The sequence below is a fragment of the Orcinus orca genome, chromosome 2 (assembly GCF_937001465.1).
Source record: "Orcinus orca chromosome 2, mOrcOrc1.1, whole genome shotgun sequence".
Taxonomy (NCBI): domain Eukaryota; kingdom Metazoa; phylum Chordata; class Mammalia; order Artiodactyla; family Delphinidae; genus Orcinus; species Orcinus orca.
This window is the reverse complement of record NC_064560.1, coordinates 166,010,079-167,029,131: the sequence shown is the minus strand read 5'-3', so window position 1 is coordinate 167,029,131 and position 1,019,053 is coordinate 166,010,079. Positions and strand designations below refer to the sequence as shown.

Below are 1,019,053 nucleotides of genomic sequence, written 5' to 3'. Positions count from 1 at the left end.
TCAGTCGCTGGGGAACAGCTTTCGGCTTGAGTCTGCGGGCCAGGTTGTGGGAGGACGTGAGGTTTCCTTAAGACGCAATGGGCGGGTTAACGCTCTTGCAGACCTTTCTTCTCTCCCTGAATGTCTGTCAGCTCCTGAAGAAAATCTGATTCCTCTTGAGGCGACTCCTCGTGTCCTGTGAAACATATCACACAATATAACATTTGTGTAAAAAAGAACCACGACATACCTGAACACCTGGATGTGTGTAGTGTCCCACAAAAGAATTCTCTGCTACCACGGAAGACGCCACAAAGCTAGTACGTAGGACCGAGTTCTGAAAACCAGACAGGAAGGTGCCAAGGGCCACAGCTGTTTCACAAAACTCAAGTCCCTGGCTCAACCCACATCCAACGCAAGGAAATCCAGATAAACAGTCTTCAGGATTCCCTAGAAACAGCCATATCCAAAAAGGAAAAAAAAAAAAAAAAGGTTTGCGTGTGTGTGAAGAGAGACCTAGTTCATTTTCTAAGTTCTTAAATGCATAAAATAAGTAATAATTCAAGAAATTTCCTTTGGTTCCTCAATGAATTTTTTTCCCCTTTAGCTCGGGGTTTCTCAACCTCAGCGCTATTGGCATTTGGACCAAATAATTCTTTCTTTGGGGACTGTCCTGTGCAATTTAGGATGTGTAGCAGCACCCCTGCTCTCTTACCCACTAGATACCAACAGCACCACTACCCCCATTTGTGACCCTCAAAAATGCCTCTAAACGTTGCCAAAGATCTTCTGGGGGACAAACTCACTTCCATTTGAGAACCACTGATCTAGCTGTTCAAAGAAACGGCCTCCTTATAAAGTAGTCTCTCTACCCAACCCTTCCAATTGCCTGGCCTCAAGCAGTTTTGCAAAAGACCCCACCCAAATGAACCCTCCAGCTACCTAGCCTTGCTTCCCCAGCTGCTTGGACTCCTCTGTCACAGAGCCCCATCCAATAAAATGCTGACAACTCTCTGAGATAGCAGCTACTGACATCAAAATATGTGGAAATTCCTTTGTGAAATGCTATACAAATGTTAATTATTATTTTTACTTTCTAAAGGTATTTTCATCTTAAAAAAGGGTAGAACCTATGGCAAATAAAAAATTTATTCTCTGGTAAATAGAGCCATTCCCGGAATCCCAAAATCACTCAAATTACTGGTCTCGTGTGCAAAAAATGAAGGATAGCTGGAAGAATGGAAGGTATAGAAACTGGAGGCAAGGTGATTGGATTTGAGTTTCAGCTTTGAAATTAACTAGTTCTGTGATATGGGTGCCTGACAAGTTTCCTGGGCCTAAATTTTCTCATGTGTAAATTAACAAGTTAACTACTTTTTCTTTTTTCTAGTTTTAAGATTCTGGAAGCCTCTGCTTGTGTAATTTAACATGGATAGCATAGGGAGTTAAGAAAATATAATATTCATCCCAAAATAGAATGAAATGGGCAATCTGTGGTTTAAACCCTCCTGTCAGAAGGCACTTTACCCACTGAATCACCCTGGCAAATTTATAACTAAGTACTTTGGATGAATAATGAAAGTCAAACTGTAAAATCAAGTGAACGGTGCAGAGTAACCACAGTAAATACCCTTCCTCCTTCCTCATCTTGGCATCTGTTCAGTCTATCATCTGACAACAGCTTCTATTACATGTTGATGTAATAAAATGTTGTGCTGTTTATTTCATTAAAAGCTTGGGGGAAATATATTAATATTGCATTTCAGATATTTTCAGCAGGTCTGAAATCTCAGTTTTCAAGATTCATTAACGGTTATATGTGAAATTCTTAACTAAGGCTATTATATCCCTTTGGTCTTATCACCTCTGTGTACTAGTGAAATCTGAGTTTTCGTAACTGAATTAATAGCCTAATCACCTTATAATTGTATGAACCAGATGATCAGAAATAATGTAAATTAAAAGAAGAATACTCACTGATTCAGATATGAGAAGTTATGAAACAACAAATTAGTAGGTACATTAATTATTAAACAAATATCTAAAATTTTTATCAATGCAAAAAAAAAAAACCAGAAAGCAAACCAACAAACCATGAACTTTTCTAATTTAATTGGGTTTAGTTATTATTATTTTGATATTTTATAGTACTTCTTAACCTTTCATAAACCTACCTAAAAATATTATGTCCCTAAGCTAAGAACACTATGCAGTTGTTGCCATGTGGAATGGGAGGTCCCACTGTCTACAGTTAGCATCAGTGTCATTCAGTATAGGTCAGTATCATTCAACTCAATTGACTTTAATAAATATTCACTCATTAATTTAAAAAATGTATACTGAGTACTTCCTGTGTGCTTAGAACTGGGCTATAGGGAATCAAAACATGTGAGAGCTCCTGTCCTGGACTATAAAAAGGTGAGGAAAGGGAAAAGTAAGGCAAGTTCATATAGGTAAGATACAAGGGAAAATATGGTAAATGAAAATAAGGTGCTCTATGGACTTAGAGAAAGGTAGTCTTATACTAAGAGAAACTTTACTAACTTCTAACGACAGGGGGGTAGAGAGAGGGACAGAGAGTAAACTACAATGAAAATACCCACAGTAACAGGAAAACCGAGATCTTACACATGGCTTTAGAAAGATAGATATACAATTTTTAATCAATTTGAATGACTGAGTACAGTCCACAGAGACAAACATGGGCTCATATGGGAACAGCAAGTAGTCTACAATAACTTCAGGGTAGGATATTCAATATATAGGATATTAGTCATTTATCACACTTTTATTTGTACCCTTCTTAGCTGGTCCTTTGCTAGGCTGAAGATGTATATATAAATAAAACATGACCCAGGAAAATTTTTATTTTGGAGAGAGGTAGTAGGCAAATTTGGAGCTTGGAAATTTTTCTAATGAAGGGAAGTCCAAGACTGAATGCCAAGAGAAAGGAAATCAAATTTGTTCTCCTTGAAAAAGGGCTATAAAGTGACCCACATCTTTTTCCTCACCAAGCTCCAATCAAATCTCTATTTTGTTAGTGTGTTAATCTCACCTGTCACTTTGATTCATATCCATATGTGAATACCTGTCTGAGACTGAGTCTGGAGTGGTACCTGTGCTGAACTCCAAAGAGCTGAACTCTAATGCCTCTTCTAGCCTCTCTTGCACTCACTCTGATTGAGATTTAACTCCACCACTGAGTCAAAACAGCCTTTCTCAAGAGCAACTTTCCTAAATGCAAAGGGCAATGCTCCGTCCTCATCTTCCTTGACCTGCCAGCAGCGTTTGACACTGTTGAGTATTTTCTCCATTTTATCCTCTGGGCTCCCGAAGTACCACTCTAGCTTCTTGTCCTACCCACTGCATCCTCCTGTTCAGTCTCCTTCGCTGGTTCTTTTTTATATCCCCCTGAATGCTAAAAGTTGGGGTGTCCCAGGGCTCTCACATGGAATATTTTACTTCTCTGTCTGCCTGGGTTTGAACAAACAGCCCTAACATTTACTAGCTGTTTAATCAGAAGAAAGTTACTTAATTTCTCTAAGACTCAATTTCCTCATCTATAAATTGAGAATAATAAAATTAGCTACCTCCAGTGGTTATAGGGACTAAATGAAATGTATATGTAAAGTGCTTAGAACAGTGCCCGACACTGTATGCATTAACTACTTGTCCTTATTCTTTTTTTTTTCATTCAGTCACCAAAATCATTTATTATAATGATATATTTAATCATTTGGCTTAGTTTTGTTAAATTTTTTCTTAATTTAATTTATTTTTTATACAACAAGTTCTTATTAGTTACCTATTTTATACATATTAGTGTATATATGTCAATCCCAATCTCCCAATTCATCCCACAACCACCAGTATCCCTGTCACATTCCCCCCTTGGTGTCCATACGTTTGTTCTCTATATCTCTGTCTCTATTTCTGCCTTGCAAACTGGTTCATCTGTACCATTTATCTAGGTTCCACATATATGCGTTAATATACGATATTTGTTTTTCTCTTTCTGACTGACTTCACTCTTTAGGACAGTCTCTAGATCCATCCACGTCTCTAAAAATGACCAAATTTCATTCATTTTTATGGCTGAGTAATATTCCATTGTATATATATATATCACAACTGCTTTAACCATTCATCTGTCGATGGGCATTTAGGTTGCATCCATGACCTGGCTATTGTAAATAGTGCTGCAATGAACACTGGGGTGCATGTGTCTTTTTGAATTATGGTTTTCTCTGGATATATGCCCAGTAGTGGGATTTTTGGGTCATACATTAACTCTATTTTTAGTTTTTTAAGGAACCTCCATACTGTTCTCCATAGTGGCTGTATCAACTTACATTCCCACCAACAGTGCAAGAGTGTACCTTTTCTCCACACCCTCTCCAACATTTGTTGTTAGTAGATTTTCTGATGATGCCCATTCTAACTGGTGTGAGGTGATACCTCATTGTAGTTTTGATTTGCATTTCTCTAATAATTAGTGATGTTGAGCAGCTTTTCATGTACTTCTTGGCCATCTGTATGTCTTCTTTGGAGAAATGTCTATTTAGGTCTTCTGCCCATTTTTGGATTGGGTTGTTTGTTTTTTTAATACCGAGCTGCATGAGCTGTTTATATATTTTGGAGATTAATCCTTTGTCTGTTGATTGGTTTGCAAATATTTTCTCCCATTCTGAGGGTTGTCTTTTTGTTTTGTTTATGGTATCCTTTCCTGTGCAAAAGCTTTTAAGTTTCATTAGGTCCCATTTGTTTATTTTTGCTTTTATTCCCATTACTCTAGGAGATGGATCAAAAAAGATCTTGCTGTGATTTATGTCAAAGAGTGTTCTGCCTATGTTTTCCTCTAAGAGTTTTATACTGTCTGGTCTTACATTTAGGTCTCTAATCCATTTTGAGCTTATTTTTGTGTATGGTGTTAGGGAGTGTTCTAATTTCATTCTTTTACCTGTAGCTGTCCAGTTTTCCCAGCACCACTTATTGAAGACACTGTCTTTTCTCCATTGTATATCCTTGCCTCCTTTGTCATAGATTAGTTGACCATAGGTGTGTGAGTTTATCTCTGGGCTTTCTATCCTGTTCCATTGATCTATATTTCTGTTTTTGCACCAGTACCATATTGTCTTGATTACTGTAGCTTTGTAGTATAGTCTGAAGTCAGAGAGTCTGATTCCTCCAGCTCGATTTTTTTCCCTCAAGATTGCTTTGGCTATTTGGGGTCTTTTGTGTATCCATACAAATTTTAAGATTTTTTTGTTCTAGTTTTGTAAAAAATGCCACTGATTATTTGATAGGGATTGCATTGAATCTGTAGATTGCTTTGGGTAGTATAGTCATTTTCACAATATTGATTCTTCCAATCCAAGAACATGGTATATCTCTCCATCTGTTTGTGTCATCTTTGATTTCTTTCATCAGTGTCTTATAGTTTTCTGAGTAGAGGTCTTTTACCTCCTTATGTAGGTTTATTCCTAGGTATTTTATTCTTTTTGTTGAAATGGTGAATGGGATTGTTTCCTTAATTTCTCTTTCTGAAGTTTCGTTGTTAGTGTATAGGAATGCAAGAGATTTCTGTGCATTAATTTTGTATCCTGCAACTTTACCAAATTCATTGATTAGCTCTAGTAGTTTTCTGGTGGCATCTTTAGGATTTGCTATGTATAGTATCACATCATCTGCAAAGACTGACAGTTTTACTTCTTCTTTTCCAATATGTATTCCTTTTATTTCCTTTTCTTCTCTGATTGCTGTGGCTAGGACTTCCAAAATTGTGTTGAATGATAGTGGCAAGAGTGGACATCCTTGTTCCTGATCTTAGAGGAAATGTTTTCAGTTTTTCACCATTGAGAATGATGTTTGTTGTGGGTTTGTCATATATGGCCTTTATTATGTTGGGGTAGGTTCCCTCTATGCCCACTTTCTGGAGAGTTTCTATCATATATGGGTGCTGAATTTTGTCAAAAGCTTTTTCTGCATCTATTGAGATGATCATATGGTTTTTATTCTTCAATTCGTTGATGTGGTGTATCACATTGATTGATTTGCATATATTGAAGAATCCTTGCATCCCTGGGATAAATCCCACTTGATCGTGGTGTATGATCCTTTTAATGTGCTGTTGGATCCTGTTTGCTAGTATTTTGTTGAGGATTTTTGCATCTATATTCATCAGTGATATTGGTCTGTAATTTTCTTTTTTTATAGTATCTTTATTTGGTTTTGGTATCAGGGTGATGGTGGCCTTGTAGAATGAGTTTGGAAGTATTCCTTCCTCTGCTGTATTTTGGAAGAGTTTGAAAAGGATGGGTGTTAGCTCTTCTCTAAATGTTTGATAGAATTCACCTGTGAAGCCATCTGGTCCTGGACTTTTGTTTGTTAGAAGATTTTTAATCACAGTTTCAATTTCATTACTTGTGATTGGTCTGTTCATATTTTCTAATTCTTCTTGGTTCAGTCTTGGAAGGTTATACCTTTCTATGAATTTGTCCATTTCTTTCAGGTTGTCCATTTTATTGGCATAGAGTTGCTTTCAGGTTGTCCATTTTATTGGCATAGAGTTGTTTTATAAGAATTTGTCCATTTCTTTCAGGTTGTCCATTTTATTGGCATAGAGTAGTAGTCTCTTATGGTCCTTTGTATTACTGTGGTGTATGTTGTAACTTCTCCTTTTTCATTTCTAATTTTATTGATTTGAGTCCTCTCCCTCTTTTTCTTGATGAGTCTGGCCAAAGATTTATCAATTTTGTTTATCTTCTCAAAGAACCACTTTTAGTTTTATTGATCTTTGCTATTGTTTTGTTTCTATTTCATTTATTTCTGCTCTGATCTTTATGATTTCCTTCTACTAACTTAGGATTTTGTTTGTTCTTCTTTCTCTAGTTCCTGCAGGTGTAAGGTTAGATTGTTTTAGATTTTTCTTGTTTCTTGAGGTAGGATTCTATCGCTATAAACTTCCCTCTTAGTACTGCTTCTGCTTCATCCCATAGGTTTTGGATCATCGTGTTTTCATTGTCATTTGTCTCTAGGTATTTTTTTATTTCCTCTTTCATTTCTTCAGTGATCTCTTGGTTATTTAGTAACGTATTGTTTAGCCTCCATGTTTTTGTGTTTTTTACGGGTTTTTTTCCCTGTGATTGATTTCTAATCTCATAGCGTTGTAGTCAGAAAAGATGCTTGATGTGATTTCAATTTTCTTAAAGTTACCAAGGCTTGATTTGATCTATCTAGGAGAATATTCTGTGTGCACTTGAGAAGAAAGTGTAATCTGCTGTTTTTGGATGCAATGTCCTATAAATATCCATGAACTATATCTGGTCTATTGTGTCATTTAAAGCTTGTGTTTCTTTATTAATTTTCTGTCTGGATGATCTGTCCATTGGTGTAAGTAAAGTGTTAAAGTCGCCCACTATTATTGTGTTACTGTCGATTTCCTCTTTTATAGCTGTTAGCAGTTGCCTTATGTATTGAAGTGCTCCTATGTAGTGTGCATTTATATTTGTAATTGTTATATCTTCTTCTTGGATTGATCCCTTGATCATTATGTAGTGTCCTTCCTTGTCTCTTGTAACATTCTTTATTTCAAAGTCTATTTTATCGATATGAGTATTGCTACTCCTCTTTCCTTTGATTTCCATTTGCATGGAATATCATTTTCCATCCTCTCACTTTCAGTCTGTATGTGTCCATAGGTCTGAAGTGGGTCTCTTGTAGACAGCATATACACGGCTCTTGTTTTTGTATCCATTTAGGGAGCCTGTGTCTTTTGGTTGGAGCATTTAATCCATTCACATTTAAGGTAATTATCGATATATATGTTTCTGTTACCATTTTCTTAATTGTTATGGGTTTGTTTTTGTGGGTCTTTTTCTTCTCTTGTGTTTCCTGCTTAGAGAAGTTCCTTTAGCATTTGTTGTTGATCTGGTTTGGTGGTGCTGAATTCTCTTGGCTTTTGCTTGTCTGTAAAGCTTTTGATTTCTCCATTGAATCTGAATGAGATCCTTGCCGGGTAGAGTAATCTTGGTTGTAGGTTCTTTCCTTTCATCACTTTAAATATATCGTGCCACTCCCTTTTGGCTTGTAGAGTTTCTGGTTAGAAATCAGCTGTTAACCTTATGGGAGTTCCCTTGTATGTTATTTTTCATTTTTCCCCTGTAGCTTTCAATAATTTTTCTTTGTTTTTAATTTTTGTCAGTTTAATTACTATGTGTCTTGGCACGTTTCTCCTTGGATTTATCCTGCCTGGGACTCTTTGTGCTTCCTGGACTTGGATGGCTATTTCTTTTCCCGTGCTAGGGAAATTTTCGACTATAACCTCTTCCAATATTTTCTCAGGTCCTTTCTCTCTCTCTTCTCCTTCTGGGACATCTATAATGTGAATGTTGTTTCATTTAATGTTGTCCCAGAGGTCTCTTAGGCTGTCTTCTTTCCTTTCATTCCTTTTTCTTTATTCTGTTACATGGCAGTGAATTCCACCATTCTGTCTTCCAGTTCACTTATCCGTTCTTTTGCCTCAGTTATTCTGTTATTGATTCCTTTTAGTGTATTTTTCATTTATTCAGTTATTTCATTTCAGTTATTTCATTCAGTTATTTTTCATTCAGTTATTCATATTCAGTTCATCTCTGTTTGTTTGTTCTTTAATTCTTCTAGGTGTTTGTTCTTTAATTCTACTCGGCCTTTGTTAAACGTTTCTTGCATCTTCCCTTTCTTTACCTCCATTCTTTTTCTGAGGTCCTGGATCATATTCACTGTCATTATTCTGAATTCTTTTTTGGAAGGTTTCCTATCTCCACTTCATTTAGTTGTTTTTCTGGGGTTTTATCTTATTCCTTCATCTGGTACATAGTCCTCTGCCTTTTCATTTCATCTCTTTCTGTAAATGTGGTTTTTGTTCCACAGGCTGCAGGATTGTAGTTCTTCTTGCTTCTGCTGTCTGCCCTCTGCTGGATGAGGCTATCTAAGAGGCTTGTGCAAGCTTCCTGATGGGAGGGACTGATGGTGGATAGAGCTGAGTGTTGCTCTGGTGTGCAGAGCTCAGTAAAACTTTAATCCGCTTGTATGCTGTTGGGTGGAGCTCATTCCCTCCCTGTTGGTTATTTGGCCTGATGTGACCCAGCACTGAAGTCTACCTGGCTCTTTGGTCAGGCTAATGGTGGACTCTCGGAGGGCTCACGCCAAGTACTACTTCCCAGAACTTCTGCTGCCGGTGTCCTTGACCCCACGCTGAGCCACAGTCACTCCCCACCTCTGCAGGAGACCCTCCAACACTAGCAGGTAGGTCTGGTTCAGTCTGCCATGGGGTCACTGTGCCTTCCCCTGGGTCCTCATGTGCACACTACTTTGTGTGTGCCCTCGAAGAGTGGAGTGTCTGTTTCCCCCATTCCTTTCAAAGTCCTGCAATCAAATTCCACTAGCCTTCTAAGTCTGATTCTCTAGGAATGCCTCCTCCCATTGTCGATCCCCAGGTTGGGAAGCCTGATGTGGGTTCAGAACCTTCACTCCCATGGGTGGACTTCTATGGTATAAGTGTTCTCCAGTTTGTGAGTCACCCACCCAGCAATTATGGGATTTGATTATATTGTGATTGCGCCCCTCCTACTGTCTGATTGTGGCTTCTCCTTTGTCTTTGGATGTGGGCTATCTTTTTTTGGTGAGTCCCAGTGCCTTCCTGTCAATGATTGTTCAGCAGTTATTTGTGATGCGGGTGCTCTCACAAGAGGGAGTGAGCACACATCCTTCTACTCTGCCATCTCTACTCTGCCAGATTTTCCTAAATCTCACAGTGAAGAAAGTCCAGCCCAGCCATGCTGTTGTCCAGACTGCCTTTGGACCCTGTCTGTAACATCAGCCCTTCCCTCAGTCTCCAGCCTGCCCACCTGCCCACCCACCCTGTGTCTCTGGACTCACCAGACCCCCAGGCTCATGAGCCAAGGTTTAAAATAAATCTCTCTCTCTCTCTCACATACACACACACACACACACACACACACACACACACCCTCCTGGTTCTGTTTCTCTGAAGCACCCTGTCTAACACAGGACTCTTAGAGGCACGAAGAGAGATCTACAAAGAAAAAAACTACTTGTCCTTATTCATATTATCATGTTCTTTATCACTCATTTCCTACATGATTTTGTCTAGTCTCAGTGGCTTTAAATTCCATCTTTACACCATAAACTCTAAGTTTATCTCTAGCCTGAACTTCTGCCCTAAACTCCAGAATCACCTATTCAACTGTTGGCTCAACATCTCCATTTGAATTTCTAATGAGCATTACAAATTTAACACGTCAAACTTTCATTTTCATCCAGTTTTCTTCATTTCAGTATATGGTAATGCCACTATTCCAGTTGTTCAGGCTTTCTTTACCATTGAACTTCTGATCCATCAGGAAATCCTTTTATTTCTACCTTCCAAATGTTTCCAGACTCTAACCACTTTTTTTTTTAAATTAATTATTTATTTTGGCTGTGTTGGGCTTCGTTGCTGTGCACAGGCTTTCTCTAATTGCAGTGAGCGGGGGCTACTCTTCATTGCGGTGCACGGGCTTCTCATTGTGGTGGCTTCTCTTGTTGCAGAGCATGGGCTCTAGGCCCATGGGCTTCAGTAGTTGTGGCACGTGGGCTCAGTAGTTGTGGCTCGCAGGCTCTAGAGCGCAGGCTCTAGAGCGCAGGCTCAGTAGTGTAGCACACGGGCTTTGTTGCTCCGAGACATGTGGGATCTTCCCGGACCAGGGCTCGAACACATGTCCCCTGCATTGACAGGCGGATTCTTAACCACTGCACCACCAGGGAAGTCCCCAGACTCTAACCACTTCTCACCAACCCCACTGCTACCACTGTACTCCAAGACATCATCATCTTTTGCCTAGATTACTGAGATATGCTCTTCCCACCCGTATTTTCTCTTCTCGATACTACAGCCACAGTGAACCTGCTAAAATAAAAGTGAGATCAAGTCACTGCTCTGCTTAGTCGCCTATAGCCTGGCCTGATCTCCCTGACCTCAACTCTTACTACACTTTTCCTTCTCGTTTCATACCAGCCACACTGGCATCTTTGCTGCTCCTCACATATTCCAACAGCTTCTGCCTCAGAGCCTTTGCATTTGCTATTTCTTATGCCTGAAACATCCAAGCTCCATATGCTTACTCTCTCTCACTTCCTTTAGGTCTCATTTCAAATGTTATCGTATCAGTGAGACCTATCTTATTATAGATAAAATCTAGAATATCTCTCATGCCCCAGCACTCCTTATCCCTTCTACCCAACTTTATTTTTCATTGTATTTATTCACCATGTGACATATTGCATATTTGTTATCTGTCTCCCCAAAGTAGAATGTAATGGCAAGGACTTTGTCTATTTTACTCACCACTACTTATTTTTAGATTCCCCAGTATCTAAAATAGTTCCTAACATAGTTAGGAGATAGTTCTAACTAATACTCAATAAATATTTGATGAATGAACGAGTGAAATAGATCTGAGTATGTGGAATAAGGATGATGATGAAAGGGTCAAAGAAAAACTTCAGCTTTGTCAAATGCTTGGCCTATGACTAGCCTTAGAAATAAATTCTGCCTAAAGATTATTGTTTTTGCTCTTAGGTAGTACTCTGTGTTGAGGGAGGGAGACAGTATAACAAATAAAAAAAGGAAGAGAAAACTATTTGTTCTTCACAACCTCCTTCCTGTGCTTCATGGGTCATTCCATTTGCTATAAAATAAATCCTCATCTATCTGATAAAGTTGAGAATTAGAAAGCAAAAATCTCCTTCAAAAGTAGTAATAGATATAAGGAATTCGTTGCACTTAACTTTTACTTCTGAACTTACACAAGTCTCTGACAAGCTTAGATATCTTGTTTCTAACATCCGACAGATTATAAGGGCTTATTATGTGTGTGACCTTTAATGGACGTGTCAGTTCAGAGAGTACATACCCCTGCCATGAGACAGGGTAGGGGAAGGGAGTTTCTGATGGAAATTACAGATCACATAGAGGAGATAGTCCTAACCAGGAATTTGCAAAAACTCAGTGGAAACATATATCTGGGACTTTACAAACTTCTTTCTCACGGACAGGTCCTAACTTTGATATGTGATAGACTCCAAGAGAAACAGAATACGCATTTGCCCTCAACTAAGTTTTAAAAAATGTGTTGGGTTGAATGAGAGATCTGGAGTACCACAGTGGACACTTTAGGGCCACTGAGAAAAAAAAAGGTGTCTTTTCCCCCCTTTTTCCGGAGTATTTTTTAGAAGAATTTTTCAAACCATATTTGAGAATATAAACTGTTTTAAATCAAGTAAAAGTAAATAGTGTGAAGCTGGTGCCAGGGCCTGACTAACCAAGTACTTAGACTGAAAGCTTTCAGGCCTCACAGCACCTGGATAACACTTGAATCAAATGCTAGAGGGTGGAGTAGCAAACAGGTGTACCCCAAGCCTTGTGATCTCGGTTCAGGGCACAGAAGAGCTGAGAACAGTTTGGCAACAAGAATAAAAATGCACTCACTTTTTTTCTTTGAAGTCTAGAATAGGAAATGAATATACCTAGGATCATGGTTAAATGTATGAACTAACTGTTGGGTTTTTATTTTCTAACTTAAAAAAAATATAATTTGTAAACATCTATTACATCAACCACATGTTTAAAGGCTCTTGAAAGTATGCAGAAACTCTGAGAGTTTCCTGTTTCTTCTCATCTGGTAACCTAGAAGTCAAAGACATTATTCAGAATCACAGTTTAACAATTATTCCTTGAAAACTATCTTTTAGCAAATTATGTTTAGCAGTGAAAAGAGCTGACCCCTTGTAAAGCATTAGAAGATTAATAGTTACCTTTGCTTTATGCTATGTTATTTTTTCTCTTACATTTGAATTATTAGTTTTAATGAGAAAATTGAGCTCTTTCAAAGGGTGTCCAAAACATGTTAACATATTTCACAAAACATCTAGAAGTTCTCATATAAAATATACCCAGAAAGACAAGCTCTTCTAATAGTAGAATTAAGGCTGAGATTTTGTGATGCAAAATTACATGCAAATATAATCTGTTTCTGAGGGTTAGGAGACCGGGAGCTTAGTTCAGCTGGGTGGCTCTGGCTCAAGGTCTCTCCTAAGGTTACAGTTAAGATGTCAGCTGGGTCTGCAGTCATCTGAAGGCATGACTAGGACGGGAGGAAGTGCTTGCAGGAATTTTCTTCACATAGCTGTTAGCTAGGGGCCTTAGTTTCTTGCCATGTGGACCTTTCCTTAGGATATGACAGCTGACTTCTCCCAGAATAAGCAATCCAAGGAAGAAACAACCAAGATGGAAACTGCAGGGCCTTTTTATGACCTAGCCTCCAAAACCACACTCCATCACTGCCACTTTATCCTCCTGAAGCAAGCCTCTAAATCCAGCCCACACCCAAGGTAAAGGCAACAGATTCCAACTCTTGAAGGGAGGAGTACCAAGCATCTGTGGACATATTTTTAAAACCACCAGGTAATCTAACATTTTATAAGTACTTTAGGCATCAATAAATTACATGTGAACATATTTAGGGCTGAGGAATATTTTATCTGTGAGCCTTGAGCTTTTTACTCTCCTCTGAGCAATGACCATGAGGATCAGGTAGATAAAATCAAATAATGTTCAAAGCATTATCACAGTCTATTGTCTGTGTCCACATTCCCTCTAACAATAGCTGTATTACTTGCCTCTCTCCCAAACCCACCCAGGATGTACTCCAGTTCTTGCAGAAAATCCTTTTTTCCTTCCTTTTTTTTTTTTTGCGGTACACGGGCCTCTCACTGCTGTGGCCTCTCCCGTTGCAGAGCACAGGCTCTGGACGCACAGGCTCAGCGGCCATGGCTCACGGGCCCAGCCGCTCCGTGGCACGTGGGATCCTCCCGGACCGGGGCACGAACCCATGTCCCCTGCATCGGCAGGCAGACTCTCAACCACTGTGCCACCAGGGAAGCCCCTTATTTCCTTTCTTGTGAGCATAGGAAATGTCATACTCCCACAGCAGGGCTGCTTTCCACACATAGCAGAACACTTCTGATATGGCACGTTGTCAAAAGGTGTGAACAGTTCAAATAAATTCATACTCTAAAATTTTATAAAGTGCCCTTGTTTTCACACAGACTTAGCTCTAGTGAACTTTGATAGATTCCTGTGGCATGAGTCTCCCTTTCAGAAGTCATGCTGCTTTTCCCCTAGTAAGAAGGCTTTATTTACGTGTTCAGTGAGCCACAGAGACGTTCTGCCCTGCAAAATCTAGATCTGCTTGATATATTTAAAGATATAAGGATCTCTCAAATAACAGACAAGTTATGATGGTGAGGTTTTTATATCAGTTCCAAAACCAAAACACCTTATTTGATCCATAATATTGCTCCTACAGAACTTCACCAATGCATCAGAAAATGTGTTCCAAGTTAAAACTTATTACTGTGGGAATTGATTGCTTCCTGTAGTATTCACACTAGTTCTCTAGCCAGAAAATCTGGGACACCCCTACTTTGTCCTGGTCCCATGCAGTGGTGCCAGTAGCAGGGAAGGTAAGAGCTGTCTCTGTGGCTCGGAGTCCTGTAGCAGTAGCAGTGACAAAGGACAAATGTGCACTTCTGATGGCTCAGCCTGTTTATATCTAAAGGCTCTTCTAACAAATATTATACATTCAAGGACTGACTTTATGTCTAAATCATGGAGATCATCTGCTTCCTAGAAAGATAACACTGCACTCACTTGCATCAGCCATGTATTAATAATTAGCTTATTGGTCGTTAGTTGAATTTTCCTTAAATATTGACATTAACAGACCATTGACAGTTGATAGCCAGTTATGCTCAAGATTAATATCTGGTATTTATAGGTAACACTTATTTATCCATCCACAGGGAATATCACGCTCATTTTATTGAAAGATTTCCAAAGTATAGTTTAAAATATTTTTGTTTTAAAGTAGAATGAATCATGAACATATTTTTGCTTATAATAGGCATTGTCTTAAGAATTGTGTTCTAAGGCTATGCTGATCATATTAGATAGCACAGATATTGAGCTTCTCATAATCACAGAAATTCTACTGGACAGTGCTGTACTAGGGAATCAATGTGCTATCCCATGAACTATTTTTACAGCAGGACGATATGGAAAATAATATAAAGGAGTACTGGCACGAAATTCTAAAAGCTTAGGTAAATATTATAAACCTGTCTTACGTGTTATATAACAAAGAATAATGAATATTGCAGAAAGTTGAAACAACCCATTTATGGAATATTTATGAACTTTCTTTGACCAAAAACCTATTTTTAAGAAAAAAATTCAGTACATTATTAAGAGCAAGCAAGTTTGTGTGTATGTGTGTGTGTGTGTGTGTGTGTGTATGTTTAAACCTAATAAAAATTTGCAACTTCAGGCTGAACTACCTTGAGTTTCTTTTCTTCTATAAATATATGGTATTGGGCTTCCCTGGTGGCGCAGTGGTTGAGAGTCCATCTGCCGATGCAGGGGACACGGGTTCATGCCCCAGTCTGGGAAGATCCCACATGCCGCGGAGCGGCTGTGCCCATGAGCCATGGCCGCTGAGCCTGTGTGTCCGGAGCCTGTTGCTCCACAACGGGAGAGGCCACAACAGTGAGAAGCCAGCGTACCGCAAAAAAAAAAAAAAAAAAAAAAATATGGTACTGCCTTAAAAAAATCGTTTTATTGAGGTATAATTTATATTCAATAAAATGTACCCACTTTAAAGTGTTAAGTTAGATAAATGCATACACCAGTGTACTACCACTGTACTACCAATTGGTATACACCAATGTACTATCACTACCAGTCAAGATATAGAAATTTCCTTCACCTCAAAGAGTGTCCTTTACCACCTTGCAGTCAATACCTTCCAGCCCACCCTGATCCCATGCAACCACTGATCTAATTTGTCTTTATAAATTGGTTTTACCTTCTCAATGTTCATATAAATGGAATCATATAGTATGTATTCTTTTTGTATCTGACTTCATTGTTGTTGTTGCATCTCTTTTTGTTGTTGTTATTTAGTATCACTGTATGAATACACAGTACCACAGTTTGTTGAACTGTTTCTCTGTTGGCGGGTATTTGGGTTGTTTTCAGATTTTGGTTATTATAAACAAAACTCCTATGGGAGTTTGTGTATAAGTCTTGTTTTGAACATATGTCTTGTGGTGAACATGTTTTTATTTTTCTTGAGTAAATATCTGGAGTAGGATTGTTTGCTTATATGATACGAATGTCTTGGAAAAGTGTAGAGAGTTTAAAACAACCTGTTTGAAAATGGCATTCATTGATTCCCTAAGTATTGCCTCTTAGGCCAGCTGCTCACTGGAACACAAAGACGGAAAGAACATGGTCCCACCTTCAAGGACCCCAGAGTGCCCAGTGTTAGAAACAACACACTGGTGGGCTAATGTCCAAATAAGAAAAAGTAAAACCAAAGAGAATAACATATTTATCCAACAACCCCAAAGAAAAGAAGCTCTACAGATAAAAGTGAGTTTATGAATTGAAAATCTTATAGTTTGTATAGTTCTCTACTTATTTTAAAATCAGTACTCACGGGCTTCCCTGGTGGCGCAGTGGTTGAGAGTCCGCCTGCCGATGCACGGGACATGGGTTCGTGCCCCGGTCGGGGAAGATCCCACATACCGCGGAGCGGCTGGGCCCGTGAGCCATGGCCGCTGAGCCTGCGCGTCCGGAGCCTGTGCTCCGCAATGGGAGAGGCCACAACAGTGAGAGGCCCGCATACCGCAAAAAAAAAAAAAAAAAAAAAAAAAATCAGTACGCACAATTACAATAATTAAGATTTAAGAAATTAGATTGACATGGATTAAATGCTTAATGATCAGTAGTAGCCTTTATTTCTGCCACATGGAAGACACTGCTTTGTTTTCCCTTCCTTCGATTGTTATTTCCTGAGCTGTGCTTGTTTTTTAGTTTAGTAGTTTGTATTTATCTGGCAAAGAAAAAAAGATGGAGTCAGTTCAATTAATTCAAAAGTCTGAAATACAGAATCTATTAAAGTTATTACTGTTAAGTATAAAACTTAAAGTAACTAAACATGAGTAAAATAAGTGATTGAAATAAGTAAAATTACATTTATAATACAATACAGCATTTCTTCTTAATATAACAATAAATATCCTTTGGACAGGTAAGATCTCATTTTTTAAATCTAGAAGTTGATGCAATATTAAAGGAACTTCTTTATTTCTTAAAATTTTTGTTTTTAAAAGTTATTTCTACCATGTAATAATCTAATAAATCAAAAAGTCAAGATTAAAATTATGGGCTTTTATTCTTTAAGACTTATAGATATTGTCATTGAATTATTTGCAAGTTCTTGATCTATGCTAAACTGAGTCCTGAAATAAGTCATATATATGTGAGATTTACATACACATAATTTATGCTTATTGTAAATAAGGGGCCAAGTAACTTTCACATTATTTCAGTTGTAATAATACGAAGTCTTTATTAGTAGCAAACTTTTTTCACCATATAAAAAAATCATCTACCTTTTCCCATATATTAGCGATTCACAATTTAAATATTTGGGAGCCACTTTTTGAATTTCTGAAGTCAAGATTTAAATACGTTATGTATATCATCATTTTTGCCCTTCTTTGCATTTGTAGATCTCTCTTAATGAGACCACAATATTTGAAATTTCATGTTATAGAATGTATCAATGAAAGGATGAAATCACTGTGGAATATTGGGTTAGCTTTTTAAAGGAACTTCTCTCTCTAAATGCTATAATATATTGAGAAATAGCTGGGCTTGGGACTCTCCCTAGGTGGGTATAGGAATCAGCATATCACCCTGAGTGCCATCCCTTCACTGTCCACCACCATAGAACACTGTTAAGAGCATACTTAATAGTGTATGCTCTTAATAACACTATTAAGAAGTGACAAAAGAACAGCACAGACTAAGGAGAGTATGTGAAGGCCAGGGGATTATGGTGTGTGAACATTTGTTATTTTTTGGCCACATTGTTTTTCTCTGGTGCATTATCTCTGGCCCATGGTGTGCATCTGGGTGGGGCCCTGTTAATAAACTCAGTGCTCAAATGCTAAACTGACTTTGGTGGCAGAGTGACAGAAAGGCGGAAAAGAGGGTAGGCACCTCAATTCCATCATCAGAGCCCTGATAAGATGGGCATGTGCTTCCTGCTGAAGCCACCCCTGTTTCACCAAACTTCCCTTCAATTGTGTGAATTCAGCCTTAAACGCATGTGTGTGCATATGCACACACACACACATGCAGTCTCTCTCTCTCCCTCACACACACACACACAGCATTAGCTATATTGGGAGAGGCAACTGAGAGAAGTTTCATTCATAAGTAACTCACTGTAAAGCTAGTGTCTCAAAGAAATTTAGAATACTGTATGCCACCACATACAGCTGTGCAAGTTATTCATTGCACAGAGGCTACAACGTGAATGGGACCCCCAACTCTGTGCAGTGTCCAATCTGCACAATTGTACATGGCAGCCCTGCAGGGACTCTGTGAATATTTGTATAATTTTGGTATGAAAGTAAGAGGCTTTGGCTGTGTTGGCTAATCTGAGAAAGCAGGTTGGGAAAGAGTATGATAAGGGAGCAAAGAGGAAGGTAGCAATGAGAAAGGAATCACTATAAAAGCAGTAGCAAGTAATTCCCTGCCAGTGCCTCACCTGAAGCGCCTTCTTGCCCTGTGCTGATGTTACATTTTGACCCCTGGTGGATTCTAGAGCAGAAGCCACAACAATATCTCAATATTCCATTCCACCTCTATTGTTACTACAGTAGAAGTAATAAGATTCAATGTTAAAAGATTCAGTTTATTGACAGCTTTTTGTGAAAAAGTCATGTCTGTCATTTGTATCTATAGACTTATAATTGTAAAAATTACCTTTAGGTTGTCTTACTTGTTTTTTTCCATTGGCCTTTTCTTGTTTTACTTTCCTTTCTTCACATGTATTCCCCTGAGAAAGGGAGGACAGATGAGGCACAAGACTGAGGAAATTAGAAGAGGATTTGACAGGAGAGGAGAGAGCCAGAAAATACTGGGACAAGGTGGAAGAGAGATCACTAGAGAGAGAGAGGAAGTGAGGAGAGAAAAAAGCCAAAAACAGGAGAGAAAAATGTCACAGAAGTAGAGAGAACTTAAATTTGAGTCTTAAATTCAAATGATGTTCCAAAATGTCTCATCAAAAATGTCTTTATTCTTTCCGATGGAGCCCATTGTTAAATTTCACAGTTTCTCCCACTCTTTTTCTTTTTAGCCCTGGTTTCATAAACAGAGAATGAACCTGGCTGCTTAGGATTCCAAGGGTTTGATTTGCGGTAGTTAAGAGGAAAGTGGAAAAGAAAGATGGGTGGGGGAGGGGAGGACTCTCAGTATTTCTTAAATGAGTTCCCTCTTTCTTTTTTGCCGGGGCGGGGGGTGGCGGGGGGGTGGTGGTTCGCGGGCCTCTCACTGTTCTGGCCTCTCCCGTTGCGGAGCACAGGCTCCGGACGCGCAGGCTCAGCGGCCACGGCTCACGGGCCCAGCCTCTCCGCGGCATGTGGGATTGTCCTGGACCGGGTTTGGGGGCACAAACCCGTGTCCCCTGCATCGGCAGGCGGACTCTCAACCACTGCGCCACCAGGGAAGCCCTCTTTTTCTTATTTCTTGAATCTCTATCCTTTGTCTCATTTCTTTCCATCTTGGAAAAATAACACGGGATTATAGATAAACCTATTGTTTGGGCTCACTGTAAAGAAATCAGCAAAGTTAAGGAGAATAAAGCTTAGAAAGGTAAGAAATTGAAAGTCAATAAAGGAGAAAGATGGACCCAGATCCAGAGAAGATGGGTTTAGCCTGGGCCCTGCCTTGTAGCCTTTTCATAAAAACAGTACATTTGCAGTGCCACTTTACCCAAAACCTTACTCAAAAAGGAGAAGAAATGTCATTCTTTCAAACTGCTGAGAGGTTGGAGAGATGAATTGGAGACCATGGTCCCCAACTAGCCCTGCCCAGGAGTTGTGTGAATGTGAATCTGATGGGGTTAATAGAAACAGTGATTTGTTTTACTGCCGTGGGAGCAGTTATTATTCTGGCTCCTGCCTAGAATAGAAATCAGATTTACAAACTCACTTTCCGTCTACATTCAGTCTAAATTCAATGGGACAAGGGATTAAAATTCTACTAATCTTTGCTTTTCTTGGGGTGAAGAGTGTTGAGTGTGAAAGGGGAAAAAAGAAGTGATTCAGAAGAGTGTGATAAGGGGGAAAGAAATGCTAATCAGAGGGAACATTGAAAAACTGTACAATCCTAAGTAAGGAAAAGTGAGAGGATATAGGAAAGGAAAGCGGGAAGAGTGAGAAAGTACATGAAAGAAAACAAACAGGGAAAATAATTAATACTTCGTGAAAACCTCATGCCAAACGTGTATATTGTACCATCTTCGTGATTTAACAAGCACAAGAGGGGAATTTCACTGCACGTTTGCCGTATCTTTCCTCAGCTCCTGATTTCCAGAGCCCCATTTCAAGCTGCCTGGTAAATTTACATAGATGCGCCACCAGGACCACAAACGGGAGCTAAGAAAATCACAGCAGCAGAAAGGGCCTTGAGACAGCCAGTCGCGCCCTCCTCGTTCCCCCACCCATACGCACACACATTTGATAGCTGAGGAAACTGAGGCCCAGAGAGATTAAATGATGCGTTCATGAAACAGAGGAAGTGCAGTTAGGACTCAAACCTAGGGCTTTTGATTCTCAGTTCAGTGTTTCATAGCTGATTTCTTCACCTTTTCCTTCCAGATTTTCTTCCTTTTCCCAGCTTGCTTCATGGACTCACTACCTCCTAGTCATGTGGCCTCCCAAACTCTGTCCTCCTCAGTCCTTTTTTTCTCGTGTCCACACAGGTAGTTTAGTCATTAAAGCTTGTTGACTGTGTGTTCATGTCCTTGTTCTCATCTCATTGCTTCTTGCCTGGCCAAGACTTTGGTACCCTTCACCTAGACTATTATAATGACATTCTGCCTCTAGCCTCTTCCAGCTTCTCTTAGAGACTGCAGTCAGAGTATTCATCCTAAAATGTAATACTAATTTTGTCATTTCCTTGGCTTTCAGTGACTCCTCCTTACCTACCAAGTAGTACTTTCCAAACTCCTTAGTGTGGATTAAAACCTCCATGACCTGACTCCTGCCTTGCTTTCCAGCTGCCTCTCTCACTACTCCTAAATTCAACATGCCCAGCCCTGTCTCATTCCTTTGATTTTGCCCACACTGTTCCTTATATCCAGGATGTCCTTGTTTCCCCTTTCCTAACTCAAAGACTGCTTCCTTCGTAGAATCTTTCATGATTTTCTCTCTTGAGCTAAAATTAGTTCTCCACTTTTCTCATATAGGGCCTATAACATTCCTATTTATGTTATTTGTGCACATGTCTTGAGGCCAGGTAATAGGTCCTGTTATTTATTTTTAATCTCTCCCAGAGCCTGTCACAGTGCCTCATATATAATAGATAGGCAATGAACGCTTGTTCAGTTGAACAAAATTGAGTTTGTGCCAGAAGACAGGTAAAAGAATCAGTCACATATAAGATGAAAATAAAAGCATCAATGTCCTACATTAATTTCAAATTTCCATGGCTAAAATAGGAGTGCTTCAGAATGTACAAAGAATGTACTAATTATATGCTCCTGCACTAATTATGTATTAGTGGTAAGGCTGTTGCTAGATTTATCCTTGTCTTTAGAAAATAAGAGGAAAATGTTTGCCGGTGTAGGATATCTCTGGAATTTTTACAGATTTGATTTCTTTTTGAAATAAAATTTGGGATAGAAATTGATAGATGAAAATTCTATATATTGCAAATAAAATTTTGTATTTTTCTTATAAACTATGATAGCATTTTCCTACATTGTTTTCAGGTTTATTACACATTTATTTTATTTATTTATTTACTTTTGGCTGCGTTGGGTCTCGCAGGCTCTAGGGCACAGGCTCAGTAGTTGTGGCACACGGGCTTAGGTGCTCCACGGCATGTGGGATCTTCCCAGACCAGGGCTTGAACCTGTGTCCCCTGCCTTGGCAGGCGGATTCTTAACCACTAACCCACTAGGGAAGCCCCTGTTTTCTGGTTTAATACTGTAGATTGGAATATAGGTAAAACCACATTACAGTGAAGTTCACCTGGTTTTTTGGACACTAAATTCCAGTGGGAAGGCCCAAAGACAAATCCCACTTGTATAAATAGCTTTCCTATAATCATTTGCTTTTTAAAAATTTTATTGAGCTAACATTTATTTATAACATTATATGAATTTCATGTGTACAACTTTATATTTCTATTTCTGTATATCTTACAATGTGCTCCCCACCAAAAATTTATTTTCCTTCTGTCACCATACACTTGATCCCCTTCACCCATTTAGCCCTCCCCACCAATCATTTGCTTCTTTTTTTTTTTTGGTAGGACTCTTGCAAAAGTGACTAAAAATGTCTTCAAGTGTTTTTGGTATTTTTTTCCTCTCCATTTACATTTAGTTAAGTGTGCTTCTGTGTTCCTTCCATGATGTTCTTTTATGTGCATGACTGGAGCTGAGGCCCATTCTACCCCCCCCCCCCAGAAGTTAGACAGTAACTTAGAAGTGGGTCAGCAGCAAGTAAGGGGAGAAATCTCCACCGGTGCCTACAAGACAGCCTCTACTTCAAATACTTGTTACAGGTTAAAGATCCCGAGCCATGGAAATATGTAAGGAAAATGGTAATTAAATGGTATCACCTGACAGCGAAGCAGAAGCCAAAGACGTAAGCAGGAAGAAAAGAGGGGCTAGGTGGTTTTAGATTTACCAAGAAATTGCGCTGTGGATCAATTCCCTTCCAAATCAGTAGGAATAAGAGGCCGTATCATGTTCAGGTTCTGCCCGCAGAGCTACCTCGGGAGTGGTTCACGCCCAGTGAGTTAGACATTCAGGGAACTAGGGAACTCTATCAGCACAGAAAAAAGCAAAGTGATGCCTACCACTTGAAAGATAGCATGAATATAGTCTTTGAGGCAGTTTCTGCAGGATAGGACTCTCACAATGGAGCAAAGGCAGGAAAGGGAACGCATCAAAACATCTAGCTGGATTCCTTTGTTCTTAACTACTCTGTTCTAGGACCCAGAGGTGACTGCTCGATACCAGGGATCACAAAGAAATGTAGTGGAATTTGTTTCATACCTGAAGTGTCTGAATCAGTTCTCCTGCTCCTGTAAAAATAAATAGCACATTTCAAAGTTTTGGCAGTATAACCACAAATACTTAGAAAAGAACTACTAAGTATGAGATAATCATTCTCTAAGTACTTTGTAGGTAGTAATGAAACATATTTAGCAAGCCAAGGGTATTATTCATTATAATACATCTTAGAGTAAAATTACCTAAATTTTCATAACATGTAAGCTATCCAACATGTAAAAGCTGTAAAAGTGAGTTGTATGTAATTACATATAACCTATTTTTTTTTTTTTTTTTTTTTTGTGGTACGCGGGCCTCTCACTGCTGTGGCCTCTCCCGTTGCGGAGCACAGGCTCTGGACGCGCAGGCCCAGCCGCTCCGCTGCACGCAGGATCCTCCTGGACCAGGGCACGAACCCGCGTCCCCCACATTGGCGGGCGGACTCTCAACCACTGCGCCACCAGGGAAGCCCTAACCTATTTTTATTGTAACTATCACCTGTCACTCAGTGAGGCTGTGACCATCCCTAACTTGCTACCTCTCGAGCCCCTGAAAATTCATTTGAGGTTGAGACTCCAAGAAGCTAACTGCTGCTGCTCTGGGGCTTCCATAAACAGAGTCAGCTGTTTGATCACTCTCTCTTTCTTTCTCTACAGTAGGGTCAGCAGATAGATCACACAGGAAGCTCTCATACACACGTGGGGTACATTCTGGAATGGAGGGGTGACTGGGGTTACAGTGCCTACTACTCTGCTAGCTCTTCATCACAATCTCTATGGCCCTGATGGGAATCTCGTAGGTGAATAACATACCCAAGTATTTGTCCAAGTTAATACACTTCTTATGGTTTAATGGATAAAATAGGAGACTAGTTGTCAGTTTTTCAGGCTATTTCACTTTCAGAGATGTCTTTGGATAAAGAAGTTTGTTTTCTGCATGCCTGATTTTTAAAATTAATATCAAAAAATACTTATTTTTGTAACCTCATTGACATGCTAAAATATAAACTTGTCAGTTAATTTTCACCAAATCTTTGTTCCTTGGCTACATTTCAGTAACTCTTTTGGAAGTATTGCTGTTTGAGTAAAAGGGTTTGGGAAGAATAATTATCCTTAGATAATATCTTCCCAGATAAATGTGCAAAGACATAATTCTGATCCATTTAAGAGGTCTGGCAAATCCATGCAGTTCGGGTTCTACAATGGATCTTAAGGTTAAATTAGTAATTTTCTGAGGAGTTTGCAAACAACTACTCATGTACCAAGTAGGTCTGGTGATTTAAATAAGGTTGAGTTTAATGATAAAAGTTTTCAAGAGACTGAGAAATATCAAGAAAGTGTACTTAAAAAAAAATAGGTGCAAATTAAAATAAAGCCTGCCATTATCCTCTTTAAAACAAAGGGAAGAGTCACAGTAGCACTATTGCCAAGGTATGCGAAGGAATATAAATGCTTTATAAAGTAAATCCTTCACTTCTAAAGCACCTAAAATGACATTATACAAGTCTCCAGCGTCTTTCACTCATCTAGATTTAAGTTGCTCAATTTACATTTTAAAGACCAATGAATCTGAGGGCAAAATATTCAATGACGTCATTGTTTAATGTTTTTTTCCATTGTTCCAAAGTATATGGTTAGAAAGTGTCACTGAAATCCATGGTCTTGGAGAAGAAAAATGAATATATACTAGAATTTATTTATCACTCTCATGGTGTCCTGACTTAATCCTGCAATTGTCCCAGGATTAAGCATCAGTGAATCCCATTCTGTTCTTTGATCTTATCACATCTTTCATTTATAATGAACATTCTCAAATTAGGCTCTAGCTAGTAATTAAGTTCCTGATGTAAATAGGCAATAAAATATAACTTATGCTTGATTAAATTGGACTTAAGAGGATTAGTTAGAACCAAAATTTGTTTTTTGCTTTGTTTTTATCTAGTTCTTTCTTTCTCTACAGTAGGGTCAGCAGATAGATCACACAGGAAGCTGAGAGACTGAAGGGCAGGGCCTGGAAGAGTTTGGGATTTGCCAACCAAGATCCTTTTCAATCTTTAAAATTCTAAGATTTTTGCTATTTATATAGGCATTCATTTTCTCATCATTTCTAATAGTGATCATAATAGTGAGACTAACAAAATTTTGCACCTGCAGATCATTTTTCAACCTAAAAACTTAAGTTCTCTCTACAATTTTTAATATTTAAAAAAACTGCTAAGAGCTTATCTAATGCTCAGAGGATTTTTAAGGTAGTGAGACTGTTCTTTATGTGGATACATTGTCAGTATGCATGTGTCAAAACCCACAAAACTGTGCAACACAGAGAGTGAACCTTAAACTAGGGACTATAGTTAATAATAATATATCAATATTGTTCATTAGTTGTAACAAATGTACCACACCAATGCAGGTGTTAATAATAGGGGAAACTGGGGATGAGAGGAGGGTGAGGAGGTGGCAGTGGGGTGGGTATATGGGGCTGTATGTACTACCTCCTCAATTATTCTGTAAATCTAAAACTGTACTTAAAAAAAGTTTACTAATTTTTTTTTTAAGTTTTTTTTTTAAAGGCATTAAAAGTTAATCCAGTGCTTCAGGGCATCTATTATTTGCAAAAGGGCAAGGAAAGAAGTTGAAATGATTTAAACAGTTAACCTTGTTAGATTTTGAACTGTGTGTTTCTGAAGCCTTAGACAAGGGCGGGACAGAGTTTGAGACATAATGAATGAAATAAAGCAGAAGGAAGATGTCAGAATGATCAGACCTGATTAATTATTATTTAGGACAAATTGCTAGATTGGATGGATTCAATTTTATCTCATTTGTTTTTTAGAAATCTTATGCTTTTCTATGAAAGTCATACTCATACACAGCAAAAGATATATTTTCTATTGAGCGGCACCTGCTTCTATACCTTTGCCTCTTACATTCTTTGTTTTTCTCTCACTACTTCTGACAGATGATTGATGACTTTTTTTTTTTTTTTTTTTTTTGCGGTACACGGGCCTCTCACTGTTGTGGCCCCTCCCGTTGCAGAGCACAGGCTCCGGACGCGCAGGCTCAGCGGCCACGGCTCACTGGCCCAGCCGCTCCGCGGCATGTGGGATCTTTCCAGACCGGGGCACGAACCCGTGTCACCTGCATCGGCAGACGGACTCTCAACCACTGCGCCACCAGGAAAGCACCGATTGGTTAGTTTTTAAATCTCCCTTCCTTCTTTCTCCTCTAACACATCAGACTTCCAGTAGTCCTCCTGGGCATTATTTAGTTCCACTGAAAGAACTCAGTGGTTACCATCAAGAAATAATAGATCAGTGTCTTGAGGGAAACTTCTCTATTTCAGCTACTTCTCCACCCTCAGTCTGAAGCAGGAAAGTTTCTTCCATCTGGAAAATAAATAAAAGCATTCCAACCGAAAGCAGCAGAATACACATTCTTTTTAAGTGCATATGGAACATTCTCCAGGATAGATCACATGATGGGCCACAAAACAAGCCTCAGTGAACTTAAGAAAATTGAAATCATATCAAGCATCTTTTCCTACTACAATGCTATGAACTTAAGAAATCAACTACAAGAAAAAAACTGCAAAAGCCCACAAATACATGGAGGCTAAACAATATGCTACTAAACAACCAATGGATCACTGAAGAAATCTAACAGGAAATTGAAAAAAAATACCTAGAAAAAAATGAAAATGAAAATACGACGATCCAAACCCTATGGGACGCAGCAAATGCAGTTCTAAGAGGGAAGTTTATATAAATACAATCTCACTTCAGGAAACAAGAAAAATCTCAAACAACCTAACTTTACACCTAAAGCAACTAGAGAAAGAAAAAACAAAATCCAAATCTAGTAGAAGGAAAGAAATCATGAAGATCAGAGCAGAAACAAACGAAACAGAGATGAAGAAAACAATAGAAAAGATCAATGAACTAAAATCTGGTTCTTTGAAAGGATAAACAAAATTGATAAACCTTTAGCCGGGCTCATCCAGAAAAAAAGGGAGAGGGCTCAAATAAATAAAATTAGAAATGAAAAAGGAGAAGTTACAGCTGACACCACAGAAATAAGAGACTACTACAAGCAACTATATGCCCCAAAAATGGACAACCTAGAAGAAATGGACAAATTCTTAGAGAGGTACAATCTCCCAAGACTGAACCAGGAAGAAATAGAAAATATGAACAGACCAAACATAAGTACTGAAATTGAATCTGTGATTTAAAAACTCCCAACAAGCAAAAGTCCAGGACCAGATGGCTTCACAGCTGAATTCTATCAAACATTTAGAGAAGCGTTAACACCTATCCTCTGAAGCTATTCCAAAAAATTGCAGAGGAAGGAACACCTGCAAACCCAGTCTATGAGGCCGCCACCACCCTGATACAAAAACCAGACAAAGATACCACAAAAAAAGAAAATTACAGGCCAATATCACTGATGAACTTAGATGAAAATATCCTCAACAAAATTCCAGCTAATCAAATCCAGCAATACGTTAAAAGGATCATACACCATGATCAAGTGGGATTTATCCCAGGGATGCAAGGATTTTTCAATATTTGCAAATCAATCAGTATGACACACCACATCAACAAATTGAAGAATAAAAACCATGATCATCTCAATAGATGCAGAAAAAGCTTTTGACAAAATTCAACACCCATTTATGATAAAAACTCTCCAGAAAGTGGGCATAGAGGGAACCTACCTCAAGATAATAAAGCCCATGTATGACAAACCCACAGCTAATATCATGTCAATGGTGAAAAACTGAAAGCATTTCCTCTAAGATTAGGAATAAGACAAGAATGTCCACTCTCACCACTTCTATTCAACATAGTTTTGGAAGTCCTAGCTATGGCAATCAGAGAAGAAAAACACATGAATTGATTTTTTTTTAATTGGGGTATAGTTGATTTACAATGTTGTGTTAGTTTCTGCTGTACAGTGAAGTGAATCAGCTATATGTATACATATATCCCCTCTTTTTTGGATTTCCTTCCCATTTGGGTCCACCACAGAGCATTGAGTAGAGTTCCTGAGAACAACAGGTTCTCATTAGTTATCTATATGAATTGATTTTTAATATATTTTTAAATCCAAACTTCAAAGCTCTTGGTCATATAGGAAAAATTTCTGAAGAAGCCTCCCTTGAATTTGACCTGATTGTTCTTCCTATGGCTATGAAGGGGAATCCCCATTTTGGCTCCGGGGCCTCAGGAGAAGCCCTCACAAGCCTTGCTCAGCCCTGCTTTGTACCTAGGACTGGCTTCTCATAAGGCAACAGTTCTCAAACCTGATTGTACATTTGAACCACTGGGAGGCCTATTACAACACAAAATGCTGAGACTATCCCAGAGTTTGATTCAGCAGGGTGGGGGTGGGCCTGAGAATTTACATCATTAACTGGCTCCCAGGTGATGCTGCTGACCAGCCACACATTAAGAACCACTGGTAGGGCTTCCCTGGTGGCGCAGTGGTTGAGAGTCCGCCTGCCGATGCAGGGGACACGGGTTCGTGCCCCGGGTCCGGGAAGATCCCACATGCCGCGGAGCGGCTGGGCCCGCCCGTGAGCCATGGCCACTGAGCCTGCGCGTCCAGAGCCTGTGCTCCGCAACGGGAGAGGCTACAACAGTGAGAGGCCCGTGTACCACCAAAAAAAAAAAAAAAAAGAACCAATGGTATAGAAACCCTAGATAAGACACGATGCTTTGCTGAAGCATACAACCAAAAGTATTGAAATTATAATCAGGATCCACCAACACCTTGAATGTATTGGCTCTTGGATCTAGAGGCCCTAGAATTGCGAGAAATGTGACTGCCCAGGGGCAAAAGCAAATGTTACTCTGACTTCAAGGCTTAAGAATCCTCTAAGGATCATCCATATTCCTTTCCTTCCCTGGACCCCTTCTTAGCTGGGAAAGAAGGTTAAGAAGAAAGCCGGTTTTGAACACTTAACCCTGAGTCAATTAAGATATTTTGTTTTCTGTTTTTGTTTTGACAGAATAGCCAACTTTCTTTTATCTACACTGTTGGAAATGAAGTAATAGTGAAATAATGATCATTTGCTGACCACCTAACATGTCCCATTTATAATTGTTATGCAGTCAGTCAGCTTGGAACTCTATTCCCTCAGAGCTCCACCCTTCCTTCAGATCTCTGCCATTCCTCAGAGAAGCAGTTCCTGACCACTTATATAAAATATCCCTACTCCCTCCTCAAATCTTTCTGTTACTTTTTGTTTTCTCGCAGCACATTCCAGCGGCATAATATACTTTATTTGATTATTATCTATACCCTCCACTAGAATGAAACACTCCATGACTCGTTTTCACTGCTGTATTTCCAGTCTCTAGCACATAGAAGGTGCTCAGTAAATATTATTGAATGAGTGAGTCAAACTTTTAAAAAGTTTGTTTCCCTGTTTTCCCCTGTTCCTTTTTATATTTAAAAAGAGCTTGGACATAATTCATGACATTCCTCATTTTCATTCTTGCTAATGTAGCATTTAGATCTCTATATTTTTCTCTGGTTTCTTATTAGCTGTTATTCCAGAATGATCATATTAATTTTTATCTTTATAATACCACAGTGTCTCTCACATTCATCTTGCAATTGGGTATTACAATTATAAAAATAGTTTTTCAGATTATTAAGTTATTCATTGGAAATGTAGAAAAGGGAAAGGGGGGGCTTCCCTGGTGGCGCAGTGGTTGAGAGTCTGCCTGCCGATGCAGGGGACACGGGTTCGTGCCCCGGTCCAGGAAGATCCCACATGCCGCGGAGCGGCTGGGCCCATGAGCCATGGCCGCTGAGCCTGCGCGCCCAGAGCCTGTGCTCCGCAACGGGAGAGGTCACAACAGTGAGAGGCCCATGTACCGCAAAAAAAAAAAAAAGGGTAAGGGATATGTAGAGAAGAAAATACAGAGAAGTGTAAAGATAAAAATACCTGTAAATACTCTAGCCTCTAACTCCAAAATGTGGACATCGTGATACTGTTGTTTTCTTCAGCACACACCACTGACACCAGGCAGATGGCCCAGAATGCCAACTGAATGGTGTGAGAAGTTGGTGTGAAAATAAAAATTAGACAAGGTTGAACCAAATGTGGATAATTGAGTTGATTATGTTATCATTCAATTACATTGTATGTATGTCTGAGGATCTTCAGCAAACAATGCCCTAGTTGCAGGGACTTGAAAGCATGCACTTATTTACATACTTCACATCTTAGCATCACTTGGCATTTCCCTGCCTCACATACCTGGATTCTTCAGCCTTGAGAGCCGTGCTTTTAGAGTCTGTTGGCCTTATTTCAGAGGGCCTATCGCTCATCTCTTTGGATTTATTTGTCTCACCTTCTTCTGGAGTCAAGGTAGTTTGAAAATATCTTTCACCTTCGAAAGTTAGCATTAGGTTTGAGATGGTGACATGTTTTGAGGATTCTCTAAACTCATTCTTAATTTTTGTATATTGTAGACAACCAGCCTTCAGAATATTTTCCATTTTTTCCTTTGAAAATAACAGGCGGCAGCAAATCAGGGAGCAGAAGAGCATCATACAGAAGCAGATTATTTAAGGAGCAGTAATTATTTCATCTATATTTACTGAGTGGCCTCAAGTGCATAGGCACAATGATGAGGGGGGTGAGGCTTGGTATTGCACAGCCATTGAGAAGAGCCCAGGTGGGCGCTGGAGGCTGGCAGCATGGGGACCTGACACAGCACATGCTAAAACTCATGTGGTCAGGTATACCAATGTCACCTCACACAAGAAAATTAGGACTCAATTGCAGGACTTCCTCTCCCAGAATTGGCAGGAAAGGAAGGTTTTCTAGAAATGTCTTGACACCTGCTCCCCAATCCAAGGTTGCTCTTGCTTTAAGAGCATCTAATAGGTGACAGAAGTTGGAGGTTCCTAGTAATACTAAAGAGTTTGTTTTTCAAAAGACTTAGAATCTAAAACTTAGTACCCTAAAATATCTCCCGTTCTAATGTCCTGGTTTCTGTTAATACACCACTTCTGTCGCTCCCTGCCTTCCTTAGAATCTCTCTCAGGCTTCAGAGCAATAGGTCAGCCGGTCTTAAGGACTCTGTCTCTCTTGGACTTCTCTGGTGGTCCAGTGGTAAAGAATCTGCCTTCCAATGCAGGGGACGTGGTTTCGATCCCTGGTCAGGGAACTGAGATCCCACGTGTCGCGGGGCAACTAAGCCTGCGCACCTCAACAAAAGATCCCGCGTGCCGCAAACTACAGAGCCCATGAGCTCTGAAGCCCGCACACCACAACCAGAGAGAAGCCCATGCTCCGCAATGAAAGATCCCGCGTACTGCAACTAAGACCCTATGCAGCCAAAAATTAAAATAAATAAATAATAAATCTTTAAAAAAAGACTCCGTCTCTCTGATGTCCTTCACATCTGCACCTTCTTCCTCCCTTTGTCATTACATAGTCCATCACCTCTATGGCTGTTCCTTGAAAATAATGCAATAATCTTCTCTAAAGCTAAAACATTTTTTTCTGACAATGAAAGTAATGTATATTTATCATAGAATATTTAGAAAATCCTAAGAGATATAAAGTTAGAGGGAGAAAATTATTGCTTGCTTGATGCCACAGGCCAGAAATAACTACCATGACACATTTCATTGCGATCTTTCTGTCCATTTATTTATTTTGAATGTGTCTGCTTTGTGGTCATATCCCACATTTTTCACTTAATGATTTATTATAAAAATTTCCCCATGTTATTAAAAACTGTGTAAAGCTACTTGAATTTTTCTAATTAAAAATTATTTTTATTGTAGGAAACAGAAAATTCAGAAATATATAAAGAAGAAAACATCAATTGCTTATAAACTTGCAATCTAGAAATAAACTACTATTAAAAATATGACTTTTCCCCCTCCTATTGTCTGTGTGTTTACATGCATTTTTATGTAATAAGGATCATATTCTTTACTTCATTTTTCACTCAGGTTTACATCATAAACATTTTTCCAAGTAAAGAAAAATTCTCCAACAATTTTAACAGCTACAGAGTAGTCATTCGTTTAACAAATATTTCCTGAGTGACTATGATCTTGCCAGTCACTGTGGTTGCTCCTGAATGAGATAAACATGGTACCTGACCTTTGTGGATTTAAATTCATTTAGCCATTTCTCTGTGGTGGATGTTTAGTTTACTTCCGTATTTTCATTATTTCATTTTTATAAACATGGTATAGATGTGGTATGATTAACATCTTTATAGCTAAATCCTCATTCCTATTGATGATTAACTCCTTAAGAAAGATTCTTAAAAGTTGAATCACTTAGTCAAAGGGTGTCAACATTTCTAGGTTCTTGACTCATAATGATTTCAAGAAAGTTTGTTCCAATTCTCACCCTACCATGAATCTTTACAAATTCCAAGGTGACCCCACCTTTACTAACACTGACTATTTTTATTCTTTTAATTAGCAGTTTTATAGATGAAATTTTTTTCAAGTTTGCATTTCTTTGATTACTAGTGAGGTAAAACTTTCCCACTAAATTCATTAGCTAGCGTTTTCTTCTTCTGGAAATGTCCATCTTTGCCCTCTGCCATTTTTCTGTTGTGGGCCCCACGGAGGTTTCTCAGCAGCAGTCTACACACTGATCTCTTTACCTGCCATCCATCCTTCCATCAGACTAATCTTTTAAAAACACAGCTTTCACTCCCTTACACAGAGATTTTGTGGCTAAGGTTTGCCCAAGGACTGAGTCTACACTTCTTATTTTGGCATTCAAGGTTTGCAAGCAACTTTCCATCCTAAATCCTAATATTTTCCACATATGTTATGCTACAGCCAAACTGATTTATTCTCAGATGTGTTTCTGTGTTTTTCCACTTTCTGGCCCTTTCTAAAGATGCTCACTTTGGGTATTTTATTTTCTTATTTCCACCTTCACTTCTTATTGAAATTTCACCCTATCCTTCAGTATACTTCATACTTTTGTGTACATTTAAACCTTAATATAGCCCTTGCATGATATTAATATCCTCATTTGAGAGGTGAGGAAACAGACTCATGCAGGTTCAGTGACTTGGCCAAACTAACATGCAGCAGGGCACGATTCCAACCCAGGGCTTCTGACTCTGATACCAAAGTTCCTTTTATCCCACCATAGCTTTCTACAGGGTTAAGTTGTATGGTATGGATGTGCACTGCCTGTTTCAGGGAACATCTTACAACTCTTTTACACCAGGGTTCAGGTAGCGGAACTCATTGTTAATATTAGGTTACTAAGAGTAAGTTCCATAGCATTTTGATAATCGATGTCAGGTAGCTTTTACCAAAGAAGGTGAAAGAGAGTGATTATTAGAGAATGAAAGTCTTCCATGTCACATACCTCTTCCTCCCGCTTGGCCCTGAGTATGTCATCATTTTCAAACACCACTGTGACATTGCAGATGTCTGTGACTTCTGTGACTTCTGTGACAATCCTTATATCTGGGGCCTCGGTGACCTCATTTTCTGGAGTATCTGTGACATCGGTGACATCGGTGATGTCCGTGAATTCTGAGAAATCAATGCTTTCTATGCCATTGACGAGGTCTGAACATGTGTACAGGTGTGGGGTCTGTACAGCTGTGAAGGCTGCAGTATCCGTGATGTCCACTGCCCCTGTGATGTCTGTGCTGTTTTTGATTTCTGAGAGGCTGAAGACTTCTGACACTTTGGAAGCTTTGGCTTTCTCCTCATTCAAAAGGGAGATGAGTTCCACCCACTGACGGAATAGGGTGTCTTGTTTGCATGCAGGGGCACAGAGCTGTAGGTAGTAGGCTCGGCCACTCACCAGCTTTACTTTGATGCGCATATTCTCAGCATCATGCACAGAAAGAGTCACAAACTGCAGAGGGAGAAACCTGCAGACAAATGCAAACATCATCTGGAGGCCTGATTGGAAACTATCATGAGGACTTTCCTTTTATAGCAGTTTGTGGCGTGAGACTCAGGACAACAGGCGTGTCTCTCTGACAGGCCTGGGGAGGGGCAGGCATGGGATGGGGCAGGACCTTCTTGTGGTCATATGTTCCCAGGTCTGGTTCTTAGCTTTTGAGGGTCAAAACTTTGATTTTTAGTACATGTAATCAGGCTCCTGAGGGCCAGCTGGCCTGAATCATACTAAGACTCTAATGAACTAAAATATCAACTATTTACTATTTATTTAGGAGAAGTTGTCCCATTTAGTTAATCCTGCAAGGTTGAGACTGAGAGAAGTTAGTGATTTGCTGTGGGTCCTACAGCAAGTTGGTGGCTTGAGACAAGACCAGAGCTAATTCTGATGGAAGTTGGGATAGGGTGGGGGGAATGTTCTAGAGAGGCATTTTATTATGAGCCTTCAGTTCCTGTTACTTAGGTTTAAGTTTTGAAAAGTGGATGGCCTGTTTGACTTCCAGGTTGTCAAACTATCTCCCCAGACTTTAAGGATGTGACTCTCTCATCTGCAGCAGGGAGCACAAGTGAGATGCTCCCTTGGACCACTTGTCATCTGTGTTTCTATTCTCAGCTCCTCAGGGGTAAAGCATGTTTTCTGAGAGGTCTGTAACCTCTTCTCTTTGTAACTCACCTGGTGAGCACCAGATTCTCCGGAGAAGGAGATGTCAGAAGACTTTTAAAAAGGGGCTCTGAATCTTTCTGGGCGGCAGGTGTCAGATGTGCCAACAGCATCACGTTGGGGGTCTTGAGGGTGGGACTGGAAGAGCAGATGCCTACAGTCACCCAGTTGGCTCGGTTATGAAGGTAAATGGATTCACCTCTCCTGTTGACCTGAGGCAGAGAACAGGAAGAGGAGTTTTCTGTTAAAGTGTGTGGCCCTGACAACCTCGTTTACCCAAGCAGTGTAGGAATAAAGGAGAAATGAACCATGATGCCTTTGTTCAAGTGAATTCTTAGAGATATCACAGAGAACAGACAGACACAGTCTCTGACCTGTGGGGTCCGCTGGGGAAGACGAACATTAAACAAGTATGTCACTAAGTGTTGTTGTAAGTGTTACTAAGTTCAGGGTGCTGTGCTGTGGAGCACATCACAGAAAACTTGACTTGGGAGGAGGAAGGGAATGGTGTGCTGATAAGTGTGTAACCACTGTCTCTCGGGAGATACTCATAAGTTTATTATCAATTTCACTGGTATAAAAGATGAGTAGCACACAATTTACAGACAATGATATACCATACTCTTTATGTTAAATCCATACAACCAATTGATTCTCCCAGAAGTCAAACTTGTATCCATAACCTCAAGATAATAGTAAAATGTAGTAATATAATAGGAATGATGAGTTTTGAGTATTTGTTCCCTTTGGGTTTTTTTGGGGGGGGTACTTTAAAAAAAACATTTACTTATTTATTTATTTCCGCTGTACCAGGTCTTAGTTGCGGCATGTGGGCTCTTAGTCACAGCATGTGGACTTCTTAGTTTCAGCATGCAGACTCTTAGTTGTGGCATGCATGCGGGATCTAGTTCCCCGACGAGGGTTCAAACCCAGGCCCCCTGCATTGGGAGTGCAGAGTCTTACCCACTGGACCACCAGGGAAATCCCTTGTTGCCTTTGTTTTGAATAGTTTTATTTTTATTTTTATTTTTTTTTTGCGGTACGCAGGCCTCTCACTCTTGTGGCCTCTCCCGTTGCGGAGCACAGGCTCCGGATGCGCAGGCTCAGCAGCCATGGCTTACGGGCCTAGCTGCTCTGTGGCATGTGGGATCTTCCCGGACTGGGACACGAACCTGCGTCCCCTGCATCAGCAGGCGGACTCTCAACCACTGCGCCACCAGGGAAGCCCCTGAATAGTTTTATTTATAAGTTTATATAATTTAATTCTTAACGATGGCTGTGTTTAACAACTGACTTGTAAACTTCCTGAACACTTACCAATCGGACAGCTGTAGCACACCCTCACCATAGGGTCAGAAAATCCTCCCCTGAGGAAGGGACCTCTAGCTGAGACCTGAACAATGTGGGACATAGACTGGCTGAGAATCTCTGCCAGTTGGAAGAGGAGGAGACTGGAAAGTGGGTAGACAGGGATGTGAAGGAAGCCAGAGAGGGGAAACACTTGGTTTCTCAGCTGTACATTAACTGCTTCAAAAACATAAATGACTTAAAAGCAAATATATTTAGAAAGAGATTGTAGCCTACACTATTGATTACCTACCCAAAGCCATGCTCCTATTCATCGGATTAATGGAATTCTGGTTTTGTCCAGTATCCACCCCTCAGGGATGCTGCCCCAGCTGAGGAGCTAAATCCTGATCCACCTAAACTGGTCATGGTGATCCATTCCATCCCCTGGCCAGTGATTGCTCTCAGCAGGCCCTGGTCAATGAGACACTGCTGGGGGCCTCCTGGAGGCTCTGGGAAAGGGTTCTCAGCCCTCACAGACAGTTCAAGGATGAGACACATCCCTTCCGCTGCTGGCAGCTGTCATGTCCTGTTTGCATGTGATATCACGAAGGGAGTGAATTTGAGGGTGACAACAAAAAGAGACAACCCGGGTCCCTGATGACTCCCAAGAGTGAGTTGGTGTCCTGTGGTTCTTTCACTCTACTTGAGATAATTGTTCTTTTTCGCTCACAGTTGAGTCAGGAACCTTGATAACTTGCTGCCAAAGACATACCGACCACAAGAGGTTGTGTGTGTTAAAGGGAATAACATACCCAGTTAAGACATGGGGCCATGTCTGATTTATAGAATGCTGACTGCCTCTCCCAGTGTTCATTAGAACTTGCAAATGGTTATTTGAAAAAGGTGCAGAAGTGTGAAAAATAAAATAAAAAGATTATTAGTAGGAAAGAAGCGCACAGAAGGTAAAGAACATCAAATCACGGCATCACATGCTTTCTGGGGCATGACTTAAACATTAGTGTTCTTTGAGGCATCACCTCCCTCCTATGGTGTCTGGAAGTGAGGAGGTCTCCCGTCAGTGCAGAGAATGTGTTATGTTGTCGTTCCTGTCACTCCTTTGTAGAATCAGCCAAGGAGCTGCTTAAATGGGCATGTTTCACGTTAGACTTGGTTGTGACATTTTCAGGAAGTTTAAGGGTATGGCCCACACCATTGAACTCATTTCCCTGTTTCTTTGTCTGAGTTTTTTTTTTTTCCCTTTGGCCATACCTCACAGCATGCGGAACTTCCCCAACCAGTGATCGAACCTGCACCCCACTGCAGCGGAAGCACAGAGTCTTAACCACTGGACCGTCAGGGAAGCCCCTGTCTGAATAATTTAATGTTGAATGTTTAGCAGAAAGTTAGAACTGCTCTCAAATGCATTGAAGTGTAGTTTCATTCATCATGTAGGTACATTTTTAGGAGAAGGAAACTTTTCTCCCTGGCACAATTTGACAATTATATTTTACCTTCAGAACTAAGAACCAAAATGCATTTTAATCCCTAGTTGTGTCATAGATGTTATTCTTTAAAATGTCTCCTAAGTTAAGGAGGTATCTGAGTGCTTTCCTGTGGCAGAATATTCTAAAAATGACTATAATCTCTTTGTGTAGTTTTGGGGAGATGATGATAGAATGAAAATTTCAGTAGACTTGGGACAGAATTTCTAGGTAAGAGTTTGTTGGGAAAATTTGAAATGAATTTTCCTTTTACATCATAATTATTTTAGGTTGTTTGAAGTTCCCACACTGTTCCTTTAATTGTATCACACATTCCCTTGCCACATTAAAACAATTTTTCCAACCTTTTCTGTTGTCTTTGAGAAAATTAATTACCAAAGTTATTAGAACTTAATTCAGGGCTCAATTATTATTTACCTGGATAAAACTGCTCTCTAATATGGGAGGAGATACAAAAGGGGCATACTCTCCTTCATCCAACATATTTTGAAGCTCTCCTGGATCCTTGGAGCCTGGGACACAGATGTCATCTTGCTCGTCAATACTCGTAGTAGACTTGCTGTCATTCTTCTTCATTGTGCTTATGTATAAACCTCAGAAAGTTGAAGAAATGGAAATACAGTGAACAGAGACAGAGAAAATCTAATATAATAATTAAGTCGCCTCACTTTTCCACTAATTCAACAAATTTTATCAACATCTACGACATTCCAGGGACTGTGATGGGCACTGGAGATCCATGTGAATAAGACCAATAAGATGCCTGCCCTCACGCAGGTTACAGTCTCTGGGGAAACAGCGAGTAAGCAAGAAGATGTTGGATGATAAGGGCTACAAAGACTCTGGATCAGATCCATGTGATAAAAAGTGTCTGGGGTGTGGGACTGGCAACAGAAATTAGTTAGGGTGGTTAGGGGAGGCCTCTCAGCACCCCCCCTCCCCAAACCATTATTTTCCACCTTCCTAATTAATGGTACCTCTATCCTTCCCAGCATGCATGGGCCTAAAGTCCTTTTCTGTAAGTAGGGTATACCATACTAACCTGAGACCATCTCTTCCTGACCATTAACCCACTACCGAGGCTTAGTGAACAGTGGGTATCTATCTAGTCACTGACAGCTGTACATCTTCTGCTGTCGCTCTGGCTCTCTCTCCAGAAACTGCTTCAGTAGACACCAATGGCTCTACATCATTGGATTTCACCTTTCATCTACCAGAAATCACAGAGTTCCAAGAAAGGAACAGGTCCTAGAATGCAATTCTGTTCAAACCTTCAAAAGGTCACTCTTCCTTCTTCACAAACTCCATGCCGGTTAGAGGAAAGCAGTAAGTTCTGAATGTTTATTTCCACCTCAGTCCTTTCTCAGAGATCCTTCTTTTCCTTTCCCTGGCCAAGCTAGAGAGTAGCAGTGAACATGCCCCATCTCTGTCCCAGCCAGGGCCTGGGACACAGAGGCCACCGCTGCCTGCTATCCCATGAGCGTGTGACCCTGGGAATTCTCATCAGACCTTCTGCTGGTGACAACACAATGCTCCCCTCCAGCGCATCTTACACATGAACATAGGGAAAGTGAAATAACTCAAGAGAAAGTGAAATAGTCCAGAGGAGCCAAAATGTAAAAAGAATGAGACAAAAGAGATCATTCAGGAAAAAAGAGAAAGAGATAAAACAACAACAGTCAGCTGAAACAGAGAGGATGGAAAATAATAACCAACAAAATATATTTAGTTCTTGCTTTGTGGCAGGCAATAATAGCTTTACATGCACTGTCTCATTTGATTCTAAAAGCACTATGAACTAGCATTTTTAAGATGCTTATTTTATACACCATGAAGCTTGGAGAGGGAAAGTAACTTACCCGAGGTCACACCTTATAAGTCCCCACACCAGGAATCAGAACCTCATAGTCTGACTAGAGGAGCTTATGCCATGGCCTAAGGTTCAGTCCTGCCCTGAGTGCTTGGAAAGATGGATGTGAGAATCGGCAAGGGTGCGAGGGGTCAGGATAGGTCAGGACGTATGGGAAAAAGGAAAAGGAGGGTGAACCCGAGACAACAGAAGGTGCCTTCCCCTTCTTCCTATTCTCTTCCCTTCCTGAATAATTTAGTCCTAAATCCATTAGCTGGGACAAAGGGAGGCAGGACTCTGTAATGAGGGGAGTGAGGAGCCACAGCTCAGGACACAAGGGAGGCAAGAGGGCATCTATTACCAGGAGAAGGGGTGCAGCCCATTGTAAGAAACCAGGGCCGAGCAGCCTGAGGAGGGGGTCCGAGAGGGAGAGAGGACGGTGGCAGAGATGGGTAATATGTTCATGCAGGGGAATTGATCTAATAAAATAGGAGACCATGAGACTCTATGTAAATTAAAATTTTGATGAGGAACAGAATATTTAGTTCAAAGTACCTCTCACCAACATATTTATCAGTGTCAAGGGGAAGAAATAACTGTACAGTGAAGAAGCCGGGCAGACACCGTCTCAGTGAAGTGATGAGTGAACACTATCAGTAATGGGAAAAACCAAAATGATGTACCACCTTACAGGATGCAACGAGATGCACACATCATTCTGTGATATTCCTCCCAAAGATGCATGACCTGAATCCAATTATTAGGAAACATCAGACAGATCCAAAGTGAGGGACATTCTACAGAATAACTGGCCTGTGATCTTAAAAAATGTCAAACTAACGAAAGTCAAAGAAAGAGTATAGAGATGTTCCAGACTGAAGGGGGCTAAAGAGACATGACAGTGATTCTGAACTGGATCCATTGGCCGTGCAGGCCATTACTGGGACAACTGGCAAACGCTGAGTGGGGTCTCGGGATTAGGTGGTGGTAATAGGCAATGCTCCTGTCCTGGTTTTTGTTAGTTTCTTTTTGTTTTTTTGAGGTACACAGGCCTCTCACTGTTGTGGCCTCTCCCGTTGCGAAGCACAGGCTCCGGACGCGCAGGCCCAGAGGCCATGGCTCACGGGCCCAGCCGCTCCGCGGCATGTGGGATCTTCCCAGACCGGGGCACGAACCCGCGTCTCCTGCATCGGCAGGCGGACTCCCAACCACTGTGCCACCAGAGAAACCCCTGTCCTGGTTTTGATGGTTGTATTTTGGCTGTGTAGGAGAATGCCCTTGATTGTATTTAGGGATAATAGGGCAACAACTTGGCAAATTACTCTCAAAAGCTTCAGGAAAAAAAAAGTCTTTGTATTGTACTTGCAATATTTCTGTTTGTGATTGTTTAAAAATTTTAATGGGAATAATAATACAAGGAAAGAGGAAGGAAAAGAAGGTATAAACCAGGGGTCCCCAACTCCCGGGCCATGGACTGGTACCAGTCTGTGGCCTGTTAGGAACCAGGCCGCGCAGCAGGAGGTGAGTGGCTGGCGAGCAAGCGAAGCTTCATCTGTATTTGCAGACGTTCCCCATTACTCGCATTACTGCCTGAGCTCCGCCTCCTGTCAGATCAGTGGCAGTGGTGAGTTGTATAATTATTTCATTATATATTACAATGTAAGAATAATAGAAATAAAGTGCACAATAAATGTAATATGCTTGAATCATCCTGAAAACGTCCCCCACCCCCGGTCCATGGAAAAATTGTCTTCCATGAAACCGGTCCCTGGTGCCAAAAAGGTTGGGGACTGCTGGTATAGACGAGAGGATGGAGGAGGGGAGATGGATGAGTTCTGAGTGTTTGGCCATCAGTGCAAAAGGCTGTATTTAGCCACTTCAGGATTCCAAGGAGAGAGCTTTGCAATAGCAATGAGAGAATCCTCACAGTGACAGGATGGTAGGAAAAAGGCACATAATGGCCCATTGCCATCTAGGTTTTCTCTCCTCCGTGACATCCAGCAGGACAAGGCATTTATTTTATCATCGCTGAGTGGCTGAGAAACAATGAAGCTGCCTTAGAGAATCAGAGGACACAGCAAGTGCTGAAAACATCAACTGGATTCTTTGGGGCCTAAATATACGGGGATCTCCTAGAATCTGACAAGAAATCACAAGAAAGGTGCATTTTTAGATGAGAGCAAGGTATGACGGAGGAAGGAAAGCAAAGGTCGGCCGCCTTTTGGTTCAGGGTTACCAGCAATATCACAGCAACTATTCACCCTTCACTTCCCAGAACAGCTGTGATTGTTACGCTTTTGTCCCTATCAGCCCAGACTCTCTACTATCAGTTCACGTGTACCTGCTTGAGGTCTAGAAAAGCTGATCCCTGTAAGCAGGGTCTTTGGTACAGCGTCATTACCAGAAGAGGAAAGGAGAAAGAGAAAGCCTGGAAAGTGGAGTAAGTAGAAAGCGAAGGGAGAGAGAGAGCAAGGGTGAGGGCGCATGTGACAGTGTAGCTCTACGTGGTCCCCCCACACCCCGCCAGCCATACGCACCATCACCTCTTACCTCAACTCAGGGTCAAGCCACAGTCCTCTCAGAGACAAAGTTTTTAACTCACTTCATTTTGGGCTTCCTCCTTTTAATGATGAAGTCTTCTGTGAAGGAGACAAGAAATGGAAAATAAAGTGTACAAAGGAAGAAAATACTAATCCTTACTTTCATTTACTACATGAGGACCATGCCTTAAAAGGAGCTCCTCTAGGGACTTCCCTGGCAGTCCAGTGGCTATGACTCCGTGCTTCTGCTGCAGGGGGCACGGGTTCGATCCCTGGTCAGGGAACTGAGCGGCCAAAAAAAAAAAAAAAAAATTAAAATAAATAAATAAAGGCTTTTACCCATGCTGAAATTAAAAAAAGAAAAAAAAGAGTTCCTCTAATTACACTAGTAGTCAGAAGGTTGCTGTCTGTATTTGAGCTGAGCTGTTGGCGATGGTGCCAATCACGGTTTTTGGTGGGTGGAATCAGACAGTCATGAGTCTGTAGCCCATAGCTGGCCTGAAACTGTCAAATAAGTGAAATCCTGGGCTCCTATAGTCATGAGGATATTCTATAATGTGACAAAGCTAGTAATATGGACTCAAATAACCGTTGTGCCATGGAGGGTCATAAGGAGCCTGGGTTATTGTCTTCCTATAAAGAGCCACAGCACTCTATTCAACTCTCTACCATCCCAACTGCTAGTTGTGTACATGTGTACACTTACATATGCTCATACTATTTTGTCACGAGTATGTAGTTCTCACACTGTATTGTGATTGCAGACACCATAGACACTCCTTTTTCCTCTCCATAAAATTCTGAAATAACCCCTTCAGGAATACCTGGGACCAGGTGAACTACAACTATTATTGCTCTCAGAACTCAAGTTCTGTAAGGCCAGTATGGAAACTGGTGTGGTGGGGATATAAGGAATCTGGAGTCAGACACATCCAGGTTCATATTTGGGCTCTGTCACCTGCTACTTGGTGACCTTGGCATGTTATTTAATAGCCCTGAGCTCAATTTCCTCATCTATAAAATGAGGATAAAACCACCCAACTCGGGACTTCCCTGGTGACACAGGGGTTAAGAATCTGCCTGCCAATGCAGGGGACACGGGTACGATCCCTGGTCCGGGAAGATCCCACATGCCGCGGAGCAACTAAGCCCGTGCACCACAACTATTGAAGCCCGCGCGCCTAGAGCCCTTGCTCCGCAACAAGAGAAGCCACCGCAATGAGAAGCCCACACACCTCAATGAAGAGTAGCCCCCGCTTGCCGCAACTAGAGAAAGCCTGCGCTCAGCAATGAAGACACAACGCAGCCATAAATAAATAAATAAATATTAAAAAATGAAATTAAAAAAAAAAACAACACCCGACTCAACTCAGTGTTGGGACCACTGGATGCACCAATGTATAAAAAACACTGAATAGCATGGCTATTGCACAGTGAGCACCTGTAGCTGCTTGTGCTGGTCCACCACACTTGACCCTGTGTCCAAAAGTATAATCTCCTCAGTGTTTGCCGGGCTGGGTTCCTTCTTGATCACTGTTAGTTTCATATTTCCCAAGTTTCCTTCATTCTAAGGAATGAAGGAATTTCCTCAGCTTAAAAACTGTGAAATGGAGTGTGCCTTGTGATCACTCTCCACTGGCAGGGACAATTGCATGGTGGTTGTCATTTGGCTGTACCTGCATGGACTTAGTCATGGTTGTTCACATTAAATTATGTACATTGGTTGTACTGCATGCGTTGCATTTAATTGCCATTTAAAATGTGTTCCCAATGGGTACCTGAAAATCTTTTGTTGACACCTTCTTGTAAGATTGAGAAAGTTTCTGTATAAAACTTGCAGAATGCACATCAGAGGCTTGGAAGAAGGTCCAAGAGACCAGAGTGGAGCACTCCTCTAAGAAATGCACAGAGGATGAGGGCACAGAGAGTGACAGATAAATATTGTGTGGAAGAATCCCAAGTAGTAAGAAAGCATTGAGTCACATAATTAGCTGCATTTTTTTTCTTTCTCAGTGGTCCATAGTATAATGATGTATCTTATAATTGATGGATCTCAGATTTGATAAAACACAGTAGTTGACTCTTGCTCATCCACAAGTGGATGATAGAGTACACATTTTTGGGGAAAAAAATCACTTAACAAAGTGACAACATCCACATATTGGAGGGTATGTCTACTGTTCACAAACACATGCTACTCTGTATGTGCCCTGTGGCCCTTTCGCAGCACAGTCATTTATGTGGCTTCCAGAATCCCTGGATCTGAGAACAGTTCCTCCAGAGAGAGGATGATCTCCCAGGGGAGCAGGTGTAGCTGTGGATCCAAGGCCACAGAGAGGGAGGAGAGAATGAGGAGAAGGAAGGGCTCCAGGGGATTGGTAGCCAAGACCAGGCCTGGCCCCTCTTGTCCCCTTTGAACCCCGGAACAAAGGTAGGCGTCAGCTAAGGAACAAAGAATGTAACCATATATTTTATCTTCTCTGGTTTGATGCTTTTTATTGTTTGTTGCTAAATATTTGTTCTGGAAATACTTCAGTACTTTTGAATTATGTGTATGGATGGTAAATGTGTGCTGAATTTTAACTAGTTTTGTTGTAACTGTGATTTGAGATTATCTCTCTGTATACCAAAGCCTCCACCCCTAACCTCTTCAGTTATGCTGGTTAATTAATCAAGATAGCACTGCTCTTACGGCATATGAATCGTTCTGTGAAACCAACTGTGTGGCAGTGCACACGTGTTTTGTCAGTGGTCCAAAAGCAGGGTCAGCTGTTAACTATTTACTAGGACCACTCTTAAAAACTGGAGATAGTATTAAAGTTTTGGTATATATATATATATATATCCATATATATCTCATATCTTTCCAGTTTTACAAATTGCTTTAGCTATATAATATATACTAATATTTTCCCATGACATTAGATATTTTAAAAAACAGCAGTTACCAATCATGGTGTGGACCTATTTGGAACATCACAGTCTCTTGTAAGATGTGCCAAAACGAACTGCACGCAATGGTTCAACCGATGTTTGGGAAATAGTTTTCTGTTAAAGGGCAGTGGATGATTCAAGGTTCTCCCTCTGATGAGTCTCCTGTGCTCTGCTGTACTTTCTTGTGGGGAGATCACAGAAGGGCAGCCTGACATTTTGCTTAACTTACTGTGTTTGGGGCCTCCTTTTCTCAGGCTGCAGGTTTGTAGTTCCCATTGTTTCTGGTGTCTGCCCCCAGTAGCTAAGGTTGGTTCAGTCGGTTGTATAGGCTTCCTGGTGGAGGGGACTAGTGCCTGTCTTCTGTTGGATAAGGCTGGATCTCGTCTTTCTGGTGGGCAGGACCGCATCCAGTGGTGTGTTTTGGGGTGTCTGTGACCTTATTATGATTTTAGGCAGCCTCTCTGCTAATGGGTGGGGTTGTGTTCCTGTCTTGCTAGTTGATTGGCATGGGGTGTCCAGCACTGTAGCTTGCTGGTCGTTGAGTGGAGCTGGGTCCTAGCATTGAGATGGAGATCTCTGGGAGAGCTTTCGCCATTTGATACTATGTGGAGCCGGGAGGTCTCTGGTGGTTCAATGTCCTGAACTTGGCTCTCCCACCTCAGCGGCACAGGCCTGACACCGGGCCAGAGCACCAAGACCCTGTCTGCCACATGGCTTTTGGGAAGTCTGAGGTCTTCTGCCAGCGTTCAGTGGGTGTTCTGTAGGAGTTGTTCCACATGTAGATGTATTTCTGATGCGTTTGTGGGGAGGAAGGTGATCTCCACATCTCACTCCTCCGCCATCTTGAAGGTCCTCCTCAACAGCTTGAGTTTTAATGGAAATTGGGAAGGGGAGAGAGTGAAAGTCTGGGAGCTAGCGTGCAAGTGTTTTCATTGGCTTTTCTGACCACTGAAATCAGAGAGGGTGTCTATAAATGCCCTGAAAATAATACCACTTCCATGTAGTCTTTCCCCACACTGATATTTTATGATAAAACATTTTCAAAGCTATAACAAAGCTGAAAAAATTCTATAGTGAACACCCATATACCTACCACATAGTTTCTCTTTTTTTCTTTTGTTGTGTTATTTCCATAATGACGTGAAAGCTCTTGAATGATGGGGTTTACCTGCCACTCATTAGAACTGGTCTCTGTGATACTTGGAGCTTGGAGGTTAGTTCTTTGTAGCACTTTGAAGCATAGCATTTACTTAGTTTTTTTCTAAGATTCTTAACACAGCAGTAAACACATTTTTAGTATTGGTCCATCACAGTCATAGGTTGCAATTCTGGTTGAACCTTAGAGAAGATATAACTGTTGTGGCCTCCCTCTCTTCTGACAATGGGGCCCCAGCTAACCTTTTAGCTTTGAACAGAAAAGCCCTGTGTTCTAGATCTTCTCTCTCATTTGAATAATTTAAAATGACCATATTTCCATAAATTCATTCAATTCAGTCACTTATGGAAGAAAGTTTGAAAAATCAAAATGTAAAAATCATCAGAAAACTTGTTTTCAAAGAAACTCTCAATGAAACTATTTTTAAGAAAAAGAAATTCAGTAACCAGGTGTTAAGTCTCTGAGATTTCTTGCTTGCTCTGGTTGAAACTAGAAGGAAATGAAACTTTAAGGAAAAGGGGAAGGTGGAAAAAGAATAGACATTTTGCCCTCGAATTATGAGAATTCACTGAACTATCCTTTCCTTCTCTCTCAGGTTCACACCAAAGTTGCAGTAGGCAGACAGTCACTTACATAGAGGTGAGGATGAAACAGATCTCTGGAGATCTCCTGGATGTCTACTAGAATAGTCTCCAAATAGCACGTTTCCAACTCTTTTCACATTTCTTTGGCAGGTATTTTCAGTCTACTGGACAGGCAACTTACCACTTAGTAAAAGAAGCACAGGAGGCCAGACTTCCCTGGGCATTGTTCTAAGGCTCCTGCATCATAATGTGCTGACATAATCTCTGAAGTAAGAGAAGAACGCTGGGAAGCAGCAGCCCTGAAGGTCAGCCCCTAACCCTGGGGTTAGGTGTTGCTAGCATTCCTGTGGAGCTGCACAGCTCAGGAGCAGTAGTTCTGGTTGCCACGTGAAGTTTTCAGAGGCTTCCCTGGAGAGAAAAGCCAATTTAGTCATAGGATCACCATGGAAAAGATATCATACTGAGATAGTTGAAAACACTATCATTTATCATTCAAGTGATAATTTATCATTCAATCTACCAACATCCCAATTTTCAGAGACTTAAACATATTTAAGCCGCTTTGTGCTTCTATGAAGAAAAACTTCTAAAGAAGGTAGGATTCTTAGAGGGCAGAGGCCTCTTTATCTTCATACCTCCAGCTTCTAGTATATTCTGACACGTGCTGTAGTAGGCACTCAGTAATTGTTGGGTGAATGAATGAATGTAAAGAACTGCATGGTATTCTCTCTCTGAAGTTCTCCTCTCTCTTGAAGATACATGATTAGGTTATTTGTCTTTGCTTTTCTCTGTGGCTTCCCTGTCAGATTGTCCTTCTTCACCTTTGTGTTGTGGTCCAGTGCTGCAGATGCCCACCTGTCTAGCCACTCCCTCCCCTGCTCTTGAGGATGGAAGGGCACCAGGGGATGCTAACTCACCACTTAGGCCTGGGGGGCATGACCTTAGTGAATTAACTTCATTTGGGTCACCATATTCTAGATTCAAACACTTGCTTTGGACAGGGCCCAGAGGATATTCAGTCTCTCAGAATAAATACCCTCTGAGTTTTTGAGTGGATGATAGGGTTCCTATTTCCTTAAGAACGGTAACTTCCATGTGGGACCATGTGTTGGGATCAGGGAGACCACAGCATCCACTCCCATAGGATGTGTATCAGGCAGTTTTCCCAGAAGCAGTGTTGAGGGCTGGATGCATAAATGGAGTGTTTACTGGCATCAGGCTCTGGTGATAACTCTCCACGTATAACTGGCTCAGCCTGCAGGCAAGGGCAGTCTGTACATGTGCAGGATCAAAGGGTTTCCTTTTATTTTTGCCTCAGACACTCCCTTTCCCGTCTTTTATCCTGAATGCCCTCTTTCGGATGGACAAATTCTTCCTCTAGTTGTATGAGTACCATTGGCTCTTTCTTCATTCAGCATATTTGTTGTGTGATCACTTGCCATTTTCTGTGCTTCCTGACTCAGGACCAGGGTACATTTCTGCATAAATCTGATTCATCTCTTCCATGTTGGTGTTACTAATTCTGATGTCTTGATGAAACTCTTCGTTTCTCACTTCTATTTTTTTCGAGGCTACTGGTATCTTAAAAAGTGAAGAAATACCAAAAGAGGGAAATAAAAATCATGGTATATTTTAAATATTTACCTTTAAAATATTAATGCGTTTTAACGTGCACAGAGTATTAAACCATACTTATAACTTTACGTGGAGATGATGTCATAGTTCTGAGTCTGAGGCACTTTGTTGAAATGAGGTCCATGACCAATTAACCTTCTGTCCTTGTTCCTCATGAGATGTGCCAACTTGCTCATGCCTGCATGGGGTCCTCTCTACTGCATATCTTAAGCATGATATGAAGTTTTTATGCCAGGTTCTGTCTCTGGTTCCCTGGTGAGTGCTATACAAGGTCAATTCTGTTGGTCAGTTTAGCAATGAGTACCTACTATTTCCTGGTGCTACAGAGGTGAACAGTCTCTGCCATTAAGTGGAGGAGGAGTGATGTAAGCAGATAATTTCAGTGGGATGCAGAGATAAGTGGAAGCACAGATAAGAGGCACTAAGTCCAGTTTGGGGATTTAGGGAAGGGTTCCTGGAGGAGTTAATGTCCAAGGTTAATCTTGGAAGATTAGCCAGCCTGAGCAAAGGCATTGAGGCATAAAATGACATGCTTTGAAGGGGTAACTGCAAATGGTCTGCTGTTAAGTGAGGGGGGAAAGTGAAGGTGGACGAGGGAGGGGCTAGATCACAGAGGACTTTAAAGAACCTAACTGAGGGCTTGGACTTAATTTGTTGCAGCAGTTTTCTGATGAGGAGTTTTAGCACAGAGAGATTTATGCTCTGCATTGATCACTTTGGTAGCAGTGTGAAGGACAGACTCAGGGAGGGCAATTCTGGAGGCATACAGATTAAGATGGTAGCAGTGGGACTAGAAAAGAGAGGGTTAATTTAGGAACTATTAGTAGAGTTGACAGAACTTGGTGACTAACTGGATGTGGGAAGTGAGAAGAAAGAGTGACTCAGAGGTTTCTGGTTTGGGAAACTGGGTAAATGGTGGTGCCATTAACCAAGAAACAAAACACAGGCAGAGGAACAGGTGTAGGAGGTAGGAAGGATGAGTTCCTTGTTTGCAGGAGCCCTTGTCTAGCATGGTGCCTTGTATTCAATAGGTGTTTAGTAAATAAGAGGCTTTTTTCTTAAACCTTCAGTGGCTTCCCATGCTCTTAGGCTATTTGACATATATCATAGGGATGTGTGTGTGTGTGTGTGTATGTGTGTGTGTTCAGTATACACCCAAGAGCCTATACATGTGTGAGCGTGATCTGGCTGCATCCCGGCTTCAGTTCTCTCCAGCTGTATCTCAGAACCCTCCCCTCTCCCTCATCATGCTTCTGTCTCCTTTCTGGTGTTGTATTCTTTAAGCCCTTTCCTCTGTCTGAAATGCTCTTCTCTCAGTTCTTAACATGCGGGGCTTATTTTCATTCTTCTGATCTGACTTCAAATGTCACCTGTTTAGAGAACCCTTTCCTCAATCCCTGGACAAGTGACTGTCTCTCAGCTCTAAATCCACCATTGCATTCTACATTGTGGTGCTGGGGCTGGAACTCAGCTAATGACATTTTTTTTTTTTTTTTGCCAGGTGGCTTCCTGTTAGGTTGAACAATAGGCTGCATTAGACTACAGGGAACTCGGCAAGCAGAGGGAGCGAAGAAGGGACTTGTGTTCGTTCCTGATTGCTTCTTGATTCTCTCTGTCACCCTGGTAATGGCAACTTGTTCTAGCCTTTTTTTCCCCTCACTCTCAGAATTAGCATCTGGGCAGTGCCCTTTCCTTGGAGGGTTGAGTCCTAGCTCCAAGAGGTCTAACCTCTGAGCTTCCAGATTCTGATAATTCTAACATCTTCCTCCCATCTCCCAGCCCTAGTTTTTTGTGGTATCCGCTTCCTATAGTTATTATCTCTGACATTTCCATGTTTCTTTTGTGCTTTTCCAGATCTCCAACACAGATTTAACTTATTGTTACGCTAAAGTCTCTTAGTGTAATTTCTGCCTTTCTTAATGGCTGGATCTTACACAACTGAATATGATTTAGGGCTCCATCCAGTTACTCTCTAACTATAATAGGATTTTCTTCATAGACTTTTCATAATCTGTATTTCAAAAAAATTTTTTTTTTTGCTTTCTCATAATCTGTCTCCTCTTGGATATGAGTCTTGGTCTCATTCATCACTGTATCCTCAGAGCCTAGCATGGAGCCTTGCATACTGTAGGAACTTAATATATGCTTGTTAAATAAATTATTGAATTATTACAAAAGACTACAGGAGACATACTGCTAACTGACCATACAAAATGGCCAGAATTGAGCAACTTTTTAACCTCTTGGTTCTAGGCCAAGTTATAAATGAACTCTATAATGATGTAACTCTTTTATAGACAGTTGAGCTCAACACTTCTTATAAGCCTGTTAGAATACAATGTATTATTTAACATAGATCCACCCATCATCATTGGGATAATAAGATACATAATTTATTTGCTTTGAATTCTGTATGTATATAAATCCCTACTTTCTATAATTAGGAATGATAATGACTTACCTATTAGGGTTTCATGAAGATCAAGAGTTGGTTATGGGTTAGACCCACAAAGTGTTTTTGGTTAGCAAATAATTGAAAAAACAAAAGCCATCCAAAGAATCCACTTGCTGTAACATGCAACATCACTTAATAGCATTTACTTGGTATATGTAATCTGCTTATATTCTTTTTTTCATTGTGTGTTACATGATTTGAAACAACCAAAGCACAGAACCAAGAAAGCAGGTTAAAAAGGAACTGCTTACAAGGAATTACCATAGCACAGGGAATTATATTCAATATCTTGTAATAATCTATAATGAAATATAATCTGCAAAAACCCACACCTGATTCACTATGCTGTACACCTGAAACTAATGCAATATTGTAAATCAACTATACTTCAATAAAATAAAAACTACAATGTCTAAGATGAGAATTGCACTCGATAGGATTAATGGTAGATTAGACATTGCAGAAGAAAAGAGTAGTGAACTTAAAGCATAGCAATAGAGCCCATCCAAAATGAAACACACAATGAGAAAAAGAGTCCCCCCAAATTAAGAGCATCTGTGAACTGTGGGACAATTTCAAGTGCCCTCATGTGCAGATAATTGGAGTATCTGAAAGAGAGAAGAGAGTGGGGCAAACAGAAAAAGTATTTAAAGAAATAACTGAAAACTTTACAAACTTGATGAAAATGATAAATCCATAGATCCAAGAAGCTCAATAAACCTCAACCTCAATAAACTGCACCAATACACATCATAATCAAACTGATCAAAAACAACGACAAAGAAAAAAGTCTTAAGAGCAGCCAGAGAAAACATATATGCTATGTACAGAGGAACAAAGATAAGGATGACAGCAGTTTTCTCACTGGAAACAATGCAAGCGAGAAGAGGGGCATCTTTAAAGTAATGAAAGGAAAACACTATAAACCTGGAGTTCTATACCCAGCAAAAATCTCTCTCAAAAACAAAAGCAAAACAAATACTTTTTCAGACATGCAAAAGCTGAAAGAATATTTCACCAGCAGACCCACACAACAATTTTAAAGGAACTCCTTCAGGCAACAGAAAAATGATACCAGATGGAAATGTGGATCCACACCAAAGAATGAAGAACCCCAGAAATGGAAACTACATAGATAAATATACACAATTCTTTCTGAAAGTCAAGCTCTGAAGGGAACAAGAAAGACTGGGTAATTGCTATGGGTAGGCAGGGGGCTAAGGGAGGTTTTCATTTTTGTTTTTAGGACATAGGAGAATTTTAAGGATGTATAAAGCTGATGGGAAAGCATGTAAGCAGAGAGACGTGACACTATAGGTTAGATAGAGCAGAGTATAGGGCTTGGGCAGAAAGATGGGTCCTTGACAGAAGAGGGTCAAGCACTTCTTTGTGACCTAGAGAAGGGGCTGGGTGTCTGGGCAGGGAGCCTGTCAATTTAGTGGGGGTGGCAGTCTTGCTGTAGACTTTGGTGGATAGGTATGTACTGCTTGTATAATCATAAGAAAAAACAAACAAACATGAAAAAAAGGAACTGCTTAACTTCCACACAGCTATAAGCAAGAATCTAAAAACACCTTATAATCTTTTATTTAAATATCAACTACTAAGACAAAGAATTGTAATACATCATACATACATAATTTTAAAATAATTCTGGTCAAATAATGCAAATAGATTATATGACGTTGACTTTCACTGTACCAAGTAGAACCATTTTATTGACCCTTAAGTTTTAAATTAAATTTCCCTTGAATCTACCTCAAATGTGTTCATATATATTTTTTTCCTTTTCTAATTCAGAAAGAAAAATGTTCCTTTTCTTCTCCAGCCTAACTGGGCCATCAGTGTCCTTTAATCCATCCCTTCCTTCCTCTTCTCCTTTCCCCATCTGGAACCTTACTCTCAAATTTTTAATATGCCCACTACTATTGTTTTTCAAACAAATATCTTTTCTTCATCTTGTAATTGGTTCAAGCTACCATCCTGTGTCTATCTTTCTTTCCTCATGCCCAAGTTCCAAATATTTCATAGTCACGGTTTCTATTTTGCTATCTGGCTTTTGCCTTCAACCCATTATTGAAATTGCACTCTTGCAGCTCACAAATGATTGCCTGATCAATACATTCTTTTGAGCCCTCATTCTTCTTGACATTTATTTTTGACAGTTGATTATCTTTCCTTCTTGAAACTCCCCTCCCTTGTTCTGGGACACTGCAGTTCCCTGTTTTTCCTCTTCTACAAACTGCTCTTCCTTTCATTACATCCATGGCTTTTTCCTCCAACACTCCAAAATAAGGTGCTTCCCAAGGCTCTGTCCTCTTTTCTTGGCAAGTCCTTCCTTAATAATCTTTCCTATCTACCTTTACGTTTCAAATACTACCTTCATGTGAAGGATCCCCAAGGTTATATTCAGCCAGTATCTCTTCTGTGAACTCCTAACCTATACTTTCAAATGTCAACAGGACATGGCTACCTTAGGGCCCCTCTGACATCTCAAACACATGTCCAAACTTGCCAGCTCCTCCACAAAATCCATGTTTCTGACTTTCTTTTTTTTGTTTCTTGTTGAACATGTTCTCAGTCAGCCAAGACTAAAGACTTTGAATCATCTCTTATTCGTCTAACTTCCTTTCCAACACTTGTAATCAGTCATAAAATTCTTTCTATTTTTTAGGTCCAGAGGCACACTCAGTTGTCATGACCTTCCTATCACCATTACCCCTCTAACATTATGGTTAAGGCTATCATCACCCCTCACCTGCACAATAATGATCACTTCTTAATTGGTGTCTCTCTTCAGTTTTTCCTCAATACAGTCTATCCTATTCAATGCTGCCAGAGCATTTTTTTCCCCAAAAAATGATCCTAATACTTCCCTCATCAAGAATCTCTAATGGTTTAATTGTCTCTAGAATAAATCTAGACTCCTTACCCTGGTATTCAAGAAGTTCATAGTTTGGGCCTCAAACATGTACTTTTTTGGTCTTACAAATATATCAATTTTCTGTTTCTATGGCTTAGTGTTTGGGAATATGGACTCTGAAGCCAGATTGTTAAGTTTGCATCCTGGCTCCTCCTTTTATTAGCTGTGTCACCCTGGACAAGTTTCTTAACCTCTCTGTGCCTCAGTTTCCTCATCTATAATAGGAATAATAACACTTACAGGGTTGTTGTGAAAATTAAACATATGAAAAGTGCTTAGAAAAGTGCCTGGTAAGCTCTGTATAATGTTTCATGAAACAAATATTTACTTTTGCCTATCCATATGCACATATGCTAGGAACTCTAAGGATTTGGGGATAATATCAGTAAACAAAACAAACAAAAATCATTGCCCTTGTGGATCTTAAATTCTATAATAAAAATAACAATTATTATTAATTGTACATTGTTTCTAGAATACCCTTCTTCCTGCATTATCACCTTTAAAATTCTACCTTGACTTCAAGACCCACTAAATTTCTTACGCCTTGAAATCTTACCTTGTAGAAGGTTCTCACTGGAACTCCTCCAACTCTTTAAATCTGAATTACAGCATTTATCACATTTTACACATTCTACCATATTATCAAATATCAAACATATCAAATATTATGCTTACTTGCACATGTTTTTTTAATCTTCCTTGATGGACTGTAATGTTAGCAATTATCCCTATTCATTCTTGTAAATAGTATAGCATGATGGACCTTGTACTCAAGCACACAGTATATGCTTAATAAATATTTCTTGGATGAATGTAGGTAAAGAACTCCTTGCATGAGCTTTCATTTGACCTCTATTAATTAACCTTATCTTCTTTAATTGAACATATAAACTAAATTTAAAATGTAGAACATTTTATTTTCAACTTTGGAAATATCAAGTATAAGTATCAAATATTTATTGTTTACAAATTGGCTTTTTTCATTACCATCATTTGGCACCTTGTCTACTAGTGGGCTAATTTTTGTTGTTTGCTTTACTAAGTACTCTATAGCATATTTAATGTGCCCCGTTACCACTGTTTGGAAAGTGCCCCTAAGTTTTTATTAAAGAAGCCATTGTGGATAGCATATATTTCAACTGTATTTTCTATAGTCAGTACAGATTTTTCCCATTTTTCACTTCCAAACATGATAAAAAAATGTCCAGGTGCTCATCTGCAATTTTATGGTTCATTACTTATTTTCCCCCTCTATTCCAAGGAACTGTAGATGTTTGAAATTTGTTTTTATGACATCTGAAATAAAAATGTAGTTTTTTTCTAAATTATCAACTATCTTTCCTCTAAATTTCCTTGCTATTCTCCAGCTATGACTGGAAAAACCAGACCAACTACAGGTTCTCTCCTACTTTCTAATCTGTATTTGCACAATGCTACAGTAAAATATAGATTACTCTATATTTTTAAAAATCTCCTTTATACCACTTAACCTTGCTAAGCCATCTGAACTATTCCTTTTATCCAGGCAGAACCCCATCAGAATGGCATAACAATCTTCTCTTTTTTTATTAACAAGGCCAACACACACTGGATTTTAAATAATGATCGAGGATTTTTTTTATTCATTAAGTTTCAGTATCATTACAGAAAATGTTATGGTACAGAGTTGTTTAACATTGTTTTTTCTTTGCTCTTGATTTCCACATGAATGCTGGTAACACTAATATCTGTACAAGATCAGTCTTTGATTTTATTTTTTATTCTGTACAATTTTAAATGTATTGGTTAAAAAGGCTGTCAGCACTTAAGGAAGCATTTTTTCCCCCCAGTTTGTTTGTTCAAATAAAAGGTATCCAGTTACTGCCCAAGAGTACTGTGCCATGAGGCTACTGGGATGCGAGGCCCCCCCACCCCCGAACGCTCTGCGGGGATGGTTCTCCTTGAGGCAGGGCAGGGCCACCACCCAGTCACTCTTTGTTTGGCACTGTGCACATAAACACGAGATACATGATAAAGAACAAGCAAAAGCTCTCTGTAAAGCGGTTATGAAGCATACTAAGAAGGGAAATCCAAGTGTTGCCTACGCTAGTATAAATAAGCAGACAGCCTTGATTTAAGAGCATAAGTAGTTGTATTTTAAAGATGAGAAAAACACAAGTTCTGCAGGCACCTACTGCTGTCTACTAAAAGCTATCGCTATCAGACCTAGCATTGAACACACAAAGCAATTTGCAAGAAAGGAAAAATTTGCTTTGATATAATCAGAATAGAGTTGTCTGTTAAGATTTATTTTTAGGTGTTTTTTTCTTTAAAAGGTATTTAAATTCTTTTGAAATATAGTTCAAGATGTTGACCATACAGATCAACTTTTATCCAAATCAGAAAAACTAGCTGTGCCGTTGCATATTACAGGATACAGTCAATGGTATGTAGACATGCATCAAAGCTTTCTCCCGCTGGTGACCATCATAGCCGTCCAATGACCATGACGTCCACCACCTCGCCCTTGTGGAGCTCCACGTACTGCTCTGTCTTTGGAGGAAGCATCAATAATCCGTTGGCGCTGCGCATGCTCATCAGACGGCTGCTCATCTGATTACCTAGGAGGAAATACTCTCATTACAGCAGCATCAGCGTCATGGTGTATGCATGCGCAGCCCTTGCAGTCCTTTTCAGAATAAAAACTGATGAACAGAAACACAGGTCTTCAAGAGGAAGAGAGATGATCAGACTTCCCAGTACCTTTTTCAGGTGGCCTTGCTACTGTATCCTACTACCTTCTCACTGAACTTTAAAAATAAACATTACAAATTATTGCTTAAAAGAACAAAACCAAAATTTTACAGCATTGTGGAAAATACCATAGAATTTCTCAATTCAGGCTAAAATGTGACGTGTGTCTGAAAAGACAGGCTTTTAAACCCTATTAAAACAATAATGATAATAACAGCAGTGGCTACCATTTCTTTAGTATTTACTAAGTACCAGACAAGGTGGTAGACCTTTTACTCAACTACCTTATTTAATTCTCAACGACTCAAAAGAGGTTAGATAACTTGCCTAGGGTCCTACTAATTAGTTGGTGGCCAATTTGAATGCAAGTCTGATGGCAAAGCCCATCAGAGACCTACTCACTGTGCTAGCTGATGTTTGCACTTGATAGGACCTTTGTTTAATTTTTTCTGGAATCCCATCAAAAGTCGGGTAAAATATGACTAGAGAAGTTGGGGATAAAAGTTTAAAGTCTACAGCAGGTAACTTCAGAACTCTGAATTATCAACGTTGATTTCTCAGTCCTTAAATCTTACCAATATCTAGTGTATAGTAAAGGCTACAGAGAATCACACTCTAATTGGGCTTTAATCTCACACTGATGGGTGGCATAGCCCAGTCCCCTCCTTTTCCTACCATCAAAGTTATGCTCAGAACTTACTGGTTGAACAAACAGATAAAAATCTTCTGTAATTTTAGATTTGTATTTCAAATGTTTATCTAGAAAATATGGCTCCATGGAATAACAAAATCTTTATTTTTTTTTTACTCTTGTCCTGTTATGCTACACTGTTTTAGGAATAAGTTAACATCTAATCTTTCAAAAGGGAAAATGTACAATAATTACAAAATTAGGTATACTCAAGGAAGGAGGTTATACATAAATTTGTGTTTTAACAGGATGGGTGTATAGAGATACCTGCAGGTGTGAATGACTAACCTGTACTCTGTGCCCAAGGTAGTGGTTCTTGGTGATGCCAAGTCAGTATACACCGATGGTATTCTGGGCGAGGATCCAGTTTTACATCACATGATAACTACAGAAAAATGAGGAAAAGAAAACAAACTTGATCACCTGATCATCTCTTAAAACTACAGGGTGGTGGCAGTTGTGCAAAGAGTTCAATGGACATGGAAATATCTTGGCATTCTGCTGTCTCCACCACTGCCACCTTATGTTCTTAATACAGGAAGTCCAGAGGTTGCGTTGCTCTGGTGAAAAGAGAAAAGAAGGCTAAGAAGTTGGTACCCGCAGTAGGAAAAAGGGCAGATGAAAAATATAAAGTCTATTTTTGAATTCTAATTTTACCTCTTACCTATGAATTAAGAAATCAAAGCAGATGTTTTAACATTGAAAATAAAGGAGGTAGACCTACACAAACATACAAGCTCAACATCCATTTATCGGTGTGTCATCCAACTGTCCGTCCATCCATCCATCCATCCATCCATCCATCCATCCAGTAAAGATTTACTGAGGTGCTAATTCAGCTACTCATTCATACACTTATCTTTAATATGAAAGGGATATTTTCTTTTTAAAATTTTTATTGGAGTATAGTTGATTGACAATGTTGTATTGGTTTTAGGTGTACAGTAAAGTGAATCAGGTATACATATACATATATCCACTCTTTTTTAGATTCTTTTCCCATATAGGCCATTACAGAGTACTGAGTAGAGTTCCCTGTGCTATAGAGTAGGTCCTTATTAGTTATCTATTTTACAATAGTGTGTATAGGTCAATCCCAATCTTCCAATTTATCCTTCCTCACCTCCCCCCTTACCCCCAGGTAACCCTAAGTTTGTTTTCTATATCTGTAACTCTATTTCTGTTTTGTAGATAAGTTCATTTGTACCCTTTTTTTTTTTTTTTTTTTTTTTTTTTTTGCGGTACGCGGGCCTCTCACTGTTGTGGCCTCTCCCGCTGCGGAGCACAGGTTCCGGACGCGCAGGCTCAGCGGCCATGTCTCACGGGCCCAGCCGCTCTGCGGCATGTGGGATCTTCCCGGACCGGGGCACGAACCCGCGTCCCCTGCAACGGCAGGCGGACTCTCAACCACTGCGCCACCAGGGAAGCCCCCATTTGTACCCTTTTTTAAGATTCCACATATAAGTGATATCCTATGATATTTGTCTTTGTCTGACTTACTTCACTCAGTATGACGATCTCTAGGTCCATCCATGTTGCTGCAAATGGCATGATTTCATTCTTTTTTATGGCTGAGTAATATTCCATTGTATATATGTACCACATCTTCTTTATCCATTCTTCTGTTGATGGACATTTAGGTTGCTTCCATGTCCTGGCTATTGTAAATAGTGCTGAAATGAACACTGTGGTGCATGTATCTTTTCAAATTATGGTTTTCTCTGGATATATGCCCAGGAGTGGGATTGCTGGATCATATGGTAGCTCTATTTTCAGTTTTTTAGGGAATCTCCATACAGTTCTCCGTAGTAGCTGTACCAGTTTACATTCCCACCAACAGTGTAGGAGGGTTCCCTTTTCTCCACACCCTCTCCAGCAGTTATTGTTGGTAGATTTTTTGATGATGGCCATTCTGACTATCTCATTATAGTTTTGATTTGCGCTTCTCTAATAATGAGTGATATTGAGCATCTTTTCATGTGCCCCCTGGCCATCTATATGTCTTCATTGGAGAAATGTCTATTTAACTCCTCTGCCTATTTTTTGATTGAGTTGTTTGTTTTTTTGATATTGAGTTGCATGAGGTATTTGTATATTTTAGAGATTAATCAAAAGGGATAGTTACTTTCTTTTCTCTTGATTATCAGATTATCCTGTAATCAGGACTGATTATATCAGTCCCAATACTGATAAACAATCTCATTAAAGCAAATAAAAGTAGTCTCATAAAAGTTATACCACTTTGGTTTGGTCACATCACTGGCACTAAAAGAATTCCTCTGAATGAGTCTTTGCTATGGAATGGCATCTTTCATATCTTTGTAACATAGCCAATTTCTGTTCACACACATTATACAGAATAACCAATCAACATTCAACCTGGAGCCACTGTTTTTTTTTTTTTTATCTATGTCATTAAATTCATCCTGAAATCTGATCAAGGTGATAATGTGTTGGTAGCAGGTGCCTAAAAGGTATAACTTGAACAAGTTTATACAGTACATAATTATGATCTATAGCCCATCAAAGATTAGTTCAATGAAAACAAGACTCATTCCAATGCATGAGAATTAACATTTTCCATTAGCATAATAATCGTTTAAGTTACTCTATCTTAAAATGGTCTAGAAATCCTTTACTCAACTAAAACAGATATTGCTTAAATTAAATGATATAGTTAAAACTTGACCTGGAAATTTTTATTGAAGTGAGTTCATCTCTAATCCATTCTGGTTACTTTGTTTTAAAATATTCTAATAATCTAATTAGAATATTAAAACATTCTAATTATGCTTTTTATCTGGAATCCAGAATAAAATTCAATTCTAGGGTGTTTCTCCTTGATTAAGTCACACTCTACTCTTTCACATGATATTACTTATGTTTATACCCTATTTCATATCTACTGGGGGGTAACTTGCCATTGTTCCTAAATTATTCTGTGCTTACCTGAGGACAAAAATCTGTCTTTCAACCTGAGTGTGTGGGTGTGTGTGTTCTCCAGCACTAAACCACAAGAGCTATTCATGTGGCTGTGTCATTTGCTAAGTGTTTGAGGTTTTTCCCCAGCAATGGCACTGAATGGCTCATGGAAGTACAGTGGAGCAAATAATATACTGGGAAGATACAGGCACCTAGGTTCTACTCCCAGTTTTACTGCTAACCGATGTGTTGTATTGGCAACTTATTTTGCTTTCCCATACCTGTTTGTTCATCTACAAAATGGGGTTGTTTGTTTTAAAGGAAGATATTTGTTAATTTAATAAACAAGAATCAATTGCATCAAATTAAAGTGAATGAAATTTTTTCACAGCCTCACAAACAGCTGTTCCTTTTGTAGCAAGAGATGAAGCTAATTAGATTTTTATGGTATTTTACTGAAATGCAGAATACTTTATTCACCAATATATTTAGTTACACTGACATTATAGTTCTGGTATATTACATCAGTTAGCTTAAGAAAGCACCTATTTACTATAAGCTTCAGTGCTTATAAGAATGATGTACCATGAGTAAACATACACATATATCAATATTTTGGTGGAAAAACACTGCAAATGGTGGATGTTTCACTTCTGCTGATTTCTTCTACTCTTTCAAAACTGGGCAGTGAGCTGTGGACTAGGAGTCCTCTGTTTCCTTTGAATATTTTGCTGGCACACAGTAGTCACTCAAGAGATAAAATTGTATTATTTGGTATAGTATTATATGGTATGCTCTACATGTGAATGTCTAAGAGAGAGAATGAGAAAAAAAAAAAAGAAAGGTCAATGAAATGAGCTGATAAGCCACAGACGGGGAGAAAATAATTGTAAAAAACACACCTGATAAAGGTCTGTTATCCAAAATATACAAACAATTCTTAAAACTCAATAATAAGAAGATGAACAACCCAGGTAAAAACTGGGCAAAAGAATCGAGCACCTTACCAAAGAAGATATACACATGAGAAGTAAGCATATGAAAAAATGTTCAACATCGTAAGTCATTAGGAAATTGCAAATTAAAACAACAACGAGATATCACTAGATACTTACTAGAAAGGCCAAAAATCCAAAACACTGGCCACAGCAAATCCTACTGAGAATGTGGAAGAACAGGGACTCTTATTCACTACGGTGGGAATGCAAAATGGTAGAGCTACTTTGGAAGACATTTTGGCAGTTTCTTACAAAACGAAATATATTCTTACCATACAGTCCAGAAATCTCAGTCCTTGGTATTTACCCAAGTGAACTGAAAGTTTATGTTCATACAAAAACCTGCACACAAATGTTTATAGCAGATTTATTCATAATTGCCAAAATTTGGAAGCAACCAAGATACCCTTCAGTAGGTGAATGGATAAACGGTGGTATATCCAGAGAATGGAATATTATTCCTTGCTAAAAAGAAATGAACTATCTAGCCGTGAAAAGACACGGAGGAACAAATGCATATTAATAAGTGAAAGAAGACAATCTGAAAAGGTAACATACTGTATGACTCCAACAATATGACATTCTGGAAAAGGCAAAACAGTAGAAAGATCAAGGGTGAGCAGGGAGGGAGGAACGAATAGGCAGAGCACAGAGAATTTTTAGGGTTGTGAAACTGTACGATATACAATGGTAGATACATGTAACTGTACATTTGTCAAGACCCCTAGAATACACAACACTGAAAGTAAACCCTAATGTAAACTATGGACTTTGGGTGATAATGATGTGTCACTGTAGGTTCATTGACTGTAACAAATGTACCACTGTGGTGCAGGACGTCAACAGCTGGGAAGGTTGTGTGTGTAAGGATGGGGTGGGGAGGAGGAGTAATACAGGAACTCTCTGTAGTTTCCAGTTAATTTTGTTATGAACCTAAATGTGCTCTAAAAACAAAACCTGTTACTTAAAAAAAGGGGAGAATATTTTTTTCCTTCCTCTTTGTCCTGTCCATCTTTTAGAGAAGTGACCTCAAAGAATTATCTAATACAGTAAATAATTAATTGCAAACACAGTGTAATAGGGCACAAAGAAGTAAATAATCAACCCTTCTTAGGGACACTGAGAAAGGCTTCACAGAGGGCATGATGCCTGAGTCTTATGACTAAGGAATTTTCCAAGCTGAGAAAAGAGATGGGGGTGATTAGGAGAGAACCTCCTAGGAAGGAGATCTCACGTCCGTTCTGGAGGCAGTAAAAAGCTTGGTATGGTCAGAGTGCAGGATGGGAAGCAGATGAAGCTGGAAGGGAAAACAGGCCTTGGGATGGAGGGCCTCCTGTGCTCACTTGAGCAGTCTGGATTTAACCCTGCGGTCATGGGAAGCATTGAAGAATTTTAATTGGAGATGCTGACATGATTAGAGTTAGAAAAGGGATTTAAAAGGAGGCAGGATTAGAAGAGAAACCATTAAACATTGGAGCCATCATTCAAACCAGCTTATTTGGCTACAAAACACAGGGGATGTGGATGGTGGAGGGCGCTTTAGGAGAATGGTGAAGATTTGGAAGACTGCAGTAAGGAATGGAAAAAGCTGATCCACAGGATATAAAAGGATCATCAAGGGGAATATTGGCCCCTGCTGAGGTTTGTAAATTGGAAGGGATAACTTGAACAGCTGTACTCTCTTCTCTAGTTGTACTCAGTGCCCTGGAAATAAAACTGAAGGACAAAAAAGGGAGGATTGATCTAAGTTTGTGGATTCTTAGAGTTACTACAGTTCATGGAAGAAGAGGCAAAAAACATTTGAGGGTGTTAGAAAAACACTGAAGTGATACACCACAGGATTTAGGTTGGATGAGGAAAGGGGTAAAGCCAGAAGGGACTTATGGAAAGGGAAAAGGGAAGGTGTTATAGGAGTGTTTAAATTCTTTTATATCTACGGGTAGGTAACTTGCCATTGTTCCTAAACTGTATACCAGAGTTGGTGATTTTTGAGATGGAGCACTTCATGGTATTAAAAAGGATATGTGTATTGAGTTGCTGAAGCAGAAATAAAGTTATTTAGAATTATGAAAATAAAGCAACTGATGATAAGAGGTGAGGGAGAGAAGACTTTTAGACGATTGCCAAAGACCTGAAAGTCTTGGGAAGGTTTGATGGTGGTAACGAGGGGAAGGTGAAAGCTCCAGGAGACTCAGGGAAGAGGCTGGACTAAGCTGCACAGATTGGAGAAGAGAGTTTGTGAGAAAACAGATGACCAGAGGGGATTCTATTAGAGTGGAGGTCCCACGTGACATGCTCCAGGCCCTGGTTGGTACCTAGGGCCCGGACTCTGCTCAAATCTGGTCAAAACTTCCAAAGAGTGGTTAAAGGAGCTTTACACTAACTTTTAAAAGTACTAGAGAAGTTATGAGGCACTGATTTCATTAGTCCAACAGAGAGGCGCTCGAGCTCATCTGCCTTATAAATCATCTAAAATTTATCAAGTAACTTTAAAAATTCTTACACCTGTTGGTGCAGATCAGTTTTAAGTTAATTTTTCCAAAGTTTCTATAACCTAGTTATATTTTTCATCTCTGAATAATAAAAAAACTGGTTTATATTTCTTATAAATCATAGACAGTTCTATCATTTTCAATATGTTTTTTAATCAATCCATAGGCCATTATATTCTCATATAACAGGTATCCAATTATACCTTTTGATGTTCAATGACTGACCTTTTTTAAAGCTGAATAATGCTCCATTGTACACATACACTTCATTTTCCCTATCCATTCATCTGTTGTTGGAAATTTGGGTTGTTTTCTTATCTTTGTATAGTGAATTATGCTATAATGAACACCGGGGTGCAAATATCTGTTTGAGATCCTGATTTCAATTCTTTTGGACATATACCCAGAAGTGAGATTGCTGGATCATACAGTAGTTCTACTTTTAATTTCTGAGTAACCTCCATACTGTTTTCCATGAGGCAACATGGATAAACCTAGAGGACACGATGCTAAGTGAAATAAGCCAGTTACAAAAATACTGCATGATTCCACTTATAGGAAGTATCTAAAATAGTCACTCACAGAGGCAGAGAATAGCATGGTGGTTGTCAGGGGCTGAGGGGAGGAGGGAAGGGAAATTGTTGCTCAATGGATATAAAGTTTCTGTTATGCAAGGTGAATACATTTTAAAGAATCTGCTGTACAACATATTACCTATAGTTACCAATGTGGTATTGTGCACTTTAAGATACTTTAAGAGGATAGTTCTCACATTAAATGTTCTTAGCATGAAATAAACAAACAAATCAAATAACACAAAGAAATGTTTGGAGGTGATGGATATGTTTAGTACCTTGATTGTGATGACGGTATCACAGGTGTTTGCATATGTCCAAATTCATCAAAATGTCTACATTAAATATGTGCAATTTGTGTATATCAATTATACCTTAGTAAAGCTTAAAAGAAAGAAAAGTACTGATTTAGTATTATAGTTTAAATTGCCAGGAAAATTGTTCATTAGTTATTACATAGAAACTGTGTTACATAATTAGTTTACTAGTAGTAGTAAAGCAAACTGAAGTTAGTGTTGGTGGAGAAGGGGACTCTAATTTCGGAGTGATTTTTACTGCAGGTATAATTCCTCAGCCTTAGTGGTCCTTTTTCCAAACAATATGGTCTCCCTTTTCTTCTGCTTCACTAGAGTCTCTTTCTTGTCCTTTAATTGTCTTTTTCTGAACTGTTAAAAATTTATCAGCGGGGTCACAGAAAAAGTGATCAGCTAAATTGCTGTTCTCTCTAAGTTTACATAGGGGAAATTCTTGTCCCTCCTTCCATATAGGTTTAGTATTAGTTTAGTATTCTATTGACCATTTTGTCATTACATATCCACTCCTAAATGGACTTCTAGCTGGAGAAAATTATTCACTTTAGGAGTCATGGAATAATGTGGGAAGGGAATAAAAGGGACTCCTTTCCCTCTGTTTTCTATCATGAAGAGGGGACTATAACCACATTTTTCCTCAAAACTAATATAAAATTCTAGACGTTTGTTTTGGGCAGTTAAAAAATCATATCCTAATTTGTTATTAGGCTTCAATTTTGGTTTCCGGTCATTAGAAAACATTACCCTGGCTTTGATGATGGTTGGCCGAGGATCCAAGATGCCTTGCATCTTTCTCAGTGCAGGCACAACAAAGAGATTGCAGGTGACCACGGCTGACACAGGATTCCCTGAAAGTCAACCAAGCAGTTATTTATAGTACACACATAAAAATTTGCCATATAATTATGACTGTCTATACCTTCAGGTATCATAGAGAGTGAAAGGACTAACCACTAGCATTCCTCTTCTGAATCACCTTGAATCCAAAAGGATGCCAGAATAGAGCTGTAGTTGACCAAATGCCACAGAGGGTGTAAATATTTGGATCTAGCAGTGAAACGCAGAGACTTCTGATGCACAGAAGCTGTTTGGCACCATTTATATCTGTTTTCCTGAGAGCCGTACATTGAAAGCCTTTAGTAATGAGTTTGCACTTGCTATTTTTAAAATGTTCTAAAATTACCATAGTAGTACATGCTCAGTGCAAAAGAAAATTAGCAAGTAGGATAAGAATAAAGAAATTTATCCATAATCCCCTCTAACCAAAAATTTCTTTAAACTAAAAAAAAAAACAACAATGATTTAAGACGTGAAGGACTTGAAGGCGAATACTCTTAGGAACTGAATTATGTTCCCCTCAAATTCATATGTTGAAGTCTTAACCCCCAATGTGGCTGTATTTGGAGAAAGGATCTCTAAAGAGGTAAACAAAATTAAATGAGGTTGTAAGGGTGAGGCCCTAATCCAATAGGACTGGTGTCCTTATAAAAAGAGGAAGAAACACGAGTGTGTATACACAGAAGAAAGGCCACGTGAAGACACTGAGAGAAGGTGGCCATCTGCAAGCAAGGAAGAAAGATCGTAACAGAAACCGACCTTGCTGGCACCTTGATCTTAGACTTTCAGTCTTCAGAACTGTGAGAAAATAAATTTCTGTTGTTTAAGCCACCCAGTCTGTGATATTCTGTTATGGCAGCCTGAGCAGATTAATACAAACACCAAGTTTTTTTGCAGTTATAAGAAAAATTTGAGGAATTCAACTGTACCTTTCCAAGAAGAAATCTGGGTGTGTCATGCACTTCAAAGAGAGGTATGGTGGGCTATGAAAAAAATGACTGAGCTGAGAACAACAGATTTCGCTTCTTGTGTGGTATTGTTAACTAACCAAGCCATGCGACCCAGGCAAGAGTTCCAAACCTTTCTGGGTCTAACGTTACTCATCCACAAAATGAAAGGTTTGGATTATATGATTCTTAATATTCCTTTTGGTTCTAAAATTCAAATTTTACTAATACTTTTATACAGTGGTATGTGAGTATGTATATATATATAGAGAGAGAGGGGGTGGGGAATGCTTATTATATTTTAGGTTACCTTGGCCTGGCTTTGTGTTGCTAATTTCATCATCAAAATAAAAGCAATGGTCAGTTTAGCCTATTACTAGCTAAAAGCATACCTTTAATTTTCTTCTACCCACAAAAGCAGTTAAGAATAGATTTTTTTTAAGTTGTTAAAAAAAGTTGTGATGAATGACATTGATTATTTCAATAGAAAAAGTGAACTGTCCCACAGGACAGCAGACTCTTAATGAGAATCAATTGCTTTCCTCTTGCCTCAAAATATGAGCAGATGGAAATTTTTCTGGAAAAGCAAATAAAGGAAAAATAAAAGAAAAATAAGTAAGAAAGCTATTACTCAACAATGATTACAGTATTCCTGTAATGCTACTGTTTTATAAAATTACTCTATAAAATACGAATTGCTCTATATAAGAAAAGGGACTGGAAAAATCAACACCAAGAAAATTGCAAATAGTGGTTATTTCAGGGGGAGGGAGATTATGGATAACATTTCTTAATGCTTATCCGTGTTTTCTAATGTTTTTACAGTGAACACATGTTACTATAGTAATTTTAAAAAGTTAAAAAAAAGAAAAAGTAGATAACACATAACTTTTCAACTGCATTAGAACTTATCAAGATTAGTAATGGCTTTAATTGCAAGGACCTTAAGAAACCAAAAATCCAATTCTGAGTTTTCAAATCCTTATAAAAAGAACCACTTTGCTGGTTCTACAATCTGAACATGTGAATTGTTGCTGCCCTCTTTTGGTACTTTCAGGCTGAGCAGTGAAAATCTCAAAATAAAGCAATTTGAAAATAGGCTATTTAGTTATAACTTCTTTGGCAGATCAACAACACTTAGTAATGGCAAAATAGGCTCCCACTATAACATACTTTGTAGGTCAAGTCATATCTTCTGTAGACAACAAAAACAGTCTCTTCTAGTCAAAATGAAGCTAGGAAGATGATTTCATTTCTCTATATAATGGTCTTCAGAGTATCTAGGGATGTATTAAAGGCGCTAAGGAGTTTTGTACCACAGAAATCGTTTGAAGACTAAAACTTTATTTACATGACCTCGCTCTTAACATTTCCTATATGAGAGAAACATACTCTCTTTTATGCTTACAGATAGGGGCTTTAAACATGTTTTTAAAGTTCTAAAATTTTCTGCCTGCCTTCTTTTCTTTCTATCTCTACTTGAGCTTTATTTAATATAAAAAAGCAGGTAAATATCCCAAAGCCACCAGACTTGTACATCTGAAAGGAATAAGTAGGTTATTTTCTAAAGGAATCTATGCCAAAAAATAGAGAATGGGACACTGCTACAGATCAGAGGATAATTTTTAAAATTGAAAAAAATAAGTAGATACACAAAACTTCTAAACTGCTTTAGAATTTATCAAGATTAGTAATGGCTTTAAAACCTGGCTTTAAATGCACAGCCAAAGTCCAAAAATTGTAAACTGAACCACTTTGCTTTTTCTATAATCTGAACACGTGAGTTTCTGCTCACGTGGGAGAGGGTGGGGATAATGATGTGGTCAGACTGATGATGCCTGGGATTTGGCTGAGAAGCATCAGTATTTGCAGCCCCTCCTGTGTTGCTGCTCTCCCCAACCAGTCCAAATCTGGTGAGAACCAAAGGCAGCTTTGTACTTTTTTGTTCTAGTATTTCCATGGGCAATTTAAGGCCCTTTGGCCCCTTGAGCATAATACTCTAGTTGTGAGAGGTAATCATACTGCTAACTTTGACCAATTTCCTGTAAGGAAAAGCAGGTGCCCTAGAAAGACGTAGTGACACTTAACTCCTGATTATCATCTTAGGGTCTGAAATGTGCTTTGAAAGATACTAATTTGACTTTCACACCAACCCTAATTAGCCCCATTTTATAGATGAAGAAACAGCTTCAGAGACGTTATGTGATTTGTCCAAGGTCATACAGTATGAAAAGCTGGGATTTGAACCCAGGTGTTTCAGATTCCAAATCATGCGCTCTAATAGGGGACTGGTCACCTGGGAAACAAAAAGATTTTGGTCATTTTTCCAGAAAAAGCAAAAGAAACTATTTCAATTATTCTTACCTGGTAGTGCAAAGATTATTTTTCTTACACCATCAATATCCAAAGTTGCAAATGTCGTTGGCAGGCTAGAGGAAAAGTAGAGGTTGTTTGTTAGTGACTGCTAAGCAACCTGAGTAGTAAGTTAAATACTGCAGTTTTCTTGTTACATGGTTCTTCTTACAGGTCACCTATCGTGTGAAAGTTCTTTTCTGTTGACTCTCCTTTAAATCTTTATAACCTGAAGTGTTTCGAGAGCATTTAAATTAATTCTTTTTTAGCATCTTCTGTTTTCAAGTAACCAAACTTCCTGGTTTTCTGTAGTTTACATTTTTTTCCTTCTTGTCAGTGCCGTAAAAGCATATGCCAAATCCTGGAGTTTCTCCACCCCTCTAGTTAACAATGTCTATACGTTTTTTTTTCTGCTGGAGAATAACAATCATTCTTTTTATCTGAAGACTACCTGGTAATACATGTCTATCAGATAACTACCTATTGTTCAAGATGAGTATTTCTCAGCCCTTTAAGACTATACTCAGCAATAAACAGAAAAGCTTCCCTCCTATGAAGGGAATGTTTTGAAATGTCAAAATAAATAAAATACCATGACTAGAACAAAATTAAAGCAATAGTAATTTAAGAATATTATCAAATTATACTTCCTCAAAAGTCTGACATGAACCCTCATCATGGGGGTATGCAGAGGGGTGTGAGTGTGAAGAGGGCAGGTGGTTAATAATAGTGATTTTTTTCTATTGACTACCCTTAATATAGAATTTCAGCTAAAATTTTTATTATATTAATGAATCTTGAGTGATGCAAAATTCTTAGGGAATGCTGAAATTTAAAAGTAGCTGAAAAATTACCCTTCTAAGCACCCAAATTATTTTTCTTTTTACTATTTTTGCTCATTGGTTGAAAGAAGAAAGGATCACTCACTCATTACCTTTTGCAATAATATGATGAACATTAATATTTTTGATGAATTACAGCCATCATTATGAATTGATTCTACTCTGCTATGATACAGAGATTTTGGGTCACAGGGGTATTAAACCATAACATAACAGTACACGTGGCGGTGTTTCTATAGTTCTTGTTTCTGTTTTTTTCCCCTAGTTTTTTTTTCTGTAGGTCCCCTTAATGCTAGACTGCCATCATCTTGACCCTTAAAGCTGGCCTTTGGTTTGGGAACCAGAGAGCAGTAGTAATAGTTATATTGTTGGAATGATAATAATAATAGTAATAATAGAAGTTACTATTTTTAAAGAAACATCTAAGCATTATATCCATTATTTCATTTAATTCTTACAATAATCCCATGAGGTGACAATTGTCATCCCATTTTACAGATGAGGAAAATGAGACTTAGAGAGATTAAGCAATTTGGCCAAAATTACTCAGATACTAAGATTTGAACCAAGGTTCTTCTAACTTTATGGCTCATAATTAGATAAGGCTCTCATAGGGTACACTGTGAAGTGTTATTACATGGACTTCGTAACATCTATTCTTGGCTACTCTGAGGCCTTTTTTTGCTTACTTCCTGATTCTTTGCTGTGTTTTAGAAAACTGAGATTAGAATGTCATATCCATTTATAGATAGGTTATTTGGCAATGACTGTTACTGTGTGATGAAAATAATTTCCAAGATACATTTTCGACAACAGCCATGCTCACTGTAGATGATCCATAAAAACTGTGATTGGTAGATCTGGTTGATAATATTCCAAATGCTTTTTGAGTATCTCCGTGTCTAAAAGGAAAGAGGTTAATTGCATTCTGAACGTACTGTATGTGGGAAGAGCAAAGCTAAATTGTTCTTGAGCTTTTTATATTTCTTCTTATTCTACTATTAAGTAGCAATTACCTTTAAATTCTTCTTATCTTCAGACAAGTATAAAATTCTGGACAATTAAAGGAAGCCCATTTAAACTTCTACACCATTTTTTTTAAATAGCAAACTAACACACATAATAAGATTGAGGAGGGAATGCATAACACATTCCTTCTACTGTATTTAAAACCAATTTAAATCATCTTTTGAACCTTGCAGACAGCTACTGTGATTTCTCTGAAGGTACTCATTTTAAAAAGGTTCCATTACAATAAAACATTTTGTTATGTGCGCTGCTATCATGAGTGTTTTATTGCTAGACTGTGAAGTTTTTGTTTAGGATCTGGAAAGTCATTTCCTTGAAACTCAACACCTATTGTTCGTTTTTCCTCTTGAGATCAGAATGTAACAGCTTTTATACAATAACCGAAGTCACAGAAGTCCTACAGCTGAAGTAAGTGGTAAATAATAGACTAAAAATAAAATGAGTACCAAAATTATACATCATGGGTGCTGAGATTAATTTAAATAATAGATAATTTAAATAATAGATATTGTACAAATATTTCTCCTCTAGAGGTGAGGGTAAGTAATGTCAGCTTCTTTCTCACTGCAAAGGAATAATCAATTCAATTTTTGAGATTAGTGAGAAGTACACTGACATACTTTTGGGATTTCCTCTGTATTCTAATCAAATTAGTACTGCCCATGGGGACAGAGTAAAAAAAAGCCTGTGTACTCATAGCATAATAATATTTGCTTAAGACAAGATATTCTTAATAAGAATGATCCCAATCCAACACCTTCAATAGTAAAAGCGCCTTGTCAGTGGCAGCATATCAGAGCAACTACAGAAATATAATGCCAAGAATTCTAAATTCTATTACATTGTGGAGAAGGCTTTAGGGACAATCTTAACTTCATACTTAAATGTAAAGCCTGATCTCTGCCTTAGAACTGACACAAGGTATCCAATAAATCAGGGAGCTTAGGAGGGCTGGCTTGACACTTAAAAAAGGTTTCTGGAAATTGCTGCTAGTTCCCATAGCTCACTTGTAACAACTGGTAAGTCCCACCTCTACTTTCTCTTAGGGTTCATATGAGCACCCATCAGAGTATGACCCTGAACTAAAGCATCATTACTGTTGTCCCTGACAGCATGGAGGTGTGCTGGAATGCTCACCCCCACACTGAGGGCTTTCAACAGTGTTTTTATAATGTTTACATACCACAGGTTTATAGAGGAGCAGGGGTCTCAACAGGCATAAAGACATGGCCACACATATTTTATCAACACCAATGTTTGCATTCTTTGAGGATTTACAATGGATTACAGAACCTCCATTAGCCCTTCCTGAGGGAGCTATTAGTTTTCAGGAGATACGCAAGATCTATGTATGTGGTTACTTTTCTTTCCTCTTGGGAGGTAGTAAGAAGCAGTATGAAACACTATTCATGAAGTATTCTTACAAAAAAAAAAATTGAATCTGAATCTACTCAAACCTTTAGATCTAACTTCCGATGTACAGAATATACTGGAGAGAGACAGGAACAAATTAAATGCCACCACAAGGAAGCAATCAGCCAAATCCATTCACTAGGACAAAACTAGGAGAAAAGATTCAGCTGCTTCAACAAGTCAGTGGCATGCCAAAAAAGGGGGGCTGGTAAATGTTCCTGTTTAATAGAAACTTAACCAAATACAGTGAGTAGACCTGACTTGAATCCTAATTCAAACAAAACATATGTAAGAAGGCATACTTTTCCTTGACATTTGGGAGAATTTTCAAATACGATCACGGTATTAGATGATACTGAGGTATTCTTATTTATTCTGTTACCTGAGATAATACCATTGTGATTATGTAAGAAAGTACTGCTGTTGTTATTAATATTTGAGATGTATACTAAAATGACATGTCTAGAACTTGCTTTAAAACAATCCAGCCCTCTGCCCCCCCAAAAAGGTGAAGAAGAGGATTGATGAAACAATTACAGAAAAATAGTTACTGAAGTTGGGCGATGGGTATATGGGGGTTTCATTGTACTCCCTGCATTTGTGTATGTTTGAGAATTTTCATACTGAAATGTTATAAGTGAGAGAAAGAAGCAGAAAAAGAGAAGGAAGGAACTAGACATGGAAATTAAAGGGAGAAAAGGTTTGGAAAGTTGCTTTGCTTTGTTTAAACCAGACCCAGTGATTTATAAAGAAGATGAATTCCCATTTCAGATAGGATATACACTTGTTCAGAGAACTCTAATACTATAATATTTTTTATTAGAATAAATAATCCATAATAGAAAATGTAAAAAGAAAGCATTTAAAAACTTTGTTAGTCAAAGCAAGCCAAACCAACCCCATATATTAGATAACAAGATAATTTTCATACCCTGGTTTCATAAAAACCCTGCCAAAATGGATCTGGGCATGAAGATCAATGTCCAGCACCTGCTTGAGATAGTCCTGCAAATATGAAAAATAATCACTTTACTTTCGAACATTCTAATATCAGACTTTCAAACTTTAAATGAAAAAAAATAAATTTGTAAGATTGAAATGAAAAGAAACACCTTATTTTAGTGAAGTTGATTTAAGACAAATATCCCTTCATTCCTCATTCATTTATTCATTCAGTAAATATTTACTGAGCACCTGTATATGTTGAGTATCAATCCATGTACAGGGAGATACAGCCTGGAGCAAAAGAAACAATGTCCCTTCCCTCATAAAAGGTACATTCTAATAGAAGTAGTTAGATAGTAAACCAAGCAACCACATTAACATATAAATCATTACTTGATAGGTTGTTGTCTCTCTTTTAAGACAGATTTTTATGTCTGAGAAAGGATGTTAATAAATATGACTTAAGTAGCTGTGCCTGGGCAGGGAAGCCACATGTATGCATCACACACTATTCTGTCTAATAACTTAAAATGATGCACATTCCTTGAGGAGACACTTGGACATTTGCCCACAGATTACCAAATCTAAATAAGTCAACTAAAAATGTAGGGAGGGAGCTCTAAAACAGAAAGTCAAGGGTGTTTAATTGCTCCAACTTTATATTCTGCTATTACCAACACAACCAACCTAAGGTTATGACCAACCCAGAGCCATCTGACAAAACACGATCTTTGGAAAGGAAAGGCAATACTGCCTTGTAGTTGGTTTTGTAAACATAAAGAAAAAAATTGCAGTTTAAAAAGTTTCTCTTAAGTAATACAACCTCTTGGTCTATTACTGAGTTTCCTGCTCACTAATCCAAGATTCTAGTAACCCACTAAAATTTTAAATATTTCACAAGTTATGGGACACTTTAATTTTTTTATTATTTTTTTTGCGGTACGCGGACCACTGTTGTGGTCTCTCCTGTTGCGGAGCACAGGCTCCAGACGCGCAGGCTCAGCGGCCATGGCTCACGGGCCTAGCCGCTCCGCGGCACGTGGGATCTTCCCGGAACGGGGCACGAAGCCGTATCTGCTGCATCGGCAGGCGGACTCTCAACCACTGCGCCACCAGGGAAGCCCGGGACACTTTATTTTTAAAAGCTGTTTCCTTCTATCTCCACAGCCTCAGCCAACATAATCTCACCTGAATTACTGAAATAGGTCTCTCTGCCAACACTCCTGCCCTCCTCCAATTAATTCCCGCCACAGTAGTGAGAGAGGCCTCCTGGAAACAAATCTGATCAAATCAATATATAATACTTCAATAACTTCCTGGTTTCCAGAAACAAGTCTCAGCTTTTAAATATCATAGCTAAGATTCTTGTATTTTCTAGTCCCCTTTTGCCAATCATTGCTCTTATCAGGCAATCCTTTTCCCACCAGCCCGATTCCTCTTCCTTAATCTCTCTCTCTCTACATTCCAGCAGGACTATATTGCTGTCAGTTTTTACACTTTCTTGCCTCAAATCTTTGAAAATGTTTTTCCTTCTGTTTAGAAAACTCTTTCTTTCCACCCTCCTCTCTCTCAATCTCTGAGATGACTCTCAATCTCAGTCATCTTCTCAGCCTCCCCTGAATTCCCAGGGCTGGATAGTAGATTGATTAGTATTTATTTTTAGGTTATATTATTAGATGCAATAATTTAGAATTTACTTGATGAACTGATCCATGTACATATATGAATAGGAAATGTCCCTCCACCTAATATCTAGTAATCCTTTTTATCTTAATTTTCTCTGATATCAAGAGAGTCATACCAGCTATCTTTCCTTGTAACATTTTTCTCATCTTTTACTTGCAATGAGCTGTGTCCTTATATTTAAGGTGGGTCTCTGATAAGCATCATGCAATTGGTTGTTTTTTAAAATCCAGAATGACAATTTTTAATTGGAGGACTCAGTCCATTTACACCTAATATAATTATTGCTATATTTGGGGTTTAAAACTATTGCCCTCCTATTCATTACCTATTTGTCACTTTTGTTTTTATTTCTTTTTCTTCTTTCATGTCTTCTTCCAATTCACCAAAATTTTTTGTTATTTAATTTTCTTTTTCTTCTATTTGTTAGTTACACATTCTCTTATTATTTTAGTGGTTATTTTAGAGATTACAACATGCATTCTTAACTTACTACAATCTATCATAATTTGGTATTTTTATCACTTCCCAATGTAAGAACTTTAAAACATGTTAACTCCATCCATTCCTCTTTCCTTTTTGTGCTATCATGTATCATATACTCTATATACATTATAAATATGTGTGTGTGTATATATATAACTATTATATATATACATTCTACATATACTATACAAACAATATATACTCTATATATTCAATATATATTTATATACATTTAAACCTCAAGATAACAATTCATTTACATTTACCCACATATTAACCCTTTCCTTTGCTCTTTAGTCCTTTCTACATTTTCATGCTTCCATAATCTTTCCACCTGAAAAACTCCCTTTAGGATAGGTCTGTTCAGTTTTTATCTAGTTCAGTTCCACACTAGCTTTTATTTTCTTTCAGCATTTTACAAATGCCATTCCATTGTTCTCTCTCTTTTATGTTTTAGAAGTTCTGTTTTGAACACATTGATTTTGTTTTTATTTTTTTAATATTTTATTTTATTTTGGCTGTGTCGCGTCTTCATTGTGGCATGTGGGATTCTCTCTAGTTGTGGCGTGCAGGTTTTCTCTCTCTAGTTGTGGTGTGCGGGCTCCAGGGTGCATGGGGTATGTAGTTTGCGGCACATGGGCTCTCTTGTTGAGGCGTGCAAGCTCAGTAGTTGTGGTGCGTGGGCTTAGTTGCCCTGCAGCATGTGAGATCTCAGTTCCCCGACCAGGGATTGAACCTGTGTCCCCTGCATTGGAAGGCAGATTCTCTACCACTGGACCACCAGGGAAGTCCCTCCATTGTTTTCTGAGTTCCATAATTTCTGTTTAAATCATTTCTGTTAGTTCCATTTTTGGTCCTTTGAAGGTAACATGTCCTTCTGGTAAGATGTTTCTCTTTGTCCTTGGTTTTCAGTAGTTTTGCTATGACTACCTACATATGGTTTCTTTGTATTTATCCTGCTTGAGATTAGCAGAACTCCTTGAATATCTGGCTTTATGTCTTTTATTAGTTTTGGAAAACTCTCTGCCAGTATCTCTTAAATATTGCTTTTGTTCACTCTCTCCTTTCCTTTTGGGACTCCAATTACACATATGTTACACCTTTCACCAAATCCCATATGTCTTTTATGCTCTTTTCCATATTTTTTCCAAATTTTCATTTAGTTTTTATAAATAGATTCTAATTTTCTAGTGAAATTCTTTGTCATTTCTTTTTCTTAAACACATTAATTACAGTTTTTAAAAGTCCATATGAGGCAATATAAATGTCAGGACCATTTTTAGGGTTGTACTATCTTGTTTTCCCTTCTAAATTTTTAGTTATTTTGTGCTATTTCTGGTAAAGTCCAAACATTATATATGAAAAAAATTCAGAGGTTTTGAATGATGATCTATTCCTCCAGAAAGAATTTAATTTCTTCTAGCAGCTTAACTAAGATTACCTTGATATAATCAGAGACTGAGATAATTTGAGGCTCAATTGCAGTCTTTGTGAAGACTGCTTTTTTTCCAGTTTGTCCTTATTCTTAGATCACGGCACTTCAAGGGTTTAAACTGAAAGCCTGAGATATTTGCCAGGGTCCCTCCTCCACAGCAGGTCTTGAACTCTTAAGACTTTTGAAAACTCTGCTTATTTTCTTAGCCTTTTAGCTATTCTGTTATGCTTAGATTCTTGACCTCTTGACCATTACATCATCCCCTGTCCCTCCTGGCTTAGGAGTTAGTAAATGCCTTGAGGAAATATATGGTGAAGAATTCCAGTTCAGCTTCTCTGTGGTTCACTTTTCTCTGAGATCTTGGTGCCTTGAATCCTATCTGTCTTGGTTGTTCTTTTTGGACACCTTTTTCTTATTCTTTAAAAGAATTTACATAGCTTTTATCTATTTATTTTTAATAAATTTATTTATTTATTTATTTTTGGCTGTGTTGGGTCTTTGTTGCTGTGCACAGGCTTTCTCTAGTTGCAGCGAGTGGGGGCTACTCTTTGTTGCGGTGGGCTGACTTATTGCGATGGCTTCTCTTGTTGCGGAGCATGGGCTTGAGGCGCGTGGGCTTCTGTAGTTGTGGCACGGGGGCTCAGTAGTTGTGGTGCACGGTCTTAGTTGCTCCGCGGCATGTGGGATCTTCCTGGACCAGGGCTCGAACCCGTGTCCCCTGCATTGGCAGGCAGATTATTAACCACTGTGCCACCATAGCTTTTATAGTTGTCCTTGGTGGGAGAGTTGGTCCAAATAAGCCACTCCATCATAGTAGAAGCAGAAATCTCCAGGCCTTTCTTATGTGTTCTTATAGTACTATGTCCTCCTGACATCATACACTTAAGTAATACTGCAGTTGCCTGATAACAGATATGTATCCTTTATTCTACTATAAAGTTTGTGAGATCAGAAACCCTCTGTATATATATAATGAGTCCATGGTGATTAGCACATGACTTTCATTCATTCATTTGCTAGTTCAACAAATATTTTTGAGTGCCTACTATGTATGAGGAATTCTATTTGTGCTAGAGATTTAATAGTGAACAAGATACATATGGTCCCTGGCACAAGGATGTCCTGTTATAGTTTACTGGAGGAGGAGACAGCCTAAAATAAAACAACAAATAAAATAACTATAAAGTGTGGTACATGCTATGAAGGAAAAAAGCAGGTGCTGGGATAGAGAATAACGGTATGAGGTAGAGAATAAGGAAAGGCCATTTTAAAAGAGGTGGTGAGGACGAGAAGGACTCAGCCATGAGAAGTGTGGAGGGATGAGAATTCCAGACAGAGGAAAGTATATATACAAAACCTTCAAGAGCAGTAAAGAGTGTGTCTAGAACTGAAAAGACAATGGAAGGTAGTGAATGAATAGGAAAGAGGCATAAGGGGAGGTTGGAGAGACAGGCAGAGGCCACACATGCAGGGCCTTATGGGTAATGATACAGAATTTGGAAAGCATATATGCTTACTACCTACTTGTTAAATGAATGAAAGTATTTTATTTTTCTTGAAAAAAAAGCATTTCTGTTGTAAAAATGCCCCTTTTCATTCTTTCTGAACATGAAGAAATGCTTCATGTTTCTTGTGATGGAAAGTTTGTACCAGACATAGCAATAAAAGCTGAGAATCATCACTGTTCTTAAGTTTTTGTCTACCTATAGAAGCAGGAAGGACCTCTGTCTGATGTTCTGAAAGCTAGATCCAGATAGGAAGAAGAAACACGAATGGATGAAGGAGACAGGTCTTTCCCTCAACTCAAGTAAGAACAAACAATGTCAGATAAATTATGAAAGACTTTGAAATGGGCAAAAAAGATTATTGGATATCCAAACAACCTTCTGGGTTATTTGTGCCTTTCATTGTCTTTGTGCTATTTTATAAAAATTAAGCTGTAGAAAACTGATGGTGAACATGATTAGTATCCAAAGAAATGCAAATTAATTCTGTTGGTGGCGGTGTAATTGATTATTCTCCTGTGGATATAGAACAGTTCTGCATCCATTAGCAGACTGATTTCAGCATTTCTGATTACCTATAGGTGTCTCTGTTCTTTGAATTCTTAGAATTCTTAGAATTCTTGCAACATCTTACTGGTTCCCTCATTAATTAATGAGTTAAATAAAATCATTGACACATGTTCATTTTATAAAATAAAAAAATATATGAGATTCATGATTTTATCTTTAAAAAACTATACCTTAACAATTCTGAAGGCTCCACTGAGATGCCGTATTGATTTATCTGACAAAACCAAGTAAACTCAATTGCCAGAAAAGTGCATTTTATGGCTGGCTTAAACCTGCATACATCATTCTTTGGTTTCTGGAGTGTATGCCAAGGAGTAATAAAACCTGAAATCTGCTAACTTTGGGTTTCTCTATTTTTGCCTCCTCTATTAATTTTGGTTCTATGCATGGCCAATAAGGTATTCCCCTTTGTAGCATCAATGATTGAGAATTCGGTTTTATGGTCTGACCATTTGGTGATTCCTATAAATGGGTGATTGAAATCTATTCTGTTAGGTAAGAGAAGATAGAGAATCTGGTTTGTTAGTCTTTCTTGTTTGTTTGTCTGTCATTTTGAGCCTAAACCAATTAAGAATTTTGTGACCTCTAGGAAGGAAAATAGCTCTTTATTTGTAGACTAATTTTGTTTGTTTGTTTGTTTCTGTGTTTACTCTTAATCTGTGGTTGAAGTTGTAGAGCTGAAGCTGTATTTTGAAAAAAAAATTTATTTATTTATTTATTTGGCTGCGTCGGGTCTTAGTTGTAGCGCTCGGGATTTTCATTGCGGCAAGTGGGCTCTTCAATGCGGTGCGTGGGCTTCTCTCTAGTTGTGGCATGCAGGCTCTAGAGCACGCGGGCTCAGTGGTTGCAGCATGTGGGCTCTCTTGTTGTGGCACACAGGCTCTCTAGTTGCGGCGCACAGGCTTAGTTGCCCTGCGGCATATGGGATCTTAGTTCCCCGACCAGGGATCAAACCCACGTCCCCTGCATTGGAAGGCGGATTCTTAACCATTGGACCACGAGGGAAGTCCCTGAAGCTGTATATTCTTTATGTGGTTGTGTGTCTATGTGTCTGTGATCCAGGGAAGGCATTTATCTTGTTTTGTGAGTGTAAAATGTTTTCCTATTTCTGGAGGGTATTCATAAATTATATGCCTGTGAGACCACCATGCACAGTGGGCCTTCCTCGGAGTATGCTGCAGATTCAGGGTGTCCCCTACCCTGGCTCTCTCCATTTGAATTTGAATGTGATGGAGGTGTTGCAGGGGAAACACAAGAGCCTCTCATCCCCAACTCTCTGGTTTAGCAGAACATGAAGAGAAGAGCCCTGATCTTAGGCCCACAATAAAGTTTGCTTTGCCAACGGGGAGAAAAACAAACACACCGAAACACTTCTAATGTCTCTTAAACTAAAGATACTCTATTCTGATTCATTTAGAGAGATAAGTACTTACATAAATAGAATATTCCTAAAGTTCCCAGATAATAAGAAAATTTATCTTATACTATTTTAAATATGCTGCACTAAAAAAAATTCTTCTTATAATTTTAAGAATAAAGTTCACATAGTTAAGGTAAATCTCTGGCAAATGAGACTAGCTTAATTATTTTGGTTAATAAGCAAACCCAGCCATGTTCTTTCTCTTATCAGTGTTAAGTAGGAAAATACATTTTATTTTGCTTGGGTTTGTTTTTTCCTAAAATTATATAGGTTACTCATCAAAGAGTCTAACGCTATTCTTATATAATACTTAAGATTGTGAAAAATCTAAAATTTGGTTCAATGAAATAGAATCATTATTCTGACAAACTTTTAATTTCAATAGTAATTATGTTTGTAGAATGTCAGCTTGAAAATAATTTTCAAGATTTTTAAGTAATTTAAAATCTTGAACAGTTATTAAATTGATTAATTAATGAATAATCATGAGATACCTTGATTTCTAAGTACAATAGGATACTCGATCACTGCTTACTAAGCATGACTTTTAGTTAATACATTATACTTTGCTTCTTATTTTAATATGCCATAGAGAGGATATATCTTTGGGTCGTGTTAATGAGTATGTTTTCATTTTTGCTACATTAAGAAGGTACAAAGGGGATGTGTGTGGCTGTACAAAGTTGTATTCTGTGTTTATGAACTTTGCTAGTCCGCTAAAATGCTTACATATGATTTGTCAATGATTGATGCCCCCTAATTTTTGCTGTGAAATAGAAATTAGTGATTTTCTTAAACATTATAATAAATATGGGTGGTTGCAATTATGTTAGAAGTAATCATGACAGACAAGTAAACTATGCATATTCTTTCACTTTTCAGGAAAAAAAAATATTTAAAAAAAAGTCCAATACTCAAAATACTTGGTCTCAGGACCCTTTACATGCTCTTAAATTAAAATCCATTAAGGATCCCTAGAGCTTTTGTTATGTGGGTTATGTCTATCGATATTTACTGTATTAGAAATTAAAACTAAGAATTTAAGAATATTTATTTGTTGGTTCATTTGTAAACAGCAGTGATGAAGCTATTTCATGTTAACATAAGTAACTTATTGTTTATACATTGTTTTATAATTTAAAAATCTCTTTAATGTTCAGCTTAATAGAAGTCAGGTGGATTCTCTTATTTGCTTCCATATTCAGTCTGATGAGATATTATAGATCATACAGTCACTGGAAAAACTCACTATACAGTCATGAGAGAAGGAAAATAAAAAAGTCAAATAAAGTCTTAGTTTTATTATGAGAATAGATTTAACCTTGCAGACCCACTTAAAGAGTCTCCAGGACCCTCTTTGGTCTGGAGACCACTCTTAGTTCTAAAGTAAAGTGTCAGTTTGTTCCAACATATAAAAAAAAGCATAATAAAGGACAAAACTCTGAAAATGACTTTGATTTGCCTTGGTTTAATTACCTGTGTTTGAAATGAAGCTGAGAAATATATTAAAATTTTAGTAAGTTCACTCAGTTTTGACGAGCTTACTTCTTTGCTTTACTGATTAATGCTTTCCCTATGATATGTAAGGTTATTCTTTTTGTGTAATATGCCTTTTTGTTTATTTTGTCTTTGATTATTTAAGGAAATAAAGAAGTATAGAACAAAGGTTCCTAATTTATGAATGAGCCAATATTATTTATGATCATGTTACCTTCTATGCTTGTTTTCAAATATTTTATTGTTGCTTTGAAAAATTAGGTAACCAAGTATGTTTCTTAGTTAGCTATGATCCTATCTTAATCAGGTGCCCAATTTTTTTTTTTTTTTGACAACTCTTTTTTGCCTTCTAAAGATCAGATCTAAATTTAGGAAAAAAAAATTTTTTCAGAATATCTTCAACGCCTAAGACTATGTTTGAAATTTCCTAGAGGGCCCCTAGAAAGTCACGAAGATTTGTTCTTTCATCTTATAAAAAGAGAAATTAGAAATAGGTTTGTTTGATATGTTACCGTTACAGGAGTTTCAGAGGAAGGGAGTTACTGTTACATCTGAGAAGAAAGGCTCACTGTGCTCTAGGTTAGGTTTATGCAGGTAAAATGTCATTAATATAATGTTTCAGAAATTGTATGCTTTATGGGAAGTGTCTGGAGATTTGACAATGCCCTTGCTGTTCATAATATGTTTTCACCCTCAGGGGAAACACTGACCAAAACTTTTATGAAATAGTTACCTACTGTGTACCAATAGAGAATCTCACTTATCTTCTAATATTATTGGTTACAGTAATAAATTAAGCACAGGTATTAAATATCTACTAGCTAAGGAAAGCCTCTGTTTTACTTTGATGCTGGCCTGAAGGCTCTGCTATATAAGCTACAGTAAATAGTTTGTGTCTGCAACAAAGAGACTCAGAGCACTAGGGAAAAGGACAATCATAGGTATTTTGAACTATTGATGCTTCAAAGAATAGTCTCTAGGGTACAGGCTGCTGAGGTGATATAGCTTAGATAACTTTTGTACAGTACCAGTGGACTGAGTCAGGAATCCCAGGACTCTTTAGAATGAAAACAGATGGTTTCAAGAAAGCAGACTGCTAACCCAAGATCCAGCAGAACAAGAAAACCATGGGACTAAATGAAATGTTAAGGGAAATAAAAAATATTTTAACAAATTATTTATTTGTTTGGAATATTGTTCATTAGTTTTAATATTCTATTGCTATATGGCTGTAGATGTGTAAAACAAACTCAAGGAGACCTATATGGTTAATTAATACTTTTGTTGCTAAATAATCAGGGCAAACCTATGAGACCAGTCCTTTTCTGTGATCAGTAATGATCTTTGTGATTATTTTGATCATATGGGGTGGGGGAGACACTATTAGGAAAAATTAAGAGACCTTGAAATAGGAAGAAACAATTATTTGATGTCCAGTCTAGCGTATCCTTATCGATTATCTACACGTTTCATTGTCTTTGAGCTATTTTACAATTCTGTACGTGCTGGAAAATTTATAGTAATGCACACAATTCTTTAGTTTTTAGGGCAGAAAGCAGATACTGTTTACCTGAAACTTTTGGTGTTTTATAAAAATGAAAACTCTTCGCAAAGGCTATGTGAAACAGGAGGAGGTGGGGGTGGGGAGAGATTTTGAGGGAAGCAACTATGGAAGAGTCATTTCTCCTTGGCTGAGAAGAGGATAGAGGTCTGTGGGTCCCACAAGCAGCAGGGGCCCCTTTCCTCTGCCCTAAGACTCCCAGTCTCCCCATAATCCCAGTGCTATTAGCATGGCCCAAAAGAACAAAGATCTGAGATCTAATGGCATGACAAGGACACTCTAGATGTGTCCAGCGAAGACTGGTGACCAGATGTGTCTCCTTGATGCTCTGTTGCCTCTTAAGCCCCTCCCAGTTCTTTGGCATAATTTTTGGAGGCAATTAGTCCTATAGTGGCTTAAATAAAATTTCCTGCCAGTTCTGTAGCATAGGTACTCACAGTAGAATTTAAGTTGAATCACATAAATAAATTTCTTGTGTACCTGAGTTTCTGCTCTTAAAATTCATGCGTGCTACATAATGCTTCTGGATCTTTCCTTGACTAACTTCCCTGTCTTTTCAGTGACTGGTTTTCAGGCTCTGCCCTTGGGCTGAAGCAGATGTTCTCTCTCTTACACTTTTCTTTCTTTCTGCTACTGAGGTACACTGGAATTCTTTTGGGGACTAGAATTTGCAGGCTGGCAGGAGTTTGCTGCATTGATGCTTTCTCTCTTTCTTCCTGGTTCTTCTTTCATATGATTCCCCCTCAAGGAGTTAGGAAGGACAATTATTAGCTCTATGGAATACTCTGGGATGCCCAGTTCCTAAAAATCTCCTTCCTAGTAAATTAAAGGTTCAGTGTATCTTACTACACAGAGTAAAAAAAGAAAACCAATATGCTTTACTATATTGGCTGTTGACCTGTGAGCAAATCCCTGGGATAAATGACATCTTTGTTAGCACTAATAAAGAACGTTAAGGTCCAGAAGTGTTCTGTTCTTACCATAATTGAGCCATAATTGCCAAGCCTATGTAAGCTATAAGCTTGTTGCCTCTTCAGAAGTACTGGAAAAGCAAACTTCTGGTCTGCCAAATAGGTACTGTCCCATAATTAAGTTCATTAGCAACCAAGATAAGTTTTATATGAAATACTCCCTGGAAATAAGAAATTTAAAATTTAAGTACTCTTAACTTCAGGGTTTGCCCTCGTGATGCTCAGAGCACATCAGGCAGTTTGATGGTAATGATAACAGACATGTTGCAAATTATTTCTTATAGCTTTGCTACAATGCAGACCTCAGCCTAGCCTTTGTGATCTTGGGAGAGGACTGCAGCAATCTGCTCTACCCAGGGCTCAAGACCTCTAGGAGACTTTGAGGGAAGACTGACCCGGCAATCTGTCTGCTATGAAGAGAATACCTATCTACATTGTAACACCTTCACTCCTGGATTTAATTTGAGATGGTAAGCTCTCTGACTTATCTGCACTGCATACCTTTTAGAATGCCCAGAAATTTCTGAAGCCCTGTGGACTTTCAGCTTTGTGGGAGTCTGGTTATGGATACCAGATGACTACCACACCACTGTTAATCAACTGCAGACTTCATGAACCTCATTTTTTCATACCTTTTCCCCCATGGACACACCCCCTGATGTGATGATGACATCAGCACGACTGATACCCTCATTCAAGGCATTGAGTAAGTCATCTGGGCTGGAAAAAAAATAAAGACAAATAAATTAACACACAAGGAAAAGATTTTAAATATAGTGCCAACTAAAAACTAGACCACCTATTCAACGAGTAGGCATTAACATGAGTACAGCACAAAAGTCTGTATGAAGTGGGAATCAAAAAGGTCTCTGCACAGTAAAAGCATAACTCATTGTGGAGAAAGAAACTTGTAAGTGTGGAAATAGTAGTTACTGGTACTTTCACAGGCTTTTTACCCAAAAAGGCAGTATAATGAGGGAAGACAGTGAGGTGTGGATAGGCTGCCTAACCATCCCAGTTTGCCTAGGAATATCCCAGATGTAGTGCTGAAAGTTACATTTCCTAGGAAATTTCAGGCACACCAGGACAGTTGATCGCCCTAGGTGTTGGAGACTTAGGACTCTTTAGAGGGAATATGACTTAATTTAGTTAGGCCTTGAGAAATGGGCTGAATTTTTACAGGTGGGAAGGAATGGGAAAGGGCCTTGTAAGCAAGAGGATCGGACTGTGATGAAGCCTGTGGTGTTCTCGATGAATGGGGAAAATGAACCGCTTGAGTGAGGGACCTGACTTGGAACGGCTGGGATAGGTAGTGTAGGGCATGATTTTGGAGGGCTCTCAAGGTCAAGAATTTGAACTTCATCTAATGGGAAAAGGGTGGGGGGGGGTCCCTAAAAATATAAAGAGCCAGTAGGTGTTTATTGGGAAAAAGGTAGAGAAAAAAAGAACAAGGAAGGCAGAGACAGTATGAGATATTTTGAGAGGATAAAGGGACAGGGTGAATGTTAGGGATTGAAACTAGTGAGATTCCTGACAGTCAACTGAAAAGACAAGTGCACCAGGCCCTCTGATTGTACAGATGGAAGGCCTGGGAGGAAGGATGGCGTGAAATCAACAGTCTTATCCTATTGATGTTAGAAGGGTTGCAAAGGCCTAACTTGAGATTAATCAAGTGAGAAAAAAACAAAATGCCAACCATCAGGGTTTCTGGAGGGACAGGAAATCAGGCAATAGCTGAAAGGGACTGTTTAGTCACAATTTTAAATGCATACAAAGCTACTGGGCAATGTGCACTGCACTTGCATTTACCTTCAAATGATGGAGTACAGAAAAGGTGCCTTTTGAGAAATATTTGTTCAGCCTAAACCCTTGTTTTCTAAGAACTTTTTACCCTGTGGAGAAGGGAGGTATTTCCCTTTCTCCTCCATAGACATCTAACATGTACATTTAAAAAGGGAACCATCCTGGCTTCTAATGCTCTAGTTCTTGTTTTTAGTCCTTCCTGAGGCATATTCTTGGTCTTGTGCTCCAGGAGACAACTCTTCCCATAAATCCCCCCCTTTGCTTAAACTAGAATCAGCAGGTTTTTGTTAACTTGAAATCAAATGATGTCTCAATGGGATTGCATATGTTCTCCCAAATCTCTCATGGTAGTGAAGTTTGTTCATATCCTTTTCCCTTGATGCACTATTTCATGGGAGGATGAGGAGGAGGGAGAGGAGATGAAGGAGGAGGAGGAAGAGAGGAAAAGGAGGAGGAGGAGGAGATTTGTAACTAGCACAAATTTTATCCAGGGGTGACAGAGGTAAGGAGAGGAACTTGAGATCTACCCAAGAGGCTCTTCAGGAGACAAAGTTGGGAGGTGGCACATTACAGAGATTAAGAGTGTGAACTCTGGAGTCAGACTGCCTGAGTTTAAATCCTGGTGCTACTACCTGCTAGATGTAGAACCTTGGACAAGTTGCTAAACCTTTCTTTGCCTTAGTTTTCCATCTGTAAGGTAGGGATAGTATAGGGTTGTTATGTGGGTTAAGTAACATAATATATATAAGTTTGTGGGATAGTACCTGGTACAAACTGAGTTTATAAGAAAGGTTGGTTGTTGTTGTTATTACTGTGGTACTGACAAAAGTTATCATACAAACCTAACAACCTGGCAGAGTTCAACTTTAGCATATTTGACTGTTTTTATTTAGGAGAATATCTATGACTAACACAGAAGAAAATCATAGATTGGACCTCAAATACATTCATAGAACTGTATGTGAAAAGCCCAAAGGGCTCAATAAATAAGCTAGGCCTGGTTCCAGCCTGAATAGTTCCATTTACTATTAGGTTCTCTTACTGACTCTAGATAAAATTCTCCTGCTCCTCAAGCACTGGCCTGTCCATGAGTGTACCAGAGGTTGTTTGGCTTTGGTGAGCAAGTTCCCAAGGAGACAACAATAAAAGTTTGAAAAATGGCTCACATGAGGTTCAATCTATAACACAGGGATCCTTTGAAATCATCCAGTTAATTGCTTATGCAGCCAAAAAGATACCCAGGTATTCAATGAAGGTAGGATCTATGTGTAAAACATTTAAAAAACAAACAAACTTAAAAAAAAATCCCTGACATGAATTTTGAAGCTAATTTGGTTGGGCAAACATCTTGGAAGAATTATATTAAAAAATGGGTGTATTTTTGAACTATGTATTTTGAACAGATTTTTCATCAATCTTTTTCATTTAGCTTTAGGGAAAAAGATAACAAATTATTCTTTTGTACTGCAATACTATAAGATAGGTATGTGATGGATTCCTGATCACTGCATGCCCAGCACTCTGGTCCCCTTGCCTTGCTGAATCATTAAGCTGAGCCAATGGTTGGCCTATGGAGTAAATGGGAAAAACATCACAAACACAGGGTGATGCAGGATGTGATTCAGGTGAAGGGACAATGACTATTATCAACACAACATATAATTTTGTGTTAGTATAAGAGACATTTGCTAATTCTACCAATCTTACAATATTTAATTTATAGCTTGTCAACTCTACAGGATTATGGCAAAGTCATTGGAAACAAAGCAGCAGTGATATACACATCAACATCTTTGTAGGTGGGTAAAGTTCCTGGGACAGGCTAGCTGATGGCTGCAAATAAACATACTTTTCAGTGATGTTTTTTCCCCCTTATTCCTTGTTTTCATATTATCTGGGAAAGACTTTTTCCTATTTTGTACAACTGCAGAGTCATCAACTCTTCACATGATATTTTCTAACTTGCAGAAATAAACTAAAAGGAATTTTATATCAAGCAAGTCCTTACTGTAATTTATTATGTTTCAAAGAATACATTCAATGCTGCTTTCTTCTCTGTGGCTGATGGATTCACAAAATCATCAAATCTTAAAATTGGAAAGGTCTTTGGGGGTCATTGTGTTCAGTAGCAGAGCTGGGAGCATTCTTTGGGGCTTGCCCTTCTCTATCTCCCTCTGCCCATCTCTTTAACTCTACTTTCAGTTGCATACTTCCGGTGTGTGGGACCTAGTAAGAGATCATAGCTTACAGGGACAGGGACCAATGTATGGCAACTGTCAGAGGATTTGTAACTTCACTTATACTGCATGATATAACTCCATTTATTATTTCACAATAAATCTCTGAGGTAGATTGAACAGTATGATATGCCTATTTTACAGAAAAGGAAAGTGGTATTCAGAGAGGCAAAGTAGCATATTAAAGGCTAGGCGGAGCAGTAAGTGGCAGAGCTAGGACTAGAACCTCTGTTTCCTTGTCGAGTGCCTAAGCAGAGTGACTGTCTAGTTTTTTCAGGCATATGATATGTCATACAAGGAAAACTCTCATGAGAATGGACCGTTATGCAAAAGCATAAAACAGAGGATGCTAAGGCAGCAGGAGAAGATCTGTCTGGGATGACAAGAAAAGTGCATCTGTGAACATGTTAGTTCTGCGGAATGAAACAAACATAGTTCTGAATCCTGTATTCAGATGAAAACTAAATAAGATTTTGATTAAACATAACTTAGGGCTTGCTCACAAGTCATAAATTTGCTCTCTTTTTTTTGTGATTCATATTTTAAATGATGAAATATTTCTCACATAACAGTATAACACCCATGTATCCATCTCTCAGATTTGACAAATGCTAATATTTTCCCATATTTATTTCATATTCCATCCCCCCAACCTTTTTATTTTTAAGAACTAAAAACTGAGTTTGCTTCTAAGACTAAGAGATTACTCTGAATAATGATAAAAAATAGGTAGCAAGGATTATAATCATGGATATTATAGTAGGATAAAAATAATTATGATTTTCTCAGTTTTGTTAAATAGAGAGCATAGCATATTAATTTTTGCAACGATAGGAGAGTAAAATGAAAACATAATATGACCTTATATGTCTTACATATGACATTACTTCCTATATCAGTTGATATTTAAGAAATATCAGTTGATATTTTAGATATTTAAATATCAGTTGATATTTAAGAAATATCAGTTGATATTTAAGAAATAAAATTAATGACAATAATTCTCTTGTTTTAAAAGAACAATACACTGTCACACTTATGTGTTAATTTTACAACTCTATGATGTAGGCAGGGCAAGAGAGGTCAATGAAATTCACAGAGGTAGTGACAGGTTCAAGGTCACCTATGTTCACTCTACTATTCTTTTAAACTACAGTAGTATTCACACTGTGAAAGACACTTTGTTATATACATCGTCAGAAAAGTTATTTATCATTTTTATCTAAGTATATAAATACCATTTGTGTATGCCAAATAGTGACGATCAAAAACCAATAACTTGTATTTTTTACATTTGAAATATCTTCTCACCATCGCCACTCGAAGGGATGTTCAATTAAGCAGATTAGTAAGTTTTCTAGGTATATACCAGTAGCTTCCCTTTTCTCAAAGAACAGCAGATCTTAAAGGGATATTGTGATATCATTTAATTCTTTCTTCATTAAAAACTGCAGTTTTAATTAGATTTGAAAGGTGATTAACCATTTCTTTAAAGATAAATCTAATACTAGCATTAATCTTGATTTACTAACACTTTCTATCCATTTTCACTTGAAATAAGTACCTACCCATGGTTCTCTGAGAGTACCAATATTATATGAAAACATTCTATAAGAGCATTGATTTAGTGCTAAATGCTAGAAATTTAAGTACTCGGTGACAGAAAACAGAACTGTCAACTGAAGCCTGAGTGTGTCAGGGCCTAGAATCCAGTTTTGTCTCTACCGCTGAGATGACTGAAAATGAACATCATTTCTTGGGGTCTCATTATCCTTATCTGTAAAATGAGAACATTTGGACTAGGTCCTTTCCATGTCTAACATTCACTGATTTAAAGCACTAGAAGCTGATTGGGATGCAGTTTAAGCACAAAGGTATTATTTTTAAGTTGACCCAGAAGTCTACTTAAAAAATACTAAGACTGCCCTATCCCTAACAACTGGGAAAGCCCAAACCTGCATAACTAAATGTCCAGGAAGCACAGAGGCTTCAATAGAAGACTGGCAGCTTGCTATTGCTGCTTTGCCAATTCAGGAGTTGTGACTTCCGTGCCTTTTACCACTCTGATGCTCTTTTCCACTATAACTACATTCCTGTCAGGTCTATGGCACCCTAGCAGCTTCTTGAGGGCTGAGGGTGAATACAACTCTCAGTAGGTACAGGAAAATACCAGCAATTTAAGCTGCCAGCAACTGGAGGGTGGAAGAATAAGAACGATAGTTAGGATGGCTCTTAGTGAAATCAACATGTTGGGGGAAATAGATAATTTTAACAACAACAAAAACAACACACAATTAAAGCACTAATGGAGATTCATTTACAACCTTAAAAGGATGTTCTGGAACAAAAAATATAATTTTCAAAATTTAAAATTTAGTAGATGAAGGTGAATACAGTCTCTGTTGAAACTCAATTAGTGGCATGGAAAACCAAGTAGTAGAAATGTCTCAAAGAGATGTACAAAAATATAAAATGACACAAGTCATGCAGGAGATGATAAGAAATTTGGAAGACACAGCAAGACACTGACATATTATTAATAGGAATCCCATACGGGAAAAAAGGAACTGATAGAGGGGGAAAATAGAGGAAAATTTCATTTATTTGTAATGACTTGGGCTTGGAGATTGAAAAGATTTACTAAGTTCCAGGTAAGACTGACAAAAAATTATAAACCTAAAAATGTCCTGGTTAAATTTTATAATTTCAAGGATAAAGAGAATATCTTACAAGCTGTCAGACAGAAAGATTAAATTTACTAACAAAGAAAATAAGAATACTGGTTTTGGACTTCTTACCTACAATACTAAAAACTATAAAACAGTAGATTAATATCAACATACTCTGAGAAAAAAGGCTTGCAACCCCCAAATCCTATATCCAGTCAGACACCACTCACCTGTCAGGACAGAAGAATAATATTTGTGAAAATGTAAAAATTTAGACAATAAATCAACAAGTAATGTTCTGGAAAAATGACTCTAAATGAAAAAAATTAACCAGATCGGAGACCTCAAGATAGGGGAAGATGAAGAGTAGAGAAAACACTAGTAAAATACACACACATTTATAAACTATATAACTAAATTTAAATGAATAACAATCAAATAAACTGGGGGATTATAATATATGTACTAAACACGGATTTCCCAGAAGTTGTAGAGACATACTGCAAGAGAAAACTTAGTAATAGTCTAGGTTTAAAAGCATTACCTCAGCAATGCCTAAAAGTTGAGGGAGTGGGAGGAGATGGGAGAAGTAAAAGTGTTCTCAAAGTCTCATTGGTGTAGGATGTGCATGGAGGAAACGGGAAGGCCTTGTAGGAGGGATATAGTGAGCACCTTTTAAAAATATAATAGTGGAGAAATGAATATTTGATTATTAGTATCAGAAATTAGAAGGAAAGCATGAGGGGGATGGTAGAGTACAGCACACCTTCCAAAATAATGAGTGAAAGGGAACAAATAGCACCTGGATCAAACCAATAATAGGGAAAAGGACAAAGAAGAAATAACAAAGTTCTATTAATAGTAAAAATAAAGTAAGATGGAAGGAAAAAATATCAAGAGAATAATACATAGAAAACTTCATGGTAAAGCAAAATGAACGTCAAGCTAGGATCAGGGTTACAGTAAGGCAAATGCAAGATTGAGTTTTTAAAACTCAATTCCCATTTGGATGTTATTTATGAGGGATACACTTAAAAAGAGATGAAAGAATAAAAATAAAAGGTATGCCCAAAAGACACCAGGCTAATATAAATATTCAAAAAAGCAGGAATGGCATTTTAATGTCAAAGTGGAATTTAAAGTCAAAAGAACTAAAAAGGATAAAGAGAGGAAACTAATTGTGATAAAAGGCAAATTTATAAAACTGATACAATAATATATGACTGTCTCACAAGTCACGTTCTCATTTTATCTAGGCTTCTTGACTGACCTACCAAATCCCTGCACATTGTAGGCACTCAATAAATGAATGAACACTGGCCTCAAATTAATCTCTCCACAGTAGCTTTGGGAATAAATAATGTACAATATTTACAACTATAATGATATTATGGGCAAATAATATTATCTGTGGGTGGAAGAGAAGATACTACTAACATTTACGTAATCATAAATAGTACTTTCTTTGAGAGGATGTCATGTAGAAGAGGGAGTCAATTTACTTGGTGTTGCTCCAGGCAGAATTAGAACTAATGGATAAGAGAAACAGGGATAAAGACTTTGGCTCAGGGTAATAGAAAAACATCCTTGCCATAACAGCCATCCAACAATAAATGTTCTCCTCATGAGGCAAATAATATCTTTCTCACTAAAAGCATCAAACAAAAACCTGATGGCCAGCTGTTAGAAATTTTCTCTAACACCTCCACTGAGTAAAATATTGGAGAAGCTAACATCAGAAATTCCTTTCAATTCTAAGATATTGTATTCTATGGAAATACCAAAATTTATATAATTAACACAATGACTATTTTCTCTTCACGTATAGACTGAACCAGAGATGGAGAAACTGATGCAGGCATTGCAATATAATACTCAGCTTGTAGATCACACGTGTCTCCTTCTCACTTTTTGGACACCAGGAACATTTGACTATTTGACTTGAGTGAAAAAAATAGAAGCATTTCTCCTCCCCCAAGCTATGACATTCACCTTCATCTTGGAAGATGGTCACCAATAATAATAACAACCCTTCCTAGAGTTGTAACTTAATTAGATGTCAAAAAAGCTTAAAGTTAATAGAAAGGTAGATAAAAGAGAAAGAAGTATATCTCAAAATAAATCAGAAAATGAATGTGGCTTTCTCAAGACTTTACATACTAATCAGTTTCTGTGAAGGAGGAATATGTCTAGAGGGTATGATATCTTTTGACTATTATATCTTCTCAGATTTCAGTGGGTATTGGGGGTCCACTTTCAGTTCAGACTCTGCTTTTTAAAATTTCTATCTGGAATAGGGCCAAGATGGCAGAGTAGGAAGACCCTGAGCTCACCTCCTCCCATGGGCACACCAAAATCACAACTATTTACAGAGAAACTATTGATGAGAATGACCTGAAGACTAGCAGAAAATCTCATTGGCAAAGGCAAATATACAGTAAACATAGTAAACCAACCACTCATAAAGCTAGTAGGAAGCTTAAATGAAAAATGTAGTAAAATCATCTATATTCACAGTAAGTAGTTAAGGATATGCAAACAAAAAGATATAAAATATGTTGTCAAAAATATTAAACATGTAGGGGAAAGTAAAAATGCAGGGTTGTTAGAATGCATTTGAACTTAAGAACGCATCAACTTAAAATAATCATGTATATGTGTATGCAAACCTCATGGTAAGCATAAACCAAAAATCTATAAAAGATACATATACAAAAAGAGAAAGGAATCCAAACATAACAATAAAGATAGTTATCAAATCACAAGGGAAGAGAGCAAAAGAGGAAGAGAGGAACAAAAAAGACCTACAAAAACAAGTAACAAAATGGCAATCAGTACACACCTATCAATAATAACTTTAAATGTAAATGGATTAAATGCCCCAATCAAAAGATAGAGAGTGGCTGAATAAATTAAAAAAAAAACAACCATATATATGCTGCCTGCAAGAGACTGACTTCAGATCTAAAGACACACATAGACCAAAAGAGAGGGGATGGAAAAAGATACTCCTTGCAAATAGAAAAGAAAAGAAAGTTGAAGTAGCAATACTAATGCAAGACAAAATGGACTTTAAAACAGAGAATGTTACAAGTGACAAAGAAGGACATTACATAATGATAAAGAGATCAATCCAACAAGAAGATATAACAATGTAAAATATATATGTACCCAACATAGGAGAACCTAAGTACATAAAACAAATATTAACAAACATAAAGAAAGAAATTGATAGTAACACAATAGCAGTAGGGGACTTCAACACCCCACTCACATCAATGGACAGATCACCCAGACAGAAAATTAATAAGGAAACATTGGCCTTAAATGACACATTAAACCTGATGAACTTAGTTGATACATACAGACCATTTCATCCAAAGCAGCAGAATACACATACTTTTCAAGTGCATGTGGAACATTCTCTAGGATAGAACACATACTAGGTCACAAAACAAGGCTCATTAAATTTAAGAACACTGAAATCATATCAAACATCTTTTCTGACCACAACACTATGAGATTAGAAATTAACTATAAGGAAAAAAACTGCAAAAAAAATCCCAAACGTGGAGGCTAAATAATGTGCTACTAAATAACCAATGAATCACTGAAGAAACCAAAGAGGAAGTAAAAAAGTACCTAAACACAAATGAAAATGGAAGCACAACAACCAAAAACTATGGGACAGAGTAAAAGCATTTCAAAGAGGGTAGTTTATAGTGATATAAGCCTATCTCAGGAAACAAGAAAAATCTAAAATAAACAACCTAACCTACACCTAAAGGGAAACTAGAAAAAGAACAAACAAAACCCAATGTTAATAGAAGGAAAGAAATATAAAGATCAGAGGAGAAATAAATGAAATAGAGACTAAAAAAGCAATAGAAAAGATCAATGAAACTAACAGCTGGTTCCTTGAAAAGATAAACAAAATTGGCAAACCTTTAGCCAGACTCATCAGGAAAAAAAGAGAGAGGACACAAATAAATAAAATCATAAATGAAAAAGAAGTTACAACTGACATCATAGAAATACAATAGTTCATAAATGATTATTACAAACAATTATATGCCAATAAAATGGACAACCTTGGAGAAATGGATAAATTTCTACAAACGTACAATCTCCTAAGACTGACTCAGGAAGAATTAGAAAATATGAACAGACCAATTACCAGTAACGAGATTTATTCAGTAATTTAAAAAACTCCCACCAAACAAAAGTCCATTAACAGATGGCTTCACAGGTGAATTTTATCAAACTTTTAAAGAACCATTAATGCATATACTTCTCACATTATTCCAAAAAAACTGAGATGGAAGGAATGCTTCTGAACTCATATATGAGGTCAGCATCATCTGATATCAAAACAAAGATATCACACAAAAAAGAAAACTATAGGCCAAAATCACTGATGAACATAGATGCAGAAATCCTCAATGAAATATTAGCAAACAGAATTCAACAATATGTTAAAAGGGTCATATATCATGATCAAGTAGGATTTATTCCAGGGAGGCAATGATGGTCCAATATCCACAAATCAATTAATGTGATACACCACATTAACAAACTGAAGAATAAAAATCATATGATCATCTCAATAGATGTAGAAAAAGCTTTTGACAAAATTCAACATCCATGTATAATAAAAACTCTCAATAAAGTGGTTACAGAGGGTACATACCTCAACATAATAAAGATCATATATGACAAACCTACAGCCAACATCATACTCAATGGTGAAAAGCTGAAAGCATTTCCTCTAAGATCAGGAACAGGACAAGGATACCCACTTTTATTCAACATAGCATTGAAAGTCCTAGCCACAGCAATCAGACAAGAGAAAGAAATAAAAGGGATCCAAATTGGAAAGGAAAAAGTAAAACTGTCATTGTTTGCAGACGACATGATACTATATATAGAAAATCCTAAAGACACCAGCAAAAAAACTGTTAGAACTAATAAATGAATTCACTAAAGGTGCAGGATACAAAATTAATATACATAAATCTGTTGTGTTTCTATACACTAACAACAAACTATCAGAAAGAGAAATCAGGAAAATAATCTCATTTACAATTGTGTCAAAAAGAAAAAAAATACCTAGGAATAAAACTACCTAAGGAGGTAAAAGACCTGTACTTGGAAAACTATAAAAACATCGATGAAAGAAATTAAAGATGACACAAGTAGCAAGATACACTGACTGTGTCCATGAATTGGAAGAATTAATATTGTTAAAATTACCATACTACCCAAGGCAATCTACAGATTTCATGTAATCCCTATCAAAATACCAATGGCATTTTTTCACAGAACTAGAATAAATAATTTAAAAATTTGTACGGAAACACAAAAGACTTTGAATAGCCAAAACAATCTTGAGAAGAAAAACAAAGTTGGAGGTATTAAGCTCCCTGATTTCAAATTACACTACAAAGCTACAACAATCAAAACAGTATGGCACTGGCACAAAAACAGACCCATAGATCAATGAAACAGGATAGAGAACCCAGAAATAAACCCAGACTTATGGTCAATTAATATACGACAGAGGCAAGAATACACAATGAGAAAAGACAGTCTCTTCAAAGAATGTTGTTGGGAAAACTCGACAGTTACTTGCAGAAGACTCAAACTTGCCTAATTTCTTACACCATATACAAAAATAAACTAAAGATGGATTAAAAACCTAAGTGTAAGACCAGAAACCATAAAACTCCTAGAAGAAAACATGGGCGGTATGCTGTTTTACATTGGTTGTAGCAATATTTTTTTGGGATATGTTTCCCCAGGTAAAGGAAACAAAAGCAAAAATTAACAAATGGGACTATATTTGTTAATTAAAAACCTTTTGCACAGAGAAGGAAACTATCAACAGAATGAAAAGGCAGACTATTGAATGGGAGAAAATATTTGCAAATGATATGACCAATAAGGGGTTAATATACAGCATATATAAATAGCTCATACAACTCAATATCAAAAAAACAAACAACCTGATTTTAAAATGGGCAGAATTGGGAGACTGGGGTTCACATATATACAGTATTGATATCATGTATAAAATAGGCAACTTAACGACAATACACTGTATAGCACAGGGAACTCAATGCATTGTGGTGACCTAAAAGGGAAGGAAATCCAAAAAGAGAGAGGATATATGTATATGTATAACTGATTCATTTTGCTGTACAGTAGAAATGAACACAATATTATAAAGCAACTATACTCCAATAAAAATTAATTTAAAAAAAAGATGGGCAGAAGACCTGAATAGATATTTTCCCAAATAAGATATTTAGATGGCCAGCAGGCACATGACAAGATGCTCAGCATAATTAATCATCACAGAATTGCAAATCAAAACCATAACGAGATATCAACTCATACCTGTCAGAATGGCTATTATAAAAAAGACAACAAATAACAAGTGTTGGCAAGGATATGGAGAAAAGGGCACCCTTGTGCAGTGCTGGTGGGATGTAAATTGGTGTGGCCACTATGGAGGTTCTTAAAAAGTTAAAAACAGAACTACCATATGATCCAGCAATTCCACTTCTGGGTAGTTTTCCAAAGAAAACAAAATCACTAATTTGAAAAGATATATGCGCCGCTACGTTCACTGTAGCATTATTCACAATAGTGAAGATACGTAAGCAATTAAGTGTCCATTGATAGATGAATGGATAAAGAAGAGATGGTGTGTGTATATACTGTATATGGAATACTACTTAGCCATAAAAATGAATGGAATCTTGCCATTTGTGACAACATGGATAGACCTAGAGGGTATTATGCTAAGTGAAATAAGTCAGACAGAGAAAGACAAATACTCTATGATTCACTTACATGTGGAATCTAAAAAACAAGACAAATGTACATACATATCAAAACAGAAACAGAGGCGTGGGGCGGAGGTGGTGGCCAAAGGGTCCTCTGAATCCTCGCTGGATTCCGGAGGGAGAGGGGCACGCGGAGACGGGCACCAGCTGTTCCAAAGACAGCGCAGCTGTACCTGCGAGCGGGTGATTCGATTCCCTTAGCCCAGTCAGAGGCATTCCTCACAGACCTCTTGGATAAAGTGTGCGAGCGAATGAATGACTATAAGCTTGAAGAAGACCCCGTGACTAAGGAGAAGACTTTCAAGAGATTTGCTCCAAGGAAAGGAGACAAAATATACAAAGAATTTTTAAAATTCTATTTTTATTCTGATGCTTACAGACATTTGAAATTCACGTGTGAAACTATAATGGAAGAGTACGAAGATGAAATATTCTCACTTATGGCCCAGGAGGCACACTACCTCGCTGACAAGCTGTGCAGCGAGAAATCAGGTCTGTGTGAAACTTCTACTAATCACACTGAACTCTAGGAATGATGGTGCTGCTAGCTAGAGGAGAGACAAGTCACAGCCCCCAAGGTCAATGTCTGCATTTCTGTCTTCATGTTTCTTCATGAGAAGAAACTTTACGTCTCTTGTTCATAGTGCATTGTCTCATGTTTGATATTTTATTGAAAATCTCTTGTTTGGCATCATGACAAGCCCCAATTCTTTCTATAGGTGAAGCTGAGGAGTGCATGAAACGAATTACCTTTGTAGATTTTGATACAAACAGGCTTGGCAGGAAAGCATTTAACTCAGTAATAGGAAAAAAGTGAAGACATTTCATAAATGAAATAAGGATTTAATAACGTGTACTGTATATTTCATGCACATATACAAGTATAGTGTTCTGTTTGATAAAAACTTGATTTGATTTCATAAATACTTGATTAGTCATGAAATTAAGAAAACATATTGCTGCAAATTCCAGGTTAATTTTTCTGGGTTGTATGGCTATCACTGAAAGAAGTGAACTCACTTTATATCAGGAATGAAATTTAAATTTCTAGAAACCTTAAGTTTAAAAACTTTTTAATTTCTAAAATTTAATTAAATGCATAAAAAGCAGTGAGCACTTTTACAGGGAACAATAACTATATTGGCCTTTCTGATGCATACATCCTGAATTCAAATGATTTAGAAAGTTGATTTATTATTCATGTATTTATTATCATATAGTCTTAAAGGATGATACCAATGGCCATGTTTTGTTTTGCTGCAAAATCTCCTGTCGTGCCTTTGTTTCTTAAAGACTTTCACCTAACATTTAGCGGGTAGATTTTACTACTAACCAACCTATCATTCTTTCTATGGATGTTTTTGTAGGTGTGGAGATGGAAGGAGAGGTGGGAACTTATGGAAAATAGCCTTTTGACCACGTTAATAACAGAGTGTAGTAATAAACTAACTCTTGGAGATTTCATTGTCTCTGTTAAGTTTACATTCATTGGAATATAACTTTAATCATTTAAAAGGTCAGGACCTATTTTACACTTGTTTTAAAGAAGAAGTTCTCAGTGTTGTCTCTGAGAATTTACTAGGTAGGATGCTAGGTAGGATCCACTTTGTCATGCGGATTTCTATTTGCTAAGAATAAGCCAAGACCAATGAATCCACTTCACTGAGGAGTGGAGAGTAGAATAGAGCAAAGTCCCCAAAACAAAAACTATTTGCCATATGTTACCTGATGGCCTAGAAAACACATTACTTAAGCCACTCAACTGACTCATCAGGAGGAAATAATTCTCACATTTATAAAAATTTGCCAAAATGAAGAGAAAGAGGTTTCCATTCTTCTCCTTTACCCACCTCAACTCTTATTAAAAGTTACATTTTTAAAGTTAATTCCTTTTATTTGGGAAAACTGAGAAGGTCTGTGATTTTTTGGTATGTCTGTAGCTGGCTAAGTAGTATAGATCCTACATATTATAACCCAATGTGGCTGCACTGCATGCGACTGATAAAAAATGGAAATAGGATTAAAGAATAATTAGCATCATTTTTCAGTAGGGTAGTAAAATTGTGACTTAAAACATAGTCCCTATAACTTTAGTAAACTTAACTATTTAAGTTTAATTTAGCATTTCAAAAAATGAGTCATAAACATTTTCCTAACTTAGGCTTCCTTGGTAAATGCACTAAACTGTTTCTTCATGGGAACATGTAGAGACACTGGCACGAAGTTCCCTCAAAAACCATAACATTTGTGATTGAAGAAGTGTTGGCTGTGGTCCTTCCATACCCTCAATGGTAAACCTGACACATTCTCACATCTAGACAGTACTAATGCTAATCATAGAATTTAAGAGATTTTGGGCTTTTGTTTCCCATCTAAAGGACCGTGGGGAGGTATGCCTTCCCTCCACTGATGGTTGTTTCTCATGGATATTGAGGCTTCTGCTTTGACTGGAGAGAACCAAATATCTTGCCTCTGATGGGGAATATCTTAAGGTTTTGATAAATAGGGCTTTTCAGTTTTTTCTTACTTCCCAGTAAAAATAATCTTGTCTCTTGCAAGATTTTCAATATCTCATGACTTAGATAATTTTTTAATTTCCAGATCAAACTTGTTAAACACATGTAAATGTTTGTAGTTACTGATTAACACTACATTTGAGTGAGCCACTGCATTTCTTATGGCTGCGATGACTCTTAAGTTTCCCTCTGGGTGTGGTGAGGCTGTGCTGCTTTTGCTAATGAACAATAATGAGAGAGTAGCTAACTGCTGGCTTTGCCATGCCTCCAAACACATTCCTGCATTTTAATGACTTTTACTGACCAAGAACAAAGCAAAAGCAAAAAGCCAGAAAAAGAAAAAAAGAAGAAAAAGAAACAAAACAACACCTAGGGTGTGACAGAAAAGTTTCTTTGAGTCCATGAAAAGCACCTAATTCTGGGTCAGAAGAAAATCTTGGAGAAAAGGTGGGGAGAGGTTTATAATGCTTATTAAAATAATGTGGAGAGAAGACGTGTTTCAGGTGGATGATTTCAAATCGTACTTTTAGGTGATGGTTTCTTTGGGTCTCCATGGAAGACTTCTGTGAGCCTCTTCTCATAAAGAAAAGACCAAATTGGCTGAGATGAACAGCTTATATTTTGTTATGTGGATTACGATTTGCTAAGAAGAAGCCAAGACCAATGAATCCATTTCACTGAGGAGTGGAGAGTGGAATAGAGCAAAGTTCCAAATGGGAGAGATCAATACTTGATTTACTAAAGCAAGCCCTAAAAAAAAAGTCAATAACTGGTTATATTTTTTTATACCTATTTCTCTGTTTGGTTGATATTTATTAATATATGTAATAGCATTATATAAATATTTTAAAATATAAAAAAACAAACAAAAAAAACCAAAACAGAAAACAGAGTCATAGATACAGAGAACAAACAGGTGGTTGCTAGAGGGGAGGGGATGGGGGAGATGACTGTAATAGGTGAGGGCAATTAAGAGGTACAAACATAAAATAAATGAGTCAAAGAGATAAAATGTACAGTGTGGGAATACAGTCAATAATAATATATCTTTGTATGGTAACAGATGGTAACTAATCTTATTATGGTGGTCATCTTGTAATGTATAGAAATATTGAGTCACTATGTTGTATACCAGGAACTAACATAGTGTTGTAGGTCAATTACACTTAACAAACAAACAAACAAACAAACCCATAGAAAAAGAGATTGAACTTTTGATTACCAGAGGCAGGTGGTGAGGGGAGGGGGAATTGGATGAAGGTGGTAGAAAGGTACCAACTTCCAGTTACAAGATAAATAAATACTAGGGATGTAATGTACAACATGATTAATATAACTAACACTGCTGTGTATTATACATGGAAGTTGTTAAGAGAGTAAATCCTAAGAGTTCTCATCACAAGGAAAAAATGTTTTTTTCTTTTCTTTTATATCTATACGAGATGATGGATGTTCACTAAATTTATTGTGGTAATCATTTCATGATGTGGTCAGATGATTTTTAAAAGATTTTTATTGGAGTATAGCTGATTTACAATGTTGTGTTAGTTTCAGGTGTACAGTAAAGTGAATCAGTTATACATATATCCACTCTTTTTTAGATTCTTTTCCCATATAGGTCATTAGAGAGTATTGAGTAGAGTTCCCTGTGCTATATAGTAGGTCTGTATTAGTTATCTACTTTATATATAGTAGTATGTATATGTCAATCCCAATCTCCCAATTTATTCCTCCCCCATGTTTCCCACCTTGTAACCATGAGTTTGTTTTCTGTATCTGTGACTCTATTTCTGTTTTGTAAATAAGTTCATGTGTACCATTTTTTTGGATTCCATATATAAGCGATATCATATAGATATTTTTCTTTCTCTGTCTGACTTATTTCACTCAGTATGACAATCTCTAGGTCCATCCACGTTGCTGCAAATGGCATTATTTTGTTCTTTTTATGGCTGAGTAATATTCCATTGTATATATGTACCACATCTTCTTTATCCACTCCTCTGTTGAAGGACATTTAGGTTGCTTCCATGTCTTGGCTATTGTAAATAGTGCTGCAGTGAACATTGTGGTGCATGTATCTTTTCAAATTATGATTTTCTCTGGATATACGCCCAGTGCAGAAGACCTAAATAGACATTTCTCCAAAGAAGACATACAGATGGCCAAGAGGCACATGAAAAGATGCTCAACATCACTAAATATTAGAGAAATGCAAATCAAAACTACAATGAGGTATCACCTCACACTGGTCAGAATGGCCATCATCAAAAAATCTATAAACAATAAATGCTGGAGAGGGTGTGGAGAAAAGGGAACCCTCCTACACTGTTGATGGGAACGTAAATTGGTACAATCCTATGGAGAACAGTATGGAGGGTCCTTAGAAAACTAAATATAGAACTACTATAAGTCAAATGATTATACTGTACATCTTAAACTTATATAGTGCTGGATGTCAATTATATCTCAATAAAAGTGGAAAAAATTGTATCTGCCTTAAGTTACTGTAATACTGATTCTGGGATAAACTTTTTTTTGCTTTATCACATAGTCTACTATAGAAGTCAAAACAAAGACAGATCCTTTACCCAAGATTAGATTTTATGGACTTAGAGTATTCAGAATGCAAATGCAGTTTTATTTTAACATATTTAATATAAACACACAGATGGACAACAGCTGCTAATTAGTTTCCTGTTTCATCTGTTACACCAACTGTGAGCTGTATTATTTTAGGATGAGTGAAGATGACAGCAGGAGACTGAGAAAAAAATTCTAGGATTTGGAGATTAAAACAATAATGGCAGTTGATCATACCAAGATAACCAAAAAAAAATAGTTAAGGATAAACTAATCATATACTAATTTCTTCAGAGGTCAAGGATAAATTCCTGAACTATAAATATTTTCTGGGTGTCTACTTCACGTATAGGATCAAACTATATACTACATATAGTCATCATTTAGTCCTCCTTCAGTCTCACTGGGTTTTCAGGTACTATGGAGTCATAATAAAACAGAACAAAGTATGGTCACTGCCTGTAAATGTACAAACCAGTGCAGAAAACATGTGACAAAATTTAGAAAACTGAATAAAATGAGCAAATAAATTAACACTGATTGAACTTAAAATACATTAATTAAAGTGAAAATACATATAAAAAGAAATGTTATAAATGTTGAGTGGAATAGAATGATCAGAATTGGTTTGGGATAATTAGGAAAGGCTTTCTGGACATATTACTCTTTATGGGAGTCAGGTCATATGAGAAAAACATTTCGAAAATTACAGTAATACCTAGAGGTAATTCTTGGAAGAAACAGTAACATCAACTGTAATAGCAGCTCTTAAGGATTAAAAAAGGCAAATGTAGTAGCCACTAAAAAGTCTGTCATTAAGAATGGGAAGAATCTCTTGTCAATAAACACATGTTTTTTATGGTAAAAAAAATATTTTTGGTTAACCAATAGAAAATGAGAGACCTCTGTTGATAAATGATCAGAAAATAAATCCATTATGTTGACTTAAAAATTAAAACTTTATTCCATAAGGGAAGCTGGCAGTTTATAAAGAGGATAAGAACCATTTAAATTCAGATCTAAATTCTGATAATATGAAATTTCTAGTTTTATAAAATAAGCACTAGGAAGCTAGGATATGTTTGGTTCACAAATTGGAGGATGTAAGGCACTGGGCTCTGTTAAGTCTATCTTGATAATTCCTGCTAAATGTGTCAGTTTTATAAGAATCCAATTTGCTATCTCCGTGCCTGTTCCCCTTCTGTTTTACGCTTCGCTGTGAAGAGGCAGCTTCACAAATTGGCAGCAGCAGGAGCAGGCAATTTAAATCCAAAACATCAATTTATGACAGAACCAAGCAAGCCCAGCATGATTTGAGTGGGGCAGGCTTCTGTGATGGCAGTTTTCCAGAAGGGGGAATTCTTTTCTTAATTAAGGGAATTTCCCAGCCTTTCAGGCCTTGAAAGGTAGAAAGTCCAAGTCAGCAGTTTGTTAGCTACCTTACACCAAGCTGTTTCAAAACTTATGTAGAAATATAAACAGCTCAATAGTTAAAACTCAGTTTTAGGAATGATATAAATTTAATCAATGCTGAACATTATTTAAAAAGATTTCCTCGAGTGGATTTTGTGTATTTGAATCATAATTACTGCTTGGTATATTTAAGAAGTTAATGTGTAATGTTTGTATGTTAATATCTATTGAATGATTAAATCCCCCAAATCTACCCTGTTTTCACTCTGTTACTCTACTTCTTCTGGCCTGATAGAAATGCATGACATGTTTTATTATAGTAGTTTTTTTTTTTTCTTTTAATACCTGCTGTGACCATCTAGTACTTTTTGGAGCATGAAGAGATGTACCCACTGAGAACTGAGTCCCTCACTCTGTTCCCTTTGCTACTGCACATGACAACACCTCTCAGAGATGTAGTTTTAAGCATTGAACTTGATATGTTAATTGGTTTATATTCATGAACTGGACAGATTCTTTAAAATCATCACCATCCTGCTCCTCACAATATAATGAGTCATTTTGTACTTAAATTTTCGGGTGCCAGAATGTATATATGTTACTCTGGAAAAACATTTTACCTTTTGTGAAAGATGGCTTGGAAGAATTAACTGTGTGTGAAGTGAATGAGAGTGACAATAAAAATTATTTTTTGGGAAAAAAAAAAAAGATGTTATTGTGTAAGATCATGTAAGCCAGTGGGAGCAGCTCCCCAACTTTTAAAGTTAGAAGCTTCCTAAATTCATTTGGAATTCTGTTCCCCCGTCCTGCCCCACATTCTTCAGAAATATAAAATGAATCATCCTAGGTGCAAAGCTTTATATCATGCATTTTTTTCTGAGGTACCTCAGTTACCAATATAATTTTTTTGTCAGTGCCATATTTTCTGGTCTGCTCCTATGGCTAAGGTTTTTGTACTCACTTTGAAGGGACCCTGTAGGATTTTTCTGGACAGTTGCACAGTTGGAAGTTTCTAGGTTCCATGGAAAAGGAGGATGGTATAGGAAAAGATAGCAGAGTTGTCTAATCTAGAAGAGGTACTCCTACTAAGTGCTATAGACATAGGGTTACCAAGACATACCTTGTCCTGGATTTCATGGAGCTTACATGTTGGGAAAGAAAACAACACTGGCTCAATATGAACAAATCCTTTTCCCACCCTGTTTAGGCCACATCAGGACACTGAGGGAAAAGAGAAAAAATGTAAAAACAGAGAAGCACATATGTGCTAAATGACCAATATCTTAACCAAGTCTGGCCACAATTGTCATGGCACATATAATACTCTGTACTTATGTACGTATGCAAACATCCTCATTTGTCTTAGACTTCCTCCACAGTAGGGAAACAGTATTTCATGCTGCCTAGGAGAACAAAAGGAAGCTAACAGGTTATTGAACCAGCCATGGGGAAAAGAAAACTAGGATATCTACTGTTCCATATTCAAAGTAGAAATAGGATGTAGCTTAGAAGTATTATAGTTTACCCCTGTAAACACAAACTAATTTGTGCCAGTTTGAAATCACTAGGTTTGACTAGTTTCATATTCAGACCATATTCAGTGCCCCCCTCTTTCCTTTCCTGTTACTTCCTGGCATTTATTGAGTAGCTACTATGTGCTGGCAACGTTCTAAATGCTAAGGATAAAGCCATGAACAACTTGTTTCACATGCCTACCAGCAAGCAGTTGAGGATAGCAGTTGTTTTATTTATCATTTTACCCCTGGTATCAATATAGCTTTGCATACGGCAGACACTCAACAAATGGTCGTAAAGCTAATAAAATAAAAAATTTAAAAACACTCTCAAATAATTGTGGGTGTATGCCAAGATTTAGTTATAAAGGTCTTCATCAATTACTCACAATTGAGAAAGATTAGGAACAATCTAATGTCTGACAACAAGCGATTGTATAAATCAGTCAAATTATACTTTTTACTAGAGAATAATATGTAGGCATTAAAATGACATAGCGGAGTACTATGTAATGATATGGACAGATGTTTATGGTATACTGAGTATAAAAATGGAGGGAAGGAAAATGGAAGGTAAAAATAAGTATAATTTCTTTGTTTTTTAATACACATTCACATACACATAAACTGTATACGTGCATAGAATTAAAGAATAGAAGAAGAGTAATGTTGGGTAACAGGATTATGTGTTAATTTCCTTTGCTTTAAAAAAAATCTATATTTTCTAAATTTTCTTCAATGAATGTTTACTTGTTCTAAGATTAAAAAGTCACATTAGGGACTTCCCTCACAGTCCAGTGGTTAAGACTCCACGCTTCCACTCTAGTGGGTGCGGGTTTGATCCCTGGTCAGGGAACTAAGATCCCGCATGCCATGAGGCTAGGTCAAAAAAAAAAAAGTTACATTAAAAATGTATAGCTGGGCGGGGGGCGTTCCCAAGATGGCACAGTAGAAGGATCCAGGACTCACCTCCTCTCAGGCACAAAAATTTTAGAATTATTTACAGAACAACTATCAATGAAAAAGACCAGAACCTACCAGAAAAGATACTATAACTAAAGATATAAAGAAGGAAGCACAACAAGATGGGTAGGAGGGGTGAAGTCATAGTATAGTCAAGACCCAAACCCCCAGGTGGGTGACATACAAATGGGAGAATAATTAAAATTGCAGAGGTGCTCCCTAAGAAGCAACGGGTCTGAGCCCCACATCAAGCTCCCTAGCCTGGGGGTCCTGTACCAGGAAGATGAGCCCCCAAAACATTTGGCTCTGTTGGTCAGCGGGGCTTGCTTTCAGGAGTCCCAGAGGATTGTGGGAAATAGAGACTAAACTCTTAAAGGGCACACAAAATCTCACATGCTCTGGGACCCAGGGAAGAAGCAGTAATTTGAAAGGAGCCTGGGTCGGACCTACCTGCTGATCTTGGAGAGTCTCCTGGAGAGGCAGGAGACAACTGGAGATCACCGTGGGGAAACAGACATTGGCGACAGCCATTTTTGAGAGCTTGTTCTGCTACGTGGACACTGGTGTTGGCAAATGCCATTTTGGAATCCTCCCTCTAGCTTATTAGTCTCAATACCCAGCCCCACCTCTGCCCATCAAGCTTGTAGGCACTGGTACTGCGATGCCTTGGGTCAAGCAACTAACTGAGCCAGGACACAGCTCCACTCACCAGCATACAGGCTGCCTTAAGATCCCCTGAGCCCACAGCCACCCCTGGACACGGCCCTGCCCAACTGAGGGCACAGGACCTGTCCCCACACACCACTGCATAGGCACTAGATCTGAGACCCCCAAGACTCTGCAGTCAGAGATACTGGGACACAGTTCCACCTAGTAGTGGGCAGGCACCAGCCTCAGAATCCCCTGGGTCCTGATCCCACCTACCAGTGTGCCTGTTTTAGCCTTGGGAGCAGGAACCTTGGACGAGAATGCTAGGCCTGGGACAACTGCAGCTCCACAGCCCACTGTGGCAGGACCCAGACCACCCACCAGCAGGCCACTACCTGCCCTGGGACTGGCTGGGCCCCTACACTGCCCAACAGCAAGCCAACACAAGCTTTGGGACATCCTGGACTCCATAGCCAGCTGTGTCAGGAATGCCCCAATGACCAGTGGTCTGACACCAGCTCTGGGACCACCGGGCCCTGCAGCCAAACCCTGCCAATGGGCCAGCACTAGCTCCAAGACTTGGCTTCACCCACTGGTAGGTGGATACCAGCCCCAGGATGTCCTGGACTCCGACTTCACCCACCAGTGAGCCAGCAATAGCCCTGGACACCCTGGGATTCTGCAGCTAGCTGTCTTGTGACCCAGCCCCACCAACCAGTAGCTGGCAGCTCTGTACAAGGCAGCGCCTGGTAACCAACAAAACTGGGGGCCAGTCACACCTACCAGATTGCCCAGAGTAGTCAGCCTGCTGAAACAGAAGGACCTACATAGCCCACATAGGGGACACCCCTATAGCACATAGCTCTGGTGACCAGAGGAGGGTGCACTGCTGGGATACATAGGAAGTCTTCTACAAAAGGCTACTTCTTCAAGATCAGAAAATGTAACCAACCTACCAGATACATAGAAATAAAAAACAGCAAGTTAGGCAAAATGAGGTGATAGAGAAACATGTTCCAAATGAAGGAACAAGATAAAACCCCAGAAGGAGAACTCAGTGACATGGAGATAGGCAATGCACCCCAGAAAGCGTTCAAGGTAATGATCGTAAAGATAATCAAAGAACTAGGGAGAAGAATGGATGAACAGAGTGAGAAGTTAGAATTTTTTGACAATGACTTAGAAAATATAAAGAAGAACCAGAGATGAAGAACATGATAACTGAAATGAAAAATACACTAGAAGGAATCAACAGTAGACTAGGTGATACAGAGGAACAGATCAGTGAGCTGGAAGACAGACTAGTGGAAGTCACTAAAGCTGAAGAAAAAAGAATTTAAAAAATGAGGACAATTTAAGAGACCTCTGGGATAACATCAAATGTATTAACATTTTCATTATAGGGGTCCCAGAGGAGAAGAGGAGAGAGAAAGTGGCAAAGAACATATTTGAAGACGTAACAGCTGAAAATTTCCCTAACCTGGGAAAGGACACAGACAGCCAGGCCCAGGAAGCATGGAGAGTCCCAAACAGGATCAACCCAAAGAGGACCACACCAAGACACACTAGTAATTAAAATAGCAAAATTAAAGATAAAGAGAGAATATTAAAAGCAGCAAGGGAAAAGCAATGAATAACATACACAGGAACTCCCCTAAGGCTATCAGCTGACTTTTCAGCAGAAACTCTGCAGGCCAGAGGGAGTGGCACAATATATTTAAAATGATGAAAGGGGAAAACCTACAACAAAGAATACTCTACCTGGCAGGACTCTCATTCAAATTTGATGAAGAGATCAAAAGTTTCACAGACAAGGAAAACATAAAGAGTTCAGCACCACCAAAGCAGCTTCACAATGAATGTTAAAGGGAATTCTCTAAGTGAAAAAGAAAAGGCCACAATTAGAAACATGAAAATTATGAAAGGAAAAAGATCATCATAAAGGCAAATATACAGTAAAAGTCAACCACATACAAAGCAAGTAAGGAGGTTAAAAGACGAAAGTAGCAAAATCATTTATATCCATGATAAGCAGTTAAGGGATTCACAAAACAAACAGACATAAAATATGATGTTAAAAATAGTAATTTTGAGGGAAGGTGAGTAAAAATGCAGGGTTGTTAAAATGTTTTTGAACTTAAGAGATCAGTAACTTAAAATAATCACGTATACATATATATATGTAAATTGCTATATATATAAACCTCATGGTAACCACAAACCAAAAATCTATAATAGATACACACACAGAAAAAGGAAAGGAATCCAAACATAACAATAAAGATAGCCATCACACCACAAGGGAAGAGAACAAAAGAAGAATGGAACAAAAAAGAACTACAAAAACAACCCCCAAGCAAATAACAAAATGGCAATAAATACATACCTATCCATAATGACTTTAAGTGTAAATGGACCAAATGCTCCAATCAAAAGACATGGAATGGCTTAATGAATACAAAAACAAGACTTATATATATGCTGCCTACAAGAGACTTGTTTCAGATCTAAAGACACACACAGACTGAACATGAGGGGATGAAAAAAAGGTACTCCATGCAAATGGAAATCAAAAGAAAAGCTGGGGTAGCAATACGTATACCAGACAAAACAGATGTTGAAACGAAGATTGTACAAGAGAAAAAGAAGGATGTTACATAATGATCAAGGGATCAATACAGGAAGATATAGCAATTGTAAATATATATGCACCCAACATAGGAGCACCAAAATACATACAGCAAATATTAACAAACATAAAGGAAGAAACTTACAGTAACACAGTAACAGTAGGGGACATTAACAAACCACTCACATTAATGGAAATATCATCCAGATAGAAAATCAATAAGAAAACATTGGACTTAAATGATATATTAGATCAAATGGAGTTAATGGATATATATAGAACATTTCATCCAAAAGTAGGAGAATACAAATTCTTTTCAAGTGCACATGGGACATTCTCCAGGACAGATGACATGCTAGGCCACAAAACAAGCCTCGGTAAACTTAAGAAAATTGAAATAATATCAAACATCTTTTCTGACCATAATGCTATGAGACTAGAAATCAAATACAAGAAAAAATAAAACTGCAAAAGACACAAACACATGGAGGCTAAGCAATATGCTATTAAACAACCAATGGATTACTGAAAAAATGAAAGAAATAAAAATACCCGGAGACAAATGAAAACAAAAACACAATGATCCAAAATCTATGGAACTCAGTAAAAGCAATTCTAAGAGGGAAGTTTATAGCAATACAAGCTTACCCCAGGAAACAAGAAAAATCTAAGATAAACAACCTAATCTTACACCTGAAAGAAGTAGAAAAAGAACAAACAAAAACCTAAGTTAGTTGAAGGAAAGAAATCATAAACATCAGAGCAGAAATAAAAGATATAGAGACTGAAAAAACAATAGGAAAGATCAATGAAACTAAGAGCTGGTTCTTTGAAAAGATAAGCAAATTGGGTAAAACTTTAGCCAACTCATCAGGAAAAAAGAGAGAGGACCCAAATCAATAAAATCAGAAATGAAAAGGCAAAGTTATGACCGATACCACAGAAATACAAAGGATCATAAGAGATTATAAAAACTACTATGTACCAATAAAATGGACAACCTGCAAGAAATGGACAAATTCCTAGAAATGTACAATCTCCCAAGACTGAACCAGGAAGAATTAGAAAACATGAACAGACCAATTGCCAGTAATGAAACTGAATTAGTAACCAAATAACTTCCAACAAACGAAAGTCCAGGACCGGATGGCTTCACAGGTGAATTCTACCAAACATTTAGAGAAAAATTAACATCTATCCTCCTCAAACTATTCCAAAAAATTGCAGAGGAAGGATGCCTCTAAACTCATTCTATGAGGTCAGCATCACCCCGATACCAATACAGACAAAGATATCACACACACAAAAAAATTACAGACCAATATCACTGATGAATGTAGATGCAAAAATCCTGGACAAAATATTAGCAAACCAAATCCAACAATACATTAAAAGGATCACACACCATGATCAAGTGAGATTTATCCCAGGATGCAAGGCTGGCTTGATATCTGCAAATCAATCAGTGTGATACACCACATTAGCAAATTGAAGAATAAAAACTATATGATCATCTCAACAGATGCAGAAAAAGCTTTTGACAAAATTCAACATTTATGTATGATAAAAACTCTCAATAAAGTGGGTATAGAGGGTACATACCCCAACATAATAAGGCCATATATGATAAGCCCACAGCTAACATTATATTCAATGGTGAAAAGCTGAAAGCATTTCTTCTAAGATCAGGGACAAGACAAAGATGCGCACTCTCACCACTTTTCTTCACCATAGTATTGGAAGTTGTAGACACAGCAATCAGACAAGAAAAATAATAAAAGGAATCCGAATTGGAAGGGAAGAAGTAAAACCGTCACTGTTGCAGATGACATAATACTATACATTAGAACACCCTAAAGACGCCACCGGAAAACTACTAGAGCTCATCACTGAATTCAGTAAAGGTGCAGGATACAAAATTAATACACAGAAATCTGTTGCATTTCTATACACTACCAACAAAAGATCAGAAAAAGAAATTAAGGAAACAACCCCATTTATAATCACAATAAAAGGAATAAAATACCCAGGAATAAACCCACATAAGGAGGTAAAACATCTGTACTTAGAAAACTATAAGACACTGATGAAAGAAATTGAAGACCACACAAACAGATGGAAAGATACACCATGTTCATGGATTGGAAGAATTAAAACAACCACACAACACAAGGCAATCTACAGACTCAATGTAATCCTTAAAAAATACCAATGGCATTTTTCACAGAACTCGAACAAAAATTTTTAAAATTTGTATGGAAACACAAAAGACCTTGAATAGCCAAAGCAATCTTGAGAAAGAAAAACAGAGCTGGGGGAATCAGACTCCCTGACTTCAGCCTATACTACAAAGCTACAGTAATCAAAACAGTATGGTACTGGCACAAAAACAGAAATATAGATTAATGGAATATAACAGAAAGCCCAGAAATAAACCCATGCCCCTGTGGTAGTCAATTAATCTATGACAAAGAAGGCAAGAATGTACAGTGGAGAAAAGACAGTCTCTTCAATAAGTGGTGCTGGGAAACCTGGACAGCCATATGTAAAAGAATTAAAGTAGAACACTTTCTCATACTATATACAAAAATAAACTAAAAATGGATTAAAGACCTAAATGTCAGACCAGAAACCATAAAACTTCTAGAAGAAAACCCAGAACACTCTTTGACATAAATTGTAGCAATAATTTTTTGGAGCTGTCTCCTAAGGCAAAGGAAACAAAAGCAAAAATAAATAAATGGGACCTAATTAAACTCAAAAGTTTTTGCACAGCAAAGGAAACCATTGGCAAAATGAAAAAAGAACCTACGGAATGAGAAAAAATATTTGCAAATGATATGACCAATAAGGGATCAATATCCAAAATATATAAACAGCTCATACAACTCAATATTAAAAAAAACCCAAACACCCTGATTAAAAGATGGGCATAAGAACTTAATAGACATTTTTCCAATGAGGATATATGATGGCCAAGAGGCAGAAGAAAAGATGCTCAACATCGCTAATCATCAGAGAAATGCAAATTGAAACCACAATGAGATATCATTTTGCACTTGTCACAATGGCTATCATCAAAAAGACCACAGGTAACAAATGTTGGCATGGATGTGGAGAAAAGGGAACCCTTGTACACTGTTGGTGGGAATGTAAATTGGTGCAGCCACTGTGGAAAACAGTACAGAGATGCCTCAAAAAAAATAAAAATAGAGCTACCATATGACCCAGCATTCCACTCCTGGGTATATATCCAAAGAAAATGAAAACATTAATTTGAAAAGATACATGCACTCCAATGTTCATAACAGCGTTCTTTACAATGGCCAAGTTTGGAAGCAACCTAAATGTCCATCAACAGGTGAATGGATAAAGAAGATGTAGTGTATATAGACTATGGAATACTACTCAGCCATAAAGAAGAATGGAAGTTTGCCATTTGCAACAATATGGCTGGACCTGGAGGGTATTATGCTTAATAATATAAGTCAGACAGAGAGAGACAAATACTGAATGTTATTGCTTATATGTGGAATCTAAAAAATACAACAAACTAGTGAATATAACAAAACAGAAACAGACTCACAGATACAGAGAACAAACTAGTGTTTACCAGTGTGGAGAGGGAAAGGAGGAGGGACAAGATAGGGGTAGAGGATTAAGAGGTACAAACTACTATGTACAAAATAGACAAGCTACAAGTATGTATTGTATAGCATAGGGAATATAGCCAACATTTTATAATAACTATCTATGGAATATAATCTATAAAAATTTTGAATCACTATGTTGTACACCTAAAACTTGTATAATATTGTAAATCAACTATGCTTCAATAAAAAAATAGTAAATAAACAAGAAAATAAATAAAAAAGAAGAAAAAAGAAAACGTATACCTAGAATATCTAGAACAATGGCCTAAGAAGTTCATAATAGAACTGGACCAGGAAGAGAAGGTGATCATGTTACACCCATTTTAAAATGTTTCACCGTCCTACTACTAATTATTGGGTTGGCCAAAAGGTTCGATCGTTTTTTTCTGTATGATGGCTCTAGCAGCACTTAGTTGCCTTTACCTTCATTCTAAACAATTTTGTTTGATTGTATGTGACAGCTGTCATATCAGTGTGCATTTAAAAAAAGACTTATCAAAATTTGTGAATTTTTGTGTAGTCATTTTTTTTTTTTTTTTTTTTTTGCGGTACGCGGGCCTCTCACCGCTGTGGCCTCTCCCGCTGCGGAGCACAGGCTCCGGACGCGCAGGCTCAGCGGCCATGGCTCACGGGCCCAGCCGCTCCGCGGCTCGTGGGATCCTCCCAGACTGGGGCACGAACCCGCGTCCCCTGCATCGGCAGGCGGACTCCCAACCACTGCGCCACCAGGGAAGCCCTGTAGCCATTTTAATATTGAAGATGGAGGAGAAAAAGCAACATTTTCGGCATATTATGCTTTATTATTTCACGAAAGGTAAAAACGCAACTGAAACGCAAAAAAAGATTTGTGCAGTACTGTGACTGATCCAACATGTCAAAAGTGGTTTGCGAAGGTTCGTGCTGGAGATTTCTCGCTGGACGATGCTTCACGGTTGGGTAGATCAGTTGAAGTTGATAGTGATCAAATCGAGAATGGAGACATGAATTGAGAACAATTAACATCATATCACATGGGAGATAGCTGACATACTCAAAATATCCAAATCAAGCGCTGAAAATCATTTGCACCAGCTTAGTTATGTTAATCGCTTTGATGTTTGGGTTCCATATAAATTAAGTGAAGAAAACCTTCTTGACCGTACTTCTGCATGCGATTCTCTACTTAAACGTAATGAAAACGGTCTGTTTTTAAAACAAATTGTGACAGACGATGAAAAGTGGATACTGTACGACAATGTGGAATGGAAGAGATCGTGGGGCAAGCGAAATGAACCACCACCAACCACACCAGAAGCCGGTCTTCACCCAAAGAAGGTGATGCTTTATATATGGTGGGACTGGAAGGGAGTCCTCTATTATGAGCTCCTTCTGGAAAACCAAATGATTAATTCCAACAAGTACTGCTCCCAGTTAGACCAACTGGAAGCAGCACTCAACGAAAAGCGTCTGGAATTAGTCAACAGAAAATGCATAATCTTCCATCAGTATAACTCAAGATTGCATGCTTCTTTGATGACCAGGATAAAACTGTTAGAGCTTGGCTGGGAAGTTCTGATTCATCCGCCGTATTCACCAGGCATTGCACCTTTGGATTTCCATTTATTCAAAAATTCTCTTAATGGAAAAAATTTCAATTCCCTGGAAGACTGTAAAAGGCACCTGGAACAGTTCTTTGCTCAAAAGGATAAGTTTTGGGAAGATGGAATTACAAAGTTGCCTGAAAAATGGCAAAGGTAGTCGAACAAAAGGGTGAATATGTTGCTTGATAAAATTCTTGGTGAAAATGAAAAATGTGTCTTTTATTTTTACTTAAAAACTGAAGGCACTTTTTTGCCAACCCAATACAACTCCTTAAACAGCACTGAAAGACAGTATACAGTCAGTAGTAAGCTGACTGCTTCAGGAGAGTCTTTTTTCGCACAGGTAGTTCCTAACTCACAGATTATGTTCCCAGAGTCTATATGAGAAATTGGCTGTTTGGAACCTGGAACACATTCCTTTAAAAATAATATTACAGATGGTGGGCAAGACTCCAGGGTAGTTAAAAACAAAAAAACAAATCTTCATTTAGCTCATAATGTTACTAATATGTTGCTGAATTATGCTTTAGTATTAACCTGAATTTTGGAAACAAGGTGGAAGACTGAAGAAAGAATGTTGAAATGGAAAGCATTTGTTTAAGTTATCTTCCTATCTACCTTTCTAGAGTCCTTTCCTGCTGTCAGAGGTACTTCTTGCCATGCCTACAGTATCTTGCTATGCTAAGGTTCTGATGTGGTCCTGTTCAGGATTTGCCCTATGAGTCAAAGAACTCTAAGTTCTAAGTGATTAGTTCCTGTTTATTTAGGACAGCAGATTTACCCAGATGTTGCATGTCTGATTTGAACTATTAAATATTAACATGTGAACAACTCACTCTCAGGTAGAATACTTTTAAACACAAATGCACCTCTAAATATTAGATTATCAAGAAGTACAGCAAAGTGAACAGAACAAACACATTTAGCCAATGTGGAGGATATTTGGGCTTAATAAAACACCTCTCCTAAACAGACTGGGTCTTGAGAGTCAGGGAATAAGGAGATTAACTGTTCTTTTAAAGTTTCTTGCTGTTCATGGCTTTTCCCCTTTCACTTCTCAAAAAGCTTCCCTTCTCTTAAAAGTACTGAGAGAAGAGCTTAGATGGTGAGTAGGGGAAAGGTTAGAATAGGGTAGCCACTTGTGAATCTCAGTCATTTATAAATTGAATTAATGTAGATCTGAATACCAAATTACCATTATTTACATTGCATGCACGCTCTCTTCTCCTCTTTCCCATTCTCCTCTCTCCACTCCTTCCCACCCCCTGGAAGATACTATGAACTTGTTATAACAAATTACCCAGAGGTAATAAATGCTGCAAAAGTGGCTCTAGTAGTTGTGGGAGGAAAGATAAAATAAGAAATTATAAAAGGAAGGGGATTTTCTCTTTATGGAAGGGAGAGGTGTCTATTTTACAGTGAATAAGAAGCTTTATTTAGGGGTCCAGAAAGTAAACTTGAGCTACTGTAATAAATCCTCTTGCCTTTTTCTCCCACTTCTATATCACCTAAAGATCTAGAATTTTGCAACTCAAGTCCTTATAATTCATTCATACCTACAGTCAATATTTAATTCAAAATTTAAACTAAATTTTCCTCTCTGGCTTTTGAAATATTGATAGTTACTATTTACTTAGGGGTTTTATCTATTAAAATGGATATAGAATATTTAGTTTATTAACCTTAATATTAATAAATTGTGGGTGCTAAGCCCAGTTAAGAGGGCAGCATGGTACAGCAAAAGGAGAAAGACCCTGGAGTTTGACAGGCCTAGGTTGGACTCCTCATTCTGTCTTTTACTAGTTGTATGACTCTGAACAGCTTATTTAATTTTTTTTAGCTTCAGTATTATTATCTACAAAATGGGGATAAAAGACACTTATCTGGATCGGTTGTTTCATGAGGCCTAAATAAGATAAGTAAGTGAAAGAATGTAGTATAGTACTATATATATAGTAGGTAGTAAGTAAAGATTAGTATCTCTTTCCAGGAAAAGACTGGCATGTTTGGAGTGAGGAGGCTGGAGAAAATGGATGTGGATTGGGTGGGGAGGAAAGACGGGAGTGAAATAGAATTGAAAACTTTTTTGTAGTTCTTACTAATAACTATCTTACTCATTTCTGTAGTACCAAAGACTGAGACAACATCTGATATAGCATAACTTCATAAAAGTTTGTTGGATTATTAGAGTATACTTACCCACATATAATAAAACCCCAATTCTGCCACAAGTATATAATTGGCACCTTGGAAAGATCATATTTGTAGCAGAATAGAGGGTGAGTTAGAGGAAAACAAGGCTTGAGGCAGGGAGACCAGTTAAGAGGATAGCCTCATGTGCCTAGACAAAAAGTAAACAGAGCCCCAAACTAAGCCAGGATGGTAGAAATGAAGAGATAGGAATGTACAGAAGTACTGATGAGGGAAACTGTATGGGATTTAAATATAGGGCTGAGTGAGAGACAGAAGCTTTCCATTCAGGTTTCTTATGGCTCGGGTGACTGGGTGGCTGGTGGGCACAGTCACTGAGCTAGAAGAACTCAAAGAAATGGAGTAAGATGGAAGTGGGAGGCACAGTGAGAAAGGAAAGGAAGGAAAATGAATTTATTTATTTTCATTATTATTATTTTTTTCGGTACGCAGGCCTTTCACTGTTGTGGCCTCTCCCGTTGCGGAGCACAGGCTCTGGACGCGCAGGCTCAGCAGCCATGGCTCACGTGCCCAGCCGCTCCGCGGCATGTGGGATCTTCTTGGACCGGGGCACGAACCCGTGTCCCCTGTATCGGCAGGCAGACTCTCAACCACTGTGCCACCAGGGAAGCCCAATGAATTTAATTTTACATGTTGAATTTGCTCTGCCTATTGAACTTAAAGAAAATATACCTAGTAAGCAGGTGGATCTAGGCATGGAGCTCAAGACAGAGATAAGATCTGGGAGACAATAGCATACAGAATTAGAAGGAAAAAAGGTCAAGGGTGAGCCATGGTGACACTTCCATTTGGGAATGAGCATAGGAAGAGAAGCTGCCAAAACAAGAAAGAATAAACTACAAATGGAGAATGAAGAAGTTGAAATGGTGTATTGCTGGAGAGGAATGTAAAATTGTGGTAGAGAGACCTAATAGCTGGGTTATGCAGGCATTTTATTTGTGTTTACAGACACATACCATTTTGATGAGGCTTTGCAATCCAGATGAAGATGAATCAACACTGACGCCCTTCTGTTCTATGTAATAGCCTTCAAAATGTCTTTCGATTTAATCTCTTTTTTTAAAAATTCTACTTCCAAATTTGAGCATAAGCTCTGGAACTTTCTAAAACATCTTTATTACTAGGCTGTAGTTTATAGTGCATTTACAGTACATGTAATTTTAAGGACAAGATCTATATCTATTTCAGTTTTGAATCTTCAAGAGCCTTTGGTTAAAAGTTCATAGTAGAATCATGATTAAGTTTACCACACCCTTGTTACTTCCTGTGATCCATGAACCAGTGGCTTGGTATTCTTGGGAACTTGTTAGAAATGCAAAATCTTGGCCCACTCCAGATTTGCTGAATCACAATCAGCATTTTTAATAAGATCTCCAGGTGATTCAAATAGGTACACAATTAATACTTCCTGACTAACTGAACAATGAATAAACAAACTGTATTGTTGTTCTTATTTCTAGTAGGTCTCCAACTTTAGCTCATGTGATACAACTTGGGCAAATTATCTTTCCAAAATATGGTTTACTATGTTAATTCTGCTTTTTAAAAAAGCTGCAAATTTAACCAAATTGGGTAGTGCTGCCTGGATTACAAAACCTTTCAAAATCTGGCTTCAAATTTCTACCAAATTTACACATATTATCCTTTTACCTGAACCTCCTACTCTAAACAGTCTGGCCTGACCTGAGTAAACTATTCTTTCTACTTCTCTATTTTTGTTCATTCCGTTTCCTACTTGGTTAACATACTCTCTTTTTCTAAATACACAAATCCTATTTATCCTTCCTGTTCTAGCTAAAATGAAATATCTTCATAATGATACTATCTTGTCTTCATAATGAGAATTGTGGATTGTTACTTTCAAGAAACTTAGATTCCATTTCCACCTCTGCCACTAACTTGTATATTGCTGGGCAAGTTCAATGAACATCTCTGGGTTTAAAAGCTAGTCTTTTTCATACACAAGGCCAATAGGCACATGAATAGATGCTCAACACTGCTAATCATTGATAAATGCAAATCAAACCCACAATGAGATATCACTTCACACTTGCCACAATGGCTTTTATCAAAAGGACCACAAGTAACAAATGTTGGTGAGAATGTGGAGAAAAGGGAACCGTTCTATGCTGTTGGTGGGAATGTGAATTGGTACAGCCACTGTGGAAAACAGTATGGAGGCTTCGCAAAAAACTAAAAACTGAACTACCATATGACCCAGCCACTCCATTCCTGGGTATATATCCCAAAATACTAATTTGAAAAGATACATGTACCCCAGTGTTCATAGCAGCATTATTTATAACAGCCAAGATATGGAAGTAACCTAAAAGTCTATCAACAGATGAATGAATAAAGAAGATGGGGTATATACAATGGAATACTACTCAGCCATGAAAAAGAAAAAAACTTTTGCCATTTGCAACAACATGAATGGACCTGGAGTGTATCATGCTTAGTGAAATAAGTCAGACAGAGAAAGACAAATACTGTATGATACCACTTATATGTGTAATCTAAAAAATAAAACAAACTAGTGAGTATAACAAAACAGAAACAGACCCACATATATAGAAAAAAAACCTAGTGTTTACCGGTGGGGAGAGGGAAGAGAAGAGGGATTAAGGAGTAGAGGATTAAGAGGTACAAACTACTATGTATAAAATAAATAAGCTACAAGAATGTACTGTATAGCACAGGAATACAGCCAATATTTTATAACTTTAAATGGTGTATAATCTATAAAAATTCTGAATCACTATGTTGTACACCTGAAACTAATATAACATTGTAAATTATACCTCAATAAAATTTTTTTTACATTGTAAAAAATTTGTCTTTTTAAAGAAAAACGCTAGGAACCACAATGGTATTGTGTTCCACACAATGAGAGAAAATATGTCTAAGGAATGTGTTTTAATATTCACATAATAGTTAAAAATGAATCTTTTAAAAATATAGTTAATGCTCATGTATTTGAAGCACCCCTCCCATAAGCTCCACTGTACCCTCTTTTTAAATGAAATGTACAAGAAACAAAGGCAAAATTCATCCAGGTCAATCCAAATAAGTTATAGAGTCTTACCCTTCAATTTTAACATTTATTGTTAAAGTCATGGTAGGTGATAAGAATAAGAGCTAAGAAGTAGAATCATACAGAATTTAAACCCAGACTGAAACCTTTTAAAAATAACAAGAATAGCACTCTTACTCCCTACTCTTATCTGGCATAGCTGAGTAAGGGTTCTGTGCTTGCTGACATTCTTGAGCTATTTCTCTCCCTGCTTTAAACATAGGGTAGTTTCTCCCGTGACCCTGCTTGTTTCCCTGGAGAGCTTCACATAGAGCCTTCTGTATAACAACATTAGCTTTCACTAGCAAACGGCTATATAGGAAAGAGAAGGATGAAGAGGGAGACAACCTTCACAGAATATCAACAGGCTGCGGATTAAATGTGCGTTGTTTCCTTAGCTAAATTCCCAGCACAGATTTCCATCTGAACAGTTATAAATTCTTTCCTCCCACATTCCACCTCTGCATTTTAAACCATTTACTCTGGGCCTCTTCAATACAGCACTCTAAGGCTGAGAAAGTTTAGATTTGCATCAATTGTATTTAAAAAAAAATTGTTCTCAGTTTTATGTAAGGTATTAAATCCAAGAAAAGAATATACTAAAGATGTGCATATTCTCAAAATTGCCTATATCTTGCTTATAAGTTTTGTTGTTCTTTATATGCTGTTGTTTCAAGGGACATTTTGAAGTTACATGTAATAGCAACATTAATTATTAGGAAATGTCTACAACGAATCAACAGCTGGTCCTAGAAAATCAAATATTAGCATATCAACATAGGAACCTTTCAATGGTGTTTTGGCCTTTGTAGTAAGGTAATGGCAGCATATATAGTATATATCAAGTTAGCTTTTTATTTTAATACAAAAGTACAACATTAGGAGGAGAGAATGAACAGAATTATAGTCAAGATAGCATAAGGTAAAAATGATACACACAAACAAAAAGCACCTTTTACCTTATAATAGTTCTTAGAGCTCATTAATGCACTTGGAGGCAGGGCCAAAGTCAGCGGTGGCTGGGAAACAAATTCTAAATCTGGTGCGTTTGTTCCCTAGAGTTTCAGGTCTGTTCTGTGCTGTTGGAACTCTTGGATTCATCCTACCTCCTCTCAGAAATTACTTTTTGCCTTCTTTAAAGGTGTATCTGCATCAGGATAATTTTTAGATGCTTGGAAGTTTATATATATGAAAGGATGGGTTACCAGTCAGGTCCAAATTCAACCCTCCATGCTTTTTTTCACTGGGTTCTTTCTATCCCTTCCCAGGGCTACGGAGACTGGGTCAGGGTGATACTAGGTAACCTGCAGCACTGGCTTCACCAGCATGGGTTCTAAGTTGGCTGGTTACTTACCTATGGACTTCTCTAGAACTAAACTTTCAGGTAAATACAAATGGTGAATTAAAAAAATAAAATGATGTTTGAAAATATGTGTCACAGACTCTACTCCAGTGTCCACAGAGAAAGAAAAAAATCAGGAGGAAAGAAGAGAAGTTTAAAAGGTGAGATTAACATAAAAACTACTGCCTTTCAGGTTACTAGCAAGACGCTGTGCTCCAGGTTTGGACTACATTGTGTCCAGTTTGAGCCTAAACTGGGGTTTATAGGAGTCCCAGCATACCTTGTGAAATGGTAGGACAGAGCCTTTTCAAGAGTATATTTGAGCCCTGGGAAAGCACTCATCTTAAGGGAAGAAGGATCCAGGCATAATGAGCTTTGCTCAGTGACAAGGTGGTGATAAGACAGAAAGGGGCAATTATGGGTGACAGATACATCAGGGCATCCATCACTCAGATATGTCTCCTAGCTTTGTCTCCAGCGGGCTGTTGTTTGAGTGTTACTAAGAGCAGGCACACCTCTGGTGAACTGGAAATAGTGCCTGGTGAAAGATGGCTGAACAGCAGTGTTGCATGGAAGTGGGATGCTCAGAAAGAGCAGACTTGTTTTTGATTGCATGTGCAGCTGGAGCTGGAGACGCAGTTGGAAATTTATAGAAATACTTGGAGAATTTAGCAGAGGGCTGAGTTAATTTAGTAAATGGGGTAATATGCTCTCAGAGATGGGCAATTATAGTCAATGTGCCTCCCTTTGTATTTACAAGTGGGTGAAGCCTGGAGAAACTCAGGTTTTATAAGAACACAAAAATCAATATAAAAGTTCTAGAAAATAATTGTACTTAAACTTCAAAGAATCAGTTAGTACTAATTTTGACATTTCCTTCTTACTCTTCTCACCCATGTCTTCCCTATCTTTCTTGACATAAGTAAAAGTATGAATAGGAATAACACCCAAAGCAGAGCAACATATTTCTCCTATTGTAAAAGGCATTCCAGGAAAATGTCTATCGCTAAAGGACATAGACATCTCCATAATTCTTTGACTTCTGAAGAATGAAATAAGTGAAAATTATGGTATTAAATTTCTTTCTCTTTAGCAACAATCCCGCCTAGTTAGTATTCCCAAAATTCATATTTGTACAATAACTTCAAAATAAAATCCAATACTTACTTGTCTCCCACAATTCCCAAGTTGATTGTGGGGTAACCATGTTCCTGAATTGTTGCTAAGAGGGTTGAACGATTGCTGTCTCGAATCTTTCCTGGTAAGAGGTCATCTTCAGGATTTAGCAGCTACAAAGCCAAAAAAAACCACTACAAATTATTTTCTTAGGATAATATTGCCTATTGTTAATGGGGAAAAAATAGATCTAGTAAACAGAGTTTAGCACATCTAGCACCTATAACAGTATCTGGCCCATAGAAGATATATGCTTAAAGGATCTTTGATAAATAATGAAAGCATAGGAGGATCAGAAAACAGTCCTCCAGAATTAAAAAACATGCAGAAATTTAAGTGGTGACTAAACAGCAGGCCAAATTCACACCAGCTTTGGCTACAATTTGACAGAATAGTGCTCTGGAGATAGCTGCCTTTCTACTGGTTGGTTGTTTACTGGGTCAAATTAAAAAAAAAAAAACTTTCTTTTTTCCTCCCACTATTATTTTCTAATCTGTCCTTCACTGAGAATATTTGAGGAAGAGACTGTGTGACATGATATTCTCAAGTCTGAAGAGAATGATCATTTATCTTTTCTTTCAAGCTTTTGATCTCTTTTGTGAAGTGGGATCAGTAGTAACGAAGAAGTCAAACTTATTTGAAGGAGAGGGAGCCAGATATCTTGCCTCTATTAGCAAACTTAAACAAGTAATACTTAACTGCACACACCCATGATTCCATGACTTTGAACTGAATCACCCTTTAGAGATTTAATATCTACTATTATATGTCAATGAAGAAAATTATAAGAAGCTTATTTTATGTTAGGATGTTCCAATGAAGCAGTGTAGCGTAGTAGCAAACAAGAGTCTACCTTATTCAGATAAGGTTCAAATTCAAGTTGCCCAAACACATTATGCCATAATTTTCTCATTTATAATATATAGTAATAAAACTACCTTGAAAGGCAGTTGTTAGGACTGAGATAATGAACACTCAGTTAACATAGATAAATATACAATACAATACAATAAAATAAAATAAAACAATACAATACAATACAATACAATAAAAACAATTCTCTGTCCTTTCTTTATGATACATGATATTAAAAGAGCACCTAATTCCCCCCAATTGTTCTCATATTGTTACTCCTAGGTGCTAGTATGGATGGAATCAGTTTATAACGTGAACACAGATTTACATTTATTAGATTATAAAATACTTAAGAGTAGGAGGTCCCTAACACACACAGACACATACAACATGCAAGTTTAATTTACACAATTTTAAGATATACTTTGATTTCAGAAAATTACAAAATGAAAAAAAAGTACATCTTTGAAGTGAGAAAATCTGGAATATTATCTTAGGAGGTTGAAGCCAAGCCTGCACATTTCAGATGCTTAGGCTGTTAATATGGCCAATACCCAGGGTTTTGTATCTCAGTTCTGCCAAACAATGACCTAAAGCCCCTTTAGTCTTCCTTCTGACTCATTAGTGATGTGATTAGCCACCATGTGGCTGGACCTTTGGCTTTATGTTGGAAAAGTAGTAGCTTTGCAAACAACTGTCCCCTTAAAATATCTGCAGAAAAACTTTGATCATCTTATTCACTGTCACCTGGGAGACTTCCCTTCAAATACTGCACTAATCTAACTTAATCAGATCCCATGTGACACTAACCCACTTTCATCCTTTGTCACTGGCAGAGCTTGGAAAATTGCTATTGCAGTACTAATACAGATAAATTTTCTGATCTTAATTAACACACAGTTATTGAACTTATAATTTTATAAGGCCAAGGCTTGCAGCTTTTAAACTCCATTAATCAGACAAGTTGCTGCAGAAAGAAAACTGAATGGTTATATAATAGTTTTTTCACAAAGGGTACTGACCACCAACTGAGTAATAAGATTTCCCCGTTATTAGGGTGGTTTCTTTGCCATTCATGTTCCTCTCTGTTATTTTGCTGCACACAGTTCCACAAATAATAGAACAATTAGCGATCACTGGAGAACCAGTTGTTTGTCTGTAAAATTGACATAATGAAATAATAGCTAGTTAAGTGAGGGTATGGGATTTCCAGTGCATTTTAAGTATCTTCAAAGAAAACATACAGAATCGAATGGAAGATTATAAGGTTGCATACACTAGAATAAATTCACAATATTCCTCTTTAAAAATGTAATCTTATTTTCCAGCTTCTTATACTTCTAGTCATCTCTGGAATGATGCCTGAAACTTATTGTAGTTAAAATATAAAAGAAAAAATACAATATAAAGTAAAATAAAACATAACCCAAAACAAACAAACAAGAAAACAAAAACATAACCCATTATCTTGATACCTTGTTACTTTCTTATCTACCCCATACTAAATTTCAATTTCCTGTTTCTGTTATTGTCAATGGTGCCACTGTATTTCCAGCTTTCAAACATTTAGCCTTTGATTTTTTTCCTTTTGTAGTCCACTATCTTCCCAAAGGTTTCAATCCTTAATCCTTACTCCATCTTTTTTTTTTTTTAATGTTTTGCTGCTTTATACACAGGAATCCATCTCCTCCTTGACACTACATTTTTATTCACTCTCTTATCAACCCTCCCCATCCCCCAATTTCAGGCATTCAATATATCTGAATTTCTGCAAAAGCCTTATAATTGGCTATCTTGCCGACAGACTCTTTCCTTCTGAGAAATAAAATAGACACATCTACTTGCAAAACTGTACGATTACTTGCATAACAGGTAAACTGTACCAAACTGTGATATGTAACTATCTTAAGTCAAATTGTTATAACATAAGCTTGTTCAGACCTGTATGGTCCTATAAGATTATGGACAATTAGAGACCATGGTAACTCCATATGGACTCGTGCTCCAAAGATAAAATGAAATTGTTTCAGCAACTCACCTATTTCACAAAATGTGATCAGTCTGCCTAGACCATACTTACTAACTACCTTAAAACCACCTCATGACCAATCCCAGTCCTCAAAATCCTGTAAGTATCCTTCTGTAACTTCCTCCTCTTGAGACACTACTGAGACTTTCAAGGTGATGCTCTTCCTTGCTCAGAAACTTTAATATATCCAGCTTTGTATGATCAACAGGTTTCCTTGGTGGCCTTTGTATTAGGACAATGATGGTCATGAAGGTCCCTACCAACACTTAGGCAAGACCTCATGCCACCACTATTCTCATATTGGTTACATTGCACTTCACTGAGGTCTTTTGAGCCTCTTTGCTCAGGGGAGTCTTTATGATGGTAAGTCCAGCACTTACATTAAACTCTGATGCTTTTTTGTTGAGCTCCCAAAGTTAGCTGAAATTTATTTTGTTTTTGAAGGGGAGCAGAACATGCCACCTCCAAATGTGCCCATTTGGCACATGCATTACTTTCAGCTGAAGGCAATCAAGACCCAGCAGACTCAATAAAAACATTTACTACTCCCTTAACTGCCTAAAAGAATTTAGATAGGGGGCCTGGCCCAGAAAGAGAGCCATTACCAGAGATAACTTTTTATCTGACTTACCTGCATGGTAGGGCAAACATCTGATTACTAAACATCTGTTCTTCTCATCTTCCTGAACTGCCCTTCTCCCCTTTGAAGCCCCAGGCCCTATCCCATTCCCTAGCTCAGACTGACATACAAGCCTCAATTGCCTGACTGCCTTTGGGTCTCATATTTTTATGGGATTCCTGTATGTACAAAATTAAACTTTTCTCCTGTTGATCTGCCTTATGTCAATTTAATTATTAGATTAGCCAAAGAACCTAGAAGGGTAGATGGAAAATTTTTCTGCTCTAAGAGTAAGATTCCCAGGACTTTTTGGTTATCTGACTGAATTTGTAAGGATTTTTGTTTTCCTTAGTGTTGGTTTGTTAAAGTGTTGATTTGCTACTAACCATTTTGTTTGTCAACTGGCTACATTGTTGTGTGTCTGTAAGAACTTTTCTTTGTTTATGTATGAGAAACTGGCTTTCAGAGAGATCTACCTCCCCATTCTGGCCTGCTGACTTTTAGGGTTAGCTCTCAAGGGTTCAACTTCAGTTTTTTTTTTTTTTTTTTAAATTTTTAAATTTATTTTTTTATACAGCAGGTTCTTATTAGTCATCAATTTTATACACATCAGTGCATACATGTCAATCCCAATCACCCAATTCATCCCACCCCCACCCCCCACCGCTTTCCCCCCTTGGTGTCCATACGTTTGTTCTCTACATCTATGTCTCAACTTCTGCCCTGCAAACTGGTTCATCTGTACCGTTCTTCCAGGTTCCACACACATGCGTCAATATACGATATTTGTTTTTCTCTTTCTGACTTACTTCACTCTGTATGACAGTCTCTAGATCCATCCACGTCTCAACAAATGACCCAATTTTGTTCTTTTTTATGGCTGAGTAACATTCCATTGTATATATGGACCACACCTTCTTTATCCATTCGTCTGTCGATGGGCATTTAGGTTGCTTCCATGACCTGGCTATTGTAAATAGTGCTGCAATGAACATTGGGGTGCATGTGTCTTTTTGAATTATGGTTTTCTCTGGGTACATGCCCAGTAGTGGGATTGCTGGGTCATATGGTAATTCTATTTTTAGTTTTTTAAGGAACCTCCATACTGTTCTCCATAGTGGCTGCATCAATTTACATTCCCACCAACAGTGCAAGAGGGTTCCCTTTTCTCCACACCCTCTCCAGCATTTGTTGTTAGTAGATTTTCTGATGATGCCCAGTCTAACTGGTGTGAGGTGATACCTCATTGTAGTTTTGATTTGCATTTCTCTAATAATTAATGATGTTGAGCAGCTTTTCATGTGCTTCTTGGCCATCTTATGTCTTCTTTGGAGAAATGTCTATTTAGCTCTTCTGCCCATTTTTGGATGGGATTGTTTGTTTTTTAATATTGAGGTGCATGAGTTCTTTATATATTTTAGAGATTAATCATTTGCCTGTTGATTCATTTGCAAATATTTTCTCCCATTCTGAGGGTTGTCTTTTCGTCTTGTTTATGGTTTCCTTTGTTGTGCAAAAACTTTTAAGTTTCATTAGGTCCCATTTGTTTATTTTTGTTTTTATTTCCATTACTCTAGGAGGTGGATCAAAAAAGATCTTGCTGTGATTTATGTCAAAGAGTGTTCTGCCTATGTTTTCCTCTAAGAGTTTTATAGTGTCCGGTCTTACATTTACGTCTCTAATCCATTTTAAGTTTCTTTTTGTGTATGGTGTTAGGGAGTGTTCTAATTTCATTCTTTTACCTGTAGCTGTCCAGTTTTCCCAGCACCACTTATTGAAGAGACTGTCTTTTCTCCATTGTATATCCTTGCCTCCTTTGTCATAGATTGACCATAGGTGCATGGGTTTATCTCTGGGCTTTCTATCCTGTTCCATTGATCTGTATTTCTGTTTTTGCACCAGTACCATATTGTCTTGATTACTGTAGCTTTGTAGTATAGTCTGAAGTCAGGGAGTCTGATTCCTCCAGTTCCATTCTCAGCCTTAGTTTTAAGGACTTTAGATATATATAAGTGATATTTTCCCTGTTGACTGGCTTTTAGCTAATGAATTCATGGATTCATCTAATAATAAACTTGTACTTCTCCTGGCATAAGTTGGCTTCTGTTTTATCTTTCTTGCATTTATTTTTCTAGAAAGCATAGTTTCATCAAGGAAAATTTGGAATTGCAGTGGTCATTTTGGAGTACTTTTGACATGACAATTATTCACTTGAAAGCACTTTTAGAATAAAGGGTGAATACAATTCAGAATATTCAATGATTATCACTTTTATTGTTATGCACTGCTTCAAAATGAAATTTTAATAAAAATACAAAATATTTACAAGTTTGTTAAACCCTGTATTGAGGAAATTCTCTGTCTTATTTGTCTAAAAGAGAAATCACTTAGTTTATTTTAAGAGACCTCTCTCTTTGTTTCTGTTCTTCAGAGATTTAATCCTACCTGGATGGAATAATCCTATTTAATTCTATCTTGATGGTCTTGATGGAATTGTCAAAGGGCCTAAGACTGGTTGTAATAACTTACTTTCTCTCTTTTTAATGTATTGAAATGGGTTTGTCTGCATCTAAGACTTCTCCTCTTTGCAAAGAGAAGGTATTAGAACTTTATAGGTCAGTAACTATTACCATATCCATTGCAAACAGCTTCCTTATACATCCTTACTTTCTCCTTCTTTTGGAAAATGTAATTAACTAATTATGGACATTAATTAATTATGGACATTAATTAATTATGGCCACACCTTAGAAATACCTAGATAGTCCAGACAAACAGACCTAACACAAAAAAAGGTGAGAAAAGTCAGATTATAAACTCTAATGGAGAATGGTCTTATTCTAAATGGCTTTTAATTAAACTCTGAAAAAAAAGTTTTAATTGAGAGTTAAATTAATTGCCTTGGTTGCTTGGATGTAAGAAAGAAAAAGGAACATACAGAGCTTTTAAACATAATCTAAGGAGTCCTTAAGAATTTGGTTTATAAATACAGAGGTTTACAAATTGTATTAGAAAAAATTCATATTCTATTTCTATTATCATGATTCTGGACATGTTAGACTGATTTAATAATTTTAGTTTAAAAACTGTCCTATGTCTTTTTCCTAACTTTACTACCACGTAAGAAAGTTATACTAGTATAACATTCTAGTTATGTAAGCCTTGGGTCTCTCTGCTTTTTTTTTTTCCTATTCTTAAAAACTCTTATTTAAAAAAAATTTTTTTAATTAATTTTTATTGGAGTATAGTTGATTTACAACCTTGTGTTAGTTTCTGCTGTACAGCAAAGTAAATCAGCTATACATACACATATATAAAAAATCTTAATAGGTTTTTTTTTTTGGCCATGCCACACGACTTGTGGGATCCTAGTTCCCTGACCAGGGTTCAAACCTGAGCCCCCGGAAGTGGAAGTGTGGAGTCCTAACCACTGGATTGCCAGGGAATTCCCTATTTTCTTATTAAAAAAATCCTAATTTGAACCTTCTAAATTGTGTTCATCTAAATATGGGGATGACGATATGGAATGTCTCTGTGAAAAGAGACTGATGAGGTTCAAGACATGCTACCCCAAAATATGGCATTTGGCATAGTGAATATTTTAAGCTGAAGGAATTTGAGAAATAGTACATGCAGGAAGGACTTTCTGACTTTCCCCTGAAAAACGTCAAAAAACCCTTATGTTAGAGGTGCCCTCCCTATGCCCAGAGGAAAGGAGCATCCTTATCTCTGAAAATGAAGGGACAGAGAGAGGAATCTGAAGGAACAGGCCTTGCTAAGTTTCCCCCAGTTTACTACACTTTCCTCATGACTTCTGTCCTTTCATATTTCTCCACAACTTTCCATTTTTCATCAAAATTAATTAAAAAAATGCTCAGGTTTAACTGATTCTTCAGGTCTTCATTTTTTTTAAATGAAGGCTCTCGTGTTACATAAAACTTACATTAAATTAATGCTGTGCTTTTCTCTTATTAATCTGTCTTTTGTTACAGAGGTAATAAAATTCAGAGCTTGAGAAATTAGAAAGGTAGAGGAAAAAATATTTTTCCTCCCTTACAAGATGAATTCTTATAACGCTTCTATTAAATCATGACTTTATAAGAAATTAAATTTTAATTGCCAGATCCTTAGTTAACTCTAAGATCTTAAACTAATATTAATTTGATTGACTGGTAAATAATCTTGGATATGTGGACACTGTAATGTTTAATATACCAGTGCCTGACGTAGAGAATGGACTTGAGGACATGGGGAGGGGGAGGGGTAAGCTAGGAAGAAGGGAGGGAGTGGCATGGACATATATACACTATCAAATGTAAAATAGATAGCTAGTGGGAAGCAGCCGCATAGCACAGGGAGATCAGTTCAGTGCTTTGTGTCCACCTAGAGGGGTGGGATAGGGAGGGTGGGAGGGAGTCGTAAGAGGGAGGAGATATGGGGATATATGTATATGTATAGATGATTCACTTTGTTATAAAGTAGAAACTAACACACCAGTATAAAGTATAAAGCAATTATACTCCAATAAAGATGTTAAAAAAATATATACTAGTGTTTATATTAAGTACATCATTAACAGGTTAAAGTAACCATCATTAACAGGGTAGAAAGGATATATGAAGATAGAGGAATGCTTGTGCAAGGTAATGATTATGTTTTATTTATTAGGAAAAAACAGAACAATATTTTTCTTAAAGTAAAAATTACTGATTGTGCCAAAATATAAAGGAAGACAGTAAAAAATAAATTTAGGAGTATTATTCAGTAAAGTATAGAAGGTCTGAAGGGCAATGACTTATTGCTTGGCAGTAATAACTACAAATAATGAATATACAGGAAGAATAATATATATTAAAAACATTGACAAAGTTGGCTACATGACGTGGGCTTATTCATAAGGAAAAACGGCCTATGGATCTTTTATTGTAAATTGTTACCAGAATTTGGGGTTTCTTTTTGTTAAAAATGGCTAAGTTAATTTGTGTCCAGATAACAAAGGTCCCTTTTTATAACCAAAATATTCTGTTAACTCTCTGGTTTATGGCACATTCTTAAATCATTTTAATCAAAAGCTTCTAAAAATAATGGTTACTTATTGTTGATTAAAAATATTGTCTGTAAATATTTATTGTCTTTATTTATGACATATTAATATCTTGTTTCTTCTGACAACTCTTCTTGGTTTTGCCTTTCCCAAATTTGGAATAAATCTGTTGTCTCTTACACATTTTAAGCAATTTTTGAGTTTACTGGATGGCTACTACATAATACAAAGATTTACTCCTTTCTTCTTATAAAGAGAACCATGCTAAAATATTTGACATATTTTCACGTACAGGTTTGGAAGTCTAGAATCATGGCTTTGAAGTACCTTGCAAACTTTGGTAATATATTTGTCCTAATGTTTGTCTGTATGGCAGTGGCCGAATATATAAACTCTAGAGCCTTAAATGTTGCTGCATATTTGCTGTAAGCTATATGGTTCAACAAATTATCATGAAATAAAGAGTACACAAAGGCATGGTGCATGTAGAGATCAAAAAAACTACCTCAGAAAACCTAATACACAATCATAGCCCATCAAAAAGTGGTACCAATCTGGATTGATCACATCTCAAAGATAATGAGCTAATTTAGGCTGAAAGTGACCAGAAGTGGGGGCACTGAGAAATGAAATTGAAATCAGAATTTGCAAAAGTGTACTATGACTTTTAATACAGATAAATTGTGCCAAACCATAATACAGAGCACAAACTGTCTTAGCTGAAATTGTTTTTTAACACCAGCTCATTCAGAACCACATGTTCTAAGATCATGAACAAAATGATTTAATAGTAACTCCACATAGATTCATATGTTCCAAAGATAAGGCTACTGACTGTCCAGTTCCAGCAACCTGCCTAGATTACAAATTCTAATGAGTCATACCCAGGGCTCTGGTGGTCTTTGTACGGGGGTTTTGACATTTCTGTTGCTCAGGAGCCCACATCTACTGAAAATGATCTTTCTCAAACACCAATCTTATGACTTTCTCCTCCTCAACTATACTCAGCACTGTCTCCCTGTCTGCCAATCCATGGTCATTTTTTACATTGTTAAAAACTATACTGAAGGATCAAGACTCACCTCCTTTAAGAAACCGTATAAAGGAAGAAAATTCTGACGCATGCTACAACATGGTTGAAACTTGAGGATATTTTGCTAAGTGAAACAAGGCAGACACAAAAAGACAAATTCTATATGATGACACTCAGATGAGGTACTGAGAGTAACCAAATTCATATAGATAGAAAGTAGAATGGTGGTTGCCACAGGCTGTGGGAGGGAGGAAATGGGGAGCTGTGTTTAATGAGTATAGAATTTCAGTTTTGCAAGATAAAAACTGTTCTGGAGATTGGTTGCACAACAATGTGAGTGTACTTAAAACTACTGAAGTATACACTTAGAAACAGTTAAGATGATAAATTTTTTGTTATGTGTATTCTACTGTAATTAAAAATGAAAAAAATTAAATGTCACTGATGACCTTGGCAATAACAGTTTCAGGGAATAGTGATGCCTTTAAAAAAGAGGCAAGTCAGGAAGGAAGTATTCCACTCTTCCTGGTAGGAAGGGAAAGATGGTGAGTGAGATTAGGTAATGGTGGAACATCAGGTGGAAATATCCAGAGGAAGTTGTAAATGAAGGCTTGAATTTACAAAAGAGGTTAAGTTTAGGGCTACAGATATGGGAAGTTACCTGCATATATTTGACATGAGAGGAAAACTCTAAGGAAGAATTTAGAGAGAGTGGAAGACACAGCAGAGAACAGCATCCTAGGGGAATATTCCAATTAGGGAATGGGATCAAGAAAAGGAACGATGAGGAAAAAAAGTAGTAATTGGCAGGGCATCAAGAGAGAACAATCATGGAACACCAGGAAAGAGACAGTTTCAAGGTGGTGGGTGAGGAATGCCACTGATGTCAAATGATATAGACAGGTTAAGGAAGATAAATATCAGAGCAGGTTTTAGAGGTTAGGAGGTGAATAGTATACTCAGGAAAGCAGTTTCTGTACTAATGGGGGGCAATAATGAAATTCGGGAGTTTGAGGAGAAAGTGCAGAGTGAGGAAGGAAAGCCAGCATGTGCAGACCTCTCTTTCAACAAAGCTGGTAGTGGATAGGAGGTGAATATGCAGTAGCTCAAGGAGGCAAGAAGGTGTTTAAATATAGGTTCTCTTCTGATAGCGGTAATCTTTGTCTTTTTGGATGTGAAAGGAGGATGAGCCACTAGAGAGAAAATAATCAGAGAACATAGAAGACACAGGAAGTAATTTAGAAATCAAAGTTCTGAGGAAGGTGAGAAAAAGTGGGTCTAAAGGTAGAAGTAGAGGAATTGTTCTTAGAAAGAAGTACCTTTTCCTTTTAGATTGGAAGAAAGGAGGATAGCTAAAGGAATGGGGAAATTTTCGAGGTAATGAGATGGGAAGAAGAGGGAGATCTCATCTAGTTCAGTTTGACAAATATATTTATTTTTTACCTTTACTTTTTTCCCATAAAGGTGGTTAGGTCATCTGTCAAGAGTACAAAGTAGGGCTGCTACTGAGGTTTAAAGAGGGTATAGAGTGTATGAATGAACTATCATACTGGAACTGGAAGAATGTACTAGAAAATCAACAAGACAGTTACATCAGAATTACTGAACAACTTTAAGTGCCAGGTTGCCATTAAATGGCAGTAATTTGTAGTTGTTCAGGTAATCATAGTTCTATGAATTTTTTCAGTAATGTTTTTCTGCTTGGGAGCAAAAATGGAGAAAGTGGAGAATGGAGTCATTCACTTTGGGTATTACCACAGTAAGCAAAGGAATAGGTTAAAGGAGTGAAGCTATCTGAAGTGTTATGAAGGCAACTTTAAAGTGGTGAGTCATAGTCCTTAATCTGGACAAGAAGTATAGTGTGGCTAGAAGAAAGTAATGGACTATCTAACCTGATAGGTTTCAGAGATTGCCATTAAAAAGCTGGGGAAATGAAATTTAAGGAAGTGGGAAGCATTGTGGAATAGTGGAAAAAAGTCATTACAGCCAAAAGATTTAGGTGTGAAACCAGGCTTCATCACTTACACAACATATATAATGTTGGGTAAGTTGCTTTGTTTTTGAGCTTCAATTTTCTCTTATGTAAAAAGAAGGATAATTATATTAACCTCATAGTGTTGCTTTAATCATAAAGCACATAGCGGTACTGGTCATAGTAGACACTCAACTTCTTATTCCTTCTCTTATTAGTGGGGACAAAGATTTTAAAGATTCTACTTTTATAATAACAGCTGCTTGTGGCAGCTCCCAAAGAACAGTATATGGAAATTTTAGACAGACTTTATATATCTAAAGTTTAAACTTGTTTGTACAGACATCTGTTATTGAGAGTGGCCAAGAGATTTACAAAAGACAGAATAAAATAAGGAGAGGCATAGTGGAGATAAATACACTTAGTTCTGTGTATGTGTATGTGTGTGTGCGTGAGAGACAGAGAGAGACAGAGAGAGAGAGAGGAAGGGAGAGAGGAAGAGACAGGGAAGGAGGGGGTAGGAAGAATGAGAATGAATAGAAATGAATGAATGAGTTATGGAATATGGCAGAAGGTGACTGAAACTAGAAGAAAACTCACCATCTGTGGAAGGAATATTTATTGCTAGTACTTTGGGTAACTAGATAACAAGCATACAATCTTGACTTCCTGAAGCTAATGGCAGCTGGCTGACTGATGTCCAGTTTAAAGACCTAAAATTCACCATCTGCAGTTTCAAGGGAAACAAAATATTTTATGGAATGGAGCTCATCTTGATTTTTCACTTTCTCTTATCTTCTACCTTGAATTCACTGGCAAATCCTGTTTGTTGATTTTACCTTCAAAATGTATCCTGGATCTGATTACTTCTCACCATCTCCACTACCATTCTGGTCCAAATCTCTTGCTGGAGTATTGCATATCCTTTTTTAAATTTATTTTAATTTTTAATTTTAATTTAATTTTGTGTGTGTGTATGTGTGTGTGTGTGTGTGTGTGTCAGGCAATTTTATCAGCATTGGTAATACAGTAGTGAACAAACAATACAAGCTTCAAAGAGGTACAGACAGTAACCACTGCATATCCTTTTAACTGGCCTCCTGGCTTTTCACTTTTTCTCTCCCATATGCCAAGCCATACATATAGAAGCCAGAGTGATCATTTAAAAATTTAAGACATTTTATGTTCCATGATGTTTCGCTTCCTCAAAACTGTCCATTTAGAATAAAATGATCTTGTTTCTGTTACCTCTCCAACCTCATCTCCTTTGACTTTTCTCCTTTCCCTCTATACTTCAGCCACATTGGCCTCCTTGCTGTTCCTCAAACTTGATAAGCATGTACTCCAGGGCTTTAGTGTTTGTTGTCCCCTCTGCTTGAAACACAGTTCTGCTCACGAGGCATATACCCTCAATGGCTTCAGATTTCCACTCTAATTTCCCCTCATCAGTGTGGCCTGATTAGCCTTTGTAAAACAGAGGACTCTACCTGTCTACCAGTCAGGTCCGGGACAAGAAAACCAAAACTCCTCTAGGTATTTCAAATGGAGGGGGTAGGAGAAGAGAGGATTTAATGCATGGGATTGGTTACAAATGTGTTGGCAGAGTTGGAGAAACAAAAGAAGAAACGTGTATTACTAAAGATCAGTAACTGCAGTCACCATCGTCCCCAGGGCTGTTGGAGGAAAGTGATGTTACTGAGTTGAGGAGATATACTCCTGCTACCTTCTTTCCACCTTCTAATACCATGTTAATGCATCTCAATGGCAAAACCTAACTGGACCACAGCTGGAAAGAGAGTCTGGGAAACTGCTTTCAGGCTTCCAGCTTTATTGTATAGGGGAGAGAACAAAAGAGCTGATGTGGAATAAGTTTCAATAGATAATACCTGGCATATACCTCTTCTGCTAGCATTCTGTATTATCTCACTCGGCTTTTTAAAAATTCGTATCATTTACCACTATATGTTTGTTTATTGACTACCTGCCCCCCCCCATCAGAATATAAATTCTGTAAGAGCAGGGGCTTTGTCTGTCCTGCTTGCTGCTGTATCTCCAGGAGTCAGAACACTGCCTGACATCAGTATGGTAGCATACTAAAAGGGGAGGGGTTGTGAGAGAAGACTGCCTCAGTGGAAAGGAGTATTTTATCACTGACATTGTTTAGGATTGCCAGTGTATGGTAATAATAAAGAACAGAATGACTTGTAGTTAGTTTTATTACTGTTTTTGAATTTTCTGCAGACAGTGCATTCTTTTATGTGAGGGTAAAGCCTTAATAAAACCCTTTTGCCATGTCTAAGGACAAATTTGAACTTGGGTTAACTTTCTAGCTCAGTTCCTCTGGAAATCTGATAAAGAAAAATGTCAGCTTGTTAGTAGGCAACACTTCTTCTGGTAAAATGGTCTCTGATTAGTAACTTGCATATGGAATGGAAGAAATTACAGATGACCTATAAATCCCTAGTGGAAAGCCAAGCTTTGGGCTTCCACGAATGTGGTGACACTTGAAGCTGGGCATATCCCTTGTAGGGACTCTGGAAGTTGCCTAAGATTGTTATAAGAAATATTGATTCCTATGTAGGAGATGGTGCTTCTAAGTTGCTGGCTCCCATACTCCCCTAGTAGAATTCTTGTTCCCTTGCACTTAAATGTCACTTGAAGAACAAAGAGAACAGCTGTTGGATGGCTGTATGAACTGCTAAGATGACTGGTCCCACTGAAGAAAGCATGATGCTCCCCTGCTGGATGCTGAGTTTCCTGTTCAATATCTTTCTAAGTAAGCTGGTTCAAGGTACAGTATATTCATATATTGTTAAGTCTGATGTTTAGTTAAGAGAACCTCTGGTGAGCATTCCAGCGTGTAACAGATGCTTAATAAATATATATTGAACAAATACATGAGGTTGGAAATGTACGACCACAATTAAGTAATTATTGAATGGTATTCTATTACCTAAATTTTAACCTGCATAGTTTGTCGAAATCAACAAATGTCTACAACAGCTGGTCTGTGTTAGTTATTGTTTACAACTCTACCTTCCCAATTCTAAAAGAATTCCTTCATCCTGAATAAGATCATGTAGTCACAAAATACAGAGCAGGCTTTAAATATAGTATACATAGACATCTTGTATGGCATTCTTTGGGTTGGCTAAGGCTACTGTTCTGCTTAGCAATATACCACACTGGATTCAAGAGGTGGCGTATGTGAAGCCATACATATCAGGGGAAATCAGAACTAATACTTAAGGGGAGCTTGTGCTGTGACTGAATAAATTATAGACTTGTCACATTCATAGACAAATGTAATTTCTTTTGGCCTTTCTGAAATAAATGAATACTTTTTTTTCCTTATTATTTTCTGGCTATCTGAGGATCTCAAGCCTCAGGAGAGATACTATGCATTATTTATTACTTTTATCTCTAGTTTCCAGTATAGTGTCTGGCATAGAGGTATTCAACAAACATTTGTTGAACTAAACTATATGGTGATAGAGAGTCATAATAATAGCTAACTTTGGATGGGAGTAAGGAGGAATGTCAAACTACATGGAGCCAGAGATCATGGAACTTAGAAGCATTATTCCCTTGGAAAACCATGTTAAGTACAGCAGGCCAGAAAACGTAGGGGAATCTGTCAAAGCTTCTCTAAGGACAATCAAATCTATGGGGGCAGGGAACTAGGACTACAAAATCTTCTTTAGATTCTACCATGTATGTACCATCTCTATTCTCACCCTGTCACTTTTCCCTACTACTAGTAAAGAGTTTTAATAAAGGTTATAAAAGATAGCTTAGGGGCTTCCCTGGTGGTGCAGTGGTTGAGAGTCCACCTGCCGATGCAGGGGACACAGGTTCGTGCCCCAGTCCGGGAAGATCCCATATGCCGCGGAGCAGCTGGGCCCGTGAGCCATGGCCACTGAGCCTGCACGTCCAGAGCCTGTGCTCCGCAACGGGAGAGGCCACAACAGTGAGAGGCCCGCATACCGCAAAAAAAAAAAAAAGATAGCTTAAAAAATACTACCAATGTACTCTGGGGGATAACTGATAATATTAATCCAGGCCTACAAAGTCATTAGGAAGAACACAATACATGTAGCTTAAACAAAGTTGCCTAATAACTAGTTGTCTATTAGTTTGCTCATTGTACTTAGCTTTCCTAAACCCCATGAAGTCACTTAGATGCACAAAGCATATAAATAAATCTCAAATAAGAATAGATCATTAAGTCAACCAGTTTAACAGAAATTTCTTTCTGATGCTAAACATAGTGTCAGTTCGTCCTAGGGATATTAGAATCATCACTTTGTAGATCAATTAAAAAGAATGTTTATTTTGGGTCAGTCAATAGTTTTTGGGAATGACTAGTACACCTATACTGGGAAGTAAGCAAATCTAGAATTCTGATTTACCTCTCCATTAGCAAAACAAAACATTCTTTTCTTTTGCCCTTTCCAAAAGAACTATAACGGTAATAGACCCTTGAAAACATCCATCTCCAAGACCCTAGGAAATTAAAAATAATGGTAGCAACCTCTTTTTAGAGGTTAAAAGAGAAAAAAAAAAAAAAAACAAAATCCTGTTAATCTGTTTAAAAATAGTATAAGATCTAAAGGAATTACTTAAAAAAATCTCAATAGTTTGATTCTGCTTTTAGGCTTTGAATTTCCAGCAGATTCACTTTTCAATATTCCCAGTTTGACCTTACAGCTTCCAACTGAAGTTTTGTATAACTTAAGCAAACAGGGAACAGGAAGTTTTTCAAGAGTTCTCATAAAAAGACTGACTAAATTCCCCTTCCTAAATCAGGGCTGAAATGACATTTTGACACATTCTGAATAGCATGCTACTAGAGATGCTATCTTTAGAGAAAAAAAAAACCCTCTGATTTTCAAATCCTTCCTGGTGATTAAAGATCACATGGAATGTTTAGCAAGAAAAGGGGCTAGCCATGGTGTCCTAGTTCGTTGAATTATTTCCCACACAGAGGTGGCCCATCATCTCAGCAGCAGGGTATGCACAATTGATTGTCCCAACAGACTAAGTACTGGGTTTGCACAGTTGAATACCTACAGCTAGCAGTCAGCATTCTTTGTTTATATGTACTGAGTGTGTGGAAGGTCATTGGTTGTAATATTTCATTTTAGTAAATGGAAGGGAACATTTCTTAATATGTAATTTCTAGTTCTTCCTTTTCATTTTCTGTACTTGAACTATCCTGAGGCCAATTTATTATTTCCTTGTTATAGAAATGTGGTAAGATCTATAATCCTTAATGTTCTATTTATAACACAGAACACAGAATGTCAGAAATACTTTCATCTGAAAGCCCCACTACCCACCATCTTGCCCCTGCTGTCACCCCCCCCAACCTCCGCTTTTTTTCCTTACCTCATTCCCTGTTGACATGACTGCAACCACTGGAAACTTATTAACTTCAACCTCTGTGACACCTACAGTTGCCAGAAGACCAATCTCTGAGGGGCCCATGTGGGTTCCTTTGGCCAAAACACATTCCCCTCTTTTAATGTCATGGCCAATGGGTCTGAAAGTCAAAGCAGAACCATAAACAGTATGACTAAGAACAGTATTTTCTCAACTCAGGGGAAACTTTAGTGTTAAAGAAGGAGGACACTCAAGGGGGAAAAAGTGAAGAGATGAGGCAGGACCAGAATACTAAAACGAAGAGATTCTAAAAACTCTATGCTTTTTTAATTAAAAAAATTAAATCACATAACAGAAGACAGAAATAGATTTGTATCTATTGCTGTTAAACAGGAATATGTTACTTCATGTTTGAAAGTTATTTTATAAATTGTTTTGTATCACATTACAGTCCAAAACACCAATTGCAATCTTTCTTTGATGTAAGGCAAGCATTTATATGAAAATATCTAATGCCATGTCCATAGCTTGTTAGCTTTGTGGTGAGGAGAATAATGCTAATGAGGTTACAGTCATGGAGATAATTTCCATTTAGACCACTTAGGCTGGTCCAGTTCTGTGGCTGTATAGGTCCATTCACTCTTGGCCTGCTGCCACAGGAACTGGAGAAGTATAGCTTTGTTACAAAATGTTGAGCAAATTAGCATTAATAGAATCAGGGCAAACATATTCAATTGTAAGAAAAATCATTTGACAAATATACACTACTTATGGTAAGACAGTAGTCTCATCTTTGTATATAAACAGTAGTACATTATTCCATTATTATTGGCAGTCAATAGGGGAGGGGCTTTCAGCTAATTATATAAATACTCAACTCTGAAAGTATCTGTGTTAATATCAAATTCTGGATTACCAAGGGGGTAGGGATGGGTAATTCTGGATTATCTAGGAGGAGGATTAACTGTGGATTATGTAGGTTCATGACTTTGCCTCCTTCTCATGTTGCTTCTGAATATTTCATTTGCCTTTACCAACTTTACAAAAAAGTAGGGAGGGCAGACATGGGATACAGAATTCAGAAAATTAATTTTGCTACTTGTTAAAAGCCCTGAAAGCTAATGGTTAACTGATTGAGCTGTGAATTTATAATAGCCATGCTCTCCTGAGTTCATGATCATGGCAGAAACAAAAGTTGGCTATACATTCTATATGTTCTTACCTGATATCTTGGCCTGGCCGAGCTTGCACCAGAATTCGTACTTCAAGCTCCTCAGTGCCCTATAATAAGAGCAAATCACGTAATTTCAAACAGAACAATCTAACTGAATTTTGATCAATAGAATTTAGCTACTCAGATGCTTTCATCATCAGATAGGCCCAGAATATATAAAAATATAGAGGAACAGAAAAGCCTTTGCTAAACCCTTTGAACATGATGAATTTCTACCACAGGTTCCTGAAAAATCAGGTTTGATGCCAAGGAATGAATGAATGAATAAATAAACAAACAAACATTTTCACTGATTCTCATGCTTTTAAAAAATGTACCAATTCAAATACTGACTCTTACTTTGTAAGCAGCATTCTTTAGGAAAAAAAAAAAAGATGGCTACCCTAATAGATACAGTGAATGTGCATGGAGATAACCTGTCTCTTCTAAATCATGGGTTCAATACTATGCCAAGGTTCCTTGCATATATATCTGCAGGTATTTCTGAAATACTTGCAGAAATTTCAGTGAAGGACTTATAGTTTATCTGGTAGTAGATTTCTATAAATTAATGGTGATCATCATTTTTACATTTATGGACTGTGAATAACATTGTGACACTGGAACTGTGTCTTGTCATCTGGCAGAGTCTGTGGAGGCATGTGTTCTGGATTTCAATGCTCTGCTGGCTTCACTGATGCCAATAAATCTGTTGGACAGTTTTAACAGCAGGGCAATGTGATCTGTGTGCCAAGAGTTGAATTTTATAAGACTTACTTGTGGGAAGGTGATTAAAGAGGAAATCCCCAAATCAAGAAAAGAGGGTGTGTCTCAGCATGGCCAAATTTTACTATATACCCAGCCAAGGAGAATATATATTTGTTATTAATTCTAACTTTAAAAATACAAGATATCTTAAACTTCTCAAAACAAGTAAGATAGCCAGTCATTAAAGCATCAGTTGAAGTTATTCTTTTATTAGTGACTGATCCTCTGGTTTCAATAACTGCCACTAGTTTCAGTGAGATAAAGGCCTACTTAGAACAGAGTCCTGTATTTTAGGCAATAGAGGGGGAACTGACATAAATTTAATGTTTCCAGACTGTAATTTGGCGGCACAGATTTTCCTGAATTATAGAAAACCAGAGCTGAAAGGATCATTTGGTTTAAATGCTTGGCTTAGTGTAATATTCAAGAACTTGCCCAAGTGTTCTTTGTTAAATTCTTCTCTATTAAAATCTCCTTCACATTTTATCAGAAGCTAGTCTTGATGAACAAGTTTCTCAGCTAGATGATAAGTCAACAGTTAATATCTCTGCTCTTCTATCTTGAGGTAGTTTCTTTCCTTGCTTGCGTATGAAATTTCTTGGCTCAAATGTGGCTCAAATTCTGCTGTAATCACAGTAATGGTCATAAAAACATCTACTATAACAAAAGGTTTTCAAGCCTAAGGCAGTTCCTTATTTACTGTACACTACAATGTAAGGTTCTAACATAACCAAAAAAATTGGGCTAATCTCATAAACATTGCAGAAAATAGGCATGACTTATAATACCGCCATAGGAATGGAGCCATGAGACCTGGTAATGACATACATCATCAGATTCCCTGATCAGTTCAGTATCTTCCACTTGTACTACTGCATCAGCACCACAGGGGATTGGAGCACCTGTTGTAACCCGCATGACTTGTCCTGGCATTACTGTCTGAGTCGGCTGGAAATACAAACATGCAAGAAAGAGTCGATTTACTTTACTGCTGCAAAGGAAAAGTCTGCAGGAGATGTGACAGTTTTTGAAACAAACCATAAAAGGAAAATCTTACAGTCTTATTCATTTTGGGAAAATGTAATAAAAGTCACAAACAAATATACTTACACCAAAGAGGCTTTCATTTGACTTAAGTAATGACTTATTTAGATGTCTTTCTTGGTGCCCTGCTTTCCTTTTGAAGAACTACCACTTATATTTGCCACTACTGTCTCTCACCCATTGTGAATTTTCTTAATATATGTAAAGTGATTTTACAGTCTTTAAAAAAATACCATGTAATATGATTTTATGAATGACAATTATGAAAAACCATCATGTTGATCATTTACTGAAGTTCTGATGTTTGAGAAATGTAGTATTTTATTAACCAAGGTTTTAGTTAAATAAAGGCAAGCCAGAAAAATTATTTTAATTATTACTCTTGAAAATCTTTATAAAATACACTAGTTCACCTTGCAACTAATAATAAAAGTCTAACAAATGTAAATAAATCATTTAAAAATGATTCCAGTGTCTGTAATGATTTGGGTTAAATATTATATCCAAGATTTTTATTGTTTGAGCTCTCATATGAATGGTATGGGAGACTGACTACAGGACCTACCTTGCACACTTCCTCCCAGCACAGGAAAAATCATATTTCTGTCAGCTCCATCTAATAGGTTTGATCTGGCCTCAGAAGAGTCACTTGTCATGGGCCATGATTTAGGTCAGATTTGGGAAAAGGAATGCTTTAAATTTCCCCAAAAAGAAAATTCTGAGATAACATTAATTCCCCAATAAAAATGATATCTTTCCAAAGACATCTGCTTCTTAGGTATTTAAAATTTTAGGTTACAACACGTAAATATTCTTAACACTACTGAACTGTACACTTAAAAATGGTTAAGATGGTACTTTTTATGTTATACATTTTTTACCACATTAAAAAATATTAGGGAATGATTAAGGAAAAATACCCTTCCACTAGATGTACAATCAAAGTAAAACTGGAAATTTATTTGTTAGAAAAGCCTTAAAAAGCTTATTTCCATAATGTTATTACTATAAACAATACCATCAATAGCTAATATTTACTGAATACTCAATCTATGCTAGGCAGTGTTAGGTGCATTATTATATTCCAGAATATAAGCCTTATAAAGACAGAAATTTTCATTTTCTGTTTGCCTCTCTAGATCACATCGTCATTTTCCTGTGCTGTGGCCCATAAGGCCAACCTCTATGGACTGTTTCAACCAGGTTCCCATCACTCTGGCTTCTGGTTAGGTTCAGCCAATGGGAGGGGCCAACAAGAGATCAGAAGGTAGGAGAGAGAGAGAGAAGTACAATTTTTATTCCCCTTGCCCTTTCCCTGCTGGGCTGCAGTTTGGTGATGGGTATGCCATTTCTACTACTGATGCCACAGCTCCTATTAGGTGGACCTCTCCCATAGCTATCAATCTCCCAGGTCTAGGTACTACTCTCTCCCTTTGCCCCTTCAAACCTAGAGGAGGTAATGAAATCTCACTGTTGCTAGTACCTGAGTGCTTCACATTCCTTTGTTAGTTTCCCTTAATCCTGTCTATATCTTGCGTAGAGTCATTTCATTAATCTTTAATCACCCTCTTTCCAGACATATTTATTGCTCTATCATCCCAAAGCCTAGAAAGTATCTGGCACAAAGTTGGTAGTCAATAAATATTTCCAGAATGAATGAATAAGTATGCATGGTCTCATTACCACAACAACTACATGAACCATGTAATCCTTTTGGCTTACAACTCTGGTGTTCTCACTGATTTTCTCCCACAAGTCACTGGAGAAAGGTTCTTGGGATCAAATCTGGCATTGAACTACATACTTTATATCCCCTTATTATGTTATTTGACAAAAAGACATTTCAGGGCTTCCCTGGTGGTGCAGTGGTTGAGAGTCCGCCTGCCGATGCAGGGGGCACAGGTTCGTGCCCGGTCCGGGAAGGTCCCACATGCCGCAGAGTGGCTGGGCCCGTGAGCCATGGCCACTGAGCCTGCGCGTCCGGAGCCTGTGCTCCGCAATGGGAGAAGCCGCGACAGTGAGAGGCCCGCGTACCGCAAGAAAAACTAAACAAAACACATTTCAGGCTTATTTGGAATTGTTACATTCTAATGTAATTTTCTACCAAGATAATGCATAGAATTAAAAAAAAAGCTTAGGGCTCAATGCATTAATTTTTTTTAATTTTTAGTTTTGGCTGCATTGCGTCTTTGTTGCGGTGCGTGGGCTTCTCATTGCAGTGGCTTCTCTTGTTGTGGAGCACGGGCTCTAGGCACGTAGGCTTCAGTAGTTGCAGCACGCGGGCTCAGTAGTTGTGGCTAGCAGGCTCTAGAGTGCAGGCCCAGTAGTTGTGGGGCGCGGGCTTAGTTGCTCTGCGGCATGTGGGATCTCCCTGGACCAGGGCTCGAACCCGTGTCCCCTGAATTGGCAGGTGGATTCTTAAGCACTGCGCTACTGGGCAAGTCCTCAATGCATTAATTTTTTTTCAACCCCAGATACTACTTATTATCTGGTGCATCTCTTAATTCACTAAACATGACCATTTTGCAGTGCAGTGATTTTTGATGAAAAGCATTAATGTTTTGATATATGTGTTTTTTAGTAGAGGTGCTAATGTCAAAACTATCTTCTGAGACTGTGCAATAAAAATATTTAATGTAGGTCTAAAGAAGCCCTTTTATTCCCCTGAAAGTGCCTTTTTGGCTAAGGCAGAAAGTGATTCCCAAAGTGAGTTTCAGGGTAGTTGCTTCTTAAGCTGATGTGTGTTAGCCTGGAGCCCTCCCTCAATTTAGTCTGATTCAATGTACCATATTATGTAAATTTACTTTAAGCTTTGCTGTGGCTATACCTGTAATTTTCTCTGCTTCTTGGCTTAAACCAACTTTAAAGAAGTGTTTCTGTGTGGCTGCTAAATAAAAAATTTGGCTTCTCTCCAAAACCAGTAATTCTAAATGGTAGGTGAAGGATTCCCACCAGCTCACTTATATTAAATCTAATGTAAAAGATATTACTGGATATATAAAGACATTTATATATCTACTTAGAGTAGACATATAAACTGCAATTGAATTGAATCAACTGTTAAAACTCTAGCAATAAATGAAGTACTTCCTTTAGATTGTTAAGACTACCAACTCTTTTATTTTTATTGATATAGGTGCCTTATATACTTTATATAAAGTAAAAACTATAAAAATCTTGATTTTTCCTTAATAGAGATATTGAGTTGGATTTTTTGAACTTTGTCCAATGATAGCACTTTATAATTACACAACTGAAACTGGAAGTGTCCAATGCTAACCAATAGGACCAAACTATAAGTGATTTAAGGTTAAGTATTTTGGTACACCAATAAACCATGTTGTAAATAACTGTCTCAGTGTATGCAATGGTCCCCTAGTGCTCAAGTGTATTTACTTTCAATAAGTGAGCAATTCGGCTCTTGCAAGATCCCTGAGATTGCTGTAAAGAGGGTATGTATATGATACATCAGTTATAGATAAAGTACATCACAGGTAACTTGAGGAAAAATCCTGTTTTCTTATATAGTTTTAATCTTTTTTCCCATCAAAATTTTATGAGAACTTACAAGAAGTTGGCAATTTTTTAATTTCACAACTCTTCTTGTGCTCCTTTTTATCAGTTGGAAGTCTTAACTAGTAAATAAAGTTTAAGGGTCCATAAGGCTCTTAACAATCTGCTACCTATGCCTAAGTATTCTAGGCTGTAACTACCACAAACTATTTGCAATTTCCTAATACCATGCAATTTTTCAAACACCACTGGGTCTTGACTTATACTGTTCTTTCTGCTTGGAATGTTCCTTTTTCATTTCTGTTTCTATTTTTGTAAAACTCTCTTAGGCCCAGCTCCAATGTCATCTGCCTGGCCCTTCTAGGACAAAATGCTCAACCTCTCTATTGTGCTCCATAGCACATGACTGACAGCATTAGTTTAACACTTAATATATTGTATTATATTTAGTTGTTTATACTCTGTCTCCTCCACTATATGTAAACTGTTAAGAGTAGTAATCATGTATTAATCTATTTTATATTCCTAGAACCTAGCACAGTGCTTCTTGGTACAAACAGTAGGTATGTTTGATAAATATTGGATAGACTCAGTTGAAGATCAGAGAAGTACTCCTTGAATAATTGATATTTTGGGGCTTTGTTTAAAAAAATGGATGCTTTGTATGTCCATTGCTGATGGATACACATACTAAGAGGTCAAGTAAGTTATGAGGTCATAATGAAAGTTATTTATAAAAAAGCGACCTAGGTCTAGTTGTTCTTTTTGTCAGGAAAACAGTCATGAAGAGCAAAACCAGCCTGTGCACAGCATGGACAATGATCTAATTACTACAGTGCCAGGCTTAGCTTCAGAGACCTGTGCACAGTACTCCTCAATGCCTGGATGTAGAGGTGAGGCAGCTAGGGTTACCACCATTGGCACCATCCTTCTCCTATATACTTCCTCAACCCCTCTCTATTTTTAGCACATATGGGAGTACATGCTGAGGCGTGGGATATAGTTTTTGCTCAAACTGCCCTATTTATTTATTAATTTCCTCCTTTATTTTATTTATTTATTTATTTTTTGCAGTACACGGGCCTCTCACTGTTGTGGCCTCTCCCGTTGCAGAGCACAGGCTCCGGACGCGCAGGCTCAGCGGCCATGGCTCACGGGCCCAGTCGCTCCGCGGCATGTGGGATCTTCCCGGACCAGGTCAAGAACCCGTGTCCCCTGCATCGGCAGGCGGACTCTCAACCACTGCGCCACAGGGAAGCCCCCCTCCTTTTTTTTTTATATAATCCTTATGAGTGTTTGGTGGTAGCAGAAGAGAAAAGTGTGTTGGTTTTCCCTTTGCCTCTAGTCAATAAGGAAGGTGCTCTTTTAACCAACTTTCAAAACTCACTGGATTAACATATGCTCTCTATTTCCTATTGAACGTAATGATGCCTACAGACACTTTGTTTGAAACTGTTAGACTCTTCTCTTGTACACCTAAGATTCAACCGAGTTTGCTCCCAAACTTGTTTGTACAAGTTTGTGGCAATAGTTGCTACTGAATTAAGTTATTTAAATAAATATTACATAAACCAATGATATATGAGTGTAAAAGGAGTTATTTTTTTCCTATAAAAATTAAGTTAAACCTTTGGAAAAACTCATTTAAAAAAGGCTGCTAAAAAGAACTGATGTCAAATTAGGTATGGGTGAAGCAACTGTAAAAAACATTATAAAAATATAATAAAAATCTAGAAGGATTCTATACTTAGATACTTTGCAAAGGTCTTAAATTTTTTTTTACTTTAAAGAAACTTATACTTAGATACTTTGCAAAGGTCTTAAATTTTTTTTTACTTTAAAGAAACTAAAACTTGAAATCACATATAATGCCTTTTGGGTATAAGAGAAGTTCAAATAGCAGATACTTATTAAAAGAAAAGCCTTAGGGCTTCCCTGGTGGCGCAGTGGTTGAGAGGCCACCTGCCAATGCAGAGGACGCGGGTTTGTGCCCCGGTCCGGGAAGATCCCACATGCCGCGGTGTGACTAGGCCCGTGAGCCATGGCTGCTGAGCCTGTGCGTCCGGAGCCTGTGCTCCGCAACGGGAGAGGCCAAAACAGTGAGAGGCCTGCGTACTGCAAAAAAAAAAAAAAAAAAAAAAAAAGCCTAGCTCTCCATCAAATTACTGACAAATAAATGTTCATTTATTTAAGTTACATTTATATTTAATGGGAACCATCCTTTCATCTCTTTGATAACCTGTCTAATCCTTCTCTTAAATTTCCATTACAACAATGGCAGAAGTCTAGAGTTAGAAGCCCAAAGTCCATGAAACTCAGATCTTTAGGGCCTTTCAGGCTTATGAATCTCACCTGTTCACCAGCTTGGGATTCCCCAATGATGAAACGATCTCCTGGGCCATCGGCAGCTGTGAGATGAACAGAACCAAGAACAATCATCAGAATGGACCTATAGCAAAGAATAAGAACCTAGTGTTGGAATTCTAAAACTTGACTCAAATGATCAGATAAGGCTTCAGGAAAGTGGAATACTTTTCTGATCTCCTAGTTTAGAAAAGGGCTTTGTTATTACTAGTTTGATCTTTGGTATCCACAACTCACAAGAACCAACAGAAGTGGTCCAGATTGTGCCTTTTCTTGGTGTCTCCGGAGATAGTTTTCTTGTTGTTCCATAATTTCCACTCTTGCACTTTTTAATAGGAAGTTCTTTTAGCCTATTGTCCTAAATAAATGGGCATGTATGCGTTATATGTGTGTACACACTCATGGAGACATATGTATGAAGTAGCAAGTGAAGTAGGAAGAACATATATTCTTTTCTTCATTTGACACTTGAAGGAAATGAGTTACAGAATGAAGAAACTCAGGTAGAAAAGGTTCAGTACCTTTAACAAGTTCTGGCTAGTGGTAGAGCTAGGACTAAAACCCCAGTCCCTGAATTTCCAATACAGTATTTTTTTTTTTATGATGGATCAAAGTTCTGTTTCTAAATCAAAATACACAGGCAGTGCTGCATCACAATTCCCATTGACTGTTTATTTTTAAATTGGAAGAAACACTTTCAGACTTGAGACGGAAAAAACTTCTCATCCAATTTTTTTCTATATACAGTATAGTAATGGCTGGATGAAAAAATATTCCTGGAGATAAATGTATTCAAAAGGGTTTTCTTCACATACAATTGGATTTCAGACCAATACTATTGGCAAGGCAATGCATACCTAATGAGTTTCATGATCATGACCATTATCTCCTTGTAATCAGCATACAGCAAGGGTTTGGGGGCACATACACAGCAATGATAACACTATTTATATGAATATTTTAATCATATTTGCAGTCATGTTGATAAATAATAAAAAGTATTTTCCCTCTTTTAGAGAGGATATATAAAATTTATTGTTTCTTGGACTTCCCTGGTGGCGCAAGTTAAGAATCCACCTGCCAATGTAGGGGATGCAGGTTCGAGCTCTCGTCCAGGAAGAGCCCACATACTGTGGAGCGGCTAAGCCCAGTGCGCCATAACTACTGAGTCTGTGCTCTGGAGCCCGTGAGCCACAACTACTGAAGCCCGTGAGTCACAACTACTGAAGCCCGTGCGCCTAGAGCCTGTGCTCGGCAACAAGAGAAGCCACTGCAATGAGGAGCCTATGCACCGCAAGGAAGAGTAGCCCCCGCTCATTGCAACTAGAGAAAAGCCCGCACACAGCAACAAAGACCCAAAGCAGCCAAAAATAAATAAATAAATAAATAAATTTAAAAAAGAAAGAAAGAAAGCCAGATATAAGAGAATCCATGTAGCCTGATTACATTTATTTTTTAAAAAAATTATTGTTTCTTTATGTGACTACAAAGTAGTATTTTTTCTGAAGCCTTATATATACAATACCGTTTATAATAAGTCACTATTTTGCACAGCTGGCTTTGGTTAACCTGATGTGAAGAGGAACAAAAATTAACATTGGGTGTCTTCTACTTACTAGATGTTGTATCTTGTGCTTTTTAGACATTGTCTCAATTAATAAACTCTTGGCTTTCTGGTGTTTTTTTGGAATGCTATTGTATTTTCAGTGTTCACTTGTAAGAAAGAGAATACTGTAGTTTTCCTGCAATGGTATTCTTATGCTGCTTTCATGGGTTCTTTTTTCTTTCCTCTTTTTTTTTTTAATGAAACAATTTAGAACAGACATAGAAATCACTGCTTCAACAATTATCAACATTTTACCAATTTTGTTTCATCTGCCCCCACACTTATTTTTGCAGTATTTTAATCATAATTTTCTTACTGTAGAAAATTAAAAAGTCAATTATCTTTCAGAGTTCTGTACTAACTGCATCTCAAAACTGAATAAACTTAGTTTTGATTATTTCTCTGCTAGAGATATTACCAGCTTTCCACCTCCCATAAGCAACCTAGATGTTTTCTCTTTTTACTTCTTGCTCAAGGGAAAATTAGCATGGTTTTAGAGTAAAAGCTGAATCTGAATCCTGGTTCTGCCTATTATTAGCCTCAGGACTTTCAGCAAATTACTAAAACTTTCTCTAACCTTCAGTTTGCTTGTTGATAAAAATGGGAATAACCATACTTTAAAAATAATATCTTTTAAGGCTTTTTATTCCTTTCATTCATTCACTAAATTTCTACTGAGGTCTTCTGTGCTCTTAGTGTTATATTAGATGCTGGGACAGAGTAGAGAGTAAAACTAGATATTGTTTCTATTCTAATGCAGTGTCAGTCTGTTGCAATGTTTTTCAAACTCTAGATCACAAATACAGGTGGGCTGTAAAATCATCTTGTAAAGAAAAAGAACAGAAAATATATCTCATCACGCATGGTAAAGGTGAAAATTGTGTCAAGAAACTTATTTTTGTTTATATATATGCATGCATATATATTTATATGCATTGTATATGTTATATATGTATGTGTATATCATTGGTTTGTGATGTCTAATGTATTAATGTGTGTCTTTCTATGGGTGTGGTGAAAACAAAACTCTTAAAGCCACCGATGTGAGGGAGATAGATATTAATCAAATAGTCACATTAACAAACATATAAATTTGTATATAAATACAAATTAAGAAAACCATTCTAAAGGAAAGGAACACGGTTTTATGAGAGCATACACTGAAAGTACCTGAACTACACTGGAGGGTCAGGGAAAGACACCCTGATAAAAGAATTTATGATTTGAATATGAAGGATGAGGAAGAGCTAAGTAGGCAAAAATATGTGGGGATGGGGGAGAGGGAGAGGGAAAAGGAGAAGGAGAGATAGGGTGGGGGGAAGAGGGAGAGATGGGGAGAGAGGGAGAGATGGAGGGAGAGGGAGAGAGACAGAGAGGAAATGAAAATGCTTCATCTATAGATATTCACCTAAAGAAAACAGTATGTGTAAAGGCTCTGGTTCACGTCCTCCCTCTATCCTATAGTCTAGCTACTCTCAGGAGTACCTGAGAATACCAAGATGACTCATATTTCAGCTCCATAATATATGCTACTCTCACTGCTTGGAGTGTCCTTGTCTTCTCCCTGCCTTCTGGTTAAAGACTTCTTAGCTTTTAAGACTCAGCTCAAGTGTCACCTTCTCTAGGAAGTCATATCTGACTTCCTTTCCCTCAAGAGTCACCTACTTCTTCTTTTGTTTCCACAGTGTATTCCTGAAATAACTCTAATTATGGCTTCCTAATGTATTTGTAACCATTTGCTTATTTGTCTCAGGGAAATTCCTAGTACCTGCTGAATAATAGGTATTCAATAAATGTTCAATATATGAAGTATTCGAAAGTTCAAGAAACGAATGAGTGTGGCTCCTAAGAATCTTTGTAGAAAGATGCATGCATGAATGAACAATAAATAATATTTTCCACTGCAAAATGCTGTATTTTGAATGCATTCCATTTTCTGCTGGTTCATGTATATTGTTTTCTTCAAAATACGAGTCAAAATTCACCATCTTTAGAAAGTTCAGAAAGACTGCTCTGCTTAATTCTATATAACTTAGATTATGTCTAGCATAGTGCCTAGTTCATCACTGATGCTCAGTAAATATTTGATAAAACAAAGAAATCAATTTGGCACTTCCATAATACTTAGGTGGGAAGTTTGTAAACTGTCTTATACACATTAGTATTGTGCTTTGTAAATTTTCTTAAATAATTTTATAAATGTGTGGTAGGTAGGGATCACTTCCTTTATTTCTTTTTTGAAACCCTCTGCTCTTCAGTCTTCCTCTTGTCTCCTGTTCCCCACACATGCAAATATACATATACTCAAAATGCTCATATCAGTGTTCTGCACAAATGCTCCAAACAAATGTCAGTATATAATGAGTGGCTAGAGATAATCTGGGGCAAGGTTGATATAGAGTGTCAGGGAGGCCAACAACTGAAAGAGCCTTTAAATGATTCTAAGAAGCAAGATGCTTTGTTGCCAAGGAAGGTACACTGACTGGGGAGAGAATATATCTCACTTTAACTATGTTCTCCACTTTGCTCTGAAAATTTCCACCTGGGAAACATGCTAGATAAGGAAGGCTCAGTCAACCAACATTATAGAAAGTCCCTGGTACCAACGGAGGAGTCATTTTTACCATTTCCCTTATAACAGTGCTTCTCAACCCTTAATGTGCATAGAAATCACCTGGAGATCTTAAAATATAGATTCTGATTCAGTAGGTCTGGGACAGGCCCTGAGGTTCTACATTTCTAACAAGCTGATGCTTATGCAGCTGGTTCATGGACTACCGCTTCTGAGGAGCAGAGCACTGTAAGATTGAACGGAATACAGACAAATTCAGACTAAGAGAAAACTTAAGAAATAAAAAATCAGTGAGCTACAACAGAAGTCCTGATTTTACATCAACACCAAGGCTAACTATTTATTATAAAGACAGAAAAGTAACGATCAATCTACCTAGCTTACTGATATTTATTTTAAAATATCTATTAAAGAGACAGGTAAAAGAAAAGTTGCCATTTTCAAGATGAATTCTACCAGCTTGGGTGCGAGGGGGCAGAAGTGGAGGTACAGTGGCAGATGAAGCTAAAGCTTGGAAAGAAATTAAGTAAGCCACAGTACGCCATTAGAAAAGATGGATGGATTCCAAGGATTTCTGTAAAGGCTTAGACTCTTTCCCCCCACTAATTCTGGCATTTCTATTAATAAGTTTTCTTTTCTGTTTTGTAACTGTAGAATTTAATTTGAAGGAAGAGATAAAAGCAATATAAACCAAATCCTAACAGCAAATGCACTGTATAATGCTTCATGCTAGACCCTGAAACTGCTCCCACTTCCACCTTTTTAATGTCCAGAAAACACTTTTAGTCTTTATTTGAAGATTTCTGATTATATCATTTGATATAAAATTGATACCATTAGATAACTATTCATTGTGGCAATGTATAGAAAATCCTCAAGCCATTTGCCCTAGAATTATCCCTCATTTTCATTTTCCAGCCATGTGGGAGCTCTCTTTAAATCTCTTGAAATCCTTTATAGCTATTCACTTATTTTCAATAACAAAAGCCTCATCGTTTCCATGTTAGGACTGAATAAACAGAGGCCATAGATAGCATAACTTTCAGAGGTCCTAGGCACCTCTATTCTTCAATAGAGGGATAAGGCAGAAAGACTAATATTCTGTTTATCTCTAATTATAGAACCAAACTGTCTAAGACTGGATGATAGGCAACAGGGTAATAGTATTGATATTTATGTGTATACTAAAATTAACATTGTAGAATGAGTTTGGAGTGGTGGCAAGGGTAGGTGACAAGACTAGCACAACAGGATTAATACTTGCTGCAGTTATACTGAGGGATTAAATCAGGTGAGTTGTTTGGAATTTTAAATCTGCTGCCTGGAAAGCAGGGAGCAAGGAGTAGAACAGATGAATGAGAAGGCATTCTGTATTCTTTACCATCATCTTCCAGGAGAAAAATGCCCATATATTGTTAGTATTGAGAAAAGATATATTATTTCCTTAAATACATTATTTTAAGCTTTTGGGGATTAAGTTAAATTAATTATTCAAAATTATCTCTCTGCTCACATGAGTAATACTCCTATATCATAAGGCTTTCTTTTTCATACAAAGTATCCTACAGTGGAAGGCCACTGGCTGTCAAATGAGTTGGAAAACCAGCTATGGCCAAACAGGATTTAAATGGACAAAACAGAAACTCTAAAACATTACTTTTGTGACAGAATAAGAAATAGCTCAAAATCAAAAAGGTTATACCGAATTTTAGTATGCATTTTAATACACTGGAAGGAAGTACAACAAAATGTTAATAGTAGCTAGACAGTGAGATGATGGGTTAAAATGTTCTTTTTGATTTTCTGTATTTTCCATAAGCATGTATTTAAGCAGAATGTATAAAAGAAAAAGCTTTAATATTTACTTAACCTAAATGGCAAGGATTTCTCTTAATACAATTTTCCAGAATTGTTTGTTGCACATGGTTCTCAAAATAATTACTGGCTTGTTTATAATTTTCCCTTTTCTTAAATAATCCCAAAACTAATTCTGAAGTGATAAGCCTTTCAAATTGAACATTTTCAAGAGAGTGAATTTGGTATTCTGAGATATTTTTACCTTTATTAACATCTAAGAAGCAATTGTGAGACAATGGGCACCCACATCTCTATAGGAGCGTGTGAATGCATCAAGAAGGTGGTTGGCTTAATCAGTGTGAAGGGAGAAATAACTCCTCAAAAATACGAATAAAACTATTGTATTGCTTCTAACTGGTAAATGCTACTTTCATTTTCTTTTCTCTTCTTTCATCATTCAAATTCATTCCCTCCTGAATGTAGTTTTAGGTTTATTAGTTTATGTCATCATCACTTGATTCCTATCTTCTTTATACTCTATTCTTTCTTATTTTTTAAAAGCTGTTCCTATTTCTTTAGCTATTTGTTACTGTCTTGATTTTTCAACCCACATACCTTAAAGCAAGTGATCCTCCAACTGGTTTGGAGTTTTATCCCACATGTTTCTGAAGGATACTGGCTAATGCTTAGTGATCCAGAGCAAGTTAGCAACCTCTTTACACCTAGAGGGTTAGCAATGCTCACAGGTGCCACTGGTTATTACTGGAAGGCCTAAGGCAAAGGCAGAGGAGAAGAAAAACAAGGAGAATAAAGGGAGTGGGGAGAAAGGAGTGGGAGTAAAGGAAGAAGGGGTGGAGAGAAGAAGGTATACAAAGTAGAGAGGTAGAGAGCCACAACAATAGCCTCAAGGATATTCTTTACCAAAACACTGCCTGGGGTTGGTATTATAACACAGAAAAGACTAAGACCATGCCTTTTTGTTCACTGATGACTTCTGCTGCCTTAATTATGTTGATCATAATTAACCAGTCATTCCTACTTTGAAATTTAACCATATCCATGATGGTTATCTGTTATGTCTCTGTTATACATTCCACATCTTAGAGAACTAGCAATGTTTCACAGGAAAGAAATAATGTGAATTAGTTGCATGGTGGATTATCTGTTGAACATTTTATACCGTGAGATGTCATTTTAAATGTTTGTGTGTGTGTGTGTGTGCTTGCGTATGTGTGTGAAATAACTAAAAACACCACCACTCTAAAACAAAATAAATGATATACTAAATGGTAATTTTATATATAAATTTCTTTGATAGAATCTACAGTTGCAGAAAGGCTCTTTCCTGGCTCACATGGGCTAACTAGAAAAGCTAAGAGCAATAGTTTCTTTTTATTGAGATGCTGCTATCTCATCTAAAAATCACAGAACAACTTTCTGTTTCAGAATAATTCTGCCTAATATAATTTATTTTCTCACTTTCTCTTACTTTACATTACTGAGAATATAAAAAATAGACTTTCTTGTCCTTTTGGTGTTTCATCTGCTGTAGTTGTTTGTTCTACTCTGGAAGTAAGAATTCATCATTTCATAGCAATCCAATATGGCTACCAATTATAAGTTCAAACAGAATTTACATTTTAGAGGGAATAAGAAACAAGAGCCAGTGAGGCTATCAGAAGACTAAAATAAATTTCTTTCTGGATAATATTCATTATAATAAACACTATAGAATAAATGAATTTGGAAGAGAAAACATAGGAGGCATTGGGGATTTGTTATTTATATTTTCAGAAATACTCTAATTTGTGAGATAGAGCTGAATGAGGTGCATTTAAGACAGTTTCCTGAGAAAGAATACACTAGTAGGAATTAATCTCTCCACCATTTTATGAGAATAACAGTTTAGATAAATGTTATCCTTTTTTCAGAGATGGTTTAAGAAAATGTGATAATTATAATAAAAAAATAAAAAATAATAGTAATAATAGGTACTATTATTATACATTAAAAAAATGATTGAGTGCTTTTTTGGTGTGTGTATGTTTGCCATATACTTTAAGGCCTTCTACAGTCTCACTTAATTCTCACAATAACCTGTTGGGATAAATACTGTTATAATTATCACCATTTTATAGATGAGGAAACCAGGCCTCAAAAAGTTTAAGTGATTTGCTCAAACTTACATAGATGGAACTGGTGCTAGAACCCAGATCACTCTTACTTTGTTATCACTCACTTTTTTATCACTCAAAGTCCATAATCTTAACCATTTGTTCTACTGTCTCCAACAGAGAAAGATACTGCTAAGATATGGCAATGGAACACGGAGGAGGTCAATGAATGTATTTAATTACAAGAAAGAAGAAATTATTTTAATAGCTAGATAGAGTAAAAAAAAATCCAAAACCAAAAAATCAAGTAAGGGACTCCATAAATGACCATCAAAAAGGAATTGGCCTTCTTAACAGCTCTGATAAACTGGGAAATGTTTTTAGGCATTTCTTCAATGATACCAGCCTTGAGTTAATAACCAATAATAGTTTCTAAGCAATTCAGCTGCATTTTCATTTTGGGTTCTTTCGTAGATTGGACTTTAGGCAGGCAAATGCTATTTAGTATTTGCTTTTGAGCTTCATGCAATCCCAGGCAACTCTAAAGGCATGAGCTGCTGGTACCATCTGGGGCTTCAGAGCCTTGAAATATGGAATCTTCTAGGGAATTAGAGGTTTCCCTCATGCTTGCTTTCTATGAAGCCCTTATTGATGTTTGAGTTTAAAGCAGGAGAAAAAAAATTCCCCACTTTATCCCTGTGTTGGGAGTTTGCTCTTCTTTCTTGGACCATACAGATGTTTTCAACTAGAAAACATTTCGACTTCCAGACCAAGACTGTCTGCCATCTGGTATGTGTAGAGGCCGAAAGAATAAATCATGATACAGTGTCTTTATCAACCTCTACATATTTATCTGTAAGTAAGAATTTTCAAGTAACTATAGTACTGTCACTGAAAAGTTTTAATCAAGATTGTGCTGGAAAATATATAGGTGTAGGTTAACATTGTTATCTGTGAATAAAATTATTTTGACAGCCAAGGGGAAAATAGATGTAATAGTCATTAGGTACCTGGGCTTAGCCAAAAATCTGAAAAAAAAAACCAAATTACAATGTGAGTATGTTGATACTCAAGAAAACCAAAATATTTACCTCGGACAGCATAGCCATCTTTTACTGATGCTGGGAACGGGGGTAGGTTGTCTTTTGCATATACATCTTGAGCAAGGACTCGCCCCATTCCATCTGTAAGAGAAAAGAAGGAAAATATGGATGTTAAGTGCAGTGGGTTAAACAGGTAGTCCTAAACAAGATGGACATAGGTACTTGTCTGACAAGGCTTGTATAAGGGCTCAGTCAGATCTCCTGATTTCTATCCCAAGGAATAGGCGACAGAAGGAAGAGATGCATCCTAGTGTCTGAAATGAAAGATTAAGATTCAGTCAATTAATAGCAATGCTTCCAGGGATTATTTGAATATGAGTAGCTACACAGTCATCAAAGATGTGTTCAAGTTGATGTGTCATTAATCCTTTAACAATCCAAAGATGATTTTCTTTAAAAAGTAAATTCTTAAACAGTCATAGACATTGACCCAGTAATTTCACTTCTAGAAATCTATCTTAAGAAAATGGATAAATCTTTCTGTACATGTTTATTTCAGAGTTGCTTACATTAGTGAGAAATGGAAAGAAATCAAAAGTTTAACAATACATAAATTTAAACAATGATGTATCCTTATGATAAAATATTATACAGGCTAAAGTAATATTTATGAAAAATATTCACTGACACAGGAAAATTCTTATGATATACATTTTAAAAACATGCAGAACTGTATATACAATGTATAATCCTAACTATGTTAAGATATATGTATATAGAGCAATAGAAAAAGATGGGAAAGGCATACATGAAAATATAAAGTATTTGTTTACTGCAGTATGTTAGAATTATGTATAATTTTATACCCTTTGCTATAATTTTCTGAAAATTTCCAAGTTTTCTACAATGATCACATGTAATTTTTCGAGCTTTTTTTCCTTTAGAAGAGAAAAGTAAAGAAAAGAAAGGAGCTTCCTTATTATTCTATTTAACTTTAGCCAAAATTCTGGCTTTATTAACCTAAAAAAAATTAGTGACTATAAGAAGAGCACCATTGATCTATTGTGTGAAGTGACTATTCAAACCACTATTCATCCACTCTGGATGACAATCACATTTGGTTACAGCTCAGAAGTTTGATTTAGTGCCAAAAAGAATAAAAGTTTCAAGAGTCATGACCAATTCCTTAAATCCTCTAGTCAGAATCTGTCCTTATTATTATTATTACTATTGTTATTATTCTAAAGAAGTAACAGAATAATTAATAGGAGATAGAGAAGGAAGAAGAGGAGAAGGAAAAAAAATCAAGCTTCTCTCCAAAGACTGTAAGTAATATAGAACTTGATTTACATAAGATGTTTGTATAGATTTAGAAAATTCCATTGTTTCCAGAGCTGGATGAGTCTTTTTTTGTTTGTTTCTTTTTTGTTTTTAGCTTTGTCCTTCTTAGCCACCTAGAGCCTCTGGTTTCTAGATTCCAGGACAAAGAAGTAAGGACAGACAGATTATAAATTTTGTACTCTGATCCACAGTGATAGTGATAGTGACTCTTTCTTTTTAAGGCAAGTGACACCTGAATTGGAAGGGAGAACTTCTTAGCAGATTCTAGCTGTAGGTACTCCCAGGAGGTTGAAACTATTCTGTAGCTATGGACCATACTTTGTAAGACCAGGGAAGTGGTAGGACCAGAGGGTCTGGTTTGTATTCACATATACAACGTTAACTCCCAAATGAACCTGAAGCTATAAGGCAGTCTCTGGTACTGAGCCCCATGACATCTGTCCAGGGTCACAATAAACTACCTGGGGTAGCTCCTTATCTGAAACTATTCTGGTCAGGTGTGCCGAATGAAAATATAAGTGTTATGCCAGTTCAGATCCTAAGAGAATAATTTTCTGGGATTTGGAATAGCTCAGTAACAGTGGTTAATAATCAAATATAGCACCAGAGCTGAGTTTTTCTGGCAGCTGGTGCGGTTAATCTAGTAAATGTTTATATAGCATTTTATAAGTTACTAAGTAATATCATATACATATATAATCTCATTTAATCCTTAAAAAATCTAGTAAAGCATTATTATATTCATTTTACAGATGAAAAAAGAGAAATTTAAACAGGGTAAGTAACTTATCCAAGGTCATGTATTTCACAGGTGGCTAAGGTAGGACTGAAATTTAGATCTTAGAGCATCAATCATTATTACAATGGCAATAGCTACATACTCTCCATGTACAGCTCTTCCTCTGTTTCTCTGACGTTTAAAAAAGCTACAAGGTGATTCCTCAAAAAATTAAACATAGAATTACCATATAATCCAGCAATTCCACTTCTAGGTGTATATTCAAAAGAATTAACAGCAGAGACTTGAACAGATATTTGTGCACTATTTTTATAGCAGCATTATTCACAATACAGTAGTCAAAAAGTGGAAGTAACCCAAGTGTCTACTGACAGATGAATGGATAAACAAAATGTAGTATGTACATTTAAGAATATTATTCAGCCTTAAAAAGGAAGGAAATTCTGACATATGCCATAATATGGATGAAACTTGAAGACATTATAAAATAAGTGAAAATAAGTGAAATAAGCCAGTCACAAAAGGAGAAATATTGTATGATTCCACTTATATGAGGTAATCAGAATATTCAAAATCAAAATCATAGTATCAAAAAGTAGAATGGTGGTTGCCATGGGTTGGGGAGAGGGAGGAATAGGAAGTTATTTTTTAATGAGTATGGAGTTTCAGTGTGGGGAGATGAAAAACTTTTGGAGATGGATGGTAATGATAGCTGCAGAATAATGTAAATGTATTTAATGTCACTGAACTGTACGGTTAAACACAATTAAAATGGTAAATCTTATTTTATGTATGTGTTACCACCATCACAAAAACTACAAAGAACTGATGGCATCAACAGCTAGCACATGTTATTTTTCCTTCCTAAGTCCTTGCCAGTAGCCCAAGAGAAGTGATACATGCTCATGATGGCTCTTTTTATTCCTGTATTCCAGAAAGAAAGAGGTTGAATGCTTAGTATGCTAAGTATGAAAGACTATTGATACTGACAGTTGTAGATATCGTAGTGGCTTAACATAAGTTAACTAAGTTCTCATTGACAGCCAATTTAGAGAAAAGAGTATCAGCTGACTTGATTTCTCCCTTTAATGCCTGAGTTACTCATATATCTTACTGTGCAATTCCACTCTGGAGGGTTCCTAAGGTATAGAGTCTACTCAATCATAATTTGACAAAATTAGATTCTGGAAACTAAAGTAAAAACTCTGTTCCGTAAGTTTCCAATAATAATTGACCCCCTACCCCCAACCTACCATACACATAAACACTAAGAAATAGCCCTCAAATCTGAGGAGGCTCAAATAATAACTCTGGATTGAGAAGATGTACATATGACAAGAATAAGTGAGTTTATTTATTTATTGAAGTATAGTTGCTTTAAATGTTCTATAAGTTACAGGTGTACAATATAGTGGTTTGCAATTTTTAAAGGTTATACTCTCTTTATAGTTATTACAAAATATTGGCTATATTCTCCGTGTTGTATAATATATGATTGTAGCTTATTTTATACCTAATAATTTGTACCTCTTACTCCCCTACCCCTAACTTGCCCCTTCCTTCTTTCCTCCCCACCCTGGTAACCTCTAGCTTGTTCTCTACATCTGTGAGTCTGCTTCTTTTTTATTATATTCACTAATTTGTTGTATTTCTTAGATGCTGCATATAAGTGATATCATACAGTATTTGTCTTTCCTAACTTACTTCACTTAGCATAATGCCCTCCAAGTCTATTCATGTTGCTGCAAATGGCAAAATTTCATTCTTTTTTTATGGCTGAGTAGTGGTCCAGTGTGTGTGTGTCTGTGTGTGTGTGTGTGTGTGTGTCTGTGTGTGTGTGTGTGTGTAACATCTTCTTTATCTGTTCATCTCCTGATGGACAGTTAGGCTGCTTCCATATCTTGGCAATCATATATAATGCTGTCATGAACACTGGGGTGCATGTATCTTTTCGAATTTGTGTTTTTGCTTTTTTGGATATATACCCAGGAGTGAAATTGCTGGGTCATATGGTAGTTCTGTTTTTAGTTTTTTCAGAAACTTCCATTCTATTTTCCACAGAGGCTGTACCAATTTACATTCCCACCAACAGTGGACGAGGAGGTTCCCTTTTCTTTACATCCTATAAGCGAGTTATTTAAATGCTACAATCTATCCAAGCTTCATTAGGCTACAAAATAATACACAGATCCTATTTTAAGAATTCTGTAGTGCTAGCATAAGACTTGCCTAGCGTAATTTGAAAATGTTTATACTGAGATTGAACTTTATTTTTGACAAGTGTCCAGTTTCTGACACAAAGAATGATTTGCCACATCTTAAACATGGTGGGCTTTTTCTTATTTCTATGCCATTGCAAATAATGTTGCCTTGGACAGCAATACCTTTTTTCCTTCTTCTTTTCTCCCCCTAGTGAATCTTAGGCAACATTTACGTTTCAGCTCAGATGTCATGTCTTTGTCCTTCTGTCTCTAAACAGAAAAAGTTAGTTCATTGACCAATTTATTTATCCATTCATCAAACACTGGGAACCTACTATATGCTAGACACTGGGGACAAAAATATTAGTAAGACCTGGCTGATTTCCTCAAGGAATTCACATGTAACAGTGCATGTGAGAGAGGGGGATATGGAAAAATAAAAATATGATTACAAGATAGTATGATATGGACAGTGACAGATATATGATCAGGGCAATATCGGAAGCATACAGAAAAAAACACCTAACCAACAATTTGTGGAACATCAAGAAAATCTTCCTAGATGAGGTATCTATGCTGAGTTTCACAGTTTGAAGTAAGAACCAAGTAGGAGAAAGGAGGGGACATTTTAGACAACAGAAGCAGGATCGAGGGAGTTTAAACTTAATCTTATGAAAATGGGAATCCAATGTAGGATTTTTAAGCAGAGTAATGACTTCAAGTTAACCTCCCAGCAGTGTTTAAGTCTCTTCAGAGATAATGGAACGTTTTATGAACTTGCCTAGTGACAAGATACAGAATAGTTTGGAGGGATTGTACTTAGTCTTCATATTCTTAAAACATTTGTATCCATCTGTTATGGTACACTTTCCACATTACATTACGGTTGTTTGTGAAACTATCTTGACTTCTCCATCAGGTTGCGAATTCCTTGTTGTCACAGCATATCTCACCCATCATTGTATCCCCAGTACCAAGCACAGTGCTTGATACTTAAAAGGCACCCAGTAAATGTTTGTTGAATGACTGAGTCAATGATTGAGTACATTAATGATTAGAACTAAGGAGGGAAAGAAATGTCAGGTAAATAGAGAAAAAGGTCATATCAATCAAATACAACCAACTTCAACCAGAGAGTACATAAAATGGAGAAGGACATCTTGCTAACTTCTACTCTCATTATTTCCCACTTAGACTCCTCTAAGCAAGTCATTTTTTGTGTGTGTAATGGATGCTCACCTCCATGCTTACAGTCATGACTTTCCTAAACCTGGACTATCATCTTTCTTTTTGTTATCAATAAATGTCTATCACCTATTTCAAGACCCCATTTAAGACAGTAGGTTCTCCTTGATTATTGCCCCTCTGATTACTACTCTTGTATATTCAGTTAGTAATATATCAGCAAGTATTTGCAAAATTGTGTGTAAGAGTTCTCAAGGTGGTGAGTGTGAGAAAAGTGTGTGTTTGGTTTCTTAAGATTCTGAAGAAAGAGAACTGTATTTTTCATTTATGGTTAATCAAAGCAACAAACACAGGTTATATTTAAAATGACTTATAGCAGCCTAGGCTTCCAGAGGAGTCTCTGCTATTACTTAAATTCAGTTCTTCTTAAAAGGCAAGGACAAATCCAAGAGAAATGAAAACATATGTCCATGCAAACACCTGTACACAAATACTAATTGCAGCAGTATTCATTAACAGTCAAAAGATGGAAACAATCCAACAGTCCATCAATTGATGAATGGATAAATAAAACATGGTATATACATAAAATGAAATATTACTTGGCCATAAAAAGGAGTGAGGTATTAATGGGAACTATAAAACATTGCTGAAAAGAAATTATAAAGAAGATACAAATAAATGGAAAGACATCCTTTGTTCATGGATTGAAAGACATAATATTCTTAGTGCCCATGCCATCTAAAACCACCTATGGATTCAATGTAATCTCAATAAAAATGCAAATGGCATTTTTTGCAGAAATAGAAAAATTCATCCTAAAATTCATATGGAATCTCAAGAGACCCCGAGCAGCCAAAACGATTATAAAGAAAGCAAAGTTGTAAGACTCACACTTCCTGATTTTATAACATATTACAAAGCTACAGTAAGAAAAACAGAGTGGCACTAGCATAAAGACAGACAAATAGACTAATGGTTTGATAGTTAACTTTATGTGTCATCTTCACTGGCCATGAGATACCTAGATTAAACATTATTTCTGGGTGTGTCTGTGAGAGTTTTTCCAGATGAGATTAGTATTTGAATTGGTGGAATCAATAAAGTATATTGCCCTCCCCATTGTGGGTGGCATCATTCTATCCACTGGGCATCTGAATAGAACAAAAAGGTGGAGGAAAAAAATTGTCCCTTTTGCTTTCTGCCTGCCTGTTTGACCTGGGACGTTGGTCTTCTCTTGCCCTTGGATGGGCTTTATATCAACTCCCTTGGTTTGCAGCCTTTTGGACTTGGACTGGAATTATAACACCAGCTTTCCTGGGTCGCCAGCTTGCAGATGGCAAATCATGGGACTTCTCAGCCTCCATAATCATGTGAGTCAATTCCTCATAATAAATCTCTTCCTATATATATTCTGTTGGTTCTGTTTCTCTGGAGAACTCTGTCTAATACAAACGGAATAGAATAGAGAGCACAGAAATAAACACTCATGTATATGGTCAAATGACCTTTGACAAGGATATCAAGACCACTCAACAGGGAAAAGATAACCTTTTCAAAAAATGATGTTGGGAAAACTGGATAGCCACATTTGAAAGAATGAAGCTGGACTCTTTTATCTTCCACCATATACAAAACTTAACTCAAAAAAGATTAAAGACCTAAATGTAAAACCAACGACTATAAAACTCTTAGAAGAAAACACTGAGGAAAGGTTTCATGACATTGGATTTGGCAATGATTTCTTGAATATGACAACAAAAGCACAGGCAACTAAAGCAAAACTAGACACAGGGGACAACATCAAACTTAAAAACTCTTGTGCATCAAAGGATACTATCAACAGAGTGAAAAGGCAAACTTCAAAATGGGAGAAATATCTGCAAATCATATATCTGATAAGGGGTTAATCTCCTGAATACATAAAGAAATCCTACAACTCAAAAACAAACAGATCTAATAACCCAATTAAAAATGGGAAAGGCACCAGGAATAGGAGCCCCCAGAGCACTTGGCTTTGAAGGCCAGTGGGGCTTGATTGCAGGAGCTCCACAGGATTGGGAGAAATAGAGACTTCACTCTTTTTTTTTTAATACATCTTTATTGGAGTATAATTGCTTTACAGTGTTGTGTTAGAGAGACTTCACTCTTAAAGGGCACACACAAAATCTCACACACACCAGGACTAAAGGCAAAAGCAGTAATTTGACAGGAACCTGAGCCAGACGTACCTGCTGGTCTTGGAAGGTATCCTGGGGAGGCAAGGGGTGACTATAGCCCACCTTGGGGACAGAGACACTGGTGGAGGACATATCGGGGAGGATTCATCTGTGTGAGCTCTCCTGGAGGCTGACATTTTGCCACCAAAACCTGGCCCCACCAACAGCGTGTAGGCTCCAGTGCTGGGATGCCTCAGGCCAAACAACAAACTAGATAGGGACACAGCTGCACCCATCAGCAGACAGGCTGCCTAAAGACTTCCTGAGCCCACAGCCACCTCTAGACACGTCCCTAAGCATGGCTCTGCCCCCTAGAAGACCAAGACCCAGCTCCACCCATCAGGGGGCAGGCACCAACTCTTCCTGCCAGGAAGCCTGCACAAGCCTCTAGACAATCCTCATCTACCAGGGGACAGACACCAGAGGCAAGAAAACTACAGTCCTGCAGCCTGCATATCGAGTCCACGGACAAAGGCCAGATACAGACCAGCTGGCCCCTGGCCCTTGGGTGACAAGAAGGGAGTGCACTGCTGGGACACATAGGACATCTCCCACAGAGGGCCACTTCTCAAAGGTCAAGAAACGTAACCAATCTACCACATATATAAAAATACAAATAGCAATTTAGACAAAATGAAGCAACAGAGGAAGATGTTTCAGACAAAGGAACAAGATAAAACCCTGGAAGAAGCACTAAGTGATGTGGAGAGAGTCAATCTACCCGAGAAAGTGTTCATGGTAATCATCGTAAAGATGACCAAAGAAGAGTTAACACCCATCCTTCTGAAGCTATTCCAAAAATTGCAGAGGAAGGAACACTTCCGAACTCATTCTATGAGGCCACCATAACCTTGATACCAAAACCACACAAAGATATCACAAAAAAGGAAAATTACAGGCCGATATCATTGATGCACATAGATGCAGAAATCCTCAAGAAAATACTAGCAAACTGACTCCAACAATACATTAAAAGGATCGTACACCATGATCAAGTGGGATTTATCCCAGGGATGCAAGGATTTTTCAATATCTGCAAATCAATCAATGTGATATACCACATTAACAAAGTGAAGAATAAAAACCATATGATTATCTCAACAGATGCAGAAAAAAGCTTTTGATAAAATTCACCATCCATTTATGATAAAAACTCCAGAAGTGGGCACAGAGGGAACATACCTCAACATAATAAAGGCCATCTATGAGAAACCCACAGCTAACATCACACTCAGTGGTGAAAAGCTGAAAGCATTTCCTCTAAGATCAGGAACAAGACAAGGATGACCACTCTGGCCACTTTTATTCAACATAGTTTTGGAAGTCCTAGTCACAGCAAACAGAGAAAAAAAAAGAGATAAAAGGAATCCAAACTGGGAAATAAGTAAAACTGTCATTGTTTGCAGATGACATGATGCTATACATAGAAAATCCTAAAGATGCTACCAGAAAACTACTAGAGCTCATCAATGAATTCAGTATAGTTGCTAGGTACAAAATTAATATACAGAAATCTGTTGCATGTCTATACACTTAACAATGAAAGATCAGAAAGAGAAATTAAGGAAGCCATCACATCAAAAAGAATAAAATACCTAGGAATAACCTACCTAAGGAGGCAAGAGACTGTACTCTGAAAGCTATAAGACGCTGATGAAAGAAACTGAAGATGACACAAACAGATGGAAAGATATATCGTATTCTTGGATTGGAAGAATCAGTATTGTTAAAATTATCATACTACCCAAGGCAATCTATGGATTTAATGCAATCCCTATCAAATTACCAATGGCATTTTTCACATAACTAGAACAAAAAATTGAAAAATTTGTATGGAAACACAAAAGACCCCAAATAGCCAAAACCACCTTCAGAAAGAAGAACGGAGCTGAAGGAATCAAGATCCCTGACATCAGACTATACTACAAAGCTACAGTAATCAAAACAGTATGGTACTGGCACAAAAAAACAGACTTATAGATAAATGGAACAGGATAGAAAGCCCAGAAATAAACACATACACTTATGGTCTATTACTCTACCACAAAGGAGGTAAGAATATACAATGGAGAAAAGATGGTCTCTTTAATAAGTGGTGCTGGGAAACCACTTGTAACAGAATGGAATTAGAACATTCTCTAACACTGTATACAAAAATAAACTCAAAATGGATTAAAGACCTAAATATAAGATCAGATACTATAAAACTCCTAGAGGAAAACACAGGCAGAACATTCTTTGACACAAATCACAACAATATTTTTTTGGATCCGTCTTCTAGAGTGATGGAAATAAAAAGAAAAATAAACAAATGGGACCTAATTAAACTTAAAAGCTTTTGCACAGCAAAGGAAACCATAAACAAAACAAAAAGACAAGCCATGGACTGGGAGAAAATATTTGCAAATGATGCTACTGACAAGGGATTAATTTCCAAAATATACAAACAGCTCATACAGCTTAATAAAAAAAAAAAAAAAAAACTGAACAACTTGATCAAAAAATAGGAAGAAGACCTAAACAGACATTGCTTTACAAAAGACATACAGATGGTCAACGGGCACATGAAAAGATTCTCAATATCACTAACTATTAGAGAAATGCAAATCAAAACTAAAATGACGCATCATCTCATACCAGTCAGAATGGCCATCATTAAAAAGTCTACAAATAATAAATGCTGGAGAGGGTGTGGAGAAAAAGGAACCCAATTACACTGTTGGTTGGAATGTAAATTGGTGCAGCCACTGTGGAGAACAGTATGGAGGTTCCTTAAAAAACTAAAAATAAGAGTTACCATATGATCCTGCAATCCCATTCCTGGGCATATATCCAGAGAAAACTCTGATTCAAAAAGATACATGCACCCCAATATCCATAGAAGCACTATTTATAATAGCCAAGACATGGAAGAAACCTAAACGTCCATCAACAGATGAGTGGATAAAGAAGTGGTGTATATACACAATGGAATATTCCTCAGCCTTAAAAAAGAATGAAATGGGGCTTCTCTGGTGGCGCAGTAGTTGAGAGTCCGCCTGCCGATGCAGGGGACATGGGTTCGTGCCCCGGTCCGGGAAGATCCCACATGCCGCGGAGCAGCTGGGCCCGTGAGCCATGGCCGCTGAGCCTGCACGTCCAGAGCCTGTGCTCTGCAACGGGAGAGGCCACAACAGTGAGAGGCCCGCGTACCACAAAAAAAAAAAAAAAAAAAAAAAGAATGAAATGATGCCATTCGCAGCAACATGGATGGACCTAGAGATTATCACATTAAGTGAAGTAAGTCATTCAGAGAAAGACAAATATCACTTATATGTGGACTCTAAAAAAAATGATACAAATAAACTTATTTACAAAACTAAAATAGACTCACATAGAAAACAAAGTTATGGTTACCAAAGGGGATAGCAGGTGGGGGGAGAGATAAATAAGGAGTTTGGAATTAACGTATACACACTCCTACACATAAAACAGGTAAACAACAAGGACCTACTATATAGCAAAGGGAGCTATACTCAATATCTTTTAATTACCTATAATGGAAAAGAATCTGAAAAAGAATATACACATATCTGAATATATATATATATATATATACACACACATATATATATATCTGAATCACTTCGCTGTGCACTTGAAACTAACAGAACATTACAAATTAACTAAAATTAAAAAATTTTTAAAAATGGGAAAGGACTTGAATAGACATTTCTCTAAAGATGTATGAATAGCTAATAAACTTATGAAAAGATGCTCAACATCACTAATTATCAGGAAAATGCAAATCAAAATCACAATGAGATATCACCCCACATCCATAATTTGGCTACTATCAAAAAATCAGAAAATAAAAAGTGTTGATGAGAATGTAGAAAAATTGGAATCCTTATGTAATGTTGGTAGGATTGTAGAATAGTGCAACCAGCATGGAAAACAGAAGAAGTTTCCTCAGAAAATTAAAAATAGACCTACCATATGATCCATCAATCTCACTTCTGAGTATATATCCCAAAGAATTGAAAGCAGGGTCTTGAAGAGATATTTGTACACCCATGTTCATATAGTATGGCTATTCCTAATAGTCAACAGTTGGAAGCATCCCAAATGTCCATCAACAGATGAATGGATTAACAAATGTGGTGTATATATCTAAATACTGTCACATGGCACAACATGAACAGACCTTGAGGACATTATACTAAGTGATATAAGCTAGCCACAAAAAGACAAATACTGTATGACTGCACTTATATAACATATCTAAAATAGTCAAATTATTAGAAATAATAAGTAGAGTGGTGGTTACCAGGGGCTGGGATGAGGAGGAAAAAGGGAGTTGTTGTTTAATGGGTAAAGAGTTTCAGGTATCCAGTATGAAAAACTTTTGGAGATATGTTTCACAACAATGTGAATGTACTTAATGCCACTGAACTGTAATGGCTAAGATGATAAACTTTATTTTATATGTTTTTTTTACTACAGTAATATTTTAAAAAGGAATGAGATACTGATACATGCTACAACATGGATGAACTTTGAAAATATTATTCTAGGTAGAAAAAGCCAGTAACAAAAGACCACATATTATATGATCCCATTATGTGAAATGTCCAGAATAGGTAAATCCATAGAGATAAAAAGTAGGCTAATGGTTGCTTAAGGCTGAATGGTGGGCTGCGGGGACAGGAGGAGGCTGATAGCTAAAGGGGATGGGGATTCTTTTTGAGGTGAATATATTCTAAAACTGACTGTGGTGATGGCTGTACATATCTGTGAATATACTAAAAACTTCTGAACGGTATAATTTATGTGGGTGAATTATACTGTATATGAATTGTATTTCAGTAAACTTATTTTTTAAAGGGCAAGAATAAGAGATTTTTTTAAAAAGAATATTTCTCTCATTTTAACATATAGCTATATATAGAAGAGTCAAGAAAAGTCATATTTGAAGCACACATATACCATCTGGTCTTTATAGATCTTTAAAATATCTTGGAAAGAAAAATAAAACATTTCATTTGGAAAGAAAGAACAGCTTCATGCTTAAGGTTATCAATATAAATCTAGTAATAGAAAATTGCCCAGATTTTTATTTTGTACTCATGCTAAATATAGGGATTTCTATCTTTAAGGTAAATTAGATCCCTACTGGATTAGTTCTGCTTTTGGAGTTGGTATCAAGTTAACCTACCAGCAGAACTTACGTCTCTTCAAAGAGAAAAACATGCATTACTTCAAGTTTTTTTCTAAAAGCCTGAGTAAGGCAAGGGAAAGGATTTGAAGAGAAAAACGCAATTGATTAGAAAATGCTAAGGACTCCCAGCTGGCAGCAAATACTTGAGAACTGAAGGAATAAACGTCAGGTACACCCCTCTGCTACAGCAGCAACTATATCCATATATCTCAGTAGGATTCAAGGATTAGACAATGGATAGCTCTTCCAAGCAGTCAATATTACATTTCATTCAATGATCGACTTTGGAACTTAAAGAGTATATAGTAGTGCTGCAAATTACTTTATCACATGGGGCAGTTTCTCTTGCATACATATAAATACTTAGATAGATGTTAAACCATCTCTTCTCTTTGCCCATAGGTGGAGCCCAAGTATTAGTGTTGAATAAACTTTGGGCACATGGTTTTAGAAAAGGAGCCAGGCAGCAGTAACTTCTCAACTAGATATTATGACTGTTTAGGCACTCATAAAGCCCCCTTGTGTGGGGGAGTTCTTTTTATAGTTACACAATTGAGTAAAATTAACTCACAGAAGAATCAGACCTATAATGCGGGCTGAATTATTCCTATGTCACAACCAGGTTGACTAATCTTCCTCTTTCATACCTCCTTCTATGCATATCATTATATATTTTCATATATATTTTTTTCTTTTAAAATATATTATAAATATATCTTGCTTTAGGTCAGAGACAGGGAGAACTACCTCTGTTGTGGTTAATATTCTAAAAAGGATACTTCACTGCTTTAAACTGAGTTCAGTAAACTTAAAGCTTCCTTGTCTAGAATTGCTTAAGTCTTTTGTGGAAATACAAAGAACTGAGGTCAGCGATGCTAAAGTCTTTGGTCATGAAATCTTAAAAAAAAGCCTAGCGCTTATAAAATAATGCTCCTAAGAAAGCAGAATCCTTTCTATTCAAAGATTATAGTTTTTCCATTGTTAACTGAACAATATTGGGGATTACAGGGAATTCTAGAATATTTTAATCTGCCTTTCAGTAGCTAGTACTGTACCAAGTGTGAATTTGTAATGTGTTCATGTCACGCATTTTATAAGCAAAGATGAATCATAAATGGTAGTCTTGCGAATGTTATCTTCTATTGGTATTCCTCTCCCAAGAAACCAAAGTAAGGTATTTATAATCAGTGGAGCACTTGCTCCTTAAAGGCCTTGCTTGCAGATAGGAGCTGAAAATAGTAGATATGCTAAAGGGCAGACCAGAGACAACAGAAAATTCACCTGTAGTCAAAATAGGTTAAAACAAACAAACTATACACTTTACACATCTAGGCACTTACTTCAGAAGAATAATTTTCATACTGATTTGAGACGTGCTTTGCTATAATGGAATGAACAGTAGACTAGGAGTCAAGAATCCTAGGTTCTAGTTGTTTTTAATCATAACAATTTGTCTAACTCTAAGAACATTATTATACCTCTTTGGTCCTAAATTCCTTTGTCTTTAAAGTAAGAGAGACTACCTGATCTCCAAGTTACCTTCTTATTGTAATATTGTAAGTATTTAATATATTATATGGTAACATTCCTTCACAGAGTTACCCTATATGTATGACCTTGAGAGCATCACTACCAGCACTTCTGTATACATGATTTATTCTTAGTTTTCTGGATTATTGTTGAAACTTCACAGACATATAAAAAGTAATTTTAGAGATCCTACAGTAGCAAACTGCCTCATAGATTTCAGTGGTTCTGGATCTCTCTTAGGAAACATGGGCTTTCCTCTACAGGCTTCTATAATTGTAGGTGTCAGAGTATTTGCAGAGGCAAAATATTTGGGATTTCAGAGAACTGTGAAGGCCTTTCAGTCCTCCTCACCCCTATGAAATTCAATAGTTAGAGGTGCATCTAGTTGAAATCAAAATGAACTATGAAGGTTTGCTCATTAAAATGCAAACATCCTCGGAAAAGATAACATTTAAAGTATAGTGAGAATGAGTTTCTAATCTTTTTTCTGGGGAGAAATTGCTTATCTTGAGTAAGAGAATTACAGGCCACATTTGACTCAAAACTCAATTTATAGTGATTCACATTTAGATCACTCAGCTTTTTACACCCGTGTTGTTTATTAGGGCACTTATGAGAGAGAGTAATCAAATATGTCAGTCATTGTTATTACAAAACGAATGAACAAAGTGCTATGGGGACATGGAGGAAGGATACTTAACCCAGCTAGGGAAAGGGAGAAGTGGACACCAGAAATGACTTCATGGAGGAGAGCTTCTTAAGCTTAATCTTAAAAAACATGTACTGGCAAAATGGGGAGATGTTGCTCAAAGGGTACAAACTTTCATTTATAAGATGAATAAATTCTGGGTATCTAAAGTACAGCATGGTGACTGTAGTTAACAATGCTGTATTGTATACTTGAAATTTGCTAAAAGAGTAAATCTTAAGTATTTTCACCATACATACACATACACAGAGTAACTATAAAGTGATAGATGTATTAATTAGCTTGATTATGGTAATTATTTCACAATGTATAGATATATTAAATCATCATGTTGTATACCCTAAATATACATAATTTTAATTTATTAATTATGCCTCAATAAAGTCAGAAAAAAAAGAATACATAGTGGCCAATTATAAAGGGCCTTATATGACATATCAAGGAGTTTGAATTTTATCTGGAGGTTATGAGGAATACTACTGAAGAGTTGTATGCAGGAATGTTAATATCAAATTTTGAACAGATAACTTTGGTATGCAATTGGAAAATGGATGTAAAGATGCTAATTGGGGGAGGGAAGCCTTTACAATAATCCAGAAAGTTAATAATAAAGACCTAAATTAAAATCATAGCAGTGGGGATGGCAAACAAGGGACAGATTCAACAGGACGTAGAAGAAATGAGTATTGTAGAAGTAAAGAAAATAAGTTTAATATTGGTCATGTTAAATTTACTCACAGCAGGTATACATTTGTTGTAAGAGTTTGGAGCTCAGGCAAGGTCTGGGCAAAGATACAGATTTAGAAATCACTTAATAGTTGGTACTTGAAACAATTGGCATGTATGAGGTTATCTGAAGTGAATGTGTAAGATCTGAAAAGGGTCAGAGACAAACACTCTAAAGGAAGTTAATATTCAAGGAATTGACAAAGGAAGGAAAGCTTACAAAAGAGCCAGTAAAGGAGAAAATGTACCACATTGTTTATCTGTCCCTCTCCTGCACTACACAGTGAGATGCATGGGGTGGGGTTTTATTTTATTCATCTTTGCATTATCTGGACTTAACATAGTACCTGGAATTTAGATTTTTAATAGATAATTGTTAAACAAATTGAATTATGTTTCTATATATGGTGTTGTTTTCTAAACAACTAATTAAAGTGCCTAGGAGGTTTAATTATAATGCTCTTTTGCATTACAAATCGAGTTTGATCCAACTCAAAGGTTGAATGCAAACCTAACTATTATTTTTCATCATCATGCATGGAAACACTTGACAAGAAGTTAACCATCCATGAAGAGTTTGCTTACTTATGAGTGACAACTGATTTGATGAACAAATGAAGGGGAAACAAGCACATGAAAGGAAAAGAGAATCCATCTGACAGTATTATTTTTTTCTAGAGGAGAAATAGAAATGGCCATTTCCAGTTCTGTTTTTTCCTTAAAAGGACTGGAATTTCTGTCTAAATGTGACTTGGCATCACAGTGAGATTTTTCTAAGGACTGATGTTAAGAGAAACTACCCTGATATTACAAGAGGCCAGGGATGGTTAACTTATTTTTATAACATGTAAATTTTTTCAACTTAATTTTACATTCATATTTTCTGAAGATGTCTTAGTGTTGCTTGACATAAAAATATCTAAATATCTGTACTTAATAATAGAAAGAAACCTATTTCATTAAAATTGATTTCTGAAATTATATAGTTAATTCCTAACTCCCCACTCTAGTCAGTTTTATTATCTTTATTTCCTTTAATGAGGAATAAAACAAAAACAAAAGAAAAGGTTTAAACCTAATGATAACATATCTAAAAGAATATAAGTCAAAGATGTAGGATAGGTGTAAGTTATGTAAAAATAATTTTTGTCTAAGTCGGGTCAGGGATCAAATAGCTAGAATTTGGCATTTAATATTTCACTAATTTTAGGCCTTTTAATTTTCACATAATTTGTTACTTTATCTACTATTGTTTTTTATATTTTAACACTGGAAGAAGAGCACTATTATGTAGTAAAAATAAGAATGTTAAGTCTTGTTTTTTTTTCTTTTTTGGCCGTGCCACGCATCTTGCGGGATATTAGCTCCCGGAGCAGGGATTGAAGCCGGGCCACCGCCATGAAAACGCCAAGCCCTAACACTGGACTGCAAAGGAATTCCCAAGAATGTTAAGTCTTGAGCCTTAATCCTATTCCTTTTCTGCTGTTCTGAGTTTGAGTTTTCTTGTAGAAAAATTATGGTGTCTGTATAGATGCTCTCTAATGTTCATTGAAATTTGAATATTTTATGATCTGTGAATAAAGTCCTTTATTTGTAAAAGCAATCCTTTTGTATTGTTTTTATCTGTATAACAAAAACAATTAAGAAACTACAATTTATTCAGATTGCACCTGAACTGAATTTTTAGAAAGGGAAGTAGTTGATTAAAAACTGAAAACACTGGGGAAAACTACCCTTCCATTATCTTTCCACAAGCTGGTCTCAATGTACTACTAAACTAAGAGCAGAAAATGAGAAGATATATGAAGCAGAAAAACTGAGATCAGACTGGTTGCTCAGTGATCCATAGATAAATTAACGTAGTATTTACATTTTACATTTAAAAACATGATTTCCACAAATGAAAATAATTACGAGACACATTAGTTATCTCCCATTTCTGTCAGAAAGGACATAAGGCAGACTCACAGTCAACTGTTTTTCTCAATCAGGGCTGACAGCCCTTTCTTTAGAGTACTGGTATTTTGATGAACAGGAGAAACACTGTTGACTTTTTCCTTTTTTTTTTTTCTTTATGTAAAGGAAGCTTTATGGGTATTTTACTCTGTATACCATTAAGATTGATCTTAGAGTTGAGTAGAAATAAGAAGCAAAAAGCAAGATGATGATAATTGCAGTAATGATTAATAACATTTCTCTTTCAGGAAAACTGTGTATTAGTGTTAGATGAATCTTATTTGGAAAAAAATGAAAATAAAAGGCAATGGGCAAATATAACAGTACCTCGGTAGTTGATGATTTCTGTCCCAAGCACCGGAGTCATCTCCAGGACTGTGATAAAGGCTTTGTCCATAGATGTTAGAGGAAAAGGAGACATGCGGTGTCTTCTAGCCACCTTGGTGATATCAACAGCACTGTGACCTAAACAGGAAGATAATTAACTAAGAATATGATGCTGAAACACTGATTAAAAAGTGGGAAAGGCTTATAAATATCAACAATTCTCAATTTCATGTGTCCAGAAATGAAGATTACAAGGTGAGAAACTTTTTCCTGCTTCCAAGATATAGCCTGCTTTGGTGGAACATTAAATCAAGTTAGTAATGTTACATCATGTATCAAAAGTTGGTGAAATTTAATGATGATATTGGCTAATCCTTTTTGTTGTTGTTGTTGTTGTTTTTTTGCGGTATGCGGGCCTCTCACTGCTGTGGCCCCTCCCGCCGCGGAGCACAGGCTCCGGACGCGCCGGCCCAGCGGCCATGGCTCACGGGCCCAGCCGCTCCGCGGCACGTGGGATCTTCCCGGACCAGGGCACGAACCCGTGTCCGTGCATCGGCAGGCGGACCCCCAACCACTGCGCCACCAGAGAAGCCCTGGCTAATCCTTTTTGAGTGCTTAACTATGTGCCATGGCACTATTCTAATTAATCTTCACAACAACCTAAAGGGAGCCATCATTATTATCCTTTATTACAGATGAGGAAAAAGAGGTTTACATATCTTGGCCTAAATCGCAAAGCTAGAAACTGAAGAGCCAGGATTCAAACGTAGGTAGCCAGGCTTTAGAGTCCATGTCCTTAACTACTATACTGAAGTTTTAATACTTAATGAGCTAGTTAGTGAAGTAAAATATACAAACTTGAATTTATTCAGAATTTCATAGGAAATTTTCTTTCTTCTAAAAGCATAGAAAAATATTATTATTTACTCACTCCCCATGTAACCTTATCTAGTCCCCTGGCATTAATACCACCCATACACTAAACTCCCTAATTTTATATCTCCAACCTCAACCCCTACCTTCACCTCTATACTTATATGTCATCCAAATAGTTGGTGGATAACAGCGTATATCTACAAGCTTATAAATCATCAAATATGCACTTGAATGTGCAACAGGCAATTCAAACTTAACATGCTCAAAATCAAACTCTTGATTCCCCACCCTCCTAACCTACCTGCACGATGTCTTATTCTCTTGCAATTCCCATCTCAGGAAATAGAAACCCTACTCACTCAGTTATTAATCCAAAACCTTGGTGACATCTTTGATTCTTCTAGTTTTGTCAGAACCATATCTAAACTACCATTAAAATGTCTCTAGAATCTGATCATTACTCACCATCTCTACAATTATTACAATAATTGGAACCATCATTTATTTCCTGGAAAATTGAATAGTGTCCTAACTTGTCTCCTTCCTTCTATCCTTGTCCCATTACAGTTTATTCTCCACACAGTAGTTGTAACGCTCCTTTTAAACTGTAAGTTGAATTGTGCTAATCTCTGCTCACAACTCTCCATGACTTTCCATTTCATTGAGTAAAATCTTTGCTATGGCCCTCAAAGCCCAACATATTATAGCCTACACTGTTCTCTTCTATCATTTCACCCTTATTCAATGTGCTCTAGCCAAACTGGTTCGTTCCTTGCCTGAGAATGCCAAATACATCTTTCTTTAGGGTCTTCATACTTGCCATTTCCTCTACTTGGACCATTCTTCCCTAGATATTATGGTTCCATTCATCCCTCATTTCTTTCAGGTCTTTGCTAAAGGATCACCTAATCAGAGGCCTTTGCTAAACATCCTACATAGAATATTACCTACCATCACTCTCTATTCTCCTTACCCTACTTTACTTTTCTTCATGGGAAAAAAAAAAAAAAAATATATATATATATATACACATATATATACACACATATACACATATATATTGATATTTATATACCTATAATATATATTTATACTTATTTGTTTATAACCTTCTTAGTAGAATGTAAGCTCCATGACAGCAGCAACTTTGTCTTTTTTATTCACTGTTGTCATCCCCAAAACCTAGAACAGTATCTGGCACATATTAGGCAATAAAAAATAAATAGTTGTTGACTTAATAAATGAATCATTTAATGACAAAAAGGAAATTCTTAGAGCACAATAAACAACTTGGCTCATGCATAAACAACTTGGCCCAAAGGGTAAACATAAAAGGAGTAACTGCAAACACTGTTGCTTGGCTATTGTAACTGATATCCACAATTCCCTTCTTCCGTAGCCACCTTTCAGGTAAGACTGGCCATATGATATAGTTCTGGCCAGTAAGATGTAGGAAGAAGTCCCTGGGGCAGGCTTCCTACTACAAATAAAAAGGTAAAGAGATAAAGCTTTAAGAGGAGAGCATGGTTAGATACTGGGAGGTGCCATAGCCATTTTTCAACCATGAGGATAGAAACCCACACATAAGTATTGGAAACACGAGAATAAAAAGAGGCAGAGTCTCTGATGACAATACTGAGCTGCTGTACAAGCCCTGGACTGCCTGCCTCCAGACTTTTTATATGTGAGACAACTAAGCTCCTATTTCTTTAATCCACTTTATAATGATTGTATATATTCCCCTGCAGTCTGTAAGTTCCTGGTCACTGCAATTTATTAAATTTAGTCCTCCTACCCAAACCCCAGCAGCTGCTTCAGACATATTCACTGAACTGACTTACAGGAACTGTCCCAAAGAGTTTTCATTCTAAGACACATGACATTGTCATAAGTAGTCAAAGAAAAAGACATACAATATGCTTATACTTATTTCTCACCCATGGGTAATCACAAAATTACAAAATTTTCAAAGCTTGAAGGACCTTAGAAATTATTTAGTGCTAAATATGAAAAATTTTTTCTACTTTAAGGTGAACACTTAAAGAAGGATTATGTATGATTTATCATTTACCTATAATTGAAACATAAATTTATTCATAACTCACTTTCACTACAGTCCCTGCCACGTCATTAAATATCAATAAATACATATTGTCACAACCAGTGTAACTGAAGAGAATGATAGATAGGTGTTTCTATAGACACTTTTATTCAGGTTTATAGATCTCAGATCTGATCTTTTCTAAGATATTCTTTACTTTCTTTATGGTGAAAATTGTGTACAATCTTATAAAAGCTGTGCTTTTAAAATGTTTGGTTTCTGAGGAGAAAATTGTACTTTATTAGAAAGCAAGTTTGATTATCAGTGACACACACATCCATTCAACAAATATTTATTGAGTGCATTGTATGAGCCAGGCACAGTTACACCCTTGGTATACAAAGAGTAAGATACACCCTGCCATGAAGAATGTTTCAGCTCAGCAGAAAGGAAAGACATGTAAGTGAATAAAAAAATAAGGGCAGGAGGACAGTAAACAAATGGATGGTTCTCTAACTATAGAGATTGATTTTTTTTTTTGAGATTGATATTTTTTTAAATTGGAAATTGCATACCAATTTCCCCCAGCCTGGAAAAATCTTTCCTGTCTTTAAGATAATTTTGTACCTTGTTTATATCTTTCTTATGGCAACTACCACTTTCTAATGTTATAGACATTTAAATATTTGCCTTACCTATGCTAGTCTATCATAAACTCCTTGAAGGCAGAACCTGTATCTTATTAATCTGTGTATCCTTTGCTACTTTTAGAGCAATGCTTTCCTTATACTAACAGTAGGTACTGAATAAACGAGGTATGAATGAATAGCAAATCCTTCAAACAAAGCTAAAAGTTGGGAAGGAAGATTCAAAGTTGCATCTCCTGTTCTGCCCTTTGCGTCTCTAGGTCCTTTCATATTTATAAACTCTCAGTCCAGATTGCTAGAAAAATAATCCAAACTTTGATGCTAATGGGTTAATATTGGTCCCTCACTAAACTATTTGCATGTTATCACAGGGGCTTTCTGGATATAAAATAAATTAACTGAAAGAAATGTCTCAAAGGAGGAGTATTTTAATTCTCTGGCACATTAGCAGATACGTGTGTGTGTGTGTGTGTGTGTATGTGTATGTGTGTGTTCTCAACAAGTGTTCACTGAGCACCTTCTATGTGCCAAGTAGCTTCTTCCCACTCAAGACCCACCCACGGTCACAAAGTAGAAATAGTCAGCTACTTCATCAATAAAGAAGGGCTGATTTATTTGTGTAAATATGAGAAAAACAGTATTGTTACCTTCTACACACAAGAATAAAATGATATAGATAACAGCTGCTCTTTTTAAAAATTGAAGTATAATTTACAATGTTGTGTTAGTTTCAAGTATACAGCTAAGAATATATATATACATATATATATATATATATATATATATATTCTGTTTCAGATTCTTTTCCATTATAGGTTATTACAAGATACTGAGTATAGTTCCCTGTGCTATACAGTAGGTCCTTGTTGTTTACCTATTTTATATACAGTACTGTGTATATGTTAACCCCAAACTCCCAATGTATTCCCCCCCTGCCATTATCCCTTTTGCTAACTATAAGTTTGTTTTCTATGTCTGTGAGTCTATTTCTGTTCTGTAAATAAGTTTATTTGTATAATATTTTTAGATTCCACAAATAAGTGATAACATATGATATTTGTTTTTGTCTGGCTTACTTCACTTAGTATAATCATCTCTTGGTCCATCCATGTTGCTGCAAATGGCATTATTTCATTCTTTTTTATGGCTGAATAGTATTCCATTACACACACACACACACACACACACACACACACACACACTCACACACACACACACACAACATCTTCTTTATCCATTCATCTGTTGATGAACATTTAGGTTGCTTCCATGTCTTTGCTATTGTAAACAGTGCTGCGATGAACACTGGAGCACATGTATCTTTTTGAATTAAGAGTTTTCTCTAGATATACGCCCAGAAGTGGGATTGCAGGATTATATGGTAAATCTTATTTTTAGTTTTTTAAGGAACTTCCATACTGCTCTCCACAGTGGCTGCACCAATTTACATTCCTACCAACAGTGTAGCTGGGTCCCTTTTTCTCCACACCCTCTCCAGCATTTATTATTTGTAGGCTTTTTAATCATGGCCATTCTGACTGGTGTGAGGCAATACCTCATTGTAGTTCTGATTTGCATTTCTCTAATAATTAATAGCTGCTCCTTTTACGTAAATAGAATTAATATATAACATTAACATACCTAGTTCTGTTGTATCCCTCACCACATGTAGGATGACTATGTGACCACATAAGATTCCATTTAACAAAAGACTGTAGCTAATGTAAGTTTGAAAACCATTGATCTAGGTGATGCAGTACTCTCACGTTCAGATCAAAAGTGGATAAGCCATGCTTGAGGGACAGCACCAGGGACACACACACAGAGCCACTGGCAGCTGGAGGCACAGGCTGAGGATGCACAGCACTCACATGTATAGCTCAGGGGCTCTTATGCAGGCCTCCCATGCGTTGGCATGGTGAGGCCCATTTTTAGAAGGCATACATTTCCAAAATAAATCTGCTAAGCAAATAGTTATGTTTCCTTCTTTTGTTTCCATAAAAAAAAAAATTTCAACTATTTTTTCATGTTGACACCAGTGACTGACAAGAAGCTTTAAAATGAAAGCTTCATGAAATTTAAGAATAGTTGCCTCTGACTTCTCCTATTTTGCAAGTTAAAACCCCAAAGCACTTCTAACAGTCCTGGGCCACTGAAGAACTGACTCAGACAGGAAAAAGCACCATGAAATGTTCTCCCCCACACCCCAGCCCTCTTCTTGATTCTGAGCTCAGCATAGAAATCTGATAGAAGAGAAAAAAACTGGGGAAAAAAAGTATGCACTCTTGTCTCTGAAGGCCAGATGGGTTATAGCCTAGCAGCCAGTTTTCACTGAGTGGTCCATAACTCCATTTACAAAGAAGTAGGAAAGGAAGGAAAGAATAATTTTTAAAAAGAAAGAAGGTTATAACAAAAGGAAGTTGGGGTTTTGGACAGAGAAAATATCCAAAATTTGGATACAGTTTTTCCTATAAAGCAAAAGCTATTTCCCGGCCACAAACATATCCTGATGACTACCTTACAAATGAATACCAACAGTCACAAAGATAATCTGTGACTGTACTAGCTCCATTCAATTTAGGTAAACTACTGGGTTGGCCAAAAAGTTCCTTTGGTTTTTAAGTAGAAATAAAAGACATACTTTTCATTTTCACCAAGAACTTTATTGAACTACATATTCACTGTTTTGTTCCACAACCTTCTGCCATTATTCAGGCAACTTCATAATTCCTTCGTCCCAAAACTTTTTATCTTTTTGAGCAAAGAACTGTTCCAGGTGCCTTTTACAGTCTTCCAGAGAATTGAAATATTTTTCATTAAGAGAATTTTGTAAAGACCGAAATAAATGGAAATCTGAAGGTGCAATGTCTGGTGAATACGGCAGATGAATCAGAACCTCCCAGTCAAGCCGTAACAGTTTTTGCCTGGTCATCAAAGAAACTTGTGGTCTTGCGTTATCCTGATGGAAGATTATGCATTTTCTGTTGACTAATTCTGGACGCTTTTCGTCGAGTGCTGCTTTCAGTGGGTCTAACTGGGAGCAGTACTTGTTGGAATTAATCATTAGGTTTTCTGGGAAAAGCTCATAATAGAGGACTCCCACCATATACACAACATCACCTTCTTCGGATGAAGACCGGCCTTTGGTGTGGTTGGTGGTGGTTCATTTAGCTTGCCCCACCATCTCTTCCATTACACATTATTGAACAATATCCACTTTTCATAGCCCGTCACAATTTGTTTTAAAAATGAAATGTTTTTGCTACGTTTAAGTAGAGAATTGCGTGAGGAAATACGGTCAAGAAGGTTTTATTTGCTTAATTTACGTGGAACCCAAACACCAAAGTGATTAACATAACCAAGCTTGTGCAAATGATTTTCAATGCTTGATTTGGATATTTTGAGTATGTCGGCTATCTCCCACATGGTATGATGTTGATTGTTCTCAATGAAAGTCTCAATTTGATCGCTATCAAGTTCAAGTGATCTACCCAACCTTGGAGCATCGTCCAGTGAGAAATCTCCAGCGCAAAAGTTCTCAAACCACTTTTGACATGTTCCATCAGTCACAGCACCTTCTCCATACACTGCACAAATCTGTTTTTGGGTCTCAGTTGCGTTTTTACCTTTCTTGAAATAAAAAAGCCTAATATGCCAAAAATGTTGTTTTCTTCCATCTTCAATATTAAAATGGCTACACAAAAATTCATTAATTTTGATAAGTCTTTTTTAAAATGCATGCTGATAATGACAGCTGTCACAATACAATCTAACAAAATTGTTTCAAATGAAGTTAAAGACAACTAAGCCCTCCTAGAGCCATCTTACGGAAAAAAACGAACTAACATTTTGGTCAACCCAATATAAAACAAAACAAAACAAACAAACATATGGAAATATGGGTCCTACTGAGATTATTGTGTTCAAAGTAATATTTACTTAAACTTACAATAGTTTATACAAATATATCTTTATTGAAGTATAACTGCTTCACAATACTGTGTTAGTTTCTACTGTACAACAAAGCGAATCAGCCATATGCGTACACATGGCCCCGTATCCCCTCCCTCTTGAGCCTCCCTCCCATCCTCCCTATCCCACCCCTCTAGGTCATCACAAAGCATCGAGCCGATCTCCCTGTGCTACGCTGCTGCTCCCCACCAGCCAACTATTTTACATTTGGTAGTGTATATATGTCGATGCTACTCTCACTTTGCCTCAGCTTCGCCCTCCCACCCCATGTTCTCAAGTCCATTTTCTATGTCTACCTCTATTGCTGCCCTGAAACTAGGTTTGTTGGTACCATTTTTTTTTTTTTTTTAGATTCCATATATATGTGTTAACATACGGTATTTGTTTTTCTCTTTCTGACTTACTAAACTCCGTATGACAGACCCTAGGTCCATCCACCTCACTATAAATAACTCAATTTCGTTTCCTTTTATGGCTGAGTAATATTCCATTGTATATACGCACCACATCTTCTTTATCCATTCATCTGTCAATGGAAATTTAGATTGGTTCCATGTCCTGGCTATTGTAAATAGTGCTGCAGTGAATATTGTGGTACATGTCTCTTCTTGAATTATGGTTTTCTCAGGGTATATGCCCAGTAGTGGGATCGCTGGGTCATACGGTAGTTCTATTTTTAGTTTTTTAAGGAACCTCCATACTGTTTTCCATAGTGGTTGTATCAATTTACATTCTCACCAACAGTGCAGGGGGGTTCCCTTTTCACCACACCCTTTCCAGCATTTACTGTTCCTAGATTTTTTGATAATGGCCATTCTGACTGGCATGAGGTGATACCTCATTGTAGTTTTGATTTGCATTTCTCTAATAATTAGTGATGTTGAGCATCTTTTCATGTGTCTCTTCACCACCTGTATGTCTTCCTTGGTGAAAAGTCTATTTAGTTCTTCTGCCCATTTTTTTTTTTTTTTGTGGTACGCGGGCCTCTCACTGCTGTGGCGTCTGCCGTTGCGGAGCACAGGCTCCAGACGCGCAGGCTCAGTGGCCACGGCTCACGGGTCTAGCCGCTCCGCGGCATGTGGGATCTTCCCAGACCGGGGCACAAACCCGTGTCCCCTGCATCGGCAGGCGGACTCTCAACCACTGCGCCACCAGGGAAGCCCTTTCTGCCCATTTTTTAACTGGATTGTTTGTTTTTTTGATATTGAGCTCCATGAGCTGTTTGAATATTTTGGAGATTAATCCTTTGTCTGTTGTTTCATTTGCAAATATTTTCTCCCATTCTGAGGGTTGCCTTTTTCTCTTGTTTATGGTTTCCTTTGCTATGCAAAAGCTTTTAAGTTTAATTAAGTCCCATTTGTTTATTTTTGTGTTTATTTCTGTTACTCTAGGAGGTGGGTCTAAAAAGATCTTGCTGTGGTTTATGTCAAAGAGTGTTTTTCCTACGTTTTCCACTAAGAGTTTTATAGTGTCTGGTCTTACATTTAAGTCTTTAATCCATTTGGAGTTTATTTTTGTGTATGGTGTTAGATAGTGTTCTAATTTCATTCTTTTACATGTAGTTGTCCATTTTTCCCACTTATTGAGGAGGCTGTCTTTTCTCCACTGTATGTTCTTGTCTCTTTTGTCATAAATTAGGTGTCCATATGTGCATGGGTTTCTTTCTGAGCATTCTATTCTGTACCATTGATCTATATTTCTGTTTTTGTGCCAGTACCATAGTGTCTTGATTACTGTAGCTTTGTGGTATAGTTTGAAGTCAGGGAGCCTGATTCCTCCAACTGCATTTTTCTTTCTCAAGATTCCTTTGGCTATTCGGGGTCTTTTGTGTTTCCATACGAATTGTAAAATTTTTTGTTCTAAAACTGTGAAGAATGCCATTGGTAGTTTGATAGGGATTGCATTGAACCTGTAGATTGTTTTCGGTAGTATAGTCATTTTCACAGCATTGATTCTTCCAATCCAAGAACATAGTATATTTCTCCACCTGTTTATGTCATCTTTGATTTCTTTCATCAGTGTTTATAGTTTTGAGTACAAGTCTTTCGCCTCCTTAGGCAGGTTTATTCCTAGGTATTTTATTCTTTTTGTTGCAATGGTAAATGGGAGTGTTTCCTTAATTTCTTTCTGATTTTTCGTTGTTGGTGTATAGAAATGCCAGAGATTTCTGTGCATTTTGTATCCTGCAACCTTACCAAATTCACTCATTAGTTCTTGTAGTTTTCTGGTGGCATCTTTTGGAATGTCTATCATTGGCAAACACTGACAATTTTACTTCTTTTTTTCCAATTTGTATTCCTTTTACTGCTTTTTCTTCTCTGACTGCTGTGGCTATGACTTCCAAAACTGTTGAATAAGAGTGGTGAGAGTGGATATCCTTGTCTTGTTGCTGATATTAATGGAAACGCTTTCAGTTTTTCACAATTGAGTATGTTGCTTGCTGTGGGTTTGTCACATATGGTCTTTATTATGTTGAGGTAGGTTTCCTCTATGCCAATTTTCTGGAGTGCTTTTATCATAAATGGGTGTTGAATTTTGTCAAACGTTTTTTCTGCATCTATTGAGATGATTGTATGGTTTTTATTCCTTAATTTGTTAATGTGGTGTATCACATTGATTGATTTGTGTATATTGAAGAATCCTTACATCCCTGGGATAAAGCCCACTTGATCATGGTGTATGATTCTTTTAATGTGCTGTTGGATTCTGTTTGCTAGTATTTTGTTCATGATTTTTGCATCTATGTTCATCAGTGATATTGTTCTATAATTTTCTTTTTTTGTGATATCTTTTTCTGGTTTTGGTATCAGGGTAATATGGTGGCTTCATAGAATGAATTTGGGAGTGTTTCTCCCTCTGCAATTTTTTGGAAGACTTTGAGAAGGATTGGTGTTAGCTCTTCTATAAATGTTTGATAGAATTCGCCTGTGAAGCCATCTGGTCCTGGACTTTTGTTTGTTGGATGATTTTTAATTATGGTTTCAATTTCAGTGCTTGTGATAGGTCTGTTTATATTTTCTAATTCTTCCTGGTTCGGTCTTGGAAAATTGTACCTTTCCAAGAATTTGTCCATTTTTTCATGGTTGTCAATTTTATTGGCATATAGTTGTTTGTAGTAGTTTCTTATAATCCTCTGTATTTCTGCAGTGTCAGTTGTGATTGTTCCTTTTTCATTTCTAATTTTATTGATTTGCGTCCTCTCCTTTTTTTTTTTTTTTAACATCTTTATTGGAGTACAACTGCTTTACAATGGTGTGCTAGTTTCTCTCCCTTTTTTCTTGATGAATCTGGCTAAGGGTTTATCAATTTTGTTTATCTTCTCAAAGGACCAGCTTTTAGTTTTATTGACCTTGCTATTGTTTTCTTCATTTCTATTTCATTTATTTCTGCTCTGATCTTTATGATTTCTTTCCTTCTACTGACTTTGGGTTTTCTTTGTTCTTTTTTCTCTAGTTGTTTTAAGTGTAGGGTTAGATTGTTTATTTGAGATTTTTCTTGTTTCTTGAGGTGAGATTGTATTGCTATAAACTTCCCCCTTAGAACTGCTTTTGCTGTGACTCATAGGTTTTGTGTTTCCATTGTCATTTGTTTCTATGTATTTTTAAATTTCTTCTTTGATTTCTTCAGTGATCTCTTGGTTATTTAGTAGTGCACTGTTTAGCCTCCATGTATTTGTGTTTTTTACAGTTTTTTTTGCTGTAATTGATTTCCAATCTCATAGCACTGTGGTCAGAAAAGATGCTTGATACAATTTCAATTTTCTTAAATTTTCTGAGGCTTGATTTGTGACCCAAGATGTGATCTATCCTGGAGAATGTTCCATGTGCACTTGAGAAGAAAGTGTATTCTGTCACTTTTGGGTGGAATGTTCTATAAATATCAATTAGATTTGGTCTATTGTGTCATTTAAAGCTTGTGTTTCCTCATTTATTTTCTGTTTGGATGATCTGTCCATTGGTGTAGTGGGGTGTTAAAAGTCCCCTACTATAATTGTGTTACTATCAATTTCTCCTTTCATGGTTGTTAGCATTTGCCTTATGTATTGAAGTGCTCCTATGTTGGGTGCATAAACATTTATAATTGCCATATCTTCTTCTTGGATTGATCCTTTGATCATTATGTAGTGTCCTTCCTTATCTCTTGTAACAGTCTTTATTTTAAATTCTATTTTATTTGATACTAGTATTGCTACTCCAGCTTTTTTTTTGTTTTTGTTTGTTTTTGTTTTTGCGGTACGCGGGCCTCTCACTGTTGTGGCCTCTCCCATTGCGGAGCACAGGCTCCGGATGCGCAGGCTCAGCGGCCATGGCTCACGGGCCCAGCCGCTCCGCGGCATGTGGGATCTTCCTGGACCGGGGCACGGACCCGTGTCCCCTGCATAGGCAGGTGGACTCTCAACCACTGTGCAACCAGGGAAGCCCCCAGCTTTTTTTTTTGATTTCCATTTGCATGGAATACTTTTTCCATACACTCACTTCCAGTCTGTATATGTCCGTAGGTCTGAAGTGGGTCTCCTGTAGACAGCACATATATGGGTCTTGTTTTTTTGCATTCAGCCAGTCTGTGTCTTTTGGTTGGGGCACTTTATCCATTTACATTCAAGGTTATTATCGATATGTATGTTCCTATTACCATTTTCTTAATTGCTTTGGGTTTGTTTTTGTGGGTCTTTTTCTTCTCTTGTGTTTCCTGCTTAGAGAAGTTTCTTTAGCATTTGTTGTAAAGCTGGTTTGGTAGTGCTGGATTCTCTTAGCTTTTCCTTGTCTGAAAAGCTTTTGACTTCTCCATTGAATCTGAATGAGACCGTTGCTGGGTAAAGTCATCTTGGTTGTAGGTTTTTCTCTTTCATCACTTTAAGCATATCCTGCCACTCCCTTCTGGCCTGCAGAGTTTCTGCTGTAAAATCAGCTGATAACTTTACGGGGATTCCTTTGTATGTTATTTTTTGTTCTTCCCTTGCTGCTTTTAATAATTTTTCTTTGAATTTGTTAATTTGATTAATATGTGTCTTGGTGTGTTTTTTTCTAGGTTTTATCCTGTATGGGACTCTCTGTGCTTCCTGGACTTGGGTGACTACTTCCTTTCCCATGTTAGGAAGTTTTCCACTATAATCTCTGCAAATATTTTCTCAGACTCTTTCTTTTCCTCTTTATCTTCTGGGACCCCTATAATGTGAATGTTGGTGCGTTTAGAGTTGTCCCAGAGGTCTCTGAGATTGTCTTCAATTATTTTCATTCTTTGTTCTTTATTCTGCCCCTTGGCAGTTATTTCCACTATTTTGTCTTCCAGCTCACTTATTCGTTCTTCTGCCTTATTGTTATTGATTCCTTCTAGTGCATTTTTCATTTCAGTTATTGTGTTGTTCATCTCTGTTTGTTTGTTCTTTAGTTCTTCTAGATCTTTGTTAAATATTTCTTGTATTTTCTCAATCTGGGCCTCCATTCTACTTCCAAGATTCTGGATCATCTTTACCATCATTACTCTGAATTATTTTTCAGGTAGATTGCCTATTTCCTCTTCATTTATTTGGTCTTGGTGGTTTTTACCTTGCTCCTTCATCTGTGACATATTTTTTGCCGTCTCTCTCTCTCTCTCTTTTTTTTTTAATGAGTGGTATTGTGTTCCTGTCTTTCTGGTTGTTTGGCCTGAGGCTTCCAACACTGCAGTTTGTAGGTTATTGGGTAGAGCTGGGTCTTGGTGCTGAGATGAGGAACTCCATGAGACCTCACTCCAATGAATATTCCTGGAGGTCTGAGGCTCTCTGTTAGTCCAGTGGTTTGGACTCAGAGCTCCCACTGCAGGAGCTTCTGCCTGACCCCAGGCTTGTGAACCAAGATCCCGCAAGCCACTGGTTCGCTTTGGGGTTCCTCCCATCTCCTTGGGCATCAGAGTCCCCCATCAGCGGTGAGCAGGTGCCCTAGTGGTGGGGGGACGCTCTAGATAATTTTTTGATGTGTTCATGGGGGGAGGTGAGCTCCATGTCCTCCTACTCCACCATCTTGAGCTGATCAAATCTAAACTTATAACAGTTTAGCTGGTGATGTATGGTAATGATAATTTGTAGGTAGACTGGCTACTTTGAGAAAAATAAACTACAAAGTACTTTAGGATATGGGATCTTTATATGGGAGTAGGGATGGTGATGGGGAGTGGAAGTCTAGACATCTTCCCTACTCATAGATGTCCGACCTAAGCAAAGATTAACAGGCTGAATTATTATAATATCTAAATTGACAACATTCTTATATGATGGGTTTAATTTTCTGAAGTAGATTTTCAGCATTAAAGCAATTCTAAATTAGCCACAGATTGATGATCTAGAGGTTTCTCTAATAAGCCTAGGTTTCCATTAGTAAAACTTAACTTGTCTCTTTTATATTTTCCCGTGTTTAGGTCCAGACATGGGGTTGATTATATGTGAGTTCAGAATCTTTGCAGGTAAAGTACTCAAAATATTATTGAGATATCCTATTTCCATGCAGCATTTATAATCACTAAGAAGACTATATATGATGTTCACTCAAGATTGCCATCATCAAAGACATATTTAAATACTAATGGCAATGTCTATGATATACAAGGCCTTCAAAGGGACAAAAAAGTACAAATGGATTCCTTTCTACTGAGTAAACCAGGGATCTTTGTTATACAGCAGTAATCTTTTTCTTATGGCATGGCCATCTTAAATGAAGCTGTTCATACCAATGGAATGACTTTTTCCCACTTCAAATGCATCCTTTTTAACCTGCCAATTCTTAATATACAGTGTTTCATCTTGGCTTGAAAATCCATTTTTTAAATTAGAAGTAAATGAAGATTGAGAGAATCAAAAAAAAAAAAGAAGTAAAGGAAGAAAAGATGCTTTCAGGTGACAGAGTATAATAGAAACAAGATGTTCATGCAGGTTCTTCTTGATTGAATTCAAAACCTCAAGAGAAAAGTTTATTCTTCAAAACAATCGATAAAAGAGTTCTCCAAACTACTTAAAGTATAAATCATTATTCATTCCTTAGATACAGAAAATCTCATGGGAGAGACCTGGTCTGCCTTATTAATATTACTGCCTCTATTTGCCGTTGTATTTGAAGCTTGAATTTCTTATATTTCTACTTCCTGGATCTTTCTGAACACAAACCATCAAAGACAATGATTAACTTTCCTAGGAAGCTTAAAAAGCAAAGGTGATAGTAATTTATTCAGGTTTAATAGCTAGGGCCTTTGGTAATTCAAAAATGTGTGGTTCAGATATACAAAGCATTTAGTCTTTCATATAAACCTCAAATTAAGAGAAATCAGGTCCAAAGCTCTAGGGACACTGTGGCAATAGTAGCATTTGTAGGCTCAGGTCTACAGGGCACTTTGTATATCTGAAAATAATTTCTTATATTGTTTTCAATTTAATAGCCTTTTTCTACTTGATTATTCAATGTTTTTCTACTTGTTTTTTCAAGATAATGAATAATATATCTGACAAAACCTAAAAACCATGGCTGAGGGGATTGTGTTATTAGGATACTAACAGATAATACACTCAACTTAATAAAATAAAAATTAAAATCCATGAGCATATACTAATAAAGTAATGATTAAATAGAATTCTTCATTATAGCAGAATATCAACTGATAAATGAAAAGAAGGAATTAGAAAGTCACTACTTGGCAACTATCATAGTAATAATTGGTTCATGCAAAAATCATCAATGGATACTAAAACTAGAAGCTGAAAAACCTCAAGAAAAACAACATATTTATATAGTCTCAACATATATCCCCACAAGATTCTTATTAACCACAATAGTAATTTTACAGTGGAGAAATCTGACAGACACCACTTTAACCAAATGATCAAAGTTAATACCACTAGTAATGGGACAAAATGACATTATGAAATTCCTAACATAATGTACTAAGAAGGACACAAAATCACATATGAGGTATTACTGTCAAAAATCCATAACCTGAACCAAGTCATCAGGAAACATCAGAAAAGTCTAAATTTGAGGGACAGCCTACAAAATAACTCTCCTATACTCTTTGAAAATGTCAAGGTCATGAAAGACAAAGAAAAATTGAAGAATTGTTCCAGATAAAAGAGCCTAAAGACACATGATATCTAAAAGTTATGCATGATTCTGGATTGGATCCCAGATCAGAAGAAGAGAATGTTTTTTCCTTTTGGCTATAAAGAACATTATTAGAAAAATTGGCAAAATGTAATTTGAATAAGATTACATAATAGCATTATGGCAAGGTTCATTTCCTGATTTTGATAATTGTATTGTGGTTAGGTAAGAATATATATATTTTTTCTTTTGTTCCTTTTTTTTTTTTTTTAAAAAAAAGGACGTATACATTTGAAGTGTTAAGGGGTAAAAGGCATCATGTCTGCAATTTACTCATAAGCAGTTCAGGAAAAGACGTATATTAATATGTAGAGAGAAATGATAAAGCAAATGTGGCAAAATGCTAACACTTGGGGGAATTTGGGTGAAAGATATACAGGAACTGTTTGTACCATTCTTGTAGCTTTTCTGAAGTTTGAAATCACTTCAAAATAAAAAAAATTAAAGAAGTTTTTTTCAACAGTCCCTTCTTTATGAAGCAATGCATGACCATTCTATTTTTTTGTGCACTGAGGCACTAGGAAATACTTTATCACAGGATTCTCATTGCATATTGTATTTACTACATATCTTACAGTAATTATACTTTTTTATATACATGTCTGTTTTCTTAACTAGATTAACAGCTCTTTGAGGAAGGAAAACATGTTTTAAGTCAAGGCCCAACAATACTGTGCACATAGCGGTCACATAGAAAATTTTTGATGAATGAGTTTCTAAATGCTTGATTTTAATCAGTCTAGAATACACAGATTGCCAAAGAAGATGGGCTGTAGAGATATATACATATTCTATTCTATATATATAGAACATATATGGTATTCTAGAGTTTGAAATACAGTTTCAAACCTTATACTGGTCATTAATTTCAATGTTCTTTTTATTAGAACTGCCCCCGTTTTAAAGACAACTGCAGACATTTGTTAACAATGAAGTGAAAACTAGGTATTCCTCTCTTTTCTCTACCTTTTTGTTAAAAAGTAGTGAGTCACTGTAGTAGGGAAAAGAAAAAGGAGAGTAAAAAATATGATAATTATCACTTTTAGCTAAGGTCAAATAATCAGGGAAATGGAAAATTAGCTTTGTTCAATGCATGTACTACTTAGCTTGAAGATTAAATGATAACACTGTAAGCAACACTGTAAATAAATCCTTATAGGTTCTTTTTGAGATCAAGAAGTTTATCTACAGAAAAATTATAAGTCCAAAAGGAGGAAAAAGTAATTCATTTCCCATGGTCAGGTATGAACTGTCTTGGCAGCTGTCTTCCTTTGGCTTTTATTTTAAATTTGTCACATCATGTAAGTTAAATATAGAAAAATAAAAGTAAATAGGTAAAACAACTGACAGAACAGTGTAAAAAGAGATGAAGTGAAAAGAATGGTATTAGAAGATATAATGATTAAAGAGAACAGTTAAAGTAACACTAAAAAAGGATAAAATTATTTAAAAAAACTTTAAGTGTAGGAATCAAGTGCCAATATTCCTAACAAAGGAAGCAAAGCCTTTTGAGTTGAGGTGGCTTCAGATGATCAACAGTAGTTTTTCATGACTGTTTATAGGGCTGGATTTCACAACGAGGTATTCTTAAGGATGAGGGCTCTTGAGGAAGCTCTCAAATCGGGATCCCTGGGTTCTTGCCCTTACTAGCAGTGCTAGTGCTTTATATACATTAAGAATTGTGGGTACTGGTTATAGCCATTATGGCAAAAGACCAGCTTTCAGACACAATCTTCCCCTTTTCTGCCCCCATCTTTCTTCAGATCTTTCTCTTTGCTTACACTATTGGTAATTACCTTTTGCTTCGCTGTTATGCTGGTTCAGGAATACAAACCTCAGAGCTTGGTTTATATTTCCTTGGTTCATTCCTGTCCTATTTATATTTCCTTGGTTCATTCCTGTCCTGTCCTTGGTTCATTCCTGTCCATTCCTGATTTCTGGTTTGGTGCACTTTGGGTCTCTGAACTCTAGCTGCCTTTGTTAGGCTGCTAGGACCCCCCTTTTAATCTTCAGTAGTCAAAAAAGCTGACTGAGAATTCTCTTATTCCCTAAAGAGGCTGTCAAGATGCAGTTTCAGACATACATATATATCACGGTCTTTAGGCAAGTAGTAGACGTTAATTTGTATGGCTGAGAAAGGAAATCTTAGAACAGGTGATCATAGAGAATGAAGCAAATGTGAAGACTGAGTTAGTGTCATTGGTGAAAACAAATCTAGTTTTTAAGGTATTTTGCACAATATGTAGATAAAAACTATGTGGTTTACTCTATATTTATTGGGCACTTGATATGATCTAGGTCTTTCCATAGGCCTAAAAAGTAGGGTTAATTCACTACTAATTCTGCTGATATAAATGCCGTACATTAAAAAAAAGTATGAATCATAGTATGATTGTAACTGTAGAAATAAAGTACAATCCAAGGTATATACTGGAAGAAAATAATTATATGTGTTAGTAGTTGTTATGTTTAAGTAGTAGGATGAAAGTGATTTTTTTCCCCTACTTTTATTATTCAGATTCTTTTTTTAAAAAATTTTATTTATTTATTTATGTTTGGCTGTGTTGGGTCTTCGTTTCTGTGCGTGGGCTTTCTCTAGTTGCGGCGAATGGGGGCCACTCTTCATCACGGTGCGCGGGCCTCTCAGTGTCGCGGCCTCTCCTGTTGTGGAGCACAAGCTCTAGACGCGCAGGCTCAGTAGTTGTGGCTCACGGGCCTAGTTGCTCCGCTGCATGTGGGATCTTCCCAGACCAGGGCTCGAACCTGTGTTCCCTGCATTGGCAGGCAGACTCTCAACCACTGCGCCACCAGGGAAGCCCTTATTATTCAGATTGTTGACTGATTCTACAATACTCAAAAATATTTAATAAATGCTTTTTAATTTGAAATTATTATTTTCTTAGTCAAACCTATTCAATATCTTCCAAACTCATGGTCCAAATTCTAGGGTTATAGGGAAATTTTTCAACAGCATCTGATTTAATTGCACTTTTAACTATTAAAAGTTTCCTACTGTTCTAAGGATAAAGTTCAGGCTGCCTAGAGTAATGTGTTAGGCCTTTCATGATCTGTTCTTTCTCTTCAATTTCATCTCTCTTTGCTCTTACACATACCCTTCTTCTAGCTATAGCAAACAATAATTTCTAGTACACAGCATGATTTTGTCACACATCTGTATCAACTCTCCTTCTTGCAGTCCAACTAGCAAATACTTGCTTATATTTTAAGACTATGAAGATAAGGTATGGATTATATCAATATATGGTATTCTAATTCTTATGTTGCTCAAGTTAGAAATTGGGGGTCATTCTTGACTTCCTTAACTTCCACATCCAGTTTCTAATCCTGTCAATTGTGATTCCTTAATATTTCAAAAATCCTGCTTTATTTTTCTATTACTATTGCTTCAGCTTTCATTCAAGCTCTCATCAGATTCCTGGTTCTGATCTCACCCTGACTCAATTCATTCTCCACATAGTAGTAGACATTATTTCAAAAGCTCAAACTTGATCTTGTCATTTCCACGTTTAAATTCCTTTATTGGTCTTTACAATAAGGTCCAAACCCATTAGGATGGCAATTAGGATGTCTGTCTGCAAAAATTATATGGCCAATTGGAGGTCATCATCTGGTAACTTCTTCAGCCTCTTTTTTCCCTCATTCCCTTCTTTCTCCTCCTCAAACCATACCTCCTCCTCTATCTGCATGTCAAACTGCCTGGACCATGGTAACCTCTCCATAAATGTTAAACACTTGCGTTAATATTATTTTTTATAGAGCCATCGACTGAGATAAATAGCCTTAAATTCAGATAGTGAGAACAGTTTGAATAAGGCCGCTCCATCTGTTCCTTCTCATCACTGTCACTCTTCTCTACCCTGCTCTGTGCCTTCAAGGAGCTAGTGTTTATGAATAGGACCAATGGTCTCCCTGTCCCTGTGGCTTCTGCTTGAGTTCAGCCAATGGGAAGTATTGGCAGGAGAGTGGTGAGCAGGAGAAGAGTACAGAACTAAGGTATTTCTTCCCCTTGGCCTCCTGTTAGTGGGAGCTGAGACCAGAACAGTAACTAAAACCAGACTGTGGAGGCCTCTGAATGCTAGGCTTTGAACTTTATCATGTAAGCCGATGGAAAACCATTTACATAACTTTATCATGTTAGCCAATATTTTAACGTTTTTAAGCATGGGTGTGATGCCCATAAAGATTTCTTGTAGAAAACAAATTCTACCACAGAGAGGTTAAAAGATTAGCTCAAAGTCAAATGTCTTAATAGACAGTAGGTCAAGATGAAAAGACCAAATCTCCAGCTTTTGTCTGGTGTGCTTCCTCCTATCTTACATTAGGGGAACTTTCTTTGTCAACTTCATTTACTAAATATAAATTGAATACTCTCTCTATATAAGGCTGTTTATTAAGCATTAGGGAGTGATGTTAAGGTAAATTAGATGGGACTCCAGTTTCCATAATCTCATGGAACACACAAATCAGGCTGTGTTTTAAGTAAAAACAAAACAAAACAAAACAAAAACCTGTAAATATTTATGTTTTAATGTAAAAGCAAAATACTATGTATGATAACACAGAAAAGGGAATAACTAATTCTGATGGAACAATCTGCAAAACTTCATAGAGGTGGTAACAATTGCTTTGATCTTTAAACAATAAGAAAAAGGAAGGAACATTTGAAACAGAATGAGCAAAAAAAGAGAGAGAATTCTCATTTTGGAGAATGAGAAACTGCATAATGAGGTTAGAGGTTGGATGGAGAGGATGAAATATAAGACGTAAACTGGTCAATTCAGTTAGGACAAATTTTGAAGATGCTTATAGTACTGTGGAAAATAGAGAACTATTCAAGACTTTTTATAGTGAAGTGATACATAAAAATGTAATTCTTGACTAATGGTAGATTGTAAGGAAGAGAGACTATAGACAGGCAGAGCAGTTAGTATGCTACTGCAATCCTAAAGCTAAAAGACAATGAAGGCCAGAATACAACAGAAATTGGATAAAGGATATTTAGAAGAGCCATAACAAAGGGGTCTACGAGTGATTGTGCTTTGGGAAGGAGAAGGTAAATATTATAGTGAAATTTCAAGTTTGGTTATTAGGGTGGGTGAGAGTATCATTAACTAAGAGAGCAATATAGAAACAATTTGGATGGAAGGGTACTAAATTTGGTTACTGATGAGGGAAATGTGAGATGTCAGCAGGACATCAAGGGGTGATTCCAGTATGCAACAGCAAGGAGTGTCTAGAGTTTGTGAGAGAAGGTAGGCCTATATTTAAGCATCAGTAGTATACACCTAGTAAATCCAATAATATACATTTCTTTTTTTTTTACACTCAACAATTTATAAGTGTACAGTACAGTCTTGTTAGCTGTATGCACATTGTGTACAACAGACCTCTAGAACATTTTCATCTTGTGTGACTGGAACTCTGTACTTATGGAACAATGATGCCTCATATTTCCTCCTTCCTCCAGCCCCTGGCAACCACCACTCTACTTTGTTTATATGAGTTGATTACTTTAGATATCTCAGATAAGTCTAATCATGCAGTATTTGCCTTTTTGTGACTGGCTTATTTCATTTAGCATAATGACTCAAGGTTCATTCGTGTGGTAGCATATGACAGATTTCCTTGTCTTTAAATGCTAAATAATATTCCATTGTATGTATATATTCATTCCTCTGCTGATGAAAATTTAGGTTGCTTCCACATCCTGTCTATTGTGAATAATGCTGCAATGAACACAGATGTGCAAATATCTCTTTGAGATCTTGTTTTTTAAAAAAAATTTATTTATTTATTTTGGGCTGCACTGGGTCTTCATTGCTGCATGTGGTTTTTCTCTATTTGAGGTGAGCGGGGGCTACTCTTTGTTGAGGTGCGCAGGCTTCTTACTGCTGTGGCTTCTCTTGTTGCAGAGCACGGGCTCCAGGCATGTGGGCTTTAGTAGTTGTGGCATGCGGGCTCAGTAGTTGTGGCTTGCTGGCTCTAGAGCACAGGCTCAGTAGTTGTGGTGCATTGGCTTCATTGCTTTGTGGCATGTGGGCTCTTCCCGGACCAGGGCTTGAACCCATGTCCCCTGATTAGCAGGCGGATTCATAACCACTGTGCCACCAGGGAAGCCCCAAGATCTTGTTTTTAATTCTTTTTGATTATTTATTTGGAAGTGAGACCGCTAGATCATATGGTAGTTTTAATGTTAACTTTTTGAGGAACTTCTTTACAGTTTTCCATAGTAGCTGCACCATTTTACAATCTCACCAGCAGTACACAAGGGTTCTGATTTCTCCACATCCTCACCAACACTTGTATTTCTGTTGTTTTGATAGTGGTCATCCTAATAGGTGTGGTTTTGATTTGCATTTTCCTTATAATTAGTGATGTTGAGCATCTTTTCATATGCTTGTATATCTTCCTTGGAGAAAGGTCTCTTCAAGTCCTTTGCCCATTTTTTTTTAACAATTTTTATTGTTGTTGTTACTGAGTTGCAGGAATTCTTTCTGTATTCTGGAAATTAACTGCTTATCTGATATATGGTGTGCAAATATTTTGTTCCATACTATAGGTTGCCTTTTCATTCTACTGATTGTGTCCTTTGCTGTGTAGAAGTTTTAAAGTTTGATGTAGTGCCATTTGTCTATTTTTGCTTTTGTTGCCAGTGCTTTTGTGTTATATCCAGGAAATCATTACCCATTCCAGTCTTGAGGCTTTCCCCTTATGTTTTCTTCTAGGAGTTTTATAGTTTCAGGTCTTACCTTCAGGTCTTTGAGACATTTTGTGTTAATTTTTGTATATGGTATAAGATAAGGGTCAATCTTCATTCTTTTGCATCAAGTTTTCCCAACATCATTTGTTGAAGAGATTGTCCTTTTCCCTTTGTGTAGTTTTGGCACCTTTGTCAAAAATCATTTGACCATATATGCAAGGGTTTGGTTTGTTCTTTTTTTCTAGTCCCTTAATTTGTCCAGTTAGGTTACTGACTTGAGACTTTTCTTCTTCTTTAATGTAGGTTTTACTGCTATAAACTTTCCTGTTATTACTGCTTTTCCTGCATCCCATAAGTTTTGGTGTTTTGTTTTCATTTTCATTACTCTCAAGATATTTTCTGATTTCCTTGTGATTTCTTCTTTGACTCATTGGTTGCTCAAGAGTTTAACTTTCACAAATTTGTGAATTTTCAAACTTTCCTATTCTTAGTTGGAAGATTTTGAGCTTCTTGAATTTCAAATTCCATTTCTTTCCTCAGCTTTGGGAAGTTTTCAGCCATTATTTTGTCATATAAGCGCTACGTCCCTTTCTCTCTCTTCTCTCCTTCTGAGACTCCCATGATACATATATTAATCTGCTTGATGTAGTCCTATAAATCCCTTAGGCTTTCTTCACTGGTCTTCATTTTTTCCTTTTTGCCCTTCTGGCTTGATAATTTCAAATGATCTTTCTTCAACTTCTTTCTTCTGCCTGATTAAGTATGCTATTGAATGCCTCTAGTGAATGTTTCAATCTAGTTATTGTATCCTTCAGTTCCAGCATTTCTATTTGGTTCTTTATTTAATTTCTATGTCTTTGTTGATACTTTCATTTTGTTCATGAATTGTTTTCCTGATTTTGCACAGTTTTCTATCTGTGTTCTCCTGTAGATCATTTAGCGTCAAGAAAATTACCTTGAATTCCTTGTCAGGAAATTTATAGATCTCTGTGCCTTTGAGGTTGTTTTCTGGAGATTTAGTTTGTTCATTGATTGGGTCATGTTTCCCTGTTTCTTCACATGCTTTGTGAATTTTTTTTTTTTTTTGGGGCTGAGTTTTATGCATTTGAAAAACTAGCCACACCTCCTAGTCTTTATGGACTGGCTTTGTACAGGTGAAGACTTTCACCAGTCAGCCTGTCTAGAGATTCTGCAGGCCTCTGAAACCTTTTTCTGGGTGATGTGACTTCTCTTGGCTGTGTATGTAACTTTCTAATCAGAGGTTTGCCAGTTTCTTTTCAGAAGTCCATAATCTCTTATTCCTTCTGGTGTCTGCCTGCAGTGTTGCAGGTTCTCTGGTGCTGCATTAGCAAACCAATCTACTCTTTTATTCTTAGGCATTGAAAGTATGCTGGCTCAAATGTCCTGAGTCAGGTAGACAGAAACCTCCCCACCCACAAAAAAAAAAAAAAAAAAAAAAGCCGGACACATGTTCTACTCTTCTCCCTTCTGCCCAATGGAGAAACTGTGAGTTGGGTGCTTTCTCCCCATCAAACTGAGCCATGCTGGCCTCTGCATCATTTCAGACTCTGTGGTGTCAGTGCAAGCTGCTTCTGCTCTCCCTTGCTTTCAGTGGCCCCCATGTACCCAAACTATGTCGATTCCATTAGCATTGCATCAAGCAAGACAGAAATGAGTTCCTTGGGCAGACTTGTGAAAAGCTGGAATGTTGGGTGCACATTCTATTCTTTTCTCTCCTTGTCCCTCCAGTGACAGACTACAAGCCAGGTGCTCTCCGCTGATCATGGTGAGCTGTGTTGGCTTGGGGGAGGAGAGATCACAGGTAAAGTGAAAAGACTCTTCTTACCCATTTTAATGCAGCTGTTCTTGGCTTGTTCTTGGCTTTGCCCACACCTGGGTACTGCAACATCTTAAGTGGTTTCTGAAGTTCTCATAAGATATTTTGGTCCATATATTGTTAAGTTGGTGTCTGTAGGGGAAAGAAGGGTAGGACTTCCTATTCTGCAATCTATTAACTTAATGTTTTTAGCTATACCAGATACAATACTGACAATGAGGAGGCTAAAAAGATTGACTAAAAGTAATAAATGAGTCACAATTTTTCATATAAATTAAAAATGTGATAAGCTAGGAAAACAAGACAAGTGAGATCAAATTTAAATTGAAGGTAAATACTCCTTATGGAATTATTAAGTTTTACCAATAAAAAAAATTTGAAAACTTGGTAAATAAACTATATGAGGATATATGAAAGAAACAGTTGATTTATTCTGCTAAGCAGTTGTTGTTTGATCCAGTAAGTGCCAATTAAGGGAGTAAGGAATTAGTTTGCCGAAGGAGAGAACTAGGAAATTTCTTCTAAAAATAAGAACTATAAGAAATGAGCATACTTCTTCAAGAACTATTTCATAATTCTCTTTTCTGAGGAATATGAAGAAAAAGAAAACTTCATGTTTTTTATGGCAAGGTGCAAGAAAATTAACTAGAAGATTTATCCATAAAGAATAGATTGAATGGCATAAGACTAAAACCAAAAAGTAATGATACACTCCAGGTAAGAGGTAGTAATAGGTCCTAAATCTGGGTGATAGTAGTGAGAATGAGTGAAGGAATAAGGGCCAGAATAAAAACACAAAATAATTTAAGGAGAAGGAGCAGTTAAGAAAAATAGTGTCGGTAACAAAGAGGTTAGCATTTCTGCTAATGTCTACTGTTTTCCTTCTCTGTTCCCATTCTGAATTCTTACTCTGGATGTTCTGCTGTCCCTTGCCTGCTCTGCTTGCCCAAGGTCTTCCTCTAATTTATTTACTCACTTACCCATTCAACCCATTTATTGAGAAACAGTAATTGTGCTAGATCCTGAGAATAGTACTGGTGAACAAGATAGATAAGGTAAGGGACTATAGGGCACAAGAGAAAAACATAGGAGGGGCACTTTGCTCAGATTTGAGAGGTACCCCTTGAGGAAATATAAAATAAGTAGAAGTTTTCCAGGGAAAGAGAAGGGACATTTTGGAAAAGAGGGAACCTTTTGCAAATTGAAAGTGTCGTATGGCTGGAGCACTGAATTCAAGGGAGTGGTAAAGGTAAAACTAGAGGTAAGCAGAAGCTAGATTATAAGCAATTTCAAGGATTTGGGACTTTAAGAACAAGAATAAACTATTAAAGAATGAAAGTCATTAAAAGAGTATGACAGGTTTAGATTTGCATTTTAGAAAGATAATAATGGTTGCAGGAAGAGGAACAAAAGATAAACACTGGAAAGATTTTTGGTTTGTACAACTAGGTAGATAGTGATGTCATTCCTTGAGATGTGAGGAAGAACAGGTTAGGATTATAAATTTAGTTTTGGTCATGCTGAGTATGAGATAACTGTGGAATATCCAAGAAGAGATCTACAATAGATAATTGGAAATAAGTCTGAAGTTTAGGGAAATATATAGGTTTACTGAAGCTTTGTGAGTAGATGACCTTGCACATGCAGAATACAGAGTGTGAATGCAAGGTCTAAGAGAGAAACTCTGAATAACACTGATATTTAATGACTGGGTCTAAAGTAGGAGCCTTCAGAGAAGTTGGAAAAAAAGGAAACAGATATTTTAAAAGGAGAGGACAGAGCCGCATAGCACAGGGAGATCAGCTTGGTGCTTTGTGACCACCTAGAGGGGTGGGATAGGGAGGGTAGGAGGGAGATGCAAGAGGGAGGAGATAATGGGGATATATGCATATGTATAGCTGATTCATTTTGTTATAAAGCAGACACTAACACACCATTGTAAAGCAGTTATACTCCAATAAACATGTTAAAAAAACATGTTAAAAAAATAAATAAAAGGAGAGGACAATGCCAAGGAAGATAATTGTTTCAAGGAGGGGGTGATTAGAAGAGTTGCCCAACCTTGACCTACCTACCTTTAGGCTTTCCCTTTCTCTTATACCCTAATAATAGTACTGTATGCACCCATTTTCTTAAAACTCAACACTTAGAGGTCACAGCCAGATTATCTGATAAATTTACCTGAAATTAATGGATTCTAAAGGCTTGATTTGTTACCCCATTCAATTAACAGATTATCACTGAAGTAGTAGTTTTTTTTTGAAACAATGTCTTCACTCTAAAGAATAATTATTAAAATAATAACAGTAATATCAGCAGTACTACTAGTAATAATAACAATAGTAGCAGCTAACATTTATTGAGTGACTACTGTTTACCAAACATTTCACAGTTCAACCCTTATAATAACCTTTAAGGTAGATACTCTTAATATCATTTTACAGATGAAAAAATGAAGGCTAGTAAGTAGAGAAACCAAGATTCAGGTAGTTGAATACTAGAGTGTGTTTTCCTGTATAAAATGAGCCAGTGAGGACAGGTGTTTGAGATCCACAGATTTTTCATTGTATCTCAAAATATATAAAAAAGGCACCCACTTGCTCTGCTTATGTATGTGCCTGAATTTGAGCAGCACATCAATTTAGAGAGTTCAGGCTTGTTAAATCATAAATCTTGCTTATTGAAAGTGTTTCATTACTTTCTTAAGTTAGAATTAACATTTGGGACTTATAATACTTTAAATACTAAGGGGTTTTAATGGACTAGATCTATCATTACAGGAAATGTTTATCAAACCTGATGGTAATAGGATGATGGACAGGTTTCATACAAATATTTAAGATCACTATCATTAGGTGATGATGGCATCATTAAAAAGATGATCCATTATGTGTGAATATTATGTATGTAATATCCATACATAAAGGCAGTATCACATTTATGTATGGATATTAAAAGTATGTGAACAGAAGGAGATATAAGTAAGGTTATAGATAGAAAATAATTAATTATAAAATAAAACAGAAGTAAATCTAACTCCTGAAACCTTTGCCTGAAGTATTAAGGTCCTGAGAGGAACTCTAAAAAATCATAAAATTCAGTTGATTAGAATAAGACTAGCAACTTTTTATGCATAAAGTAGAAAAAGCAAAGCCTCACAGAAAGTTAGGAGCTGCAGATAAACTAACATATCTTAAAATTTTCATTTAATAGTTATGGTAAGAATTCTAATGAATGACATTTATCTCATCTGCATCCCACTGAACCCTGTTTTATCATACAATGAGTGTTTCCAAAAAAACAGTAATGTCTTCAAGTAAATGTGTCTGTAAGATAAAATTACTTTGAAATTAAAAGCCAATTTGAAACCTGAGATGAATGTGCTAGTCTTTGAGAACTGGCAAAACAATTTGGAAGAAACGAGTTGCTTGAAAAGAAGGACAATGCTGAGTCAGTTTCAAAATAGAGCTATGGGAAATCCTTTACTCCAGTAGTGACTCGACTGAATCATTATTCCAGTTTCTTGCTGCTGAAGTAATAAAATGTCTTAATTCATTTAAAGAAGAAAGTCAGAGGAGACCTTCAAGATGGTGGAGGAGTGAGACATGGAGATCACCTTCCTCTCCACAAATATATCAGAAATACATCTACATGTGGAACAACTCCTACAGAACACCTACTGAATGCTGGCAGAAGACCTCAGACTTCCCAAAGGCAAGAAACTCCCCACGTACTTCGGTAGGGCAAAAGAAAAAAAAAAAAACAGAGAAAAAGAATAGGGATGGGACCTGCACCACTGGGAGGGAGCTGTGAAGGAGGAAAAGTTCCCACAAACTAGGAAGCCCCTTCACTGGCGGAGATGGGATGTGGGCGGGGGTGGGGTGGGGAAGCTTCGGAGCCACGGAGGAGAGCGCAGCAACAGGGTGGCACAGGGCAAAGCGGAGAGATTCCCGCATGGAGGATCGGTGCCGAACAGCACTCACCAGCCTGAGAGGCTTGTCTGCTCACCCGCCAGGGAGGGTGGGGGCTGGGAGCTGAGGCTCAGGCTTCGGAGATCAGATCCCAGGGAGAGGACCGGGGTTGGCTGCATGAACACGGCCCAAAGCGGGCTACTGTGCCACAGCTAGCCGGGAGGGAATCCAGGAGAAAGCCTGGATCTGCCTAAGAGGCAAAAGACCATTGTTTCGGGGTGTGCGAGGGGAGGTGATTCAGAGCACTGCCTAAACGAGCTCCAGAGACAGCAGCGAGCCGCGGCTATCAGCGCAGACACCAAAAACTGGGCATGAGATGCTAGGGTTGCTACTGCAGCCACCAAGAAGCCTGTGTGCAAGCACAGGTCACTATCCACACCTCCCTTCCGGGGAGCCTGTGCAGCCCGCCACTGCCAGGGTCCCGTGATCCAGGGACAACTTCCCCGGGAGAACACACGGCACGCCTCATGCTGGCCTCTGCCGTCGCAGGCTCGCCCTGCATTCCGTACCCCTCCCTCTCCCCAGCCTGAGCGAGCCAGAGACCCCTAATCAGCTGCTCCTTCAACCCCATCCTGTCTGGCCAGGAACAGATGCCCTCAGGCAACCTACAAGCAGAGGCAGGGCCAATCCAAAGCTGAACCCCAGGAGCTGTGTGAACAAAGAAGAGAAAGGGAAATCTCTCCCAGCGCCCTCAGGAGCAGTGGAGTAAATCTCCACAGTCAAGTTGATGTACCCTGCATCTGTGGAAAACATGAATGGACAAGAAATCATCCCAAAATTGAGGTGGTGGACTTTGGGAGCAACTGAAGACTTGGGGTTTGCTGAATGTGACTGACTGGTTTCTGGTTTTATTTTTATCTTAGTTTAGTATTTAGAGTTTATTATCGTTGGTAGATTTGTTTATTGATTTGATTGTTCTTTGTTTTTACATATATATATATATTTTTCCTTTTTCTCTTTTTGTGAGTGTGTATGTGTATGCTTCCTTGTGTGATTTTGTCTGTATAGTTTTGCTTTTACCATTTGTCCTAGGGTTCTGTCTGTCCATTATTTTATTTTTTTAATATAATTTTAGCACTTGTTATCATTGGTGGATTTGTTTTTTGGTTTGGTTGCTTTCTTCTTTCTTTTTTTTTATTACCTAATTTTTTTTTAATAATTTAAATTTTTTTTATTTTAATAACTTTATTTCTTTTTATTTTCCTTTTTGCTTTCTTTCTTTCTTTTTTTCTCCCTTTTCTTCTGAGCCGTGTGGCTGACAGGGTCTTGGGGCTCCGGTCAGGTGTCAGGCCTGTGCCTCTGAGGTGGGAGAGCCGAGTTCAGGACACTGAACCACCAGAGACCTCCCAGCTCCATGTAATATCAAAAGGTGAAAGCTCTCCCAGAGATCTCCATCTCAATGCTAAGACCCAGCTCCACTCAACAACAAGCAAACTACAGTGCTGGACACCCTATGCCAAACAACTAGCAAGACAGGAACACAACCCCACCCATTAGCAGAGAGGCTGCCTAAGATCATAGTAAGGTCACAGACACCCCAAAACACACCACCGGATGTGGTCCTGCCCACCAGAAAGACAAGATCCAGCCTCATCCAACAGAACACAGGCACTAGTCCCCTCCACCAGGAAGCCTACACAACACACTGAACCAACCTTAGCTACTGGGGCAGACACCAAAAACAGTGGGAACTATGAACCTCCTGCCTGCAAAAAGAAGACCCCAAACACAGTAAGTCAAGCAAAATGAGAAGACAGAGAAACGTAGCAGATACAGGAGCAAGGTAAAAACCCACCAGACCAAACAAACGAAGAGGAAATAGGCAGTCTACCTGAAAAAAAATTCAGAGTAATGATAGTAAAGATGATCCAAAATCTTGGAAATCGAATGGAGAAAATACAAGGACCTAGAAGAACTAAAGAACAAACAAACAATGATGAACAACAAAATAACTGAAATTAAAAAATCTCTAGAAGGAATCAGTAGCAGAATAACTGAGACAGACGAACGGATAAGTGACCTGGAAGATAAAATAGTGGAAAAAACTACTTCAGTGCAGAATAATGAAAAAGAATGAAAAGAATTGAGGACAGTCTTAGAGAACTCTGGGACAATATTAAATGCACCAACATTTGAATTATAGGGGTCCCAGAAGAAGAAGAGAAAAAGAAAGGGACTGAGAAAATATTTGAAGAGATTATAGTTGAAAACTTCTCTAATATGGTAAAGGAAATAGTCAATCAAGTCCAGGAAGCACAGAAAGTCCCACACAAGATAAATCCAAGGAGAAACATGCCAAGACACATATTAATCAAACTATGGAAAATTAAATACAAAGGAAAAATATTAAAAGCAGCAAGGGAAAAACAACAAATAACATACAAGGGAATCCCCATAAGGTTAACAGGTGATCTTTCTGCAGAAACTGTGCAAGCCAGAAGGGAGTGGCAGGACATATTTAAAGTGATGAAAGGGATAAACCTACAACCAAGATTACTCTACCAGGAAGGATCTCATTCAGATTTGACGGAGAAATTAAAACCTTTACAGACACGCAAAAGCTAAGAGAATTCAGCACCACCAAACCAGCTTTACAAAAAATGCTAAAGGAACTTCTCTAGGCAGGAAACACAAGAGAAGGAAAAGACCTACAGTAACAAAACTAAAACAATTAAGAAAATGGTAATAGGAACATACATTATCGATAATTACCCTAAATGTAAATGGATTAAACGCTCCCACCAAAAGACACAGACTGGCGGAATGGATACAAAAACAAGAGGCATATATATGCTGTCTACAAGAGACCCACTTCAGACCGAGGGACACATACAGACTGAAAGTGAGAGTATGGAAAAAGATATTCCATGCAAAGGGAAATCAAAAGAAAGCTGGAGTAGCAATTCTCAGATCAGAGTTAACAGACTTCAAAATAAAGACTGTTAAAAGAGCCAAAGAAGAACACTACATAATGATCAAGGGATCGATCCAAGAAGAAGATATAACAACTGTAAATATGCACCCAACATAGGAGCACCTCAATACGTAAGGCAAATGCCAACAGCCATAAAAGGGGAAATCGACAGTAACACAATCATAGTATGGGACTTTAACACCCCACTATCACCACTGGACAGACCATCCAAAATGAAAATAAATAAGGAAACACAAGCTTTAAATGATACATTAAACAAGATGAACTTAATTGATACTTATAGGACATTCCGATCCAAAAACAACAGAATACACTATCTTCTCAAGTGCTCATGGAACATTCTCCAGGATAGATCATATCTTGGGTCACAAATCAAGCCTTGGTAAATTTAAGAAAATTGAAATTGTATCAAGTATCTTTTCTGACCACAGTGCTATGAGACTAGATATCAATTACAGGAAAAAAATCTGTAAAAAATACAAACACATGGAGGCTAAACAATACACTACTTAATAACCAAGAGATCACTGAAGAAATCAAACAGGAAAACAAAAAATACCTAGAAACAAATGACAATGAAAACATGATGACCCCAAAACCTATGGGATGTAGCAAAAGCAGTTCTAAGAGGGAAGTTTACAGCAATACAATCCTACTGCAAGAAACAACAAACCTCTCAAATAAATAACCTAACCTTACACCTAAAGCAATTGGAGAAAAAAGAACAAAAAAATCCCAAAGTTAGCAGAAGGAAAGAAATCATAAAAATCAGATCAGAAATAAATGAAAAAGAAATGAAGGAAATGAGAGCAAAGATCAATAAAACTAAAAGCTGGTTCTTTGAGAAGATAAACAAAATTGAAAAAGTATTAGCCAGACTCATCAAGAAAAAAAGGGAGAAGACTCAAATCAATAGAATTAGAAATGAAAAAGGATAAGTAACGACTGACACTGTAGAAATACAAAAGATCATGAAAGATTACTACAAGCAACTATATGCCAATAAAATGGACAACCTGGAAGAAATGGACAGATTCTTAGAAAAGCACAAACTTCTGAGACTGAAACAGGAAGAAATAGAAAATATAAACAGACCAATCACAAGCACTGAAATTGAGACTGTGATTAAAAATCTTCCAGCAAACAAAAGCCCAGGACCAGATAGCTTCACAGGCGAATTCTATCAAACATTTAGAGAAGAGTTAACACCTATCCTTCTCAAACTCTTCCAAAATATAGCAGAGGGAGGAACACTCCCAAACTCATTCTATGAGGCCACCATCACCCTGATACCAAAACCAGGCAAAGATGTCACAAAAAAAGAAAACTACCGGCCAGTATCACTGATGAACATAGATGCAAAAATCCTCAACAAAATACTAGCAAACAGAATCCAACAGCACATTAAAAGGATCATATAGCATGATCAAGTGGGATTTATCCCAGGAACGCAGGCATTCTTCAATATACACAAATCAATCAATCTGATACACCGTATTAACAAATTGAAGGAGAAAAACCATATGATCACATATGATCATCTCAACAGATACAGAAAAATCTTTCAACAAAATTCAACTCCCATTTATGATAAAAACCGCCCAGAAAGTAGGCATAGAGGGAACTTACCTCAACATAATAAAGGCCGTGTATGACAAACCCACAGCCAACATCGTTCTCAATGGTGAAAAACTGAAACCATTTCCTCTATGACCAGGAACAAGACAAGGTTGTCCCCTATCACCAATATTATTCAATATAGTTTTGGAAGTTTTAGCCGCAGTAATCAGAGAAGAAAAAGAAATAAAAGGATTCCAAATCAGAAAAGAAGAAGTAAAGCTGTCACTGTTTGAAGATGACATGATACTATACATAGAGAATCCTAAAAATGCTACTAGAAAACTACCAGAGCTAATCAATGAACTTGGTAGAGTAGCAGGATACAAAACTAATGCACAGAAATCTCTTGCATTCCTATACACTAATGATGAAAAATCTGAAAGAGAAATTAAGGAAACACTCACATTTACCATTGCAACAAAAAGAAAAAAATACCTAGGAATAAACCTACCAAAGGAGACAAAAGACCTGTCTCTAAAAAACGATAAGACACTGATGAAAGAAATTACAGATGATACAAACAGATGGAGAGATATACCATGTTCTTGGATTGGAAGAAACAACACTGTGAAAATGACTATACTACCCAATGTAATCTACAGATTCAATGCAATTCGTATCAAACTACCAATGGCATTTTTCAGAGACTAGAACAAAAAATTTCACAATTTGTACAGAAACACAAAAGACCCCAAATAGCCAAAGCAATCTCGAGAAAGAAAAACAGAGCTGGAGGAATTAGGCTCCCTGACTTCACACTATACTACAAAGCCACAGTAATCAAGACAGTATGGTACTGGCACAAAAACAGAAATACAGATCAATGGAACAGGATGGAAAGCCCAGAGATAAACCCATGCACATATGGTCACCTTATTTTTGATAAAGGAGGTAAGAATATACAATGAAGAAAAGACAGCCTCTTCAGTAAGTGGTGCTGGGAAAACTGGACAGCTACATGTAAAAGAATGAAGTTAGAACACTCCCTAACACCATACACAAAAATAAACTCAAAATGGATTAAAGACCTAAATGTAAGGCCAGACACTATAAAACTCTTAGAGGAAAACACAGGCAGAACACTCTATGACATAAACCACAGCAAGATCCTTTTTGACCCACCTCCTAGAGAAATGGAAATAAAATAAAAAATAAACAAATTGGACCTAATGAAGCTTAAAAGCTTTTGCACAGCAAAAGAAACCATAAACAAGACAAAAAGACAACCCTGAGAATGGGAGAAAATATTTGTAAATGAAGCAACTGACAAAGGATTAATCTCCAAAATTTAGAAGCAGCTCATGCAGCTCAATATCAAAAAAACAGACAACCCAATCCAAAAACGGGCAGAAGACCTGAACGGACATTTCTCCAAAGAACATATACAGATCGCCAACAAACACATGAGAGGATGCTGAACATCACTGATCATTAGAGAAATGCAAATCAAAACTACAATGAAATATCACCTCACACCAGTCAGAATGGCCATCATCAAAAAATCTACGAACAATAAATGCTGGAGAGGGTGTGGAGAAAAGGGAATCCTCTTGTACTGTTGCTGGGAATGTAAATTGATACAGCCACTATGGAGAACAGTACGGCAGTTCCTTAAAAAACTGAAAATAGAACTACCATATGACCCAGCAATCCCACTTCTGGGCATATACCCTGAGAAAATCATAATTAAAATAGAGTCAGGTACCACAGAGTTCATTGCAGCTCTATTTACAATAGCCAGGACATGGAAGCAACCTTAGTGTCCATTGACAGCTCAATGGATAAAGAAGATGTGGCACATATATACAATGGAATATTACTCAACCAGAAAAAGAAACGAAATTTAGTTATTTGTAGTGAGGTGGATGGACGTAGAGTCTCTCACACAGAGTGAAGTAGTCAGAAAAACAAATACTGTATGCTAACACATATATATGGAATCTAAAAAAAAAAAAAAGTGGTCATGAAGAACCTAGGGGCAAGATGGGAATAAAGATGCAGACCTACTAGAGAATGGACTTGAGGACATGGAGAGGGGGAAGGGTAAGCTGGGAGAAAGTGAGAGAGTGGTAGTGTATGTATGGACATATATACACTACCAAATGTAAAATAGATAGCTAGTGGGAAGCAGTTGCATAGCACAGGAAGATCAGCTCGATGCTTTGTGACCAGCTACAAGGGTAGGATAGGGAGGGTGGGAGGGAGGGAGACACAAGAGGGAAGAGATATGGGGATATATGTATATGCATAACTGATTCACTTTGTTATAAAGCAGAAACTAACACACCATTGTAAAGCAATTATACTCCAATAAAAATGTTAAAAAAAAAAGAAAAAAAAGATGTGGGGCTTCCCTGGTGGCGCAGTGGTTGAGAGTCCACCTGCCAATGCAGAGGACACGGGTTCGTGCCCCGGTCCGGGAGGATCCCACATGCCGCGGAGTGGCTGGGCCCGTGAGCCATGGCCGTTGAGCCTGCGCATCCGGAGCCTGTGCTCCGCAGCGGGAGAGGCCACAACAGTGAGAGGCCCACGTACCGCAAAAAAAAAAAAAAGATGTGGCACATATATACAATGGAATATTACTCAGCCATAAAAAGAAATGAAACTGAGTTATTTGTAGTGAGGTGGATGGACCTAGAGACTGTCATATGGAGTGAAGTCAGTCAGAAATAGAAAAATAAATACTGTATGCTAACACATATATATGTAATCTAAAAAAAAAAAGGTTATGAAGAACCTAGGGACAGGACAGGAATAAAGATGCAGACATAGAGAATGGACTTGAGGACGTGGAGAGGGGGAAGGGTAAGCTGGGATGAAGTGAGAGAGTGGCAATGGACTTACATATACTACCAAATGTAAAATAGATAGCCTTATATATACTACCAAATGTAAAACAGCTAGCTAGTGGGAAGCAGCTGCATAGCACAGGGAGATCAGCTGAGTGCTTTGTGACCACCTAGAGGGGTGGGATAGGGAGGGTGTGAGGGAGATGCAAGAGGGAGGAGATATGGGGATATATATATATGTATAGCTGATTCACTTTGTTATAAAGGAGAAACTAACACACCATTGTAAAGCAATTATACTCCAATAAAGATGTTTAAAAAAAAAAAAAAAGAAGAAAGTCAGTTCTGTCGTTGTTTAACCCAAATCCCAAAGCCTCTATTTTACTTCTTTTACAGTTTGTTCAAATACTCTCCAGAAATTAGCACAGAATTTTACACATAGTTAAATGAAGAAGAATGCCTTTTCACCAAATTAGGTGCAGATAAATTACTTTGCACTCTAGGGATATTTCTGCCTAGATAAATACCGTTGACTACTATGTTAGAATGAGAGTTGAAACCTGACCTTACTATACTATTGTTTTCATAATCATAACTTTATTAATCCAGAAACTTCTTGCCCAGGAAGATAAAACTTCAAATAACTTTATTACTCAGTCTAGGAATTTTCTGAAAGAGCTATTAGCTCTTGTGTGTGTGTGTGTGTGTGTGTGTTTCTTCTTTTATGTATGTATGTATGTATGTATGTATGGCTGTGTTGGGTCTTCATTGCTGCATGTGGGCTTTCACTAGTTGTGGTGAGGGGGGGCTACTCTTTGTTGTGGTGCCCAGGCTTCCCATTGCGGTGGCTTCTCTTGTTGCAGAGCATGGGCTCTAGGCACAGGGGCTTCAGTAGTTGTGGCATGCGGGCTCAGTAGTTGTGGCTTGCGGGCTCTAGAGCACAGGCTCAGTAGTTGTGGCGCATGGGCTTAGTTGCTACGCGGCATGTGGGATCTTCCCAGACCAGGGCTCGAACCCGTGTCTCCTGCATTGGCAGACGGATTCTTAACCACTTCACTGCCAGGTAAATCCCGACCCATTAGCTCTTAAATAGACAGTATCAAAGACAGTTTAAACACCAAGACTATTTTAAGCCCTCATCCACAAATCTTTGTGTGCTGGGGGTGGGGTGGGGGTGGGGGCCCTGGGCACTGCTGTGGTACACAACCTCTTTCCAGGGAGTGAGGCATGCTGTGGGCACATGGCCCTGGTCTCCACTGCTGGCCATGAGGTGGCCTACTGCAGAACTAGCAATTGGCCTGGGCTGCCTGGCCCTAAGCCCTGCCTGGAAAAGCAGGTGGGAGGAAAAGTGGGGAGGGGTGCCTGGAGTCTGGCACAGCAGATCATATTAATCCCAAATTTGGCATTGATATGCTGGTTTCACTTTGGGGCAAGAAAATGAAAGAGATATTTGTGTGATAAAAGTTCCTCCAGAGGTGAAATATACAGATTGTGTATATTGTGTATACAGATTGTGTACATACACATTGTGATTGGGAATGGAATCTCCATCAGATACTTACATGTCATGGCCTACCTAGTTCACTGTGAAATGTACAAATGCCTGAGATGTAAAAGTGAGCCTCACATTAAGATCCAAAGGAAGACAGATTGAAAGATTTAATATTGTTAAGATGGTAATAGTACCCAAAGCAATCTATGGATTCACTGTAATACCCATCAAAGTCCCAAAGACCTTTTTCTTTTCCCCAGAAATGGAAAAGCCAATCCTCAAATTCATATGAAATGGCAAGGGACCCCAAAGAGACAAAACAATATTGAAAAATAAGAATAAGGCTGAAGGATTCTCACTGCCCGATTTTAAAACTTACTACAAATCTACAGTAATCAAAACAATGTAATATTGGCATAATGATAGACATATAGATTATGGAATAGAGAGTTCAGAAATAAACCAATTCACCTATAGTAAGTTGATTTTTGACCAGGATGCCAAGACCATTCAATGGGGGAAAGAATAGTCTCTTTAACAAATGGCACTGGGACAACTGGATATCCATATGCAAAAGAATGACTGGATCACTACCTCACACTATATACAAAAATTAACTCAAAATGGATCAATGACCTAAATATATAAGAGCTAAAACCATACAAGTCTTAGAAGAAAACATAGGAGTAAAGTTTCATCACTTTGGACTTGGCAATGAAATCTTAGATAGGATATCAAAAGCACACACAACAAAAGAAAACATATATATATAAAACTTCATCAAAATTAAAAACTTTTGTGCATCAAAGAACATTATCAAGAAAGTGAAGAGATAACCTAGACAGTGGGAGAAAGTATTTGCAAATGATATATCTGATAAGGTCTAGTACCCAGAATATATAAAGAATTCCTACAATCAACAACAAAAAGACAAGCCACCTGAATAAAAACTGGACAAAAGACTTCAAAAGATAGTTCTCCAAAGAAGATACACAAATGGCCAAGAAGTACATGAAAAGATGCTCCACATCATTTCTCATTAGGGAAATGCAAATGAAAACCAAAATGAGATACCACTTCATTTCTACTAGAATGGTTATAATGAAAAAAACAAAAAACATAAAACAAAAAATGAAAAACAAGTTTCAGCAAGGATGTGGAGAAATTGGAATCCTTGTACACTGCTGTTGAGAATGTACAATGGTTCAGCCACTGTGAAAAATAGTTTGGCAGCTCCTCAGAAAGTTAAACATAGAATTAATATATGATCCAGCAATTCTACCTCCTAGGTATATACCCCAAAGAACTGAAAATAGGTACTCAAACAAATGTAGGTACAGGCATGTTCAAATCAGCACTATTCACAATAGCCAAAAGGTGGAAACACAAATGTTCATAAACTGACCAATGCATAAACAAAATATGGTATAAATATACAGTGGAATATTATGCAGCCATAACAAGGAATGAAATACTAACACATGCTACAACATGGATGAACCTTGAAAACATTAAGCTAAGTAAAAGAAGCTAGATAAAAATCGTCTCATATTACATTAATCTGAAATTGTATGATTCCATTTATATGAAATATTCAGAATAGGCAAATCCTTAGAGGCAGAAAGCAGATTGGTGGTTGTCAGGGGCTGGGGAATGGAGAGTAACTGCTTAAAGGGTATGGTGTTTCCCTTTGGGGTGATGAAAATATTTTGGAACTAGACAGAGGTGGTGGTTGCACGACATTATAAATTTACTAAATACTACCGAATTATTGACTTTAAATGATTAATAATTTTACATTATGTGAATTTTACCTCAATTAAAAAAAATTAAAAGGAAAGACACTGATGATTGGTTTTATGTGGACTTTGGCAGCCATGGTAATTCATTTGATGTTCTAGAAACCAGAGAAACCTACCAACTAGAGAAATTATGGATCATGTGCTCATATGACATTTAGTTTAGATAGCATCTAACATTACCTAAAGATTTCATTTTTGGAATTGACGATGACACTTCATCTCTGAGTCCAGTGGAATTTGAGTATGAATGAAGTGAAATGAACTATTTTAGTCATTTCAGATTGGGAATGACTCATTTCTCTGAAAAATATAACTCCTTATCACTATATAGTTTGGTTAGGTTGTTATTAACATAAGCCTTACCTGTGTCCTGGGTACTCATGCTGACTGACAACGTGAAGACTGTAGCTAAATGACTGAATACACCAAAAAAATCCATATGTTCAAGTCACAACTTTAACATGTTGTCTTTATTTTTGGGGATCCCTGCAGGATTTCCTGGAGTTAGCATTGGCCCTTTTGTTCAACTTGAGCTTTGCTCAGGTTGTAATTAATTTTACTTACATGCAAATCTATTCTGTAGAGTAGAAAGGCCAAAATTAAAGTAAAACCAAACAAAGCCACACACCATACACACAAAATCCTTGTCTTGCTGTATCCACCCATCTTAAACTGTTACATCATGATCTTTACCCAATTCTAATCAAACTGTCACAAGGAAAAACTCAACTTAAACCTCGCTTCAAAATATCATAAATACCTCAATGTTGAGCGCACACTGAGATGCTACTAATACTCTGTTAAGGTGGTATTCTCCCTGGCTACACTAACCTCATATTTGTGGGGAGTCAACATTCAACAGTCTTAGAGGCCATTAGGAGACCCAGTCAAGACTGACCCCTTCCCGCCAAAGCGCAAGATTCTTGATTTGACAACAGCAAGCTCCTCTGAGACCCCTTGACCCTCCTGCTTTGGGGAATGGGAGTGTCTCTAATCACCACAGTGAGATAAGTCTCACATTAGACTGAGCACTCATTTATTTTCTTTGAGCTCCCCAAGAGCTAAATTTATTTTGTCTTGTAGGAATAAGGAACCCATCTTCTTACTAACATTACTGTTTGTCTCTGTCTATCCTTGTCATTTTCTGTTATACCTCTATAAGGGGAAAATTCATACGGAAAAATATGGGCGTAGGCCCCAATAAGTCTATTTTGCAAACTGGCTCTGGGAATTGAGAGGTTCAGGTTTCTTCTCAAAGTGGTGTCCTTTCATTAAGCTTTGCCCTGGGTTACCCATCAACCTCTGAGAACTTCCCTTGTTCTTATTTTGTTAGTGAGAGTCTGACTGTGGAAGAGAGCTCCCTTCAAAGCTTTTGATGCTCTGGAACTACAAATACGTCAGTTTGTAGTTGGACAGTCCACTCATTAGGTTGGGGAGTCTGATGTATGAGGTGTCCAAGCAACACCTTGGATGGACTATTCACAGGTTCTCGTTTGCGTTAGTCTAAACTTAAATCTATGCCTCTATCCAGGCCAGAATCCTACTTTTTACATGCATTTATGTTATACCCCAAATCTATGTATTTATCTTTAATTTCACCAAGGATAATTTAGAATTATAGTGGTCACTTTGGGGAACTTCTGTTATAAACAAAATTGTTTGAGAGGTGCTGTAGGACAAAAAAGGAACAAAATTCCAAACATCTAATGGGCTGGATATTTTTGATTGGTGTGAGGAAATAACCAAAAGAAATTCAGATTCCAAAATTACTTAAAGAAATTCCTTGGTCAAGGCAAAATAAAAATGTGAAAAACTTAAAATAATGTTTGTTTAGATCCTCCAAAATCATACCTTGAACCTAGTGGATTTTATCTTATTTCTCTTTCCCCATCCTATACTCCTCCATTTCCCTCCATCCGTCTCTCCCTCTGTTCCACTCCCCTTTCCTTGTGGCTGGCCAGAAACTTCCAAAGCTCAGTTACCTCTTAAAGTTTAACTTCCTTCAGAACAGAAAAAAATCCCCTTATGGTTGATTTTAAGCTCCGTTCTTCCTCTGAGCTGAGAGTCATCAATGACTTTCCAAAGCCTAGAAAGGGCAGAGTGAAATTTGCAGAGAAATTTGGAATAATTTTAAGAACATACCCAGGGCTTCCAGTTCTATAACAATTAGTTCTTATGTTTGTGGAAGCTTGAGACACAAAAAATTCCATGAGAAAGCAGAATTGAAGAACCTGAGGGTAACTCAGAAGAACCTAAACTGCACAGGAAACCAGAGGGGTTTAGAAAAGCTAGAGAAGTTGGTCATAGTCTTTTGGAGGCGATTCCAGAAGTCCTTCCTGAGAAAGTAGACTGGGCTCTGACTTTCCCCTTTAGCTAAAGGGGAAAAAAAATAAATTAATGAGGGGTATTTTTTGTTTTACCCTTAAATTCCCAGGGAGAAATTTCTCTAAATATTAAAGGAGAACCTTGCCAAAAAAAAGTTTTTTTTTTTTTTATTGATATAGAGGCAAACACTATCAATCTTAAACTCGACCACTGTTACACAATCTCCCCCATGGGGTAAAAAAACCTACTCAGTGGGTATCTCTAATAATCCTTTTGTTGGTTCCATGTCATTCATAACTGTTATCCTTGGACATTTAACAAAATAACATTCTTCCTTCTTCTGTGATATCATACCTGCTAACTTGCTAGGCAGGGTGTACTATAATGGAATTGTTAAATATTTTCCTGATGGTTTCTTTCTTGAAATCTCTGAGGACTCCCTTATTTGCAAAGAGAATATAGCTAATTTGGAAATTGATTTACTAGTATCTTTGTGTTTAAATCAACCCTAAATTGAAGATCTGAAGGAGATGCCAGACTTTTTCATTCTGTGAGCAAAAATTCTATGAATATAGGGAGGATTACAGGGGCTGAACCTATTAGTACCCAAATCAAGCCGTTGAAACCTATACCCCAAAGTGTAAAATGCTCTCTTGAACCAGAAGCTAAAGAAGCACTAAAACTAACAGGTAAAAGTAAATAGAGAAAAGATGCAACATATGTTGTACTAGTTTTTGTAACACTTCTATCCCTCAGTCAAAATGCTGCATGGGTAGGGATAGGGATTTGTTCAGCACAACAGGCCCATAATAGAATAGTCATTTCCCACTTCCATGTAGTACCAATCCCCAAACGTATTTTATCTTCAGTACCTCCTGAGGCTGCATATTTGACTGTGGAGATTTATGTTCTGCTTTCTTTAATGACTCTTTAGGTCAAAATAGTCAATATTTGTTTGCCTTCTCCTGAGAAAATACAAAATATACTTTGACTGTTATGTTGCAAAGATTTACTGAAACACTCTCCTACTTTTCACAAGTCCTCAACCAGGACCTTAAGACTTTATATTTCCCTGTGATCCTACTCTAATTCAACATGTGGGTAATGTTGTGTTCTAAAGATGGAGTGAGCTCTAAGATTGATTCCATCTATCCACTTACTTTTTTAACTCACAAAGAGGATAAAGTTTCCAAAGAGAAGTTACAACCTTGTCTAAGTAAAGTTCATTACCTAGAACATGATTTCTCTCAAGGAAGTAAATCTCTTACTCCTGACAGAATATGGACTTTAACTAAGAGATAATAAAAAGGATTCTTGAGTCTCACTGACTGTCGTGGGCCATGCGTTCCCAACTTTTCTGCAATTGCCATGCCAATAAAAGACTTAACCAAGTCCTTTGAAAGTGAACCTCTTCCCTAGGCACCAAACATGAACAGGCCTTTTGTGAGTTAAAATTAGCTCTTTACTAACTTCCTACCTAATTTTTATAAAATTTCATCCCTAGGATATGATCCTTTGTCAGAGGCAAATCTTCCCAGATGGCAGAACTCTGTGAGCACACCAGAAGTTTTAGTTAGCTACAGATATTAGGGTTAATATATGCATTGACTGTAGATTTGCTTTTGGGTTATTCCATGATTTTGAAATGCTTTGGAAACAAGGAAGGGTCTTGACCTCAGAAGAAATCTCAGTTAAGAATGGTTAGCAATTTAGGAACTTCTGTGGTGGTCCAATGGTTAAGACTCCACACTCCCAATGCTGCGGGCCCAGGTTCGTTCCCTGGTCGGGGAACTAGATCCCGCATGCTGTAACTAAAGATCCCACATGCTGCAATGAAGATCCCGCATGTGGCAACTAAGACCCAGCGCAGCCAAATAAATTAAAAAAAAAAAAAAGTTAGCAATTTATAGAAATTTTAAGTGCTCTAATGCTTCCTGAGGAAGTGGCTATTATAAAAATAGGAGCTCAAACAAAAGGAGATAATATGGAAGCTAGAGGAAATGTCTTGACTAATCATCATGCCAGACAGACAGCCTTCACTAAAATTATAGCCCTTATAATACCCCAAGGGACCAAGTGTTTGCTTCAAAAGCGAATTGAGTTCAAAGCCCCTATTATAGAATGCTAGCAATCAGCTCCAGTCAGAAAAGAGGTACCACGAGAAAGCTGGGTGTAAATTGCACTATTAGCTATTTAGCAGCACTGAAGGACTTCAAACAGAATCTTATAAAAATTTTACATGAAATTACCCACAAGTTAAAGAAGAAATTTGCCACTGTACATAATTAATACTGATGGGAAAGCTTTACTCTATCTCATCTGTCACCACTATAATCCTGGTAAGAATATAAAGGTGGGACATGGATAAGAGTCCAAAACTCAGGGCCCCCTCCTGAGGTTTAAACACCTCCAAATGTGTTTCATGAAACTACTCTCTGGGTTTTGAATATGTTCATGGTGATTGTTTACTTATTCTTAGGATGGTTTGAAGCCTTCCCTTGATAAAGAGCTATAACTCTAATAGTAGGAAAATTTTCTTGATCTCATGTTCCCAATCCAGGGAATTCTGACCTTTCTCTCTAGTGATGGAGGCATCCATTTTCCTGGGCCTATTACTAAAGAGTTTTGGAAAGATATGCCACTTACTAATTTCACCCCCAATCTTCAGGAAAGGTAGAGAGAACAAACATAGAAACTCTTGAACTTCCATGACCTAAGGCATTGTCTTTAATGGCAACGAGATCAAATCTTTCTGTGGTTCATCAACTCTCCCACATACATCTAGGAATATCTCCTTAAATTCCACACTATTGCAAGCAGATATGGCTAAATATTGCAAGGAATTATTCATGCCATACACCAAGTCTTATAAACAGGTACAAGCAGCCTTTCATCAACACCCTTTTAAATAAGCTTGTATGACCTAAAACCCAGAGAAGTGGTCTTTTGGAAGAGACATCAGAGAAAGACAGCTCTGGAACCCCGTTGGACCTTATCAAGTACTGTTAGTAATCAGCACAGCTATACAACTCTAAAGGTTTGATCCTTGGATTCATGTCTCCCAAAGAGGCATAATCCATTCCTGAATTTGTAGATTTTAAGCCGAGGAGTTTTTAGAAATCCTCTAGAAACAGACAATTCTCTGAAAGAGACATCCTCCATCCAAGACCTTTGACCATATGAGTGTAGGGAGCTTCTACCCAAGATCCATAGAATAAGAAGGTGGACTGCCACAGTTTTATCTGCATTCTATTGTTCTTTATTTTCATTGTTATTTTCTTCCCTTTCTTCCCCTGGTTTAATGTTTCTTTAACTGTTATCTATATTGCCCTATTCTTAATATTGCACTTCGTTTGCATCCTTAATCATTCATTGGTATGTATCTAATACTTGGCTGTTATTTACTTGTGAACTAGCTAAAGTATACAACCAAACTGGTTTTGCACTACATTATTATTATTATTTTTGGTAGCCAACCAGATTCCTTTGGTTCCACTTCCTCAAATTGAATCTGTTGGTTTCCTGGGGAACTATACTCAACTATTAGGTGACTTTTCCAATGACAAACTATGTAACAGGCCAAAGAGATGGAAATCTAAAACCCTTTCTTAGGTCATACCTAGAAGACAAGGTTCTTGACTCCACCAAAATAATTCTCTAATTTTTTTGGGTGGGAAGCAAACTTTAAAAGAAATAGAACTTGTAAGGGAACTAAGAAACAACAATATATTATTTGGAGGCTGTCTCACTTTTATACACCTTACAAGTTACTATTTTTCTTTTGTTTCAGATCCTCTAAATGGACTCAACACTTTAAATTTTATTGTATGGTGCAGAATTATTTTTGATGAGTGGCTCCAAATGTTATAACATATTTGATAACCACTTATGGGTATTTTGATCCCAAATAGGTCATTGGGTGTTCCCCAATTACTGGTATTGGATTTGTGGTACAAAGCCTACAGACTGGATAGGATCTTACTATCTTTGTAAACTGACGCCTGCCTTCAGTAGAGTCCCTAGCATCATCCAAGATCCATTTTTAAGCCATCAGTTTCTTTTTGAAGAAAAAAAAGATTGTTAGATAATTTTTTAAAAAGTAGGAAAAGTGGACCTTGATTTAAGAATAAATATCATGATCACTCCAGAGAAATTCTGGATTTCTTTCTTCCTTTCTCAAGCCTCTTTACTTCAAGCTTTACAAGAGGCGCAGAAAGTAGGGAGTGTGCTACATGCTCTGATTCAGACACTAGTAGGTGAGTTAGATAATGCCACCAAGACTAAAGAACTCCTCACTTGAAAGTTTCATGAAATTACAGTGGCAGTGGCTCAGCTGCTTTAGATATAATATTGGCCTTTGAAGGAAAAACATGTGCTGCTTTTAGATAAGAATGTTGTTCTTACATGCCTGTATACTCCTCTGGAATCATTTATATTACTAAAAGGGTCCAGTAAGCAAACAAAGAAGTCAGAAAATTGGGTAGTTTGGCTAATAACCCTATATCTTCTTCTAAAAACTCCTCAGATTGGCTTAATTTTGTTTTTGTTTCTCTCCCCAGTTTTACTGAGATATAACTGACATGCAGCATTGTTAAGTTTACGGTGTACAGAATAATTTGACTTTCATATATTGTGAAATGGTTAATAGAGTAAGTTTATTTAACATCCATCACCTCATATAGATACAAAAGAAAAAGAAATTTTTTTCTTGTGATGAGAACTCTAGGGACCTATACTCTAACAACTATCAAATATACCATACAATAATGTTAACTATAGTCACCGTGTTGTATATTATATCCTCAGTACTTGTGTGCCTTATATCTGGGAGTTTGTACCTTTTGACCACCTTCATCCAGTTCTCCTAACACACACTCCCTGCTTCTGGTAACCACAAATCTGATCTCCTTTTCTAGGAGTTTTTTTTGATTGTTATGATAAGTGAGATCATATAGGGTTTATCTTTCTTTGATTTATTTCACTTAACATAATGCCCTCAAGGTCCATCCTTGTTGTTGCAAATAGCAAGAATTCTTTCCTTTTTAAGGCTGAATAATATTCCAGTGTGTGTGTGTGTGTGTGTGTGTGTGTGTCTATGTGTGTGTGTATACATGACACAACTACTTTATCCATTCATCCATTGGCGGACATAAGTTCTTTCCATGTCTCAGCTATTGTAAATAATGCTGCTATGAATAAGGGATGTAGATATCTTTTCAACATAGTGTTTTTGTTTCCTTTGGATATATTCACAGAAGTAGCATTGCTGAGTAGTATGGAAGTTCTATTTTTAATTTTTTCAGAAATCTCCATATTGTTTTCCCTGTTGCCTGCATCAAATTGCAGTCCCACCAACAATGAATGAGGGTTCCCTTTTCTTCCCATCCTTGCCACTATTTGTTATCCCTTGTCTTTTTGATGAAAGCCATTTTGACAGGCATGAGGTGATCTTATTATGATTTTGATTTGTATTTCCCTTATGATTAGTGATGTTGAGTGCCTTTTTCATGTACCTGTTGGTCATTCGTATATCTTCTTTGGAAAAATATCTATTCAGGTCTTTTTATACTGGATTTTTAATTTATTTATTTTTGCTATTGAGTTGTATGAGCTTTTTATATACTTTTAATATACCCTTATCAGGTATTCAGTTTGCAAATATTTTTTTCCCATTCTATAGGTTGTCTTTTCATTTTGTTAATAGTTTCTTTTGCTATGCAGAAGCTTTTAGTTTGATGTAGTCCCACTTGCTTACTTTTTATTTTGTTGCCTGTCCCGTAGGTGTAATATCCAAAATATCATCGACAAAATCCATGTAAAGCAGCAGTCCCCAATCTTTTTGGCACCAGGGACTGGTTTTGTTGAAGACAATATTTCCATGGACTGGGGTGGCGGGGGAGGATGGTTCAGGCGGTAATGCAAGTGATGGGAAGCATGGTTCAGGTGGTAATGTGAGTGGTGGGGAGCGGCAGAAGAAGCTTCGCTCACTCATCCGCTGCTCATGTCCTGCTGTGCGGCCCAGGTCCTAACAGGCTGCAGATTGGCATCGGGCTATGGCCCAGGGGTTGGGGACAACTGATGTAAAGGAACTTTTTTCCTGTGTTTTCTTCTAGGAGTTTTATGGTTTCTGGTCTTACATTTAAGTCTTTTAAGTCATTTCCAGTTAATTTTTGTAAGTGGTGTAAGACAGGTGTCTACTTTCCTTCTTTTATTTTATTTTAAATAGTTATTTATTTGGTTGTGCTGGGTCTTAGTTGTGGCAGGCAGTCTCCTTAGTTGCAGCTCATTGATTCCTTAGTTGTGGCAGGTGGGTTCCTTAGCTGCAGCTTGAGGTCTCCTTAGTTGCAGCTTGCTGGTTCCTTAGTTGCGGCATGTGGACTCCTTAGTTACAGCAGGCAGCCTCCTTAGTTGTGGCATGCGAACTCTTAGGTGCAGCACGCATGTGGGATCTAGTTCCCTGACCAGGGATCAAACCTGGACACCCTGCATTGGGAGCTCAGAGTCTTAAACACTGTGCCACCAGAGAAGTCCTTAGTTTCCTTCTTTTAAATGTGAATATCCAATTTCCCCAGCACCATTTATGGAATAGTCTTTTCTCCATTGAATATCCTTTGCTTCCTTGTCAAATATCAGTTGGCTGTATATGCATGGATTTATTTCTGGGCTCTTGATTCTGTTCCATTGGTCTATGTGTCTATTTTTATGCCAGAACCATACTATTTGATTATTATAGTTTTATAATATAGCTTAAAATCAGGAAGTGTGATGGCTCCCATTTTGTTCTCGTTTCTCAGGATAGCTTTGGCTATTCTGGGTCTTTCATGATTCCATACAAATTTTAGGATTTTTGTTTTCCACTTCTGCAAAAAATGCCATTGGAATGTTTTTTTTTAACATAAATTTATTTATTTATTTATTTTACTTTTGGCTACACTGAGTCTTTGTTGCCTCACGCGGGCTTTCTCTAGTTGCGGCGAGCAGGGGCTACTCTTGGCTGCAGTGCGCGGGCTTCTCATTGCGGTGGCTTCTCTTGTTGTGGAGCATGGACTCTAGGCACATGGGCTTTAGTAGTTGCGGCATGCGTGCTCAGTAGTTGTGGCTCACAGGCTCTAGAATGCAGGCTCAGTAGTTATGGTGCACGGGCTTAGTTACTTAGTTGTTCCACAGCATGTGGAATCTTCCTGGACCAGGGCTTGAACCCGTGTCCCCTGCACTGGCAGGTGGATTCTCAACCACTACACCACCAGGGAAGCCCACCATTGGAACCTTGATAGGAATAGTCTACTGTCTACAGATGGCTTTGGGTAGTATGAACATTTTTAACAATATTAATTTTTCCAATCTATGAACAAAGGATACTTGTCCATTTATGTGTGTCTTCTTTGACTTCTTTCATCAATGTCTTGTAGTTTTCAGTGTAGAGATCTTTCACCTCCTTGGTTAAAGTTATTCTTAAGTATTTTATTCTTTTTGAAGCTACTATAAATGGGATCATTTTCTTTATTTCTTTTTCAGATAATTGTTAGTTCAGATAAGCTACTGAATTTTTGTGTGTCAATTTTGTATTCTGCAACTTTACTGAATTCATTGATCAGTTCTGTTTTTTGGTGGAGTCTTTAGGATTTTCTCTCTATATAATCATGTCATCTGCAAATACAGACTACTTTGTTTCTTCTTTTCCAATTCTGATGCTTTTAATTTCTTTTTCTTGCTTGATTGCTCTGTCTAGAACTTCTAGTAATATGTTAAGTAGGGATGACGAAAGTGAGCACCCTTATCTTATACCTGATCTTAGAGGAAAAGCTTTCAACTTTTCACCATTGAATATGATGTTAGCTGTGAGCTTACCATATACGGCCTTTATTATGCTGAGGTACGTTCCTTCTATACCTATAAATTTGTTAAGAGTTTTTTTTTTATCATGAACAAATGTTGAGTTTTGTCAAATGCTTTTTCTGTGTCTACTGAGATGATCATATGATTTTTTTCTTTCACTCTATTAATGTGATGCATCCCATTTATTTATTTGCATATATTGAGCTGTCCTTGTATCCCAGGGGTAAATCTTACTTGATCACAGGGAATGATCTTTTTAATGTACTGATAAATTCAGTTTGCTAGTATTTTATTGAGAATTTTTGTATCTATATTCATTAGGGATATTGGCCTGTAGTTTTCTTTTCTTGTGGTATCTTTTTCTGGCTTTGATATCAGGGTAATGCTGGTCTTATGAGTTTGGGAGTGTTTCCTTCTCTTCAATTTTTGGGAAGAGTTTGAGAAAGATCAGTGTTAATTCTTCTTTAAATATTTGGTAAAATTAACCAGTGATGCCATCTGTTCTTGGCTTTTTTTTTGTTGTTGGGAGATTTTTGATTATTGATTCAATCTCCTTACTAGTATTTGGTCTCTTCAGATCTTCTATTTCTTCCTGATTCAGTCTTGATAGATTATATGTTTCTAAGAGTTCTTCCATTTCTTCTATGTTGTCCAGTTTGTTGACATATAGTTGTTCTTGGCTTAATTTTGGACACTTTTGGCTCCTGGCTGAAAAAAGGACTACAAACTCTGATCATAATCCTTCTCACATTTGTGTAGCAGGGTTCAGATGTGAGACCTCCACAGTTCTAAATGTTGCTATATAGCTGCTGTCTCATTCAATAGTTCAATAAATGACCATCCAACAACAACAAATGCAGGCAAACTGACACTTATGAAGGTTGAAAAAACTTTCCTAGATAGTTGATGTAATACTGTGATTCCTTAAGTAAGGGTGAAGGTCTAGATTGATTGATTGATCACATCCTTAGATGTTAATGGTCTATCTTTCAGCTTAGGCTGATCACAAGGGGAATTCTGATACCTGAAACCATCTGTAAGTGCACAGCTTACTGTCTTCATTAGCATAACTTTACTATTCCATTGTCTTTATCAGCATAACTTTACTATTCCAGAAGATTCTTCCTTGGAAGATAAAAGTTATAAATAACTTTATTGCTCATTCCAGAAGCTTCTTAAACAGAAAGCACCAACAAACAGTTTATACACCAAGACTCAGAAGTCCTTGCCTTGCCATGCCCGTGATTTCTAAATGATTATATCATGATCCTTATTTAATTCTAATCAAGCCCACGTTAAAAGAACTGCTTTAAATCAAATTTCAAAACCTCATAAATATCCTGACTTTGCCGTTCCCTTTCTGAGACTCTGAGACTAAGACTTTGTTGAAGTGGCACTCTCTCTCACCAGAGTAAGAATAAACTCAGCCTTTTATCAACAGGTTGTTTTAATATTGGTCAAAAAGTTCATTTGGTTTTTTTCTGTAAGAGGGCTCTAGTAGTGCTTACTTGTCTTTAACTTCATTCGAAGCAATTTTGTTAGATTGTATTGTGACAGCTACAATATCAGTGTGCATTAAAAAAATACCGTATCAAAATTGGTGAATTTTTGTGTAGCCATTTTAATATTGAAGATGGAAGAAAAAAAGCAACATTTTCGGCATGCTTTATTATTTCAAGAAAGGTAAAAATGCAACTGAAACCCAAAAAAAGATTTGTGCAGTGTATGGAGAAGGTGCTGTGACAGATCGAATGTGTCAAAAGTGGTTTGCGAAGTTTTGTGCTGGAGATTTCTCACTGGACGACGCTCCACGGTCGGGTAGGCCAGTTGAAGTTGATAGCGATCAAATCGAGACATTCACTGAGAACAATCATCGTTATACTCCACGTGGGAGATAGCCGACATACTCAAAATATCCAAATCAAGCACTGAAAATCATTTGCACAAGCTTGGTTATGTTAATCGCTTTGATGTTTGGGTTCCACATAAGTTCAGTGAAAAAAACCTTCTTGACCATATTTCCGCATGCGATTCTCTACTTAAACATAACAAAAATGGACTGTTTTTTAAAACAAATTGTGACGGGCTATGAAAAGTGGATATTGTACAATAATGTGTAATGGAAGAGATCATGGGGCAAGCAAAATGAACCACCACCAACCACACCAAAGACCAGTTTTCATCCAAAGAAGGTGATGTTGTGTATATGGTGAAATTGGAAGGGAGTCCTCTATTATGAGCTCCTTCCGGAAAACCAAATGATTAATTCCAACAATTACTGCTCCCAATTAGACCCACTGAAAGCAGCACTCGACGAAAAGCGTCCAGAATTAGTCAACAGAAAATGCATAATCTTCCACCAGGGTAATGCAGGACCACATGTTTCTTTGATGACCAGGCAAAAACTGTTACAGCTTGGCTGGGAAGTTCTGATTCATCTGCCATATTCACCAGATATTGCACCTTCAGATTTCCATTTATTTCGGTCTTTACAAAATTCTCTTAATGAAAAAAATTTCAATTCCCTAGAAGATTGTAAAAGGCACCTGGAACAGTTCTTTGCTCAAAAAGATAAAAAGTTTTGGGAAGACGGAATTATGAAGTTGCCTGAAAAATGGCAGAAGGTAGTGGAACAAAACGGTGAATACATTGTTCAATAAAGTTCTTGGTGAAAATGAAAAATGTGTCTCTTATTTTTACTTTAAAACCGAAGGAACTTTTTGGCCAATTCAATAGTTTTGAGGTGCTAAAGGAAAGTTACCTCTTGCTTGAACAAAGTTACCAAAGTTAACTCTTCCTTGGACAATTCTGAACAAGCTCTATTAAGTTCTAACTTTTTTCCTTTCTCTAGTATCTGCTGATTTTTGCTTTGATACATTTTTATATGTGCTAAAAAAGCAGTTGATCATAGTTTTCTTTTTATTAGCTACATTTTGGAAATGTTTTCCTTGAGGATAGTTAATTCAGTAAGTAAATGAAAAAATGATTAAAGTAGAAGAAACTGTATGGGGTATACAAGAAGGATTAGTCACCTTGCCTTGGGGGAACTCAGAGAAGCCATCACAGAGGAGATCACACTTGAACTGAGTATGGAAGGATAAGTAAGAGTTTTCTAGGAAAATAAGGGGAATGGATATTTTATGCTCTGAGGGAAAGGGTCCCAAGGAATAGAGGCAGGACATAGCACTGAGAGAATGGGAGAACTGCTAATAGGGTCTCTATGACTGCAATATAGTATTACATGGCAAAGGAAGGAAAAAAAAAAGATAGAAATAGACTAAATAAGCAATGAGATTAAGAAGTTCAGAGGTAGAACAGCTCATGAAAAGTCCTGGGTGTGGCTATGGGCATGAGTATGAGTTACTAAAGCAGTATTGAGAGGAACGACCTTAAACTTATAGAACTCACAGAACTAAGAGGCTACAATGTTGGATGGGCTCTCTACATGGATCTAAATGGCTATATGGACCATCTACATGATTATTTTATCCTAAGAAAAGGTGAACAGAAAAACCTGGACCATCATAAGGTCCATCCAAAGTGATTAACAACCAACAAGCCAGTTAGAGCATAAGTGAAATGAAAGCAGTTCTAACAGCACAAAGATCCATGATAGAGGTGAAAAAGGTTTCAAAGAAATCTGTTCTCAGTAAGAAATTTTTTTAATTCCTAATCACCACAATCACTATCAGTGATCCATCATCATCTCAGGATCAACAATAAATGGAAATCATCAAAAATGTCATTTTAAAATTTCATTTATTTCTGTTGTTTTATTTTAGTAAATATTCAATCATCACTTCCTTGACTCTTAGTTTTCTCAACCTTAGGTCTTAAGGGATTATAGGACTTTACATCTCCTATTATTGAAGCACCTCCCTCAGATTCACATGCCTGTCAGATGTTATGAAAACTCACAAAAGTATACAAGTTAAACATGCCTGTTTGCATTTATTTTTATATAACTCTAATATGAAGGTCCTGGACAAACAACTGAAGTGTGCTTGGCTAATAACTCAAGGTCTTCAAGCTAAGGTAGCAGATTTACAACACAGAAATGGGAAAATCTTACATTAAAAAAAATAAATGAAACAAAATTTTACCTATTTGAAGTTCTCCAGGTACTTTTTAAATTGTTAAATAATACAGACATTCTACTGTAAATAGAAATCATTCCATTTACTAAAACTCCCAGTGGTATAAGTAAGGACCCATTTCAGTATTGTCCTCCTGCACTTCTTCTCTTGATAATGATCAGGAAGAAGATAGGGTGATACCATTAATATTAAGTGACAGAGAACAATATCTACAAAATTAGCATGTATACAGCACTTTTCTCTTAGAATCCCAAAGCTTTCAAGGCACAACCTTTGATGTCACATCATTTCAAGGATACAGGTAAGGAAAAGCTATTTATATTTCCTTTTTATAAGATAGGAAAATGAATAATACACAAAGTCAGAAAATGAATAATACGCAAAGTCAAATGACTTCCATGCAAATGTTATTGGTGATAAAACAGAAAAATAAGGTTTCTTCATCTTTGGTTTAGGGCACTATGTTCTGAAATATGCTGCCTGTGAAGATAACATCTTTTAGGAATTCATATTAATGAAATGATTATGATGTACCTGCTTAGGGGTCCTTTTTTTCTTTTTTAGATTCATTTAGTGGATTTATATTACATTATTTTCAGTTAGTCTGTTTTCAAATAACTTTTTGGCAGTGGGGCAATTAAAGAGGGTTCTCATCTTGGAGTCACAGAGGAGCTCATTACTACCCTAACCAGTAGTCCTGTCAAAGTTCTGATGTCAGGACTTGCAAAAACAATTGTGATAAGGGAAATATTCATTAATATATTGATACTGTTATTTTTAGAAGGCAAAAGCTCTAAAATTCATATTCTTGACATAAACTTTCCCCAGTGCTCTTCTTTATTCTTTCACCAAAATGTCATTTTTAGCTTTCCTTCTTGTTGAACCACAAGTTCTAATCCAGTAGTCCATCTGAAATAATGATATACTCACTGGCTCTGAGAATGTTCTCCTTGCTGCTGCACCTGGACTGGACCTGCAGAGAGAGCATAAACTCAGTAATTTAGGGCTCATAACAGAGATAGCCAGATATGTATATTTAATGGGCAAACTCCTGAGGTCTAGGAGCAAAGGCTTTATGTATCTCACATATAAAAACATGTTAATAAAAATATGTTACACTTATTCCATATATTTTTAATTTTTCCTTTTCTTAAAGAAAGGACTGATTTCTAGAAAAAAAATTGGGGGCACAATATTGTACATGGGACAAGGGTAAAACTAATGGCATTTTTTAATTGATGTGTATTGGAAATTAGTATATGGGAAAAAATTCAAGTTACCACATATTCAGTTGTGAATTCAGATGCTTAATATTAAAGATACTGTGCTTATCTCTTGACTAAAACAATAATGCAATTCAAGTAATAAATCTGTAATCAAATGTTCACTGGTAGTCATTTTTAGTTACATATGTTAATGAGGGGAAAAGAGAAATCTTCATATACAATATTTACATGTGAGTCTAATAACCTTTGTTATTTACTGATTATAATAATTGATTATAATTATAATATTAGTTATGAAAGATGTTTCAATTGGAAATCAATGAAATTGAAGTCATTTATTTGCCAGTTCTTAAGTGTGTATATAGTTATCAATCAGAAACTCATGCTGATTCAAATATTTCAGGTCAAAGTGGAACATTCTTTTACATGTTGCAAAACTGATGAATTCAAGGGCCATGCTGGATGGCATTGACACTTGTTGATTTCAGAGGCAACTGTATTGAAACTCCACACCTCTTCTTCCCACTCCCCAGCAGCTTGCCCCAAATGGTATACACAGCAAATTAATTTCTATCGCTTAACACAGTCTACTATTGTAATGAAACAAATTATGAAAGTAATGTTGCAACTTAGGGTGGGTAATGGTTGTCCTTCCCTGAAAAAAACAATTGTTAATGTTTAAAGAAACAACAACAATAAAAAAAATCACATACACACAAGACACACCAAAAAAAAAAAAAAAAAAAGAGAGAGGAAATATAATTCCAGATGTTAAAGTTATTCTCTTTTGGCCCAGATTGTTTAATTAGTTTTAAATACACTAGAATGAAGAAGCTAATCTGTAAGATAATATTCTTATATTCTTTTCTCGAAGTTTTATTGGAGAACAATGCTGGACCAAATGGGAAAGAAATTAATGACTACTTAAAGAAATTAATACAGTAAGGAAGACACGAGAGCAAGGAAAAGAAAAAAAAGAGAGAGAGGTTTGAGGGTAAATCTAGTAGATAGAAAAGAAAGTATGGTCTTATAGAAGGGGACAATATGTAAATGCAGAATGTTCTGCCATTTCTTATTGAAAATTCATACCAAGAGGGTAAGAATGACTAATGAACTTGCTGCAAAATAAACAAGCAAGTTGGCATACCATGGAATGAAAATAGGTGTTAACTATATCAGTACAGCCTTAAAGGAGAAAAGAAACAAACACTAATAGACAAATTAATAGACAAGCTTAATAAAGAGATAAACTACTTTTAAAAACGATTCAAAGAACACAGGAGATAGCCAAAAGAGTGAGAGAAAAATCTGGAGAGAGAAGGAAAAGAAAGGGGAAAATGTTGAAGGACAAAAACAGAATTCAAAGAAGTCAAATGGAAGTCAAGAAAGTCTTCAACAAGATGTAGAAACAGAAGGAGCCAAACCCATAGCGCAAAGCAACGTTTGCGAATGGAAAGCAGCTCCTTTGATCAGTAATAGTTACTCTTAAGTCGTATCCTCTATTCCTCCAGAGTTCATCTTTAAGCCCTTCCAATCTAGAGTGGAGCTAGTGTATGGATAGAAACAAGAGATTTACAATGAACAGAGCAGTTCAGATGAGTAGTTCAAATTGTCTCATCAAATGTTTCAACAGACTTATATAATGTCTAAATGGAAATGGAGGTGAAGTACTAGCTGGCTTTACCAAAAAAAGCGAACCAAATCAAAACCACAATAAAAAAAACACTCTCTCCCTTTCTTAGGTGGCCTAAAACTTAACAAAAAATTCATTCATAGCATTAATTTTTTTTAAGTAGTTTTTTTTTTTAATTTACTTTTTAATTTATTTTTGGCTGCGTTGGGTCTTTGTTGCTGTGTGAGGGTTTTTCTCTAGTTGCAGCAAGCAGGGGCTATTGTTCGTTGCGGTGTGCGGGCTTCTCATTGCAGTGGCTTCTCTTGTTGCAGAGCAGGGGCTCTAGGCACGCAGGCTTCAGTAGTTCTGGCACATGGGCTCAGTAGCTGTGGCTCACAGGCTCTAGAGCACAGACTCAGTAGTTGTGGCACATGGGCTTAGCCACTCTGCGGCATGTGGGATCTTGCCGGACCAGGGCTTGAACCCACATCCCCTGGATTGGCAGGCGGATTCTTAACCACTGAGCCACCAGGAAGTCCCTCATAGCATGAATTTAATAAAGAAACCCAAGTCTTGCTTTGTGGCACATCAGTTTAGAACGATATATTTCAAACAGTTTTGAAGAGAAATTTGGATGATGAGAAAAATTCAATATTCTGAATCTGGGTTCAAAAATTGCCAACATCAGTATAACCAATGTCTTCTCATTCACATTACATTGGCTATTTGATCCAGATTTGAGGGAAATCACTTTTAAAAATCAATGATTAAATGAACTTCTTTACTGTAGTGATTTTGAGTATACATTAAAAAATTGAGAAAATTAATTTAAAACATTTTAATACTTATGTGTGCAGTGGATGCCCTTTTCTGTACCATGAAACTTGTCATCATTATAATACTGACTTAATTTAATAAAATCCCAATATGAAGACTTTGCCTAGCTCACAATGTAATGGGATTTACTTGAAAGAATAAAGTTGAGAAACAACTATTGTTCTCACAGTATGGACTATAAAAAAGGTAACACAGGTCTGTTTCAAGTTTTATGATTTGCTGTTGTTTTTCTTTATCTTACCCAATTTGTCAGGGATTAAAAATGAAAAGTATGGTGTTGGATGATCTGTTACTTTATTCTACTGGATTATGTTATTTTACTAAGATAAATTTATAGTATTGACAATTAATTCCCCTTTCAACTGAAATCAAAGCTAAAATCATGTGTAGAAACAGTATATTAAAGTCAATGGAGGAAATAAAAAACACAAGAGACTTACTGAAAATGAAGGTATTCATTTACTAATCAAGACTGCTTTCAGACATCAAATAATTCATTTAATTCATTTCAACATGTGTTTACATGTATAATTTTTGCTGAAGATCACATTGTCCATTAAGACATCTTAAGCAATGAAACAGAAAACAAAAGGAGGGAGAGCACGTAATAAACGGTAAGGAAAAAAAGTGAAAATGTTTTAAACAAAGCTGAGAAAACTTTAACAAACAACCACAATCTTTAGATACAGTTAGAGAAGTGACTTACCTTATGCTTAGGTCTTAACAAGAATAGCACAGTGTTTAAAGTCAGCTCTTCATTATGGGAGGTACAATTGAAAGCCATAGGTTATAATAACACGAATTGCTACACAGAAATGAAGACTTTTTCAGCCCAACATGAAAAGCTAACTCTTATGGGAAAACATTTCAACTTATGTTTAATGCAACATGAAGAACATTTGAGGGTGTAAACATCAAAACACATGAATCTCACACCAATAAGAGAGAGACAGCCCAATCTCTCAGGAACACAGAAGATTTAATCTGTGACCGTAATCTGTGACACATAAGGGAAGGCACATCACTCTAACATTGAAAGATGCATGCATAATGTGTAAGCATCCACTGAAAGCCCCCACACCCAACCCCCATCCCACTTGTACACACAAAAGCCCACTAAGATACAGAGAAAGAATGTAGTGCCAAGCTGTTATGAAGAAAGCAGGACACACGGAAGCACAGCAGTGGTCATGTGATTTGAGAGGTGTTCTTCCCTTAAACCATCCCATCACCATGCTTATTTTAAAGAAGCCAGGAAAATACCCCCTTCAATGCTGCAATAGCTACGAGCCCCCAGCTTGAAGCTAGTGTGTGGAATTTTGATTACCGTTCCCTGCGATGTCAGGGGCTCTCCAGTGGAAGCCAGATGTGTAACACCAGTTAGTGGGGTACAAATATGTGAATAACAAACATCTTTTCCCTTCTGCATTTCACAGAAGTGAGGGAGGAGAGAAACAAAATAAAACCCATGTCAAGAATAGGTTCATAACAATATAAAGATGTGTAAATATTAAAATGGAGATTACATTTGATTGCAGGTTAACACAACTCAGATTTCATAGAAACTGCCTCTATTTTGCTGCTCACTGGGTTAATTTGTATTCTTTTTCCTTGTAAAAATTTGGAATAAATCTATACAATATGGCTCATATTTAAAATTTCTGAGCAGTTGGTCAGATGGTGTCAAAGTCAAGAACAAAAGTCATCTTCTTTGATGGACATTATGAAAGCCCTCTCTATTTTTAACATGATTTTACTGGTTGGCAGTTACATTTTAAATTAAAAATTAAGCTTCTGTATATATGCTTACTTATATAATCCGAGAAACTCTATGTCAGTGGTTTGCTTTAAATTTTAATCTGTTTAAATTTTAAAAAGCAAATAACAAAAATGACTACCTATTTAGAAATTGTTAGTAAGCTCCCTATGTACTTTTCTTTACTGTTGATAAATCTTATTTTAACATGGGCTGTTCCAGTCAATAAGAGGGTTTTATCAGCTTATTAGGAAAAATGTCAACTTTGGATTCCTATTATTGATGACAGTAGTTAACTTTATCTGTTTTATTTTTTGTATGAGATGGGTTTTGATTCATGTGTGGCATGCAATTTAGTTAGCAGATTTTTAATTGTTTAAAGATCATTTACTTATATTACCATTTTCTCTCCCTCATCCTATTCTTAGCAGGCCAGAATATCTTGATCTTTACTTTAGCATGTCTTTATTATTTTAGGCTCTGGACCCTGCTTTAATCTTACTTTCTTCATCGGTAAAATAAAGACTGTTACGGGCTCAAAGGAAATAATGTATGTATCAGTGATTTTAAGCTATAAAGACGGAAACAAATGTCAGTGGTTGTTATGATCAGTGGAGCCACTGACAGCTGTGAAACATTCTGAATTATACACACTCCTCATTATAACTTTCTCATCAGCTCAAAATGGAGGCAAGTTCTTATTTTTGATGGAAAGAAAAAATAGCCATGTACAGTTATATGTTTTTCTCAATAGGGATTGACCAAAACTTTTTGGAAACGTCATAGCCATATGGCCACATGTACTGGTAGGAATGAAAGCCATATAATCTAAGTCATGGAGCAAAGTCTGAACTAGCTCCTCTAGCATATTTCTTGTACCCCTGAGCTTTTAGACCTTAGACAAGCTATTTCCTCTTTCTAGAATACTCTGTTGCTTATTTTCTGATCCAAATACTACTTGTCCTTTAAGATACAGCTTAAATTGTATTTGGGGCAAAAAATATTCCCCAAGTTCCTCAACCAGAAATAATCTCTTCTTTCCCTGAACTCTTTTAACAGCCTTACTGAGAAACAATTTACATACTATAAAATTCACATATTTTAAGTACACATTTGATAGCTTTCAATAGATTTATATGGCTGTCCAACCATCACCACAATCTAGTTTTAGGGTATACCTAAATTCTTAAAGCCTCTTAACTGAACTTCTACTTTAAGAGTTCTCATAGTTACTCACATTTCAATTATTGATGTAGGTTCCCAAATATACTGTTTATTTTTGGAGGGAGAGGACCATGACTTTAATTCTCTTTATATTTCTAGCTAAGTCAAATATAGTGCTTTGTATAAACATTTGCCAAATCTCAATGTGTTTATTTTTGTAGTAATTATAGTTTTTTTTCAATCTCAGCAGATTCAAATTTATTATTTATAGTATAAGTATGATCATAGCTATTCCTGTACTATCTTAAAATGTTTTTAATTTATTTGGATCAGGTAATATTAAGAGATATAATATGAAAAGTATGTGGATTATAGCAAAGAAATATCTGAATACCCTATAGAATGATTATAAGAATTTGGAAAACAAATTACTATTAATACTGCTTAAGGTTAATCAAATAGTGACATTTGGAGTCCAATAAAGGTTATTCTATACCATAGGTTTTAGGTCAGGTTAAGAAGATTTCTTTGAGAGAACAGAATGTCCTGTATCTCATAGGTCAGGTCACTTGAATGACAGAGATATTTGATGTATCATGGCCCTTTTGACTTTAATTTCTCTACCTTATTAAACTTATTTAAGAGTAATCTGTCTCTGAAAGAACAAACTTCACTGAATACCATTAACTCATAAAAGTAAAACTTAAGAGAATAGAGAAAAATGACCTCATTGGCATTTACTCAGATTACTTGCCTCTTTAGCCTACCTTGAAAGAGAAGGAAAGAAAGGATTGATTTAAACAACATTAAGCCAACAACTCTACAATCTTAGACTCTTAAATTCTATTTCTTTCTCTTCTCACTTCTTATTGCAAAAATGGAGACTTGGTCTAGAAAAGCTCCGTTCCATAGTTCTATTCATTCATCACTTTATCTGGATAAATTAGGATATAAGTATTTGGCTCATCTGAGCCCAATGACCACTTATTTGTGTTTAATTTGTGTTTATGATATCACAATACATATGTGACTGAACTCAGAGTTTTATTTATAACGTGAAAGGCAGCATGATAAAGGAATGTTCTTTGGAGTCCAGTGGTATGGTTTCTGATACTGGTTTTTCCTTTTCTGATCTTTAGAACCTTAGACGACATTCAACATCCTGGAGTTTTAATTTCCTTATCCATAAAATGAGGAAAATTAAGCAGGATAATATATGTAAAAACTATTGTAAATGAAAAAGAGCAATACAAATCTAAGTCATTATTATTATCCTTACGTACATTTTAAGTCACCTACATTTTATATAGGTAGAATCTGAGGCACAATGAGAATAAAGAATTTGCTCCAGATCATGCCATAAATCAGGGACAAACAGAAGACTATAATTGCCAATTTCTAGACTAAAGCTTCAAAAAAGGCTGAGTTAAGGTGTGAGGTTACCACTGCAAGGGTTAATCTAATTCTGTGTTGTATGATTTTAGTCAAGTTATCTCACTTCCATGGGACTTAGTTTCTTTATCTGCAAAATGAGGATGTTTTCGGGGGTTTCAACTGATGTTGATGGACCCCTTGAGAGAACCTGTGGATAAAAATGAGGGGTCCATTTACTGTGATGGAGAAAAAAATTATCATTTTTATATTCACCAACCTAATTAAATTTTACTATTTTCTTTCATTATGAGCTTAGGTGACAAATTATAGTAATAATAGCAGAATCTATTGCTTCAAATTATTATGGATATTTAAAAATATTGTGTATGTTCATCAGGATTTCAAATTACAGTAGTCTAATGACTTGCTGCTAAATTTTGTTATTTGATGTGTTTTTAAAAAGGCAGTATTATTATATCATAATTTGTAATAGATATTTTGCTAATGATTTCAATTTAGTTTTTTTTGTAATCCTATGTATTTTATTTTATATATATTTAAAACATTTTTCTGAAAAAGAGTCTGTAGGCTTTGCCAGATTCCCAAATGGGTCTATGGGAGCAAATGTTAAAAAAAACTCTGAACTAGATAACTTTTAAGCTTCCTTTTATCTCTAGGATTTTGTTGCTGTAAGAAATCTTTAACACCTCCGTCTGCTGCCCTTTATGAAACCACATATAAAAGAAGCCCTTCTCTTTTTGAGAAAATTATATATTGGTCACTGAATTAAGCAACTGCCCATTTAATAGACAGACCATCTCAGAAACAAAAAAGATACATGGCTTTTAAAAAGTTATAAAGACCTCAGACTTAAAAAAAAAAATTCTGCTTTACTTGTTCTTTTCCAATTGGTTTAGATAATTAATTAAATGGAATAATCATTTAACTGTCATCACATTTCAAACTCTCTAACCAAAGGTGAACTTACATACACACACACACACACACACACACACACACACACGTGTGTGTGGATAAATGTGTATCATTAATTAATATTCTTTGAACTCAGTCATACCTTGACCACAGGCAGAGAGCGACAATGCTGTTATCTAAGTATAACATAAATCTTTGCAGGCACACAGACAATATTTATAAGCAACATAATTTTACACATCTTTTCCAGAGGACCATTCTTAAATGTTTTCCCACCACCATCTGAATTACTACTGTCTTAAATTCCACTTAGCTTTCCTAAGTCCTAGGTAAATGTGAAGAATTTCTCTTTTTTCAGTATTAACCTCTTCTAAAAGAAGCTGAACTATGGCAGGTTACACAGCTGGTGAAGTGAATAATTACCATTAAAAATGAAAAGCCTATTTATGCTGCTTTATAGGTAACATGGTGAGTTCCTTATTTTCAAAGAGAATACTATAATATGTAGAACATATCTAAGAATAGAACTGATCACACTATGACTCAAGGGAATATAATTTGAACATCAATCGTGAATATTCTTAATGTATTTCCTATTTAAAGCTTTAATTCTAAATTGAGTCACTCTCAATGACCTCCAAAAAACTTGAAAGTCCTAGGTTGGTCTTCCCTTGGTACCAACAATATTTGTGAGTTGATTTTTGTTCTGAGAATTTTAATGTTGATCATGATAAACATGAGGAAAATACAACTACCTAATTATATATATATGTATATATATATATAAATTATATATATAACAAACCTAAATAAAATTTTTTGACTAGTAGGGATTTTCAATTATTGATGACACAATTTCTCAATTTTCAGATGAATAACCGATTATTTTAAAGAGAAATTTATATCCATTCTAGAGATGAGAAAGCAAGGATTGTTACTGGCTTTAGATCACACAGTAAAGTTGTAACGGAACTCAGCCCTCTTGACTTCTAAATCCATTTCTCTGTACACTAGTAGATGACCTTATCTCTCTAACCTACCAATGGCAAGCACTGCATTCCTAATTAGACCTTGAACTTTCATTGACTTTTTGCTCCTGACTATTTCTCTTAGCAATGAAAACCATTAAGAATAGGTATGTGAATGCAGGAATGAAGAAAAAATGATATAATGGAAGGCAGTTTGGGGAGTAGCACTCTGAAGCCAAACTGGATTTCAATCTTGATTCTATCATTATTAGTTGTTGAAACTGGATAAGTCATAATCTCTCTGTGTCTTTGTTTTCTTATGTATAAAATGAGAAGAATACCAATAATTAACTTATAGGGTTGCTGTGAAGAAAATGAGATAATATACATAAAGTGTTTGCTTAGATGAATATCTGGCCCAGAGTGAACAGTGTATGAGTATTAACTAATACTGTGTTTGCTGTTGTTATCAATACTATTACCATTCTCTGTTTGGATGATACTCTAGATCTGTAATAAAGAATGATGTCTAATTTCTTTCATGATTTTGACAGCTCTCATAAATAAGATCAAGTAAGATTAGTTTAGATAAGTATTTGAATAGAAAGTTTAAAAAAAACGAGTATATCTTATGAAATAAAGCCTAATAGATACAGTCAATAATATAAAAACCTGAATTATTGAGCACTTGTAATTATCATTTTCTGACATTCTTAGAAGAAAATCACCTTCATTTTCATTAAATATGAGTTTTGAAATGCTGAGTTTTTAACTAGATTTAATATTCTCCTTGGTTTTCCTTGAGTGGTAGCAGAAATGTGCCTCTTTGGCATAAAGATTATTTTGAGAAAGAGCAGACATAAAAGAGGCTCTGAAAACAGAGTAGAAGTTACCCTTTTGTAAGGGAAATTTACACTTATGAAATAAATTTTCATTTATACTGGGGTCTCAGTCCTCTGGACTTGGAAGAAGAACGATGACTCTTAAATCACAAGATAAATCTTGTCAATGGAGAAGGCACCAATTTAATCTATGTAACAAACCTTATTCTTGCTTGCTGTGCTTTTCCTGGGAACCTCTCTGTAACTGGACTTACTGCCCCCACCTTTCATTTGTCTTTAGTTGAGGATGATATTTAAACTGGTAGTTTAGGCTATCTTAGGGAGTTACTCATCTTTTCCTGGTAGCTCCCAAGTAAACATGAGGTATACATGTTAACAAACTTTTGTTTTCCTCTCATTAATCTTTTATCACAGGTGTCTCAGCCAAGAACTCAGAAAGGTACATGAAAAATTATTTGCCTCCTCTACACATTCTTAAATGTCATGTCATACCACTTACTCATTAAAACAAAACAAAAAACCTACTATTTCTACTGAGTGTAATATACCATGTAAGAGTATGGCTGCATTGTTCTCCTTTCTAAATCAAAGGCTGTTGTATTGCAGTTGTTAAAAAACAAAATTCAAGTGAGAAAATTTGACGATCTACTTGACTTTTTTCAACATTCCATGAATCAAGCATCATCCCACCTAGTAATTAGTTAGGAGCTCTGAGAAGCTGTACAAAATGGAAGGTTTTTGAAGGCAGAAAGGCAGTAAGACAAGGAAGTCATAAACAAAAGAAAGAAATATTTTAGGCTAGGCTAACTTCCTTGAGGGTGGTGGAGGCGGGTGGGGGAAGGCAGGTGTCTATCAGGTGGATTGCCTCACCAGTGCTGGCCAGGAAACCCTAGATTGACTAGTTAAAGGTTACATTCCTGGGAGAGGCTGAAACTGCAATTAGGTTAAGTGTTAAGTCTTGGTTTGCTGATGTAGGGTTTAGCACAAGTGACTCCATTTTGGGCCTCTTGTTTCTTTTTAAACACAGTATTGGTTTAAAAAGTTGTGACTTTTATTTCTCTAAATGCTTAATTAGCATTCGTAAGGCACATGGAAGATGTATGAAGGCAAAGACATTTCTAAAACATATTAGTACGTAGCAATGATTTAGAAAATGTTTAGGCAGTTCCTGTGAGGCCTGGAGATATGAGCTAAGTTTTCTGAAGCCTTGTATTGCAGCCATGTGTGGTGTATATTATATTGTCAATCAAGTCTCTCATGACCTAACCACGTAAACAGTTAACAGATACAGTTTGATATTATTGTTAGACTCCTGTTTATATTATACATATCCTTTCCATTTTCTCTGAATTCTCAAGTTTTGGATGTCTAGGCTTAATCAAAGGAAAGGCAGAAAAATCCACTGTCATTAAAACAGAACTTTTGGCTTACAGAGAAGGCATAACTATTAAAAGTTATTATTTTTTTTAAAAGACAAACTCATGACTCTCATACAAATATAAAATGAACATGTGTTAAAGATTTTGTCTAAAGTGTTAATTAATGAGAGAACCAGGAAGATGTTTTAATTGGTTCAAAAGAGAATCAAAAAAACACACATATATGGGCCATCAGGAATGTTGAAATGAATTTTCAGATTAATTGAGCAAAAATCAATTGTATTTCCAACTGGACACAATGTGCATTTCTATGGATTAGGATCATTTACATTACTATTCATATACTACAATTTAATCTTGTACAATAGCTCAGATGGTAAAAGAAGGAGATGACTCAGAAGGATGCCCTAGATAAGACAGCCAATAATCATTTTCATTTATTTCAAAGTCTTTCACAATTTTACCTGATAACTTTTTGACCTGGGAGTACCTATTAATAGAATTTATGTCTATTAATTGAGTTCTAGTTTTGTTTAGTTTAGTTTTAGATACTTCTTCCCCTAGTGTATAACTTTGCCTTATAAGATTATATGAAATACCTACTGTAGTCCCTTTTAAATGGACTTCAGTTTTTGTGTTGATTGTAATATTAAAATAAGTTTACTACATTGAAAAAATGGAATTTATATGAAATTTGCATTCTTTTTAAAATCTGACTTGAAAAATATAACTTCCAAGTCTTAATACACACACATTTTTGTAGTTTTCTTTTTCATCCAAGTTCAGTGAAAACTCAGTTTGAATATAAACCTTATCTTGTCAAGATTCAGTCATGAAAAATTCCAAAGGGAAAGAGAACCTTAATATTTATTAAATCGAGGTAGTCAGTGTATGGGTGTCTGTCAGCTATATTCTTTACTATATATTTGAAATATTTCATTAAAAAATGAGAACTGTAAAAAAAAAAGAAAAGAGGGGACTGATTTACCAAAGGACATTGACATGATGCTGTCCATACTCAAATCCTTTGGCTTAGGTTTCTTACATTTAGAATCTGGGATCATCTGGATACCCTTTTGCCCTCTTTATTCTAAAAATATCCAATGCCAATGATTTCAACCCAAATATTTTTCATCATTTTTTTTCTCTTTACTAAGTATACACTGTACTGAGAATGCTGTTAAATTGCAACCACTGTCCTTGATAGTTTCACCATTAGCCAGTTTACTCCCTCAACCCTTCTCAGGATTGCTTCAGGTAGCTTTGCTGTGCCTTGCATTGCTCAGTTGTTACATGAGGAATACAATCACAATCAACTCAAAACTCCACAGAAATGCATCCATCAGAGCTTTCCAACTCTTAAATCTCTTATTTACTAGCTGTTCTTAAAATTTTTCCACATAGGGAATTCTTAAATAATAATTCTTCCTTGTATACATGCTCCTTTATTGCTTATTTACTCTACTGTCTCTGTAGAACTCCCTACTTTCTCCTCTCTTTTCTTCAGCTCACCATCCATGTTATTTCTTTCTGTTAAATGTTAATAGCAATTAACATGGGAGAGTTCATGGGTGATTTTTCCTCCCTCTTTGCTTATCTATATTCTTTACTGAACATGTGAAAAACAAGACAAAATTCATTGAAAATGAAAGGAAAATAGAAACTGTCATAGAAAATGATAGACATTTGATTTTTTAAAAAATTCTAAAATTCAAACCTTTTAGTATAATATAGATTGACCATTATAATATTTGTTCAAGTCAGTCTCAGTCAATTCCTGATAGGTTTATTTTGAGCCATCAACACATACTTCCTCAGTCCTTCCTCTGCATACATATCTGCAATAAGATACTTAGGATTAGTTTAGAGTCTATAATCATAGAACAGCTGTGAAGCTAACTGGTTTTATAAATTGTAAACCTGGACTCATTAGCATTATGTTTTCACTCATCTAAGCTGAAAAAGGCACATAAATACTTTACAGTCTTTTCACAGGATCACTGTATTTTAGACTTAGAAATTTTACCTGTAGAGATGTTATATCTAATTCATTTATGCTAGTTTCATCCAGATTACCTCTCCTAGATTGCTGTGAACTAGTTGGCCTAGAATTGAGGCACAGTATATGGTTGGGTCACCATATTTAAACACTAGAGCAGGTATGTTCATCTCATTTTGTCCCTTTATAGCAAAATGAGATACACATATTCATTTTAACAACAATCATTAAGGTTCATACTCTAATTCTCAGTGGCTGAGATGGGTTTTCACTGAAAATGGAAAGGAAAACAAGAAACAGCTAGATAAAGGCAGGTAATTTCTATTCTAAAACACACACAAGGAAAGGGGAAAGCAGCACAGAAAAGAGTGAAGTGTAGGGAACTGCGTTAGGAAGGTGGATGAATGTAAATGAGGTAATAAATAAGGGAATGAGGATTCGTATAGATTATTCTCCTCTTCACACTTCTTACGTCAACCTTCAAAACACACAGCAGACCTTAACAACACCAATATCATCCCAGCAGTTTCATCATGCTCTGAAACTGTCTTTTAAAATCAAAAGTCATAGCTTATAAAATTTAAAAAAGTGTGTGTGTAAGAAAAAAAATAGGTATTTTGAAACACATCATGACTAATCTTTTTTTTTTTTTTTTTTTGCTGCATGCGGGCCTCTCACTGTTGTGGCCTCTCCCGTTAAAGAGCACAGGCTCCGAACGCGCAGGATCAGCGGCCATGGCTCACGGGCCTAGCCGCTCCGCGGCATGTGGGATCTTCCTGGACCGGGGCACGAACCCGTGTCCCCTGCATCGGCAGGCGGACTCTCAACCACTGCGCCACCAGGGAAGCCCCATCATGACTAATCTTAAGAGCAGTAGCAAAATTTCTCTTTGTGGATGGGATATTTAAAAGGAAACCAAAGTGATTTCAAACACAACTTAAAACAATGACACAGTATGACTACATCCACCAGGATAAGTGACTCAGTAAAGCAAAGTCCAAGTAGGTAACTCTAGCTGGAGAATATTTCAGACCAAAGCCTTGAAACAGAGGTCAGTTATGCTGAAAGACAGATAACTGCAAGTGAAAGGATAGTGATATAGGTGGACTGAAAGAGTGGTACCTAAATGAATGCTTCAGAAATGCTACTATCACTGACCTGTAATAGTGAGAATGGCTACAGAGATCCTTGCTATATGGTGGCAGTTAAGGTTGAACAAATAACCCAATATTATTTTGACTTGTCCTTTGAACTCCTGAACTGTGCTACATGGCTCTAAAACAGATGAACTGGGGAGATTACAGATAAACTTGTTATGTATAAAGGGAAATGAGCTAAAGGAGGCGATTTAGATGATTCTGAACTTCTGGTCATACAACATTTTTTGTTTGTTCAAACTTCATTAACCTACATATCAAGGTTGGAGTAATTGACAGTTGCATGGTTCAATTTCTGTACTTACATTTATTTGAGAACATCCTGATATAAATTAGGTAAAACTTAATAATTCATGCCCAGAAAAATTGTTTAGGAATATAAAGATTAAATGCCCAATTTCAGGACCATTCACTTGCTTCCCATCTTTTCAAGATCAAATTGTAATATGAAAGGAAAAAAGGAAGGTTTATTTCACTTGGAAAAATAGTGTCTAGTTTATTTTCTAGTAAAGAAAAAATGTATACATGAAACAAGACAAATGCTTAACGGAACTAATAAAGGGTGCAGATCACTTGATCATTAAACCAATGCTCCTAATTAAAATACTGAAGGCAATTATAAGGTTGCTTACAAAAACAGCTTGAAACTGTCATGGTATGAAGGAGTTAAGTCATGTTCAGTATATTTAATGCTGGATGATTAGGCTGTGAAATCTCGTGGCAAGATAATTAAAACCAGTCTCGTTTTCACCCAAACTACTTCAGACTCTTGAGCCAAATACTTGAGATTAAGAATTGACCCAACATTTCCTTATACAACCTCTTTCAGGTCTCAATGGCATCCTTTTATCTCTTTCCTACTCTCTCACTCATATGCATGCTCTGAAAGGATGCCTACCTCCTCAGATGAGAAGTACCAACGACTAATTTAGCAGCATCTGACTGCAAAAGATCATTTTTTCCTTCAGTTTCCACTTTTATTCCTGGGGAATTCCCTTCTCTGTCAAGCACTGTACAGGAGCTCATCGTTAATTACTGCAGCTTTAATACTAAATTCAAAGGGCTAGATTGCTACAGAAGTTTTCTTTCAGTGCAGATATACACAGCAGTGTTCTCAAAGAGCCATGCATTAGTTCATGCCATGCTTCTCAACAAGAACAGTCAGGCATGGCAGCCCAAACAGAATTGGATTTAATTGCTGTGTGCTGGGATAGCAGCAAGTTGCCAGAGAGGGAAAAAAAAAAGCAGCAAGCCTGATTTTTATGACTGTAGGCAATACTGACTGCAGAATGGCAAGGACAAAATTTCAAAAATAGACCCTTCTTTTCTTATCCTAAGGCAGACTCAGAAATAGAACAAGGAAAATTGCTAATATAATTGAAAACTATGGCTATAAAAGTCCATATGAATCTGAATTCCATTCAGGGTTTCATAGAACATGAATCTAAAAATATCTTTAAGGTCTTTCTGAAATCACCTTGTTCTATAAGTTGTTCCTTATGCTCTGCAACTATTTAATATGGGAAAGTTAGAATAAGTGACCAATTTTTAAAATACTGAGGCAGAAAAGGGAATGAAAAACTAGGGCTTGTTTCCTTTTTCCATCTCTCCCTTTCTTCCCTTCCCCTTGCCCCCCACTTCTCTGTTTCTTTTTTTTTTTTAATTTCTTATAATGCAAAACATTTGAGTACCAACATACCTACTTTTTCTCCCCACTCAATTCCAAGGGATATATGCCATTCTAGTTTTCCTATTCATAATACACATCGAGATGTGTTATATTAAAAATAATGTTATTTTATATAATAACATTACTATGTTTCATAACATAAGTCACATGGAAACTAAGTCAAAAGCACTTTAAAAGGTAGATTCATAAATGTTAATAAGCACATATATTTAAAAAGCTGTATGTGATTACAATTTATCATCCAATGCATTGATACTTATTCATGGATAAAAAAATATCCCTCACTGAAAAACCAAACATGAATCTGGGTTCCTGAAATACTTACGCTGAAGAGAAGTGAATATGATAAATGTGCATACCTATGAAATACTCTGACATTATATACATGTAATTACACAAGCTGAACTTTTAAAAGCTAATGGAAAGAGTATTACCATACATTATCCATTTTTATTTCTAGCTTAGCCTACTGATGATGATAGGGTGCCTTGTGGAAAAACCCTCAACAGTTCTTTATAATTCCAAATTATGTAATTCTTGTTAAAAATGAGAATAAAATGAAAACTCTATCTTAATGAGAGATGCTGTGAAAAGACAAAAGAATACCATTAAAAAACTCTTGAATAATAGACATAGTACACATAGGATTAACAAGACTGTGAATATTATAGATTAATCTACTTTGGAGAATGATAGCTGCAATTGTAAAATAGGGTGTTACTAGATAACACAGGTAAGTGCCTAAAATACACGCGAAAGACTATCAGTATGATCACAACGGATTCCACAGGATTCAAAACATGCCCTTAAATTCAATTGAGTAGACTTAAAAAAACACATCAAATTCCTTTTCATAAATGATATCTCCTTTGCATATGCTATTCATCCTGACTTATAATGTTTACTGGAGTCCTCTGTCTTCCTATACCACTCAAATGTGTCAGATAGCTTAGCAGAGCACAGGAGAGCATTTAAGGGGTGAAAATTTGCCATAAGCAATGGAAATAAAATGTAATATCATGCTTTGCTTTTATTTCTCTTTTCCAAAGAGGTGCGTACTTGGCAAATAAATTAAATAATACCTACCACCAATTTAGAATAAGTGACACCATCTCTGTGTGGCCTAAAGAAATATGGCATTCTTAAAGTTATAAAATAAGATCCCAAGAACTCAAAACTATTCTAGGAAAATCTACCCTATGCAAGTTCCTTTTTGGGACTTACTGATAACTTCATAAATTTCTGAGTAATTCCCCCATGACTATTTTGTAAACATAGGACCTCAAAATGATAATTTCCCTATGGATTTTTTTTGATGCTAACACTGAAGAGCTTTAATTTTCAAGCCAAAGGCATTTTTTTCTAGTAATATTTTCAAACACCATAGCCTGAATACATAGAATACGATTTAAAAAAAGACAATATTCCAATTTGTAAAATCCTTAAGTGAGGCCCCATATTTAATTTTTGCTATGTTCTCTATATACTTAATATGGTAATATCTACTCTGCAGTGTAGATGTTCAACAGACACTAGATGACTAATTGTGACCTACTGGTAGGGTCTGCAATAATCCTGGAAGCATAAACAATCAAGTAAAAATAACTATCGTATCAAATCCAATTTTTACATTAATTCAGGGCATCAAGATGCATTATAGACTTTCAAGCTCTAAGTATGTTTTTTATCTGCATTTGGCACTCTGACTGAACTTTCATGTAGAAAGCAAAATGGATACAGGATACTCAAAGTCCAGTTCCTTTAAAATTATACCATTAATATTTTAACAGGATTAAAAATCCTGTTTGCTACATTCATGATATATTAGTTTTCTCATGAACAGACCACGCAGTAGAAATCACCTCTTTTAATTCACAGTCATATGTTTGTTTTACTTTGCTCAGCTGGCTCAAAGACCTATATCTTGTTTACAAGATACTAAGGACACAGAAGGCATTTAATAAGTCAGAAAAATCAGCATTCACTAGAAAGAGGAATTAGAAAATAATAATACCATACTATAGAAAGCTTATTGAAACTTAACTATATAGGCATAACCCCTTCATATAAACATTCAATTTATAAATTCATTCAACAAACACCGACTGATGGCGCTGTGGAGAAGTCCTTGCCCCAAACTGCCAGTTTCCCTCCCGCTTTACCTTCCACTACAATGAGTATTTTAAAGAAGATGTTCTATCTGAGCTGTTGGAAGAAGAAAACAGAATGTAAGATCCTGTTGCCATTCAGAATTTGCCAGGGTAAAAATACTTTGGAGTAAGCTGGATTCTGTTAGAGGTTAAAAAGCATTTTCCCAAGAGATAATGTTACATATAGTACATAGATTCCTACATTAATCCATATATGTCTATTTGACCCTCAATTCAGTTAAACTGTAGCACCATTTCAGCTTATTAAGGGTTATATAAACTTTTGAGAACTAGCCTAGGAATCTGGTAACCAGTTATAAAGTTGTTTTCTTTGGAAACTGCTTTGCCCCACTTATAAGTTGGTGACTGTCTGTAGAGTATGGCATATAATGGAATTTAAGGATAATATAATGATGGGGTTCAGGATGTGCTACCCCAAAACATGGCATCTTGCATACTGAATAAAACTGAAGAAGTATGAGAAGATGGCGAAAGCAAGAAGGTCTCTTGTCCTTCCTCTGCCCTTCTCCCCTGAAAAAGGTCAAAACACCCTCAAACAAGAGGTGTCCTCCTTATACCCTGAGGAAAGGAGCATCGTTTTCTCCAAGACAAAAGGGCACCAAGAAGAATAAGAATGAACAGGCCTTACTAAGTTTCTTCTAGTTTACTACTCTAAGTTCATACTTTATGCCCCATCATATTTCTCTGTGACTGTCCCCTTTTCATCAAACCTAGCATAACAACACTCAGATTTAACTATTTCTTTGGGTCTTCATTTCCTTATGAAGACTCCCGTGTCATGTAAAACTTATATTAAATAAATTTGTATGCTTCCTCCTGTTAATCTTTGTCAGTTTAATTTTCAGACCCAACCAGGGACCCTAAGGGGGTCAAGAAAAACTTTTTCCTACCCTAAAATAATAATTATAATAAAAAGTGCTATTCTTTTTAGCCATAATCTTCAGTGAGGTGAGGTGTGTGCGCGTAAATAATCCAGCCACTAAATAGGAAAGTGATTTTGAAGAAATAGATAAGATAAAACCTGGAGAAGACAGTCAACTCATTGAATGAAAAAAGATATATCTCGTAGATATATGTTCATATATATCATCTTCAATACACTGGACAATGATTAGGAAAAAGAAGCAAGGCAGGAATGGCACAAGTGCTGACATTAACTTGTGTCAAGTTGACAGTGAAGCTAATAATATTTGATATTTTAGTCAGATTGTGGCTAACAACCATATGCAAAACACATTCTACTGTGTGACAAATGTAGCATATAATATGTCTGACAGAGTTAGTTCAAACTAAAAATAACTTTACCTTTAGGCCTTTAGTATAACAACCAGTATTGATGATAATAATAATTATTATTTATTGAGTACTTATTCATATCAGGCACTGCACCAAGCAGTCTTTAGCAATTCAATCCTTAAAGTGGTATCATTTCCATTTTATAGAAATATGAAGTGCAGACAAGTTAACTTAATCAAGTTTACAATCAAGTGCTTAATATTACAAAGCTAGTAAGAGGTAGGGCTGGGTTTCAAATCTAGGGCTGGGATTGAAATCTAGCCCAATCTCAGATTTTTAAGCACTGTGAGACAACCAATAAAACATTCATTACCGCCAAAGCATGAACATCTTTGGAATATGTTAAGAGGCTGGTTAAAGTTCTTGATTCTTTCAGAAAATTAAAAAGCTTATTTAAAAAAACTCTCAAATAAAAACACGGCCTCATACTCTCAACTCTTAAATTCACACACTAAGCATGAAGCTATTTAGAGATTTTAGTATCCAAAGAATAAGGCAACAGGGAGAATTCCCAAAGAAGAAATATTAAGTATGGTTTTAAATAACAAATGGCTTCAGGAAGCACTGAACTACTTAAAAAGCAAAGAAAGAATTACTATATTTTTTTCAATTCTGGGAGAGAATTAAGCCCTGATGCATTATACATCCATTGTATATAATGAATTAACTTCTCTTTTATGAATCTAGAATGGCACCATCTTCACAGGAGCTTTAGAAAATAGCCACACAAGTCACTTCTTGTACTGTGGTTTAGATGAGGAACTCTGGCTAAGAGAGGAAGTGCTTTTCAAAGGGGAAAAATAAGGTGACTAGAGAAAACTGATAATTCTATTTGCTGAAGTCCAAGCTATATATTCCATTGTATCCAAATGCATATTTCTGTAAACAAGTAAAAGAAAATTTACATTGCTAGTAGTCAAGAAGATATTTATCAAAATCTTTAAGAATTAGAACAGGATTGGTGGTAAACCAAACCTGTCTGTAAATCTATGGGTATGAACCACATCAGGGTATGGTCATGAACTGCTCAGAATTCATTAAACCTCTGTAATTTACAGGAAGCTGTGCAAGCATGCATTGGTATTACCTCCTATACAGAAGTGACAATTGGGTTAAGAAAGAAAAAGAAAAATGGAGACACAATGCTGGCCTGTGGTGCATAAGGGCACATGAAGGAAAAGAATGATGGGCATGAGCCCAATGGGGAGTAAAAATCACTTTGGTGTAAATTTCCCTCACTATTGGTTACAGAGTACAAAAGCCACTGGAAATTTATATTTTGAGCCTTCTTTTGACTTAAATTGCCTGTCAGTACTCCCTTTGTGTCTTAGTAATAGATGAAGAAGCTTTAATCAGAGGCCTATATACAACTTACTTATCAATCAATAACATTAGATTCTGACTACAATTTTGTTGAAAGCTAACTAAGAAATACTTACTGACTTAACAATAAACCTCAGCTTTCTATTATTATTTTTTTGCTTGTGTACCAATTCTGATTCCCATATGAATTCCCATCTGAATTTACGAGAGTATGATTTTTCATAGACTTTTAGTTCCCAGTGGTTTTCAAACAGGATGTCAAGGAGACTGACTGCGGTCACAGAGAACAAAGCTGCATTGCTCTATGTAAACTTCAAGTTTCAATAATAGGGCAAGAAAGTCAATTCTACTGTTTGAGACTCTTCCCTCCTGTTACATCCAAGGTCAACAAGGAATTAAAGTTGTAGAGACTGGGATGACTGTTTGATACTGTTTGAGCCACAATGAAGAAAAATTGGGCCAGCTACCCCTGTTATTTATTTAAAAGTGGAATATTAGAGTAGACTGTAGGAACAGTCAGGCAGTGTAGAATTAAAATGTTTTAGAAGCATTGACCTAGATTAATATATGCTTCAGGGAATTAGAAAAATGCATACAAATCTTAGGGACATTTGATACATATATAATGGGATATTTGAGACTGGGTTGTAACTCATGATTTGGGTAATGTGTGTTTATTAAATGGTTACTGTGTGCTAGATGGGGTAAAGAAGGTAAATCAATGCCTTTACCCAACCAAGTTTCATAGTCTAATAACAAAGTGAATATTATTATAGATATAGCAATTAAGGCATAATTAATGTCATTCATTCAACTTACACTTGCTATCTGTTGTCTGCCCCACACTAATCTGGCCTGTGAATTACAGGTTAAAAAGAAAGCAGCCTCTGGTCTCCAGAAGTTCACAATTCATTACAGAAAGACAAGTAAAACATACAATTACAATACACCATGATAAGTAGTATAATAGAATTTAGTACAAACTGCTATGGGGATATGTAAGAGATGCTCCTAACTCAGATGGGGGGGGGGATGGGGGAAGGTTATCAGGAAAGGTTTCCTGGAGCTGGGATATATGAGCACAGTTTTAAGGGACAATTATAATTTGGGTGAAGAAAAGATGGGAAAGTCAGAGAAAAAGGCTAGCGCAATTCACAGATTTGAGAGATCATGGCAACTGGGAAATGGCAAAAAGCATGGCTGAAGCTAGTTTTAACCATGATAGGGAGTGGTAAGAGGAGTAGTTGATGATGTAGGTAGGGACCAATTCCTACGGGTTGTGGAGAGCCACTGAAAATATTTTAAATAGTGGAATGACAATGATTACATTAACATTTTAAAAAGTTCATTCCGGTAAGCATGTGAAGATGGATTAGAGATATTTATGGAATAAATTATGAGGGTAGAGGAACTAGTCTGGATATTAATCTAGTAATCCAGATGAAAAATCCAACTAAATAATTGAACGAGGTTCTGGAGAGAAGGGCATAGATTCTAGAGATACAAAAGAGGCAGAATCTTTAAGGCTCAGGTCTGATTGGTTAGAAGGGATATAACTCCCAGGTTTCTAGTCTGCGTGATTGGGCAGTGTCATATACTGAAATAGTGGATGAAGGTACAAATTTGGGGGTTGAGTTATGTACAAGGTGCTTATAACTCTGGAGAGAGATCTGGGCTGTAAATAGGAGTTGATGCCAAGGTAGTTACTATATAGTGATGTAATATTAATATATGTGAAGCTCCTAGAATGATCCCTGACCAAAGTAAGTGCTATACCGTAAGTAGAATAATAATGATGATGGATGGTGATGATCATAATAATAAAAATGGTTGATTATGAGATAACTCAGAAGTATACAGAGCATCATAGAACTTTTTGTGATAATGAAAATGTTTTATGTCTATACTTTAAAATATGGTAGCAAATAGCCACATGTGACTACTGAGCACTTCAAATGTGGCTGTTGCAATTGAGAAAATTTTAAATTTTATTTAATTTTAATGAATTTAAATTTAAAAGTCATATGGAGCTGCTGGTTATTGTTTTGGACAGTGTAGATATATAGTGAGAAATGAAATCAAGAGAATTTGGGAATTAATCAAGTTGATCATCAACATGTAAGGAATAGCAGAAAAACAGTCAAATAGGCAAAAGGAAAAACAATATAGGGTAATATGGTTTAGAGGCACAATTGAAATTCCCTTGATAGGATTATTAGGATGAATGGGAGTTGGTAGAGGAAGCTTTCTGGAGGAGTATGGACTGGAGCTATGAAGTGGAGGAGGGCATTTCAGGGAGACAGGCTAGCACACATAACGGCCAACAAGAAAGAAGGAACATAATATGACAAGAAGGTTCACCCTGACTGGAGTGGTAGGCATATGATAGGGAGTAAGTGGTCAACGGTCCTTGTTTGCCAGGGACTAAGGGGGTTCCTGGGATGCAGAACTTTCAGTTTTAAAACTGGGACAGTCCCAGGACATGGTACTTCAGTGCTAAAGTGAGGGAAGTCCTAGGCAAACTGGGAGGAGTTGGTCACTAGAGAATACTACTAGATAAACAGTGGCTGGCCAAAGTATGAAGGACTTTGAAAGAGAGGCAGAGAGGCATCTACTCTTGATACAACAACTCAGAGGTAGGCTATTACAGCTTTTTCAATCAGGGAACTAAAAGGAATTAAAGTAGTGCTTAGGAAGATTAGTCTGCCATTAGAGGGAAGAAGGACTATACAAAGGGAATCCAATTATTTAGCTACTATTGTAATCTAAGTCTGAGGTGATTAGGGCTTAAAATAGAAACTTATGTTTATTTAATCCTTACTATATCCCAGGTACTCTACTAGATTTTACATAAATTATCAATTCTTCCTGACACTCAGATGCTGAAACTTGTATAAACCTTTGAAAAGTTGATTGATTTATTTGTTTAAACAGTTACTCATCGTTCCCAAATATTTTTTGAGTGACTTCTATATGACACACCAAGTTCATTACTTGTCTTACTAAAGCCAGAATTTGAAAGTAGATCTGGCTACAAAGTTCACTGTATGTATTAGAAGTAAGAATAATTCAAAGGAAGAAATAACAAAAATGACAAAATTTAATGGCACACTGTTAAAGACGAAAAATAAGGAAGGGTAAAAAATAACTAGAAGATTTCTATGATGGGAAACTTTAAGAACATGATCTAAGAAACTTTAAGAACATGATAGAAGGGATTTAGATAGAAGTTGGATATACTAAGTTTGAAATCATAAAAAAACATTCAAACAACAGCTGGAAATATAAGTATGAATGCAAGTGAGCTATGTCACTTTAGTGTATATTCTAACAAGCTAACATTTATTTGGGCTTTAACTATCGATAACTCTAATTAACCTATTGTATTTGTAAATTCTCTATGGCATAGGAAAAATGATAACATCATGACAATAAGCTAATCTATTTGTATAAAGCTAGATTTCCACATAAGGAGATTTTTACCAATCTACCTACCTACCTACCTACCTACCTATCTATCTATCTATGTATGTATCTATCTAGATATATGTGGTGCTCCAAGAACAATGATGCTTCAAGGACAAAGGACGACCCTGCCTGAAAACGTTTAAGCGTTACACCCCTTACTGGACTCTTAATCACCCTCCCCACCATGTTGTGATGGTTACGAAATTCCTGAGCCCACCTGTAAATGGGACCTGTCCCAAATAAGGAAAGGAGTCTGGCCTGTCCCACTCCCACCCTATAGAAGGAAGGTATATGTGCTTCGAACAATCAGTAAATGAAATTTTCACCTCGGACCATTCTTTTGTTTTCTGGCTATAAAACCTGATCAATAGTGCATGTTCGGGCTCGACTCTCCCAAACTACTAGGAAGTCGGCCCCACTGTTCTGGCAGCAACCCTTCCCTCTAATGAATTCTACCTTCTTTACATTCTGCTTTGTGTCTGGAAATTCTTTTCCAACCTGTGTTTGGACCAAGACAATATATCTCTATCTCCTCTCTCTCTCAAAGAGAGATATATATAGTTTATATTTTAGTTTTAAGACACTTACCTCAAAAACTTCCTAAACTTGTTATCTATGCATTAATATTTCTTGATCTTTGGAATTGGCTTCACGTTTAGAATGTGTAAAATATTATGAATGTAATGAGATCAATGGCTCATGTTGTACACTATTGTTCATTCCTTCAAGCCAAGTTAAGAAAAGCTGGGGGGGGATGGTGAGCAGGGGAACTCACCTGCTTATATTAACAGCATTAATATTTCCTCATCTTAAACTTTAGAATTCTCATTTCTTATTTCCATTGATGACCCTCTTTTGTATTTCAAACGACCTGAGTATATGAGGCAATATATGAGGATAAGCAGAAATTCATTAGTGTCAACTACAATAATGTGTTTCAAAAATCTTTTTTATAATGGAAATTTAAGAATGTATGGCCAAGTAGAAAGAAGTACCCATTGTCTTTCGTCAAAAATTATCAACCAATTCGTTTCAATTCTTTTCCAAGAATGTTTTGATTATATGTATCAAATATCCCTGTCAAAGAGAAAGTCATGTGCTTTCCCACTATCTTTATGGCTGGTCACTTATTTGGATGTCAGAGAGAAATATGTACTTAATTTTCTTATTTTGACCCAAACAATTTATATATTCCAATTGTTTTTTTTATTTCAAATTTCCTTTTTAATTTTAAGTCATAGCTTTGTGTTGTAACACTACTTGTTCCAAAATTAGATCATGAAGGTACCTTCCTATGACTTCCAAATAATTAATCAAAATGTTCTTCAATGGGCTATATAAAAAGCAAGTAGAATATTCCTAATTATCAATCTTTATCTTGAGTCATATAGTTCTTGTAATTTCAAGGAAGAGAAACTCAAATGTAAAGTGTTACAATAGCCAAGCATACCAGCACTGTTATCTAACCATTCAGCAATTTTCTCTGCCAAGTCGCTCTGAACCTTAGACTACTGAGAATGTGTTTTTAATTAATTTTTAAGGTTCTCCTCTTTTGAGTTAAAAAATGGTTACAATTTTATAAGTAAAATTAAAGAAAAAACACAAAATAGACCATCTGAGATATTTCCATTAGGCATTATATATATATATATATATATATAATTTTAATATATATACACATATAAATGCACTGGGATAAATCTCCATCTTCTGTGTCAGTCGGACATAGGTCCATTTTCTTAGGAACAGGGAACTCCCTTCACAATGGTAGTGAGGAAATTGGCTGGACCATCCTTCTTGAATATAATTCCATGAAGATGCCATTTAAGGTCGTCTGGATCTTGGTTCCTTCTAGCAATCTACTACTCCAACAGTGTGTAGTTCATCAAATTCAGGTCTTTCTGAAGCCAGGCTAGAAATACAAAGTGAGGTGGACGACTAAGGTAACTGACCAAAAAGGAGGAAAGGACGAGGAGCAAAACAATTTCCCAATTTCATTTTTTCCCATATTCTCTGTGCTTGACAAGGGAAAAAATATTCAGGTCTGAGTTCCTTTCATTCTTAGCCATTGTTGGTGCAAAGTTTTTTTTTTTTTTTTTTTTGCGGTACGCGGGCCTCTCACTGTTGTGGCCTCTCCCGTTGCGGAGCACAGGCTCCGGACGCGCAGGCTCAGCGGCCATGGCTCACGGGCCCAGCCGCTCTGCGGCATGTGGGATCTTCCTGGACCGGGGCACGAACCTGTGTCCCCTGCATCGGCAGGCGGACTCTCAACCACTGCGCCACCAGGGAAGCTCGTCACTCACTTTTTAACTTGAGTTTTAATTTCTAAAAGTCAAATTTCAGGCATCCTTCTTCAGTATGTTTTATAGGCATGTTCAGGAAACAGAGCAGTGATTAACACAGATGAATATAGCCTCTCTCGAGCTATGCCCTTTCAGGGAGATCATACTGAGTTCAAGAGCTTTGTCGAGAAATCTTTCTTCTAAAGCATCATCTCCTTTGGTGTTGCCAATGTGGAATGGAATATTCATCTTGCTTCTATTCTGGGGCTCCACAATTCTAATAGTAGCTTTTCCTTTTTGACCACTTCTCAAAATTACAGTTCTCTTTTTCTGTCTAGCAGCTTTGGATGGTTCCTTCACCGATGGAGAAGCTACCCACTAGTACTCCAAGCCACAAATCCTAAGAGATTCTGCAAAAGCACTTGCACCCAGGTCACCAATGAGCAAATTGCAGTTCAGAGTGATGCGCCTCAAACCAGCCATACAGTCAAGATCAGGTCTCCTGGAACGAAGACTCTCAGCCCAGGTTTCTTCATGCCTTCTGGTAGTCTGATACTTTAAGATCTTGGCCATGTGATCTGCTCCCTGCCATGTCAGATTACACCCCGTGAAGTTTACTGTCTGAAGAGTGATAGAGCTCTTTACACCTTGACAAATAACTGTCTTGCCCAGCCATGGCTGGAAGAAGCTCTGGATACAGATCAAGGGCAGAGGGTGCTCAGGAGCGGCGCCCAGTCCACCCCGCGGAGGCGGTCGGTGTTAAGTCCAGCAGGGCCTCCCGCAGGGAAGCGTGCAAGGCGGGCAGAGGCACCGAGCCCTGCAGCGCGCACAGTTCCTCACAGCGCGGGAAGAAGTCGGCCGCGGTGTCGCAGCGCAGCTTCACCGAGTGATCATGGCCCGAGCGTGGCTTCGGGGACGCTGGCTGTGGACACGATGCCCACACCCGCCTGGGGTCCCCGGCTCGCTTCCCGGCCCCTCGGGCCCTCACCGCCCGGTGGCTGCGGCCCCACAGCGTGCACAGGACCCACGTCGCAACCAGACGACGCAGGGCCACGAGCCCCAGCTAGGCCAGCCCCTCCAGGCCGCGCTCCCGCTGCGAATCGCTGGCCATTGGCGCCAGCCTCATCGCCCTCTGCGCTCGGGGCTGCGGTTCCCCAATTCATTTTTAAAGATTCCAGAAAGAGGTATGAGTTAAGAAACTTGGTAGAGTAGTTGCAGTGTTTTCAAAAGATACATTTCTAACACATCTCTTTACACTATCTCCAAATTTCCAACTATTATATAGAAACAGCATGAAAATAATTCAGATAAGAGTGAAAGGAACGTGGAACATCCCAGACAACTATATTGAAATAAATAAGAAATAAAGATTTTCTAAGTGAGATTTTGTAAAGTAGAAAATCTTATGTGATTATCTCGCAGTATATTCATTTTATGAATATTTTATTACAGTTTCCTCCAGCTTAAACATTTTGTGGCCCTGTTGGTTCTAAAAATCGGTCCCATTTTTCCTTTTGAAACAGGAAATGCTACAGTGCTTAAAGTCAAGTTTTATTCCTTTCCTTCCTTTCTTGAATCTCCTATCTGCAATTCAACTAAAACTTCCATTTGTATAAGCTCAAAATTGTCAGTCAATCAAGGTTTGTTTAGATTAGAATTGGTGTGCTAATAGTGGGTTAAGAGTTCAAATGGCAACTGTTTTGCATGTTACAATTTAAAAATGCCTCCTTTTCTTTAAAAGTTAAAGGTAAAAGTTCTTTTTTTTTTTTTGGCCACACTGTGTTTGGGATCTTAGTTCCCCAACCAGGGATCGAACTGGTGCCCCCTGCAGTGGAAGTACAGACCTCCAGGGAAGTCCCCTAAACGTCCTTAAGCATTAAGTAAAAATATAATTAAGTTTCAGTCTCTGTCCACTGAACAGGAAAAATGAATTTAGCTTCAAAATCTCAAATTATCTAAATCAATCTTGCTACTGGGAAATCTAAGACATTAAAAACAAGATTTCAAAAGGTTCAATGTTTATTAATTTTGTTGTTGTTGTTTAGATACTGTTACAAATCATAAAAGACATATCTAGTATACACTCCAGCTTTTCAAATAAGTCAGAAAGAACACTATTTCTACCAAGAGATAGTACTATTTCTGGCTTTGGTTTAAGCTAAGGGAATTCTGAAGCAATTTTTTCAAAGGATTTTAAAAAATGAACACTGTTGGAACAAAGTTGAAGATTAGTTAGAGATATGGAAGGTGAGTTCCCCTGTTCCCCCAACCCCCAGCTTTTTTTTAACTTGGCTTGAAGGGATGATTAGTGTACAACCTGAGCCATTGATCTCATTACATTCATGATATTTTATACACTCTAAATGTGAAGCCAATTCCAAAGATCAAGAAATAGCTAGAAGATTATATTTAAGAAAGGCATAGTAGGTGATCAATAAATATTTATTAAATGACTAAATATGAGAATAAGAATAATAAATTACACAAAGGAATTTCTAATATTTCCTTGAATTAAAGTTTCATATCTTATAGAAACACCTGTATCCTTTCATAAGATAAAATCCAAAACTATATAATCAACCTGAACCAGGTACTGTGAAAACACAAGACTACCACATGCCATTCAGAGAGCTGACGACTTTTAATAACTCCTGAAAAGTGAAAAGCATGGTTTTTAAGACAAAACAATTTTCTGCTACTCACTTGGCAGATTTTACAACTTTGGGCAAGGTATCTAACCTCTTTTTTTTTTTTTTTTTTTTTTTGGCGGTAGGCGGGCCTCTCACTGTTGTGGCCTCTCCCGCTGCGGAGCACAGTCTCCGGACGCGCAGGCTCAGCGGCCATGGCTCACGGGCCCAGCCGCTCCGCGGCATGTGCGATATTCCTGGACCGCGGCACGAACCCATGTCCCCTGCATCGGCAGGCAGACTCTCAACCACTGCGCCACCAGGGAAGCCCTCTAACCTCTTTGAGCTTCAGTTTCCTCATCTGCAAAATGAGGATGACAATAATATCTTCTCCAAACAGAGCTGTAGTGAAGACTGAGATAAGATAAATAAGATGTCAAACATAGAGCTTGTCACATAGTAGAGAATTGTATTTTTTACAAAGGGGCTGTCAACTACATGGAGTAACATTTGCTGAGCCAGGTAAGGTTAGAAATGATCTTGTTTTTGTACATCTCATGGAGAGATTAATTTTTGAACAAGGCTTATTATTTTGGTCTCATGAACGTCACAGAAGATAGTGACATGAAATTGGTAAAATCAGTGTGCTACATCAGGGAGTGGAGAATTTATTTCTTCAGCAGTGGAGATAAATGAAAATGATGTAAATGTGAGGGAAAGAAGAGAAGCCAAACATGGAAGGTTTGGCTACTTCCATAGTGATGCTATAAAATAAATAAGAAGAGGCTTCCATATGAAAAATAGAAACATGAGAACATTCCTTGAAATTCTAACTGTTAAGGCTTATAGTCTAAATTTTGTGAAACAATCATTTACCAATTTAAAATGAAACAGGAAACAATTATGCAAGGTTATTTCTGTAAAGAGGACATCATGAATGTTAGATTCCCTAAGGAGTTCTTCACTGTATCGGTCATTACAGCTTCATAAATTAAACATAAACACCACCTATGGAGTCCACAGAAATGTGGCACTGAGTATAAAATATAGAAACCCTACCACAGATGACAAAAGGAGAAACACACTTCATGACAAGTAAATAAAGCTCATGTGTCACAATGAAAGAAACACACCCAGGTGAAGCCAGAGTTCATTTAAGAGCTGAGTGCTATGGAGAAAAGGCCACAATCCCGACTCCCCAGAAACCAGTTCCGCATTCCAACCTGAGAGCCCTCCTGCAAACATGCTGTCACAGAGAAAGTAATACCCTGATGGATGCTGTAGGCTGTGATTGGAGATGATGCCAATGGTAAACTTCTTAAACACTCTCATGGGAAATGGAGAATTGCCTGGATGAAGTGGCAGAAAGAAATGGGTTATATATTTTTTACATTGGGAATCATAATCCTGGGGTATTAAGAAAAGACCTGTGGAAAATGCGGTGATGAGATGATACCAATCTTCTCTTTCAAAAGTCTTTGCTAATATCACAAGTTAATTCATTTCCCTTTCATTACTTCGTTTCTCCCTACAAACACACATTTCAAGAAGAAATCAATTCTCCACAAAATCAGTTTTAAGAGGAAAAAAAAATTTGTAACAGCTGCAACTTGCAAAGGAAAAAATTAAAGAAGATGGCTTTAATTCTATTGACTCAATAAGTTCAACTTTGTGAAGCTACAGGTTTAGCAATGCTATTCCTTTCAAGGCTTTTTATAATGTTTTAAAGTCAGAAGATGATATTCTGCCTGTGGTTCTACATACATTTACCTGGTATTTTAGACAGTGCCATCTTTCTGTTTTTTGCATGAAATTCAGAGATAATATTTCTGTGATCAGAATTACGCTGACAATACCGGACTACGCATAGTAGCTAAAGTTGCCTGCACAAAGTAAATATGTGTAGAAATATGTCTGTAAAGTAAAAAATTAAGATCTTAAAATTCACAGGCTATTAAAGTCCTGTTATTTACTAGTCATATTTTGAGGTACATACACTCTTTTCTCTTAGCTATTCAATAGTGCCCCTGCTTTGAATAGTAGACTTAAAGGATATTCAGAGCCTGTTAGTGATATTTCAGGGACCCCTGGTTTACACAACCAGAAAACCCACTTATGCTATGGTTTAACACCATAAGAATAAGAAATTAAACCTCTGAAAAGGCAAATAACATAGGTCAAAGTTGATGTAAAGTATTCTGTTAAAAGAACATGAATCTCATGAGTGGTAAGCTTTTCTAGATTTTAAGAACCTTATACAAGTATCAAGGAGACTATTTTCCTGAGTAACCTAATCAGTTATTTAAAAGGGAGTGAATCTTCTATTTTACATAAAAATAGGGGAATCATATTAAATTTTCATTTAATAATCAATTTGGAGGCTTTCCTCTGTCTATGGTTAATGGGACAGGATTGTTACTAATTTAATGTAAATCTTCAGCTACCAGAGACAGACCTATACAGCTCTGCAAACTGGAATCTTTGCCGTTAGCCAACATGAGTTTAACAACAAATTACCCAGTTCAAAGGAATCTTTATGGAATTAAGGTGGTGGCAACAATTAAGTTGGCTGTTTGGGCTTTAACCATTTCAGTTTGATACAGTGACTGCCAAAAAAAAGTTACTCAGAAAAAAGTGCTGTATGAAAATATAGAAATTTCCCCATAAAACAGCTAACTTTTCCCCTTTGGTCCCTTCATCTCTTTCAGCCAAGTGCAAAGTGCAAGGCAAAATAAATTAAGGCAAAAGGAAAATAAAATAAGAAAAATGGTGAGGGCGAGCATGTTGTTGACCATGTAAATAAACTATGTGCAAAGTATACCTCAGATACACTATAGGTAGATAAGCACGAGGGAAGCTGAGCCTGGTTTTGCAGTGGGGAAAAGAAAACACTGTTAAAGAGGAAATGATAGCACAGTAAGGGTCTCAGAAGTTTAGAAGGTTCCATCACCAACACATTTGCCAGATAATAAAACAGCCTTATAAAGAGACACTTGAGCTTGAAATCTCAAGGTTCATACTATTTGAGGAGAACTTTGTGATAAAAAAAATACCTGGCTTAAAAAAAAGATCCATGATGGAGATGGCTCTCCAGATCAGAATCTGGTATGATCTTGCTCAGAAGACGCTCATTTAAGGTTAACAGGAAAGTGGAACACTGGTCACTTTTTCCTATGGTACCACACTGATCTCAGTCTTAACACTAGCAAACTACATGTGAGATTATTTATAGAATGACTCTATTGTACATTTTCATATTACTCTTTAAAGAGGGCACCAAAGCCAGATCAATATTCTGATTCTAATTTCCTATTCCTACTATTTCATTCTCATTACTGAATCCATTCAGTATTACTGAATCTAAATAAACAAATAAGCCAGTAGCAACACCAAAAAGATATTTAAAAAACTTAACCACAAAACTCTTCTCCAGACCTGTCTTTTATCAGAATGTTTCATTGATTTTTTTGCGATAACTATTTTATACTTAAAACCATGTTTAATCTTCATGACTTTCACTTGATAATTTCCTGGCCTGTTCTTACTTTCTAGGTTGTCACACTGCCACATTCAATTTTGTGGCCTCTTCTTTCATTATGTTGTCAGAATGCCATGTGAGCTAAATATTCAAGTATGCATTTTCTAGTTAGAAATTCTTCAGGAAGTTCCAAAATACAAAGTTAGGGTAGGGAAATAAGGTAAAAAAGAAGATGGCACAGTGGAGAAATCAGAAATGTCCTTATTATCTGATCTGTTCTTTAAGTGTATTTCCAGCACCCAGCAGAGCGGAATATAGTAGGCACTCAATAATGACTTACTGAATAAGTGAATATACAAAATCTTTTTCTTCTATCCTCAAAAACTGAATTGTGTGAAATAATATTCAGAAGGTTTTACACTTACCATCACAAAGATTTGTGATAAAATGTATCACTGCCACTTAATGAGTTACTATGAGGTAGTTTCTAAAATATGATCAATTCTATACATATTAAGAAATTAAATCTTTCAACCACATACATATCTGATTTTCTTTAGCGGGATACTAGTTCTAAGAAAGCCTTCCTCTGCATGTTTGTTCTGTTCCTATAACTATACCCATAAAAGTGAAAAACTTTATCTTTCAAAATAGTTTGAGTCTTGTCTTTTTTTTCCCCTCACTTTTCCATTTTTAATTACTAGGGAAATTTACTTGTCAAGGAGATCTTTTACTAGTACCCTATTGTCTTAATGTCAATTCTGAGAAGGCAATTCCACAGTAAGCATTAAACACCTCACAGATGTGTCACTTCCACTCCAAATGATGTCTTAGGCTACTGCAGGCGATTTTATAAGTAATAGATGGTTCAAAGCAGAAGACACATATTATTAATATGAGTAAATGCCAAAATGTCAAACAAGGAAGACTCAGGAGGCTCAATGTTCTACATACAAGAACCAAAAAACACTGAAATTTGCTTAAAGAAAGTAGAGTACATAAACAAATTGATCTTTACTCATTTAAAAGCTACCAAAAGATTATTCATCTAAGGACTAATGTTCCAGTAGTTCTTCCTCACCTCAGTCAAAGTAGGCTGATTCAATGTAGACACTTTCAGATTTTTAAGTGCTATATTAAGATATGATGTATTACTTGATCACTTCAGGGTGTCTTTCTTAGTTGTACGAAATTTCCTATAGAAGGTATGATTTTAGGTGAGGTCAAGTAGGAAATTTAGCAGAAATCAAAAGTTGATTGTGGTTTTCAGGGGAAATATCTTTATTAAGATGCAAGGAAGTAATAAACAGAAAAATACAATGTGTACAGCAAAAATACTCTAAAAACACATTTTTATTTTTAAATAAAAATACTCTAAAAACACATTTAAATATTTAAATAAGTTTAAAGAGCAACAGTGGAATTTATCTTTAAATCTCTGTAAGGGGCTCCCCAAAGAAGAGGAATTTATAATCAATACTTTATCCATATGATAGTTCTATATTTGAAGGGTTTAATGTAATTCCATAGTGAGTTTACCTTGTGTGCTTGGCATGCGAAGAGCACAGAACAAACAGTGCAAAAAGGAAGAATAAAAACATAAAGGTAGAAAATTTCAGGGGATCAACTCTTTTAAGTGCATGCTTCCATGCAGAATGATCCGAAACCATCCTCAGAAAAAATAAGCAGCTCTCCTTTTCTCAGTTTGTAAAACGATGATAATTTCACACAATCTCTATTATAATAATTTCTTTGTCAATGTTGCCTTGACACACTAACCAGTTTTAGCAGGTGTCAGCAAACTTTTTTGTAAACAGTCAGATAGTAAGTATTTTAGGCTTTATGTGCCATACGGTCTTTGTTATAACTATTCAACTGCTGTTGTACTGCAAAAGCAACCACAGATTATATGCAAATGAAAGAGTATGGCTGTGTTTCAATAAAACTTTATTTTTGGGACACTGAAATTTGAATTTCATATAATTTTCCACATGTCACAAAATGATATTCTTTTGATTTCCCCCACAGCATTTAAAACTGCAAAAATCATTCCCAGCTCACGGGCCCACAAAAGAGAAACAGGATTTAGCCCAAGGGCTGTAGTTTGCTGACCCCTGAGTTATAGCATTAATTTAATTAATAAAAAAGTGCAAAAAACCCACAGACAATTCATCAACAATATAAGATGAGTTAGTTTAGAACTAAAGCTGGAATGAAGACACTGATCTTGAAAGACATAAAATCACAACCATCTAATTCATTATTTGTATTACCCCATTTCACACCAGTCTTATTTTGGCACTCAGGAAATTATTAAACATTTAAAAACTACACTTCAAAAGATATTACTTTCTGGCTTGATTCAAACATTTTTCTTAAACTTAATAAAAATATAGTCAAGTGATAACTCCTCCCTTAACTTTTTCCACTTTAGATAACACCATCCCTTTTTTGTGTTAGCATAGCAGGTACTTATAATTATCATATTCCTTCTACTTCATCACCTTTCTTCTTAGTTCACTTATGTGTCAATAATCTGTCTTCATAAGTCACCTTCCCTTTTACTGTTTGCTAAAGCCTTTAAAAAATTAACATATTTGATTACCCCAAACCTACCTGTATATATTTGTAGCTGAATGGAAATGTATCATCATATTACATAGACTGAGTGAAAATAAAAAATTTGTGGCTTTGAGGTATTTTTATTCATCTCCTTTCTTTTCTTTTTGTCTTTATTTCATGAGTACTTATCTACTTTTTTTCTGAATGTTTTAACATTCAAGCTTCCCAGGGCCCTATTGCTCTTTAATGAATTAACTTCAATTTTATAAATTTACCTTGATGTACATTACTTAAAGGAATTCATTTGCATTATCTTATGTTTTCCAATTATCATCTGTCTGCATTACTTTTTAATTAATTGTTTATTGAAGTATAGTTGATGTACAATACCATGTAAATACAGGTGTACAGTATAGTGAGCCATAATTTTAAAGGTTACACTCCATTTACAGTTATTATAAACTATTGACTATATTCTCTGTGTTGTACAATATATCCTTGTAGCTTTATATGTAATAGTTTGTACCTTTTAATCCCTAAACCCTAGGCTGCCCCTTCCCCTTCCCTTTCCCCACTTGTAACCATTAGTTTGTTCTCTATATCTGTGAGTTGGCTTCTTTTTTTGTACTCACTAGTTTGTTGTATTTTTCAGATTCCACATATAAGTGATATCATACAGTATTTGTCTTTCTCTGTCTGATTTATATACTTCCTACTAGATTCATACATTAGATTACATGGAAAATTAATTTTTTCCTTTATGTGGTTTTATTCTTCAATCATTGTTCTCAGCACAGTATCAATCTAAGGATTTGTAGTTACTTTTGCAGTAGTTAAATTAGGCAAACTGTGTTTAGGTACAAGATGAAAATTACCAAAAACTCATTTAGGGTTCAGAATACTTCAGTTTTGTATAAAGTACAGAAAAAGATGATACATTCTTAACTGAGAATTCAAGAATCGAATGCATCCTACTTTTTGCTATAGAAGAGTCCATGTAAAATTAAAAAGTATGTTTTCATATGAGAAATAAATAAAATTTAATACTGTTCTAAAAATTACCTCTTAATAAAAGTCTACTTTATATCATTGATTATAAGTAATAAATAAAAATGCAGGTCCTCTAAAAAATAATACATCATATAGATGATACCAATTGAAACATGAATAATTTAATTAAATTCTCATCCCAAACTTCTGAATGATGTCTCACCTTCTTCAACTATAAGATATTTAAGTGGCAACATGGTTCTGTCATCTTATTGAAATATTTAGCGATGTTCAATGAATTAAAAGGCATTCATATACTTGCTCTTCTGTGTGGACACCTACAATAAATTTTCACAAAATGGAATGGTCACTATATGCCAATTTATCTCATTTTAGAAACGAAATCTATTTATATAGCGTATGGTACTTAGAATAACTTTATTCTGCTTCTAAGCAACAATTTTTAATATACAAGGCATATTTTAAGGCATTCTGGGGCAATAAGAATTAAAGGGAAGGAGAGACACTGAACATTCAGCTAAGATTTTTTTTTTTTTTTTTTGCGGTACGCGGGCCTCTCACTGCTGTGGCCTCTCCCGTTGCGGAGCACAGGCTCTGGATGCGCAGGCCCAGCGGCCATGGCTCACAGGCCTAGCCGCTCCGCGGCATGTGGGATCTTCCCGAACTGCGGCACGAACCCATGTCCCCTGCATCGGCAGGTGGACTCTCAACCACTGCGCCACCAGGGAAGCCCTCAGCTAAGATTTTGATTTGTGTCTTTTGCTAGCTGAACTCTGTAGAGAAAATACTATTATTTGCCTTTTGACAATATATTTTTTGTTCTTCTGTACTTTTCTAGTTAACAGGAATCTTAGAAGGATACACCTTATATTCAATCTTTTTAGAAGAAGGGTAATCAGAACAAAGTGTGACCCAGTGAAGTGAAACAAAAGATGAAGACACTGAGACTAGTTATTATGTACTCCACCACGCAGTACAGGTATTGAAAAAAAGAAATTGAAGAGTGGCATGAGAAAACCAATTTCCAAAGCACAGAGATTTCAATTTAACCCTAATCTAACACAAACTCCCTATCATATAGATCTTAGCAAGTTTCAACTTTCTGGTCTTGGTTTCACTGAAAGAAAAATAATATCATTTTTTATGACTGGTTAGGGAAGAGTGTGGCACTAAAAACACACATTATCAGAATCTTTTTAGGAGTTTCTAGAATGATATCCAGATATATCTAGACTGATTTAATCATAAAATTCATACTAATCTTTTTTATTTTTTTTAAAACAGTGGGATAGATTCTGGGGATGATTGTGGGTAATTTTTCAAATTCTCTAAGAATATGACTGAAAAGAAGGACTGGCTCAAAAGAAAGAAGTAGAAAAATGAGACGTGTATTAATTTCCTTTTCTGTTTAGTTATCAGAATTTAAAGACTGATATTAATAAAAAACTTTGAACTTTAGTCAACAGAAATTTAATGACGAGATATACAAAATACACATAGTATATAATTAAAAACAAAGCTGAGAAACCAGAGAATTATCATAACACTATTATTTTTTATTCTATCCTTCATAACAAAATTATTATAGCAATATGAATTAAATGTATGACAATAATCTCGGGAGAAGTAAACCAGGGCTAAGTTTCATAGGAACTTTTTTTTAAAGCCTCAGAAATAGGAGGTCAAGGTTAAATAGAGCCAGTAATTATTTACTGTAATATTTTAGCTTTTCTTCTACCATATTTATACCATGTACCATTTTAGAGATTTTAATTCCATTTATCTTGAAAAGATATATTCAGGAGAAGGACCAAGCATTCTGAGTCTGAACTATCAGTCACAAAAAATACAATTGTTAGTATGCCTATATGACGTATGTACAGTATTGAGTGGCTATAAGGTATTGTTCTCCTTCAGTGTTGTCCTGGGTATATTAGCCATTATCTCAAGTATTTGTAAGATGTTACATAATAGTGTTCATAGTGAAGATTCTTACTGCCTAATTTTCTTATTTTTAGACAAAAAATGATATCTTATAGTTATTCCCAAAGAGTCTGAGTTAAGAGACGTCTATTAACTCAGAATAGATGTATCTACTTGCCAGATTACCTATAATGAGACTCTAACACTGAATATCTTCCTTGACAACTGAAACTGAAACATCAAGGCTCTATCACTTGGATCCAGCCCATAATTTATAATCCTGCTGACACATCCAACAAGGGACAGAAGACACAGTAAATGGAAAAGCTCCAAATGAAGTCTCATAAAACGATCGTCAGAAAATTATACAATTGTATAAGAAACACAGATTTTGAAAAAAAAAAAAGGTTTTAATTTGCACTGGAGCCAGAATGCTATTAAATCAAATGCAATGTTAGTGTGGCTTAAAGGTATTCTATGCCGATTTAATCTTTCTTTCATAAATGTGAGCATGAAGCTGCAGTTAGAAAAAAAAGAAAGAGATAGGGAGAAAAGAGACAGAAAGTAAAAAAGATGGAGATGAGAGGACAAACCAATCAGATTTGGAATTACCAGTCAGCAGAAGTTTAGGTAAAAAAAAAAAAAAAAAAATCACCGGGTGAAATCGTACATTTACTCTGAGAGAGTATCCTTTCACATTGCCTTCTAGGTGATCTCTGAGCTCCTCCAGCTTTCGATGGAGCTACATGTAAACATCAGAAAATGAATTGAAAAAGCAACTTGGTCTCTTTTCAGTTTTCCTTTTTCCTTTTAAAAATAAATCATAGCATTATACATTTCTCACTGCCTTTGGCAAACATTTCAAAACATCAAAGATCTTTGTATAGCGCAAGAATACATGCTCAATAAACCATGACTAGGAAGAGAATATTTTATTTTAATTAAAGGCTCTTTTCTCCCCAAAGTGTTAGAGAAAATAAATACCTTAACTATCCTTATAAACCCCTAGAGACTCACTTTAAAATTTTCTATTTTGTAGAAATATGGAATAAAGACATTTAAAAATTATGAAATTTGCCTTTCCCAAACACACTTTTTGATTTAAGGCTGCATCCATATTCAAATAAACTGATTGAACCCTAAAATGTATATTTTGTTCTTATACATATTTATGTGTATACACATAATCATATTGTATATACACTTAAAAACAATAAACATACAATCACAACTTGAAGTTCTACACATCCAAAAGCTGAACTTCGAGATAAACACACGTGTACTCGCACACACAATCCAGTTTATAACAGATGGTGCTGCAGTATGGATGCCATTTTATCTCTATTTCACTATCAGTCATTTCCAAAAAGTTATGTCCATCTGCACCTTTTCACTTGAATCTGAGTCATAATCCATAGTCTCAACAATAATGGATTTATCTTCTCTTAAAAAAATTAAAATATGATACCTCACAGGTAGACAGTGAGGAATGCTACTATCATCAAGATACATAAAGTCATATTTTTCTGACTAAATAATTTTAGCTTGCCTCGCTTCTGAATTAGGTATATAATAGACACTTCCCATCCCCTCTGATTATTCTTAGTGAAATAACAACAACAACAAAAATGCTACCCAGTATATAGCAGTGTTAGAGAACAGAGAAGATGGCTTGTTTGGAATAAAGGACACAAACATACAGACACACCCTCATCCATGTGCACTCATGTGTGTGCACACACAGATAAATAAACAACAACAAAAAAGTAAAATTAAGAAGGCAGAAGAGGCAAGGAGAGGAAAGAGTGCAGAAATCAGTGCTTCATAAATTGTTAAATGGAAATAAATTGGAGGTGTGTAAAATTTTAAAATGACTTAATATTAGCCTCAAAGTAGTTATTGAATTTTGGGACATCCCAGTACAGTGAATTATGTCATTTTGATTAATTTAGCAGTTACTATTGCTGTAAGGACAAATGGGACTGAGATAGAAGAAGTGGTTAATATTGAGGGAGATTTCTCTGCATATTTTTAAAATTCAGCAAATTTTCTAACTTGCATTTATAGTGGCAGCATTAAAAGTGATTAATTGGCTATGTCTATGTCTCTTAAGGGTGATAATTTAGTTACCTTTCATTGTGATTAAATGTTAGAGTATCGAATGCCCAAGATAAATTGACCAAATGGATATTTAACAACTACCAAATGGGACCATTAGATCAGAAATCTTTAAGTGGTGTATTTGTAGGTCATATACACAAATGGGCAAACATTTATATATATATATATATATATATATATATATATATATATATCAGTTTCTGTTGATTGTTATATAAATTTTTTAACTTTTAACAAATAAAACAAAGGGGATTAAGAGTGCTTACTATTAGCTATATGTGAGCCCCTATACTAGCTAGCATCATATGAAATTCCTTTTCTAATTCTTAAGATTATATATATATATATATATATATATATACACATATATATAAAATATACATGTTATTAACTCATAATAATTATTTTCTGGAATGAACTACAAATGGTAATGACACTAAAATAACATTTAACAAAAAAAAGTAAAAAGGGCATATAACATTCTGAAAATAAATATTAGTTCTCTGTGTAACAGGAACTTAACACATAGTCAGTGACATCAATCAGAGGAACGGTTTACTCTAGAACCCCAAATTACAGGCACCCGTAATGAGGCAGTGCCCTTTTTATTGTTTGTGGTGCCACTCAAAGCTAGTTATTTGGCAGCTTGCCTTCAGCTGGTTGCTCTATGTGTAGCTGAAACAAAAAAATATGACCCAACAGCCAATAAAAATATTAAAATAAAACAAAATGGGATGGTGAAAAATGGAAAAAGCCCCCTTCCTCCCACCACCCTCCAAAAAGGAAGAAGTGTAGGCTATAGACGAAATCTTGCCAAAAAATGTTAGAAACATATTTACTTTGAGGGATCCAACTCTACTAGCAACTCCTTTGCTTTCATCCGGCCGTCTAATTTGCTACAATGAGGGAAGATGGGTAAAAAAGACAGAATAAAGAAAAAGTGAACTTAAAAATTTTTCTAAACATTACTAAATAATACATGCAAAAACAACAATTGACTCTTTGAGATACATCTTAGGAGGCCAAGCCAAGGAGTTAACTAACCCAGAGGCTATATGACATGCTCTGCAGATAGGTTGGTCACTAGAATTCAGTCTTTGTTATGACACTATTCCTAAGATGAGGAAATGGGCACTTACTTTTGGTTATCTTGGGGACTTCTCATGAAGCAGTATCTGGAGTAGTGTTACATTTGCATTTGGCTTATGAAAAACAAAGAATTACAAATATACCTATGCAGAAAACTTTGTCTCCTTTAGTGTCTATTCCATTGTAATATCAGAAAACATCAGTGCTATGACTAGAAACATGAGTGTTCCTTAAGTGGAAAGATCAGTCCTGACAAGCATCATTCTTGACAGGTGACAGAACGAAGCTCCTCTGCTTGTTAACCCAAGCATTGAGGTTGTTCAGCTGTCACTGAGATTCCAATTAAACAACTGTGCTGCCCAACCAGAAAATTTTAATGCCAGACCAAAGTTAGATACATTTACTCCCTCAAAGTTTTCAGTTATTTTTTCCTTTTGGGTAGGATAGGAAAAAAAGAAAAGTAAAGCTGCTATTTTAAAAATTTGTTTCACCTCACTGTGTAAATGAGAAAAGGAAGATTCTAAACCCAATCTAATATACCTATTAGATTAGGTATAAATTAGAAATCCCTTTGCTTTTTAATAGAGCTGTAACAATAATAGTTTGGTTAAAGAGGAAGTCAAACTAAAAAAGAGTAGGGGGGAGATTGGAAGGAAGCTTCAGACCAAGTGCTTTTACATTATGGATTCCTACATGTGCAGAATAACGGTCTCCATTCAGAGCAGCATAGCTCAAGTTAGTTGTGATTCTCTTGCTTGTATTAGGAGACAACTGATGAAGTATCATTGTGATGCCAAATTCCCAGTGTTAAAGTCCTCAGGAAAAATAAGAAATCTGACCGTGCTACAAAATTATAGTTTCTGGAGACAGGCTATAGATTGTCTTATCCCTTTTAGGACATCTCTGATAGCATAAGTAGATTGCTTAGGAATAATACTGAGAAAATTGGATTTTCACTTTGAAAAAAAGCATCTTGATCCATAAGAATTCTGTCAACTTTTGGTTTTATTTGATATAAATAGTTTTTACTAATTCTTCAACATTAATTAAATTTTGTACCCTAAAGATAATCACTGATTCTTACCCTTCTTGGTTGAACAGAGTTCTTAAATTTAGAAACAGTGGATACTAATTAGAATGGAAACAGTCTATAAGAAAGGGCCTCTGGATGGACAGTGAGTTCATATTATTTAGTCATTTTCTTATGCTATTTTCTTTGATTTCAGAGAACATCTTTATATCAAAAGCTATTTTCCATTTTAAATTGACACAATATCTTGATTATAAACAACGTAGTTTTCTATAAAAAAATATAAAGTCTAATGTTTCATGCTGCTTTCTGAAAACTTTTAGAAACTGCATTGTTATATAGTAACAAGTGAACACCATTTTCTACATTATCTTTTATTTCTGGAAAGCTTAAAATTACATCAAGTCCAGCAACATGAGGTAGTTTCTTCAAGGTTACACAGGACATTAATGACAAATCTAAGACCACCACCATTCCTGGTTTCTACTTTAAAGCTGTATTCCCTTAATAGGCCTGGAAATAAATGGGTTGGAAAAAATCTGATGCTTATAATAGGATGTATATGTATACATGTCCCTGTGTGTCTGTTTGTCTATCTCATTTATGGAGGAAATTTTATGTTACCACATTAATGTATGAATGAAAGTTTTCCTAAATCATTTCAATTCCAAATGCAAGTGCAAGTACAAAAGCTTAAAGAATGAAATATAAGAAGAGAAAAGACAATCACCATTGAACTCTGAACATGAAAAACAGACTATATACCAATTTACACAAAGACTTTTAGGAGCAGACAGCTCATCTGTCAATGCTTGACACCAATTTTCTGTATTTAAATCTGATTTTGTGAATCCTTAACTATCGTAAAAGGAAGACTTTAGAAAACCAATGTGGTTATCAAAGCCACAAGTGGTTGTAAATCAGGTGTCATGTGATTTTTTGTGGCTCCTGATATAGGTAATTATCCCTAATATTGAAAAACTTCAGAAAGAACATGAAAAAGATTTGTCACATATACTAAAATTTGAGTTGTAGAGAAAAGTCAAATCGATAGATTTTAAGACATAATGCTCTCATTTATGCTAGTCAACCCTTAATCACCAATTATGGAGTAGTATAAATAAAAGTAATTCACAGCTAATCCAGATACCTGATTACTATTTTTCTTTGATTGGAATTTAAAAGAAATCACAAAAGATTAGCATTTGAATAAAATGAACTTTACTCTTCATGATAATTATAAAAGCCTCACATTGTTAGCTAATTTTATACATATTTTTCTATGAGGCTATAAACATTCTGTATCAATAGCTAAGAGAGGCTAAACTGCAAATGTTTATACTACATATAAGATCACTGCAATATAAATGAAGTTTGAGAATTGGATGTAAAGAATTGTAGGGATAACAGGTTGGTTGAGATTATTAGTTTATAATAATGATATATGAAAACTAAAATGTTACCTGCAAAACAAAAAATATTATCACTAATGATTTTTGTACCCTGAAGAAATCCTTTTATAAATATTTTTACTGAGATTGTAAAGACATAAATCAGAGGATCAAAATCATTTCAATCTTCTATTCAGCCTCTCAGCCTAAATATATTTAACAAGATATCCATTAAAAATTGTCTGAAAAGGGCTTCCCTGGTGGTGCAGTGGTTGAGGGTCCGCCTGCTGATGCAGGGGATGCAGGTTCGTGCCCCGGTCTGGGAGGATCCCACATGCCGCGGAGCGGCTGGGCCCGTGAGCCATGGCTGCTGAGCCTGCGCGTCCGGAGCCTATGCTCTGCAACAGGAGAGGCCGCAACAGTGAAAGGCCCGCGTACCGCAAAAAAAAAAAAGTAAAAAAAAAAAAAAAAAAAAAAAAATTGTCTGAAAAGATTGCACTATATCACCTGTTTTGCAACATTCTGGGAATATTTCTTCAGGAATTAATTACTGGGTAATCTATCCTCAGGAATTAATTACCAGGATGTGGTTACTAAAGTAGTGAAATGACTGCTATTTGTATTCACTTTTTTAAATAAGAGCTTGAATTTTAGATATATCATGCAACAAAAGAAATGGCCTGGGTGCTAACACAATACGGACTGTTGATTCCCTTTGATTTAGCTCAGTTCTCCAAAACTGAGCTCACTGTAAAATTATTTCCATTATTAACAAAGTAGAAAATTACTCCATCTCACCCTCATCTCTCTTGCCAATAATAAGTAGTTGTAAGTGTAATATTTTTTAAAGGCAAAAACAAGATTTTGGAGTAGAAATCCAACTTTGTATTGATTTTTGAAATAAAATATGAAACTTCAAGGAATTTTGGGGGTGTAGAAGCCACTTAAGGTAGGCACCCATATCGCTGGATGTATGCATTAACACATCTCTTTAGCTGCAAGATGTCTGGTGAAGAACTGTGAGAAAAGTTTAATATTTTGTGTGTTTGTTTTATTGGTGAGAGAACGCAGGTCTTAGAGAGGTCCATTAGCTTTTTGGAGACATATCAATAAAAAAAGCATAGCTTATATTAGATTCTCTGGCTCTCAGGTCTCTTCATTAAATTTGGGCTCTCATTATAGAATGACTAATGTAGATTTCCCCCTTTTCTCCCCTCATATATTTTGTATTGATTTAGATTAAGATTGTACAGATTAAAAAAAATTCTGTTTGTTTGTCCTAGGGATTGAATTGTTTTATTTTTAGAATTATCTAACTTACATTCAGAACTACCCTGAGAGACAGACATTTTTAATCCTATTTTATTATGCCAGTTTCTTTTTTAAAGTATGGGTATCAGTGACAGGAAAGAAAACTTTTTTTTTTAGAAATTGTTTCTCTTCCAACCAATATCACTCAGTACATATTGGTACAGCTATAGATTGCTTCTGGTAGTTGTGACTGGAGAAGGAGGTTTTTAAAAAAGTTTTACTTGAGAACTCAAAATTTAAACAAACTCTTGTAAATAAAGAAATTCTTGTGGGGATCCGGTTAATATTTCAATTCACTATATTTCAGCCCTTTCAGTAAAACTGGTGCTTCATTGTAAAACAATTCTGTTTCATTTGTGATTTATTAAGGCAAAGTAAAAAAGAGGAAAGAAAGAAATGAAAGTAAGAGAAGCAATAATTCTATAAGTGTGTCAGGAAAAAATAAACACTCTAATGCATTTCTGGAGAAAGGCAAACCAATAAAAGAATAGAGAAGTTCAAGGAAATATTGCAAAGAATAATGAAGAATTAAGTCAAAAATTAGAATCTTGGTAGCAAGTCACAGCTCTACCAACTGCCCCACCCACTTATGAAAAATTTTTATACTTAGGAGATCCTTTATTTTAAAGGCTCCTATTTCTAATGGTTTATTAACATTTCAAATATTTATTTATATTTTATTGTACATTTATAATTTTGATCCCTAAGTTTCTATAATAGCTTTGATTCCAAAATAATACAGTCTATACAAAATTAGACTTTTAAGCAAGTTATTTCCTGCCCACTAGCCAGAGAATAATTCAATCCATGCTCTTTTTCCCCAAGTTTCGTATCTGTCTAAAAAGAAATAATGAAGCCCATCACAGGTATGGTATAAAAAATTTATTAGGCATTTTGAAATAGATAAGTTTTAATTAGTATGTTTTTAAGAATTATTTATTATTTGTGTAGGAGATAGAAAAAAGTTTATTTTCAAACTTCCACTGAAATACAATTTTCTATCCAGCAAGATTTAGAATGGCTTAGCCTGCATATAAAAATGCTCTGGTATAAACAGAGTTACAAACACAAACAAATAGTTAGCTTTATGAAGATTTGCCATAAATCTGAAAAGCAGGCAAAAGACATCCATCCTCGTCATTACCAGAACCTGTCTACATAACAAAACAAACCAAAAAAAACTTACACTTCTCTGGTTTAAAAAATAATATAGATTATAAAATAACCTGTAATTTAATCCCTATGCAATTTTGTTTACTACTTTTTTAAACTACATATTTTATTTTGAGCATTTTCCTTTGTCATTAAATATTCTTAAAGATATGATTTTTTAGGTTATATAAATAACTCATATATATACATATTATTATATAAGTTATTCAACCATAGACATTAAGGTTGGTTCTAATTTTTCATGAATATGAATAATGCTGTGATAAATAATCTTGTACATAAGTCTTTCATGTCCTCTTTGATAACTTCCATTGAAAAATTTCTGCAAATAATATGATTGGTTAAAACACAAAAAATGTTTTATATATATAGTTTGCTTGCAAGGTTATACAAATTTATATTCCTACTAGTGTGACTAGGAATATTCATGTCACTGCTCATTATAGCATGGATGATTATAATTTAAAAAGTTACCAATTTGACTACAAAATTTTTAACAGATTTCTGTGAGGGTACATTTTTTTCCCCTATAAGATTAGAAGAGCTCTTTTAGGCTATCAAAGCTTTGATAGATTTGTTGTAATTTTTTTTTTTTCTTTTTCACATCTGCTCCGCTATAAGATCCTTGAGGTCATGGTTAGTAAGTCTTTGCATTGCTATATTCCCAAAACCTACTTGACCCAAAACCTATTCCCAAAAGTACTTGACATAATATGCACTAAAAATATTCATTGAATGAATTTCTGAATTAATGTGTGTTTTGTCTTTAATGAAAGTAGGATGGAAAGGGAGAGCAGATAATCCTGAAGTTTTGGGCAAGAAAATACATGGCCAATTTTAGAATATGTATCATTTAAAAATATAAAGATCTAGAAAATAATTTAGTTTGGTATATGTTGTCTATTAAAGTCATGAATGAGACATGGCCCGTTAACTATATAGATTTGAATAATGGCTATATCTAATCAATTCTGCTGGTGAAATAATGTTGGCACAGATTACTTTTGTTGAGCTGCTTTTACACAAAACATACCCCAAATCTTTAAAAAGAAGTTTATAGGAATCAAAGATATTAAATTAACTGAAAGCTAGTATTCTTAATTTCACTATTCCTTGTATTTCTACAGTTCTCACTTCCCTGTCATCCTATAACTTAAACAAAATGCTAGTGAATACCAAGAGAAATCAATATTCCACTTAACAGAGACAAAGCTTGACCTAAATGAGAAAGATCTTAAATGAAGTCAGAACGTTTTCACTTCATAATCTTTAACTTTATGTAGTAGCATGAAATGCAAAAGCTGAAATAAATGTAAATTATTTTACATTAATTGGATATTAACATAATATCAGAGAGAAGGGCTAAAGAGAATGATAATATTTATTCAGTCAGTGTAGAGACTTATTGCAAAGGAACAGAATTATAGGTCTAGAAGGGACTTTAGAGGCTACCTAATTTAGTATCATGATGTTACAGATATAGAAACTGAAGTTTACTAGTTCTAACAAAGGTATAAAGTGGAAGACTAGTACTCAATATTTGGTGCCTGATAGTGCAATACTTTTATATACTCAATACTGTTGACTTTTCAAACAACTTTGGATCCATAATTTTTTTAAATATCTGTCAGTAAATCTGTCAAAGGCAAATGCTAAAGACTGTTCCTTCCAGAATATCATTAAATTGAATTCATGAAGATGCAAAAATGATCTCTTCCTGATATCCATATGAATTATGGGAACCATGGGCCTAAAAGTTTGGCATATACTTTCAACAAAGGTAGAATTAATACAAGTTGCTAAGTTTAATTAAGAGAAGATTCTAAAACACTTCACTTCCAGAAGACTATCACAGAATTATATTTAAAACTAGGAAATAGGTAACAACTAAAATATGCAAAATAGGGACTGGTGAAAAAAACTATGCTATACCCACAAATTTGAATACTGAACAATAATTGATATTAATGTTGAAGAAGATAATTTAAAAACATGTAAATAAAGATGTACATGACATAGAAAGAATGTTACTAAATGAATGAGATAGGTTAAAATATAGTTTCATAACAATAGCTAACATTTAGTGATCGTTTCTTATATTTCAAACACTGTGGTAAGTGATGTATATGCATTTTAAAATTTAAACTTTACAACAACCCTATGAGGCAAATAGTATTATTATTTTTCATTTTATAGATGATTAAGGTTATAGAAGTGAAGTAACGTTCTGAAAGCCACACATTTAGTAAGTGATAAAGCTGAGATTCATTGCCAAGCCTGGAGACTCTGGAACCAGAGCTCTTAATCACTGCCTTGCTATCATGATTCATTTATATAAAATATTTGAATGCATAGGAAAAAAACCCAGAATGATATAAGCAAAGTTTTAACAGTTGTTATTTATTAAAGGCAGTCTTACAGGAACTCTTTTTTTTTTTTTGCTTGTATTAATTTTCTAAAATGAGCATGTATATTACTGTTTTTAAATTAAAAAAAAAAAGACCATGCCACTTATAGACTGTCTAATCTATAAAACTGTTAACTCTATAGCTAATAATTTCTGGTTAGCTATATCTTCTCAGGCTAGCTAATCAAATTTCATTTGTAACTCAGATTCCAAAGTGGTGACTGTACACTTCACAGTTAAGTTATTCTTAGTTTCAATGATAAATATAATTCTGTGAGCATTAAATAATAAGAAAAGGATGGGGCGAATTCCATTTTCAATTTTCATTGTACATAAAGGTAGAGGGGACACTTAATCAGATGAATGAAAAACAGAAATCAATGTAAAGTCCTGTATATTTAGCAGAATGTCAAAGAACAACCATTTAAAATAATTTGTAAACTCAAAATTCATAGCTAAAATATATTATTACTATTTGATTTTAATTTTCTTCAAAGTGTCAACAACTAATTTACCATACTGGATAGTGTCTCTCCTGATAGAAATGATATGAAAACAATCCTTTTTTTGAAGTCTCAAAAATCTGTTTGCTATCAAACTAGAATAAATAGCAAAATAAATATGCTGTTATAAATGAGGAGAAACTAGACAATAATGAATGAGAGTGGAAATCAGTTACTCAAAAGTGTATAGGAGCCAGGCATTTAATGCAAATAAGTAAAGTCGGCTGGAGGGTATAAAGAATGTCAGCTGAGTACTGATATATGTCGTGCTGGCCCAGTAATGTCAATCTGATTTTATTTTTTTGGGGTACGTGGGCCTCTCACTGTTGTGGCCTCTCCCGCTGCGGAGCACAGGCTCCGGACGCGCAGGCTCAGCGGCCATGGCTCACGGGCCCAGCCACTCCGCGGCATGTGGGATCTTCCTGGACCGGGGCACGAACCCGTGTCCCCTGCATCGGCAGGAGGACTCTCAACCACTGCGCCACCAGGGAAGCCCTGTCAATCTGATTTTTTTAGATTAGCTGAAAACTGTATTTTTATTTAAAATCTCACCAAATTTAAATGTTCCAAACTAGTTATAAAAAAGGAAGTCATCCCCAAAGATATCCCTAATAAAATTATCTTCCATCAACTAGGTTATGACTTAAAAGAGGGCTCTCTGTGCACCTATAAGTAGAAAGGAGACCCTAGGGAAACATCAGTTACTATACAAACATAGAAGTAGTATCACGTTGGAAATGAGTAAAGTTAGCTGGGAATTACATTTTCTGGTTGTATCTTCAAGACTTTGTGAAGTCTTCTATTATTTTGAATCAGGGAGGAGAAACTCTGTTCCCTGTCCTAGAATGAATCTAGGGTGAATCATTTATATTAAGCATGGTACCAGTGGTCATTTTCCTAAAGAATAAGATCTCTGAAACGAGAATACCACTGTAACATGGTCTAAATGAAAAAGAGAACACACGTAATTTTGACCCAGGATGTCTCCAAGAAACATAAACCACTCTGCTCATTTGATTATACTAACAGTTCTTTAAGTGTGGTCCACAGACCTGTGAGGGTCCCTGAGATCCTTTCAGGGGTCCACAAGGGCAAATTATTTTAATAATAATACTAAGACATTATTTGTCTCTTACACTATGTTGACATTTGCACCGATAGTACAAAAGCAATGGTGGGTTGGTACTATAGTAAAAAATTAAGGCAGTGGATCCAAATAGTGTGAATAGTTATTGTATTATTCACCACTATGTACTAACAGTTTAACACTTTCCTCAATGAAACAGTAAATAGTAACTCAATTTAATTAAAGCTTGTCCCTTGAGTGTGATAAAATGGAAAGTATGAAATAAAATACTTCTGCTGCATAAGAAAGAATGACAGTTGTCTCAGGTTAAAGTACTTAGGCAATAGTTTGAGTTGCAAGCTGAACTAGCCAGGTTTTGCACAGAACAATTTTTCCTTGAAACAATGTCTGACAAACTATGACTATTCAGACTTAGATGTCTGGTAGGCATTTTCTTGAAAATGAATGAAGTGAGACTGTCAATTCATGGAAAACAGACAGGATTTGTTGGGTTTTTTTTTGTTTTTTTTTGCCAAAGAAGAAACTCTACGTTTTAAGCAAAAATTAGAACTGTGGAAAATGTATATCACCATGAGCTTGAGAGCTTCCAATGCTTCCAAGGCATTTTTAATGAGCTTGGTGGTTATATTAATTAAAATGATTTTGGATATAGTCAACACTTGGAAGAACTTATATTTTCCATGTGATCAAAAAATATGTTACAAAATCATACCTGTTTATAAGATCCAATAAACGTTCAGGACAGACCAATGGATTTTTTTTCCCCAGAACAAACAACTTTTTATTGAAGTATAGTTGATTTACGATGTTGTATTAGTTTCAGGTGCATAGCAAAGTGATTCAGTGATATATATATATATATATATATATATATATATATATATTCTTTCTCAGATTCTTTTCCATTATAGATTATTATAAGGTATTGAACAGTTCCCTGTGCTATAGAGTAGATCCTTGTTTATTTTATATACAGTAGTGTGTCCAACAGATTTTAATACATAGGAGTATGAAATTGTCCTTGACAGGGTTTTAGATTCTACGCTTCAACTAACTTTTTTTTTTTTTTTTTTGTACGCGGGCCTCTCACTGTTGTGGCCTCTCCCATTGCAGAGCACAGGCTCCGGACACGCAGGCTCAGCGGCCATGATTCACGGGCCCAGCCGCTCCGCGGCATGTGGGATCTTCCCGGACTGGGGCACGAACCCGCGTCCCCTGCATCGGCAGGTGGACTCTCAACCACTGTGCCACCAGGGAAGCCCTACGCTTCAACTAACTTTTAATAGACTACTAATTGAAAAATTTTGATGTAGTGTCAAAGAATATCCACAATTATAAGAAAATGTTATTAAGATAGTCCTTTCTTTTCTAACTACGGATCTGTGAGGTTGGATTTGTTTCTTCATATGCTTCAACCAAAATAACATATCACAACAGATTGAGTACAGAAGCAGATGTGAGAATCTACCTGCCTTCCATTAAACCAGACATCAAAATGAATGTGAAGAAAAAGTAAAACAGTGCCATCCTTTTTAGTAGATTTTAAAATTTTTGGAAAATATTTTTCCCATAGCAGTATTATTTATATTAACATAGAAAGGCCTTATTATTCTCATTTTGAAGCAAATAAATAAACATTTAAAAAATTTCTAAGTTTTAATTTTCAGTGCAGTAAACATCACCAACTATAATTCACATAAACAAACTATTTGAGGTCCTTAATAATTTTTAAGTTTGTAAAGGGGTCCCGAGACCATTAAGTTTGAGAGCTGCTGGATCTGACCAATAACGTTGAGAATATTATTGCTCAATAACCAACGCCCCCATGGGACAGTTAACTTTGAACACAAAAAAAATATATTTTTATGTCCAGAGGATGTATTTTATTAAATTAATTAATGTTATTAATTCAGTTTTTCCCAACCTTTTTGGTGTTTGTTGACTCCACATGTAGAACCCATACATTTCTACAATGTCATTAACTGCTGAACAGTTGTTGATATACCATTGTTGACATGACTTCAGACAAAGGCAAAGAAACCTGATGTTTAGTGTAGTCTTACTGATTTTATTTAGGCTCTCAAAAATAGTGGAAAATCATTTGTAGTCCTCAGTTATTGCCTTGATCTAGGCTAGAATTTTAGAAATTTCATGACATTCTCCAGAGACCTGGGAACCAATGAACTAGCCATAGTACACAATCACTCTGATGTTCACAAAGGAAAGTGGTGATAATATGGAATAGTTTGTAAAAACTAACATCCTAGGAAAAAAATCTCAGAGAAAATATTACCCTGGATCAAATATTACTGGATCAAATAATGCCATTTTATATGTAAAGGAAATCACACTGCCTTTCAAACATACACATTAAAAACTTTGAGTTAAGAAAATATTCTTTAACCAGAGTAATATAAATTCTTTTGCTCAAAGGACAATAACAGAAGCCTAGAGAGAAGTCATAATTCTGCATTTTGTTTGAATATAAGATTAGACATTATTACTAATTATTAAACGAACACATACTACCTAAAGATATTTCAATATATACATTTAAATTATTTTATAAACTTCAGTTTAATTAGGGAGAATTTATATTTTCTTCTTAAGGGGAAAAAAAAAGAACTTGCTGGTTAGTCTGGGCACAAAATTCTATTCTAACCTTTGAGGTACAAGGGAATATGTGACAAGAGATTACATTTATTCATTTATTTATTTTAGTCAAACTTCAGATGCTTAGGGAATAAAAGGAAAATTGAATTGGTCTTTGTAAAAAATTCTCTATTTTAATAACATCTATAGGGAATGGTGAATTGATTGGAAGTTTGGAATTTTTTTCTTTTTTGTTCTGGTTATTATGCTCTACAACAAGCCTCTTGATTCTAATAGAGGTGCTGCTGCCTTTCATAATTGAAAATCAGAACTCATTTAAGTTGTGGACCATGCTCACTTTAAAACGCAGTTTGTTACAGAATTATTCTTTTAGCAAACCATTTTTGGGAGACTATCACCATTTTAGAACTTGAGTCCTCTAGATATTGCCCATTCATAGAATCTACATACTATTTGACTTTTTTGACTTAGGCACTAATTTACTTAGGGCAATGAAAGACTAAAATCCCAAGTTTGTTTTTAAAATATACTTCACTGTGTTCTCAAGCAAGAGAAGTGAAAATCAATTGTCATTTCAGTCAGATTTCATTAAAAGAAAATATCTGATATGAAAGAGAAACGACTTTCTCCATATACAGAAAAATATGTCATTTCAGCAAATAAATTTTTGCTGGAGACAATGTCATTCTATGAAGAACTGTTTAGAAAAGATAACACCTTGTTGTCCTTGTTAGATTGTGATGAGTGTACTGAAAAGGAAATCCAAACTTTGTATGTTTTACAGATCGTGTTCTCACTATAGCTGGAGAATCTTAAAGGATCAAAGCACAATCAAAGAACAATTATATTGCAGTGAGCATAAAAAACGTGAATTTAAAATAATGTTTAATATTACATTGTTGACCTCACAGGAATAGATGCATACATACAAATGGACAGAAAGTTTTCATCTTAAATCCTCCCCCATGATAAAAAGCTACAGAGGGAAAGGTTGGAACTGTTAGTTTTTAATCATAATTTGGTTATTTAACTCTTCTGTGTTTTCACAAAGACTAGGGTAAGTGTTTCTGATGGTTATTCCCAGAGTATTCTGTACTCCTGCTGATAAATCATAGCACTTATTATACTTTATTATAATTTATAGTTGCCTGTTTTATCTGTTTGTAAAGCCAAGAACAATGTTATTTGCTCACCACTGCTTTCCCAGAACCAGGCAAAGACTTATTTAATAGATTAATAACCCTGTTGGGGAGGCAAGGATTACCAGCTTCATCACAGACAAAAAGCTCAGAGAAGTTGAGCAAGTTGCTTATTGCAGTGTAGTAATTAAGTAGAGAAGTCAGCATTTGAATCCAGGTTGTCTATTATCAAGTCAAGTGCTCTTTCTAGTGCTCATCTTTTAAGACTGTATTGTATTTCCGATGTAAAGAAAACATATTCGCACATATATTTCTACACATGACAGACTGCATGCCTAATCTGAAACATGGAAGGGGTATTTCTATGGGGTTTGGCAAACAGTAATATGTACTAAATTATAAATATCCCATCTAAGATGCAGTAACGATAACAATGTCAAACTCAACTTGTGTTCTAATCTTGTGCTAAGATATCATTCCTGGGATGTCTCATACATATATTAGATTGAAAACATTCAAAACCAAAATGTATTAACCACTCTCCTTTGCTTTTTCTCTTTTATTCCTTAGTATAGTTAATAACATCATTTACCCATATCTCAAATTAGAAACCTGACTTTCTTTTTGATTTCTTCTCTGCCCTAAATTTTTATGCTATAAAATTAAAATAAAGAATTCATCTAGAACAGATTAATGTCCTAAAACCTACATCCTTGAAATTTGACTCAGCAGGCAAAGGCAAAAAAAAAAAAAGTCATTATTTAAAATAAAAAAGAATTGATACCTGAAGTTGAATTTTGAAGTCACTGAATTAGGTTATTTATGTACTAATGAAGTTTTAGTCTGAGAGTTCTTGATTGGTGAATACTACCTGTAAGGTGGTCATTTCTGCTGAATATAATTCTCAAAACCTCCACCTGGCAAAAAAGCTTTTATTTTATTTTATTCATCTTTCATGTCCCTGGTGAAATGTTACTCCTTAGAGCGGGCTTCTCTGATCATCTCATCTAAGTGAGGTTTCCCTCCTTTTATTTTCTATCACTACACTTTTTTACTTCTCCTTAGCGTGAATTTCAATGTATCATTATTAAGTTACTGTAAAAGTATATTTATTATAATTTAAACAGTTATTTTAAATAAATTTATTTTAAAAATACCTATTTACTTCAATATACCATTGACTAAACTGTAAACTCCATGAGGGCAGAGATTATATGTCACTGATATAAAAGTACATATAAAAGCATCTAGTTTACATTCAATTAAGCAGTCTTATAATTTGAGACTTTTAATAGGAGGATTAATTTGATTATCTTCAGTTCTTTTTAAAATATACAAACTAATTTTTCTATTATATTACTATTCCGATTTAACTGTAAAAGTTTAATTTTAAAATTACAACAAAGCAATAATTTTATCTTTGAGATTACATTCTGGTGTTGGTAAAAATTATTTAAAAGAAACAGAATCTTATTCCTAGACAAAAATACAGAAAAAAATTCCTGAAAAAAAAGATATTCAAATATTGTTTTATTTGAATTTACTGTCAATGTGAACAGCTAAGTGTTAACTATGGAAAAAATATCAAGACAAGCCACTTCCTCCCCTAAAATTTTGCAATAAGCAAATTAACTTAATGTAGAAATTTGGAGTGATTTTTAAAACTGTATTTAATATTCTCTTTGCAATTAAGATGTAATTGCAGAGTTTTAAAAAGGCTCAAGAACTACTATGTATAATTAAACTTAGCTTAAAATATTTATGTACACAGTATATCACTAAGAAAAAAATACTGTGTCTTAGATAATTCTGTATTCCCATCATTAAGGTCTTAATATTTGGTGAATGAGTAAATTTTATACTGGACTTAACATCTAGCTTTAATTATTCCCAGACTTTATAAATGAGTACAACTTACACTGTTGGAATTTAATGAAGTCAAATAAATTATTTTGTTTTAAAAATTTATAAGATATGGATGAGATTCTTCTACCCAAATTATGTCTTGAGAACTCCATGTTTTCATTCAGTTGAAGATGTAGCTGACTGGCACCCCATGTATAAATGTATAACATACATTTTATATCTAGAATGTTTTTATAGTTTTTCTTTATTGAAGATTTAGGACGTCAATTTTTTTAAACTATAAAATTAATATCAGCTATTTTTGACACAAGTCTAAAAACAATGATATACAACAGTTAACACTCTGAAGACTTTGCTGAAAAGGTTGTACCATGGAATGTAAAAACAACTGCACTACACATATCAAGAATTGCTTGAGATTACTTCTAGTTAAATTCAATGATAATATTCATAAAACTCATAGAAAAGCTGGAATTGAGGAAGATAGCTATATAAGTCCTTAAATCTGATGACAGTGAAAAAGCCACAGTTTGAAAAATTACCTAGAGAGCCCTGAAATAAATTTACTGTATAGCCTGATATCTAACGTCATATCCTATTAAATAAGAAGGAATGTTACTGTTAAGCTTTTGATGCCAATAGTGGATCTATCCCATAGAAAACTTGAAAGCACAAATGACTAACTTTGCCAGGAAAGAGATATTCCAGGAAAAAGCATCACAGTCATAATTAGGTTTGCTACTCAATTTTTCACATACATGAAGATGTCAGGTAGCAAATAAATGTCTAATCCTCCCCCCACCCCCTTACATGATTCAGTACTTGGGAAAAATTATAAAAAATAAATACTAAGACACTTCCTCCCTCCCCCAAAGGTTGGCATTAAAACTTTCTTTCTAATCAATTTAGATTTGTTTCCAAATATTAGGCAGCAACATTCCAAGTTGAATATGTTTGAAAAAATTTGGAATGATACTAGAGCAGGGAGCTACCCCTGCCTGGACAAGTTAAAAAAAATCCCTTTGGTGATATTATTTTATTTTGTTAATCTTACTGTTTATTGCCCAGAAACACATTCATCCCCTGCATAAATAACTTCACTTCTATACTAATAAGTATGCTAAAAAGTAATAAGTCTACAACAAAGAAACAGGAGCTACACAAAGTAATACCTATCGCTGTGAGGTGGTAGGCATTTTGAATGAAATTTCTATTGCTCTATTGTTGGCCTAATACGACAATCTGTGAAACATTAGGTGGTAACTATGCTATAGCCCATTAATTTTTCATCGTGTTATCTTGCATGCAATCCAATCTTGACAAGCGGAGGGAAGTATTGGTTGGTTAGTTTTCCCAGATTCACATAGCAGAGCAGGTGTAAGGTGCCAAGGAACTGTACTTACTTTTGGTGTTGGGCAGGAAGCTGTAGATAGGCGAGATGTAGCCTGAGCACGAGGAGATTCTGAAGGAGTAGTGCTGAGGGAGGCTGTGTCTCGTGGGAGCACCTGAACGCCACGAGAAATGATGGAGTCTGGAATCTGGACAAGAGGAACAAGTATGGTTTAATATGCTGAAAATACCAACAACATGTAAAATCAATACCCACATCAAACATTTTTTGAGGGGGGCATTCTTTGCTGCTGAGCTCTCAGATATTTGGTCTCACTCACTGTTACGTATGAATGCATCCAACAATTTGGGATAGGGTAGAAACCTTCAGATTTAAAATATTTTCCTTGGCCAAATAATATTTCATCAAAGCTTTTTTTATGAGGCAGTACAGAATTGTAGTGAGAAGTAAAGTGTTTGGCATTCATATACTGGCTCTGCCACTTAATAGTTATTTAATTCCTAGATATTTTCCATTTCCCTTTCAGATTCATTCTCCACCCTTCTTCACTCTCTCTGTTTGAAGCTAACCTGTATAGATAGAATCAATAAGCTATTTTGTGCTCTCTGGTTTCTAGCTGGGCTCAGCTAATAGGAGCCACTGTCAGGAAACTGAAGAGTTGTAGGAGAGTAAGGTCTGACATTTATTCCCCTGGCTCCTTCTCTACCAGGTCACCGTAGGTTGGCTAAGATCACAGCCCCTATCAGATGACCCTTGCCTTCGGCTCTTTTCTGGATTCCAATAGCAGCTCCCTCCCTTGCCCCATTAGGACTAGGAGTATTAATGATCCCCACTATTACTAGTCCCAGGGTGCTGCATCATGTTTTGTTGCTTTCCCTAAAATCTGCCCAAGCTTTTGTAAATATCATAGTCCTTTATTAAACTCTTTTCAATTATCCATTTAAGTATGCTGTGACTTTGCTGGGATACTGATGGATATATTTTTTTAACTTGCCATTTCCTTTACCTAAAAAATGTAGATAATGATAGCATTTACCTCACCAGATTATTGCTGAGGGTTAAATAAGATAATGTATATAAATTATGTAACACTTACAAGTAGTTAATACTTAATAAATGTTGGCGATTGCTAGTTATTATACCTATCAATAGGGTAAAGACTGATGTAACTGAATATTACTACTGTAAAAACATATAAATGTAAGGACAAATAATGTGGATTATTAAAAAAATATTAATATTTACGTTGATTATAAAATTTATTATTTGGGGCTATGCATAATTTAGTTCATGTTCTGGGCTAGTACTAGTGAGTGTAGGTCTTCTAATCTCAAAATGACAACTTGACTACTTTCAAGCAATTATCATTCAATCAACAAATATTACTTACTATGTGAAAAGAAGAAAACAGCAGCCAGATTTTGTGACTAGAAAGGTGCTCTCTATCTAACACACCATCTCTTTCTCACAAAGGACATATTATTTTCATAAATGCTCTTTTATTTAGTTTCCATACCTACATCCTCAGTACCAAAGGTACTGCCACCATTTCAGGGCTTAACAATTTATGTGATTTATGAACAATAACCCCATAACTAGGACAAAAAGCAATGGGAATTCTGAGAAGAAAAATAGCTCCATTTGCTACTATATTTGAATAGTGAATTGCAATAAATATTTTAAAGAAATGGAAGCAGTCTAATTTAGAAGAGCTATATGTTGTCACTTATGTCTAATATAAAAGGCCATGTATTGGAAAGAAAAAGGTCAAATGCCCCTATTATATTTCACATAATACCACGTTTCTCTCTTTCACAGAAATTACCCATACTTATACTACATTTATATGTATGCTAGTTTGATCAATGTCTATCTCCCACACCAGAATGCATTGTCATGATGATGGAACTGTGTTTTTGCTACTACTGTACATCCAGTACCTAATGAAGCATCTGCACAAAGTAGTATACATGTATGATGTATATTTCCAGACTTACACACACACACACACACACACACACACACACAATCTTCATCCCCCCAATAAACAAAAGAGTAGGATATTTGAGGAAGAAGGTAACTTTAAATTGTGAGGTACATACTTTTGGGTTACTAGCCTGGAAATACAGAATTAACTATTGGAAATATGAGACTGGAGCTCAGGAAAAAGTTAGGGATTGGATATATACTTTGGGAATTATCACTGAAGGTGGTAGTTTCAGTCATGCAAATATTTCAGGTCACCCAAGGAGGGCATGTAAAAGAACAAAAGATGACGGTTCAAAATTCTAGGTGATATCCATAAGGGGTTAACAGAAGAAAAGGAATTAGGGAAAAAAAAGCCCTGTAAATGGTATGATGATACAATCTTGTTTTCCTTGAATAATCTGGGTTTATATCTATTATCCTGACTTTATTAAATAACACATCTTCTCACTTTCAGAAGTGTTTCAGTTTGGAAGATAAATTATTTGGTCTTCCTATCTTTAAGAAACAGAGACAAAAGAGGAAAATTAAGACAGAGTGAACATAAGGGAAGAGAAAAGAGAAGAAAGATGTTACAAAAGATGTTACAAAATATCAACTATTGGGGAGAACAGGAGTAAGGTGAGAGTTGAAAAGATGCCATTAGATCTAGCAATTAAAGAAGATACAAGTAAAGTAAAAAGAATAGAAACGAGTTGAGGAAGCAAGTGGGGATGACAAACCAGGGTAACTGGTGGAAAAAAAAGAGAGACATTCACTAATATTCTTTTCTTTGGTGCTTGGAATGAAGATCTATCTAATGAGAAAAATGGGAAGTAAAAGTGGGAAAGATAACTCTAGGAGCATCATAAAAATCTGGAAAAATGCATTGATGACTGAAGCATGGAGGATAACTAAGGCATTGGCAAAGGAAATATCAACCACCATTGAGAATCCAGTTAATCCTGGCAACCATAAATTTCCAATTTCATTATGTAATATAGTGTGGAAATAAAACTTCACCCATCTCAAAAAAGAAAGTTATGCTACAGACAGAGACTTAGAAATTATTTGCAGAGATAAGATTGTGGAAGCTACAGAAATAGATGAGATCTGAAAGACAAAGACCTTATGGAAAGAATACAGCAAAACAGAAAAAGGAGAAAGAAACAGACATTAAAGAACAAGATAGAGGTGGTCATTAGTAACCTAAAAGAAAGCGATTATTTGATGAAGATAGATACCTCAATAGAGGTGGTAAAGAAAAAAGTTGGAGGAAAAGGATGCAGTGAATATGGATAACTCTGTTGTACAGTGTTTGTAATGTTTCCTTTTTGGAGATATTATGAACAATTCTTGTTCATGTACCATAATTCCCACATGCATTAATTCTAGGATATATATACTCAGAAACAGAATTGCTGGTTGTAGGGTGTGAATACTTTCTTTTACAAATTCCCAAATTGGTTAAGTCAATTTATATGTCTATCAAAAGAAAATGGTGACAATTCCTCTTACTCCACTACTTAGCTCTACCTAGTATTGTCAGTATTATTAATTCTTCTTCAAATGGGTTACTAAAAATGTCTTAATGTGTGTGTTTTTTAAAAGTCTTTATTGAATTTGTTACAAGATTGCTTCTGTTTTATGTTTTGATATTTTGGATGCGAGGCACGTGGGATCTTAGCTCCCTGACCAGGGATCAAACCCACATCTCCTGCATTGGAAGGTGAAGTCTTAACCACTGGACTGCCAGGGAAGTCCCCTTAATGTGGTTTTAATTTCTTTTCCCATCATTGTTAATGAGAGTAAATACCTTTTCATGTTTATCAGCTATTTAGATGTTCTCTTCTGTAAAGTCCCTATTCAATTTGCCCTATTTTTCCCTTATTAAGTCATTCATTTTTTATTGAATTGTTACATTTCTATATCTATTCTGGATAACAAGTCCTTTATCAGTTTTATATGGTGTAAATATCTATTCCTACTATGTAGCTTGCCTTCTTTATCATGTATTGTGATGAACAGAATATTTTAATTTAAATTTAGTTAGCTCTATCAATATTTTCCTTTATAGTTAAGTGGTTTTTGTGTCTTAAAAGGAATCCTTTCTGAGTGACATCAGTAGAAAGGTAGAGTAGGTAATGTCAATAGTCCACACCTCTACTAAAGAAGTGAATAAACTAACAAAATCTGTCAGAATCAACTTTATCAGAAATCTAGAAACTAATCAAGTTTACAGCAGCCAGGTGAATGCTTAATCAAAACCCCCCACAAAACCCCCCAATTGATCCCCTACTATATAGCTCAGTGATGGCCTTGAAGACACAGCCTACATGTCTGGTAAAGGTTCTGAATACTGAAGGGAAACAAACCTTATTCTCAAGGGTTGTGGTTGTTTCAACATGTCTGGTACCTCACTGAAGGATACTCTCAAAGGGCTTTCCTTTATTTTCCCTATCTTGGAACACTCCCATGGCTCAGGCAACTAACTGGAGGGGAGGTTATCCAAATATTTAAAGTCAAACATATTAGCCACTGCTGTCTGGGCAGTGGATAACAGGTGGAATGAATAACAGATTAACTTAAAAACCTGGGAGGAAAGGCCATGTAATGAGATGCTTTCAGGCATAAGAGCTTTGAAAAGCTCCCAGATATTCCTGAGTTCCAGGAGGTCATGATTATGCCCAAGGCAATGCACATGCTTAGAAGACTTCACCTAATGTTTCACCTCTTGCTGAACTAAAGATTTTGCACAAGTAGGAAGTGAAGATTAGGCAGAGTAGTAAACTGCCTGGCTGAGCATTGAAGGCATGCTCCAATATACAAAAAGAGCTCATCTGCAAAGAATGGGAGATTTTCCTTTTCTGTATATTTATATTTTCCAGGCATTTAAGGAAATTATGTCAAATCACTAGCTGACTACGAAGCTAATGGAACAGAGACTTCAGTGGCCACACACAACAAAGAAGAACAGACTTGACAAAAGTAGTTCAGATATTTGTAGTGAGGTGGATGGACCTAGAGACTTTCATACAGAGTGAAGTAAGTCAGAAAGAGAAAAACCAATACCGTATGCTAACACATATATATGGAATAGAAAAAAAAAGAAAATGGTCAGAAGAACCTAGGGGCAAGACAGGAATAAAGATGCAGACCTCCTAGAGAATGGACTTGAGGATACAGGGAGAGGGAAGGGTAAGCTAGGACAAAGTGAGAGAGTGGCATGGACATATATACACTAGCAAATGTAAAACAGATAGCTAGTGGGAAGCAGATGCACAGCACAGGGAGATCAACTCGGTCCTTTGTGACCACCTAGAGGGGTGGGATAGGAAGGTTGGGAGGGAGGGAGATGCAAGAGGGAAGAGATATGGGGACATATGTATATGTATAATTGATTCACTTTGTTATAAAGCAGAAAATGACACACCATTGTAAAGCAATTATACTCCAAGAAAAATGTTAAAAAAAAAAAGCAGTTCAGAAAAGTTAATCAACAAACAAACAACAACAATTATAACAAGCAGTAATAACATACCCTGGGGACGGGAGAGAATTTGATTTCCAGAGTTGCTACTAGAAATGTTCAAAGGGCCCAGTTTTCAACAAAAAAATTATATGGTATGCAAAGAAACAAGAAAGTATGACCCATGTATAGGAAAAAAAAAAAAAAAAAAAGAAGAAATAGAAATTGTTCTTGAGAAAGTCCTGACACTGGGCTGACTAGAAAAAGCTTTTAAATTAACTAACTGAAATATATTCAAAAAGCTAAAAGCAACCATGGAAAAGCACTAAAGAAAGCATGATAATGATGTATCATTAATAGGGAATATCAATAAAGAGGTAGAAATCATAAAAAGAAACCAAATAGGAATTCTAAAGTTGAAAAGTATAACTAAAATAAAAAATTCACTACAAGGGTTCAGTACAAGATTTGAGCAAGCAGAAGAAAGAATCAATGAACTGAGGAGCAGAAATAAATAAAGAATAAAGAAAAATGAACAGGGTTTAAGAAACATGTGGGAAAACAATAAATGTACCAAGATATGCATAATGGGAATCCCACGTAGAAGAGAGAAAGAGGCAGAGAAAATATTTGAAGAAATAATGCCTGAAAACTTTCAAATTAGATGAAATACATGAATCTACACATCCAAGAAACTCAACAACCCCAAGATGGATAAACTCAAAGAGATCTACAACTAGATATATAATCAAATTACTGAAAGTGAAAGGAGAGAATCCTGAAAGCAGCAAGAGAAAAGCAACTCAAGGGATCCTCAATAAGAATTGTAGCTGATTTTTCAACAGAAAGCAAAGGGGTTGGTTGGCAGTGGGAAGACATACTCAAAAATGCTGAAAGAAAAATAATCTGTCAATGATAATTTTTCTGTCTGGTAAAACTACACTTCAAGAATGAAGGAGAAATCAATACATTCTCAGATAAACGAAAACTGAGAGAGTTCAGTGCTAGAAGACCTGCCTGACAAGAAATGCTAAAGGGATTCCTTCAGGCTGAAATGAAAGGACACTAGACAGTAATTTGGAATTCATATAAAGAAACAAACAACACTGGTACTCTACATAGGTAAACATAAAAATCACTATTAATGTATATTTTGGGTCATGAATCTGTATTTTTCCTATATAATTTAAAAAAAAACTACATAAATCTGTGTTGATGGGCACACAATGTATACATATATAATTTGTTAAAATAACAATATAAGTGAGGGAGATAGTGAAAAGTTTTTGCATAATATTTAAACTAACTTGCTATTAATTAAGACTAGATTGTGACAAATTAAGATGTTAACTGTAATCTTCACAGCAATCTCTAAGGAAATAATGAAAAAATATTTGGTAAAAGAAATGAGAGGAAAAACAAAATGGTACACTAGAAAATATCTATTAATCAAAAAAGAAGGAAGTAATGGAGGAAATGAGGAACAAGAACAACAACAAAAGACACTGAAAAAAAAACAGTGAACTGGAAGAAATCTTACCTTATCTGTAATTACATTAAATATAAGTGGATTAAACTACTCAATTAAAAGGCAAAGACTGGCAGAATAGATTAAACCCCCCTCAAAAAAACAAAACAAAACAGAACAAACCCATGATCCAAGTATATAGTTTAGATCCAAAGACCCATATTGGTTGAAGGTGAAAAACTGGAAAAAATATTCCAGACAAACAGTAATCGAAAGAGAGCTGGAGAGGACGAGGGGAAGGTGGTGGAAGAGTAAGACGCGGAGATCACCTTCCTCCCCACAGATACACCAGAAATACATCTACACGTGGAACAACTCCTACAGAACACCTACTGAACGCTGGCAGAAGACCTCGGACCTCCCAAAAGGCAAGAAACTCCCCACGTACCTGGGTAGGGCAAAAGAAAAAAGAATAAACAGAGACAAAAGGATAGGGACAGGACCTGCACCAGTGGAAGGGAACTGTGAAAGAGGAAAGGTTTCCACACACTAGGAAGCCCCTTCGCCGGCGGAGACTGCAGATGGTGGAGGGAGAAATATTTGGAGCCGAGGACGAGAGCACAACAACAGGGGTGCGGAGGGCAAAGCGGAGAGATTCCTGCACAGAGGATCGGTGCCGACCGGCACTCACCAGCCCGAGAGGCTTGTCTGCTCACCTGCCAGGGAAGACGGGGCTGGGAGCTGAAGCTTGGGCTTCGGTCGGAGTGCAGGGAGAGGACTGGGGCTGTCGGCCTGAACACAGCCTGCAGGGTGTTAGTGCACCACGGCTAGCCGGGAGGGAGTAGAGGGGAAAGTCTGGATCTGCCGAAGAGGCAAGAGACTTTTTCTTCCCTCTTTGTTTCCTGGTGCGTGAGGAGAGGGGATTAAGAGCGCTGCTTAAAGGAGCTCCAGAGACGGGCGTGAGCCACGGCCAAAAGCATGGACCCCAGAGATGGGCATCAGACACTAAGGGTGCTGCTGCCCCCAGCAAGAAGCCTGTGTGAGAGCACAGGTCACTATCCACTATCCTTCCGGGAAGTCTGTGCAGCCCGCCACTGCCAGTGTCCCGGGATCCAGGGACAACATCCCCGGCAGAATGCACGGCGCCTCAGGCTGGTGCAACGTCATGCTGGCCTCTGCCGCCACAGGCTCGCCCTGCACTCTGTGCCCCTCCCAACCCCAGGCCTGAGTGAGCCAGAGCCCCCGAATCAGCGGCTACTTTAACCCCGTCCTGTCTGAGGGAAAAACAGACGCGCTTTGGCGACCTACACGCAGAGGCAGGGCCAAATCCAAAGCTGAGCCGCTGGGAGCTGTGAGAACAAAGCAGAGAAAGGGAAATCTCTTCTAGCAGCCTCAGAAGCAGCGGATTAAAGCTCCACAATCAACTTGATGTACCCTGCATCTGTGGGATACATGAATAGACAACAAATCATCCCAAATTGAGGAGGTTGACGTTGAGAGCAAGATTTATGATTTTTTCCCCTTTTCCTCTTTTTGTGAGTGTGTATGTGTATGCTTCTGTGTGAGATTTTGTCTGTATAGCTTTGCTTCCACCATTTGTCCTAGGGTTCTACCCGTCCTTTTTTTCTTAATAATTTTTTTTTATTTTAATAACTTTATTTTACTTTATCTTTCTTTCTTTCTTTCTTTCCTTCCTTCCTTTCCGCCTTTAGACAACGAATCATCCCAAATTGACGACGTGGACTTTGAGAGCAAGATTCATGATTTTTTCCTCTTTTCCACTTTTTCTGAGTGTGTATGTGTGTGCTTCTGTGTGAGATTTTCTCTGTACAGCTTTGCTTCCACCATTTGTCCTAGGGTTCTATCTGTCCATTTTTTTTCTTAATAATTTTTATTTTAATAACTTTATTATATTTTATGTTACTTTATTTTCTTTCTGTTTTTACCTTCTTTCCCTCTTTCCTTCCTTGCTCCCTCCCTCCTTTCTTTCTACTTCTACTACTTCTTTCCTTGTACTTTTTCTAGCTTTTATTCTGAGCCGTGTGGATGAAAAGCTCTTGGTGCTGCAGCCAGGAGTCAGTGCTGTGCCTCTGAGGTGGGAGAGCCAACTTCAGGACACTGGTCCACAAGAGACCGCCCAGCTCCACATAATAACAAATGGCAAAAATCTCCCAGAGATCTCCATCTCAACACCAGCACCCAACTTCACTCAATGACCAGCAAGCTACAGTGCTGGACATCCTATGCCAAACAACTAGCAAGACAGGAACACAACCCCATCCATTAGCAGAGAAGCTGCCTAAAATCATAATAAGTCCACAGACAACCCAAAACACCACCAGAGGTGGACCTGCGAGCCAGAAAGACAAGATCCAGCCTCATCCACGAGAACACAGGCACTAGTCCCCTCCATCAGGTAGCCTACACAACCCACTGAACCAACCTTAGCTACTGGGGACAGACACCAAAAACAACGGGAACTATGAACTGCAGCCTGCAAAAAGGAGACCTCAAACACAGTAAGATAAGCAAAATGAGTAGACAGAAAAACACACAGCAGATGAAGGAGCAAGATAAAAACCCACCAGATCTAACAAATGAAGAGGAAATAGGCAGTCTACCTTGAAAGAATTCAGAATAATGATAGTAAAGATCATCCAAAATCTTGGAAACAGAATAGACAAAATGCAAGAAACATTTAACAAGGACCTAGAAGATCTAAAGATGAAACAAACAACAATGAACAACCCAATAAATGAAATTAAAAATACTCTAGATGGGATCAATAGCAGAATACCTGAGGAAGAAGAACGGATAAGTGACCTGGAAGACAAAATAGTGAAAATAACTACTGCAGAGCAGAATAAGGAAGAAAGAATGAAAACAACTCAGGACAGTCTCAGAGACCTCTGGGACAACACTAAACTCACCAACATTCAAATTACAGGGATTCCAGAAGAAGAAGAGAAAAAGAAAGGGACTGAGAAAATATTTGAAGAGATTATAGTTGCAAACTTCCCTAATATGGGAAAGGAAACAGTTAATCAAGTCCAGGAAGCACAAAGAGTCCCGTACAGGATAAATCCAAGGAGAAATACACCAAGACACATATTAATCAAACTGTCAAAAATTAAATACAAAGAAAACATATTAAAAGTAGCAAGGGAAAAACAACAAATAACACACAAGGGAATCCCCATAAGGTTAACAGCTGATCTTTCAGCAGAAACTCTGCAAGCCAGAAGGGACTGGCAGGACATATTTAAAGTGATGAAGGAGAAAAACCCACAACCACGATTACTCTACCCAGCAAGGATCTCATTCAGATTTGATGGAGAAATTAAAACCTTTACAAACAAAAGTTGAGAGAGTTCAGCACCACCAAACCAGCTTTACAACAACTGCTAAATGAACTTCTCTAGCAAAGAAACACAAGAGAAGGAAAAGACCTACAATAATGAACCCAAAACAATTAAGAAAATGGGAATAGGAACACACATATCGATAATTACCTTAAATATAAATGGACTAAATGCTCCTACCATACCAAAAGACACAGATTGGCTGAATGGATACAAAAACAAGACCCATATATATGCTGTCTACAAGAGACCCACTTCAGACCTAGAGACACATATAGACTGAAAGTAAGGGAATGGAAAAAGATATTCTATGCAAATGGTAACCAAAAGAAAGCTGGAGTAGCAATTCTCATATCAGACAAAATAGACTTTAAAATAAAGACTATTAGAAGAGACAAAGAAGGACACTACATAATGATCAAGGGATCGATCCAAGAAGATATAACAATTGTAAATATTTATGCACCCAACATAGGAGCACCTCAATACATAAGGCAAATACTAACAGCCATAAAAGGAGAAATCGACAGTAACATTCATAGTAGGGGACTTTAACACCCCACTTTCACCAATAGACAGATCATCCAAAATGAAAATAAATAAGGAAACACAAGCTTTAAATGATACATTAAACAAGATGGACTTAATTGATATTTATAGGACATTCCATCCAAAAACAACAGAATACACATTTTTCTCAAGTGCTCATGGAACATTCTCCAGGATAGATCATATCTTGGGTCACAAAACAAGCCTTGGTAAATTTAAGAAAATTGAAATTGTATCCAGTATCTTTTCCGACAACAACGTTATGAGACTAGATATCCATTACAGGAAAAGATCTGTAAAACATACAAACTCATGGAAGCTAAACAATACTCTACTTAATAACAAAGTGATCACTGAAGAAATCAAAGAGGAAATCAAAAAATACCTAGAAACAAATGACAGTGGAGACACGACAATCCAAAACCTATGGGATGCAGTAAAAGCAATTCTAAGAGGGAAGTTTATAGCAATACAATCCTACCTTAAGAAACAGGAAACATCTCGAATAAACAACCTAACCTTGCACCTAAAGCAATTAGAGAAAGAACAAAATACCCCCAAAGTTAGCAGAAGGAAAGAAATCACAAAAATCAGATCAGAAATAAATGAAAAACAAATGAAGGAAACGATAGCAAAGATCAATAAAACTAAAAGCTGGTTCTTTGAGAAGATAAACAAAATTGAAAAACCATTAGCCAGACTCATCAAGAAAAAGAAGGAGAAGACTCAAATCAATAGAATTAGAAATGAAAAAGGAGAAGTAACAACTGGCACTGCAGAAATACAAAAGATCATGAGAGATTACTACAAGCAACTCTATGCCAATAAAATGGACAATCTGGAAGAAATGGACAAATTCTTAGAAATGCACAACCTACCAAGACTGAATCAGGAAGAAATAGAAAATATGAACAGACCAATCACAAGCACTGAAACTGAAACTGTGATTAAAAATCTTCCAACAAACAAAAGCCCAGGACCAGATAGCTTCACAGGTGAGTTCTATCAAATATTTAGAGAAGAGCTAACACCTATCCTTCTCAAACTCTTCCAGAATATAGCAGAGGGAGGAACACTCCCAAACTCATTCTACGAGGCCATCATCACCTTGATACCAAAACCAGACAGGGATGTTACAAAGAAAGAAAACTACAGGCCAATATCACTGATGAACATAGATGCAAAAATCATCAACAAAATGCTAGCAAACAGAATCCAACAGCACATTAAAAGGATCATACACCATGATCAAGTGGGGTATATTCCAAGAATGCAAGGATTCTTCAATATACGGAAATCAATCAATGTGATAAACCATATTAACAAATTAAAGGAGAAAAACCATATGATCATCTCAATAGATGCAGAGAAAGCTTTTGACAAAATTCAACATCCATTTATGATAAAAACCCTGCAGAAAGTAGGCATAGAGGGAACTTTCCTCAACATAATAAAGGCCATATATGACAAACCCACAGCCAACATCATCCTCAATGGTGAAAAAGTGAAAGCATTTCCACTAAGATCAGGAAGAAGAAAAGGTTGCCTACTCTCACCCCTCTTATTCAACATACTTTTAGAAGTTTTAGCCACAGCAATCAGAGAAGAAAAGGAAATAAAAGGAATCCAAATCAGAAAAGAAGAAATAAGCTGTCACTGTTTGCAGATGACATAATACTATACATAGAGAATCCTAAAGATGCTACCAGAAAACTACTAGAGCTAATCAATGAATTTGGTAAAGTGGCAGGATACAAAATTAATGCACAGAAATCTCTTGCATTCCTATACACTAATGATGAAAAATCTGAAAGTGAAATCAAGAAAACACTCCCATTTACCATTGCAACAAAAAGAATAAAATATCCAGGAATAAACCTACCTACGGAGACAAAAGGCCTGTATGCAGAAAATTATAAGACACTGATGAAAGAAATTAAAGATGATACAAATAGATGGAGAGATATACCATGTTCTTGGATTGGAAGAAGCAACATTGTGAAAATGACTCTACTGCCCAAAGCAATCTACAGATTCAATGCAATCCCTATCACACTACGAATGGTATTTTTCACAGAACTAGAACAAAAAATTTCACAATTTGTATGGAAATACAAAAGATCCCGAATAGCCAAAGCAATCTTGAGAACGAAAAACGGAGCTGGAGGAATCAGGCTCCCTGACTTCAGACTATACTACAAAGCTACAGTAATCAAGACAGTATGGAACTGGCACAAAAACAGAAAGATAGACCAATGGAACAGGATAGAAAGCCCAGAGTTAAACCCACGCACATATGGTCACCTTATCTTTGATAAAGGAGGCAGGAATGTACAGTGGAGAAAGGAGAGCCTCTTCAATAAGTGGTGCTGGGAAAACTGGACAGGTACATGTAAAAGTATGAGATTAGATCACTCCCTAACACCATACACAAAAATAAGCTCAAAATGGATTAAAGACCTAAATGTAAGGCCAGACACTATAAAATTCTTAGAGGAAAACATAGGCAGAACACTCTATGACATAAATCACAGCAAGATCCTTTTTGACCCACCTCCTAGAGAAATGGAAATAAAAACAAAAATAAACAAATGGGACCTAATGAACCTTCAAAGCTTTTGCACAGCAAAGGAAACCATAAAGAAGACCAAAAGACATCCCTGAGAATGGGAGAAAATATGTGCAAATGAAGCAACTGACAAAGGATTAATCTCCAAAATTTATAAGCAGCTCATGCAGGTCAATAACAAAAAGAAAAAAGAACCCAATCCAAAAATGAGGAGAAGAACTAAATAGACATTTCTCCAAAGAAGATATACAGACTGCCAACAAACACATGAAAGAATGCTCAACATCATCAAACATTAGAGAAATGCAAATGAAAACTACAGTGAGATATCAGTTCACACCAGTCAGAATGGCCATCATCAAAAAATCTAGAAACAATAAATGCTGGAGAGGGTATGGAGAAAAGGGAACACTCTTGCACTGCTAGTTGGAATGTGAATTGGTACAGCCACTATGGAGAACAGTATGGAGGTTCCTTAAAAAACTACAAATAGAACTACCATATGACCCAGCAATCCCACTACCGGGCATATACCCTGAGAAAACCATAATTCAAAAAGAGTCATGTACCAAAATGTTCATTGCAGCTCTATTTACAATAGCCCGGAGATGGAAACAACCTAAGTGTCCATCATCGGATGAATGGATAAAGAAGATGTGGCACATATATACAATGGAGTATTACTCAGCCATAAAAAGAAACGAAATTGAGCTATTTGTAATGAGGTGGATAGACCTAGAGTGTGTCATACAGAGTGATGTACGTCAGAAAGAGAAAAACAAATACCATATGCTAACACATATATATGGATTTTTTTTTTTTTTTGCGGTACAGGGGCCTCTCACTGCTGTGGCCTGTTCTGCTGTGGAGCACAGGCTCTGGACGCGCAGGCCCAGCAGCCATGGCTCATGGGCCCAGCCGCTCCGCAGCATGTGGGATCCTCCCGGAGCGGGGCACGAACCCGTGTCCCCTGCATCGGCAGGCGGACTCCCAAACACTGCGCCACCAGGGAAGCCCTATATATGGAATTTAAGAAAAAAAAAATGTCACGAAGAACCTAGGCGTAAGACAGGAATAAAGACACTGACCTACTAGAGAATGGACTTGAGGATATGCGGAGGGGGAACGGTAAGCTGTGACAAAGCGAGAGAGAGGCATGGATATATATACACTACCAAACGTAAGGCAGATAGCTAGTGGGAAGCAGCCACATAGCACAGGGAGATCAGCTCGGTGCTTTGTGACTGCCTGGAGGGGTGGGATAGGGAGGGTGGGAGGGAGGGAGATGCAAGAGGGAAGAGATATGGGAACATATGTATAACTGATTCACTTTGTTATAAAGCAGAAAGTAACACACTATTGTAAAGTAATTATACGCCAATAAAAATGTAATAAATAAAAAAAGAACGAGAGCTGGAATAGCTATAATAATATTAGACAAAATGGACTGTAAGGCAAAAACTGTTCAAAGAGACAAAGACCTCAGATAATGACAAAAAGGTCAATTCATCAGAAGACAAAACAGTTATAAACACTTATCCAGAGTCCCAAAATATATAAAACAAAACCCAACAGTATTAAAGAGAGAAAAAACTTTTTTAACAATAAAACTGGCAGACTTCAATGCTCTCAACACTTTCAATAATGGCTAGAATAGCCAGTAAGAAGATCAACAAGTAAAACAGAAGATTTGAACAAGAGTATAAACCAATTAGACCTAGTAACCATATAGAAAACAATCTACCTATCAGGTAGATTGTTCCATGTTCTCAAGTGAACATGGAACATTCTACAGGATAGACCAAATGTCAGGCCACAAAATAAGTCTCACTAAAATACTGAAGTCATACAATGTTTCTTCTCCGACCATAATGGAAGAAAAGTAGAAATCAATATAGAAATAAACTGACAAATTTACAAATATGTGGAAATTAGACACATTCTTAAACAACCAATGAGTCAAGGAAAAAAATCACAATAGAAATTAGAAAATACTTTGATATGAATGAAAATGAAAACACAACATACCAAAACTTATGGGATATAGCAACAGGAATGCTCAGAGGAAAATGTATAAGAAAAGCAAACTAACCTCCCAAAAAAGAGGAGGAAGGAGTAATACAGATTCCAGTGGAGATAAATTAAATAGAGAACAGAAAAACACTGAAAGGATCAACAAAACCCAAATTGGTTCTTTGAAAATATCAACAGCATTGGCCAACTTTTAGCTAGATTAACCAAGAGAAAAAAAGATAAAACTCAAATTACTAAAATCACTAATGAAGTGGGAACATTATTATTGATCTCACAGAAATAAAAAAGATTGTAAGGGGAATGCTATGAACAATTATATGCCAACAAATGAGGTAACCTAGAGGAAACAGACAAGTTCTTAGAAACACAAAAACTATCAAAACTGATTCAAGAAGAAACAGAAAATCTGGAATAGACAAATAACAAGTAAAAAGACTGAATCAGTAATTAGAAAAAAGCTTCCAACAAGAAAAAGCTCAGAACCCGATGGCTACATCAAAGAATTCTTTCAAATGTTTAAAGAATTAAATAATTCTAAATAATAAATCCTTCACAAACTCTTCCAGAAAATGGAAGAGAAGGCTTCCTAAACTTATTTTACGGGGCCAGTATTACCCTGATACCAAAGACAAATTAAGATGACACAGGAAAAGAATATTACAAACCAATATCCTTTATGAATATAGATGTTTGGCAAACATCCTAAATAAAGTACTATAAAACGTAATCCAACAGCATATTAAAAGGATTATATACTATGACCATATGGGATTTATTCCACTAATGTAAGGGTGTAATGTAATGTAATAATTACATTATTCCATTAATGTAATGTAATGTAATGGAATTATTCCATTAATTCCATTAATGTAAGGTAATGTAATACATTCCATTAATGTATTAAAATGTAATATAATCAAAGTGTAATACAATGCATTAATAGAATGAAGAAAAAATCCACATGATCCCAGAATCCAAATGATGTAGAAAAAGCATCTGACAAAATAGAACACCTTTTCATGAGAAAAACATTCAGAAAACTAGGAATAGAAGACAACTTTAAACCTGATAAAGGACATCTATGAAAACCCCACAGCTAACATTCTCCTTAATGAAAGACTGAAAGTTTACTTTAAGATCAGGATCAAGGATGTCTGCACTCACCACTTCTTTTCAACACTGTACTAGAAGTTCTAGCTAGGGAAATTAGGCAGGAAAAAGAAAGAAAAGGCATCCGAATTGGAAAGGAAGAAGTAAAACAATCTCTATTCACAGATGACACAATTTTTTTTTCCACAGAAAGAAATATTTGAACTAATAAATTGAGCAAAGTTGCAGGACATATGAGGAACACACCAAAATCAGTTGTATTTGTATACACTAACACTGAAAATTTAAAAAAAGAAAATTAAGAAAGCATTTCCATTTACAACAGAATCAAAAAGAATAAAATATTAAGGAACTGGGGTTCCCTGGTGGCACAGTGGTTGAGAATCTGCCTGCTAATGAAGGGGACACAGGTTCGAGCCCTGGTCTGGGAGGATCCCATATGCCGCGGAGTGACTAGGCCCGTGAGCCACAACTACTGAGACTGCACGTCTGGAGCCTGTGCTCCACAACAGGAGAGGCCGCGATAGTGAGAGGCCCACACACCGCGATGAAGAGTGGCCCCCGCTCGCCACAACTGGAGAAAGCCCTTGCACAGAAAAGAAGACCCAACACAGCAAAAAAAAAAAAAAAAAAAAAATAATAAATAAATTACGAAACTCCTACCGCCAACATCTTCTTAAAAAAAATATTAAGGAATAAATTTCCTTAATTATTCCTTAAATATTAAGGAATAAATTTCCTCCATAAAAAGACATAAATAGGGCTTCCCCGGTGGTGCAGTGGTTAAGAATCCGCCTGCCAGTGCAGGGGACATGGATTCGAGCCCTGGTCCGGGAAGATCCCACATGCCACGGAGCAACTAAGCCCATGTGCCAAAACTACTGAGCCTGTGCTCTAGATCCTGCAAGCCACAACTACTGAGCCTATGTGCCACAACTACTGAAGCCCGCTCGTCTAGAGCCCATGCTCCGCAACAAGAGAAGCCACTGCAATGAGAAGCCCATGCACTGCAACGAAGAGTAGTCCCCGCTCACCACAACTAGAGAAAGCCCACACACAGCAATGAAGACCAAACGTAGACAAAAATAAATAAATAAAATAAATAACTTTATTAAAATAAGACATAAATAAATGGAAAGACATATATTGTTAAGGTAGCAATACTACACAGAGGGAATTACAGATTCAATACAATCTCTATCAAATTCCAACAAACTAACACATTGTAAAGCAACTATACCCCAATAAAAAAATAAATTTAAAAATATCACGGAAACTGGAAAAAAATTCTAATAGAATTTTTTGCAGAAATAGAAAAGCCCATCCTAAAATTCATATGGAATCTCAGTGGACTCCACATAGACAAAACAATCTTGAAAAACAAAGTTGGAAAACTCACACTTGTCTATTTCAAAACTTACTTCAAAGGTGCAGTAATCAAAACAGTGTAATACTGCCGTAAGGATAGACATATAGATCAATGGGATAGAACTGAAAGTCCAGAAATAAACCCTCTTATTCTTTTATGGTTAAGTGATTTCTGACAAAGGTGCCAAGACAATAGGAAAGAATAATCTTTTCAACAAATTGTGCCAGAACAACTGGATATCCACATTTAAAAAATGAAGTTCTCGGGCTTCCCTGGTGGCGCAGTGGTTGAGAGTCTGCCTGCCGATGCAGGGGACACAGGTTCGAGCCCTGGTCTGGGAAGATCCCACATGCCGCAGAGCAACTGTGCCCGTGAGCCACAACTACTGAGCCTGCGCGTCTGGAGCCTGTGCTCCGCAGCAAGAGAGGCCGCGACAGTGAGAGGCCCGCGCACCGTAATGAAGAGTGGTCCCCGCTTGCCACAAGTAGAGAAAGCCCGCGCACAGAAACAAAGACCCAACACAGCCAAAAAAAAAAAAAAAAAAAAAAATGAAGTTCTACCCTTTCCTCACATGATATACAAAAATTATCTCAAAATGGATCAACGACCTAAATGTAAGAGCTAAAAATTATAAAATTCTCAGAAGAAAACAGAGGGATACATATTCTTTACCTTGGATTTGGTAATTGATACTTAGATATGATACCAAAAGCATAAGGAACAAAATAAAATTTAGACAAACTGGACTTCATCAAATTTAAAAACTTTTGTACATCACAGGATTATCAAGAAAGGTTGAAAAGGCAACCAATAGAATGGAAGAAAACATTTGCAAATCATATATCTGATAATGGTTTAGTATCCAGAATATATAAAGAATACTTACAACAGAACAACAAAAGATGAATCCATTTAAAAAAAAAACACCTGATTTTAAGAAATGAGGTAAAAGACTTGAATAGACATTTCTCTGAAGATATACAAATGGTCAACAAGCAACATGAAAAGATGTTCATTATCATCAGTCATTAAGGGAAATGCAAATCAAAACCATAATGAGATACTTCACACTCACTCAATGGCTGTAATTTTTTTAAAAAAGGAAAATAAATGTTGTTGAGAATGTAGAGAAACTGGAAAGCTCATACATTTCTGTTAGGTATGTAAAATGGTGCAGTTCTGTGGAAACAATCTGGCGGTTCCTCACAAAGTTAAACACAGGATTATTATATTACTCAACGGTTCTATCCTAGGTGTATATCCAAGAGAATCAAAAACTGGTGTTCAAACAAACGCTTGTACACAGATGTTGATAGCAGCATTATTTTAATAACGAAAACGTGGAAACAACCTAAATGTCTATCAACTGATCAGTGGCTAAACAAAAGGCATTACATCTATACAACGGAATATTTTACAGCCATAAAATGGAGTACTGATGTCTGCTACAACACAGATGAACCTTGAAAACATGATGTGAAGTGAAAGAAACTAGACAAAAAAAGCCACATATTGTATGATTCCACTCATATGTAATGTCCAGAGTAGGCAAATACATAACCAGTAAGTTGATAGGGGATGGGAGGTGGGGGTATGGGGAATGACTACTTACTGGGTGTGGTATTTTTTGAGGGGTGATGAAATATTCTGGAATTAGAGGTGATGCTTGCACAATATTGTAAAAGTACTAAAAGTCACTGAACTGTACACCTAAACATGTTGAATTTTATGTGACTTTTACTTCAATTATATATTTAAAAAGAAATCTTTCCCTAATCCAGCACAATGAAAATTTTGTCCTATATAAATCTGTGAAAGCTTTATAGTTTTGTCTTTCATACTTAGGTCTCTAAAAAATTTAGAACTTTTTTTTGGATACTGTATGGGATACGAGAATCAATTTCATTTTTTATAAGGACTGCCTGTTGTCCCAGCATCATTTATTGAAAAAAGAACTTCACTAATCTGTAGTACAAACTCTGTCATATACCAAGTGTCCATATGTGTTGGCATTTTTTTTAGGCTTCTATTCTGTTCCATTGATCTAAGTGTTAATTCTTGCACCAATAATGCACTTTATATCATTTTAAGTCTTGGTATTTATAGAGCAGATCTTCTCACTCTGTTCTTTTTCTTATTCATGAGTATCTTGGTTATTTTTGGTCCTTTGCATTTCCATTCTGTATAAATTTTAGAAGCAGCTTGTCAAATTTCTCTCTCCCTCTCTTAATTAAATACATACACAAACACACACACACCACATACAAACTGTTAGGATTTCATTTACTACGCTTGTACAGAAAAGGATAATAGTTTTAAAGGATACCCCTCTAATTTACTGAAAAGTGTTTACTTCAGGGGTGTGTGTGAAAGCAAATGAGAATGAGATGAGAGGGTGGTTCAAGCGGATGTTAATCTTATCCATGTTTATTTTTATTTTTTAATAAAAAGAATGTACTCATGTATTATTATACAATAAAAAAAATTTTAGTGATAAAAACTATGGGAGGGATTGTTACAAAAATTAAGGAGTGATCAATATACTCAAGAGTCTGAGAGAAGTAAAAAAAATGAGCATAATGTCTTGTATACAGTTGATAATTAATAATTTATTCTTTGATAATAAAGAAGCAGAAGCAGCCACCAACTCTGAGAATTACAAGCTCTCTTTGAGACAGAAGGAATGGAACTAAGTATTAACTCAGAAAAATAGTTTAATCAGAAAGGATAGTTGTTTAGCCTTGGTGATCTTTATTTTAATATAATAAGCAAGAGGAGAGAATAGGGGAAATGAGGAGATGAAAAAAGGTAAAAGTCTGAAAACTGCAATTCATTAACGTATATAAAGGAGTCAATAAGAGATGAATGAAAGGCTTGCTAAGTAGTGAGGTTCTAGAGCAAGCAGAATTTGTAGTGGGTAAGTCAGCACAAATAAGGAGAAATGCCAAATAACTTCCAAAAGAAATAGCATTCCTACTTTTAGAGCACTAATCTGTATTCCTATTATATTATGCAACTGAGAAGGTAGGGAAGACAATTTATTTCAGTTGATCTCAAACCCTCTGACGATATGCACTGTAATTTCAACTGTGAATTATTAAACAATAGAATTTTCCTCGTAAGGGAAATTATAACTGGAATACATATTTTCTTAGGAACTGTGCTGATTCTTTCTAGGTATGTAGCTATTCTGTCCGAAAGCTACTTAGACTGATTAGGCAAACACTTCTAAAAGAAGAAATGGAGAATTATCAAAATTAGAATACATAGCCAAAGTATCATTTCCCTTTATAAACTCTGTCTTTTGAAACACCAGTAAGAATACCAATGAAGTCAACATACAACTTTGTATTTTGATGCTAGAGAAATTCTTTACTGGCATACATTTCCTCTTTGAAGCACTATTTTTACCACTTAATATTTTTTTGTTTTGAAAAAATATCTAACTTACAGAAAAGTTGCAAGGCTAATACAACAGAAGATCTGTTATTTGGATTTAATTTTGGGTAGCTAGTGAGCAGATTGATAATAATTGAAGTGAGTCTCCCAAAACAGCCATGCATGAAGGAGTATGGCTTCCATGGCAACAATTTGCCAGTCCCCATTGTAAGGCTTTTGCAGTCCTTGTCAGCCTGATGGTTAGCTCTATCAAATGAACCCTTTCCTGGTAACGTCTCTATTTAGAGACCTTTAAGGTAGGTTGCACTCTCTTAAAAATCCTACTATACATCCAATTGTGCAACATAGGATCTGAACTAATAATAAAAATAGATTACATATGAATGCCTAAATGGGTTCTTCCAGAAAAAAAAAAAAAAATCATGTGTCTTCCCAGAGCTTCTAATACTGATCAGAACACCAATTAAAGTGTTATGATTAAGTGTTATAAAAATTTTACTAAAGAACAAAAGTATCAAACCAGAGTATCCTGAGTTCACTAAGGTATTTGACAAGTCATATATTTGACGAGTATTTAAAAAGTTCTTGGAACAAGATAGACAAAGTGCATTTTGATGGGCTACAAGAGAAACATATATTAGGTAGTTAAGCACTTAACCAGTAGAGTTTCTGGTAGTATGTGAAATAGCCTATCCTAAAAAAATGTTCCATCAGTGACTTGAATGATTTGATTAACATATTTGCAGGTGACAGCACTAGAAAAGACAGGTAAAATAACAAATGTCTGATATAGATTTAAAAAAAGGTCTCCTTGGGGTAGACTGATCAGTTAAATACAACAAAATGAAATTAAACAAGAAAATGTGAAGACCTGGATTTAGATTAAAATCAATGGTAAAAAAATCCACAAGAATTTATGATTTATATTTATAAAGAAAAGCCACACTTTATGATTTTGCCTAGACAGAGAACTTATGAGGCTTGACTATAACAGATCTTTTAAAATAAACATAAAAATTTAAATATTCATATGAGTTTGTTTCTTAACAACTGTTTATACTTACTAAAATCATTTGGGATTTTTGTTGTTCTCAATGGTAGTAATCAGAGTTCTTATTATTCCATATAAATTTGCCTTCCAGGAAAATAAAAAGGTATAACCTTGCTGATACCTGCATTCCAGTATCAATTTCTGATGGTGTATCTGTCTAAAACACTTAGAATAGTGTCTGCTACATAATTATTTAAAGCTATCTATCAATATTATCATTATTACTGAAGTTGCTACTATAGGGAGAGAATATGCTGATTATTTGTCTATCTCATGGAAAAGTCCTTGTACATAATGGGAATTGCTAAATATATTTTGGTTTTTTATATCTGTCTTGTGAACTTAGTTGGATGATGCATTGTAGTTTTTCATAAAACATATTAAACAAATATTCACACAGTGTTACTATGTGCCAAACTGTGTTGGATGTTGGATAAATCATATAAACTAACAGATGTGATCCTTGTCTCATGGACGTTATAGTCTACATATATAGAACTCAAACATATGAATAAGTATATAATTGTAAATTGTGGTAAGTGCTATAAAGGAAAAGAACAAGGTGTTATGAGAGAGAATAGCTCTGAGAAAAATTTAGATTGGAGGAGAAGATTAGTGAAGTCTTTCTGTGATAAAGAGACACTGAAACTGGAACAGAAAAAATAAACAGAAGTTAGCCAGGTAAAGAGTGGGGTTAAGAGCTTTTAGGTAGTGGAAACAGCATGTGCTCAGAGCCAAGAAAAAGCTGGATGTAAACTTAGTGAGCAAAGGGGAGAGGGAGAGAGATGGTAAGGGAAGGGCCTAGAACCAGATCATGTAGAATCTAGTAGAACAGAAACTATCTGATGCCAAAGCTCATGTTGTTAAAGCACAATGCATACTATTTCCCAGATTTGAAAAAGGTCTATGTAGTTTAATACAGCTTCCTACTTATTTTATTGATAATAATAGCAATCTTTGTGAAAAACTTATAAGAACATATACTTATTGGCCCAAATAGTGATTACTACAGGTTTACTACACATGCATACAAAATCAGTCCACAGTACTAAAAGGTTAATGCTAGGAAAAAACAACTGGCATCCTAATAACTCAATCCCTACATTAACAACTATAGTAGTGATATAAAAACTTCTGTTTTTTCAATTAAAATTTTGAGAAAGTCAAACATTTATTACTAAAGATAACATAACCTTCTAAAAAATCCTGCTACATGGCATCCATATGAGTAGGAACAAATAAACAAGAATAAAAAAGCACATTAAGCACATGGACATATTGAACAGAAATTTTATTCTGTAAACATCCATGCATTATTGTATTCCTTTCATATGCCAGGAAAAATTGTGAAAGACTTTGAAATGGACAAAATTATTATTAGGTGTCTTGTGTAGTGGACCATTTTGAATTATCTACACTGTTTAGTCTTTTAGCTATTTTACAAATATAAGTTGTAAAAAACTGAGAGTAATGTAAGTAGTGTTTGTCCAAATGATCCTTTTGTACCATGGAAGTACAATGGACTGCCTTGCAGGTAATCACCAAGTGTTGCATTTGTTTGTAAATTCATTTCAGCACTCCCAATGCCTATATATTTGTGTTCTTTGAATTCTCCTGTTAACCAGTTGTAACATCTTTCTGGTTCCCTCATTAATTAACGAATGAAATAAGATCTTTGACATGTATTAATTTGGTATTTGTAACAAAGACATGATTTTAACTTAAAAAATAATTCTTTAACAGTTTTAGAGATCATCCACTGAGATGCCCAATGGATTCACCTAATAGAACCAGTAAACAGCATTGCTAGAGGAGTGCACTTTTTTTTTTAACATCTTTATTGGAGTATAATTGCTTTACAATGGTGTGTTAGTTTCTGCTTTATAACAAAGCAAATCAGCTATACATATACATATATCCCCATTATCTCTTCCCTCTTGCATCTCCCTCCCATCCTCCCTATCCCACCCCTCTAGGTGGTCAAAAAGCACCGAGCTGATCTCCCTGTGCTATGCGGCTGCTTCCCACTAGCTATGGATTTTACGTTTCGTAGTGTATATATGTCCATGCCACTCTCTCACTTTGTCCCAGCTTACCCTTCCCCCTCCGCGTGTCCGCAAATCCATTCTATGGTAGGTCTGCGTCTTTATTCCTGTCCTGCCCCTAGGTTCTTCATAACCATTTTTTTCTTTTTAGATTTCATATATATGTGTTAGCATACAGTATTTTTCTCTTTCTGACTTCACTCTGTATGACAGACTCTAGGTCCATCCACCTCAATACAAATAACAATTTAATTTTTTTTATGGCTGAGTAATATTCCATTGTATATATGTGTCACATCTTCTTTATTCATCTGTTGATGGACACTTAGGTTGCTTCCATGTCCTGGCTATTGTAAATAGAGCTGCAATGAACATTGTGGTACATGATTCTTTTTGAATTATGGTTTTCTCGGGTAAAGGTCCAGTAGTGGGATTGCTGGGTTGTATGGTGGTTCTAGTTGTAGTTTTTTAAGGAACCTCCATACTGTTCTCCATAGTGGCTGTATCAATTTACATTCCCACCAACAGTGCAAGAGGGTTCCCTTTTCTCCACACCCTCTCCAGCATTTATTGTTTCTAGATTTTTTGATGATGGCCAATCTGACTAGTGTGAGGTGATACCTCATTGTAGTTTTGATTTGCATTTCTCTAATGATCAGTAATGTTGAGCATTCTTTCATGTGTTTGTTGGCAATCTGTATAACTTCTTTGGAGAAATGTCTATTTAGGTCTTCTGCCCATTTTTGTATTGGGTTGTCTGTTTTTTTGATATTGAGCTCCATGAGCTGCTTCTAAATTTAGGAGATTAATCCTTTGTCAGCTGCTTCATTTGCAAATATTTTCTTCCATTCTGAGGGCTGTCATTTGGTCTTCTTTATGGTTTCCTTCATTGTGCAAAAGATTTTAAGTTTCATTAGGTCCCATTTGTTTATTTTTGTTTTGATTTCCATTTCTCTAGAAGGTGGGTCAAAAAGGATCTTGCTGTGATTCATGTCAGAGTGTTCTGCCTATGTTTTCCTCTAAGAGTTTGATAGTGTCTGACCTACCTTTAGGTCTTTAATCCATTTTGAGTTTATTTTTGTGTATGGTGTTAGGGAGTGTTCTAATTTCATTCTTTTACATGTACCTGTCCAGTTTTCCCAGCACCACTTTTTGGAGAAGTTGTCTTTTCTCCATTGTAGATTCTTGCCTCCTTTATCAAAAATAAGGTGACCATATGTGCGTGGGTTTATCTCTGGGCTTTCTATCCTTTTCCATTGATCTATATTTCTGTTTTTGTGCCAGTACCATACTGTCTTGATTATTGTAGCTTTGTAGTATAGTAAAGAGTACACTTTTAAGCACTTGCTTAAGCCCACAAGTATCTTTTCTTGGCAATTGGAGGTGAATCCCAAATACCAACAGAACTTTACTTAGATGACTGTTTCTTTAGGTTTAAAAAAACAAACAAAACAAAAAAAACAGAAAACAAAACCCCATTTTTTAAAAAAAAAAATAAATAAATATATTTATTTAATTTATTTTTGGCTGTGTTGGGTCTTCGTCGCTGCGTGCGGGCTTTCTCTAGTTGCGGTGAGCAGGGGCTACTCTTTGTTGCAGTGTGCGGGCTTCTCATTGTGGTGGCTTCTCTGTTGCAGAGCACGAGCTGTAGGTGCATGGGCTTCAGTAGTTGTGGCACGCGGGCTCAGCAGTGGTGGCTTGGGGCTCTTGAGCACAGACTCCGTAGTTGTGGCCCACGGGCTTAGTTGCTACGTGGCATGTGGGATCTTCCTGGAACAGGGATCGAAGCCGTGTCCACTGCATTGGCAGGTGGATTTTTTTTTTTTAAATATCATCTCTTTTATTTTATTTTATTATCATCATTATTATTTATTTATTTTTGGCTGCATTGGGTCTTCGTTGCTGCACGCAGGCTTTCTGTAGTTTTGGCGAGGGGGGCTACTCTTCGTTGCAGTGCATGGGCTTCTCATTGTGGTGGCTTCTCTTGTTGTAGAGCATGGGTTCTAGGTGCATGGGCTTAAGTAGCTGTGACACGTGGCTCACTAGTTGTGGCTCTCAGGCTCTAGAATGCAGGCTCAGTGGTTGTGGCGCATGGGCTTAGTTGATCTGTGGCATGTAGGATCTTCCTGGACCAGGGGTTGAACTTGTGTCCCCTGTATTGGCAGGTGGATTCCTAAACACTGCACCACGAGGGAAGCCCCAACCCCATTATTTTTTGATTTGTGTTTTGTCTTTGTTTCTAGTTTGTGCACTGCCAGGAAATTATTGCTTCCTGGTGGCAGCAATGCTTGAGACTTTGCTTTTATGGTCTGACCATTTGGTGATCTCTGTAAATGTATTATAGATGTCCATTCTTTGTTGGGTAAAAGATGACACAGAATCCTATTTGTAGTCCTACTTGTAGTTTTATTTGTCTATTTCTCCATTTTGAGCTCAAAACAATTAAGAAACTGGTGCCCTCTGGGAAGGAGAACAGGTCTTTGATTTTTTTTTGGGGGGGGCGTGTATTGGGGATGAGTTTTTGTGTTTCTGTATTTACTCTAGACCTGTGGCTGAAGCTGCAGAATTGAAATTATGAGCCCTCTCTGTGTTTATCTGTAATTCAGAAAGACCTTTACCCTTTACCATTGTGAAATGTTTCCCAATCTCTGGGAAGTATAAAGCTATATTGTCTCTGAAGTTAAAGGAGTTCTGTTCTGACTGGCTTACAGAGATAAATGCCTAAATAAGTTAATTATTCCTAATATTTCCCAAAATAAACTGAATTTCTAATACTTTAAATATGCTAGACTTAAAAAAGAATCTTCTACTAGAAACTAACTCATAAATATTTTAAGAATCCAAGTTCATAAAATTAGGGTAAATCTTTGGCAAATAAGACTAGCTTAATAATTTTGGTTTAAAAATTGTCTTAAATAATTTTTAATGTTAAATATAATACAAGTACACATTTTGTTTTTCTTGGGTTGCTTTCCCTAAACATATACAGGTTTATTGACTGAAGAAGCTTACATTATTCCTACATAATCCATGTCAGCTTGAACATAATTTCCATGATCTTTAGGTAACTTAAACTTTGGAGTGCATTACATTAAATTAATGGATGATCATTAGAAGCCTAGATAATTTTTAAATAAGATAAAATAGGAAACATCAAGTACTAATCGTAAATAAACTTTTTTTTACTGTGGTGAAACATAACATAAAATTTACTACTTTAACCAGTTTTAAGTGTACAACGAAATGGCATTAAGCAAATTCACAATGTAATGCAAACATCACCACTATCCATTTCCAGAACTTTTTCATCATCCCAAAGAGAAATTCCATACCCTTTAAACAGTAACTTCCCACTCTCCACTTTCATCTATTCTATTTTCTGCCTCTATGAATTTGACTATTCTGAGTACCTCATGTAAGTGAACTCATACAATATTTGTCCTTTTATTTCTGGCTTATTAAATTCAGCATAATGTTTTCAAGGTTCATTCATGTTGTAGCATGCATCAGAACTTCATTTCTTCTTTCGGCTTAATAATATTCAGTTATATCTGTATAACACATTTTGTTTATCCATGTATCTTTGGGCTGTTCCCACCTTTTGGCCATTGTGAATATAGCTGCTATAAACACTGCTGTAGTAGTTGCTTGCTTTCAATTCTTTTGGGTATATAAGTAGAAGTAGAATTGCTGGATCACATGGCTAACTTTTAGAAGAACCACAAAAGTGTTTTTCACCGTGGTGGCACCATTTTATACTCCCTCCAGCAATGCCCAAGGGTTCCAATTTCTCCACATCCTTTGCCAACACTAATTTTCTGGGTTATTTGTTTTTTTTTTTTGGGGGGGGAGGTTTTGTTTTGTTTTTTTTTTGATAAAACACCAGAATGGATATAAAGTGGTATCTCATTGTGGTTTTGATTTGCAGTTCTCTAATGACTAGTGATGTTGAGTATCTTTTTGTGTGCACATTGCTATTTGTATACCTTCCTTGGAGAAATGTCTCTTCAAATCCTTCACCCATGTTTCAATTGGGTTCCCTTTTTTTTCTTTTCTCAGTTGCAGCAGTTCTTTTTATATTCTAGATATTAATCATTTCTCATACATGTGATTTGCAAATATTTTCTTTCATTCTGTCAGTTGTCTCTTTCTCTCTTGACAGTATCCTTTGTTGCACAAAAGTTTTTAATTTGATGGAGTCTTATCTATTTTTTCTTTTGTTGCACTGATTACTAATCATAATTTTAAGTTTATATACTTTTGCTTACTTTTATTTGCTATATAGATGCTAGAAATTTGTGTCATATTTATGAACATGTTCCTTTTTGCTACTTTAACAAGTAGTCAAAGGATTGCATGTTGCTGTAGAAAATTATATTATGCATGTTTATGAGCTTTGCTGTCTGCTAATATATGCGTATGTCAGATAGTTCTTAATTATCTACCCCAAGTTTTCTCTGTGAAATAGAAATGACTTTCATTAAAAGTTATACTTAATATGAGTCGCTGAGATATACAACTGAGCATGTGCTTTTATTTTTTTAAGGGGAAAAAAAAAATTGCCCTAAAGCAGCAGTCCTCGAACGTTTTGGTCTCTGGACCCCTTTACACATTTATAATTTATTTAGAACTCATAGAGCTTTTGTACATGTGGGTTATAACTATCAATATTTACTGAATTTGAAATCAAAACAAAAAATTTATGAACTTATTAATTCATTTGAAAAAAGCAATGATTAACATGTTGCATGTTAAATAAACTATACCATTATATTATTATGAAGATAGTTTTCAACTTGTGGGTCATTTGAGAAAGAACTGTAATCCTAAAGCAAGGTATCAGTTTGTTCCAGAATATTTGAAAGAACATAATGAAAGATAAAACTTGGAAAGTGAAGATTATTTCCTTTGATTTATAATGCCCGAGCCTGAAAATAAGTTATAAAATGTGTTAAAATACACATTCACTTAAAACAAGGTTCACTTAATTTTGATGGGCTTCTTTCCTTGGCTTACTGATTAGTGCTTTTACCCACTATCTACCTAATCTGCCTAGATAGAAGAGATCCTGTGTCTTACCAGAATAATTTTCTCTGCTATAGGTTAACTTTATTATATGCTTGAGTATTTAAGGGGAAAAAGAACAAAAAGTTCCTCAGTTATGAAAGAGTTACTTCTTAACAACTGTGTTACCTTTTGTGCTTTTAAAAATGTTTTATTGTCATTTTAATAAAAAAAGGCAACCAAAAAATTATTTCTCAGGCATCCATGATCCTATCTTAAATCAAGTGTCCAAATTTCCTCTGACAACTCTAAATCAAATCAAATTATTAAAAAATTTCAGGGTATCTTTCACTGAAAACTATCTTTGAGATTTCCTGGCAGTCTCCTAGAAATCACAGAAATTTGTTCTTTCAGAATAGATAAGAGTGATGAAAGATATAATTAGATTTGTTTGATGAGTTACGACTATAAATTTCATGAGAAGTCGTCATATCAAAAGAGAAGCCCAGTCTTCTCTAGGTTAAGTTTATATAAGCAAAATGTTATTAATATAACTATTTCATTAATTGTGTGCTTTGTGTAAAGTCCCTGGAGAATTGTCAATTACCCCCAGTCCCTAATGGTTTTACTCTAAGGGGACATACTGCTTAAAAACTCGTGAAATAGTTATATTCCATCCCTCAATAGAGAATTTTACTCCCTGCCATTCTGCTATTACTGGTTACAGTTAATAACTACAGCTATTAAGTTCCTGTCATCTACAGATGGATTTTGATGCTTACCTAAAAGTTATGCTGTAAGCTATAGACCAGAGCTTGTGCATTTAACAAGAAGGACAGTTTCACAAGCCTCATAGAAAGAACTGTACCAGATACTTCCAACTACTGACACTTCAAAGAATATATTCTTGGGTACAGACTGCTGAAGTGATATTGCTTAGATAACTTTTAGACTATAATAGTGGACTGGGTTAGTATTTCCAAAACTCTCATTAGTCTGGAAGCTGAAAGCTTCATGAAAGCAAACTGCTAAGATCTAGTAGAATGAGAATTAACTACATAGGACTGAGTAAACAGAAGAATTTTTTCCTGGCTATTTGTTTGGAATATTATTGATGTTTTAAATGTTCTATTTTCAGAGTATGTGAAGAAATTTCTTCTTTCTTCTCAATCTATATATAACCCACACAATTTCGTACATCCTGATTTCTTAAAACTAAAAGTTTTGATTCTCACTGAGTCCCTCAGAATTCAGAAACTCTTACTAGGTCTGCTAACTTTTCTTGACAATATAGTGATTTCCATAGATTTATTAAGAATATCTTCCTTTTTAACAGGATATAATTGGACAAACTGATGGTGGAACCAAGGACTTACCTGTGTCATGTTTGAGAATGGTGCCCATTTAATCAGATATGCCTACCACTTCTGAAGAACAAAGACTGGCTGTACTCACGAAGCTAATACCTATAAAGCCCTCCCAGGAAAAATGACCTGGTACCTGAAGTAGAGGGTCTCAGCCTTGCATGTGGTTAAGGAAGGTCACTTATATATGGTAATGAACTTTTGGTGACCTGGAGAAGAGAGGAATTCACCCAGTAACAGGTACCTGCAGGTAAAATAGGGTGAAGAGATTGTCTGGGGCTTGGTTTCCTAAACTTGGAATGGCAAAAATAGAAACTTTTAAAAGTAAAATCTGAGATTCCCTATGAAAACTTCCAGAGAGAAGTTAATTTTGCAGCCTCAGTATTTGCAAAGCAAACTCAGAGAAGCTACCTGGTTAATTAATACCTTGCTGCAGCTAAATAAATAATCAATCCCAAACTAATGAGATCTGCCATTTTTTTGCAACAAAAATCATTATGAGATTATTATGATTGGGGGTGTAGAGAGTTGTCAAGAAAATGGGCAAGAAAGATTATTAAATGTCCTGATTTGTATACTCTTCTGGGTTATCTGCACTTTTTACTTTCACTATTTTACAACTCTGCAAGTTATAGAAAACTAATGCTAATGCAAATTATTGTCTACAGAAATGCAAATAAATTTTGCCTTGAGAAGGAACAATTGATTATTGCCCTGTGTATACTGACCAATTTTGTATCTATTTATAAATTCATCCCAGTCTTTGTGACTGTTGATATATGTATGTGTCCTTTGATTTTTTTTCTTTGAACTGGTTTAACAGCTTACTGTTCTCTCATTAATTAATTAAATAGAATAATTGACACATTTATATTTCTATGAATATTATGATTCAACCTTTAAAAATATTATCCTTTAACGCATACATACTGTGTTCTCCGAAGTATTTGTTTTCATGGATTTATCTAAATATATTTCTGACTCCAATTGTGCTTATAGCTTAAAGCTTTGCTGCTTGGACCAGCAAACTTCCAGAGTAAATATAGTCTACTGTTCACAGTTCTTAGGTTGTGCAATACATTTTGTCATTCAAGTATTCCAAACCAAGGTCTAAAAATCCTAATTCTCATTCTTTAGAAGAATTTGTAACTAGTTAGTCATCTCCCATAACATCATTCTTTTTCTTTCTCTTTTGCACTGAGAGTTGCTATAGCAGAGAGGTGAAGAGTGATGATTCTGGAGCCAGACTGCCTGGACTTGAATACCAGTTTAGTCTCTAGCTGGTTATATGTCCTTAACCTCTTTGTGTGTCAATTTTCTCATAAGTAAAATGACAATGTATGTAAAGTGTTGGTATATATAAAATGTTTAGAAGAATGACTGACAATTAATATTATTTTAATATACTAAAATCATCATGGATAGGAAGAAACAATAAAACCATATATATACAAATATGTATATTCTTCAATTTTCTGACCAAAACTTTTTAAGTGCTTCTGGTCTTTTGTAATGGTATCATTTATCTCCAGGCAAATCTGTAAGTGTGGCAGGTTGCTAACTTTTAGCATTTTCTCTCTTAAGTTCCAAATAAATGCCCTAGGAAGATAGACACTTCCTGACTGACCATATCAATCTAACATATTTGTTTTCTCCATATTCTTTCCCAAAAGGAAATCAGCAACTCTTTCTTCCCAGGGCAAGCAGCAGATTTTCTTGCATCCAGTGGAGCTTGGGGACCATCATTATTATGTGGGACTTCTCCAGAAGATTTAATTTCTGTCAGTAAGACAAGATTTCTTACTATGTATCTCCATGGCTATTTTTGTCTTAAATTCCTCCTTGCCTCTCATTATGCTTGGAGTTTTGCAAGCATAATACAAGCATTATGCAAAGTATAGTTGTAGTTTCTTCAGGTTTGGATCCAGTCTCCTTGAAAAGACCTTTACACTTATTTAGTAATCACAGAGGGGCAAGATTTATCTTTCCTTTTTTCCTTCCATGTGTCACACACCCCTACTCTCTGTTCTCTTGAATCAGGTTTCTCACTCAAATATGAAACTTCAGGGATTCCTATTTATGTTTCAGTTATTATAAGGAAGTCTTTTCAGCTCTTTGATGAGACACTACATACTGAGAATTATTAGTCAAGATGCTTTTTGGTTGCAGACAACAGTTTACCCATCTCTATCTCTAATTAGCTTTTTCAAAGTAACGTATTGGCTCAGGTAACTGAAAAGTCAAGAGGCGGGTATAGTTCAACAGGGGCTGGAGTAAGTGGTCGAAAAATGTGACAGGACCGAGTACCTCTCTTTCTCTCCCATTTCTTAGGAATGCTTCTTTCCAGTTGGCTCCATTATTGGCAGGCATTACTTTCATGGTTCCAAGATAGGAATTCTTTGAGTTGTATATTTCCTCATTCATATTCAATAGGAAACAGAGAGTCTATGTTCCTAGTCATTCAAATAAAATCTAAGAGATGAGACCCACTTGCTCCTATTGACCTGAATTATGTGTTCCTTGAACTAAAAACTGTGGTTATGTGAAATAGATATGCTGATTATACTAAGCCACCTACCCTGGAGGATTAGTCAATCTCACCCAAACTATATGACTGGGAAATGCAGTGTAGTGTTAGAAAGACGGATGGGAAATGGCTGCTGGAGAGGCAACTAACAAATATCCATTATGAGAAGCACTTCTCAAGCCTCCTTGTTTCCTGAAAAAGCAAGTTGATCAGTTTGGCAATAACCGGTATTCAGATCACTAGGAGCTAACTATTGAAGAGTTATTCAAATCATTTTCTGTGTAATAATACGAAACTCAGAATATGATAACTTAAAAGCTTGGTTATGAATACAAAACTTCCAAATATTTTAGTTTGAAAACCAGGATAATTATTGTAGTTGCTGTGGCTGCTTTATAATATGAGAATACAAAAGACAGTTTGGTATACTTTGGAATGTTTATAAGTTACAGCAAAGCTATAGCTGGAGAATTCAGTTGTCAACTGGAATTCATTAATAATTTTATTAATCAATATTTACATTTTCTACTTGGCCTTTGACTCAGCTAAGTTTGTTTCCAACCAGGCATGGCTTGTTGAATATAAGCGTTAAAGTCATCATTTGGTAGTTTAGCTCCTAAGGGTCGACTGATACTAGTTTTCCTCCCTGCATCCCCCTGAAATCCTGGGTGTTTTTTCTTCCTAAGGATTAAAAACAAAATTACACTTATTACTTATTTTTCTTTTTCCTTCTCATTTTATATTCATATCAGGGACTGAGGTTTCTTTTGCAGCCATGGTCTAAATTGTCACTGCTTATTCAGCTATACTTATCAGTTTAATCTTTCCTAGCCTGACACTTTTTACAAAGTATCATTCAGCCAATGACTGAAAGAAGTGATAAACACCCTTAAAAGTTTCTATATGAAGATCAGTAATATCAGAATTTGTACAAAGACTCAACTTTCTAAATGGTTGTAATGAGAACATAGTGAAAGAAAAGAAAAAAAGATGCAAAATCATAAGGAAAAAAAGCAAGATTAATACAAATTAAATATTATCTTGACCAATCTGTTTGGATATTAAAACTTAATGTGATCCTCTTAAGGGATTATCTTAATTAAGCTAGGCAATTTATTTTAAGGTATGTGATGAAATTACTAAAGAAAAAGATAACTTCTGAGCAATGAATTTCTTGAAAGTCATGTGATGAAAGTTCATTGCCACATACTACAAAATCTTAATGATGTTAGAGTACTTTAGGTACAGGAGAAACTCTATTAAATTCCTTGATGGAAGATAGTCAGTGGCACTTACACTTTCCCAAAAAAGCACTAGTGAAGGTCTTTCAGAGTAAAACACATCTTCCGTCATATGCTATAGCCTACCTCCAAGGATAGGAGGTAGGCTGTATGCTTGCAAAATCATTAATGCAAAAGCCTCTTGTCTTACCGGTTCCTCTGCACTGCCTGTTGCATCATGGGAATAACTGATGAGACCAGGGATGGGCTGCTCACCGTGTGCCATGATAACAGCAGGACTGGTGTAGAATGGATGCTTCTAATGCACAACACATAACAACTATGAATATAGTGACAGGAAAACATGAAACTATACAAGCAAAATGACTGGAAAGGAAAAAGGGTGAAAACAAATGGAACAATGGAATGTCAAAAATTTTCAAATGAAGAATGACAAAATTAGCTTAGATTTCAAATGGTACAAGCTTTTTTTAAGATTGAAACTGATGGTACTTTTAACTCTTTTAATTAAGAGTAAAAGAAAGAGAACATACGATGATTTAATAATGTATTTCATCAATCATTTCCATAAAAACAGAACAAACCTCACACACAACAATTACTTACTAGCCTTAAGTGAGGACTTAATGGATCACTGAATGGATCTGGAGACAGAATAATCCCATCTTCAGTGAAAGAACCACCTACTTGTTGTCTGAATGGACACTTCCAAAGGATCTCTATGATCCTTTCCAATATATACATTGTCAAAAAAATCCTCTCATGCTATGCTCATACCCAAAGTATCTGGATGAGCCATAAAGTTTAAAAATCACTTCATATAGTGATTAGATTTTCAATCTTTACACTCTCAATGAACAATCATTACTCCCAGAAGTGATATTCTACTGTCTGAAGATTTTAAAGTGTACAAGGTGGGTTATACTAGATATGGATAATAATATAAATCATGTTCTGTGACTTTAAGATGATAACTAAATTTACTGAAGTACTTCATGGTACTATATTTACTCCCAGAATTGTTCAAAGAGAACTTGTAACACTTTGATGCTGTTTTAATAATATTTATTACTTTATTAAATTAAAAACATGAATATCTTACATCCATTTCTTCTCTTTATGACTGGAGTAATTTGTGTCCAATAGTTAAATAAGTGCTACTTAACTGCTGAAAAGTCTTGTCTTTAAAAAAAATATTTATTAATCTTCCTCAGCTAATTTCTTGAACCACCTTAGGTATCTTACCTTCAGTTTGGTGCTCCTCTAAGAATTTGTGAATATTTGATGTTCTGAATACATGAACATTGTATATTTACTATGATCACAAAAATGACATCTTCAAAGAGTTCTTAAATGTCACATTGTTTATCATTGGAGCTATTACTTCAGTAGATAACAGCAGAATTTTTAATGCCTCAGAACTCAGAATAAAACTTCAATGCTTTCAAGAACTCTACATAATGGAGGGAATATAGCTGTGGAGTGTCATGAATATCCCCGTTCTTTTTAAAGGATGCCCTGAAGTGGTACTTAACTTATGGAAGAATGGGATGGAAAGAGAGATGAAATCAATACATTTACCTGTGGGTCCTTTAGATCTCTGGGTCTCTCTCAGCAGACTTACCTTGGCCGCAATGGCTGCTGCAGTTATATGTGATGAAGAACTATCTTCTGTTGAAGCAACACCACTGTCTTTCTTCTCTTCTTCCTCTTCTTCACATTGAACCCCTTTGTCTTCTGTCTGTTTATGGGGGCTAGTTGTGGGAGGAGGGGAAAGAGGTGGTGGTGGGGAAGGTAAATCTTCAAGTTCATCATGCACTTCTTTTACTTTTACAATGGCATCACGTAAAAGGTCAATGGCATGAGGTAGGGCTGGCAGTATGAACTGAAAGCATTCCTGTATGCAAGAGGAAGAAAAAAAATGAAGATAAAGCATTTTTATAGGCAAACAAAATGGCAGCAATCAAATGTGTTTGTGATTTTGGATTTGTGATTTTCTCTCCATCTGTCTTAAGAAAGAATCATATTTAATGTATTGTCTTAGCAATGCAAAATATGAAGTAAGAATGGTATATATTACGGTATTCTCCATAAGCTGAAGAACTACACTATATAAGCACACATCACATTTTTTTTTTTTTAAGTAAAATTTCTATACAACTTTGGGGTTTAAAGATACATTATGAGAGAGCAGGTAAGAATTTTTACCTTTCTGGTTAGAGAAGGATACTAGAACTAACAAACCAATTGAGTACTGAACTATTTTATTCAGAGAGATAAGTTCTGACTACAGTCATAATGTACAGCTAGACAACGTTGTACAATATGTAAAAATAGGTATAAGTTTGTACAGCATAAAAGTCAATATAGTCTCTTGGTTTCTTTTTTTTAGGGGGCAGTGAAGGAAAGTACAGCATTTATTGCAGGGTGCCAAGCAAGGAGAACAGGCAGCTAATGCTCAAAATATATCCATTATTACCTATATTGTATCACCAAAAGAAAATAGGTGAGAATTTTAAAATCAGAACATAAGGCCAGATATGTTTGGGGAATATGTTTGAGCAGAGGTCTTTCTCTTTTACATTTACAGTAACTTACCTTAAATTCTAATATGTAAAGAAATATCTTACAATTTATGGACTACCTGGAAGGTATCTAATCTTTTAACCTACTGGAAAAAACTGTATAGTGAAGAATTTAACTTTAATCAAAGAGAGGTCTGGTCTTTACTCTTAGTTTTTGGGAGGTGATCTCTAGTTCCTTGTTATGTCATGCCTGATAAGAGTGTCTCTGTTTGCCTGGGGGCTTTGGCCACTGCACAGTCTAACAATGTGGTTTACTATGAGGGCTTTGGGAAACACTGTATCAGTTTTGCCTCTGGAAAGAACTGGGAATGGCTGACTTAAGGTCAACCATGTGGGCAATACGTGATCAAATCCTAATAAAAACTCTGAACACCAAAGGCAAAGGAGAATGTACATAGTTACCAATACTCTGTGTATACTGTCTTATATTGTGGCTAAGAGGAGGTGATGCTTCCATGATTCCATGGAAGAGGATGACCAGAAGTTCCCTGTTTGGTACCTCTCTTAGACTCTGCCATATGTGCTTCTTTCCTTGGCTGATTTCAACCTGTATTCTTTCCCTGTAATACAACATACCCATAAGTATAACAGCTTTCAGTGAGTTCTGTGAGTCCTTCTTGTGAATTATTAAAAGTGAGGGTGATTTTAGAAATCCCCTCAATTGCAATTGGTGTCAGAAATGAGGGCAGTCTTATGGAGTGCTCCAACTTTGTAGCTGGCTAACTTCTGCAGTTGGTCAAAACTCCTTACAGTTGGTGTTAAGAAGTGGGATTTGATAGAAAGACCCTGACTCACTGAAACTTGTGATCTGGGAAGAGGAAGGAAGAGAGGGTGGTGGATAACGAATCTTTAGAGCCTAGATGAACACAGGGTCACCCACAGTATGGAACTGCAGCTGTACTGTAGTTAGTTACTGGAGATAAAATTAGCAATGAAGTTTTAAAATGAAAGATCTAACTCCTAAGGAGTTATGTCAAAGCACAAGAAATGCAAAATGATAAAAAACAAAGTAAACACACAATTTCTTGGTTAATGGTATCTGTACTAGCTAAAACAAAAGTAATGGAGAATGTTGGGGTGGATCCTGAGGCTGGGCCAAGTTTGGATTCTGAATGGTCTGACATATAGCTGCTAGCCTCAGAGCTGCTTCCCAAGGAAAAATTTATGTTGAAGCAATAAACAGTAAATAAAGTTGGACTGATTCATAAGAAAATGGGGAAAAAGAAACAAGAGATTCAAGGGACTTGTCCTAGCAGGGTGGAAATATTTAAATGGTTATTAAGAAATGTATGAAAAAAGTAAGCATTGATGGGGACAAAACAGAGGTCTTAAAGAAGCACTGCTGTGGGCTGAATAGACAGACTGGAGACCCTGCTGGTCTCCTAACATTAAGGGGTCCTAAACAAATCTCTATTTACCCTGGTTTGGAGCAATTAAAAAAGCTAGGAAGCAAAGAAACCTTACCTTTAATCACCTTAAGTGATGGACCCATAATCTAATCAATATAAGGTCTGACAAAAGGGTATGGATCCCTTGACCCAACCCAGGCCTTAAACTCCAAGGCCATATGCACACAAATGGCTAAAATCATCAGGAGACAGAGAAGAGACTTTTCTGGAACTCCTTGACATGGGAGCTTCATGTACTGTGATTCTACAACCTGTTGAGATCCTAATGGGGGAGGGGGTACAGTTAGAATGGGAAGATATAGGAATGCAATAGTTGATGGGATTAAGGTGAATGTTTGGATAAGAATCAGAATGTTTGGAAAGTGAACTTCATGTGAAGTGGTGAATCTCCTTTACCTGAATGTATTATGGGCATGGATGTTGTGTCTGACTGGAGAATTCGTCCTCTACCTCATATTGTAAAACAGCAGGCATGTAAATCCACTCTTCCACCAATATAATTGGACATACTAAATGGGCCCACACAGTTCATTAATTTGCTGTACAAAAGCCCTGTGTGGAGTGCAGACTGGGCTTATAGCAAAAACTTCTGAGTGCCACCCAACAACAACTGCTGGGATTTTGGACCAGAAAATTTCCATTTGAGAGACAATTACTACTTGCTATTTGACTTTAACTGAGACTGCCTTTATAACTAAAGGACACAAAATAATCCTAAAACCTGAAATATCCAAAAGGTCTTGGGTAATTTCAGAGAAAAGCTCTAATGGGGATGGCAATGCCCAGGAGAGTTCCATAATAAAATGGAAATGTTGCATATAGAATCATGCTACCAGGAGAATGCAAGGAGGTACTCACGAGCAGGCAGCCTCTTTTCACCTAGGGCTGACTTCGGAACCACCTGAGGAGCTGCTGGATCCTATGGCCACTTGGGCCACTTGGGCGGTGCCCTATAAACAGCTTTCTATTGATCAACAAAGAGCTGCTTGGTTTATGGATGGCAATTCCAAGGTGAAGGGACAGCATCCTGTTTGGAAGGCCGCCACTCTGATTGAAGAAGGTAAAAACAAATCAGCTCGATGGGCTGAACTACATGTTTGCACCTATGTTTGGGTTTTTACTGAGTCACGGGAAGTGTCCAAATGGCCTGGCCGTATGGTCAGGCAGATGGGCAATGGAAAACTGGTCTATTAAAGGAATACCTGTATGGGACATGGCCCTGTGGAAATCACTCTGGGAACGTAAGGGGTATATTAAAGTAGATTATGTTAATGCCCACAAGAAGAATTCCCTTCCAGAACTGGAAGTTGATTGGTACTGGCGAGCAGATATCCTGGTGTACTTGCTTGAGATGGCCACCTGGGTCCATAAAATGAGTGGACACTGGAGGTCTGTAGCAATGCAGAGATGGGCTGAATCTAGATATATTCCTCTTACACTCTGAGACACAAAATGCCAATAAGAACTGTTTTGTCTGCTAAAAAGAGAGACACAGAGGCAGAGGGCTATGCAGCAAATTCCACAGGGGAAAAGTCCTACACATAGCTGTCATGTTGGACTGATGCTTTTAGTCCCTGGAGGCTACAAATGGGTCCTAACAGGTATAGACACTTACTCTGGTATGAGCTTTGCTTATCCCAGAGTAGATGCAAATGTTCAATGTACTATAAAAGGACCAGAAAAGAAGATATTGTATCAATGACCATGGAGGCACATTTCTTCAGACCAAGGAACACTTTCATCCTCAGAGCAAAAATATGATAGAAAATTGAAATGGGCAATTGAAATATTTGTTGTCTAAAATGTGAGGAGATAAAGTCATGAAGCCTTCATTAGTGTGTGATCACACTCAACAATAGGGAGGCTAAGTGAGAGTTCCTTCTAGACAGATTCCTCTACTTTTCTGGGAAGAGGGGATGGCAAAGGATGCTTGTACAACTATACTTTTCTCTTTACGGTTAACCTTTTTCGTTTTTCCCCACGTCACCTCAACTTTCTTCTTTTCTACCTGATGCAATGGTCCTAGGACCAGGGCTGCAACTGTGGGTGCCAGAAGCAGGGATGATTCTTAAGCCCAAACCGTAACTATACTTTTAAATCTTTATGTCAGAATTCCTAAGGGCCTGATGGTGTAGACTATGTCTTACTCCATCTGGTCAAATTGGGCTTGACAGTAAATGCAGTTATATTGCCTGGTGTTTCAGACTGCCTACTAGCTCGGTACCTATGTAACCTTAACCTTATCTTATATGAATGAAATGGACTGAGTGGGAAGTACTTGCTAAACTAGTATTACTAATGGCAATCTGGGCCAGCCCAGTGGCCAAACCAACGGTCTCATTCAAAGATGTTCAAAGGAAATGTCTGAGTATAAATGGAGAGAAGGAGGAATGGCAGTTAAAGGTAAAGGAATGAGTAAATGCGTTATGCAACAAGGGAAATCCAGTATTACCTTGGTGTCTCAAAAGAAGCTTAGAACAAAGACGATATTGTTTCTTGGCTCAGCTGTAGCAGATGCCAGAAAGGGAAAAGCCATATGTTGCTGAGACTACTCCTGCTTTTGGAACCTGACAAGTCTGTAAACCTGAGGAACATTGCTCTGGGACATGTTTTGATCATATGATATCATGACGACTAGGATAACTGTTAATGTCTGTGTAGGACTCCAGTAATGTGCCAGTATCTTTTGACTCTTATTTTTCAGGTTATATTTACTAATATACTATGATATGTTATAATACAGGCATTGTTAATAAGATTATAATGCTGATATTGATAGTGATATATACTGGGAATGTGAATTAAAGCCTCCTCAATACGCAATACCAATGGGAAATGATTGGCCTGAGCAAGAGAGCTAATTTCTATGGTAAATAGCTGTGAGAATGTATCATAGGGCACAAATAATAGTAGATCAAGATGGAAAATTAGTAAATGAGTACAAAAATATGAAAATTTGTATAATGGCTTTAGAGGATGAATTACATGTTTCTCTAAATTTATTCCTATCCCACTCTGGCTCCTCCAAATCTTAGGCATATTCACACTGCTACTGATGTTGTGTCTATAATATACATGCTATACTAAATACAGATGGCCAGCCATACAAATATGATTGTTTTGTTGTAAGAAAGCCTTGGCCAGAGGCCAGGGGGTAGCTTGTGTAATACAGAATTAACCTTACCCAAAGAGAGTCTGGCCTTTGCCCTCAGTTACTGGGAAATGAAAGGAGTGTCTTTGTTTGTCTGGAAACTCTGGCCACCAGACAGTCTAACTGTGATTTATGATGGGGGCTTTGGGAAATGTGGTATCAATTTTGCCTTTGGAAAGTGTTGGAGACTACAGGTATATGGGCAGTATATGATGTGCCTCAATAAAAACTCCAGATGCTAAGGGCTTAGAGCTTCCCTGATAAGCAATAATCCCTGTGCTGTTACACACTGATGCCCGGAGAGCAATGTGTTCATGATTCCACAGGAAGAAGATATTAGAAGCTCTCCATTTGGTACCTCTCCTTTATTCTGTCTTATGTACTCCTTCCCTTGGTTGATTTTAATCTGTATCCTTTCCCTGTAATAAACCATAACCATGAGTATCCCACCTTTCAATGAGTTCTCTGAATCCATCTTGTGAATTACTGAAACTGAGGGTGGTTTGGGGAAGGCATTGAACTGTAATTGGTGTCAGAAGTGAGGGTAGTCTTGTGGAGTGCTCCAACTTTTTGTTTGGCTCTCACAGTGGCCAAAATTTCTTACACTAAACCATATAAATCTCAAGATAGCTTACCTGAGATCCTTTCTTGCTACCTGGCAAGTTAATTATCAGAGTTTTCCCTCTGATTCCACATACAGGCCTGGAAGGAAAGAGAAACCTGATGAATACTAAATTAGAATGATAGTTGGTTTAAATACATTCAACAACAAAGATCAATCATTGTACTTTATATGTGAACAACTGTTTTAGGAATAAAGTTGTTATAGCTAAAGATTCACCAATTGTTATACAAATTGGGCACTCACTCTGGCTGAGATTTTCATAATAATGGTTAGTGCAGGGGATTTGAAAAATGCACTGAACATGAAATCAGAATAAATTAGCCACTTTAAAGAAATACTGGCCAAATTATCTTCTTCCTCTAACTTCAACTTTTTCATATCTCTTACAGTTCTAAGAATTCAATGAGATAGCATATTAAAAATGACTAGTAGAGTAATATCTATGTTCAAAAGTCTAACACATAAGGCACTCATGAGTTGAGTGAGATGTTTAAACTCTTGCTTCTCAGGAAGTCTATAAGTTTTAAAGTAAGACAGGTCTCTCATAAATCAACAGCATTGGGGAGAGTTTAGAGAGCTCAGCTGTTAACTGATTCATTGATAATGTGTCAATTTAAAGTAGAAAGGTCTTTCAGAGATCATTGTAAATTTTCAGGCCACTTTTAAACCAAGTGCTTAGATAAGAAACATAAATAGTGGAAAAGCATGGGAAACTGGAATAAAGAGTTGAAGGCCTATGGGCTTCCCTGGTGGCGCAGTGGTTGAGAATTTGCCTGCTAATGCAGGGGACACAGGTTCGAGCCCTGGTCTGGGAGGATCCCACATGCTGCGGAGCAACTGGGCCCGTGAGCCACAACTACTGAGCCTGCACGTCTGGAGTCTGTGCTCTGCAACACAAGAGGCCGCGATAATGAGAGGCCCACGCACCGCAATGAAGAGTGGCCCCCGCTTGCCACAACTAGAGAAAGCCCTCGCACAGAGACGAAGACCCAACACAGCAAAAATAAATAAATTAATTAATAAACTCCTACCCCCAACATCTTTAAAAAAAAAAAAAAGAGTTGAAGGCCTAGATTTCATGAGAGTTCAAATCATGCTCTTCCAATAATTGGCTGTGTTACTTTGACCTGGTAATGATATCATTTCCATCATTTGAAAACAAAAGGACTAGATTAGATTAGTCTATTTCTAAAATTTCACAACTTAGATTGTAAGCCACATAAGAATCTTTTCCTAAAACTTCTGATTGAGTTTCTTCTTTAATTACTTTAACTCTTTGAAATAACCTAAAATTGTCTTTTATTTTATTGTTTTTTTCTTGTCCTATTCACAAAGTGTTCATAGCTATTTAAAACTTTCCATACGCTTTTCTTTTTAATTGAGATATAGTTGACAAATAACATTGTATTAGTTTTAGGTATACAACATAATTATTTGATATGTGTATACTTTGTGAAATGATTATCACGATAAGTTAATATCCATCACCACACACAGTACAATTTTTTTCTTGTGATGAGAACTCTTACAATCTACTCTCTCAGAAACTTTCAACTATACGATACAATATTATTAACTATAATCAACATGCTGTACATTACATCCCCAGGATTTATATGTGGAAATTTGTGCCTTTCAACCACCTTCACGCATTTTACCCACGCAGCAACCCCTGCTTCTGGCAACCACCAATCTGTTCTCTGTATCTATGAGTTGATTATTTTTAGATTGCATATGTAAGTGAGATCACATAGTATTTGTCTTTCTCTGACCTATTTTACTTAGCACAATGGACTCAAAGTCCATTCATGTTGTCACAAGTAGCAAGATTTTCTTATTTTTTATGACTGAATAATGTTCTATAGCATATATATACCTCATTTCCTTTATCCATTTACCCATCAATGGATACTTAGTTGGTTTCCATGTCCTGGCTATTGTAAATAATGCTGCAGTAAAGATGGAGGTGCAGATATCTTTTTGAGATAGGGATTCTGTTTGCTTTGGATAAATACCCAAAGGTCGAATTGCTGGATCATATGACAGTTCTATTTTTAATGTATTTAGGAACCTCCATACTTTTTTCCACAGTGGCTGCACTAATGTACACTGCCACCAACAGTGTATGAGGGTTCCCTTTTCTGCATCTCCTCTCCAACACTTGTTATTGTTTTCAATAACAGCCATTCTAATGGGTGTGAGATGATATCTCATTGTGGTTTTGAGTTGCTTTTCCTGAATTAGTGATGTTGAACATCTTCTGATGTGCCTGTTGGCCATCTGTATGTCTTCTTTGGAAAAATGTCTATTCAGATCCTCTGCCCATTTTTTAATTAAAAAAAATTGTTGTTTATAGTTTTGAATATTAACCACTTATGGATACATGATTTGCATATATCTTCTGCCATTTGGTAGGGTTTCTTTTCATTTTGTTGATGGTTTCTTTTGCTGTGTAGAATTTTTTAGTTTGATGTAGTCCCATTTGTTTAATTTTGTTTTTGTTTCCTTTGCCTGAGGATACATATCCAGAAAGAGACTGCTAAGACTGATGTGAAAAGTATACTGCCTACGTTTTCTTCTAGGTGTTTTATGGTTTCTGGTTTTACATTCAAGTCTTTAATCCATTTTGAGTTAATTTTTGTGTATGGTGTAAGATAGGGTCTAGTTTCATTCTTTTGCATGTGCTATCCAGTTTTCCCAACACAATTTATTGAAGAAACTGTCCTTTCTCCATTGTATGTTCTTTGCTCCTTTGTTGTAAATTAATTGTCCATATATGTATGGGTTTATTTCTGGGCTCTCAATTGTGTTCCATTGATTTATGTCTGTTTTTCTGCCAGTACCATGCTGTTTTGATTATTATTGTTTTGTAGTATAATTTGAAATCAGGGAGTGTAATACCTCCACTTTGATCATTTTTCTCAAGATTGCTTTGGCTATCCAGGGTCTTCTGCAGTTCTATATAAATTGTAGGATTTTTGTTCTATTTCTATCAAAAATGTCATTGGTATTTTGATGGGGACTTCACTGAATCCATAGGTTGCTTTAGGTAATGTGGATATTTTAACAATGTTAATTTTTGTAACATGAGCATGGACTATCTTTCCATTTCTTTGTGTCTTATTCAATTTCTTTCAACAATGTCTTATAGTTTTCACTTCTTTGGATTAATTTACTACTAGGTATTTTATTTTTTTTGTTTTGATTGTAAAAGGAAATGTTTCCTTAATTTCTCTTTATGCTAGTTCATTCTTAGTGTACAGAAATGCAACAGATTTTTGCATGCTGATTTTGTATCCTACAACTTTACTGCATTCATTTATTATTTCTAATAGTTTTTCTGTAGAATCTTTAGGGTTTTCTATATATAAAATCATGTTATCCACAAATAGTGACAGTTTTACTTCTTCCTTTCCAATCTGGATTTTTCTTACCTAATTGCTCTAGCTAGGACTTCAGTACTATGTTGAGTAAGAGTGGCAAGGTGGCAAGAGTAGGTATCCTTCTCTTGTTCTAAATGTTAGAGAAAAAATTTTCAGTTTTTCACCATTCAGTATGATGTTAGCTGTGGGTTTGTCACATATGGCTTTTATTATGTTGATGTATGCTCCTTCATTTTATTGAGTTTTCTTTTTAAATCATAAATGGGTGTTGACTCTTGTCATATGCTGTTTTTTGGGCATCTGTTGATATATCATGATTTTTGTCCTTCATGTTTGTTAATGTGTTGTATCATGTTGATTGATTTGTGGATACTGAACCATCCTTACATCCCTGGAATAAAGCCCATTTGATCATGGTGTATGATCCTTTTAATGTATTGCTGTATTCAGTTTGCTAATGTCTTGTTGAGAATTTTTACATCTATGTCTGTCAGACATACTGGCCTGTAATTTTCTTTTCTGTGTGTTGTTCTTGTCTGGTTTTGGTATTAGGGTAATGTTGGCCTCATAAAAAGAGTTATGAAGTGTTCCCTTCTCTTCTAGTTTTTGGAAGTGTTTGAGAAGAATTGGTATTAAGTCTTTAAATGTTTGGTAGAATTCAGCAATTAAGTTGTCTGGTCCTGGATGTGTTCCTTAGGAGGTTTTTGATTACTGTTTCCATCTCCCTACTAGTGATTGATATATTCAGATTTTCTATTTCACATGATTCAGTCTTGGAAGAATGTGTGATTCTAAGAATTGATCCAGTTCTTCTAGGTTGTCCAATTTGTTGATACATAGCTTTTCACAGTATTCTCTTATGATCCTTTGTATTTCTGTGATATTGGCTGTAATTTTTCCTTGTTTCTGATTTTATTTATCTACACCTTCTCTTTTTTCTTAGTGAGTCTAGCTAAAGGTTTGTCAATTTTGTTTATCTCTTTAAAGAAACAGTTTCATTGACTTTTTTTCCATTGCCTTTTTTAGTCTCTATTTCATTTATTTCTGCTCTGATTTTTATTTTCTTCCTTATATTGATTTTAGACTTTGTTCTTTCCCCCCACCCTAGTTTCTTTAGGTGTAATGTTAGACTGTTTATTTGAGATATTTCTTGTTTCTTAAGGTAGGCCTTATTGCTATAAACATTCCTGTAAGTACTGCTTTTGCTACATCCTACAGATTTTGATATGTTGCATTTTCATTTTATTTGTGTTCAGGTATTTTTTGATTTCTCCTTTTGATTTCATTGACCCAATAGTTGTTCAGTAGCATGTTGTTTAGTCTCCACATATTTGTGATTTTTCCAGCTTTCTTCTTGTATTGATAGTTGATCATGCCATGGCGGTGGAAAAGATGCGTGATATGATTTCAATATTTAAATTCATTATGACTTCTTTTGTGTTCCAACATATGGTATATTCTTGAAAATGTTCCATGTGCATTTAAGAAGAATATGTAGTCTGCTGCATTTGGATGAAATGATCTGTATAAATATCTTAAGTCCACTGTTTCATTTAAGGACTATGTTTCCTTTTTGACTTCATGTTTGAATGATATATACATTTCTCTGAGAATTCTTCAATTTCTTTCATCAATGTTTTATAGTTTTCAGTGTACAAGTCTTTCAATTTCTTAAATTTATTCCTAGGTATTTTATTCTTTTTGATGCAATTGTAAATGGGATTGTTTTCTTAATTTCTCTTCCTGATAATTTATTAGTGCATAGAAATGTAACTGATTTTTATATATTGATTTTGTACTCTGAAACTTTACTAAATTTATTAGTTTTAACTTTTTTTTTTCTTGGTGAAGTCCGTAGAGTATACTATATATAATATCATGTCATCTGCAAAGAAAGACATTTTACTTCTTCCTTTCTGATTTGGGTGACTTATTTCTTTTCCTTCTCTAATTGCTCTGGCTAGGACTTCCATTACTATCTTGGATAAAAGTGGCAAGAGTGGCTGTCCGTGTCTTGTTCCTAATCTTAGAGGAAAAGTTTTCAGTTTTTTCACCATTGAGTATGTTAGTTGTGGGCTTGTCACATATGGCCTTTATTACATTGGGGTATGTTCCCTCTATACCCACTTTGCTGAGAATTCTCATCACGAATGGATGTTCAATTTTCTCAAATTTTTTTCTGCATCTATGGAGATGATCGTATGATTTTTACCCATCATTCTGTTACTGTGGTCTATCATACTCACTGATTTGTGGATGTTGGGAATTTTTCCGTATCTCTAGGCTGTCCAGTTTGTTGGTGTATAATTGTACATAGCAGTCTCTTTGTACACAGTAGATTCTTTGTATTTTTGTGGTATCAGTTGTAACGTCTCCTCTTTCATTTCTAATTTTATTTATCTGAGTCCTCTTTTTTCTTGATGAGTCTAAGCTAAAGCCTTGTCTATCTTGTTTATCTTTTCAAAGAACCAGGTCTTCATTTCATTGATCATTTCTATTGTCTTTTTAGTCTCTATGTCATTTAAGAAAAATAATACATTTATTTATTTTTGGCTGCATTGGGTCTTCGTTGCTGTGCGTGGGCTTTCTGTAGTTGCGGTGAGCGGGGGCTACGCTTCATTGCAGTGTGCAGGCTTCTCATTGCAGTGGCTTCTCTTGTTGCAGAGCATGGGCCCTAGGCACACAGACTCAGTAGTTGCGGTGAGTGGGCTCAGCAGTTGTGGCTCACGGGCTCTAGGGTACAGGCTCAGTAGTTGTGGCACACGGGCTTACTTGCTCCACGGGGTGTGGGATCCTCCTGGATCAGGGATCAAACCTGTGTCCCCTGCATTGGCAGGCAGATTCTTAACCACTGGTGCCACCAGGGAAGTCCCTATTATTATTATTTTTTTTACTCTGGTCTTTGTTATTTCCTTCCTTCAACTACAGGCTTAGTTCTGTTTTATTTTTTAAAAATTCTTTGGAGTGTAACGTTAGGCTGTTTCTTTAAGCTCTTTCTTCTTTCTTAATGTAGGAAATGATTGCTCTGAACTTCCCTCTTAGAACTGCTTTTGCTGCATAAGTTTTGGTATGTTGTATTTCCATTTTCATGTGTCTCAAGATATTTTTTGATTTCTCTTTTGATTTCTCCTTTGACCCACTGGTTGTTTAGTAGCATTTTGTTGAATCTCCATATATTTGTGGATTTTCCAATTTTCTTCTTGTAATTGACTTCTAGTTTCATACTATTGTAGTCAGAAAAGATGATTGATATGATTTTAATCTTCTTAAATTTCAAGATTTGTATTGTGGCTTAACATGTGATCTATTCTGGAGAATGTTCTATGTGCATTTGAGAAGAATGAGTATTCTCTTGCTTTCCATTTGATCTAAAGTGTCATTTAAGTCCAGTGTTTCCTTACTGATTTTCTGTCTGGATGATCTATCCACTGATGAAAGCGGAGTATTGAAATCTCCAATTATTGTATTTACTGTCTATTTCTCACTTAAGGTATGTTAATACTTGCTTTATATACTTTATATTCATAGGTGCTCCTATGTTGGGTGCATAAATATTTACAAACGTTATATCCTCTGGTTGGATTGATCCCTTTATTATTATACAGTGACCTTCTTTGTCTCTTATATAGTCTTTTGCTTAAGTTTATTTTGTCTCATACAATTATAGCTATCCCAGCTTTCTTTTGTTTTTTATTTGCATGGAATATCTTTTTCCATCCTTTTACTTTCAATGTGTATGTATCCTTATGTGAGAAGTTAGGCAGCATATAGTGGGGTGCTTTTTTTAAAAAAAAATTCATTCAGCTACTGTACATTTTGATTGGAAAATTTATTCATTTACATTTAAAGTAATTATTGATAAGTATGCACTTATTGCCATTTTGTTAACTATTTTCTTGCTGTTTCATAATTCCTTTGTTTCTTTCTCTTGCTCCCTTCCTTTGTGATTTTTTTGGTAGTAGTATGCTTAGATTCCTTTTTGTTTATCTTTTGTGTATCTACCATAGGTTTTTGCTATGTGGTTACCATTAAGCTTATGTAAAACATCTTTTATTTATAAGTCTATTTTAAGCTGATAACAACTTTTATTTATGTCTATTTTAAGCTTATAACAACTTAAGTTCAAACACATTCTAAAGCTCTACAGTTTTACTCTTACTGTGTTTAATGCTTTTGATGTTGCAATCTGCATCTTTTTGAGTATTACTAAACAAATTATTGTAGTTACAGTTACTTTTACTACTTTAACCCTTCACACTAGATAAGTCATCAATCCACCGCCATTACAAGAGTAGATTATTCTAAATTGAACTATGTATTTACCTTTACCAGTGAGGTTTACATTTTCATATGCTTTCCTGTTAGCACTCTTTCATTTCAGCTTAAAGAAGTCCCTTTAACTTTTCTTGTAAGGCCAATCTAGTGGTGCTGAACTCTTTTAGCTTTTGCGTGACTGGAAATTCTTCACCTTTCCTTTAATACTGAAGGACAACTTTCTTGGGTAAAGTATTCTTGATAGACAATTTTTTCACTTCACCACTTTAAATACATCATGTCACTCCCTTCTAGCCTGAAAAGTTTCTGCTAAAGAAGCTACTGAAGGTATTATGGAAGTTTCCTTATATATAAAACATTGTTTTTCTTTCTTGCTTTTAAGATTCTCTCCTTGTCTTTACAATTTTTGACAATGTAATTGCAATATGTCTTTGTGTGGGTGGGTCTCTTTGGATTCATGTTTACTGAAACTCTCTGGGCTTCCTGGATCTGGATGTCTGTTTCCCAGGTTAGGGACATTTTCAGCCATTAATTATTCCTTTAAATAGGTTTCTGTCCCTTCCTCTTTTCTCTCTGGAATTCATAGAAATGTTAATATTATTCTGCTTGATGTTGTCCTGTAAGCCCTGTAAGCTATCTTCACTCTTTTTCTTTCTGTTCCTCTTTCTGGATGAGTTCCATTGCCCTGTCTTCAAGTTCCTCAATCCCTGCTTCTGCATTATCTAGTGCTGTTGAACCCTTGTACTGAAATTTTCAGTTCAGTTATTGTATTCTTCAGGTTTGTGACTTCTGTTTGGCACTTTCTTATATTCTCTCTTTGTTGAAATTCTTACTTTGTACATGCATTGTTCTCCTGACCTTGGTGTGCACGTTTATGACCATTATTTTGAACTTTTTTTCAGGTAAACCATTTATCTCTGTTTCATTAAGGTCTTTTTTTGAGGTTTTGTCTTTTAGGTACAGATTGATGCATGCCTCTGGGATCTTTGTAATTTTATGAAGCAAGTTCATTCTAACTGTGCTTATGTCATTTCTTTTTCTAAGTATAGTGGTCATAAATTTATCCTTACTTAGAATGATGTTGGGTCTATCTACATTTTTAATTTATCAAGTATTACAAAACATGGAATATATTTTCCAAGAATATAACTATTTTCCAAGGATGTTTCCAAGAATGTTCCAAGTTTTATTAACTCCCTCCACCACAAGGTTAGTGACAAATTAAAATTCAGTCAATACTTTTAATTCCAACTTTTTGGTCATCAAGCCCAGTCCTGTTATGTCTCCAATAATACTTCATCTGCTCTAGGCTGATACCCAAATAGCAGTGTTAATAAAGCTATGGGTATAAACTTCTACCAGTACTGTATGTACATAATAATTATAATACCCAGACCACTATTTCTGTATGTGTTATGTGTGATATAATTAAAAGCCTTAGTATATAGCCATGAGAAATTATATCTGTTTTTTCCCCCCTCAATCTCTTTGGCCTTTTATTTTGCCAAAAATATGAGACAAGACTTAACAAAAATTCTTTGTTAGTTCCCTGTTCTCTTTGAGTGTTTAAAAATTAATTTTGAGGGCTTCCCTGGTGGTGCAGTGGTTGAGAGTCCACCTGCCGATGCAGGGGACAGAGGTTCGTGCCCTGGTCCAGGAAGATCCCACATGCCACGGAGCGGCTGGGCCCGTGAGCCATGGCCGCTGAGCCTGCGCATCCGGAGCCTGTGGCCTGTGCTCCGCAACGGGAGAGGCCACAACAGTGAGAGGCCCGCATACCACACACACACAAAAAAATTAATTTTGAGATGTGTTTTTTCATTTCTAGAACGTCCAGAGTTATTGTAAGAAGAAAGTACTTTTCATTTATATAAACCTTTTTGGTTAATGAAGTATTTTTACAAACACTATTTTACTTAATAGTTTTCAAAAACATAAGCACCATATTCTTAGCATATTCCAAAACTTATTAAATGACCTGCAGTAAGTATTATGGGATAAATGCAACCCAATTCCTTAAGGAGTTTACAAATATTAATACAGATTCACAAAAGCATATAAACAACTACAAGATAGTAGGTGATGACACAAGTTATCCTAAAATACAATGAGTTCAAAATAAAAGAAATTTCTATGGGAGGGTATGAAGTATGTCTTTATGCAAGAGATAGCTCTTGAGTGATTTTATAAAGGAAAATATTTCAACAGGTAGGAAAGTGGGGGAAGGGCAAGAAAAAGAGGATAGTTTTAAGTGGAGGGGAAAAACAAGATAAAAGCACAGAGCCAAAAAAAATAGCACCAGGTACTTTCTGGGTATATTAAGTCCTTCATCTAGTGAGAGCACATTGTACTCAGAGGATAATGTGAGATAAGAAGTACCAGTGGGAAGATGTTGCAGTCTGAAAGATTAATAGTTTGCAATGTGTGGTCTCTGTGCCAGCAATATATGCATCATTTGGTAAATTGTTAGAAATGTAAAACGTTCCACACTGCCCTGCTCCTTTCCTCACTGCGACTGACCTACTGAATCAAAAACTATGGGGTGAGATCTACCACTTAGTATCTTACTAAGCTCTCTAGTTGATTTTGTTCCATGGCAAAGCTTGAGAACTACTGTGATAAACTATGAATTTTGGTACTACTATTTATTATCAGTGTAAACTTGCATTAGTTACTGAGTCTCTTTAATGTAGTTTTCAAAATCTGAGTTGTTGTAGGAATTAATATAATCCTTGACATATAATGTATAGTACAGTGGATACATAATGTACAGTATGGTACTTAATGGATACTTAATAAGTACCTGGCCCTTTTTCTCTTAGAAAGTATATTGTGATTAGACACTGAAAGTCATAAATTCACGATAAAGAGCTAGAATGTATTCCTAAGGTATCAGGGACCACTGATGGATTCTGTTCAATATAATCAAGCACTACTTGAGGAATAACAGTCTAAAATAAATGGGAAGGGCATAATACAAGATACAAAGAAAAGAAAGTCTGATAATAGAAACACTAAATACAAGTTGAATGATTCCTGGTATATGTTCTATGATGTATCTGTTTCAGTACCTCATACAGTACTTTGTTTTTTCTAGAGAAATCCTACTTCCTTTTCTACTGTTTTTTCACTTTTCTTTTTTTGCAGGGAGAAAGGGGGCAACACCTGATTTTTTTTTCTTTTGCTATTAATGATATGGCAATGAGATTGAGAAGACTTGTGAAAAACTTAACATCTAACATTTAACTAGTGCTTGTTATATGTCATGTGTTTTACTGGCATTTTTACATTACACACAAAACACCCCCTCGAGGTATGTATATAATAGTATATTACCTTCTAGTTTTTTATATGTAAATATAAATTACGGCCAACTTTGACAGATATTACTTGCCTTTTAGCTCTCATTTTTAGATATTTCTATGTCTGATACATAAGATAAATTATTTTTGTAAGCACTATAGTTAGAATAGCAACATTTTATTCAATGAAAGTTTGAGATATATTTGCCTGAATTTATACTTACAAAATAAATCTCAGAAATTAAAAAGGAAATTAGAAATAGAATAATAGGATTTTTGTTTATTTCCTTTGAAAGAATGTTCTAGTTTTTGTCTTCTTTAAAGATATCAAATGAGGGCTTCCTGGTGGCGCAGTGGTTGAGAGTCTGCCTGCCGATGCAGGGGACGTGGGTTCGTGCCCCGGTCCAGGAAGATCCCACATGCTGCGGAGCGGCTAGGCCCGTGAGCCATGGCCGCTGGGCCTGCGCATCTGGAGTCTGTGCTCCGCAGCGGGAGAGGCCACAGCGGTGAGAGGTCCGCGTACCGCAAAAAAAAAAAAAAAAAAAAAAAAGGATATCAAATGAGAAGATGCATTAACAGCCAGAAATATTCAATATTAAATGGTAATGTAACAGTCGTTTTTTAAAAAATAAAGAATATATTTAAAAATCAGGTGAACTTAGTTAGTGCATAAACTTAAATGATAGACTGAACTGTCATTAATTTCAATATAACTCATCTAATGGAGAGCTATCAGGGGAAAAAAACAAAAAAACAAGTACTAAAGACCATGAACCTATTTGCTAATTAATTGTGGGATAATTTAACATGAATTTCTTATTTAAAAACACCTTCTAAAATATATAAAGTATGGTTATCAGAGTGAATTCATTCATTCAGTAAATATTTACTGAGTACTTAACCTGGGCAATAAGCAAACAGTGTTGCCCTAGGGGAGTTTACAGATTTATAGGAAAATATCAGTAAGTATTAAGATAGTTAACTAAGTTATAGGCACATTAATAGCTATAGGAACAACAAGAAGGGCACTTTAGTCTTAGTTGGGGGAGGGCAAGGGATGGTTAGGGAAGGCTTCTGGAAGGAAGGAAAACCTAAGCTGCTACCTGAAAAACAGGTGTTATCAGTTAGAGTGGGAAGAACATTCTAGGCAGGGGAAATGGCATGAACAAAGGACTCAGAAGCTAGAGACAGAACCTGCTGTGTGTAGTAACAATAATGAGGGTAGGTGGGTGGAATGGAGTGAATGTTTGTATCCTCCCCAAATTCATATATTGAAATCCTAACCCTCAATATGATGGTATTAGGAGTTGGGGGCTTGGGGAGGCAATTAGGTCATGAGGGTAGAGCCCTCATGAATGTGATTTAGTGCCCTTAAAGAAGAGACTCCAAAGAGCACTATAGAGCACCACACCTGTCACTATGTGAGTTCTTTTCTGTATCCTCAGTAGTGTACAACCTGGAAGAGGGTTCTCATCAGAATCTGACCCTGCTGGGCCCCCTATTCTGACTTCTAGCCTCCAGGACTGTGAGAAATAAATTTCTGGTGTTTATAAGCCACCCAGTCTCTGGTTCTTTGTTACAGCAGCCCAAATTAAGACAGTGGGAGATGCTGCTAAATTGACAGCAGAGACAGCTTACATAGGTCCTGGAAAATAATCTTAAAGAATTCAGTCTTTATCCATAGAAAAATGAGATACCACTGAAGTTTTAAGCAGAGAAATAACATACTAATATTTGTGTTTTCAAAAGATGTCTCTGGGCTGCAATGTGGAAAACTGATTGAAGAGGTGCAAAGAAAACAGAATGTTGGAATATGAGAGGTGAGGTAGGATGGTTGCAATGGTGATGAAAATAGACAGGTTATAGTTTTTAAATGACTTACGGAGACTTAGAGTCTTAATTTTTCATGACTTACAGAAACTATAATGAGACAGTAACCTTTCAATCCTAAAATATATATATTTTTGTAAATTACATAGAGAATAATTCTTTAAAATGGGACATACTTGGATGAAAACTAAGTCCTAGTCTAGATTAATACCAGAAATTTGATATTCTGTGTTAACTTGATCACAATAGGCATGGATATAAAATAATACAAAAAATACCATTTTGTTTCCCTTAAAAAGAAATTTTTATTAAGTATTAAATACATACAGTTTGTAATGTATGTATAAAATGCAGACAATAATGAAAAAAACCTACCTATGTACCTACAGTCTAGGTTAAGAAACAGACTATTATATCTTCAAAGACTCTGGGTGCTTTATCCTGATCTCAAGTCCTATTTTTCCTCAGATAACTATTTTCCTGAATTTAAAAATCATTCCCTTACTTATTTCTGTAACACCTTTATTGAGATGTGATTCACATACTATACAACTCACCCATTAAAGTGAAAAACATTATTTTTAGTGTATTTCAGAGTTGTACAACCATCACCACAATCAATTTTAGAATATTATATTAACCCCCACCCCACCCCCACAAAAAAAATCCCATACCTAACAGCAGTCCACATTTTCTCCCAACCCTCAGACCTGAGCAACCACTAATCTACTTTCTGTCTCTATAGATCTGTATATTCTGGACATTTCACATAAATGGAATCATATAACATGTGGCCTTTTGAGATTAGCTTCTTTTGTTTTCAAGGTTCATCCATGTTGGAATATATGTCAGTCATAGTTAACTTAAAAAAATACTTTTGCACATAGGTTTATAGAAATATATTGTTCAGTTTAGCATGTTTTTGATATTTATACAAATGGAATCATGTGGCATATATTCTTATATAACTTGGTTTTTCTCACTCAATGATGTATTTGTGAGATTCCTCCATGTTGACATTCATTTTCACTGCTGTACAATATTCTATTGGATAAATAAAATGTGGTATAGTTATGCATTCTTCTGCTGATGGACATTTTTTGCTTCCATTTGTTGCTATTACAAAAAATCCAGCTATTAACTTTCCTTTACATTTCTCTTCGTATATATGTGCAAGTCTTTCTCTAAGGCAGTGTTCTTCAACTTGCAGGTCAAAACCAATTAGTAGAGCAGTACACCAACTTAAATATTTGTCTTAAGTAGCATACACACACACACACAAATACAAAAAACAGAAAAGAAAATATCAGAATGCCTTCCTTGTAGTTAGGATAACTATTGTTTCCAAAAACTTGTACCTTTTAAACACATGTGTCCATATATATGCATATATACATACCCACATACACAGAGCCATACACATACATTATGTGTGAGGGTACTGGATTACAATGTGAAGTATATTTTTTAGTATGGCTCATGGTCAAAAAAGTGAAAGCTACTGTTCTAGGGAATATCACCAGATGTGGAGTTTATAAGTCATAATAATAAGCAGATGTACAGCATTACTACATAAAAACAAATCATATTCCATAGTGTACCAATTTATACTCCTATCAGCAGCAGTATTGCTGTCTATCCTGACAAAACTTGATACTGACATAGTTTTTTCTTTTTGTCTTCTTTTTAGTTTAGCATTTGTTTTATTTTTAAAGATTTACTTTTTAAAAAAATGAGGTAAAATGGTATATAACATTATATAAATTTCAGGTGTGCAACATTATAATTCAATATTTGTGTAAACTTCAAAATGATTACCACCATAAATCTAGTTATCATCCATCAACATATAATTGACACCCTTCACCCATTTTTTCCCACCCTCAAGTCCCCTTCCCCTCCGGTAATCACCAATCTGTTCTCTTTATCTATGAGTTTGGTTTTGTTTTATTTATTTGCCCGCCCCCATTCATGGGAAATGGAGCCCTCCCCTCTTTTTTTAATTGAAGTATAGTTGACTTACAATGTTGTTAATTTCTCCCGTACAGCAAAGTGATTCAGTTTTATACACACACACACACACACACACACACACACACATATGCATTCTTTTTCATATTCTTTTCCACTGTGGTTTATCACAACATATTGAATACAGTTCCCTGTGCTATACAGTAGGACCTTGTTGTTTATCTGTTCTCTATATTATAGTTTGCATCTGCTAATCCCCAACTCCCAACTGATCCCGCCCCCAACCCCCTCCCTCTTGGCAACCACAAGTCTGTTCTCTATGTCCATGAGTCTGTTTCTGTTTCATAGATAAGTTCATTTGTGTCATATTTTAGATTCCACATATAAGTAAAATCATACAGTATTTGTCTTTTTCCATCTGACTTATTTCACTTAGCATAATACCCTCAAGGTCCATCCATGTTGTCCCAAATGGCATGATTTCCTTCTTTTTTATGGCTGTGTTGTATTCATACATATATACACAAATAAAACATTTTCCTTATCCATTCATTCATTGATGAGCATTTAGGTTGTTTCCATATCTTGGCTATTATAAATAACTGCTTCAGTGAACATAAGGATGCATGTATCTTTTCATACTGTAATTTCATATTCTTCAGATAAACACCCAGAAGTGGATTTTTTTAAACATCGGGATGAACAGATGATAGATAAGTGATAAAGCAACTATAGTAAAGGTTAACCGTAGAATTTAGTTAGAATACATAAAGGTATTCATTGTAAAATTCTTTCTATTTGGTATATGTTTGTTATTTTTCATAATAAAAGCTTGGAGTAAAATTACTTTAACTTAAATTTTCTAAGAGTTTTTTCAAAGCAATGTCATACTGGAAGATTCTTTCATTCTAACCACCATTCATTGATCTCATCCTGTAAACAGCTCTGAAAATACCACCTGCCCTAAGAGGTGTCCACAGAGTTAAGAAAAAGAATTTCATATTTCACCTTGACCAGTTTGGACAAGGATATCCTACCGATTTTCTCTAAATTCCCTGTCTACTATATTTATCCTTATTTCCCACCCTTAGAAAGGTACTGGGACTCTATATAAGTATATCATTGTTTATTTATGTTTTAGCTTATTATTTTTCTCCTGTAATTTATGTACCTCCATCTGTTTGTGCAGGGTGCCTAAGAATTGTAAACTTCTGGAGGGCAGGTATGGACTTTTTCGTATACCATCTAATACAATGTCATGATCATTTATTTATGCACTTAATTCAATTTTTATGAAACAAGGTAAGTTCAGAAAATTGTGCCATTATAATCTCCACATTATGAAGTAAACAAGAAATAAACCTTACAAATGACTCCATTTTGAAAAAAACATTTTCGGTTTATAGGATAACAACTGGTGTATCTATCTTCATTTTTTTTTTTTTTTGCGGTACGCAGGCCTCTCACTGTTGTGGCCTCTCCCGTTGCGGAGCACAGGCTCCGGACACGCAGGCTCAGCGGTCATGGCTCACGGGCCCAGCCGTTCCGCGGCATGTGGGATCTTCCCGGACCGGGGCACGAACCCGTGTCCCCTGCATCGGCAGGCGGACTCTCAATCACTGCGCCACCAGGGAAGCCCTATCTTCATTTTTTATCTAACAAACTTGATAAACTCTTTCACTGGTTCTAAAAGACTAGTGATTTCTTATAAGTTTCTACACAGATAATCATGAAGCTATGTTTTGGCCTTTTCAATGCTTATACAAGTTCTTTTACTTTGCACAATACTGAATAAAAGTAGTTATAGTAGGACTCTGTCTTATTCCTAACTTTAAAGAGAAGACTATTAGTCTAACATCTAATTATTAACTATATTTGCTTGATTAGATTAAGGGAGTTCTCTGTTCGAATCCCAGATTGCTAAGAGCTGTTATTCATAAGTGGGTGTTGAATTTAATAAATGCTTTTTTATGAACCCATTGAGAAGACCACATGGCTTTTCTTCTTTACTCTGTTAATAGGTGACTCATGTTAATCAGTTATCTAATGTTGAACTATCTTTGTATTCTTGAAATAAATCTATCTTGGTCTTGATGTATCATTTTTTATACATTGCTGGATTTGTTGTGTTAATATTTTATTTTTGAAGTTTTTTATCTACGTTCACCATGACATTAGACTATAGTTTTCCTTTTTCTACTATCCTTTTCTGGATTTGATAACAGGATTATCCTAGTTTCATAACATGAATTAGGAAACGTTTACATTTCTACTATTCTCGAGAACAGTTTATGTAAGATTGGATCTGTTCCTTGAAAGTTGTATAGAATATGCCTATAAAATGAACTAAACTTATTAAAAAAATAAAGTTCATTCTTTAGAAGAGTTTTAGATTTACAGAAAAATTAAAATAGTATAGAGAGTCCATATATACCCTGCACCCAGCTTCCCCTATACATTATTCATATTTCCTAATGTCCTTTTTCTGTTCGAGGTTCCCATCCAGATTATCATATTACATTTAGTTTTCATGTCTCCTCTTGGCTGTGACAATTTCTCAGGCTTTCTTTGGCTATAATGCTTTTGACAGTTTTAGAAGGCACCTGTGCTCACCACTATACCACTAACACTCTCTTGAAGTTTTTGAGTGTTGGTCAGGTATTTTGTAGAGTGCCCCATTACTGAGTTTGCCTGATATGCTTCTCATAATGGGATTTAGGGTGGAAGACCATAGAAGTAAGGTGTTATTTTCATCACATCACAGCAAAGGTCCATGCAATCAACATGATTTATGCATGTTATTAATCTTGATTACCTAGCTGAGGTAGTTGGGAGATTTCTCCACAGTAAAGTTACTCTTCTTCTCTCCTTTCCATACTGTACACTTTGGAAGGAAGTTATTGTGTGCAGCCCATGCCAAGGAGTGGGGAGTTACGTGTCCCCTCCTCGAGGGTAGAATGTCTACATAAATTATTTGGAAATCTTCTGTAAGAGATATCTGTCTCTTTTCCCTCACTATTAATTTATTCAATTATTTATTGATATCAGTAAGGACTCTTGAATATTTATTTTATACTTTAGGTTATAATCAAATACTACTTTATTTTGTTGCTCAAACTGTTCTGTCTTTGGCCATTAGAAGCTTTGTCAGTTGGCTCCTATGTTCCTGTGACATTCATCCATAATATGGTTTTTTATTTTTTATTTTTTGAGCACTTCCTTACTTTCAAGCACTAAAAGATACTCCAGGGTCATTTTGTATATTTCTTGCTCCAGTCCTAGAATCAACCATTTCTCTGAGGTGAAATTCCGTTTATTGGAAAATGGTATTCAAAACCAAGAACTGAGCCATTAGATATGGTTGTTGTTACTGGGGTGTTGTTTCTTTTAGGTCCTCTCTGTTGACAGAGCAAAGGAATATATATGTGCATGCTAACCTGCATATATATACATATCTACAAATATTTCTATATATCTCATTTGTATCTATATTAAACCTAACATGAATCCATACTGATTACTCCAACTCTGATCCATTACACCACATGGATCATTCTAGCCTCCTCCTCTTGCTTGTAACTATGTGATTTCCTACTGTATCAGTGAGAAATATGGTTCCCACCACTCATCACCCATTTACATTGTTCAATCCCAGTAAGGGCTCTGACTTACAATGATTTCTGACTTATGATTTTTTGACTTCATGATGGTGTGATAGTGATATACTAGAAACCATACTAGTATGTATATAGTAGAAACCATATAGTAGAAACCATACTTCAAATTTTGAATTTTGATCTTTTCCGGCAATATATGTGGTATGATATTTCTGGCAATATATGTGGTATGATATTCTCTCCTAATGCTGGGCAGCAGTAGTGAGGTGCAGCTCCCAGTCAGCCATGCAATCATGAGAGTAAAAAATGATACACTTACAACAATTCTTTACCCATATAACCATTCTGTTTTTCACTTTCAGTATAGTAGTCAATAAATTACTTGAGATAGTCAACACTTTATTATAAAACAAGCTTTGTGTTAGATAATTTTTCCCAACTGTAGGCTAATATAAGTGTTCTGAGCACATTTAAGATAGGCTAGGCTAAGCTATGGTATTTGGTAGGTTAGAGGTATTAAATGCATTTTTGACTTATAATAGAATGGGTTTTTTTGGATGCAACCCCATGTCAAACTGAGGAAGATCTGTACAAATACAGTAAAGTATCAGAATTGTTAATGCACACCAACATGGACTACAACATTATCAACAAAAATGCTTATGTATAGTTCCTTTCACCTTCAGTCTTATAAACACCACTCATATCCTAAGTTATTTAGATCAGTGTCTTTTCCCTCAGTGTCAGTTTCCCTTTAGTGAAACTGTTTCCTGTATTTGTAAGACATTTAGATTCTCTTGTCAGAGTCTGCATTATTTTATGTCTAGATAATGTTTTATAAAAATTTTGCATATAGTAAGCATTCTTTGTGATATAAAGTTCTGTGAGTTTTGACAGATGCATAATGTCATGTTTCCATATTTCACCACTACAGTATCATACAGCATAGTGTTTCAGCCCTAAAAATCTGCTGTGACTCATCCATGCATCTATCCTCCTCTCCCCACAGACCCCTGGCAGTCACTGTCACTGACCATTTTACTGTCTCTATAATTTTACTTTTTTCAAAATGTCATAAAATTGGAATCATACAGGATTCATCCTTTTCTGACTGGCTTCTTTTACTTAGCAATATGCGCTTAAGGATCCTCCATGGTTTTTTTTTTTGGTGTGTGTGTGTGTGTGGCTTGATAGCTCATTTCTTTTTAAACACTGAATAATATTCCATTGTAAGTAGCACAGTTTGCTTATCTACTTATCTATTAAAGTATATCTTGGTTGATTCCAGCTTTTGGCAATTGTGAATAAAGTTCTTATAAACATTCACATGCAGATTTTTTCATGAATATAAAATTTCAAATCAATTGGGTTAATATCTAGGAGCTCCTTTATTCTTTTTTTTTTTTTTTAACATCTTTATTGGGGTATAATTGCTTTACAATGGTGTGTTAGTTTCTGCTTAATAACAAAGCGAATCAGTCATACATAAACATATGTTCCCATATGTCTTCCCTCTTGCGTCTCCCTCCCTCCCACCCTCCCTATCCCTCCCCTCCAGGCTGTCACAAAGCACCGAGCCAATATCCCTGTGCCATGCGGCTGCTTCCCACTAGCTATCTACCTTACTACGTTGCTCCTTTATTCTTGATGTAAATTCTTTTTCAGTTATTATGATAGAATAACTAGACAGAAGATCAACAAGAATATAGAAGAACTAAAAACATCACCAATCAACAGTATCTAACTGACATTATAGAACATTTCACCTGACAAAATAATCTACAGTCTTCTCCAAAGCCCATGGAACATTCACAAAGAGAGATCATATCCTGGACCACAAAAACAAAGCTCAGCAAGTTTAAAAGAAATGAAATCATACAGAGTGTGTTTTCTAACCATAACAGGATAAAATTAGAAATCAATAATAGAAAGTTAACAGAAAAATTCCCATACACTTCAAACCTAAACCAAGTTTATAAACTTTTGAATAACCAATGGATGAAAAAAGTCTCAAAAGAAATGAAAAAAAATATATTGAAGTGGGTGAAAATGAAAGGACAACATATCAAAATCTGTGAGATTCACCTAAAAGAGTGTTTCTAAAAATACATTTAAAAAGAGGTAAAGTCTCAAATCAATAATATAAGCTCCCACCTTAAGAACCTTATAGAGCAAAATATGCTCCCCCCTCCAACCTCATGACCAAGTTAATAAAGGGCGGTTACAGCAATTCCTTTTACCCAGTTCATTATGTCTAGCTATTAAGAAAACAATTACAAGGTATACTAAAAGGCAAAAAACATAATTTGAAGATGAGCAAACATCAGAACCAGACATGGCAGGGGTGCTTAAACTATAACACCAGGAACTTAACACAACTATCTGAGGGCCCAATGGTTAAAGTAGACAGCATGCAAGACCAAATGGGCAATGTAAGCAGAGAGATGGAAATCCTGAGAAGAACCAAGAAGAAATGGTAGACATAAAAAACAATGTAAAGGAAATAAAGAATGCCTTTGATGGGCTCCTTAGTAGACTGGACACAGCTGAGGAAAGACACTCTGAGCTAGAGGATATATCAATAGAAACTCTGAAAACTGAAAAACAAAGAGAAAAACAACAGAAAAAAACAAAACAGAATATGCAATGACTGTGGAACAACTATCGATACAAAAGGTGTAATACATGCATAATGGGAATACTAGCAGGAGAAGAAAGAAAGGAACAGAAGAAATATTTGTAGCAATAATGAATGAGAATTTCCCCAAACTAATGTCAGACACCAAATTACAGATCCAGAAAGTTCAGAGAACATCAAGTAGAATAAGTGCCAAGAAAACTACACATAGGAGTATCATTTCAAACTACAGAAAATCAGTGATTAAAAAAAAGATCTTGAAAGAAGCCAAAGGGGAAAAACTCTTACCTAAAGAGAAACAAAGGAAAGGATTACATCTGATTTCTCCTTAGAAACCATGCAAACAAGAAGAAAGTGGAGTGAAATATTTAAAGTGTTGCGAGAAAAGAAAAACCAACTTAGATACTATACCCTGTGAAATTATGCTTCAAAAGTGCAGGACAAACAAAAATTGGGGGTATCTGCTGCCAACAGATCTGCCGTACAAGAAACGTTAAGAGAAGTTCTTTAGAAATGTCCATATCTGTAGAACTGAGTCAGTTTGCTGTACAGCAGAGATTGGCACAGCACTACACTTCAATAAAAAAAATTAAAAAGAAAGTTCTTTAGAAAGAAGGGATCAGAAACTCAGATCTATGTAAAGTAAGGAAGAGCATCAAAGAAGGAGTAAGTTAAGGTAAAATAAAAACTTCTATTTTTCTCATTCTTAATTGATCTAACAGGTAACAGTCTGTTCAAAATTGTAGTAATAATGTATTTAATTATGTATATTTATGTATATATATGTTTATGTATACTTATATATAAATGAAATGAATGACAGCAATGATATAAGAGATGCAAACAAGGAATTAGGATAACTTTATTATTATAAGGATAACTTCATTATTATAAGGTGTTCACAGTACCTGTGAAGTAGTATGATGTTACTTGAAAGTGGACCTGGATTAGCTATAAATGTATATTGCAAACTCTTAAGGCAACCACTAAAAAAAAGTAAAAAAAGAAGTTTAACCTATACGCTAAGAAAAGAGAAAAAAATAGAATCACATAAAAGCCTCAATTACAACCACAAGTGGCAGAAAAAAAGAGTGGAAGATAAAAACAGGAACAAAAAAGGGCAAGAAATAGAAAACAGTAACAAATATGGTAGACATTACTCCAATTATAATCACTTTGAGTACCAATGGTCTAAATGCACGAATTAAAAGACAGAAATTGTCAGAGTGGATTAAAAACACGACCCAATTATATGTGTGCACAAGAAATCCATTTTAAATATAAAATACACATATAGATTAAAAGTAAATAGATGTATAAAAATATACCATGCTAACAATCAAAAAAGCAGGAGTAGCTATATTAATTTCAGACAAAGCAGACTTCGAAGTCAGGAAAGTTATCAGGAATAAAGGACATTACATAATGATAAGGGGATCAATTCTCCAAAAAGATATAATGATCTTTAACGTGTATGCCCCTAACAAAAGTGTCAAACTATGTGAGGCAAAACCACAAAACTGCAAAGAGAAATATATGAGTCCACTAATATAGCTGGAGACTCAACACCCTTCTGTCAGAAATGGACAGATATAACTCAGGGAAAATCAGTAAGGACACAGTTGAACTCAACAACACCATCAATCAACTGGGTATAATTGACACCTACAGAAACTTCACCCAACAACAGCAGAAAACACATTCTTCTTAAGCTCACACGGAATATTCACCATGATAGACCACAATCTGGGCCATAAAATAAACATCTTGACAAATTTAAAAGAATAGAAATTATACAATGTCTACTTTCAGACCACAATGGAATTAAACTAGAAATTAAACTTGTTCAATAACAAGAAGATAACTGAAAAATCCCCCAATTCTTGCAGATTAAATAACACTCCTGGAACTAATAAGTGATTATAGCAAGGCTGCAGGATACAAAGTAAATACACAAAAGCCAATTGCTTTCCTGAATGCCAGCAACAAACAATAGAAATTTGAAATTAAAAACATAATACCATTTACATTAGCACTCCCCATAATGAAATACTTAGGGATATATCTAATAAAATAGGTACAAGTTCTACATGAGGAAAACTACAAAACCCTGAATGAAATAAATAAATAAACCAAAGAAGAACTATATAAATGGACAGATATTCCATGTTCATGGACAGGAAAACTGAATATTGTCAGGATCTCAGTTCTTCCTGACTTGATCTACAGATTTCATGCAAACCAAATCAAAATTCACGCAAGTCGTTCTATGGATATCAGCAAACTGATTCTAAAGTTTATATGAAGGGGACTTCCCTGGTGGCGCAGCGGTTAAGAATCTGCCTGCCAGTGTAGGGGACACAGGTTCAAGTCCTGGTCTGGGAAGATCCCACATGCCACGGAGCAACTAAGCCCGTGTACCACAACTACTGAGCCTGCGCTCTAGAGCCCGTGAGCCACAACTACTGAAGCCCACATGCCTAGAGCCCGTGCTCCACAACAAGAGAAGCCACCACAATGAGAAGCCTGCACACTGCAACAAAGAGTAGCCCCTGCTTGCTGCAACTAGAGAAAGCCTGCATGCAGCAACGAAGACCCAACGCAGCCAAAAATAAATAAATACATAAATTAAGTAATTAATTTAAAAAAATAAAGTTTTTACGGAGAGACAAAAGACTCCAAGCAGCCAACACAATCCTGAAGGAGAACAAAGTTGGAGAACTGATACTAACCGACTTGGAGACTTATTATAAAGCCACAGTAATCAAGACTGTGGTATTGACAAAAGAACAGATAAACAGATGAATGGAACAGAATAGAGAGCCCGGAAAGAAACCAACATAAATATAGTCAACTGATCTTTGACAACGGAGCAAAGGCAACACAATGGAGCAAAAAATTAGGCTTTTCAACATATGGTACTAGAACAACTGGACATCCATCCACACGCAAAATATGAATCTAGACAGAAACTTTACTTCTTTGTAATAATTAACTCAATATGGGTCACAGCACAAAATGTTAAACACAAAAACTATAAAACTCCTAGAAGATGACATAGGAGTAGGTGCATTGACTTTTTAGATGTAACACCAAGGGTATAATCCACACAAGAAATAATTTATAAGCTGGACCTCATTAAAACTAAAAACTTCTGCTCTATGAAAGACAATGTTCACAAAATGAGAAGAGAAGCCATAGACTGGGAGGAAATATTAGAAGAAACACAACCATTAGGGGAATATTTATCAAAATAAACAAATAATTCTTAAAATGCAACAATAAGAAAACAACCCAATTAAAAAATGGGTCGAAGACCTTAACAGACACCTCACCAAAGAAGATATATAGATGGCAAGTAAGCACATGAAAGGAAGCTCAACATCACGTTATCTGGGAAATGAAAATTAAAACAATAATGAGATACCACTACACACCTATTAGACAGCCAAAACTCATAACACTGCAACACCAAATGCTGGCAAGAATGTAGTGCAACAGGAATTTTCATTTGTTGCTGGTAGGAATGCAAAATGGTATAGTCACTTTGGGAGACAGTTTGACAGCTCCTTAGAAAATGAAACATATTCTTACCATACAATTTAGTAATTTTGCTCCTTAATATTTACCCAAAGGAGCTGAAAGCTTATGTCCACACAAAAACCTGCACGCAGATGTTTATAGCAACTTTATGCATAACTGTTAAAACTTGGAAGCAACCAAGATGTCCTTCAGTAGGTGAATGGATAAATAAATGGTGGTACATCAAGGCAATGGAATATTTTCCGTGCTAAAAAGAAAAGAGCTATCAAGCAATGAAAAAACATGGAGGAACTTTAAATTCTTACTACTAAGTGAAAAAAAGCCAATCTGGAAAGGCTACATACTACATGATTCCAACTATATGACATTTCAGAAAAGGCAAAACTATGGACATAGTGAAAAGATCAGTGGTTGCCAGGGGTTGACAAGGGGGGAGGGATGAATAGGCAGAGCATAAAGTATTTTTAAGACAGTGAAAATACTCTGTATGATACCATAAAGATGGCTACATGTCATTATACATTTGCCCCAATGCACAGAATGTACACCACAAAGAGTAAACCTTAATGTAAACTGTAGACTTTTGGTGACTCTGATACGTCAATGTAGCTTCATCAATTGTTAACAAAGGTACCACTCTGGAGGGGGATGCTGATAATGAGGAATAATTCTATACATGTTCATGAAAACCTGTACATAAACGTTCATAGCAACTTTCTTCATAACAGCCCTAAATTGGTAAAGACGCAGATGTCTTTCAATGGTGGAACAAACTGGTACAACCATTCCAGGGAACACTATTCAGCAATAAAAAAGAACAAAGTATTGAACCATGTAACAATTGGGTTGAATCTCTAGGGAATTATGCTGAGTGTAAAAAGCCAACCCCAAAAGTTACATACTGTATGATTCTAAGTATATAAATTCTTGAAATGGCAAAATACAGAAACGGAAAACAGATTAGTGGTTGCCAAAGCTTAGAAAAAGAAGGCTGAGTGGGAGATAGTTGGCTGTGGAAATAAAAGGCAACAGGAGGGATCTTTGTGGGGATAAAATCATTCTGTATCTTGACTATATCAATGTCAATATCCTGATTATAATTTTATGCTATAGTTTTACAAGGTGTTACCACTAGGAGAAACTTGATAAAGGGTACATGGGATTTCCATGTACTGTTTCCTACATTTGCATGTCAGTCTACAATTATCTTTAAAAAGTTTTAATTAATAACCAATTTTTAAAAAATGTACTGAATTTTGTAGATGTAAATATTTTTATATGTAAATATCAGCCAAAGGTATACTAAGAGGTACACATTTATAAAATTTGAATATAAAAAACCAAGTGGTGTTCTACTAAGAAATTATTATCTGGGGAGATGTTTTGATGGTCTGCCTGTATTTTAATGCTTTAGTGAAAAAAAAAAACATATGCTTTCTACTTGTCTTGCCTTTTTGTTTCTTTTTATTTTCTCCCTCCTTTCAGTGCCTTATTTTGATTGTTTTCCTCATTTCATTTCTTCCCTTTGTTTTTGAAAGTTATAGCCATTCTTTTAGTGATTACCCTAACAATTTTAGTATGTACATTAACTTTAAAAAATTAATCAGTATCTTTAATCTACTAGAAAAACCACAGGACTTTTAGAATATTTAACTGTAAACATATCAACCCAATTTACACGTTATTCTTTTCTTTTTTTTAATGATTTTAATCTTTCATTTATTAATGTGGCATATTACATTTATTGATTTAAATATGTTGAACCATCCTTGCAACCCAGGGATAATTCCCGCTTGGTCGTGATATATAATTCTTTCAATGTCCTGTTGAGTTTGGCTTGCTATTTAGTTGAGAATTTTTGCATCTATAATCATCAGTGGCATTCTTTTCTTTACTTTGAATCCCTCCCTCCCTCCCTCCTTCCTTCCTTCCTTCCTTCCTTTCATTTTTGGCTGTGTCGGGTCTCAGTTGTGGCACACAGGATCTTTGTTGAGGCATGCGGGATCTTTTGTCGCAATGTGTGGGCTCTTTGTTGTGGTATGCGGGCTTCTCTCTAGTTGTGGCGTGCGGGTTTTCTCTTCTCTAGTTGTGGCACGCAGGCTCCAGGGTGCATGGGCTCTGTAGTTTGCAGCATGTGGGCTCTAGTTGAGGTGCACGAGCTCAGTAGTTGTTGCACATGGGCTTTGTTGCCCCGGGGCATGTGGGATCCTAGTTCCTCCACCAGGGATCTTACCCATGTTCCCTAAACTGCAAGGTGGATTCTTTACCACTGGACAACCAGGGAAGTCCCAATGTTGTTGTTTTCAAGTATTAGTTCCAGTGTCTTTTTTTCATCCATAAAGCAGACATTAACCATTGTTCCCTTTTCCTTCTTGAATCCTCACTCTTCAGCTGAGATAATTTTTCTTCTGCCAGAATATCCGTCAAATCTTTGAAGTGAAATTCTTTTGGTGATAAAATCTGCCCATTTGCCTTAGTAGAAAAATGAAATTTTTTTTCCTCCCTCATAATTGAATGTCAGCTTTTCTGGTTGTGAAATTCATGGTTAACAGATATTTTCTTTCAGCACATTGAAGGTACTATTCCAGTATCTTCTTTTTAATTATTGTTATTGAGAGGTTAGCAATTAGTCAAATTGCTGTCTAAATTTAGGTACTCTGTATTTTCTGTCTCCCCAATTTTATTTTTAAAGATTTATCTTCATAAAACTGAAATTTATGTTTGACAAAATACTATAAATAAAATGTCTGCATGACTAATTAGAAAAAAATTACAAGTGAAGTTTAAAATCTTAACATATTAAAAAAACTCATAAAATCAATAAGGAAACATACCAAACTAAAAATTGATAAAGGATATGAATATTCAACTAACAAATGAGGAACTATAATAGTCAAAAAAACACATGTAAAATGTTTAATATTGCTATTAAGCAATGAAATGTACAGGTAAATAATGACATATCATTTACTGCTTATCACAATGAGAAAGAATCAAATTTATAATGTCAAGATATAGAAAATTCCACTTTTTAAAACTTTATTGAATTTACATACCATAAAATTCATTTTCCTGGAAATTTTTAATATCTATTTTTCTGTGATAGTTTACAGGGTTACTACCATGTGCATAGATAAAGATTCCTTTTTTTTTTTGCAGTACACGGGCCTCTCACTGTTGTGGCCTCTCCCGTTGCGGAGCACAGGCTCCGGACACGCAGGCTCAGCGGCCATGGCTCACGGGCCCAGCCGCTCCGTGGCACGTGGGATCTTCCCGGACTGGGGCACGAACCCGCGTCCCCTGCATCGGCAGGCGGACTCTCAACCACTGCGCCACCAGGGAAGCCCAAAGATTCCTTTTTATTCATCCTGCTAAATATATGTTTGGATTCCCAAATCTGCAGACTGATGTCTTTCAAGATTTTGAGATTACTTTTGGTATTATATTTCAACCATTTCCTTTCCTTCATTCTCTATTATCTCCTTCTGAACTCTATGTATATTTTATATTTTCTAACTCTATCTTCCATGCTTAACTTTTCATCCATTTTTATGTTTCTGTCAATCTGAGCTGCATTCTGGATAATTTCTTCAAATAGTTTTATTTGGTTCCCCAATTCTCTCTTCAATTCTATATAATCTGCAATCTAATACATCTATTAAGTTCTTAAACACTCATTATTATATTTTACATAACTAAATGCATATTTAGTTCTTTTTCAAACTATTTGTTCCTCATATATAATTTTCAAGCTTCTTTTTTAGTTCTCTAAATACATTACATTTATTTATTTTTATTCTTTTGATAATACCAGGATTTTAAGTCTTTCAGGATCCAACTGTAGTCTCTCATTCCTTAGTATGCCTTGATTCTTATGTTTTTTGGTCAACTTTTATTCTGTATGTGTGATCTGCTAATTTTGTTAGAACTTTATCTGTGAGAAATCTTTGAGATCTAGGTTGAAGTAGAATTCTTCCAGAGAAAATTTACTTCTGTCCATTGCTTAGATAAACATGCCCATTTTAAAATTGGGTTGCTTTTGCTTCTGGGTTGAAGTTCTTCATATATTCTGGATATTAAACATTTACCAGGTATATGATTTGCAAATATTTTCTCCCATTTGGTGGTTGCCATTTTACTTTGTTGATAGTGTCCTTTGAGGCACAAAGATTTCAATGTTGATGAAATCCAGTTTATCGAGTTCTCCTTTTGTTGCCTGTACGCTTAGTGTCATATTCAATAAAATGCTACCAAATCTAATGTCATGAAGCTTTTCCCCAAAGTTTTCTTCCATGAATTTTATAATTTTAGCTCTCATATTTAGGTCTTGATCTATTTTGAGTTAATTTTAGCATATGGTATAAGTGTCCAATTTCATTCTTTTGCATGTGGATATCCAATTTTTCCATTACCATTTCTTTCTGAAGACTGTTTTTTCCTCTTGGCACCCTTCTTAAAAATCATTTGACCCTATATGCAAAGGCTTATTTCTGTTTTTTCTGTTTTATTTCATTGGACTAGAAGTCAGACTTAATGCCACTACCACTGTTTTTTGTTTTTTTCCCACTACTACTATTTAGATTATTGTAGCTTTGTAGTAAGTTTGATATCAGGGAGTGTGAGTCCTCCTATTTTGCTGAGGTTTTTTCAAGATTGTTTTGGCTATTTAGGGTCCCTTTAGAATAGATTTTTTTATTTCTGCAAAACAATATTGCTGTGCTTTGATAGGGATTGAATTAAATCTGCAGACTGCCTTGGGCAATATTAATATCTTAACAATATTAAGTCTTCCAATCCATAAACTTGAGTGTATTTCCATTTATCTATGCCTTCTTTAATTTCTTTCAGCAAAGTTTTATAGTTTTTAGTGTACAAGTGTTTCACTTCCTTGATCAAGTTAATTACACAGTATTTTATTTTTTTGATGCTATTGTAAATGGAATTGTTTTCATAATTTCTTTTGCATTGTTCACTGTTAGTGTATAGAAACACAACTGATTTTTGCATGTTAATTATATATCTTCAACTGTGCTGAATACATTTATTAGTCCTATTAGATTTTTTTTTGGGGGGGGTGGAATCTTTAGGGTTTTCTACTTATAAGATCATGTCAAACAGAAACAAATTTCCTTATCCTTTCCCAGTTTGGATATCTTTTATTTCATTTTCTTGCCTAATGCTTTGGTTACAACTTCCAGTGGTATGTTTAATGACAGTGGCAAAAGGAAGCATCCTGGACTTGTTCCTGCTTTAGAGGAAAAGCTTCCTCTTTCAACACTGAGCATGACATTAGCTCTGTGTTTGTTTGTTTATTTATTTATTTAAAGATAGTTTCCTTCTATTCCCAGCTTGTTGAGGGTCATTTACATGAAAACATGCTGAATTCTGTCAAATGATTTTTCTGCATCAATTGAGAAGATTTTTTTTTCCTTTATTCGGCTACTGTAGTTTACCACATTGACTGCTTTTGTATGTTCAGCTACCCTCGCATTCTATGAATAAATCCCTCTTGATCATGGTGTATAATCTTTTTGATATGAATTTGGTTGTATTTTGTTGAAGATTTTTTTGCATCAATGTTCCTAAAGGATATTGGTCTGTAGTTCTCTTTTCTTGCAGCTCTTTGTCTTTGATCTGCAGGCAATGTTGGCTTCACAGAATTAGTTAGGAAGTGTTCCCTTCTCTTCAGTTTTTGGGAAGAGTTTAAGAAGGCCTGGTGTCTGTTTTTCTTTAAATGTTTGGGAGAATTCTCCAGGGAAGTCATCTGGTAAAGGCGTTTGATTTGTAGGTAGATTTTTGATTACTGAATAAATCTTATTAGTTACAGATCTACTTGAATTTTCTACTTTTATGTGATTCATCTGGGTAGGTTTTGTGTTTGTAGGAATTGGTCCATTTTATCTAGGTTAGACATACACATACAATTGTTTATAGTACTCTCTTATAGTCCTTTTTGTTTCTGTAGAATTGGTAGTAATCCCTTCTTTTGTTTCTAAGTTTATTAACTTGAGTCATACCTCTTTTTTTTCTTAGTCAATATAGCTAAAAGCTTTCAATTCTGTTGATCTTTCTGAAGCACCAATGTTTGGTTTAGTTGATTTTCTCTATTGTTTTTCCACTTTCTCTTTTATTTAACACTGCTTTAATCTTTATTATTTTCTTCCTTCTGCTAGTCTTGGCTTTGGTTTATTACTCTTTTTCTAGTTCCTTAAGCTGTAATGTTAGCTGGTTGTTTTTGAGATCTTTCCTTTTTAATGTAAGCATTTACAGCTATAACTTTCCCTCTTAGCACTGTTTTCTCTGATGAATCACTGAAATTTTGGTAGTCTGTGTTTTCATTTAAATTTGTTCATATATTCTAATTCCCCTCATGATTTCTTCTTTGACCAGTTGGTTGTTTAAGAGTGTACTGGTTTAATTTCCACATATTTGTGGATTTTCCTGATGTTATTGTTTTGTTTTGTTTTTTTTTGGCCACATTGCATGGCATGTGGGATCTTAGTTCCCTGATCAGGGATTGAACCTACAGTGGAAGTGTGGAGTCTTAATCACTGGACTGCCAGGGAAGTCCCTGATGTTACTGATTTCTAACTTCATCATTTTGTTGTCAGAGAATATACTTCAGATGACATTTACCTGTTTAAATCTATTGAGACTTATTTTGCAGCATAACATATGGTTTATTATAGGAAATGTCACATGGGAACTTCAGAAGAATGTATATTCTACTGTTGTTGGGTGGTATGTTCTTTATATGCCTGTTGGAGATAGCTGATTTATTGTGTTTCTCAACTCACATCTCCTTACTTATCTTCTGTTTGGCTTTTCTATCCATTACTGAAAGTAGGATATTGAAGTCTCCAACTACTATTGAAGAACCATCTATTTCTTTTCTTTATTTTAATAAATTCATTTATTTATTTTTGGCTGCATTGGGTCTTCATTGCTGTGTGCGGGCTTTCTCTAGTTGCGGTGAGCAGCAGAAACTCTTCATTGCGGTGCACAGGCTTCTCTTGTTGCGGACCATGGGCTCTAAGGTGTGAGGGCTTCAGCAGTTGTGGCTTATGGGCTCTAGAGCGCAGGTTCAGTAGCTGTGGCACACGGGCTTGGCTGCTCTGTGGCATGTGGGATCTTCCCAGACCAGGGCTCCAACCCATGTCCCCTGCATTGGCAGGCAGATTCTTAACAACTGCACCTCCACGGAAGCCCAGAACCATCTATTTCTTCCTTCAATTCCATCATCATCTATTTTTGTTATTTGTCTGTTATTAAGTATATAAATGCTTATCATTGTTATATCTTCCTATTCAATTGAAACTTTTATTACTATATAAATATCTTTGTCTCTTGTAACCTGTTTTGACTTAGGATATTTAACCTTTTAAAATTTAAAGTCTATTTAGTCTGATAGTCCTATAGTCAACCAGCTCTTTTGGTTAATATTTGCATGAATATCTTTTCCATCCTTTAACTTTCAATATATTTGTCTTTGGATCTAAACCAAGAGTCTTGTTCACAGTATGTCATCAGATTATGCTTTTCTAACCATTGTGCCAGTCTGTATTATTTCACGGGAGAGCTTAATCCATTTACATTTAAAGTAATTACTGATAAGGTGGAACTTACTTTTGCCATTTTGTTAACTGTTTTCTATATGCCTTATAGCTTTTTTTGTTCCTCATATCCCATATTAGTGTCTCTTTTTGAGTTTAGTTGTTTTTTTTAGTGAAATATCTTAATTCCCTTCTCATTTCTTTTCGTGTATATTTTATAGCTATTTTCTTTGTAGTCACCATAGAAATTGCACTTAACATTCTAAAATTTAACAGTATAATTTGCATGTATACCAGCTTAACTTCAATAGCATATAAAAACCCTCCTCCTAAACTGCTCCATCTCATTCCCTTTCAGTTATTGTTGTCACAAATTACATCTTTATACATTGTGTGCTCCAAAACACTGACTAATAATTTTCTTATGCATTTCAATTGCAAAAATTTAAATAAAGAAAATAAAAAGTGGAATTACAAACCAAAATTTCAATAATACTAGTTTTTATACTTGTCCATATTTATACCTTTATTGGAGATCTTTTATTTCCTCTCAAGGCTTTCAGTTATTGTACAGTGTCCTTTTATTTCAACCTGAAGAACTCCTGTTAGCCTATTTTGTAGGTTGAGTGTAATAGTAATGAACTTGCTCAACTTTTGTTTAACTAGGGATGTCTTAATTTTTCCTTCATTAAAAAAAAATTATTTATTTATTTATAGTTTTGGCTGCATTGGGTCTTCATTGCTGCACGTGGGCCTTCTCCAGTTGCAGCGAGCAGCAGCTATTCTTCGTTGCGGTGCATGGGCTTCTCACTGTGGCGGCTTCTCTTGTTGCAGAGCACAGGCTCTAGGTTTGCGGGCTTCAGTAGTTGTGGCATGCAGGCTCAGTAGTTGTGGCTTGTGAGCTATAGAGTGCAGGTTCAGTAGTTGTGGCACACAGACCCAGTTGCTCGTGGGCATGTGGGATCTTCCCAGACCAGGGCTTGAACCTGTGTCCCCTGCATTGGCAGGTGGATTCTTAACTGCAGTGCCACCAGGGAAGCCCTCTCCTTCATTTTTGAGGGACAGGCTTGCCAGCTATAGAATTCTTGGTTAACAGTATTCTCCTTTCATTACTTTGAATGTTTCACTTCCATACCTGCTTCTGGCCTCCAATGTTTCTGATGAGAAATCAACTTATAATCTTTTGAGAATCTCTTGTATATGATGAGTGTCTTTGCTCTTGCTGCTTTCAATATTCTCTGATTTTGGCTTCTGACAGATTGATTATTATATGGGCTTCTTTCAGCTTATCCTATTTGGAGTTTGATTTTTTTTTTTTTTTTTTTTTTTTTGCGGTATGCAGGCCTCTCACTGTTGTGGCCTCTCCTGTTGCGGAGCACAGGCTCTGGACGCACAGGCTCAGCAGTCATGGCCCACAGGCCCAGCCGCTCCGCTGCATGTAGGATCTTCCCAGACAAGGGCACGAACCCGTGTCCCCTGCATCGGCAGGCGGACTCTCAACCACTGCGCCACCAGGGAAGCCCCTGGAATTTGTTTTTTATCTTGGATTTGCAGATTTATATCTTCCATGAAATTTGGGAAGTTTTCAGCCATTATTTCTTCAAATAATCCTCTGCCGCTTTCTCTCTTTCTTCTCCTTCTGGGATTTTCACAAAGCATGGTCTAATGGTGTTAGACCAAGAACTTAACGGTGTTCCACAGGTCTCTTAGGCTCTGTTCACTTGTATTCAATTTTTTTCCTTTCTGCTCCTCAGACTTGATAATTTCAATAGCCCTATCTTGAAGTTCACTGATTCCTTTTACTGAAACTGGTTCTGAATCCCTTTAGTGACATTTTTATTTCAGTTGTATTTTTCAACTCCAGAATTTCTTTTTGCCTTTTTATTTTTTATCTTGTTACTTATGTTTACATTTTACTCATATCATTTTCCTGATTTTGTTCACATCTTTAGTAATTTGAGCATCTTTAAGACAATTGTTTTAAAAATCTCTGTCTAGTAAGTTTACCATCTGGTCATCCTAGTCAGTCTTTTCTGTCAATTTTTTTTTTTCTTTTAATGGGCCACACTTCTCTGTTTCTTTCTATATCTTGTGTTGTGTTGTTATTGTTGAAAACTGGGTATCTAAATCTTGTAATGTGGTAATTCTGGAAATCACATTCTCCCCCTCCCTGCAGGGTTTGCTATATTTTTGATTGTTGTAGAGTGTCTCTGTGTTGGGATCAGTCTGAGGTGTAAACCTAAGGCCAACTCAGGTCTTTTCTGAGCCTGCATTCCTCTTTGGGCATGTGCAATGGCTTTTTAAATTCCCTTATGTATGTGGTTGCTCTTGAGTGTCCTAATCCTTAAATGTCTGGCTCCCAAAAAGGGTAAAAGAGAAAGGGAAAAAAAAAGGCACTGTCCCTTTAATTCCCCTTGAAGTCACTTCAGTTGGTGGGGGTTACAACAGCAGCCACCTGCCTTTGTCCATACCCCTATAATCAAACCAGTAATCCACAAATAGAACCTAGATTCCTGATATTTGAACGACAAGGTCCTAATTGCCCACTCTGGCTCCCACAAGCATGTTAGTGTGGCTGCCTGCCATGGGGTTGAGGGACTGGGGAGTGTATAGTTACAATTATTTTGGGCTGAAATTGACTAAAATTAACCATAGTTTACCAACTAAACCTACCCCTGGAAGCTGAAAGCCTTCAAATACACTCTAGATATCCAAAATTGTTATATCAGATTCTGTTAGTCAACTATTGTCTAGGTCAAGAAGTGGATTACTGGTACTTCCTCTCCATCGTCTTCTGCCCAGCTCCCTTCTACAGCCTTTTATAAGCTAAGTATATTTGGTTTTAGGTTAAAAAATAGAAGCACTTCAAGATGGCAATACTGTTATTGTCAATTATTATTTTAAATGATCCATGTTGTTTTAACATGTATTAAATAATACTAGGGATAATTTAATTCACTGATATAAAAATTTAAATCCAGTATTTTTTTCGTTAAAAAACTTTTAAACAATATTAGCATGAAACCATTTTTGGCACTGAATGGAAAAAGTTTACTCCTCCCCAATAACAGTGCATGTGTTTGAGTGTTTATGTTCAGTTACTGACTAGATGAAGCTGAGATCAAATTGGTAATAATGGTAGATAGTAGGGCAAACTGTAAGAAAAAAAGATTAGTCCTACTTCATATATTAAAAACTAACTAGAGACTTCATCTTCTATTTCATAAGACAGATATTATGAAAAATTCTATGTAACAAAAAAATAACCTGAATATTTAAAACACAATTGAAAGATACGTTATGGAGTATTACGATGGTAAATCTCTTTATAAAATTAAAAACTCCTTATCACTTTTTCTTTTTATGAATTTAGATATTCATATGATAGTTATTCTTAGTGAGTTAATCTATATAGGACCTCATAACATTACCATGAGCTATGTGAAGGCACTAAAAAACTACGTAGAGATCACAAATCAAGTTAATGACTGAACTGAGAATAAAACCAGGATAAATTATGTCTCAATGTGTAACCACAGTGGTTGCTCTATTACTGTCAATGATGCTTAGAAAAAAAAGTATTTGATCTCTTTAAAAAGTGAGTGGGGCATAAATTACAGATTTAGGGAGCTTATATGCTGAATTTCTGTGGGCAGTTCAATTAGCTCCTGGGACTGGAAGTGCTAAACCTAGCTGAGTAAATTTCCCAAGGTCACATAGATAGTAAATGCTAGTAAATGCTAGGATATAAACTCAGGGATCTGATTTTTAAAATAGAGCTCTTTTTCTGTTGGTGTTGACCAACATTGTAGAACCTTAACTATGGCTCTGTCTCCTACTTATTGAGAACAGAAAATCAAAGAATGACTACCTGAGAACTCTGAACATAAACAATAGCAGGCAAACTGGGGACTGAAGTCAGAACTTGAGTCAATAACCCTTAAGGGGGCTAATTCCAGTTATAGAGCTGTACTACTGCGATTGTGATGGTGCAAGCACTAGAACCCGGTGAGAAGACCTATCTCTCTGGCTAAAGTGTAAAAGTTTGGGTGAGAGGAAGTTCTGTTATTTTTTTTTTTTTTCCTTTTCTTTTGCCTTTGCCCTGAAGGTGTTCCAATTGTGCGGAATTGCATAATAGCACAGGGGATTAATACTCTACAAGAAATATCATCTATTTCCAGTTCCTTTAGCCAGAAGCTATTTCTTATAGAGTATTAACTGGGAAGTGAAGAGTGTAGGGAAATTCTTGGAGAGGAGAGAGTTGGAGAAGGCGGATTCCTTAATTCTGCGAATGAACTGACACAAGTTCCAGGCTCACTCCTGAGCTAAGCACATGTAACAAACTCAAAGAATTATAAGAAAGGCTTTTAAAAACATAAGTAAAATATACTCCACTGCCCACATCTCAGGCTAACTCCTGAATAGTTCATGTGCTGGGCAGACCCAGACAGTATAGCAAAGGCTGAATCACTATCCACATAAGGTGAGACAGAATTTTCAATCTGAATCCAATCAGCTTGATTCCTGAAACAAATTAACTAACTAACTAACTAACTCTCTCCAGAGGATTTTAACAGAGTCCAGAGTCTTAAAAGATAATACTCAAAATGTCCAGGGTACAATCCAAAATTACTCAACACAGAAAAGAATCAGGAAAATCTGAGCACTTCTCACAGAAAAAATCAACAGATGTTAACTCCAAGGTGATTCAGACACTGGAATTGTTAGAAAAATAATATTAAGCAGCTATTATAACCATTCTCCTTTTGAAATAAATGGAAAGATAAAAATTCTTAGCAAAGAAATAGAACCATAAAAAAGCAGCGGAATAGAAATTTTAGAACTGAAAAAATACTGTATCTGTAATTTTAAAATGCACTGGAGGGACCTCCCTGGTGGTCCAGTGGTAAAGAATCTGCCTTCCAATGCAGGGGACGCGGGTTTGATCCCTGGTCGGGGAATTAAGATCCCACATGCCGCTGGGCAACTAAGCCCATGTGCCACAACTACTGAGCTCGCGCGCCTCAGTGAGAGAGCCGGCGTGCCGCAAACTACAGAGCCCACGTGCTCTGGAGCCCACATCACAACTAGAGAAGAGAAAACCCACACACCACAGCTAGAGAGAAGCCCGTGAGCCACCATGAAGAACCCATGTGTAGCAATGAAAGATCCTGTATGCCTCAGTGAAGATCCGGCATGCTGCAACTAAGACCCAACAGAGTCAAATAAATAAATAAGTAAACAAATATTTTTAAAAATTCACTAGATAGGCTCAAAGGCAAAATAAAGATGAAAGAGGAAAAATGTCAGTGAACTTGAAGATAGATTAATAAAAACAATCTGAAGAATAGAGTAAAAATGAATAAAAAAAGTGAACATCAGAAACCTGTGACATGTTATCAAAAGATGTATAATCCATATCACAAAAGTACCAGAAGAAAATGAGAAAGAGATTGGTGCAGAAAAAGAAAAGTCTGAAAAATAGCTAAAGATTTCCCAAATTTGGTTAAAGACATAAGTTTACAGATTCAAGAAGCTCCTTTAACCCAAAGGGATAAACTCAAAGAAAACCACACCCAGATACATAATAATCAAATTGTTGAAATCAAAAATAAAGAAAAAATATCTTCAAAGCATCCAGAGAAAAAAATCATACATATAAGGGAATATCAATTCAAAAGACTGTGGATTTCTCCACAGGAACCATGGAGCCAGAAGAGAATAGAATAACATTTTTTTAAATGCTGAAAGGAAAGAATTGTCAATCCATAATTCTATATCTAGTGAAAATATCCTTCAGAAATAAAGGTAAGATAAAGACATTTCCAGATGAAGGAAAGCATTAAAAGGTTCTGCCAGCAGACTTGCTCTAAGAACTAGAATTCTGAACAAATAACAACACAACAGTGATCAACACTTAAACTTACTATGAATCAACTGTTCTGGGCACTTAAGCGGGCTAGTTTACTTAATGCAAGAAGGCTGGTACTACTAACATCCTCATTATAGAGATGAGAAAAAAACGATGTTTTAACTAGTAACAGAACAAGAATAGAACCCAAGCAGTCCGAGTTCAGAGATGACACTCTTAACCTTTACTTGATGCAATCTTCCAACTTACTTGTACAAAAAAAACTGGAAAACTGGAAGATATTAAGTTAACCAAGCAGATGAAAACCATTTAAACAGATGTAGTAATTAAAAAAATTATTTTTATTTAATGCTGCTCTCTAGAGATAAAAATAGGAAGGCAAGGCACCAACTTGATGCATTACTTAACCTTGAAAAAAAATTCTATTACAGCTAGGATGAAACACTGAGTTATCAATAGGAACCATAACAAGAAACATTTTTTTGAGTACCTACTATGTGTCAGAAATTGTTTTGGGGCTGAGGATATAAAATGAATAAGATAAAGCTGCTGTTCTTAATACAAATTTGGATTTTATACAAATTAGGTAAAACAGACAAGAAAGTAAATAATTACAATATAGCACGTGTTATAATATAAGCATGTACAAAGCCCCAAGTAGATACAAGGTAAAAATGCTAAACAAAGGAAGCATCAATCTAATCATGGCTGTTTAACATTTTTTTTAAACGATTTGAAAAGCACCAAAAAATAAACATTAAGGGAAATAGTCCACAATTCCCTTTTCCATAGCTCATGCCAACTACTATCTCTGTTTCAAATTTGTAAATAAACTCTCAGTTCAATAGGTAATGAACATAAAGAAAAGCCAGAAGAATCTGTGTATACCATGTGTATATAGAATCTGCTTGTGTATACTACGCTGTGTACACTTTAGTTTTCAAAGCCTTCAGCCTAAAGATGATGGACTTATTTCAAAATACTTAAAATCAGCTCTTGCTAACTTATTTCCCATTCACTCAGCAGTCTACTGCTCAGTAATTATGTGGATTCAGAAGGGAGAGGAGAAATTAATCCAGAAAAATCTTTCAATAAGGCAAAAGTGTTATTTCTATATTAGATCAAGAAAGCTATATTCAATTTAAAGAGTTACCTTAGCAGTTGTAAGGAACAAGTTCTCCAGATAAACTGGGATCCTGAAGGTAAGGACCATTTCTTACTTTTCTTTCCATACTTACATCCCTAATGGTTAATGCAAGGCCTGGCAAATAGAGTATTATTATGTCTGTTGAATTAGATTTTTATTATAAAATAATTAACAAGAGGTAACGTTTAATTCTTTCTTGACTATATTCCTTGAATGCCAAGAAAGAGTTCTTTTATGTTCAAAGACTACTACTTAATTCCATAGAGAAAAGAGACCAAATGTGACCTTTGATCTCCTACAGTCAGGTAATATAAGTAAGGGTTAAAAAAAGAACAGCATAGGGCTTCCCTGGTGCCGCAGTGGTTGACAGTCTGCCTGCCGATACAGGGGACACGGGTTCGTGCCCCGGTCCGGGAAGATACCACATGCCACGGAGCGGCTGGCCCTGTGAGCCATGGCCGCTGAGCCTGCGCGTCCGGACCCTGTGCTCCTTAACAGGAGAGGCCACAACAGTGAGAGGCCCGCGTACCGCGCAAAAAAAAAAAAAAAAAGAACAGCATAAAAGAATCAATGTGAGTTCATTAAAGACCAGCATGGACTTTTAAATTCAAAATCTCTATCAAGCTACTTTAGTTCTTTTTTTGCTCTTATTAAAATGAAATGTTATAATATAGTATTTGTAACAGGAAAGAAAATACAGTTAACTAATGACCCATTCACATTTCCCTGTAGCTGTGCTTCAAGTGGCTGACATTTATGGCATACAAACTTAGTCTAAGTAACAGAAAGAGCATTATAACTCATATTCTATGCATTCAATAGATATATTTACTTTTATATTCATATTGCACACAGGATCAATAAATGGCTATAAATAATGATTGTGAAACCCTGCAATTATAAAGTTGCTGTATATTTTCTAGATTGCTCTGAAATCAACTGTATTAATCAATGGTCATTAAATCAACAGATTCTCACTAAGTTGATATTTCTGTCTTTAACGTAAGTGATGTATGTTGTTCTCATTAAAGGGGATTTTAATCTAAGAATTGCTAAAATAATAACAAATAAGTAACTAAACCATCAAATTGAGGATGGATGTCACCATCTAGGTCAACAAAGGCATAGTTTTAAATACACTAATTTAATATACTAGTAATATATTATTGATTGAGCTTCTTTTCATGACCACACATCAACATGCCTATTTATAAACTGACTTGTAAAAACTTATTAAAAAAGACTCTACTTCTTAGTTTTACTAAATTAGTATTTAATGACAACTAAGGGAAATTAATTGATGATTATAATCACACAAAAAAAGAATATTTTACATCAATAAACTGGACTCTTCTTGGGGTTATAATTGATAACTTTTAGCAGTAATACAATATTTTCTAAAAGTTTCAACACAATATGCAAAAACAAACAAACAAAAAAAGAACTTGAAAGAAACTGTGGCCAATATTTAACTAGACAGGATACTGAGACTCATAACTCTGGGAAATAAGGGGGGCAAAATTAAGTGGTATGACTGGAGTTTCTTAGGTTTATCAGTCTATTGTAGTGATTAGTGGTATGGAATTAATTTTCTTTGCAACATGTTGGTGACTTTCTTACCTAGAGAGCATGCCCAGAGGTGTAACATTAAGTGATCCCATCAGCATTGCCAGGGCCATCCCTGGCGCTTCCCGTTCTATTACTTCTTTTGTGGCCTGTAATTAAAGATTAAATAGCAGACTGAGTGAAATTAACCAAAAATAAGGAAGGCAGAGTAGTAAAATTAACTTAATTATAAATCATGCTATCTATAAACCATACTTAGTAGTTCTCCAAATATTTTTTTAAGGCACCAAGACTCAATTCTTTGGGACCACTGAATAAAAGCTGAGGACCAGAACATCAAGGGAGCTTTTACATTAGCAGACCTTTCTTATCCCTTACAATTCAGAAGTATTTAATAGAAATTTCATCTTGCCTAATAACCTGTATTTTAAAATTAAGCCTCAGATTGCTATAAGAGCTCAATAGATTTTCACAGAATAAAAAATCTGGGTAGTTTTCTTTGTCTATTACTCTTGAAATAATTAGTCCGTAAAAACCCAAGATCACCTTGTATCTCTCCTAGCTCTATGATTTTATGATATAATAAATGGAACTCAAGAAATCATCAAGTCAACTTTCCCCATAAATTGGGTAGAAGAAAAACTCTAGATTTACCATTTCCATATCTTCGATATAAATGAACTGATTGTTTTTAAAAAAGAATTAATGAAGTGATAGGCTTTAACTATATAATAGAACTTTTAAGATAGGGCATTCTTAAGACAAGTGTGGTTAAACCTCGAATAAGGTACTGAAGGAGGCAAGAAAATTTCATTTTCTAAAGGTCAATGAAAATAGGCATATATTTATCATAATGTGATGGTAAAGATATGTTTTAGGCTAAAGTTGGGAGTGAAACACATGATTTAATCCATTTCTAATCCTCTTTCTACATATGTAGCAGGTTACAATAACTGGGAGCAACACAGGAAGAAAGCTTGCAAAATAAAGTATTACAGTAAGTAAGAAGCAAGACAAAATAAAAAGTAAGTTATGGAAAAATATAGTGAAAGATTGATAGTTCAATATTTCATTAGAAGTCGAGTGATCGTCCTAAGTAAAAATCACTGTTCTAGGCAAAATTTAGGTTGGTAAATATCTCATCTAGCCTAATAACCTAAACTTTAAAATGAAGCCTCAGATTGTTATAATAGCTCAATAGATTTTCATAGAGTAAGAAATCTGGGCAGAGCAGTTAAAATGCACCAAGTATGTGTTACATGCCAGTTGATGTTATAAATAAACTTTTAAGATGCATATAAATTAGTTAATCCCTTATAATTATATAGAATAAAGGATTACTGGAATTGATGTAATCTACTGGTTCACTGAATCCCAGCATAATGCAATATTGAACAATGTCAGAAATTTTAAAGGAAAATTAACACTACCATAAAGCTTTTCAATAAAACCTGCTTTAAAAATAAGGGGCCAACAGGAAGGAGAAAAGGACATACTTAAATTTCTAAGTTTGGGAGCTAACTACTTTCATTAAAATATCAATATATAGCTGAAAATTGTTGAGCTAGTGTTATATATAATCTATCCCATGTTTTCCAAATTTAATAAATCCGGTATGATTTTGAGGTCTCCTGAGAAGAAACACTATTTCCATGTTAAAATTGCTTCACTGAAGTTTACAACTTCTTCTTAGGGACCTTAAAATCTTAGAGCCCTAAAAATCAACAAAGGGATGTTACTGAGAACAATCTTAAAACAGCTCTTTGTATAGGGTTAATATTTATTTCATTATCTGTTTGAAAAAGTCACCTAAGCAATGCATGACATTTAATGAATTTGAGGGTCCACATAAAGATGATATACTCCAAAGTATAGTAGCACACGTTATTTAAAGACAAAGGAAGAAAATATCAACAGAGAAGTGACAGAGGAAGTCTTTCACTTACATACTTCAAAGCACAGCATTTATCCATCCATACAACAAATACTTATTAAGCACCTACTATGTACTAGGTGGTATTCTATGCAATGATGTTGCAGTAGTGAGTAAAACTTGTAAGAGTGTGCAAACTCACTGTTATCTAGTACATGAAAAACTCAATTGACAAATTACATATGAGAATTACCTAAAAGAAATGTAATTCATTCATTTTTCGAGATCCTCTAAAATATACCATCGGATTTAGCCAGACCACAGTGATCTACCTGAAAAGGCTCATCCACTTTTAAAAGAACTGTTTTACTGGACTTTGCTTTTATGGTATGCAGGTGGATACAATTAAATGGCTCAGTGAAACTCATATTTATTTTAGCGAGTATTTGAGAACATTGCTCACCACACTGTACTGAGGTCCTCTTTAGGAGGACCTGTAGGAGAAATTTCCTCTTACGTATTACAACTAGGAATGGGGTACACTTCTGTGATACCAGTTTGTCTTTAAAATTATGATGACTGTGAATCAAGTTACCATTGAGAAGAGAGACTAATTTATGAATATTTTTTAGTAGGCTTACTGAATACAACCCAATTTCATCTTATTTTTCCTTGCCCTATTTTCCATATTTATCTTATTAAAAGTTCTGTTATATTTTATGTATTTGGCTAAACCATCTTAAATACTTTTTAGGGTATTAGTAAATATATGGATAATAGATGGATGAATGAATGTATGTATTCTTACACAGGGGTCTTCATCTTTTTCCAAACATAATTTAGGGAGGACAGTTAATTCTTTCTGAAGACTTTCTAGACAATGTTGGCCTATAGACATAAATCTTGTACAGCATAGAACATAAGAGGAAAATATATATTGTGGTGATGCCACTACAAGGCATTGGTGTTGACAGGGGTGAGTGAGGAGGGAGACCCTCTCCAGGACTAGACACAAAGCAACCCTTTTGCTATATATTCCTAAATAATGCACAAATATAGTCTTTCTTACATCTATAACAAATACATCTTTTCCATAAAACATCAGAACCATTCTATTTACTTTCTATTTTCTCTTCTTCTGTTTGGTGTAGCAAAAAGATCACCATCTGTGAAGTCAGACAATACCACCATACAATTAAGGTCTGGAGAGTAAGGACCGGATCTGTTGAAGCACCTACCATAGTGTCCAACATACAGAACGTGCACTCAATAAATATTTGTTGAATAAAGGAGTGAATAAATGAACCCATATAGGCTTGAAACCCGGCTTTGTCACTTAGTAGCTCTGTGAATTAGAACAAAATATTTAATCTCTCTGAGCTTCAGTGTATTTATGAATAAAATGGAGCTAATAATAAAGCATACCTACATTTTGTGAGAATTAAATGATGTAAGTAAATCACCTAGCATAGAGTAGGTATTCAATACATGTCAATTTTCTCTATGCCTCTGCTTTCCAATTGTTACATCCTTGCAGTTTTGATTATACCAGTTAAAGAAGAGAAATAATACAAAAATCCAGAAACCAAACCTAGAAACAGTGGTTGAGAACCAAAGATGAGGGGAAAGAGAACAGAGAGCAAGAACCTAAATGTAAGAACATTGACAAGTTGGGGGCAGGAAGAAGAATACTGAAATAATGGTATCTAAAGGGAAGAAACAGCCAAACGAGATGGAAATTGGAAGATGGACAGGAGGGCAAGAGCTGGGTGAAAACATCTGTAAACTGTAAATGGAGAGGCTCAACTAGAAGGCAAAGAGCAAGAGAATAAAAGTTAGTTTAGAATAAAATGAGAAAAAACTATCTGTCGAACTTACTAGAAAATCCAAACAGAAGAGTAGTTTTAACAAATGTAGCTTTATTCCTTCAATCATATACATTAGGATGACAAGCACAGATAAATGAAGGTTATCAGTACTTGTTAACAAGTAGGTAACAAGCAATCATTATCAATGGACTATTCATAATCAATGGCAAAAAAAGATGCCATTAAAAGTTTGAAATCCTTTTTTCTTAGTTTCATTCCGTTTCCCACATTTTTTAAATAAATTATTAAATTTGATTACCAACTTCTGTTTTTCCTTGAGCAATAGTAGAAATTTATATTCTTACTTCAGATATAACCTTTTTTGGACTAGTAGTTTCCAAAATAATGAGGTTTAATTGGATTTAGCTATACTCTTTAAATAAGACATTTTATTTTTAACTTCTAAATACTTTCTAAACTTTGAAGGTTGCAATCTCCTACGCAAAATCACTTATTGTGATTTTTTCTTTTACCCTTGACACTTTGAAGATAACATGAAAGTCAGAAAGATGCTTCAAAGACTACTCAAGTTGCAAAAAAGGGTGTCATAAACAATGATTCTATAGTCCAGGGAAATTGTCAATGAAGTTCAAGTCCATTTTTAACCTTCATAGGAAAAATTACCTTAAAAAACATTATTGCTAAAAGTCAATGATATTTAAGTATGCACAGGACACACAATAGTTAAATGTAAATGTGCAGAAATTTCTTGTATGCATGGTGGTGGTGAAAAATCACTTAGTATAGTGCTTTTACTTATGTTTATAGACATATTTTTATTAACAGGTATAATGTATGCATTAATATTTACATGCTTGTTACTTGACCATGTAGATTTAATACAATTTCCTCCTAACAACTACTACAGTGCCCTCTGCTGATTAAATAATCTTAAATAACAAAGACTATCTTTGAAACAGTATCTAATGGGTACTAATAACCTTGTTAAGCTATCAAGGTGGGATATGATTACAGCAGTGGTTCTCAAACTTTAGTGTGCATCAGGATCTCCTAGAAACCTTGTTAAATGCTGATTGCTGGGCATACCCAGAGATTTTGATCCAGAATGTCTGGCTAGGGTCTCAAATTTTGCATATCTAACAAGTTTCCAGGTTATGCTTGTGATGCTGGTCAGAGGACTACACTTTGAAAAACAGACTGCAGATAGAAGGAATGAGGTAGATTCATGATAATGTACACAACTTGTTCTAATATTCATAATCACCTTATAATCAACTTTGTAAAATAGATTGAAATAAATGTGAGGATCCTTCATCAGAGCAAAATATAGACCTAGTGAGGAGATAAATTAGGTAAAAATAGGCAGTTTAATGCCAGCCAATCAAACTTTCCTGACTCTATCCATTAACGTCAGCCAAATACATTTTCTTGACTCAAACACATAAATTTTATTTTACACTTTAATAAAAGGTTATAATAAACAATTCAGATCTTGTCTCTATATGTATCCTATGGTACAGAGAAGCTATCTTTAATATATTTTTTTCTCAGGACTATACATGATGAATAAAATTTACATAGATGACTAACTCATAGGGATGTTCAAGGAACACCAGCTATAAATTTACTCTTTTCTCTCCTCATTTAAGAAGCAGAGCAGAGTGGAAGTAAGAGTCGCAGTATTATAAGGGCAGTCTTTAATTTATTCCACTTGATTAAAAACATTCATATACAGATTTTGTTAATTTTATATTACTAATTACAAACACCTTTCAACTAATCATGTCATTGTATCGTAACAGTGTGACTAAGTGGTTAAAAACTACTGCTACAAAGAAGAAGCTGCAACTAAGTAATGAAAATAGTTATTCCAGTTTAATTTGAGAGTTATGAATGCACTGGTAATGTATTTCTCTTCCTTGGAGCTTTAGCCTTCTTAAATATTTACATCTTTTTCCACTCTTGGAAGAAGCAGAAAGCTTTTCAAAATGGAGATACTCCATTTTGTTTTTCAGTTAAAGTGGTACAATATTTAAGTAAGATCTGGTTATAATGAAAGATCAAAGGAGACAGTATAATTATAGAGAAAGAAACAAAAAAATAAAAATAAAAATTTAAGTACTCCAGGCAATTTCATCGTCCATTCCATTCAACGAACATGTACTCTGCAGTGAGCATGAGATGTTGAATGAAGAGCCTACTGTTTCCATTGTTCATCTCAACCCTTATTAAATAACCAAGTTGAGTATATGTATAGCAGTGAGTACTCCAAAGTTTTATAATTTCTTTACCCAGTGAGTACTTTTTCATATTATTTTCCTCATTTATCTAAATATTGGTAGTCAAATTATCAAACAAAAAATCAGGGAACTCAAATGAGTGAATTATTTTTTATAAGAGATTCTCACAAGAATAGCACTTATCTTTATAGTCTACTTATAAATTGTACTATTTTATATCTCATTCCAGGAAAAGGGAGAAAATAGTGGTATTTCTATGGATTATTAGCATTTTTATATATGCATTACACTTTTATTCATTTTTGGCACTATGTGAAAAATAATAAAGTTCTCCTTTATTGTAGATTGTTGGTTACATGTCCTTTAAGCTATAGAGAAGAAAATGTTATTCATTCATGTTCTTCAAAAGTTGATATACAGATATGGAAATATATCCTGTTCTCAAATCTGAAGAAAGATGAAGTAGAAAGATGATCCAATTTGAAATTGTACTGAAAGGCTGTTGTCTGCTCAGTTAACTGGTGAATGTATAACCCAGCTTCTTTACTCCAGCTACTTTGGAATTTTGTTTTTTTAATGTAGTTAGTGGTGTATAATATAAGTAGAAACATAAGAGCTACCTAAAAAAATCTATACATTGGATTTCCACTCTATTGATGGTCACACATAATTACTTGGTTTACTAAAAGCAGTGTAAGTTTTTAATGTTCATATAACAACATAATTTAAGCCATTCTTAAACATCTTAATTGAGAATAAAGGAAATAAGCTCCTACTTTAGACTTATAAATACTATTTGCAAATGACTCACTGCCAATTGATTTTAGAAAATCTAAAACTTTGCTCTTTTGCCTTAAGATACAATAATTCTCACTGGTGGCCTCTTTAGGAAGTATCCACATTAGAAACACGTAATTATCACATCTGCAGTTCTCTTGCGACAAAACTAGATTCTCACCAAAACAGACACATGTGAAAAAGTGAGAGGAAGAAATAGGTGAGGTAAAGGAAACAGAGTGAGTGGAAGAACTGCTAAGAAAAGAGAAAAACCAAAAACAGCTCATTCCTATTTTAAATATTATTATAAGGTGTTGCATTTTGTCTTCTCATACCACCCTCAGTTTTAAAATTACAGGCCAACTGGGAAAGATGGAAATGAGTACAGTACTTCCTAAAAGCAAAGAAATGCAATATTGCTGTTGTCTTGCGATAAGCTTAACTTAGTAGAAGTTTCAATAGTAAAGATGAGAGAAAAATCCATACACATTAAGTATTTGGAGGCTATGACATGCTGTAGCTTGAATTAAATAACTTGTTCTCTTACGGTTTTGCTCATCTAAAGATGGATTTTAAAGCTACTAACCTCTCACTTTATGATCAGGCTTTTTATTTGTCATCTATAACCTAATAGTCCTTCATTATTCACATATTAAATAAATATAAGCTTTTGTTCTTATGCCTCCAGAAATTTATCCATCTCTCAGTTTCCCATTTGTAAAAAGGGGTAATAATATTTGTTATCCATCTTATAAAACTAAATTGTTAACACTATAAAGCAATTTTAGTTAACTAAAAGGATGTCATATTTATAATGCTAGTATGATAACATTATATATAACATAAATTTATAATGTGAAAAAGCTCTTATTTCTCTTATTGCACTGGAGAGCTAAACATGAATACTATTATTTAGCAACATAATTTAATAATAGGAGAAATATTCACATCAGAATGTTTTATTTATGGAGCCTTTCTTACAAAACATCTATAGATATTCTGTGTTTAAACACAACATATTCCTATATTACATAATACAGAGGAGACATATTTTATTATCTTTTTGTAAGTGAAGAAATAGACACACTAATAAATTCTATGAATAATGCAAAGCCACACAGTAAATCAATAAAACTTAGGCCTGTAGACTCCAATTCTGAAATTAATCCATTAAATCTATTATATGTTTTCAGTTTACAAGGTATTACACCCTATTCAGACACAGGAAGGATCTTTGTACTTTGCTTAAATGCGACAGAACATAAAAATGCTCAGTATCATTCCTAACACGTAGTAAGTGCTTAACAAATGTTGAATACTATGATTTGTACTAAAACAAAAGTCTAAAGTCACTTATGTCATACAAGTTGCTGTAATGGACTACAGTCAAAGCAATTGTGAAAACTGAATAGTTCTACCAGAAGCAGTACAGAATAGAAGTTATGGGTACGTTTGTTTTTGAATGTGTGTGAATTACCAGATGTCTGAAGATTGCAATATGCTAGCAATAATCTTGAAAACTTAATGAAGATTTATCAAGAAACAGCAGTTTTGGAGATACCAATGACCAGGAATATAGCCTTGGACATTACCATAAAACCTCCAAAGTAAACTGGGAAAAGAAAATGAGACGATTATAAATATATTTTGAAGAAAAATAACTAACAGCACCTCCTGCATTTATGCTTTCACCTAAGTCCAATAGAAAACAGCTACATAATTACATACGTAAGCAAAGATGAAAAAATATAAGCAAGTATCCATAACTACTTATGGTAAATAAATTGTTCAAATTGGTAAGCCAAATAAGTTTATATAATTTTTAAAATTTCCATAACAACCATACATTACAAATTAAGGCTGTGAAAACAACATCAGCCTGACAAGTCAGAATGGACTTGGACCCAGGATGTTGTAAAATAGGGGAACGCAAAGAGGCAACGTTTGACTCAAGTTAATGCTCTGCTGCTCATGCTAAACAGAGGAGTCTTATCATAATCACTTAAAATCAACAACATTATACTTTATAGTAGAAAAATCTACTTTGCAAGAGTCTCTCAAAAAAAAGAATGAAAAATAACTCAGTGAGTTACAATCTGGAAGACATATAAAAGCAAGAACACATTATTTATTAAATAAAATTCATATAAGTCAGATGAAAGAAAATCTTTACCTTTATTATAATGGAAGAAAAATCTCTTAACAAGGACTTAAAATAATGAGAGGCCCAATTTTTAAAAACTATTCTAAAGAGTTGCAGCTATCCTTCGCCAATGAAAAAGGTAAAACTGTAGGAATGCAAAAAAGATAAAAAAACTTCTTAAAAAGTTAAATAACAGCTCTTATATACACTCTAATTTGAAAGATAAAAGAAATATTTTTATTCTATAATTATGAGATTCTTCCATGGAATCGTAACTTACATATTTGTGTGTGTGTGTGTGTATACCCTTGTGTATACACACACCAAATATATTTTTTTGGTATGGAACTTAGAGCTGATATCTTAGAATCAGGATCTATAATTTAAGCTCTGAAGATCACAAACTCTTTTCAGAACATCCAGACTATGATGCTTAGAATAAGGCAGTTCACTATCCAAATAAAGCCTATGTTGCCTTCAAGTCTGAGATTTAGAAGTCAGAATAGAGTCCATCCTTGAACAAAACAATTACACTTCATAAAACTGAGGATAATGTATATGTGTGTGTACACACAAGTACATGTCTTAGAACTGGAGTTGAGTTCTTTAGGTTAGGGCTATAAGCAACTGAATAGTTGACTTTATTACGGCAGCTGGTGGGAATGGGGAAGAAGAAATTGGTTCTATCTACCACCACTAAACAAATCCCATCACCTAGTCAGAATGAGTAGAAATGACCATTTCTACTAACATGCAAACAACATACACAAGAATATACACACACACTCCTGAGGCTGCTCATTTACAACACTGCCTCTTTCAATGCTACCTTGATGTTCATTTTAGCCCAATTATATGCTTTACCCCTAACTGTACCCTTAATTGTACCCCTAAGTGAAGCTCAGCATATGGTAGGCCCAAACCAAATACACAAGAATCAACAAACAAAGGATATAAAAAATTCAGGTTTATAAAACAAACCTGAAAGATTTGGTAACCAGATAGGTAATTATGAAAAGAGTTAACTCAGATCTTCTCTTCACATAATAAAAATTAAGTATCCAAGAGTAGAAGGTGCCCAAAGTAGGAACATTAACTGGGGCAGATGGAAGTTGACATTTTGCTCAATCAATACTGTAATAGGAAGGGCAGACGTCTATACCTAACCAAGTTTGTCTCTAGAGAAAGGAAAGAAAACAAAGAAATAGGTGGGGATGTGGAGAGTGGCAACATTAGATTCTGTCGTGTCCTGGTTTCCCAGAGGAGTCTTTGTTTTTTCCTTCTTTTTCTTTTTTGAACACAAGTTTCCCAGAAGTTATCAGACTTTTTAGAATTTTCTGTGAATAATTTTCAGATACCACCACTTCTGCAAATTCTCTATTTTTTAAAAGCTTTTTATGTTACAACATGATGGGTGCACTTAAGGAATATTCTTAATCTTTCTGACCTGTCTCTGATCTCCAGGAGCAATGACAAGAAAACATCAAAGAGAAACAGCAGTTGTTTAAACTTGGAAGGAATCATTAAAAAAGAATGAAATTATAGTATTAATTTCCAGCATCTCAAAATAAATGTGGCCTAAATCAATCAGGGAAAATGTAGATTTACTCTTAAAATTATTTATTAAAATGGAGGGTAGGTCTGAGTTGTTCTTGTGTCATTGGCAGAGGTAGGTTAGGAAGCTAAATAAATAGTAATTAATAGAAATCCAAAACATTAAAGACTATTTAAAGCAAGGGACACACTCCTGGGCATATTTAAAGCAATAAAGACTAGTTAAATCAAGGGACACACTGCTGGGCATATATCCGGAAAAGACAAAAACTCTAATTTGAAGAAATACATGCACCCCAATGTTCATGGCAGCACTATTTACAATAGCCAAGACATGGAAGCAACCTAAATGTCCATCTACAGAGGAATGGATAAAGATGTGGTATGTGTGTGTGTGCATAATGAAATATTAATCTGCCATAAAAAAGAATGAAACATGATAGACCTAGAGATTAGCATACTAAGTAAATCAGATAAATACAAATATCACGATATCACACACGTTGGAATCTAAAAAAAATGATACAAATGAACTTATTTACAAAACAGAAATAGATTCACAGACATATTGATAGAAAACAAACTTATGGTTACCAAAGGAGAAAGGGCGAGGAATAAATTAGGAATCTGGGATTAACAGATACACACTACTATATATAAAATAAATAAACAACAAGGACCTATTGTATGGCACAGGGAGCTATATTCAGTATCTTGTAATAACCTATAAAGGAAAGGAATTTGAAAAAGAATAGATATATATATCTGTAAGTATAACTGAATCACTTTGCTGTACACCCGAAACATTGTAAATCAAGTATACTTCAATAAAAAATACAAAAAAAATAAAGCAAGAGACAAATGATATGACACAATCATTATCATAATTGAAAAGTAACCTCAAAATTACTTACATGCTACTTCATAGAAATATGAGACACTATATTGTTTTCAATCTAATATGATATATTCTGGGCATAAATCTTTACAGATAAAGGGAAACTGCTTTTGGTTAACTATGGATAACTTTGACATGAGTCTCAAAAATCAGTGAGTTTTCAATGCTGGCATATTAAGATCATTCTATGGATTGCTCTCAAGATTTTTCAAAGTTTACCAATTAAATAAAACAGTAAAATTATTATAAGTGAGAAGCAAAATTACAATGTGGGAGAAGCATAGCTTTTAATATATTATTTTTACTATTTAAAATATACTATTTTTATTACATGATGGAAGAGTTTTATTTATTTTTTTAGGGATATCAAATAAAACACAGGATATCCATTTAAATTTGAATTTCATATAAATAGTGAATAATTTTTAGCTTAAGTACTCCCTAAATATTGAATGGGCATATGTATGCTAAAAACATACCTATTTATCTGAAATTCAGATTTAACTGGGAGTCCTGTATTTCTTTCCTTCCTTTCTTCCTTTCTTTTTTCCTCCCTCTCTTCCTTCATTTCTTCCTTCCTTCTTCCCTCCCTCCCTCCCTTCCTGTTTTATTAAAGTACAGTTGATGTACAATATTATATAAGTTACAGGTGTATAATAGAGCAATTCACAATTTTTAAAAGTTATACTCCATTTATAGTTATTATAAAAAGTTGGTTATATTCCCTGTATGGTACAATACGTCCTTGTAGCTTATTTTTTATACATAATAGTTTGTACCTCTTAGTCCCCTACTCCTATTTTGCCCCTTCCTCCTCCGCCCTCCCCATTGGTAACCACTAGTTTGTTCTCTATATCTCTGAGTCTGCTTCTTTTTTGTTATATTCACTAGTGTGCTGTATTTTTTACATTCCCCATATAAGTAATAACATGATGGAAGATTTTTAAAAATTGTTCCTCAAAACATCAAAGTGAGAAGGCAGGTAGCAGTAGAAAAATAGAAAGTATTAAATATTATATTAGGAAGAGAAAATAATATAATATTTAGATATTTAATTCAGTTGTGAAATATAACTGTTTCATTTTAATATTAGTAAAGAAAGTCAAACATGATTACTAAGTTTGAAGCACCTAAGATATCTTCATTCAGGAAAACATTTTGTAACTTTTAATACAAACCACAAATGTAACAGGTACATGGTATCCTATGTAATAGGTACATGGTATCCTATGATAATATTGTTGTCCTGACCTAATGAATATGGTCTAACTGCTCTCTATCCAAAATTTCAGAACAAGTTTTTGTAGTATATTGTGAACCTCAAAATAAACACTTCACACATGTATGTCAAAAAATGAAACCCTGTACAAAATAATTTCCAGTATAACTTCTTTAATACTTTTAAGATATTATTCTATTATCTATTTTATTCCAATGTTGTTTAAAAGCCTGCTGTCATTCCTATATAAGTGATCTGTCCTTTCTCTCTGACAACTTTTAAAATCTTCTCAGTTATTTTGGTTCTAAAGTTTTACTTTTATGTGTTTAGGCATCAATTTATTTTATTTATCCTTCTTGAGATACACTATTCCTTTAGGATCAGTGGATTCATGTTTTTCCATCAGTTCTATAAAATTTACAGCCATCATCTCTTTAATCATTGCCTTTCCTCCATTCCCTTCTTTTGGGGCTTTGATATAATAATATATCTTGGACCTACTCATTTCATTCTCCATAACCTATGTCTCTCTTTTTTCCATTACATCATCACTCTATGTAATTGTTTCCAAATGAGGTAATTTCCTCAGGTACATAATTCAGTATGCTAATTCTCTCTTCTACTGGTCCAATCTGCTGTTTTCTCTGTTCTTATACTTAAAGTTTTTAACTTATGTTTTCTTATTGCTAAGAGTCCCATTTTCTCCCCATTTGCTCATTCATAAATGATGGTCTCTTGTTATGTTTTCACCTTTTAAGTATTGGGTTGGCCAAAAAGTTCCTTCGGCTTTAAAGTAAAACTAAAAAGACACATTTTCATTTTCACCAAGAACTTTATTGAACAATGTTCTCACTGTTTTGTTCCACTACCTTCTGCCATTTTTCAGGCAACTTCATAATTCCATATTCCTCAAACTTTTTATCTTTTTTGAGCAAAGAACTTTTCCAGGCACCTCTTACAGTCTTCCAGGGAATTGAAACTTTTTTCATTAACAGAATTTTCTAAAGACCGAAATAAATGGAAATCTGAAGGTGCAATGTCTGGTGAATATGGCAGATGAATCAGAACTTCCCAGCCAAGCTGTAACAGTTTTTGCCTGGTCATCAAAGAACATGTGGTCTTGTGTTATCCTGATGGAAGATTATGTGTTTTCTGTTGACTAATTCTGGAAGCTTTTCATCCAGTGCTACTTTCAGTTGGTCTAATTGGGAGCAGTACCTGTTGGAATTAATCATTTGGTTTTCCAGAAGGAGCTCATAATAGAGGACTCCCTTCCAATCCCACCATACACACAACATCACCTTCTTTGGATGAAGATTGGTCTTTGGTGTGGTTGGTAGTGGTTCAGTTCGCTTGCCCCATGATCTCTTCTATTCCACATTATTGTGCAGTATTCACTTTCATCGCCCATCACAATTTGTTTTAAACAGAATGTTTTTGTTACGTTTAAGCAGAGAATCGCATGTGGAAATACGGTCAAGAAGGTTTATTTTTCCCTTAACTTATGTGGAACCCAAACATCAAAGCGATTAACACAACCAAGTTGGTGGAAATGATTTTCAGCGCTTGATCTGGATATTTTGAGTATGTTGGCTATCTCCCAAGTGGGGTATAATGATTGTTCTCAATTAATGTCTCGATTTGATTGCTATCAACTTCAACTGGTCTACCCGACTGTGGAGCATCGTCCAGTGAGAAATCTCCAGCAGTAAACTTTGCAAACCTCTTCTGACAACTTCAATCAGTCACAGCATCTTCTCCATACACTGCACAGATCTTTTTTGCGTTTCAGTTGCGTTTTTACCTTTCTTGAAATAATAAAACATAATATGCCAAAAATGTTGTTTTTCTTCCATCTTCAATATTAAAATGGCTACACAAAAATTTACCAATTTTGATTTTTTTTTATTTTATGCACGCTGATATGACAGCTGTCACAATACAATCTAACAAAACTGTTTCGAATGAATTTAAAGACAACTAAGCACTACTAGAGCCATCTTATGGAAAAAATTGAACTAACCTTTTGGCCAACCCAATATGTCTTTGTTCTTCTGGATATTTCATCATACACTACTTAACCTTGGATTGTCAGGGACAGTTTGATATACTTCTGTTGTGTCTGCATCCTTTGTGGTTTAGTATTTGTCCTAAACAAAATTTTCCAAATATGGATAATAAATGATAATGCTCACCTAATTCTTCTCTGTATTTTGTATTTGACAGTTCTAGCAGTCATCTTTTCAGTCCATCTATTGATTAATGGTTTTGCTGCCTTACTTGTGCTTGGTGAGTTTTGGTAGTACATTCATTACTTGATTTTAATCTGTTGGAGTATGGCTGACCGAAAGTGGGGAGAACTTCCTACAAGTGGGGAGAACTTCCTACAGAGAAAATTTATTTCTGCTTCTACCTTTAATCAGAGGACACCACTGACCAGTTCCACTTCAGCCTCCCACAAGTGTCTCATAGTCTCAGGGATCCCAGGCTGAGCTTTACACATTGCTGCTTGTCTAAGTTTAAGTGTCTTACCAGCAGTGCTGCGATGGTCATCTGTCCTCAGAGCATCTCCTTCTCCCTCTCCCAAGTCCTGGCTTCCTACATTTCTGGCTCTTGCTCCCTGCTCCTTGGTCTCATGGTATTTTGGGGCAAGAGTGAATGTAAAGACTGACAGTATATGTCCTTTAACAGGGTATGCCTCATAGGGTATGTCCTTTTACTGGGTCAAATTTTTCTACAGAGGGAAGGTTTTTCAAAGTTCCAAATCAACAATTATTCCAGGCCATATAATTTTCGTAAAATGCTTTATTCTCCTATAAAATGAATGTCTTTTATATCATCATTACATTGAGGTTTTTGATGCACTGCACACTGCCCTACAAGAAGATGCTAACAATTTATATGCCAAACAACAATGCTCTTTTCATCTAAACCCTGCCAATTCCAGGCAATCTCAGTTTTAAATAGTTATTTAACTGATGTGTACAAAGAAACAGAATATTTTAAAAATTTACATTTCTTACCAGTTATGAGTACATATTTAAAAGCAACGTGCTTCTTTCCCCTTGCAAATGGCCTGTATATATCCTTTGCCTGCTATTCTACTCATTGCCATGTTATTCCTATTTAATATTTAGAAAACTTAATATATTGAAAATATTAAACCTTTGGCAGTTAAATCTATTGCAAATATTAATTTTAAGTTGACATTTGTTACAATTTTTGTTGCTTAGTTGCTTAGTAAAATTTGTTACTTAGTTGACATTTCCATTAAGAGGTTTTAAATGCTTATACAGGGGTTCTATCATTATTTTTATTATATTTTCTGGGTTTCATGTCTCACCTAGAAAGGTTTCTTTTACCTAGAGATAAAAATAACATCTTAATTTTTAAATCATAAGTTTGCAGTTTTTAATATTTAATGTCTGTAGTTTAATTCTGTGTTGCATGATCAGTCTTCTCACCAAAATGGATAGCCAATTTTCTCAACACCTTTTATTGAATGACCAACCCTTCTTTCCTCCAATGTCTTGATGTATCATATATATATAATACTAAATTCCAATTTTATACATAGGTATGTTAATGAAATATCATTTGGTTGCATTTCTTTCTGAGTTTATTTTCCTGTCATTGCTGTGCCTTTATATTTTATTGTTTTACTTGAAAAAAATCACTAGTTATTTTCATACCTTTGCTATTTTAAAATGAAATTTAGAATCAACTTTGTTGATTTAGAATCAATTTCTCCTCCAAAATTCCAGTGGGAATTATATCACATGTATTAATCAAGTTAAGGTAAATTGATAAGTTACACAAAAAATATTTTCACAAAAATATTTGCATCTAAGAATATCGCATGACTTCCTAATCATTCAAGCTATATTTTACGTCCTTTAATAAAGTTTTCTTTTTTCAGGTCTGTCAAATGGCTTAAGTTTATTCTTAGGTATTATGAAGTTTCCTTTTTTCTGCTATTGCAAATGAAATCTTTCCAAACTTTTTTCTAGTGGGTTGTTTCTAATTTAAGTAATATTAGCATATAGATGTTTATAAAATAAAATACTCATATTCAGCTGCCACCCTGAACTCTTCTTGCTTCTAATACCTTTTCAGCTGATTCTTTTGGGTCTTCTAGGTGAACAATCACATCCATAAATAAAGGGCTTACAGCTTTAAAAAAATTCATGTTAGAGTTCTTCATTTTAAAAACATTAATAAGCAGTGTGCTCTGTTATCAAAAGCTAATTGCACTCATTCTCTAGGTCACAAAGAGACAACTGACTTTACTATCTCAGATAGCAGTCAATGCATCTTTGAAGTGATGCTATTAGGGGTGACTACGGGGAACTTTCTGACTCACTGCCTTTATTCTCTTTAGGGATGCACACACAAACAAAATTAAAACACAGTAATCTTCCTACCTAGAGATAACTGGGAACTCTATTAATTCCACTTCAGACAATTTCCTTCTTATTCACAGAGATGCAATATTTTAACCCCTTTCTTCCTTTCCTTTCTCAACTTGTGCTTTTAGTACACACACACACACACACAAACACACACACACTTATCTCTTATTTTTTCTTCCTGAACTGCAAACCACCTTATTCATGACTAAATGTACAAATTTAGTAAATAAAAATAAAAATAGCAAAATTCTGAAACAACAAAAAGGAAGACATAAGTTTTAGATTAAAATTAAAACAAATAAAGGGCCAATGCCATTAACCTTCATCTAAACTGTTAACAATTTTCCTACATATTCTCCATAAAGATTCCCATCAATTTATTCATTTTCAATTAATGACATCTGTTTTTCTACAAGTTTGAACACTATAGATACATTTGAATGTTATTTTGAATTCAATTTTAATTACTAACATTTAATTCTATTATTTTTCTTCATTGCACACATTTTGTACGTCAGGAACACACAAAGTCTTTTGAAAGGTGGCTCAGAAAACTACTCTCTGCAACCTCCATACCTCGTTCGTCAAAAAGTGTTATAAATTCTATCTTGAGAGTAATCTACCCTTTCTACCCGCATCTGCATTTAGGTTCTCAGCATCTTTTATTTGAATATTCCAATAACATCGTAATTGGTGTTGTAGCTAAGTTCACTCCCATTCAACCCATTCTCTATTCTGCTGCCAAAGTAGTCTCTCTAAAATGCAAATCTCATTAAATTCATTGCTGTTTAACATCTTTAAAAATATATATATATCTTCATTTCCTACTAGAAAGAATCCAAATGCCTTTTTTTTTTTATGACACAGAGAGCCTTCATCATTTGACTCTACCCCTCTCCAGGCTCTTTCTTGCCACTGCCTCCTCAAAACCCATTCTGCAGGCCGACTGACCTACTGGCAGACTTATGATTTCAGCCATTGTGCCTTTATTGTAGAATTAATCAATTCTTTATACAATGGTATATTTATACAATGGCATATTTATACAATGGTAATGAGAATCAACAAACAGCTACATGTAACAGTATAAATCAATTTTACAAATATAATGTTGAGCAAAAGAATCCAGACACAAAAGATTACATACTACTATACACTTTCAATTATATAATGGTTAGTACAAACCCAAAAAATCTATGATGCTAAAAGTCAGAACTGTAGTTACTCTCACGGGTTGGGCTGTGAGGAAAAGGGGGCACAAGAGGGTCTTCTGGGACACTGATAATATTCTCGTTTCTTACACATTGTAAATCAACTATATTTCAATTTAAAAAAGAAGAGATTAAGAAACAAAAAAAATTATTCTGGTTTCTTGATCTGGATGCTGGTTACATGGGTATGTTCATTTTCTGAAAATCCATTAAATTGTAACTATACTATTTGTACACTTTATGTAAATTTAAGTAAAAGGTAAAATAAGAACAACAGTTCTAGTATCACTTTTTTGAAAATTTCCCTATGTCCCTCAGATAAACTTTATCTTACATATATACCAATATTATATTGATGATCATGTTACCTTTTATATATCCAACTCTTTCCTGAGTACTAAGATAATAAATATCTCTAAGGAACTTCCCTGAGTACTAAGATCATAACTTTCTATCCATGTATCCCCATGCCCCAGCACAGTGCCTGGCAGTGAGTAATCACTAATATTATGTAAATGAGGGTTTCTCAATTTATGCACATTTAACATTTTGAGCCAGAGAATTCTTTGTTGTGGGAACTGTCCAGTTCATTGGAAGATATTTAGCAGCATTCCTGGCCTCTAATCACCCAATGTCAGTAGCATCCCCCCAGTTGGAACAACCAAAAATGTCACAAAGCATTAAATGTACCCTGGGGACCAAAATGCCCTACTTGACAATCACTTACATAAAAAAATGTTTCTGTCAAAAAATACAAGCCACATGTTTTTCCGCGTGGCTTGCAGTATCTTAGTTCCCCACTAGGGATCGAACCTGGGCCACTGCAGTGAAAGCGGTGGACACCAGGGAATTCCCAAGCCAAGCGTTAAACAATTCACTTACCAAAAAACTTTGGGCATTACATGGTTTGCTTCTCAGGGGCGACTAAAAAACGTAAGCTGTCTTGAACACTAGAGGGGAAGTTAAGCTCTGTCAGGAAAAGTTTATAAAATGCTTTAAATGTCTAGATAATCAAACGTAATTCATATTAATTGCATGCTAGAATATTGTTTCCTTTGGAATTCTATGCAGAAAAGTAAGTTTGCCAAGCAAAATAATTGTGTAAATAGGACTGTACATTGTGGTATTTTAAAAAATGACTGTTAATAGTAGCTATATGTATTCAATGTCCTAACTATAAATTATTTTGCAAGGTTTGTATCTATGAATTGACCATTAATTCTAAAATATTAAGGTTCATAATATTCTATCCATAAAACATTTAGTGTGAATATTCCATAAGAAAAGAATAGCTAGAAAATAAAGTACTGTGCATCAGCTATGAGAAGAAAGCTTGACCAAGGGCATAACTAGCTTGTTAGAAAATAATGTGTTTGCACTTTATAAACTGCATGTTTTTGATTCAGGATGTGTTTTGAACTTGACCTCTGTTGCAAGATGGTGAGTAGTGAAATAATTGAGTACTATTATGTTAATGGAGTTCGAAAAAAGAGAAAATGAATTGGTTTATATTTATGTGTCAAACTGAGATAGTTAAAGTATAAATCTGACTCTGCCAAAATTATTTCCTGACAAGCAATTAGAATCAGTCTTTAAGAACAGGCTGCTGAGCCAAAACTGAATATAGAACACAGGCAGTTAATAAAAGAAACAAAACTGGAAAAATACAAGAAAAATGTTTAATCTCATTATTAGTCTGCAATATGCCAATAAATGCATATAATTTTCACCTATCAAATTAGTAAGATTAAAAATGATAATGGATGTGTACTTTCATAAACTGATAGTATGAATATATAAATTTGTACATATTCTGGAGGGCAAACTGGCAGACTTAGCAATCTTGACTGTCATTCTATTTTAAGGAAATATTTCTAAACTGGTAATCAGAGAAGTATATGACAATTTATATAAAGAGAGTGTTGATGACAGGAAATAATAAAGGACCTAAATGATTAATGACAGGGAAATTAAATTACTCATAGCTTGTTTATACTCTGTAGTGACTGACACATCCCTCCTCCCCGTTTTTGTTCTTTTATAAGAACACTTACAAAACAGAGAAAATCTTACTTTATATGAAAAGGAGAGTGATTAAGAACAAGGGCTCTAGAGTCAAGACTACCTTGTTCAAATTCTAATTCTATTATCTTCTACTCTGTGATCTGGATTAACTTATTAATGATTTAATTTTTCTAAATCTAATTTTCCTGTTTGTAAAGTGGTACCTCTTGTGTAGGTTTGTTGTGAGGATTAAATAAGACATTACATAAATGTTTATCACAATGCCTGGCACACAGTAAGTGCACAATAAATTTTCATAGCTATGGTATCACTTGGGATGATGTTATTAAGAAACCCAAGATAAAAACCTTAATATATGTTGGGTTTGCTACTGGGCAAATTAATCAATTAGTCCTAGCTAATAACTATACGTTGAGATTACTGGTGGTTTGTATTTACTTCATTTTGCTTTTCTGTATTTCCCAAATTATTTTTTGGCAAAAACAGTAAAATCAAAATATATTTAGAAATCTACATTCAGAAAAAAAATTTAAAGCTATTCATAAAAGGCATTTTATTATGCCTTTTGTAAGTCATAAAAACATCTGTCTTTTCCTTATCCTAAATGACCGTATGTTTTTCAGTTAAAATCTCACCTTTAATACTGTGTCTTAATAAAAAGGTCACCATTTTTATGCTCTTATTAAACACCTATAATACGCAAAATGCTGGGGTCCTAATATTCTCATTCTGATTCTAACAAACCAGGAATTATGGAAATTTGAAGACAGATTTTCTGGTTAATAAAATAGGAGCTTTCTGCAGACAGCCTTAAGTTTTATTTTTAGTTACTAACCATCATGAGAAACAGGACATCTACAAAGGCTTTTGCCTTTTATCCTTCTCTCAAGATTGATCTTAGTTTTGACCAGAGGACAGCCAGTTGGAGGATGAGAAAAGAATTTAACTAATAAGAGATATTTTCTTTCAGAACATTTGCTCAAGATTTCTATAATGAGATTACCTATGACTGCACAGTAAGTACACATCTACTACTGTAATATGGTTATGAACAAACCAAATAAAAATTGATTCCTGAACATCTAAGATGTTTTTATGCTGCTTATATGAATAGAAAATAATCTCTATTTCTTCATAAGTACTAAATATTACAAGAAATCTAAAAGCATTCAGAGATAAATACAAAAAGTTTAGAGTGGTTTGTATTTTATAAACATCGAAATATCTAACTAGTGAACTTTTCAGGTATTGATTTTGATGTTCACGGAATTAAATACTGGTAAATATACATGAAGAAGTTTGTATTGAACAGTTTCTTTATCCAAGGCAATTGACTTTTCCCTCAATGGTCTCTCTCACTCCACTGGATCTCTTGTGCCACACATGTAATGTGTTAGTTTTTGCCAGCAACACTGAAATATTTGATGTAGGAGACAAAGGGTAGAAAAAGAGACTGGGGTTTCAGAGACTGGTTATTAGTACCTGCTACTGTCATTGCCTATATTCAGAACTGAAGGAGTGAAACTTCCTAACAAAATGCTCATATAAGGAAGCTACATCTTCCTTTGCGAAGTATTGAAAATGATCTACTGTTCTTCAGGAGAGAAAGGAAAAAAAGAAAGAAAAGAAAATGAAAAATTACACGACAACTTGTTTGTTAGGAGTAGCTGCCTACAAAGAATCTCCTGATTGCAAAGAAATTTAGAGGATCTTCTTATTAAATATAAAAAGGACTTGAAGACTAATAAAGGTATGACAGAAATACTGCCTTTCAGGTTAACCTTTACAAAAAAATACATTACAAAACTCTATTTCCAATTGAGCTTCCCTCAAAATAAAAACAGAATTTCAGATGTCACGAGAAAATAAAAAGTATATTTATTACAAATAAAACAAGTTGAATAAAATGATGTTACTGATATTTTCCTTTAGCCCAGGTCTTATACTTTAAAATACATAAATCGGGCTTCCCTGGTGGCACAGTGGTTGAGAGTCCGCCTGCCGATGCAGGGGACGCGGGTTCGTGCCCCGATCCAGGAGGATCCCACAGGCTGCGGAGCGGCTGGGCCCGTGAGCCATGGCCACTGAGCCTGCGCGTCCGGAGCCTGTGCTCCGCAACGGGAGAGGCCACAACAGTGTGAGGCCTGCGTACCGCTAAGAAAAAAAAAAAAAAAAACCTAAATCATTTATTTTCATTAAATATGTTCTTCAGAATGAATACAAGTGAAGAAAAATCTTTTAAAATTATTCACCATTGTTAAAAAAAAAAAAAGTTAAATCTGGATGTAATTTCTATTTTAATGCTTTTTTCCTGACATGAGAACTTTGATCTTCCCAGCTGTGCTGTCAAAATAAATAACTTTAGTAGGATATCAGGGGATGGGAGGAAAAATAGGTTACTAAAACTTATCTTAAGTGCAGCACTTTTAAAGAGATTACTTTAAAGGAATCACTGTGAAGTACTGACCAATAGAAATGAAGCTAATTGCTCTCAAATTTGAAGGCACACATCAAGATAGGGAGGACAAACAAACTCCTAGTTCAAATGATAAATTAATCAAAACCATAATAAAAACCAATAAATGTAACCAGGAATTCAAGTGAGCTTTAGTTGACAGTAAGAATAAATTAAATTACCAAACATTTTCAGTATTAGTATATAGTTGTACCTCAGGGGGTAAAATCCCTCACTGTGCTTGCAATTACATTCAAGAACAACCTCCTGAACATTAATTATCTATTTATCTCTAACCATTCTCTATTCTTCCACTATAAAACCAATAAACTTGGTTTTAGGTAATGCTGTTTATTAACAGCTAACCAGTGAAATCAGTAATCTGTCACTGAATGCCCTAGGTTTTAAAATTAAAGAGATTCTTATTGGCATTTAAACTATTACCAGAATCCTTCAGCTGTGAAAAGGTATTAACATAGAAGACATTCTTTTTCCTGAATCAGTGATGCTTAGAAGAGGTGAAACGATTCCCTCATATACAATCACTCTGACTTTGAACATTTTCCCTGAAGAATTAGAAGAAAATAACAAAATTTTGTGGATGATATTAGAAATGTATTTTTTTGCTAAATGTCTTTTTCCCTCTTTTGGAATGTAAGTTCCTTGAGAACAAGGCCTTATCTTTGTGTTACAGACACCTAACAGAGTATATGGCACAGAGTAAGCCTTTTTGAATAGATTCTGAGAGAATTATTGGATGTATTGAATTAACTTCTCTCCTATGCATACAGAATAGTACTAGTTTATACACCACCCTTGGGAGAACTGAGAAGATAGTCACTCAAATCATTTTCTGTGTTTGATACTTTAGATGAGGAACCTTGGCTCAGAAAGGCTGGATAGAGTATGTAAAATCACCAAAAAATTGTTGAGTTGTGAAAACATTATCACCTAAAGGATTGAAAATCTTCTTTCCTAAACACATTATTATTGCATATTTAACTACTCTAGTTTCAAACCCCTGAAGACAAGGAACAATTTTTTCCAATCTTTGTAACTCCTGTAAGGTCTAGGACACTATGGTGCAGAGTTCAATTCAGGTAGAAAGCTGGGTATCCAGAATTGAAGACCACTGAATTGAAATGAACTCCTGTTCCCATTACTGGTTCCTATAAACACAACCTGGTTGCCTCATCTCAGTTCCATTAACTTCATTTAAACCTTGCCTTTCAAAGGCTTACCTCCGCTTCTTTTAAAGTCTGCATTATTCCACTTCGACTATTTTTTAAATTCAACCTTCTCCAGAATCACTTTTGCTGTCCTTCAAACATCCAATATCTGTGTTATTTCAACTTTATTCTCCCTTTTATTCTTAGAATATAGTGTCTTCTAAATCTCACTTGGCCTTCTGTGGCCTTTCTAAAGGTTTATAATTTCTTCGACTCCTGATACAGTATCTTGGACTTATCCATCTTTCGTGTTAATTATGTAGTTTCCCTGATGTCTTTGCTACTAATTTAATTTCTTCTTAGACAAAAGTATTAAAAGCTACTGAATTCACTTCTAGGTAAATACCCAAAAGAATGGTAAGAAAAACAGGTACTTGCATACTAATGTTCATAGCAGCATTAATGTAAGAGCCAAAAGATGGAAACAACTCAAGTACCCATCAACAGATGAATGGATAAACAAATTGTATATACACACAATGAGGGATGAAATTGTGATATATGCTACAACATGAATGAACCTTGAAAATATTGTTAAGTCAGACATAGAAAGACAAAAATTGTATGATTCCACTTATATGAGGTACCTAGAATAGGCAAATTCAGAGACAGAAAGTAAAATAGAGGTTACCAGGGGCTAGGGGAGGGAGGAATGGGGAGTTATTGTTTACTGTACAGAGTTTCTATTTGGGATTGTGAAAAAGTTCCGGAAACAGATAGTGGTGATGGCTATACAAAATAGTGAATGTACTGTACTTAATGCCACTGAATTGTACACTTAAAATAGTAAATTTTATGTTATGTGTATTTTATCACAATAAAAAAATTAAAACCTACAGAAGTAATTTTCTTGACTTTCCTAGAGCAGTCTTTTGCTTCATATCAATTTTAGCTCTATCACTAAAGGAAAAGGAGAGGGAGAAACAGAAGCAAAACCTATCCATACCTTTTCCTGTACTCCCTGTTTATCACTCTCTTTTTAGCTTTTCCCTTCTCCTTTTCCCTCTCATTTTTAGTAAAAATAAAATAAAATTTAATATGGATACTCAGCATTTTCCACACTTCAAGCACAATGATGTTGTGGATATATACACACATAGAACACTTCAAGTCTACATACACACACTTTCATGCATGCATACACACCCCACTTTAAATCTCCTCAGACTCTTGAAATTGTGTGAAAATTTCACCAAGATTCTTCTCTACTTTTTGTTTGATCTTGTCTTTTGTTTAAATACAAGTGAATAAGACAATAAGCTTTATAGTCCAGATAATTAAAGCTTTTTAGTCTAGTTGCCAAATACTTAGTAAATAAAGGAAAATTTCAATTTTAAAAGTTTACCCACACAAAAGAAAACACAGTCTAAAATGTGGGAGGGAAAGATAAATACATCAAAAGGATCTCTAAATGATATTACATAAATTATGGAGTAGCAGAGAAATGATATTCTCAAAGGAAAAAATGGAGCAGAGTGGAAAGTTACCTTAATCTTAACTACAAAGAGCTATAAGACAACTAAATTTATTATTTTTAGAGATGATACTTTAAAGTTTCAAAAAATTCTTCTGGTCTTAACTAAAAAGGATAAAATTAATAGGAGTAATTTATCCTCATGAAGCCCTGGAAAAATCAGGGAAAATAAATTAGGAAACAAATTTATTATATGGAAAATTACTGAAAGATCCCATACACAAGGAACAAAAGTACATAATATATGATATGAAAAGGCAACTGAAGCAAAGATGATAAATGATTTAGAAAAAAATCTATTCCTAAATAGAGGGAAGAATGTGGAGTTGTATAAAAAAGCAGAAAGATGGTAGTAGTGAATTTAAGTCAGTTTAGGAGTAAACTGGACTGGACTTAAATAGTGAGGCATTTTCCTATTGCTAAGATATGTTTGGACAATATGTAGGCAACACTTCTTGGAAATAAAATCTGATCAGGGTTACAAGACAACAGAGGAGCAACGCCAGTGATTTACCAGATGCAGAGAAGTATAAGGGAGGCAATATGGACCAATCAGCAAGTTGCAAGGCTGAGTACACAGGCGATGAATGTGATGTCTCATGTCAACTAATGGGGCAGCCATGTGCAGCAAATAGGTAGAGAAGAACAGTAGTCAAGCAAATTCAGTCAGCAGTCCAACTTAGTGGCACAAGGCAAGTAGAGATAGGTAACAAAAGTGCTAAACAATCTGAACCTACTTATAATATTACTGGTATAGACTGGGTAGGGCAAGATCAGGCAGACAGATAGCATAGCACTTGGAAGGCCACGGTATAGGAGAATGGTAGGAGAGCCGACAGACAATGCTGGGCAGTCTAAAATGCTAAAATAGCAGATGAATATGTAGTACCAGGCCATTTGCTGATGGACAAAGCACCAGTGAGTGAAGAATGCAAATCATTCAGCAGATACGTAATGGGGGGAAAAAGGAGAGACAAAAATCAAAGGCAGTTAAACAGGAAGACAGAACAGCAGAGAAGTGATGACAGATCATCAGAAGCAGTTGGGTAGGGTAGTGAAAAGCTGTCAGCAGGAGAACAAAACAACACTCAGGAAAAGAAGAGATTAAGACTGAAGCAGTCTCCTGAATGGGGTGTCTTCCATCTAGGAAATAGTCATCAATAAACTGCGTATGAGAATCTACAAGAGAAACAGCACACAAATGGAGATAGCATATGGATCTGAACTCTACTGCCCAGGGATACGGAATGACCCTAGAACATAGATACATAACAATCCACAAGGAAATTAAACAAATGGGAAAAATGGGTCCAAGCGTTTTTTTATGATGATAAAAGAAACCAAAACACTAAAAATTATTAATCTGGAAATGATTGGCTGGGATTGAAGTCTTCGCTTACCCCTTTCTGGAGCCCACAAAATGGGAATGTTGGGAATTTCTGCAGCAGAAAAACAGAAGAGAAAAGGGATTTCTGACTCCCAGTTTGAGGAAAGCAGGTCAAATTTAGGGCTGTATAAACTGGTTCAGGGAAACAAGAACCAGCCTGAACCTTCTCCCTTCCTCAGAATCAGGCCATTCCTGAGGTTTGGGAAAGGTTTAGGAAGCCCTCACCCCATCATTCCCCACAACCTCCCCTTTCACACTTACCTCCAGTGCAAACAGTTTCCAGCAAGGAGGTACTTGGGAAAATTCACTCCCATGTTTACACCATGGCAAAATTTCAGGATAGCCAACTAATAGTACTTCCTGTGTAGGCCAGGTTCCTGTTCAGTGGGATCCCTTCCACCCTTCGTGAGTGAGCAGAGGGGACAGGTTACTAGAAATTACATACCTCTTTGAAAGTGGATGGGAAATGAAGCAGGGGTAGTAATACAATAAATAAATAGTAATACTAGTAAATACCTTGATGATCTCATCGGTTGTCATGGATTTTAATTCCATTAAGATACTGATGACTCTAAAAAAAATAGTATCTCTAGCCCAGACTTTTCCTTTGAACTCCAGATGCATATACCTAACTGCCAACTTAACACCTCCATTTGGATATCTAAAGGCAATTCAAATTTCCATGACCAAAGTAAAACTCCTGATCTTCCTCCTCAAACCCCTTCTTCCCCCAGTCTTCTCCATTTCACTGAATGGCAACTCCATTCTTCCAATTGCCCAAGTCAAAGTCCTGGATCTTATACTCGACTCTTCTCTTTCTCTTACTCCATCTGTTACCTCTACCTTCAATATATAACAATAATGTATTTCTCACTACCTCTATCTCTATCATTGGTCTGAGCCACTATCATTTTTCACCTGGATTATTTCAATAGCCTCCTAAATGCTTTCTCTGTTTAAATATAAGTCAGATCATGTTACACCTCTGCTCAAAACTCTCCATTATACTAAGGGTGACACACAGGTTCTACATGATCCATGGTTTGCTCCTTCTCCTCCTTTAGGTCTTTGCTCAAATGTCGCCTTATCAATGAAGCCTTGCTTGATAGCCTTTTTAAAATTACAACCCTCTTTCCGGCCTGTACTACCTATCCACCTTCCCTGGTTTATTTTTATCCATAGTACTTATCACCATCTCTAATACTATGCATTTTACTAATTTACTTATATTTGTGACACACCACTAAAATGTAAATTCCATAAAGGCAGAATCTTTGGACTTCTTTGTTCATTGCTGTATCCCCGATATCTTGAACAGTGCCTGGTATATACACAGTAGGCACTCAGGGCATATTTGAGTCTATGAAGTGTTAATTTTCACAGGGCAACTCCTTTCTGTCTTAAATTCTCAGAGCATTTTTCTGAAAACCTTACACCCTATGAGCTTTTGATTAACAGAGCAGATGCTAATACACTATAGGTTAGGAATGTCCTAAAGTAGGGGGTGGCAAACCACAGCCAATGGGACAACTCTTGCCTGCTGTCTGTTTTTTTGCATGGCCTGAAATCACGGTAATCTTCGCATTTTTAAATAATTGAAAAAAACTCAAAAGAAGAGTAATACTTCATGACATGAATATTATGAGAAAGCCAATTTTAGTGTCCATAAATAAAGTTTTTTTGCAGCATGGCCCATTCATTTATATCATCATATGGCAGACTTTGTGCTACAGGGCTGGCAGAGCTGAGTAGTTATGACAGAGACTATATAGCCCACAAAGCCTGAAATATTTATTATCTCTAAATATTTACTACCTCTAAAGAATAAGTTTGCTGATCCCTCTTTTAAGGTATTTTATATTTAAAAGGCAAACAGTAATAACTAAAGTTTGAACAAAGATAAACTAGAGCATTATTATTAATACTGTTGCACAAGATACACCTATGAGGGAAGGTGCATTTATATTAGGATAGGCTTTCAATATTATATAAAAGCAGACCTCTCATTCCTCTAAATATTTAATACTGATGGTGATATTCATTCATCTATCCACCCCACAGAGCAATCTCATCTTAAGGGACAGGATACAGTACAGGCAAGTCTTAAAAAATGCCAAAAAGCGAGTAAACGAGAAAGGGAAGTAAATAGGACCCACAAATAGAACTCATATCAAAGTATCACGTAATTACCCAAAACCTCTAAATACTGTGTTTAACAATAGTGGGAAATTGGCATGACGTGAATCTCTTTTGAATCTTATCAATGGGGTTATAATGCGGGTCTCCTATATAAAATATAGTCTTGAATCACTGCAAGCATGAGAAACATTATAATAAGACCCCATTTTACTTTACTTACTTACTTATTTACTGCCATGCCGCATGGCATGTGAGATCTTAGTTCCCTGACCAGGGATCAAACCCATGCCCCCCTGCACTGGAAGCACGGAGTCAACCACTGGACCGCCAGGGAAATCCCGTATTTATACAATATTCAAAACTAATTTTGTCATTGCTTCCAATGCCTACATTTTGTAGAAAAGTATTCTTAAAATTTGCAGAACTCTATTCAAAATCATCTTTAATCAAAACTGACCTATCTTCTCCTCACATAAAATTTTATGCTGAGGATTATTACATGCAAGGGCCATATATCATATGCTGTAATCAAACTTATGGGAAGGAGTGAAGAAGGTGAGGGGAAAACACTTAAATTATTCAATGACATCCAACAATATAATGCTATCTTCAGTCTTCATAGAGGATTATAATATATTGCCTCTTGTCAATTGGTCCTTTTAGCACAATCAATTGCTTCTTCTGCATTGTGCCTTTGATATTTGATGTCCTTCTCTCTCTCTGTGCAACTGGTAACAGTTCATTTTCAAACTCCATACTTCCAACAGCTTTACTTCTTTCTTCTCAGCATCTTTTGAAGGAACTTGGATTCTTCCTGTAAATTCTCAGTTGTGTCTGTTATTATGATTATCTGAAATGGTTACTCCCTCTGTTGGATATTTGTCTGCCATTCTTTAATAGCAGCCATGGTTTTCCCAAGTTCCAATATGAGGAAATAATACTAGTAAAATTATTAGCATAATTCCAAACAGTTTATTTTGTTATCTGAGTCCATTTTCTTACCCTCTATCAGTTTCCTTTTATGCCTGGCAATACAAATATTCTGCTCTAATTCAGTGATATTATTCTAAGAAGCTCAGAGGACTTGATAGATATAAATCCATTTGTCATCATATTACATTTTGTGTGAAAAGTGATATTAAGTCCATTTTATAGATGGAGATCTAATAAAAGGAAGATGAATTCACATTCTTGGTTTCAGACAATAATGAAGAAAGGAATATTCTGAAATCTTCATTCCTGAAACTATATCTCTAAATAAACATGCTTTTAGCATTTTATATTTGCAAAATATTTAATGATGCTTTATTGTCAATATCTTAGCATATATTTTGCAAAACTATTCTAGTTTGCCAGTCTCTGTTCATTTTATGAGAGTAGGTTCTAAGGGTGAGTTGGAACACTGATTTCAAGATTTTATTACTCTGATAAATTCAAGGTAAAAACAAACATTTAGCATGTCATCTCTGTTTCTTTTTCCTTTTCTGTAACCTATCCTGCTTGATTTTTTCCCTAGAGAAAAATTCTTTCAATATTTACTCAACCATTATCTACTTACTTTTTAAGCTAAAGTTCTATTTAGATTGTAGGTACTAATACGAAATATTTATGTAGCAAATAAATATTGCTTTTACTTACATTAACTCACATAATATAACTACCCTCTGAGGTAGGTACTCTTATTCTCTCCATTTTACACATAAGAAAACTGAGTAAAGTAAGTTGTGTAAGGTCACATGCTAGTAAGAGGTGAATCTAGGATTCGAATCCAAGTAGTCTGTGCTCTTAAGCACTATGTTATGCTGCGTCACAAATGGTTATATGGGCAACACTACTTTTCTAGTAAGAGCTCTAATTAGACGTAGAATTTACGATAATAAGTATATTTGTACTCACTTGTATGTTAACTGATATGATTCATCTCTCTTCCCCATCAGAACTCCCCAAAAGTTGAAAACTTGTTCTGATGCAGAGTAGGCATGCAATAAAGAAACGTACTTAAGGGAAAATGAAGATAGCGTTTTATTTATGGGTTCTTCATATATGAAATTTTTCTTTTTGCCTTATGCTAAAAATTCCAAAATCTCCACCTCAAGGAACAATGTACACTTCCCTCTGCAGTATTGCTATGTGGAACAGGAGGCTTTCAACATGATTTTTAAATGCAATGTCACATATTGCTCTAATTATCTAAATGTTCTAATGTTATACCTGTTACTTTTCAACTGGGATAGTAATACTAAGGAGCTTTTCCTTTTAATGCATAAATAAAACAAAGGGTAAATGTCTTGGGTAAGGTGGCAGGGTTGGACTTTCAAATAACTAGAACTACACAAGCAATAAACTCTCAGATGAAAGAAGCTGTGACTGAGATGTTCACACAAAGGCTGGGAATGATGAAAAGGTCATGCTAGGACTTTGAACACGACAGATTTTGAATTCTCATCAAACGGTGAGTTCTCTATTATTACCTAGTAATTTTATATAAAACATTAAGCCAACTCGAGGTACAGCACTGACAAAAAATCTATGATAAAAAATATCCCTTGTTTTGATGGTAAGATAAGTATTGACTGAAAAGGTTTCCAAACAACAAATCAACAAAATTAGAACCTGGTACTTCACAGCAGTTTAAATTTTATATACAAATAATGGTATGGATAGTCACTAGGTTTGCACATTACATCAGAACTTCAAAAACAAAATAAAACAAAACAAAAACCAGGGCAAAAAAACCAATCTTCAAAAATAATGATGTTAGTCTTACTGGGGAATGTACACTTATTGAATAAGTGCCAATTCTCAAAAGCGTTTACTTTTAGAAAGGATTGATAGCACGGTTTTACTGTGTGTATTGCTTGATAGTCATCTTATGAATTCTGGCTTCAGAGGAATCTCTGAATAATGATAGTTGCTGTTTTGCATCTCCACAGATGGTACTACTCTAGCTGTTCTAAGAAAGAGATTAAAATAACATAGTTCTAGTTTATCCATCCTTCTATGTAAAGTGAATCTTCTGCTCTAGCCAGGAAGATTTTCTGAATTTTATCTTTCTCTGTAGCTTGATCATACATTTCCCTTTCTTTCTTACTCCCATCAGTAATGTCTTCTTCTCTCCTAATCTAAATCCTATTTCTCTCCTTCAATTTAGCTTAATTCTACTTGTATAAAAATTTCATTGATAGCTCAGCTTTATATTAATCTTTCCCTTTAAAGAATTTTTTTGACCTGAATTGTCTGGTTTTTTTTTTTTTTTTTTTTTGCAGTACGCGGGCCTCTCACTATTGTGGCCTCTCCCGTTGCGGAGCACAGGCTCCGGATGCGCAGGCTCAGCGGCCATGGCTCATGGGCCCAGCCGCTCCGCGGCATGTGGGATCTTCCCGGACCGGGGCATGAACCCATGTCCCCTGCATCGGCAGGCGGACTCTCAACCACTGCGTCACCAGGGAAGCCCATTTGTCTGAACATTTTTGATACTAAGTTTGTATTGTTTTGATTTGTCAGGTGACAATTTTAGGAGTACATGTACTTTAGCATTCACTCAATAAAGCCCAAGGTGCTTGGTAAATACTTGTTAAATTGAACAAAGACTATAAATGTTGTTTTTAGCAAACTGGTAGGTCATAAATGTGCCCATGCTCTGAGGCATATACTACTTTACAATGGATAATGCAAAATAAATATAAACCCGAGATAAAAGGGACTATTACTAAAAAGCTATCCTGAATGTCACATATTTGGGCCATTTCAAGCCATATTCCAAAAATTTTAAACTACAGAGGTACAAAGTAAATAGGTTCAGACAGGATATCAGGAGGTACTTAATGCAACTGCACTAATAATCCACATATCATATAGACTATAGAAATTCTTATTCTTGTTCCTTTGCCCATGCCTTGAAGTAGTAGTGGGAAAATGTTGACTAACATTCTTATTTTTTAGACATATCCACCAGGTATGCTAATAGCTAACAATAGGTATCAGAGTACAATGGTTAGTAGCAGAAACATTTGGGGCTGTCATATCTAATTAGAGGTAATAGGTAATATTATTAATTAAATGAGAAAAAAATGGTAAAGGACATTTACTGAGCATCTACAAACAAGCCAGGTTTTATACTAGATGCTTTTACATGCATTATAGTCACTTCCTAGCTTGGATAACCTTGGGCAAATCAATTAATTGATCTGTCTCAGTTTCTCCACCTTTAAAATAGATACAACAATAGTACCTGCCTCACATGGTTGTTTTGAAGGCTAAATGAATTAACATATGCTTGAAATAGCTCCTGACACATAGTAAGTGCTATATATGTTTGTTAATTAGTATTATTGACTACTTTTATTATCTCAATTATCATAAAAAACAACCTTGAGAGGTAGGCATTAGTTAATTGAGTAGATGAGAAAACTGAAGTTTGAACAGGTTAATTTGCTTTAATTTCATAGCTAGTTAATGGTAGAGTTTTAGATTCAAATTTAGGTCTGTCTGACTCACTAAGTGTTAGTATCAGGATATAGACATATTGCATCCCAACATATTTAGACAAAGGTAAAAAGATGAAAACGTATTTCCCATGTCCAGGACTATTTCATAAAAATTACAAAAAGAGCTCCTTCAAATGGCATAAAATATAACCTTATTTGACCATAAAGGGATAGTATATTTTACTGAATCTAGTTTTAAATATTTCCAGTACAAGAGTTTCTAGTATTCTGCTTTCTTACCAATTTCACACTGTTTAGTTATCCTATTTATATAGAACAATTTAAAAATACTCAAAATTTTATTTCAATATGGTTATTTTTACCTTTACCATGTATAATAGTATTTTACTTTAGTCATAACAATGTTAGAATTACAAAACAAATATTCGTAGAGTTCTACAGTATCAGTATATGATATTTTGCTAGGGAAATTAACAATGTTTTCTAGAGAATATTGATATGTAATTGAAAGCAACTATATAATTTAAATGACCTACAGTAGTGATCAAATTTTCTTTCAAAAACACAAATTATTAAACATGGTGTTCTGCTATGCTTCTGCTATAATGCAGGAGAGTTCTTCTGGTTTTTAAAATGTCCAATGTTAACTTTTAGATGGTGCTGTTAAATGTAAATTCTCACTGATTTTCACAAGAGTCACAAATTAAGAATCATTAACATATAGTCAGTAACTCAGCTCAATTATGTCTCCTTCCTTTTACTTACACAGTATTCTCGTTTTTGAAGCATTATAATGTAAGAAAAATGGTTAATGACCACATAAAATTATAGTTGACTTACAGTACATTCATACCTGAAGTTATGAAATATATAAATTTCAATATACTGATTATGAAATAAATTTTATAAAATAAATAGTTTTTCTTTGATTTGATATTTCTGTAAAAAAATTCCTAATAACCCAAGTGGAAAATATTTGTAGAAAGTTTAGGTAGTAATCTGTTCCAAAGAAATGTAAATATTTTAGGCTATAAACAAAATATGTGATCTGGAATTCATAATCTTTTCCTAGAAATTCATCCTTTGTACCAGATTTTACCTCTTTCAGAATTAGTCATTTTGTCAGATGCCTCTTCACTTCCAAAATGAACCATAAAAACCCTTTTAAGTGAACATCCTTTACATCAAATTTATAGTTTCCTGAAATTTTTGTGATTCCTCCTTTAGTTTATTTCATAATGACAACTTTTATCAGGACACTTTTTAGGAGATACTACTACGAACAAATGCTTGAAAATTTTTTTGGAGTGAGACTTTATTTAATGTATAACAAATCCAATAATTTGATCAATTTTGAAGGTTCAAAATTTTATATATTATTTATCATGAGGGATCTTTTGTTTTTATTATTCTATATTGTCTACTGAGACAATGGTGCAATACATTTTACTATGGAAGAAAAGTGTTCTTTCTTTGCTCCTTCTAAAAGTAAAAATTTAAGAAATGAAACCCAACATCATTTCAAATTACTAAAGAACAAAAGGTAAAAGTAAATTTAAAAGTCAGTTAAAAATGTGAGTAAAGATGACTTATGTTCATCTAACAGACAGAGGTTGGCAAACTTTTTCTGCAAAGGATCAGATAGTAAAGATTTTAGGCTTTGCAGGCCTATACGGTTTTCATTCAACTATTCAGTTCTGCTGTTGTAGCCATAAGCAATAGGTCAATGAATGAGTGTGGCTATGTTCCAATAAAACTTCATTTATGGACATTGAAATTTACATTTCAAATAGCTCTCGTGTCACAAAGCATTATTTTCCTTTTGACTTCTTTCAGCCATTTAAAAATGAAAAATCCATTCTTAGTTCACAAGTCATACAAAGAAATACGACAGGCTGAATTTGGCCTACAGGCCATAGTTTGCTGACCCCTGCAATAGATTGAGTTTCTTGAGGACAGGGACCATGTCTTATTCATTTTTTAACTCCAGCACCCAACATGGCATCAGATACATATCAAGGATTAAAAATAAAAAGCTTGATAAATGAATAAATAAATGAGACCTAAGATGCATGCTAGGCTTTTATTTAACTCTTTAATTCATAATCAAAATAATATATTACTATACAACCTTTTATTCTGGTGTAGCTTAGTAGTCTAAAAGTGCTGAAAATTATTTTTACCTTACAAATATTAAATAGTTCAGTATTTTCTAATTTACCATAATATATTATCAAACATTTCTTTGTAATTGCAAAGATGTTCTTTTCAAAATAAATGTTTCTTCATCTTTTATTCTCTTCTAGACTTTATGTCTAAAGGGCTTTCACTTTACCTCACTTATACCTCCTTAATTATACTTTTACCTTTTAAGAATAATAAAAGATTCTTTACGTAATAATACCTATTTTGGATATAATTGCTTTTAAGTGATAATGGGACATGAAGAGATAATATACTTGGTATAGCAATGAGTTACGTTCTATAGCATTTTATTACTAGCATTTCACCAATGTCAACGATTATCCAACCTTTATCAGATCCGAGAAAATGCAATCTATTATTAAAAATAAAGCTTTTCAAAAGTTGTAGAGTATGGATTATTATGCTACTATATGTAAGCTTTGATAGTATCTCATGTTGAGAGGCAGGGAACAGACCAGCAGGTACGTGACTATCAGATAAACCTCATTCTAAGATACAGGGCCTAAAAGTAGAAACAAATTCGTAATTTAGGAAAATCAATTCTGATTGCCTTATTCGTATAAAATATGTAAATAAGATACATTTTACTAAACTTGCTATTTCCATTTTTCTGTTAATAGACCTGGAAGAACTCTAAAGCTATTAAACTTTTCATTTTCTCTAAGGTTCAAACACAGTGCCAATAACTTTAGATTGCTTTATTTCACTCATTCAACTTATCATTTTCCCCCTTCCTTTTTTTTTTTTTTTGTGGTACGCGGGCCTCTCACTGCTGTGGCCTCTCCCGTTGCGGAGCACAGGCTCCGGATGCGCAGGCTCAGCGGCCATGGCTCACGGGCCCAGCTGCTCCATGGCATGTGGGATCCTCCCGGACCGGGGCACGAACCCGTGTCCACTGCATCAGCAGGCGGACTCTCAACCACTGCGCCACCAGGGAAGCCCTCCCCCTTCCTTTTTTTAAACAACCCACACAACTCACAAACATTGTCCATTGTGTTTGTAGATCAAACTTATTACTGACAATTACTGACTATAAAATATTAGCACCTTAAGGGAGAAGTTTTATATTATTTTACCTTTATCACTAATATTTGTGCTTTCTGTCAATAACTTCTGACTCTATTTAAAAATATTTGCAACCTTAAGTTCTATATAGGTACATATGCTCTACAAATAGGTTTCTCTTTTTAGCCACAATTATCTAAGACAATTAACTATATTATTACAGGTCCAAAATTATATTTCTGGATTCCTAGCTGACATCCCAGTGTTAAATTTTAGATATTATAAGAATTGCAACTATTTAAAGATAAGAAGAAATTAGAATTATTTTTGGGTGGTCTTATATTGCTTTTATGTTTATTTTTCAAAGGCTTAACAGCCCTATGGACTTTTGCTGTAGATAATCATACCTTATGTGTGTGTGTGTGTGTGTGTGTGTGTGTGTGTGTATATATATATATAATTTGAAATAAAGTAAATCTATTAAAGATCAAGATATTCACAATCAAGTAACTTACTTGTTTTCAAAAATAGATATTAGAGAAGACATAATTATATGTATTTACCCTAATACAATTTTAGCCAGGTAGTTGCTATAGGCATATACAAATATAAGAGCACTTCTAAGGTTTTCTGGTAACTGAAGAACTGCATTGAAGAATAAAGAAAGGACTTCTCAATTTTCTGATATAATGAAATACACAAAGTCATGGAAAGACATAGACTCTTGTCAACAGTAGCAAAAAAAATGTTGGGCGATAAACAGATACTAGAATGGTAGAATTTCAAGACCTCTGAATTATATGGAGATGGAAAAGATAAAATATGAAGCTTACTATGTTAAAATTTTAAAAAATTTAACAAGATTGTGACGATTTCATGGATATACTTTAAATCTAGTATACGACTATTTTTGCCCATTTGATAGTTATATATAAAAAATACTACAAATTTGTCTACTTTGGTAGTTATGTAATAACTAATAAAAAAAATTAACCCTTATAAGTTAACCCTTACATAGTGCTTACTAAAATGCCAGGAATAGTTCTCATTGAAACCTCACAGCCACCCTGGTAGATAAGCACTTTCATTTCCCTCATTTTATAGGAAATTAAGGCACAGAATGATTTAATAATTAGTCTACACTCACCGTGTTGCAAGTAGCAGAGCCAGAATTTAAAAGTTTGGATTTGCAACCTAGTGTTTTGGTATTAACTTGAAACTCCACGGAATACAAAATATTTAATTTTGTGATGCAAATTATTTTCCCACAATTAAAAATAATTTTGTTAACTGGTTATGAATGAATTCTATGGTAACTTTTTTTTACTTTTCTGATATAAAAGTAATATTATGAAAATATCAAACCAGTACACAAACAACAAGGATATATAAAACCAGGGTCATTTACTTCAAACACTTAACCCAACACTCAAACTCCAAAAATCAATGTCTTCACATATGTGGGAGATTTTCTTACAAACAAAACAAAACATAAACACACCTTTACAGGAGATGGCTCCCCTCCAATTGTACTTTTTAAGTTAGTCTCACAGTTTAAAAGAAATATAAAAATTGGCCAAAGGACCATTTCCCCTTAGGACCCAGAAGCTATATAAGAATTACTTCTTTTTTAAGTAGTTGAAGCTAACAATCTCCCAGAATTCTATTCTAATTGCTTAACAAAATGACTTTATTTATAAGCTTAATTATAATAATATTCCAAAAATTTCTGTGCCATGATTTTTACATAGAAGAATAGAAAACATTTTAAAACTTGTTAAAACAATGTGCATTGTCACATACTAGAGCCAATGGTTCCCAAAGTTTGGAAGCACGGTCTATGGGCCAGCAACATGTGTGTTACCTGGGGCCTTACTAGAAACACAAATTCTTGGGACCCACTGCAGATTGACTGAATCAGAAACACTGTGGGTGAGACACAGCAATCTGTTTTACCTCTAATTGTGGTACAAGCTAAAGTTTGAAAACTGCTATATTAGAGTAAGGACAATAATTAATAGGTACTGAGCAAAAGTATCTTGCTATGAATAAGATAGGAGACACAATGGTGCACTGATTTGGAAATAAAAAACCAGTTAACAGTAGCTTGAAATTCAGCCAAGAAACACTTTTCTGGGAGGTAAAGGAAACAATGTCACAAGTATTAATATAAGTTTGCATATGACTCTGAAGTGACACATGAAGCTTATGGCTTCTTTAAAAAGAAAGAAGGACTTTCCCCCTGTATCACTGAGCACTATTCTTCATTCTTTCCCTAATTTTTTTTCCTGTGCAAGGTTGAAGGTAATTCTTGTGGCATGAAGCCTAGAGATTAATTCTGCCTTTTGGCTTATTAAATTCGGCATTTAAATTCACATTTAAAATTATGGAATATATAACTTTCTCATCAAATACTATAAAATTGGTATAAATATGCTATTGCAGTCATCCTACTTGAGACCAATGACAAGGGTATTTCAAGACAAATCAGAAACATTTTGAATTATATTAACAAAGCACATCAGACCAGATGCCATGCTGAGTCAGAGTTCTGCTATTACCTACTTTGGCAATATGCCTGAAATTCAGCCGATACCACAGACCACTGAGCAAATGCAGGATTACCTTCTGGACCAGTTCAATCTTCCTCAGTTTAGATAATTTCTAGTTTAAGTCCAAAGAAAAGAAGTCAAGAAAGTTTTTTTTTAATATAATGATTCTCCCACAGCAAAATGTTCACATTCTTAGAACCACAGGTCTCTTGTTCTGTCTAGCAAAATTACATAAATCATATAAAAAGAATAAAAAGGATTAAAAATAACATAATAGTCTACTCATTGAATATCAGAAAAACATATACTATCTCACCTCTGGAGTGACATCTCGTGGCGCAAACCCTGTTCCTCCAGTTGTTAATATCAAATTAAGTTCCTTTTCATCACACCAATCTATCAGGGTTTCCTGAAAGAAAACAATAATATTTTCACATGCAGAAGGACTTGCCTGCCTACTCAAAACATTCACATACTGAAATACTTCGTATACAGTGAAGAAACAGATTATTTTCAACACTCATTAAGAAAAATGTGAAGCACAATTCATGGAACAGTTTCCACTGTTAATCAAAAGACACTGCAGTTTTGGGTATGCATTTTATTCATTATAGAAAATGAAGATGCAACCATCATATTCTTGAAAGTAAATGTTACACAGGAAATAGCATAAATAGTTTATAATTAATGTTCATTATGTATTTAAATGGCATGTCTGACATCTTGTCAGCCACTCAAAATATATTCAGGTTAAAAAACTTGAGCACTATTTCTAATTATGTGATCTCATTATTTAATAAGTATAGCAATCCTGTCAGGTAAATATTCACACTTCAATTTTATATTTAAGGAAGCAGACTCATTGTTTTTTTGCATTAATAGACTCAGAGAGATGAAGAAATATACTTGCTCATGGGCTCACGAACTAGAAGGGGAAAAAGCTAGAATTTAAACTTAGAGCTGTTGGACGATGTTCCTCTATATTTTGCCTATGATTGAGTCAATATTTTTTTTTCCTAAGTTTCAAGTGGTTTAGGAAAGTTTTACGTTTTTCAGGATGTTATTTTACATAGTTGCCTTAAAGGAAAGGTGTAGGAATAAATGATTGGTTAAAGTTTCTCTTTTTCCACACCAATATTATGACACTTAGTTGAGATTAGAATTACATACCATAAAATTTTGGAGTTGGTAGAGACCTTGGTAGATTTGTCTATTCATTTTACAGATAAGACAACTGAAGTACAATGTGGTTAAATAATTTACTCAAAGTTACCCAGCTAGTTTGTAAAGAAGTGGGACAAGGATCTCTGCTTACTCTATTGCTAGTTCTATTCATCCATCCTACATTTTGGCTATTTATTAAAAAGCACTATTAAGTGCTCATTTAAATTATAATTAAATATTTGCTTTGGTATTTTATTGTTTCATTACCTTTATACAATTCAGGTCCAAAACTTAATAATACAATTATATCATTTATGTACTGATAATTAGATGTGAAATACCAGTAGCAGGCTGATATATATATGTAAAATACAATGTCCTCAGTTCTCTAATTCATCAGTGAGACAAAATGCATGATAATTATTCAGAAGGACAATTCAGGATTTTTAAATGATTTTTTTCCCTTTTCTCACTCATTTTTATTTCATCCTGGTATCACAGGAATGGAGAGCACAAAACTCCAAATGAAGGAGATTTTTTCCCCTGCTGTGATTAATTAATGTCAACAAACTATTTTTAAAAAGACATAAAATATAGACTACTAGAGCCTAACTGAAGAACTCCCACCACTGATATAGTTATAATTTTGTTCTGAGGAAAGCTCACACACAAAAAAAATCAATGGTTAATCTACAAACAATAAATGCTGGAGAGGGTGTGGAGAAAAGGGAACCCTCTTGCACTGTTGATGCGAATGTAAATTGATACAGCCACTATGGAGAAGAGTATGGAGGTTCCTTAAAAAACTAAAAACAGAACTACCATATGACCCAGGAATCCCACTCCTGGGCATATACCCTGAGAAAACCATAATTCAAAAAGAGTCATGTACCACAATGTTCACTGCAACACTATTTACAACAGTCAAGACACAGAAGCAACCTAAGTGTCCATTGACAGATGAATGGATAAAGAAGATGTGGCACATATATAGAATGGAATATTACTCAGCCATAAAAAGGAACAAAATTGAATTACTTGTAGTGAGGTGGATGGACCTAGAGTCTGTCATACACAGTGAAGTAAGTCAGAAAGAGAAAAACATACACCATATGCTAACACATATATATGGAATCTAAAAAAAAAAATGATTCTGAAGAACCTAGGGGCAGGACAGGAATAGACACAGACACAGAGAATGGACTTGAGGACACAGGGAGGGGGAAGGGTAAGCTGGGATGAAGTGAGAGAGTGGCATGGACATATATACACTACCAAATGTAAAACAGGTAGCTAGTGAGAAGCAGCCGCATAGCACAGGGAGATCAGCTCCATGCTTTGTGACCACCTAGAGGGGTAGGATAGGGAGAGTGGGACGGAGACGCAAGAGGGAGGGGATATGGGGATATATGTATACGTATAGCTGATTCACTTTGTTATACAGCAGCAACAAACACAACAATGTAAAGCAATTATACTCCAATAAAGATGTTAAAAAAACAAAAACAAACAAAATCAATGATTATTATAATAAAGGTGATTATGTGGTGGTTTCACAAATCAAACTTAAAATTTCCAGTGTTTTGCTCTTCTATTTATTTAGAAATTAGAAAAGCAAAAATACTCATCATTCTAAGTAGTTATTATTTCTGGTCTATAAAAAAATACATAGTTGACTCCATAACTCAGCAATGAGATGAACTGATCTTGTCTTCCCACTAATAGACCTTAGAAACTTTAGATTTCTTTGTAATATTCCATATTACTGAAGGGTTTGTGCCACAGCATTCCAGTCTTTGACCACACCTCCATTTGTATCAGATCTTGATAAAAAGTGATGTGAAATCTAACTTGTATCAACAAAAAAACAGCTCAAGCGCTAAAAAAAAAAAAATTATATCAAATACTAATTTTCAGTATTGTCAATACCAAGAGGGCAATTCAAACTTTTCAAATTTCAAGATGCCAACAAAAATAGGCAAAATAGTCCCTTTAGAGTGAAGAATGCTATTGTTTGGCAACAGGCAATAATTCTTATAACATATTTCATCCATTGATTAAATAAACATTTACTGAGGACCTATACCATGTCTTAGGTGTTAAGAGTTAAAAAATAAGTGAAAGACTGACCCTGGTTTTAAAGAGGTCATAGTCCAGTAATGGTTCTCAACTTTGGTTATACACTGCAATTATCTGTGGAGCTTGTAAAAATACTGATGCTTGGGTCTCATTTCTGGGGTACAGCTTGGAAATTGGGATTCTAAAAAGCTTCCCAGGTAATTTTAAAATGCTGCCAACCAGTTGAGAACTACTAGCTTAAAGAGACAATAAGTTCAGTTATCTGAAGGTGAACTTCACAGCTAACCCAACTGGGTGGGCCCACAAAGATGTCATAGCTTAAGATTAGTTGCACCACAGGAATATTACTTAAATTTTTCTATTCCCAGGATGGATAACTGATAACACATACTCTATAGATTTTCTTTCATTTAAATAAAATTTGATATCTTGAGCTCAGTTAAGGATATGTTCTAGTATTTGAAAAGTAATATTTTGTGGTCCAAAGTAGCTGTGTGATGTACCACAGGTTTTCAACTGAGCAAAAATCTTAGTTAGGATTTTGGACTTTTAAAAGAAAATAGCAATCTTATCATTCACTCAGCTGGTCTCCAAAACATAAGGATTCTTTCTCAACCATTAATATAAAATATGAGTATTCCAGACACCTAGTGGTCATATACTTATTTAACACATCAGTTCGTTTATTTAACAATAAAGTGCCTTTTATTCAGGCACTTCATTAGATAACAGGGATCTAAAGACAAATAAGGCCCTGGCCTCAAGGATTTAGTCAAGTATAGGTGCTGTGAGTCTAGTCAAGAACCTTGCTACTAAAAGTATGATCTGAAGACCAGCAACATTTGTTTTACCAGGGAGCTTGTTAGAAATATAGAATCTCAGGTCCCATCCAAGACTTACTGATTCAGGATCTGCAATTTTAGAAAGACTCCTCAAGGTGCTATATATGCACGTTAAACTGGACTAAGCCATGCTTTCTAACCATGTACCACTCAGGATATTGTGAGTCTTACTTTTCTATCATGTTAGATCACCAGAAAGCAATTTATCTCATCATATATGTTTCTGCACCTATAAGATACCTTTCATTTTGAGATATACCTGGCTGCTACCAGGTAGTATGTCATTGAGGATTTCTACATAAACCATCATTATGAAAAATTCCTCTGCATCTGTTGCAAAACTGAGGCTGAAGACATTGTCTATTTTAATGGTTATTTTCCCTTACATAAAAGGTATTTCTTTAAAAATTTACTGCCTTGAGCTTACAGGTTAGCACAGTAGGATCAAGCTGTAACAAAGAATTTCTGCCTCTCCATATCTAACAGAAATCAACAACAACAAAAAAGAGTACAAACTAGAGGAAAAAACTTCCACCAGCAATGATCAAATGGGGAAAAATATACAGCTTTATGTCATAAATCTCAAAAGTTGGGTGGTCAACGACAGAAATAAATGGTCTTTGAGAAGCATACTGCAGCAGGGTTGAGGCTCATAATGCTGTTCTGGCTCCCAAAGAAGTCATAATGGTGAATTATCTGAATCATAAAAATTCTCACTAATACCTTCAAATCTAGAGAGATGTAAACTGAAAGAAACTGTCTTTTCATCTTGAAAGCAGCTGCTGTGAGAAACAAATGAAACAAGGGGTTGAATCTCTGTGATCAAGTTGAAGGTTCCAGGAACAAATGCACACTGAATTGGGGAACTAATCTGAAACCCAATGATATCCCCACATAAACGGTGAGTTAAACCCTTATCTAGGTAGAAAAACTCTAGTACTGGACATTTAATAAAATCTCACAGAGAAAAACAGAGCATTCCATAAAAGACGATATGTTGTCTCTATTCCCTCGCTTCCTCTATTTTCCTTTGTGCAAGTCTGTCAAGATCTGATATACTCTGGGCTGACTTCATCTTTCTTCCTACGTCTCTGCAATGGTTTATAAAATAAGCTCAGATTGAAGACTGGATATTGTTCAAGCAGGTTTTCTTTTTTTTTTTTTTTGATAACCATACAATAAACAGAAATTTGAAGGCAAGGAGAGGGTAGTTAGAAGGAAATGTAACAGTGCTAGCTTCCTTATCTTTCAACCAACCCTAAGGTTTAAAAAGTTAAAATTATGACTGTAACCTATTAATGATTTTCCTGATTTTTTTTAACTTTAGAGAGATCTCTGTTTAGCAAATAATATCTCTTGTAATATGCTCTTTTCATTCATTTTCTTTTCCCTCTGTTTAAATGAAATAAAATGCTATTCTGTATTAACTTTAGAGAATTATCCTAATTTCATATAGCTGTATCTTTTACTCAATTAAACATTCATTCATCCATTCTTCTACCTGTAATATAGACATAGAAAGATGTTAGAATGTTTTACAATTAATCTTAATAATAATTATTTCTGGGTAATTAGATTTGAAGGGCATTTTATTTTTTACTCTTTTTATTTTAGTTTTTTTGTATTTTTGGAATTCTTTATAATTCCCATGTATTATTAAAAACTAAAGGGATTTTAAAAATTTAATTTTCTGTCCTGTTTCAGGAACTAACATAGTGTTGTAAGTCAATTATACTTCAAAAATAAACAAACTTAAAGGGAGATCAGATTTGTGGTTATCAGAGGCAAGGGGTGGTGGGAGGGGGAATTGGATAAAGGTGGTCAATCTAGTTATAAGATAAATAAGTACTAGGGATATAATGTACAACGTGATAACTATAACTAACACTGCCATACATTATATATGAAAGATGTTAAGAGAGTAGGTCATAAGAGTTTTTATCACAAGGAAAAATTTGTTTCTATTTCTTTCTATTCACTAAACTTATTGTGGTAATCATTTCATGATGTATGTAAGTCAAGTCATTATACTGTACACCTTAAACTTATATAGTGTGGCATGTCAATTGTACCTCAATAAAACTGGAAGAAAAAAATGGATTCTTCTGGTATTAGTTCTTCATTCTGGTAGCTAGTACTTTAATGTCTCATTTCCCCCTCATTATGAGCCAGCTGAGAAACAAATTTTATACTTAGCAACAACTCATGTATTATTGTGGAAGATTAAATATGGTCACATATTCTTTATAAGTCCTCCTATCAAGAGGTGGAATGTATTTCTACAACCTTTGCATCTGGACTGGACTTATGACTTTGGCCAACAGAATGGGGCAGAAGTCATGGTGTGTGAGTTCTGAAGCCTATGTCTCAAAAGGCCTCACAGTTTCTGCCTTCACTCTTTTGGTATACTTCTATTAACATGATAGGAAGCCCAGGCTAAATCATGGAATGGTGAGAGATGATATGGAGAGAAAGGCCTAGCAAAACAGATAGCAGCAAGGCCCTAGACATCTGACTGAGGCCATGTTAGATTCTCTAGCCATAGCTGAGCTAACGAATTATTTCAGCCACATGAGTGATTCCAGGTAAGACCAGATGATACACCTACCTGAGACCAGCAAATCTACAGATTTGTGAGAAATACTAAGTCATTGTTGTTTTAAGTCACTAAGTTTTGTGGTGGGTTTTGTTTTGTGTTTTTTTGCGGTACCCGGGCCTCTCACTGCTATGGCCTCTCCTGTTGCGGAGCACAGGCTCCGGACGCGCAGGCTCAGCGGCCATGGCTCATAGGCCCAGCCGCTCCGCGGCATGTGGGATCTTCCCACACCGGGGCACGAACCTGTGTCCCCTGCATCGGCAGGCGGACTCTCAACCACTGCGCCACCAGGGAAGCCCTTGTGGTGGTTTTTAATGCAACAAATACAGTACAGATAACTATTTTAATAATTAGCATTTTTGCATCCTTCTCTTTCTCTGCCTATTTCCAATTTATATCTTATTAGTCATAAGTTCATACAAACTTTATAATAAATTTCCAAATAGCTTTGAAAGTGAACTTGACGTGAGTTACATTTAAAAAAACTGGCATAAAGTCTCACGAAAGTGATTGTAGCATTTAATTATTCAGTTTAAGAAACATACCAATGCCTAGTATGTGCAGGAAAATGTAGGAATGGGGGGGGGGAAAAAACCATGACAAATGTCCTTGATATCAAAGAGCTCAGAGGTATGGACAAATTAATATAGTATGGTACATCAATATATCACGGTTAGTGCTATGAAAGAGGGATGCCCATGTTAAGAAAAGTTTTTTACAGATATTACATATTTATGAATATATAACAGTTTCTCTACCATAACTAGGATGAAAAGTATCACTACAGAGGTTTTTAGCAATACTTTTCTCTTGCCCAAGAGTGAAAAACCCAATAAAGAGAAAAATGGGACAGTAAGAGATATGAGGAAGTAAGTTTAGACAAGCCATCTTTCTCTACGTCCGCCCGAAGTCACATACTCATCTAGATCTAAATCTAAAATAATACATTTTCTTCTTTTCTCTACATTTATTGACAGAAACATGAATCATTGAATTAAGCAGACCTCACCAAAATAAAATCATTTGAGAAATGTTACATTTTTCTTTGGTCTACTAAAGAGCTGTGAAATAACCACCTGAAAAATTCCTATGTGTACATAATGAAACAGGGTCTTAGGGTCATCTCAGTAAAGTCTCCTCTAATGCCTCCAGGCAATTTGTTCCCGGAGTGTGTTCCTCTGGAAAGCACTTTTCACAGTTTAAAGAAATTTACATGTTTACATGTCTCATCTCTGAGAGTAACCTCCAAAAGGTTGATCATGTATCTCTATCAGTAAACAATTTCTGAATGTTATTTTCACAAACCACTGGAAAAGCATGTAGTATATCACACTTAAATAGAAATTTTAAAAAGATGAGATAAAGATGACATAATATTTTAAATAGCTTTTCATTTTATTTTACTAAATAATGCGCAAAAAGTTCTCAACAATGTTTTTGTGAGAGCAATGTGATTAATACGCGTTATTTTAGAAAATCTTGGTTTGGTATTTTGTGATATGGTAATTAAAAAGTAAAAAATAGTTTTAAAAGATAACTAGACTGAAATGGAAGAAGTACTTTACCTATATTTACTACATCATTACACAACATTTATTTTTCAATCTCATCCACCAAACCCGCAAGTGCCTTTTTGAAATGGGGTTAATAAATTTCCATCTTTTATAATATTAATTAGTTGTTTCTACAAAATAATTGGAAGATGTTACTTTGAAAATATTAACAAATAGGTTCAAAATCCACTAAAATTCTTCAAATGGAAAATTTTTAAATCAGTTAGAATTTTGTTTCCTAGATTCTTTTAAACTCTGCAGTTACTAGTTTTTATAAATAACGCAGTATCATTTCCACTAACGAAATAACTTAATGTGAACAATTTTAAATATCCAAGTATCTTAAGCATGTTTTAATACTTTAGGAAAATTTTCTTAAGTTCTTCTTTCACGTCATTCTTTCCAAGTTGTCTCCTGAATTGTTTTAACTTCTCATTTATTAAGCAGATCCTCCCATTCCTTGTCCATTAGTATCACCTTATCTGTATTCATGTATTATCTGGGCTTAAAATCTCTCTCTCTGGTCCTTTTTGGCTTTGTCAATCTACTCCAAGCCACTTTAAAATTAATATTCTAAAATATATTTCCTTAAAACTTTTTAAAAATAACATTTCTTCATTGGAGAAAACAGCAACACATTTTCTAAATATTTGTTAACATAGCTGAAGCTTTCACTAAGCTCTTAAAAAAGTAAATGCAAACAATAGGTATCATCTATTAGACTAAAGAGCATAGCAAGTGATTAAAATGAGAAGTATAAGGGTTTCTGAGATATTTCGGGGGTTGTAGAGATAAAAAGCAGGTGGCTTTATCCAAGGAGTATTCATCCATAATTTTTCATACATTTATATTTTCCATTTCCATGTATATGAACATTATATGCGTTCAAAACATCATTTTTAAAAATATATATATGTGTTGGACTTCCCTGGTGGCACAGTGGTTAAAAATCCGCCTGCCAATGCAGTCATGGGACATGGGTTCAACACCTGGTCCGGGAGGATCCCACATGCCACAGAGCAACTAAGCCCGTGCGCCACAACTACTGAGCCCGCGTGCCACAACTACTGAAGTCCACGTACCTAGCACCTAGAGCACATACTCAGCAACAAAAAGTAGCCATGGCAATGAGAAGCCTGCACGCTGTGTTGAAGAGTAGCCCCCGATCGCCGCAACTAGAGAAAGCCTGCGTGCAGCAACAAAGACCCAACGGAGACAAAATTAAATAAATTAATTAATTTAAAAAAATATATGTATGCATGTTTACATAATCCTTAGAACATCTCTTATGTAGAGAATATCTCAAAACTAAGATTTATTTCATTTCAAATCATCATTCGTTATTCTCTTACACCCACAAAAAATGTCAACCCAGGTGCTATTTCAGGCTAATTGTACCTTCTCCCTTGTAAGAAAGTGAGGGCTGTTCTTTTATTCAAGTTGTCTGATTCTTAACCCCTGGACCAATTTCAGTTTACTTCTATACATTTAGACACCAAACACTATATAGTTTTCCAATACTGTATGTACTACTTATATCTTTATTTTAAAGAATGTGAGTGATTAGAGTTCTAACCATTGTTGATCTTCATTAACATAATGTAAGACCTTGCCTGATTGTGTCAAATGGTTGTGGACAGCAGATAAATATTACTTATGATAATCCTTTTCTTGTGCTACTAAATGTCTTTTATCAATATTATTTTCTCAACCTTAACTAGGTAACAGTATATTAATCCTCTCACTGTTGAAAGAAATAGAAATGAGTAGATACAACTATATCACATGCCTAATTATTCAAGTATAAATAATTTGTGCTTGGGCATCTCCAGTGTATTGTTCTGAAAGAAGGTAACCCGGGTCCACATTCTTCAATTATCACAATAGTGTGGGAACACTGTTACGATGAGGAATTAGTAACTTGAATTGTTTCACAGAATACCAAGGACTTGCTCCTAAAGATGGAATATCACAGATGGAAGTTAAGCACTTGGCAGAATACTTCAGACATAGCAAGGGCTGAATAAATGATTACTTTTGTTACTTTTCAACATTATTTCTGTCAGAGTTACACTGTCTAAGTATGGAATTTCTCCACAAGTTAATTACCTTAGAAGATATCAGTAGAGTTCAGGGTTCATGGTAATCTTCTTAGCATGAATTATGATAGGTCAAAATCGAAATGACATTTTTTAAAAGATAAACTGCAAAAGAGAATAATCAAATGATTTATAGACCTAAATGGATTTAAGAGATATGTCTTTTGACCTTTTTATCCTATTTTCCCTAAGGCCTTCACTAAGCTTAAGAGCCATATCTTGTGCATATCTGTACTCTTGAGTGATCTTATATAATAGGTTACGTGAATAAATTGTGATGATGCTACCGACATAAAGCTTTTCCTAAGATTGACTAGAACTCTGAAAGGACATTGAAATAAATAATAGGAAATCAAACATATTATCTCAAGATGACTCCAACAGGAAAACTTAGGAATCTACCTAATATAAGAAATGCAATTTCAGGCTTTCTCCAATCAGTCAAGTATTTGCTACCTAGGAAAACAGAATGGTTAAAATATGGAAAACAAACTAATAAAAAAGCTTCCCTACAAAATTTCCCTTAGGATTCTAAGACTAGTTTCCTCTCTCTAACACAATAAACAAAAATAAACTCAAAATGGATAAAAGACCTAGATGTAAGACTGGACACTATAAAACTCTTGGAGGAAAAGATAGGAAGAACACTCTTTGACATAAATCACAGCAAGATTTTTTTGACCCACCTCCTACAGTAATGAAAATAAAAACAAAAATAAACAAATGACACCTAATGAAACTTAAAAGCTTTTTTTTCCCAACATCTTTATTGGAGCATAATTGATTTACAATGGTGTGTAAGTTTCTGCTTTATAACAAAGTGAGTCAGCTATACACATACATATATCCCCATATCTCCTCCCTCTTGCGTCTCCCTTCCATTTTCCCTATCCCACCCCTCTAAGTGGTCACAGAACACCGAGCTGATCTCCCTGTGCTATGCGGCGGCTTCCCACGAGTTATCTATTTTATATTTGGTAGTGTATATATGTCCATGCCACTCTCTCGCTTCCTCCCAACTTACTCTTCCCCAACCCCGTGTCCTCAAGTCCATTCTCTACGTCTGCGTATTTATTCCTGTCCTGTCCCAGGTTCTTCAGAACCAGATATATATATATATATATATATTTTTTTTCAGATTCCATATATATCTGTTAGCATATGGTATATGTTTTTCTCTTTCTGACTTCACTCTGTATAACATACTCTAAGTCCATCCAGCTCACTACAAATAACTCAATTTCGTTTCTTTTTATGGCTTAGTAATATTCCATTGCATATATGTGCCACATCTTCTTTATCCATTCATCTGTCAAAGGAGACTTAGCTTGCTTCCGTGTCCTGGCTATTTTAAACAGAGCTGCAATGAACATTGTGGTACATGACTCTTTTTGATTTATGATTTTCTCAGGGTATATGCCCAGCAGTGGGATTGCTGGGTCGTATGGTAGTTCTACTTTTAGTTTTTAAAGGAACCTCCACAATGTTCTCCACAGTGGCTGTATCAATTTACATTCCCACCAACAGTGCAAGAGGGTTCCCTTTTCTCCACATCCTCTCAAGAAGTTACTGATTGTACATTTTTGATGGTGGCCATTCTGACCTGTATGAGGTGATACCTCACTGTAGTTTTGATTTGCATTTCTCCAATGATTAGAGATGTTGAGAATACTTTCATGTTTGTTGGCAATCTGTATAACTTCTCTGGGTAAATGCCTATTTAGCCTTCTGCCCATTTTTGGATTGGATTTTTTGTTTTTTTGATACTGTGCTGCATGAGCTGCTTGTATATTTTGGAGATTACTGCTTTGTCAGTTGCTTCATTTACAAATATTTTCTCCCATTCTGAGGGTTGTCTTTTCATCTTATTTATGGTTTCCTTTGCTGTGCAAAAGGTTTTAAGTTTCATTACGTCCCATTTGTTTATTTTTGTTTTTATTTCCATTTCTCTAGAAGGTGGGTCAAAAAGGATCTTGCTGTGATTTATGTCATAGACTGTCCTGCCTATGTTTTCCTGTAAGAGTTTGATAGTGTCTGGCCTTACGTTTAGGTCTTTAATCCATTTTGAATTTATTTTTGTGTATGGTGTTAGGGAGTGTTCTAATTTCATTCTTTTACATGTAGCTGCCCAGTTTTCCCAGCACCACTTATTGAAGAGGCTGTCTTTTCTCCACTGTATATTCTTGCCTCCTTTATCAAAAATAAGGTGACCATATGTGCGTGGGTTTATCTCTGGTCTTTCTATCCTGATCCATTGATCTATATTTCTGTTTTGTGCCAGTACCATACTGTCTTGATTACTGTAGCTTTGTAGTAGAGTCTGAAGTCAGGGAGCCTGATTCTTCTAGCTTCATTTTTCTTTCTTAAGATTGCATTGGCTATTTGCGGTCTTTTGTGTTTCCACACAAATTGTGAAATATTTTATTCTAGTCTGTGAAAAATGCCATTGGTAGATTGATAGGAATTGCACTGAATCTGTAGATTGCTTTGGACAGTATAGTCATTTTCACAGTGTTGATTCTTCCAATCCAAGAAAATGGTATATCTCTCCATCTGTTTGTACCATCCTTAATTTCTTTAATCAGTGTCTTACAGTTTTCTGCATACAGGTCTTTTGTCTCCTGAGGTAGGTTTATTCCTAGGTATTTTATTCTTTTTGTTACAATGATAAATGGGAGTGTTCCCTTAATTTCCCTTTCAGATTTTTCATCACTAGTGTACAGGAATGCAAGAGATTTCTGTGCATTAATTTTGTATCCTGCTACTTTACCAAATTCATTGATTAGCTCTAGTAGTTTTCTGGTAGCATCTTTAGGATTCTCTATGTATAGTATCATGTCATCTGCAAACAGTGACAGCTTTACTTCTACTTTTCCGATTTGGATTCCTTTTATTTCTTTTCCTTCTCTGATTGCTGTGTCTAAAACTTCCAAAACAATGTTGAATAATAGTGGTGAGAGTGGACAACCTTCTCTTGTTTCTGATCTTAGAGGAAACAGTTTCAGTTTTTCACCATTGAGAACAATGTTGGCTGTGGGTTTGCCACATATGGCCTTTATTATGTTGAGGTAAGTTCCCTCTATGCCTAATTTCTGGAGGGTTTTTATCATAAATTGGTGTTAAATTCTGTCGAAAGCTTTTTCTGCATCTGTTGAGATGATTATATGTTTTTTCTCCTTCAATTTGTTAACACAGTGTATCACATCGATTGATTTGCATATATTGAAGAATCCTTGCATTCCTGGGATAAACCGCACTTGATCATGGTGCATGATCATTTTAATGTGCTGTTGGACTGTTTGTTAGTATTTTGTTGAGGATTTTCGCATCTGTGTTCATCAGTGATACTGGCCTGCAGTTTTCTTTTTTTTGTGAAATCTTTGCCTGGTTTTGGTATCAGGGTGATGGTGGCCTCGTAGAATGAGTTTGGGACTGTTCCTCCCTCTGTTATATTTTTGAAGAGTTTGAGAAGGATAGGTGTTAGGTCTTCTCTAAATGTTTGATAGAATCTGCCTGTGAAGCCATCTGGTCCTGGGTTTCTGTTTGTTGGAAGATTTTTAATCACAGTTTCAATTTCAGTGCTTGTGATTGGTCTGTTTATAGTTTCTATTTCTTCCTGGTTCAGTCTCGGAAGGTTGTGCTTTTCTAAGAATTTGTCCATTTCTTCCATGTTGTCCATTTAATTGGCATATAGTTGTTATAGTAATCTCTCATGATCCTTTGTATTTCTGCAGTGTCAGTTGTTACTTCTCCTTTTTCATTTCTAATTGTGTTGAGTCTTCTCCCTTTTTTTCTTGATGAGTCTGGCTAATGGTTTATCATTTTGTTTATCTTCTCAAGGAACCAGCTTTTAGTTTTCTTGATCTTTGCTATTGTTTCCTTCATTTCTGTTTCATTTATTTCTGATCTGATCTTTATGACCTCTTTCCTTCTGCTAACTTTGGGGTTTTTTGGTTCTTCTTTCTCTAATTGTTTTAGGTGTAAGGTTAGATTGTTTATTTAAGATGTTTCTTGGTTCCTAAGGTAGGATTGTATTGCCACATACTTCCCTCTTAGAATTGCTTTGCTGCATCCCATAGGTTTTGGGTTGTGGTGTTTTCATTGTCATTTGTTTCTAGGTATTTTTTGATTTCCTGTTTGATTTCTTCAGTGATCTCTTGGTTATTTAGTAGTATATTGTTTAGTCTCCATGGTTTGTACTTTTTATAGGTTTTTTCCTGTAACTGATATCTAGACTCAAAGTGCTGTGGTCGGAAAAGATACTTGATATGATTTCAATTTTCTTAAATTTACCTAGGCTTGATTTTTGTCCCAAGGTATTATCTATCCTGGAGAATGTTCCATGAGCACTTGAGAAGAAAGTGTATTCTGTTGTTTTTGGATGGAATGTCCTATAAATATCAATTAAGTCCATCTTGTTTAATGTATCATTTAATGCTTGTGTTTCCTTATTTATTTTCATTTTGGATGATCTGTCCATTGGTGAAAGTGGGGTATTAAAGTCCCCTACTATGATTGTGTTACTGTCGATTTTCCCTTTTATGGCTGTTAACAATTTGCCTTATGTATTGAGGTGCTCCTATGTTGGGTGCATAAATATTTACAATTGTTATATCTTCTTCTTGGATTGATCCCTTGATCATTATGTAGTGTCCTTCTTTGTCTCATGTAATCATCTTTATTTTAAACTCTATTTTGTCTGATATGAGAATTGCTACCCCAGCTTTCTTTGATTTCCATTTTCATGGAATATCTTTTTCCATCCCCTCACTTTCAGTCTGTATATGTCCCTTGGTCTGAAATGGGTCTCTTGTAGACAGCGTATGTATGGGTCTTGTTTTTGTATCCATTCAGCCAGTCTACGTCTTTTGGTTGGAGCATTTAATCCGTTTACATTTAAGGTAGTTATCGATATGTATGTTCCTATTACCATTTTCTTAACTGTTTTGGGTTTGTTATTGTAGGTTTTTTCCTTCTTTTGTGTTTCCAGCCTAGAGAAGTTCCTTTACCATTTGTATTAAAGTTGGTTTGGTGGTGCTGAATTCTCTTAGCTTTTCCTTGTCTGTAAAGGTTTTAATTTCTCCGTCGAATCTGAATGAGATCTTTGCTGGGTAGAGTAATCTTGGTTGTAGGTTTCTCCCGTTCATCACTTTAAATATGTCCTGCCAGTCCCTTCTGGCTTGCACAGTTTCTGCAGAAAGATCAACTGTTACCCTTATGGGGATTCCCTTGTATGTTATTTGTTGTTTTTCCCTTGCTGCTTTTAATATTTTTCCTTTGTATTTAATTTTCCATAGTTTGATTAATATGTGTCTTGGTGCTTTTCTCCTTGCATTTATCCTGTATGGGACTCTCTGTGCTTCCTGGACTTGATTATTTCCTTTCCCATATTAGGGAAGTTTTCAACTATAATCTCTTCAAATATTTTCTCAGACGCTTTCTTTTTCTCTTCTTCTTCTGGGACCCCTATAATTCCAATGTTGGTACATTTAATGTTGTGCCAGAGGTCTCTGAGACTATCCTCACTTCTTTTCATTCTTTTTCTTTATTCTGTTCTGTGGTAGTTATTTCCATTATTTTATCTTCCAGGTCACTTATCTGTTTTTCTGTCTCAGTTATTCTGCTACTGATTCCTTCTAGAGAATTTTTAATTTCATTTATTGTGTTAGTCACCATGGTTTGTTTGCTCTTTAGTTCTTCTAGACCTCCTGGTGGAGGGGACTGGTGCCTGTGTTCTGGTGGATGAGGCTGGATCTTGTCTTTCTTGTGGGCAGGGCTGCATCCAGGTGTGTGTCTTGAGGTGCCTGTGACCTTAATATGAGTTTAGGCAGTCTCTCTGCTAATGGGTGGGGGTTGTGTTCCTGTCTTGTTAGTTATTTGGCATAGAGTGTCCAGCACTGTAGCTTGCTAGTCGTTAAGTGGAGCTGGGTGTTTGCATTGAGATGGAGATCTCTGGGAGAACTTTCGCCATTTGATATTATGTGGAGCCGGGAGGTCTCTGGTGGACCAATGTCCTGAACTCGGATCTCCTACCTCAGAGGCACAGGCCTGACACCCGCCCAGAGCGCCAAGACCCTGTCAGTCACACAGCTCAGAAGAAAAGGGAGAAAAATGGAAAGAAAAAAGAAATGAAAATAAAATAAAGTTATTAATATTAAAAAATGATTAAAAATAAAATAATTAAAGTTATTAAAAAATCAAAAAAAAGAATGAAAGAAAGAAGAGAGGAACCAAACCAAAAAATAAATCCACCAATGATAACAAGCACTGAAAACTATAGCAAAAAAACGAACAAACAAAAAAAATGGACAGATAGACCTTAGGACAAATGGTAAAAGCAAAGCTATACAGATAAAATCACACAAAGAAGCATACATATATATACACACTCACAAAAAGAGAAAGAAAACCATATATATTTTTTTAAAAAAAGGAAGAGAGCAACCATAGGAGTAAACAAATCTACTGATGATAAGAAACTCTAAGTACTAAACTAAGATAAACATAAAACCAGAAACACATTAGACGCAAAAAGCAAACCCCAAGACTACAGCTGTTCCCAAAGTCCACTGCGTCAATTTTGGAATGATTCCTCATCTATTCAGGTATTCCAGAGATGCCAGGTACATCAATTTGATTGTGGAGATTTAATCCACTGCTCCTGAGGCTGCTGAGAGAAATCTCCCTTTCTCTTATTTGTTCGCACAGGCCCTGGGGTTCAGTTTTGGATTTAGCCCTGCCTCTGCATGTAGGTCGCCTGAGCGTGTCTGTTCTTCACTCAGAGAGGATGGGGTTAAAGTAGCAGCTGATTAGGGGGCTCTGGCTCACTCAGGTCGGGGAGAGGGAGGGGTATGGAATGAGGGGTGAGCCTGCGGCGGCAGAGGGCGGCGTGACGTTGCACCAGCCTGAGGCACGCCGTGCATTCTCCCAGGGAAGTTGTCCCTGGATCCCGGGACCCTGGCAGTGGCGGGCTGCACAGGCTCCCAGGAAGGGAGGTATGGATAGTGACCTGTGCTTGCACACAGGCTTACTGGTGGCGGCAGCAGCAGCCTTAGCATTTCATGCCCGTCTCTGGTGTCCGAGCTGATAGCCAGGGCTCACGCCTGTCTCTGGAGCTCATTTAGGTGGTGCTCTGAATACCCTCTCCTTGCGCTCTCCGAAACAATGGTCTCTTGCCTCTTAGGCAGTTCCAGACTTTTTCCCGGACTCCCTCCCATCTAGCTGTGGTGCACTAGCCCCATTCAGGCTGTGTTCACACAGCCAACCACAGTCCTCTCCCTGGGATCTGACCGCTGAAGCCTGAGCCTCAGCTCCCAGCCCCCACCCACCGCAGCGGGTGAGCAGACAAGCCTCTCAGGCTGGTGGGTGCTTGTCGGCACCGATCCTCTGTGTGGGAATCTCTCTGCTTTCCCCTCTGCACCACTGTTGCTGTGCTCTCCTCCGTGGCTCTAAAGCTTCCCCCCGCCCATCAGCCGTGTTCACCAGTGAAGGGCTTTCCTAGTGTGTGGAAACTTTTCCTCCTTCACAGCTCCCTCCCAGAGGTGCACGTCCCATCCCTATTCTTTTGTCTCTGTTTTTTCTTTTTTCATTTGCCCTATCCAGGTATGTGGGGAGTTTCTTGCCTTTGCGGAAGTCTGAGGTCTTCTGCCAACGTTCAGTAGGTGTTCTGTAGTTGTTCCACATGTAGATGTATTTCTCATGTATCTGTGGGGAGGAAGGTGATCTCCACGTCTTACTCCTCCACCATTTTGAAGGTCTCCCCCACTTAAAAGCTTTTGCATAGCAAAGGAAACCATAAACAAAATAAAAAGACGGCCCTCAGAATGGGAGACAATATTTGCAAATGAAGCAACTGACAAGGGAATAATCTCTCAAATATACAAACAGCTCATTGACCTCAATATCAGAAAAACAATCAAACAATGGGCGGGAGACCCAAATAGACATGTCTCTAAGGAAGACACACAGATGGCCAAGAGGCACATAAAAAGATACTCAACATCACTAATTATTAGAGAAATGCAAATCAAAACTACAGTGAGGTATCACCTCACACCGGTTAGAACAGGCATCATCAGAAAATCTACAAACAACAAATGCTGGAGAGGGTGTGGAGAAAAGGGAATGCTCTTGCACTGTTGGTGGGAATGTAAACTGATACAGCCACTATGGAGAACAGTATGGAGGTTCCTTAAAAAGCTAAAACTAGGACTACCATATGACCCAGCAATCCCACTACTGGGCATATACCTGAGAAAACCATAATTAAAAAAGACACATGAAGCCCAATGTTCACTACAGCACTATTTACAATAGCAAGGACATGGAAGCAACTTAAATAGCCATCGACAGATGAATGGATAAAGAAGATGTGGTACATATACACAATGGAATATTACTCAGCTATTAAAAGGAACGAAATTGGGTCATTTGTAGAGACGCGGATGGACCTAGAGACTATCATACAGACTGGAGTAAGTCAAAGAGAAAAACAAATATTGTATATTAACACATATATGTTGAATCTAGAAAAATGGTACAGATGAACTTATTTGCAAAACAGAAATAGACACACAGACATAGAGAACAAACGTATGGACACCAAAAGGGGGAAGCAGGGGGGAGGGGGTGTGAGATGAACTGGGAGATTGTGATTGACATGTATACACTGCTATGTATGGAACAGAGTAACTACTGAGAGCCTGCTGTATAGTGCAAGGAACTCTACTCAATGCTCTTTGGTGACCTAGATGGGAGGGAAATCCAGAAGGGAGGGGATATGTGTATACATATGGCTGATTCACTTCTCTGTACAGCAGAAACTAGCACAACATGATGAAGCAACTATACCTCAACAGAGTAAAAAACAGAACAAGACAAAACAGACATATGACCAATAGTTTGAGAGCAATTCAACATTAGGTATTCAATATATTTCAATCAGAACTAACAGGGCTTTGGAAAGAGGAGAGAGAACCATTTATCACATTAGTATACTAGGTCCCCAAAGTTGTTAAAAACAACTGAGAAACATTCACACATAGAACACACTGCTACAGTATTTACACTTTGCTCAATTTGTGTGTGTGTGTTACTTGTACCATCATTCCTTTTCTACTATAGATACATTTAGATTTCTAGGTCTAGGGTGGTATATTGTGGCCCACTGCTAAAGAACTCCGCAAGGTAAGGACAAATCTGCTCATCCCATGAGATAATTGCAAGAATATTTATCCCATTTTATAGAGATATCACACTAAATTTATGAGATATTTATATGACTAGCCTGATAACAATCAAAGTTCAGTAAGATTCCAGAATACAGAATCAATGTAGCCAATAGAAATATAGAAAAATGCTGCTTCCAAGGTTGAACATTTGGAATAACAATATATGTGTGGATTTGTTTACATACTAAAGATATAACAAGATCTAAGAGAAAAGGGGATGATGGCATCTTCTTCTTCGACCTTTAGCCTTAAGAGTCTTGAATCTCAATGGAAAACAGTCAATATAAACTCTTGCTTCAGGGAAGCTAATTTTTTTAATGATTAAAATCTTTATAGAACAAAAAAGATTGTTCTATTGTTTGTTTATAGAACAAACATATTTGTTTTATTTTTCTAATTTTTTTTTCCTGAAGAGTATACTTTCCATACTTCAATGAGGTAATGGAAAATAATATTAGAATGAACAGCTGGGATGCTAAGAAAGCAAACATAGATGTTTACTAGAATATGGTTTTATTTTTGTTATCACTACTGGTACTCTTTCCGTTCATTATCCCCTATTCATATGCTTTACCAATGTATTTTGTTCTTCTATAGTAAGAGATTTGTTTAATTAGTACTGGTAGATGGTAGTAATAAAACTCTGGTCTCTATAGATTCCCAGCTCTTTACCCATTTTTACCATGGTTTCAGAGGGCTCTTTTCTTGTCTTACATTCTTTCTCTCTCTGTGTCTAATTCTTTATATCAACTTTCTCGCTCAAGAACTCCTAAATCTTTTATCCAACTCAGGCTATTTCATTAGAGTAATAAGGCTCTATGTTCTTACCATGGTCCATGATTTACATTTCTTGTAAAATCACATCCAAAAGTATATACCTATGAGGATCTTCTGGAGAGACAAGGGTCAAGGTATCCATAACCTCCAAAAAATTAAATATAACAGCTCTAGCAGGTCACACAATATTCACACACATTCAGGCAGTAATGATATATCACTTAGTAAACAGTGTAAAGGTGAATATGCATCCAGATTACATAATTTAGTATTTCTTGGCTGTCTTCTTATTTCCTAATCCCAGTTCATCCTGATCTGCTTCAAATACACTAAGACCAGGAATGGTAAAACTAATTATACACACTTAAGGTCTATATTAGGGTCTATTATATTTAAGGTCTATTATTACTTACCAATCCTTTTACATTTTCTCACTATTTAGCCCATCCCATGGATTAGGCTTACTTAAGAAACTTTATTTGTGTGAGCTCATAATCTTTTTTTTTTAAAGAGCTTTATTGAGATACAGTTCACATATCATAAAGCTGTATATTTAAAGTATACAGTTCATGGGTTGTTAATAAATTCAAAAGGTTGTGCAACCATTACCATAATATAATTTTAGAATTTACCAACACTCCAAAAAGAAACCTGGCAAACATTAGCAGTCACTACTTCTCAGACTGGGAGGGCCCAAGCAACCACAAATTTACTTTCTGTCTCTACGGATTTGCCTATTCTAGACATTCACACAATTGGAGTCATACAACATGTGGTCTTTTGTGACTGGCTTCTTTTACTTACCATAGTGTTTTTAAGACTCACACATGTTGTAGCAAATTACCAACACATAACTCTACTTTTCTTTTCAAAAAGTTTTTTATTGTGATGAAATATTTATATAATAAACCCTGCCATCTTAACCATTTTTAAGTGCACAATTCAGTGACACAGTGGCATTAATTTCATTTACAATGCAGTGCAACTATCATGACTATCTCTTTTCAAAACTTTTTCATCACCCCAAACAAATCAAAATTATTGATTCAGTGTTTGCTTGGCTGCTATAAACCTTTGACTATTTTCTGAAATAGAGCTCTGAAAAAGTTGATGCTAACAGTTGTTGCTTGTTTCTTTGTTATTTTAAAGATTTTTTTTGATGTGGACCATTTTTAAAGTCTTTATTGAATTTGTTACAATATTGCTTCTGTTTTATGTTTTGTTTTTTGGCAGTGAGGCACATGGGATCTTCGCTCCCCGACCAGGCATAGAACCTGCACTCCCTGCAGTGGAAGGTGAAGTCTTAACCACTGGACCGCCAGAGAATGCCCTGTTTTTGTTTTTTAAGAGGAATAATTCTATTCTTTTAATTGAAGTATAGATGATTTATAATATTCTGTTAGTTTCAGGTATATAGCAAAGTGACTCAGTTATATACACTTTTTTCAGATTATTTTCCATTATACTTTATTACAAGATATTGAATACAGTTCCCTGTGCAGTAAATCTTTGTTGCTTACCTATCTTATGTTTAGTAGTTTGTATCTATTAATACCATACTCCTAATTTATCCCTCTTCCCCCTCCCTTTCCCCTTTGGTAACCATAAGTTTGTTTTCTATGTCTGTGAATATGTTCCTGTTTTCTATATTTATTCATTTGTATTATTTTTAAAATTCCACATGTAAGTGAAATCATGTAATATTTGTTTATCTCTGTCTTACTTGTCCGAGTATGATATTCTCTAGGTCCATCTATTTTGCTGCAAATGGCAATATTTCATTCACTTTTATAGCTAATTAATATTCCACTGTGTATATATATATATATACCACATCACCTTAAACCAATTGTCTGTTGATGGACACCTGGGTGGTTTCCATGTCTTGGCTATTGTAAATAGTGCTGCTATAAACATTGGAGTGCATACAGATTTTTGAATTAGAGTTTCCAACTTTTCTGGATATATGCCCAGGAGTGGAATTGGTGGATTATATATGGAAGCTCTATTTTTAGTTTTTAAGGAAACTTCATACTTTTTTCCATAGTGGCTGCACCAATTTACTTTCATACCAACAGTGTATGAGGGTTCCCTTGTCTCCACACCCTCTCCAGCATATATTATTTGATGATAGCCATTCTGACTAGAGTGAAGTGGTATCTCATGGTTTTCACTTGCATTTCTCTAATAAGCAATGCTAAGCATCTCTTCATGTGTCTCTTGGCCATGTGTATGTCTTCTTTGGAGAAAGGTCTATTTAGCTCTTCTGTTCATTTTTCGATTAGCTTTTTTATTGTTGTTGCTCTGTACTAGCTTATTTAAGTGATCGTCAATTCTTTTTATAAATTTGCCTTTCCTATTGTGATATTCCCTTTCCTAGAGATTCATGCTTCTCTATTTAGAGAAGACCTTTCAATATTTCTTTTAGGGTACATTTACTATTGCTGTCTTCTTTTAGTTTTTGTTTGTCTGAGAAATTCTTTTTTTTTAAACTTTTTATTTTATATTGGAGTATAGCCAATTAACAATGTTGTAATAGTTTCAGGTGCATAGCAAAGGGACTCAGCAATACATATACATGTATCCATTCTCCCCCCAAACTCCCCTTCCACCCAGGCTGCCACATAACATTAAACAGAGCTCCCTGTGCTACACAGTAAGTCCTTGTTGGTTATCCATTTTAAATATAGCAGTGTGTACATGTCAATCCCAAGCTCCCTAATTATCCCTTCCCCTCATCCTCCCCCCCCCATAACCATAAGCTCCTTCTCTAAGTCTGTGAGTCTGTTTCTGTTCTGTAAATAGGTTCATTTGTACCATTTCTTTTTAGATTCCTTATATAAGGGGTATCATAGGATATTTCTCTTTCTCTGTATGACTTACTTCACTCAGTATGACAATCTCTAGGTCCATCCATGTTGCTGCAAATGGCATTATTTCATTCTTTTTAATGGCTGAGTAATATTCCATTGTATATATGTACCACATCTTCTTTATCCATTCCTCTGTCGATATATTTAGGTTGCTTCCATGTCCTGGCTATTGTGAATAGTGCTGCAATGAACATTGGGGTGCATGTATCCTTTCAGATCATGTTTTTCTCTGGATAAATGCCCAGGAGTGGGATTACAAAGTCATATGGTACCTCTATTTTTATTTTTTAAAGGAACCTCCATACTGTTCTCCATAGTAGCTGTACCAATTTACATTCCCAGCAACAGTGTAGGAGGGTTCCCTTCTCTCCACACCTTCTCCAGAATTTATTGTTTGTAGACTTTTTGATGATAGCCATTTTGACTGGTGTGAGGTGATATCTCATTGTAATTTTGATTTGCATTTCTCTATTAATTAGTGATGCTGAACATCTTTTCATGTGCCTCTTGGCCAGCTGTATGTCTTTGGAGAAATGTCTATTTATGTCTTCTGCCCATTTTTTGATTGGGTTGTTTGATGATATTAAGTCTCATAAGCTGTTTGTAAACTTTGGAGACCAATCTCTTATTGGCCACATCATTTGTAAATATTTTCTCTTAATCTGTCGTTTGTCTTTTCGTTTTGTTTATGGTTTTCTTTGCTGTGCAAAAGCTTTTGAGTTTAATTAGGTCCTACTTGTTTCCTTTTGTTTTTATTTCCGTTATTATGGGAGAAGGATCGAAAAAGATATTCCTGTGATTTATGTCAAAGAGTGCTTTGCCTATGCTTTCCTCTAGGAGTTTTACAGTGTCTGGTCTCACATTTAGGTCTTTAATCCATTTTGAGCTTATTTTTGAGAATGGTGTTAAAGAATGATCTTGTCTGAGAAATTCTTTACCTCTCCTTCTATTGTAAATGATAATCTGTTGGGCAGATTATCTTAGGCTGCAGGCTTTTCCCTTTCAGGACTTTGAATATATCATGTCATTCCCTTCTGCCCTGCAAAGTTTCTGCAGAAAAATCAACTGATAGCCTTATGGGAGTTCCTTTGTAATTGATTCTTTGTTTTTTTCTTGCTGCCTTTAGAATCCTCTCTTTAACTTTTGCCATTTTAATTATGATGTCTTGGTGGGGTTTGTCTGGATTCATCTTGTTTGGTATCCTCTGTGCTTCCTGTACCTGGACATCTGTTTCCTTCTTTAGGTTTGGGAAGTTTTCAGCCATAATTTCTTCAAATACTTTTTTTTTTTTTTGCGGTACGCGGGCCTCTCACTGTTGCGGCCTCTCCCGTTGTGGAGCACAGGCTCCGGACGCGCAGGCTCAGTGGCCATGGCTCACGGGCCCAGTCACTCTGCAGCGTGTGTGATCTTCCCGGACCGGGGCACGAACCCATGTCCCCTGCATCGGCTGGCAGACTCTCAACCACTGCGCCACCAGGGAAGCCCTCAAATACGTTTTTAATCCCCCCTTCACCTTTTGGAACCCCTATCATGGGTAGGGTGTCACACTTTATATTATCCCATAGATCTCACATGTTAATTTTTTTTTCATGTTTCTATCTGCTGTTCTGATTGGGTGATTTCCATTATTCTATCTTCCAGATCACTTATTTGTTCTTCTGTGTTATTTATTCTGTTATTCAGTGCTTCTAGATTGGTTTTTATTTTGGCAATTGAGTTTTCTAATTTTGATTGGTTCCTCTTTATAGTTTCTAGTTCCTTGTTATAATAACCTGCATTTCTATTGATAATCTTTCTTAATTTCTTTAGTATTTTTATTACCTCCTTTTTGAACTCGGGGTCTTGTAGACTGGTGAGACATTTCATTATTTGTTCTTTCAGGGGATTTCTCTTGTTTTAATTGGGATTAATTCCTCTGCTTTTTCATTTTACTTAACTTTCTCTGTCTCTATGAATTTAGGAAAAACAGTTATCTACTGTGATCTTGAAGGGGTGTTTTTATGTGGGAGCGTCCCTGTGTAGACTGTGTGAGTCCAATATTTTTGATGCAAGGGGTGTTTTTGGTATGGATGCCAGCCACGTTTTTCCTCAGAGTGTGCTTGCCATTATTCCCTTGATAGGGGGTGTGATTGGTGTTATGGTTTTCAGAGCCTGCACTGGATGTTAGGTGGGGCCTCCTCTCTGCTCACAGCCCTGTGGAGGGCAGGGTCTGCTTCCCAGTTGGAGCAGAACTCCTGAGGGTTGGGTTTTATAAGGTTCCACTGCCTTTAAGTGCATGATTTGTCCCAAAGGAGGTGAGTGCTGAAGCAAGTGAGGCCCATGTGGTCACAGCAAACCTATCTGCTGCCCGTGCAGGCATCTGTGGTTTTGCCTAGAAGCAGCCCAAGGTTGCATCCCTTTCTCTGTTGTGTTCATCCCAGACCTGGTGCTAGGCTGGTGCTGGGGGCCAGGGTGCTGTCACTGCAGGAATTGAGTTGGTTATGCTGTGGCCTGGGACCTGGGTTGCTTCTGTGGCAGGCCTCTCCCAAGACCTGTCACCCCAGATCTGGCTCCAAGTACTGGTGTAGGATGAGCAGAACTGGTGTGCTCCTGCTGGAAAATTAACCACTTGTGTACTCCTCCCCAGAGGCTGTCAACCCGAGACGTGAATTTCTGTGGTGCCACCTGGTGTGTGCACCAACAAACTCTGTGGTTGCTTAACCCGTACCCACCCACCTGAGTGTTAACCGTGGCTCTGATTCAGGACCTGTGGCCTGTCCCTGTGCACACACTGACAATAGGCTCTGAGATTTGGTCTGGACTATGCCCCCAAGGCCTCCAGGCTGTCTCCATGCACCTAGACTGAGTCCTCTCCCAGGGCCCTTCCCTCTGAGATTCAGTACCTAGCCTCTGTGCATACTAGTAACCCTGGCTGGTGCAGGTTTTGGGCTAGGAAGCGTAGCAAGATGGCAGCTGTCAGCGTAGATCTCTCTCTATCCTGATTGCTATCAAGCCAGCATGAGCTCACTCCTTGCAAGCAGAGTCCTGGCCCCATCAGCTCCTCTGTGTATCCTGGCAGTCATCCCAGCAGGCAATGGGGCTCCCCAGGGCAAGGGGCTGCCCACGTGGGCCTTCCCTCCATCACAGATCCCTCCCAGTGGCGATGATCCCATCCTGATCCCTTTTTTCCCGCATCCTACCCATTTACATGGCTATCTTTCTTGAAGCTTTCATTGTATAAGAGATCTGCTAGTTTCCAGTTGGTTTTCTGTGAGAATTCTTCCACATGTAGGTGTACTTTTGATGTGTCTGTGGGTGGAGGTGGGCTCCACATCCTCCTACTCCACCATCTTGATCCTCTCCAATAAGTTTCTGCTTGCTTTATAGTGTTTCTGTGGAGGGGTGGGAGCTTGAAGCTCTAACACTAGCTGTTCTACTATCCACTATTAATTCTAAATAGATATGCTATATTACATAAGAAATTTGCCAAGGTAAAACAGTGTGTTACCTTTAGCATGATCTCTGTCTCATACCCAAAGATGATTTTTCAGAGTAAAAACTGTGAATATTTTCCAGTTTTCCTTTTATTCTACATTTCCACAGTACAGTTCCACTAACAAACAATACCAAAACCTTCCAAACACAAATAACTAGGCATGAATTCTGTTGGTTTGAAAGTGAATCCAACATGCTGTAAAGTTTTATTTAATAACTCTATGCATTTATTACATGGTCTGATTGCCATCATTCTTAAATTAGCTCATGTGAGACCCTGAATTAAAGATAAAAAGATACTCTCAAAACACTTTTTAGCTATTGTATTTTTCAGTTCTAAAATTTTCATTTGGTTCTTTTTAATAGTCTCTATTTTAGGGCTAAGATTTCATGTCTCTTCATTAATTACAAGCATGTTTTCTTTAATCACTGAGCCTAGATATAGTAACTGCTTTAACAATCTTTGTCTGTTAATGCCAATAGCTGGGTCATCTTGGGGTTAATATCAGTTGATTGCCCTCTTGAAAATGGGTCACATTTTTTTATTTCTTTGTATGTTAAATAATTTTGGATTGCATCCTGTACATGATTGAATGATATGTTGAAGAGATACTAAGTTTTGTTATATTATTCTGAAGAACGTGGATTTCTTTCTATTTCAAGAAGCAGATGACTTGGGTAGACCTAACTGAAAACTGTCTGTTCTGCAGTGGACGGCAATCCAAAATTTAATTCAATTCCTTTAGCCTTAGCTGTGCTGACAATAGTTTACTCATGGTTCAGATGTCAGCCAGAGATCTAGGGAGCTTTTTTACAGAATTTGAGGCGCCTCTCTTTGGCTCTATCTTTTCCAGGATTTCCCCACTCACTTTTCTTTTTATATTCTTTTCCATTATGGTTTATTACATGATATTAAATATAGTTCCCTGTGCTATACAGTAGGACCTTGTGGTTTATTTTATATACAGTAGTTTGTATCTGCTAATCCCAAACTCCGAATTTATCCCTCCCCCACCCTCTTTCCCTTTTAGTAATCATAAGTTTGTTTTCTATATCAGTGAGTCTGTTTCTGTTTTGTAAATAAGTTCATTTGTATCATATTTTAGGTTCCACATATAATTGATGTCATATGGTATTTGTTTTTCTCTTTCTGACTGACGTTACTTAGTATGATAATCTCTAGGTCCATCCATGTAATGCTGCAAATAGCGTTATCTCATTCTTTTTATGGTTGAGTAGTATTCCACTGTGTATATGTACATCATCTTCTTTATCCATTCATCTGTCAAAGGACATTTAGGTTGTTTCCATGTCTTGGCTTGTGAATAGTGCTGCTATGAACATAAGGGTGCACGTATCTCTTTGAAGTGTAGTTTTGTCTGGATATACGCTCAGGAGTGGGATTACTGGATCATACGGCAACTCTATTTTTAGTTTTTGAGGATCTGCCATGCTGTTTTCCACAGTGGCTACACCAATTTACATTCCGACCAACAGTGTAGCTGGGTTCCCTTTTCTCCACACCCTCTCCAGCATTTGTTATTTGTAGATTTTAAGGATGGCCATTCTGACCAGTGTGATGTAGTACCCCCATCACTTTAAAGCAGCTGTGGCTGCCCAAACTCTGTTTTTCCAGCCAGTAAGCCTACAGATTTCAGCTGCCAGCTAGGCCAAACTGGGGCCTATTCTGGGGTTAAGTGTTATAAAAATGGAATACTCAACTAGTGCCTTCTTCCAAATGTCAGAATCTACTTGCTCTTGGTCACTCTCCAGTGCTTTCAGGTAGTTATGGGGTTTTTTTGGTCCAGACTTTATAATTGTTATTTATGAAAACAACAGGGGCTTCTAATAGGGGGCTTCTAATAGGAACTACTATGCTATACTGGAATAGAGCTTCCTCTCAAAGCAGTTTAAATGCTTATTATTTTATTTATCAATAAAATTTAATGCCACCTCTATGGGTCTGGCATTTAAAGTCATTCTACTCACTGCTGTAGAATAGGCAATATGAAAAAAAAAGAAATGGCTATGTGAGAGAAGTTTGATTACACGTATCATCTGTTATACAATTACAAACTAGGTTCTAGAAATGACCGTTGGTGAAAAAAATAAATGTTTTGTATTTTAACCTGTTCCTATTTTTGTACCACTTTTAATTTTTGGGTGCCAAATGAGAACAGTCTTAGTGATTTTCATGATTCTAAACATACATGCTTACTGAAAAAAAGACAAAAATAATTCAATCAAAATAAAGACGTATAAAGAATTGAAAATCACCAACATTTTACCAGAGATAACCCATTTAAAACTTGCTAATCATCCTTCTATACAAATTTCCATATATAAACACACACACCTGTGCTATTAACTTGATTTTTCAGTTTGACAATATATCATTAGTAAGTTCACTAAAATGATTTTTAAATCTACATAAAATAGTCTATATATTTTAATTTAAAAACCCTATGGATAAATATTTTTGCTGCTTTTAGTTTTTCACATCTATAAACAACACTATTTACCTTTATAAGTTTTCTAACTGTGAGCCATTGGGGTAGAAGAAAAGGTAATAGAAAGGGAACAGGCTTGGAGGCAAGACAGACCTGGGTGCCTGTTTCAGTTCTAGTCGATTTGCTAGCTTTATATCCATAGGCAAGTTAGTGAAATTCTTTGAAAGCTGGACCACTGTTAAGAGGAGTAAGGTAAGCAAGGACATGAAAAACATCTACTATAATTCTGAGTACACAACAGGAACTTAAAAAATAAGTGCCTGTTTGTATGTGCATGGATGCACATACACACACAATATAAAACTATTAAGAAAGCAAAGATACTTGGTCAAAGCACATTTTTTTTAAGTATTTGAAATTTTGGTTTAATTTGCAACCTAAATGCAGAAGAGATTTATTTTGTTTCATTTTCATTTTAATACATCTCTACTGGAGTATAATTGCTTTACAATGTTGTGTTAGTTTCTGCTGTACAACAAAGTGAATCAGCTATATGCATACATATATCCCCATATCCCCTCCCTCTTGAGCCTCCCTCTCACCCTCCCTATTCCAGCCCTCTAGGAGGTCACAAAGCATGGAGGTGATCTCCCTGTGCTATGCAGCAGCTTCCTACTAGCTATCTATTTTACATTTAGTAGTGTATATATGTCAATGCTACTCTCTCACTACACCCCAGCCTCCCCTTCCCCCCCATGTCCTCAAGTCTGTTCTCAACGTCTGCATCTTTATTCCTGCCCTACCACTAGGTTCATCAGTACCATTTTTCCAGGCTCCATATATATGTGTTAGCATACGGTATTTGTTTTTCTCTTTCTGACTTACTTCACTCTGTATGACAGACTCTAGGCCCATCCACCTCATTACAAATAACTCAATTTCATTCCTTTTATGGCTGAGTAATATTGCATTGTATACATGTGCCACATCTTTATCCATTCATCTGTCGATGGACATTTAGGTTGTTTCCATGGATTAAACCACATTATTTATTACTGACTTATGCATATACCAAAATTTTGTGTGAGAATCCATCTTCATATTCAAATTTTATAATGAGTAGGACATAAAAGAATTTTTTAAATTACATCACCTTCTTTCAAACGTCAATGATATGCCTCTGACAAAGTTTTGTATATGATGTGGTTCTCCTTTGAACATTTTATTCCAGGCTGAATATAGCTAGGTAAATAATTGGGCATAGATAACACCTATTATTTAATTAATTTAATGCTATTTAAAAATCTCCTTAACAAAAGTTATCTCAAAACAATTTTATTCACTGATATTTAGCCATATGTGGAATATAAAAGGTCTGATTTTCAGTAACTTTAATAGTAATAACCATCACTATGGTTTAGTTTTCAATAAGAATATCAGTGGCAAAAAATATTTTTAAGATGTTACAATATAATTTATATGTTTATTAGTAAAGAAGAGCAGAGGAAATTCATTTTAGTAAGGTTATATATAGTATTTGGATGGAATTTTTGCCAAGACCTCTGTGTAAAGATATTAATAATAATTAGTAAGAGGAACAATAAAACACTGATCTATCTATAGGCAGCGAAAATAGAAGAGAGGTAGGCTTAAACTATCTTTTCAAAGAGAGCCAAGAACAACTCATTTTACCAGATCAGATTGTTCTGATATTGAGAGGAAAATTACATTGCACAATGGTAATGCAAGGTCTGTTTTTTTTTTTCCCCCTTAAGGGACTAAATGATCAGAAATATGGTAGAGAGAAAACTTACAGCAATATAATATTTCTAATATTTTAAATAAATACTTTTTTTCATCATTCCTCTGGGATGCCCTTATCCTGAGGAGAATATAACATAGAAAAAGGTGCTCTCAATTAAGTGAATAGTACCAGAAAAGAAGAGAGATGAAAATCATCAACACTGAACAAACCAGACAAAAACACTAAATTAATTGCATTCGGAAGTGAATAAATTCCCAGTTTTAGATTCTTACCTATATGCCTTAAAGACCCCCAACATTCATTAGTCCTCCCAAATATGATTTTTTCCTTTTAATTCCTGACCTCAGGGATTGGCACTATCTTCCATGACATTGTCTAAGCTAAAAACCTGAATCAGTCTATTTCTACTCCTCACTTCTCAAGTCTACTTGGATCATATCACATAGGTGCCATTTACTGTGTGCTCACTATGTACCAGGCACTGTGCTAAGTACTTTATAAACATTTCATCCTCAAAATAACAACAGCAGGTTTTGTAATCCAACAAAGGCTGGTTTGTTCTATCCATATTTTTAGGAAAACACAGAATGGTTAAGATACAGGCATGGTCACAATCCAATTAAGATACAGAGTCTGTTTTATTAACCACTGTGATGTACCTCCCATATTTTCCATTACTGTTGGAAAGACATGAGCCTTGCCTTTATCATCATTCATCTAGATTGGTATAGAGCATCCTAAGTATTCTGCCCCTATACCTCCTTCCAATCCATTTGCTAAGGATAGCAAATCCTCTGAAATATACCTGAAAAAATGTCTCTTTTCAAAATCTTCAAGTTTCCCTCCCTAAGACATACAAATCATTTACAATGTGACTCCAGCAACTTAACATTCCATTGTCATCTCCTAAAGTTATTCTTAATAATCCCTTGACTTTAGACAAACTTGCATTTCTCAAAAACACTGTTTAGGGCTTCCCTGATGGCACATTGGTTAAGAATCCCCCTGCCAATGCAGGGGATATGGGTTCGATCCCTGGTCTGGGAAGATCCCACATACTGTGGAGCAACTAAGCCCGTGCGCCACAACTACTGAGCCTGCGCTCTACAGCTCGTGAGCCACAACTACTGAAGCCCATGCGCCTAGAGCCTGTGCTCCACAAAGAAGAGAAACCGCCGTGATGAGAAGCCCGCGCACCGCAATGAAGTGTAGCCCCCACTCGCCACAACTAGAGAAAGCCCACGTGCAGCAACGAAGACCCAACGCTGCCAAAATAAATAAATAAATTTATTTTAAAAACCAACTGTTTATTCATATATAGTGTCTTTGCTCACTTTTTTTTTTTTGCTTTAGAAGCCCTTCTCATCATATTCTTCATGAAGAATTCCTTTACCCTCTAAGCCAAAATTAGTCACTGTCCCCTCTGTGCTCTAAAAGTTTTAGTATACATATTTAACATAAAAATTACATTTTATAATGAATAAGACTGTCTCTTGCACAAGACATTGAAATCTTCAGGATCATTCATTTAATCAACAAATATTTCTTCACTAATTATAACTGAAAAGGTTGACAAGCTGACTTACATAAAAATTTGGAATTTCTATTTGTCAGAGACACTTTTAAGAGAGTAAAAAGGGAAGCAACAGACTGCGAGAATAAATGTGTAATACACATATCAAAGGACTCATCCAGAACACATAGGTAATGCCTACTATAAAGAAGAAAAAGACAGCTAACCTAACTTTTAAAACACAAAACACACGAACAGTCATTTCACAAAAGAGGATATCCAAATTATATGAAAATATGCTCAATATCATTAGTTATTTACTAGAGAAATACATATATTGGAAACATTTTTGGTCACAATTCTCTGAAATAATTAAATGAAAAAAGACTGACAATACAAAATGTTAGTGAGAATGTGAAGTTAAGTGGAGTTCTCCTAAAATGCTAAAGAGAATATAAATGCATACATGTACTTGGGAAAACTGCAGAATCTAGTGAAATTATTCATTTATATACCTTACGATCCAGTATCTCTAGGTCACATCTAGCTTGTCTATTAGGTGGATATCTAATGAGATTATGTGTATATATGTGCACCAAAAGACATGTTCAAGACTGTTTATTGCAGCATTATTCATATCAGCCCCTAACTGGAAACAACCCAAATATCCTTCATCAAAAGAATGGATAACTAAATTGTACATTTAATAAAACAAAAAGCACAGCAATTATCCATTGCTATAAAGTTTGATACAGGTAAAGATAATTTATGGTGACAGAAATCAGATAGTAATTACCTTTGAGGAAGAGGGAAGGTGTAGTGATTGGAAGGGGGCATAGGGAGATTTCTGGGATGCTGGTGATACTGTATTTCTTTAGCTGTGGGTTACTCAGATGTGTTCTCTTTGTGATAATTTAACAAGTTTTACACTTACGATTTGTGACTTTTATGTACAACTCATATAGAATATTATACTTCATTAAAAAGTTTATTTTAGGAAACAGAACTGAAACAAGAGCTATGAAACTGGATGAGATAACCAAGTGAGTTTAAGTACAGAAGAAACAAATGCTAAATAAATTATTATTGAATAAATAAAAGGGCAAATGAGAGATTTAAGAATAACAATCCAATTAAGAGAAGGGGTATCAAAAAGTAACAAATATTGAGCTTCCCTGGTGGCGCAGTGGTTGAGAATCTGCCTGCTAATGCAGGGGACACGGGTTCAAGCCCTGGTCTGGGAGGATCCCACATGCCGCGGAGCAACTAGGCCCGTGAGCCACAACTACTGAGCCTGCGCGTCTGGAGCCTATGCTCCGCAACAAGAGAGGCCGCGATAGTGAGAGGCCCGCGCACCGCGATTAAGAGTGGCCCCCACTTGCCACAACTAGAGAAAGCCCTCGCACAGAAACGAAGACCCAACGCAGCAAAAATAAATAAATTAATAAACTCCTATTTCCAACATCTTCTAAAATAAAACAAAGTAACAAATATTGAAGTAAACATTTCCTCAATGGGTCTGCTGTATTCACGTAGAAAGATTGGGTGAATGATGTCTTGTATCTAAGCTACTACTAATTCTCATTACCATAAAAGAATCCAGAATCTGGGCTTGAACCTGGCTCCACCACTACTTGCTGTGTGACCTTGGACAAATCACTTAATGATCTTTGCTTCATTTTCCTCACTTATGAATAGTAACAATAATAGTACCCACCTCATATGTTTGTTATGAGGATTAAAATGAGTTAGTAGTTTTTAAGCAATTACCACAGTGCCTGATACGCTGAACATTAAACAAACAAACAAAACACAATCCTGGCAAAAGGATGTGACTTTGTGATTTCACTTTACTGAAGTTTATTTAAGTCAATCAACCGAAAAACTACTAGATATAATAACAATGTTTCCTAGCAATAATCAGTTAAAAATATAATGCCAGAGTTCTGCTTTTGGGCAGAGTGCAGTAGATCATAGCACGTCAATACTTACATACCATAATGAGTAGACAATCAAATAATTACAAAAATCCTACTTTTTAAAAGACACTGAAAAGCTACAGAACCAATAAATTAGACAAAATAAGATTTTAGAAATGGGGAAACTTTTCTAAGTTAAACTGATAATCTGTAGCTTTTCTTACCCACCGCACCCATCTACACTGGGGATATTTGCTGATTTTGGTCACAGGGCTGACCATCAGCTTTTCCAGGCAGAGATCCTCTGCTGGGAGGAAAAGAAACCAGAAAGCTTTTAGACATTTAGAAACTGGAAACTTGAATAGACTTAAACACATGGCTGTTTTTTCCTTTGGAACAATTGTGGATTGCAGTGTTGTACATAAGCCTGCAAAGCTAGACAAAAAGCTTATGAAAGGCAGAGTGAAATCCTTTGCATTCTTCATGGTGCTTAAGAAAGAAAGATCTGCTGGGGAAGGCTGACCAAAGAACAATGAAAGTTTCCACTTCAAGATATCTGCCAGTTTTTGAGGCTTATATTGGTTAGGCTGGAGGCAAGAGAGCTAGGCTGGAACCTAAGACTATCAAAGCTAAATCTCCTATTGTAACAGGAAGGAAGGATGAAAACCCACTATATTCTCAACTCAGCTCTAACCCAGCAAAATTCTTGACTGAATTGGAGTGATCACTTTCTCATATTTTCTACCTATCAGTAGAAAGGGAGACAGTATGATGGATGATAAATCAGCTATAACCAATATGACTGTTTTACACAGGAAATATATTTATAAAAATTACTTGGTACGTAAGAAAATACGGCACAATATTAAAAAGAAAACACAGATGAAAAACCCCACAAGAGATGCATGGGGAGTTTGCAGACAAGAATTTTAAAGTAAACTATGATTAATATATTCAAGAAAATAGAAGAGAGATAAATAAAACAGAAAAAATGATGGAAAATTACACCAGGAAATGGAATCTATAAAAAATTAAATGGACATACTAGGACATAAAACTTACAATATCTGAAATTTAGATCTAAATGAGTAGGTTTATTAGGATTGAAGAATGTAAACACAGGTCAAAAGGAAAAATGCAGCAGAACACAGAATATTAAATTCAAAGACAAATAAACAAAAAAGTAAAAACTGATGTAGAGAAAGTAAAAAGAATGAACAAACAGGACAAAACAAATATGTGAGACATTCTCAAAAGGATAGATATATATATATAAACTAAATACTATATATGTTTTAGAGCTATTTCCTTAGTGATTGCTCTAGGGTTTACTATATGTATCTTATCAAAATCTACTTTAGAGTTTATTAACTTAATTTCATGAGATATAGAACCATTACTCCTACATAGTTCTAGTCTCTCATCTTTCCTTTTTGTGCTATTGTTATCCACGTTACATATATATATATATGTTTTTGTACATACAAATACATCATGCATCAAATTCAACAATTTGCTATAATTAAGATTTTATATAATTTATGTTTATTGAAGAAGCCAAGAAAAGTAAGAGGGCAAGTAAATATTTATAGAGTTTTTGATATTAACTTTCTTATTTACTATTTCTGGTTCTATTTGTTCCTGTGGTTCAAGATTTCATCTGGTGTTATATACTTACTCTAATGCAGCTTTGCTCTCCAACCTACCTTTTTTGTTTTGTTATTTTCAAATATATTACATTTCTATATATTATTGGCTCAGCAAAAAAGTTGTATATGTATTGTCTTATACAATTGCTTTTCAAATCAGTAATGAGAGGAAAGGACAAAGAACATTCATCTATAATGTCTTTTATAACTACATAATTACCTTTACCAGTGCTCTTTCTGTGTGTGCATTTACTTTATGTAGCCACTTGTCTTCGGCCTGAAGAATTTTCGTCAGTATTTATTGCAAGGTGAATCTGTTAGCAATAAATTCTCTCAGTTTTTGTTTACCTGGGAGTGTATTTCATTTTCAATTTTGAAAGATAGTTTTCCTGGATACAAGATCCTTGGTTTGTTGACAGGTTTTTTTTTCTTTCAGTACTTTGAATGTGTCATACTACTGGCCTCCATTTTTATTGATGTTAAGTCAGATGTTAATTTTATCAAGTTCACTTCTTTTTGGTGAAAACTTTTTATAACTTTTATAAAACTTTTTATCTTTGTCTTTTGGCACTTTTACTATGATATGTGGTATGAAACGAAAGTCTGTGTCCCACCAAAATTCCTATGTTGAAACTGTAATCACAATGTGATGGTATTTGGTAGGTGTGGGGTCTTTAGGAGGTAATTAGGTCATGAAGGTGAATTCGTTATGAATGGAATTAATGCCCTTATAACAAAAGGCCAGGGAGCTAGCTAGCTCTCTTTCTCATGTGAGGAATGGGAAGAAAGCTGTCTGCAACCCAGAGAAGGTCCTCATAAGAAACTGACCATACTGACACCATTACCACGGACTTCTAGCCTCCAGAACTGTTAAAAATAACTTTTGTCGTATATGAGCCCTTTGTTATAGCAGCCTGAACTTACTAAAACCAGGTGCGTGGGTATGGATCTATTTTAGTTTATCTTACCTGGAATTGGTGGAGCTTCTTGGATGTGTACATTAATGTTTATAATTAAATTTGGCAAATTTTCAGCCATTATTTTTTGACATATTTTTTGTGCTCTTTTATCTCCTTGTACTCCCATTACCATATGCTGGTGTGCTTAATGGTGTTTCACCTTTGTCTGAGGTTCTGATCATTTGCCTGTCTTTAAGTCTGCTGTCAACTCAGAACAGTTGTTGAGTGAGCCCCACTAGCAAATCTTCCATTTCATTATTATACTTGCAACTGCAGAATTTTCATTTGGTTCTTTTAAAAAATAATTTATATTTCTATTGATAGTCTCTATTTGATGAGACACTGTCATCATGGCTTCTTTCCTTCTTTCAATATGGCTTCCTAGAAGATTTGTTTCTTTTTCTAAAAACGTATTTAAATAGACTGCTTTGAAATCTGTTAAATTCAATATCTAGGACCTCTCACAGGCAGTTTCTGTTGTCTGCTTTGTTTCTTGTGTATGGTCACACTCTCCTATTCTTTGTGTGTCTTAAAATACTTGTTGAAAATTGGACATGTTATATAATATACTGTAGCAACCTGGGATACTGACACCCTTCCCTCTCTTCAGAGCTTTGTTGTTTATTTATTTGTTTACTGAAATCAGCTAGGCTACTTTAAAAAGACTATTTCCACCCTGTATGAAACTTCTGATATTGCTCCTCAGAGGGTACAGCCAAGGCATACACAAAGTCACCTTGGGAAGACAGTGGTTTTAGTAGGGGTTTCTTCAACTGCCTCTTTTCTTTCCTTGATCTGTTAAGCTTTTTGCCTCTTTGCTGGCACATCCAGCTGTTATGCTCCACTAATGATACTGCTGTGATGAACAATGCCTGGGGACATACGTTGCTCCACAGTCTGATCAATTAAATTCAGACAGGGTAGATTTTCATTTCATCTTTGAGGTTTGTTCTGATCCAAGGATTCTTTTTAGCTGACTTTCTCCCAGGTTCAGTCTGATAAACTAATTTAGCTTCTTGCTCTTTTAGAGAGATTATCAGCCTACTCTGAATTGTTTACCACCAAAATATCCATTGTTTTTGAGAGTGACCTCAGGCTTGAACTTCCCCACATTGTTTCAAATAAGGTCTTTCCTTTGGGAATAGCTTAAGAGTAATATATTCTTATGGACTACCCTGGATAAAATCTTTAAGCCACTGTTCCAAGTGCTGTGTAGCCTTTGGTCTGCTTGGGCTGCCTCTCCTAATGTGGATGTTCTGCCCTATGAGCAAGCTGGAGTGAGGATGATGAGGCCTCCAGTATTCTCAGTGTGCTGCATCAGGACTAGAGCTACCCTCCTATGAATGGGGGCTGGGTAAAGGAAGGGAGCCCCTGACTTTCGACTGCATTCATCAGGAATCTAACCTCTGCAATTCAGAGTTGGAGGCATGAGAAATGATGAAGGCCTGCCCATCTTGGAGAGATACCATAACCCTTAATTGGGAGCTGAGGGGAGAGGAAGCCCCATACTCGATGCCACATCTACCCAGAGTGAAATTTCCATCAAGATGAGGAGGGGTTACTCCTACACTGTTGGTGGGAATGCAAATTGATGCAGCCACTATGGAAAACAGTATGGAGGTTCCTCAGAAAACTAAAAATAAAATTACCATATGATCCAGCAATCCTACTCTGGACAAAACTATAATCCAGAAAGATACATGCACCCCTAAGTTCATAGCAGCACTATTCACAATAGCCAAGATGTGGAAACAACCTAAATGTCCATCAACAGATGAATGGATAAAGAAGATGTGGTATATATATACAATGGACTACTACTCAGTCATAAAAAAGAACAAAATAATGCCATTTGAAGCAACATGGATGCAACTAGAGATTACCACACTAAGTGAAGTCAGAAAAAGAAAGACAAATACCATATGATATCACTTATATGTGGAATCTAAAATATGGCACAAATGAACCTATTCTACAAAACAGAAACAGACAGACATAGAGATAAGACTTGTGGCTGCCAAGGGGAAGAGGGGGAGAGAGAGGGATGGACTGGTAATTTGGGGTTGGTAGATACAAACCATTACTACATTTAGAATGGATAAACAACACAGTCCTACTGTATAGCACAGGGAACTATATCCAATTTCCTGGGATAAACCATAATAGAAAAGGATATTTAAAAAAGAATGCATATATGCATAAAACCGAGTCACTTTGCTGTACAGCATAGATTGGCACAACACTGTAAACTATACTTCAGTTAAAAAAAAGATGAGGAGGGGTTAAAATAAAAATAAAAGAGAGAAAGCATTCCATTTATAGTAGGAAACAAACAATAGGACATAAACTCTTTGCCTAACCATAGGTCTTGAACATTTGTCCTTTTATTCTTTTAACAGCTTTTGTTTTATATTTAAATCTATAATCCATTTTGAGTTAATTTTTATAGAAGAGGTATAAAATGGGTGAGGTTAATTTTTTTGCTTATGGACGCCCAACTATTCCAGCATCATTTGTTGAAAAGGTTATCCACTGAAGTACTTTTGTAGCTTTATTAAACATCAAATGGACATATTTGTGTGAGTCTACTTACTGGTTATACATTCTGTTTCATTGATATTATCTATCTATCTGCCAATACTACACTATCTTGATTACTGTAGCTAACAGTAAACCTTATCATTGGGTAGAGCTAGTCCTTCCCTTTATTCTTTTTCGAAATTGTTTTAGCTATTCTAGAACCTATGCCTTTCCATATAATTTTAAAATAAATTTATGTAATTGTATGTCATAAAAAAAACTTGTTGGGTTTTTTAATAGAAAGTGCATAAACCTATATGTCAATTTGGAGAACAATGACACCCTTACTATGTTTAATCTTTCCATCCATGAACATGGTATGTCTGTCCATTTCTTTAAGTGTCCTTTTATTTCTTCAGCATTTTGTAGTTTTAAACATACAGATATGTGTGTTCTTAAGTGCGACCTATTTAATTTTATTTGAAGTAATTGTAAATGGTATTGTTTTAAATTTCAGCTTCCTACTGTTGTAATTATATAAAAATCAAATTGACCTTTTTGATGTTGATCTTATATCCCCCAAATTAACTGAACTGACTTATTAGCTGCAGTTTTTCTCTAGATACTTTTTTCTACATAGACAATCATGTGATCTGCAAATAGGGAGTTTTATTTCTTACTTTCCAATCTTTGTGCCTTTTAATACGTTTTCTTGCCTTCCTGTGCTACTGAGAACTTCTAGTGCTCGGTTGGAGGAAAGTAGTGAGAGCGGACAACATTGCTTTTTTCCTGATCTTAAGAGGAAGGCACTCATTCTTTCACCATTAAGTATATTGTTAGCTCTAATTTTTTGTAGATGTTCTATATCAAGTTCAGGAGGTTTCCCCCCGCCCCATTCCTATTTTGTTAAGAGGTTTTTCAAGAACGGGTTTTAGGTTTTGTCAAACACCTTTTCTGCATCAATTGATATGACCATATAATTTTTCTTTTTTAGCTTGTAGATATGATAGATTACATTGATTGTTTTTCCAATGTTGAACAAGTTTTTACCTCAAATAAATCCCACTTAGTAGTAGTGTATAATAATTTTTTATACATTGTTGGATTTGATTGGGTAATATTTAGTAGAGGATTTTAAGTTCATAAGAGATCTTGGTCTACAGTTTTCATTTTTGTAGTGTCTTTTTCTGATTTTAGTATCAATGTAATACTAGCCTCATAAAACAAGGTGGGAAATGACTCAGTAAAGCTGAGTAAAATAGATATTAATTCTTCTTTAATGTGTGATAGAATTCTCCCATGAAACCATCCAGGACTGGAGCTTTATTAGGAGCTTTTTCATTACAAATTTAATTTCTTTAATGGTTATACAACTATGCAGATTGCCTATGTCATTGTGGTTAGTTTTGGTAGTATGTGGGTTTTGAGGAAGTGGTCCGTTTCTTCTAAGTTGTCCAATTTATGAGTATAGTTTTTCAAAGCCCTTTCTAATTATCCTTTTAATGACTAGAAGATACGCAGCGATAGTCTTTGTCCTATCCTAATATAGGTGATCGTGTCTTCTTTAGTTTCATTAGTCTAGTAAGAGGTTTACTAATTTTATTGAGTTTTTAAAAAACCAGCCTTTTATTTGATTTTCCCCTGTTATTTTAATGTTCCCAATTTCACTGATTCCAATTCTTAAGTATCTCCTGTCTTCTTCTTGCTCTGACTATATCTGGCTCTTATTTTTCTAGTTTCTTGAGGAAGAAATATAGATTAGTGACTTGAGAGCTTTCCTCGTCCCTAAAAATTAGTGTTTTCATGGTATATCTTTTTCTATCCTTTTACTTTCAACCTACCTATGTCATTGTTTTTCAAATGAGTTTCTTGAGAATGGCATATGTTGGATCATTTCTAAAAATCCATTACATCAATTTCTGTCTTTTAATTGGTATATTTAGATTATTTATTTAAGGTAATTGTTGATATCTCAGGATTTAAATCTGCCATTTTATTATTTATCTTATGCTTGTATCTTCTGTTTCTCTTTTCATGCCTTATTGTGGATTACTTGAGCACTTTTTAGGATTCCATCTTAACTTACAGTGTTTTTGAGTACACAATTTTAAATACTTTTGTGGTTGCTTGGTGTTTCAAAATACAGATGTAACTTAGAACAGTCTACTGGTATTGGCGTTTTATCATTTCAAGTGAAATACCGAAACTCTACTTCCACTTAGGCACCTTTACCCTCCCACATTTTAAATATGATTATGTTCATTATTTACTTTACATACATTGTGCACCACATCATATGGTGTTATAATTTTTGCTTCAACCTTCAAATGTGATTTAAGAAAATCATAAAAAAAGATCAGCTAATCTATTTACCCATTCTGCCATTGTTCCTCCTTTCTAAATTTTCAAGCCTTTTTCTCTTATCATTTCCTTTCTCTTTAGAGAATTTATTTACCCATTCTTTCAGGATAGGTTTCCTAGTGACAAATTCTTTTATTTTTCTTTTGTCTGAGTATCTGCTTCCCATTCATTCCTGAAGGATAATTTGACTGGATGTAGACTTTGTGACGGGTAGTTCTTTCTTTCAGCACTTGAAAAATGTTGTGCCGCTTCCTTCTGGTGTCACTGCCCACCCTGCCACCACACCCCCCGGCCCACCTTCAGTGTTTTATATTGGAGACGGTACTTTTCAGTTCTGTAATTTCCATTTGGTTCCTTTTTGTAATTTCTATTTTCTTCATTTGTTTCAAGAGAATTACTAATAGCTTGTTGAAGCATTTTTATGACTGTTGCTTTAAAATCCTTGTCAGATAATTCCAACATGTGATTATTCTTCATACTGGTGTCTGTTCACTGTTTTCTTCTCATTCAAGTTGTGATTTTCACTGATCTTGGTATGATGAGTGACTTTTGACTGTTCCCAGGACGTTCTGGATATTATGAGACTCTGAATCCTATTTAATCTTTTTAAGATGTCCTCTTGTTGACTTGTAGCATAAGGGCCATATGTTCAGCTTCTTGCTGGGTCCCACTGACACCACTCTGGCAGAAGTGAAGCACTGATTCCCACTGCCTCATTGAAGACAATAAGGTAGAAGTTTAACTCTTCTCTTAACCTTGCTGAAACCTTTCTGGTGAAAGTGGTGCATCACCTTGCTCCACATTGTTGTTAGTATGAGATATTCAGCTCCCTGCTGGACCCTGTTAACACTGAGAGGGGAAGGGAAGTAGAAGGTTGACTCATACTGAGAGTGCAGTAACATCTCCACTGATGTTGATGTATATGAGAGTGGAGTGTCATCTCCCTTAAAGGCCTCATTAACACAGTAAAGGGGGGGTGAAGTAGAGTGATGACTAGTCCTATCTTGCACTGCCTCTTGGTCTAACTTCTGCTGGGTTGGGGGAGTCTCGGCTCATCACTGGACCCTACTGACACTACCCTGCAGGAGCAATCAGAGCATAACCTGTTTCTACTGGGCTGGTGATAGAATATCAACTCCCTACTTGGTCCCCACTACCATATTCTGGCAGGGAAATCAGAGAACTGTCTACCCTGCTATGTGAGAGATGGAAGAATAGCTCCCTGATCACCCCACCAACACCACTGGCAGAGGGAATTCAGAGATCTGCCACCTGCTTCTGTCAGGTGGCAGGGGTGAGGTGGAAGATCAGCTCCCTTCTTGGCTCTGCTGAAACTCTGGGGAAGTTAAGTAGTTTTCTCATTGGCATTTGGCTGGAGTAGGGAGGGTATGCCAAAAAGGCTTTCTGTTCTGTTAGTCCACCCTTGTCTTGGGTCCCTTGGCAAGAGGGAACAGGCTTTTCTACGTGCTTTTCTTTGCCTGTTGGTGGTTCCAGGTTGGAGGCTGGGTAAAATGGGAGACAAAAAGAAACCCAGGTAACTCAGTGCCATGTCATTCCTCAAGTCCTGAAGTCCTAAGGCAGTCTGATTTCTTCTTCCTACCTTTCAGAGTCTTTCTATGCTTGTTTATTTTTTAATATAAACAAACAAAAGTCCAGGGATTTTTAATTGTGAGAGGAAAGATTTTGGCAGAACAGGGCTACTCCACCTTGGTTAGAACCAGAAGTCTTCTCAGTAGGAACACTTTTGAACTTGACAAACTCAGTGTAATATCTGGAGCAATTAATACATGAGCCAACAGAATAAAAAAGAAAAGCAACATACAACCTTTCCTACTATACAAAGAAAGCACTATAATCATAATAGTATGGTGCTAGCAAAGGAACAGATAAACAGATCAATGAACAACAGTTCAGGAAAAGAGAGATTTGTGTATGTGTATGTGTGTGTCTAGGCATATGAAAATTTAATACATGGTACATGAGGCAATTCAAACCATAGGGGGAAAAGATGAGTTTTTCAATAAATTGGGCTGGGGAAATAGATACATTTGGAAAATATTATGAAAGTTTAGTCATCTCATTTGTAAATAAAAACAAATTTACACCAATATAAATTACACATATATTAAAGAGTTAATACTTAAATATATCTATTTTAAATAAATTCAGCCAAGTGGCAGTATAAATTGGCTTAACTACCTTGGAAAACAGTTTGATTTCATCCAGAAAATATACATTACTAAAACTCAGGAATCCCATTCCTCAGTATATATTTCAGAGAAACTCTTACACAGGATATTTTTATAAGAATTTTATAGCATCATTTTTCATAATAGTTCCAAATGGAAATAACTTGAATATCCTTCAACAGAAGGATGTCTCAATAATTTGTGGCACAATGCACTATTTTATAGCAAAAAATAAAACAAAAAAATAAACCAAAAACAACCCCCCCCAAAAACCTTAGCTATAGACAACAACCTGATGAATCTCACAGTATTGAAAAAAAGAAGCAAGGCACAATAGATTGAATACAATGCGACTCAATTCATACAAAGTTCAAAGAGAAACAAAAATAAATTGTAATATTTAAGGATGTATACATATATAGTAAAACTAAATAAAAGAAAGGAACTGATAATGATAAAAATTCAGGGTATTGGGTGGAAGAGATGGTTGTGATTGGGCTAGGAATGTATTTGCTCTTTATCCCTTAAGGCTTTGGCCAAGCAGCCATTCAATATGAGGTGATTTACGGTAAATTATAAATGTATGCTTAATTCAAACTGTGTATCAACTAAATAATGATTTCTGGTGCTAGAAACATTGTGAAAGATTACCACATCTGACAAAAACTGAATTATGCTTCATCAACCAATCATATCTTTTTAATAGTAAATGTAAACATGCATATTTATTTATACATAGTATACTACAAAGAGTATATTTCAAATTTAGACTCAATTGTACTATTTAGGTAATTTAAAATTACTCATATACTAGCCAAATAAAATAAACATTACAACCAGATGTTTCAAATTTCCTCCAATCAAAACAAAAAGTATCAGCTGAAAATACTAATGGTGCCAAAAAATGTTGAAATATTTTATGACTGTTTTTCTTCCAACACTTTTGAAAGGAAGAATCAATTTCACATTTTTTTATGCCTCAGGCCTCAAACTCTCTAAAGCTGTTTTAGATACAGTAACTGATGGAAAATAATCACTATTACATGTCATCCATGAATCATGTTTTTTTCCAAGGAATCTCTTGAGGAGTAACTGTTAAAATTCTATAATTAAAAAGAAAACACGGGCTTCCCTGGTGGCGCAGTGGTTGAGAGTCTGCCTGCTGATGCAGGGGACACGGGTTCGGGCCCCGGTCCAGGAAGATCCCACATGCCACGGAGCGGCTGGGCCCGTGAGCCATGGCCGCTGAGCCTGTGCGTCCGGAGCCTGTGCTCCGCAACGGGAGAGGCCACAACAGTGAGAGGCCCACGTACCGAAAAAAAAAAAAAAAAAAAACAATGAAAAACACTACTCCTTTAGAGAAAAGTCACTACTAAAAAATTGAAAACATTTCTGCTAATTAATTAAACTAATAAAAGAGTATATTTATCCTCTGTTTCTAGGATGGGCCTTCCCCAAGGCAACAGTTTGGGGCCACTATTATGATCTCATATAGCTCTTTTAGGCAATTCCACTAACTAGCATGGCCTCAGCTAACTTTTGCATAATGACAAATCTCAGTATCAACTGAAAGACAGAATTATCTTTCTTTTGAGTTACAAGCTGATTTACCCAATGGCTTAGTGGATATATGGTTATCTAAAAGGAACCTCAAATTCAATAAGTCCAAAACTTACCCTATTTCCTCTCAAACTTATTCCTTGTTTTGTATCTCCTCTTTAGGTTAACAGCAACACAATCTACTCAGATTCCCAAGGCAGAAACCTAGGTCAACCTTTCCATCTTCCCTTAAATATCCAATAAATCACCAAATATTGTTGATTCTATTTTCTTAAATAATATTTCTTGAATCTGAGGCTTTTTTCTTCAGCCTCACTGCCACTGCTTTAGTTCAAGTTTCAATCGCTGCCTATATTCCTGCAATCTGGTCTCCTTCTTTATAGATGGAACCTCTTCTCCACTGAAATAATTTTTCTCACTCATCAAAGAAAAATCTAATAAAATCACCAACCTGATTATGCCACTTTCCTTCTTAAAATCACATAATGGCACTCCATAGTTTTCAGTTTAAAATCCAAATTTCTTAACATGGCATAAAGGCCCAATGAAAATCCTACATCTCAACAATCTTTATTTTACACGTGTGATCTATCTGGTGTCATATTATCTCCTATTTATGCATTCACAAGTGCCTCTGCTTCTGTACAGAATTCCAATTTGCTTAGTATACCTCTTGGAAAGATTTTGCTGATTATCTTTTTTGAATGACCAAGTGTCCTTCCTTCCTATGTATTTCACAGAATACTTTGTTTACCTTTATCACTTAATACATATTGCAACTGTAATATAAGACAGAGCACCTTTAAGCACCACAAAAAATTAATTTCAATAAGCTCACCTTTATTAATTCCCATTTTATTTTCTGAAAAATGAGAGATATGGATTAGACATAAGGTTCCTCTCAGCCAAACTACTTTATGAATTTATGTCAAGTTGGAAAGAGTCTCTTGACACTCCTGACTTTTTCCCCCCACTTGCTGCTAGAATACAATCATGGTATTAATTACTGGTGTTGTCCACACAGAACACCTGAGATACTGAAAGTAACAGTATAGAACATAAACATGAATTTAACTTATTTAAAAATAATGTAACCAAGTTTAGGAATTATTTACTAAGATTTGAATTTATTGAACTTGATTTAGAAAAGTTTGATCTAATCAAACTTAACAATTTGTTGAGATCTTTACATGTACTGTTAAGAGGCTCAACTCATCTTGTTTACCCTTGACTATTGCTATCCAATTGTTAAATTTTATTCATGGAAAAGACTAAGTTCAGTTCTCTTTAGACTGTAAACTGCTTTTAGGAAAGGGCCACGTGTTATGCTAGAAGACTAATAGTCCACAGGATTTAGTAAAATGTTAGAGACAGAAAAATGTAACAATGCTGTAATATTCAAAGAATAAGGTCAATTTTTCATGTATTGTGCTGTAAATTTTAAATTGAGATTGACCTACTGTGTTATCAAAGGAACCAGGAAGTATATACTAGAAGACTAATATTATTTATAATTGGTGAAAGATGATAGGGAAAAGAAATTAAAACAAGATTTAAAAAAGTCCATTATGCATACTAATGCTTATAAAGTGCTTTCTTAAGTAAATTTTCAATTAATTTTACAAGAAAGGGTTGCTTTCTTGATTTTCCTAACATGTATTGATGATGGTAGATGAAATCTGATGATGATTATCTGATATGTATATTTTAATTCAAACAGGATAACTGGGAATTAAATGATGCCCTAACACTGCCAAAGATTCAATAGGATAAAGAAAAAACAATTATTTGCCCACCTTCCCACTGAGACACTGATTCTTTGTAGAGGTGAAAAACGCCATACTATACCTTGATTTCTTCTATTTCATCTGGTACTATCTTGTATGCTGATATAGTCCCACCCAACCTGAAATTAGGAGAAAAAAATATTCTCAAAACCGGCAACAGTGTATTAAAAATATGGACTGTTTCTTCCATTAGCATCAGAGTGTCACCAATAATTGCCCATTACCCACCCCAACAACCATGGAGGAAAAACAACCATTTTGTGCTCAGGTTTTCCATATAGTAGTTTAAAAAGGTAGACAGTAAGTGACTACTGAAAGAGGAAACATAAGTTAGATTTTTAACCATAATTAAACTTCTCTTATCGATGGTTTTAATGATGCTCAAACTGTCACTTTTACTGATAGATTCTGTCACAACTAAGATGTATCAAGAACAATAGCAGACATTTCTATTTTCATGGCATCATGAGACACAGCTAGGTTTAGAATACCTATCAATTTAACATACCATCAGTATTCTATAGTATTGTACTCAGGAAGACTGATTCCAAATTTCATGTTCTTTCCCTTACAACACACTGCTTTCCTCACTAAAGGAATCATTCTAGAGGTAAAGTGCTCTTTTACTCTAATCGCAATTTTTCAAAGGTCCCACAACTAGGAGTGGCAGACTGGGCTTAAGAACTCACTTCCAGAAACTGATAAGCAAATTCTAAAATTCATATGGAAATTCAAGGAACACATAACAGTCAAAAAATCTTGAAAAGAAGAAAGCTGGAGAAGTTACACTTTCTGATTTCAAGTCACTACAGATCTACAATAATCAAGACAATGTGGAGCTGGCGTAAGGATAGACATATAAAGCAATAGGGTACAACTGAAAGTCCGGAAACAAACATCACATTTATGGTCAACTGGTTTTTGTTTTTCTTTTTATTTTATTGTAATAAATATAGTTAACATTTTAACCATTTTTAAGTGTACAGCTAAGTGACAATTACATTCATAATGATGTGCAACCATCATTACTATTTATTTCCAAAACTTATCCATAACTTAAACAGAAACTCTGCAATCATTAAGGAATAACTCCTAATTTTCCCCTTCCCCCAGGCCCTGGTAACTCCTAAACAACACTGTTTACGAATTTGACTACTCTAGGAAACTCACATAGAGGAATCATACAATATCCGTCCTTTTGTATCTGGCATATTTCACTCAGCATAGTTCTCAAGCTTTATCCACATGGTAGCATGTATCAGAACTTCAATCTATGAATTACTCAATCATATGGTAATTCCATGTTTAGCATTTGAAGGACTGCCAAACACTTTTCCACAGTGGCTGTACGATTTTACACTACCACCAAGAATGCATGATGGTTCCAATTTATCCACATCTTCATCAATACTTGTTATTCTATTTTTTTAATGGCTACCCTAATGGGTGTAAACTGGTAATTCATAGTTTTGAGTCTCGCATTTCCCTAATAAGCAGTGATATAGAGCATGGGTCCCCAACCCAGGGAACGGTGGGCAAGCGATGGGCAAGTGACTAAAGCTTCATCTGCCAGTCCCTGTCCCTCGAATTACCACCTAAACCATCCCGCCCTGCCCTGTCAGTGGAAAAATTGTTTTACATAAAACCGGTCCCAGGTGACAAAAAGGTTGGGGACCACTGCTACAGAGTATCTTTTCATGTTCTTATTGGCCATTTGTATATCTTCTCTAAAGAAATATCTATTCAAGTGCTCTGGCAATTTTTAAATTGGGTTGTTTGTCTTTTTGCTGTTGAGTTGTAGTTTTTCATATATTCTGGATATTAAACTCTTACCTAAGATATTATTTCCAAATATTTTCTCTCATTCTGTAGGCTGTCTTTTAACGTTCTTGATAATACTTTGATTCACAAAAACTTTTAATTTTGGTGCCGCACAATTATGTATTTTTTTCTTTTCATGCTCACCTTACTGGTGTCATGCATAAGAATCCATTGCCAAGCAGAAACTAACACACCATTGTAAAGCAATTATACTCCAATAAAGACGTAAAAAAAAAAAGAATCCATTGTCAAATCCAAGGCCTTGAAGATTTATCCTTATGTTTTCTTCAAAGTGTTTTATGGTTTTAGTTCTTCTATTTAGAACACTGATCTGTTTTGAGTTCATGTTTGAATATGGTGTGAGATATGGGTTCAAGTTAATTCTTTTCCATGTGGAAATCCAATCATTTAGCAACATTTGTTGACAAGCTTTTTCTTTCCCAAAGCTGTTGTCAAAGCTTTGACTTAGCACCCTTGTCTAAAATGAATTTTCCATAGATACGGGTTTATTTCTGGATCCTTAATTTTACTCAATTGGTCTATAAGTCTATCTTTTTGTGGTTCTCGGCATAGAAGTCTTTTAGCACACTGGTTAAATGTATTCCTAGGCATTTATTTTCAGATGCTATTTTAAATGGCGTAGCTTTTAATTTCCTTTTCAGATTGTTTATTACCAGTGTATAGAAACAAGTAATTTTCATGTGTTGATCTTGTACCCTGTAACTTTGCTGAACTTGTTTATTTTTTTAAATTTATTTATTTAATTTATTTTTGGCTGTGTTCAGTCTTCACTGCTGTGCACGGGCTTTCTCTAGTTGCGTGGGCTTCTCTTGTTGAAGATCATGGGCTCTAGACGCGCGGGTTAAAGTAGCTGTGGCATGCAGGCTCAGTAGCGGTGGCTCGAGGGCTCTAGAGCACAGGCTCAGTAGTTGTGGTGAATGGCCTTAGTTGCTGCACGGCATGTGGGATCTTCCTGGAGCAGGGGCCGAACCCATGTCCCCTGCATTGGTAGGCGGATTCTTAACCACTGCGCACCAGGGAAGTCCCTGAACTTGTTTATTGACTCTAGTAACTTTCTTGTGGATTATCTATATACAGGATGATACTATCTGTGAATAGAGATAGATTTACTTCTCACTTAACAGGCTGGATGCCTTTTATTTCTTGTCCTTGTCTAAATACTCTGGCTAGAACTTCCAATGCAACGTTCAATATCAGTGGTGAAAGCAGGTATCTTTGTTTTGTTCCAGATATAAAAAGAAAGCCTTCCATTTTTCACAATTGAATATGGCGTTAGTTGCGGGGTTTTCACAAATGCCTTATATCAGGTTAAGGAAGTTCCCTCTGTTCCTAGTTTTCTGAGTGTTTTTACCATGAAAAGAATGCTGGATTTTTGTTAAATGCTTTCTCTGTGTCAAATGAGATGATCATGTGGTTTTCTGCTTTTCAATCTTTCTGTTAATGTGGTATTATTGCAGTGATTAATTTTCTTATATTGAACTACCCTTGAACACCTGGGGTAATCTCACTTGGTCACTGTGTATAATTCTTTTAATATGTGGTTGCACTCAGTGTCGTGATACTTTCCTATTTTGCATCTATATTCATAAGGGTTATTACTCTATAATTTTTCTTTCTTCTGGATGTCTTTATCTGGCTTTGGTAGCAAGGTAATTCTGGCCTCATTGAATGAGTTAGAAAGTATTTTCTCCTCTTCTGTTTTATGGAAGAGTTTGAAAAGCATAATGTTAATTCTTCAAATGTTTGGAATAATTTACCAGTGAAGTAATTTGGTCCTAGACTTTTCTTTGGTGGGAGATTCTTTTTTTTTTTTTTGTAATTAATTTTTATTGGAGTATAGTTGTTTTACAATCTTCTGTTTGGTGGGAGGTTTTTAATTGTTGAAAATCTGTTTACTTGTTACAGATCTGTTGAGACTTTCTATTTATTCTTATGTCAGTTTAGGTAATTCACATGCTTCTTGGAATTTGTCTATTTCATCTAGGTTACCAAATTTGTTGGCATACAACTGTTTAGAGGATTTTTTATAATCATTTTTATTTCTGTAAGATCAGTAGTAATATTCACATCTTTATTTCTGATTTGTTTTTGAGCTTTCTCATTTTCTTAATCAATGTAGCTAATGGTTTGTCAATTTTGTTAATTTTTTCAGAGAACAAACTTTTGCTTTTGTTGACTCTGTACTGTTTTTCTATTCTCTATTTAGCTCCACCTTAATCCTTATTATTTTCTTCCTTGATCTTTTCTTTTTACCCTGCCTCCCTCCCTTCCTTACATTAATTGTCTTATGTATCTAAGCTGATTTTTTTTTTTCTGTAGTGAATCATTTTAATTCCCGTGTCATTTCCTGTTTTACATCTTTTAGGTATTTTTTTGGTGGTTACCATGGGGAATACATTTAATATTCTAAATTTATAGCAATCTAGTTGATTGATAACAACTTAAATCATTACATGAAATGTCTGCTCCTATACAGGGCTATCCTCCTACTTTTATGTTGTTGTCATAGCTAAATTTGCTAGTTTTGGAGTTAGTTTTCTCTTTTTCTCTAGTCCTTCAGGGTATAAAGTACTGTATTTATCGAGGATGTTTCTTTCTTTTTGATGTGCACATTTATAGCTATATATTTCCCTCTGAAGAGTGCTTCCACTGCATCCGGTAAGTTTTGGTATGCTGTGTTTTTGTTTACATTTGTCTCAAGGTATTTTCTAATTAACCTTGTGATTTCTTTTTGAACCACTGGTTAAGAGCGAACTGTTTAGTTTCCATATATTGTGAATTTTCTAGATTCCCTACATTTTTGTTTGCTAGCATCTTTCCAATGTGGCCAGAGAAAATACTTGGAATGATTTCAATCCTTTTAAATTTACTGAGACATTTTTTTGTGTGTCCTAACATTTGGCTTATCCTATAAAATGTTCCAGGTCTTCCTTTGTGTATTATCAGCAATTCTCTTTTGAAACATGACTGTGCTTGTGTCTGTTAATTTACTATTAGAATTAAATGTGATAATACATTTATTTCCTTAATGCAATTTCATTTAACAGGCTTCTAATTATATGACTTTTCTGAATGAATTAATCTATATAATAAAAATAAAGGAATCTGTAGATAGTGATTATTTCCATTACTGAAACAGTTCCAGAAAAAAAATATTTGTCCAAATTCATTAGGAATAGAAATATTTAAAGGTAATTCAAAGTTGCTCAGAAATATTTTAATTTTCTCCCCAACTCTAATCTGCTTCTTCTACAGTTCTCCCCAGTTTTTGTTATAGTAAATGTTAATTGATCCAGTAGTCCATGTCGTAAGTGTGGAAATCTTTCAAATGCCTTTACCTTTCTCAGCCCCTACAAGTAATAACAGTCAAATTTTTATTGGCCTTAATTTATCTGGAAAATAGCCATTCTTCCATTTCCACTTCAGTACTTTAAGATTTTATCATTTCTAACCACAGTTTTAGTAGTATCCTCGCCACAGTTGTAACAAGCTGTATCTTTCGAAAATGTAATTCTTCTCATGTCACATCCTTATTAATGGATAATACCTTAAGAAGTGATGAGAATTCCCTTTATAAACTCGACTCTTCAGTCCATTTCTTGTTTCATTTCCTGTAACCCTTTCACAGTACCTCTTTGTTCTAGCCATGCCCAATTGTCACTAATTTCATAAATGCTTTATGCCTCTCTATTACCTGTATCTTGAATGCTCTTCTACACCCCCAAAACTCCATATCAACCTTCAGGAGTCAAATACCACTTTGAGAACACTTACACAAACTCTGGAAGCAGAAATAAGCACCTCCTCTACTGTGAATAGTGCCTTACTCACACTTGCATTATAGCTTTTATCCTACTATTATAATTAGCTGTTTAGAGAACTACCTTCTCCACTAGATTATGAAGGTACAGATTATATTTTAAATTACTTTCTACACTTGGCAAATAGTGAGTACTTAAAGCTTGATAAAGCAGCACACATTTGGTAAATTAATGAGAGAGGTTAGAGGAGCCAGACATGTGAATTTTCACCAAGATCATAAACAAAAATCTTTTTTAAGAGCAGTATCGCCAGACTTTCAGATCAAGATGGATGAGTGGGAGAAAGCATGAACACACCAAAAATACATCTACATTACTATAGGAGGCAGGTCAAAAAGATCTTGCTTTATGTCAGATAGTGTTCTGCCTATGTTTTCTTCTAAGAGTTTTATAGTATCCAGCCTTACATTTAGGTCTTTAATCCATTTTCAGTTTATTTTTGTGTGTGGTGTTAGGGAGTGTTCTAATTTCTTTCTTTTACATGTAGCTATCCAGTTTTCCCAGCACCACTTACTGAAGAGACAGTGTTTTCTCCATTGTATATTCTTGCCTCCTTTGTCATAGATTATGACATGGAACAGGTGTGTGGGTTTATCTCTGGACTTTCTATCCTGTTTCATTCACCTGTATTTGTTTTTGTGCCAGTACCATACAGTTTTGATTACTGTAGCTTTGTAGTATAAGCTGAAGTCAGGGAACCTGATTATTTATACTCCGTTGTGCTTTCTCACGATTGCTTTGGCTATTTGGGGTCTTTTGGGTTTCCATACAAATTGTAAAACTTTTTGTTCTAGTTCTGGGAAAAATACCATTGGTAACTTGATAGGGATTACACATTGAATATGTAGATTGCTTTGGGTACTACAGTCATTCTGATACTGTTAATTCTTCCAATCCAAGAACATGGTATCTCTCTCCATCTGTTTGTGTCACCTTTGATTTCTTTCACCAGTATCTTATAGTTATCCAAATACAGGTCTATTGCTTCCTTAGATAGGTTTATTCCTAGGTATTTTATTCTTTTTGATGTGGTGGTAAGTGGGATTGTTTCCTTAATTTACCTTTTACTCTTCTACACTGTTGGTGGAAATGTAAATTGGTACAGCCACTATGGAGAATAGTATGGAGGTTCTTTAATAAACTAAAAATAAAACTACCCTATGATCCAGGAATCCCCCTCCTGGGCATATTCCCAGAGAAAACCATAATTCGAAAAGATACATACACCCCATTGTTCACTGCAGCACTATTTACAACAGCCAGGACATTGAAGCAAGCTAAATGTCCATCAACAGAGGAATGGATAAAGAAGATGTGGTACATATATACAACGGAGTATTACTCAGCCATAAAAAAGAACAAAATATTGCCATTTGCAGCAACATGGCTGGACCTAGAGACTGTCATACTGAGTGAGGTCACACAGAGAAAGACAAATATGATATCGCTTGTATGTGGAATCTAAATAAAAGGTCAAAATGAACTTATTTACAAAACAGAAATACAGTCACAGATGTAGAAAACAATCTTATGGTTACCAGGGGGAAAAGGAGGGGAGGGATAAATTGGGAGATTGGGATTGACATATACATACTACTATATATAAAAGAGATAACTAATATGGACCTACTGTATAGCACAGGGAACTCTACTCAATACTATTTAATGACCTATATGGGAAAGGAATCTAAAACAGAAAGGATATATGTATAACTGATTGACTTCTCTGTACAGCAGAAAGTAACATTATAAATCAACTATACTCCAATAAAAAAAAAATACATCTACATGAGGAACAATTCTCACTAAAAAGTAACTGAAAATTGGCATAAAGACTCCTGTACAACTAAGGTTGTAAGACAGAATCACAGGGAATCAGGCAGCAAGGGAAGTGATCAGGTCAGGACTTGTGCCCCTGGGAGGGGACTCAGAGGAAAAGGGAGATTACAGGGGTGGAGAATTTCCCTGGAGAGTGGTTCCAGCCACATATTAGGTGCCCTAGTACTGGAGTCTGACACAGGGAAGATAAGCCCCCTTGGCTGGTTGAGCTCTGCTGCGATGAACAGGAGGGCTGTCGGCAGCACGGACTTCATTTGTGAGGAGTTAACCAGCACTGGCTTGCTCCCACGGCAGAACAGAGAGGGAGAATTAGGACTGCATGAGTGGCTACCCAGTTTCCCACAACAGCCCCAGCATGCACCCCAGCCCAAGCTGAGCTAATGCTCCAGCCATGCTTATTTCACCTCAGAGCTCCACAATGGAGTGACAGTTGCCACAACTGGGAAGGCTCATCTGTGGGAGGCAGAGGTGACTCAGACCTGGGCAGTGTCTGAGCACAGCACGGTGGCCAATGCTGGTGCTTACCGAGAAAGCTTATCAGAAGCAACCCTGATCTCTGACACTGGCCAGACTTCACAGCCTGCATCCTGATACACATCAAGAGGCCAGGTGGGCTCTGCCTGCCCTGCGGCATAGCCCTACAACATTACAGGGTTAGTGGAGACTGCGGAGGAGTGTGTGGCTGCAGGGGGAAATAGAGACACAGATGCAGCGGGGGCTGTCATCGCAGGCAGCAAATTGGAGGTAGCATAAAACTCTGTGGCCAACCTACAGAAGCCCATGCCCCATCATGAGCCCAGAGCCTGCATGGCCGCTGTTGGTGCAGCACTGCTCTCCTAGGGCAAGGATGCCAGGTACTGAAAGAGGAGAGAGCACATATTTTAAGGAAACAAATCCAGCTCGTAATCAATATTCAGGGCTTCTGCTCCTTAAACTTGGGATCCAACCCCAGCCCCAATAGGGCAGAAAGGGACAATGAGTAGAGGGGAAGCACTGACTTACAGTTAGCTCTGGCCCTATCCCTTCATCTCCAGCCCTATCCACTACCAACGTGATAGATGCCACAACACCCTGAGGAAAGATGTCACTTCTGTTCATGTCAAATCCAGCTCTCTCACCACAGGCATCAGGCCCACACAGACTGTATAGGGACACTTCCATATAGGGACATTCTTTCAAGACCACAATAGGTAACTGTTTTACCTAAATTCATAGTGACAAAAAAAAAAATGAAAAAAAGGGCTTCCCTGGTGGCGCAGTGGTTGAGAGTCCGCCTGCCGATGCAGGGGACACGGGTTCGTGCCCCGGTCCGGGAAGATCCCACATGCCACAGAGCGGCTGTGCCCGTGAGCCATGGCTGCTGAGCCTGCACGTCCGGACCCAGTGCGTCTGGAGCCTGTGCTCTGCAACGGGAGAGGCCACAACAGTGAGAGGCCCGCGTGCGGCAAAAAAAAAAAAAAAAAAAAAAAAAAAAAATAGGGATTTGTTTCAATTGAAAGAGCAACAGAAAACCTCTGAAAAAATAATGAAACAGAAATAAACAAGTTATCAGATAAAGAATTAAAAGGCATCCAAATTCGAAGGGAAGAGGTAAAACTGTCACTATTTGCAGATGACATAATACTTTATACAGAAAACCCTCAAGTCTCCACCAGAAAGCTCTTAGAACTAACAAATGAATTCAGTAAAGCTGTAGAATATAAGATTAACATACAGAAATCTGTTGCTTTTCTATACACTAATAATGAAGTATCAGAAAGAGAAAGCAAAACAAAAAAATTCCCTTTAAAATCACATCAAGAAGAATAAGACACACAGGAATAAACTTAACCAAGGAGGTGAAAGATCTATACTCTAAAAACTATAAGCCACTGATGAAGTAAACTGAAGATGATACCAAAAATATGGAAAGATATCCCATGTTCATGGATTGGAAGAATACTGTTAAAATGTCCATACTACTCAAGGCAATAGATTGATTTAATGCAATCCCTAACCAAATACCCATGACACTTTTCACAGAACAAATCATTCTAAAATTTATATTGAAAAACAAAAGGCCCAGAACTGCCAGAGCAATCTTGAGGAAAAAGAACAAAGCTGGAGGTATCATGCTCCCTGACTTCACACTATATTAAAAAGTTACAGTAACCAAAACAGCATGGTACTGGCACAAAAAGAGACAGATCAACTGAACAGAATAGAGAGCCCAGAAATAAACTGACAAACTTATGGTCAATTAATTTGTAACAAAGGGGACAAAAATATACAATGGAGGAAAGATAATTCAATAAGTGGTGCTGGAAAAATTAGATAGCTACATGTAAAAGAATGAGATTAGAACATTTCTTAACATCTACAAAAATAAACTCCAAATGGAGTAAAGACCTAAATGTAATACCTAAAACCATACAACTCCCAGAGGAGAATATAGGCAGAACACTCTTTGACCTAAATCACAGCAATATTTCTTTTTAGATATGTCTCCTAAGGGAAAAGAAAAGCAAAAATAAACAAGTAAGACCTTAATTTAAATTAATTTAATTAATTTAAAACCTTTTGCATAGCAAAGGAAACCACCAACAAAATGCAAAGACAACATACTGAATGGGAGACAATACCAATGACATACACAATAAGGGGTTAATATCCAAAAGACATAAAACAGCTCATACAACTAAAAATTTTTAAAAATCCAGTATAAAAAATAAACAGAAGATACAAATTGACATTTTTCTAAAGAAGAAAGGTAGCTAACAGACACATGAAAAGATGCTCAAGATCACTAATTATTAGAGAAATGCAAATCAAAACCACAATGAGATAGCAATTCACACCTGTCAGACTGGCTAACATCAAAAAGTATACAAGTAACAAATGTTGGCGAAGATGTGAAGAAAAGGAAACTTTTGCACAGTTTGTGGGAATTAAATAGGTATAGCCATTATGGAAAATAATATAGAAAAAACTAAAAATAGAATAATCATATGATTCAGCAATTCCACTTCTGTGTCTATATATGAAGAAACTGAAAACATTAATTTAAAAAGATACATGCACCACAATATTTATAGCAGCATTACTTACAATAGCCAAGATATGGAAGCAAACTAAGTGCCCATCAACAGATGAATGGATGAAGAATATGTGGTAACTATATATATAATGGAATATTACTCAGGCATAAAAAAAATGAAATTCTGCCATTTGCAACAATGAGGATAAATCTAGACAGTATTATACTTAGTGAAATAAGTCAGAAAGAGAAAGACAAATCCTCTATATTATCCATAATGTGGAACCTAAAACATAACTGAAATGAATGTGTATAACAAAACAGAAATAGACTCATAAACAAAGAGAACAAACTAGTAGTTACCAGTGGGGAGAGGGAAAGAGAGAAGGATAAGATAGCCTCAATTACCAGAAGGTAAGAAGCAAAAGCAAGAAGAACTACACTCCTGCAGCCTGTGGAATGAAAACCACATTCACAGAAAGACAGACAAAATGAAAAGGCAGAGGGCAATGTACCAGATGAGGAACAAGATAAAACCCCAGGAAAACAATTAAATGAAGTGGAGATAGGCAACCTTCCAGAAAAAGAATTCAGAATAATGATAGTGAAGATGATCCAGGACCGTGGAAAAAGAATGGAGCCAAAGATCAAGAAGATGCAAGAAATGTTTAGCAAAGATCGAGAAGATGCAAGAAATGTTTAACAAAGACCTAGAAGAAATAAAGAACAAACAAAGAGAGATGAACAATACAATAACTGAAATGAAAAATACACCAGAAGGAATCAGTAGCAGAATAACTGAGGCAGAAGAATGGATAAGTGACCTGGAAGACAGAATGATGGAATTCACTGCCGCAAAAGAGAAAAAAGAAAAAAGAATGAAAAGAAATGAAGCCACCCTAAGAGACCTCTGGAACAATATTAAACACACCAACATTCACATTATAGGCATCCCAGAAGGAGAAGAGAGGGAGAAAGGACTCGAGAAAATATCTGAAGAGATTATAGTTGAAAACTTCCCTCACATGGGAAAGGAAATAGCCACCAGTGTCCAGGAAGTGCAGAGAGTCCCAGGCAGGAAAAACCCAAGGAGAAAAATGCCGAAACACATAGTAATCAAACTGAATAAAATTAAACACAAAGAAAATTATTAAAAGCAACAGGGAAAAATGAAAAATAACATACAAGGGAATGCCCATAAGGTTAACAGATGATTTCTCAGCAGAAACTCTACAAGCCAGAAGAGAGTGGCACGATATATTTATAGTGATGAAAGGAAAGAAGCTACAAACAAGATTATTCTACCCAGCAAGGATCTCCTTCAGATTCGACAGAAAAATTAAAAGCTTTACAGACAAGCAAAAGCTAAGGAAATTCAGCACCACCAAAGCGGCTCTACAACAAATGCTAAAGAAACTTCTCTAAGTGGAAAACACAAGAAAAGGACCTACAGAAACAAACCCAAAACAATTAAGAAAATGGTAATAGGAACATACATATGGATAATTACCTTAAATGTGAATGGATTAAATGCTCCAACCAAAAGACACAGGCTTGCTGAATGGATAAAAAAATAAGACCCATCTATATGCTGTCTACAAGAAATCCACTTCAGACCTAGCGACACGTACAGACTGAAAGTGAGGGAATGGAAAAAGGTATTCCACGCAAATCGAAATCCAAAGAAGGCTGGAGTAGCAATACTCATATCAGATAAAATATACTTTAAAATTAAGAATGTTACAAGACACAAGGAAGGACACTACATAATGATCAAAGAATCAATCCAAGAAGAAGATATAACAATTATAAGTATATATGCATCAAACATACGAGCACCTCAAAGGCAAACGGTAACAGCTATAAAAGAGGAAATCAACAGTAACACATTAATAGTGGGGGGACTTTAACACCTAACTTACACCAAAGGACAAATCATCCAGACAAAACATTAATAAGGAAACACAAGCTTTAAATGACAATAGACCAGAGAGATTTCATTGAGATTTATAGGACATTCCATCTGAAAACAGCAGATTACACTTTCTTCTCAAGTGCACACGGAACATTCTCCAGGACAGATCACATCTTCGGTCACAAATCAAGCCTTGGTAAATTTAAGAAAATTGAAATCATATCAAGCATCTTTTCTGACTACAAAGCCATGAGATTATAAATAAATTACAGGAGGAAAAAAACGTAAAAAACACAAACACATGGAGGCTAAACAATACAATACTAAATAATCAAGAGATCACTGAAGAAATCAGAGGAAATCAAAAAATACCTAGAGACAAATGAAAACAAAAACACGATGATCCAAAACCTATGGGATGCAGCAAAAGCAGTTCTAAGATGGAAGTTTATAGCAATACAACCCTACCTCAAGAAACAAGAAAAGTATCAAATAAACAATCTAACCTTACACCTAAAGGAACTAGAGAAAGAAGAACAAACAAAACGCAAAGATAATAAAAGGAATGAAATCATAAAGGTCAGAGCAGAAATAAATGAAATAGAAACAAAGAAGACAATAGCAAAGATCAATAAAACTAAAACCTGGTTCTTTGAGAAGATAAACAAAACTGATAAGCCTTTAGCCAAACTCATCAAGAAAAGGAGGGAGAGGACTCAAATCAATAGAATTAGAAATGAAAAAGAAGAAGTTACAACGGACGCCACAGAAATACAAAGCATCATAAGAGACATAAGAGAGCATCATAAGCAACTCTATGCCAATAAAATGGACAACCTGGAACAAATGGACAAATTCTTGGAAAGGTATAACCTTCCATGACTGAACCAGGAAGAAACAGAAAATAGGAACAGACCAATCACAAGTACTGAGATTGAAACTGTGATTAAAAACCTTCCAACAAACAAAAGTCCAGGACCAGATGGCTTCACAGATGAATTCTATCAAACATTTAGAAAAGAGCTAGCACTCATCCTAGCAGAGGAAAGAACACTCCCCAACTCATTCTACGAGGCCACCATCACACTGATACCAAAACCAGACAAAGAGTACAAAAAAAGAAAATTGCAGACCAATATCACAGATGAATATAAATGCAAATATTCTCAACAAAATACTAGCAAACAGAATCCAATAATCGATTGAAAGGATCACACAACATGATCAAGTGGGGATTTATCCCAGTGATGCAAGGGTTCTTCAATATACACAAATCAATCAATGTGATACACCATATAAACAAACTGAAAAATAAAAACCATATGATCATCTCAATAGATGCAGAAAAGGGTTTTGACAAAATCCAACACCCATTTCTGATACAAACTTTCCAAAAAGTGGGCAGAGAGGGAACCTACCTCAACATAATTAAGGCCATATATGACAAACCCACAGCAAACATCATTCTGAATGGTGAAAAACTGAAAGCATTTCCTCTAAGATCAGGAACAAGACAAGGATGTCCGCTCTCGCCACTATTATTCAACATAGTTTTGGAAGTCCTAGGCATGGCAATCAGAGATGAAAAACAAATAAAAGGAATACAAACTGGAAAAGAAGAAGTAAAACTGTCAGTGTTTGCAGATGACATGATACTATACATAGAGAATCCTAAAGATGCCACCAGAAATCTACTAGAGCTAATCAATGAATTTGGTAAAGTTGCAAGATACAAAATTAATGCACAGAAATCACTAACAACGAAAGATCAGAAAGAGAAATTAAGGAAACAATCCCATTTACCACTGCAATAAAAAGAGTAAAATACCTAGGAATAAACCTACCTAAGGAGGTAAAAGACCTGTACTCAGAAAACTATAAGACACTGATGAAAGAAATCAAAGATAACATCAACAGATGGAGGGATATACCATGCTCTTGGATTGGAAGAATCAATAATGTGAAAATGACTATACCACCCAAAGCAATGTACAGATTCAATGCAATCCCTATCAAATAACCAATGCCATTTTTTTACAAAACTATAGAAAAAATCTTAAAATTTGTATGGAGACACAAAAGACCCGGAATAGCCAAAGCAATCCTGAGGGGAAAAAAACGGAGCTGGAGGAATCATACTCCCTGACTTCAGACTATACTACAGAGCTACAGTAATCAAAACAGTATGGTACTGGCCCATAAACAGAAATATAGATCAAAGGAACAGGATAGAAAGCCCAGAGATAAACCCACGCACCTATGGTCAACTAGTCTATGACAAAGGAGGCAAGGATATACAATAGAGAAAAGACAGTTTCTTCAGTAAGTGGTACTGGGAAAACTGGAGAGCTACATGTAAAAGAATGAAATTAGAATACTCCCTAACACCACACACAAAAATAAACTAAAAATGGATTAAAGACCTAAATGTAAGACCAGACACTATAAAACCCTTAGAGGAAAACACAGGAAGAACCTTTTTTGACCCACCTCCTACAGTTATGGAAATAAAAATAAACAAATGGGACCTAATGAATCTTAAAAGCTTTTGCACAGCAAAAGAAACTATAAACAAGGCGAAAAGACAACCCTCACAATGGGAGAAAATATTTACAAACGAATCAACGGACAAAGGATTAATCTCCAAAATATATAAACAGCTCATCCAGCTCAATATTAAAAAAACAAACAACCCTATCAAAAAATGGGCAGAAGACCTAAATAGACATTTCTCCAAACACATACAGATGGCCAAGAGGCACATGAAAAGCTGCTCAGCCTCACTAATTATTAGAAAAATGCAAATCAAAACTACAATGAGGTATTACCTCACATCGGTTAGAATGGGCATCATCAGAAAATTTACAAACAATAAATGCTGTCGAGGGTGTGGAGAAAAGGGAACCCTCTTGCACTGTTGGTGGGAATGTAAATTGATACAGCCACTATGGAGAAGAGTCTGGAGGCTCCTTAAAAATCTAAAAATAGAATTACCATATGACCGAGCAATCCCACTACTGGGCATATACCCAGAGAAACCCATAATTCAAAGACACACACACCCCATTGTTCATTGCAACACTATTTACAATAGCCAGGTCATGGAAGCAACCTAAATGCCCATCGACAGACAAATGGATAAAGAACACATAGTACATATATACAATAGAATATCACTCAGCCATAAACAGGAATGAAACTGGGTCATTTGCAGAGATGTGGATGGACTTAGAGACTGTCATACAGAGTGAAGTAAGTCAGAAAGAGAAAAACAAATATTGTATATTAATGGATATATGTGGAATCTAGAAAAATGGTACAGATAATCCGGTTGGCAAGGCAGAAATAGAGACACAGATGTAGAGAACAAACGTATGGACACCAAGGGTGGAAGGGAGGGTGTGGTGGTGGTGGTGGGATGAATTGGGAAATTGGGTTTGACATATATACACTAATATGTATAAAACAGGTAACTAATAAGAACCTGCTGTATGAAAAAATAAAAATAAAATAAAATTCAAAATAAGAACAGAGAAGAGAATAATAGATGTGTGGAACACAGTAAAAAAAAATGGCTATAAAAAAAATAAAGAGAGAAGGATAATATAAGGGTATGGGATTAATAGATACAAACTACTATGTATAAAATAAATAAGCAGCAAGGCTATATTTTACAGTAGAGGAAAATATAGCCATTATTTTATAATAACTTTAAATGGAATGTAATCTATAAAAACATTGAACCACTATGCTGTACACATGAAACTAATATTACTTTGTTAATCAATTATATTTCAATAAAAAGCATTTTCTCTACCTTAATAATATACGTTTGTGGTATGCACATTATGCACACTTCTTTTATAAAATAATTTTTACACACCTTAGTTTGAGCAGTGTTATATTCCTCAATGCTTTCAACTTGACTGAACAAGCAAGCAGAATATCTTTAGAGATTTTCATAAGAAGCCAAATTATTGATTCATACATTAAACTTCAATGGATTAGTCTTGCTTAGACAGAGTTCAAAAAATATCTCTGCCCTTGGCTTGGTTCCTGCCATTTGTAGAAGTTATCAGATGTCAGTTTAACATTAAGTAACATTAATCTTATTTTTTTCCAGCAAGAGCATGTTGTCTAAATAATGCTAAACTTTTTAATCCCAATAGAAAGGTTCTTCTATTAAATATAAAAGTGAGACTACTAGTCCAACTTAATACACACATATTCAATAAATTCTGTAAGTGATTATTTTTAGAGTTTTCTACGCTTAAGGCTCTGTTGTGGCAAATAAAGTCTCGCTTCCAGCTCTAATTAAAATTCAAATCTAAAACTGCTTCAAGGGAGTTCCCGCGTGGTCCACTTGTTAAGACTTTGCCTTCCAATGCAGGGGGTGCAGGTTCAAACCCCTGTTCGGGGAGCTAAGATCCCACATGCCTCGTTGCCAAAAAACCGAAACATAAAGAACAGAAGCAATATTTTAACAAATTCAATAAAGTCTTTAAAAATGGCCCACATCAAAAAAATCTTGGAGGAAAAAAAAAACTGTTTCAAGAAATTATATCTCCTGGTAATGTGGTTTATTACTGATTTATTGTAAAATATACAATATTAAGAAAATGAATACTAAAATTATCAAATCAAGAAACTGGGAGTCTCTTTATTCAATTATATTTCTGTTACTGAATTGTTCTATTGATTCATTCAACAATCATTCCTTTCTAAAAAGACTTTCAATGTATTGAAGGTTTATTGAATGCTAGAAAATCAGCGGGTGCTGCAAAGAGACCTCAAAAAATTTGAAAAACCATCCTTCTCTAAAAAGTAAATTATTAATGTCTAGGTCCAATCATAATTGGTCACACATAATACAAGATACTAATGTGTACATCAATCTTTCAAAAATGGTTTCTTCGGACAGAAATCTATAAATGAACAGTCCTTGGAAATACAACTTTACAAAAGCAAACCACTTTTGAGATTTCCCTAGATTTTTAAAGAAATACACTTTTATGTCATTTGGAAATGCAGGTACAATTTCTAAGTGTGCTATTTAATAGAGTTTAAAAAAAGCAACAGTTTGGAAAGTGGATCTTAACAGGACAGTGATTAATTTTCTTAAGTCTAATATTTATGGTACTCAACTATGTCCGTGTTATCAGTCTTCAGCATGTGCAATGTACGTGTAAAGAGAAGATGGAGGAAAGAAAAAAATGTCCTTTGATTACAAAGGACATGACATTAATTTTCTTAATGTGGCCAGCTATTAAATCATATCTAGAAAAACCTGAATAAATGTAAACTCCTTGAGAGTACGATCGAGATTTTATTCATTTTTGAATTCCATACAGTGTCTAGGATAACGTCATACAGGTATCAAACAAATCTGTATTGAATGAATAATGAAATTCATGTAGCACTCCGAAAACAGTGTTCTTTGAGGTGTTAATAAATACACTCCCTCCTCATTCCAAAGTTAAATATACAAATACACTTAGGACACCAACATGTTACATGTCTTTTTTGGATATATTCTTCATAGTTCTCCTTAGCATAATAAATAATAAAGGTGCTGGGAAGTTCTACGATATAGTGCTGAAAGAAAAAAACTGCCAGCAAACAATATTAAATCTGACAAAATTATCCTTGAAAAATGAAAGAGATATAAAGATTCTCAGAGAAACAAAAGCTTTGGAGCCCATCACTACTAGACCTTCATTACAAGAGATTCTAAAGGGAATTTTTCAAGTTGAAACAAAATGAAACTAAAGAGTAACATGAAAGCATATTAAAGTATAAAACTTACTGGGAAAGATAAATATATAGACAAATACAGAATACCATAATAACTCAATAGTGATATGTAAATCACTTCTAATTTTAGTATTAAAGTTAAAAGACAATAGTAAGATTAAATTTTAAAATATTAGAGATGGATACACAATAAAAAAAGAAAAGTAAAACTGTTGAGTTTTGTGTGCTATTGAAATTAAATTGTTATCAGCTTAAAATAGACTGTGATAAATATAAGATAATTAATGAAAATCTCATGGTAACCACAAAGCAAAAACACATGATATACATGAAAGGACTCAAAGCATACCAGTAACAAAAGACCATCAAATCACAAAGGAAGAAAGCAAGAGAGGAAGAATGGAACAAGAAACTACAAAATATTAGAAAAAATGAACGAAATGGCAATAGTAAGTCCTTAGCTATTAATAGCTGTATTAAATGTAAATGGATTAAACTCCCAAATCAAATGACATATAGTGACTCAATGCGTAAAATTTAAAAAAAGAAAGAAAAGAACAAAGATTGAACTATATGCTGTCCACAAGAGATTCACTATAGAAATAAGTACACACATGCAAGAAGATACTCTATGCAAGTGGTAACCAAAAGAGAGCAGTGGTGGATGTACTTATATCAGACAATATAGAGTTCAAATCAAAAACTGTCACAAGAGAGAAAGAAGGCTATTATATAATGTTAAAGGCTCAAGTCAACAGGAGGCTATAACAATTATAAATATATATGCACTCAGCATCAGAGTACCTAAATAAATAAAATATTGATAGATTTGAAGGGAGAAATAAACTACAATACAACAATAGTAGGAGATTTCAATACCCCACTTTACATAATAGACAGAACATCCAGACAGAAAATCAGCAAGGAAACAGTAGACCTGAAAAACACTACAGTTCAAATGGACCTAACACACATATACAAAACACTGTATCCAATAGCAGCAGACTATACATTCTTCTCAAGTGCACACAGAACATTCTTCAGGATAGATCACATGTTGGGTCACAAAACAAGTCTCAATAAATTTAAGAATACTGAAATTACAGCAAGTATCTTTTCTGACCACAATGGAATGAAACTAGAAATCAATAATATAAGGAAAACTGGAAAATTCACAAATATGTGGAAAAACAACAGACTCTTGAACAGCCACTGGGCCAAAGAACAGATCAAAAGGCAAATTCAAAAATAACTTGAGACAAATGAAAAGAAATAGAAAGCACACCCAAACTTATGGGATACAGAAAAAGCAGTGTCAAAAGGGAGTTTTATAGTGACAAATACTACATTTTAAAGAAAGAAGAAAAATCTATGGGCTTCCCTGGTGGCGCAGTGGTTGAAAGTCCGCCTGCCGATGCAGGAGACACAGGTTCATGCCCCGGTCCAGGAAGATCCCACATGCCGTGGAGTGGCTGGGCCCGTGAGCCATGGCCGCTGAGCCTGCGCGTCTGGAGCCTGTGCTCCGCAACGGGAGAGGCCACAACAGTGAGAGGCCCATGTACCGCAAAAAATAATAATAAAAAATTTTTTTAAAAAAGTTTAAAAAAAGAAAATAAAAAAAGAGAAATCTCAAATGAACAATCTAACTTTATACCTCAAGGAATTAGAAGAGCAACAAAGTTAGTCAAAGGAAAGAAACAGCAAATATTAAAGCAGAAATAAACAAAATAGATTATAGAAAACCATTTTAAAAATCAAGGAAACTAAGTTGTTTTTTTTAAAAAACAAATAATTGACAAACTCTTAGCTGGACTACAAAAGAAAGAGGATTCAAATAAAATCAGAAATGAAAAAGGAAACAATACAACTGACACGACAGAAATAAAAAGAATCATGACACTATTATGAACATTTATATGCCAACAAATTGTGTAATGTAGAAGAAATGGATGAATTCCTACAAACATACAATCTACCAAAACTGAATCATGAAGAAATATATAACCTGAACCGGCCTTTAACTAGTAAGTTGACTGAATCAGTAATGAAAAATCTCCCCAGAAAGAAAAGCCCAGGCCAGATGACTTCACTGGTAAATTTTACAAAACATTAAAAAAGTAACATTAATCCTTCTTAAACTCTTCAAAAAACTGAAGTATAGGAAACATTTCCAAATGCATTTTATGATGCCAGCACTACATTGACATCAAAGCAAGAGAAAGACACTATAAGGTAAGAAAATATCAAGCCAGCAACCCTGATGAACACACACACAAAAATCCTCAACAAAATACTAGCAAATCACATTCAACAGCACATTGAAAGGTAATACACCATAACCAAGTGACATGTATCCCTGGGATGCAGAAATGCCTCAACATAACTAAGTCAATTAATGTGATAAGCCATGTTTACAAAATGAAGGATAAAAATCACACGATCATCTCAATAGATACAGAAAAGGCACTTAAAATTCAACACACATTTATGTTAAAAACCCTCAACAAATTGGGTGTACAAGAAATGTACCTCAACATAGTAAAGGCCATATGTGAAAAGTCCACAATGAAAAAAAAATCAAAATCAACAGAGGAAAACTGAAAGCTTTTCCTCTAAGCTTAGGAATAAGACAAGGATGCCCACTCTTATCACTTCTATTTAACATAGTACTGCAATTCTATAATTCTGTAATTGCCATAGCCAGGGCAACTAGGCAAGAAAAGAAATAAAATGCATCCAAATTGGAAAGGAAGAACTAACACTATATCTCTTCACAGATTACATGATTCTATATATAGAAAACTCTCAAGACACACACAAAAAATGTTATAAGCTAAAAAAGTAATTCAGTAAAGTTGCAGGATACCAAATCAATATACAAAAAAAAAAAAAAATCAGTTACATTCTATTCTATACACTAACAACAAACTATCCAAAAAGTAAATTAAGAAAATGGTCCCCTTTACAATAGTATCAAAAAGAACAAAATACTTAGAAATGAATTTAATTAAGAAAGCAAAAGACTTGTATACCAAAAACTACAAAACATTGCTAAAATATACTTTAAAAGACAGAAATAAATGGAAAGGCATCTGGGTTGATAGAGTGGAAGACATAATACTGTTAAAATGTCTATATTACCCAAAGCAAACTACAGATTCAATGCAATCCCTATCAAAATCCTAAGAGCATTTTTTTAAGGAAATAGAAAAAACAAGCCTAAAATTAATATGTAACCATAAAAGACCTCAAATATCCAAAACAATTTTGAGAAATAACAAAACTCTAGGCATCACATTTCCTGATTTCAAAATATATTACAAAGCAAAAGTAATTAAAATAGTATGGTACTGCAGAGACAGAGACATAAACCTATGAAAAAGAATAGAGAGCCCAGAAATAAATCCACTTATATACTGTCAACTGATCTTTGACAAAGGTGTCAAGAATACACAATAGGTACGAGATAGTCTCTTCAACAAATGGTGTTGGGAAAACGGGGTGTTTTCAGAAAATAATTTGAATGGAAAAAAAAGGTGGAAAGAGGAAGCTTTTAGATTTAAAAATACTTAAACATATCAAGTCAAAACAATTTTGTTTGGATACTGATTCTAACAAATCAACAGTAAACATAAAGAAGAATTATAAGACAAATCTGGAAAATTTGAACATATACTGAGTATCTGAGGATATCAAGATAATAATGTTAATTTTTTAGGTATGATAATGGTATTGTGGTTATGTTTAAACACTGAAGTGTTTTCACCTTTGAGAGATACATACTGAAATATTTGTGGATAAAATTATGTGATGACAGAAATTTCCTTGAACATAATCCAGTGGTGTATGGGGAGACATGGGGTAGAAATGAAACACGTGTGGCCATAAATTATTAAATGTTGAAGGTTTGTAATGGGTAAATTAGGATTTATTACACTAGTCTCTCTTTTACACATGTTTGAATCTTTACATAATTTTTAAAAGGAGAGAAAAAGAATGGGAGGAGAGGAGCTGTAGATAAAGTAGAGAAATTTTCTGCACAATAAAGGGAAGACTTATTAAAGAGGAAAAAAGGTTCAATAACTGAAAAAAGGGTCAATAACTGAAAAAAGAAAGGGAATCAAAAGATATCTTTTTAAAGGATAGGAAAATACCAGCATAACTGTATGCTAATGAGAAAAATCAAGTAGAAAGAGAAAAGTAAAGATTCAGGAGAGTTGTAAATTGTGAGAGCTACATATTTGGATCGATAAAAAGGGATTAGATTTAGTACACAAATGAATGGCTTGAACTTTCGTAGAAGCCTACATGGTTTTTCATGTATATGTGTTTTCACGGGTAATGCACAAGAAAACATATTGTCTGGATTCAGATGAAGGAAGGTAGATCGATATGATGAAAACATAGGAAAATTGTATTAGACTGTTTTTCTTTACTCCCTAACATAAGAAACAAGATCATAAGCTAATAGAAAGGACTGGGGAGGAGGTGCTAGAGAACTAAAGATTTAGAGTAAGGTACAACTGCCATCTAACATTATGGGAGAGAGAATGTATTAGGGCAGGGCTTGGCAAAATCAGGCCTGCTTTTTTTAAAAAATAGTTTTATTAGAAAATAGACAACATTCATTTGTTTATGTATTATGTCTACGTCTACTTTTGTGCTAGAACAGCAGAGTGGAATAGTTATGACAGAGACCATATGGTCCATAGTCTTAAAAATCTTACTATCTTTTACAAAAAAGTTTTGCCAACTCCTGTACTAGAGAACTAGGCTGAAATAAACAGACCCATGTGAAGTCAGTGATCATGAATCTAAAGACAGATGAGTCAGTATGGTTACACATTTTTCTCCATTTTATTTAGCTGCAAGAAAGCAGGCCCAAAATAGATGGAAAGTTAGGATTTCATCAGCTTTATGAATTAGCCAAGTGTATTAGTTTCTTGTGGCTACTGTAACAAATCACCACAAACTTGGTAGCTCAAACAACCAAAAATTTATTCTCTCACAGCTTATGAGGCCAAAAGTCTGAAATCAGAATCACTGATACAAGATTATCACTGAAGTCAAGGTGTCAATAGGGCCACACTCTCTCCAATGACTCTACGGGAGAATCTGCTCTCTGCCTCTTCCAGCTTCCGGTAGCTGCCACATTCCTTAGTTTTTGGCCACATGACTCCAATCTCAGCCTCCAATTCACATGACCTTCGCCTCTGTGTTTGTGTCTTCTTTTGTCTGTATGAAATCTTCATCTACCTCTCTCTTATAAGGACACTTGTGATTGGATTGAGGGCTCACCCTGATAATACAAAATATTCTCCCCATCTCAAGATCATTAACTTAATCATATCTGCAGATATCTGTTTTCATTATAAGGTAAAAGAGTCCCAGGGATTAGTATCTGTTATCTTTGAGTGAGCATTATTCAGCCAAGCAAGCACAGTGAAACATGAGTAAGACTTGAAAATTAAAGATGTGTTCATAGGAGTAATTATAAAGATTGACCACAGAATGCAAATTAAGTAAGAAGGGAAATGAAAAGGGTAAAGAGCTAATCAAAGGGCAGTGAATTGGAGGTCCAAGTGAGATCAATTGCAGTTGAGTTACTAGACGAGTTAGAGAAAGAAGTGGTGATTGGTGAGAGGGATGATTGAAATAAAAATTACAGAGGGGTTATAGTTATTGGTAATAAAAAATCCTACGGCATGACCATTGGAGCCAGTGGTTTAGGAAGGGTGAAGGTTATCATTAGGTGAAGCATATCATTGGATGAAAGGTGGTAAAGGAACTGAGAGGCCTGAAAATCCTTTAATACCTCCCACTTGAACCATTTAGTAATATTTTTAGAATGTCAGTGTTTCATAGAACATTGTATGACTAATGCAGAATTAACGAATATGCACATCTTAGTTACTACTAAAAGTAGAAAGCTGTGATAACTGCAAATAACATACTGTACAGTAGAAGGACTGAAACAGATTTTTGTTCAAAACCTCTATAGAGCAACTGTCAGGCTTTATAGGTTTCAATGTTAAAGTTAATATATAATTAAAGAAAATCCTAAACGGGATCAAAAACTTTAAATTATTTTTTAAAAATATACCAGATACAAGATCATAACTAGCAAATTCAAGAAGTGAAAGAACAGTAAGAAGAATTAAATTTGATTCCCTTCTAACTCAATTTCTTTATATTTCAAAGACGCTTAGCAATTTTTTAAAAGTACTGTTAATAAATACTGTGCATTACCTATATTCTTCACTGTTTTGAGACAGAATAACACCTCTTCAGTCTCATTTCCCAGTATTATTGCTTCTCCAGTCCACCTCAATGCACATACTAAAGTCTCAACAATTCAAAACCACATATAGATGCCCAAAGAGCCAAAGTTTTTCACACATCCATATCTTTGTATACATTGCCTACAGAGTTCTTCTCTAATTGAAGAGCTGTCCTCCTGGTGGCAGATAGCTATATGTTCTTTAAAAGCTTACTGAAGGGGCTTCCCTGGTGGTGCAGTGGTTGAGAATCTGTCTGCCAATGTAGGGGACACGGGTTCGAGCCCTGGTCTGGGAGGATCCCACATGCCGCGGAATAACTGGGCCCGTGAGCCACAACTACTGAGCCTGCGCGTCTGAAGCCTGTGCTCCGCAACAAGAGAGACTGCGATAGTGAGAGGCCCGCATACCGCGATGAAGAGTGGCACCCGCTCACCACAACTAGAGAAAGCCCTCACACAGAAACGAAGACCCAACACAGCCAAAAATAAATAAATAAATTTATTTAAAAAAAAAAAAACCGAACTGAAGTCAATTTTTCTGGGAAATTACTTTGGATATTACTCTCCCACCCCTCCACTACTCCTTACCCCTTGAGTAGTTAATCATGAACTCATGAACTCTAGTCTATCTATACTGTATATCTATTTCTATTGCTGTGCTTATAAATGTAGACTATAATGCATTGTTCTTCTACACAGTTATGCCTATTACTAAAAGTGGGGTACTGAAGTCTCCAACTATTACTGTTGAATTGTCTATTTTGTCCCTTCAATTCTGTCAGTTTTTGCTTCATATATTTCCAACTCTGCTGTGAGGTACATGTGTATGTTTATAATTGTTACTTCTTCCTGATGGATTGACACTTTTATCAGTATAAAATGTCCCTTTTTAAAACTTACTGCTTATAAAACTCTCTGCTACAGAACTCTGAAAAGTCAGGAACAGTAGGTCTATTACAGAACTTGGCTTAGTACTTATAATTAATAGATATGACATAACCATAAAAAATCTATTTTAATTTTCAGTGAAGTAAATATGAAATAAATTTATAAAATCTATTTTCATTTTTAATAATTTAGAAAATAAATTACATTATCTTCTATAGTAATCTATTAGAGTGTCTCATATTGTATACATTTCCCCTCTAGGATATATACTAAAAATCCCTCATTTTGCAATTCATACTGACTTTCTTTTGTTCTGTTTTTGGTATATATATCAAACAAATGTTCAGAATCATATATATATATATGAGTCTGATGTATATATATGAACTCATATATATATGAACTCATATATATATATCAGTTCTGTGTACTAGATGGTTAAATCATTTCTCAGCTTTCTCTTTAGTAACTTAAAAATTCTCAGCTTATCATAAATCTGACTTTCTAAATCTTTGTATGTTCCTGTAGGTCTCTTCTAAATTATGTCCAAAGTTTTGAAATAGATCCATATCTTAAATTAATAATTTTAATCATTGTGTATCCTTATTTATTTTTACTGTTTATTTTATTATAAACTTATAATACATTATTTAGTATGAGTGTTAGATATTTTCCCTGATATATGCAGTATTCTCTTCTTTAGTAATTCCCAGAAATACTACTGACAATTACTTTTATTTAATAATCCTTTCAGCACCTACTTTGTACAAACATTGTTACATACTCCTGGGAAACACAAAAGAAAGTGAAAGAATTTATTATAAATGTATGCTATTGGGGGGACCTTGAAGATGGCGGAAGAGTAAGACGCGGAGATCACCTACCTCCCCACAGATACACCAGAAATACATCTACACGTGGAACAACTCCTACAGAACACCTACTGAAAGCTGGCAGAAGACCTTAGACCTCCCAAAAGGCAAGAAACTCCCCACATACCTGGGTAGGGCAAAAGAAAAAAAGAAAACACAGAGACAAAAGAATAGGGACGGCACCTGCACCAGTGGGAGGGAGCTGTGAAGGAGGAAGTTTCCACACACTCGGAAGCCCCTTCGCTGGCCGAGACTGCGGGTGACGGAGGGGGGAGCTTCGGGGCCGCGGAGGAGTGCACAGCAACAGGGGTGCGGAGGGCAAAGCGGGGAGATTCCCGCACAGAGGATCGGTGCCGACCGGCACTCACCAGCAGGAGAGGCTTGTCTGCTCACCTGCCGGGGCGGGCGGGGCTGCGAGTTGAGGCTCGGGTTTCGGTCGGAGCGCAGGGAGAGGACTGGGGTTGGCGGCTTGAACATAGCCTGAAGGGGTTAGTGCACCACGGCTAGCCGGGAGGGAGTCCGGGGAAAATTCTGCACCTGCCGAAGAGGCAAGAGACTTTTTCTTCCCTCTTTGTTTCCCGGTGGTGCGTGAGGAGAGGGGTTTAAGAGCGCTGCTTAAAGGAACTCCAGAGACGGGCGCAAGCCGCGGCTAAAAGCGCGAACCCCAGAGACGGGCGCGAGCCGAGGCTAAAAGCGCGGACCCCAGAGACAGGCGCGAGCCGCGGCTAAAAGCACGGACCCCAGGGACGGGCGGGAGACGCTAACGCTGCTGCTGCCTCCACCAAGGGGCCTGTGTGCGAGCACAGCTCACTATCCACACCCCTCTTCCGGGGAGCCTGTGCGGCCCGCCACTGCCAGGGCCCCGGGATCCAGGGACAACTTCCCCGGGAAAACGCACGGCGGGCCTCAAGCTGCTGCAACGTCACGCTGGCCTCTGCCGCCGCAGGCCTGCCCCGCACGCAGTGCCCCCCCCTGCCGCCGGCCTGAGTGAGCCAGAGGCCCCGAATCAGCGGCTCCTTTAACCCCGTCCTGTCTGAGCGAAGAACAGATGCCCTCCAGCGATCTACACGCAGAGGCGGGGCCAAATCCAAAGCTGAGCCCCTGGGAGCTGTGAGAACAAAGAAGAGAAAGGGAAATCTCTCCCAGCAGCCTCAGAAACAGCGGATTAAAGCTCCACAATCAACTTGATGTACCCAGCATCTGTGGAATACATGAATAGACGACGAATCATCCCAAATTGAGGAGGTGGGCTTCGAGAGCAAGATCTATGATTTTTTCCCCTTTTCCTCTTTTTGTGAATGTGTATGTCTATGCTTCTGTGTGAGATCTTGTCTGTATAGCTTTGCTTCCACCATTTGTCCTAGGGTTCTATCCGTCCATGGGTTTTTTTTTTAAATTTTTTTCTTAATAATTAATTTTAATAACTTTATTATACTTTTCTTTCTTTCTTTCTTTCTCTTTCCTTCCTTCCTTCCTTCCTTCCCTCCTTTAGACAACGAATCATCCCAAATTGAGGAGGTGGTCTCTGAGAGCAAGATTTATGATTTTTTCCCCTTTACCTCTTTTTGTGAGGGTGTATGTGTATGCTTCTGTGAAAGATTTTGTCTGTATAGCTTTGCTTCCAACATTTGTCCTAAGGTTCTATCCGTCCCGTTTTTTTTCTAAATAATTTTTTAATTCAATAACTTTATTATACTTTATTTTACTGTATCTTCTCTCTTTCTTTTTTCCTTCCTTCCCTCCTTCCTTCCGTCCTCCCTCCCTCCCTCCTTTCTTTCCTTCTTTCCTTCTTTCTTTCTTTCTTTCTCCCTTCCTACCTTCCCTCCTTTCTTTCTTTCTTTCTTCATACTTCTACTAATTCTCTCTACTTTTTCTCCCTTTTATTCTGAGCTGTGTGGATGAAAGGCTCTTGGTACTCCAGCCAGGAGTCAGGGCTCTGCCTCTGAGGTGGGAGAGCCAACGTCAGGACACTGGTCCACAAGAGACCTCCCAGCTCCACATAATATCAAACAGCGAAAATCTCTCAGAGACCTCCATCTTAACACCAGCACCCAGCTTCACTCAACGACCAGCAAGCTACAGTGCTGGACAACATATGCCAAACAATTAGCAGAACAGGAACACAACCCCACCCATTAGCAGAGAGGCTGCCTAAAATCATAATAAGTCCACAGACACCCCAAGACACACCACCAGACGTGAACCTGCCCACTAGAGAGACAATATCCAACCTCATCCACCAGAACACAGGCACTAGTCTCCTCCACCAGGAAGCCTACACAACCCACTGAAACAACCTTAGCCACTGGAGACAGACATCAAAAACAGCGGGAACTACGAACCTGCAGCCTGCAAAAAGGAGACCCCAAACACAGTAAGATAAGCAAAATGAGAAGACAGAAAAACACACAGCAGCTAAAGGAGCAAGATAAAAATGCACCAGACCTAACAAATGAAGAGGAAATAGGCAGTCTACCTGAAAAAGAATTCAGAATAATGATAGTAAGGATGATCCAAAATCTTGGAAATAGAATGCACAAAATGCAAGAAACAGTTAACAAGGACCTAGAAGAAATAAAGATGAAACAAGCAATGATGAACAACACAATAAATGAAATTAAAAGTACTCTAGATGGGATCAATAGCAGAATAACTGAGGCAGAAGAATGGATACGTGACCTGGAAGATAAAATAGTGGAAAGAACTACTGCAGAGCAGAATAAAGAAAAAAGAAAGAAAAGAACTGAGGACAGTCTCAGAGACCTCTGGGACAACATTAAACGCACCAACATTCGAATTATACGGGTTCCAGAAGAAGAAGAGAAAAAGAAGGGGACTGAGAAAATATTTGAAGAGATTATAGTTGAAAACTTCCCTAATATGGGAAAGGAAATAGTTAATCAAGTCCAGGAAGCACAGAGAGTCCCATACAGGATAAATTCAAAGAGAAACATGCAAAGACACATGTTAATCAAACTGTCAAAAATTAAATACAAAGAAAACATATTAAAAGCAGCAAGGGAAAAACAACAAATACCACACAAGGGAATCCCCATAAGGTTAGCAGCTGATCTCTCAGCAGAAATTCTGCAAGCCAGAAGGGACTGGCAGGACATATTTAAAGTGATAAAGGAGAAAAACCTGCAACCAAGATTACTCTACCCAGCAAGGATCTCATTCAGATTTGATGGAGAAATTAAAACCTTTACAGACAAGCAAAACCTGAGAGAGTTCAGCACCACCAAACTAGCTTTACAACAAATGCTAAAGGAACTTCTCTAGACAAGAAACACAAGAGAAGGAAAAGACCTATAATAACGTACCCAAAACAATTTAGAAAATGGCAATAGGAACATACATATCGATAATTACCTTAAATGTAAATGGACTAAATGCTCCCACCAAAAGACACAGATTGGCTGAATGGATACAAGAACAAGACCCATATATTTGCTGTCTACAAGAGACCCACTTCAGACCTAGAGACACATACAGACTGAAAGGGGATGGAAAAAGATATTCCATGCAAATGGAAACCAAAAGAAAGCTGGAGTAACAATTCTCATATCAGACAAAATAGACTTTAAAATAAAGACTATGACAAGAGACAAAGAAGGACACTACATAATGATCAAGGGATCGATCCAAGAAGAAGATATAACAATTGTAAATATTTATGCACCCAACATAGGAGCACCTCAATACATAAGGAAAATACTAACAGCCATAAAAGGGAAATCGACAGTAACACATTCATAGTAGGGGACTTTAACACCCCACTTTCACCCATGGACAGATCATCCAAATGAAAATAAATAAGGAAACACAAGCTTTAAATGATACATTAAACAAGATGGACTTAATTGATGTTTACAGGACATTCCATCCAAAAACAACAGAATACACATTTTTCTCAAGTGCTCATGGAACATTCTCCAGGATAGATCATATCTTGGGTCACAAATCAAGCCTTGGTAAATTTAAGAAAATTGAAATTGTATCAAGTATCTTTTCCGACCACAACGCCATGAGACTAGATATCAATTACAGGGAAAGAGCTGTAAAAAATACAAACACATGGAGGCTAAACAATATACTACTTACTAATGAAGTGATCACTGAAGAAATCAAAGAGGAAATAAAAAATACCTAGAAACAAATGACAATGGAGACACAACGACCCAAAACCTATGGGATGCAGCAAAAGCAGTTCTAAGGGTGAAGTTTATAGCAATACAATTCTACCTCAGGAACCAAGAAACATCTTAAATAAACAATCTAACCTTACACCTAAAACAATTAGAGAAAGAAGAACCAAAAAACCCCAAAGTTAGCAGAAGGAAAGAGGTCATAAATATCAGATCAGAAATAAATGAAAAAGAAATGAAGGAAACAATAGCAAAGATCAATAAGAGTAAAAGCTGGTTCTTTGAGAAGATAAACATAATAGATAAACCACTAGCCAGACTCATGAAGAATAAAAGGGAGAAGACTCAAATCAATAGGATTAGAAATGAAAAAGGAGAAGTAACAACTGACACTGCAGAAATAAAAAAGATCATGAGAGATTACTACAAGCAACTCTATGCCAATAAACTGGACAATCTGGAAGAAATGGACAAATTCTTAGAAATGCACAACCTGCCAAGACTGAATCAGGAAGAAATAGAAAATATGAACAGACCAATCACAAGCACTGAAATTGAAACTCTGATTAAAAATCTTCGAACAAACAAAAGCCCAGGACCAGATGGCTTCACAGGCGAATTCTATCAAACATTTAGAGAAGAGCTAACACCTATCCTTCTCAAACTCTTCCAAAATATAGCAGAGGGAGGAACACTCCCAAATTCCTTCTACGAGGCCACCATCACCTTGATACCAAAACCAGACAAGGATGTCACAAAGAAAGAAAACTACAGGCCAATATCACTGATGAACATAGATGTAAAAATCCTCAACAAAATACTAGCAAACAGAATTCAACAGCACTTAAAAGGATCATACACCATGATCAAGTGGGGTTTATTCCAGGAATGCAAAGATTCTTCAATATATGCAAATCTATCAATGTGATAAACCATATTAACAAACTGAAGGAGAAAAACCATATGATCATCTCAATAGATGCAGAAAAAGCTTTTGACAAAATTCAACACCCATTTATGATAAAAACCCTGCAGAAAGTAGGCATAGAGGGAACTTTCCTCAACATAATAAAGGCCATATATGACAAGCCCACAGCCAACATCATCCTCGATGGTGAAAAACTGAAAGCATTTCCACTAAGACCAGGAACAAGACAAGGTTGCCCACTCTCACCACTCTTATTTAACATACTTTTGGAAGTTTTAGCCACAGCAATCAGAGAAGAAAAGGAAATAAAAGGAATTCAAATCGGAAAAGAAGAAGTAAAGCTGTCACTGTTTGCAGATGACATGATACTATACATAGAGATTCCTAAAGATGCTACCAGAAAACTACTAGAGCTAATCAATGAATTTGGTAAAGTAGCAGCATACAAAATTAATGCACAGAAATCTCTGGCATTCCTATATACTAATGATGAAAAATCTGAAAGTGAAATCAAGAAAACACTCCCATTTACCACTGCAACAAAAAGAATAAAATATCTAGGAATAAACCTACCTAAGGAGACAAAAGACCTGTATGCAGAAAATTATAAGACACTGATGAAAGAAATTAAAGGTGATATAAATAGATGGAGAGATATACCATGTTCTTGGATTGGAAGAATCAACATTGTGAAAATGACTTTACTACCCAAAGCAATCTGCAGATTCAGTGCAATCCCTATCAAACTACCACTGGCATTTTTCACAGAACTAGAACAAAAAATTTCACAATTTGTATGGAAACACAAAAGACCCCGAATAGCCAAAGCAATCTTGAGAAAGAAAAATGGAGCTGAAGGAATCAGGCTCCCTGACTTCAGACTATACTACAAAGCTACAGTAATCAAGACAGTATGGTACTGGCACAAAAACAGAAAGATGGATCAATGGAACAGGATAGAAAGCCCAGAGATAAACCCACGCACATATGGACACCTTATCTTTGATAAAGGTGGCAGGAATGTACAGTGGAGAAAGGACAGCCTCTTCAGTAAGTGGTACTGGGAAAACTGGACAGGTACATGTAAAAGTATGAGATTACATCACTCCCTAACACCATACACAAAAATAAACTCAAAATGGATTAAAGACCTAAATGTAAGGCCAGAAACTATCAAACTCTTAGAGGAAAACATAGGCAGAACACTCTATGACATAAATCACAGCAAGATCCTTTCTGACCCACCTCCTAGAGAAATGGAAATAAAAACAAAAATAAACAAATGGGACCTAATGAAACTTCAAAGCTTTTGCACAGCAAAGGAAACCATAAACAAGACCAAAAGACAACACTCAGAATGGGAAAAAATATTTGCAAATGAAGCAACTGACAAAGGATTAATCTCCAAAATTTACAAGCAGCTCATGCAGCTCAATAACAAAAAGCAAAGAACCCAATCCAAAAATAGGCAGAAGACCTAATTAGACATTTCTCCAACGAAGATATACAGACTGCCAACAAACACATGAAAGAATGCTCAACATCATTAATCATTAGAGAAATGCAAATCAAAACTACAATGAGATATCATCTCACACCAGTCAGAATGGCCATCATCAAAAAATCTAGAAACAATAAATGCTGGAGAGGGTGTGGAGAAAAGGGAACACTCTTGCTCTGCTGGTGGGAATGTGAATTGGTTCAGCCACTACGGAGAACAGTATGGAGGTTCCTTAAAAAACTAAAAATAGAATTACCATATGACCCAGCAATCCCACTACTCGGCATATACCCTGAGAAAACCAAAATTCAAAAAGAGTCATGTACCAAAATGTTCATTGCAGCTCTATTTACAATAGCCAGGAGATGGAAACAACCTAAGTGCCCATCATCAGATGAATGGATAAAGAAGACGTGGCACATATATACAATGGAATATTACTCAGCCATAAAAAGAAATGAAATTGAGCTATTTGTAATGAGGTGGATAGACCTAGAGTCTGTCATACAGAGTGAATAAGTCAGAAAGAGAAAGACAAATACCGTATGCTAACACATATATATGGAATTTAAGAAAAAAAAATGTCATGAAGAGCCTAGGGGTAAGACGGGAATAAAGACACAGACGTACTGGAGAACGGACTTGAGGATATGGGTAGGGGGAAGGGTGAGCTGTGACAAAGCGAGAGAGAGTCAGGGACATATATACACTACCAAACGTAAGGTAGATAGCTAGTGGGAAGCAGCTGCATGGCACAGGGATATCGGCTCGGTGCTTTGTGACCGCCTGGAGGGGTGGGATAGGGAGGGTGGGAGGGAGGGAGACGCAAGAGGGAAGAGATATGGGAACATATGTATATGTATAACTGATTCACTTTGTTATAAAGCAGAAACTAACACACCATTGTAAAGCAATTATACCCCAATAAAGATGTTAAAAAAAAAAAAAGATAGCTAGCTAGTGGGAAGCAGCCATATAGCACAGGGAGATCAGCTCGCTGCTTTGTGACCACCTAGAGGGGTGGGTTAGGGAGGGTGGGAGGGAGGGAGATGCAAGAGGGAAGAGATATGGGAACATATGTATATGTGTGACTGATTCACTTTGTTGTAGAGCAGAAGCTAACACACCATTGTGGAGAAATTATACCCCAATAGAGATGTTAAAAAAATAAATAAATAAAATAAAATGCTCCTTCTTACTCAGCCATTTCATTAGATCACTAGTATCAAGGATTTCGTTGATTGATACTTGTAGAAAAAAATGAGACCAAGGCTTCATCTTCTTTTAAATATGTTAAAAGTAAATTACAGATTTTTTTTATTCTTATGAACAATTTCCTGCTCTCAGAAAATTTTTAATTTTAAAAATTTTGAGAAATACCCAAAGCATTATAAATAATATGACTAACATCCTGTACTCACTACTTAAATTATGATATACAGCATTACTAATACAGTTATAGGTCCCTGTTTAAACCTTTCTAATCACATAATCATACTCACTCCCCTAACCCAAAGAAGTACCCACTATCCTATATGTAGTTTAAATCTTTTCTTCATAGTTTTACCTCCTAGGGCTTTAAACAGTAATTAGTTTTATTTTATTTATTTAAATGGTATTACAATGTAAGTATCATTCGGCAATTTGTTTTTTTCTCTCTCCATACTGTGTCTTTGAAATTCATCCATGTTAATATGTGGAGCTCTGCTCATTCATTTTCCCCAATGTATATATAGTATTCAATTTCTGAATATACTACCTACCCACTTACCTACTGGTGTTCCTTTATGTTGTTTTCTATTATTCACTTTTACACACAAACATCAAATTCTTTACCTACATATTAACCACTCCTACTTCCTGAAACTTTCTATCCTTGAATTCCATCACATCATGTTTGGTCTCCTCTGCTTGATACTCTTCCTGTACTCATCACTTAAATGATGTTTCCTTATGTCCCTTCTTTTTTTCACCCTGTATACTCTCCTTAGATGTTCTCTCACTCACTCCCATGCCGGCCTAAGTCAAATCTGTATCTCCAACCCTTAATTCTTGTGAGTAGCTACTAAGTCTAGAACATTAGTTGAATATCTAATAAAGGGTTATATATCACATTACAATATGTGATGAAATAATATTATCTATGTTTCCAGATTTTATAGCCACTCTGTATATCTAACCACCAATAAATACCTCCACCTGATAGCCATAATGGAGGATGGAGGACATTCTGAATTGTATTATCATATAATTTATGGCTTAGAGACCAAAACGATTTTTTCCACACAATCCTAGATAAAATTTTACCTCCTCTAGAAACCCCACTTTCACATACTCTTTTTTTAAAACTTTTCAAAATGTCACAGTAGGTGGTTTTACGACTTCTGGTCTAAGAACCCCCGTACTCTTAAAACATATTAAGGATCCCAACAGTGAAAAAGGCAAATATGTCTTATTATAAAAATAGCTTTGACCTCAGGGACCTCCAAATGAGTGCCTAACACATTTTGAGGGCCATTGGTCTAGGAAACTATTTTCTAGAGATGTTTCTGGTGCATCAGAGAAGTCATTGGAATTCTGCCTGAACAAATGAAATCAACAAATCATTCCCAAAGATTCCTTAGTAGCTACGGATTGAGGTACCTAGGTTGGCTGACTTATAACTTTCTGAGTTTTTTAAACTCAAATCAGCCTTGGTGCAGGGACATGCCTGAAGGTGATGGAATAAAGATAAATGAGACAGACTAGACCAAAACTATTTAAAAATAAATGAGCTATCTTTTTAAAATATGGTCAAACTTTGATTCCTAAATGCCTTTGTTAGAAACTCCCCTCTTTTTTTTTTTTTTTTTTTTTGCGGTACGCAGGCCTCTCACTGTTGTGGCCTCTCCCGTTGTGGGGCACAGGCTCCGGACGCGCAGGCTCAGCGGCCATGGCTCACGGGCCCAACCGCTCCACGGCACGTGGGATCCTCCCGGACCGGGGCACGAACCCGTGTCCCCTGCATCAGCAGGCCGACTCTCAACCACTGCGCCACCAGGGAAGCCCTAAATGGGTATTTTTTAAACTCATCATTCTTCTCCACTGTTTTGGTAAATGAGAAGAGTTTCTGTTCCCACTTCATCCAGCAAGAAAAGAGAACTAGAATTTACTATTTATAATGGGCATTATGTTAGGCATTTTTACATATACTGTCTCAGTACAGTCTCTGTGGTTCAGAAAGGTTAATTTGCTTAAGGATAGACAGGAAGCAAGGAGAAAAGTGTCATTTACCTAGATCTATCTCATTCCAATGCCCAGACTTTTTTTTTTACCAAAGTCATACTTCTCTGCATCAGAAAATATGTTTCTTCGAATTAAGTTTTCATATATAAATGTTATTCTAAAGACTGAGAATGTTCTTCAGACTTTAGTTTATTTAAACAATAGAAAACTTAATTATCATTAAAAATATTAACTGTAATACATTCTTAATTTCAAACAAGTCTCATATAGATTAACCACTGGAACACAATTAAGTTTGTATTATTATGCTTCATAAATTAAAAGAGAAAGAAATTTAGGAAGAAGTTAGAAATCTTTTAAGATCTTTAACAATTTGACACAAACCATTAGTAATTAGTATATTGGATACAAGCCTTTATTTATAACTATGCCATTTCCCTTATTTGCAGTTTTAATTTGTTTTGTAGTCTTATTTTTAATAAACACTAGTGAAATTCCATTGCATGTATTTCACATAATATAATTTACAGTAAATATGAAGAACTCACAGATTATATGATAATTTGCCCAGGACTAACATAACTTAACCTCTTGCTGATATGCAAAGAGTGTAATCCATAATTAAATGAGATTGGAGAGTAGTATTTAAGTTATCTAAGATAGAAACATTTGTGAGTCTCTAAAGCCTTATTTACAAAGATTCTTTTGATATGCTACTAAAATTCTGTTAATCTATTTGCTAAAATAACATGTCAAACACTTTTCTTCATCCATTCGATAAATATTTATTGAGTACTTATTATATGCTAGGCATTACTCCACATGCTAGAGAGAAGGCAATGAAAAAAACAGATTTGGTACTTATAATTATGGATCCTACATTCTATCAGGGGATACAGGCAATAAACAAAGAAAGAAATAAGAATATTTCAATCCAGTAAGTGCTGTGAAGAAAACATAAAAACCAGGATGATGTGTCAGCATGCACAAGATTGGATGGTGCTAGTTAAGCTCTGAGAAAGTACTAACTTTAAGGTCTGATATTAATTATCCTAGTATTTGTATATATTTAAAGTAATAAAGCTATTCTAAAAATAAGCAAAAACTTATAATTCAAAAATTTCTCTTTTAAATGCCAATTTAATCAACATTTTATTTAAATTAGTGAGATTGTGTATTTCTTTATCTCTTGGTCTAGGCTAAAAGTAATCTGAATTTATCTCTACTGCCTCCTTTCCTTCTTCTTTGACTTTCTTTTATCTTTCTTTCCTACTCCTATAGTATGCCATGTTCAGATAAAGGTCAATTATGTGGTCACCCTAGGCACTACCTAAGCACCTGCAGACGGAAATACCAATGACAAGGTGATTCATCTTAGAACTCCTCGAATACTTAGGAATTGTAGGTATAAAGTACTGTAGAAGGTGGAGAATTATAAGCTAGCAGATTGCTTATACAGAAAGACTCTCAGGTCCTCAGTACAGGTAAACAACTACTTATTCTGATGGTGAAGGAATAGCAGAGAGGTATCCAGGTAACAAGCAGAAATCAGATTATTTAATGAGTTTGAAGAAGTGGTAAAGAGTACTGTGAGAGATTTCACAGAGCTCTAGGAGGAAGTGAGAAAATGTAGCTAGAGTTTGAAAAAAATTTTTTAACAAGGAAAAAATGAGATAATTATGCATAATAGGAAAAACAAAAAGTTGTGCATAAATGAAGTACACCACTTGGTTCAGCCACTAATATTTACAAGCTCTAAAAAATGAAAACACTGAATATGGATTCAATAAAAAAAATGTGATATTAACTATAAAGGGACAGTAGGTAGAAGTGAGGGAAAGTTAAGAGAGCTAATAATATTCTTATCTATCATAACGGGAAAGTATAGTAGGTAGAATAACGCCCCTGTAAATACGTTAGCTACGTGGTTTGTGGAATTAAACTTGCAGATGGAATGAAGCTCATCAGCTGACTTTAAAACAGAGAATTTATTCTGGATTATCTTGGTGGTTCCCAGTGTAAAATTACAAGGGTACCTTAAAGGTGGAAGAGAGATGGCAGTGTGAAGACTAGGCTTCCTGATGTTGCTTGCTTCGAAGTTGGAGGGGGTGATGAGCCCTGGAAATAAGGTGGCCACCAAAAGCTGGAAAAAGCAAGGAAATGAATTCTCCCCTTCAGCCTCCAGAAACGAATGTAGTCCTGCCCACATCTTGATCTCAGCCTGTGAGATCCTGTATAGGATTTCTAAACTATAGAATTGTAAGATAACAACTACTTCTTGTTTTAAGCCATTTATAATAATGTTATGGTAGCTACAGAAAACTAATACAGAAGCCAACATATAATCTCTAAAATACAACAGAAGGGCTTCCCTCGTGGTGCAGTGTTTAAGAATCTGCCTGCCAATGCAGAGGACACAGGTTCGAGCCCTGGTCCGGGAAGATCCCACATGCCATGGAGCATCTAAGCCCGTGAGCCACAACTACTGAGCCCACGCACCACAACTACTGAAGCCCACGCACCTAGAGCCTGTGCTCTGCAACAAGAGAAGCCACTACAATGAGAAGCCCGCACACCGCAACGAAGAATAGCCCCTGCTCGCCGCAAGTAGAGAAAGCCCATGCGCAGCAACGAAGACCCAACGCAGCTGAAAATAAATAAATTTATAAAAAACAAAATAAAAAATAAAATACAGCAAAGGGCACAGTATGAAATATGTATGCAAACATCAGAAGAAACAACTACAAGAAAGAAGTTGCTTTTGGAAGCAGCAGGAAAAAAGCAGATAGTTGGTTTTTATTGTTGTCATGAGCTATTTTAAGCATTGCTTGAGTTTTTTTAAAACATGTGAATGCATTACTTCAATCAAAAATAAGAATTAAGTTTAAAAAAAGGAAAAACAACATAAACTAAAGACGTTGTATGGTAGAAAAATCTGATTGCTCTTCAAATGTTTGCCAGGAGTGAGAGTGGAAGATTCAACTAAGCTGAGCTGTAGCTGATCGTTTCACTGTTTTTATTTTTAGCATTAACCAGCAATTATCTTTCAAACTTTTCTGTTCTCCTCACCTCAAACGTATCTGTTATTCCTTCTCAAACTCTAACACTATAAAATAAACAATAGGACTACCAGGAAGAAAGTTCTGCTAATCATGACTTTCAGCAGTAAAACAGTTTATTTTCACTTGCAAGTTAATTGCAGAGAGGTTAATAGAACTCACAGTACTGTATTAACCCATATTATTGACTGGAAACTTGTAGTTAGAAGAATGTGTGGCTGGAGAATATCCAACTTCAGGTCCATGAAATGAGCTCTAAACTCTGGTGAAAATTTGAATGAGAAGAATAACAGTACAAAGATAGTCTGATTTTTAGAGAAAGAGCAGAGTAAAAGCAAAATGCTCCTAGTAAACACTCCTTAGAAAAAGACCATTCCAAGATAAGATGATCTCCCTTCTCTATAGACTTCTAATATTCACTTGTTATCCCAATTCACTTGTCATGTAATCACATATACTGTCTTATTTTTGTTATTATTTCTGGTTTGTGTGCGCGATATTTTCCCAATGAATTTATATTTAGCAGGAACAGTCCTACCTTTTTTAAAAAAGATATTCCATTCAGTATTTAGCACTCTTGTATGCAAACATAAGGCACTTTATATATAACTTGAACAAATAATATGGAGACGTTTTGCACTGAGAAGATGAACACTTAAGGATGGAACTTGTTAATTTTTTTTTTGATTTCTCTCTATTCCTATGTTTTCCCTGCTCCCTGCTAAGTGGTTCATCCAGGCTTCCTGCCAAAGCTAATTTAACATTCTGACAATTTACCTTAGACATTATAAGCTACTGAAGTTATAAATTTGAATAGCACTGAAGCAGCATATCCCTATAGCATTCTTTATAGTTCAGCAACATGTATTTGTAATAGCATGGAAATTCAATAAAACGCTTAAAAAGAAAAACCCCAAAGGTACTTTGAATAAGATTATAATTTTAATTGGCTTATCTACATTTTTATGCTCTGTTGAAAAAAAAATCTGCTAAAACCACTGGAGTGGCTGTCAACTGGCAGCAATTTTGCTCCCTGGGGACATCTGGCAATGTCTGGATACATTTTCATTATTTACAGCTTAGATAGTACTACTGACATCTAGTAGGGAGAGACCAGAGATGCTGTTTAACATCATACCATGCGCAGGAGAGCCTCGCACAACAATTATCCAGCCCAAAATGTCAATAGTGCTGAGATTGATAAACGCTACATTAGAGGAATAGAGAAACCAAATAGAAAATGAGAAAACATTTTCTTATAAGTATCTACAGTAGTACAATATATTTATCATGGATTCTGATACAGATGAAGGTCTATTAGTTATGTCCCAGGCTGTCTTTCCAACATACTAATTTAACAGTAACAATAAATACGTAGTTTCATTTATTTAAATCAAAAAATTTAATTAGCACCTATAATACACAAGCATCACACTGTGTACCGAAGAGAACACACACAAAAAAAGTTTAGAACATGAAGTAGTTTAACTTATCATCGTTGTCTATCAGGAACTGCCAAAATAGTTAGGGGAATGTGATATAATTAAGTACAACAACATATAATTAAAATGAATGATACAGACAATGAGAACTATCAAACAGTAGAATACAGAATACAGAAAATAATCAGGGTAGGGCTTCCCTGGTGGCACAGTGGTTGAGAGTCCGCCTGCCGATGCAGGGGACATGGGTTCGTGCCCCGGTCCGGGAAGATCCCACGTGCCGCGGAGCGGCTGGGCCTGTGAGCCACGGTCGCTGAGCCTGCGTGTCCGGAGCCTGTGCTCCGCAACGGGAGAGGCCACAACAGTGAGAAGCCCGCGTACCGCAAAAAAAAAAAAAAAAAAATCTGGGTATACTAGAATGGCTACTCAAGACCTGACAGAGGAAAAAAAAAATTATTTAGGGCCTACAGTCATTTGAATTTAGATAGGTAGAGATAAAGACGAAAAGTACTTCATGTGAGAAGCACAGTATGAATTAAGGTAAAAGGAGCTATACAGATCACCTAGAGCAAAAGTTGGATGTTCAAATGAAGTAGTCTATAGGACTGGAAAGACATAAGGGGGCAGGACCAATGAGGTCTTAAGTGTTAGGCTAACAGCCATTATTATGATGGCAATGAGGAGCAACTGACATTTCTTTGATTAGAGAAATAACATATGAAAGCAGATTTAGGAAGTGTATTAGTCAGGGTTCCCCAGAGAAACCAACAGGATATGGATATAGAGATAGAGATTTGTTGTAAGAATGGCCTCACATGGTTACGGAGGCCAAGAAGTCCAACGATCTGCAAGCCTGAAAACCATGAAAGCAGGTGGTATCATTCAGACGGAGTCTGAAGGCCTGAGAACTCAGGGGTCACTGGTGAAAAGTCCCAGAGTCCCAAGGCCCAAGAACCAGGAGCTCTGATGTCCAATGGCAGGAGAAGATGGCTATCCCAGCTCAACAGAGAGAGAATTCACCCTTCTTTGGCCTTATTGTTCCATTCAAGTATTCGGTAGATTGTATGATGCCTGCCCACGTGGGTGAGGGGTGACTCTTCACCCAGTCTACTGAGTCAAATGCTAACCTCTTCCAGAAATACTCTCACAGATACAACCAGAAATAACGTTTTACCAGCGACTTGGGCATTCTGTAAGCCTGTCAAGTTGACACATAAATTAAGCCATCATGGGAAGATTAGTCTGGAAACAGTACTGGAGCATGAGGAAGAGTGCTTCCAGAAACATCAGAAAAGAGACAACTGTAATAATTCATGTATGTGATAATGAACGTCTGATTTAGAAGAAAGAATAGACTACAGGCATACCTCAGAAATATTGCGGGTTCAGTACCAGACCATGGCAATAAAGTGAATATCGCAATAAATTTATGGTTTCACACAAATTTATCGTTTCCCAGTGCATATAAAAGTTATGTTTACACTATACTGTAGTCTATTAAAGGTACATTAGCATTATGTCCACAAAAGCAATGTATATACCTTAATTTTTAAATGCTTTATTGCTAAAAAAAAAAAAAAAACCATCGTCTGACAATACAGTGTAGCCAAAATCCTTTAATCTATAAAAAGACGCAATATCTAGGAAACACAGTAAAGTGAGGGATGCCTGTAGAAAGAAGCAGGGAACATTAAATTAAGGAAGAACAGTCAGGACTTGGTTTTCTTTTTTTTTTTAGAGGAAGAGTAAACATTTTGCACTTAAGAGTTTAATGAAAGTTAGAAACACATAGTTCAGATACGTCTGCACAACACCAGACAGAGAATCAAAAAACCCTAGCTGAATAACAGCTTCATCTACTAACAACAAGTTACAAGACTTTAGGTAAACTGGTTAATCTCCCAGATTTTATTATTGGTAAAATAAGCAAAATTGTGAGCAACCTGCTTACCTCACATCTTTGTTGCCAGAAGCAAATTAATTAATATACATACATATACCTTATAAAGTCTAAATGCTATAGAAATTGATTATTACTGTCATTTAAGAAAAGCTGAAACAGTATCTGATCATTTTAATAATTATAATGAATATGGACTTACTAAGATGATGATCTTAAAATGAGTAAAAATTTATCTTATTTTTAATTTACAATGATTAGAACCTAAAACTCTTAACTCCAGGCTTTTGTATAAAATTTTATTTTGGTTAGCTACAGTTCATTTTCTCTATTTTGACACTCTGTTATACATATTTCTGAATACAGAAATGACCTTCAATTACATGTATTTTCTTATTATAGATTTATACAAAACAGATGATATGGAAATACTATAGTATAGTGGGAAGAGCACTGACTTTGAAGAGATAATATTAAAAGGAAAAGACAAAATATAAAGTTCTCCAATAATTCTATATGCAATATTATGGTCACATATTTGAAAAATATAAAGGAAATAAAAGATTTCCTAGGAGAATATGAATTCTAAAAATCGATACAGGAGGAAGTTTATAAGTTTTTTAAAATGCCAGCAACAATGAAGAGATGAAAAAAACAGGTAAAATCCAATTCTAAAAAGCCATAATAATCAGAAGCAAGATGGTTTTCACATGTGAGACTTATAAAACAGTGAATTAATAGATAATTCCTATGCTATACAAACAATTCCAAAGCATTAAAAATGATGGAAAGCTGCCCAACATATTATCTAAAGCTAGCATCAACTCAGTATTAAAACCAGGTTAATGTCTTTTTAAAATGTAGATGTAAAAACCCTAAAATAGACTCTAGTAGTGTATTAAATAAATAACATTATCAAATAACATGTTGAAGTAAGGTATACCTCTAGAGTAGGGTTCAATGTAAATTAAAAAACATAAAACCATCTAAACATATACTGGAAAAGTAATTGGTAAAATTCTATATACACTCCTGATTTAAATAAGCAAAATCTAAAGCTTCAAGTAAACTAGGAATAGAAAGAAATTTCCTAAGGAGGTATACAAGAAATCAAAAGTAACATTTACTCATACTAAATGGTGAGAAGTCTCGTACTAAATGGTGAGAAGTCAGAAACCATCTCACTAAAATAAGTCAGGAAAGCATACTATCTTCAGCTGTAATTAAATTCATATTAAAAGGCTTAGTAGAATAAGTAAGTGTTGGAAGGTTAACAAGCAAAACTCAAAATACCAATAATGACCAATTAGAAAATGTAAGAGAGAATAAAAGGACTATGTTCACCACAGGAAATACCCAAGCAGATGTGCATGTATGTGTGCACACACACACTATCTATATATAAAACTAATGAGAAATTTGAAGAATCTGCTTTTTAACCAAAGAAAGCTGTATGTATGTAGACATAACACATAACTGTTTTTAAAGGCACTGCTTTCAAATTCAAAGTTCTTCCAGACACCTAAAGGTTGATCCCCAAAGTCAGAGGTTGGGTTGCAAACTTAGCCTAGGATGAATTCAGTCTTCAAAGGTGATTTCTTTGGACATTTGCATGTCTGTTTGTTTATGTGAATGCCTTTAAACATGAATGAACTCTATAGGTTAACAAAGTTCCTAACTCTCCCTATTGTCTTATACAGGAACTTGGAATGTTTATAATACTTCTCTGGAAACTGAAGACATTTGAGTTTGCAGGTCTAGATTTTACTATATGTCAACTTGAGTGTACAATTTCTGAGGACATTAAAACATTATATTTTTATCTTCTGCAGAACCTAATACAATTCCTAGAAAACAAATGCTCAATGAATATTTGTTGGTTTATTGATTTTTGAATGATTTGGGGGAGGTTATAAAGCACATTTGTGCTAGAATAATTGTGGATATAATGTCCAAAATAACTATAGAGTTTACATATTTAAAGTATTAAAACATTTGCTTCTAAATTCTTTTTGATTGCCTTTTATACATGTTTGCTAGAAGATAAACTCTAGGCATTGGTTATAGGCTTACACTCATAATCTAATGATATGGGAAAGGAATAGTGTAGTTCGAATTCACTATGATAAGCATAGTAAACATACATGCTCTTGATTAAAATTAGGCAATTTCCGAAGAATGTCAACACATTATAGCAAATGAACTTGCTACACAATGGGAATGATAAAGCCTTATAGGAAGTTTCTAGTGAGAATATAGAAGTTAAGAAATATCTTTTCCTCCTGGCAGCCTACACAATTCCACTTCCTTTTCCACAAATAGTGTTAGTACAATTAGACATCCATATGCAAACAAAAAAATTTGATTTAAACTTCACACCTTATACAGAAATTAACTAACTGTAAAATTATAAAATTTTGTTAAAAAATACAGGAAAAAAAATCTTTGTGACCTGGAGTTAGGCAAAGAGTTCATCAAAATTGAGAACTTTTGCTCTGTGAAAGACATTTATGAAAAGACAAACTACATATTGGGAAAACATTGGCAACTCACAAATCCAACAAAGGGCTTGTATATATCTTTACAAAAAATATATAATGAACTCTCAAAATTCAACAGGAAGAAAGCAAACAACTCAATTAAAAATAGGTAAAAGATTTGAATAAACACTTGACCAAAGTTCATATACAGATAGCAAATAAGCACAGGAAAAAATGTTCCACATCATTAGCCAATATGATAGTGAAATAAAAACCACTATGAAATACCACTACATACCTCTCAGAATGGCTAAAATAAAAGATACTGACAACAGCAAGTTTAGATGCAGAGCAACTAGAATCCTCATATATTGTTGGTGGGAATGTAAGGTGGTAGAGCAACTTAGGAAAACAATTTGACAATTTCTTAAAAATTAAACATAACTTGTTTATAGAAAAACTTATACTTGAATGTTTACAGCAGTTTTATTCATAATTCTTTCAAAACTAGGGCTATTTCACATAAAAACAGGGGTTTCAGATTTTCATTAAAAACCACAAAACTGGGGCTTCCCTGGTGGCGCAGTGGTTGAGGGTCCGCCTGCCGATGCAGGGGACACGGGTTCGTGCCCTGGTCCGGGAAGATCCCACATGCCGCGGAGCGGCTGGGTCCATAAGCCATGGCCGCTGAGCCTGCGCGTCCGGATCCGCAACGGGAGGGACCGCAGCAGTGAGAGGCCCACGTACCGCAAAAAAAGAAAAACCCACAAAACCGTAAAAGATCTGGCAGCATGGTTCCCACCTTAGGACAGGACGACACTAGCTGATAATGAATAGCAACTTGTCTATGTACAGGGCATGCCACAGCTCTGCCTCCCCTCACACAGTGAATGCATATGCATTGACATCTGGCCCATTTCACTTTTGTATATTACTTGCCTAGTCTTTTGTGGCAGAACTCAACATCAAAAATTTGTGTTCCTCCCACCACAGTGTCAGATATATTGCTGCAGAGTGGCTGCCTCGTCAGGAACTACATTTTCCAGTTCCTTGGATCCAGATATGACCACATGACAAGTTCTCTATAACTGAATGTGAGCAGAGTGATCTTTTTGAACTCTAGGTTGGAGTTTTTAATAAGTAGACTTTTCTCTCCTTTACCATCGGAAAGCAACAGTCTCCAAGCTCTTAAGGGATGATGAAGCCACAGATGAAGAAGCGAGACCAGCTCCAGACATAGAGAAATATTCACATTGGACTATTACATGAAAAAGAAATAAAACTTAAATTATATCGTTGAAATTTTGGGTTTATTTGTATAGAATCTAGTGTTACTCTAACTCTGCTGTCCAAATAGGGTAGCCATTAGCTACATGTGGTTATTTAAATTTATTAAAATAAAATATTTTGGTTTCTCAGCTATACTCATTCATATCAAGTGCTCAACAGTCACATATAATTAGTGGCTACAGTACTGGACAGTACAGGTGGAATATTTCCATCTTCACAGAAAGTTCTATTGCACAGAGCCACTCTAATACATTCCTATAAGCACCTGAGTTTGTGACTCCTGATTTAGGACTTGAAACAAAGAGAAATATAATATTCTTGTCAATTTTAAATGATTATTTAAAACACTATTAACATGTATATGACATTTATAGGTTAAGAAATACTTTCACATGCATTATCTAATTTGGTGTCCTAAAACCAACTTTTTGAAGTTGGTAAGCACAAATTTCACCTTTCATCCATAGGAGCATTTTCCATCAACAGATCTTTCTGGTTGTGAAGGTAAAATTTAATATAAGAAATACATAATTGACATAAAAATACAAAGAAAAATATTTATTACTGAGACCAACTTAAAATATCTAAAACAAATAAGGGTAGGAAGAGTAATGTCTTTGTTACTATTCTTATTTACTTCTATTTCAGTAAGTATTAATGATTTTCATAATTACTTGTTATACAAAAAACAAAAAGTACTTCAGAGTGGAAATAAAATTCTGGAATTGCCTTTTAGATCAATTTTGGCTTCTTTAGGATGAAGACATATTTGTGATTTTGAAGAAGAAAATGCTTTGTTGAGATTTTTTTCAATGGGTAAATAAATGGGTGTTGACTTCCCAGAAAAAGACCAAACTACTTGATCTCTAGATAATTAAAAGAAAATTTATTAGGTTTTTAAATTCTCAAATAACATAATTCTCTTGCGTTTTGTGGTCAAATTCACTTTGGAGTTCTAATGATTTTCTGAATGTTGGCTTATGTTCACAATCTGACTCAAAAAAAGGTGCAGCCCTTTTCTTCTTGTTCTCTCTTCACTCATTGTCATGATTAATTAAATTGCTGGTCACAGTCATTCAAATAAACATTGTTCAAGCATTTATAATTATAGCACTTGAACACTTAGAATCATCAGGGATGCAGCAACAGAATGAGATAAATCTTTTCTCCTACACAGAATCTTATACGAGGTTAAATGACAAAGACAGTAAGTACCTAAAAGGGGACTTCTACGATTTCTAAGAAAAGGTTTATGTATCACTGACTCATACTGTAATTGACTCAGACAGCTGACATAACCTTCCAAATTAGTGATTTTTTGAAATTTTGAGTACTTGCACTCTTCACAACCTATGAAACCATCATCTTTTCTTCTCATATTCCAGTGGAAAACTTAAAGCTGACCAAGAAATGGTAATTATGAATATAATATAAGAACCTGATGACATTCCCCTTTATTTTTTCTTTTACTAATGCTTGAATATGTTTCCTGGGAAAAAAAATTTTCCTTTTCATGTACATTCAATAATCCCATCCTCTAAATGTGGCATATTTGGTTTACCTTCAGTACTTCATGGTTTAAAAAAAAAATTGCACAATATGATTGGGATTCAGTGAAATGAGACAGCAAGAAGTTGGTGACTACCAACAGAGTCACAATATATAGGCTCCGTGAGAAAAAGGTGACAAATAGCCACATGGAACATGATGCATTTAAAAAAAAACAATGCTATCCTAGGCCATTAACAGAATGTATAGAGCTAACTTTCCTCTCAAATATTAAACATATCCTCCTTCTATATTTTACTATAGTATCAAATTTTTTGCTAACTCAGTAACATTTCCTTCTAGGTGTTTTTCTACAAATTACACACTTGGAATTGGAGGCAGCCATAATCATCCCTACACAATTCCTGAAGTTGCATCAACTTCCTGACGTCCTAAATGTTAGCAGTACAACTAAGATCTAACAAAGATCTTACCTGACTTTCATTCCAGCCTTTCAACAAGTTCTATAAATTGCTAATTCTAGTAAATCACTTCCTGCTTGAAAAAGCCAGGGTGATTCCTCTTCTCCTGGTTGAATCTTGACCAATTCAACTAACTAATCAAAAGCTAGAAAAGTGACACCAAGCTAAACTTCTCCAAGGTGGTAAACGGAAAGAAATAGGCAATAAAATGGAAAATCACACTGAGTGAAAAAGGGAATATTTAATATAGAAAATGAAAAATAAATTTCTATAGTTAAAACCATAAGAAATCTCTGAAGTTATGAAGATTCATTCAAAAACACTATTTAAAAAGCATAGGAGGGGCTTCCTTGGTGGCGCAGTGGTTGAGAGTCCGCCTGCCAATGCAGGGGACAAGGGTTCGTGCCCCAGTCCGGGAGGATCCCACATGCCGCGGAGCGGCTGGGCCCGTGAGCCATGGACGCTGAGCCTGCGCGTCCGGAGCCTGTGCTCCGCAACAGGAGAGGCCACAACAGTGAGAGGCCCGTGTAAAGGAAAATAAATAAATATAATAATAATAATAAATAAAAGCATGGGAGGGGGAACATGGCGGAAGAGTAAGACGCGGAGATCACCTTCCTCCACACAGATACATCAGAAATACATCTACACGTGGAACAACTCGTACAAAACACCTACTGAACGCTGGCAGAAGACCTAAAACCTCCCAAAAGGCAAGAAACTCCTCACGTACCTGGGTAGGGCAAAAGAAAAAACAATAAACAGAGACAAAACAAGAGGGACGGGACCTGCACCAGTGGGAGGGAGCCGTGAAGGAGGAAATGTTTCCACACACTAGAAGCCCCTTCGCGGGCGGAGATTGCGGGTGACGGAGCGGGGGAGCTTCGGAGCCACGGAGGACAGCACAGCAACAGGGGTGCAGAGGGCAAAGCGGAGAGATTTCCGCACACAGGATCTTTGCCGACCAGCACTCACCAGCCCGAGAGGCTTGTCTGCTCATCCGCCGGGTCTGGCGGGTCTGGGAGCTGAGGATCGGGCTTCAGTCGGAGCGCAGGGACAGGACTGGGGTTGGCGGCGAGAACACAGCCTGAAGGGGTCAGTGCGCCACGGCTAGACTAGAGGGAGCCCGGGAAGAAGGCTGTACCTGCCAAAGAGGCAAGAGACTTTTTCTTCCCTCTTTCTTTCCTGGTGTGTGAGGAGAGGGCATTAAGAGCGCTGCTTAAAGGAGCTCCAGAGACGGGCGTGAGCCCCGGCTAACAACGCGGACCCCAGAGACAGGCATGAGACGCTAAGGCTGCTGCTGCCACCACCAAGAAGCCTGTGTGCGAGCACAGGTCACTATCCACACCTCCCTTCCGGGGAGCCTGTGCAGCCCGCCACTGCCAGGGTCCCGGGATCCAGGGACAACTTCCCCGGGAGAACGTACGGCGCGCCTCAGGCTGCTGCAACATCCCACCGGCCTCTGCCGCTGCAGGCTCGCCCCACACTCCGTACTCCTCCCTCCCCCTGGCCTGAGTGAGCCGGAGCCACCAAATCAGCGGCTCCTTTAACCCCGTCCTGTCTGAGCGAAGAACAGATGCCCTCCCGCGACCTACACGCAGAGGCGGAGCCAAATCCAAAGCTGAACCCCGGAAGCTGCGCGAACAAAGAAGAGAAAGGGAAATCTCTCCCAGCAGAGTCAGGAGCAGCAGATTAAATCTCCACAATCAACTTGATGTACCCTGCATCTGTGGAATACCTGAATAGACAACGAATCATCCCAAATTGAGGAGGTGGACATAGCAAGATTTATAATTTTTTTCCCCTTTTCCTCTTTTTCTGAGTATGTGTATGCTTCTGTGTGAGATTTTGTCTGTATAGCTTTGCTTTCACCATTTGTCCTAGGGTTCAATCCGTCAGTTTTCTGGGGTTTTTTTACTTAAAAAAATTTTTTTTAATAATTATTTTTATTTTAGTAACTTTAATTTTACCTTATTTTATTTCCTCCCTCCCTCCCTGCCTCCCTCCCCCCCCCCTTTCTTTCTACTTTTTCTCCCTTTTATTCTCAGCCGTGTGGAAGAAAGGCTCTTGGTGCTGCAGCCAGAAGTCAGTGCTGTGCCTCTGAGGTGGGAGAGCCAACTTCAGGACACTGGTCCACAAGGGACATCCCAGCTCCACGTAATATCAAACAGGGAAAATTTCCCAGAGATCTCCATCTCAACACCAACACCCAGCTTCACTCAATGACCAGCAAGCTACAGTGCTGGACACCCTATGACAAACAACTAGCAAGACAGGAACACAACCCCAATTACCAGAGAGGCTGCCTAAAATCATAATAAGTCCAGACACCCCAAAAGACACCACCAGACGTGGACCTGTCCACCAGAAAGACAAGATCCAGCCTCATCCACCAGAACACAGGCACTAGTCCCCTCCATCAGGAAGCCTGCACAATCCACTGAACCAACTTTAGCCACTGGGGACGGACACCAAAAACAACGGGAACTATGAACCTGTTGCTTGCAAAAAGGAGACCCCAAGCACACTAAGATAAGCAAAATAAGGAAACAGAAAAACACACAGCAGATGAAGGAGCAAGATAAAAACCCACCAGACCAAACAAATGAAGAGGAAATAGGCAGACTACATGAAAAAGTATTCAGAATAGTGATAGTAAAGATGATACAAAATCTTGGAAATAGAATAGAGAAAATGCAAGAAACATTTAACAAGGACCTAGAAGAACTAAAGAGGAAACAAGCAACAATGAACAACACAATAAATGAAATTAAAAATATTCTAGAGGGGATCAATACCAGAATAACTGAGGCAGAAGACCGGATACGTGACCTGGAAGATAAAGTAGTGGAAAGAACTACTGCAGAGCAGAATAAAGAAAAAAGAAAGAAAAGAACTGAGGACAGTCTCAGAGACCTCTGGGACAACATTAAATGCACCCACATTCGACTTATAGGGGTCCCAGAAGAAGAACAGAATAGAAAGGGACTGAGAAAATATTTGCAGAGGTTACAGTTGAAAACTTCCCTAATATGGGAAAGGAAATAGTTAATCAAGTCCAGGAGGCACAAAGAGTCCCATACAGGATAAATCCAAGGAGAAACATGCCAAGACACATATAATCAAACTTTCAAAAATTAAATACAAAGTAAACATGTTAAAAGCAGCAAGGGAAAAACAACAAGTAACACACAAGGGAATCCCCATAAAGTTAACAGCTGATCTTTCAGCAGAAACTCTGCAAGCCAGAAGGGACTGGCAGGAATACTTCAAGTGATGAAAGGGAAAAACCTACAACCAAGATTACTCTACCCAGCAAGGATCTCATTCAGATTTGATGGAGAAATTAAAACCTTTACAGACAAGCAAGAGCTGCGAGAGTTCAGCACCACCAAACCAGCTTTACAACAAATGTTAAAGGAACTTCTCTAGGCAAGAAACACAAGAGAAGGAAAAGACCTATAATAACAAACCCAAAACAATTAAGAAGATGGGAACAGGAACATACATATTGATAATTACCTTAAATGTAAATGGTTTAAATGCTCCCACCAAAAGACACAGACTGGCTGAATGGATACAAAAACAAGACCCGTATATATGTGGTCTACAAGAGCCCCACTTCAGACCTAGGGACACATACAGACTGAAAGTGAGGGGATGGAAAAAGATATTCCATGCAAATGGAAATCAGAAGAAAGCTGGAGTAGCAATTCTCACATCAGACAAAATAGACTTTAAAATAAAGACTATGACAAGAGACAAAGAAGGACACCACATAATGATCAAGGGATCGATCCAAGAAGATATAACAATTGTAAATATTTATGTACCCAACATAGGAGCACCTCAATACATAAGGCAAATACTAACAGCCATAAAGGGGAAATCAACAGTAACACAATCATAGTAGGGGATTTTAACACCCCACTTTCATCAATGGACAGATCATCCACAATGAAAATAAATAAGGAAACACAAGCTTTAAATGATACATTAAACAAGATGGACTTAATTGATATTTACAGGACATTCCATCCAAAAACAACAGAATACACATATTTTTCTCAAGTGCTCATGGAACATTCTCCAGGATAGATCATATCTTAGGTCACAAATCTAGCCTTGGTAAATTTCAGAAAATTGAAATCATATCAAGTATCTTTTCCAAACACAATGCTATGAGACTAGATATCAATTACAGGAAAAGATCTGTAAAAAATACAAACACTAACAATACACTACTTAATAACGAAGTGACCGCTGAAGAAATCAAAGAGGAAATCAAAAAATACCTAGAAATAAATGACAATGGAGACACGATGACCCAAAACCTATGGGATGCAGCAAAAGCAGTTCTAAAAGGGAAGTTTATAGCAATACAATCCTACCTTAAGAAACAGGAAACATCTCAAATAAACAATTTAACCTTGCACCTAAAGCAATTAAAGAAAGAAGAACAAAAAATACACAAATTTAGCAGAAGGAAAGAAATCATAAAGATCAGATCAGAAAAAAATGAAAAAGAAATGAAGGAAACGATTGCAAAGATCAATAAAAGTAAAAGCTGGTTCTCTGAGAAGGTAAACGAAATTGATAAACCATTAGCCAGAATCATCAAGAAAAAAAGGGAGAAGACTCAAATCAATAGAATTAGAAATGAAAAAGGAGAAGTAACAACTGACACTGGAGAAATATAAAAGATCATGAGACATTACTACAAGCAACTCTATGCCAATAAAATGGAAAACCTGGAAGAAACGGACACATTCTTAGAAATGCACAACCTGCTGAGACTGAAACAGGAGGAAATAGAAAATATGGACAGACCAATCACAAGCACTGAAATTGAAACTGTGATTTAAAATCTTCCAACAAACAAAAGCCCAGGACCAGATGGCTTCACAGGCGAATTCTATCAAACATTTAGAGAAGAGCTAACACCTATCCTTCTCAAACTCTTCCAAAATATAGCAGAGGGAGGAACACTCCCAAACTCATTCTATGAGGCTACCATCACCCTGATACCAAAACCAGACAAGGATGTTACAAAGAAAGAAAACTACAGGCCAATATCACTGATGAACATAGATGCAAAAATCCTCAACAAAATACTAGCAAACAGAATCCAACAGCACATAAAAGGATCATACACCATGATCAAGTGGGGTTTATTCCAGGAATGCAAGGATTCTTCAATATATGCAAATCAATCTATGTGATACACCATATTAACAAACTGAAGGAGAAAAACCGTATGGTCATCTCAATAGATGCAGAGAAAGCTTTCGACAAAATTCAGCACTCATTTATGAAGAAACTCTCCAGAAACCAAGCACAGAGGGAACTTTCCTCAACATAATAAAGGCCATATATGACAAATCCACAGCCAACATCGTCCTCAATGGTGAAAAACCAAAACCATTTCCACTAAGATCAGGAACAAGACAAGGTTGCCCACTCTCACCACTCTTATTCAACATAGTTTTGGAAGTTTTAGCCACAGCAATCAGAGAAGAAAAGGAAATAAAAGGAATTCAAATCGGAAAAGAAGAAGTAAAGCTGTCACTGTTTGCAGATGACATGATACTATACATAGAGATTCCTAAAGATGCTACCAGAAAACTACTAGAGCTAATCAATGAATTTGGTAAAGTAGAAGCATACAAAATTAATGCACAGAAATCTCTGGCATTCCTATACACTGATAAAAAATGTGAAAGTGAAATCAAGAAAACACTCCCATTTACCATTGCAACAAAAAGAATAAAATATCTAGGAATAAACCTACCTAAGGAGACAAAAGACCTGTATGCAGAAAATTATAAGACACTGATGAAAGAAATTAAAGATGATACGAATAGATGGAGATATATACCTTGTTCTTGGATTGGAAGAATCAACACTGTGAAAATGACTCTACTACCCAAAGCAATCTACAGATTCAATGCAATCCCTATCAAACTACCACTGGCATTTTTCACAGAACTAGAACAAAAAATTTCACAATTTGTATGGAAACACAAAAGACCCCGAATAGCCAAAGCAATCTTGAGAACGATAAACAGACCTGGTGGAATCAGGCTCCCTGCTCCCTGACTTCAGACTATACTACAAAGCTACAGTAATCAAGACAGTATGGTACTGGCACAAAAACAGAAAGATGGATCAATGGAACAGGATAGAAAGCCCAGAGATAAACCCACGCACATATGGTCACCTTATCTTTGATAAAGGAGGCAGGAATGTATAGTGGAGAAAGGACAGCCTCTTCAATAAGTGGTGCTGGGAAAACTGGACAGGTACATGTAAAAGTATGAGATTACAACACTCCCTAACACCACACACAAAAATAAACTCAAAATGGATTAAAGACCTAAATGTAAGGCCAGACACTATAAAACTCTTAGAGGAAAACATAGGCAGAACACTCTATGACATAAATCACAGCAAGATCCTTTTTGACCCACCTCCTAGAGAAATGGAAATAAAAACAAAAATAAACAAGTGGGACCTAATGAAACTTCAAAGCTTTTGCATGGCAAAGGAAACCACAAACAAGACCAAAAGACAACCCTCAGAATGGGAAAAAATATTTGCAAATGAAGCAACTGACAAAGGATTAATCTCCAAAATTTACAAGCAACTCATGCAGCTCAATAAGAAAAAAGCAAACAACCCAATCCAAAAATGGGCAGAAGAACCTAATTAGACATTTCTCCAAAGAAGATATACAGACTGTCAACAAACACATGAAAGAATGCTCAACATCATTAATCATTAGAGAAATGCAAATCAAAACTACAATGAGATATCATCTCACACCAGTCAGAATGGCCATCATCAAAAAAATCTAGAAACAATAAATGCTGGAGAGGGTGTGGAGAAAAGGGAATACTCTTGCACTGTTGGCGGGAATGTGAATTGGTACAGCTACTATGGAGAACAGTATGGAGGTTCCTTAGAAAACTACAAATAGAACTACCATACCACCCAGCAATCCCACTACTGGGCATATACCCTGAGAAAACCAGAATTCAAGAAGCGTCAGGTACCAAAATGTTCATTGCAGCTCTATTTACAATAGCCAGGAGATGGAAACAACCTAAGTGTCCATCATCGGATGAATGGATAAAGAAGACGTGGCACATATATACTATGGAATATTACTCAGCCATAAAAAGAAATGAAATTGAGCTATTTGTAATGAGGTGGATGGACCTAGAGTCTGTCATATAGAGTGAAGTAAGTCAGAAAGAGAAAGACAAATACCGTATGCTAACACATATATATGGAATTTAAGGGGAAAAAAATGTCATGAAGAACCTAGGGTTAAGACAGGAATAAAGACACAGACCTACTAGAGAATGGGCTTGAGGATATGGGGAGGCGGAAGGGTAAGCTGTGACAAAGTGAGAAAGTGGCATGGACATATATACACTACCAAACATAAAATAGATAGCTAGTGGGATGCAGCCGCCTAGCACAGGGAGATCAACTCGGTGCTTTGTGACCACCTGGGGGGGGCGGATAGGGAGGTGGGAGGGAGAGAGACGCAAGAGGGAAGAGATATGGGAACATATGTGTATGTATAACTGATTCACTTTGTTATAAAGCAGAAACTAACACACCATTGTAAAGCAATTATACTCCAATAAAGATGTTAAAAAAAATAAAAAAATTAAATAAAAAAAATAAAAAGCATGGTATTTAAGTATCTGACCAAAACATTTATGCAAGATAACAGACAGACTTCTATAATGGCAATGGATTTTCCCCCAATTAATCAAAAGTCTCATATTTTTACTATTCTTCATGAAACAAATATATGTGAATAAACCATTGAATAAATTTACTTTCTACCGTATAGTCTATTCTTTTGCTGTTTTAATGATGAATAATGATAACCACCTGCTACAACTGCAAAAATAAAGCTGCAGCTCTACCATGTCCAGGTTTTTTTTACTGGAAAGGAAAAAGTGGGTGTTGTCAACCGAGATCATTCTAGTAATATAAATTTTCTCCTCTAAACTACTTTTGTTATTAGACATCTTTTTAGTTCCTTATATTAGGTTAAAATTCAAAATTTGTCTCCTATTAGATCAGATTTACATAGTTTCACATTTTCCTTCTGTTAAAACTAAAACTCAGCTGAAGAAAAGAATTGTAATGAACTTCTACTTCAAATACTCATATATAATTCATTTCTAATAGCTTAGTTTTAAAGTAATTTTCTGGGATATTGGCAAAGATGGCAGAGTAGAAAGACCCTGAGCTCACCTCCTCTAACAGGCACACCAAAATTAATACTAAAATCAGCAACCATTAATTTAAAAGACAAGAACCTACTGGAAAAGATTGATAACAAATACATAAAGAAGGAATCACAAGGAGACAGATAGGAGAGGCAGAGTCATGATATAGTCAATTTCCATACCACTGAGTGGGTGACCTACAAACAGAAGAAGCACAATTGCAGAGGTCCTCCCAACGGAGTGAGGGGTACAAGCCCCATGTTGTGCTCCCCACCCCAGGTGTCCTGCACCATAGTCGGCCCCCCAGAGCATTTGGCATTGAAAGCCAGTGGGGATTACTTTCAAAAGTCCCAAAAGCCTGGGGTAGATAGAGACTTCAGTCTTAAAGGGCATACTCAAAGTCTCAAAAGCTCTGGGATCCAGGGCAGAAGCACTAATTCGGAAGGAACCTGGGTCAGACCTACCTGCTGATCATGAAGAGTCTCCCAGGAAAGCAGAAGGCAACTGCAGCCTACCCTGGGGACTTAAGACATTGGCAGCAACCATTATTGGGAGCTCGTTCTACCATGTGGACACTGGTTCTGGCAAGCACCATTTTGGAATCCTCCCTCTAGCAGGATCCAGCCCTGCTCTGGCTCAATAAGCTGTAAGCACCAGTGCTAAAGACACTTCAGGCTAAGCAATTAATGGACAGGGATACAGCCACACCCACCAGCAGGCAGGCTGCCTTAAGACCCACTCAGCTTTCAGCTTCCTCTGGACACAGCCCTGCCCACCAGAGAGCCCAGAACCTGTCCCCACAAACAAGTGTATAGGCACTAGAACCAGGATCGACAGGCCCTCCAGCCAGAGACTCCAGGACCCAGTTCCATCTACCAGTGGGCAGGCACCAGCCCCAGAATCCCCTGGGCCCCAGCCCCGCCCTCCTGCAAGCCTGCTCTAGCCTTGGTACCAGCTTCACCCATCAGGGGGTAGATACCAGCCACAAGAAAACCGTAGCCTTGCAGCCTACAGACGCAGCCCATGCACCAACAGGCCAGACTCTGCCCTGGAACAGACATTACATAATGATCAAGGGATCAGTCCAAAAAGAAGATGTAACAATTGTAAATACACACACACCCAACATGGGAGCACCTAAATATATAAAGCAAGCATTAACAGACATAAAAAGAAAAACTGAAAGTAACACAGTAATAGTACGGGACTTTGACATCCCAGTTAGATCAATGAAGAGATCACCCAGACAGTAAATCAATAAAGAAACACTGGCCTTAAAAGACACATTAGACCAAATGGACTTTATATACACATACACACACACATATACATATATATTTAGAGAGAGAGAGAACATTCCACCCAAAAGCAAGAGAATATACATTCTTTTCAAGTGCACATGGGAACATTCTCCACGATAGATCACATGCTAGGCCACAAAACAAGCCTCGGTAAATTTAAGAAAATTTAAATCCTACCAAGCATCTTTTTCAACAACAGTATAACGAGACTAGAAATTAACTACAAAAAAAATAAAACGTGCAAAACACTCACATACGTGAAGCTAAAAAATATGCTACTGAACAACCAATGGATTCCTGAAGAAATCAAAGAGGAAATAAAGAAATAGCTGAAGACAAATGAAAATGAAAACACAAAGACCCAAAATCTACATGATGCAGCAAAAGTATTTCTAAGAGAGAAGTTTATAGCAATACAAAGCTTATCTCTGGAAACAAGAAAAATCTCAAATAAAGAACCTAACCTTACACTTAAAGGAACTAGAAAAATGAGAACAAACAAAACCCAAAGTTAGTGGGAGGAAAGAAACCATAAAGATGAGAGCAGAAGTAAATGAAACAGAGACTTAAAAACAGTAGAAAAGGTCAACGAACCTAAGAGCTAGATCTTTGAAAAGAGAAACAAAATTGATAAACCATTAGCCAAACTCATCAAGAAAAAAAAGAGAGGGCCCAAATCAATAAAATCAGAAATGAAAAAGAAGTTGCAACCAACATCACAGAAATACAAAGGATCGTAAGAGACTACGAACAAGTATAATATATGACAATAAAATGGACAACCTAGAAGAAATGGACAAATTCCTAGAAATGTACAATCTCCCAAGACTGAACCAGGGAGAAACGGAAAATATGATCAGAGCACTTACCAGTAATGAAACTGAATCAGTTTTAAATCAATTTTAAATCAATTTTAAATCAATTTTAAAACTCCCAACAAACAAAAGTCCAGGACCAGATGGTTTCACAGGTAAATTCTACCAAACATTTAGAGAAGAGTTAATACCTATCCTTCTCAAACTATTCTAAAAAACTGCATAAGAGGGCTTCCCTGGTGGCGCAGTGGTTAAGAATCCACCTGCCAATGCAGGGGACACAGGTTCGAGCCGTGGTCTGGGAAGATCCCACATGTCGCAGAGCAACTAAGCCCGTGTGCCACAACTAAGTGAGCCTGCGCTCTGGAGCCTGCGAGCCACAGCTACTGAGCCTACATGCCACAACTAGTAAAAGCCCGCGCACCTAGAGCCTGTGCTCCACAACAAGAGAAGCCACCACAATGAGAAATAAGCCTGCGCACCACAGCGAAGAGTAGCCCCCGCTCACCGCAACTGGAGAAAGCCCGCGCACAGCAACGAAGACCCAATGCAGCCAAAAATAAATAAATTAATTAATTTTAAAAAAGAACCCCATAAAACAAATATAAAAAAAAAACTGCCTAAGAAGGAATGCTTCCAAACCCATTTGAGTGTGCCCTTTAAGAGTGAAATCTCTATTAACCCCAGCCTTTTGGGACTTTCGAAAGTAATCCCCACTGGCTTTCTATGAGACTAGTATCACCCTGATACCAAAACCAGAAAAAGATATCACACAAAAAAGAAAATTACAGGGCAATATCACTGAAGCACACAGATGCAAAAATCCTCAACAAAATACAGGCAAACCAACTCCAATAACACATAAGGATGACACACCATGATTAAGTGGGATTTATCTGAGAGATGCAAGCATGGTTCAATACCCACAAATCAATCAATGTGATACATAGTATTAACAAAGTGAAGGGAAAAAAATCAGATGATCAGCTCAATAGATGAAAGAAAAGCTTTCAACAAAATTCAACATCCATTTATAATAAAAACTCTCGAGAAAGTGAGCATAGAGGGGACATACCTCAAAATAATAAAGGCCATATACTCCATGGTGTAAAACATCATACTCAATGGTGAAAAGCTGAAAGTATTTCCTCTAAGATCAGGAACAAGACTAGGATGACCACTCTCGCCACTTTTATTCAACATAGTATTGAAGTCCTAGCCACAGCAATCAGACAAGAAAAAGATATAAAAGAAATCCAAATTGGAAGGAAGAAGTAAAACCGTCACTGTTTGCAGATGGCATGATACTCTACAAAGAAAATCTTAAAGACGTCACCAAAAAACCACTAGACCTCATCAATGAATTTGGTGAAGTTGCAGGATATAAAAGTAACAAACAGAAATCTGTTGCATTTCTATAAACTAACAACAAACTGAGAAATTAAGGAAACCATCCCATTTAAAATCACATCAGAAAGAATAAAATGCCTAGGAATAATGCTGCCTAAGAAGGTGAAAGACCTGTACTCAGAAAACTCTAAGAAACTGATGAAAGAAACTGAAGATGACACAAACAGATGGAAAGATATACTCTTTAATACAAAGATGAAAAAAGTAAGCAACGGAAACTCACTTTAGCAATATTCAGGGTTATCTGTGGGATACAAAGAGATGGTTTTTGGTTCCACGAACTTTATAATCTTGATAGAGGAGCAAAACATATGTAATTATGTAAATTACATATATATATATATATAATGGGCACATATATATGTGTGGCTTATATATTATATATGCAGGTATTATATAAATTATTTGCATGCTATATAATATATAAAATGTTAGGGCTTCCCTGGTGGTGCAGTGGTTGAGAGTCTGCCTGTCGATGCAGGGGACATGGGTTCATACCCCAATCCAGGAAGATCCCACATGCCGTGGAGTGGCTGGCCCCGTGAGCCATGGCCGCTAAGCCTGCGCGTCCGGAGCCTGTGCTCCGCAATGGGAGAGGCCACAACAGTGAGAGGCCCGCGTACCGCAAAAAAAAAAAAAAAAAAAGTTAATACATTTTACTTTATATTAATGTATTTTTCTCATATTTTTTCATACATGAGAAGAAAGTCACATATATGAGAAAATATAAGGAAAAACTATTTTAAATATAAAATATGTGAATGAAGGAATTACATTGCATACTACCTGCACACAGCAAAATTTCTTAAAAGGTCTTTTTGTCAATCTCTAAGGGAAGAGAGTCATATCTCATTTAACTGCAATCTCTCTCCTTTCTCTCTAAAACTTACTCAAAACTTATCTCTTACTTTAATGTTCCTTTCCCCTTTCAATTCCTCCTTCTCCAGTCATCTCTTTACTATGTGAAGCAATTTAGTGGCTTCTCTCACTTGCCTTTCTAACTATTATGTAGAAATGGAGTTGGGAGATATGAAGGGTATAGAATGTTACAAGTATTTTAATATATTTCTCTACCACATATGACTGGACAAAGTAGGAGATAACCCTGAAAGAGGGAAAAAGAATATGAACAAAAGCCCGGAGGTAGAAACTGTAGAACTGTACATGTAGAAAACAGAAGGCAGCAAAACACTGGAACTGTGCAAAATTTAGTGGAAAATAAATATATGTAAATAAGGAGGGACTAACTTATGAAAGCACTGGGAGCTTATGGAGTTTTGACTAAGATGGAAAAAACTTTTATAATAGCCTGCAAAATGATCTAATTAGTGAAAGATTAAAGACAGAGAAGTCAGAAGGATAGTGAAATATTCCAAATCATATGTGATAAGGGACTGTACAAGGATAGTGGAAGCCAACAGAAATAGGAAAAATAAATTGATATTTAGCCAACAGAAACAGAAAAAAAACTGATATTCTAAAAGTAGAAATGCAAAAATCTTCAACAAAATTCTAGCAAACTGAATTCACCAGCACAATAAAAGGATCATATGTCATGATTTAGTAAGATTTATACCTGGGATGCAAGGATAATTCAACATATCCAAATCAATTAATGTTATACACCACATTTAACAGAATAAAAGGTAAAAATCACTGGTCATCTCAATAGATGCAGAAAAAGTATTTGACAAAATTTAACACTTTTTCGTGATAAAAGCACTCAACAAATTAGGTTTAGAAGGAATATATTGCAACATAATAAAGGGCATACATGAAAAGTCCACAGCTAACACCATACTCAGCAGTGAAAAACTGAAAGCTTTTTCTCTAAGATCAGGAACAAGACAGGACGTCTCATCTCACCACTTCTGTTCAACATAGTAGTGGAAGTCCTAACCAGAGTAATTAGGCAAGAAAAAGAAATAAAAGGAATCCAAACTGGAAAGGAAGTATGACATTGTCTATGTTTGTAAATACATGACATAAACTTATACATGAAAAACTCTAAAGAATACACACACACACCTGGTAGAAATAATTAATGAGTTGAGCCAAGTTTCAGGAAACAAAATCAACAAACAAAAATCAGTTGCATTTCTATATATTAACGATGAACTACCTGAAAAGGAAATTAAGAAAACAATTCCATTTACAATAGTGTCAAAAAGAATAAAATATTTAGAAATAAACTTACAAAAAGGCAACTAACTTGTACAGTAAAAACTACAAAACCTTGCTGAAAGAAATCTTAATATTGTTAAAATGTCCATACTACCCAAAGCAAGGTACAGATTGAATACAATTCATAGCAAAATCCAAATGGCATTTTTTACAGGAATAGAAAAACAATCCCAAAATTCATATAAAACTGCAAAAACCACAAATAACGAAAGCAATCTCAGGAAAGAAGTATAAAGCTGCCAGTATCACACTTCCTGATTTCAAAGTATATTACAGGACTAAAGTATTAAAACAGTATGACTCTGTCATAAAAACAGACACATAGACCAATGGAACAGAACAGACACTCCATAAATAAATCAACATATATACATTCAACTATTCTTGACAAGGATGCTAAGAATATTAAATGGCAAAGGATAGATTCTTCAACAAATGATGTTGGAAAAACTAGATATCCACATGCAAAACAATGAAACTGGACACCTGTCTTATACCATATACAAAAAAGAAACCCTCAAAATTAACTAAACTTAAATGTAAAATCTGAAACTGCAAAACTCCAAGGAGAAAACATAGGGGGAAAGCTTCCTGACATTTGTCTTGGCCACTACCTCTTGGATTTGACACCAGAAGCACAGGCAACAAATCCAAAATACAGACAAGTGGGAAGGACTACATTACTAAAAAGACTCTGCACAGCAAAGGAAACAATCTGCAGAGTGAAAAGGTATTCTACAGAAGGAAAGAAAATATCTGCAAACCATCTATCTGATAAGAGGTTAATATTCAAAATATTTAAGAATCTCCAACACAATAGAAAAATAATAATGATGATGATAATGATAAGCTGATTAAAAAATAGGCAAAGGACTTGCCTACGAAGACATACTCATGGTCACCAGGTATATGAAACATCACTCATCATCACTAATGATGTTCAGCATCACTAACCATCAGAGAAACGCAGATCAAACCCACAATGACCTACCATTTCACACCTGTAAGGAGGGCTATTTTCAAAAAACCAAGAGCTAGCAAGTGTTGGCCAGAGTGTGGAGAAAAAGGAACACTTACACTGTGTTGGTGGGAATGTATAACAGTGCGGCCCCTCTGGAAAACAGTACGGAGGTTCCCTAAAATATTAAAAATAAAACTATCATATGATCCAGCAATCCCACTTCTGGGTATATATCCTAAAGAACTGAAATCAGGATCTCAAAGAGATATCTGCACCATGTTCACTGCAGCAGTATTCACAATAGCCAAGATATGGAAGCAACCCAAATGTCAATTGACAAATAAATGGATATGGATAACATGGTGCATACATACACTGGAATATTATTCAGCCTTAAAAATGAAAGAATTCCTGACATCTGCAACAATATGAATGAGTCTAGAGGACATTATGCTAAGTGAAATAAGGCAGTCACAAAAGGAAAATACTGCATGATTCCACTTATATAAGGTATCTAACATAGTCAATGCCACAGAAGCAGAAAATAGAATGGTGGTTGCCAAGGCCTGGTGGGGAGAGAGAAATGAGAAATTCTTTCCCAATGGATATAAAGTTTCTTTATACGAGATAAGTTCTAGAGATCTACTATACAACACAGTACCCATAGTTAACTATATGGTATTTATTAAAATATGTTAAGGACAGATTTCATATTAAGTGTTCTTACCAAACAACAACACAAAAGAACACAGAAATTTTTGGAAGTAATGGGTATATTTAGTACCTTCATTATGGTGACAGTCTCATGGGTGTTTGCAAAAGCACAAACTCATCAAGATGCATATATTAAATGTGTGCAATTTTTGGTATATCAAATTATATCTCAATAAAGCTAAAAATTTCTACAACTTCATTTCTGATATAAAATAAAATACAATTAATAATTATTGATAGGCTTCATGAAATTAAAGGAATCAAACATATACTTAACGTGAAGATGAACAAAGAATTCAGTTCACAGGTAGAACTGAATAAAATAATAGCTATTTTTAAAAAGGTCGAGGATATATCTTAAACATTTTAATTATTATCAAGTAGAGGACACTAGATCTAGAAAAATACCATGGCTAATATCAAAATTGCTAATAACCAATTAAAAAGAGAAAGCTCTCAGAAAATTCAATTGAAAATCATAAAAATCATAAATTCATTCTGATTACAGTTTTCTCCCAAAATGTAGAAAAATTAACTTGTTTTAAGATATCATTATTTTTCATTTAAGTTACTTTCTGGAATAAATAATACACTTAAATGGTTGAAAAAAAATCCAATGTTAGGAAAGCATGGTGAAAACTCTTCCTCCCTAGCCTGATACACCAGTTTCCTATGTGTCCCTCTATGCATATAAAAGCAACTGCATAGATAGATAGAGATATATACAGATATTCCCTTTTTTATACATGGATATACACTTCTGCATACTTTTTTAGTCATTAAGATAAGACTGACATATTCTTTAGAAAAAGATGATCCTATATAATGAATACCTCCAGTTCTCTAGTTCTTAGTTCTTTAGTTCTTAGAGATTCTACCAGTCCAAATAAAATATACCAGTAAGTTTTATTTTTTCATATCATCATGGGTTTTTCCAGATTCCCCACCCTAATCTCACGTAAACACACTCTCAACAAAATATCTTGATTTACTCAGTTGTCACCTCCCTTCACTCCTTGTATTATTGCTTACTGCAACTGGTTTTAAAGAAATAATAGAAAATTTAATGAGCTGAACTCAAGTATTTGTAGAACAAGCAAGAAAATAACTAAGTTAGGTCCACTATGTGCTCCTCCTTCATTAATTGCCATGGATTTCTATTTCTGCTTTGCAGAATTAACTTAGAAATAAGGCTGCTCTGTTTTCTTTTATGTAATTCAGATTTAAACAAAACCTAAATTTATGAAATATCATGCTCATTATCAAAGATGACTATTATTTTCAGCACATATGAAATAATCCAAAGTACTCATTTATTTGAAATAATAATTATATAGACGTTAATTTTGCAACCATCCCTTACTTAATGAACAACTGGGTATATGACACAAAGTTAATATAAGAATCCAAAAGATACTAAAAACAAATGGTTTGAGTCCAGAATCTGTCACTTATAAATCTACGTGTCCTTGCAGCAAATTATTTGCTCTATCTAAACTGCACATTGCTTGCTTGTAAAACAGAAACTGTACCATCATCTACCTCACAGGATTACTGACAACAAATAATAAGTGTTAAGGCATTTATAACCTCTAAGTAAGCACTAAATAATTCTTAGCTGTTAAATATTGACATGTAAACATGCAATGAACATTCATACTAAATCTGTAAGTTCTTCATAAGTACTTTTTAAGTAAATATGTAAGTTAAACATTCAAATTCATGAATATTTTTAACAAATACTTTTTTGAGCAAATACTACTATGTATCAATGTAATGGGAATGGGGATAAAGAAGAGACTAAGATAGACAATCTTTGCACTTATATAATTTATAATAAAAGGAAGGAGACATTAAGCAGACATTTGCATAAATATTAACTAATCATAATTTTAATAAGTTGGTAGGGAGAAACTCTTGAAGGTCAGGACCTGAGGCAAACTTTGACATGTATTACCCTGTACTTCTTTTGGTCATTCACCAACCGAAATATTTTTTTTGGTACCATTTTAGAAGTCTCCCTTTTAAACTATTCTTTTCCTTTTCCTTGTTTTAGAGACTAACAGTACACTGTATTTAAATTAGTACCTTTCCAATCCTGACTCACATTACACTTCAATAAAAAAACAAAACAAAATATATAAATGTAAGTTTTAACATTTTTGCCTCAATCCAAAACATTACCATATTAGATAGGGTAGGTAGGCTTAGATGATATAATGTCTCCCCCAAAATTCAGTGACAAGGCTCTACTATTTTCAACATTTTGCTTCTAAGCTTTTAATAATGGTCATCTCAGTCCTGGTTAGCAAAAGGAAGGAAAAAACAAAATAGAAGAATATGCATAGACGTTTATAAGGGCCAGGCCGGGGAAGTAGCAAATAATGTAAGCTCATATTCCCCTTGGCTGGCAGTCAGCGCATGGCCATGCCTAACTGCAATAGAAGGTTAGGAAGGAAGAAAGAGAGAGTAGATTTTGGTGCACAGGATTTAGTCTTCGTCACAATGGTCTCAAAAAGCTGTACTCTGGAGTATATGCCACCCACTTCAGAGACCATTACTCTACATTAAGTGGGCATGTGAACCACATGAGAGCCTGTTAAAATCCAGATTCCTGAATTCCATCCCTAAAGATTCTGATTCAACAGGTTTTGGATGAGGTCCAGAAATAAGCATTTTAAGCAAGCACTCTAGGTGATTCCGATGTAAGTGGTCCAAGATCATAGTTGGAAAAACACTGCTGTGGACCTCTGGTTCTAAATATGTGATTCATAAACACAAGCTTCCAAAAGGAGGAAGGTACCCTAATCTCTCCTCTAACCAGAGTTTGTTTCAAGTATGAAAAGATAAAAAGAAAACAAGGATATAAATATATCTGTATAACTGAGTCACTGTGCTGTACAGTAGAGACTGGCACAACACTGTAAATCAACTATTATACTTCAATAAAAAAATAAATATTTATAGAAAATAAAATTTTTTAAAAGAAAACAAGGATAGGTATAAGACCAATATACTATAGAACAATGCTTCTTTTAGGAGCCTTCAGAAGATCATGTCCAAAATGTGAATGCCACAAATTTTTCAATATCATTTACTGCTCTTCTGCTATTTCTAAATTTTACAACTTCTAGAAAAAAAAGAATATTATAAATACAAATCTTACATTGATATCAAAGTAACACATAATTAATTCTGAGCCAAATCTAAAAAATTAGAAAATCAGCCAAAGGCTATCCCAGCAAAACAAACAAAAATTTTATTTTCAGGACAATTGTTCCAGCTTGCCTGGCTTGCTGGAATCTAAGCCAAAGCTATCTACCACAATTAGGAGTAACAGTAACATGGGAAAATAAATAAAAAGGGTCAAAATCATGAAGTCTTAGAGCATGTTCAGTCCAGTCTCAAACTCATTTAGTTGAGGATTTAATCATCAGATTTTCTACATGGATAAAATACAAGAAGGCCAACAACATTTATAATTTTACTGAGCCCTATCAAGCTTTAATTTATTTTGTTCCTACTACAAAAAAGAAAAAAAAAAAGTACAGGTTGACATTATAAATCAAATTTACCTCTGCTTAAAAAAAAAAAAAAAAGGGGGCTTCCCTGGTGGCGCAGTGGTTGAGAGTCCGCCTGCCAATGCAGGGGACACGGGTTTGTGCCCCGGTCCGGGAAGATCCCACGTGCCGCGAAGCGGCTAGGCCCGTGAGCCATGGCCGCTGAGCCTACGCGTCCGGAGCCTGTGCTCCGCAACGGGAGAGGTCACAACAGTGAGAGGCCCGCGTACCGCAAAAAAAAAAAAAAAAAGGCACTGAGGCCATCCTCCTCACTCCCCCCAAATTAATACATTTTTCTTCTTTTAAACCTATAAGACCATGGCTACTACATTTGTGCCCTTTCTATATTTCCAGATTCAGAAAACAGAGCTATTATAAGTTTGATTTTAGTATCAGAGTAGTGACACTTGCAGAGTCAAAAATCAGAACCCCAGAAAAGGAATGCCTTCTGAAAGAAGTCGAAATCTATAAAAGAGTGACTGCATTTGTTTGGGTTATTCTGTTTGGGTTTTATGAAGGAAAAATAGCTCAGAAGTAATTTAGTTTAACTCTCCATTTTAAGATAAAAAACATATATAAGTGCCTAGTCCAAGGTCATCCCAGTTAACGTTGCACCAGGCATAGAAGTCACATCTCTTGGCTCCTATTCCAGTATTCTACTTCAACACAATGTTTTTGTACCTTTTGTTACCTAGTTAGGTGAAATGTAAAATAGACATCAAATTTGGGAGATAATGCCAGGCACATTTTTTAACTTGTCTATAAAAAAAGGAATGAACAAAATAATTGGGTTTGTATGTTAATGATTACTAGTGCTCAGCAAACTTCAGCTCCAACGATACTAGTATTCAACTGAATAGAAAGGCATATGGACTCAGGAGACATAAACTAAGGGGAAAAAAAGAAGAAAAAACTGTAATGTAACAAAAAGCCTCACAGTTGTTTAATACTCAAAATCTTTTCTGATAAAGAAAAGTCATTAGAAAAAGCAGAACTGATTATGTTTCATTGACTATGAAAACTAGGCCTATTTCAACATGAGTGTTGGTTGATTAATCAATAAAATTAGTTAAGGTAGGGAATCATAAAAACAATTCCTTACACATTCCATTTTACCTTAAAACATATACATGAACATCTACTCACCAATCTTCTGATGTGACTTGGCTAAGGTTTTTCTCTGAGTACGGGTCTTCTGATTGGAGTTTTGCATCAGGTTTCTTTCAATAATTAATTATCTATAATTTCTTACGGAACTATCATTAGAATATATTTGTATGATTTTATCTCATATAATATCTAATTTTCAAACAAATTTCTAAGTAACTCAACTTTACAATCTTTCTAAAAATAGTTTTAACACAAATGAATTTTTCGCTTTCTTATTTCAACAGTTTTTATTGTTTAATTCAGTGATTATAATAAAAAGTTCTATCAGGATAAACTGGTTTGAGATAAATACAACTGATTCTTGGAAGCATAAACGCCAATTGCTGGGAACAAGTATGCAGCTATGCTAGAGAACAGTCTGTTATTCTAATGGAAAAGGTTTAGTGTATTATGAACATCTGTCAGTGTGTTTCACAGAAGTAATTAAGAAAATGAGTTAAATGGTTAAGGGGAAGTTATTAAATGTGCATGTATTATATCTTGTATTCCTTATTTTTGGCATTTATCTTATTCCACCTGTTTTATTATCATGGCTTTCTACCTTACCACACAAGGTCTTTAAAATCAGGAACTATGTCTTCATTTCTCCAAAGCTTAGAAATATGCCCAACTACAGGAGGAGCTTTATGTATGCTTATTGCAAGAATGAAAGAGCTGAGATCTCTTAGTAACTCATCAAGTTGTCTAAATTTCTCAGAAATTTCCTTTACAAAATGGCAGTAAGGATATTCGTATCTTGTTATATGAAATATGTGTCCTGGTATAGAGAAATACCTTAAGTCAGAACTATTGGGAAGTGCATTCTGAGTAAAGTAAAGAAATGATACTGGGGAAAATGGCCCTGGGAAAGGAGGTAACTATGGAAGGGCATGATGAATGATCTTAGTCAAAGTCACCAAATTCCAAACTCATAATTTCACTTAATTTTTCAATATTTTAGAATTTTAAAAGTCATCAGTAACATATTACGTTTGACAGGTCTAAGACAATCTTAAAATCTATAGCTAATGATATTTTAGTTCAAGTTTAATATCTGGTCTATCAATTCTACATCAACATACCGATCAAAGAAAATGCCTGATGACTAATTTGATCTCTTAGAGACTGGATATAAAATTACCTAGGGGGGAAAAAGTATAAAGTACACAATGATATAAGGTATTTATACACTGGTAGAAGACAATTTTAAAAGACTATGGACTACTGTTTTCCAGTCTGGCAGTTAAAAAGCTTGGAAATTTATTTAATGTTGAAATTATAGTTCACTACCTAAGTAAATAATGTGGCATTTAAAGTTTTGAGAGAAAAAAATATTATGGCTTCATTACAAAAATATGAAATATCTTCCTTTTACCTGCTGGGCCAATTGTTTATTTAATTTATAGAATTATTTTAAATGAATTTTTAAAAATCTTCAGCTATTTCATATATCAATGCATTAATGTACATTTAACTTTAACATGGCCCCACACCCTTAAAAGTTGTATCTTAAAGAATAAATTAAGAAATACTTTAAGAAAAAAACAATTTAAGTGTTCTCTTTGCACTTCTGAACATAGTGTTTTTACAGTGTACTATAAATGCCTGTCTCATATCTGTTACCCCCTTACAGAAAATAAACTCTAACTATCTTCTTCATTATCATATTCCAGTCCCAGGCATAGAGTTGCTATTTATTACGTTTTTATTGAATGAATTAATATTTCACTTAGGATCAATTTCTTCTTATGATGTTCTAGTTACACCTTCCACAAATTTTATCTCATGCCAAAGGTACAAATAACAATGACAACAAAAAGAGCCTGATGTTTGTTTTAAATTCGCTTTTCCCACAGTTTGGAAATTATCTACTAAAGTAGATGGTCAATTATATCCTCAATACCCTTTAAAAATTCAATTAGCAGTTCTGGTTCCAGTGAGATGGAATAAAGACCAGACTCCTTTTAGCTCCCAGCAATTCAACTATAAAACCTGGACAGAATGTTTGAAAACTGTGCAAAAAAAATGCTAACAGGCAGATCAGGGAAGAACATCAAAATTCAAAATACCACTGAAACAGTGGTAAATTTAACATTTCTTCCCCTCTTATCTCTTGCCTGAACTCAATGAAGCCAGGAACCAGGAACCCAGAAGTGAGTACTGTGTGATGCAGGTGAGATCCAGGAGAAACTCTCTAAACCAGGGGTCCCCAACCCCTGGGCCACGGACTGGTAGTGGTCCAGGACCTGTTCGGAACTGGGCTGCACAGCAGGAGGTGAGCAGCGGGAGCGCAAGCGAAGCTCCATCTGCATTTACAGCCACTCCCCAACACTCGCATTACCACCTGAGCTCTGCCTCCTGTCAGATCAGCGGCAGCATTAGATTCTCATAGGATCATGAGGCCTACTGTGAACTGCGCATGCAAGGGATCTAGGTTGCATGCTCCTTATGAGAATCTAATGCCTGATGATCCGAGGTGGAGCTGAGGCGGTGATGCTAGCGCTGGGGAGCGGCTGCAAATACAGATTCTCATTAGCAGAGAGGTTTGACTGTACAGAGACCATAATAAATTAATTGCTTGCAGACTCACATCAAAACCCTATCAGTCAGTGGCAAGTGAAAACAAGCTCAGGGTTCCCACGGATTCTGCATTATGGTGAGTTGTATAATTATTTCATTATATATCACAATGTAATAATAATAGAAATAAAGTGCACAATAAATGTAATGCACTTGAATCATCCCCAAACCACCCCCCGCACCCCCAGTCCATGGAAAAATTGTCTTCCACAAAACTGGTCCCTGGTGCTAAAAAGGTTGGGGACCGTGGCTCTAAACTCTTAAAGCACTGATAAAGAGTTGGAGAAATCCCTAGGTTCTTTTCTTTTTTTCCTTCTCCTTTTTTCCATACCACAATTGCCTGGGCAGTCCCACAGCAACTGTGATAAGTGAGGCCGGAAATGAGAGCTTACAGGAGCCAAAACTCTGAGGAAGGTGAAGCTAACTCTCAGAGAAGCAGTGACAACCAAAAGGGCAGGGCCAAACCCTGTAGGTTTTTTCTGTATGTCACTGTCTTCCCACCACACAGCCCTGGATGTAGTGCAACTGCTGAAGAGAGCAGTTTCTTCCCTGAGGAACAAAAAGCAGACTGCAAGGAAGCAGAGAATACCTAGGCAACAACTGAGAAGGGAGACCAGGAAAGCAACCCCATAAAGCTGTTGTGAACTGACGGACTCACTCTTGACCTGCCCATTTATGGATGAATCTGAGATCCTAATTAGCATACCAAAGATTTAAAGACCTTCAGTAATGAGTAGACCCACAGGCAGGTCCTGAGTGACCACTAAGGGTGCACTGAAGGACAAACCCAAATAGCATGGCAAAGTCTTGTAAAACAGAGCTGATATTAGAATCACAGCCCACAGAAGTCCACAAAAATATCATTATTCACAGGATCTAAGACTCAGGGTCTTATAATACAGGATACAAACTCAGAAAAAGACAATCAACTAACTCCAGTGTCAAGATGATGCAAATGTTGGAAGGCAGTTTGGCAGTTTTTTATAAAGTTAAATACACATTTACCATATGACCAAAGAATTTTACTTCTGAGTATTTATCCCAGAAAAATGAAAACCTACATTCACATAAAAAACTATATATAAATGTTCACAGCAAATTCATTTGTGATAGGCAAAAGCTGGAAACAATCAAGATGTCCTTCAATAGGGGAGTGGATAAATAACTGTGGTATATCCACAGTTATTCAGTAAAAAGGAATAAATTATTGATACACACAACTTGGAAGAATCTCAAAGACAATGCACTGAAAGAAGCCAGTCACAAAAGGGTACACACCATCTGATTCAGTTTATTTGACATTCTAGAAAAACAAAAACTACAGTAATGGAAAACAGATCAGTGTTTGTCATCAGAGGTAGAATGAGGATGTCATGGTGTGACTATGAAGTGAAAATACAAAGGATTTGGGGGGCATAATGGAACCATTCTGTATCCTGTTGTGGTGGTGGTTAGAAAAGAAAGTCAGTTTTACTATATTATTATTTTAAAAATAAGTTTTTAAAAAGAGATAAAAGAATTTTAATTAGGGCATCACAAACACATACATCCATAAGTAAACTGTTTTCAAGGAATATGTCACTTTAAATAATAAATTCAACTATATAATAAAAATTACAGTGGAATATTTCTAAATTATCTACATATATATATATATTTTCATGACTGAAAAGACACTTTCCATAGTTGCTAAAATATGGAATTATTCTGCATCAAATTTCTGACAACTTATATAATAAAATGAAGAGATATCTCTAACAAATGCTATTCATGGGACTTCCCTTGTGGCACAGTGGTTAAGAATCCACCTGCCAATGCAGGGGACACGGCTTCGATCCCTGGTCCAGGGAGATCCCACATGCCACGTAGCAACTAAGCCCGTGTGCCACAACTACTGAGCCTGTGCTCTAGAGCCAGCAAGCCACAACTACTGAAGCCCGCGTGCCCTAGGGCCCGCACACTGCAACTACTGAGCCTGTGTGCTGCAACTACTGGAACACATGAGCCTACAGCCTGTACTCTGCAGCAATAGAAGCCACTGCAATGAGAAGCCCGCGCACCACAACAAACAGTAGCCCCGGCTTGCCACAACTAGAGAAAGCCCGTGCACAGCAACAAAGACCCAACGCAGCCAAAAAATACATTTTAAAAAATAAATTAATTAAAAATAAAGTACAAATGCTATTCATGATTCTTGATGGAATATTGAATTTAAAAATATATAAATAACATTTTGGGAAAACTGGAGAAATCTAGACTGGACTGTAAAATAGGTGATATTATTATATCAGTGTTAAACTTCTAGCATATGATAAGGGTTTTGTGAACAATACCCTTATTTTTAGGGACACATGCTGAAGTATTCAGGGGTGAAATGCCATGATATTTGCACATATTTTCAAAGAGTGGAGGGAAAAAAAGTGAGCCATATATATGTATAGATAAAGCATGTATTAGAAAATACTAACATTCATGAATCTAGGTGTGCAGTGTATAGGTGTTCATCACACTATTTTCTCAACTCTTCTGAAAGCTAAAAGTTTTCAAAATAAAAAGTTGAAAAAAAGAGGCATAACAACAACAAAAAGGTGAAAATAATAAATTCACAAACAAATAAACTTTATGTAGTATTTATAACCTCTATTGAGATGTAGAATTTTTTACACTTGAAAGCTTGGTGTCTTCACTCTCTTTTGCCCTAATGGGTCTTCTACCTGAAGTGTAAATAGAATCAATTTGACTTGAGGCTTTATGGGCATCTACCCTGGAGATGAAGCTCCTATACCAAAGACCTTATCCACACGTCAAATACTACTTGGGATCATAATCCCTCATAAAGAAGCTTTCTAAGATAAATTATTCATTGCTATATTAAATCTCCAACCAGAAATGGCAACTAAACTACTGCTCAAATAGATGACTGCCTTTCTAGGCAGAATCAATCAACAGAGTCCAATCTGGACAGCCAGTGCTTTTGTTAACTTGTATATAATAGCATCTTAAAATATTTTGTCAACTACAATTCCTAACTTTTTAGTATTCTGAAATTTTAGTCAATTATTCAATATATAAGAACTGAGTACCCACTACATTCTTTCATGGTGTAAAAAAAATTGCAAAATGTATTAGATAATTCATTGTTTATTCTAAGCACTGGATTTACAAGTAGATAGTTGCATGCATAGTATGATTTAACGGCTGCTATGAAGATATCTCTCACACACACACACACACACACACACACACGCACACCCTACCACTCCCCACCAAAAACAATATATGACTTCACTCCTTGTTTAAACTGCAGAGAGTCCAGAGGAAGAACTTGTTTCTGACCAGCCACTTAAATCTTCAATAAACTAAGTGATCAGATCTTTTCCTGAGAAAAGATTTAATAAAAGGAAGAGGGAGATATCATGAAGACAATGAAGATAGGAGAGAAAGGATATAAAAAGGAAAGTAGAGGTAATACAATTAAACTTTGTATACTACCGTAACTCAGAGTAGGCTTTCATTAGTCTCTTACTTTACTCAAAGCAATTTTATAATCAAGCTGTAGACAGAAAGAAGGCTACAGAACATACACAATTGGATCCAGTATCATCAACCAATTACATATAGTTGTGCTAGTTAAAACTGTAAGTTATGCTTTAATTGAGATGGCTGAAAGCTTGGGAACTTTTAGGAGAAAGGATGAGAAGCAGTAAATAACAGGCAGCATTCTGAAGGCAAAAATAAAACTTTTGTTTAAAATAACAATATGTCTAATGTTTATTCTTCACTAATGATGACTTATTCCTATACTGACTTGCCAAACATTAAATTCTAAAGTTTCTCCCTTTTGACAAGGTAAAAAAAAAAAAAAAAAAAAAAACCCCAAAGAAAAAAATGAGCCTTGACCTTGTTAGCTATTTTCAAGTAATTAAAGAGTTTTTATATGGAAGGTTGAGTAAGCTTTTCTGGATGCCTTGTGAAGGGATTTAGAACCAGCAATGAGATAAATCTGGGCTCAATAAAAGAGAGGATACTGAATACATTGGAGCCATGTTTTAAAAAAAGAAAAAGAAATGGCATATGTTACCTTGAAAAGCAATGAATTTTGTCCTTTTAAGTGTTTGGATAGAAAATAGAATACTATCAGTGTTTTATTTTTTTTCTTTTTTAAAAGAAAACTATTAGTGTTTAAATTGAGAGTGGGGCTCACTAGGACTATGAGGGGAAAATAGAGATTAAAAATCAACCAAAAGTATAAACTGGAGCCATTCAAAAACAAACAAACAGGGGCTTCCCTGGTGGCGCAGTGGTTGAGAGTCCGCCTGCCGATGCAGGGGACACGGGTTCGTGCCCCGGTCCGGGAAGATGCCATATGCCGTGGAGTGGCTGGGCCTGTGAGCCATGGCCGCTGAGACTTCGCGTCCAGAGCCTGTGCTCCGCAACGGGAAAGGCCACAACAGTGAGAGGCCCGTGTACCACAAAAAAAAAAAAAAAAAAAAAAAACCAAACAAAAAGCAAACTCTCTACATGGCGGTGACATGCTCATGTTCAACAGAGGCAAGTTTTCCTGGTTTGTGTTCACAAGGAGGGAACAGTTGAGAAAATGCACAGGGTCCTTCTAATGTGAAGGCAATTACCAAAATAACTGGTTGCAAACAACCAAAAAACTAACCCCATCTTCATTAAGCAAAAAAGGGCATAAACAAGAAATAGAAGTTTGAAAATCCAAATTAAGGCCAGAAAATCAGGCTTAGAAGACAAGTGGAAACAAAATCAACTACAAAAGGAGCAGGAAAAATAACTGTATTATATTTTAGTGGAACAAAGAGCATGGCTTAGACTCTAGAACATATTTCTCCAACCTCAGGCCACTATCATGGCTGCTGGATACTGGACCATTGCTTCCACAAATGAACCCTAACAGGGGAAGGATACTAGACAGTAAAAAATTAATAAATTTCTTGCTTTGGGGGCATATACAATCCCATCCAAATAGAATAGAATCCACAAATGCAACTGCCTCCAAATCAAACTACAAAACTTGTCTAGTGTTTCTGGTAATTCTCATTCATGGTACATGATTTCCTTGTGGCTTTTCATATTCATAGGAAATAATCTGTGGTATTTCTTTGAATTTTAGAATAAAATATATTCACCAGGGAATCTGCATTTGTTTCTGTGAGGTGCTCAGAAGCACTATCAGTCACAAACTACTTTAAACTAAATTCACAAATTTACGTTTTTTTGTACAGTCCAGGTGATACGAATTTGAATTGAAAATTCATTCTAAGATCATGGTTACTACTTCTCAGGGACTTTTCTTAAACCCCTATTTTGTCCATCTCTAATGCATCTTTCTTTCCATTTTTCGGTCTTCTGGGAATGGGTGTGTGTGTGTGCGTGTGTGCACACACATGTGCATGCATGTGTGTGAGTGATGGGTGAGCAGAGGTAGTACAAGCGTGACTAATCTCTCTCCAAATGTTTAGAGAAATGACATCCAAAAAGGAAATATGAAATATTCAACAAAACATGTATTCATAAAAATGGCTAATTAAAGACATTATTAATTTTCTGGAGTTATAAAGGCAATATTAAAATGATTTCATTAGGAGGGAGTGAGGAGCAAACTTTTCTCCACACATTCCTAACAGAAACTTTCTTAGTTAATTAAGGTAATGATTTTAAACATAAATTCACCTAATAGAATTTTAAACTTAAAGAGTTAAATATATATACAAAATGTCAAGAATAGACAAAAAAAGAGTTAAATATATTTATTGTGGGAATAAATATATTGAGTAGAGTTTCTATTTAAATTTATTTAGATCACAAATTGTATTTTTAATAAAATAATTTCAGATATCGAGGGTCCTTTCTATAAGAGGATTTAAAAAATTTTTTTAATAAGGGTAATGTAATGTTTTGCAAGTAAGCTCACATGAGCATCAATCTATTTCACTCAAAGCAAGACACATGCTATAAAAAAATCAAGTCAACAATGAAAAGGTTTTCAAGTATTTCCATTTTTCAAATTTTAGTCTAAAATACTACGGGTATTTAGGAGAGCAGATGGCTCAAAAGGATAAATATTTGGAGCTTAACATTTTAAATAAAGACTATACCCTTTATAATAGAATGATTTCTGTGACAACAGACTGTTCTTACGTAACTATTTTGGGATAGGAAGAAAATCTGTTTTAGCTTAACACTTTAATATAAAACAGAAAAGATAGTTTTGAATTAACGGTGCTTCAATTTATAACTTGAATTTTATGTTACTGTTTTGGCGTAATATTCAAGAATGAATATAGAGGGCTTCCCTGGTGGCGCAGTGGTTGAGAGTCCGCCTGCCGATGCAGGGGACATGGGTTCGTGCCCAGGTCCAGGAAGATCCCACATGCCGCGGAGCAGCTGGGCCCATGAGCCATGGCCGCTGAGCCTGCGTGTCCGGAACCTGTGCTCCGCAACGGGAGAGGCCACAACAGTGAGAGTCCCGCGTAACACCAAAAAAAAAAAAAAAAAAAAAAGAATAGTGTATTTGTATTAATTTAACAGAGAACAGGTAAGACATATTTGATTTGTCTTCCAAAGAAATGTTTACTTTGTGGCACTATTTGATATTTTATGTATTCTAATTTCAGCAATCTTTGGCAGTAGCTGTTATTTGTATGTCTTTCAGTTGAAACAGTATCAGTCTTTATTTCATCTCTTTTGATCCAAGAACCCAGAAGAAACTGATTTAGAGCTGATGACAATAATAGCGATCACGATGCTAAAGACCAGATTTCATCTTGGTATATTATAAATGTCAAGAGATAGTAGCAACTTCAATAGTAAGCTGTCAGAAGGACTTTATTGACCTATTCAGTACCACGTGTGAATTGCATGACCATCTTGTAATTCTAAGGTGAACATTAAAAATGGAAATATTTTCTTTTAAAAAAACCTGAAGCAAAATTTTATCTATATATAAAAACTGGATTCAATATTCTATATTTACAGAAGAATATAGAAATGGGACAATTAAAACTATCTGTCCTTTCTGCACCTAAAAACATTACTTTCAAGGATCTACTGCCACACTATGAAGTGTGGCTATCTACTGCCACACTATGAAGCACATTATTTTCCAGTAAAGGCAAGGAATATGAGGGGAAAATATTAGAACTAAATAAAGACTCAACTAAATCAAGACATAAGACAGTAACTACATACTCCTTAAACTTGACAGTTGTGTAACATTTAAGCTTGCCAGGTATGTTAGTCAGCTCATGCTGCCATAACAAACTAACAGATTAGGTGGCTTAACCATCTGAAATTGATTTTTTCACAGTCCTGGAAACTGGAAGTCCAAGACCAGGGTACCAGCCTAGTTAGGTTCTGGTGAGAGCTCTCTTCCTGGCTTGCGTGGTCACCTTCTTGCTGTCCTCATAGTGGTACCCTGATCTTGGACTTCCAGCTTCAATGCTGAAGCATGAACTAAGTTAAACCAATCAGCACATTCTAACCCCCTGCCAAAGTGATCACTTCAGGTATACTAACTAAGCCAGCCAATACAATCAAAGTGAGTCTATGATCGTCCACTGGGAATTCAGAGACATAGAAGCTTTCTCTCAATATCAATAACCTAGAATTGCTGTCTACTTTGTCAGCCTGTGAGAGGGCAAAGTTTAGAGAAGTATAAAAAATAAATATTGATAAATAAGCCAATCAACCAACTAATCAATCAAAACCAAAAAACACAGCTGGAGCTCTGATTAAACTATACTTGAACCCTAACTACCTATAAACTTGTTAAATTTTATAAACCAATATATTCCTTTTGTAGTTTAAGCCAAGTTGAGTTGCATTTTCTGTTGTTTCCTAATTGATAAAAACACAATTTAGTAGATTAACTTTCTCTTAGAATGATAATCCAGAAAAATCTTAAGACTCGAACTGTCCCACAAGAATAAATAAAAACAACCTATATGATAGAAAACAGAAACTTCCTTGTATCATGCCATACCCTATTTTCTGCTTTACCATTTGCCACCAATCTGTCATTTAACTGATTACTCATCGACTAAAAGATACCAGCAAGGGGTGGGAGTACCAAATTTATACTAACTGGCTGTGTTTGGGCTTATGGTATTTGTGTGTGTGTGTGTAATGTCAAATCTTTAATGCCTGTCAGCTCTCTTTTCATAAGCCAGCAGGTGAGCAGAAAGCAATTATTAACCCTTAGTGTAACATTCTAGAATTGTACTGATAATTAATACATTTTCTCTATCTTTGAGAGTCAGAAGGATCCCTGACATCAGGGCTCTACTCAGCAAATAGGCTAGAGAGGACCCAATGCCTCTGAATCTATAGGAAAGTGTTGACAATAAAACTTGTGAAGCTTTATTTTTGTTTTATCTTGGGAGAGACTATATGATACAAAGAAAGCTGAGTCTGAAAGCATAATTCATTGAATTTAATCCATGCATTGTCCAAATAGCTTACAATGGGTTCATATGTATATATACCCCCCTTTTAAATTAATCCTAGGCCAACTATTTTAAATTTGAGCATATTCCTTTCATTCTTTGTAACACCTGCCAAGTTACATTTTCACACAACTGCAAATACTGTGTGCATATAAATTATGCTTTCTAATTTTCTATATATTTTCCTATGATACTGTAGTACTTACAATTATAAATCTAATGGTTATGCAATGATCCGCTAAACAGATAAACAATAATTCAGATAGCAATCTATATTTAGACATTGTCATATTTGATATCAAAATTTTAAAATAAAGGATGAACTAATGTAACATTTTGGATTATTTCCTTAGGAAAAATAATCAAAAATGGATTTATTGAATCAAATCATAAAACATTTTTGTAGCTTTTGATAGAAATGCCAAAATTCTTTCCAAAGTTGTATGATTTACATGGAAACTAGTAATATCCAATGCATCAATTCCTATAATAGCTCAACTGTTACATTTTCTGAAACTCAAGGAAAATTTCTGAAAATACGTTCCATAACGGGTTTACCTATGATGCTTCTTAAAAAGAGACAAATTTCTGGAATTTACCCCTATTCTAGAATCAGAATCTCTCAGCTGTGACCTAGGAATATATAATTTAATAAATTCCTAACCTTTGTACAATAAAATTTGCCCAATAAAGTTTGAGAACTATTCTAGTTAAGTACATATAGTGCTTTCGCAGATTATCTAAATAACTCAAATTATAAAAATAATGACAGCATCTACTGAGTGCTTTCCACTTAGCAGAATCTGTTCTAAGAGCTCTTACTTATATTACCTCATTTAAGCCTCACAATAATCCTACGTGGCAGGTAAGATTATTATCCCAGTTTTACGGATATGAAAACTGAGGCCCAGTGGTTAAGAAGCCCTGTTAAGAGGAAAACATACTATTTCAATCCAGGTTGTCACACGAGGATCTGAGCTCTTAACTTTTGTGCTATATTGTCTTGCATGTCAATTATTTTCCCAGATACTACTCCACCATAAATACTACTTACCAGATGTTCTACCTGAGGGTAAGGAAGCAGATCTGATTAAGTGTGCTACAGAAAAGATAAAGCAGTATAAAATAAAAGGAGAGAATTAAGTACAGGGAGTATAAAATATAGGGAGAAATAATATTTGTAAAGCACCTTAAAAAGAAAATTTATACATATAGTGCTATTTTTATATTCATGTATATGTGAAAAAGACATATCACGACCTGGCTAACTAGCAGCTTCTGAAACGTGATGATGCACGAACTAAACTTAGATCCACTTTAACATAGCTCATATAATATGTAAAGTGTTTTGAAAAAGAGACTTCTCAGATTCCAAACCCTGAATATATATTCTGGGATTTATAATCAAAGAGAAGCAAATTATTATATGACTGATGACTGGAATCTATGTACCATATATTTGTATTGTAGAAGTAATTCTAGTATTTCCACAACTTAATATATAAAGTTATTAACTTTTGAAATATGAATAACTTAGAACTTAGGGTGATTTATGGGAATAGTCAAGTATGTACAATTGCATTAATAATCTCCATGCCTTTCTGGATCCAGCCCATTTCATGCACACTACTGTCAGTTAATTATCTTTTTAATGACAATTCCCAACATGCCTTTCCTGCTCACAAGTTTTCTTTCCTTTGCCATTCAAGTCCCTTCCTTCAATAGTTTCCCATTACTTTCTTTTATGTATTTAATGCACTGCACATTCATTATTTGCCAAACAATTCCTATTCTTTTTTTTTTTTAAATACCCACAACTGTGCTCCTACAATCTACCTTATCTCTGGATATTGATAATTCAAACACTCTTTCCTTTTCCTTAATGAAGCCTTTGGCCAAAAGGAGATAGACGCTCCCTTTCGAATACTCTATACTTCTTTTTTTTTTTTTTTTGACATCTTTACTGGAGTATAATTGCTTTACAATGGTGTGTTAGTTCCTGCTTTATAACAAAATGATTCAGTTATACATATACATATGTTCCCATATCTCTTCCTTCTTATGTCTCCCTCCTTCCCACCCTCCCTATCCCACCCCTCTAGGTGGTCACAAACTACCCACCTGATCTCCCTGAGCTATGCGGCTGCTTCCCTCTAGCTATCTATTTTATGTTTGGAAGTGTATATATGTCCATGCCACTCTCTCACTTTGTCACAGCTTACCCTTCCCCCTCCCCATATCTGCAAGTCCATGCTCTAGTAGGTCTGTGTCTTTATTCCCATCTTACCACTAGGTTCTTCATGACATTTTTTTTTTCTTAGATTCCAGATATATGTGTTAGCATATGGTATTTGTTTTTCTCCTTCTGACTTACTTCACTCTGTATGACAGACTCTAGGTCTATCCACTTCACTACAAATAACTCAATTTCATTTCTTTTTATGGCTGAGTAATATTCCATTGTATATATGTGCCACATCTTCTTTATCCATTCATCTGTTGATGGACACTTAGGTTGCTTCCATGTCCTGGCTATTGTAAATAGAGCTGCAATGAACATTTTGGTACATGACTCTTTTTGAATTTTGGTTTTCTCAGGGTATATGTCCAGTAGTGGGATTGCTGGGTCGTATGGTAGTTCTATTTGTAGTTTTTTAAGGAACCTCCATACTGTTCTCCATAGTGGCTGTATCAATTTACAGTCCCACCAACAGTGCAAGAGGGTTCCCTTTTCTCCACACCCTCTCCAGCATTTATTGTTTATTGAGTTCATGCAGCTCAACATCAAAAAAACAAACAACCCAATCCAAAAATGGACAGAAGACCTAAATAGACATTTCTCCAAAGAAGATATACAGACTGCCAACAAACACATGAAAGAATGCTAAACATCATTAATCATTAGAGAAATGCAAATCAAAACTACAATGAGATATCATCTCACATCAGTCAGAATGGCCATCATCAAAAAATCTAGAAACAATAAATGCTGGAGAGGGTGTGGAGAAAAGGGAACACTCTTGCTCTGCTGGTGGGAATGTGAATTGGTTCAGCCACTATGGAGAACAGTATGGAGGTTCCTTAAAAAACTACAAATAGAACAACCATATGACCCAGCAATCCCACTACTCGGCATATACCCTGAGAAAACCAGAATTCAAAGAGTCATGTACCACAGTGTTCATTGCAGCTCTATTTACAATAGCCCGGAGATGGAAACAACCTAAGTGCCCATCATCAGATGAACGGATAAAGAAGATGTGGCACATATATACAATGGAATATTACTCAGCCATAAAACGAAACGAAATTGAGCTATTTGTAATGAGGTGGATAGACCTAGAGTCTGTCATACAGAGTGAAGTAAGTCAGAAAGAAAAAGACAAATACCGTATGGTAACACACATATATATGGAATTTAAGAAAAAAAAATGTCATGAAGAACCTAGGGTTAAGACGGGAATAAAGACGCAGACCTACTGAAGAACGGACTTGAGGATATGGGGAGGGGGAAGGGTGAGTTGTGACAGGGCGAGAGAGAGTCATGGACATACACACTAACAAACGTAAGGTAGATAGCTAGTGGGAAGCAGCGCATGGCACAGGGATTTTGGCTCGGTGCTTTGTGACAGCCTGGAGGGGTGGGATAGGGAGGGTGGGAGGGAGGGAGACGCAAGAGGGAAGACATATGGGAACATATGTATATGTATAACTGATTCACTTTGTTATAAAGCAGAAACTAACACACCATTGTAAAGCAATTATACCCCAATAAAGATGTTAAAAAAAAAAGAAAAATTGAAATTCTGCAGATGAAAGGTATAAAACTGACATGGAGGACTTCCCTGGTGGTGCAGTAGTTTAGAATCTGCCTGCCAATTCAGGGGACACGGGTTCGAGCCCTGGTCCGGGAAGATCCCACATGCCGCGGAGCAACTAAGCCCATGCGCCACAACTACTGAGCCTGTGCTCTAGAGCCTGCAAGCCACAACTACTGAAGCCTGCACGTCTAGAGCCCGTGCTCCACAAGAGAAGGCACCGCAATGAGAAGCCTGTGCACCACAATGAAGAGTAGCCCCTGACTGCCGCAACTAGAGAAAGCCCGGGTGCAGCAACGAAGACCCAACGCAGCCATAAATAAATAAATTTATTTTTTTAAAAAAGACATGGAAATTCACTAGGGGAACATTAAATATGAATTGGCAATAGAAAGAATTGATGAAATTGGAGATAAAGGAATGGAGATTAGGTAAACCAAAGAACAGAGAGAAAAGAATAAAGAAAGATGAACAGGGGCTCAGAAAAGTCTGGGACACCACCAAAAACATCAATGTATGTGTACTGGGAGTATCAGGAGAAAATAAAGTGAATGAAGCTGAAAAATATTACAAGGAAAAATGGCTGAAAACTTCCAAAATTTGATGAAAAACATTGGTCTACACATCTGAGAGTCTCAACCAACTCCAATTAAGATAAGACATCCACAAATAAACCCACTACAGTAAAAATGTGAGAGACAAAATCATGAAAGTAAAAAGAAAACTGAAGTATCACATATTATGGAACTCCAATAAGATAAACATTTGACTTCTCATCAGAAACAGAGACTAGAATGCAGTAGAATGAATGATATAAATATTTAGACCACTGAAAGAAAAAAAATGGGTCAAATAAAAATTTAAGTCCAGGGAAGTAATATTTCAAAAATGAGAGCAAAATAAAGATATTCATAGATAAATAAAATAGGCAGAATTTATTGTTAGCTGAACTACCTTACAATAAATACTAAAAAACTTTCAAGACTGAAAGCCAATACCCCAGAGTAATTACAATATACACGGAGACACACAGACACACACAATGAAGAGCTAAGGTAACTGTGTAGGTTAATTATAAAAGACAGTATAATTGTATACTTCTTTTTTTCTTAACTGATTGAAAGAGCAACTGTATAAAATGATGTTTGTATGTATATAGAGAAAGACCTAATTATATTGTTGGGCCTATAGCACATAAAAACAAAATATAATTGACAAAATAACACAAGAAGCTTGAGGGACAAAGCTGTGTTGGGTTAGGAAACATACTAGATGATAACGCCACAAGAACAAATGAAAAGAATAAAAAATAGTAAGTAAGAATATTAACATAATGAACACTTTTATACACACATACTTTGTTTCCTGAAAAGATATAAAATTATATAACCTAATTATAACAATTTATGTGTTGGGATTGTAACATTTTTGAGAAAATATGTATAATAATTGTTTTTAAAAAGGGAGGAAAATAAATAGAGCTATACAGCATTAATATTTCTGTATCTCACACAAATTAAGTGATTATAAATAAGTAGGATCTGTTAAGATATTTGTTGTAAGCCATAGAGTAACCACTAAGAAAATACTTCAAAAATATAGTGAAAAATTGTTAAAGATATTAAAATGTTACTCTGTTGGAAAACTGGATGTCCATATGCAAAAGAATGAGTTGGATTCTTACCTTATGCCTTACATAAAAATTACTTTAATATGGATCTAAGACCTCAATGTAAGACTTAAAACTACAAAACTCTCAGAATCAAACGTAGGCCAAGGGAATTTCCTGGTGGTCCAGTAGTTAAGGCTCTGCACTCCCAATGCAGGGAGCCCAGGTTCGATCCCTGGTCAGGGAACTAGATCCCACATGCCACAACTAAAGATCCCACACACCGCAACGAAGATCCCACACGCTGCAATGAAGCTCCTGCATGCTGCAGCTAAGACCTGGTGCCACCAAATAAACAAATATTAAAAAAAAAAAAAATAGGCCAAAAGCTTCATAACATTGGATCTGTCAGTGATTTCTTGGATAAGACATCAAAGGCACAGGCAAAAAAAGAAAAAGACAAACTGGACTTCATTAAAATTAAGAAATGTTCTTCATCAAACAACAATGTCAACAAAGGTTAAAGGCAACCCACAGAATGGGAGAAAATGTGGGCAATTAATATACGTAATAAGGGATTAATATCCACATTATACAGAGAACTCCAAAAACTCAATAACAAAAAAACAAATAACCCAATTCAATAATGGGCAAAGGACTTGAATAGACACTTCTCAAAGAAGACACACAAATGGCTAATAAGCACATGGAAAGATGTTCAACATCTCTAATTATCAGGGAAATTGAGGTACTACCTCACACCCATTAGGATGGCTACTATAGCTTAAATGTGGAAGTAATCTAAGTATACTTTGACAAATTAACTGATAAACCAAATGGGCTATTTGCATACACTGGAATATAATTCAGCCCTAAAAAGGAAGGAAATTTTGATACGCTGCAACATGGATGAACTCTGAAGACATTATGGACATTATGTTAAGTGAAATAAGCCAGTTACAAAACAATATATACTGTATGATTCTACTTATATGAGGTTTCTGGAGTAGTCAAAATCATAGAGACAGAAGTAGAATACTGGTTGCCAGGAGCAATTCCTGGGAACTGCAGAGAAGCACAGAACTGCAGTTAGTGTTTAATGGGTACAGAGTTTCATTTGGGGAAGATGAAAACGTTCTGGAGACAGATGTTGGTGATAAGTGCACAAAAATACACACATAATACCATCAAATTATACACTTAAAAATTGTTCAGATGGTAAACTTTATTGTGTGTATTTTACCACAATACAAAAATTTGGGGGGAAAGGGGGTGATTCTGGCACTTCCTTAAAATGTTAAAATATGAAGTTACCATATGACCAAGCAATTCTACCGCTTGCTCTATATTAAAGAGAAAAGACAACATACTTCCATACAAAAACCTTTACAACTAATGTTCATAGCAGTATTATTCATAATTCCAAGAAGTGGGAAAATCGCACTGTCCATTAACTGATGAATGGATAAACAAAATGTGGTATATCCATACAATGAAATAATATTTGGCAATAAAAATAATGAAGTACTGACATGTGAAACAACATGGATGGACTTTGAAAATACTATGCTCAGTGAGAGAAGCCAGTCAGAAAAGGAACATATTTATTTATTTATGCAAATTATCCCAAACAGGCAAATATATAGACAACGAGTAAACTAATAGTTGTCTAGGAGGGGGGAGGTTGGGGAGTCGTTTCTGGGGTAATGAAAATATTCTAAAAAACTGATGGTGGTGATGAGAGCACAACTCTGTGAATACAATAAAGACCATTAAGAATTGGAATTGGCCAGCAAGATGGCAGAGTAGAAGGATGTGAGCTCACCTCCTCTTACAAAAACACCAAAATCACAACTAACTGCTGAACAACCATTGACCCAAAAAAAAAAAAAAAAAAGCTGCAACCTACCAAAAAAGATACCCTACATCCAAAGACAAAAAGAAGCCACAATGAGATGGTAGAAGGGGTGCAACTGTGATAAAATCAAATCCCATACTCACCATGTGGATAACCCCCAAACTGGAAAATAATTATACCACAGAAGTTCTCCTACACAAGTGAAAGTCCTGAGCCCCACGTCAGGCTTTCCATCCTGGGGGTCTGGCAACGGGGGGAGTAGCTGCCAGAGAATCTGGCTTTGAAGGTCAGCAGGATTTGATCGCAAGAATTCCACACGACTGGGGGAAACAGAAACTCCACTCTTGGAGGGTGCATACAAGGTCCTGTTCACACCAGGACCCAGGGGAAAAAATCAGTGACCTGTGGGCCAGGCCTACCTGCCAGTATTGGAAGGTCTTCTGCAGTTGATAGCAATATAATCTTACCTCAGGAAACAAGAAAAATCTCTAATAAACAACCTAAAATTAAACCTAAAGCAACTAGAGAAAGAAGAGCAAACAAAACCCAAAGGTAGTATTAATAGAAGGAAAGAAATTATAAAGATGAGAGCAGAAATAAATGAAATAGAAACAAAGGAAACAACAGAAAAGATCAATGAAACTAAAAGCTGGTTCTTCAAAAAGATAAACTGAATTGATAAACCTTTAGCCACACTCATCAAGAAAAAAAGGGAGGGCTTCCCGGGTGGCGCAGTGGTTGAGAGTCCGCCTGCCAATGCAGGGGACACGGGTTCATGCCCCGGTCTGGGAGGATCCCACATGCCACAGAGTGGCTGGGCCCATGAGCCACGGACGCTGAGCCTGTGCGTCTGGAGCCTGTGCTCCGCAACAGGAGAGGCCACAACAGTGAGAGGCCCGTGTACCGCAAAAAAAAAAAAAAAAAAGAAAAAAGGGAGAGGATTCAAATCAATAAAATTAGAAATGAGAAGGGAGAAGTTCCAACAGACACCACAGAAATACAAAGGATCATTAACAACTATATGCCAATAAAATGGACAACCTGGAAGAAAGGAACAAACTCGTAGAAAGGTACAATCTCCCAAGACTGAACCAAGAAGAAATAGAAAATATCAACAGACCAATCACAAGTACTGAGATTGAAACTGTGAGTAAAAATCTTCCAACAAACAAAAGTCCAGGACCAGATGGCTTCACAGGCGAATTCTATCAAACATTCTGAGACGAGTTAACACCTATCCTTCTGAAACTATTCCAAAAAATTGATGAGGAAGGAATACTCCCAAACTCATCCTATGAGGCCACCATCACCCTGATACCAAAACCAGACAAAGATACCACGAAAAAAAATTACAGGCAATATCACTGATGAACATAGACGCAAAAATCCTCAACAAAATACCAGCAATCCAAATCCAACAATACAATAAAAGGATCATACACCATGATCAAGTGGCATTTATCCCAGGAATGCAAGGATTTTTCAATATCCACAAATCAGTCAGTATGACACACCACATCAACAAATTGAAGAATAAAAACCATGATCATCTCAATAGATGCAGAAAAAGCTTTTGACAAAATTCAACACCCATTTATGATAAAAAACTCTCCAGACGTGGGCACAGAGGGAATATGCTTCGACATAATAAAGGCCATACTTGAAAAACCTACAGCTAACATCATACTCAATGGTGAAAAGCTGAAAGCACTTCCTCTAAGATCAGGAACAAGACAAGGATGTCCACTCTTGCCACTTTTATTCAACATAGTTTTGGAAGTGCTAGTCACAGCAATCAGAGAAGAAAAAGAAATAAAAGAAATCCAAATTGGAAAAGAAGTAGTAAAACTGTCACTGCAAATTACTTAATATTGGGTTGGCCAAAAAGTTCATTCAGGTTTTTCTGTAACATCTTAAGGAAAAATCTGAACAAACTTTTTGGCCAACCCAATATTATTCACAGAAAATCTTAAAGATGCTACCAGAAAACTAGTAGAGGTCATCAATGAATTCGGTACAGTTGCAGGATACAAAATTAATACACAGAAATCTGTTGCATTTCTACACACTAACAACAAAAGATCAGAAAGAGAAATTAAAGAAACAATCACATCAAAAAGAATAATTCCTAGGTTTATTCATACCTAGGAATGAACCTACCTAAGGAGACAAAAGACCTGTACTCCAAAAACTATAAAATGCTGATGAAAGAAATTAAAGATGACACAAAGAGATGAAAAGATATACCGTGTTCTTGGATTGGAAAAATCAATATTGTCAGAATGAGTATAATACCCAAGGCACTCTACAGATTCAATGCAATCCCTATCAATTTACCAATGGCATTTTTCACAGAACCAGAACAAAAAATCTTAAAATTTGTATGGAGACACAAAAGACCCTGAACAGCCAAAGCAATCTTGAGAAAGAAAAACAGAGCTGACTTCGAAGCTACAGTAATCAAAACAGTATGGAACTGGCACAAAAACCAAAATACAGATCAATGGAGCAGGATAGAAAGCCCAGAAAAAAACCCATGCACCTATGGTCAATTAATCTACAACAAAAGAGACAAGAATATACAATGGAGGAAAGACAATCTCTTCAATAAATGGTGCTGGGAAAACTGGACAGCTATGTGTAAAAAATGAAATTAGAACATTCTTTAACACCATACACAAAAATAAACTCAAAATGGATTAAAGACCTAAATGTAAGATCAGATACAATAAAACTCTTAGAAAATTCTCTGACATAAACTGCAGCAATATCTTTTCCAAGCCATATGCTAGAGTAATGGAAATAAAAACAAAAATAAACAAATGGGACCTAATTAAACTTAAAAGCTTTTGCACAGCAAAGGAAACCATAAACAAAATGTAAAGACAACCCACAGAATGGGAGAAAATATTTGCAAACGATGTGACCCACAAGGGATTAATCTCCAAAATTTACAAACAGTTCATCTGGCTCAATATCAAAAAAACAAATAACCCAACCAAGAAATGGGCAGAAGACCTAAATAGACATTTCCCCAAAGAAGACATACAGATGGCCAAGAGGCACATGAAAAGCTGCTCAACATCACTAATTATTAGAGAAATGCAAATCAAAACTACAATGAGATATCACCTCACACCAGTCACAATGGCCATCATCAAAAAGTCTACAAACAATAAATGCTGGATAGGGTGCAGAGAAAAGGGAACCCTCCTACACTGTTGGTGGGAATGTAAATTGGTACAGTCACCATGGAGAATAGTATGGAGGTTCCTTAAGAAACCAAAAATAGAGCTACCATATGATCTAGCAATCCCACTCCTGGGCATATATCCAGAAAAAAACATGGTTCAAAAGGATACATGCACGTCAGTGTTCACTGCAGCACTGTTTACAGTAGCCAAGACACGGAAGCAACCTAAATGTCCATCGACAGATGGATGGATAAGGAAGATGTGTTACATATATACAATGGAATATTACTCAGCCATTAAAAAGAATGAAATAATGCCAACCTCAACAACATGGATGGATCTGGAGATCACCATACTAAGTGAGGTAAGTCAGACAAATATCATATGATATCGCTTATATGCAGAATCTAAAAAAAAAAAGATACAAATGAACTTACTTACAAAACAGAAATAGATTCATAGACTTAGAGGACAAACTTATGGTTACCGGGGAGAAGGGTGGAGGGGAGGGACAGATTGGGAGCTTGGGATTGACATGTACACTGCTGTATTCAGAACAGATAACCAACAAGGACCTACTGCATAGCACAGGGAATGCTGCTCAATATTCTGTAATAACCTAAATGGGGAAAGAATTTGAAAAAGAATAGATACATGTAAATGTATAACTGAATAGCTTTGCTGTACACCTGAAACTAACACAACATTGTCCATCAACTATGCTCCAATATAAAATAAAAATTTTAAAACAACCCATTAAAGTGTACACTTTAAATGGATGAACTGTATGGTATATGATTTAGATCTCAATAAAGAATAAAGTTGTCTAGACATTAAAAAGATCCTTAGAAAAGGAGGATAATGCTTCTTCTGTTCAGGCTCCCTGCCTGCTCCCCACTCCCTCCAAAAAAAAAAGTTAAAGTAAATTCACAAAGAATTAGAAGTGCAACAAACAATTTCAGCAAGTCTTAATCTCTTCAGTGATAGCCAGATCAAATCTAAAACACTGTCTTCAGTTTTTCCATTACACTTTAAGGGAGGCACTGACAAACTACAGCTTGTTCTGGATGGCTTTCTCAAATCCAATTATCCTGACTAAATCACTGGTCTGAATAAATCAATGAAATAACTAAATTTAAAAGTTATAAATAACATATATAACAAATGATCTAATTCTACCCTTTTGAGAATGTAATATACTTTATTAGGACACACAACTGACCTCTGGATTACATCTTTTTAGCAATATCTGACACCTTCCCAAACCACTGTCCTTTATAAAGGTATTCTGGAAACAGAAAGAGTAACCTGAAGTCCATTTTATTAAAAACTGTCCCCCAGGGAAGATGGCGGAAGAGTAAGACGCGGAGATCACCTTCCTCCCCACAGATACACCAGAAATACATCTACGCGTGGAACAACTCCTACGGAGCACCTACTGAACGCTGGCAGAAGACCTCAGACCTCCCAAAAGGCAAGGAACCCCCCACGTACCTGGTTAGGGCAAAAGAAAAAACTAAACAGAGACAAAAGGATAGGGACGGGTCCTGCACCAGCGGGAGAGAGCTGTGAAGGAGGAAAAGTGTCCACACACTAGGAAGCCCCTTCGCGGGTGGAGACTTCGGGAGGCGGAGTCGGGGAGCTTGGGAGCCGCGGAGGAGAGCACAGCAACAGGGGTGCGGAGGGCAAAGCGGACAGATTCCAGCGCAGAGGATCGGGCCGACCGGAACTCACCAGCCGAGAGGCTTTTCTGCTCGCCCGCCGGGGCGGGCGGGACTGGGAGCTGAGGCTCCGGCTTTTGTCGGAGCGCCGGGAGAGGACTGAGGTTGGCGGCGTGAACACAGCCTGCAGAGCGTTAGTGCACCGCGGCTAGCCGGGAGAGAGTCCGGGGAAAAGTCTGGACCTGCCGAAGAGGCAAGAGACTTTTACGTCCCTCTTTGTTTCCTGGTGCACGAGGAGAGGGGATTAAGAACGCTGCTTGAGAGAGCTCCAGGGACGGGCGCGAGCCGCGGCTAAAAGTGCGGAGCCCAGAGACAGACATGAGACGCTAAGGCCGCTGCTGCCACCACCAGGAGGCCTGTGTGCGAACACAGGTCACTAGCCACACGCCCTTCCGGGGAGCCTGTGCAGCCCGCCACTGCCAGGGTCCCGGGATCCAGGGACAACTCGCCCGGGAGATCGCACGGCGCGCCTCAGGCTGCAACGTCACGCCGGCCTCTGCCGCTGCAGGCCCGCCCCACACTCCGTGACCCTCCCTACCCCCCGGCCTGAGTGAGCCAGAGCCTCCGAATCAGCGGCTCCTTTAACCCCGTCCTGTCTGAGCAAAGAACAGACGCCCTCCGGCGACCTACACGCACAAGCGGGGCCAAATCCAAAGCTGAGCCCCTGGGAGCTGTGAGAACAAAGAAGAGAAAGGGAAATCTCTCCCAGCAGCCTCAGAAGCAGCGGATTAAAGCTCCACAATCAACTTGATATACCCTGCATCTGTGGAATACCTGAATAGTCAACGAATCATCCCAAATTAAGGAGCCCTGTGGATGAAAGGCTCTTGGTGCTGCAGCCAGGAGTCAGTGCTGTGCCTCTGAGGTGGGAGAGCCAACTTCAGGACACTGGTCCACAAGAGGCCTCCCAGCTGCACATAATATCAAACAGCAAAAATCTCCGAGAGATCTCCATCTCAACGCCAGCACCCAGCTTCACTCAACGACCAGCAAGCTACAGTGCTGGACATCCTATGCCAAACAACTAGCAAGACAGGAACACAACCCCACCCATTAGCAGAGAGGCTGCCCAAAATCATAATAAGTCTACAGACACCCCAAAACACACCACCAGACGTGGACCTGCCCACCAGAAAGACAAGATCCAGCCTCATCCACCAGAACACAGGCACTAGTACCCTCCACCAGGAAGCCGACACAACCCACTGAACCAACCTTAGCCACTGGGGACAGACACAAAAAACAACAGGAACTACGAACCTTCAGCCTGCAAAAAAGGAGACCACAAACACAGTAAGATAAGCAAAATGAAAAGACAGAAAAACACACAGCAGCTAAAGGAGCAAGATAAAAACCCACCAGACCTAACAAATGAAGAGGAAATAGGCAGTCTACCTGAAAAAGAATTCAGAATAATGATAGTAAGGTTGATCCGAAATCTTGGAGATAGAATGGACAATAGAATGGACAAAATGCAAGAATCAGTTAACAAGGACCTAGAAGAACTAAAGATGAAACAAGCAACGATGAACAACACAATAAATGAAATTAAAAGTACTCTAGATGGGATCAATAGCAGAATAACTGAGGCAGAAGAACGGATAAGTGACCTGGAAGATAAAATAGTGGAAATAACTACTGCAGAGCAGAATAAAGAAAAAAGAATGAAAAGAACTGAGGACAGTCTCAGAGACCTCTGGGACAACATTAAACGCACCAACATTCAAATTATAGGGGTTCCAGAAGAAGAAGAGAAAAAGAAAGGGACTGAGAAAATATTTGAAGAGATTATAGTTGAAAACTTCCCTAATATGGGAAAGGAAATAGTTAATCAAGTCCAGGAAGCACAGAGAGTCCCATACAGGATAAATCCAAGGAGAAATACGCCAAGACACATATTAATCAAACTGTCAAAAATTAAATACAAAGAAAACATATTAAAAGCAGCAAGGGAAAAACAACAAATAACACACAAGGGAATCCCCATAAGGTTAACAGCTGATCTTTCAGCAGAAACTCTGCAAGCCAGAAGGGAGTGGCAGGACATATTGAAAGTGTTGAAGGAGAAAAACCTGCAACCAAGATTACTCTACCCAGCAAGGATCTCATTCAGATTTGATGGAGAAATTAAAACCTTTACAGACAAGCAAAAGCTGAGAGAGTTCAGCACCACCAAACCAGCTCTACAACAACTGCTAAAGGAACTTCTCTAGGCAAGAAACACAAAAGAAGGAAAAGACCTACAATAACAAACCCCAAACAATTAAGAAAATGGGAATGGGAACACACATATCGATAATTACCTTAAATGTAAATGGACTAAATGCTCCCACCAAAAGACACAGATTGGCTGAATGGATACAAAAACAAGACCCATATATTTGCTGTCTACAAGAGACCCACTTCAGACCTAGAGACACATACAGACTGAAAGTAAGGGGATGGAAAAAGGTATTTCATGCAAATGGAAACCAAAAGAAAGCTGGAGTAGCAATTCTCATATAAGTTATATATATATATATATATATATATATGTAGTTTGCTTGAGTGCAGTGTTTTTTGTTTTCTGTACTGAATTCATTAGCATGGGTCGGTATAAAATTTAGCATAGGTCAATATGTAATTTGTAAACTAATAAGGTCTTAAAAGTGAGGAATTAAGTCTTTTAAATTTAATTATTTATTGTAAAGAGCAGAATAGCATACATAAACAGGTGCCTAAGGAAAACTTGTATTCTAATATGGAACTCTCATGAACACCTTTTTTTTTTTTTTTTTTTTTTTTCTTCTAACGGTATGATAGTAGGCCATTTGATTATTTTTATGGCTTTAACTTTACAACAATGAAATATTCGTAAATTTTAAAAAGTATTTTTCTTTATTTGATGCGGGTGGGATACTGGAGAAATGAAAGGTCAAACATCTATTGAGGAATCCATACTTGTCTATATATTGTGTACTTTTATTTCAAGAACTGATTTAAAATTCCTAAAAGGATGCTATAATAAGTTATTATGCCATTTTACAGACTGAATTAAGTGAATTTCAGGGAGGTATGAAACTTGCCTAAGGCTATCCAGCTACCAAGCGGTAGAAGTGAGAATTAAATCCAGGTATACCTATAAAAAAAAAAAAAAAAAAAAAGAAGGCGAGGGCAGCACCAGGGTATGGGGTTGTTAGTTTTATAGGGGTGAGTAATTTCATACGCTGATGAGTGGGAGGAGTATTCCAGCTATTTTGGGGAAGGGGTGGGGATTTCTAGGAATTGAGCCACCGCCCACTTTTTGACCTTTATGGTCATCCTTGGAACTGTCGTGGCACCTGTGGGTGTGTCGCTTAGCTTGCTGATGTGTTACAATGAGTGTATACTGAGGCTCAAGGTCTAGTGGAAGTAGACTCGTCCGCCATCTTGGACCTATTTTGTTCTAATCAGTTTATGTTGTGTCCTCGGGCTATGTAATTCTTTTAAAGGTTGTGCCCTGCCCCCTTTCCTCCTGTTTCATATTGAATATATAATATTTACCAGAGTATGTTTTAATAATTAATACATGATATATTGTATAATTAATTTATATATCATATATATAATGATATCTATAGGTATTTGTTCCAATAAGTCATTAAAAATAAATGAATATTCAAAAAAAAAAAAAAAACCCCAAAAAAAAAAAACTGTCCCCCAAATTGTGGCAAGGACCATGCCTGCTTTATTTACCATTATTTTCCAGGTCCTACCATATTAAATGACACATAGTATATACTCAACAAATATTCACTAGTTATTTTTTAAGCACTTCTAAATTCTTGACTTAATGATAGAGGAGAAAAGAATGTTTTAAACTAAGTATTAAAAAGTACCCTATTTACATTTCATTTTTTTCTGCTAAAAAATGTCAAGACTTAATATCACTTTGCTTCCAATTTAAGTGAACTATAAAAATTTGCACTCAATGCCAGGTGGCTAAGTGAAAGTCTGACCAGAATATAAATGTCACTTCACCTCACAAAGTGCAACTCAAATATTTTTCATCTGACTATGCTCTTAGTTATTTATAAAAGAGGGAAAGATAAGATACAACTTTACAGAAAAGAAAAATATCTTAACTTACTTTTTAAATTACTGTCTTTTAAGAAACAAGTTAAAGTAAGACTGAATTACTCAAATTATTTTTTTTCCTCTACAAAATTATGCTATGAGAGTTATTTTCAAAGTGAACTGTTCAGAAATAGATTCAATTTTGAAAATGCTTTCAGGGATCTTCCTCGATTTCATCAGGAAAAAATGGAATCCTTTGTTGGCGACATCTTCTCAGTATTCTAAACAGCAACTGCCTATAAATCAAAACGATGAGGATTAGTGACTCCTTTTGCTCACGGAGTTAGGTCTCTCATTTATGTCATACACACTTAGAAAGATACTGAGGCTGCAGAAGGAACCAATGCTGATCAAAGTTTAAATACAGCTATTAGGTCAACAGAGGGTAGACTTTTGTATTGAACACCAATAAAGGGCTGAATGTTAGAACTGCCTGAAGAATGGGGAAAACGCAGGTTTTGCCAATGTATATTCACTATACATTCAGTCTGTTACTCTCTTACTCTTTCCATTACCCATTCTTTCATTTAGTCACTAAATCGCACATTCATTCCTTCACTCAACTATTTAAGGAATATGTCTGGTTGGGTCTATTGTGGTAGGTGGTAGCGATATAAGATTAAACATGAACAGTCTCTGCCCTTAAGTAAGTTATAATCTATTGAGAAATACAGATAGTACATACACAAACAATGATAATATAGTGTAAAAAGCTATGATAGAAGTTTAGGCAACATATAGGAGGAGCACATGGGAGATCATAGAGGACTCCAGGAAGGAAAAAAATCCAAGCTCTATCAGCTCAACCAGCCTTCCTCCCTAAATGGATTACCCTAAATTTAAAATTTAGGCTTCCTTCTTAACGTTCATTTAATCTCTCTCAGAAGGTAAAAAAAGATTAGGGTAGTTAACATTTACCACAGTGACCAGGTAGGAGTGGAAAGAAGGGGCAGCAAGGGCTAGTCTCCTTTAAACTGCTGCCCAATTGTCTAGTATTGTGGGCGTTTTCCCAGCTGGGTAAAGGTAATTTAATTCTCCTTACTCTCAAAGAATAGTATTTTAAAACTTTAAACTCTTAGAACATCTAGAAAAGAAATAAATGGGTCTCTTCTCCTAGCTTTTCTTTTGTCATTTTCTTCCTAATGTGGGCTGAGTCACAAGCAGGTGTTTCTTAGGAAACTCATTAGGGAAGCATACTTAGGCAGACTTTTGATTAGCAAGCTTCTTTACCTGCCTGTTTGTCTTCCCAACCAACAACCAACAATCTTTCACTGAAAAATCCAAAAGGAGTTCATATATAGGACTCAACTGTCATTATTTCATTGAGGCTTTTCCTTTGCAGGTGTTAAATCTCACTTTCAATCTCACGTTTAGTCTCTGCAGATACCAACATAAACCATAACCAAAGGAAACAAAAATTCTGTTCCACCTCCTCCTAATAAAAATTGAGAAAAATATATATATATAAAAGTTCATGGTGAGAGAACAATTAAATAATCAAAAGTCATATACCTACAAGCCATATAGAAAAAAATATTTTCAAACATTTTAATGTCAGTTCCTAGGTGGCCAGTGCTAAGATGTTATTCCATCATATTTTTAATAAACGCAGCAATACAAACTAAAACCAAATGTGAAGTCATTATGCTGTAGATCTTAAACTTACACAGTGCTGTATGTCAATGATATCTCAATAAAACTGGAAAAAAAATTTTTTTAAATGTGAGAACAAAGTCAAGAAAGTCAAAACTAAGGCGAGGAGTAGAAAGAACACAATGCCTGGTTGTCAGGAGGCCCATCACCATGTAGTTTTAGGACCTTACATAAATCACAACTCAGCTGAGCTGTAGGTTTTACATCTCTAAATTGACAGAACTAAACTAATTGAGTATGATTCCCATGCAGAAAAGGCAATTTCAATGTAGTGGGCAATAGACTGTAAGATGATGGAAGGTACAAATGGAAACTAGCCAACTCCCAGCAAAAAGCAGGATATACAGTCATACAACACAAGGATACAAATTCTGCTAACAACCTGAACTAGTTTGGAGCAATCTTCCTTAGTCAAACCTCCAGATGAAAATGCAATCCCCAGCCAACACTTAGATTTGCAATCTTGGGAGATCCTGAGCAAAGGAACCAGTTAAACTGTGCCCAAAATCCTGACTGTGAGATAATAAATACGTATTGTTTTAAGAACGTTTGTGGTAATCTGTTACATGGCAATATAAAACTAATATAAGTAGACAATGCAATCATTCATTTTTTCACTCTGACCATCAGTGTCAGATGTATCAATGTGTTCTTGATAAACGAAATACATGGATATCAAAACTTTGTTTTAATCACTAGTTTTAATCTCGTAGACTCTCATTCATCTTCAGCCAAACTGAGTTTCTAAAAAGTGTAACATACCCCTGGAGTTTCTATTCATTCTCATAATCAGTCATTCTCTCCCTCTCTCTCTGTTATTCCTTCTTTGCTCCCTCCCTTCCTCCTTTCCTGCTTTTTTTTTCCTTAACAAAAGCTTCATTTCAAGGATCACCTCTTTTTAAAATACTTTGTCAGTGCTCCCATTAAACTTTTATATGCCTCTATAATAATATTCCTCAGTTAAGGTATTACAATGGAAAGGGGAATGAGAATCTTTGACTCCTTTTCCTTTTTTGACTGATAGCGGTAAAGTTTCTCATTTTAAGAAAGAAGTATGGAAAGACAGAAATAATCTGTTATTATTCCACCTGCTGTCTAGCCAATTGTAATTAATGTAATAAATTCATCTGAGTCATTTCACATTTGCTTGTGTGTACTACATAAACAGTAAATAATATCAGGAAATAGGGAACAACTATTATCAATTAATTGAACTATGCAGTCCTTTAAAATTATTATAGCTATTACTACCAATACCTATCTAATTGAGATGATATGGGAAGGCAAGCAAAATGTTCTGCTTTAAAATAATAACAATTCTTGACAATGTATACATTTGTCCTTAAATTAACAGCTGAGACTGAATACACTACACATCTCTTAGTTTTATCACTCTTTTTCTGGAACTATCTTCTCTCTCATTTAATTAGGATATTCCACCATTCTGACCACAGGCATCTCTCCCATGACTGGTAAGTAAAGATAGCCTATACCCCTGGCCACAGTGATTGGCGGAGGTTTGGACACATGACCAGATTAACAAAATCAGAATTATTCCATGAGATTTTATGTTTTAGAGATGAAGTGAAGAGAGATCATGAAGCTAGAAGGAAGGGAATTAGAGTAAGTTATCAGCCATCTTGCCCATTTCATGGAGAAAGCCTGACTGCCGTAAGTGAGAATAAAGCCAAGAAAAACCAAAAGAGATGATGACGGAAAGTGAGAGAAACAAAACCAGTTGCACAAACTCTCTAATTCTCTTCTTTGAGGCTCCCACCCTTGATCTGGTTTCTGAAACTCTTTCTTGATTCCTTGAGAAGTACTCCTTAGTTACATATGCCAATCAAATCACAAATTAGCTTTTGAAGCTAGTTTGACTTAGGTTTCTGTATGCTGAAAATGAAAGAATCAACTAATTAAAATACATTATTTATTTCATTAAAAAATTCTAATACTGGATTGGTCATCTATATGCCTCAGGCAGACAACTCAGATATTATCCATCTTCAATCATATGTTCCTTAATTACAAGAACAATGTCAATTAAACCTAATTGCTGAAGGATGTAAGATGAATATCTACTAGTGTTTTGATTAAATAAATTTTTAAACAAATGAACCCATAAAAACTGCAACATACATTCCCAGGAATGTACGGAATGATGAAAATGAGAGAAAGTCTTCTAAAAGTAAAGTATAATCCAAAGTCTTTGGATTTGCAGTTCTGACATAGAGCACAGTACCATAATACCTTAGCACCAGCCTAGATTAAGCTGTACTGTCCAAATATATACTTTACAGTCTAATAACCATATAATCCAAAAAGGAACCTGATTAAAAATGATAAAAACTTACAGTTAGAGATGTTACTACAGACAAGACAGCTTTGGTATCTGTCTTAGATCTAGCAGAACTATTGGCAGCAGAGCAAAATGAATGATCAATAATGTTTAAAATGCTGTCCTTGGAAAAATCATTTCCACATCAAATGAAATTTATCTTAAGAGAAACAAAGGATAACAATATAAAAACTCTTATATTTTGTTTAATAATTAAAGGTCTCTTGGGACTTCCCTGGTGGCGCAGTGGTTAATCATCCGCCTGCCAACGCAGGGGACACGGGTTCAAGCCCTGATCCGGGAAGATCCAGCATGCCACAGACAACTAAGCCTGTGCGCCACAACTAATAAGTCCGCGCACCACAACTACTGCATCCTGCGTGCCTAGAGCCAGTGCTCCACAACAAGAGAAGCCACCGCAATGAGAAGCCCATGCACCACAACGAAGAGTAGCTCTCGCTCGCCAAAACTAGAGAAAGCCCGCATGCAGCAACAAAGACCCAATGCAGCCAAAAATAAAATAATTTTTTAAAAAAACCTAAAGAGAAATATTTTTTAAATATCTTAAAGGTCTCAAAGATACTCTAAAATTGAAATTTAATAAGCAAGCCATAAAAAACATTAAAATTGAAATGTAATCAAAAAGCCGTAAAAAACATTAACTAAAATCATCTACCTGCAGTATGAGAATGTACAGCTCTACGGAAAATAACCACTTCAAAAACCAGTTTATCTTCTGTTGACTGGCATTTTTAAGAAATTCAGTTCACCACGGCAACCTGTCTTAACACCAGCAGATAAGTACAGGCTATATTTAGATATGATTGCTTTCCAGATGGCAATCCTGCCTTTCCTTCATATTTAATGTCATGATCCAAGGGACCAAAATATCATTCAATCAGATTGTAGTGTGAAGACAAGTATACATACTCAGGGGGATGAGGCTGTGTTTCAGGACCATGAAAAGAATAGCTTCCACCAAAGGTAGTAAAATTTGTAAAGAAGCACATAAAGGTAAATAAAATGTTCATGTCTAAGAAATTTACAATCAGATACAACTATTTTGTCCAATTTTATCTTTGTTCTTAAACATTAAATGCCATTATCAAACACTAATGATTTATACTATCAAAATACATTTCAACTAGCAGGTTTTTGTTATTATTTAATTAGTATGCTGCATTTCCAATCAGGCACCTTCTAACTAAAAAAGAAAATTATTTTTTACCCAAAAGCAATCCTTTACAGATTAGGTATAACAAAGAGAAGTATTAATACAAGACAAGTAATACAATACATAACAATGAAGATTAATTGATTAAAATGATACTGTTATGAAATTACCCTGGATGTATTTGTACTTTATAATCTTTGTAATGACAGTGAAAAGAATTTCTATTTTACTAAGTAACACAGTTTACTTCACAAGGTACCGAAGTATCATAATAAGCATAATAATCATAATAATTATTATTATTATCATCATAATAATCAGACAGTACCTTTTATTTTTCTTTACTCTCTAGATGAGCTGCATCAAAATTATTAAAGATAAAAGAAGTGAAGTTCAATTAAAAATACCAAGAACACATCACCTCACACCCATTAGGATGGCTACTATATTAAAAAACAAAAACCAACAGAAAATGAGTGTTGGTGAGGAAGTGGAGAAATTGGAACACTTATGCACTGTTGGCAGGAATATAAAATGGTGCAATCACTATGGAAAACACTATGGAAGTTCTTCAAAAACTTAAAAACAGAATTACCATATGATACAGCAATTCTGCTTCTGGGTATATATCCAAAAGAATTGAAACCAGGGTCTCAAGGACATATTGGCACACCCATGTTTAGAGCGGCATTATTCACAACAGCCAAAAGGTAGATGCAACTCAGTGCCCATCAATGGATGAATAAGTAAATGAACTGTGATATATATATATATATATATATAATGGAACATTACTCAGCCTTAATAAGGAAAGAAATCCTGACACATGCTGGAACTCCCTTGAAGCAATTGTGCTAACTGAAATAAACCAATCACAAAAAGACAAATATTGCATGATTCCACTTATGAGATTCCTAGAGTATTCCAAAACTACTGAAACAGAAAGAATGGTAGTTGCCAGAGGCTGGGAGGAGGGGAATACAGGGAGTTATTGTTTAATCGGTATAAAGTTACAGTTCTCCAAGATGAAAAACTCTAGGGATAGGCTGCAACAGTGTGTATATACTTAACATTACTGAACTGTACACTTATAAATGGTAAAATTGGTTAAAACAGTAAATTTTATGTTACACTTATTTTACCACAATTAAAAAAAAACACCAAGAATATTGACAAGAAGTATTTCCTCATCCATAATACAATTTATCCAGAATTTATAATTAAGATTTCTTCTATTTTATTGAATCATCCTTTCTTAAAAATCACAAGAGGTCATAATTTGGTAAAATCTTTTTCAAAATCTTAACATTACTGAAGCAATTTAAAATACATTCTGAGTAACAGAAAGAAAAACAACAAAGACTGACATAATTGTCATGTTTTGCAAAATTTTCAAGGAATATAAACCTTCCCTATTTGCCCTATAAAGAAAATTACTAATATCCTACATTATGAATTATATTTCTAGTATTCAGAGATGGACAATTCTTCTATGAATTAAACAATTCTTCCTCTGATTTACATATCACATATCTACGATGCACCAAAATTTTTAAGAGCTTTTGCAAATTAAACAAACAAGGCACATCCATCTATACCCCCCACACACACACACAATCAGCATCAACACAATGAGTAGCACAAACAGGTATTCAATTTCTGTTAGTCCTTTTCATTCTTATGTTACATTTCCTCTTTTGATTCTTAAACAGCTTTTAATAATTTCTATAAATGAATCTGAGTTCAAATAATTATCTCTGCTAAATAGTTTATAAATAAGCAATAACAAATCTAAAGCATAAATATGCTAATGTTTTATCTTTCATCTTCAGCAAATAGACAATGGAAATTTGAAAGCATTTTTGAGAATTATCACTATAGAGAACACAACTGATATAACTTAAAGTATGCTATATACAGTATCTCCTGTATGCTATATACAGTATCTCTTTTTCATATAATAGTCATCTCTCCAGCATAGATAACAAGAAAAAGCAAAAATTTTTATGATTTAAATAGCACATAACTCTCCACTTAAAAAGAACAAAAATTAATTATACCATGTTAATAGTTTCTTGTATGTATGAAAATTACATATCACATTAGATACGTTTCTAACATAACATCAAGTTACATTTGACACTTTTCAATGTGCCATTGAAGACCACAACTAATACAAGAAGTCTCATAAAACAACTCAAATTGACAAATTATACATACAGCAGAGGAAATCATTCTTAAAATGTTTATAATCATAAATAGAAGATAAGTAATTAAAACTGTTAATTGTTTATTTCAAAATTTAACACGCATGCAAATTACTAAGTCAAACAAATCTTTAGGCACATTATTAGCAAAAAGTGAAAGTCAAGTTCCTCTACTTGGTCTTGTACGTAACACCTACAAGACTACGACAGAAACAAATATTCTTAGAGTAACTACCCAAAGAAGAGAGCTTGTCATGTATTCTCCTCACCACAACCTTGCCACAAGTCAGATTCTGCTCTCATTATTACAACAAATCAAAAGTTAGTAACAAGATCAGAAAGTCTTGCTTAGGGATTCACAACTTTATTTTTTTTTTCTCCTCCCATGGCATCCCTCCTTCATCATGTTCACACAATATAGCTCACTCAGTTCACTCAAGCCCAATAATTACTTTTACTACAATGATTTTACTAAAAATCTTGGGTTGTGTACTATACACAATTTAGATAAACTACAGAGGATCTATCACATTATTCCATTAGCTTGCCATAGATATGAGTATAAAGTAGTCACTTTTGGTTCTGCCCTTTTGCTCTCCTCTGTGGCAGTAAACCTCTCAAACTTCATTCATTCATACATATACACACATACAACTCGGTTTTATTACTATACTTTGTCCACAGATATTCCATACCTGCTCATTTATCTGATTAAGACACTCTACACACCATTCTGAGTGTCAATATTGATCAGATTAGCCTGGGTTCTTCTCAACCTACTTTTTCCTTCTCTCTTTATTCTGTCTTCCTTTCTCACAGCATTAGTGATTGAAACACAGTACTTAATTTTTCTTCACACATCAACTCCTTTCAGCATCAGGAGCTCACGTAGGTGAAGCATAATACAAATCTGCCAGGCATATTAACATAGAGCATTCATTCAATACACATATCTTATTCTAATAATATTTTTTATTTGGAACATTTATTAAAATAACATATTATACAATTTTAGCAACCCTTACACTAGTCAGGAGTACTCATCAAATGCCAGTTATTTTTTGAGGGGATTTTTGCAGAAAAGTTATTTCCGAAATATTTTCTACTTAATGTTACAACATAAACAATTCATATAGAACCAAAAAGTAGTGTACATGAACTGATGAACAAACAGTAAAGAATTACATCAAAAATCTGGGAGTCTGCGCCAGACAAGAGGTATGTACTAAGGTATGTACTAAGTCAATGTTGCTATAGAATAGTAACTCAAAATAAAATATTTCCCATCATAACAACTGAAAAAAACACATTCGTTGTCCACATCAGGCATTTCTTTCCCTACAGAATTTCAGCAAGTAAGAAATATATCTTTAAAAAATGAATTACAGTCATTAATAGTACATTTTGACAATTCTTATTAAGAAAAAAGTTCCTTCCAAATCCAAGTGTCAAGGGCAAAGACAAATTCTTGCTCACTGAATTCTTACATTCAAGACTAATGCCAAGAGACTAATGCCAAGTTAAGAGAATGATGTTAAATTAAGATATCTAGCTACTTTAAAAGAGACTTAGAATTATTTTGTCCACTCAATGCAGTAGTGATCTGAGATAAATTTCTCTTAGAAATTTTCTGTAAGATTAAATTCCTATTTTAGTGATAGGTGACATTATGAATATTATTCTACATTCTAGGAAGAAGTACCAAAGTGTTTCAAAACACTACAACTCATTATTATAATCCAATTTTCAAGTATATTCTCCACACCTTTTATATTATTGAAGTCCATATAAGCACATTTTTTTCCAAAAACACTGCATTAAAAAGATATATGATCCCACTGTACCAAAAATATACCTTACAAATAATACAATGGAATAATTTATTTTATCCAAATGGGTGACATCTTTCAATGATATTGTAAAGCTTCTTCCCATATCCTCATGCACATGTTATTCAATATTCATTTACTAGGAATATTTATATCCACATAGAACAATTCTATTCTTCACTAAATATTTATAGAACTGAAAGGACAACTTATCAATCTTCCTTTCAATAAAAATCATGGAGAAAGAATACTGACAATCCTTTTGAATGAGGAAAAGAGAGACATTAAAAAAAAATTAGAGAATTGGGATTGGAAACTCATTTTGAAACTCATTACAATAATGAGTTCATTACAATAACTTCAATATTCAATCATTTTCACCATTCTGTCTTGTAACTATATTTTTTAATGACTTGGAAAATCATTATGAAATCAATAACCTTCAGGTTCAACACACTCCTGTGTTTTATTCCTCACACAATTTTAAATGAATTACTAGTAAAATCTGGATGAGTATAGATTACATCTGATGTGGAAGAGTAATTTTTTGTTATAATATATTTTACTGAATGCATTAAGTATCATTAAAGAAAGCATCTGCCCACACTCAATTTTCTTTCCCTGCTGCCCAGGGCTTAACTAGTATTGAATGTTTTTTTAATAAAAGGTGATCTTACTGGAAGGATATTTTCCTACAGAAGATAGTATGCATGATTTGCAGTTAATATAAAACTGAAAAAAATTGATTCATGAAATAGAAATAGAAAGTGACATTATATTCTGATATGAAATATGTTCTGATAAAGAATGGAACTGACTCATGAGCCAGAACATTAAAAATTGAAACCTACAAAACTCTTCAAAAATCTTGTGCTATACATAGTGTTCTAATGTAAAACATCAGAAATACATTCAATACAGTCAAGTATATTGTTATTACAAATAACCGTTTTACATTTGTAATTATACTTACAAATGATTATTATAAATTATTCAAAAAAGCTTAAAATTTATGTAAACAAATTCAATCTTGCCTTCCCAAGCAAAACAACTACTAATCATCTTCCCTGCCTGCTATCTACTGCCACATTGGTAAGATATCATCAACCATTAGTAGATACTCTTTGAAAGTCAATCATTAATCACAACTTTATCTCGTCTTCTAAAATCTCCTCAATTTCTAAACAGAAAGTGTTCCATAACTTCACTTCTGTTGAAACTGTTCTATGTGCTTCACTATATGTAACACAAATTGTCAGAAAACAAGAAATTACTCAACCTTAAATCAGTTCTGTTACAACTCTTCTGGAAAAAGTCACACAAATCATAAAGTTTTAATTTACACTTAATACTGAAAACCAAATACTTACAAAGAAGGATCTTGTACAAGATCTTTGAGATTTATCCCACTGCGATCTTCTGCAAGATTCCTGAAGCAACTATCACTCACTAAACAGGAAAAGGGGAAAGAAAAAGAAAATTAATTTTTGTTTACATTTCATTTAAATTATTACTGTCCAAAAGGAATTTTGAAATTAAAATTGGTTCTCTGGATAGGGTTTTTCTAAACATCAAGAATGATCAATTTCTAGGCCTGGTAGATTGAACAGCAAATATTAACATTCAATAACATCAATAATCTAAGCACACAGACTTTATATAAATACAATATATAAAAGAATAAACATACGAGTCTAAATTTTATTTTACTTTTACAAGACTAATTTACCAGTCCATAGTGGCAAGTCACTGCTTCCACAACAACTGGAAAAAAAAAAAAAAAAAAGGTAAACTATCCCCCAAAATCATATTTTTAAAGACAATGGAGAACTTTGGATACAAAAAGGATAAACTAGGAGAAAAGTGCTATCTCTTCTTGGGTAAGCTGAGCCTCCTGATTGTTTCATTACTGGGAGGATTTACCATCTAGACGTAAGAACCAGACAGAGGGACACTACCAGGGAAAAGAGAAACCAGCATAGTTTGCGATAGCTCTTGGGCGCGCAATGACAGACTGGAATCCCATGGGACCCACAAGACACAGACAGTTTTCTTCTGGGAGATTTGCTGGGGCCTAGGACTGTACAAGAAGTTCTGGGGGAAGGAGAAGAGAATGGGACACAGGGCAAATAATGTTTTCTGCAGTGCAGAAGTGATTAGGAGTTAAAGTCACACTACAACAGATGGAGTCTACCACTTTCAGTGCAGAATTTCAATAGGTCTCCCCTCAAAGATATTTGCTCTCAATCAAAAGCATCCCACCTTGAGAGGGGAGATGAGTAAAAGGGGGCAGAAGCCAAATGGTAGAGTAAAATCTCCAACAATTTCATAGTACATTAGTACAAAGCCACAGCACAGAGGAATAACTGCAACGCAACAGGTCTGGCCCTTAAGACATTTAAAACCAGAGGCACACTGAGTATATCTAAAGCTGTCATTCAAACCACCCAGCTCAATTTGTGGCTGAGTTGAGATGGTTAACACTTAATCATTTCTTTCTAATATAATATTGAAAGAAAATAACATTTACATCAATTTCTATCCTAGTATAGACAGTATTTGGCATACGATAATAATTACAAAGTACAGGAAAGGGGACAAAATGTGACCAATAAACAGTTGAAAGTATATGCCAACCCACAGATAATACAGAATTAGAAGACAAGGACTTTAAGAAAACCATAAGTTAAAGAAGATATACAAAAAATGTTCACAGTAGATGAAAGTTCTCACATTTCAATAGAGAATTAAAATCTGTGAAAAAGAATCTAATAGTAATTTTAGAACTGAGAAATACAGTATCTGAAATTAAGAAATCTGTGGGTGGGTTTTTAGCCAACTCAACACAGCAAAACACAGGATTAGTGAACTTGAAGAGAGCATCCAAACTGAAGTAAAAAGAAGAAGAAAAAAAAAAGAACAGAGCATAAGAGACATGTTGGAATCAAACAGCTAATGTAATTGTAGTTGAGAAGAGAGAGAATGGGGAAGAAGCAATATTTTCAGAAAAAACAGCTGAGAATATTCCAAAACTGATATAATACATTACTCATTGACTCTGGGAATACAGCCAACCCTGTACTGGAAAATGTGAAAGAAAATCACCCTCAGCAAACTGCTGAAAATCAAAGATAAGAAGAAAACCTTAAAAACAGCAAGGGGAAAAAAAGGACACATCACCTTCAAAGGAAAAACAATAAAACTTGCAGCTGAGCGTCCAACATAAACTATGGAATACAGAAGACAATGGAACAATATAGTTAAAATGCTGGGGGAATATCTAGAATCTAAGTCTATACCTTGATAAAATATCCATCCCAAAATTAAAGGTGAAATAAAATTTTACTCATATAAAAGTTTTGTATTCGTAAGCATAAATATTAAGTTATTATCTCCTATTTCAATTTAACAGTTTTATTATGTATCTCTTAGCCATTTTCAATCTTCATAAGGAGCAACAAGAATATAACACTTGCCTTGTCCCTTTCAAAAATCCATTACCTAATATTTTATTCATATTTTATATTCCTTTTTCTTACAGCTCAAAATTATAAGCTCCCTAAATCTGAATCTGCCTCTAATATAAATGAAAAACGTATATAATGATGCATTTAAAGGATCTGAAGTTGAAATCAAGTTTGCAGTTTTATTATTAACTCCAAAAAGGTATCCCCTACTTTTTTTTTTTCACAATGAGGTAATTTTGATCAATATATAATTTTCTCTCCATATTTAACAGACACTGATCTCAACCTATTGATTCGAGACAAATTTCCTGCTCTTCATAATTTTAACACAAATGCTCATTACAACATTTCCTAATTAGGGCCAAAAGGAAAAAAATAAAATGTTGCCACACTATAAGAAAAGTTGGTTTCCAGTTGCGTTGAACTAATATTGAAATTATAATATATTATATCATAAAATTTGTTCTCATAAAGTTTCTTGCCCGATTTGGCAAATATGAGAGCTTAGTTAAAACTTCAAGAGCCTGAAAGTTTGGGAGGCTTAATTAAAATAGAATAAACCTTTGCTCCTATAAAGGCTTATTAGTCAGCTAATGAAAATGAATTTTGCTAAAGGAGGCACTTTCTAACGTTCATATCTCATCCAAAGTTTAAGTTTAAAACAGAGCAAGAGGGCTTCCCTGGTGGCGCAGTGGTTGAGAGTCCGCCTGCCAATGCAGGGGACGCGGGTTCGTGCCCCGGTCCGGGAAGATCCCACATGCCGCGGAGCGGCTGCGCCTGTGAGCCATGGCCGCTGAGCCTGCGCGTCCGGAGCCTGTGCTCCGCGACGGGAGAGGCCACAGCGGTTAGAGGCCCGCGTACCGCAAAAAAAAAAAAAAAAAAAAAAAAAGAGCAAGAAATCTAAAGAAATTCAATAGTTTCTTAACAAATATTCTGAAACTCTACCTGCCTAATATATTTATTTTTAATAAAATATATTTAAAATATTTAAATATATTTAAAATATAAAATAAAATATATTTCACCAATGTAACAAATCTTGTTTTTGAATTATAAATAAGAACATGGTAGATTTTAAGAAGCTAGTGAACATACTTTTTTCATGTGTAAATCACACCAAAATCAATCAGTTTGGTCATCATATTTTTTTGTTGTTCTTCCCCCCCCCCCAGTATATGCCAACAAAAGGAATTACTATGCTTTGTTCCAATGATTAATATCACAAAATTAAGAGCTGGTTCTTAGGAACATACATATTTTTCAAAAACTGTCCCTTTCTATGATCACAGTGTGAAAGTTAAAGGTTTAGTGGAAAATGTCATTATGCTGTAATTTTTAAATATACCAAAAAATAGGAGCACTTAATTCCTTTTATTTTGAAAATATATCAGATAGTTCAATTAATACCTGATATAAGAAAAATTAGACTAACTCCATAATTCCTGGTTTCATTTTTTTAAGATAAATCTCTATATTTTTTGTTACTCAGATGAAAATCACATAACACAAAATTAACCATTTTAAAGTGCACAATTCTGTGACATTTAGTTCATTCACAATGTTGTGCACCTCCACGTCTATTTCCAAAACATTTTCATCATCCCAAGAGAAGACCTGGTACCCGTTAAGCAGCAAGTCCCCAATCCTCCCTTCCCTTCCCCCAATCACTGGCAACCACCAGTCTGTTTTTGGTCTCTATGGATTTAATAATTCTGGATATTTCATACAAATGGAAGCATACAATATAGGACATTTTGTGTCTGAATTCTTTCACTGAGCATAATGTTTTCAAGGTTCATCCATGTACAGAGAAATATCATTCCTCTTTATGGTTGAATAATATTCCATTGTATGTATGTACCACTTTTGTTCATCCACTCACCCTTTGTTGGCCATTTGAGCTGTTTCCACCTTTCAGTTATTGTGAAGAGGCTAAGTAAGCACACACGTACAAATATTTGTTTGAGTACCTGTTTTCAACTCTTTGAGGTATATATCCAGAAATGGAATTGCTGGATCATATGGAAATTCCATGTTTAACTTTTTGCCAATTGTTTTCCAAAGCAGCTGCACTATTTTACATTCCACCAACAATGTACAAGGATTCCATTTCCCCACATCCACAGACATTATTGTCTGTCTTTTTAAATTTAGTCGTAACAGTGGGGTGTGAAGTATTATCTCATTGTGGTTTCGATTATATTTCCCTAATGATAAATGACGTTGAGCATTCTTTAATATGCTTGTTGGCCATTTGTATATTTTCTTTGGAGAAATGTCTATTTAAGTTCTTTGCACACTTTTTAATTAGGTTGTTGAGTTGTAAGACGTCTTTATATATTCTGGATACTAGACCCAGACATATGATTTACAAATATCTTCTCCCATTCTGTAGGTTGTCTTTATGCTCTCTAGATGTCTTTTTTTTTTTTAATTTATTTATTTATTTATTTATGGCTGTGTTGGGTCTTCGTTTCTGTGCAAGGGCTTTCTCTAGTTGTGGCAAGCAGGGGCCACTCTTCATCGCGGTGCGCAGGCCTCTCACTGTCACGGCCTCTCTTCTTGTGGAGCACAGGCTCCAGACGCACAGGCTCAGTAGTTGTGGCTCACGGGCCCAGTTGTTCCGCGGCATGTGGGATCTTCCCAGACCAGGGCTCGAACCCGTATCCCCTTCATTGGCAGGCAGATTCTCAACCACTGCACCACCAGGGAAGCCCTCTCTAGATGTCTTTTAATGCACAACAGTTTTTAATTTTGAGGAAGTTCAATTTGTCTATTTTTTCTTTGGTAGTTTGTGCTTTTGGTATCATATTTAAGAAACCATTGCCAAATCCAAGGTCATGAAGAACTTCCCCTATGTTTTCTTGTAAGAATTTCAAAATTTTAACTGTTATATTTAGGTCTTTTATTCATTTTGACTTAATGTTTGTACATGGTGTGAAAGTAAGAGTCTAGCTTCATTCTTTTACGTGTGGGTATCTAGTTGTTCCAGCACCATTTACTAAAGAGGCTGTTCTTTCCCCATTGAATGGCCTTGGCACTCTTCTGAAAAATCAAATACTCACAGACACATGAGCTGATTTCTAGACTCAATTCTATACCATTTATCTATATGTCTACCCTTATGCTAATATCACACTGTTTCTATTACTGTAGCTTTGTAAGAAGCTTTTAAATTGGGAACTGTGAGTCCCCCAACTTTTTCTTTTTCAAGATATTTATGGTTACTCAGCATCCCTTGCAATTCCATATGAATATTAGGACTCTAATCCATTTCTTACACCAAACTTTTTTCCCATTTTAAGTAGATTCATTTTAAGATGCATTTGACTATTACCAATTACCTACCCTCATATGCCACTTTATATTTTTTTCCATGTTTAAGTCCTACCATTTTCTACCTCCTAGAAGAAAAGTTCCCTGAATTCTCCTAAAAAGGATGCAAACTAAGTAAAGAACTATTACTGAGCAAACTGAAGATAAAAATTGTCATGATGGAAATTTAGTAATGTTCTTAATATATCCAACCTAAAATTACAAGCCAAAATAATGCTAATATGTAAAACCTATACTATGATAACCATTTCACAACTACCAATGATGCCTGAATTTTAAGTAATTTTAAGTAATTTCAAGCTGTTGTGCACTTTGCTGTCAAAAGGTAACACATTCCCACGCTGAGAAAATTTAAAACAATAAGCGAAATCTCCTTTCCCAATAAATTTGCAACAGGTATGTTTCCTGAGTTCAAACTACAGTTTGAGCAGGATTTTTTGGATCTGATCCAAGTGGAAAGAAATTTTTTCATATTTTAAAATCCACTTAATAACTATGCAACTAAGGAGCCTCCACCTTGTCTTCAATTGGACATTGATTATTCTGCAATGTAATGTACACACTAAAAGGCAAGAAAACTTAATAGAATTCTAAAACCACATTCCAAATAATTAATGTGCTCCATTAAAATTATCTGTTCATGGACTGATATCAGTATTCACCAGTAACTATCTTTTCAATGAGTGGAAAGACATACGCAAAAATAAAACACTCCATAAAAATCAGCATTAATAAATGAACATTTACAATTTATTTTGATGACAAGAAATACTAACTGTAAACTCTAATCATTCCTCACCCAATTCCATTCTTTAAATTGGTAAATGTGTATGACAAATACGGCACTTAATTATTATAATTATATTTGGATTTCATAAATTTTAGAAATTGTAAAAATATGTTTTCTTTCTTGTGATAGTAGTATATACATAATATCTTCAATTTTGCCTCTTGGCCCCCAAAACCCAGAATATTTACTATCTACCCCTTATGGAAAAAGTTTACTGATCTCTGGTTTATAGGAACACAGCAGGATTACCATGCACCATACAGAGCTAGTTGATGTTACTCCCTAGCACATGCATTAGTATAGCATATTTCCATGACTATGCACAGAACAGCATAAATTACAGAACCGATTTATACTCTCCTCTATTTTTTATATCTCTGGCTAAATCCCATATCAAAACTCAAGTTATTGGGAAAACTTCCAAATATATTCATCCATCCTCATATATGTTCACCGACCAATCCTAGACAATGAGAGATCACTGAAGACTCAGTGGGGGGCCAGAAGTACCATTCTCACCTAGCAGTGCCGTGGAGAGCCTAACTCAAGTATCAAAGGAGGCCAAATGGAGAACTTGACTTCTACCCCAGCCTGGCAGTAAAGAGGAAATGACTACCTCCCTTTACCTGCCTGAGCAACGTGTGAGTAAGCCAGCAAAAACAGAAGATTTAAATAAGATCCCAGTTCATAATGTAATACCCAAAACGCCCAGGTTTCAACAAAAATATCAACTGTCATTATGGATTAATGGAACAGAATAGAGAGCCCCCAAAAAACCCCTTACACCTATGGTCAATTAATCTTTGACAAAAGAGGCAAGAATATACAATGGAGAAAAGACAGTCTCTCCAGCAACTGATGCTGGAAAAGCTGGACAGCCTCATGTAGATCAATGAAGTTAGAACACTCCCTCACACTATACACAAAAATAAGCTCAAAATAGCTTAAAGACTTAAATATAAGACATGACACCATAAAACTCCTAGAAGAGAACATAGGCAAAACATTCTCTGACATAAATTGTACCAATGTTTTCTTAGGTCAGTCTCCCAAGGCAACAGAAATAAAAGCAAAAAGAAACAAATGGGACCTAATCAAACTTATACATTTTTGCAAAGCAAAGGAAACCATAAACAAAATGAAAAGACAACCTAGGAAATGGAAGAAAATATTTGCAAATAATGCGACCAACAAGGGCTTAATTTTCAAAACATACAAACAGCTCATGCAATTCAATATCTAAAAAACAAACAACCCAATTAAAAAACGGGCAGAAGGGCTTCCCTGGTGGCGCAGTGGTTGAGAATCTGCCTGCTAATGCAGGGGACACGGGTTCGAGCCCTGGTCTGGGAGGATCCCACATGCCACGGAGCAACTAGGCCCGTGAGCCACAAGTACTGAGCCTGCGCATCTGGAGCCTGTGCTCCCCAACAAGAGAGGCTGCGATAGTGAGAGGCCCACACACCGCGATGAAGAGTAGCCCCCACTTGCCACAACTAGAGAAAGCCCTCGCACAGAAATGAAGACCCAACACAGAAAAAATAAATAAATTAATTTAAAAAACCCTGAAATTTGGAGTTTAATACTGAATTCTGCTTTCTAAAAAAATTAAAAAAAAAAATGGGCAGAAGACCTAAACAGCCATACAGCCATTTCTACAAAAAAGACATACAGATGGCCAACAAGCACATGAAAAGATGCTCAACACTGCTAATTATTAGAGAGATTCAAATCAAAACTACACCTCACACTGGTCAGAATGGCCATCATTAAAAAGTCTACATATAACAAATGCTGGAGATGGTGTAAAGAAAAGGGAACCCTCCTACACTGTTGGTGAGAATGCAAATTGGTGCAGCTACTATGGAGAATAGTATGAAGGTTCCTTAAAAAAACTAAAGAGTTGCCATATGATCCAGGAATCCCACTCATGAACATATAACCAGATAAAACTCTAATCTGAAAAGATACGTGCACCCAAATATTCATACCTGCACTATTTACAATAGGCAACCTAAATGTCCATCGACAGATGAATGGATAATGAAGATGTCATATATACATATATATACAGTGGAATACTACTCAGCCATAAAAAAGAATGAAATAATGCCATTTGCAGCAACATGGATGGACCTAGGGATTACCATACTAAGTGAGGTGAATCAGACAAAGACAAATACCATACGATATCACTTATATGTGGAATCTAAAATATTATACAATGAACTTACTTACAAAACAGAAACACTCACATAGAAAACAAACTTATGGTTACCAAAGGGGTTTGGGGAGGGATAAATTAGGAGTTTGGGATTAGCAGATACAAACTACTATAAATAAAATATATAAATGACAAGGTTCTACTGTATTGACAGGGAACTATAGTCAATATCCTGTAATAAATCATAATGGAAAAGAATATGAAAAAGAATATATATACAAAACTGAATTACTCTGCTGTAAACCAGAAACTAACACAACATAGTAAATCAACTATACTTCAATTAAGAAAAAAAAAGATAAAAAGTCAATTGTCATAAAAAGAACCGGGAAGATCTCAAACTGAATGAAAAAAGACAACTGATAGGTACCAATACAGAAATGATAAAGACGTTTAATCACAGAAAAATAGACCCCAAAAAATTAAAAATAAACAAAGCCTCAAGGACCTATGGGACCATAACAAAAGTCCTAACTTTCCTATCATTTGAGTCTTAAAGGAGAGGAGAAAAAGTGCAGGGCTGAAAAAGTATTTGAAGAAATAATGCCTTGAAAACTTCCCAAATTTGGCAAAAGACACAAACATACAGATGCAAGAAGCTGAGCAAACCTCAAACAAGAGAAAGGTAATGAAATCTGTACCAAGACAAATCGTGGCCAAATTTCTGAAAACTAGAGACAAAGAAAAAATCTTGAAAACAGTGAGAGAGAAACTACACCTTATCAATAGCAGAAAAACAACTCAAATGACAGGAGATCAGAAACCAGAGAAGAAAGAAGTGCTCAAATAAAAGAACTGTGAACCTACATACTATATATAGTGAAAATATCCTTCAGAGGTGGAAAAGAAATTAGGACATTTTTCAAATGAAGTTAAAACTAAGAAAATTTGTCACCAGGACACATACCCTAAAGAGCTGGGTCTGAGAAAAGATCAATTAAGTTGACAAACCTCTAACAAGACTGACAAAGGAAAAAAAAAATAGAAGACACAAATTACCTATATCAGGAATAAAACAGGAGGTATATGACTACAGACTCCATAGAAATCAAAATAATAATAAAGGAATATTACAAACAACTATAAAGGAGTTAAATTTAGCAACATAAAGAAAACAGACCAATTTCTCAAAAAACACAGATTACCACAATTCACCCAATATGATATAAATAATTTGAATAATCCTACAACTATAAATGAAATTGAATTTGAAATTTAAAAACTCCCCAAAAAGGAAATCTCCAGGCTGAGATGACTTCAGTGGAAAATCCTACCAAATATCTACAGAACAATTAATACCAATTCTATACCATCTCTTTCAGAAAACAAGTGGAGGGAAAACTTCCAAATTGATTTTATGAATCTACTATTACCCTGATGCAGAAACCAAAGACAGTACCAAAAAACAAAAACAAAATCCCACAAATATTTCCCATCTGAATATAGACTCCAAAGATCCTTAGCCAAAAGTCAGCAAACAGAATTCAGCAATATATAAAAAGAATTACATACCAAGACCAAATGGGGTTTATTCTAGGGATGCAAGGCTGTTTCAAAATTTGAAAAACAATTAATGTAATCCAACATAGTAAAAGGTTAAAGTACAATCACATGATCATTCAACTGAGGCAGAAAAAGTATTTCACAACATTCAGCATCCCTCCATAATAATAAAAAAAAAATCTCAAAAAAAATAAGAATAAAAGGGAAATTCATCAACTTGATAAACAGCATTTATAAAAATCTTCAGCTAAAACCATTCTCAGTGGTAAAAAGACTGAATGCTTTCCCCTAAAGGTCAGGAACAAAATGAAGATGTCTCCTCTCATCACTCTTACTGAATGAAGTAATGGAAGATTTAACCAGTGCAACAGGCAATAAAAGGAAACAAAAGGCATACAGATTAGAAAGACAGAAGTAAGCTATCCCTCATTACATATAACATCGTCGTCAACAGACAAAATCTACCAAAAACTCCTTGAACTAATAAGTGAGTTCATCAAGATGTTAGGATGTAAGATCAACATATAAAAATCAACTGTATTTCTATGCATTAGCCATGAAAACATTATCTTAAAGTTAAAATATAATACCATTTACAATTGTTCAAAAGAAAATGAAATACTCGTAAGTACATCTAACAAATCTTGTACAGCACTTGTATACTGAAAATTATAAAATGCTGGTGAAGGAAATCAAAGAACTAATAAGAGAGACATATGGTGTTCATGGATTGGAAGACTCAACACAGTACACAGTAACAATACATATTCTCCCCAAATTGACATCCAGTTTAGCATGCTTCCTATCAAAATCTCAGTGAATTTTTTTTATACCTACACAATATCACTCTAAAATTCATATAGAAAGACAAAGGAACTAGAATAATTAAAACAATTTTGAAAAAGAACTAAGAGTGAGGAACCACTCTTCTAGATTTCAAGACATATAGATACAGTAATCATGAATGTGTGGTATTAGCAGAAGGATGAACACACATATCAATAAATCAGAACACAGAACCCAGAACAGACCCAGACAAATATGCCCAACTCATTTTTGACAAAAGTACAAAAGCAATTAAATGAAGGAAAGACAATCTTGTCAACAAATGGTGCTGGAAAAAGTGGACATCCAGAGGCAAAAAAGTTTAACCTCCACCTGTGTCACACCTTAAAGAAAAATTAACTCAAACTAGATCATAAGAGTTAAATGTGAAATGTAAAATTATATTAAATTCTTAGAAAAAAACAGAAGAAAGTCTTATGGGCTAGGCAAGAATTCTTAGATTTAAAACAAGAAGTACCATCCATAAAAAGAAATATATATAAACTGTATTTCATCAAAAACTGCTGCTGTGTGAAAAATCCTGTTAGAAAAGTGAAAGAAACTACCAAAAATTATCTCTTTTTAGAACAACCAAATATGTCTGCATGTAATTTAAAATAGTTAAACCTTCTTCCTTTTAAGAAAAACCTCTGATGCTCACCTCCTTACAAAAGCATAAAAGTGACAGAAAAACATTTATATATCTTTTATAAGTCCATAATTGAATACCTTATCCATTATGCTTTATAAATTGCTTATGTTGAATATTACTCACACCTTTTTTTAAGAGAGAAGTTTGACTCTCCTGGAAAACTGATATGATTCTTCTTTTCAGATAATGATATCCACAGGACATATTTTTTTTGTTCCTATTTTGTCTTGGTTTCCAGGATACTTAAGAGTCAAATCTAGTACTCAATTGCAGTAAAGTGTACTGGATGTGTTTAACAATTACTATTCGTGTGTGTGTGTGTGTGTGTGTGTGTGTGTGTGTGTGTGTGTGTGTGTGTGTGTGTGTGTGTGTGTGTCTGTGCCTCTGTGTGTCTCTGTGTGTATCTGCTTCTACCTTGTGGAAGTTATTAGATCATAATTTGTAATAAATAAATAAAAAGTCCTGTCCATTCTCAGTTCACATGGAATTAGAAATCAGTCCTGAGATTTCTGTTGAAGACAAAAATATTCTGATTTGTAAGACCTATTAAGCAATCAGGAGTTTTCTCTATAAGGAACTGGAGGCTCAGCAGCAATTCTAGCTCCTTCTCTTCTAGAAGACAAATATCAGATAACTAGCTATGGAATACAATGAGTAGTCACCAGATCTCCTGGGAAGATGCCCAACAAATTGTACATTGTATTATGAAAAAATTTTAAGAGTAATGTTTGCTGCAATCAATTTAATTAACCATAGTAAAGGACAATGCTTCTCAAACCATAACGTGCATCAGAAACATCCAGGGAATTTTTGTTTTTTGTTTTTTTAAGTACCAGAACCTCCTTCTGTCTCAGCAATTGTGAGTTAAGATTTTGGGGTATAGTCAGGTTTTAAAATCAATGGTACAACAGAAAGAACAGTAAGAGTAAAGTCTGAACAGCGACCTCAAGTCTGGTTCTATCAATTACTAGCTATATGAGCATAAGTATATATCCTTCAGACTCTTCACCTATATACACAACGGGAATAAGAATATCTGTACTACCTAATGTTCAGAATTGCTGAAAAGAGCAAATGGGTAATATGTTAAAGCACACTGAGACCTGTAAGATACCATATAAATAAGATGTATGGTTAACATTACTAAGGCAAAGAGATCAACAGGACTGATAAATGTACAATGGGTTTATAATTAAATTCAAGGTTCCTTGACTGACATTATGGAATATTTTCAAGAGTAAATGTTATTTTATAAATTTCTGAATATGTGTCTTTTATTAAAAATATCTCTTCTAACATGGCAATAACCATCAGTAAGGATTCCTTTAAGGTAAAGGACTTTGAATCATGCAAATCTCAGATCGTCTTCATAGCTCTGTTTCCCTCATTCATTTTGTAGTCAGTATGCAGAGTTAAACCCACTGCAGCAAAGTCTCCAAGTGTCCATAGTTAAAAATCCTTCTCTCCACATCATTCACAATCATTTCCAACTATTTGCAATCATAAAACTTATCCCCAGAACACCAATAACATTCGGGTTATTTGGCTGCAAAATCAGCTGATTTACATACACACCACCACATGATTCTTAACCTTCTGATACCACATTATCAATAACTCCATTGTGGTAAAACTGAAAACACACAGGTAATAGCAAATTCCCCTGGATTTGCAAGTTGATTGCCATTGCAAGTTGATCTTTAAATCAAGGTAGCAACTTGTTTAAGATGATATTTGAATATATATTTTAAAATCTTCCTTTATTTCCCATTTAACACACATAAATACTACATAAAATATTTTGAGTTGTTATACATCCAAAAGTAAAAGACATGCTGATATTTGGTTTCTTGTAAAAATTAAAAGATCTTTAATACAAGGGAAGGAGCATATCTAACTGTAAGAAACACATACACATTTCTTGTACAGTTTTTAATCTCTTTCTTAAAAATTTAAATTGTATTTAAAGTATACTAGGAGGCTTTGGAGGGTTGGCATAATCTGATTTACGTTTTTCTTAAAACTTTATACAATTCACTTTTAAAATTTTAATTATGGTAAAATACACAACATAAAATTCACATCTTAACCATTTTTAAGTATATATTCACACTGCTGTGCAACCAATCTCAGGAACTTTTCATTTTGCAAAACTGAACCTCTGTACCCATTAAGCAACAATTCCTCATTTTCTCCTACCCTTAGCCTCTGGCAACCATAGTTCTGCTTTCTGTTTGTATGCCTTTAACTACTCTAGGAATCTCATGTAAGTGGAATCATACAGTATTTTCTTTTTGTGACTGGCTTGTTTCACTTAGCCTAATATCTCAAGGTCATCCATGTTGTAGCTTGAGTTAGAATATCCTTCCTTTTTAAGGCTAAACAATATTCCATTCTACATATATACTACATTTTGTTTATCCATTCAACTGCCAATGGACTTTTGGGTTGCTTCCACGTTTTGGCCAATGTGAATAATGCTGCTTTGAACATAGTTGTACAAGTATTTCTTCAAGATCTTACTTCCAGTTCTTTTGCATATACACTCAGAAGTGGAAATGCTGTATCATATGATCATTCTATTTTTAACTTTTTGAGGAACTGCCATATTGTTTTCCATAGCAGCTGCACCATTTTACTTTCACACCAGCAGCACATAGGGGTACCAGTTTCTCCAAACCCTCACCAATACTTGTTATTTTCTGGATTTTTTGACAGTAGCCATCTTAACGGGTGTGAGGTGATATATCATTGTGGTTTTATTTTACATTATCCTAATGATTAGTGATGTTGAACATCTTTTCATATGCTTGTTGGTGATCTGTACATCTTCTTTAGAGAAATGTCCATTTAAGTTTTTTGCCCATTTTTAATCCAATCATCTGATTTTCATTGTTGAGTTGTTTTTCATCTTTTGCAACTAAATTATAACTCTTAATAGTGTGATTTTAATCATATGTAAGTTTTTTTAAATTGTATTGAAAGTAACCAATAACAGTAGGAAAAAACCCACTGTGTTTCAAAACACAGTTATGTTGCATTATTTATAAGGTGACTTTGTATATACATTTTAACCTTTTTAAGCATTATGCCCCTCATCTATACAATAGGGACAATTATATGCCCTTATCCGATCTCATAGGGGTAGCCTGAATATCAAACAAGATAATTGTAAAACTATAAAATAAAGTTATATAAATAAATGCTGCATCCAAATCAGTTTAAACAGCTTTGAAAATTTTAAAATAAAGATGTACCAACCTGGAAAGAGACTGAGGATTGGGATGTATGATAAGTAAATCAGAAAAACCTGGATAAATGGAGCCAGATAAATATCTTTCAGATTAGTGTCATTCTTATCATTCATACCAATTCTTTTCTATTTTTCATTTGCTTCATAGATTTTTAAGTACCATGTTCTCCATTTAATGCTTGCTTCCAGAATACTCTTATGAAGTTCCTAAATATTCAGGAATTTCCAAGGAGCAATTTAAGAATTCCATATCAACTTCATCACATGGAGCTATAGAACAACCTGCCACTCTTCCATAGGATAGAGCATGAATTACTTTCTTCTTTCAACAAAGAAAAGAAAAACACAGCAAAACTTCTAAGCATGAAATAAGTAAACATTTGCATGCCTTACTGCAAATTTTAAATTAGTATTTTAAATATGCAATTATAAATTTTTATGTAAGAATTAATCACTTCTATTTAAATATAATAATTAACCTCTTCAAAACTTTGTAAAAACCTCAGACTAGTTTACTTAGCAACTGAATTTTAAAATCTCCTTATCCTTCTTTTACTTGCATAGTGGTTTAAGAACACAGACTCCAAAGTTAGATGACCTGGATTTGATCTTAGCATCCATTTAATCAATGTGTGACCTTCAGCAAGTTAACCTCTCTGTTCCTTGACTTTTTCATGTTTAAAATGAGGCTAACAATAATAGCACCTCTCTCAGAGTTGTTGCAAGCAGTAAATAAGTCAATACAGATGAAGTGATTAGAATACTGCCAGACACATTATAAATGTTACTGCTATTATTTCTATTATTGTAATCATTACTATTATCTCTGCTTTGGCTTTGTGATACATTCCCTTAAAAGGATAAAAGCAAAACTGAAACATTTTTGATGGCACATTTCACAGTTAAAGGTTTATCTAATTAACAAGGCAATCAGAAAAGATATCAATGTGGGCAGAGAATAAAATTCATCTTAGAAAGCATCATGAATATCTAAAAAAGTATACTGAACCACTAGATTACACTGTAATTTATATAGACAAATTTAAGAAAGATGGTATCTGAAGTACATAGATTTTTTGAGAACCTTACTATATACCTGTAATTACTTCTTCCCAAACTCACAATTTAACCCAAGGCTTACTGGAAATTTTACAGAAGTAATCATAAATCTAAGTAACAGAGAAATCCAAATTTCAATAAAGTCAGGCAGCTCTAAAGGTAAACTCCAATGAAGGCCAAAAACCTGGTTAATTAAAAGTAGTAATTTCAAATCTCACTAGAATTAAGCCATCACTTACAAATAAATCTCAGTTGGTTACCTTTGACTATGCATATACCTTCCTACCTACCTGCCTGGCACAGGTACAAGACTCAAGTAAAGGTGTAAATAATCAGTGCCATTAAACTGAGGAAAGTGAAACAGAATCACTTATCATATAGAAAAGGAAATAAAAGAATTAAAAGGCCAATTCCTCTAATATAACCACAGTAGAGGATAATAAAACCATATATTAATATAACCATAGATGTTGTTGGAAGCAGGGTGTAAATCTTTACTTTTTTAAAAAACAAAACTTCCAGTCACTACTCCACCCATAACAGTAGGAATTACTATCTAACTTCTGAAACTATACGTTAGTTTTTCCTGTTTCTGAACTTTATATAAATGAAATCACACTACAGGCAGTCTTCTTCTATCTAGTACCTTTTGGTAAACATTATGCTTATGAGATTCATCTATGTTTTTAAATTTAATTGTGCACTGTTCATTCTCATTGTATAGTATTTCACAGCATGAAAATGCAATGATTTATTTATCTGTTCTAACATAGGCAGACGTCTGGATTGTTTTCAATCTAGGCTATTACAAATAGCACTGCTATAAACATTTTGCACATGTCTTTTGGTGAACATAAGCAAATATTCCTGTCAGATATATACCTATGAGTGAAACTCCTGGATCACAGAAAATATGTATGTTCAGGTTTAGTAAACACTGTTCAGCTTCCCAAAGTGGTAGTACCAATTTGTGTATAGGATAATTGTATAACTTCTTAACACTTGGAAATGTCATCTTTTTATCCAGCCACTGTGGTGGAAGTATAGAGATATATATTTTGTGGTGATTTTAATTTGCATTTCTCTAATGATTATCAGTGTTGAGCACCTTTTCATGTTCATATTGATCACATACTGTTTGTGAAGTATCTTACAAGTCTTCTGATCATTTTTTAAATTGGGTTGTTAGAAATGAATCTTTTGCTGTATATATGTATTGCAAATAACTTTTTTCATCCTATGGCTTGCATTTTAGTATTTTATAGTATCTTTCCTAAAGTTCTTAATGTGATCCAATTTTACAGTCTTTCCTTAAGTTGTAATGTGATCCAGTTTATCAAATTTTTCTGTTCACTGTTTAAGAAACCCTTGCCTAACCCAAGATCACGAAGATATTTTCCCATGTTTTCATTTAAAAGCATTATTTTTTTTATCTTTCTCAGTTGGACCTATAATATATGTGAAATGAATTTTTACGTATGATGTGAAGTGGGGGTCAATGGTCATCTTTTCCATAAGGATATCCAATGGGGGAAAAATTCTCTTCTGTACAGTACTGCAATGTTATCTTTGTTGTAAATCAGATGATAGTGTATGTATAAATCCTTTCCTGGATTTAATAGTTTTCTGTTGCTACTGTAACAAATTAACACAACTAACTTAATTTTAGTAGCTTAAACCAACACAAATTTACCATCTCACAGTTCTGTAAGTCAGAAGTCTGGGTTGGCTTGGCTGGTTTTTCTGCTTCAGGTTTCACAAAACCAAAATCAAGGTGTCTGTCAGCTTGGCTTTTATTAGGAGGCTCTGGGAAGAATCCACTTCCAAACTCATTCAAGTTCACAGAATCCAAGTCCTTTGGTTTCAGGACTCATGTCTCTGTTTCCTTGCTGGCTGTCAGCTGGGGACTGCTCTTAGCAACCAGAGGCCTCTTTCTAGCCCTTGTACATGGGCACCTGAATATCAGAGCCAACAATAATAGTGCATAGAATCCTCCCAATACTTGAAATCTCTCCAACTCTCACCTCTGCTGCATTTATCTGCTGCTTCCAGCCAGAGAAAGTTTTCTGCTTTTAGGGGCTCATGTGATTAGATTGGGCACACCCAGATAACCCAGGATCATCTATCTAAACATCCCTAATTGTATTTGCAAAGTTCCTTTTGCTATATAATGTGACATATTACAGGTTCCAAGGATTAGGGCTGGACATCTTTGGAGGACATTATTCTCTCGACTATAATAAACACTCTATTCTGTTCCATTAGTTTACCCTTGCACCAATATCACTGTCTTAATAACTCTAGTGTTACAGAAAATCAATATCTGGTATCCTAAAGTCTTCCAATTACTTTGTTATTCCTTAAGATTCCCTTGGCTATACTTGGCCCTTTGAATTTCCAAAGAAATTTTAGACTAGATCATCAATTTTAAAAAACAAACAAAAAATCTATGTGTCTTATAATAAGAATTGCACTAATCTTTACAGCTATTAATCTATATGACCTATGTGGTCAATTTTAGCTAACATTTCATATGAACTTCAAAAGAATGTGTATTCTATCATTTTCCAGTGCCATGTTGTAGAGTTATTAATGAGGTCATTGATTACTCTTCTATCTCTTTATTTTTTGATCATCTACTTCTATCAGCTATTAATAGAGCTATCATAAATTCTCCCACTATGATTGAGGATTTGTCCAGTTCTCCTTTTGTTTCTACCAATTTTTGCATTATATATTTTAAAACTATCTTACCATGTCCATGTAGATTTAGGATTGTGATAACTTCCTAAAACACTGACCCTTTTATCATTATATTCATACATCTTTTATATCTAGTCTTGATTTTAAAGTTTACTTTGACATTAGTGTAGCCACACCAGATTTCCTTTAAGAGTACATGGCAGATCTTTATCTATCTTTTTACTTCAACCTCCCCTGGTCTTTATGTTTAAGATGTGGTTCTTGAAAGTAGCATGTAATTGGGTTTTGTTTTCTTTTATACAGTCTGACAAGTTTAGTGTTTCAATTGGAATTTTAGTCTGTTTATATTTAATGTAATTGCCAGTATGATTAGGACAGAACAGGTAGACTGAGACTTAACACAGATGCAACTAAGACTTAAAATATGCCCCCAACATAAACTCAGCTGTTCATATTATAGTAATGTAATGTAATATAATGTCTATATTTTATCCTGTTTTTCTAGGTAAGAATGCTAATTTGCTGCCAGCTACTCCACTGCACTCAAAAAGTTTCGAAACTCAGCTTCTACATCATCAAATACTTACTTGAAAGCCTATATTAAATCCAAAATGATGTTCAAAGTCAAACTGAGTCTCTGAATAATTTTTGCCCCATAAGCAAGTTCTAGCAGCACCTTTGACATTTTAACAGTTTAATAAGGTAGCGGTACACTTTTAAAATTCCAAAGGGTAAAAAATATTTTAGGTAAGTCATACTACTTTATATTAATTTTTAATGTGACCTAGAAAAACAACTATTGTAGATGCCTTCTAAAACCACTTCTTGTGCCAAAAAAGATTATCTCACACACACACATCAACTCAGGAATAAACAAAATAATATGATCCATTCCACCTAGGCATTTCCTCTTCTTTAAAACCAATGCCATACCCCAGTCCATATCATCCCTAATCCCTCATTAAATTACTACATTTAATCTTTTCTTCTAAGAGGCCATAACTTAACCTCCAATAGACTCAGAGTTACCCTTCTAAACACAAATATGATGAGCACTGCTTACTTTTATATATAAAATCTCCAAGCGACAAACGTTGATTTTAGATAAAATACAATCCCTTGAGATGTCATATGAAGTCTAGTTTTTCATAGGGGATTAATGAATTTGGGATCCAAAAGGTTTTATGTATAATGTTTGATATCCACATGGATAATAACCAAATAGGTTGGCATGAACTATCATATAACTCAGGAAAGAACCCATGTGAATATCATATAATTATCAAAGTTCTGATGAGATATATTGCTAAAGATAATATTAGATATACTAGGAAATTAACTGTAATATGCTGGCATTCTATAGAAAGTCATGTTTTTTCTGCCTCTGACTTTCCTCTTGTAGTATCAAACAACTTGGTAATGTGCTCTCTGATTTCTACCCTATCATGTTACCTGGTACTGTATTAAAAAGTTGTCACAAATTACCAGCAATAGCTACAATGCATTTTTAAGTAACAAAATGTGTTTTTCTTTTGCTTTTGAATCTTCATGATAAAAATTTCCATTTAATAATATCAGTGCAGTTCCTTGATTCTGAAGATAAAAACACAAGAAAAAATATTCTTTTTTAAATGATATTCATTTTCTCTATCTAATTTAAAATATTTATTGTTCCATATTTATTTACCTGATTCTGCCTAGCTACAATGTTTAGATCACAGAGGAGATCATAATAAAAGAAATTTGACTGCACTGCATAATCTATTCCTTTGAGAGAAGGATAGCATAAGTAACAATAATAGCAATGACACAAATAAAAACTAACATTTATTGAGTGTTCCCTATTTGTGTCACAAAGTGCTTTCTATGCTTTATATTATTTAAAAGCTATTCCCTAGAGACTTCTTCTTCTGCATAAGTTACAGTCACAAGAGAACATCATTCTCACCCTAAATATAAGAACATGTTGAATAAACCAAAAAATCATTATTTAAAAAAAAATCATAGAGCTGGGAGATTTCTTCTACCAAAGAAACCTAAATGAAATAAATTCCAGAAAATGGAAGAAGAGCTGCTTTCATCCTTGGTAGAACAGCTGTAACAGGAGGAAGTCACCATAAATGGGGACAAGAAGAAACCAGAAAAATTTTATCAAATATTTAAAGACAAGTGTGGGCTAGCATGATGGCTAGAATCTCTAGAACCCCAGCCACAAATAAAGTCTGTACCTGCCATCCAACTCTCCCCATTTTGGCTAAGCTGACACCTTGAGGATATACCAACCATTATAGCCTAGTAACTATTACAGGAAAGAAAGAAGCATTATGCTCAGGAATAGTTAAGGCAAAATCTTGAATTTTCAAAATAGGTCTACATTATCTTCTGCCCTTTTAGCCCTGATCATTATTAGCAAGGAAGCAGTCAAGAGATGATCATTTTCTGAGGATGGCCACATTTAGTGTCAAATTGCCTTACCAAGGTACGTGCACCAGGAGGTGGTGAAAGAGAGTCAGTCAAAAATGTTTTTAAGCTGTTGTTGGAGAAGGGCAACTCAGTACTCAACAATACCAGATGCCTGCGGATGGTACGAAACACAGAACTTCCATCAAACAATTTGACTACTGCCCCACCAAGTTTGGCCTTTGTGACAAAAAGAACACCAATGTCAGAATGTAAATAGTTCAGAAGGCCAAAAACATGACACATTCGTTTCAAGGGTCACAACGGTATAGCCAGTCAGTTGATCTGACTGGACGACAAAACCATTCCTAAAAAAGTTATGTGAAGGACCACCACTAGACCCAAGATGGAGTCAAAGGTCCTTCACCATGAGAAAAACAGGCCAACTTCGGCCAGGGGTGACAAGTTTGGCAGGCAGTGATGGCCTATACATCATAAGCATATAGTACTGTATCTTTGGCCCAGTCTACGGTGGTGGATACATTAGCCACACCCAGTACAATGATGGATCCAGGTGGCCGTGGTGGTGACCTGAGCAGTGTAGGCTTGATCAGCAATTTGATTCTAGTCACTCTCATGAAAAAACAGGCCCTTACTCTAAGCATCAATATGAGTGACCAAGACCTTCCAAATGGCAGCTGTGATTTGTTTCCACAGCTGTGGTCTCATTGAGGATGTGCCTTTAATCTGATATTCTGTAATCCTACCCAAGTGAGGCCACTGTCAATAGCCCACCACTCAGGAAAAATATAACATACTTGATCCTTTGGAGTACTGGCTAAAGCAGGGATTGGCTAATTTTTTATTTTTGTAAAGGGTGAATAGTAAATATTTTAGGTTTTATAAGCCACATACAATCTCTGGTGTGTATTCATTTTATTCCCACTGCTTTAAAAAGTGTAAAAAACATTCCCAGGCTCAAAGCAGCATAAACACAGGCTGCAGCCAGATTTGGCACATGGGCTGAAGTTTGCCAACTCCTGGTCTAAGGCAAAGAAAACAACTTTCAATTTAGCCTATTGTGCTAATCATAATCAGCCCTTACCACAATTGGTCTTTCAGAGTTGTCCTTGGAGCTGGAGAGTGGCTGCCACCCAGTGGACACCATCAGTTTTTCACTTAGCTGAATCATCAGTGAAACAGGCCCAAACATTTAAGGTAAACTCTGTATATGTAATCAGTCTAAGGGCTTTACCCAGAAGGTCAATTTAACATTATTTCCCAGCTGCAAACTTTGTTCAAATCTACCAGTTGAATTCAGGTACTTTTTCCCCTACCAAAATATGACCAAGGTGTCTAATAAGCACACATCAGGGGCTACAGTAATAGCCACAAATGATTACAAATGACACTCCCAGGTGTAACTGCAGGGAAGAGCAGGTAGCAAGAGAGAAAAAGGATGCTGGGGACACCAAGAGCTGTAGGTAGGCTTTTTCTCTCCTTTAGCTTCTCTCTCCACAGTTGGGTTCAAGCCCTGGGGTTGTTTCCTCCCTCATGTAACTTCCAATATATGGAAAGCACCCCAGCTCAGGGGACCTACATATCACTGCAGCTCTTCCCTTCAGTCTTTGGCACTTTTGGTAACACCTGTGGCCATCTTTTCCTCCTCACGTGGGACCAGGAAGGATGGTGAATTCAGCACCTGTATTCAACAGAGCCATAAAAATTTGAGTCCCTCCTCTCCTTCAGAGTTCCCAAGAGCACTTAGTTTTTCCTTTGAAGCATCTGAGGTCAAGGTACACAGGGAAGGTGGGATAAGAGGATGCAGACTGAGAAAGTGGCACAAAACAATAAACATGGCTTTGCATTTACTTTCAGTTTTGAGCAGCCAGTCCCATCGTTCAACCAAACCAACTTCTAATATTGTTCCTTCACCCAAAGGTCTATATCCTCACTGCTGACACAATTTATTTCATTTTGGGGGAACTGTTGATTCAGCAGCCAAGCAATATTGCCTCTGACTAGGGCCACAGGGCTTGCTACCACATTCTCAGGATAACCTTCCTTTTCCTCCCACACAGAAGAGAGTGAACAACCAAAGTACCATTTGGGCAGCTTGTTTGAATCCTGGAACTCACTGCTTAACCTCTAAACATCATCAATCGGTAGGACAATGGGGGAATTCCCTCCCCACCCAGCCTTCATGCTCAACACTTAGGTAAAGCATTGGTTATCAGGTCCCAGGGAATCTTCTCACATTTCTTAACCTAGCCAATGGGGGAATTTGTCCTCCCTCCCTAAAGCCACATGTCTATCAGCATCCGAATCTCTCATCAAAGCTACACAAAAACTACTAGAACTAATAAGTTTAGCAAGGTTACAGAATACAACGTCAATGTACCCAAAAAAACTGTTTCTATATATTATCAATGAACAAAGGGAAATTTTTTTTAAGTACCAACTACAAAAACATCCAAACTATGGAAATGTTAGGAATAAACGTCACAATAAATGTGAAAGACTTATACACTGAAACTACAAAACATTACCGAGAAAAATTAAAGATCTAAATAAATAAGACATATACCTTGTTTGTGGGTAAAAGACTCAATATTGTTAAAATGCCAATTGTTTCAAAATTGACCTATGTAGATTCCAGTCAAAAATCCAAGCAGCAGCTCAATATCAAAAAAACAAACAACCCAATCCACAAATGGGCAGAAGACCCAAATAGACAATTCTCCAAAGAAGATTTACAGATTGCCAACAAACACATGAAAACATGTTCAACATCTAGAGAAATGCAAATCAAAACTACAATAAGGTATCACCTCACACCACTCTGAATGGCCATCATCAAAAAATCTACAATCAATAAATGCTGGAGAGGGTGTGGAGAAAAGGGAACCCTCTTGCACTGTTGGCAGGAATGTAAATTGATACAGCCACTATGGAGAACAGTATGGAGGTTCCTTAAAAAACTAAAAATAGAACTACCATATGACCCAGCAATCCCACTACTGGGCATATACCCTGAGAAAACCATAATTCAAAAAGATTCATGTATCACAATGTTCATTGCAGCTCTGTTTACAATAGCCAGGATATGGAAGCAACCTAAATTTCCATCAACAGATGAATGGATAAAAAAGGTGTGACACATATATACAATGGAATATTAGTCAGTCATAAAGAGAAAGGAAATTGAGTTATTTGTAGTGAGGTGGATAGACCTAGAGACTGTCATACAGAGTGAAGTAAGTCATAAAGAGAAAAATAAATACTGTATGCTAACACATATATATGGAATCTAAAAAAAAAAAGAGTTTCTGAAGAACCTAGGGGCAGGACAAGAATAAAGACGCAGATGTAGAGAATGGACTTGAGAAGGGTAAGCTGGGATGAAGTGAGAGTGTGGCATGGACTTATATATACTACCAAATGTAAAATAGATAGCTAGTAGGAAGGAGCTGCATAGCACAGGGAGATCAGCTCGGTGCTTTTTAACCACCTAGAGGGGTGGGATAGGGATGGTGGGAGGGAGACGCAAGAGGGAGGAGTCATGGGAATATATGTATATGTATAGCTGATTCATTTTGTTATAAAGCAGAAACTGACACACCATTGTAAAGCAGTTATACTCCAATAAAGATATTACCAAAAAAAATCCAAGCAGATTTTGTTGTAGAATTTGATAAACTGCTTTTGAAATTCATATGGAAATGCAAAAGATCTAGAATAGCCACAAAAAAATTTGGAAAAAGAACAAATTTGGAGGCTAACATTATCTGATTTCAAGAACTATCATAAAGATGCAGCTGTCAAACTAGGATGGTATTGGTGTAAAAACAGATAAATAGATCAAAGGAAGAGAAAAAAAGTCCAGAAACAGACCCTGACATAGGTGGAAATTTGTTTCTAGAAAAAGGTGAAAATGAAATTTAGTAGAGAAATGTCAGTCTTTTCATCAAATGATGCTGGGAAAATTGGACAAGCATACAGAAAAAAAAAAAAAAAAGAATTTCAATCCAAACCTCACATCATGTATAAAAATCATTTCATAATGGATCACAGACCTAAAGCTTAAAATTGTATAAATTCTACAAATGAACCTAAGATAATATTTGTGACTCTGATTTAGCAAAAGATTTCTTAGAATACCAAAACACAATCCATTAGAGAACAAACTGACAAATTGAATGTTATCATAATGTAACTATTTATTCTGAAATAATCACAGACTCACAGGAAGTTGCAAAAATACTAGAGTCCTGTGTTCCCTTAACCTAGTTTCCCCCAATGGTGATATGTTATATAGTACAACATCGAAGTTAGAAAAATTAACATTTGTACGTCACTGCTACCTAGTCTACAAACCTTATTATTTTCAACATGTATTCATTAGTGTATATAGTTACACACAGTTTTATACTATTTATGGACTTGTTTAATTACTACCACAATCAAGATACAGAACAGTACCATAAACTACAAAATAACTTCTCATATTATCTCTTTGTATTAACACCTACATCCCACACCATGCTTGTCCCTGCTCCTGTGGCAACCACTAGTTTGTTCTTCATCTCAATTGATATTTTTTCTGGAGAATATTATATAAATAGAATCATATAGGTTATAACCTCTTGACATTGACTTTCTTTACTAAGCCTAAAGTCCTTCAGGCCCATCCAGGTTGTTTCATGTTTCAATGGTTCATTCCTTTTTATTGCTGAGTACTATTCCATTCTTTGAAAGTACCAAAGTTTGTTCAAGAATTTAACCAATGAAGGACAGTCTCAATAAATTTCAAAGGACTGAAATTATACAAAGTATGTTCTCTGACCTCAAGAGCATTATATTTTAAAAAATCAATGATGATAATGTAACTAGAAAATTCCCCAAATAATGGGAAATTTAAGAATGTATTTCTAAATAATAATGCCATAGAAGAAATCACAAGAGAAAATAGAAAATATTTCAAATGATAAACATATCAAAAATTTCAGGAGATATCTAAAACAATTTATAGGAAAATTTATAGTTTTAAAGGCCTATGTTATAAAAGAAGAAAGTTTAAAATCGAAGATCTAAGTTTCTACCTTAAGAAGCTAGGGGATGGAGTGAGGAAGAGCAAACTAATCCCTAAGTAAATAGAAGAAAGGAAATAATAAAAGAACAGAAATCACTGAAATAGAAAATAGACAAACAATAGAGAAAAATTATATCAACAATTGGGGTCTTTGAAAGCATTAATAAAATTTATAACCTGTGCCAAGACTGAGAAAAAAACAACACACACATAATCAATATTAAGATTACAAGATTTGGGACTTCCCTGGTGGTGCAGTGGTTAAGAATCCACCTGCCAATGCAGGGAACATGGGTTCAGGCCCCAGTCCAGGAAGATCCCACATGCCACGGAGCCACTAAGCCCTGTGCCATCACTACTGAGCCTGCGCTCTAGAGCCTGCGAGGCACAACTACTGAGCCCATGTGCCACAACTACTGAAGCCTGTGTGCCTAGAGCCCATGGTCCACAACAAGAGAAGCCACCGCAATGAGAAGCCCATACACCACAACAAAGAGTAGGCCCCACTCCCCACAACTAGAGAAAGCCCACGCACAGCAATGTAGACCCAATACAGCCATAAATAAATACATACATACATACATTTTATTTTTTTTAAAAATTAAAAGATTTGACATACATCATGAAAGATTATACAGACATTAAAAGATTAAGGGGATATTATGAACTACTGCTTGCTAATATACTTGAAAACTTAGATTAAATGGATCAATTCCATGAAAAACTACATCTTACCAAAACTGACACAAGAAGAAATAGAAAATTGGAATGGTACTCTCCCTAATTAAGAAATTTCCAGGGCTTCCCTGGTGGCGCAGTGGTTGAGAGTCCGCCTGCCAATGCAGGGGACACGGGTTCATGCCCCGGTCCGGGAAGATCCCACATGCCGCGGAGCAGCTAGGCCCGTGAGCCATGCACGTCCGGAGCCTGTGCTCCGCAATGGGAGAGGCCACAACAGTGAGAGGTCCATGTACCGCAAAAAAAAAAAAAGAGAAATTTCCACATACCCCATCCCATCTAAAACAACCATATACAAAACCTGCAAACCCAGATTCCAGCCACTGATGACTTTATTGGTAAATTCTATTAAATATTTAACTTCCCAATTTATTTTATAAGGCCAGCATAATCCTGACAACAAAATGACCAAGGACATCACAAGAAAACAAAAAACAGACACAGACCAGTACCCATCATGAGTATAGATGCAAACATCCCTTTTAAAAATAGAAAATGAAATCCAGAAATATATAAAAAGGATGATACATCATGACCAACTGGGTTTATACCACAAACACAAAACTGGATTAACATTTTAAAACCTCTACACAGATCAATGAATATATAACCTCAATAGATACTGACCGAAAAAGCATTTGAAAAAATTCAACACAAATTCATGACTGAAAAAAGAAACTCTCATTAAACTAAGGATAAAAGTAAGCTTCCTCAGTCTAGTATAGGGCATCTAATAAAATCCAATAAATAAACCACATGCTTAAAATTCTCATAATATTAAAGTACTGAAGACTTTCCCTCTAATAATTGGCAACAAAGCAAGGATATTCACTCTGACCACTTCTATTCAATATTGTACTGAAGATCCTAGACACTCTCGTAACACAGAAAAAGACAAACAAGAGTAATAAAGTTCTGAAAGAAAGAAATACCATTAGTATTATAAAAACTCTTCCAGAAAAGAAGTGAGCCCTTCCAGTATAACCCTGATATCAAAATCAGACAAAAAAATAAGACAGGGCTTCCCTGGTGGCGCAGTGGTTGAGAGTCCACCTGCCGATGCAGGGGACGCGGGTTCATGCCCCTGGGAAGATCCCACATGCCACGGAGCGGCTAGGCCCGTGAGCCATGGCCGCTGAGCCTGTGCTCCTCAACGGGAGAGGCCACAACAGTGAGAGGCCCGCGTACCGAAAAAAAAAAAAAAAAAAATATATATATATATATATATATATATATATATATATATATATATATGTAAGACCTTTCTCATAATATTATAAAAATCTTAAATATTAGTATATTAAATCCAGTAATTACAAAATACACCTCAGCCAAGTTTACTGGAATTCAAGGTTGGTTTAATATTTTTAAAAAATCAATGTTACTTACTATACCAATATTTCTCTTTTAAGGGAGAAAAACATATGACCATCTCGCACTTGAAAAAAAATGTTTAAATAAAATTCAACATCCATTCATGTTAATAAGTCTGAGCCAACTATGAATAGTTGTCTGATATCTACAACTAGTTATATCCTTGTCTGATATGTACAAAAAGCAAAACATTACACTTAATGATGAAATGTTAAAAACTTCCCCTTTCAAATTGGGAATGAGACAAAAATATTCATTATTATCACTTCTATTCAAAAATGAACTGGTAGTGCTAAACAGTACAATATGGTAAAAAAATGCAAAGAATGTACAGTGAAACTATTAGAATTACTAAGCATATTTAGCAAGGTTGAAGGATGTAGGGTCAATATAAAAAATTAATTATAACAAAGATAAAGATTTTTTAAATGACACCACTTACGAAGGCATCAAAAATGTCACATAACTAGGTACCACATAATGAAAGGTATGCAAAATGTCCTCACTGAAAATTATGCAATTTAATTCAAAAAAATTAAAATATCTAAGTAAATGAAGGGATACATCAAATTCATGAATTGGAACACTCAACATTTAAAGATGTACCTTCATTCATTTACATCTTAATTGAGGATAGTAAACAGTAATTTAATGATATATAGTAGGTTTCAAAGTGGGAATCAGGTGACAGCAATATGCTGTATAGTGATTAAGAGAATAGGCTTTGGAGTCAGTTAAGTCTGGGTTTAAAAATCTTGTTCTAGTACTTCCCACTCATTGGCTCTGGGACAAGTTACTTAACCTCAAAGAAGCTTGATGTCCAAAATTATTTGTTGGGAGAGACAATTAATTAACTATGAAAAGTTCATTTAATACTATACTATTTTTATTGCCCATGGTCTCAAAACTTGTAAGTGGAAGAGGTGAGCTTTGAATCTAGGCAATCTGGATCCAAAGTTTTTGCACTTAACAACAAGGCTATATAGTACCTCTGAAAAATACTAGTTTGGCTAATACAAAGGTGAATTATATACTGCCATCAAAAAGTTTCCAGCTGGGAGAGGAAGGAAAGATAAGATATGAAAAAATAACTACAGCAAGTAAGAACCAAATGAACACAACAGTGGTTAAAATTAAGGACTGATAATACCAAATATTAGTGAGTATATGAAACAACTGAACTCTTATGCATTGTTGGTGGAAATTTTAAATGGTACAATTACTTTGGAAAAAGGTTTGGCAGTATCTTATAAAGTTGAAGACACTATTTGACCCAGTAATCCTAGTTATAAATATTTACCCAAGACCAATGAAAACATACATAGTCGATTTTCATTATTCAAAGAATCCGTATTTGTGAATTCACCTACTCACTAAAACTCATTTGTAACCCAATAAACAACATTTATAGCACTCTCATAACAATTTGTGGACATGTGCAGAATGGAGAAAAATTTGAATTGCCTGATACAAACACTGTCAGCTCAAGTGGAACAAGGCAACACTCTGCCTTGTTTTAACTCTCATAGTGTAAACGAGCATCCTTTTTGTGGTCTCTTTAGTGCCATGTTTTTCAAGTTATTTTGCTTTTTGTTGGTGATGCTGCAGTTCAGAATGTCCCCCTATCATAGTGCTGAAGTGTTCTCTAGTATTCCTAAGTGCAAGAAGGCTATGATGTGCCTTAAGGTGCAAGTACGAGTATTATATAAGCTTCATTCAGGCATGAGTTATAGTGCTGCTGGACGTTAGTTCAGTGTTTCTTTGTTTGTTTTTATTGGGGTATAGTTGTTTTACAATGTTGTGTTAGTTTCTACTGTAGAATTCAGTGCTAATGAATCAACAGAATATGTTAAATAACATGTCTTTAAACAGAAACATACATAAAAGGTTATATATTCATCAGTTGACAAAAATGTTGTGATCAGAAGCTCACAGGAACCTAACCCTGTACTTCCCCTAGAAGAAATGGTTTAGTATTAGCTAGTTCAATGTTCACAGTGACTTTATAAAACATAACTACCACAAATAAGGAGAATCAACTATATCCATAAAAAGACATATGCAAATATCCATCGCAGCGGTACTCACAACAGCCAAAAACTGAACCTAACCCAAATGTCCATTAACCAAACAGATAAATAAATCGTGGGATAGTCATACAAAGGAATAGTACTCAGCAATAAAATGGAATAAAAAGGAATAAATATCAGAAAAGTTATGCTGAACAAAAGAAGCCTTACACAAAGAGTATAATTCCATTTACGTGGAAAGAATAAGAAACGTACAACAAATATATGGTGAAAAAATTAAAGTGCTTGCTTCAGTGTGCGAGGACTGACTGAAAAGTGGCAGGCGAAACTTCCTGGAAAGATGGAAACATTCTGTATTATGAAAGGGGAAGAGTTTCATGTATGCACATAATTGTCAACACTATACAGCTAACATTTGTGAATTTTAATATATATAAATTATCTCAAATAATTAACAATAACTGAGTGGAAGGTGGAAAGTGGAGGAACATATAAATGAAACAAGAAAGTCATAATGCTAACTGCTCTATCTGGGTGATGAGTACACAGGGGTATATCATACTGTTTTTTGTATATTCCCTAAATTTTCCAAAATGAAAAGTTTAAAAAATAATAGGAGAAGGAGCAAGTATGTAGACAAATTACAGGAGAGAAAATGAGATTTATAAAAGTGAAACAGTTAAAGTGATTACTTGATTTGAAGGCCTTCATGGAAAAGTCATTAGAACTGGGCATATTTGGTATATCTTTCTGGACAGGCAAAGGCAGGCAAATGCATGAAGTGGACACTGAAAACAGTGTAAACAAAATCATAAAAGTACTATTAGTGTTGGGCTATTTAGGGAACAGTTTGGCTTAAGTATAAGGTCAAAAGAAAACAATAATGAGAGACACCTGAAAAAGTAGATAGATGATGAAATCATCAAAACAGCCTAAAATGTTGGGCCACAGAAAACACACTGGGCAACAGGAAATCATTTTGCACATTCAAGTTTGGAAACAACATGATTAGAGCTAAACTTTGGAAACTTTAATCTAGCAGTAATATGAAGAACAGTATGGATGCATTACTATGTCCCTATGAGAGACAATAATGCTCTAACAGGGCAATGACTGGAAGAACAGGGAACCAAGGACACAGGCATTTGAATTGGTAATTGATGGCTAAGATTTTCAAAAGAACAAATATCAAGTTATACATCTTTAAAGCGGTTTAAGCACTGAGATTCTTCTCTTTAGCACAATATAATATTGAGAACACTAACCAAATGAAAACAGAATATGTTGAAGTCTGATGCCAATTTCCTCAAGATTTACAACTGGAAGTGTTAATTTACAACTAGCAGTATCAATCCAATTAATGTTGGAATTTCAGTTTAGTATGTTGTTTTTAAAAATAGCCTTGTTATGGAACTACTATAAAAGTACAAGCAGGGATTCCAGATTGGCAACAAAGTACTCCAAATAGCAATGAGTATACTCTCTATGCTTTGTTGCCTTTACAGAAATGGTGTCAAAACAAAAAGAATATATTGGTGATAAAGGCATCTTATCCAATAAAGTTCTTTATCACAGCCCTCTTCACCACCACCAATGGCTTTAGCATAAAAATAATGCTTTACATTCAAATGAATAAACCTTAGTCAACAGAAATAACCACTGCTCTCATGTAACTTCTAAGGGGAAAAAAAAAGGAAACATAACCAAATTACTAGTAAAAAATCACCCTGCATATCCCTGAACTCTATTACTTCCCTATCTGGAAAATTTCTGTTCAAGGTTAAATTCATAACCATTAAATCTGTTTTTATTATTTGAAGGGCTTTATAAGGACAAATAACTATTGTCCATCCTACTGACAACAAAAAATATTAGCTTACAATTAACGAATAGTTTTAAATTAGACATAAGCACTTCTGAGTACAAATGTAGTCACAGAATTGGAATAATTTTCTGAAGCAAACAGTAAAATCTGTTTTTCTGAAATATTTTTTAAAAAGACATGTAAAATTATATTTTAATTATACTCCAATTATAGCCAGAAACAAAACTTCATTTAATGGATATCCTATAACCTAGTGTCTACAAAGTAACTGTTTTAATATTCTTAATATTAAATCTTTAACATTAAGTTGCGCTTGTGGGTGTATATTTACACCTGAATACACACACACAAATATATGCATAGATATTATATTCAGTAAATTTTTAAACTTGCGCTAATGGAGATAATCTACAAGATTAACCATAAGCTTCAGAAATGAGAGTAGAAGGAAGAAAACAGTATTAGGTGACATACATTCCTGTTGTATATGTTTGCAAATATAGATGCTAGAGCCAGAGTTCCTATGTTCTAATAGTGATTCTACCATTTATATTTTGCATAAACTCTGGCAAAATCTCTAAAAATCAGAATTCGTCTATAAAATAGGAAGAAATACTACCTTAGCTTCATGTGATATTGTGAGAATTAAATGAGATAATCCAATTAAAGTGCTTAGTCTCACATATTGACTAATATGGAAACAAAGTGTTCATACCTTAAGTTTTTGACAACTAATGCATTCACAGGATATCACAGAGGTATATTTTATCACAGTGGACAACGTACAGTTGACTGTACATAAAGGACAGTGGAATATTCTCAGGGAATATTAACATTAATGATAAGATGTGTAATCAACTTGTCAGACATGAAGAAATACAAGCTTCCTTCTTTACATTTAAAAGTTTCAGATTTAAGAAAATATAAGATTCCTTCATACTCTACAACTGATGGGTAAAAATAGAAAAATGAAAATAAAGAATATTTTACCTTAGACAAAAGTGACCTAATTTATATCAAATATTTGTTGACTACATACTACCAAGATAGATATTTAAAGACATAATTGGAAAATATTTAAGATAAAATAGAAGCATAGCTGCAAGACATAATACATGATTTAAAACCCCATTCCATTCATCCTAAAAAATAGTAATAGTGTATAAAAATTATGCATAATAATGCTCAGCATAGCACTGCTCATACTACTGAAAACTGGATATAATTAATGTCCAACTGCTAAAGATTATATTATGACATTCGTATTCAACAGAAAGTTATATAACCATTTAAATGATTCTGTGCTGAATTTTTAATAGCATGGGAAATGTTCATAAAGCTGAAAAAACCAAGGAACAGAACAGTTCTTAGAGTTTGATTCAAAGTTTGCAAAATACACAGAGAAAATGAAATTGGAAGGAAAAACATCAAAATGTTATGACTATTTCTGGATAGAGGGGTTACAGGAATTTTTAATTTTCTTCTTTGTGTATCTTACATTTCTCAAATTTTATTATTTTATAAATTAAAAGTCAGAATTTTTAGAAATCCTATTCTTTTAGTTTTTACCGACATAAATTTCCTACAAGGATTTCATAGCCTATGAGATTCACAACGGGATCCCATGTTTTCGAAACAATTTTTTCAATTTTCTTTGGTGAAATACCTGCTCAATGATCCCCATTTCAGCCTCATGAGCCTGTTGTAACAGAAACAAACTGAACACTGGATCAAAAACCAATTTCCTGGGGGACAAAAAAAATCTGACCAAGAACAAAGACTAAGTAGTCTATAACTCTTATTTCAAAATGTTCAATTTTATTGGCTAAGGCCAATTGGCTAAGGCCTTTGTGATCCTTAAACTTCATCTTCCAACTATCCTCCCTAAAATATGTGAGCCCAAGAAGCTTGCAAGTCATATTAAAATGTTCTATTTTCTTTATTTTGGTAGTAATTTGTCTTTCTGACCTTAAATTTTACCTATTAGTTAAGTAAATTAAATAGTTTTATCAGCATTAAGTGCTTATTACTATAGGCATTAAGATGGAATTGGAGTAACTTCTAAACTTCCTTCACTAACTTAAGATTTTATGAAGATTTAAGTAACAAGTAAACATTTCTAATTATATGTGCCACTTCTAATTATATTAGTCACAAAGGGTTTGGAAGTATTCATTAACATTAACATTTCCTGTGAGCTTTCTATGTGATAAGAACTTTGCTAGGCATTAGGAATGTAGAAGATGAAAAGCCACAATTCTTGCCTCAACTAGTTCATACTCCAGCAGACTTCTACATATACCACCTACTATGAATCAACTGAATTATAAGAACCCAGTTCTAAGAAGGTAATCACAATTTTGCCTATTAAAACATTTGGTTTAAAAGAGATCCTAAAAAATTCTCCTCTTAATTTTCTGGATTTTACGATGAATTTAAAAGGTATGGTCTAGGGCTTCCCTGGTGGCGTGGTGGTTGAGAGTCTGCCTGCCGCTGCAGGGGACACGGGTTCGTGCCCCGGTCCGGGAAGATCCCACATGCCACGGAGCCATGGCCGCTTAGCCTGCGCGTCCGGAGCCTGTGCTCCACAACAGGAGAGGCCACAACAGTGAAAGGCCCGCGTAACGCAAAAAAATAAAATAAAAAATAAAAGGTATGGTCTAATAAGATGTAGCTGAAGAAGACAATGAGTCTAGTATTTAAAAGGTAATATATGAGGGGGAAAAACCTCTGTACTTTAGCAATTTTTAATAATTACTTGAATTTTTTTGTTTTACTCTGCCACAAAACACTCACTCTTTGCAGTCCTACTTGGAAATGCCGATGGGTTTCAGCCAATGTTTCTCCGTCTAGCTAATGTTTCTCCATCTTCCATTAATAAGAAACTCATGCATTTACGTTAAAACTGCCATGGGGGCTTCCCTGGCAGCGCAGTGGTTGAGAGTCCGCCTGCCGATGCATGGGACACGGGTTCGTGCCCCGGTCCGGCAGGATCCCACATGCCTCGGAGCGGCTGGGCCCGTGAGCCACGGCCGCTGAGCCTGCGCGTCCGGAGCCTATGCTCCGCAACGGGAGAGGCCACAACAGTGAGAGGCCCGCGTACCGCCAAAAAAAAACAAAAAACAAAAAAAAACACTGCCATGTTCCTCTTCCAATTAAGGGCATTACTGTCATATTTTCTGACATTACAAGAACAGAAGGAAAAGAGATAGTAATTGAAAAAGGGTCACAGTGATAACATGAATCCTGAAAATTAAGAGCCTGACCCTCCACTATCACTTCCCTATTCCAGCAATACTAGAACCAGCCATTATGTAACAAATGAGCACATTCTGAATTTAAGCAATCTCTTCCATCCTCACAAGCCCATTTAGTGCAATTTTATTGATTTTTCAAGGCTTAGTTTAGATACTATCAGCTACATAAAACCCTTCCAAGATCTCTGAAATAATCTTTCCTCTGAATACTTATTATATTTTGGTGGTATTACCCTTAGGCTACTTAACAAAAATTACTTTGAATTTAGTTATTTTAGCAAAACACCCTATTAACCCTTTTAGACAGAAAGGGCCCCTAAGGGCAGGTACTATGTCATGGTATCAGTCCTATGGTTTTAGTAGTGTCCTAAGTTCATCACTCGCTGATTGCGTAACACTAAAAAAGCTACTTAACCTCTTTGTTGCAGAGTACATCATCTACCATAGTGAAATCTACCTCACAGGACTGCTGTGATGAATAAATGAATGAATACATATTAAATGCATAGAAGCACAGTCACTCCTCATTATTCATAGACACAGTATTTGTGAATTCGCCTACTCACTAAAATTTATTTGTAAGCCCAACATCAATACTTGCTGTACTTCTGCGATTCTGCAGAAATATGCAGAACCGAGAAAAACTTGAGTCGACTCACATGACCTCAGCTGAGTTCGAACAAGGTGATACTCTTGTTTCAGTTCACATACTGTAAACAAGTATCCTTTACACAGTCTATTTAGTGCCATATTTTTGGGCTTTCTGTTGGTGATTCATTATTCAGAATGGCCCCCTTGCATAGTGCTGAAGTGCTGTTTAGTGTTCTGAAGTGCAAGAAGGTTGTGATACGCTTTAAGGAGAAAAATATGTGTGTTAGATAAGCTTCATTCAGGCATAGGTCATAATACTGTTGGACATGAATTCAACATGAATGAATCAATTACATATTAAATAACGTGTCTTTAAACAGAAACACACATAAACGGAGGTTATATGTATTGATCAGTTGACCAAAATGTTGTGACAAGAGACTTTCAGGAACCTATCCCTGTAATTCCTCCAGGAGCAATGGTTCAGTATCTACTAAGTCAGTATATGTGGCATCTTTATAAAAGTACAAAATACTGCAAGTTAATGAGAATCTTAGAACACTGACAAATACATAGTGAGAAATCAGTAACTATTAATTACCATTAATACTTTATTGTTATTTAGCACATAGTAGGTACTCAAACCTCTGTTGAATTACTGCCTGAATAAAATCAAAGTAAGCACCAGATAGAAAAAAATTTCCAAATTATTTTTATAAAACAAGTATGACATTGATGCCAAAACTTGACAAAAACTACAGAAAGAATATTACAGATCAATCACACATATGAAAAACAATGTACAAGTCTTAAGATATTAGGGAAAAAAATCCAAAACACTAAAAAAAATCATAAAAAAGTGGGGTATACTCCAGAGATTCAAGTGTACTTCAATATTCAAAAATCCATTCATAAAATCTATCATATTAACAAAAACAAGCAGAAATTTTAAATATTCATCCTTATAACTGCTGAAAACTCAAGTAACAAAATTCAACACGATTCATGTACAAAAAATAAAAAAAGTTTAAAATAGAAATTAAGAGATATTTTCTTAACCTGAATGTGTGTGTGTGTGTGTGTGTGTGTGTGTCTAAAGATCCAGCATCTTATTTAACAGAAAGTGCTAGACACTTTTTTCACTCAAATAAGGAACAAGGATGTCCATTATCACCTCTATTATTTAACATTTATTGGTAGTGTTAAACAATACAATTAGAGAAAACATCAGAGGCAAAAAAAAAGGAAAAAAACACATAAAGCAATCTCTATTTAGAGCAATCTATACTTATGGTATAATTTATTACATCGTAAAAATGCAAAAATAATCAACAGAAATCTATAACAAATCACAAGAGAATTAGTAAATAAGATGTAAAATTAACAAATAGGAAGTATATAATTTCATATATACCTTCTCCCAAAAAACTACTTAGATAAAAAAAATGAAGAGAAGACTCTGCCTATAACGAAAATAATAAAATAAAATACAAAGGCATATATACAGCAGAGAAATAAGTGAACTCAGAGTAAGAAAGAAAAAGTTTAAAAACTTCCACCCAATGAAAGATTTAAAAATAACTATTACAGAAAAGCAATGAACACCCTTAGCAGATTAAACTCCTTAAAACTACTTTCCACTAAAAAGAGTTTCTTTAAGTAAGGAAAGAAAATGCACAAAATGAGCTGAGGAAATGTTATACATGAAAGTAAGGCAACTATCAAAGATTCATGCCTCAAAAGCTTCTTAAGCTCAACATATACAAAACTATACTAATGGCCTTCCCTCCCAAACTATTAGAGTGTTTAGCTAAAGATCACATAAACTACAGGGTTGGATAAAATGACCACTGAGTTTCTTTCCATTTCTTTATTTTGCTTTTGGCTTTTAGGGGTGGAAATCAGGAGGAAGGAGCACTGTATCCTTTGGCTAAGAACATTCATCCAAAGTAAGACTGTTGGGTTCACTAGACATATAACCATGAGCAAGTTAATTAATGTCTTTGGCAGAGTCTCAGTATTCTTACATGTAAGAAAGGGCAGTTGTTAGGATTCAATGAGACAATACAAGCAAATTACTTACCACAGTACTTAGCACAATAAGGAGAGACTACAAAGAATAAAAAAGCAATAACACTTAAAAAGAATACGGCTAAGAGTTTTCCACAACAGATCAAGGACTTGAACCTGCAGATACAGGAAGAACAAATAATGACAAATATAAATCCATACTATACATAATCCAGATATATTACACAGAAACTGTAATACAAAAAAAAAGAGATCTTTAAAACAGCCCAAGTAAAAGGACAGTTCACTAACAAAGGAATAACAATTAGATTGATGAAAGACTTCTTAATAGCTCAAATGAAGCTAGAAGATAAATGTAATAATAACTTCAAAATGTTAAGAGAAAATAACTACCAACCTAAACTGGTAATGGTATACCTTGGTGAGAGGGGAAAACTCTTTCCCCAAGAGCAAGACCAAAACAAAGACATTTTCAGATATATAATAAATGAGCTTGTCAAGCTTTCAAAAAAGAATTTCTCTTTATGGCTGAGTAATATTCCATTGTATACATGTGCCACATCTTCTTTATCCATTCATCCGATGATGGGCACTTAGGTTGTTTCCATCTCCGGGCTATTGTAAATAGAGCTGCAATGAACATTTTGGTACATGACTCTTTTTGAATATTGGTTTTCTCAGGGTATATGCCCAGTAGTGGGATTGCTGGGTCATATGGTAGTTCTATTTGTAGTTTTTTAAGGAACCTCCATACTGTTCTCCATAGTGGCTGAACCAATTCACATTCCCACCAGCAGTGCAAGAGTGTTCCCTTTTCTCCACACCCTCTCCAGCATTTATTGTTTCTAGATTTTTGGATGATGGCCATTCTGACTGGTGTGAGATGATATCTCATTGTAGTTTTGATTTGCATTTCTCTAATGATTAATGATGTTGAGCATTCTTTCATGTGTTTGTTGGCAGTCTGTTGTAATGAGGTGGATAGACCTAGAGTCTGTCATACAGAGTGAAGTAAGTCAGAAAGAAAAAGACAAATACCGTATGCTAACACATATATATGGAATTTAAGAAAAAAAAAATGTCATGAAGAACCTAGGGGTAAGACAGGAATAAAGACGTAGACCTACTGGAGAACGGACTTGAGGATATGGGGAGGGGGAAGGGTGAGCTGTGACAGGGCGAGAGAGAGTCATGGACATATATACACTAACAAACGTAGTAAGGTAGATAGCTAGTGGGAAGCAGCCGCATGGCACAGGGATATTGGCTCGGTGCTTTGTGACAGCCTGGAGGGGTGGGATAGGGAGGGTGGGAGGGGGGGAGACGCAAGAGGGAAGACATATGAGAACATATGTATATGTATAACTGATTCACTTTGTTATAAAGCAGAAACTAACACACCATTGTAAAGCAATTATACCCCAATAAAGATGTTAAAAAAAAAAAAGAATTTCTCAATAAAGCATGCCAAAGAAGAGGAAATGTGTCCTTAAAAGAAAGCTATAAGAAGTGAATAAAAATGATGATCAAAAAACTTGTGGGCTTCTGTGGTGGCACAGTGGTTGGGAATCCGCCTGTCAGTGCAGCGGACATGGGTTCAAGCCCTAGTCCGGAAGGATCACATGTGTTGCGGAGCAACTGGGCCTGTGCGCCACAACTACTGAAGCCCATGCGCCTGGAGCCTGTGCTCCGCAACAAGAGAAGCCACAGCTATAAGCCTGCGCACCACAGTGAAGAGTGGCTCCCACTCGCTGCAACTAGAGAAAAGCCCGCATGCAGCAACGAAAACCCAATGCAGACAAAAATAAATAAAATTAAATGAATAAATTTATTTAAAAAACTTGTTTAATGTAAAGGCAAACCTAAACAAACACAGAATAAAACAACAGTATATATAAAAGAATTTTAAAACTGGTCAAAAATGAATGAATACGTGTCTAAGACAGTGCTTGCTAACAAATGTTCAAAAAAGATTTTTTAAAGAAAGAATGAAATACTACAGAAAACTGAAAAGGATAAAGAAATGTAGCCAAAATCAGATCTAATATAATAGGCCACTGTAATAAAGAAAAAAACAACATGATCATCACAATTGATGCACAAAAAGCATCTGACAAAATCCAACACCCTTTCATGACAAACACACTCAACAAACCAGGTATAGCAAGGAACTTACACAACATGAAAACAGCATTTACGAGAAACACAGTTAACATCATTCTCAATGATAAAAGAGTTAAAGCTTTCCCTGTAAAATCAGGAACAAGAAAAAGAAAACCTACTTTCATGACTTATACTGAACATTGTCCTAGAAGTTTTAGCAAGAGCGGCTAGGCAAGAAAAATAAAAGGCATCCCAGTTGAAAGGGAAGAACTAAAATACTATCTATATTTGTGGAAACATGATCATGTACACAGAAAACACATAGGAATTCACAATAAAATTATTAGAATAAATTCAGCAAGATTGCAGGATACAAAATCAATATACCAAAATATACAGTATTTCTATACACTAGCAATGAATAATCCAAAAGTGAAATTTAGTAGACAATTCTATTAACAATAGCATCAAAAAGAAAAAAAACCCTAATCAAATCTTAGGGTTTTGGGTTTTTTTTAAGTACAAGACTTGGGCACTGAAAACTACAAAACGTTTTTTAAAGAAATTAAATAAGATTTAACTACATGGAAAGCCATTGCACAATCATGAACTGACTCACTACTGTTAAGACAGTAATATAATCCAAATGTTCTACAGATTCCGTACAATCCCTATCAAAATCATAATGGCCTTTTCTGAAAAATGTAAAAGTTTATCCTAAAATTCCTAGAAATTGCAAGTAACTCTGAATAGTCAAAACAATCTTGAAACAGATGAACAAAGTTGGAGGATTCACACTTTCTGATTTCAAAACTTACTGCAAAGCTACAGGAATCAAAATCGTATGTTATTGGCATAAGGATAAATATAAGGATCAATGGAACAGAATTCTGAGTTCAGAAATAAAACTATACATCCATGGTCAAGTGGTTTTTGACAATAGTGCCAAATCATTCAATGGGGAAAGAATACTGTCTTCAAACAATGGTGCTATTACAACTGGATATCCCCATGCAAAATAATGAAGTTGGACCCCTACCTCACATTATATTCAAAAATTAACTCTAAAGGGATCATAGACCAAACTGTAAGAGATAAAGCTTTAAAACTGTTAAAAGGAAACACAGGAGTAAATCTTCATGAACTTGTATCAGGCAACAGTTACTTAAATAGGACACCACAAGCACAAGCTATAAAAGAAAAAAATAGACAAATTGGACATCGTCAAAATTTTAACATGTTATGCTTCAAAGGATATCATCAAGAAAATGAAAAGACAACCTACAGAATGAAAGAAAAATTTTACAAATCATATATATGAGGGATATGAACTCTTACAATTCAGCAGCAACAACAAAAAAGCAATTTAAAAATGGGCAGAGGATTAACTAAAAATACATCATAGATCTAAATATATAACATGAAACTATAAATATAAAACTCCTAGAAGATACATAGGAGAAGAACTCTTAAAATTCAAAAATAAAAAAAAAACAATCCAACTAAAATATGGGCTAAAGATCTTAATGGACACCTAACCAAAGAAAATATACAAGTGGCAAATAAGCATGTGAAAAGATGCTCAACATCTTATGTCATTAGGGAGATGCAAAATGAAATGACAGAGAGACACCACTACACTCCTATTAGAATGGCCAAAATCTCAAACAGTGACCCTACCAAATGCTGGCAAGTATGTGGACCAAAAGGAACTTTCATTCATTAGTTGTGGGAATGGAAAATGGTACAGCCACTTTGGAAGGCGGTTTGGCAGTTTCCTACAAAAGTAAACATACTCTTACCATACAATCCAGTAATTGCACTCCTTGGTATTTACCCAAACAAGCTGAAAATGTATACCTACACAAAAACCTGCACACAAATGATTATAGCACCTTCTTCATAACTGCCAAAACTGGGATGCAACCAAGATGTCCTTCAATAAGTGAATGGACAAACTGTGGTACATCCAGACAACGGAATATTACTTAGTGCTAAAAATAAATGAGCCACCAAGCCATGAAAAAACATGGAGGAAATTTAAATGCATATTACTAAGTGAAAGGAGACAATCTGAAATGGCTAAACACCGTATGATTCCACTACATGACATTCTGGAAAAGGCAAAACTGTACTGACAGTAAAAGGATCAATGGTTGCCAGAGATTATGGGAGAGAGGAACAAGTAGGCAGAGTGTAGAAGGTGAAACTACTCGTAGTAGGATTTTATAATGGTAAATACATGTGTTAGACATTTGTCAAAACCCATACAAAACATGACACCAAGAGTAAACCCTAATGACACCAAGAGTATCACCCTATGACTTCGGGTGATAATGATGTGTAAATGTAGATTCATCAATTGTAACAAATGTACCGCTCTGGTGTGGGACTTTAAGATAGTGGGGAAGGCTATATATATGCAGGGGCAGGAGTAATATGAGAAATCTCTGTACCTTCTCCTCAATTTTGCTGTGAACCTAAAACTGCTCTAAAAAAATAGTCTATTTTTAAAAAGTAGGCAGAGGACCTGAATAGATAGTTCTCAAAAAAAGATATTGAAATGGCCAATAAGTACATGACAAGATGCTCAACACTGTTAGTCCTCAGGCAATACAAATCAAAATGACAATGAGATATCAGAGGATGAATAAAGTAAAAAAGACAGATATAGCAAGTCTTGACAAGAATGTAGAGAAACTGGAACCCTCAAACATTTACTGGTGGGAATGTCAAATGATGCAGCCACTTCAGAATGTTTGGCAGCTCCTTAAAAAATAAAACATAAAGTTGCAGCATGACATAGCTATTCCACTACTAGGTATTTACTCATGAGAAATGAAAACACGTCCATAGAAAAACTTGTATATCAATGCTCATACCAGCATAATTCATAATACTCAGAGTGGAAACAACCCAAATGTCCAACAACTGATCCATGGATTAGCAAAACGTGGTACATTCATAAAATGGGATGTTATTTGGCACTTAAATGAAGTATTGATATATGCTACAATGTAGATAAACCCTAAAAGCATATGCTAAGGGAAAAAGGCCAGACAAAAAAAAACACATACTGTATGATTCCATTTATATTCAATGTGCAGAATAGTCAAATTTATATGGAAAGTAGATTAGTGGTTGCCAGGAAGTGATGTGAGGGGGAAATAGGGAGTGACAGCTAATAAGTACAAGATTTCCTTACGGGGTGATGAAAATGTTCTGGAAGTAGAGAGTGGTAGTAGTTGTACAAGTTTGTCAATATACTGAATACTACTCAATTGTACTTATTCAAAGAGAGAACCCACTAACCACAAAATCAACAAACATACTAAAAAGACAGCTTGTTACCATGTCATCAAATTACTTTTATCCTAATCCTAGTTATCAAAAAAATTTTTGTTGCTTCCCAGAAACAGTATCTCATTCAGTGAATGTGCTAACAAAAGGTTTTGTTCTTTAATTATAACATTACCAATATCTTTTATTAGGTCCACTTTGCAGGGTTTTTTGCTAATCCAGTATCATACACACTTCAGTTCCATAATAATAAATTGCAACAGAAATACATAGATGGCTAAAGGGATACAGAATATAAAATGTAAAAATGAATTAACACCTAAATATTTATCTGGTTTCAGAATAATTTGCTTTAATGGTACTCTCCAATATAATGTGGTTTAAAATGGTGCTACATGAAAATTAGGTTTGTTTTTGATTATTGTGTGTTTTTACTATCTAAAAAAAAAATTTTAGTACTTTCTATTTCTGAAAAAAATCCAAGCAAATTTAAGAAAGTAGAATAAATAAATCTAATGGCCAATACTGCTAAACATATATCCATCACAAAAAAAAACTCTCAAATCCTCATTTACAGTACTACTACCTTTTTAAATTATTATTTTAAAAAAGCATTAGGATTTCAGTTTGGGGCACAATGTCATGGACTCATCTCTCCATGCTTCTCCATGCTAAGAACAACTAAAAAAACTGGAAATAGTATACTAGACAGCCATAGGAGAAATCTGAAAGATGGAAAAAAGAAGGCAACTGGCTAGGGACCCCAGAACTTGAAGAATAACACAGCAGCGCAGCATTGCTCAATCTATCACCTAACTAAAAAAGGCACCCCAGCCTTGATGTTACCCGACCCAACACTCAGGGGTAAAAAGCAGCCCAGGCAGGTTGAGAAACACCTTTGGTTCCAACAAAAGCACCATCTGGAATGGAGTGGGAGTCCTGTCAGCAGCAGGCAGCCAGGGAAAGAGTTTTCCGTGTCCAAAGGCCTGACATCTACCTCTGACCTAGCAGATCCATACCAGAGACATTCATTCCACAACTGAGGATGGCACCATTAGGGACCAAACAGGATGCATAGAAGGAGACCAGAATAGCATTATAACAGCTCTGAGCACTAAACTGTCATTGGAACCACAGCTCCCAAAAGTAGGCTGAGACTATGCATTAAACTGACAGTGTGTATGCTTACCAAATTAGAGGATTAAAATAGAATCAATAACAACATCCAACATTTGTAGGACACAACCAAAAAATACTCCTCAAACCAAGGTCAAGGAAAATCAAGACTTCAATGAGAATAAAAATCAACAAACACCATCAAGAATCAGATGCCGGAATTATCTGACAAGGATTTTAAAGTAGCCATCATAAAGATGCTTCAAGGGACTTCCCTCGCAGTCCAGTGGTTAAGACTTCACCTTCCAATGCAGGGGGTGTGGGTTCAATCCCTGGTTGGGGAGATAAGATCCCACATGCCTCGTGGCCAAAAAACTAAAGCATAAAACAGAAGTAGGGGCTTCCCTGGTGGCGCAGTGGTTGAGAGTCCGCCTGCCGATACAGGGGACACGGGTTCGTGCCCCGGTCCGGGAAGATCCCACATGCCATGAAGCAGCTGGGCCCGTGAGCCATGGCCACTGAACCTGTGCGTCTGGAGCCTGTGTTCCGCAACGGGAGAGGCCACACAGTAAGAGGCCCGCATACCACACACACACAAAAAAAAAAACAGCAGTATTGTAACAAATTCAATAAAGATTTAAAAAATGGCCCACATCAAAAAAAATAAATAAATTTAAAAAATTGCTTCAAAAACAATTACAAACGCTCTTTGAAATTCTACCAAAACAGCAAAAATAGACTTAAAAAAACACATACACAGAAACTGAGGAACCTGTGGGATAATATCAAAAGACCTAAATTCATATCACTGGAGCAAAAGAGAAAGAGGAACAGGCTGAGAAGAATTTACAGAAATACTGCGAGAAAATTTCCCATTTGACAAAAGACATAAGCCTATAGGCAAAAAACCCAAAAGATTCCATGTCAAGCCACATCAGGATAACCCTCCAAAATCCATTCCAAGCCATATCATAATTAAACTTCCAGAAATAAAAGCCAAAGGAAAAAAATCTTGAAATCAGAAAGACAAATAATAAACACTGGAGAGGATGTGGAGAACCCTCCTACACTGTTGGTGGAAATGTAAACTAATGCAGCCACTATGGAGAACAGTATGAAGGTTCTTCAAAAAACTAAAAATAGAGCTGCGGTATGATCTAGGAATCCCACTCCTGGGCACAAATCTGGAAAAGATACACACTGTAATTCAAAAAGAAATGTGCACCACAATGTTCACAGCAGCACTATTTACAATAACTGAGACATGGAAGCAAGCTAAATGTTCATCAAGAGATGAGTGGATAAAGAAGATGTGGTGTATATATACAATGGAATATTACTCAGCCACAAAAAAGAATGAAATAATGCCATTTGCAGCAAAATGGATGGACCCAGAGATTATCATAATAAGCAAAGTGAGACAGAAACAAAATCATATGACATCACTTATATGTGGAATTTTAAAAAATTATACAAATGAACTTTTTAACAAAACAGAAATAAACTCACAGTCATAGAAAGAAAACTGAAGGGGCTGGGGGGGGAAGAGGGAGTAAATTAGGAGTTTGGGATTAACATATACACACTACTATATTGAAAACAGATAAACAAGGACCTACTGTATAGCACAAGGAACTATATTCAGTACCCTGTAGTAAACCATAAGGGAAAAGAATCTAAAGTATATATATATATATATATATATATATATATATATATATATATATATATATATAAAAAAGAATATATATATATATACTCAGTTATACATATATATGTATAACTGAATCACTTTCCTGTACACCTGAAATGTTATAAGTCAAATATAATTCGACAAGCCTCTTAGATAGCCTCATCGAGCAGAGGGCAGACAGCAGAAGCAAAAAGAACTACAATCCTGCAGCTTGTGGAATGAAAACCACATGCACAGAAAGACAGACAAAATGAAAAGACAGAGGGCTATGTACTAGATTAAGGGACAAGATAAAACCACAGAAAAACAATTAAATGAAGTGGAGATAGGCAACCTTCCATTAAAAGAATTCAGAATAATTATAGTGAAGACAATCCAGAACCTCAGAATAAGAATGGAGGCAAAGATTCAGAAGATGCAAGAAATGTTTAACAAATACCGAGAAGAATTAAAGAACAAACAAAGATGAACAATACAATAAATGAAATGAAAAATACACTAGAAGGAATCAATAGCAGAATAACTAAGGAAGAAGAAGGGATAAGTGACCTGGAAGACAGAATGGTAGAATTCACTGCCATGGAACAGAATAAAGAAAAAAAACGAAAAGAAATGAAGACAGTCTAAGAGACCTCTGGGACATTAAACACACCAACATTCACATTATAGAAGTCCCAGAAGGAGAAGAGAGAAAGGACCCAAGAAAATATTTAAAGAGATTATACTCGAAAACTTCCCTAACATGGGAAAGGAACAAGCCACCCAAGTCCAGGAAGCACAGAAAGTCCCAGGCAGGATAAACCCAAGGAGAAAAACAACGAGACACATAGTAATCAAAATGACTAAAATCAAAGACAAAGAAAAATTATTAAAAGCAGCAAGGGAAAAACAACAAATAACATACAAGGGAACTCCCATAAGGTTAACAGCTGATTTCTCAGCAGAAACTCTACAAGCCAGAAGGGAGTGGCATAATATATTTAAAGTGATGAAAGGGAAGAAACTACAACCAAGATTACTCAACCCAGCAAGGATCCCATTCAGATTCGACAGAGAAATCAAAAGCTTTACAGAGAAGCAAAAGCTAAGAGAATTCAGCACCACCAAACCAGGTGTACAACAATGCTAAAGGAACTTCTCTGAGTGGGAAACATAAGAGAAGAAAAGGACCTACAAAAACAAACGAAAACAATTAAGAAAATGGTAATAGGAACATACATATCAATAATTACCTTAAATGTGAATGGATTAAATGCTCCAACCAAAAGACACAGGTTCGCTGAATGGATACAAAAACAAGACCCACCTATATGCTGTCTACAGCTGACCCATTTAGACCTAGGGACACATACAGACTGAAAGTGAGGGGATGGAAAAAGATATTCTATGCAAATGGGAATCAAAACAAAGCTGGAGTAGCAATATTCCTATCAGATAAAATAGACTTTAAAATAAAGAATGTTACAAGAGACAAGGAAGGACACTACGTAATGATCAAGGGATCAATCAAAGACGAAGATATAACAATTATAAATATATATGCACCCAACATAGGAGCACCTCAATACATAAGGTAACTGCTAACAGCTATAAAAGAGGAAATCGACAGTAACACAATAATTGTGGGGGCCTTTAATACCTCCCTTACACAAATGGACAGATCACCCAGACAGAGTATTAACAAGGAAACACAAGCTTTAAATGACACAACAGACCAGATAGATTTCATTTATATTTATAGGACATTCCATCTGAAAATAGCAGATTACACTTTCTTCTCAAGTGCACACAGAACATTCTCCAAGTTAGATCACATCTTGGGTCACACATCAAGCCTCAGTAAATTTAAGAAAACCCAAATTGTATAAAGCATCCTTTCCTACCACAACCCTACGAGATTAGAAATAAATTACAGGGAAAAAAAACATAAAAAACACAAACATGTAGAGACTAAACAATACGTTACTAAATAACCAAGAAATCACTGAAGAAATCAAAGAGGAAATCAAAAAATACCTAGAGACAAATGAGAATGAAAACACAACAATTCAAAGCCTATGGGATGCAGCAAAGGAGTTCTAAGAGGGAAGTTTGCAGCAATACAATCCTACCTCAAGAAACAAGAAAAATATCAAATAAACAATCTAACCTTACACCTAAAGGAACTAGAGAAAGAAGAACAAACAAAACCCAAAGTTAGTAGAAGGAAAGAAATCATAAAGATCAGAGCAAAAATAAATGAAATAGAAACAAGGAAGACAACAGCAAAGATCAATAAAACTAAAAGTTGGTTTATGAGAAGATAAACAAAACTGATAAACCCTCAGCCAGACTCATCAAGAAAAAGAGGGAGAGGGCTCAAATTGATAAAATTAGAAATGAAAAAGGAGAAGTTACAATGGACACCAGAAAAATACAAAGCATCATAAGAGACTACTACAAGCAACTCTATGCCAATAAAATGGACAACCTGGAAGAAATGGTCAAATTTTTAGAAAGGTATAACCTTCCAAGACTGAGCCAGGAAGAAATAGAAAATATGAACAGACCAATCACAAGTAATGAAATTGAAACTGTGATTAAAAATCTTCTAACAAACAAAAGTCCAGAATCAGATGGCTTCACAGGTGAATTCTATCAAACATTTAGAGAAGAGCTAACACCTACGCTTCTCAAACTCTTCCAAAAACTTGCAGAGGAAGGAACACTCCCAAACTCATTCTACAAGGCCACCATCACTCTGATACCAAAACCAGACAAAGACACTACAAAAAGACAATTACAGACCAATATAACTGATGAATATAGATGCAAAAGTCCTCAACAAAATACTAGCAAACAGAATCCAATAGCACATTAAAAGGATCATACACGGGCTTCTCTGGTGGCGCAGTGGTTGAGAGTCCGCCTGCCAATGCAGGGGACGCGGGTTTGTGCCCCGGTCCGGGGGGGATCCCATGTGCCGCGGAGCGGCTGGGCCCGTGGGCCATGGCCGCTGGGCTTGCGCATCCGGAGCCTGTGCTCCGCGGCGGGAGAGGCCGCAGCGGTGAGAGGCCCACGTACCGCAAAAAAAAAAGGATCATACACCATGATCAAGTGGGATTTATCCCATGTATGCAAAGATTCTTCAATATATGCAAATCAATCAATGTGATAAACCATATCAACAAATTGAAGAAGAAAACCCATATGATCATCTCAATAGATGCAAAAAAAGCTTTTGACAAAATTCAACACCCATTTATGATACAAACTCTCCAGAAAACAGCCATAGAGGGAATCTACCTCAACATAATAAAGGCCATATATGAAAAACCTACAGCAAACATCATTCTCAATGGTGAAAAACTGAAAGTATTTCCTCTAAATTCAGGAACAAGACAAGGATGTCCACTCTCTCCACTATTATTCAACAGTTTTGGAAGTCCTAGGCATGGCAATTAGAGATGACAAAGAAATAAAAGGAATACAAATTGGAAAAGAAGAAGTAAAACTGTCACTGTTTGCAGATGACATGATACTATACATAGAGAATCCTAAAGATGCTACCAGAAAACTACTAGAGCTAATCAGTGAATTTGGCAAAGTAGCAGGATACAAAATTAATGCACAGAAATCTCTTGCATTCCTATACACTAATGATGAAAAATCTGAAAGAGCAATTAAGGAAACACTCCCATTTACCACTGCAACAAAAAGAATAAAATATCTAGGAATAAACCTACCTAGGGAGACAAAAGACCTGTATGCAGAAAACTATAAGACACTGATGACATAAATTAAAGATAATACAAACAGATGGAGAGACATACCATGTTCCTGGACTGGAAGAATCAATACTGTGAAAATGACTATACTACGCAAAGCAATCTACAGATTCAATGCAATCCCTATCAAATTACTAATGGCAATTTTTACAGAACTAGAACGAAAAATCTTAAAATTTGTATGGAAACTCAAAAGACCCCGAATAGCCAAAGCAATCTTGAAGGGAAAAAAAGGGGGCTGGAGGAATAAGACTCTCTAACTTCAGACTATAATACAAAGCTACAGTAATCAAGACAATATGGTACTAGCACAAAAACAGAAATATAGATCAAAGGAACAGGATAGAAAGCCCAGAGACAAACCCATGCACCGATGGTCAACTAATCTATGATAAAGGAGGCAAGGATGTTCAGTGGACAAAAGACAAGTCTCTTCAATAAGTGGTGCTGGGGAAACTGGACAGCTACATGTAAAAGAATGAAATTAGAACACTCCCTAGTATCACACACAAAAATAAACTCAAAATGGATTAAAGACCTAAATGTAAGGCCAGACACCATAAAACTCTTAAAGGAAAACATAGGAAGAACACTCTGTGCCATAAATCACAGCAAGATCTTTTTTGACCCACCTTCTAGAGTCATGGAAATAAAAATAAACAAATGGGACCTAATGAATCTTAAAAGCTTTTGCACAGCAAAGGAAATTACAGACGAAAAGACAACCCTCATAACGGGAGAAAATATTTGCAAACAAACCAACGGACAAAGGATTAATCTCCAAAATATATAAACAGCTCATGCAGCTCAATATTAAAAAAACAAACAATCCAATCAAAAAGTGGGCAGAAGACCTAAATAGACATTTCTCCAAAAAACAGATACAGATGGCCAAGAGGCACATGAAAAGCTGCTCAATATCACTATTAGAGAAATGCAAATCAAAATGATAATGAGATATCACCTCACACCAATTAGAATGGGCACCATCAGAAAATCTACAAACAACAAACGTTGGAGAGGGTGTGGAGAAAAGGGAACCTTCCTGCACTGTTGGTGGGAATGTAAATTGATACAGCCACTATGGAACAGTATGGTAGTTCCTTAAAAAACTAAAAATGGAATTACCATATGACCCAGCAATCCCACTACTGGGCATATACCCAAAGAAAACCATAATTCAAAAAGACACATGCACCTCAATGTTCAGTGCAGCACTATTTAATACCCAGGTCATGGAAGCAAACCAAATGCTCATGGAACGATGAATGGATAAAGATGTGGTACATATATACAATGGTGTATTACTCAGCCATATAAAGGAACGAAATTGGGTCATGGATGGACCTAGAGACTGTCATACAGAGTGAAGTAAGTCAGAAAGAGAAAAACAAATATCATATATTAATGCATATATGTGGAATACAGAAAAATGGTATAGATGAACTGGTTTGCAAGGGAAAAATATAGACACAGATGTAGAGAACAAATATATGGACACCAAGGGGGGAAAGCAGGGGGCGGGGGTGGTGGGATGAATTGGGAGATTGGGCTTGACATATATACACTAATATGCATAAAATAGATAACTAATAAGAACCTGTTGTATTAAAAAAAATAAAAGTATGGTTGGCACAAAAAAAGAAATATAGATCAAGAGTATAGGATAGAAAGCCCAGAGATAAACCCATGCACCTATAGTTACTTAATCTGTGACAAAGAAGAATATACAGTGGAGAAAAGACAGCCTCTTCAATTAGTGGTGATGGGAAAACAAAACAAAGCAAAAACAAATATACTTCAATTTTTAAAAAATTTTTTAGAAAAAGAAAGAAAGAAATCAGAAAGAAACAATGTATAGAGGAGCACCAATTCCAGTGACAGTGGATTTCTAACCTGACATCATGGAAGCCTGAAGGAAGTGGCATAACATTTTTCAAATGCTGAATGAAAAGACGTATCAACCACAAATTCTATATTCAGCAAAAATATCCTTCAGAAATGAGTGGGAAACACAGTCTCAGACAAACTCGTCGTTAGCACACATACCTTTAAAGAATGATTGAAGTAAGTTCTCTAAACAGAAAAGAAGTCTTGGAAGTTCAGAAAGGAAAGAAGTCCAGTAGAATAGGTAATGACAGTAATAAATATAACAGACTATCCTTCTCCTCATGAATTTATAAAATCATACTTGATGGCAAATGCAAAATTTATAACACAATCTGATGTGTTCAATACAAGTAAAGGAAATAGTTATAACAATTATATTTTAAATATAAGGGCAAGTGGTTTAAATGAAATTAAGTTTTCTACACTTCACTTGAAATGGTAAAATGGTTACACCTACCAGTAGACTATGATAAATTATGTACGTTTATTATACTACCTATAACAACCACTAAGAAAACTATACAAAGGGTATAGTAGTTTTGGTTTTGGAAGAATTATATGGATAACTATATACATTATAATCAAAGTAAAATTCTAAAAAATGTTCAGGTAATCTATATGGGAGCCAGGAAAACAGAAATAGAAGAATGAGAAACAAGGGATCAAAGAGAAAACAAATAATAAAATGGCAGACTTGAGCCCTCACATGTAAATAATTACTTTAAATGTAAACAGTTCAAACACACACACACACACACACACACACACACACAAAGGCAGAAATTGCCAAAGTGAATTTAAAAAACACAACTAAACTATACACTCTCTACAAGAAACTTACTTCAAACATAAGTAGATTAAAAGACAAGGATGTAAAAGAAGATGTCATGCAAACATTAATTTTAAAAAAAGCAAAGATGGATACATTATCACCAGATAAACTTCAGAGCAATAAAAATTACTAGGGACAAAGCAGAATCTTACCTTATGATAATAGGATCAACCCATCAAAAAGACATAGGAATCCTAAATATGTATGAATCAAATGACAGAGCTTCCCAATACATAAAACAAAAACTGAGGGCTTCCCTGGTGGCACAGTGGTTGAGAATCTGCCTGCTAATGCAGGGGACACGGGTTCGGGCCCTGGTCTGGGAGGATCCCACATGCCGTGGAGCAACTAGGCCCGTGAGCCACAACTACTGAGCCTGTGCGTCTGGAGCCTGTGCTCCGCAACAAGAGAGGCCGCGATAGTGAGAGGCCCATGCACCGCGATTAAGAGTGGCCCCCGCTTGCCACAACTAGAGAAAGCCCTCGCACAGAAACGAAGACCCAACACAGAAAAAAATCAATTAATAAACTCCTACCCCCAACATCTTCTTAAAAAAAAAAAATTATATTAAAAAAAACAAAAAAAAACTGAGAACTAAAAGGAGAGAATAGACATAGCCACATTTTAGTTGGGGACTTCAACATCTCACTTGCAGCATATGAAAGAACTACTAGTCAGAAAAATCAGCAAAAATATGAAGGAACTGAGCTGTACTACATGACCAAGCAATAGAATCTAAATGACATTTATAGACCACTCCATCTAGTAACAACAGAATAAACACTTTTTTCGAGTTCCTATGGAACAATCACCAAGATAGACCATATCCTAGATTATAAACCTCACAAACTAAAATGATAAATATCATACAGAGTATGCTGACTATAACTGAATCAAACTAGAAATCAATAATGTAATGACAACAAGAAAATCTCCAAACTCTTGGAAATTAAAGAACATACTCCTAAATAATCTAGGGGTGAAAGAACTCTCAAAAGAATTTAAAAATACATAGAACTAAATAAAAATGAAAATACAACTTATCAAGTTATGGGTGCAGCTAGAGCTGTACCAAGAGGAAAATTCATAACACTAAATGTTTATATCAGATAAAAGGATAGGCCTCAAATCAGTAATCCAAGCTCCAACTACTTCAAGAAACTAAAAAAAGAAAGAAAAAAAAGGTAAAATGTACCCACAGCAAGCAAAAGGAAGAAAATTATAAAACCAAAAATTAATAAAATTAAAATCTGAAAAACAATAAAGGAAATCGATGAAACAAAGAGCTGGTTCTTTGAAAAGGTTAATAAAATTTTAAAACTTGTAGCAAAACTGACAAAGAAAGAAATAGGGATGATACAAATCATTAAAATCAGGAATAAAGCAGAACAGTAGTAAAGATCACATAGCCATTAAAAAGTAATAAAGGAATACTACAGATAACTTTACACTCACAAATCCAACAAACTATAAGAAATGAACCAATTCCTCCTAAACCACAAACTACTAAATACAACCATGATGAAATAGCCCTGAATATCTGATTAGGTCTACATATCTGATTAGCTTCTTATTAAAGAAACTGAATTCATAACTTTAAAAGTTTAAAAAAAAAGAAAACAAATCTCCAGGCCCAGATATTTTCACTGGAGGATTCTACCACATATTTAAAGAACATTTTTACAAAATCCCTTCTGACACAGAGAAGAGAAGGGAACACTTCCCAGCTCATTTTATGAAGCTAATATTACCCTGAACCCAGAAACAGACAAAAATAGTACAAATAAAATTACACAGCAATCTCTCTCATGAACTTAGATGCAAAAACTCTTCAGTAAAATGTTAACAAATTGAATAACAGTATATAAAAAGAATTACACACCAAGACCAAATGGGATATATTCCAGATATGCAAGACTGTTCAATACTCAAAAAAAAAAAAAATCAACGTAATGTGCCATATCAGTAGAAGAAAATTGATATGATCATATCAACTAACACAGAAAAAAAACCCACAGAAATCATCTCAGTGTTCTATGAGAACATTTGAAAAATGACAATTTTGCTAATATGATGGTTGCATTTACTATGTGCCCAAGAATTTTTACTATAAACTTTTAATTTTTACACATATAAAAGATTTTACAATCATAAAAATTTGATAACTTCTATGACCCAAACACTGGAAAAATATTATACTTAAATGAGTAGTTTTAGTTTTTGAGTTTTTCATTCATTTACATTTCTTTCCTGTCACTCATTAATAACACTATGATCTAAAGATTGTTAAAATTAATATTTTTGTGCCTGGTATAAGAAAGATAAAATGCACATCAGAGCCAGATTAAGAAACTTATACAACTTGACATAAATTTTTCAATAATAGAGCAACTTCTTTATGTAGTCCTACACTGACACTGCTTGCTGGCTATGAAATTTACCACCAAAGGTAAACAAACTGAATCACCTAGTAGGTATTACACTAGGAGATAATACTCTTAGTTTTTGGAAGTCCATATTTGCTTTCTTTGCCTGTTGAAAAAACAAAAGTATGTAAGAAAGTATGTCTCAACACATACATTATAATTGGTCACTTTAACTTTAAAAGCAGGCATTTCACCTCTGACACTAAATCATAATAAAGTTCATTTACAGTATTTTTATACCAGAATTACATTAGGTCATCCACCACAGTCAGCCCCTTTCTCTAGCAAAATTATTTACCACATGTAGATTTCTGTTCCCAGCGTGGTCTTGATTTTCTAATGTCAACTCAGAGCCAGCTAGAAAGACTCTGTCATACGATTTGTGATCATTTCCACTCTCAATTTTTTTTAACCCAGAAACACATTAAACAAATAACATCCACAGCATCTGTTTTATCATATTTGGGGAAAAATAAAATCTAGTGTGTTTGGATAAAATATAACCCATAGTGATTTCCATTCACTGATCCAAGTGTATAGAGATTTCGTCTACCTCACATCATACACAAAAATTAATTTGAGATAAACAGGCCTAAAACTATAATGGTTTTAGAGTAAAACATATATTCTGTCTTGCGGGCAGAGAAATGTTTCTCACAGTTGACAAATCCACGATTAAGGCACTGGCAGATTCAGTGTCTGGCGAAGACCTGTTTCTTAGTTCACAGACTGCCATTTTCTTGCTGTGTCTTCACATGGTGGAAGAGATAAGGGAGCTCTCTGGAATCTTTTATAAGGGCACTAATCCCATTCGTGAGGGTTCCACCCTTATGACCTAACCACTTCCCAAAGGCCCCACCTTGAAATACCATCACATTAGGGATTAGGTTTCAATTTATGAATTTTGGGTGGGACACAGTCTACAGCAATATGGATTTTGATTACACAGATATACACATGTCAAAACTTAGGGAAGGGGCTTCCCTGGTGGCACAGTGGATGAGAGTCCGCCTGCCAATGCAGGGGACACGGGTTCGTGCCCCGGTCCGGAAAGATCCCACATGCCGTGGAGCGGCTAGGCCCGTGAGCCATGGCCGCTGAGCCTGCACGTCCGGAGCCTGTGCTCCACAACGGGAGAGGCCACAACAGTGAGAGGCCCGCGTACCGCAAAAAAAGAAAAAAAAAAACTTAGGGAAAATAGACTTGAGATTTATTTCACTGTATGTAAATTTTACATAAAAAGAAAAAAGAAACCTGTAAATTAATGCTGAATCTAGTTAATAACATTCATGCTGAAGTATTTAGGAAGAACCATACTGATGTCTGCAATTTACTTTGGGTTTTTTTGTCTTTTTTTTTTTTTTTGGCTGCATTGGATCTTCATTGCTGTGCGCAGACTTTCTCTAGTTGTGGCAAGTGGGGGCCATTCTTCGTTGCAGTGTGCAGGCTTCTCATTGTGGTGGCTTCTCTTGTTGTGGAGCACGGGCTCTAGGCACGCGGGTTTCAGTACTTGTGCCACGTGGGCTCTAGAGCACAGGTTCAGTAGTTGTGGCACACAGGCTTAGTTGCTCCACAGCATGTGGGATCTTCCCGGACCAGGGCTCGAACCCGTGTCCCCTGCACTGGCAGGCAGATTCTTAACCACTGTCCCACCAGGGAAGCCCTGCAATTTACTTTGAATGCACCAAAAATAAAATGGACTAACAGACGTGGGATAACAGATGGCTAGATACACATGATGAAACAAGAAAAATAAAATATTAGTAGCAGAGTCTAGATGGTGCTATACAGATATTCAATGTAAAACTCTTTCACCTTTGCTGTATGTTAGAACATTTTTAGAATAAAACATTAGGGGGAAGTTGAGAGATTTCCATTTATTTATTTTACTAATATTTATCAAATGAAGCTGGCTCTTTCTTTTTATAGAAGAGAACATGACTACAATTAAGCAACTAGGCCATAAATCTAAGATATGATTAGAATCTAAATTCCCCAAAGTACTGCTATTTCACCCAAAATCTCACACTGAATTATTCATGAAAGGAGTTTGTCAACATATTCTTTGCTAATAGTATATAACAACATCAACCAATTGCTTAGCATCTTTTTTCAGTCTTAGGTCATAAGACACATTGTGGTGATTTAATAACGTCCACTTGGATAAGCCAAAATTATGTTTCCCAGAATCCTCTTCTCTGATTAGTTCTGGGCTAATCCATAGAAATGTCCATGAGACTGGAAGGCGGAGGTGAAGCAGTAGCCATTAGTTTCTGAAGATCGTCATGGTTAGATGTGATGAAAGACAGAAGCACAGGCAACAGCCTTCCACAGACTTATCCAGTAGCTATTCTTTGTGATCCCACTCTAATAGTTTGAAATGCCTGGGTTCCCATATTCCCTTGCAAGCTCCAATTAATACACCAACATCAATGTCTCAGAATAGGTGATTAGTGACTTTCCTCTGCATTTCCAATTTCCCTTGTAGGATTCTTAGTTGACAGTTTCTCCCACAATTATACAAGGTTTTATGTCTATAATACATCCTTGATTCCATAACACTCATGATGGTTCTGCTTCCCTTACTGAACTCTGACTGAGAATACCGGCATACTTCCCTTATTCCATTACATGTATCTCTAAAAGTTATAAAGAAATTAAAAAGTTAAAAGTTATTTTTATTTCACCAAGGACTGTGAAAGCCTTCTGATGGTTTTTAAAGGAAGCATAATTATTTTATAAAGTAGATGTTCCGCCTTTAGATATTTTGTACTAAATTTGAATTTTTTTTTCAAGAGAGAAACAGTAAGGTATAATGGTAGAAAAACTAAACCCAGTCAGCCTAAGATATGAATCATGGCTCAGTCATTTATTAGCTGAGAGACCTTAGTCAATTTACTAAACCTCTCTGCAACTTATCTTCTTATCTTGAAAATGTGTATAATGATGCCAGTGATATCTATGTAAGAGGGACTCCTGGATAGAAATCTGCCTGGAAGAGCATAAAGCTAAAAGATTTAAATTTTCACAGCAAGCATACTTTCTATATGCAATCTAAATTTATTTGGAAGGTTTGGTGGGGGTGGGAATTTTTGGTGGAAATAACAGGAAAAGTTAAAATACCCTCATGTCAATCCCACGGTGCTACCAACAGAATAATACAATCATGTAATTAAAACTAGTATATTCCTTTTCTTTCCCCACCTGGTCGTGTCACACAGCTTCTGGGATCTTAATTCCTGGACCAGGAATTGAACCCAGGCCCTCGGCAGTGAGAACACGGAGTCCTTATCACTGGACCACCAGGGAATTCCTGAAACTAGTATATTCTTAATAAACGCTGGCTATCATCTTTCTCTTCTGTATTAAAGAGATGAACTGTTTTTTAATTCCTTTTTTTCTCTAAAATGAATTCTAACCATTTAAATAATTCACAATTTGAAATAGTATTATCAAGTTTAATTGTTCTTCAGTTATGCTAATCTACATGAATCTCCACATTTCCCTTTTTTCAAATCAATTCCTATGCCTTCTAAAACACTTTCACCTATGTTCAGATGAGCAACTGAACATTCAAGTAACAACTAAAATACATAAGTAGTTTATAGCAGTGCTTCTCAAACTTTCATTTCCATAACCACCCAGGAATCTTGCTAAAATGCAGATTCTGATTCAGTAGGTCTAGGATTGAGGCCTGAGACTCTGTGCTCCTAATTAACTCCCAAATGACACTGTTACTAGACCACAGACTACCCTTAAGAGCAGCAAGGAACTTAAAGTAGGGTATATAGTAGGTTATTACAAAACTTTAGAGCTGGAAAGGACTTTACGAAATTTATAATCCATCTAAAAACACAGAGAGGCTTCCCTGGTGGAGCAGTGGTTAAGAATCCGTCTGCCAATGCAGGGGACACAGGTTCAAGCCCTGGTCTGGGAAGATTCCACATGGCGCGGAGTAACTAAGCCTGTGTGCCACAACTACTGAGCCTGCGCTCTAGAGCCTGAGAGCCACAACTACTGAGCCCACGTGCCACAACTACTGAAGCCCGCATGCCTAGAGCCCGTGCTCCACAACAGGAGAGGCCACCACAATAAGAAGCCCGCGCACCGCAACGAAGAGTAGCCCCCTCTTGCCGCAACTAAAGAAAGCAGGCGGGCAGCAATGAAGACTTAACGCAGCCAAAGATGAATGAATTAATTAATTAATTAAAATAAAAACAGAGAGAACTTAAGGGTCCTAAACAAGGTCACTACAGCTAGTAGTAGAGCCAAAGAAAATCCAACTTATCCTAACAACAGATTCCGTGCACTTTCCGCTACACCAGTGCTTCTCAATCTTCAATTATTTATATGTAATTACAAGGCAATTAAATCTATATAGGGAACCTGAAATCCTTCAAATGTGTCATGCTACAATCATTCCTTCTTCAAGTAACCTATCGTATTATTAAATTATGGCAAGATTTGCCAATCAAGGTTGAAATTATATCAGTCACATCTACACTACGGGAAAATGAATAACACATGCAAATTCTCCTTCTGAAATTAAGAAATCCTACTCCCTGCTGTTTTGACCAGTCTAAGATATTTTAGAGAGAGATTTATCCATCTGATTACCAAAATATAGCCAAAGAAAAAAACTAAAGGAATTTTGCCTGAGAAGAACTCTGATGAGATTTCACTAGGGATAAACTTATGACTAAATTTCACCACAGGACCCAAAATATCTATCCTAGTAAAGGTTATATGCACAATCCTTCTGTACTCCTCTGCCCTTAATCATTGAAGGAACAATATCATATCTGGAACCAATACCCTTTGGACAAGTGAAGAGTCCCACTTTCAGACAGATGACTGAAAGTAGAGCACATAAATATTAAGACATTACATTTGATAAGGAATAAAGAAAGAATGAGTACCTTTGAACCATCTCTCCTAAAATTTCTACTTTATTGTGATTCAAAAGAAATTAAAACAATCCAGGCAAGAGAAGGAAGACATTAATCTTGGCAGTTCTTGAAACAGTATACCAAATTTCCAATGTTAGCCATTTTTAATCAACTCACTTTTTAAAACAAAAACTTCCAAACAAAACCTTTATATCATTACCACAAATGAGAGAAATGGATGACTTGCCATAAATAGAAGATAACAGTATATATGTCAATCCCAATCTCCCAATTTATAAAAGAATGTAAAAGAGTATGTGTATACATATATGTATAACTGATTCACTTTGCTGTACGGCAGAAACTAACACAACATTGTAAATCAACTATACACCAATAAAAATTAAATATATATATATATATATATATATATACACACACACACACACACAACAGTAAAGATAACAGTAGAATATCATTAAATTCTATTAGTGAATGTTGCCCACAGAATGTTCTGAGCCTGAGCCCCTCTTTGTTAAAAAGGGAGAATGTGTTCAAGAGGTGCTAAGGGCTTATGTTTATAGATACAAGGAAAAGGATTGAAAGAGAAAAACGGAAAACGTTTTTATGCAATTTGATGTTATTTAATGCTCTGTCCTGAACACCTTATCATCATCCCAAGTATCTGAATGTGACACACTTTGAGAAACACTACACCACACCATGTTGTTTCTTAACTGATATTTCTCTCTGGTAAATCCCCTAAATAGCTTAAAATTCTATTGACAGGAAATGAATATTGTATTTAATTCCCCAGAGCACCTAGTCCAGTAACTGGTACACAGTAGGCACTTAATAATACGTTTAAGTGAACCAAAAAGGTAAGTCATTAAAACAAGCAATTTATTTAGAACTGTTGATTTCTCAGAGCTGAAAAGACTAATGAGATCACCTACTAGTTTAACTTACTCATTTAAAGATGTGAATGTTAAGTATTGAGACAGTAAGTGACTAGCCTAATCAGAAGTGTTTTTAGGGACTCTGAAATTTCTTAGTTCTCATTCTAACAGCTGTGCAGGCAGATGTCAAATGAATGGCTTAAGGCAAAGGAATCCTTCTGACATTTTATTTAGGGTCAGAAGGACAAGAGATTGGCAGGGAGGAAGCAGGGAAGGGCTATATACATTTAGGAAGATAACTTGCCCAAAAATATTCCACAAGAAGTAGAAGGGGAAATCTTAGGCTGGCAAAGATACTCACCCAGAATTCCACCCACATTGCTAAGACTGTCCCAGGTTAAAGGGTAGAGAGGCAGAGGATACTCTCAAGGAAGGTGGCTGTGTTCAGAACCTTCCTTAGTGAGAATTTTCTAAACTTCTTTTATCATTACAAGAATTGTCCCATGCCTGGAATCTCAAACATTTGTTGACTTCACTAGTTTCCTCCCAAATCCCCACCCTCATTCCTGAACTAATTAGAAGTATTACACATGTTCCAAGACTGAAAGAAGAGTGGTAATAAAAATATAAAACACAAGTATCCCTTGAGCTGAAAACCTTGTTTCTAAACCCTCGACTTAATGATAAAATGGAGGCCTTTTCTAGCCCGCAGGAAAAGATTTAAATTTGAGGACTAAAGCAGAGTCAGCTTTCTCAGCAAATGTGCTTAAAAAATGAACTGGCAACATTAAGTATGAAAAATAAAGATTTATTTTGATTGTAAATGATATAACTTAAGTTTTAAAAAGAGAGGTAGGGTATGGTTATTATAGGATATCTAGACACCTCCGTGTATCAAAAACTGGCCAGATATAGGACCACTACAGGGACAAGAGGAACTAGAACCTGGGAGTTGACCACACAGTCAGGATTATCTCTGCCTCTTCACTCTGTGAGTGGATCTCATTCTCTCCAGCTAAACATAGGTTATCTATCTACATGGTGTGGGAGATGGAAGGGTGAGCATGACCTTTGGTAGGTTAGAACTCCTGTCTGCCCCTGGATATACTGCCATAGCCAGTGGGATGGGGCATTATAATTGACTACATCTAGATTAAGTCCCCACCTCAATAAACAAGGGTAGAATATTATGTTCGGTAATCTCAACAAAAGCACAATGGTATGTGTTGGGGGAGGAAGGGGGTCTGTTAACAGAAATGAGAGAAGTATACGGAACAGAGAAAAGTAAGATCACATTTTAATTCAATTTCACAATGACAGTGACAGTTTTCCCTTTCAGTTGTGTACAACCAATTCCTTAGCATACCAATAGATTTATTCATGCAGGGGAAAACAGGTTTGCTTAGTTCTTGAGGAAGAGTAACTTTTTCATCAGTCATGGGTAACTATCAACAGAGGTGCTTAAACACAGCCATAATTCAGTACCAATAAATTAAGAATAACAAATCAAAAATATATACATTACATACTACTTCATGTGCTTAGAATGATTTGAATTTAGCTACAATATACAGCACAACATATTTTCTTCAAGATGCTTTTCTATTCTTGGAAATAGAGATTTCCTAGAATATCTTTTCAAGGCCAAATGTAACCATATGTTTATAAACATGCTATGAATTTATATAATGATGGGATATTGGGATAATTTTCACAATTCACTTAATTACCCCACTGAATTGAAAAGATAAGAATTCAATCCATTATTAAAAAAAAACTTTGACTTAAGCAGAAAAATATGCTTATGGAATAATGAGTATAAAAGTAAGAAAGCATGGGGATGATGATGGATAAAGTGATATATTCTACAAGTAGTTCAAGAGGCTTTTGATAGCATTCAATCTGTTTAATGTACTAGAAAAAGAATGTATTTAAAGCTCAAATTCAATTGCTATTTCCAACCAAGGAATTTTTTAGCATCAAAGCACCTGTTTACTCATATTCTTTCATTAAAACTTCTTTTGATACTGAACAATTAGGTTTGAAAATAAAATAAGAGGGCTTCCCTGGTGGCGCAGTGGTTGAGGGTCCGCCTGCCCATGCAGGGGACGCGGCTTCGTGCCCCGAACTGGGAGGATCCCACGTGCCGCGGAGCGGCTGGGCCCGTGAGCCATGGCCGCTGAGCCTGTGCGTCCGGAGCCTGGGCTCCGCAGCGGGAGAGGCCACAGCGGTGAGAGGCCCGCATACCGCAAAAAAATAAATAAATAAAATAAGAAAGAAAAGTAACTTCATAGAAGTATATTTCCCTCTTTTTTTCCTTGTAAATAACAGATGTTAAATCATGTTGGTGACTCAGCAACATGATTTAATGTTCTCATTAAATTAAAATGGATCTAATACAAAAAACAGGGCACACAAACTTAACCAACACTAATGTGCTTTCACCCAAAAATATAAAACAATATCCTGAACATCTGTATTAATTAATGCATTGAACCAATCAAATCTTAAATACAGTGAATGATTATTTACAAAACATTTACTTCCTACTGCAGCTTGACTAGAATTCTATAATTTTTCTTTTGGAAATATTAATGAGTGATCTAATAACACCTCTACTGAAAAATAAACTGGTTCTCTTTCCTCTAATTAAAATGTGAAATAACAGTACTTTCTATTTCTTTTAACAGTGCCTTTATTAGAGAATAATGTTTTCAAAATACTAACTAGGCTGCCATTATCAAGTTTTGAATGTACAGTTACAAATATTTTCTTCTCAAACATCACTCACTGCATTTACTGACTTGCAGTTACCTAACTTCCTCTAAGTCAGCTACAGTCACTTAAGCTCCTTATTCGCAGAGAGAGTACATCTTACACTTTATAGATCCCACAGTGACTCTCAAAAAACACCTACTGAAAAAAGACACGAAATAAAATTAATCACTAAACATAGTATACAGCAACAAAATGTATTCAATAATTATTTACTGAGTAGGGTATACATCAATGAACAAAAGCAACAAAACTGATACCAATAAAACCTATTACCCAGATCAGTAATTTAACTCGGAGATTTTATATTCAAGTTCTGAGGTGATGAGTTTATTATTCCCATAATCACATAGAGGAAATGATCCACATAACTTAAACTAGGTTGTATGAATAGCCCTAGGGCATCGAAGTGACCATTTACATTTAGTCAGTCATTCAACAAATATTTTCTGTGAACCTACAATGTATTGTCAAGATCCAAACAAATCCCTAGGGATTTAAACAGGAATCAAAGCAATCCTCCTAGATTGATCAGCTCTGCATCCCACCCTCTCTCACTTTCTTGCTCTATATCTGGACAAAACAGGCCTCTGGAATATTCCAGATGAAGGCAATTCAGTATTAAATAGCCTTACCTATTTATCCATTAGGGCTTAGCATTAGTCACCCTTCCAGACCAAGTAATGACATAGAGCCACTGCTGCCAAAGCTGCACCACCATCCCAAGTCCCCTAGACTGCTAAACAAATCTAAAGATAAGATACCACCTCTAGGCTCTAATGCTGCTCTGGAGTCTCAGCTTTCTCTAACCTAGTATGCACAAGATTCCAGGGTTGGATTCTGCTTTAGTGCCTGCTTCTGTTTTCTTACCAGTTCTTTATCTGGGGGTCTAAATTCATATCCCAGGACTCTGCTAAATGGCAAAATTTGGCTCCAAGGTAATAATTACATCCCTTCATGATGTTTACCTATATTGAATTTCCTGAAATGCCCTGCCTGATTGGCGCTAGCTCCATTTAAAAATGTAGTGCTCACAACACTTTTAAAGACAACCTAGCCTGCCACACCTTTTGGTTACTCTCTTACCTATGGGATTTATTTTCCAAAGTCCACATCTACAGGCAAAACTATGCTACAAAGTTTCAGAGAGGCTAAATCTCTGTTAAGTCTCACATTCCTTAACTATCAACAGCCCTGTGTTGCCAAGAGAAATGTTGTCATTGCCCCAAAATGTGATGTCCTCTGCCTTATTCTACAAAATATTTAGGAGTCTATAAACACTCTTAAGCCTCTAAAACTCAAAATATCTCCAGTTCAGAAAACAAACCAACAAACAAAAGCTGACTGACTACCTCCCAGGGCTGTGCCTGATTAAAGATCTTCCAGATGAAGAAGAAATTCCTTCAAGGAGCTCAGCCTAGTGGGGTCAAAAGGTTTACATTAAGTTAACAGTACATATAGTTTAGGAACCCATATAACCTAGACTGGGAAAAAAGTACACAATAAAAAAATACTATCTGCTTACTATGTGTCAGAGACACAGTCGATACAATTCCTTAGTTATTTTTATTCCCTCATAAAACAGCCTAGCTATCTTCTAAAGTCAGTTGCAGAATTAAGAAAATACCCAAGATACAAGGATTTATGTCTCTTTTATGCCCACCTATTTGATTAAATGGAAATATCTCTTCAATGAGTGCTATTAAATACCTGAATGGATTTCAGTGAAATAGTGGAATCTCTTTCTCCAGAGACTTTTAAAAGTAGGCTAAAGATAACTCAAATGTCAAAAATACTTTAAGGTTCTTTAAGGCAAGAAGATGAATTAACTAAATTCCCAGTAATATAAAATTTAAAGGTAGGGGAATGAAGGAAGACTTTTTATAAAAAAAATGACATGAGATGATATGAGTTCAGTTGGTGTTAAAATTATTATCACTCCTAATGAAGAAAGAAGAATTTTTAGGATTGATAAACTGATGGTATTAAAAAATAGAAAATCCTAAAATAAATAGAAAGTAGAAAAATGAATTTTCTTTTTGCTTTTTCTTTCATTTTTCTCTTATATTGTTTCTTTTTTTCCTGAAAGTCTTGAAAGAATTTCTCAAATCTAGCACTATATTTTAGTTTCATGTTTTCAGTATTTCCTTACTTTAAATCTCAGATTATTTATGTATAGTAAAATGACTAAAATGAAATTAAGGATAAAAAATGTAAGTTATTATCTGTTAGTTCACACACAAAAGCAAGGGTTTGGAGTCAAAATTTTCTGTTCAACTATTTCTTGTGTTTTGTAGTTTTATGCGTGATATCTTTTGCTACTGTTCTTCTTGGTTTTTAAAAATTAGGGTAATAATAACTGGTTACAACAATAAAAATCATTAACATTTTACAACTGTCATCTTTTTATATTCAATCATAACAGTCACATAAGGCTCAACAAGTCTGTTGCCAAATTATATAAAAGTAAATCAAGGTTCAAAACAGTTATTCATCTATCCAAAGATGGTAATTTTAAAAGGGAAGAAGTTAGAGTGGATAATTTCTAAAGCCCTTTTCAGTCCTAACATTTTATGACTATAGTGTGTGTTTCAAGCCCTTGCTTTGCTTTTGTCACTCAGTACTAAAAATGGCATACCAGAGGATATGCTATTTTTCTTACATTGGAAATGCTTACTTTGTGGCATTTAACTTAAATTTAGAGTGAACTTTTGGCAACTACTAGAACAGATCAAAAACTACTACTACCAAAAAAGGGTAAAAAAAACAAAACCAAAAACAAACCAAAAAATCCTTTGATTCTTATTTCCAATGGTCATATATTTCAAAGAAACAAAGCCTAATCCTCTACAATTAAACACCAATGAATTATAGGTAAGAATATGGCAGTATTGCCATAGTAAAGCAAACTTTACCTTATACTTTGAAACATAAAATACTCTCTTGTTTTAACTGTAAAACTGTTAACATATTAGTCATAAGATTGTTTAACAGCTCATCTCAGTGTTCAGTGCCTTCATAGTTTGGGACAAAATCTTATGTTAATCAGCAGTTATATGATTTTAACTAAAAATTTGAGAAAAACATCTCCCCATTCCTAATCATTTTTCTTTTACCAAATGAACAAAAGAAAACAAATTGTTAGGTCCTCTTATTCATATCTCAAAATTTTAGATAAAAGTATTCTCTATTTTTAAAGTATTTTAGCTCTCTAGTTTTACATTAAGAAGTAATACTTGAGGTCTAAGATTCCTGGTACCATCATGTAACAATTTGACCCTGTGGAAACAAATGGGACTAGCAAATAATAACCCTCATTCCTAGGCAAGGTATAAAAAGTCCCTGCACCCTTTCCTACAAGATGGATTACATTTTTTTCCCTAAGATAAAATGAGTAACTTCTGCAAATTCTGTGTTGAAAGATCTCTTATTTCTCTTTTTCATGTTTGATATGTTTGTCCCCATATATAGATTATAGGACAAATCCATCTCCTAGTTTTCTAAACAAGGCAAAGAGAAGTTGTCACTGGACCCCACAATTTCTTCCATAGAGAAAGGTCAGAACACTTCCTTTTGCTGGAGCAGTCATTTGCTAGTATCTACAGATGCCTGGACACAGATTAGAGGCAAAACTCTCCTGTTGGTCAACCTACAATCTTTAAGCTAACAAAGCTAGTTCTCAGTACAAGGACTTTTTGGACAATTCCCACCTTCAGGTGGGTACAGAAAAGTAGAGGTATTGTTTACATTCCTTTGGATAGGAAATAAAGGGTGGGAGAAATCCTTTTCATAGGTTTCTGTTTCCTAGTGTACTGAAATTTAAATCTCATTGTGATCAAAAGAATCAAAGTACATCCAGTCCAGAGAAAAGCAGTTCCAGCATCCCTAAAATTGTCAGTCTCTAGAACAAATATGTTTCAACATTAGCCCACAGAATAAAGCAAGTTAAGAAGGCAAAAAATAATTTAGTCCAAATACAACTTGGAATAAAATTGCTAATTAACCTAGGTGGGAAACTTTAACCACACTCATCAGGATTATCTCCCCTAAGTGTTAGAGCAGGCAGTTAGCCAGATGTGAGCAGAGAAGCTAGTTCTCAGTGAGCATGTCACAGGTCATGTGACAGGAAACCATACATCTTGTGATAACAGGGGTCCTAGAGGCAAAGAAAGAAAGGCAGGAACCTCCAGAATCTGAAAGTAACCTTTTGCTCATTATTCCCTCATTTCCACAGAATTAGCCTTGCAACCAGAGCAGTACCCATCATGCACCTGATGCCATGACAGATCCAAGAAGACCAAATAAGGACAAAAACTTCCCCTCCCTTCAGGAAGGTGGAGCTGGGATGAAAACCAGGAAATTACCCCCAAAACTCCTCCCTCCTCAATGAATATTCCACCCAATCATTTTCACATCCCATATAACCATCTTGCTAAAAGGAACTCTGGGGCTCACCTGAGCCTGCCGGCTTTCCCTTCAGAGAGTTGTACTGTCGCTCAATAAATCCTCACTTTGTTTACTTGGCCTCCATGTCTCATCTCTGAATTCTTTCTGTGACGAAACAAGAACCTACCCTGCACTAACATAAGGAGGAAAATCCTTAATATATAGGGAGAAGTACATCAAAACCATAATAGCCTGGTGGAAACTCACTGTAGCTAGGAGAGGGAAGCATAGGGGGAAGGGATGCTCTACTCTTGAAGGAGCAGGAATACATGCTAGTTCCAGCCTTACAACTAGAAGAGGGAAAGGAACACTTGTAAAGGCCTTAATCCCTATATCCAGGTACACAATGCCTGCCTACTGGGACTTAACAATAACAGTAGTTGATAGCACGAGAGTGAATTATATACACTTACATATATATATATATGTACACATACCTTTAAATACATACATAACAAATACATACATACACATAAAATATTATTCCTATCTCACACTAGCCTAGAACCCCTAACTCCTTCCTTAGGTCATACATCGTGGTCAGCAAAGGGATTATTAAGAAGATTCTCTCTGGTTTAGAACTTGTACCCTCTCAATTTCAAAGTCCTAAAACCATATTTATATATAGAAAAAAATAAAAGGTAAATTTAAATGTAATTCAAAACTATCTTGGCCTGGGGGGAGGGGCTGAAGAATCTTAAAATGTCACCAAATTTTAGAAGTGATCGGGATTTCAGAGATAAACTAGGAGTTCAACTCCACTATTTAAAAAGTGAATATCATATGACATTGTTTATATGTGGAATCTAAAAGAAAAAAAAAAAAAAAGACAGAAATGAACATATTTCCAAATCAGAAAGAGACTCACAGACACAGAAAAAAAACTTATGGTTACCAAAGGGGAAAGGAGGGTGGGAGGAGGAATAAATTAGGAGGCAGTGATTAACATATACACACTACTATGTATAAAATAGATAACCAACAAAGGACCTACTCTATAGCACAGGGAACTTTACTCAATATTATGTAATAACCTATAAGGGAAAAGAATCTGAAAAAAATATATATATATATATATTCAGTTATATATATATAACTGAATTGCTGGCTATACACCTGAAACTTACACAATACTGTATATCAACTATACTTCAATAATTTTTTTTTTTTAATAAAATAAAAAGTGAAGAAACTAAAGCCCACAGGGATTTTCCCAATGTCATACAACTAAGTAATGACAGAGTCAGGGCTGAAACTAAAGTTATTCAGTTCTTAGCTGATGAATAGAATAATTGTACTTGCTAGCTCATTAAAAAAAAATTTTTCCAGAAGTTTAGATTCAAAAACAAAAAATTACTATTATTTAAGTTCTCTTCCCTGACAATAAATTAACATTAGCTTCCCATACCCTACAAAGCAGAAATTCCCTGCCTAACTTTGAATGTTGTAAAGTGAAACCTATGTGTCCCTTTAAACATACCAATAGTCATAATCATCATAATTACAACAATGATTTTGAGCCAAACTAGAATTTAAGAAAAAGAAATCTGACGAGCAGTATTCAAGCTAGATAACCTTAACAAATATACATAAAGTACATCAGGCAAGGCCTAAGAGCAAGTTTTTCAAATTTGTAAACTACACCATGCAACCAATTCATTTAAGATTATTTGGGTTGGACTGTGTAATCATTCAAGATTATCCAGTTTATAAATAGAGAAAAAAATTTTTTTCACCTAGCTAATATTACTTAATTTTGAAATGTCAAACACCCAGCATTAAATCTCATATTAGTTGCTTCTGTCTGAGAAGTGACTTTCAATAAGTTAAACTAACACAATAAGAAAACAGTATGCCAAAAAATACATGCATCTTATACCAGTTTAGCAGATTTCTTTCATCAAGACACCAAATTCATTGTCTAGGAAACCTGTCAAGTCCAGGTAAAACAGACCTATGATGCTCAAAGTACCACTGTGCTCTGAAAGATGTCCATTGTTACCAAAGAGGAGTCTCAGCCCACAGTTCAGTGATTTGCTCAAACTAGTTATATCTCAGTAGGAAAGAGAAATGTAATCAAAAAAGTACATAACACTTAGCTACAGAACATCAGCAAAAGGAATGGATGATACATTTACAATAAAAAGAACCAAATGCTTTATACTATGACTGCTATGATAAATCATTTTTATGAATGGATATGGTTGTTGGCATATAATATACCCTCTCCTTGTGATAATTTAATACCTTTCCAAATTAAACAAAATCTGACATACACACTTACCCTTCTCCTCTTCCTCCCCACTTTATAGATGACTCACCCAACACAAAAATTAGCCAGAAACAGCAAATTTTACTTCTTACACATACTTTGTTATAAAATTTGAGGAAAAGATTTAATGATATACATGCCAAGGAATAATGCTAATACTTTTAACTGGTGAAAAAAAAATTCTTGGCTTACAATCATTAGCACTTGTAAAGGAGTAATTATTATCAATCAAGATTTAATTGTAGCATACTAAAAATATAACAAAGTACTATTTATTTTTTTGTATCCTTACTTGTATGAAGAAGCATCTAAATATGTGTATTAAAAAATGTGTGATGAGAGCATAAATTAAACATAAACTCTTAAAAACAGAAAAACAAGGGTGAGACCAAAGTAGAGCCAGGAATAAAGCTAAAAATGTACCATAAATGTAAACCCATTGCTGTATGTTTTAACAGATGTATATATTAGAAGACATGTTTAAATATATCCAGGTACTGGTATATGTATAAAATGTTTTTTAAAAAGTTATACTAGAAATTTACAGTGACTACCTTTAAAGAAAAGGACAAGGGATTGAGGTTGAAAATTTTTTCATTTTAAACATTTCTGTGCTACACTGAATGTATGTATATATTAAATACAAATAAATCAGAAAGTACTAAGCAGACCATGAAAAAAGCATTAGATAGCCACAACAACAAAATTAAGGCTCAAGGGTCTGGAAAATACAGAGGATTACAGAGTACTGAATACATAGTGGGAGAATGTGATGTTTTTGTAGGAAATGGACAGTAAGGGAAGCAGAAAGGATAAAATGTTATTTACTACATCAAAATGTTAGATGTGCAATCAAAGCAAGTCACCCTAAGAAAAAGACTACTAAGTACTTCTAAATTCCTCTTAGCCTTTTGTTTCAACCAGTAGCTAGCTTTAAGACTTAAGAAAGCCACATACACTGAGACTGAAGCTTCACTTAAATAAAAGGGAATGACTACATTAGTGGTACCCAAGACCAATTTTTTTTTTTAAGTTTAAGTCATTCTCAGTAAACTCAGAAAAGTAAATGACAATGTATTGAGTTTTTCTATAAAGCTAACTTTATTAAATTTAGAGGACTTTTTTATTCAGTGACTTCGTCCTTTTTTATACGTTCAAACATTCCTTTATGACGGTGATAGCTGATAACAGTTGGGTTTTTATTATGCTCTTAGAAAAATAAAAAGTTGGCACTTCTTTGTCCATCCTCCAAACTTTTTAATACATTTTACTAGTCCATGAAATCCAAAATTTTAGAAACCACTAAAGTAAATGCTAAAGACAGGTATGTTTTGAGTCCAATGAAAGGTTTAAATCTCCCTGTATTTTAATAAGGAACCACATTTATACAGTGATAGCTATCTATTTCCCCAGAGGTACAAAGATGAATAGCAACTTGAGAAATTGTCAGGAAATTGTTAAGAATATATGTTCATGCCTTCTGAATGCTTCAAATGGAACATGTACTTAATTTATTCATCAAGTACTTACTGTGTACCTACGCTGACAGTAATGTAAAACATTAATATAATAAAAACTTGCTGTGGTCTCCTTAAACTCTGAATAGCAGAACCAAGGATTTGTCAGTGGGCAAGAAAAGCCAGACTAGAAATTACTAGCATTTGCGATTAGAAAGAGACATACAAGTGTCCAATGAAAAAAATGCAAGCAGTCAAGCAAAATTACCAAGATGAGTTGGCCAAAGAGGTGGTGATGAATCAGACATGATACGTATTACTGGAACCAAAGTACTAAAAAAGGGTTTGGTCATAAGACATAAAGAAAAATATTAGAACTGGGATGTAAAATAAGAATATAACTAGAACTGGGGTGTAAAATAAGAATATTCTAAAAATATTAGAACTGGGATGTAAAGTAAGTTACTGACTTAGGATTGTTTACATTTCCTTTATCTAGAAAGAAGTTGATGCTATATTAAGGTCTGACCTAACTTTCAAATGAGCATTTAACAGGCTCAGATGAAAACTTTAGAGAGCTAAAAGGAAAAGGGGTGAAGTCATTTAAATGAAACCTAGTATTCAGAAATAATAAAGAAAGAATTCTTCATTCCTGCTTTTGGGACAGAAGTGAAACCATCAACAAAGAATTAGGTTAAGTATATAATAAACCCACTAAGTACCAAACCTTGTATATTAGTATGAGGCTTAAATTACATCTTAATTTAATGTGCTCAAAATTAGCCATCCTAGATGTTACACCCTATATTATTCTTTAAAATTATGTTTCTAGCATTCAAAAAACCAAGTTCATTAAGTCTTATAACTAAAATTTGTTAGTCTTAGAGAGGTCTAGAGGATTACATTTTGTTTAATAAGAAGCTCTTCATAGATTACGATTAAATCCTTTAAGAAAAAAAATTATATGTGCCTCCCCACTAAAATCTGTAAACATCCTAATCCCCGGAATCTGGGAATATGTTATTTTACATAGCAAAAGGGATTCTGCAAATGTAATGAAAATTATGGACCATGAGATGGGGAGATTATCCTGGTTTATCTGAGTTGACCTAATCTAATCACCTGAGTCCTTAAAAGAGGGTACCCTTCTCAATTGTTTTCAAAGAAAGAAAACAGGATGGATGGTAGTATGAGAAGGACACAATCCATCATTGTTGGCTTTAAGGATGGAAGGAGGCCATGAGCCAAGGAATGCAGGCAGCCTCTAGAAGCTAGAAAAGGCAAGGAATCAGATTCTCCCCTATAGCCTCCAGAATGGAATGCAGCCCTGTTGACACCTTGGCTTTAGCCCAGTGAGATCCATGTTTTGACCTATAACACTATAAGCTAACAAATTTGTATTGCTCAAGCCATCTGTGTGATAATTTGTTACAGCAGCAACTGAAAATATATATTCTATAACTTCAGTTTTATAAATTATTTTAACTTAGCCTATTTTTAGAAATAATACACATACAGACATATATAAAGCAAAATACTAGACTAAAAATAAGATAACCTGAATTCTAGCCACAGTCTGACAGCTAAGTATCTGTGTGACCTTGGGTAAACCATTTCTTCACCACTGGGACACCAATTTCCTCATCAGTAATATGAAACCCATAAGCAATTGTTATGAAATAAATCAAAACAGCAATTATAGTCAATCCTAGACTCCGGAATCCTGAGGATTAAACAGAATATAGAAACAGTTATTAATTTAAGATTATGTTAATGAGAATAGCATTACATAATTAATTCCATTTATAACAATGAATTCTATACTAAATGATATAAGCAATTATAAGAATGACTTAAAATGAAGGATCAGATTTCAGGGCTGAGCAAACAAAGATTTTTTTGAAAGGAAGCCACATAAAAAAATATACGGGGGGCTTCCCTGGTGGCACAGTGGTTGAGAGTCTGCCTGCCGATGCAGGGGACACGGGTTTGTGCCCCATTATGGGAAGATCCCACATGCCGCGGAGCGGCTGGGCCCGTGAGCCATGGCCGCTGAGCCTGCACACCCAGAGCCTGTGCTCCGCAACGAGAGAGGCCACAACAGTGAGAGGCCCGCGTACCGCAAAAAAAAAAAAAATATATATATATATATATATATATGGGTCTGATGAGTATCATTATCTAAGACAGACAGTAAAATCAGATTATTTTTTTCACTCTCACACCTCAGTATTCAAATTTTCATTATTCTGAGAATTTCACAGAAAAATTGTTTCTGATCTTCAAGACTGTATGTTGTCTTCTTCATGTATTCTCCTCACTGTATTTCAGTACTTTTTGTACAAGAGATCAATTACAACACAGTATTTATGTCATTTCTTAAAATAAATTCTAAGTGGGAGTACATGTTACCATGATGCTATAGTTCCTCAGGAATCAATAAACATTCAGTTTTATATAGTGAAACTTCCTAGCATACAGTAGTAAAGATTACCATAATTCTTCAACTGGAAACCTATCCCACGTTAGTTTGAGAGATTTCATTTAGTGGGGGTGGGGGGGGAGTCATTTTTTTCAGGTGAAGGTTTTTAGTAATTTTTCAAATAAATTACTAAACTGCTTCTAAAATAATGATTATTATTAAATGTCTCCAGTGGATAGTAATTAGTATGCAGCCAGGTCAAAGAAATATTCTCAAACCAAAATGAGAATCAAGGGCAAGACAGGATTATCATAATTTGGAATTCCACAACTATAAGATACATTAATAACTCACATAACTGGAAAATAACTCAGTTTTAAGGGATTTATTCCACACATAATTCTGAAGTAGAATACACTTTTAAAAGTCAAGATGATTTTTGATGACAGCCTTGTTTAAACACACTTAAATCACAGAATCCAGTGGATTCAGAAGGGAACATACAGATAATCTGACAGTGAGACCTTACTTTTCTTGTAATTTAATACTTTGATTTTATTTGCGAGAAAACACGTAGGCTTTGAAAACTTCAAAACTATGCCTTCAAAAACTATGTAGCATGTTCCATCTTATAATTTAATGTAAAAAATGTATCTTCTTTTCCTTAGAATATTTCCCTTAGAAATCATAATTCTGCCAATACAACTTTCCTAAAGATGACATAATTTACATCAGTCATTCTATTTACAGGTGTCAAGTATCTCATTGTTCACTTAAATCAGTGATGACTTGTCTTTTATTTTAAAGTGGTAATTACAAGTTGCTTTTGCATTAAACCATCGTTTTGCCATTATATTCTCAACAAAGCTTGGGAAAACATTGTAATATCTTAGTATTCGTTAAACATTATCAGTTTGTTGTTTTAATTAAGACATGTAACAAATGCTTGAAGTAGAAGCCTTTGTATATTCTAGCATCCAAAGATACTATGACAGTTGCCATGAAGGAACACCAATTTAAAATGGTAATGAAATAAAACATGTCAAGGTAGTCTGACATATGTAATATGACATATATGTAATCTGACATATCTGACATAACAGTACAACAGTACTTCTGTTATTCTTTAATGAAGTCAATGTTAAATGTTCAATATATTTAATATAAAACTATATAAACAGACTTTTAAAACTATTTTTTAAATGCAGAAATTTAAATTTTTGGAACCAAAAGTTAGTCTTACACTAATCTCTCAAAATCTTATATTGATCCGAATAAAAACTAGTTTCATTCCATTTTTTTGATCAGGATATATATCTGCAAACGAATATTTAGTGGGATTATTTAGATATTCCCAATTATGTCCTTCCATTTCCATTCCCATAGTTTTTTTGCAATCCCTTCATATGAAAAATTCTGCCTTTGAAAATATTGTGTCTTAAACTTTCTATCAAAATGGTATAGTGAGTGGGACTTCCCTGGCGGTTCTGTGATTAAGACTCTGTGCTTCCAATGCAGGGGGTGAGGGTTCGATCCCTGGTTGGGGAACTAAGACCCACATGCCATGCAGCACAGCCAAAAAAAAGAATGGTGTAGTGAGTTTATACAGACTCATCGCATCAGCTCCAAACACACGGTAGTGACAGAAAAGAGAAAAGAAAACTGGGAAGGGGGGAAATAAAAGATATTTAGTGAGGCTTAAAAAAAAAAACAATTGAAAAATGGGCAAAAGACTTAAAAAACTTAAACAGATATTTCACCAAATAGTATACAGGGATGGCAAATAAGCACATTTTTAAAGATGTTCAACATCATTAGCCAATAGAGAAATGCAAATCACAATGAGATACCAGTACATTCCTAAAAGAATGACTAAAATAAAAAATACTGACACAAACAATACTAGTGAGGATGCAGAGCAACTGGAACTCTCATACATTGTTGGGGGGACAAAAATGGTACAGCCACACGGAAAACAGTTTGGCAGTTTTTTAAAAAGTTAAATATACACTTACCATAGGTCCCATCAATCCCACTCCCAGGTATTTACCCTAGAGAAATGAAAACGTATGTTCACAAAAACCTGTACGTAAATTTTTAGAGCTGATCTGTTAAAAAAACAAACAAACAAACAAACAAAAAACCCAAATGTCCTTCAACTGGTGAATGGATAAACAAACCATGGTACATCTGTACAATGAAATACAACTCAACAATAAAAAGAAATGAACTACTGATAAATGCAACAACTTGGATGAATCTCAGAAGCCATTATGCAGACTGAAAGAAACTAGTCTAGAAAAGGTTAAATACTGTACGATTCCATTGAAATAACATTCTTGAAAAGATAAAACTACAGTGACAAAGAACAGATCAGTAGTTGCCAGAACTTATAGTCAGGGAGAAGGTGACCAAAATGACATAGCACAAGGGAGGTTTTTGGTAGGATGAGATTGTTCTGTATCCTGACAGTGGTCATGGCTATATGAATTCATATATGTATTAAAATTTATAGAAGTGTACCAAAAAAGTCAATTTTACTCAACATTCATTTAAAAATATATTTATATAAATAGTACATAAAATACTTATTTTATATAGTTATATACTTATATTTTATATTTATGTATACATACTTGTGTGTGTGTGTATGTACATATATACACAAATATACAGCTGACCCTTGAACAACGTAGGGTTAGGGGTTCCAACCCTCCGCACAATCGAAAGTCCATGTATAACATATAGTTGGCCCTCTGCATCCTCAGTTCCTCCGTATTCACAATTCCGCATCCACGGATCCAACCAACCCCAGATAATGTACTACTATAGTATTTACTATTGGAAAAACTCTGCATATTAAGTGGACTCGCACAGTTCAAACACATATTGTTCAAGGGCCTACTGTTTATATATTCACCCCACTCCCATCTTGTGGTCTGGAAATAAAATAAAAATGTAAAGTGAGCTGAGTGAAAGCTACAGACCTATTGAGCTCCTCTGTACAGAAGAAAGCAGTGGCAGATAATCAGTCAGTTCCTGTAGGGTAACGGGAACCAAAGTTCTCTAGCTCTAGCAAAGACCACAGCTAAACTCACTGCTTGAACTTATACCTCAAACTTCTCCCACACCACTACAACCCTAGCTTCTGAAAAGAAGGCTGGGGGAAAACAAATAAAACTATTATTAAACCACTACTGGGACTGAGACTTTAAAGGAATTGCACAGTAGGAGGCTAAAAACCTGTAAAGATATTCCCTCCAGTTGTTGACGTACTCCTAAACTTTACATGCACAGAGCAAAACTCCAAGAATGCCAGCAGAAAATGGCAGAGGTTTCAGTAGTCACACATGTTGGTAAGACTGTAATTTAAGTTAAAAAGACCTTGGGACTTCCCTGGTGGTCCAGTGGGTAAGACTCTGTGCTCCCAATGCAGGGGGCCAGGGTTCGATCCCTCATCGGGGAACTAGATCTCACATGCAGGCCGCATTAACCACATGCCGCAACTAAGAAGTCCGCATGCTGCAACTAAGATCCTGCATGCCACAACTAAAACATGGCGCAGCCTGAATGAATGAATGAATAAATAAATATATATATAATAAATACACACACACACACACACACACACACACACACACACACACATACATATAAAGTTAAAAGGACCTTGATAAAGTACCCTAGGCTTTAAGTTGAGACTTCAGAATGGCCTGGACTACATGGAACAAGAGCAAAAGTGAAATAGATCAGCCCTAACAAAAACTAACACTAATCCTCAATAAGATTACAAAAGATGAGTCACAGAACAGGCATATACGTATTTGACATTGCAATGTCATTCCTGTTTTAAGTATAAAACTTCAAAAACTTAAGTCCTTATTGTATATAATTTAAAATACTGATTCAAGTGAAGCCAGTTTATGTGTTATATCTAAGTATTCACATAGCTATTGCTCTGATCTCTCTACTAACAAGCTACTTTACTTTCTATCCTTTCTCTTTTCTGCTTCCTATGACTTCAGCCAGTACAAGATTCAACTTAATATAAACTAACTCAACCTCATGAAATCTCATTATTTCAGCTGCCCTGCTAAATCATTCATTTTCTTAATTCCCATCAGATTAGATAAAATCATCTTCAGACACAAGAAGATAAACAGATTACAGGCCAGTTTATTTACTGAGCATCTCTTGAAACAGGTGCCCCCTCTTAAGTCCAAATGGCTATGGCTGGAAAGAATGGTATCAAGAGATACAAAATGCACACCTGCCTCAGCATGCCACTTTGGCAAGGGCTGTAATAGTACAGAAGCTGTTTGCCTTACAAAGATATGGGTTTCAGAAAGGCACTTAACAACATCTCTTTAGAGTCTTGGCTTAAAGGCCACCAAAGTCTCAAACATATTTCTGCTCTGCAACCTCCTTTTAAATCATTCAACATGTATTGGCCATCACCTACATGAGTAAGATTACACGATGTGGCAAATAATTGTATAAAAGAGGGCCTCCATACTTAAGAAGCACACAACCTATTTAAATAACATTAATATACATGAAACATTTAAATAACAAATAATACAAGATAGAAGGTGATTAAATGCCAAAATGAATGGAAACCATTCAAACTGAGGGTAAAAAAGGTCATATGATAATTTTAGGTACACATCACATAAAAATGCTATAGCAATTACCTGTCTATTAAAAAACAAGTTAATGTTCATGAAGCAGACTAAGGAGAAATCCCAAATACTAAGACAAACCCCAAATTTTGAGGATAACAGTTCTATTTCAGAGGATTTTGTATAGGCTTATGCCTCAACTTTATAATGTATTTGGTAGTACCGTCAGTACAAAAATGAAATTCATCTCTGTATGCACTCTTTAAAAAGAATTCTTTTAAAAATTGTATGCATTCGGGCTTCCCTGGTGGCTCAATGGTTGAGAGTCCGCCTGCCGTGCAGGGGACACGGGTTCGTGCCCCGGTCTGGGAAGATCCCACAAGCCGCGGAGCGGCTAGGCCCGTGAGCCATGGCCGCTGAGCCTGCGCATCCGGAGCCTGTGCTCCACAATGGGAGAGGCCACTACAGTGAGAGGCCCGTGTACCGCAGAAAAAAAAAAAAAATTGTATGCATTCATTTATTCATTCAATAAATACTTATTAAGCATCTACCATATGCCAGACACTATAATAGATGCTAGGGAGATAAGAGTGATAAACAATATACACATTTGCAAAACAGTCACTTCATTCTTACTGATAAACATCTATGAATCCCATATCAATATAGGAAAGATGAATATTATTACTTGGTAATATTATAGAACTTAATACAACTTAGGTAAATGTGTGTACATAAATAAATGTGCATAAATATATTTGATATAATGTACCATACTTGTAATATACCATTCTATGTAACCTACCATATGTTCATGATCTGCTACAGAGATTTTGTTTTGTGACATAATAAAAAAAACATTAGGTGCTTATGCTACTACCATCTTTTGGTTTTTGTTTTGTTTTTAAACTAGTGTTTTTAAACTTGTTTATCCTTCAAATTCTGAAACCACCTTTGTTCCAATATTTTAAATCTATACATTAATATTATTTGCCACAAACTGGCTGAAAACTATTGAAACCTTTATATTGTACCATGTATGTATTATACTATGTATTTTTGCTTAACAATCTGCATTAGAAGTATCTTTCACATATCTGTTCAACTCGGTGTGAATGAAATCCTTACATACCCACTTTCAAAGAATGAAAATGAGGTTATTAGGATCACTTCTAAAGTCTGTTCAGGTACTAAAAGTCTATGATTCCCTAACTGTACAACTGACAGTATAAGAGCAAAACTCAAGTAAAATGCAATCATTTACTGGGACCTGCACCTAATTTAAAACGTCTTTAAAGCCATAGCCCCATTTGTTGCACTGGCCATTCTACCCAACATAACCTTAATCTCATTTCTGTCCCCATCCCTGCCCCTGATTACACACACCAATCCTTGCATAAATTGTAAATCCATGTGGTTTTTAAACAATAAAACCCAGGAAGTTCAGGAAAGTAAAATATCCCAAAATGTAAACTTTTAGATAATTAGACAAATATTTTTAATTTGTACTAAATTATATCTAGTACCATTTTATAATCAAGATGAAATTAAATAAAAGGGCTTTTGATGAAATTAAACAAAAGGAAGATCAAGAAGCCAGGAAGCTATCCATATAAAAACCAATAACAGATTAACTGAGAAATTAACTAAATGGAAAACATAAAGAAATTAACTAAATGGAAAACACAAAGAATTTCCAAGTGGAAATTCTAGAACTTAAAAGTACTGGAATTGAAATTAAAAGTTTACTACTGGAGGGGCTTAACAGTATACTGGAGATGGTATAAGAAAGTGAAGTTGAAGACCAATTATTAAAATTACTGAACCTTGCTGAGAGAAAAAAAAACTCAAGAAAAATGAATTAAGCTTCAGGGACCTGCAGACATTATCAAATGATCTAAAATATGTATAACTGTGGTCCCACTGGGGAAGACAGTGAGACTGGGACAAAAGAAATATCTGAAAAATAAATGGCTGAAAACTTCCCAAGTATGATGAAACAGCAATTTCAAGAAGTTTAGCCAATCCCAACCAGGATAAATATAAAGAGAACCACATCTAGGCATATCATAGTCAAATTGATAAAAACCAAAGATAAAGAAAAAAATCTTGAGTGCAGCCAGAAAACGGAGAAGAAAAGCGGGGAGGGAAGACACATCACGCACAAGCGAAACAAGGATAAGAATGACTACCAACTTCTCATCAGAGGTCGGAAGACAACAGAATGACATCTTTAAAGTACTGTGGGTGTGGGGAAGTAGCAACCTAAAATTTTATATTCAGTAAAAATATCCCTCAGACATGAGGGTGAAAAAAGACACTTCCAGCTAAACAAAAGCTGAGAGAAGGAATACTTGCCATGTGATCTTCACTATAAGAAATGCTAAAGGATGTCCTTCAGGTCAAAAAGAAAGGATACAAAATGGATACTTAGATCTAAAGGAAAGAACAAAGAGTACGAGAAATGGTAAATAATTGGGTAAATATAAAGATTATGTTTTCTTTCTTCTTATATCACTTAAAAGTCAAATAACTGTTAAATGCAAAATATAGCAACACTGTAAGGTGGGGTTCATAACATACACAGAAGTAAAACATATGATGAAAAATCACACAAAAAGGGGCAAGAAAATGGAATTATAGTCAGCCCTCTGTATCCATGGGTTTCGAATCTGTGGATTCAAACAACTTGCAGATCAAAAATATTAAAGAAAAATTTCAGAAAGTTCCAAAAATCAATACTTGAATTTCTCATGCGCTAGTAACTATTTACATAGCATTTACATTATATTTCCAACTACTTACACGGCATTCACACTGTATTAGCTTATTATAAATAATCTAGAGATGATTTAAAGTGTATATGGGGGCTTCCCTGGTGGCGCAGTTGAGAGTCCGCCTGCCAATGCAGGGGACACGGGTTCGTGCCCCGGTCTGGGAAGATCCCACATGCTACGGAGCGCCTGGGCCCGTGAGCCATGGCCGCTGAGCCTGCGCGTCCGGAGCCAGTGCTCCGCAACAGGAGAGGCCACAACAGTGAGAGGCCCGCGTACCGCAAAAAATAAAATAAAAAATAAAAAAATAAAACCCGGCTTTTTTTTAATCTATGTTAACATAACTCAAGGACTTCACAAAATGCTACCAATGTAGACTAGATGATTTATTAATATTAGCATGCTTGGAAATACCTTATTTTAGCATTATTTTGTATAAATAAAATTTCAGTGATATTTCTTCTGTATTAATTCAAATTGATAACACTTGTTTTAGAAAAGACAGGTGAGTAACTTTACCAGGTTCACTGGAAAAGCAGGTATTTCAATGCCATCTTCTGTTTAATTTCAGTTATACCAACACATTCAAAATTGATCACTTAATCATTTTCAAAAATACTAATTTCATTCAAAGAGCTAATTACGGTATCTTTAACATTATTTCATTTATCTCAATGAAATAAAGTTGTAATATAATGCAGCAGGGTTAAGAAAATGGACAACCCAAACTACCCAAGTTGAAATTCTAGCTCCACCAGTAAACTATGTGACTTAGATATACCACTTCATATCTCTGTACCTCAGTTTTCCTCACATGAAAAAATGGAATAATAGGCCTTATTATTTTAGGTTATGATTACTTTTAACCTAGTTAATATATGTAAAATGCTCAGTACAAAGCCTGATATATACTAATCATAATGATATGTGTTAACTATGATTATTAGAGTATTTCTCCTGTTACATAGAAAAAGCCCTGGATTGGGGCTTAAATTCTAATTTCACCACTTGTTGCAGATTTTAGCAATCTGCTTGACTTCTCTGAGACTCCTCCATTTCCTTACTATAAAATGAGAGACTCTAAGGTAGGTCTCTTCCAGTTTGAGAATTTCCGCTTTTGGAGAAAATTCACATTCTCTCTTCTCATTAAATTAGGAGCTTATATCATCTCTTTCCTCTGCTCATTCTGAAATTATTTCTTTCTCCCTTAACTTCTCATTTATTTTCATTCATTTTAATATTTACTAATTTTCTTCAGATTCACCAGCCCCATTTTTTTTTTCTTATTCACCTCTGGTGACATTTTCCTAGGAGCTTGATACAACTGTATTCTTACTTGCCTCTACTCAGTCTTACCATTTTCTATAATCTCAGTACAGTCATGGTCTGCCACCCTGTGATAGAATAATAACACCAAAAACACAACATTTTTATAGCACTTTTACATTCATCCTCTCATTTAAATCTCATAACCATCACCCTGTAAAAGGTTATCATGCTCAGAGAAAGAATGTGATCTGACCCATAACCTGCAGAGCTAGGACATAAACTTAGGATAAATGCCTAGGAATGTTAATTTTGTGTTATTCCTTATTGTTTCCTTGTCTTACTAGAATGAGCAGGAAATTAGCTATCAAGAGGACCTAATTTTGAGCACCAACTCCGATACTTACTATTTGACCTTGTACAGGATATATCACAACTCTGAACCTGTTTCCCCATGTATAACACTGGGATAACAAATGTTTTGTAAGAAAAAAAAACAAAAACTGACTTATAAAATCTAAGGGGCTGTACTTTTTTCAAACACCTTGTTCGTGCCAAAACCTGTCTATCTCTGATTCACTGCATAACTAAATTTTCTCTCCCTGGCCCATGTAGCATAGGACTATATCAGCTTTTTCCTCACTGTTCTGAATTAACTCCCTAGTTCTCAGATACTTCTGCTTCATTTGATCCATAGAAGAAACCGTCTGTGCTTGGAAAGATCAATTCCACTGAACAGAGGAAATACAGTCATTCAAAAATTGTTGAGCATCAACTACGTTCCGTGAACTATGAACCAGAAAATAATATTGGAGAGAAAGAAAATACTGAAAAGAAAATAATATTGGAGAGAAAGAAAAAAAGAGGTGTACTAAAATGAGAGAGACAGAGATCATTAAAAGAAGTCTGATAAATTTTTTATCCATGCACAAGAAGATTAGAGACCTCTTTCTCCTCCTCTTTCTTTCTACTCTTTTAATTCTAACTCCTTCCCTCCTCTGTTGGATAGAGGAAACGAGCAAAAAGAAGAATTAGGAAAAGCTGGGTTCAAGTGCAAAGGCTACACCAGGAAGAATGGGATAAAATATGGTATCTAGAAGTCTACAGCACTCCTAATACCTCCAGATAACCTACATAAAGCATCAGTAACTAAGAAACAGAGGATGAAAGAGAACAAAATTAATAAGTATGTACAACTTGCCAGTTATTGTATGAGGTTCACACAAGTACATTATCACATTTAATATCTACACAATCTTGAGATGCAGGCAATTCTTTCACTTAACAAATATTTACTGGGCACTATATGCTAGGCACTGTTTGGAGTACTCAGAATACAACAGTAAACGGAACTAATAAATGAAGATCTCTGCCCTGGTGAAGCTTATTCTGACAGAAGAGATAGACAATTCAAGAGATGCTCTGTCTTGAATTCAACATGTAAATTAAGAAATGTGTTAAATGGCAAAAAATGCTACAGAAAAAAACAGAGCAGGTAAGGGGGATTAGACGTATATAGGGGAGGAGTGTATGTGAAAAAGAGATGAGGATGCCATTTTAATTACAGTGGTTTGAGATGGTGACATTTAAAGAAGTTGGTTGTGTGGTTCCTGGGAGCCACTGGAGTGTTCTAAACTTTTAGAGTTTTTCTAAAGGGAAAATCCCTTTTTGAAGGGATCACTCAGCTACTATGTTGAGAAAAGACTGTTAGATGGCATGTAAGAGGGCAACTGGGCTTCCCTGGTGGTGCAGTGGTTGAGAGTCCGCCTGCTGATGCAGGGGACTCGGGTTCGTGCCCCGGTCCAGGAAGATCCCACAGGCCGGGGAGCGGCTGGGCCCGTGAGCCATGGCCGCTGAGCCTGCGCGTCCGGAGCCTGTGCTCCGCAACGGGAGAAGCCACAACAGTGAGAAGCCCACATACCGCAAAAAAACAACAACAAAAAAAGAGGGCAACTGAGAGACAAATTACAAGGTTACTGCAGTAATCCAGGTGAGAGATAATAGTGGTTTGGACCAGGGTGAAACCAGCTTAGGTAGTGAGAAACTGACACATTTTAAATATATTTTCATATTTTGAAAGTAGGGCTTGACAAGATTTTGATTACAAATTGGTTATGGGAGTAAGAAAGAACAATCAAGAGCAGCTCCAACTGGAAGAACGTAGTAAACATTTACTGAACTAAAAAATATTGTGGGAAGAGCAAGTTTTGAGCAGGGAATGAGTAATTTGGTTTGAGACATATTAATTATAAGATGTTAATCAGAAATCCAAATGGCAGTGTCAAGTAGAGGATCTGTACAGTATCTATGAGTCTGGAATTCAAGAGAGGGATCTTAAATGGGGATATACGGTTGACCCTTGAACAACACAGGGCTTAGGGACACATGACTCTCCACACAGTGGAAAATCCAAGTATAACTTATAGTTTACCCTCCTTAGCCAAGGTTTCTCTGTATCCTTGGTTCTGAATTTGCAGATTTAACCAACCATGGATCATGTAGTACTTGTAGTATTTACTAGTGAAAAAAATCCAAGTATAAGTGAACCCACACAGTTCAAACCCATGTTGTTCAAGGATCAGTTGTAAATACAAATTTAGGAATTTTCAGGATATAGGAATTTTCAGGGTATAGTTGGTGTTTAGAGCCATGGTCATCAAGGGAGTGAGTATAGACATAGAAGAGAACCCAGAACAAATACTCCAATATTTAAGAGACTGAGAAGAAGAGGAAAACAAGTGACATAGGAAGAAAGATTTTTGAAAACTATAATGTCCTGGAAGCCAAGTGAAGAAGGGATATGTAAAAAGGAATGGTCAGTTGTGTCAAATGCTGCTGCTAAATTAAGGGAGATGAGTATGGAGAAATTAATTTGAGATTTAACAATATGAAGGTCATTGGTAACATTGTCAAAAGTAGTTTCAATGCAGTGGTAATGGCAAAAGCTTGATTGTACTGGATTTAAGAGGAAATAAAAAGAAGGGAATTGGATACAACACAGACAACTCTTTCAAGGAGTCTGCTGTAAATGGGGAGCAAATAAAGTGTTACCTGGTAAGTAGGGGAAAAAAAAAGATATTTTAAAGATAGAAAGAGCAGTAGGTTTTTTTGTCTTCTTATGGCAGTGATACAGTACTGAGAAAATTTTATGACATGGTGAGAGTGGAGAATTGATGTCCTTAATTAGGCATAAAAAAATAGAATCTAAAACACAATGGAGGGAATTGGCTTTAGAACGGTAGAAAGTAATAGGTGAGAATACAGACTATAGGGATTAGAGATGTTGGTAGTAGGTAGATGTGGTAAAAGCAGTCCATGCAATCAGTTCTCTTCTGATTGCTTCATTTTTTTTCAGTGAGGAAGGAAGCAAAATCATCAGCTGAGGACAAGACAGGGGATGAGATATTGTTGGAAGGTATCATGACAAAAAACATGAAATCAGTCATTTAAGAGAATAGAAAAATAAATGATCTAGGAAAATATGGTACTATTTATTAAGGATTCACTTGACATTTGTGATGAATTTAAAGTAAAACTAGTCAGCATGATTTTGCATTTTCCTCTAGACACATACAGCTCCACAGACACAGATTGGATTTAAATGAATATTAGATTTAATCTGGGTTATGGTTTTTCCAAGTGAGTGTAACCACATTAGAATGAGACAAGAAAGTTAAGGGTATATGCCAGGGAGTTGAGGATGCATGCTGCAGATAATGAAGGACCATGAAATTAAAGTTGCATAAAAGAGGAAGTGGTGACTCAAGGGACAGAGGAACAAATTAAAAGATGGTAGAAGCAATAAATCAATTATTTCTATTTTATAAATAAGACTTAAGTTGCCCAAATCACACTTTTTTTTTTTTTTTTTTTTTTTTTTTTTGCGGTATGCGGGCCTCTCACTGTTGTGGCCTCTCCCGTTGCAAAGCACAGGCTCCAGACGCGCAGGCTCAGCGGCCATGGCTCACGGGCCCAGCCGCTCCGCGGCATGTAGGATCTTCCCGGACCGGGGCAGGAACCCAGGTCCCCTGCATCGGCAGGCGGACTCTTAACCACTGCGCCACCAGGGAAGCCCTACACATCTTTTCAGTTACATAACTGGAACAGAATATGAACTCAGATGTGCTTCATTCAAGTCACTCTTTCCATGGTACCAACGGCGCCAGGCTGTCTTGTAAATTTGATTTTCACTGGCATGCCACCCTCTGCCAGGTTGGACCTAAGGCAAAGTACAAGTTAAACAATTTTTTCCCAGGCCTCTTCACCTCCCTCTTCTTCCATGTCTCAAACGCTAAGAGCCCTTCAGTGTCCAAACTCACAAATGAGTCTTGCCCTCCCCCCAATTTATACAAAATTACTTTCATTTTTCCCTACCAATGGACCCCCTTCATGAAAATCTGAATCGCTAAGAATCGCTCTGAATGTAAAAATACTGAAGTTTGTTCAGGTTTTTCTATTAACATCTTACAGGAAAAAAACCTGAACAAACTTTTTGGCCAACCCAATATCTCAAATATAAATGACTAAATAAACCCTCTTCATGGTTATTCTCATTCTAACAGGAAGTCTGGTTAACCCACTTTAAACTTCATCGTGAACCATATTAGGTAAAATAACTGAGCTGCACGAGAACTTTTTATTGACTTTTCTTATTGCCAGCACTCTCTCCCTTAAATATATCCTTTATAAAATCCCACAATACAGAATTTTATCTTCTCTCAGAGAATGAGAAAGTGATAACACTACAAGCCATGAATCAGACCCAAACTTGTGTTAAAGTTGGGATTGACATATATACACTAATATGTATAAAACAGATAACCAATGAGAACCCTCTGTACAGCACAGGGAACTCCACTGTACAGTAGAAACTAACACAATATTGTAAAACAACTATAGCCCAAGAAAAATTTTTTTAAATAAAAAGATATTTTATATTTAGAAATGTAAATTGAATATTACAATAAGTCTGAAACCTGCAAGCAAGAACTAAATGTAGCCAGTTAGAGGTCTCTTCTGTTATTATGAGTAAATGGCTGAAAAGACAAAGGTCTTATTTATAATTTATGTCGACTATTATTTTTAAAGAAACCATCAAGTTAGGACAATAAGAAGGCTTTAATCCTGAATATATACCAAACTATCACCACTGACGATCTTGGAGGGCAGAAGGTAGAATTCTACTATAAATACTATACATCTCTGCATTTATATTCAGTTAGCATGGCTACTAAGTTTTATTACAATTTGCAATTATTCATTCTACCTTTCTTCAAAAGGAGAAGAAACCTCTACCTCTACTTGTTCCTATGTAACATAGTACTTTTATAGAAGTAAACATCTATGCCCCACTGACTTTGGCTTTGGCCAATGACGTATAAACAAACATCCAAGCAGAAGATTTAAGAGCCAGAACGTATTTCTGCCAAATCTTTCTTTTTTCCCCTGTTGGGAGAACAGAGTGGCCCAAATAGGAGTTGTTCTCCAGCCTGGATCTCAGAATTAGAAGACACACAGAGCAAGAGCAGAGCCACTGCCAACCTTCAGGTAACATGTATCAAGAGCAAAAAATAAACCTTTGTAAGCTAGTGAAATATGGGGGTAATTTGTCATGCAGTATAACTCAGCAAAAGTTAATTCAGCACGTATTACTTTTATAATCAGAAAAAAATAGATTTCACTGCTTCCATCTTTAAGGACAATAGGTGTATAATACTTCAACAACAACTAGGGGAAAAAAATGAAGGAAATGTGATATTTTTAAGACATCAAAGAACTTAAGAAGTAACAAGAAGTAGATAAACTGAATTTCCACCTAAAGAGCCCTCTTTAGGTGAGGTGATAATCACCTGCTATTTCTTTCCTAGGAGCATTTAAAGATTCCGGGCATAGACTGAGAATTGAGACTGGCCCAGGCAGGAGGACTGGTGAAAACAGTAAGCAGCACAGCTTTTAAGTGTGATGGACTGAAAACTAGAAAGCTCCAAATACAAGGCTAAAAAGGACATTTGCTGAGCTCTACAGTGATGCAAGAGGTTGGGGTAATGAGCTAGAATTGCAGAGTGAGATTTCCCTTAGTTTCATGGTACTTAAGAGAAAACTTGCTAGAAGAGGGAGAATCACACTAGCAAAACATGACACGTCTCCAACATTGCCTGAATTTGAAGCAGTGTGAAGCAAGAGATGAAAGGGCCAATCTCAAGACCTCCAAAGAACAGAACTGAACCTCCTGTAGTCTTTCAGGACTGTGGAGAAGAAACCTGACAGTCTCTCAATCAAAAATCTAGTAGGGCAAGGTTGACAAGTAAGAGACGATTCAATCTTACTAAAATATTACTGTAACTGCACTCCAGACTGACCCTGATTAAATCCAGCTCAATTCTTAATTAAACTGAGGTGTCAGCACCTCACCCAATTGGCCTAACAGTTGAAAAAGGGAAGAAAGATACCCTCTGGAGGAAGATACCCTCTTCAGCCTCTATATAGTTAAGTTACAATATACAGTGTTCAGTATATAATAAAAAATTTGAATTTCTATTAATATAACCACTCTTTTCATCAATATTTGCATGGTATATTTTTTTCCTTCTGTCACAACGTATGTAAAGAGACAAGAAAATATGACCTATAATCAAGACAAAAACTAGAAAATAGAAGCAGAGTCAGAGATGATGCAGATAGTGCAAAGACTTTAAAACAGCAATTATCAATATTTTCATGAAAGAAAAAAATAGAAAAAGTTTATGAAAGGATAGAGATAGTCAACAAAAATGGGAATCTATTTAAAAAGACGATTTTAAAAATGGGACTCTATTGTTTTTTAATTCCTAAAACTGAAAAAATAAGCTATTTGAAGTAATTTCAGTATTAGGCTGAACACATCAAGAGAGAACAGTAAGTTTAAAAAACAAGTCAGGGCTTCCCTGGTGGCACAGTGGTTAAGAATACGCCTGCCAAGGCAGGGGACATGGGTTTGAGCCCTGGTCGGGGAAGATCCCACATGCCGCGGACCAACTAGGCCCGTGTGCCACAACTACTGAAGCCCGTGCACCTGGAGCCCATGCTCCGCAACAAGAGAAGCCACCACAATGAGAAACCCATGCACTGCAAGGAAGAGCAGCCCCCGCTCACCGCAACTAGAGAAAGCCCGCATGCAACAAGGAAGACCCAACACAGCTAAAAATAAATAATAAATTAATTAATTAAAAAAAAAAAGTCAATAGAAAATACCCAACTAACCCACACAGAGAAGAGAGTAAAGAGGACAAGCACAAGAGACATATGAGATACAGCCAAAACATCTAACAAGGTTGAGGAGAGAGGAGAAAGATTAGAGTAGAAGTAACAAAGATATAAAAGCAAAAGTTTTTCCAAAATTAGTGAAAAATATCAACCCAGCAAACCCCAAACAGGATAAATGCAAAGAAAATCATGCTTAGATACCACACAAACTTTTAGAAACTAAAAGCAAAAGGAAATTCTTAAAAGCAGCAAAGAAACACACATTACCTTTAAAAGAGCAACAATAAGACTGATGGCTGACTTTTCAAAGGAAATTATGGCAACCAGAAAAGGAATGACATACTTGTACTGTAGAAAGAATAAAAGACACCAACCTAGAATTCTGTAACAGAAAAGTTTTCCTTTAAAAAGAAAGGTGAAGTAAAGATGTTTGCAGACAAACAATAGCTAAGAAAATCTCCCTCCAAGAGATCAGCAATATAAGAAATATTAAAGGAATTACCTCAAACTAAAGGAAAATTATCCCAGATGATAGCAGAGAACTGCAAAAATGAATGAAGAGCACTAGAAAGAGTATATATATATGGATAAATAGAAAAAGATATTGTTGAAAAAGTATTAATTTAAGATACACCAATAAATCAAAGATGTTTATGAAAATCTCTAGGATACTAAAACAGTATAATTACATACGAATGTATAACTGAAAAGTTAATCAGTAAAAATGAAATTTATAAAAGTTGACAACTCAAAAAATGCAGGAAGGGAAGAAAGAAAAACACAAGGAACAGATGGGATAGATAAAAAAGAGTTGGTGAGATGACAGAATTCTACCCAACTATGTTAGTAATCACATTAAATGTAAATAAACATTCCAATTAGAACACAAAGATTGAGACCTCCCTGGTGGCGCAGTGGTTAGGAATTTGCCTGCCAATGCAGGGGACACAAGTTCAATCCCTGGTCCAGGAAGATCCCACATGCTGTGGAGCAACTAGGCCTGTGTGCCACAACTACTGAGCCTGCACTCTGGAGCTCATGAGCCACAACTACTAAGCCTGCATGCCACAACTACTGAAGCCCGGGCACCTGGAGCCCGGCTCCACAACAAGACAAGTTACCGCAGTGAGAAGCCCACGCACCGCAACAAAGAGTAGCCCCTGCTCACTGAAACTAGAGAAAGCCCGCGCGTAGCAACGAAGACCCAACGTAGCCAAAAAGATAATAAATTAATTAAATTAAGAACTTAAAAAAAAAAATCCACAAAGATTGTCAAACTGGATCAAATAAACATGACCCAATAATATGCTACTTCCAAAGGATATACCTTAAACAAGAGAATACAGATAGCTTGAAATAAAAAGGAAGAAATAAACTGTAGAAATACTGATGAAAAGAAAGAGCAATCATATTAATAGAAGTTCTAAAGTAGACTTCAAGACAAGGAATACTACTAGAGATAGAGAAAGACATTTTATGATGACATAATGGTTCAACTGTAAATTATAACAATCCTAAATTTTTATATACCTAACAAGAGCTCCAGAATACATAAAGTAAAAGTTGAAAGAACTGAAAGGAAAAATCTATGGTCATAGTTGGTAATTTTAAGATTCTTCTGTCATAACTGGCAAAAACAGAAACAAAATCATTAAAAGATTTGATCAACATGATTAAACAATTTGACCTTGTTGACACATAACACTAACATCAACAAATTGCAGAACATTCTTTTATAGCAGATGAAATGTACCAATCTAACACAAACTCCTTCAAAGAATAAAAAAGAGAGACAGAGACTAGTTTTTATGAGGCCAGAAAACTTGATACCAACACCTGACAAAACTTTTTGCAAGAAAGGAAAATTACAGGCTAGTGAATAGACATAAAAATTCCATACAAAATACTGACAAATTAAATCCAGTGATACAATACATTGTGACCAAGTGGAACTTATCCTAGGAGTGCAAAGTTAGTTTAACATTGAAATCAGTGTAATTCACCATATTACGGAATTAAGGGCACAATTCATATGATTTATCTCAGTAAGAGCAGAAAAACCATTTCATAAAATTTAACCATTAATAGTTAATTTATATTTAAATTAAATATAAATAAAATTTAGCCATTAATAATATAGAAAACTAGGAATAGATGGGAAACTTCTTTAATCTGACAAAGGGTACCTACAAAAACCTATAGCTAACGAAATAATTAATGTTGAAATAGTGAACATTTTCCCCCCCTACGTTCAGGAATAAAACTATCACTACTTCTACTAAACATTGTTCTGAAAGTCTTGATCATTGCAATAAGGAAAAACAAAGAAAAAAGTATAAAGACTAGAAAGGAGTAATATCATTATTATCCTCAGATGATATGGTTGTAAACAGGAAATACAAAAGAATCTACAAACTACTAAATATTAAAAATAAGCTAATTTATTTGCCATTTGCAGCAACATGGATGGACTTGGAAGGCATTATGCTAAGTGAAATAAGTCAGACAGAGAAAGACAAATACTGTATGATATCACTTATGGAATAGGGAAGAACAAATCTGACTCCATATTGGATCTCTTTCTTTTACTTTAACCTTTGTGTTCTATTGCTTTTGCTACAAGTTAATAAATAAAAGAATGTTGCCTATAGCCTGAAATATACAGGATAGACCATTCTCAAGGCTCTGACCTTCAAAACTTTTCTATTCATATAGAGATTAAAAAGTTGCAGAACAGAGAATAACATTTGTCTTGATGGAGGTTTATAGGGACACTGCGACCAGACCTAGCAGACAGCTACAAGAACAAAGGATTACAGCACCAAGAAATTTGCACAACCAACCATACTCCCTCCTCTTTTACTATAAAAGAAGCCTAAATTCTAACTCAGGCAAGATGGTTCTTCGGGACACTAGTCCACCATCTTCTCAGTCTGCTGGCTTTCCAAATAAAGTCTCTATTCCTTGCCCCAACAACTTGTCTCTTGAATTATTGGCATGTTATGTGGCAAGCAGTATGAGCTTGGACTCGGTAACACTTATATGTGGAATCTAAAACACAACAAACTCAGTGGGAATATAAATTGTTACAGCCACTATGGAGAACCATATGGAGGTTCCTTAAAAAGCTAAAAATAGAACTATCATATGACCCAGCAATCCCACTCCTGGGCATATACCTGGAGAAAACCATAATTCAAAAAGATACATGCACCCCAATGTTCACTGCAGCGCTATTTACAATAGCCAGGACATGGAAGCAACCTAAAAGTCCATCAACAGAGGAATGGATAAAGAAGATGTGGTACATATATACAATGGAATATTACTCAGCCATAAAAAGGAACGAAATTGTGTCATTTGCAGAGATGTGGTGGACCTACAGACTGTCATACAAAGTGAAGTAAGTGAGAAAGAGAAAAATAAATATCATATAATATCACTTATATGTGGAATCTAGAAAAATGATACAGATGAACTTATTTGCAAAGCAGAAATAGAGACAAAGACACAGAAAAGTAGAGAACAAACATATGGATACCAAGGGGTGAAGGGGGGGGGATGAACTGGGAGATTGGGATTGACATGTATACACTACTATGTAGTAAACAGGTAACTAATGAGAACCTACTGTATAGCACAGGCAACTCTACTCAGTGCTCTGTGGTGACCTAGACAGGAAGGGAATCCAAAAAAGAGGAGATATATGTATATATATAGCTGATTCACTTTGCTGTCCAGCAGAAACTAACACAATGGTGTAAAGCAACCATACTCCAATAAAAATTAATTTAAAAAAAAAATACAACAAACTAGTGAATAAAACAAAAAAGAAGCAGACTCACAGATATAGAGAACAAACTAGTGGTTACCAGAGGGGAGAGAAGGGGGGAAGGGCAATAAAGGAGTAGGGGGAAAAGGGGTTTATTATGGGATTATATGAAATCATGTTTGTAAAACTTCTGAAAACTGTAAAGCACTATAGAATTTAAAGAATCTTTAATTCAATTTAAAAAATTAAAACAATTTTTCAAATAAATAAAATAGAAAGCAATAAAAAAAGCTAATTTAGCAAGGTTGCTGTTCATTAGACCAAAATACAAAAATCAATGGTATTTCTATGAATTAATATGAAACTGGAAAATGAAATTTAAATAAACAATACCATTTACAACATTTTTAAAACATTACATGCCTAGCCATAAACTTAACAAAAGTTATGTAAGACATCTAGATTGAACACCATAAAATACTGCTAAGAGAACTTAAAGACCCAAGGAAATAGACAGATAATCCATAGTCATAGAATGGAAGACTCTATACTGTAACATGCCAATTCTCTCCAAACTGATCTACAGCTTGGATGCAATCCCAATCATAATACCAACAGATTTTTTAAACTGTAATCTGATTCTAAATGCATATGACAATACAAATGATGGAGTACAGCCCTCCCCTCCAAAAAAAAACAAAAAAAGAGCTGAAGAAGAAAAACTTTGGAGAACTTATACTACCAGATATCTAGACTTAGTATAAAGCTATAGTAATTAAGACAAGGTAATGTTGGTGCAAAGATAGACAAACAGACCAGTGGAACAGAAATACTGTAGAAACAAATCTGCCTGATTTATATCAAAGGTACCCTACAATCCAGTGGGAAAAGGACAGTTCTTTCAAAAAATGATGCCAGATCAACTGGCTACCCATATGTTCAAAAGAAATTCTTGATCTCTACTTCGTCGTGCATACAAATTAATTTGAAATGTATCACAGAACCTTAAGTAAAAGGGAAATAGCAATAAAGCTTCAAGAAAATTTTGGATAATATTTTAATGATCCTGTAACAGGCAAAGACTGTTTAAACAAGACACAAGAAATCCACTAATCATAAAAAGAAAATTTAATAAATTGAACTTCATTACTGTTAAGAATTTTTATTTATTAAAAGACACTATTAAGAGAGTGAAAAGCCTAGCCACAGACTGGGAGAAGGTATTTGCCATACATATACACAGAGTTCCCATATTCAGAATTATAAAGAATTCCCACAAATCCATAAGACAAAGACAGTCCTATTAAAAATATGTATTTTTTAAATTAATACATTAAAAGGTGTTCAACATCATTACTTATCTGGGAAATATAAATTAGAAGCCACTACACGCTCACCAGAATGGTCAAAATTAAAAAGACTGACAATAGCAAATTTGACAAGAATGTAGAGCAACTGAAACTTGCCTCCATTGTTGGTGGGGACAGAAAATAGTACAACCTTTTGGGGAAACAATAACTCAGAAACTCTACACCTAGAATGGAGACAATATATTTATCAAAAGACCCATATGAGAATATCCATGACAGCTTTATTAAAAATAGTCAAAAACTAGAAACAAGTCAAATGTCCACCAACAGAAAAATAATAAATTTGTTCTGTGGAATACCACATATTAATAAAAAGAACGAATAACTGCTACACACAACAATGTGGATAATATCACAAACATAATAATGAGTGACAGAAGTCATTAATTTATATAAAATTCAAGAACAGGCAAAGTTAATCCTTTATGATAAAAATCAGAATAGTGATTACTTGGAGGTGGCAGGGGAATTAGATATTGACGAGTAAAAGGCATGAAGGAAAATTCTGGAGTGCTGGAAATGTTCATGGGTGGTATTTACAAGGATCTATACATATGAAAAATTCACCATACTGTATAATTAACGTTTGTGTGTTTTACTGCATACATGTTATATCTTAAATTTTAAAACTCCTACAGTAGATAATTTGAATGGGATATTTGGGACAACTCTTACTACAAAGGATACACCATATAATTTTTTTAATACCCAAGACTAGAAGTAAGGTAGCCTGGATTTAGCTCCAACTCTATCATTTAGATGTGTAAACTTAAATAAGTCATTTAACTCGGTCTTAGTTTCTTTATGTACTAGAGTGGGTTAGTACAGATAATCCTTAAAGTTCTTTCTATATCCAAAATCTGAGTCTTTGAGATATACTCTTTTATTTACAAAATCAAATTTCAAACTACCACATAGTCACCTAAGGCCTGAATGTAGCAAAACCAAATTAGCTCTTGTAATTTTAACCGAAAACGGTTAAAAGAAGTACATGCTGCTGTTTATCCTGAATCCTCTATACCTATATTTAAGCTCATCTACTTTAGCCAAGACATTCTGGTGCCACCCCTTCAACAGCGAAAGAAACCTGTCAGCCAGATTACCTTTCCTTGTTTTTCTCAGGATGGGTTATTCATTCTTCCACGCCCGCTCAAACCATCTCCTTTAAAATACCATCCCTCCTACAGCCACTCAGTCAAAATTAATTGTTCCTTCCTCTGTGCACCCGCAGTATGTTGCTTGTATCTATTACAGCTCTTATTTCATTCTGTATTATAGTTCCCGCATTCTTGTATGCAAGTGGACCCTTTCCAGAGAAAGGATATACTCACTCAGCCAACCAGATCACCCAAATCAACCTTAGGAATCAATGAATAACAGCATAGTAGGATCACCTTCATATCTGAGTCTATGTTAATGGTGGCAAAGTGAAATAACAGATACTAAATGCTGCTATATCCTACTCAAAGCAAGAAGAAATTACAATGAATATTCAAATACTGAACTAATTCCAGTCCTTACTTTAGCCTACTCTCCAGCAGAACAATGAAACAGCCAAAGGCAGACAGCTGAAGAAAAAAAGTAAACTAGGCCTGAAATGGGGAAACAAATTATTTATTAAAATAATTACCAAATTAGTTTATGTCAGGAAATAGGTGGTTAGGGAGAAAGCAAGCGAACTACTTGGGAGTTAAATATTCAGCATCCCTTTTCTGTTAACTGCTCCTGCTCCTGTCTCAATGGTACAACATAACCTCTATCCTCGTATCACAAATGACTGGTCCAGGACAAAGTTCTTCCTCAAGTATTTTAGAAACAAAACTGCGAAAATAAAGTCAGTTCTTTTCTGAATGGCTGAAATGGGAAGATCTAAACAATACAGGAGCAGTCAATGGTAATGTTTTTCACACTGCGAAAAAGGCAGATCTGTGGTAAGAGAAAATAGAGCTTACTTTACAGAGTGAAGCAAGATGAGAAACAGTCCTTAGGACCTTCAAACCTTGGGTCCAATATTCCTAGGGCCTCATCCCATATTTAGGTTCTATGAGATAGACACCCCATTATTCTTACAATAAATGTCCCCTTTACTAAGGCTAGCCCAATTTGAATGGTCACTTGCAGCCAAAACAATCCTGTGATAGACTGACACTTTGATGATCCCAAATTAATCATGCTCCCTAGTATTCCTAGTCTCTTCCCACGATGACTCTGGGCTGAGCCTCTGAGCATTTTGACCAATAGAATAATGTCAGAAGTGAGGCTATGCCAGTTTCAGGCCTACCCCTTAATCATCCTGGCAGATCTGTTTCCTCCCTGTCACAATGCTTGCTCTTGGAATACTTCTTGGAACCCGGCCATCACACCATGAGGCTAATGAATCAGCCATGTGGAGAAACCCACATGCAGGAGAACCAAGGCCCTGTTGTCCAATCAAGCCTCCAGATGTCTGCAGCTATACCAGAACCCCAACCAATGCCACATAAAGGAGAATGACTGAGTTAATTCATAGAAATGTGAGAAACATTAAATTGTAGTTTTAAGCCACTAAGTTTTGTGGTGGTTTACAATGCAAATTTTAATATAAAAGTTTAATTCACATGTAGGTAACTTAAAATTATACTTTCCTAACACAGACTATGTCTCTGAGCATGGATTGAGAAACTATGGCCCTTGGGTCAACTCTGGCCAACCATCTGTTTTTGTAAATAAAGTTTTGTTGGAACACAGTCATGCTCATTTATTTACATATTGTCTATGGCTGCTTTTATGCTATAAGGGCAGAGCTGAGTGGCTAAATATAAAGCCTAAAATATTTACTATCTGGCCCTTTACATAAAAAGTTTAGTAAACCCTGTCATGCAGGACTTGGCAAGTGCTTTAATATATAAATAACTAAACCTGTAAACCTACTTTACAACCAACTCCTCATACCTAAAGGATGACACTATAAACATTCAGTAGTATTAGCTTAACAAAACACAAAGCATATCACATGGCACATACCTGCCAAAGGCTGAATATTTGTGTCAGGCCCCACCAAATTCACATGCTGAAACTTATTCCCCTAGTATGTGGGGCCTTTGGGAGGTGATTAGGTCATGAGGACAAAGCCCTAATGAATGGGGTCAGTACCCTTATAAAAGAGACCCAGAGAGTTCCCTCCCATTTTCTTCCATGTGAGGAGACAGAGAGAAAAATGGCTGTCTATGAACCAGGAAGTAGGCCCTCACTGGACACTGAATTTGTTGGTAACTTGATCTTGAACTTCCCAGACTCCAAAACTGTAAGAAGTGAATTTCCGTTGTTTATAAGCCACCTAGTCTATGGTACTTTGTCACAGCAACCCAAGTAGACTGAGACAGTTACTGAATTGTGTTGCATTGTCTGTTAACAAGTCAGGCTATAGTCAGACTAACAGATTAATCAACAGGAAATGACAGGCCAGGAAAACAATAGTAATAAAATCAGATCCATACTTATTTAGCTGTTTAAAAGTTCCTACTTATGGGGTTGGGGGGGTCTCTATTTCAAGTTTCTCATGTTATTAGATATGACCCACTTCTGAATTGCATTAAGAATCAGAAAGTAATGAATGTTTCATTATGATGCATAAGTGACAATTATTTTAAATTAATAATGCTTCATAGACCCATCTGCAGAAGAAAACCGGAAAATTCCAAGTCCAATACTGACCTAAGTCAATTATTCTCAAACCTTCCTGCCCAAAATCATCTTTGGCAATGCTTTAAATTCTATAGATTTTCTTTTGGTACCTGATTTTATAAAGTATCTCTCTCCTTTTATATATAATATTCATTTGTCTTATGCCCCAAGTCAACCCAAACACAAGGTCTAAGCCTTGGCTCACTGTCCCTGGGATTTACTATTTTCCTCATATGTCAATTAAAACTCTCTTTTCTACAAATCAACAATTATCGATGTAAATAGTTTCATTTTGCTATCACTTTACCACACTGTATTACTGCACCATTTGTATAACACTTAAAACTTTTCCACTTTCTTAATTATAGTAAAGTATTCCATAACTATAATACCTACATATCTGTATGTAGAGGCAGTTTTCTCCACAGATCTTAACAAGCCCTAGAGAATATCAGAAGCAGTTTCCCATATATACTTTACTTTAAACCTACGCCTCAAAAATCTCAAATTCTTGTCCTTAGTTACTACACTACAAACAGCATCTTCTGACTCTAACAACACCAGAATTAAGCTAGAAAATAAGAATTTAGATCAAGCAAAACCCCAGTACACTATTGTTCCTTAATGATGCTCCTAAAATAAGATACAATAAAAGAGAAAAACAGCATGGAAATAAACCATGATTGGGTCAGATATCTAAAAGTTATATTGGTTGCTTTCTGTTATCATCTTTGTAAAGGTAATTAGATTCAAATTATTACAATATATAACAAACACTTAATGAATATTTATTATGTGGGCACATTCACTCAACATTTACATTTATTATTTCACTTATCAAAACAACCCTGTAAGGCAGGCAATGGATTTTTCCCCATTTCGTGGATGAGAAAACTGAAGCTTGGAGAAGTTAAGTAACTCTAAAACCTACACTTAACTCAGGTATAAACCCAGGTGGTCTAATCCACAGCCTACCTACTATTCTGAATATCTGTGTGAACCTAAAACATAATATTGTTCATGAAGGTATATGTCTTATTTTTACAATAGCTTCATTTTAAATATTTAATAGCAAAACAATCATAGTATTTGGGGAGAATACTAATTTTTGCTTTCCAGGTCTCTGGTATATCACTACAATTTAAATTTAAAAAGAAAAAGGTAATACCTTGAAACCTCTAAATCTCTATTATTCTTCTAAGCTTGATTGTGTGAATCAGTTATTACACTTACATGTGTGTAATTCTTATTCTAAATCTTAAACATTTTGCAATTTGAACTCTGCAGCATGTGATAGTGAATGAAATAAAACTGCACAAATTTTGCAATGGAAGTTACAGACATTATTTCCATTTACACTTGGTATGAATGTCAGTGTTTTCTAGCAGTTTTTCCTGTTTGAAGCAAGGAAGACATTTCAAATCAATAATTTTGCTGTCAGTAACAGGTTGTAGAACGTGAATACAAGCAATGAGAGAATGGTAAACATGAGGTATGTATGTTTCTGAGATTGGGATTATTAAGTTTTTAGAGCTGAAGGAGATTTTAGAAAGCATCTCTTCATCTTTACATTTTACAAATAACGATACCAAATGCTCACTGGAAAAATCCAAAATAGAACTTATTCCAGGGTTCTTTCCCCATATAGTAGTAACAGAATCAAGACTGGTCTTTGCTATCATAGATTTTCTGAATAAGATAATATAGTCAGCCAATCTTTTAATGTGGAAAGAAAAAGAAAAAAAAGTCAGAGGTGATAACTGGGAAAAAAAAACAAAACAAAACAAAAATATATATATATATTTACATTTTAAAGTATATATACATATATATACTTTAAAGGCAAATCCAGAAAAAAAGAATTAATTTTCATAGTAGAGATTACTGTAGGAAACCACTATTTCTACAGCAAAAAGCTAAAAGAGGCTTCCCTGGTGGCGTAGTGGTTGAGAATCTGCCTGCCAATGCAGGGGACACGGGTTCGAGCCCTGGTCTGAGAAGATCCCACATGCCGCGGAGCAACTAGGCCCGTGAGCCACAACTACTGAGCCTGCGCGTCTGGAGCTTGTGCTCCGCAACAAGAGAGGCTGCGATAGTGAGAGGCCCGCACACCACGATGAAGAGGGGGCCCCGCTCGCCGCAACTACAGAAAGCCCTCGCACAGAAACGAAGACCCGACACAGCCAAAAATAAAATAAATTAATTTTTAAAAAAAAAGCTAAAAGAATATAAAGGTGTTATATAGACTTCCAAAATATCATTTGCAGGGGAAAGACCACTATTTCCCAAAGAAGTGTTGAACACAATTCTGGTATGTCTTGAAAAACTGTTCCATTCTCAAAAAGTTTTGGAAACACTAAACTAAATAAAGTTCAACAGGCTCCACAACTGTAACACTATTCACATTTTTAATATGTTAATATGCTCTAGTATACTGTTAATCTCCATAAGGAGAGATACATTATATACCACTTTCCAAATTTATTTGACCACATAAAAATCTCTTAACATCATACCTATTATAACATTTCCCTGAGAAGTGCTAAACTTAGGAACAAAACTTAGGAAATACTGGGAGCGATCGTTTGTAGGAAAAAAAAGACTAAAGACTCGTAGCTAGGGACTTCCCTGGTGGCGCAGTGGTTAGGAATCTGCCTGCCAATGCGGGAGACACAAGTTCGAGTCCTGGTCTGGGAGGATCCCACGTCCCGTGGAGCAACTAAGCCCGTGCACCACAACTACTGACCCTGAGCTCTAGAGCCCATGAGCCACAGCTACTGGGCCCCTGCACTAGGACTACTAAAGCCCGCACGCCTAGAGCCTGTGCTCTGCAGCAAGAGAGGCCACTGCAATGAGAAGCCTGCCCACCAAAGCAAAGAGCGGCCCCCACTCGCCGCAACTAGAAAGGACCCGTGCACAGCAACGAGGACACAGGGCAGCCAAAAATAAAAATTAATTAATTAACTTATTAAAAAAAGACTCATAGCTGATCAAAAATTTAAATAAAGCAACATAAAAGAACTACTGTAAAAACTAGTAAAATCTTACTCTATCACATGCATACTACCGTTCTAAAATGTCCTTAAATAACCACACTTATGCAGTATATGAAAAAGTGGAAGTCAGTCATTGTGAGTGCTCCTGATAAACTAACCACTGTTGATATTAGGGGGCCCTGAGTTTAACCCACTAGTTCTCACACATTAACTTGTTCCAGTTCCAATTAGAACTATCTGCCAGAGGACCACTTTCATGGAAGAAGCAGGAGAAAGGAAATAGGGCACATAAACTATACTCTTAGGGGGGAAATTAAGAAAGCAAAAAAGGCATAATAAAGACTTAAGAAAACCTCTAAATTCTGCCCTTCTAGTGGCAGAAACCCCTCTTCTTTTGAAGGCTTCCCTATCCCCTTCTGCGTGTGATTCTGGTGACGCTGCCTATTTAGTGTCCCAATCCCAAAACAGACATGAAATACAGACCTGGCCAATCATAGTCCTCACTTTCCTAGTCACAATGATTGGCCCAAAGATGGACCTGTGAGCCAAGCCAGGTGAAGAAGCAACCTGGAATTTTATATACAAATGCCATGAAAAAGAAAATCTCTCCTCTGGATTCACTAGTTGGGTACGGAAAACCTGACTGCCTATTACTATAATCTCCTAACCTGCACCCTCCCTGCCCCAATTCTGGCTACATGAAGGAAGTCAGCATGCAACAAACTGAAAAATCAAAGCACTAAAACGGAGAATAAGTGTCCATCATTACAGTAATCCCCTGGACACACTGCTTGAGTATCTAAAGTCAGTTCCTCCTCTATACTCTATGTAAATTAATAAATTCCCCTTTTCACTTAAGGTAATTGTGAGCTGGGTATCTGTCGTCTGCAATCTAATCCACGTATATAACTCAAGAAACAGTTGTATCTCAAAAGAACTCGTAAAGATTAAAAAGATAATACCAAATGAAAGTGAGAATACTAATTACAATTAGTACAAACTTGTCTTCCAAAAAGGGTGTAATTTCTATCAAAAATTTTAAACGCAGATACTGTTGACCCCAAAATTCTATTTATAGTAACTTAACTTATATTTTTTTAAAAACTCACAAATATGCAATAATAAATGTACAATGTTATTATCTGCAACATTTGTCACATGAAAAATAAGAAACCGCTATGGATATCAATTGAGGACGGACTAAATATAGCATAACTTATGATGCAATACAATAGAGCCATTACAAAGAAAGATGTGTATCTATATGAATTAATTATTAAATGCCAAGGAGTATAATGTAGTGGTTAAGAGCTTATACTCTAGTAACAGACTACATGGGTTCAACTTACAGTTTGGCCTTTTATCAGCTTGGCTTCTTACTGCAGTAATTTGAGCAAATTACTTAATCTCTCTCTGCTACAATTTCTTCAAATGTAAAATGGTGATACTATTATGAGGATTAAATAAATTAATAGGTTCTATGGCAGGCTCTAGAAAATTATTTCACACTTGGTAAGCTCTTGATAAACTCTGTATTATCATTTTCACTAATATGAAAAGTTGCCCAAGATATGATGTTAAAAGAAGAATATGTATGAGCAAAGATCACAAACTCAAATACCTATGAGGTGAGGCAGATAACAAATAGGTTAAGTGGGAATCGTGGCAAACTGGAGAATACATGCCCTATCTCAAACCACTCTAATCAACTACTGTCCTGTGGGAAAGAGGTTGCAGTGTTGCTGAATCTTAAAAAGCTAAAAGTACGGGTTTATATAAAATGTCATTTTTTAATGTTAGAAACATACTTTTTTGTAAAGACACAGTATGGGCCTAATGAACATGTGTACTGGTCAGTTATGGCCTGTAGTCTGCCACTGACTGCCACAAAAAGGCAGCTCCTTTTTGTGGCAGTTAATCTAAAGGTAGATTAGAAACTAGAAGCGGGGAAGGGAACAAGTGTGTAAAGTCACAACTGAAAAGAAAACACTATAGAGAACTATACTACCACACTCCACAATAAAAGATATCCAGAACAGAATATAGAAATGTAATTGCTCAGAGTGCAGTCAGACCTGTGATCGAATTCTGGCAAGGCCACTGGTGTAATCTTGAGCAAGCTACCTATTTCTCAGGCAGTGTAAACGGAATAATATATTACCTTATAAAGGTTGTAAGGATAAAATAACATGGGCAAAGTGCTAAGCACAAATAGAACATATTTATGCCATATATATGTATGTATACATATAAACTCGACAGATGTTAGCTATAATTACTTAAACCTGAATAAAATAATTAAATTATGTTCAATATTTTCTATCTTAGAAAGCAGGAAATGTGTAATGGTTTAAAAATCTGTGTCAAAAATGGCTTGACGTGAAAACGGTTTTGGTGCTTATACTTATCTACAACAAAAATAAAATATAGAAGCACTTTATTCCTTGAAATGCAACATAAACGAAGCATGATTTGTCAACATCTAACTTGACTAAACAGTGTGTTCATGTTAGTGCTAAAATACAAGCTCCAAGAGGATAAGGACTGTGTCTGTTTTATTCACTATTGTATCCCTCACTTTAGCACAGAGCCTGGCACACAGTAGGTGTTGATTATTGAAAACATTATTTCCTTTCTCCCTCACATTAACTATGTAAGGTAAGCATAATTTCCTCCATTCAACGCTAAGGAAACTGAGGTAAAATGTGGTTAAGTGTCTTGCAAGTTGTAGAAGATGTAGAACTTTTGACTCATATTTTATGCTACTTTGACCTTCAGAATTAACCTTCAAAATAACCTTCAGCATTTTCAGAATATTTTACCTATAATTTCAATTTTTCATTTTTTAAGATGAGTTTAAAAAATTACTCAAATAATCCTCATACAAATTATGCCCATCAACTAAGAATACATATACAAATTAATTAGAAAATAGATAAGAAAATACATAAAGAAATACATAAGGGAAATATAAAAAATATATATAAAATATTAAATTTGATAGTATAAAATATCTCAAAGAGACATCATTGATATCAACCTATTACCAGTAATAAATATACAGAAAAATACTAAACCCCACTCCATCTACCCTGAACTGTCTTTTTAGTAATAATTGCGAAGTTCTAGTTTATCTAAATGTTTCTCAGTAGCTGCTTCCTAAACTACTAAATGTCACACCATCCAATTTTTTTTAAACATCTTCTATGCAAATACTTCATTAATAGGTACTATGACAGAAACGCACAGAAGAAGTGAAGAACACCTGTTTCAAGAACTTTATCTACTTTAAAGAAGATGCTTATATATGAAGCTATTAGCAAAATATGCCAAAACAGCATATGAAGAGGAAACGAAGATTACTGAGTATACAGTTAACCCTTGAACCAGAGAAGTTTGAACTGTACGGGTCCACTTTCACCCAGGATTTTTTTCAGTAAGTACCATAGTACTACACAATCCAAGGTTGGTTGAATCAACATATAAGGAACCTTGGATAGGGGAGAATCACAGCTATGGAGGACCAATTACAAAGTTAAACTCGGGTTTTGGACTGTGGGGGGTGGGGGACGGGGGGTTGGCAACCCTACTCCCCCCACCACCCCACTGTTCAAGAGTCAACTGTATAATCCAAGTTAGACATACATGGTAGGCATTTTCACATACATTATTTCAGTTATTTTTTTAAATTTATTTATTTATTTGGTTGCACCGGGTCTTAGTTGCAGCAGGTGGGCTCCTTAGTTGTGGCAGGTGGGCTCCTTAGTTGCAGCTCGCCAGCTCCTCAGTTGCAGCTCGCCAGCTCCTTAATTGTGGCGCATGGGCTCCTTAGTTGTGGCATGCGAACTTTTAGCTGTGGCATGCATGTGAGATCTAGTTCCCTATCAGGGATCGAACCTGGGCCCTCTGCATTGGGAGCACAGAGTCTTAACCACTGCACCACCAGGGAAGTCCCGTTTTTTTTGTTGTTGTTGGTTTTTTTGTTTGTTTTTTGTTTTAATATTTATTTATTTGGCTGCGTCAGGTCTCAGTTGCGGTGCGTGGGCTCTCTAGTTGTGGTGTGCCGGCTCTAGAGCTGCAGGGCATGTGGGATCTTAGTTGCCCGACCAAGGATCGAACCTGTGTTCCCTGCACTGGAAGGCGGATTCTTAACCACTGGAAGTCCCCTCAGTTCTTAACAACTCTGTGAAGTAAGCTTTGCCATCTTCATTTTGGAGAAGGAAATTGAAATTCATAGAGGTTAAATGACTTTCGAAAATAAAGGGCATATCAGGATCTGAGATCTGAAATACAAGTCTAACTCCAAAGTCTTTTTTTTTTCTTTAAACTACATCTTGCAGCCTCCCACATGTACATGATTACAGGATGTAGCAACATTTATAAACACTAAAGGAAAAGAAAGACATCACTGTAGAGAATAATTCCCAGGAAAGATTTTGTTGTGGAAATGAAGTGTGAGCTGAGTCTGAAATTAAGTATAAAACTGAAACTACTGTTAATTTTGTGATTAATACCACAAAAATTTCTAAATGAAAAAAAAATCTAAATATTTTCCCTTCGGTTTATACTGACTGGACCTAATCGCTGAAATTTTTCATCCTTTCTTCCATTTCTTATCCTCTTTTTTTTTTTTTTTTTTTGCGGTTCGCGGGCCTCTCACTGTTGTGGCCTCTCCCATTGCGGAGCACAGGCTCCGGACGCGCAGGCTCAGCGGCCATGGCTCACGGGCCCAGCCGCTCCGCGGCATGTGGGATCTTCCCGGACCGGGGCATGAACCCGTGTCCCCTGCATCGGCAGGCGGACTCTCAACCACTGCGCCACCAAAGAAGCCCTCCTCTTGCATTTTTAATGTATAATCTACCCCTTCCCATAATCATTCCCATTATAAAGCCAAAAAAAAAAAAAAACACCTAAGCCTGATATCCTATATTTCTCTTTCTGGCTGGTCAAGATACTAAAGGATAGAAACCTATATTGCCATATGAGCCTCCTTCATGCTAGTGGTGAGAAAAACTGACAGAAAGAGTTAAATAATACTGCTCAAAGTTACAGGACGTTACTGGCCAAACTAGCATTAGATAGAGTCTTCTAGAGTTCTTTCTGTGGCCCTGTGCTCCTTAATTTTTTCTCACCAAAGTACCAATAACAGAAGAACAATGAGGTCTGTAGTTATACAATGGGTTCACTTGAAATTTCTTTGAAGTTTGATTTTGTCTAAAAGCTCCTTTACAATTCTATATTCATGCCTAATTTACTCATGCTTACTGTAATATTAAAGTGGTTTAAATTATATACTCTAAGTAAAATTGATACTTCAAGAATTATTATGTTTGTTCCCATAGCTTAGATTCTAAGGCTTAGAATCCTTAGAGTATCCCTTAAACACAATGTCATGTAACCCAACTTGAGAAGCAGGGCACAAATTGCGTAAAGTTCCTTCCACCTGCTCCTTTATTTGTCAAATCAGGACATTTTTGAAAGCATAGTAAATTTAATTCCATTCTTTCAAAATGTATACGTACTGGCAAAACTATTGTAAAAGTTGTTGGAGTTGTTTATTTTAATTACAATACATTCAAGAAGTTCTACTTACTTAGTTTAAATCAATTAAGTACAAACTCACTTATGAACTCATTAAACAACCTGGATGGAATTTCTACATCACAATACCTCATTAGACATTTGCTTTTCGGGGAGGTCGCTCAAAAATTAAGTAAGGTTTCATGCTATTCATATTAAATACAGATCCAATTACTTTTTATTTTTAACATCTTTATTAGAGTATAATTGCTTTACAATCATTTGTTACGTTTCTGCTTTATAACAAAGTGAATCAGCTATACATATCCATATATCCCCATATCTCCTCCCTCTTGCATCTCCCTCCCACCCTCCCTATCCCACCCCTCCAGGTGGTCACAAAGCACTGAGAGATCCAACTACTTTTAAACAGGTTAAATAATCTTTTCTTTTCCTTGGTATTCATCTTCTCTGCCCAGAGGTGAAGGAAGAAACCCCTTGTGGTTTAATTTTTTTTTTTTTAGGATTTTTTTTTTAACATCTCAAATTCCAAATATGCTTAGTTCTTCAATCCTATTTACAGGTGCAAAGTATAGACTTTATCTATTTTACTCACTGTATCAAAAAAGCACCCTATTCATCTTAACCAGGAATCTCTCACCAGTAAGAGAAAAACAGATTCATTCATCATTTCCTCCCCAATAACATACTGCTGATTCTCCACGACATACCTTAAAGTCAAACAGTCATATGTACCTTGAATATAGTTAAAACTCTTAACTATGTTTACATACTACTAGTTTATAAAGTCTTTGGTCAGTGGTGATAGTATTAAATGTATTCAATAGAAGTTAATGTAATGATTTCTTACTTTAATCACTAATACACTGCTTCCAACCAAAAATTCATGAAAGAACGACCTAGTTTGAGAAATAGGCTTCTTTTTAATAACAGTCATATAGATCAATATTGGTATGTTTGCCAGTACACACAATTCCATTTCACAGGATATAGGTTTTGTTTGCAATAGTGATTTGCCTTACTTAATGACAACATCTATTCTCAAAAGATATATTTATATATCTTTATCAATAAATGGGCTTTTCAGAAAATAATATTGACACACATAATGCACAAGGATAAGCATGAGGAATGAAATAAACGACTGAACAATTCCAGAGTCAAATGTTTATTACCTCCTTAGCTTAGAACTTGTTTTTTTAATATTTTGAATGACTTTATTTATAAATGACTGAAATACTCCCTACATGTAACTAATATTTTTGCTTTCTAGTTTACAATTAGTCTTTTATCCAATCTTTATTATCTAGTTTTATATATGTCTAATAACTCTTCCTAATTACAAATCTACAATTTAGTGCAATAAAATGTAAATTACTAGAGCAAAAACATGATTTTAAAATGCCCTTTCCTAAAAATTTGTATCTTTTTCTCATCCATGCCACTGTTAGTGAATATTTAGGTAATGGATTATCATCTTTAGCTAAGTGCTTTGGTATACCAAACATTAGCAGTGGTTAGCTAATATGATATTTAATAACCAACGAAACATAATCTATCCCACTCTGTATCACAAACATATATGTATTGATTATTTTCCTGATGTTTCCATGGAACTTATAGTGGTAGAAGTAGTGTGCTCCCTTGATAAACAGCTTCTTTAGAAATAGACAAAAACAGGTGAAAAATGACACATTTGATACAGTGAGCCTGCTGTGTACTTGTTAAGACTTTAAGTATAATTACTACTGAAGTTGTAAAAAAATAATAAAAATTCCTACATCTGCCCCACATCTTCTTTCTAGTTTCAAAGCAACAGATATTTGTTTATTTGCCTCATGTTATTCATCACATTGTCTTTAGTCTGTTAAAAATAGTAATAGGGCTTCCCTGGTGGCGCAGTGGTTGAGAGTCCGCCTGCCGATGCAGGGGACACGGGTTCGTGCTCCAGTCCGGGAAGATCCCACATGCCGCGGAGCGGCTGGGCCCATAAGCCATGGCCGCTGAGCCTGCGCGTCCGGAGCCTGTGCTCCGCAACGGGAGAGGCCACAACAGTGAGAGGCCCACGTACCACAAAAAAAAAAAAAAAAAATAGTAATAGAAGTAAAGAACATTAGATACAGATGCATTAAAAACTAGAGCTTAAGGCTTTCCCTGGTGGCGCAGTGGTTGAGAATCTGCCTGCTAATGCCGGGGACACGGGTTCGAGCCCTGGTCTGGGAGGATCCCACATGCCGCGGAGCAACTAGGCCCGTGAGCCACAACTACTGAGCCTGCGCGTCTGGAGCCTGTGCTCCGCAACAAGAGAGGCCGCGATAGTGAGAGGCCCACGCACCGCGATGAAGAGTGGCCCCCACTTGCCACAACTAGAGAAAGCCCTCGCACAGAAACGAAGACGCAACACAGCAAAAGTAAATTAATTAATTAATAAACTCCTACCCCTCAACATCTTCTTAAAAAAAAAAAAAACCTAGAGCTTAGATCACTAAAGACCATATAACTTTCATTTCTAACAAATCAACATAAAACAGTTACTAACAAAGGTATTGTTTTTAGAGATCGACGATAATCTTCAACATAAAATGTTTCCATGAAAATCTATGTAAATGTTTCCATTTTCCTGAACAAAACGATAATATAACTAAAATATCCATATTACATTAAGTATCATACTCTGATTTCCAAGTTCTGAATGATTCAAGATAGCAATACAAAAAAGAAATGCCTTTGCTAAATATTTTCCTACCATATTCTTTCAAAATTCTAACAGTTAATTCATTTTTTACGGTTTCAATAGACTGCGTACCACATTTGCCAAATTCATAGCTGAGATAAAGATTACAAAAACACCTAGAAGATGAAAAGTTTCAAAGTGGTATAAAATCTATCTTTCAAGACATAATCAAAGATGTCACAAAGAAATCAAAGATTTTAGAAATGACAACACAATTTACCAAAATACTAACATATTGTAAAATGTGTGCATTTCCTCTAAAATATGTAAAACCTCTAAGTTTTCCTCTAAAACCTCTGTAAAACAGACTTAGATAAAATACTTAAAATCACTATTATGAAACATGGAGAGGATATTTTATAAAACAAGCCTTCCACTTTTAAGAAAGCCACAAATTATAACTCACAAAAATCAAGGTTTTAGGTGTGGCCTCAAATTCAATTTTCTTAAGTATGAAATCATAGTACTTAAGTTCAGTAAAGAATAATTTTACATAGTACAACTGCAGTACTTGAAAGTTCTACAAGACAAAATTGTGCAACATGGCTTTATTTCTGTAGGTCTTCTTTGTGTGTACAAAATCACATGGAATGTTAAGACCATAAATATTAAGTTGTTTGTAGTAAAATCCACTATTCAGACTGGGGACTGGTGCTCTTTCCTATGATTCTTCTCCACATTTCCAGGCTCTATCATAGCAGACAATACTTATATCACTAACTTTAAGTAGAAACCTCTCAGTTATTTCTGACTTCAAATATCCATTTTATCACCAAATTCTATTGTCCTCTGTTACCACTTCTCTGTTGCAACTTCCTTTTCATTCCTTCACCTATATCCTTATTCCTGACCCTAGACTTCTCCCCCTAAACTACTGTACCTCATTCTCATGAGATAGTTTCCCTAGATTGTCTTTAATTCCACTGCCAAAGTTATCTTCTCTCATTGACATTCTGCTCGTGCCACCTACCTATCCTACCTGGGCATTCCAGGGCCTTTGCATTACATTTTTTTTTTCTGCAAGAGCCTCACTCTCAGCAACATATTCATTTATAAGGTTGCCACTGACTTTCAACTCCCCTTTAAAATGTCAGTTTCTTCTTAGCCCTGCTAAATGTACCAAATTATCCCTTCAGGTAATCACATTTGCTCCTAATCCATCTGAGTATGGAATACCTTTTATATTTAGCTCTCAATCACACAAGTAATTTATTTAGACAATTTTAGCACAGTGATGACATACACTGTTTCTTTAGTTGTTTGCATACCAATGTCATCCCTATTGGACTGCAGAGACACAGATAAGGGCTGCATCTTTCAAAGCATTCTGTACAACAGCTATCTACAATGTCACTTAACCCAGGTGGGATGATTCACTAAATAAAACTATTATAGAAAGCTTAAGTAAAAAAATTTTTTTAATCTCTATGGTTTAACTTTAAAACATCTATGACCTTTCATTTCCATGGACAGTTGACATACTTTGGTTTCTATTAAGCTTCATTCTCACTACTCTAATAATTTTCAAAGCACAGCTAGAATTTAAAGTGCAAGTTGAGGGTTGATATAGGGCATATACTTTTACACTCCGCAATTAGATTCTTTGAAAATCAGCAATGTCAACTCCAAGATTTCTGAGTTACAACCGAATCTTCACACAAGGCAAGAACTTCAGCACCAAAAGAAAAGAACAGCGCATCTTGTAATGGGGGGGCGGGGGAGGGTCCCTTCCCTGCAACTGGTTTAGACTAGTTTCTCTATCGCAGGGGCTTTCAATTAGGAAAATTCAATAAATCACCATTAACATCTGGAAACAGTATCAGAGAAAGGCGACCCAGCTACTTAAAAGACAGGAAGGGGTACCATGGAAATCTTTTTCATAAAACTCAGCAGCCAAGTTAAGCTTTGCATTTTTTATCTTACCAAGAGAGATTTCTTTCTACCTAATAATAAAAGCAAGTCTCATTCAATTCAGTTCCTTCTGGAGCACCGTCTCAACCTGTCAGAATTTGACAAGGGAAAAAAATTTAAAAGTGTGTGTGTGTGTGTGTTGTGGGGGCGGGAGGTGGGAGGAGAACACCAGGATTCCCGTCTACCTCGCTTCTTTTTCCGAAATCAGCAAGTCCTGGATTTCCTTCCCTCCGAACTAAGCCCTCAGGTTCCAAATATAGTTCTTTAACCCCCACCTCGCCACTCAATTACACAGAAACCTTACCAACTACAGAACCACAGCAGAAACCCCTACAAATCGGCTTGCTATTCATCTCGGAAGTCATGCCCTGCAGCAACTGCCTGTCGCCGAACTGAGGGATGTTACCCAAATACAGCGCAACGGAATCAGACATGCAGAGCACACACGGCTTCCGCGAGGGAGGGAAACGCGACCCGGGAAAAGTGCGCTCCTCAGAAGCCTCGGGACCATCCGGGCGGCGGGCGGGGGGTGGTCCCCGAAGGGAGGGGAACAGAGGAGCCCGAGTGGGGGACTCCTTCCCTCTCAAGTAAAAAGGGCTGGATCCCTGGCCGCAGATAACAGTCTGTCCCTCTAAGAAAACGAAGAGGCGGGCAGAGGGCCCTTTGCTTGGGAAGGAGGAATGCAAACACTTTCCGAGGTCCGGGTGCAAGCCGATCCCCCCACCTCCCGGGGGAGACGAGGGGTGTCCCGTGAGTGGCTGAGGGGATTCCCGGCTCGCGAGGGGCAGCTGGAGGCGGAGCAGAGTTTCGCCTAACGAACATCCATCCGTGTCGGCTCCGGCCGGTGCCCCGCGAAAGCACGCCTAGAGCAGAGCGGGGCCGCCCGGGTGGGGGGAAGGGAGAGGAGGAAGGGGGTGGAAATGGGATTCCCCCCTCTCTGGGACCAGCAGTAGCGGAGGAAGCGCGCGGGCCAGCCGAGAGCGGCGTGCTCCAGCCTGCGGCGCCGGGATCCCGCCGCCTGCGCTGGCAGCAAGGAGCCCCGCAGCGGCCGCCGCACCGGCCCCTCTATCCCCAGGGGCCCAGGACTTCGGCTGCGAAGGCAGTGGGACCTGACATCCCACGGGGTCGGCCCCAGCTCCCGGGGGACCCCGCGAGAACACCCCAACCTCCAGCAGTTCTCAACGGTTGTAAAACGTCCGCCCCCCCCCCAGTCCCCTTCCTCAGCCTTCCCTCCTCCCGAGGCCACAGAGAAGGGTCACCACAGGCGAGAAGCCTGAGGCAAGCCGGGGACAGCAGCCGCGGCGGTCCTGGACCTCCTCCCGGTTACCTGTGAGGACTCCGACCCGGATTTGATGGTCGTGGTTAGTTAGGATCATTCCCTCGGTCGCCATGTTTCCCAGCGCAGTCACCGCACTGACGGGAGTCGGGAAAAGCCAAAGCCCGGAGCGCGCGGGCCGGGAGCGCGCTCGCCTCGGAAAGCGCGAGAGCGCCTGGGAAGCGCGAGGCAAGTGCGAGGCGAGCGCTCGGCGGCCTGCGCGAGTGAGAGGCCGGGCCCCGAGGGCGCGAGTCCGAGGGGGAAAGTAGGCGGAGTCAGGGCGCGCAACCCCGAGTCCGGGTCCGAGACAGCGAGCTGCGGGTGGGTTACGCGGTGGCTGCTGAGGGAGAGCGCGCGGAGGCGTAGGAACTAGGCGGGAGAGACTCCTGTCGCTTTGCGGAGCGCGAGACCCAGGGCCGCTGGACGGCAGGAGACTGAGGGGAAAGGAGAGCACAAGCTCGGGAGGTCGCGGGGGCGGACTCGGGGACAGGGGCGGAGCTACACCGCGAATCGTGGAACTCGTGGCGAGTGAGGGGAGGAGTAAGAGCTCGGTTCCGAGTGCTGGCAGCGGGCAGGAGCCGGCGCAGCCCGAGCAGAACCGGCGAACGCTCCTGGGCGCGCGAGTAGCGCGGGATTGGTTGGGAGAACGCGGGTGCGCGCGAGACGTGAACGCTGCCTCAGCCGAGCTCCAGACAGAAGCAATCTCCTGCCGAGCCCGGCGTTTGTCAGCTACTCCGGGCGGCCGTTGGGGCGGCAAAGCAGCTCTCCCGAGGGGAAGAGGAAAGGCTCCAGGGACCCTGGAGGTGCCTTAGAAAGCTGCGTGGGTGGCAGAACCGCAGCTGCTGTGACAGCCCGCGGTTGGCAGGAAGGAGGTATCCTATCCTGCCTTATCTTCCCGCTTGCCGCCCTACCGTAGGATTTCCCAAGTCCAAGGTCCAAGTCTGTACCTTCAGGAGGATCCTCACTAGCGAAGCTTAGGAGCCTGCGGCAGAGCATCTTGAGGAGAGATAGCTGGCTTCTCTTTCTCCCGCTGTCGCATGGTTTTGTGGCATCAGGCTTCTTCGCTAAAGGCTCTGCTTTTAGGTGAAAAGCACCAATCTTAGAGAATGAGATTAGAGAATGTACCTCCCCCCGGAGCCACAATCACAAACCTGGTAATAGAACCCCGGTGGTGGCAATTTTCATTTCAGTATTTGTGGGATATGAGGTTACCATGAAAATAGCTTTTGTTGCCACTTACCTTCATGTGTCTTTCATAAAGTGTGATATGAATTACCTGTGGCTATTTCACATGGGTTTCTTAGTTCCTTTCTTTCTAGCCCTTTCAACTAATGAATAAAAAACATTATATACACACACATGTATATGTATTTTTTTCTCAGCTTTGGTAAAACCGGGAAGCATAAAAATGAAAAGCAAAATGTCAAAAAAATGTATAATCATTTGTATACAATTAAAATCTCAGTTTGATGGTTATGTTTTATTGTGCCAACTAGAACGTGGACTTACTCTCTAACTGAAGATTCACATTGTTATGTATTTCATTTTAAATAATGGGAGTACAAAGGAGATGATGGGTGGAATTGAGGTGGGAGAAAATTAATTAGTAAAATTTCTTTTGAGTATGTGTATTGCTAGTATTTTTGACAGTGGATTTAAAATTGAAGCCAGATCATGAACCCACCTCCTATAATAATCTATCACCATAGAGCCTGGGAGCCAATGGATTCTTAACTAGTTTCAAATGAGAGATATATATGTGAAAGTATGTTTTCTTTATTTCAAACTAAAGTTGAGAAAATGGTTGGTTACATTGCCTTTCTATCTTTATTCCCTCTAGCGCTCCCAAATTTGAAATGATTTTTAAATGTCTTGAATTTTCAGAGAGAGAAATTCTAATTCTGCCCACTATAGGTTCTGTAAACGTAAATGAATTGGGGTCTTTTTCTTTATCGTTTATATAAGCTGGTAGATAAGCACCCTTTCAATTTAGAATATTCCGTTATTATTCATGGAAAGAAACTGGCACTTTTGTTTCACAAATAACAGAAAACAAGGGACTTTCTGTATCTATAAAAGCAGCAGTGGTGAAATTCATTAAAATTTTCATTCGGGACTTCCCTGATGGCGCAGTGGTTAAGAATCTGCCTGCCAATTCAGGGGACACGGGTTCGAGCCCAGGTCCGGTAAGATCCCACATGCCGCAGAGCAACTAAGGCCGTGCGCCACAACTACTGAGCCTGCGCTCTAGAGCCCGCGAGCCACAGCTACTGAAGCCCGCATGCTGCAACTACTGAAGCCTGTGCTCCGCAACGAGAAGTCACCGCAGTGAGAAGCCCACGCACCGCAACGAAGAGTAGCCCCCACTCACCGCAACTAGAGAAAGCCCGCGCGCAGCAACGAAGACCCAATGCAGCCAAAAATAAATAAATAAATAATAAATTTATTAAAAAAATTTTAATTGGGAAGGGTGAAGATGAATTAAGCCTTTTAAAGTATATGGAGGTTAGTTTGTTAAACCTGCTAAAATTGCTGAAAAGAAGTAATGTTAATAGAATTAAACTGGACAATTATAATAGATGCTTGTCTTTCAACAATTTTCCTCAAGTATATTCATCTTAGCTGAATTTAGGAAGCTCTAAGAAAATTTACACAGGAAAAGCCTAGTGACCTTGCTGTCTAGTGGGACTTTTTGTTTTACTGCTGGTTATTGAATGAATATTGCAGTATCCACATGCTTTTTAACTCCTGTTACCATGTGACATTTCTTCAGAATTCATCTGGGAATCAAGTGTTACAACAAAGAAAACTTTCTGGAAAGTAGGAAGAGAGTAGCATTTCCAAAGATTGATAAATGTCTCAGGAACATATATGGGGGGGGGGAGAAAGTGGAAAAGTTCAGAGTTTGTATATAAAGCATTAGAAGTGCCCAGGGATTTATTCTCTCCATTCCTGAGATATTAATAATGAAAATTGAGTTTACACTGAGAACACAAAAGATGGGTAAACACTTGGCTGTCATAATGACTTTCATTATAAAGATGAAAGTTTATCAGTAGAAGTGAATTACTGAATGAAGGACAGTTGAGTTTTTCTGGTACTGGTATATTTACATTTAGTACTCCTAGTACTTTAGTTTTCCTGTGGTTAATCACACTTTCAATATAAATAAGGCAAAAGTTTACTGGCTTTTCTGGGGTTAGACGCTCCTCATTAGCACTAGATGTAAGCAAGATCAAATTTGGTAATGCATTATTCTTCCACTAAGGCTTATTCTACTCTTGCCTCTTTCCCGATTGGCTAATAGCCACAACTGAGTGGATTACAAATGGGTGCAAGCAACATTTTGAATATACTTAATGCCACTGAATTGTACACTTTAAAATGATTAAAATGGTAAATTTTGTTTGGTGTAGTTAGCACAATTTTTTAAAAACTGGATGTAAGGTGAAGCTCTGGTTGATTTTAACATAGTATTTTCCCCAAAGGAAGGGTGATAGAGTTAAGATGAACTTTTGACTGACTGAATCAGGCAAGGTATTAGTTCCTAGGGCTGCCATAACTAAGTACAACAAACTCAGTGACTTAAAACAACAGAAATTTATTCTCTCATGGTTCTGGAGGCCAGAAATCTAAAATCAATGTGTCAGCAAAGCCATGCTCACTCTAAAGTCTCTTGAGAAGAATTCTTCCCTTGCCTCTTTCTAGCTTCCAGTGTTCCTTGGTGTTCCTTGACTTACAGTTGCATCACTCAGTCTTTGCCTTTGTCTTCACATGGCCTTCTACCCTGTGTGTATTTTTACTTGCCCTTCTTATAATGATACCAGTCATTGGATTTAGGGCCCATATTAATCCACTATGACCTCATCTTAACTAATCACATCTCCAAAGACCCTATTTCCAAATTCCAAGGTTCTATGTGGATGTGAAATTTGAGGGGACACTATTCAACCCAGTACAGGTGGTAATAGATTACATTACTGTGTAAACATATAAACTACAAACTCAGCCTATTAGAAAAGAATGTTCAGAAGTTTCTCTAAAAGCTAGATTTAGGGACTTCCCTGGTGGCGCAGTGGTTAAGAATCTACCTGCCAATGCTGGGGACACTGGTTCGATTCCTGGTCTGGGAAGATCCCACATGCCGCGGAGCAACTAAGCCCCTGCGCCATGACTACTAAGCCTGCGCTCTAGAGCCTGCGAGCCATAACTACTGAAGCCCACAGGCCTAGAGCCCATGCTCCACAACAAGAGAAGCCACTGCAACGAGAAGCCTGCACACCACAACAAAGAGCAGCCCCTGCTCAATGTAACTAGAGAAAGCCTGTGCACAGCAACGAAGACCCAATGCAGCCAAAAATAAATAAATAATTTTTCAAAAGAAATAAAAAGCTGAGATTTAGAAATTAGACACATTTTTAGAGAAAATACAGCTCTATAGAATAGAGAATACTGGGGAAATTTTAAATTTTTGACCTAAATAGCCTAATGCTTTCCCCCCAGAAGTAGTTTTAAAAATTAGAAATTTCCAAAGTCTAATAAGATAAATTTAGTCAGTCCTACTAATGAAATTGACATTTTGGTTTTAGTTCTGATGCCCTTGTTATCTTTTAGTAAAGTGGAGCTGAGCCACATCAATTTCTCATGGAGTTTGATGACACTTATTTGGGAACAACTAGGACAATGTTTTCCGATGTCTGCCATGTTTATTAAAATTAATTGAACTTTTCCTTCCTTGGGCTTTTGATATTATATTCTGCTGCCCAGATTGCTGCTTGAATAATTTTATGCCACAGTCCTTTGTATTCTTCCTCACACTTACTCTCTTCCTCTGAGGTCCCCAACTGGAAATCCAGATGAATGAGGCTGTTTTTGGTTGCAAGTGACTGACGCTAGTTTAAGCCTAAAGGAATTCATTGGCTCACGCAGCTAGGAAGTTCAGACATGTATTGGCTTCTGTAAGCTATAATTTAGATAAGTAGTTTTCGAGTCCATCTAGGGATAACGGGAGAGTCCAAGATCTTTTCAGAGGGTCTACAAAGTCAAAAGTATTTTCATAGTAATACTAAGCCATTATGTGCCTTTTTCCTCTCATTTTCTCATTAGATACAGTAGAATTTTCCAGAGGCTACGTGATGTGTAGTGATGTCATCACTCTGATAGCTAATGGAATGTGTGTTTGTATATTCTCATATTTTAAAAAATTTAATATAGTAAATACCAATAGGTATAACCTACTTAAACAAAAGCTCTTTGGAGTCCTCAATAATTTTTAAGAGTGTAAAGGTGTCCTGCGACCAAAATCTTGAAAACCACAAATTTAGGTCATGTCTCCATCCCAAAGCACTAAGGCAAAGGCAATAGCATTTTCTAATTGGTTGGCCTCAGTCATGTGTTCACCCAGAGGATCAGGATCAGATGAACCCCTACCAAATAGACAAAGATCAAGGGAGGATGCATCTGGGTACCATATGTAAGGCTAGTGCCTTGATAGATTAGTAGTTAGTCAGAAAGGGTTTAAACTGAAATGTCAACTGAGACTTAAAATTGTTTCTGGTGATAAAAAGTTGAAAAGCTGGATACTTCCATTAAGGCATCTGAAGTAGCATAACAGTTGGGGAAATAAATGCATAACACCCCCCCCCACACACACACACACACAAACTCTCCTATCTCTCTCTACCATTACTATAGATTTTAATCTTTTCTGAGGGCTTTAATTTATACATTTGATACGACCCACATTGTTTCATGTTAATATTCAGAAGCTAGAGAAGCTCTTCCCTGTGTGTCCTGACAATTTACAAAGGTACAAGGTCACCACTTATTTATATGGCTGCTTACCTGATAAAAGAAGGAAACCAGAAACAAAAAAGTTTTGTTTCTAAAGAAAGCACTGGTTTTTCTCCCTCCTTAATTCAAAGAAAGTGTAGACAGAAGAGGAGGAGGACGGTATTTGCTAGAAGAGGAAGGAATTATTGGATAAGGGAAAGGAGAATGAGATTTGTTAAATGGAAAAGTAACATTAAGTGTCCAGAAACTATTTAATTTCTTAAAAGGGGTCTGTTTACAAGGTCGTCAGTTTTTAGGATACAGTATACACAAGTAAAGGAAAAATAGTCCCTGGGACTTCCTTGGTGGCACAGTGGTTAAGACTCCGTGCTCCCAGTGCAGGGGGGCCAGCTTCGATCCCTTGTCTGGGAGTTAGCTCCTACATGCATGCCACAACTAAGAGTTCACATGCCACAACTAAGGAGCCCACGTGCCACAGCTAAGGAACCCATGAGCCGCAACTAAGAAGCCCTCCTGCTGCAACTAAGACCCAGTGCAACAAACCAAATAAATAAATAAATAAATATTTTTAATAAAACAAAGAAAAAATAGTCCAAAACTTAACCACTGACATGGATTAAGTTTAAGTGAGCTTTTTAAAAAAATCAAAAATTATTATTATTAATTGGTTTCCATATAATCAAAGCCCAACTACCCTAGAAAAATAGTTTTGTCTCTATAAAAGCAACAAAAAATTATTTTGTTAACCTAAGTAACCTCATTTTCTCCCAGGTTGACTAATAATTGGAGGAAGTATGGTCGATAGGAATGTTTATACGGTAGTTTAGCTTAAAATGAACCTGCAGTAGAAGTTTGAAATGTTAAAAAGCATAAATGAATTGGTGAAGGAAGCAGAGATGATGGATTTTTCAGTTGTGCTGAAAAATCTCATTTTACCATGTAATAATTACATTTCATATTTATCTGTGTATCACCTGCTGTGGGATTGATTGGGTGCAGAGCGTGAATCCCTTTCCGACACAGAACCTTGTTTCCTTCCCATTTCCTAATATTTGATGACTAAATACAGAACATATAAGGCAATAGGGACTTTGAATTGCTAGCAGTGCAGGCTACTCCCAAGGTACCAGAGGGGCTGTTAGAAATTTGCCTTGCCATGTAACAGCTTGCAGAAGCCTCTGCCTATAAAAGGAGACACCAGCTAACCTGGCCAGAGTTCACGTAAACAATATTAAAGCTGGATTTTTCTGCCTGGATCTAAAAGAGTAAAGCGAAATGTTGCATACTGTCCCTTGTCCCCTTTGATGACTGCAATTCTAGATTAAAGATGAAAATAGCAGACTGTTGTTGTTGGCCGTATTTCAGTTAGGAAAGAAGTATGACAAACATTACAAATCACTTTGTGGTCATTGCAAAACAGCAACTTTTGGGGGTGAAATGTTAGCAAATATTCTTTGAATAGCTAGAATGTCAAGGTAAAATAAATGAGATAAGCCACAAAAATAGTACTACCCAAGATTATGGTTATTAAATGTTTTACTGATGGGATAGAGTTTTCCTCAGTTGAATTTAAAATTGAAAAGTCAAGAGTATCAGTGATTTTATTCTGAGAGAAACATAACTGGAATATTATGAGTATAAATAAAATTGTAATGTTTCACTGCCATAAATATTTTCTGATTACTAATTCAGTTTTGCTAATAATTTGATTCTGAGATGGGAATGTCCTAAATATAGACATATTCCAACCATATTGGAAGGAACAGCCCTCCCTGTAATTTAAACTAATATTGGATTCATCAGTGATTCTCTTGGGAGTTTGGGTATCTTGAATGAGTCTCTGATCTGTTGGGTAAGTTGACCGAATAAATTTGTACCCACAAAGCTGAGATCCATATTCTGGACTTATCAAAATGCAGACACCCAGGCATAGCCAGCCAATCTAACAGATAACTTTGCACTGCCATATAGGTGAAAGTCGGAATCCAATGTGAAGTCTTAAAGACAGTAGAAAAAAAGGCTATAATATTTCAGTTTTGTGCTTTGAAGAAATTGAAAGATTTGGAACATTTGAGGGAAAGGTGATAAGCCTAATAATAATGAACATACAATTTCAGTACTTTAGAGATGGCAAATGATTCACTTTTTAAGAAGTTATACATCTCTGCTAGCAAGTGAATTGTTTATTTCATGCTTTGGTTAACAGAAACAAATGGGAAAAAAGGTCAGATACTCATCTAAACCCATTTCAATGGTAAAAACAAACAAACAAAAACCATGATTTTAAAACATTTGAATGGTGTTCTTTTAATCCAGTTTTTAAAAGGGGAATCAAAGGCCTTGTGATTAAATGATGTATTCCAGATAGTCAGTGGTACAATCAGATTTTATTTTCCTGATTTTTGTTCTCATTGCTCTGTCTAATCCAATTGACTTGGAAAATCTTTCAGGACTGCTAAAGCACAGAGGGCCTAGATGAGAACAGATGTGGCTTTCTTGAAACAGAATGTGGACTATACACTCAGCTAACTCAGTTGGTAGAACATGAAACTAATTGTCTCAGGACTGCAGAGCCTGTTATTTTTGTGGTCAAGAGAGGAAAGATATGAGTTAAATCGGAATATGAATTGGCAGTAATAATACCAGGCTCTGGTAATTAGCTTAACTGTTACCGTGGGGCAGTAACATGTGGGACTTTGGACACCCTTTCAACATATCTGAACTTCAGTGTCCTCTTCTGTAAAGTGATGGAGATTTATACTTGTTTAAAGTCCCATCTAATGCCCAAATTCTATGATTTCATGTAAAGTTTTCCAGTCTGAAAGTACATTTTAAAAAATCCGCCTTTAAAGCAACCTTTAAAAATGTAAATTGACATTGGGAGATGGAAGATTTTTACTTAGTTGGCTTACTTTACTCATTACACCATACAAGGGATTCCTACAGGTAATGAAGTATTTTGTAACAAATCAACTTTCCTCATATTGACATGAGATAGGAAATTAATGACAACTTAATTAAAGAAAAGATCTGAAGATCTCAGGGACTACAGTATGATCCAGTGGTATCATACTGACACAAGACAGGGTGTCAATAGACCTGGGACTTTGGAATTAACTTTCTGTGGCCTTATGCCATACCTGAGGCTCTATCAAATCCCAGGTACTGTGTTAGGTGATCAAAATGAAAAGATGAAGAAGACACAGTCCTGGGTCTCAAAGAGCTCACAGTTTGGTAAGGGAGATCAGTAGCTGGGTAAATAAACAATTGCAAGATAGTTCGCTAAGTGCTATGGTAGACATAAGGTAGCCTGAACAATGATTCTGAAACCTGGCTTCACATAAGAATTTCCTGGGGAACTTTTTAAAAAATACAGGTGTTTTTACCCTCTCTCTCAGAGATCATAATTTTTTTAAAAAATTTTATTTTATTTTTGGCTGCGTTGGGTCTCCATTGCTGCAAGCGGGCTTTCTATGGTTGCGGTGAGCTGGGGCTACTCTTCGCTGCAGTGCGCGGGTGGACTTCTCATTGCGGTGGCTTCTCTTGTTGCAGAGCACAGGCTCTAGGCACGTGGACTTCAGTAGTTGCAGCACGCGGGCTTCAGTAGTTGTGGCTTGCAGGCCCTAGAGTGCAGGCTCAGTAGTTGTGGTGCATGAGCTTAGTTGCTCCATGGCATGTGGGATCTTCCCGGACAAGCGATCGAACCTGTGTCCCCTGCATTGGCAGGTGGATTCTTAACCACTGCGCCACCAGAGAAGTCCCTCAGAGATCATAATTTACATGATCTGGAGAGAGGCTTAGTGAATTGGTGTTTTTAAAAGCTCCCAAGGATATTCTGATACACAACTAGGATTGAGAATTACTGGGATAGTAGAAGGGCACCAAACTTGGCCCTTAGGTCAAATAGGCAACAGTCAAGCAGACAAGAGGAGAAGAATCTTTCAGACAGAGGAACAGCTTTGTGCAAAGGCATGGATATAACAGAACTCATGGTGAATCAGGGGAACTGCAACTAGATCTGTGCAGCTCACTGTAGATGTATGAGGGAAGGAGGTTACAGTGAAAGATGAGATTGGGGATGTAGGCAGGAGGCAGATCTTTATGTGTTTTGTGAAAGAGTTTGGACTTTATACTGAAGTCAAGGGGAAATCAGTAGGGACGTGACATGATCTCATTTCTCCTTTCGAAAAGATAGTTTCAGTGGTGCTGTGGAAGATGGATTAGAGGGGCTGGAATCAGGGAAACTAGTTAAAAGAGGGTGTGGTAATCCAGGCAGGAAAGAGAGCCTGAACTAAAACAGTGGCACTGGGAAGGCAGAAGATATTCATGGAATAGATAACTAGGAGGCAGTATCAACAGTGCAGATGGGTGTGGTGGGTGAAAGAGTAGAGGAGTCTATGGAGTATTATTTCCTTATTTTGTAACTACTTTTGCTCATTTGCTAGTGGAGGATCTGCCCAGAACTAAACACTTCAGAGGTGGAGAGAACAGATTTTTATGGACTTGTTAACAACATACAGTGTGGTTTGAATCTAGTCATTTCAAAAATCAAAAGCTATCAAAATAATCAGAGGCTGTTTACAATCCCTAAATGACTAAATTCCTGACATGCTTAAGGCCAAGCATCTAACTAACATTTCCACCCATTGTGGAGGGGAGAGAGAGTGGAAATAGCACTAAAACGAAGGTTTGAGAGATTTTAATTCACACAAATGGCTGTACCTAGTCTTTAAATCTGTCCAAAGCAAAGGGAGTGAAAGCTTTCTAATCCTTCAGCGCTTCATCTGGCCTTGACCTCAGAAAAAAGAGCCTCCCTCTTCCTTCATCAAACTGACTTCCTTTAGCTCCTTGTTGTTCTGTGTAGGTCTTTGTGCCCAGAATTCTCTAAGACAGGAAAAAACAGAAAAAAATGACAGCTAAAGCACCAAGTGTCCTGGCACTCATTTTGCAAATCCTCTAAAAATATTAAATTAGAATACTAAAAATATTAACAAATGCATTCCAAAATTCTACACCCACTATCTATTCAAGCCTTTGAAATGATTTCGAAGACCAAAGTAATTTTCACATTAGATTCACTTTTGCCAGTAGTTGCTCTGCTCATAGTTGCAGTGTCCATGGTACCTGATGGGGAAAATAGGAAAATGAGAGCTTTCTTTGAGTAAAAAACCTAGTTTTATTTTGAGTTGCAAGGCTATTAGCATTCGTCATAGTACCATATCATTGTAGGACTGACTCTGGTATTAGCATTGATGTGGATTTTCTAATTGTTGTTTTAGAAAATAACTTCATCAAACAATGTTTTTAAAGTTGAAGTGGCAAACCTTCTTTTTTTGGTGGGGGGGGGGGTACGTGGGCCTCTCACTGTTGTGGCCTCTCCCGTTGCAGAGCATAGGCTCTGGACACGCAGGCTCAGCGGCCATGGCTCACGGGCCCAGCCGCTCCATGGCATGTGGGATCTTCCCGGGCCGGGGCACGAACCCATGTCCCCTGCATCGGCAGGCGGACTCTCAACCACTGCGCCACCAGGGAAGCCCTGGCAAACCTTTTTTTTCTGTTGAGAGCTCATATCCCACAGGACAAAAAAATCGTTTGAGGATTACATCAAGTAAAAACAATTTTATTTGAGAGCCTACAAAGTGTGCTTCCAATACAACTTTTAAATGAAGAAATGAGATGATAAATCACGCACATATCTGCACACCCTCTGGTAACCCAGACACACATTCCACAAAAATGGCTAACTGTGGACAGCGGAGAACAAACAAAAGATGAAGGTGGGGGTGGGGATGAGAAAGAGGAGGCAGAGAGAGAGGCACAGACTGAGAGAGAAAGGGAGAGAATAAACAGGGAAAGAGGGAGAATTGTAGGGTGTTAAATAGGCTTTGTGGTGAGTCAGTCCTAGGTGAGGGCTGCCAGACTAAAATATAGGACACCCGGTTAAATTTGAATTTCAATAAACACCAAATAATTTTTAGTATATGTATGTCCCATGCAATAGTTGGGACATATTTAAACTCAACATTTATTGTTTATCTGCAATTCAAACTTAACTGGGGATCTTCTTTCTATTAGCTAAGTATGACAACCTAATCCTAGACAACCTTCTGCTCTCCTGATTGTGTGATGCAAAAAAGTTTAGAATATATTGTCACTCACTGAAATAATCATAATATCAATACAGGTACAGTTTACTTCTTTTTCAACCTTCAAAATTTATATTTAGGAAAGAAGACTTTTGTTCTCCCCTGGACTTCTGTGGAGTTTTATAGGAAGTGAAAGAATGAGCTAGTTTAGAAATTAACTTCGGACTTCCCTGGTGGCATAGTGGTTAAGAATCCACCTGCCAATGCAGGGGACACGGGTTCGATCCCTGGTCTGGGAAGATCCCACATGCCGTGGAGCAACTATGCCCGTGTGCCACAACCACTGAGCCCGTGTGCCACAACTACTGAAGCCTGCACACCTAGAGCCTGTGCTCCACAACAAGAGAAGCCACCACAATGAGAAGCCCGTGCACCGCAATGAAGTGTAGCCCCCACTCCCTGCAACTGGAGAAAGTCTGCGCGCAGCAATGAAGACCCAATGCAACTGAAAATAAAGAAATAAAAATTAAAAAAGTTAACTTCATGACCTACTAATACCATGAACCGAAGACTGACATTCAAAAGGTTCAAGTTGCTGCAAGGCTTGAAAAAGCCTGTATTTGAGGGCAATGTTATTTACCAAGGACTCAAATTGGAGCCAGCTGTGGGTTTCCGCCCCTGCCTTTCAGAATTTTAGCTTAACACTACTATTTTCCTTTCAGCAGCACCTGCTGGAGTGTATTCAGCCATCAGGAGGAGTAATACTAAAGTGAAGTAAAGGTTGAAGCTGGGGAGAATGACTTGCTTTCAGAACAGAGGGAGTTATAGAATAAATAAAGTCTCAAGAGTATTCATTTCCCACTGCACTGGGCTTTCATCTGAATTTATAAGTGTAGCAAAATATTCACATGCAACCTTCAGCTTCTTAAAAGAGCTCAAGGAAATGCTAAGAGTTGGGGTGGGCGTTTGGGGGTGGGATAGGGGAGGAGAGAAGAGCAAGGCTGTCAGAATCAAGTGTCTTATCACCAGTTCTATTATTATGGAAGATAAACCTCTTCTTTAAATACCCGCAGATGTGATGGGAAACAGCTGAATTTAAAGATCGCTTCGTGCCTGTGCGCTCTAAGATAGGTGACTGTCAAAGGCCAAGAACTGCTCTCTTGACTCTACAGAATTCTGGGTAGGGCTGCCGTACACTCTGGGTCAAACTGTAATTTTATACTGGTCTGGAAGTAAATCCCTTCAAATGTGACCCGTCTCTGGAAAGACTTCACCGTGGATGTAAAATATTTTTCTCTTCTGTAAGACTAGGTGATGAAGTATGCTAAACCGATGAGACTGACCTGGCTAATGATACATACAACCTGGGCCTCAAGGGAATTTGCACGTAGAGATTGCTTGAAGTGTTACAAAGTCAGTATTAACACAGGATATATATGTTTTTGGGGTTTTTTTTTTGGCGGTACGCGGGCCTCTCACTATTGTGGCCTCTCCCGTTGCAGGGCACAGGCTCCGGACGCGCAGGCTCAGCGGCCCTGGCTCACGGGCCCAGCCGCTCCGCGGCACGTGGGATCTTCCCGGACCGGGGCACGAACCCGTGTGCCCTGCATCGGCAGGCGGACTCTCAACCACTGCGCCACCAGGGAAGCCCCAGGATTATATTTTGCCAACCAAACAGATCACACCACTGCAATGCAGCCAACCAGCACACAGGACAAACGATGTGGGAGGAGGAATTCTTGGCGAGGAGCAGTGCGATAACCCTCCCTCTACTTGGAAATGCCTATAGCAGAAGGGCCTGTACCCTGATTGGCTGGAAGGTGTGTCCAAAATTACATTCAATCCTTTAAGACAGATCTGTGAAATTCAATTCTTTTGAAACTAGAGGAAAAGGAACATTATCCAGGAACACTACTAAGTACTTAAACTTCAAAAGGTCCCCACCTTGCGCAATTGCCTGATTTTTTAATTCCTTGTCCTGATCGCCTGATTTATCTGTGGTAGAAAAAAAACAAACAGTATTAGGGATTGTGGAGGGCGGGACAGTGGCTGTTTTTGGAATGGACACTGTAGTTCACGGAGTGGAATAATAGGTACAGATTTTGCAGCAGAATGCTGAATTTAATACGGGATAATCAAGGCTGCCAGTAATACACCTCAGTGTCACAAAGCATGGCAGAAAACACCAAGAGATCTTTTATTTTTTTCATTTGATACATAAATGTAGCACATTTTGTCCTAAGGGCAATAGAAGACTGATGGTTCCCTGCAGGTTCCTGAATTACCACTGTTTATGGACTAAAGGCCTGGATGTGATTGGTGCCACCTACTGGGATAAATGAAGAATTACAAATCTGTCAACCTCTTTTGGAAGTAGTATTTCTTTTGTTACTGAACAAATTAATGTTGGGGGTATGATTCTTTATTGGGAGGATTATACATTAAACAAGTGATAAGCTTGAATTCAAATCATAGCCTTTAGTTGTGGAAGAGTCATAAGAAATCACATACTGGAACACTGTCACTTTATAGCATATTTTAGGAGGTGAACTTTGGATATGCAGTCAGAAGCCTGGCTTCTCTGAACTAGTTTCTTGTTCTATAATACCTACCCCACAGAGTCATTGTGAGGGTTACACAAAATCATGTTTTCAACATGCTCTATAATATGTTATGGTTGCTTTAGATAAAGAAAAACACTGAAACAAAATGACTGGTCCAGGACATCTAAATGGTTAGCCTCAGAGTAAGGCCTGCAACTCATATATCTGACTCTAAATCCAGTGCTTTTCCCAGTAAATTGCTATTTCCCAAAATTTGATGGTGAGATGATTTTAGGAGGCAACTGCAATAAATTTAGGAGGTGCTGGAACACAGCATTAAATACTATAAATCACAGTGAGAAAATTATTCCTTTTTTGATTCTTTCAAACTTGACACCTTGATGGCATCAAGGAGAAGAGTTTCAGTTTGGTGCTGGTTTTCTTTAAAACTCTCTACATCTTGCTGATCTCACTTCCTAATAAAGATAAAACAGGTCTTAGGGTTCAGCACTGTGTTAGAATACTAAAATTTTGTTCTCAGTATACTTATTATGTTTACTTTCTATTATAGAAAACTACATCTGTTTTTCGTTTACAACACATATTACTGTTGGTAATAATATCTTAATATAACTACTTTAAAAATCCCTCTACGAAGAAAACTAATATTTCTTTTGTTTTCTTTTCAATAATTAAACACTAGGTTATAAATAGGTCAATAAAAGCAAAATCTAAGACTTAAATTTCATATCCACTTGGGCTCAGACAAACTCAGAGATTTTGTATATGTGTGTATTAGAAAATGAAACTGGTCTACAATCAGTGCTCAATGCATGTGCAGTCAATAACACACAAGCAATGGGTCACGCATGCCTGTGGCTACGTGCACTTGTGGTAACTGAACAGTTTAGAGTCCTATCGCTTAATACTCCAGAAGCATTAGAGGAGAGAAGAGAAAAGAGGATGTTGATCTGTGGGCTGTTCTAGTTCAGAGTTCAGAGATTCAGTGTTCCGCAAGCAAGGGAAAAAATATCTTCCGCGGTGATCACGCTGAAGGGAATCTTTCACTATTTATTTTCTTGGCTTGATTTGAATCCAGAGTGAAAAGATTTTTGGCTCCTTACTCTATGGATCCCTTGAGATGACTTTCAACTAATTTTAAATGAAATAAGACGTGGATCTCTCACCCTCATAACCCTCCCCTCCTCTATCTTTTTAATTTGCATCTTAATGACTTTATACTGCTTCTGGTTGTATTCCAGGTTCTTACTGGAGAAGAAAACCTCAAGCTTTCTGCTTTCCAATCTTATCAGAACAACAGTTAAAAGAGAGACATGAATGGAACACTGGCTGAAGGATAGGTAGTTCCTCCAATCATTCAGATTTTCTAAATTTTAAATATGGATCAAGTCAGACCAACAGAGTGCTATGGACCTGGACCAAATCATCTTGAGCTGATCCATCGCTTTTAAAAAAAGTTCACATCAGGGGCTTCCCTGGTGGCGCAGTGGTTGAGAGTCCGCCTGCTGATGCAGAGGACACGGGTTCATGCCCTGGTCCGGGAAGATCCCACATGCCGCAGAGCGGCTGGGCCCGTGAGCCTGCGCGTCCGGAGCCTGTGCTCCGCAACGGGAGAGGCCACAACAGTGAGAGGCCCGCGTACCGTCAAAAAAAAAAAAAAAAAAAAAGTTCACATCAATAATTTCTTATCAGATTGTGCCAAGGAACAGATAAGAAACAGCCTAGGAAATTTAGATTCTGAATTTATTTTAGAAATATTTTTGAGGACATTAGCTGCTATGACACACATAGAGTGTCTTGTTCCCCTGATGAGGACCTGGAAGAGAAATTTCTCTCTCATTTCAGTACCAGTAAAAGCTGTGTTTCTTCTGAGAACTTGGTTTATTTTTATTTTGTGGACACCATAAATTCATGTTTCTTTTTCGGGGAAATTCATAACCAAGACTGAAGCCTACCTGTACCAACTGTATGGTAATTTCACTACACATTTTTATGTATTTACCTGGCTTCAACTTATTTTCCCTTTGCCTTGATTTAGTCATCTGTTTATTTGATCTTCATGCTGTGTGTGATTTTATAAGTTATTCAAGACCTTATGGAATATGATTGAGAAGAAATTAGAGACATACATATTAATACTGATAAAACATTGGCATCCCTTAGCCATGATCTCTTATTGCATGTCTCTTTTTTAAATTACAGAGTTCAGATTCATAGATCCATGAAAATTTAAGAGCCCTTTCTTCCTGTCCCTAAGAAAACCATTCCTTTATTTTTTTGTGATAAGCTATATGATTTCCTCTAATGATGCCATAAATTCTTTGGGGTGGGGAAATGGTGAAACTCCCAGAGGAATATCTGGATTGGTGAAACTCACAACCATTGTTGGATGTCTCTTTGGCCTTCTATTCTGAAGTAGCAGAGTCTATTCCAATAAGATTTGTGAGATCAAACTACTCTAATTCCTAAGAAAGGGGACGAGGTGAGGAGAAAACTAATATTTTATCAGGTGTCAACTATGTTTCAACTACATATGCTAAGCACACAATATATTACTCAGTCTTTACAAAGGAAAATTTTATTTCCTCTAGAGGAATCCTTACCTTGATATAAGAGTTTCAGTGTAATAATAATGATGATGATAGTGAAAACATTTTTTATAACACTGCTAACTAACTTACTGTGTGCCAGGTATTGTGTTATCACTTTACAGGTAATGGGATCTCCAATGTAAAACCAAACAAACCTCAAATTGTGTACCTATGATACTCTACCTACCTCGGGACCCAGGAAGATTAAAAAATGCTTGCTTTGGCTCAAAATTCTGCTGTATGTACAGTGATAACTTAAGATCATTGTGCTTCTGGTAGTTCTTCAAGGCTTCAATTCTCAGCTCGATCACTTGGCCATTAAAGTCATTCTATAAGAGAACATTTTTCAAAACTACTCATATAGTATTGACTTCTCTAAATCCACTATTACCTGAATCCTTTTAACTCAGAAGTTTAAAAATGAACCTATCATGCTCAGTCTTTAAAAGTGGGCAGAAATTATGTGTGATTTTTCCCCCCATTTCAAATAGGACAAAATCAAGATCATAGGGAAAAAGTGCTATACTCAAGGTGAAGCTGGAGATAGGTCTCTTCAGCCATCTTCCCACAAAACATTTCTTTTAGCATGACAATTGGTAATCCAGATGAGAGGATCAGGTTTACCATTAGGAAACTAAAAGCCTCTATATTGCATGAATGAAATTGTACCCTGTGTCCAGCCTTGGAAGACTTAGTACCTGAATGAAGTTAGCTTGTTCCTGATACCTGACCCATTCCATTTTCCTCTGTTGCTTTTCCTGGTGGAAGAAAGAGCCTCTGGTGACAAAGTAAATTGAGATCAGAAATCAGTTTTCTCAATATGCTGCAAAGACTTTATAGCAAAATTATGGTGTCATAGATTCACTAATATATTGGTTTCAACTGCAGTCCTCTTAATTGGCATCACCTGTACATCCCACTCTCCAAAAGCTAAAAGCTAAAAGAACAGGATGTTTTCTATCAATGAGTTGGCTGCAGGAAGATTAGATACAAGCATAATATCTCTAAATAAATGTTCAAAAACAAATTAACAAGTGTTTTGACATCACATAGCTATTTCAAAGTTGTCATTATTGGTACAGATTTTCCCACTTTGCTCTAGCTATCATGATTTACCAGAAACTTGCCGTGTCACTGACTCAGATGTAATACCCCAAGGGAACCAGATCTCCTATAAAATTTTGTATCAGTTCAGGAGCACACTTAGGCAGATTATTGCTACATTAAAGATTTCTAATCTATCAGCTCTAAAAGCCACTACTTTCAGAAAGATCATACTACCTTCCTTATTTCCTTCACTTTCTCTGCATACAATGTCTCCAGTTCATTCTTGGTCTTCCTAGATGATGAGGGGGTTTGGGGAGCCTGGGAAGAAAGAAGAGAGCTAAAGGAAAAGGAGGTCCCAGGAAAGAAATGCAATGTCTTAGCAGACAGTAAATCCAATATACCCTTAAGGCCCAGATCCTTCCTATCTGTCTACCCTAATCAGTCCTGATTCTCAACGGGCTGTTGCCATCTGTGTGGCATCAACAACTTTGAAATTCTGAGCACCATGCAGTCCACTTGCCTTTCTGTCCTGTAAGTCTGCTTTGTTCTTTATCTGCAGTGCTTTTTGTTGATCACTGAGTTCTTCTGTGCTGAATGTCTGTAGAGAGACATTTTGGCAAAGCTTTAAATTACTGGGACTTCATGAGGGAAGTGGAGAGCCAATGTCAAGGCTTTTGGTTCCTGCCAGTCAGAAAACTCTCAGGGCCTGATATGAAAAGTGTACTACCAAAGGAGGTTCAGAATGGAATGAGCCCTTCCATCTGGTCTTTTGAGTGAAACTTATAATAATAAAAACTATTAACTGAACCTTTATTATATGTCAATCACTACTGTAAGCTACTTACTACATTACTTATTTACTCTACTACATTACAAATGTTCTCATTTAATCCTCACAGGACTATTTTTATTTCCATTTTATAGATAAGAAAACTGAGTCTTAGAGAGGTTAAGTCATTTGTTTAGGGTGACTCAGTTAGGAAAGTACAGAGCTGGAATCTGAACCAGATCTCTTGGACTCTGAAGTCTGTCTTCTTAACCACTAGGCATACGATCTTGTCTCTCCATTTCTCATTGTCTAAAAGTATGGGGAGGGAAAGTCAATCACAAGCTCAGCTATATGGACATCCCTTATACAAAGTCTTTTGGGAGCTCTGGAGAAACTGGATTTTGATAGAGGAATGATGCTGGCATATTTCCTATCACTAAGACTCAAGAACTCAGAAACTAAAACTTCTCACAACTCATAGAATTGATTTGTAGCTGCCACTAAGAACTAGGAGCAGATCTCAGTACAAGATGCAGTGCTTGATAGTATCCTAATTATCTGTGGAAAGGTGAGATGGAAAAAGCAGTCAGCGATCACACTCACACCTGTTTATATCACAAGACAATCTGCTATTCAGGTCTCATAATTTGTGAAAAAACACTTGGATCCCAAAGCCTTAGTCCACAAAGGAATTTCTACCCCTGCTTGGTTTCCCAGCAAAATATTTTTATATTAAACAATGCTGTGATTATTGCAAAGTCAAAGGGGAATTAGAATCAGGTATTCGTTCATTCAACTTACATTTATTGATTGTCTACTATGGGTCAAGCATTGTGCTACATTCTAGGGATTCCAAGATGAACAAAGCAATCAAGATACTGGAGAAGCATGTATTCCAGAACAGGGCAGGGAGATAAGAAACAAATAAAATAATAATAACACAATAAAATTTAAAAAATAGTGATCTTATATTATAAAAAGTGCTATGGAAGACATGAACAGAATTGTATAATAGGAAGGGTGTGTGTGGGGGGTGATGTCCTTTTTCAGGTGGAGTGAATAAGGAGGGCTTCCCTGAGGAGGTGACATTTAAGCGGAGACCTGAAGGATGAGAATGAGCCAACTATAAGAAAATAGCATTACAAAGCCCAGGGATAAAGCAAAAGCACAAGTCTTTAGAAAGGAAAGGTCTTGGCATGTGGAGACCAGTGTGGGAGGGGAGGACTTCTATGAGAGGAGACTAGAAAGGTAGGCAAGAGCCAGACTATACCTGGAATGGCTGTAAAGGGTTTTCCTAAGGAGAGTGACATTACTTGATTGTTTTAAATAAGATCAGAGAATGAATTGGAATGAGGCATGGGTGGAAACAGAGACATGAAAAAATGAGGATGTAGACCAGAAAAAAGGGAAGCTTCTTTGCATTCTGGTTTGTAAGACAGATACTTTCAAGAGATCCTTAGAGGCACACATACCTTGTTCCATAGCATCTCCATTTCCTTCCGAAGCATCTTGTTTTTCCTTTCCTGGTGGAGAGGAAAAAGCAAATAGAAATATGTGTTTGTCTAGTCATTAAAGTTGGAAGAAATTACTAATAGGGGGACTAAGGGGTAGGGGCATAGTAAACCACAGAGGAAGGCAATAAATGGGCCTAGCCCCAAACCCAGGAACATGAGAGATAAGATTGATGATGATGATAAAAAATAATAACAATTTGGAATAGTAACTTTAATTATGGTAATTGTGGTATATCAATATAGTAATGAGTTTCTCACATTTGAAACACGTAAGATGTTCTGATCATATGGCAGTTTCTTTGGGGCTTAGACCACTAATTTTTAAGATCCTTTATGTTGTTAATTTTTTAAAATAAATTTATTTATATTTTTATTTATTTATTTTTGGCTGTGTTGGTTCTTTGTTGCTGCACAAAAGCTTTCTCTAGTTGCTGAGAGCAGGGGCTACGCTTCATTGCGGTGCGTGGGCTTCTCATTGTGGTGGCTTCTCTTTGTTGCGGAGCACAGGCTCTGGGTGCACGGGCTTCAGTAGTTGTGGCTCGGGGGCTCTAGAGCACAGGTTCAGTAGCTGTGGCGCATGGGCTTAGTTGCTTCGCGGCATGTGGGATCTTCCCAGACCAGGGCTTGAACCCGTGTCCTCTGCACTGGCAGGCGGATTCTTAACCACTGTGCCACCAGGGAAGTCCTATATTGTTAATTTCTTTAAATCTTGAAAGAATCTCTCAGACCAAACTCTTTCCTTTCTTTTACTTTGGTTATTTTCTATTTCTTCTGAAATGTGAGGGGTTAATATGCTTGTATGCATTAACCTTTAGATGAAAAGTTTTTCAAAAGTCAAAAAAATAGAATTTTTGCTAGCTAGTTCTTATTCTTCCCAACATTTCACCTGACTCCCTTTGGTTCACCCAGGACTTTTCTAGATCAAGGACCTATGAGTGTTGGAGCACCAATGCTAGAGATGAGCACTCTGTCTGACAGCAATGGAATTGAGAGCCCTGTTCAGAAGGCCATTCCCTGGAGTGCCCACCAACCTCTCACCAGATTCTGCTTCGTCTCTTCTGCTTCCTTAATGAGCTCAATGACTGAGGATTCACCATTCCCCTTCCCTGCCATGATCTGCCTCATGATCTGCAGACTAGAAAGAAGACAGAGATATCACAAAACATAATACTTCCTAAAAAGAAATATTAATATTCCATGACCAGTCAGAAACTACTCTACCATGAGAGGGAGATAGGGGCTGAAATCACAAGATTTATGGAAGTCCTTCTAGACATAGAAGGTCTCGAAAAGACAATTTCATTCCTAATTGACGTTTGCCTTAGGTATGTGCTCTATAACGAATTCTGTGCTCTGTAAGGCTCAGAACTTAGGTGTCCAACAGCTAGTGAGACTCCTCTCCACCCCTTCAGAAGAAAGTTTTGTTATATGACTTTTGGGGTAGAAGGGGACTTTTTTTGCCTCTGTGAAGAAGGAGGTTGAAGAACCTCTTGTCTTAAGGATAAATCTCAGAATTATTCCCTACCCCCATCTCTGTTCATCTCCCCTACTTTACTTCTCCACATAAAAACATTTGAGTTAGTTGGAGAACCCACTTATATCCTTATGGTAGCCTCTAGAGAATCAGGCCATCAAGAAGTTTCTGATAAAATCCGAATATCCAATCTATGACTGTAAGAGAGGATATTCTTTAAAGGTATTAATTAACTTATGCTTATGTTCTTTGTGCTTTTCCCTCTCTAATTATAAGCAAAGAAGCAAGCCTTTGTGTTCTCTTGCCCTGAGAGGGCTGAGTTTCTCGGTTGTAAACAGCTGGTGCTTTGACTACAACTTTCTGCCTGACGTTTGTTCTCACAACTTTCTGCCTGGCTTTTGCTCTCCAAAAGTCTGAGCTCCCTGAAATGTTTATGGTAGGGTAGAGAATGAAGGTAGACACATTAAGGTGAGATTCTCTGAAACTGGAAAGGAAAAAGAGAGTTGGTGGATCCCAAGAACAGTGAGTGCCCTAGCAAAGAGTTAAGACCTCAACTGCCTAGTACATTTAGTAAGGCCAGACCATAATCCAGAGGACTTTGATGCTCAGAAATGATTACCATTTCACTGTGTGGCAATGGAAGAACAGAATCATTTATCCTAAAGTGATTCCACAAACACAAATGAGGAGCTATCTGTGTGACCATGATGGATTGAGGATAGTAAAGTCTCTTAACAGTTTCTTGGGAAGAAAAGTAATAACTGTAGCCCTGTGAGATGAGCTGAGTTATATTTAATTCTACTAAAAGAAGAAGGATTCCCTGCCACCCTGATTTTGTGGTTACATTCTTTTAATTTACTATAGCTGAAGGTCTAAACCTTTTAAAAAATGTAAATAATCATTGCTAAATCCTATGGATTAAAGTTCTTTTGCCTTTCCCCTTTTAGGAAATCCTGAGAAGGGAACACTTACCTTCTTTGTCTTTCCTCCAAGTTAGACATCAACTTCTGGAATAACAGCTTGTTCTTATCTTCTAGAGGTTTTAGCATCTCTAGCAGTTCCTGCTTCCTTAGTTTTAAGTCCTCACTCAACTTCTTCAAGTAGTTGTCATCTATTTTTGGACTTCTGTGGGAAGAGACACTATATTTGCCTTCAGCCCGGGCTAATAACAGAGACCCTCTTTTCGTTCCTGGATAGTTACCACTTGGCATCTTCTGTCAAAGACTCACCTTGTTTTGGAAGATAAGTAAGATCCCGGAGAGTTTGAAGCACTTGACATCTTGAAGGAAAACTTCTACTCTAAGAATAAGAAAGGTCTTCTTGAAAATATGTGCCTTCTTGTTCCATTCATTTAAGTCATCATTTTTGTGCTGCTGTTCTTGAAACTCCTGTTTCATTGGACAGATTTTTAGCTACAGGTTGAGGTCACAATGGCGCTAAGACCACAGATTTAACAGGTCTTTTAAATAACTCCAACATCAGAGACAGCTTGTTGACTGAAAATACTAACTACATCTGAGCAGTTCTTGCCTTAGCTTTAACCAAAGCCAAAAGTTTTATTCTGAAGTTTTTGACTGAGTAGGGTAGAATCATAACACATCTATATTATGGAATTCCTATTGTGTTAGAAAATGATGGCTTGTCAAAAATAACTCATCAACACCATCTTCCATGGCAATTGACCTCCATGGAATGCCTACTATCTGTAGGGCACAGCACTGGATTCTGTGAATAAGGAAAAGGTAAAGACAAAGCATCTGCCTCTGGGAGACTTAGGAGGAGGAGGGGATACCTCTAGGATACAATTTAAAAAAAATAGAGGCCAGGGCTTCCCTGGTGGCGCAGTGGTTGAGAGTCTGCCTGCCGATGCAGGGGACACGGGTTTGAGCCCCGGTCCGGGAAGATCCCACATGCCGCGGAGCGGCTGGGCCGGTGGGCCGTGGCCGCTGAGCCTGCGCATCTGGAGCCTGTGCTTGGCAACAGGAGAGGCCACAACAGTGAGAGGCCCGCGTACAACAAAAAAAGAAAAAAAAATAGAGGCCAAACTGACAAATACAGGTATGGGTATAATATTGAGTAATATAATACATGAACCAATTGTCATTACTTTCCTATCTTTTAAAAAAAATTTTATTTATTTATTTATTTTTGGCTGTGTTGGGTCTTCGTTGCTGCTCGTGGGCTTTCTCCATTTACGACAAGTGGGGGCTACTCTTCGTTGCGGTACGCGGGCTCCTTATTGCGGTGGCTTCTCTTATTGTGGAGCATGGGCTGTAGCATGCGGGCTTAAGTAGTTGTGGCACGCAGGCTCAGTAGTTATGGCCCACGGGCTTAGTTGCTCCACAGCATGTGGGATCTTCCCAGACCAGCGCTCAAACCTGTGTCCCCTGCGTTGGCAGGTGGATTCTTAACCACTGTGCCACCAGGGAAGCCCCTACTTTGCTATCTTTAAAACGTGATATATCACAATGGCAAGGTAGAATTATATCAGACATGAAACAAGAAGATATAATTTGTAAAAGATCATACCATCAGTATGTCATTTCATAGCCAAGTTCCTTCCTGAGAGGCTGTAATTCTAGACTTACCTCCAGATTCTGATTTTGCCTCCATTTTCCTCTCCTTATTAGAATCACGTTTCTCCTAGACCCTAAAATCTCCCATCTTCAACTATTCACTTAGTGATCAGAAGATAACTGTAAGAGTTATACATTTGTTTCTTTATGTTCTTTTTTTTTTTTTTGGCCACGCTGCATGGATTGTGGGATCTTAGTTCCCTGACCAGGGATCAAACTTGGGCCCATGCAGTGAAAGCATGATGGAGTCCTAACCACTGGACTGCTAGGGGATTCCCTTTTATGCTCTTTACACACAGTTTTAGGACAATATTTTTTTAAAAAAAATATTTATTTATTTGGCTGCACTGGGTCCTAGTTTCAGGATCTTCGTTGCAGCGCGCAGGATCTTTAGTTGTGACATGCGGGATCTTTTAGTTGCTGCATGCAGGATCTTTTAGTTGCGACATGTGGCATCTAGTTCCCCGACTAGGGATCGAACCCAGGCCCCCTGCATTGGGAGCATGGAGCCTTAGCCACTGGACCACCAGGGAAGTCCCTAGGGCAATATTTTTAATATTGTGAATTATCATGTTAATTTCAAGTATTAACTGAGACTTTTCAGGGATTTTCTAGGGGCATTCTCCAAAATGACTTAAACCTTTTGTCTTTTGGGAAAACTTACTTAAAGGCAGAGTATTGTAGTGAAAATAACACAAGATTTAGTTTGTCGGGATCTTTGTTTGAATCTCAGCTTTGCTGTGAGAAGTGGGCTGACTGTGAGCAAACTATATTCTCTAAGTCCCAGTTTCCACTTTTATAAAAACGAGAATGGTAAATTAAAAGGTGTGTTGTAAGGATGAAATACAATATGTGGAGTTCTTGGCTCATGTCAGGTATTTACATTTTAGTGAATTTTTGGATGGTTTGGGTTTAGGTATTGTTTAATGTCCTAAGTAAGAGGTCAAATACAAAAAAGCTGATTTATATTATCCCAATGAAGCTTAAGCTTCAGAGCGCTTCATTTTCACAGACCTCTTCCAAAGGGCCCTGGACCTCATTTGGCATTCATAATTTTGTATTCTTTTTTGGAAAGAGAGAACTCCCCAAATTATATACACTTTAAGGGTATATAAAGTATCTTCTACAGCAAAACCTCTCTTTAGGCAGTCTCTACAAATACTTTTTCTAAAGCATATATATGTCACTTGTAATTTTTGTATGATAGCTAGTATAATATGACATTACATTAGAATAGCCATATCAGGTGAAACATAATGTAATTCACATTGGTTGCCCTAGGATTTTCCATGAAAAGTTTGGATTGAAAGAGTGTGAGCGAACTCCACACAGTTAAGAGAAGGAACAAGGTGGACTAATTATTAGTTGTGGCTTTTTAGACTGCAGACGTGGCAGGTGGTAACAAATAGAGGACAAAAATGGCATTGATCACTGAAGCATGACCTCTTTAAATTTCTTTTGTGACATTTGGTTGGCAGAATTATGTTAGAATTTTAAAACTTTAAATGCACATGCAGAATCCCAACTCACCTTCCCTTCTGTCCTTGGTTGGGAATGATTGAAAGTAGAACACTTGCTATTCTGATGTGCTCTTTTCTATAGCCAATCAGCACCTTTAATTTCCTAACATTCTGATGCCTCTTTCTTCAACTTGGAATATGACTTCTAAGAAGAATATTTGCCTTGTAATAATGTACACAGACTTTAAGAGCTTAAAACCCCCCCAAAAAAACCCCAAACCCCCCAGTTTTGAAAGGGGATAATTGACATACTACATTATCTCTGGGACAGAGGTAGAGAGGGTGAAGATATAGATGAACATTAGAAGTGGAAAGGAAGGAAGTTGAACACTAATTTTTCCTGAAGTGGACGTTTAGGTCATCTGTTGATTGAGGAAGCATGGTAGGAAACTTTGGAAGAGTAATAACTTGAGGTTTGGAATAGCACTTGAGCAGTGGAAAAGGAAGCCAACCACGCAAGAGTGAAAGGATTGCCAAGTAGTGCTAAGGGTCAAGGTAATCTGGGAATTGCTGATCTGCCATGGCATGAATCAGCAGTCATGCAATTTCTCCAGCAGTACTTGGCAAACTAGAAGCAGTAGTAGAGAGAGCAGATGGTTGTTCAATTCTGAGCTGCGACTTGGCAGAATGGATGTGCAGAAGTTCAAGGGAGTAAGGATACTGAGAGCACTGGTGAGAGTATCTATCAAAAGGCTGATCATCTCATTCAGGTGATGCAGGGAAAAAAATGAAGAAGGGGGTAGCTAAGAGGGGAAATCGAGAAGGGGTTGAATTTAAGGAGTTTGGGATGGAAGAACAGGAGGTTATGGTTAGCAAACATACTTCTTATGAAATAACTTGTAGAACCTCATCACTGATTAGATAAATTTTACTAGCAATTCATAATTTTTTTTCTGCAGTAAGCTTTGTTTCTTCCTGTCACTGCATAATATTCACCGAAATTCATGTGATACCTCAAAATAGACCTTATAACAAGCTATTCACAATGACCTCATCCAACGTTATAGCATTTGATTTTAGTATCTGTTAAGAGAAAGTGTCATTGTTCTATAATTAGAGAACTCAGAGCAATAGCACTTTTGTTAGTTTTACCAGTAGAAAATCAGATTAGTTTAATTAAGCCAGGTCTCCAAGAGTAGAGACAATTATTTTCATATTAAAGCAAAAAAAAAAAGTTTTCCTATCCTCCTCACACTCATCCTTGGTTGTAGCAATAAAATTACAGAATTCCTCAGCGAAGAAACATGAGGACCTTCTGGTCCTTTCTGACCCAGAGCCAGTTCAGCCCCTGAGGAGATTTTAAGAATTCCATTAACTAAAATAAGGAGAGATGTGCTGGCAAAATCATAATAGCAAAAATTGTAGGCTCTTGAAGATCTCCCACATCTCCCTGTGTTGTCTGTTATGACCGTTTTGTGGTCTGCTTCACTTTAATCTGTGCTATAGCTGTCCCAGGATACAGTGCACCTACATTTGGAGTGAATCCGGGTAGTTTAGAAGATGGAGATTAAATTTTGGAACTCTTAAACTCTCTGTTATTGTTGAGGACTTTTTGAAAGTATTCTCTCAATGTGTCCAGATACTTAGTACAATGGTCTTCAAACTGAGGTATTTGAACTTTCACAAAGACTTTTTAAGAAACGTGGAAACAAGGGTAGTTTTCAGGGGATCTTGCTGGATCCTCGGTTTCCACAAGTACTCTTTTACTGAAGTGGATCTGCCTGAAAATGCCCCTTAGTGGCTTTTCCTATCTCCCCTTTCCTAATCACACTTTTATATGGGTTTTGGCTTATAATTCAGAAGGATTTCAAAGATCTGAGTGACACTGCTATAACAAAACACCTTCCACTCCTATTTACTTTGTGTAAACAATTTTTCTAAGTGAGTATTTTATGTAAAGCAAAAACTATGAATAAAATTGATGCTGAAGTCTGTCTTATTCTAGCCATAAATAATATTCACCTATTAATAGAAGAATTAAATAAGGGGGAAAACAGTCTACCCATCAAATTAATACAAGCATTTCTAAAATAATTCATTATAATTAAAAATTATTATGAAAATGTCTATTTTTTGTCAATGTGTACTACTTACTAATAATTATAATGCTAATGCAATTCTGAAGAAATTTTAACATTTAGAAACTTAAGGTCACATGAAATAAAAAATAAAATTTCAATGTACATGCATATTTTGCAGAGAAGAATGATAGGGTGATAAAAAAAAACTTCAAGCATAAAATACATTGCATTTGAATAAAATTCTGTGGGGGAAATGGGATGGAAATTTGAGTTCAAGGAGAAAAAGGAGAAAATGTAAAAAAAATTGTTTTTTTTAAAAGAATTTATTATTTATTTATTTATTGGCTGTTTTCGGGTCTTCATTGCTGCATGTGGGCTTTTCTCTAGTTGCGGCGAGCAGGGGCTACTTTTTGTTGCAGTGCGCAGGCTTCTCATTGCGGTGGCTTCTCTTGTTGCGGAGCATGGGCTCTAGGCACAGGGGCTTCAGTAGTTGTGGCTCGCGAGCTCAGTAGTTGTGGCGCACGGGCTTAGTTGCACTGCGGCATGTGGTGACTTCCCAGACCAGGGCTCGAACCCATGTCCCCTGCATTGGGAGGCGGATTCTTAACCACTGTGCCACCAGGGAAGACCCAAAAATGTAAAAATTTTGACTGCTAAAGAAGAGCTTGTTCATGTATTTAGATTTTATTGCATATGGGTTTTTTTAGATTAATTGTATACATTTTAAAGTGACATAAGATTTATTTGAAAACATCAATATTACATCAGAAATTGTATTTTTTTAACCACTTAAACTTACAATAAAAAAGTTTAGATGTCAATCTAAAAACATGTGAAATGATACCTAGCTCCCTAGTGTTTCAAAATTCTTTTAGAATAGACAAGCAAAAAATAATAAGTCTAAAGACCACTGCTCCAGGGCAGTGGTTCTTGACTCTGCTGTATTTAGGAATCCCCTGGGAAACTTGTAAAAGCTGCAGATTTCCAGGCTCATCCCCCAGAGATCCCTACTCTGTAGATCTGGAGAAAGTACAGTTTTAACAAGCAGTCTCTGGTGATTTTGATATGTCATCTGTGGATTGGCCTTTGAGCAATACCACTTCAAGTTTTCTTCTCAGATCACAATGCATCAGCAGAAAGCGACTTGCTTGAATCGACTTTTTCTGGGCCATCTGTAGAACTGCCTGCTTCCTCTGAGTCATATTTTGTGTCACACCTTCACCTTTCACTTGGGAGGCCTTGAGAAGATTTTATGAAGACTTCCTGCATTTGTAAAGAAGATTATCCAAAATATCATTCTCTCACCTATTCTCTCCGGCCACCACTGCTGCCCACAGGTGACCACACATCACAAATTTCACTCAGAATTGGGTACTAAAGAAAGTGTTGCCTCTTCAGAGAACTATTGGTATGTAGTTTTCCTTAGGGATAAGTCAGTAAACTGGTTTTGCTTTTCTTTTCTTCTGGTTTACTAGGAATTTCAGAGAAAATTTTGTTACTTTGGACATTTGGGTCCTAACCCCTGCTTATGATCTTCTAACGTAATTAATATTTTTCTTGGTCCTGATTTTTTAAATGACTTTTCCCCTTTTTTATTATTTTAATAAATCACCTCAGATCCTTTCTACAGAAGTAAATCTGTAAGCAAATAAATCAGTAAACAAATAGCAAAAAACTATTCTTTTGTATATACTTTAAATATATATGGATACAACACATTGGAACCAAAATATTTTCTAGTTTTATTCATCTATGTGTGTGTGTGAGTGTGTGTGTGTGTTTATACATCTGTAAAGGAAGTTTGCTTTGCTTATGGAAGTAGAAAATGGATTGATGAAATTTACTGTTACATTTTGGGTGTACTCAGTGGTAAGGCAAGTGCTCCACAACAAGAGAAGCCACTGCAATGAGAAGCACGTGTACCGCAACGAAGAGTAGCCCCCGCTCGCCGCAACTAGAGCAAGCCCGAGCGCAGCAACGAAGACCCAACGCAGCCAAAAATAAATAAATAAAATAAATAAATTTATATTAAAAAAATAAAAAAGCTGTTCAGTAACCCAACTATTTCAAAATCTGATTTCCTCTCATTTGTCACTTATTAATGGGCCTATTTTCTCTCCAGTGTTTCTTATCCCCCTGATATATTTGAGGAAACTCTTTTTAAATCCTTAGGGCTATTATGACATCACTAGTTCTTTTTACTGTTTTTTTTTTTTTTTTTTAATCAGGCTCAGAATTTAATCACTCTATATATTCCTTGCCTCCCCCCTCCACCCCGCTTTTCTATTTCAGGTACTGTTTTTTCTCTTCTAAATCTAGTATTCTGAAAAATCCCCAGTGAGTCGAAGCTGGATGTATTTTTGTTTTGAGAAATTTATCAGTTGGATTATAATTTATTATTGTTTATCTCTAAGTTATTTAAGGATAGTCTGGTCTTTTTTTAGCTAACAATTTCCTATATCTTCCATCATTAGGGTACACAAAGATATAGCTTGTTTTGTGGGTATTTAATATTTTCTCCTAATTTTGACTTGCTATTGGTTTCTTAATTCATAAAAATAGGCTTATTTGGAACGTGTTTTTAACAAACCTTGCCTTCTAAACATGTCTCTTGTCTGTGTCCAATTCTAAGGGCCACTCTAATGTTCTTTTGCTTTTCAATATTCACTTGGTGCTATTGAATAGCAGACTCAATAAAAGAAAAAAAATTCTTTGCTATTAGAAGGATATTGGAGAGAACAAACATTAGGTTCAGAGTCAGGAATCCACTGTTAAGTTTTCTGTTTCACACTTTTTTTTCCCCAGGCTTTACCTATCCCTCTTTCCCCATCGAAAATCAATCATCTTCCCCTCTTTTCTTATCTAATATTAAAAGAATGCATAAAAATTTTGCAAAGCACTATGAATGCCTGTGAAAAGGGCATTATGTAAACATCCAGTATTATTATGCTGGAATTTTGCCATTAGGTTGTTTGCAAAAGAATAAGGTTTAGAATACTGTTTAGAATAATGTCCTTTCAATCACCAGTCCAAGGAGCTTCAGTTACCAAAATACCAGGAAAATGGTTCTTATATGGTAGGCCCATAGAAAAGCTCCAAGACACTAGATTTAGTCCTTTTTTAAAAAAATTGGTGATTACTTTCCTTATTATTATGTTTATCCTCTTGGGAGAGTCATGACAATGGAAGGAAGGAATTGAGGGCAGGATGTGCTGCTTTTGCTTATTTTGCTTAGAGGAGCAGAAAGGTAACAAAGGAGTGGGTCCTTGCTGTAGTCCAAATAGTTCAGTTTATGCATGAGAGGGAGGGAAAAGTGATGTTCCATAATGCAAATGAAATTTGTATAAATATTGACATGGTGTATATAAGATATAAGGGTAAGTACTGCCTCCAGAGCCACTAGAAGGTACTAGTGGCTGTACTAGACATTCCTAGATGTAAAGGAGTTAGCATCCTACACTGGGCAATTTAAGGGCACAGAAAAGGTCAGTCAGCCTCAAAATACCTCTTGCTTCCTGGATGCCACATTCTGAAATCTCCACCATAACACCTACTCCACTGGGTTGCATTTGCTGTCAACTATTCTATTCAGAGACCCTGCATAAGACTAGGCAGTCTAACTTAATGCAACTAGCAACTAACTTGCTGTAAATATGCAAAGGATTGATTTTCAAATCTTCATGGAAAAGATGATTTTATGATGAGAGGTCTTGAAGGATGAGTAGGGGGTTGACAAACTCAAGTACCTGTGCAGTTAACATAAGTATATGAAGTAGACTAGGTACAACACAATAGGTGCTGAGCTGTTTATGTTGCTGGGTAAGAATAATATGTGCTTCATTACCTATTATAGGCCCAATGAAATAGCCAACAAAACATATCCAGGGCCCTACAGAAATCCTAGGCCACCAACTTGAGACCCCTGATTTTATATAGATGGAGGAAGGATAGTGAGGTATGACAGATTGAAGGGCAATATGAAAAAGAAGTCACTGAGACTTGCATGTTTTCTAAGAGCTCTACTGGTGCTTTGACATAGGGCCCAGTGGTAAGGCCAGGTAAGAATCACGGGATTGGAGACGGAGGAAACGTAGCTAATATTCAATTTATTAATCACTGGCCTATTGCACACAATTAGCACACAACACAGGTTAGTCAAAGTAGTGAAAAGAGAAAATGACCCATTCCAAGGAGAAGCCTCTGGCAGCCTCCATCTGCATTAGTTCTCAGCAGCATGGAGTCAGGTCCTCCAGCAAAGAGTCACTGGCTCAGAGGTCTCATTTTAAGGAGTCTGCTAGTAGGGTGTAACTGTTATGCCCCCGGGAGTCTTGTCTCTATCATTTCCTCCTTCTGTTCTAGTGATATCTTTCCTTGGAGTTAACAAACAAATTCCTTATCTAAAGTAGCACTCTTTATTTATCAGACCGAGAGACACTTGCAGTCCTATGCCAGACGTTTCAAAACAACTAATACAGAAGTTCGCTTTGGCCACTGTGACTCTATCTTGAATTACTTAATATAGCTTAAATCCTATGAGTTTCACACCAGATGAGTAGGAATCATAACACAAAAGAAATAACATCATAATAATGGAAATATTTCATAAGCAAGGATATAAGAAATGGCTTCTATTCTTTTGATGAGATAAAACAGTAGAGCAAGATCTGGTAGCCTAGAGTGTGCAAAGGGCATCTTAATGGTTCAAAGGTTCAGAAATATTTCCCATAAACATTTCATTATTTATGCCAACGCATTCTTCTTTTTTTTTTATCTTAGAAAAAAATTTTTAACATCTTTATTGGAGTATAATTGCTTTACAGTGGTGTGTTAGTTTCTGCTGTATAACAAAGTGAATCAGCTTTATTTACATATATCCCCATATCCCCTCCCTCTTGTGTCTCCCTCCCACCCCTCTAGGTGGTCACAAAGCACCGAGCTGATCTCACTGTGCTGTGCCGCTGCTTCCCACTACCTATCTATTTTACATTTGGTAGTGTATATATGTCCATGAACGCATTCTTCTTTAAAATGCAGGTGTCAATCAGAAAAGTTTAAATCAGGTTACCTTGTATAACCTAGTTTAGATGAACTCCAAAGAGAGAATAGAAGATTATAAAGGGGGATGGAGGGGGAAAGTTTAGAGCTTGAGGCTCCATTCCGGTAGAAGTCAGAATTGCAGGTGGGTGTGAATGCTCTGGCAGGCTGAAGGCAGCTGAGGAATCCTGCAGTTATGGGGGTGAGTACCGCAGGAGAGGGAGGAGGAAAGCTTTGCCTACTGTGCAATGTTGCCGAGGACAGCTAATTGCTTGTGCCCAGAAAATTGCCTCTGGAAGCCTTGGGCAATATGCCGTAGGTTTTCCCTGATGCCTAGTTTATCAGATTAAGTAGAAATTTGGTAGGGAGGAGAGGAGGGGAATGATGAGCTGAAAGAATTCCTGTGCTGAAAGAAACCTTAAAGGTCACCAACTTTTTCAACCAATTAACTGTAATGACAAAAGAGGGAATTTGAACATCCAGGAATTATACCTTAGCCCTAATCAACCCACCACAAGTGAAAATGTCTTTGGGTACTAAAAGGGAAAGTGCAAGGGGGCTTCACTTTATAATTTTTTTTCGGATTGACTCTGGTATGAAGAATATATAAGTAAGGGAAAGGACCTTACATTTGTTGAGTCTCTATTGTGTGCCCAAGTTTTGTACTGGACACATTATATTTATCTCACTTACTTTTCACAGCAATAGTGGAATGAGTTGTCACCATCGTTTAATATAGGATTAACAAATTCTAAGATTAACAGATTTGCCCATGGTTGCTCAGCTATTAAGAAGTTGAGTGAGAATTTGAATTCAGGTGTGTCTGACTAGGCCATACTGCCTCTTTTTCACAGACGTTGAAAGATAAATGCTAGATGCTTTAAATAAGGAGCTGATTAGGGATATAAACCAGGAGCTGATTCTCTCCTTGTCTCTCCGAGTTTAAAATCTAAAGAAGGAACACTTTAATTAATTAACTGATCATCTTAGCTTTCTATAATGTCCCAACCTGGTAAATAATTAGGGGAGATCACTTATAGCCACATAAGTTGGAAGGTATTCTCAGTGTTCATAAAACCTTTTGAAATATAAGGTGAGATACCACACATGACCAAAGGCTTTTGCATTAATCCTTTATAGCTTCTCATGGCAGATAAAAGAGTGTTCCCAAACTGTCCTAAGATATTAATAGGTTCAGCAAAAACAAAAACAACCCCCAAAACCTGGTGGGAGCAATATTTGCTTCAAAAGTGTGTTTCAAAAAAAAAAAATATATATATATATATGTGAGAAAAATACTAAGCGTATTTCTGTTGCCCTTAGTATGCAAAAGTCTGTCCTCAAGATATGGTGGGCAATTCTAAGAGCAAAGGAAGTTGCATATGTCACCTGAAGCATAATTGACTGGTGTTCAATTTATTAATTAATGCAGAGTCAGATTTGACCATTTTACCAACTTAATCTAAACAGCAACGTATGTCGAATTTCCCATGATCTTCAGCCTGTATTACACACATTTGTGTTATGGATAAAATTTTAATGATGTCTAACAGCAGAGACCACTTTTTTACTGTCTACTTTAATCCAGATGCTTATTATATTTTATGAGCTGTTGATTTTTCATCACCACATTATAATCAAACATGTTTGGGAAACACTGACCTAGAACTTGCTGCCAAGTCACTACCATGCTCTGACTGCCAGTTTCCCAAAGGGTACACTCTCTTTTTGATTTAGTTTCCTACTTTTTGAACTTTTGGTACTTCATTAGACAGATCCACAATGTCCAATGCACATAGATCTATAGTATTAAATGCACATAGTTTGAACACTTTCCTTACACACTTGATAACAAAAACCATATTGCCAGAATGGTTAAAACAGTAAATTTAATATGTATTTTACTACAATTAAAAAAATGCAACAGGGGTGACAGTGGTACATGAGTAAGAATATAAACTCATTGCAAAAAATATTTTTGATGTCATATAGAAAACAATAAAAATATTTTATTAGTGTGAGAAAAACATATAAATAGTAGCTAAATGTTCCCTAGAAACAAGATATATACTTGTGAGAATATTTACATAAAATTAAGTAAAAAAGTTGGACAACAGTTTCCATGAGGGAATTGTTCACTGGTGTGTTCTCAGCATTTGGTACAGTGCCTGCCATATATATAAGTTCAACAAATATCTGTTGAATGGATAAAAAGTTATTTTAGCTCTGAGGCCCTTTCCCTGGTTTCCCATTTAACCTGTTTACTTCCTAGAGCAAGTTACATAATTTATACTTAATGTTTCCCTGTTCCTGTTTCCCTTAGAACATACTGATTATAAAATTTTTGTTAAATCTCAGATTAAAAACAAACAAACAAACTCTGTTGTATATAACAAATATATATGTGTAAAAATAATTGTTTAAAAATATTTTTAGGGGGCTTTATTTTAAAAATCATTTATATACATTTAATTATATTAGGATGAACCATATGAAATTGTCAGTTTTTGGTAGGTCAAAAACTGCCAATTTCATTTGTTTGATCTTAGTTTACAAATTACCAGCTAATTTATACCTATAGTTCCAAGTGATGGAAACATTGAAGCTTGGAGAAAATGTACTTTAATGTTCATTATAAGCGTTCTTCTTTGCTTACAAATGCCAGGGACTGAAAGTGATCTCAAAAATTAGAACAAATATTATAGCATCTTCATTAAAATATGTGAAGCAGACATTTTACTATGAACTTTTATGGCTAATCATAAATCTCTTACCAGAGACTGTGGAATGACCATCTGAATGTATTATAAAAAGATTTAATGACCTTAAATATTGATTACCTTAACACATAGAAGTCCCTTCCATTTCTGAAGTTAAAACAAGCACTCTCAATTATTATGGTTAAAAAGGATTGCATGTATTTCATAACTAAGAATATAGTAATAAATTGAATCTATAATTTGTTTTAAAAAATATTGCCATTAGTGATACAAAGCAGGGAGATTAATTTTGATCATTCACTATTTGAACAATTTCAAATCCCTGAATAATCATAAAATCATTTGAAAGGCCTAGGTCAGGGGGAGGGCAATGGCCCTAGAATCACAGCAGTGACCATGGGCAAAGTCCTACACAGGAAATACAGTAACTTTTGCTTCTGTTGTCATCCACGACTCCTTTAGCTACTTGTGGACATTGACACGAGAAACCCCAGAAGAAAATCCTTCAACACGAAGAGGTATACAGGGAAGAATTAGAAGGTGCAGACTGCTGCTCCTACCTTCCAGTTGTAACCAGTGTGTCCCCTTTCTTCTCCCAGTTTCTGCTTTGCAAGAGAAGGTTTAGGTTGAGCTTACACAAGAATGGCTGGTTTTCTAGACTAGCTAGTAGACCATTGCAATGTTAATGGGAGGGGTGAGTGGATGATGTGCTACATTTTGGTGAAAACCTTTGAGACATCTTCTGTGCTTATATTAACTTATACATTAAAAAAATAGTACCATAGAGCATATGCTGCATTGTAGCATGCTTTTTAAAAATGAAAAAAATATATGTTATGAACTTCACTCCCCGTCACTCATTATTTTTGTATATTCTAGAATTGCTTAAGATTCTATTGTGTGTGTTGTGCTCCACAATTTATCCAAACAATCCTCTGTTGTTGTTATTAACTTTTTCTGAATTCATTTCTTCACTATTAATGACAACATTACAGCTAAATCTGAGCATAACTTCTTAATTCTTTTTTAGAATAAATTTGGCAAATTCTAGAAGTGTAATTTCATGGTTGACAATGGGGATTTTGAATGATTTCCTGAAGAAAACATTTAGCTCCCAAGAGCAGAGATAAGGAAGAGATACAGACAGTAGAGTAGACCCTTTCTTACTGGGGGGAGCTTCTGAAGAGGGTCTAACATTTGCCACCTCATATTTAGACAATAATTTCAGACTAAGGCCAGAAAGACAGACAGACTGAGGAAGTCTGAAAATGGTTAACATTTTTTGAGTATTTATTATGTGCCAGGCAGTGTTCTAAGCATTTTCTGTGTATAATCTCACTTTATTCCTACCATAACTCTAAGAGCTATTTAAAATAGAAGAAAGAGAAGTTAAAAACTTTCCCAGTGTCCCACATTGAGGACACGGCAGGGCACAGAGCCATCTGTGCTTTTAACCACTGTGCATTCTTGCCTCCCAAAAGTCCCCAAAGAAAAGAGTCTACAGTGCACACTACATCTTTCTAAAATCTCCTACTTTTCTCTTTTTCAAAAGTTTGAAATTTTTTACCAGTGCCACAGTCTCTCTTGGTACTAAATACAGTGACTATAAACTGAAGTGTTTTGCTCTTTGTCACTAATCATGGATGCCATTTAAAAAACTGATCTATGTTAATTATAAGGTATGGCATCAACTGTTGCTACAGTTTAATTACTAAATTCTGATAGTTGGTATAAATAAACAATTATTTTTGTGTGATTGTACTTGACCAGGACATTGCTGAATTCTTATTGGGTATATTCTCATTGGATATATTATGTTCCAGTTAGCTCAGTTCCTTTTAAGTGCTAATGGGTAGTACAGCATATTGGTTAAAGAACGGATTCTGGAGCCAGACTTCTCAGGTTCTAACTCTACCTCTGCCATTATTTACTAGCTGTGTGACCTGGGAAAACTTCCCTAGCTTTCTGTGCCTTAGTTTCTTCATCTGAATCTCCAAATCTACATCTCCAGATTTGACTACTCAGAACTCTATAGTTGCATGTGAAATTGCCTAGCAGTATCTCTACTTGACTCTCTAAAAAGCCTCTCAAACTTAACATCACCAACAGAACCTGCTTCAGTCACACTCTGCCCTGGCCTATAAGTGGCAACACCACTTACTGTTCGCTCAAACCCCAAACCTAGGAGTTTTCCTTGATTTTTCTTTTCCCCTCATTCCCATACCTAATCTATCAGTTAATCCCATCCCCTTTACCTCCCAAACATCTTTCAAATATTCCTGCTTCTTCTATTTCCACCAACTCTACCATATCCAAGCCACTGTCCTCTGATGTCTGGGCTCCTGCAATGGTTTCTTTACTGGTCTCCATTCTTCCACCTTACTTCTCCTTCCTATTGTCAAAACGATTTTTTAAAAAGCATAAATCATATTAGTCACTCCCTTACTCCGAATTTCCCAATAAATTTATTAACATATTTAAGATAAAAGTCAAATTCCTTAATCTGGCTTTCAACGTCTTACAAAATGGGTGCTGTAGAGGGTTAAATAGTGTCCTCCCCAAAATTCACGTCTACTTGGAACCTCAGAATGTGACCTTACTTGGAAACAGGGCTTTGCAGATGTAATTAAGTTAAAATGAAGTCATACTGGAGTAGGGTGGGCCCTAAATCCAATGACTGGTGTCCTTATAAGAAGACGAGAGGACACAGAGACAGAGGAGATATAGAGAAGAAGCCTACATGGAGACGAAGGCAGAGATTGGAGTGATACAGCTGTTAAGACAAGGAGCACCAGCGCTTGCTGAGAGCTGGTAGAAGCTGGGAAGAGGCAAGGAAAGATTCTCCCCTAGAGCCTAGATCCTTTAGAGGATGTAGGTCCTGCTGACACCTTAATTTCAGCTTTTGGCCTCCAGAACTGTGAGAGAATATAATTTATGCTGTTTAAGCCACCAAGTTTGTGGTATTTTGTTACAGCAGCCTTAGGAAACAAATACAGGTGTATTTATAACTCACTAGCTTCAACTCTATTGCCCTCCTCTTATTCTCTGCCCTCCAGTCCAGCCACACTGGTCTCCCTTCTGTTCTTGGTGTTGGAACACCAAACTGGTTCTCACCTCAGGGCTGTCACCAGCTGTTCCCTCTCCTTGTGATGCTCATCCTCTGATATTTTCATGGATCCTTCTTGTCATTCAGATGGCAGCTTAAATGTCACTCTGTCAGATTCCTTCCTCAACCACCCATTCTAAAGTAGCCTCCCAAACATTCTCTATCACGTCACCCTACTGCTTTGCACTTAGTATAATTTGATGTTTCTTATTCGGTTAAGTATTTATGGAGTCTGTTTCTACCCCCTCACTACACCCCCACCCTCACTCGTGCATGCACTAAACCACACTAATATATAGCCACTGGCCACTTATGGCTATTTAAATATAAATTTAATTTAAATTAAATAAAATACAAAATACAGTTTTCAAACTGTGTTAGTCACATTTCAAGTTCTCAGTAGCCACATGTAGCTAGTGGCTACCATATTGGACAGCAGAGATATAGAACATTTCCATCATTGCAGAAAGTTCTATTATATAACACTGCTCTAGAATATAAGTCCCAGAAAAAGAGGAATCTTGTATCCCCAGTCCTTTTTTTTTTAAACAAGTTTTCCTTTTTCTTAAATTAAAAAAAAGAGGTATAGTTGATTTACAATATTATATTAGTTTCAAGTGTACCACATAGTGATTCTAAATTTTTATAGATTATACTCAATTTTAAGTTATTATAAAATATTGGCTATTTTCCCTGATTGTACAATATATCCTTGTAGCTTATTTATTTTATACACAGTAGTTTGTGCTTCTTAACCCCTATCCTTATCTTGCCTCTCCCTTCTTCCCCCTCCCCACTGGTAACCACTAGTTTGTTCTCTATATCCATGAGTCTGCTTTTGTTTTATTATACTCATTTGTTTCATTTTTTAGATTCCACATATAAGTAACCACATACGGTATTTGTCTTTCTCTGTCCCACTTATTTCACTAAGCATAATACCCTCCAGGTCCATTTATGTTATTGTAAATGGCAAAATTTCATCCTTTTTATTACTGAGTAGTATTCCATTGTATATATATATACCACATCTTCTTTATCCATTCATCTGTTGGTGGACGCTTAGGTTGCTTACATATCTTTGATATTGTAAATAATGCTGCGGTTATTTACAACATTGGTATGTATATAGCTTTTTAACTTAGTGTTTTTGTTTTCTTTGAATATATATCCAGGAGTGGAATTGCTGGATCATATGGTAATTCTACTTTTATTTTTTTGAGGAACCTCCATACTGTTTTCTATAGTGGCTGTACCAATTTACATGCCCATCAACAAGAGTTTTCTTTTTGACACATCCTTGCCAATATTTGTTATTTGCGGTCTTTTTGCTGATAGCCATTCTGACAGGTGTGAGGTGATATCTCATTGTGGTTTTGATTTACAGTGTTGAGCATCTTTTCATGTGCCTGTTGGCCATCTGTATATCTTCTTTGGAAAAATGTCTATTCAGGTCTTCTGCCCATTTATTTTTTTCTGCCCATTTTATAATTAAGTTGTATGACTTTTTGATATTGAGTTGTATGAGCTGTTTATATATTTTGGATTTTAACCCCTTATCTGTCATAACATCTACAAATATTTTCTCCCATTCAGCGGGTTATCTTTTCATTTTGTTGATGCTTTCCTTTGCTGTGCAAAACTTTTAAGTTTAATTAGGTTCCATTTGTTTATTTTTATTTCCTTTGCCTTAGGCTGAGACAGATAAAAAAATACGGCTATGGTTTAGGTCAAAGAGTGTTCTGCCTGTGCTTTCTTCTAGGAGTTTTGTGGTGCCATGTCTTTTTTTTTTTTTTTTTTTTGGTATGCGGGCCTCTCACTGTTGTGGCCTCTCCCGTTGCGGAGCACAGGCTCCAGACGCGCAGGCTCAGCAGCCATGACTCACGGGCCCAGCCACTCCGTGGCATGCAGGATCTTCCCGGACCAGGGCACAAACCCGTGTCCCCTGCATTGGCAGGCAGACTCTTCAACCACTGCACCACCAGGGAAGCCCTGTGGTGCCATGTCTTATACTTAGGTCTTTAACCCATTCTGAGTCTATTTTTGTTTATGGTGTGAGAAAATGTTCTGAGTTCATTCTTTTACATGTAGCTATCCAGTTTTCCCAGCACTACTTATTGAAGAGACTGTCTTTTCCCATTGTATATTCTTGCCTCCTCTGTTGTAGATTAATTGACTATAGTTGCGTAGGTTTATTTCTGGGCTCTCTCTTCTGTTCCATTGATTTATATGTCTATTTTTGTGCCAGTACCATATTGTTTTGATTACTGTAACTTTGTATTATAGCCTGAAGTCAGAGTGTGATACCTCCAGCTCTGTTCTTCTTTCTCAAGATTGCTTTGGTGTAACCCCAGTATGTTGAAGTTGTGTGCATAATAGATGTCAAATATTTTTTGAATAAAGAATGAACGCACTTTCAAGAAAAACATTGCTGACCCTTGATGTCAATGCGCTTTATAAAAGTAAATGACAATATCACTGTTAATGGAGAGCAATATGGCTTTCTGGAGAAAAATAACTTCCATTCTCTTAAACTTTTCCAAGTCTAAGAGCAGGATTTCTATAATATAACCACAACTGCCATGGATTATTCTTTTGTTTGTTTGTTTACCCAGTAAAGTAAAAAATAGATCTGGCTGTAAAGATTTCAAAACTTTTTCTTGAGTGGTGGCTTCTTTGGGTTATAAAAATTTTTAGTAGAGATTTTTTGAAAAGTGGAAGGAGGGCAGATGGAGGTTTGAGTTGGATATTGTCTTCTGTGCAGTATAGTGTCTGCTCTAGATGTCTCAAAAGACAGTGTTCAATCTCACATCTTTAGTAATAATTTCTCTGAGCTTTGATTAATGTGGGTGTGAAATGTGTCTAATGTAGCAGTATGTGTCTGAAACATTCTAAGAAGAGTCAAAAAGTATTTTTAATTTTAAAAATGAATTTTAAATAGGTTAAAATGGAATATTATTTAATATAACAGGTATGATACCAGATTACTGCATTAGAAGAAAAAGTGTAAAAATATATCTTTGTCATACTTGTAGGAAAAATAGACCCAGTATGTTTTGAAGCCATTGAATCCTTGACTATCAGAGTCCTATTATTCTGTTTTCAAATCATCACAATGAAGTTAAGATGAAAACTTGTACATGTCTGATACTATGTCTGACTAAAAACAAATCATTGTTGGTTTTTCTACTCCATCCTATTCCTCTATTTTAATACTTAGATAACTGTCAAAGTTCTTACAAGGAAGCTCATTGATTAGCTAATGGAAAATTATTATTGATTAGCAATGGAGAATGATTACTTCAGCAATACCTGTGATTGAAATCTAGGGACTGACAAGAAATCTGAAGACCAGTTCAGAGTGGGTGAACTTGACTAATATTTATTAAAACTTACCCATTTCCTATTACAAAATTGATCACAGAGTGGGCTTATGACACTATGGAAGTGTAGTAGTCAGAACTTGGTCTGAAACAGTGTACAGATGCTCCATGCACTGTTAACTAATTAGAATATAGTATTTCCAAATCATAAAATTTATGGCTTTAGTATCATTGCTGATGTTTTTACATGCAATTGAAATGGAGGAAAATACAGGGAACTAGATAGGAGTTCTTTGCTGTAAAATAGAATAAGAGAAGTGTGTGTTTGTGTGTGTGTGTGTGTGTGTGTGTATAAAAGAGAGGGGGTGGGGAGCGGGAGGGAAGAGAACAAAAAACTAGAAATGATGGGAGTATGTCTGATTTCAGAAATAAAAAAACTGAATATTAAAAGGGTTCAGAAAGTTCCGTCCAGGCTCTAGACTAGATGAGCTTCTCTTCTAACTCTCCAGCACAAAGCAATATCTCAGCATTTCTGTGTTGTGTTCAATGGCCAGGAGTGCATGCCTGAGTGATAAAGCTATTCTGGTAGAGATGAGAATACATTATTCCCACTGGGGTTCTGTGAGAGGCAAGAAAGGAGCATGAGGGCTGCAGCACAATGATTCTTGAAACCTTGATGAATAGGGCCGTGGTTAAAGTGACCCAGTTTCAGATCCACTGATGTATGAAAGAGGGAAGTCCTTTGGCCATTGATAAAAACAATGAAGAAACAATAGTGTGCTGTCTGGGTGTCCCCCTGTACAGTCTACATTTTCCAGAAAGTCAGTCTCCTCTATTAGAGTCAGCATTCCTTCAGGGAAGTCCCCATATTTTCTTTTGCTTTGTACGTTTTCTGCCATGCATGGAGAAGAGAAGACAGTGAGTAGAGAAGAGCCAGGGAGGAAGGGATAGGAAAAATAAGGGACAAAATATGGTAGTTAGGAATATTTTTGAGGATTCCAGATAGGCCTGAAAATCAAGATTCCTATGGTCCTGCTTACAAAAGGGTATCAGGTTAAAATATATTTAGATAGATGTATAGATAGATAGATAGGTACACAGTCATGAAGCATAACTTGTAAAAATGTACTCTCCATAAAAATCAAATGTCAGCCTCTCCTGTGTGCTACCAAAGAACTCTCCTTCTTTCCCCTTTGAATAGTAGTTCTGCATAAAAAAAGCACTGGTTTCTGGCAAAGGAGGGGTGTTGTGGATTGGAGATACATAGAGAGAGGGGAAACAAAAGAGGAAAGACAGAAGGTGAATGCTTCTGCTGGGGGTGTTGCCCAGAAGTTTCCTAAGATGCTCTAGGCAATTGCAGAACTGAGCTTGTGTCTTGAACTGGCCCCATGGCTCCTCTTCTAGACTTGAAAAGAACACCCACTTTATCTCCACTTTTCTTCTTGTTCACTGCTCCTCCCTTCTTCTTCTTTCCAAGCTCTCTCCAGTCACCGTGCAGAGAGCAGTTGCTGTGGCAACTTTCATTTTGATTCTTTGACCTCCAACTTCTCATTCCACAAAAAACTTTGAGGACCCCACAGGAGTCATGGTCCCATTTCACCTCGGCCGGGCACTCATTGTGCCTGGATATTGAAGGAAGAAAAGGATTAATGGCATTATTTTGCTGACTTTTGGTTCAGGGTTGAGCTAAAACAAATATAGGTAGGAAGACCGTGAAGAAATATAAGTTGGGCAAATAAACAATTGTCCTCTTTTTGAGAACATCTTTGCATGACAATTCTCAAATTGAAAAAGTAGGATTAACACTTTATATTGCATGAGCCATCTGTTACTGCTGGTTCAGTAAATCAAATAGCAGATCTAAAATCTCTCAGTGATATGTTATTCTGCAAAAGATAAGAACAAAATCTGTGATTTGGGTGTTGCAGAAATCAGAAATATGGGATCAGAAAAAGCCGATCTCCTGATGGTCTAGTTGCTGAACCCTAAAATCTAGTCAATATGACATTACCAGATCAATCTCCCTTAAGCCTCTTTTATCACATGAGTTCCCTACTCTAGAAATTTCATCCTATCCCAATTTCAAATATTTTCTTTCTTTCTACACACTTTCTCCTAAATTGACATTCCTGCAAATTTTAAATTAGGCATTCAAAGTCCATTTCTAGTTTCCCATCATCTGTCTATATGACCTCTGTTTCAGTAAAAGCATATGCCCATAAATCCACCACAATCAGCTTCTGCTCCTTGCCTCTTTGGGGTTTGATCCCTTTACTCTGGAATATGTTGCTTTCTGTCCAACTTCATTTGCTCCAAAGAGTTCTACATCTTGGTCTAGTTCAAATCCTCTAACTTCAGTAGAGCTATCGCTGAATGTAGCATAACTGGTATCTCTCTCCTCCAACTTTATACAGATCTTAATAGACTACACAGTCTAGTATTTGATTATATACACTTGCTCACCCTTAAATAATATAACATGTGAAAACGCCTTGCAGTCTAAAGAGCATAACAGTGTCTGGCATATAATAGTCACCCAATAAATATTCATTCATTTATTTCCTTCTTCATTATTGTTGCATATTAATTGTTTTCTTCCTAACAAGGCTGGCAACTAATTAAGAAAGTAATCATTTTATTTCCTCTTTCCCCACAGGGCCTGGCATTCTTGAAGAGCACTCAGTAGATAATCAATAGATACTTACTTACTGACTGAATGATTGATTGACCAATGCACTTTGCATTTGGATTCCGAGTACAGAAGCCCTTGAGGATGTGCTGGTTTTCCTCCATGTGATCTAAAATTGACCTCTACTGTATGGTGGAAAATTCACTGCCTTTTTTTTTTTCTTTCTTACAGATGAGAAAGTTGAAATACAGAGAGAATTTAAATACTCCCAAAGTCAAATAGGATGTTAGTGACAGCTACAAGCTAGAATTAGAGGCCAGGCATTCTGACTGCCAGTCAGTTGAATTTGGAGTCATTGAACTATGCTTTTTTCTGGCATGAGTAGCTTTTAGCCACCTGTTAATCTCTGATGTATAAGCTTTAGCACATTGCAATATGACTCTGCTTCTCTTTCTTTTTTGTTTTATTTGTTTATTTTTGAGTAACTCATAGGTAAAAATGTATCTAATTACCTGTCATTTTGGTTGCTTAAATTTTTTTAATTGAGGTATAATTGATACATAACATTATATTAGTTTCAGGTATTCAACATAACGATTTGGTATTTGCATATATTGTGAAATGATCACCATAATAATCCAGTCATAGATAGAATTTATTTTTTCTTGTGAGTAGGACTTTTAAGCTCTACCATGGTGGTTGTTTTTGGTTCTTTGTTAGCCTTTTAAGATCAGGAACTGTGCCTTATATGCCCTTACTTACATTTTTGGTGTCTAGCACAGTACCTGATATTTAATAGATGCTTAATAAAATTTGTTGAATGATGGTATTATCAGAAAAATGATCTTTTTAGAGTACTGAACAATTAACATACCTAACCCCTGTTTATAGCATTGAGGGGAGTTAAACTTATAGTCTTATTTCATTCATAGCAATCTATTCTTAGTATTGAATTATATTTCCTGTGCCTAGTTATTGTCCTTTAGGGATTACACACAAAATTGAACTACCATAGCATTGTCCTTGGTTTGATTCCTAAACTATAGGCTAACCTGGGCTTTAATTTCCAATCCACAAATAAGAGTATAACACTTACATATTTAAGAAAAGAAAATAACTTCTCCCAACTGAAATAAGAGGTAATTTAAGGAGACAGAACTACTGGCCCCAAGTTAGCAGAAGCATTTTATCACTGACTCATCTGAGCTGTATGGATTTCATAACTGATGATTAGCTTCTCTTAATCAGTTGAACATCCATTTAAGGGACAAATTGATTAGCTCTTTGTATAATTAACAGAACACTAAGTACCATCACTTTGAATTGAAAAAATTGTTTTGATTAACAGCAAATATGAACAGTTTAACATTAAGACATTAAATGGTGCTATCTCAAATCATTATTAATCTGTTTTTTAAAAAATGTTGAGGAGGTGTTTGCATCTAGCTCAGTGACCAGTGTTTGCAATTCCCAAACCATTTTCATTTTTCTGGCTGGCATTAAATTTAATATACCTTTTCCACAGAGGATAAGATTATAATATACTAATATATAAATAATAACCAACACTAGTATGTGATCAACTCTTCGTTTGTACTCTCTACTTAGTTAAATGGTAAACAACACAGTTCTGAGTCATAGAACAAGGAAAATAATTAAATATTAAACTTTTGCAAATCATTTCAAAAAGAATTGTTGAGGAATTGGAGAAAGATTGGCATGGATGTTGAAATGGGGAGAGTGGTTATTAAAGATGTCAGGATCTATAAAGGACATGATTCGTGAGCCAGAATAAATCACAGAGTTGAACAATGTGGAAATATCCAAGAGTAGAAGTGAACAAGACATTAGACAATTAAAAATGTGAAAGGCTCTGCCTGCTGAAGTGAGGTCCAAGAAGATATTCCAATGGGGAAGAACAACTGGGAAATGGATGGATCTTACAATCCACAGGAGGCCAGCAAATTGTTTAAAGATGTGCTATGTCAGTAGTCATAAAAAATTGCACTAAATTACACAAACACATAATTAAAGCTAAACATTCAGAATGTTAAGGCTGTGTCATCCTGAGACAGATGGTAGTTGATTCTGATTACACCTTAGGCACTGAAGACCTAATTAGTCTTTTCAAGAAGGTGTGCAGGTGTCAGTCAATTCTGGAGTTAGTGCTGAGCAGGACAGTTTAATGGAGACACTGGAATACTTGAAATTGGTGAGGCCTGAAGCAAGTTTCAAACACTATTTGAAGAAGTTTAGGAACTTAGTGAACATGCAGGAAATTCGGTTTAGGCCTGTTTCTGAAAGTCTACATGCGCTACGTTTGTCTTTTTAACTCATCTCAAATTACAGTCCCAGTAAAGGTTGGTTTTAAAGAGGACCATTTTGTAGGCTCCAATTAATAAGACACTGAACAACTAATCTAAAACGGTCATGTTACCTTAATATTATTACATTCTATTGATTCACTAAGGGATGTTTGGCTGTGGCAATGTAAATATTACCTGAATGGTAATTGCTGAGAAACAGTAAAATAACAGAAGTTCCACTAGACCAGCTTCTCAAATAGTAAGTGCCTGGCTAGCAAGCTGAAAATACAGATTCCCAGGATCAGCCTCAGTGATTCTGATTCAGTTGGTTTGGGGTGGGACCTGGGAATCTGCACTTTTAACAAATATAGGTAGGAGATCCATGCACCATCCTTTGAGAATCACACACAAGCCAAGAGTTCCTTGAGGGTAAGGACCATTATTTATTTTTTATAAAAGTTTCAGGACTTAATATAATGATGCTTGACAATAGTTAAATGATTTGTTGAGTCAATTAATAAATAAGTAGGTGATTATTTCTCACTCTGGTTTACTCTCACTTAGTATCAAAGTATTTTCAGATTCCACAATGTTTGTCCAGATGTTCTAGTCTTAAATTCTTCATCCTAAACAGCAGAATCATGCCTCATATTTGGGGTTTCTGTATATTCATTCATTCAACAGTCAAAAAATATTCATTGAGCTCATACTTTATACAAGGGACTGTTCTAAACACTTGGGGTGGGTCAATGAGACAGACAACAAATATCACTCCCTCATTAAGCTCACATTCTAGAAATTTGCATGTATCCTACTTCTAACTCCAAAGTTTTAAAATTATTTTCTGGGACTATAATTATGTGTTATAAATTCTTCACACTAAAGAGTTTCTTATAGAGTCATGAATTAAGTAAAACATTCATTTTGGCAACTTTCAAAGCTCACTGAGGAGAAGAGAGATTGGCTTAAAGCACCAGGGAGTTTTATTTTTGCACATAAATATTTATGTGTGTAAAGGGGTGTGTGGTTAATTATAAGTGACGGGAAGAGAATGACAGATGCTTAGATCCTCTGTCCCCACGGAGAGACAGACCTTGCTTGTTGGAGTGTAGTGGCACATCGTGTGGTCTGTGTACTGAATCACTGATTTAAATATTGCAGCAGCTGGAGTGCAAAGTATATCAGCAAATACTACAGGAGAAGGAGCGTGTGTGTCTTGAATACAAAGTAAGAATGAAATAGGTTTGCACAGTCACATTGAGTAAGGATGTGGATGGCCCTTTTCTTTTTATATTTCAGTTTCAAAGGAGAGCTGGAGAAGGGCAAATGGACAGTCCAGGGACACAGGCAGATAAATAAGTAGAGGGCCTGGTGTTGTTTCCTAAATCCTAAATTTCTATTCCCTGAAGAGAGAGAGAAAGTCTCACCCTACCAGGGAAAATCTATTCAGAGAATTCATCTCCATAATGAAAGTACTAAACCAAACAAGTATTGTCCCTACCTCAGTGCTCATGGGGAGAATGAGAAGGAGAAACTAGTTTTCTCCAGCAACTTTCATTTTATTGCCTCTATTTTTGGTCTAATATAAAGTTCAAAACCCTTTTCTCAATTTTCTTTTAATAAATAATATCAGTAAGGGCTTGTACAGACCACACCTGACCTCATTTACTATTCCCCAATTTACAGATTAGGAATTTGAGGTGAAGAGAGTTCAAATGATGTTACACAAAGATATACAATCATTTAGTAAGTAGCAGAATGAAAACTAATTCCAGGTTCTCTGATTAAAAAATCTGTTTTCACCATCATACTGCCTCTTCTTACTCTTATTCCTTTTTTGTAGTTGTTGTTGTCTCTTTTCCCTTATAATTCCCCAAGTTATAAATGACAGGAAAGCTGGGGGAGTGAGTTATTTTGGGTGGGAGGTGAAGAAAATGGTTAACGCTGATGGGTAGAACTTTCCTACTTACAGATAAGGTATTGAAAATGAGTAGGAAAAAATAAAGAGCAACTTTAGGAGTATGAATTCAAACAGTAAATGAACAGATACATTTCATACTTAAACAATAAAATAGCTAAAAATGTTAACTCTTTTTTCTCAATTTTCTAGATCTCTATCAACTGCACTAAAGATTTCCCATCATCTGGTAAACTTCTTGGGGAGATCACCTAACCAAAAGCATCCTCCAAAAGTTCCATGATATCACAAGAAGAGATGCCTCATTCTCAACCTGAAAATGTCAATGATGGTCACTGGAAATTATGGGCCAGGTCATATAACACGTTCATTCTTTGTGAGTCTGAGTCAGAGCTCACCATCCATATTGATGCCAGCTGATTTGGTAGTGTTCATGTGGAAACAGCAGGGAACAGTGAGCTAGGTTCCATTCTGCCTCATGCCTCCATCAACCAGATGGTTGGCTGTATCAAAGCCAATAATGCTGATGTCAGAGGCGAGAGAACACAGCTGGATTTTCAGGTTCAAGGGGAAAGAGGGAATCTGTAATGCTAAAAGTTTGGAAGGAAATTGCCTTTGGACTAGTAGATAGAGACAACTAGAACTGATGGAGAGTTTCTAATGTTAAGTCCTACAGCTACATTTCTACGTAATTTCTTCTGTGGGCATGGTAGGATCTGAACCCTTTTTATCTCACACCTGCTAACAGGATTATTGGTGCCAGTTAGCTAGTTATCGTGCACCAGATCCAGAGGAAGTTTTAGCACTGACATACTAGACTCCTACCAACTCCTGTATCATATTATCCCGGGGATTTCTGATGACTAGCTTGAAACCAAAAAGTACAAGGGAAAATACCTTACAGCACCAGCCCCTAGGAACTTGTGATGAAGATTTTATTTTCATGAGCATATCACCGTAAATTCGCACTTTGACTAAGATGTAAGAAAGGTAATTCATGATTTGTTTACTGGCTTGGTCACGTTAGGGCTAGCAGGAAATCTAATTGCAGGCACATGGGGCAGGGGAGGGTGGGACAGGGCTGTTCTCCTACAAGGATTTCCTACACAATGTAGGAAACTTGGAGAAAGGCCCTCAGTCTTTATTCTATCATAGTTGCTGCTAAGATGTTCATTGCCCAAGCCTATCTGGTCCTTTTGAATATGAACACTCCCTTGTACCAAACTTGGTCATGGCTCCAAAGACCATGATACCTGGTATCCATGTGTTGCCACAGCAGAGGTCTGGCCACTGCATGGGAGTAAAGGTCAAGTCTTCCATCTACACCTGAAACACACAATCCCTCTCTCCCCCCCTCCAAGAACCTCCTGCTCTGAAGGAATCCTTCTCTTTCTCCAGAAGTCAGGCCATTATTCCCTGTTTTCCAAGTATCAGCTTCTTCTCAGAGATCTGGGTGTGAGAGGGGTGTTGCTTTCAAGGTCTCTTCCGAATCACAAAAAAGCTACTAAAATAATTCTCACAAAGCAAGGGAGGCTGGTCACAGGGGCATGATTATTTTTGGAAGGAAGGTAGGATGAGGAAAATTTCCCTTTCATTCTTTGTATTCTCCTATTACAGCAGGAACAAGGTAAAATTAATATTTCAGTGAATCATCCTGCCACAAAGAAGGTGACTTGTAGGTTACTGAGGTTCAGTGAAGACTTGTGGGATATGCACAGCCTATTGATGATTGAATCGAGTTTGGGAATGTAGGATCAGAGAATGACTGAGCAATGATTTGCAGATAAGTGCTTGATCCTGGGAGATTCAGGCAATAGTTCATTGGGACAGTAATTGTGGCATTTGGTGTCAGGAGAGTAACACAACCAGGGAAGGAGAGCTATTTAATCCTAAATGTGCAGGAAAAATACATAGTATTTCTGTTGTCGGGAGTACCCACATATGTGTGCATAAAATGCTTAAGCAGTAAACCCTCTGTGATGCTGCAAAAAAAAAAAAAAGTTTCTCCCACAGTTGCTACAGCAAAAGGGGTGCTGTGGATTTCAACTCCCAGGAATTAATGTATGTAAATGACTTCTGGGTAAGCAGGAATGATTTTTTTTCAAAAAGCACTCAGCTCAGAAGTTGCTCTTTTCTTGTCAATATTCTGGGTGATTTATACAACTGTTCCCACTGAAGAGTGCAGAGAGAAGGAATTTTGCAGCAGAACGTGATTGTGGAATTGGAGGCAAGAGATGTCCCCTGAAGTTGTAATGATTGCACAGAAGCAGAGTGAAAAGATCAGTTGAGCCAAGACAAACACATTTATTTTAGCTATAACTATATACTGATGAGATAGAGTTAACAATTGGTACCACAGCTACCTGATCCTTATTACTATCTATCATTTGTAAATAATAACTACTACATGCTTGTTGTATTATATTAAAATAAAATAAAAACTAACTAACATGTATTAAACAGTTATAATTTTGCTAAGAGTTTATAGTAGATAGCAAAAGTGGCCACAAATTTGCCCCTTTTCTGTATTCACACCACTGACGGTGCCTTCCTTCATTGACTCTGGGCTACACCATATGACTTGTATTGGTAAATGGGAAAATAGAAAATTTGACAGAGGCAGAGACTTGAGAAGTACTTGAGCAATGGAGCTTGCACTGCTGTTGCTCTTGGAACCCTGAACAGTTATATGAACAAGCTCAGGCTACCATGTGGGAGGATGAGGGACATGTGGTGCATTTACCCCCATCATCAGAGCCAACAAGGAGCTGAACCCCAGAAGCAGAGTCAACTATTTCATTGGCAACTGACTGTAGATGAATGAGTAAGCCACATTGAGACAGCAACGTTCAGAAGTGCAATCAAAACTGTGACCTACCCAATAGAAACAAAAGCAAAAAAAACCAACAACAAATGGGACCTAATCAAACTTACAAGCTTTTGTACAGCAAAGGAAACCATAAACAAAGCAGAAAGACAACCTACAGACTGGGAGAAAATATTTGCAAATTATGCGACCATAAGGGGCTTAATCTCCAAAATATACAAACAGTTCATACAACTCAATAACAACAACAAAAAAAAAACCCAGTTGAAAAATGGGCAGAATACCTAAATAGACATTTCTCCAAAGAAGTTGTACAGATGGCCAACAGGCACATGAAAAGATGCTCAACATTGCTAATTATTAGAGAAATGCAAGTCAAAACTACAATGAGGTACAACCTCACACCAATCATAATAGCCATCATTAAAAAGTCTACAAATAACAAATGTGGAGAGGGTGTGGAGAAAAGGAAACCCTCCTACACTGTTGGTGGGAATGTAAATTGGTACCGCCACTATGGGAAACAGCATGGAGGTTCCTTAAAAAACTAAAATTAGAGTTGCCAATATGATTCAGCAGTCCCATTCCTGGGCATATATCCAGACAAAACTATAATTCAGGGGCTTCCCTGGTGGTGCAGTGGTTAAGAATCTGCCTGCCAATGCAGGGGACACAGGTTTGAGCCCTGGTCTGGGAAAATCCCACATGCTGCAGAACAACTAAGCCCGTGCACCACAGCTACTGAGCCTGCGCTCTACAGCCTGCGTGCCACAACTACTGGGCCTGCGAGCCACAACTACTGAAGCCTGCGTGCCTAGAGCCCGAGCTCCGCAACAAGAGAAGCCCGCACACCACAATGAAGAGTAGCCCCTGCTCACCACAACTAGAGAAAGGCCGCACACAGCAGTGAAGACCCAATGCAGCCAAAAAAAAACCCCCCAAAACCCAAGAAAACTATAATTCAAAAAGATACATGTACCCTTATGTTCATAGCAGCACTATTCACAATAGCCAAGACATGGAAACAACTTAAATGTCCATTGACAGATGAATGGATAAAGAAGATGTGAGATATGTATATATATATATACACATATATATATATGTGTGTATATATATATGAATACTACTCAGCCATAATAAAGAATGAAATAATGCCATTTGCAGCAACATGGATGGACTTAGATTATCATACTAAGTGAAGGAAATCATAAAGAGAAAGACAAATACTGTATGATATCACTTTTATGTGGAATCTTAAAAAAAAGATACAAATGAACTTATATACAAAAGAGAAACAGACTCACAGACAGAGAACAGACTTGTGGTTGCCAAAGGGGAGGGGGGGTGGGGGAGGGCTGGATTGGGAGTTTGGGATTAGCAGATGTAAACTATTATATATAGAATGGATAAACAAGGCCCTACTGTATAGCACAGGGAACTATATTCAATATTCTGTGATAAACCATAATGGAAAAGAATATATATATATAGATATATATCTGAATCACTTTGCTATACAGCAGAAACTAATACATTTTAAATCAGTTATACTTCAATAAAATAAATTTTTAAAAAAATTGTGACCTATCAAACTGTGAGCTAAGTAGGTTATTCTTTTAAGTCACTAAGTTTTAGAGTATTCTGTTATACAAGTTTGTTACTCAGCAATAGATTATGGCTAGAGTATCTTATGCACATATGGCTCACTTAAGGTTCACCACAACCCTACAAAATAGGTAGCCTTATCACTCTCATTTTACAGGTGGGGAAGCAGAGGGAAAGAGGGAATGAGAACATGGATCAGTCTCATTCAGCTTATAAATGGCAGCACTAAGATTGAGACAATCTGATTCCAGAGTCCATGCACTAAACTGTTACGCATGATTAAACTTTAACTTATGTCCTAGCTAATTGTTTATTAAACCAACAAAACAAAATACCTATCTTCAAAAAGCAGTTCAATTATTTTCTCTAAATGCCTCTAAAATGTCTCACATTTAAAAGAACCCCTCAGGAAACCTTTGGCCATGACTGAATAAAAAAGACCATATTCATTCACCTTCCTTAAACAGATATAAAACTGGACAAAATGAATCAATGGGTTTCAGATATGGAACAACAGGTGGCACAGGGCAGTGATCCCTGAAGCCAGGGAAACAAATGAGGTGAGTCCTACAAATATAACAGATTATTACCTGGAGAGAGTTTCCAGACTGCAGCACAGGAAGGGGAAGCCAAACAGGGAGTAGTAGTCCTGCTGAGATGAGAAGACAGAGTTTGAAGTTTAGGCAGACCAAGGTGGCCAGAATATTCAGGGAAAAATATGGGAGAGGTGAGAAATTCACAGAAAGAAATCTTTACATATCTGTAGAAGGAGTTCCTTGAGTCTTTGGCTGAGTAATTATCTACTGTATCTGAGAAAATTACCTGAGGTCATGGAAAGAACCCTGGAAAAGAGTAGGTAGATTTCATAGGTCTCAGAATAGCTGGTGTTCTCACTAGCCAGAGTGGTAAGAATTTCTAATACAAAGGGCCTACATCCAAGAGAAAAATTGCCAGACATCCAAAAAGCAGTAAATAGTATCCATAACTAGGAGAAAAATCAATAGAAGCATATCCAAAAAAGATAGAGATGATGGAATTATCTGACAAAGACATTAAAAATGCCCATCTCCATATGTTTGAGTAGGGAAAGCATGAAAATGATGAGAAAAGAAAGATTAATTACATCTCAGTTGAACTTCTAGAAATGAAAAATACAATATCAGAAATAAAAAACATATTGAATGAAATTGATAATTAGAACTCTGCAGCAAAAAAGATCAGTGAATTTGAAGATATCACAGTATAAACCATCCAAAATTAAGCATACAGAGAAAAAAAAATCAGTAACAAGAAATCAGCGATTTCAGGGAAACTATCAAATGTTCTAACATGTACATGTACATGTAATTGGAGAAAACAAGAAGGGATGGCAGAAAAATATTTGAATAATAGTAAATAATAGTAAAAAATTTCCAAATTTAATAAACCCCCAAATCCCACAGATCTAAGAAGTTCAATGTACCTCAAGTAGTAGAAACAGAAGAAAACCACAAGACATATCATAATCAAATTGTTGAAATTCAGTGAAGACAAAATCTTAAAGCAACTAGAGATAAAAGCCATTAACAAAGAGGGAGAGAGAAATGATAACAGATTTGTTAAAAACCATGCAAGTCAAAAAACAATGGAATATCTTTATAGTACAGAAGGAAAGTAATCTAACCTAAGATTTTATACCCAGCAAAATATATTTTTCAAAAAATAAAGGCAAAAAAAACCATTTTCATAAAAACAAAAACAGAACACATGCATCACCAGCAGTCTACACTGCAAGAAATGTAAAAGGTATTTCTTCAGACAGAAGGAAAATGGAAATTTGGATCTACACAAAGAAGTAAAAAGACTAGAAACAGCAAATATATGAGTAAATATAGAAAAGCTTTTTTCTCATTAAAAACTCTATGAGGGGCTTCCCTGGGTGCAGTGGTTGAGAATCTGCCTGCTAATGCAGGGGACATGGGTTCGAGCCCTGGTCTGGGAAGATCCTACATGCTGCAGAGCAACTGGGCCCATGAGCCACAATTACTGAGCCTGAGCATCTGGAGCCTGTGCTCCGCAACAAGAGAGGCCGCGATAGTGAGAGGCCCACACACCGTGATGAAGAGTGGCCCCCGCTTGCCACAACTAGAGAAAGCCCTTGCACAGAAACAAAGACCCAACACAGCCATAAATAAATAAAAATTAAAAGAGTTCCGATTTCAAAAAAATAAAAACTCTATGAGATGATTATTTAAAATAATAACAATGTATTTTGGGATTAATAATTTTGTAGAAATAAAATACAGAACCACATTAGCACAATGGATGAAAGGGGAGATATGGAAGTATATTGTGGTAAGATTCTTATAATATACTTGAAGAGGTATAATATTATTTGAAAGTATTATAGAGTGTGGTAAATTACAGTATATGTTTTAAATTTGAGAATAAAAAGTTCCTACAAACTTATAAAAAGTCTTTGATCATTATGAAAAGTACAAATAACCCAATCAAAAAATGGGCAGAAAACCTAAATAGACATTTCCCCAAAGAAGACATAAAAAGGCCAGGAGGCACATGAAAAGATACTCAACATCACTAACTATTAGAGAAGTGCAAGTCAAAACTACAATGAGATATCACCTCACACCAGTCAGTGGCCATCACCAAATTGTCTATAAACAATAAATGCTGGAGAGGGTGTGGAGAAAAGGGAACCTTTCTACACTGTTGGTGGGAATGTAAATTGGTACAGCCACTGTGGAGAATACTATGGAAGTTCCTTAAAAAACTAAAAATAGAGTTACCATATGATCCAGCAATCCTACTCCTGGGCATATAGCTGGAGAAAACCATAATTTGAAAAGATACATGCACCCCAATATTCATTGCAGCACTATTTACAACACCCAGGACATGGAATCAACCTAAATGTCCATCAACAGAAGAATGGATAAAGAAGATGTGGTACATATATACAGTGGAATATTACTCAGCCAGAAAAAGAACAAAATAATGCCATTTGCAGCAAAATGGATGGACCTAGAGATTGTCATACTGAGTGAAGTAAGTCAGACAGAGAAGGACAAATACCATATGATATCACTTATATGTGGAATCTAAACAAATGAACTTATTTACAAAACGGAAATAGAGTCACAGATATAGAAAACAATCTTATGGTTACCAGGGGGGAGAAGTGGGGGAGGGATAAATTGGGAGTGACATATACACACTACTGTATATAAAATAGATAACTAATAAGGACCTACTGTATAGCACAGGGAACTCTACTCAATACTCTGTAATGACCTATATGGGAAAAAAATCTAAAAAAGAATGGATATATGTATATGTATAACTGATTCACTCTGCTGTACTGCAGAAAGTAACACAACATTGTAAATCAACTATACTCCAATAAAAATTAAAAAAAAAATAAATACAATTGATCCTCATTATTCTTGGATTCTGTATTTGCAAATTTGCTTACTCACTAAAATTTGCTTACTTGTAACTGCCAAATCAATACTTAATAGTGCTTTTGTGATCATTTGTAGACATGCACAGAGCAGTGAAAAATTCAAGTCACCCAACACTCACATTCCCAGATGAAGTTGAATAAGGTGATGTTTTGCTTTCTTGTTTCAGTTCTCATATTATAAACAAGTTTCCTTTTTGGGGCTCCAATGTCACATTTTTCATATTTTTTGCTTTTTGTTGATGAGTTTGCTGTTCAAAATGACACCAAGAATAGTGTTAAAGTGCTGTATAGTGTTCCTAAGTGCAAGAAAGCTGTGATATACCTTACTTGGTTTGGATAAGCTTAATTCAGGCATGAGTTATAGTGCTGTTGGATGTGAGTTCAACACTAAGGAGACAATATATATTAAGTTGTCTTTAAACAGAAATAGACATAAAACAAGATTATCTACTGATCATTTGATGAAAATGTTGTGAACAGAGATGCACAGCAACCTAATTCTGTATTTTCCCCAGGAGCAAAGGTTCAGTATGCATTACTTCAGTGTTTGTGATGACTTCATAGAGCATAGCTACTGCAAAAATGAGAATCAACAGTACTCAAAATGAAAAATTGAAAATTTAAAGTAAAAAAATACCATTTACAATAGCATCAAAAACTATGTAATACTTAGGGTTAAATTTAATAAAACATGTACCAGACCTGTATATTGAAAAATATACACTATTTAATTATGAGAAATTAAAGACCTAAATAAACAGAGAAGTATACCATGTTCATGAATTGAGTGACTCAATATTGTGGATATAAAAATCCTAGCAAGGTTTGGTTTTTTTGGTAGAAATTGACATGCTGATTCTAAAATTTATATAGAAACACAAAAGACCTAGTATAGACAAACAATTTTGGAAATAAACAAAGTTGTAGGACTTACAGTATCTGATTTTAATATTTACTGTAAAGCTAAAATGATCAAAATAGTGTGATTTTGTCATAAAGATAGAAAAATAGATCAACAGAACAGAATAGAAGGTCTAAAATATATCTTAATATATTTGATCAACTGATTCTTGACAAAAGTGCCAAAGTAATTCAATTAGAAAATATAATCTTTACAGCAAATGTCTTAGAAAAATTGAATATCTATATGCAAAAAGAATCCCCCAGGTGTGATTTAGAAGAGACTCATGGTATGAATGAACAATTGAAAACAAGATTCAGGGGTTATGGAGCTTTAGAGGGTGATGCCTGGACAAGGTCTATTCTTGGTATATTACATCTCTGAGGAACCTGGAGTTCTGGGGATGACTTCTATTTCTGAAGATTGTTGTTCTTAAGTACATAATTTCTTACTTATTTTGAGTTGAAAAGCTGCCTGTCCTCCAGTATTTTAAACAGCTAGCCTCACCCACAATGCCTAAGTACATATTTTTAATAAGGAATGTAGAAGAAATCTGACTATGTTTCAAAATGTTTAAGCTTTGAGTAGAGACCTGTATATAGAAAGGGGAGATATTTTGAAGGCACAAGAGAAAGGTGTATTTCATATATCATCAGGTATAATTCTGGGTTTAGCACACCAAACTTGTTTAATAGTCTATTAATGCATTAGCCATAGACTTCAATACTTTGCCTAATTTTTCCTAATTCACTTTTTTCAGTCTTTAGAGATGAGTTTTTTGGGGGTATTTCTGTGGTAAAATATATGTAATATAAAATCTACCATTTTAAAATGAGCAATTCAGTGGCATTAATTACATTCACAGTAGTGTGCAACCATCACCATTGCTTATTTCCAAAACTTTATCACACCAATCAGAAACTCTCTAAACATTAAGCAATAAATCCTTATTCCCTCTCCTTGCAACTCCTAGTAGCTATCAGTCTACTTTCTGTCTCTATGAATTTGCCTTCTCTAGATATTTTGTACAAGTGAAATCATACAATATTTATCCTTTTGTCTCTGGCTTATTTCACTTAGCATAATGTCGTCATGGTTTATCTATGGTGTAGCATGTATCAGAACTTTATTCCTTTTTATGGCTAAATAATATTCCATTGTATGTACATACCGTGTACTGTTTATTCATTTATCTGTTAATTGTGAATAATGCTATAATGAATACTGGTGTACAAATATCTTTTTGAGTCCCTACTTTCAATTCCTTTGGCTATATACTTAGGAATGGAATTGCTGGATCATATGGTGACAGGATGATTTTGTAAAAGCATAAATAAGGCATTAACTGTTATAAAAGAACAAACATATGGAGATAAGCTTGAAGAAAACAACAACAAAAACAAAGTCTGCCTATTAGTAGTAAATTGTTTCTCCAAACTTGTTCTGTGCTTCTTACCTAGCAGAGTATAATGTTTAAATATGAAGTACACGTGGTATCTGAAAGTAATTTTTGTAATGACTTTTCCTTGTATTTTATACACTAGCTACTTGCTCAAAAGTGATATGGCTCTCTTTCCAAGCAGGAAAAGAGTAGAAGGAAATCATGACTGAAAGAGCATAGGAGGAGGATGAACAGCTCCTCCCAGTTTTCCCAGAACTTTGCTGTAGACAGTAAATCACCCTACGTCATAGTCTGCCAATAACCTGTACTCTTCTACACAAAGACATTTTTGTTGCTGTTGATGTTAATGGTGGTAATTAGAAAACTGTGCTGGGTCTAGGTTTCTTTTGTTTGTAAAAATTGTTATGTTTTCTATAAATACTATATACACTTTGGGTAAAATATTATGTAGAAGTTCTTTGGAAAGAATTTAGCAAAATGTCTGGTGATAATGGTGTTAGTGTCTTAGAAGGGTGTTTGTGTGAAGGCTCCATGTAATGCCTGTCTCATTTTTTACCAATAATTTCAAGTTTTTAAAAAAATATTTTTTCCTAATAATTAGACATACTTACTGATTTAATTTTGGTTCCTTTCTCTTTCCCGTCTTTACTTTGTTGAGTCAAGTGGCTAAAACCTGGGTTGCAGGGACAATTGCAAGGCAGGACCATACTTCACAAGAATCTAATCAGTTGAATGGGAAAGTTGCCTTAGGCGAGGCACTGTGCTGAGCTCTGTAGGAAAAGATCTGGTGACGGGTGACTCTCAGGATTTCCAGATATGATCCTGGATTATAGTGTTTACAGGCCACTGTAAAGGAATGACACAATCTGTGTATATTATATAACACAGCCAGCATGGTCTGGGTCAAGTACCCTGCAATCAAATGCATGAATATTTCTGCAGTGAAATGTGTAAGGACTATGAATAGCTTCCCAGCCATTCAGGTCAAGTTTGTCGACAGATGAATTATGAAAAACTTTCAGTTTTAAGAGCATTTTGTGTTTTGTAATTGTAGATAAAAGACTACGCAGTTTTCAGTGAGTTTTGCTAGTGTCTTTTGGGTTGAACTCATGAAATATTAAAAAAACAGAAGAGAATTCAGGGGTCATCTTATCCAACTATTTTTACCTGCTAGGAAATAATAATATTAAGTGAGCACTTAAGATTCCAGCTTTGCATTATCTCATTTAACTCTGTTTAACCATCACATTAACAAATGTCACTACTAGCCTCCAATAACAAATCAGACCCAGATAATACTTGGGTAAATCAAAGAAGGTTGGTTACTAAATGACACAGAAGGAAATCAGCATGGCAGCAAAGTTATCCAATGAGACAGAAGTCTAAGCTTTCAGAGTTTCCCCCAAAGGGCCACACCAGTGGATACATAGTGGTTGTTTGCTTAGTCTGAATGACTTGGCACCACAGAGACATGTGGTTGATTCATGAAAGTAGTTCTTCCTGAATATTTCTCTTAAAAATAATTTTCCTGCTTGACTTATTCTTCAGCTCTGTCAGTCTCATTATTATAAACAGAGTTTCTAATAGAAAATAGCTAGCCTTTATTAAGTGGCTAATATTTGCCAGGAATATTATCTCATTTTTAAAATAGAAGTATAGATGTTTTACAATGTTGTGTTAGTCATCAGTTTTAATCCTTACAACAGTCAAGGTACACAATATCATTGCCATTAACAGATATGAAACTGAGGTTCTGATAAGCTAAATACCTTGCCCAAGACTACACACAAGAGACATTAACTGGGATTTAAATATGGGCTTGTTTTTCCTTTATGGTGTAGCCTTGAGGCTCCCCTTTAAGAAAAGTGCTCGACAGAAGTCTAAACACAAAAAATTTATCTACATTATAAAATAATACTTATTTTATAGACAAATATTCTTAAATTGCAAGATTTCTTTAAATTACAGTTTCCTTGGCACATTTTATTTATTGATCATTAGTTACTTGATGCAGAGTCTAGGGAGCCATGGCCAAATGCTGATCAATAAGAGATGAGGATACAGAATTTCTGGAATAATAAATCACAGGAAAATACAACTTAATATGTTCCATTTTCCATAAATACATGTATCCTAGAAGTGGATTGATTTGGGCTGGAAATGTATTCATGCCTAGGTAGTTAGAAGACGTATTTTAGAAGGCTACATTGAAAAGAACCCTGTCAGATGTCATTAGGAGAGTCACTGAACTGAGCTGAAAACTGGAGACAAGATTCTTATTTATGAAATGGAAAGACCAGATAAATAGGTTATACTAAATTCTACAAGTAAAGAAATGCTGCTAAAATCCGACCGAAAATGTTGTCATAGTTATTTTTACTCTATCAGAGTCTTCAAACTTAAAGATCCCCTGCCCCACTTCCCTTTAATTACTTCTATTTCAGATATATGCATGGAATACCCAAGTACTACTCAAGAGGTACATTGATTAGAACCACAGAAGGAGATTTAACCTCACAGAATAATAAAGCATTAGTGGATAAGATGTGATAGGGCATATTTTGAGTAAACAAAAATTAGCTTTCTTGTGAAGGGCTCTTCAGTATGAGAATGTGACAAAAAAAGATAAAAATGATGTGAAGGGAAATTGAAAAATAAGCTTCTGCTTTAATAAAACCCTATGATTAGGTAACAAGATATATGCACGATTAAATAAGGCCCAACCACCAAGACATTAATTAGGCTGATTCAGGGAAGCAATTCTTCCTAAATACTCCATTTAAAATAATTTTCCAGCTTTACTTTTTCAGCTTCATCAATCTCTTATTTTGTATTATGTCATTGCTTTTCAAATCTAAGCATTTGGCTTTATCAACATATTCATCATAAGCATGCTTTCTCTCTCTCTCTCTCTTTTTTTTTTTTATAGATTTCTCTACATTTCAATTGCTCTTTACCTACAAGATACTTAAGTTTCTTCCTTTAATAGAAGTAACAATAACAAAAATAATAGCATCTGCTATTTGTGGACTTCTTTTTCTCTAGAATGTTCAGGGCTCTACATGATTTATTCTCATTTAATCCCACAACAAGGAGGAAACACGTTTAGAGAGATTATGTGATTTTTTTTCAAGGTCATACAGATCTAAATGGTAGGGTCAGAATTTGAATGGAAGGATCTGCTTGACTTCAGAGTCATTGCCCTTAACCATCGCATATCACCAGCCTCCCCTCCAGGTGTGGCATCCTTGTGGGTGGTAGGGTAGTAGTCCTGAGACCACCCATCGTGGGGAGGAAGAGAGGGAGATCTCTCCAAGAGGCTTCAGGCTCTTTCATCTGATAACTGGGCAGTAACTTCTTGGTCCCTCAATCTGCTTATACTCTATTCTTTAATTCCTGATTATTCTTAGAAGCTCTTTGGGGGAATAGATAGACAGCTATTATTTTAAATCTCAAGGTTAGGTCAAGAAAGAGAACTAGTCAAAGATTAAATGACTTGCCAGGGGAATGGAATGGGAGGGTGAGTTCCTCTCGGCCAGGCTCTGTGGGAGAGAGTAAAACAAGTCAGATGGGATAATTTGCCCCACCCTGGTGTTCCTAGTCTAATGGGGCTCCGAGCTCCGAGCTCTTGATCTACCCCAGCTCCTACAGTGGTTTGTTTCTCCACCACTAATCTTTGACCCGGCAGAACTGTGTAATCCTGATTTATCTTAGTGTACCTTGGGACTGCCTCTGGAAGGCTAGTGCATACACTTACAGTAAATTGAAGTCCATGTTTCTATAATGGATGGAAAGAAAAGCAACAAAACAAACAAGTCATTATGTTAAATCTGATTTGAATTCTCCTTAAAAAAATAAAGCAACTGGCATGATATTTTGGCAGCTTTTTGACAGAGCCCACATTTGATTTGACGAGATGTGTGCTCCTATTTGAGTTATGTGCAAAAGAGGGCAGGCAGATGGAAGGCTTTTACAAAAGGAAAAAAAATCCTGCTTAGTGTAAGCCTGGAATTCCTAATTTGCTTTTAATTTTTTTTTAAAAAAAGCAATAAATAGGTCTTAACAGATGGGTTAACACTTGAGTTAGAAGCATCCTTTGAAAAATTACAAGCAATGAATGCCTTTTACAGATGTAGAGAGTTCAAATACATGAAAATCACAGCAAACCACACAGGGTGAGGCTCGAGAAACTTTCTGAAAAAGGAGGTTTAGAGAAATAAACATATACTCAGCTATAGAACAATTTGCTGCAGCCCTCCAGCATAGCTTTTCAAACTGTGAGTCATGACCCATTAATAGGTTATGAAATCAGTTTAATGGGTTGTGACCAGAAGTTGAAACAAAAGGTGGTGGTGGGAACAGGAACAGGAAATATTCAGAGTGCACCATGTGTATTAAGAATACATGCTGTTCCATGATGGTTCGTTCCATTACACACTGTTTACTGGGTTATGATGTATTTCTTACTAGAGGTCATGATTAAAATTTTTTCAAATATGCTGATCTAGCAGATGACTAGTGCAACTATATCACGATATGACTCCATTCATGAATAACCAAGCTTTATTATGTATTATATAGCATAAACACTTGAGTAGTGCTTCTGAGTATGCCAAGTATAGACAAGGAAATCCTAGTTGGCTTGAGCAGAGTTGGCCAGGAGTGGCCTGTGAAAATGTCCTACCTGCCAGGTATCCCCGGCAAGGATGCCTGGGGTAGACCCAGAAACCTTGTACCTGTTGCCATAAGGTGAACACCCAGAGAGCAGGTGATCAATTGCCTTTCTTTTGTGGACCCAACTCAAAGAGAGCTGCTTTCAGATCCAAGAGGATGATGTGATTAGGTATGTGATAAGAAACAAGAGATCTGGAAGCTAAGCACAAAGAGGTGACACCTTGCTTCCCTATAAGTAATTCTTAATGAAAAAGAATGGTAATCTAGCATTTAGTGAGCACTTACTATATGCCACTACTGTTTTAAGTATTTTCCATGAATTATCTAGCAATAATCCTAGGAGAAAAGGCACTATCATTACCATTTTGTACATGAGGGAAGGCTATGCTCAGGGACGAAGGTAAATTGGTCCAAAGTTAGTTATTTGTGATGCAACCAGAACTTGAGTTTAGATTTGCAGCCAAAGCCTGAGTCCTCCCTAATCCTCCATACTGCCTTGGTTGCATCGATTTATTGCCTCCATTGCCTAGGCTTAATGGTGTTCTCTTTCACCACAGCAGACAGCAAGGACTTAGCTCTGTGAATTAACTTAGCTCTGTGAATTATCTTTACTTGAGTCCCTTTTTTCTTCTACTCTCCACATCTAGTCCATTAGCTCTGTGCTCAAAAAAGGGATATACCACATCCATCCACTTCTTTCCATTTTCACTGCTTTCACCCTAATCCAAGCCACACCATCTCTCGTTTCAGGCTATAGAATACCCTGACTCATCTCCCATCTGTCATTCATGCTGCCCTACAATCCATTTTCCATATGGCAACTAGAGGAATCTTTTAAAAACAAATCAGATAACAACACTCTTTCACCTGAAATTCTCCGCTGGTTTTCTTTTTAATTTGGAAAAAAAATGTAGATGAGGATGTGTTCACTGACCCACTTACCTCATGACGATAAATACCCTCTCAGAGCCCCCGTACCAGTTGCCTCAGATTTACTTTCTTTGCAGCACTGTCTGAAGATCTTATTTGTTTACTTGTTTATTATCTGTTTCCCCATCTAGGAGACAAAGCACTGGGCCCTTTTCTGTATTGTCCTTGGCTGTATCTTCAGCATTTAGAACAGGACCAGCCTGGCAAATAGCAGGCACTCAAGAAGTATCTCTGAATGTACAAATGAATGAGTGAATTTGTGTCATGATTTTCCAGAGGCCCACTGTCTGAGTGTAAAGCTAGAATGTTCTCTTGGCCCTGACAGTTAGATGTGGCATTTCAAAGCCAAAGCTTCCGAGTGTGCTCTCTCAGTTACTGCCATATTTGGTTCTCCTTCCTTACAAGACTCATTGCCACCACGCCGACAGACTTGAGAGTCAGGAAAGTGGTATCAGAAAACCAGAGTTCTGTGACCTCTTTGAATCTCGATTCTTTCATCTGTAAAATAAAGATAAGTCTACCTAGTAGAGATCTTTTGAGGATTAAAGAAAGTAGGTATGAAAAACAAATGATTGTGATTACCTGTCTTTTAAGGTACTTTGGAGAAATGAGAAGTGGATGTGAAAGCGCTTTGTTAATTCCAAACTCAGGAAATTGCCCTCCATCTGGGTGTCATCCTCAAGGCCTCATTTCCTTTATCCCCACATCCAATAATTTACCAGGTTCTATCAACACCTCTTCCTCTCTGTAAAATGGGGACATACTTCCTTAACCTGTTTATCATTTGCGGTCTCATGCAGGGCCCAAGAATTTGATGAGATGAATTGACATGCCTGGAGCTCAGAGATATTTTTAAAGTATTAGTTTTTCTTTTCCTGAGAAAAGTTCATTTGTACCTTTACTCAAGATACCCTGCTTTTCAGTGCCACACAAGGTTCTCTTATGCTATGAAGGTCAGGGTGTTTTCTCGGGCTTGTCAACCCTCAATTGTTTAGATTTAGAGGGAAGGAATAAATCCTCCTACAGCTTCTCTTCTTTCTTTCCTCATATGATTTAAATAGCTGCTGAAACCTGAGAAGATTCCACCTGGGTACCTCAGCCGTTAACTTTACATCTAACTTCTAACAAGCTGAAGTGATCACATACTTTTACCAAACCAGTTTTACCTGCCTGGAGTCCTTCATGGTCTTATCCAGGAAGACATTTACACTTTCACTGCTTGCCTTGTGCTTTTGCTGGTAATAAACCACCTTAGTTTATTATGATTTTTTTAATAAACTATTTCCCCATTCTTTCTTCCCTGCCCATCTAATTTTTACCAGCTGGCCTACTGTAATGGCCACTAAGTGGTTCCCTTGCCTTTAATCTCACACCCCTCCAATCTAACTTGCTGTTTTTATTATTATCTCATCCCCTTAGGCCCATCTCCTGACTTTCACAATCAGGTAACCTAGGAAACAAATTAAAGACAGAACAGTAGAGCTGGTGAGACATGGCTCCTACCTTTCTTATCCATCTCAAAGGAGCCACTTTAAGTGTGCTAACTGTGGACCAAATGAGAGAGTATTTCCCCAGCAGACCAATTCCAAGTCTGACTATGCGCTTGTGGTTAAACTGGGCAACTCACATCATATTTCCGGGTCTGATTGTGCTCATCTGAAATGATGAAAATAGTAATGGTTAAAACTTCTTTTGTATTTACTATGTGCCAGGCACTACTTTAAGCACTCTACGTGGATCTATTTATTCTTCCGATAACCCTTTCTGGTAAATACTACTAGTATTGTCTGCATTTTACAGATTAGAAAAATGAGGCACAGAGAGGTTAAGGAACTGAGGCAAAGGCACACAGCTAGGAATTGTTGGGACTCTGATTCAAATCCAAAGTCTGCACGTGGATGCTGTTAAAAGGAAGAGTTGAATTGGATGAGCTTCTGGGGGTCTCTCTAGCTCTAAAAATACCTTAAGTCCACATGCCAGGGAAGGCTGCTGTTTCCCCCAACAAACACAAAGGGCAGGCACAGAGCTGTGTTAAGGTGTGACACTGCAGCCAGTATAGTTCATCCTCAGGCAGGGAACACTGTCTAAATATAGAGCTCCCTTAACATTGGAAGGTCTGACTAAACTGGGTTAGTTGCCAGTTGAGGTGCTAGAGGCAGAGCAAGATGAAAGGTGTGCCGGCACCGCATAACAATGTAGGGCAAAATTCCTCCCTGAGCTCTGCCCTGCTTGCATCATTGCTTTCATGGCACGTCCTTTTGTGGGATTATATAACGCTGATTAAGGTAGATTACTTTAGGAATCAATCTGCCTCTCAGAGAAACAAGGGCATTTTGCCAAACCCTTCTCCACCAGGGTGACAGTTTCACGCCTTTAGGTTTTGTGTTTGTCAGTTGCAAGAGAAACTGTCTTGTGTCTGAGCCATGCATACCTGGACTGTCTTTGGACATGCATACTTTCCAACGATGTTAACTTCCTGCCTGGCATGCTCTTTGAAAGATGTTTCTAGGCCCTTTAAATACTGTTGTGGGTTGAATTGTGTCCCCCCAAAAGATGTTCAAGTCTTAACCCTTGGTACCTGCCAAAGTGGCCTAATTTGGATACAGGGTCTTTGCAGATGTAATCAAGTTATGATGAGGTCATTGTAGGATAGAGTGGGCCCTAATCCAATGACTTGTGTCCTTATAAGAAGAGGGAATTTAAACATTCAGACACATAGAGAGAACGTCACGTGATGATGAAGGCAGAGATTGAAGTGATGTTTCTACAAGCCAAGGAATGCTAAGGATTGTGGGAAAACCCCAGAAACTAGCAGAAGGCAAGAGTCTTACCTAGGGCCTTCAGAGGGAGCATGGCCCTGCTAACACCTTGATTTCAGACTTCTAGCCTCCAGAACTGTGATAGAATACGTTTCTGTTGTTTTAAGTCACCTAATTTGTGATACTTATGGCAGCCTGTTGGGCTGCACCCTGCAGGCCTGCAAGCCTTGCAGTTGCCCAGCCTCAAGATGGAAGAAAGAGCCAGGAGTCAGTGACAGAGACATCTGTGACTTATTGGACCGGGGGAATCTTACATACCTGAAGCAAGGTCCTGGAGTGACATCCCACTGTGTGCAGGAGATGGCAAGCAGGACACAGCAACTGTCTTTGCTACTCGAACAAGGGAGAACGAGGGAGAACGAGGCTACCTTTTATAGGGGGGAATCGATGTTATATGGGCTTATTAGTTACCAGGGGCTAATTAAGGTCTATAATTAAGAGGATTGGATAGTCATGTGAGTAAAGCAGGGACTGGTTGTGCAGGGGAGGTACAGAGAGCAAGAGAACAGTCATCTTGAATGGCCTAACCACACACAACCCTAGGAAAATAATACAGACACTTCTCTAGATCTTTTGCCGAAGACATTTGAAGGACTTCATAAACATAATTCCATTAATCCATACAACATAATTTGAACTGCGTGGAAGGAAGAGTTCCATGGAAATAGAGCTAGGACACAGGCCTGAAGACCAGAGATGTAGCTCTAACTCTGCTACTTACTAGCTCTGTGATTTAGTGGCAAATCACTTAACCTTTATGAGTTTTTAAAACTTAGTTAAAAAATGGGACTATTGTAAAAGTACCACCTTTGCTTCATAAAGTTGTGATGAGGATCAATAATGATTTACATGGCCCTAAAATGTTTGCAAAGCACATCCAGGTGAAAACATTACCTTCTTTGTTTTTCCCAATCACCCTACAAGGTGGATAGTTTTCTTGATGTAATGTTGCTGATCAATGCAGAATTTAGAGAAGCTGTTTACTTGTCAAAGGCAACGCAGCTGGTAAATCCTAGGGACAGGACTTTGGTCTCCACTCCATATGCTCCACTGTCTTGTGTTTGGGAAAACACTTGGTCCATAGTAAATGCTCAACGTGTATCTGTTGAATGAATAAAGGAATGGATGAGCCTTTGTTATCTGACACTTAAACATGAGAATCTTTTAAAACATTTCAGCTGAGAGAAGGCTAATATATTTGTGAAAATGAATAAAGGAAACCTCATTTAAATTGCAGTCAGGAAACCCTGAAGGGGGAGCTCTCACGCACGTATCACTCACCACAATTTATAGACGCCAGCAGGAAGAACGATTTCCTTCCCACCCATCAACTACAAGCTGCCCACCGCCTGCAGCCAATGAAACACCATCACAGCCCTCCTCAATTTCCTCCTTTCCTTCCCCTCTCCTCTGTTCTCCAGACTTGCCTATGGTTTGCCATAATTTGCTTGTCCTGAATTGCAATTCTCTACTATTCTCAAATAAATTCATTTTGCTGGTAAAATAACTTTTCTTAAGGTCTTATATTAAAGTATAGAGTATACAAAACTCATTCATGTACACAAAATTATTTGTGGAATGTTTACTAAGTGCTAGGCATGGGTCTAGGTACTAAACATACAGCAGTGACAAAATAGACCAAGTCCCTGTTTGGGTAGAGCTTACACTCTAGTTGGGGAGATAGACATTAAACAGACTTCTATCTTGACATGACATTTTTAGAGAGAAAATTAAGCAGAATAGTGGAGATAGGGCTTATGGGGTTGGGGAGAGGGGAGGAAGGATGTTATTTTACATAAAGTAGTCAGGAAGCGCTCTCTGATAAGGTGACTTTGGAGCAGATCTGTGAAGGAAGTGATGGGTATCTAGGTAAGGCTATGTCAGGCCAAGGAAATAGCAAATAAAAAGCGATTTCAAGGAGTTTTCTTGGGATCTTCAAAAAAACAGCAAGGAATCCAGTTAGAAGAAGAGTGGATTGGAGGTCAGAATGTTATGGGAGGCCTAGATCAATGGCAAGAGGTAGTGGTCAGATTCTGAATACATTTTGAGGGTAGACATGACAGGATTTTATGATTGATTGGATGTGGGGTGTGGAAGAAAGTGATGTATCAAGGATGACTCCAAGGTTTTGAGTTGAGTGACTGGAAAAATGGATTTAAAAGTTATTAAGATGGTGAATTCTATGAGAGAAGTAGGTTTGGGGTAAGAGTGGGGAGACCAATTTAATTTTGGACATTTTAACTTGAGATTCATTGTAGACTTTCAAGTAGAGTTGTGGTGTACACAAAAGGATATATGAGTCTGAAGCTCAGGGAAAAGGTCTTCCTTAGAGACAAAACCTTGGGAATTGAGAGCATATAGAAAGTATTTAAATCTATGAGGTTGGATGAGATCACCTAAGGGGTTGCATATAGACAAAGAATATGTTCAGAGCTTGTGTCCTGGGACATTCCTCCTTATAGGGGTCGGGAAAATGAGAAATAATAGGCAGAAGAGATTGAGAAGGAACAGCCAGTGAGGAAGGAGGAAAACAAAAAGGGAGAGATGTAGAAGCTGAGGGAAGATGATGTTTCAAGAATGTTTGGAAACTTATCACACAGAAGAGAGAGGGACAATTGCTAAAGCAATGAACTCAACTCACATAATGCTGACCACCTGAGTTAGGTGAGACTAAGTTGTTTCCACCTATTATGACAACTTGGAAGTGATTAATAGGCAACCTTGACAAAAGCAGTTTAGGTGTAGGTGGGACCAAATCCTGCTTGCAGTGGATTCAGAAGAAAATAGTAGGAGAGGAAGTAGAGACAGAATATAGAGGCCCTTTAGAGGAATTTTGCTGCATAAGGGGCAGAAAAATAGGGTGGTAGCTGGAGAGTAATTTGCTGTCAAGGGAGTGGGAGGTTGGTTTGTCTGTTTGCTTATTAAGAGAGGAAATACTTGTGGAAGTTAATGGTAACAACCCTTAGAAAGGAGAACATTGAATGTACAAGGGAAAGAAAGGAGAATTGCTGCAGTGATGTCCTTGAGTCAGTGGGGGAGGTGAGATCCACTGAACAAGGGAAAGGTTAGCTTTGGAAAGGAGCACGGAGCAGAGTCATTGTCACAGGGGGGAAGGCATAATATATGGGTACAGACATGGGTAGGTTGCTTGTCACACAAGTGAGAGCCTGTGCAAGTATTCTCTGAATGCCTCTATTATCCCAGCAAGGCAGGAAGAAAGACAATCAGCTAAGAGCAAGGAGGGGCAGGAGCTGCAATTATGAAGAGATGCAACACTCAGAAGTGTGGGAGAGTGAAAGGACTGAGGAAACGTAGTGGTAGGATCTCCAGGCAGCACTGTAAATATGAAAAGGTAAGGGGTTATTTTTTGAATATAAGCCAAAGGATGGGAATTTTATACGTTTGTTGACAAGCCCATCCGTGGAAGCCAAGCTGCAGGCCTTGGTATACACAGAAGAATTCTGACCTCTAGGAATCTAAAATCATGTAAGCAATAAATAATGAACACATGAAAGATTCAAATAATAGTTGAAGACAACGGAAGAGCTGTATGTGACAGGGAAGCATATTAAATTGCCAGACATGTGTAAGGAGTTCAGAGGAAGGAGAGAGGTGATCTAGAAGGAATATGATGGTTGAGCCTGATACAATAGATACATTCGTAGAGGGGCAAGCAAACATAAAGGAAATGATAGGAACAAAGACTAAAGCCTGGGTGGAAAAAGGCGGAGAAATATCATCACCAAGTAGAGTTGCCAGGTAAAATACAGGACACACAGTTAAATTCAAGTTTTAGTTAACCAACAAATAACAGTTTAGGTATAAAAAAACCCCATGCATATTTATGTGAAATCAAAGTTAACTAGGTATCCTGTAGTTTGCTAAATCTGGCAACCCTATCACCAAAGTTAATGGAAATCAGAAGAATGTTAGTTGAACCAAGGGAGGAGAGAAGTACAAGAATGCAAAAGGTGCTCAGTGGTGGCAGATACTTCCACAGAGCCATGGAAATGAGGTTTTGTCATTAGGACACCACTGGTGGCATTTGACACAGCAGTGAAGGCAGAGGACCAATGCAACAGATAATGCGCCACTCAGTAGAGAGGTTTGATAATAAGAAAGGAGAGAAATATAGTCTACGGCCAAATGTCAAGATGGACCCCAGGCCCTGGGCTCACAGCCACTGGGGTGATATATGCATCTAGTTAATGTGTGAAAAACCAAGATCCTGTCTTCAGAAAATTCTTTAAAGGTCAGAGATTAATAGTGAGGCCACAGCTTATCTGGCTTGGTACTCTAGGACTCAGACATCCCATTGTGGAGCACAGGCTCCAGACGCGCAGGCTCAGTGGCCATGGCTCATGGGCCCAGCCACTCCGCGGCATGTGGGATCTTCCCGGACCGGGGCACGAACCCGTGTCCCCTGCATCGGCAGGCGGACTCTCAACCACTGCGCCAGCAGGGAAGCCCTCAGGCATCCTTTTTTTGGGGAGCAAGACAAGGGAAGGAGACACATTTTTGCAAATGAAATAAAAAGAGAAAAAACAAAAGGACGGGAATCCTGCTGTTGGCAAAATGTTCATTTTCATTATATAGTAGACCAAATTCAGATACGCTCAGATGGAAGTTGGATTGTGAACTTTAGATTATAAATCACTTAATAGAACACACTCTTGGCCCAGGAGGCTTGCCCTATACTGGATTTTATTTCATTGCAACTGGGTAGAAGAAAGCATCAAAGAAACTCTGAGAGCCAAGCACTGATGTGAAAAAGGCAGTGGCAGAATTGTTCCGGCCTGGCCACCAGAGGTTGGGCCTTGGTCACTGAGGACAGCAAGTCTAAGGGTTGTGAACTATCAGAGTTAGAAGTGTTAGAATGACAGTGACATATGCTTCTCCAGTCACGTTTTATCCTTAGGCATCTCAAGGTTCTATGGTATCATTACAGAATATTTATTACTGAAATGCCTGCCCTCAGGAAGAAAAGGGGACAGCTTTTGGAAGGAGGTTTTAAAACTGAGGGTTAACAGAGTGATCTTTGACAATAACTGCTAATGGATTAGGGTCAGGGACAGCTCAGTGCTCACAGACCTTAAAAATATTGTCATCTATATTTCTCCCTGAATGAAGTGTTCATCTTGCCAGTTCCTATAGTTAATGAGATTGTTAACTCTGTCTATTTATAGCAGCAAACCTTCACTGGCATGTAGCAAATGCTGATTATTAATCAGGGGCCTCTACTGACTCAGGATGGAATGAAATGTAATTATTCAAATTAGGTTTAGGCCAAGGTCCAATGACCTCACAGGCAACATCCTGATTTTGCAAACCTAGTTTCTGTAAGCTGCATCTCTGGAAGATGTTGAGATTCCAATCTTCAGGAACCTTGGGGTGAATAGTGATGCTGAGTTTAGGCATCTCCTGGCACCCTTAAAAGAATTGAATTTTCTGCTATAAATGCACCTATGCACCTGCCAGCTCATGACTCAAAATCAGCTTTACTGAGTAAATCATTATACAAAGTAGTTATGGATGTAGAATTTTAATAGCAAATCAATGAAAGTTAATTTTCATGGATGCTATTAGGAAGGGTGTTCAACAAGCCTATCTCCTATATCATGTTACTTTATACTTTGGGAGAAAAGCTAAGCTCTTATATAGGTGATTAAAAAAAAGAAAAAAAGACAGGCATGGGAATGGCCCAACCCTCTCTACTATACTTAAGTGAGTGTCCTCCCTGACATTTACCATTTAGCCCTTCAGTGGGAAATAAGGATACCCTCAGGGTAGGTAGGGTAGAGGGAGAAAACTTGAAAGGGGTTCTCTGAGAAGTTTGCAGCTACCTTGAAGGTGAACTTCCTTCAAGCCCTGATTGAGGAGTCAGGTGAGACCAGTATTTGCTGTGTCTTTCATGCCCCCTGGCCCTTGGGTTAGACATATGTTTCTCTAAGCTCCTGCTATGTTTGGGCCTCCGAGCCTTTTCAAAAAAAATTTACTTATTTTATTTTTATTTATTTTTGGCTGCGTTTGGTCTTTGTTGCCGCACGTGGGTTTTCTCTAGTTGCGGTGAGCGGGGGCTACTCTTTGTTGTGGTGAATGGGCTTCTCATTGCGGTGGCTTCTCTTGTTGCGGAGCACGGGCTCTAGGTGCGCGGGCTTCAGTGGTTGTGGCTCACGGGCTCTAGAGTGCAGGCTCAGAAGCTGTGGTGTGAAAGTCTGCTGACCAAGCGAAAGTGAGCTTTCCTTTCTTCAAGTAGAATCGTGTATTTTGTACTTGATGGTATTTCTATTTTCATATGGGTGTCTGAGAAACCTGGAAAGTGCTTTTAACATCTCGGTGGGGTGAGAAGGGGAATGAATGCTTTAACTGTATTGTTATTTACTTGGTACTGGTCTTGGACAGGGATTGTGTGGTTCCAAGTAACAGAAATCCTCTCAAACAAGCTTGAGCAAAAGTGGGGAACCTATTAAGTAGACACAGGGGTATCTCCCAAGGGCAGGATGTTCAGATGGGTCTCACAAGGATCCACACTAGGACTCAGAGAGCTTTGCACTCCAGGGGCTGCCAGTCACCTTGTTCCTCCTACTCTTGCAATGTCTGCTCCTTCTCTGTTTCCCTTGCAGACCAGCTTTCTCTGCTGAGCTTGTGTTTGGCTCATTATGGATGCCCATGTATGGTACCCTCAGTCTCTGTGTTATAGGAAGTTTCCTGTCCACAGCCCATTCCTATCTGACTTAATCTCAATGCTTATTTTTAATATAGTATTTTTAAGAAATTGAGATACACTTCACATAATGTAAGATTCACCATTTAAAGCGTTCACGTCTGTGGTCTTCAGTATATTCTTTATGTTGTCCAGCCGTCACCACTACCTAATTCCTGAACATTTCCTTCACCCCAAAAGAAGCCCTGTATCTCTTAGCATCTAGTCCCAACTATCCCCTCTCCCCCATTCTCTGGCAACCACTAATTTACTTTCTGTCTCTTTGGCTTTGCCTGTTCTGGACATTTCATGCAAATGAAACCATATAACATATGACTTCTGTGTCTGGCTTCTATCACTTAGCATAACGTTTTTAAGGTTCATCCATGTTGTAGCATGTAAGAATACTTCATTACTTTTTATGGCTAAATAATATTCTAGTATACAGAAATGCCACATTTTGTTTATCTATCCATCCGCTGATGGGCATTTGAGTTGTTTCCACTTTTTAGCTATTATCAATAATGCTGTTATGAACATTTGTGTACAAGTTTTTACAGGAACATATTTTCAATTCTCTACCTAGGAGGAGAATGGCTAGGTCATATGATAATTCCATGTTAACTTTTTGAGGAACTGCCATACTGTTTTCCATAGTGGGTGCGTCATTTTGTGTTCCCACCAGCAATGTATGATGAGGCCCATTGTCTTTTTTGTTGTTGTTTTTTGTTTCTCGCGGTACGCGGGCCTCTCACTGCTGTGGCCCACTCCCGCCGCGGAGCACAGGCTCCGGACGCGCAGGCCCAGCGGCCATGGCTCACGGGCCCAGCCACTCCGCGGCACGTGGGATCCTCCCGGACCGGGGCACGAACCCACGTTCCCTGCATCGTCAGGCGGACTCCCAACCGCTGCGCCACCAGGGAAGCCCCCCCCCCCATTGTCTTTTAATTCCAAATTTCTAGGAGATAGAATCCGGTTACTCCATTTCAGTCTCAGGATGGGTTCCCTTTAGGTCAGATACCTACTCTGCCCAACATGGCTCAGGATGGGGATGGGCAGTGGTGTGTGGGAGTAGAATGGTCACAGTCATGCAGAGGCCCACCATGGAGCAGTTCTCAGAAAAGAAGGAGTGGTCTGGGTATTTCTGGAATTTCTCCCTTCCTATCTAGCCCTTACCTCACCCTCAGCATACCACCTTTATGATCGATAGTCCTGAGTCATGGAAGTGGTCTGTTGATGACAATTTGTTATTTTTAAATTAAACTGAGCCTCAAACCTTTCTTTATGACAAGGCACAAAAATCTCTAGTGGCTAGTAAAAAGTAGCATGTTCACTTTGAATAGACATTTGTAATATCAAACCTGTGCTGCAAATGAAAACTCCAACTCCACGTAGAGCTTTAACTGACATGTGTAAGATCATAAAGTGAGTTAGTGATTATCTGGAATTCGCGTTTGGAACCTCAGTGCTACTGACTGAATTCTCAGGCCACTTGAGCGTTGATACTATAATTATTGTCTTTTCTTATTATTTTGGGACCCAAATTCCCATTCTTTATTCATGCCTTTGGGGAATTTGTAGACAAAACCTTACTTACACTTTCCAAAATGAGTTGCTTTATAAAAATCCCGGAACGCAGTCAAGCCCATCTGCTTCCTCTCCTATATTAACTTATTTGTTGCTGTAAAGCTCCAGACAGTCCTTAGAGAGATGCAGTTACAGGAAAGAAAACTGATTATGAGGGAAAGATTTTAGGGTCGTTGAGATTTATTCCCCCGATATGCAAAGTCTGTGTAATGTGTGCGGTAGCCTGAGATCACCTTGGCATGAAGCATGGCTCGCGTTTCAGCAGCTCATCATGCAGCCTGCACATGAGGGGAATAGTAAGCAAAGGATTCCCATCACAGAAGATTTAACAATCAGGAGCTTAAGATCCTGCGATGGAAATGAGGCCGCTTGTGCAGCATTTTAACTGAGCATTACTCTGGAGCTTGTCTCCGAGGATTAAGTATTAAGGCTCCCAAAAATTATTGATTTGGATCCAAACGGGAAGAAGGATTTAACATTTGCCTTGTTTTCTGTGAAAGTCAAGATATACGTACACCAGCAAACTTGAACCTGATTTAGACTCGTGTGTGTGTGTGTGTGTGTGTGTGTGCGTGTGCATGTGCGTGTGTGTGTGTGTGTGTGTGTGTGAGAGAGAGAGAGAGAGAGAGAGAGAGAGAGAGAGAGAGGGAGAGAGCGGGAGAGAGAGAGAGAGAGAGATTAAGTGGTTGCAGAAATCTGAGAGTGGAAGTTAAATAATGATAGATAGATAATGATTGATTTACTCCACATTATTTATAATAATTTATGATTATTCTTTGTTTTACTTGTGGGGTTAAGGGGACAGGGGCCTTCATTTCTATCTCCTAGATAAGGCTCTATCTGAGAGGTGGCGTTAGGTGGCTGAGTCCCCGTGGAGTGGCAATTCAAATGTTACGTGAGCCTGCTTCCCAGGTCAGAGATTGTGGGCAGTGTTGCTCCCCCACCACTCCTGTCTCCTCGAGAGCCTCCAGACACAGCAGGTGACACTGATGGATGGTCCCCACCTAGCTCTTTACTGAAGCCCCACACTGTACACAGAGTAGGCGAGATAGCTGATGCCTCAGTAAGGGTGGACAGCTAACAGGTCAATAGAAACTCAACCCGAAATTGCTGTCACAGCAGCTTGTTATAGCTTTTGGCTTTGATGTACAGCTACAGCGCTTTGTAATTCAGCAAATGCAGTGTTTCAGGACTGCTCCATTAGGTGTAGCTGTAACCAGAAGTCAGGTGATCTGGAGCCCAGTTCCAGCTGGAGCTTATGACCTTGGGATGATTTCTCAATGCTTCTGAGGCTGTTTCTTTACCTGCCAGAGCAGTGGAGTGGGGGTTAGACTTTCCTAACCAGAATTGACTAGGATAATGCATGTGGAAGTACTTTGAGAATGAAAGGAAAAAGTATTATTCAAACAACAAAGCTAGGCAGGTCGGGATCCCCTTGGGGATATTTCCCCTTCTAGGTTGGGAAAAGTGGGAGAAGAGAACTAATGTTCTTCTGAAACAGGTATCACATATTTTGTCTCATTTAGCCCCATCAAGGTGGGTGTTAGTCCCATTTTGCAGATGAGTTGACTAAGGCTCAGAGAAGATAAGTACCTGCCTCACTGTTAAGCCCCGCACTTACTTCTGTCTTAACAACCCACCCCTTTCCCCCTGCTTCTGTCTCTTAACTGTTATATGATCATGTGGGGAAATTAATCCCTTTGAGCCTGGGTCCCTCATCTGTAAAAACAGAACTAATACCACTTGTCTTGCAGGCTCATGTGAGGATTAAAGGAATTAGTCCACGAAGAGTCCCTGGTCAGTTGTGGGAACAGACAAGGTGCCTGGTATCTCCTCACCTCCGGCCGCCTGCCTCATCCATGCTGCCCCCTCTACACTGCTCCCAAAGTTCATCCTGTGCTTGGGGCCTCCCTCCTCCCTTCAGCAGGAAGAATGAGAAAATGTCTCTCCACATTATCTTTCCATTTTTACTGACATTAGAAAAATTTTGAGAAACACCCTTAGATATTTTCTAAGCTAGGCACCTAAGCAAGTTCTCTGGGGGAAAACTATTTTTCAGCAGAGGGAAGCAGTGTGCCTTGATCTGTTGTTCAGTAAAATCTCAGGGCAGAGATTTTTGACATCATCGATCATTTTATTTGTATTTCTTTAATGGCTGAAAGCCATGGCACTGTTTTTCTCTCCTAGTGCTCGTTATTAATCCCATTTAATATTTATCATTAAGTGAATATTGATAAAGTTTGTGAAATAACATTATTTCACTTAAGATAGTGATTTGAATCCACACATTTAACTCTTCTTCTTTTCACCCCATTTCCATTTGAAACGGCTCAAGAAATATTAGCAAACATCTGCAGCAGAGCTAGAAAACAGAAAACGATGCAACTGGAGGACGGAAACTTTAGAGACATTTCTATAAGATATAGTTCATATAAAACTTGATTTAGGGTCTTACTATTTAGTAATGAAAAAGTCTTACTTCACGAATTATTTTTAAAAGCTTTGTTGTGGGTTGTGTCCCCCAGAATAATATGTTCAAGTCTTAACTCCAAGCTCCTGTGATGTGACCTTATTTGAAAATAGGATCTTTATAGATGTAATCAAACCCAGATGGGGTCGTGCTGGATTAGGGTGGGCTCTAATCCAATGATTGGTGCACTTATAAGAAGAGAGATATTTGGAACATATACACAGGAATGAAGGTCGTGTAACAAACGAGGCAGAGACTGGAGTGGTGCAGGTGTAAGCCAAGGAACGCCAACCACCAGACGCTAGAGAGAGGCGAGGAAGGATTCTTCCCTAGAGCCTTGTGAGGGAGCATGGCCCTGCCAAAACCTTAATTTTGGACTTCCAGCCTCCAGAACTGGAAGAGAGTAGATTTCTACCGTTTTAAGTCACCCAGGTTGTGGCAATTTGTTATAACAGCCTTAGGAAACTAATGCAAGCTTGACTGAAGACTTTAAAAAATGGATTTAGAGGAGTACTGACTCCAATGTATATGAAGAAAAGACACCTGAACAATAAGTGGGTAGATTCCCTTAGCAGAGCCTCCGATAATCTCCAGGCTCAGACAACAGGGGCTCAAGTAAATGTGGGACACATCTGAACCCTACAAATTACCTTGGGAAGTTGGACTTTGACTCCATCCTTGCCATGAACTGCCATGTCAAGTAAAATGGAGGCATCATCACAGCAGTTTGGTACTAAGGAAAGCTGTGCCATTCCGAGAAGGGGCTGGCTTGGGGGACCACAAGAAACATAGAAAAGCATCCCCTAAGTTCAATGGGCTAAACAGGCAAACTTTCTTGCACACGCTTTTTCCTAACTTCTGGGTACAAACTAGACTGCCAATCTTATAAAAATAAAGTCATGAAAATATGAAAATTTCCTTCTTCTTTGTCTGAAATGAAACAGTTTGACTAGAGACCTGCACAGTTTCTGATAAGCCACTTTTCAAATCCCCAAACAGGAAAAAGGTAGACATGCATTTGTTAACAAATTTTTGTTGAGCACTTACTATGTGCCAGGCATTATGCTAGAATGAGAGCTTCATTCAGAGGTTTTGTATCATATACAAAGATCTGAAGGCAAAACAAAAGAAAACATGGGTAGAAGAAGAGAGGCCAGTCAGAGCAATCCAAGGAAACAGCCCCTCTGAAATGAACTTATTCCAAGAAATCAGAAGAAGAAAAAACTTAGGTGAATCACCAGTTCCTTTTAATATTTCAATACGAGATTAGAGAGGACACTGTATTTATGAAAATGGAACAATCTAAGGGTAGGAAATATTGCCATAAAATCAGCAATATAATCGTTAAAATTCTCAATAAAGGCAGCATAGAGAAAATTGAACCCTGCAGTAAATTTAATTGATGAATTAGATGATTAAGTTGAGAAAGTCTCCTAGATTGCAGAGGAAAAAATACAAACTTAACCATAATGCATATATAAAGGAAACATATACAGGGAATAAATCCAACAGATCCAATTTAGGTATAATAAAAATACCAAAAGGAGAGAGCAGCTACAGAAATGGTAACAATAAAGAAATAATAGAAAAAAACTAAACTTATAAAACATTTGCGTCTTCAGACTGAAAGGACCTACTAGGAATCAGGTAAACTTAGCGTATAGACTCCTACACTAAGATAGAGGCCAATGCAGGTGCCTTCCTGCACTCAGGGAAAAACAACAAAGCAAAACAGATTATCTGGAAAAGGGAAAAAAGAGCATCAGCATACTACTTTCCCACCATACTAATTGTTGGACAACAGGGAAAAACATACATAGAATTTTGAAGGAAACATTATTGCCCAAGAATTTCTTATTCGGTTTATGTGAGAGGGCATAGAGAAATCTATTCTCACACATTCAAGAACTAATAAAATATTCCTTTTCCTGAGAAAAATTCCTTGAAGAAGTCCTATAGCAATTCAAGAAAGGAATCAAAATAAATAATTCAAACTGGAGGAAGCCAGAGCATCACAGAAGTTATTGCAAAAGATGAAACCAATAAAATTTAGTATTAGTGTATAAATGATTGCTGTTAGCATTATAAAATATAGCAAAAATATGAAAAATGATAATAATATGATCTAAAAAGGTAGATTATTCAGATAAAAACCTGAGAGTGTGGAGGAAAGAGGGAGAAATAGAGGCTCTGTGAGTATATATGTTTTGTCTGATCTGTTTACTATTTTATCCCCAGGCTTAGAATAGTGCCTGGCATATTGCAGGTGCTTAATGAATGAATAAAAAGTCTGCCAAATCTCTATAACCAATTATAATTTAAAACTCCCATGAAATAATAATAAAAAGACTGATAGAAAGATTAAGGAAAAATTCAATACAGCAATTTGAAGAAAATAAAAGCCAAATGCTCCCTCCCTCCCCCCCAAAAGATACTCAATCTAACTAGTAATCAGAAAAATGCAAATTTTATTTAACAAAGACATATTAATTCTTATCCATCGATGTGATTGCCAAAGATTAATATGTCTGACAATACCACATGTTGGTGACCATATGGGGAAACAAACTCTCTTAATCTTTCGGTGGACTTTAAATTAGTACTAATACTTTGGAGAATTTGGTAATGTGAAGCAAAACTGAAGGTGTGTGTATTCAGCTGCTTGATTTCTAAGTATACACTTTAAAGAAACTCTTGTAAATGTGCTTCCCCATGAACTCCTCCAATGATGTCCCTGTTTGTAATAGTGAGGAAGTGGAAACAATCTAAATGTCCATCACAAGGGGAATAGATAAATGAACTTGATTAATTCACACAATTGAATAATATACATTCGTTAAAATTAGTGAACTACATTTGCGTTTTAACTAAATATCAAAAACATAAAGTTAGTTAAAAAGAAAAAAAGAACAAATTCCAGAATGGTATGAATACCATGCTAGGATTCATGCACATTTAAGAAGCACTCAAAGCCATACCCACTTTACTACGAAAATTGCCTACAAAGACAGCGATTAACAGTAAGAAACAAGAACTAAGTGGAAATATACCAAACTCATGATAGTGATTACCCCTGGGGAAGAAGGGTAGGGGAGTTTTGAGACTGTGGTTTGAAATAAAAGACTTCAACTTCATAATATTTTGCTTCCTTTATTCAAAAAAATCTGAAGCAAAGTGACAGAATGTTAACATTTGTTAATTCTGAACAGTGGATACATGGGTGTTTGTTATATTATTCTTGTACTTTTCTTTATTTTTAGAAACTTTCATACTCCCCCAAAAGTGTAATAAATATCTAAACTTATGTCCTTACAACAATAATTTTTTTAGGAGATTGATGAGTTCTTAGGGAGGTCGTGGGTGCATGTAACTCTGACATGATATTGAAAAAAACAAAACTTCCTGTGTTTGCTGTGTATACACATTGTTTTTTTGGAAGGGCACAACCCTATCCCTTCCAAAGGCATTTGGAAATGTATGGGGGGAGATTTTTTTTTTAACATCTTTATTGGAGTATAATTGCTTTACAGTGTTGTGTTAGTTTCTGCTGTATAACAAAGTGAATCAGCTATATGCATACGTATATCCCCATATGGGGGGAGAGTTTGATTTGCATAATACTTAAATGGTGTTACTGGCATTTAATACCTGGGGCCAGGGATGCAATTTGTAGGACTGCCCCTATAGAAAAAGAATTGACCAGCCCCCAGTGTCAATTATGTCCTTTTGGGAAATATTGAGTTAGAAATTGCATTCTGCTGAGGATAACAGAAAATCCTACTATCAGTAGTTTAAACAAATAATCATTTTCTTTTCCTTATGTAACAGGAAGTCTGGAGGTTGCTGGTATAGGTTCAAGAGTGGCTCAAGCGTTTCAGGTCAGGGCTCAGTTCACTGCGTTTCTAGTTGTCTTTTCCTCATAGTCTCACAATGGCTGCTGAAGCTCTAGCCATCAAATCCAGTGTCCAGACAGGAAGAAGAAGGCCTAGGGAAAGAAAGGGTGATATCTTTATTTGGAAAGCGAGATTTTTCCAAAAATTCCTAATAGACTTCTATATATGTCTCATTGTATCACATGGCCTTGCTTGCTGAAAGAGAGTTTAGTTTCTGGTTTTGCAGCTTTTGTACTAGAGAAGCCAAGGAAAAGGGGGTTTGGGATTGATGTTAAGTAAGTCAACCCACAGTATTTTCTGTAAAAATGAATAGGTTAAATCTTCGTATTAAAGGTTCACTCAGGAAAACAAAAGCCACTGAATATTTACCACAAAGGGAGTTTAATGTAGGAAGTCAGTTACACAGGGGATCGAAGAGTACAGAAGCTAAACGGGGGACAGTGAGGCAGCCCAGAGATTAGCAACCTCAGGAAACTATTGTCCACTCAATGTTAGACAAGGGAGAAGGCAGAACAGGCTCATTCAGGAGGAGCTGGAGCCAGAGCGGAGCTGCAGCTATTGAAGAAACAACACATAAGAGGTGGGGGAAGAGGAATACCCCTGCTTATTTTTTTCTCTCACAGATTTCTTCTATTGGCCAAACCCAGTGGGAAGCCAGCTGAGAGTCTGTAGGGACCCCACTATGATGCAGAGCTAAGTAAGAGAAGCACAAGGAATAAATTGGAGGGAAAACAGATCCAGGACCAAGTACACTTGGTCAAAATACAAGACACACCTCTATTTAAAGTAGAGAATAGTATGGACAATAAAAGTAAATCAGGGGTGACAATATTAATATCAGATGATGCAGAATTCAAGGCCTGGGCCATTAAAGGAGATGAAGAAGCATTTTTCTATTTCTTTCTTCCTTTTTCCATCGCTAATAGGTGCAATCCATAACAAAGATGAAGGAATCATTGAAACTTTAAGTGCTAAATCGTGTACATCAAATATATATATATCAAAGCCTCTTAGAAATATGAGAAATCCACAAGAACCATAATCATAGAGGGGGATTTTAATCCCTGTGCTAGATCAAGCAGACAAAATTAAATAAGGACATTCAACAAGAGCTCATAGTAAGTCATACGGCAGCAGCCAAACCTGAAATCAGAGATAGTCACAGCTTTAAGTGCTTTTATTAATACACAAGAAAAATGAAGATAAATGGATTCAATTATGACTCCAACTCAAGAAGACAAAAAACAAATATAACTTTAGGAAAGCAAGAGAAAGGAATCAATAAAAACAAAAACAGAAATCAATACATTTGAAAGAAATGTGAAATTGATAAATTTACCAAGAGCCTATTTCAAAAAGATCAATAAAAGAGACGAACTCTTGGAAAACCTTATCACAAAAAAGTGAGAAAGGACCCAAATACACAGCATTAAGAATAAGAAAGGTTATATAACCACAGATACGGAGATTAAATACCTTGTAAGAACAATATTGTATATGACTTAATCCTCAGACATTTAAAAATCTCAATGGTAATGATGATTTTATAGGGAAATAAAAATACTACAGAATCAAAAGAGGCCTTATTATGGCTCATGAAGCCCTGAAGTTATACTCTGTCATGGAAATTGGAGTATGACATCTATTAGGATGGAATGCAAACTGAGTTTACTGAACTGTTTTCCCTATTAGACTACAAGCTTCCTGAGGTCAAGGACTACACTTTATTTGATTTTGCATCTCCAGTATGTAGCTAAAGTATACACTGCAGATGTTCAGGGGATGTTTGTTGAAAACATTTCTTCTTTCCTCCCTCCCTTCCTTTCTTTCTCCCTTTGCCCTTACTTCCCTCCCTCCTCCCTTTTCCTTCTTCAACACATCATGGAATAATCAGGAACCATTTAGTTTAGAATAAAGAGCGCTCTATTTATGCCTCTCTTTAGGTCCTAGCGATGGTCTGTTCTCTATAGATCCCATCACTCTATGAGGCAGGCCCCAGTGTGGGGTCCACAGAGGGTTCCTCTGCAAGCCGCACTGCTTATCAGGAGCTGCCCGGAGCTGGTGACTCAGAATGGCCCAGCAGGCCCTGGCTGTTGCTAGGAAACCACAGTTCCCCGGTGGGACCCAGCACAACACTTGCAAGTTGTCCCTGATAACTTAGAGGAAGCCAAGAGCTGTCAGAAAAAGTAGGGGGAGAAACAAAAAGCTAAAATGAAGGAAGTAGTTTTCCCTGCCCAGCACTAAATGACATGTATCTATGGGGACTAGAGACGAAAATAGTTGGAAGAGAAGTTAGCATCATTAAAACCACTTTTGCTCTTGTTTCTTTTGATGTTGTAAAAATGTGCTGTGAGAACATGGCCCAGAAGATACATCTGTTCTGTAGACAGTCTTGGCATTTTCTGGAACTTTGGCCACGGGAGAGGCTGGGGAAGTGACAGAAGGGTCTTCTGCAGGATCCCTGACACTCTGATTTGGACCTCTCCAGCTGCCTGGTCAGCCATCTTTTGCAGGTGAGTGCCTCCTGTGGCCAGCAGTCAGCACACTTTCACCCAACTGCAAATCAGTGTTACCCAGGCACACTGGGAACAGCAGAAGGACAACAAGGAACTCTACAGCTGTGGTTCTCCAATTTGACTGGATGTCAGAATTCCCTGGAGGGCTTCTTAAACACAGATTGCTGGGCCCTCCTCCCAGAGTTTCTGATTCAGGAGGCCTTGGTGGGGGCTGAGAATGTGTATTTCTGCTAAGTTCCTAGGTGGTACTGATGCTGCTCCTCCAGGGACCACACTTTGGGGACCTTGGCCCCAGACTATTAAATCTTGCAAGGAATTAACAAGTCAGTGAACTGATGGAGAAACAGAGGTTCAAGGAAGTGCAGTGGACTGCCCAAGGCCACTTAGCTACTGATGGTGGCCTCAGACCAGGTTTCCTGGATTGAACACTAGTGCTTCCTCCACTGCAAAATGCTCTCCAAGCAGTGTCTCTTTAAAACTTCTCCAAGACTCCAGATGGCCACCAATAGGGGTGGTCCTATGAAGTGAATGCCAGGTTGCTAAATCTAACCCTGATAGCAACAGCTTTGAACGTGAAGCCAGAGACAGTTTGCAAAAGCCTTTGTGTTCTTCATAGCATTGTCTCTCATCTTTCTAGATGCTGTAGATAGAAGAGGAAGCACGTTGAGGAGGAGCAGACACAGCTAAGCAGGGCTCCAATACATTTCCAAAGAGGCATGCTTCCAGTGCCACGCTGCCAAACCAGGGCTGCTGGTGGGAAGCCCCATCGGCTTTGGACTCTAATCACAAGGCAGGTCCCCCTTTTGCCTACAGCCCCCCTGCTCCTCTTCGACCTCTGTGTGTGCCGAGATAGCTCCAGAGATACATTTAAAACTTAAAATAAAATACACGTTCTTTTCACTTTTGCTTGAGTATGGGCTTCATCAGCCATCAAGGCTAATAGTAAGCTGCTGGATACAAAAAGAATGAAAATCAGGCAAACAACATATATTAACAAGGTCTGGCTAAAGCAAAACTAGGGCGAGTATGGACTTTGCCGTTGGTCCTCCTGGTCTCCTCTTTGACCCTCTCGTGACCCTCCAAGGCCCTCCACTCTTCCCTCCCCCTCCTGATTTCTATTCCTGTATGAATTTGCTCTTCTTTTCCTTCAGCTAAACTCTACTCAGGTGTGAGATAGAAGAGATTTAAGGGCTCACAGATCTTCTAATTTTAATAAAGGACTTTTAAAGACTAAAAACCCTCCAAAAGTTGAATAAATGAAGCTCTAATGATGAAATTTGGGGGGTATGGGAGAATGGGGGGAGAATCCCTAAGAAACAGGGCCTTAATCAGAATTTTTTATATTGTACCTCATAGGTGGCCACTAATTTGTCTTATGCTAAGGCTGAGACTTACATTGTGCATTAATAATACTGACAGAGGGTCATACTTTAGGAACCCTCACTTGTATTTGCCATACTTCCATTCTCATAAGAAATTTGTGCCCAGATGACATTCAGTTGGAACTGGTGGACAAATTCTTGCTTCTATAGCATAATGGTGCTAAGAAAAAAAATAACTAGGGGGTTTCCCTGGTGGCGCAGTGGTTGAGAGTCCGCCTGCCGATGCAGGGGACGTGGGTTCGTGCCCCGGTCCGGGAAGATCCCACATGCCGCGGAGCGGCTGGGCCCGTGAGCCATGGCCGCTGAGCCTGCGCATCCGGAGCCTGTGCTTCGCAACGGGAGAGGCCACAGCAGTGAGAGGCCCGCGTACCGCAAAAATAAAATAAAATAAAATAACTAGGGTGCTCCTCCTTCCTGCCAGGGCCTTAGCTTTGTTCATATTGTGTCTTCTTCATGGGGTGAACTGTATGTTTGTGAGTGCTACCAAGTGAATGAAGAAATACCTGACCTTGTACTTGCGTGTGGTGCTTTATAGCTTTCAGTGTGCTTCATATACATTATCCCCTTTGAGCTCATTTCTTGAATTTTTGGAAGTTATAATTTCCATTTTACCTCTGAGGGTACAGAGGTTCATATACATCAGTTAGATAGTAGCAGAGCTAGAACTTGAATCTAAACCTTTTGATTTTTTTTTTTTTTTGCCGTACGCGGGCCTCTCACTGCTGTGGCCTCTCCCGTTGCGGAGCACAGGCTCCGGACGCGCAGGCTCAGCGGCCATGGCTCACGGGCCCAGCCGCTCTGCGGCATGTGGGATCCTCCCGGACCGGAGCACGAACCCGTGTCCCCTGCATCGGCAGGCGGACTCTCAACCACTGCGCCACCAGGGAAGCTCAAAACCTTTTGATTTTTGATTTCAAATAGACTATATTTCATCCAAACACAATAAATCAAGGATGTATCATAGAGGAGGCTGACTGGGTGGGTAGAGAGGCTCTTGGAGGACTAACTAGAGCTGGGAAGTCTCTGGTGAGCCTATGAACATATTGAAAAGGGAAACATTATGGAGCTGGCCCTCCTTCTGGTGATCCCAGTGAATGTCATGATTTGTGTGTCCTAAGTCCAGGGTAGTGGGGTAGGCAACAACATGATGTGGCCTGTGACTCTCAGGAAGTTAGGAGAGCAAGAAAATGTGGGTTGGGCTGGCAGAGAGGAAAGATGGAGCTTAAATGGAGCAGAGGGTTCTTCCTGTTACCTCTACGATTCCACTCATGCAGTGAAGGTAAGTCCTGAGAAGGTGGGGAGGCTCCTTCAAAATCATATTTCACCTGGGAATGCAAAAATGGGCAAGTAGAAGGGCTTGTGCTGACAGAGGTCCCTCAGGAATTATCTGTGTGTTGTCTGCTCACTCAATGCTCTGTATAAGTGTTACACAGTATTGTATTTCATTAATATTGTTTTGTCAGAGAGTACTTGTCCTACATTTCAGATGTTCCCAGGAATGCTGGGAGAAGGAATCATGTTAACCAGCAATATTCCATGCATTTAATTACTCCTGGGAAATTACGATAGCCATAGCATTGACTAAGGAGTTAAGAGAAGGGAGGCATTTCAGGTGTGTGGATTAGCAGGCACAAAGATACTAAAACGGGAAGGAGCTTAATCTGTGGCGAAGAATAAAATCCCCTGCCTTGTCAAAGTGGAGAATCTGGGAATAATAGAAAGTAAGATTGAACAGGTAACCTGAGACTGGATTATAGGGTCTGGAGTGTCACATTGAAGAGGGCTGCCTTGATTGTGGGCAGCACTGAAGGTTTTTAGGCAAGCAATCATTTTAGGAAAGTTATTCCAGCAAGGCACAGGATGGTTTGGAGTGGGAAGAACCTGGGGGCAGGGAGCAAAGACATAAGGCTACTGGAGTAATTTTTATAGGAGGTAATAAAAGGCTGACCTTGTATGGAAATGGAGAGGAAGGACAGATATGAAAGACATTAAGATGAGTCTTTTTTAGTTGTCAAGGAGAAAGTCAATTGTTGAACACATTGTCCCCGCTGGGATCTTGTGGGCAAGAAGCAGGTTTTCCTGCTATTCTCAACCTACACTCTTGCTGCTTATTTTCTCAATGTGGTCTCCTGTTGTCTTAATGGAGCAGTGGAGCTCTGCTCATTAAAACTGTGCAGCACATTACAAGTTTCACTCATTTTAGGTAACTGATTTTATAGCATTTCAAACCTGCCAAGTTGATAAATTAGGCACTGTACTATTTTACAAAATCTGGAGTCTCAGGTTTAGGGAATTTTGAAAATTAGCAAATCCTATGGCAAATGGCAGCACCTGCTGGCAAATATGATATTACAGGCTAACTCTAGTAGGCAGTGGAATGGCCCAGAAAAAGATGAGCAAAGAGAACAAAGCTGCAGGAGCTGGAAAGGTTGAGGAGGGGAATCCATAGGCTAGGGAGAAATTAACATATTCCAGGGAAAGATAGGAAAAGAAATCAGTGGTGGCGAGAAAACCCCAAAGTTGGAGAAGTCAATTCAGAGAATTTTTAAAGAACTAATATGTGTCTATCACTATGCTAGGTGCTTGGACAATATAAATGTGGTATCAGACAAGGTTCTTGACCTCATAGGTGGTTATATATTGCGAATAATAAATTCTAAATGCTGCAAAAACTTCTTTTAAGATAATATTGCAATAGATTGACTACCCTCCCCAAATCTTCTTCAATAATGATTTTTTATTTAATGCGTTTAAGAATTATTTTCTTGGGAATTATTTTCCCTGTAAAAATACTTTTTAACATTATATTGGAAATTGGTGTGTGTATGGGGGAGGTGGGGAATGGTTTCACTTTACATGCCTTGTTACTAGAATTCATACATTCTAGAAAGTCAGATTTTTTAGACTATGTGATTTGCATTCGTGATTCAAAGGAGATGATAAAAGTCTTTATAAGGTCTGGTCCTAGATTTTCAGGGAGACTGGCATGTAAAAGACTTCATAATTTATTTGCTTATATCCACCTTTTTTTTTTCCCGGGAAGAATTTAAGACTAATCTGAGGCAGATAAGATCAGCAACTGTAAAGAACTAATTATGTGCAAACCTCTGTACTAGTTATGGGAAGGGGTAAGATGAGGCATGAGACATAGTGACTGCTATGTGGAAAGGTAGGAGCAGGGATAAAAAGTTAATGAATAATAGAAGATTAACTATTAGAACATAGTTTTGGAGTTTGACTGCCTGGGTCAAAATCCTGGCTCTGCAGTTGTTTAGCTGGGCAACCTTGGGCAGGTTGTGAGAGCTTTCAGTGTCTGATCTGTAAAAGGGAGAAATAATAGTACCTGCCTCCTAGGTTTGTTGTGAGTTTTAAATAGGTTAATATATGTAAAGCACTATATAGAGACAGGCATTAGTAAGCACTATACGTGTTCACTACTATTATAATGGAAAGTGGTAAACGAGTGGCGAGTGGTTTAGTCAGCAATCTCTGCAGGAGTTAGCTGTAAATCCTTCTGGGAAACAGTGTTATAAATAAAGAAGTCGTGTTGAGAAGAAAAGAGCACAGATGGGTGAACTGGGGAGGCTTACTGGTGGTGACTCTTGTAAGCTCAGTCTTTGAAAAGAAGTAGGATTTTTATGAGAGAAGAGGCAGGCAGAATGGCCTGAATAATAGGGGTTGGAAATGATGGGATGGGGCCTGTTACGGGGGCAGGAAGAGAGGCTGGTCTGTCTGGGGCCGTGTGAGCTTAGAGAAGTAGTTGAAGCCCTATGTTGGGATGCTCATGGGGGCCTTGACTACCATGCTGAGGAGTCAGAACTTGACTGAAGACTTGGGAGCCACGGAGGGGGTTTGAATGGGGGAGTGTGGCACATTAGGAAACTTAATCTGTGAAGGATACTACAAGGTCAGGAGACTGATTATGCATTGCAGGGGAGGAAAATAATTTTCCCTCTACCCTTCTGAGTTCTTAGCTGAGATCTCTTTAGTAAAAGACAGATTAACAAGAGAAAACAAATGGAAATTTATTAACATGTAGCCCTCATGTATACATGGGAGATACCCAGGGAAAAATGAGTAACTCTCCGAGGTGGCTTAGAATTCAGGGTTAAATACCATCCTAACAGAGAAAGAAGAGGGGTACATAGGCCCCTTAAGGGGAGAGTAAATGGTTTTTAGGAAAGATGAATGGACTTTAGAAGAACAGAGGGGAGGTGTGATAGTTTGTGACAAAGTGTGTCTGGGTGTGGTGTGGACTTCTAGGCTCCTCTCCTGTGATAAGAGTCAATCTCGCCTGGTTGATGAAACTTCTGGGGAGGGGATTTATGACAAGTGAGATCCTTTTGGAGGATCTGACTTTGGGCAGATAAGGGAGTTCAGAGGCAGATAAGGGAGTTCCCTGCATTTGCTGTTTTTCAGATGCCTACAGTTCAAAATAGTTAATTTACCAAAGTAGCCTATTTTGGGGTGGCATGTTCTGCTACCCTCAGGGTCAAGTCAGTGTAGAATCAGAACTGCAATGATGAGAATCTGGACAAGGGGAAGGCAGATGGCAGGATGCTGAAATGGACCTAAGGAAGACTTGATGACATTGCGTGCTGGGGCCAAGGCAGAGGGTGGGGGAGAGCCCGCTGTTGAGGCTGGAGACATTGGGATAGTTGAGGTACCAAGTGAGCTTAGGAGGAGGCTGGGGATACTGCAGATGATATTCTAGACCTATTGAGTTTGCGGTGATAGGAATAAATGAACACTCCTAAGGTCTGAGGCAGTTTCCATTACGGGGCTCAGATAAATGGCCCTGGCAGTTCTAGGGTAGAGGGTCTCCTTGAACACGAAGTACATCTCTAGACAGATATCCAAATGATTTCCTCAACTTTTCATTTTTATATACGTAATGTCATTACAAGACTAGTGATTTCACTGCTTTTAGGCTGAATCAGGGTAGCATTTGTCTGCGCTCCTCAAGAAGCACTTGAGCAATATAAAGTTTTCATCATTATCAGCATTAAGTGTGGCCCATCCATCCTGGCTAATTCACATTCAGCCTTTTGTGCTGACTTTCTGCCCGAGGACCCCAATGCCTCTCCTTCCAATTTAGCATTAGTACTAATGATGGGTGCTAGAGCAGAGTGTCAGATCAGCGGGCAGAGTCAGATCTGCTCCTTACAGAGTTTCCAGTTTCCCCAAATGCAAATGTCTTCGGGGCAGGGGGCTGGGGGGCGATTTTTTGTCCTTCAGGTGAAGTTGGGTAAGTGATGAGAACTCCTTTTCTCGAGTGAAAGGCTGATGCCATTAGAAATGGTTCGCTCTTTGCAACCTCATTTAGCAGCACACTAAGCAGTGGGTCATTAAGCTGTAAGCAGCTGTGTAGTGGCACCAGAGGCTTCTTAGGGCACTGGGCTGAGATGGTGGCTTCACTGTTTAACTTCTGCATCTGGGACCATTTAGAGCTCTGTAGAAAGAACAGTGAGTGCGGTGAAATTGAACATGGCCAGATTTGCCCTAACAGTGAATTAAGGCTATAGGCTCTGAGATCCAGAAATAGTAACAGCATCATACATAAAACAAGATGGGGTAAATTTTGCAAAGGAACATTTGTTTTCCCATTTCAAGTGATCAGGTGTAATAGGGATAGGAAGTAAAGTAGAAATAAAAATTGTAATCTATACCTCGGCCCAGATGCCAAATTGTGGTGAGGTGCATTTCAGTATGTCTTGGGCTTTTACCTAAACATTTTCTTTCTATGTGGCATTGTGGATGGGTTCAAAATTAAAGGTATGGGATTTCTCTGGTGTGTAATCTGTTCACTTAGTTCTCCTTCCACTTGTAAGTCAGCAATGCCCCCAGTGGTAGTGAGCACAGGTAGCTCAATATGCTTTGAGTCATACTTTCCATTTTTATCATTTTTGCTTGTTTTATAGTCTAATTTTAGGCCTGACTTGTTTTTTCCTCTCTTACTGCTATATTAATAAAATTCACAATGCCTTGAATGTAGCAAAGAGTCAACTGTTCATTGAATGACTTGTTTCATAATTGTAGTAGACAGTAAAGTGCTCAGAATGTTGCCAGCTTTGGCAATTCTATTGTGCAAGCAGTGTAGGCATAAGAGTAAGGCACACTCGGGTTCTCTAAGTCACCAGAGGCAAGTTGCTTAAACTATCTGTATCCCAGTTTCCTCATCTGCTAAAGGGGGAGTGTATGATCTTCACAGAATCATTGTGAAGAATGAACAGAAAACATATAAAAAGTACCTAGCATATTAATACGCCTTTAGAAAGTATTTGCCAAGGAAATAAATAACTCCAAGGCAAGATTTCAGAAGACATAGACAGTGTTCCAAATACAGCAAAGTTTCAGAAGTGTCATGCTGATGACATACCCAGTGTAGCGCTAGCTATGTATTATAATCCTTTCTTTAAGTATACATTTTTTTAACTGCCAGATTTATGGTGAAAGGGAACTTGGATATCTAAAATGTTGTGAAACTTCTCTAAAGGTGAATTGAAAGGGATTTTCTCTCTGCTTTTAATAAGGTAAACCAAGAGCAAAAATGGACTCTATAAGGCACATTCCAACTTGCCATGAGAACTTAAGATTGCTTAAAATGATGAATAAACAAAAAAGAAACAGTGTGAAGTGAGCTCTGTGAAAACTTCAGTGTCTCAAAAGAGTATTTGGAGAGAATATTATGATATCATGACCTGAAGATTGGACCACTGCCCCGCTGGGAGCCACCAGCGGTATTCATGTTCTCACGGACTTCTTGTACTGTTTGTGGACACCTCTAACTATCATGAAGAAAGGTAGTGTAATGGACCTATTTTCGCTTTAGGGCTTAATTAATTTTTCTTCACAATGCAGTGAAGTAAAATTATTTCTGGGAAAGAAGTGGAAATTTATTGAGAGTACTGTTAGATAATTTGGACTTTTATATCCATTAGCCATAACTCAAGAATTCAGAGAAGAGAGACAGGCTTAGAGTTAATGAACAAACCACTCAAGAAATGAGGTAAGAGTGGAAAGCCACAGATTCATTTTTTACAAATATTCTCTAAACTTAATGTTGGCTGTGGAAATTGATCACATGGTCCTCCGGGAGACTGACTAGTTGCGTTCAGAGCCACTAGGTGCATCCAAGCTGCTCTAACTGAACCCCCTTCCCATTTTTTTTAAAGCCTTGGCTTACTTCTCAGTCACATTGGAGGATTTTTTTTGGACCCTAAGTCTTAATTTAATTAGTATGACCTCTCAAAGGGAGAAATTTACCACTTCCTAACATTAAACATATACACCAAAGCTGCCTTGCGAGGTAACTGTCTTAAGCTTTTAGGAGGAACTACCCTTATTTTAGCAGTAACCTGAGGTGTCTGTTTTGTAGCTGCAATTCAGAACTCCTGGAGAGGCTTATAAGGCTGTATCCAACTTACTTATAACCTTACTCAAGTATGACAGTGGTGAACTCCTGAAGATGGCAGCAGCAGCACTTTAAATTTCACCAGCCCAGGAAGGGCCTATGGTTAACACAACCAGAAATCAAATGACGCTGGCAATCCTTACTGTTTTCCCGGCGCCCCCAACATTTCCAGCCACTATTTCAGATTTCCACTTTACCTCTTTGAGCCCTACACAGAGTAGAGTATAGAAAGAAGGAAGTGAAGCCCCCAAAATGTCTGTCTAATCCTCTTTATCAAAGAAGAAAGGAATTTTTAAACCTTTCAACACCACCAGCCCCTCCATTTCCCTCCTAAATGTGGATTTTCTCTCTACCTGAGGGAGAAACTGAAGGAATAGAAAAGGAGATTGTAGATTATACACTGATTTTTATTTATTTATTTTTTAAATTCGTTTTTATTTATTTATTTGGCTGCGTTGGGTCTTTGTTTCTGTGCGAGGGCTTTCTCTGGTTGCGGCGAGCAGGGGCCACTCTTCATCGCGGTGCGCGGGCCTCTCACTGTCGCGGCCTCTCCTGTTGTGGAGCACAGGCTCCAGATGCGCAGGCTCAGTAGTTGTATACACTGATTTTTAAAACATTACCCTTCACTAGCTAGTTATACTGTTAAGCAAAGAATGAGCAAATTATCCCTTCTGTTCTCTATTGCCAGAAATGCCCTTTAAAGAAAATTAATGTTTCTTCTGTAATTGCTGAGAACTATAAATTACAATGCCTGTACATAAGAGATCTCCATAAATATAAATCTGAGTCTTTCACATTTGATCTGAAAAGCCATATTATTTATATAATTTTCTGAAGATCTAAAACAAATTTTCTATGCTGATTATTACATTTATGTTTATAATTATTTTAACTTAGATTTTCAAATTGCAGAGACAATACAAGCTTATATAAAAAGTCAAACAATTCAGAAATATATATGGAGAAATTTAATAATCTGCTCTGCCCGTCCTACTTCCTGAGGTAACTGTCAAATATGCTCAGAAAAATGGGATCATACTGTACACATTATTGAAACTTTCTCTGGATCAATAGATATAGATCGAAGCCTTTTAAAATAGCTGCATAATGTTTCATGGTATGGATGTAACACAATTTATTCAGCCATAGCTCCTGTGATGGACATTTGTACTCTTTCCAGTTTTGTCATCACCACAAACACTGGTGCAATTTCATATACAGCCTTATGGACTTATGCTTTTATTTCTGTAGGCCACAGTCCTCAAAGTAGAATGTTACTTAGAGGGTTTTATGTACTATAAATTTTAGTGAATACTGCCAGATTGCCTTTTAAACAGGGTGTAACAGTATTTGAATGTTCATTTGCTTGCATCCTTACCAGCACTTGATGTTACCAGTATTTAAAAATTTTTTGCCAATCTGTTGGATAGTAAATGGTATCTTATTTGAATTTACATTTCCTTGGCAAGACTGCATAGTATAGTGTGTAAAAGCATGGACCCACAGTCCACCTGGCTGGCTGTGCTGCTTACTAGCTGTGTGACCCTGGCAAGTTACATAGCTTCTCTGTGACTCAGTTTCATTGTTCCCATTGAAAATGGGAAAAATCATAGTATCTGCAAAATAATATTATTATTAGGATTAATTATGTTAATGTTTGTAAAGATTTAGAATGGTGCCTAAACACTGCTTAGAGCAGTGCCTGACATAATATGCACTATATGAGTTAAATAAATGCATTCCAGTGATACTGAACATCCTTTTATATATTTATTAACCATTTGCATTTCTTCTGCTAAATATGAATGCCCAAGTGTTTAATGCTTAGTGTAAAAAAGTGGATGGATTTTTTTTTTCACTTTTGAAATCAGATCACTCCCAAGGAAAAGCACAGTAATCCCCGACCCCACTACTCCACTGGTTGAAAATGCCAGACATGGAGAAGAATTTTGCTGAAATGTTTGAATGAGAAGAAAAATAGAAAGGTTTAAAAAAACAGACAAAGAATTTTCCAAATAAAATAACATCCAGGATTAATTCCTGCTAATACAGATGGGACCTCAGTTTACTTGGATAGAGATGTAAATCCATTAGGGAGGGAGGGAGGGAGGGAGGGAGAGAGAGAGAGAGAGAGAGAGAGAGAGAGAGAGAGAGAGAGAGAGAGAGAGAAAGGCAGCTGGATAATTGCCAAGGGTATAATTTTACAAATGAGAAATCATCATTTGATATCTTGGATTTCAGAATAGCTCATCCTTTCTTGTTGAGATCACTAACCACATACCTCTCTTCTCAATTGGTTATTTTTCACTTGGATTTGTCCTCTACAGGGAATCTTGTAATATTTATCAGTCATATAAACCTAAAAACACCCAGCATCAGGCTTGCTTAGATGCCAGAGACAACTATTTCTTGTGTTTTTCCTCTCAACTTCTATCAGCAACATGCTCTTTTTATGTTTTCTCTACATCTTCAGAGCAACAGAAGGATGCTCTTTCATCAGGGATTGGTTTTAGTCTGTTTCAGTTAAATTCAAATTTGAGCAGTTTTATTCCATTTCAGATTTATGAGGGGGGTGGGTGAAGGGAGGGAGGAAAGGGGATGGAAAGAAGCAGTAAGAAGGGTGGTGGGAAGGGGAGATTTTTCTGAACTACGTTCCTTGGCAGTTGTGCAGTCTTCTTAGGCAATATCAAACTGACTCTTATTGAACCTTAGAAATAACGGCAGGCAATGAGAATGTTGATGGAAATGCATTCCCTTCATAATATCAATTTCAAATATTTTGATATCCTACCACCATCTACCATCTGTCAGGCTCATTCCCTCCAGTAGTTGGACTCCAATAGCTCTTCTGCCTCACCTCCAATCCTTTGACTCTATCCCCTTTGCACTGATCATTATCTCAAGTCTTTACTGCCCCCCTCCAAATTTCTTTGCATGTATCTTCAATTCCCTTGCCCCCTTATTTCTCCATTGCTCTACTCTGAATTAATTACCACAGCCTCACGTGGATCGTGTAGCCAACCAATCTTGCAGCATTTCCCTAGTCAATTCCATCCATCCCTGCTAGAACATCATCTCATACCTTCTCTCCTCCAGCATTCAACGTCCCTCCCTACTCCTCGTTCTCAGCTCATGACCTAATTTCTTATTTCACTGAGAGGATACAAGCACTCAGAAGAGAAATTCCACATGCTCTCACCACCCAAACTCATAACCTAGCTGCATCTGTACCCACAAACCTGCTCTTGCTGTTGCTGCAGTGGGTGAGCTATTCCTGCACCTATATAGGGCAGTCCTTCCACTTGCGGGCTAGATTCTGCACATGCCCCGACCTTGCTTACTCAAGGACATTTCTGCAATTTTACACTCTCTCCTGCATGATCCTCCTCCTTAGTCGATCATCGCCATGCATGCTGCAATAACTCACCCTTTAAAAAATTTCAGTATTGGTGTTAACTATAAGCTAGATAAACAAATTTCTGTACAGTCATTTTAATAAGGGAAAATATTATGTACAAAACATGAAGCTGGCTCCTCTCCCTGAGTGAAGTGTAAAACATTTTTTCAAAGCTCAAAGTTAGTGACACAATAAGTAGACAGTCTATAAAATATGCTAAAGCAAACCTTAATTGTTATATTTAAAGCTGGGTAGTCTCCAATATTAAGCAGAAACAGGCATTATTACCAGGTTTCTGTGGAAGAATTAAATAAAATCAACAATGATGGGCCATAAACTTCTAGTAAACTTAGGAAATCATATAACTTTGATACAGATGATGTTAGAATAAGTTTAGAAGTGGTATAGCTTAGACTCTCCCACTCCTAAGAAAGTACCAGAAAGATAATATGCACATTCTTAAATGTGAAGAAATGTGAACACATTTGTTTCTCTAAATTCTTTAATTGTATTGCTCAGCACTGTTAAGATTCATCACCTGTGAGGATACAGAGGGAAGGTGTATGGTGCCAGATTGCTCTGTCAGCCAAGTCACTGGACTCATTGGTGCCTCTCATCTATGGTCCCATGAGCCATGGAGACACCTGGCTGCCTTGTAAATGGCTGCTAGCCCCCCATCTGACTGTCTCCTATTGGACCTCGAATCTCCCCCAGCTGCACCCTTCATTTGGGTCACATCCTCTGTTCCAGCACCTGAATACTGCAAGGACGTGCCTGAGCTCTTGTGCTGCCTCTTCAAAGCCCTAAGCATCTGAGCAGTAGAAATATAAGTATTTTCAGTTCCATAATGCCTGTTTCTATTGAGAAACAAGATCTCTGATTGCTGAAAAGATGACAAGCCATTGTTTCAGATCTCTCTGATTTTCCAGCAGTCAGAGGTAGTAGCATCCTAGATACTCAGCCACACAGCGTCCATCCAAACCTGAAACTCCCAGGGTTAGGGATTTATATGCAGAAGCACTTCTCACCCCAGTGACAGTGGTACATTCTGGGGATTAAGTTAAACTTGCTGTTACACTGTGCACATTTTAGACACTCCTGGTCTGGGACGCGCTGTGGTTCTTCCACTCCAACCTGGCTGCCAAAGCTCTGAGTTTGTGTACAGGAGAGTACCAGCTTCTCTGTGTCAAGTGCATGGCCACTCTGGGGTCAGGATGCCAGTTCAGTCCCCTGTCCTGGCTGCTGGCCACTATTTCATCTTATAAAAACACTTCCTTTGACCACAAATCACACTCCAGCTACTGCCCACTTATATATTCCCCATTATAGTAAAACTCAAAAAGTATTGCCTACGTTCTTGTTCTCTTTTCCCATTTTTTTTCTTCAATCCACTCCAGTCAGACTTTCCTCCCCCTGTACTATTAGTTGCAAGTGACACAGTTGATCACTCCTTCCTTCTTAGAACTCTTTCTTTACTGGGTTTCCTTCTAGACTCTCCGCTGGCTCCCTCCCCCTTCTCATCTGTTTACTTTGCAATGCCTCAGGGCTCACTCCTTGGGCCATTCTCTTTCCTCTGTCCACATTAACTCCCTATGTGATCTCAGCCAACCTTACCCACAGGGCTGACAAAAAATACTGGATTCCCAGTTAAATTTGAATTTCAGATAGACCACCAATAATTTTTTAGTCCTGTGCTTTTATTTTCTAAATCTGGCAACCTTGGCCATCCAGTCTTTTCCCTGATGACTCCTAAATTTCTATCTCCAGCCTAAATCGCTCTCCTGAATATTTTACAGATGGGAGAAAAACCTTGCATATTTTATAGCCTCAGCATCTCCACTTGGATTTCTAACAGGAGCTCAAACTTGCCATGTCCAAAACAAATGTTGATTCTCTTACCTCTCACCGCTTTTATTCCTCCTGTAGGCTTCCCCCGTCTTGAGCAATGGCATCACCATTCTCCCAGTTGACCCCTCTTTCTCACCTGCTGCACACCTAGTCCATTAGCAGCCCCCAGAGATGGAATCGACACAATAAAATCAGAATTCTCACTTCCACCACCTCCACTGCTACCATGCTAATCCCAGCCATCATCATCTCTCATTTGGACTGTTGCAGCAGCCTCCAAATTGTTCTCTCTGCTTCTACCTGTGCTCCTCTCTTCCCCACTCCCTGCATATATTCCACAGAGGAATCTTTTTTTTTTTTTGCGGCACGCGGGCCTCCCACTGCTGCGGCCTCTCCTGTCGCGCAGCACGGGCTCTGGGCACACAGGCTCAGCGGCCATGGCTCACGGGCCCAGCCGCTCCGTGGCATGTGGGATCTTCCCGGACCGGGGCACAAACCTGCGTCCCCTGCATCGGCAGGCGAACTCCCAACCACTGCGCCACCAGGGAAGCCCCACCACAGAGGAATCTTTTAAAAATATAAATAAGACCATGTCACTCCTCTGCACTAAAACCTATAAATCTTCTCTTATCACTCTGAATAGAATGCAAAATCCTTACCTTGAGTTTCAAGACTGCACACCCCCTGTCCCTCTGCCATCTCCCTGACCTCATGGGTCATCCCTGTCCCCTTGCTCTCACTGCTCCAGGCACAGTGACCTCTTGACTCTTCCTAGAACATTCCAAACACCCTCTAGCTTCCAGGATTTCATACTGTTCCTTCTCTTTGGGATATGCTGTCCCCACATATTTGAGTGACTTGCTGCCCTGCTCTCTTTAAGCCTCAGCTACAGTCTTGCCTAATGAGAAAGGCATAATAACCACCCTGCATAACACCTCCTCCCTCCATCATATTCTGCTCCCTAAGCCTGCTTCATTTTTCTTCCTAGTACTTAGCATGACCCCCCCCCGCCCCCCCCCCACCCCCGGCATGTTTATTTCTTGTCTATTTCCACCAGCTCCCACAACTAGAATGTGAACTTGATGAGAGCAGGGCCTTGGTTTTGTCACTGCTGGATATCTGGGGCCAAGAATAGTGCCTGTGGTCATAATTGCCATCAATATTTGTTGAACAAATGACTGAGCCAATTAAGAAATGGAAGAGAAGAGATTTATTATGGAGGTTGTGATTAAAGAAATTACTATCTTTCCTTTTGTTCTGTATCTTAATTCAGTTTATAACCTAGCAGTCTCTCTTTTTGTTGGCCTACCTTTTCAGTTCTGTAAAATGTTTGTGTGGGGATAGCTGTTCTCCTCCCCTAATAATCAGTAAAAAACCTTCCATTATTTACAAGGATTCAAGAAGAAGGGAGGAATGCGTCTTTCACTAAACTAATCTAGAGGATCAAGGAAGGGGAAACATCAAACCAAAGGAAAGTAAAAATGTTAGTTGAGTATTTGCCCTTGTAGCAAAGGTGGAACTACTCCTGGAACCTGGTTATCAGCTTCTGCTCAGCCCAATCAGACAAGAGGTAAGGCTTGGAAACTGTTTTTAGAATCACCTGAGTTGACTGTGAGTCAGGAAAAATGTCTTTCCTATAAAAATTATGGACAGAGCATGCAAAAGTGACACTATCTGAAGTAAAATTGAGAATTTTCATAAAAAGATTGAAACAACAAATTCAAAGATACTTTTATTTTGGCTGCCATTTTTCTTATCTGCATCTGTTAGATTAGAGTTTTATACATGTTTTCCATATTTTCTGTTCAAGAGTGAACTGTTTTATGGATTTCTCAATCTTTGGTGGCTTTTGAGACTTTGGAAGCCTGAGATCCAGAATATGTTTGTCTTAGTCTGTTTGGGCTGCTATAACAAAAATAGACTAAATGGTTTAAAAACAACAGACATTTATTTCTGACACTTCTGGAAGCTGGGAAGTCCAAGATCAAGGCACCAATAGATTTGATGTCTGGTGAGGGGCTGGCTTCTTGGTGCTATGTCCTCACATGGCAGAAGGGGCTGAGACACTCTCTGGGGCCTCTTTTATAAGGGAACCAATCCCATTCGTGAGGGCTCCACACTCATGGCTTAATCATCTCCCAAAGGTCCCACCTACAAACACCTTTACACTGGTGATTAGATTTCAACCTGTGAATTTGGGGGGATACAGACATTCAGCCTATAGCAATGCTTACATTATTTTTTAAAGACATAATTGACATAAAGTCACAAAATTAAAAGAAAATTATAATGGAGTACCTTGTGGATCCTGGAGGATCCTGAGATCTTATTTTCAGAAATACTTATTGACTATTTCCTTCTCATGGTAGAACATAATATATTCTTTATTATAGGATAGGTTGCTTTACAGCCTGTTATTCAATTTTTTAGAAGTGGAAAACGACCAGCACTTTGCATGTTGGTATCTGCTCTCCAATCTTTGCTGTTAGAAAAACAAATTCATTCCAAAGTCAGTTTTCAAACTGGACCTGCCATGTTTACCATTCCTGGTCACTATCTTCCTTCTGGCTCCTTCTCAGGAAACAGCACAAGTAGCAAACGTAATACGAACACCCTCAGAAACTGGCTGGTCAGAAATGTAAGGTGAAATGAGAATCTAGCTCGTCCCAGCTCATTTCTCCACTGGCCTCTGGTTCTCCTTCCTCCTACATGGTTTTACATTTCTACCTGCAGGAAATGTTGGGGAGAAGTGGGCCAATTTAGGGCTTTTCAGAGAAGGTAAAAAGCCTTAATAGGGATAGTTGAGATCCAGCCTCTAAGTAAGCAACAGGGGTTTGGCTAGAGGAGAACTGAATGGCTGTTTCTGCCAAGGAGAAGGAGAGGGGTAGAATGTTTATGCAGATCATATGATGAATGATGCTGAAAGGAAAGTGCTTCTTGGCAATGACCTGTTGCAGTTCTAAGGTATTTACCCTCTGGAGTATTCAGACCGGACACAGACAAGAAACCTTGCTTTCGTTCTCTTACTAATATTAGCACTCTTATTCCTTCATTGCCCAACAAGATTTTACTTGAATCTGTACCCACTCTAGAGACACCTGTGAGTAGTGGTGGCCAGAGGGATAGGTTAGGAGGTATATGAGTGACAGCTGGATGAATAGAGTCCGGGGGTGCTTGTACCAGAGAGCTTGGTGGCTGTGGTCCCATCTGTAGCGTGTAAGGAGGGCCAGGGAGTGTCAGGGGCCAAAAGTTGTTCAGAGAGCTGCCTGCCTGTCCAGAGAGAGGCAGTGTATTTTTCAGAAATAGGACATCAGCAAGGTTGTTCAACATTTGCCCTTAATGATGAAAAATATCTTGGACTTGTAGAATGCTTACTGTATTCTAGGTTCTACTCCACACACTTTACATGTATTCACTCATTCAATCCTTATGACAGCCTACGGGGGAAGCAATTTTCTCATGTCCAATTTACAGAGGAGGAAGCTGAGACACAGAGAGGTTCAGTAACTTGCCCAAGGTCAAGTAGCAAGAAACTGGCAAAGCTGAGATTTGGACCCAGGCAGTCTGACTCCAGAGTCTGTGGCCCTTTCACCACATGACACAGCCTTACTATCCATGTCTCAGCAGTGGCTGGATGATCAGACAGTTATCCAGTTATTCAGGGTCAATGACCTGAGATAGATAATTAGGATTGGGGGTAGAGTGGGGGTGGTGTGTAGGTGGGGAAGCAGCAGCATAAGTTAAGAAAATAAATACTCGGAGGTAATGATGGGAAGGGATGTTGTACCAGAAAAGAGGGCGTTTGAATGGGTTGGTGGTGCTTTTCTGCATGATGTTTATAGGCTATCTGTACAGATATTCATGGGAATAACACAAAGAAAGAAACCGGAGTTTGCTTTTTGCAGCTTATTGTCTAATTTTCTTTAGGCCCAAAGTACACAAGTTAGTGCTTGTTTTCATGGTTGCTGCAGAATTTCAGATAGGAAAGCTTTAATGGGTTACAATCTGAGTTCAAAATGTTCACATTTTGTACCTGGCTAAAATCACTGCAAGTTATTGGATGTTCTGATTCTGAAAAAGAGCCAGCTGTTTTCAGTGTCCTTTGCTTCCAAAAAAAACAAGTTAGTCCCAGGTTATTTCCAGCTACATTTTATGACATTCTGAGTCTTTCTGCCATTTGGGAAGTTCCAAGATCAAAGACTAGATAAATGATTGAGATCCTGTCACTCCAGCAAAATATCTGTTATATGGTCAACTTATCTGCAATCAGAAGCTTAGACTTCCAGACCAGGCCACAAGCCCTGTTGTACCACCAGAACTTTTCAAAACCAGTTTAAGATTAGTCAAGGCTGATTGTTTACGTCATTGAAACTAAGGACCAGAAATGACACTTGGTACTTCTCTGTGGAAATGACAACTGTCTCCTCCTCCACATCATTCCCTTCACCATCATTAACACCAACAAACATTTGTATTGTGCTTTACAGTTGACAAATCATGGCACGTGATGCTGAGTTTGCTTTTCTTTTTCTTTACTGTTTCTGCTTTCCATTGAAAGCTAATACTAAATCATTGAATGTTGAAATTGTTCTTTTGTCTTTTAAAATTGTGACAGGGACATACAAAGTTACCAACTCTTACTTATCTAAACTAATTGAACAATGGTTAAAATATGTCAACAATAATTAGGTCAGTTGATTTGGACAATTAAGATACAAATATGGCTTTTGAGTAGTAAAATAAAACCAGGCTTTGTGAGACTGATGGAAGGATAATTCCAAGTATGTAGGCTTTTTATATTAATGCTATTTCATAACAGAAATTCATCTTAGAAGTGCCTAGAGCTGATTGTAATAGTGAATAAAGACAAAGATACTAGGGATTGGTAATAAACTGCTATGGATTTGGCCTGAAAATTTTTCTAAAAGAAACAACCTAGATGATTAACAACCGGGTTTGGGAGTATGACGGTTATCTACCTTATTTTTAGTTCTTGTTTCAAAGATATGTACTCAAATATTGCTTCTTGATTTGAGATTCTGCTCAAAACTTGGCCTCCATGTGACTCTTTTGCAAACTGGCATTCTCTGACCTGACCTCTAAAAGAAGGTTACTGCTCAGGGCCGGCTGATAGGAATGCTTATAAATAACAACCCAAAGTGCAGTGCTATGCTGCACTAATGCTAAACACCGACGGTAACGATACAGAGTGGGAGGAAACGTTTGCTGTTTCCTTTGCCGAACTAGGCTGTGTACAGTTTGACCTCCAGGAAAGTCACTTTGTTTGTGGGTGTGTGAGCAAGTGAGCAAGACATTTGAACTATCAGAGAATATAGATTTAATCATTTTCAGGTTGCATTTTAACTTTTACATCAACAACTTTAAGAGTTTTTAGATATCAAGTCAGTAACATTTACATTTGTCAAATGAAGGCATTTTTGTGCACCAACTTTAAAATTTAAGAAAGGAATTTCTTTATTGGCTGCTTCGGGTCTTAGTTGCGGCACACGGGATCTTTGTTGAGGCATGAGGGATCTTTTCGTTTCGGCCGTGGTCTACGCAGGTTTCTCTCTAATTGTGGCACATGGAGTTTTCTCCCTCTAGTTGTAGTGCCTGGGGCTCCAGGGCGCGTGGGCTCTTTTGTTGAGGGGCGCGGGCTCAATAGTTGTGGTGTGTGGGCTTAGTTGCCCCGTGGCATGTAGAATCTTAGTTCCCTGACCAGGGATCAAACCCACGTCCCCTGCATTGGAAGGCGGATTCTTTACCACTGGACCACCAGAGAAGTCCCTCTGCACCAGCTTTTTTCTCCTTTATCTGAGCTTGGATATATACATAGATGGGAGCACAGAGTTTTTCTTGTTGTTAACAAACTTTAAAGGCAACTTCAGTTAAATAGGCTGTAGCTGAGCACTCCCAGCCCCGTCAGCCTCTCTCTGCTTGAGCGCAGGCAAGAGTAATTCACTCTCAGTGGGAAACAGAAGGGACATGTACTGTTTTCCTAAGAAACATAAGTAAAAGCTGTGTGTCTGACAGGCAGTGACATCTTCCACCCCACTCCCAGTGGCTGCTCTGTAGCAAGTCTGTTGAGAGCATTTCCCACAGTTGTCACTGAAGTGTGGGGATTTATTTCCCAGAAGGACTACTCCCTGGAACAGTCTTCCTGTTGAGACTGCCCTCCCAGTAAGACCTCATCCTGATTTTGCATTTAGCTGTTACTTCCTGGAAGAGGGTCAGAGACCATAAGGAAGAGAAGTCTACTTGTAGCCATACCCCAAATATTGTAGGAAATGTGGATCCAGTTTCCTCTTGAAAAGACCTCATTTGAGAGAACTCAGTTCTCACTTGAAAACTTAATTGGACTGGATGATTTTTGTTCCCTTCAAAATCTGCAACATTTGGTTTTCTTCTATGAAAACTACAGGAAGCTATACTGTAGAGAAGCATCCCATTTCTCAAATGCTTTTAAAGTTAAGACAAGATTTGTCTGGCAAAGACATCACAGTGTTTGGCAATGTCCAAAACTGACTCCTATTTTTCTGTCCTTATTGGAAGATACATCTGGGCTCATAACCTTTAATGCATAACCTTGAATCATCAACTGTTGTCTCACCAAGATCTTTTAGGGAGAAACATTTCATCCATTGTTGTTTTTCACATGGTCTTGGGCTTAGAGATCATGTGGAAAAAGTCATGAACTTTAATTGCAGTATCGAGTCTATTATGAATCTGTACCCAACCCAATACTTCATAGCATGCATTCTGCTTCTCAAGAAAATGTGGTGGGGGGAATCCCCTGGTGGTCCAGCTGTTAAGACTCCGCCCTCCCAATGCAGGGGGCCCGGGTTCGATCCCTAGTCAGGGAACTAGATCCCACATGCTGCAACTAAAAGCCTGCATGCCGCGACTAAAAGATCCCGCATGCCGCAATGAAGATCCCACGTGCCGCAACTAAGACCCGGCACAGCTGAATAAAAAAATAAATAAATATTAAAAAAAAAAAAAAAGAAAATGTGGTGGGAAGTTTGTCTGCCAATCATGGCTTTGTCCTTCATCACAGATAGATGTAGCCTCTGGCATTTCCTTTCTGCCTATCTGTCTACCATCTGTGACCATGGCAAACCCCCTCAGTTTTCATCTAGCATTCAAAAGTAGCTAAAACAAAGTGCAACTTCTCTTCTTCCAATTCTTGGAGTACCTTCTAGAGGCAAGGGGCTGTTTTGGATGCAGAGCTCACCACTCTCCCGCAGCTCGGTGGAGAAAGCAAGAGAACATGTGTAAATACTATGCACGTACTTGCTCCTGAGGGCCTTTGTTTCCTTTCTCTCATTTATATCTCAGTGGGAATGTGAGCCCACAGGACAGAGATCGGATCTAACCGTACACTGTGTGATATCACTGCTGGCATTCAGTGTGTTACCTTTTACAAATAGTAAGAGCTATAAACCTATTTTTGGTGCTAGCGAGAGCCTTCCTAGGAAAGGAAAGAAGGAGGTAGAGATTTTCTTAAGAATTTCAAAAGGCCATAAAGCTCTCAGAGACCTTGACTTTCCTGGTATTTATCTTTTTCTCCCCTCCGCATTTTGAGTATCTTTGATTTACACCAATAAGCAGGAGTGAAGACTGTCTCCGCCTGTGCAGATTCTCCTGGGTCTGGAGAGAGGACGTGGTTTCTAATACAGACTGCATGGAATTCCAGCTTTGATGAATAGTTCTTTGATGAGTCCTTTGATGTTGCTCAATTTTTAGGGATCTGTTTCCAGACACCTGACAATAAGCACACTCAGCAGAAAGAGCCTTCAGACTTCATTTCCCTCCCACCCAGGGAAGCCATCCACCATGCCCTTTCATCTCCTCCACGAAAGCCAAATTGTGTCTCTGACTTGAACTTGCTGAATTCATATTAGAGCTCTGAACTTCCTCACTCGTTGCCTTTTTTTCTCAAATGCAGCAGCTGTTGCTGGACTTTTGATGAAATTGATGAAAGGAGACTCAAATTCAATAACTCCTTAGAGGGCTGTGGTGCCTGGGGAGGTGTAACAGGGGAGGACTACAGGCAAGGTTTCCAACAAAGCCTGGCTCTTATTTCCACCCACTTCTGCATTTTTCCTAGGTTAACAAATCCCAATGCTGAGCACAGCTGAAACACAGAGGGTGATGTGCACAACTAGGACACAGGACTGCCAGGCTGTGGATGGTGTGACTAGGATTAATAGCAGGAAAAGAGAAGCAACTAACTCCGGGTAGTCAGGAAATATATGCTTATCCCAAGGTTCAGAAATTGAGTATATGTACGTGAAGAGCCTTTCTGGGTTAAATTAAAAAGGAAAAGGAGCAGACTTAGGTATTTTAGCATATAGTTATAAACCTCTTACTCAAAATGGTCTTTTTTAAACATCTTACTCATGCTGCTAAGTCATAGGACTTCATGCTGATGGGAGAGTTTAATTAAAAGGATATTTCCTGGAAAAAGAACATACCAGATCATTGTCAAATAGGTTTTTAAAACAATACATTGGGGACATTTTTGATGTTGGTGTTAGAAGAAAGGTAATATTTTAGCAGCCCAGAGCATTGGATGACTATCTAAATGATACAGAGAATTCATCCAAAGGTATGATGAGAAAGGAGAGATCAGTGGAAAGGGTTGGTCAGGGAAGGCTTTGCGTGAGAGGTAATGATAATAGCCATCAGGTGCTACGGTGGGCATTTCTTTCTTTATAAACTATTTCACGGACTTCTGGAAAGAGAGGATTTTACAGATTGTGAAACAGAGCCTTAGTGAGGTAATTTGTCTAAAGCTTTCCAGTTCATCAGTGGTAGAGCTAGGGCTTGAACTGGGGCAATTGGATCCTTTCCTCTATGCCACACTGTCTTCACGTGGGCTGGACATGATTTAGTTACAAGGTAGAGCAGCTTAGAATGAAGGTTAGACCTTGAGGATCTGAGTGGCCAAGGAGAGAGAAAGATGAGTGAACACAGTTCCTTGTCTTGCCCTTCACCCTGCAGTGTTGGAGAACCAAGGGGAGAACAGCCTGACGATGAGTGTCCAGCCTAGATTCATCAACCTAAGTCCTCTGACACCAAATAAAATGCTCTTTCCACTACGTTTTAGCAATAAAATATTTTATTCCAGAGTTGGAATAAAAGATAATGTCTTAAAGTGTAAAAGCATAACATGTTCTAAATGAGTTTGCAAATATAAAAAAAACATGGGGGACAAGAGTTTGAAAGTCAAGGACACTAATCTAAGTTCTTGAAGAATGATAGGGAGAAACTGAAGACAATAGCATCTATTCCCTGGTTTTACCCCAGGGTGGTAGTGGTGGTGGTGTGTGTGTCTGTGTCTGTTAGTGTGTATTGGGGCACAACTGGGGGCTCCCAGAGATAATTCCTGCCCTGTTTGACTCGAGTCTACCTGCTCTCCAGGGGCAGAACTAATTGTTTCAGCTCTCTCTATCTTGTCATTGGCAAGACTTCGTATTATTTTCCGTTACCCAACTCCTAAACACCTCACATCTCTCTCTCTCTCTCTGTCTCTCTCTCTTTGTCTCTCTCTCTCTGTCTCTCTCTCTCTGTCTCTCTGTCTCTGTCTCTGTCTCTCTCTCTCTCTCTCTCTCTCTCTCTCTCTCTCTCTCGGCTAACCCAGGTTCTATATGAACGCAACTGTAGCAAGACATATTTAAGATAATTCTGGCTGGGGTGAAATTTGGTCACACTGTCCAGGCTTTCTGTCCACCAGTTCTGCTCTGAATATCTGATTCCTGAGTTCCTCCTATTCCCCAGCACTTACTTGCATGCGTGGATTTTCTTTCAGCTTGGCATAGCCTCTGGTTCCCAGGAACTTTCCAGGTATAGTTCCTGGAAGGGCACACAATCTGCCCTCTTTGTTCTGTTGTAGAACTGCTGGTCTGGGACCCTGCAGTGGATGTCCACTGTTTCTGCCTGCCCTTCCTTCCCTCCTGGTGGTAAAACTACCCTTCCCACACTGCAAGCAGCTCTTGATGAGACTTTCGCCTGGAGCATGTCCTTTCTTAGTGTGTGCACGTGTGCTTGTCAGAATCTGATGATTCTGCAGATGTTTGGATGAAAATAATTATGACAGGGAAAGGTGTTTCACTTTCCCAAGTACAAGAAATGTGAGAAATTCTGGAATTCTGTCATGGTCCAGAGAAGACAGAATGGAGTGAAGCCATCTATGCCTATAGCAACAGAAAGAGATGATATCTTGGGAGCAATGGGAAAGATGCCCTAAGGAATGTTTGCGTTAAAATTGTTTATATAACCTAGAAGCTGATGAATACTTTAAATACATTATTACTGTAATCTTTTAAGACCTAACACACGCACACACACACACACACACACACACACACACACACACACACACACACACACACCCCACATGAACAGCCAGCCCAATCAGATATTTTCTTCAGGAATTTAAATCTTAAACAGATTGACCCAAGGATGGATTGTTTTTGGAAGAGTGACCTGAAGTGACTGTCCAATGGTCCTACTATTGAGATTGTCTAAGCTGCCCTTATTTTGGACTGCTCTAAAATCTAAGGTTTAGCTTTCCTTTAATTTTTGTGAACTGCCCCATGTACTTCCTAAGGTTTCTTTTTAATTTGTTGTTCAAATTAGCTAGAGTCAGTTCTTGTTGTTTGCACCCAAAAAACCTTACTCAATACAGATCCTTACTTATTTGAAATCACAACTGCCAAGGGCAGGCTGGCGGTCAGTAAGATGACAAAGCCCTTTCTGCTTGGGTCCTAAGATTGCTCACAGAGTGTAGGGATGAAACTGTTCTCTCTGTGCTCACTTGAACCTGATCTGGCAGCATTTCCTATGCTCTGCCATGATGGTTACTTTGACCTGGCTTGGTCTTCTTTGGACATTTCCATTCCCAGGAAGCTGCTTCTGTTCTACCACCTGTTTTAGTACTAAAAAGTTTATGCTTTTTGTCTCTGGTAGTTTCTCTAAAAGTCTTCTAGTTTCTCTATAAACTCCATGGCAGGGCTTCCCTGGAGGTGCAGTGGTTAAGAATCCACCTGCCAATGAAGGGAACTCAGGTTCAAGCCCTGGTCCGGGAAGATCCCACATGCCGTGGAGCAACTAAGCCCACGTGCCACAACTACTGAGCCTGCGTGCCACAACTTCTGAAGCCTGTGCACCTAGAGCCCATGCTCCGCAACAAAGAGAAGCCACCGCAATGAGATGCCTGTGCACCGCAATGAAGGGTAGCCCCTGCTCGCCGCAGCTAGAGAAAGCCCGCACGCAGCAACAAAGACCCAAAGCAACCCAAAATAAGTAAATTAAAATAAATAAATTAAAAAAACCAAAAAAACTCCATGGCATGCCCAAGTGGGATTTCTGTTCTCCCTTCCTGGAGATTCACTGTTTCAGGAACTCCTTTCTCCCGGGTCCATAGCCTACTGGCAGTAGAGTAGTAACAAAGGAGTGACTCTGGGATTGAGACAGACATGGGTTAGCATCTCACTCTTACTACTTATGGGTGACTTTACCTAATCTCTCTGAGCCCGTTTTTACAGAAATAAATGCTGTTCATGGTTGCAGAACTTCAGACTGCTCTTAGTGACTCAGTACTGGTGTGTATTGAAGACAACGGTTTCTGGGCAAAAGAGTGTGGATAACTCAGTGCAAAACCACTAGTCTCTTGGGAGAAATGACTCTGCATGGGCTCTAGAGATGATAAATTTACTAGTGTCATCTTTAATATGAAATGTTACAAATAAAAGACACCCAGAGAAGTTCAGTCAATTGATCAAGGACATTCAGCTAATTAGTTACAAAACCATATCTGAGATCCACCCCTCCTAATTCTCTTTGAAAAGCACTATTGATGCCAAAAGTTGCCCTGAATGCTTTGTCTGCATACTTTTGGGGTGTTTTTGTTTGTTTGTTTGTTTGTTTTGCGGTACACAGGCCTCTCACCGCTGTGGCCTCTCCCGCCGTGGAGCACAGGCTCCGGACACGCAGGCTCAGCGGCCATGGCTCACGGGCCCAGCCACTCCGCGGCATGTGGGATCCTCCTGGACCAGGGCACGAACCCGTGTCCCCTGCATTGGCAGGCGGACTCCCAACCACTGCGCCACCAGGGAAGCCCATGCATAGTTTTTTGATATATTAACTCTAGTGCTGAGTTCTGTCACTGGAGAGATTCTTCTACCTGTGATGGGCGTGACGGTAGCGGTCTGCATCTAGAGAGGGAGTGAGCTTTTCCTAACATAAGATATAGGATGGGTCCCTTTTGGTTTAGTTTATTGAATCAGGAAAGCACAAACTCTCTGCAGCTCAGAATCTGAGCATTCTCCAGTGACTTTTCAAGGCAGCCCTGGTATTAGGCCTTCCATATCCAGCCAGCAGGGATAGCTCATAGGACTGGCCTGTGTCTAAGCAGGGAATGGACACCAGTAAGGGTGATCTGGTCACCATGGCCCTGAAAACCGGATTTAGCAGTGAGGTAGACATAGCCCTAGTGAGCCAGTCTTCTTATCACTTACCAGTCCAGGCAGGCTTCCCTGGGCAGAGGGAGGACTGCTGAGTTACATCAGATGTAAATGAATCAATACAAACCAATTCCTTCACAAAAGAAAACCTAATTAGTCACACTGCTCCCCATATCAACTGTGTGTCTCTCTCTGAGCAGCTGACACATTCCAATTCCTGCAGACAACTGCATTCTAACGCTCCTTAATGAAAAATACATATCTATTTTGTTATTGCCAAGTTTAAGTCTTGCCAAGTTTGTTTTCTAAAACATAACCAATAATGGAAACTTAACTGTGGTCTTAGAAGGCTTTTCACAGTTTAGAGAAGATTCAGGCTTTATGTTAGGAAGTAGAATGTGTTCATAGAGGATGATGATCTAATCAGAGCTTGGTCCATACTTGGCTGCCTTTGCAAGAGGGAGATGCAGAGTTGGGGGATGAAAGCGAGAGTTGTGACCCCATGGCACCTGCTGGAAGGTGTTGCAACCCAACTGTAGCCTCTGGGAAGAACATGCACTTCCCACAGGCCTTTCCTACTAATAGATGCTTTGTATCACTGCAGGAACCCCCAAGAAGTCAAAGGCCACCTGCTAAGGGAAACTCAATCTTTCATTCATTCATCAGTCATCACTCTTCTCAATGACCCTGGCAACCAGAGACAACTGTCTTCTAGAGCCAATGGAGAGCATTCTTTACTATACCAGCAACTTCAGATGCCGTGAGTGTGAATTAACTATCGAAGATGGTACCATAGATGGTTGAGCATGTGGGCTTCCAAATTCCTGGGTTCAAATCCTGACTCTGCCACCTACTGGCTGTTTGACTTTGGACAAGCTGACTTTATTTCTCCAAGGTCACATTTCTTCACCTGCAAAAATTGGGCTGATACTGTATTTTCTTAGATCTAGGATGTTAACATTACTTTTTATACAACCAATGAAGAAAAATGCCTGCCAATCAAACTATGACACAACATTGATTGTAAAATTCACCTATTTTAGAGATGTGAAAATGTTTTTTAATAAAAGGATATTACAGTTGAGGAAGTAGGCTAGCACCTACCTCATGGTATTCATATGAGGAATAAGATAATTCATAGAAATTCTTAGCACTCTGTCAGTCACAGAATAAGCCCCAATAAGTGATTACTACTAGTTTACTACCAGAAGGTGGTAGTTTGGGTAATTTCAGCAAATCATTTAACTCTCTGTGCTTTATTCTCTTCATCTTTAAAATGAATGGGTAGCCATATGGTCCTGCCACCCAGAATTGGGAAGAAAAACTAATTAAAAAATCATTTTTAGGTCCTTAGCAGTTCTAACTGTGAAACACTATCAACTCCTTCTGCTGCTCATCTTCTGTGCTTAAAAACTAATAAGGAAATATACTCTGTATATTTTTATGTATGTATTAATTTAGCTGGAATTCCAAGGCCAATTTAAACTTTCAACTTGGAGTATTTATATTTCTATTGTAATTGTTGAAAGAGAACTTTTAAGTTTTTATTTATCTTCCTCAATATAACTCTGATTTTTCATGAGTGGTTTTGTTTTTAACTGAGAAGGGAAAGTTACCCTAATATAGTATCTCAATTGTTGGCCAGCCTAAAGAAATAATATCTGATTGCAAAGTTTTGCATATCTGTGAACTCCCACAAATTTTAGAAGACTGGTATTAATAAAAATTAATCTCAGTTATACTAGTTGGGTAAGAAAGGAAAATACATTCCTGAGTATTTCAAGTTATAACTAAGTACAAGGGAGATTCAAATACTAGTCCCATAGGGCCTTACTCTTAGATCCCACTTTGAGTAGCAAGGAGCTAGACCAATAAAGGCAGCTGTTGTGTAAGAGAAGTTCAATTTAACTGAACTCTCAGTTATTAAACCTTTAGTATGATGCAGGCATGGTGTTAGGAGATAGAGATGCAAAGGAATTTAAAACAAAGTTCTTGCCCTCCTAGAATTTGCAGTCGGATAAGAAATGCTAACACAGTGTGATAAATACTACAAAAGTGACATGGGAATATCAAGGAAGCAGAGACTGGATCTGCCTGGGTAAGCAAAAGAAGGCTTTAAGGATTGTATAGGAGTTTACAAAATGGAAAGTTTGGGAAAGAATATTGCCTACAAAGAGAATAGTGTTTGCAAAAGCATGGGTATAAAGAAACATGGGTTTCATGTAGCTTAGCATGACTACTGTGCAATGTACAGTGTGTGTGTGTGTGTGTGTGTGTGTGTGTGTGTGTGTGTGTGTTTATGTGTATGGGGTGGGGTCCCTTGTGGTAATGAGAGACTTGCAAACAAAGTTGAGATAAGATTGTGAAGGACCTTAAGTTGCTACATTAAGGAGTTTGGACATTATCCCAAAGGCAAAAGATTTAGATTCGAGAAGTGTTTGGTGGTAGATTCAATGGAACATAATGACAAATTGGCTATAGGCTGCTGAGCATTACAGAGGAACTAGGAATGATTTCAGGTGTCTAACATGGGCTCCTACGTGACTGGAGCGGGCAGCATTCACTGATAAGGAGCATAGGAAGGGCAGCTACAATGAGAAAAGCACATAATTGAGACTCAGAAGACCTGGAATTTGGTCTGAGTTTTTGAAAAACTACCTTGAAAATAATTAGATCAGGTTATTGTTATATAAATACTAAACCCCTTTGGGCCTCATTTTCCTCATGTTTACGGAAGTAAGATGGAGAAGAAATATACCAAGATGACTTAGGAGTCAGGGTGCATGAATTCACTTCCTAATTCTGACAATTACTAGCTGCGCAATTTTTGGCCAGCTACTTAACCTAAGTCTCTTCATTTGGAAAATGAGGGTAATAAACACCAGAAGGTTGTTATAAGTTACGTATCTGGCACATAGTAAGCCCTCGATAAATGTTTGTTCTTACTATTTTTATTATTATCTCTATTATAAAAGGATATATTTGTCCTTTAATTTGAGACAGCACAGCATAGGGGTGAAGAGAATGAACTTGGCACCAGAGTGTTTGAAGTTTAGGCTGCATTTGCCATTCGCTGCTGTGTGATCTTGGGCAAGTTAGTAAACTTTCTGAGCCTCACTTCACTTATCTATAAAATAAGGATAATGAGGGGATCTACCTCATAGGATTGTTGTGAGGATTAGATGAAATGATATATGTGAAGTGCTCTGATGAGTGCCTGGCACAAAGTGCTTATGTGTTTGTTGTTACTATTGTTGTAATTATTATTGTACTAATTTTAATTTTGAGATTGTAAATTGTTTGGAAGTAAGTGTATTCCGTAGAAAATTAGTTACTTTTCCATGCCAGTGATTTTGTTCAGCCAACAGAGCAGGCTCTGAAGAGACAGTCCCGTATTTAGTCAGGTGACACGTGGCGTGGCCTGCAGGCTGCTGAAGCTGAGGACGGTGGAGGGCCTCTGAAACAGCTCCTCTGAATTAAATGGGATGACTTTCTCCTCCAGATTCTGTGTGGGAGGCTTATATATTTGGTTTGGTAATGAGTTTGCTTTCTGAGCCAAAGAAGAAGAGAGAATAAAAGGAGAAAGAAGGCGTGAGAGGCAATCATAGAAACCTGGAGGCTCATACCCTCCAAAATGGAAAAGGAGCCTGCATTTCTGCAGAAACAAGAGAGAAACAAGCAACAATCTCGAAGCTCATTATGATTTAACTTTGAGATAGCACCAAATGACAGCGATGTGACTACTGAAGCCTGTTTGAACTATAAGCAGGACAAAGGGGGAAATGGAGTGTATTAGCAGGAGCGTAAAAGATAACCTCCTCGCTTACAGGCTGCGCACACATTCGTGCGCGGATGTGATGTTAAGGGCTATTAAATCTCTCTAAAGTGGCCATTTCCCTTTCTATGGCAAATGACTGAAAAATCTTTTTGTGTATTTACTTGAACAAAATTCTTAGAATCTTTTAAGACACTTGCCCTCTGTTGTGAGAAGAATGCAAACTCGTGACTGACAGGGTCAACAAGCAGGAAGCAGTGATGAATCCTGAGGGCACGTTGCCTTGCATCGCTCAAAAGAGTAAAGTATGAATTCATTTAATTTTTTTTCCTGTAAAGAAGCATTTCTCTTTGTGTTCGAGTTTTGTAGAAGATTGAAAAATAGAAGAATCTGAGTGCCCTATTTTCCCACTGATTGACAGTGTCAGTTCCTCTGCTTCTCCACTTGTCTGTTATTACCATGATTATCACTAAGATCATCTTTCTTTGACTTTTCCCATCTGAGAAGAGCAAATTATCCTCAGCATCATACTGTGAGACAGAAGTCTGAATGGAGGTATAGTGGTTGGGAGTCTACCTGCCAATGCAGGGGACACGGGATTGAGCCCTGGTCTGGGAAGATTCCACATGCCGCGGAGTGGCTAAGCCCGTGCGCCACAACTACTGAGCCTGCACTCTAGAGCCCGTGAGCCATATCTACTGAGCCCACGTGCCGCAACTACTGAAGCCCATGTGCCTAGAGCCCGTGCTCCGCAACGAGAGAAGCCACCGTAATGAGAAGCCTGCGCACTGCAACAAGGAGTAGCCCCTGCTTGCCGCAGTTAGAGAAAGCCCACGCGCAGCAAAGAAGACCCAATACAGCCAAAAAATAAGTAAAATAAAATAAATAAGTTAAAAAAAAAAGAAGTCTGAATGGAATAGCTAGACATTAATGTTTGTCTACATTAATGGCATAAATTGGGAACTTTGTAATTTGATCTTGGGTATTAGAAGAAGTCAGTGTCCATAACTGTCTAAGGTAAACATTTATTTTTTGCCAGTGTTTTGGCCATTTAATTTCTATTTAATTTTACATAAAACAAGGACTTAAAAATAAGTATCACATCTAAGCAATATGGAATCAAAATTAAGCTTGACTTCTGTATTGTAGAGGTGCAGTTTATGTAGAAAGCAAACACCTTTCAAGCATTAACAGGACATTTGAAGGAATTATCTGTAAACACATAGTTTTTCGGCTGTAAACAGTAAAGTATAGAGGAGGGCCAAAGGAAATTTATGGGAAAATTCAGGTTCAGATATTGCTGGCTTTACCATTCTTCTTTTTTAAAAGATTTAGATACAATTGACATATAACATTATATTAGTTTCAGCTGTACAACCTAATGATTCGATTATTTGTATATACTGTGAAAGGATCACTACAGTGAGTCTAGTTAACATCCATCACCGCACATAGTTACAGCACTTTTTTTATTGTGATGAAAACTTTTAAGATTTACTCGCTTAGCAATTTCAAATATATAATACAGTATTATTTACTATAGCCCCCATGCTGTACATTACATCCCCATGACATTGATTTTATAGCTGGAAGTTTGTACTTTTTAACCCCCTTCACTCATTTTGCATCCCCAAGCCCCCACCTCTGGTAACCACCAATCTCTTCTCTGTATCCGTGTGCTTGATTTCTTGTTTGCTTGTTTTGTTTTTAGATTCCACTTATAAGTGAGATCATGTGGTGTCTTTCTCTGTCTGACTTTTTTCACTGAGCATAAATAAGGCTCTCAAGGTCCATTCATGTTGTTGCAAATGGCAAGCTTTCCTTCTATTTATAGCTGAGTAATATTCCATTGTATATATATACTACATCTTCTTTATCTGATCATCTATTGATGAACACTTAGGTTGTTTCCATAACTTGGCTATTTTAAATAATGTTGTAATGAACATGAGGGTGCATATATATTTTCCAGTTAGTGTTTTCATTTTTTTTTCAGATAAATACCCAGAAGTGGAATTGCTGAATCATATGGTAGTTATATTTTTAATTTTTTGAGTAACCTCTGTATGTTTTCCACAGTAGCTGTACCAATTTACATTCCCAGCAACGGTGTACAAGTGTTCCCTCTTCTCCACATCCTCGCCAACACTTTAACTTAAATACTTTAATATACATCATCCAAAGAGGAGTTTTGCAGAATTTCAATATATCTGAAGAATTTTTAAAAAATGTAAGTCAACTGAATTGACTCATTAAAATGCACTTCAAAATGATATCAAGGGGCAACTGCACAACTGCAAAGCAGAGATGCAGGTCTGTAGATGTCATTAATTCAGTCACATTTGTTGAATTCAAATGAGGCTATATAGTCCCCTGTATAGAAAAATGCAAAAGAAAGAAGATACTCATTTTTTTTTGCTTGAGGTGCTTACTCTGGCTTTTGGCATCACAACTTTATATGTACAATAAAGTAGAAGGTGTTATGAGTCAGGTGACCAGGATCAGTGCCCCTTGCTGCCTCTTTATGACCTTGGGCAAGTCTCTTAAAGCCCTGCAGGCTGAAGTTTCTTCATGTGAAAAATGAACAGTTTAGAAAATATATTTTCTAATATCTTTTTCAGCTTTAAAAGTGTATGGTTTCAAGTGAATGAAAATTAACATGGTGTGAACAAACTGCTTTGTTCACTTATTCACTGAGAGCATCCTAGGAGCTGAGTACTCTAATGGGGCTGTGGATATAAAAGACAGGAACATTTGGTCCTGCTTTCAAGAGGCTCACAAAGCAAGAGCAAGACTGACCAGCCAGCAATTAAAATGAACTGTACTCAGTGTGGCCCAAATCACTGGGAGTTCAGAGGAGGGCAGGTTTATCTCTAGGGTTAGGTGGGGCAGCCATCCAGGCTGTGGCGGTAAGATGTGTGATAGACCCCAAAACATAAGTGGAAGTTTGGCAGGTAGAAAAGTAGGGAGGATGCCTCTGGCAAACAGAATAGCATTGACAAGACGTACACCCTGGGACTTCCCTGGTGGCACAGTGGTTAAGAACCCACCTGCCAATGCAGGGGACACGGGTTCGAGACCTGGTCTGGGAAGATCCCACATGCCGCGGAGCAACTAAGCCCGCTAGCCACGACTACTGAGCTGATGAGCCACAACTACTGAAGCCCATGTGCCTAAAGTCCGTGCTCTCAACAAGAGAAGCCACCGCGATAAGAAGCCCACGCACCACAACGACACTCCCTGCAACTAGAGAAAAGCCTGCGCATAGCAACAAAGACCCAACGCAGCCAAAAAAACAAAAAAACAAAAAAACATACACTCTGTGCTTGAAGGGTTAGCGAAAAGTAATAGAGACAGAAGAATTGTTTGAGACTTGATTGTGAAGAGCTTTAAAAGTCATGCTAAGAACTTTTGACTTTATCCCAAAGGCATTGGGGAACCATGAAATTAGGAGACATGATCAAATTTCTTTCAGAAAGTTCACTCAGGTGGCACTTGTGGAGTCTGGATAGAGGGAAGATGGAAGGGAAGCTCTTTGGAGACTATTTGGATGGTCCATGGGAACAATGATGAGAGGCTTACCTGGGGCTATGACAGTGGGAACAGGGAGGAAGGGACACATTTGAGAGATGGCTCAGAAATAGAATCAACAGCATCTATTTATTCATTCACTCTACAGATTTATTCAGTCTGTGCTATGTGTCAGCCAGTATGAACCGTGAAGAGAATATAAGTACTTGATACTGACAGGGGAGTGGTCAGATTAGAGCAGAGGGAGGTGGTACTAGTTTGGATGGGCTTCCTGGAGGAATGCAGTCTGACCTAACTTTCCAAAAAAGGAAAAGAGACATGAATTCTTAGAAAGAGGCAGGGGAACATTTTATTGCCCGATTAAGGGCTTGTAAGAATGCAAGAATGAAGAGATGACCAGCAGGTATGCTTGACTAGCAAAGAGAGTCTTTTTTAACCTGGAAAAAAATGGAGAGATGGGTAGCATTTGGGAGAGAAGACTGAGAGCAGAAACATCGAAATTTGATGTAGTGACCACGGGGTACCCCTGTAGGTTTTTTAGAACCCATAGGGAACTACTGTGCGTTTTTAGGAGGAGAGGAGCTGTGTGGTAGAGTAGAAAAAAATGATGGAATTAATGCTTGTAGATCTGGATTATGCTACTAACTAGCTGGGTCATCATTCAAATCATTTAATGTCTCCAAAGCTCATGTCTGTATAGTTAGGATGGGAGCAAAAAGTCATTTAGATGGAAATCCAGCTAAGAGGCAACTACAGTAGTCAATTCAAAAATGCATGTGAAGTACAAACCATGGACCAGACACTATATAGCCACTGGGGAACAGGAAGAATAAGAAATGGCAGGGAAATGGACTTTCCAGCCTGCTGGGCACCTGGAAGTAAGAATATTGTCCAGGAAAAGCTTGGATACTTGCCTTTATTTTCTTCCCTCCCATCTCACCCCATTTCTACCTCTGGATATGGCCTTGCTGATGCTGGGTTTGACTCAAGAAACAAACGGATAATGGTATCTGGAAATATTTCCCATCAAAGGTATGAATTATTTGCATACATTCGTGAATAGTGATGCAAGTCCCAGGTATAAAAGGATTAGACTTGGGCTGCATCATGACCCCCAGCCCCTCATGTGCTTTGGGCACCAAGTGAAGCTGCTATAAACAGCTTCATCTGCTTCTGCTCTGGGTGGCTGCCCAACCGCTTCTGGCGTTCTTGGCCAAAGAAATCAGGCACGTAACCTTACAGATTAAGCAAAAGTGGTTTCTCCCTGCCAGTTTAAACCAACCTGTATGCTTCATCAGTCTTTGGCTTTCAATGGGATTACAGTCTAATAGGAAGACAGACATATAAACAAATATATTACAGTGCGACAAGTGGTTCTTTTTTCTATAGACTGGCAGTGTGGTGCTGGGGAACTGAAATGGAACAACTTTCTCTCCTGAATTTGGCTTTGCCAACAGACGAACTTCTTTCTGTTTCCTCGTAAAACATCGTGCTGAGTCCTGACAAGTGGAGGTGCCCTGGTTGCCTAGGAGGGAATATTCTCCCAGGGGCTGGGCAGGGACTTGAGACAAGGGAAATGTGGTTCTTCTTGTCCCCTGAAAAAGTAACACTGGATTTTCCGGCCTAGAGGTACATTGCCTAATCTGCCTCGGTGCTTCTCATCTTTCTGTGTCCTGGCCCTTCTTGGGCTGCTTGTCTGTGGGAAGATGATTGATGAAAATAACCTTTCTTTGTCTTCTGTAGACGCTCACCCAAAAATCAGGCACCAAACTGGAGAGTCTCTGCCGTTATTTAGAAATGAAAACTAAGGCAAGTCATTTATCCTTTTGGGTGTAATTTGTTCATCAGTTACAAAGAGACTGTCCTTCCTCCTCAAAAGGCTAATATGAGGATGAATACAATTTGGGAAGATATCTTTGCAACATAGAGGATCACTAAATACAATGCACCATTTAATTATCGATCCTCTCCATGGCTTTTTCTAGCCTCCAGCATCTACCAGCCATTTTTAGTTTCATCCGCTGCCTTAAAGCATTCTCCTTAAATTCTTTCAATTTCAGTCAAGCTCCTGATGGGCAAGCATAGTTCACATTCTTGCTGAGGGACACCTGAAGTCAGCTTTCACCCCCTAACCAGGTATCCAAAGCCAGATTTATATTTCTTTTAAAACAAGGGGAATGAAATCCTCAATAGAAAGGTTGTCTGGCAACCGGATAAAAGAAGAAATTTCTTTCAGGCTTTCCAAGAAGACAGAATGGGAGTCTTGAAATGTAAATTACTTTTTATTGGTGTCTTGAAAAGGTATTATTCTCAACCATCTGCCTCTCTTACCCCCGTGACTGAATATGGCCTATGCAAGCAATTAAACCATTGTGTGTCTTTAAATTGAATGAAAGTAGAGATATTTTAGGAGATGGAAGAAACCTTAGAGATTTCCTGGTTTATCCACTTATTTCTTGAAGTAGGGAAGTGGAATTCAGAGCAGGTCAAAGATTTCCCCTTGATCTCTAGCTTTTCAGTGCTGAGCCAAGATCAAACCCAGGGTTTCTACTCCCAGTTCAGGGTCCTCACCCCTGGGCTAAAGATAAGATACGAGCATGAATAACTACAATGGAGGCAGAGAATGGTATTCTAAGTCTCACACTAGGCCTCAATGTCCAGCCTGATGGTAAGTGTGGTAGAAGCAGTCAAAGGCCCTAGGCCAAGGGGACATCATTTCTGCCCACACTGTCAAAGGGCATTTGGGTTGGAGAGCATAAATGACCCTTCAGATATTTACCTTGGAGGTATTAAATTCCAACTGTGCCTATTTCACAGAGGAAGGACGACTGGTTGGTGTCCTTTCTCCTGGCTCAGAATTGCTCCGGTTATTCTGATCTTTCTGCTCCGGTTTAGGCCCTCCCTCATGGTCTGCCCCAGTGGAAAGCTTGGTGGCTTTCCTGGGATGTCAGGTTATGGAGAATAAGAGTACCTAGGAGTGGGGAGAACATACTTCTGGTCAAATTCCATGATAGTGAACTCCCCATGCCTGGGCCAACTCCCTTGGTGTTAATACAAGTCAACCCCACTTGAGTTACGTAGGCCAATACCTGGGGCTTAGAAATATTTGTTTCACATGATCTCACTGTGATGGAACATTCCTCCCTCCCTGTATCTTTCTCATAGCAATGAATTTCTGATAGTCCAGAGGGAGTAGAGTCTACCTGGGGTCATGGCCTGCCCCTGCCTCTACCACTGTCTCTCTGTTCCAGGCCTGGGTGACACAGCACAGGGCTCTCGGTCCTTTGCAGTACACGATGCACCATGTAGTAACTTACCTTGCTGCTTCCTAGGGCCTCTCTGGTGAACTTGGTGGCCAGTGGGGACTTCCCTGGAGCCTTGAGGGTTGTGTCTCTGCAGTGGATTTTCAGGGAGTTATACAACTGCCAGGTGGAGGATGGGCAGTGACTCCCCGGCTGGGGGAATTGAAGTGTTAAGAAGTTCTATGTATGAGGGATTCTGGGCACACAGAACCACAGAGTCCTAAAGCTGGAAGGGGGTTAGGATTACCTGTGTCACAGGAGATGGCTTTGCTGTGAGACACTTCAGGGTCTGGCTGCAGCACAGGGTCAATGGGGAAGTTCGCAGAGGAAAACACATTTGTTCATGGAGACCTAGCAATTACGAACTGGGCAAGAAGGCAGGGGAAGAGAAGGAGTTCCCTGCAGCCCTGAGATGAAGTGGCTTGGCTAAGGACACATGGGTAGTTCTCTTTCCTGTGCCACCCAACAGGTGGACCTGCTTTCTAGTGGAGCTGATTTGAGGAGGTGAGGAGAACCAATCTTCATTAAATGAGTCGGAGTGAAGCCAGATGTTTGCAGCTGGAGTTGGGCTGTGTGACTCCTGCCACCTGGTGCTGCTAATTGGTTCCTGGGTTGGCCATCTGATCTTCTGCCCACAAAATGAAGCAGTGAAACACTCCTTCCGCCAACATAGTAAGTGAACATGTTCTCCTCCCACTGTTCCATCATGAAAGTAGCATATCTGGTGTCTGTAGGTGTTTGAAGGAGCCAACTATTCATGTCATCTGCTGCCTGGATCCTGGACCAGTTAAAGACTAGGCACAAGGGTCCAAAAGGGCTCAAAGCACCTGCCTTATTCCAATCCAAGGAGAACAGTCTTCCCCATCTGAACTGAACTTATGACCCCATCACAAGCAGGGTGGCTAGATTCCACAGGAGTAAAATGTAGACTTTAAAGGCATGGAAAAGTCTGGAGTGTGGAGACTACCTGAGGCCTGTGGCAGGCTGGATCCAAAAGAGAGCCAATGACAGCTACTCACATGCTTAGGACACCTCCCTCTATTGGAAGATGGGACTTAAAGGGAATGGAGAAGCTGGGGGCGAGAGGGCATAAACTCTTATTCTAAGATCTGGTTCAGGACTAGGAGGAGAAGATGGCTCCTCTACATCCATTTGTTTTCTTTCTCAGTGAAACCTACATCTCTCTGTACCTTCAATCACTGTTATCACCGGCTGTCCTGGAGCTTATCTTCAGCTTAGGTTGTGTTTCCCCAGACCACACGGTACTGAACACAGAGTAGGTTTCTCAGCAAATCCATGTTAAGACCTGGGTTTACATCTTGGTGAAATAGGAACAATCCAGTTCAGTAGGTGATTGTCCTAGGTTGCGTCTTCCCTGAGACAAGGATTTGGGTGCCTGGAGTTTATTTGGAAATTGATTCCAGGAAACACCAGTAGAGGAAGGGGAAAGTGAGACAGGGAAGGGAGGCAGCTGGTAAAGGGGTGTTATCAAGTGCCCACTTGGGCAACTAGAGTTTATGCCCCTGGGGAACTCTACAGCCAGTGTACAAAAGATGCCTGGAGTTCTCCCAGTTGGAGTGAGGGAGCTGGGCGTTTATTTACCACATTCCATTGGTCATCCTTTGAGACCGCTTTTCTAGCACTGCATGTAGCATGCACGTGATACACAATTTGTGCTTTTTGGAGAAAACCCATCTAGCAGATAGGTGTGAGCCTCTCACCAACTCTCGGTGGTTTGTCTCTCTGTTTTTTGTTGCCTTTGTCACAAGAGGCTGTCTAAGCTCCACTCTTGGCTGGAATGTACTGCGGCAGCCTCCAACAGCTCAATCACTTGTTGTGCTGACAGCGCTCCCTCCAAGAACTGTCAACCTCTGACACATACGAGAAAATGACAGCCTTGTACAAAGCTCCATAACCAGCTCCCTAACTGGATGAGGTCTCATAGAAACTGTCAAGACAATGGCAGGTACTACAGTCCTTCAGAAGCTCCACAAAATGACTGCTGCTGCCGAATTGCTGCCTTCATTTCAGACATTGACTAGTTGAGAGTGAATTGGCTTCTGACAAGTTTCTTCCTCTCTGAGTTTGGGATGGATCCTGCCTGCTTTCTACCTGACCATTCAAAGTGTTGGCATGGGCACCTGGACTGCCCCTTGGAGCTGGTGCCTGGAACTCACCTGCTAGGATGAACAGGAAAGTGAACCATGAGAAGAGTCCTAGGAAGGCTGCATGTCAAATGGATGCTTCACACGAGCTTCCTGGTTTCTATCCTGCTCCCTGCTCTTAGGCATCTCTGTTGTGCATAGACAACCTGGGCGGCCCCCTTTGCTGGTCTTAGGTATCTCCTCTGGCACCTCTTCAGTGCAAGACTCAGCACATGGTAACTTATTGTGCTGCCTCCTAGGGCTGATTCTCTGGTGAACTCGGTGGCCAGTGGGGTCTTCCTTGGGGAGCTTCCTTGGGAACCTTGAGGGTCATACCCCTGTAGAGGTGAGGCAGTGGATTTTCAGAGGACTATTGCAAATTCTGCTAAACTTAGAGACAACCTAGTGTGAGATGTATTCTAGGCTACAGGTCAAGCATTTTCAAGAACAGAACCTTACATTAGTTTTCCTGTATTTAAATGCAAGTGAAATAGTTTTGGAGATTCAAATTTCAGTCTACATAATTCAGGTGTGCAAAATTAGAACTTTTTTTCTCTTTAACTGACCTTAATACTTGTTGTGGGTTGAATTTTGTCCTTCCAAAAAGATATGTTGGAGTTCTGATCCCCCAGTACCTCAGAATATGACCTTATTTGAAGACAGGGTCTTTACAGAGGGAGTCAAGTTGAAATGAGGTCATTAGGATGAGTCCTAATCCAATATGACCCATGTCCTTACCTCAAGGGGAAAATTGGACACTGACATGCACTCAGGGAAAACACCACATGCCAAAGAAGGCAGAGATCAAAGTGGTGCTTCTAAAGCTAAGGAACGCTAAAGATTGCCAGGGAACCAGCAGAAGCCAAGGCAGAGGCATGGAACAGTCTGTCTCTTGACCCTCAGAAGGAAGCACCCATGTTGATACCTTGATCCTGGACTTCTTGCCTCCAGAATTAAGAGAATCGTGAGAGAGTACATTTCTGTTGTTTAAGCCGTCCAGTTTGTTGTGCTTTGTTATGGCAGACCTAGCAAACCAATACAACACTCAAATCTTTTTCAATGATGGTGATAAACTTGATCTTGCCAATTCAAAGTAAATTTGGGAGTCTTCAGGTGAATTCAGTCTCTTTTGAATAAATACTCAAGCAATTCCTATTTTCCTCTTTTTCTCTTCCCTCCTTCCTTTCTCACCAGGCTGCGGCCCTACACGGAGGTATCTGTCCTCTGGATTCTGCTGCCATGTCTCTTTTCTTCTTTATTACATTGGTTCTAAATGCTCCGTGTCTGTTACTGATGTATCCACTCTGCATGCCGCCCCTGTATCAGGTCACTGGATCCAACCCGTTTATTCAACTTCAACACCCTCATCTTAACTGTGAGGTTTAGTCAGGGCCACCAGCTCATTCTCAGCCTCATCTGCACCTGTCTTGAGCAAAGTAGGGACAGGATGGGCTCAGCCAGGGGCAGGGGAACCTTTCAGATGTTGTCCTGAACCTGTCTCTGGGGCCATAGGCTACCAGGACAGGAAATGGTGGTCCCAGGGTATACCTCTGCCATCCCAGACCTATCCTACCACCACTTTGCCTCTCCTCTGGCTACCCATGTGTCAAGGGACCTTCTGTGAGGCTGAGATGTGTGATCTCTGTGGTATCATTGCAGTAATAACTGGAAACGTTCTGAAATCCCATCAGTGGGAGAAGGATTAAATAAGTGAAGAGTATTCATATTGTGGAATACTGTGCAGCTGTTAAAAAGTGTGAGGGATCTCTCTTTATTCTGACACGGAAAGATCTCCAAGACATATTATGTTCTAGAACAATACTATGGTATGGCTTCATTTTTGTGAAAACAAATCTATATACATGAGTATGGATGCCAAGGCATAGAAAATCCTGGATGGGCACATATCTAAGTGTTAAGAGCATTACCCAGAGGAGACATATGGATTGGGAGAGGGGAGCAGGTATGTGAAAGAGGATGTTCACTTTTTCCTCAGAGTCTTTTTGTATGATATGAAATATTAACAAAACTGTAGTAATGAATTATGAAATTTTGACAAGTAAAAAAAATTAGCCAGACCCCTCCAAAATACCATAAACCGTACTGAGAATGGCCTGCCTGTCCTTTTCTTGATAATTAAACTGTTCACTCTTTCTTCAGTCTGAAAAGGCTCAGGCATACTTGCTGGCTTAACTGAACCTCTCTTTCACTCAGATGTTGTTAGCACAAAACTTTAATGAATAAATGAAGGACCAGAGAATACTGCTCCAAATTGCCCTCTAGACCACAGCCTGTGTTGTCACAGAGGCCTTTGGCAATCCAAAAGGAATAAAGTTGAATCAAGTAACAAGGGGAAATCAATATCTTATTCACGTTAAACCTGCCCTTATGCTCTCCATTATGTGACTTGCCACACTGAGAATCGATCTGTTTCTCTTCATGTGGAACACAGGGGCTCTAAAATTTTCATTTATATATATTAATTTTTAAGAAGAGAACTTCACTTCATGGCGCTATTTCCTTTCCCTGTAAAACTGGTGGGTTAATAGCAGAATTAAAAACAGAACTCCTCATGTTTGACTCAACTCCAGTCCTGCATACTAAGTAAACGTTCTCAGAGGAATGGTTCTTGGGTCAGGACAAGGATAATAATGGTCATTAATAACCATCACTCATTACATGGTTCATCTTCCCCTGAGCTCTTCTAACCTACTGTTTATAAATGCTCTTTAATGTGCCAAGTGCCCTGGTCCCACCGAGGCAGACACACACTTGGAGGGAGGGTAATTGCTGCTGTCGTGATGAACCCTGGCCTGTGCACGCAGCGTTCCCAGATCGCTTCTCCTGCCTCTGGGGCAGAGGGTTAATGGTCACTGTCCAAGACCGCTTGGGACAGGGAGTGGTGGAATCTAATTACTGGCTCTTGTGGGTGGACCCATGTGTGTCTTGATGAACAGGATGAGCTAAAGTAATCTCCAAATCTGCATGCTAACTACCTTCTGGAAGTTATTGTTATTTTGAAGGCCCTAAGGAAATTATATCTTTATTGTGAATCTAAACGATCCTCTATTAACTTTCACTGTTGCCTTACCTGATTCTTATTGCTCTGAAACCTTGATCCAGCAGCAACTAAATTACCTCCTCATTTTGTCCAAGAGAACCTAGATTATTTCTGTCTGTGGAACCACTGTCCCCAGCGTAGATCCCTGTCCTCATTTGTACCCTGCCTCCCCTCCTCACCAGCCCCCTCCCCAACTGGTAGATCCTATATGGGAACAAGTACATAATTCTCTCTTTCCAAACAAATTGGATGAGATTTTGTTTTCTGCTTTTTGAGGATGTGACTGGACACTTTAACTAAAGGTTCTTGCACCTTTATTTTCTCCTTTTTGAGTAGGCAACTGAGTCGTCAGAAGTCAGAAAGAATAAGCAGGGTTCATGGTGAAACTTATAATTATGGTTGGAACTTGAAACAGTATTTGCAAGCTATTGTTAATATTTTTTTTTCTGGTTTGTATGTGTGTGTTGCAGTAATATATATTTCCATTTATTTTGCCAGTGGGTAAATTCTTTATTCCCTTGAACCGCTGGAAAACATTTCTCTGTTAACACACAGGTGACTATTCTGCACACATACACATCCCCTTGCCATGAATCTTTTTTTTTTTTCACATCTTTATTGGAATATAATTGCTTTACAATGTTGTGTTAGTTGCTGCTGGATAACAAAGTGAATCAGCTATATGTATACATGTATCACCATATCTCCTCCCTCTTGCATTTCCCTCCCACCCTCCCTATCCCACCCCTCTAGGTGGGCACAAAGCACCTAGCTGATCTCCCTGTGCTATGCAGCTGCTTCCCACTAGCTAGCTATTTTACATTTCGTAGTGTATATATGTCCATGCCACTCCCTCACTTCTTCCCAGCTTACCCTTCCCCCTCCCTGTGTCCTCAAGTCCATTCTCTACATCTGCATCTTTATTCCTGTCCTGTCCCTACGTTTTTTCAGAACCATTTTTTTTTTTCTTAGATTCCATATATATGTGTTAGCATACGGTATTTGTATTTTTCTTCCTGACTTACTTCACTCTGTATGACAGTCTCTAGGTCCATTCATCTGTTGATGGATACTTAGGTTGCTTCCATGTCCTGGCTATTGTAAATAGAGTGGCAATGAACATTGTGGTACATGACTTTTTTTGAAATATGCTTTTCTCCAGGTATATGCCCAGTAGTGGGATTGCTGGGTCATATGGTAGCTCTATTTAGTTCTTTAAGGAACCTCCATACTGTTCTCCATAGTGGCTGTATCAATTTACATTCCCACCAAGAGTGCAAGAGGGTTCCCTTTTCTCCACACCCTCTCCAGCATTTATTGTTTGTAGATTTTTGATGATGGCCATTCTGCCCGGTGTGAGGTGATACTTCATTGTAGTTTTGATTTGCATTTCTCTAATGATTAGTGATGTTGAGCATCCTTTCATGTGTTTGTTGGCAATCTGTATATCTTCTTTAGAGAAATGTCTATTTAGGTCTTCTGCCCATTTTTGGATTGGGTTGTTTGTTTTTTTGATATTGAGCTGCATGAGCTGTTTGTATATTTTGGAGATTAATCCTTTGTCAGTTGCTTCGTTTGTAAATATTTTCTCCCATTCTGAGGGTTGTCTTTTCATCTTGCTTATTGTTCCCTTTGCTGTGCAAAAGCTTTGAAGTTTCATTAGGTCCCATTTGTTTATTTTTGTTTTTATTTCCATTTCTCTAGGAGTTGGGTCAAAAAGGATCTTGTTGTGATTTATGTCATAGAGTGTTCTGCCTATGTTTTCCTCTAAGAGTTTTATAGTGTCTGGCCTTACATTCAGGTCTTTAATCCATTTGTAGCTTATTTTTGTGTATAATTAGGGAGTACTCTAATTTCATTCTTTCACATGTAGCTGTCCAGTTTTCCCAGCACCACTTACTGAAGAGACTGTCTTTTTCCATTGTGTATTCTTGCCTCCTTTATCAAAGATAAGGTGACCATATGTACGTGGGTTTATCTCTGGGCTTTCTATCCTGTTCCATTGATCTATATTTCTGTTTTTGTGCCAGTACCATACTGTCTTGATTACTGTAGCTTTGTAGTAGTAGTCAGGGAGCCTGATTCCTCCAGCTCCGTTTTTCTTTCTCAAGATTGCTTTGGCTGTTCGGGGTCTTTTGTGTTTCCATACAAATTGTGAAGTTTTTTGTTCTAGTTCTGTGAAAAATGCCATGGTAGTTTGATAGGGATTGCACTGAATCTGTAGATTGCTTTGGGTAGTAGAGTCATTTTCACAATGTTGATTCTTCCATCTAAGAACATGGTATATCTCTCCATCTGTTTGTATCATCTTTAATTTCTTTCATCAGTGTCTTATAGTTTTCTGCATACAGGTCTTTTGTCTCCTTTATTCTTTTTGTTGCAATGATAAATGGAAGTGTTTCCTTAATTTCTTTTTTAGATTTTTCATCATTAATGTATAGGAATGCAAGAGATTTCTGTGCATTAATTTTGTATGCTGCTACTTTGCCAAATTCACTGATTAGCTCTAGTAGTTTTCTGGTAGCATCTTTAGGATTCTCTATGTATAGTATCCTGTCATCTGCAAACAGTGACAGTTTTACTTCTTCTTTTCTGATTTGGATTCCTTTTATTTCTTTTTCTTCTCTGGTTGCTGTGGCTAAAACTTCCAAAACTATGTTGAATAATAGTGGTGAGAGTGGGCAACCTTGTCTTTTTCCTGATCTTAGTGTAAATGGTTTCAATTTTTCACCATTGAGAATGATGTTGGCTGTGGGTTTGTCATATATGGCCTTTATTATGTTGAGGTAAATTCCCTCTATGCCTACTTTCTTGAGGGTTTTATCATAAATGGGTGTTGAATTTTGTTGAAATCTTTTTCTGCATCTATTGAGATGATCATACGGTTTTTCTTCTTCAATTTGTTGATATGGTGTATCACATTGATTGATTTGCATATATTGAATAATCCTTGCCTTCCTGGGATAAACCCTACTTGATCCTGGTGTATGATCCTTTTTTTTTTCTTTTTTTTTTTTTTTTTGTTTTGTATGATCCTTTTAATGTGCTGTTGGATTCTGTTTGGTAGTATTTTGTTGAGGATTTTTGCATCTATGTTCATCAGTGATATTGGCCTGTCGTTTTCCTTTTTGTGACATCTTTGTCTGATTTTGGTATCAGGGTGATGGTGGCCTCGTAGAATGAGTTTGGGAGTGTTCCTCCTTCTGCTATATTTTGGAAGAGTTTGAGAAGGATAGGTGTTAGCCCTTCTCTAAATGTTTGATAGAATTCACCTGTGAACCCATCTGGTCCTGGGCCTTTGTTTGTTGGAAGATTTTTAATCATAGTTTCAATTTCATTACTTGTGATTGGTCTGTTTATATTTTCTATTTCTCCCTGGTTCAGTCTCAGAAGGTTGTGCTTTTCTAAGAGTTTGTCCATTTCTTCCAGGTTGTCCATTTTATTGGCATAGAGTTGCTTGTAGTTATCTCTCATGATCCTTTGTATTTCTGCAGTGTCAGTTACTTCTCCTTTTTCATGTGTAATTCTATTGATTTGAGTCTTCTCCCTTTTTTTCCTGATGAGTCTGGCTAATGGTTTATCAATTTTGTTTATCTTCTCAAAGAACCAGCTTTTAGTTTTATTGATCTTTGTTATCATTTCCTTCATTTCTTGTTAATTTATTTCTGATCTGATCTTTATTATTTCTTTCATTTTGGTAACTTTGGGTTTTTTATGTTCTTCTTTCTCTAATTGCTCTAGGTGTAAGGTTAGGTTGTTTATTTGAGATGTTTCTTGTTTCTTGAGGTAGGCTTGTATTGCTATAAACTTCCCTCCTAGAACTGCTTTTGCTGCCTCCCATAGCTTTTGGGTCATTGTGTCTCTGTTGTCATTTGTTTCTAGGTATTTTTTGATTTCCTCTTTGATTTCTTCAATGATCTCTTGGTTATTTAGTAGTGTATTTTTAGCCTCCATGTGTTTGTATTTTTTACAGATTTTTTCCTGTAATTGATATCTAGTCTCATAGCGTTATGGTCAGAAAAGATACTTGATACGATTTCAATTTTCTTAAATTTACCAAGGCTAGATTTGTGACCCAAGATATGATCTATCCTGGAGATTGTTCCATGAACACCTGAGAAGAAAGTGTATTCTTTTGGTTTTGGATGGAATGTCCTATAAATATCAATTAAGTTCATCTTGTTTAATGTATCATTTAAAGCTTGTGTTTCCTTATTTATTTTCATTTTGGATGATCTGTCCATTGGTTAAAGTGGGGTGTTAAAGTCCCCTACTGTTATTGTGTTATTGTTGATTTCCCCTTTTATGGCTCTTAACATTTGCCTTATGTATGGAGGTGCTCCTATGTTGGGTGCATAAATATTTACAATTGTTATATCTTCTTCTTGGATCATTATGTAGTGTCTTTCTTTGTCTCTTGTAATAGTCTTTATTTTAAAGTCTATTTTGTCTGACATGTGAATTGCTACTCCAGCTTTCTTTGGATTTCCATTTGCATGGAACATCTTTTTCCATCCCCTCACTTTCAGTTTGTATGTGGCCCTAGGTCTGAAGTGGGTTTCTTGTAGACAGCATATATACGGGTCTTGTTTTTGTATCCATTCAGCCAGTCTATATCTTTTGGTTGGAGAATTTAATCCATTTACATTAAGGTAGTTATCGATATGTATGTTCCTATTACCATTTTCTTAATTGTTTTGGGTTTGTTATTGTACGTCTTTTCCTTCTCTTGGGTTTCCTGCCTAGAGGAGTTCCTTTAGCATTTGTTGTAAAGCTGGTTTGGTGGTGCTGAATTCTTTTAGTTTTTGCTTGTCTGTAAATGTTTTAATTTCTCCGTGGAATCTGAATGAGATCCTTGCTGGGTAGATTAATCTTGGTTATAGGTTTTTCCCTTTCATCACTTTAAATATGTCCTGCCACTCCCTTCTGGCTTGCAGGGTTTCTGCTGAATGATCAGCTGTTAACCTTATGGGGATTCCTTTGTATGTTATTTGTTGTTTTTCCCTTGCTGCTTTTAATATTTTTTCTTTGTATTTAATTTTTGATAGTTTCATTAATATGTGTCTTGGCATGTTTCTCCTTGGATTTATCCTGTATGGGACTCTCTGTGCTTCCTGGACTTGATTTACTATTTCCTTTCCCATATTAAGGAAGTTTTCAACTATAATCTCTTCAAATATTTTCTCCGTCCCTTTCTTTTTCTCTTTTTCTGGGACGCCTATAATTTGAATGTTGGTGTGTTTAATGTTGTCCTAGAGGTCTCTGAGACTGTCCTCAGTTCTTTTCATTCTTTTTTATTTATTCTGCTCTGCAGTAGTTACTTCCACTATTTTATCTTCCAGGTTACTTATCTGTTCTTCTGCCTCAGTTATCCTGCTATTGATTCCTTCTAGAGAATTTTTAATTTCATTTATTGTGTTGTTCATCATTGTTTGTTTGCTCTTTAGTTCTTCTAGGTCCTTGTTAAACATTTCTTGTATTTTCTCCATTCTATTTCCAAGATTTTGGATCATCTTTACTATCATTACTCTGAATTCTTTTTCAGGTAGACTGCCTATTTCCTCTTCATTTGTTTGGTCTGGTGGGTTTTTACCTTGCTCCTTCATCTGCTGTTTATTTCTCTGTCTTCTCATTTTGCTTAACTTACTGTGTTTGGGGTCTCTTTTTCACAGGCTGCACGTTCGTGGTTCCCTTTGTTTTTGGTGTCTGCCCCCAGTGGGTAAGGTTGGTTCAGTGGGTTGTGTAGGCTTCCTGATGGAGGGAACTGGTGCCAGTGTTCTGGTGGATTAGGCTGGATCTTGTCTTTCTGGTGGGCAGGACTGCGTCCGGTGGTGTGTTTTGGCGTGCCTGTGACCTTATTATGATTTTAGGCAGCCTCTCTCCTAATGCGTGGGCTTGTGTTCCTGTCTTGCTAGTTGTTTGGGATGGGGTGTCCAGCACTGTAGCTTGCTGGTCGTTGAGTGAAGCTGGGTCTTAGCGTTGAGATGGAGATCTCTGGGAGAGCTTTTGATGTTTGATATTACGTGGGGCCAGCATGAATCTTTTGGGTAGACATTTTTGTTTTTCTATGAAGGCAGGAGCTAAAGCATAAAATTATGTCACCTGAGAAGTGATTAGGGAATTTTTCTTCTTCTTCTTCTTTTTTTTAATAGCGGAATTTTTCTTCTTAAACCAAATGAATGCCCAGCCAGACCAGCTTCCTAAAGTGAAGTGAGAACTGCTCAAGCTGTGCCTGGGAATATTAATAAAAGGAAGAGATGCCTCTGTCCACAGCTTGTCATTCCAGTGTCCCCCAGCCCTGCAGGCAGCAAAGACTGGAAGCATTGGAGATCCTTAAACCTCCGATTTAGGAGGTTGAAGCCTGCCATCTAGTGGCTACTCAGTAGAATTAACCAACATTTTGTTAAGTTTAAGCATGGCAACGGTTGGAATATACCGAGGTGTTACTAGCATGTACTCACAAGTGCCATCTGAATTTGGGCTGTGGTTATTCTGTAATAATACCAACAACTCTAAAGCTTGAAAATGACTACCAGCACATCTTTGTCTTTAGGAAGCAGACGAGAAGGTGGATGCTGGAGAGGGTGGTATACTGTGCTGTCAGGTTCCTCCCCTAGAATATGTAATGCTGAAAAGTGGGACCATCTGGAATGCCAGTGACTGCAGCCACCTCCAGTTCTAGACAAATTGGTAATTTCTTAAAGCGTCCTTCTGATGAGCAGACAAACTTCAGGCTTGTTAGCTAAAGTGTCATTTGTGGGTGAACCTGGAAAGATCATAGCAGGTGATGCAGTAGAGCACCCAATTCACGAGGTTGATCTGTGTATTGGGTGCTCAACACATGAAAAGTCATGATGCCTGCTGGTGGCTGGGGTATTTCCCTTCAACCTGGACAATGGGGATGAAAAAAAAAATGAGAGCATCTTTAATCGTTCCCTGTGGCTTATGATTTTAAGGGTTAGAGAACACCTGAAAGGGTTTGCTTTAAAAAACAAAAACCTATTGGGTGGATTTCAGTGATTTTTATCACAACCTGCTCCTGCTTTCTGCAGGTTGTAGGAGTTGGAAAATGATAGGGGAAGATTGTTGCTATGATATATGCAATCTATCCGAAGGTCAGAGCATGGGAAAAAAACGGGGAAATTGGGCTTACTGAGATCCCAAGTTCACATAAGAAGTAAGAGCAAGGTTGAGGAGATGAGTAATTTATGCATGAGCTGCATAATTCTTTTCAGTTTTCCCATCTGTGAGCTGGAAATGAAGGAATGATCAAATTTGCCAACTGATTGTCTTCCCATGATGTTAAGGTGGTGGGACAACCTCTAAGGGTGTTAAGAATAGCACTTAAATATATACTCTATTTAAAGCGGTTCGCTGACAGATGACATATCAGGGCCTTTCCTTTTTTTTTTTTTTTAAAATAGTGCCACCTGATTCAAGTTGGGAACAGAAAACCACCTTGAAGTAAATGTTCCTTGTTCTACAGAAGATGCTTGAGTAGGTTCCCTTGGTTATATAAATGTCAGACAAGTTGGCCTCCGGTCCCAGGAGAAGGGAGTAACAAGACATCCAGTGCTTTGAATGGTTTAGAAAAGTTTGCCTCACATCTGGTGTGAGGAATGGTTGGCGCAGAACAGCAGCAGGAGGGCTGTGTGCTACGTGCAGTTGTGTGGTCAAGTCAGATGAAAATTAATTGAATACTCTTTGGATTTAGTTGCCCACTCCCTGTTTTCAAAACGCTCATCTTACCTTGGCTTTTGTGCCCAGACTCTCCTGCTGCTTTCGCCTGCTTCACTGGCTGCTTTTTCCTTCCCTCCTTTGTAAGATCATGTTCCTCAGCCATCTGCTGGTGTTCCTCAAGGGCTTGGTCCCGCTAAAGCATTTTCAAAACGGTAAAATCAAGTCTCACAAAAATGGGAACGGAACACGTCAAAGATTTTATGTAGCCCATTAATGAATGAAGAAACCAGGAAGGTGTTAAAATCAGGTTCAGGGAGAATTTGAAAAACAGACATATATATTCAGGAATGCTGAAATGAATTTGCTAATAGATGCAAAATGGTTAATATAGAACAGTAAAACGTAATTCTTGGGGGCATCTTTTCTACAGGGTAAAAATCAATTGTATCTCTATTGGGACAGCATTTATTCACCATGCTATGGACAACAATCATTTGCATTGCTATCAGTTTTCTACAAATTAACCTCTATCCCTAGAAAGTTGTAAAATAGCCTGGCCAATAGGAAGACAATGAAAGGTGCACAGCTCTACAGAATCAGATAATCCCCAGAGGGTCCACTGGACAATGCCCAGAGCTCAGTAGTCTCTATAGCCCATTTTTGAGGTTTTGATGATTTTCCCCAACACTCCTGTGCTCTCTAATCATTCTGTGTTCTTTCTGGGCAACCTCACCTAAGCCCTAGCTTCAGTCGCCTCCAACAACAGCTGACTTTCAAGTTTATATCTTTGGTCTAGTGCCCTCAGGTCCAAACCCGTGCATCCGTTACCTGACAACTTCCCTTAGATGTTTTTGAGAAGGTAACTTCCCAAAGTCATTTAGCTTGTTAGAAGAAGAGCTGAGGTTAGAACTTGGGACTATTCGATTTCAGAACTGGAGCTAGAAGCCTACAACATTAACAGGCGGTAGTTTTGAAGTGTCCAAAGGTAAGGGACTGGAACCTAGGCAGTTGACCCCTTCTCCTTCTGTCCTATAGTGGTGGTGCTTCAGGGTGGGTGGGGGCCCCTCCCAGGGCCTGAGAGTGGGCTCTTGTCTAACACTCAGAAATGAATGGTCCAAGGAGACACAAGTACTGACAGAGCAAAAGACCTTATTGTAAAAGGGTGCTGGAGGGGAGAGCAGAGGCGTGAGGGAACCCCGGAGAATTGCTCTGCCTCCTGGCTTGCAGTCTCGGGTTTTATGGTGGTGGGGTTAGCCTTCCGGGTTGTCTCTGGTCCATCATCTTGCTTGTGCCCATATTTGGTCTCGCCAGGGCCCTTCTTGGTGGCACACGCAACTCTCAGTCAAGATGGTTTCCAGCGCGAGCGTTTCTGGGAGGTTGGCAGGACATATCAGGGGCTGGCATCTCCTCCTTCCTTTTGGCCCCTCCCAAATTCTTCTGGTTGGTTTTGGCGGCAGCTGTCAGTCCCTTGTTCCTCTTTGGGACCTCCTATTATGAGGTAACTCACGCAAGCGGCTATTCTTGTGCCTGGCCAAGGCGGGCAGTTTTGGTCAACAGTCTCCTACCAGTGAGCGGTGTCCTCTGAGGAGGAGAAAGCTGGAGACATGGACCTCGCTGATTCTCTGGCTGAACTTCAGATAAGAGACCCTGCTGCTGGCTGTCCCTGGTGAGTGTTGCCACTCCCTGATGAAGAAGCAGGAGTAGGCGATACCTTTTTTCTATGGTTCAGTTTTCAGACGCTGGTGTTCTGGTGTGGCGCCCTTGATCTAGCTACCTGTTACTTTTTCTTGCGTGAGAAAGAGGCCTCCAGCCTGGGCGGAGGGTAGGAATAAAGTGTGTGTGTGTGCACGTGCGCGTGTGTGGTGGTGGGGTTCCCAGGTATTCTGAGGGTGTTTCGCATCTTCTACCCTCACCCCGCTGACCTTGGTTTCTGCTGCCCTCTCCCTTTAACTCTTCTCTCCTTCAGTGTCCACACTTCCCTTCAGGAAGAATGAAGTCTCAAGCCCCATTGAGCCCTAACTGGTCTCACAAGGTTAATAGCAAATTTTGACCCAAGTAGGTGCTCATTTCTTCCTGTGTGGTATTTTTCTTCTCTTTCTGCCTTCCCAGCCCCAAACCCAGAGACTGTTCAATCAGTGGCTGATCAGATGAAAACAACTGACACAGAGGTGAGGATAGCCAGTAGCCATGGCCCTCGTTCAATACCTGTGGAAAAAGTGAATTTCTGCCTGGTAGAAACTATGTGGGAGCTATTCTTAAGCCTGCTTTCAGACACATCTAACTACTTTCTGGCTCTTCATCCTTTTCTCTGCCAGGGAGTCGTCATGTACACAGTCCCTGCCTTACTGGCAAAGGCCATCTCAGTGGGGATTTTATATACTTTATCAGGAGGGCGAGAGGAGGATGGGTCAGGTTGCCTGGCCTTGGTGTTGACACAGAAACCAGGGAAAATGCATTGTGCTGAACTTGGTGTTCCCTAAATTGTAAACATTCTTAACACAGCATTCTGGAAAATAAGTTCTAGTGAAAAGAGAACTGTAAACTGGGGAACTGAGGGACTGAACTGGAAGGGGCACTCATTTTCCCCAGTTGCTCAGGTTACGGACAAACCATGTCACAGGTCACAGAAACGGGCTCTGCCACAGTCTCATCGAGGTGTGGTCGGTAGCATCGTGAACCGACCACAAGTGCCAGCACAGGTCCACTGAGGGCAGTGGGGCAGGGGTGGGAGGGCCAGCCTTGTCCAGGTAACTCCTCTTCCCAGACCTTGGGCCTACCCAGGGCTGTGCCCCCTCCCACTTTGCTGGGTGACTCCTAGCTGGGGCTGGCTCTCAGGCCCCAAGTATACTTTCAGCCTGCTCTTTCTGAGAACATTTCTAGTCTTATGAGATAAAGGCTTACCTGCAGCCAGAGAATCCCACACACACCTCCTTTGAACTCCTGCCACTCTGAAAAGCCAAAAACATCTGCCCACAACACATCGTTTTGGAGGTCTCTTTTCCCTTTCTTTTCTATCAGAACTGTCTGAAACCACTTTCTACCTTAGACGAAACTGCTATCTGGTGCAGTACTTCAGGTGCGAATGCCTTAGAAGCCACCTTTAATTCTTTTGAGTTAAAGAAAAGAATACTCTTTTTTTAGGGTCTTTCTCTAGGAATGAGGTGATTTCCTCCCCTACCAACTGTTTCCCTACCTTTTCAGCAGGCTCACCTTCTTTTGCTTATACTTGGTGAAAAGGAGGCTTTTAAAAAAATATTATTAAATGGAGGTATAATTCATATATAATTCATGCTTTTCAAGTTGTACCATTTAGTGGTTTTCAGTGTATTTCAAAGTTGTGTACCCATCACTGCAATCTAATTCCAGAACATTTTCATCATTCTCAAAAGAAACTTCATACCCATCAGAGGCCTCTCTTCATTATTCCCTCCCCCCAGCTCCTGGCAGCCACATTCTACTTTCTGTTTCTGTGGGTTTGCCTATTCGGGACATTTCATATAAACGGAATCACACAATATGTGGCCTTTTGTGTCTGGCTTCTTTAATATTTTTAAGGTTCATCCATATTGTAACACGTATCAGTATTCTTTCTCATTGATGAATAATATTCCATTGTTTGGATATACCACATTTTGCTTATCCACTCATCAGCTGATGGGCATTTGAGTTGTTTCTGCTTTTTGGCCAAAAGCAATAAGGCTGTGAACATTCGTGTACACATTTTTGTGTGGCGGTATGTTTTCAGTTCTCTCGGATATCTATCCAGGAGTGAATTTCCAAGATCACATTGTATTTTGTGTTTAACTTTTTGAGGAACTGTCATACTGTTTTCCAAAGGGGCTGCATAATTTTATATTTCCACCAGCAATATGAGAGTTTCAACTTCTCTACATCCTCCCTAGCACTTGTTCATCTTTTTGATTATAGCTATCCTAGTAGATGAGAATTATATCATCATGGTTTTGATTTTCATTCCCCTAATGACTGATGATATTGGGCATCTTTTCATGTGCGTGTTGGTCATTTGTATGTCTTATTTGGAGAAATAGCAAAATGATTTGACCATTTTTCAATGGGTTGGATTTTTGTTGCTGAGTTATGAGTTCTTTATTCTCTATACAAGTCCCTTGTCAGATACCTGATTTGCAAAATTTTTCTCCCATTCTGTGGGCTTGTCTTTCACTTTCTTGTTACTGTCATTTGAAACATGAAAGTTTTAAATTTTCATGAAATCCAGTTTATCTATTTTTCCTTTTGTTGCTTGTTCTTTTGGTGTCATGTCTAAGAAACCATTGCCTTACCCCAAATCACGACTATTTATGTGTATGTTTTCTTCAAAGAGCTTTATAGTTTTGGCTATTAAATTTAGGTCTTTATACCATTTTGATTTAACTTTTGTGTATGGTGTGAGATAGGATCCAAATTCATTCTGTTGCATGTCCTAGTACCATTTGTTGAAAAGATTATTCTTCTCCACTGAATTCTCTCCCCTTATTGAAAATCAATTGACTGTAGGCATATGAGATTATTTCTGGTCTCTTAACTCTATTCTCTTGCTCTATATGTCTATCCTTATGTCAGTAGCACACTGTCTCGATTACTGAAGCTTTGTAGTAAGTTTTGAAATCAGGAATTACTAGTCCCCTCCAACTTCGTTGTTTTTTAAAATCGTTTTGGCTATTGTGGGTCCCTGTCATTTCTATGTGAATTTTTGGATCAGCTTGTCAATTTCTGTGAACAAGGCAGGAATTTCTATAGAGATTGCATTGAATCTGTAGATCGATTTGGGAGAAATTGTCATCTTAATAATAATGTCTTCCCATCCATGCACATAGGATGTCTTTCCATTTAAGACTTCTTTAATTTTTTTCAGTGATGATGTGTTTATATACAATGTAATGTGTATATAGGTCTTGCACTTTTTTGTTAAATTTATTCCCAAGTATTTTATTTCTTTTGATGTTATCGTAAATGGAACTGTTTCCTTAATTTCATTTTTGGATTGTTCATTGCTAGTGCATAGAAATGCAATTGATTTTTATATATTGATCTTATATTTTGCAACCTTGTAGAATTTTTTTTATTAGTTCTGATAGTTTTATTGTGGATTCCTTAGGATTTTCTATGTTCCAGAGCATGTTGTCTGTGACTAGGGATAGATTTACTTCTTCCTTTCCAATCTTGATTCTGCCTTTTATTAGGAGGCTGTTTTTATAAACAGTCTTGCTCCTACTATGCTCCCCTCCCCCGTCACTGCTCCTGTCTCCTCTGGAGCTGTTGACCTCTCTTAGGATCACATAGCACAGCAAACAACTTTAAACTTGGTATCAGACATCACTGTCCTAAAGACCATTGACCATCTCCCTACGGGGGATTTCTCCCTGGCCAGTTTTCTCTTCTGATGGCCCCAATGCCTGGGCATCTTCTTGAGCCTCTTTCTGTCTTCAGGTTGCCTTCATACCTCTTCCATTTTCAGTCAAGTGCCTTATCTTCTCTCTCTGGGGTGCCCTCAAAATTTTCTTCACCTTACCACACAGAGCAGTTCAACTCTCATTGTCTCACACACTCCTATCCATTTACACTCAGGTGCCTACAGTAACAGCAAAAATTTTTTTAAATGAACCAAAACCAGGCCCCAAATAAAAACACCCCATTAAGATGCATCAGAGTATTTTTCTAAACTAAAGAATTGTCTCTCTGCAGAGGAATTTTGCTTCTCCCATAGAAATCAGAAGTAGCTACCATCAGTTTTGCTAATGGATAATAGTCCCCCCCGCCCCACTACAGCGAAGTTAAAACCAGCTTTTTCTTTTTTGAGAGGCTCTAGTTTGATAAAAGAACCATTTTCTGGGAAATCAGAATATCCTCAGATTGCCAGGTCTTACACTGGGAGTCTGAAGGTGTCAGTGCTCAAGCGAAGCAGGATGATGCTGGCAAGTGATGTGAATCTGCAGGGTGTAGAACAAAGAAAGTGCCTGCCACCCAGTTCTACAAGGATCAAGTCATTAGCCACTGTAGTCGCTGACCTTCAGCACACCCCGAAAGGGATTCAGGACAAAAACAGGATGAAGCATTCCATGTTTTGGGTATATGAGCTCCTAGCTAGTTAAAATGCATATCTAAGGAAGAATTTCAATGACCCCAGATTCTTGCATCTTCCCATATAGGGATAAGCACTAAAATCATGAACTTGAAATATCTGGGTTTTTTCTTGTGATTAACAGTAATCTTTTACCAGGATGTATCCTTGAATACATATAATTCCCAGGCAGAAAAACTCATATACATCCTGGCTCCTCCCCTAACCCTTTGGAGCAGGTCCTCAGAGCTATCTGAGAGGCTGTCTTCTGGGCCATAGTCCTCAGTAAGGTCCTCAAATAAAACTGAAAGCCACAGCTCTCACGTTGTGCATTTTTTGTTTCGGTCAACAACGGCATAACTCAGATCCTCTGCATGTTATGTGATGGGGAATTCAGGGGTGTCCCATGTAGGGTGTCTCCTCTCAGGTCCAGGGCAGAGGAAACAAAAGTTAATACTGACGAAGTAGTTAGGAGTTTGGACTCCGGAGCCAAACTGCTTGGGTTCAAATCCCAGCTCTGCTACTTAATAAATGCATGACCTTGGGCAAATTACTAAACCTTTGCTATAATTCTACCTCACATGAAGTTCTCTTATTCATACCTAAATTTTTTTATCTGTAAAATGAAGATAATAATAGCATCTTCCTCACAGGATTGTTATGAGGATGAAATGAGTTAATATATGTTAAGCTCTCAACACAGTTCTTGGCATGTAACTAAGAAAGTGTTAAAACAAACAACAGTTGCAAGAACAATAATACCCTGATGTGTATGAGGTCTTCTTTTCCAGATTGTGAGTTTCTAGGTAGGGAGAGACTGTGTCTTATGGAACTGTGCATCTAGCATCAGTGCCTGGCACATAACAAAGACCTTCATCAAATGTCTATTCTTGATGGAATGAATGAAATTTTTAGATCCACTCAGAGAGCGATTCCTTAGGCTACAGATCAAAAGTAGATATTATCAAGCGCCTTTGTGAGCATCCTTGGGGGAAGTGTTCTCAAAGCTGCCAGGGAGTGTGTGGATGAAATGTTACAGAGATTTAAATTTCAGAAGTTAAAGAAGATGCTGTAATTTAGAAAGAATTGTCCAGAGAGAAGAAAAGAAAAACATTAAGCAATGTAAGAATAAAGGTCTTTATTTCAGGGGAAGGAGAGTCTGTAATAGTAAGATGAAAAAATCCCACTAGAATAGGGATTGGCAAACTTTTTCTGTAAAGGGCCAGATAGCAAATATTTTAGGCTTTGTGGGCCATGCAGTCTCTGTTGTCACTACTCACCTCTGCTGTTGTAGAGTGAAGCAGGTAGAGACAACATGTAGACCAGTGGGCCTGACTGTATTCCTATAAAGCTTTATTTACAAAAATAAGAGGTGGGCTGGATTGGTCTTTGGGCTGTAGTTTGTTGACCTCTGCGCTAGAACAATGTTGGGAATGAATAAAGGAGTATCAGTGGGACTGTGACAGCTGGAGAAGTAGCTTGCACAGAATCCTTTTTGAGAGAAGAGGATGGCCACTGCAGTATCCTGGGGAATCCTTCTGCCATAAGTGTAGCTACAGGGAGCACTTAATACGACCACTTCAGTCTTAAATGTGGTAAATATGGAGAAGAGTAGACAAAAAACATGCAATACCATAACTTTTTTTTTGAAGTGAAAGGACAATTCAATTGGATTGAAACCCATTTATATTAAAAATAGAGAGAACAGATAATCCAAAAGAGAGACTCCATAACTTATTTCTATTTATCTCCAGAATGGATTTTATATCTATATTAAGGAAGAGACTTATGACCTGGGAATTCATGGAATTTTAAGAACAATAATGAAGCCAAACTTGAAAATGTCTCCAGACTGCCACTTCACATGCCCCTCCGCCCCCAGCATCCCTCCGCCCTGGCTTCCTTCTCCATGCTGTAGGGATGCTTTAACCCCTCCTCAGGCAGGATGGGACTCACCCAAGATGAGAGTGGTCCATTGGACAGCCGAGAAGTACAGCCTCTCCTGGACCACATGTCCATTCAAGAACTCATAATCTATAAACCAATCTGGAAACCATTTTCTTATTCCTGAACAAGGTTTTCTTTCTATGTGACTCCCCCCTGGCAAAGAATGGAGGAAGAGGGAATGGACTGTTTTACAGAGGCAAACTATTACTTCCTCACAATTCCGTTCTATAGAATGTCCCTACGGCACCTTGAATAAAGAAGCTGAGGATAAAAAAAAAAAAAAGAAGCTGAGGATATTTGGTTTTAGCTCTAATAATCAGTTCTGGCATACTAATTTCCTAACCATTGGAGTCTCCATGTGGTTGCTAAGTTTGCTGCATCACAGAAGAAATATACCTTCAGCCTGTTGTATAATTATCTCAGGAATTATAAAGGCAATAAATGCATGATTCCTTTTTTAAACTAATACATTAGAGCAGAGATGCATAATTGGTACTTTAATGATCTAGTGGCAGCAAATTAGATAATAATGTGATTACAAAATGACAATTACTTTTGACAATTAATTGGCATCACCTTTTTCACTACATTGCTCGGGACTCTTCATTCCAATGAGAAATAGGATTGTTCTAAGCCTGAATGGGAGCTATGGGGAAGAGTTAAGTTAATTACTTAACAAAACAAGTGGTTGATCTTTATATTCTTGATCAATGGGTCTTTGGGGTTTAATAACAACAACAACACACTATACCTTTTCCCCTGAATAATACCCAAATGATGTATAAACTTTTCGTAATGTAATTACTGCCCATAAATCACTTCATTTCTGAAATATGGTGGCTTCTGATGGGATGAGATTGTTTTTTTCACAATCCCATTAGTTTAAGAAGGAAAAGAAAAAAAATCTTGCCTCTAATAGGGAGGCAGGTAAAAATGGAAGGTGATTTCATTACATGTTACATGCAAACTGGCTGAGAAAGAAACAAAAATGTCTCATATCTTTCCGAGAAAAAAAAAAGACATAATGTTGCAAAATGCTTTTACATACACAATTAAATTTAATCCTCATAGCTGTGTTTTGGTAGTAGTGGACTTATAAGAATTGTTCTAGAAAATGTCCCCAAATGTAAATGAAGTGGTTTATATCAACCAGGTGAAATTTCTGTAGCCTTTCTATATTTGATGGGGCTTTTGACCTGTGTTTAATAGATTAAAACATTTTAATATGCAATATACCAAAAAATATTTTTACAGTGTTTTGATTAAATAGTTATAATTATTGACAGTTAAACTTATTTTGAAATTGGTAATTTCAACATTACACTATCTGTTGCTAACTCGAAGCTATATATTCTGTCTCTATTGAATTTCACTACATGCCTCCTGTTCTCTCCCAAAACTGAATAATGAGATTAAGCATCTCTCAATAATGAGAGCAAGACACTGTATTGACGGATTTCTAACTGCTCAGCTCTATCTTTGATGTGGTTTTTTTTTTTTTGTATACGACTCAGAGTCTCTAAAAAGTTCTTTCTGCATTTTAATATCTAGCACCAGACACTGTATTATAAGGCAACTGAGAACACTGGCAGAGTGAGAGCTGAAATTGAGGCCACCCCACAGGACCTTCAGATCTTTATTTGAAAAGGCCATTTTGCAGGGCTAGAGAGATGGTGCAAACCTGGGGACACTCATATGTGGAATTCCAGTTCCAAGTACCCAGAGTCAATGCATAAAATCAGTCCTTTGTGTTTTCAAGTTCTTGGATGCAGGGTGAATATTTACGACTCCGGAGACATACACAGCACTCATTCATTCATGTTTTTGTATATCCAACAATTATTTATTAAATACCTATTATGTTCCAGGTAGTGTGTTAGCTACTGGGCATATAGAAGTGAACAAAGCAACTACGGTCTTGACTCTCATAGGGAACACTGCAGGAAGGAGAAGACAATCCCATTATTGTTCTGATTATAAGTGAACTTTAATCCAGATGGAACTGGTTGGTTTCTCTCTTTCTTCTCTTTCTTTCATGTCTTCCCTTCCCCTCCATTTTATTTCCATCTCAGCCTCCTTCTCCCTTCCTTTCTGTCTCTTACCCATGGGGTTCTGAAAGTTATTCTCAATGTAATACAGATTTGATGTCATTTGGTTTCTTAGATAATGTTAATTTGGGGATGTGAGATAACAAAGTCCTGGGGACCAGCTATATTTTATATCTAATTCACATTCCTTTTTTGAGGGGTTTTAGGTTTTCTGGCAGTATTGAACATCCCCAGGAGGAATGTTAGTATTTAAGAATACCTTTGCTAGTTCCTATTCTCCTTTCCATCATTTATTTTTAACAAAGGAAGAATAGAAAGAAAGGCCAATATCTATTCCACTGAATAACTACCATTTTTTGAACTCCTACTGTGTGCCGTGTACTTTCTGTATGAGACAGCATTGTTATCCTTTTTCTGTAGATGAAGAAATTGAAGCTGAGTAAGGTTTGGTAACTTGCCTAGGGACATACAATTTGCATGTGAAGGAGCTGGGGTTTGAACTCATCACCATGAGAATATAAAGCCCTTGTTACCCTCACCAGTTGCTGTGGCTTCTAGAGCCCTTAAGTGACCTTAAATCTGCAGCTTGATAATTTGGACTCTTCTTGTTTCCTTCTAGTAAGGATACAAATGGTAGATGCCTTTCCTTTTCCCCTGTCTATGAGACTGAGTTAACTACCTTTATGGAACATATGATCAACCTGGTGATTTTGATTTTGGCCTTAATCCTAGAAAGAACTGGTTCCAATCATGGTACAAAGTCTGGCCATGTCTTTCAAGCTATGAAGAAAAATGAAAATTTTATTTCCTCTCTTTCTGGGATACTGAGGGAGTTGACCCCATCATTAAAGTGTGTTAGGAACACAGGGTCTCTATAGATTCTATTTTCACGTAACATTAGCTGCCACCTTTTGCAGGCAGAAAAAAATGAGGTACTAAGACATAACCAAATTAATTTTACATCACTCTGGAGTTAGTGATTAGTTGCGCGATTATAAAGATTGTATTCCTGGGGTTATCACATAAAGATGAAAATATTTTTAACAGAATGATGGTGTTGGTTGCACTGATGTCTTTTGAAGTTTTACCATCATATAGCATTTCTTAGAAGGTACTCATAGAGCATTTGTAAATAAATATCACTGGCTGCACATATTTTATTTTAGGATCATTGTTTGCTTACCATGAAAATGAAGGTTTTGAAGTCTGCTCAGCTAGAAAACTGTATTTGTAGCTGAATAAAAGCTTTTAACTCTTGATATCTTGCCTTTGGTTGCTTTTATGCCTGTTTGCAATAACTTCCCATAAGATCCATGCAAAGCAAACCCTAGTGCCAGTAGATAAGGTGTTTTAGAAGTTAGAATTAATTGCAGAGGTCTAAGTGAGACACAGTGTTCATTTACTTCAAGGTTTGTCTGGAAGCTCAAGGTTATATGCCTGAAACTGCTTACAGTCAGTTATTAACAATGATCGCTCAAACTATGCATGCTGGAAGCAATTTCCTGAAAAAGCTACACACACTTTTAATATACTTGGAATATAAGAAGAATTCATTCATTCACTTATTCATTCATTCATTTTCAACAATGATTCAATGAATGCTTATTATGCACTAGGCACTAGGATAGAGATGAAACAGAAGAGAACAAAACAGTCATGATTCTTGCCTTTGTGGTTTATAATATAGTGAAGAAGATAGAAATTTAAGAAGTAAAAGAATAATGTAGACTTGCGAATTATGATAAGAATTCTGAAGGGAAAGTATAGGGTTCTAAGAAAGGAAACCATAGGGTGGTCAGGTTGCCCAGTGAGAAGTGAGGAAGCAAACACTGCAAGTCGGGGGAGCAATGCTGAAGTGGAGACTAGCTTGGCAAATGCAAAGAACTGAAAGAGGCCAGCGTGACACAGTGGGTGAGGGGGACAGTGATGCTAGGATGAGGCATGGAGGCATGTAGACCTTGGTAAGGATTTTGGATTTTTTTCCCAACAACCTTAGGGAGTTGTTAAACAGGCAGTGATGTAATCTGATTGGTGCTTTAAGAATATCACTCTGTTTGCTATGTGGATTTGGAAAATGGTTTGGAGGGGGCAAGAATAAAAACAGGGAGACCAGTTGTAAGTCTATGGTCGTAATCTCGGTGAGAGATGGTAGTAGCCCAGAGTGGTAATGAAGGAGATGGAAAACAGTGGTAATGAAAGAGATGGAAAACTCTGGAAATATTTGGAAGTAGAATCAATAGACTGATAAGGGATTGGGTATGAGGCTGGTAGGAGACAGAGAGACTGAACCCTAAATAATAACTTTCAGATATTTGGCTTTAGCAATTGGATGGATGGAGATGTCATTTTACTGAGATGGAGAAGATTCGAAGAAGAGTGGCTCTGGAGCAGATGATTAAGGACCTAAGTGTTATTTTAGGTTTTTGTAGATACTCTTTATCAGATGAAGGATGTTAATTTCTTTTTCTAGTTTGCTACCAGTTTTTTTTTTTTTAATCATGTGTATTGAATTTTATGAACTGCTTTTTTCTGCATCTACTGGATTGTCACAGGATTCATCTCCTTCATTTTATTAATGGAGCAGATTGCACTGAATGAGTTTTGAATGCTAAACCAACTTTGCAGTTCTTGCATTTCCAGCTTGGTTGTGATGTATTGATATAATATTTTTCACACATTGCCATATTTGATTTTCTAGACTTTGTCTAGATTGTTTTTAAAAAATCAATGTCATAAGTGAGCTGGGCCTCTAATGTTCCTTTCTTGAAATGGCCTTGGCCAGTTGTTGTATCAAGATTATTCTGGCCTTAAAAAAATGAACTAAATTTATGAGTAAGTCTGGCTAAATGTTGACTCTTAGAGGAAAACATAGGCAGAACACTCTGACATAAATTGCAGCAAGATCTTTTCCAACCCATGTCCCAGAGTAATGAGAATAAAAACAAAAATAAATAAATGGGACATAATGAAACTTAAAAGCTTTTGCAAAGCAAAGGAAACCATAAACAAGAAGAAAAGACAACCCTCAGAATGGGAGAAAATGTTTGCAAACAAAGCAACTGACAAAGGATTAATCTCCAAAATATACAAACAGCTCATGCAGCTCAATATCAAAAAACAAACAACCCAATCACAAAATGGGTAGAAGATCTAAATAGACATTTCTCCAAAGAAGACATACAGATGGCCAACAAACACATGAAAAGATGCTCAACATCACTAATCATTAGAGAAATGCAAATCAAAACTACAATGAGGTATCACCTCACATGGGTCAGAATGGCCATCATAAAAAAAATCTACAGGGGCTTCCCTGGTGGCTCAGTGGTTGAGAGTCCGCCTGCCGATGCAGGGGACACGGGTTTGTGCCCCGGTCCGGGAGGATCCCACATGCTGCGGGGCGGCTGGGCCTGTGGGCCATGGCCACTGAGCCTGCGCGTCCGGAGCCCGTGCTCCGCAACGGGAGAGGTCACAACAGGGAGAGGACCACGTACCAAAAAAAAAAAAATCTACAAACAGTAAATGCTGGAGAGGGTGTAGAGAAAAGGGAACCCTCATGCATTGTTCGTGGGAGTGTAAATTGATACAGCCACTATGGAGAACAGTATGGAGATTCCTTAAAAACTAAAAATAGAACTACCATATGACCCAGCAAACCCACTCCTAGGCATATACCCAGAGAAAATCATAATTCAAAAAGACACATGCACCCCAATGTTCATTGCAGCATTATATGCAATAGCCAGGACACAGAAGCAACCTAAATGTCCATCAACAGAAGAATGGATAAAGAAGATGTGGTACATATATACAATGGAATATTACTCAGCCATAAAAAGGAATGAAATTGGGTCATTTGTAGAGACATGGATGGACCTAGAGACTGTCATACAGAGTGAAGTAAGTCAGAAAGAGAAAAACAAATATTGTATATTAATGCATATATGTGGAATATGAAAAAATTTGATATAGACGATCTTTTTACAAAGTAGAAATAGCGACACAGATGTAGAGAACAAATGTGTGGATACCAAGGGGGAAAGGGGGAGGGTGGGAAGAATTGGGAGATATGGATTGACATATATACACTATTGATACTATGTATGAAATAGATAACTAATGAGAACCTACTGCATAGCCCAGGGAACTCTACTCAGTGCTCTGTGGTGACCTAAATGAGAAGGAAATCCAAAAAAGAGGGGATATATGTATACGTATAGCTGATTTACTTTGCTGTACAGTATAAACTAACACAATATTGTAAAGCAACTATACTCTAATAAAATTTTTTAAAAATGTACTGAAGAGTGATCTTTCCTTTTCTCTTTTCTGGAAAAATATGTGGAAAAATTGGCATTGTTTCTTCTTGACATATTTTGTAGAATTCACAGCAAAGCCATCTAGGCCTATGGGTTTCCCTGGGCAGGTTTTTAAGCAGTGAATTACTTTTTAAATTACTTTTAGTTTTGCTAAGTTGTGTGTGTGTTTTATGGAATATACCATCTAATTCATCTAAATTTTCAAATATTGGCATGTAGTTAAAAAAATATCTTCTTATTATTCTTTCATTGTTTGTAGGATATGCAGTGGTATCCCCTTTTCATTCCTGACATGAATTATTTGTGCCTTTTTTTGAAGGAGTATTACCTTATTAGTTTTTTCAGCAAAACTACTGTTTTCTTGGATCACCTCCTCTACTATTCTATTTTCTTTTTCATTAACGTATGTTCTTATCTTTATCATTTTCTTCTTTCTCATTTCTTTGGGCTGAATTTTCTGCTCTTTTTCTAGCTTTTTGATGTGGATACTTAGTGCACTGATGTTCAGGCTTTCTTCTTTTCTGTTGTATGTCTGTAGGGCTATAAATTTTCATGTAAGTGTGATTTGAATATGTATTTTAAAAAAATCTTTGGGTTAATATTTGTTATATAATTTCCTTTGTGATTTCTTCTTTGGCCCATAGGCATTTAGAAATTTACTTCTTAATTTCCAAATTGAGGGATTTCCTACTTGTTCGGCTTAATTCCACTGAAACCAAACATATTCTGATATGATTTTGATTTTGAAATATATTGAGACTTGCTTTATGGCTCTGAATATGGCAATTTTGGCAAATGTTCTGTGTGTCCTTGAACAGAATGTATATTCTGTAGTCATTAGGTACACTGTTCTATAAATATGTCCACCAGGAAAAGTTCGATTGTATTGTTTAGATCTTTGGTGTTCCTACTGAATTTTTTGACTGCTTGCTCTACCTATGAGATAGGTGTGTTAAACTCTTCCAGTGTAATTGTGGATTTGCAGACTTCTCTTTCTGTACTTTTTTATATGTTTTGAAGCTATGTTCCAAGGAACAAGCAAATGTAGGACTGTTGTATCTTCCTGGTGTATTAACCTCTTTATTATTATGCAATGTTCTTCTTTAGCTCTAATAATGTTTCTTATTCTAAAGTCTTAGTTATCCAATAGCAGTATAGCTATGGTAGTTTCTTTTGGTTAGTATTTTCATGGTATACCATTTTTATCCTCATGCTTTTGACCTGTCTATATTATATTTAAATGTGTGTCCTTAAGCAGTGTGTATGTGTGTGTGTGTGTGTGTGTGTGTGTGTGTATATGTATATATATATATATATATATATATATTTAAATACATCCTGATAATCTTCCTCTTTTAATTGAAATATTTAGTTCATTTACATTGAAAGTAATCACTGACATATTTGGGCCTAAATCTACCATCTTAGTATTTGCTTTTTATTTGTTTCACCTATTTTATATATTTTTTAAATCTCTCCTTTGTATTTAGCTTATTTTCTATTATCCCAAGTTAAACATTAATTTACTACTCTATTGGTTATCCTAGAGATTATATTATATATACTTGACTTATCAAAGCCTAATATAATGAATACTTTTTCCTAATACCAAATACAGTTGACCCTTGAACAACACAGGGGTTAGCAGCAAACAATTCAAGTGTAACTTGTAGTCAGCCCTCCATATGTGTAGTTCCACATCTGTGGATTCAACTATGTAGTACTGTTGTACGTATTTACTGAAAAAAATCTGCATATTAGTGGGCCCTCGCAGTTCAAACCCACATTGTCCAATGCTCAACTGTAATGCAACGATCTTAGACTAGTTCTACTCAAAGTGTGATTCTTAAATCAGCAGTGGTCTGTGATCTGCGATGGTTGATTTTGTATGTCAACCTGGAGAGGTCTCTGCACCTAGATATTTGGTCAAACGCCAGTCTAGCTGTCACTGTAAAGGTATTTTTTAGATAAATTTATATTTCAATCAGTAGACTCTAAGTATAGCAGATTATCTTCCACAGTGTGGGTGGGCCTTGTCCAATCAGTTGAAGGCGCTAAGAGAAAAGACTGAGGTTCCCTGAGGAAGCAGGAATTCTGCCTCCAGACTGCCTTCTGACTCACGCTGCAGCATCAACTCTTCCCTGCGTCTCCTGCCTGCTGGCCTGCCCTGCAGATTTCAGACTTGCCAGCCCCCATACTTGCATGTCCGAATTCCTTAAAATTTCTCTCTCTCTTTCTCTCTGTCTGTCCATCTTATTGGTTCTGTTTCTCTGGAGAACTCCTGAATAATGCAGGGTCCAAAATCAAGCCCCAAAGCTTGGGAACTTTAAGAGTGTTCCCTTCCTTGGCAGGCCCCAAACTGTCATTTTCGTCCCCTTGCCTTATCAGTTTGTTGAATACTTTGCTCAGTTTCTCTGCCTCTCAGCCATCTCTATGTAATTGGAAGATCTCCCCAGGGAAAAAGTAGTCACCAAAGCTAGGCTCATTTCTCTGGGTTTCTTTCTTTTTTTGGATCTTGGCCTCATGGTTATTCACTGCTGTGTTATTGATAGTTCTCTGAGGCCCTCAAACATATATAGAACTATTTTCCCTGGCTTTTGTAGCTGTTCTCAGTGAAAGAGTTGATCTGATTTATGTAGTCCCCCATTACCAGAAGTGATTCTCCTGGAATAGGTGGCTGTCTGTCCTTCTTGATCAAAATCCGTGAGGGAAGTCTCAGATATTTCTTTTGGGTCAAGACTTCAGTTTTGCTTTTGTTAAATTTGAGGAGGTTTTGAGACATCTCAGGTGAGATAACGGAAAAGTGGTTGGATAAACAAATCTAGACCTCAGGAAGAAGAATCTCCATGGAGAAATTTTTTTGGCACACCAGTATACAGATAACACTTAGAAAGATAAAATGAATGAGATCACCTAGGAGAAAGTCTAGATAGAGAAAAAAATAGGGGCTGGGAATGCGCTTTTAGGAACTCCAGCATTTGAAAGTTAGTTGGAGGAGGAGGTATGAGTGAAATACTGGGAAAAAGTTGTCAAAGGGGTAGAAAAATACCCGTGAGAGTATAATGTCATAGATGCAGAGAAAAAAGAGAATTTAAAGAAGTAGAGTGTGACCAAATATGATTCATCTGATGAAAAGTCTGACAAAATAAGACCTAAAAAGTTTCTGGGCATTTGAGCCTCACAGATATACCAGAGACACTTGATGGATGGCCGTACTTGGGAAGAAGAGTGGGCGGACAGCCTCAAAAAGAGTGATGCAGGGCTGTGGGAAGCCTGCCCGGCAGCCATCACCCTGGTGGCTTTCAGTCTCTAATCTGATCATGAGCTTTGTGCTATCTTAGCTTGAAAGACTTATTTGAAACCTGTGCTCTGTCCTTTTGGCAAATAACTTGGGTAAAACCTGTCAAGAGCAAAAAAGGATGGCGGTATTCATGCCTCCTCCTAATACTCACCAGCTCTTTGGGGAGCAAACCTGTAGTTCTTGTTCTCAGCCAGAGCACAGCTGCACCTCCTGAGGCGAGCTTGCCTTGCTCATCCTGCAGAACTCCCTCTGACGCTGGATGTCTCCCCAGAGCCAGGAGACAAGAAAATGCTTATTTCTCATCCTAGAGATGTGTGCTTTTTCACAGCAAGCCGGTACTATTTGAGCTCTCAGGGTAATTTTCTTTAGTTATTGGTCCAGAGGAAAATTTAGGCTAAAGGAGAACTTGTTATTTCTATTTGCCAATATTTCAGAAAAATGAGTTATATACAGCATAAACCTCATTATGGCCTCCTTATAGTCCTAGGAAACATTAAAGATTGGTTGCTTCCCTTGGAAGCACGTGGCAATGTGTTTGTATACTTATGCTGAGTTTGATTACCAGATACACTGATGGTTTCTAGACCATAGTGTAAAGGACAACTGTTTAGCAAGGAAAATATTGACCCCCAAACCCATTACCCTTGTGGGATAAGTGTGGAGTAAAATACAAGCCCTCACTCTGAGTGTATTGACTTGGAACCATGGGCAAAGTGAATTTAGTTATTTCTTTATCTGATTCACACCTGATGAGGCAAGCAGAGCCTATGAGTCTGGCATGAAATTACACAAAACTGCTTCACTAAAAGAGAGAGTACTTCAGAGAGAAGCCATCCTGCTGCTTTGGGGAAAAGCAGGACACAGTTGGACACAGTTTAAGGCTCCGTTAAATGTGGTCTTTAATCAATGCAATCCTGGTCAAACTGTCTACCGCTACTCATTTGTTGGGTCTTGATGGCTGTTAAAGAGGGTTTACTCATATATGATAATATCTCAATGAATGAAATTAAATGATTTGCTGAGTGATTGGTAAGATGACACAACCTGAAATCTTTTAATTCTGCGTAACTGAGTCACTCAGTCTTTCTGATTATGATCCCTAAATGTAATGTGAGAATAACAGAATACTTGTCCTGCCTACATCACAATGTTGTGAAGATCAAACAGGATAATGTATGGAAAGCTCTAGATAAAGACAGAACTTTGTTTGCTGTAATGTAATCACCTCCATTTCAAAAATCGTAAACGTGGCTTTACCTCCTTTCAATCACTGAGTGTTAGGAAGGCTCTTTGTGGTATCACAACACTGCCCCAGTGTATCAGCATCCAGCACGCATAAGCACCTAGGACTACCACGAACCCTTAGGAGACTTAACAAAAAAGACTACTATAAACACTGAAGAAAATTGCCAAGAGCTTAAGCCAAAAAAGTCATAGATAATGTCCTGTAATTGACCATTTTATCAGCCCAGATGGAAAAGTGTATTTTCGTTGGCTGGTGATAGCTATAATAGACAATTCTGGCAGCACCAAAGCCATAAAGCATAGAAGAGTGAGAGTAGGAAAAGGCTGGTGTAGAAGGGTTCTCCAGAGAAACAAAACCAATAGGATATATACACGTATTCTAACAGAAAATTAGATAGATTTATTTATTTATTATAGGAATTGGCTTACATGATTATGGAGGCCAAGAGGCCATCTGTAAGCTGGAGAACCAAGAAAGCTTGTGGTGTAATTCAATTTGAATCCAAAAAGCTGAGAACCAAGGAAGCCAATGGTGTAAGCCCTGGGTGGAATCCAAAGGCCCAAGAACCATGAACACCAACATCCAAGGGAAGGGGAAGATGGATGTCTCAGTTCAACCAGAGAGCAAATTTATTCCTCCTCTGTCTTTTGGTTCTGTTCAGGGACCCAGTGGGATGATGCCCACCTGCACTGGTGAGAGCAATCCACTTTACTCAGTTTACCCATTCAAATGCTAATCTCTTCTGGAAACACCCTCACAGATACACCCAGAAACAATGGGCTATCCAGGCATCCTGTAGCCCAGTCAAGTTGACACATTAAATTAACCATCACAATTGGAGAAGAGGTGAGAGAAAAAGAAAAAAAGAAAAAAGAGCAGATAGTTTGGGAGAGAATAGCATAAAGAAGCAGCAATGGTTGAAAGTGATAATAAGGGCAATAATAAGAAGCTCTGGATCAGTGGAGAAAGAAATTGTAAAGTTTTTCAATTCAGTCCAGGGACGGCAAGTACATAGGTCATTTGGGGCGGACTTCCCATCTTGTGTCCACAGCAGACATTGTTGATCAGTCATTGTATTCTTTCTATTCAGTCAAGGCACCTGAGTGGCAAGGCAGAGTGATCCCAAAGCTGAAGCACTTACTCTGTGGGAATATGAAGAGTCTCACCTAGAGCCTATTGGAACAGTGTGTGAAAGGGATGGATATAACTCATTAAATTATTTGGAAGTCATGTAATGAGATGAGCAGATCCAGAGGGTCAGGCTCAGAGATGTAGGAATATAGTCCTCGTAGAGTGCTCAAGATCGTGCTTTAGGTAGCTGCCACAACTCAGCTAGAATAGGCACAAGAGATACAATCTATTTGCCAACCAGAATTTTATTCAACCTCCTCATTTGACAATCAGGAAATTGATGAAATAACTTGTTCAAGTTCACCCAAAGAGTCAACCAGGACTAAAATCCAAATTTATCTTTCCCTAGTTGGAAACTCAAGTCCCATCTCAGTTTGGAGCTTTTTAGCTGAAGACTGATTCCTGGAATGGTTGGGCAAAGTAGAGAAAGGAACAATTTTAGATTTTAGGGTCTAAGTCAATGGATCTTGAGCCAGGGCTTTGAAGTTTAGTGTATTAATATGCTTGGCCTGCTGTAACAAAATACCAAGAACAGTTTGGCTGAATTGATTGTCTCACAGTTCTGGAGGTTAGAAGTTTGAACTTAAGGTGTCAGCAGGGTTGCTTTCTTCTGAGGGCCCTGTTCCACTCCTCTTCCCTCACTTCTGGTGGTTTGCTGGCAATTTTCGTTGTTTCTTGGCTTGTAGACACATCATCCTGATCTCTGCCTTCATGTTCACATGGCATTCTTTCTGTGTGCATGTGTGTATCCCTGTGTCCAAATTTCCCCTTTTTATAAGGACACAGTTATATCGGATTAGGGACTACCCTAATGACTTCATTTTAACTTCATCATTTGCAAAAACTCTATTTCCAAATATGGTCACATTCTGAAGTACTAGGGGTTAGGACTTCAGCATATGAATTTGGGGGACACAATTTAACTCATAATGTGAGGTTCAGTTTTCCCTAAGTGTCAGGTCTCTGGCTATAGGAGCCAGCTTGATTTTAGTGTAAAAGCTTTCTTAATGAAGTCATGTTTAACATTAGGGTTGATTCTTCAAGAGGTTGCCAATAATAGACCATGCAGATGAATTCATAAACCATTATCAGTTCTAGGTTTATTGTATAATAAGGATGTTCAAGGTCATGTTACTGTGGTTAAGAAGGAGAGGGAGTGGCTAGGTGGAGGTGATACCCTGCAGCAGAGAATGAAACTTCAGAGTGAGGTGATGCTATTCTGCTGCTAGTTAGGGGGACGGACCAAGGACCGCTACAGCTTGGGGAGCTGGAAGATACTTTTGGACAAGGTTCCTCTATACATAGAGATCTAAAGATATAGATATGAATCAGGAGATATCAGGAAGCCACCATGTTCTCTGCCACTGGACAGAATACAGAGACACGTGAGGTGGACAAAGCTCTCTGCTGCCTGAGAGCCCTGTTCCCCAAGAAAAGTAGTGAAATTTGTGTTTGGTGCCCATTCTATGCTTCCCATCTTTTCTTCCCAGTTACTCCAGTCTATGGGGGCACCTCCTTTCCAACTCCCTCAAACATGCAGAAGCATGTTCTGTCCCTCTTCCTCCTGTACAAAACTGTTCTTAAGGGGAGATCTAAAACATATTAATTCACATTTAGATGTGATTGACTGATAAGTGTTTACAGTGGGCTCTGTCTTGAGCGATTTGTGACTGTCAAGAACTTAAATTAGAGGAATGAAGCTCTAAGGCTAGAAATACAGGATCATTCAGCTGTAAATGGAACCTCTTTTACTAGCTAATCAGCTCCTAAATTAAAATGCCAGTGTTAATTTATCCTCTAGAATTGTCAGTGATCGAGGAATTTGCTGATTACATTAGCAATTTTTCTTTAATTCTAGGAAGATGCAAAATAGGAAGTTATGAAGATATGAACCTACACTTGTTGGCCATATTTAAATCATCTACATTTTGCTGACAATCTCACCTGACTTACCCAGAATTTGATAGCACAGGACTTTCTCTTCAGTTTTATCACAGCCCCCTCTCTTTTCAGCTGGCTTGAAAGTGTAAAATCCAATCGTGTTTGTTCCTTGGCAATCAGACAGGAACTGCTCTTTCCACCATGGTTTCCTTGATGGTGCCAAATAGTGCAGAATCACTTTAAAAGAAGGGCTTCCCCTACTTCTTTCAAGAGTGAATTTCACCAGCCTTCTCTTTCCCTTGTCTCTGCTCAATCTCCCTCAGTTTTTTGTCCTGCTCAGTCAAGAGAAAGGGTATAGATATCTTCGTACATGTTAGGTGTGGGTATAGGTATAGACATAGGTGAGGGGCCTGGCAGAATCTGTGGGAGATGAGGATGGGCTGGAATGAACATTTCTTGGATCCTGACTTAACTCCCTGCTGTCCCTCAGTGGCTCTGGAGCATGGCTTGGTCAGCCACTGAAGGTGGTCGTCAGCCACCATGGGGTCTCTCTGGCAGAGTCAACACCCTCACCCCTCGGGAGAGTTCACAATACCCTTCCAAGGGACAGGCAGGATTCCTCTTGGGGGGTTGACACAAAACCAGAAAATCCCTGCTCTTGCTCTCTCTCTTACTTCAGCAATTGACCTGACAACTTTAGAGGACATATTAGCAAGTGGTGTATACAGGCAACAGAACCAGCAGGTAATCAGTACTTTGGTAAGATGCACATTCCAGAAGACCAAGCTGATGTGACTGGAGATTTCTTAGATAAATAGAACATTTCCAACCACTCATTACATTATATTGTTATCACAAAAGCTAAGTTACTCTGATTTTAAGCATTATTTTCTATGAAAAGAATGGCTGGGGAAGCTAAAAGTTCTGGGGAGACCAACCTCATAGTTACATTTGAATAGCTTTTCTGGATGGAGCAAATGCATTTAACTTAATTGCCGGCTCCCTGAGTTCCTTTGGCCTTGGGATCCAGTGGGTACCATTATGTGCTCTGAGGCTTCACTTTGGCAGAGAATGGAAGGGTGAAGATTCAAGTCTAATTTTTTTAGCAGACACTCCCAAGGCACGATATTCCTGTTTGGTTGGATGAAGTCTTTGAGGGGAAGGTGGAATTGATCTATGGCTTGCTTGACTACCTGTCACCCACACTTTCTATCATTTAGTTTCTAATTATTTACATTTATTTGATGTATATAAAATATTCAAACACTCAAAAAACAAGAAACACCCCCCAAAAAACTAAAACTTCAAACACTACCAAAAGCTCCCTAAAAAGTAGAGTCTGTTTCCACCCTTGACACAGAGTTTCCTAGTTCTGTTCCCTATAGGCAGCTACCATTAGCAGTTTCTTATGTGTCTTTCCAAAGATCTACTAAGTAAATATTAATATATGTATATTGCTCTCTCTCTTTCACCTATATCATCATACTATATATGTGGAACTACACCTTGCTTTTTTCATTAAACAATATATCTTGGCCATTGTTCTTTCTTTCTATCTATCTATTGAATGGGCCAAAAGTTTCATTTGGTTTTTTCTGTAAGGTGGCTCTGGTAGCACTTAGTTGTCTAACTTCATTCGAAACAATTTTGTTAGATTGTATGTGACAGCTGTCATATCAGCTTGCATTAAAAAAAAGACATCAAAATTGGTGAATTTTTGTGTAGCCATTTTAATATTGAAGAACATTTTCGGCATATTATGCTTTATTATTTCAAGAAAGGTAAAAATGCAACTGAAATGCACATAAAGATTTGTGCAGTGTATGGAGAAGGTGCTGTGACTGATCGAATGTGTCAAAAGTGGTTTGTGACAGGTAGACCGTGGTTCCACGGTCGGGTAGACCAGTTGAAGTTGATAGCGATCAAATCGAAACAATAATTGAGAACAATCAATTATACTACGGGGGAGATACCCGACATACTCAGAATATCCAAATCAAGTGCTGAACATCATTTGCACCAGCTTGGCTGTGTGAGTTACTTTGATGTTTGCATTTCACGTAAGTTAAGCGAAAAAAACCTTCTTGACCATATTTCTGCATACGATTCTCTGCTGAAATGTAATGAAAACGTTCGTTTTTAAAACAAATTGTGACTGGCAATGAAAAGTGGATACTGTACAGCAATGTGGAGTGGAAGAGATCGTGGGGCAAGTGAAATCAACCACCACCAACCACACCAAAGCCCAGTCTTGATCCAAAGAAGGTGATGTTGTGTATATGATGGGATTGGAAGGGAGTCCTCTATTATGAGCTCCTTCCAGAAAACCAAACGATTAATTCCAGCAAGTACTGCTCCCAATTAGACCAACTGAAAGCTGCACTCGATGAAAAGTGTCCGGAATTAGTCAACAGAAAACGCATAATCTTCCATCAGGATGACACAAGATCGCATGTTTCTTTGATGACCAGGCAAAAACTGTTACAGCTTTGCTGGGAAGTTCTGATTCATCCACTATATTCACCAGACTTTGCACCTTTGGATTTCCATGTATTTCAGTCTTTACAAAATTCTCTTAAGGCAAAAAATTTCAATTCCCTGGAAGACTGTAAAAGGCACCTGGAACAGTTCTTTGCTCAAAAAGATAAAATGTTTTGGGAAGATGGAATTAAGAAGCTACCTGAAAAATGGCAGAAGATAGTGGAACAAAAGGGTGAATACATTGTTCAAAATAAAATTCTTGGTGAAAATGAAAAATGTGTCTTTTATTTTTACTTAAAAAACTGAAGGAACTTTTTGGTCCACCCAATATCTATCTATCTATCTATCTATCTGTCATTGGCCAAATTCTTTGTAATGGATGCATAATATTCCATTTTATGAATGTACCATAATTTAGTCAGTTCCCTATTGATGCTTGAGATGTTTTGTCTTTGGTTGAAATGATTTCTAAGGTGGTTTTTTGGGCTGGGGTACATGTGCAGAGACTCTAGGCTTTTGTTTATTTTGATATTTTGTTTTGATATTTCCTAGATTGTTTGGACAATTGAAGTGCATTTGTGGAGGTTGGGTGGGAAAAGGAGAGAGGAGTTACATCAGAGGAAGAGGTCCAGTGGGGGACTGGGTGAACTCTTGCTACATGGAATGTGATTTCATTTTCTCCTCCACCTCCCCCAGGAAATCCTCAGTAAAACTGCCATTACTGGCCAATGTTTTTGGCAGTCATTCATTTGTTCAGCAAATATTACTGCATTCCTTCCACATGTTAGGCACTGCTTTAGGTGCTTTCTCCCCAGCAGAGCAGTGAACAAAACAAAGTCCCTGCTGTCATGACATTTATATCCAGTGGAGAAAAATAAAATCAAAATCAAATAAATATATAACTTCTCTAAAGGCAAATAAAGCAGGGCAGGGGCTAGAGAGCAACAGAGGATGTTGGAATTGAATTCCTCAGAGGTGATGCTGTGCGGGTTCAGAGTGGGTGCTGAGGTCTCTGGGCAGTACTACCACATCTAGGTTCCCTGGAGTGCCCAGTGACCTCTAATTTCCCACAGGAGCCTGACTCCAGCTGGATGTTGCCAACAGATGCTCCCTCTGTAGCCAGGAATGTAGCACCATCTCCTTTCAATGTCTGTGATGGAATTTGTGAGGGAGAGAGAGAGGAAAAGGGAGAGGGAGCTAAAATAAGGGGATGGTAGCCTAGGAAAACATGTGGCTATTCTACCATAGATTTAATTCAATGTCACTGAATTACCAAAGGACTTCTCATCATTCACTGTTTAGTAGGGGGCAGGGAAAATTTTTCATTATTCAACATGAGATGAAGTAAAAACGCCACACTTTGTAAAACATGCAAGGTTACCTACTATGGTAACTGCTTGCAGAGTTTTATTGTGTCTGCAGCAAGGCTAATTAATTTGCTCTGAGCTTCATTGGAATTCCTGTTGGAGATGATTGTCTTGGTAACTGAAAGCACCATAGAGAGTGAGAACATCAGAAATACCATTTGGGGCTGCTGGCACAATCTGAGTCTTTCTTAGGGCTTTCTCAGACACCAGCAAGGACTGTCGTGTGTCCCTGTCTTGTCCCTCTCAGACTGGTAGTGGGGGCAGGGTTTTTCAGAAATTGCATAGCCCGTAGTGTTATATGTGTTTAGAATCCAGGCTCTGAAGGCAGACCAGTCTGGGATTTCACATTTACTGGCAGCCACTTACTGTGCAACCTCAGCATTCAACAACACTGTGTCCTTATTCGTAAAGTTAGAATAATTTTAGTATCTACCTCAGAGAGATGCTATCAAGGTTATAATAGATGTGTTTGTAAAGCACCTGGTCTATTGTAAACTCTCACTAAATAGAGCTATTTTCTACTTCTTCTCATTCTCCTCTTCTCCTTCTTCATCACCACCACCATCATCATCACTATGACCATCATCATCTTTTTTTCTTTTCTGCCTGTGTGTCTAATTCATGTGGTGGAATTTGAGGTATTGTGTCCAAACTGGACAAACTATAAAGTGCAGTATTAGCACAACTGAATCCATCTTCTAAAGGCCTCAAGGAAATAAGGAATTTAGTGACCTGAACCCTGGTTGGTCCAGGCTTCGCTGCTGCTATGTGATTTGGACCAATCCTTTCATCTCTCTCTGGGATCCACCCTCCTCTTTGGTAGGACAGAGAGATAGAAATTAATGATCTCTTAGGTCCAGTCCCACTCCAGGGTGAGTGGTGTCTGATGGACCTAAGTAAGTTAGGGTGTATTTGGCAGCAAGTAGCAAAGTAACCAATTAACAGTGACTTAGACAAATGGCGTAGACTTAAAAAAAAACTTCTAAGCAAATTTTAGCAAACCATATTCAGCTACGTGGAAAAAAGATTTTATATCTATATATTTTTTTAAATTAATTAATTAATTTATTTATTTTTGGCTGCATGGGATCTCAGCTGCTGCACGGGCTCTCTCCCACTGCAACAAGCGGGGGCCACCCCCCTGCCCGCCGCAGCACGTGAGCTTCTCATTGGGACGGCTTCGCTTGTTGTGGAGCACAGTCTCCAGGTGTGCGGGCTCAGTAGTTGTGGCTCACGGGCCTAGTTGCTCCGCGGCATGTGGGATCCTCCCAGACCAGGGCTCGAACCTGTGTCCCTTGCATTGGCAGGCAGACCCCCAACCACTGTGCCACCAGGGAAGTCCAAAGATTTTATATTACAACCAAGCTGGAGTAGTTTTCTCTTTGCATCCTCTGAATACAGCTCATTCAATAATTCACTTAACACATGTATATTTTTCTCCTCAACAACGTTGGAGAGCGTTGGTGGTATATACCTTTGTACCTCCCAGAGTTCCTAACTTAGTGTTTTTTTCTAAATAAGTATCTGTCAAATTAAATGAAAAAATCAGAATGAATGCAAAATCCTGGGTAATACCCAGTATCTTACTGCTAGAATCTTACTGCCAGGCACAACTTGGGTCCATCAACAACTTGTAAATTAGTAGATTGTTGAGACTTCTTTTTTTAGTCTAATGGTTTGCATATATAACTTCTTGGGAGCTCTTAATACATCACAAGAATACTCTTAAGCAGCAATTAACCTTGTGAACAAAAGAGAAGTCACAAACATTATTTATTACTTTGCCAGTCTTAATAAAGACCTAATGCGCTAACAGCTTCTCGTGGAGACAACTGCCATCAGTTAAGTAAAAACATCATTAAGTTGTAATCGCAGTATCAATAGAGGCAGAAGCTACTAGTTTTCTGATTGCTGACGGGCATTAACTGGTTTATGGGTATCCGTTCCAATAGCTCTCTGCTGTATTGTGTTATTTTACCACTGTCTATTAAACTCATTCACATCTACACACATTTACTGAAAGTTATAGCTGAGAGGCACTTGAAGGACGTCTCACCCAGCATTTTGCAAACTGTGGCCCAAAGATCTCTGAGGGGTTTCTGGAAATCTCTTAAGGGACTTTCTGGGTATCAGAAGGTCAGACAGTGTACAGTTCTATGGGTGAAGCAGGGCATTTTGACATGCTTATCATGATGCAAAATTCATCTTGGCTCAATCATTTTGCTACAGATATTGTGGCATGGCATGGCTGCACAAAATGGTCCTGTAAAATCGTAAAACCCCGGGTCCTTATCATCAATAAAGTGTGCCTGGCTAGCCTTGATGCTTACTCTACCCCAAACCCAACCCCTGTTGTGGTGATTTTCATTTTCTATTTTACTCACTTATCTATTGTTTGAATTTTTATTCATATATATTACTTTTACTCAGAAAAATATATTAAAGGTATTTCTTAAAAGTCTGATTAAACTGGGATATGTTCTTAGGAGCCTCAGGCTTATCTCCCCAAACCAGAGTTACATAGGAATATTACAAAATGAAAACATATATTATCACAAGTTCTGAGAGGGCTGCTAGAAATATAATTGGCAATTTCCTGTGCAGTCTGGAGCTGAGAATAAGGGGCTAAATATCAGTATGCACAGTGTCTTTAACTCTGATGGTTGAATGAGAGAATTTGAGACATGGACCAGCCAAGGTATAAGTAAATTCTTTTTTTTTTTTTCTTTTGCGGTACGTGGGCCTCTCACTGTTGTGGCCTCTCCCGTTGCGGAGCACAGGCTCCGGATGCGCAGGCTCAGCGGCCATGGCTCACGGGCCCAGCCGCTCCGCGGCATGTGGGATCTTCCCGGACCGCGCCACGAACCCGTGTCGCCTGCATCAGCAGGCGGACTCTCAACCACTGCGCCACCAGGGAAGCCCCTAAGTAAATTCTTAAAGAATTCCTCGGTCTCACCCTGTCTCTGAACCTCATCCACCTTCACCGCATCTTTCATCTTGACCTCACCCCTACTTCTTCATCCTAGAATGGTATTGGCAGTGTGCTAAAGGTAAGGTATAGGGTGGGCTTACTGATGTTTCACATTACCTGGTATAGTAGTTTCCTGGGCTGCTGTAACAAATGCCGCACTCTTGATGGCTTAAAATAATGGAAGTTTATTCTCTCACGATTCTGGAGGCAATAATTCCAAAATCAAGATGTCAGCAGGGCTGTGCTTCCTCGGAAGCCTCCAGGAGAGAATCTTTCCTTGTCTCTTCCAGCTTCTGGTGGATCCAGGTGTTCCTTGGCATGTGGCTACGTAAGTCCAGTCTCTGCCTCTGTCTTCACATGGCCTTTTCCTCTGTGCCTGTGTCTTCTCTTCTGTCTCTCATAAAGACACTTCCATTGGATTTAGGGCCTACACGGATAATCCAGAATCATCTCCTCATCTCATAGTCCTTAAATTCATATGTAAAGACCCTTTTTCCAAATAAGGTAACATTCAAGCTTTTATCATATAAGGTAATATTCACAAGTTCTGGGGATTAGGATGTGGATATACCTTTTGGGGGCCACCATTCAACCCCCCTACATTTGGTAATTTAAAAAGAAAATTGGTAATTTTTTTAAGTTGAAAGTTTAATTGATTGTATTTTCTCCTGAGTCAAAATGTTCCTTGTTCAAAACATCTGCCAATATCAAAATGTCACTTTTCTGACTCTGGAGTTCACCTCTACTTCAGCCAGAGCCACTTATGTCTAATACTTTCGGCTGTTCTAAGTGAGCTTTGACCAGAATAAAACTTACACAACTAAACGTCATTGGAAACTCCTACTTCTTGTCTAATAACTTCATTTTTCTGTGAGGAAATGGAGACCCAGAAGTTAAGAGAACACTGCCTTTGAGTCCTAAGAGCTGCAAACTTCATCCCATCTTCACCAATCACCGGGTCTGTGACTGTGGCTATATCACCTCATTTCATTACTCTTGTTTCTTCATTGAAAAAAAAATGATAATAATACTTCTACGTCTAACTTGTTAGAATTGTTATGAGTATAACAATGCTTTGAAAATAGGTATCAAGTTCTCTTTGTGATATTATGATGGTTTTCCAACATATATTTGAAATGTGTTTATGCTTCTCCGTTAAAAGAGAACAGGAAAAACAGATAATTATGAACTCTGAGCTAGAAGGGATCTACTCCTCCATTACAGCCTGCAGCTACTTAGGGAGCTATTGAGAACACACACAAAAATTATAACTTAAACTTTCAGAAAGGGAAGTAAGGAGGCAGCTATGAATAATAGGACCAGTTTAAAGCAGAGTTGGCAGATTCACAAGCTTAAAGAGGCCAGGCAGGTAATATAAACAAAGAAAGCAGGGTAAGATTAAGAAAAATAGTAACAGACATGTAATGGAAAATTGTGAAGGATATAATAGTTGGGGGCAATGATACGGAGCAGTGGGGATTGTAGTGAATTGGAGACCAGGGAGCAGTATTTAGTTCAGTCTAAGGAAATTGCTAGTCTTCATCTGCAGGCATGAGATGCAAGCCCAGCAAGCTAGATCTTCCAAGGAAGAAATCTGGATTTTTATATGAGATAGTCTTTTTTTTTTTTTTTTTGCGGTACGTGGGCCTCTCACTGTTGTGGCTTCTCCTGTTGCGGAGCACAGGCTCCGGACACGCAGGCTCAGCGGCCATGAATCACAGGCCCAGCCGCCCTGCGGCATGTGGGATCTTCCTGGACCAGGGCACGAACCCGTGTCCCCTGCATCGGCAGGTGGACTCTCAACCACTGCACCACCAGGGAAGCCCATGAGATAGTCTTATATCAATAGTTGGTTAGGCTAGCCTATGCTGTGATAACAAACAGTCCCCAAGTCCTAGTGGCTTAACAAACATTTTTCCTCCTTCATGTGAAGTTCTCTGGGAGTCTGGGCAAGTCTCCAAGACATCTTCCCTCTATGCATCAACCCATCAAGCCATCTGTACCGGCTCAACACTAGGTTTCCATATAACCAGGGGCCAAGTGTTATGGGTTGAATTGCATCTGCCCAGAAAAGTATGTTGGAGGCTTAATTCCCAGTACCTGAGAATGCGACCTTATTTAGAGATAGGGTCTTTACAGAGGTAATCACTTTAAAATGAGGTCATTAGGTGGGCCCTATATCAGTATGACTGGTATCTTTCTAAAAAGGGGAAATTTTGGACACTGGGACATGCACACAGGGAGAATGCCATGTGAAGATTTGAGGTTATGCTGCCACAAGCTGAGGAACTACCAGAAAGGAGGGGAGAGGCCTGGAACAGATCGTTCCCTGCACCTTCAGAGGGAGCGTGGCCCTGCCAACACCTTGATCTCAAGCTTCTAGTCTCCAGAACTGTGAATAATTTCTGTTGTTTAAGCTACTCGGTTTGTCACAGCAGCCCTGGGAAAACAATATACTGAGAAACAGAAAGAGTGGAGAACACACACAGGAACTTTTCCCTGACTTTGCCTCAAAGACACACGTCATTTCTGCTCACAGGCCATTGGTCAGAAGCAGTCATGTGGCCCCACCTACTACTAAGGGGCTGGGAAGTATGTTCAGAAAAGCCTAAGTGGAGGTTGGTGAGCATTAGTAATATCTACCCTCTACTCCTGATTTTTAGTGTTAGCAACTATACAGTTTGGAAGAAAAAAAAAAAGAAAAGGAAATGAGACTGAACAAGGCTTCATTCTTTTTTGTTCTTTTCTTTTCTTGGCTGCGCCAGGTGGCTTATGGGATCTTAGTTCCCCAACCAGGATCGAACCCAGGCCCCCTGGCAGTAGAACTGTGGAGTCCTAACCACTGGACTGCCAGGGAATTCCCTGAACAAGCCTTCATTGAACGAGCCAAACAAACCCTCCCTTGGTGTTGTTTTCATCAGGCAGTTCCAGACTGGGACATGTCCTGAGGACAAGCCCATGGGCAGTGCTGCTCTGTTCATAGGGTAAGATTTGTGCTTCTGAGGGAACGTGGATTTTGGTCATGGGCAGGGATAAGCACAGTGGGTGCATGAAGCCTTTGGTATCAAGTGGAGGTCTGAGCTTGGAGAAAGGATTCCAGAACCTGAGAATTAGGGCAACATGGCAGTCTTGGGAAGGGGAGGGTGCACAGACCACCACTCTCTAACAGTTTTTAGCTGGGAGCTGATTTTTTTTTTTTTTTTCCAATTCTATGCTCTCCTATCCTCTTTTTCTTCCCTTCTGAACACAGAGTCCATGCTCCCCAGGAACCAGATCAGTCCCACCAATGCAACTGCGTTATATAGGTGAAAGGTTTTTGGAGATAACTCTGGGAATCTGCTCACCATTCATAGCATTATTTCTGTAAACATACAGTCTAAATTTCAAACAACCAGTTTAGGAAATAATTTTTACAAAACAGCTCATTGGTGAATTTGGGACCATGTGTGTGTGCAAGTACATATTTACAACCTTGATTTATATTCAACTTAGCAACAGCATTTTAAAGTTATTTGTGTGCAATATACTTTACTCGTGCATATAATGTAAAAATGATATATCTAGATGCTTTCAACCGAATTTCTCTCAGAATATGTATCATATTAACTTGGCTTATGGCTCGTGCTCAAAATTATTCTAAAGAACATGCTTGGTTGGTTTCACTGAGCCAAAATTTTTTGAATATTCTAAAAAGCAAGAGAAAGAAGTGAGACAAATTGTACTGTTCATGTACTGTGGCACAAGCTAGAGAAATATAATTGGGCTTCAGGCCAAATTCTGAAGGCAATTGGAGCTGCCTGTGTCAATGGGGCATAATTTTTCCTCAGCTCCTGTTGACAGAAAGAAAAATTGGTAGTGATTCACTTCCCAGTGCTGGGGATTCAGAGAGAATATCTGGTCTCCAGATCACAGCAGATGGGTGTGTATAGAAGCCACCGATTTGTCATTTGCAGGGAGCAGGGAACCCTCCAGTTTGAAAGAGTCCTTGTGAATCTGTTGCCTTGGGCCATCTGTCCTATGGCTGAAGGCAGTACCATACACCAAGTAGAGGTTTGTGGAATGAATAATGAATCTTTCCAAGAGACTTCCTTGCAAGTGTGCCCACCTTTTCTTTTCATCTGACCACTATATGGTCCACTCTTTGGTGATCATGGGAAGGTACAAGGTCTGCATTGACAAGGCTAAGGTTCCTCTCCTATTCAGCAAATATTTATGAAACCTAAGTAGTGTTAGGGACTGTGCTAAGTCCCAGATGTCTAGCTAACCATAGCGCAACCTGGAAAAATGGGTTTTTCCTGAGAAAGAGGGAGATGTCTGAGCAGACAGTGGGGAGGAGAGGTTAGAGCCTGGGCATACTGATCCTCTGTTCTGATTTCAGGGACGTAATCTGTCCACGTGAAAGATTCTTATGCCTGATGCCATTCCTTCCTCCTGGACCCTGGATTGCATCCCCTTGCTTCCCTGGGGTTTTATGCTATCGGTTTCTTTCACTTGGTTATATTTTCAATCTACTTGTTTACTGGCACATCCCCTCAGCATATAAATGTGCTTAAGTCTTTTACCTAAACAAAACCAAGTCCTTCATTTGCTCTTAAGTTTCCCTTTAGTTTCCATTCTTTCCTTGTCATTTCCTTCACACAGCAAATTGAAAGGATTGGTTTACTGAGCACGCCCCCTTCCTCACTTGCCTTGGTCAAACCCTCCCAGGGTGGCTTCTGCCTCACATTCTATGCTAGAACTGTTCCGATGGGGGTCATTTGTGATCTCTTCGAGCTTAGTCCATTTTAAGGTCCACACTGTTAATGTTTTGGTGGCATTTTTGACCCTGCTGACCAGGCCTTTCCCAAAACCCTTTCCTCCCCTGGCTTTCATGACCTCAGATGCTCTTGATTTCTCAATTACCTTCCTGGTTCTTCTTCTCAGGCACCTGCACAAGCAAATCTTATTCCACCTACTCTTTAAATGTTTTTTTTTTCTTTTGTTCTGTTTTCTGAGGTTTGGCTCTTGGCCATTGGCCATCTCTTCTTTTTACTCTACTTACTTTTCTTGGGTGATTTCATCCACTCTTATGTCCTTAATCAGCCCCTATCTATGCTGACAATTCCCAAATCTGTATTTCCAGCCTAGATTTCTTTCTGGAGGCAGACCACATACTTACTACATGTTTAATTTCTCCACTCGTATGTCCCCAAGGAACCTCAAAACCAACAGTTAAAACATGAGCTCTTCATCTGTCCCCGACCTACTGTTTTCCCTTGTCAACCTTAAACAGAGCGAAGAGCAATTTTATTTACGCAAAAAAAAAAAAAAAAGATAAGTTTATTTGGGAATAGCAGAGGAATTGCAATTTGGTCCAAACTATGTGAACCATAGGCAAGCCTGGAGAACAAACAAGGAGAGCGTTCTCTCACAGAGGAAAGGAGGAAGTTGGCGGGGTTGTTTTTAACAAAAGTTCGTTGGAGGAAAATGAGAGTTCCAAGTGGTGGCAGCTTCTCATTGCCTGCAGGAGACGGCAGCTTACTGTTGCGGCTGAGAGAGGAAAGCTTCCTTCTTCCTACGGCACTAAAGCGGGCTGCGCGGGGCCACGTGCGTGAGAGCCTGTACTTCACGGCTTCCCGATTCCAATTTTGAGTTAGGTTTCCTTAATACATTTTCACACCCTCCATCTCAGTACCTGGTATGATTAGTCCCTACTCAGTTGCCTAAGTCATACCACAGTGTATGAGTATCATGTCTCATCAGTCCTACCAACTCTTTATTTTTCAGATACTTCCCTTTTCCTTCATCCCTACTCCCATTAACTCAATGCAGTGCTTTGCTTGAGCTGCTGCTGCTGCTTTCACCTCTCTAGCTTGCCTGCAACCAAGCTTGCCCACTGTTATGGACTGAATTATAGCCCCCCCACCCCAATACATATGTTGAAGCCCTAACACCCCCCAAATGTGCCTATATCTGGAGATAGGGCCTTTAAGGAGGTATTTAAGGTTAAACGAGGTCATAAGGGAGGGGTCCTAATCTAATATACCTTGTGTCCTCATAAGAAGAGGAAAGGACACTAGGGATATACAGACCACAGAGAAAATACCATGTGAGGGCACAGCAAGTAAGTGGCCATCTGCACGACAAGGAGAGAGACCTCAGGAGAAACCAAACCTGCTACCACCTTGATCTTGGGTTCCAGCCCACAGAACTGTGAGAAAATAAATTTCTGTCGTTTAAGCCACCTAGTCTGTGGTATTTTGTTATGGTAGCCTGAGCAGACTAATGTAACCACTTAAATAGATTCTTTCGAAAACAGACTTGATCATGTCGCTGTCCTGTTTGAACTCTTCTTTGTGTAGAAGACCCCTCTGCATCTGCCCCTTCCCCTCCTCAGTGCTCTGGACTTGCTAAATGATGGAATCTACCAAGCTTTCTCTGTACCTTTGCCATATTCTTTCCTTGGCTGGGTTGTTCTCCCTTGTCCAGTCCATCTCCTTCCCTGATAACTTCCATTTGCTTTTTGTGACCTGACTCTTGCCTCCCTGGTCTGTGGGGCGCTATCACAGAGCTTCCATAGACCTCAGCTGCCTCCCCTCCAGACTGTGAACCCTTGAAGGCAGGACTGAGGTCTTCTTCGTTTTTCTATTGGCACCATCTGCATTATGCTTGGAATATAGTAGGTATTCAAAAATGATCTTGGATGAATGAACAAAGAGTAAATCTATTTATTCTTAGGAATACAAAAGAAAATTTGACAAATCACCATGTTATCCCGGTGAAAAAAGCCAGTCAGGGCATAACCTCCTCTTGGGTCTGCTTTATATTATGATCTGTTGAACCTATACATGCCTGTGGTCCGAAGAACCAAAACCATATTATCATTATTGTCATCACTGTAATAACAATAGCAATTTTCATTTATTGAGACAATATTGTATGCTGTGGGTTATATAGAAAGCATCTCATTTAATCCTCACAACCACTCTATGAAGTAAATGTTTATTATTATTGCCACTTTACAAGTGAAGAAACTGAGGCTTAGAGAAGTTATATAACTTACCCCAGCTTACAGGTGATAAAGCTGGAATTCAAACTCAGCTAATATTCTGTAAGTTCCCCTACATTTCCTAGTTCTCTTGCTGTTATTTCTAGTCTGGATAGGACTATATGACTATTTCTGAGTCTTGAGCAGAAGTGACTTGTATCAATTCTGGGCTCAAGCATGATTCTCTAGTATCTCTTTCCCTCCTGAAGTGAACCTTGAAGCCCCATCTTGAGATAGCAGAGTGTCCATCAGCCTTGACCCCCGAATGACACAGGGAAGAAGAACCTCCAGCTGGCCTGTGTTGGATATGCAGTGTGAGTGAGCAATAAACTCCAAGTATTAAAGCAACCAAGATGTTGAGATTGTTGTCACTACAACATGCTCAATTCTGTCCTAACTATTAAACATCTTTGTCTCCCTCTGCACAGGGCAGCCCTGGTGTCCACTGCAGCAGTCCCATGTCCTGTATAAAGAGAATATGCAAAGCAGAGGGGAGACCTAGTACCTCTCAGAAATCTAATCATCTCTCTCAACACAGGGTTAGACTACTGGATGTCACCTGCTCAACCAGGTCTTACTGGGTTACTAAGTGGATATGAAGCATTATCTCCTTGAAGACCTTAAATATCCAAGTTAAAGAGATAAAAAGGGTGAAAGTGTAATCAATAAAAATATGTAAAAATATAGGCAATAATTATGTGAATGCATTGTGGAGGTGGTTAGCCATGGAATGATATTAATTATGATAAATTACTGATATTAATCAGGGATGAGGGATATAAACCTAGAACTGTCACTTCAAAGTTGGAGGAGTTTATTGTAGGGTTTTCCAATCTCATGATGATTAATATTTTGGGCCAAATAATTCTTTGTTGTGCGGGCTGTCTTGTGCATTGTGAGATGTTTAAGATGTTAGCAGCATTCCCGGTTTCGATTTACTAGATGCCAGTAGCATCACCACCCAACTCCAGCGTGACAAACAACAATGTCCCCAGACATTGTCATAAATTCCCTGGGGGCCAAAATCACCCCGCCCCCCCCAGTTAAGAACCACTGGTTTATTAAATACAGCTGGGGATAATCTTCTCTCATATATTTCTACTAGGATGTAAACAAGTGTAGTTTGGGGAAAATGGTACTTGTTTACACAGCAGATTTAAGGAGCACCAGGAATGTGGTGCACACAAATGTTTCTCCTCTCTGAAAGATAAACTCCCTGGAGTCTGGGGATTCCTTGTTGTGGGTTAAAGCAGAGAGGCCCTGCTTTCCCTTTTAATGTCCACTATCCTTGGGAAGGATTACACAGTAGATGCTAGCCTGGAATTTATACATCAACAAAGGGAGGATCTGAGAATAAATCTGAGCTAAGAGGGAGAAAAAAAAAAACAAGACACTTGGCACTGAAAAAGCAGCAAGGCCAAGGAGGGAGAGCTGATAGCAGAAAGGGACAGGGGCTGTAGCCCAGGATGCGAGCCTGTGTGTTTTCATGGGGGAGGAAGGAGGCTAAGAGAATTTTGAAACGCTTGAGGAAAGTGTGCAGTCAGTTGCAAGCTTGGGGGAACTCTGAGGACACTGGGCTCTGGGGTGAGGGGATAAAGAAAAACCAAAGGAGAGAAAATCCTCAGGGCTCTGGCATGTGTACAAGGACCTGCTGATCTGGCTATGGCCTCTTCTGTGGTCTTATCTCACTGCACTCCCTCTCATGCTTGGGGTCAGCCATCATGGCCTTCTTCCAGTTCTTGAAATGCTCTGTGTTTAAACCTTCCTGCTTTCCACATGCTGATCCGCCTGCCTGGAGCCACGTTCCCTGACCCACCTGTTCTTACCTACCTGGCTTCTCTGAGTTAACTGTTCCTCATGTTTCAATCTATTACTTCCTCTGGGATGAGTCATAGCATCCTGCTCTTCATAGCACATTTCTTAATGTATAACTGGATATTGATTTGTGGGATTCCTTTATTACTGATATCTCCCTCCCAAACTTAAAGCTCTAATGATGGTAGAAAGTGTGTAAGTTTGGCTCATCATGGTCTCCACAGAACCTAACTTCAGGCCTTGAATGTAGTATGTGCTCAATAAATAATTTTTGAATGAATTTCTAAGGGTCAGGATTTTCCTACTTCATAAGTGTGCCTCGTTGAGTAGGGGCAGGATCCAGAGTGGTAGAAAAAATGGTAGGAAGGATAAAGAAAAAAAATCACAACAAAAGACACAAACTCATCACACCAATAGTCTTACCTTTGTCATTCAAAAATCTTTGTTCTCCTTTTTCAAGTTCTTGGCCACTAAAAAATGGCATTCCTGGCCTATATAATCCAATTTACCCTATAAAGATGCTAATAGTTAGGTCATGGGACTGTCTTGGTCAGACCCTGGGTATGTGGGCTCAATGAATCTGACTCTATGTTGGGCAGGAAGCAGTTTCTGCTTCCAGGTTTATCTTACAGAACTGAAACAATGGTATAGAAGCAATTCCTGCCCCTCTTAGACTGCTCAGAGGGTACTGGGTATCCCTGAACATTTCACATTGTAATGATCTCCAAGAGTGGCTGAACAGGGGTTTGAGTCACTGCATTTGGACAGACTGTGTTTAGAGTTAGTTGGTAACACTGAAGCTCCATCTGGCAATCCCTTTCTCTACTTTACATGATCTGGGCCATGAAAGTCAGCTCCGAATTTAGTTCCTTCTAGATGTGTTCTTGTTTAGGGGGTTAGCAAATAATAGAAGATAAATGCAAAGAGAATCTTCTGTGAGTTGTTTTGAGTCAAGTCAGCTTTTGTAAGGATCAAGGTTGAGACTTAATTTGTTTTTAAGTGCTGACTGTATACCCAGCATAGTGCTAGGAACTGAGATGACAGTGTTGCACTGGACTGACATGGAGTTTGCAGACTAGATTTCTAAAATAGTGAGATAGACCTGTCTGTCTATCTGCCTATCTATATTTTATCTATCTATCTATCTATCTATCTATCTATCTATCTATCTATCTTCCTACTTAACTTATGCTAACAAGGAGTATACTCAGAAATAAAATAATCAAGGGAAACTCTGATTTAGTGACAGTTTAAGCAAAAGTACTGAACTTCTAACAATAAAAACTCATTAAAAGGAAAGAAAATTTTGCCTGAATACAAGCAGGAGAAAAAAACTTTAAAACATTTTCATTATTTTACCTATTCAAGAATGGAGATTATCTTTCTTGACAAGGATTAACAATATAAAATGTCCTCCTTTTTTTTTTTTTTTTTTTGCGGTATGCGGGCCTCTCACTATTGTGGCCTCTCCCGTTGCAGAGCACAGGCTCCGGACGCGCAGGCTCAGTGGCCATGGCTCACGGGCCCAGCCGCTCCGCGGCACGCGGGATCCTCCCGGACTGGGGCACGAACCCGCGTCTGCCGCATCAGCAGGCGGACTCCCAACCACTGCGCCACCAGGGAAGCCCTAAAATGTCCTCCTTTTAATAGTTGCTTCTATATAAACACACACACACACACACACACAGATGTGTATATATATTTATACATGATATTCAGGGATTGGGATAAATTTTGTTCTTTTGTACCTGGTATGAGCTTGTTTTATAAGCTCAAAAAGGTATATGAAGTCTAGTGAGACCGGAACATTTGAATTGGAACAATCTTGGAAACTCTCAGTCATAGAGAGCCATGCATATCTCTTAGCTCTTACTGTTTGTTCTCTGACTTCCTCCTGTCCATGACTGAAAGCTGTTCTCTCATTAGATATATGTATATGTAAACCGTGGTTCCATTGCCTATGTAAGATGCTTACTCTGCATGGTCTCATAATGATCTCTTACCTCCACCTCCTCCATATCTCCCTCCCCATCCTTTGGACATACTTGGGCTTGGGATGCTAAAGATCAACTGTAAGGCTTCTCCCAGCATGACTCATGTGATAGTCCTGGTCCTCCAGAAAGCAGATGTCAAGACAGGATTTTATTAAGGGAAATGCCTGAGAAAATGGGAGGGAGCTGAGAGAGACTGGAAGAGCCATCAGAACAAATCTGACCTTGAGTGAAGGACAGAGGAAAGAAATGTTGCATGGGAGCACCCTAGATGCTGAGCAGGCTATGGAAAGTTCTAAGGAAAGTTTGGCAAGGCTCTGGGGGAGTCCTTGAGCCAAAGTCACCCATTAAAGGAGTCCCATTTCTCCCAGGAAAGAGCCTGCCTTAGACTCCTTGCTGTGCTTAGTCATTGCCTGGGAGCAGCTTTTGGGAAGAGCGGCCTAGGTGCCACAGCAGCGATGAATTTCAATGGATGTCAGAGCCAGCAGCAGCTTGGGGCCCTTGAGCAGTTACACTTCCTGCAGATGGAAGTTTGTGAGGCCCATTGTCATGACCATCACAGCTTGTGATTCATTCAGAAGTTGGTTTGGAAAACCTGCCTCCTCTAGGCAACAGATGGGAAGGTTTTCAAGATTCCAAGGAAACATTTGGCAGGACAGACCCTAGTCTTAATTACTGTAATTTCTTTCTAGAATACTGGCTGTCTTCTATATGGATGGAGTCATAGAAGAAATGATATTTGGGGAATGGGGTGAATTTTTTTCTTCTGTATCTGATGTCATCAAGTTTTACAAACTCAAAAAGATGCATGAGGTCTGATGATAGACCCGAACAGTTGAACTGGAGCATACTAGAAAATCAAGGCCATAGAGTCATTAGGTGTATCTCTTAGCCCTTCCTGTTTCTTCTCTTGTTTCATCCTGTCTCATGACTAAAGCTTTTTTCTCATTAGATTGAAAGAACTTCCTGACAGGGATTGGCCCCTTCAAACTTCACTCCACCCTCTTTCTAGTTTGATATGTTAGGAAGCTATAAAGAACTATATGTCGCATAGAGAACAGACTTACGGTTGCCAAGGGGGAGGAGGGGCAGGGGAGGGTTGGACTGGGAGTTTGGGACTATCAGATGCAAACTATCATATATAGAATGGATAAACAACAAGGTCCTACTGTATAGCACAGGGAACTATATTCAATATCCTGTAATAAACCATAATGGACAAGAATAAGAAAAAGAATATATCTATATATTCGGTATATATGTATATATCCCTGTGTAGTCACCAGATTTGTAGGTATGAAGGGTAGTTGTAGCCAGGGCCAAAGCAGCAGCTTCCTGATCTGTGGCTTGTCATGGTGAGGTGACCTTGAAATCTGTAGGTCTAGTGGCAGCTCTCTGACTGATTGATGCTCCTCCAGTTCTACCAATGTCTGTGTAAGCCCCTATTATCCAGCATTAAGCTCTCTGCTTGAATGATCTGGACTATTTTTCTGTTATCTACACTCAACCCTGATGATATGGTAACTAAACTCCCCCCAGAGAAGATTGTTATTCATGAACTCATTTGTTCATTTGTTTGTTCATTCATTAATTCAACAAATACTTATCCATTTAGTTATTGACTATTGGACTTGTGCCAGGCACTGCAAGGCACAGAGGATTCTCTGGAGAAGACATGGGTTTTTGCTGACAGGCAACATGATCTGGTTGGGCCCCTTCAGGGAGGTGGAGTGGTGGTTTCAAGGGTAAAAGGGCAGTGTTTAAAAAGTTCATCTTTAGAAAAAGAAAGAAATCCCATCTTACTTTCTTAATTTTTTTAAAGGCAATTTTATCTGTTGAAAAGACCTATGTTTTCTTTTGAACTGGAGGGGAGGAACAAGTAAAATTATGGAACTATTTTTTTCCTTTTTCTTAGCCTTTATTACTATAAAGAAGACCCAATTAAAACACACCATTTCTGATATATCAAAATGTATGCTATGCAGACATACAATAGAAATGGTTACAAAAATGAGAAAACTACTAACTGCCTGCCCTCATGGAGCTTACAGTCTAAATCCTCAAATTAATTAGCAGAACAGAGTACTAGTAAGTCTTTACAAATTACAGAGCAATGACCACTGAATGCATAAGATTTACATTAAATTTTTATGACAAGCGTTAACAAGTATTATTGATTACAAATCTATTTTAAAGGTGTAAAAAACATCAGTAATATGACAGAGGTGGATCATTGTTATAAAACAGAATTCTAAATGAAACAACTACTAACAATTAGAAATAAAGCTGGCTCTAAAGGAATGATCATAATAAAAAAATACTAAGGATTTTCATGTATTTTTGCATTCTCTGTGGCATACTGACTCTCAAGAAGGTACTAGGGACATATTCCTTCCTTCAATTTTTAAAGTAGTAAATAGAAAGCCTTGAAACAATGACACATCCTCTAAAATTTATGGAACTATTTTATTGTTTATCCTCATTTTCCTTGTCAGATTCCATCTTAATACTGTTTGTCTCCCAAGACTCTAATGGATGGTTGCCTTCCAAAATTTCTAAATCTCCTTCCTGAAATTTAAGTGGTAAAGATGCAGATGACTGTTTTATATTTTGTAGCAAACACCTTAACCTTTTCGAAGATTCTAATAATCACAAATGAACTGTATCACTCAAGGTCTCATTTTCTCTCTGTTTAATAAAAATTTAAATGGGTGGAATTTGGTGGTTTCTTCCAAATAAATTACCTTTTCTTGGCCCTTGGGATAGAAGGGCCCTTTCCCATCCTGTATGGCATGGCTGCTGAAAAGTTAATGGGATCTGAGACTGAATTAGTCAGTAAGTTGTCTAGTTCAAGGGAAATAAAAGTCCCATTGTACTTAGTGAAAGGGAGCTTGGGGTTAAACTTGGGAGTCACACTTTTTGAAAACTACCTACAAACTGGAATTTATAGAGGAAGACAATTGGGGTGGTGAGATGGCTGAAACCTATGTTGTATAAGGAGTGGTGAAGAAACTAGGTTGGGAAAAAAAGGGTGTGGAGTGGGAAACAGAAGAGAGGTGAATAAAGCCAGTACTATACTCACCACAGTGTGGAATTAATCTCTTATTTCAGATCTTAGGACATTGAGATATAATATGAAAAGTAATATGAAAACTTCTTTTTCAAAAGTTCTTTTTCAAATATTTAGTATTTATGCTTAGTGCTTCATTTGTTTGTTTGAATCATAACAACCTCAGAGGTAGGCATTATTATTCTCATTTAACAGATGAGAAAACTGGGGTTCAGAGAAGTTAAGAATCTAGCCCAAAGTCAGGGAGTTAATAAAAGCCAAAGCAGAATTAAAACTCAGGTCCCTCTGACTGTAAGGACAATGCCCTAAAAGGCAGTGCATGTATGCCTCAAAAAGGAGAGGTGGTAAGCAAAACAACTGCTTGGATGGGGAGAAAATAAAACGTCCTTTGTTTTATGTGTGGCTGTGTCTCTGTACCTTCCCACCTGATAGAGTAAGAAACTGCATTACCTCTAATTTCCATGCATTAGCAAGCTGAATGCAACCCACTCATCTCAATTTAAAGAGCAAATGCCATGGCATGGGTTCAACGGGCATTTTCTCCCTTGTGTTCCAATCTATGGCTGATGTGACAAGGACAGAATTGTCAGAACAGCTACTAATTAAATAGTCCAGAGCTTCATTAGGAAGATGTGCTGAATGCAGGACTCACCAGGCAAGTGTTGACATCATCGTTGACACTAATTTGTCCCTTGGCTGGCAGCCTCGGCACAGAAGAGGGGCTGGACTCTGAGGGGAGGGCAGGGCTCCCAGGCTTGCTGAAACTGCTTTCAAGGAAGATTCAGAGATGGTCACTATTGGTCAGGAGTAGAATTCCCACGGGCACCTGGGTTAAGCTTATCACTTTGGCTTTCTCTTCTTCAGAGAGTCAGTGGCCTTCTACACCCAGAGCACGTCTGTCATGGTTGACATGCACACGCACGCACACACACTCACACTCATGTGTGCATGCCCTTAGAGATCGTGCAAGAACATAATAGAGTCGTGGGTGTCTCTGTTACAAAAACAGAACTAACCTATTAATCTACCTCCTTTGGGGATATGATCAGTATTCAGGAGACAAGGCCACCCTAAGAGGCTTTCTGTATGCAAATAAAAATGAATTCTTGCCCCTGTACCTTAATAGCCAGAACAGGTGAAAAGACGTGTGTACCCACTTGTTCAGTCCCAGCTTCTGTGACGCAAGTTCTCATGGTATTGTGGGGCCTTCCTGACTCAGGGACTCAGGGATTCAGGGGCTGATATTTTATTTCATGTCCAGGGACATGTAGGCCACTCTGAGACTAGAAACTACTACCACAAACAACAGATCTTCCAAACAGATCAAGAAATCTTTTAAATATCAGAATTCTGGGTTTATCACTGATTTGTCTTTATACTTTGCTCTCTGAGATCCTGCATGAGAAAAGCAATACTTTGATCTCACAAAGGACAGTTACTATTTTCTCCATTTTGTAATGATGAAGCTGAGGTTTAGAGAATATGAAGGACTTATGCAAGGTCCTAAAATTGGTAAGAGGCAGAACAATGACATGTTTCCATTCTTTGGGCCCTACCTTTAATACTTACTCTGCTCTGTGACGTCCCCATAACAATTCTTCTCTTTCCCACTTGTTCTCCTGAGATTTCACCATGGTACTCTGTACACACTTTTTTTTTTTAGAATGTTCTAATTTCATTTTTTAAAAAAATATTTATTTATTTATGTGGTTGCACCGGGTCTTAGTTGCAGCCGGTGGGCTCCTTAGTTGCAGCATGCAAACTCTTAGTTGCGGCGTGCATGTGGGATCTAGTTCCCCAACCAGGGATTGAACCCGGGCTCCATGCATTGAGAACGTGGGGTCTTAACCACTGTGCCACCAGGGAAGTCCCCACTGTATACACTTTCACCATTTCTTTCCTTGTCACCAAGTAACTTTGGTCAAGTTCCCCTATGTGCTTTATATGTTTGTTATCATACAAATACCCTATATAAACACAAGGTAATTAAAAACAATTGAACAGTGGTTAACCTTATCCCCAGATATCATGCCATCCAACTTCCGCTTGAGAGACTTCAAAGAACCTTATGTTTGCTCTACTTTCCAGTGAATCAATGAAGGAAGACATTGTTGCTGTCATTTCAACCATCAACCAACAAAGGTTCCAGAATGGATTAGACTTCAGGATTGATGTGTGTCCTATGGAAAGAGGGATGCATACGGATTTCTATAATCTTACATTTGTAAGCTTATAGAGAGACTGTAGCAATTCCTTTACAAATTGGTTTTGACCAATTGTTCATCTATAACCTAGTTACTGAGTAATACATTTTTGAAAGTATTTCTTTTTTAATCATGCTGTATATTTTACACTCATACCTGCCTCCCAACCCCAGTGGAATTCCATCAAAGGATAGGAAAGGTTTGGTTTTTTATTTATTTATTTATTTTTGTTGGCACTTGAAGCAATACTTTAAAAGTTTGGAATCATAAGCACTAGTAAAGAAAATTTTTTTATTGTATGAAGCTTTTTGTTCTGTGGACTTACTAAGTTGTTACATTTCTGAAGAGGACCTTGCCACTCTCCCCAAATCTAGTCTGGGTTATTTGAATTCTGGAGTGCCATGTATTCTGGTTTCCTAATCTACTCCAGGCAGCCTAACTCCATTTCCCTGAATACTATTTTCTGGAATGACTATCTTGTCTTTTAGTCACAGGGGCAGCTGGCCTTGTCATGGTTCCTCCTGAAACTCCACAATCTTGTTGAGCTGGGACTCTTCCTCCCAGCTGGTTGGCTCAGGGTGTGGTCTCATCCCTGGGGACCTGCCTCAGGACACACTTCCTCTGCTTTGGACTTGACTGTCTGAGTAAATGAGCACCAACTCGGTGAGATTTCTCTATCTCCTGAGAGAAGCATCATCAAGTGGATCTGCTTTGAGAAGGAAAAGGACTCACCCTGTGAGCTCGTTGATGGTTAACACCTTGCCAGCCAGGGACCAGGGGCCTCTGAACTGCAGCCTTCTCCTTGTTTTATTCTCAAGGAAACACCATCTTCATGTCTCAGGTTAAAGCGACTGTGGCTTCTTTAAATGGAATGTTTGGTCTTCCTATTTGGGATGTGCGGCTGCTTTGACATTTAGGAGAGCCATCTGGGATGGGCACATCTTTCCCTAGCCTTCCTACAGCCCACTGTCCAGCACATAGGCCTGCAGAAATAGCTCTGATCTTCTGCTTTCAATGTGGATGCAGAAGGGCAGTTATAAATGGGAATTTCTAGCTCAGAGAAAGGAAAGGAAAATACATTCTGTTTTTAAAGAAAAGGTAACATACCTTATTGTTTAAATAGCAATTAAATTACTTCAGATTTTTTTGGCTCAAACATAGTTGTTTTTATTCATTTATTTGACAGATATTTAATATGCTCCTCTATTTCTTTAATAATAATAACAAAAATTTATAAAACCCTTACTTTGGTCTAGGACTGTGCTAAGTATCTTACAAACAGTATCTTAGTTGAGCCTCTCAAAAACTCTATGAAAAAGGTATTATTATCAATCCTATTTAATAAGTTAGGAAAGAGAATCTTAAGAGGTTAAAAAATATTAAGGGGAAAGAGCTAGTCAGTGTTACGGAGGATATGAAGGAGAGACAATTTTTGTCTTAGAGTCTAGAATGTTTGAATGAGAAGGAAACTTAGAGGTCTCCCATACAACCATGTCATTTTATAGAAAAGCCTTGAGAGCTTCAATCACTTGCCCAAGAACCCACAGTAATTACAGGCAAAGGAGGGCTGGGCCAAGAGCTCCCAATTCTCATCCCAGTGTACTTTTCATTCTATACTGCCTTCCTCCAGGAGTTTAGAATATTATAGAGACAACACCCTTATCCACCAACCCCCAGCATTGTAACAGTGAATGTAGGCGTGTACTTAATGTAGACATGAGGGATGCTACTGAAAAGTTCCACAGGTGCTGAGAGAAGGAGGGGATTTTGGGGGGTTGCTAGTGTTCCAGGAAGGCCTGGTAAAGAAGGGGACACTTTAGCTCAACCCAAAGTGGGTGGAAGATCTGAATATTCAGAGAGAGAAGAGAATAGGCATCCTAAGGACTGGTTTGAACAAAAACTTCGAGTTTCAGGCAGGGATAAAGAAGAGACCTTCCTTGTTGGCAGAGGGTTCATATAAGGGAGTGATGGAGGCAAAGGAGACATTATGCTGAGCTTTGCATGCCAGGTACACCAGGGACAGGATGGAGGCAGAGGGAGCTGGTTCTGGAAATAATCTAGTATAAAATGATGAGGTTCTGGGTAAAAGTGGTGGCCATGAGAGGGTGGAGAAAGCACATTTTCATGTGTCGACAAGATTTAGGGTATTTCAGGGAGAAAATGTGGTACATAGGAAGATTCTAGTGGGAGGAGATTGAGGTGGGAGTGAGGCACTGTCTTTGACAAGCAGGAATGATGCGCTTCAACTTGGGGCTTGGAGCCAGGTGCAAGGCCACAGGGCTGAGTGCAGCTGGTTTACACCCTATTGATTTTCCTGAGCAGACCATTTTCACCTCATTGATTTTCTTGGTTGATTGGCTTGTGTTTTCTGTTGGTTAGAGGTCACTTTGCTTCCTTTGGATTCATTTTCGGCTTCTTGCTACTTCCTCTTGTTAGTGTGTGCTGCTCCAATCATGACTGCCAGCTACTGACCAAATATGACATTTCCAGCTCTGATAGCTTTTCTGTTTGGAGAAAAATTGCAAACGAGAAGTTGAATTTACAGAGGAGTTTGGGCTTAGCTCAGCCATCTTGAGAGAGTTGTTGCCATGGGTAGCACAGAAAGACTGGAATCGCAAGAAGGTGACACTGTCCATGTGTTAAATGCTAGAGTGAACCATTAGGGGTGGGTGGGAAAGTGACTAGAGTTGCTGGCTCACACTTCTTTCTCGCTCCCACAATGACAGCTGAGCCAAGTGTATTTAAGACAGCTATGAAATGACCCTGGACAAAGTTACTTCATTATACTGGGCTCAGTTTTCATCCTCTATGAAGGGAAAAGTTGGTATTGACATGGGATTCCCACATCTGGCTCCTCCCGCTTGTTAAAATCCTATACCCCACCCCAACTGGTTCAGGTTCAGTAGGTCCAGGGTGGAGCCTAGGAGTCTGTATGTTTAACAGTCTCTTTAGAAGATTCTAACAAACTGGTCTGAGGGCTGGTGTTTGGAGAACTCTGATCTGCCTGCCCTCCAGGATCCTTCTAGTTTTACTCATTTGCCTTTTTCTTTGGGTTCAGGTGGTCTTTAGGATGTACTGTCTCCCCTTTTAGTGAGGACCTCCCAGTTCCCCACCCTTCTTGTAAACAAAGCATCTCCCTACTTATATAAAATCTGCGTTTTTATCTTAATAGGAACGTATAATAATACACTGTACCACCCATCCCAGCACTATATGTATTTTAAGTCATATTTCTGTTGTGGAATGACAGTGTTTGGTTCCAATTAAAGGAATTCAAGCACCAACAATCATGTAGGGAAAACAGCTTTGGGGGAATATGGGATGCGACAGGGTCTTCCTGTGAGAGAGTCTGTTTAAGGGCAGCCCGATATTTTGGCTCCATTTTATTCTCCCTGACCTTCCCAGAGAGGAGAAGGGAAACCACAGCAGATTTAATTTCTTCCTACCTATAAATTTTATGCCTCTTGCCAGGTTCCAAATTTAAATAAATAGTCTTTAAACAGCACAAGTGTTTTAGCCTTATGGAGAGCTTCCCAGGAGAATTTCTTCCCTAGGAATAATAATTATGGATGGTAATGGTGATAACTATCTCTACTGAGCGCTTACTACGGTCTATACACCCTGTACCAAGTGCTTTCATACATCATTTTCATTTAATTCTCACAAAACCAATCTGAGATAGATCCAGTTGCTATCTCCACTTGACAGACGAGCAAATGAAGTTTAGAGAGGTTAAATAATATACCCATAACCACATAGCTGGTGAGCAGGGGAACACAGATTGACCTTTGCTCTCTAGGTCCTTAAGGCCTGAGGGCTGAATCGTCATACTGTATTGCTTGCACTGTGTGGTCTGACAAATGAAAGGAAAAAGCAGGGCATGATCAGCAGGAGACCCTGGATTTGGATCCCCAGATATCAATCTGTTTTTCACTGCCTTTCTCTGCCCAGTTATCCCTTGGTATCTGCGGGGGATTGGTACCAGGACCCCCGTGGATACGGAAATCCTCAGATGCTCAAACATAAAATGGCATAGATTTACATATAACCTACATACATCCTCCTGTATACTTTTAAGTCATCTCTGGATTACTTATAATACCTAATACAATGTAAATGCTATGTAAATAGTTGTAAATACAATGTAAATGCTATGTAAATAGTTGCCAGTGTGCAACAAATTTAAGTTTTGCTTTTTGGAACTCTGGAATTTTTTTAAAAAATACTTTTGATCTGCAGTTCGTTGAATGTGTGGATACAAAGGGCTGACTCTATATACATCTCAAGTCACAGCAAATCATAGGCATTTTCTGCTAGATAGGGAGGAATGTGATAACCAAAAATAGCTTTCCTACTATGTGTGTTAATTTCACAGTAAATTATAAAGCTTTTGCCTGTCTTTATCTGCATGTGCAACACATGCTTTGAGACCAGTGTAGTCCTAGAAGACCATTAGCTCCCTTCCCAACCTGGTGAAACCAAAGTTTCTAGTTAAACCGTCTGTCCCTCTTTTATAAAATTTAGTTTAATTTTGTTCTGGTTAGAGAACATACTTTGTGTGACTTCTATTTCTTTAAATTTGTTAAGCTTTGTTTCCTAGTCCAGAACATGGTCTGTCATACTGACTGGTCTATGTTCATTTGAAAGCAATGTGTTTTCTGCTTTTGTTGGGTGAAGAATCCTGTAAATGCCAATTAGCCTAAGTTGGTGGATAGTGCTGTTCCTTACTGATTTTCTGTCTTTCTGTTCTATCATTGCTGATGGAGGAGTGTTGAAGCCTTCAATTATAATTGTGGATTGGTCTATTTCTCCGTTCAGTTCGACTATTTTTTGTGTTATCATTGGTCTTGCTTTATTTATACAACTGAACAATCTCTACATTTTAATTGATGAGTTTAGACCATTTATAATTAGTATGGCTATTGATACGGTTGCTTAAAATCGACCATCTAGATAGTTGTTTTCTATTTTTCTATTTAAAAACTTTTTCCTCTTTCTTTCCCTTTTTGAATTAGTTAAACATATGATTCCATTTTATTACTGCTATTTGTTTATTATTTTTACCCTTTTTAATTTTTTAGTGATTGCCAATCGGTTTGCAATGTACAACTTTATACATCTGTAATTAATTACAGTCTATCTTCAAATAATATTATACCTCCTTGTGTGTAATGTCAGGACCTTACAACAGTATACTGCCAATTTTTTTCCTTTCATCCTTTGTGCTATTGTTGTTATATAGTTTACTTTTACATATGATATAAATACACAATACGTTGCTACTATTTTTATTTAAACAATCACCTATTTTTGGAGCCATTAAAAATAAGAAGAAAAAGAATTTTATTTTTACTTTCATTTATTCCATTTTAAGGGCTTGTCATTTCTTTGTGTGAAAACTTGATACCAAGTTTTCTGCTTGGTATCATATTGCTTTTGCCTGATATTTTTCCTTTAATATTTCTCATAGTGCAGGTCTGCCAGCAATGGATTTTCTCTGTTTTTCATTTGTTTGTTTGTTTTTGAGAAAGTATTTCTTCATTTTTGAAAATTATTTTTGCTGGTTATAGAACTGGTTAATAGTCTTTTTCTTTTAGCACTTTAAACCCATCACTCCATTGTCTTCTAGCTTGCTTGGTTTCTGACAAGAAGTCTTCTGTCATTCTCATCTTTGTTCCTATGTATATAATGTATCTTTTCCCCAGCTCTATTAAATGTTTTTTAAACACTTGTCTTCTGTTTTCAGCAGTTTTGATAGGATATGCCTAGTTTTTTTGGCTTTATCTCTTGACAGTATTGTTTTCTTCTTCTTCTTAATATGCCTTATAATTAAAAAAAAATCTAGACATCTTATATAGCATAGTGGAGACTGTAAATAGTTTTTGTACGTAGAAATGAGTACACCTTTCCTTCTGCTAGGCTTTTGGTGACCCGAGCTTGGGGTTTGTTGTTGCCATGATTAGCCACAGCCCATTGCAGACTTAAAATTCCTCTGGCATTACCTTGTGGTGAGGGTAGGGGCTGGCTTGCAGAGGGTTTTTCTTAATGTCTTCTCCATCCTCAGGTTTCCATCTTCTCGTTGAGATTTCCTCAGGGAGAGTTTCTCTCCACACTTTTGTAAGTCTCTCAGCAATATTCGATTATTATTTGTTACTTGCTGCTTGTTAGCCTGGTCATAGGAAGTGTTGGGCAGTGGAAAGGCATTCTCTGTCATTCTCATTAGAAGGTGTCAGACAGGGGCTATGTCCCTGGGTCTCAGTGCTTCTGCCCCCTCCAAGAGGTAGTTCTGGTACAGCAGGTATTACTGCCTTCTCCCCAGGAGTAGAGGGCTCTTTTTTGTTTTCTTCCCTTGGCTGCAGTAGGTTATCTTCTGTGCCCTAAGAGTGATAGTGTGTGTTGTTCTTCTTCCGACAGTTTAAAGCTTTTGTTCTGTTGGGGATATAGTGCAACAGGATCTGGGTGGGGTTTCTCGTATTTCCTGCAGCAACAGCTGTTTCCTTTCCACAAGCCTGTGGGACAAGGGACACTTTCTCAGAACTCTTGCCAGACTTTTCTGTGAGTGCCCAGTGAGATCCATGAAGAAGAAATTACAAGTGGCTATTGATCCCCCCTCAGGGAAATCCCCCAGGGGTTCTAAACATTCTACTTGTCCTTTACCAATTTGCTGACAATTTTAGCTAAATTCTTCAACGCCTAACAACATCCATTCCAAGTAAGCAAGAGCACACGTTTCATTTCTCCTTGCAGGTGCCTGTCTTTCCTCAGATTTTGTGTTAATTAGTTGTCCTGCCACCTCAACTCTTTGGTGGTTTCAAGAAAAGTTTTGGATGTACTGTTTTCTTTGTAAAATAGCTTTTTTTGTAAGTGTAGGACTGATGCTCTTTCTGACTGTCTCCATCTCACGTGCACTTGTAAGCCTCCTGCTTTTGCACATGTTGCTTGCTCTACCTGAGATTCCCTCCCCTTTCCTCCACTTGGCAGCTTCCTACTTGTCTCAGTGACCCCATGTTCTCATCTGCTCAGAAGACAGGGGCATATTTACACAGATATTAAACCATTAAATTACTTTGTGGATTCATAGACAAATATCAGGGTTTACAGTCTGAAGATGTAGTATTTGAGCCTCATCTTGATCCTCAGTAAATCACTTGTTGAATTTGAGCCTCACTTTTCTTACTGTAAAGTAAGAATGCTAGTATCTGCCCAGCCTCCTTTGCCAGGTGAAATAATGTGTGTGACAGTATCTGACACACTTTTAAAGCTCAGTTTCAGCCCATCAGCCCAGCAACAGGCCTGTCCCGAAGAAGATCCCACTCTTCCCAAAACTCAAGAGGTTTGCCGCCCAAGGGGGGCCAGCTTGGTCTTGTGTCAGAGTGGAATTTCTAGGGGGACAAGCCCTGTCCTCAGTCAGCAGCCATGAAGTAGAAAAAGTTGAAGCAAAAGGCTGGCTTGGACCCGGAAACCCTATATTTTCTTTTTATTTACAAAATTTACTAAGGAAAAGAAATTGATTTCTATCTTTACCGATGTGTTAAAATTGCCACAACACCTCATATTACCAAATTGGAACATAATTGGTACTTCAGGCAGGTCACAAATCTACCTTCGCAGGAGCATATCACTCACAGTACGTTGATTATAAAAATTAGTTAATTCAAGACAAATGTTGCATTCTCTAATTCCTGGCACAAATCCCTCCAAATCCTCCATGCGTTACTGCTATTGAACTAAGAGATAGCTATCCATCAGGTCACTTGATTCTCTGCAGACCTGATTTAGATGGTACTTATGCTACTGCATCCACCAAGAAGAGATAGATCTCATTTATTAAATCTGCCAGGCGGGAACCTAAATGATGGGATTTAGTAATATTGCACTAATCTGTTGCTTTTATTTACTGCTCCCTGTCTTACTGGTGTAAATCTTCTCACAGAGAATGTCTCCTAATTCATTTCATTTGACTCTGCTGGTGAGGAGCAGGGGTGGCTCATTGTCAGGTTCATCATGAGAACTAGCATTTTTGAGAGCTTCTGTACAGTGGACAATGTCGGTGCTCCACCGAGATCCCCTTGAATAACTTTGCAGTGGTGGTGGTGGTGGTGATTGTGTGTGTGTGTGTGTGTGTGTGTGTGTGTGTTGGAGGGGGTGCAGCACACTGAACCAGACACTGTTAAAGTATGTTATATGTATATTTCATTTAATCTTCACAACTCCATGAGGTAGGTACTATTATTTTTTCTGTTTATAGATGAGGAAGCTGAGGAAACTTGCCCAAGGAACTTGCCAGAGATCATGGTTCTAGGATGTGGTGTTGCCTGGGTGTGGCTCCAGGGCCACTGCTCTTCTGCTCATTTCCTTCTATGCATTTCAGTGGCTGGGAAGATAATGACCATGTAAGATGGCAGGTGACTAGTAGGTGGCCAGCCCTGGTGTATGTGGTCCTCTCACCCTCCTTTGCAATTGTTTCTGAGTCCTGTCTGACTTGTAGAATTACCTTCTCTGCGCCCCTCTCTAAAATATCGTGACAGTCCTTTGTTGCTACTTATCTGAAGATCCTGTTCAACTTACAGTTTAGATCCTCCAGGATGTGATTGCTACTATTTTATACGTTAACACAGGCTTCCTTTTATTTCACACAGACTTACTTTGCTCGAGCTTTTGCTGTCGGTCAGGATATACCAATATCTTCCAGCAAAGAGGAAAATTGAAAGACAACTGAGAGCTACAAGTCCAAGCTTTTCCTCTGAGTTCTGTGTTCAGGGAAAATATCATGAAGTATCTCTTTAGCAAGCTGAGAGCGTGACTTCCTGAATAGGTAAAAAGAGATGCTGCTGGGTATAAAAAAAGAAGGGAAAAATGAATTTGATAATGGCAGGAAAAGACGGCAGTTGGGCACAAAAAAATGAAAGCCAGATACTCAATTTCCCAGGAGAGCCTAAACCTGGAGCTAATCATGTGAACTACTTCTGACTTACAGTGTGATTTTAGGAGAGATGGCAAGACCTGATCCCAGCTCAAGACCTCTCTCACCTCTTGGCTGATACCAGATATTCCACCTTCATTGCTCATTTCCTTGGTTTGATTTTGTTATGAAGGCCATGTCAGCCAGAAAGAAAAGAAGGAGGAGTTGAGGGATGAAAAGATAAGGCTAAGAGCAATGAGAAGAGCATATGCTGAGACGATTTTGCCTAGAGTTGGCCCAACTTCTGGTCTGTCTGAAGGTCTCATTTAGTAGCGCTTCTCACTTGAGCGATCATCTCTCCTTCCCTCCCTCCCTTCCTTCTTTTCTTTTTACTGTTCTGTGTCTTTAAAGACAAGTATAGATTTGTGTAACCACCACTAGCACCATCATCCCCCCAAATCCCTTTGTGTTGTCCTGTTATAGTCACACTCTCTTCCCACACCTGTCCCTGGGAACCATTGATCTGTTCTCCATCACTATTATGTGTTTTTTCAAGAATGACATATAAATGGAGCCATACAGTATGTAACCTTTTAAGACTGGCTTCTTTCACTCAACATAATGCCTCTGAGATCCATCCATGTTGTTGTGTGTCATACCATCTGCTTTTGATCTCTCATTCATTGGATCTGCCCTCACTCAACAACACGATGCTTGCAATGTAGAGACTGGGACATAATACTGTCTGTTTTCAACTCTTATTAAAAGCCTGCATTTTGGTCAGGCTCTTTATTTGCAAGGAATAAAGACCTACTCAACCTTACTGGAGAAATTGAGAGTTTATTATAAGAATCCAGGGCTCCCCCAGGCATCACCATAGCTAGGTCTGGAAATGGGAGGTGGTTTGGATCCAAGGCGGCTTTGGGGGAGAGTATATCATCACAGTCTCTCTCAAGAGCTGCATGGTCTCTGATTTGCCCTGTTTCTATCTCTGTGTGTAGATGTGCTCTGTTCTTACTCTTTACCAGCTGTCTTTCCTAATATCATATGGCATCTTCTTCCCTCTTCCTCAACCTCAGTACTTGGCCATCGCAGCTTTTCCCACCTCTGATCTCAGAACAATTCCTGATGCCAACTGGGGCTTTGGATTCAAATTCCTGGGGAATAATCTGCTTAGCTCTGTTCATCTTTCAAGTCAGGCCTCAGGAATCTGGCCATCTGATGAAATGCCTGCCCTTCTCTAACCACCTGTGTCCAGTGCAGGTGGGGTCATGGTGGCTTTACCATGGAGTAGATTCCTTAGGGGAGGGAGACTTGGAGAGTGGGGCAGGCCATGATTGACCACTCTAGTATTTTCCACAAAGAAAGTACTCTTTATAGAGGACTGTTGAAAGGCCCATTCATTTTTTCAGGTATTCTATTCTTCATTCTTTGATCAAGCCAGACCATAGGAAAGATGTGGTCAGGCCATCCTGCTTGGCCTCCAGCAGACTGCTTTCACTGAGCTGTGTTTTGTAACCCTGCTGGTTCACCAAGAAAAACGACAAGTGCCCTATTGAAATTGTGACTGCACTTCATGTTGTTGAGAGCATTGTCCATGCAGTGTCTCTAATATGAAGCTGCATGGGAGAAATTTATCTTAGGGAAAAATTTAAGGACATGCTTTACTTCCTCTGAGGAGATGGCACAGTTCCTTCCTCTTGAATGAAGAAAGCTGGGAAACTCATCAAACTCCCTCTGTGTTGATACCCAGGAAACTCAATTCTCAGTAAACCCAGGTTCAGCTATTGCAGCTACCCAGCTCCTTTGGTGAACTTCTTGTCTTACACAGGAAGTTGATTGTCAACGTTGATTTTATCTGATCTAAGTACCTCTTTAGTGCTTTGGTTCTCTCATCTGCAAGTGCTTAACTTATTTGACTATGGCCAGGGCAGGAATGATGCTAAACATCCCCACCCAGTAGAAAGCATAGAAGGATAAATCCTGGTAACTCACTTTTCATGCTAAAGATAAGATTTTACCTGTGGAAACTTGTTGCAGGCACTTTTGGATGTGGGAATAAATGAAGGAAAGGTTTGTGTTCTGAAAAAATGTGGGGCTGACCCTGATGGACCATTGGCTTTCCTTGGAGGGATAGAAGCTGAGAGGGGGTTGTTACTGAGCAGCTCTGGAGTCACTGCTACTGACCTAATGTCCCTGGAGGGGCTCACCCATGCTCCTCTAACAGGAAACTGCTCCTTGTACTATGGGGCAGTTGGGAGACATTAGGTTTAACAGTGCCTTTGTAATCTTCATTATAATCTATCATGGGGCCCAGAGAGACTGCTCCTGAGCTGCAAGGATGCAGAACAGGTCAATAGCAGGTCAACTGTTTTATAAAGCCACAGGGGCTGCTTAACACAGTAGCACTTGAAAAGGCATCATTGCCAGGCAGATCTGAAGTGGACACCGTGACTCTATGCACAGAACTCAACGCAGGGAGCCAGTTAGAACCGGGGGCTGCCCTGTCTCACCTCCACCTGCAGTCCCTTGAAGGAAACACTGGTATTTTTGCCATTGAGAGGCCAAAAGAGAGTATTTATGCAGAACCCATGAGATCACACATTTCACCTTCCCTATTAATAGACTGGGCCTGCTGGGAACGAAGGTTTCTCATTATTAATAATTTCCTGGACATTATTCCAAGCCAAGCTGTCCTGAGACCAGATTGAGAGGAAGAATTAGGATGCCACATCTCAAGTTTCCAGCCAGATGATTTAGGATAAAAGGTCTCAGTCAAATGTTTTTACCGACCTTCATCACAGACTCCGTTTTCTAGCCACTGACCGGGACTTCAAACTTTGAATCACGCAGGAAGTCAGAGGTTTTGTACCCAAGAGGATCCAGGAAAGGGTAACAATTGGAAATCTCTTGTGGGAGGCTCCAGGGTCATGGAAATATCCAGTCCCATGGAACTACTTGCCTCACCTGCTTAAACTTGAACTAGAGGGGTCAGTCTTTTGGGGGAAGAGAGTGGTTTTGAGCAACAGACGGGAAGACCAAGTCCTCAATTTCCTCCCCAAACTTCCATTCCCTATATGAATTTAAACAATTTTCTCTTAGGCTGCCAGCCTTGGGAAAGCAGAAACAATCCCCACTTCTCTCAACATAGGCCCCTTATGAGAGACCCTTATTTGAAGAGTTGGAACCCATTTATGTTAATCACTCTCCTACAAGGAGAAGATGGAAGAGACAGAGATATATTAATTATAGCCCCCCTCCCTCCTAGACCACAACACTATTGTTCAGAATCTCTAGGGTCTTCAGTCTCCTTCCAACTAGACTTTCTTTGTCATTTGTGCTTCCCCCTTCAGGAAACCACATGTCATGAGCTTTGCAGAACATGCAATGCCATTTAACACCTCATTGCTTTCTCTTCCTTCAGAACTTCCCTTTCTGGCAGCAGCCAGAAACCTCCCCAAAGCAAATGAGAAAGTGAAGGTGGGGATGAGAACTCCTGGTTGGGGGAAAAGATAACAAAAAAGGAAGAGAAAGTCAAACCAGAGCCAAATGAATCACAAAAACAAACAAACAAAATAACAACACCCCTCCCCCCCCAAGCAAGTGTATACGTATTTTTGGAATACAGTAAAACTCTGCTGTAATGTGTCATATGACTCTATAATTTAAACCTGAGTTTCAATCATTTTTGACTGTGTGTTATAGTAAGAAATAAATTTTATATTATGACTCAGTGCACACACCCAGTTTTACAAAACAGTGTTCACCCTTACTTCATGGAATGCATGCTGACATTTTTTCCTATCTTACCCTTCCTTATTCTATTCAAACCTTTTCTGTTCTGTCACTTAAAAAAAAAAAGGTAATGGTGGCTACCCACTAAATTAATTTCATGATCCACTAATTATAACTGGCAATTTAAAAAATACTGTTTTGTTAAACTTGATGGAGGACAGATGTCTGGATTCATGGACTTTCAGAACTGTAGATCATCCATTTCTAGTGTAACCTCATTTTCCAAGTGAAGACACTGAGGCCCTAAAGAAGTTGTAATTCATCCTTGATCATATAGCTGATGGCAGAAACAGTTTTTTTTTTTTTTTCCACAAATTCACTTGGTGATGCAAGAGAGAATGTGGTGTGGGACAAAGAGCCTGGGGTTGGAATCTGTAGACACATTCTGTTTAGAACTCTGTGACTTAGAGCAAATCATTTAAATAATTTGATCCCAGTTTCCTATAAAATGCGTTGTTGGGGGAACCAATTAGATAAGATATAGGAGAGGATTTGTTAAGTGGTGTAGTCCAAAGGTAAAGAACAGTTCTCCCTTCCTTTCTGCAATAGCCTGTGATGCAGGGGCAGGTGTTATCTGTATCTCTAGACCCCTGGCATTGGGAAAGGAGGAAAAATCTGTGCAGCAATTGGTCTCCTCTTCATCATAGATTCCCTATGTCCCTACTTAACTCTCTTCTCTTTTTTGAATGATTTTTTTCTTGTTGATTTTATCTTATCATTTCACATTTCATAATAAAGATCTTTGTCAATGTTTTTTGATTTTTGAGTCTTCTTGAATTAATCAATGCCAACGAATGGTCAGAGGTAAACAGTCCATATAAAGATGACAAACATACTCAAAAGTGTCTGCGCAGGTCTGTAGCAATCAATAGACCTGTGTCTCTCTCAGTGTGGGAAATAGAAAGGGGCAGACTAGCCATCTGGAAATTCATCTAAGATGTTCCACCTGTGTCGTAAGAGAATGATGACATTCCACAAACAGGGTCAGTAGGAATGAGAAAGCCATGTGGATCCTACTGGTTCCAGGAGAGAACCATGTTGGCCCTGATACATGAGATTTTCTCTGACCTGAATGTAAGCAAGTGTGAAGGGTCTCACATGAGGAGAGGCCACTCTTTCATGTGGTGGCTTCAGATGGCATCTGGAGGACAGAGTCTTATTTACAGGTGGCTTTGTCCAGAGAGAGTTTCAGTTGGCATCACTCACCTGTCAGGGGCTCTGCTTGGACATTCAGGTTCCTCAGGGATGAGGCATCTCAGGAAATCAAGAAGGAGGAGGCATGTTGTGTGCTCTCCTAGCAGCTCCTTATACTTGGTTTACCTTGGCTAAAAGCTTCCAGAAGGAGAGTTGAGCTCGATCTGGCCTCTTGGTCTGATCTGGGGCCATTTTTCTGCTCCAGATTGGAAAGAGTTCAAGGGACTGGTGTTCACTTCCCTCAGGACCTTGATATGGCTTAGAACCACAGGAAAAGTTTGCCTGGAAAAAATTTAAATAAATCCATCTGCTTATCCCTCCTGTTTTATATTTGAAAGATACAGCAAGGGTAAAGCTCATTTTGCTTTTTCTCCTACCAACATAAATTCTGCTCAAATATCTGGTTAGGTTTCTTTAGTAATTTATGCATTCTCAGCTCAATGATTTTCTGCAGAAACAGCCTTTTATGAGAAACTAGAATTTTCCCGGGGAGAAAATTGCCTTCTCTGTCACTGTAGTCTATATTTAGTGCATAACCACCTGTGTGACATGACCTACGTTTCCACATCTGAAATGAAGAAGCTGTACCTAGAGACGATATCTTTTCGTGGTGGTAAAGAGCACAGATTTGGAAAGCAGACTGCCTGGGTTTGATCCCTACTTTCCACTTATTAGTGGTGTGACCTTGAGAAAATTACTTAACCCATCTGTGTTTCAATTTTTTCACCTATAAATTAGTGATGATAATAATAATATCTATGTCATGAAGATGGTATGAGTTAACACAGTGCCCACTTATAGTAACTGCTATATGAGATTTAGCATTTTTCTCACTCAGATGATCCATAAGTTCCCCTGTCGTTTTAAAAGGGGGTGGTTAGATTAAAATAATACCATTTTACATTGGGATAGCTATTTATTGTTTATAAGACTTGCCTTCATATATTACACTCTGGATGAGGAAATTGAGGCTGAAAAGTTAAGGAATTTGTTTAAGGACATATTTTTTAAGCAGAGCAACTTAGTCTTGGGCTGAGCCTTCTAACTTCCAGTTTCTGGCATCTTCTTCGCATCATTATATCATTCAGCTGTGTATTGAAATTCCCCTCTTTAATGGTTCTCCTCTTGTTACCCCTCATTATATTAGGACAGTGCCACCATTCTCCAAAGTACTGGACGCCACGAGGGACCCAAAAGCATCCATGGCTTTTCCTGCCCCTTTATATTTTAATTAAGATAACAGTAGCTGCTGTAACAGATAAACTAAACACAATAGCAATTCACGTCTCACTCATGTAAAGTACAATATCAGTGTTCTCAGTTAGTAGGCAGCCTTCAGTGTGGTCACTCAAGGACACAGGCGTCTTCCAAATTGTCTCCAGTCTCCTCCAGGACCTTGGAATTCTCTCCTTCTGGGTGACAGATGAGACAAAAAATCATGGGGATTTTTCACCCACTTTTTTTTTCTAACATCTTTATTGGAGTATAATTACCTTACAATGGTGTGTTAGTTTCTGATTTATAACAAAATGAATCAGCTATACATATACATATATACCCATATCTCTTCCCTCTTGCGTCTCCCTCCCACTCTCCCTATCCCACCCCTCTAGGTGGTCACAAAGCACCGAGCTGATCTCCCTGTGCTATGCAGCTTCTTCCCACTAGCTATCTATTTTACATTTGGTAGTGTATATACGTCCATGACACTCTCTCACTTAGTCCCAGCTTACACTTCCCCCTCCCCGTGTCCTCAAGTCCATTCTCTACATCTGCATCTTTATTCCTGTCCTGCCTCTAGGTTCTTCAGAATCTTTTTTTTTTTAGATTCCATATATATGTGTAAGCATATGGTATTTGTTTTTCTCTTTGTGACTTACTTCACTCTGGATGACAGACTCTAGGTCCATCCACCTCACTACAAATAACTCAATTTCATTTCTCTTTATGGCTGAGTAATATTCCATTGTATATATGTGCCACATCTTCTTTATCCATTCATCTGTCGATGGACACTTAGGTTGATTCCATGTCCTGGCTATTGTAAATAGAGCTGGAATGAACATTGTGGTACATGACTCTTTTTGAATTATGGTTTTCTCAGGGTATATGCCCAGTAGTGGGATTGCTGGGTCATATGGTAGTTCTGTTTTTAGTTTTTTAAGGAACCTCCATACTCTTCTCCCTAGTGGCTGTATCAATTTACATTCCCACCAAGAGTGCAAGAGGGTTCCTTTTTCTCCACACCCTCTCCAGCATTTATTGTTTGTAGATTTTTTGATGATGGCCATTCTGACTGGTGTGAGGTGATACCTCACTGTAGTTTTGATTTTCATTTCTCTAATGATTAATGATGTTGAGCATCTTTTCATGTGTTTGTTGGCAATCTGTATATCTTCTTTGGAAAAATGTCTATTTGGGTCTTCTGCCCATTTTTAGATTGGGTTGCTTGTTTTTTGATATTGAGCTGCAAGAGCTGCTTGTAAATTTTGGAGATTAATCCTTTGTCAGTTGTTTCATTTGCACATATTTTCTCCCATTCTGAGGGTTGTCTTTTCATCTTGTTTATGTTTTCCTTTGCTGTGCAAAATCTTTTAAGTTTAATTAAGTCCCATTTGTTTTTTGTTTGTTTGTTTTTAGTTACATTTCTCTAGGAGGTGGGCCAAAAAGGATCTTGCTGTGATTTATGTCATAGAGTGTTCTGCCTATGTTGTCCTCTAAGAGATTTATAGTGTCTGGCCTTACATTTAGGTCTTTAATCCACTTTGAGTTTATTTTTGTGTATGGTGTTAGGGAGTGTTCTAATTTCATTCTTTTACATATAGCTGTCCAGCTTTCCCAGCACCGTTTTTTGAAGAGGCTGTCTTTTCTCCATCGTATATTCTTGCCTCCTTTATCAAAAATACAGTAACCCTAGGTGCATGGGTTTATCTCTGGGCTTTCTATCCTGTTCCATTGAACTATATTTCTGTTTTTGTGCCAGTACCATACTGTCTTGATTACTGTAGCTTTGTAGTATAGTCTAAAGTCAGGGAGCCTGATTCCTCCAGCTGCATTTTTCTTTCTCAAGATTGCTTTGGCTATACGGGGTCTTTTGCATTTCCATACAAATTGTGAAACTTTTTGTTCTAGTCCTATGAAAAATGCAATGGTAGTTTGATAGGGATTGCATTGAATCTGTAGATTGCTTTGGGTAGTATAGTCATTTTCATAATGTTGATTCTTCCAATCTAAGAACATGGTATATCTCTCCATCTGTTTGTATCATCTTTCATTTCTTTCATCAGTGTCTTGTAGTTTTCTGCATACAGGTCTTTTGTCTCCTTAGGTAGGTTTATTCCTAGGTATTTTATTCTTTTGGTTTCAGTGGTAAATGGGAGTGTTTCCTTAATTTCTCTTCCAGATTTTTCATCATTAGTGTATAGTAATGCAAGAGATTTCTGTGCATTAATTTTGTATCCTGCTACTTTACCAAATACATTGATTAGCTCTAGTAGTGTTCTGGTAGCATCTTTAGGTTTCTCTATGTATAGTATTATGTCATCTGCAAACAGTGACAGTTTTACTTCTTCTTTTCTGATTTGTATTCCTTTTATTTCTTTTTCTTCTCTGATTGCCATGGCTAGGACTTCCAAAACTCTGTTGAATAATAGTGGTGTGAGTGGACAACCTTGTCTTGTTCCTGATCTTAGAGGAAATGTTTTCAGTTTTTCACCATTGTCTCAATGATGTTGACTGTGGGTTTGTCATATATAGCCTTTATTATGTTGAGCTATGTTCCCTCTATGCCTGCTGTCTGGAGGATTTTTATCATAAATTGGAGTTGAATTTTGTCAAAATCTTTTTCTGCATCTATTGAGATGATCATATGGTTTTTCTCCTTCAACTTGTTAATATGGTGTATCACATTGATTGATTTGCGTATATTGAAGAATCCTTGCATTCCTGGGATAAACCCCACTTGATCATGGTGTATGATCCTTTTAATGTGCTGTTGGATTCTGTTTGCTAGTATTTTGTTGAGGACTTTTGCATCTGTGTTCATCAGTTATATTGGCCTGTAGTTTTCTTTCCTTGTGACATCTTTGTGGTTTTAGTATCAGGGTGATGGTGGCCTTGTAGAATGAGTTTGGCAGTGTTCTTCCCTCTGCTATAATTTGGAAGAGTTTGAGAAGGATAGTTGTTAGCCCTTCTCTAAATGTTTGATAGAATTTGCCTGTGAAGCCATCTGGTCCTATGTTTTTGTTTGTTGGAAGATTTTTAATCACAGTCTCAATTTCAGTGCTTGTGATTGGTCTGTTTATATTTTCTATTTCTTCCTGGTTCAGTCTCGGAAGGTTCTGCTTTTCCAATAATTTGTCCATTTCTTCCAGGTTGTCCATTTTATTGTCATATAGTTGCTTGTAGTAATCCCTTATGATTCTTTGTATTTCTGCAGAGTCAGTTATTACTTCTTCTTTTTCATTTCTAATTCTATTGATTTGAGTCTTCTCCGTTTCTTTCTTGATGAGTATAGCTAATGGTTTATCAATTTTGTTTATCCTCTCAAAGAACCAGCTTTTAGTTTTATTGATCTATGCTATCGTTTCCTTCATTTCTTTTTCATTTATTTGTGTTCTGATCTTTTTTATTTCTTTCCTTCTGCTAACTTGTGGAGTTTTTAAATTCTTCTTTCTCTAATTGCTTTAGGTGTAAGGTTACATTGTTTATATGAGATGTTTCTTGTTTCTTGAGGTAGGATTGTATTGCTATAAACTTCCCTCTTAGAACTGCTTTTGCTGCATCCATAGGTTTTGGATCATTGTGTTTTCATTGTCGTTTGTTTCTAGGTATTTTTTGATTTCCTCTTTGATTTCTTCAGTGATCTCTTTGTTATTAAGTAGTGTATTGTTTAGCCTCCATGTGTTTGTATTTTTTACAGATTTTTTACTGTAATTGGTATCTAGTCTCATAGCGTTATAGTCGGAAAAGATACTTGATATGATTTCAATTTTCTTAAATTTACCAAGGCTTGATTTGTGACCCAAGATATGATCTATCCTGGAGAATGTTCCATGAGCACTTGAGGAGAAAGTGTATTCTGTTGTTTTTGGATGGAATGTCCTATAAATATCAATTAAGTCCATTTTGTTTAACGTGTCATTTGAAGCTTGTGTTTCCTTATTTATTTTCATTTTGGATGATCTGTCCATTGGTGACAGTGGGATGTTAAAGTCCCCTACTATGATTGTGTTACTGTTGATTTCCCTTTTTATGGCTGTTAACATTTGCCTTATGTATTGAGGTGCTCCTATGTTGGGTGCATAAATATTTACAATTGTTATATCTTCTTCTTGGATTGATCCCTTGATCATTATGTAGTGTCCTTCTTTGTCTCTTGTAATCATCTTTATTTTAAAGTCTATTTTTTCTTATATGAGAATTGCTACCCCAGCTTTCTTTTGATTTCCATTTTCATGGACTATCTTTTCCCTCCCCTTACTTTCATTCTGTATGTGTCCCTCAGTGTGAAGTGGGTCTCTTGTAGACAGCATATATATGGCTCTTGTTTTTGTATCCATTCAGCCAGCCTATGTCTTTTGGTTCGAGCATGTAATCTGTTTACATTTAAGGTAGTTATTGATATGTATGTTCCTATTACCATTTTCTTAATTGTTTGGGGTTTGTTATTGTAGGTCTTTTCCTTCTCTTGTGTTTCTTGCCTAGAGAAGATCCTTTAGCATTTGTTGTAAAGCTGGTTTGGTGGTGCTGAATTCTCTTAACTTTTCCTTGTCTGTAAAGTTTTTAATTTCTCCATCGAATCTGAATGAGATCCTTGCAGGGTAGATTAATCTTGGTTGTAGGTTTTTCCCTTTCATCACTTTAAATATGTCCTGCCACTCCCTTCTGGCTTGCACAGTTTCTGCAGAAAGATCAACTGTTAACCTTATGGGGATTCCTTTGTATGTTATTTGTTGTTTTTCCCTTGCTGCTTTTAATATTTTTTCTTTGTATTTAATTTTTGATAGTTTCATTAATATGTGTCTTGGCATGTTTCTCCTTGGATTTATCCTGTATGGGATTCTCTGTGCTTCCTGAACTTGATTGGCTATTTCCTTTCCCATATTAGGGAAGTTTTCAACTATAATCTCTTCAGATATTTTCTCCATCCCTTTCTTTTTCTCTTCTTCTTCTGGAACCCCTATAATTGGAATGTTGGTGTGTTTAATGTTGTCCCAGAGGTCTCTGAGACTGCCCTCAATTCTTTTCATTCTTTTTTATTTATTCTGCTCTGTGGTAGTTATTTCCACTATTTTATCTTCCAGGTCACTTATTCGTTCTTCTGCCTCAGTTATTCTCCTATTGATTCCTTCTAGAGAATTTTTAATTTCATTTATTGTGTTGTTCATCATTGTTTGTTTGCTCTTTAGTTCTTCTAGGTCCTTGTTAAACGTTTCTTGTATTTTCTCCATTCTATTTCCAAGATTTTGGATCATCTTTACTATCATTACTCTGAATTCTTTTTCAGGTAGACTGCCTGTTTCCTCTTCATTTGTTTGGTCTGGTGGGTTTTTACCTTGCTCCTTCATCTGCTGTGTGTTTCTCTGTCTTCTCATTTCACTTAACTTACTGTGTCTGGGGTGTCCTTTTAGCAGGCTGCAGGTTCGTAGTTCCCATTGTTTCTGGTGCCTGCCCCCAGTGGGTAAGGTTGGTTCAGTGGGTTGTGTAGGCTTCCTGGTGGAGGGGACTGGTGCCAGTGTTCTGGTGGATTAGGCTGGATCTTGTCTTTCTGGTGGGCATGACCATGTCCGGGGGTGTGTTTTGGGGTGTCTGTGACCTTATTATGATTTTAGGAAGCCTCTCTGCTAATGGGTGGGCTTGTGTTCCTGTCTTGTTAGTTGTTTGGCATGGGGTGTCCAGTACTGTCGCTTGCTGGTCATTGAGTGGAGCTGGGTCTTAGCGTTGAGATGGAGATCTCTGGAAGAACTTTCGCCATTTGATATTATGTGAAGCCAGGACGTCTCTGGTGGACCAGTGTCCTGAACTCGGCTCTCCCTCCTCAGAGGCACAGGCCTGTCACGCGGCCGGAGCTCCAAGATCCTGTCAGACACATGGCTACTGCTGTAAGGGCATTTCTGAAACCAGCCTGGCTCCTGGGAGATGTGGGGCAGTGGCTGGAGAGGGGACCCAGAGGGCTGAACAGACCTGTGGTGCTGGGCAAGGGCGGGCACCCATGGAGGGGGTTGGGGAGAGAAGCGGGAGGGTGGCCACTCCAGGGGCAGGTGCGAGGGTGCCAGGACCATCCCAGGCCAGAGAGCCCCCTCTCCCCCTCCAGTGCCCCCTCTCACCCACTTTTTAACCACTTTGATCTGGAAGTGACACACATTACTTCCTTTCACATTTCAGTGGCAAAAGCTGGTTGTGTGGCCCCACCTAGGTGCAAGGGGGGTGGGGAGCTCCACCTAGGTGCAAGGGGAATGGGGAAATGTAGTCCCTGGAGGGGCAGTCACTTCTTGATGATATTCTAAGGAAGCATGAATTTTTGGTCATCAGCCAGTTATCCTGGGCCTGCTCATTCACCCCATGGATTCAATCACTTGTCAACCATGCCTTTTCTCTCCCCAGTTTTCTCTCATAGTGGTCCTTTACTTCCATTCCTGTTGCCACCCACCTAATTCAGGCCCTTCTAATCTCACACTAAGATATCATCATCACTCTTTAAGTGATGCTCTTACTTCTATTCTCCACGCTTTCCCAAGTCTCCCTCGTGCCACAGCCAGATTAATCATCCTGAACTACTCTTTCAAAATGTCTTTTTCATTAGCTCCACTCAGCGACTCAACAAACAGTGTTGGGGCTCCTATCCACACAGTGATAGGTACTGAAAGGGCAGAAAAAATGGTCCCTGAATTTAAGCTGCTTATAATGAACTATGGCCCAGGACAGGAGTAAGTGCTAGGATAGAAGTATGAATAAATTGCTATATGTGTATGGAGGAGGGAGATATCAACTTCTCAGAAAGGAAAAGCAATTCTAGTTAAGAATTATTAAGGAAACTGAAGCACAAGACTCGGGAGGAGGTAATAAGAGTGTAGTTTCTGAAACTGAGCTCAACTCACTGAGCCTGGGTGAATTTCATTTCAGGGAGCTGAGAGAGATGTGTTCCAGGAAACTGTCATTGCTTTCACCCTCTTTTAAAAAAATTAATGATTTTGGTGGAAGACTTGATGCTCAAGTTTATGGTTGATGTGAATTTCAGAGCTAAGCTAGTATCTTTGAAGTAGTGAATTCTTCTTGAAATTCTATGGGTAATTTTCTAAACTTGAGGTTAGAATGAAAAAAGACAAATGAGATATTGTCTTATGTATGATCATTTTCTTCTGTGTATGTATATCCCTTTGGAAAAATAGAAGCCAAGGAATTTCTAATTATATTTTGTCTCAGAAGTGATCACAAAGTTAACTTTGTACCAGTGAGCACGACTCAGCCAGAAGGCTCTTCTTGTTCATTAAATAAAAAAAAGAAGTAGTCAGATAGAAGTTAGACCCTGCATCCTCTGCCTGAGTTTCAGGAGGAAATAACTCAGTTATACTGAGTTATAACTCAGTGAGTTGTCTCCTGCATGCCTCCTTAGCTGGTGCTCCCTACTTCTGAAGTAACAGCTTTGGGGAGAAGGATCACTAAGAAGCTAGCTGTGCTCTAATGAACAGAAGTCTGGAAATTCAGCATAAACATCTGAGACCTGGGGACTAACTGGAAGAGCTGTGGTTGGTAGCATCAAGGGATGTCTGAAGGCCCAACTCTGTTTCCCTGGATATCCCAGGATGAAAATCAAGGGGCCTGCTAAGCTGAACCATGGTTTAGATGGTTTAAAATCATGACACCACAAGCCTACACCATTCCAAGGAGAAAGACCCTGGATCATCTTCTACTCTTGGGCCAGGGGTGAAGGAATACGGGGTGGGTCCACGCTCCTAATAAGTGGACTTCTTTCCTTTTGTCAAAGCCTAGAGCTAAAGAATGATTAGTTCAGTTGAATCATGCAAGGGGCTGTCTTCTGAGTCAGCAAGGACCCGTATCTAGAAATGTTGAAACAGAAACCCCCTGGCCCCTTGCTAGTGATGTTATAGAGGGAGTTCCTCAGGAAGTTCCTCCTGTTGTAGAAGGCAGGAGTCAAGAAGGCTTTGGGAGGAGGGGCCTTTGAACATCTCTTTGAGTACCAAAAATATTCAGACTCCCCAACTTGCCACTGTCTGGTTAAGAGCTTGGACTTAAGGATCAGAAAATCTAGGTTTCAGTCCCAGCCCTGCCACTGACTGTTGAAACACTGAACAAGTTAGTTCACCTTTCTGTGCCTCCGTTTCCTCATCTGTAAAATGGGGATATAATATTAGTATGTCCTCAATATCAGTGGTAATATTAGTAGTTGTCTTCAAAAGACAACTAAAAAATATCTGTTGCTCAAGCACAGCTAAGTTTATTAGACTTACTGCAGTTAAGGAAAGATCATCACTTGGCAAAGAATATAGTGTCTCAGAAGGGGGAAGTCGAGAGAGGGTTTTTATAGGGCTTTAGGTCCTGGGCTGCATGACTTTAAGGCAGGTCTTAAAAGGCAGGAGATGTTGGGATTGGGCAGTTTATGACAGTAGCTTTGGATTGGTGGGTGCCAGGAGGCAAGAGTCTTGACGTGAGCTATTTTATGTGCTTCACAGTCTTATCTTCCAGGAGTAAGTATTTCAGGAACAAATAGCTAAACTATTTTTGCCTGTTCCTATTGTTTCCAGGGATGGGAAAGTGTGTTGGTTTCGGTTAATAGTTACTCCATAAGGTTGTTATGAAGATCAGATAAAATAATGGACGAAAGTACATAAAGCACAGGGCAGGCGTTCAGCAAATGTGAGTCAGTGTTAACTATTGTCCATTCCTTTACATTTCCTATGTGACTTGTGGCCAAAAGAAATCCCACCTTTATATGTCAATAGCTTTGTAAATATCATTGCCTCATCCTGCAGTTTCCTCTTTCAATTTATGCTGTTTTAGAGAAATTCAAAACTTTAAAACTGCTCATTGTCCTGCCTTCCTAGACCTCTCCTAGTAGGGAGAAATTTTGTCTTCTGAACTGCCTGTCTTAGTTTGTGATACTCATTACATTCTACTCTCTACCTGCGATAGTTACGTGCATCTAGATACTATTTCTCCTGTTAGACTCTAAGATTATGTTTTTCCCCAGACGTAGCCCTCCTGAGTGCTCAGCCCAGAGCTTTGTCCATGAGCGGTTCTCCAAATGCTTGACAATTTAATAAACATAATTAATTATAGACCAAATGTAAAATTGAAGACCTTAGGCAAAAACTTCAGCTCAAGGCAAAGCCTGGATCTTTATGCATGTTTTACTCACAGTAGGTGAATCCAAAGCATTGCGGTATCTGTTAATGTGACTGGATGATGGCAGGCACTTATGTCCAGGTGATAATATGGAAGAGGCTGTGTGTGGAAATAGCACATAGGCAGTGGAAAGTGGTGGTGAGAGACTCCAAAGTAGTTAAGGTCAGAGACATTGGCCAAAAAGACCATTTCAAACATGAATCATTGTCTCTAAGTCATGGCTAAAGATCTAACAGGAAAGACCAACTAGCAAATTCATAAAATGATACTGTTTCCCTTAGGTCATGGTCATTGCTTGTTAGGTTACCACATTTATCAACATTTCCCCTCCTGGGAGCCATCTGACAGGCCCCACATTATTTTTGAAGTTAACCTTGGAAATAGAGACCTAATTTTTTAAGTTAGAGACTGATTATATTAATTTAATATGTATTAAAGCTCCATACGTAATTTATTTAACATTTTAATGAAAAGAGTAGCACACTGTTTTATAATAATAGCTACCACTTTATAAATGTGGTGCTTTATTATACATTAACTCATGTAATTCTCACATTGACCCTATGAGGTAAGTATTTTTTGCCCCCATTTTCCCTGCAGGGAAACTGAGGTTCAGAGGGGTTGAGTAATTGCCCAACATCTCTTAGCTACCAAATGGTGGAGCCAAAATGCAAACTTAGGGCAGCTTCACTCTAAAGTCATTTTTTTAACCGTAAGAGTAATTAAATATACATATATATTAGATAAGTTTCTCATCTAAAAGCAAGAGTTTTTACTACATGAAACTGATTGTGAGGGATCAGGGGAGACATCATAGAAGAGTTAGCATATGAGTAATATATAAAGTTATATAAGTTTTTCTGAGACATATATATAGGTTTAATTATACATACATGTATGCATATAAATAAACTCAACTAATTATAAATATGAATAAAAATACATATTTCTATCAAGTTTGCTCAATTAGTCCTTAGTTAGGTCAATTTTACATACTTTTACATACACATTCTGGTTATAAGAGATACATATTTATTAATAAATTAATATAAATATATATTAATAAATATAAGGGGAAAGACTGATGAGCCAGCACTGCTGCTGCCACACAGGATGTGTTGCTCAGTGTTCTGTCCTGCTGTTGGGTCTTCAGTAGATCAACTGAATCAGAGTACATTCCTCTTGATAGCTCCCTGAGAGGTCAGGCAGCAAGCAGAGCTATTCCTACTATTGCAGGGTAAGTCTTTTGCTACTGTTCTTGCTTTCCCAGGTTGTTCATCTCATAGACTTTTAGAACAGGAGGAGAGCTTAGAGATCACCTGGTTTCCAATGTCATTTTACTGATATGGAAATCGATAGGCCTAGTGGATCCAAAGGTGTGGTCCCAGGACCAGAAGCATCAGCCTCCCCTGGGAACCTGTTAGAAATGCAAATTTGCAGGCTCCATATACCCAGGAAACCTGAAACTCTGGGCATGGGGCCCAGCAATCTGCATGTTAACTCTGGAGTGGGGTCCAGCATTTTAACCAGCCCTCCAGAGGATTCTGAATAATTATGCTATAGTTTAAGAAACACTGGCTTGGGCTTCCCTGGTGGCGCCGTGGTTGAGAGTCCGCCTGCCGATGCAGGGGACACGGGCTCGTGCCCCGGTCCGGGAAGATCCCACATGCCGCGGAGCGGCTGGGCCCGTGAGCCATGGCTGCTGAGCCTGCGCGTCCGAAGCCTGTGCTCCACAACGGGAGAGGCCACAACAGTGAGAGGCCCGTGTAACGCAAAAAAAAAAAAAAAAGAAAAAAAAAGAAACACTGGCTTGAGCCATTTGTCCAAAGTCATGCAGCTGCCAGCAGGACACAAACCCAGGTTTCCTGGCACCCAATTTAGAGTTCCTTCTGCTCCATTGTTTTGCCTCTGCCCCTTCCTGAGCTTACACTCACTGCATTTTTTTCTCGTTGGCATTTTTTTCTCGTTGGCATTCTTCTGGAAGCTCGTATTTATTCATTTAGTTTTAATGAGGTCCAGTGTAGCTACCTTTTCCCCACTCTCAGTTTGATAAGAGATTTAAGTTCAGGAGCTATTACCTAATTATAATAATTTCATGTCTAGGGACTTTGACAACAATTTCTTCAAAATGAAGTTTTAATTTGACCACGAATCCTTACCCTGCACGGAGGTACCGCTAGTTCTCCTGGTTCAAAGATTTTTCTTTGCTCTTCAAGCAAAGTTCAGCAGCTGAGCAGATGCATTTTCTTTCACTCTTCTGAGTAGGCAGGAAAGGCTCATGCCCTTTCATGAGCAATTTTCTTTTTCTAGTGACAGTTTTTATTCTATTCTGACAAAACCACACTTCAGGATTATATCTCTTTCAATTTCACCCTCAAAGCATCAGCTTCAGTGTCGCGCATTGACTTTCCCACGTTGAAAGAATGATGCTGTCTGAAGCTTCTGAGGCCCTCCTTTTGCCTCAGCGGATCCCAGGCAGGACAGACACCCTGTCTGACCCTCCTCGCTCTTCTTCAGGGATATCCTCCATGTGGCTGGGCTTCCAAGGGGCGTCCACTTTGTTTACTCTCTATTCCCTCTGCCTGCATTTCCTCTGGGCTTCCATCCTCAGGCTAAAAGCCCTGGATGTTGTGGTCACAGGCCCTGGCTGGAAGCTGTGTGTCTCATGGCTTTTTCCTTCCCTGAAAGAAGTTTGCATGAAGGCTGAAAGGCGCTTTTGAACTTGACTAGCCTCCTTGGTGCAAGGCTTAACCTGGGGCCAGGAAACTCTGAGGGCGTTGGAATGATGCTTTGTTTCTTCTCTCCTTCCCAGCAGAGCTCTTTCAAATCTAGATCTTCTCAAGGTGGTTAAGCCAGGCCACACCCAATCTGAAGAGCTCTTGGGAGGCTAGGGGAGGATTCCAGGCTGAACTCTGTGGTATGTGTGGAATGAGGTATACTCTGGGGAGACTTTGAACCAACACTCAAACACATCTTGAATGGGCCCAGAAGGCCTGGACTTGACGTGGCTGCCCAAGGGCCGCCCCCACCCCCCCAGGTGAGGCTGGCCCTGGGAATCGACCAGAACCTGGTGAGCTACAGGATGAGAGAGGTGAAGATTTTAGGCAATTTCTCCTAGGTGTTTGGATCCATGATGTTTGTCTACTGGAGGTTAGGTTTTCAATGCTGAAGCTGTAAATATTAATATATATTTGGTGCCTCTGGTCTTGAGTTTAAATGATTACATCTTGGTGATTCTGTTTACAGAAGTTGCTGTGGAGTCCCTCTTGATATATAAAGAATGACAAAGATTAATAACTACTATGGAGTCCATGCTGTGGGTTCCAGTAATAGGTACTTTATAGACTGCCACTAATTCTTCTATCCAACGTGCCAAGTGGATACTATTAGCCTCATCCAGGTGGGGAGACAGATACTGAGGTTAACCAATTTGCTTAAAGTAAAACATTTACTAAGTAAGGAAATTTAGTGACAGTTGTCTTTTTTCCTGTGAGAGTTTGGTGTAGTGGTTAAGTGAATTGACTCTGAAATCAAACTGCCAAGTTCAAATTCTAGCTCTGCCCCTTAACATTGTAAGACCTGACCATACTCAGTATCCCAGTACCTCAGTTTTCCCATCTGTAAAATGGGCATAATAATGGCATCTACTTCATAAGGTTGATACAAAGATTTAAAGAATTAGTGTACATTAAGATCTTAACAAGTGCCTGGCATAAAATGCTCACCATATGTATGTTGGTTATTAAGAAAAGGCCAACTTGAAATAAAAGCACTGTTTCAAATTATTTGCCAGATGAACTATTTCTTTAAAGTATGTTTTCCACATGTCTAATACTCATTTTCTGGCTCTCTTCAGGACTTGGTAATAAAACAACTCAGTGCTTAGTGAGAAAGTCCAAGAGGGGATATGTAATCTTTACTTGGAACAAATAAACAATTTATCACTCCTCTCACCCCCCTCCTCCTCTCCCACCACTTCCAGAGTGCTCTCTGGGCGCCCTGATCTTTCTAACTCCTGTGGCTGCAAATCACACAGCAGCCAGTGCTGAATCCCATTTGCAGTACAGAGACTGCCAGGAAGGAATGGGCTTAATTAGTAAGAGATGTTCAAGGTAAAGTCTTCACAAAAGAGCTAACTGTGCTGTGTTAAAGGGAAGAAATATGATGAAAGCCACTATTACAGGAGCTAGGATGATGTATATATTTTCTTAGCCTTTGCCTGCCAAGTCACATCTGCTTAGATGTTCCAGCTCCAATTTCAGGGGTAGTTCAAAGCTGAGGTTTCTGACTAGGAAACCACAGAACAGTGCAAAACCCTTCGGGCTTATGCCGTCAGATTTGTAACAACTCTGGCCGATTAACATGCCTACTGGGGGTAAATGTAAGTGAAGAAAACAGGGACCCATATCCCAGAGCTTAACGTGAGAAAAAGACATGCAAGTAGCCAATCTCAAATACAATGAGAGATTTCTAAGCTTAAGCCTGAAGATAGAGCACCATGGGGGCATATTAATGAATCTGGATGCTGAGATAGCAACAGCTAAACAGAGGCAGTGACAGCTCAAGAGAGCTGGAACTTGACCAGGTTACCAGGTATAAGGGAAGGATATCACGAACAATGGAATCAGAAGTCTCGGTTCTGATGTTGGCATTATTTTGCCAGTTTTGTGACACTGGTGAGTCTCTACAGCTGTGGGCTGTAGGTTTTTAAGGTCTTATGTATTATTCTCAGTAACCTCCACATAAGCGTTAAGTTGCAACCAAGGATTTTAAGGAAGAGATAGAGAATCTTCTCTAACAGATTGTTAAAGGCTCCAGAGAGACTGGTTGGAGATATTTATAGGACTTAAATGGAATCTTTGCTTCCTCTTAATTCACATATCTTACCCAGCAGTCGGTAGGCATCTTAGAATTTGTGGCTATTCCAGAAACAATTTTCAAACCATAATTAGGTGGTTATTAACTATTTCCTGGCTTTCCTTATGGTCATTAGTATGGTTTCCATCTTGTTTCTAGAACTGATTGTCTCTTTGGGAATTTAGGGAAACTTCTTTAACCAAACTAAATGTGTAGACTCTATTCTGAGCCTTCTAACGTTGTTAGGGTTCTTGAGGTTGAATGATACTTAAAATAATACGTAAACTGAGCAAACTTGCTCATTCATTCATTCAACAAATATTTAATGAGCCTTGACTATGTTCTAGGCATTACAGTAGGTGCTAGGGAGATGGCAGTGACTAAGGAAACCCTGCTATGACACAGTCAAAAATCTGCATGTATGACAACTAGTTTCATGAGTATTTACAATAGAAAATTATAGATTTCAAGATACAGGAAATGTAGGAAGAATGGCAGACACTGTTAGACTCACTCATCTGTCTGCTTTTCTACATTTCTCAGCCCCTTGCATTTGGTAGGGTTGTGATTAATTTTGACCAAAGGCATGTGAGTGGAAGCAATGTGTCACCTTCATCTAGGACATACTTTCTCCATACTCACTCTTACCTAGACTTGATGACTTTGGAGACACATGCCAACGAGCATAGTTACAAATGGAGGAGGGCAGCCCAGGCTGCTTCAGACTATGATGTGAATGAGAAAAAAACTTTTAATGTCGATGTCATAAAAGGCAAAGACAGACAGGGATAATGTTCCAGATTAAAGGAGACAACTAAATGCTATATCTGCCCCTAGAATGGATTATGTACAGAAAGGGGAAAAGTGCTTCTAAGGACATAATTGGATCAGCTAACAAAATTGGAATGCGAATATTAGGTTAGATTTTTTAAAGTATTGTATTAGATTTTTTTAAGTATTGTATTGTCAACCTGTGAAGATGCCAGTTGTGCTATGGTTATGTAAGAGACCTCTCTATTCTTAAGAAATACACACTGAAGAATTCAGGGACGAAGGGCCATAATCTATATAACTTACCCTCAAATACAAAAGCAAATGGGGGTAAAATATTAACAATAGGCAAATCTGGGTAAAGGGTGTATGGATGTTCCTTGTACTGTTTTTAGGTTTGCAACTTTTTGTAAGTTTGAAATTATTTCCAAATTAAATTTAAAAAATTAAAATGTTATTAAGTCACGAAGGCATTGGGGTTTATTGTTGCCACAGCACAGCCCGTACTTTCTTGACTAGTACAGATGCAATTGGGAATACATTACATGGCTACAAGCGAGCTCAGTGGATGAGGGAAGAGTTCTAGAGGAAGATGATCTGAAAAATAAGTAGGAATTAGCCAAGTGAAGAGGGAGGAGTATTCCAAGCAGAGGAACTATGTCTGTGAAAGCCCAGTAGTGAGAGTACAGTGCATTCATGGAGTAGAAAGAATTCAACATGGCTAGGACATAGAGTTTGAGGAGGGAAGAGGTGAGAGATGACTCTGGACATGTAGAGAGACCAGGTCCTAAAGGGCCATATGAGCGCTGTTAAGGCATTTGGACTTTGTACTAAGGGCAATAGAAAACCTTGAAGGGTTTTAAGCAAGAGAACGCCATGATACAATTTACAGTTTAAAATGGATTGGAAAGGAAGAAGCCTATTTCAGCAAAGGCCAATGGGACAGTAGTAGTGGCCACAGGTATGGAGATGTATGGGAGATTTGAGATTTGAGAGCTAGTTAGAAGAGGAAGTCCATTGTCCTGAGTGATTGATGGGTGAGAAATGGAAGGAGTGAATAATAACTCCTCAGTTCTGGCTGGGGGAATCTAGTAGATGGGGCTACCATTTCCCCAAGTAAGAAACCAGGAAGAGGGTCAGGTTTGTTGAGGGAAAATAATGATATCAGTTTGGATGTTTCATTTGGGACATCCATTAGAGCAGTGGTCAGAAGGCAGTTGGATAAAGGGGCAGGGAGCTCGTAAAAGAGGTCAAGGCTACAGGTAGAGATGTGGGAGCTCTCAGCACATTTATGGGAGTGGTGAGGGCACCAGGAAGAGGGTAGAGTAGAGAAGAGGGCCCAAGGCAGAAACCACAGGGACTATAGGAGTATGGATGGTAGAGAACTTGACAATAAGCCTGGGCTCCAGCAGTGCCAGTGTAGATAGGCTATTGCTACTCTTGTGATTCAGTTTTCCCCTTTGAAAATTAGTCCTATCTCATTGGAATCGTAAAGCTCTGCTAATTGATACTTAGACAAGGTCTTAGATTAGATTTAGAAGCTTCAAAATACATTTACAATGGATTTCTGTTATGTTTACTGATTAAAGTATTTTCTATGGTTAGTGAGTGATTTGTTGACATCTCATTTTATAGATGGGGTCATGGAGTTCAAGAGGTTTTAAATGCATTTAATTCCTATTTCTCAGGGATTTGGCTAACAAGCTAGGAATGGTATGCCAAGATTTTGGCTCTTAGACTTAATATAATTCCAAATTAATTATTCAGAGGTCAAGACATGTTACATATGCCTTCTTATATTCTTTTCTGGGTTTCAATCCTCAATTTATTCTATGATTCAATTAGCCGGCACTCTCCTTTTCACTGTTGTGTTTTTTGGAAGGCTATATGGAAACACAACTTTTCAGTCAACCAGCAGATCACCATCCTTCAACTCCTGACTCCTACTCATGCTCCACCACCAGGTTCAGGTGTGCTCCTGGAAGCATTGCTCACTCTTCCTCCCTAGGCTGGGCTAGGTGCCCGTGGGCAAACTTCCAACATTCTGCTGACAAGGTCTGTTTCCTGTGGCTCTCTCCCACTAGCTTGTGAGCACCTTGAGGGCCAGGACTGAGTCTGATTTGTTCGTCTTTGACCCTTCAGCACTATTAGCGGGTCTCAAAGAAGATGCTTATATTTAGGATTTGCTCGATTTAGCAGAACTGATTGAAAACAAACTTTCATTACTGAAGAGGCTGAAGGCTCAGATGGCTAAAATAACCATTTCCAAAGTGGAGTGCGTACATCTCAGAAGTTGCACAAGATGATTCCATGGAGAAAAAAAGAAATATTAGAATTGCTATTTAAGGATATAACTGTTCTTTATCCCTTCACTTAAATTACTGTGTTTGAGTATGTTTTATAATAGATACAATTATTAGCACACGTACATGTATAAACATGTATTTATGTGTGTGTGTAATTGTATTTGCATTTATATATGTTGAAGCGTCATGCTCAAAATTTTTCTTTGGAATGTAGATTTAGGTTGTGGGTGTGATTCCTTTGTGGGTCTGTCACTGGCTATTTCAAGGCTGCAGAATGATCTGGAAATCCCACTTCTGGGCATATATCCTAAGGAAATGAAACCGCTATCTTGAAGTGATACCTGCACCCCCATGTTGATTTCAGCATTATTTGCAATAGTCAAGACATGGAAACAACTTAAGTGTCCGTCGATTGAAGAATGAATAAAGAAAATGTGGCGTATATAATTTTTTCAATGAAATATTATTCAGCCATAAAAAAGAAGAAAATTCTGCCATTGTTAACAACATAGATGAAACTCGAGGGCATTAAGCAAAGTAAAATAAGTCAGACAAAGAAAGACAAATACTGTATGATCTCACTTATATATGGAATCTAAAGAAATTTATAGGTTATAGGAGGGTCGGGGATGAGTGAAGATGGTTAAAATGTATAACCTTCCAGTTATAAAGTGAATATGTCCTAGGGATCTAAGCTGAAACGTGGTGATAATGGTTAACAATACTATATTGCATACTTGAAAATTTTTAAGAGAGTAGATCTTAGTTCTCTCCACATCCAAAAAACAAAAAGTGGGGTGATGAGGTTGACTAACCTTACTGTGGTAATCATTTCACAGTATATACCTGTATCAAATCATCATGTTGGACCCCTTAAATTTATACAATGTTATATGTCAATTATATTTCAATGAAGCTGGGGGAAAAAATCTGTGGAGTTATCCCCTTATTACTGCTTAGCCTCCTTTCATGCAATTGTCAGCTTTCAGAGTTACTCACTGAGCCCAGACCCCTCTTCTCTGTTGGTTTCTTTTTTCTGCACCCTCACCACCCTGTACAGTATTTGGCTTTTGTCACAGAGTAATCTGGTCTTGCTAGGAATTTATTGGCCTTATCTTATAGGACATCTTTTATAAAACTAGCACACAGCAGACACCTAATTAATGATGATGATGATAATAATATATTGATGATTGAACTAGACACTTTCTGTTAGTATTGTATCCTGTAGGGGTTGCTGTCTTCCTTTGTTTGGATCAATGTCTTTGGATTAGTACTTGAAAGATGATTGTGGATGTCATGGAAACGAATATCCAGGTAAGCTAGCAGACCGGATGGGCTTGTATTGGTAGGACGGCTGGAAATTAATACTGCATGAGAAGGTAGGAGGGAGGGAAAGATAGAGGAAGCAAAGGAGGTAGAAATGAGAGATTTGAAGGAATGAGTCTCTTGGAATAATGGCTACTGTTTTTCATTTTATAGGTCATTTAATCCTCAAAATATCCCAAGTATTGTCTTTATTTTTGCAGATGAGATAAGTGGTGCCCAAAGAGGTTAAGTGACTTGCCCAAGATCACATACTTAGTAAGTGATAGAGCTAGGATTCAAACCTAGGTTTGAGTGACTGAAAGCCCCCAGGACATAGCAATTCGGAGTAGCTGGCTTGAACACATAGCCAGGAAGCCTTGGAGAGATACCTGTAGGCCCTTCTGCCCACCTGAAATGAGAAAAACTAGAACATGGTACCCCATGTGACCACCTTGTGACCACTGAAGAGTTAAAGGCTGAGTTGGACCTTTAAGGATTTGCCTGGAGCAGGCAGAGTCTTCTGTAATCACTTCACAGCTGTTCCTGGGGTGGTGGCAGCCTGGGCACCCCTCTTTTCTGTCTCCTTTCAGAATGTTCTTTCTTGCTTGGGAATATTTAGTGTGGCTCTATTTGAATTGTTGAAGTAATGGCATCTGGTATTTTGTGTGCATTTTCTCTGAAAGTAAGAAAATTGTTGTTGTTCTCCCTGCAGCAAAATCTCTGTCTCTCTCCCTGCCCACCCTCCCCCCTTTTTAATTTTAAAGCATTTCTTTGGCATATTCTGCTCTCTTCAGACTGTGTCTGCCTTGATGAAATGCAGGCTTCAAGACTGTCTGCTCTGGTTCCAGTAGGATTTTGAGGACTTTTAAATTTGTGAGCCAGTCCCTTCAAGCAATGGGCTACCCTTTCAATAATTAAAGGAAAACCCCCAAAGCTACTAACAACCTGCCCTTCCTCTCCTTTTTTTCCACACTGGTTCCAGCATTTTTGGTTAATACTACTGCTGGATAAATTAGAAAACAAAATCTCTGTGGGTGACCAGGCAAAACTTATTAATCATATAACCCTAGCAGACGGCATCGCCCTAATACAAATATTTGTGCTTCTGTCACTGGCACTCATCTTGATCACTGCCAAATAGTGACAGATTTTAAAGACAATCTCATTAAGTATTAATCGAGCTTGAAAGATGCAGCCACTCAGAGGCATACAAAACAAGTAGGCATTTCCTGCCTGCTTTCTGCACGAACAGCATCCTGTGCCAGGGTATTATTGAAAATGTCCTTTTCCTTCATAAAGCATTCCTTTCAGCTGCCTAAAAATCTACAATGGCCATTGGCTGGCTGGGTGACCTTAAGCCAGTGACACAGCTCCTACTAGTACAAGCCTACTACAGCTCCTATTTAAGCCTGGGTTCCAGGCTTCCCTGACAAGCTCACCCTCCTTATTCTAGCTTCTCTCTTGCTGCTGGGGTGTGGGCAAGTGCTAGATGTTTGGTTCGGCAATTAGTGAGAACTCTTGGAGGTTAGAAAGGGAACCGGTTCAGGGAGAAGACTGCCTGGAGTCAGGGGTGCTCAGGCTGGGCCTGGAAGGAAGGGAGAGAATACTGCAGGAAAAGGACTGGGGTAACGGAGGGAACATGGCATTGGCCATGTTTGCCTGACTTGGAGAATAGCAGGAAATAACATTTGCTAAGTCGGGTGGGGTTAGCAAAGACAAGAAATTAAGAAAGAAATTCACACTGTTTCATTGAAAACTTCTATTTGCCTGAGGAGGCTCCTCAAAGTCAGAAAACATCAGGGAGGGCAAGAACTGCCAGTCTACACACTCTGGGAAGCTGGTCCCAGAGAGAAAGGAATTAGGTGGAGACTTAAGACGACTCAGGTGGGCACTCCAGAAAGATGGGTCCAGCGATGCTTGGAGGATGTAGAGAGGAGGAATCAGAGCTCCAGTCCTACCACAGATCCTCCTTGTGTTGCTCAGTCTTTACCCACAGCAATGGGACCCCAGAGGCTCCAGAGCTGCTCAGAGCTCCTGGGTATTAACGCTGAAGAATGAATAGACAGAGTTACCAAAAAGAGAAGTGGACTGGCATCTCAGTCAGGGCCTCGTGGGACCCTGCCCAACTCGGGGTCGGCCTTAAGCTTTGTGGTTTCAGAAATATGAGAGTGTCTCTTCTGAGAAAGTTAGACTCAGGGAACTGACTCACATTCAGCAAACTCACGTGAACTTGATGTATAAGTGGAAAATCTCAGATATTTATAATGAGAACATAAAATTTTGGGGGTGGAGCAGGGGTGAGTATGTATTTGTGTGTGTGTGTGTGTGTGTGTAAATATTGAATTGGCTGGTTTGTGCCCTCTCTCTTTGTAGGCAAATCCATAAGTTATCATTTTAAAAGTTGTTTGTTAAATAAAAGCCCATAAATAGGCTATATCATCCTCTAGGCAGTGCTGAAAATGTGACAGCAAATTCTTCTTGTTTGGCCTCTGTCTAGACTCTTTATTTTATTTTTTGTCTAGACTCTTTAAAAACCACTTCCTCTCATTCTGTTTACACCCAACTTTCTGTACAATTAATTAGGTTCCAAGTTGTTTCTTGGAGATTAAAACTCCTCCAGTTAGCGTTCTCTTAGGGTGGAGGTGGAGAGTTAGGCCCTGCAGGTGGGATACTAGGTAGATAGAATCAGAAGATAATTATCTCTTGGTAACTCTTTGCCAAGCTACCAACCCATTTAAGCTCGCAGCTTTACTTTCTTCCCTTATTATTGGGAAAAATCATGGGAACATAGAGTTTTAGGAGCTGGAAGAGGCCTTAGAAATAACCTATCCCAGCTTTTTGGCTTGGTATAATAATCTACTCTTTTGGCCACTTGAATTGACTTCTCACTCATAAATCTTCATCTTTCCCTTATTCTTTCATCTGAGGAGTAGATGTTCTCCTACCAAGACTAGCTACTCTCCCTCCTATATGCTTGATCACATTTCCTTTATTATGACCATATAATTTATTATCCAAACTGGGACACTATTGTGAGTAAAAGGGAGCATCGTTAATAATGAAGCCAGGACAATAGGAAAAGTTGGACATATGGTCGTCACCATTTCTACTGCCTTCGGACCTTGATTCTTCAATAGCCCTTATTTGTCTCTTCTTCAATCTCTCCTTTTCATCTGTTTAGAAATAAAATCCCTCATCAACATTCATTTTGAACCTTCTTTGTGATAACCTTTAGGGGCTTGGGTTGTGCTTTTCCCCTTAGGAAGACTTACCTCCTGCCTTGGGAAAGAGGGAGTAAGGGCAGGGAATGAAGGGCAGGAGCTTGTTCGCCTGGTGCTCCCCCAAAGGCAGATATTTCTCTGGTAGGAATTCTGGGTAAGAGGGTCAAGGTAAGAATGCTGAGAGAGAAATCATTTTGCTATAAGCAATCTTTGCTGCTGCTTCTGCTGCTTCACCGGGCACCCACTCTTGCTTCTTCACCTGCTCAGGATCCCTCTGACTCTCTTCATCCCCCCTCTCCTCCTTCACTTGGGGACTTGCCCCTCATGGCCGCTCCTCCTTCTTGAAATGCTTGTCTTTGCCTCCAGTGTCAGTCCGCTGCCCCGAGGGGTACCTATGTGGTGCACCGCTCACCGTTCCCTCTGCACACAGCAGAGCCTAGCATACAGTAACGGCAAGAAAAATACCTGTTAATTGGAATGAAAATGTGCGGCTGTAGTGCAGCTTCAGGGTTCTGTTTCTTCTTTATTCTTCTCCAGAAAGACTGAGTATTTTTGGCATCGTCACATCTCCACCCGGAAGAAGGAAAACTGATGTGTTTGGAGAGTCATTCGTTCACACAGTAGGAGACAAATTTTCATTGACCCACTAAATCCTTCAACTTAGTGTCTCATGAGAGATAGAGGGCAAAGATCCCGGGGTATTGGGGCATCCTGATTTCAGAGGCTGATGAAATCCAAAGTTACGTTTAAGCTTCTCTCATCTTGCAGTCTTGGCTCCTCCTGTACCTTAAAGGTTAAATGCCCCACACAAAGCTGCTGACAGTATAGTGAGATGTCCTCTGGAGGCTGCCTGATAACCCCTTTGTACCTGTTGGTTAAAGCTGGTTCAGCTTCAGAGGTGTGGTTAGAGACATCTTTACTGAGGATTTGTGAAATTTGTCCCAGGAGTCAACTCTGGGGATTTGTCTATTAACAAGGCTGGAACCATTTCCTGACCCCTTTTCATCTTCTTGCCAGAAATCTCCAAATGTTCAAGAAGAATTGAGTTCATTTCCCTTGAATTGCTTCCTGTTCATTATTTTAACGTCAACCTCATCTTGATTTCTCACTCACAGTCTAACTAGCAATGAGGAAGAAAATATTGATCATTTCCCAAGAAGCTGCTTTAAGGATCTCTCCAGGGCATTGAATATGCAGCTTTTGGGCAGGGTTAATAGTTCAGAAAATCCTTCAGGCTTCTAGATATTTAGTTGCATAGAATTTTCCATTTGTGACCTAAAATAGATGATGCACCTTTTGCCCACTGGCAGATTCAGGTCCAGCCCCTACTGTGTGCCAGGCTCCGTCTACTCTTGACACCTTTTTACCCTCTTGACACCTTTTTACCCTAACTCTTCACTTCTCTCCCAGGTTTGGTGCACTTTTGCTCCCATCAGCTTGCTCCTGCTTTTCTTCTCTTAAGACTGCTCCCAGCCACTAGAGTCCTCTGTCTCCACACAGAGTTGTCAGGGCTTGGAGTTCAGGTCCCTGGGTCAACCCTTAGCCAATGATTGACAGGTGTAGAGTATGAAAGACCAGCTCCCTTGCTTGGGTTGAAACAAACTCAGGCACAATTTATGCTCCCAAGTTGCTCTGTGGGATCAGGCAGAAGTACCTCTCCATAAGGCTTTGCCTGAAATTGCACCCTGGCTTAGTTTCTTTCTCTTCCCGTCCTGCTTTCCCACTGCCTTACCTGCTTCTCCTGGGAGCATTTCATACTGAATCACTTGCCCACGAATCTTCATCTCAGGTTCTCCTTCTGGGAAATCTGATCTAGGACAATATAATCTCATTGAATTCTCACAGCCATTCTGTGAGAATTAAAGTTTTAAAAATTTACTTTCAATATTCTCATTTATAGATGAAGAAACTGAGACCCCTAGAATTTAAGTCCAGAACCATACAACTAATAAGTAAGGTGCAGAGTTGGGATTTAAATCCAGAGCTTCTGACTTCAAATCTTGGCTCTGCTTAATTTATTGAGAAGAATTTTGGTTTGAGGGAGGACAGGTTTACATGAAAAAACAAACTCTTTTCTGCCTAAAAGGCAGTGGCATTCAGCTGAATGAAATTAAGTTTTAATTTTTTATTTTCTAACCAGATAAGTTTAATTTTGCAAGCTTCATGTGGCCAGGAGCTGTGTTTGTATAGCTTGCTCTCGCTGGCTGTCAACAACATGTAAAAATTCTATCTGTACACAGCTTACTGCTCCTTCCGCATGCCCCAAGACCTTGGCAAGCCTCCTTGGTGCCAGCCAGCAGCCCCTAGTAGTGTAAAAAGCAATGGCAGCTATGCTTCCCATTGCAGAGTCCCTCATTAAAATCTGTGCTTGGCGGAGCAGCTGGTCCCAGATCACAGATTCCAGCTCGCGGTGGGGAGCATCTAGGATGGAGACAATGAATGCACACAGCTTGTTAATGACGCCGTCAGAAGATGGGGTTCCTTTCCAGGTATTTCTAGAGAAATCTGGGCCATTTATTACACACACAGACATTTATTCACTCACACCTGAGCTCTCATATTCTTTCTCTGTGGAAGTGTTATTAATAAGCAAAACTTTTCAAAGTTTTTTCTACTTGGTCACTATAAAGAGAGAGGTGCTGGAGTCTGAGCTATCTTTGAACAAACCCAGTTTGGGTGATAGGAGTGATTCCAAGAAGTAAAGACCATCCCCTGTCCTTAAAAGAATCCTTGTGATTTAATTATCATCAGGGGGAATAATGGTGATGACGATGGAAATACTCATTCATAGACTGCTGTTTTATACTTGACGAAGTATTTTCACCTGTATTAACTCATTCGTCCCTTGGTCCTTTCCTTGGAGTGGAAACTCAGCAGTTTTGCTCCATATTGATTTATCATCAATAAACAGAGACACTGGCTCTGCTACCACTGATGCAATCAAAGGTTCCAGGGCTGTCACCTGTGAATGACCCAAGCCTCAGATTACATGGAAAAAAATCTATCCGTATCTATATCTACCTTTAGACACGTGGGGTTGGAGTCAGTAAAGCCTAAAACAGCTTGTATGGCTATCAATTCTCTTAAGGTCTATTTGAATGAAGTTATAGTAGAATAGTATTTTCAGCTTCAGAAATGAACACTCATACCCAGAACCTCAAAAATCAGGGATAAAAGATTTTTGCTTAATAGACCCTTGGTATTGTAAGATAATGATTTTTTTTTTTAAATTTGTTGTGGCCTAACTAAATTGTAATATAATAATGATAATGGTCAAGACTTACTGAGTTCCTACTATGTGCTGGGAAGTTTGCTAAGTACTGTGGAGTCCAAGAGGTGTAGGCCCTCAAGCAGTTTATACTCAATTTGGGAAAACCCACTTAGGCTGAGTGGAAGATGTCTGGTATGGAGAAAAAGCTTAGTAGATGGTCTGGTACAGTCAGAGATGACTTAGAGAGGAGACAGGATGATTTAAAAACCTTAAGTGAAGGATAAAATTTAGGTAAGTGGAGGGGCTTGGGAAGAGTGCTGCAGGCAGGGGTAGTAGAAGAAACTAGTCTTTAGACCTGGGGATGTATGAGTCATATTTAGAAGACAATGAACAGAAGAGTATGACTGGAGTGAAATGCTAATGCAAGAGAGGGCAGCAGAAGCAGAAGCCTAGGAATCCAGGTAAAGCTTACCTGGCAAACCAAGACGTTAGATCACTGGTGATGGCCACCATATACTATATGATAACTACATATGGTAAATGCAATAGTAATGATGATTGGTGCCAAAATTAAACGTCTCATATTTACCTGGTCCTGTAGTAGATACTTGATGTGATTTCTCATTTAATCACTCTTTAAATCGCTAAGTATTTATTGTCCACTAGAATTCTTACAACAGTCCAGTAAGGTACTTGTTATTACTTCCATTTTAAAGATGAGAAAACTGAGGCCTAATAGGACAGAGGAACTTATGCAAAATCACACGGCTAATGAGTAGCGGAACGAAGATTTGGCCCCAGGTCTCCTGACAAAGCCTGTGTTTTGTCGTATGATGCTACACTGCAGTTTTCTGAGTGTTTTTAGAGGGGGAACAACGGAAGTTGTTTGGGGAGGTGAGGATGTCAGAGCAGAAAGTGTCTGTAAGTATTATAATAGGTAACTATTATAATAGGCCAAACAGTGAAGTGGTGACTGCAGTGTGAGGAGAAAAATGAGAAAGGCGTTTGTTGTGAAAGTTGAGGTGAATGGAAGGGAAAAGATGAATTCCAAAGACACAGTGAAGGAATGAGAATGTTCAGGACTTTGTGTTTGAGGGAGGGCTCAGAGACATGTCCAGAGTTTCTAGTCTGGGATTGGAATGCGGGATAGAACAACGATAATCAAGACTCCATGACTTCTTAAATGTACTAGAATATGTGCATCTGAAAAATAGGGTCCTTTAAAGTACTTACCTTGGGAGACTTTGGTCTTGTTCTGACACAGCTGTCATTGCTAAAAACTGTTGGGAACTCTTCCTTCAGGACCGCCTTCAGCCACAAGGGAAGGTCTCCTAACTTTAGCCAAGATGTCCTTTCTCTGCCTGACCACCCATCTGATTTTCCAAACTTGGTTCCAAATCACTTACTTGATTAAAAAAAAGTAACTGTAAGGGATTGTATTAGTCGGGGCTCTCCAGAGAAACAGAACCAATGGAATACATATATTCTAGGAATATATCCCAGGAAAGCCAGTAGTGTAATTTAGCCTGAGTCTGAAGGCCTGTGAACCAGAGGAGCTGATGGTGTAAATCCCAGTTCAAGGGCAGGAGATGATGGATGTCAGGCAGAAAGGGATCGGTCCTCCATTCCTCTGCCTTTTGTTCTAGTTAGTCCCCTGGGTGGATTGGGTGATGTCCGTCCACACTGGGGAGGGCAATCTGCTTTACAGAGTCCACCAATTCAAATGCTGGTCTCATCTGGAAACATCTTCATAAACACACCATGAAATTTATACAAATATCTGGCACTCCGTGACCCAGTCAAGTTGATACATGAAATCAGTCGTCACAGGAATGAAGTTCTGCCACTTTTTAGGGTGTTCTCAGACTCTTCTTACTCCTCGGGAGACAGTTTGCACAATCCAGACACCAGGCAATCCTGGGTCTGAGCCTGGTCTCAGCCAGTTCCCCAGCCCAGTAATTTAACTCCACTGCATTTCTGGTCCTTCAGCTAGAAATAGGATATTACAATTCCTTCCCCAGCATGCTATAGTTTTAATTAGGATGCTTTCAGCAGCAAATAACAGAAAGGTCAACCCAAATGGACGTAAACAATGTGGAAATGTATTTGCTCACATAAGGAGAAGTCCAGAGGTAAAGAGGGCTCCAGGCAGAATGCAACTGGGGCCCAAGTTATGTTTCCTCCAGTTCTGTTGTCTGTGTCCTCTTCTGATTTTCAGCTTTGTAGTCAGGCTGGCTCCCTTTGCATTTGCAAGAGGGTCAGCAGCAGCAATTGGGGTAACATGCTTTCTCCCTCATGTCTGGTGAAGGAGAGAGCAAAACCTCTGCCTCAAGAGTTGAATGCATGCACTTTCCCTCCGTCTATTTGGACCCTCTTAGAACACATGCCCACCCATGGACCAATAGCCAGCAGTGAAATGCCATGGATGGACTGGCTGAGCATGGGGTGGACTGGGTGTCAGGAAGGATTTAATTGTATAACCCCTGGGCATTTTCCAGCCCAAGCTAGCCCTCAGTAAAAGTTAGTTATTTTTCCAAATAATGAAGAGAGTATTATTTGGGTCAATTACACATATACACCTGACTGTATGTGGAATGTCCTCTCTCTTTAATGTTTATCTTCAGTCCTTCCTTTGGTCGCGGGGCACAATCTTACTTCCCATCAGAATGGATGACAAGGCAGTGTACAAGCTGGGATGGTAGCCCTTGTTTAGTGCATGAAAGGCAGCTCCGCTGTTATGTACAAAGGCAGAAATTAGGACATTTGACCAGGAAAGGAATGCTGAGTGGGGGCTGGGAAAGAGGAGGAACTGGGAATCGGGAGCAGACACTTCAAAGTGCTATCGACTTTACTTTTGCTCTATTCTGTCTCTGGTGCTGTCTCTGCCTTCACAAGGACTCGTTGAGGCAAGAAATGCAGGGAGGGGCTGTCACAGCAATTAGAGGGACGTTTTAAACAATTCATCCATCCAGGCATACTTAGAACCCCATCTCATCTTTATGTATTTGGCAACTAGCTGGGTAAGACCAGAACTGAGGCTCTCACACCTATTTAGCATCTGGTTAAGCATCACTTGGCGCCTGCCAAATGGGTCTCTAGTATTTAGGGGGAATTTGCACTGATTACTGTACTAGTTAAGCAGAAGTCATTGCTACTCACAATCATTAGGCTAAATAGGCTTCTGGGAAAAAGTCTTGATAAGCAGCTGCCCAACTGAAATGGATTCGAAAGCTCCCCCTGCACACAAGTTTGGGCACTGACAGTTGCTCACGTGTCATCAGCCAGTACGAGCTGGATTATTTTGAGCAGGTTCTTGATGATGACTGAACCCAGGGATAGTTGGTGGTCTCAAAGTTAGGTGACATAGGTTGTAGAGTCTTAAAAGGTGAGATGCTCATACTTAATTGAGGTAAATTATACGAAGTACCAAGCTTGAGGGGCAGGTCTTGCATTGAGTAGACATTTCACATGTGCTTTGGCTGGTAACGCTCTTTCATTTCCTTTGCATAAATGCTTTTGGGGTAAGCAGTTCCCTGCCCCAGTGACTTCCTGTATTGTCCTGCAGGTCACTTAGAGCATTTTATAGACTCATTTTGTGACTAGGATATAGTAGGTTGTCTGAATTATAATTCTTAGGATTTATATGAACTGGGTGTTTGCTGGACAATTTTCTTTTTTGAGAGGAGGGTGTGTGTGTGTGTGTGTGTGTGTGTGTTGGGAGGGCATATAGCAATGGCCTTGATATGCAACACACTGGATATGCTTGTGAGTGTCTGAGGACCTTTCCTGTGGGCAACAGAGTCTCATAAGAGACCAAGAACTCCTCAGATAGCATTAGACACTATGGCTGAAGACAAGCACTTTGGTTTTTTGTTTTTTTTGCGGTACGCGGGCCTCTCACTGTTGTGGCCTCTCCCATTGTGGAGCACAGGCTCCGGACGCGCAGGCTCAGCGGCCGTGGCTCAGGGGCCCAGCCGCTCTGCCGCATGTGGGATCTTCCCGGACTGGGGCACGAACCCGTGTCCCCTGCATTGGCAGGCGGACTCTCAACCACTGCGCCACCAGGGAAGCCCAAGACAAGCGCTTTTGAATCAAGGCACAAACTGCGTCTGAAGACTTGTCCTTCCAACTTTTTTTTCTTTCTTTCTTTTTTTTTAATGACAAAGCTACTGCTTTTTATAGAATGTTGTTTTGAAAGTCAGGGAATATTGAACTGAGTGGGCATTGTGAAAAATATAATATGGAGAAGAACCTAACATATATATATTTGGGGACAAAATTTACTACTTTGAGATAGGCTTGGAGACATTGTATTGTCTACATCTGAGTTGTTAATGTGCATATGAGGTCAGTGAATTTTCCTAATATTGTGTATGACTATTTGTCTTCATCAGATTTTCCTGGAACTCTAAGGGAAGTTGTTTCTTTGGAGGGAAGGAGTTAGCTCCATATCGTTAAACATTGTAATGATGTTTTGGGGCAATTGCATCTCACTTTCTAGAAGGTCAGAGAAAGGAATTCAATTTGACGCCAGTGGAAAATTTCAAACATGGGTGGAATCTCATATAGCAAACACCACTGTAATGAAAGTCTCTACATCCCAGTGATTCCCAATGGCCTATTTATATCGGTAGTATTCAGTGAGGGGAGACTTTGTCCTAAATAAAAATGTGGACAATCTTTTGGAGTTTGTTCTAATGGGAAACTATTGCCAAAAACCTTGAGGGAGTAGAGCAGTGAAGGAACACTGACTTAGAGAGGAGCTTCTGGAGGAAACTCTCAAAGATTATTTGAGACTTTGGTGGGGAGGGGAAACCAGGTGGAGAGGTGACCATGAGGACATGAGTCCTTTCAAAAACACATAGAAATCTTGGAGTTTAGTGGAATGAGGGAGTGATGCTCAATCCATTTTAGTTTTCAAATTGAAGAAAAGGGTGACCCAGGAAAGCTGGATAATTTGGAATACACAGGTAGCAGACATTTGCGTGACATTTAAATGACATTATGCTGGGATCTCCCATCCATTTAGTGCAGATCCCATCCATTTGGTACCTGCCAGGTGTGTATTAAATAACTGTTGTGCGTATAAAATGAGAATGGACACAAAGGTCCAGGGATGGGGCCCCTTTGATGGGAACCTTGCCACAAAGCATGCAGACTGTCTACACTTGGCCTGAATTGTGGGATGGTGAGAGGCCCAGGGGTTACATGTGCTCAGCTGCTTTGCTATTTATGTTTTCCCCCTATAAATCCTATTTTATATCTGAACCACATGATCCCTTTGCTCCATGGGAATTAGGGTCTTTTTCAAAATGAGGTTCAGGCTTTCCAGGGCTCCTGGAATAGCAGAGGGACAATCTCCCTGCCATGAGGGATTAGCAAAAAAGAAATCTTTTTCCTGGAGCAGGTAGACCATGGCCTGTCAGCAGGAGAAAAGGAAAGAACAAGAAAATCTTTCTTGATGCTGATGAGAAGCCGATTTCCAGCCCTTTCCTTTGAAAAGGATGCTGTCGATTGATGCTTTTCTCCCCACTTCCAGAAGCTTCCTAAGGCTGCTGTGGTGTTTGGGACTGACTGGGTTTCTGCTTGTTGTCAGGGAAAACAAGGATGGTGTTACTGAGAAAGAAAGGTTCTTGCTGGCTCCCAAGTAAGGACAGAATGAGAGACACCCTGATGGGGAAGCATGAACCAGTGGAGTGGTTTATTGGTCAGTATGGGAAGACTTGCCCAAGCTGTGGGCATAGAGGCTGGAGTGGGCACAGCTCATTACTGGAGGTGTTGTCCATCCTTCAGCAGCCTCCAGTTTCACTATTTCTTCCAGAAAGTGCCCCAGAGAGCTGGCATGAGGCCCCTGGTCAGATGCCCTTGCTGTGCCCTGCTGGGTGAAGCACCTGAGTCTGGGCAGGGGACGCTGCCTTAGCTATTGTCCCTGAAGGCTGGCTAAAGTAACTACAGGAAGGATTGATTTCCTTTACTGCTGAAAGGCAGCCTTCCTGCAGATGGAAGGTGGCAGCTCTTGATCCAAGACATTGATCTGCTACAGTCAGTCTGCTCAAGTTGTAGAAAAACTCTGCACCATTGGCTAGCTAAGGAAGCAGAGAGGAGGCTCAGCCAGGCAGACTCAAGCTGGGATGGGGTCAGATGTGGGCGGAGCCTGCAGGTCTTCAGTAGCTCAAGTAAAGGGCTCTTTCTTACTGGACCTTGTTCCAGTCCACACAGCTCTGGGGTCCAACCTCAGCATGGGAGTCAGACAGCCCTGGCTTCCAATTCCCCTTCCCTCAGGTACTAGCTGTGTGGACTTGGTTGGGTCCTTAACCTCACCTCATTCATTTTTATATTTACAAAATTTTTTATTGAGCTCTTACTGCACGTGCCAGACACTGTGCTGGGCCCCAGGGGTGAGTGGTGAGCATGACAGTTCACCCCCAGCTATAAAACCCAGCCAACACTAGTACCACTGTCTGGGGTTGCTGCCCAGGGAATGTCAGGCTCAATTCCTGGGGAATCTTTGCATCTTCACACACCTGTGAGGCAGGTTTGGTTCCTGTTCTGGATATGTGAGAAGAGCCAAAGGTACAGATGGGAGGGAGGCGGCCTGGCTTTCCTCACTAGCAGTTTAATTGGGGAAGAAACTTGGACCCAAGGTGGCCCTTCATGTTCTGTGAAAAACACTATTTTGTCTTTCCTCAAAAGGAGTCTGGAAGCAGCCAGAAACTCTGCTAGGAGAACAGAGGGGCAGCTGTCACCTGAGAGAGGCCTTAGCACAAATCACATGGATGCCAGGAAAGGAGGGCAGGTTTAACTAGAACATTAGGACACTCCTGGTTTTTAGCCATTGACAACCTACCAGGGAACTGGGTTATGTTTCCTTTTCCTCTTCCTCCAAATCAGACACTTTCAAGCTGAAAACCCCAGGCCCTGATACTACCCTCTTCAAACAGAAATAAAGGACAACTATGAACCTCTGAAGGTGGTCTTTAAATCTCTCTGTCTGTACCTGCCTTTCCAGGGCAGCCGCTGGCTGAGCTTGTCAGCACTCCAGGCACATCCTCTCCTGGGCTGCCCGATGCTGTGACCGTTTGCTGCTAACTGTTGGGCATATTCCCAAATCATAGTTCCTTCCAGTTAAACATGGCAGTTTAACTCATGCAATCAGCTCTTCTTCCTCCTGAAACCTCACTAAAGTGACTGCCAAAGTAAAAATAAAATGTGATGAAGCCACAGGATAGAGGAAATGAGGGACACTAGGGAAGATGTCAACACATTCTCGGAGGATGGAAAATAAATGAAAGAGTGGCAACTGATTTACCTACCAGAGAGGGGGAAGCTACAGCCTCAGTGCCCACAGAGAAGGGCACTGAGGAGAAGCAAGCTGATGGCCCCAGAAGTGCAGCAGGGGGCCTGGGACATGCGCTGAGCCAGGCCATGGGTTGAAAATCTCTCTGGGTTCAGTTAGAGCCCCGGGTCCCTCCCGACACCTGCAGAGAGGGGACAACCACACTTCTCCCCTCTAACACTCCCAACTTCTCTCTTTAGAAATTGAATCTGGAGAGGCTCGGGCTATGAGGACATCATGAACCACAGATGGTGGAGGTAACACACAGGTAAAATATGGGGATCAATTATATGTCTTCCCTCCAGCTACCCTGCCCTGCCCTGCAGATACTGGCAGCCAGGGCCTAAACCCCTGCAGGAGAGGTGGCTTCTTCTCTGGGGAAATGGACCAGGAAATGTTTAGAGATCCTGAGGTTTGAGGACCCCCACTTAAACCTTGCAAGTTGGTAAGCCTGTCCTGGGCGTTCAGAATGTCTCATCACTTCTATTTTTATTTATTTTAAATTATTTATTTATTTTTAAAAAATTGCCAGGAAGTTAACTTGTCTGAATTTGAACTGCACACTGCCCTGTAGTAGGCAGCAGCTGACATTTTTGTTCCAGACTTTAGCCTTAGCTGAGCTGCTTGAAGTCTGCTTGATACACTGTGGTTCAGGGGGCAACCAGAGATGGGGTGAGAGTTTCTACACAGAATTTGGGGTTTCCTTTTTCTGACTCTCTCCTTTTTGGATTGGCCCTCACTTTGTTGTTGCCCAGGAGTTTGATTATTCAAGCCAGCAAGTCTTGTGGGTTTCTTGTAGTATTTTGACCTTCATGTAGTACAGACTGGGACTTGTTCTCAGGCTAGAAACTGTACAGAATGAGAAATGACCCAGTGCCTCCTAATGTCAACTCTTCTCCAGTATCTGGTTACTTTTGGTCACTCGGTAGTGCCTTCAGGTGATTGTTTGTTGTATTTTGTTCAGGGTTTACAGTGGTCTTCTGGAGGAGGGTTGGTCTGATAAGAGCTGATAGGAAGTACATTTTGGTAGTTATGACTATTTGGTAATTTTTATTCTGCCATCACTTTTCTCCACCTTACTTTTAAATATGAGTTAACAGCTAAGGATCAGCAGAAGTCTGAAGAAAGCATCCAGCATAAAAGATGGAGAAACAAAATGAAACCAAAAAAATGGAAGAAAGGTTGGGAAGGGGTTGCTCAGAGGAAACAGAGATACCACCCAGAGCAGAACAAAATGTAAAAATAAATCCTCCAGCACAGGGATATTGGCTTGGTGCTTTGTGACAGCCTGGAGGGGTGGGATAGGGAGGGTGGGAGGGAGGGAGACGCAAGAGGGAAGAGATATGGGAACATATGTATATGTATAACTGATTCACTTTGTTATAAAGCAGAAACTAACACACCATTGTAAAGCAATTATATCCCAATAAAGATGTTAAAAAATAAATAAATAAATAAATAAATAAATCCTCCACAATAATATTTGTAGAAAGACAAAAATATTTCACCTGCAAAACAGAAGTGGGCTACTGTTTTAAAAAAGAATCCAAAAACAAGAAAGATGTAAGAAATTAAAAAATAGAATTACAAAAAATATTCAATAGTGGGAAAAATCTCCTATAAAGTAAAACAAAAAGACAGACAATAAGAAAAGACAAGGAGGGCTTCCCTGGTGGTGCAGTGGTTGCGAGTCCGCCTGCCGATGCAGGGGACACAGGTTCGTGCCCCGGTCCAGGAAGATCCCACATGCCGCGGAGCGGCTGGGCCCGTGAGCCATGGCCACTGAGCCTGCGCGTCCGGAGCCTGCGCATCCGGAGCCTGTGCTCTGCAACGGAAGAGGCCACAACAGTGAGAGGCCTGCATACTGCAAAAAACAAACAAACAAACAAACAAAAGAAAAGACAAGGATATTAGAGAATTAATCTAAGAAAGCCAATGTCTGACTAATAGAAGATCTAGAAAGGGAGAAAAGAGAAGATGGAGGGAAGGATTTTATCAAAGAAATAACACAAGAAAATCTCCCTGAACTGAGGGTCATGAGTATCTAGAGTCTAGATCAGGGGCTGGCAAACAGCCTGTGAGTCAAATTCATGCTGTTACCTTTTTGTAAATAGAGTTTTACTGGAACACAGCCACGCTCATTTATTTACATATTTGTCCACAGCTGCTTTGCTACAATGATACAGTTGAGAAGTTGTGACAAAAACTGTATGGCTCACAAAGCCTAAAATATTTGCCATCTCATATTTTACAGAAAAAGTTCGCTGATTCCTGGTCTGGATGAAAAGATCCTTGCATTGGCCAACACAATGAATATAAAAAGACCTAGATCAAGGACATTACTGTGAATTTTCAGAACACCAGGGATAAAGAGAAAATCCTAAGAGACTCCAGAGAGAAAAGGAGGTCACGTACAAAGGATCAGAAATCAGAATGGGATTGAATTTCTCAAAAGCAACAGTGAAGGTTACAAGGAGGTGGAGTGATGCCTTCAAGATACTGCAAGAGAAACACCTTTCAATCTGGAATTCAGTCAAGTGTAAGGATAGGGTAAGGTGTTTTCAGACAGCCATGACTCAAAAATTGTACTTTTTGTCTTCTGTGGAGCTTATGCTTCAGCACAGTAAGGGAGTAAACCAAGGAAGAGAAAGCTACGGAGGCCTCCCTTATGGGACATACTGGCATGACAGCTGTATTCCAGCCCCCTGCTCCCCGCTCCACAGCAGCCAGCCTAGGCAGGAGCAGGGAGGCTGGGGGCTTGGGGGGCAGTGGTGGCGGGAGAGTCTCCAGGGGAAGTACAGGGAACCAATGGCTTATCTATGTAGGGGGAGAAAACTTCCTTCTGCCCTCTAGGTTCTGTGGCTGGCCTAAGAATGAAACTGACATAAGACAGTTTAACAGGAGAAAAACATACAAATTTATTTAATATTTTTATTTGTACATGGTAGTCTTGAAAAGGAAAATGAAGACCCAAAGAAGCCAATAGGCCATAAACCTTATATACTTTTTTATACAAAGAAGGATACATTGTGGGGATGTGACAAGACAGAGGGGCTTGGGCTTGGGACGGTCTATTGTGGGACAGTGACTGGGGTATATGGGTGAGGGGGAGGAACTAATGAAAGATAAGGATTATTTTACTAGTTTTGTTTGCATGGGTCCATTCTAGTGGTGAGATTGTTCTTTTCTTCCTGCTATAGGAAGGGCACCTTTCTCATGGGAACTTTTACGACCTGCTTTTATGTAGAAAGGGGGAGCTGAGAGAACACTTTCCTGCCTCTGTTATTTCTCAAGTACCTTCAGCTCAAAATAATCAATATACCAAAGCAGCAGATCCTGGAGTGGCACGTTCTGAATCACTCCATCTGTGTGTTGGACCAAATGGAGGAGAGCATTGAGAGAGTTTTCACAGACTGTTTGGGAACACTTGGCACTAGTTATTCAATAAACTAAGCATATCACAAAAAAATGCAATTATTTCAGGAAAAACAAAAAAAAATTGTATGAGAAACAAAATGTAATTACAGTACTGACTCAGCAGTTAATAATATTAACATAATCTGCCAGGTGGCCCCAGTAGTTCCCCCTCCTGTCAAGCAGCCCGGAACACCTCCTTCTCCTGGTCCCTCCAGCCCTGGGGGAGGCAGGAGCTGGAGTTACTGATCTCTGTTTGCTCTTTCAGCAATTCTAACACTTTCTAACTAATATCCTATATTAAATTTCCCTCTATTAAATTATCTGGCATAGGTTTATGGAGTCTGACTGGTACAGAAGTCAATTAATAATGTCTAAAATTGATAAAGCAAGAAATAGCAGTGTAAGCATCATGTTAAAAGATATGGAAGTAAAAACCAGAAAAAAAAAGGAAGCAAAAGAGTTGAACTTGGGTGAGGGGGATGCGTAAGGGTAAGTGGGGTATATTAGGGGAGATGAAGAAGTGAGGATGATTATTTTTAGAAATAGGTTAATGTCCGTTTTGGTTCTGAAAGACAAGGTTTTGGTGTAGTTTGAGAGAGGGAGATTCTGACAAAAGGGGTTTACCAGCTATGCCGAAGCAGAATTATTGAGCCCCTCCATCCACTCTGCCATTCTCAGGCTGTCAGTGTAGGGGATAAAAACGGCAGTTTTGGGCTTCCCTGGTGGCGCAGTGGTTGAGAGTCCGCCTGCCGATGCAGGGGACACGGGTGCGTGCCCCGGTCCGGGAGGATCCCACGTGCCGCGGAGCGGCTGGGCCCGTGAGCCATGGCCGCTGAGCCTGCGTGTCCAGAGCCTGTGCTCCGCAACAGGAGAAGCCACAACAGTGAGAGGGCCGCGTACCGCAAAAAAAAAAAAAAAAAAAAAACCGGCAGTTTCTCCAAGGAGAGAGGAGATGGGGGAACCAGCCCCAAGCACCTGATGATCCACCAGCGTGTAACCGTAGAACCAGGTCAAACAGGCCCTATACTGTTTCTAACAAGATACTGAGTTGTTTTTTAGAGACAGAACAGTCACACAGGCGAAGCGTGCACAGAGGAGAAAATTTTGACCTCAAATAACAACCGGAACGAAAGTTTCTCACCCTGCCTCCCACACGGAACCAAAGGACCAGGACACGACCGGAACCTGAAAGCCAAATCCTTTCAGAAGCACAGGGGCCGACGTGCCGAAAGATCTTTTGCCGGAGACCCCTTTACGGTATCTTACCATAAATGGCCACGTTCCAAAGCCCTCCAATGGAAATCTGCCCCACCAGTTCTTCTGCCCACCAGCCCTCCTCCTCTAAGTCATAAATGTTTGAGCGAACCCCAGATCAGGGAGACAGATTTGAGTCCTGTCTCCTGTCTCCTTGCCAGTAGACCTGGAGATAAAGCTCCTTCTTTTCTCAAAAGCCGGCGCCATAGTATTGGCTTCTGTGCCCCTGGGGCAGTGAGCCCTTGTAAGGAGAGCGAGGGAGAGAGCTGGTTTAAAATGGGTCTCCTGTGGCAGAAATGGTCAGAGGCTCGAGGAACGGTAATGTTCATCCGACTTCCAAGGGGCGTGTTTTTCTGAACTGTGCAGTGATCTTCATGTGCTGTTGAGAAAAGGTGAGCTTCACACACCAGCCTTGTGTTAGAGATGTTACGGGGATGGAAAGAGAAAGCGGCCAGGGTTCATGCGCCCACACCTGGTGAACAAGACTCAAGAGAGAGGAGCGGATGTGCCTGGAGTGGAGCTCCGAGGGAGCTCACGACAACCACCTTGAAAACCGAAGCACCCACCTTCCCTTGAAGCCCAGAAGTACTGAGGAGGGAGCTGGACCTCCTGCTGGACTCAACAAGTATCTATTGATGCCTTCTATGTGCCAGGCCCTGTCTGGAGACACAGGGTAAATAGGACAAAGTCCGTGCCCTCATTTTATTTCTCACAAACTGATTCCAGTGCCTTTGGTCTTACTATCCTCTCTTTAAAAGGTTGTCTTTCATCTAATTAACCTCACTGGCTAACTCCAGGTCACAAACCCTCAAAGGTAAGGTCATATAAGCCAGATAGACTTCTATCAATAATGACCATTTATTGGTGCTATGTGCCAAGCATCCTGTCAAGCTCCCCATGTTATCTAATTTAATGTAATAACCTGGGTCTATCTGACTCCACAGCCCTGTCCTGGACCATTTACCATCACTCGCAGATACTAGCATCTTTTTTTTTGAATTTTATTTTATTTTTTTTTATACAACAGGTTCTTATTAGTTATCCATTTTATACATATTAGTGATACTAGCATCTTAAAAGCGTAATTTACTTTCCAAAAAAAGTACTTCAGGTCCAGCCAGTAGAGGATTACTTCAGAATCCACATCTCTAAAGGAAGGACAGTTTTTAAGCATTCTTTCTCCCAGGGGAGTTTTTTGGTTATCCTTTAGATTAAGTATGGCTTAAATAGCATTACTGTTAAAATATTCTCTTTCAAATGTTAAGATATTCCCTTTCAAACTCTGGTCCCTTGTTTACCCAGGTCTCTAGAAAGTGCTTTTTGGGCTGGCGTTAACCTTTAACATGTTAAAACACAAGAGAGTACATCTTCAAACACAGACAATGGAATTCAATTCTTCACAGAGCCTCCTGGAGGTCAGATGAGGGTGGGGGTTAGGTTGAATATGACAAGGTCTCATAGTCTCATGCAAAATGTCCCCATGTTTATTAGGATAGAATTTAGCCCATCTCCTGGAACTGTTGCAGAGATATCCCTGGAAGAAAAAAAAAAAAAAGCTAATATCTTATTCCAATTACCAGTATGCTCTTTAATTCAAATAAAATGCCCCCAGTGTGCTGGATGCTTTATGAGATCCATCACAGAGATTTGCTCCAGCCCTCAAGGGATTTCCAGCAAGAAAAGATAAGACACATTTGGGGGTCATAGAGGGTCAGACAAATAATACAGAGGAGAAGGAGAAGGGCACTCGAACTTGTTTCCCTATGTCAGAGACCAAAGAGATTGAACCCTGATTAACATTTCTTCTCTTTTACAGAGTCTCTTGCTGTGGGTAGAGAAAGAGAGTGGATTGAGCAGGAGTGATGCTTCCTTCTCTTAGTGTGCACATGCTCATCTCAAAATCAAACCCTCAACTGTCAGCACTTACAAGGGAAGTAAAACCCACACAGCCTCTTCCAGACTTTCTTATAGCCAATTTCCTCTTCTGCCAAAATATCTCAGGAATTTGTATGCGAAGTCAGCTCTTTTTGAGACTATCCCTGCTCGTTCTCTGCTGTGGAGGATGTTGACTAGGAAGATGGCCATGTGTGGTAAGTCTGGATGACACTGGTTTGATCAGTCTGCTAGAATGAGTTTTCCTGCTCTGCTTTTCTGTATTGGAGGTGGTGGCTTCAGCTCTCATCTGGGTACCAATTTACTTGGATATGTAGTCATGCTAGGTATATGTGTCAGTTAAGATTACTTTAGTAAGACTGCAAGTAATAGAGGACGCTTGTTAAAGAATATATCTTTTTTAAAAAGGTAAAGTTATGATATCCATACAAATATAGAATGAACACATGCCAATGATTTTATTTAACTCATTAATTAAAGAGGCAACCAGTAGGATATTACAACCAATTCAGAGGGTAATCCAGAGAACAGAGACATATATAAGCAATCAGGAATACTAAACTGCATTGGCTTAGTAGAGCAGAACTGTGGGAGATCAGCTGCACCTCTGCCAGACAAAATTCATTTGCATGTTTATGGACAAGAATCATTTGCCTTGCTGTCAGTTCCATATAATTTACAGAGTTGTAAAATATTTCAACAACATTGAAAACTGCAGAGACCCCATAGAATCAGACAACCTGGAAGAGTGCATTAGTCAATGCCTAACTTTCCTTTGAAGACAAGTGGTCCATTTTAAAGTCTTTCAGACTTTTTCCTTTACCCAACAGTGGCTTAAATCAGCAAGGCTTTTATTTTTCTCATGTCCCAAGAAACCTGGAGATAAGCAGCCCTTGGCTAGAGCAGTGCTTTTTTTTTGCGGTACGCGGGCCTCCCACTGCTGTGGCCTCTCCCATTGCGGGGCACAGGCTCCGGACGCGCAGGCTCAGCGGCCATGGCTCACGGGACTAGCTGCTCCGCGGCATGTGGTATCTTCCCGGACCGGGGCACGAACCCATGTCCCCTGCATCGGCAGGCGGACTCTCAACCACTGCGCCACCAGGGAAGCCCTAGAGCAGTGCTTTTTAAGGGCAATACACCTGTCTCCTTCTATCTCCTGCTTTCCATTCTTAGTTTCATCCATGTGGTTTCAAGATGGATTCTATGCCTCCAGGAAGCTCTTTCTGAATTCCAGGCAGGAAGAAGGGGGAAGAGCCCTAATCCTTCTTCTTTTGAGACTTTCTCTTCATATTTGGAAAGGGAACGCCTCCTCAGGGATCATATGGCTACCCCTAGCTGTAAGGGAGACTGGGGAGGTAAGTGCTCTGGCTTTTGCATTCTATAGCTGAGGAAAACAAGGGAAAAGAGGTACCCAGTGGTTTGGGGCCAGTCAGTCTATATCTGCTGTACTATACCTAATCCTTTATCCATAGTTTCACATGGGGATCCTAAAAAGAGTGTCTTCACTTAATACTATACATAAACTTTTACTTAAGACTTTAAAGACATTTAATTAGTTATATGCAGCTAAGTACAAATGTAATAGTAAGACTAGAAAACATTGAGCTTAAATATAAAAACTCAACCTGCTACTGGGAGGATTATGAACCAAAGTTCCAAGTTCAAAAAATTCCTCAGGCATGCAGAGTTGTTCAGAAAGAAAGGCCCAAGAAGTTGAGCTGATACATGGAAGGAATTTTTTTCCTTCATTCTTATTTTCTTTAGGAGTGAACATTGAATTTGAAAATCTGACAGAGGCTTTTGTGATGTAGGTGGCATTCGTAGCAATGGAATATTTGAAGTGCTGTGTTTGATCCAGGAGGGTTATTCTTTTACACTTTTTCTCTTAGATTTTCTATTCTTTTCAAGAGGGAAACAGGCTCAGACATGTGAGCCTCTGCCAGCTATGATTGGGTCAGGTGTTCAGAGAGTTAGATCCTCCTTGGGAACTGGTTTCAGTAGCATTAGCCTAATGTCCCCAAAATGTCCCAAATGACATTTGACATTTAGATGGGATTTTAACTATGATTTACTGAGTGTTATTATTTCGATATCTAGATATCTAACCCCACGTCTTGCAGCGTCCATTCCCACCTCACTTGGGGAAGTAATAAGAATTGTCAAACCATGGAAGTCTAGATGTGCAGCTCCTTTCTGTCTTTAAGGCTGGACCACTATCCCTGGCTGGTGTGACCTATAGGAGAAGAAAAATTCTTTTTCTCTCTATCCACCTGTCTCAGTTCATTCAGACTGCTATAACAGAATACCATAGACTGGTGGATTATAAACGACAGAAATTTCTCACAGTTCTAGAAGCTGGGAAGTCCAAGATTAGGGCACCAGAAGATTCAGTGTCTGGTGATGGTCACCTTTTTGCTGTGTCCTCACTTGGCAGAAGAGGTGGGGGAAGCTTTCTAGGGTCTCTTTTATCAGGGCATTAACCCCATTCATGAGGGCTCTACTCTCATATTCTAATCACCTCCCCAAGGCCCCACCTCCTAATACCATCATAATGGGGGCTAGATTTCAACATATGAATTTTGTGGGGACACAAACATTGTCTATAGCACCATGTTAGGGTCATTGACTGGGGTCTTATAAATTAGACTGACAAAAGACTGATTAACAAGAGAAAACAAACAGTAGTTTACTAGCATCTGAATTGATTGAATACAAGTGAACACTTAGCAATGAGTAAACTCAAAGGGGTCGTTAGAACTTGGGCTTATATAGTATCTTAACAAAAGAACAGTAAATTTTTAGTAAAGTGACAAGGCAAAGGAAAAGGACTTTGAGTTTGTAGAGTGGCAAATTGTGGGAAGGCAAATATGTGGAGAAACTACTGGAAGATAAGGGCTAGTATTAGCATGGTTTGTGTGTAGATTCCTCTGGTGATTGTGTGTAGATTGTGTGTATATTGTCTCTGGTGATTAACTTTTGTCCCTCCTGGCTGGGACGGGGTGGTGGGGGGAGTGTCTTGCTTTTAGACAAATAGGGGGAGGACAGAGAGCTTTTCTTGTATCTGCTTCTTCTCAACTGCCTTCACTCAAGGTGATCCTTATGCCGAAGGGGCATATTTAGGGGTGGCATATTCTGCTATACTTCAGACCCATTGTGTTAGAGACCAATGGTCCTTTCTATGGAAGAGCCGTCATCTTTGTCCTTGATGCTCTTTCTGCTATGTGAGCCTCACCAGCTCCCACTTTTACTTTTCAGCTTTCTCATTTCTTCCTCTTTTGATATGGCTGTTTTCCTCGTCTCCTTTTTCCTGTGCCTTTTCTTGTCTTAGTATCAATTTCTCAGTTTTATTTTGTTTTGTTTTGTTTTTTTAGCCCCTCTCCCTTTTCTGGTCCTTCCTCTTGCTCTCAGTGAGAGAGCCTCTTCATTTCCTCACAGAATGCGATCAGGAGGACAGTCTCCTCAGGAAACAGACTCCCCATTTCTGGGAATTCCAACTTTTTAGATGCAAAACCAGGTAGCTTTTTTCTTTTCTTTTTTCTTTTTTTTTTTTTTTAAGAAGATGTTGGGGGTAGGAGTTTAGTAATTTTATTTATTTATTTTTGCTGTGTTGGGTCTTCGTTTCTGTGCGAGGCCTTTCTCTAGTTGTGGCAAGCGGGAACCACTCTTCATCACGGTGCGCAGGCCTCTGACTGTCGCGGCCTCTCTTGTTACGGAGCACAGGCTCCAGACGTGCAGGCTCAGTAGTTGTGGCTCACGGGCCTAGTTGCCCCGTGGCATATGGGATCCCCCCAGACCAGGGCTCAAACCCGTGTCCCCTGCATGAGCAGGCAGATTCTCAACCACTGCACCACCAGGGAAGCCCCAGGTAGCTTTTTTCTTTACTTCAAAATATCTATAGCCACAGCAGGTGGCAGAGGCCTGCAGGGATCCAGACGCTGCAGTTCAAAGGCTGTCTGCTGATTAGCACCCTGAAGAGACCAGGGAAAATAAACCTCAGGGCTTTTAACCTTTCTTTTAGGAGCCAAAAATACAGATTTCCATTTCCATTTGGACAAAGAATGTGGGGCTAGAGAACTGTGGCTCTCTGGAAAATGTCAGCACCAGTGTAGCGATGGGAAAATAGGAGCTGCAGGAAGTCATTGGGCAGCTCTCAGCGCCACAGAGCTGGGGCGGACAGTGATGGCCAAGGGTTGCCTCCGAGGTGCCCAGGAGCAAACTGGGAGTAAATGCGTGTTTGGGGAAAATAGGAAATCCTGACCATTCTCTATCTGAATGGGGGTAATGGAAAGAGCCCTGAACCCAAACTAAGGAGATTTGGTTCTAGTCTTGGCTTTGCCTCTGATAAGACATATGATCTTATTTTCTATGATCTTTCTGGACCTTACTTTTTAAAAACTATTAAATCTGCAGTCTCCCAGATGGTTTCCAGATCCCCCAACATGATTCTATAATATCCTACGGGTTTCTGTTCTCAGTGAACTATAACAACAGAACCCCACTGAAGAGCAAGGGTATGCTTTTTAAGACTGGTGCTCAAAAGTTTTGTTTAACAGGACAGGCACTGAAAATGCAGTGCAGGCATCACATTAAGGAGTAGCAGTGCTTGTAGCTGGCCTCGAAAAAGTTCTTTATTGTTAAGCCAGACTAGAATATCCCATATTGTTTCTCATGTGTGCTTGGAGAGATAGAGTCAAAGAGTTTAAATGACTTCAGAAAAGAAACTTCAAAAGACATAAGACAGGATAAGGGGCTTCATCTCCTACCTTTTTTTCCCCACCCCACCCCCAGATTTAAAAGCAGAAGCTCATCTTTCAGATAGCAAACTCGTGGCTGAAACAAAAGTCATGAACCATCAAGAGTAGACACTTCCACATTTGTCGGTCAGTTTAGGGAAAGGTCAGGGGACAAAAAGAGAGAGACGCTGACATTATGATTGTGGATTGTTAAAGCAGAGAATAAATGAAAATATGGCTTTAAACCACAAGATAAGCAACAAGTTACTGTCTTTAATCCAAACATGCTACAGTTCCTGCTAACACTAGCAATAATAATTATAATTACTAGCCAAGATTTATTGAGAGCTGGTGGCCAGATAGAACATTTAAGCGCTTTCCTCATTTGATCTTCATAGTTGCCCTCTCGGGTAGGTAATATTATTATAAATGAGGAAACCAAGGCTCAGAGAAGGTATTTGCTCCATTGAGTAAGTCAAGGCATCAGTATTTGCATTCAGATCTGTAGGTGGCATTTGTAGCAATGGAATATTGGAAGCGTGTGTCTGATACAGCAGGGTTATTCTCCTCAACTGCTCTCAGCTGCTTTGCTCGGGTGTCTAATTCTTGTCAGATGCTTTGGCCTCACTCAGCACAACTGCTGCCATTGCTGTTTTAACTGATAGTGCAGCATTTCACAAACGTTTCTTCTAGAACCCTGGGGTTCCAAGGAAATGCACTGGGGTTCTGTGAGGGGCACTTTGCCACTGGAGGTAGCTTCTAGGTGCCTTTGTGAAGTCACTGGTGTCTCCCAACCCCCATTTTAAGTTTGTGAATAGTTTATTTTATTCCCTCTGAGTTCAAATCTTTTTTTCTTTCCCTCTCCAAATTACATTCCCATCTTTCTAATGCAGTTAGTGTCTGTTCCAGAAAGCTAAATCTGGAAGTGTTTCTGGCTAAAGCAGAAAATTTATTATATTTGTTTAATTGTAACCCAGATAGAAAACAACATGAGGATGAGATTTTTGATACAATTCCCATCCAGCCTACATCTCTAATCCCATTGTCCTAGTTTTCTGCTTAACACTGTGTGGTTGTGCAGAGCTCCCTTAGGAGGGGCAGGACAGGGTAGGATGAAGGTCTAGGATGATTGTCTGGGCAGGATGTGGGTATTCCTGGGTTGTTGTTTATGGCTCCATCAAAATATTCTCCCCAGTTCCTAGAAATTGAGGGTTTCAACAGTGTCTCTGTGGTTTTCTCCATTTTGAATGGAAATTTTTTTAGCAACGAAGGAGGAAGAAACATGCTCCTTTCACATGTATTCCCTGAGTTATGTTTTGGATTTGAGTGTGCAAGTAGATGTGGTATGTACTAGCCAGACTCTTAAGGGCAAACGTTTCAAACTCAAGTGTTCATAAGAAACAATTAGGTGACATAGCCGAGCAGAAGTACCCTGGGTCAGGGAAGCTATAGGGATGGGTGAGAACTGTGGAGGGCACACGGCCCTTCTTAGGGGCAGCCCCTACTCCGCCCCAGGTGATAATTGTCTCCTGAAATTACAGGTTCAACATAATCATATCCTTCAGTTTTTAAAGAGGAATCAGAAATACAGAAGTTTACATGAAACCTCTCAATTTTTTTATTTTGGCAGTTAATTTTACAAATTAAAAAAACACTATGTAGAGGAAAATCGCTACAAAGGATAAACAAAACACAGATTTGGCCCTGTAAGCTGCCATTTTGCAGTCTCTACTCTAGAATTTTATTGAGTGAAGGTAGAACCAGGATTTGGGTAAGGAGAAGAGAAAAGCATGAGACCTTTTAAAGCTTTAGTGGCACTGGGTGACTTTCTGCAGCACCAGCCTTCTTCCAAGGTCAGAGCTACAAGGGTGGATTGAATGTCTGTAGTTCTTGAGCAGAGGCTGGCGGGCCACGCCCTGGGATGTTGTAGATAGGCTTCCACTTGAATGCGCTGACCTTTGGCTTTCTTTCAGCTTCAAAGGTCCATGATTTTATGTAACCGAGAATTAGGTGCTATGAGAGTTAAATAGAGGGACAGGTGACTTCTGTTGTCGAAATCAAGGATCATCGTTGTTGGCGCAATTACTCCTTAAAATATCTTTAAAAAGAAGTTAAGGGAGGATTGCTGGAGACTCACCAGCCTGGAGCTCAGGTTTCTGAGAAGGAGCTAATCAGAGCAAAAGAAATACAACCCAGTTGACCTAAAGATATGGCATTTAAACTGGAACTTAAGGAATAGGAAGGATTTGGACAGAAAAAAGCATGGATAGGAAAAACAGTAATCTTGGAGGAAGCAGCAGAGATGGAATATGCATACTAAGTCTATGCAGCCTCCCGTAGTTAGATTTGATGACTTCTTTTCTTTTCTTTATATAACATACTAGTATAGCTTCTAAGGGCTTTAGCAATAATAACCCCTTTAATTCTTGTGACATTGCTGTGGGGTAGTTACAACCAATAATAATTAGTATCCTCATTTTACAGGTGAGGAAACTGAGTTATCTTATTTTAACATTTGTTACGTTCAGATAATGGCAGGATGCAAGACCGTGATCCGTGAATAGATGGAAGGCAGAACGTTTTATTACTCACAGCTCCCAAAGAGAAAAGGCTGCCACACAGAGCCACAAGAGCAACAAGGGGTCACTCCAGGGGAAAGAGTGACACCTGGAACTGTAGGAGATGGCTAATGTGTATGACAAGCAGGTGGGGTTAGCTAGGTTTCCCAGGCTTCTTGTGGATTGGATATTTTTTCATGATTCTGCAAGTGCAAGGAAGAAGGCGCCGTCCTTTGAAGTTTGGTGTCAGGCCTCTGGCAGTTGTGGTATGTATGTTATAGCCCAGGAATGTTAGAGCCCCATAAGGGAAACAGTTGGAGTGTGGGTTTAGCAGAATGCTGCAAAAGGGGATTGAGAGCTTTTTTAGCCATCATCTCAAAACTGGGTCAAGACAGCACTTGTGAAATATTATATTATCCTCAGGCACAGAAACCCCACTGACTTTCCAAGGTCACCACTAGTAAGTAGCAGACGCAAGATTTAGCACCAGGCAGTGTGGTTCCAGGGCCCATGTGAGAAAAGGCTAGAAAAGTCAGTGCAGGATCTGCCCAAGGAGGCACTTGAAAACCAAACAAAGGTGCTTGGCCTTTCTTTGGTCAGATGACCACAACATCAGTGATAGAGGGACACAGTGAGAGGACAAGGATAAGCTTATAGAAGAATATACAGTGTGAGAAAGGGACCTTGGCTGTCATCCTTGCCAGTGTGAGAAAGGGACCTTGGCTGTCATCCTTGCCAAAATGTTTGTCATCTTTTATCTCCAAACAAGTCTTTTTAACCTCTTTCTTTGGGTGGTCCCTTCTTCCACTAAGATGTGTGTGGTCTTTAGTGGTCCTTTAGGGAGAGGCTGTGGCAATGTGGATGCGCTTTTTGTAGGCGAGGAGTAAAGGATCTTTACTAATTTGTCAGTATCCAATATTTAAAATTCCTATTGAGAACATCTTGAGCACATATCTGGGCAAAGACCAATTATTGGAGGGTTGGACCTCTCCTGTTTTCTTTTGCGGTCTTTCTCCCTCACTCTTTTTGAGCTCAAATTGTATCCATCCACTGGAAGACTACAAATGCAAACCTCTTTAATTCCCTCTGTCTATGCTAAACTCCCATATTCATGTTGAACAAATAAAGCATTGGGTGTTAAGGAATCGTCCGTCTGTTTAGTCTTTGTCTTTAAAAAACTAGCTAAGAGCTGTGAGGGAGGGAGCCGTGGAGCTGAGAGAATTCCCAGAGCAGCTCTGCTTGGGGAAGCAGTTTTATGCCTTCTGTTTCCTCATCACCCTGGTGTGCTGGTTAAGCATTTGAAAGCAGAGCACTCCTTGGGCCCTGAAGGACTGATTTCTGGCTCATTGCTCTTTCAGGTGTCTTTAAAAAGGAAGGGGAGGCGGGGGATGGACTGTGGAAGATTTACCTGCTTAGTGCTCAGGTTTCTGAGGGGAAGCTAACCAGGGCTAAGGGAGCACAACCCAATTGACTCACGATCCCTGAGAGCACTTGTGGTATTTGTTGTGATCGCTCTCCATGATGTGAATTATACATGAAATCTGTTTCCGTCAGGCGGGTGGCAGCTTAGATGAGCACAAAGTCTGAAGCCTCTCAAAGACAACTTGGGGTCCTTGCTTTCCCTCCAGCCATAGCTGATCGAGGCCAGTCCCACCTGAATCCTGGATGGGGTGATAATTTCTCCAGAAGTTCACAAACATTTTCTTTCTACAATAATAATAACCCCCAAGATTTGCTTAAGGCTTTTTAGTTCACCAAGCCTTTTGCATACTTAGTGTCATTGGAAGCTCTAACGACTTTCTAGGAAGACCCCACTCCCCACATTGAGGCTGCTCCCTCCTGCCTGTTATTCTACTTGGACCTGCCTCTAGACTTCAGCTGGCCTATTCCTACATTCCCGGTGCCCAGCAAACACAATCTCAAGCATTTGTTTGGACTATTGTGAATTGAATCCAGCCTCATAGTTCTCTCCCAGTTGTCTGCCTAGTTTAATTCATTAGAGGTAAGGCAGCCATGAGTGAAACCACGCTGATTTGTTGCTTCTGTCATGGCTTCTGACCTTCTTGCATTTTATTATTAATAAAGATCTCAAACAACAGGCCATTAAAAAACGCATGTTTCTGTGATGGTGGAGTTTGAGGATAACTACACTGGGGAATTAATTGTATGTATGTTTAGGGGAAAACAATCTTCCAGCTGCCACTGAAGTTCATATAACCATGAGATTCCCCTCTGCCTTCCACCAGACATTTATTGAAGGCTTTCTGCAGTTTAGGCACTGTGTTAGACCCTGGGAATTTAAGATGAAGATACGGATGCTCAGTGCTGAGTCTGGAGCGGGGTGGGCTAGGGGTGTCTAAGGAAGAGACCAAAAGGGAACCAGCCAATGGCAAGTGAGAGCAGGAGAACAAGTGAGGAGGGAGTCACAGAAAGAGAAATATAGATAGTAGTTAACTATATATGAATCAGACCCTTCCAATGTCCAGAAATATATTACTATATGATAGAATGGTTCAGGAAAAATAATAAAGCTACAGCCAGCCCTATATCAATATGGAATAACACAGAAAAATTTTCCCCAGTTTTATTGAGATATAAATGTCATATAACATTATGTAAGTTTAAGGTGTACATGATGATAGGATATACATATATATTGCAAAACGATTACTACAATAAGGCTAGTTAACACATCCATCACTTTATATGGTTACTCTTTTGTGTGTGTGTGTGTGTGTGTGTGTGTGTGTGTGTAAAGTAACTTTTTAAATTAACTCTCTTAGCAAATTTCAAGTATACAATACTGTATTGTTAACTATAGTCATCATGCTGTACATTAGACCCCCAAAACTTATTCCTCTTATAACTGGAAATTTATACTCTTTGACCACCTTCACTCATCCCCCACCCTTCTCCTATAAACACCAATCAACTCTCTGTGTCTATGAGTTTTGCTTTTTTAGATTCCATATGTAAGTGAGATCATACAGTATTTGCCTTTCTCCATATGACTTATTTCATTTAGCATAGCGCATTCAGAGTTTATCCATGTTGCTGCAAATGGTGGAATTTCCTTAATTTTTATGGTTGAATAATATTCCAGTGTGTGTGTATGTGTGTGTGTGTGTGTGTGTGTGTGTGTGTGTGTATTTATATCTCACAACTTCTTTATCCATTCACCTGTGACAAACGGTTAGGTTGTTTCCATGTCCTGACTATTGTAAATAATGCTGCAAAGAACATGGAAGTACAGCTATGTCTCTGAGATAATGATTTCATTTCCTTTGGATATATACCCAAAGGTGGGATTGCTGGATCATATGTAGTTCTATTTTTAATTTTTTGAGGAACCTCCTTACTATTTTCCATAGTAGCTGTACCAATTTACATTTCCACCAACAGTGCACAAGTGTTCCTTTTTCATCAGCACTTACCTCTTGTCTTTTTGATAATAGCCATTCTAACAGATTTGAGTTGATATCTCATTGTGGTTTTGATTTGCATTTCCCCAGTGATTAGTAATGTTAAGCACCTTTTCATGTACTTGCTGGCCATTTGTATATCTTCTTTGGAAATTGTCTATTTGGGTCCTTTGCCCATTTTGAATTGGGTTATATATATATATATTTTTTTTTTTTTTTGCTTGAGTTGAATGAGTTCATTACATATTTTGAATATTAATCCCTTATCAGATATAGGGTTTGCAGATATTTTCTCCCATTCTGTAGGTTGCCTTTTCATTTGCTGTGCAGAAGATTTTTAGTTTGATGTAGCCCTTTTGTTTATTTTTGCTTTTATTGCTTGTGCCTTTGGTGTTGTACCCAAAAATATCATTGCCAAGACCAGTGTCAAGGTCACCCCCTTGTTTTCTTCTAGGAGTTTTACAGTTTCAGGTCTTACATATTAGTCTTTAATCTATTTTAAGTTAATTTTTGTGAGTGATGTAAGACAGAGGTCTAGTTTCATTCTTTTGCATGGGGATATTCAGTTTTCTCAATACTACTTATTGAAGAGACTGTATTTTCCCCATTGAGTAGTCTTGGCTCCATTGTCAAATATTAGTCACATGTATATGTGTGAGTTTATTTCAGGGCTCTTTTTTAAAATGCCATTTATACTATTTTGATTACTATTGCTTTGTAGTATAGTTTGAAATCAAGGAGTGTGATGCCTCCAGCTTTGTTCTTCTTTCTCAAGATTGCTTTGGTTATTTGCAGTCTTTTTTGGGTGCATAAAAATTTTATTACTGTTTTTTCTATTTATGTAAAAAATGCGATTGAAATTTTGGTGGGGATTGCATTGAATCTTTTTTTTTTTTTACATCTTTATTGGAGTATAATTGCTTTACAATGGTGTGTTAGTTTCTGCTTTATAACAAAGTGAATCAGTTATACATATACATATGTTCCCATATCTCTTCCCTCTTGCGTCTCCCTCCCTCCCACCCTCGCTATCCCACCCCTCCAGGCAGTCACAAAGCACCGAGCTGATCTCCCTGTACTATGCGGCTGCTTCCCACTACATATCTACCTTACGTTTGGTAGTGTGTATATGTCCATGCCTCTCTCTCGCTTTGTCACAGCTTACCCTTCCCCCTCCCCATATCCTCAAGTCCATTCTCTAGTAGGTCTGTGTCTTTATTCCTGTCTTACCCCTAGGTTCTTCATAACATGTTTTTTTCTTAAATTCCATAAACTCCATATATATGTGTTAGCATACGGTATTTGTCTTTCTCTTTCTGACTTACTTCACTCTGTATGACAGACTCTAGGTCTATCCACCTCATTACAAATAGCTCAATGTTGTTTCTTTTTATGGCTGAGTAATAGTCCATTGTATATATGTGCCACATCTTCTTTATCCATTCATCTGATGATGGACACTTAGGTTCTTTCCATCTCCAGGCTATTGTAAATAGAGCTGCAATGAGCATTTTGGTACATGACTCTTTTTGAATTATGGTTATCTCAGGGTATATGCCCAGTAGTGGGATTGCTGGGTCATATGGTAGTTCTATTTGTAGTTTTTTAAGGAACTTCCGTACTGTTCTCCACAGTGGCTGTATCAATTTACATTCCCACCAACAGTGCAAGAGGGTTCCCTTTTCTCCACACCCTCTCCAGCATTTATTGTTTGTAGATTTTTTGATGATGGCCATTCTGACTGGTGTGAGATGATATCTCATTGTAGTTTTGATTTGCATTTCTCTAATGATTAATGATGTTGAGCATTCTTTCATGTGTTTGTTGGCAGTCTGCATATCTTCTTTAGAGAAATGTATATTCAGGTCTTCTGCCCATTTTTGGATTGGGTTGTTTGTTTTTTTGTTATTGAGCTGCATGAGCTGCTTATAAATTTTGGAGATTAATCCTTTGTCAGTTGCTTCATTTGCAAGTATTTTCTCCCATTCTGAGGGTTGTCTTTTGGTCTTGTTATGGTTTCCTTTGCTGTGCAAAAGCTTTGAAGTTTCATTAGGTCCCATTTGTTTATTTTTGTTTTTATTTCCATTTCTCTAGGAGGTGGGTCAAAAGGATCTTGCTGTGATTTATGTCATAGAGTGTTCTCCCTATGTTTTCCTCTAACAGTTTGATAGTTTCTGGCCTTACATTTAGGTCTTTAATCCATTTTGAGCTTATTTTTGTGTATGGTGTTAGGGAGTGATGTAATCTCATACTTTTACATGTACCTGTCCAGTTTTCCCAGCACCACTTATTGAAGAGGCTCTCCTTTCTCCACTGTACATTCCTGCCTCCTTTATCAAAGATAAGGTGACCATACGTGCGTGGGTTTATCTCTGGGCTTTCTTTCTTGTTCCATTGATCTATCTTTCTGTTTTTGTGCTAGTACCATACTGTCTTGATTACTGTAGCTTTGTAGTACAGTCTGAAGTCAGGGAGTCTGATTCCTCCAGCTCCGTTCTTCATTCTCAAGATTGCTTTGGCTATTCGGGGTCTTTTGTGTTTCCATACAAATTGTGAAATTTTTTGTTCTAGCTCTGTGAAAAATGCCAGTGGTAGTTTGATAGGGATTGCACTGAATCTGTAGATTGCTTTGGGTAGTAGAGTCATTTTCACAATGTTGATTCTTCCAATACTAGAACATGGTATATCTCTCCATCTATTTGTATCATCTTTAATTTCTTTCATCAGTGTCTTATAATTTTCTGCATACAGGTCTTTTGTCTCCTTAGGTAGGTTTATTCCTAGGTATTTTATTCTTTTTGTTGCAATTGTAAATGGGAGTGTTTTCTTGATTTCACTTTCAGATTTTTCATCATTAGTGTATAGGAATGCCAGAGATTTCAGTGCATTAATTTTGTATGCTGCTACTTTACCAAATTCATTGATTAGCTCTAGTAGTTTTCTGGTAGCATCTTTAGGATTCTCTATGTATACTATCATGTCATCTGCAAACAGTGACAGCTTTACTTCTTCTTTTCTGATTTGGATTCCTTTTATTTCCTTTTCTTCTCTGATTGCTGTGGCTAAAACTTCCAAAACTATGTTGAATAAGTGGTGAGAGTGGGCAACCTTGTCTTGTTCCTGATCTTAGTGGAAATGCTTTCAGTTTTTCACCATTGAGGATGATGTTGGCTGTGGGTTTGTCATATATGGCCTTTATTATGTTGAGGAAAGTTCCCTCTATGCCTACTTTCTGCAGGGTTTTTATAATAAATGGGTGTGGAATTTTATTGAAAGCTTTCTCTGCATCTATTGAGATGATCATATGGTTTTTCTCCTTCAATTTGTTAATATGGTATATCACGTTGATTGATTTGCGTATTTTTTTTTTTTTTTTTTTTTTACGGTACGCGGGCCTCTCACTGCTGTGGCCTCTCCCGTTGCGGAGCAGAGGCTCCGGACGCGCAGGCTCAGCGGCCATGGCTCACGGGCCCAGCCGCTCCGCGGCATGCGGGATCCTCCCGGACCGGGGCACGAACCCGTGTCCCCCGCATCGGCAGGCGGACTCTCAACCACTGCGCCACCAGGGAAGCCCTGATTTGCGTATATTGAAGAATCCTTGCATTCCTGGAATAAACCCCACTTGATCATGGTGTATGATCCGTTTTATGTGCTGTTGGATTCTGTTTGCTAGTATATTGTTGAGGATTTTTGCATCTATGTTCATCAGTTATATTGGCCTGTAGTTTTCTTTCTTTGTGACATCCTTGTCTGGTTTTGGTATCAGGGTGATGGTGGCCTCATAGAATGAGTTTGGGAGTGTTCCTCCCTCTGCTATATTTTGGAAGAGTTTGAGAAGGATAGGTGTTAGTTCTTCTCTGAATGTTTGATAAAATTTGCCTGTGAAGCCATCTGGTCCTGGGCTTTTGCTCGTTGGAAGATTTTTAATCACAGTTTCAATTTCAGTACTTGTGATTGGTCTGTTCATATTTTCTATTTCTTCCTGATTCAGTCTTGGCACATTGTGCATTTCTAAGAATTTGTCCATTTCTTCCAGGTTGTCCAATTTATTGGCGTAGAGTTGCTTGTAGTAATCTCTCATGATCTTTTTTATTTCTGATCTGCTGTATTTCAGTTGTTACTTCTCCTTTTTCATTTCTAATTCTATTGATTTGAGTCTTCTCCCTTTTTTTCTTGATGAGTCTGGCTAATGGTTTATCAATTTTGTTTATCTTCTCAAAGAACCAGCTTTTAGTGTTATTGATCTTTGCTATCGTTTCCTTCATTTCTTTTTCATTTATTTCTGATCTGAGTTTTATGATTTCTTTCCTTCTGCTAACTTTGGGGATTTTTTGTTCTTCTTTCTCTAATTGCTTTAGGTTCAAGGTTAGTTGTTTATTCAAGATGTTTCCTGTTTCTTAAGGTAGGATTGTATTGCTATAAACTTCCCTCTTAGAACTGCCTTTGCTGCATCCCATAGGTTTTGGGTCGTCGTGTCTCCACTGTCATTTGTTTCTAGGTATTTTTTGATTTCCTCTTTGATTTCTTCAGTGATCACTTCGTTATTAAGTAGGGTATTGTTTAGCCTCCATGTGTTTGTGTTTTTTACAGATCTTTTCCTGTAATTGATATCTAGTCTCATAGCGTTGTGGTCGGAAAAGATACTTGATTACAATTTCAATTTTCTTAAATTTACCAAGTCTTGATTTGTAACCCAAGATATGATCTATCCTGGAGAATGTTCCATGAGCACTTGAGAAAAATGTGTATTCTGTTGTTTTTGGATGGAATGTCCTATAAATATCAATTAAGTCCATCTTGTTTAATGTATCATTTAAAGCTTGTGTTTTCTTATTTATTTTCATTTTGGATGATCTGTCCATTGGTGAAAGTGGGGTGTTAAAGTTCCCTATTATTACTGTTTTACTGTCGATTTCCCCTTTTATGGCTGTTAGTATTTGCCTTATGTTTTGAGGTGCTCCTGTGTTGGGTGCATAAATATTTACAATTGTTATATCTTCTTGGATCAATCCCTTGATCATTATGTAGTGTCCTTCTTTGTCTCTTGTAATAGTCTTTATTTTAAATTCTATTTTTTCTTATATGAGAATTGCTATTCCAGCTTTCTTTTGATTTCCATTTGCATGAGATATCTTTTTCCATCCCCTTAACTTTCAGTCTGTATGTGTCTCTAGGTCTGAAGTGGGTCTCTTGTAGACAGCAAATATATGGGTCTTGTTTTTGTATCCATTCAGCCAGTCTCTGTCTTTTGGCTGGAGCATTTAATCCATTTACATTTAAGGTAATTATCAATATGTATGTTCCTCTTCCCATTTTCTTAATTGTTTTGGGTTCATTATTGTAGGTCTTTTCCTTCTCTTGTGTTTCTTGCCTAGAGAAATTCCTTTAGCAGTTGTTGTAAAGCTGGTTTGGTGGTGCTGAACTCTCTCAGCTTTTGCTTGTTTGTAAAGGTTTTAATTTCTCCATCAAATCTGAATGAGATCCTTGCTGGGTAGAGTAATCTTGGTTGCAGGTTTTTCTCCTTTATCACTTTAAATATGTCCTGCCAGTCCCTTCTGGCTTGCAGAGTTTCTGCTGAGAGATCAGCTGCTAACCTTATGGGGCTTCCCTTGTGTGTTATTTGTTGTTTTTCCCTTGCTGCTTTTAATATGTTTTCTTTGTATTTAATTTTTGACAGTTTGACTAACATGTGTCTTGGCATGTTTCTCTTTGAATTTATCCTGTATGGGACTCTCTGTGCTTCCTGGACTTGATTTACTATTTCCTTTCCCATATTAGGGAAGTTTGCAACTATAATCTCTTCAAATATTTTCTTAAACCCTTTCTTTTTCTCTTCTTCTTCTGGAACCCCTATAATTTGAATGTTGGTGCGTTTAATGTTGTCCCAGAGGTCTGTGAGACTTTCCTCAGTTCTTTTCATTCTTTCTTCCTTATTCTGCTCTGCAGTAGTTATTTCCACTATTTTATCTTCCAGGTCACTTATCCGTTCTTCTGACTCAGTTATTCTTCTATTGGTCCCATCTTGAGGATTTTTAATTTCATTTATTGTGTTGTTCATCGTTGTTTGTTTCATCTTTAGTTCTTCTAGGTCCTTGTTAAATGTTTCTTGCATTTTGTGTATTCTATTTCCAAGATTTTGGATCATCTTTACTATCATTATTCTGAATTCTTTTTCAGGTAGACTGCCTATTTCCTCTTCATTTGTTAGGTCTGGTGGGTTTTTATCTTGCTCCTTCATCTGCTGTGTGTTTTTCTGTCTTCTCATTTTGCTTATCCCACTGTGTTGGGGTCTCCTTTTTGCAGGCTGCAGCTTAGTAGTTCCCGTTGTTTTTGGTGTCTGTCCCCAGTGGCTATGGTTGGTTCAGTGGGTTGTGGAGGGGACTAGTGCCTGTGTTCTGGTGGATGAGGCTGGATCTTGTCTTTCTGGTGGGCAGGTCCACGTCTGGTGGTGTGTTTTGGGGTGTCTGCGGACTTATTATGATTTTAGGCAGCCTCTCTGCTAATGGGTGGGGTTATGTTCCTGTCTTGCTAGCTGTTTGGCATAGGATGTCCAGCACTGTAGCTTGCTGGTCCTTGAGTGAAGCTGGGTGCTGGTGTTGAGATGGAGATCTCTGGGAGATTTTCGCCATTTGATATTATGTGTAGCTGGGAGGTGTCTTGTGGACCAGTGTCCTGAAGTTGGCTCTCCCACCTCAGAGGCACAGCACTGACTCCTGGCTGCAGCACCAAGAACCTTTCATCACACGGCTCAGAATAAAAGGGAGAAAAAGTAGAAAGAAAGAATTAGTAGAAGTAGAAAGAAAGAAAGAAAGAAAGAAGGAAAGAAAGAAGGAAAGAAGGGAGAGAGGGAGGGAGGAAGGAAGGAAGGAGGGAAGGAAGGAAGGAAGGAAAAAAAAGAAGGAAAGAAGATAAAGTAAAATAAAATAAAGTAAGATAAAATATAATAAAGTTATTAAAATAAAAAATAATTATTAAGAAAAAAAAGGAAAAAATTAAAAAACAAAAAACGGACTGATAGAACCCTAGGACAAATGGTGGAAGCAAAGCTATACAGACAAAATCTCCCACAGAAGCATACACATACACACAAAAAGAGGAAAAGGGAAAAAAATCATAAATCTTGCTCTCAAAATCCGCCTCCTCTATTTGGGATGATTCATTGTCTAAAGGAAGGAAGGAAGGAAAGAAAGAAAAGATAAAGTAAAATAAAATAAAATAAAAAATAATAATTAAAGAAAAAAGGATGGATAGAACCCTAGGACAAATGGTGGAAGCAAAGCTATACAGACAAAATCTCACACAGAAGCATACACATACACACTCACAAAAAGTGGAAAAGGGGAATAACTCATAAATCTTGCTCTCAAAGTCCACCTCCTTAATTTGGGATGACTCGTTGTCTATTCAGGTATTCCACATATGCCGGGTACATCAAGTTGATTGTGGAGCTTTAATCCACTGCTTCTGAGGCTGCTGGGAGAGATTTCCCTTTCTCTTCTTTGTTCTCACAGCTCCCAGGGGCTCAGCTTTGGATTTGGCCCCGCCTCTGCGTGTAGGTCGCTGGAGGGCGTCTGTTCTACCTCAGACAGGATGGGGTTAAAGGAACCGCTGATTCAGGGACTCTGGCTCACTCAGGCCCGGGGGGAGGGAGGGGCACGGAGTGCGGGGCGAGCCTGCGGCGGCAGAGGCCAGCGTGACGTTGCACCAGCCTGAGGCACGCCGTGTGTTCTTCCAGGGGAGTTGTCCCTGGATCCTGGGACCCTGGCAGTGGTGGGTTGCACAGGCTCCCCGGAATGGGGGGTGTGGATAGTGACCTGTGCTTGCACACAGGCTTCTTGGTGGCGGCAGCAGCAGCCTTAGCATCTCCCGCCCGTCCCTGGGGTCCGTGCTATTAGCTGCGGCTCGCGTCCGTCTCTGGAGCTCCTTTAAGCAGCGCTCTTAATCCCCTCTTCTCGCGCACCAGGAAACAAAGAGGTAAGAAAAAGTCTCTTGCCTCTTTGGCAGGTCCAGACTTTTCCCCAGACTTCCTCCCGGCTGGCCGTGGCGCACTAACACCCTACAGGCTGTGTTCATGCTGCCAACCCCAGTCCTCTCCTGGTCCTCCGACCGAAGCCCAAGACTCAACGCCCAGCCCCGCCCGCCCCGGCGGGTGAGCAGACAAGCCTCTCGGGCTGGTGAGTGCCGGTCGGCCCTGATCCTCTGTGCGGGAATCTCTCTGCTTTGCCCTCCGCACCCCTGTTGCTGTGCTCTCCTCCGCGGCTTCAAAGCTTTCCCCCTCCGCCACCCACAGTCTCCGCCTGCGAAGGGGCTTCCTAGTGTGTGGAAACCTTTCCTCCTTCACCGCTCCCTCCCACTGGTGCAGGTCCCGTCGCTATCCTTTTGTCTCTGTTTATTCTTTTTTCTTTTGCCCTACCCAGGTACGTGGGGGGTTTCTTGCCTTTTGGGAGGTCTGACGTCTTCTGCCAGCGTTCAGTAGGTGTTCTGTAGGAGTTGTTCCACGTTTAGATGTATTTCTGGTGTATCTGTGGGGAGGAAGGTGGTCTCCGCTTCTTACTCTTTCGCCATCTTCCCGGAAGCTCCGCATTGAATCTTTAGGTGGCTTTGGGTAGTACAGACATGTTAACAATATTAATTTTTCTGAGCCATGATCATGGGATATGTTTTCATTCATTTATACTCTCTTCAATTTTTTTTTATCAGCATATTATAGTTTTTAGTGGATAGCTCTTTCCCCTCAGTTAAATTTATTTCTAAGTATTTTATTGTTTTTGGTGCTATTGTGAATGGGATCATTTTCTTCATTTCTTTTTCAGATGGTTAATTTTTAGTATATGGAAGCACAACTGATTTTTGGATATTGATTTTGCATCCTGAAACTTTACTGAATTTGTTTGTTAGTTTGAACAGTTTTTTGGTGGAGTCTTTAGGGTTTTCTATAGATAATATATCATCTGCAAACAGACAATTTGGATGTTTTTTATTATTATTTTTTTTTTCTCGCCTGATTGCTCTGGCTAGGACTCTAGCCCTATGTTGAACAGGAATGGTGAGAGTCAGCACCTTTGTCTTATTCCCGATCCTAGAGGTAAAGCTTCCAACATTTCACCCTTTAATATGATGTTAGCTGTGGGCTTGTCATGTATGACTTTTATTATGTTGTGGTGTTGAGAGGTTTTTCTTTTTATCACGAATAGTTGTTGATTTTTGTCAAATACTTTTTCTGCATCTATTGAGGTGATCATGTAATTTTTATTTTTCTTTCTATTAAATGTGATATATTACATTTGTTGATTTGAATGTGTTGAACCATCCTTGTACTCCAGGGAAAACTTCCACTTGATGGTGCATGATCATTTTAGTGAACTGTTGAATTTGGTTTGCTAGTATTTTGTTGAGAATTTTTGCATCTATATTCACCAGGGATATTGGCCTATAGTTTTCTTACAGTGTCATCTGGCTTTGGTAATGCTGGCTTCATAAAATGAGTTTGGGTGTACTCCCTTCTCTTTAATTTTTTGGAAGAGTTTGAGAAGGATTGGCATTAATTTTTTTTTTTTTTTAAATGTTTGGTAGAGTTCACCAGTGAAACCATCTGGTCCTGGGCTTTTCTTTGTTGGGAGATTTTTAATTACTGATTCAATCTCCGTACTTTATTATCTGTTCTGATTTTCTATTTCTTCAGAATTCAGTCTTGGTAGGTTGTATGTATTAGGAATTTATCCTTTTTTTTTTTCTACGTTGTCCAATTTGTTGGCCTATGATTGTTCATAGTAGTCATTTGTGATTCTTTGTATTTCTGTCTTATCTGTTGTAATATCTCCTCTTCCATTTATAATTTTATTTACTGGAGTCCTCTCTCCTTTTTTTGGTTAGTCCAGCTAAAGGATTTTCAATTTTGTTTATCTTTTCAAATAACCAACTTTTAGTTTTGTTAATCTATTCTATTGTTTTCATATTCTCTATTTCATTTATTTCTGCTCTAATCTTTATTTTCTTCCTTCTGCTAATTTGGGCTTAGTTTGTTCTTCTTTTTCTAGTTCCTTGAGGCATAATTTGAGATATTTCTTTTTTTAATGTAGATATTTACCACTATAAACTTCCCTCTTAGAACTGCTTTTGCTGCTTCCCATTAAGTTTTGGTATACTCTGTTTCCATTTTTCTGGAGATATATATTTAAAAAATTTCCCTTCTGATTTAATTGTTCAGGAGTGTGTTGTTTACTTTCCATATACTCTCCCTTTGTATAAATTGAAGGCTGAAACTTGCATTCCAGGAAAATACAAAAACAGGGCTCAGTGTGATCGATGACAGTTCAGAATCTTGCTAGTTTGACTATTAGGATTTCCCAGAGCTGTGGAATCAAAAGGAAAGGAGACTATGCTTATTCTATGATATAAGCATAGTATTTCTGTAGAGAATTAAAGGTTTGGGCTATTTATCTGCACTGACATCTTCCTCATGCAGTAGATGTTCCTTGGTTTCAGTGTGTGTCATTATAAATGCATTAGGAAAGAACTGTTCTGATTTCAGGATGATCTGGACCTAGTGGGAAGATATGCTGAGACCATAACCAAGGTCAAATTGAAGTAGCTTTTTGAGTTAATATTGTTAGAAATGGATTTTTCTAACTAAAATATAGCTCAATAATTTTCTAGAGGGGTACATGAATGGTTTCTTGATACGATACCATTTTCTGTCTCTTAATCTCATTCTTTCTCTTAAAAGATTTTTGTCATTTTCCTGCTCTAATATAAATATTTGTTTTATATAAAAAATTTGGAAGATACAGAAAAATTCTCTGTAATTCTTATACCTAGAATATATCTTGGCATATTTCCTTTTTTTTTTTTAAGTTACAAGATGCTCATTCCTTTTATTGTTTGTTTGTATATTTATTTATTTATTTTATTTTTGGCTGCATTGGGTCTTCATTGCTGTGTGCAGGCTTTGTCTAGTTGTGGTGAGTGGGGGCTACTCTTCGTTGCAGTGTGTGGGCTTCTTATTGTGGTGGCTTCTCTTGTTGCAGAGCATGGGCTCTAGGTGCGCAGGCTTCGGTAGTTGTGGCACGCGGGCTCAGTAGTTATGGCTCACGGGCTCTAGAGTGCAGGCTCAGTAGTTGTGGTGCACAGGCTTAGTTGCTCCACAGCATGTGGGATCTTCCTGGACCAGGGCTCAAACCCATGTCCCCTGCATTGGCAGGTGGATTCTTAACCATTGTGCCACCAGGGAAGTCCCTGGCATATTTTCATTTAATCTTTTTTGGACGTATTTTCTTCAGTGTTGCTATGATCATATGTCATATCCAAAATGGTATATACCTCTTTGGGGAAAATATCTGATTTTAAAATCATAAAGGTAAAACATGTTCTTTGTAGAAAATTGAAAATACAAAAAAATATTAAAAGTTTCAGATTCTGGCAACATGGCAGAGTAGATGTTCAGAGAAACCCTTACCAGTGCAGAGATAAGAGAGGGGTTTGAACAGATGGAAGGTCAAAGAACACTCCCTCTCAATAAAGCTGAGACTCCCTGGAAGGCAGTATACTTCGGGTAGAGGCAAAGCTAGGAAAAAACCTGCGCTGTTGGTGGGCCAGGTTGAAGGGCAAAGAAAAAACTCTCCCTATGAATTCCTAAGCCATAGCTTATACTTGAAAAGATTTTAGCCTGGAATTCATGCTATTGTTTGGCCTACAAAACCCCAATTTGCAAATTTAACTTAAAGTGGTTCTGGATGAGTTGCGTCCTCACATACTTGGCAGGAGCAAATGTAAATTATCTTAGACAAGACTTGCTTTACACTCAGACCTCAATGAATTCCACAGATAAAGTTCCAAGGAATATGAGCTTACAGGTATAAATCACTGAACCCACGACAAAACAAGATGCGAAGGAGAGTCAGCAGAAACCAACAACCATCAAATTAGACCATCAAATGCTGCATATGTTAAAATTATCAGTGATAGAATATTTTTAAAAAGTATGTTCAATGTTTAAAGAAATTAAAGAGAGGTCATTGAAAGTATATGAAGGAGCAATATATTCTCAGATCTGTAAAAGAAACAAACAGAATTTCTAGAAATAAAAAATATAATGATGAAAATTAGAAAACTAATGGATTGATTAAATAGCAGATTTGATACAGTTGAGGAGAGATTTAGCAAGTTGGAAGATAGATTTAAATAAATTTCCTAGAATTTCTTGTAGGGAGACATGAAGATGGCAAATATAAGAAAATTAAGGGACATGGATAATAGAAAGAGAAGCTCCAATATATGTTTAATCAGAGCCCCAGAAGGAAGATAGGAATTTAGTTTGAAACCCCTCCATAGATATGAAAGAATGATAGGAGGGACAACATTAGAAAGTATATTAATACAATAAACTTCCATAAATTGAACTCTTTTTTCAAAAGACAAAGCTTGTCGCACTGAATTAAAAAAAAAAAAAAATCCACCCAACAACTGTTTACATGAAACACACCTAAAACATAAGAACACAGAATGGTTGATAGTAAAGGCATGAGAAAAAAATGTAGGCAGACAGACAGTCACCAAAAGAAAATTTGCATAGCTATGCATATTATTGTCAGATAAAATAAGCTTTAAGGCAAAAGGCTTTACTAGAGATGAAGAAGGGTCTAAGTATTAGTTAAAGTTTAAGAGGAAGATACAACAGTTTTAATCTGGAATGCACCTAATTACAGATTGGTGATAAAACACCAAGGAGAAATAGAGCTGTAATCAAAGTATGAGATTTTAATACACCTCTCAATATTTGATCAAGGAGATAAAAAAAGAAATCAATTAAACACAGAGGATTTGAACAATACAAACAGCAAGCCTGTTCTAATGGGCACATAAAGCACCTCACCCAACAAACAGCAAATATATATTTGTATTAAATTCTCATGGAACATTTATAAAAATTGATTCTAGGTAGTTAAGCAAGCAAGTCTTTACAAATCTAATGATTGGGTATTATTCAGATCATATTTAATGACTGCAAAGCTAACAAGTTCGGAAATTAAACACCAAAAAGATAACTTAAGAAAACTCACGTTTGTATACTGTAACACTTATTTCTAAATAATCCAAATGTCAGAAATAATGGGTATTGAAAAATATGTGCTAAAGCAAAAAGCAGTAACTATATTGAGCGCTAGCCAAATTGTTATTAAAGACTTGCATACATGAACAGATGTACAGATGTATACCTGAGATACAATCAGGAAAATAACTTCCCAAGGATGTGTATGAAAGACTTTTATTCATGATGGGAGAAAGTAATTAGGTTATTTACCAAATTAGTGGATTGGCAACTTCACAGGGTGTGTGGTCTTAGCCTGTTTGGCCAGTCTTTGTATTTAGATCTTAAAGACAGAGTTTATACTCTGATTAGTACTTATATATAATACTATTAGTGCTATTTAGTACTGCATGGCTTCTTGTTTGGGAATTATTGGAAAATTTAGATCAGGAATAGACTGTGACAGATTGTGTTTGTTGTAAACTGCTAACAATATACAGATTGTAGGTATTGCTTACGGGATTGTTTTGCACTTAGAACTGAACAACAAAGAAATAAATACTATGTATTAAGATGTGTGGTAGTTAGTGGTACTCAGAGGGAAATTTATAGTCTAGAATGTATGTGGTACTTAAAGGGAAATTTATAGCTTATTATGCTTGTATTAGAAAAGAACACTGAAAATAAATAAGCTTAACATCCAAATTATGAAGTTAAAAAGAATAGGATAAACTTCCAAAAACATAGAAGAAAGAAAATAATCAACAAGAGACAAAAATTAATGACCTAGGGAAAAAAGTTACAGTAAAGGTATCAAAACTAAAAGGTTTTTTTTTTTTTTAAAGCATTAGGAATCCGACAAATCTCTGGCAGAATTACTTAAGGGAAAAAAAGGCAGAAGCCACAAAGAAATACGTCAAGAATGAAGCAGAGGAGAAAACTACTGATGCAGGCAAATTTAAGAATATTACAAAGGAATATTACAAATAGCTTAATGGCAGTGAACCCAAAAGTATGAGAAATGTTCAAATTCATAGAAATTGTAAATTATTATAAAGTGTAAAATAGAGATAAAGCAGCCAAAATTCTACCACCCTTTCTTGCCTGTCTTACCCATTGCTCCATTCTTCTCATATAATAATATTTGTTTAAATGAAAAATTAAATTGATATATAGTAATTGTTAACATTTTGGGGTATTTATATATATATATATATATATATATAATATAACTCACTTGTGTATTGGTTTTAAGTATCAATTACACAGATACCTTCATAGATACTAGATGAAAAATGATAACAGAAAAAGTGTAATGACAGACAGCATCTGGCTTGTTATTCTTTACCACTTAAAAAAGCTGTATGAGTTTTAAAGCAGCTAATCTTATCTCAATTTCCTTGGTAATGAAATGAACAATATGTTCTTCCTATAGCTAAGCTTTTGTGGAGAAAAGAGAAAAGAGATTTTTCTAGCAATTCTCCTGGGGCAGCATCCTAGCCACATGGAGCTTGATCATTATTAGCAAGGACTGAACAGCATTATTATTATTTTATGATGTTATTAGACAAAATTAGCAGTCACTGGGGAGTAAGGAATATGGCTCAGTACCCAATTTCCTGAAACTAGAAGGTGTGGAAACAAAAAGGGAAAAATAATGAGAAACGTGGTAAAGAAAGCTGTCCTCTGACCATAGACCTCATCTGAAAACATACAGTACAACTCTTTAGTCTAAACTGTGTGAAGATGAATCCTTTGTTATCACACTTTTTATCTCCCCTTGGATGAAATAATTTTTCAAAAGTTTTTTTTAAAGGATACATGGGTGGTATTTTTTTTAGTGCTTGTGTATCTGGAAATGTCTTTTCGTTGTCTTCCCAAGTAAAAGACATCCTATCCAAGTTGAAAATTCTTGAGGACCTTACCCTCATTCTCATAAACTAGTATTAAGTATTTTTCTGGGTACATGTGTATATATGTAAAAGTATAGAGAAAATTCTGAAAGACTACATACCACATTTTCAACAGTAGTTATCTCTTAAGTAAGGAATAGGTATTTTGTGTGTGTGCTTGTTCGAGTGTGTTTGTGTGTGTGTGTGTGGTGTTGGGGGTGGGTAGTCATCAAAGACCCTGTTAACGTCAACTGTAGGATTTTAATTTTTCTAAGCAAGGACGGTGTGAAGCATTCCAAGTAAAATTAAAACTTAAAGCAATCTCTTGGATCATAACATGTTTCCTTAAAGATTCTGTAGACATTGTTTTATTGCCTCTAGCACTTAATTCAATAAATTTCTTCAACAATTTTTGAATGCCAACTATGCATCATTGTACAGGAGACACTTTAATGAGCAAAAATGGACTTCATGGAGCTTACAGCAAACTGGAAGAGAGAGACACTAATCAAATAATCATACAAACAAACAGAAACTAACTGTGGTAAGGACTCTGAAAGGGAGACACATGATCTTTACGAGAGCATGTAACAGGGCAACTTGCCCGGTCAGGAGGTCAGAGAGGAGCCCCTAAAGTAGTGACTGTGAAGCAGAGAGAGGAGAGCGCTTCAGGGAGAGGGAGCTGGGTATGTAAACTTCCTGTGGTGGGAGCTAAGCACAGCGCCTGTGAGGAGCCTAGGAAAGTTGATGTGTCTGGAGAGGAGCAGGTGGGCCTGGAGAGGTAGGTAGGAGCCAGTCTATGGACCACCTTATAAACCAAGCCAAGGATTTGGCTTTTGTCCTGAGAGCCATGGGAAGCAATTGAAGGGCATAAGTATGGGAGTGATCTATCAGATCTGTACTACAGAGAGGTCACTCTGGCTACTCTGTGGAGAATTGAATGCAGAGAAGCTAGGGTGAAAATAGGAAGACCAAAGAGGAGTCAATGGCAATAGCTTGGGATCCAGATAACGACTGCATGGACTAGAGAGAGTGTCTGTAGCGATGGCGAGGAGGGTATATTTGAAAGACGTTTGGGAGATAACATCTACAGGATCCCATGATCAATTGGATATCAGGGGTGAGGGAGAGTACTATGTCAAAGACAACTCCTAGTTTCTGGCTAAAGTGACTGGCACGTCCATGGAGATTTCATAGGAAGAGAGCCAGGTTTGGAAAGAATATCATAAGTTTCATTTTTGATGGGTTGAATTCAATAATCATTTGAAATGTTTAAGTGGAGATGTTGAGTAGACAATGGTTCTGCAGATTCAAGACCAAGGAGAGGTCCAAACTGGAGATTTGATTCTGTGAGTCAGGCTACAGAATCCTGGGTTTAGTGGAAAGTGAGACCCCAGTACTTCCTAGAGTATAAGGCTCTGTACTTAGACTAGACTGGAGACAGATAGGACCCAGAAATCAGAAAAGCCTCCTACACATAGTGTGTCTACCCTGCTATTTCTACCAAGAATGTCCCCTTGTCTGCTTTTGATGTACCCTCAGCCAGAAAACCCCTCTTCATGTTCTGTTAGGGAAGCAACCCAGGCCCATCTAGAGAGAGCCAATCCCTTGGGCCATTAACTTCACTCTGTTCCTTTATCATCATCTCCACTGCTCACATCATTTTGGAAATGCTTCACTTTTGCTATAGATGGGGCTGACCAAGAGAAAGGGAGGACAACCTGAATTACTCAGTCTGGGAGCCCAGGGAAGGTGACTTGAGCAAGGCCTGTGATAGGGTGGCTGCATTACAAGACCAAGCTGACCAGACTTGCAGCTATGTTGCTGACCCAGATCCTTTGCTTCACATGGGTGTGGTGGCCTTGGATTCCTCAGGGAGGAAACCACATCTCTGGGAAGAGAGTAAAATATGAGTTCATGACTTACCATCTGGGTTGATGTCTCTCGTGACCAGGAGACAGCCATTTTGTTGTGTGACATTGGGCAGTCCCCCTGTGTATCCTGTGGGCCAGGCCCAGCTCATTTGAGTGGCTGTAACACTGGATCTGTGGTTGGTGAAGGGGAAGCTGCATGGAAGTACCTATTACTGCCTCTGTCTCCAGTGCCATCTTGATTAGCACCAAGAAGTGCTCTCTTTTAGGGGCATTAGAGAATCCATACTGAATGAACTGTTAGAAACAGAAGACGTGGGGTCTGGACATTAATAAATGCTGACATGAATCAACACTTATATTTCTTATCTCAGATCCTCACTCTTCTTTGCAATCCAGCTACCCCAGCTGCTGGCAGTGTTGTCATTAGCTGGAGGCTGACAGCACCCCTGGAACTGAGCTTATTAAGAATAAATGAACCCTAGGTTCAGACCCCTTAGGGGTTTGGCTTTATGAAGCTAGGCACAAATAAAAACTCAGCTGCTGAGGCTTTGCGTTATTACATTTTCTGGGTTATGTTGGTCTCTAGGGAATCTACTTGATGCATTTCTAAGTTGTTTGTTTTGTTTTTAAGGGAGAAGATCAGATTTTAAACAACCTTCAATTAACAGAGATGCCCCCTTTAAAATAGGAGTTCTGGGAAGCAAGATAACTATTTTTAAATGCCCCTTTCTCAGTCAAGGCTCTCCAAGCCTTGCCCTTCCTGGCTGCTGACTGAAGTGTGCAGCCACAACTTTTTGCTCTGGTTAGCATTTGTTGGGTCCAGCACCACTATAGGCTAGGAAATGGTTTCTAATTTTCCTACTGCCTCATCAGCAAAATTGACAGCTAAATTCCAAGTGCTGAGGCTTTATTACTTTTGAAGATGTGAGAGGCAGAAAAGAGCACAGCTGGGTCCCTCATCCCAGGTGGAGCATTTAGGATTGGCAGGTAGAGGCAGCTTTTGACTGTTAACTGAGGACAATTTAATCTGGAGGCAATTGCGGGGGAGATGAAATTTGAAACCCCCTGATGTTGGTTTCTGTGAATAACTGCTCGTTCAGGAGTACACATCAGGGTTCAGCACTTCCTCAGTTAAGTGTGATCTAAAAGCCCCAGGGAAAAAGAGTTTTAAGAAGCTCAGCTGTTGAGGTGAGGCAGATGACTGGCTTGTTGAGGTTGGACAATTCATCCACCTGTGAATTTGCATATCTCCCACTTCCTTGGAAATGCCACATCCAAGAGGCATTAGAGCTCAGCCTGAGAAAAGGGTGGCTTGGGCACGGTGGAATGAATTGTTTTCGTTATGTGTAGCTGTGAGGGCAGAGTAGGCCAGCTAAAGGCTTTCTAGGCTGGGGTCTTTGTTGAATTCTTGGGTAATTATTTTGTGGCCACATGTTCACATGTTTCTATTTTCTAAAATAAATGTTTACTTCCAAAAAGATTCCTATTACAGTACAACAGCACTTCCCCAGGAAGCACTCGCCCAACAGTCCTTTCCTTTCCACATGGATCTTTGCTCAAGATGGTAATTTACCAAAAGAGTGTAATTATGCAATTGAAAAGTCTTTAAATGCAGTTGTCAGGGAAATGCCATGGAGCATTTCAAAACAGGCCAGGTGTGAGTGTAAGTTAATGAGACTGATGTTTACATTTCTATAAAGGTGTACAAAACAAAAGCAAGATTCTGAACTCTGACTTCCATCTTCCCCAGGTTAGTTTAGGGTAATTAATGCAGAACCCTGGACACCTGTTGCTAGAGCATTGTTCTTTCTGTTCTGTGTTGCAGACTCTCATCAAGGGTCCCCATTGCTTCTTGTTTATTTGTTTATCATCTAAGGAGGAGAGATCTCTCCTCATCTGAGGCTTGTTGATGGAGAGGACAGAAGTTTTCTTCTTGGATCCTCTCACTGAGCATGTGGTTGGTTGCTTTTAGAATCCTCTCAGCTCCTGAACTGAAGGGTTAGTTGGGGTACAAAATTTCCTAACTAAATTTTGCAGTTTTTTGTTCTTGTATTTTCCTAAGTATTTCCCAAGAAAAGGGTGGATAGGGTTACCAACTTTCTGCTATTTTATCCAGAAACATTTCCCCCATTCTTCTAATAGCAATTCTTTCTCTCATCCTGTGGCTGCTTTGAAAAAGGAGCTAGTATGGGCCTAAAAATCATCTAAGTTTCTTACTAGAATATTAGGCATTAGAACTTGACATGGGCGTTTGACAACACTGGCATTTCTGACATGTGGGTTAAACTAGAATGTATACATTTCAGATGACTGTTACTTATTTTTCTTCAAACCAGTAACTTTAGGACTCCACAAACTTATTCCAACAGTGATGCCATTGCTCAAAATGTCCACACATCCCCTTTTCTGGAATTGTCCCCCAAACAGGCTGGCAAATCATATAACACACAGTCTCACCTTTTTTAAAAAAATCAAAACCAGTATTGCATAGCTGGGTCACCTCCACTCACCTTTATCTATCAAATTGGATTCCAAACAACTTCTGTTTCTCAAAATCAAATCCATAAAGGGGATGAATATTTATCAGCCACTATTAATGGAATTCTAAAGAAAATGCCATCGGCTATGAAAACAATTCCTAAAATGAAGCTCCATGAATTTTTAAAATGGTGGTAGTATCTGACTAGTATAGAAACTCTAAGAAGACTTCTTTGGAACAAATAATTTTTGTTGTGTGCGAGTTCTGATAAGTTGGTTAAAAGGAGAATCTCATTTGGTCTGGGAAGCGTGATAAGTTGGTTTAAAAAAGATTGTCTCAAAAAAAAAAAAAAGATTGTCTCATTTGATTTGGAATATGAGATAAATGCGTGCCAGCCTTGCCAGTAAACATGGGCAAAGGGTTTAACATCTCTAGATTTCTGATTCTTCACATTTAAAATGAAGGATTTAGATTAGAAGGTCTCCAAGGACTCTTTTAGCTTCAATATTGTACAACCCATTCTTCAAACATTTATTGGGCAACTACTGTAAGTGTTAGATACTGTTCTAGAAAAAATGATACAAAATCCTTGTCCTAAAAGATGTCAAAATCTAACTAAGAATATAGATGATATACACTTTTTATGTCATCAATATCATCATATGATATGCTCTGTTATATATTTTACAACTTAATATGATATTTGTTGCTGGCTACTTGTTCAGCAAGTATTTTTATTTTTTTCCTGGCAACTCTTTTCTCAGACTCCCTTGTAATTAGATGTGGCCAAGTGACTGGAGTTTGACTAGTCAGATGTGAGCAGATGTGACATATGCCACTTCTAGGCCTGCTCAATGAAGCCCTCCCATGTGCGAGCCTTCTCTCTCTTTCTGCATTTATCGTCTGAATAGAGAGAATACCACAGAGCCAGAGGAGTATGGAGCCTCAAGATGGAAAGGGCCTGGATCCCTGAATGACTGTGTGAAACATAGGGCTCCCCCATACTTCCTGCCAACCTGCATTGGACTGTGACATGAGGGAGAAATAGCATTTATTGTGTTAATCCACTCTGATTTTGGGATACATGGTTACAATGGTTAGGTTACCATGCCCAATGTATTTACCATATGAAGGAAGAGGCCTCAAGTCCTTAGCTGATTGTGGTGAAGGCATATATATATGTGTGTGTGTGTGTGTGTGTGTGTGTGTGTGTGTGTGTGTTACCTATACCTTAGGGATATATATCCTTAGGCCTTTACAAATAATAATTTATTTAGTTCTCTTATAATAACTTGAGGTTGTAGATACTATCATCTCCCTTTTACAGGGGAGAAAACTGAAGTGATTTGCCCGAAGTTATTTGCCTAGGAGGCAGCAGAGTAGTATTCGAGGTCAGATCTGGCTACTCGAAAGTGAATGCTATTATCCACTATGATACAGGGAGTTCACTGACTTGAATTAAACCTTTAAAACTCTGATTTTTATAACTTATTTTCATCTTACATAAATATAAATATTTAATCAAAATTGCCTTCTTGTTGCTATATGCTTAAGTGAATCTCCTAAATTAATTTTAAAAACTTAGATGATAATGTTCAACTTCCAGTGATGGCAAACTAGCTTGTAGCACAGAAAACATGGATTAAAAACAAAACAAAACTTGGTTTCAGAAGCATTGGAGAGCTTCAAAGCAGCTAGGACAGGAGGGCCGCAATCCTGGAGAGAAGGGAAACTCTTTGAGGAAAGCCCGACAAGCTGTGCTATTTTCCAAATGAGACATTTGCCTTATAAGTGGCCTAGGAAGAGGGGCAGAAAGTAAGAGAAAAGACACCTGCTAAGAGGTAAAGAAACTGAGCAGAGTTTTCAGCAGTGCTATGGTGCTTAGGAGATGATAATTGGCCTTCAAGACTACCGAGTAAGCTTGGACTTGAAGGTGCTACTGCAAAGGGAAGTGCAGAGACATGAGCCTAACAGTCTGAGTTGCTTCTCTTTGATGTGTTTGCAAAGTAGTAAGTGGCACTGGCCCAGAAAGAAGCAAATCAGGAAACAGCAGCCAAGGGCAAGACTAAATGGGCTCCAACTGGACCTCACCATCACACAGATAACAACAGCAATCTTTCAGGAGGGCAAGTCTGGAGTGGAGATAAAACCTGCAAGAAGGGACCAATAAGGGGGAGATCCCCATTTTTATGACTTAGTCTGAGGGCAGGCCAAAGTTTGGTACTATCTGAGGTGACAAAAACTCTGGTAAAAGACCTTTAAGACCTGTCTTTCTGTCCTAAAGAATCAGAGAACAGATTACCACAGTGACTGGAAAGTGAAATTATAATCCTGGAAAGGAGAGAGTCAGAGCCCCAAATTCTCTGTATAAACTCTGCCCAAGTTTCTGGCTGACCCCTGAACCATACATGCCTGGGACATACTCCAAGTACCTCGAGGAAGGCCAGAAGATCAGAAGTGAGATTTGAGCTGTTGTGCAAGAGACAGAGTTTACAATTTGAGCAAGTCAAATTAACTGACCACTAAAACAAAGCATCACCATTCTTTGGAGGGATGTAAATAAATCTTGTCTCTACAACACAGCATTGATAAGATCCACGATTCAATTCAACTTGACATATGAAAACCAAGAAAATGTGCCCCAGTCTTAAGAGAAAAGACAGTAAACTTAGACCAACACTGAGAAACTTAGGATCAACCCATGGAATTAGTTCACGAGATTTAAAGATAGACATTATGAGTATGCTCAGTGAAGGAAAATAAACTTGTAATAAATTAAAAGAGAGGAATCTCAACAGAGAAATACTATAGAAAATAAACTACAAAATTCTAGAATTGAAAAGTACAGTATCTGAAGTTAAAAATTCACTGAATGGGCTTCACTGAAAACATGGAAATGAGAGAGAAAAGAGTCAGTGAATGTGAGGATATATCAATAGAAGTTATTCAATATGAAGAAGAGAGAGAAAAAAGTTTGAAAAATATAAACAGAATCACAGACAACTAAGGGACAATAACAAAAATGGTAACATCTAAATGAGTAGAATCCCAAAGAGAGAAGAGACTTAGGCATAAAAAGTATTTAACGATAGAATGGCTGAATATTTCCCAAATTTATTGAAAGACATAAATTGAGAGACTCAAGAATCTCAGTGAACACCACACAAAATAAACACCAAAAAGCTTTGCCTATATGCATCAAAGGCAAATCGCTGACACCAAAGCTAAAGAGAAAATATTGAAAGCAGCCAGAGAAAAATGGCATATTACATCAGAAGAAAAATGATTTGAATTATCGTTCACTTCTCATCAGAAATGTTAGAGGCCAAAAGATAGTGGAATAATATCTTTTTAAAAGCTTTTTATTTTAAAGTAACTTTAGAAAATACAGAAAAGTCACAAAAATAGTACAGAGAATTTCTGTCCACCTTTCACCCAGCTTCCCCTAATGTTATCAGTGTACATAAGCATTGATAATGCTTTGATAAAGCATTGATAAAGCCTAGAAATTAACATTGGTACAATTCTACTAACTAAATTACAGACCTTACTAAAATTTCACCAGTTTTTCTACTAAGTCCTTTTTTTTTTCTGTTGCAGGATCCAACTGAGAATCCCACATTGTATTTATTTGTTATGTTTCCTCTCCAACATCTGTGACAATTCTTTGGCCTCTCCTTATCTTTTATTACCTGCATACTTTTGAAGGTTATTTGTCAGATATTTTGTGGAATGTCTCTTAGTTTGGGGTTGTCTGAAGCTTTCTGGTGATTAGAATTAGTATTTTGGGTAAGAATATCACAGAACTGTTGTTGTATTCTTCTCAGTGCATCGTATCAGGGAGTTCATGATGGCAAATGTCTCATTCCTGGTGATGTTAATTTTGATCAGTTGGGTAACGTCACGTTCCTTCACTGGAAAGTTATTATTTTTCCCTTTGTAGTTAAAAATGTCTTGTAGGAGGTGTTTTGAGACCATGCAGCTACCCTGTTTCACTTCTGTCTTTCACTAGTATCTGTCTATGGATCTTGTCTGTGAAAATTTTTACTGTGGTTTTTGCCTAATTGTGATTTCTGGAATAATATCTTTAAGTGTTTAAACAAACAAACAAAAAAACCAATCTTTTGACCAAAATTTTATACCCAGTGAAAATATAAGAACAAAGGTATGCAAACCAATAATAAAAAGATAACCCAATTAAAAATGGGCAAAGGATATTTCTTCAAAGAAGATATACAAATGAAAAGATGTTCAACATTATTAGCCATTAAGGATATTCAAATCAAAGCCACAATGAGATAACACTATATACCCACTAAGATAGCTATGATTAAAAAAAAGACAGCTAATAACAAATGTTGACAAGACTGTGGAGAATTTGGAAGCCTCATACACTGTTGGTGGGAATGTAAAATGATGCAAATAGATGCTTTGAAAAACAGTCTAGAAGTTTCTCAAAAAGTTAAACATAGAATAACCATAAGACCCAGAAATTCCTCTTCTAGGTATATACTCCAATAGAAATGAAAACATATGTCCACACAAAAACATGTACACAAATGTTTATAACAGCGTTACTCATAATATCCAAAAGTGAAAATGGTTGAATATCCATCATCTGGTGAATGGATAAATAAGATATGGCACATTCATACAATGGAATATTATTTGGCCATAAAAAGAAATAAAATACTGCTGCATGCCACAACATGGATAAACCTTGAAAACATTGTGCTTGGTGAAAGAAGTCAGTCGCTAAAGACCACATATTATGTAATTCCATTTTTACGAAATAGGCAAATACATAGAGAAAGTAGATTAGTGGTTTCCTAGGGCTGGAAGAAGATAGTGGAGGAGAAAGGAGGAGTGACTGCTCCTTTGAGGTTTGTTGTGGGAGAGTGATGAAAATGTTCTAAAATTGATTGTGGCAATGGTTGCACAACTCTGTGAATATATTAAAAACCACAAAGTTATACACTTCTAATGAATTGTGAGTTATGTAGTATATGAATTATATGTCAATAAAACCATTTTTAAGGGACTTCCCTGGTGGCACAGTGGTTAAGAATCCGCCTGCCAATGCAGGGGACATGGGCTCGAGCCCTGCTCTGGGACCATCCCACATGCCATGGGGCAACTAAGCCCGAGCACCACAACTACAGAGCCTGCACTCTAGATTCCCGTGAGCCATAACTACTGATCCCACGTGCCACAACTACTGAAGCCCACATGCCTAGAGCCTGTGCTCCACAACAAGAGAAGCCACCACAATGAGAAGCCCACACACCACAACAAAGATTAGCCCCTGCTCGCAGCAACTAGAGAAAGCCCGTGCACAGCAACGGAGACCCAATGCAGCCATAAATAAATAAATTAATTAATTAATATAAAAAAGAAATTATTAAAAAAACATTTTTATAAAGGAACAAAGGTGAAATAAGAACATTTTCTGATAAAAGAAAACTAAGAATTTACTGTTAGAAAACTTGCACTACAAATGCTGTAGGAATTTCTTCAGATTGAAAGTAAATTATATCATGTGGAAACTTGGATCTTTAGAAAGAAATGAAGAACATTTGGAATAGTTAGTATTTAGGTAAATATAGAAGATGATTTTTATTTTAAAATACAAAGAACTATTTAAAGAAAAAATAATAACATTGTCTTAGGATATTTATAATATTCTATAATAGGTCTTAGTGCAACAAAGCAGGAGAAAAACATTAAAGATATAAGGATTCTGTAGTTTGTACTAGAAAATGCAGAAGAATCATGATTAATAATGAATTTAGTAATGTTGCTGATACAAAGTCACATGTAAAAATCAATTATGTTTTCATGTACCAGCAACAAACAAGTAGAAATTGAAGTTTAATAAACAATACCAAGGGCTTCCCTGGTGGCGCAGTGGTTGAGCGTCTGCCTGCCAATGCAGGGGACACGAGTTCGAGCCCTGGTCCGGGAGGCTCCCACATGCCGTGGAGTGGCTGGGCCTGTGCGCCACAGCTACTGTGCTTGCGTTCTAGAGCCTGCGAGCCACAACTACTGAAGCCCGTGCGCTTAGAGCCTGTGCTCCGCAGCGGGGGAGGCCACCGCAGTGAGAAGCCCGCACACCGCAACAAGGAGTAGCCCCTGCTCGCCACAACTAGAGAAAGCCCGTGCAGCAACGAAGACCCAACACAGCCAAAAATAAATAAATAAATTTATATTTTAAAAAACCCCAAAACAAAAAAAAAACAATACCCTTGGGATTTCCCTGGTGGTCCAGTAGGTAAGACTCTGCACTCCCAATACAAGGGGCCCAGGTTCAATCCCTGGTCAGGGAACTAGATCTGGCACGCATGCTGCAACTGAGTTTGCATGCTTTAACTAAGAGTCTGTGTGCACAACTGAGAGTCTACATGCTGCAACTAAGAAGCCTGCGTGCCGCAACTAAGACACGGCGCAGCCAAAATAAATAAATATTTAAAATAAAGAGTACCGCACATGGAACAATATACTATTTTTAAAAAACGCCCTTAATAATAGCATTATCAGTTGGATCCTCTGGGAAGTAGACAGTGAGACAGATTGAGGAGTGCAAGGTGTTTGTTGTGGGGTCACATCCATGAAAGATAAAAGAGGGAGGAAGCACAATTGGGAAAGGATAGCCTCAGACCACGATATTGATCTCACAAAGTCTTGACCAGCACAATGCAGAGCACTGAAGCAAAAATTGTCTGTTAAAGGGGTCCCATATCGGGCAGATATGGCCAGAGCCAAGTATCCTTACAGTATTCAGTCATTGTCTGGGGATTTCTCAGGAATAGCCTGTTCTTAACCTCTAAAGATGAAGCATATCCTAAAGGTACTAACAGCTGGAGACTGTCAGCTATCAGAACTTTTTGCAGCTCAATAGCAAGTTCTTTTTTAAAGGGAAACCCAAGCGGTATAGCTCAATGACTGCCACAGGCATTAAAACACATCATATAACTAGGAATAAATATAATGAAACATGTGTAAGACCTGTACAAAGAAAACTATACAACAAAATTGAAAGAAATTAGAGAAGACTTAAATAAATGGAAGGACATACAATGTTCATAGATTGGAAGGTTCAATATTGTAATGATATCAACTTGACATCACTGATCTATAGATTCGAGACCTCCCAGTGGGTACTATTTTTTGTGGAAGTTGACAGATTGCTTCTAGAATTCATATAAAAATTCAAAGGCCCCAAAATTGTCAAGGCATTCCTGAAAAAGAAGAACAAAGCCAGAGTTCTTATAGTATCAGTAACTAAGATAGTGTGTTGTTGGCAAAATCTTCTAAATAAGTGACCAATTGAACATAATAGTAAGTCTTAAAAAAACCCACACACACATAAATGTTCACCTAATCTATAACAAATCGTTACTGAAAATAGTGGGGAAAGGATTGCTTTTCAATAAGTGATACTGGTCAAATTGGATATTTATGTGGAAAAAAAATTTTTTCCCCATATCAACACCATACAGGTAAATTCCAGATGGATTGTAGTTTTCAATAGGTAAAGTAAAACAACAAGGCTTCTGGAAGATAATGGAGGATAATATCTTCATGACCTTGGAGTAGGCAAATATTTTTTAAGCAAAAGTATTAACCATGAAGAAAAAGATTGATAAATTGAACTACATAAAAATTAAGAACTTCTGTTCATCACAAGACAGCACTAAGATAGTGAAAAGGAAATAGAATGGGAAAAGATATTTGTAATACACATAGCTGACCAAGTTCTCACATCCAGAATATAAGAAGAATTCCTGTAAATCAATAAGAGAAAGACAACCAATACAGTATTGTAAATCAACTATGCTCCAATAAAAATTTTAAAATAAAATAAAAAGCAAGAAAAAAAAAAGAGAAAGAGACAATTCAGTAGAAAAATGGGCAAAAGACTTGAATGGCTACAAAAGAGTATCTCCAAATGCCCATTAATCATATGAAAAAGTACTTGCATTAACCATGTCTTTTTATTTTCTGTATTCTGGTGTTTTGACATCTTGGGGCCTTGCTGACTCTGGAGGATCTGCCCTTCTAAAGGTTAGCTAATTCCTAGAAATAGTAAACAAACCAACCAATCCAGAGTCCCATTATTAGTGTCTCACATTCGAGGTCACCCATACCTGTGCCCTAACCATCCCAGGGCCTGGGAACAACTGACAAAACAACCATAGAGGCTCTTGCTTATGTTCTCCTCAGTTCCCTCTGCCACCTGAGCAACCCTGGTGCCTCCCTGTGTGGCCTCCCTATGTGGCATGCCATGCCATGCCTGCCATTTCTAGGGAGCTGTGAGTATAGAAACTTCTTTTTTCATGACTCTCATTTCTTGTTTATGTATCTTACCTGATTAAACCAACTCTCGGTTACTTTTAAAACAATGCTAACCTCATTAGAATACAAATAAAAATCAAACAAGATTCTAAAACTTCCAGAATGGCTAGAATAAAAATGATTGAAAATACCAGGTATTTATAAGAATATGGAACAATGAGAATGTTCATATCCTGCAGATACTGCTGGTGGGTGTACAAATTGGTATAACTATTTTGGAAAACAACTTGGCACCATCCACTAAAATTGAAGCTGTACATACTCTGTGACCCACTGTTTCTGTTCTTAGATATGTACTCAACAGAAATGCATAATATGGGTACCAAAATACATGTATGAGGATCATCACAACAACATTATTTATAATAATCAAAAAGTAGAAACAATTTCAATGTCTATCAAATTGGGTAAGTATAGCTATATCATGGGTAAGTATAGATATATCATGGCATATTCATACAATGAAATGCCATGAGGCAGTGAAAATGAATGAACTACAACCATGCACAATGCATCTCACAGACAGTGTTGAGCAAAAGATGCTGGACACAAAAGAATGTCTAATGTATGACTCCATTTATATGAAGTTAAAAAACAAGCAAAACTATCTATGGTGATAGAAGTTAGGAGAATAGTTTACCGTTTGATATATTGGGGGGAAGGGGGGATATTTGTGTGTTAATAATATTCAGTTTCCTGATCAGTGATGGTTGTTAGATGTGTGTTTACTTTATACAAGTACATAGAGTTGTACAGTTAGGTTTTGTTCACTTTCTGTGTGAATGTGCACAAAAACGTTGAAAAAATTCAATGAGAACTCTTTTTTAAAAAAATTTATTTATTTATTTATTTTTGGCTGCATTGGGTCTTCGTTGCTGTGCGCGGGCTTTCTCTAGTTGCGGCGAGCAGGGGCTACTCTTCGTTGCGGTGCGTGGGCTTCTCGTGGCAGTGGCTTCTCTTGTTGTGGAGCACAGGCTCTAGGCGCATGGGCTTCAGTAGTTGTGGCACGTGGGCTCAGTAGTTGTGGTTCATGGGCTCTAGAGCGCAGGCTCAGTAGTTGCAGCACACGGGCTTAGTTGCTCTGCGGCATGTGGATCTTCCCAGACTAGGGCTCGAACCCGTGTCCCCTGCATTGGCAGGCAGATTCTTAACCACTGTGCCACCAGGGAAGTCCTCAATGAGAATTCTTGCACAAAGAATAATTTTTACAAGGATGTAAATTGTTTTGTTGTAAATACTTACAATCATTTATGAAACAATGCTTGCTCTGGCATAGGATCACATTGCTGACACCCCTTTGAAGTGGGCTTACAAGCTAAATTTCATTGTATGAGACTGTGTCCAATGTTTTCCTGGCTGATTTTTGGTCATGAAACTATTTTGAAATTGGATGAAATTATGTTTCGGGGGTTCCCATCTTGAGATTGAGTGGCTTACTTAGAGTTGTGTTTTACTCTGTCCCCTTGGCCAAGCACCACTGACTGCTGTTACTTAGTCTTGCCAAGTCTTATTTCCTTATCTGCAAGATGGGGACAATAGTAATTGCCTTATAGAGTTGTTGGGAAGAACCAATAAAATAGTGTATGTGAAGGGCTCAACACGGTGCCTGGCACTCAGTAAGTACTCAGTAAATATTAGCTATTATTATTTTCATTGTGCTTATGTTCTGACATGTTTTCAGATTATCATTTAGTTGTGTTTCTGTGACATGGACAGGAAATAGAGGACAGATGTCATAAAGAGGAATTTGGGTACAACATAACCAGCCCCACTACCACTCCAGGTTAACCCATTGGACCTGAGAGATTTGATGAGGGTTCTGTCCTGGGTCAGAATAGTTTAGTAATAGTGCTTTGGGGATGCTTCTTTGAGTAGAGGGGTCTTGGTGTTGCAATGAGAATAAGAGATGCTATTTCTGCTCGAGATTTTTGGTCTAAGCTTGCTCAAAGGATGGTCAGCACCATAGCCAAAGGGCTCAAGACCACAGCTGAATGTTAACTCAAATTAACATAGTTTGGGCACAGGGCTGGATGCTCCTGTATTTATTTGCTTGTCTGAAAAATGCACTGCTTCTTCAAAAGATTAACTGTGAGTTTAGGGAAGATACCCTAGAGCTGGGGTCAGAGCTACACTAACATACGGATGTGGGGGTATTTGGTGTTGGCAAAGCACAGTAAGAGATCAAATAAATGTGTGAATGTTCTTAAAAAGGTTAAAGACTGTCTAAGAAAACAGGTGGGCTTCTGAGTTATCCCAGAGCCTCACATCTTTGAACCTCTCATTTTTAGCTCGTCACTCTAAGCACTTCTGTTAGCTGGGCTCTGTGGCTGGCCTCTCATATTCCACCATAGTGCCCTAGGGATTTGTCAGCAGCCAACCTCATAAGCCAGGAGTTATTACAAGCTTCTTTATGAGATGTGCAAAGGATAGCTGTGAGTTTATTTCTCTTAACTCAGAAAAGGTTAATGGAATCACAGACATGAAAGTTCTAGGTAATAGGTGAAATCTCTAAATAACACATGAAATTCTTCTCCACATATACAGCCATAACCTGAGATGAGGAGGTAAGGGGGGAAGCAGTATTACTGCAGTTTTATGTTGGAGTCTCTGCTAAAATGGCCACTGCAAGCTCCAATTTCTTACATGTTAACAGGAGATGAATGTTAAAGTTCAGGGAAGAACCAACTCAGCAAAGCCTGACCATGGAAATTTATACCCAAAGCAGGGATAGATTTTTCTGACACTCCACACCGTTACCAAAGGATTTGTTTATATTAAAAAGAAAAGTGTCTTTCCAATATGCTTCTGGAGATAAACTGCAAGCAAATTTTGAAACCTATAAAAGAGAAGTATGGCTTTTTGGTTTTCCTAAAAATCTTGTTAACTGGGCATCTGGAGAAAGGAAGACCTAAAAGCCTCTTCTACCATGTCACTTCTTTCTTAATACATTTTGATTCCTTCAGACTGATTTTGCATAAAATTGGAAAAGGACCAAAAGCATCTTGTACTTTTTTGAGAGCTTACTGGGAAAGGCAGAGGTTTGAAGTCAGGAGGACCTCCATTTCAATTTCTGCTCTGTCACTTATTGCCTTCTGTTTTCATCTATGAAATGAGGGTAAGAACAGAGATACACAGACAGACCAGAGGTCTTTGAGGCTCTCTCCTAGGCCCTGCTCTCTGGGCGAGCTCAGCCACATCCCCACCTTTCATTCCCACCACTGTTCAGATGCAGCTGCTTACTTGACAGCTCTCCCTAGATGTCTCAAAGGGAACTTAACACATCCAAAATCAAACTCTTGATTCCCGCCAACTTGGTCTTCTTTCTGCCTTCCCTATCTGACAGAAGGTCTCCACTATCTACCCAGTTGTGCAAACCAGAAACCTGGGAGTCCAGTGTAATTCCTCTGATTCCCACTCGTCACCCTCCTCTCCCATTTCCATTCCATTCCAAGCACTGTAAATATTAACACCCGAGTGGCTCTTAAATCCATCCACTGCTATCCAGGCTGACTGCCACCACTCTGCTGCACTTTACATGACAGCTTCCTGTCTAGTTATTCTGGATCCTCTACAGTCTCTCTTCTGTCCTGCAACCAGAGTGAGCTTTTCAAAATGCTTATCTGGTTATGTCATTTCCTGTCCATGTCTTTCAGTGGCTTCCCATTGCTTTAGGATAAAGACCAACATCTCAACATGATTTTCAAGGACAGCATGGTTTGGGCTTTCTCTACGAATTCAGCTTCATCCTGCCTCCCACTTTCCTTTGTTTATTGATTTCCACTCACAGGAGTCATCTTTCATGTATTTTTGTTGTTTTAACCTTTTGTCTTGAAATAATTTTAGACTTATACAAAGATTGCAAAAATAGTACAAAGAATTCTTGTCTACACTTCACTCATATTCCTCAAATGTTAAATTTTACTGCATGTATCATTTACTATATTTTTCTGAATTTTTTGAGAGCACCAAGGTAAAGAAATTAATATGAAAGTAGTACTGTTTTCTAATTTATGAACCTTTCTCAAATTTCACTAATTATCCCATTAATGTCTTTTATAGCAAAAGAAAAAAAATGTTTTCTGCTTCAGGATCCAGGATCACACATTCCACTTAGTTTCCATGTCTCTTTCAACTCCCTAATCTGGAATAGTCCCTCAGTGTTTCTTTTTGTCTTTTATGACACTGACATTTTTGAAGAATCCTGCCAGTTATTTTGTGGAATGTCTCTCATTTTGGGTTGTCTGCTGTTTTGTCATGATTAGATACAGGTTATACATTTTGGGCAGGAATATCACGGAAGCAATTTTGTATTCTTCTTAGTGCATCATAGCAGGAGGAACATGATATCAACTATCCCATTACTGTTGATATGATGTTAACTTTGATCACTTAGTTAAAGTGATGTCTGTCAGGTTTAGCCATTGTGATACTTCCCTTTATAATTAAAAAATGTCTTGTGGGGAAATACTCTGAGACTATCTAGAGTCTTGTTCCTTATCAAACTTTCATCTTCAGATATTAGAATTCATTGATGATTCTTGCCTAAAATAATTATACTATGGTGGTTGCCAAATGGTGATTCTTTCACATATTTAAAACTGTAGTGCTGGGGCTTCCCTGGTGGCCCAGTAGTTAAGATGCCACACTCCCAATGCAGGGGGCCTGGGTTCGATTCCTGGTCAGGGAACTAGATCCTGCATACCACAACTAAGAGCCTTCACGTGGCAACGAAGATCCCACGTGCCACAATTAAGACCTGGTGCAACCAAATAAATAAATAAATATTTTAAAACTATAGTGCTTTCTCTACCCAGGGCCTTTGCACAGATATGTCTTTTACTTGGAATACTCCTCCCCTTCCTTTTCAGCTGGTTAACTCTCATTATTTCTTTAGATCTCAGATCAAATGTCATTTTCTTGCCTTCCCTCATCCTCCCCTTATACTAGCTCAGATTTCCTCATTTTTGCATTTTTATGGCATCATATAGCACATTGTTGAACTTGTAATTTTAGCTTTACACTCATTCATGTGATCATTTAATTGTCTGTTTTCCTACACTAGTTTGTAAACACAATGAGTGTTTGTTTTCCTACACCATTGTTCCCCCCATGCCTAGCACAGTTCCAGGTATACATAGGACATTCATTAAATTTAGTGGGTTGATGGAATTAATGAATAAATCTCATGGAGTTCTTGTGAGGATGAATCAAAATAAGATATCTCAAATTCCTAACGTGTAGTAGAATTGTAGTAAGTATGGGTTTCCTCCACCCCCTCCTTCCCTCACCGTGAGTTAGACATTACATAACAGGCAAGATGTCTTGTACCAAACAAAAGTTCGTCCCTGGAGGTGGCCTTCTATGTTTTAAAGGTTGATCTTCACTTGAACTGTACTAACACTTCTATGGAAGAAAATTTTTAAAGGACAAAAAGAATATAAGATTACACTTCTTTTCTTATCCCAGTGTATGTTGAAATGAGCTTTTGCTTAACTACTTTTAGAAATTAACACCCTCTTTTCTACCCTCTTTAAAGTGGCCCCCAGTTACTTATGAGAGCTCTGCAGACAAATGACTGACTCATACAATTGACTCACAATCGTTTCTCAAGGTCTTCTACTTGGGCTTCTTTGCTCTGCTGCCACACAGCCTTTGTGGCTCATGACTCTTATGAGGCAGCCATCCTGCTGGGCATAGCTGTCCTCCACAGGCCACCACGATTGATGTCCTCTCTCTGGCCCTGGGGGAGGGGAAATACTACTCTCCTCTTGTCTAAACACCCCAAAACATGTGTTGGGGGCCTGCTAATTCAAGATTCAAAACCTGTTCACTCATCGACTCCCTTTACCCCCTGAAACCCAGTTGAAATTTCAGGACTTAGAGAAACAAAACGGAATAAGCATGTAATGGCAAAAAGTTTGGAAAGAGAGATCATTGGTGAGTAAGTGATTTCAGGAAATTTTCAGAAGAGGGAAAATGAAAATGTGTTGATTAGTGAGCAAAGCAGAGGAAGCCACAGGGCAAGTGGGGCTTGCAGGAGAGGTGGAAGCTGATCTTACCTGTGAAACCATTAAGAGGTTTTGGACTCTGAGTCAATAGGTGTAGAGAGTAGTAGTGAGAGGCAACTGAAAAGAAAAGGATTGATTGAAGATAAGAGCTGCAGAAGTCAGCCCCATACTCCCCTTCTCCTTGGCCTCCCTTTGTAAAACAAGTAGTAGCTTGAATTTACTCCAAGACTAAAAAACAAATAAGTAAAAGCCAAAACCAAAAAGCAAAACAAACCCAAACTGAAAAATGTTCTCTAGAAAGAGAACAAGCAATCTGTAGAGAGCTGAGACTCTTAGTGAGTATTGCTGTCCCAGAATAAAGCAATTTTTTCTTCTGAAATTTGAGCAGTTTGTTTCTCACTGATCACCCTAAAACAAAGCCTGCCATTAAATATATCCCATCCAGATATACAAAAGTTACAATCAGTCTTACAATTTAGGGCAGAGGTCTGTTAGGGGAATAATCATACAGTCCTATAAAGTAGCAGAAGGGAATCTTCTAGGTAAAGTATCTACCTGGAATAATCAGCCTTGTCCATTTCTCTTGAATGTGAATGAACAATATATGAGGAAGAAGAGCAGTATGTAAAAGAAGGAGCAAAACAAATATAATTGATCCTGGAGAAGCTATTTCAGGAAACAAAAGATAACTTTAAAAAGCTGAATATGTCCTCACAGAAAATTGAGAAGACATTGTATTCAAGACAAGAACAGAATGATATAATAAACAAATAGTCAAAGAATTAACTTTTGTAAAAAATAAAATTTTTAAAAAATTTTAAATCAAAAGCAAATTTTGATAGTAAAGTCAAAGCCATCTTCCTAGCTATAATGCAAAATATAGATGGAAAACATGAGAAAAAATGAACATGAAAGAATGATCAATCCAGGTTCAACATATGACTAATATAGGGTTGATTTTTTTAATTGTGAGTAAATTTACAAGAGTTGATGAAAGGTACAAGTCTTCAATTTGACACAGCTCTTCAAGTGCAGAGCAGTATGAAAAAATAAAAAGATCCACACATAAGAGTCATCTCATCATACTTAGAAAGATGAGAATAAAGAGAAGACCCTAAAAGCTTTCAGAGTAAAACAAACTGACAAATCAAGTAGCCTGCATTGTAACAAAAATCAGCTGGCATCAGTAACACTGGATGATAGAAGTCATGGAGCAGTGCCACAAAGTTCTTAGGGAAAATTATTTTGAACTGGATTTAGTTTGATCTAGAATTCTGTATCCTGCCAAACTGCCAATCAAGTGGGAGGGTAAAATACATTTTTAGACATTATGAATTCAGAATATTTACTTGGCAAAATAAGAGAGTTATTCTAGCAAAAACAGGGGGAAAGAAAGCCATGATTAAGGGAAGAGTGGTTCTAACCCAATAGTGTGGTGAAGGAAAGTCCCAGCATAGCAAGTGGTGCATCAGGCCTAGAGAATAATTGGTCCACCAGGAGGGAAGGTCCTTGAAGGTGGTCTCTTGGTAAAATGGGGTTTCCATGCCCTCCTACAACTGAGTGGAAAAAACCCAATTAGAAATCTTGGGAAAAACCAAATCATTTTATAACAAAGTCATGGGTCACATAGAAAGTTTAATACATTGTGAGATGATTGGAGAATTGGTTGTCAGGACAGATAATTTATTTGACCTTGACACTAATGATGTTCTTCAGATGTCCCAGGGGTTATGATATTTTACCTGTAGAGAAGGAAAAGTAATTATATGATATCATTTGCCTCTGTGGTGAATAATATTTGCATAGTAATTATAACAAAAAAGGTATTTACTGGCTTGTTAGTTTTTAGACTCAACCTGTAAACAAAGGGTGGAAGACATAATTAAGGTTATGGAATAGTATTTAAATGTTATTATCATTAATTATGTAAAAGAAAATATACAACAGAAATATGGATAAGAGTAGAAGAGAGATAGGGACAGTAAGTTAGGAGTAGTCCTTACTATTCCTCACCTTATAGTGATAGGTGGTGGTCAAGAAATACTACCAAAAATTGATGGAACATAAAAGATACATGTTTATTTCTATAATTTAAAATCACACTGGCTACAATAGATATTGTGAATAGTTGAGTGCTATTATTTATTCCTGATAGAAAACAGAAGGTGGTAGAAAAAAGACTGTTGTTATAGCTTCAGCTTATAACTAAGCAGTAAATAATCATGTTAATTGCTAATATTGACTGGGGAATATTTTAAAATTAATGAGTACAGAAATACAGTGCCTTTTAATTACTAAACATTTTCTCTAAAGGGGAGGGACCCTCTAGAGCACTGACTTAATGTTTTTGGTGCTTGAGGCCCAAACAGAGGAAAGGGTACAAATATACCAGGTTTCCAACTGCCCTGATTGTCTTTGGTAATCATAAAGCTGCTGGAGAAATGTCCTGTTAAAAGCCAAAGAAGGCCAATTTCCAGATGCACCACTGAGCACAAGTGCGCTCATTCTGCCAGCCCGTTTGATTGCAGCAACCTCTCCGTGCTCAACTCAAGTGGCACTTGGTGGGGACAGAGGGTTAGAGTCATCAGCTCCCATCCCCAGACCCCAGGAGGCCACAGAGGCACCGTGTAGGCCTCTGGTGACCAAACTGACTTTCTCTGCTGGGCCATCATCTTAGATTCCGATGCCAGAGGATGTTTGCTTGGGGCATAGGTCTTGTACACGGCACACGACAGCTTCAGACCCAGGTCAGTGCTCTGTTTGCTGACTAAGGAGACAGTGGAACTAAATGAGTGGCAAGGATGGTCCTTCTTAGGCAGGTTTTCTTCTGAACTGTCCTAGAAACACAAGCCTTTGGTTATGGAGAAAAAGGTATTTCCCCACTCAGGAGGATTGCTGTGCCCTCCTGCTGACATTGAGAAACTCACTGTGAGAGGCTTCTTAAACTGGGACTCTTGTCAAGCATCTAAGGCCACTTCTCTGCTCAGTGATATCTTCCACTTTAAAGTGGAAATTGGATCAAATATTTATGGTTATCTTCTTTCTTAAAATGGAGAGGATGAGCTCCTGTAAAATAGGGGTTTAAAAATTATTTATTAAACACAATGCAAGAGATATGCAAAGATATGCTCAGCTAATTGACAAATGATCTCTCACTTCCTGATTGTTCCAAATAGGCTAAAAGTCTGCTATGACCACAGCCTCATGCGAAGGGATTCCCATGCACTTTCTAATTATGTGCATGGGAAGCTTTCTAATTATGGAAGTAGTGGCTAAATTCTCTATATAGGGGAACCTCACTGCCACAGCTTGAACCGATTAGACTGGTAGCAAGTATCTGATGTATAGATTAGGAAATCCCTAGGCTGGCAAATGGCAGCCTATGATGTCACATGGCATGAAAGCTCTTCCGAGCAAGGACATCATGAGTCTTCCTTAGAAATTTGAACTAGAATTAGAAAGGGTTGATTAGTTTGTAGGAGGAGCAGAAATGGGACAGCACACTGAGAGAAGGTAGGATACAGATATCATGCTATGGAAGAGTCCGGGATAATAACCGTGTAATAACCATGAGCATGCAAGTTAGGAGGTAGCTAAGAGTCACTAGAGTAGAGGCTGACTTGGTTCATGGAGAAGTAGAAACAGAGATGGAGAGGACCTGCATTAGTGTTAATGGTGGAGTTCTGAGTGAAGACTGATGAAATTCCTCAGGAAAGAAAACATCTGAACTAGGCTTCTGTATTCCCTCCAGCTGGTATGCAGCTGTTTCTGGGCTTTATGGTACCCCTTGTTTTCATGCATATCCTTATGACAGACTCCCAGAATGTGAACTAACCTGAATGGGTCTCTGTTCTTGCAGCCCAAAGATCCTGGCTAAACATGCCAACCCATTTATACTGCCTTACTAGTTGGACACGCTCTTTTGAGATAGCTTTCCGGGGGACAGTGATGAAGTAACTGAGACAGTGAAAAGATGGCCTGAAGCAAAGCAAGTCAGCATTGCCCTCTGAAGCCTAAGAGCAGAGCACCATGGCTGGTTCTTTCATGGGGGTGCAGGAACCGGCAGGGACGGGCAGTGAGGAGAAAGTGCCGTGTGCTTGAGGATTATGGCAGAGACTTTATTTTCAATGTCCTCACCGCCAAGAAACCCCCATACCCCAACCACTGTGAGTTTTCTCCATGGACACTGAATTTGGAAAAGATTTAATTTAGCAAACCAATTGTATTCATTTGGTAATAAATCATTTTCCCATTGGAATAGATATGAATCTCATCCATAAACTCAGAGTGCTTAAATCTTACTTTTATAATCTCTAACTTACCTACTTTGACCCTGAGTTCCCATTTCACTGAGCTGGGAGGAAGTTTAACCTGTCATTCTTGAAGCTCTCTGTCCCAAGTGGAGTAGAGTGTCGGGGATGGCACTGGTCATCTCTGCACATGATCAGCCAATTCTGAGATCTCCATGGTCCCTTCAGTCCCATCTTCCCCACCTCCACAGTATACTGGGGCATCAGAATCTTCACTGTGGCTGGAAGGCCAGGACCAGGGCCTCCTTTCCTGAGTGTGGCATGCAGATAGATGTCCCCTCTGAGGTCTGGCCCTTGCCCGGAGACATTGTCTTAGAAAAGAGCAGAGGTCAAAGGTCTTTCTCTTCCTCTCCTGGGCCAGTGGGGAAATCTTTGATTTGTAATTGGGGGATAGCCTTCCCCTGTAAAATTCATCTAGATGACAGACTGAACAGGAAGCCCAGTACCTGTAGGAAATTTATAACTGTAACTTGAGCATTCAGTCACACACACGCACAAATGTGTATTGCATACATGCATGTGTATGCTCATGTGGGTTAAAGTCATCTCAGAATGGAATAATATGTTGATTGAGCACACACTGTGTCTGAGGCGATGTGGTAAGTGTAAATAAGCCAGTGGGATTTCGGGAGTTTCCCTTGGTTGAGTCCCAAAGTGAAGAGGAGCCATGTGGATTAGAGACACATAAAATAAATTCTGCAAAGCAAGTCAATGAACTGTCAGCTCCGTCTCATTAACTTTAGGGAGACCCCAGATGAGGCTTTATTTCTAACATATCTGGTCGCAGGAAAAGTAAAAACTGCCAGTGTCTCCTTAAAGCCTCTTGTTGCCCCTAACTTGCTACTCACTTAATTCTGACTCAGGGCCTCTGCAGAAGCAACTGCGCTACCTAGACTTGGGGATACATTTTCTGCCTGGGCTCCTGGGTTTCTCTTTAGTGCCCTCCTGTCTGTCTGCCGGAGTGCATGGATGTAGCTTCCTCTTTCTGTGTTTCTCTTTGTGATCGTGCTAACAGCCTTGAAATTGTAGGCCTATCCCCTCTGGTTGGAAGGTGCTGGCTCACCAATTCCAACGTTTTCTAAAATATGCCTTTTGTGCCCTGTGGTGAGAGAGAGGGAAAGGTAGAGTAGAAATACCTTTCCTTTGTCCAGTGCTTCAAGTTTACTGTATCTAGAAGTTTCATGCACATTGTTTCATCTGACCTCACACAGCCCTGGGGAGTGGTGGTGTCCTTATTTACAAATGTGAAAATGGGGCTCAGAGAGGTGGAGGGACTTGCTCATGGTCACAGAGCAGAGCTGGGACTGGAAGCCAGCTCCTCCGTTTCACACTCCTGTGCTTTGGCCTGATATCCCAGCTGCTTCCCAATGACAACTAGGCGTATGATAAGCCTTTAATATGAACCCCTTCAGACCCTGTGGAAATAACAAGAAAAGTATCAGACACATCCTTTGCCCTCAAGTCGCATACGGTTTAGTTGAGTGTTCACGTCTGTCTGCTTAAGTCAAGCGAAAACACGGTCCTTGCCCTTAGGAGCTTACAGACTAAAAGGAAGTCAGTGTCAGCATCTTCTCCCTTGTAAGGTTCAGAGAACCCAGTCGGAGGCTGTTTTCCTTTGCTCACTAGCTCTAAGCAAAGAGACCCAGGGAGACCCCGACTCCTCACAGAGCTTAAAGAGGGTGGTGAGATGTTCTTCACCAACCATCGTCTTTTCCCGTTTTCTTCTTTTCATTTTCTCACCCCTATCAGGTACCTGCAGCCAGTCCACCCTTGGAGAGCTGGGAGAGGATGGACTAAGCTGTTTGTGGCTGCTCTGGGGAACAGACATTTTTGTCACGCAGAGCACCTCAACTTCTTCCCCAGCTGTTGGCAACCTTGATTTAAATGGAGAGAAAGGAGAGGTTTGGATTGGGAGCAGGTATGAGAAAGGAAGAGGGAGAAGAGGTGGAAATGGTGCAGTGTCCACTCCTTGTCCATCCCTTTGAACTGGGCTTGACTCCCCTGAGGTTGAAAATGGACAGCACTGTGGCAGACTGGGGCAGTGGGGAGGCAAGGGCCTTACAGAAGGATTCAGGAAACACTGATGCTCTGGCCCCCACATCTGGAAACTAAATGTGTCCCAGGTTGGGAAGTAAGATGTTCTCCCTGACTCTGCACAGGACCCTGCACCAACTGGCTACCCAAGGCCAGGCAGAGAAGTCAGTCATTGGCCCAGACAGGGCATCCTGTGATGAACACAGGCAGCAGAGGCTGTGGGCAGAAACATGGCTTAGTTGTGGCTATGAACAAGGGGGCATAGGAACCCGAAAAGAACAAGGCATAAGCCAGGGATTCTGAAGCTGACAGCCTGCTCTATGGGCAACTATGTGTATTCCGTAGTAAAAGTAGTGATGGTAGCCAAGTTTCAGTATGAGTGAGGCCTTGGAACCATTGTGATGTGATCCAGGTCACATTTGGAGCACAAACACCAAGAGGCTTTGTTATAGTGGGTGAGTTTTCTGAGCAGAAACCTTATAAAGTATGTTCAGGTATAAAATCTTGTCTCGATTAGAATTTTCTAGCTTTTTGTTCCTAGCTTTATTTTATTTATTTATTTATTTTTTACATACCTTATCCTAGTTAATATATGTTGACTCTTACCTCCTCTGTTCACAAAGCTACAAGATGTTTTTCTTCCTGATCTTTCTCAGCTCTATCCACCATGCAGGCCTGACTTTCTCCAGGCATTTTCCAATCATTCTAAGCAGGAATCACCCTCTGGACTGAGAAAACCAATTCATCAAAGCCTCCAAATAGTTCTCTCTCTGAAGTTGGTCTCAACGACCTGCCATCTGACTCTGACCCTACTGATGGATGACCAGAGACAAGTTACTTAACCTCTGTCTTTGCCTGTGAAACACGACTGAGACTCCCGTGAGGCAACAAAGCATCATCTCTGTAAAGTGTCTGGGGCTGTGTACGTGTTCCAGTGGTTACAGTTTTTTTCATGTTTTTTCACACCCTCCTGACCTGTGTTCCAACCTGCTGACCTCTGCCCTTGTTCATTCTGCCTCCTTCCCCGGGCCCTGGATCCCTGTTCTGGTGTTTCCCTCCTGCAGGAATCCCCATGGGAAGTACAAATCAAAACCACAATGAGATAAAGCCTCATATTCACTAGGACAGGCTAAAACCTGAGACTGATAATACCAAGTTTCGGCAAGGATATGGAGCAATCCGAATTCTCATAGATTGCTGGTGGGAATGGAAATTAGCGCAAACACTTTAGAAAATAATTAGACATTATCTACTAAGGTTAAAAGTACACATACCACATGATCCAGCAATTTCACTCCTAGCTATATATCCAACAGAATTACATACACAAGAGCACCAAGAAAATGTGTACAAGAGTGTTCAGAGCAGCATTATTTATGATAACCTCAAATCGGCAAGAACCCTAACTGTTATCCATCAACAGTAGAATGGATAAATAAATGATGTATATTCATGTGATAGAATGCTAAACAATCAAGAAAATGAATGAAATATAGACACACACACCAACCTGGATGAATGGAAACAATATAATGTTGAGTGAAAAAAAGTCAATACAGTTGACCCTTGAACAATATGGGTTTGAACTAGTCAGGTCGATTTATATGCAGATTTTTCCAGTAAATATACGTACCCCACCATTTTCTATAAGGGACTTGAGCATCCACGGATTTTGTTATCTGCAGGGGCTCCCGGAACCAATCCCTCATGGTATATACCCTTGGACGATTGTATATGTTTCCATCTAAGTTAGCTCAAAGCAAACTGTAACTCTGATATTCAGGGGTAATGTTTTTGTGACAAAACTATAAATAAACAAAAGGAATGATTACAGAAAAGTCAAGATGGTGGTTTCCTTTGTGGAGGGAAGGGAAAGGCACTGGGAGGGGATTCTGAAGTTTCTCTTAATTTAGGTGGCAGTCACAGAGACTTCACTTTGGGGGAAATCATTGAGCCACACAGCAATTTCTGTGCTTCCTATATATATTATTGTTCACAGCCATAAAGGAAAAAGAAGTAAGCCTAGAAATACAGGTCTAGAAGTAATTGTTCAGTGTCTGGAATGCTAGGCTGGGTCTGGATTTTCTTCCATAGGATAGGGAGCCAGTGAAGTGCTCATTTGTTATGTAGAAAGGTGATCTTTTCACTTGCACTATAATATTAACAGAAATCCAAATAAAAGGAAAATTTTTCTAAAATACTATCATTTTTACTTTTAAGTACTTTTTAACCATCCTGCTATCAAAGTGAATAAAACAAGATACGGTTTTAATTTTCAACGCTTTTTAAAAAGAAATAGGTCACAAGAATGTTCCCTGTAACTAACAAGTTTTTATAAATGTTGACTTTATCGTCATTTGAGTGGATTTACCTTAATTTACTTAACCATTCTCTTATTATTGCTTTAAATTCATTCTAACATTTCATTATTACAGCCAATACTTTATAAACATCATTTCCCCATTGAATGATTGCATTAGAATATATTCTCAGAAATATTATTTTAAGGTCAAAGATTATGAATATTTTAATGAATATTGATATTTGAAAATTGCTTTCCAGAAGAATTTTTAATAGTTTATATTGCCAGCCACTGTATATGAGCAGGTTCATTCATTTAGTCGTTCAGCAAATATTTAATGAGCACCTGTTATATGCAGGCACCATCTCTGCTATCGGAGAGTTTAATGTCAAATGTGAAAGACACAAAAATTGACTACAATTAGGGGGCTGGGGAAGGTCTCCCAGAAGACCAGGTCTATACAGAAGATTAGGCATTAAATGTGTTATGACTGTGTTTTAAGAGATGTGAAAGTTTGTTGGTGGTTTTTGAGCAGTGGTTGATGTGAATAGAGAACTACTTTAGAAAGATTAATTTGGCTTTCAGTTGTAAGAGAGATTGATTGGGGGATTGACTGGTGCCAGGAAGAACTGTGTGAAGCTTTGGGGTAAAAAGCAATGAGCGTTCTTGAACCAGGGAGGAACTAGGGAAAGGAGACGTGTGACTATGACGCTATTTAACAAGTTGGGAGCTAATGCATAAGCCATGTAAAATGTCATACACGAATATAAAGTGTAATCAGACCATTAGTGCTGACAATTCCACACTGCAGATGGTTGATTGACTTTAGGGTCTAACTGTGACAGTCATTTGCCCTGCTCAATGCCATACACAACCTGATGGTTAGATAATCTGTGGCCCAGTTAGTGTGTCTATGGGAACCTTAATATCTATATTCCTAACTTCCCGTGTATTTGAAAATGTGCCCTAAATGATACTTGAAGGTAGCTTTTCGCATCCCATATATATTGTGATTTTCCCAGGATGCTACTGGCCTTACACTGTAATAGACTCTGACTGTCTGATACATTTGCTTTTGCAACACCATTACAATTTATTGATGAAAATGAGCACAAGTGTCATCAAAATGCTCCCCAACAGCTTTTACCAGCTCTCCTAATAAATCAAGGAGGTCATAAATCAGGCAGATGTTAAACATTCTAGTTGAAGCTGCATCTCTAGGACTGAGCCCAGAGTCTCTGGGCTGGCACTGATGTGTGGCTGGGAACTGTTTATGCTTGTCTTCCCTGCCAGAGCATATGGGACAGCACTAACCAAGAATTACAGACTCAGGATCCCGAAATCCAACAAAATTAATGGACTGTAAAGTTTTTACAGAGATGTGGGAAATGGAAGAAGTATAGCTTAGGGAAATGGTTTGGTTTAGCAACTCTTAAGCTACTGTCTGTTCTGCTTTTTATGTACAGTGGGTGTTGAGGTCAACATTCGGGCAAATGCTGTTCCAGCACTTGTACATCTCTGTAGGGCTTACACATGTCAGTGTTAAAAGCTTTCAGACACATGCATGAGATTTTGAATGTTCAAAAGACTTTGGCTCAACTTTAATAATTTAACGTCTTGTAGAACCAGGAGCAAGTCCTGAAAAACTGAAATCTACATAAGTGAAACTTAGCTGTCTGTATTCTCCTCTCTTCCTGTTGGCACCTGTTAATTTCTCTAATCTCTTTTTCACCTATCTTTACATAATTGATGATTTCCCTGCCCTCCTCAGTGTGTTCTATCTACTCTAAAAAGCCAACATTTATTCTCTCCCTGGTGTGCCTCTTGGAACAATGCAAACTTTGTCAAAATCTTCTAGAATGGTACACCTATCATTCATTGAGAGCTTACTGTGTTCCAGGCATTGTGCTGGTTCTTTATATATATTATTTCTAAAAGGTTGTCACCATCTTTAACCTGAGACAGTGGAGACTCGAGCTGCTAAAATAGTGTCCAAGGTCACAAATTGGTAGTGGCTTTTCTGGTATCAGACTATATCTGACTGACTCTAAAACTTTTCTTTCCATGTTGGTTTTCTACCTTTGCTCTAAAACTCAGCAAAATAATCTGAACCCAATTTTCCCCCTCCAGAATTTGGAAAGTTTGACGATTTATCAAATTTATGTGTACATCTGTTCCTCTCATTACAGCTTCTGCCCCCAGGAGTGGTTAATGCCTTGCTGGGCTTCAAGCTGCAACTCTCCTGGTCTCTGAGGTCTGGCTGAGGGTTTTCAGAGACTAAGGAAAATTTTCTTTGCTTCAGGCTGCAGACTTTGAGCAGCTTTGCTGCTGAGTCTGGGGCCTGTCCTAGAGCTAAAAAGATCACCAACCATGTCCCCATCTGGCAGATAAATCTTGCTGTCATCCTGCCTGTCGCCGACCACATCTCATACACCCAGGGCTGTGCCCTGAAGAAGGATTGCCTCTCCAGGTGACTGCTTAGGCCTGAGTCACTGCTGCATACATCACCCAGGCAAATCAGATCAAGCCGAGAATGAATTCATTGCACAGGCTGAAGAGTGATTTCACCAGATAAAATACATAAAGTGTCACAGCTGATGTAGCACTCACCAGAGCGACCTCACTGAAAGTGGTCTGGTTGCTCATTAGAAAAATGGAAGGGCTTGGGAGAGGTGTCAGGGAACCACTAGGCAGTTACCGTCAAGTCTACTCTAAGGAGAGATCCTTACACAATGATGCGTTAAAAAGTTCTCATCTCTTTATGATACCTTTCAAATACCCTCAAAAGTAGAGAAAATAGTAAAATAAAGCTTCATATACCCATAAGTCAAATTAAACAATTATTAAGGTATTGCACCATGAAAAACTTACGATGATACCCCAAACCTCAGGGATCAAATCACAGAAAATGAAGACATAATTACTAGGTTTTATGTCCTATACTATGGATTATACTTAACTGAAAGTTCATTTTCACATTTGTATTTCCTTCCTTTCCCTGAAATACAGTTAAACGTATTCCCCAATCATCTGTTATTGTTCCAGAAATTTTCATATAAAAACAAGCATATATATGTATATTCAAAAAGGTTTTGTTACATTTGCTTTATTTATTCCTAAAAACCCACTTTTGGGGGTCAGAAGTAGGATATCAGTTTATAGGCCTCATGTCTACCAGAGAAGAGAAGTAACAAGAGTTAAATTCAAACTCCCTGTTACTGTTTCTCAACAAACAGATACCTACACTTTTGTTTAAAAATGCTTGTTGAGCTCCTGCTATATGTCAGACTCTGCTAGGCATAGGGAATAAAAAAGGCAAAAAGGAAAAAGGCAGCATGGTTTTGGAAAGATCGTCGGCTCTTCCACAAACTAGGTGTCCAACAGATGGCCGTGAACAGTGTTCATAACAATAAAACTATAATTATTATATATTATCATGATAAGGTCCTGCCCTTAAGAAGGTTTCAACCTCATGGGGTCAGACAGATTCAAAATAATAGGTGCAGCATGGTTATAAATACAGGGGTAGAATTATCCATGGGAGTGCAGTGGGGAAAATAAAGAGGGAATTAATTGTATCTAGGATGGGTGATAATTGCACTGGTGCAGTACACACACAGTAGGTTCCCTTCTAGGTAGGGGTTTGAGGTGCTGGCAGTGGTGCTGGAATGGCAGTGCAGTGGAGGAGAGAGACTGAGTAAAGGCGCAGAGATGCAAAAGTACAGAGAGTTTATGGCACTCCACATAGGCAGCATGAGTGAACTGGTGGTTAGACAGGAAACCACACTGTAAACATTTTATGCCTTTGTACTCTATCCTGTCAACAGTGGGGAGCCAGTGAAGAAATGCAAACAAAGGAGTCACAGGACTCGATCTGGGAGCTGTGGGTGATGTGGGTATTCACAGTGCCTAGAATGGCAGAACCTAGTCATTGTTGAAAAAAAATTGCTAGACAAATACTGCATCTTTATAAAGCTCGGAGAAACCTGTTGTAAATGCTGAAATATGATGGTTATGAGAATCATAAGGACCATGCATCATCATTGTGTGTGATCAAGTGCTTTCTAATCTATCTTACCTATAACCAGAGTTCAGTACTTTCTCCCCTTCTGAATTCCTTATATCCATGAAGTCTGTCATGACCTACTACCCCAGACACCAAAGCTGGACCCCTAGAGTCAGCCTCCACTCCTCTCTCTTCTTCAGAGTACCTCTGGCCCCCTGTCCCATCAAAGATTTAGTAAATCACTAAGTCCTATTGATTTTATCACCTAAATGTTCCTTATACCTAGTTCCTTTCTTTGTTTCCACCCGCTACTGCCTTAGCACAGTACTATCATCTCTCGCCAGGACTAGCACCGACTAAGTGGTTTCCCGGCCTCCAGTTCTAACTTCCCATCACCCCAGCTCCCAGATTGAATCCTGTGACTCCTTTGTTTGAAATTCTTCACTGGCTCCCCACTGTTGACAGGATACAATTCAAAGGCATAAATGTTTACGATGTGGCTTCCTGTCTAACCACCAGTTCACTCATGGTGCCTGTTTGGAGTGCCATGAACTCTCTGTAAAGTTTAAGCCTCTATGTGGACACCCATATGGATACTAATGTAACTTCAGTAAAGCGGGGGCCCCCATGATCCAGTCTCATTACATGATCATGATCAAAAAACATAGTCCATCAACTAAAAAGAAATTTCCAAATATCTAAGTTTTTAAAAAATTGCATTCTTGAACATTTTAAAGGGACTCATGGTCCTATGAAACATTCCTCTTTTTATAACCCTTTATCTTCCATCCAGTTTTCTCACATACTATAAATGTTCCCCACCTCTCTTCAGAGTCACCCCTGCTTAGCCCTCCCTGAGCCCTTGCTCTGGTCTTTCTATTCCTCCCTCTTCTCTAGATTCTGTGCTACAAAAGGCCAAAGGACCAGAGGGCCAGAGCAGGCAGCAACTGATCAGACGGACAAGGCCAGACACCTCTTTAGTGAGCAGAGAGAGACAACAGGCTGCAACTACATACAATTACAGTTTGGGTTTCATTATACAAAGATGAATAAGCCATCTGTGATGATAGACACCTCACTCCCGAGTAATGTGTATATCATAATCATTTCATGTTTATTTTTGTGGTAGGCAACTTTCATCTTGTAGATGGCAATGCCAACATTATAATGAGCCAGGAAACTTGCTTACTGGAAGAAGGCTTAAGGGCAGCTTGTGTTAGGGGAACTGCCTCTGCCAGGAAGCTGGGGCTGTCCTTCTCTGAATTCACACTTCAGGCTGTTTTTTGGCTGGCATCACCTGCGGCACTTTAGGGAGGTGTTTTACAATGGATCTCACGAGGGTAAAGAGCAGTAGGCAGCTGGGGCTGAGCCAGCAGACTGCCTCCGCACCGGGTACTCCTTACTGTTGGTCATGTGTCACTGTTTCCGGGCCTGCTGGCCACGCATGGGCAGCCCCTCCGGCATTGCCAATGTCTGAGTTTGCCTGGCCTTTGCCTAACCACATGCCCCAGGAGCTCCAGGGCCTTCCAGTGTTTATATCATCTTGAGTTCAGATGCTGGGTGCATATCTGGCCTTCAGCCCCACACTGCCACTCCTATCCCTGCACTCTGAAGCGTCCTACTCCCTGGCGACCTGCTGCCCCTGCTTCTGGACTGACTGCTTAGGAGCGAAGAGATGATGAGCCAGTGAAAGACATGCTGAGGGAAGGGATTAAATTGACAACACTGGGCTGAAGAGAAGGCAACTTAGGAGAAACTGAATAGAGTGTGGTCTTTGACATTTGTGGCCATTGGAGTTACCTAGAAAGCTAAGGAAAAAAATGCTTGGGCCCCAATTCAGTTAAATTGAAATCGTTGGGATGGGGCCTGTGGAGGCGACCCTCCAGGGTGGCCCCCAGTGATCCCTCCCCTGGGTATTCACACCCTTTTATAATTCCCTCCCGTTGAGTATGGGCAGGACTTAGTGTCTTGCTTCTAATGAATAGAATAAGGTGGAACTGAAAGTATGTGACTTGTAGATGAGGTCATAAAAGCGTTGTGGCCTTGCTTGACTCCCTCAGGTCACCTGCTTTGGGGAAGGCCAAACGTCATGTCATCAGCAGCCTCATGGAAAGGCTCACGTGATGAGGAACTCTGGCTGATAGCCATGTGAGTGAGCTTGGAGGTATATCTTCCCACCCAAGGCAAGCTTCAGGTGACTGCAGCCCCAGCTTACCCCTGATTGCAGCATCATGAGAAACTCTAAGTCAGAACCATCTGGCTAAGCTGCTTCTAGATTCCTGGCCCAAGAAAACTGTGAGATAATAAATGTATGTTTTTTAAGCCACTAAGCTGGGGCATGATTTGTTACACAGCAACAGATAAGTAATACAGGGCTGACGAAGCTGTATTTTTTACAAGTTTCCCAGGTGATTCTAAAGTGTAGCCACTGGTATCAAGGACTGAATGAATGGAGGAGCCTGGGAGCTGCCTGGGAGCTGTGGAAGGGAACAGATACTATGTATCAGTAGCTGTGCCACACACTTAACATCCGGTACCTTGCTGGCTTCACAATATTCTCCAGGAGTCACATAGTATCATCCCTACTTTACAGATGAGAAAACTGAGGTTTACCAAAACAAACTTGCCCAAGATAGGAAGACTTAAAACCTAGCCTTATTTAGAAGCCTGTGTTCTCTCTGCTGTGTGATGCAGCAACCCTGATCCCCCAGGAGAGAGCTTAGAATGAGAGAGATCAGGTCCCTGTAATTTTGCTACCTGTCAGTTGTTTGTACCTGGATTTGCCTTCTGCTCCAGTGGCCACTAAGTGCACTGTTATCAGAAGGAGTGCTGATAACATGCTCACCAGGGGTGTTATGGGCATCAGCATCTAGCAGTCAATGAATATTTGCTGGGGAAGCCTGAGGCAAGAGCAGTTTCGGAGAGAAGAGACCAGTCCAGGCTGCGTAGCCCTACCTGCCAGGGTGGCCCAAGTGGGCCCTCTTCCTTCATCCCTTGGGGATTTGTGGGCCTGGGATCCTGGGCTATTCTCTCTGACCATTTAATGCCACCATTTAACCATGATTATTAAACCTGAAGCCCTTTCCCATTAACACCCACAATGTACCAAGGGTGATTCCCCAGGGGCCATAGGTATACCTGGGCTCCAAGACAAACACATGCTGCCTGACTCTGTCCATCTCTAACCCTGGGGAGAAAATCTGCCTTAAATTAAGGATGGTTCTGGAATGAAGTTTGGAGAACAACTAGCCATAGAAAAATCAGAGAGCACGTCTCCTCCAGTTGGAATTTTACAGGAGAGTTTCTAAAATCCTTATTATCACCCAAGCTGCCTCGTGTTCTTCAGGCTTCAGCTACAAAGACCATTCCTAAGTGAAACACATTATCATAACTGAATAATCTTTAATTACTGATTCCAAAATGAAAAAAACAAAACCCAAACCGAGCTCTCAATTTATGTTCAGTGAGGATTACGTAAAGTTAACGTCTTGTGGAAATAGCTCAGTAAATTTACTCAGCAGTGGTGTCCTATAAATATGGAAGTAAGTAGCTAAGTCAGTTAGCTGCTCCAGCCTAGCTCACATTACCTTCACCTTCTTTGGTGGCTCCTGGGTGAGTGTCTTTAGTGACCTGAAGCTGTCTTGTCATAATATTCAAGCACACAGAGACCTCCTAGGGCTTTGAAACGTAGTGACAATCATAGGGAGATGTCACGTTCCTTTAATAACCATCCGTCACTTAGGTCAGAGAGAGCAATGAAGCAAAGTGCAGCCAGGCAACCAGGGGCTGGGAGCTCGATGAGAGGTGGAAATCAATGAGGTGCAAACAATATGCCTGTGAGGTCAAGGCAACATTTGCTCTCTGCTCCCACTTTGTCTCTGCCCTGCAGTCTTGATATCATTTAAAAATGTTTATTTGCAGTGAGGATATTAGTATGACATTTACAAAGTAAAAACAAAATTTTTTTAATATGGAAAAGTGTGAAGAAAAAATATAAATCACCTTTAATCCCTCTACCCATACATAACTACTTTTAATGTTTTGGAAATGTTCTAGTCTGTTAACATACACATTTTTAAATTCTGCAAAATTTCCTATCTTGCTTTTTTTTTTTTTTGCGGTACGCGGACCTCTCACTGCTGTGGCCTCTCCCGTTGCGGAGCACAGGCTCCGGACACGCAGGCTTAGCGGCCATGGCTCACGGGCCCAGCCGCTCCCCGGCATGTGGGATCTTCCCGGACCGGGGCACGAACCCGTGTCCCCTGCATCGGCAGGCAGACTCTCAACCACTGTGCCACCAGGGAAGCCCCCTTTCTTGCTTTTTAATTTAGAAACATGTCATGAACACTTCCTCCTGTCATTGAAAAGTCTTTTAATGGATGGTGGATGGTTACTATTCTATTGTAAGGCTGAGTCACAAGTTAATTAACCAGTTTTCTATTATTGGACATACAGGTTGTTTTCAATTTTTCACTATATAAATACTACATCTGTATGCTTTACTTTACAAAAGTCTTTGTCCATTTACTGATAATTTTCTTAAGATAGATTACAAGAACAGAATTTTCTGGGCCAGAGAACTGCACATTTTAAAGTCCCTTTAGGTGTGCTATTAAAATCACTATGCCTGTAGATACAGGACCGCCATGTTTGGTTGTGCAGTTTGAATACTGCACAAAGGTGCCTAGATGAGAGGATGAGTTGGGGCTGAAATCCAGTCTGCGTTTCCCTTGCCCAGCCTTGCACCCTGCAAGTGGGGGACCACACAGAGAGAAAGAAATGCTTTTTACCTTGCCCCAAAGCTCCACCTGATTGCTCTACAATTTACCTACAGAGGCTTTACCTGCTCAGAGGGGATTTGTCTTTTCACCTTGTCTGCCTACGTAGGTGTCTTTTTGTAAATCCTACATAGGTGCTGTGTGTGCTAGGCGGGGGCTGACTAAACAGTATGATTTTTTTAATTGATAAATTGATATCTTATTCGAATTTACATTAAATGTCTCTTTCAGTGGTTTGGATTGCCGAAAGGCTCCTTTCAAACCACCCCACTATTTGTTCACATCTCCTTATCAAAGTGCCTTCAAATAATTGTTCTCTGGATCACAAAGTTTTCCAAACTGGGCCTTCAGTCTTATCTCAGCCACTGTGATTCTAATGCTAAGGAGGTGTGTGTTTCTTAGCAACCTCCCCTCTGGGGCTGATATCCACTTGGGCAGAGATGGATTTGCTGTGAGGCTAATGTAGCTGAAGCTTCAGGGCCCCTTCCGAAGCCCTAGAGACCTAATTTGGTATGAGCACATTTTTTTATGGAGGGACACCCAAATTGTATAACCTTCAGAGCCTGCAAAATATGGACTCACCCCTTCTAGGAGCTATCACTTTCAGTTATCCCAGCCCCAGATTTCATCTGAGTGTCTGTTAGAACTGGGATCTTTGGAAGCCATGGATATAGGAAACTGGTATTTTAAAATATTTTCTTCAGACGGGTCCGTCGTTTTAATACCTACTCTGTGCTTTCTCCAGTTATTGCCTTAAGATTATAATCATCTCTTCTATCCATCATGGTTTTTAAAATACATATAATTTTAAAACATATATTTAAATAACTTTTGACTTATCTGTCCTTTGACTGCCAGTTCAACTCCAGTAATCCTTAGCCGTACATTCCCAGCCATGCACATCTTACTTTTTTCCAAGATCACCAAACCATCTCTGGTTAACAAAGTTGTCAGTGCTTCCTGATTATATTCATGCTGACTATGAGCCTCTTGGGAACCACAGGTAACCCCTGGGCCTACCTAAGCATGTGCACATTGCCAGACTAATTTTTTGTGGGACATCTGTTCACATTTCAGTGGTGCTGCATTTTCCAACTTTGGTTTGTAACTACAACCTGGGATATTGAATCTGAAGGTGTTTAGTCAAACTGCCTGATATTACATTGGTCTTAGCCCCTCCGTAGCTTAGGTAAATTACTTAAGTAGATTTTTTTTGGTTCAGTTTTTACATTTGTAAAATGGGGATGATAATAATACCTACCTCACTAAGTCTTCTGAGAAATAATGAGATAATGCATATAAAATATTTAAATCAGAGCCTGTAACTTAGATAGTTATTATAATAATTACTATCATTTCTAAAAAAGCAACAATAGTTAGAATTGATATTTTGGAAGAGAATAAATTAAGGTGAGGTCTGTTTTGTTCATTGCTATATCCTTGATGCTCAGAATAGTGCCTGGCACTTAATAGATGCTCAGTAAATGTTAGTGCTGAAATGAGTGAAAGATTGATGTATGTAGATCCAGAAGTTGCTGCATTGGAATTGAAGTGCCCCAAAGAGACTGAAGTTTCATTCAAGAGACTGAAGCAGCAGGTAGATGACTGATGCAGCAATTTATGATTTAATCAGGGATTCTCAAAACTTCAAGTGGAAAAAATCAATAACTAAGACATGTTTTGCTTAAAGGAATTTGGCTGTTTCCCCTATACCCAGGAAACAACTACTGAGTGGTCCATGGTGCCAGTTCAACTGGCAAGCAATCTTGTGCTGAAACCTAGCCAGCTGGAGAAGGTGGGAAGGAGTTGGGGGGGGGGGTAATCTTCCAGGGTAGTGCTCTCAGAGGGCATTAGCACCAGAGCACCTGCCTTGAAACAGGGCTTCTGAATCTTGATTCCCCAGAATCTGGGTTCACAGACTCTGGGTAGAGGTGAGTGTTGTCTGTGAACCTCCCTTAAAATTATATGCAGGATTTGGGAAACATCTGAATATGGGCATATATATATTATTCTGGGGATCTTAGCACTTTTGGCAGTTCCCAATTCCAAGACCCAGAAAGGGTTAAGAATCATTTGAATTTCTGCTTAAAATCAGAAAGCTAGAAGGAGAAGATGGAGGGTCCAGGGGTAGCACTTACCATGAGTAGAAGAGGAAGCAGCAGTATTTTGTGTGACATTGCCCATCACCTCTGCCCCTCAGGTAGGGAGAAAAAGGCTGTTTTTTCCAGACCAAACTCTGCCATTCTCTCCAGATTGACACCTTTGGGTGGTTACCAAACATTAGCTAGTCTTACTATTTTTCCTGAGCCCTCAACTGATTCTTGGCTTCTCCAGGAATTTAGACAACATCCATGCCCTAAAAGTACCTAGCCAGCAGACAAAGAAGAATGTCCAGAATAAGCAACTGGGACCAGATGAAAAGAATGGATATGTATTTATGTTTATCTTGTGTCATAGCAGGAAACGCCTACATTCTTCTTTCCCTTAGTTGTTTCACCATAAGAGATCTGGGAGGAAAAGCTTCATGCAAAGACATTGAATTTTAGGAAGAGGTTTACCAGCTGGACAGCTGTTGACTTTGATATGAGAGTTATGAAACTCTCCCCTGGTCAACAGGCTGGATTTTGATAGCAATGAAACAGTCACTTTAGGGCCAACAGATATCATTCAGCTTTAAATTTAAGCCATAAATAGAAAAATGGTCCTTACAGAACAAGCTCCTGTAGCTCTAGCCTAACTATAGGGTCCTTTGCAACCTATAGGCTTGTCCTTTTGTGTTGTCTGAGAATCTGTGGTTTGTTGGTGTGGCAGCCAGAGTGGAGCCCAGCAAGCTGGCCAGGGACTTCAGCTCCCATGACCAGTCCACCATGACTATCTACCACCGCCTATGAGGTCACCACCTTCACCTTGCCCCCTGAAGTATAGGGAGGTGGGTGCTTACTCTGAGACTGAAAGAGAACAAACACTCCTTTGATTTTGAGAGTTTTGGAATACTTCATGGAATAACTGCTATTTTCTTTTCCACTAATACTTTTTAAAAGTTTTTTTTTTTTTTAGCAGTACACGGGCCTCTCACTGTTGTGGCCTCTCCCGTTGCGGAGCACAGGCTCCGGACGCGCAGGCTCAGCGGCCATGGCTCACGGGCCCAGCCGCTCCGCGGCATGTGGGATCTTACCCGACCGGGGCACGAACCCGTGTCCCCTGCATCGGCAGGCGGACTCTCAACCACTGCGCCACCAGGGAAGCCCTAAAAGTTATTTTTAAAAGAAAAATAAAACTATCCGATGTGACTAGTTGAAGATTTCACGGGTTAAGTGTCCTACGTATCAGGGGGTCATGCACATTCCCATCTTGGTTGTTTTATTTAAATTCCACCCCGCCGTCCAAATGCACACATTGTTAAGGTCAGGGACTTTAGATTATGTGGCCTGTTTGCTGCTATCCTGCTCCAAATAGTAGACCTTGTCTCTCAATAAAAAACATAATTCAAATTATCCTTGGTAGTGTTGATTTCTTATGCTGTGAGGATGAAAATATGGGAAGAAGGGACACTCAGACCTGGTTCTATTTTTTTTAATTAATTAATTAATTTATTTATTTATTTTTGGCTGCGTTGGGTCTTCGTTGCTGCAAGCGGGCTTTCTCTAGTTGCAGAGAGCCGGGGCTACTCTTCCTTGCGGTGCGCGGACTTCTCATTGCGATGGCTTCTCTTGTTGCAGAGCACGGGCTGTAGGTGCGCCGGCTTCAGTAGCTGTGGCACACAGGCTCAGTACTTGTGGCACACAGGCTTAGTTGCTCCATGGCATGTGGGATCTTCCTGGACCAGGGCTCGAACCCATGTCCCCTGCATTGGCAGACAGATTCTTAACCACTGCACCACCAGGGAAGTCCCGTGGTTCTGTTTTCTAATGCTGTACTTGTACAACTTAAGATGTAATAGAAGCTCAAACTTATCATTATTAAGTTTTGGCTCCCATTGTCCCTCTAAATTCAGCCCCTGCTCCCAGAAGAAAAAAATTGGCAGATGATAGATGGTCCTATGGTCATTTTGACTCCCAACACCCTCTGAATTCAGTAACTAGAATAAATCCAGTCCATGATATTAATCAGTGCCTCCATCATCGTCATTCAGAGGCAGGACAACCCCTCATCTTCCCTTGGCAGCTGCCTGATTTTAAGGAAGGGACTGTGATTGGCTTCTGCCCTTTCTCCCACTCACCTTCTCACAGACTCCCAAACTGCTATTTTATATCCTACAAGGGATGAAGGGGCAGAAAGGAGGGAACAGATAAGGGGAAAGGAAAGCGCTGACTCAACTCAGTGACTTATGCTCTCTGCCTGGAAGGTAGTCAAACTCATTCCTTCTCCTGGGTTCTGCAGACACACTCATCACTGGGAACCTCTCATGTGCAAGTCTTGCACTGCGGGGATGCCCATTCCTTCGGCAAGATGCTTCCTGGTAGGCCCTGGCTCACTTGTGGTCCACGCAGGGGTGTGCTGGAGCTGGCTTACACGACCTCACGAAAGCTGATTGTGCACATCCATTCCTGACCTCAGGAAATTGGCAAAATGCAAAAAAAAAAAAAAAAAAAAAATCAGAGCTTATTGTTTTTTTCCCTAGAGAGTTGGATCTTAAACATTTACTGGGTCCGTCGAACCCAGGCCCCTGCTATTGGAGTTCCCTTACTCTCTCCCAGGCAGTCTTCTTGAGTAGGATTTAATCAGCTCTAGTCCAGCTCTCTCCTGTGTCTATAGGTAATCCTTATCGTATTTTGTCCTACCAAACTGAAAGGATTTCAGGCAGATCACAAGGTAGCAGTCAGAGTGAATTTCTCCAAAGACTTTGTTCATCACACCCTCTCCCCTCTTCATACTTTGATTCCTTTTTATAGGCTTCATCTTGCTGAGGGGGTGCAAAACTCATAGAACCAGTTCAATTAATCATTTCCTTTGTAAAAACTCTGAATCTGGGGAGGCAATCCCAGATTCATTTTGGTATTTGATATGTCTGAGTTCTACTTAAATTCCTCTTCTTCATCCATGTGTCACCATTTTGGACTGGATTATCATTCTAGGGCTTGCTAAATGCTGAGGAAGCGAACATAGTCCCATGTCATGAGCATTTAGAATTTGTGCTGTCCAATATAGTAGTTACTACTCTCATGTGGCTAAATTTAAATTCATTAAAAGTAAATAAAATTTAGTTCCTCCGTTGCACTAGCTACATTTTTAAATGGCTTCTTCATTGGACAAAACATTTCCATCACTGCAAAAGTTGTACCGGACAATGCTGATTTGGAAGGACATTGCCATGGAAGTTTAAACTGGTAGGGATAAGATATGAAAATGAAGAACAGCCCTAATTCAAAATAAATGCCAGTGTATATTAAACTTAAAAGCTTGAAGTTTTGTTTGTACAGGCTACACAACATTTCACAATTAAGATGTCATCGTCAGGCCCTAAAGAGGGACAAGACATGAAATTGTATCCTCGTGTAGCCTTTGGATACAGTGACACTGAAAATGGACAGGTTTCTAGGCAAATGTCATGTACATTTGCAGGTTTTGATGTGTATACTATCGACTTTGTCACTTGCTTTTAAATCATCGCTGTGTTTTTGACGCTGTCATCCATCGGCTTTTGCTAACCTGGCTGGAGGTGGAAGTTGGGATGCGGGGCTGACGAGAGGAAGCTGAGGGGGCTCAGGAGGCAGCCTGTAGGCCAAGAGCCATTGAAATTTGGTAGTTTAAATAGAGATCAAATTTTATGGGCTCCAGGAAAAGAGTCTTCCCCACAGGCTCCAGAAATTTTTCTTGTTCTATGGGAATTTGGAGGATTATCAGACTTGATTTGGGGATCTTGACTTTATACCCTCTTATCGGTTTATCCATAAGCCAAGGGAGTGAATTCTTATACTGTAGACTGTGGATTTTCCCCCGTCATGAGTAAGGAAAAATTGATATTCATGTTTCAGTGTACATGTATGAATGAGTATGTGTTTTGAGATATGCCAAACTATATCTGATCACCAGTTTTGACTTCTGAGCTATGGGCCATGCCTGGGTGGTACCCCATGGCTATCACCAACAGCATTACTGTGCAGTATTTTGAGGCCCCCATTGACAGAGTTCTTGAGAGAAAAATGACTTTGGTCTTAGAAGTGGCCTTCTCAGTACAACCCGTCAAATCCAGGGCTTGAGGGGCCTTTGTGCGCTGTGACATATCTTTATAACCTGGAGTGGAGACATCAGTGAGGCGGTTTTGCTGATGTATGTAGGCTTAATGGTCTCAGTATTGTCATCCTGAGTTATGAGGCTTTTCCAAGGCTGATGGTGATGCAATGCCTGACAGCAGAAGAGGAAGTTGAGGTAGGGAAATGTGAGGCACTCTAGTGGTAAATCTGGGAGACCACCCCAGACATGGGGGAGCAGGGCTTGGCCTGGGAAGGCATGTTTTCCCCTGGTACACACAGAAGTCTTTCAAGAAATGTCATTAAACCACTGAGAGCAAGAAGGGAATGGCCCAAGTATCACTTGGAAGTTGATGGATGAATGTAAGATGTATTTTTTTCCTGGGATGCAAATGTGGAATGACCAAGTTGACTGGATTTCTAGATACCACCCAACAGCAGTTGCCCCTTCCTTCTATGTTTATGTTTTGGAAGCTCAATACTTTTCTCTGCCTTTTTTTAGAAATATAGAAAGAGAACATGGCTGCTCTTGGAGAAGACTGAAAATAAATCAGATTATATGCCTTGAAGGTTTTATTTCTCTTGTTTAGTTTTTAAGAGAGAACATATGTCAGTATCTGCCTGGGGTGATCTTTGGACATACTCTTTAGTCAGGTGCCTCCACGTTCCTGCTTCACCTGGGGATCAGACCAGAATTGATGCCTGTCTCTACAGCTTCCACATAAAAACAGAGCCTGAGTCAGAAGACCTGATTCTGTTATAAACTTTCTTACCACTGGTCTCTGATTTTTTAACATATTATCCTGGTTCCTTTTGGGGATCTTTTGCCCACTCTCTTCTCATTTTTACTGATCATCTGCTTCCAGAACTATTAGGGGAGAAAAAAGGACACTGCATTTGCTATGGACACAACCTTAGGCTTGATCTCCTCAGGCTAGTATTTTGGAAGTACCAAAGGGAAGAAAAATGGCCTTACCCCAAATGTTACTTTAGTCCTTAGTTACAAATATTTCTTGACACTAATTGTGGGCATTAACCTATGAAGAATATGAAAATATACAAGGCTCAATTCTATTCTTTTTTTTTTTTTTTTTTTTTTTTAGCAGTACACGGGCCTCTCACTGTTGTGGCCTCTCCCATTGCGGAGCACAGGCTCCGGACGCGCAGGCTCAGCGGCCATGGCTCACGGGCCTAGTTGCTCCGCGGCATGTGGGATCTTCCCGGACCAGGGCAAGAACCCATGTCCCCTGCATCGGCAGGCGGACTCTCAACCACTGCGCCACCAGGGAAGCCCTCAATTCTATTCTTAAATAGCTTGAACTTTAGTTAGATATATAAAACCAGAGCGTACGAAAAATTAAATGATGCACGTATTAATAACTTCAATGTATTAATAACTTCAATGTATTAAATGCCTACTGTGTGCCAGGTGATTTACATGTCTTATTTTACTTTTCAAAATTACCCTAAAAATTTTTATTATTTGCATTTAACAGATGAGAACCCTGTCTTAGAGAAGATACAGAACTTTCCGTAGTTCACTCAGTTAACAAGTGGTGGTGCCAGGGCCTGTCTCAAAGCCAGAGCTCTTTCCTCTGAACTATATTTCCTTTATATTTGTTGATTTTAATCAGGATAGAGATTATAGCCATGTACAATATTGATAATTAGTAAAAAAGGGTTACAAGGAATTCTGAGGAAGGAAAGTATACTGTGGCTTGGAATGGTTAGAGAATTTGGATAGAGGTGGACTGATTTTTATCTAAGATCTAGAGAATGAGTAGGATGAGTTAGAAAGAGGAAAGAGGGACCAGCCTACCTGCAGGGGGACTGGCTTGAACTCCAGCATCCTGGTGCACTTGGAGGTATAGCTTAGTTTCACCTGAATTCTAACCGAGAGGCTCCCCAAGGCTGGAGAAGTTCTGGAGGTAGGCTAGATTTATGACTCTTATCCCCATGGTTGGGTTGCTACACAATGCCCAGGTCTGCTTCTGGAAGGATCTTTCTAGTTTGTTGTTCTCCGTGGCCATACTCTAGGTGAGCACTGGGAAAACGAAGTTTTTGGTGTCAGTGTTGATAGCCCATTTCCTGTTGGTGCAAGTTCTGGGACCTGAGAATTGCCTTAGGGTTTGAATAATTGCTAGGTTTACAGTTTCTTTGGCTTTACAGTTACCTTAAAAACATGTTAGACTTTTGGTCTACCTATATGCCTCTGATCCAGAGCCAGAGACCTTAGCTATACAAAGATATTAAGCGTAAGAATTGCTGCCTTGTAGCCAAGGCCTGTGCTCTGAAGTCTCCCAGGTTGTTTTGGGGGCACTAACTGTAATCCTAGCCCATAATCCTATCTTGCCCACTTTTATCTTCACAACCACCTCAAGAAGCAGGTACTGTTATTACCTCAATTCCACAGATTGTGAAACTGATTCTTACAGAAGTTAAGACACCAAAGAGAAAGAAGCAGAGGTTGTCAGGATACTCCCTCCTCTCTTGACTGGACCAGAACCTGGCATACAAGCTCTCTAGGGCTTCTCCAGGTACCCTCCACATAGCCCCTGTCATTCTTTCTCTGCAAATCTTTTGCCTGTGAACCTTCTCTTATGGCATCCCTTTGTCTGATCTGAGAAACCACAGAAGCCCAGCCAGTGGGTGTCAGGGGGCTGACTCACAGATCCTCCTTTTTGGAAGTGGTCAGTAGTGTGTGAAGCTGCACAGAGAGCACCTGGCCCCCTGTGCCTGTCTGAACCACCAAAAATAAATCTACCCTCAGCCCAGCAGTAATCAGCTCATGCCTTGAAGCATGAAATTTGATTAGCACTTTTATCTCCGCTGCCTCACTTGGACTGTTACAACAGGTCATAAAATTACTGAGTCCCACCCTGTCCACCCCTAGTCAGTGTGACCCAGCTGTAGGACTCGGTGACCTCCAGGGAATGGAAACAGGGCTGGCCGCTTACAAAGTAAGGAGCTTTGTTCTTTTTCATTTCCGTGAACTTGCATATACAGACCAAGGTAATGCTGCCAGAAAAGAGAGTTCCTTTCTCAGGGAAGGCTAAGGCTTACAGAGGTTGGTTTCTGCACCTTTAGTATATCACTTAAGTGGGGGTGGGAGATGGTGTAGGTATGTATCATAACATGTGACTTATTGTATTTGCAAGGCAAATTCTGTCCCAAATTATAGAAAGAGCTGCATTTACACAGTAGGAACTAGTTAAGAGTTTGTGTCTGGAAATAGTAGCCTATAGTGATTTCCCAAACTGATTTGCAAATTAGAATATTCTAGGGAGATGTTAAAAACACGTATTCTCAGGCCCTATCTCCTCCTATTTCCACGTAAATCTATATTTCTGAGAATTCAGCTCAAGGGTGTGTACTGATTAGGTTGGACCAGTGTTCTGGGAAGCACTGATGTGCTGACTGGATCTGCCTCCATTGGAATTCCCCAAGGTTCAGGCATGTTAGGGCTTGTGTGCCCCAATATGAGGATGCCTTTTCAATGAACACAGAGTCACTGAAGCTTCAGTAAAGAGGGTCTATCTTAAGGATTCAACAGGGCATCCAAGGCCAGGAGAAAGAGTCCTGCTGGGCCATCTGGGGACAGGGAGTGTAAGTGGGAATAGAGTCAGGACAGAGGTCACCCTCTTGTTCCTCAAAGGCCAAGGCCCTCCTCCTTCACTTCTCCTTGCCTGACTGCTGCATGTACTTCAATCCCTGCTTGTGCAGGACCCAACCTATTCAGGTACGGCATCCACCACCGCTGACTGGTTTCTGTGTTTCGTGGTCTAAATTCTTGAGAGATGAAAGGTGATTGGTCAAATTTGTCACTGGCCTGTGTCCAGGGTTTACTCTCCATCAAACTGAGTGTAGCTGAGGAAGCCAGATCAGTCAGGCTCTGTTCTGGTCAGAATATGTCCCCCCAAATCCATATGTTGAAATCTTACCCCCAAGGAGATGGTGTTAGGAGGTGGGGCTTTGGGAGGTGATTAGGTCATGAGAGTGGAGCCCTCATAAATGGGATTAGTGCCCTCATAAAAGAGACTCAAGAGAGCTCCCTGGCTTCTTCCGCCATGTGAGGACACAACAAGAAGGCTGCGACCCAGAAGAGGGCCCTCACCAACCATGCTGCTACCCTGATCTTGGATTTTCAGCCTCCAGAACTATGAAAAATAAATTGTTTATAAGCCACCCAGCCTGTGGTATTTTGTTATAGCAGCATGAACTAAGACAAGCTCCTAGATCTCCCCCTTTCAGGGCCCTGAAGATCTTCTCCATTAAGATATACAGGAAGGTGAGAATAACAGGCACGTTGCCTAACATGTTTGTTATACCATCAAAGATTGACATATGCCATCTTAACAACAACAACAAAGTGACTCTTATATGGACCAGAAGCAATTATGGTAGCATGACCGGCACATTCTCTTCCCATAGTCAAGATGCTTGGGAGGTCAAGTCAGGGTCAGTCTTTCTATTGCATTATTGTTCATTTGTTGATTTGTTAAGTATTTATTGAGCACATATTATGTTCCAGGTACTTTTTTGGGGAACTTGGTACTGTTCTATGTGCTTCGGATACTTTGGTAAACAAAACAGACAAAGATACTTGTTTTTGAGGAGCTTGCACTTTAGGGCAGAAGTAAGAGGAACACAGACAATAAGCAATAAACATAATAAGTAAATGAATTATGTAGTACCTTAGAAAGTTATTAGTTCCATGGGGGAAAAGGGGGAAATATGTCAGGGTAAAGGGGATCTGGAACACCAGGGAAATGGACTACAGGTTTAAATATGGTGGTCAGTATGGTTCAATTGAGAAGATGACATTCCAGCAAAGATTGAAGGAGGTGTATAGGTAGGTGGAAGAAGAGCATTCTAGGCAGAGAGAAGAGTCTAAGCAAAGACTCTAAGGAGAGGGAATGTCAATGTCACCGGAATGCGTGAGTGAGGACAGAGAGCAGTAACAGGCCGTAAGAACACAGCATGTGGAGCCTTGTAGCCATTGTATAGACTTGGCATTTTACTCTGAATTAGATGGAAAGCAAGGCAAGAATGTAAACCCAGGAATGACATGATCTGACTTATTTTTTTAATTAATCTTTGGTTTGTTTTAAACTTTTTATTATGGAAATTTTAAACAAACAAAAGCGGATAGAATACAATTACAATTACTGACTCGTTGTCAATCTTTTATATCTATATGCCCATTCACTTTTCCTCCTCTGAATTCCAGATATAATATCCTTTAACCAGTAGACATTTCAGTTATATAATGTCTTTTTGAGGTATAATTTATAGTAAAATACAGCTTCACAAGTATATATATATATATATATATATATATATATATATATATATATATATTTATGTATATACCATTGTGACCACCATCCAGATGAATATATAAAATATTTCCAGCACCCCAGATTCCCTTGTCAATTTCTAATCCATAACCCCACCACCAACCAAGGTAACCACTATTCTGACTTCTATGATCACAGATTCATTTTGCCTGTTCTTGAATTTTTTATAAAAGAAATCACACAAAACGTAGTCTTTCATGTTTGGCTAGTTTAGCTCACCATTTTGTTGCAAAATTCCTTAATTGATGTAAAGTATTTCATTGTTTGGATACACCACAATTTATCAATTCTCCTGTTTTTTTATATATAATTTTTAAAATTTATTTTTGGCTGTGTTGGATCTTTGTTGCAGCGTGTGGGCTCCTCATTGCAGTGGCTTGTCTTGTTGCGGAGCATAGGCGATAGGTGCACGAGCTTCAGTAGTTGTGGCATGCAGGCTCAATACTTGTGGCTCATGGGCTCTAGAGTGCAGGCTCAGTAGTTGTGGTGCATGGGCTTAGTTGCTCCACGGCATGTGGGATCTTCCCGGACCAGGGCTTGAACCCGCGTCCCCTGCATTGGCAGGCAGATTCTTAACCACTGTGCCTCCAGGGAAGCATTCAATTCTCCTGTTGACATTTGAGTTGTTTCCAATTTTTGGCTACTATGAACATTCTTGTGCATGTTTTAAGTGGACATACGCACTAATTTCTCTTGGATATATACCCAGGAGTATTTCAGGAATGTAATCACTAAGGCATGGAATAGGCAGGTATATTTAGCTTTAATAGATATTTCCAGTATGGTTGACCTGGTTTCATTCCTTCCTGTAACGTATGAGAGTTCCAATTTCTCCACATCCTCACCAAAACTTGTATTGTCAGTTTTTAAATTTTAACCATTCTGGTGGGTATGGGAATTTGCACTTTCCCAGTGAGCAATATTACTGAGCCCCTTTTCATATGCTTATTGGCCATTTGAGTTCATCTTTTATAAGGTGCCTGTTTGAGCATTTTGCTCATTTTAAAAAATGGTTTGCTTATTTTCTCATTATTTTGTAGAAGTTCTTTATATATTTTGGATATAAGATCTTTGTCAGATATTTGTATTGTCAATATCTCCTTCCAGTCTGTAGCTTGTCAATTAACTTTCTTAATTATGTGATTTGAGCAACAGACATTCTTAATTTTAGTAAAATATAATTTATTATGTTTTTTCTTTTATGCTTATGGTCTAGCTTTTACATTTAGGCATATAATCTACCTTGAATTATTATATGTGTATAGTGTGGGGTAGAAGTCAAGGTTAATTTTTTTCATAGGGTATCTGGTTACTTCAGCATCATTTTTTTTGGAAAGACAATTCTTTCTCCACTGAATTACAGTGGTTTTTTGTAAATCAAGTGATCACACATGTGTGGGTCTATTCTGATCTCTCTATTCTTTCCATTGATTTATTTGTCTACATTACACCCATACAACACTGCCATACCTGCTGTAGCTTTATAAGTCTTGAAATCTGATAGTGTGCAGTCTTCCAACTTGGTTACTCTTCTTCAACATTGTCTTAGTTATTCTGTGTTCTTTGCATTTTCATAAATTTTAGAATCACCTTGTCAATTTAAATGATCTTGGGCTTCCCTGGTGGCGCAGTGGTTGAGAGTCCACCTGCCGATGCAGGGGACACGGGTTCGTGCCCCGGTCCGGGAAGATCCCACGTGTCGCGGAGCAGCTGGGCCCATGAGCCATGGCCGCTGAGCCTGCGCGTCCGGAGCCTGTGCTCCGCAATGGGAGAGGCCACAACAGTGAGAGGCCCACGTACCATTAAAAAAAATAATAATAATAATAATAATAGAATAAATGATCTTGCTGTGATTTTGATTGGGAATGAATCGAACCTATAGATCGATTTGGCAAAAATTGTCATCTTAATATTGAATCTTCCATTTAATGCACATGTAATATTTATCCCCTTATTTGGATCTCCTTTAATTTCTCTCAGTATTTTGTAGGTTTTAGTGTAGAGGTTTTACACATCTTCTGTTAGATTTTTATTAGGTATTTGATTATTTTGGATGCCATTGTAAATGGTATTTTTCATTTAGCTTTCCAACTGTTTTTTTGCCAGTATATAGAAATACAGTTAATTTTTTGATATGTTCACTTTATATGTAGTGACCTTGTTCAATTCACTTATTAATTCTAATAATTTGAATATTCTTTAAGAATTTCAATATATACTATTGTGTCATCTGTGAATAGGAGAGTTTTACTTATTCCTTTCCAAACTTTAAGCCTTGTGTTTCTTATTCTTGCCTCACTGCACTGGCTAGGATCTTCACTACTATGTTGAAAGAAATGGTGTTGATGGACATCCTTATCTTATTCCTGGCCTTGGGGGAGAAATATTTCAGTGTATCACCACTGAGTATGAAGTTGTAGTTTGGGGTTTTGTTTTGTTTTGTTTTTGAAGATACTCTTTGTCTTGTAGATATTTTAAGAACACTCCTTTCTACTCCCCGTTTAGTGGGAATTTTTTTTTTAATCAAGAATTGGTTTCGAATTTTATAAAATGATTTTTGGCATTTATTGAAAAGGTTATGTCATTTTTCTCATTATTCTGTTAAACCAATGAATTACACTGGTGGAATTTCAAATATTAAAGCAGTTTCTCCCTTTTAAAAAAGGATTACTCTTATTTTCTTTCTTTGAAAAAAAAAGGATTACTCTATTATGTTGAAAATAGATTGGAAGCAAGGTGGAAGCAAGGAGAGCTGTTAAGGCATTGTTACAGTCTTTCAGGAGAGAGGGGATGTCAGTTCAGACCAGTGTCATAGCAGTGGAGGTAGTAAGGAGTGGTCAGAATCTAGATATACTTCAAAATGTAGGATTTCCAGACATAGTATATGTGGAGAGTATAAGAAAAACACTGGAGCCGATAATGAATTTGAGGATTTAGGGTGGGGCAACTGGAAAAATAGAGTTGCCATCAACTGAGATGGGAAAGAATGCGCATGAAATGGGTTTCGGGCACAGATCAGGAATTAAGTTTAGTACATATTAAGTGAAAATGTAAAGATTTCCCGTGGGCAGTTGCATATAATATGGGTCTAGAGTTGAGAAGAAAGGTCTGTGCTGACGATTAAGTTCGGGAGTCACCAGAGAATAGATGGGATTTAAAACAATGATGAGAGTGGATCATATCATCAAGGGAGTGAATGTAGATAGATAAAAGATCCACTCTAACATTAACAGGTTGGGGAAAAAAGAAGGAAGAACAGAGAAAGTTAAAAATGGAACCACGGAGGTGAGAGGAGAAGCAGAGAGGGTATTTCCCAGGAAGCCAGTGGGCAGTGAATCCAGCAAGAAAGCATGGCAAATCATGCCAAATGCAGCTGGTAGATCACGTTAGACAGGAACTAAAAATCATTAGACTTAGGAATATGTGGGTAACTGGTAACCTTTATAAGAGCAATTTGGGGAGCAAGAAGCTGATTGGAGTGTTTAAGAGAGAATGGGAGGAAAGTGCTTGACTAGTATACGTAACACTTTTGAGGAGTTTGATACAAAAGAGAGCAAAGAGATGGGGTTGAAGCTAGTGGGGAAAGTAGGGCTAAAAGAATGTTTGTTTGTTTTAAAGATGGAGAAATAATGGCATGCTCATATGCTCATGATAATGACCCAATAGGAACAGAAAAACTGCTGATGTAAGAGAAGGAAGAGAATTGCTGGAGCGAAATCTTTGGGTAAGTGAAAGGATTGGAATCTAGCCACAAGTAGTCACATGTAGAGGGATTGGCTTTAAAAGGGGAAAAGAAATCAACAAAGACAAAAGAAATCAATGCCTTACAGAATGAAAATATTTGTGGTGGGTAAGATTGGTAAGCATATATGTCTTAGGTATCTCTGGCTTTGTGAGCTTGAGAATAAAGATGTAATCTCAATAAGCTCCAAATCTTCGTGACTTCCCTGGTGGTCCAATGGTAAAGAATCCGCCTTCCAATGCAAGGGATGCGGTTTCGATCCCTGGTCAGGGAACTAATATCCCACATGCCACAGAGCAACTAAGCCCGCGTATGACACAACTACTGAGCTCATGCGCCTCAACAAGAGAGCCTGCATGCCTCAAACTACAGAGCCCATGTGCCCTGGAGCCCACACACCACAACTAGAGAGAGGAGAAAAAAAAAGAAAAGCCCACACGCCACAACTAGAGAGAAGCCCAGGCGCCACAACTAGAGAGAAGCCTGCGCGACACAACTATAGAGAGAAGCCAGCACGATGCAACAAAGAGCACTCGCGCTGCAATGAAAGATCCCGCCTGCCTCAATGAAGATCCAGCATGCTGCAGCGAAGACCTGATGCAGCCAAAAAATAAAAATTAAATTAAATTAAAAATAAATTAAATATTTCTTTTAAAAAAAAAGATCCAAATCTTCATGGCTCTGAGCCTTTCTGTTTGCTGCTGGAGTCTTAGCCTTTTCTAAATTTATTTTCCCCAAATAGATTTAGAAACCCAGAGGTGCTTTTTATATTTGTACACACACAAGTCCTGTTTATTAGTAGCTATCCCAGCTAGATGAACATAATATCACACACTCAAACTCTGACAGTTCTACAGGACCCAAGGCCAAAGATCCTTTATCCCCGCTTTGAAGAAATATTTCTTCTTAGTTATGCAAAGTCTCCAGAACAAGGCTGCTTGTGCAACCTCTCCCTCATAAGGCATGCACATGATTCAGGACAGATTCTAGTGTCAATTGCTGCACATCACTAAGAACCACCCCTTCTGACATCAAATCCTATTCATAGCTCAAGGCTTTTCCCCTTATGGTCAGTTAGCTCTCAACATCCCCATGATTGCCTCCTTTAAGTGGGTTTTACTAGTTCCCCTGCTCCCCACCAAATGGCAAAGAAATAGCAAGGGGCAGGGGAAGACCTTGTCTCCAGGCAACAGCCTATGTGGGGACCAGAAACTCACTAACAGCAAACTTCAGTGATGTGGCAGCAGATAATAGGGAGGGAGGGCACAAGCACATTACATTGTCCTTGGCATCTTTTTTTTTTTTTCTTTTGGCCACAGGTGGGAAAGGCTCTATTTATTTACTTATTTTAATTGAATAAATTTGATATATAACATTGTGTAAATTTAAGGTTTATGTGTTACTTTGATATAATTATATATTATAATATGATTACCACTGTAGCAATATTTATCACATTACATAATTACAGTACAGTAGTGTCTATATTCATTATATTGTTCAGTAGATCGCTACGTCTTATTTACTACTTGTTGCAAGTTTGTATCCTTAAACAGCATCAGTCTTATCCCCCCAGCCCCATGCCCTGGTAACCACCATTTTACTCTCTGTTTTTTATGAGTTTGACTTCTTTAGATTCCACGTGTAAGTGATATGATATAGTACTTGTCTTTCTCTGTCTGACATCTCACATAGCATAATGTGCTCAAAGTCCATTCATGTTGTCACAAATAGCAGGATACCCTCCTTTTCCTTGGCAGAATAATATTCCATTTTGTGTATATACCACATCTTTTTTATGCATTCATCCATTGATGGACATTTACATTGTTTTCATATCTTGGCTGTTGTGAATAATGCTGCAATAAACAAGGGAGTGTATATATCTCTTCAAAATACTGTTTTCATTTCTTCTGGGTACATGCCCAGAAGTGGAATTGTTGGATCATATGGTAGATCTGTTGTGGAATATTAATTAGTCCAACCAATATGTAAAACAATATGGAGGTATCCATGGGCATCTTATACCCTCCTCTTGTACCAAGCCCCATCTTCTGCTAAGTCCACTACCTGTGTTTTTTATAACTGAACCCCAGGATATGAGACTTCATCCCAGTGACTTCTTAATCTTTATGTCAATTATGGAGTACATGGATATATCGGGGGAGGTTGTGGCGTAAAGTAACTCCTCCAACTCAGTCGATACATATAGGATCAGAACAAGAAACGTTTTACTGTGTGTAATGGTGTGAGGCTAAGATGGCTCTAACAGTCTTTTGACAAGGGCATCTGGACTATTTAAGTCTCCCTCTTTCCAGGACACTGCTTTTGGGGACATTGACAATGGTTGCCATTATGACTTTTTTTCTACGTGTCATGGTTGACCAGGCCACATTTGGATGGGCATACATTTTCTTTATTCATGGTAATTAAATCAAAGGCATGATGACAAAATTGTGTTGGCCAAGGTGCCAGAATTTTAGCAAGGATTTAACTTCTTGAATTCTAGAAGCTTTATGTTAATGACCCAATGGAAGTGTTCAGCTAGACAGAACTTGATGAGGCTTGTAAAAATCAGCAGGGGGAGGACTCAGTGTTCCTTGACGCCCCTGTCTGTCTCCTGGATGATTCATGAGTCTATCAGTGAAATCCAATTGATTTGCTCTAAATGAAGTGATCAATCTCCCTTTCTCTGGCCCCAAGCATATTCATATATTATAAGTGAGATTACAGGGTTGCAAAATCATAGCACTGTTGTTATTTGTCAAGGATGACCTTGAGCATACTTCTTATGGATCTGGCCTTACAGGCAACTCATCTTCAGCCCCATGCCTCTGTTTTGGTTCTGCTGGTTTGTTAAGTTGTTCTAACCCGGTTGACTCCTGGAGAGGCTGGCTTCACAGAAATGTTCTATCTCTGTTCGGGCTGTTGGGGCAGCTCAGTTCCAAGAAGCCACAGACTGGAACATCAATTGTAATTGCTTCTTTTGGTCAGGAGTCCCCCTCCTTTGTACTCTGTGTCCAGATGCTACTGGCTCAGCCTAGATAGTACCTCTTCAGCAGAGGGATTGCAGGTTGCTGTGACAGCCATTTACCTAGCATTACCCAAATGTGAGATTCACACAGGAGATGTCTTCCTCTGTCATCCACATTCCTGGGTTAGATGGTCTGAGTAGTGCACACAACTTCCTGCTATCCATAGTAGGATCATCATTTCCAAATACACCTCCATTTGCACGGTGTGGTAGCAAAAGGCTTTGGATTAAACCAATGTGGATGCAAATCCCAGTTTTGCCACTTACCCTGTGGCACTGGGATAATTACTTTATTCTCAATGAGCTTTAATGTCCTCATCAGTAAAAACGAAATAATGATACCTTCCTCACAGTCCTGAATGAACCTGAGCAGAAGCTGGCATGTGGTACAGACTCAACAAATGTTCATTTCCTGTCCTCTGAGAGATTTTAAAGGCTAAGTTTATAGTCCCTGTGAAATTCTAATGTCAAATAACCGCACATGGCAATATACCCAGATGGGACCTTGCAACTCAGTTTTTGTCTTTCCTGGGAATTGTGCACATGAAGGGCTAATTTGTCCAGTCCTGGGCATGGGTGATGATGGAGCAAAGAGCACACCTGCCAACCATAGGGCCTTGAGGTAGAGGCTGCCCCTGATCCATCCCTATGTCTCTAGAGGGCACAGCCTGGTGCCTAAGATGAAGGGGGTCTTCTCCTCTGTGAATATTTATTAACTAAGTTCAGAATCATCTGAGTTCAAAATCTTAGACTCTAATGTGACAATGTTTCAATTCAAATTTACTTGTCCACACAAAGGCACAATCACAATGGTGAAATAGTCCTCTGGGTGTTTAAAATGATACCTCTTTACATGGTAATGGTGGTTGATAGTTAAAGAAGATTCACAAACACAACTCCGTTAATCCCCACCACAATCATGAGAGGCTGCCCACAATAACCTGATTCTACCAACAAGGAAAGGTAGCCTGGGCAAGGGGAAGAGATAGGACCAAGGTCTCCTGTTTAGGGTAGTGAAATGGGGCCTCGTCCCAGGTTTTATGGAGAGAAGCCATTTAAAAATGTCATGTTCTTTTATTCTTTCCATTATAGTGAGCTCTCGTGGGGTGTTGTTCCTGAAATGCTGATGGACTAGTGGTTCTCAACTGGGGTGATTTTGTCCCCCGTTTGGCAACACCCAGAGATATTTATGGTTGTCAGAACTTCAGGGTGAAGTGTTCCTGGCATCTAGTGGGTGGAGACACAGGATGCAGCTAAACATCCTACGATGCACAGGACAGCATCCACAACAAAGAACCATCTGGCCAAAATGTCAATAGTGCCAAAGTTGAGAAACACTGCAATAAACCCAAATATGACTTTGTCAAAGGCGAGTGAGAAATGTATTACTTTCTGAGTTTCTTTGAAGAGAGTTGTATTCTAAGCATGCACTAATCTACTGAAAGACAAGACTGTTCGTCTTAGCAGAAGTGTTGTTCGCTTTTATAGCCTTGGGAAACTGCTTGCTTTTATGTTTTGTCTTCTTTTTGTTCATGAACTCTTGCGGGAACAAAAATCAAGACGTCAATTATTTTTGTATCTCCCCACAACACTTTACACATGGCTGTATACTCTATAGGGACCCAGTAAATATAGGTCTTTGGAGAATTAAAACCTCATTATTATTATTATTGATAATCATAAAAGTAAGAATTTATTGAGCACTTACCATGTGCAGTTTTCTAAGCATTTCATATTTATTTCCTGATTGAATCCTTCAACTGCCCTATGAGGTATGTACTACGACTATATTTACTTTACGGATGTGGGAACTGAGGCATTGGGGAGCTAACTAGCTTGCTCACAGCTGGAATTAGTAAGTGGTGGCGCTGAGATTTGTAGCCAGGCAGTCTAGCTCAGGAGCCTGAGTGTGTAACCATTCAGTCATACGATTTAATAGGCTTAGACAACCTTCGAGGTTGTAGTCACCTTGAAAACCCTGTAGAGAAGAGAAAGGGACACGCCCCAGTGACTTCATTTCTGGTGTGTTTTAGGCTTTTCTGAAGGGCAAGAGTGAAGCAGACAGAGATAAAGGGTAAAAAAGTCCTTGGTCACAGAGTACATTTGGGGAGAGGCCAGAGAAGAGATAGGGCAGGTAAGTAGGGACGAATTCATACGCTGTGATGAGGAATTTAGGATACATTCTGTAGGGGATTTCAAGTCATTGACTGATTCTGATTGCGTGAGACATGATGCCATTGTTAAGATCGCCCTGGCAGCAGTGGGAGGATAGATGGGAAGAACAGAAATGGAAGCTAGGAGGCTACAAGGCACTGGCACGAAACAATGAGTGTACTAAGGCATTGGCAAAGGCAAGGAGGGAGACAACCTATATGGGGCATTTGATTTGATTTTAATTTATTTCATTATTGTAGTATAGTTAATTTACAATGTTATGTTAGTTTCAGGTATACAGCAAAGTGATTCAGTTATTTTATATATATATATTCTTTTTCAGATCCTTTTCCATTATAAGTTATCACAAGATATTGAATATAGTTCCCTGTGCTATACAGTAGGTCCTTGTTGTTTATCTGTTTTACATAAAGTAATGTGTATATGTTAATCCCAAACTCCTCATTTATCCCTCTACCCCCCACCCTTTCCCCTTTGGTAGCCATAAGTTTGTTTTCTATGTCTGTGAGTCTATTTCTGTTTTATAAGTGAGTTCATTTGTATCTTATTTTTTAGATTCCATATATGTGATATCATATGATGTTTATCTTTTTCTGTCTGACTTCACTTAATATGATAATCTCCAGTTGCATCCATGTTGCTGCAAATGGCATTATTTCATTCTTTTTTATGGCTAAGTAATATTCCACTGTATATATGTACCACATCTTCTTTATCCACTCCTCTGTCAATGGACATTTAGGTTGCTTCCATGTCTTGGCTATTGTAAACAGTGTTGCAATGAACATTGGGGTGCATGTATCTTTTCAAATTAGAGTTTTCTCCAGATTGTGTGAGAATTTTAGAAGTCAGAACTAATAAGAACTAGTCCCAATCAGATGTGAGGGTCGAGAGAGAAGGAATCTTGAAAGACTCCCAACAACAAGGTAGGTGGGAGTGATGCCCTTCCTGAGATGGGGACGTGAGAGGAGGAGCATGTTTTGTGTGTGAAGATGAGTGAGTTGGGTGTCAAGGTGAAGATGCCCAGTGGGACAGGTGGGAGTTGAATCCACTCGTGGAGTCAGATTGCTCAGGAGGACATAGAGGAAGGAAATGCAAAGATTGAGCTCCAGGGACACATTTCAAAAACAAGAAAGTAGCCCCCAATGTCAATACCACAGATAAGTTGTGACATGAGGCCCAAAAGATTCTTGTTAGATTTGTCAGCAGATGGTGTTTATAATCTTGGTGAGAGATTTAGGTGGTGAGATCCGTGGCCACACTGCAGTGGGTGACAAGGTGAGACAGGGCAAGAACACTTTTTGAAAGTCTGATTGTAAGGAGAAATTACTGTTTTTTGAAACATATTCTTAAAAGATATCTGTAAATCCAAGGTTCCCAACAGGGAAATCTCTGGAATAGCTTGCTGTGATGGAGAACAGAATACTAACAAGTAGGAAACTCTCGGGTAGACAATTTCAAAAATGAACCTGTATTAAGTTAGGGCAATTTTATAAAGGGAGAGACTATTTTAGAAGTGGTTTGTATGTTTCATAAGCTCTAATCACTGGAGTGCTCTACCACATATTAGTAAAATTTCTGGGAATTTATTTGTATATTTTTGTGGGCTAAACATTCAATGAATGTGTTTGTCAGTCGCTACTATAGTTTATGGAGGTCGGGCAGCAAAATTTCCAAATTTCAAATGAGTATCCCTTGTATTATCAGATCCTCACATATTTTATATGTTGTTCTGAGATTCACAGATTCACATAAATTTGCTTCCCTGAGTTCATGAGAGTAAGGCTCATACTATTTTGCATAGCACAATCACAGTTTTCTTTCAATCCTAAATTCTTATAACAATTCAAAAAGCAATACTTTGTTTAGACCCAGAGCATGTGTTCATTGTTCTGGCTGGTGTTGGGTGAAATCATTTTCTAGAAGTGGTGGAGAATATCATAGAGACAAGTAGAGAAATTTCATCCTTGAAAGCTGGTTAAATCAGCTTGATTCCAACACTAAATTCTAATACCAGTGATGGCAATCATTTCCCACTGTGGTGGCCATAGGAGTCTCCATTAGGAAAGTTGTTTTTGAGGTGACATTTGAAGAATCACTGTAATTTTGATGGGAGGAAGAACAACCCAAATGGTGGGAACATGGGAATAGTGATGGGAAAAGCCCAGTGGCTGCAATGTAAAAAACCAGTTGAAGGACATTATTTTATAGTGTTTTGAAGGAAGTATTTATGAAGAAAAGTAGTGGAGATAAAACCAGAGAGAGTGATTGAGATCAGAGTTTTCAGAACAAGGATAAAGACTTTGGGAATTTGGGGAGCCAGAATCATGTAACTATTTTAGTAGTGTGGGAATAAGTTTCCTTAAAACTCTTTTTACAAGTCCCAGCCAAATTATGAAATCTAAGTTCCCACAGCCTGGTGAAGCAGAAGCCAAAAGCAGAATGCGGAGGGGTAGTTAAGTCCTGGTTAACAGGTGATGGGAAGAAGGATAGGACAAGGGAGCTACAGTCTGTGCTGGAGTCAGAGTGCTCAGTGGAGGTGGTGGGACCACCCAGGTAGATGTAGTCAAGCTGGGCTCCATGAGGTACGTGTTCGCATTGGATCGGTTGGGGTGGGATGGTGACAGCAGCTTTCACCCTGAGCCCTGCCTGACTCTGCTATGATTTCACAGTGTTGACCAACCTTTCCTCCACTTGACCTGAATGTTCCTGGAGGAAGTGAGCTTTCCTGCTTGCATTCATCACCTCTGACTTGAACTTGGCTCCTTCTCTGGAAGCAGAATGCTGACTGATAGAGTTTGGAGCATTCTCTGGGTCTCTCTTCATTCTTCTGTCTGTGTTATATATGAATATAGGTAAATCCTCCTTTCCACTTTTATGAGGTCAGAAGAAACTGTTAAGAGGTTAAGTGTAAGTTGAGGAAAACCAATGCATTGAATTTTGAGGTCAGTATGTATTATTTTATCTGCCTGGTTTCCCTTCCACTCTCTTTCTGGTACTCCCTTTCCTTAGGGAGATGTCCGTTTTTCTATACTATGTGGCTCTGGTGGGTCTGCTACTTATGGTGCTCTGGTCCACTAAGCCACAGTGTGGCCAGAATCTAGCCAATCGTAGTGCCCTATCCTTCAGGTCCCAGTGATTGGACATGTGTGAGCATGTGACTGAAACAGGACCAATCAATGTCCTTCTCTGGAAGGATCTGCTGGGACGATGATTAGAATGTTCTGCAACCAAGATCTTTCTTCAGTCAGATAGATCAAGGCTACCACACTGCAAAAAACAGAGCGGAGAGGGAGAGAGATATGATAGCTTCCCTTTGAGTTCCTGGACTTGGGTATGTTGAAACTCACTCCACTGTCCGCTCTCCACATATTTTTGTGATTGAGTTATTTTGAGTTGTGTTTTTCTCACTTCAGTTGAAAAAACTAGTCTCAATTGACATAAAATTTTTTTGGTCATTTGCTTTATTATTGGCTTCACCTTTGTGAGTGTTTTTGTCTCAGACAACCAACAAACCCTTCTAAGTGTAGAACCCTGCCCCCCACCCCCTAGTGTTCATTTCAACTTATACGCAGAGGTATCCTTATAGACGTGACACCTTTTCAGCATCTCATAGGCCTGTATGCTCAATTCTGTGGAGTTATGCATCTCTAAAGAAATCTCAAAATACTTGTTAACAACATAGACAGGGATCCCTGCTCTTTGGGTTTAGTTTCACAACAAGGAAAATGGATTTTGAAGAGTATTTCTGAAAAACAGATGAAAATTGTGGTAATAATGTACATTAAATACTAAAAAGAAAAGTGGTTCAGAGCAAAGGCATTATTTCTGAGAGTATCATTGAAGTGTTTCATTATATAGTAAACCAGATGCCGTTTCACACCCTGCCAACTTAGGTTTAAGATATGGCATGTGTGTATGTGTAACTTTGCTATAGAAAATGGGGTAATTTAAAACCATTACAAAGACTTGGATCTTTATATTAGAAAAAGGTTTCAGTTATCTCCATCTGTATCTTGTAATATATACACATGTATATATTCACTTCCTGGTCAGAAGTGTTGCTGCTCTCCAAATCCATGCATGCTCGGCCGTAAGTCAGGCTGGGAGTCAGTGGGGCAGATGGAGGGAAAAGCGAGGAAAAGGTCCCTGAAATGAGACCATCTGAAGCAGCCTTGCCATTCAGCATGACTCTGAGGGGCGAGGTGTGGCATCAGGAGTAGCCAGGTACCTGGGATGGTACGTGGAGTCTGCAGTGGCAGCCTTGTGGTTCTAAGAGGTTCCTCTCTTTGAAGCATGACACCAGGTGGCAGCTGGGGGTACTGAAGAGCAGGGGACAGGTATGGTTTCCCCATGCAGCTAAGGGAGCTGGGGCTCAGGGCAGGGCTGTGGTCCCAGCAGAGCAACTAGGAACAAGCCCAGACTACAGAGGCTGCAGCTCAGGGGCACCTGGGACTCATCCCTGAGCCACAGGCTCAGGGCAGCAAATGAATCCAGCCCCAAGAGCAGGGTAGGCATGCAGCACCCCATGGAGCCTATGCACTGTGTGACATAGAAGCAACAGGGCTAAATCTGCAGGGCTGGGGTCAGTACCAGAGCTGAGCCGACCCAGGGAAGGCAGGGACTGACCCGCCCCAGGGAGGGATTGGGCTTGGAACCTCAGAGGGATCCTGCGGGGACCCTGAGGCTGCACCTACTCCGCATTCCCTCCCACACAAGCCTGCCATGGGTAGAGACTCATGGTGTAGGGAAAGGAGTTGAGTCAGCAGAGGTAAGACTCACTATGGGGAATTTTCTCAGAATCATTTCCACTAAGACATCATGTCTCCCCTACAAGACTGTGTGCTCTATTAAGGCAGGGAATCTGTTCCCTGCTGTGCTTAGAACAGAGCCCAGCACCTGGTAGGTGCTTAATAAATATTTATTGGATAAATACTCTTCAAGGAACACTGCATTAATATCTTTGGAGTAGTGCGCCGAGCTGTTGGCAGGAGTGACTGCTTTTTCCTTGTGTCACTGACCCTGAGCCACCCTCCTCTGTACCCTTGTGGGAGCCCTCACACAGGCAGAGGGAAGCCACAGAGAGGGACAGGTATCCCTGCCTGTGCTCAGGAGTGTCCCTCCAGTTCCCATTCTGCTCCTATTTCAGCCTGGCTCCTAATCCCTGACTCAGTCTCCTGTTTATGACTCAGCTCCCACCCCCAGAAACTGGCCTGGTCTCCCAAGCTTGACTTTTATTTCTCCCTGAAGGAAGTGGCTCAACCCATCTATGTCCTGGCCTTCAGACTGCCTTCCAAGAGGATGCCTTTCCCTGGAGGTGTCCTTGGCTCTGCTTCTCCCAGCAGTCCCTTCTGCAGCAGAGCTGCTCTGAGACATGGCTGTGGAATCTGGGCAGCTGGATGGCGAGGTGGTGAGAGGTCTGGATTGTAACGTGTTCTCTGTAATTGTAACAGTTTTCCCTCCCCACTCACATCCCTCACTGGCCTCTCCTTCCCACTTTAAACTCGATGTTGCCTCTCTGACCCAGAAACTGACCTGGGAATTTGATTAGTCTGGGCATATGAAGCATCTCTCCTCTTCTCTGACCTTTCTCCTTTATGGTTTTTGCTGGATCTATTTACCTCTACATCTCCCTTTGTGGCTCTCTTCTCTGTCTCGTCCTCCCCTACCAAGTGTGTGTCTTAGTCTGGGTTTTCCTCAGAGGAGAGCTGAGCGAAGAGCTTTGGTGCGGGCAGCTGACATGGGGAAGTGATTCCTGGGGAACAGGAGTGGGGACTGGAAAGTATGTGACAGGCAAGGCCAGAAGGCCACTACAGTGGGTATTCTTGAGTGAGTCACTCTCGCAGGCCACTGGGGCTCAACCCCACTGGGACGCTCTGAGGAGTCACACAGAATGTGCTCAGAAATATCCCCCTAAGTGACAGAAGGGAAAGAGATACAGCAAGTAGCTTCAGGACTGCACTTTCTTGGAGATCCAGCTGGCTCCATGCTGTCATAGCCAAGAAACCCTGAGGCATGTGCAGCTGAGGCAGGATGCTCTCAGCTTACCCCTGTGCAAAGGTGGTCAGCACGGCAACAGCAGGATGGAAAGTGGGCCAGGAAGGAGTGAGGCAAGATGCAAGACCCAGACCTCCCATGCACTGCACAGATCTAGTGATGTCTCCATTAAGTGCAACTTGTCACAGAGACTGCAAGGTGTTGGCCAACTGCCATCTCTGCAATAGCCTTAGGACAGGAGGTTAGTGGAACATGCCATGGTTTGTGATCTTATAACTGGTCCCAAGGCCTCGACGAAGATTCGTTATCCACTTTCCCCACCACATCTTCTATGTTGCCTTCATCTCAGCAAACACTTTGGTGGGTCAAGGCAGCTAGTTTGTTGGGATGGCCCAGATCTTCCTTTCCAAGGGCTCTGAGCCTTTCCATGGTTGTACAAATGGCCCCATTAACAGTGACCACTGGGCACAGGAAGCCCTGAGAGATATCCCAGGAGATCCCCTGGGTTCCAGACACACTTCTTCCTGCCTCCCACTGTAGAGCAGCAGCCTAGTTCCTCGTGGTCGTCAGGGCCACCAGCTGCCTGGCCCCCACCCCCACGCCCTCACCCCCGCCGCTGCCAACGTCATAACGTCTTTTCTTGCCTGCTCGTGAATTGGCATGAGAAATCTATAATGCACAGATGGCAATCATGGCTTCTAGTAGAACTCCAACTATGGCCCCCCGTGGGACTTGGGGCCTTTAATCTAACAGAGCCTAAGGTCAGGAGACAGGAGCACAAATTCCACAGCGGACCACTGAGAGTGATGGTGGAGAGGGAGCTATTTCACCTCCACCCAGGTTACACCTTTGCAAAGCTGAGCGCCAAGGCACTGTGAGATGCAGCACAAAAGTTGTTGGGTACACTCGGACTCTCCCTCTGTGGTTTTGATTCTCTGTCTCCTTCCATTTCTCTTCCTCCTTCTCTATGTCCGTCTCTGTCTTTCTCCCTGATCTCTGCCTCTCTCTGTCCCTGGACAGTCTGGTCTCCCTGTGAGAGGACAGATGCTGTGGCTGCTGAGGTCACTTCTGTACCCCCATGGTCTCCCCAGCTTTACCTCACCTGGGCCGCTCCTTCCTCGGAGTGCTGGGGGTCTCTGAAAAGTGAGGGGCAGAGGGAAGCCTGTGGCTAGGGGCTGCTTGTGAAGGTGGTGCCCAGAAGGAGGAAAACTTGTAAAATAGAAGGCTCCACTCAGAAACTTTCCAAGGTTTAGTACTGTTTGAATTGAACTGGAAGAGCATCCCATCCTAGGCTAAACACCATTTCCGTCCTTCCTGCCCCTCCCATGGGGAAGTCATGGGAACAGTGCTGAGGGAATTGATGGGAGCAGATGGGAGATGCTCCCCGCTCCTCTTCCAGGTCTGCTCTTCCTGTACTCAGTCATGGACTGCTTCTTCCCTGTAGCAGGAGCATCATACACCATCTGGACAGCCTTCCCCCTGCAGGCACCGGCCCAGCAGAGCCCGAGATAGGAGCCCCGAGGTTCCATCAGCTTACCCCTTCCCGTTCTCTCCTGCTCCAGCCCCTTACCAGCCAGTGACTTGTGCGTATTTTTACTTCTGTGCCATTGTTATGTAGGCCTCGCCTCTAGGATGGCCTTTCCAATGCTTTTCCATTCTCCTTAAACACTTACTCAATTTTTAAAGGCTCAGTCCAAGTACCATATCCTTCATGAAGGTCCTGGTGGAATTATTCTCCAGTACCCTATGCTCTTTTAATACTATCTCTACAATAGCACTGAATTGCTTTGTACATAATAACTCATTTAATTCTCATCACAGCCTTTGAGGTAGACTCTATTACTATACCCATTTACAGATGAGACAACCGAGGCACAGGGAGATTAAATAACTTGTCCAAGATCACATAGTAAGTAACGTTAGTTCCAAGATGATGTCTTGTCTTCATACTGGCAACGTGTAGCATCATGCAATATATAGCAGGCCATGCATATGCCACTAATTGAATGATTTGAATGCTGGTACTTGCTTAGAAGAGCCAAACAGAGCCTAATTTGAGCATAAATCAGGTGTGGTTGGCACTTTATAACACTGAAGCAGGCTCTCTTGTTTGTGAACTCTCAGGGCCTTTCAATCTTCTCTCCACCTCTTCTCTTGCTGGTCTTTCTCCAGTTTATTTTTTTCTCTTCTGGATGAAGAACATCAAACAAAATTACCAAGAGGAGGAGTTTTGCTTGGGGAAGGGAGTTGAGGTCTCTACTAGGTTAAGTGTTTGGTGAATCCACTGGATTCGTGTTCTTCATTAGGGTTGAATAAATGAGAATTGGCTTCAGGCAGGGGTGGAAGAGAGAAGCTATCAGAGTACCTGGTGAGAAATTGAGTTCAGAGAGAGGGAATAAAGTGGAATATATTCCTTTCAGTCCCATTGATCTTTCTTTCCATCAAAGAATCTCCTGAAGGCTTCAGTTAAAGATATAGAATTATAGGAATTAGATATGTTACCCTATCTACAATGATGGCAGGGTCATTTGTCAATGAAAAAAATTCAATTGTAGAGTTTCTGGAACGCTATTTATGCCTGACTTGTTTCTGAGATCTTTTTCATTGGATTTGAGTCTTTTGTTTTGTTTCTTTGGACAAAGTCATTAACCCATGTTCCACTGGGCTGAAAGAAGAAAGGAAAGGCAGTTTGACTGTCAGGGAACCCTGAGCTAAATGTAAGAGTCAGAATCCATGCCTGCCTTGTGCAGTGTTAACTGCCATACCTGCTCCCTCCTCATTTGCCTCAGCACTGCTCTGGGGAGGGGGAGATGTAGTCAACTATGGCCCTCATTCTCAGTTTTCTAGGAAATGCATCAAAATCAAGGGATAAGTCATAGGAGTTGGGAACATGCTGATCTGATGACATAGGCACAAAGTAGAGGAAAAAGGTCTGTTCTCTAGTTCTGTTACTAACCTAAGGGTTGGGAGAAGTCAGTGCATTAGTACTGAAAATGTTTCCTTGCTTATGAAGGAGAGGGAATGAATCAAAAGGGTTCAGGTCTCAGGACTGGGTTGCAGTGTAGAATGCTGGGTCTGCAATCCAGTGCAGGCACACGTTTTTCCTTACTTGTCATCTTCTCTTCAACGACTCCTTTAGTCTTTAATCCATTTAGTCTTTCTACTCTAAATTGTGTCCTCAGAATTTGGGATAGATGAAGATAATAATGATCAAGATGATGGCAATACTAATCTATTAATAATCTAATAATTGATTTACTTTAATTAAAGAGTATGAGCTACTCTTTATCAAGTACTTAGTATGTACTAGACACTCAAGAGTATTATTTCATTTAATGCTCAAAATAATCTTAAGAAATAGGTACAATTGTCCCTATTTTAGACGTTGGAAAACTGAGCCCCAAAGAGGGAGAGTGATTTGTACAGGGTCATAGCAAGTAATGGTTGAGTCATTGTGGGCTCCCAGAATTTTTTTAGCTGCAAGCCTACGCTCTTAACCAGTATCTTACACTTAATAGGAGGAGAAAGTTGGTTAGCAGTGATCCCCAGATGCAGAATGCACTGGACTTTTCCTTCATAATCCTCAGCCTCTCAGATAGTGCTCATGATTGACCATCATTATCTATCTTAGAACACTATCCTCAGTCTCCTTAAAGACATGGCTTCATCTTCTATAATCATTACTTTTATGTGTCAGCTTGGCTGGGCCCATATATTTGGTCAAACATTATTCTGGATGTCTCTATAAGGGTTTTTTTTTTAGGGTGTTTTTAAAATTAGATTAACATTTAAGTTGGTGGACATTGAGTAAAGCAGATTGCCTTCCATAATATGGGTGGGCCTCATCCAATCAGTGAAAGGCCTTAAGAGAACAAAGTGAGGTCCCTGAGCAAGAAGGAATTCTGCCATCAGATGGCCTTTGAACTTGAACTGCAGCATCGGCTCTTCCCTAGTCTCTAGCCTGCAGCTTACTCTGCAGATTTTAGATTTGCCAGCCTTCATAGTCATGTGAGCCATTTCCTTAAAATGAATCTCTCTCTCTCTAGGTACCCATCCTGTTGGTTCTGTTTCTCTGAAAAACCCTAATACTTCTTCCTTCTTGGACTTTTCCTTCCCTGTCTCCTTCTAGTCCTCATTCCTCCTTCTGCCCTGACTAGAGGTTTCTTCAATGTTGGATGGCAGTTTCTCATTCTTTTCTGTTTATGTTCTTTCCCTCAGAGAACACACCCATTCTCACAGCTTCACAGAGCATGTGAGTTACTGCAGAGTCTGAGTTCTCAGCTCTGTTTTCTTCACCCCAAGTTTGCTGCTGACTGGATCTTTGCAGGAGGATGTCATCAAACCCAGCAGCTTATCATTCAGCTTTATCACTGGGCCTTCCTCCTAATCGCAGATTCTTTTAACCACACAAATTTTAAACCTTGGGCTTTCTTAAATCTTCCTTCTCCCGCTGCTTCACATCCAGCTGGCCAACCAGTATTTCAGATTGCTTTTCCTTGGGACCTTCTTTCATCTTGCTATGGTCTGAATGTTTGTGTCCCCACAAAATTCATATGTTAAAACCCTAACCCCCAAAGGTGATGGTATTAGTAGATGGGGGCCTTTGGGAGGTGATTAGGTCATGAGGGTGGGATCCTCAGTAATGGGATTTATGTTCTTAAAAAAGAGATCCCACAGAGCTTCCAAACCCCTTCTGCCATGTGAGGATGCAATGAGAAGGCCGAGACCTGGAAGACACCCCCTCATTAGAGTCCAACCATGCTGTCACCATGATCTCATGTTTCCAGCCTCCAGAACAGTAAGCAGTCAATGTTTGCTGTTCATAAACCACCCAGTCTGTGGTATTTTGTTATAGCAGACTGAGTGGATTGAGACATGTCTATCCTTTCTTTTCATTTTTACTGTTGACACCACCTGGTCCCGGCCCACTTTTCTCCCTTCTGGACCATCTCCCTGTCTTCAGATCCAGTCTTTCTACCTTACACACAAATGGCATTTTTGCTCTCCTAAACCACTATTTTCTTCATCTCGTTTCTTCCTAGCTTGGCAGGACAGGGAGGCCAGCCCTGTCTAGAACTAGTGCTAAAGCCGGATCTGAAGCTGATCCTTTACTTGAGAATAAAGCCCACCCCAGCTTCTCACCACATGCCCCCAAACTCCTGGAAGCCAAGGCCACAAAGAGCCTTATACTCAGTCAGAACCTCCTTTGTGGCCAACTCTCTCTTTTCAAAAACTGCAAACAGCCAGCAGTACCGAGGGGAACTTAGATGGAATTGGACTTGGCATCCTAGGGAGGGATATACCATGATCCAGGACTGAAACCCCACGTGATTCTTCCCACACATGAGGGCTATTTCTAGCTGTCGGCTCTTGGCCAGGTCAGACTAAGCTTGTTTCCCTGGAGGCTAAATTCAGATGAAGATGTCAGAGAGGGAACAGAATTGGAGAAGCAGGTCCAGAGAAAAGATAAATCTTCTTTATTTCTGAATGTTACTGTTACCTCAAGAAGCTTCATTGGGCTCATAAAGACCAACAACCTCTGGGAAAATAGTTTACTGAAATAACTTGCCTACAAGTATCAGTACTGGAAGGGAAGCCATTATTTGGTGTGCAGGGGGAATGTGATTTTTTATTGCCTTTTAAGGATGATATAAGCACTCTTACAGCACTTTGAGATATGAAGACCTTTTACCAAATTGGGCCATGGTTATGTAATAATAATAATAGCCCATATATATATATATATATTTTGCTATACGCGGGCCTCTCACTGTTGTGGCCTCTCCCGTTGTGGAGCACAGGCTCCGGAGGCGCAGGCTCAGCGGCCATGGCTCACGGGCCCAGCCGCTCCGCAGCATGTGGGATCCTCCCGGACCGGGGCACGAACCTATGTCCCCTGCATTGGTAGGCGAACTCTCAACCACTGCGCCACCAGGGAAGCCCCATAGCCCATATTTTTATTAGTAGTAATAATAGCCCATGTAATAATAATAATAGCCCATATTATATTATTATATAATAATAATAGCCCATTAAGTACTGAGTACTTAATGGTGTACTGTGCTAAGCATTTTGCATATGTTAACTCATTTGCTCCTAACAATAATCCCATGAATTATGAACCTTTATTATTTCTGTCTTACAGATATGGAAACTGAGGCATAGAGAGTTTTGTCCAAGGTGACAGCTAACAAGTAGCAGAGTCAAGATCTGAACAAGCAGTCTGGCTCCATTGCTCCTAGGCATAGGGAAGGAAGGAGAGCTGATTGATTCCTATGTATGGTAGCTGAGAAGTCACTCTAGTTAGTGCCTAATTAGACACTGGTCCAATTGGAAGAGTTTTATCATAACTAAGGAAGGAATAATTTCTCTACAATGGGAATCTAACCTTGAGACTTTGCTAGGTGACTCAGGACTTCCTAAGGTACCAAAAGGCTCTCAAATTTGTAATGGAATTAGGGCAAGACAAACTTTAATATATATATCCCTGATGGCTGGTGGGGTGTGTGGGAGTGTGAGCCTCAAGGCTGCTCTCGGTCAGGTCACAGGGCAAAATAACTGAGGATGGATGGAGATTTTAAAAATCCACTTGCTGGAATTGGAAAGGATTTCTCTTTCCTTTCAATGATACTGATTGTTTGAGGGCAGATAGAGCAGAGGCATCATGAATGCTGTTTAAATTTTCTTGGTGTACAGATAACTTTAATGGATGTTCTTCTGAATCACATTAATGAGGAGAAGACCTGGAGCTGTCCAAAGGCAGTGACACCTTGTTGACAAATCTCATGTACTTCCCATGGCCCTGGGGAGCTGCTGGGGCCCTGGGGAGCTGACTCAAAGGACTTCCATCTGGGTGGGACTGATGTGGCTAGAGCCTTCTCCATCGTAACCTGTGCTTCCTCAGGCCACGCTAACTCTAAGAAGCACATTCAAAAGGGTAACGACTAGGAGGATAACAGAAACCACATTCGACAGTGAGTTCTCAGACAGTGGAACCGCTGAGACCCACGTTTCTCTCTTCCCTGGCATAGCCTCTGGTGGCATCTGAGTTCTACTTGGCACCATTCAAGTTCTCCTGCAGCCACCAATGCACAGCTCAGCTCTGGGCAGCTGTGAGGGTCACATTCCAGTCTCTAGGGAGGGCAAATTCTCCACTGCCAGCCCCAAAACCCCAGGCTGTGATAAGCTGTGCTAAGATGGCTCTGGGCAGCCTCTTGCTTGGAAGGAGGCCACCCTGCTCGTGTACTGCAAGCAGGGATGAAAATGGAACAGAGGAAGAGGAAAACATGGAGGGACAGGTTTGGACCAGCTGTTCGAGGCTCAAGGGGGAAATGCCCTCTTTTCCTGTGTCTCTCTGTGCTGCTTCTCACCAACAGAGCAGCCAGAATTCGAGGCCTCAGGCAGGTTGTAAGCCTTGGGGAAGAAGCCAGCAGGGCCACTTGACCTTCTTCCAGCCCAGCTCACCAGCTGAGGAGCAGGTTAGGCTAAATGCCAAGGGCTACCATGTATGTTTGGCATTTTGTGCATTGGAGGCATAAAGGTACTGGGCTCAGGGAGCAAAAACTGGGGACTGGAATCCAGTACATGTCATTAGGTTGATTCTGATTCTCTTCCTTTGTGTGCGTGACAGAGACTCTCAGTAGCTTCCTTTATCTGGGAATGTATGGATTTGGGGAATTGATTCTAGGACACTCTAGGACAGCAAGGCTTACGCTGTTCCATTCCTGGAGAAAGCCTAGGCAAATGAGGGATAGAATCAAACGGGGATGAGTGGGGGACTTTATTCTTCCTGTTGTACATTATGTCATGACAGCTTTTGTGTGATCGATACATTGTAGAATCTCTGTTAGAAAATAGAAGTCATCCACCTCTTGGAGCCCCACATTACAAAGAAAAAGTTATAATTGGATGGCATCCCTGTTAAACATCTTTGAGTATAAATGAAAGAGGCAGGTCACCTCCAGAAGAGCAGCAGTGAGTAGCTGGTGTCCACACACTTTATCCTCAGACCATTATCCTTTATATCTCTTATATCCTATGTAAAGATATATGGATAGCCTTATTCTTATCCTCTTTCATACAGCCTTCGCAGGACCAGTGGCAGGTGGGTCTCAAATCTCTGCTCTGGCATTTGACACCATTCAAGAAACAATCTCATTAAAGAAAAAGGCTGAGAAACTAGTATGAGCATTTTCTGATTATAATTTAACATTATCTTGAGTAGAAATGGCAGGACTTTGTTGAAAAAACTCCTTTTGACTGATGTGTGTCTTTTCCAGCTCTGAACATTTCAGTCACTGTCTTATAAAAATGAATTTTATTGATTTGAGGCTGGGCAAAGAGAAATGATCTCCTCTTCAGTCAAAAATTGTCTCATAAAGAGTATGTGACATTTTTTTTTTCCTTTCCAGGGGTTCTTTGTATTAAAAAAAAATCTTTTCTCTCATGATTTCTCTCTTTTGATTAATTAGCTATTTCAAATCCTAAAGCAAATCCAAACTTAGAGAAGGGTTGCAGATATAGTAAGAACTTTTTTCCCTAAACCATTTGAAAGCAAGTTTTGGACATGAAAATGCCATAGTAACCAAATGCTTTAGTGTATGTTTCCCAGAAACAAGGGCATCCTCCTACGTAACTACCATATAGCCGTCAAAATCAGAAAATTCACTCTGATATATTACTATCCTCTGATTCTCAGACCCCAATCAAGTTTTTACATTTTCCTTAATAAAGTCCTTTATAGCAAAAGATCCGGTTCAGAATCACGCGTTGCCTTTAGTCTCCTTCAATCTAGGACAATTTCTCAGTCTTTCCTTTGTGATCTTGATACTTCAGAAGAATACACGTCAGTTGTTTTGTAGACTTTCCCTGCACTTGGGTTTGTCTGATGTTTCCTCTTGATTAGGTTCAGGTCATGCATCCTTGGTAGGACTATCACAGAAGGGCTGCTGTGCACTTCTCATTGTATCCTATCAGGAGTGCATGACTTTGACTTGTCCTAATACTGGCAATGTTCTCTGTGATCATTTGATTAAGAAGGTATCTGCCAGGCTTCTTCTGCGTAAAGTTTTACTTTTTGCCTTTGTAATCAGTAAGTATTTTACAGGTAGGAATTTTGAACCTATGAAGATATCCCATAAGCTATGTAAATAGTATGAATAGAAGCCATGAAGAAAGATGGCTATTAAGAAGAAACCCTGGACAGCTTGCTCAAGTTACTAATCTATTTTCACGTGTTTGTTACCTGTAAAAGTATATCAAAGAGCTTTTATAACTTCATGGAATTGAGGGGCCTGAGGAGTTGAGCCGTTGTTGTATTATGCTTCTCCAGCTCTTCCTCTTTTAAGCAGATTTTAGTGGACATCAATCTTAATCTAAAATTTGAGTTGCTATTTTTGAAACAACCGTAGGATACAGATGTGTGTATGCGTATGTGTGTCCATACGTTTATTTTCTAGCTTTGTCCCTGAGAGGGTCTAGGCGGAATGTACCCCAGCAGCAGTAAGCATGCCTAGTGCCAATCCTAGTTTTTAAATATCATTCTCTAGTAAAAGCAGCCAATCCTCTCTGGAGAAATGGCTCCTTCTGGGCTAGGTTAGAAAAAGTACAGGATGACCCTGGAATATCTTACACCACCAGAAAGTAAGAAAGTACTCAAAAAAGACACGTTAAAAGGACAGAGGAGACAGCTTAAAAAAGTTTTCAGTGGCCAATTAGAACAACAAAATAAATAATGAGAGTAGAACAAGATAGATAAGATAGAATAGAATAAGATAAATAAGATAAATATCCATGGGTCCATACTGATGTAACTAAATACTTTTATAAATAAATAAGTAATTGGAGAAGAGAAAGCTCTGACTAGAATTTCAATTAAAAATGTAGAAGGAATGATGGGAATTGTTAGAAATCATCATCTGGCAAACACCACAGTAATAACTGTTACAAGGAAAAGCATCAATGGATGCTAAACTTGGTGGGTCAAAATGTGTTGGGAGACAGAATACTTTGTTCCACACAATATAGTTATCAATCACACAGATTAACATTAGAGTGGAGAAGCCCGGCAGACACCACCTTAACCAAATGATCAATGTTAACATCACCAGTAACAAGTCATATTGACATCGTATGCTTCCTGACATGATGTGCTGAGAAGAAATATTCTACAAGGTAGCTGACCGGTGCTCTTTAAAAGTGTCAAAGTCATTCAAGACAAAAAAGTAATGAGCACCTGTCCTAAACTGCAGGAGTCTAAAGAGACATGACAACTAAGTGTAGTGTGTGGTCTTGGATTAGGTCCTAGATCAGAGAAGAAAAATTCGGTTAAGTTTGAATAAGGTCTATATATTAATAGTATCAATTAATTGTATCAATTAATTAGTATTAATTAATTAACAATGGTATCAATGTTAATTTCCTGTTTTTCATAAGTGTGCTAGTGCTACAGTTATGTAAAATTTTAACATTTGGGAAAAATGGATGAAGAGTCCATGGTAAATCTACATACTATATTTGCAACTTTTTTGGTAAGCCAAATTATTTCAAAATGAGAAGCTCAAATTTTTTTAATGAAATAATTAAGTCAGAAGCGGTGCCTTTCTGTTAAGCTGCCCTGAAATGTCATCATAGGTGAGTCTTTCTCTGATGTTGTTCATTTTCTCCAAAGCTCCTCTCTGTAAGCCTGGGAGGGGGTGGAGACAGGGCTTGGAGTCTCATTATTCAGTATATAGACTTTCATGAATTACCCATTTTCATTTAGTACTTTGCCTTCTGTTGAACCTTGTCTCTCCAAACCTGAGAACTTTTTGGCTCAGTTCCTCCAAGGGATATACGTCTTGTCTCCTGTAGTAGGTAGAGGAGGGCTGACCATTTGACGGAGTAGGGTATGGGAAAGGACAGAGCTGCGGGACGGGATAAATGCTTCTCACGAAGACTTCTGTCCATCAGGTTGTTTCCAGCCGTACTCCTCATCCCTACCTTCGAACCCAAAGCCTTTTAGGGGCTCCACAGCGCAAATCAGCTTGCTTCTCACAGGCCATCTCTCTGAAGGCAGTTCGGTTTCAACTTTCTCTGGTTTGCAATTATCACTCATCCATTCACTTGCCATCATCTTGCCTTCTGTTGTCTCCTCTCCCATTCTCGATATCCATATGGTTTATTCCTTTAAATTTCTGTACTGTCATTTTAGAGATGTTGGGAAGCAAAGGTAAATACATGCTTTTCATTTCCAGGCTTTACTGGAAGTCCTCAAAATGTTTTGTGCCAGTTTCTGAACCTATTCATCTGATCCTCATGCAAAACGGATTTGGGCTGACACTGTAACTTTAAGAATTCCTGAGATGTATATGAAGATTAGGTGCCTCTTTTGGACCCCTGCAACCCTGAGATGCTGGTAGTTTAAAAGGCCCTTTATTCATGTGATATAGCCCAATGCAGGCTTTCACTGCAGCAAATAGTGTCTAAAATATTCAGGCAATAGATATCAAAGTGTGTTGTAGGGGTCATTTTCTTCTGAGGGTTTGACTATGTTCTTCTTGAGGTGCAGCCACTCTGGGCAAGGAGGGAGTAGGAAGTAGAGAAGGAAGATAACATGATGAAGAGCATGTGCTTTGGAGCCCAGACAATCTGGGTTCAAAACCCCCCGCAGCCATTTGCTTGCTGTATATTCTTAAGTTATTTATCCCTTAACATCTTCAAGTTATTCACATAGAAAATGGATATAATAATACTTCATTGGTTCATTGTGATGATTTAATATTATAATGTATGTAAAACATAAATGGTACTTAATATTATTACTATAGCCTATTAAAATGGTTTATCTATTGGGCTTCCAAGGATGACAGAAGCAGATAGTAGGAAAACAAATAGTCTGTGCTCATTCCAAAGCTGGGCTATGATTATCTCGCCACTTAGAAATGAGCAGAAAGCATGGACCTGATGCTGCACTTCCACAAATACTCTGATTTAGTTTTGAAGTCTGAACCATTCAAGCTGCAGGAGTCATCTTACCCTCTGTGTTCTTACCTGCCAGTGATGCTGCTGTCTCCTTAGCAAACCAGAGACCTGTCAAGTCAGGCTTCTTGCTAAAAAGCTCCATTTTTGTTCTCCTTTGGAGTTTGTTCAGCAAAGAGGATCCTTGCCTTTTTCCTTTGGAAGTTAACCCATGCGTATCTTTGGTGCAAACTGCTGACGCCTGACCAAAGGCCTTCCTGATACTCCAGGTGGGAAGTCATGCCTGAAGGAAGCAGCTGAATGTCTAGCCTGGGCAGCCGCCTCTGAGTGGGGCCATTAGATAAAGAGAAAAGTTATCCAAGGTCTCCGAGAGCTCTCTTTCTCTCCTTGTCATTTCCTTCTTGTGTGGTTCATAGAAGGAGGGGCTCATGAGCCCCATCCTGCACAGGGCTCTTCTGCATCACTCAGAGGTCAGGGATTGGTGGGAATCTGCTTTGAACTTTAGTGGGTTCCATCCAGGGAAGTTATAAGAGCCCATCTCAGTGCTGCCAAGAGAGTTGCTGTTATAACAATAAGAAAGAACAGCTGTTGCCTCCAGGACTGTTGTTCCAGAAACTCATAACAGCATGAGCTTTGATTTTAATATTCTTCTATAGAGAGGCTTAGAGAAGACATTTTATAGCTGGCAAATGTTTTTAATCATAACAGGGCATGTGTTCCCCAAGAAGCCCTGCAGAAACCAAGGAGAATGCTGAATATGTCCAGAAGCTTTGCAATTTCTTTGTGATAGAAAACATTTGACAGAGAGGAGAGGGCAAAGTGGGGAAGAAGTGATGGTTCTTGTCTAAGAAGGCAGAAAAGGGTCCAAATTACTTTTTAAAGAGCATATACTGAGAAATAAGATTGTTTTTACTCATATATAAACCATATTTTAAAACACAAGTTCTTCTCTCTATTCCATGGATGAAACTTCTTCAGGGAAACTGGGGCCTGCTCACTGCACATGGGTGACTACCACAAGTTTGTCTCTTGTGAGTGTTACTTTTTAAATTATAAGTGAAAAAATTTGCAGTCCATTAAGTAGTACTGTTTTCAGGTCATAGAAGGTTATTTCCATACAAATGGATATAAAGTCTGTGTGCAGCATAAGTAAAGGATTTGGGCTTTGGGCTTTGTGGTCTAAACACATCTTGTCACGGTTCTTTCACTGATACCCAACCTCTGGGTAGGGGTCACCAAGTGGTTCAATGCATATAAGAAAGACTCCAACCCTGCTGCTCTTAGATGAATTTGAAAAATCAAACACAATTAGAGAAAGATCTTGGTAAGTCAGATGAATCCATCTTCACTGACTGTAACATTAGCCAGTCCCAAAAGGAGATGAATCTAAGAGGCATCTTAAGTAAACAGATAGCCTTGTAGAATTAAAGATGTAAGATGTTATTTTGAAAATCAAGATCCAGATTAGTGTGAGGAAGCATTAATGAAGCCAGCTAGCTCCCCAGGCAGGCTTCATGGCGTAGCCCCTAGTGAGGACAGCTTAGTCCGCATCTGAGTCCCCAGCCTTGGGGTTTGGGAACCCACTTGTGTCAGTATATGTAGGTGCTCTAGTTCCAGAGTATGGAGGGACGTTTTCCAAAATTATAAGACACTGGTTTATAAACATATTAATGCAGGACTTCTAGTAATTGGATACTTCTTACGTCTGCTTATCTGGATCACCTCCTTCCCAGTGTATTCCCTGGAGATCCTAAGTTTCCTTGGAGAACTCACAATCAGAGAAAGGGTTACCTACTCTCACAGGACCAGCCCTGGTAGAACCTGAGAAGTTGCCCTGGTTGTCCCAGGAAAAGGTACTTTTCTAGCAACCAGAAACCACAAATTGGTTAGACTACTGGTTAGACCTATTTTTAAAACACTGACCAGAACTTTTCTATTTCTCTCTTGTCTCTAGATTCCACGTAGAGCTTTCCATTGCATTTTTCATCAGCATGTCACAATTTTCCGAACTGTAACTTATCTCAATAAGCTAAAGTCCATTTTGAATTTAGTAGTTTCCCGTGGAAATACAGACGAGTCCTGGGGCCCTTGACGGGATTTGGGAGACACTCCAGTCTTATCTGTAATATGTTTTCCGAACATCTCTGAGAGTGAATGACTTACAGGGGTCGAATACCTGGGGGACTAATTCCATTCATTGCATATTGATTTTTGCCATTTCTAGCTTTTAAAGGTATCATTTTCTGACTTGTTTCTGAATCCTAGTGCTAACTTTAGGGACCTCTCTGACCATTCAGAAGAATTATTTTGTAGTGCATTTCCTGGGTCATCAGGAACACCAACTTGCTATAATTCTACTTCGTCAAGTTGCATACATACAAAATCAGTAAGAAGGAATAAAACAATTCCATCATTTGCCCCCTTTAGCTTCTTGATTCATAGAAGTGCAGCCTTTCAAGATCCTTCTTTTTTGACTTAAATTGGCATCCAGGGGAATCTTTGGAATGTCTCATAAACCAGTCTATGACAGACTGGATATCATCATGGCGAAGCATCTAACCATCCCAGTGAATCATGGCCCTGAAGGTTGTGACCACCGATATTTGGCCACTGCCTGTGTGCTTCTGTATGGAGACTCCACGGCCTCTCTGAAAAGCTCCAGTGGGTCTGTTCCGAGGGCAGACAGTGGCCTGAGAAGTGAACTACTGAGATGGACCAGGGCCTGATGAAAATGTTGCAAGTGTACCTGGACACAGTTGGCTTTGCCATCTCACAAAGGCTGTGCTGAGACGCACACACTTAACCTACAAGTATGTGTATTAAGGAAAACATCGACATCCCAGAAAAGGAAGCCTCAACCTTCTTGAGCCCCTCCCTTCAGTCAGGGCTGTGTCTGCCTCTGATATTTTTAGGAAAATTGTTCTGTTTCCTAGAGAAAGCCCAAGAACTTTGACCTTAAACCCCATGTAAGAATTTGATCCAGGATATTGGAAAACTTTAAGGAAAAGCTTAAAAGCTTTTTAATTGTAAGTCTTTTACTGCTTTTCTGTATTGTGAAGGTTGAGATCAAAATTTACTTTGATTCTTGTTTAGGGAAAAATTGTTCTGTGGGAACTTAAAAAAGCAACCTTTTTTAAAGAACAGTTCTAATTTACCTGTCTCTTAGGTCCATCTTGGCTGTGACAGTTTGATAGCCTCTCCTTGTTTTTTGGTGACTGTGGCATTTTTGAGAAGCACTGGTCAGGCCTTTTTTTTTTTTTTTTAATGTCTACCTTTTTTTCAATTTAATTTTTTTTATTGAAGTCTAGTTGATTTACAATGCTGTGGCAATCTCTGCTGTATAGCAGAGTGACTCAGTTCTGCACATAGAGACATTCTTTTTTAATATATTCTTTTCCATTATGGCTTATCATAAGGTACTGAATATAGTTCCCTGTGCTGTACAGTGGGACCTTGTTGTTCATCCATCCTATATGTAATAGTTTGTAGGATGCCCCTCTACTGGAATTTGTCTGATGTTTTTCTCAAGATGAGACTGGGGTTGTGGATGTTGAGGAGGAAGGTCATAGAGGCAAAGCGTCATTTTTTTTTCACATCATTTTTTTTCACATCAATTCATACATACTATCAACATGATTTATGACTGTTGAAGTTGACCTTGATCACAGGACTGAGACAAGTTTGTCAGGTTTATCCACTGTGAAGCTGCTCTTTTTTCCCCTCTCTTTCCACACTGTCCTCTTTGGAAGGAAGTTGCTGTGCATAGCCACACTTCAGGAGTGGAGAGTTATGCTTCTCCTCTTTGAGGGCAGAATATCTACATAAATTATTTAGAATTCTTCTGCATGAGAGATTTATCTTGTCTCCTTCCCCCATTTATTAATTTATTCAATAATTTATTTGTATTAGTATGGACTCATAGATATTTATTTTATATTTGGATTATAATCTAATAATACTTACTTTATTTTATATTTTGCTTAAATTGTTCCAGTATTAGCCATTTGGGAGTTCTATCAGTTGGCTCCTATGCTCCTTTGACATACCCATCAATGTAGGTGATTTTATTTTATTTTACTTTATTAGTGCTTTCTTACTTGCTGGCACTACAAGATGCTTCAGCTCATTGTGTATATTTCTTGCCCTAGTCCTCGAATCAGTCATTTCTTCAAGAATCCCTGGTTCCTTTTATTGGAGACTAGTATTAGAAGTAAACATCTAGACACTATATGTGCTCCTTGCTACTGGCGTGTCATTTCTTCTAGATCCTCTTAGTTGACAGAAATAGATATGTGTGTATATACATATGTATAAATATTTTTATATGTAACCATCTATATCTATATTAAGCTAAACATGAGTTCATACTGATGCTGCAAACTCTAATCCATTACCGTATGGATTACTTGAGCTTCCTCCCCTTACTTATCTGTAAATTCCCACTCCAACAGTGAGATACCTGGCTCTGCAGGAAATTTTTATGCAGAGAAATCAAGGCTAACATTTTGGTGAACATTTTTCAGACATCTCTGTCTTTGTCTCTGCCCATGTTCTTGCCTTTCTGCTATATATATGTGTGTGTGTGCGTGTATTACTATATATGTGTGTGTGTGTGTGTGTGTGTATATATATTCACATAAGTGGTACATATTTTACATGTTGCTTCATAATGTGCTTTTTGCTTACATGTCAGCAACATCTTTTCATGCTAGTAAATTCTGATGTGCAACTTTGTTTTTAAATGTATGTATTCCATAAATTACTAGCCCCTTATTCATGAATGCTTTGGTTGTTTCCAAATTGGTTACTGTTACAAACAATGCTATAATGCAAAATCCTTCTGCACATTACCTCTGTAGGAAATATTCCTACAAGTGCAATTTATCCTATGGGGACAGGAATCTTTAAATTCTTCAAAGCTCTTCTAGGAATATATAATTTCGTTTAGACTGAACTTCCAGGAGTCAACCCCGCCCAATCTGATGGTTTATTTGGGGGCTTGGTGAGCACAGAGGGACTGCAGTGGGGACTCGGATCTGTTTTCGCCTTCGCAGTAGAAACAATGCCTTCTCTCCTGCTGGCTGCCTCGGACATCACTGCCCTTCAGTCAGCACCTGGGTCTGGGGCATTGAACTTGATTGTCCTCTAGCCTGGTCTGGCCTTACTCAGGAGCTAACTACTGAAATCTCTTGTAGGCTGTGGTCTCCCCTCTCCCACACATTCCCCTACCCCAGCATTTCTATCCATCCCACCATGCGGTCCTAATTGAGCCTTGGAAGCCCTGAGTGTGTCAGCCCCTGCTTTATCCCCAGAGTGCCATTAACACATTTCTCTAAGTATCTGGGATGGGCGAGCCAATTTGCAGATCAAGCAAGAGAGAAGAGAAATTAGATTAAATCTTTACTCAAAACTTGGAACTAAACCCAGGGCAAGGCCTACTAGAAAGTGCCAGGGAGAGGTTATGTCTGACACCCCAGTGTGCTGATGCTACTAATCTCTGACCCCTACCAACTGCTAAGCTGCTTGCTGAAAAGGGTGTAGAGACCTTTCTTAGAGGTATTTTCATTAAAGAAACTCTTAAGGATGAGAAGACTCTGAGGAAATGGTGAAATGACAGGGAGTGGGGCTGGGGACCCCTCCTGAACTCATGTATCATTTGTTGTGAGGATTGGAGAAGATAATGTAGAGTATTTGGCATATAGTAGATATTCAGTAAATAATAACAGCTTAAAATGGCTAATATTTATTGAGGACTTATTACGCACCAGGCACTAGTCTAGGTATTTTACATATGCTAACTGATTTTATCCCTGTGAATAGGATGTTATTTTTTCCTCAGTTTTATAGATGAGGGAAATGAGGCATGAAAAGATAAAGCAATTGGCCCAAGGTCACAACAGATAGTAAGGAGAAGGACAGGATTCAAGGTTAGGCATGTATGTCCAGAGCTTGGATCTCCATTCCAGGGCTGGTTCTCAGGAAAGAGTGTTTCCTAGTGAGATGAAGGCTGCCTTTGGAATCTATAGCAGACACTGCTAAATGCCTCCTCAATATCCATTCTCTCCTTTTTCTTACTTATTGAACCCCAATATTTTTTACAGAGTGGTGATAGCCCAATTAAAAATAAACACCGTTCCAGACTCCCTTGCAGGTAGGGTGGACAGGTGATACAGATCTGGCCACTGAGATGTAAAGCAATGGGACAGACTTAGCTGGCACTCACCTTCCCATCTTTCCCCCTCCCCCATTTGCTTCCTGACCACAGTTGTGATGCCTGGAATTTCAGGAGCCTTCTTGTGAGCAAAAGGAGGAAAGCCACATTCCAAGAAGAAAGACAGAGGGAGCCTGGGGGTGTTGATAGCATTGTGAAACCACCCAGCAGTCCTGGAGTGCTTACATCTGACCCTTCAGGGAAAATCATCCCCTTTTTAGTGAAGCCACTCTAAGTCTAGTTTCTGTTAACTGCAGCCAAAAGCAATCATAATTAATCCAAAATCCCAGCTTTACTAGTAGTTCCCTCGGATGAGGGGTGTGTGTACGATAGACCTCATTAAGCTCAGGGCCTCAGTTTACTTATTTACTCTTATTTCTCATGTTCCACAATATCTGGTAAGGCAGCTGCATAGCCCATTACCAACAAGAAAGAAAGGAAGAGGAAGTAAGGAAGGGGGGAAGAAGAGAGAGAGGGAGGGAAAGAGGAAGGAAGGGAAGAACAGAGGAAGCAGGGAGGAAGGGAGGAGGGAGACAGGAGAGGCGTTACTACCAGCTGGTCATGAGCACCCATGGCGCAGAGGGTGGTACAGAATAGGACTTGACTCTTTTCCCATCAGGCCACTCACAGTCAGCCTCCATGGATGCCTGGGAGTTTTGTGTTCCCCTGGCCTTGTCTCCATTCCTTTTTTTCTAGTCCTTTTCCCTCTCCCAGTCTCTGTTTTATCTTGCTGGTACTCCCTGTGGTCAAGCAAGGAGACCCTCAATTCTGATTCTATCCTACAGAGCAAAAGGGGGATTCCTCTCCAGTTCTCTGTGTGGGGTCAGCTCAGTGCGTTCTGAGACTTGCTAAAATTAACAGTAGTAAGAGCATGGATATAGGACCTAGACTGAATGGGTTCAAATCCCACTCTATCACTCACCAGCTGTGTGACCCTGGAGAAGTTACTTAGCCTTTCTGTACCACAAATTACTTATCTCTAAAATGAAGATACTAACAGGACCTATTTCATAGAGTTTTTGTGAGTTTATTTGTAAAACATTTATGACAGCAGTTCTCAACTGGGGGCACTTTTGTCCCCTAAGAGCAATGTCTGGAGATGTTTTTGGTTGTCACAACTAGAAGAAGAGTGCTATTGGTGTTTATCTCATGAGTAGAGGTCAGGGAAGCTGCTAAACATCCTACAATGCACAGGATAGACCCACAACAAAAGATTATCCAGCCCCAGATGTCAATAGTGATATGGCTGAGAAACCCTGATTTAAAACGATGCCTTGCTCTCCCCAGGCCCTCCGACAGCATCTGAGGGGGAATGATTCCTAGAAGCAATCTGCTTGAACTGAGACCTGAAGAATAAGTCGGAGTTTTCTAGAGATGGGAATCTTCAGGGAGCTGAAAACGTGTGCACATGATGCATATGATGGGGGTAAGTTGAGGGTGCAGACTGTGTTCAAGGACCTAGCAGTGAGTGTTGCTTTTATTGCTGAGATGTGGTCTGGGGAGGGGCGGTGGTGCGCTAGGAGGTGGACCCACCTCTGGGGCCCGCCAGCACCCTGCCTTGTTCTCTCCTGTCACCCACAGGCACCGTCTGCCCCTCACACTCATGCCTTGAGGCTGTGCTGTGACTGGTGCTTTCAGACCTCCCACCTGCCTAGACTTCTGTGTAGCCAAAGCTGCTCTGTGCCTGTCTGGCAGCCAGCCATCCTGAGCCCTGTTGCTGGTCCACCCGTCCCACCGCAGAGGATGCCCCAGTATTCTGGTTTCCACGGGAAAAACACTAATTTCTGTTGAATGGTTCCCTGGATTTGGGCTGTTTCCTCTCCTTCCTACTTGCCAGTGAGATCTAGACTCACCTCTTCTCCTCATCCTATTTGCAAGTGGGGGACAGTGGAGATGACTTACCTAATAGGTCTAGGAGACAGGTCATATGACATCCTTGTGATTCTGAGCCGCACAGAGCTCGAGTGACGGCTGCAGGGAGCCAGTCTTGGGAGATGGGTGAGTGGAGGCATCAGTGATCAGCTCAGATCCAGCCTGAAGCTGTTTCCCCATTTCAGATTTTAGGTTCCGACTGTCACTATCCAATTGGTTGTATTCTTGCAGGGTCTACAGGAAAGGCCCCAGTATTAGGAATTCAACATCTAAGATCTTTAAAAAGTGAGTGAATTGGAAGCCTTATACATTGCTGGTGGGAATGTAAAATGGTACATCTGCTGAGGAAAGCATATTGGCAGTTCCTCAAAAAATGTTAAACATAAACATTTGACAAATCAATTTCACTCCCAACTGTATACCCAAGAGAGATGAAAACATATGTTCACACAAGCACTTGTACACAAATGTTCATGGCAGCCAAATATTCATAATAGATAAAAAGGGGAAACAATCTAAATGTTCATCAACTGATGAATGGATAAACCATGTGTGATATGTCCATGCAATGGAATATTATTCAGCTAAAAAAGTAATGCAGAACTGATATATCCTAAAATGTGGACGAGCCTTGAAAACGTCACGCTAAGTGAATGAAGCCAGATGCAAAAGATACATTATGTGATTCCATTTATATGAAATAGTCAGAACAGGCAAATGCATAGACAGTAAGTAGATTAGTGGCTGCCAGTGGTTGGGAGAAGGGAGGGATGGGAGTGACCGCTTAGTGGGTACACAGTTTCCTTTGGGACAATGAACAGTTTCCGGAATTAGATAATGGTGATGGTTATAAAACATTGTGAATGTACTAAAAGCCACTAAGTTGTACACTTTAAAAATGGTTAGAATGGTGAATTTCTCGTTAAATGAATTTTACCTCAATTAAAAAAAAAAAAGTGAGTGAAGTCAGCTTTCAACTTCCTGGTGAAGCACTGATG

The 1,019,053-nt window shown here is 37.6% G+C and overlaps 4 protein-coding genes across 23 annotated transcripts; 1 reads left to right on the top strand and 3 right to left on the bottom strand.

The window, feature by feature from the left end:
• Positions 1 to 16,630: 16,630 nt before the first annotated feature.
• Positions 16,631 to 47,151, bottom strand: GARIN2 (golgi associated RAB2 interactor family member 2). Of its 5 annotated transcripts, XM_049706405.1 has the most exons (9): positions 46,716 to 47,151; positions 42,003 to 42,091; positions 38,021 to 38,196; positions 34,824 to 35,023; positions 33,603 to 34,119; positions 30,495 to 30,742; positions 23,226 to 23,254; positions 18,923 to 19,101; positions 16,631 to 16,976 (listed from the first exon to the last, which is right to left on the bottom strand). In XM_049706405.1, exons 3-8 carry the CDS (start codon positions 38,177 to 38,179, stop codon positions 18,968 to 18,970), a joined length of 1,287 nt encoding a protein of 428 aa, XP_049562362.1. In that variant the 5' UTR covers positions 38,180 to 38,196; positions 42,003 to 42,091; positions 46,716 to 47,151; the 3' UTR covers positions 16,631 to 16,976; positions 18,923 to 18,967. The 5 variants fall into 5 exon arrangements, with proteins under 5 accessions (XP_049562362.1, XP_049562363.1, XP_049562360.1 ...); XM_049706406.1 differs by lacking the exons at positions 42,003 to 42,091; positions 46,716 to 47,151 and adding an exon at positions 40,934 to 41,084; XM_049706403.1 differs by lacking the exons at positions 42,003 to 42,091; positions 46,716 to 47,151 and adding an exon at positions 38,646 to 39,150.
• An 8,123-nt stretch (positions 47,152 to 55,274) lies between these two features.
• Positions 55,275 to 677,005, bottom strand: GPHN (gephyrin). 16 transcript variants are annotated; one of them, XM_049706371.1, is made up of 27 exons: positions 676,254 to 677,001; positions 562,969 to 563,047; positions 456,597 to 456,654; positions 455,587 to 455,610; positions 409,493 to 409,585; positions 396,841 to 396,879; positions 370,156 to 370,250; positions 329,415 to 329,481; positions 323,259 to 323,531; positions 321,825 to 321,932; positions 287,161 to 287,295; positions 270,988 to 271,044; positions 268,698 to 268,769; positions 229,877 to 229,919; positions 175,863 to 176,000; positions 157,778 to 157,870; positions 148,586 to 148,641; positions 142,505 to 142,624; positions 140,918 to 140,976; positions 139,702 to 139,855; positions 122,750 to 122,871; positions 84,530 to 84,617; positions 72,756 to 72,829; positions 68,553 to 68,617; positions 65,149 to 65,252; positions 57,395 to 57,491; positions 55,275 to 56,282 (listed from the first exon to the last, which is right to left on the bottom strand). In XM_049706371.1, exons 1-27 carry the CDS (start codon positions 676,315 to 676,317, stop codon positions 56,149 to 56,151), a joined length of 2,511 nt encoding a protein of 836 aa, XP_049562328.1. In that variant the 5' UTR covers positions 676,318 to 677,001; the 3' UTR covers positions 55,275 to 56,148. The 16 variants fall into 16 exon arrangements, 15 of the variants coding, with proteins under 15 accessions (XP_049562328.1, XP_049562332.1, XP_049562331.1 ...); XM_049706375.1 differs by lacking the exon at positions 321,825 to 321,932 and having other exon boundaries at positions 676,254 to 677,002; XM_049706374.1 differs by lacking the exon at positions 268,698 to 268,769 and having other exon boundaries at positions 676,254 to 676,999.
• LOC101280259 (protein canopy homolog 1) lies at positions 97,577 to 99,329 on the top strand. Its single transcript, XM_049706426.1, has one exon. The coding sequence runs from the start codon at positions 97,709 to 97,711 to the stop codon at positions 97,985 to 97,987; it is 279 nt and encodes a 92-aa protein (XP_049562383.1). The 5' UTR covers positions 97,577 to 97,708; the 3' UTR covers positions 97,988 to 99,329.
• A 9,720-nt stretch (positions 677,006 to 686,725) lies between the features above and the next one.
• CCDC196 (coiled-coil domain containing 196) lies at positions 686,726 to 699,463 on the bottom strand. The gene is made up of 10 exons (XM_049706430.1): positions 699,309 to 699,463; positions 699,052 to 699,204; positions 697,644 to 697,740; positions 696,564 to 696,614; positions 694,843 to 694,920; positions 694,557 to 694,640; positions 693,974 to 694,033; positions 693,463 to 693,604; positions 687,103 to 687,158; positions 686,726 to 686,918 (listed from the first exon to the last, which is right to left on the bottom strand). The coding sequence occupies exons 1-10, from the start codon at positions 699,356 to 699,358 to the stop codon at positions 686,799 to 686,801; spliced, it is 891 nt and encodes a 296-aa protein (XP_049562387.1). The 5' UTR covers positions 699,359 to 699,463; the 3' UTR covers positions 686,726 to 686,798.
• Positions 699,464 to 1,019,053: the final 319,590 nt, after the last annotated feature.

Excerpts from the sequence above, each read along its gene's own strand:
- GARIN2 (XM_049706403.1), bottom strand. Across the intron at positions 35,024-38,020 it reads TAGAGAGCAGTTTTATCCAG|GTCAACAGGAGAGGTGAATC; the intron begins GTAAATAATAAT and ends TCTCTGCCTCAG. Across the intron at positions 19,102-23,225 it reads AACTGATTCAGACACTTCAG|TGATCTCTCTTCCACCTTGT; the intron begins GTATGAAACAAA and ends CTCTCTCTCTAG.
- LOC101280259 (XM_049706426.1), top strand. The coding sequence starts at position 97,709 with ATGAATGACTATAAGCTTGAAGAAGACCCCGTGACTAAGGAGAAGACT.
- GPHN (XM_049706371.1), bottom strand. The coding sequence starts at position 676,317 with ATGGCGACCGAGGGAATGATCCTAACTAACCACGACCATCAAATCCGG. Across the intron at positions 148,642-157,777 it reads AGATGGCTATGCTGTCCGAG|CTGCCGATGGCCCAGGAGAT; the intron begins GTAAATATTTTG and ends TTCATCTCACAG. Across the intron at positions 139,856-140,917 it reads CGGCCAGGCCAAGATATCAG|ACCCATTGGCCATGACATTA; the intron begins GTAAGAACATAT and ends TTTGACTTTCAG.
- CCDC196 (XM_049706430.1), bottom strand. The coding sequence starts at position 699,358 with ATGTCAAGTGCTTCAAACTCTCCGGGATCTTACTTATCTTCCAAAACA. Across the intron at positions 699,205-699,308 it reads TACTTATCTTCCAAAACAAG|AAGTCCAAAAATAGATGACA; the intron begins GTGAGTCTTTGA and ends CTCTTCCCACAG. Across the intron at positions 694,921-696,563 it reads TGGAGATGCTATGGAACAAG|ACATTCAGCACAGAAGAACT; the intron begins GTATGTGTGCCT and ends GTCTCTCTACAG.